Here is a 1,081,796-nt window from a genome sequence, read left to right as displayed (position 1 = left end):
GAAGAGTTCTTCCGTCGACCCAACGGTGGGGTCATTGGAAAGACAAAGTCATTGTCTCGCGCGGAGACGCATCCTTGCCCTTTCCTGCCCGTTTCTACATTCAGATTATCTAAGAGTCACTCCCTTGGTCTGAATGCTTCACTGCCTTCTTAGATCGCTACTGTGGGACTTGCTGCCCGTTAGGGTCGCGTCGCTTTTGTGCCTGACCTCCAGGCTCACACTCTGCTCTCCCCCACTTAACTCTGCATCCAAGGCCGGTTTTAAAAGTGGCGGAGTGGAAGAAAAAAAAGAGAGAGAGAGAGAGGAAAGAAAGTAGCAGTCTTAGGAAGAGGAGGAGGAAACCGATGCTAGGATACCAAATGGGAAAACACTGCTGCCAAATGTCTCATACAGTAGGCATTCAGTAAATGTTCAAGGAGGGGTAGTTTGACTCAGAACAAACAACACTAGCAGTTAGGAGTTGGCTGTACAGCTTTGCCACGTTGTCAATTCTACACGCCACTCTTTCTTCCATCTGTAAAACCAAGTTGGACTAGATGTCATTTCAGCTCTACTCTCTTTGTAGCTGGTTAGTGAGGGGAAAGGGTGAATAGCTCTCCTGCTGCCCTTCCCAATACAATGTTCTTTCTTTGCCCTTATTCTCATTTCCGACTTTGAGGTAACAAAAACCAGTTAGTAATGTAAAAATTAAGTGATTTGAAAATAAGCTATATATGAGGACTTTTATATTAATGAACAAAGAAACCAGTAATGAAAAGAATAATGTAAGTAAATGTATAGACCTGACATGAATTCAAATCTTTTCTCTCTTATAGATGTAAAGCAAGTTAATTAGCTTTTCTGAAGACTCACTTTCTTCATTTGTAAAATAGGATCAGTAATGCATTTTAGAAACAAAAATACATTCACATTTGTGGAAAATGTAGTTATATAGATATAGATAGAGTGGCTAGTACTTCATGAATAATCTTACTTTTATAAATCAGAAGGTATTTCCAGGGGCCCCTGGCTGGCTCAGCGGGGAAAGTATGTGACTTTTGATCTGTTTGTGAGTTCAAGCCCCACACTGGGTGTAGGGATTACTTACAAACAAAATCTTAAAAGAATAAAAAGTATTCCCATAGCAGCAGAGTTATTCCAAAAGTCATTCATTCATTTTAACAATTACCAAGTGCAAGCACTGGAGATCCAATAGTGAGAGAAAACACATATGGACCTGGATAATCCCAATGTAAGAATAGATTGCAACCTTTACAAGTACTACAAAGAATACTATCAATTTAATCTGACTTCTCAAAGAAGTGACACTTGAACTATGATCCCAGGAATAAGTAAGAGATAACTAGACAAAGCAGAAAAGAAGGAACATTCCAGTCCAAATGATGTAGAATTCTCACTCCCCTGGAAAATTGAATGCTTTCACAGATACTGGTTATTTGCAAGAAATATTGAAATATTGAAATAATTGCAAGAAATTGTGCAAATGAAATACAATTAAGTGAAAAATGCATTGCAGATACTGTTAGGGGAGGAAGAGATCAAAACTAGCCATTTTGTGAGGATTTTTAAACATTTTTGTTTGTGTTTACACGTAAAAGAAAGAAGAGACAGCAGTATACCAATGATTATCTCAGTGTGGTGAAATTAGGGGTGATTCTTAATTTCTGTCACTTTGAATTTTATAATTTATTTTTCCTTGCAATAATTAAATGTTGACTTAAAAAAAAAACAAATTTGCCCCAAACAATGGACTAGAATTTCTGAAGCAGACTTAAAGCAAGAAATAAATCTAGAGATGGCCTTAGAAAATTGCAGTGACGTAGACATGGAGGAGAATAGCTCAGGTATCAGGAATAGAGTTTGAGATGAGGCCAGAATAGAGCACTACAGAAATATTTTTAAACAACACAGCATTTGCAGTACTCCCTAAATGTCATTGTTCCAAAATAAATTAATAGTGCTCTCCTTCATAATCAAAATGCGTTGTGCTGTCGTTCAAGTTGTATATAGGCAATGCTGCCAGTGCTGCTCCTGCTTCAGCTGGTAACCTAAGAATGTTAGAACGTGTATAGTTCCATTGGATCAAAACCCAAACCTGATTAGGTTCTGCAAGAATGGTTATTACTGTAGGAAGGTCAACAGTGCAGCTGACCTAGAGATGACTGGAACCTTATGGTTTGGCCCTATTCTCTTCTGCTCCAGACCATTTTCCATGTGAGAATGCTTGGCCAGCCACAGCTTTCTGACACATACCTCAGCTTTTCCATTAGGGAAGACAGCACTGTGCCCTCTGCCTCAAGCACGAAAATTCCAGGGTCCCTGATGGGTTCATATTGGCTCAGTTTAGGTGAAGAGTCAAGGGTATGATGCTTGATGGCCTCTATGAGAGTCACCTTCAAAGCAGAATAATGAATAGCTCCCCCAAAGAGGGCAGGGGGCAGGGCAGACAAGATAATAGACAAGTAAGGTGTTTCTATACTATTAGATCCAGGGAATATTGCTCCGGCTACATTCTTTCTACTCAATGATTATCCTTCAAATCCTCACGTAGAGGAGGCTACCTCCTTAAAAATCTGTGAAGCCATCCCTGATGGACCTTCCTAACAGTTATCCCCTCCTCTCTACTACTTCTATAACTTATTCATGTTATTGTGTCACACTATATTATTCTTAGATTTACTATTTTACAGTGGATGCAGTAAAGGCAAGGGCTACAGAGACATACTGCCCGAATACAAAATTTGACTCCTTAGTAGTTTTGATACCTTAGGCAAGTTACATAACCCATCTAGGTCTTTGTTTCCTCATCTCTAGTTTGTTCATAAAGTTCTTATGAAGTGTAAATTACATATCTGTAAATTTCTCAGTAGAGCTCTTAGCCCTTAACGAAATTAACCTATCTCCACTCTTCTGGTTGTATTTGTGGGAGAGCATTTGATGGGTGGGGTGGGAGAAAAGGAATGACCCACAAGATGGCAGTATTTGAATAGAACTTTAGAACTGTATAGGCATGAAAGCAGAGTCCACCAATGAATCTAAAACTTTAAGGCAAATACTGGAGAAATTCAAGGCAAATTTAAAGCCTACACGAAACAAGCAAACCTGTGAGAAAGCAACCTTATAAACTTGGCAGGCTTAGCATCATTTCATAATCAAGACAATCTGAACTCCCTAAATGCTCTCTCCCCTTTACGTGACTAAGAATTTGTAGTGTTCCTTTCTTACAATTGCTTCCATTCCTTCTTTACCTAACTACTTAATCAAATCAAGCTGTTAACACCACTGCTTCCTTTTTTAAAAAAGGAGAAGAAAAGCAAGTTTGATTTAAAATGGCAGAGTGGGCACATGATACAACCTTCTCTTCATGCCATAAATCCCTAGACCTGGCAGAAAAGACATATTTTAAAAGCTTAAATTCAAAAGTGCATTAGAAAATAAGAAGTTTAGCATAGCTGTTGATGGTCCAGAACTTAGAATTTCCCAGAACTTATGAGAATGGATTGGACAGAAGAAAGGAGTAACAGCCCCAAACAAGACAGAACTGCTATAAAAGGTAATAGCACCAAAACGTGTTCCTCATCTTAAAGTACTTTTTTTAATGTTTATTTATTTTTGAGAAAGAGTGAGATACCACAAGTGGGGGAGGGGCAGGGAGAGAGGGGGACAGAGGATCCAAAGTGGGCTCCGGGCTGAAAGACAGCAGACAGCCTGATGCCAGGCTCCCGAGATCATGACCTGAGCTGAAGTCAGACACTTAACTGACTGAGCCAGCCAAGCGCCCCAAAAGTGTTCCTCATCTAGAGGTGACTATTGGGAGCAGGAAAGGGGTCCAGACTAAGCCACAAGATAAATAACTGGAGTCTCACAGCAGGAGAAAGTGAGCCAACTGAAGCTCCTCATCCCCCTATCCCATTGTGACAACAGGGTATCTGTCTCTAGATAGAATACAGGACCTTCAGTTTAATAGATTGGACAGTGTCCATGTGTCTAGTAAAACCTGGAACAATCAGGAAGCTCTTAAACACAGAACACCAGTCCCTAGCTCTTCCTGTTCACCAGCATGCCCCACCGCTTCCCCATACATCTAAAGAAAAGACAGATATACAGGCGCTGGTCACAGGTCTTATTCCTTGCCCAGAGTGTGCAACAAATTAAAAAGAAAAAAGAATCTCAAGTACACAGATGAGCACAGAAGCAAGAATTGCCAAATATTCGAGGAAAGCTAACATCCTGAGAGACAAATTTACAAATCCAAGAAGCTCAGCAAACCTCATGCAGAATAAATACGAAAATAACTATGCCTAGAAACATCATAGGCAGGGGCAGCTGGATGGCTCAGTTGGTTAAGCGTATGACTGACTCTTGATTTCAGCTTAGGCCATGATCTCACAGTGCCTGGGATCGAGCCCTGAGTGCTGAGAGCCTGCTTGGGATTCAATCTCTCCCTCCCTCTCTGTCCCTATTCTGCTCCTGCTCTCTCTCTCTTTCAAAATAAATAAATAAACATAAAAAAACCCATCATAACCAAATTGCTTAAAACCAATCATAAAGAGAAATCTCAAAGCATTCAGAGAAAAAAAATGAAATATTACATAAAGGAAGAATGATTTGAATCACCATGGATTTCATACAGTAACTGAAGCTGACAGTAAATCGATACCTTTAAAGAGCAAAAGAAAAAAGCTATCAACCCAGAAAATCTTCCACAATAATGAAAGCAAATGGAGATGTTTTCAAAGAAATAAAAATTAAGAAAAAGAGCAGCTATTGGAAGTGTCCCCACAAGAAATGTTAAAGAAAATTCTTCAGTCTGAAGGCAATGTTGCAGATGGAAACTACAAATTTCAGTAAGGAAGGAAGAATATGAGAAATGGAAAACACTCAATGAAATAAAGTCAATCCCCATGACAGGCATACCTCAGTGATAACTCAGGTTCACTTCTAAACCACTGCAATAAAGCAAATACCACAATATGACAAATACCACAAAAAGTGAGTCAAATACTTTTTTTGATTTCCAAAACATATAAAAGTTACGTTTACACTATACTGCAGTCTATTAAGTATGAAATAACATTATGTCTAAAAATTAAAAAAAATATATACATACCATAATTTATAAAATACTTTCTTGGGTTCCTGACTGGCTCAGTTGGTAAAGCATGCAACTCTTGAGCTCAAGGTCATGAATTCAAGCCCCATGTCGGGCATAGAGCTCCTTTAAAAAAAGTAATAAAATAAAAAAATACTTTATTGCTACAAAGTGCTAACCATTATCAGATCTTTCAACAAGTTGTAATCTTTTTGCTGGTGGAGGCTCTTGCCTCATTGTTGATGGCTACTGACTGATCAGGGCAGTGGCAGCTAAAAGTGAGGATGGCTATAGCAATTTCTTGAAACAATTCAACAATGAAGTTTGCCAAATCAACTGACTCTTCCTTTCATGAATGATTTTTTCGGTAGCGTGTGATGCTGTTTGATAGCATGTTACCCACAGTAGAATTTCTTCCAAAACTGAAGTCGGTCCTCTCAACCCTGCCACTGCTTTAGCCAACTAAGTTTATGTAATGTATTCTGAATCCTTTGCTGTCATTTCAACAGTCTTCAGCATCTTCACCAAGAGGAGATTCCATCTCAAGATACCACTGTCTTTGCTCATCCATGAAAAGCAACTCCTCATCCCTTTAAGACTGATCAGGAGATTGCAGCAATTTGGTCACATCTTCAGGCTCCACTTCTTGTTTTAGTTCTCTTGCTACTTCACCACATCTACACTTACTTAACTCTCTCAAACTCATCCACCAAGGCTGGAATCAATTTCTAACCTCCTGTTCATGTTACTATTTTGACCTATTTCTATCAATCATGCAGGTTCTTCACGGCATCTAGAATGGTGAATCCTTTCCAGAAGATTTTCAATTTACTTTGCCCAGATCCACCAGAGGAATCACTGTCTATGGCAACTATACTTGCATGAAGTGTATTTCTTAAATCATAAGACTTGGATGTCAAAATGATTACCTTGGTCCATGGCCTACAGAAAGGATGCTGTGTTGGCAGACATAAAAACAACATGACAACAAGAATCTCGTGGTGGCACATCTCCATCAGAGCTCTTGGGTGACCCAGTGCGTTATCAATGAGCAGTCATATTTTGAAAGAATCTTTTTTTCTGAGCACTGGTCTCCACAGGTGGGCTTGAAATGTATATTTAGTAAACTATGCAGTAAACAGATGTTCTGTCATTCAGGCTCTGTTGTTCCAGTTGTAGAGCACAGGCAGAGTAGATTTAGCATAATTCCTAGGGGTCCTAGGGTTTTAAGAATGGTAAATGAGCACTGGCTTCAGCTTAGTCATCAGCCCCTAACAAGAGAGTTGGCCAGTCCTTTGAAGCCTGGAAGGCAGGCATTGACTTCTCTCTAGCTATAAAAGTCCTAGACGGCATCTTCTTCCAAAAGAAAGCTGTTTTGTCTACGTGGAAAATCTGTTGTTTTGTGGAGCCACCTTCATTAATTCTCTTAGCTAGATCTTTGGGATAACTTGCCGCAGCTTCTACGTCAGCACTTGCTGCTTCACCTTGCACTCTGATGTTATGGGTACGGCTTCTTTCCTTAAACTTCATAAACCAAACTCTGCCAACTTCAAATGTTTCTTCTGCAACTTCCTCACCTGTCTCAGCCCTCACAGAATTGAAGAGAGTTGGGGCCTTGCTCTGGATTAGGCTTTGGCTGAAGCAAATATTATGGCCAACGTTTGATCCTCTATCCAGGTGATTAAAACTTTCTCCATTTTGGCAATAAGGCTGTTTCACTTTCTTATCATTCACGTGTTCACTGTAGTAAGCACTTTGAACTTCCTTCAAGAACATTTTCTTTGAATTCACAACCTGGTTCACTCTTTGGTTCATAAGGTCTAGCTTCCAGCCTATCTCAGCTTTTGACACACTTTCCTCACTAAGCTGAATCATTTTTAGATTTTGAATCAAAGTGAGAGATATGCAACTCTTCCTTTCACTTGAACACTCAGAGGCCATTGCAGAGTTATTAACTGGCATGATATCAATAATTTGTGTCTCAGGGAATAGGGAGGCCCTAGGAGAAGTAGAAGATTAGAGGGAATGACCAGCTGGTGGAGCAGTTATAACACTCAAGATTTATTAATTAACTTTACCACTTTATATGGGTGTGGTTCGTGGTGTCCAAAAACAACTACCAGTGTAACAGCAAAGATCACTGATTAAAGATTACCATAACAAGTACAATAATAATAAAGCTTGAAATAGTGCAAGAATTACCAAAATGTGACACTGAGGCAAAAGTGAGCAAATGCTATTGGAAAAAAGGTGCCAATAGACTTGCTTGAGGCAGGGTTTCCACAAACCTTCAATTTGTAAAAAACACAATGACTGCAAAGTGCGATAAAACAAAGCACAATAAAATGAGATATGCCTGTATTCACAGATCCCGCATTCACGAACTTGCCCACTCGCTGAAATTTATTTATAAGTCAAAATTAATACTCAAAATGCCTTCACCGTAAGTCAGGGACATATGCAGAAAAATGAAAAATTGAGCCGCCTAGTGCATGCACACTCCCAGCACGTTCCCAGCTGAGTTCAAACAAGATAAATGCTCTGCCTCTTTGTTTCAGCCATCATTTAAACAGGTGTCTTTTCCTGTCTATTTAGTACCAGATTGTTTGTATGTGTGCTTTCCTTGGTGATTTCACTGCTTGAAATGGCCCTCAAATGTAGTCTAGCGTTCCTAAGGCCAAGGCTGTAATATCCTTTTTTAAGAAAGTTTGTATGTTAGATAAACTTTGTTCAAGCATGAGTTGTGGTGCTATTGGCCCCTAGTTCAATGTGAATGAATCAACAATATATATTAAATAAGGTGTCTTCAAACAGAAACATGCATAAAACAAGGTTATGCATTTATCAGTTGACAAATAAATTGTGACCCAGGCTCCCAGGAACCTAACCTTATATTTCCCCTGGGAGAGTATCCACTAATTGGTATTTGGTATTTTTGGTGACTTTTAAAACACAACTATTTTAAATAACAAGAATCACTGTGGATAAAAGTTTATAATTTCTTATTAATGTCTTTAAATACATATGACTCAAAAGCAAAAACTATATTGCTTATGGGTTTATAATGAATGTAGGTGTAGTATAAATGCCAACTATAGCCTAAAGGACAGTATGAAGAAAATAAATGGACTATACAAAGCCAAGGTTTTTATATTTTGCATGAGTTGGTTCAATACTAACAAGTAGACTTTGGAAAGTTAATGATGCATACTGCAATCCCTAAAGCAGCTGGTAAAACAAAATAATGCGAAGAGGTATAGCTACAAAGCCATACATAAGTTAAAATGGAATCATAAAAAATGTTCAAATATCAGAAAAAGTAAAGAAACCAGAAACAGTTTAACAAAAATCAATTAAGAGAAAATAAATAATAAAATTATAGAAATAAATCCATCCCTAGCAATAATTACATCAACAATCAGGTACTAAACACTACAAATGAAGGGCAGAGGATGTCAGAATGAGTTGGAAAAAAAAAAAACAAAAACCAAGTGTATGTTGTCCAAAATAAACTCACTTTGAATATAAAGAGGCAGGGGTGCCTGGGTGGCTTAGTCGGTTAAGCATTTGAGTCTTAATTTCAGCTCAGGTCATGATCAGTTTGTGAGATTGAGCCCTGCCTTACTCTCTGAGCTGATAGTGTGGATCCTACTTGGGATTCTCTCTCTTCCTCTCTCTGTCCCTCCCTGACACTCTCTTTCTGTCTCTATCTCTTTCTCTCAAAACAAATAAATAACTTAAAAAAAAAAATCCGTGACCTAAGCTTCCACACTAAGCAGTTAGAAAAAGAGCAAAGTAAATTCAAAGTGGGCGGAAGGAAGAAAAAAATAAAGAGAAACATCAATTAAATTAAATATAGAAAAACAATAGAGAAAATCAGCAAAGCTGAAAGTCATTATTTGGAAAGATCAACAAAACTCATGAAGTCCTTGTTACAGTTAGTTATCAAGAAAAAAATAAAAATTGGAACTGTCAAGAATTTCAAGTGTTTGAGATTGTACCCTACTTGTAAAGCTAATAAGTTAGCCTGCCAGTTTCATGGATACTGGCCAAGTAACTGAGATTCCTGGGTCAAAGACAGGACTTGATTACTCATGGTGCAGCAAGCAACACGAGCTTTATGTTTGCATCACTTCCATTTGACAAGAATGACACAGAGTGGCCCAGGTAGATGTTGCAAATGTAGTGGGTTGGCAAACCAACTAAGGAACTCCAAGCTTAGGACACTTAACATTTTAAAATAAACTGCAAACAAACCTGCCTTTTTACCCTTGAAGTAGAAATTATTATACTGGACAATAATCAAACGTATCCTCTGCTCTGGAGGGAGCCACTGTCACTATTTACCAAGGCTTTTTGCTGGAACAATGTCCTTAAGAAGATAGGGACAAAGCTGTCAGTGACTCAGCTTACAAGATGTGCATAAAAGTGAAGAGACCCATGGGTAATTTTTTCTCAAAAAGAAGCTCAATTACCAGTATCAGGAACAAAAGGTAGTTATCACACTGAAAAAGAAAAGTAAAGCTGGAGGCATCACAGATCTGGACTTCAAATTATATTACGAAGTGTCAGTAATCAAAACAGTATGGTAATGGCTCAAAAACAAACACATAGATTCATAGAACAGAATAGAAACTCCAGAAATAAACCCACAATTATATGGTCAATTAATTTTCAACAAAGCAGGAAGGAATATCCAATGGGAAAAAGACAGTCTCTTCAACAAATGGTGTTGGGAAAACTGGACAGCAACATACAAAAGAATGAAACTGGACCACTTTCTCTCACCATGCACAAAAATAAACTCAAAATGGATGAAATACCTAAATGTGAAATTTGAAATCATAAAAATCTTAGAAGAGAACACAGGCAGTAACTTCTTTGACATTGGCTATAGCAACTTCTTTTAGATATGTCTTCTGAGGCAAGGGAAATAAAAGCAAAAATAAACTATTGGACTACATCAAAATCAAAAGCTTCTGTACAGTGAAGGAAACAATCAACAAAACCAAAAAGCACCCTATGGAATGGGAGAAGATATTTGCAAATGACATATCTGATATGCGAAGGAAACAACAGCGAAGGAAACAATCAGCAAAACTAAAAGGCAACTGACAGAATGGGAGAAGATAATTGCAAATGACATATCAGATAAAGGGTTAGTATCCAAAATCTATAAAGAACTTATCAAACTTAACACCTAAAAAACAAATAATCCAGTGAAGAAATGAGCAAAAGGCATGAATAGACACTTCTTCAAAGAAGACATCCAGATGGCCAACTGATACATGAAAAAATGCTTAACATCAATCATCATCAGGGAAATAAAAATCAAAACTACAATTAAGATACCACCTCACACCTGTCAGAATGGCTAACATTAACAACTCAGGCAACAACAGATGTTGGTGAGGATGCAGAGAAAGAGGATCTCTTTTGCACTACTGGTTGGAAAGCAAACTGGTTCAGCCACTCTGGAAAACAGTATGGAGGTTCTTAAAAAAAATTAAAAATAGGGGGCGCCTGGGTGGCTCAGTCGGTTGAGCGTCCGACTTCGGCTCAGGTCATGATCTCACAGTCTGTGGGTTCGAGCCCCGCGTCAGGCTCTGTGCTGACAGCTCAGAGCCTGGAGCCTGTTTCCAATCCTGTGTCTCCCTCTCTCTCTGCCCCTCCCCCAGTCTCACTTTGTCTCACTCTGTCTCTCAAAAATAAATAAATATTAAAAAAAAAAATTAAAAATAGAACTACCCTACGACCCAGCAATTGCACTACTAGGTATATATCCAAGGGATACAGGAATGCTGTTTCGAAGGGGCACATGCACCCCAATGTTTATAGCAGCACTATCAACAATAGCCAAAATATGGAAAGACCCCAAATGTCCAACAATGGATGAATGGATAAAGATGTGGTATATGTATACAATGGAGTATTACTCAGCAATCAAAAAGAATGAAATCTTGCCATTTGCAGCTATGCGGATAGAACTTGAGAGTATTATGCTAAGCAAAATTAGTCAGAGAAAGACAAATATCATATGACTTCACTCATATGAGGACTTTAAGATACAAGACAGACGAACATAAAGGAAGGGAAGTAAAAATAATATAAAAACAGGGAGGGGGACAAAAACATAAGAGACTCTTAAATATGGAGAACAAACAGAAGGTTACTAAAGGGGTTGTGGGAGGGAGGATGGGCTAATGGGTAAGGGACATTAAGGAATCTACTCCTGCAATCACTGTTGCACTCTATGCTAACTAAATTGGATGTAAAGTAAAAAAATAAATTAAATAAATAGCTCAAAAAAAAAAAGACATACAGATGGCCAACAGATACATGAAAAGATGCTCAACATCACTTATCATCAGGGAAATGCAAATCAAAAACTACAATGCATTATCACCTCACACCTGTCAGAATGGCTAAAAATCAACAACACCAGAAACAACATGCATTGGCGAGGATGTGGAGAAAGGGGAACTCTCTTCCACTGTTGGTGGAAATGCAAACTGATGCAGCCATTGTGGAAAAGAGTATGGAGGTTCCTCAAAAAGTTAAAAATAGAACTACCTTATGATCCAGCAGACTACTAGGTATTTACCCAAAGAACATAAGAACACTAATTCAAAGAGATACATATACTCCTATGTTTATTGCAGCATTATTTATGTTAGCCAAGATAAGGAAGCAGCCTGTGTCCATAGATTGATTAATGGTAAAGAAGATGTCATACACACACACACACACACACACACACAATGTAACATTATTCAGCCATAAAAAAGAATGAAATCTTGGCATTTGCAATAACATCAATGGAGCTAGAGAATATAATGCTAAGTGAAATAACTCAGAGAAATACAAATACCACATGATTTCACTCTTATGAATTTAAGAAACAAAAAAGACAAGCAAAGGAAGAGAGAGAGAGAGAGAGAAATCAAGAAAGAGACTTAACTATAGAGAACAAATTGATGGTTACCAGAGGGGAAAGAGATGTGAGGATGAGTGAAATAGGTGACGGGGATTAAGGAGCGCACATGTTGTAATGAGCACCAGGTGTTGTATAGAAGTGTTGAATCACTATATTATACTTGAAACTAACATAACATTATGCTAACTAACTGGAATTAAAATAAAAACGAAATAAAAAAATTTAGGTAGCCATCACTATAAATCCTACAGACATTAGAAGGGAAAATAAGAGAACACTATAAACAACATTAGGTTAAAAAGTCAGAGCCCTGGGTTGCCTTTGAAGAGTTGGAGATAGAAACTGGCAAAGAATATGAGGGGACTTTCTGAGGTGGTAGAAATATTCTGTACCTTGATAGGGGTGTGGTTTACACAGGTGTATGCATTATCAAAACTCAACAAATGTACATTTGTGCACTTGTAAAATGTACCTCAAGAGAAAAATAAATAGGAAACATGAACTTAAGCAATAATTTTTATGCTGGAGGGATTGTCAATTGATACCTACAATTTACTACAAAATGCATCAAGAAAAATTATTTGGAAGAAAAGGTGAATAGGTGGTATATAAGTGATAAAGGAAGTATATTAAAAATATTGGCACTATTGGGGTGCCTGGATGACTCTTGGTTTTGGCTCAGGTCATGATCTCACAGTTCGTGAGACTGAGCCCCTCCTCAGGATCTGTGCTGACAGCATGGAGACTGCCAGGGATTCTCTCTCTCTCTCTCTCTCTCTCTCTGCCCCTCCCCCCCCCACACGTGCATGCGTGCGGGTGTATGTGTCTGTGTGTGGTCTCATTCTCTCAAAATAAATAAACTAAAAAAACATGTTGATGCTGTAATCTTTTTTTTTTAATTTTTTTTAACGTTCATTCATTTTTGAGACAGAGAGAGACAGAGCATGAACAGGGGAGGGGCAGAGAGAGAGGGAGACACAGAATCTGAAATGGGCTCCAGTCTCTGAGCTGTCAGCACAGAGCCCGATGAGGGGCTCGAACTCACAGACCTTGAGATCATGACCTGAGCCGAAGATCATGACCTGAGCCGAAGTGGGACGCTCAACCGACTGAGCCACCCAGGCGCCCCTTGATGCTGTAATCTTGATGGATACATAGTCCTTCACAGCAAAATTCTTCCAAATTTGTTACATGTTTAAAAAATTCAAACTAAAACATCGGAGGAAAGAGACTTAAAGACCTGTAAATCAAGTACACTGAACTTTATTTGTATCATGATTTGGACACATAAACTGTAAAACTATTATGAAACACTAGGGGAAATGTGAACACTGACTGGTTACTTGTTCATTGTTTTTAGGCCTGTGTAGGATATGCTGTCAGTTCCTAGGTCCCACAGTCCCTTACCACTTTGGTGCATGCTACGCAGAATTAAGCGGCCAGCACCTGCATTTCTTTGCCTGAGGACCTTCCCTGCCTGCTAAAACCTCTGCCTGCTCAGTATCGGCTTTTGGAGGAACCCACAGTATGACGTTGGGATGATGGCATTTTAGTTATTTTTTTTTTTAAAAAGAGTTCTTAATTGTTGGACATATTAAAATATTCACAGATAAAATCACATTATCTGGGATTTGTTTCAAAATAATCCAATGTTGGTAGGGAGAGTAGGTGAAGGTAGGGATGAAAAAAAATGGCAGAATGCTGATAATTGGTGAAGCCCAGTGATGGACAGGAGTGTTCATTATATACTATTGTCTACTTTGTGAATGTTAGAAATTGTACTGAAAATGACGGGTAGGGGCTAATGGTGGTAAAAGATCTATTGAGAGGCTTGAGCACAAACTCTGCCTGGGTTTATCAAGCAGACTCCCCCAAGAAAGATACTGGTTTCAAAGTTGACCAGAGAATCTGCTCTAGAATATTCACAGAAACCTTATTTATAATATCCCCAAACTAGAAGCAAGCAGAATGTCTTCCAATGGGCAAACAGTTAAACAAGTTATGATTTATCTATACCTTGGAATACTATTTGACAATGAAAAGGAACTATCTATTGATAACACATAATGACCTGAATGGATCTGAAGAGCCATATGCTGGATGAAAAATGCCAATCTCAGATCATATATGATTCCATTTATATAACATTCTTGAAATGACTAAAGTATAGAGATGGAGATAAATTAATGGTTGCCAGGGATTAGGGACAGGAGGTAGTAGGTGTAACTATAAAAGGGTAGTAGAAAGGATATCTTGCGGTGATGGACCAGTTTTGTATCTGGATGGTGGTGGTGGTAAATCCATAGATTTGCATAGACCTGTACACACACACACACACACACACACGCACAAACACACACAATTAAGTTCATGTAAAACTGGTGAAATTTGGGTGAGTTCTATGGAATGTACCAACATCAATTTCCTTGTTTTGAATTTGTGCTATAGTTATGTAAAATGTAACTATTAAGGGAAATTGAATGAAGGGTACAAGGGGCCTCTCTGAACTAGTTTTGCAATTTCCTGGGAATCTCTATCACAAAATAAAAAGGCTTTCTAAAAAGTAAAGAAATGGAAATAAAGTTTTTTAACAAAGGCATTCAGATTTTTTTAAAGTAATCTCTACACCCAGTATGGAGCTGGGACTCATAACCCCAAGATTAAGAGTCATATGCTCTACCAGCTGAGCCTATCAGGTGCCCCATGTATCCAAGATTTCAAAGGTAGTTAGGACGAAGGCACTAGCAGTTGAATCCCATATCCAGTGTTAACGACGCAAAAGTCCAAGCTTCCTTCATCCAGAAGTAGGCATGGTAGAGGCTTCACTGGAAAGCCCAGTAGCCCAATTATTGCCAGGCTGTGTAGCCTATAAACCTGATTCTAAGGCCCTCTTGGAGATTGGTAAGGTGCACAATATCTTAATACATTCCTTTTCTGCTTAAACAAGACAATATGGGCTCTGTTGTTTGCAGCTTTGAACACTGGCTGATTTTTATTCTAATCACTTTAATTGCATATCTGAATTTTCTGAGGCATTTTAAGGAGGGATAAATAAAGCTAAAATGTATATACATGGAGGTCACTGAGAAATCGCTGTCAGGCTACACATTAGTAAATGGATATAGGATACTCCTCAAGAATTTCTTTGTTATAAGCCTGATTACAGCTACTTACTTCTCTAGAAGTAGAGAGAACTTGAACCTATGTCACCTTGCAACTATTAATGGCCCTGTCTTTCTGAGTTTTTTTTTTTAAATTCTGAAATCCTTACGAAACCAGAACTCTTGTGTGTACTTCTGTGTGTAGAACACGGTTTTTTCTTCTATACTTCATTGATGATATGCAGCACTGGCCCTTTAAACCTCTTGAGTGGCTCATACTGGTTTTTTTTTATATTAAATATAATTTATTGTCAGATTGGTTTCCATACAACACCCAGTGCTCATCCCAACAGGTGCCCTCCTCAATGCCCATCACCCACTTTCCCCCCTTCCCCACCCCCCATCAAAGGCACTGACCGAATGGGAAAAGATATTTGCAAATGACATATGAAAAAAGGGCTAGTATCATACTGGTTCTTAGAAGGGAGGAATTAAGCCTGGAAAACAACCATACTGCATCAAGCACACCTTAAATGAGGGCTCTGTAAGGGGAATGTTGAGGGCTTTACAATTGCCCTATACTGCAAGCAGATCGGAATGCACAAGAGGACAGGCAAAGGACCAGAGAAGAGAGCAAGAGAAAAGAATGAGAAATGTAGTTCTGAAAAAAGGAATAAGACTTACAGAAATTATCTTGGCTTAAGTAACAGGAGAAGGAGGAAGAGAGCCAGGGCAGAGTCTTTAAGGACCTCACAGTCACAATTTCCCTTTATTATTGCTTTGTATCAAATGTGTATGTGGGTTTGGATCTTTGCAGGTGTTGGGACTTTGTACCTAATTTACTTAGGTTGTAACATGTAATTTATAAAGCTTACAAGAGCAGAACCACACAAACAACTTCATTTGAATGGAATTTTTATTTGGTCCCAAACAGAAACAGTCAGTTTTATTTTATACCTGTCTCTTGATCTGAGTTTTACATTTGTGGGTAAAATGCAGCTAATTAAGCACTTCCTAAGATTTTATGTAATTGCTCAATGGATTTCCCCCAAATGGAGATGATAGGGTCATCAGAGGTATACACGCTGTGATGTGTATAACAATTTCTTCTACATAGCGTTGTCATTGTTCCTTTTATATTTTCTAAAATTCTACCATTCATTATTCAAATTTTAAACAAAACAAAACAAAACAAAACAAACAAACAAAAACAACAAAAAACAGGGAAGTTGGAGTAGCTCTGAGTCTGCCGAGGGCCACCATTAACTATTATTATTATCTACTTATCTTTGGTGCTTTCCAGTTTAGAAGGTATTTTGAGGAGCCCCTGGGTAGCATCCGACTTTGGCTCGGGTCATGATCTCACTGTTCCTGAGTTCAAGCCCCATGTCAGGCTCTGTGCTGACAGCTCAGAGCCTGGAGCCTGCTTTGGATTCTGTATCTCCCTCTCTCTGCACCTCCCCTACTCACACTCTGTCTCTCTCTCAAAAATAAATAAACATTAAAAATAGTTAAAAGAAGGTCTTTTGACATTCTTTGTTTCCCATTAAGATTTTTGCTTCTATTCAACAATCCTGAGAAAGAAGTAGGGACTTAAAGGGTTATCAATAGGTATTAAATTAAAAAGATAATGCTTAAAGGGGTTAAGTGACTTGTTCAAGGTCACAGAGCTAGTAAAAAGATCCCTCATCGTTCACCTCAGAAACAGAGTAAGCCTGCTGCCCTCTCTAATGCTAACAGATTAAATGAGAGAAAAGTGAGCCCAGGGGAATTTCCTCTAATCACCCCACATTAGCTGAAAAGCACAGATTGCCTTCTACTTCCTCTCAAATCCCATTGCACTTGCCATCTGTAAAATTCACTTGAGCTCTTCTTCATATTTTGTCTTGTCTTGCTTTTAAGAGTTTAATAAATGATGGATGAATAGTGTGTGTGTGTGTGTGTGTGTGTGTGTGTGTGTGTGTGTGTGTTTTAACTCCCTAATTATATAGTACAAGTATTAGAAACAGGAACCTAGACTTTTGTATTCTCACAAAATTTAGTGCAATGCAATACTTATAAATAACTTTTTATTTGAATTTAATTAGAATTTAATTAGACTAGATAATAGCATGGAAAATGCTTCCCTTTGCTCTAGGGAAGTAAGATTGAGAAAAGGAAAATTTTAGTGAAGGTAGACCATGTACTTTCATGGCTATTGAATCAATCACCATCAGTCAAATTCATTATTTTGCTAAGACATTTAATTCCCTTGACCTTGTTGTACATGCTCACCTCAGTCATAACCCTGGATCAACCTACAAATCTGCTTTCTTCACTGTTTACTTTGGTTAGGCTAGAGAAAAGGTTACAAGAAATAGAACATTTAACATACACTTGCTTAAATAATAAAGGGTATTTGAATGGAAAAGTCCAAGGTAAAACTGCCTTCAAATGAGGCTTGATCTTGCAGCTCAAATGATGTGAGCAATACCGATTTTTTTTTTTTTTTTTTTTTTTGGTCTTTTCACTCTGCTTTCCTCCAAGTTGGCTTTATGCTCAGACCAGGCATTGCTCCATTGCTTTCTGGTTTTCAGTAGTGCTACTGAGAATTCTGATGCCATTCTTGTTCCCAGTTCTTGGTATGTGACCTATTTTTTCCCATTGGAAGCCTTAGGGTTCTAAAATTTCAAAATAATCCTTCTTCATTCTTATCCAGCAAGGAAAAGCAAATACGTGGTTCAATGGTTCACCATTGAACCAATCATTCTAGCCAGGTAAATTGAATAGACTGAGAAGTTTAAACTCAGTTCTGTGTTCTATATTAGAGCTAGAAATTGAATCAATTTTCCTGGGATCATATGGGTTCCTAGTGGGAATTAGTAGCTACTGGAAACAGGAAAATAGATACTATAGAAATAACGGACATGTTAGGTACTTTTCTTCATCTTGGCTGATAGGTGTTAATAGAAGAAACCAAATAAACACATGGAATGCACAAATAAAAATCGTGCTCTCCAGCACCTGCGGGGTTATTACATTAATCTTCCCCTCCTTCACATTATACTATTAAGTGCTTTTCCTCAGTTTAACTTGATCAAGTATCTCTTTTCACAAAAAAAGACCAAAACTCACTCAAACCAATGAGATTTAACTACTACCTTGTTTATCTCCCCTCCCAACCCAGTATATGAAGTCTACACACAATGTAAAACAAAATAAAATGAAACAAAATCAAGGCCACCGAAACCCATGAAATATCAAACACTTCCTCTCCCAGATAATGGGAGTGACTTTTCCTTCTTTACCAATCCTCCTTCTAGCCTGCCTTCCCTTTAGATAAGATTTATTGATATACTTAATCATGGAATTTCCCTTTTTGGTAGTGAATAAATCCTCATTTTCTTATGCTCTCCCCAAAATTACCCTATTGAAGATCAAATCTGATAAATAGGATTCTAACACCCTCTTACTGAAACAGCTCTATGTTTCTCATGGTGAGTGTTCCTCCCCTTTGCAATGAGTAATGAAATCAACTTGGTCAACTAAAGGTGTATTTCTGGTGGTCTTTGGCTGGAGGGTGTTGGCAGTCCTCACTGCATCTGTTGGAGTCCATTGAAATATCCCTCATTTCTCTTCTGAATTACTTTAACATCTTCAAAATGGTTTTCCCTGTCCTCCATCTTATTTCTTCCAATCAACATTCTAGAGTCCTTTCCAGGGTGATATGAAACTCAAATATGATCATGCCACTTCCATGCCCCCGTATTCCTAAGAATAAAGTCTGAATATTTTAGCCTGGCTTGTGACACCCTCCTCACAATCTCACCTCCTGTCCAATTAGTCACCAACTCCTCAATTCCATTTCCATGTAGCGGTCCTGGTAAATTTGCTTGAAGTTCTCCTAAAGCAAGTTTCTGAATGCTGGCATGGCCTTTGGACCTAGATGCTTAGAAACCTTCTTCATCTAGTTAATTTTTACTTGTTCTAAAAACTTGGCTCATGAATTTTCTTCTCTGAGAAACCTTGAATATCCCCATGATTATTTTGTATTTATTTCTCTCATTGCATGTATCACACTGTACTGTATGTACTTACTTGTTTTCCTTACAAGGGAACCAGCTTCTTGAGGTCCACAATCTTATTGTGTTCATTCTGGTATCTTTTGGCAGTGAATCATACCCAGGGTTCTTCTCTTGTGAAGTCTGGAAATGGAAAAGGGGAGTGGGGTTAGGTTGCTCTGGATTGAGACCAGCTTTGTGGATATATTGCAATATATTTTGCAATGTATTGGACAATCCTGTACAAAGAATTAACTCCAAGAACTATTTCGCTCTGAATGTCTATATCATTTCCATTGAGAAATACCACAGATTCTCAGTAGGTGTTTGCTTATTGAAGGAATGAATAAACATGAATGTATAAGTAAAATAATATAAAAATAAAAAGATAAATTAACAAGCAAATCAAGAGGGAGAAAAGCAGCCTGAGCACTGTATTTAGAGTTGAAAGTATACCTCCCTAAGTGGAGGTGTTAACTGAGAAATTCATGCTTTGACAACTTAAAATTTTCTCCTGGTCATAATTACTATCCCTTTCCCCAGGGGTTAGGAGTACAAGGTGCAACCTGAGTTGAAAAAACTAATTTAAGTGAAAAGATTGATAGGAAGACATCTGAGGTGGGAGATAAAACCAGATTATCTAGATGAGAGAGGGGAGGCATTTCTGTAAGGCTTCTCAGATCATTTGGCCTATGACATTTACCTCACCTTTTCAAGACAAGACCTCTTAATTCTGATTTGAACTTTATATTTAACCATTTAACCCAAGGCCCATTACTTCAGTTTATTGTTGCTGCAAATTACAATCCACAGGGAGCAGACATGCACTGTGGTTTTATTTGCCAGTGTAAGTACTGTGTGACTCACATCCTCCCTTCAGGGAAATCTTAGCTAGGTAAAACTTTTCCAGGGCTCAACTTTTCCTAGAATAACTTTGTCGTTAAAGACATAGGCACTGAATCAAAAGCTAACTGAATCAAAACTGTGGATAATTTAATCTGGAATCTAGACCCACTTAGTGCATAAATAATTGGTACCAAGTGTCTTTTATGCAAGGATGCCAACTGTTTCTGGGTCCCAATGTGATCACTTCTAGTTTTGAAGGCAGTATTTTAAATTCCCTCGATCTGTTCACATACCCAATGACATAAAGATTTCATTGTAATACCAACCCATAAATAATAGCTGATGATCATGATTGAATCTGTACTTCAAAAAATAAGAGGCATCCTTAAAAACGTCTTTAAAAATTTTTATTCACTCTTTTTATGGCAATATTTTTTCTAAACTTCTAATTTCACTGAAGAAAATAACAGTAAATTCTCATAAGGATGAAGTGAAGGACTTCTGTTCATCTTCAGTCATTACAGACCCAGTGTATCTCCAATCATAGCTGTTCTATTTTTTCACTTACTGTTTAAAAGAAAAAGAGGAAAATTCTTCCTTTTTTTGCCTTCTTTTGAGGCCTATCAAATAGTCTATGTTGATCTTTGAGTGGGAGTTAATAGCTAATGTCTAGTGGGGTTTTTAGTACTGAGCCTTTTTGAAATATCTTAATTCACCAAATCCACTAGTAAATCCAATAATGGGAATGTTTTTAGGAACTCATAGTAGCTTAACAGAGAGATTTGGGAATAGACTGGATCTAAAGAAAGCATGGCCTAGAGTTATTCAGTTTATATTAGTGTTATGGAAGAGGATTCCAGATAAAGATCAGCTCCTAAGATCTGACTTTGCAGGAAGCTGCCATCTTTACCTATAAGAGAGCAAATCAGGACCAGCTGAATGGATGTAAGAATTACGTTAAATTCAATGAAACATATCTATCAAGCACATTACATATTTAGGCACTCTGATAGCTACTGCAGAGGATTTTTAAAAAGTAACTTATAATCCAATATGGGGAATTAGATAGATACATATTATCACTGGTGGTAAAATGAAATAGTACCATGAAAAAGAGACAAGGGCATTGTGAAGCTACAAAGGAGAAATCACAATCAGTTGCAGGGATCAGAAAAAAAAACTTCTAAATAGAATTATCTATGAAGAAATTTAGGGATGAAAAGGATTTTGTGGAACATCTGAAAGATTTCTTGTTTCCATGATTGCCAATGCAGCGAAAAACTATAGAAGAACTTTGTAATGGACCAAAAAGATCACTGGATGACTTCAATGGAACACTGGGTGCATTAGCTGAGTCTATAGGGTCACTGGGCCTTTCTTTGCCTTTGAGCTATTTCACCATTCTCTAATTTGCAGATAATCAAAGGCAATGCAGATAACTTCTGTTCATAGATAGGCAAATCTGTTTTCTGGCAGGTAGCCCCTTCTCATTACCTATGTTCAGCCCAGACACCTCAAGTAGAATCCTGGTGTCACAGCTCTAACACCATGGCCTCTCCCACTGAGGTCTTTCCTTACAGAGCCTAATGTTCAAGCAGGTTCTGATCTCTCTCCCAGTGGAGCCTCTCATATCTCTGCTTCCCAGCTCCTGCCCATGCACCCTCCTCTCACTTCTGTCCCTAACACCCTGTCCTTTTTTTTTTTTGAATAGACAGTTATATTGCCTCTTTAAACCATGCAACTATAGGCCACGGATTCTAGGCTGTGAAGATACAAATACCTGCTTATGTTTATCCCCATGTCCCTTTCTCTTTAGTACCTGAAGCATGAAAAACCCCTCTAAAAATAAGGAGAACTGTAATACAAGGGATCATGAGTGCCTTAGAGTTCTCTGAGGTTGTCTCATAAAGTGAAATATTCTTTTGCATCTTAATTATGTCCATAAAATCCATGAAATTTTAATAGAAGTCAATATGTTCTAGAAATATTTTTTGGGCACCACAGACATGCTTTTGCTATTTTGAAGTGGAGTAAGAGCACAAAGCCCATGGCCCAACATCTATGCCTGTCATCATTACATGCCATTAATGAAAGCGGAGCAGAGATGAGTTGACAGGTTCTGAGAGGAGGGTCCTCATGTTGTTGTTGTGGTTGTTATTCTATCTTACTATTGAGTTTCATTCTTCTACTTTTAAGGGCAACACACAATAGTGTTGTATTGGTAATTAGAAAGTCCAAGAACTCAGAGAAATCAGAATAACATGGAAGGAAGGCTTCCCTTATTATATCACCTGAAAGAGAGAGAAAGAGATGCCAACACAGATTATGCATTGCTCTAATTGAATTTCTGTATATGATTTGATTCTTTATTTTTGCCATATTTAAGCTGGTAAGATAGTACATTCATCACAACCTTGTATCATACCTTGTTCCAGTTATGTAATTATAAAATAATTAAACTGCCTTCATGAAATTATATGAAAATTAAATGATTACATTTTAAAAAGGGTTGCTAGATCCTGTTCGGTTTCTAACCTATAATAAACTTGGCACCACTGGAGAGGGTTGGAAGGGAAACATACAGTGAGCCTTGCTTGGCAATCTTCCACTAAAATTCCTGCTGTGGAAGATTGGCCCTTTCAAATGACATCAGATACTAAACCGGTATTTAATTAAAAATCTCTAAATCTACAAAGATCTCAACAACCATTTAAATCTCACGGCATGTCAATTGTAGGTACCAATTATAAAATCACCGCTAATGCCATCAATAAAACAGAAGCCTTTGAGTTGATACTTCGGGGATGCTGAAACCATAGAGGTCAAGAGGTCACTATCCTGTTTCTGAAAGGAAAATTCAAGAAGAGTTTGGCTGAAATTAAGAACAGAGGTTTGAGTCTCCTTGAATTGAAACTGCTCTTGACAGATGTGCCTCATTCAGTTGCTCTCATTCTAAATAACATGGTAAAATTTGCCGTTCTGAAAAATTATGTTCATTTTCACAGTTATGGGTATCTTAATGAAGAAAAAATTAAGGGCAAAGAAACCCTTTCATAAGTGTCAGGGAACTGAGAAAGGATGATCAGATTTATTTAAGGAGAATTTTCCAGATGATGGCTTTTATTGGGAAATTACAGGTTTAGCCCGTTGGCCCAGTAGATATAACAATATCTCAGCTAACGTCACATGATTTCTGAGCGTCATCCATTTAACTACCTCCTACTAATCAAACTTTCTGGATTTGCTCAGCATGTTTTATATTTCAATCCAAATTCACGGCTATTAGTTTATCCACATGATCAAGACAGAATGAAAGAATGCACAACAGGAAGAGGTCCTGAGAAACCCAAAGCCTCTGAGGTAAACATGCTAAGAATTCACCTCTCTTACTACTTGGAAAGCGGGTGATAATTGCCGCAGGCAGATTTGAAGAGAGACCTGCTAAGAAAGGTGGGAGGTGCTTTGGAAACAGCAGCTGATAAATGTGGGTCAGGAGACAGGCTTAGTCCTGCAAGTATCTCATGGCCAAAGGAGCTACAAGTTAAAGATCGGTCTTTGAAAGGGCAAGTTGATGCTGGGAAATACAAATAAGTTAGACAGTTTCTGATTGAGCTGTTATTTTTCTAATTTTTGTTTTCTTTCCTCATGTGTAGGGGGAGGGTTGTTTATTGATTTTGAACTTTGCTAACAGCGGGCTAACTTCTAAAACTCTGTTCTTACAGATGTCTATCTCTTTAATAAGTGTACTTGAAGAAACCTTTGCTTCTTCCTATTCATAAGATTTAAATTTTAAGAGCCATAGATTTAAATGAGAAGAGGGGAACAGTGTTCTATTTGAAGTAGCATGATCATTGCAGTTTCCTTAGATTGCTAACATTTCCTATTCTTAGCAGAATCAGTGCTTTGTTTTAGCGAGACACACAGAAGTGGACCAGCAAGGAAAAGTCTAAAGTTAAAATACTATGGCTGTAAGTGCTGTGAATTTTCGGATTTTTCATCTTTTTTTTTGCTCTCCGCAAACCAGATTAAAGCTTCAAACTCTCAATGACACCAAAAAGAGCCCCCAGGATTGCATTCTCTTCAGAGGAGGTTAAAACAAAACTAGAATTAAACCTGGACTAGACTCCAATAGTAGCAGATGTTTTCTGGGTTTCTTTCAACAATCCCTAGAGGAAAACGGAGTCCTTTTTTTTAAATGTATCTGCCACTAGATGGCACTATATAAACACCTTTATTTCCACTTTTCCCATCTTCCCAAAGTAGTCAGGAAGGAGGCAAAATATTAGGTAAGGTAATCTGTTCAGTCTTTTAAAAATTGCTACAGTTTATTAATTTAACGAAATCTTTAAATTATAGGCCTAAATACCTTATAACCTATTTGCCATACCTTAATTTCCTATCAGCAAGTACAGTTCAATTGATTAGAGATTGGCTCAAAAGCAGCTTTAGATTTGTTGTGTCTATTTCAGAGAGGAAACTGAATACTAAGAAGGCAAGAAAACTGATAATGTGTGAGAGGGCAGACAGGAAAACGAAATACATTTACAAGAAAATGTATAATCTTGAATTTTCTTTGGTTTCCATTAAAACTGCCAGTGCCTCAGAAGATTGTCAGTTTAATGTTCTATCAGTAGTACCATAATTTATTCTTTTGTTACACTATGAGGATTGGAGACCAAGAGGCCCTGGCTAGCAGGAGGCACAGGAAGAGATTATGTATGCAAATAATTTTGTAGCTCCTGTTCCAGGAGAAGGTTTGTCTTGTAATATTTCTTTTAAGTCACACAGAGAAATCTTTGGTTGGTTGCCAAAAAGCAAAACTGTGAGGTTAAAAGAAGAGAGAGAGAAAGGAAGAGAATATTTGAAAGGGGTATGCAAAGCTGTGATGAAAAGTCAGAAGATGTGTGATAACTGCTGCATCTGTGATATTTTTTTTTAAGAGCTAAGAATGGAGGGGGATAAGGGGGTGGGTAAGGAATATAAAGCAGTTTGGAGAAGGAAAGTTAAGTGTATTCAGGCTTGGGGAATTGAGGACATCTGGTCATATCCAGAAAAATGTAATCTGTGTGATTGGCAGTGGGTAGGAATAACCCAGGTCACTTGCCTTCCTAGGGCCTGTTGGCTGCTTCTTGACTCCCCTTCTCAGGAGCAGAGCCCAGGGACCAGATGCTGCTTCCTCCCTGCAAGAGACAAGCAGACACTGAGGCAGAATTTTAGACATCAAAGAGCCTGAGCAGACTACAGTGTCTGCAGCTGGCAGTTCTATTAGCCCAGTAAGGTCAGGGAGGAATGGAGACATGGAGTTGGGACACTTGGGTGTGGGTCGGAGTGGGGTGGAAGGTGGCTGCTTGGAATGAGCTTTCCTCCTCCAGCACACATCTTTCAGCAAACTTTTTTCCCTCTTCCTTTGTATTTTAGCTTACAAACATTGGCTTCTCTCTGGAAAGGTCACCCTCCTATTCAGACAGAATTTGTGACTCTCAGCAGCCGGGAGTACCTTGGAACCAAAGAGAACCTATCAGGAGAGGAAAAAAAGCCAGAGTCATTGCTAAGCCAAAAAATGGGGAAAAGATTAACCTCTGAGTTTTTTTTTTTTTTAATGACAACAAGAACACACAACATTTCTCTTTGATTCATAACCTTAATAAATTCTACTTATCGTTTGCAATAATTCTAAGGTGTTCTAAAGACAATTTGATATTAGAAAAGGATTTCATATTAGTTTGAATTACTTTAGGAAAAAATGCCTCTATTTCACTACTAAAATTATGGAAAAATCCATAGGGGAACATTTTTTACCCTCACTAATGAAGAAAGAACCTAAAAAGGGTTGCTGAATTTTAGAGATCAGGGAGCTGTGTTTACACCCACAATAAAATGTTGGGCTATTACACCCGAAAAGTCTTGGTTCATTTATTTTGACACAAGTATTTGAAATAATTTAGTTTCCTTGGTAAATGGTCTGTAGACTCTTCAAAGTGTTATTAGCTAAAATATTATTAATGTGAATTCACTCACCACATCTCCTAATTTTGCTGAGAAATGAAACATGAACACTAACTACGTTTTGTGGTAGCAAAAGTTGGAGGAAGGGAGCAGTGAGAGAGACAGCCGTGAACAGTGTGGTTGAATTTATGGATGTTCAGAGCACTAGCGACTGGGAAAAAGAAATCAGGAAACTTGAATTTTGCTACCAATTATCACTCAGTACCACCTTGAAAAATAAGCTGTGGTTTATTAAACTGTGGTTAATAAACACACTGAGGATAGTTACTAAAGCATTCAGAGCCTGTTCAACTAAACCGTTAGCACTGTGAAGAAAGCTTTCAGGCAACAAAAGCCTTGGTATATTGACTCTGATTACAAAAAAAAGTATGACCGCAGTCCAAATAACCCCAAAGTAAGCACATTTTCAGAGTTCCTGGGAAATATTTTGCAGCAGTGAGATTTTGAGGGAGAGAAAGTCAAGCCTGTGGGAGAGCGTGGACCGAGTGTCTCCGGTGAATTTTTTGCTTTGCTTCTGTAGAGGAGTTCTTGCTTCTCTCCTGAGAGCCTTGTCTCCCATTCTCTCTGCTATTCTCCTTTGTTCTCCCATACTCATTCCTGAGGAGTCACCTCGGGGGCCCTCCAAAGATACTTCTTATCTGAAATGGAGATGAGGTTTGAGGTCATCGTTCTCTACCTCACTTTATCACGATTTGTATATACAGCTTTATCCTTTACTGAACTACAAGCTGCTTGCAGGCAATAACTTTGTCAGAATTATCTTTTCAGATAACAGGTGCTTGAAAGCATTTACATCACCTAATCTCCATACAGTTCTAGGAACTGTGGGCACTGGGATTTTCCTAAGCATTCAATGTAATGTAGTTCCCATGCACTAAATTAATTCACTTAACAAACGGTTCTAATTTCCTCATCCATCTGGTATTTCATTAAACTTATGTTGGACACCAATTCTGACTGTACCCCCACACCTTAGCCAGGCTGCATGAGGGGAGCCCACTCTGGCCTGGAACCGGGAAAACCAACTATCCAGTTTGTGCAGGATGGAGGGGTTTCCTTTTATTGCTAAAACATGGACAAAGAAAGTAAACTAAAATAGTTGGTCACCCTAACACTGCTTCCCCAGTCCCCCTGAGTGTACTTCTGCTAGAGCTTTCATAAATGTACCATAATCTTTGATTTTCTTGTCTCTTTTACTAGACTGCATTTCTTGTCTCCCTGTATCCCCAGCATCTATCACAGTGTCTGGTACTTAACTGATAGTCTATGAATGTTTGGCGAGTGTATAGAAGAGTGGAGAAACATATGCATGAAGGAAGGAACAACAATGATTTTCTTTCTTTATTTCCCTAGGAGACGGAGACTCATCTTTTCTGTATTTCGGTCCTGTCGTGGAAGGTTTTCCCTCCATCTGAAGGAAGCCGGACTTCACCTGCAGCGCAGAGATGCATGGATATCTTTGGGAACCTCTTCATAAGGAAGAGGTTCAAGGAACACCATGAGCTGCCTGTGCTCTCCCCTCCTGTGCAACTCAAGTATGTTCTCTTAGAAAGTCTTCTTTGACCCCCGCCCACTCTGGGCAAGACTCAGGTGCTCCCTGTTCCAGGCTTCTGTAGCATTTGTTTACTCTGCTACTCAAAGGGCATCTTGAACATCTGTCTCTTATTCATTTTTGGATCACTAGAAGTTAGCATTAAATCTGGGCCATAGTAGGTGCTCGGAAAAGGGCTAAAAGAAAATGTTAAAAGTACAGGGGAATTTATTTACAAGTGCCTCACAATTCAAAAACGGAAATGAGAGGGGCTAAGGAAGATATACTCAAATAGCAACATAGACTGAGTAAGCACTCTGTATTCATTATTTTTTTTAATGTCTATTTACTTATTTTGAGGGAATGAGGGAGGGAGAGAGAGAGAGAGAGAGAGAGAGGGAAAGAGAGAATCCCAAGCAGGCTCCATGCTGCCAGTGCAGAGCCTGATGCAGGGCTCGAACTCAGGAACCATGAAATCATGACCTCAGCGAAATGAAGAGTCGGAAGCTTAACTGACTGAGCCACCCACACACAGGGCCAAGTATGTATAGCCCTAAATTTCACAACAGACCTCAGGAAATTTGAATTATCCTCATTTTATGAAGGAGAAAATTACAAGTCAAAGATAAGTAATTGCCCAAAGTCATATAGTTCATGAATGGTGTGGTTCCATCTGGCTTCACATTCATTTCATTTTACTTGCTTTTTATCTAAGGATAGAGGTTTTTGTCATGGGCACTAATAGTGCCACATATGAAAAAAAGCAGGAGTTTGGGAAACTGGCTGTCAGTATATATTAGGGATGGAGAAATATTGTGAAAAGTTTATATTATTATCAAAACAGTTTGTGGAACCCACCACCCGGAAAGTTCCCTTTGGAATGTGATATGTACACATGACTTCCTCAAAACTCTCATTTCCTCAGATATTCTAGATTTGGGGATTTGTAGGGAGGACAAGCTAGAGTATAAGTCTGGGCCCAGTTCTGTTTTTATATTTATTAGTGAGATGTGAGTGCATATAATTATGTGACCATGAGGAACTCAGAAGAAAAAAATCCAGTGCCAGATCACATTTCACGTGTGACCCCAACCCCGAGGAATTTCACTTTCAAGAAGAACCTTAAGAGAAAGAACAGTTTAAAAAGGGTCCTAGAAAGGAAAGCCTCAAGAATTTTAATAGAAAGTATGTGTCTAGGGGCACCTGGGTGGCTCAGTCAGTTAAGCCTCTGACTCTGACTCTTGTTTTCCGCTCAGATCATGACCTCATAGTTCATGAGTTTGACTCCTGAATTGGGCTCTGTGCAGACTCTGAGGAGCCTGCTTGGGCTTCCTTGTCTCTGGTTTCCTCTCTCTCTGCTCCTCCCCCCACTCACGCTCTCTCTTTTTCTCTCAAAAATAAAGTTAAATAAACTTAAAAAAGTATGTGTGTATGGGGTGGGGGTATTCAAGGTTAAATTACAGTTGTATTATTAGACATGCAAAGAAGTATAACTCCTTTACTTCTTATTACTGAGGTGGGAAGGTGAAAAAACAATAGATGCTTTTTACAATTTTAACTTTTAATTTTTAAAAATTGTGGTAAAAGTGGCTCCTGGGTGGCTCAGTCAGTTAAGCACCTGACTCTTGATTTCAGCTCAGGTCACCATCTCCCAGTTCATGAGTAGAGATTCTCTGTCTCCCTCTCTCTCTGCCCCTCTCCTGCTCTCTCTGTCTCAAATAAATAAACATTTTAAAAATTGTAGTAAAATACACATAACCATTTTTTAAAATGGTTTACAATTTAAAAAATTGTAGTAAATACAGATAACCATTTTAATAATATTTTTAATGTTTATTTATTTTTGAAAGAGAGAAAGAAACAGAGCATGAGTGGGGGAGGGACACAGAGAGAGGAACACAGAGTCTGAAGTAGGCTCCAGGCTCTGAGCTATCAGCATAGAGCCCAACGTGGGGCTCGAACTAACAAACTGTGAGATCATGACCTGAGCCTAAGTCAGATGCCTAACTGACTGAGTCACTCAGACGCCCCTACACATAACCATTTTTAAATGTACAGTTCAGTGGCAGAACAAGAGACATTTTAACTTGCCAATTAAAATAACTTCCAGATTTAACAGTTGTGTTCAGGTAAATATTTTGTCAGCTCTCTACTAGGGATGTTCCTTGAGTAGAAAAACTCAAGTTAAGGTCCGTAGGGGAAAGTATGCTTAGCAGTGTGGCCCCTTGGCATTTAGTAATTCTTCTCTATTGGTCTTTGCCATCTGGTAGCTATTCTGAAATCATCTCTGCCTAGCATGTAGCGAAGTGTAACTAGAACGTTCATGGGGCCACCCCAGCTGTCCCCACCTGCATCTTGCCTCAAAGCTCCACTCCCAAGAGGTGAACATCCAGCCTCTAACTGTCTTGCTCTGGAAGGGAAGAGACTTTTTTTCTTTTTCTTCCTCTTTGGAAGAGACCTCTACATCATATTCTTTTTTCCTCATAACACTGAGCCCAGTGGCACAGCCTTAACGATGGATGAGTTATCCTCTCCACACCCTGAAAGAAACACTTGATTTGAGTCTGCCAAGTAGGTATAGCCCTTAATGTAGCAGCCTCATCATCATTTGGAAACAGGAATTACCGAGGACCAAATAGCACCAAAATATTATTCTTATTAATAACATATATAAATAAAACTTTAAAATTGACACCCTTCGATCAATGATGGTATAACATCTTTCCTAGATCCCATCTAAATCCAATCTTGAAAAAAATAGTAGAAAACCATTTGTTTTCTGAAAGAAAACAATTCACTTATTTAAATATTTAATGCATCTCTTAGATGTGTCTGCCATGCATCTGGCTGGCTACATATACAAGGATTATATTTAGACAAATGGGGGCACCAAAAGTGAGTTATGATTCCATACACGCACACTCACAAGTACACAGACACACAAGATTTGATTTGAAATAACATTCAATTCTCCTACTTTTGACTTTATTTTAATCATTGAAACAATAGAAGACTATAAATGAGTCTACAGGTTTGGAATCAAACCATAGAACACATGCTCTTTATTTCTATGAGAAACTTTTGAAAGATGAAGGAAATATCTTGCTGGTCTCTTGAATAATTTTGGAAGTTTTTCTCATTTCAAAAACAATATTCAATTATATTTATAGTCTATGCTTTTAAAAATTCCCATAAAGGTTTTCCCTGACAATGAAATCATTATGTTCCAAGGTTTTAAGACTTATTAACTTTCCATGTTTGATAATTATATGCTGATAAATACTGTATTAAGTATATTAAGAATAAAAGCTTTCTTAATATTTAATATCCACTTTAAACATTTTTGTCTTTTCTGGGATAAAATAATGTGAACTAAAGATAGCTATCAATTTAATTAAAACTGTAATATGGCTGGGTTTTTTTTTATATTGAGATCAGTTGGACATTGATATCTCAGGCATAGTTAGTTAATTTGCATTAATATTTGAACAAGAAACATTTTTACAAATAACATTTATAATTCTGGTTTTCCAGATGTCTTTTAATATGGAAAGGGAAGGAGATCAAAAGGTAATGAAAAGAACATAAGGTCTAACAGAAAGAATTCATCTGAAAAGGACCAGAAGTACAGAGACATGGCGAACGCCAGCTACACCAGTCTCATTGCATGGCATCAATATTAACACTTACTTTTGCTTAGATTTATTTGATTTTTCCTTAGATTTACTATGATTTTACCTTGCTCTCACTTGTTCTGCTGCTAGTATAGTTAATATACTCATTTTTGGCATTTTTTTTAGTATAGTTGACACACAATATTACATTAGTTTTAGGTATACACCATAGTGATTGAATACACTCATTTAAAATTTTTTTTTAATGTTTATTTATTTTTGAGACAGAGAGAGACAGAGCAAGAACGGGGGAGGGTCAGAGAGAGGGAGACACAGAATCTGAAACAGGCTCCAGGCTCTGAGCTGTCAGCACAGAGCCTGACGTGGGGCTTGAACTCATGGACCGTGAGATCACGACGTAAGCCAAAGTCGGACGCTTAACTGACTGAGCCACCCAGGCGCCCCTATTTTAATTTAGTGTAGGTTGTTCTATCCTTATTCAAGCAGTAGTATCAGTCAGGTAAGGAACTAAGCAGTGCAACTTTCTAAAGCCAAGAACAGTTTTGTGGTAGCTGCCTGTCAATTTCAAATTAAGCTGTGCTAAAAAAACTTTACTTTTCCTATATCCTCACACATTCTCCATCTGACCTTAGTCACTTCACAATACACCACAGAAAAGGAGAGGGGGGAGAGTCTCTGATCCTTTTCAAACCTATTTCAGGTTCATGGATCAATATATACTGAATACCAACTTTGAGAAACTACAGAGACCTTTACCTTCTTTTATATTTTCCCAATATTGATCTTTCTTTATTTCCTATATTTAGGGAAAGTGGGGGATGGGTAGAAGGGTACAAGTGAAGTGGTTATGAAGTTAAGATAAAATAAAAAAACCCTGGTGTTGGAATACCAATGGAGAGTGCATTGTAGGCATGAATAGGGTTGGCATCTAGAATTGAGGGAATTGCTATGATCTGAAGATCATTAGGGGCCTATCATTGTATTGGACGTGCCCTAGTAAAATTATAAGAAAGGCAAATTTAGGCAATAATAACAGCTAAGATTTTTTGAGCACTTTCTATGTATCAGGACTTTTCTAACAAGTTTCATTTATTTAATCTTCACAACCCCATTCTGTGGAAGGTACTATCATTATTCCTCTTTTACAAATAAAGAAAGTGAGTCACAGAAAAGTAAATTATCTAATGTCACACAATTAATAAATGCTGGGGTACTTACACTCATTCAGACTGATACAAGAGGCTGTGCATTTGGTCTGCATATAGAGTTGTCTAATAGTGGTACATTTGAGTTCACTTAGAAATAAACTGGAGCACAGAGGTAAACCCTCCCACATATGCTCAAATGATCTTCAAAGATATCAAGAACACTCAACAGGAAATAGTCTCTTCAAAAAGTGGTGATGGGAAAACTGGATATCCATACGCAAAAGAATGAAACTGGACTTTTATCAGATACCATATACAAAAATTACGCAAAATGGATTAAAGATCTAAATGTAAGACCCAAGACCATAAAACTCTCAGAAGAAAATATAAGAGAAAAGCTTCATGACAATGAATTTGTCAATAATTTCTTGGGTATACCAAAAGCACAGGCAGCAAGAGCAAAAATAGGCAAATAAGACTTTAAATCTTCTGTGCATTAAAGGACAAAAACAGCAGAGTGAAAAGGCAAGCTACAGAAAGGGAGAAAATCTTTGCAAATCTATATCTGATAAGATGTTAGTATCTAGAATACATAGAGAATTCCTGCAACTATAAAGAATAGCAATAACAAACAACAAATAACCTCAATTTAAAAATAGGCAAAAGAGTTGAATAGACCTTTCTGCAAAGATAATATAAGAATGGCCAACAATGGGCACCTGGGTGGCTCAGTTAGTTAAGCATCTGGCTTTGGCTCAGGTTATGATCTTGTGGTTCATGGGATTGAGCCCCACATCAGACTGTGCTAACACCATGGAGCCTGCTTGGGACCCTCTCTGTCTCTCTCTTTCTCTCTCTCTCTCTGCCCCTCCTGTGCTCTCTCTCTCTCTGTCTCAAAGATAAACTTCTAAAAAATTTTTTTAAAAATGAACAAATAAATAAAAATGGCCAACAAGCATATGAAAAAATGTTCAACATCACTAATCATTAGAGAAATGTAAATCAAAACCACAATGAGGTATCACCTCAGACCTAATAAGATGTCAACTATTGAAAAAACAGAAAAGAATAAGTGTTGGTGAGGATATGGAGAGATTGGAACACTTTACTATTGGTAGTATTTTCAAATGGTGTAGCTGCTATGGTGAAACAGTGTGGTGATTTCTCAAAGCATAGAACTACCATAAGATCCAGCAATCCTACTCTGGGTACACATCCAAAAAATTCTGAAAGAATTGAAAGCAGGGTCACAAAGAGATATTTGCACACCTATGCCCATTGGAGCACTGTTCACAATAACCAAGAAGTAAAAGCAAACCAAAGGTCTATCACTGGATGAATGGATAGACAAAATGTGGTATATACATATAATGGAATATTATTTAGACTTAAAGGGGAAAGAAATCTTGTCACATGCTACAGAATGGATGAATCTTGAGGACATTGTGTTAAATGAAATAAGCCAGTCACAAAATGACACATATTGTATGATTCCTCTTATATGAAGCATCTACAGTAGTCAAATTCATAGAAACAGAAAGTAGAATGGTGGTTACTGGGGACTTGGGAAAAAATGGAAATCAGGAGTGTTATTTAATGGGTATAGAGTTTCATTTTTGCAAAATGAAAAGTTCTGGAAATCTGTTGTAGATGGTTAACACTACTGAACTGTACAGTTAGAAATGTTTAAGATGGGAAATTTTACCCTATATGTTTTTACCACAATAAAAAATGAAAAATATGAAAATAAATAACCTGGAGACACTGGCTAGCTGAAAGATGCATATGTAACACTATTCTTCTGTGATTTTTCAGGTCTATTTCTGTTCTGTTCTTTTGCAGTCTTCCACATTGGCTACAACAGTTCCTATCTCTTTGCAGAACCTTCCTCTAAAGGTACCAGTGTCTATGATCTCCAGAGCATTTTATGATCTACCAATCCTATGTGTTGTCATATTTCTCAAATTTTATGAACCTATGACCTAACAACTTTCCAAATAATAGGTGGTCTTGGTTTATCAGGTAAACCAATTCTATTAACATACTGTCTCACTGAAATAATACCCAATTCTTTAGTTCATATATATTATGAGCACACACACACACACATGCATATCTGTAAGCATATCCTCAAACAATAAAACTAAGTCTGATGAAAGAAATGTCCTACTGAAGGAAATGTTTTGTATGGGGTGGGGGGTGGACAGGAAGGAAGAGTGTTTTGTCCACCAAATCACTGAGTGCCTTCTCAGTCACAAAGGGAATATTTGGCCAATGAAGCAAAGTAGCACTGAAAAGACAAAGAAAAAGAAAAAGTACTTAGGATTCAAGGAAGACCACAAAGGCAGGAATCTTTCCAGGAGAGCTGAGAATAGAATTTGATTGTTGGTCAATTCATTTATGCTTCATTAATATTCAACATTGGCTGGATTGTATTACTTTGTTTCTTCACTGATGTCAAGTCATTATTATTAGCGCTAGTTTTTCCTCTCCCATTTGTGCATGTCCCAGTATATCTCCCAAAATAAGACTGTCATGAAGGAATGTATTGTGAAGGAGCATTAGAAGAATGAGAAAGGTAGTAAAGCCATTATAGACCCAGTGGGGAGAGAATATTACTCTGTCCAATATAAGAAAGTTATCATAGAATCAAGATGGTGATCATTAGCAAAAAGTCCAAGTTCCCTTCCCTTTAGCAATAGCAAGGAGAGTTCCCGTATCTCTCCAGGTTCGGCAACTGTTTCTCTTGTTCAGTGGCTTCCCAGAAGGTGTTGAGTGAGTAGGTAACAGCCAGAAAAATGGAGTGAGGGCTTCTGGAGAGGAGAGATGATGATTTCACATGCCAAGAGCCAAGGGGAAATTCTTGGTCATTTTCAAGATTCATTGCATGAAGAGTTCCAGAAAGTACTGAGAAGTTAAATATAAAAGTAACTGAAAACCAACATCAGCCACAGCTTCTCAGGAAGACAAACAATGCATGTGTTAGAGATTGTGACTGAGGTGAATGGTCTCTTTAGGCAGAGGTTGCTCAGGAATCCATGGGATCTCTATGGAGAATAATCTCCTTGTAGCTGATAGATATGCTATGCAGAATTTCCTGTTAATTAAATCTTTTAATATAATTCTGTGGCAAGAGTTCTTGTATTGAATTTCAAATATTTCTGGGCTTGGGGGAAGGGGAAGAACAGGGAGGGAATTACAACACTGGATAGTATTATATGAAATTAACTACCCATAGAGAATTTATAAAAGATTGATTACAAGGATGATTGTTTTCACCCATGATTTTCCTATTCTTTACTAATTGTGTTTCTAGCTATTGAATCAATGTGATAGTTCAGCAAAGGCTCTGATAGTCTTTAAAGTTCTTGCTTTTGTGTTAAATGAAGATCAACCATCTGTCTCTCTTCCGGTATTTTTTAGCATAATACAAAGACATATCAGTCAGTGACTAACAGATTTTTTTTCTGGTAAACTTCTTTTCTTTTATCTCTTTGGCAGAATAGCAAGGTTATGCACTATTAGCATAATAAATGGATATACATGCACACATATGGAAACTGTTTTGCAATTACAAACAAATGAGTTGGGTTTCAAAAGTTCATTTTGAGGTCAGCTGATCAGAACTTGGAACAATTGGATATATACAAATATTGTCAGAATTTAGTGCTTTTAAAATTATGTTCCCACTGGACACTGGTATCCCCACAAGAAGTTTTACAGAAAAATATAAGAGACTAATGGTCTTTCTCCAATTTTCAGGGCAATGCAATTATTATATAGTATTTTCCTGGTTTTAAGGCTTTTCCCCATATATTTTTTTCTCAAAATAAAAGAGCATTTGAGAGCTTACTGTGAGCTAATTGTTCTGCATACATCATTTTATTTAGTCTTCACAAGGATCCTATTTTACAGATAAAAAAACCCACAAATGACTAATTTCCCCCCAGGCTACCGAAATACTAGGTGGTAGAGCTAGTGTGGTAGATTTATTGTTTTCTGTTACTCTTTTCTTTTCGTTTCTTTTTTCTTTTCTTTTCTTTTCTTTTTTTTCTTTTCTTTTCTTTTCTTTTCTTTTCTTTTCTTTTCTCTTTCCTTTCCTTTCCTTTCCTTTCCTTTCCTTTCCTTTCCTTTCCTTTCCTTTCCTTTTCGAGGGAGAGAGAAAGAGTGAGAGGGGGAAAAGGGGCAGAGGGAGAGACAGAGAGAATCCTAAACGGGCTCCATGCTGAGCGTGGCTCAATTCCACAACCCTGGGATCATGACCTGAGCTGAAATTAAGAGTCAGACACTCAACCCACTGAGCCACCAAGGTGCCCCTAGTGTGGTAGATTTAAACATGTCCACAAATTCTTTTACATTTCTGTCGTTCAGAGTCTATGTCCCCTTCCCTTAAAAGTAGGCTGGCCTTAGTGACTTACTTATATCCAACAGACAGAATCCGGTAGAAGTGAAACTGTGTGATTTCTGAGGCTAGGTCAGAAAGGTCATGCAGGGATGCCTGGGTGGCTCAGTCAGTTAAGCATCTGACTTTGCCTCAGGTCATGATCTCTCATGGTTTGTGAGTTCGAGCCCCACTTTGGGCTCTGTGCTGACAGCTTGGAGCCTGGAGCCTGCTTTGGATTCTGTGTCTCCCTCTCTCTCTGCCCCTCCCCTGTTGTGCTTTGTCTCTCTCTTTCTCTCAAAAATAAATAAACATTAAAAAAAATAATAAAGAAATAAAAGTCATGCAGCTTGCACCTGGCTCTGTTGTGATGCTTGTTCTGGTAGAAGCCAACTGGTAGGTATGAAATCTGACCATCCTGAGACCTCCATGCTAGAGAAACCACAGATAGATGCTCTGGTAATCAGCTCAGCATCAACTGTCAACCATTAAGTAAGTCATTTAAATTTCTAGCAGAGCCTGGGATGCCTGGGAGGCTCAGCTGGTTCAGCATCTGACTCTTGATTTTGGCTCAGGGTACGATCCCACGATCATGGGATAGAGCCGTGTTGGGCCCCATCCTGAACATGGAGACTGCTTAGGATTCTCTCTCTTTCTCCCTTTACCCCTCCCTTTACCCCTCTCTCTAAAATTAAAGTAAAATAAAATTTTCTAACAGAACCAAGTTTTCAGATGCCTGCAGCCCCATATCTGATTGCAAATGCATGAGAGATTCCAAGTGAGAACTACTAGTTTGTAATGTTAGTGTTGGTGTAATTCATTATGCAGTATAATGACCAGAACAGCCAATAATAGAACCTAGGTGTTCTGGCCTCTAATGCTCATTTTACTGCTTTCCTTAAACCTTTGATATTATTGCTACTTTTCCACAATAAAATCTAGTATGAAACTCAATTTAGTATAAAATTATATACTTAGTTATTCAATTAACTTTAGAATATCCATAGTACTTAGAGTTCTGCAAAAAATTTCCCTGAATTCTATTCTGTCTCTTAACAATACAGAGAATCACTGCTTTACAAATAATGGTCAAGTTCTCATTTCCTCAACCAACATTTATTGAGTACCTACTATATGTCAGGCAGTATAAAAACTGCTCTCGATACAATAATGAATTAACATGAGCTCCGTCATCTTGTCAATGATGGGGGACTGGGAGAAAATGAGGAAGGATGCACATATAAACAAATAGGACAACAAAATAAGAGACGTTCTGTGATAGAAGAATGCATAAGAGAGATGTTGGTTAAGTCTAAAGTTAGTGCCTTAGGTGGTTGGAGGAAGAACAGGTACTAGATGGAGAAGGGAAAGGACTCCCTGGGCTGGTTCATCTGTAATACCAACCTCAAGCTCTTCCTTAGTCCAACACCCTTTGAACACTGACTACTCAGAAGGGGGAGGCTGGGGAGAAGAATTCGAAGTGTGAAAGCTAAAATGGTCTTCCAAAAAAAGCAGCTCTGGGAGGATTCTGAGCTTGAGAGAATCCAGAGCTAGGCACCCAGATGCTATTCTGTCAGGAGTGTTTCTAAATTACAGGTCGCCTGTATTCAGTCTACCAGGCATCGACTTTAGATGAAGACATTTTCTCTCCTCTTGTTTTCCATTTAAAATAATTATAATAGCTCTTACGCATAAATTGATTTTTATTTTCAGAATAATGAGATGAGTTATGTATAACTCTATGTATAAGTCTATGGAGATTCATGATTTCTTCGCTCGGAAAAAAAAAAAATGTTTCAGAGATGGAAGTTAACATTATTCCAGTAGTATAGGATTACATTTTAAGAATAAGGAAAACATCTCTTTATTTTTGTTCAAGCAGTGAACTCTGTTCAAGGGAGCTATTTTTAATACACTGTGTCTCTTGCTCAATGAGGTAGCAAACAGTGTTTTCTCATATGCTTGAGTTGCTCACATCCTTCATTTAGCCACCCACAACTAGAGACTGCCCTGTTTATTTAGTAAGTTAGTAATTTTTGTATCCATATTTATTTTCTTACCTTTCTTTGCCCAGACTCCTGTCTGGGGAACTATTTTTTTTTTTCTTTTTGGAACAGAGCTGTGGAACATTTGGCCTCACCTGTCCTAGGAGTGAACCTGTTACTCAGGCTGGCCAGCAAGAGTATTGTACTCCTTCTCAAACACAGTGATTGGTCCAAGGATGGGCAGGTGATTCAAGGGAAGCCAGAAAGTTTTCCAAGGATTGATATAGATGATCAAGGAGAGAGGATTACTTTTACTCATTTGAGGTCATGAACTTCAAGGACTGTGTAAATATGGTGCTGTCAGGATGCATCTTCATTACGTAGACACTGTCAGCCTACAGATTAAAACCAAAACGAAAAAAATAAACGAATAAACAAATAAAAAAGCAAAGTTGGTAAATTAATACAAGCAGAGAATGCTTCCTGAAAACTTCATTTTAAGTACCTGGTTCTATGCTGGGAGTTGTTACCCCTTGGACTTGTAGGTTAAATAAGCCAATATATATATTTTTCTGGCTTAAGCTGGTTTGAATTGGGTTTCTGTCACCAAGAGTACTGGCTAATTAAATTTATTCTTGTATATGGATTCTCTTTTTGGGTTCCTGGACCCAGTTGCAACATGCACGTTAGGTGGCAGAGGTGTGCTTCCTCCACAACACCAAGAAATTCTTGGACATCAGCAGAGTGCCTGAGAATTCAACTCAATTTTATGGCTATCTACCCAAAGATAGCATCGGATTCCACAGGTTAAGAATTGAGTCCTATAAGACTCTTCCCTAATCCCCCACCCACTTCTGATGCTAGTCACAAATCCAAATTGTTACCTGTAATTCTGACTGACTGGCTATATATAATCAGAGGTTCCCAAGGCTCCCTCCTCAGGTTTGACTAATTTGCTAGAGCAGTTCACAGAACTCTGAGAAATGTTTTATTTATTAAAATATCAGCTTATTATAAAAAGATATAACTCAGAAACAGACAGAAGAGATACATAAGTTGAGGTGTGGGGAAAGGGCTTGGGGCATCCATGTTCTCTCTGGGCAGCCACTCTCCCAGCATCTCCACATGTTCACCAACGTGGAAGTTCTCTGAACCCTACTTTTTGGGTTTTATGCAGGTTATACTACATAGGCATGGTTGATTATCGGGAACTGATCCAACCTCCAATCCCTCTCCTCTCCCCAGAAGTCAGGGGGTGGGACTGAGAGTTACAACCCTCTAATCACATGGTTGGCTCTCCTGGCCACCAGCCCCCATCCTTAGATGCTTTCCAAAAGTCACTTAATTAAAATAACAAAAAACATATTTACCACTTTCAATACTTAGGACATTACAAGAATTTTGGAAGCTGTGAGCCAGGAACTATAGATGAAAACTAAATATATGTGAGAAATAAATTTCAGTCATCTGAATGATCAAATCTATATTTCTTTTAAATAGCAATATTGTAGATTCATAATTCTGGAAATAGCTTTATCTGTACGATACACCATCTCACTACCCTTCTTCCAAACTTCCTGACACATTCATTCAATGCGGTGTGTTGTTAGGAGCAAAGCTTTGAACACAGACAGAGCTAGGTTTTAAGATCAGCTCTACCATGTAGAAATTATGTGTCTTTGAGCAAACCAGTGATTTCCTTAAATCTGTTTTCTCTGTAAAATAGGGATATTTTAACATGCATCTCCCAGATTTATTTTGAGTTGATTAACATGAAGCACTTAGCTCAGCACCTCTTCTACAGGCTATCCCAGGCACCAAAAATGTGACGGAGAGGCTTGGGCAACATGTATGTCCATGTAAATACCATGGGTATTTCTCTCTTTTGTTCCTCAAGTCATGTCAGAATTAACTTTATAGAAGACAGTATTTTCCTGTTAGAAATTTCATGACACTCTTTGTCACCATAGTATATGCCAGGTACATGCAGCTCAGAGCCATATCTGCTATTCTATGATTGCTCCCAGGTGTTGAGGTAGTCATCAACCCATCTAGGGAGTTAGGTTGAACCTAGTGTCTTCCAGAAATTCTTCCACCACCCTCTTGGTAATTGTAGACACAACAGATAAAGGAGGACCAGGCAGGAAAACAAGTTGGCTGGAAGCACCTAGGAGTTTATAATGCAGCATCTATTCTCTGCAAAGAAACAAAGGCATCCCTCATTTTAGTATTCAGCCCTGAGGAAAGAATCACTCCTGTAACCATTCTCCAGCTTTTGGTAATTTGTTTTTGCCTCAGTGATTTCAAAGAGTAATGTAAACTCTTCTCATGGTTGGTGGAGATCTTGAATTTAGTTGCAATAAAAAGAATTTAGAGTTCAAAAGTGTACATCCTCAATTGTGCTGGTTTCTCTAGGTGCTTAGCTTGACTTCTGGATCTGTTGTTGCAAGTTAGTTTTATGCTTCAATCATTGCTTTTCTATTTCTTATAATATAGAGTATCTCAAGCTAACCTGTGGTACAAATGTGGTAGGAATCTTGGTAATAAGACAAAGTGAATACTTCCTTTGCATCTTGCTTTGCCTGTGACTCAGAGCTTTCCCCAGAAGTAGGGAAGGTAGGGGGATGGCTAATCTGTCTCCACAACAGCCTTCCAGTGTAATAGAAGGGGAAAGCTTCTCTGTGAAACAAAGTTTGAACGCAGTTGTTTCTGCCTAAGAGTAAGACCATAAATGGTCCTTAATCTTAGTTTCTGCTTTCAAAGTTACTTCCAAATAAATACACAATCTCTTCTGGTTAGTCTTCATAACCTAACCCCATCCCATTTGTTCTGGGCCATGGGTAGGGAATCCTGCAAATGACCTCACCAGGGCTCCCCTGCCATCTGGCTTCAGTCCATGAGAAGCATCAATTGGAGTCTGGTGAACAAGAAGAATGAGACATCAGGGTATTTCCTTCTCTACTCCCTTCCTGCTTTGTTGCCTATAACCCCTATGATAACAGCTCTTACTGGCTCTTCCACAGGTCCAGCCATTAACAGGCTCAGAGACACTATTTCCTTCCCATGTTCCTTCAGGCCTAGGGGTGTAATGTCTTCCCACTGTCACTGTCCCTGGGTGCCTCAGTGTTCCTTGTTGGTTTCTCTAACCTATCCACACTTCTGGAGACACTCCCTTAAGTAAAGTCTCTTCAGTTAAATCCCTTTAAGCAGAATTTTGATTTCTGCCAGGACTTGGAATGATGCACAATTAAGTTAAAAACAGTTTGTGTGCTATGCAAGTATAATTTCAAGTTAAGGTTTCTCAATTGCCTTTCAGTTAGATTAACCCTACAAAGCTCCTTTAACATAAAAATTCTGGAACTGCCTTGAGAAATATCATAATTCAATCCTGGAGCAGATGGTTCTTTTAAGGAAAAGATCATAATGAGGGGCACCTGGGTGGCTCAGTGGTTTAAGTGTCCGACTTCAGCACAGGTCATGATCTCAGGGTTCGTGGGTTCAAGCCCAGTGTCATACTCTGTACTGACAGCTCAGAGCTTGGAGCCTGCTTTGGAATCTGTGTTTCCTTCTCTCTCTGCCCCTCCCCGCCAAAAACCAAATAAACATTAAAAAAAAGAAAGAGGGGTGCCTGGGTGACTCAGTTGGTTAAGAATCCAACTTCAGCTCAGGTAATGATCTCACAGTTCATGAGTTTGAGTCCTGCATTGAGCTCTATGCTGACAGCTTGGAGCCTGGAGCCTGCTTCAGATTCTGTGTCTCCCTCTCTCTCTGCCCCTACCCTTGCTCACGCTCTGTCCCCCGCCCCCCGCCCCAAAATAAGTAAACATAAAAAGAAAAGAAAAAAGAAAAGAAAAGATCATAATGAGATGATTATCTTGGTTAATAAAGGCCCACTTGTCATTGCTTAGGGTGAGGTAAGGAGTAGGAATATATTTATATTTCTGGGGGAAACCTTGAAGAGAGGAGTAAATGAGTAAAGGACTTGGGAAACAGGGAGAAAGGAAAGCAAAAAGGGAAATGGAAGAGAGGAAGCTCAAGATACAGCAGGAGACAGGCAGTGAGAAATTGTCAGCGGTGGGAAATGCCCCATAAATGCCAGGAATAGTGAAGTCTGAAATTGCTGAAGGTAATTTGTGTCCTGTGTTGAAATTACTGCTATCCTGTTCCTTTCACCCCATCCTCTCCCACCTTGCCATTCCTCCCTCCAAACGTCAAAAAAAGTAAGTTGGCTACAAGTAACAGCTTTGTAAATCAGTGCTCCAGGAGGCATGAAAGAAGAGAAGTGGAGGTCCTAGGTGGAGCCCTTAAGAGAGAATGGAGTTTGTTCACACTAAGAGGGATGTTAGGAGGAAGTACATGTGGGGAATTAGGCAGCTAGGAACCTTAAGAAAAATTGCGAGTCACTTAAAAATCTTCAGAGATGTTGGGTTGTGTTTGCATACTATTATTTAATTAATACGGAAGACCATGGTGATGGACCTCCACTGTAAACTCCAGAAGGCAGGAATATGGTCACTTAAAGCTTATGTGACTCAATTAGAACAAACAAGAACGATAACATTAACTATACATGAAGGTGTGTTGCTGAGTTTGGAATTTTTAGAAAGAGTTTCTAAAGTTGTAAGCAAATGCATGGACCTTTACACTGACAAATGAGAAGTTTTCTCTAAGTGCTTAGAATGGTACCTGGCACAAAGTAATTGCTATATGTGTGTTTGGTGTTTTATTGCTTCAAATGAGAAACATCCATAAATAAATAACTTAAAAAAATTTTTTTTTTGAGAGAGAGAGGTGGGTTATAGGGGCAGAGAAAGAGGGGAACAGAGGATGAAGCAGCCTCTGCAGAGACCCTAATGTGGGTCTCAAACTCATAAACCATGAGTTCAGGACCTGAGCCACAGTTGGATGCTTAACTGACTGAGCCACCCAAGCACCCTTATAAATGAGAGATAAGGCCATACAAGTACAGTAGGACAGATGGGTGGATTGATGGAGGGATAGATACACAGATGGAGAAATAGATGAATGGGTAGATAGGTAGAAAGGTGGATAGATTTAAAATATTAAACAAGTAATGCTTACCATTTCATTGTTGTTTTTATGATCTGGGCTTCATCATCCAAAGAGTGCCCCCTTTTTCCTGCACTCAAATTGTGACTTCTGATTTTCAGGAGGATCACACAGCTACATAATCCAAGAAATTCAGATTTAAGTTAAGAATACAAATGTAAGTGTGTGCTCATGGTATATAGAAAGCATCATTGATGGAAGAAATAACTCAGGATACTCATAGGAAAGCAACCACAATAAATATTATTCTTCTGTACTATGTACAAGACCCCATTTAGATACATTTGATACTCAGAGCTACCTTATTATCTCATCTCACAGAGAAGGAAATTGAGGGATAAAGAATTAACTTGCTGGAGATTTTGCAGCTAGCAAGTAGCAGGGTCAGGATTCAAACTTAAATAGTTCAGTTCTAGAGGTGCAGCTCTCAATGACTAAATTACCTAATCTTAAAGCCAGAAATAACCAGCCTGGTAAACATTCCACTTTGGTCCAACTCCCTAAATATTTTATTGACACATTTGGGGACATAATTCTAAAACTGCATAAAATATACTAATTATCATCGAATGTGGGAAGGCAATAATCTAATGGGAATGTATCCGTTTTTTCAATAAGTATTTAGTGAGCATTTACTAAGTGCCAGAAATTCTCTAGGCAATGGGCAATAGCTGTGGAAAGAAATCCATGCCTTCACAAAGCATAGATTCCAGTGAAATGGATATAGGTAATAAACAAAGTAAGCATAAATATTATGAAAAAAAAAAAAACAAAGTGAATAAGAAGGATGAAATACCATGGAAAGCCTCCACAAGAAAGTTGTTCATTTGTTTAGGAAGCCATGGAGAAGGAAAATGAAATATTGTGCTTACTTTTTTCCCCTTTACTTAGTGTTCTTCTCACTGAGATAAAGCATGACTGGGAGCTAGATGGCCACGTGAACCTGCTTACCATAATTTTAGACATTACTCTTCAACCAATGCAAAGCCAGAAGTATTGCTAGTGTGCTGTCATTACTCCTCAAAACTCTTTTAAGGCCACAGGGACTTCCTATCTCGTGCTGGGGTGCACACACATGTCTGTGGTTCTTGAAAGATCCTTCTAAGCCAGAGCAGCTCCTCCACCTGATCATCTCTCTGTTAAAGTCAAATAGAGATTTATTTGAACTTTGCCAAATGCCTTGGGTAGTTCAGTGTTCTTTCATGTAGGACATTTGACTTGTGAAGAGATGAGTTGGATTCCCTGAGGCTTGATCTCAAACTTGTCTGAAGTGAAGACCCTGGATGATGAGATTTTTCCCTTCTCTTTCTGTTTTGTATGTGTGCATGTCTGTGCTAAAAACGCAACATTGTCACAGAACCTACAGAGACAATCACTTTATCAGCATGTGTTTTTATCATGGTCGCATAAAAGATGTAGCCTAAACACTGCAGAATAACAGACTGTCCCCAAAAGAAGATAAATAAAATTTGAGCAAAATCCCCAATCATGAAAAGAATATATTTTAATTCACCAAAGGGTTTATTTCCACTTTTTAAAAAATCTCAGATATCCTAATTGGTCATCATTTACTACAGGTTTTTTCTGCTTCTTGAGGAAGGACATTTTCTCATTCAGAAGACATAACCATGACCGCCATCTCCAGTTTCAAATATGAACACAAAAGCTAGAGACTCAAGTATCAGTTGATGCTTTGGCTGTGGGGCATTTCTACACTAGTTCTCATAGTGCTTGATTTCAGTCTGTTCAGACATGAAACCATGCAACAAAGAAATGCATTCTCCAGGAGCATCCTTGCCACCTTAGATCAATTCCCCTTTCCCTCTATACCTGTTTCTTCCTCATCCAAAGCTACATTGCAATTATCACTATTCTACTGTCACTCTTCCTTCCCTTCTCCTGTTTATTCCTAGATTCTCAGTTGTTCTCAAACTTCAGAGGAAATACAGATCAGCTCAGAGCTCATTAGAAACATATAGTCTTGAATCCCTCCTCCCTTACTAAAGATTTTTTTTCAGGAACATAATTTTATTTTTAAAACATTTCTCCCAGTTTTACTGAGATATAATTGATATTTTATTTATTTATTTATTTATTTATTTATTTATTTATTTATTTATGAGAGAGAGAGAGAGAGAGAGAGAGAGAGAGAGAGAGAGAATGAGTGTGAGTGGGAGGAAGGACAGCAGGAGAGAGACAGGAAATCTGACGCAGGCCCCATGCTCAGCAAGCAGCCCAACGCAGGGCTCCAACCCATGACCCTGGGATTATGACCTGAGCTGAAATCAAGAGTCAGATGCTCAACCGAATGAGCCACCCAGGTGCCTCAATATTATTGACATATAACATTATGTAAGTTTAAATTGTACAGCATGATAATTTGCTATATGTATATATTGTAAAATGATTGCCACAATAAGTTTAGTTAACACATTTATCATCACATAGAGTTACCATTTTGTGTGTGTGCTCAGAACTTTTAAGATCTACTTTCTTAGGAAATTTCAAGTATACAATACAGTATTGTTAAGTACAGTCACCTGCTGGATGTTAGATCCATCCTAAAAATATCTATTTAATAGGCTTGGATCAGGGTACAAGAGTCTGCATTTTATTCTTTCTTTCTTTATTTATTTTTCATGATAAATGTACTCTTTAATCCCCAACACATATTTCACCCATTCCCCCACCCTCCTCTCCTGTGGTAACCACCACTTTGTTCCCTATAGTTAAGAGTCTATTTCTTGGTTTGTCCCTCTCTCTCTCTCTCTCTTTTTCCTTTGCTCGTTTGTTTTGTTTCTTAAATTCCATATATGGGTGAGATCATATGGTATTTGTCTTCCTTTGACTTGTTTCACTTATAGCATTATATGCTGTAGCTCTATACATGTTGCAAATGGCAAGATTTCATTCTTTTTATGGTTAATAATATTCATACACACGCACACACACACACACACACCACTTCTTTATTCATTTATCAATCAATGGACATTTACACTGTTCCATATCTTGGCTATTGTAAATAATGCTTGTGTAAACATAGATGTGCATATATCCCTTTGAATTAGTGATTTTGTATTTTTGGGGTAAAAACCCAGCAGTGCAGGGTTGTTCTATTTTTAGCTTTTTGAGGAAAATCAATACTGTTTCCCACAGTGGACGTACCAGTTTGCATCCCCACGAAACTAAGGTCAGGATTGAGAAAAAGATGTCCACTCTCACCAATTTTATTCAATACAGTACTGGCAATACTAGCCAGAGCAATTAGGCAAAATAAAGTAAAGCCATCCAGATGGGTAAGGAAAAAGTAAAACTCTCACTATTTTCAGATGACACAATACTATATATAGAATACCCTAAATATTGCACCCAAAACTACTAGAACTGATAGAATTCAGTAAAGTCATAAGATACAAAATCAATGCACAGACGTCTGTTGCATTCTTATCCATTTATAATGAAGAAGCAGAAAGTTAAATTACGAGAAACAATCCCATTTACAATTGCACCCAAATGAATAAAATACCTAGGAATAAACCTAACCAGGGAGTGAAAGATCTGTACTCTGAAAACTATAAAACACCAATGAAACAAATTCAGGACAATACAAAGAAATGGAAAGACATTCCATGCTCATGGGCTTGAAGAACAAATATTGTTAAAATGTTTATACTACCCAAAGCAATCTACACATTCACTGCAATCCCCATCAAAATACAAAACAGCATTTTTCACAGAAGTAGAACAAACAATCCTAAAATTTGTATGGAACCACAAAAGAGTCTGCATTTTGAATAAGCATTCCCGGTGATTATGTTATATGGAAGTTTGAGGACCATAATTTGAAAAATAGTGCTAGTGACAGTAAAATAATTTCTCAAGAGAGGATCTACTAAAATTTTAGATTTCAGATCTGTTCCATGTAGAATGAGGAGTAAACTTGAGAACTGTAAAATCGTAGCATTATGGAATATTCTGGCTGAGAAAAAGATCATTCTAGTCGAGCGCCTTCATTTCACAGATGAGGAAATACAGGTTCTGAGCAGTTAGGTGATACGCCCAAGGGTTATAATAAGTTTGTGGCAGGAACAGGGCTAGAAGTAAGGTCTCAATGTCTCATTCAGGTTTTCTTTTCCCCATTTTACATTCTAAAATGAAGTAAAATCAAGAGGATTAATTGGAAAAGTTCTCTTTGTGTTTTTAACCTTTTGTATGGCTCTAGAGTTTCTAATCGTCTCTCAAAATATAGCCCTGTTCTATTCAAACATTTGGAAGGGTAACAAAGGAGTTGATTACCACAAAAGCAGAAAAGAATGTGGAAAAATACAGCTGGTAGAGATAAGCTTTTCTATGTGAAGAGATTCTAAACCATGGTTTTATGTTTTAAATGCTTGTAATTAGACCACTCTATATAAACACTCCCGTCTCCCTTTTGCCTTTTCAACATACATTCATACTTTTTTTCCTGCACAGCAAGGTCAAACTGTGTTTCACTGATGCATGCATGATGACCAAGGTCATGTGTTGTGAAGGCTAACATGTGTGGTCATTATCACTTTCAAGAACCAAGAATTACATACCTACTACACCAACATGGAAAACCAATCCTTTGACACTTGCCTGTCAAGCTCTTCTCCATTTTTATAGGATTAAAATTGATCTCATATTGCTAGCAGTTTTTCAGGACATTTATAGCTTTTAAACATGGCCAGTGATTTCCATGTAGGAAAATGACAAACATGAGTAACATATAAAGTTACTATACAAAACTGTGCTGGCCTGATTGCTTGGAATGTCCACCACCCCAAAAAGTCTCTTCTTCAAAGGGAAATATACATCAGAAAGTAAACCGCACATTTGAAACTTGAAATCTTTCTTTAAAAAAGTTTCCACTCTCTCCACAAAAGAGATGGTGAACATACTAGAATAGAAAGAGCACTAGTGTTGGAACCAGGTGACAGAAGACCTGGCTTGACTGCTATAACAAGTTTTAACTTCAGTTTGCTCATGTGCAAAATGAGGGTATCTCAACCTATCTGACAGACTGTCATGAGGCTTCTATGAGCTTATAACTGTGAAGTGATTAAATAAATAAGATACTGTTATTTAGTAACTGATATGTTTATTTGCAGTAAAAATAATATTAAGAATATTATATCATGTGGTACAAGGAGGAAATGGTGACAATATTTATTATTAAATAATGCCTATTTCTGGTAAAAGAACAACACAGTCTTTTGCAAGCACAGCATTGCATAAAGCATTTCAGTAATGTCATTCAGTTGCCTCCCCAGGGTCTTGGAACCAGCTTGTAGGTGCTGACTTGTTCCAACCCCCAAATTCCATTCTAGGCAGGAATTAAGCCAAATAGAAGGAGACAGACATCTGCAGGGAAGGGTAACATGAATAGAGATTAATGACAGTTACACTCTCCCTGCTAGTTCATCAATTCCTTGTACACAAGTCCAAATTTAAGATTGTTTCTAAGTGGACCACCTACATACAGTGTTATTTGCCTCTGAAACTTGTGACATCTAATTCACTAAATTAGAAAAATCGATAGCAATGTCTGAGTGTCACATTGTCATAAAACAGAGCTTGGAGCTGGAAGAGAAACATTTTTAGGAAGCTTCTTAGATGATTCTGATACTTAACCATGTTTGGGAATCAAAGCTATGGATAATCTAATTTAGCAGTTTTCAATCTCTGTTAGAATCAATAGGAGAATTTTTTTTAACTATCCAGATATTTTATTGAACTGGAATCAGAATATTTCAAAAATCTTCCTGATGTTTCTTTTTTTATGGTTTTTTTTTTTTTTTTTTTTTTTGAGAGACAGCACAAGTGGGGTAGGGGCAGAGAGAGAGAGGGAGACACAGAATCTGAAGCAGGCTCCAGGCTCTGAGCTGTCAGCACAGAGCCCAATGAGGGGCTCGAATCCACAAACCGTGAGATCATGACCTAAGCTGAAGTCGGATGCTTAACCAGCTGAGCCACCCAGGTGCCCCCAAAATCCTCCTGATGTTTCTAATATGCAGTCAAGGTTAAGAACAACTGATGTAGTTTAATTCCTTACTCAATGAGGAAACTGAGCTCCACTCCTCTTGAAAAGGGAGTAAATTGTTAAATTTCTATAAGCATGCACAAATATGAATACTCAATTCAACTAAAAAAATCTTAATGATATAAATCTTGGTCCAAATGGCTTTATTGACTCATAAGAGGGTTGAAAATAATTCAAAACAATATAAGGCAAAATAAGGTAAATGCTATGAGGCAGGAAAAAACAAGGTGTTTTGATATTTCAAAGGCCTGGGAAATAACTGGAGTTCTTCATCAGGAACATGGCAGAAAATTTCTTAAAATCAGAGGTTGTTGACTTCTAAAAGCTAGTGAGTTCTGAACCTGTGTAACTGTAGATAATAATGTGATATGGATACTGTAATTTCATCTCATGCCTTGAGATGACTGTATGCTAAAGAATTGTAAAGACTTTGCTTATTGTGGACAGTAGACTATAAAAATGTCTTGAAAGGAATACTGCTATAAATCTGCTATAAATAAGGGTAACCTTTGATTTCTCTTAAGTGTTTAAGTTACAAGATTGCACTATTTCTAAAGTTCTAAAAAATTACTTGAGAATGACTACAAACGATGGCTATGGAAGACGTGGTCATTCCTGAGTATCTTTTTAAAAATGTTTAACTTCCAAAATATATTCTAATATGTCACTACTCCAATTTCAGGGATACCATCTAGTTCAGGGTCTCATTACCTATCAGCTTAATCATCTCAAACTCTCCTTTCTGGTTTTCTTTCTTCTAATCTCTTTTTTTTTCCTCCAAATTTTTATTTACATTCTAGTTAGTTACTATGCAGTGCAATATTAGTTTCAGGAATAAAATTCAGTGATTCATCAGTTAATACAACACCCACTGCCCTCCTTAATACCCAACACCCATCTAGCCCATCCCCCACCCACCTCCCTTCATCAACCCTCAGTTTGTTCTCTATCTTTAAGAGTCTCTTGTGGTTTGCTCCCCTCTCTCTCTTGCCCCCTATATGTATATCTGTTTTGTTTCTTAAATTCCACATATGAGTGAAATATGTGGTATTTGCCTTTCTCTGACTTATTTTGCTTAGCATAATACACCCTAGCTCCATGCACATCATTGCAAATGGCAAGATTTGATTTTTTTTGATGGTTAATTAATATTCCATTGTATATATATACCACATCTTCTTTATCCATTCATCAGTCGATGGACATTTGGACACTTTCCATAGTTTGGCTATTGTTGATAATGTTGCTATAAACATTGAGGTGCATATATTCCTTTGAATCTGTATATTTGTATCCTATGGGTAAATACCTAGTAGTACAATTGCTGGATGGAAGGGTAGTTCTATTTTTAATTTTTTGAGGAACCTCCACACTGTTTTCCAGAGTGGCTGCACCAGTCTGCATTCCCACAAACAGTGCAAGAGGTTCCCCTTTCTCCACACTTTCCTCTTATCTCTTACTTTATTCAATTAATTCTGCATGTTGTTGTGCAATTAGTAAATCTAAAACACTAATTGTTTTTGTTTGTTTTAGAAAGATAGAGAAAGAGATCATGCAAGCAGGGGAAAGGTGCAGAAAGAGAGAGAAAGAATCTTAAACAGGCCCCATGCTCAGCGCAGAGCCTGATGTGGGGCTCAATCCCATGACCCTGCGATCATGACCTGAGCCAAAATCAAGAGCTAGACATTCAACCCACTGAGTCACTCAGATGCCCCCAAAACACTAATTGCTTTAAATGTAAAATTCAACTTCATTTTGCTATACATAACTTTATATTATCCACTTACATGTTTTGTCCTTTAAAAGCTTAATTATTATTTGTTTATCAAAGTAATACATATAAGTAATTTAAGAATCAGAAAATACTGCAAGACTTATAATAGAACACAGCTCTCTCGTACTTTATCCCTTCACATTTCCAATTTCTGCTCCCCAAACTTTTCAGTATTGAACGTTGCCTATTGATTTTTCCACTCTAAAAAATCCAAAGGGTTTTCTACTCCAATTATACACTCCCTGCCCTCTGCCTTCCTATAAATAATAGGGGATATATTCGCAAACAAGACAAAGTCCCATATTTATGAACTTACATTCTCATGTAAAATGGTAAATAGACAAGTAGCCAAATAATCTAATAATTCCAGAAAGTGACCTATGACATGAAAAAAAATAAAGAAGGATAAGAGGAAAGGATGCCAACATAGTTATATCAACATTTTTTATATCTTCATTGGTGTAACTAGACAAATATTACCCAACACTGAGGTATAACTTGTGCTATGATTACCTTGCATTTATTGTACAACCACTTGTTTTCTCTGAGTCTGAAATTGCCTTGTTTTTGCATTTGTTTACTTTCACATTTCCTGAGAACTAATTCATTCCTAAACATGCTGCCAGAACCATATAACTTCTCTCAATATGGTCAAACACTACAGTTAATCTCCCAGGTCTTCTTCCTTCCCCTCCTCTTTTTCCTCTTTCGTCATTCCTTCCAGAGACCTCTGCCTTCTTGCTCCAGTCTTGCCTGGTGGCTTTCTGGGCCTGCAGCACAGCTGACACTCTGGGGCTTCCCTTTATCACCTTCCAGGATTTCACTCTGACTCTCTCCTTGGCAGATGTCCTTTCCTAGATACTCTATATTCCTTTCTTGATTTAGTCCTCCAGTAGCTTCTTGAGAAAGAGGCTACAGAAAGTAAATTTTTGTATGATTGAGAATGTTTTTGTTCAATTCTCACTCTTGATGGAGAACTTGAGTATAGAATTTTAGATAGAAAATTACTTTACCTCAGAAATTTGGAGGCATTTCTCCATTGCCTTCTAGTTTTCAGTAGTGCTATTGAGAATTCTGATGCCGTTCTTATTCCCAGACCTTGGTATGCGACCTATTTGTTTCCACTGGAAGCCTCAAGGTTCTAAAATTTCAATAATTTGGCTCTCACAAGGTCTGTTTTTTTTCTGGAAGGGCAGAAGGTGTGATGATTAAGAGCACAGGTTCTGGGACCAGACTGCTGGGTCTCTCACTTAACTAGCTCTATACCTTTGGGCAGTTTACTCAACTTCTTTGTGCTTCTGGTGACTGTAAAAATGAGGATAATACTACTGCCCACATCATCAGATCGTGGGGGGGATGGTAACAACACTTCAAAATGTTTAGTACAGTGCTGGATGCATAACAAGATGTATGTAAACATTGGCCATTATTATTATTATTATTATGTGTTTATTATGCTGGACATTTAGTAGACTCAATTCAGAAACTCAGATTTTCTGCACAGCTAGGATATCTGCATCTGTTATTTGGTTGATAATTTCCTCCCCTTCATTATTTCTATACTTTACTTTTGGAATCTTTGTTATTAATCCACTTCCCTCAGTGATATATTTCAATCCATCTGCTATCATATTTTAAATATCCAATAATTTTGTCTTATTTTTTAAGTGTGTATGCATGTATGTATATTGTATGTATATTTATGTATTTATGTATGTGTATATAAATATTTTTTAAAGGATGCAACATTATCTCTTTTCTGAGGATGTTTGTTTTAAGGTTTGTTTTTGTTGTTGAGGTCTTCCTCTGCTTTTTTCCATATTAAAGGCTTTGCTCTGGTGATTTGTGGCTATTTATACTTAAAAGTGAGGCTCTTAAATTTCAGGATTTGCCAACTGGTGAGTTTTGCCATAGGGACTTGGGTTGGGCTAGGGATCCCCTGAAGAGACAGATGGGCTCTGTAAATGTCAGTTTCTGTAGACTTTATTTTGAGCTGGTCAGTTTTTTCTAATCTCTTCCCTGGGAGTATAAGCTTGGCCACAAGTGCTTTGGGAGCTGAGCTGTACAAGGGGTGAAAGAGAACTGTTTTTCATGCAGATTCATACAATCCCCTTATTTTTAGTATGATGTCTCTTGGTCCAACCTTTCCACCCTAAGGTGGATCTAAGTTTGGTGGAACCTAAAGCTTATACATTTGGGGAGGCCCTCTTCCAGAAAAAAATTAAAAAAAATAAAACTATGAAGCAAAATTCAATACAGGGCTTTGGAAGGGACCTGTGCAAAAGGGCAGCCTGAGGCCTAGGCTCCATTAGCTTCATGATAAATCTGGCTCTTCAACCTGCCTGCTAACAGGAGCAGAAATGGTGTACCTGATTTATTGGCTGAAGAGAGCATCTGGGAGGTCTAACTGTTGCTTGTAGTTTTTTGGTTAATGTTAATCCTCTTCTTTTTCATCCTACTCTATACCCCAGCTCTTCAGGAATAACCAATATCTTTGAATCCTGACCCTTTATGGCATTTACAGTTCAATTGGTGCACCTCTTGCTGGGACATCTCTCATCTCAGGCACTTGGGCTTCACCTTCCTCTGCTGAGCTTTTACCACTCATTCATCTCATCTCCATTTTCTAAGATCTTGTACATATCTCTCAGCTGTTGTTATAACCCACCTTGCTCTTTTTGTTATAATAGGTTTATTCCTTTTTAAAAAATCTTTATTTTTGAGAGAGAGAGACAGCGCGCGCACACACACACACACACACACACACACACACACACACACTCACGCAAGCGGGGGAGGGGCAGAGAGAGACAGGGAGACACAGAATCTGAAGCAGGCTCCAGGCTCTGAGCTGTCAGTACAGAGCCCAACGTGGGGCTGAAACCCACGACCTGTGAGATTGTGACCTGAGCCAAAGTCGGACGCTTGACCAACTAAGTTACCACCCAGGCGTCCCATACATTTATCCCTTTTGACAATTATTTTGATGCCATTTATATGGGGCTTTAGGAGAGTATAGAAATAACCAACCAGGCTCAATTGCCATGTTTAATTGGAAGCTTCATTCCATCATTAAATATTTTTATGTCTGTCGTTAATTGTAATATTTTATTGCTGTTGAAATGACTTAATTATAAACCAAAACATTTGTTGTACTACATACTTGAAAAATAAATACTTCAATATTTTTATAATCTGGTATTTTTTGAGCCAATAAATCAACACTTTTTGACCCAAAACGTATGCTTTCATACTAATCAAGCTATGGATTTTCTGTGAAGGAGAACATGCCATACAAAGCCTACAATTTTTAAAAACACAATTACAAAATAATGCATGCTAATAAATGAATTTGTAAAAAAATCCCTTTGTTTATGTTCTTATGGAAGAAATGCTATAAAAAATGGTTTGTCTAGTTTATTCTTCTAGATGGTGTTCAATACATGTTTGTTAAATAAATAAATGCTCCTGTAAGTAGTCCTATCTTATCCACTCAGCTGAATTCATTTGTGTGAAAACATTTCCTTTCCCAAACTATTCTCCAAACTCTTGGCAGATGATGTATAAAAGTATTTACAGTAACTTTTCCCAAATTGTGTTCCTTGTAATCTCAGATTTGCAAAAACATCTTAATAGGTAAAATCTAAGAAAATGATCTGTAGTCAAGTACATTTTATGAACTCGGCGTTCAACAAAGTTAAACACAAAGTCTTTGCATCAAGGACTTCTTAAAGCCTTCCCTATGATAATATGCACTGTGAATCTTTAAGAAGGGAATAATTATTAGTATTTCTCAAATTTATTTACTACCAATCCTGTTTTAGGTAGCATACTATTTATTCCCGATAAAGCAAATTGCTTCAAAATACAGCTTGGAACATTTTTTATCAACACTAGATTTCCTGATTCTATACCTGTAAAAGATGTCATTATCATCCTTAGGAGTTTCCATTCTAGATCTTGATCCAATTCTATGCTAGATCTTGATCTCTCAGGATTGCTCTATCTTGAAACTCTCTGGAATATCAGGCTGACTGTGTTCCCACGGGGTCTAAATGATGCAGGGTGAAATAAAAAACCGTCAGAGGATTCCTTACATTCAAGTTATTGGGGAAAAGAAGAAATGAATAAAGATAACAGTGGGATGGCATAGCACAAGATAGGCCATTCAAGTAGTCCTAAAATGAGTATCTTGCTTATGCCTGAGGATCTGAGGATCTGGATTAATTTTAAGCAGAGTCAGGTAGAGAAAGTGATAACACTAATGGTAGTTATTAAGTGTTCTCTTCTCTCTGCTCTGCTCTTTAGTATTTTCCAAACTTCCTTTCTGCATGTACTAAACATGCACATTTTATAGCGAGAGCTTCAAACTGACTGAAGCAGACTCTCCAGGGGAAGGACCTCGGAATCTGTATGCAAGAAAAGATGCTTCTTAGGACTGGCGGGTTTAGGAAATACTGCACTTTGCACCACAACCATGGAGCTTGCTTGGCCGCTCCTGACTGTGACATCCACTTTATTCTCAGATTGATGACGATCCTGTTGGAGAATCTGAACTTACTTTTTGCCATATGCACCTGCTTTGCTTCAGATTCTGATTGTGTAATATCTGAGCACAGCTTCTCATTCTGGTTCTGATTTCTTTGCTTCCCTCTACTTAATATTGTGGGCAGGCATTCAATGGAGTGAATTCTCTCTAGGATTAATCTTGCCAGAGCAGCTCAGAAGATCTGCATACCTTCTCCTAATATTTGAGGAAATTAAATGTTAAATAGATTCAAGGTAACTGAAGAATAGTCATGGAAGGGGATTAAAACAATTGATTAACACAGAATTCAAAAAGTAGCAAAAAAGCAGTAACTAAAAAGTATGGTTTTTCTGTACTACTTCTACCAGCTATGTAGTTCTACCTGAAGGCCACTAGCATTTTATGAATGCTTCTAGAAATATGCTAATACATTTATAAACATTTGTGTAATATGTATGTGCATATTCTTTCTACATGGAGATATTATGCTACATGCCCTGTTTTGCTGCTTGCTTTTTTAACCTAATTTATCTTGGAGATTGTTATAGATTGAATTGTGTCACCCCCCAAAATATGTTGAAGTCCTAATCCCCAGTATCTCAAAAGGTTACATTATTTGAAAATAAGGTTATTGGGGGCGCCTGGGTGGCTCAGTTGGTTAAGCGTCTGACTTCAGCTCAGGTCACGATCTCGCGGTCTGTGAGTTCGAGCCCCGCGTCGGGCTCTGGGCTGATGGCTCAGAACCTGGAGCCTGCTTCCGATTCTGTGTCTCCCTCTCTCTCTGCCCCTCCCCCGTTCATGCTCTGTCTCTCTCTGTCTCAAAAATAAATAAACACTAAAAAAGTTTTTAGAAAAAAAAAAGAAGAAAGAAAGAAAATAAGGTCATTGTAGCGGTGCCTGGGTGGCTCAGTCGGTTAAGCATCCCACTTCGGCTCAGGTCGTGATTTCATGGTCCATGAGTTAGAGCCCCGTGTTGGCCTCTATCCTGACAGCTTGGAGCCTGGAGCCCGCTTTGGATTCTGTGTCTCCCTCTCTCTCTCTGTCCCTTCCCTGTTCTCTCTCTCTCTCTCTCTCTCTCTCTCTCAAAAATAAACATTAAAAAAAAAAAAGAGAGAGAGAAGACAAGACCATCGTAGGTGTGTCAGGATGACATCATATTGGAGTAGGGCAGTACCCTAATCCAGTATGACTGGTGTTCTTATCAGAAGACACAGGGGCAGACAGTGACAATAATGTATGGCCGCAGACAACAGAGGCAGAGATTGAGACGATGCAAGTGTAAGTCACGGAACGCTAAAGCTTGCTGGCAAATCATCAGAGGTAGGAAGAGGCAAGAAAGGGCTATCCCTTACAAGTTTCAGAGGGAGCCCGACTATGCCAACACCTTGATATTGGACTTCTAGTCTCTAGGACTATGATACAATAAATTGTTAGTTTATGTCACACAGTTTGTGACACTTTTTTTTTTTTTTTTGGCAATTCGAGGAAAACCGATACAAAGATATTTCCATATTTAGAGAGCTGCTTCATTCTACTTGATAGCTGCAGAGTATTCTCTTGTATGGCTGAAGCATAATTTATTTACTCGGTCTTCTATTGATGGACATTTAAGTTGTTTTTAAACATTTCCCACTAGAAGCAATGCAAAATGAATAGCCTCATATATGTCATTTCATATCTGTGTGAAATATCTTGGGCTAAATATACAGGAGTGGTAACCAAATTGAAATAAGATGTTTTATACATGAACAAGTGAGAAATTATTATAACTTGAGTAACCTTAAGTTTCCACAAACAGAGGATAATAATAAAATTATGCTCAAGGCAATAATGATGCTAAATGGCAGGACTTTGTCTTGGGTCCTTTTTCATCCCTCTTTCTAACTGTCCACCTGCTACATGACCTTTAAAAAAACCTCTCTTTTTTTCCTCTGGATCTCTGCTATACTTGAGTTTTTAGTGTTTTAATACTTCAGTTCTCAGGATGGTTGTAAGGATCAAATGAGAACAAATTGTGAGCGGGGTACCTGGGTGATTCAGTCAGTTAAGTATCTGACTCTGGATTTTGGCTTAGGTCATGATCTCATGGGTCCATGGGATCAAGCCCTGCATTGGGCTCTGCACTGAAAGTGTGGGGCCTGCTTGGGATTCTCTTTCTCCCTCTCTCCCTGCCTCTCCCCTTATTGCACATATGTACACTCTCTTTCTCTCTTTCTCTGTAAGTAAACATTAAAAAATTGTGAAAGGAATTGCCCCACATAAAGACAGGAAGTACTATTGTCTTTGCCTTAAAGCAATGCTTGATAACTTTATTATGCTCTTCATCCACATTCTACACACACACACACACACACACACACACACACAGTTGCTCTGGGTTATATATCTGTTTCTCATATTTGTTTTCAAATATTTAGTAGTTTGTTACTGTCTTCTTTATATTTGCCCACAATAGTTACTATACTCTCTTTTCTACAAATGTTACTTCCTGACTAATAAATACATATTCAGTGCTTATGCATGCTAAGTTTTTCATCAATGAAAATTCTCTACTTCCTGAAGGTAGCCTGAGGTTTTCTTTTTCTAGAAATACAGTTCCTATGAACTACATTCTTTCTCTCTCTTTTTTCAGATTAAAATAACTGTTGGGGATATATTTTGTAACCAATGGAGTGAAAACAATCCACACAAGATACATTTAATTGTTACAGCTAATCTATACACAAAGGAGGTAGTTTCACCTGTCTTCCTAAATCACCAAGACTTTTCTTTCCAGGCAGGGTTTAGCATTGAGACTCTAGTCACATGGTTATGATTCTTAGGATCCTCAGCCTTGTAGCCTGCCAAGAATAGTCAGAGCTGAAAGCAGGCTGTTGTTTATATGATATAATTGGTGAAGTGCTGGGAAGAGCCCTGAGCCTTCACACATCTCCCCTAGAGCATTCCAAAGTACTTAAAATTCCTACCTTCAGAGTCAATGCTTTCTTTTGCTCAAATGTAAATACCCTGAAGGGATATCATAATAACCATTATCAGTCATCAGCAACTCAGCATGAATTGGTCTATTAGATTCTTTTCCTACTAACAATAGATGGCCAAGAAGAAAGTGAGAATTTAACAGAAAAGCTTTCACCAAAGTGAGTTGGTTGCTGCTGTTGCTGCTGCTGCCTCCATGAGAGAAAAATCTGGAGAGGCACTTTTCTTCCATCACTCTTTTCACTCACCTAGAAACCAGAACTCCTTTGGAGGGAGGATTGGAGCCATCTAGAGAACTGAGCTAAAAGGATCATCTTCACTTGCCTGCAGGATCAACTGTAGGCAAAATCGTGAAGATGTCGCTGTTAAGTCTTTCTGAACTCTAAGTATGACAAGTAGAAGTATGATTCTGGAAAAGCTAAATGGTATCTGGCAATCAAAACGGTTTATCACACTTCTTTAACTCCTAACATTCAACACTCATTTTTTTGAACCAAACTACTTAACTGAGATGAAAGTATTCTGTACTCCCCTCTGTTTTCCCTTTTCCCCATTTCTCTCACTATTGTGGGGCCACTGATCTCCATCCATTTTGGAAAAGGCTATTTGACTTCTTTGCTGAATATTTATGACTAACAAAATCTAGTTAATATTCTCCATGTGTCCTACCCACTGAAGTTAATCCCTGCATCCCAAGATCTGTCTGGGGGATTGAATGCTTGGTCTGTTGAGCACTTCCTTCTCTCTCTCCTCTCTCTCCCCCCCATCATTTCCAATTCTCACATGAGTAGAAAAACAATTGGAAAGAGGTGATATCTCATCTAGATAAAGCTGTCCAGACTCTTAGCCACATCTTTCAAGAATTCACATTCATTTCAGAAGCAGAAAAGAATTGTAAATTGAAAGCGCTCCATAGAGGAAACACTTTTTTTGTTTGAGAACAGCAAACGAATTGTAGGTGGTTTCATAAATTAGATTTATCCATAGATGTTTCAACTCAAATATTGTTCTCTGTTATTGATTTATTGAACTTGTCATATTATCTCTTTATGAAATTTATCTGTTATGAGAAAATTCTCTCTAAATAAAGAGCTCCCCACTTCTTATAATAATATTTTTATTCTATTACTGGTTCTTTCTCTTCTGCCTAAAAACATGCTCAAGGCTTTCTCCATTGTAGAATTTTAAAAATCCCTTCTTGGACACAGTTTACTACTCAAGTGATTGTTTCATGTCTCTCCTCTTGTAGATTTCTTGAGAAGCCTCTGTGACCTAACCTCCCTTTTGCTCTTTAACTGATTATAATATTGTTATTATTAATAATAGCTAATTTTTATTGAGTGAATAATGAGTGCCAGGCACTGTACAGTTTACATGTATTATCTCATTTAAATCTTCCACGAATCCAATGAAGTGTAGGTATCAGCAGTAGCCTTATTTATACACATGAGAACACAGGCTTAGAGGGTGTTAGTATGTTGCTCAGTAAATCAGACAGTTGATTGGATGGCAGAATAAAACTCCAGGTTTGGCCTGTAAATGCTCTCTATACCACTGCTATTATGTACTGTCTGTACCCACTCACTGTAATCAGTTGTTGCCTAATCATCATACCCAAGGCTTTGTGTTCAGTTTCATCCTACTCAATCTTCTCAATCTTCGCATAGCAGTTGCCAAACTTGGACCTTCAGACCTTTCTCCATCCTTTGTTTCCACTATTTAACACTTTGTTAGTTCTTCTACATTCTACTTTTTGACTTTGCTGATTTATTCTTCCTCTGTTCTTTTTTACATATTGGGCTAATTTGAATTTTCTTCTTCCTTTAAATGTCTTCTCTGGGTGACTTCCATGACTATGTCCTCAACAATCATCCCAACTCAAATTCCAGTCTTCCTTTCTCCTGGACTTCAGTTTCATCTCTACTTATAGGCACCACAAACTAGAAATATCTAAATCAACCACATTATCTTTCATTCAAAGCCTTTCAGTCCCTCTGCATTACCTCACTCATTCTAAAATGTAGTTTATATAAACATACAAGCCTGAGGATGGGTAAAAATGTCTTTTTTTAAACATCTTTTTCATTTATGCCTGCATTTAATCAGTCACTCTATCCTGTGTATTCTAATTTTTAAATTTAAAACATTTTCTATTTATCTCCATGACCATTTCTGCTGCTGTCACTCAGACCTGCATCCTATCTCATTTCTTTTGAGGTTAAGTGCCATGTACTTTACTTTATTGAATTCCCTATAATACAATTCCCTAGCCCAATTTTGGGCATCAGACATTTGTTAAGTGAATAGATGAAGATCTACCTAACACTTATATTTCATGAAGATTACTATACTGTCTAATACTAATACAGCATTTGTTATTCAGCAGACATTACTCTAAGTGTGTCAGCTGTATTGCCCTATTTAATATTTACAAATTTCTTTTGAAGTAGGTACAATTATTATTCTCCTTTTATAGATGGAGAGACAGACATAGAGAAGTGAATGGACTTCAAGTTTATGCAGCTAATAAATGACAGAGCTGGATTAGACCACAATTTGGTTTTAAATCCATGCTCTCAAATCATTGTACTTCCTTACATTTCCTTTTGCTCTGCTTCTGTGTATTACACTGAGGTCCTAATTATTTTTCCATTATAGCTATGAGAATACAATAGTTACTCAATTTACAAACTTACAGATACATATCTGGAAGTAAATTAATAATCTCAGCTTCCTCCAACTCCTCAACTAATCCTAGAGCAATTGAGAATCAAATCAGTTCAGAGTTTAAAGGGAAACTTGAGATTAAAGTACTGTCCACTGGCCCAACAACAAGTAGAAATGCAAACAACTAGCATGGTTCATATAACCCAAAGCAAAATTAGACCTCAGCAGCTTTATCTGGACCTCTTGGTGAATATTAGCCCTGTCATGTTGGACAACAGGTAGCATTGGGTTGGAAAGATAAGACTATAAGGCAAGACAAAACATAGTATGGAGCTGTCATTTAGGACAAAGTGAGTAGATGCGCTAGAGAGGGCAAGTACAAGACAGGTCCACATGGAGGAATGGATTAATGTCAATAAATGTAAAGGAGTCAAAAATACAAAGACACTGAGAGCCAAGGTGGGTCAGGGGTGAAAGAGGAGCAAAGAGCAGACAGCAGGAGAGAATGTGTGCCAGAGACGAGCGGGCCTTCGAAATGAGGGTAAAGTCACTTCAGATGTCTTACACTCTGTGGTAGATTTTGAACTGAACATCAGAAGACTTGCTTATAATTTTATTCTACCATCAATCAGGGGTGACCCTATAAAAGCAATGAACTGTCTGGAACTCACTTCTCTTGTATATAAAATCAAATTTCAACAAGGTTATCTCTGATAGTTACATAGTTACAAAATCTAGTATCCTTTACACAATGGTCTTAACAATTTTTGATCATGGACTCTTATTAGCAAAGAAATCTGAGTAAGTACCCCCATTTAGGAAAGTACTAGAAGGACAAATTTGTAAATTATTTATAAATGCACTAACTTGTACAAGCACTACTTTATTAATTTACTAACATTAAGTATGTTAGGAAACACAAAAATAGAAACATAGTAAGTTTAAACAACACAGTTAAATGTCTTGTCAATTGTGACGTATCATACAATCATTAACTGGTATCTCAAGGCACAGTATACAAATAGGGTGAGGTTTACCATTATAATGGATATAAATGCCTATTTTAAATAGCCCTAGACAATTTTTATTTTTGGCCCACTTCTTGTTAGATCTGATTAGATTTTCATTATTTTATATCACAGTTTGGTTGACAACAAACTCCTTCTTGGTTTTAGAGAAGTGTCAACAATGTCAGTTTCTTGTTCACTCGCTCTTCCATATCAGTATTATCTTCATTATGAAGTTTCTTTGAAGGAATCTTTTAAAAACATGTTTCCATTATGTAAGCATTGTTCTTTTAACTAGACAACATTACACAAATCCATTTCACCTGACGTTTTGGATTGCCTCAATAGCAGCCCCTGTGTGAAGGACTAAGTGCAGGTCATTTTCTTGGGAGGTGATATTCAGAAGCATGAGGGTACAGTGATACACAGGGTGTGCTATGAAGCACATTGCTGCTGTGGGCTCAATCCCAATAGTGACCTCTCAGAAGCCATGTTGGACATACCTCAGAATCATCCTTTCCCTGGATGATAAGGGCATTTATCCGCCAACTTTCATTCCCCATTGGTTGATGGTTTTTGCCAGTGGCTTTACCTCCCCTTCGCTTCTGGGTTACGCTTGTTTTGGGCAGAGAAAACTCCAAACTCCCATGGTGCTGGAGAATCAGACAGTGAGGAGAGATGCTGGTGCTAGAGATGGAAGGTTTTCAGCGTGATGCAAACTGTTTACTGCACCTTAGGTGAATTCAGGTGGGCCCAGCAAGTATGGGGCATGGTGTCTACAGTGTCTGTCTGCTACACCTGATGATGTTGAGGATGAGGATTAAGGTTAGGATCAGTGAACCATGATAAACTGAGGCAAAGAAACGATGGGCATCTACCTCTCCCCTCTTTCCTCAGGATATATTGAGTTCCACATTTTGGCAATTTGCTTATTAAACAGTAATAAGTATATATATTTTTTTCATATTTTTAGACAAAATATGTAAGTGGGAGGGGAGGCCCTAATATTTTCTTTCCACATTTTGAAGGTCATTTTGTATATCTCTTAGGGGCCTGCCTCTGATTTACGATCAGCTTCCTAGAGTGGGTGACCCAAGTGCCAGCCAGGCTCCTTAAGCTGCTGCTGAGAGGCGCCTTCTGAGAAGGTTGCTTCAGTCCGGGAGACATGTCGGCTGTTGCAGATCCTGGCAACTTTTATGTCTCTGACGCACAATTGTGGACTTCCGCTAGCAGCGCACCAGCATACTGTCCAAGGACAAGTGCTGGAATACCCTGGAAGCCTCTGGAGGGCGCTAAAATATCAGAGTCCTCTTACAGGAAGTACTTAAGCGTGCGGCTCCCTATTCAAGAAAATGAACTAGAAGAAGGAAGAAAACGACATCTATCTGCATATAAGCTGATCTATAGAACAAGTTTAATTATCGTATCATCGATGTTTGCAATCGTGGTGGAGCCAACATTTGCTGTAAACATAGCTTTGGCACTATCACAATTCTATACATGAAGTTAAACAAATTAATTGGACAATTCGACGTCCGAATGACATTGATTCGGTAACTCTTATTTGCTAAATACCTGTAAAAAGTAGTGTGAGTTATAAAAAGATGAGTAAAAGTCAGTGTCTTACCTGCAATACAGTAGGGGAATAAGCATTGTATATAGGTAACCATAAAGCAAGGTGGAAATAGATAAACTCTGTAAGAAAAATAACAAGAGCGGCAAAAATTCTAAGATAAAAACATTATTTCTGTGCCAAGCAATTTATTATTTCTTTTGATAACAGCTAAGCTCAGTCCAAATTCCATGCCTTGGAAATTTCTTTATACATGATCCACTTGTGAGCCCACCAGCTAAAGTTTAATAATAAGCAGCCTTGGGATTAGAAAAGACAGAGAAGTCTGAGATGGGTTTTTAACTAAGTGATAACTGCCATAGGCTCTAAAATTGTCCTTAAGAGACAAAGCAGAATACTTATCTGGTTCCTAATTATATAAAAAAAATCTAATGTTTTGTGGTCTGTTTTTAAGACATAAGCTTTTAGGAATACAAAAGCAAACAATGGAAAAAATTGTGCAATATTTGTACTGACAATACATTATTGCAGTTTTCTTGAGCATGAAAATATTTTCTCAATATTTTCTCATCATAAAATGGAACCTGATACGTTAGGTGTATTTTTTTCTTAGCTAGAAATCAATTTATAATGAGATTATACACATGAAAAAATTTATAACAGATATTTTAATAGAAAATCAAGTTTAGTAAAGCTATTCAGAATTGTAATAAATAATATTTCATGCTCAAGTAACTAGGAATTCTATACTTTTCATATTAGGTACAACTTGAGATCTAATAAGTACATTTTCCCATTCTTTCCAAAGATGAAAAAAATGTTATAATGAATTGCTTACAATAAAATGTATTTGTCACATTGGCTATATGGAACATATATTTGGCAACTTCTTATTTATTTATTATTAGTATTTAAACATATTGAAATATAGTTGACAATGTTATATTAGTTTTAGGTGTACAACATAGTGATTTGACAATTCTATACATTATTCAATGCTCACTAGGATAAGTGTAGTCACCATAAAATGTTATTACAATATTACTGATTATATTCCCTAGCTGTACTTTTCATCCGTGTGATGTATTTATTTTACAACTGGAAGTTTGTACTTCTTAATCTCTTTCACCCATTTCACCCATCCCCCCAAGCCTTCTGGCAACCACCAGTTTGTTTTCTGTAATATTTATGATTCTGTCTGTTTATCTTTGTTGTAAGTGAAATCATACGGTGTTTGTCTTTCTCTGTCTGGCTTATTGCACTTCACATAGGACCCTCTAGATCCATCCATATTGTTGCAAATGTCAAGATCTCATTCTTTTTAATGACGGAGTAATATACCATTATATACATATACACACCACATCTTCTTTATCCATTCATCTATTCATGATCACTTGGGTTGCTTCCCAATTTTGGCTGTTGTAAATAAAGCTGCAATAAACATAGGGGTGCAAAACTTTTTGAATTTGTGTTTTTGTTTTCCTTGAGTAAATACCCAGTAGTGACATCACTAGATTATAGGTTATTTCTATTTTTAAATTTTGGGAACGCTCCATACTGTTTTCCACAGTGGTTACACCCATTTATATTCCCACCAACAGTGCATGAAGTTTCCCATATCCTCCACATTCTCACCGACACTTATTTCTTTCCTTTTTGATACTAGCCATTCTGACTGGTGTGAGGTGGTATCTCACTGTAGTTTTGATTTGCATTTCCCTGATGATTAGTGATGTTGAGCATCTTTTCATGTGTCTGCTGGCCATCTGTATGTATTTTTTGAAAAAAATATCTACTCAATTCCCCTGCTCATTTTAAAAAAAAATTTTTTTAACATTTTATTTATTTTTGAGACAGAGAGAGACAGAGCATGAATGGGGGAGGGGCAGAGAGAGAGGGAGACACAGAATCCGAAGCAGACTCCAGGCTCTGAGCCATCAGCCCAGAGCCCGACGCGGGGCTTGAACTCACGGACCACGAGATCATGACCTGAGCTGAAGTCGGACGCTTAACCGCTTAACCGACTGAGCCACCCAGGCGCCCCTCCCCTGCTCATTTTTAAATCAGATTGTGCATGTTGTGTGCATGTGTGTTTGTGAGTTGTTGTATCCACTCTTTATATATTTTAGGTATTAACTCTTCTTTTAATGTTTATTTATTTTTAAGAGAGAGAGAGACATACTGCCAGTTGGGGAGGGGCAGAGAGAGAGGGAGAATCCAAAGCAGACTCCAGGCTTTGAGAGCTGTCAGCATAGAACCTGCATGGGGCTCCAATTTATGGACTACGAAATCATGACCTGAGCCAAAGTCGGATGCTTAACTGACTGAGCCACCCAGGCGACCCTAGATATTAACTCTTTATCGAATATGTCATTTGCAAATATCTTCTTCATTCAGTAAGTTGCCTTTTTGTTTTGTTGATGCCTTCCTTTGCTATGCAAAATCGTTTTAGTTTGGTATAGTCCCGATAGTTTAATTTGCTTTTATTTCCTTTGCCTGAGGACACAGATCTGTACATATGTTGCTAAGGCTGATGTCCAAAAGATTACTGCCTGCTTTCTTTTAGGAGTTTTATGGTTTCAGGTCTCACACTTAGGTCCTTAATCCTTTTTGAGTTTATTTGTGTATGGTGTAAGAAAGTGGTCCAGTTTCATTCTTTTGCATGTAGCCGTCCAGTTTTTGCAACATCATTTATTGAAGAAACCATCTTTTCCCCATTGTATACTCTTGCCTCCTCTGTCATAGATTAATTGACCATATATGCATGGGTTTATTTCCATCCTGTTCATTGATTTAAGCATCTATTTTTGTGCCAGTACTATACTTTTTTGATTACTATAGCTTTGTAGTTTATCTTGAAATCTGGCATCGTGATACCTCCAGCTTTGTTCTTTCTCAAGATTGTTTTGGCTATTTAGATAACTCTTTAAAAACATTTCAGTCACTACTCCAAATTAGTATTTATGGGGTGCCTGGGTGGCTCAGTCAGTTGAGTGTCTGACTTTGGCTCAGGTCATGATCTCACAGTTCATGAGTTTGGCACCCACATGGGCTCAGTGCTGTCAAAGCAGAGCCTGCTTCAGATCCTCTGACCTCTCTCTCTGCCCCCACTGCTTGCATACTCTCTTTCAAAAATAAATACATAAAACAAAAGTAATATTATACCAAATTAATATATTTATATGTTTTTATGTGAGCTTGATAAGCTTTGTTGAAATTTCAAAACTTCTCATAACACCAAGCTGCTGAAGTACCAAGCTAAATTCTGTTGTTTGATGCAGTGAATATGAATCTATATCATGAAAAGTGTATTATTTTTTAACTTTTTTTTTTAAGACAGGGTGACTCATCTGTTTTTCTTTAAGAAGGAGAGTAAAAGAAAAGTCAGTTCCCATTAAAAGTACTAGAATATATAAGGCACTTGGGTGGCTCAGTCAGTTAAGTGTCCAACTTCAGCTCAGGTCATGATCTCACGCTCCTTGAGTTCAAACCCCGCGTTGGGCTCTGTGCTGACAGCTCAGAGCCTGAAGCCTGCTTCAAATTCTGTGTCTCCCTCTCTCTCTGCCCCTTCCCCTCTCATGCTCTGTCAATCTCTCTCTCTCTCTCTCAAAAATAAATATTAAAAAAAATGAAAAAAAAATAGTGCTATAATTTCTAAACTATTTTTCTGGAAGTTACAAATTATTCTAAAATCCTATTAGCTAAGAAGGTATCAGATTGATTATTTAAGTATTTCAAATTGCACTAGGATTAAAGTAGATGATTGAGACTCTTAGGTTGTAATCTGTCCATCCATCCACATCCATCCATCCATCCATTCATCCATATAGTCCTTCAATAGGTGCTTTCCTTGGCAGTGAGTATACAAAAAAAAAAAAAAAAAAAAAGGACTACAGTCTGACATAGAAGTTAATGATGTAAACAAATAATTATCATACATGAGGTATCATAACTTGCATGGGTAGTACGTAGATTAGAACAGTGCATGTTCTCTGAGGCCAAAACATTTCAAGAAGAAGGTGATGTTAAGATGAGTATCAGAGAATGAACATGAGTTTACAGGCAGGTGAAGAAAGTATCTGAGTGGAAAGTCCTCTGAGTAGTGTTGAATATTCAAAAGCAGAAGGAAAGAAAAAATATAGTGTGTTTAGGGAACCACAAACTTATTGGTATTTTGGGAGAATGGGCTATAAGGAATTGTTTGAGGAATGGGGTGTGAGGGGCTATGAATGTTACATTAAAGGGTCTGGACCTTATTGTGGAGGTGATGAGGTATTATTAAGGCTTTGAGCAGAGAATGAATTTCTCAGAATTTTGCCTTTAAAAAGATCTCACCAGTGACAGTATGGAAGATGAATTAGAAAAAGGAGGAACTGGAGGTACTGGGTTTTGTAAACATATTTCTGTTCTTCATATAGAATGTCTTATGTCCTTCCATATCAGCCTATATTCTTGTGAAGTTCTTTAATCTGGGAGATGTAAAGTTTAATACTTTTAAACAGCTCTCTCAGGACTTTCTTAATTATGGTCATTATTATGTTTAAAACTCATTTGTCCAGATTTTTTTAATTCAAAAATTTTGGTTATTAGTTTTAACAGTTTTATTGAGATATAATTTACATATAATTCATTCATTTAAAGTATACAAGTCAACAGTTTTTTAGTATATTCCCAGTTATGCAACCATTACCATAATCAATTTTAGAACATGTCTATCAGCCCCCAAAGAATCCATGTCCATTAGCAGATACTCCCTATTTTATCCACTACCAATTCCAGCACAGGGTAACCAGTAATTTACTTTCCGTGTCTACAAATTTGCCTATTCTTGATATTTCCTGTAAATGGAGTTATACAAAATGTGGCCTATTTTGACTAGCTTTTTTCATATACCACGTTTTCAAGATTCATTCATGTTATAGCATGTAATCGTACTTCATTCCTTTTTATTGGCAAATAACATACCATTGTATGAATGTACCATATTCGTTTATCCATCCATCAATTGATGGACCTTTGGGACAATGTCCAAAAACTGTTCAAACAATGTCCAAAGAGTGGAAACAGTTTTTGGCTGGTATGAATAATGCTATGAACATTCATTTACAAGTTTTGGTGTGGACATGTTTTCATTTCTCTTGGATATATACCTAAAGGTGTGACTGTTGAGTCATATGGTAACCTTTTATTTAACATTTTAAGGAGTTGCCAAACTATTTTCCTTTTTTTTTAATATGAAATTTATTGTCAAATTGGTTTCCATACAACACCCAGTGCTCATCCCAACAGGCTCCCTCCTCAATGCTCATCACCCACTTTCCCCTCTCTCCCACCCCCCATCAACCCTCAGTTTATTCTCAGTTTTTAAGAGTCTCTTATGGTTTGCCTCCCTCCCTAACTTTTTTTTTCCTTCCCCTCCCCCATGGGTTTCTGTTAAGTTTCTCAGAATCCACATAAGAGCGAAAACATATGGTATCTGCCTTTCTCTGTATGGCTTATTTCACTTAGCATAACACTCTCCAGTTCCATCCACATTGCTACAAAAGGCCATATTTCATTCTTTCTCATTGCCAAGTAGTATTCCATTGTGTATATAAATCACAATGTCTTTATCCATTCATCAGTTGATGGACATTTAGGCTCTTTCCATAATTTGGCTATTGTTGAAAGTGCCACTATAAACATTGGGGTACAAGTGCCCCTATGCATCAGCACTCCTGTATCCCTTGGGTAAATTCCTAGCAGTGCTATTGCTGGGTCATAGGGTAGATCTATTTTTAACTTTTTGAGGAACTTCCACACTGTTTTCCAGAGTGGCTGCACCAATTTGCATTCCCACCAACAGTGCAAGAGGGTTCCTGTTTCTCCACATCCTTACCAACATCTATAGTCTCCTGATTTGTTCATTTTGGCCACTCTGACTGGGGTGAGATGGTATCTCAGTGTGGTTTTGATCTGTATTTCCCTGATGAGGAGTGATGTTGAGCATCTTTTCATGTGCCTGTTGGCAATCTGGATGTCTTCTTTATAGAAGTGTCTATTCATGTTTTCTGCCCATTTCTTCACTGGATTATTTGTTTTTCGGGTGTGGAGTTTGGTGAGTTCTTTATAGATTTTGGATACTAGCCCTTTGTCCGGTATGTCATTTGCAAATATCTTTTCCCATTCTGTTGTTTGCCTTTTAGTTTTGCTGATTATTTCCTTTGTAGTGCAGAAGCTTTTTATCTTCATGAGGTCCCAGTAGTTCATTTTTGCTTTCAATTCCCTTGCCTTTGGGGATGTGTCAAGTAAGAAATTGCTGCGGCTGAGGTCAGAGAGGTTTTTTCCTGCTTTCTCCTCTAGGGTTTTGATGGTTTCCTGTCTCACATTCAGCTCCTTTATCCATTTTGAGTTTATTTTTGTGAATGGTGTAAGAAAGTGGTCTAGTTTCATTCTTCTGCATGTTGCTGTCCAGTTCTCCCAGCACCATTTGTTAAAGAGACTGTCTTTTTTTCCATTGGATATTCTTTCCTGTTTTTGGTCAAATATTAGTTGACCATATATTTGCGGGTCCATTTTTGGGTTTTCTATCCTGTCCATTGATCTATGTGTCTGTTTTTATGCCAATACCATACTGTCCTAATGACTATAGCTTTGTAATATAGCTTGAAATCTGGAATCGTGATGTCTCAACAAGATACTACTAGGAAATCAAACACAACAGTACATTTAAAGAATTATTCACCATAATCAAGTGGGATTCATTCCTGGGTGGCAGGGTGGTTCAATATTCACAGATCAATCAACGTGATACACCACAATAATAAAAGAGAGGATAAGAACCATATGATCCTGTCAATAGATGCAGAAAAACTATTTGACAAAATACACCATGAATTTTTGATAAAAAGCCTCAACAAAGTAAGGATAGATGGAATATACCTCAACATCATAAAAGCCATATATGAAAGACCTACAGCTAATATCATCTTCAATGGGGAAACCTGAGAGCCTTTCCCCTAACACCAAGAAAAAGACAAAGATGCCCACTTTCACCACTACTATTTAACACAGTACTGGAAATCTCAGCTTCAGCAATCAGACAACAAAAAGAAATAAAAGACATCCAAATTGGCAATGAAGAAGTCAAACTTTCACAATATACAGGCAACATAATACTCTATTTAGAAAACCTGAAAGACTCCACCAAAAAATTGCTAGAGATAATACATGAATTCAGCAAAGTTGCAGAATATAAAATCAATGTGCAGAAATCTGTTGCATTCCTATACACCAATAATGAAGCAGCAGAAAAAGAAATAAAGGAATTGATTCCATTTGCAACTGCACCAAAAACAATAAGATACTTAGGAGTAAACCTAACTAAAGAGGTAAAAGATCTGTATTCTGGGGGCGCCTGGGTGGCGCAGTCGGTTAAGCGTCCGACTTCAGCCAGGTCACGATCTCGCAGTCCGTGAGTTCGAGCCCCGCGTCAGGCTCTGGGCTGATGGCTCGGAGCCTGGAGCCTGTTTCCGATTCTGTGTCTCCCTCTCTCTCTGCCCCTCCCCCGTTCATGCTCTGTCTCTCTCTGTCCCAAAAATAAATAAAAACGTTGAAAAGAAAAAAAAATTAAAAAAAAATGATCTGTATTCTGAAAACTATAGAACACTTATTCAAGAAATCAAAGAGGACATAGGAAATGGAAAAGCATTTCATGCTCATGAATTGGAAGAACAAACATTGTTAAAATGTCCATACTACCCAAAGCAATCTACACACTTACACATTTAATGAAATTCCTATCAAAATACCACGATCATTTTTCACAGAGCTCGAATAAATAACCCTAAAATTTGTATGGAACCACAAAAGACCCCAAATGACCAAAGCAATTCTGAAACAGTAATATAGGATTGTTTAAATAAATTATGTCACATCAGTTTGTGGTAGACTGCAAAATAGCCACATTTCTTCAGATTTTCCTCTATCCAAGCCCTTTGCTCCATCATTTTGCTGTGCTCTCCCAGTGTGGGTGGGGTGTAATTCTCTACTGTTTGGCCTTACTTAGCATGCGATTTGCTTTGGTTGATAGTATGTTGACAGATGTGATACAGGCAGTATTTTTAAAGGGACTTACCTGTTTTAGGTAAGTGCTTCTATAGTTATTAAAAGAAGAACATGCCTAGGCTGTTCTGTTTATCTTAGGAGGAAGGTAGTAGCCATTTGGAGAAGAACTGTCTTCAAATAAGGTGCCCCAGTCAGGCCCAGCCTAGAATAGAGAACACCAGTCAATTTCTAGAAACACAACTAAGTCCAGATTAGCAGTGCTTGCCAACCAAGTCCAACCCAGATTATCCAATCCTGCAGATGCATACACTATACATACAAAGAATTATTGTTTCAAGCCACTGAGTTCTGAGATGGTATATTACACAGCAATAGATAGTTGATACACTATGTAATCGATACCATCTACCCAGAAAAGAGTTCATTATTATATTAATAAGCAATAGTCTCTGAAATTTATTTTACAGTTCAATTAAATGCAGAAAAATGTAAAGCATCCCATCATTTGTGAAAATAAATTTGCATACATACGCATAAGATATGACTAGAAGGATACACAAGAAGAGGTGACAAAAGTTGGTTGTCTGTGGAAAGGTTAGCTGGATAGTTGAGGGACAGGAGGAGTGGAAAGAGACTTTTCCCTTGTATACTTTTTTGTCATTTTTAAAATTTCAGCTGTTTAAATGGATTATGTACATTAAAAAATAAGTTAAATTACTTTTTAAAACTCAGGCTATTCCTGGTGCTTCAAATTCTTCTAGCAAGTAATAGAGCAGAAAAAATATCTGAAATTAGTTAGATTTTTCTTTCTTTACAAATGCCAATTTTTTTTGCTTAGGTGATTACTGGATTCTTTACTTCTCCCTTAAATCATGAGTATCAGCATCTGTCTAGGTGCACAACTCTAGTTTATTATTATTTCTTGGTAGTTGGAATATATGTGTGAAGAACTCTTAACTGAAACTCAATCACATGAAAACAAACAGCCCAATGTAGAAAATGGGAAAATGAATTGATCAGACACTTCATGAAAGAAGAAATACCAGTGGCAAATAAGAGCATTAAAAAGGTGCTCAACATCACTGACCAATTAAAAGTAAAATGAGATACTACTACACACTTTTTAGAATATCTAAAATTAAAAAGTCTAAAACCATGTTAAGTATGTGTTGGAAAGATGTGGACCAACTGGAACTCTTCTTCACTGCTGGTGGTGATGTAAACTAGTATAAACATTTTGGAAACCAGTTTGGCAATTCCTGAAAAAGTTAAAAATGCATCTACCATATGACCTAATGATTCCATCTCTTGTTATTTACGCGAGAGAAATGATAGCATATGTCCACACAAAGACTTGAACACGGTTGTTCATCAGAGCTTTATATGTGATAGCCCCCAACTGAAAACAGACTGGATATCCATCAATAGGTAAAGGGATAAACAAAATATCATATACCTGTACCATGGAATACTATTCAGTTAAAAGAAAGAGAATAAATTATTGATACTCATAACAACATTGGTGAATCTCAAATTAAGAATGCTGAGTGAAAGAAGCCAGATAAAAAAGAACACATACTATATAATTCCATTTAAATAAAATTCTAGAAAATTCAAACTCATTTATAGTGACAGAAGTGAAATCAGTGGTTGCCTGGGGATAGGTTTGTATGGAGATGACATGTAGATGGAGGGATTATTAAGGCATGAGGAAACTTTTGAGGGTGATAAATATGTTCATTTTCTTGATTGTAATAATGGTTTCAAAGGTGTATACAGAAGTCAAAACTTACTAAGTTATACACTTTAATTATATGTAAAAGAAACTTGAAAAAGAAACCAAGTGTTAGGATTTGTAAAGCTGAGCAGTAACTACACAGGTTTCCGTTACACTATGTGTTTTCTGGATTTAATAACAAAACATTTACATTCAATTAAAAAAGAAAACTAGATTTCCCACACTTCAGATAGCTTACTTAATAAACTAGTGGAAACAATAAGTTTTCATGAAAACAGGGCCCTTGTCTGTTTTATTCACCATTGTATCTCAGTTCTCAGCACAGTGCCTAGAAGCACTCATCATACACTCCAAAATCATTTATTTAATAAATTATGAATAAATTCAGCTTATTCATAACTACTGGTTATTTTCTTATTTTAAAGAAGCTTCTAGTTCCTTATGGTAAAGCTTGGAAGTTATGGGACAATTTTAGAGTGATTGCCCATACTGTGGAGAGTAGTTGATGAGATTGTCAGAAATTCTTATCTATCTATCTATCTATCTATCTATAATCTGTCTAATCACAAATCCTATATATATATGTATTCAGGCAGGTTGTACAACAAAGTCCAATTGGTTGCCTACAGGTGGCGTTCTGCTTGATTATTGAACATTTATTAGTCAGTGTCTGCAACCTACTGATTATAAACTATTTTTAATGTCATCCCTTTGCAAATGTCATCACATCAATATTCTTGGGTTCAAGCACTCCTGATGCTACACATACTTCCAACAGGTTTTTGTTCAAGTTCTGTATAGGCATCCTTTGGCATGCACTCTGCACCTAACTCCTTTACTCTACCATCACTCACATTGCTCAGGCCAAACGATTTGACACTGGTTTGATTTTGTCCCCCTAGTTAAACTCTAACTTCCATTTTTTTTCACTGCCAAGTGATGTGATAAATCCCAATTCCAAAATAGACTAATATATTTAGTCCCCTCTTCCTGAGCTTTTATATGGGATTCTAAACTAAATCTGGTACATGTTCCCTTATTGACTTCAAATATTTCAAAGAGTTTTGGCAGGCAACTTATTAACCTATGAACTTTAGCTCACTGAATAAGAGTTATAAAATACATTAGAAATACAAAATACTTGGGTCCTGTATCCAAGTTTTGGCCCAAGTCTGTGTGCTGAACTTCTGCCATGGACATGCAATAGATCACCTGTCAATGTGCCAGGGTTAGAAATTTTTTAAAGGAAAATTTCTGGCTTTGGAGGTGGCTCTGTTTGGAAGACAAAGTGAGTACCACAAAAAAAGGCACATTAATAAACATTTATTGAACTGTATTAAATTTAATTGAAATTAATTGAATTTGGATGGTGGCTACAATTGCAACTGCTCCCATTTCTTGGCTGAATTCGTTTTGGTTTAGAACTCAGTTTGAGCAAGGACTAGAGAAGTGGAAAATCTTCAATGTCACCTTCAAAGTTGAATTACTTTACATTAGAAAAAGAGTATTAGGTAATATTGCTGATTTAAATGTTTATCATAATTTCCTTTGGAAAAAAATAATTTCAACGAAATAAGTCAGATTTTTCTTCACATAAAGTTCACTATTCTAGCCTTTACGTATGTCTCAACTTCTTACAGTCAAATTTGACTCTTCAATCTAGAATTATTAGAATTTCCCCTGGACACCATTGAAAATATAAAAATTATCTATGATTTTATAAGTTTTAGAATTATAAATGTCTCACCTCCATACTGAATAAGTCACTACAGTGTATAGATTCTAGCTCTTAAATATCTGTTTTCAACCCTTTTGAAACTAGTGTTTCATTTTTAAAATGAATATTTTATAAAACCTCCTCGGTACATAAAATTAACCTTCACACATACATTTTATTATTAACTATAATATAAAGGAGTTACAAAAGAATAATTATATATTACATAACATTAATAACATATAAATATTTGGGCATAACTATATTAGAAGACACAGTGCTGTGGTAATATACTTCCACCTATTTATAAACAGGCTAGTATTTAAGAGAAAGTAGACCAATATTCAAATAAACAGTGAAAATATTTTTCCTTTACATTAGATATTTTGAATATTTTTTAAAAACCATTTATTTTTATTTATTTTGAGAGTGAAAGACAGCACTAGCAGGGAGGGGCAGAAAGAGAGAAGAGAGAATCCCAAGCAGGCTCTGGGCTGTCAGAGCAGAGCCTGATGGGGGTCTTGAACTCATGAGCAGATCATTACTTGAGCCAAAAGCAAGAGTTGAGGGGTGCCTGGGTGGCTCGGTCAGTTAAGCAGCCGACTTTGGCTCAGGTCATGATCTCCCAGTTTGTGAGTTCGAGCCCCACATCAGGCTCTGTGCTGACAGCTCAGAGCCTGGAGCCTGCTTGGGATTCTGTGTCTCCTTCTCTCTCTGCCCCTCCCCCACTTGTGCTCTGTCTCTATCAAAAATAAAATATTAAAACAAAAAATCAAGAGTCGGATGCTTAACTGACTGAGCCACCCAGGCACCCCTCTATTAGACATATTGAAGAAAGATTCACTTTGGATGCAATAACTAAAAATGCAAACTGATACAGTTGGGTTGTATTGGTGATTCAAATAGCATGAGCAGCATAGCTGTCAGAAATAAAATTTTGTAAAGTTCCAAACAAAACAATATATATTTTCCTTTCAATAAATACTGTAGCTGCATTCCTGGAAAATTCAGTGTATATTAAAACCATACTATAAGTATTTGCAGTTTAAATGTAAGATGGAGTTGCTTCTAGGATCATTATAATCTGGTTTTTCATCTGCAAGAATGTCTAGAGGGATATTTGATATACATGTGGGAAGCAGAATTATTTTTCATTGTGTATTACTGCCCTCTAATTACAGGAGTTCTAATATCCCTGGCATCTATGCGCTAAATGTCAATCACTGGGACAACCAGAAAATGACTCCACAAATATCCAAAATGCCCACCAGGGGCAGTGTCACCCTGTTGAGAACCACTGGTCTATACAATCTGCTCCTGCCTTGCCAATCTTTCACAGCTACTTTAGTTTGGTTCTGCAACAACTAAACACTTGGACCTCCTACCTTCTCTCCCTACCCTCAGTCTTCTCTGCTTGTATTTCACCCTTCTGACAGATAGCAAAAGTATATTTCTAAAATGCATGTCTGATCATGTCATTTCATAGCTGAATATGGTCAGAGGCTCCCCAGCACTATAGAATGAAGTCAAACTTTTTAGAACGGAGGGCAGCAATCTGTTCACATTATATTTCAAATTTTTACCACTCTCTTGAATGTGTGTTGTGGTCTTCCCCATGTAGTCTCTAGAACTGAACAAGTTCTCTCTTTCCACCAAGTTGGCCATCTTTGGTCTGGTGAGTTCTTCCTAATAACTCATAATGCAACTCAAGTATTGCTTCCCCAGTGAAGCCCTCTCCAGTCAGCTCCCCACTCTACCCCTGACCCAGGCGCTTATCATGTTCTACAACTATTAGTCTGTCTCTACCACTAGACTGTGAATTTAATCTGACAGCAGCAATTTTTCTGCTATCTACCTTTGTGTCCCAAGAACATCAAGAGGGTGGAGGCCATATGGTAAGGTCTTAAAAAGTTAAACACGTTTAAAATTGAATGATCTTGTAATGTTAACTATTTGGAGTTCTGCAGATTACCATGTAATCATTTTTATTTACCTTTCAATATTTTCTCACCCTTGAAGAATCACATATTGCACCCAGTTTAATCTTTCCATCTATTACAGCTTTTTATCTTGTTCATGTTCTTTCTTTAGTATTTATTTAAACTCCAATAAATTTTGAAACATCTTAGTTATATTTTCCTTTTACTAGCTCCACCCCTCCACTATACTGACTCATGAAAAAAATATGTCCTTTTTGACCCAACCCTGGTTTATATTTTATTTAATTTAAGTAAAGTTAATTAAGTTAACTTTACTTATTTAATTTACTTTACTTAATTTAATTTGTCTTTAATTTACTTCTTTATATATCTCAGACAAGAAGCCCATTTCTTTCTAAAAGAATTTGAAATCAGCTCTTGATTGCTCAAGAAACAATCAGCTCATTGTTCCTTTCATCAACAATTTTTAAAAATTGTTTTCTCCGTGAGTGGATACATATAACCTCAGGTTGATTGTTGTGGTTTTAAGTGTTGTTTCATGGTTTTATGACATAAGCGCTTGATGTTATTCACCAATACTTGATTTTGTTTTATATTTTTCAGATTTGAAAGTGTTTATCAATTTCTTTGCTAATTTAAGGCAGAGACCAAAATTTAATAGTTTTACATAATGTTGATGTTTGTCCATGTTGGACTGTTTGGCTTCCCTCTGCTGGTTTTCATGAGAGTGGCCATAATCAGTCACCCCCGCCCTTTTTTTAATATTACATTATTCTTTGCCTTCTTAGGACTTAACAGCAATATTCCAATAATTTACTAATGACTTTCCTTTGGGTCATTAGAAGAAAAATGGTTCCTGTAGAAACAATTTAAATAAATGATAGTGCAGAGACATTTTCCTGGAGGCTACAAAGTGACCTATTGAAATACACTAAATTGTTCTTCTCCATTAGGACATTCAGATCCTCCTTTTATTTCATTTTGGAATGAAAGAATAAATGGGGAACGAATATGCTCTGAGATCCTCTGTCCTGCTCTAGAGCATATAAATAGCATCTCACACAAAAAATTTCCAAGATGTCAGGAACAAGGCAAGTATGATAATTTAAGATAATTAAAATTCTTAAGATGAGCAAAATAGAATGGATTCTAGTAAGCTTTTCTCACTCAAAGGAAACTTCTTTAAAATGCAGTTACTGATCTAAATGTCTTTCAATAAGGCAATTAAAAAATGTGGTATAACAATTCAAACCATGGAATATTTTGCAGTCTTTAAAAAAGAAGAAAGCAAACCTATGTGTATGGATATAGAATGATATACATGGTTGTCCTAAATTAGAAAAATTATGAATAATGCATATACTGTGATCCCATTCATATAAAAAATAGCAGAATCACAAGTGAAATATATACAAAGGAGAGGAGATTGGAAAGATACACATACATCAAACTGCAGTCAATGTTGTGCATTGAAAGCTTTAGTTTCTATGTCTGTTTCTTCCACCAGGTTATGTGTTCCTTGGTTACCAGATCAAATAAATGGATGCCCAGTTAGATTTTTTTTAATGTTTTTTTTTTTTTATTTTTGAGAGAGAACAGTGTGAGCAGTGAAGAGACAGAGAGAAGGGGAGATACAGAATCTGAACCAGGCTCCAGGCTCTGAGCTGTCAGCACAGAGCCTGATGTGGGGCTCCAACCCACAAACCATGAGATTATGACCTGAGCCGAAAGGGGGTGCTCAACCAACTAAACCACCCAGGCGCCCCCCAGTTAACTTAGAATTTCAAGTGGAACGGATTTTTTTAAGTACATCTCAAATATTACACAGGACATACTTAATACTAAAATATTATTCATTATTTATCTGAAATTGAAATTTTTATTTTTTTATTTGTGAATTCTGGCATTTCTACTTTAAGGAGACCATAAACCATTCATCCTTGTACTCCTATCATTAGCATATTTACAGATATATAGTGGTTGCACAATAAATCATGAGAGGGAGAATAATTAAGGAGAGCACAATAATAAAGGCAATTTTGCTAAGTGTGTTACATACATTATCTCAATTCTAATGGAAATGCCTTAAAGTTTTCTTAGTGGTCATATTTTACAGATTAAGGAACAGAGGTATACAAAAGTCACACAGTAAATGGAGGAGCTAGAAATGACCCCAAGTTTCTGGGTCCTGATTCAGCAGCCATAACCAAGTGCCAGCTGCAGGGAAGAAAAGAGAGAAAAGAAGGGGAAAAAGAACCAGGGGTGAGGCTTTGATTTTGCCTAAGTGTAGCTGAGCAGGCCTACACAAAGTCTTTAACCTTGCTAGAGGTGGAATGTGGGATATGTAGGAGAGGCAGATAAATCTGGGCCTTGTCCCCATATCCACCACGCATTAGAACAAGTTACATAATTTGTTTTTGCCTCAATTTCTTGCCTGTACAACTGGAGTAAGAATACCTGAGTACTGACACGATGAATAAAGGAGATAATTTCTGTAAAGTGATCAGCACAGGGCTTGGCCAGTGAAAGAACACTAAGTCAATGCTAGTTATTCTTGGCCCAGAACCCCAGTTTTTTCATTAAAAAAAAACCCCAAAACAGAATAACAACATCAATAAAAAGACAGTGATATGAATAATATCAATATTGCCAAGTTGATTTGAGGATCAGTGAGAAATATATATTATCTCTCTAAATTCTAAAGTGCTTCTCTTTCTCCTCAACAGAGTACTTGCTCTTCAGATCAGAATCAGAATCAATGTCATGCCAGAACATTATTACAATGTTTCCCCTGAGGAATTCATTTTGTTTTAAAAATTATCATACAGTAAAATCGACTCTTTTCGGTAAAGTTTTATGAATTTTAAACCATGTACAGATTCATGTAACCGCTACCACAGTCCAGATACAGAACATGACTCTATCTTTTGAGATTCTTTTTTCAAAGCATTTCACATTCTTGTTGCAAAACAGTTTTAAAAAGAAGAAAAAAAAGAATTTAGATAACTGTGAAGATACGAATTAACAAGACTGGCTTTTTGTACAAATCACTGCAGTCTCCAACACCTCTAGGCCTTGTCTGGGCCATTTTTGCTGTTGACTCTGCAGACTGTTTCCACCAAAGTAATCAGGAATCAGGTTGAGAATCGGGGCATTTCTTCCGGCTAAAGGCACATGTCACAGGCCCAAACTTCAGCATTCCCTATTTGCTCCTTTTTATATTATCTTCCAGATCTTAATTTTCCCAACTATTTCCTCTAATTGCCATTCTCTCTCTAAAATGAAGAAGCCTGGAATACCAGCACCTTCTCATCCTTTCAGGACAATTATTGGACAGAGTTATTCAGAGAGCAACGCTGGACCCCTCAGGACCCTAAACCTCTGGGATATAACAGATTCTCCAGGTAACAATCTATCCCTTTTCCATTCTCTCCACCTCCCCAGCCTGCCAGGCACTCCCAGGGAGGACAGACATCTGGACCAAACTTCCGTCCTCCAAGGGCCGCCCACGTCCCATCCCCCATCTCGTGGGCTCTCCCATCTTAAGGGACTTGCACTGACACACCGCTGCCACATCCGCTTTCTGGGTGACTCAAGTCATTGCTATTTGCCTTTTCTTTCTAGCATGCTTTGGCTGCTGTTTTCTTCCCTCTGCTTTTAATTTGGGGAGGAGAAAAGCTAATGAACCAAGAACGAATCTCCTCTCCACGAATCCTTTCCCCCCTTAAAGTTGGCTCTCAAGTTCCGTAACTATCCTAGAAGTGCGGGGGCGGGACAGGTGGGGATGCATTAATTACACCTAAACCTTAAATTGGCATGTAACGTTATCACTCGGGTGGGAAGACTTTCTGAAGCTCCCTTGCAGCTTGCTGGGCATTTTGCTGCTGCCGCTGTACATTTTCTGCTCATTTCTTAATGCTGCTGCTTCATGTGCTTCTGTCACCCCTAAATCTAACTCTACGGCCCAAGATGCCCAAATCAGGGTGAATTCCACGAGCTTCACCAGCGGTTTTCTTCCTGTCCAAGGTAAATACATTATGCAAAATGAGGAACCACCAAAGGATGCAGGCTAAGGGGGAGAGAAAGGGATTCCCTCACCTTTCCTGGCACATCTCTCGTTAATTTCCACCGGAAGGAGGCGCGCGGCCCAGATCCCCCCAGTCTCCTTTCTTAAATCCCCCAACCGAGGGCTGCAAAGGTTGGCGGCGCGGCGGGAGAAGTCCCTCTAGCAGGCCTGGCTCTCCCCCGCCCCCAGGGTTGGTTTTTCCCAGCTGCGGAGGTTGGGCCAGGGGCAGGGGTGCGAGGAGAGTCGGCGCCCGCTGCGCGGAGCCGGGAAGTCGCCGCGACTCCGGTGGGACTCAGAGTTGTCTCCGGAGGTGACGGGCGCGGAGGTGAGCGGTGGGGAGCAAGCGGCGACGGCGAAAACGCGGAGGCTGCGCCGTGGCCCCTTACCATCTTTTGAAGGGATAGTAGCGTAGGTCCAGGGTCCCACCGCCGCTTTGTTCGCAGCCTCTCGCTAAGGTACTCTTTGGAGATGACTTGAACCCCCTCTGGGATCCGAGGGTCTGGCTGGGGCGGGGGGGTGGGGGGGGGGAGCGACAGCTGTTAGGTCCTCCATTTCCTGCTAATCCGGGAAGGTACCAAAAGAGATGAAAAGACTCCTGTAACCTGAAACTTCCCTCCGTTCCAAACCTGAACCGGGAGGTGAGGTTCGGGCGGGGGCGGAGACCCCGGAAGGCGGGTCGCCAGCCGAGGCGGTGGGGGACGGAGCTAGGAGAGAGTGAGAAGTTTGGTCAGGAAGACGCTGGGGATTAAGAAGTTAGACTCGGGGGACGAATCTGATCGGGAGAGAGGAGGGCGGGGGGCTGGAAGAGTGTATATATAGTGTGGGCCTGGGCAGAAGGAAGACTTTACGCTCGGTGTCTCGGGACGCGCGCCCCTCTCCCGGGGAAAGATGTGCGTGGGAGTGGGGGAGGCGAAGCCTGGACGGTGTTTCGGAGGGAGGTCCTGGGGACCGAGTGGGGACGACTTGGCTTGGGGAGTCCGGCTCCCGCACTCGGGGAGCTGCGGCCGCCGCCGCTCCTCACGCTTCTCTCCCGCCTGTCCCAGGTCCTGAAGCGGATCGAGCGCGAGGCGCCAACAAAAGAGGCAAGAGGGTGCCACCCGGGGGCGTCGGCAGGAAGAGGAGCGGGAGGAAGAGCGCGGAGCTGAATGTCCCGAGCCTCCGTGCGTACTTTTTAGAGGGAAGGGGCGGGGGAATCGGCCCCGGGAGGGGGACGCCGGGTGACGAGGGGTTTAGCCAAGTTCCGGCTGCGGCGTCCCTCCTCTGCTCCCACGAGAGGAAAGTTTTCTCCAGACGCTTCCGGCCGGCCGGCGCCCTCCGGACCAGCTCCCGAGCCTTCGGAGCGGGCGCCGTCCCAGCCCAGCTCCGGGGAAAGCCGCGCCGCGATGCCTGGGGGGTGCTCCCGGGGCCCCGCCGCCGGAGACGGGCGGCTGCGGCTGGCGCGGCTGGCGCTGGTCCTCCTGGGCTGGGTCTCTTCGTCCTCTCTCACTTCCTCGGCGCCCTCCACCTCCTCCACGTCGTTCCTGGCCTCCGCGGTGTCCGCCCAGCCCCCGCTGCCGGGCCAATGCCCCCAGCTTTGCGAGTGCTCCGAGGCGGCGCGCACTGTCAAGTGCGTTAACCGCAACCTGACCGAGGTGCCCGCGGACCTGCCCCCCTACGTGCGCAACCTCTTCCTCACCGGCAATCAGCTGGCCGTGCTCCCCGCCGGCGCCTTCGCCCGCCGGCCGCCGCTGGCGGAGCTGGCCGCGCTCAACCTCAGCGGCAGCCGCCTGCAGGAGGTGCGCGCCGGCGCCTTCGAGCATCTGCCCAGCCTGCGGCAGCTCGACCTCAGCCACAACCCGCTGGCCCACCTCAGCCCCTTCACCTTCTCGGGCAGCAACGCCAGCTTCTCGGCCCCCAGCCCCCTGGTGGAACTGATGCTGAACCACATCGTGCCCCCTGAGGACCACCGGCAGAACCGGAGCTTCGAGGGTATGGTGGCGGCGTCCCTACGCGCCGGCCATGCGCTTCGCGGGCTCCAGCGCCTCGAACTGGCCAGCAACCACTTCCTCTTCTTGCCTCGGGACGTACTGGCGCACCTACCCGGCCTCAGGCACCTGGACCTGCGCAACAACTCGCTGGTGAGCCTAACTTACGTGTCCTTCCGCAACCTGACACACCTACAAAGCCTCCACCTGGAGGACAACGCCCTCAAGGTCCTTCACAACGGCACCCTGGCGGAGTTGCAGAGCCTGCCCCACGTCAGGGTCTTCCTGGACAACAATCCCTGGGTCTGCGACTGTCACATGGTGGACATGGTGGCCTGGCTCAAGGAGACAGAGGTAGTGCAGGGCAAAGCCAGGCTCGCCTGTGCATTCCCGGAAAAAATGAGGAATCGGGCCCTTTTGGAACTCAACAGCTCCCACCTGGAGTGTGACCCTATCCTCCCTCCATCCCTGCAGACTTCTTATGTCTTTCTAGGTATTGTTTTAGCCCTGATAGGTGCCATTTTCTTACTGGTTTTGTACTTGAACCGCAAGGGGATAAAAAAGTGGATGCATAACATCAGAGATGCCTGCAGGGATCACATGGAAGGGTATCACTACAGATATGAAATCAACGCGGACCCCAGGTTAACAAACCTCAGTTCTAATTCGGATGTCTGAGAAACATTCGAGGACAGCTATGCATGAGATGTAGACTTAAGCTTTATTCTGTCCTAAGCTTGCTCCACTTCCACTCTCCACTATGGACACCACTGACCTTGACTGAAAGCAGTGAAGGGAATTTGCTCCCTTGTTATGTGAAGTTTCTTGGTGTGTCCTGTTAATGTAAGACGATGAAAAGCTGTGCGTAGTGTTTTATCCTCTTCCTTTTCTTGGAACTCAACTCGTGTGGATGGATTTTTCAAGTTTCAGCATGAACATGGACTCCCGGCTGTCTGTTTCTCTTAGTACAGTTCGAGGGGTAGCCAGTGTACCCATAACACGGATAGCATTCAACAAGAGCTGCCTCAACTTTTTTGAGAAAAATACTTTATTCATAAATATCAGTTTTATTCTCATGTACATAAATTGTGGAGAAAATAAATGCATTCCATAGACTGCCTGCAGATCTTAGCAAGCTCTTCAAAGTTAACTCCATAGTACACAGGAGCACCTGCATCCGAGAGCATGCTTACATTTTACTGTTCTACTTATTACAGAGAATAACTTGCAACTTCAGATAACTTCTTTGACAAAGTAAATTACTTTTTTGGTTGCAGTTTATATGAAACTGAAGTTTTTTTAATAAACTGCATTGAGATCCAACAGACTATATTGTTAAGAAAAACTTCAATAAAGATTCTTAAAAGAACTACAGTTGTGTTCAAGTTTGCTATTTGAAATAAAAAGGAGTAGGAGTAATGTCTTCTATAAATAGATTTTGGGAATAGTTTTGAGATGGTGGATCCATTCAGGATTTAAACAGAGTTGAATATTCATGTGATAGACATCTCATGGTCCCAAAGTTAATGCTATTCATGAAGCAATTTTGAAAGAGTGTTATAAAGTTGGTAAGGTAAGAGGGAAGAGTTCTGCATCTTAAACAGCTCACAGTTTGGAGCTTTTTCTAGACTACGTTGTTAGAATGGAACAAAATTATTTGCTTAATAAAACTTTATATATGAAATTGTTCTGCGGGTTTTTAGAGCAGACCAGGAAACATCTAATGCAAATAAATGTTTCCAAACGAAGTGTCTTAAAGAAACAGAATATCCTAAAATAAAAGACTTAAAAATGTAAATTAAAAAACATTTCCTAAGATCATAATGTAAATTGGAACTTAGATTTTCTTGAGAATATTTTTTCTAAAACATTTAAAATGGAATATACATGGTCAATAGTTTATCAGAGATCCTGCTTGTATGTTTAGAAAACTGTCATGATAGGCTATGAATTTGAGGCAATAACCACAGATAAATGTCTATGTCCATAAACAAGTGTCTCAACTAATCATAGGTTATGTTCAGTTCAGTATTTAAGAATTTGGGGATATTCCGATTTTGCCTAATCTCTACATACACCTTTGTGAAGAATAAATCACATTTAAGAGTAAATAAAAGCAATAGGTTAATCAATTGACACTATCAATAATAGACAAGATTTTCTTTTGCTCAGTTTGTTATGAGTCAATTAAACTTAAAAGTAAATTCCATTAATCTCCAAGCTATTATATACAGTGACTTAAATTTAGTTGTTATTACTTTACAGTGTAGGTAAACTTGTATCAGTAAGTCTCAGGGCCTTCTTTCTCTTTAAATTGATTATGTTTTACAGTGTTTTATATTTGAAATAAAATTTCCATTTCCATATTTTTATAAATGAAATTGGAATGTAGAACTTTAGGTTCTAGTGGTCTTTGCCTATTTCTTCTCTGAGTTAAACTGGGAAGTTTTCAAAATAGGGTTAAAGATGTATGAATCTGTTCCTTGTTTAGACTCTAGTTGGAATATGAAGTTTTAACTATATTAACTTTCATAAGGCTCATTTTATGAAATATTACAGTATTTATTACTTACAGGTTCTATTTCAGATCCTATAACTAATCACCCGAGAAAAGGTTAAATATACGGTACTAAATATTCCATTAAACATTTTAAGTGTTCACCAGGAATTCATAAACTGGCTGGCTGCCATTATTTCCTAGGAATGATGAAGATATTAGCCTGCCAAAAATAGTGAAAGCATCTAATAAATAAGGGCACACACACCATGTTAGAAGTAGGCTACTGATGGACTTTCACTGGGAAGTCTGCTGCTACTGTGGAAAACAAATTGTAATACTTATAGTCTATTTAGAAGAATTCTTTAGTCCTCATATAATAACCTGTTAAAAACTGAGCTGTATCTAAGATCCAGGGAAGCAGTAAATTCATTAGTTTTTCTCATCTACTCACTGAAGCAAGATCTGGAGTAAAGTGAAGCTGTTTTCACTTTAGGTGGATGGCTTTTTTGAAGTTAACGATTTCTTGCTTCTTTTTCATCCCCTTGTTTCTTCCTTTGTGTGAACTTCCCAATTTGCTACTGCTCCCTTTTCTGTCACATCACTCCTTGCTATTCTCCAATACATGGCAATAGAACATTCTTCTGACAAAAAATATTACTCTTTGGAAACAATTGCTATTGTGCAGTCATAATACTCGAAGTCTATAACTTCTAAGGTAGTCTGAGATAAATCCAATATGTATAAGTGAATAGAAAAATGAAATAAAAGTATCATCACTTTATTTAAGCGTACTTGTTTTAAAAGCTGATCTTTAGTACCATTATGCATTACTAATCCTAGAAACCTGTAAGTGATCCATTTAAAAGAAACTATTTTGGTTGGTAATATACTTTATTACTCAGCTTGAAACAAAGCTGTTTCAGCAAAACCATCCTTCATTTATCCTTTACAAGTTTCTTTTGAAGGAAGTTAGAAAATACTTAAAAATTTAAGCACTTGATAAATTCCTCAATTTAAAAAGCTATTAAAATGTCCAATACATTTCTATTTAAAATGCAAGATTTTAGGATAATACACTATTTGACCCTGAATTGCAGCTGCCTCCTTTCAATGTAATCATTCAGTTTGATACATTAATATGTGTATACATCATCAATTTTGCTGCCTGGTGTGATTCGATGGTGACCTGTAAGGCACATTTGTACCTTATGGCTGAAGGATTTTTCCCACAAAACCAGGAGAATTTGAAGCATAGTCAATAAAAATTTTTAAGGAAAAGGAGCTACATAAATTGATACTATCAATAATAGACAAGATTTTCTTTCTTTCTTTTTTTTTCCCAGAAGTGAGGAAAGGCTTGGTTGAAATAAATGAGCAAATCACTAGTGGTAAATCCTTTAAATTATCTTGATTGGCAGAAAATTTGGATTATGCTCAATATTTAATTAGAAATAACATACCTTTGTTTTCTGTCTTTTAACATAAATTAGATGTTAGAAAAAAAGAAAGAAGGAAGGAAGGTCCAAATGAACTGTGATTGTTTCCTTATGGATTCCGTTTTACTCTGTCCCTTTTGGCTAATGTTCCAATATGGGCTTACCTTCTTGAGGACATTCCAGCCTTTGCAGCTCTAGGTTGGAGTTTTTTCGTATCATTTCTGCTTTCCATTTAAGTTTTTCTCCAAAGAGTACACTAAAAGAGACAACCATGAGGATGTGCAAGGTTAAAAACAATTTGGCACGTGCTTTCTTCTTGCTCCCAAATCCATTTAGTCATCCAGCCTTCATAGAGCAGCACCATAAAGTGAAGACTGACATTTTTTAGATGAGATTCAGGTTTCACTTTTATATTTGTGTGAGTATTTTTCACAGTAAAGGAGAGGGAAGAGAGGAAATTATATTTCTAGATAATAAATGAAAAATACCTTCACAATGCCTTTTTAAAATCTTTCAGTAATATTGCAGTGCTGCATTAGAAATAATTAAGAAAACATATTCTGTATTGTCAGGTGATCCTGTCTTCTTTTAGCTGGAGAAAAACAGCTCCTCGAGGATGTTTTGTACAGTTCTTATCCTTACCCATTTTTATCCGTTCTTATCCTTACAAATGATTCAGAAACTCAAGCTGGCTTCATTTGTTTTTTATCTTAAAACATGGTCATGGTTAAAAAAAATCTAGAGTTTAAAAAATATTTAATTTGTGTTGATGCAATTTTGACAAGAGTAAGAACTCCTAGTATTTCAAAATGGGAGGAGTTTTAGATGTGTGAAGCCCAATTTCCTATTCTATAAATGAAGAAACTAATAATTGTGATATATCATTATGTTATATATTGACAACTAGGATTAGATATCAGGGTTCCTGACTCCCCTTCTAATATTCTTTTTGTTACTTGATGGCATTACTAATTACCTACCTTTAGACCTTTGGAATTCCCATGTTTAACATAAAAAGGCAATTGCTATGAATTTGTCTCATTGTTTTTGCTTTGCACTTATTAAATATGTTTTGGTTTGATCTAAATTTCACTTCCACTGTGTTAAAAATTACTATGTTTCAGGCCCCTGAATATGCCTTAAATACGTTTTGAGATAATTTTTTCACAGGAATCTTATTACTTTTAAAGCTCCTTGAGTCTATGATAGGAAATATTTTGGAAATGTAATAGTGGTGTTTCTTTTGAAAAGAAAAATAAAACTGGAAAGCTGTGCTAGCTTGTGTAATTCTATCTTAAAAAATGAGTTAGCTCAGCTGGTGAGAACACTAAACAAATGAGACCAAGTTCATGACCATGGAGACAGTCCGTTTTGCATGCTCCGGTCTGTGCCTGTTCCAGGTGCATGCTGCAACCCTTCCTTTGAGGGCCTGGACCTAAAGGCACTCTAAATCAATGCAAATTTGTGTCACCCAGGACAACCAGTGGACTGATGGGCCAAACCCTGGCAGCTGTACTGCTGCTGTGTTAGTTTACCGTCTTTACCTACGCAGGACCAAACATGACCGTCCCCATGCCCTTGCTATAGTATGTATGCCACAGATCACAAAAGGTTTCTCATTTATGTGACTTTTAAGAAAAATCTCTCATGAGTGCCTTTTACTACATCACAAGGGAAATAGGTTTGCTTTGCTATTTGAAATGAAAATGTGGTCTAAGATTCAGGATCACGATTACTATGTCACAAACTTGTATGTGGATGTTTATAAAAAACAAACGTAGTTTATGTTTAGCTGACATTTTATGATGGTAGGGTTTATTTGTGATTCACAATTTAAGGTCATTAATGTAAGGGTACAGTTGTTTTTAAGGGAGTAGAGTCTTAAAATATGACTATAATACTTTGTGTGAAAAGTAGATATTCAAAATAATATGTTTAAAAAAACCTGAGGATGTTATCAACATAGGCTTTTTAAAAAAATTGAATTTGATAGATTTCCCTACTTCTCTAGCCCTAGAATCCTATTTCTACTCCTGTATCTTCTCCCAAGGAAAACTATGATACACAACATTTCAAGGTGACTGTTTGCACGCAGGAGAATTGGACTGACTGAAACATTAGGTGGGTCAATTTACAAATATACATTTCTCTGTATGAAACAGTTTCTCCAAGTTTTATAATACAGTTAGTGAACTGTTTTCAAAGAGGACTATCTTTCACTTGGACACATTCTGCCACTATTCTTATAGACTACGGCAAACACGTAGGAATTAAACATTTAAAAATGCTTCAATATTGAGATAAACTGCCTTCTGTTTATATCACATGGTATCTTGTCTTTTCACTTACAATGTTGTGAACATTCCCTGGTATCATTGAAAACAATTTTATATCTGGTTTTAAAGTGCACAGTCAGTCACATATTTTACACATATACGATGCTTCTTGCAATTTTAAGTAATGTTCTAATGAGCATTGTTGTACCTACCTGTGTTTCTACATCTTTCATTTTTCCCTTAAAATAGATCTTTGAAGGAAAATTACTGCATCAGAAGGTATAATGTCTTTTTTCTAACTTTTAAAAATATTTTTGATGTCTACTTAAATTAGGAATATTAAACATAGACCAGCATAGTTCATTATATATTTTAAATCTCACATCAAACTTTTTACAGAATGTTGAATGGTCTGTGAATAGGATTTTGAATAGAAAGAAACCTTAAGTGGCTAGTTAACTTGTCACTGTTTTTAATCCACAAATGTCTACTTTTTGTTAAAATAACAAAATTAGGGAATAGCTAAGCAAGCCCGTTATCCAGTTAAAAGTGTGTGTGTATGAGTACGAGTGTATGTGCACTACAAGGGTGGGAGAGGCTGTGTGGGATATGGAGGAACATCTGGAAAATTAACTTAGCTAGTTACATGTTAGCAAGCAGTTTCAAGACAAACCTATATCTGCCTGAATTCTAATCTTTTTAGATAATTGGTGTGTGCGTACTTAGAATTAATTTAGATTCCATGCACGTGATTTAATTGTCCTAATCTTACTGTTAATTTGCTTTCAAATTTCAGTGAAGTCCTGTGAATCATATATTTAGTTCATTCAATAGATATTTATTAAATGTTTTCTATCTGCCAAACACTATTGATGCATTGGATTGAAAAAAATAGTTTTGGATTGATAAAATAGTTTATGATGTAAAATTGTTTCTGATCCAGAAGAGGATAAGTATGATAGCAGCTAACATTTTATTGAGTGTTGAGTATGAATCAGACAGTGGGCAAAACCTTTCACATGTAAGATTTTATTTCTTCTCATTTAGGAAGGACTTGAGGCTTAGGAGACGTGAATTACCCATGGGAACTAAGTAGCAAGAATCAGATGTGGATATTCATTCATTCATTCATTCATTCATTCATTCATTCATTCGTGTCTGTTTCCAAGGCCCATGGCCTGAACCCTTGAACTTTAGGAGCAATAAGATGTGAATAACTATATTATAGGGTAGAACACGACAAAGCACTTCCAGAGAGTCAAACGGTATGGTACAGGGTTCAAAGCAGGAAGATAGTTTGTCTGGTTGAGAGACTCAGAAAAGGGTTTATGGAAGAACTAACTTTTAAGATGGTCTTGAAGAAGGGGCAAATAGAGATGGGGGGTGGAAAAGGAAACTCAAGACAGAGGGAACAGCATAAGCAAATAGAATGGAGGCAATTAAAGACTTAGTGTGTTCTGGCAGCAATAACATTTGAAGGATTATGTTTATAACGAGTATCGTGGAGAGTGAACCTCCACAGAAGGACAAGTCTGTAGCTATGATAAATAGTTTCTATTTAGTTCAGTGGACAGTGGGAGAGCTATTGGAGGTCTATGAGCAGAAGGGTGATACCCACAACCGTGGTTTTCCTTCAGAGGGTAAGAAAGCACCTTCTCCTCAAATTAGTTTGAATATCAGGAGTGATGATAACACATGCATCAAGTGAGTATGAAAAGGTTTATAACTCCCATAATGGGATTTTCTGGGAGAATAGGGCTTGGCTTTCTTTTCACTGTGATTAGGGGGTGGGGCCAGAGTGAGGGTTCTAGGTTTTTGTGGTTTTAACTACCCACCAGATGCCAAGGATGAAACTCATAGTATTTTTATGGGCTTGCCCAGATGTGGGGCAAAAAGTGGGAAGGGAGGGTATGGGGCTTGGAAGTTGTCAGTACTCAGACATCACAAATGGAGGTGGACTCAATTATAATTCATTACTGATGTTTGATGACTGAAACATGCTATGTGTCAGTTAGTTGATTTTGAACTTATGAAGTAAGCCATTATGACTCTATGAGGCTTAGAGCATGTGGTCATTGAAGTTTCATTGAGGTTTCACTGGATATCTTGTTGAAGAGTCCATGGTGTGTATTTTGAGAAGAGAAGTACATGCTTTGGTGACCATCAGTAATGTCTAGAACTCCAAAAGGGATAAGATGAAGCCTTTTATTTTGGCTGTAGTATAGATAGACATGTATGACCTTGATTTTTATTTTGGGTATCTGAGGCAAGAAATTCCCATAGTTTTTTAACCCAAAGGAGGTAACCTTGGATAAGGGATTGTTATTGCCATTGGTCAGACTAAGTGGCCAGATAATTGGTAGTGTCCCAAGATTCTGTAAAAACAGGCACACTGGACCAGTTTTTGGTTAAGCATCTTCTATTGCTAAGATGACTGCATCACGTTTGGCCAATTCTGTGGACCCTTGAGTCTTGCCCTTAATCAAGTTTGTCCTGCCTAAAGGATGGATAACAGCAGCTTACTGGAGGGCTCCATCACATGGAGCTCACCATGGGTAAAATAAATGAAATCCCTTTTTGATTCAGTTGATCCTGAGTAATTAAACACAAACACACTTTCTCTAGGTGGCCAGTGGGTCTGGGAGAGGGGTGACTTCCTCTAAACACCATTACATCTGGCAAGGGACTAAGGACAGGGGAAATCAATTTATTCTACAGGTGGGATATTCTAGAAAGCCAAGATTTGGCTTTATCTTGTAAGTACCATTTCCATTTTAATAAGGGGGCCTCTGTGACTGTGCCCAGTCTACTGCGTGCTGCCTCAGTGATCCAAGGCATAAGGGACAGCTGGGTGTGGAGAGTCCTGAACTGAGGGCATCTATTTCCAGAAAGGCCCCATATGCACCTACCAGTTGATGTTCAAATGGTGTGTAACACGGAGTTAAGATGGGCAGCTTCTTATGTGAGAGACTCAAGGGCAACTTTTGGCTATCATAGGTGGCTCAGAGACTCTAGAAGGCATGAGAGGAGGTTGCTAAAGCCTCTAGTTAATGCTGGAGAACATTAGTGGGAGTACCTATTATAATATACTTTTGTTGGAGGGGACCCTATTCAAGGCAGGCCAATTTGCAAGTAACAGCATAAATGAACTGAAGTAAAATTTGTAAACGAGGAGCATGTTGCCTCTGGAACCCAAAAAGTTTGAAAAGGTATTGGGTCAGCGATTATTTTCTGAGTGTCAGGGATGGAGCCACCCTTGACTGACAACATAATTCCTAGGAATATAACTGAGGCACTTTTTGTAATGCAATGATCCATCCCTCTTGGTGAGCTCCTTTGTGAGTATTTGTATGTCTTGAATGAATGTGTCACATGAATCTCAGAAGAATAGGATGTCGTCAGTGTAATATCATACCTGTGTTCCTGGAGGAAGGTGGATGTGATGAAGATCTTGCTTACAGAGACCATGGGAGAGCAGGGCTCTTGAGATACCCCATGGACAGCCAGGGAAAAGTCTTATATCCCATCAAAGGTGAAGGCAAATTGTGGCTGAGAGGCTGTTGAAACAGAAACCTAATAGAAGATATTTGCCAAATGTATAATAGCAAAGTATTTTCCAGTTGTTGATTGGACAGAGTCAGAAATTTTAATAATATTGAGTACAAGGGTCTTAATTGTTGGTACGATGGCATTAAGGTTGTAATAATCCACTGTTAGTACCATTAATTTTTTATCGGGTTTGAGCATTGTCCAAATTGGACAAATAAGAGGAAGGCAGAAGGCATAATGGCTCCTTCATTTTGTAGGTCTTATTTGGTGGGTCATAATTCCTATAGGTCTTGTTTTAATCTAAACTGGGCTGTATTAACTAACTATATTAGTTGTTGGGGAAAGGTCCATGAAATCCCATTGTGTTAGACAAATTGTAAGTGCCCAAAACTCACTTTCATTTCAGCTTATTACTTGTTGGGTTAAAGCATCCATGTTCACCATGGGATATTTTAGGTCAGTGGGCCCTATGACTATGGAAAATTTAGGAAAGACAGTAGTTCTGGTGGTGAAGGTGAGGCATCCTCATTTGTTGGTAACTCCTCTAAGATCATAGGGAGTGCCTTGTTTAAATTTATTGGGATCTCCAAATATAAATGTAAGGTGGACACCAATATTGATTAAGGTCATGAAGGCCAATGGGAGCATCTTAGCTGATGTTAAAATTAATTTAGAATCTATGTTGTAGAGACACAAAAGCCAATCTGTGTACTGTTTCATAAGTTATTTTAGTATATTTTAGATTTATAATTGGGTCAAATTGACAAACAGTATTTCAGTTTCTAATTCCTCTTCCTGTATCCAAGTCAGCCCTACCTCCACTTGGTGGTTACTGGATATACTTTGGGGGGTTCTCTTTACTCTGTTCATATTTGTAAGTTTCTTCTTATAGAGAGTCCCTGCTCAGTATTGTCAGGGTTAGGAACCTCTACCATAGTGATTGTTGCTTTCTATGGTTTAGGGAGTCTGGGTTTAAGTCAGTTTTGAAATAACTCTTTGGCAGGCTGATAAATCTGTGTACTCAATAGAATCCAGATTATCTGTCCGTCCATTTTAAAGTTATCCAATAGGGTGATAGAATTCTCTGTTCCTTAAGGAGGTTGCTTTTCATAATGTTCAGTGCCTTATGGGTGTGCCATGTATATTTTTCTTAATAGCCTAATGATCAAGATCTTTTTGGTGACAAGTTTATATGAACAGGTTTATAACTTACATAGTGGGACTTCCTGGAGAGAAGAGACATCCAAGCTGGTCTAGAATGGCCTAAGCAGAGAATGTCTCCGATTTTTATTGCAATGAGGGGGTGGGGCCAAGGTATGGGTTCCCAGGGTTTCTTTGGTTTGAACTCTTTCTCCACCATACCAAGGAGAGGAGCGCTGGGGCCTTCTTATTGGTTTATCCAGATGTGGGGCAAGAAAGTAAGAGTGAGAAGTGGGGCTTGAAATTGTTAGAGGTCAAAAGTTAAAAAAAAAATGGAGTCTTTTTACTACCCTTTTGCTCCAGGAAGAATAATCTGACAGTATGAAAGGAGAGACAGGAGACAAGTGATGATTTCAGTAGTTAGGTAAAATTGCCCTTTATACTGGTTTTTCACTCAGATTTTAAAAAAGAAAATTTAAAAGTTTCCCTGGTCAAATCTAAAGATGCTGCTGCTGTTGAGCAGGTCAGTTCTTAGGGCCAGTTTTTCTGACCTCTGAAAGAATAAATGGAGAGTGACTCTATGTAACAGAGCATTCCATAATCTATCCCTTCTTTTTCTGTTCCATCTTTTTTTTTTAAGGACCCCCCCCCCAACTGTTCCGTCTTTGACAGATGTTCTAATGAGAATGAATTCACCAGAGAGATTGCTTGAACAAATCTGCAATCTTAATAATTTAATGCTGGCTAATCAAATTAAACTTTGGGTGGTATTATGTTCCCTAATGGTCCTTAGAGCAAATTGGTCACATATAGCTAGGGTAGTTTTAAATTACGTTTATACTACATACTCTAGAGACATTTTGTATTATTTAAGGAAGTGATTCTTATTTAATAAGTGACATATTTCATAATTCATTATGTAATATTAATATGCCCCAGGTACCATTCTAAGTGCTATATTAATATTAAATCATTTTGTCCTTTTAATGGGACATATGGGACAATGTGATATAGATGAGGAAAGTGAGGCATATTGGAGGTTAAACAACCTGCTTAAATTCATACAACTAGTAAGTGGGACGGCTAGGATATGAAGCCCAGGTCTTAAACTTTAAATCTGGCTCTAGAGTCCACATCTCAACCACCGTGCTATATTGTTTCTCACAGGTAGCATGCTAACCACAATGCTTTATATTCTTAGAGAAATTAAGAATTAACAGGTTTCTCTATAACAAGGATGGTATATGGGATTATGGGGTAAGTGAACCAAATGATTTAATTTCAATTTCAAAATCTTTAGTTTTTTAATTTTTTGATGTTAAACCATAAACACAAAATCACTACATTACAGTGGTATTTACTGTATGTGAAAAATGGTAATAATATAAGGTCCTGAATAAGATATTGTATATGGAAAAAAGCACCAATTAATTTCATTTGAAAAACTAAAATTTAAAAAAAATCACAGCTTATAAAAGAGTAGTGTAACTATTTTACTTTCAATATCTACATGGGTTCAAGGATTTCCTTTGTGACTTAAAAATTTTTTTTTAATGTTTATTTATTTTTGAGAGAGAGAGAGAGAGAGAGGTGGGGGACAGAGAGAGAAGGAGACACAGAATCTGAAGGAGGCTCCAGGCTCTGAGCTGTCAGCACAGAGCCTGACTCAGGGCTCGAACTCACGGACTGGACTGTGAGATCATGACCTGAGCTGGAGTCAGGTGCTCAACTGACTGAGCCACCCAGGTGCCCCTTAAAATTTTTATTTAATGTTTATTCATTTTTTTTTTTGAGAGAGAGAGAGAGAGAGAGAGAGAGAGAGAGCGTGAGCAGGGGAGGGGCAAAGAGAGAGGGAGCCACAGAATCTGAAGCAGGCTCCAGGCTCTGAGCTTCAGCACTGAGCCAGATGCAGGGTTTGAACTCATGAGCTGCGAGATCATGACCTGAGCCTAAGTTGGACTCTTAACCAACTGAACCACCCAGGGGCCCCTCCTTCGTGACTTTAAATGATCAGTTTTATGCGATCCTTTGGCTGCCATCAATTTTTGAGAAGTGCTTTCCACAAAGTGAAACTTCGTTTTGAACAATTTTGAACCAGATATATCAGACATTTCAAGCCTTTTCTTGAATGTTTTGACCTTAGTTATCTGATCTGAGTTCTGCATTTCCATTTGAATCAGATGGTTGTGAAATTCTCCCTGCTAGAGTTCAGAATAATTTCTCATGTCTTTTAACTTAATCTTGGCTGGACAATTGCCTTCTGGGGGGGAGAAGCTGAGAACAAGTGCTCCTGCCCTTCCTGTCTGCCAGGGTGGTAATCCTAGTGTCTGTAGCAAGGCGTCGATTTAGGGATTCCTCTGTTACCTATGTCAACTGCAATAAGGATATTTTTCAACAACTTGCATCTTTATTTACAAGCTAACTTATTATTTTAACTGACTTCATTGGTCATATTAGCAAAATCACTGCTCAGTCTAAAGAAACAACTGTTTCAATTATCTTGACTTTTAGGATAAAATACAAAATGCATTTTTAGATTGACTTGACTTTTCTTCCCCTCCACTTGACTGTTTTGCTTGTGCAGGTCACCATAATTTTAGTCTGAGGATCTTTGGTAAAAGATGTAGCAGTATAAATAAAAAGCAAAGAACCATTAAGTCAGATTTTTCCATGGATCTCATCTACCCCTTGGTTAGAGGTTAGTTGCTTTGGCATTGGGAAGGCCTGACTTAATTCTTTCAGTTCTGAGGTAGAAAAAAATGGCATTTTACTAAACATAATCAGCAATGTTGATGTTTAGGATATCTGACAATTTGTTAATGTCCTTTGTTTTGCTTGAGAAACTAGAGATACAGCCAGTTTCATCAACAGAAGTCAGTGCAGACAGTATATGGTACTACTTGACTAGATGGAACTAGTTTTGGCCAATCTTCAAGTTGAGTTGAGTTCCAAGCTGGATTGAGGCTGGACTCAAGAGGACCCTCCTACTGGCAATGACTCCCTAACCAGCTTCAAAGACTGACAAGTAAAATAGTCTCCAGGAGAGACCAAGTGCATTAATTTGGATTAAGTTCAGCTGTGAGTGGCAGAAAACTCAGTGGAAGCAAATTTGTTTCTCTTAAAAAATTGAAGATTTAAAGCTCAGAAGTGCTGGGGCACCTGAATGGCTCAGTTGGTTGAGTGTCTGACTTCAGCCCAGGTCATGATACCGTACTTTGTGGGTTTGGGTCCCTCATCGGGCTCTGTGCTGACAGCTCAGAGCCTGGAGCCTGCTTCAGATTCTGTGTCTCCTTCTATCTATGCCCCTCCCCCATTCTATCTCTCTATCTCCCCAAAATAAATAAACATTAAAAAAATTATTAAAGTTCAGAAGTGCTATGGCAGCCTTTCTCTATGAAGTCCTCAGCAACTCAGGATGCTTCTAGCTCATTGGTCCTCCATTTCTAGTGGGCAAACCTTTTGGTCTCAGTTGGCTTGACTCTGGGGCCCCATTAGGATGAGCCCTTGGGAGCTATATTTCATCCACCCAGTAGCAAGTGGACCGGTCTTGAGAAAATAGCACTTTTTCCAGGATTTTTTTTTTTTTTTTTGGTCAGTGGAGTAAGATCAACCCCTCTGTATTTTTGTTTCTGACTTTTCCCCATGTAGTCTGCTTACTGAAAAGCAAAGTTTATGTTAATTGCCAATATGGTGAAAGCCCTGTTTCCTTTTGGGTTCTTTTCCCCTGGAGCTAAAGTGAATCATCTGTGGTTCAAATTAGTGAGGTTTTCAGTTCAGGAAATATTTATTCAAGACCTTCTAAGGGTCAAGGACTATGCTGGAGGATATGAAGAATAAAATATGAAGAATATAGAGTCCATGTGTTCTCATAGTTGAAATTAGACAAGCACACAAATCATTATAATACAAAGTAAAATGTGAATATAAAAGATACACGGTGTTGTGTGAAACCAAAGGAGAGATTACTTTTACTGGATGACTTGGAGAAGGCTTAATGGAGTAAATGTCATTAGATCTGGGCTTTGGAGAACCGGAGGCAATTGTTAGTTGCTTACATAATACCCATCACTTCCCTTGATCCTCTGCCTGGACAGTATAGTCCACTTCCCATGTTGGAGCCTGAAAATGTACATGTTAACATTTCCACCTTCTTTGAAACTAGAGAATGACATAATTCCTTTCAATTAGCAACTTAGCAGAGGTCTGCTAAGGGCATACTGGAAAGAGTTTTCCATATGAGGCATATGAGAGGAACTCCCATCCCTATTCCTTTTTACACAGATATATGAGGATGTGACATGTGTGGAGCAGTGGCAGCTATCTTGTGACTATTTGAAAACAAACATGAAGACAATGGCCAACATGAAGACAGCGAAGTAGTTGTTGCTATGTAAGGTAATAAATGTCTGTATTATTTAAGGCACAGTTGAGTATTCTGTTACAGGAGACTATGAGCCTCCTGACTGACAGAGTAGGATTTTTCCTGGCAGTTTGGGGTGTGGTAGGGGGTTGGGGAGTGGTGAAGTGGTATTGGAGAAAGAATATGCCAATCAACAGGAACAGTGTGAAGATAAATATGAAATTTAAAAACTCAGATTATATAGGGAAATAGCAAATGGTTTGGTTTAGTTGGAGAAAAGAGAGGATGGCAAATAATGAGACGCACCTGGTTAAGATAGTTTGAAGACTTTGTAAGCTGAACTTAAGGTTTAGAATTTATTCAGTAGGAAATAGTGACAGTTGAAGGTCTGTGAGGGGAACTGTAATCAAAACTATGCTTTCTTGTTTGAAGAATCTATCTCCATATGTGTGTGTGTTCATTATATATATATATATATATATGTATATATATATATATATATATGTATATATATATATATATATATGGCTACATGTTTTATATATATGTGCATATATATATATATATATATATATATATATATATATATATATAATGTGGCTACACTTGCCTCCTTTTGAATTTTATTCATCCTATCATCAAGAATATATAATGTACAAAGTCAAAAAGAGGGGACGGACTGTTCTACATTGTATACCACTGCTGGTTAAACTTTACATAACTGCTTAACATGTTTAATTACAAGAGGCAGTTCCCTCTGATTAACTCTCATTTAAGCATCTCTAGATTTAAAATATTTGATATTATGGACAGTTGGCAGATGAGAAGAACCCTAATCAGAAATGCACATTATATTTTAATATGCAATTATCTTGTAGTTTTATCCAGAGTTGAGACACTTTTTTGTTCTTTTTAAAATAAAAGGTATTTTATTACAAAATAATACATTCTTTATTATTAAATATTCAGGAAATTCAGAAAATTGGGAATAAGAAATAAATCAATAAACCCTCAGTCCACTATTGTCCTTTAAGCTTTTTTTCCCCCCTAAAACTTTTTTTAAAGGCTTGAAGATGATGCATTATATATTTAAATTTAGGTTGAAAATATGTAACTGGCACATATAAGTGAACAAAGTAAATCTGATTTCATGATTTGACAGTAAAATGTTATGTCACAACTCTCAATTATCATTTAAATAATATGTTCTTCTGGATTCAAGCATATTATTCATCAGGAGTTTTAGTTTATTTCAGAAAGTGATGGCAGATTATGTCAGAATAAACAGCATTTGTTCTATCTCTGTAAAAATGAGCAAACCCTGAATTTTGTTTTGTGGACTTCCATAAGGACCATCACAATCCAGTAGAGGTTACTCTTGTTCTGAACAAAGCTTTTTGCAATTTTGCCGAAGGATTTACAGCATAATTCTGTTATGATGAATTCTGGAAATACTGCATACGAGGCACAAAGTGTTTGATAAATGAGGACAAAATAATAAACCTGGCCAGTGTAAAAAATATTATATCAGACAAAACTAGCTGTTGCTGTTATATTTGTCATCAAGAATTTTTCTTTTATTCTGTAACTTGTGATTTGTTTATTATAGGTTGTTTGGGACTATTAAAATCAATTTCCAACTGCATGGAGGGATTTCTAGAAAAAAAATTAGAGTCACATTAAAAGTCTGTTATACTCATTAAATTGATTAAAAATTAAAAGTTTAAAATGTAGGATTTTTAAGAACATTTTTGGTTTAGCTTTTTAAATTAGTTCTGAGAATTAAAAAAAAACATCTTTCCTTTGTAAGAAATATGCATAGCTGTATTTTAGATCAGTGCTTCCCAAAATGTAGTGTGCACATAAATCATCTAGAGTGCTTGTTAAAATGCAGTTTCTGATTCAGAAGCTCTGGGGTAGAGCCCGAGAGTCTGCATTTCTAACAGCCTCAGTGCAGATGCAACTGGTCCACTGATTACATTTTGAATAACAAGGTTTTAGAGGAACAGAAAACACTGTTTCTGCTACCAAACCAGAAAATGGATTCTGCCAACTGTTTGATAGATCAACTTAATCACATGTAAATTGGTCATGAAATGCTGTGATCAAGAAAGGCAATCATTCAATAGTGAACTCTTCACAACTACAAAAATGTAGGAGACTTTAACTCATTACATTTTCTAAAATGTTTTTCTCATGTGCACTTAATAGCTCCATAGCCGTTTCTTACATAACAAGTTTAAACCAGAGTCTAGGCTGCAGACATCAAACACCAAATACAAGTTCGTATTTTGGATTCGTGTTTGTGAGGAAACTTGGAATGAGTCTTTTCCAAGTCTTTGAACATATTGAAATTCAGTCATTTTCATTAATTATTCTTAATAAGTAATTAATGCTCTGTTCGGTGTTTCACAGGAGCTCGTGTCTTTTAAATGCTGGTTGTGTTTGATACCATTTTATAGACATTCAGGCTAGTTACTTGCCTTTCATAAACACTCCTGAAGCAGGAATGGGAGAAATTTAAGCAGAACTAATTCTGTAACTAATAACAGATGAGATGTTCATTATATACAGTTTGTGGGGTTTGTTGTCACTGTTGTTTGTTTTTAATGTTGAACTCTGCTCATTTAACAGAAAATTTCTATTTCTGCAAAGCAGACTTGTTTTCCACCGCTTGAGTAAAATCATCATATACAAGTAAAGGTTAAGGGAAGTAAATATTTATCTCCCTAGTTACAAACAGAGAGTTTTAAGTTAAGAGCAGACTCCTCTGGCCCATTGTGTTGGCTCCAAATAGATGGTTCAGGGTCCCCAGGCATGGGTGCAGGGCTTATCCTGAAGGACTCCTTCTCCTATTTGGGAACCCAGCCCTCCAGGCAGCTGCAGAGGAGGGAGAGCCAGATGCAAAATAGTTTTGTGGGTTTTTTTGGGTTTTTTTTGTTTGTTTGTTTTTTAACTGGCAATTTTCTCTGCCCTACCTGTGGATGTCAGCAAACTAGTCATTAAATGTATTTCTATCAAAGTTAATTTGTCATATTTGATGTTCCTTAAAGATCAAGTCTGAGGTCAGGGATGAGCACCACAAATCTTAACTAGAGGTGATACGTTTATTGTAAGACAAGAATGCCAGACTCTGATGTTGGTTCCTGGCCTAAAGAAATTTTCCTTTCACTTGAAATTCTCAAATTTTCACTGTTCCCTCATTAGCATGCAGATCTCAGTTTCTAGGGTAGGGCAAATTTCCTAATTATGAAATACAATGAGAAATAAACTTCCAAAAAAGAAAGAACAGAGATGCAGTTATTCCATACAACTTAGAGATCTTATGTTCTAAGAGATGTGTTATCAGATATACAAAATAGACTGCTCATTAAATAATAGCACATTTAATACATTAGTACACAGCATTTAAAAAAATTTTTTTAACATTTATTCATTTTTTGAGAGACAGAGAGAAAGAGCACAAGCAGGGAAGGAGCAGAGGGAGAGAGAGAGGGAGAGATACAGAATCTGAAGCAGGCTCCAGGCTCTGAGCTTTCAGCACAGAGCTCCATGTGGGGCTCACACTCACAAACTGCGAGATTATGACCTGAGCAGAAGTCAGATGCTTAACTGACTGAGCTACCCAGGTGCCCCAGTAGTACACAGCTTTTTTAACTCTGGCTCTCTTTTCCTTTTCTCCTCCCCTTCTCCCTATATCCAACTGATTTAACCTAATTTGAACATTTAATGAGGGTCCACTCTGTTCCATTCATATCCAAAAAACACCTCACTGAAACTTCATTCTGGCCTCTTCTCTACAATCAAGCCCTCCTCAGACCCTCCCCTTTATATTCCATAAATTCAGGCCAACCTTTTGGTGTTCAGTGCCACAGTGATATGAAAGGACAGTATCAGCCAGAGAACTTTGTCAGCTAGATCCATTAATATGTTGCCCTGGCTACACTTCCTAACACGTATTCTTGGCATGTTGGAGGGTAGAGGGAACTGCGTTCTGTTCTACCTGTGCAGCTGGCTAAGCTGAAGTATTTGGGGTAACATGTTGTATTTGCTGAAAATAGTTTCCTTTATAAAACTGCCTCCAGATAAAAATACAAAACTTAAAGCATTAATTAAAATGTGTAAAGCAGCAGTCATCATTAAGATAACCATCTTACCCCTAGATGAAGCCAGGGTAAAAGAAAAGCAATTAAGGATGTTGAAATTGTGAGCATGTTTTGTCACAAATGTTCACTTCTTTCATTAAGAAGATACGAGGTTTTTCCCTCATTTTAATTTAACATCAATTGATCTTTCAATATTTATGGTGTTGATCAATAGATCAAGATTGTATTGAGTATGATACTGACCTGTTCTCTGTCCAGAGATTTTCTGAGCTTTTAATGCCACTTAATAATAGCCCATAGTTAACTGGCTCCTGCCTGGGGGACTCTCTGAAGTATTTACAAGTGGAATCCAATAGATGCTGTGTAAAACCAAAGTGAACGCTTGGGGCTGTTATTAGCCTCATTGTGAGAAGGAGTAATGGGAAAGAGTGGCAGGAGTGGGCAAGAGAACCCTCACTGATCTGATGCTAGAACTGCAACAGGTTTCAGACACTGGACTCCTTCCAGGAGACACTGGCCTTTCTTTCTACTTCTTTTCTGAACACATTTGATTTAGCCGCTTTTTGGTGTGGCATGATATCTGTTAAGGAAATTCCAAATAACACTAGGGAAATCTGCTAGATGGTATATTCTGTGTATGTGTGTTTGTATGTGTGTGTAAGGGCACCTGTGCATACGAGCATATGTGTGAGTGTTTCCACCTCTAACCAGTGCGGACCCACCAAGCAGCACCGAGATCGTGAGATTTCCTGCCTAGCCAGTTCCCTCTTGTGCTTCCAGACTTTATCAACTCTTCTCTTTATCTTGGATAACTTTTTAGGAGTCACTTAAAAAGAACTGGAAAATTATAAGACTAATTTAACTTTAACAAATTCATTTTAAGTAGTACTTTCTCATGGAAGCAAACAGGAGCGAATCTTCTCATTTTCCTTGGCTGTCAGTTACAGGCAAATGGAGTAACACACATTAGCCTAATGGAAAAACAATCTCTGTATCTTTAAGACTAGCTTTTCAGTTAGAAGATGCCAAGTATAAATTTTATTCATTTGCCAAAAAGAAAAAATACACACACACTAAATTGGCAGCAGGAGACTTAATACATTCGTGAATTCCTCTCTACCCTTGATATATCACTGCTGTTAACTTATAATAAAAGGAGGAAAACATCTGGCAGGCTGCAAAACAGTTCTTTCTGAAGCTTAGTGTTATATAGAGTGAAACTTTATACGGTATATTTTTTCTTTTCGTTCTAATGTTTTTGCAAAATAATAAAATAAATATAAATTGAATACATCAGTTTTTTTTTTTTTTTCTAGGAAGAACAATCCTGCGTTTTTGTGTTACTACTTAGCATTGGGAAAAGTGTACCTCCTGGGGGTAAAGTGTTAATAACAATGGTAAATGTCTACTTTAGTAAAAGGAGTTCATTTACATTACACAAAACTCCTTATTTAGATGAAGCTTTTACAAAAGGTGTTTTTTTTCTGAATAATTGAGTTTTCTTCCCTGGTGTTTAAGTAGCTCTCCATTTTGTACTCTCCTAGGACTTTCAAAAGTGAGTTGAACTCACTGTGATACTTGTTTATAATATATATCATTAAGAAAAATAGACATAGTCCAGAAAAAACTGAGCTAACCTGTTCTAGTATGCTCAAACATTTAAATGTAATATATTTGGGGGAAAAATATTATTTTTTTCCCTAGCTGAAAGCCATAGCAATTTATATCATTTATAAGTTTTATTTATTCATTTAATTGTTTTAAGTGTTTATTTATTTATTTTTGAGAGAGAGAGAGAGAGAGCGCACATGAGCAGGGGAGGAGCACTCGAGCAAAGGGAGAATCCCAAGCAGAGTCTGTGCTGATAGCAGACATGGGGCTCTATCCCATGAACCTGTGAGATCATGACCTGAGCTGAAACCAAGAATTGGACACTTAAATGGCTGAGCCACCCAGGAATCCCTTATTTATAAGTTGTTAAAATTCTCTTTTCTATGTTCAATGAACATAAATATACATTCTTTAAAGAAATCAGTATTAAAAATGATCACTGTATCATTCTTCTCTATATTTATAGAATATATGTTTCCTTTTTTCTAAAAATTAATCTTACATATTTCCTTGTAAAATAACTGTTACGGAAAGTTGCCACAATTAAAATGTTTAGTCAAATAAAAAACATACTACCAATGATATCAGTGAGTGGCTTATTTATTTTATTTCTTCCACAGTGATGATTCATAGTAGTTATGCATCTAATATGTCATTTTCCTGAACCATCATCACAATACCATTTTCCACATTACCTGTGTGGAAAAGGTAAAAAAAATCTATTATAATTACAAAGGTGAAAGAAACTTTCAAATAATGCCTGGTTACACTTTGTCCTTGAGGTGGCAAATGAATATATGCCTAAATGTTCTGTATGAGATTTTCATGAATCTCATGGGAAGCATTTGATCATCTCCAAAGAAAATGAATTTTTCTTTACCAAACCCAGACAATTAACAAAGCAGGAGACATAATGTTTTCACATCTCCCATCTATCAGCTCATATTCTACTAGCTCATACAGATTCTCCTACAATAACCGATGACAAAAGGGCATGCATTTCAGTGTGAAATTTGGAATGGGATAAGATCTCAGAAATTATGTGTTGACTTCAACTACTGTAGCATTCCATTTATATTTTGAGATAAGCTGTTATGCAATACTGCAAAGTCTTAGATTGTGTGAACAGGGAATCCGAATTTGGAGAGGCAGTCACAGAGGAGTGCAATTAAGAAATTGGGCTGCAGTTGGGTGCCTGGGGGGCTCATTCCGTTAAGTGTCTGACTTCAGCTCAGGTCAGGATCTCACTGTTGGTGAGTTCAAGCCATGTGGTTCGTGGTTAATAAGTTCGAGCCCTGTGTGGGGCACTCTGCTGTCAGTGCAGAGCCCACTTTTGATCCTCTGTCTCCCTCTTTCTCTGCCCCTCCCCCACTCATGGTTTCTCTCTCTCTCTCTCTCTCTCTCTCTCAAAAATAAATAAACAGAACAAAATGGGGCTGTGGAATCAAACAGGACTAGGTTCAAATCTTGGTCTTTCTTACTATCCATTTGGATGAATTTAGGTAAGGTATGTAACTTCTGCTAGTCCCAATCTTCCCATTTCTAAATTAGATCTTACAGTAGTATTTACCTCAAAGTGTCATGACAGTCAAGTGAAATACTTCATATAAAGTGTTTGGCATATAGGAAGTGGTCAATAAATATCTGTTGTTATATGAATTTCTTCTTCTGCTGATCTGATATCCTCAGTGATGATTTAGATCATATACTAACATTCACCTATTTGGAAAATTGTGTAATTTTCCTCAGTTGTAATAATTTTTTTCCTTAGCTATAATAATTTAAAATTTTAGAAGGGTATTAATACCTTTACAAATACATTCATCATATCATATAAAAATAGTATACTAATGCTCAGTTTAACTTATTTCTATATAGTATGATAAGGAAGTAGAACTATATCATGATCCTCATTTTTTAGTTGGGATGCCAAACCAAAGAAAAATTAAGTGAATTGACCAGAGTTATAGACTCCATAGCATAATAGAAAGTAGTTCTATTAAAATTCCAAAGATTTTGGGGCACCTGGGTGGCTCAGTCGGTTGAGCGTCCGACTTCGGCTCAGGTCATGATCTCACAGTCTGTGGGTTCGCGCCCCGCGTCAGGCTCTGTGCTGACAGCTCAGAGCCTGGAGCCTGTTTCCAATCCTGTGTCTCCCTCTCTGCCCCTCCCCCAGTCTCACTTTGTCTCACTCTGTCTCTCAAAAATAAATATATAAAAAAAATTATAAAATAAAATTCCAAAGATTTAGAACTTTGATTTGAACACGAGAAAGCAAATTTATATAATGAAGAAATTGTATGTAATTGATTCTATAAAAAGAACATTTAATACATTGATCTGGAAACCATGGTTTCTTTTGTAGTTAATTTTTATGCTAATAAGAGTAGACAAATTTTTCATACCTTTAATTGCATTTGAGTTTGCTTCTAGAATACTGGCAGAGGGGAAAAAAACTTACTTTTAAGTGATGGAAAAGTTATTCAAAATATCATTGCAGAGAAAAAGATCTTTTTTCATGACAGTGCCCAAGTTAATGCTTAACTTCTGATATACATTCAGTGCTTTTTGAGGGTTTTGACACTGCTATAGTTGTCATGCATTTTCTTAGACATTACACCCTTTTCATTTCATACAAAATTATATTCCCTGACCATATATAAATTGCCATTTTGCCATTCTCAATCTTGTTATATACAATTTCTCACTTTTGATTTCACAAAGATACACATTTATTTGCCATTTCGTTGAAATATGCCCTTTATGACAAAGTATTCTTGCCATAAATAAGTCTCTGACAGATTAAAACAATCAGTATGGTGACCTAATTCCCTAGTTTCTAGGGAAACTACCTACCTGGTCAGCCATCCTACATCTGCAGAACTATGAGAAGAGTCCATTTTCATTTGTGATAGAGAGATGAATGATCTTGCCAAATCATTTTTTTAAGAGTTTAGTGATTGGCTTATAAGAGAAGCATTAATCTAGCCAACTTGATTAGTCCATTTATGCCATAGCTCTAGGGTTCCTATATTCACATATGCCATTTCAGACTCCAAGGGACAGAAGGCTCTCACAAAAGAAAAACTTTTACACTGCTTAAACGGTATAGAATCCACAAAATAAGCAATATACTGTTCTTGGTTCACCAGGCAGCTATGTTTTTTTTGCCCTCTCTGGGTCCCTAGTGAACTGCAACTCATTAAACCCAGATGCATTTGGACATCAGACCCCCTCTCTAACGAGGAAAGAGGTCACCACAAGGAGAAACGCAGAACTGCCAGTCGGATTCACCTCCCACCAGAAACCTACTTTAATGAGCATGTTCTTGCTTCTCAGGGCAATCTTCATGCTCTCACTTTGCTCTCAGCAAGAACACCTGGGATTCTTCAGCCTTGCCATGTGTGGAGAACAGCCCAAAAATAGGCCTGCTAAGACTTCCAAGATGGATTGCTAGTCTTTGTGAGTCACCTCTGAAACCTAAAACTCTGTGCTTTGTGATTTTTGTTTGCATCATTAGGATGAGGAGTTTCAGCAAAGCTAACCACAATTACTTGTAGCTAATCTTAGCAGATATAAAAGCAAGCATTTTCTCTTTCAAATCCATATACATACAAAGGGCAAATAAAACCTAGGGTTGGATAACTCTTTTACAACTACCCTCCTCAACAAAGTACTCATTAACAAAAGCTTTTCAGTAAAAATATGGTATTCCACTAAAAATGAGAAGTGTATTTTCCAACTTGATATGATTTTAAATGCTTACCTTTACATACAATACTAGTAAAGAATAATTAGACCTGGGATATTAAGCATACAGATTGCACAGTGGCTCTTCATACAAGGAGGTAGGTCAAACTCTGGAAGGACCCATAGACCAGGCTGGCATTCTCATGAGACAGAAGCATACACTGAACTAGGCTTTACAGAATACATAGAACAAGAGGTATCATGGTGAGGCCATGTTTTATCAGAGTGAACTCCAGTACCCACAACCCATGTCCTTCCTCTTGTCTTTTTAGTAAAGAGATATATCATATCATAGAAAGATATATATTAGGATGTATATTAGGATGCATTATATCATATAATGATATATATTAGGACTATCTTTTGGTATATGAACCCATAAGCAGAGTGGGAGGTAGTACCTAGAAATAACCTGGAAACAGAAAAAGGATGAGGTAATACAAGGGCCTGATATATATGGATTCAATGCTCATTAGAATCCAGGTTGCCTCCTATTTAAAGGAGAACCATACACATTGTTATGTAACTTTATGTTTCAAGCTCATTCAAAGGTCACACCAGGCTACAATGTTTGGGTATACATGTACTCGGGCAAATAGGAAAAAAGGAAGCGTGAAACAATAAAAGAGAATGGAAAGCATAGTAAGAAAGGAAGGGCACAGAAAGGAAAGAGGGAAATAGTGGTATTGGTACCATAGCTTGTCTATTCCAGACCCAAAGACAACACACAAAAAAACCCACGTCTGAATAAATTGTCATCAACTCTCAATTACTTATGGGAGAGAATGGGAGAGAATGCTAAAGAAAATGAAAATAAAAATTAAAAAGCTGATTTCCGTGGGTTGTTTCAATTTGCCCTAAGAATCTAGGCACATTTTTCAAAGCTTAAAGTGTTTATGTCAGCTTCATGGAATTACAATCCTTAATGTCTCACATTCACATCCAGAGGATAAACGATGACCTATGTTTCCAACACCTCATTAGCCAAAGTTATCAAGTCCCTTTAGCAATATTAGCCCACACAAACTTTAAGAGCACCGAGCATTACTGCTGCCGTTAATTTGTAGAAAGGAGAAGGTTGAGACTTAAATAAAGAAGAGAATTCAGCTGTCTGAGATTATACTGTGTACCCTGGAGCTGAGTTAAAATACAGACCGCTGGATTCTGCTAACATACCGTATCTTATGTCCATCTTAACTTTTACCCAAAGTTATTGGTTCCCAGACTGGGCAGTGCTGTAATTTCAGAAACTTCTAAAGAGTGCATGAGCTCTCTTAGACCAAATGTGACTCAGAATCCAAACACACGGGCGATTGTTCAGTTCTCTAAGTTCCAGTAGAGTGCAGGTTTGGCCAGAAATTTAATTACCTTGAGGACAGACTGCCTAAATACCTACTGGAAGAGGAGCTTTTTTGGTTGGCTTTGTTTTGTTTTAATAAAAATTAACTTATGGTTGAGTAGGATACATACCCAGAAATCAGGTTTCTGACATCTTCTGAAATAGACCACTTTTGTGAGGTTTGAAAGGGAACAAGGAATTGGACTCGTTCTCAGCTGTCTGAGAAGACTGGCACGAGACTGGAATTGAACCCCTGGGATGCTGGATCTGGCCTGCACTGGCTTGTGGAAACAATTGTTAAATTTGTAGGAATTTTGTGAGCCAGTTTTTAATTACAGCCGTTAATGAAATGAAATTATATAAACTTAAAAATAAAGAAATTATGTTAAAAACATAGGTGACTGTACTTAATAGTTATCAGTTCCTAATTATCTTACTACATTTTATTATTTATGTCTATTTTATGTGTTCAGTCAGAAGGCTATAAATGGCATGCTTCTATGCATCTCTTCTAACTTCACTTTCAGTAACTTCCTGTTGGTAACCTCAAGTAGACAATGGTAAGAGGATTGCCACAAAGGAAATTGGCAAGCAGCAGAGCTAATGATTTATTGTTTTGTTGATTGTCTAGACCAGGGTTCAGAAAACTAGGGCCTACCCAGTATCTGCTTTTATAAATAAAGTTTTATTGGAACATAGCCATACCCATTCACTTATGTATTATCGATGGATACTTTCACACTACAATGGCAGAGTTGAATAGTTTTGAAAGAGGTAGTATGGCTCACAAAGCCTAAAATATTGACCATCTGGCCCATTATAGAAAAAGTTGGTCCATCCCTCATCTAGAATTTAAAAAGTGATGAGGCAAATGTTAATAATGCAAACTAAACGCAAAAGCATGTTGTTGTTTGTAGCTGTTCCATTGTGAATAGCACAGAAAACTGAAGAAATATTCTTCTATATTGGAAAACTATTATCTGATTCAGCAGAGTAATCACTCATGTTGATGAGTGAGTGAAATTTCAACATAAGTATGCTGAACCTAAAAGTGATTTTAGTTTAATGAATATAATCTGTGTGGGAGTGAAAAGTAGTTTAACAGTAGATCACACATCAGCCTTACAACAATTTTATTGGGTAAGGAGTCAGTGGATCACCTTACACCAATTAGAATGGCTACTATCATAAAAACAGAAAATACATTTTGGCAAGGATGTGGAGAAAAAGGAACCCTCAGGCACTGTTGAATGCAAATTGGTGCAACCATTATGGAAAACTGTATGGAGGCTCTTCAAAAAGAATTACAAGTAGAATTATGATATGATGCATTATTCTGATACTGGGTATTTACCCAAACAAAATGAAAACACTAATTTCAAAACATATATGTGCCCCTATGTTTATTGCAGCATGGAAGGAATCCAAATGTCCACTGATAGGTGAATGGATAACGAAAGCGTGGCGTGTGTGTGTGTGTGTGTGTGTATGTGTGTGTGTAAATAATCAAATGGAATATTACACAGCCATAAAAAAGAATAAGATCTTGCCCTTTGCAACAACATGCATGGACCTAGAGAGTATAATGCTAAGTGAAATAAGTCAGAGAAAGGCAAATACTAATATGATTTTACTCATATATAGAATTTAAGAAACAAAACAAACTAAGCAAACTAAAGAGACACACACAAAAAGCAGACTCTTAACTATAGAGAACAAACTGGTGGTTACCAGAGGGGAGGTGGGTAGGGGGATGTGGGAAATAGGTGAAGGACTAACAGTACACTTATGATGAACACTGAATAATGTATGGAATTGTTGAATTATTATATTGGACACCCAAAACTAATATAACACTGTATGTTAATTACACTTCAATAAAAAATGAAAAAACTGCTCAGAGAAAAAAGAATTAAGGTGTTCCCCACAATTCTAATCATGAAGAAGCCCTCTGAAATGCTATAAAGTAAAATGACTAGCAATTCTTTACATCTATTCATTGTGACCCTAGAGGTGATATATATCATCTGTGTCTGTAACTTTAGTGATTTGGTCAGGATCATCTGTTTCTCTAAAATGCAGATTTCTGGGCTCCACTCTAGATGTATTCAGTCAGAATCTCTGGAGTGAGGTCAGGAAGCCATTTTTTTTATGTGTTTTTTTTTTTTTTAATTTATTTTTGAGAGAGAGAGAGCGACACTGTGAGCCGGGGAGGGACAGAGAGAGAGGGAGACACAGAATCTGAAGCAGCCTCCAGGCTCTGAGCTGTCCACACAGAGTCCGACGCGGGGCTGGAACCCAAGAACTGTGAGATCATGACCTGAGCCAAAGTCGGACACTTAACCAACTGAGCCACCCAGGAACCCCAGGAAGCCATGTTTTTATCTGGATCATTATGATTTGGGCATCTGTACCACATTTGGGATAGTACTGATCTAGAGCTGAGACTTTCAAACATTTTTAACCACAACTCACTTAATACATTTTATATCATGACCCAGCACTTATGTATGTGTCCAGAAAAATGTGAGAATTCTGACTCTTATTGTTTACTTTTATTTGTATTGCATGTTCAAAAGCGATTCTGTGCAAGACTATTTAGCAAAATGCCATCATGAGGTTCATAGTTGGTAATTTCATGAGGAATAACCAAAAGCTGCTGTATTTCATAAATCATGCAAGAACAGATTTTGAGTATGATTAAGAACTAGAAGTAAACCTACATTCCAAGAAGGCAAAATATTGCTTGACATTTTTTAAATGATTCCTTCCCACCCGCAGATTTATTGAGGTATAATTGACAAATAAAATTGTATGTATTTAAAATGTACATGATGATTTGACATATGTATACTTTGTGAAATAATTACCATGATCAGATTAATAAACACATCTTTCAATCACAGTTACCCTTTTTTTGTGGCAACAACACTTGAGATCTACTCTTTGCAAATTTCAAGTATACAATACAGTATTATTAATAATAGTCACCATGCTATCTATTGGAGCCCCAGAACTTATTCATCTTATAACAAAAGACTTGTACCCTGTGACCAGGATCTCCCCATTTTCCCAACCTCCATCCCCTGGCAACCACCATTCTACTGTGTTTCTATGAGTTCGCCTTTTTAAAAAAATTTCACATGTTAAGTGATATCATGCAGTATTGGTCTTTCTCTGACTTATTTCAGTTAGCATAATATAAAGTTTTTTTAGGTTCCTTTATGTTGTTGCAAATGATAGGATTTCCTTCTTTCTCATGGCTGAACAATATTAATCCAGCCATCCATCAGTGGACTTTTAGTTTTTTCCCATATCTTGGGTATTGTGTATGATGCTGCAATGAACGTGCCAGTGAAGACATCTCATTGAGATATTTATTTTGTTTGCTTTGGATATATATTTAGAAATGGCATTGCTAGATTATATGGTAGTTCTATTTTTAATTTTTGGAGGAACCTCCACATAGTTTTCCATAATGGTCGTACCAATTTACTTTCCCACCAACAGTGTACAAGTGTTCCTTTTTCTCCATGTCCTTGCCAACATTTGTTGTTTCTTGTCCTTTTGATAAAAGCCATCCTAACAGGTATGAGATGATGTTTCATTGTGCTTTTGATTTACATTTCTCTGTTGATTAGTGATGCTGAGCATCTTTTTATATGCTTATTGGACATTAATATGTCTTTTTTGCAAAAATGTGTATTCAGGTCCATAGCCCATTTTTTAATCAAACTTTTTGCTATTGAGTTGTAGGAGTTCCTTATGTGTGTGTTTGGATATTAACCCCTATCAGATATATGCTTTGCAGACTTTTTTTTTCCATTAGATAGGTTGTCTTTACATTTTTTTTTATTGTTTCCCTTGCTGTGCAGAAGCCTTTAGTTGATGTAGTCCTAGTTGTTTGTTTTTGTTTTTACTTCATGAACTTTGTTTCTTAACTGCTGTTGCTAGGACTTTCAGTAATATGTTGAATAGAAGTGGTGAGCGTGGGTGATATTATCTTGTTTTCACCATTGAGTGTGATGTTAGTTGTGAGTTTTATTAAGTTAGTTCCTTCTATGCCTAATTCATTGAGAGTTTTCATTGTAAACGTATTGTATTTTATCAAATGCTTTTTCTTCATTTATTGAGATGCTCATATGAATATTCTTCATTCTGTTAATGTGTTATATCACATGTATTCACTTGCATATGTTGAACCATCCTTGCATCCCAAGGATAAATCCACTTGATCATGGTGTATGATCCTTTTAAGGTGCTGTTAAATTCTATTGGCTAGTATTTTGTTGAAGATTCATGAGGAATATTGGCCTGTAATTTTCTTTCCTTATAGTGTCTGTGTCTGGCTTTGGTATCAAACTAACACTGGCCTTGTAAAATGAATTTAGAAATATTCTCTCCTATCCATTTTTCTTTTTTGGAAAAGTTTGAGAAGTATTGGTGTTAATTTTTGAAATGTTCGGTAGAGTTCACCAGTGAAGTCATTAAGCCCTGGGTTTTTCTTTGTTAGGAGATTCCTGATTACCAATTTAATCTCCTTACTTGTTATTGATCTGTTCAGATTTTTTGTCTTTTCATGATTTGGTCCTGGTAGGTTGTATGTTTCTAGGAATTTAACTTTTTCTTCTAGGGTATCTAATTTGTTGTTGTGTTATTATATCTTATGATCTTTTCTATTTCTGTAGTATTGATTTTAATGTCTCCTCTTTCATTTAGAATTTTATGTATTTGAGTCTTTTTTTTTTAGTCTAGCTAAAGGTCTGTCAATTTTTTAAAAATTTCTTTAATGTTTTATTTTATTTTTGAGAGAGAGACAGGAAGACATAGAACCTGAAGCAGCTTCAGGCTCTGAGCTGTCAGCACAAAGCCCAGTGCGGGACTCGAACCCATGAACGGTGAGATCATGACCTGTGCTGAAGTCTGACACTTGACCGACTGAGCCACCCAGGTGCCCCAAGGTCTGTCAATTTTGTGTTTTCAAAAACAACTCTTAGCTTCACTTACCTTTTTAATTGTTTTTCTGGTCTGTATTTCATTTATTTCTGCTTTGATCTTTGTTATTTTTTACTTTTGTTAACTTTAGGCTTAGTTTATTCTTTTTGTATTTCCTTGAAGTTTAAAGTTAGATTGTTCATTTGAGATCACATTTTTCTTATTGTTGGTATTTATCACTATCAATTACCCTCAGAACTGTTTTTACTGCATCCCATAAATTTTGGTGTGTTGTATTTCGGTTTTCATTTGTTTCAACATATATGTGCCTTCCCTTTTGATTTCTCCTTTGATCCATTGGTTGTTCAGAACTATGTTGTTCAATTCTACATGTTCATAATTTTTTTCAGGTTTTCTCCCATTACTGATATCAAATGTCCTATCATTGTTGTTTGCAGAGATACTTGATATTATTTCAAATTTCTTAAATTTGTTAAGACTTGTTTTGAGACCTAAGATATATCCTGAAGAATATTCTGTGTGTACCTGAAAAGAATGTGTATTCAGGTGCTGTTGGATGGTATGTTCTGTATATGTCTGTTAGGTCTGTGCAGTCTAAAGCATAGTACAAGTCCAATATTTCTGTATTGATTTTCTACCTGGATGGTCTATGCATTATTGAAAGTGGTGTACTAGTCTTCTACCATTATTGTATTATTATCTATTTCTCCCTTCAGGTGTGTTAGTATTTTGCTTAATATATTTATGTGTTCAGGTGTTGGGTATATATATATATATATATATATAAAATTATCATATCTTCTTGCTGAATTGACCCCTTTATTATTATATAATAACCTTCTATGTCTCTGGTTACAATTTTTACTTAAAATCTGTTTTGTCTGATATAAGTGTTGCTATTCCTGTTCTCTGTTGGATTCCATATGCATGGAATACCTTTTTCCATCCCTTCACTTTCAGCCTACCTGTGTCATTAAAGCTGAAGTCTCTTGTAGGCAGCATATAGTTGGGCCTTCTTTTTCTTTTATCCATTCATCCACTCTATGTCTTGTAATTAGAGAATTTAATCCACTTACATTTAAAGTAATCATTTATAGGTAAAGACTAATGCCATCTTATTAATTGTTTTCCAGCTGTTTTGTAGTTCTTCCTCTCTTACTGCTTTCCTTTGTGAATTAATGATTTTTCTTAGTGGTATACTTTGATTCCCTTCTCTTTATCCTTTGGGTGTCTACTAGTGATGTTCTCTTTGTGTTTACCATGAAATTTACATAAATTACCTTGTAGTTATGAGTCCCTTTTAAGGTGATAACAGTTTAACTTTTTGTACAAAAACTGTCCTGTTACTCCTTGCCCACATTTAATACTTTTGATATCATAATTTACATCTGTTTATAGAGTGAGTCCATTAAAAATGATTGAAACTCTAGTTATTTTTAATACTTTTGTTTTTTAATCTTCATATTATTTAAGTGATTCACACAACACATTACAGTATTAGAGTATTCTGAATTTGACTATATACTTACCTTTATCAGTGTGTCTTATATTTTAATATATTTTCATGTTACTATTTAGCAGTCTTTTATTTCAGCTTAAAAAACTTTTAGCATCTTGTAAGGCAGGTCTAACAGTAGTGAACTTTCTCAGCTTTTGCTTATCTGGGAAAGTCTATCTTTCCATTTATAAAGGACAGTTTTGCTGTGAGTAAAGTATTCTTAGCTGGCATTTGTTTTCTTTCAGTACTTTGAACTTATTGACCCACTCTCTGGCCTGCAGAGTTTCTGCTAATAAATCCACTCACAGCCTTATGGGGGTTCTTTTGTATGTAATATTTTTTTTTCTTGCTGCTTTAAAAATTCTCTTTAATTTTAGAGTTTTATTATAATATATCTGGGAGAAGATCTTTTTGGATTGGACCTGTTCAGAACTTAGGCTTTTCATGAACTTGGGTGTCCAAATCTCTTCCCAGATTTGGGAAGTTCTCAGCCATTACATCTTCGAATAAGGTTTTTGTCCCTTTCTGCCTTTCTTCTCCTTCTGGGACTCCTGCAATGCATAAATTGCTTTGGTTTATGTTTTGTTTTGGTTCATTTTTTAAAATGATATTCCATAATTCAGTCTATTCATTTTTTAAATTTGTTCTCCTACCAGATAACTTCAAGTGTGCTATCGTTGAGTCCATAGATATTCTTCTGTTTGATCAATTCTGCTATTAAAGCGCACCATTGCAATTTTTGTTTGTTTCATTCATTGTATTCTTCAGCTCTAGAATTTCTGCTTGGGTTCTTTTTTATGATTTCTCTCTCTCTGTTAAACCTTTCACTTTGATCATGTACTGTTTTTCTGATTCCACTGGATTGTCTTTTCGTATTTTCTTTTAGTTTGCCAAACTTCCTTAAAACAATTATTTCAAATTCTTTATTGGGTAAAATGCAGATCTTCATTTCTTTGGGTTCAGTTACTGGAAAGTTACTGTGTTCCTTTGATGGTGTCATGCTTCATTGACTTTTCATGTTCCTTGACTTCTTGAGTTGCTGCCTTCACATTTGAAGAAGGAGTCATGTCCTGCAGTGTTACTGACTGGCTTCAGAAGAGAAACACTTTCTGTCACTCTTGCTAGAGATTCTGAGATTTTCTTAGACATTTTCTATGATTATGCCTACTCCATACTTTTTTTCCTTCTTAAGTTCTTAAGATTGTATGCCTTCTCTTGGTCCTGCAAAGCTAGGTTGGTTGTTGAAAAATCTCTATCTGCTTTCCTTCGGGTGGTGCCAAATTGTCAAGTTGTACTTTCTCCCAATCCTACAGTGTCAGGCTTGTTTTCTGCATGTGCTCACCTGCAAAGCTTGCCATCTGCACATCTGCAGTGGCTTGCACTTGCCCCCTTTGAAGCATGTACAGGCAGCTGGCCATAGAGTAGGATGTATGGGGGTGAGACTTGCAGAATGTTAGGGGTAAAGTGAAGGTGTTCCTCTTACCTTCTTCAGTACATCCAAACTTGGCTATTTTTTTTTTTTTTTTTTTTTTTTTGGCTTCAACAGCGTGCTAGAACTTCTCTGCTGGATTTCTGGACCTCTGCAATGGTAATCTTATCTGTGGGTGATGGTCAAAATTAGTGTTCTTGAGAGGAAGATGGAAGAAAACTCAATTGTGTCATCCTGTTTTAACTTCCCTGATGTTTTCTACTTGAATCTATTCCATTCTATCTTTTTAAAAGATACTGAGAAAAATTTCATGTCTTATGAATTGGTCACAAACTACAGTTTATAATGTATTGATTTAGAAGGTTTACACTTACACTGCATGCCTTCTTTTTTCCTAATTTAAGAGTTTCCATGTCATATAAAAAATCAGCTGTCATACTTGCATCCCTAGTTACCTTGACTATTTCAGACAAGGCTGGATTCCCACTTTCTCTTCCTTTACCTCAAAGTAAAGGGATAAACCTTTTTGAAAGTTCCATTTAACTAGTGATTTTCATCTGTCTCACCACATCACCAGTTATTAGTCATGGCAGCTACAACTCTGCATCCCATTGGTGAAACCCTTCATCTTTAACTCTTGCTTCGGATCCCGTTTGTCTGTATATGTCCCACCTGGCACAGCACAGGGTTCATTCACTGTTGGCCTAGGATTTGATCCACAATTCCAGGGTTTGCTACCACTCCTGTTATAAATATGAATAACTTGCCAAGTGTAAGCTTGTAACTTTCTTTATTCCTGAGAATTATCTACCAAGGAGAATTACCAAATGATTTCTTTTAGGAGTTAGCTAAGAAGATAGGTCTGTTTTCCTGATATTGTTGAAAAAAATATCAGACACCTTCACTTTACCAAGTCGCTTACATTTCATTCAGGAATTAAGATATGGAAGCTTTTTATTTTTATGAAGTGAATTTGTAAACCAAAAATAGGAAATATAGTTTCGTTATTGGGAGCTGCATTTTGAAAGGATCAGGCACAAAATATTAATCTATTTTATGTTAGCAAGAGAAATCTATCTTTATTTCTTCATCTTCCTCTTTTATCTCCTTTATTCTTTTTAAAATTTATTTGTCACCCATTTAACACATATACATTGAGAGCTTAGCATGTACCAGGCAATGGGGTGCAAAGGCAATAGGAAAGTGTCCTAATTTATTCTTAGGGGGGCTGCAATCTGATGGTGGGAGAAAGTCTCCAGTTAATCAGAAGTGATAATATTATAATAAAAGAGACATCCAAAGCAGAATGGAGCAGTCAGGTAAGACTTTTCTGAGAAGGTAATATTTGAGCTAAGTCTCAAAGGGTGAATAAAAGTATCAAGAAGTGAAAGAAAGGGAAGTAGGGAATTTGTCTCAGTTTGGGTTTCACTGAAAACAGAGCCTGTGATAAGGACTCAGCTGCAGGTACTTAATTTGCAGCATGATCCGGAAGCTAGAGTGAAAGAATGTGAGGCAGAGAAAGAAGAGAAAGTCAATAAAGGTTGTTTTTGAGCTTATTACAACTGTGCACAGCTAGACTTTAGTCCACTGAGGACCTTTGGAGAAACATGTAAAATGTGCCACTACCCTGCCACACAAAGGGTAGTGTCTCCATCAACTCCTATCCTCATTGGAATATGATGCATGCACATGTGCAGTGGAAGGAGCATGTGGCATTGTCTGCCTTGTTTTCTAACGGGTGAGGACCCTCATTTTTTTGCAGCCAGTAACAAATGGGGTAGAGTTGAGGCATTCTAAATATCATGTACCATTTTCCAAATGTTCTTCATTCATGTGAGAGTTGAGATCTGCCTGAATTTTCCTTAATCTACCTACAACATGCCTTACAATTTGGGTAGATTCTTTACACAGTCTCATGTAGGTAATACAACCAATTTCAGTTTCTAGTGTTGTGGATGTTCATTTATTTTTAAGTTCTATGATTCAGTGAAAGGTTAAAATGATCTTAATGAGGACTGCTCTCTCGATGGCATTTTGAACTCTTGTGTGATATGGTATAGTAGTTTACCCTATTATATATACTTGAGTGTGAGAGGTCCTATATCATCTTCAATAGGAACATCTGTAGAAATCAGCTTTTGTTTGGTGAAAACATGTTTAGGACTTCTTCTTAGATCCTGTTATTTCTAGTTTTTATGAGTGCAAGAAAGTAATCAGAATAATTATATTAATTTATTCATGATTGGTAAGCAATAGAGACCAAACTCAGTCTCATAATTGCAATGTTAAAAAGAACACTATGTTGCTTCCATATCTTGGCTATTGTGAGTAATGCTGCAATGAATGTAGGAGTGTATGTGTCTTTTCAAATCAGTGTTTTCATTTTCTTTGCAGAAAATACCCAGAAGTGGAATTACTGGATACATGGTAGTTCCATTTTTAATTTTTGAGGAATTTCCCTCCTGTTTTCCATATTTGCTGCACCATTTTGCTTTCCCACCACCAAGTGTTCCCTTTTCTCCATATCCTCGACAACACCTGTTATTTCTTGTCTTTTTGATTATAGTCCTTCTGACAAATGTGACATGATACCTTGTGGTTTTGGTTTGCATTTCCCTGATGATTCGTGATGTTGAACATCTTTTCATATGCCTATTTGGCCACCTGTGTGTCCTCTTTGGAGGAATTTCTTTTCAGATATTCTGCTCATTTTTAAATTGGGTTGTTAGGCTTTTTAATATTGAGTTGTGTGGGTTTTTAAAAGTATATTTTGGATATTAACCCATGATCAGTTTTATCATTTGTAAAATCTCTCATTCAGTAGATTGCCTTTTCATTTTGTTAGTGGTTTCCTTCACTGCTCATAAGTTTGATATAGTTTGATATAGTCCCATTTGTTTACTTTTGCTATTGTTGTCCTTGCCTGAGGAGACCTATCCAAAACATATTGCTCAGCCTGATGTCTGCGAGCTTACCACCTATGTTTTCGACAGATGAATGGATAAAAAAGATGTGGTAAATGTATACAATGGAATATTACTCAGGTATAAAAAGAATTAAATCTTGCCATTTGTGATAACATATGCTGAGTGAAATAAGTCAGACAGAAAAAGACAAATATGGTATGACTTCACTTATATGTGGAATCTAAAACCAAAACAAAACAGAAACAGACTCATAAATACAGAGAACAATCTGGTGGTTGCCAGAGAGGATGATGGTGGGGGAGTGGGGAAAGTAGGTGAAGAGAATTAAAAGGTACAAACTTATAGTTATTAAAAAAATAAGACATGGGGATACAATGTACAGCATAGAGAAAACAGTTAGTAGTATGTAACAACTTTGTATGTGACAGATGGTAGCTAGATTTATCTAGGTGATCACTTCATAATACATATAAATGCTGAATCACTAGGTTGTATACCTGAAACTAATATAATACTGTATGTCAAGTATACTTCAATCAAAAAAAGAACACTATGCACGAATATAAGAAAAATGTGGGTAGGAAAATAATTTTATAATTCAAAAACAAAAAATAAAATTTGGAATAAAATTTACCAATAAAATATTATTTTACATAACCAGATAGAATAAAATTACAGGATCAGATTAGAATAACTTTCTTTATATAAAGTAATTGTAATAGAACCTAGTCTCTTGAATAAGTAAAATGAATTTTAGTATAAGAAAAATAAAATCATTGCTGGAATTATTATTCAAATATTAACTTGTTCTTAATTCTTTATATTTTCCAGATTTTATTTTCAAAATGGCTAAGTTATCGTATTTTCTCAAACATTACAATTTATCATTTTTTTATTTTTTCAAAGGTGGCATACTGAGATTGCTTTTTCAGCAGACTCAACTAGTTACTGAAAATGAAAAAGAGTTGAGGTGCAAATAGCTGCTTTAAAGTAGAGTTTTATAGGATTTAAGAGCTTTTTTTAAACAATACTAACAAGAAAAAATATTATTTCAAATAATAATTGAAATATATACAGAAATATCTCACCACTAGCATATATTTAAAAGTTTCTGTTTTTTCTTTTATGGGACGTTTTGAGTAAAACCTACCACCCCCCTCTTTTTGGTGGATATCATGGTCTCAAATAATTAAAATATATTTTCAGGGGCAAACACCCATGACTTCAGAAAAAGTTACTTAAAATGTTCACTGACCTTCTTATCAACAAAGCATCTTATAAATGTACATCATAACATTGTAAAAAATGGACACGCAAGTATTATGTCTATTTTAAAAGTGGAGCCACTGAATTAAAGATTATAGTTAGAATGAGAGACTAAATGATACTCAGGGATATTTGCAAGGTTTACTTCCTGAGATACGTGCCTACCAAATGATTATGATCATATGTTTAATATCTCTTTGAATCCAAGGATCCAATCATCTTTCATACCCAATCTTCAGGACTACTTCCTTCCAAGCTTTATAGTCAACCTACTGTTAACTGTTGATGTTTCTATGATCACTAACAGCATTTGTTCATCGTGTTGCACAATGTTTTCAACATGATAGGAATATTAGAACTTTAAACTTAGAAAGGACTCCTACAATTATCTACATGTATGGAATGTTTTTCCATTTCAAAACCAGTTAGGTATCTATGATGCTGATAAATGTTAGCAATCAGCTCTCTTAGGGGGAAAAAAACCCCTCAGATGTAAAGAGTTTGACAATTTCTATGGTGTAAATACTCCCACTATGGCCAATCTCAAGCTTCCAATATGATGACCTCACTGAATGTGGTGTTCTTTATATAAAATTTTCACCACGTAGATATGGTATACCTAAATAACTTCAAGAACATAGATAATAGTAAAATACTTACAAAGCGATAAGCTTTGAATATATACTGCCTTAGTATTTTAATATAATTTACTTAGTTGTATACAGAATTTTAGTTTATATAGTTGTTTATAGAATTTAATTTTTATTATTGGCTGTACTTAAAAACTGGCTTGAAAACTTCCTAAAAATTTAGCAAGCAGCTCTCATGAGCTGGTAAAGCCAGCTGGAGTACACCACTGAACTATAAAGGTGTTATGACTGCTGATTTACAGATGAGGAAACTGGGACTCAAAAGAAGGAAAGTAAATGAACATGCATTGACTACCTACTTGAGGTCATGCATGGTGTTGGTCACTTAATAAATCATAGCTCATAAACAACTCAAGGAGCCAGGATATCTTACTCCAGTTTTATGGATATAAAAACAGATTTTTCTAAATGTCGCAATGCTATTAGGTGACAAACTCAGGATTAGAGCTCAGGTTCTCTGACTCAGGAGTCTTGATTTTATTTATACCAGTATCACTTGCTGTCTAGGTTTTCACATAAACTATGGAAGAACAACACCAAAGGCAGACACTGAGATACAGCCATGAGCTGTGTGGCTTTTAAAATACTATTTTTTGGCAGTGAATATGGCTATAGATTTCAAAAATAACAATATATAAATAGTGGATAATTATGACTGCATTGATTTGATTTCAGAAATAAAGATACTTGTGGGGTGCCTGGGTGGCTCAGTGGGTTGAGTGGGCCAACTCTTGATTTCCCAAGGTTGTGGGCTCCATGGGTTGTGGGCTCCCTGTGTCAGGCTCCATGTTGAGTGTGGAGCCTGCTTAAGATTCTCTCTCTGTCTCTCTCTCTCTCATCTCTCTCTCTTTGCCCCTCTCCCCTGCATTTGCTCTGTCACTCTCTCTCTAAAATAAAAAAAATAAAATAAAATAAAGACACTGGTTTTAAATTTTAGTAACTAAAAAGCTCAGGTAAAAATAAGACTAAGGAAGGACAGAGAGAAATATATCATAGTACAGTGGTTATAATATTGAAAAGTATGATGTAATGATAAGTAAAGTGTAACATTACAGACATTATAAATAATTACTTTTTGTAAACTCAGTACTGTGAGGACTGGTGGCTCAATGTAGAAATGAGACAGAAGACACAGATGTTCAACAAAACAATGTCTAAGGTGAATCCTTTATTCAGGAAATCCATCTTACTAACTTTCTTTTACTGTATGTTGCTTTTAATCGAAGATCAACAACAAAAAGAAATCAGCATACAACAAACTAACCTCCATCACCACTGATTGTTTGCAGTCACTTTGAAGATTGATACAATGTGATATTATCATGTAATGTTACTCAAAAAGGCTTAATGCAGTTGCTGTAAGAAAATAAAAATTAAATAACAATAAAATATTCTAATTATGATCAAGGTACCTTGTAAGTGAAAATGGGTTTAGAAGTGAAAGATCCACCTTTTACGAAGTCTCACTGTAAGCACACCATGAATTCGTTAATTTTTCTTATATATATATTTTGAAGCAATATAGGGTGAGAAATTTCTGTATAAATATTACCATATTCAAAAATAAGTGTTGTTATGTTTTATTTTTAAAAAAGTATCAGGTACTGTGTATTTCACTTAGCATAAATAAAATCAAAAATCTGGAACCACTAAGCCACAAATCTCTTTGGGCAATAGGAACTATACTGCTTTCAGGAAAGAAAAGTACTTTAAATTCTGAATGTTAAAGGTCTTTTTGGTAATGTAAATTATTATATGTCTTTTGTAATTCTTGTCTTCTAAGTTACTGAACATCCATCACAATTAATTTTCTTCTTTCAAAATTATATCACCAAAAGTGACATTTGGAACCAATACTGAATTTAAACAGATTTCCTTGTTTTCTGTCTGCGTCCTTCATGGCAGCCACAGCAAGAATTGCTTTTGGGGTGATCCACAGAGCTGTTTCTAAGCGGGAAGTTCCCTGCCTTTCCCCAGGGCATCAGCAACTCTTTGGCACATTGCCACTAGCATGAACAATTTCAGAAGGGTTTTGTAAGACGGGGCCTTACCTCTCTGCCTGCTGAGTCGAGGCCTGACAAATAGTGACAGGTGAGAGTGACAAATGGCCATTACTACCATCCGAGATATCTCCCATAAGGGCAGAGCCTGAACATGGCTCTGAATATGCCTCCGTTACACTTCCAACTTGGAGAAAACAGACCCAGTAAAATTAAAATCATTAAATTAATCACATTATTTACAAGTAAATAAATGAGGAAAAAAAGGCACTCATGCCCAGAAGAATATGAAAACATGAGAACAGAGTTAGATTTTATCCTGATGTGTTTCTAGTATCTTTAGACATTGCATTTTGTTTCACTAATAATTTATGCAGTCATATCTGATATGCAAACAACTTAGATTCTTTCTCACGCAGTGCTCTGATTGTTCTATACTGTAGAATTCACTGTAAGGCAGACTCACGGTGTATCTTATCCGAAGACAGTTCTTATTGGAAGTACAAGAAAACCTAATCAAAACGCTTTAACATTTAGCCTTGTCCTCCACTGTAAATCTCTGGCAGTGCGTGGATTACATGTATATCATAGGGTTTAAACTATTGCAGGTAGTGTTACCATTACTTCTCTTTTTGGTCCAAGATTCAGAAATCTAAGCCTGGGTAGCCAAGGTCTGAGTTTTTATATGGTGATTCAGCCAAAAAACACTAAAGAAGCTTCCTCCCACAATTCCTTGCTTTACTCCATTATCTGTCCACTGCATTATTCTTCACACTATTAAAATGTAATAGAGACCATGGGGAAATTTCTCTCTCTTTTTTAAAGCATGTCTCATATATTTGTCTGAGTGCATAGGCATTATAATGATAGGTGCTTTCAAAGAACCTAGAGATAAAAAGAAGCATCTAAATCAATGTCCAGAATACCAGAACCATTATTACTTGAGATGAGACAGAGAAGCAGGTCATACTTTTGAACATTTTTCTTAGGATTAAAAAAAATGGAAGAAAACTTTTATGTTTTAGCAAGTAAAAAGAGACAGCAGCAAATTGCTTTGGGAAGGAGACTGGTATATGAGAATGTGGCATGGGGGCCAAGAACAGGTCCTTGAACCAGACTACACAGAGTCAAGCCTCCACTCCATCTCTTCTGCTGTGTCTGTGTCACTGTGGGTGAGTTTCTTAGTCTTCTGTGTCTCAATTTCCTCAACTTTACAATGGGGATAATAGTATCCGATCATTGAGACTTATTAAGATTAAATAGATTTATATAAGTACTTTGTTAAGTAAGCAATTAATATTAGCTATTATTATATTACACACCATGTTTAATACCTCATTTTTGATGATGCCTGGGTTGTGATGAGCACTGGGTGTCATATGTAAGTGATGAATCATTGAATTTTATTCCTGAAGTCAATATTATACTATATGCTAACTAAATGAAATTTAAATAAAAACTTGAAACAAAAAAAGTAATAAATGAAATAAAATACCTCCTTTTTTGCCATTGTGTAGAATAAGAGAGTACACAGCTTTTCCTACCAGACCATTATGAGGATTACACAAATAATTGTTAATTTAATGAAGTGGGTACCCACTTGGATGATTGGGACATTACATAGTTGCAATTATTAATGACATATTAATCAGGTGTCACATGTAATACTATGATAGACGTGTGGGAAGTAGGGGATTTTTATTAATTGTATTTGTAATGGGTTTCTTAGAGACGAATTTGTTAATATTTAGTTTATTCAAGCTCAGGAAAGAAACACAATTATGCATATTATGAAATATGCTTTCTTCTTGGAAAAACTCCATGTGGATATGTAGATAAGATAGATAAGTAGATATGTAGATAAGATATAGATAAGATCTATAATGATAATAGCATTCTTTCTAATTTTACATAAAAGAAAACTAAAATTTCACATTTTCTAGCACAGAGTAGGCACTTGATCAATTAAAACATATATATCAAAATATACACAAAGAGGTCTAATTTTATTCCTGACTCCAGCATTTAATATTTATGTTACTATAAGTTAGACTTTAAAATGCCAATTTTAATTTAATATACAATGTTAAAAGATGAGCATAGACAATACCGACACCTGCTAAAATAGCACTGGAGCCCTTTTTTTAAGAACCACATTCGACTTCAAGCCCCATGAAAGCAGAGACTGCTCCCAGTGCCCTGAACGGTGCCAGGCACACAATAGGTGCACAATCAGTGTATTTGTTGCCATTAAAGTTCTTGAATTAGACTAGAAGGAATAAGACCTTTGTCTTTACACCAAAAATTGAAAAAATAAAGAACACAAATAAGGAGAGACTAATGACAGTACTACATTTGAGATACGGTTTTACTCTCTTTTCTCATCCCTTTTTGTGAGAATGTGGAATTTTGGAGAGCCCTGAATGCATTTATTTAATCTAGATAGGTTTTGGATCCCTGACATTTTCATGCTTTTTGAATAATAGGGTTTTCAAACCATTTAGGCCACTCTAAGGGGTGTGTGTTAGGGGCATAACACACATAAATATATAAGGTGAATAGAAATTTGTGGTTCAGAGATATTTTTTTAAGATTTTTTAAGACCATTTTTACTTTAGGTTCAAGATGATGCATTCATTTTTTTTTGGATTATTATTAGATTTTTATTTCTTTTTGCTCCAAGAGAAGCCAGCATAATAACAAAGCTATAACAAAGACAGTATACCTGTTGTATACTGAGTGACTGCTATGGGCCAGGTGCTGTCCTGAGCACTTGACATGTCCTCACAGGGTAGCTGTGAGAGCGATCGTGCACCTGGGCACAGAGGTTCTCTGTGAAATTCAGTGACTTGTTCAAGCTCACACACAGCCAAGTTCCAATGCCACATTGTGAGCCCACTCAGTCTGTCTTCCACCCTCATTATCTGATGAAATCAAAGCCTTGAGATACTTTATAAATCATATCATAGGAATTACATACAAGTTATATATATGGTATAGGCTTCGTTTTCTAATTCAATTAAAGGCCACTTAAAAACAATTTTCCCTTGAGGAAGTAGAATCACAAATGATAAAGTTTCCAAGAATTCAGAAATTTTTCTTTACATCTTAGTACCTTATTTTCTAAAAATCTCTACTATCAATGTTTCTACATATTCACTTCTTTGAAAATAAATAGAAACGAAGTCAAAAGCTTATCTTGATACAGTTTAGAGTCAGCCAAATTCAGCTTTTAATTAAAAACAATTTTTTTAAGTAGGTTTCACACTCCGCATGGAGCTTGAACTCGCAAACCTGAGATCAAGAGTTACACACTCTATCGACTGAACGAGCCAGGAACCCCCAAATTTAGTTTTTGAAGAGTTAAAGTCAACCATAAGTGCCGCACTTGGCTGCTGGAAAGCACTGGCCATCCAGTAGCATTAGATGATCTTCCCAAGTCTTTTCCCAGAGACAGAATCAGTGAAGAGAGGCTGCTGAGAGAGATGGATGAAGATTATAGGCCATCACAGTGTACAGGTCTCCTGAGTGAGGCATCTCCTTGATGGTCACTTGCCAGAGAGTAATGGCAAAGGAACAGATGTCAGCTTTGGTCATTATGGTCTCTCAGGAGCTCTGGTGCTTGTTGGTTGTGTGTGTCATCTAGGTGGTAGGGAGGAGTCTGTGGAAGCACAGGAAGTATTCTAGCTTCTCAGAGCAACCAGTCACCAATTTTATAGGCATCTTGCTTACTGATCAAAATGTTTACCAGCTTCATGTACAAGTGCACAATGCTTTATGAGGAAAGAAAACCAGGCCATTCACACGGCTAGGGAATGCTTATTTCCTGAGATATGTGAAAGTGTACACTTTCCCAAATTTAATTGCTCTCTGGTGCGGGAGTGAGGGCCCCTTGCTCCTCCTCAGGGAAACTGATAGCACCATATATGACTTGGTGTAAACTGACGTTGCCACCAAACTTCATGATCATGGTGTGTGTAGACTGTTAAAGCCCACAGGCCTGTGCTGGCAGCCACAACCTACAAAATATTGCCACATCGGAGCCTTGATATATTGAGCTCAGGCCAGAAGTTCACTGGGATGCCAGTAATATGTTTTTAAATATTTTTTGGATATGTATAGGAAGAAGAGTCCAGGAAGCAGACTGAAAAAGACTGGTGAGGAAGGTAAAAGGAGGAACAAGGGAGAATGTTATTCTAGAGCCAGGAGAAAATACTTGAAAAGGTGGGATAGACCAGGAGCATCAAATACTGCAGGGAGGCCAAGTAAGAGAACAAAACCCGAGGCTTTAAGTTTAGAAACTTGGAAGCCATTGAAATGATCCTCACTAGAATAATCTCAAGGTGTGGTTGAAGTAGTAGCAAGCTGCCAAAGGTTGAGGGATGCTAAAAGGGATGTGGAGACAGAAAGTACAAACAACTTTTACAGGCAGAGTACTTGAGAAGGAAGGAGTAAGGATAGGTCAAAGGTAGGCTCTTCATTAAATGTGAGAAAGGTGAACATATTTATATGGTGCTGAGGGAGGGATCCAGTTGAGAGGAAGTTGGTGATGCAGGAAAGAGATGAGATCATTGGTAGTATAAAGACCTTAAGTAACAAAGAGCAAATAGGATCTAAGGAACAGAGGAACAGATGGAGGAGTGAGGCTTAGGGAGAAGTTTTCTTCCTTTAGGACATGAGAAAAAGATGGCACAATTATGGCTAAGCATATTTCTATGGAGAAAGGAGGGTGAGAAAGATCTTTCCTGATTGACACTTTTTTTTTTCTTTTCTTCCCCCTGTAAACTGTGAGGAATTACCTGCTGAAGGAGAAGAGGTTGGGGATGGGATATGCTGCCTGGAGAGAGTGATGGACATTAGGGACAGCCACTGAAGGGAATAGGAAAGAGGGCTAACCAAAGCGTGACTCAGTGGCCTGGGGAGGTCAGCTGAGGTGACAGGCAGCATGATATTCTTTGTATCCAGGAGTCTGGGCACAGGAACAGAGAGCAAGTGATAGGTCTGAGAAGGGTCTTCAGTTAGCAGAGCTGGCACAGAGGGAAGTAATTCTGATGAGAAAGTTTTTGAAACAATGTGCCATGAAGTCTTGGCTGGATCAGAAGGAATTCAGACAGGGAGGTGTCGGACTGGGGTGGGGGAGTAGATGATGGCCTGTGAGAAAGTAGAGGTGGCCAGAGCATCAGAAACTTCAGTGAGCTTAAAGATCACATGTATCAGAAGCAATGGAGTGAGATTTCTGGAATGAGGAGGGCTGTTATCAGCGGGATATTTAAGTTGTTTCAGGTGATGGTTGTTCAGGATGTGACCCTGGGAACAGGGTAACTGAAGAGGATCAAAGGTACAGGCTGCTAGAAATATGAAGCTTGGAGTTGGGCTGTAACTTAGAAACTAAAATTACATTTTAAATGAATTTTTCATTTATCCAGAACCATGAGGGTTTGTTCCCACAACTCAGCTAAAGTGATGGTGGGATTACTTTGGTGAATATCTTTCGGTAGTTAATTTTGACTTGTGAGGTGTTTTCACTCAGTGATGTTGCTATGCAAAAATGTTCACGGTTGTTCTCAGGAGGGCAGACCAACTGGTGAGATAAATAAATCTAAAAATGCCACTTAATCATGGTGTATGCTTCTTTTAATGCATTGTCGAATGTGGTTTGCTAGTATTTTGTTGAGGTTTTTTGCATCTCTGTTCATCAAGGATATTGGCCTTTCTCTACTCTCTCTTTTCTTCCCTTCTTTCTTTTCCTTCCTGCTTCCCTCTCTCCCTCTTCCTTCCTCCCTCCTTTCTTTTTTCTCTTCCCTTTGTTTTATAGATTAAAAGCTTGAAGGAACTGTAAGAGTTCTATCTCCTCAAATGTAGTTGATATACACACACAAACATGCACACTCACATACACAAACTCCTTTTGAAAATTACCATTTAAAAATGAAATCTTGCCATTTGCAACAACATGGATGGTGAACTGGAGGGTATTATGCTAAGCAAAAAAGTCTGGCAGAGAAAGACATATATGATATCACTATATGTGGAATTTAAGAAACAAAACATATGAACACGGGGAAGGGAAGGAAAAATAAGATAAAAACAGAGAGGGAGGCAAACCATAAGAGACTCAAATACAGAGAGCAAACTGAGGGTTGCTGGAGGGAAGGTGGGGGGGATGGGCTAAAGTGGTGATGGGCATTGAGAGCACCTGTTGGGATGATCACTGGGTGTTAATATGTAAGTGATGAATTATAAATTCTACTCCTGAAATCAATACTACACTGTATGTTAACGAACTTGAATTTGAATTAATATAATTTAAAAAAAGAAAAAAAATGAATGTCTTTAATTCTGCTATCTAGTCAAACCACAACACTAAAGAGGTTCTCCTTAATTAGCAATTACAAAGATGTTCATGGCTGTACTTGTTAGAGTAGGCTAACTGGTGAACCATATAAACCCCAAACTGTATAATGAGACAAGCAAGAAAGAAGTTCTTGTTCTTGTAAAGTCCTAAAGGGGTTTTCCTTGTTGGTAGCTGGCTCTCTTTCAGGTGATGATTCGGGAACCCAGGTTCTTTTTTTCTGTAGCTCTACCATGTTCAACATGTGGCTTCAAAGGTCTGCTTCAAGCCAGTGGGGGGAAAATGAGTGTGAAGAATTGAATATACATGCAAGACTTTTCCAGGCCTGGAAGTGGCACATAGGACTTTCACTCACATTCTAATGGCCAGAACTCAGTCATATGGGAAAGGGACTCTATGTTTCCAGGAACATGACATGAGGTCGACAAACAATTAGTAGTGTTTTCCACAATGGGATAGCAACTGGATCAATATGGGGAATTTACAGGAAGAACACCTGCTCTCCTGTACCAAGCGTGGTGATATAGGCACACAAGAGACTATTGGCAGAGGAATATATCAGACCTTTAAGTGAACAAGGAAGCAGTGGTTACATTTAAGGAGAAATATATCTACTACATATTCTAATAAAGTCTCCTCATTGTCTAAAATACACCAAAGGAAGTTTTCTTAAATGAACACAATTCAGTTAAACAAAGTTGGCAGATTGACAGATTGAGACGTGGGCAGTAGTGAGTTGAAGGAACTAGGCAAGAAGCCCAGACCAAAGAAGCAAAGTCCAGGCAAAATCCAAGAGTGCCAGGGCACTGCTGGCATGAGAAATCAAATAAGTGAATAGAAATCAAGAAGTCATAGAAACCTTGAACCAAAGTAAAATTGGAGTCACAAAACCTGGACGTGAACACTGGCCTTACAACTTACTAGCTGACATGGGAGAAGACACTCAATGCCTCTGAGTTTGTTTTTTCATTTGTAAACTTGGGGTAATAATATTTATTTCACAAGAGTTAACTGGAGAGTCAAATGAGATGCTGTGTGCTAAAGCTCATATGGCCTGGCAAAAGGACAAGAGAGCTGATTTTAAATCTATTTCTGTTTTTGTAAGCTTAGGGTTTTGAGATTTGGAACCTGTTGTATGCATAAGTTAAGTCTCTAGTCATGAATCAAAAGAAGGAGGTGAAGAACTACCTAGTGTAAAGGACTATCTTTTGGACTGGGGAAACTGCAGATTCAGGTTCCTTTATAAAAGTCCTTCCTTCTGGGGCTCCTTGGTGGCTCATTCAGTTGAGTGCCCATCTCTTGATTTTTGGGTCAGTTCATGATCTCATGGTTTGGTTCATGAGTTCAAGCCCTGCATTGGGCTCTGGGCTATGACTGTGCAGAGCCTGCTTGGAATTCTCCCTCTCTCCCTCCCCCCCCCCCCCCCGCTCCTACCCCCTTTGTGCTCTCTCTCAAAATAAATAAATAAACTTAAAAAATAAAGATAAGTGTTGTCTTCCTGCATGCCTTTCCCCTTCATTCACTTTCAGTCTGCTTTTCTTCCCCCTTTTCTTTTTCTTTTCTTTCCTTCCTTCTTTCTTTCCCTTTTTTCCTTTTTTTTTAAAAAGTTTTTTTAATGTTTATTCATTCTTTTTTAAATTTTTAAAAATGTTTTATTTATTTTTGAGACAGAGAGAGACAGAGCATGAGCAGGGGAGAGGCAGAGAGTGAGTGAGACACAGAATCCAAAGCAGGCTCCAGGCTCTGAGCTGTCAGCACAGAGCCTGAGGTGGGGCTCAAACCCATGGACCATGAGATCATGACCCGAGCTGAAGTCAGATGCTTAACCGACTGAGCCACCTGGGTGCCCCTCTTTTTTTTTCTTCCCCCTCCATCAGGTTGCTTTGTTAGATGAGCCTGGCCATTAAGGAGGGTATAACTAATTTATAAAGGTTCTAAACAGGAGCTTGCTAAAGGTTGGGGTTTAAGGATTGATCAATAGTAGAAACAGAAAGAATGCATCGTTGACAAATGTGTTATTTGGTGGAATTCTTTGGGGGGGAAAATGTATAGTAGGTACTCTAAAGATAATTCCCTTTGACCTGCATTAATTCTTCAGAAGATCCATCTAAAGGAAATAATAATAAATATAAGGTCTTATCAGCAAAGATGTTCATCATAGTTTTACTTTAAGTGGTTAAAAATTTGAAACAGGCTAATTGCTCGACATTAGACAAGTGATAAATAACTATATTATATTCACAAAGTAAAGCATTTAACTGTTAAAAATTGTGTTTATAAACAATTGTGTTTATAATTGTGTTATAACAATTGTGTTTATAATTGTGTTTCAGTAATGTGGAGTATCACGATAATAGCAAATGAAATAAATAGACTACTAAGTGATCACAACAGAGTCAAAATTACAGGCAGGAAAAGCTTACAAGGAAATATATCACAATGGCAATGGTTGTTGGCATGGTAAAAACAAGTACTTCCCGCCCCCCGCCCCTTCTTTCTACTTTTCTGCAGTCTATAATTTATAATACATCTGTATTATTTTTACATAAGAAAATATGTCACTTTTCCTTTTTAAAGAAGTGTTGATACTAACTTGCTTCATTTAGCCTAGTGCTACTGAACAAAAAGCTGGTGTAATTAACAGCAAAACAAGTTCACTTCATGCATCATGATGTGAATAATGCTGTTCAAAAGTAACTAGAAATACCTATATAGATATACAGGTACCCCATGTGAATATATAATATAGGTATTAACATTATTCATTTCCTCTCTTCATAAGTCATGGTTTTGCTTTACAATATTTACTTGGTAAGAACAAAATGTAAATTTTTGGTGCAAAATTTTTACTCTTTGTCATTATGACAGCACAGATTCCATGATCTGACTTATTGCATTTGCATGAATCATAAAGACTGTTGGAGTCAGTTAGAGTGAGAGTAAACTTTGATAGGATTTGGTGAATCTTCTTAAATCTAGCCACTGATATCCATGGAAGTTGTACCTCCTTTGTAGAGAATGGTAATGAGGACTACAAGCAATGAAAATATTTGGATAATCACCTGTAGACATTGACAAACATTATCAAACATCATCACACCTCAGATGTTCTGGAGAGTGGCTGGACCTATTGCAAGCCACATGAGAGATGAAAGAAATTTAATGTAGCCTTGTTCAAATGCCTATTTCCTTAGAAAATACTGATTTAAAGTGATGCTCTCCCAAGCTCTAGATTTAAATGCATTTGAGTAGTCACTGCTAGCCAAGAAGAGATGAATAGACTATCGGGCAAGCAGGCCATCAGAAGCTGGCCCAGAAAGTCAAAAGAATCATATAGTATTATAAGGTATCACTAAAGGGATAGGGAAAGATGACCAAAGAAAAGCAAAATATTATTTTCTTTTTCAACCCAAAATAAGATTTTGTAAACCATAAAGAGTGGATGTGGAGGGTTCCTATCTTAATATTTATAGCTTTATTTGGATTCACTGAAAGGTGTGCCACATCCTACAACCTGGTAAGATTGCATTCAATATTAAAATTACAGTACAGTAAACCATAAAGTTTACACATGAGACTGAAAATGACAGATTTAGAATGGGTAAGGAAAATAAACCACAGCTGACAGGGGAAAAACATGACCTGAATCTGAATTTCCTGCCTATGCAAATGAAGTGTACTCTGAGACCAGGGAGCATCATGGTCTGTTTATGATAATAGGAATTTGCAGGTGCCTGGCTTCAGGTGAACCTCTCTGATATTTGGCATCAATATTAGTACAGGCACAAAGCTGTATTTTACTTCCTTGTGGAGCTTTCATGATGAAATTGAAGATATTGATTTGTGATCACCACACTATAGATCAATCTAAACACATGGATTTTGTGCTTTGTTTTATTTAAAGGACCCGGATCAGAGATTTCTATTTCACTTTATGTTCAAAACCTCAAGTCGGTGTTTCTCAAACTCTAAGGTACATAAGAATCCCTTGGGGTTCTTATTAAAATGCAGATTCAGGAATAAGCAAAAGGAATCTTTTATGAAGGAAGTCAGAATAGTGGTAGTGGTTATCTTTGCAGAGGTAATGACTAAGAGGGGCATGAGGGAAATTTCTAGGATATTTGAAATGCAGTACATGTGTAAAGTATACTGAACACTGCGCTTAGGAATTGTATGCCTTAATAAATTTGTGTTATTCTGCAGTTATTATTTTTATAAAACAAAAATAATAAAACTTAAAAATGAAGATTCTGGGTTATGCTGCAGGAAAAAAAGTACCTTAAGGATAGACCCATTGTAATAAGGCTGGGCCCATTGTTGGTTAGAGTCAACTTGTTAACCAAACATCAGACATGAGTAACAGAAAATGCAGACACATTTTAACTGAGAGAACACCACTGGGAGCAACCCTACCTCACACCAGTTTTTTAGCAAGCAAAATTTCAGCTGCTGCTTTCTATAGTAACTCAGAAACCATCATTTCCTACAGGCATCCAAATTAGTCGAATCTTGAAGGTTTTGTCTTTGTATAGCAAGGGGAATGATAATTGAGTCATAATTCTTAGAACTGCATAATTACTGTGCTTGGGAACTGGCTTTTTATGATTACTTTTAACTCTCTTGTCCCTTACCCTTTTAAGGCCAGCAGCAAAACAGAACCAGCTTTTATTCACATGCAGACTGAAAGCATCTATCAGGTCAGACTTAATCTCAGCAAAATGGAAGTATTTTCCCACCAACTGTCACTTTCCCCCATCTTCTCGCGTGGTTTATGGGACTCTTCAGTGGGCCAGTCACTCCAGAATTCTATTCCTTGCAGACATGAGCTTATGGTCAGTCCCCAGAGGATATAGTTTGGGTAATTCTTGCTGGCAGCATTCTCTTCAAGTCTGTCACACGTCTTATTGCCCATCTGCAGAATAAACTTCTGGAGGAAACCCATGAAAATACCGCAAATGACAAATGGAACATTCTCCAAAGCTAAATGAAAAACTCGTGAATCATACTGCCATGGTGCTGAGTTATACATGGTGGAGATCATGTAATGTATCAGGTCTACCTTGATAAATTCCTCTTGTTAACTAACCATGACACCTCTAGCAATGAACAGGGAAGGTAAAGGAGAAAGAGCGACCCCAGGACTAATTCTTTCATTTCCCCCAGATATAAACTCTTTTGTCTTCAGATGTTAAACAATTGCTAATTTCTTCCAGTCTTTAACATGGTTTGGTTTCTAGTCATTAAACGAAAAGAGAAGATGCCAGTTGATATAAAAATCCCTCTGCACACAATGAGTACACACATTTCTGAGCAAACTATAACCAGACTTCAGATGCCTGAGAAATAGCATGGGCTGAATTGAGTCTCGGAGAACTAATCAGTTTTCAGTTGTCCAGCCAAGCTCATGTTTGTCTATTTGTTTGCATATTCCTTGCCCAAACAGCAACATCAAAGTAACAAGGAGATGCCAGAAACTAGCACTACTTTAAAAAAAGACACTGTCTTTAATTCGCTCATTTATTCAACAAATATTATGGGATACCTATCATTTGCCAGATATTGTTCTAGGCACTTGGGATACAACAATGAGCAAGAGACCTTTCTTCACAAAGGGAATTGTCCTCTCATATCACATGAAATGTCTTATGATTCAAAATGAGAAAATTATAGTAATGATGAAATGGGTGAAATAATACATAGTAAAATAAATATGTTTTAATGGGAGAGGGAATATGGCCAGAAAAATATTTTCCTCAAGCTCTAAAATAAATCTTTCTCCCAAACAAATAAAATTAAAGAAATCTTAGGTATGTCAACCTTTGTTTTAATTTTTATTGTGAAGATTGTACTCAGAATAAAATGGAAATGACTTCTAAACGCATGAGAATAGATAAATATGGGTGTAGATATATGGTATATAACTCCCTATAAGTTTCTCCAGTCCTTCACAAAGGATACTTGTTGAACTTTCTCAAATCCATTAGGTAAACCAACAAAAAATGAAAAACTAGAGGCTCTTTCCTTCCTGCCACCTACAAAATCAGCTCAGAGTCCCTTAGATGAGGCAGAATTCTTTTTTTTTTTTAACTTATTTTCCCATTAGTAAGTCCAAATCCCTCTCCTTTGGGACCAAATATATTTTTATAACATTTATTGTGTAAGCATGAATGTAACCAGTGACTTTTTGGGGCTTTTAAATTAATTAAACTGAAATAAATTTTAAAAATTCAATTTCTCAATTATCTATCTACATTTCAAATGCTCAATATCCACATATGGCAAGTGGCTACCATAGATATAGAACATTTCCACCATCACAGAAAGTTCTATTCTAGTGCTATTCTAGGGAGTTAGATCTCCCTCTACTTTGCCTGCTTAGAGAGAGAAATTGGAATTAGCTACTTAAATCTCATTCATTAACATCAGTTTGATGTTTAGTATCAGGACACATGTGGGGTAGTCTTTGGGGGATTTTCAGTGCTAGTGGAAGAAAGGTGTTGAGTGAATCCTAATGAGTTATTAGTTCATGATATGTTGTTACCAATGTTACCTCTCAAATGTAATACCTCAGGGGTGGGCACCATAGAAGATCATCTGACTGAGTCCACCTGGAACTATTCTCTTGTTCCTAAGTGGCTTAGACAAAGAGATATATACATAGGGCCACAGAAGTGTGGTAGCAACAAAAGTCATCACTTTCCTAAATTCAAGAAGCATGGACCATTACCCAAAACCTGAGTCACCCCATGCCACATGCATCTCAACATCTGCTGTGGGAAGATTTATAAGGAAGCTTGGCAAATCTGTTGAACACAAACACCGCTGAATCAGAGAATAAAGTCATTTGAAGCTTAATTAAGCCAAGGGAGTATTTAAATGTACTAATAAAGAAGCTAATGAAGGATGCCTTTGGATCCTAACCAAACTACAACAGAACATTCAAAACAGCACCATATTTACCTTGAAACTAAATGGTTGATATGAAATTTATTGCCAAATTGGTTTCCATACAACACCCAGTGCTCATCCCAACAGGTGCCCTCCTCAATGCCCATCACCCACTTTCCCCTCCCTTCCACCCCCCATCAACCCTCAGTTTATTCTCAGTTTTTAAGAATCTCTTATGGTTTGGCTCTCTCCCTGTCTAACTTTTTTTCCTTTCCCTCCCCATTTAAAATTAATTAATTAATTAATTAATGATTGAGCATAATCAATATTGTTAAGCTGAATTAAATTTGCAACATCTTAATCTACGATTCTAAAATACAAAGAAGGCATCTTTGTGAAATGCTTAGTTACTAAGAAGCATGCAATGCCAATAATAATGATTCAATGACTTGTTCTATCTTCTTTGCCTTAAATCCTGTATCACAATTGCTTGCTCCCCTAAGAAGAAGCAATAGTTTTGCTCTTAAAGTCATTTTCCCAGTTATACCTTTCTGGTTAATCTAGTGTTTCTTCACACATAAATATTCATGATAACTCCTTAGTAACTATTTTTTTTATTTGATATTACTAAAATACACCCAATAGTCTTGCAAGTCATGGATATTAAGGACCTAATCATACCCTATAGAATGCCACAGCTGGAAGGGACATTGGGAAAAATCTGGTATTTCTGATCACTAGTCCATTAGTTTTTCAATCATGTCATGTTACAGAAAGTTTATAACACCAATAATAACTATCATTTATTGAACGTTTACTATGTTTCATGCACTTTACCAAGGACTTTATTTGAATTACCTTTTAAATCTTTTCCACAACTCAGGGCACGTGTATGGCTCAGTCAGTTGAGCTTTTGACTTCAGCTCAGGTAAGATCTCACAGTTTATGAGTTTGAGCCCTGTGTTCATCTTGCTGCTGTCATTGCAGAGCCTGCTCTGATCCTCTGCCTCTCCCCTGCTTACACTTTCTCCCTATCTACCTCTTCCTCCCTCTCTCTCTCAAAAATGGATAAACATTAAAAAAATGAAATTATTTTGGGGAGCTTGGGTGGCTCAGTCGGTTAAACATCCGACTTCAACTCAGGTCATGATCTTGAGGTTGGTGAGTTTGAGCTCCTTGTAGGGCTCTGTGCTGACAACATGGAGCCTAGAACCTGCTTTGGATTCTGTGTCTCCCTCTCTCTGCCCCTCCCTGGCTCATTCTCTCTCTCTCTCTCTCTCTCTCAAAATAAATAAATATTAAAAAAATCTTTTCAGAGTGCATGGGTGGCTCAGTCGATTAAGAGTCCAACTTCAGCTCAGGTCATGATCTCACAGTTCATGGGTTCAAACCCTGCATTGGGCTCTGTGCTGACAGCTCAGAGCCTGGAGCCTCCTTCAGATTCTGTGTCTCCCTCTGTCTCTGCCCCTCCCCTGTTTGCAGTGTGCCTCTCTCTCTCTCTCAAAAATAAACATTAAAAAAAAAAATAAGAAGAAAAAATCTTTTCCACATCTCTTCAGTTAATGCTTTAATTAACCTCATTTTGAAGGGAGGAAACAGAAACTTAGAGGAGTAAGTAACTTGTCCGAAGCCACACACCTGGTAAGTATCTAAGCCACAATTCAAACCCAAGTTAGGTCCCAGAGCACTCAGCCACCAAACTGCATTATATCTGAGCATCCAGCTCCCAGCTCTAGCAAGATGGAGAGAAATGTACACATGTCTAGTAAGAGCAAAATACCATTTTAATCATTAATGAAAATACTCTTCAAGGAAAGAACAGAACCAACAGGCAGAGGCTGGTTGCCACAGGCATTCTTTGTATTTCAAAGGTAAGGTGAATGATGTTAGTAGAACAAATACAGACGGCAATGATAGGAATTTTAATTCATATCAAATAATGGTTGTGTACTTTATTCTATTTTCATCAAAACCAGAATGCAATGTTGACCTCAAAGGTAGGTAATAGGAATACATCTGTGACTTGTTTTCCTATCTAGGAAAAATTATTCTGTGGTTTGTTTGTTTGTATATTTATTTATTTGTTTATTTATATATTTATTTGACAAAAAGCAGTCTGAGGGGAAAATGTGACAAAAAAATGCCAACAAATCTCAGAAAATTGACACGAAGTAAATGGGGCAAAGGATTTTCCATGTTTTTGAGATTTATTCCTTAAAATATCCACTTATGTAATTTTCAGTTTGAACAAGTTCACTGAATGACCAGTCTGGTGAATAGTCCTCAACAAATTCTCATACAATTAAGTATGTTTTGTTTTTAATTATGTGCTATACATAACTATGTAACACATAATTCCTACTTATCAATATCTGAGTGAGAAAGTACACAGAAGAGATACATGAAACCGTAAGAATGGAATGGTGAGCAAGGAACTGAAATTGTTTACTGAATATGTGTACTTGTCATTGATCCTTACTCTGAGTGTTATGACCAGGGACATCTAATAAATTTAAACAGAGACCTATGCTGACTTCTTAACAGAGGATTTGACATATAATATTTTTTCTTTGATAAACTTTTCAATTTGTGTTAATAACATACACATAGCTAAAAATTCAAATAGCCTCAATATCCTTGTAATAACAAAATAATAATCTTAGGTCCCATGTCTTCCTTACTTCCCATCTCAGCTTCCCAGGGGCAACTATTGTTACTCTTTTATTAGCTTCTCCTGGTAGTTTTTCCCAAACCTCCAGTTAATATGCTCTCAGGCTGCTCCTTGATCTATCCATTCTAGACATCATGTACTAACTTCTTTATTGTGTCAGATGAGGGTATGGTTCATACACACAGATGCCTCTCTTACTACTATCCTCACAAAACAATCATATCATAGATTTTAAATTAAGTTGATAATATATACATTATTTACTGGAAGGCTAAGAAGTATACACCAATTACATTTACTTTCTTTTACAACTTTTTTTTTCCTTGGGTCTCTGTTGTTTTCCTCTCCTGCATATTTTTCCATTTTCATGTGTTCAGATTTCAAGTGAGACATTATAACAGATTGTCTTGAGTCCCTACTTTTTGTTGCCAGAGCTTCCTTTCCTCATGCTCTAAGTTGGACTGGATATACTGTTGGCCTGATACACAGTTGTGTTCTTGGGACTTCATATTTTGGATTTGCTTTTTCCTCTATTCTGGCTTTTTCTTTTTCTAAGTTTATGTCCTTGTTTAGTTGGACACATCTTCCAATAACTTCCTAAGAACGAGTACGTGGGAGGTTAAGTTTTGAGTCCTTGCATGACTGTGTTAAAAAAAAAAAGAATTCATGAGTGACTGAGTATAGAGTTTTAAGATAAAAACATTTTTTTTTTCTCAAAAGCTTGAGCTTCTAGCAATGCTAGTGAGAAGTTCACTGCTATTTGGATTTTCACTTCTTGGAAAGTGATGTGTGTTTTTCTCTCTAGAGATATTTAGATCATCTCTTCATTCTAGAATTTATGAAATTTCTAATTTCATAAATTTTGAATTTCCTAATTCCTTGGTGCGGGTGTCTGCCCATTTGAGAACTGAAAAATCAGTGGGACCTTTAAATCTGGACACTCATGTTGTCCTTGACTCTGGAAAATTTTTGTCTGTTTATTCCTTGATTATTTCTTCCTCTTTGGACCTCCTAGATTGATATTTGATCTTTTAGCATTTCTTTCTCAGTCTGTCTCTGTTTTGTTCTCATTATGGGAGATTTTCTAGACATTATCTCTCAGGCTGTCTATTGAATTTAATATTTGCCAATCTCATTTTTAATTCTCAAGAACTCTTTCTTGTTCCTGATCCTTTTTTACGTGTGCTGATTTTGTTCTATGGATTCAATATCTTCTCAAATATCTCAAAAGATGCTAATTAGAGTGTTTTCCTTTATTTTTAAACTTCTTTTATGTTCTACGAACTGGCTTTGTTTTCTCCCAGATCTTTTCATTTCTGTCTTTACCTACCTTGTTTGTTTGTTTTCCCTGCTGTTCACCTTGGGGGATTTTTCACTCCTCATATTTTTAGTTGACTCCTCATATTTAAGAATGAGTCACTAAAAACTGATTTGGCTTGTTGACAGCTAGGCATTGCTTTAGGTGAATCAGACAGAGAGCCCCCTTTCACTTGAGGATGCTATCATGTTCTGCCTCTGGAACCATTCAGCTCCTCCAAATAAAAAACATCCAGTTTTCTTCTTGGGAGCTCAATTTCTGCTTATAGATGATCTCTGTTTCAGAATGATTTGCCCAATTTTTCAAATACATACTTTTAATTGACCCTATTATTTCCAGTCCTAAGCTTCACTTACACTCTCACTTCACTCCACTCTCGAGCCTTTTCCAAGTCCTAGGAGGAAACTCTGCTCCTTCCTAGTCATTTTCTTCTAAATTCAGTAAGGTTTCAGCTTCCTCTGCCCTGTTTCATGAGCAACGATGACTCCTTCTCCTTTTGTTCTCCACAAACCCATTGACATCCCTGGTTCATGAATGATGGTGACTCTACCATTCTTTTTATCACCGTAGCTTTCTAGAGACTTTTTTCCTTTACTGACATTTTAATAAAGTTTCCGGAGAGAGAGGACACAATTGTGTGTGCTCAGCCCGCCATCTTTAATGGTCAGTCGGGGTAATGTTTTCCAGTGATAATTATTGTACTATTTTATTTTTTGTGCTATTTTAAAGAGTCAGTCTATTTCAAAATTTTTACCCCATATTTTAGCTAAAAGTTTTCTTTTATAAGGCTAGATTGGAAATATCCCAGGCCTTAAAGTCAAACAGGCCAATATTAGATTCCTGGTTTTGCTACTTATTAGTCATATAACATTGGAAAAATCATTTAATCTCTTTGAGCTTCAGCCTTATGTTAAGTATAATAGTATTTATCTTGAAGACCTCTTGTGAGAATTAAATGAAATAAGGCATATAAAAAACAAAGAACAGTGCCTGGCACATAGTAGGAACTCACTGTCTTTGCTATGTTTACAGTGAGTTGTCTGCTACTGTGAACAAATTATTTGAACTCAAATCTCAAATAATCAGACCCCTTGGATTAGATACCACCTTTTCAGGGAAACCTCCCTGATTTGAGATTGAGTTAGAGGTGACTTCTTTGTGTTCTTGCAGCGCTATGTTCATTACCTAGTATAGTACCTGCCACTCTGGAGTGGACTTGCTTGTTTAATGATCTGTCTTCTCTATAAGACTGTAAATTCCACAAGAACAGGGATGTGGTCTGGATTATTCACCTGTATTTGCAATGCCTACCACCATGCTTGTACACAGAATTGGTGCTCAATGAATACTTGTTGAATAAATGACTAATACCATCCCACTTTTAAAAAGCTAGCTATATTCAAAGATTTAAAAAAATATAAAATGTATTCTATGCTTGAATTTTCTCCTTTTTTTTAAAGTCATTGATATTTTTAAAATTTATTTACTTATTTTGAGAGAGAGAAAGAGATCACAAACAGGGGAGGGGCAGAGAAATGAGACAGAGAGAGAGAGACAGAGAGAGACAGAGAGGAATATCCCAAGCAGGTTCCGTACTGTCAGTGCAGGGCCTGATACAGAGCTCGAACTCATGAACTGTGAGATGATGACCTGAGCCGAAATCAAGAGTCGGATACTTAATTGACTGAGCCACCCAGGCACCCCTTGAATTTTTTTCTGTAAGGATACAAGATGACTTTTCTTATTATTTAGAAAGATAATGGATTAATTATCTATTGTTAAGCAAACAATATCCACAAACTTATAAATATTGTAGAACAAACCAGGACTCCCTGTGAAAACCAAATCCAATTAAAACAATCAACCCTTTGTTTCCATCCTACCCCACACTGCCCTCCCCACAATGGAGCACTGCAGCTTTGTAGTTAAAGGAAATTCAACAACTCATTTAAAAGTTGGTGTTGGTTTTGATTTTGTTACTGCTTCAAAGTCAAGCTTCTACTTAATTGCTCTGAAATCTAAATAATTCCTCAGTCAAAAAAAAAAAAAACAGAAAAAAAAAACCAGTCTCTGGATGGTTTCAATTTGGTGGCAATGCTAGAGGCTATAAATAGAATCAACAAATGTGTTTCATTTTTCCTTCTGGAATGCTTTCTTCCTTATCCCCACCATTTGGATACAGCTTCCATCACAAGGCAAAGAGATACAGCCTTAGCAAGAGTGATCTATTAGGAATGTAACCTGCCTGTTTAACTTACTTATTGGATTGTCCTGAATATTCCCTTCTGTTCCAGGAGTAATTAGGAGAAATGGTGTCCCTTTGCTGTTCCTCTCTCTGAGGAAGGATAGAAGACCCTGGGGTTCTGAGTTAAGTACCCAGAAGATGTACAGTCTCAGATGATCAATCTATCTTAGCCTATTAGTAATTGCAGACTTGCTGGGTGTGGTTATAGCAAGACTGAAGATCAGTCTTTATATGTTCTGCCACTTTATTTAGTAGAATTATTGAGATGGGGACTCTGTTATTGATGCTGTTATTATTATTTTTATTATTTTAAACTGGAAACAATCTTAGTGATTATCATTCTAAACATTTCATTTTACAGAAGAAGAAATTGAGGCCCCCAAAGTCTGAGACTTATCCAAAGTTAGTTTCAAATTTATACAATAATGAGAACCAACATAAATCTCACCAGACAGAAATACTAACTTCCTGTAAACAGATAAAACTTAACTGTATTTGGGGATATTATTTTTGAATATATGTGATTCAAGTACCCCAAACTTAATGCATTAGTTTAGACCACAGTTAAAATGTTTGTGATTAACTGCATACAGAAATTCTTGCCTAGGTTTGCAGTGTAAGATGTATTTTTCAGATAGACAATATCAAGAATAGTTATAGCCAAACAACTTTTTTCAGAGGATGTCTCTACTCTCATGTCTTTAATGCTTCAAGATACAGAGGCAGAAGTAGTACTCAGAGCAAGTCCACCTACAGACTGATAAGAGGAGACAAGGTGTGATGTTATGAATTATGTTTTGTTTTTAATTTTTTCATTTTTGTGAGAGAGAGAGAGAGAGAGACAGAGCATAAGCAGGGGAGGGGCAGAGAGAGAGGAGACACAGAATCCGAAGCAGGCTCCGGGCTCTGAGCTGTCAGCACAGAGTCGGATGCAGGGCTTGAACCCACAAACTGAGAGACTGTGACCTGAGCTGAAGTTAGACGCTTAACTGACTGAGCCACGCAGGCACCCCACAGCTTTCTTGAATTTTTAATCAAGGGTCTGTCCATTATAACAATTTTTATAAAATCATAGGTTTTAGGAAAATCATAAGTCTTATTTAACCTAATGAGTGACTCTTTTCATAAGAAAGATAAACATTGTGTGCAAGGGCATTAGTTTGTGAATAGCTATTAGAGAGTATTATCCCAAAGGTGGCAGAAAATCAATCACTTCATAAGTACACCAATTTGTACAGTGATTAGGCTATTGAGATGGACCTAAAGCATTCATTTTTCAGTGGGATTGATGTACTAATGCTAAGCAGTAAAGTCACCTACTGGGTAGAACCTTATTATCTTAGACATGATATTTTTGGTTTTTAAGGAAAACCTAGTTAGAATCCTCTTGAAATTTTCACTTTTGAATGTCCATAAATAATTTCTACATCCACATTGTCTGGGTTTTTTAAATGAATGTACAGGAATATTTAATCTGTCATTCTTCACAATTCTGTCATTCTTAATTCATAACTTGATATTCGGAATGAATTATTTCTGTGATGATACTATTAATTGTAGATAACAAAACCCAATAAAAATGGCCCCTGACTTATGATGGTTCCAGTTATGATTTTTTTTAATTTTATGATGGTGTGACAGTGATATGCACTCAGTAGAAACTGTCCTTCAGTTTTGAATTTTGATCTTTTCCTGGGACAGTGATATATGGTAGGTTCCTGTCACCATGCTGGACAGTCAGTGAGCCACAGCTCCCAGTCAGCTACATGATCAAAGGGTAAAGAAAAGACACACTTGCAATCCTTCTGTACTCATACAAACTTTGTTTTTCACTTTCAGTACAGTATTCAATAAATTAAATGAGATATTTAACACATTATACAATAGTATTTGTGTTAGATGACCATGCCCAACTATAGACTAATGTAAGTATTCTGAGCATATTTAAGGGAGGTTAATATAAGCTATGATGTTTGGCAGGATGGGTATATTAAATGCATTTTCAACTTACGATGGGTTTTTCTGGATGTAACCCCATCATAAGTCAAGGAAGATCTGTAATAGAAGCTTAAACAATTGGAGAATTTGATTGATGTAGAAACAGAAAAGTCCAGAGGTAGGGTGAGCTCCAGGCAGTCCAGCCAGGACTCTGGGCCCCTTTTATGCAGTTTGCTCAGATGTTCCCAGCTCCATGCTGATGTCATCTTTAGGCTGGCTTCCTCCATGGTTTCAATATGGTTTCTTACACCAATGTCTCTCATGCTTCCTCATTCATACCAATGGTGGCTTGCAGGGTGAGGGGCAACGAAACTGCAGAATTAAGAATATTTTCTCCACAAACTAAGAAATAAGAGTCCTGACCTTTCAGTTAATTGGGCCATCCTTTATCAATCACACTGACCAAAGGCATGCATTTTCTGATTGGATAGGTTATCAGAGTCCATCTTTGTGGGGGTGGGGAGGGGGTGAAGAGATCAATTACATTTGAACTCATCTTAGCCACAAAATGGGAAAGGTAAGAATGGATATAGTTAAGACAACCTCAATTTTCTCTACATTGAGCAAGTAGAGAATGAATTAATTGTACATAATTTTCATTCTAAAACTTGAGAATTGTAAGGATGGAATTACCATATAATCTGATGGTTCTCAACATTTATTTGGTTTTATAGTATTCTGCTGTACTACACTGAGAGAAGATAGTATCATTCATCATACTATGTGCCTAAGTAGGTTTGTTATGAAATTTTTTCTTTTTGCTCCACTCATATCTCTTTTTTCACTACAGAGAGAATGTTGAAATAATGAGAGAAAAACAGTGAGCCATCACATGTAGTTAAGAGCCTCTAGATTTTTGATAGAATAGTACCTACAGGGGTGCCTAGGTGGCTCATTCGGTTAAATGTCCAACTCTTGATTTCAGCTCAGATCGTGATCTCACAGTCTGTGATACTGCGTCCTGCATCCAGCTTTGTGCTGCCAGTGCAGAGCCTGCTTGGGATTCTCTCTCTCTCCCCCTCACTCTGCCCTTCCCCCACTTGCATGTACTCTCTCATGATCTTTCTCTTTCAAAATAAATAAATAAACTTAAAAAATAATAGCACCTACCAGCTATAGGTGATATGAATATCTGCTTTATTAGACATGGACCATACCAAAAGAGAAATACAAAGTTCTGTTAAAAAAAGAAAAAGCTTTGCTAGTGTATTAGGGTTCTCTAGAGAAATAGAACCAATAGAAAATACATATCTAGAAAGAGATTCATTGAAAATCGTTGGCTCACATAGTTATGGAAGCTGAGAAATCCTATGATCTTCCATCTGCAAGCTAGAGATCCAGGAAAGCCAATGCTGCAGATGTCAGTCTGAGTCTGAAGCCTCATATTCAGGAATGGTGACAGAAAGAGGAGATCAATGTTTCAGCCCAGTCAGGTTAGAGTTACTTTAACCATCCTCTGCCTTTTTGCTCTATTGAGGCCCTCAATGGATTGAATGATGCCCATCTATATTGGGGAGGGCCATCTGCTTTACTCAACCCACCAATTCAAATGATCATCCCTTCTAGAAACACTCTCATAGACACACTAGATATTTAACTACATATCCGGGCATCCTTTGACCCAGTCAACTTGATGCAAAATTAACCATAACAGCCATGTATAATGTAGTATAGTGAAAAGAACACAAGATTTGAGCCAGCGTGCTCTAGCAAGGACATGGGCAAGGACTGGGTGAGTCATTTCAATTCTCTGAGACTTAGACGTATAAAAATGTCTAACCTACCTACTGTGTAAGAAGTTGTTGAATGCTTAAAAGGGATAGTTTATATGAATTAAGTTTTATAGACTGTGACATGATAAAAAATTTCAGTATGAATTGAAGTTAAAAATTATTAGAGATCGCAAGTTCCTCTATAGATTGTAAGCTCCTATTTCTTGATATATTGGTTCTTGATATACATTCCTCCATTCTGCTTATCTATCATCACCTCTTTATTGAATAAAAAATGACATGAAAATAAGAACAATAGAGTTGATTATGATAATTAAAAAAATATTTGTGGTATTGGAGAAAATGAGTTAAGTTGAAGGAACCAATGATAATATTAGGTAAAAGCTAGGAAGACACAAGGAAAATGTGAATTCCTGAAATGAAGCTAACAATATACCATCAAAATATTTGGAGTACCCATAATCTACCATGCCAGTGGGATATCCACTGTTTCACTAAGAGTTGGCAGATAAGATTGTTAAAGGATGTGTTCTTATGGGAAATCATGTCTAACTTTTAAAAGACATCCAAGGGAAATGTGATAAGCCCTAAAGCTGAATTTGCTGGAAGGCATCTAGACCATTTAGCAAAAATATACCTATATTTCTATATTGTGTATGTGGCTAGGGGATCTACACAATTGATAAAGTCCTTGTAAAGCTCCAAGAAAGAAAGAAAAATCTTTGCTACTTCAAGTATGCTCTGTAGTCCTATAAAAATCAATGGTACTCTTCACAGTAAACATGGAGTTTTAGGCACATGTGTTTTCACTCTAAAACTTCTTTCTATAACCAAATGCAATTAGTTGTCACATGTCCCCAATTTATTGCCATTTACCAACACTAAAAATTTTGCTAGGATGTGTATAGAATGCACAATTAGATACAATTCCTGCTGTGTTGGGGGCAGGGTGAGTTTTCGCCATAAAATAGTCAGTGAGGCATCTTCTGCAAACTGCAATAGGCAAGCCACAGATTCCAGCTACAAATCTTGCAAACTGTACTATTGGGAAACAGCACTTTAACTGATGGTCTGGTATTTCCAAAAGATAATGTCACCATGACATTTTCAGTCTTTTAATATCCTTTTATTGAGTCCCTTTCGTATCATCCTAGAGCTGAAACCACTTGAGCTAGAAGAGATGAAATGCATTTTTGTTGTTTGCCATGCTCTGTTTTGCCTAGCTAGCTGGGCCGTCACAATATAACCTCCCAAGTTCTTAGCAGGAGGCAACTTACCTCCTACCACTAGAACAAAGATGTCACTTGTTGTGAAATAAGAAAATGTTCCTTCTGCCATGGCTCTGTTTTCAGTAAAGGAATGTCTACTATTGAAAGTCTTCCTGGGTTGATCTGCCATTCTCATTCTATGTCACCCTAGAACTAATAGAGGTCAGCAATGCTCTTTGATCTATAGACTCCGACAGATATTCTTGGCCAAGATTGTGTTTGTGTGTACGCGCATGCACACACACACATGTCTATGTGGCAAGGTTGTATATAAAACGCATATGCAATATATAAAGTCATTTAACTAGATTATCATACAGGGGACTACATTCAAAACTAAAAGTTATCTACGTTTAGGAAAGAACACCATGAAAAGACAAATATTTTAATTGGTCATTTTCTTCCACACATTAGAGCAACTATTCCCATGATTGGTAACCCATAATCTCAATGTCATCATCATCTCTTCATAGCTCTCTCAATTATTCATTTGCTCCTCTCTTAAAAGATAGATGATAGATAGATAGATGTTGCATTAGGATTTTTCAGAGAAACAGAACCAATAGGATGTGTGTGTATGTATATATTTTAGGCAGTAACTTATTTTTTCTTATTCCTTGCCAAAAAGTATTCTTCCCACTATTTAAAGTAAATCACTACCATTGTGAAAAATTTGGAAAAGACAGGAGAATATAAGGGGGAAATACCAATCACTTATAATTATGACTAATTAAAAATAACAAAAAAAACCCCACCCTTTTTATTTTGGAAAATTGCAAACACATAGAAAAGTAAAAAGGATAATATATTAATTTTTTTAATGTTTATTTTATTTTTGAGAGAGACAAAGACAGAATGCGAGTGGGTTAGGGGCAGAGAGAGAGGGAGACACAGAATCCGAAGCAGGCTCCAGGCTCTGAGCTGTCAGCACAGAGCCCGATGTGGGGCTCGAACTCACGAACTGCAAGATCATGACCTGAGCTGAAGTTGGACGCTTAACCGATTGAGCCACCCAGGCGCCCCAAAAGGATAGTATATTAAATGTCTATGTCCCATCACCCAGATTCCTGAATACCAATCCCTGGACAATCATAGGAAAGAGATTTATTTTTAAAGACTTGGCTCATGTGACTATGGAAGCAGGCAAGTCCAAGTCTGCAGTAAGGGCCAATAGGCTTGAATCCCAGGAGAGCCATGGGGTGGATGAAGTCTGAAGGCAGTCTGCCGGAGAACTCCCTTTGCTCTGGGAGGTTGATCTTTTTGCTCTGTTTAGGACTTCAACTGATTGAATGAGGCCCATCTACACTATGGAAGGGCAATCTTCTTCCTCAAAGTTCACCAGTTTGGATGTTAACCTCATCCAAAAGCACCCTCTTCAACTGACACATAAAGTGAACCATCACAGATTCATATAGGCCTATATCTATTTCTGCATCTATTTTTATCTACCTATAGATATACAGACATACCTTTTGCTTTTTCTCTCTCTTAGTTTCATCAAACAGACCTGAATCCAAACCACAGCCCCCAAATTATGTGTGACTTATGGCAGATTGTTGAACCATCATAAGGGTAAATATTCTCATTTATACAATAAAGACATCACACCTATTCCTTAGGGTCAAACAGCAAGAGTGTTCAGGATGGAAATCCAGCCCTCTGAGTTCTGAAAAATGGCATCCCTTTTATTCTGCTCAACAGTGTGAAATGCTCTTGATAAGAATTTCTGACATAATGAATGTGAACTGTGTTATCTTTCTTCCTTGACGCCTGCCTAAAATGGACCGTGTGAATTGGTCTATGAGAAAAAGCATGTCAGTTGGAAGCAGAGCACACGAGAGAGAACACTGGGATACAGGTCCTACTATCAAAATCAAATGTCGGCTACTTATTTATTATTTATTAAAAAAAATTATGTTTATTTTTGAAAGCAAGAGAGACAGAGCATGAGCGGGAGAGGGGCAGAGAGAGGGGGAGACACAGAATCCGAAGCAGCCTCCAGGCTCTTAGCTGATGCGGGTTTTCAACCCACAGATTGCAACATCATGACCTGAGTCAAAGTCGGCTGCTTAACAGACTGAGCCACCCAGGTGCCCCTCAAATGTCAACCTTTTAAATATTAAAGGTTAATTTTGCTAATGAATCAATAGTAAAGCAGGTGGGACCCCAGGATGAGGTCTCTTCCAACAAACACTAACATTTAATGTTTAATATGAAAAGTATTTGATCCTTCCTGCACCAAACTTTGGACTCGATGAATGAAACAGGTATATGAAGGCTTAGTAACTCTAAATCTGACCTTTTAACATCTTGATGTAAAAAGACAACAGGGGTGAGTCAAATAGAGACCTTTAACTCAAATTCACAGACTCAAGAAGGCCAGAACAACACCTTCCTGTGAGGTGTAAAGGGAAAATGTTGGCACGTTTTTCAGTAATGTGTCTTTTTTTTTCTTTCTTAAATAATCTGTTGATTTGGGTCTTCCATCAACTTAAACTCTGAAAAAACACAAAAATTAGATTTTTGCTACTTTGGCACGATATAAACAAGCTGTTTTAATATGGCAATCAGCAGTTTTGTTTTTCCTTTCCTTTGTTTTTTTTCCCTGCTCTTGAAGGGTTTAAAGTTTAAGTTGTCTTTGCCCTCTATGAAAAAGGGGAACTAGCTTTGATTGATTATGGCTCTGGGTTTGTTTTTCCAGAAGACTTAAAAGAAAAGGGATTTGTACCTACAGACAAAATGTTTTTTTAAAAGCAGACAGGAAATGGAAGTTTTCTTCCAGGCAAGAAAATATTTCCTCCTGCTGGGGAGGGGTGGGGGGGGGGGGAAGGAGAAGTGAAAAGCAGCAATGCCCTAAGGGAGAAACTGTGAGAAACTTCTAGGTGGATGGTCCCATGGGCCACTTTGCTGGGACTCCTGCACCCCAAGTAAGGCAAATGAAGCCAGGAAAGATACCCTGAGGGGTTAACAAATGGGGAGGGAGGGAGCCTTCATCCCTGGTACCACTTCATTCTTGCAAGCATGGCCCTGCAAGCATGGGCAATCTATGCCCAGACACATTGTTTCCTGTCCCTTTCATTGGTGTGTCATCACCTAGCACCTCTCCAGAGGCTGCGAACCAGGGCTGATGCTCGTCTGTGCCCCTACACTTGGAGACCACACTCTGATAGGGCAGCCGCCCTCTCAGCACCTCATGCTGCCCACACACATCAGCAGCAAAGTTTGATTGGAGCAACTCCAGAGGCTCTGAGTGAGGACAGAGATTAATGATGCCTCCTCTATACAGCTGATTTAGGAATTTATTTTGGTCCCTTGTAAATAAGCATATTTGTTTAATAAACCTTCTCAGGCAGCGCTTTGTAAAAGCTGGAAACTTCTTTGCTATATTTCCCTCACAGGAAACATTTGAACAATTATTCTCACTGATCCCCTAAATATAACACTGCAATATTGAATACCCTGAGTCCCAGAAAGAACGAATCACTGATTTTGCCTTTAGAAAAAAAAATTTTTTTTTAATAACAAACACAGCTTCTGCCTTCAACCTCCTAAGTTCTCTCTGCTCAATTAGCAAGAAACCCTAACTGTGGGAGGTGGATCTCCTGAACTGTTAGATTATAAATCAGTGTCACTATTTTGATGATTTCCAAGAGAGATGACTAAGGGAAACTGCATCCAGCTAAAGGAGAAGACAGAACTGACTGCCTGAGTTATTTCAGACACAACCTCTCACAGCCCTGACATAGTTTCCTCTTTGAGCAATTCCTAATGGAAAGGCAGCATTGGACCCTCCTCTTCAGGGGTTACCCAGAAACAGAGTTACACGTGTCCAACCCTCTAACTTGGGTAGAGGTATCTTTCAGATAATATCACAGACTCTGCCATGTAGTCTCATCTCCTTTAGGAATACATTTCCTGCTCCCTTGGAAATGACATATAATTAGCATCGTCACTGAACTCAAAAGAGCTGGCAAGTACTTCTACTTACCCACTCCATGTCTCCACTGTCCACCTATACCATCCACTATATACCCATACACATACATAGACACCATAATGCCTTCATAAAAACCATGACAAAAGTTAGGATTTTCTGAGTTTCTGATAAATCCAGAGTTAAAAGCTCCATAAAGGTTTCCTTGATTTGAATTATTTGAATCTTGCAAACATGTTAAAAAAATCACTGTGTATGCAAAAGGTTTGCTATGCTTTAGAGTTTGATACATATAATGCAGGTATTACAAATTTCCTTTAAATCTCAAGGTGAGCTTTTCCAAATGTCCTAAGTCTTGCCACCACAACCTTTCCATTTTCTGTAAAGAACACGATGCAGTCTTCCTGGCTCTGCCACAATGACTGGCTGACACATAAAACCGACAGATAGCTGTAGGCAATTGACTAAAGACATGTTCCTCCCCCAATTTATTGATTCCACTGCAATATAGCTGCATTTATCTTACTTTCTGGAAATTGCTTTTGCTAAGGTTACTCATGACCCAGCAGAGTTGACCCAATGAAAATATTTTGGTTCTCATTTTACTTGCTGTCTCTCTTATACTCTTTTCTTCTTCTCATTTGACATACTCTCTCCCTAACAAGATTGTGACTTCCTGATCTGATTTTCAGTTCCAATAGCTTACTAAATGTCTCTATTTGGGGGTCCCGCAGGCATCTCCAACTCAACAAGTTCTAACCATATTTGAATATTTTTGGCCTCTTTCTTTATAAAATTGCTCTTCTTGAATTCCCTATCTTCCTTGGTGATTAATACTCTCCACATGTCCCTTAGAGGGATGAGAATGGCTGCAAAAGGGGAGAAGGAGCCCCAGGCTAAACAGGAGCCTGGAAGAGAAGTTTACTGGTCCCACGGTAGACACCTAGGTTCGGGGTGTGTGCACAGCTAATAGCCAAGTTGAAGTGAGCTCTGGACCAAAGAGAGTATGATTGGAGGCCAAAACCAGAGGGACCCAAAGCCAAAAGTCCGAGTGCCACAGAGAATGAAAGCCAGACTGGAAATCTGAGGAAACTGCTTGAAAAAGGCACAGTAGACTGAGAAAGGCCATTATGTACTAGAATAGTGAGCAGGCAGGGAAAGGACAGTCAGTGGTTTACAAAATACTTTACATTTTTATTTCTTTGAAGCAACAGCTCTGTTGCTCTGTTCCATCCAAGTTTAGGAAAGTCCAAATGGAGATGGGAACAACTGCAACCCCCAAAATGACGTTGATATTTCAACCATAGTTGTACCTCCTGTCGTAGTGTTGTTATTTTCTACTCTCTCCTACTTCTGCCTGTGACCCCGAGGCCAAAACAAACGTTTGCCTTCAGTAGGCTCTTGCTACTCACCAATAATGCTTATTTGCCCAAAAAGCAACCAAAAAGGAATAGAAAGGAGAGTTGATGTACTATTACTTGGAGGGCTGAGACCAACTCATTTTGCCCTGGGATCACTACATTTATCACTCAGGTTTTTAAAAATTTTTAATTTAAAACTGCAAGTGTCCGGCACTGAAGTCAATCACCACAGAATAAGACAGAATTTTCTTTTATCTTTCTTTTATTTTTTTAAGCATTTTCTTAAAGGCATATTCTTGAGAGGGAGAGACAGAGCATGAGCTGGGGAGGAGCAGAGAAAGACAAGAGAGGGACACAGAATCTAAAGCAGGTTCCAGGCTCTGAACTGTCAGCACAGAACCTGATGCAGGGCTTGAACCCACGAACCATGAGATCATGACCTGAGCCAAAGTTGGATGCTCAACTGACTGAGCCACCCAGGCGCCCCTTCTTTTATCTTTCAATTGAATCTTTTAAAAAAATCAATCAATCAATCAAGCAAGCAATCAACTAATCTTATTTATTTTGAGAAAGGGAGAAAAAGTAGGGGAGGGGAAGGGAGAGAGGGAGGGAGGGAGAAAGAGAGAATCCTAAACAGGCTCCTTGTTGTTAACATGGAGCCCTATGTGGGGCTCAATATCACAAACTGTGAGATCATGACCTGAGCCAAAATCAAGAGTCAGACACAAAATCACTGAGCCACCCAGGTGTCCCTTTCAATTAAGTCTTAAAATTGTCACCTTTGTTCAGAGGCAAACTTCTTGGCAATTCAGTTCATTTTAGAACATGACTGGCTATGACTACAGAATAGAGTATTTGCAAAGTGGGGGTTTTAACAAACAGGGCAAAAAACAAACATCAAATGAAGCACCAGTTTCAAAGGCCAAATAAAAATTATCTAAAAAAATAATGACCAATATTTTATTTGATGGATGTTTAGGAAGGCACACCCATTCTCACAGTTCTACTCCATTTCATAAACTACAATTATTTATGGTTTATAGTGTGCTTACAAGGGCAGTGATCCTTAGAAGAATTTGCCATTATGTTGCCTAGATTATTTAAATTGCAGGTGTGTGGGACAACTCTAGGTAATGGGCAATTCTGACTGGATTTTTTTCTTGTTTTTAGAGGGAAATTGGGCTGCTAAGCAAATGTTTAATGTTCAATTATATTTCCCTCATATGCCAAATACACCTTAAAATTATTTTTGCTTTTCTTTTTTAAAAATATATATATTACAGAGCCAATGAAAAGTAAAACCAACAGCAAAATGAATCACACACAGTAACAGCACTGCCCTGATATAACAATTGTTATGTGTGTGTGCTCTCTTCCACTGTTTCTTCAAACATATATGTTTTACACAGCAATAATATACAATTCCATTGAGTAGATATATCATAGTTTATTAAGCCATTCTCTTGTTTTACATTTAGATTCTTTCTGATCTTCCATTGTAAACATTGCCTTTTTAAAATGCTTAGTGGATAGGGCTGCCTGGCTGCCTCAGTCAGGAGAGCATGCAACTCTTGATCTTGCAGTCATGAGTTCAATCAAGTCTTGCGATGGGCATAGAGATTACTTAAAAAAAAAAAAGAGCCTGTAAAAGGCTTGATGGATATAGAATACGATCACCATTATTTTTGCAAGGTGGAGAAAGGTGTCACCCTTACATATCCTAAATAAATATAAGCCCAAATTAACCTAAGAACCATTTTTGGATGCATATATTGTTCTCCTCTGGCCTCCAATGTGGTCAAATACATGTTTCCACCACTGACTGTCATTAAACCTGAAATAGCTCTGCTCCAAAAGACCTAGGGTCCTTTGTGTTAAGTGTTACACACAAAAAATGGCCAACGCCTGCAACTGTAACATAATACATCCTCATTTGTCCCTCTAATTGCTCGATAAAAGGGTAGATCATATAAACTGAATTGTTTATCTCAGTGTAGGTCTGTGGTGACAAACCTGGATTTTGAAGTCAAGCTGACCTAGGGTTTAAGCTCTAATTCTGCTCCTTAAAGCTGTGGACAGGGCAGCCACGTTGTTCAAGTCCAGAAACACAGTCACATTACAATCTATATGAATGGCACCCCCTAGAGTAGAACAGTGTAGCCACCTCCCTATACCTCAGTGGGAATGCACTCAAAGAGTTATATGAGGTAGCTGGCCAGGCTTTGGTAAATCACTTAATCTCTGAGCCTAAGCTTCTAAATTTGTAAGACTGGAGAGTGATAATGGTGTCTAATTTATCAAGCTTTGTGCAGATCACAGGGGAGAATATTGTAGGAAAGTCTTTAGCATAGTGCCTGAATGTAGTAAGATGGTAACTCAACACGGTAACTCTTATTACAATTTTCCCCACCATGTATACTTTTCAAAAAAGAACTTAGAAAAATTGAGGGTTTTTTTTTAATCCTTTCCCACTGTATGGTTAGCTTCTGCTCTTGGTTACCACATCAGTCCACTCAGAATGGAAGAATAGCATGAAAAAAGAACTGAATAGAATAACCATCTGCTTATATTCTCATTCCTGAGCCTGAAGTCTTATCCAATTTTATGTTAAACCAAAGTTTAAGAAATTATCCTGAACTAAACTGGTTGCAAACCAAAGCCTCTTGAGAAATCAGCCATAGGAATCTCTTTTTGCTTGGATGGGATTCAGTGAGGCCACACGCTACAATGGGGACTCCTTAGCTAAGTTGAGGGAACAGGAGTAGTTAAGGACTAAGGACTGGGTAGAGCTGGAAGACATGCAGGAATGGCCAAGTTCAGAATGCTGTCAGAGGATTCTTAAAGGCAGTCATATTCAGGAATAGTCAGAGCAAAAGAGTGTGAGTACCATCATACAAGTCTATATAAAAACCATTCATAAATCTAATAAACACTATTGAATGCCACTATGTACTAATTCTTGGAAATAAAGATGGAAATGGACATGAGAGATAATAACATTACTTATTCTCATTCTACTTTTGTTTGCATACTGGGAATAGGATGGGAATAGATTGAATCCAAGTAAAGAGAATAGAATAGACATGACACTGAGGTTCGAGTTCAATCTCAGTTCATACAGCCACTCAGATCGTTCCTAAGGCAGTTCTAGATCTCCAAGACTGTCTACCTTAATTCCTCTAGTGGCTTGCAAATTAGACGGAAGGAGAACCACTGAGGTCAACGGGCATGTCTTCCTGTGCTGTCTCTTACTCCAACCCTAAAGGGATTGGGAACAGACCCAACTATTTAAGGATTTGACTGAGGAACTGGGGTGATAAGGAACATGCAAAAGAGCTGTCTAATTGGATACAGCTTAACCTATGCTGGACTCCCTCAAGGAACTAGTCTATAATGAATCAGTTGGACTTTTGGACTTGCAAATCCAGAGAAGAATGTTCAAGAAGGGGAAAAAGGAATCTGGAAGTGGACAATATGCTGCAAATTAAGAAATTTTTTGGACCTGAACTATTATTCACAGGATGACAGTTTAATCACGCTGATTCCTCAGCATAAAATATAGTTTTGTCAGATAGATTTTAACCATAATTTACTTTAACCACCCTACTGCAGTTCTAAGACAGACGACAGCCAACTCTGTCAGAGAGAACTCAATTTGTCCTTTACAGTGTCACAATGTTCTTGTCTCAGGTGAGAAGTCCTGATAACTATGCACAAATTTCTTCATAAATTACTTCTCTGTTAGATGCTGTGTATTTACCACCTCATGTGTTTCCTTTTAGGTTTAAGTTTGTAAGACATGACTCATATTATATTTCTAGAATGCCAAAGCAAAGTAAATGTGCTTCAATATAGTAACATTCAAGGATGCAATTAATCTTGCAAGCTTCATTTAAATAAGGTAAAAAGTAGGACAATAATTCACTCTAAAGTCACTTGTGTAGGCCCTGGAAGTCATTTTTTTAGCTATAAAAAGGGCTGTTTTCTGGAAGAAATAAAAGTATACACATGATACCTATAATAATAATGCAGTATGTTCAATTCTCCTATGGAGACCTTTATCTATCTGTGACATTCTTGCTTCTGAGCCAGGCTGAATGTTCTCCCAAGTGAGTTAACATTTCTACACAATGGGGGAGAAGAGATGTGGTGTGAACAAGAAAGCATAATAGGCAGCTGCAGAGGAGGGTCTACATTCCATAAGAGGAGGAAGAAAACAGGGGGATGGTTGAAGATTTCAGGTTTTAGGGGCCCATTCAGAGCTAGTTCTAGATATAGGTAGTTAAGGAGGTTAAGGATTGTTTAGTTAGGGATTGTTTGGTTATAAGAGACAGAAACTCACTCTAGTGAGCTTAAGAAAAAGGTGCATGTGTGTGTGTGTGTGTGTGTGTGCGTGTGTGTGTGTTGTGTGTGTATTTATATACTTAAGAGCAAGAAGTATGGTCCGGTCTCACAAAAGAAAGAACCACCTCTGGAAAAGATCTTTGTCTCTCCAGGACCACATGGTCTCTTATCTTTGCTGTCAATGTTTCTACTTAGTTTTACTCTCTACAGACTGGCTTTCCATGTTTTGAGATCCACAGGCCAAACATGGCCACAGGCCTCAGCTTTGCATCACTGCTTGTTCTAAGGTTGTCACAGACTCACAAGAGCCCCTGAGACCCAAATCCAAATTCTTAGAAGAGAGATTCTAATTGACTCAGCTTGGTTCAGGCATCCATTGGGCTGGTTGCCCACTTAGTGAAGGTTATGGGGGTAGATTCTTTAAGGAGTATTGGGGTGGGAGAAATAATTGGCAGAGGAAATGATTTAAGAAACACAATAGCAGGGCACCTGGACGGCTCAGTCAGTTAAGTGTCTGATCCTTGATTTCGGTTCAGGTCATGTACTCATGGTTGGTGAGACTGAGCCCTACATCGAGCTCTATGCTAGAAACACAAAGCCTTCTTGGGATTCCCTCTCTCTCTTTCTCTGCCCTTGCCTCATGAGCGCTCTCTCTCTCTCAAAATAAATAAACATGTTTTTAAAAAAGAAACATAATGCCAATTCCTTAGCAAAATTTCTTTTCCCCTATTATTTAATTATAATCCCTCTTTTAGCTCCCTGAAACAGACTAGAAAGTATTATTAAAACATACATGCATCACTTCACAGGGGTAAATACATTAATCCACTAGCATCCATTTTAAGATCTTATCACAAAAGAATCAGGTTAATCAGTCAATAACCCAATCAGCCTACAAAGTCTCTAAAGGGAAAATGTTAAGGACAAATAAAATGTGATTGCAGTTAAGGAGAAAGAGAAAACGGTTAGGGTGGAGGAGTTACCTAGATAACATGTAACAGATGGAGTTTACTGGGTGCCTACAAGCCTAACCAGTTTCAACACTCTACAGAGCCAAACTCCTTCTCACCCCAGTGCCTTTGCACATGGACACATTCATCTCTTCTTTACCTTCCTAACTCCTACTCTCTCTATAGCATTGTTGGGGGTTGAATTATATCCCCCCCAACGATATGTTGAAGTCTTAACCCCAGGTGCTTGTGACGGTGTTATTTAGAAATAGGGTATTTGCAGATGTAATCAAATTAAGATGAGGTCATATGGGATTAGGGTGGGTCCTAAACCAAACAAATGGTTTCTTTACAAGGAGACAGAGATTTGGAGACACATACAGGGAAGAAAGCTGTGTGACAATAAAGGGCATGTGACAATGGAAGCAGTGATGTGGCTCTACATCCTGCTATCCACCAAGGATCGCCAGTAGTCACCACAGGTGAGATGACGCAAAGAAGGATTCCTTTCTAGAGACTTCAGTGAGAAAAGATCACTTGCCAATACCTTGATTTTGAACTTCTAACTTCCAGCAATCTAAAAAACTATATTTTTGTGATTTTAAGCCATCTAGTTTGTGGTACTTTGTTATTGCAGTCACAAAAAAAAAAAACAACAACAAAAAAACAAAAAAAAACCCAAAACAACAAATACAAATGCTATACTCAGGGATTGCCACCCCTGGTTTTGTTTCCCAGATAATATTTGTACAGTTTGAATGTCTGTGTCCCCCTACAATCCATATGTTGAAATATTGACTGCTTAGGTAATGAATGGTATTAGGAGGTGGGGACTTGGGGAGGTGATTAGATCATTCATGACAATGAGCCCTCATGGCTGGAATTGGTGCCCTTAAGAGACCCCAGAAAGATCTCTTGCCCCTTCTACCACGTGAGGACACAGAGAGAAGACTGCTGTCTAGGAACCAGGACGCTGGTTCTCTCACCAGACGCTGAATCTGCCAGCACTTTGATCTTAGACTTCTCAGCCTCCAGAACTGTGAGAAAGATTTCTGTTGTTTATAAGCCACCCAGTTTATGGTATTTTGTTATAGCTGTGCAGACTAAGGCAACATTCAAGGACTGTGCTAACGACCTTTCTCTGTACCAGCATACAGAGCTTCCCACTGTTGTATAGCCACCTCTCGCTCTCATAGTACAGGTGACACTGTTCTATAACTGTACTTGTCTGTCTCTGAATTGTAAATATTTTGAGGTACCAGAAACTGTCCGTATTTTTTATACCTCCCATGAAATAAAGACTATTACCATTTTTATTAAATCTACAATGTTCTTGTGTGAAAATATTTACATTTCAAATATTTAAGACAAGCAAGTATGGAACAAAATAAACTCACATTCTTTAGTTTTACCCCATACGTTAAAATATGCTACAGAAGGGGGTGCCTGGGTGGCTCAGCTGGTTAAGGTTCCAGCTTCGGCTCAGGTCATGCTCTCACAGTTGGTGGGCTCAAGCCTGGCATCAGGCTCTGTGCTGACAGCTCAGAGCCAGGAGCCTGCTTTGGATTCTGTGTCTCCCTCTCCCTCTCTGCCCCTCCACCACTCACGCTTTGTCTCTTTCTGTCTCTCAAAAATAAATAAATGTTAAAAAAAAATTTTTTTTTAAATATGCTACAGAAGAAATTGGGAAGCCAAATAATTAAATAACTGAATGTACCAACTTCTATTTGGTTGCCCCCCAGCTTCAGTAAAATAAGAAAAAGTTCTTTGAATTTAAAAACTACACCTTTTTGAGGAAAAAAGAGGCCTCCGGTTGGTTTTTTGAATTTAACTCTCCACAGAATCCCTTTCCATTCAAATAAAGTAATTGTAATTCATGAATTCTGAAATGTGGTACAAATGCAGATGAAGATAAATAGCACATGAGCCATTCGAGGCAGACAGATTCACGGGGGAAATTAGAAGCTGTCGTCAGGAGAGTTAATGGAAAGTCCACTAATCCTAATTTCAGACAGGATAAATGGGAGTGTGTGCTTCCCATCAAACTCACTTTCACCTTAGGTCTGCTCCTCTAGAGAGGATGGGACGGTGGTTCCATTTACCACCCCACCTCAAGTATGCATGAGCAGCCACAATGTCATTTTTGCCATGTCTGCTATAAATTTGGACCTGTTTATTGGTCCAAATTTGGACCTTCATTTATTTTTTTAAATGAAGAAATAGCTATGAGACACTCCGTATTGTGTAGGGATTTAGTTCTCTCTAGTGTGAGTAATCACTACTTAACGTTAGACTGTTCTTCAGATAAGTGGCACAAATGGTCTGCTGAGTGGCACATAGTTCAGGGGGTGCTGAGCAAACAGTTTCATCAGCACATTAAATGACATCATTACACATTCTATCATGTATGTCACTATGGTAGTTGGGTCGACAGAGTCTATTTTTATCTACTTTTTTCTTTTATTCAAAAGAGCTTTTTGAATAAAAAAGCTCTTTTTTTATTCAAAAGAGCTTCAATTTCTAGATCAAGATTCTAAGCATAGTCACTGAGAATCATTCTTCCATTATATTTGTTACACTCACTTAACCAAGCTTCTGAAACTTCTTTCTCATATCCAGTTCCTTGTGTAGTAGACATTGAGGGTCCTTTCCCAATTGCCATTCCATTTTGATGAGTATCCTAATCCAGGTTAAAGATTGGTTTAGGAATGGGTGTGTAACAAAATTCTGTCCAATGAGATGTGAGAGAAGTTTAGTGGGGGTGTGTGTACATACTCTAGGAAATATGTGCTTGCTCCTCAAAGAGAGACAGAAGACATAGTTCCTCTTTTGCATCTGGTTTGGTCTGAATGTAAAGTCTGGGATTTTTGCAGCCATCTTGCCACTTGAGGAAGAAAGCCTCACCAAGATGGCAGAGTAGAGAAATGAAGGAATTTGGGCCTTTAACGACATGTTTAAGCCAATAAGCCAAAGAACTTTGAGGTCTCCTCCACTTGGAAACTTTCCATTAATATTAAGTAACAAATCTCCTCATTATTTAAGCCAGGTTTTATGTGAATTGGATCTGAAGGCATTCAAACTTCCATACTCTGCTTAAATTCCATTGAAGAGATGACAGGCCAATGACTAAGCTGCAAATCAATAGCTGAGTCACTACCTATAGTGGGCATGTCTTTTTCTGCCTAAACCTTCTTTGATACACCTTCCTTTCCAATTCCTATTCCATGTAGCTTCAGGGGCTAATCCAAATCTCCACCTACACAGGGGTTTGTGAACCAGGATCTGGCCATTGGAGTTACCCCAGCAACCTGGCTATAGTGACAGCTTCCAGGATGCACTCATGACCAGTGAGCAGCATCACTAACAATCTGACTTCAGCTGTTGGAAAAGGGGGATCTTTTTCTGCCAGAATTGCCAATATGTGAGGTTATAATCTTAGAGCTATCAGTACCATTTTTGTCTTCTCATGGGAGGAGCATGAATGAGAATGGAGCATGGAGGGGAAAGTAACTAAGAAAGATGAAGAAAGAGAAGGAGTGCACATACCATAACGTACTTGCTTTGGTCTGGGCAGGCTGCTATCACAAATGTCGTAGATACAGTGGCTTAAGAAACCAAAATTTACTTCTCACAGTTCTGGAGGTTGGGAAGTCAAAGACCAAGACACTAGAAATTCAGCAGCTAATGAGGGTCCACTTCCTGGTGCACAGTCACTGTCTTGAATGGTAGCAGGAGCAAGAGAGCTTTCTGGGGGTACTAATCTTTTATAAAGCACTAATCCCATTTATGGGGGCCCTGTCCTCATGACCTGATTGCCCTCAAATGGCCCTACCTTATAACACCATCACACCAGTACAGGATTTCAACATATGAATTTTAGGAGACACAAACATCAAACCATAGCAACGCTGACCCAAACTGTGCCAGAAGCTCAGCTCTACACTTGGATTTTTCAGCAACGTAGACCCAAAAGGTCGCTTTGGCTTAAATCGGCTTGGGTTTGTTTCTTTACTTGTAATCAAAACTGATCCCAATGAATACAAAATTATATCATTAGCTACCATTTTCTGAACACCAATCATGTTCCAGGCATATTATATCATTTTCTCTAGGCTCACAGTGACTTTGCAATGTATTACTTTACAAATGAAACAGCTGAATCTGAGAGGGTTTGAGTGATACGCCCACTTCACACACTATTGACAAGCGGAGCAGAGAAACAGACTCCGAAAAGACAGGGTGCTTTCCCTTATATCACCTCTCCTCAGTAGCATTAGTAACATCCACACTGCATTTCAGACAGCCATACTTCTTTTTAAAATTTGTTTTTCAAATACTAATTTATCCTTTTAATATAAGACAGAAATGGATTCAAATTTCTATTACTACTTCTTCCTTCATTTCCCAGAGGGAAATTACACAGAGAAAGCTACCTGGTGGAACACTTGCAATTTCTTAGCTCCTTTGTTCTTGTTTCCTTCTCCTGGAATTTTCTGCTGTTTCTACATGATCGAATCCCTTGCATTCTTGATGATACAGCTCAAATGTTACCCCTTTCACACAGTCTTCTCCAACACCTTGAGATCTAACCCATCTCTTCTTTGAACTCTCCTTCCACTGCATTTGTACCTTTCCAAAGACAATCTCCTTTTAACTCTTAATAAAGTTATTTGGATGGGAGCCTTTTATCCCTTAATAGCATGTAAGCTCCTTAAGTAATAGGTATTTGGTCCAACTTGGCATCCTTATAATACTTAGCATGGGAGGATTCTATAAATGCTGATTGAGTCAATGGATGAATAAAAGGAATTTAAAGAGCCACCTGTGTCTAAACTGTTTTGGCAGAAAGGATGATTTGCTGTTACTTTTCTAACATTCCTCTGTAATTACACAATTCGAACTCATTATATATGTGCCCATTTTTAATGCACTCTTATAGATTAGTCCAGTCATGTATTTTCAATTCTAAGTTACCTTTAAAAATTCATGTTAAATAAATGCAGCTAGATTCTAAAGGGTGGGAGTGTGAACTTCATTTGTCCAAATATAATCCCTAGAAGACAATTTTCATATCAAATGTGTCATGTGATGAAGTAAACTTAAAATTCCATGCAATACTGTATTTAATATTTTAATATCAAAGTTACTTATGATTAGTGTGTTGAGAGATTTAAAAAAATTATTGCAAAGTCTCAAGTAAGCCATGGTGCACATTATTGCATGTATATTACAGATATATATTTTAGGGAGCCATATTTGACTTACTTTTCTTAAAACTTTTAAGGGAGAGTTACTTTGTAAAATTGTGTAAAAATAGGTAAATCCTGGTATTGGTTTCTCAGTTTAGCTCAATTTCAGATCCTTTAAGAGGAAAAAAAAATCTCTAGTTCCTGAAAAGGAGAAACAATATCCTAATTCACAACAGTCATAGGCCAGAACTCAAAGTTCTAGTTTCTCTTTCCCACACTTAACTAGCTATGCAGAAACGGTCTAGTTGTTTCAGGCCCCCAGGTCTCACATGCCCCCGAAATCCTCAACTCCATTGTCCCACAGTCTACGTCAAGCTTCCTTTAAGGGCAGCAGTGACAATAGCAGTCTTTGCTTTTGGAGCTCATTATCTCATTGGGCATTACCATTACCTAAAGAAAAGTAGTTACCACATTTTATAGTCTTATTTGATGTACAATGTTCAGCTCTCATTGCCTCTGAATACTTGAGTATCTGAACATCTCCAGAAGCAGAGTGATTTTTCATATATTTTCTTTACCAATATTATTATTGCAGAGAATTTAACATTTATAATTGGATATTTTAAAAGTCACATTTTGTACCATGATTATTCGCACACCCACAGATTGTGCAATATTACATTGTTTTATAAGTTGACTGTTATGTCATTAAATCTTATGATCTAGTAGCCTTGATGTCAATGGTTCACAACTTACTCTTTCCTTTATAGCTGTAGCTGATGGTTCTGTTGTCTATCAATTTAGCTATAGGACTAAAGTTTCTGACACAAATCCCTAGTTACCGACTGCAACCCACAGAGATACAGATAGACAGAGACACACGTCTCCACCAACACGGCCACATCTACCAAATATGTGCGAACACTGAAAATGCTTTGCATGACAGAACAGTCTCACCACCTGCAATAAATGGGAACACCATTACCCACGAAGAAAAAGGAGAAATGCACAACAATGTTCTAAAGAAGCCGCATTTTAAAAATAGTGCTTGAAATGCTTAAGGACAAAAAGTTTCTTGGCATTTGTAGAAGATATTGAAGGGTAAAGCATTATGATAAACTTGATCTTAGGTGATCTGCCCTTCAAAACTGTTCAATCCTCATACTGTCAAAGAAGCATTTTTCTCTCTGTAAGTGTCCTTTGCTATTTTATTTTGTGTATAATAATCATGAAATCATTGCATTACACTAAAATAATTTTAAATCATCATGGTCATTTATACTTTTCTACCTTATATATAAGTAATGTACTAAAGCTTATTTCATATTTATCTGTGAAGTACAGCCCCTCTCCTTTGGAAAAGATACAGATGCAATTATGATTTGATGTTAATATGTTTCAGTAGACTATGCAAATTTTACAATATAATTATCTCATTATGTTTATATATAATCAAGACAAAAAATTATACTAAGACTATTCAAAGAACTTAATTTTTATAATTAAGTGATTGCTATTATTTTTATGCTCTTATGTATTACCAAAGCACTTTTTTTTATTAAAAAAATTTTTTTTCATGTTTATTTCTGACAGAGAGGGAGGGAGAGACAGAGGACAAGCAGGGGAGGGGCAGAGAGAGAGAGGGAGGGAGACACAGAATTTGAAACAGGTTCCAGGCTCTGAGCTGTCAACACAGAGCCCAACGTGGGCTTGAACTCACAGCTATGAGGTCATGACCTGAGCTGAAGTGGGATACTCAACCAACTGAGCCACCCAGGCACCCCCCAAAGCACTTGTAATGTTTATCCTTATTATGACACTCATCAAGCAGTATTTTTTTAATGTCTCCTCACTGGACTAGAACTAGTTCCTAGGCAAGGACTTCACAGTATTTATTCATTGTAATCTCTGTGTATTATCTGACAAAGATAGATAGGGGATAGATACATACATACATACATAGATATGGATTCTGTCCTGTGGCTTTAATCCTCCAAAATCAAACAAATGATAATCAAGCTTGCTATTTTTTGATAATCACAGTTAAGTAATGTCTTAAATAGATAAAGCAAAAACCAGAAAATATTTAGGGATAAGGTTAACAAAAATTTTTAAATACTAAAATTGATTCTTCAAGGATTGATTTAAATTCACATAATGTGTTTACAGTAAGTGTTTACAGAACAGCTAAACTGAGGAGGTAAACAAGCAAAAAGGATAAAGGAGGAGAAAAGTATTCTTTCATGACTGTTGAAACTCATTATTCTAAATTGAAGACTATGGAAAGCAAATGTGAAGACACTATCACCATTCTGAGTTGGGCTCAAAATCATTGAAAGCCAGATAATGTAATTAGAAGTTACCATCAACACTATAAAATATGAAAATGTGAATGGTAAACTTGGGACACTAGAACTGAAAGACAATTTCAGAACACCTTAATAATCTGCCAGAAATATAGATATTGTCCCTTTCTGTGTCAATTGTGACAATATTGTCAATATCTTGGTAGTGAAGAGATGAAATTTTGGTATTTGAGGGCATGGAAAGAAACAGACTCCATATAAAGGGTAGAGACCATTTCTTTTTCCCTATAAATTCACTGTCCTTACAATAACTGGGTATGTCTAGCCCTCCTTTCAAGCCCTCTGCCTACATGGTACTCTTGTTAGTGTTTGGGAGTGGACCACAAAGGGATACCAACACCTTATACCCGAAGCTCTGCAGACTGGATTCTTCCTACCAGCATATTACTCTCTTTCTAGGTAGAAACTATGGGTCCAAAGTGAAATGCAACTAGTTTCTAACTACCGCTTGTCTTGAGTGTGGTTGTGTTACTCATCTGAAATATATAGTAAGATCATTTGTTTCTGTTTCTATTCTAGTTGGGGTCACTCTTGTCTATGGATTTTCTTCTTTCTTACTTTTAGTATGTGAAATATTAACATGGTTCTAAATGTTGGATTTATATAAAAAGGTCTTTTTAAAGCCTGTCCTTACCCCCATTCCCTCTACCCTATTCCCATCCCTCTATCCCCCTGTATCTTTTTTGCACAACATGTAGCATATTTTATCACACAAAAAGTAGCACATTATACTCTTTGGTACTTTGATTCTTTCATTCAACAATATGTTCTAGAAATCGCTCCATACCATTTCGTAGATATTTCCCTTTTTCTTTTTTTATATAGCTGTATAGCTACATAGTACTCAACTTTGGGGGTGCATCAAGGTTATTTAAACATTCTCCTATTCATGAACATTTTGGTTGTTTCAAATATTTTGCAATTACAATGTTGCAATGTGTTTTGTGTATTGTGGGAGGCTTATTCTAAGAGTAAAGTCCTAGAAATGGGATTGCTGGGTCAAAAGGTAAATTTATGTGTATTTCTGTTATATATTTCCACATTCTCTTCCAAAAGGATTGTATCATTTGTGTTTCTACCTGAAATATATGCACGTACCTTTTTTTTCACAATCACGCCAACCAAATGTGTTACCATACTTTTTAGTTTTCTAATAGGTCATAGATGATATCTTTGTATGATTTTTTAATTTACTTTTTTTCTAAGTATGAGTAAGACTGAATATCTTTTCCTATGTTTAAGAGCCATATATATTGCTAACTAACTATATTTTTACGCATTTTCTACCAAGTTTCAAGTGTCTCTTCAGACAAAATTCATAGAAATGAGATTTCTGACTCAAAAGATGCATGAATATGTAGTTGTGTTAGATATTGCCAACATCTCTTCTAAATGGCTATAGTAGTTTGCATTCCCATCAGCCATGGGTGAGAGCACCTGTGTTTCTATAGCCTTGCCAACAGAATGTGCTGCCATATACATTTTAGTATTTGCCAGTGCTATGGTCTGAATAATTGTGTCTCCTGGCCACCAGTAAATCCATATATCAGAATCCTAATGTCCAATGTGATGGTATTAGGAGGTGAAGCCTTTGGGTGATTAGATCACAAGGGCCAAGCTTCATGAATGGGATTAGTGCCCTTATCAAGGAGGCCTGAGAGGGGCACTTGGCTGGCTCAGGTGATAGAGACTTTTGGTTTCAAGTTCATGAGTTCAAGCCCCAAGTTGTGCATGGAGCTTACTTAAAAAACAATCTTAAGGAGGCCTAAGAAAACCCCTTTGCCCTTTCTACCATATGAGGTTACAGGAAGAAGACGGCCACCAAAAAGGAAGCTGGGTCTCACCAGACACCGAGTCTGCTGGCATCATGATCTTAGATTTCCTAGCCTCCAGGACTGTTAGAAATAAATTTCTATTGTTTATAAGCTACCCAGTCTATGGTATTTTGTAATGGAGCCCTAATGGACTAAGACAGTCAGTATGACAGGTGAGAAGGGTATTGTGCCCTCTGCAGATGGGCAAATTGATGGCCAGCTTCCACTCTAGAACATAGTGAAAGTGCATTATGCTAAACTCCCTTCACTGCCTGAAGTATCTCCCCAAGAGGCTCTTGTGTTCTCTCCTGCCAACAAACCTCAGGCAGGAATATTCCAGCCCAACAGACAGGATCTTATCATCCTGAACCTCAAAAAGTAGGTGGTCATAGTCTCCCTATTTCTCCCAAGGAGTTGCCATCTTTGCAAAATTCCTTAACCCCTACTCACCTCTAAATTCATAAATCAAGAAGTACCAAAAGGGGAAGATGTTATGAACTATGCAAGTTCCTGATATACCCTTGTGCCAGGGAAATGAGTTGTCTTTCACTGACAAAAGTCAGAGGTGCCATCTCCTGACTCTCTTGAGCAAAGATATATGTACACCAGGACAGAGAAACAGCAACCAACATTAAATTGATAGCTTCTCAAAGTTCCAATTTACTGATGATTCCACTGGCCCAAAAGGTGCCATATCTAGGAATGCTTTTCCATTATCAAGTGCCTCCTGGTTAAGTCTTACCCTCCAAGAAGCTTGATGGACAGCTCTGGGGAATAGGATGTCTAATTATGAAAACACTAGCTAATGTCATAGGAAGTGACAGAACTTCTGAGGAAGTTCTAATAGCCACTGCCAACATCCTTAACACAAGGACTCTTCTAATGTAGAAATTTGCCAATTGGCACACACACTGAACTTTCCCCCAACACCACACCAGGGTTCTCAGGCCTCAGATGTTAACTGTCTTCAATGAAGGAGCAGGGCAGTCTCTTTGTTCCCTACCAGGAGTGGCATCTGCCCTTGGTTCTCCCTTATCCTACTCAGCCAGCTCTGGATACCTGGCAGCTCTGTGGGATCTGACCTATTTTAACCCCCTATGCCCTGATGTAGCATTCACCACACTCAAAAGATGCTGAGGGATCAGAATAGTGCTAAGCTACTTCTATAAATAGACAAACCCAAAGTGGACTCCCCCCACCTAGCAAGTGAATAGCTTTCCAGGAGACTTTTTAATAGATAAAATAGTGCATGAAAGAGCCAGGAAGGATGACAAGGAGAGAAGTTTACAGAAGTGCTATGATATAACACCTTCTAAATCTATCGGTGGCCAGGCAGAGTGGCAACCTGCCTGCATATTTCAATTTTGTTCTTTTTTTTTCATTATTTTATTATTTATTTATTTTTAAATGTTTTTATTTATTTTTGAGAGAGAGAGAGAGAGACAGCAGGTAGAGGAGGGTCAGAGAGAGAGGGAGACACCAAATCTGAAGCAGGCTCCAGGTTCTGAGCTGTCAGCACAGAGCCTGATGCGGGGCTCAAACTCACAAGCTGTGAGACCATGACCTGAGCCAAAGTCGGACGCTTAACCACTGAGCCACCCAGGCACCCCTGTCTATTTCAATTTTGATCAGTTGTTTATTACTTAGCGAATATACAGTTAATAAAGAGCTATAATTTTTAAATCATCCAATATTCTTGCCACCTATTAAGTTTTTGTAGTTTGACAAAAGGCATAAAACCAAAAGCAAAACTGAGAAATTTGAATTAGATATTTTGATTATTCCCATGCCTACTCTCAAATAGTTGTGTCCCATGTATATTAAATAACTATGCAAAGGTAAAGTATAGCACTAACCAGCTACTTTTTTTGTATACAATCTGAATCCCACAGATAATAGGTCAACTTCTCAAATAATGAAAAATCAACATTCATAAGCTAAGTATCTGGCATACAGTAAATGCTCAAATGGTTTTTGAGGAAGCTAGAATTTTATTTAAAAATTAAGTATAATTTCATATATACCTTTTCTATAGAGAGAATCTATTTTCATTTTCAATGGACTTCTTTCCCCAAAAAGGTTAGCAACAACCAGAGTTGGGTATGGCATTTCTTTTAATCTGTGTTAAATATTACACACATACTAAAGCACTAGTCATTTCATTATGCAATCTTTTACTTTTCCTAAATAAGTAACATGGTCTTTGCCATAATTTTAATGACTATTTAAAGCAATAAAAATGAGATATGCAGACATTAATTTAGTACACTATATCCTTGAGCATTATTATCTATTTTGCTTGACAAAAAAATTCTCATCCATTTTTAACAATGAACAGGTTGGGTTTCCACCACCTACCCACCCACCCCCGCCCCCCTTCTTAATGGTATTTCCTTCTAAGGATATTCACTTTGGGAAAAATATAAATGCTCACAAATACAAACAAAAGAGATATTCACCTTGTTAAAAATTTCTATCAATCATTGTACTGTTTCAGGAGTACTAATCCTATTTGCCAGAAAATTCAGATCTTTTATATATCACGTCTTTATTTTAAAAAACAGGCCATTAAAGTAATGAATGAGTATGGAGATGAATTATGAGAAACTTACAGAGGTTTTTTTTTTTTTTAAGGAACTATGGTGGCTGCCAAGATAAAAAGAAGAAGCAAGATAAAAATCTAAAAGATGAGTAAATATTTGACACTTGAACAGCACAAAGTCATATAAATCACTTCCACCCAGAATTATTCATTTAAATTCTAGTCCCTCCAGCAAAAAGTCATAAAGGAAGAGAAGCCATGAAGTAGCTCTTAGAACTTAATTTCAATCAACAAAGGGACTTGGTAGCAACATTGGAATGACAGAAATAGGAAAAAAAAGACCATGTTATCTGGGAATTCACAAAAGAAAGGGAATGAAGTGCTGGACATTCTGGATATGCAGACTGACTTAAAAGCTGACTTCAAAAAGTTCCAGGAATAATTAGCATATGCCCACAGCCAGAGACACAAGGGAAAAAAATGACTCATGAAGATCACAGATCCTGAGCAACGAAATTCTGACTAAACATTCAAACAATTCAAATAAGAGCTGGAGGTGAGGAGGTGGACATCAGGACAAACTAGGATAGCTGTATAAGGAGCCCTCTGACAGCTCAGGCTTTTAAAGGACATGAGTCAAGTATGAAGGAAATCAAGAAAAACAAAGGCAAGTATAAACAACAGCATGAATGATAGGGAAGTCAAAAGAATGAAGTGAGGAGACACTTGAGGAAAAAAAGCACTGAGGAAAATGTGGTGTTGTTTAAAGCATTTGATATATGCCGAGTGGTGCAGACCATGAATTACATGTTGTTATTTCCTCCATTTTATAGAGGAGAAAACTAAGATGCAAAGAAGTAAAGTAGCTTCTGTGATATCATGTGCCTTTTAAACAGTGGAACAGAGATTTCCAACCAGGGACCAACCCTTATTCTTTACTCATGTCTGCTTCCATGTGGAGGGACACCCTTTAATCCTGGCCTTTCTCCATCTCTCTTGCCTCTCCACTGTGGATATATGATTAGTAAGCTTAGAAGGAGAAATTCTCCTTAGAAGGAGAAATCTAGTCAGCCTCTTCCCCACACTCTCTTCTTCCTCTTCTTCTTCTCTCCAGCTCTCAGGAAAGAGATGCCTCTCTGAGCAATACTCTCAGACACTCACTCTAGCCTTGATGCAACTTAGAGATGAGGGCTTGCCCCCTTGGAGAAGGTCCACAGTGGCCTAGAGCTGCCTGTGACTAACTGGGAAGGTCAGTCAAATCCTGGGGCAGTCAAACTCCAGCTCACTAGCTACCAAATATGTTTAATCCTCCCATATCAGCTCTATCAATCATATAGATGGTATTTTTATTCCCAAAGGCCTCATTTTGGGGAGGTTCTGTTTCTTCGCTTGTTCAGCATATGGACTTCTCAAAGACCTTAACAAAACCTTGCTTTGTATGATCTCAGTCCCAAGCTCCTAACCACTTAGCAATATCATTTTGCATATATTTTGTGTAAGATGGAATAAAGCTTACAGATGATGGAGAGAACTACCAGGTTATTTTGTGATACTTTTCCCAGAAAATGTAATATTTTACTAAATTAGAAATGGCAAAGTATAATTAAGAGAACATTGAAAATCAAGACAAAAAGCTGGATAGTGGGGTGCCTGGGTGGCTCAGTCAGTTGTGTTCAACTCTTGATTTTGGCTCAGGTCATGATCTCACAGTTGGTGAATTTGAATGCTGCTTTGTGCTCTATGCTGACAGTGTAGAACCTGTTTGGGTTTCTATCCCCGCCCCCCTCTCTGCCCCTTCCCCTCCCTCTCTCTCTCAAAAAAGAGGGATAGTAAAAGACCCTGCAAAACCATTGAATAAAGTCAATTCTTTAGACCCAGAAAACTGAAACTGTAGCCTAACTAAATAGCATAGGTTACACCTCAGAGCCACTTTGGCATTGCTGAGAAGTCATGGAGTATGGGGAAATGTCTCCAGAAAAACTGGAGGTGAGCAAATGTCCCTACTTTTCAAAAGGCTAAAAAATGGCAAATTCTCAGTAGGCTTGACATCAATCCCCAGGAAACTCATAGAACAAGTTTGTGAGAGAATGATATAATGAAAGACCATAGGCAAGTTGGGTCTGCTAAAAATGTAAGTTACTCCAAATTCATTCCATTAACATTTTTGATAAGTTTACTAATGTGTTTATCAAGATATGTTAAAAAAAAACCATAGTGTATCTTTATTTCAGCAAAGCACTGAACAGACTTTAATAATATACTTCATGCAATGGTAGAACAGGAAATACATGGTTACCCTGTTAAATAGCTTGGTATCTGGAAGATCAGTCATTGTGAATGTGAATGCCATTTGGGAGGTGAATGGGGTACTGGCCTCCTCATCTTGTTGTACCCTATTTATATACAATTTTTGCTTGTCAATTATGTCTCCATGATGCTGGGGAAAAAATAAAAAGCAAATACAACCTTTAAGTAGCATTAAAAGAAGAAAAAGCCCCAACTCATGGAAAGAAACACTCCCAATGCACTCTTCAATAATAAAACCAACCATATTTTGAGTTTTCTGTGAGATTCTAGGTACCATCTATTAGGAGAGATGATGACAAAGAGGAGCATGTTCAGAAAGCAGTGAAGAAAGGGGGAAGATCCTGGCAATCAGGTCCATTAGAAGAAGGCTGAGGGAGTTTGGAATTTCAGTTGGGAGACTAAAGGGCGGTGGTAAACATGGAGAGTGGCTTGGAGTCATTTAACTGTGTTGGGCCTTAGATTTTGCTTGTGTAAAATGAAAGGGCTTTATGAACCCAATCTTTTTTAAAAATTCGTTTAATGAGTTTTATTTTTGAGAGAGAGAGAGAGAGAGACAGAGATAGTACAAGTGGGGGAGGGGCGGAAAGAGAGGGAGACACAGAATCCAAAGCAGTCTCTGTCAGCACAGAAACTGACGCAGGGTTAGAACTCATGAGTCATGAGATCATGACCTGAGCTGAAGTTGCATGCTTAACCAATTGAGCCACCCAGGTGCCCCTATGATCCAAATCTCTTAAATTGCATGCTTCATCATCTACCCAAACATTTGAAAATTTATAGTAAAGGACAAAAGCATTTGATCCCTCTTACTGAAGAAGGCAGAATCAAAGCCAATGGGTAACTGCTGCAAAGAGGTAAAATTTTTAAGAAAGCATAATAGAACTTTCTAACAATGAAATATATCCTAAAGGAACGGGGTGTTGATGGCTGATACCTAGACTGATAATGGGAATATTATGCAAGCAGTGGGTGGATGATGAGAGGAGAAGATGATGTTTATTAATATTTAATTATAATTCTTGTCATTACAATATATTAAATGTCTACTATATGTCATGCTCTGATGGGGCACTTTACATATGTTATCACATGTATGGGTGAGCTTCTGTCAGAATTGCATGGTAGAGAATTCTTTAGTGGCTAGAAAGATGGTCTACATGGGTTGTTCTCAAACTCTAGTATTTTGGAATTGGTAAAACGCAGATTGCTAGGTCCTGCTGTCACAGTTTCTAATTCAGTAGGTCCAGAGAAGATCCTCAGAATTTGCATTTTTAACAAGTTCTCAGGTAATCCTGATGCTGCTTGTTCAGGAACCACAACTGGAAAATGACTGATCTTGAATATTTTCAAATTCACATCAATGCTAAAGACTCAAAGTTTTAATAACTACCTTAACTTTTCTCCATGAGAAACAGAGATCCTCATTCCCTCAGAATAAGACCTGAAAACAGCAAAATAATTTTTAAAAAATCAGATCATTTAGAAATATCGATTGATTTAACCACTTAGGCTACTATGCCCACCTTTCCCTCACTCCTTTCTTAAAATGCTATTTTCTTATTTTTTTTTTAAGTAGTTAAAACGCTATAGTTTTGAAATGGGCAGACAAAAAAGCAAATTTCCTTTTCTTTGCCTCAGTTCTTCATTATTACACAATTTCTGATACTCTCATTGTTATCTCCCAGGATCTGGGATTAATGAAATCTAATTTGAAAAAAAAAATCTAATGCTGTAAAAGAAATTATTAGCAGTATGATGTAATGAGAATATTGTTAAAGGGTTTCAAAATTCTGGAAAGATAAACTTTTTGGCTGAGAGTGAGCATGAGAGTATTTGAAAACGGTGTGTGTGTGTGTGTGTGTGTGTGTGTGTGCGCGCGCGCACGCGCGCGCACATATATTCCATAAAAAAGTAACATTTCATCCCTCATTGCTTCAGGTGACTTCTCTCTGCTATTTTTTAATGCTTTCATTATTTGCATTTGCAGCACCCCAGGGGTCTTTAGCTATTTCAAGAGGTGTCATGAAATCCTGAAAAGTTTCTCAAAATAACATTTTAAGTCACTTCAATGGAAAAAAACCCACATATTTTCTGCATAGAAATTTTCCAGAGTGGTGAAAGGGACAAAGGGGGATGTTTAGAATTGAAATAAACAAACAAAAAAGGAAATTTGCTGATATGCTATTTACTCTTCCATTCTGTGCTGGCTCCCAAATGAATTGCAAAGTTGTATTCTGTGCCCACAGAGACTGGGCATCTAAATCAAATGTAAAATGCCCCACATATTTTGAAATGAAAAAACACCTCATATTTTCAGGCAATTCTTAATTATCTCATTAACAGACTGCTTGTAATGGCTGAAAGCCCTAAATGATGGTTTCTCTTTAATCTGAGACTATTTTTATATTTAGAGGTGAAAAGCTGTTTTCCTAATGTCCTAAGAATTAATGTTAAAGGTGTCACTAAGAGGATCTGGAAGGTGGTTCACGGCCCTTTTGCAAAAGAAAGTTTTCTCAAATCATGCAAAGCCTCTTTTCTCTTAATGCCATTCCTAGAGCTGGGGAAGGGAGAAAGCCAGTATCTGGATTAGAAAGAGCTTCCAGACCTCTAAGTAAAAAGAGGGAGTTGAGATATTAACGTTCTAATCACATCAATTAGGTCTTAACACAAAATTATTTGATTTTTAAAACTAATAAGCTGCTATGTCTGTATATGATAAAGGAATGAGTGCCATGTTCTTTATTTAAACACCAAGCAGTCATTTTGTTCTTCTCTCTAAATGAGCAGCAGATGGGCCAGGGAGGATCTGGGATATCTGCAGATTGTGCTGGCTGCATATACCCATGAAACAGAGCAGTGGGAAAGGCCTGAATTCCCAGATTAACCCTGTCACTCCAGTGGTCTCTGTTCCTCAGGTGCACCTCCTGGACCTTCCACTCTCCCTGGACTCATCGCGAGTGCCCACTTCCCCCACTCCAGTTTTCAACCCTTTCAACCAATGCCAGCTTTTTATAAATATAAACATCTCATTCACGCCGCCCCCAGAAACTCAAACATGTCCCTCAGGATTAGGGGAGGGGAAATTCTAGTCTGCAATCTCTGTTATTTTCTTTGTAACCTAGCAGCAAAACGGGTGTGGTTGTGTTTTGTTTTCTGAAGCTGGCATTATAAAAATAATAGTTTCGTTATACTTTTCTAAAATAAAAACAAATGACAAGACCGCTTAGGTCTTCGAAAATTTTTCAATCGCCTCCTCCAACCCCCCTCCCTCCATCCCCCAGAGATTCTGGTATTTCTCTTAGAACCCATTCCTCCAAGTGAGAATTGTTGCTCGAATTTCTATGTCATGACCGGGACTGGCTACATAACTTGTGGGGCTCAATGCAACATGAATATACAGGTTCCCTTGTTCAAAAATTATTAGAAATTTCAAGACAGCAACAACAGCGCCTTAAACCAAAGGTAGGATCTTTCTAAGCTTGGGATCCATACGCTATGAAGCTGGTCGTGACTTCCACTTCTGCTACTCCTATGACTCTTTCTCTCTGTGTTTCCTAACTCTGATTTCCAAGAGAGATAGCATTTATTCAGGATTATTTCAATGGTTGCTGGCAAGCCTATTCACTGGAGATCCCTTGGTCAGTAAAGTAAGTTGGGACCAAGCAGCTGCTGCGTGTGACCAAGGGTGAAGGGGTTGGAAAGGGAGTAGGGAATGGATCTCCAGGCACAGGACATGATCACCAATGCAAAAGGAACAGTGGATGAGGCAGTTTTCCCTAGGAAGGGATGTAGGTAGGCCGACAATCATTGACATTGTTAGTATAAAATATAGCAACATGTATTTCCGATTTGAGCCTGGTGTCTGTGTGCGTAAAATGGAGTCATAATATTTTGGATGATAGTTTAGGGACTACAAATGAGATAGTGGCCTAAACAAGTGGGATATAAAGCCCTAAAAAGTAATTGTTATTGCTACTGCAACTAAGGGATCTCATACATAGTGAAAACCAATTTAATGTTTCAAACAACCCAATACTTTAAAAAGTACGTGTATGATACTAGGCTATTAGGACATTGCTCTTGTGGTATGTGCTCAGGATGACTATTATTGTGAACTAAACAACACAGATTCCATGTTCTGAGGACAGACACACACCAGGGATTGCATCTTTGTTCAGATGTACAGAGCAATTGATACTAGAACTGAATAAGAACCAAGAGACAATCTATTTAATAGACTGTAGCTTGTAATATTTGTAATCTGTTGATGAAATAACATGTTTCCTTAGAAAAAAAAGAATTTTCTAACATTCTCCCAAGAAAGGTTTAAGCTGCCCTTGATTCTGTCAGTAACTAGGAGTGACTGTCTCTGGGTCATTATCACTGTGATCACACCGGTTCCTCCTCTAGGTTTAAAGAACTCATTCCCATATTTTTCCCTGGTGAGGATTTTTGTCTAATCGATGATCTCCTTTCAATTTAACTACTGGATCTAGTCATGGGTTGTTAACACCAGACCCCACTTTTTACCCTTCCCTTTCCTTTGTCCTATTTAAGTCAAATTTTATAATCTGTACAAGAATTTAAGTTGGTCACATGAAGGATTTTGAAACGTTAAGGATTTCTGAATTCCAAAAATGAGATCAGTCGCTTTTAATGTTCAGGATTCCACCCCTCCCCCCCCCCCCCGCCCATATGTGAGACTGGGTGTGTGTATATTTAAAGACTATTTAGATTTACAACAGTATAAGAAAGAATTCAAATTGCAAAAGCCAGGAGTTCACCATGTAGAGATTTTGACACAGTCCTATGGGATAATTGCTACTCGCCAAATGAATTGTGACAAAGAAACTTTCACATTATTCTATTACTAACAAGAATCAGGAAAATAAAAGTCTACAAAGTTCTTTGGGGAAAAAAAAAAAGAAGAAGCAACCCACGACGGAGCATTTTGTGAGTAGATGAGGATCATTAACCAATGGTTAAGCCGGGAATGCCTGCTCTCTTTGCTCAAGCAGTCACAGGCAGAGCAGGCATTCATCTGCATAACCCTGTTACCTGCAGGGTGTTGCCTTTGCCTTCCTGGTGACTTACATTTGTTAAAACACTACACTTAGGATGCACACACCATATTAGCAGTTCCAACATGTTTCCCAAGATCAGTTTTAGCCCTGTGTGAGATTCTACTAACCACCCTACAAATACTTATTTGAAGAATATGTGTTGTATGTGCATGCAACTATGGGTTCGTGTACTTAGCCAGCATGCTGTAGAAAACTGGTTTTTTAACACTTGTGTCTAGGCAGAAGTAATTTCAAAACCCCTTAGTTTCTTTGAATATTGATTACTGCACCAATAGAAAAAAAAATCACATGCTTAGAGAAAACGGAATTATAAACAGCCTTAGGATATTACCCTTTTCCTTCCACCATTCAAAAGTCAATTAACTTTCCATTTTGGTACCACACACTAGGACAAGTAAAGAGTGCATATGAAAAGTAAGATTTCAAAAATGTGGTAAGGAGTGTATCAAAATACCTTAAATAGTTCCCCATATGGGGGCAGGAGAATTTTCAGCTAGCACTAGATATTAGATATCTAGTGCACTAGATATTCCAGTGCTCTGAGGGCCTCTTTGCAAGAACATATCATCATAGGTTTTAAAAACCATCAATCTTGGGGCACCTCAGTGGCTCAGTCAGTTAAGTGCCTGACTCTCCATTTCGGCTCAGGTCATAGCTCAGCTCTGGGCATGGTGCCTGCTTGGGATCCCTCACTCTCTGCCCCTCCTTGGCTCTCTCTCTCTCTCAAAATAAATAAATAAACATTAACAAAATCAGTCTCATGAAGAACAAAATCTAAATACTTTTACTATTAAGAAAATATCTTACTTTTCTCACCATGTAGGTGAAATCTTACAGACTAACACAAACTGTTAGTTTGTGAAGGAAGCATAAGAACATAACTTCCTGTGTGCCCAGATTGGGGCCAATAGAATTTTGAGTACTTTTAAGATCTTTCTATTTAGACTTTCCATAGAATTGATAGAACCCTGATTCTTTGACGATCAGAAATTCACTTTGGACTATGGTTAATATGACCAGATGTGCCATTTTCCCAGGGTAGCCATGGTTTGTGCCCGGTATCTTGGTATCTCATTTGCTTTAGTATTAGTTCTGAATGCATTAAAGCATTTTTCAATAATAAGTTATTAATGGTGGCATTAAAATGAGCCAGAGTGAGTTTCATAGGCCTTCATTTTATACTTTCAGTTTCTGATACAGTCTCATCTAGTAGCATTTAAAACACACATGTAGTGATCACAGTTCACACTTAACATGTAGTTAAATGTGAAGGATGACCAGTGACAGACAATTCATCTTTCCTTGGCTGACCCGTTCCAGACAGAATTTAATTAACACCTTCTGTATCAGCTATCTATTGCTACATATTAAACCACTCCAAATATAGTGGCTAAGCATAAGAATGGTTTATTATTTTTCGCCATTCGGTGGAATGACTGAGTGGCTCTTCTACTAACCTCATCGGGGTTACTTGTGTGGCTATATTTATTTAGTTGGTAACTGGGATATGTTGGAAGACCCCAAATGGCTTCACTCAGATGTCTGGGGTCTTGGTGCTGGCTATCAGCTGGCATGCTGTGATACTCTTCCATGTGGCCTCTGAGCTGGACTTCATAGCATAATGGTCTCAGGGTTCCAAGGTAGAACTTGGAAGACTTCCTATTAAGGTTTAGGCTCCAGAATTCATTCAACATTATTTCTAACATATTCTATTTGTCAAAGCAAGACATAAGGTCAACTTATATTAAGAGAATAGAAAAACATATTCCATCTCTTGATGGAAGAGTGACAACATTCCATTGCAGAAGGCCTTTACACTGAAAGGCAGGATTCATGGGAGGCCATTGTTTTACTGATCTACCACACCTTACTTTAAAGGATAACACGTACAGCTCTTTCTGTAGAATTGAAGTATGCTTAGATACAAGTAGTTGGGACACCTACCTCATTCTGTTCTCTAATAGTGGAGAGAAAAGTATTTAATAGTTAAAAAAATTTTTTTTAATGTTTATTTATCTTTGGAGGAGAGAGAGACAGAGCATGAGTGGGGGAGGGGCAGAGAGGAGACACAGAATCTGAAGCAGGCTCTAGGCTCTGAGCTATCAGCACAGAGCTCGAAGCGGGGCTCAAACTCACAAGTTGTGAGATCATGACCTGAGCTGAAGTCAGATGCTTAACCAATGGAGCCACCCAGGCATAATAAGAGAAGCATTTGATATTGTTAATTCTACTGGCCACTTGATGAACCAGCTGGTTGTACCTTGTTCTGCATTGAGGAGTCTAAGAAGCACAAAGCTCCTGGACTTCTACCCAGCAAGGCTGCTAAGAGACATGGACAAAAGTAGATTAGGCAAGTATGAAATACGTGTAGAAATTAGAAGCTAAGCAGTTCTACAAATATTGATTTAATTTTTTGCTAATACTTTTCTCTTTTGCAATAAGTCATCTAAGAAGCAGTGGACTTTTAAAATGTTTGTGACTTAGGGGGTACCTAAGGTGGCTCAGTCAGTTAAGCATCTGACTTAGTCATGATCTCATGGTTCTTGAGTTTGAGCCTTGCGTCTGGTTCTGTGCTGACAGCTCAGGGCCTGGAGCCTGCTTCAGATTCTGTGTCTTCCTCTCTCTCTCTGCCTACCCCCCACCCATACTCTGTCTCTCTTTCTCTCAAAAATAAATAAACATTAAAAACAAAAGTAAAAATTTCATGACTATGATGAATGTGGAACTTAGACAAGACACTTGCTAACATTTAACCCCACTGAAGCTACAATACCATCACTATTTCAGAACTAGAAGATACATATATGATGAAAAAGATTCAGTATCTACCTAAAAATTAGTAGGATTTTAGAAATACTGTGCCCAAAGATAATGATTTAACACACAAAGCTGCAGATGTTAAGTTTACATAAAACTTCATAAAGCATGACTTACCATTTAGATCCAATAACTGCTTCACTCATATACCCAAGTTTTTGTGCACATGTGAGAAATGAATTATTATTATTACTTTTGGTTTTTGAGAGAGAGAGAGAGAGAGAAAGAGAGAGAAAGAGTGCGTGCACAAGCAGGGGAGGGGTAGAGAGAGAGGGAGACAAGGAATCTGAAGCAGGCTCCATGCTGTCAGTGCAAAGCCAAAGTGGGGCTCAGACTCATGAACTGTGAGATCATGACCTGAGCCAAAATCAAGAGTTGGAAACTTAATCGACGGAGGCCCCCAGGCATCCTAGAAATGAATTATTACTAACATGTTGGTTCCAGTACTAGAAAAAGAAGTACAAATAGTGGAATGACATTAGTATCATCAAAGGCTTCAATAGAAAATCAATTAAATCAGTAATAATTTTGTTTTTTAATCTAATTCATGAAATTATAGTATTTTATAATTTCAATCTGTCAAAAATAATATATATCTCATTACTGTGAATGTGAAATCATTTTAAAAGTTCATCATTGAAGGAAAATTAATTGCTTTTCTGGTAAAAATACAAATTCAAACTTTGGTGAATAAGGCATCATGGAATAAACAATATTTTTACTAAATTAAGAAACCTATAGATCAGAAATATACTTGGAATTGGTGTGGGTGTGGTTCAGAGCTAATGTTGAAAAAAATTAGCAGAGTAGTATGAAATTTCTCTTTTGGTTTCCCATCAAAAATTGGAATTTTAAAATGTTTGATACTTTAAAGGACTGATTTTTAGGTAAACCTAATGTACCAACCTGATATTCTACCATGATAACAAAATCTTCTATATTAATTGGGGTTGTATTTTGTTTCAGATTAATTGGACATCTTTAGTCAAATAATCAGCAAATGGAATAAATAAAGCTTAACTTTGAAGTCTTCAGCAAATTCCAGTAAATAAACAAAATTTATAAATAACGTATCCTACAAAAGCAAAACAGAAAATAAATGAGGTAAGCCAAGAGAGTTCTCACAGTGTACAGGATATAATTTTGAAATTACATAATTGTACTTTGGAATATCTTAAAAAAGAAACTTTCGATGTAGCTTATATTTCAATCATAAATTTATATTTTGCCTTGGAATGAAGTAAAATTAATAAAGCTTAAACATATTATAGTATTTAAATTTGGCAAAACATCTACATGAATAATGAGTACAGGCAGCTTACTGGTGAGTTTTGTCTTACAAAAATATTTGCTGAAGGAAGCTAATCTAAATGGAAGCAAAAAGTTCTTGAGGAAATATTTTGACACGTAATGTAAAAATATATCATTAGCAATATCCTCCATTTGTCAGAATTTTCTCTGAATTTATCAGTTACATCAGTACCTAAAGAAAGAGTATTTTCTCTATTGAAAAGATCATGATCTATAGAAGTGAACCAAATGAAAATACAACTAACCATAATTTGAACATCTGAAGATTTCAGGCATTTTTATGAAAAAAAGAAAAGAATACTGTATTGAAAAAATGGTTTTTCAGGAAATAATATTAATGAAGTGGAGAAATTATATAAATACATTATAAGTACTATTACCTGTTTTTGTAGTTTTAATGTTGAAGTAATTGATATAAAGAAGGGTTTTGAAATCTTCATTAAATCCATATGGATGTAATATATGCTAATATTTTTATTTTATTTATAAACAGATTTTTAAATTTATAAAAATAAACCAACTTAATAATAAATATAACAGCTATTATAACAAATAAGTTGATAACGAAATACTAATTTAGTATTAATTATATTAAAATTTTATTATAAGCATAAAACATACTTCATATATGTTTATATAATGAAATAAATATACTTATTTCAAAAATGTTTCAAACATAACTATTTTTGGATCCACTATATAATCAATTTTTGTCCACTATATAAACATTATGAAAATGATATATTTTCAGTTATTTTTACTGAGCCCTTTTAATGTAATACACATTCTTGATTTAGATCATTAATCACATTATCTATGGTTCTTTCTCACCTTTGGCCCCTAGTCATCTTCAAGTTCAGCTCTTTCCCTCTAAGCCTCTAAAAATCTCCACTTCAGGAAACTACTAATAGATTGTTTCTTTTGGAACTCCGTCAGTCTTCATGTTTATAATGTGACAAATCCAAACTTCCACTGCATCAAGCATTAGTGTTAGTAGCTTCAAGTGTTAGTAAGCATGAAATTGCCTCCAAGGTCAACATAATGTGAAGTGTTAGAGTTCTGTGGTAATGCATTAACAATTATGCTTAGAAATAACAATTATGAGAACCAATAACCATTATTTGTAATTCTATTCATTGCTTTTTTAAAAAAAGCTTTCTGGGATGAAAGAAATTGTATTTTTGTAACTTAGGCATCAATGTAACACTGCTAACAATCTTGCATATTGCAAATATGGGTCATTAGTATTTACAATGTATTTGATTCATATAGAAGTTTCCAAAGAGCTCAAAGTGGTTTCACATATATTAGATTACTTATCATTTCTAGTGAAGTAGATTTTAAAGCACACTCTTTTGAGGTCAAATCTCAGGTTTCTTACACATCTCCTGGAAAATATAACTAGTTATTAAAGCACTTTTACACACTTTGATCAATTACACTGAAAAAACTTTTCTATACCAAAATTATCCAGATGGTTCAGGCTATAAAATGGTACATATACATATAACTTTCTCTCAAACATCTCTAATAGCTTACTCTCTAATATTGCCTAAATAGCACATTTATTTTTGACATCTGGGCAGTGTCCCTTCTAAGTGCCTTACTTAGAGTTGTTGAATGTATTCATTAATTACTTAAAGACCTACTTTTTCAGGACTTCCATTATATAAGCAATGGTATGTGTGCTGCAAAGATACAACATGAAGAAGGGTTTACAATCTCAAGGAAGACACAGGACATCTACTCGGATGGTTATAGTATTGGTTAGAAAGAGAAAAGAAACAAATGAGATGTATAGATGAAATTCTATGGAAGGTTAAATGATGAAGGGTTTACTTCAGCTTGAGATATTAATCCGGGGTCACGTTATGATTTCCCACCTATCTAACCTACCCCTGCACTTATCTTTGTATCACTTAAGAGAATTTTGGAAATATAACTAATAGAAGACACAATTGAAAATGTTCCAAACAGGGGATTTGTCACCTCATCTCACAAGAAGTCCTGAGGCAGAGAGACTCCAGAAGTGATTAATTCAGTGGTCAGTAGCATCACCGCCCCCCTTTATGTTACCACTCTGCCCATCTCAGCATATCACCAGACATACACTTCAGATCCCAAGATGATTACAGCAGCTTCAGCAGCTATTTTTTTTTTTTTCATACCAATGTCTGAAGGTAGCAATACAGACCCTATTTTTCCTTGGGGTTTTTTATAAGAACTAATAAATCTTTTCCAGATGTGTTACTTCCTATTAACCTCCCCTCAGCATCTCATTGGCCAGAAGTAGGTCACATGACCCTTCCTAAGCCAATCACGGCAGTGATTAGTTACAATGATTAGCTTAGACTAACCTGGATTCCTTTACCATAAGAATACGGTTATATAGCAAAAAGTGAATAGTCAAATTTGGATCTCTTCTAACAAGAAAGAAGTGGAGGTGAGGGAAAGCATGGGATAGACCACCAAAAATATCTCTTACATTACCTGTAAATCTGCTCCTACCGCTAACTATCCTATTTTACATCTTGGTACCACAAATCTCCCTCTTGCTTAATGGACTCAATATCTTAAACTGGTTCTCTTCTGTTGCCTTCATATCTCATTACCAAGCATCATAAATATTAATTCCCATGTCTTGAAAATGTTTCCCAAGTTCCAGTTCCAACTTTTATGTGCTTGGAATATTGTAAAATTCTCCTAACTGGAGGAATGTATTAATTTATCTTCCAGGCCAAAATATTTTTTGAGACTGAAATAATGTGCTATTAATGATTATATAAGGAAACCAGGTATAAACTATAATCAACCCGGTATATGCTTCTCCTCCTTAACTCATCTTTTTTAAGTCCAGTTTTCACATTCTCCAATTCGAGTTTACATTGTCACTAAATTACTCATCCTGACAGCCCGCCCTGATCATGCCATGTGCCGGTGCAAAAACTTTCAACAGTTTCACTATACATGTGGATTTAAACACAAATTGCTTACCTCAGGATTTGGGGATTTCCCATAGTCTGCCTCCAAATTAAACTTTCCTGGCTTCCCATTCAATATTTCCCAAAATATAAACAAAATCTCAGCTACATATGACCCTCCAACCAAAACAGGCAACCTGTAATTCCTTAAGTGTGCCATACTCTCCTACCTCTCTGTGTTTGCTAATGTGGTTTCTTCTCTTTGTTAATGTCTTTCTCTCAATGTTGATATCATACTCATCATTTGAGGTTATGGCAAATGTGTCTTTTAACAAGTCACATGTAATTCTGTATGCTTTTATTCATACAATTCTTATGGTTATGGTTTACATGACCATGTTTCCAGAATAAAGATCAGAACTTGTGATCTGTTGTGGACTATAACAATGGGATGAATCCCAAACTGGGGCTTTTCTTACAAATGAATTTGATGGAGCATCTGGGTGGCTCTGTCCATTAAGCATCAGACTTCGGCTCAGGTCATGATCTCACAGTGCCTAAGTTGGAGTCCCGAGTTGGGCTCCATGCTGGAGCCTGCTTAGGATTCTGTGTCTCCCTCTCTCTCTACCCCTACCCCACTCACACTCTGCCTCTATCTCTCTCAAAAATAAATAAACATTAAAAAAATAAAAAAGATTAAAAAAATGAATTTGCTAGTTTTTCTTCCTAGATGATAGGCTCTGCAGTGGGAAAAATGGGTCTTACTTATCTTGCACTGGCATATTGATTTATGCATACCAGTTCTCTATAAATATGTTTGTATAAATTTCCTAATAAACAAATCACTTGGACTACATAGCTATCACACATCTCTTCGATTGGCTTAAAAATCTTTTACAACATGAAAATAATAACAGTTTTCACCTGTTGGAGGGGTGAAACTTGAGTAGACAGAAAACGGTATGGCAAACATTTCCTATATACCCTTTTATACTTTTTTGATGTTTGAGTTATTTACATGTATTGCTTATTAAAAACTAATTTAAAAGCATAAGTTTTCATTGGAAAATATGCTTTATAATAAAGGGTTTATATTTAAGTTTTCTTTCTAAGAGTCTAAATGCCCATCAACTGATGAATGGATAAAGAAGTGGTGGTCTATATATACAATGGAATACTACTTGGCAATGAGAATGAATGAAATTTGGCCATTTGCAGCAAAGTGGATGGAACTGGAGGGTATTATGCTGAGTGAAATAAGTCAGTCAGAGAAGGACAGATATCATTTGTTTTCACTCATATGTGGATCTTGAGAAACTTAACAGAAGACCATGGGGGAGAGGAAGGGAAAAAAATAGTTTCTAACAGAGAGGGAGGGACGCAAACCACAAAGACTCTTAAATACAGAGAACAAACTGAGGGTGGATGGGGGGTGGGAGAGAGGGGGAAAATGGGTGATGGGCATTGAGGAGGGCACTTGTTGGGATGAGTGCTGGGTGTTGTATATAAGTGATGAACCACGGGAATCTACCCCCAAAAACAAGAGCATACTTCACACACTGTATGTTAGCCCATTTGACAATAAATTATATATAAAATAAAATACGTTTTCTTTCTAAACACATATAAGGTATGGGGTCCAGTACTACATCTTCATGGGAATTCTGCACATAGAATTTATCAGAACTGGAAGTATTATTAACAGACACAGTAGAAAAGAAACCAATTACTCTATAAATATAGGTTATAGATTATTTTACTATAGAAGGATATGTTAGAAAATATAAAATCAAAGACTTTGATGATGCAGATTTTCTCGGAAAATCTTTATCTTGCTTCGACTACGAATGCACAACCAAAAGGGAGTGACATAGATGGTCAAAAGGTACCAGCAACTTCCATGTCATTTTATTTCTTTCTACATTATGCTTTTAAGACTTAATAATTCTTGTAGATCTAATTCATTTACTTTAACAACCTTAAAGTTTCCCATTAATGAATAAAGTCACAATCTGTCCACAACCCTACTGGTGGACAGAAAGCTTGTTTCCTTTTCCCCTGTTACAACAATATTACATTGAATAACTTTGTATATTGTGACCTTGTGCATGTGTGAATCTACATGCCTGATCATGATCAAACGGACAGCAAGAAGTAGAGAATGTGTCAGTACCAACTATCTTCTCTTTGCAGATCCTTCAGTGACCTTCAGAAACACATATTTTCACTTACACTGGGTTGTCCTGGGAAGGCAGGGAGGCTCTTCCCCCTACTGTGCCTTGAGAGATTATAGACTTGAATATAATGTCAGATGAATGCTCCATTGCCTTCTATTGACCTTGCAAGAGTCAGGGCTGTTCACACATAGTCTGCCATCTGCCCACATCTGGCTTCACTGCCCAACCTTAACACATTGAGTGTTTTCACACCTTTTTGAAAAAGAAAAAAACTTATGTGAGCAAATCCCAGAGTTTGCTATGCTTCAGCTGGTTAAATGAAGCATAGACTAGCAAGAAGGGACAGATCAAATATATTGGAAATGTGCCACTGTCTTCCTTTGTGACTACAGGAAAGTCACTTTGCCTTGCTGTGTCTCCATTTCCTTATTCATGAAATTAAAAGACTCTTATTCACTTTATTAATTTAATTAATGAAATACCTAATAAATAAAACACCCAGGGGTGCTTGGGTGGCTCAGTCAGTTAAGCTTCCGACTTCAGCTCAGGTCATGATCTTGTGGTTCGTGGGTTCAAGCCCTGCACCAGGGTCTGTGCTAACAGCTCAGAGCCTGGAGCCTGCTTCAGATTCTGTGTCTCCCTCTCTTCTGCCCCTCTCCTGCTCATGCTGTGTGTGTGTGTGTGTGTGTGTGTGTGTGTGTAGGTCTCAAAAAAAATTTTAAAAATAAATAAAATACCTAAAAGTGTTAACTAAAATACCTTAGCCTTTTAACCTTTATTTAGAGCTGAGAAAATAGTCATGTGCATATGTATTAACTTTGACCATCAAAGGTCACTTTTGGCAACTGAAAAGTCTGGAGGCAACAGTATGATTTGGTGTGAGAGTAAATCCATTGCTATCACTAACTTGAGCACTCTTGCAAAGACTTGCTATTTTATTCACTTATGCTAAACTTCAAATCTTTCTTAGGACAATATTTTTGTCATATTTGTATATTCTTCATGTTCTTGGTAAAGATTCAAGTCATGATAATTTTACATATCAGATTAGGGATTTTATGGACTAAGATTATATAACCCCCCAAATGCTTATTTTAAATAAGAAAAGTAAATCATTACACATTTCTGGTTCATAAAACCATTGAGATGGGTTCTTTAAACTTCATTAGATTTTTTTTTTCAGTCACTCTTGATTGTGGCAAACAGAACATTTACAAGCCTCAATTCTGAAAAGATTCTGTATCCATAAAGCATCTAAAAATATGAAGTTGGGGGCGCTTGGGTGGCTCAATCGGTTAAGCGTCCGACAATTTCAACTCAGGTCAGGATCTCACGGTCCTGATATTAAGCCCATGTTGGGCTCCGCGATGACCTGAGCATGGAACCTGCTAAGATTGTCCCCTCACCCTCTGCCCCTCCCCCCACTCGTGTGTGCACTGTCTCTCTCAAAAAAAAAATAAATAAAAAGATGAAATTGGGTCATTTAACACTATATTTTTCAAGACCCAAATAAAACTTTACATATGTTCAGACCAACCTCATTTCCCTAGAAGTTGAGTAACTGCCAGCCTCAAGGAAGTAACACCTAAATCGTTTTGGTTATTAGCTTTTTAAACAAATTAGCTTATCACAACAGCTAGCTGAGATTAGGATCCTTCTAGAAATTGGACTATCAAAAGAGGTTCAGAACCCCCCAAATTATTTGAGTACAGCAGTCCAGACTAGGGTGTTGGAAAAAGAAGGTATTTAACAGGTGGAGGCAGCATCTTGGAGGCTGGGCCTCCCTGTGGAGGACAGATGGAGACTTTAAGGAAGAGAGATGGTCCTGGAGGCAAATCTTGCCTATTTTCAAATTTTACCACTTCTGAGAACAGAAGACTGGGAGCCGGAGCCCCACTGTTCCAGGACTTCTAAGGGAGTCAGAGAGCCTTTTTTGAAAAGCAGCTGATAAAATCTGGGAGAATGGCCCAGTCATACTGGCTATTCTACTTTCAAATCTTGGAAGTCCCTAGAATAAGAAGAATCTAAGTAAGGGGATAAGAGATATTAGGGACCATAGAAGTATAAATAATTACCACCTAGGCTTTATATTTTTTTTATTGTAAGTATGTCTATTTAAACCATAACCTTTTCATAAAGTTGGTAAGTAAAGTCACAATTTTATAATTGGTCTTTGTTTGAAGCGACATGAACTGTTAAGCCATAGAACTTTTTATTTTTTTCTTACCAAGCTTTTATTTGAATTCCAGTTAGTTAACATACAGTGTAATTTTAGTTTCAGGTGTAGAATTTAGAGATTCATTGCTTCCATACAATACCCAGCGCCCATCACCTATTTAATCTGTCCCCCCATCCACACCCCTCTAGTAACCCTCAGTTTATTCTCTATAGTTAGTCTGTTTCTTGGTTTTCTTCTGTCCACCACCCCCCTCCACAGTTTGTTTTGTTTCTTCAATTCCACATATGAGTGAAATCATACGGTATTTGCCTTTCTTTGACTGACTTATTTTGCTTAGCATAATACCCTCTAGCTCCATCCATGTCATTGCAAATGGCAACATTTCATTTTTTTTTTTTTGGCTGAGTAGTATTCCATTGTATATGTGTGTGTATGTGTATGTTTGTGTGAATACATTATGTACACCACATCTTCTTTATCCATTTATCAGTTGATAGACATTTAGGATGTCTAAACATTTAGCATGGAGGAACCTCCATACTGTTTTCTAGAGTGGCTGCACCAGTTTGCATTCCCACCAGCAGTGTAAGAAGATTCCCTTTTCTCCACATCTTCACCAACACTTGTTTCCTGTGTTGTTAATTTTAGCCATTCTGGCAGGTGTGAGGTGATAACTCATTGTAGTTTTGATTGGTATTTCCCTGATGATAAGTGATATTGAGCATCTTTTCATGCGTCTGTTAAGCCATAGAGCCTAAAAATGTATAGATTCTGTGCCCCATCTTGGACTCAGAAATCTGTTTTCTTCACAAGATTTACCAGAGGCTTATAATTTATATTAGCAGTTTTAAAAACCATCCTTTGGCTTTGTCTATCACATGTTTATTTCATATTTTATTTATTTATGTTTTCATATTTTTTCCTTCTTTCTACTTTCTTTGGCTTTATTTTCCTCTATTCTAACTTCTTGGGATGTATGCTTGGTTCATTAATTTTTAGTCTTTATTTTTTGGAATTATTTATATTTTAAGAATATAAATTTCCTCCAAATTTGACTTACAATATACCTGACACGTTTTAGTTGTTTACTTGTTTCATTTGAAAACAATATCATCCTGTTAAAAATATTTTCTAATGTCCATATTTTTTCTATTAATTTATAAATGTGTTTCTTAAAAATCAAATATATAGGGACATTATTGTCTTTTTAATTTTTATTTCAAATTTATAATTGTGTTGTAATTACAAATTACATTATAATGTAATTTACAATGTAATTATAAATCACAGTGCAAGAACATCACTGTGTGGATTCAGTCTTTTGAACTTTGTTGAAATTTGCTTTCTGATGTTTACGAGCCTGCCTTTTTTTGCTTAACCATGTTACACATTTTAAAAAATAAACCTTGTCTAATTCTAACATCTAATGTCTTTAGTTTTGTTTCTCTTGCTTATTATTTTCACTCATGTTACTTTGTTTCCTTCTGGGCTTTGTTATTTTTTACTGTGAGATCCACATGTTTTTACTGGAAAATCATTTGTGAAAAGTCTTTGATGCCTACAATAAAGTAATTCTTTAGTGAGGCTTTTCTTTTGCTTTTATCATACAACTTTACCAGCCCAGAACCACTTCAAACTAAATTTGGTCTCAAGGTTTTTTGGGCTGTTTAAGTGATATGATTTGGGGCTGCAAAACTGCAGGAAAGCTAGCTTGTAGTTATACATTTCCAGGGACTTCCCCCTTCCTGTTCTGCACTGTTCCTAGGGAACCTCCTTTTGCAGTCTCTTCTGGTGGTAGTGATTGTGAGATGGGGAGTCAGATTTACTTCAAGATCCTGTTACTCTAAGGTCTTTGCCCTTAGTGGCCGTAGCTTTATGAGGACCAGTCTGCTATTAAACATTCCAACTTGGATGGATTTTTAGGATTGGATTTATGTCCTCCACACAGCTGACTTAATCAAAACAGAAGTTCAGTTTTGAGATCCTCTATGGGTTTAAGCAGTTTCCCCTCATTCCCATTCTTAGGTTGTAACCTTACTATCTTTTTAGCTCCTCGATGATTTTAAGGTAACAAAATAAAAAACAGTTTACATTTTTTTTTAAGTGTAAGAATTGATCTAAATATCCTAACCAGCCATAATACTCCAAACTGGTCTTCAGCTTGATTTGTTCAAACTGGTCTTTCCACAGAGCAGGTCTGGATTAGCAGGTCTCAATCATGATAAGAGCATAAAAGGTTTATCCTCTCTTTAGGTCCAGGATTAAACATAACCCTGGGATAGACTCAGATGGACTCAGTGTTGCCGGGATATAGGGCATTGAACCAGAGACAGACTCTGTCACCAGAAGAAAAAAAAAGAAGGGGTGCTGGTGAGATCAAAGCAATTGTGTCCACTGTGCAGACACTATTTTTATTTAATTTCTCACCCCCATGAAGAGGTAGGCATTCACTTTCTTTCACCTGAAGAAAATAATGGCTAAGTGAAAAGCTAAGAAGCTTTTCTAATTTAGTATAACTAGGAAGAGCCAGAACTAATTCAAACCTGGGTCTCTTTGATTCCATGCTCCATGTTCTTAACCACTACATTCTCCTACCAGTTACTCACCCTTTAACTGGCCATTCACTTACTGTGTCTCTAATGGAGAAGGACTCAGGACATGGTACTTCTGGTGGATGGAATGGAAGATGTGAGCACATGGGCCAGTACAAGTGGGCAGCTCAAGGGTCAGGGGCACCTCCGTGGATCTGCTGATATAGAGTGAGGGGGAGGCCTTTGGACAAAACAAGCCCACTGTGCATACTTTGCATTTTAGCCAAGATGGGCCTGCTCTTCCATCGAGTCTTGGGAAGGTAAGTAAATGTGAGTCAAATAAAGCTAGGTGTTTTTACGCCGATTTGCATTCACCCTGTGGCCAATCTCAGTATCCTATCACACACACCCCTCCAAAAAGTTACAAGCTTAACTTCAAAAAGCACTGAAAAGATTACACACTTTCAGTAAAGTTTCAAGAGGCAGAGCGGCATACAGGTGAGTGTGTAGCACATACAACATAGCAGAGCATCCCCCTTCCTTTAGTGCTATCCCCCTCCCCAAAGGTCCACTTCTCATGGAAACTGCTTAAACCTTCTCTCAGGCACCAGCTGTCAAATTCCAACTCATTTCTTCTTTCTCTGTGAGCCTTCAGTTTCCTCCCCGATCTTGGATGTCCCTTTCCAGTTAGTTTAAGCCCATTCTTACATAAAACCTTATACTCCACTTGTTTTGAAACTTTTCCTTCCCACAGTACAGTATACTGATAAGTCCAATAAAGACCTAGTAAAGAGTCCAACAAAAGATGCAAGAGGTAGGAGAGAAGGGAAATTTACACATACTGTTTACTTTAAAGTTTCTTTCTTGCTTTCTCCCAAGTTTTCAGTGTACATAATTTAGGGCTTTCGGGGTGGAAATGAATCTAAAAATATTAAATGTGAGGTTAGAGTTACGCATGAACAAATCACTATGGAAAATGATCTGCCTTATGAGAAAAGATGTTCTTTTTAGTCACTGAAAGCACTTCTTATTGGGTAGGAATCCAATGTGTAGCTTAGGATGGAATTGTTCTTTGTCCTTCAATGTTGTTGTTTGTTCTCAGTGATAATGTCCCTGTAAAACACTACTGCTAATCTAATATTGCATGGTGTCTTAAGCCCTGGATCCTTTACGACCAGCTGCCATGTAAAGTGATTCAGTATCTATGTAGAAGTAATTTCAAGAGAAGCTCTACTGATGATACAATGACTTGCAGACATGCAGAGTTGAAGTCAACTGCCTCTCAGCAATTTTAAATCAAACGCTCTGATAACTGAGCTGGCAGTTTTTCACCTGGGATTTCCATTTTATTCACCAGAAACATCCTTTTGGGAAAGCTTAAATGCTTTTGAAATGAAAGCAAATGAAATTGGTACTTTTGCAAAAGATATCACCAGACTTTGTTTATTTGTTTAAAAATAAGTTTGTTGGATTAATTTGGAAATTATTTGTCTTGGTCTTTGTGTTTTGTGCTATTTTTATCACCTATGCCTATCCCTTAAAAAGTAGACGCTTCTCAATAGCCACAAAATGAGATTTAAAAAAAAAGCACAAAATAAGAAACTTGTTAAGATAAAATCAGTTTTCACTCTGTCTTCCAGTATACCAAGCACACACAACAAAATAATCTCTATGGCTACCCTCCTCCTTTCTTTAATACACTCACCATGGCCCACATTATTAGCGCGCACACACACACACACACACACACACACACACACACCTGTTTCTCCTCTTACTAGCCTCTATAACTCTTGATATACAGAGGGGTAATATCTGCCACATGATAAATGCTTAATTTCATATTTCACTAATTCTAAGAGACATTTAATTCTTAAATTTTAATAAATCATAAAGATGTTTCTTACAATAAGTTCATGTTATATAGGCAGCAGCAATTTTTTTTCTTAGTGGCATACAAAATAATCATGTATTATAATTGATAAGGTCTTATATTCAGTGAAATATGGTGCTGAAATGTACCTATTAAGAGATACACAGACTTTTGGGGAATCTATTAATGTAATTTGGTTAAAATACAAAGAGTAAGTGATCAAATAATAGAAATTCAGAACATGGGATGGGAAAGAAATTTTTCTAGAAATTAAAGAAATCAGAGTTACAATTCAAACAGTATATATTTACTGAACACTTACCATTTGCCATGCATTGTTCTTGGTGCTATGGATGAAGCAGTGAACAAAACAGCCTTGTGGAACTTACAACATAGTGGGGGGAACAGACAAAAAATGTTTAAAAAAATGTTTGATGTTGGTTGATAATAAGCACTGGGGAGAAAAAGCAAAGTGGTCAAGAATAAGATAAGGGAGGGAAGTAGAAAAATATTGCTATTTTACACAAGGTGGTCAGAGTGGTCTTCTCTGGAGGTGACACTTGCAGAAAAGGAAGCAAGGATGTAAGTTATGTGGCTCTTAGAAATACAGCATTCTGCAAAAGGAAAGAGCATGGAAGCAGAACATTCCAGAAAGAAGGACACATGCTAGGGGTGTTTGGGAACAGAAAGGAGGCTAGTACGCTGTGACCAGTGAGCATGCATGACCGTTCTAAAAGAAGAGGCCAAGGAGGTGGTAGGGCCCAGCCATGTGGGGCCTCGGAGGTCACTGTGAGGATTTGCTCTTTATCCTGAACCATGTGGGAGGCTTGCCAGGGTTTTGAACAAGGAATGATACACCTGGCTTACATGTGGAGTTGTGCGCTGCTGTGTGCAGTAGGGGTGAGAGGACTGGAGGAGAGGCACTGGCAAGAACGGGAACATAAAGAACAGCAAGCAATCTACAGATGGGAGGTGATGGTAATCAGGGATGGGGTGGTAGCAATGGAGGAGGTAGCATTCTGGATAACTTCAAAGGTAGAGCTGTCAGGATTAGCTAATAAGTTGGATATGGAGTATAGAAGAAAGAAATCAAGGATGGAGGCAAGATTTTTGACCAAGGAACTGGTAGGATGAAGTTGCCATTTACTAAGATTGGGAGGATTGTGGGAGGAATAGACTGGAGGAGAAAAATCCAAGAGTTCATTTTGTATGTATTAAACTAGGGATGATTATTAATGTCCAAGAGGACACGTTGACAAAGGAGTCTATGCTTGAGGAAAAAGACAGAAGATGGAAATATAAATGGGTAGACATTAACATATGTGTGGAATTTTAGGAGATAGGAAATCTCCTAGGCTCTAGAGGAAGAGGATAGAGAGGGCAGGGGAAGGAACCCTGGGGCAATCTGATATGAATGTTGAAGGAGATGAGGAGGAACCAGCACAGGACACAGAGGAGCATTCAGGGAGATGGGAAGGGAATCAAGAGAAAGTGGCATCCCAGATGCCAAGCAAAGGATCAAGGGAGTAACAACCTTGTTACATTCCACTGATGAGATAAGTAAGATATGGACTGAGATGTAACCGTTGTTTTTGAAAGCAAGGAAGTTATTAGTGGCCTTTCCAAAAGACACTTTAGTGGAATGTAAGAATAAAACCTGGCTCAAAAAAGTTAAAATGAGAACAGGTACAGAAAATATGAAAATGAAAAACAGCTATTATAAACTACTCTTTCTAAAGGGATACAGATACAGGATGTTACCTGGAAAGGATATAGGATTGATGAGAGGTTTTGTTTTTGTTTTTTTTAAAGATGGGAGATACAGCATGTTTGTACCCATGAAAGAAGAGTATCCAGCCTTCCTTCTGAGTCCCTTCTCTCCAGTCTCTCTAAATTAATTACTTAATACAACCGGGGAGAAGCATGTAATTGAGATCAAAATCTGACATCTTTTCTAAGTTAAACTCTGAAAGTAATATTTATTTACACTCTTATTACTGACTGTCTTACCTTTCGGAAAGGGTTCTAGAGAATCAGTTTTTAGAAATATCCTGGTCAGCTTTGTGTTTTAGTAAGATATGCTGTGGGGGATTTTCACGCAGTTTTGATTAGCAATATAAAATAAAAGGGTGCCTCATGCCTGCAAATTCATTCATTTCAATATTAAACCATATTAACAGAATAATAAGGTCTCATTCTAGAAAAGAAATAATCCCACCACTATACTCCTCTTTTTCAATATCAGAGCTGACAGATAAGCCAGTCTCATTAGAAACAGATAAGAGTCTCCTGACATCTGTTACAGTAGATGGCTGACAGTAACACTAAACACGTTGACTCAATTTATTGTAGAAGAGCTAGACGGAATAAATGAGGGTCCCAGCCCAGGGGGGCATGACCCTGGCTGCACATCTGATTTACCAGTACCCATGAGCCACCCCCAGAGACTCTGATTCATTTGGTCTAAGTTGGCACGCACACCTGGGTATGTTTTAAAACATCCCAGGTGATTTTCGTGTGCAGCGATTGTAGAGAATCACTGCCTGGCATTTAAGCTTTCCACCTCACGGTGGAAAAATATCATAGCTGACTTTAATTAAAAGGCTTGGAATTTGATCTACTCTCAAAAACAGAACCTAGGAAACAGCCCCCTCCTCGTGAAGTGACCTCCTACCCTGGATTGTCTCCACCACAGAGAGCACACTCCGGAAATTTGGCTGTGGTGGCAGCTCCATACACTGCCCAGGGAACGTGGGAGTGGAGCGACTTGGCATCTGTGGGCAGGCTTTCTCTTCTCCCCTAGTGACTGAGATGACTATTGAAGGTCTCAGAGCAGTCAGAGTCAAATTGGTTTTTCTTTGTTCTCTTTACTACATTTGACAGCAGGGTACGAGGAGAAGGGACAAAGCTTACTTTAGGTGTTTGTTGGAGAAAGAGCGGGAAAGAGGGAGATGGAACTGAGAAGAAAAAACACAAGGGGAACAGAATGAAAAAGATGAAGCAAATTCACTTTGGGTTTCAATTGTGCACATCATTTAGGTAACAGGTAAGTTTGTGCTTGAATTTTTGGAAAATTGTATCTATTTTGTTTTGTTGATGACAACAGCCAGGTTGTTCTTTTTTGTTTTGTTGTTTGTTTTGTTTTGTTTTGTTTTGTTTCTCTCCCCTCTGGAAAGAACAGAATACCACAGTGAAGATCTCGGACTAAAAAGGCAACTTTCCATTCTTTTATTTTGCCTCAGAAACTTGATTTATAGGACCAAAAAACAAAGAAAAAAATCTTCCATCAAAACAAAAATAAAGAATTAAGTTTAAAAATATACTCTCAACTTAAGGGCGCTTGGGTGGCTCATGCAGTTAAGTGTCCAACTCTTGGTTTCGTCTCAAATCATGATCTCATGGTTTTATGGGTTCTAGCCCCACATCAAGCTCTGAGCTGATGGTGGAGAGCCTGCTTGGGATTCTCTCTCTCCCTCTCTCCCTGTCCCTCCCCTGCTCATGCTGTCTCTGTGTCTCTCAAAAATAAACTTTAAAAAGTTAAAAAATATATATATACTCCCAATTTTACCACCATCAACTTACCTACTTTTCTGTTATTCAATTTCTTGTTCAGTCATATAAATTCTCTTATAGATGTTTAACTGTAGAATAGATAGATTTTCTTGTATTCTGAACTTTCATCCAGCATCTCTTTGTTTCTAGTTGCACTTCAGAGGCTCAGTTGGATTGGTGCAATCAAGCCTCCTTGGCTGCCTCTGCCTCTGGGCACATTACCTTCATCAGTTCCTCCATGCTTCTCAGGATACTTAGTGTCTTAGCCAGTTCCCTTCCTTGCAGATCCCCAGTCCCTGACTCTGCTCACAGTTACCCATGCTCATACACTTACGGTGTTTTCTCCCAATACACATCATCTAACCTTTATCTAAGTGCATACCTATTCATGAACAATGTATATTGTTCATTGTGGATGTGCTTTTACATTTGTATTAACAGTATCAAGCTATAAATCACAATGTTGTTGTTGTTTGAATCACTCAGTGTTACATTTTGGAGAATTCTGCATGTGAATGTACATAGTTTTTGTTTTATTTCTTCTGACTGCTGAATAGTGTTCTATTGTTTGCTGATAGCCTATTGTAATCTCTTTTGCAATAAAGTCATCATAATTTTCATTTTAATGACTATATTGTAGGCCAACATATTGATACATCAACTTAAACCTACTATCGGGGGCACCTGGGTGACTTGGTCAGTTGAGTTCTGACTCTTGATTTTTGGCTCAGGTCATAATCTCATGGTGGAAAGACAGAGCCCCACATCAAGCTCTGAGCTGGAAATAATCTTGCTGCTATTTAGATTTTATTTAATTTTATAATTATAATAATTGCTTATTTTATAATTATAATAGTTATAATTATTTATAATTATAATAATTGCTTATTTATTTAATTTTATAATTATGTATTATATGTTAGTATTAGTTCGCTAGCACTGCCATAACAAAGTACCACAGACCGTGTTGGCCGAGTTGATTTCTTCTTTTTTTTTTTTAATTTTTTTAATGTTTTTATTTATTTTTGAGATAGAGAGAGACAGAGCATGAGCAGGGGAGGGGCAGAGAGAGAGGGAGACACAGAATCTGAAGCAGGCTCTAGGCTCTGAGCTGTCAGCACAGAGCCTGACGCAGGGCTTGAACTCACGGATTGTGATATCATGACCTCAGCTGCAGTCGGCGCTTAATCAACTGAGCCACCCAGGCACCCCTGAGTTGATTTCTTCTAAGGCCCCTCTCCTAGACATGTAGATGGATGTCTTCTCCCTCTGTCTTCACATGGTCTTTCTTCTGTGTGTGTGCATGTTTGTGTCCAAATTTCCATTTCTTATAAGGACAAGAGTCATACTGGATTAGAGCCCAGCCTGAAGACCTCATTTTAACTTAATTACTTGTTTAAAAAATTTGTCTACAATAAGAATTTATCTAAATACAAATTTATCTGAATAAGAATTTATCTACCAACATGGTTACATTCTGAGCTATAGGGAGTTAGGACTTCAACGCATGAATTTGGCAGTGGTGGGCGGGGCGGGAGGGGGGACATGATTTAGCCCACAACTAAAAAACTATAATAGATATGACTATATAATGTAACTAATGTAACTACACCTTTTTACTAATTACAGATCTATATATAGATTTCTATATATGTACTATATATACATATATATGTACATAGTGTTTTTCTGATTCTCTAGGTAAGTTTTGAAGATGAATACCTAGAACATGGTGAGTCAAAAGATAGAAACATTTTTATAAATCTTCATGTTTATTGCTTTCCAATTATTGTACTCACGTATACTGCCAATACCTGTAGGTGTGTGCTGGTTTGACCAAGTACTGCAAGCACTGGGAGCAGAATTTAAATAAACATTTCCTTTTTCAACAAGTTTAAAATTAACACTTTTTTCTTCTGAGTTGTCGTAAGACTCTGCAGGAGTAACTTCTGATCCCTGTTAGTAAGTACCAAGTCAAGACTACCCTTTAGACACCAATGGCACAACAGTAGATAACAGTAGCAAAATGAAAGTGTGTTGTTATAGCTGTATATATATGTCATTATAAAGAATTAGATTTTAATAGATTTATAGATAATAGACTTAATAGATAATAATTATATTATTTATACACACACACACACATACATGGAGACAGGGAGAGAGATATTGATGAATTGATTGATTGATTTTAAGGAATTGGTTTATGTGATTGTAGGTATTGGCAAGTCCAGAATCTGTGGGCAAGGGCAGTAGGCTAGGGACTCAGGGAAGAATTTGATGTGGCACCTTGAGTCTAAAGGTAGTCTGCTGGCCCTCTCCCTTAGGAAACATCAGTCTTTTTTCTCTTGTTTTCTCAGTTGTTTGGGTGAGGCCTACCCACATTATGGAAGGTAATCTGATTTACTCAGAGTCTACTTATTTAAATGTCAGTATCATATAAAAATATCTTCCACAGCAACTAGTTTGCTAGTGTTTGACCAAATATCTGGGTACAATGGCCTAGGCAAGTGACATATAAAGTTAACCATCACACTGGGTTTTGGGGGATTTTATAACAGCTTTATTGAGATATAATTCAATATAATCACCATTTAAAGCACATAATTCAATGGTGTTCAGAATATTCAAAGAGTTGTGTAATCATCACCACAATGAATCTTAGAAAATTCTTATCACTTTGGAAAGAAATTCCATATCCTTTAGATATTATCCTCCAATTTCCCTAATACCCCCAGGCCTAAGCAACTACTAATATGCTGTATGTCTCTATAATTTACCTATTCTGGAAATTTCATATAAATTGCCTTTTTTGTGGTCTTTGTGACCAGCTTCTTTTACTATGTTTTCAAAGTCCATTAATGTTGTAGTATGTATTAGTACTTCATTCTATTTAAGGTCAAATAATATTTCATTGTGTAGAAATACCACATTTTGTTTATCCATTCATCAATTAATGGGACATTTGGGTTGGTGTCACCTTTTGGCTATTGCATTATGCTGCTATGCCCATTTGTGTACAAATTTTTGTGTGGACATGTGTTTTAAATTCTCTGGGTTACATACCTAGCAGAATTTCTGGGTCCTATGGTAACTTTTAGAAGATTTTCCTGTGTTTAACTTTTTGAAGAATTGTCAAACTGTTTTCCAAAATTGCCGTACCCATTTTACATTGCATGAGAGTTCCAATTTCTCTTCATTCTTGCCAACACTTATTTTCTAACTTTTAGATTATAGTCATCCTAACAGATGTGAAGTAGCATCTCATTTTGGTTTTAATTTACATTTCCATGATGACTAATGATGTTGAGCACCTTTCCCTGTGTGTATTGGCCATTTGTATATCTACAACGGTCATTTGACCATTTTTAAGCTGGTTTATTTGTCCTTTTATTGAGTTGAAAGAGTCCTTTATATATTCCAGACACACATCTTTATCAGATATATGTTTTGTAAGTATTTTCTTCCATTGTTAAGGCTGTCTTTTCAGTTTTTTGGTAGTGTCAGTTGAAGCACAAGTTTTCAATTTTGATAAAGTCCAGTTTATCTATGTTTCTCTTTTGTCATTTGCGGTTTTGGTATCATAAGTAAGATCCATGAACAAATCTAAGGTCTCAAAATTTTACCCCATATTTTTGTTTAAGAGCTTTACAGTTTCAGCTCTTACATTTAGGTCTTTGATCCATTTTGAATTAATTTCTGCATATGGTGTGATATGGGGATTCAACTCCTTTCTTTTTCATGTGGTTATCCACTTGTCCCAAGACCACTGTTCAAAAGACTATTCTTTTCCCATTTCATGTCTTTTCCCCCAAAAGACCAAAACATTTATGTTAACAAAGTACACTGAAAAGTTTACATTTATGATGCCACTGGCTGACTCACTCAGTAGAGCATGCAACTCTTGATCTCAAGGTCATGAGTTTGAGCCCTATATTGGGCATGGAGCCTACTTAATAAAATGGTTTACATTTATTTCCATATATTTTGTGAGGAAAGTCTCAACTCCTATTCATATATAGGAAATCTAAAGAAAACTTATAATTTTGTTAGGTAAAGATGTTTTTAACTCTGAGTCATATGATGGTATTAGGTATTTAGAGAAAAAATAAATATAGGTAACCTGAAAAATGACCTTGGTGAAAGTCATGGATCCATTACTTCAATTTGAAACTCTCTTCCACTGTCATTCACACACTACTTACAAAGATGAGTTAAAAATTCATAGCAACTTAATTCCTCCTTTCCACCCCGTAGTCACAACTTTAGAAATTACTGTGGAAAATTAACCTTTAAAAAAAAGTAAATAAATAAAGTAAAACAAAATAGTAAATAAACCTCAACAGCACCTCTCCTTTTCTCTTCTCTTTGAAAGTGTCAAGAAATGTCAGGCCATTATAGACCAAACTCTACTGTGGGCAGTGGAGGCCAGAGAAGTCACCAAAACAGCAATGCAGAGATTTAAGATATTCTCGGGCAAAGTGATTACTTCTTTCCTTTCAGGTCTTCTTTTATCTTCCAGAAGACCAGTTCCATGCAGGAGGTTGCATTTCAGGTTCCTAACAGAGTTAGTATTGATTCAATAGAATCTAAATTGAACAAGAGATTCTACATGGCTCTCCTTTACAAGAAAACAAAACCCCACAAATACCCAACACCCCTTCGCCCAAAATAAAATGGGAAGATTTAGCCTACCAATACTTATTATTCATCTGTATCAGTTAACACAGAAACAAATAGACCAATGAAACGATGAATAGACCAGTGAAAATAGAAAACCCAATAAGATGGATACTTGATATATGATGTGCTGGAACCAGCTTCTACTAGCTCCCAAGAGCACATTTTTAAATTACTAGAAGCTTAAAAGTGACATTCCACAGGGCCTATTACATCGATTCAATACAAAGCTAATAGCTGATTTCTTATCTGAAATCTTTATTTTTATCATTCAATAATTTTTGAGAAGGCAGAAGGCTTACTTCACATTTTCTGTATTTCATATAACACATAATTAATGGATTAAAGAATGAGTGAATATATTAACTGTCTTTACACTTATAGGCCTTAGAAATAATTTTTGCCTTTTTGAATTGTATTTTCTTGGATACGGCTCTCAAGTAGTTTCACCACATAAAGCTTTGCCTTAAAACATCAGCCTGAAGCAAATTTTTAAAAGTATCTGGGTAAAGGTGTGTGAGGTGAGACTGGATAACTATGAAATACAGTAACTTTACTTTCTGCTTACATTCTCTGCTCAATCTGTCATTGTCTATTAAGCATAATGAGTTATGGGGGCACCCTAAATGCTTCAGTCAGTGGTTGGGGGAGAGGGACGGGAGGTGTAATGGCTTACATGTTTCTACCCTATTTGGGGCAAGAGATCTGCTTGTAGCTCAAACCTCAATTACAAAGACTTTTTTTTTGTGTTTCAAAACTTCTTCCAACCCCTAAGGATAGCAAGGAGCATAGAACAAAGAGTGATGGAATATACTCAAGACAAAGATAGGTCGTAAACTGCAGCTTCCTGCAAACAGAGAGAAAAGTCCTTTGGGAACTTACTGATAGCAAGCATTTTTTAAGAGAGAAAAAGAACTCCTTAGCAATACAGTTGAGAGAGTTTGTACTTAAAAAAAGAAATTTGCACAACTGTATAAATAAAGAGTGAGTTACATCCCTAATATAAACATGTACATCCCAGTATGGCTCTAAAGAGCAGCAGGTGCTGCTATAGCTCGAGGAACCATGGAATCCAAGCTACCCCAGGGTAGAGACTATATCCCCTAGACTCCCCAGTGAGCAGGAAATGGCAAGTTTGTGACAAAACCACTGCCATTCATCTGAGCTTCACTGTTAGGTTAATAATTTAGTGAAATATACAGCTTTTTTCATAATATGAATGGGTTCAGCTATTCTCAATTAATTCTTTATAAAGTCTAGAGTAAGCAAAATCCCTTGCCATAGGTCAAGACTCTTAAATGGACTCACATGCATAAACTTGCAGGGGATCTTTGAATCAAGACTGAAGATCTATGCAAAATTGCATGTAAGTATGTGAATTTTCCTTGGTAAAGGGCCCATCATTTTCTTTAGATCCTCAAAGAGACTTGCAACCCTAAAAAGGTAAAGAACCTGTATTTTGAATAAAAATCAGAACTGGGCAGGTTATACCTCATTCATCTAATCAAGATTCTGGTGTTCAGAACAAGAAAACTGGGTAAGCAGCCCACATATAAAAATATGCATTTACAGACTATTTTCTGTCTGAGTTTCCTACATGTTATAGTATTTTCATGGAGAAGAAAATACATAACAGAGGCAGCATAAACATTTTCCTCCAAAATAGTTAGCTCAAAAAGTGTCCAACAATTTTAAATCTTTTCTTTGCAAACATTTCCATCCATTTCCTGTTCAAAAGCAAAATCACTTGGTCTGCATGTTCAGGTTCCATCTGTAAATATAGGTCTGAGAAGAAACTAGCCAGAAGAGAAGGAAGCAGGAGGGACAAGGCACATTAAGTGACTTGTGGGTCTACTGCCTTTTTCATTTAGGTTCTGGGCACCAACCCCAGTGTTCATTTTCAAAGCTACACAAGCATCATGACCACCACATGCTCAGATGTGACGCTGCAGCCTGTGAGTTTGAACAGTGCAAGAGGCAAAAGAACATCTGAGAGTCCTCACTGAAAACAAGAGAATCTCACATAAAGCTCTTCAAATCTTAGAACTAACATTTTTCCTATTCCATACTTGGGGGAAATACTAAGATCCAGAAATATTTGGCATAATCTATAAGGAAGGAGGATGTGCATGTGTGTATGCAAAGGACAGGTGACAAGGGAGGGGAGCAAGAAGGAGAAAGCTACCAAAAAGCTTCAGTGTGCTAATGGAAATAGAGTCTCTTTTACCAAGTAACAAACACAGTCCCTACCCCTGTGAGAATGTAAGGTAATATTATTTGGCCAACGTCATGAATAGAAATCTATTCATTATATATCGTTTATTTAGGATGATCCATTTCAATATATGCCCTTATGGCCTCCAAGTGAGGCATCTGATATATACTGTGCACAAAGTAAGATCCTTTAGAACAGTTATGCACAATATATGCACAATTAAATTTATACATTGGATCTCAGCAAGTGATTGATGGGAGAAAAAAAAGGTTGGACGAGGCATGTTGGGTGAAGAGACCAGGTTTCTTTAACACACAGTAGATACACATCTGGTTTGACTAGCAACTGCAGCCTATGCAACATTGGCAGTGGTGCTGCTGAGGTGATGGAGCTATTTACATTAACTACTTTAGGACTACACAAGACAGGTATCATCCAACATTAGGATACAGCTGGAGGGATGTGTGAACCATTCCTGTTTGTAACTTTAGGAAATGGATGTTGATCCTAGGCCATTTTAATATTAGTACTTGAGGAGCAGGTCAAATAATAAGGCAATAAACACAACCTCCAACTAAAATCCTGTTGCAGTCTAGACAGTGAAATGGTACAACATTAGCAAACTTTAGAACTGGGGCACCTGGGTGGTTCACTTGGTTAAGCCTCTGACTCTTGATTTCAGCTCAGGTCATGATATCATGGTTCCTGAGTTGCAGTCCCACATTGGGCTCTGTGCTGGCAGAGCCTACTTGGAATTCTCACTCTCCCTCTCTCTCTGCCCCTCCCCCACTCATTTGTTTCCTTGCTCTCTCTCTCAAAATAAATAAATAAACATTAAAAAAATAAATAAAACGTTAGAACTGCAGCTTTTGTTGGATCCCCCACAGCATATCTGCTCTCTCCTTCAAATGGACATGGAGACCCTCAATCATGGTGGAAATTGAATGCACCCGCCTAAGATGCTTCATTATATTTTCTGCCAAATCTGCCACAGTCCAGTGGCCCAGGAGGTGCAGCCTTTCAGCTTGATCACCTCATAGGCACAGTCAACCACTTGTTTGTGAACCTCTTTCTGTTGTTCCTTATCTGCATCAGTGCCTAAGTCAGGTGCAGATTCTTCAGAGACCTGCAACCTTTACTCTACTCCCTACAGGCACCCCTGAGTCTCCGTGCTCCCCTAGGGCCCACCCATGACAATTAATGGGTGAACTCCCAGCCTTTTCCCCATTAGGTAGCAGAACCAGGCTGAATCCAGATTGCAACCACTTCCTATAACGCAGTTTTAGGGGAAGCCACTTATCTTCCAAGCCACAGAGGTCAAGATATCCACTGGATTGGAAATAACAAGCAACCTGCATTTTGGACTGTATTTTATAGTATAAGGAATGATGAATTTACAGATGTTCACATTAGGATGGACCACATTAAGATGGCTTTCTCCCTCTTGCTGATGTGCCCCAGCTGTGATAATAACGAGCTTGGAGTTTTCACTCATGTTACACCCTTTGCCTGTGACAATTTTTGGTGTTCATCCATCTATGGAACTGGTATCGTGGATCCAGTGATGAATAAGATGCAGGGGGTCCCTGCCTTTGGCAGGTAAGTCACATTAAGCTTAGGGAGTGTTGGGGCACCTGAGGTCAAAAGAAAATAATAAACTAAATGTAATGGAAAATTTTATGTGTCAATGTAGCTGGGCCACAGTGCCCAGATATTTGGTCAAACATTATTCTAGATGTTTCTGAGAGTTGATTTGGATGAAATTTCCATTTAAATTGGTGGATTTTGAATAAAGTAGACTGTCCACCATAATGGGTGGGCCTCATGCACTCATTTCAAGGCCTGACCTTCAGAACAAAAGACTTACCTCCTCTAAGCAAGAGAAGAACTCTGTGGCATATGGAAATTTTGAACTGCAGCATAGGCTCTTCTCTGGGTCCCAACCTGCCAGCCCACCCTGTAGATTTTGGATTTGCCAACCTCTAATATTACATGAGCCAATTCCTTAGAAGAATCTCATATTAAATATATATATACACGGATTGTGCGCGCGCGCACACACACACACACACACACACACACACACACACCCTATTGATTCTGTTTCTCTGAAGAACCCTGACTAGTATAATAAACTAAACCAAAATAAAATAAAGCAGGTATTCAGTTGCATTTCTGATGTTATGAGGAAGACTTTACAGACTTTCAATTAAATCTTCTAGAAGGAGCCAGCTTGTTGGGGTCCAGCAGGGAGACTGCCAAAAAGCAACTTTCTGCTAAAGGTGCTGAAACAGTAACAGTAGATGATCTACCTGCCAAGGAACTGATGAGTTATTTCAGGAGGATAGGGCATTTCTTAGGGGAACTACCCCTCCAGCTCTAGCAGATAGCCTCGAAAACACGGAGTTTATCTACCATGGATTGTTTTATTATTTTTAAAAAGATTATATATTTCATTAGAGAGAGAATAACAGTCTTCCAGATTTGGAAGCCTAGAAATTGTGGAAGCCCAGAAATTCTGAGAAAGAGGGTTCCAGCTAGAAATTCAGCGAACTAGCAGGGTCCAGGTATGCTTGATTAATGAGGCCTACTCTGTGGCAGACACTGTATATGGAGCTGAGGAAGAGATATATAAAGGATACACTGTTTAGTGAGCATAAAACTTTCTTAGAGAAAAAAATGTGCAAATATCCAAATGTTCAAGAGTTTAAATATAAGACAGCAATATATGACAATATACCTACCAATATATGAATATCAGGTGAGTGATTTAGAAAAGAAGGTCAAAGAAGGTCAGGAACAGCTCTCTTGGGGCTATTGTGCTCTGGAGAAAGTGGAGCTTAGCCATAGCCTTAACCTTTAATGGAACTTGTGGTATCATGGGCTGATGTTTACATCGAGATGGACATACAGGATAGCCTTTCAACACAATATGACTTGACACGTATGTGCACATATAAAAGTATGTTGTTATATTTTAAAGTAAGTTTATATTCACACTTAATTTTATATAAATATATATGATTTCGTTATGTGGTGGTTGCCAAAATGTGGTAGAAGTAAAACAAAAAACTATGCCAGTAGCAAAAGGCTATCCTAGTTCCTGGTTGAATTAAAACCATATTGTAAATTAAAATAATATTTTGATATAGTATTTGTATTTGTTTCCTACTTCCTCCTGACATCCTTATGATTGAGGATGAATGGATGATTAGGAACATTTTATGTTTTGTAAATTGCCATGGACTATTAACTAAGTTTTGTCTGAAGACATAAATTATTACTTTACCTAGAAATATTCTTAAGTTATTATTGCAGATGGTGGGCAGCTTATAGGGAGTCTAAATATTGCAAAACAGATACCAGAGCTGCAGCTGCAAAGTCCAGACCCTATATCTTGTACTCCCGATGCCAGCTTCCCCACCCAACCACGTGCACTCCCAGTTCTTTTTGGTTCTAAGTCCAATGGGATAATTCTCAAGGATCCGTTAATTCAGAATCTTTTTTTGAGTTTTTATTTAAATTCAAGTTAATTAACATACAGTATAACATTAGTTTCAGGTGTAGAATTTAGTGAATCATCACCTAAATACAATACCAAGTGCTCTTTTTTAAAAAATTTTTTTAATGTTTATTCATTTTTGAAAGACAGAGAGAGACAGAGTACAGCAGGGGTGGGGCGGAGAGAGAGGGGGAGCACAGAATCAGAAGCAGGCTCCAGGCTCTGAGCTGTCAGCACAGAGCCCGATGCGGGGCTCGAACTCACGGACTGCGAGATCATGACCTGAGTCGAAGTCGGATGCTCAACTGACTGAGCCATCCAGGCGCCCCACCAAGTGCTCTGCACAACAAATGCCCTCCTAGTACCCATCACCCATTTAACACATCCCCCACCCACCTCCTCTCCAGCAACCCTCAGCTTGTTCTCTATAGTGAAGAGCCTGTTTTCTGGTTTGCTTCTCTTTTGTTTCCCTTGTGTTCATCTGTTTTGTTTCTTAAATTCCACATGTGAGTGAAATCATATGGTATTTATCTTTTCTGACAGGTGTATCTCACTTAGCATAATACTCTGTAGCTCCATCCACATCATTGCAAATGGCAAGATTTCGTTCCTTTTTTTGACTGTATAGTATTCCATCGTATATATACACTATGTCTTCTTCATCCATTCAACAGTTTGATGGACATTTGGTCTCTTTCCATGATTTGGCTATTGTTGAAAGCACTGCTATAAACATTGGGGTGCATGTGCCCCTATGAATCAGCACTCCTGTATCCTTTGGGTAAATTCCTAGCAGTGCTATTGCTGGGTCATAGGGTAGGTCTATTTTTAACTTTTTGAGGAACCTCCACACTGTTTTCCAGAGCATCTGCACCAGTTTGCATTCTCACCAACAGTGTAAGACGGTTCCCTTTTCTCCACTTCCTCTCCATCTGTCGTTTCCTGAGTTGTTACTTTTAGCCACTCTGGCAGGTGTAAGGTGATATCTCACTGTGGTTTTGATTTGTATTTCCCTGATGATGAGTGATGTTGAACATCTTTTCATGTGTCTGTTGGCCATCTGGTTGTCTTCTTTGGAAAAGTGTCTATTTGTGTATTCTGTCCATTTTTTCACTGGTTCTTTATAGATTTTGGGTACTAACCCTTTATCCAAGATGTCATTTGCAAATATCTTCTCCCATTCTGTCAGTTGCCTTTTAGTTTTGCTGACTATTTCCTTTGCAGTGCAGGAGCTTTTTATCTTGAGGTCCCAATAGTTCGTTTTTGCTTTTATTTCCCTTCCCTTCAGAGACATGCTGAGTAAGAAGTTGCTGTGGCTGAGGTCAAAGAGGTTGTTGCCTGTTTTCTCCTCTAGGGTTTTGATGGCTTCCTGTCTTACGTTTAGGTCTTTCATCCATTTTGAGTTTATTTCTGTGTATGGTATAAGAAAGTGGTCCAGTTTCATTCTTCTGCATGCTGCTGTCCAGTTCTCTCAGTACCATTTGCTAAAGAGATTGTCTTTTTTCCACTGGATATTCTTTCTTGCTTTGTCAAACATTAGTTGGCCATACATTTGTGGGTGCAATTCTGGGTTCTCTGTTCTATTCCATTGGTCTATGTGTCTGTTTTTGTGCCAATACCATACTGCCTTGATGATTACAGCTCTGTAATAGAAGCTAAAGTCTGGGATTTTGGTGCCTCCTGCTTCAGTTTTCTTTTTCAACCCTACTTTGGCTATTTGGGATCTTTTGTGGTTCCATACAAAATTTAGGATTGTTTTTTCTAGCTTTGAGAAGAATGTTGGTGCAATTTTGATTGGGATTGCATTGAATGTGTAGATTGCTTTGGGAAGTATTGACATTTTAATAATATTTGTTCTTCCAATCCATGAGCATGTAATGTTTTTCTATTTCTTTGTGTCTTCTTCAATTTCTTTCATAAGCTTTCTATACTTTTCAGCATACAGATCTTTAACATCTTTGGTTAGGTTTATTCCTAGGTATTTTATGGTTTTCAGTGCAATTGTAAATGGGATTGGTTTCTTGGTTTCTTTTTCGGTTGCTTCATTATTGGTGCATAGAAATGCAAAGTATTTCTGTACATTGATTTTGTATCCCACAACTTTGCTGAATTCATGTATTAGTTCTAGCAGCTTTTTGGTGGAGTCTTTTGGGTTTTCCATGTAGTCATCTGCAAAAAGTGAAAGTTTGACTTCTTCTTTGCCAATTTGGATGCCTTTTATTTCTTTGTGCTGTCTAATTGCTGAGGCTGGGGCTTCCAATACTGTGTTAAACAACAGTGGTGAGAGTTTGATGATGATATTAGCTGTGGGCTTTTCATACACGGCTTTTATGATGTTAAGGTATGTTTCTTCTATCTCAACTTTCTTCAGGGTTTTTATTAGGAAAGGATGCTGTATTTTGTCAAATGTGCATAAATGTTCTAAAGGATCTTATTTTGTGTGTTATATATGTCAGAAAGTAGTGTACATTGTCACATGATGTAAAAAGGAAGATCTACATATCAACAATGTAACCAACTATGTACATGTCATACCAACTAAAATTCCAAATAAACTTTGAATGGTGAAAAAAAATATTGTGAAACAATGACTCCTAATCTTTAATTATCTTTCTTTAAATTCTGATGGAAAACCCTTGTGTATAAATAAATCTTCAGTGGGCACCTGGGTGGCTCAGTTGGTTAAGTGTCTGACTCTTGGTTTTGGTTCAGGTTCCTCATGGTTCCTGGGATCGAGTCCTGCATTGAGCTCTAGGCTGACAAGGCTAAGCCTGCTTGGGATTGTCTCTCCCTCTTTGCCCCTCTCCTGCTTGTGTGTGTCCCCTGCCCCAAATAAATAAACATTAAGATAGATAGATAGATAGATAGATCTTCCCATTTTAAATACCACCCCCCCACACACACACAATATTGGAAATGAAGTGAGTGGATAGCAAGAACTCTTGGTTGATGTCAGCCGAGCAATCTTTCACTATGCTACTACAAATGCCATATTGCTTTTCAAAGATCCCTTATGAATTGGGATTTGAGCTGATCCTGGGCATAGTTTCTTTCAGTCATTCTTTGCCTTGTGCTCTGTTCCAGGCAGGCAGGCATAGGATGCTGACCCCTGTAGACTGCATTTCAAAGCCCTCTGTACCATCTGGTTTCTGGCTAAGTTTGATCAAGGAGGACACTGGCTGTCAGGGGTAGAAAAGTCAGGGAACTATTTCTCCTCTTCTTTGTGTGCCTCAAGTCATTGAAACACAAACCTCAGCATTATAAATCTTCCCATTTTTCACTTTTGCCTTATGGACAAATGCTCTCTGGAATACTCACTACTAGAAAGGAAGGTGAAACTTTCTTCTTAAAATTAAAATAATGATAATAAATAAACAAGGCAAAATAAAACAAATCAAATAAAAGTAATGAAAACTGAAGTCTGGGTAAGAGACCACAGTCTGCAAACAAAATGCCTAGACTTAATGCATTTTGTTAGCAAACTACAAAGAGTCCTTAAGAACCGTGGAAATGGTTGGAGGTAGCAATCAAAATTATTTTTAAGTCTTCTTACCAAATCATTTCTATTGGGAGCTACTCTAAAGCTAGCAGAGTTTAATTTCTATTTTTAAATGTTCTTACAATAATGAAACTACCTTTTCTGTGAGAAACTAAGAAAGAGTGTTCAAAGATGTTTAGTTGTTGGTAGTGCCATAAATTCCAAAGAATGCATTGGCCATGTTCAATAAACAGATTATTTTGTGAAGGAATAGCATGATTCTCCATTATCACAGTTGATGTAACTAGTCATAGACCTCTTTCTCCTATCAATCACAAACTTCACTCTTTTTCTCCCTGAAGATATGTACAGCTCCCAAGTTTTCTGTTTCTCTTATAGTTTATGTTTATTCAGCAGGGTATTTATCATTGGTACACTTTTTCTATTCTTCTTTGGCTATTTCTGGTTGAATTATTTTAGCTTTTTGGAACTATGAAATTCCTTTAGGAAATAATTATTTATCTCCTGTTAGAGCATGAAGATGACTCTCAAGCACCTTTTCCTAGAACTTTTGTGAAACACTAAAGGAAGCAAGGTTACAAACCCCAGCTGAAATCGAAAACCAAACAAATAGTTGACTATATCCTGACAGGAATCACTGGGGATATACTGCTTAGACTATGGGAAAATAGTTCAACTACTGTGAGTTCTAATTTTAATTTTTACATTCCCAAAGCACCAATTTTTAGTCACTGAGCATGTGAGTCAGCATTAAAGGGTTTGAGATCAATTCTTAATTAACATATTTTTTCTATGATATCCTACCTATCTGGAAGGATTCATATGCAATGCAAAATGCCTTTGATCCTTCAGACCTATCCTGCCTTAAATAAACTAAGTTGAGGTGTTATCTTTTGTGAAAAGATAACACCACCACCTACCACAACTTTTTTTCCTTTATGTAGAAATGGTATAATTTTCCCATGAGGTATAAGGTCTAAGTTTGATGTTTTACAAAAAAAGACTTCAAATTTAGAGTTCAGGAAAAATTACATGCTTCCTGGGATTTTTGATTATGAGGAATAACGAAGGAAGGACTGACCTTAATTATAGGTCTGAAGAAGAAATACTGTTTAGTCACAGGTTGTCCTAGGCATTGGAAAAAGCAAAACAAACATTCAGTCTATCAAGTGAACCCAAATAAGTGTTGATATGTATAAATAAGGATCTTGGACTGTAGACCACCTAAGGTTTTCTACTAGATCTAAAAAACTGTGATTGTAATAATGCTGTTTCTTTATAGTCTCTGATCTTGTGATGTGGAGCCCTTCATGAATCTATACTTATTCATCCCTTTCTTTACATTTCTGTCATTTCATTTAGAAAAGATAATTATAAATGTTATTTTCTTGAGAAATTTCATTCTCCATCTTTTTTTCTACTTTGTGATAGAAGTCATTGATGCCATAGAAATTCTCTGGGGACATTATGGATATTCCTCAATGTTCTGTGTCCCTCATCAGGGCATATAAATGTTGAATTAAAGAAATGGCTTAGACCTCTGCTTCCAGTTAGGATGTAGAAGGGTGCAAAAGACCTTTGCTTTGACAGTAATTATGAGAAAAGAACCAGACAATATAAAAGCCATACTTCTCTATGAGCCCAGTAAAGAACAGTGGCAGCAAAAAAGGCTTGATAAACTACATTCCAGAGAGAAATGAGCTCATCACAAGTGAGTAGCAGATGGCAGCGGCCTCTGTCAGAGATAGGAAGACTTTGTTGGGGTGAGGAGAAATAGCCACCCCTTGGATGACTGGGCTGGTGAGCAAAGGACAATTACATGGTCCTGGGCATTTACACAGTGATTGGACCTCAGGGTCAAAAGTGAATCCAATATACCTGAAACTGTGGTCAACCCCTCCCAGCTCAAGATCAAAAGGCTCCAGTGGTCTTTCATTCACAATGTTTGGAAATCTCTCTCTTCTCTCTCCCCCCACCCTCTCTCTGTTGCTCTCTCTCAAAAATCTGAGGAAGTAGAAAAATGTGATAAGATAAAATTTAGATGACATAGAAATAGACTCAGAGATAACCTAGTTACTGAAATTAGTAGATAGGAAGTTTAAAAAAACTATTATAAATTTGTCAAAGAATTTATAAGAAAATGCATATTGTGGGTAAAGAAATGGAATCTTCTCTCCGTTTTCTATGAAAAATGAAAACACCATAAAATAACCAAATAGAAATTCTAAAACTTAAAAATGCAATATCTGAAGTCAAAATTTATTGGATGGGCTTAACAGCAGGTTGGATATTGCAGAAAAAAGAATGAATGAATTTCAAGCAGGTCCATAAAAATTACCCAAACTGAAATAAAAATGAAAAAAAAAGGTTTTTAAATCAGAAGATCTTTAACTGTGAGATAATATCACACAAATATAATTGGAGTCCCAGTAGGAGAGAAAGTGGGTCAGGAAAAAAAAAATTTAAGTAGTTTTTGTCATAGCAACAAAGTGCTCATTTCACAGTGGTATCTCTCTCCTGCTTTCTAACTGCTCTCTCCCTTCCACTTCTCCCTGGGCTAGAACTGGTGAGGATATTTGGGCAGTGTTGTTGGTTTAAAGCATGGTAGTCCTGAATTCCAATAATTAAGTCAGAGTAAGCTCGCTCTAAGACTCAAGGTGTAGTAACTGCTGAATGCATGGAAGACAATGAGCCAGTAAGTACCAAGTAGTTATAAGTACTGTGTCATTCCATTTGTTTAGTCCGAACATGATAAAACCCAAATTCTGAATCTCAGGGGGAAGTGTAGGTTGGGGAGGAGGGCATGGAAACTATCTTAAACATTAACATCTCATTTAATCAGTTTATAAATAATCCCCCTGTTTTCTCTGAATGACATTTTTCAAAAATGTTTATTTATTTTTGAGAGACAGTGAGAGTTCAGGGAAGGTGCAGGGAGAGGGAGACAGTCCAAAGCAGACTCTGTGCTGACAGCAGAGAGCCCAATGTGGGGCTTGAACTCACAAAGTATGAGATCATGCCCTGAAGTCTGAAGTTTAACTGACTGAGCCACCCAAGCACCCCTCTGCATGGAATTTTTAAAATATAAAACTGAAACCACTGAAGGGAAAGGAGCAGTGACATAGCAAGTAAATCTGGAAATGCTCCTTTTAATAACTTATTCTGCCCAATCTTAACACGTAATGAAATGGAAATGACCAGGTGTGGAGAGGCTAAGTAGTCTAAAAAGTCAAAGTTCATCTATGAAGTGCCTTGATGGATGTGGTTGCACTGGATGAGGCTTAAACACTACCTCTAAGTCAGCCAATAGGCCCCGAAATGGTGTTGAGAAACCCCTGTTCTTACTAGAAGATTCACATAGGGTGGGGGATGTTCTGTCCACACTGGCAGGAGCAGGAGGGGCAGCAGTTACTGGGAAGCTACTGTGACATGTCTGCATCTCCTGCTGGCACCTGTCAAAACTCTGAATAAACAAGGCTACAGGAAAGGAAAAAGATCAAAGATATTTTAATCTTGTATAATTATAAGAAGACTAAATGGGAAAATGCATATTTCATTCCATATTTCACATTTCCCATCTTGTCAGCCAGTATTTAACGATCCTGTGGCACAGTAGCCTCACTTTCTTGTGTTTTTGAAATTTTCTGATTATAAATTGTATCATTATATAAGGGTTACCTGTTATTTTGGAATACTCTTACTTAATGGAAGAATGACTGGAGGGAAACTTGTGATACTAATTGATTTGACCGGTGATTTTAGGTGATCTCTGGATGTGACATGTTCTTGGGCAAATGGGGATAAGAATCAAAAAGAACAGCTGTGGAGTTTGTTGAGGATGGCGATATACCACAGAACTTAGAGACCATGTAATTCTCCTGAAGCACCACTCCAGAATGACATGAAAGACCAAAGGTGCAAGTGAGGCTGGAACAAGGGGTTGGAGACTTCTTGGTGGGGGTGGGGGTGGAGGATGGGGGAATGAATGGATTTTTTTTTTTAATGAATGAATGAATTTAACTGAATGCCTACAGAGTTGTGTGAAAAGTAGGGATAAAATTAAGAAAGAGAGAAGAAGAAAGGAAGAAAGAAAGAAAGAAAGAAGGAAAGAAAGAAAGAAAGAGAAAGAAAGAAAGAAAAAAAGAAGAAGAAGAAGAAGAAGAAGAAGGAGGAGGAGGAGGAGGAGGAGGAGGAGGAGGAAGGAAGGAAGGAAGGAAGGAAGGAAGGAAGGAAGGAAGGAAGGAAGGAAGGAAGGAAGGAAGGAAGGAAGGGGAACCCACTAGTAAAATTCTAGGAGTTACTTGAACAAATTCCATGTAAGGTTACTTTCAGCTTATGTTTGAATAATAGCTGCCTGCTTCTCCTTCTGAAAGGCTCCGAGACTACATTCTATCCCTTTCCCTTTTGGACTCTTAGATTGCCCTGAAGAAACAGTCTTTGCTTTTTCAAAAGCTATGGTGAACACGTCTCCTTTTACTTTCAAACTGAGATGAGAAAAAATTGAAAAGCTTAGGATTACTTCCCTTCCCCCACCACATCCCCTTTCCCTAGTATAAGCAATTGCCACCTCTAATTCTGCAGTTAGAAGCACACATCCACATCTTATCATGATCTTACTTTCATTGTGAAACCTCACAAGCATTGTTTCCTTACAAGAGAATGCGAGACTGAGAATTTTCTACTATATATCTGACCAAAGAACAGCTCAGAAAGTAAATTGCCTCTTTTCTAGGAACACTGACAATCCTAAAGTGTTAAATTAATTCCCAACAGGATCACACTTGACTCAAGATTCTGCTTGACTCTCCATGGGGTTAAAATAAGATTGAATTCATCTTGAAGGAGTCATAGTAAGAAAGTTTTGAAATGATTATTAACCCAGCTGAGACAGCAACTCTATTTTGTTCAAAGCATATAAACATAATACCCAGTGTTGCCATTACCCCCCAAAAGTGCTAACCCAATGTTAAATTGCAAGCGCTGGTAGAAAAATTGGGGAAGAGTAATAAAAGTCTTTAAGGATTTGCTTCCTCTTTAGGCAAATTAATAATGGCCATGGGAAAATAAAGCGATTTGAGGAGAGGAGCTGGCTGTGTACCAGCTGCTGCTGGAGTCAACTAATTTTAACATTCTACTGGATATCTCACTAGATACACATGTGTGAACAAGAAGGGCTTCAACACTTTACAATTAGACTTTTAAATTATTTTCTAAGATGCAGTTGTGGGTGCAAGTTGATGAATGCATAAAGAAGTTGAGAAACAAATTTCCAGCTAGGTTTCATACAACCAACTTCAACATCCTCTTTGATGTGTCACAGACACTGCATCCAGTGCGCCTCCTCAGTGAAAAGACTGGGCTGTCCTCAGAAAGGAAGAGTAATTGCTGCTGTCAATTGAATAACCTGTCTCTCCCACTAGACTGTGAGCACCTCCCGGGCAGGGACTGGGTGTTTTACTTTTGTATCCACAGGACTTAGCATAGAGCCTACCATCTGGTAGGTAAATGCTCAGGACATGTTAGTTGAATGGATAATAAGAAGGAGGCAATCACCATCACACCATGTTTGATGGTGGTGCCTAGTGACTCCTTGGGCCCTGAATCTTTCATTATTAATCTCTTCTTTGGATGAAAATATTAATGGCAGTCTTCTGATAGATAGGAAAGCAGAACAAATGCAGAGACCTCCCCAACTCAACATTATAGAGACGTTAGCTCTTCCCAAGTTAACTGCAAAACTTACAACAATCCCAATAAAATACCAACAAGCATTCTTATGAATTTAGAGAAGTTGATATTAAAATTCATGTGAAAAAGAAACACACAAAAGTAATCAGGAAAGTACTAAAAAAGGAAACTGTAAGGGGAACTAACTTTACCTAAAGCACACCATAAAGTTTCTATGATTTCAATATTATGGTACTAGCACATGAATAGACAATTAGACCAAAAAAAGAAAAGAAATGGATCCAAAGATATCTGAAAGTTTAGCGTATGATAAAGGTTCACCACGAATTACTGGGGCAAAGATTGACCTTTTATTTTATTATTTTATTTTTATGTCATTTTATTTTTTTAATTGACTTTTTAATAAATGGTAGCAATGTGGCAAAAGATGAAATTAGATCCATACCTCACTCTGTACATAGGAGTAAACTCCAAATAGATTAGGAATATTAATGTAGTATATGAAACCATAGAAGTATTGGGAAAAAATGAATGAATTCCTCTTTAACTTCAGTGTAGGAAAAGGCTTTCTAAATATGGTTCAAAATCCAGAAGCAATAAAAGGAACTGCTGATAAATGTGGCTATATGAAAAAAAAAATCATTGAATGGCAAACACCATAAAGTTAAAAGGCAACTAACTGGAGAAAATATTTATAATATATACCTCAAATAAAAAGTAAAATCCCCAATATACAAGAACTCTTAAAAACTGTTGGACTAAGGACCAAAACCCAAAGGAAAATGGTAAAAAGATATGAATAAACGATTCACAAAAAAAGATGTACAAATGGCCCCTAAACATATAAAGACACTTAAATTCCCTCAGAACTAAAGAAATGCAAATTCAAGCAACACTGAGTTACCATTTGCCACCTATCAGACTGGGGAAAATCTAAAAGTATTACAACACGTTCTATTGACCAGGCTGTGAGGAAAGAGTCATTCTCTCACATTACCAGGAATGCAACTGGAACAAGTCTTCTGGGTGGGGGATTTGGAATTATGTAACAAAGCTATATATGCACTTATCCAGTGGGTACAAGAGAATGTTTGAGTAAACTGTGACATATCCACACAATGAAGTACTATGCAACCATATAAAAAGGAATGTGAACAATCACTATGAACTGATATGAGGTGATTTCCAGGATATATTGCTAATTACAAGAAACAAAGTGCAAAAGGTTATCTACTGTGTGTTATCTTCATTAAGCAATAAGAGAAAATAAGAAAGATGCAAAAAGAAATATAGGAAGAACCACAAAATTTAAGGAGAATTCTCATCCACAGTGGCTAGGTGGGAATGAGGTAGAAAGATTGGGGAAAGTATAACTATTTGTGTATTTCTGAGTTTTAGAACCATGGTAATGTTTCATATAGCCAAAAACAAATAATGAATATCAACCAGGGCGATGGGGGAACCCAAATGGAACCCAAAGAGAGTTAATCTAAATGTATTAACAGTGAATAACATAACTACACTGAAGAAGTTGGTGAAGAAAAGAACTAAACTAAGTAATTTTGAAAAATAATAGTTTATTATGTAGATAAGGCTGAAGAAAAAAGACACAGATATTTGCATTCTCTTTATTAAACTTGGTTTCACAAGGTATGGGCAATTCTGAAACTGTATTTATATATTCTAGAATTAAGCAAATAATAAATATATTTGGAATAATAAAACCCAGATTTCTTACAATATTTACTAAGAGTGAAGCTAGAGCCCTATCTATATTGCTTTTAATGTAGTCCATAGTTCTGAATTGTTCATCGTTATGATTGACCTTCTAGCAAATCATTCTAAATTAGTAAAACTACATATGAATGGATGGCATCTCCCTTCTAAGGAAGTAAAACCTCACAGCTGGCATAATTATTTCCAATATAGGTTTGAAATTCAGCCATACAAGAAGGATATCTGGCATTCTCAGAGAAGTAGATTTTATGATTAAACAGTAATAACAGTTACCATTTATTAAGCATGATTGTGTGCCAGATACTCAGCCATATGCTTTTCACACAGTATTAATTTAACTGTATTTAATGGCATTGTTCTGCTGCTTACAGACCAGAACATGTTTACATATTGGAAAGTGGAGATGAAGTAAGTGCCCAATGTAACTTCAAATCTGTCTAATGTCAGAGCTCTCAAATAGAGTCCTCATGTCATATTCTCCAAGTCCACCAAGAGAATTCCCTGATTCCTGTGCTATTGCTTTATTTCCCCACACTCTGCTGTCTTATGACCAACACATAACAACAGCAACTATAGATGCTCAGCATCCATCAGGAAAAGGACGGGTCATAGTTATTCATTTTCCTTACCTCGATGGTGCCTTAGGTTACCTCTCTTTGTGATCTTATTTGGCACCTTATATTGTCTAGAACTCAATTCATTTAACGTATTCTTTAAAGGAAAAGACAGAACACAATGGGAAAAAGTATTTTAAGATTCTACCAAAAGATTTCAGAAACTGGAAAAGATTACATCTTTTAGCAGAAGGTTGATTTTTAAAGTTTACCCAGGCTCTGAACTTATAATTGCATTAACTATAATCTAAGAATCCCTTAAATGTTGGATTCTCAGAGGTGAAAGTTCTTCTATCACCCAGGGGCCAAGGATGAAGGGAATAAACTTGCTTTCTTTGCTCATTTCAACCTCTTGGGAAATTCCCTTCAACTCTTCACCCTCTCTCTCCTGTCACTTTCTGGGATACATGAGATCTGCCAAAGAAAAGTCAGGTGACTTTTCCTTGATTCACAGGTTATGAGGAGAAATTCAAAGTTGAAAATTGTTTAAGCTCAAGAAAAAAATACATAAATAAGAAGCCAAGTGTTGACAACAGAGAGAAAGTGCTCTGCTTGGAAGAACTCCTGCATACCATGTTCAGTAAAGTCCCCTCTCCTCCCACATTATTCTTTTACGACAAATAAGCACACCCATTCCTAAACTGTGGTGTGCCCTGTACCACACCCACAGCTGTGTATCCAGCCACTCTACTCAACCCCTCCATTCTGTGTTCTCCAGGGGATTATCCGGCCTTTCCACCAAAACAGCAGTGGCTCTAAAAACTGGAGAGGTTTACCAGAAATGGCAACAGGGAAATTTAAGCGCTACCAAAAAGAATTCTTCCATGACCAAGATCCATGGAAAAATATTTAAGATCCAGTAAATGGCTTCCATATTTTACAGACCATTCAGACCTAAAATTCTAAGAAAAATAAGGAAACATGGGATTTTGTTACAAATTCTGTATAACTGCTGATAGATGATGTTCTGCCAAACATACCTATTGATATGAATTAAATTTGGACTTGGGAAAATATTTTTTATTTAAGAGTCTGTCATTGCTGTGGGTTTTTTGGGAGCTATGTAGAAACTTCAGATTGGTCCAATTTACTTTGAATCAGAAACATATTCTGAAATAGGACTTGTCAACTCATTTTTCAAAGGTGTTGATTTCCTCTTTCATTTTAATTTCAAGATTATGCCATCAGAAAATTATCAGTGCTATTCATTTAATGCCCTACCTTAGTATAAAATAGATCTCAGGTAGTTTATGGACTTACATGCAGCACAATGAGATTTTTTTTCTAAAGATAGAGAAATAAGAGCAAAGTGAAAGGAAAAAAAGAAAAGCCCAGGAGAGTTAGTTCACAGAAAGGCATGCCCCAAGTTCTGCATAGGGATAAGGGAAACCACATTATAAGTTCTGGATTCCCCAGTTGCCCAACCTAGAATGGGGACATAGCTATGGAATTCACATTGCCCATAACAAGGGGTGAGGCGGAAAATACTTAACAAAGGAAACAGGTCAGGCCCTAATCAACCTGATGCTAACCTTAAAAATACAGTATAATTTTATGGTAATGAATGTTAACTAGACTTATTGTGGTAATCATTTCACAATGCATACAAATATCCAATCATTCATTACATTATATGCCTAAAACTAATATGTTATATGTCAATTATACCTCAATTAAAAAAATAAAATAATAAAAAAATGTAGCACAGCATCTCAATACATAGTATTTGGCAATAAGAAATGCCATCCCCTTGACTTTGCCATCTTTAAATTAAAATTATCTGAGTACCTGTTCAGCAAAAGATTCCTGGATAAATCAAACCTGTTGCTTAAAATAAAAATATAGTTTATTTTTTCTTTGTTTCTTATGCTTTAAAATAGAAATTGGGCAGGACTTCTGTTAAAATTTAGATTTTTGACTTCTTTTTGTTGATATTTTTAAGTTAAAAGTAGGAGAAAATTTTCCAAATATGTCTACTGGTATTATTTCCTCTTCTATATCTCACATATACTCAGACTGCCAGAGACTTTACTTTAGGGCAAGATTTTCCTCAAACTGAATCCAGTGAGGACATCTTTGGCCTACAAACACTAGAATGTTACAAACTTGGGGAAGGTGAGTTCTATGAAAAAATACTTAAGTATTAAATGAATGTGTAGTCCTTGATCTCCTGGAAAATGGCTTCAATAACAGCTCCCCAAAGAGAAACCAGCAAAGAAGAAAGGGCTGCACAGAAGTGGAAATTCTTCAGAGTAACATAAGGAGGCAGGTTTATTTCTCACATAATTTTATTCTTGGGAAAGGGCAGGAAGAAAAGCATTGGGAATAAAGTATGGGTCTTACCCTAATCTCCCCTTGACTTCTCAAGGAAATCATTTTTTAAATTTTATTGGTGGGTGGGCAGAAAAGGGGGAGTGGGAAGGGGGTTGGGGAGGGAGGGGGGGAGAGAGAGAGAGAGGGAAAGAAAGAGAGAGAGAGAGAGAGAGGAGAGAGAGAGAGAGAGAAGAGAGAGAAGAGAAGAGAAGAGAAGAGAAGAGAAGAGAAGAGAAGAGAAGAGAAGAGACTCTTAAGCAGACTCCATGCTCAGCATAGAGCTTGATGTAGGGTTTGATCTCACAACCCTGGGATTATGACTTGAGCCAAAATCAAGAGTCTGATGCTCAATCAACTGAGACACTCAGGCACCCTTATGGAAACTTTTTTTAAGGGAACTTGATTCCAATTAGGTGGAGAGGTTTGAGAAATTTGCCTTTCCTAAGTGTCTCTGCTCCCAGCCAAAAGAAGAGACTTCCCAGATTTTCTTTTTTAAGATTTTATTTTTTAATTTTTATTTATTAATTTGAGAGAGAGAGAGAAAGAAGGAGCAAGGGATGGGCAGAGAGAGAGGGGAGAGAGAATCCCAAGCAGGTTCAGCATTGTTAGCACAGAACCCAATGCAGAGCTCAAACTCAGGAACCATGAGATTATGACCTGAGCAGAAACCAAGATTGAATACGTAACTGATTGAGCCACCCAGGCAGCCTAATATTTTATTTTTAAGTAATTGCTATATCCCACATTGGGCTCAAACCCATGTCCCCAAGATTCAGTTGCATGCTCTCCCAACCCAGTCAGCCAGGTGCCTTTTCCTAGATTTTTCTAAATGAAGAATCTTAGGAGCATGACAATCATCTCTAGATTCAACAGTCTGTGCTTACAGACAGTTCTTCCCTCACTATAAAGCATGAGTGACATTAAGGACTTTGACCAACTAATGCAAGCAGACTTAAGTGATCTTTGTTTAGCATGTGATTTTAATCAGATTCTGGGCTTTAATAGGCAATCTTTTTGTTACCGTATGTCCTGGAGGCAACTAACAGACCCTGACAGAAAGGAAGGAACAAAGGAAAAGACGAGGAAGGGTGTGTGACAGTTGAAAGGAAAGAACAGGAGGGAGAACAAAAGAAGAAAAGATGAGAAAGAAAAGAGGTATGCAAATCATACATTTCCTGTGGTGTCAAGATAACTCATGATACTAAGAATATTCCAGAAGAAGGGCGCCTGGGTGGCTCAGTTGGTTGAGCATCCAACTTCAGCTCAAGTCATGATCTCACGGTCTGTGAGTTTGAGCCCCATGGCTGGCTCTGTGCTGACAGCTCAGGGCCCGGAGCCTGCTTCAGATTCTGTGTCTCCCTCTCTCTCTGCCCCTTCCCCTTTTGTGCTCTGTTTCCCTTTCTCTCAAAAATAAATAAACCCTTAAAAAAAGAATATTCCAGAACAAATTTTCCATAAAAATGGGATTGGCCATCAATTTTGGACTTCAAGCTGTACTACAAAGCTGTAATCATCAAGACGATATGGTACTGGCACAAGAACAGACACAGATCAATGGAAAAGAATAGAGAACCCAGAAATGGAGCCACAAGCATAGCCAACGAATCTTTGACAAATCAGGAAAGAATGTCCAATAGAAAAAAGACATTCTCTTCAGCAAATGGTGTGGGAAAACAGTGACATGCAGCAGAAGAATGAAACTGGACCATTTTCTTACACCATACAGAAAAATAAACTCAAATGGATCAAAGACCTAAACATAAGACAAGAAGCTATCAAAATACTGGAGAACACAGGCAACAATCTCTTTGACCTCAGGTGCAGCAACTTCTTACTCAACAAGTCTCTGAAGACAAGGGAGATAAAAGCAAAATTGAACTATTGGGACCTCATCAAGATAAAAACCTTCTGCACAGCCAAGAAAACAATCAGCAAAACTAAAAGGCAACTGAAAGAGTGGGAGAAGATATTTGCAAATGACATATCTGATCAATGGTTAGTATCCAAAATCTATAAAGAACTTATCAAACTCAACACCCCAAAATTAAATAATCTAGTGAAGAAATGGGTGAAAGATATGACAGACACTTTTCCAAAGAAGACATCCAGATGGCTAACAGTCATATGAAAAAATGCTCAAAGTCACCCATCATCATCAGGGAAATACAAATCAAAACCACAATGAGATACCACCTCACACTTGTCAGAATGGCTAAAATTAACAACTCAAGCAACAACAGATGTTGGAAAGGATGTGGAGAAAAAGGAACCTTTTTGCAATGCTGGGGGAATGCAAACTGGTGCAGCCACTCTGGAAACCAGAATGGAGGCTCCTCAAAAAACTAAAAATAAAACTACTCTATGACCCAGTAATTGCACCACCAGGTAGGTATGTATCCAAAGGATATAGGAGTGCTGATTCAAAGGGGCACATGCACTCCATGTTTATAGCAGCACTATCAACAACAGCCAAAGTATGGAAAGAGCCAAATGTCCACTGACTGATGAGTGGATAAAGAAGATGTGGTATAAGAGACTCTTAAAAACTGAGAATAAACTGAGGGTTGATGGGGGGTGGGAGGGAGGGGAGGGTGGGTGATGGGCATTGAGGAGGGCACCTGTTGTGAGGAGCACTGGGTGTTGTATGGAAACCAATTTGACAATAAATTTCATATTAAAAAAAAGATGTGGTATATATATGCAATGGAATATTAGTGATAAAAAAGAATGAAATCTTGCCATTTGTAACAATGTGAATGGAACTAGAGTGTATTATACTAAGTGAAATTAGTCAGAGAAAGACAAATATCACATGATTTCACTCATATGGGGAATTTAAGATACAAAACAGATAAACATAAGGGAAAGGAAACAAAAATAATATAAAAACAGAGAGGGAGACAAACCATAAGAAACTCTTACATACAGAGAACAAACTGAGGGTTGCTTGCGGGGGTGTTAGGTAGGAAGAAGGTCTAAAGGAGTGAAGGCCATTAAAGAGGACACTTGTTGGGATGAGCATTGGATGTTAACATATGTTAAGTGCCCATGCTTTCCGCAGCCTCCCATGCAATTGAGCTCCATGGCCTAGCGTCCTATCCCTGCCACCTGCAATCGTGTGCCAAGGCCCACTAGATCTCTCTGCTGAGGTTTCCACCAGCACACAAGTGAGAGCCTGGTAGCCTTCCCCTCCAGTGGTTTGCTTGTGGCCACCCATGATTATTACCAGCGCCACTTAAGTTCCCTTCCAGTAACAGCTCTTGCAGAAGTTCAGAGTACCCTGTGGAAGCCATCCTTCACAACCCCTGCCTCCCCAAGGCCAACCTGGCCACTGGTGGGCAAGCTTCTTTTTGGGGAAGTCCATTCTCTCATTCCTGGCTACAGTGTTGGAAACTCCAGAATGCTCAGAATTTCTCCAGGCCTCCAGTGGAATGATCACCTGTGACTTGGCTCTGAAAGCCAAAAGAAAGCAGCCTGGTGGCCAGCCTGGCAAAGCCAACACCAGGCCCCAGTCTTGAGTGGCCACCACCAGAATTCAGGAGGTGCTAGGCTCATCAGAGCACTTCCTCTACCCTCCCTGTCCAGTAGACAAGGCAGGCTGCAGCAAGCAGAAGCAGTTGTGTTCTTTTATATTAAAACAGCAAAATACCAAAAAGGAAGTTGAGAGAATCCCACTCTTTATTATCCAAGCCACATGCAAGCTTTCCTGAAACCCTATAACCATGAACCTTGCATCAAGTAGAAAATAAACCCCAAGTTAAAACAAAAAAAAAGAACATATTTCCTCTGAAAAGAGATTTATTAACTTGGGTCCTTTGACCCCTAAAGTGCTCTTTGTATAGGTTGTGGAGAGTCCATAAATACTTAGATATTGTATGCAAATTTGTTATGTGCATACATAAGTATGTGGTGGTCTATCAGTATCTCAAAGAGTTCTTTTGCTAAAAAGAAGTTAAAACCAGTGTACATAAAAAGGAATTTCTTTGAAATGTAGCTTGAATCACTACTTGAAGTTCTTAGTTCTTGGTTCACTTAACTGTGAAAGGATTCATTACCCTATTCCTGAGAAAGGTAATCCATGAATCTCAGATATGGAAAAAAATGGAAATGTTATGTGGCCCATTTCTCTGCTTTCAGAAAGGACTACAGTCTATAGTAAATGAAAAAAACCATCATTTTTCAAACTCTGCAGAGCAGATTTCAGTCCTTTTTTGGTAGCCATTCATTATTCACATTTCTTATCATGAAGTTCTTCTTTCTGTCAAGCCTAATTCCCTCATGTTGCAAAATAATTTGATCTCTAACGTTTAAAGAGCCAGTATTTTTGGATACTATTATTAAATTCACCTTCAGCTTTCTCTCCCTCAATACTTTGGATCTTTCCACATTTTCATTTTCACATTCATTAATCATCTTTATGGCTTTCCTCTGAATCCTTTCCAATTTTCCATACTTGTCTATAAATTCAGAAATGAGTACACTGAAGAGAGATTCATAAAACCTTCCATTGATTGGGAAATGGTCACTGAATTGGTATGTAATAATAAATTGCCAGAAAATAATAATTATAAGCTTGTCCTGTGTGGGTGAAATTATAAAATCAATGCAAAATGGGCCAGATAAATTTATTGGGAGTGAAAATCTGGAATCAACAGGGTGGTCATCTGACTAACGATTGCGCATCAAAGGAAAGATGGTGTCACTTAAGAGAGATTTTGGTCATCCATGAAAGCTTGACAAAGAAGAATCACAGAGTCAGGTCCTGGCAGTGACCACCCAAGGAGTATCCAGGGAGGAGGGTGTTGGATAGATTATTCTGATAACCTGGTCATACTTGCCTCTTCCTGTTAATCAGATAGCTGTAGTATGTCTGAGTCCTGCTGTCATTATAGATTTGATCGCTTACCACAGAACCCACTGATGTGACCATGTCACTCATGTACAAGAAGGAGACCAGCATGCCAGGTGACCAGAAGAACCCATTCAGCTCTCCCTATATTCCTGGAAGCCCTGATTTCTATATTAAACCTCTTTATCATACTTGCCAAATTCTAACTAAGATACTAGATAATGATGTGTCTACATTTTTCCAGTTTCTTGAAAAATTGTATGCAACAAATTCATTTTGATTAACCTTACTTTATTCTACAATAAAATATAAAAACGTTTACTTGGATGTTTAAATCCTGAAGGGAAGATAAATATGAAGCCTATTGGTTACTATGCCAATGTTTACTTGAATAAAGGAGTTTTTTTTCTTTATTGCACTTCAGCATTTTCTTCCTAGCAATGGAAAGTGTAGATAATTAACCAGTATATTATTAGTTTCTAACTGGTATCCAACTCAGAAATCTTCACTGATGGCACACCTTTGGCAAATTCTCCTTAACTCATTAGCTCTGAGAAATGAAAAGGAATATGCTGCTGTCAAACATCATCTACACCCATTTGAAAAAAGTCACTCTGAATGAAGTGCTATAAATCATATAGGAAACTTAAAAGGATTCACCAAAGTGTCTTACATGGATAAATCATTAAGAAGTTCATGAGACATGGAAGACAGTCCAAAACATAGGCCAGCAGTATTCTTATTCCCTATCATGGGAGTCCGTTAACAAGCACAGGATGGACACAATTGATAGCATTTCTCTTCCCAGGGTCTCATGGGCTTCATTTGCAAAAATAATTTGGAGAGGTTTGCTACTCATACACAATAATTCATATACTTTTAACCAGTGACATCCCTGGCATATTTGGTACACAGAGAACATTTTTCCTCTATACAACGAAATTATTTTCAGTAATAACTATGACATGAAACAAGAATAATATCAATAAAAGAAATGTAGACTGAACTTTTTTCTTTATGGACCTTAATAAACACAATCATACTATAAATCAATGAGTGAAGAATGGATGAACATTCAGGTCTAAAAAGGAAGTGAGTAATCAATTATATTCTTGTGTTCGCAATTTACTCAAGATACTTTGTGGGGAAAAAAAAAGAAATAACATATTTATTTTGGTTTTTAATGAGTGATTAACATTAAAGTTTCTATTTTTGAGCTTTAGCTTCTGCAAATTTAAAAATCTTAAACACAAATGAAAACTCTAAATGGTCACATGAAATGGCAGAATTGAAATAATTCAAGTTCTGTTTCATTATATTTATAACTATTATTTATTGGTGTGTTTTTTTAGTTTATTTATTTATTTTGAGAGAGAGAATGTGCATGTGTACACACATGTGAGTTTGGGAGGAGCAGAGAGAAGGAGAGAGAGAATCCCAAGCAGGCTCTCAGACAATGTAGAGCCTAACATGGGGCTTGAACTCACAACTGTGAGATCATGACCTGAGCTGAAATCAAGAGTCAGATGCTTAACCAACTGAGCCATCCAAGTATTTATTTTTTTTTTCAACGTTTATTTATTTTTGGGACAGAGAGAGACAGAGCATGAACGGGGGAGGGTCAGAGAGAGAGAGGGAGACACAGAATCGGAAACAGGCTCCAGGCTCTGAGCCATCAGCCCAGAGCCTGACGCGGGGCTCGAACTCACGGACCGCGAGATCGTGACCTGGCTGAAGTCGGACGCTTAACAGACTGCGCCACCCAGGCACCCCAGAGCCATCCAAGTATTTAAAACCCACAGTTTAAACACAGGAATATGTGAAGATATAAACTATGGCAAATGAGAATTCCATCGATTCTGAATCATTACAAACTTACTCTTGAGTCTCATGTGTCCGGGCATAACCTCACATCTGGCAGTTCTCTAAAGTAATTTACAAGTGGAATACAATGTTCAGTGAGAAATAAGTCTTTCAAAAGGAGGTCATTTAAAGCATATTATATATTTATATATACAAGCAATATATAATATATATAATATTGGAAAAACATAACAGTAACTGTTATACTTGTTTAGATCTTAAGCCAACAAAACTTTTTTCAGGGAGTAGTTTTCCACTGAGTGCTTAGAATTACAGGCTCATAGTGATAATAAACAGAACAATGTTTTTTGTTTTATTTTTGTTTTTACCTTCCCTACACAGTGTACTACTTTTTGTTTGTATCTGGGGTAGATTGATCCCATTGACCCAACTTTGATATGCTACTTCTTCCAGTTTAATGATGTTGGATTGTAATTTTTTTTTTTTTTAGAAAGAAAGAGTGTGTGAGTAGGGGTGGGGAGGGGGGTACAAACAGAGAGAGAGAAAGAGACTCTTAAGCAGGCTTCATGCTCAGTGCAGAGCCCTATGCGGGCTCCATCTCATAATTGTGATATCATGACCTGAGTCAAAATCAAAAGTGAGACACTTAACGGACTGACACAGCCAGGCACCCCGGGACGGTAATCTTGATCGACCCATGCTCAACAGTAACCTGAAACATTCCCTCCACTTTCAGCCATACATCAAATAATATTATCTACTTTTTTCACAGAAGCCAACTGTACAAACTTTCCTTACTCAGGACCTATACACGCCCTTTTGTTGGCAAAGTCCTCAAAATAGAGCCTGAATTCTTGACCAGCTCAAATTGGTTGGCCAGCTAAATAGGACCTCATGTTTAGAGTCATGCCTGTATCCCATTCATCTCCCTCTCAAGGTAGTGTCAGTGTGTGACTCCCCAAGGGTATCTTCTTTCTTCTTTCATGATGTTGCTGAACCTAATGTGCAAAGGCTCAAGCCTTTGTTGTATCTGTTCAGTCTCAACATTGTACACATTCCTTCCTAAGGAAATAGATGGGGGTTGAGTTTGTTCTTTATTGTCTCTTTGAGTGTAAAGACCTGCCAGATTTCTCTTATATCTTAATATTATTTCATCTCCTTAATTTGTTTATACACCTTTTATGGATTTATGAGAACTTGTTAAGCATAGTATTTAGTCATAAAATAATTTCCTACTTTTCATTCCTGATGTTCTTGGGCCATATTTTTGCTTTCATGAAAATGTACTCTCCTGAGTGTAGATTGTATTGGCTGAGAAAATGAACTCAAAACCTTTTTTGTCCGTTACCTAGATTTCTTTCCAAAAGGAAGTATCATTTAGCAATTTTAAAAAGTTGTCTGGGGATGTCTGGGTGGCTCAGTCAGTTAAGCATCCAACTTCAGCTCAGGTCATATCTCACGGTTCATATCTCATGGTTCATATCTCATGGTGCTGACAGCTCAGAGCCTGGAGCCTGATTTGGATTCTGCGTCTCCCTGTCTCTATGCCCCTCCCCTGCTTACACACACACACTCTCTCTCTGAAAAATAAATAAACATTAAAAAAATTATTTTTAAGTTGTCTGGCTGTGGAAAGTTAAACACATTCAAGGCCATGCAAGCTTCAATTCATCAATTTATATTATATGGTATATGTAATTATATGGTATATATGATTTTTTCTTTACTACATGAACATTTATTGTATAAGCACATTACATTTATTGTAATAAATATATTATTAGAGCTTCAAATGTGACAGAAACTATGCTAGGTGCTGGGGATACAGTGGATAAACACAGCAGAAAATCGATTCTGGCCTCATGGAGCTTACAATCTATGAGTGGCTAGAATTTACATTTTTTACATTACTTGTAGAATTATCCGACTCCTGAAGTGACCTCAGGTAGCACATTTGCAAAACCTTTCATAAAAGGCCTCATCATCTACAATATATAAGTACATTCAGTTAGAACACAGAGCAGCCAGAGGCAATATTCCATAATGATTAAGAATTCAGGCTACAGAGCCAGGTGGTCCAAGGTCAAATCCTGGCTCCCCGCACTGTATGGTAGTGGACACTGACATTCTACTTGACTTTCCTGAGTGTTAGTTTCTCAAGATCAAGGAGGATAAAAATAGTATGCTATGCACCTCACAGAATCACTGTGAAGATTAAGATATGAAAGGCTGAGGGGCGCCTGGATGGCTCAGTCAGTCAAGCATCCGACTTTGGCTCAGGTCATAATCTCATGGTTCGTGGGTTTGAGCCCCTCGTCATCTGCTGCACGGACAGCACAGAGCCTGCTTCAGATCCTCTGTCTCCCTCTCTCTCTGCCCCTTCCCTACTCGTGTTCTCTCTCTGTCTCCCTCTCAAAATAAATAAACATTGAAAAAATAAATAAAAATTAAAAAATAAACTAAAAAAATAAGTTATTAAAAAAGAAGTGAAAAGCTGAGAACAGCATCTAGTACATAGTAAATGATAAATAAAAGTTAGCCATCTGTATTATCAAAGTAGTAACTTTTATTTTTATTTTCTGCTGTAAATGTTTAAATAAAAGCCCCATTAGAGGACCATTAGAAATAAAATGTAAGTGTTTAAGTAATGTGTTCATAAATGTATCAGTCAGAATCTAAGAAGGAAAACAGAAACCGTACAAAGTATTTCAAATAAAGGGAACTGACCACAAAGGAGTTGGCAGAGTTAGAAGAGAGAAAAAGGAATAAGCAGGGATACCCAGGGAGCAGGAAGCTACTGCTGTGCCCTGGACTGGCACCCACCAGTTCACACTTGCTGCCTTCCTGCCAGAGATGTTGCCACCAGTGCCGATACTGCGGCTGGAACTGCCCATGAGGCATCATTGCTGCCAGAACCAGATACCTACAAAGACGTGCTGCTGGGGAGCCCACAATCATCTTTTCCTCATCCCCAGAAACCACCAGCAACTGCCAGTCCCTGACATGGAGTTGGTGCCAGAGACAGAGATCTCTCTTCCTTCAGCCTTCTGTTTTCCCACCAGAGCCTCCCACTGGCAGCACCTGACAGAAAGGGGGCCTAGGAAAGGTAGTTTGCAGACTACCATCCCCAGAAGTACAGAGCAGAACAGAGAAGGACAGGAATGGAGCTGAGAGACAACAAGTAGCACAGAAAAATAGCACATGCTTAGACATGTTATCAAATCAGGATTGAAGGGTCATCAAGATAATTTAATTCAACTAAAAATTTTTTTTTAATTTGAGAGAGAGAGAGAGAGAGAGAGAGAATGCACAAGCTGGGGAGGGGCAGAAAGAGAAGGAGGGGGAGAATTCCAAGCAGGCTCCACTGTCAGTGCAGAGCTTGACACAGGGATTAAACTCATGCCCGTGAAACCAGGAGCTGAGCTGAAATCAAGATCTGGGCACTTAACCGACTGAGCCACCCAGGCACCCCTATAGTTGGAAGGGGTGCCTTTTAGTTGGAAGATAAAACTGCAGATATTCTCTTTCCTGCCCACTTTTTGTTTTTTTCTTGATAGTTGATTTTATTCCAGCTGAGTTTCACGTTTATCCTGGCACAAACTCTACCATAGAGTCTATTAGAAGTTTCTACAGATGATTTTTTTAAAAAGGGTTTAAAAATGAGAGTACTGGGGCACCTGGGAGGCTCCTTCAGCTGAGCATCCGACTTCGGCTCAGGTCATGATCTCGTGGTTTGTGAGTTCGAGCCCTGCGTCCGGCTCTGTACTGACAGCTCAGAGCCTGGAGCCTGCTTTGGATTCTGTGTCTCCCTCTCTCTCTGCCCCTCCCCTTCTCACGCTCTGTCTCTGCCTTTCTCTCAAAAATAAATAAATGTTAAAAAAAAATTTTTTTTTAAATGAGAGTATTCTAACTTTTGGAATAGAATTTTAAAATGCCACTTTGTCCATTCTGCTAATCAATGCCACTAGTTTTCTGTCTTGGTAATGAGCACTGCAGAAGTGTCCATATTCTCCTAACTATCTGGGTCACTGAATAGGGTGTGGAAGCTTTTGAAGAGCTTCCCTGGCAAATAAAACCATGCCAAGAAAATGATAATGGGTCATGATTATTGCCCAAAGGATACAGAGAGCAGCCTTTGGAAAGCATGACCAGTGGGCAAGGCAGCATAGCCTCATTATGTAGTCAGGAGAGAAAAAAGCAAAGTCATAGACTTTTCCTACCTAGTTCTTTTGTGCTCAAAAGGTGCTGAGGACTGATGTGAGGAGAGCATTCATTCACATGTTTCACAGGTACCAGACACACCAAAAGTGTTTCCTGATATTAGGTCTGAAGTAGTTCTACTAGTCAGAACCTATGTTAATGAAAGATACAGAGTTAATCCTTAATTGGGCTGGTTACTTTCATGTGAGAAATACAGTTCCAGAATCAGGTATGGCTGGAATCAGACAAGGATGTGGGTATATGGGTTGGAAAGGATTAGCATGTAAATAGAAGTAGGTGACCACTGATGTGGTAGGGACACATAAATTTACTTAAGGGTCTTTATGGTGAGACCCTCATTAAATCTCTTCCACACTCTTGCCAAAGTCCCTCCTCAATATGACTAAGCTTTATTTCCCTAATGAAATAAAAAAAAAAAACCCTACCCTTCTCCTCAACCACTTAAAACTTTAGAGTGGGCCATATCAAATAATACATTTGTGAGGTTTACATACTGACTAGCTAAGAAACAGGTAAAAGCCATGGGGGTAGTTATGTGGGGGATGGTAGGACTGAAAAGGGGTGGAACGGAGAATGGAAAGCATTAATTGCAAAATATACCTAAAGGGAAGCTCACCAAATACATATAGTATTTTAAAGGCAACATGGTGTTCTAGAAAGAACACAGCCTGTGGCATCACTCAGATGAGGACTTAAACATGATTTTTTTTCATTTCTTGGAACCTTAGAGATAATATATGTAAAATCACCCAGCACAGAGCAGATCTTCAATAAAAGGCAGCATTGATTTATTATGTACACATAAAGTGCATTATGACATCATAGTTGACCCTGTGAATATAAAAAGTTCAAATGCATCAGTGGGGCACTAAGTTTCTCCTCCACACGGCACTGGGAACAGTATTTACGTGTATTCGTACAGCTGTCCCCTCAACCCCACCCCGCCAAGCTGCCTGTCAGTCAATGAGCAGGCCTGACCTCCAGGGCACAGTCAACAGCACACGATACAATACCAAGAAGTCACAGAAGGAAATTCTGCCCATGTGCTACTGGAATTTTATAATCCCTTATCAAAATGATAACTTGAAAGATGTGAACCAGGGTGTCTATGTTTGAAAGATGTGGACCGGGTTGTCTATGTTTCTAACAAAACAAAACAGATCTTTGGAGATAGCACCAGATAATGGGAAGAGTGTGAGGACGGGAGTAGAAAACTTTGACCTCAACTCAGCCACTAGCTCTCTGTGGCATCCTGAGGGTCTCTTTTCCCTCCTCACCACGTGAAAAGTCCCTTAAGCTGAGTATACAGGGAAGGCTACTCAAAGGAGGTGAAATCTGAAGTGAGACTTGAGTGACAAGAGGAACCCAGGTATGGAATGAGCTGGAAAAAGAGCCTGCCAGATAGAAGAAACAATTGTAAAGGCTCTGAGGCAGGAGAAAATGCAGAGTGTTCAAGGAATAAAGGGAAGGCAATGGGGATAGGGCATCATGAGCAGCTGGGAGCATGATTTGAACTAAGGTCAAAAAGCCATTAGGAGCTTGATCATGTTGGGCCTTAGGTTTTATCCAAAGATCAGTGGCAAAACCCTGGGGGGCCTGAAGGACATGGAGGACATGATGTGAATAATATTTTAAAGATTGTTCTGGTTACTGTTCAGGGAATAGTGTAGGGAACATGAGTGGAAGCAAGGAGGTTATTTAAAGCCTATTGCAGCAGTTAGGCAAAGGATGATGGTGGCTTAGTCTTGGGTGGCAGCAATGGAGAGCCAGAGAGTGGGATAAATTCTAGTTATATATTGGAATAAGATCCATATAGAAGTGGATGTATGGGATAGTGGAGAGCTGCTCAAAGATAGCCTTGGATCAGGCAGAAGGTTGTGTTTAACCAGGGTTGGAGTCTCTGCAGGTGAAGATATTAGAGGAGAGCTGGGCAAGAGTGAGGGCTTGTGTAAAACAGTGTATTTTAAAAAGTGGCCTAGAATCTTAGGAGAGAAGTGAGGATACAAGTAGGTGGGCAATGTAGAATAAAAAAGCAATGAAACCAACGGATTGAAGGTCTCTATTATTAGTCATTGACGTGAAGTTTTTAGAGTAATTACCAGCATTCTAACTTTTGGTAAATTATTCAACAATTTTTCAGAGCCTCAATTTCCTCATCTGGAAAATAGGAGTAATAATTCCTATGTTACATAGCCATGGTCGGTATTCAATTAGTTCATGTCTATAAAGCATTCTCTGTAGGGCCTGGTATGTAGTAAGCACTCAGAAAATGAAATAATTTACAATAATAAAGCCCCATCCAACTCCTTTCAATTTCTCTGGGCTCCAATTCCCTTCATTTGTATTTAGGCAACAGCCTTGGAAAACAGAATGTGATTGTCCTTTTGAGTTAATTCTCTCCCACCTAAAGATTGGGTGACAGTAAAGAATTTCAAACACATAAAAGCATCATCACATTTTAGCATTCATAATATCTTGATCCCTAATAAGTTCCATTTAGCAAAATTTCAGTAGGTTAAAAGAGAACATGAAGAACCATTTAGATATCTTTTACTTTTAAGAAATAAGGCACCCCCTATACTCCTATCCCAAAGGTGCCATTACCAGCAGAGTCCATGTATCTGTGTCCCAGACTTTATGTTGCTCTCGTGTGACTGGCTCTCCAGAGCAAGGCCCTATGTCTGACTTGGAGAACCCTGTTCTCCCAGGACAGGTCTCTGGGAGCAGGTCAGTCATTCTCAGAAGCTGCATTAACCTTTCAGGCACCATTTAGTGGATTAATGTTTTGATGTACTAAATAGTACCCTAATGGTCCATTCAGATATGACGCAGCCTTTAAAGAGAAATCGGGCTAAAAACTTTGTTGTTTCCTAGAATAAAAAGAGCCTTAATATTTGCATCTGTCTTTACAACAGTTCTCTAAGGGCCTTGTGATTCAGTAGAACGCATTATGATTCTGGTATCAAGGGACAGGAATAAAACCTGCATAATGGTATTAAGAGCAATACAAGTGATGTGATGTACCATGTGGTTTAACAAGACAATAACGATGTTTTTCTGAACTGTCAAGAATCAGCCTTATCTTACAAATATAAATGTGAAAAGATAGACATGTTCAGTGATCTAAACATGCAACTCCTCCAAGTAATCGATGACATTTTTCAATAGCCACCTCTCACTTGAGCACTGTGTGCTAGACATATTCCAAGCACTTCATATTGCTTTAATTATTTCCTCCTTACAGCAGCCTTATGATTCTACTATCATTCCTGCATTATGGATAAGCAAACAGGTGCACAGAGACATTCAACGACTTGCTCATACAGCTAGCAGGTGGCAAAATCAGGATTCAAATTCAGACAGCCTAGCTTCATAGCCTGGCCTCTTAATCATGCACTCTAATCATGTTTTTCAAGCTTTGGTCGTCATGACTCACAATAGAAAGTATTACTATACTGTAAACTCACAGAAAGATAATACTTACCCTAACAATGGGGAACACCTTTCAGTATTTTTCTTTTTATCCTTTTCCATTCTGTTTTTAATAAATGTTGATTGAGAGTCCCTGAATTTATTATCTGACTCAGTAATGGGTTGTGGTCCTTGGTTTTCCAAACACTGCACTAATTATGCTGCCTCCTAAATAAAGGAGCCTGGGATTCATAAAGAATCTGCACTGGAATTGAATGGAGGCTGAAATTGGCTTCTCTCTCATTTCTTGATCATCCTCCAACTCTCACCTGTGCCCAGTTAACCAACCAGCCAGCAGGGGAAGATCAGGGAGTAGAGGAAGGATTGGTTTGCAGAAACGTCCTAATTCCTTCTCAATTGTTTCCTTTCTTTTGTTATACCATTCAAATTATGCCTGGACCATTTTAATAGAGAATAAAAAACATCACCCAAAAATCCAATTCCCCTAAGCCCTAGAATAATGGCATTTTTTACTAATGAAACATGCAAACTACTGTCGAGTCCATTAATAGCCTCAATTTTTAATCTCTCAGATGATGGAACATTAAGGTTTCCATAGCAGCAGATTCTAGCTGTTGGGGCATCCCAGGCTTTCAGTTGTGTGACAATTAGGGTGAAGCATTGCTGAGATTTTCCAGTATTTCTGTGTCTTCATTATGCAGCACTCAGGTTTTGTTTTTTTTTTTTTTCACTGATTATCACGATGTATTAGTTTAAGGAGCTTGACATGTTGGTACCTACCCTGGGAGAAGATAGTAATTTCTTGCAGCCTATCATCAGGAGCTGCCTGACATATCTGGAGTGATGATCTGGGGATGATCATTATCTTTAGTGTTTGCCTTATAAATTAATAAAAGTCTTGGTGAATTCAATTATAGACAGTTTGTGTTCCAGGACTCTGATGATTTTTGATGAGGACAAAAAAAATCCAATGATCTAAGACAAGACCAGGAAGGCCTTCTTCATCTCTAATGTCCATATATCAGAAGCTGAAGTATGTAAAGCCCAGTTGGTTTGATAAAAGTTAACAAGTTTTTTGGATTGAGTATAGCTAAAGGAAGGGAGACATTGAGTGGCAAAAACAAATTTGAATATTGACTTATAACCAGTTACTATCTAATGCCATTGATAAGATGCATGGTATAAGATCACAAAGTTCTAACTTTACTAATTTGAAGGGCACAGCTGAAGTTACTTTTTCTAAAGAAAGGTGGGGGTGGGAAAGAAGGAAGGGAGGGAGAGAAGATGGGGTGCAAATAGGATTATCCCTATTTTTCAAATATGAGAAAATATACCAGTAACTCAAATGTTGCTTATATAAACTATAACATTTATACACAATGCCCTATGAAGTAGATTATTAATGGTTAATCAAACCTAGAAACAGAAATATCCTCTTGGACATACTTACCATAGCTAGACCACATTTCCCACCCTGCTTTGCAACTAATTAAGATCACATAATTGAGTTCTGGCCAGTGAAATACAGAAAGCAGTGGGGTCTCTCCTATCTTTTTGCTGGATGTTGATGCCCAAGATGAGCTTGTGGGCCATGTGATGAAGACAGAGATGCATCTGCCAATCTGGTTCTCTAAATGACCATGTAGAAAAGATGCCCCTGAAGACCCATACTGGAATGTGATGACAGCAATTAATACACTTTTAATGGGTTAAGTCACTGATATTTTTGGTATTCTTGTTGAGAAGCAATGGCAGTGTTAATTATCCTGCCTAATACAGAAATTAATACTTTTGTTGCAGGATGCAACACAAAATATGGGGCTTTAGCAAGGAAACTAAACATGCCAGAAGGATGGCAATCAATGTTATATTGTGGCAAGACATTTTGGAAAAGTGCAATAACATGGAAAACAGACCACGTGCCTATTGAAGTAGTCATTCTAGAGGAAATGGTTACAAAGAATGAATGGATTAGTGTGTGTTGGTGAACTTGGCTGGGTTTGGTATGAAAGTAAAAGAAAAAGATGTACATAGGAGAAAAGTTGCCAGTTTCTAGAAATTTGGCTAGGATTGGAAAAGCCAACTGCTTTTCTATCCCAGCTTAAGACTTGAGGATTTAGGATCAAAACAGCCTTTGAATCAAATAAATCTTTAAAACCCAGTCCCTCAGCAAAATCACATTAAGATTTTTTTTTAAAATCACATTAATAATGCGGTCTTCTCTCTAAAGATCAGTAGCCTGAAAATACTCACCATTTAATTGAGAGAGAAAGGATCAGGGAAGGATAGAGGGGAATCCAAAAAATAAAATAAAGAATCATATCTAGCAAAGAATCTGTTGTGAAGTTACTGGCACATGGAATGACTGGAAGAAAATAGATCAAAAGCCTACTAAGTTTTTAAGGGACTTTCATTGCCAAGGGAACTAGAAGCTTGGACTTAGAAAGTCTTTAACTCTTTATGACTTAAAATAATCCTTGAATCTTCAATCTTCCACATTCAGGGAGCTCTACAGTCTCCAACAAAGACATACAAAATGCCCTTTTCAGAAGTGACCAAGAAGAGGAATAAAAAGGAAGAATCACCTAGAGAATGGATCCAGGAGCCATGGAGTACCTACTGGAAAGCAGAACCAAGTTTAATCATGGCTAATGAGGACCTGAAAAACTTCACAATGCTAGTCCCAAGGGATTACCACATTGCTCAGCACCAGTATTCGCTGTGGCTTCCATTCTTCCCTTTTCAAAATGGGAGTGTGTACTGTGGTTATCCTCCCCCTGCTTCATCATTGCATGGTGTCTTTAGAGTTCAAAAGTCACCACATCATAAATGTCACAGCTATACACCCATGCCAGCCTAAGGTCCTAGACTTTGAGTGGATGCAGTGCTGGACAAGACTCTAGATTTTGTAGCTTCAGCTGGTGCAACTGTGTTCTATGTATAGAAGGAAATGCCAGACAGTTATTTGGTAACCAAATAGTAGTACTAAGGCAAAGCCAATGCTATGTCACACCAACCACATTTCCCTTTCTTCCTAGGCACACAGTCCAGCCTCCTTCACAGTTAATAGTTTATTCAACAATCCTGACCAAAGAAATATTTGCATAATTGATGTATACACTACATTCAGACTTTGTTCATAAAATTTATGGCTCAATCTTCTACTTTCTCATCCCTTGCCTACCTCTGCCATTTCAATGCCAACAACCAGGGAAAACTTGAGAGCTATGTACTGAAGATGACAGATCATTTATCAACCTGGGTTAAAGGGTTGTACAGAGAGGAGCTCCCACTCCTTCGCTCCAACACATACTGGACTGCACAAGAATGATTATAATCCCTGGAAACTGGAAGCAGCCAAGATGTTCTTCAATTAGTAAATGGATAAACTGGTACACCCATACGATGGAATATCATTCAGCAGTAAAAAGGAATGAGCTATCAAACCATGTAGAGATATGGTTGAAGAGTAAATATACATTGCTAAGTAAAAGAAGCCAGTCTGCAAAGGTCAATCTATATGGTTTCATTTCCATGACATTCTAGAAAAAGCAAAACTATAGAGATGATAAACAGATCACTAGTTTTCAGAGTTCAGGAAGGAGTAGGTTGGGGAAGGGCTGAATAGATGAAGCACAGCGTTATTTTTTATGGCCATGAAACTATTCTGTGTGATACCATAATGGTGGATACATGACGCAATGTATTTATGAAAACCCACAGAATTTTACAGTACAAAGAGTGAATCTTATATATGCAAATTAAAAAGAAATCATTTAAGAGGTCAGAGGATCACAGGATAAAATGCAGACTGTGACAAAAGAATCTGCCTATATTAAAAATGTATGAAACTCACTAAAGGGATTAGAGGTGCTTACTTATGTAATTTTGGAAATAAGGTAAGTCTATAAGACTACAGTCTATAATAAATTATTTATTTATTTAGTCTATAAGACTAAAGACAGAAAGAACTGCGCCCAAGCACTACTCTACAGTTGATACAGTTGTTTCCCACAGAGATATAGGTTAAAAACTTTAAAATCAGTATTTATGGAACTGAATAATTAAGTAAATGGGTAGCAGATGATGAAAGCAGGGTATCTCACTATTGTTGTGGGAGGTTACAAATAAGCAAGGAGACAAGACTAGAATGACCCATAAGGTAATGGACTATAGTGGGAGACATCAAAATTAACTTATGTTTAGCTTACATAGACATAACTGATGACATATAAAAATATTTGTAGATATGTGTATATACATGGGTTAGTATATACACTTACATTTCCTTGCTCTGCCAGCTGATAGTGCCTAGAAGCAACAATACTCCAGTAGCAACAAGCAAAACTGACACCCAGATCTTGGTTTCTAATACCAGTCTCCAATAAAAAGAACCAAGATTACTCGAAGAAATGGCTGCTTCTAGGACTGGAGCAGGAAACATGCACAATGAACTACTGCAACATCTGGTAACATGCCAGAAAGTTAAGAAATGCTTAAAAACAAAACAAAATCCACAATGGTGGAATTGCATCAAAAGAAATAGGAGTCAACTGAAAGAGCTCTCAAAGGTCAAAGCTGGAACAATTTAACTGACAAAATAAAGTATTGGATTATATCTCAAAGTATAACAAAATTTCCATAAGCCCATAATGATTTAAAGAAGTGACTGAATTAATAAACAAATGGAAGAGAAGAGACAAATCTTCCATGTAGAAAAATTTCAAATAATCTATGTAGACACTCCACTCACAAAGGATAAATGTGGCCTGCACACAGTGACTTCCTTACAAAGAGAATAGCATGAAAAAAAGGGAAATCAATAAGTACAGTGGAGAAACCTGAAAAAACTAACTGAGCCAGGTTATCAAGGTCAATATCAACAGTCATATTGACAGTACATATTCTTAATATGATGTCATAAAAATGGCAATTTACCTCTGTATCTTCCCCAAACTCATAACTTCAGCCTAATCATAAAAGAAAAAAAAAAATCAGACAAAGCCTAAGCAAGGGGCATTCTAAAGAATACCTGACCAGTTTTCCTCAAAACTATCAAGGTCATCAAAAACAAGGCAAGTCTGAGAAACTGGCACAGCCAGGAGGAGCTTAAAGAGGCTTGACAACTAAAAGTAATGTTGCATCCTGGAAGGAAATCTGGAATGGAAAAAGGACATTCATCAGATAAAAATTAAGGAAATCAGAATATTGACTTTAATAAATAAGAGCAGTATTAGTTCATTAATTGTTCCAAATGCACCATAACAATTTAAGATGATAATAATAGGAAAAGCTATGTTTGGGTATATGGAAATTCTCTGTACTATCTTTGTAACTTTCTGTAAATCAACATTCTAAAATCACAAGTTTATTTAATTTAAAAACCATTAAAGTATGGTTAAGATCACTTATTCTTTTGTTAACTCTTTTTCAAGCTAAAATTGATGTTATTGGATATGGGGTTTATAAGGTTACTTCTATTCCTAAAATTCTGTGATTTTATGACATAATCTACTAAGAAATTTATCACAAGCAAAAAATCCCAAGAATATTAGCACTAACAAAGGTCTGATTTCTTAACAAACAGCCCAGTAATTTTATTAACTTTCTTGTTCAACTTAATACCTATCTATTAACTAGAAAAAAACTAACTTAACTTACATATTTTTTCCTGACAATAATCAATATACAGTGTTTGCCAGATCTTTCCTCCAACAATCATCACAAAAGCAAAAAGTCTCTTCTAATGTAGAGTGTTTACTGAGAATGAACTAGCACAGCATGGGAAAAGAGTGGTTATTTTTAAGCAGGCCCATTATATTCCTCTCGAGAGCAATGGTGTACGTATTCAAGTAAATTCATTAGGAGACTGGGCGGATGATGAAAGAATATGACTGAAAGGTACTGCTGTGGTTTCCCATTAGTAAGCTGGATGACCAGTGGCAGACTAGCCCTGTGGGAACACCAAGTATGAGGAATAGAAGGAAAAAAGAACTTCCTATTTCTTCTCTAAAATGAAAGTTACCATTTCCTAATGCTGTACTATAAGTAATGGATGGAGGACAGGCAGTGTGTGGTAATTATTATGAAGGTTCTCAGATGGGGGCTGTGGAAGGGGATGGCTGATCTGCATTAAGACCATAAAGTGGATGAAAAACTCTTGAGTAGTTGTAGCTGACACAAAATATGTCCCATATTTAGTCAACTGAACAGCACTAGAGTTCAGTCTGTGACTAATTTACAAACAATGGTCTACTGAGTGTGGGGTAAGAAGACTCAGTGAACTACTGTTGCTAATATGTCTGCTTCAGGCAGAAAAGGGGGGATCTTTATTATTATTATTAAATTGGCAGCTTTACTACTCACATCTTTAAAAAAAAACTTTCAAGAGGAGATTTAAGAAAAGCTGAGATAAAACTGAGTTGAAATCCAAAGAATCTTGTTTGATTTATGCAATCAGTATTTTAAAATTCCAGATGAGCAATACATGTTTATTAAGCACTTGTTTGCTCCCGTGTTATATTCTGCTCTTTGGAGATTATAAGAGGAATGTAAAACAAGATCCCACTACTGTGAGGTAACTTGACCCCAATCTAACAGCAGAACCAGAGCAGGTAATCAGACATGGAAAATTAGAGAACCCAACTGTTTAGAAATATCAGGGCAATATGAGGTCAGAGATGGGCTTACTGGAACAAAGGCCTATAAAAAATAATTAAAAGTCTGATTCCTAAAATATGTTTTAAAAACACATTTATATTGTTTATGGATACTTAAAGAGGATTATGCAATAAATGATACCTAAACAAAGGTTTAGGTCCCTGTCAGGTTGTTCAGCATTGTACACAGATGGGCATCCAAAAATCTATGTTCCCTCAGTCTTCCCATAGAATCTCAGCTTCTTCCAGCTACTGTTCATTGCTATCAAAACCATGGGAAGCCATTCCTGTATCCACTTTGGGGGAGCAAGGGTGGATTCTTTACTCTTCAGAGTAGAGAATTTAAAGGAGAAAAAAGACTTTGTTCTTGCCAATACCTATCACTTCTCAAGGCAAGATCTAATGCATTGTTTTTTCTGAAAAATCACTTATAATGAGGAAGTGAAAGAATAAAAGAGGTGTAAGGGATACTATATCATACCTTGTGTACATAGGTTTGTGGTGCTAAGGTATTTGAAAACGGTGTGTTCATCAAATAGGTTTTTATGTATTATTTCTGAACTATCATATTTATGCTGTCTCTTTAATAAAGAAAAATCTTGGTTTTCTGTAGAAGTTATTTTCACTTTCAATTCTATCAGAATTATCAAAATTTGCTATTATGGGAGACATGATTAATGAGATAGTCTACTATTTAGATACTCTTTTTATAACTCTGTTCTTTTTAATCATCTGTTTTCTCTCTGTAGTATTTTTATTTCTCTAGTAAATGCTTCATATTTTAGTCTTAAACTAGAAATATTTTAACAAAAGGCATTGTTTTAAGAGGATACAAAATGGTTTTCAAAATATAACTTTTTAAAGATTCTACTTCATGCAAATAAAAAGCCCAAATATAGCTTCAGTGCTGTTATAATGAATAAAATGAGAAACTCCCACAAAGAAACAAAAAAAAATCCTACTCCCAGATGAAGACCTGCTTATTCATGGCAGCACAGTGAAAGAATGTGCTCAGCCCCGCCAAGTCTCAGTAACCAGGTTTTCTCCATAACACTTGTTCTAGATGCTTTCTTCAAAGAAAAGAGATCCTTTTCTAGAAGCAGCCCTCTATTTAGAGACAAATCAGTCTATGGTGTTTGTGTGTGGTGGCAGGGGAGGGAGAGAGGAGGTGCTCTGCACCCTCTCCCTCGAAGACTTGACTCATCCCATTCGAGGGCCATTTATTTTTGTTGAGCCCGTGGTAACAAGGTAAATGACTAAAACAGGCATATTGTGTTTTCCAGAATGCTATTATTCCTTTGATTTTATCTTATTGGTTTATTATCAAGATTTTGTATGAAGAATAAAAATAGATGTTTATTTATTTATTTTGAGAGAGAGAGCATGAACGCATGAATGGAGGAGGGGCAGAGAGAGAGAGAGTCCAGAGAAGAGCTCAACGTGGGGCTCGATCTCACAACTGTGAAATCATGACCTGAGCCAACGCCAAATAGTCAGACGCTTAACCAAGTGATCCATCCAGGCACCCCAAGAAGAAAAATAAAAAATAATACAGTATATTATATTAAATATTAGAATAAAATGTTTTCTGTTCAATACATTTCACCTCCATAGGCAGAAATGTAAAATAACAAATATGTGTAATTTAGTGAGACTGGTTAAGGGATAAGGAAGTACCTCTTTATTTTTTTTAATTTTTTTAAATTTTTTACCTTTCAAATCTTATTGACTTACTTTACTTAGAATTATACCCTTTAGGTACATCCATGTTGTTGCAAATGTCCACATCTTGTACTTTTTTTTTTTCAATATATGAAGTTTATTGTCAAATTGGTTTCCATACAACACCCAGTGCTCATCCCAAAAGGTGCCCTCCTCAATACCCATCACCCACCCTCCCCTCCCTCCCACCCCCCATCAACCCTCAGTTTGTTCTCAGTTTTTAAGAGTCTCTTATGCTTTGGCTCTCTTCCACTCTAACCTCTTTTTAGGAAGTACCTCTTTAGACAAATTCCACACATAATGATAGTTCTCAAATAAACTTTTCATTCATTTGAAAAAGATTTATGCCAGGCACTACTTTAGAGAAATAAAGCTGAATAAGGTCTAGTGTTGAACCCTGTTCTCAAGAAATTTACTAGCTGGCAAAAAAGGCAAATATGTAAATAATTAACTGTGATATAATATGATACATAGCATCAGACAGGCAGAAACAAATCACCCAGAATTGCAAAGTTTGACAGGCACATGGAGTGCGTTGTGCCATGGTTGCTGGCAAACTGGTTGCCAGGAGGTGCTGATGACAGATTATTCGAGCTCTGTGTATATGGCAGCTCAATAGACATTGGCCAATGTAATGAATGGATGGACTTTGATGTGTTCATTAGGAATTATTAATTCACAAAACAATGTCTATTGTTCTGACATTCACGGCAAAATAAGAATTATGTTTGTAAATATTCCTTAGCCTCCAAGTTACATTGTTTTAATGTTCTGAGAGTTCTTAATGAGGACAGTTAAATTTAGAAGGAAAGAGTTATCACACTGGGTTAAAAAGCACATGGCATTCCATGGCCTTGATGATTATGACACTCACAGATGTGCTTAATGAGTTTAGAGCAGCACAAGGTAGAAGGTTCCTGATCTGCCAAGAACTAGCAAAAGCAATACAATTTCCTACAAGGAAAGGGATAAAGAACAACCACTGTTTTTCAAACTTGTGCTTTCAGAACAACATCCGATGTGTTTTTTAGAAGTGCCTGAAGTGTTTTTAAGTTAATGTTTCTATTATGGACTGACTTGTGTCCCCCCCAAAATACATTCAGTGAAGCTGTGAACCCCAATGGCTCAGAATGTGACTGGTCCTTTCAAGAGGTGATTAAGTTCAACTGAGGTCCTCAGAGTGAGCCCTAATCCAACTGGATTGATGTCCTTATAAGAGATTGGGACACACAGAAGGACACCAGGGCCACATAAACATAGAGGAACCACCCTGTGAAGAGGTAGCAAGAAGGCAGCCATCTGCTAGCCAAGGAGAGACATCTCAAGAGAACCCAACCTTGCCAGTGCTTTCTTCTTGGACTTCAAGCCTCCAGTACTGTGAGAATATACATTTCTGTTGTTTAAGCCACACTGTAGCATCTTGTAGCCCAAGCAAATTAACACAACTCCCCAATTATCCCCTCTCCCCCAACCAACAGAAAATTCTGATTTAACTGAGGCTACACAGGCACAAATCTGAATGTTTTAAATGCACACAGATGAATCCCATGCCAGCACACCTACAATCTTGAAAAAGGCAGCAACCAAGGAGAACTATGTGTTTTGCCAAAGAGATCTCCTTCCTGCTGCATACCTTCACCTATCTCCTGCGTATGATCTCAACGGCCACTGTGCTGCTGCTGTTGTGGTTTGCAGAGGTTTGGGACCAAAGACGTCTGCTTGGACCTGACCCCAGTCATCACACAGATGGAGCAGAGCAAGGGAACAAGAAGCCACCTAGACCCATCTATGAGAATGGGGATCCTAAATACTTCTACACTATGACCCTGGAATTCAAATCTCATGTATGTGCTGCTGTGCCAAAATTATTTCCATTTGGCTGTGCCTCTCTCTTGGGGCTCCTTCTAGTTCTCTAACTCTAGGTTTAGTTAAGTTAATCAAGCACTCCTGGAAAAAAAAATTGCTTCCGTTATCTGGGAAGTTCCTGCAGAAACAGTTCTTTTATAGATCAGGGTCTTCAAAATCTGACACTAATGATGTAAACTTGTCCCAAGGCACCTGTGTACTTGGTAACAGAGTGAGCCCTCAAGCAAAACTGTGAGGCTAGAGAAATCTGTCTTCAACATTTTAGCCTCTTCTGTTTGCTATTATCTCAGTGAGGCCACTCACTAATCCTTGCTCCAAATGGAGGTGGCTCTTCTGCATTCTACTGACAGTTGATTTGGACAAAGTCCTCCCCAAATTCATTAATACAGTCATTCACTCAACCAATACTTACTGAGTTTCTTCTCTGTTGCAGCTAGACCCTGAACTAAGCAGTAGAGATATAATAATATTTTCTGTTCTTAAATAGATTGTAGCTCGGTGCAGGGAGACGGGATAACAGCAAATACTGTTACCAAAGAAGATATAATTACACAGAGATAAAAAGGAGCAATGGTGGAAATAAGGGCTATGAGGGTGAAACCCAGAAATGCAACTGAAGGAAATACCCCAGGGGAAGGGGAAAAAGTCCCCTTCCAAGTTCAAGCAAACAGGGATGTGGCTAGCTCAGGAAGCTTCAGCTAATGGGCTGCAGATGAGAGGGCAGCAGACAACTCTTTGGAACATGAATCCTAAGAGGTAGGAGGGAACCAGACTATGCAGGACCCTTATAATGGAGCTGGAATGGGGGGTGGCTCCCTTTTCATTAAATCATCTGGTTAATGAGAAAAAAGATCAGCACAGGTGGCTCTCTTTCATTAAATCATCTGGTTAATGAGAAAAAGATCAGCACACCGTTTGGACTCCAGTGTGATCATTAATAGCTACAGAAGATTTACTGACCAAGTAAAATTCAAATTCCTATTGTAGGTGGTGATAGAACCTGGACTCTTGACATGACTATTGTTTAGCACAAAAGCAGTATTTGAAATTAGTCCAAGCATGATAGGTTTTTTCTTAAGCAATCCACATGAGACTATTTTTTTTTTATTGCATCAGATGTCAGAGGATGATATCGTTTTATCCACTATCCAAATAGAATATTATTTTTTCAAGCAAATTTAGCAACTGGAAAATGTTTATACATTTAGGAATGTAACTTATCTGAAACAGCAATATCGAAGTGGATGTGTTCGATAGAGGGCTTTTCTGAGCTGGCCTTTTGTAGAAGACTTGTCTGTACATGCCTGGCTTATCTCCCCCTAGAAGATGAAAAGAATATCTAATCCTGGAATAGGAACTGTTTCAGGGCTGGCTACACCCGATCCCCACCTCTTTTCTCTTAGAAAGCAAAACTATACATTTCCACACCAACAACAGCCAGTTAGCAGGCACAAATGCTAAATGGGAAATTAGAGTGGGTGAGACAGACTACTAAAATTTTGACTATCCTACTAAATTTAGTCAAGGAAGATCCATCTATGCCAATTTAAAATGGTTTCCAGGAGCTGCCTGATCACACATTCCAGCAAAAGACAGAAGACCAAAATAGAGAAAGGAAATATAGTTATTCCCTAAATCTAAATGTGCTTCTAATTAAGGTGTCTGTCCACACCCTGCTCTCCAGAAGAAATAAATAGCTCTTTTCTGCTGGACAAGGATTACTATGTTTTGTGATGAATTCACTCTGGCTTGCTGACTCTTTCCTTCACTTCACCATACAGACCCAGATGAGCTGGAGCTGCAGAAGGGGAAGGAAATTCAGAACTGCCATTATGTCAGGGAGACATCCCACCAGTATTTTTTTCCCATGAATTTCAGTTCAATATTAAAATGCACCAAGTATACATTTTTTTTAAATACATTAAGTCAACTCCTTCTATAGTACTTCTCTCTCTAGCTCCAGTTCTATATTGCAAAGACTGCTTTATCAATATAATTAATAGTTTCTTTTCACAGATAGGTTTTGTTTCATGCTTCAACTTCCACCAGCATAAATGATAATGTTAGAAATAAATGATCACACAGGTGTGACTTTGATCTGCAGATTTTGAAAATGATATTTGCATTATTCTATTTTATAAACAACCACCACATAGAGTGTGTTTTCAGTTGTTTGCACATTGCCATAATTATATAACTTATGGCTTTGGAATCAGGACTCTGAAATAATGTAGTTCTACCGCTGACTTTCTACATAACCTTGACAAAGACATTTACCATGTCTTGGCTCAGTTCCTCTATCTGTAAAACAGGGATAAAAAATATTGACTTTACTAATAGGGCTATGGTTCAGATTAGTTATCCCAGCTTTGCAAAGTGCTTTCAAAAATCACCGGGCTGAAAAAATCACACTCAGGCAAAGGATGTATTTATTCTGCCCATCCTTCTAAATACCATCCTTTCCTACTAAATCATTCGCTCTCTTCTCTCACACACTAGATTCTCTCAGGTGAGAAGATAGCCTAATGGCATATGTCATCAGGCACCTCTTCTGAACTAATCTCATGAAATGTGAGGCAATACATAATCAGTAACTAAAATAAACAAAGGTAAAATTAGATTCTGACACCAATGGCCTCTTTAAGATTACACTGAGTTTTTTAGACTTCTGTTTTTTATATTATGTCAATACTGTCATTATACTCATCATCATCAATGTTTATTGAGTGTTAACCAGGTGCCAGGCACTTTGTTTAGCTTTTTAACATCGACTAACTCATTTAATCTGCAAAGCAATTCAGTGAGTGAATTGTCATTATCCTCATTTTACTGGAAAGGTTACGGGGGGCTTACAGGGATCAAAGAGCTTGAAGTCACAGGACTTGTAAGAAATAGAACTGGAGAACAAATTCAGTTCTAACTGACTCCAGAGACTCAGCTTTAAATAACTTTGCTATATTCCCATCATGCTAATCTTTGTGACTAACTTACTCAGCAATCAAAAGTAGGGTTAAAATTTAATGCAATTGTGGAAATAAAGAAGACATCAAGAAGCTGATATTACTGCAGGTGTAGAAAAATGCCCCCAAACTAAAGCAGTTTTTAAATTAAGAGAGTCAAATAAACCTATACTTAGCTGAATGGAGAAAAGTCAACCCTTGGAGAGAATATAGCTAATTCTTCCAATCATATAGTAGCACAAATAGAATATACTTTTATGTTGAATATATCCAACATATTATTTTTCATATGTCTGCTAAATTATTTAAAAATGTAGTTAATGCTTTTAAAATAAAAAATCTGTCAAGGGTGTTTAAAAAGACATTGCATTAAGTTGAGCATTAAAATAAATTAATTTTAAATTTCCTTCTATCTCAAAAGTTCAGTGATTCTCTGAATGATTGGTGAAAATATAAATGAATTGAACAGCACTGTTCCGTGCAATCTCTTGTATGAGATCATTTTCACATTTCTCGTGGAAGCTTTTTAAACTTCTCCATTCCCCATTAGTCTCCTATAATTACTCAGAATTCTTTCCTCTCCCTAGGTAACTTTCATTCATTCTTAGATGAACAGACAATTTGCCATCCACACCAGGACATTTTTGATACTGAAAGGGGACGATAAAATTTGTAATTATACATTGTTATGGGAAACATTTATTTATTAAAAATAAGTTGTTTTCTTCTAATTTCATTGGTGTATTTATAATTCAAATGATTTTTCTGTCAATCATAGTAGTTTTCATCAAGTGAGTTCTCTAACTTTATGATCCTTTTTACAGTTCCTGCTGGTTTAGATGCTGCAAAATTTAATCTTCCTCAATTTTACTCCATTCTGGCAAAGAATATAAATTCCTTGTTAAGAGACAATTCTCCATGGGTCTCCCACATTATTGACTGCCTTCAGAATGACAAGGAATTGTCTTTTGTTCTAGACTACCTTTTTAAGGATATTTATATGGAGAATAACCTTGAAAGATAAAGATAATGTCTCCCTCCAGAGAAGATGTCAATATTAGAATATAAAGCATCTCTCTCTGAAGCAAAGTTCAGGCATATTTACCCCCTCCCCCCCCCCCCGCCTCATTATAAAATATTCAGGCCCTCTAACATCAAGATTTCTCTCCTGCAACACAACTCATTGTGTGTGCAGGGGTCAATTGGGGCTCTTGCATCAGATATGGGAATTAATGCATAAATGTGAACAATCTGGCTATTACTATTGTTGTAATTACTAAACTGCCCTTCACCTCTGACCCAGAAGGCTCATGTCTTCTACCACCACCCATGAAAACTGGTAAGCCAACATATGAGCTTGAAAATAGGGTAAACTTCGGACTTTTCATAGTTCTTGCTAGCTGGTGTGATGAGAATAGCATGCTGATAGAGGTAGGAATTTGTAGAAGAAAATGAGGGAGACTATTTTGGGCCAATTAAAGGAATTTGAGGAGAGTCCATAAATTATTTGGCCAGCTGGGCAATGAATGGTCCTCCAATTCATCACCTGTTAATGAGGAAGAATTGAGGAGGTGCTTATAGACTAGGTCCTGGGATAACAGTTCAAAGATATCCACCCAGAGGTGAAGATGGCAGTAGAGTAGGAGGACCCTCGCCTCACCTTTTCCCATGAATACAAGTAGATAACTATCAAATTATCCTAAATACCCCAGATATCAACCTGGGAGAGAAAATTCCACAACTAAAGATGAAGAAGAGGCCACATTGAAGAAAACACAGTTTGAGAGAGAAACAAATGGTGGCCACTGTGGTGGGGAGGGAGCTGTGGTCATGGAGAAGGGTGAGAGACACACTAACACACAGGGGAGCACACCGGAAAATGAATCCCCATAACAATTGGCTTGGACAGTGAGAGGGGCTGAATTTCATGAGTTCTTGCAACCAGTGGGGCTAAAATCCTAGAGTTCTAAAGGTTAGTGGGCTTGGCTCAGGGAGAGCCTGGGGCACTGGGGCTGCTTGTGGAGAAAAGGCAGGGCAAACAGCCTGTGGATATACAGTAGGAAAATGGCAATCTCAAGAGCACTTAGGGCACACAGTCAAGAGGTTATTTGCTTATCTTGGAGAGTGTCCTAAAGAGGCAGAATTCACAGAGAGACCCTTCCTGGAACAAAGGAACTGGTAGGTGCCATAAGTCCCTCAGCATAAGCACAGGGCCATGTGTAGGACCCAGTGCAGCATGGACACTTGCTACTTAACTTGCCTACATCAAGCTCCACCCTCACACACCAGTGGAACCACCCTTCCCAGTCATATTTGCCTCAGTCCCAGCAGCAGTAGACCCCTTCTCCCAGAAGACAGGCACAAACTCCTGCCTGCATGGTGTCTCCAACCCAGGAGTTTTGTGGAGCCTCAGTTCTGGCAGGGGTGGTCACAAGTCTCATTTCACAAGCAGACTAAAGCATACATAGTTAAAACATGCAACATTCAGACCAGGTACCAAATACTGCCCACAAGAGGCAAAGAGAGCCTCTGCAGATGACTGGCCTGGCAGATAAAGAAGCCAGGACATAACAGCAAAGCACACACAGCACACATTGGAGACACTCTCTGAAGAGCTAGGCACTGGGGAATAGGGGATACTACATGACAGGGCACTACAGGAACTCTTCTTTATAAGGCCATTACCTTCAAGAACAGGAGACATAGGTGACTTTCCTAACACACAGAAAAAGGCACAGAAACTTAGACAAAATGAGAAGACAGAGAAATTTGTACCACTGTCTTCAAAAAGACCATAGCCAGAGATCTAAGTGAAACAGATATAAGTAACAATTCTGATGTAGTATTTAAAGTAATGATCATAAGGATACTCATTGGACTTGGAAAAAGAATAGAAGACATCAGTGAGACCCTTCACACAGAGATACAAAACTAATCAGAGATGAAGAGTGCAATAAACAAGATTAGAAACATGTTTGATGCAAGGAACAGCAGGCTGGAAGAAGCAGAGGGATGAATTAATGACCTAGAAGACAGAGTAATGGAAAGTAATCCTGCTGAAAAAAAGAGAGAAAAAAGAATCATGCAAAATGGGAATAGACTTAGGGAACTTGATGACCATCAAATGTAATAACATTTGTATTATAGGAGTCCCAGAAGAAGAAGAGAGAGAAAAGGTGGAAGAAAATTTATTTGAAGAAATAATAGCTGAAAACTTCCGTAATCTGGGGAAGGAAACAGATATCCAGATCCAGGAGGCACAGAGAACCCATGACAAAATCAATAAAAGTATATCCATACCAAGGCATGTTGTAATTAAATTGGCAAAATATAGCAATAAAGAAAAAAAATTTAAACGTAGCAAGACAAAAGAAGGCAGTAACATACAAGGGAAACCCCACAGGGCTATGAGGGGAATTTTAAGTAGAACTTTCTAAGCCAGAAGGGAGTTGAATTATATATTCAAAGTGCTAAATGGAAAAAATCTACAGATAAGGATACTCTATCCAGCAAGGCTATCATTCAGAATAGGAGAAATAGTTTCCCAGACCAAAACACACACACACACACACACACACACACACACACACACACACACACCTAAAAGAGTTCATGACCACTAAACTAGCCCTGCAATAAATATCAAAGGGGAATCTTCGAGTGGAAAGGAAAGGCTAAAAGTGACAGTATAAAAGTAGGAAACACAAAAGCAGTAAAAATGAATATTTTCATAAAATATCAGTCAAGGAACTCACAGAATATAAGGATATAAGATATGGCAACATGCACCTAAAACATGGGGAGGAGAGGAGTAAAGGATGGGCTCTAACTTAAACAGCCATCACCTTAATATAGACTGCTATATGGGGGGTACTTGGGGGGCTCAGTCGGTTGAGCGTCTGACTTCGGCTCAGGTCATGATCTCATAGCTCATGAGTTTGAGCCCCGAGTTGGGCTCTGTGCTGGTAGCTCAGAGTCTGGAGCCAGCTTCTGCTTCTGTGTCTCCCTCTCTCTCTGCCCCTAACCCACTTGCATTCTGTCTCTGTCTGTCTCAAAAATAAATAAACATTAAAAAAAATTAAATATAGACTGCTATATGAAAATGTTATATACAAACTTACTGGTAACCACAAATCAAAAAATATTAATCAATATGCAAAGAGGAAGAAATCTAAAGTTATCACTAAAGAAAAGCAGCAAACCATGAAAGAGAAAAAGGATCAGAGAAAATATTCAGGAACAACCACAAAACAGGTAATAAAATGGCAATAAATTCATATCTATCAATAATTACTTTGAATGTAAATGGACTAAACATTCCAATAAAAAGATGTAGGGTGGAAGAATGGGTATAAAAAACAAGACCCATCTATATGCTCCTCACAAGACACTCATTTTAGACCTAAAGACATCTACAGATTGAAAGTGAGAGGATAGAGAAACATTTATCACACAAATGGATGTCAAAAGAAAGCTAGAGTATCAATACTTATATCAGAGAAAATAGACTTTAAAAGAAAGACTGTAACAAGAGACAAAGAAGGACCCTACATATAACAAAAGGGACAGACCAACAAGAAGATATATCAATTGTAAATATTTATGTACCTCACATGAAAGCACCCAAATCATAAAACAGTTGATAATAAACATAAAGGAACTAATCAATAATAATACAATAATAGTAGGGGACTTTAATGCCCCACTTACATCAATAGACAGATCACCCAAACAAAAAATCAACAAGGAAACAGTGGCTTTGAATGACATACTGGTATCAGATTGATTTATCCATTTGTCCATTGAGAACATTCCATCCTAAAACAGCAGAATCCACATTCTACTCAAGTGCACATGAAATATTCTCCAGAATACATCACATATTAGGCCACAAAAACATGCCTCAATAAATTCAAAAAGATTAAAGTCATACCATGCATCTTTTCTGATTATGATGCTATGAAACTAGAAGTCAACCACAAGAAAAAAATCTGGAAAGACCACAAATATATGGAGGTTACACAACACACTACTAAACAATTAATAGGTCAACCAGGAATAAAAGAACAAATAAAAAAGTACATGGAAACAATGAAAATGAAAACATGGTTCAAAACCTCTGAAATGTAGTAAAAGCACTTCTAAGAAGGAAGTTTACAGCAATACAGGTCTACCTCAAGAACAAGAAAAATCTTAAACAAGGGCTCCTGGCTGGTTCAGTCAGTAGAGCATGCAACTCTTGATCTCAGGGTCATGAGTTCAAGCTCCATGTTGGCATGGAACCTACTTAATTTAAATATATAAAAATAAATAAAAAGAAAAGGTAAATTCCCAAATAAGCAACCAAACCTTACCTCTAAAGGAGCTAGAAGAAGAATAACAAACAAAACCCAAAACCATCAGAAGAAAGGAAATGATAAAGAAATAAGAGATAAAGATACTAAAAAAAATTAGAACAGACCAATGAAAACAGAAGCTGTTTTTTTAAATCAATAAAATTGATAAACTTCTTTATTAATAAAAAAGAAAAAGGACCTAAATGAATAAAATCACAAATGAGAAGGGTGCCTAGGTGTCTGCACTTTTAGCACAGAGCCCACTTGGGATTCTCTCTCTCCCTCTCTCTCTGGCCCTGCCGCACTCTCTCTTTCTCTCAAAATAAATAAACAAACATTTTAAAAAATCACCAATTTGAGAGGAGAAATAACAACCAACACCACCAAAATACAAACAATTATAAGAGAATATTATGAAAACCTATATGCCAACAAATTGAAAAATATAAAAGAAATGGATAAATTTCTAGAAATATAAAAACTACCAAAACAGAAACAGGAAGATATAGAATTTTGAACAGACACATTACCAGCAAAGGAATTGAATCAGTAATCAAAAATTCCCAAGAAACAAAAGGCCAGCACCACATGGCTTCATAGGAAAATTCTACCAAACATTTAAAGAAGAGTTAATACCTATTCTCAAACTATTCCAGAAAACAGAAAAGGAAGGAATACTTCCAAATTTACCCTATGATATCAAAATTACCCTGTTATCAAAACCAGATGAAGACCCCACAAAGAAAAGAGAACTATAGGCTAATATCTCTGATTAACATAGATGAAAAAAATCCTCAACAAAATGCTAGCAGACCAAATTCAACAATATATTTAAAAAAAATCATTCACCATGATCAAGTGGGATTTATCCCTGAGTTGCAAGGGTGTTCAATATTTGCAAATCAATCAACATGATACATCACATCAATAAGGAACGAATAAGAATAATATGATTTTAATAGATGCAGAAAAAGCATCTGACAAAGTACAACATCCATTCATGATAAAAACCCTCAACAAAGCAGATTCACAGGGAATATACCTCAACCTAACAAAGGCCATATATGACAATCTCCATCTAATACCCTCAATGGGAAAAAAACTGAGAGCTTTTCCCCTAACATCAGAATAATGCAAGGATGTCCACTCTCACCACTTTTATTCAACATAGTATTAGAAGTCCTTGCCACAGCAGACAACAAAAAGAAAAGGCATCGAAATCAGTAAGGAAGAAGTAAAACTTTCAATATTTGCAGATGATATTATTCTACATATAGAAAATCCAAAAGACTCCACCAAACAACTGCTAAAACTAATAAATAAATTCAGTAAAGTCTCAGGATACAAAATCAACATACAGAAATCTATTGTATTTCTATATGCCAAAGATGAAGCAGCAGAAAGAGAAATTAAGAAAACAATCCCATATATATGAGCACCCAAAACAATAAGATACCTAGGAATAAACCTAAGCAAAGAGGTGAAAGACCTGTACTCTGAAAACTATAAAACACTGATGAAAGAAATTCAAAATGATAACAAAGAAATGGAAAGACATTCCATGCTCATGGATTGGAAGAACAAATGTTGTTAAAACATCGATACTGTCCAAAGCAATCTACACATTTAACTAAAACCTTATCAAAATACCACCAGCATTTTTTCACAGCTAGAACAAACAATCCTAAAATTTATATGGGACCACAAAAGACCGCAAAAAGCAAAGCAATTTTGGAGAAAAAAAAAAAAAAAGCAAAGCTGACGGCATCACAGTTCTGGACTTAAGTTTTATTACCAAGCTGTGGTAATCAAAACAAAATAGGACTGGCACAAAAACAAATACATAGATGAATGGAACAGAATAGAAAACCCAGAGGGGCACTGGGTGGCTCATTTGGTTAAGCATCAGACTCTTGATTTCACTCAGGGCATGATCACATGATTCATGAGATCGAGACCTGTGTCAGGCCCTGTGCTGACAGCATGGAACCTACTTGGGATTCTCTCTCCCCCTCTCTTTTTGCCCCTCCTCCACTTGCTTTTCCTCTCTCTCTTTCTCTCAAAATAAATAAACTTTAAAGAAAGACTAGAAAACCCAGAAATGAACCCACAACTATATAGTTAATTAATATTCAACAAAGAAGGAAAAATTATCCAATGGGAAAAAGATTGTTTCTTCAACAAATGGTGCTGGGAAAATTCGTCAGTTACATGCAAAAGAATGAAACTGGACCACCTTCTTACACTATACACAAAAATAAATTCAAAATGGATTAAAGACACAAACATGAGACCTGAAACCTGAAATCCTCAAAGACAGCACAGGCAGTAACTTCTCTGACATCAGTTATAGCAACTTTTTTCTAGATAGGTTTCCTGAGGCAAGTAAAACAAAATCAAAAGAAACTATTGGGACTGCATCAAAATAAAAAGATTCTGCACAACAAAGGAAACAATCAACAAAACTAAAAGGCAATCTACTGAATGTGAGAAGATATTTGCAAATGATATTTCCAATAAAGGGTTGGTATCTAAAACATACAAAGAACTAATAAACTTAAGACCCCAAAAAACAATCTAATAAAAAATGGACAGAAGACATGAATAGATATTTTTCTAAAGAAGACATATAGATGACCAACAGATACAGGAAAAGATGCTCATCATCACTTCTCACCAGGAAAATGCAAATCAAAACTGCAATGAGATACCACCTCACACCTGTCAGAATGGCTAAAATCAACAACACAGGAAAAAACAGGTGTTGGAGAGGATATGGAGAAAGGGGAACCCTCTTGCACTGTTGGTGGGAATGCAAACTATGCAGCCACTCTGGAAAACGGTATGGAGTTTCCTCAAAAAGCTAAAAATAGAACTACCTTATGATCCAGCAGTTACACTAGTGGGTATTTACCCAAAGAATACAAATACACTAATTCAAAGGGATACATGCACCCTAATGTTTATAGCAGCATTATTTACAATAGGCAAGCTACAGAAGTAACTCAAGCACCTATATGTATACAAACACACAAACACACACACACACACACACACACACACACACACACACACATACACACAGTCTTTTATTTCCTTTGTTCATTTGTTTTGTTTCTTTAATTCCACATGAGTGAGATCATATAGTATTTGTCTTCTCTGACTTATTTTGCTTAGCATTATACTCTCTAGCTGTACCCACATTGTTGCAAATGGCAAGATTTCATTCCTTTTTATGGCTGAATAATATTTCATTATATTGGAATATATTCCAATGGAATAATATTCCATTATATATATATATATATCCCACATCTTCTTTATCCATTCATATAATGCTGAAATAAACAGAATGTAATAATCCCTTTGAAATAGTGTTTTTGTAGTTTGGGAGGTATATACTCAGTAGTGTGATTACTAGATTGTAAGCTCTATTGTAGTTCTATTTTTATCTTTTTGAGGAACCTCCATACTGCTTTCCAGAGTGGCTGCACTAGTTTGCATTCCCACAAAGATAGGTACCCAAAAGGTACCTAGGTTGTCGTGAACCTTCATCCAGACAGGTATGCTTTATTACCAGTTAGGCTATCAACCTTAAGGCTTCCACATTGTGACAACTAGTATTAGATTCATCCTGAAACTGCAGAAAATTCCATCCCAACAGTTACAGAGATGAACACCTATGCAGTGTGAGAGAAGGAGAATTTGCAGAAACTGTGTCAGAGACCAAACTAATTGTTAGTGTTGGTATCACATGGGAGAGACGGGTGTGGGGTACCTAAAAGACAGTTAAAAAAGAATGGCAACAGCTGAAACATCTTATTTCTCACTCCTTTCTGCAGGCTCTCAACCCAAACTTAGATCCATTCAGAGATGGTAGAGAAAGGTCTTGGGGTTTTTGCAGTGGGTCTTGGCAGGCTTTGGATGATCTTTGACCCTCATGGAACGATTTCTCAGAAAGAGACAAACTCTTAAGGGAAATGACAGCTGAGCCACTGACTGGTATTCAGTCTCTTACTGCCCAGGCTGGGTTTACAATGCTGATGAAAGTGAATCAATAGAGAATGAGAAACTAACCCAAAAGATGCTAGATATGTTTTTACTGTCAGCCCCACTGCCCTGGAAAACTCCCCTCTTAATGTTAAAATTGGGCAAAAACTTAAGAAATGATATAATAATGGGGCAGACAGTGACCCAAATTAAAGAGATTTCTTTTTTAAAACTTATTTTTGTGTGAGTCAAGCACATGTCACCAAAAGATGCAAACCCCATAGCCCTAGCCTAAAAACAGTATGCTTGTTACTGCTAAATCAAGGAGTCCTCAAGGCAGAAATAGACAATGTCACAAATAAAAACCTTGCCACTCAACATGGGGCTGTGGAGGAGAGAGTGGTACAGAGACAAAACATTGGAAATTTGCCTGGTTGAGCTGCTAGCAGTGACTACACTGCTTGAAACCAAACCTAAATATAATGCCCTGAAGTCACAGATCTCTCTTCCTAAATGCTCTCTCATCCCTTCCTCCTCACCCCGCCTCCATTGTTTTTAGAAAAATGATTAGGGGTAAGGCTGAGTTGTCCGTGTCCCCAAAGGCAAATCAAAGGCCAAGTACAACCGTGTGAATAACGTGGGGAATTTCAGGGTGGGAAGGATTAAACTTATATAGCCATCTTGACTAGAGACAACCTAGTTACTATTCTACTCAGACCTGTGGAAGGAAAACATACTTAGATTTAGCTAGTGAGATTTGAGCTGGGTTCACAGTGGGAAAGAAAAGACTTTGTGATACCTTGGGGAACTTTGGACAAAATCAATGTACTGTTGCTATTTCATCTATATCTGAATATATAGTAAGAATTGAGGTGTTCTATCACAGTTCTTCCCTATCTCACAAAGGCCGGAAGACTCCTAATTGTGAAGAGCCACATGGAGAGAAGTGATAAAGAGACCTGTATATTTCTCCTCAAATCATCTCCCTGTCCCCTCCCACATGATCCAACAGAAACAGATAGCATTCCAGGGGGGAGACAGGGAAATGACAGCCTTGAGGGCTTGACTTAGAGATAGCAGGAGTAGTAAGGGATGCAATATCTCAAAATAATAACCCTACATGGCCAGTGAAAAACGCTAATAGGAGCTTGAGACTTACTGATTTCAACTGCTGTTCCCAGTGCCCTGGCTGTACAGACATTGTGACTTTAACTGAAGCCACTGCACAAACTGATGGCACCTGGTACCACATCTTAGACATTGCCAACACCTTCTTTTCTAGATCATTGGTACATTTGGACTAAAATCAATTCACATTCACATAGCATATCCTTCAACATACATTTACAACATTCTCCTCGGGAATATCATGATTACCAAAAGTCCCTACCAATTGCCAGCAATGGATGAGTCAGGATTAGTACAAATGCCTCTACCTTTTGATATCCAAAGCTTTCACTGTGTAGATAATATCCTTTAGTTGATAAATGAGAAGGCTCAGTTTCAGCTACTCTAACTGCAATGTTATCACATATCTGCCAGCAGGGGTAGTTGATAAATACTGATGAAATTCAGGGTTCTGTTCTCTGAGTAAAGTTTCTTGGGACTATGTGGGTAGAATGACAATTTTCATTTCCTTTGGCAGTAAAGGAAAAACTGCTGTTTCTGACCTCTAACCACCAAAAAGGAGAACAACATCTTATTTGACTTTTTAGTATTAGAGACAGTATGTGCCTCACTTGGGCATTCTACCTGGGTGTTTATATCGGCTAACTCACAAATTAATATCCATGGGGTGGGGGCCCAAGTGAACAGGTTGCATTAGAACTTTTCTGGCAAGCTGTGGAGATTCTCAATCTTTGGGGCCTTGCATTCCAAATAATGCTTTTGAGATACAAGTTTCTGTAAGTGTTGATTTTTCCACTTGAGCCTCTAGTAAAGTAAGACAGCCACCACCCTAAAGTGTCTATTTTAGTTTTAAATTTGTCACCTCTCTGACATGGCTATTAGGGACACTCTAGCTTGCTACTGAGAACTTGTTGAACCTGAACACTTGACCCATGGAGGCCTTGTAACTCTCCATGACCTGCTTCTCATTCAGGGGTGAGAATGACTTAACTAACAATATAGGAAGGGCCTAACAAGCCTTGATTGTCACACATGAAAATGGTATATTCAAGAACACAGCTGGCATGGTTTGAGTAATATCTCGCCTTTATGAGAAAAAAAATGACAGCTATTTCTTTGGTGGAAACTTTATACCCTACTCTGTCACCTCAAGGAAACTGCTGGCTCATTGAGTGCTTCAGTTCACTGAGATTCATCTAAGTGCTGAGCCTAGTTGACTAATGGTTTGGCTAAGCTTAACCTAATAATGTCTGCTGGGTTGCATGGCTTTTCAACCTCAACACCAGCTATGCAAACTAAAAATGAACGTGGTTGCTCCACTCAGTAAGTAGAACTCAAAATTTTTATAGCTTGAGCCAATATCTCTTTTAATGAGCTTTGTTATATTTTATTAACTCAGGCCATTGCCAATAGGCTGGCTTTTTGGTTTGCCACTTGAAAAGCTACAGAGCAGACAACTAAAGACAACCCTATATTTTCCATTTCAGTTGAGTAGGCAATTGTGTCATTACCATTTATGAAATAATCCGCCCTTTTCCCATTAAATTGAACTCCCACTCATAAAATACAAACTTCTCATATACCATGAGATTTCAACCTGTTTGTCTCTCCCTGTGACCATACTGATTATGGCATGTAGAACACCTGGTAACGAAATTTCCCCATCACTATTCATCTATTTCCTGAGTATTTTGAGGCATTTATTTTTTGATCTGTACTTTAAAGTGATTTTATCTAATGCTCCCAAAATTTTATTCTTGGAATTTCATTTAAATTATGTATTAATTTTGGAGAATTTATATGTTAAATAAATTTATAATAATAACTTTATAATAATAATAGTCTTTCTGTTTGATATGTTTTTATATTTATCCAAATATTCTTTGTATGCCTTCTAATTAGTCTATAGTTTTCTTTGTTTAAGTCTTGTGCTTTTATCAAATTTTTGTCAATTTTTAAAATTGTTTTCTTCATTGGTATATGTGTGTTTGTTGATGTATATGACTGTTATAAGGGAAATATTTCCCCTACTTTATTTTTTAGGTCTTTATTGCAAGAGTAGAGGAAAGCAATTCGCTTATCTTTTGTCCAGTTACTTTACCAATTTTTCTTATTAATTGTTGTATTTTACTAGATGGTCATTGGTTTTCAGGGATAAATCTGAAAACTGTCTATGTCTTTTCCAACACTGTTTCTTTTATTTTCTTCTTTGATTACATTTGCAAATTATTCCAAAGAATGCTGAATAGTAATAATAATAACAGGAATCTCTGATTAGTTACAGAGACTATATAGCATAGGGCTAAGAAAATGGTTTCTTAAGCACTAATGTGTAACTTTGAATCACAAGCTTGCCACTTGCTGTTTGTGTGTTCTTAGGCAAGTTATTTAACCTTCTATGCCTTGGTTTCCCCATTTTTAACATGGGAATTAAAATAATATCTATAACATAGGACTTTTGTGAGAATTATTATACATAAAATGCCTAGGACCATCCTTGCACATATTAGGTACTATCAAAGTGTTAGCTTTTTTTTTCTTGATTTAAATGAAAGTTTTGGTGTTTCTTTGCGGTTAGAATGATATTTATTGTAGGTATGTGGTAAAGCAATGTAATCAAGTAGTTTCTTCTCCACTTTTGTGGAGTTTTTATTTGGAAAAACTGCTTTATTTTATTAAATGCCTTTTTAGCACCTCTTTACATGAGCACATGGTCTATTTACTGATGTCATAATGGATCATACTGATCTTGAATCACCTTTGGATTTGTGAGCTACCTCTTAGTAATAATGTAACATTCTTTTGATATATTCTGTTTACCAATACTTTATTTAGAATGTTAGCATATATTTATAAATGAGTTTTGTTTTGGGGTACTATATTGGTGATTGCTAAAATTTTGTTAGTGAATTTGTGAGATTTACAAAATAAATTAGGAAGATTGCTAGCTTCTTCTGTGGTTTGAAATAGTTTAAATAACCTGAACTAAACTTTATTCTTTAAAGGTTAGATAAAACTTGGCTGAGAACCTATCTGGCCTTGTAGTCTGTTTGAATGGTACATCTTTATTCACCTTTTCAATCTTGTCTTTGGTAATTGGTCTTTTCAAGGATCCTACATTTTTCTAGATCAAATTCGATATTTTGTCTTTTGCTAGGAAATCATCCATCTCCTCCAGGTCTCCAAATTCATTGTCAAAATATATATGTGGTCTTTTATAATTCTTTTTAATCTCTTCCGTATCTATACTTCTGTCTACTTTCTTATTTCTAATCTTATTTTTTCTCTCTCTGCTATAATCGGGTTTATCTGTGTTATTGGTCTTTTCTAAAAACATATTTTAGACTTATTTTTTACTCCTTTTACTATAGTTTTGTTTTTTACTTAATTAAATCCAGGTCAGCTTTTAAATTTTCTTCTATTTTCTTTTGATTTATTTTGGTATTCCTTTTCTAATTTTTTAAGATGAATTCTTAGTTCCTTTATTTTCTATTTTTCTTCAATACTGAGGGCATTTAAGACTATTTATTGGGGCACCTGGGTGGCTCAGTTGGTTAAGCATCTGACTTCGGTTCAGGTCATGATCTCACTGTTCATGAGTTCGAGCCCCGCATCAGGCTCTATGCTCACAGCTTAGAGCCTAGAGCCTGCTTTGGACTGTGTGTCTCCCTCTCTCTCTGTCCTTTCGCTGCTTATACTGTCTCTCTCTGCCTCTCAAAAAATGAATAAATGCTAAAAAAAAAAAGCCTATTTATTGATTCTTCCTGAGTGCAACTTTTGCTATGTGTTGTAGATTTGGGAATGAAGTATTCCCAATTTCTTTGCTTCCCAGATGGCATGTAGTTTTTTCTTTCACTTCCTCACTGACCCAACATAATATTTCTAGAAATATTTTTTAAGTAGTGAGACTTTCTGGTTATCTATTTACTGTTTATTTCAAATATGATAGATTTATGACCAGAGTTTGTGACCTATGAAAAGCTTAAAATGCCATAAATAAATTTAACAATTTGTGGTCATATTCATGATCAATTTTTGTGAAATTTCAAGACTGTATAGAAATTATTATCCTCTTCTTAAGAAATATAAAGGTCTATTTATACCTATAAGATTAAATGTATTAATTATATAATTCAGTTCATCTATATCTTTACTGTTTAATTTAATCTACCAGAATTGTCTACCCAAATTCTGAGAAAGGTATACTGAAGTTGCATACATTCATATGACTGCATGAGAATCACTGTCTTCAGGTACACACATGTGAATTAATAAGGACTCCTTGTAGAGTGTTGATTAGGACTACATTCAGTAGTGAGTATGGGAAAGCTCAATAAATAGTGACTAAATAGCAACAGATTTTATATAACAAAAGGTTGTAGGTAGGTAGGCAGGTAGGTCTAGGGGGTGTATAAGAACTCAAGAATGCCATTAAGAAAGCAGGACCCTTGCTTTTCTGTTCTGCCATCCTTACTAAAATCTAATACAGTTCTGGGACAACTTCTACTTTCCACACAGCAGAAAGGAGGAAACAGAAGAGGCAGCACCAAGAGACTTCAATGCTTATGTCTCATTGGCCAGAACTAAGTCACAGGGCCACCTATAGTGAAAATGGAGTCTGAAAAAAAAATGCTTTTATATTTAGCACTTCTAAAATGGAGGAAGTGAAATTTTTTTTTTAAAAATGAATGGGTGTTGTGATAGTCAACCAATAGTATCTGCCACACATAAGAACTGTTAAGAAATATATTCAGAATTCAAAGTTTTAATAGTTGCTCCTTCTTGCTTTCCTTGGTGCTGCTTCAATATCCCTTCATCTCTCTCCTTATTTTAAAAACCCTAATGTCTTTAGCGTTAAAGACATTAATACCTAACTCACGGTGTCTCTGGTAATCAGAAGAATTGGAAAGGGGAATCCTTTACTGAGTTACACAAAAAAATCCTTTTGGGATTTTGACTGGAGTTACATTAAATCTATAAATCTATGTAGGAAGAATTCAGGTGTCATGACACCTTCCCATGATGAACATGAGATACTTCTCTATGTTTAATATCCTTCAAAACCATTTCATAATTTTCTATATATAAATTTACACATTTATCACTAGACTTATTCCTAAATATTGTACTTTATGTTTTTAATTATTATTATAAATTGTGCCTTTATAGTTATTTTAACTGTTTCTTTCTGGTTTATACAAGTGCAATCAAGTATTTTTGTGTATTGATCTTATGTTCAGCTACTTGCTTAACTCCCTATTACCGTTATTATTTTATTATTACTATTAATATTATCTGGGGGATTTCAAGTAGATAATTATATCATCTGAAAATGAGTTTTTCTCTTTTCCTATCTTTATGACTTATAATTAATTCCTTTCTATGTAGAACTGGTTAGAAACTCCTATACAATGTTGAACAGAAGTAGTGATGTGTTGATGTGTTGTGGAAATAAAGTTTAAAATTTTAAGAGGAAAATATAGATGAATGTTTTTCTGACCTTGCCATAGAAAATTATTTCTTAGACTATCACAAAAATTTTAATAAGAAAGAAAAGATTAAAACTTGGTATTATTTATAAGAACTTTTATAAGTCAATAATAAAAATATAAAAAGAAAAGACTCAATAGGTATTTTACAGAAATGAAAACATATCACTAAAAAACTTATGAAGTCAGGCTCAATCTAACTCTATCTAATTCAGGGAAATATGGAAAAAAAAGAGTGTGAAGGTTATTTTACATTCATTCAATGGGCAAGAACTATTATGTCGATAATACCAAATATTGTAGAGATTGTAGATCAATGGAATCTTACATATTGATGGGATGTAATATGGAACAATCACTTACTTTGGAAAACAATTTAGCATTATTTTTTACAGTTGAATATTTACATATGCAATAAACTAGCAATTTGAACCTAGGTATTTACCCAAGGGAAGTTTAGCAAATGTATACCAGAAAACACTTAGCAGCACTATTAATAATAGCACAAATCTGGAAACAGCTCAGATGTTCAATGACAGGAGTCTGAATAAGCTACAGCATAATTAGAGAAATATTAAATATCAATGAAAACTAATGAACCAAACTACATGTAACACATGGATGAATCTTATTATGATAATGATGAGTAGAAGAAGGAAGTCCCAGAAGATATATACATTATGACACCCATTTTATAAAATTCAAAAAGAAGCAAAACTAAATAAAATATTTTTTAAATAAAATATGCATATAATATTTTTTCTTTAAGGCAGGGCAAGCATAAATAAGAAATTCAAAATAATGACTATTCTAGGGCAGACAGAAAAAGAGAATTGGAAACAGAATTGGATGTATATTATATACCAGCTCTTGAGTTGAGTAATGGACTCATATAATTTCATCATGTTGTTAAAGTTGATAAATAATTGAAATAAAAGCCATGAATAAGCAATAATGGTAGTATGTCATAAACCAAAGATAATAATTAGTTCTATGTGGTGTCTTAACATAAAAAAATCAAAATCATAATAACGAAAACAAATAAATAAATTAAATAAATTACATAAATTCCATTTACAACTTCTACCCCGCCAAACTGGTGGAAAATTTAAATTCAAGTATTTTGAGGATTTCCCTACCCATACCCCATAAAGTCCTGGGATCTTATCAGAATAAAAGCATTGGAAAGAAACCTCCAATCTCTCAGCCACTATGGTTATTACTGAGATACCCATTGTCCAAACTAGGTCCATGTTGCTCTGTTTATCATGCTTTGTAGTCTATAAGCAATTTTTCCTTCCATCTATGACACAATCCTTCCTAGAGGCAAAGGAACACAAAGTCTTTCATACCTTCTACGAACTGAGCAAGAGAAGAAAAAAAATATGGAGAAATGATAACAAATTAATAACTAAAAGAGTTATTCTACACCACTAAAAAGAAAATGTATTCTCTATTATATTTATTCACCTATGAGACATACTTTATTAAGGCTACACTTCCTTCTCCCATCAGATTTTCTTGGTTAAGTTCATTGTATTCTTCTGAATAAATTAAGAAGATTCTTACTTGTTATACCACTAAAATGTTTGCTGTGCCTTTAAACCCAACTCTTTGGTGACTGAACTTGAGGAAAAAGTTAATTACAATTTTACATGTAACCTTATTTACTTCCAGAACCAGAAACTGTTGCAATAAATGAGAAAATGAGTAAAAGCACAGAAAAAAAATTAAGAAAACTGTCATATCAAGTGGGAAATGGGCCCTTTGGCAAATTGTTTTTATTGCTTTTTCCCCTATTTATCTGAACATAGAGTTTATTAGTATTATATTGCCAAATGAAGCAGCTGAGTCTAGTTCAAGTTTATTACTAATATTGTCATTCATTAATAATAAATTTATAAGTCAAATAAGTATTTCATAATATTTGCATGATCCAAACTGTGACCTACATTACAGCTATTTAATGAAGGATGATCTTGGGTCAACTTGCTAAAAATCAACAGTGCTTGCCCTTATAACATAACTTCATCCTCTCACCCTGACATGTTTTTCTTACACCAATTAATGAGCTCTTCTATTTTTGTCTTTTCCATGTTTAACTTGCACAGAGAAAAAAACATCTAAGTTGATACATCTGAGTGTCAGGTAGAGAGGAGCTGTGGAGCAGAGAGAATTTTGAGGATTAAATTTGCAGGGCAGCTATGGAAAGATAATGGTATAACCTATAAGAATAGAAGAACTCTCCCATTAAGGGAGGGAGCAGGAGACAAGAAAATAGGGAGATAAGTGCTTTCCAGGATATGATCATACAAAAACTTACTTTCATTTACCAAGTGTGAGATATATCAAATTTCGAGCCCAGAACAGAACATTAATAATAAATACAGATTTCCTCTGTATTCAACATAGACATTTTCTCCTTTTTATTTTTGTACCTCTCAAGCTGATAAAGGAAAACTAAAGAGTAAATGTGGATCAGAAAGGTGTTTCTTGGATTAAAACTGCTCTTAAACATTTGAAGAAACAGATTCTAAAATTTTGACTAAACATAAGCACATAGAATATGTTTTTAAAAGTCTTTGTGGGCAACTAATATTTTTCATAGGTATGAAAAATTATACTGCAAACAATAGGCTTGCCGCTTGTGAAGACATAATGTAATCTAGTGATATATATGATATATTAACTATATATATGAATATGTTTACATATATAATAACATAAACACAATGCCAAGTGTCAATATTCATTTTTATAAGATTACTGCCCTGACCTTTTACGCCATTTTCAATGGTGTTTAATTACTTGGAATAATTAAAAAAAGAAGACAAACACATGCTAACGATTGACCACTAATGTGTCTCAAGTTCAAGTCCATGCATGCCCGAGCCTCTCCTTTCAGAAATAATAGATCACTTTCAAATCTATCAACACAAACTTATGCTTTTATTTCATTTTTATAACAACAAACAAGTATATGAGGTCTATAAGATTTTGTCATTTATCAAGCATTTCATAAATAAGAGCTCAAGTGTTTCCAAACTGTGCCTCTCTCAGTTTTAACACTATGTGTTCACTGGCACAAATGGCACAAAACACCAATCTGAGAAGAAAGCTTGGATCAGAACTGACCACACTCTTGCCCTTGAAAGTATTTGAAGGAAACTTATGCCTCTCAGGCACTGCCAGAAGTCCAAAACTGTCAGACTGTCCTCATAGCCCTCATCCCTTGATATAATTCTGTCTATTCCCTAATCCAAAGTCTTCTTTGACCTTCCAAACTTTTGCACTGTACTCTCTGAAACTCACTCTTCTAACTCTCCTCTAGAGCTTCTAACTTGTCTCTAAATTTTAATTCCAACTTTTCCATCTAACAAACATTCAGCTACTTCCTGAAAATGCCTCCTCCTCACAGCCCTAATGGCTGTTTTTTTTTATCTCATATCCCATGAATATGAGATATCAAATTAGTGTTCTGATCTTCTTTGCTGTTTGTGGAAAATGTTCTTTTTTTCCACCTTCCATAAAAAACCCAGATCTTTGAAGCATAGTCCATTAGACTGTACCCCAGGATACCATTCTACAGTGGTGTAGATAGTGATGCTCTAGGTGCCATCAACCTTTGGATCTTTCTCTCTCATTTGTTGTCCACTCCACCGTTACTCTCCACCATTACTTCTGTCATCATTCTTAGTGAGCTCTGTATTCATGCTGATAACCATTTAACCCACAGGCCTCTCATTCATTGACTTCCTTATTTCCAATGATTTATTTTTGTCTTTCCACTTTAATCCAATACCAAGGTTATATCTCAGAAACTTTCATTAATAATTACTCACAGCATCGCTTCCCAAATCTTTATTCAACAGCTTACTCTCTACTAATTTCTATCTTTCCAGATCATGTATAGGCATACCTTGGAGGTACTACTGGTTTGGTTCCAGACCACCACAATAAAGTGAATATCACAATAAACCAAGTCAAATAAATTTTTTGGTTTTCTAGTGCACATAAAAATAATGTTTACACTATATGTAGTCTATTAAGTGCATAATAGCATTGTCTAAAAAAACAATGTATATACCTTAATTTAAAAATACTTTATTGTTAAAAAATTTTTAACCATCATTTGAGCTTTCAGCAAGTCATAATCTTTTTGCTGGTGAAGAATCTTGCCTCAGTGATAATGGCTACTGACTGATCAGGGTGATGGTTGCTAAAGATGGGGGTAATAGGCAGTTTCTTAAAATAATCAACAATGAAGTTTGGTGCATCAGCTGACTCTTCCTTTCATGAATGATTTCTTCATAATATGTGACAATGTTTGATAGCATTTTACCTTCTGTAGAATGTCTTTCAAAATTAACGTTGATTCTCTCAAACTCTACTGCTGCTTTATCAACTAAGTTTGTGTAATATTCTAAATCCTTTGTTGTCATTTGAATAGTCTTCACAGCATACTCACTGGAAGTAGATTTCATCTCAAGAAACCACTTTCTTTGCTCATCCATGAGAAGCAACTGCTCATTCCTTCATGTTTGATCATGAGATTGCAGCAATTCAGTCACATATTCAGGTTGTGCTTTTAATTCCAATTCTCTTAGTGTTCCCACCATATCTGTAGTTACTACTTCTTTCACTGACGTCTTGTCCTCCTCAAATTCACTCATGAGGGTTGGAATAAACTTTTTCTAGACTTTTGTTAATGTTGATATTTGACTTCTTCCCATGAATCATGAACAATCTTAATTGTGTATAAAATGGTGAATCCTTTCCAGAAGGTTTTCAATTTGCTTTGCCAAGATCTATCAAAGGAAGCACTGTCTATGGTGGCTATAGCCTTACAAAGTTTATTTCTTAAATATTAAGACTTAAGTTCAACTTCAAAACTCCTTGATTCATGGGCTGCAGAATGGATGTTGTGTTAGCAGGCATGAAAACAACATTAATCTCATTGTGTATCTCCATCAGAGCTCTGGAGGTAATCAGGTGCATTTTCAAAGAGCAAAAATATTTTGAAAGGTATCCTTTTCTTCTGAGCAGTTCTCAACAGTGGGCTTAAAATATTCAGTAAACCATGTTGGAGAACAGATTGCTATTGTTCAGGCTTTGCTGTTCCAATTATAGTGCACAGGCAGAGTAGATTTAGCATCATTCATAAGCATACTAGAATTTTTGGAATAGTAAATGGGTACTGGCTTCAACTTAAAGCCACCAGTTGTATTAGCTCCCGACAAGAGAGTAAGCCTGTCCTTAGAAGCTTTCAAGCCACACATTGACTTACATTTACTTGCAACATGCATTGACTTCTCCTTCTTTGCTATGTAAGCCCTAGATGGCATTTTCTTTGAATATAAACCTATTTAATCTACATTAAAAATCTGTTGTTTACTGTAGGCACTTTCATTAAGTGTCTTAACTAGATCTTCCTGGTAATTTGCTGTAGCTTCTACATTAGCACTTGCTGCTTTACCTTGCATTTTTATGTTATGGAGATATCTTCTTTCTTTAAACTTCATGAACCAACCTCTGCTAGCTTCAAACTTTTCTTCTGAAGCTTCCTCACCTTTCAGCCTTCATAGAACTGAAGAAAGTTATGGCCTTGCTCTGGATTAGGCTTTGGCTTAAGGAAATGTTATGGCTGGTTTGATCCTCTATCCAGATGGTGAAAACTCTCTCCATATCAGCAATAAGGTTGTTTCACTTTCTCACTCTTTGTGTGTTCATTGGAGTAGTGCTTTTACTTTCCTTCAAGAACTTTTCCTTTGAATTCACAATTTGGATAACTGTTTGGCACAAGAGGTCTAGCTTTTGCCTATTTCAGCTTTTGGTTTGCCTTTCTCACTACACTTAGTCATTTCTACCTTTTGATTTAAAGTGAGAGACGTGTAACTCCTCCTTTCACTTGAACACTTAAAGGCCATTATAGGGCTATAAATTGGTCTAATTTCAATATTGTTGTGTCTAAGGGAACAGGGAAGCCCAAGGAGATAGAAAGAGGGGAGAATGCCTGGTTGGTGGAGCAGTCAGAACACATTTATCAATTAATCATGCCCTCTTACACAGGCATGGCTCATGATGCCCCAAAACAATTACAAAAGTACATCAAAGATCACTCATCACAGATCATAACAAATATAATAATAATGAAAAAGTTTGAAGTATTGTCAGAATTGCCAAAATGTGACACAGAGACACAAAGTGAGCAAAGGCTATTGGAAAAATAGCACTGATAGATCTGCTCAATTTAGGATTGCTACAAACCTTCAATTTGTTAAAAAAAAAAAAAAAGCAGTATCTATGAAGCACAACGAAGTGAACTGCTATAAATTGAGGGATGCATGTATTTTAATATCCCAACTCCAAAGATGTTTGGATCTCAAGTCCATTGGCACATTTTAAACTCTCTTATTCTGAGGGCTCAGTCGGTTAAATGGCCAACTCTTGATTTCAGCTCAAGTCATGATCTCACAGTGATTTTGAACCCCAAATAGACCTTCTAAAACAGTGCATAACACATAGATGTTCAATACCTACTTTTGAATAATTAATTAAATCACATCATTAAAAATGTAATGAAAGATTCTCAAACCTCTAGGCTGAAAACAACTTTAATGAGAGAAAATAAATATCTGAATAAATAGATATACCATGTTCATGGACTAGAAGACTATATTAAGATTTTGATCTATGGGTTTATTACAAGCCTGGTCAAAATGCATGCAAGCTTTTAATTTTACCTAGATATTGACAAACTAATTTTAAAATGTGCATGCAAATATAAAAATATATATAATGCAAAAACAACCTTGAAAGGAAGAATAAAATTGGAGGACTATTATTGATTTCAAGACTTGCTACAAACTATATTAATAAAGACACTGTGGTGTAGATATAGGGAGAGGAAATTAGATCAACAATACATATTGTGAGCCTAAAAAGAGCCAAAAACATACACAAATAATTAATCTTCCACAGAGCCATTAAAACAATCCAATGAATAAAGGAAATTCTTTTCAATTAATGGTGCTGAAGCAACTGCATATCCAGATGAAAAAAAGAAATACCACTATCACATAGTATACACAAAAATTTAGTTAGATCATAGACCTAAAATTTAACTGTGAAGTTTCTAAGAGAAATTATAGGAGAATATCTTCAGAGCCTTAAGGCAGTATTTCTCAGACAAAACACAGAAATCTCTAATCATGAAAAAATGATAAATTGGACTGCATTGAAATAACACTTTTCTGCTCAAAGACATATTAATAAAATGAATAGATAAGACACAAACCAGAGAAATATATTCACAAAACCTGTATATGAAAAACAACTGCTAACAGGATACACAAATAACTTCTAGCAATCAATAATAAAAAGACAAACAATCCAATTAAAAATAGGAAAAATATTTACACAAGTACGTCTCAAATGAAGACTATAAATGGGAATAAGCACATGGAAAAGTATTCAGCATCATTGTTCATCAAGAAAACGCAGATCAAAAGTTAAAAATAGAACTACCTTATGATCTAGAAATTGTACTAGTAGATATTTACCCAAAGAGCACAAAAACACTAATTCAAAGGGATACGTGCATCCCTATGTTTACAGCAGCATCATTTTTAATAGCCAAGATATGAAGCAGCCCAAGTGTCCATCAATTGGACACACAGCCATAAAAAAGAATAAAATATTTCCATTTGCAACAACATGAAGGGAGCTAGAGAGTATAATTCTAAGTGAAATAAGTCAGTTAGAGCAAGACAAATACCATATGATTTCACTCACGTGTGGAATTTTTTTTTAAATATAATTTATTATCAAGTTGGCTAACATACAGAGTATACAGTGTGCTCTTCGTTTTGGTGGTAGATTCCTGTGATTCATCGCTTACATATAACACCCAGTGCTCATCCCAACAAGTGCCTTCCTCAATGCCCATCACCCATTATCCCCTCTCCCCTGCACCTCATCAACCTTCCATTTGTTCTTTGTATTTAAGAATCTCTTACAGTTTGCCTCCTTCCCTGTTTGTAACTATATTTTCCTCTCCCTTCCCCCATGGTCTTCTGTTAAGTTTCTCAAGATCCACATATGAGTGAAAACATATGATATCTTTCTTTCTCTAACTGATTTATTTGACTTAGCATAATACCCTCCAGTTCCATCCATGTTGCTTCAAATGGCAGAATTTCATTCTTTCTCATTGCCAAATAATATTCCATTGTATATATAAACCACATATTCTTTATCCATTCATTAGTTGACAACATTTGGGTTCTTCCCATAATTTGGAAAAAAAGACAGTCCCTTTAGCGAATGGTGCTGGGAGAACTGGACAGCAACATGTAGAAGAATGAAACTAGACCACTTTCTTACACCATACACAAGAATAAACTCAAAATGGATGAAAGACCTAAATGTGAAACAGGAAACCATCAAAACCCTAGAGGAGAAAACAGGCAACAACCTACTTGACCTCAGCCACAGCAATTTCTTGCTTGACACGTCTCCAAAGGCAAGGGAATTAAAAGCAAAAGTGAACTATTGGGACTTCATCAAGATAAAAAGTTCTGCACTGCAAAGGAAACAATCAACAAAACTAAAAGGCAACCGATGGAATGGGAAAAGATATTTGCAAATGACCTATCAGATAAAGGGTTAGTACCCAAAATCTATAAAGAACTTACCAAACTCAACACCTGAAAAACAAATAATCCAGTGAAAAATGGGCAGAAGACATGACTAGATACTTTTACAAAGAAGACATGCAGATGGCCAACGACAAATGAAACGATGCTCAACATCACTCATCGTCAGGAAAATACAAATAAAAACCACAATGAGATACTACCTCACACTGGTCAGAGTGGCTAAAATTAACAACTCAGGAACAACAGATGCTGGCAAAGATGTGGAGAGACAGGAACCCACTTACACTGTTGGTGGGATGCAAACTGGTGTGGCCACTCTGGAAAACAGTGTGGAGGTTCCTCAAAAAAATTAAAAATACAACTACCCTATGACCCCAAATAGAACTATTAGGAATTTATCCAAAGGATATAGGAGTGCTGATTCATAGCAGCACATGCACCCCAATATTTACAGCAGCACTTTCAACAATAGTCATGTGTGGAATTTAAGAAAAAAAAGAAGAGTGAAGGGGAAAAAGAGAGAGAGAGACAAATCAAGGAAAAGACTCTTAACTCTTAATTATAGAGAACAAATTGATGGTTACCAGGGGTATGGGGATGGGCTAAATAGGTGATGAGGATTAAGGAGTGCACTTGTCATGATGAGCACCAGGTGAGGTATGGAATTGTTGAATCACTATATTGTTCACCTGAAGCTAATCTAACACTGTATGTTAACTAACTGGAATTTAAATGAAAACTTTAAAAGTCAAAAATAAAAGCAGAGAAAAAAAAGAAAATGCAGACTAAAAGAACAATAATACATAAATACATACAAATAGTTAAAATTAAAAAGACTCACAAAATTAAATGTAGCAAAGGATGTAGAGAAACAAGAATTCTCATAACTGGAGACAAACTCCAGGCAAAAACTGGCAACAACCCAAATACCCTTCAACATCAGAAAGGGTAAACAATATGTGGTATAGCCATTTTCATTTAATGGAATAGTACTCAGCAATAAAAAGGAATTAACTACTAATACATGCAAAGACCTGGATATATCTTTAAAAATTTGTTGAGTTAAAGAAATCAGATTTTAAAAATTACTTATGGTAGAATTCAATTTATACAAATTTTCTAGTTTTCTATTACATTACAGACTATTCCAAAACTTAATGGTTAAAGAAACTGAAATTAGGTATTTTGCTCTCAAATCTGCAATTTGGGCAAAGATCATTGTGAATATCCCACTTACACTCCATGCAATGTCAGGTGGGAAGCTCCACAGGGACAATCAGACACACTTCCAAGATAGCTCACTCACATGGCTGCAAATTAGTCTTGGATGTTGAAATTCAGCCAGGGCTGTTGGTTAAGGTCCTCAGTTTCTTTCCATATGGATCTTTTTATAGGCTACTTGGACTTCTCAGCTAGCCGGGTTCTCAGAGTGTCCCAAGACTGAAAAAACAGATCTTGCCCATCTCTTAAAGCACAACTTCCACCATCTCTACTAGTTACGTTTTATAGAGCGTTCCTATATTCAAAGATAGGGGACACAGATCTCATCTTTTGATGGAAAGAATGTCAAAGAATATGTGGCCATCTTAAATCTACCAGGTATGTAGTACTAGAATACAGAAAGTTAATCTATGTTGATAGGAATCAGAATAGTGTTCACCCTGGGGTAGAGAAAGTAGCCAGCATTGACGGGCAGAGCACACAAAGGAAACTTCTCAAGTGGTAAAGATGTTCCACACCTTCATTAAAGTGGTAGTTGAAGAGGTGTAAAAATATGTCAAAATTCATCAAACTGTAGCACTAAAGATACATGTATTTAACTGTAAGCAGATTCGCCTCCATTTAAAAAATAACTTCTTTATGTGGAAGCAAGTTCCTCCTAAGCAAACATTCACATTAACTGAAACTTTCAAATCAGTTTATTATATGCTCTGAGTTCTGTTGAGAAATTCTTCTTTACTGATTACTTTTAAATTACTCTTGTAGAAGAAATCAGAAAAATACTGTTTCTTAAATCATGTTCAAAGCCATTTTTAGGTCAATAAGCTCAAAACTGAAAATTCTGGGGAAAAATATTTTTATTCAGTTTATATGTTAAAGTGATATACATGTATATATAAAAACTTATATATGTATTCACCCATACATAATTTGATTTCATTATTTTTATTCAGTTTTTACATTTGAGGTTTGAGAAGATTGAGAAAAAAAAACTCCTAGCTAAAACCATTTAAAAATCAATTCAATCAATTTCTCAAGTATATTCTTATGGTAACATCAGATTAAGAACCATTTTTGACATCCTAAACTTGGTGCCCTTGGTGAGCTTTAGGAAATATGAATTCTTCAAGGGTTTCTTAAATCACAAAGGAACCACTGAACTGTTAAGTATATTTTATTATATTGCAGTTCTTAATAATTGTTCTCTACATATAGTGCTAAAGGCAATTCCTTTAAAAATTCCATTAACCAGAATATTCTATTTTTTTTTCTTTTTTAGGAATTCTGGATAAGGAAAGAAGATAGCATAATAGAACTTTAAAAGTATAAACATTATTCATGACAGTTTACTTCAGTTGCAAAATTAAAGTAGCATCTGTGCTTACTAAGGATTTTAGCTGGAGATTTTGTGCCTTGAACAGTAGTCCTAGCAGTTGCCTTTTCCTGAACAAGGTTTCTTCATGTGAGCCTGCCTTCTAAGCAGGCCATCTCAATAGTTCAGAAATTACTGTTGATGAGTTAGATATGGATCATGTTCCAAGAGATTCCTTATTGAAACTATTACCAGAACTTATGTGAACTCTGTCATCTTCCTCTCCCAGTCTCTCTTCCCTTCAAGGGATCTTCCTCCAGATACAAGTTCATGGCTATTGAATGTCATAGGTGAGTTCATGCTTGTGTTTGCAATTAGAGGAAAACAACACTTGGCTACCTTTCAACTCCATTCTTTCTTCTATGTTTGCAGACAGTGCTGCCCAGCACAAGAACTGTCATGTGCATTTGGCCAGTCTCCTCCTACTGGAGCCTGTGTTAGCATTTGATGCTGCAAATGCCCAAAGCATGGTATGTATATAAAGCGTCAGCCATCAGGGAGAATGGCTTGATGCCTCTTCTTGGGAATCCTTTTTCACACTCCTGGACAGCCAGTAACTTCAGGAGTACGTCATGAATGTTCAAACGCCCTAATGTAGTGCTCTACCATATCTACCCACTTCTAAAGTAAACCATCATCAAAATAATCTATTTCTCTCTTCACATCCTGGTTACTGTGATGGTTCCCAGGTTTTTAGCATATCAAAATAAATAAATCCTTCTAAAATAGATGATTGATAGGTTTAGACTTCACAGGACCACTTATAAAAATTGATTCCTTAATTAATGGAAGAGTATCAGAAGTGTCAAAAGAAGGGTATGTAAATCTATATTTTTTAGCACAAGCTGTGTTCCACACCTATTCTGGGATCCCATCTAAAAAGTTACCTGTTTTGCCCCATTCTGTTGGCTTGCTAGAAGAATAAGTTTCAGTGACTTGAAAGCCCATTCAGAAAATTGTCAATCAAGGGGCACCTGGGTGGCTCAGTCAGTTGAGTGTCTGACTTCGGCTCGGGTCATGATCTCATGGTTCATGGGTTTGAGCCCCACGTCGGGTTCTGTGCAGACAGCTTAGAGCCTGGAGCCTGCTTCAGATTCTGTATCTTCTTTTCTCTTCCCCTTCCCCAGCTCACACACACACACACACTCTCTCTCTCAAAAATAAATAAACATTTAAAAAAATTAAAAAAAAGAAAATTTTCAATCAATATAACAATGGGTTGAGAGTTGGTGTTTAGGGGGAATAGGGGTGGCATAAAGATATTTTTATTTGTTTGTCTACATGAGATTATTGTGGAGTTCTGGATGAGCAGGGATACTCTGTCTGAATAGGTTCAGTCCCACACTTTTTAAAATATCAAAATACTGGGGTGTCTGGGAGACTCAGTCAGTTGAGCATCCAACTTCAGCTCAGGTCATGATTTCACAGTTTGTAGGTTTGAGCCCCACATTGGCTTTGCACTGATGGCATGGAGCCTGCTTCAGATTCTGTCTCCCTCTCTCTCTGCCCCTCCCCTGCTTGTGCTCAAAAATAAACATTTCTTTTAATGTTTTATTTATTTTTGAGACAGAGAGAGACAGAGCATGATCAGGGGAGGGTCAGAGAGAGAGGGAGACACAGAATCTGAAGCAGGCTCCAGGCTCTGAGCTGTCAGCACAGAGCCCAACGCGGGGCTTGAACTCACGGACCGTGAGATCATGACCTGAACCGAAGTCGGACACTTAACCGACTGAGCCACCCAGGCGCCCCTCAAAAATAAACATTTTTAAAAAAATAAAATATCAAAATACTTTCATACCACTTAATAAAGAGTCACTGCCCCAAACCCCTTCAAGGACTTCCTGTTTTCCCCAGGGTCTGTCCCAGACCTTTCAGATTCCCTAGGACACAGCAATTCAAAGGTTAATGTCTCGCATGTCACAGGAGAGTGCCTCTGAGCCCCTGCTCCAGCACTGTGATAGGTGTCTATTCTAACTGGTCAGTGTCCACCTGACACCAGTTGAGGTTATAATGAAAGCCGATGAGATCATATAATTATATACTATTTTTCTGCTAATCATTTGCATATATAGAGTCAACTCTGAGTTAGCTATATCAATGACCAATTGATAATCTGAAACACAGCAAATCACATTAAATGCTGTTCCATTTTTCTCGGGAATGCGTTTTGTAATTTTCAGCAAATTCATTCCCTTAACTATGGTATTCATCTAGTATCAAAAGTCATTAATACAAACCAGGCTGTTAACTATCTCCCAAATATCCAAGATAACCAACACCTGAGGGAAAGTAAGGGCATGAACAAGTATTGAGCATTTTCCCATGCCAGCTTCTGTTATCTCATTAAATTCTCACACAACCCTGTAAGTATCGTTATTCCCATTTTGCAGATGGCAATTTAACGCTCAAAGTTGTATTTGATACCACACAGCTCTCTAAGCACCAGCACAAAGATGATCTATTTTATGCCTTTCTAAAAAAATGTGAGAAATACGATTGTGCCCATTTTATTTTAGGAAACCCAGACTCAGGGAGGTTAAGTAACTTTCTCAGGATGACACAGCAAAAGGGAACAGACCTTAGGTGAGAATTGAGATTTTTAGACTTCTACTCCAGACTCCCACTTCCTGGGAATATGAACTTGGCAGCATCAGGATTGCACTGTTTGAGAAATACACTGCATGCAGGCTCTGTCCCCTACTTCAAGATACCTCTTAGAAGCAGCAGAGCTCCTGTGCACCTCCTCTCACCCTCTTTGCCTTTGGCATCAGTCCTCATCAGAGTCTTATTATTGTCAGGCTCCTCTGCTGAGACTGCCCATGATAGTTCCTCAGAACTGTGGGTCCATACACACACACACACACACACACACACACACACACACACACTCCCCTCTCCTCACCTCAGCAGGATTTTGATTAGTTAGGATTTTAAAAGTTCTCAGAACCTTTCCCTTTGTTTTGAGATGAGGTGTCATTTTTTGTTGCGGACAACCTCCATCAGGCAGAAAGGAGAGTTCGATGTTTTCAGCGTGACTGTGCACTGGGAAAGGAAGCCTGTTCTTACCAGTGTGCAAACTCTCATTCTCCGCCTTGTCCGCATAAACAAATTAATCTAATCATGAAAGGATGCGTTAAAAAGAAAGGAAGGGAGAGAATGAAGGCGAAGGCAAAGAAAGACAAAATTGAGGAGGGGGAGGCAAGAATAAAGACTCCAAACAGAGATTGCCATGGAAGAAGAAAGAATGTTTCCCAGTGTAAAAGGCTCTTCTTTCAGAAAGAAAACTACTTCTGGCTGCAAAATAAGCCCCCTACTGTTAGACTATTTAACTCTGTCCAATCTCCAGGGGTTCTATCCAAATTAATTTCATTCCTTTGTCAGGATCCTCCCGTCTTTAGTTACCAGTCTCCATCTGTCCCCTTTGAAAGATTGCTGGGCACTCCAGCTTCAATATCCTTCTTCCTGGCTGCCTTGGATTTAAATACCAATCTCGCACACTGCCGCAGCTCATCCAGGGTCTTAGGGAGTGAGAACTAATTGGCAAGAGCCATCCTCCGTACTACCAAGAAAACTCCAAATAAATAGAAAATGCCAAGCTTGTTTTAAATAAAAAGCTATTCCTGTAACTGTTAATTCCACAACTACCATGTTATGCAGCTCTGGTAATCAATCTCTCCACTTAGATTTTTCTCCAGAAAATCTGCTTTTAAGGAAGTAATTACATATGTCAAAAAATTTCGTAAAAAAAAAAAATCGCATGAAATGCAAACCAGTTATTTGGCTAGTCCCCCAAACAACAGAACCATCTATATGGTATTTTTGTTCCGGAGGGCATAATTGAGATCATCTAGTCAATCTCTTCATTTTTAGGTGAGAAAACTGAGGCACAAAGGGCCTGAATATTTCCCTCCTGCACTACACAGTTCGTGGTGATGCTAAGAATAGAAACTAGATCTGAGTTCTGGTCCAATGATCTTATCTCTTTGTTGTAAAATGTGAAGATAGATAAAGCCAGAAAGGGTTTACATTTAGAACAATGTGAAGCAGTTTTATATTTATAATAATAAGCCCACAAATATAATAAGCACGTGACTGCTTTTCAAACTCCGGTTCTCTTTTCCTTTCACCACTCAGGTTTTATGTTAAGAAAGAAAAGCTATTCTTCATATAAATCTAGCAAACACTGAAAGGGAAATTTGCTGCCTCAGAAATCATATACAATGTGCTTTCGAGTCAATTCTACATGTTTGGAGTTATCCACTCCTCTGACTTATCTTAACATTTTTCTCTTCCATGACTATGAATAACTGTGTGTCGGCTAAATTAAAATAAAGAATGTAAAAAAGAAAAAAAAACAAGAACGTTCTAGGGAATTCTGGCAAGTCTTATATGTAAGTAAGTAAATAAACAAACAAAAGCCTTCAACAACTTTGTAAAATGTATATTTTTTATAGTTTCCCCCCAAATATCCACTGGTATTTAATAATGACTCTGTGCATACCCTCATTTAATTTTCCTCATCCCAGTTTTGAAAATTGGCTTGCTATAGCTCCATACTATCTTGCTTCTTCTACCCTAATTACACTTAACTCCCTTTTTCCTTTTCTGACTTTTCTTCTGCCAAATACTCCCTAAGTGTGATTCTGTCACCAAGTCTTTGCTCTTACCCCACTCTGGACGACAGCAATTTCATCTTCTTTCTTAGCTTTGCCCGTTTGAAAATAATCACCTTTTTGTACTCCTCTTCCTTAAATTCAGTACTTCATAATTTTCCATGATTACTTTTCTTTGTTGACATATACAATTAATTATACAATCTGAACATTCTACCTTACATTTAATTTCAGTTTAAGTCAATTTAACAAACATTTACTGCCCGCTTATTTTACACAAAGCAATGTGCTAGGCTCTATGTGGCATAAAAAAATGAACAAGTTATATTCCTTCATGTCAGGTAGTTACTTGTCAGCCAGGGATGTCTTCTCCAAAAGGGTAAAGCAGAGTTGATATAGTGTTTACCTGATAGAGGTATTTTGAGGAGTAAGTGAACTCCTGTATGTAGTTCTCAGCTTGTAATTAGTTCTTAGTGTGTATTACTTGATACTTTGTTAGTTGTAGTATTATTGACAAATTATTTGTTTGATCCTCTCCAGTCTTAAAATGCTATGACAAAAATATATAGACTACAAGGCTAAATGTGCTAAGAGCAATAGGAGACCTAGAAGACTGCATTTTAAATTGATTAAACATGAGACATACTAATATCATTTACCTCTTGATAATAATGCACTGAGAAGCACACATCATTAACTTAGTGATATTCTTGCTGTATATAAATATATAGCCTGAATCAAATCATGAGAAAACATCAGACAAACCTAGAAAAAGAGACTTTCTACAGTATAACCATTAAGACTCTCCCTAAGTCTCAAGGTTATGAAAAACAAAGACTGGGGAACAGTCTCTGATTGGAGAAAATTAAAGAAGCATGCCAGATAAAGGACCAAATAAAGGACATTAGTGGCATAATAGCTGGAATCTCAAAAAAGGGTGTGGATTAGTTAATGGTAGTGTAACAATCGAATTTTCTGGTTCCAATCATTATGCTATGGCTATTTAAGTTATTAAGATTTGGGGAAGGTGGGTGGATGGTGCACAGAATTCTTTGTACAGTTTTTGCAAGACTGAAATCACTTCAAAATGAAATGGTTTTGTTTAAAAAAAAATTAGAACTGTATAAAATACAAATGTAAGATAGAGGAAAGTGAGAATTCCTCTTCAATGCACAGGTGAAGGGGATGGAATGAAGTGGATCACAGAAGAATTCTGAAAGATGGAAGCATCTGAGCTGGGATTTGAGGCCACTGATATTGAGGAAAGGTATTCTAGGCAAAGAAAAGAGCAGAATTACAGGCAGCAACAAAGCAAAGAGCAAGGTATGTTTGGATAAAAGTAAACATACTCTTTTGGAATTCAGTGTCTTTGAGAGGGAAGGAGTACAAGACAGAAGCCAGACTTAAATATTTTTATGTCTTTGTAGTAGGCTGCATAATGTGCCTCCCCACAAAAATGTCCATATCCCAATCCCCAAAGCCTATGAATATGTTACATTACATGTATAAAACACTTTGCACATGTGATTAAATTAAGGATCTTGAGAAGGGGAGAGGATTCTGGATTATACAGCTGGGCCCAATAGAGTCAGAAGGGTCCTTATGAGAGGGAAGGAAGAAGATCCAGCGCTGGAGGTGATGGAACAAAGAAAGCAGAGGTTGAGTGACAGGCTTTGAAGATGAAAGAAGAGGCCATGAGCCAAGGAGTCAGATGGCCTTTTACAGCTGGAGAAGACAAAGAAATAGATTTTCCCCTGAAGCTTGCAGAAGAAATAAAGCCTTGCAATCACTTTTATTTTAGACTTCTGACCTCCAATACTGTAAGAGAATAAATTTGTGTTGGTTTAAGCCACTAAATTTGTACTAACTTGTTAATAGCAGCAATGGGAAACTAATATAATCTTACAGATATTGGCATCTTACTTTCGGACCATTTCAGCTTTAACTCCATTTGGACTATTATTGTAGTCTCCTACCCACTCTCTCTGCTTCTATTCTCCATCTCTCCCTTCTATGAAATGATGTCACATTTATTTTTTTTTCAGGCCCTGGACTGTTCATGTCATTCCTCTAAACCAAAACTCTCAAGGGTCCCTAGTACCTTTTATAAAAACATCCATACCTAATATCTAGGCATCTAAGAATCTTACCCCAACATGGATTTCCAACTTTCTGGGTTTCTCTGCAGCATTAACTTTTCACCCAGGCAAATTAATTTAGTCACAGTCTCTGGGGCTTTCGTCCTGCATTTTGGAATGTCAGTTTTAAAGGTCCAGATCGTGTTCCCACTCTTCATATCCTAGCCCATAGTGATTTTTCTCTCCACTGAACAACTACAGTCTTTACTGATTGTTCTCTGAAACTCTCATTCTATCTGTTTTTAGGGCTCAGGCCTGAAGTAAAGGGCCCCCAAAATTCACAAACAGCTTAATGTCTGAGAATTGAAACATGGACAAATCCCAGTGAATGGGATAACCACTGAAGATACGTACATTGTAAATATGTACAAATCTGGGATGCAGGTTTAGAAAACACTCAAGTCAATTAGAGTGTGTAAAATAGAATTCAGGATGACTAAAACTAATAAAGAAAAAATGTCTCAGACAACATGCTATAATGGTTAGGTGTCTCTGTCATTATGTTTTCCAGGTTCAAAACCTACATCTATCACCGGGCAGTTTTATTTCCATAACTGAGATCAATGTTGATTAAAATCACTGTTCTTGCTCATGATGTTATCATAAGCAAATCTTGTGATTATAGTATTTAGTTTCACACATAGACCTTCCCTACCAAGAGAGAATCTACCAGCATGAACTGTGGTTTCCATTGTAAATTTCTACTTTGGCATTTGGGTTCACACATCACCCTCTTGTGAATTTGGTCATTAAGTCAATTACTTAGGCTAAGTCCAAAATCACACAAATAAAATGAAGGAGCTGAAGCAATTTGCTGCATTGCTCTGGCCAATGAAAATAACTTTGCACTATTTGCATCTGAATTATTTAGATAGGTTGTCTGTAATGATCAACTCCACCAGATTATTGCTCAACTTTTCACTGTAATTTGCATAGATAGCCTCCTTGTGCACCTGGCATTGTCCCTGAAAGTGCTGGGCAGCTGCTCCATTGAAAACAATAACAGCTGTGAAGCTTAAATCATTTCATGTTATAGTAAGATGACAACAACATGATATGCAAGCAGCAGACGGGAAATTCCTTCTGGACACTGCTTGTTGAAAAGGCAGAACAGCAAAGAACATGCAACACAGTTGTGTGCTTTAACTCTGCAGATAAAAGCCAGTGACAATCTCAGAAAAACTTAGTGATTCACAGTTTCATAGAGATGCCAAGAGGATGTTATCTATCTTAGCACATACCTTAAATCTCTTAAATCTCATGCTTAAATGAAACTAGAGAGAACTAAGAAGCACTTCTTGGCCTCATTCATAACTCCCTTCTTATTATGGTACTGAGTCATATTAATTAATATGGCTATGAACACCTTTTGATGAAATCCCTCTATATTCTTTTTACTCAAATTCTCTCTTTGGTAAATGACTATAGAACTATATATTCCCAAACGCCAACACCTGTATGTAACAAAAGAAAAAAAGAAAGAAAAGAAAAAGAAATATCCCATGCTTATTTGCATAATTTCTCACTTCACTATAGTAGTATTCCACAAAGCAAATAGCACAACCCATTAAATGAACTCAAACTCATACAAACTCAGTCTTCAGAAAGGTGACTCAATTCAGAAACCTACGGTTTACCAGAAATTCAGAGGCAGTAGAGATTGCACAAATTCAACAAGCTCTCAAGCTGACCTTTAAATGATTTTGATGAAGAAAAGGGCAGCTCACTTGAGTAGGAGAAAGAAGTGCTCACCTAAGTGAGAATATCTGGCAGGCACTGAGCTGGGCCGTCTGCCCCAAATGAATCTCAAGGCACCTGTCTAAAGGCCTGTCCTTCTGCTGTTTTTGAATGTGAAAGCAAAAGACTTCTGTTAAAATCCAAATATCCCAGTGAGGGCACTACCTCCGTATATATCACCAGCATCCTTTGAAAATCCAATCTTTAATGCTCACTAATCAAGTATAAGTTATTTGCTTGCTTAAAAATCACCAATGGATTCTCACTGTCTCTAGCATGGAATCCTAACACTTCCTGACAAGGTCTTTGATACTTTGACCTTGACATACCTTTTCTTCTTTCTCATTTTGTAAGCTTTGCTTAATGAAGCCTCTCCAATTATAAAAGTAACATGTGGTTATTATAAACAAATTTAAAAATACAAAGAAATATAAATATTAAAATAAAAATTAAAACCAGAACTAGCCACTATTATTCATATTTAATTTTATTTCCTGACAATTGCTTTTTGTGAAATTACATCCTTTCTCTTTCTGCTTTTGTTCTTATTTCTATATCAGGCCTTTAAGCACTTTCATGACTATTTTTAGCCCTACTACCTAGGAATTCATTAGAAAAAGACCATAATGAAACCATTTTAGTCTAGAAGCTATTAAAGAGAGCTACAGAAAGATAATACTTTTTATGCTAGCCAACATTCCTGACTATGTTTTCTACTTTTCTTCCTTGGGATTTGGATGTTAGAGAAAAACCCAGGGAAAAAGGCAAATTATTGACTTTTGAGCTTAAAACCCCTAATCTTTGAGGACCTCAGGACATAAGCTTATACCATAAAGTGTAGATCTAGAGGTTTAGTAGGGCAACCAACTTTCTCTGGTTTGTCCAGGAATATCCTGGTTTAAAAAAAATGAGTCTAATGTCCTGAGAACATCCTCAGTTCCAGGAATATCAGAACAGCTAGTCATTGTAGCAGGAACCAGCTTTTCTTGCTGCATGTTGAGCTAAATATTCTATAGACTTGGAAAGCAAGAGTACCTGAGGCAGAGCCATGTGCCTTGCCAGCAGTCAAACCCTGGAAGGACTCATTAGGTTAGGGAATTTGAGAGGAGAAAACCTGTCTTATCTTCTTTCCTTACTAGTTTCCAGAAAGTAGCCAGTAGGTCAAGATACAGAAAGGAAAAATTCTGATTATCTGCATTTTCTCTCCTGAGAAACAGGAAATGAGAAAGTTAGGAAGTATGAGAAGAGTAGAGGAAATGATGGCTAAAGGAAATGTGAAAGGGCACTGACCAGGGACAGTAACTACAGCAATGCTGGTGGCCCTCCTGAAGGCAGAAGCCTAGGCCAGTCAACACAACAATATCACTGCCTCCAACTATATCCAACAGTCTCACTCAGGGGCTAATGAGAGGGCCCCTGAAATGATTGGCCACAGTTTCTCCAGAGAGTATTTGAAAAAACACTGATCTAGTTGAAACCCCTCATTTTATAGATGAAGAAACAGAGTCCCAGAGGAATAAAAACTTACTCAAGATCATTCACTTAGTAGTAGAGGCAGAACCAAAAACCAAGATTTTATACTGATCATGGTTATAAATTGTTTGAAATGATATAACTATTATAGGACCTATTTTATGGGTAGAAATAGAAATATCTCCAAAGTACCAAGAATAGTATCAGGTCTTAAAATTTTACCCTACTTGTGAACTAACAAATGAGCCTTGGATGCTGACAAAAGGCGTGAGACTGCTGGGTCAGAAACAAAAGACTCTATTACTCACAGCAAAAGCAGTGGTGAGCTTCATGGTTACTTGCTTCAGGTCCCCATGCTCCCAAGTTTCATGAGGGCAACACAAAGTGCTCATGATTGATGCCTACAAACAAAATGGGTTGCATTTAGAAGAAAGAAATGCTAAGCTTGGGGATTCACTACTTTTGTAGTAAGCAGAAGTAAGACAGTTTTGGGGAAGACAGTACCTCATATCTCAAGATTGCTTGCTGCAAACACAACTCTGATAAATCGTCTGTTAAAGAGTGGTGAAAGCCTTGCATTCTTGGTATGTGCAGGGAAGAATGTGCAGGGAAGCTCAGGGCCAATGGAAAATTATTTCTCCCAATAACTATCATTTAAACTAAATGGAGAAACAAACCTATGTAGTTATATGGCATAATACAGCCCATTAGTTTTCCCATTCTTCCAAAGATTGAGATTTTACTGACCACATTAAAGGAAATAAATGCTTTCCAAATATTGTGGTACTTTCTAAATACTTTATGCATTTCTATAACCAACTATTCCACATATCAGTGTTATAATATGGCTGTTTAACAAGGGTGATATTCCAAATATTTAATATGGGCACCAATTAATCAGAATAGAAACTGACTTTAGATAACAATTATACTTCATGATTGTGCTAGCTACTAAGTTCTACTAAGACTAAACTCATGTTTAACCTAGAATACAGAAAGTTGAACACCAAGAATTTATTGGAGTATATAAAAAATGTACAGCATTCGCTTAGGGAGAAGGCAGACATGTGAATGCATGTTAGTGATCACGGTCCTAGCCTGTTTGATCTAATTCAATTGCAAGTAAATCCAGAAAATAACTTTATGGCTGAGAAAAAAAAAACTTATTTTCCCGACTTTCACTTGAATATGAGGAAACCTGTTTGCATAGAAATTAGCTTGTTTGGACTGCCAGGGTAAAGTATGGCTTCAGCTAAAAGGAAATTTCTAGGGAGCAGCTGTTTGAGAAAGGTCAAAGCATTCTTTTAATTAACAAAAAGGTAGAATAATTTTGGGAGATGTTTTTATAGTCTTGAGGAAGTATTATGAGTGACTAAACCTCTGGGGATAACACAGTGGCACTTAAATGCTTCTTTTACATATTGTCAGTGGAATCTATCTGGTTAGTCTCTCCAGGAGGTAAGATATAATTGACAGTGTGAAAAATTTCCCCCCAAAATTCTGTTATTTTTGCTCTCATTTGGAAATGCAAAGGCCCACGCATGGCTCATAGCCACTCAATCAGCCACTTACAAACCCAGAAACATCTCAAGGAGAAAGTTCTTACTTACTTTCCTCTAATCTCCTCAAAGAGAATTATTTTACCATTTGTTTCTTTTTTTAAGTTTTTGTTTTAGTTCCACTTACATAAAACATACTACCATTTATTTCCTTGGAGTGACAGCAACTACATCTTGCTTCATGGCTCTAGAACATCCCAATAAGAAAGGCACAAATGACCTTGTCTGGTAAGCAGAAAAACCAATGTACCAAAATGAAGTGCTTTCAGATGCGCCGAGTACCAGTTGTATGGTAGAATGATATCTGAACAATGATCTGTAGGGATATGTTAATTCAAATTATCTGGACAATTATCTCATGTTTTTACTGCAAGGGTATGGAGCCTCTGAGTCAATAGAGAGAGCTAGGAAAAAAATCAAAGTGTGCCTCAAGTCTTCATTATACAATTGCCACCAGCCCATCTCCTATCCTAAAATACAGAGTAGCACATTTACCAAGTGATGGGCACCATGTGAAGCATCTTCATATGTTGTATCATTTTATCTCCACAATAACCCTATAGGGTGGCTTATTATTTCTGTTCTGTTGATAACAGAAACAAAATAACAAATCATACTTTATGAACTCTTCAGAATTCCATAATCATAAAGCTGAAAGGGAACTATTTTAATTTCAGTATGCATATTTGGGCTTCACTATCTAAAATTGATTTTATTTTAAACTATATATTGCAACATAGGGATGGAAGAAGGGAAGCTGTAATCTTTTTAGTATTTATAAGTTCCAAAGATTCTAACTAGCCCTGTTAAACTTCCAAGAATGCCACTATATCTGTTTCTTGTGACTTTCATAACAATTATCAAAAACGTGGGGGACTAAAACAGAAATTCATTCTGACACAGTTTAGAAGGCCAGAAATATGAAATAAGGTGTCAGCAGGACTGCACTTCTTCTAAAGGCTCTAGGAGAGAATCTTTTCTTGCCTCTTCCAGGAAGCTCTGGTGGCTCCAGGTGCTCCTTGACTCCTGGTTGCGTCACTCCCATCTCTGCTGCCATCTTCACATGGCCTCCTCCTCTGTGTCTGTGTCATTTCTTCTGTCTCTTATAAGGATTCTTTTCACTGGATTTAGGAACCATCCAGATAAACCAGGATGATCTCATCTCAAGATCCTCAACTTAATTATATCTGTAAACACTCTCTTCTCCAAATAGGGTCACATTCATAGGTCTTGGGGGTTAAGACATGGACATACATTTGGATGTTCACCATTTGCCCACTATAGGTGGGGTTAGACAAGATAATTTAAGTCTCCCTTTCTTGTATGATAGTATTTACAAATAACAAATAAAAGGCAATCTGAAAATACAAGTCATGTAAACAAAAACTCCATGAAGACAAAGGTTTAGTGGTTTTTTTTTTCTCTCTGCTGTATCCTAAGTGCCTGGTACATACTAGATGCTCAATAAATATTTGTTGAATGAAGGAGCTCATGGGTCATATATGAATGTCAGGGCCAGAGGAAAGTTTTAGAAGAAGTAGTATTTGAGTTAGCTTTCATTGATGAGTTGCCTGTTGCTTCTGACTATAGCTATGAAGCAACCTAGGAATTCAATTCTCAGCATCCAGACTGAGAAAATAACTAGGAACACCTGGTTAGGCAAGAAAAAAAAAGTTTCACTTGGCTGTAAAGTTTGTCCCTAAGAGATAAAGCCAGAAGTCAAAATTATAATGCCTAAAGAGTCATGGCAGAAATCAGAATTGTGATCCACTCCTGCAGACAGTTTCTAGTATGATTCTCTCACGTGAAGATACCTAGATAAGTTAGGTGTGATTTCATGTGTGAGTTGAGTTTTGCACATTAAGACCCCAATCAGAGATAGTGACATTCTTCTAGAGCAGGAGCTATCGAGAATTAGGAAGCATCAGGATCCTAGTCAAGAGGACTGGAGCCCAGTGCTAAGATGCATTCCTAACATGGAACAGCTACAGTGCCATAAAAACTTACACAGAATCCCAATTTTGCATACTGGAGAAATATGGTAAGAGTTGAGAGAAGGCTGTGGCTTAGTAGGCCTGCATACCTGTAAATTAAGGTATGACACATATACCACTAGGATGGGAAGTGTATCCTTTTATGGACTGCCCTGGCCAGGATCTTAGCTTAGCAAATGATGGAACTGAGCCATCAGAAAAAAATTCTCCATGTCAGCAGCTAGGCTGGACAGGGGAAAAACACCTTCAACAGATGAAAATATGGAGTGAAGTGCACTGCAACCAAAGAAAACACAGGATAGAATATATAAAACCAGGAAAAGACAAAACTTGTTTGAAAAATGATAGATGATACATGGACACTAGTTTGGGAAACAAAGCTGTAATGTTCTATAGAAGCCAGTTGTGGATAAAGAAATGAAAACTACTATAGTTTTTTAATCTCATTTAATTTTACAGAAACCTTTCAAGTTTTCCTCAAAGAATAAGAAGCTAAAGCTTATCTGGGTTAAATAACTTGCTCAGGTTTAATCACTGGAGCAGACAGGATTCTAATCCAGGATTGTCTTGACTTCAAATAATAGGCAGTTTCCATGGGATATAAGACTAGATCTGTGTTTCCCCTTCAGAATGTGAAAGAGACCCTCCAGAAATTCTTAATACAATTAACATGTATGTGTTCTGAAGAAGAGGAAAGGACACCAGAGATAGGTATATCTGTTATGAGATTATTGCAATGATCCAGGTATAAGAAGACAAGTCCTATACTAAAATGAAAACAATGAGAGTAACAAAACATGCTATGTCGGCTGAAGTCAATACTCTATCTGTCCCAGAAATCCAAGTGATATATTTAAGCCCACAGGTTTTAAATTTTTAAAAATATTTATTTAACGGTCTTAGGAGATGAGATAAAAGAAAAGAGGAGCCATTTAAAAGGACCCAAGATTTAAGCCTCATTCCTGTTTTGGAAAATCATTTTCTTTTTTCTATTAATAAACATAGGAAGATTTTTAAAATATCAGAGAATTCAACATTTAACTTCAAATTAATGAGGGTCAGTTATTAAGCAATTTTTTTGCTTCCCCAAATGGTATGATGATTTATGAATGATATAAAGACAGTAAAACTCTCAAATGAAAGGTGCTATATCAATTGAACATACTTACAGTGCCTTTTTTTTTAAATAAAGCATAGCAGTGAGGTACTTTGTAATTCATAAATGTGGATTATAATTTAGGAGTTGAAATCTGTTTTTATAACTTCATCTTTCTAATGTCAGTTGTAGAGATGGATAAAAATAGCCATTCATGAGCAATTCATCGATGATTTCACAAATTTCTTAATCATTAAAATATAAAATTATTACAAAACCAGGAATATGAATATTAACCACCATCTCCAAACTCCAAAAGGAAATCCCACTGAGTGAAGCATAACTGTGGACCTGATCCAGGAGAGCAAAGCCCAATAGGAAGGAAAAAAAATGATGGTTGGGAATGAGGGTTTTGGAGTCAGACTGCCTTCAGTTTTAATCTCAGCTCTGCTACGTTTTAGCAGTGTGTCCTCAGCTATTTCCCTGCTTTATAATCCCTCATCTGTAAATTGAAGATAGTTATTCCTATCTTAGAGGATTGCATTAAGCATTAAACGCCATAATACATTTATAGCATTCAGTTAAGTGCCATGCTCATTTTAAGAGATTAATAATGGGAGCTATTATGGTTGGTGAGATTTTTTTCCTTTTTCTTCCATTGTATCAGTGTCCTTGGAGATGCAGAATATTGGTAAAAGCTAGAAGTCACACTCTTACTGGGATACCTGTTTTTAAAGGCAATCAATGAAACATCCTTCATCCCATGCATCAGTAACTTTCTTCATCTGTTTTATAGACTACAACTCTAAGTAATTCAGTGTATCTGAGAGCAAAAATTAGATGAAGGGTGCATTGATTGCACCTAGGCTATTATGGCCATAGGAAGAAGGAGTAGAAAAGGCAGGAAGAGCTATGGGAATGATAGATTCTGGTGGCTTTTCATATATGAAGGGAACAAGGGAAAAACTACAGATGGGTTCAAATTATAAAGAGTAATTTCTCTGTACATATCACAGAATCAGGCAAAAGAAACAGAAACAAATTCTTTTCCAGCCCAGCAGATACACAGTAGGTAAATAACTAGTAGCTGTGCAAATTACAAACTTTCTAAGAGCCAAAAAGATTCCACCAAGTCCCAGGGGAATGGTGAGGGAAGCCACGGGAATCCTACCCTGGTGTTGAAATACAAATACTAGGCCAGGTTGGCATCTCCTCACTCAAAGATAAGAAACCAGAAAATAAACAAGTTGAAGCCCAAAAGACAATCTCCAAGACAAGAAAAAAAGAAATACTACCCAATTAAAAAATGAGCAAAAGATCTGAGGAGACATCTCACCAAAGAAGATATACAGATGGCAAATAAGCACATGAAAAGATGTTCAACATCATGTCATTAGGGAAATGAAAACTAAAAGAACAGTGAAGTACCACTACATAGCTCTGAGAATGGCTGAAACTAACAATACCAATTGCTGGTGAGGATTGAGCAACAGGGACACTCACTCATTGCTGGTGGCAATTCAAAATGTTACAGCAGTTTCTTACAAAGATAAACATAGTCTTATCATACAATACAGTAGTCACACTCCTAGGTGTCCTAGGTAATCACATTCCCATTTTATTTAAACACTTATGTCCACACAAAAACCTACATGTAAATGATTATAGCAGCTTTGTTCAAACTGCCAAAAACTAGATGCAACCAAGATGTCCTCCAATAGGTGAGCGGATAAACAAACTGGTATGATTATTCAGTGATAAAATATGGAATATTATTCAATGATAAAATAAATGAGACACTGAGCCATGTAAAGACACACGAGCACATTTTAAGTGCATATTGCTGGGTGGAAAACATTCTGAAAAGGCTACACACTGTATGATTCCATTATATGACATTAAACTATAAAAGCAGCAAATAAATCAGTGGTTGCTTGTTCAAATCAGTTCAGTGGCTTGACCAAGAGGGTAACAGGTAAAGCAGAGGGGATTTTTTTTAAGTGATGGTAGAACTATTCTGTATGATACTGTAATGGTGAATACATGACATCATACACTTGTCAAAACCCATAAAATTTTACAGTACAAAGAGTGAACCTTAATATATACAATTAAAAAATCATTTAGATTATTGGAGAATCCCATAATGAAATGCAGACTACAACAAAAAGATATAACCATATTACAAATATATGAAACAACCTCACTAAAGGGAATGAGGGAAAATATGCTGACCTAAGTAACTTTGAAAATGAATGGATTCTATAAGACTAAAGGCATAAGGCACTGCCCATAAGCACTATACTCTAGTTGATAAAATTGTATCACGTTAAAGTTCTGGTGAACAATTCTTGAATCACTATACATGTATACTGGAATTGAACAGTTAAGTAAACAGATTAAGTAAATTAAGTAAAAGCAGATGGTAAAAGCCAGGTACCTAACTTTTGGAGTAGGAGATTATAGACACACAAAGAGAGAAGTCTAGAATGATCCCCAATGTAATGGATTACAGTTGAAGTCATTGGTATGGATTTATGTCTAGTTTAATATATGGATATGTATAAATATATAGAGAAATATATAAATATAGATATGTTTATGGATTAGCATGCACACATGTTTCTTTGTTCCATCACCTGAGAAGGCCTAGAAGCACTGACATCTCAGTAACAATAAGCACATCTTTTCCCAGATTTTGTTTTCTATTACCATTCTCTTAAGAACTATACAGAAGAAGGGCACTTGGGTGGCTCAGTCAGTTAAGCATCCATCCAACTCTTGGTTTCAGCTCAGATTGTGATCTCATGGTTCGCATTGAGCCCCAAGTAGGGCTCTGTACTGACAGTGCAGAGCCTGTTTGGCACTTTCTCTCTCTCTCTGCCCCTCTTCTGCTCACTCTCTCTCTCAAAATAAATAAATAACCTCAAAAAAGAAAAAGAAATATACAAAATAACTTGGAGTATTCTGTGGCACTAGAAAGTAAAAAGTGCTCAAGAAAAAAACCACCCCACAATGACGAGGTATGTCAAAAAAAAAAAAACCCACGTGAGCCAAGTGAAAGAGCTCCAATGATGAAACAAATTTTACAACAAAATAAAGTATTATTAAATCATAACCTAAAGCATAAAAGAAAGTCATGAGTACACACTGATTTAAATTGATGGAATGAATGAATGAATGGAGGAGAAAAGACAAGTCTCCCATGCAGAAATATTCCAAATAATGTATGTAGATATCCTTCCCTCAAGAAGGGGCAGCATAACTTGCCACTTAAGATAGTGACTTCCTTCTGAAGAGTATGACATGGAAAGGGAAAAAAAGGGAAAGAAAAAGGGAATACAGTGGACAAATCTGACAAATATTACCTCATCCAGGTGATCAAGATTAATATCAACAGTAATAAAACATGTATATACCCTTGATACATTATGATCAGAATGGCACTTCTTCTTCAAAACCGATAACCCCAGTCTAATCATAAGAAAAACACCAGACAAATCTCAACTGAGGAAGATTTTACAAACTATCTAACCAGAAGTCTTCAAATATGTCAAGGTCGTCAAAAACAAGGAAAATCCAAGAAACTGGCACAGCCAACAGGATTCTAAGGAGACATAATGACTAAATGTAATGTGGTATCCTAGATAGGATTGTATCTTAAGTATTTAGCCCCCACACATCTCAATTTTGGGAGTTAAACAGAGTTCAGGGAATATTCCGTGGTTCACAAAACACCCAACCCTTGTACTTCAGGCTATGTAGGCTGCTAACTATAAGAATGTTGCACTCTGGACTCTTTGCCTGAGATCTGAAGAGACAAATTTCATCTCTTGGCATCCCCTTGTGCCCACCATGCGCAGTCATGTGTATACACACACACACACACACACACACACACACACACACACACACACACACACACTCTGGTCCAGTGTTTACTGCAATTATCAGTTTTGTGTTGAGTTTTCAGTGCAGAGTTTGGAGTGTTTTCTAATCTCATTAACGACAAGTTTGCTATGTCTCATCTTCCTCTTTTTTTAAGTTGGATTTTACATGGAGAAAAGGACAGGAAGATCTTTATTCCAACATCTTTAACCAGAAAGTCCAATATTACCTTACTTTCAAAGAAAAGTAAGCATTAAAAAGAAAAGTTGACTGCAACGCTCAGCACTCTTTCCCTTTTTTTTCCCAGTGCCTTGTATTAGTTTTACATTTTAAGACCAAGTAGATTGCAATGGCATTTTGTGGTTTCTTTTGAACTCTAAGACAGTCAAAACAATAATGTCCTATATAATATATAATTATATTATATATATATCCTATATAATAATATATATTAAAATGTACTATTTTAATATAACAGCAACTGCTGAAACAAAAGATAACATCATTCTCTGTTTCCTATAAAATTCTGTCAAGCTCTTGGTCAGCAGCAAGGAGTTCTAATAGATTAACATGCAATTTCTTCAAGATTCCACCTATACTTTGTGATAAAATTCCCATATTTAAGTGTTTGTGTTACCCAAAATAGTATGTTTCCATTATGTTATTTATACCTACTATGTGTGTTTTGAGGTTTTGAGCCTCAAAAACCAGTTGAATTTGACTTTTGAAATTTTGTTGAAAATAGCACTTAAGATTTGATATTGCCATCAAATTTCCACCCAAATTCTCTTTTGTTATACCATTTCTTTTCTTCCCCATGTATCCACTTTTTGCACATTAAATGAGAAGTCTCAAAAAACAATGGGCTACAAACATACTGTGAGTTAGTGATTTACATTTATAGCAGTTATCTGCTAAAGATGCTTTGGAAAATAAAAACAGTAATCAAGATCCTTTTTTAAAGACAACCATACAGGCATGAGGCTCAAATATCTCAACCCTCTGTAAGAAAGATTTCACTGAAAAGATATGAGACTTTCTTATAACGTTCCACTTATTCCCAAACCTTCTATCCCCTTAAATAAGTAAAGATAGTTCCAAGTTAGCCTTCTTCACAATGTTTGAGCAGCTAACACTGCTTGTCAGAGCAGTGTTGGATGCATGAACCTCCTGGGGCTAAGGGGAACATGTGTTCAGTATACATCATGCGAGTCTGCACACTCTCCTTGGGGAGAGTACAGAATGTTATCCAGGCCCTGCCCTCTGTCCTCTGCCCTCAGGCATCTGTGCCCGTGCCCAGGAGCTTTCAGTTCAGCACAGCAGACTTTACTAGTTCCATCATCTTGGTCTTTGTGTTCCTCCTCCTTCTTTTCTTTCATTGGAATTTCACCTATTTTAAATATTTTCAACGTTAGAGGGAATACTGTTTTAGCAGCGTTTATCTCTAAGATCACCATTGCATCTAAGTTCAATCATAGTATCTTTGGTTAAGTGGTCAAGAAGACTCCAGTATCTGGAGCCAGGTGAAGAGTTCAAGCCCCAGAGCCACCTCTTCCCAGCCAGCACCTGCAGGGGAGCCTCTCAACCTGTGTGCCTTGCTTTCCTCTTGCTTCAGGGGAGGAAGAAAATAATTGCACTGACCTCACAGAGTGAAAGGATTACATGAATTAATGTGAAGTCCCTGGTAGCTGGTAACCTTCTAAAATAAGCTGGCTATTTCAATTCTAATTATTTCACGTTTCTTCTCCACTGTCATAACTTTTAATTTTTAAGCTTCCTGATTTTACCATTTTATCTTCTGTAAGATCAAGTTTTAATTTTTCTTATTATTTTTATGACTTGGTAATCTTTCATTCAATCCTTTCAGAGTTTTAGGGTTTTTTTAAGTTCCTTTTGCTCATTTTTTAAATTGCATCATGGTAGTTAATTTTAACTTTTTTATGGCTGTATTTGTTTTATTCCTGAGCCTTTATCCATTTTTTTTCCTTTTATATTTTGTCTCTCTTTTTACTGAACCCTTTTAATTTCTAAGCTTCGAGAGTTTTTTTTCCTCACTTGTTTTTATTTTAACTGTATATTGTTTAATCATTTTTATTTCAATGCTTTAAATGTCCTTTATTTGTCCTTCTTTTATTCTTTCTCTTTTTTATACTTTAATCTCAGTTTCTAGTCTCAACATTTTGCTTCTGTTAGTTAACCTATCCCTAATGTCCTCATTATCTTGATGTTGGTTCTTTGACTCCCTTCAGTGCTCATTTCTTACAGGCCCAGGAACGTGGGAACAGAGGAATTATGAAGTAATGAGTAAATCGTTACTTATTTTCTTCCAGTCATCCCAACCGTCTCTCAGGCTCCCATTAATGGAGCCCATATTTCCTTCAATGTTGTTTAAAACACACACACTTGTGCACTCACGTGTGCGCACATGCCCGCGCGCGCACGGGCGCGCGCGCAAACAGACACACACACACACACACACACTGGGTAATTTGAGGGACTCACATGCCAAAAATCTTCCCTAGCTCCATAAAAAAAATTATTGGAGCAGTACACTTAGATTGCTAGAATAATCTGTTTCATTTTTTAATTACCTCTTACTATAAAGATAATAGATATTCAAAAGAAAATTGAAAAATTCATGAATGTATTTTAAAAAGGCCCTAAAAAAACTAAAAAATTATCTACAGTCCCAGTAGCCAGAGATTACTACCTTTATACTTCAATGCATTTCCTTCCTTTCAGACATCTTGAGGTATATATACATATATTTTTCCTATAAAATTAAAGTTATACCATATGTAGTGATATAGTCTGCATTTTCTACTTAACATATAATGTTAAAAATCTTCCAAATCTTCCAAATCTTCCAAAAATCATCTTTAATGGCTCTCTATATGCCACCAAATAGATCTACCATGTGTAAGCATGCTTAAAATTGGTATTACTTCTTTTCATGCATAATCCAGGCTTCCTGTGGGAAGTTAAGTGTTCTTAGTCCATAGTCTGTCACATGTACAATAAGAGGGGAAGTAGACTAGATGTAGTCTTTAGAGAAAGATCATAGCCTATTTCTAGTAAGTTAAAAACTAGATGATGTTGGATATCTAGAGCAGGAGTCATAAACTCAAGTGGCCATGAGGAACCAACAGGTGACATAAATATATGGCCTGGTCTGGGCCAGAATAGGGAGTAATAAAGGACTGCAGTAAATGAGAAATCACAGGCTCCTCTAAAAAGAATAGTCCTACCCAGCTCGAGACAATTGTTACTGCATCTGAAAACAGGCCCAACTCTTCATTTTTTTTCAAGAGAAGCCAGAAATCCAAATTTTTTAATGTACTGTCTAATTCTGAAGAAATGACAACTAATAGAAGGTTTTTAGAAACAGTGTTCAGGCCAACACAATGCAAACAACACCAAACTGGGAGCTAGGCTCAGCCCATGGGTCACATGTCTAGGTCTCTATACTAGGTTTATCATGGAAGGAGCCAAATTTAAAATTGGAAAACTGGATACTTTCTGAATCATAAAATTTGATGGAGGTTCACTACACCCTGATCATTTTAGTCTCATCCACCAATGTGTTTCAACTAAACATGTACAAAGGGTGGTTTCCAACCCCTGTTGAATAGACCCAGGAACACATCCATGCATAGGTATTCATGCAGGAGACCCAGAAGCACTTGTGAGTCTGTGGTCCCCTCCTGCCTTGTGAAAAAAAGTTTCTATTAAGGGTAGGGTAGGCTGAGGAAGAGTCTTCTTTCCCTTGGCTCTATTATCAGTGCAAGCTACTACTTCTGGCATAGGTGAGGAGCAAGGGACTGACAGCTTCCACAGAGGTCTGATATGACTGAACAACTCCCTAGATTGAAGGGGAAGAGTTTCAGAGGAATCACTGGATATAGCAGAAATGCTATTAACCAAGGCTGAGATTCCTACATACCTCCTCCAGCTCTGATTGGCAAGGCTTTAGAACTATGTCAAATTTCCAGTATTTCAGAAAGGTAAGAGGATGATTTGGGGCTTAGATCAGACAAGGTCCAGGTGAAGTAAAAGTAGTTTACAGAGATTTTTTTCAAGAACAGCTGGTTTTTTTTCCAAGTGCCGTTTATTCAGTTCTGGAGCATGGCAAACTCAGACTTGGTTGGAACAGCTGGTCAGCATTTATTTACTCAAGTTTCCATCAAGTCCTTAATACATCCAGACTTTTTACTAGGCATGGAAATTCAACTGTGAACATAATAGACATGATCTCTTAAAATATGGGGATTAGGTTAACAGATAAGTAAACAGGTAATTATAATGTGGAATAATGCTATAATAGGGAAAGTGCATGATGTAATTAAAATACATAGAAAAATACCCAACCCAAAATGAAATGTCTGGGAAAGATAAGATAAAAGAATTGTAGAATAATTTAGGGTTGTGTATGTTTGGAGAGTGGGAGTATGAAACTGTTCTTTACAAAGGGAAATGCACATGAAAATACAAAGACAAAAGAGAGCCTAAAGCCTTAGAAGAGTTAAAGGAAGCTTACTATGGCTGGAGTATTGAGTTCCAAGAGTCAAGCAACGAGAGATGAAATATCCAAGGAGATCTAACATAGTTGGTGCACTTAAAAGGAATCTTGGTAGTAGCTATGGATTTAAGTGATTTCTCAATCATAGGCATTCTTTGACTAGTGGATTGAGGTGTTGCAGGGAAGCAAGACTCTATTGCAGAAAAGGGAAGGGATAGAGCTTGGTAGGATATCAAGAACCTCCCAAGTGGGCTTGGGCTGGGGATGGTGAAGAATTGGGTGTTATTCAAGGATCAAGGCAAAAGTTCTGTCACACAAATCAGTCAGAACAGCTACCTAGGGTTCAGTGCAGGTACAGGCCTATAGCAACAGGACTAACTCCCAAACCCACTAGGTATGAACATGACTGCATTATTAGGATTTGGTTCATGGTTGGAGCTGTCTGGGAAAGACAGAGCTTGGGTTGAAAGATAAGAATTAGTGATTTATCCTGTAGGGAAGAGACAGGAATTAACAAGTGAGAAGTGTCCTCCTCACTGAGGCCTCAGTTGAACTTATTTTTAAAACATTTTTAATAAAAATTAAACAGTTTCAGGTTCTGGAAGGAGGTCTCCTTGAAATCAGTTATACTTTCAGAAAGTCCATATACACTATATAAATGATATTTCAGAAATTCTATTATGGAAAATATTAGTTCAGTTGAAACATTATAGTGTATAAAATCTCCATTTGGTAATAAATTTTAAATAAACAAACAAAAAGGCACACATGAAACCAAAAAATAATTTCAGGCCTCACTTCTTCATGATGAAAGAAAAGATTTTTCAATGCTTCCACTATATATTCACTAATTAGAAACATATTTATAGCTGAGAATCGAAGTGAGTTTATACTATACAGATGGTATAAGCCCAATAACATGAATTCATGCTACAAAAATAAAACTATGCCTTTGTAAACAACCATTAAGCATTAATCTCAAATTCTACAAACTAGTAATACAATATGGAACTTTTTTATGTAAACCAAGTAAAACAGTGAAATCAGGATTCACCTCTTATCTAAACAGAAATGAAAAAGTGGACTGTGTGTCTGAGACTGTTCTGTTTGGAATGCATGTGCTCATATAGTATTTTTAAACAGTTATCTGTAAGCGTATACGTGAAGTCATTGTACTTCTCACACTTAATAAAGGTTTAGTGGAAATATCTAATAGCATTTGTAAAGCATCAAGTCTCATTGCATCCTCACAATGATTCTATGAGGTATTATTCAAAGCTTAGCGGGGTGCCTGTGTGGCTCAGTTGGTTAAGCATCCGACTTCAGCTCAGGTCATGATCTCATGGTTCGTGAGCTTGAGCCCCGCATCGGGCTCTGTGCTGACAACTCAGAGCCTAGAGCCTGCTCTTAAGCTGTGTATTCCTCTCTCTTGGCCCCTTCCCCACTTGTGCTCTCTCTCTCAAAAATAAACTTTAAAAAAATCAGCAAATGAAATTCAATATATTAAATATATATATACACCATAATCAAGTGAGATTTATTCCAAGTGTGCAAGTCTCGTTCAAAATTTGAAACTAAATTAATGTAATCATCATACTAACCAGCTGAGGAAGAAAACTCACATAACTATATCAGCAAGTAGGTATAGAAAGTATTTGACAAAATATAACACCCATTCATGATAAAAGAAAAACTCTCAGCAAACTAGGATAGAAGGGAATTTTCTCAATTCGATTTTAAAGACCTACAAAAAAAAACCCTAAAAGAAACATCAGAGTTAATACTAGAATCTTTCCTGCTAATATCAGGAAAGAAGAAATGTCTCCTTCCACCTCTGCTTTTAAACATCAAACTGAAAGTCTTAGCTAATGCAATAAGACAAGAAAAGAAAACAAAAGGTATACAGATTGGGAAGGAAGAAATAAAATTGTTTTATTCATAAAGTTTGTCTATGTAGAAAATCTGAAAAGAATCAACAACAAAAATCTCCTGTAACTCATAAATGATTATAGTAAGGTTGCAAGATTAATATACAGAACTCAGTTGCTTTCCTAATACTGACAAATGAACAATTGGAATCTAAAATTAAAAACAAAATACCATTTACATTAGAACTTCAAAAAATGAAATACTTCAGTATAGATCTAACAAAATGTGTACAAGATCAATATGAGAAAAACTACAAAACTGATGAAAGGAACCAGAGAACTAAATAAATGGAGAGCTTCCCATGTTTATGGACAGGAAGATTCAATATTGTTAAGATTGTCAGTTCTTGCCAATTTTTTTTCTACATATTCAATACAACCTCAATCAAAATTTTAGCAAATTATTTTGTGGGTATCAACAACCTGATTCTCAAGTTTATACAGAGAGGAAAAAGATCCAGAATAGCCAACACAATATTGAAGAAGACAATACATAAATTGTCCAACATGATGGAGCCAGAGTCATGTCTAGATTTCATAACTCTAAATATATTATTATTGTCAGACTACACATTGTTACATTCTTTTTTCTTTAGTGAATAGGAATTTTGATTCCAGGGAACTGGTTTGTTTCCTGTTCCTCTTCTTTTAAAAGAAAAATCTTCATCCTTAGAATCTATTTTTCAAACATTACACCCAAAATCTCTTCATCAAGCTGTAACTGATGTGTTCATTCAACTTCCAAATATACAGTGTCAGCCATACTTTTGTACTGTGCAGAGACCAATAGCAGAACACCTACCCTTACATTCATTTCTTACATGTTGCAACCAATATACACTACCACCTGATATTCCTACAAAAGTTTGGCATATAGTAATAAAGAATTAATTCAAGTAGTATAGTTAGTTGTTCCTTCCCAGCAAGTAAGATCTGAGGAAAATGGATTGAGTCAGGGCATCAGGTTTGAACTTGCCTTGGCCATAGTATGTGAAAACAAGGCTAGCAGAATCTTAGGTGGAGCTGTGAAACAAAGATAAGCAGAACATTTGATTGGGTCATACTGTCAAACTAAAGGGGTGTGGAGAGGCAGACTAGACATGTTTGAGCAAAAAAAAGATGAGGAGATATGAGACAAAAACTGATAGAACTGCAAAAAAAAAAAACCCACAGATGAATCCACTATTATAGGTGGAGACTCCAAAACCCCTCTATCAGTAATGTAAAGATTTAGCAGGCAGAAAATCAGTAAAGACATAGTGGGACTCAACAGCATCATCAATCAACTAGATCTAATTGACATCTAGAGAATACATCACCTAACAACAGAATACACATTCGTTTCAAGCTCACATGGAGCACTCACCAAGATAGACAACATTCAAAGCTGTAAAATACACTTTAACAAATTTTTAAAAAGAAAAACCATATAGTGTATTTTCTCAGACCACAGTGGAATTAAACTAGAAATTGATTTTAAAAAAATAGCTAGAAAATCCCCAAATACCTGATGATTAAACAACACATTTATAAATAACACATTGGCCAAAGAAGAAATCTCAAGAGAAACTTTAAAGAATATTTTAAAGTAAATGAAAGTGAAAATGTAACTTACTGAAACTTGTGGCATACAGCGAAAGCAGACCTTAAAAGGAGATTTATAGCATTGAATGCATATTTTAAAAAAGAAAGGCGATCTAAAATCAACACTCTAAGCTGCCAACTTTGGAAACAAGTAAAAGAAGAGCATATTAAATCCAAAGTAAGAAGAAATAATAAAAACTAGAGCAGAAATCAATAAATTGAAACAGAAAATAGAGAAAATTAACAAAACCAAAGCTGGATCTTTGAAAAGATCAATAAAAGTGACAGGACTCTGGCCAGGCTAACTAAAGGGAAAAAAGAGAGAAGACACGAATTTCTAATATCAGATATAAAAGAGAGGACATCACCACAGATTCCATGAACATTAAAAGGATAATAAAGGAATATAATGAACAACACTATGCCCACAAATTTGATAACCTAGATGAACAAGCAAAATCAGAAGACTGATATTACCTAATTTCAAGACTTACCATAAAGCTACAGTAATCAAGACAATGTAGAATTGGTATGGAAAAAAAGACAAAATAAATCAGTGAAACAAAGAGCCCAGAAACAGACCCACAAAATATAGATATATGATCTTTGACAGAGGAACAAAAGTAATTCAATGGAGTAAGAACTATCTGTTCAACAAATGGTGCTGAACAACTGGACTTCCACATCCAAAACCAAAACCAAACCAAAAATTAGACACAGACCTTACACCCTTCACAAAAATTAACTCAAAGTGGATCATAGATCTAAATGTGAAATGCAAAACTATAAAACTCTTGGGTAACATAGGAGAAAAGGTTGATGATGACAATGACTTTTTAGATAAAATACCAAAGGCATGATTCATGAAACGAAGAATTAATAAGCTGGACTTCTGTAAAAGTTCTCTTGTGCAAGAGACACTGTCAAGAGAATGAAAAGATAAGCCACAAACTGGGAGAAAGTCATTGCAAAAGACATCTGACAGAAGTCTGTTATCCAAAGTATACAAAGAACTCTTAAAATTCAACAATAAGAAAATGAACAACTTGATTTTTTAAATGGGCTAAAGATATGATCAGATACCTCACCAAAGAAGATATACAGATGTCAATAAGCACATTAAAAGATGCTCATTAGGTAATTATACATCAATAGGTAATTGAAAATTAAAGCAATGGTGAGATACCACTATATACCTATAAGAATGGCTAAAGTTCAAAACACTGACAACACCAAATGTTGATGGGGATGTGGAGCAACAGGTACTCTCATGCATTGCAGGTGGGAATGCAAAATGGTAGAGCCACTTGGGAGAACAATCTGGCAGTGTCTTTTAAAACTAAACATGTTCTTACCATATGATCCAGCAATTGTGCTCCTTGGTATTTATCCCAATGAGTTGAAAACTTATGTCCACACAAAAACCTGCATATGAGTGTTTATAGCAGCTTTATTCATAATTGACAAAGCTTGGAAGCAACCAACATATCCTTTAGTAGTTGAATAGATAAACTTTGGTATATCCATATAACAAAATATAATTCAGTACTAAAAAGAAATGAGCTATTCAGCCATGACATGACATGGAGGAAACATAAATGCGTATTACTAAATGAAAGAAGACAATTGGAGAAGTCTACACATACTGTATGATTTCAACTATATGACATTCTGGAAAAAGCAAAACGATGAAGACAGTAAAAAGATCAGTTGTTTTTGCCAGGGAATAGTGCGGAGGCAAGGATAAACAGAGCACAGAGGATCTTTAAGTCAGTAAGCTATTCTGTATGATACTACAATGGTCCATACATGTCATTATACATTTGTCTAGACCCATAGAATGTACAACACCAAGAGTGAATCCTAATATAAACTATGGACTTTGATTTTATAATGTGTTGATGTTGGTTCATGGATTGTTACAAATGTACCACTCTGGTGCTGCATGCTGATGATTGGGGAGGCTGTGTACATGAGGCAGAAAGAGGTACATGGATATTCGGTATAACCTCTGCTCCATTTTGCTGTAAATCTAAAGCTGCTCTAAAAAATAGTCTATTGAAAGAGAGAGAGAGAGAGAGGAGAGAGAGAAAGAGATGGGTAAAGTGGTGGGTCCAAGAGGATCCTCTGACACTCAAGACACAGTTACAACTTTAGTGCATAGTCCCTCTGTTATTACTACTTGGAGACGAGTATGGCTAAGGAAACATTGAGGACACTGACTAGACTCCAAAATTACCTGACATGAAAAGAGTCTCCTTGGGGAGGAGCCAAGATGCCAGAACAGCATGGAAGTTTTCTTTGTGTCTTGTGTCCATGAAATACAACCAGACCAATACTAAACCATCCTGCACACCTAGAAAAATGCTCTAAGGATCAACACAAAAATCTGCACAACCTGAACCACAGAATTCAGCAGGTACACAGCACAGAGAGGTGAACTTGGGGAGAGAGCGGCCATGGAGGGCAGGGAGCCACTTTTGCATGTGGAGAGAAGACAGGGACAGGGAAGAGCAGGGGAGAATATGGGGAAAGCACCCCCACCAAAGGCAGCTGGAGAGAAAGTGGAAAATTAGAAACAGCCACAGGGACTGAACTATAAAGGGATAAAAGAGAAAGGAGAAAGGAGAGGGCTTAAATTCCATTAAAGGTATAAACAGGGGGAGTGCAGAGTCTGAAACTCCACAGCTCGATACCTGGCAGTGCTCTGGTGGGAAGGGAAAATCCCCAGGAGCAGAGTGGGGTCTGGGAGGTTCTCAGGCCACACTGGAAGAAGCGGTTCCAATGCTGGAAGGACATTTGGTAAAGGCTATGAGGCCACCTGGTCCCAGCAGACCCCAGAGAACAACCACATTTGCTGGTGCTGGAACAAGGCTGTTGATGGTGAAGCCTGGTGCCAGATGTGTGTTGTGATTTTCCATAATTCCTGAAGCGCTGCTGCTACACTATCTTGTGAACTTTTTCTAGGGTGGGCTGGCACTGGCCATAGTCTCTGGGCATCGGCAGCAGCACGGTCCTGCAAATGTTCCTGGGTGTGGCTGGAACCCAGCCATTGCTTGGTGAGACCCTCCACAGAGGTGCAGAAAGTGTCAAAACCACAGTCCCTCAGAAGTAAGGGGCCAGGAAAAACAGCCACATCTGAGACAAAACTCGGGAGGGAAGTGCTGCCTGGGGCTTGGTCATGGACTGTGTAGAAGCAGGGGTTGGATGGAAGCCAAAGACAAAGGACGGGTGTGTGATTGCTGATCGGGAAGAACAGAGGTCCAATACTAGAGACTGGGTAGCTGGGTGATGCCATTTTCACCACTCTTGCACATGAGCATATGCACCTAGGAGCGCCACAACAATCCACCCCAGTAAGTTAAGCAGCGCCATCTAGTGGAGAATGGAACCATTACACTAAGCCCTGCCCAACTAGGCCAACCTTGGTCTTCAAGAACACAAGTCTCACTGCCTGCTTAATTTATGGAATATAAAGCATTTCACAGTTTGATTTCTAGGGGAAAACAAAGAAATTTCAGTCGTATTTCAGTCTGTTAGCCAGTCCATCTATGCAATTTTCTGTCCTTTTTTGTTTTGTTTTGTTTTGTTTTGTTTTTCATTTCTTTTCTTTTACTTGAATAAAATAAAAATTCATTTTTATTTTCAATTTTTATTTAAAATATGTCTAATTTTTTTCTACTATATTTTTTACTTTTGTGTAAATTTCTTCAAATTCTATTTTACTTCCATCATTTCCTTTTAATCTACTTCAGTATATTCATTTTTTAAATTTTCAAATGATTTCTTTTTATTTTATTTTTCTTTCCCCTTTTTTCTCTAATCTATCAAGCCACTATCAACACCCAGACCAAAACACACCTCGGATCTAGCATCATTTATTCAATTTTTTTGTGTGTGTTTGTTTTTAATTTTTTAATTTTAATATTTTTTAATTTTAATTTTTTTAATTTTAATGTTTTCTACTTCATTAATTCCTTTTCTTCCTTCAAAATGATGAAATGAAGGAATTCACCACAAAAGAAAAAGCAGGAAGAAATGATAGCCAGGAACTTAACCAACACAGATACAAAAAAGATGTCTGAACCAGAATTTAGAATCACGATAATAAGAATAAAATAGATTAGAATCCCTTTCTGTGGATATAAAAGAAGTAAAGTTAGCCAGGATGAAATAAAAAACGTTATAACTGAGCTGCAATCTTGAATGCATGCTGCGGCAGCAAGGATGGATGAGGCAGAACAGAGAATTGGCGATATAGAGGACAAACTTATGGAGAATAATGAAGCAGAAAAAAAGAGGGAGATGAAGGCAAAAGAGCACGATTTAAGATTTAGAGAAATCAGTGACTCCATAAAAAGGGACAACATCAAAATCATAGGGGTACCAGAAGAAGAAGAGAGAGAAATAGGAGTAGAAGGGTTATGTGAGCAAATCATAGCAGAAAATTTTCCTAACCTGGGGAAAGATACAGACATCAAAATCCAGGAAGCACAGAGGACCCCCAGTAGATTCAACAAAAACCTACCATCAACAAGGCATATCATAATCAAATTCACAAAATACTCAGGCAAGGAGAGAATCATGAAAGTAGCAAGGGAAAACAGATCAGGTTTGCAGCAGACCTATCCACAGAAACTTGGCAGGCCAGAGAGGAGTGGCAGGATATATTCAATGTTCTGAATCAGAAAAATATGCAGCCAAGAATTCTTTACCCAGCAAGGCTGTCACTCAAACTATAAGGAGAGATAAAAAGTTTCCCAGACAAACAAAAACTAAAGGAGTTTGTGACCACTAAACGAACCCTGCAAGAAATTTTAAGGGGGACTCTCTAAGGGGAGAAAAGATGAAAAATACATATACATATAAATAAAGACCAAAAGCAACAAAGATTGCAAAAGACCGAAGAACACCACCAGAAACTCCAACTCTACAAGCAACATAATTGTTGCTACAGGTAAATTCATATCTTTCAGTACTCACTCTAAATGTCAATGGACTAAGTGCTCCATGGACTAAGTGCTCCAATCAAAAGACATAGGGCAACAGGATGGATAAGAAAACAAGACCCATCTATATGCTGTTTACAAGAGACACACTTTATACATAAAGACACCTTCAGACTGAAAGTAAGGGGATGGTGAACCATCTATCATACTAATGGTCAACAAAAGAAAGCCAGAGCAGCCATACTTATATCAGATAATCTCGACTTTAAAATAAAGACTATATCAAGTGATGGAAAAGGGCATTATATCATAATTAAGGAGTCTATCCACCAAGAAGACCTAACAATTGTAAACATTTATGTGTCAAATGTGAGAGCACCCAAATATATAAACCAATTAATCACAAACATAAAGAAACTCGTCAATAGTAATACCATAATAGTAGGAGACTTCATCACCACACTCACAGCAATGGACAGATCATCTAATCAAAAAATCAACAAGGAAACAATGGCTTTGAATGACACACTGGACCATATGGACTTAACAGATATATTCAGAACGTTTCATCCTAAAGCAGCAGAATATACATTCTTCTCCAGTCCACATGGAACGTTCTCCAGAATAGACCACATACTGGGACACAAATCAGCCCTCAGTGAGTACAAAAAGATAGAGATCATACCGTGCATATGTTCAGACCACAATGCTATAAAACTCGAAATCAACCACAAGAAAAAATTTGGAAAGGTAACATATACTTGGAGACTAAAGAACATCCTACTAAAGAATGAATGGGCCAACCAAGAAGTTAAAGAGGAAATTAAAGAGTATATGGAAGCCAATGAAAATGATAACACCACAACCCAAACCTCTGGGACACAGCAAAGGCGGTCATAAGAGGAAAGTATATAGCAATCCAGGCCTTCCTAAAGAAGGAAGAAAGATCTCAGATACCCAACCTAACCTTACACCTTAAAGATCTGGAAAACGAACAGCAAATAAAACCCCAAACCAGCAGAAGACAGGGAAAAATAAAGATTAGAGCAGAAATTATACTATTGAAACAAACAAACAAAAAAAAAAAAACAAACCAAAACAAAACAAAACACAGTAGAACAGATCAAGGAAACCAGAAGCTGGTTCTTTGAAAGAATTAACAAAATTGATAAACCACTAGCCAGTTTGATCAAAAAGAAAAAGGAAAGGACCCAAATAAATAAAATCAAGAATGAAAGAAGAGAGTTCACAACCAACACAGCAGAAATAAAAACAATAAGAGAATATTATGAGCAAGTATATGCCAATAAAATGGGCAATCTGGAAGAAATGGACAAATTCCTAGAAACATATACATACCAAAATTGAAACAGGAAGAAATAGAAAATTTGAACAGACCCATAACCAGTAAGGAAATAGAATTACTAATCAAAAATCTCCCAAAAACTGAGTCCAGGGCCAATGGCTTTCCAGGGGAATTCTATGGAACATTTAAGGAAGAGTTAACACCTATTCTTTTGAAGCTATTCCAAAAAATAGAAATGGAAGGAAAACTTCCAAACCCTTTCTATGAAACCAGCATTACCTTGATTCCAAAACCAGACAGAGACCCCACTACAAAGGAGAACCATAGACCAATTTCCCTGATGAACATGGATGCAAAAATCCTCAATAAAATATTACCCAACCGGATCCAACAATACATTAAAAAAATTATTCACCACAACCAAGGTGGATTATACCTAGGATGCAGGGCTGGTTCAATATCTGCAAAACAATTAACGTGATTCATCACACCAATAAAAGAAAGGATAAGAACCATATGATCCTCTCAATAGATGCAGAGAAAGCATTTGACAAAATATAGCATCCTTTCTTGATAGAAACCCTCAAGAAAGTAGGGATAGAAAGATCATACCTCAAGGTTATAAAAGCCATATATAAACGACCCAATGCTAATATCATCCTCCATGGGGAAAAACTGAGAGCTTTCCCCCTTAGGTCAGGAACAAGACAGGGATGTTCACTCTCACCACTGTTATTCAACATAGTACTGGAAGTCTTAGCCTCTGCAATCAGACAATGCAAAGAAATAAAAGGCATCCAAATCAGCCAGGAGGAGGTCAAACTTTCACTCTTTGCAGATGACATGATACTCTATATGTAAACCCTAAATATTCCACCAAAAAACTGCTAGAACTGATTCATGAATTCAGCAAAGTGGCAGGATATAAAACCAATGCACAGAAATCGGTTGCATTCCTATACACCAATGACGAAGCCACAGAAAGAGAAACCAAGAAATCGATCCCATTTACAATTGCACCAAAAACCATAAAATACCTAGGAATAAATCTAACCAAAGAGGTGAAAATATATACACTGAAAACTATAGAAAGCTTATGAAAGAAATCAAAGAAGACACAAAAAAAATGGGAAAAGACTCCATGCTCCTGGATACAAAGAGCAAATATTGTTAAAAGGTATACTATCCAATGCATCTACATATTTAATGCAATCCCTATCAAAATAACACCAGAACTCTTCACAGAGCTAGAACAAATAATCCTAAAATTTGTATGGAACCAGAAAAGACCCCGAATAGCCAAAGCAATCTTGAAAAAGAAAACCAAAACAGGAGGCATCACAATCCCGGACTTCAAGCTATACAACAAAGCTGTAATCATCAAGACAGTATGGTACTGGCACAAGAACAGACACTCAGATCGGTAGAACAGAATAGAGAACCCAGAAATGGACCCACAAACATATGGCCAACTAATCTTTGACAAAGCAGGAAAGAATATGCAATGGAATGAAGACAGTCTCTACAGCAAGTTGTGCTGGGAAAACTGGACAGCGACATGCAGAAGAATGAACCTGGACCACTTTCTTACACCATACACAAAAATAAATTCAAAATGGATGAAAGACCTAAGTGTAAGACAGGAAACCATCAAAATCCTCAAGGAGAAAGCAGGGAAAAACCTCTTTGATCTTGGCCGCACCATCTTCTTATGCAACACATCTCCAGAGGCAAGGGAAACAAAAGCAAAAATGAACTACTGGAACCTCATCAAAATAAAAAGCTTCTGCACAGCAAAGGAAACAATCAGCAAAACTAAAAGGCAACCGACACAATGGGAGAAGATATTTGCAAATGACATATCAGATCAAGGGTTAGTATCCAAAATCTATAAAGAACTTATCAAACTCAACACCCAAAAAACAAATAATCCAGTGCAGAATTGGGCAAAAGACATGAATAGACACTTCTCCAAAGAAGACATCCAGATGGCCAACTGACACATGAAAAAATGCTCCACATCACTCATCATCAGGGAAATACAAATCAAAACCACAATGAGATACCACCTTAAACCCGTCGGAATGGCTAACATTAACAATTCAGGCAACAACAGATGTTGGCAAGGATGTGGAGAAAGAGGATCTCTTTTGCACTGCTGGTGGGAATGCAAGCTGGTGCAGCCACTCTGGAAAACAGTATGGAGGTTCCTCAAAAAATTAAAAATAGAACTACCCCACGACCCAGCAATTGCACTACTAGGCATGTATCCATGGGATACAGGTGTGCTGTTTCAAAGGGACACACACACCCCCATGTTTATAGTAGCAGTATCCACAATAGCCAAAGTATGGCAAGAGCCCAAATGTCCATCAATGGATGAATGGATAAAGAAGATGCGGTGTGTGTGTGTACACACACACACAATGGAGTATTACTTGGCAATCAAAAAGAATGAAATCTTGCCATTTGCAACTACGTGGATGGAACTAGAGGGTATTATGCTAAGTGAAGGAGGGTATTACGTTAAGTGAAATTAGTCAGTCAGAGAAAGACAAAAATCATATGACTTCACTCATATGAGGACTTTGAGAGTCAAAACAGATGAATATAAGAGAAGGAAACAAAAATAATATAAAAACAGGGAGGGGGACAAAACAGAAGAATCTCATAAATATGGAGAACAAACTGAGGGTTACTGGAAGGGTTGTGGGAGCGGGGGATGGGCTAAATGGTTAAGGGGCACTAAGGAATCTACTCCTGAAATCATTGTTTCTATATGCGAACTAATTTGGATGTAAATTTTAAAAAATAAAAAAATAAAATTAAAAGAAAAAGAATGTTGATTTGTATTAGTGAGGATTTTCACCCCTGCCAATTTACTTGATCCCCATAATAATGGTTATGAAAACAACGAAACTGTAGGTCACATCAAAGTCACAGCTATGCAGTGGTAGACTGTCACCTGACTCCAAATCTCTAGCTCTTTTTTCTAAAAACTTTTTTTAACCTTTTTAAAGTTTATTTATTTTTGAGAAAGAGAGAAAGAGAAAGAGAGAAAGAAACAAGAGTAGGAGGAGCAGAAAGAGAGGGATAGAGACAATTCCAAGGCCTACTTCACACTGTCAGCACAGAGCCCCATGCAGGGCTCAATCTCACAAACCATGAGATTGTGACCTGAGCCGAAATCTAGACTCAGATGCTTATCAGCTGAGCCACCCGAGTGCCCCTCTTTAGCTCTTTTTGATCCAAGGAGACTCTTTTCTTTTCATTTTTTATTTACATTTTATTTTTTAAATTTACATCCAAATTAGCATATAGTGCAACGATAATTTCAGGAGTAGATTCCTTAATGCCCCTTAACCATTTAGCCCATCCTCCCTCCCACAACCGTTCCAGTAACCCTCAGTTTGTTCTCCATATTTATGAGTCTCTTCTGTTTTGTCCCCCTCCCTGTTTTTATATTATTTTTGCTTCCCTTCCCTTATGTTCATCTGTTTTGTCTCTTAAAGTCCTCATATGAGTGAAGTCATATGATTTTTGTCTTTCTCTGACTAATTTCGCTTATCATAATACCCTCTAGTTCCATCCACGTAGTTGCAAATGGCAAGATTTCATTCTTTTTGATTGCCAAGTAATACTCCATTGTGTGTGTGTGTACACACACACACCGCATCTTCTTTATCCATTCATCCATTGATGGACATTTGGGCTCTTGCCATACTTTGGCTATTGTGGATACTGCTACTATAAACATGGGGGTGTGTGTGTCCCTTTGAAACAGCACACCTGTATCCCATGGATACATGCCTAGTAGTGCAATTGCTGGGTCGTGGGGTAGTTCTATTTTTAATTTTTTGAGGAACCTCCATACTGTTTTCCAGAGTGGCTGCACCAGCTTGCATTCCCACCAGCAGTGCAAAAGAGATCCTCTTTCTCCACATCCTTGCCAACATCTGTTGTTGCCTGAATTGTTAATGTTAGCCATTCCGACGGGTTTAAGGTGGTATCTCATTGTGGTTTTGATTTGTATTTCCCTGATGATGAGTGATGTGGAGCATTTTTTCATGTGTCAGTTGGCCATCTGGATGTCTTCTTTGGAGAAGTGTCTATTCATGTCTTTTGCCCAATTCTGCACTGGATTATTTGTTTTTTGGGTGTTGAGTTTGATAAGTTCTTTATAGATTTTGGATACTAACCCTTGATCTGATATGTCATTTGCAAATACCTTCTCCCATTGTGTCGGTTGCCTTTTAGTTTTGCTGATTGTTTCCTTTGCTGTGCAGAAGCTTTTTATTTTGATGAGGTTCCAGTAGTTCATTTTTGCTTTTGTTTCCCTTGCCTCTGGAGATGTGTTGCATAAGAAGATGGTGCGGCCAAGATCAAAGAGGTTTTTCCCTGCTTTCTCCTTGAGGATTTTGATGGTTTCCTGTCTTACACTTAGGTCTTTCATCCCAAATCACCATTCTTATAGAAGATTGAAATCACAAACAGATACAGCAAAGAGAAGGGTGAGATCATCTACATCCGCCAAGAAAAGGGCCTGAAATGCCCAGGTTGTGGGAAAGGATATTGGGGGAAAGAGTTAGCTAATTTGTTTTTTGTTTTTAATTTTTTTTTACATTTTTTTATTTTTGAGAGGCAGAGAGAGACAGAGCACAAATGGGGGAGGGGCAGAGAGAGAAGGACATACAGAATCTGAAGCAGGTTCCAGGCTCTGTGCTGTCAGCACAGAACCCGACACAGGGTTTGAACTCACAAACCATGAGATCATGACCTGAGCCAAAGTCGGACGCTTACCCAACTGAGCCACCCAGGCACCCTGAGAGTTAGCTAGTTTTGATGAGTGATCACTTATGGAGAAGTTGGGGATAGGAAGAAGTCAATAGTGATCTTAGGATTTCCTTTTGTTGGTATAAGAAAAATAAAAGGGGGGAAGGTATCCTTGAGAAACAGGACAAGTTAGGAGAGGCAAGCAGTTTTTCATGAAAAGTGATGAATTAGCTTTATATGGGCCAAATTTTAGTCTCCAAGTGGAAACATCCAGTGAATAATTTAATATGTATGACAGAGACTCTGAGAGAGAATGAGGCCAGAGATAACAGAGGTGGAAGCCATCAGCTTCAGGCTGATAGGTGAAGACACAAGCACCAGTGAGATCTGGAGGCACTGGACACAGAGAGACAAGCAGAGGCTGGGAACAAACATCTCTATGGTGAACTCTGCCTAAAGTGCTCAGTCTCCTAGATGGCCGGTGGGCTGAAAAACCAAGTCACTGGACATCCATCACTCCAAGTGCTTCCCTTTAAATCTTCTTCCTCCAATTTAAACCTGAAGTAAATAATCAAATGAGACAAAACTTCCAGAGATTTGTTCTTTTCTATACTAACCATGTCTCATCTCCAGGCCCTTCTCCAAAGTCTTCATTGAATAGTTTAATAAGCCTGTTGGATTTTTTTACTAGCTGTCACCTTCAGTAAATATCTGCCAAGGAAAGTCTCCAAGTGTGTGTTATCTAACAAGCTGGACACTTAAAGCAGTTATTGAAATAGGGCCTGTGGACATGCAGCTTGTGATAACAGCTCCAGAACTATTATTGGCAAACATTTCAGGGTTTTAATTTTTTTTTTCTTTTTAATTCCTGGACCACTGACCTCATTCACTCTGAGGCTCTCACCACTATGTGAGCTCAATTCTTCACCCCAATGTCAGAGTCAACAATAGCCTGTCCTCTCCAGTCCAATGGTCTCTCGGGTCTTCTGTCATGGATACATTCACAATCCTTTACATTTCAAGGACAATGGTTGTCCAAAATTTGCCAAGACAAATCCAGAGAAGTTTGGATTTTCTTTTGTCACTGATTCTCTCCCTTATAACTTTGATAATTTGAGTCATTCTTTGAGCTAACAAAGCTTTTGGGTTTTTATTTGGTTTGGTTTGTTTGGCCCCTACACTGAGCAAATGAGCAAAGCAAGACATTTTATCCACATGTTTCATTTCCCTGTGGCTGGGCTCACATCTATTACAAATATGTCTCAATGCCAGCTACCCTGCATTTCCTGAAAGAAGACAGATGGGCATGGGATGGGGAAGCTCCGAGGGACTGGAATCAAGCACTCTTGGCACCTAACAAGGCAACCACATGGGGACCTTAGTTCTCATCCACAGAAATAAACACCATTTCCCCATGTGTCCCCAGTAACACCCCTATACTTCCTATAAACAAGAGTCCCAGAAAGAGGCTAAGGGGCATCATGTGAAATATGATCTTTATTTTAAGTGACTCAGAGCCCTTTTCCACTTTTCAAACATTGGCTCGTTATCCAAGCACATTTAATAATTTCCTGTGTGGAGAGTTGTGCTAGGCATTTTACAAAGCTAATTAAACAGACACGGTGCCTAACCTCTAGGCATTTATGATTTAAGGAAGGAGAAGCCAGTGGAAAGAGAGGAACTAATTCAGGACCTTAAGGATATTAAATGAGTACCACACAACTGTGTAGATGAACTACAAAAGTAAATGTGACATTGGTCTCTACTGGCAGCAACAGGACCATCCAGCCTGCCTGGGGATTCCAAAAGTTTCTAAAATAAGTTTATTGAAGTTCATTGCACCTGTAATTTATCTTTTCAGTCCTGTATACTCAAGAGCTAGCTATCCTAGTAAAAGTAGATAACTGACAATACATTCTTGTCCTTCCATTCTGCAGACACGGCTTCCCAGAAGTAGATAGACACCTTCTAATGCAGACCCTGCACCTTCCTTTACTCATGGAGCTTAAGTTCTATATGTTTCTGCTTATCTTTAGTCTGTTCTTATGAATCTGACTTAGGGTCCATTCTGGACTCTCTAGGCTTCCTTTCTAGAGTCATCTCCCCACCACAAAGGCCAAGTTTCTCCACTTCATTCCTAGTAACTTACCCATTTCAGGGAGGCAATAGGTGGGCACAGTAACTAAACTCAATGAAAGGCCCAGAATCACCAGGGTTACCACTTAACATCAGAGGTCCCAAGGTCCCCAGAGAACCAAAAAATTTGGACAGAGTGAGTTTGGATAGCTTTGCAAACTAGGTTAAAGGGAAAAAATGCATTAGACCCGGGGCCTGAAAAAGAGTTAAAAGCAGAGGATAAAGTGCTTGTTACTGCTTTTTAGGAAAGCAGAGTTACATTTTCTATTAAAGTGGTCAGTTCTGCTGTGAAAGTGTTGGGTTACTTTATCCTGGCAAACAGAGGGCAGTATCTGAAACTGCTGCTGGTAGTTACCCAGCAGGGCCAGCAATGACCTGGCATCTTACATGGGGCCAAAGCACCAGGAGACTCCTGCAGTCATTGTACATAGCCCACCCTGGTACTACCTTAGCATGAACACACTGTAGTCTGCACGGTCCCTTCAGATCCAGCGCTCTACTTCTATGTCTGGGTTGGAAACAGGCATCTTTGATGACGCTAGGAACCTCCTAGCAGGGCCCAGGCCCAGCCCTGCCCTCTGCCATCTTCTCAAGTGCTGCTGCAGAGCAGAATGAAAGTCCCTGCTCTTCCTGGGACCTATGCTCAGATTCCACTAACTCTCCCATCCTCTTTTCTGTAGCTTCTCAAAGGTCTGATCCTATCTATGGTGGTGACCTGCAACATAACTTACATACTTTTTCAGTGGGTTTGGGCTTTTCAAAACTCCAGAAGGTGTGTGTCTTACAGGAAACTATGGCTTTTGGCTCAGAAACATAAACCATCACTGAGATAAGAAGGCCAAAAAATTCCAACTACTTGCTTGAAATGGGGAAAGGGAAAAATGTAGAAAGAAGAATTATTCTTAAGAGGCAGACTGTGGCTGTAATGCAGACACAAAAGCCAGGGGTCTGAATCTGCCCAAGGCAAAGATGAGGCCCAGAGATGGTTTAACAGAGAAATGATTTTAAGATGAGTCTTCAAGTATATAAAACTTACGTTTAACCTTCAAGAATATACATTTTGTAAGTTGGGGAAAACCCACATAAATCTTTTTTATACATAAATTTTACACATAAATTTTTTTTCCAATTCACAAATTAAACTCCAGGTGGTCCAAGAATGTAGCAAAACTCACATTTTTTAGCATGTGGTAGATTTCCTAGTGATGACAATAACAGCAGTGACAATTATAATGAAAACACAGAATGGCATGAACTAATAAAAATTTCTTGACATCCAAGTATATGTACATTTTAGGTTTGCCTGGAGGGACTGTGGAGATCAAGTTAGTCCTTATTTTCCACTATCCTTATTCCCCATGCTTAATTGTAACATGCATAGAGACTGACATGAGTTTGAGTGATTGAGTGAAATCAGACACATTGAACTTCCCAGGTCCAGTAATTAATACCTTGTCAAATAGGAAGACAGTGGTGCACTCAAGGGGAAAAGCCCAGGAGTAATTATACAGTGGCCAGGTTAGGACTCAGTAAGTGACACTGACTTATTGGCCCTGAGCCTCTGACATTGCCTGTCGAGATCGATTTATAACAGAAATGACTCATCTACCCTTCTCATTCTAAGATCAAGTGTGTGTCCTCTGCTCAGGGGAGTCTAACTTTCTTTGGCAGACTGATGGAATCAAAGTCTAATTAACATGATGATAAATCACATGGAAGCCATTGCCTATTACCTGATTCTCAGATAACCCATTCCATGTTCTATGTTGCTGTTTGCCTAGTTTCTGTGCCTTTATGGAGGATCAATACAAGGACTACTTTGAATTAAATTAGTGTTTCTTGGGGGGAAAAAAACAGAAATAAAGACCTGTGCTTCTGTAAAACAGAAATAGGAAAGGAGAAAAGGAGAAAGGAGACATACATTGAGTGTCTTTAAGATACAGCTAGGCTCTTTCTCTTACACAGTTATGTGTGTTTCTCACAAGTCCACTGGATCGAACCAAAAAGCCAAATCACCAAGTAAAATATGCCTTGGACACAACTACTCAGGTTGGGAGTGCCTAGGGCTTGCACAAAAAGAAATTATTTCAGATGTCTGAGGAACCTGTGGAGAGCCCATGCCATTGTATATAGGAAACTGAATTCCAGTAAATGCTGCAAAATTAAAGAAAGCAGAAGTTTGTGTTGCCAATCTGTACCTCCCTGTCCTACCATGATCCAGCTAACAGACCTGAGATCAAGTTACTTGGACTCTCTAAGCCTCAGTTTCCTCATCTCTAAAATAGGAAATTAAACTACATAATATGTGTAAAGTCCTTACCACAATGCTTGGTAGATATCAGGTGCTTGGTGGTACTTTTAACAGAAATAAAAGACAGGAAGAAGAATTGGTTTGGGACAGAAGATGAGTTTGATTTTAGACTCTGTGAGCTCAAAGATTCAGCAACACTACCAAGTAGAAAGTTGGAAGTGTGTAAAACAATATTGAAATCAGGCCAATTAAGAAATCACTGGCTTCTAAGTCTTCAAATGAAAGGAAGACCCATATCTGTCATATAGGTACATCAATTCACTGACATTCATGCAAAAAAAGACACCCAATCCCAAAACAACACTAAAATTGGCTCCCAAGTTCCATTTTGGGTCTTTAATCAGCCAGTTCATCTAAAATGACCTAATTAATAGGAAAATTGGCATGGTATTATGCCCTCAACATATCTAATGTACCCTCAACATACCTAATGTAATATCGTGTGTATATTATTCCAGGTAAGCTCAGTTCAGGTACTAATCAAGAATGCAAAGATCAAGGTGGTCTGCTGGTATTCTACTAAGGAAGTCATCTGCCCAAAGCAGCTACCACAGTAATTTGAGTCATTCACATTTCAATCAACAACCAACACTGCTAATTAACTTAATGAGTATCAGTAATGGGCTTTATAAAAATATGGCCTGGTGAAGAGCATGATAAATTTAGGAAAGGGCTGTTATTGATTAAATTAAAGGTATTCTGGTATGGATTGATTTAAAACATTCTGGAAACACTCAACTCCTTTGTACAAATAGAGTACAAAATCCAGTGAAGCCACGGCATCTGGGTGGCTCAGTCAGTTAAGCGCCTGACTTCAGCTAAGGTCATGATCTCACAGTTGGTGAGTTCGAGCCTGATGTCGAGATCTGTGCTGACAGCTCACAGCCTGAAGCTTGCTTGGGATTCTGTCTCCCTCGCTCTCTGCCCTTCCCTCACTCATGATCTGTCTCTCTCCAAAATAAACATTAAAAAAAATAAAAAACACATCCAGTGAAGCCTAAGCCTTCATCTTTAAGGATGGTACCCGACTAAATAGTCCTATGTTCAGTCTAAGAAGATTTTTAATTGCCTGATACTGCCAATAAAGGGACAGGATTCTGCTGCTGGAATATGGTTGTGTTCGTCTCAAGTAAACTCTGCATGCAAGATGGTGGTCAGAATCTATTGAAGGACAGAGAGCTGGGACTTTGTTGGGTCCACATGGTTTTATGTGCTATTTCATGCTGGCTTTCTAATTAATAGTTATTTAATAAATATCTGTATGTGTGGCAGAATTTGATCTGAGACCTGCTTTCCCTGTAGGCTGTACTAAGGTTGTGGGAGATTATTTACTCTCAAAAACTTCAAGCTTCTCCACTGGCTGCCTTTACCAAAAAGAACTAAAAGTTTTTGTATGACCACGTGGCTTATCAGTTCATAGGATTGTTATATAATTGTTATAAAAGATTCCACTTTTTCAGTGAAGTCCTGAATTTGATATAATAACCCAGTGTGTAAAATTTCTTGGTATCAGAATATGAATTTAAATAAGAACTTGTCTTCATTATCATTCATAGGTATGCTACATTTGCTTCTTCTTCTCCCCCTCACCTTCTTTTTACTTTGGAAGGAAGAGACCAACAAATATGTATTAGAAATTACTAAGTACAAGGTAGTATTCTTGATATTGCCAAGAGTACAATGAGATACAACTTGAGGTTTGTGAGGTTAAAAAACTTACATGAAATGATGGGGTAAGGTGGAAATAAAACTGGATGAGGAATCAGGAGGGTCAGGCTCTAGTCCAACTAGCCCAATAGTACTTCCTTGGACAAGCCCACCTACCTTTCTAAATTCCACCTCTCTACTTGACAAAATAAAAGAGTAAGGGTTGCATGGCCCCTCCAGTTTCTTCCATTGTAACATTCTATGATTCTATTATCAAGGGCCATGAACTTATTCCTATGGTGCAACAGGTACTTTGCTAGTTCTTAGAATTATAAAGATGAGGAAGATAGGTCCCTTCCCCAAGTAGTTCATATAACAGCAGAAAAAATGAAAGGGGAATTCATCATGATAATAATATATTATGTTATCACCTCCATTTCATTGAGAAACATCCAAAGAACTGAAACCAACGCAGCTACTTTTCCATTCACAAAAGGTGGATGGCATAAATGGGAAGATCATCTAAAACTACAGGAGTGATAAAAATCATCATAGTTGGTCCAAATAATTAGGTTATAAGGCTGGACTCTGATTTCGCTCCCTTTTCATCAAGAATCATTTAAAAGATATAAAACAGTTTTCTCAAAGCATAAGCCCCTGTTATTTTTCCTGAAAATCCTATCATTAGGTTCACTGCCAGGCAACATGACCACAAAGCCTTGGCAATTTTCCATGAAATAGATAATGCATGGAGTCATTAGGAGCCTTTACTGACACCATCATAGATCACCTTATCAAATACACAAGATAGGTAAGTTTTATCAACCTAAGAAAAGAATGTATAAATTTCTTTTTAGCTCTCTTCTTTCCAACTACCTGCCTTAGGAAGTCCCACTAGAACCTTCAGGTCAACATTTTAATATCCAAGTTATCATCTCTACCAAATCCATCTTTCTACCCAAACCACCCTAAGTGAACCATCTCCACCTGCTGTCTCTGTCACTGTTGTTTCCATTTCTCTCTTAGTCACATAAACTCAAAATCTTAAAGTCAATTTTGATCCCTTCTTTCCAGTCTCACTGCTCAAACCCGATAGATGCTCACTCTGTCATGTCTCTCCCTCTCCCTCCCCCTCCCGCCTTCCTTCCCTCCCTCCTTCTCCCTCTCTCTTTTTTAAATTGGGATAAAATATACTTAAGATTTACCACCTTAACCATTTTTAATACAGTTCAGTACTGTTAAGTACATACATACTTTTTGTAACCTGTCTCCCAAACTCATTTTTATCTTGCAAAACTGAAACCTAAACCCTTCAATCAACTCTCCATTTGCTCTCCTGCTAGCCCCTGGCAATTATCATTCTACTTCCTGTTTCTATGGTTTTGATTATTCTCTAGGTATCTCTCGTAAGTTGGATCATATGATATTCATCTTTTTTGTGACTAGCTTTCTTACCATAATGTTCTCAAGATTCATCCATGTTAAAGCATGTGTCAAAATGTCTTCCTTTTTTTTAAGCTGAAAAATATTCCATTGTATGTATATATCATATTTTGTTTATCCATCAATGGATACTTGAGTTGCTTCCATGTTTGGTGTATTATGAATAATGCTGCTATGAACAGGAGTGTTAATATATCTTTTCAAGACTGTTTTCAGTCCTTTTGGGTGTATACCCAAAAGTGGTGTTGATGGATCATAGAGTAATTTTATTTTAAAATTTTAAGGAAATACCATACAGCTATCCCTAGTCTGCCATGTCTCGTCTCATGACTCTCCTTCTCAGCTCCACTATTGACATGCTAGTTCGACCTCATTGCCTCTCCCCTGCACAACTGCAAAACCCCCCAAACTCATCCTGTTCCATTTCACTAAACATACTACTGCCAGATAAATTTTCCTTTAAGTGAATTTCTGATGCCGTTTCTCTGCTAAAACAAACAGAAATAGAAAAACCTTCAGTGGCCCTATTACCTGCCAGTTGAAGCACTAACTCTTTGACCAGATTTTCAAGGGCAGTCAAAATATAACTCCAATCCATGCTCCCATCAGACCATGCCTAGTGTCCTTCCCTCTTTCCTTTGTCCATGCCATCTGCCCTCCTGTCCACATTTGCTCCAGCTGCTGAAACACCCTCACCCCATAGAAATGATTTTATTTGGCACTTGCAGTGAAGAGTCAAAATGCCCCTTCCAAATCTGAGTGTCTGTCAGCCTATGATTCATCTATGTAGCTTTCATACATCCATGTACCTGTTCAGAAACATATACCATATTCATAATTTCATATTCAATGTCTTATCCTTTACCACACTAAAAACCTTAAGGACAGGGGAGGGATCTATTTTATTTTCTGCTAAAACCCCAGTGCTTCACATTGCTAAGCATATAATAAACAGGGCAGAACTGATTGTTGTTAAATACTGAAGATTTCATATCTTCCTAAATAAGAATTCTGCTCTTTTGAAATTCCAAATGCTTAGAATTGAATCAAAATCATAAATGGGCCCTCTGGAAATGTTCTGAGGACTCTTTATTTAGTGTCTAAATTACCCAGTTTGACTGTATTGACCATACCAAAGAGATAATGACTGAATATCTGCTTCTCTTGCAGCAATGTAGTCAGACGTCATTAGATTTCATATTGGACTTTCAGCAATTAGCTCTCTTTCCCTTAATTATAATCATTGTCTTCCAAATGCTCTAAGCTAATAAATAAATTATGACTATCTAATATTATAGGGGTCTCATGGAAAGAGATTTGAGGAATATTATTCAGTAGGCAGAGTATTATTATCTCAATGAGAAGTTTAAAACTTATCTTCTTTTTGATTGGTTTTATTATTCTTTTCCTGCTCTGTTGGACAGAATACAATAAAAAGAATCAAATATACTTTCACCAGGGAGAGACAACATAAAAATAAGTTAAAGTAGGAGACAACTCTACATGCATAGTGCAATTTTAAAGTAAAATTATAATACATAATAAAACTCAAATGAGTTGCAGCTGTGGTTTGAAAATCTTAAATATATTATTAAAGAGAAAATTGACTAATAAACACTCTCCCACACACTAACCAATCCATGTATATATGCAGATAAGATTAATCCATGCTATAAATGCTAAAAAGAAATCCATAAAACATGTAGTAAGTGGCCTTTTTTTCCAGAAGAGTTGAAAGAGAGAAACAGAGGAAGTCACGTCCTATCAAGCTTGGGGAAGGAACAGGAGAGGAAGAAGAGATTAGCAAGCTAGGAAGAGGAAGCTGGAAGCAAAGCCAGGAAGTGGTGTTAAGGTGAGCAGCTAAGAGAAACCTACAGGCCTGCAAGAGACTAGATAGGAGGTGAGAACAAAGGTAGTAAAGAGAGCAGAGTGAGGAGAGAGGTTCGGGCTCCTGCACCAGAGCATTTAGCACTTTGGTCTGGGAATCCTACTCTTCTCAGACTGTGCCTTAACACATTTTCCCAGCTCAGAGAAGCATCTTAAAGGAGGTGAACCAGGCTGTACCTACCTGTCTTTTACCTCATATTTGATTGTAAGCTCCTTGAGGGCAGAATCTGTATTTACTTGTACACCCTCCAATGCCAAGAACTTGCACACCATTAAGTGCTTAGGGTTTAAAAAAATTAAGAAATGTATGAGATACTACAGTATCCTAGAGTCCACACAAGTATTAATTCAGATTATTCTGTGCTCTATAATCAAGGTCTTCATGTGTGCCAACTTTGGTGTGATAGGTAACATAGTTGCCCCTTTCGGTCTCAGAAGTGCCCGGGTTTGGAAGACAAATTTTATGGTGACTCTAGTCATAACACAGTCTGAAAGACAATTTCTAGAACTCCCTGTCAAATTGTTTACTGGCCATTGTCTCTTTCTGATCAAAACAGAAAATAGACTATGTAAATTAACATTGTAAATACTATGACTGGATTATGAGCAAATAAATTTAGTTATTATTCTGACATAAGAAATTTTTTCTAGAGAAAATATTTTCTAAACTCAGTGAATATGTATAGCTACACCATGATTTCTATAATCAATTTTTTTCCAGTATGAATGCATAGCAGAAATGTTACTAACTTCAACCTTCTGGGATATCAGTATAACAAATCATTAGATTTGGGACCGCAGCCACATTGAAAATTAGTTCTGTGTGTGTGTGTGTGTGTGTCTGTGTGTGTGTGTGTGTGTGTGTGTGTGTGTTTTCAAACACACATATTTGTGGGAATGGAAACACATTTTGGTGCTCCCAGGAATATAAAAGATTTTGCATCATGGGTGTCTTACTTGGCCATCACTCCACCGTTGGATATTTTTAATGTTTCATTTATTTTTGAGAGAGAGAGTGAGTGGAGGAGGGGCAGAGAGAGAGGGGGACAGAGGATCCAAAGCAGGCTCTGCGTTGACAGCAGCAAGCCTGATGCAGGGCTGGAACTCACCAATCACACGAGATCATGACCTGAGCCAAAGTCAGACATTCGACCAACAGAGTCACCCAGGCACCCTCCACTGCTGGATTTGTTTATAAAGATAACCGTTTGGAAAAGTGTCTATTCAAGTCTTCTGCCCATTTCTTCACTGGATTGTTTTTCAGGTGTTGAATTTGGTAAGTTCTTTACAGATTTTTGATACTAACACTTTCTCTGATATTTATCCAGATGGCTAACAGACATATGAAAAGATGCTCAACATCACTCATCATCAGGGAAATACAAATCAAAACCACTCCAAGATACCACCTCACACTGGTCAGAGTGGCTAAAGTTAGCAACTGAGGAAACAACAGATGCTGGCGAGGATGTGGAGAAAGGGGAACACTCTTGCACTGTTGTTGGGAATTCCACCTGTTGAAACCACTCTGGAAAACAGCGTGGAGGTTCCTCAAAACATTAAAAACAGAATTACCCTACAACCCAGTAATGGCATTATGAAGAATTTATCCAAAGGATACAAGAGTGCTGAGTCATAGGGGCACATGTACCCCAATGTTTATAGCAGCACTCTCAACAAAAGCCAAATTATGGAAAGAGCCCAAATGTCCATCAACTGATGAATGGATAAAGAAGATGTGGTATGTGTGCATGTGTGTGTAATGAAATATTGGCAATGAAAAAGAATGAAATCTTGCCATTTGCAACAATGTGCATTGAACTGGAGGGTATTATGCTAAGTGAAATAAGTCAGTCAGAGAAAGAAAGTCAAAGAACAAGTAAGTCAGTCACGGAAAATCATATGTTTTCACTCATATGTGGAATCTGAAAAACTTAACAGAAGACCATAGGGAAAAGGAAGGAAAAATAACTTATAAACAGGGAGGGAGGCAAACCATAAGAGACTCTTAAATGAAGAGAAAAAACTAAGGGTTGATGGGGGTGGGAGGTTGGGGGGCAGGGAAAATGGGTGATGGGCACTGAGGAGGGCACTTGTTGGGATGAGCATTGGATATTGTATGTAAGTGATGAATCACAGGAATCTACTATGTTGGCTAATGAGACAATAATTATTTTTTTTAATTAAAGAATTATACATTAAGAGTTAAATTTTACCTTTTCAAAAACTTTTAAAAATTGTTTGAAACACATCTTCTTCAGGGCTGTACTAGCCTAGTCATTTGTAGAAGTTAGAAAAAAAATCACCTCTCTGGATAGACCAAGTCGAAAAAAGGGGTTCCTTTTCCACAGCTGGATTTGGGACTGGACCACAGGCTGGATTTCACCCATTCACTCCTGTGAATGTGAATGGTGGTCCTGATATTAAAACTAATTTTTCCCACTTTACAAAATAGATACAGTCATATAAAGGTTGCCTGTGAAGTACAACACTAGATCTTCTCTACTATGTTTTTATTAAAACTTTTCAAAGGTGTCCATCTGAGAGAAAAAAGAGCAAGCTTCATAATGTGTGTGTTTGTATGGAGGTGGCAGGGAAAGTCCACTTCACGGTGCAGGGAAGCCTTAAAAATCTCAAAGTTTAAAGAAATGTAACAACCATTTGATAAGATCAGAAATCTACAGTTCAAATAAGTAAAAAAAACCCTATGAATTAAAAATAGATAGAATGCTTTTATTTTCAGGGTTTTATGCCAAAGACCAAACGATTAAGAGAACAGACCAAACTGAGCTGAAAAGTCTTTCGTTTTTAATTAAACCTCTAAAACACTGCAACATGAAAACATACCTCTATGTTCTCCTCTATGGATCTCAGACCCAGCTTCTCAGCAGCTGGTGCAGGAAGGTGGTTAAAACAATAATCGTGATGATGATAAATATTAATAACTGATTGTGGGGCTGACGTAGGCCACCACCACAAACATGTGAGAGAATGTGGCAGAAAGCGGCAGATGGAAGAGTGATAGCCCCGAATCCACACAAAAGTCACGGCTGTAATGGAGCTCAACGGTCACCAAAAATCTGTGGCCGAGAAGGTCCCAAAATCCCGAAAGCAAGCCTTGGTAAAGGATAGCCAGCACTTGCCTGATTTACGACCTGTGTAGGAGTGCATCTGTGTGCATCCCATACCTGGATGAGGAGACATACTGGAAGCTTTCCATTTTACCTCATGGCTAGAATTGCAACATAAAACAGCCAGCGCTCTTTCTCTCTCAAAATAAAGAAATAAACTTAAAAAAAATAAAAATAAAAATAAAACTGCCAGGCTGACTTTAGCATACATGTTATCAGTGCAGTGGTACTGCGTAAACAGTATTTTTATGTCTCCTGATCTGTCTGTTCCTTATTTCCACGATCATAATGGCCCCCAAATCTAAATAAAATAAATGTCTCAAATGGTACTGTTTTATCAAAAATACTTGTGGTTTCCTAGGATAAGAGAAAACCATTCCAAATCCTGATGCAACATCTTTACTGACTGGAAAACCAAATAATACCAGCTGTATTTCCCTGTGAGGAACTGAACCTCGAGAGTACAGTCCTTAAAGAAACATTAGCTGGTTGAACTGGAATGAAATCACTTGTCCTCATCATGGGATTTTCTTTTGGTACCAGACTTTTCTGTGTGCATTCAACCTGAGATTTATTTACTCAACAGTATTTTGAATGGATTTGTTTTTACAATAATAATAATAATAATAGGCATAGGACACCTGGGTAGCTCAGTCGATTCAGCTTCTGACTCTTGATTTCGGCTCAGGTCATGATCTTGTGGTTCATGAGTTCAAGTGTGAGGCCTGCTTGGGATCCTTTTCCTCTCTCTCTGTCCCTCCCTCACACACTGTCTCTCAAAAATAAATAAGATAAACATTTTAAAAATAAACAAATAGGTATATTGTTTATACTAGTAAGTCCCCATCTCCTTCCATTAAAGATTCTTTTTACAGTTTAGCATATTGTTCAGTTTTCTGTATAGATTCCATTTTCTTTGGTGTCTCTTTTCTTAATTCTAGTACCTTGAGACCATACAACATGGTTAAATGTAGCTTTTCTTCCTCAACCCCACCTCCGCCGTTATTTGGACAACCATGGTGCCAAAACCTATCGATTTACGTGTTTTTCCCAAACACATTAGTTCTGATCATAAAGCATCAACTTATAACTAAGCTCCCCCTTCAGCCCATGCAATACCTCCGCGCCCAGTCTAGGTGCTGGTTCTGTTCCTTGCAATGCATGAGACACATTCTAGGTGGCTGGGAGCCATTCCCTGTGAAACAATTTCCAAAGTCACTGAAAAGAGCATGTCCTCAGGAACACTGGTGCCAACAATTGGGGAGATCAAAAGTGACTTTTAAGAGATCAAGAAAGGGAAGTTGTAGAACAAAAATAAAATACTAAAATAAATTTTTTCTGGGGGGTGCCTGGCTGGTTCGGTTGGTAGAGCATGTGACTCTTGACGTTGGGGTCATGAGCTCTAGCGCCACACTGGGCAAAGAGATTACTTAAAATTAAAAGATCTAAAATAAAATTTCCTGGGAATCCTGTAGTCTGTATGAGGAGTCTTGGACAGAGAGGGGGGCAAACAAGTTAAAAGGAAAGGGGACAGGAGTATGTGCAAACACTGCTCTGAACCTAGAATCTGCAAATGTAACCTGCCAAAGGCACCAACACTCTGTGTCTAGAGCAGCACATAACCTTTCAGCTAGTAGACTCTCTGAAGTGAAATGCTCTTAACAAGGGAGACCGTTAACAAACACACGAAGAAATTAGCATTATTTATAAAACATAATCTTGGCTTTTATCTTTTGGCTCAGGATGCTCCTTGTATATCAATATGAGCATGCAGAACCAAAATGTCACTCACTGAGTGCAATCTTTTAAATGTAATTTTCATTGAAAATAAAGTTTTATGTATTCAGTTGGTCACTAAACCCAAAGCTCTTTAAGGAGAGTGCTACCTTGTGTGCCAGATGAATGAATGAAGGCATGAGCGACCTTTTCCGAAAAACTAGAATGATTGATATGTGATGGCTAAAAGCGAAAACGGACAATAAAATAGCACTATTCACAAAGTGCATACTCTGTAATAATGCTATACTAAAGTTCAACACTATCTTTACAATGACACTGTGAGCACCAAGATCAAGCCTGTTTTTCACATGAGATCATTAAGGCTCAAAAATGTTAGATAATCTGCCCATATCATATAGTCAGTAAAGGCAGAACCATGACTACAGCTGAGGTTTGTGTGATGTCAGATCCTGAGCCATATGCCCCACGAAAGCTTCAAAAGGTAAAAATAAACATTCTGCTTAGAGAAGTAATCATACAAAGAATGCTTAGAAACTGGATGTTTACATGTCACACCTCATCGATTAATTATTTGTTATTTATACTGAATCTACTTTCAAAAGGGATTTGAGGCAAATTCTTAGACAGGATAGATATACACAGATACATGTGGATAAATGTATAATCATATCAATTTCTACAATGAATGAGTGGGAAGCAAAGCTGATGAGAACAGAGGCTTGCTAGAGGGTAGTCATGGACAGCAAGTCATGACAAATGACATGAGCCTGCTTGCTGTTGATTTAATCTTCCTTTGCTCCACAATACAGCAAAGTGTGAAGTCATTAAAAGCTCAAGCTGGGAGCTAATCCGTTTGCATTCAAATTCTGTGCAATTTCATACCAGTTTGTTAGTTTCTCCCAGTCTCAATTTCTGCATCTTTAAAAAGCAAAAGACAATAATCATTGTATTTTCCTCAACGAGTTGTAAATGAGAGAATCCTTCAAATAAGGTTCTTTGCATAGCCCTAGCTCATAGGCACTCAAAAGGAAAAAGAGTTTTGACAGCAGGAAATTCTCTGAACAAAATCACTTAGTAATAGCAAGAAAACCTCTTTTGACCACCCCTATAATTTTTCCTTACACCCTTCCTCAAAAGCAAATGTGAAAATTACAAAAGCTCAGTCCAAGGGATGCTTCCTGATGTGAAATACTACACTGATGCTGTCCAAGCACCTATGAAAGCCACCAGAAGCAGAACAACAAGGAAATAAAGAAGGTTCTTGCAATAGTCAAGTCAGTGATGCCAATGGAGAGTTAAGGCATCTATTGCGTGTTCCTTTGGAAGATGTTAGGAAAGATTATTAAAAATAACAACAAAAGGATGACCAGATTCATTGGTTCCTGTGACTAAAAGCCCCAGGCAGTTCCTGAGCCAATTAGAAAGGCTGAAACAGCCAGGTCAACAGAGGGTCAGTTTTGTATCCAGAAGCCAATAAGTAGATAATAAGTATGTTGTTCCGGAGTTTCTTGGCGAACGTGGTTTATTATTACAAGGATGAACAATCTTTAATGAAACCAAGTTTTATTGACAAACTATGTATAACCCACAAAAGGATCCACGGGAGAAAAGGTCCATTTCCTCCCCTGAATATCTATGCATTTATGTGATGGTTTTGTTTATTTTTCCTCCTAGGAATGTTCTTCTAATGAATAATGTGGCTTTTAATATCTCTTCAAGGCATGTGTTTTACAAGTGATCTGTTATCCCTCCTTTATTAGTCTCTTAATCATATCCTCTTGCTGTGGAGACTCTGGCATTGAACTATATTGGAAACCATTAAGTTTGTCTAAACATCACAAGCACTGAGGTTAATTCCACTTCTAAAAGAATTGCTTTGGACAGCCTAAGACATGCATAGAACTAGAAGCATATTTGATGTCACTAACCTTAGAGACAGGGGCATCTAATACAATTCATTAAGTATAATTGAAATAGAAATCCTACAATAAGAACATAACAAGGAACATTGCGTAAATTGACTTTTTGAAGTATATCTTTCCCTCGGTGCACATATTCAGCTCCCATTAATTTTAATGGACATAACTTGCTCATATATCAACTAAAAGATTTCACCTGCTTCTGTGTAAAACTGGCTGCATAAAGAAAAAGGTGCTCACAAAGAAGGTGAGAACACTCGTAAAGATTGCTTGGATAATTGAGTCCAAGAGCATTACAGATCATTAAATATAAGTTATTGCATTGAACAATAGAGGAGGAATTATTATGAAATTAAGCCAGTTGTTGTTGTTTTAAAAATAAAGCCCCTAGGAAAATAATGTTGAGGTCAAGTCCTGAGTATCCTGGACTGCTTTCCCACTCAGAATCCAGTGCTCCAGTATGAACTGTGACTGAAGGTGGAGACTATGTATTATTCCCCAACTCTATAAACATAGCATGAACTTCCCACACAAAAGGCACTCTGCAAATACTTGGCAAAATGAAATGGACTTTCCATTGTTTCTTAAATTCTCGTCACACTTCCACATCTCTGGACTTCTCACATTGATCCCTCTGCCTAGAATGTCCTCACACACACTAGTCCTAATCTTCAATTGCTAAATTCCCAGCTGACTGATAAAAACCCTTTCAAACTTCAGGAAATTTTCTTGAATTTTCCCAAGTGAATGCTGACAGATCAGTGCAGTCCCAGAATCCCATTACACTCTTAAAACTTAATAAAGACCTCAAAGAGGTTTTGCTTAATTATACCTATCAAGATTTATCATATTAGAAATTAAAACTAAAAACACTTAAATATTAGTTCTTAAAACTAACAATAATAAACTCATTACATTTTGGCATAAGTAACACATGTTTGTGAAAAGTAACTATTTCCCCCCAAATCATGAATAGATTGACATTGCTTTACATTTTACAAATCTCTTTCATGTTTGTTTTAATAGAAGACAGCTGGATTTTCACATCTGCTTCTACAATTAATATATTAAAATACATTGTTTGATTGAAACATCTAAAGAAAAACTAGCTTCACATAACGTGTAGCTGGAAAAAGGAGGAGTAGTTTGGTCACCTTTTCAGATAACTGTTGATATTCTTTTCTAATATTATAACAAAACTCTACAGAGGGTAAAAGTTACTTAAATGTTAGTTTCAATGTGGAATATGAGACAATATTAATGAACTTTTCATACTTTTACATTAAATTTTGGTTCTATTTTACACTTAGAATAAATCTGTGTACCCATGCATGAATTTTTAACATTATAGATTGATCATTTGGAAAATACTGATTGAGTTATTCAGAACCTCCAAATATCATTCAACTCTACAATATTTTTAAAAATCACATTAATATTGGGGTGTCTGGGTGGCTCAGTCGGTTGGGTGTCCGACTTCAGCTCAGGTCATGATCTCACACTCCGTGAGTTCAAGCCCCACGTCGGGCTCTGTGCTGACAGCTCAGAGCCTGGAGCCTGCTTCAGATTCTGTGCCTCCCCCTCTCTCTGCCCCTCCCCTGCTCATGCTCTGTCTCTCTCTGTCACAAAAGTAAAGATAAAAACATTTAAAAAAAATTTAAAAAAATCACATTAATATCACCAACAATCTCATCATAAAAGCCTTCAACTATTGAGAAGCTGTCAAACTCATGAAAAGTTTTCCAAAATTCCAGTTTTCACTTGAAAGTTTGAGTCTTACCATTAGCAACAAGTACTGTCAAATTGTTTGCTTCAATTAAGTGATAAGCTCACTTAATTGACTTTGAGAAAATGTCTACCAAATACCCATGTCTGAATAACCAGTTTGTCTGCCAATCTTTCCTTCTGGTAAAACCATAGTGCCATGAAAAAAAAAAGCTGCTAACTTAGCTCACAACAAAAACAACTTTGCAAATGCATTTCCTAAAATGACGATTGTATTTCAATATTCCATAGAAACTCCCACTTTATCACATAGGATGTTAAAACCACAATTTTGCAAGGATCCAGATTTCATAAAGTGAATAATTTTGACTGCTTAGCCAAGGACATTTCTAGGTGAAACTAGCCTTTTATTTTATTGTGACAGTGTGAGAGTTAAAGAACACAATGGCTTCCAGCATAACTGGGAGCCACTATCGTGATTTCTGTTAAGGCACCAGTGTTTTTTATCCACCGTTGCTTTTGTTCCATCATTACAGGTAATGCAATGAAAGAAACAATACCACTTTACGATTATTTTGAAATAGTTTTAACCACACAGACCCCCTGAAAAGATCCTGGGGAAGCCCAGTGGCCTGTGGCCACATTTTGAGAACCACTGTGATAGAGTAGAACAGACTTCAATGTTGACCTTGAGCCAATTACTTAATCATATCTATAAAATAGGGACAATGAATTCTGGCTTACTGGGTTATTGTAAGAATGATATATCATAACATATGTAAAGCACCATATGTTCCCTGTCATATACTTATTTTACTTATTTTACGACTACCTTTAGATCATGGCTTATAAAAATGCTATCTTTTCTTTTATTCCCCTATTAGATAATAACTCCTTTCTTCACCCTACTCAAATTTTCTATCTTAGGTAGAGAATCATTGACCCCTTTGAGAATCTGATGTACCAGTAAGGCTTCTCACCCCAGAAAAATGTACACACACACACACACACACACACACACACACACACACACACTCACACACACACAGACACACAATTTTGCATACAGCTGCAAAACTGGAAGACCCCTTAAGGTAGATCATGATACCCCAAAGAAGAGTTTTTAAAAAGTTCATCATTGAAACATCTGCTTCAAAATCAACCTAAACATTAAAATGATTCCTGGGCCCCTCCCAGAGATACAAAATCTGGATCTCTGGTGGTCAAGCCAAGAACTTCATTTTAATAGTTCTCCAAGTGTTTCCTATACCCTTTCAAGTTGGATCTCCTGGGGAATCCATGAGCCTGGATTAAGAAACCCTGCTCCATAGAACCTACTATATGGCTGATACTCAATAAATATACATTAATCTGAGTAGGCACATACTTTGAATGAAATGGCTAGAGAATCATTGAAGTTTAGAAAAGTATACACAATCCCGGTATGTTCCAAACCCTCACTGATCAGCACAATTACTTGAGAGTTGTGTTTTGTTTTGTGTTGTTTTGTTTTGTTTTGTTTTAAAGCAAACATTTACTTAGGCTCTTCTTCTACAGGTTGTATGATTAGGAAGGCATGGAATGGGGCCTGAATACTTAAAAGGTTTTAAGTGTTTCTTCTAGTTATTATGATCATGAGGTCTTTTGAAAGAATCACTTTGTGCTCCTCTGCACAAAACTTGCTTTGTTAAAAAAGTCAAAAGATACTTACAGGTTTATTTGATCTAGGACTTAGATGTTTAATAAATCCAAATTTATTTTTGTCAAATTTTTTCCTTGTCAAATAATCTTCTCTCCATTTGTAAATCCTAAGATCACTCTTGAGTAGTGACTTTCAAATTTTACTGCACTTTGGAATAACCTGGAGAGCTTTTAAATATTTTGACAAGACCCCAATCCAATTAAATCACAATCTCTAGGGATGGACCCAGGCATCAGTATTTATTTAAATTTTTTTGAATGATTCCAACTTGCAGCTAAGTTTGAAAACTATTGCTCCAGAATTTATGGTCAGAGCTATAAGAAATTAAAATGTGTTTCTCTTACTTCCATCAACCCTGGCCATAAAAAAACAAACAAAAAAACCCACAAAAAACAACAATAACAACAACAACAACAACAACAACAACAACAACAAACCACCTCCTCCTCCTACTTTGGACATAAAACAGAAGGAGAGAAGTTGAAGACTAGGAAAGGGGAGGCAGGAGACACTAGGAAAAAGTAGATGTATCGCTGTGAATATCTACTACTTTGTTAGAGTCTAGTATGTGCTCACAATTTTTTTCTGAATGATGTAATCAGATTATATTGCAATGCTTTTCTACCTGCAAATACTTCAGTGTATGTTTCTTAAAAATAAAAGCTACAAAGCTATTAGAATGTCCAAAATCCAGAACACTGACAATACCACATGCTACCAAGGATATGGGGCAACAGAAACTTCTCTCATTGCTAGTGGGAGTGAGAAATCGTATTGTCACTTTGGAAGACAGTTTCTTGCAAAACTGAACACACTCTTACCATACAATCCAGCAACTGTGCTGCTTCATATTTATCCAATGGAGGTAAAAACTTATGTCCATTTAAACCCCTGTGCACAGATGTTTATAGCAGTTTTATTTAGAATTGTCAAATCTTGAAGCAACCAAGATGTCCTTCAGTATGTGAGTGCATAAACTGTGGAACATCCAGACAATGGAATATTATACAGCAATAAAAAGAAAACAAACTATCAAGCCATAAAAAGAGGAACACATAGGAACACAGAGGAACCTTAAGTGCAGATTAGTAAATGAAAGAAGCCAATCTGAAAAGGTTACCTAATGCACAATTCCAACTATATAACATTCTGGGAAAGCCTAAACTATGGAGCAAGTGAAAATATCAGGGGTTGCTAGGGTTAGTGGGAGGAAGGGATGAATAAGCAGAGCACAGAGAATCTCCAAAAACAGTGAAACTACTTTGTATGAGACCATAATGGTTGTGGATACACATGTCATTTTACATTTTTCCAAACCCACAGAAAGCACAACACTAACAGTGAACCCTAATGTAAACTCTGGACCTTAGATCGTTATGATGTATCAGTGTAGGTTCATCAGCTGTAACAAATGTACCACTCTAGTAGGGTATATGTTGATAATGGGGTAGGCTATGCATGGATGGGGACCCAGGGATGTGGGAAATCACTGTAACATCTGCTCAGTTTTGCTGTGAACCTAAAACTGCTCTAAAAAATAAAGTTTATTAAAAAGAAAAAAAAATTAAATAGCAAAAAAAATTTATAAGTAGGTTCCATTTTCTGCTATACCATCCAGGTATCTCCAGCATATTTTCCTAGGCTGACCTCCACCCCTCCTCAGATCAAAATGTCTGGCTTAGTTTCAAGTATTCTGTGAGCTGTTAAACACATTTACCTTGTCTTTTGTCTCTTAAACAGTGAGGGGAAAAAAAAACTTTTCAGAAGTCCTCGGTAGATTTCCCCTCATGTCTCATTGGCCAGGCTTTGTTGCATGCACACATTTAAACCCAATTACTTATGAAAGTAAATGAGACCACTAAAATTGGCTTAGATAAATTATAAATTATCTCCTTGGGTGAAGAAGAGCTCACCATCCTTGAAGGAAGTAGCCCCAGGAGGAGGGTGAGCAAAAATCAGAATTCTATTTTTGAAGGGGAATGGCTACTGATCAAATCTAAAATGCCTGGCACCTTTCAACGTTCTGCCCTTGTCGAGTCTTCCCAGAATCAGCTTCCTTTACTTGAAGAAAAGGGCACTTCAGAAACAAACTACTGTCAATAAATCAATAGATAAACATATAGAAAGATAGAGAACATGATGAGTCATTAATGGTACTGCTCACGCAAGAAACCCCTTTCTACCCCATATTTTAGAAGACTTTCTCAATTTTACTTTCAGGAGTGTCATCATAAAAACCCTAAACTATGCCAAATTAATGTTTAAAAATCGGGCCCTTTTTTAGTGGTTTGCATTTGCTTTTCTGATACAGAGAATAACACTTAAGATTTATTGAGTGACATCTGGTTAATTAAATGTCTATTTCCTCCTGCCTCTTAAAGGGATCATAACACAGAAAGACAACATTGGGAGAATAATTAAAGTGAAACCAAAGAGCAGGACTAACCTTGTAACTCACTGTAATTAAAAATAAAACAAGAGCAATATGCTAAGAAAATTGCCTGTCTTTATCAGGACACCTGTCTGTACAGTTGAAACATTATTCTGGAAGTCTCCATCTTGCTTTTCTCCATTTTTGTGTGCAAATGAAATTGTCACTTTCCACAGAATCTCCTTGGAAAATCTTTTTACATCCAGCCTTCAGGAAAACTCACCTCTTAAAGGACCAGAAAATAGCTTCTACCTACCTCTATACAGTAGCAATGATGCCAAGTGTCACCAGTAAAGGGGTGATAACAGGGGTCAGCCAAAAGAAAGCACCTTGCCTGACAGCAGGTGTTGGTGGGGAAGGGCAATGATCCCAGGCCTTGGAACCCTTCAGATGGCTGTGAGCAAGGCTGGAGGTGACAGCCTATAAATGACCTCTCCAGAATAATAAACTAATAGGAGTAGCTAACATAATACTTCCCCATACATTAATAACCACATTCTTTGTGTTTCATCTTTTTCTTTTTTTTTTTTTTTAATTTTTTTTTTCAACGTTTATTTATTTTTGGGACAGAGAGAGACAGAGCGTGAACGGGGGAGGGGCAGAGAGAGAGGGAGACACAGAATCAGAAACAGGCTCCAGGCTCTGAGCCATCAGCCCAGAGCCTGACGCGGGGCTCGAACTCACGGACCGCGAGATCATGACCTGGCTGAAGTCGGACGCTTAACCGACTGCGCCACCCAGGCGCCCCCATCTTTTTCTTTTTCTTAAGTTGTTATTTGAATTCCAGTTGGTTAACATACAGTGTAATGTTAGTTTCAGTGCTTTGTATTTTTCTAAGAGAAGAAATTACCTATCCTTATCTTTCCAAAAAGTCTGTGGACCAAATATCAGAGGAAATACACCCTAAACTCATGCCCCCAAAACTTTGTTTACCTTAGAGAAAAGAGAAAAGAGAAAAGTAGTTTTAAAGGGATTCAAATGATCCCATGCCTTTATCCCCAACCAGAGGCTGTGATACCTCTGTTCCAAAGTGGCAGGGGAGACCCACAGCTCAACATGCTGTGTTTGAGTCTTGAAGCCGCCGTTTTCTAAATATGTGGTACTAGCCACATCATTTACCCTCTCTTAGAATCCCTTTTTCTTATTATGAAAATTATAATGGTAATTGGGCCTATTTAATGTGAGGATAAAATGATATAACATGTGTTTACTGCCTGCCTCCTAGTAATGGCACCTATTATTTCCTTCCATTTAGTCAAGACTGTGACATAGTATTATGGGCTGAGCTGTGTCTCCCCAAATTCATATGTTGAATTTCCAACCCCCAATACTGCCTTAGAATGTAACTGTATCTGGAGATGGGGACTTTAGAGAATTATGGTCAAATGAGGTCATATGAGGCGATCCTAATCCAATATGTCTGGCGCTCTTATATGAAGAGAGAGAGACAGCAGGGATGCACACATACAGACACAAGGCCATGGGAAGACAGGGAGAAGGGAGCCGTCTATAAGTTAAGGGGAGAGGCCTCAGCAGAAACCAACACTGCCAACACCTTGATCTTAGACTTCCAGCCTCCAGAATTGTGAGAAAATAAATTTCTTTTGTTTCAGCCACTCAGTCTGTGGTACTTTTAAGGCAGCCCTAGCAAACCAATATACACAGTGTAAAAAAAAAAAGGCTTAGAACCCATCTCCCATTACAAAAAAAAAAAAAGTTACTTGAATTTTTTCTTTATATTAACATCCCGAGTAATGAAAAGAAACCTCCACAAGTCATTGACATTTAGGTCATTGTTTTGTGTTGTTTTGTTTTATAAGTGAACTGGGTTGAGCACTAGCCTGGAAATAAGGAGATTGGTTCTAATCTGATTCCTTTAACAAGGCTCTGAGGTTTCTGAACTGGCACTTAACTTCTCTGGACTAGAATTTTCTTTTTTTCTTTTTTTTTAAGTTTGTTTCTTTATCTTGAGAGACAGAGAGCATGTGAGCACGAGCAGGGGAGGGGCAGAGAAAGAGAGAATCCCAAGCTGGCTCTGCACTGTCAGCACAGAGCCTGATGCAGGGCTTAAACCCACAAATCCCCATGTACTGTGAGATCATAACCTGAGCTGAAATCAAGAGTTGGATGCTTAACCGACTGAACCACCCAGGTGCCCCTGAACTAGAATTGTCTGAGAAAATTTGAGATAACCCAGATCATAAGACTTTTAGTATATATGTCATTCACTGATAAAATGATTTGCAGCTAACTTTGGCAGAAAAGAAAGTTAAACTCATTGAGACACCCTGAATTCAAAAATTTTTCTTTTTGTTTCTGACCACTACTATGTTTAAACTCCTTCACTTCTTTAAATTCTATGTATTCTCCAAAGTCATGTCTCACTACATCTGGGAAACCTTCCCCAATCTTCCCAATTCATAGCTCTGTGTTCTTCCTTTGAATTCCCATGGCACATTGCTTTTATTTCTCTAGCATCATCATGTCCTGCTTAGCATCATAGTTTCTTTTGTCCTTGTCTTGACTCTCCCACACTCCCCATAGCAGACAGATAAGCTCCTCATGACCTGCTTCTACTTTACGTGTGATGATTACTTCTCGAGAGTAAGAAGTGGTTTTACTCAAGATATCCCTTACAGCCCCCAAAACAGTACCCTTCACACAGTGAAAACATGTTCAGAAATGGTTGAATCATGGGCACCTGTTGGCTCAGTTTCCATCCAACTCTTGGTTTCAGCTCAGGTCATGATCTCATGGTTTCATGAATTTGTTAGGCTCTGAGCTGGCAGCACGGAGCCTGCTTGGGATTCTCTCTTCCTTTCTCTCTTCCCCTCCCCTACTGTGCTGTCTCTCCCTCAAAATAAATAAACTTAAAAAAGAAAGAAATGCTTGAACCAAACTGGATGAAATTAAAATAAAAGAGTTTTCTTTAATAAAAATATTTCTTATGATGAGGATTCATTCTATTGTTAATAAGTTTATATGTTATTAAAACTTTCTTTTAAAGTTCAAATTATAACAGTGTAACATACATTGGGATTAGGAGATATAATATCTGAATGCATAAAACATTAATAGAACATTTAAAAGAATTGTTTTCTTTCACAATTTCCAAGAAAATATTTTTTAAATCTTACATTTGTCCTGTTTGATAACTCCAGTTGAAGTAATGTTGTGCAAATGTTTTATAAAAAGTAAATTATTACATAAACATCATATTTTGAAAGTAGTTAGTATGATATAATATAGAACATAATTTTCTTGCATTGGAACCATAAAGTAGAGAGATTTCACTACTGAGGATAAAGAGATAAAAATCTATTTTTGTTCTTACCCAATTTGACTGATTCATAGCACATCAATAAGGAATATTTTATAATCTTTTTTTTTTTTAACAAAAATGAACCATACCTTGTAAAATATTTAGTTTTTAATATCTGGAAAGGGCACATCAGTATTTTTATTTTTGCAATATTTTTGTGCTTCCCAAGGTCATGAGTGTAAGATCGGTAATAGACACAATCATTCATCGTGAGAACTGCACTAACTCCAACAGTTGCACCAGATTCATCTGGTCAATCAGTTCTTGGTTAGTCATACTAATGTGACCAGTGAAGGCTGTTTATTCCATCAAATCCTCCATATAAAGGAATGGAATAGGTTTCAATAGTGTATTGAATGTTTTAAGAATGTACCACAAACAAAACCTTTCTAAATTTCCCTACATGATCCCCTGGCTTCTCCCTTTAACCCATATCATGTACCCATATCTGATTTAATTAGTAAGCCCAGGCAGAGCTTCCCTCTCAAAGCCTCTCTGCAGTGATGTTTGGGTTTCTAAGTACCCCCTTCCACCCTAAATAATGTGAAATGACAAGAACTACACAAATGTGTCTCCAGCAGAAATTAGTGTTGTTGACCTAAGAGGGACGGGGACACAGAGAGAACTGTGCTTTACTGACTACATCTTAATTTAGGAAGACCTAAAAGTAAAAGAGTTTTCCTACCTGAGTTTGGGCCTCAAGATCTCTCCTGAACCCATGATATATAGAGACTATGGAGATAAGAAATCTTACACTGGGATTGCACAAATGAGTAAATGGATGATTGGTGGTAGGAACTAGGTTTCTCACTACTGAGACATTACAAATAAACAAGGTAGAAGCAGAATGAACCGTGTGGTGCTGAATCAGAGTCAGAAATATCAGTATGAACTTATGTTTAGCTTAAAATAGAAACAGATACAGAAATGATTTTACATATGTGTGAAAACATGGGTTAGTATACATACATATACTTCCTAGCTCTGCCAACTGAGAGGGCCTAGAAATAATGGCATCCAAGGAGCAATGAGCACATCCAATACCAAGATCTTGGTTTCTAATACCATTCTCCAATAAAAGAAACTGGGGCTCCTTGGAGAAATGGCTGATTCTAATACTTGGTCAGGAAATATAAAAGATGAATCTAGAGAATCTTGCATTGCCAGAAAGTAAGGAGTGCTCAATAAATGAAACGATGGGGACACATCAAAAGGACACATGAGCCAACCTGAAAGTGTTCTTAAAGGCTAAAGTTGAAATAACTTGAGCAATAAAAAAGATAAGGCAGTAGTGGATTATAACCCACAGTATAAAATGCATATTTGTGAGGCTATACTTACACAAATAAATTACTGAATAAATAAATGGAGATAAGTGAGAAATCTTCAATGCAGAAAAATTCCAAATAATTTAGGTAGATACTACTCCCTCAAGGAAATAAAGTTTTAACTCCTCACACCTTGAGTGCGGACTATATACTTACTGACATGCTTTCAAGTAAGGCAGCTGAGTAGGGGAAGGCAGTAAATTTACAGTAGACAAAGCTGGTAAACACTAGGTAAACCAGGGGGTCAAGATTAACATCATGATTGACAAGTATTGTTGATAACACATGCCCTTGATGTAATGTAATGAGAAGGGCACTTTACCTCTGTGGTATTATTTCTAAAATCTCATAACCGCAGGCTGATCAGGAGAAAACATCAGAAAAACTTAAATCGAATGACTTCTATAATATATCCAACCAGTACTCCTCAAAATTGTCAAAGTCACGAAAAACAAAGAAAATCTGAGAAACTGTCACAGCCAAGAAAAGCATAAAGAGACAAGATAACTAAACATAATGTGTTTTCTGGGGTAATAGGATCCTGGAACAGAAAAAAAGGACATTAAGGAAAAACTCATTAAATCCAAATAAAATGTATAGTTCAGTTCATTGTAATGCACCAGTGTTGGTTTTTAAGTTGTGACAAATGTTCCATAGTAATGTAAAATGTTAATAATAGGGGAAACTTGGGAGGAGTGCTCTCTGTATTATCTTGGCAACTTTTCTATAAACCAAAACCTATTTTTAAAAGTTTAAGGGCACCTGGGTAGCAGTCGGTTAAGCATCTGACTTCAGTTCTGGCCATGGTTCATGGATTCGAGCCCTGCCTCGGGCTCTGTGCTGACAGCTCGGATCCTGGAGCCTGCTTTGGATTCTATGTCCCCCCTCTTTCTGCCCCTCCCCCCCCTCTCTCTCTCTCAAAAATAAATAAACATTAAAAAGAAAAGTTTACTTAAATTCTTAATTTTTTTTAAATGTGAAAGCAAGTTTCAGTTGGTTTCTTAAAATAAGGAGCTTTGAATTAAAGTTCTTTTGTTCTAGAACAACCAATACAATAGACCTTCTAATTATGAAAACATAAAACAAATACACATCTTTTTTTCTTAAGAAGACCCAGCTGCCGTGAACTGACCCAAATAGCAGATATTTCAGAGGGACAAACTGAGCAGTCTGTTTGGTTAGGTAAACTGGCTGTAGACTAAGTTTGGCAGATTTATGACTATGCAGTCTTTGTTTTTCACTTTAGAAAGAACATGCCTGAGTAGTTTAAATTATTGAGTGTTCCTGAGTGGTGATGAGAAGTTGAGCTGGAAAGGACCTTGGGAAGGGCATGTAAGCAAATATTCACAGATCACCTGCCAGATATTCTGCATGATAGACTAGACTAGTGCTGGGTGTGGTCACTATTTAGGAAATCTGCACATACTTTTACAATACTTAATTTATTCCTATCTACATAATTGGGAAGAAGCACCCCTCCTGCATTGGCATTCAAATTCTTCTCCAAACCCAAGCACAATTGACCCTATCTTTATGTATGGGTGCTAAAAACCAAAAGAAAAAAAAACACCAAAAATATATGTTGATCAAAGCTAAAGTTATGAGGTGGCCTTTTGGGGAATAGACAGTCAACAGTCTGATTACTTATTCTGAAGGAAACTGTTTTGGCTAATGTGGCCCTTGGTAATAATGTAGCCTCTAAATTCTAAATCATGAGCTACAAATTCAAATGTCTACCAGGTTCTAGTAGATATCATAAAAGCAGGAATCAAGTTAAGGAAACCCTGCCTAAATGTGGTAAAGCCACTGCTTGGCACCAAAGGCCTACTGCCTTATAGAAATATAGACCCAGTGTTAATAGAAACATTTAAGACAAAGCAGAAAGCCTTATTTTTGAGTGGAGGGTCTCAACTTCTAAGTATTAGTAACCAATTAAAAGGATTAATTAGGGGGTTGCCTAGGTGGTTCAGTCAGTTGGGCATCCTGACTTCAGCTCAGGTCATGATCTCACGGTTAGTGAGTTTGAGTCCCGCATCAGGCTCACTGCTGTCAGCACAGAGCCTGCTTCAGATCCTCTGTACCCCTCTCTCTCTGCCCCTCCCCACTCACACTCTCAAAAATAAATAAAACATTTAAAAAAAAAAGATTAATTGGGCCAAATTAAATTCAGCTGAAGTATGAATTTTGCCCAAAGGCCATCAATTTGTCACTTCCAGCAACTACATTATTATAACTCCAGGTTTTGTTGTTATTGAACTTTTTCCAAGACATTCAGATATACATTAAAATAAATACACTTGTCTCCATCCTAATGAAAGAAACAAACTTATAAAAGATTATTATAGAATGATGACCTAGAAAAGAAATAGGCCTAGTCATCTCAGGAAAACAGGGGTGGGGATGAATTCCTGACTTTAAAAGTTAGTAAATTCTAAAAAAATGTTATCAATAAAGGAATTCGAGAATCTATTTCAATAGCAATTTTATTTCATATAACAACTCTAATAATAGGCTGGATTGTTTAGACCTCGAAGCCCAACTGAGGGCATGGCTAAGTCACACTGAAGGTCAGATGCAGATACAGATACCGGGAGAGCTGGAAGCTTAGTTACAAGTTGAAGGGCAATTAACAAGTTCACAGGGAAGTTCAAGGAAAGCCCAAAAGTTATCAGCAATGCTAACTATAGAGGGATCGATCTGATACAGATGAGTTGTGGCAGCAACTTTGAGAGACAGGATGATCATCTCAGAATGGAATTAAACTTGATTATCATAAAAAAAACCAACAGCCTGACAAAAGTTAATTTCCCCTGTGCCTGCTCTAGTTCGAGTCCTCTCCATCAGTTTCTCTGCAAAATGCCTTTTATCTCTCTCTGCCTTCTACTCATCCACCTTCTGCACTGCTTCTCCAATAGAGTTTCCAGTGATGAACCAATGGCAGGAATGGTCCACTTGACTGCAGGCAATAAGGTGAAGTCTGTTGAGAGTTTAAAACAATAATAAAACTGACAAAAATTTGGTTTGTTTTCAAATATGAGTCAGTGAGTCTAAACAATGTCAGTGACAAACTACTCCTCCCACCAAAATAAATAAATAAAACTTTTCATACTCTTAAGTTCCAAACAATTGCTGTGATTACTATTTTTTAATATTATGTATGTGGGCTTCAAACTAGCACATTCTTAATTTCATATCCTTAATAAACATCTTTTACATGGAAATTAATTCAGAGAACTCCCAGTTACACGGTTAGTGCCTTGTGTTTATCTAATGAGTAATTTTGTCATGATTCAATACTGTTCAGGCTCACTTCAGGAGCAGTTTGTATCTCCATCCCCTATGGTACTACACATTCTCAAATTAAATACAGGCAGTCCTTGCTTTGCAAGGCATTGTGGGACTAAAATGCATGCAGAAACCTTCATAATCACTACAAAATAATGTTCATAAATAATAAGGAAATGTATGATTCTTTTGCGATTTTTAAGCTTTTTGGTTATAACATTAAAAATATCTCTTATGAATGAATAGGGAAATGAAATAATAGTAAAGTTTATATTTATTTGGCACACATAATTTAAAACATTAGAAACATTGTGAATTAAGGGTGTGTTCTTTCTTTGTAAAAATAACTTATCAAGAGTAATTTGAATGGCATTTGCCTTCTTGTTCTAGAACCTATCAGAAGGAAGGAGCATTTGTTCTGTGCCTTGACGAATTGTCGTACTCCTAAATTTGGATAAGCTTCTAACAGTCTATCCTTTGCTTTTCCAATATCATAAAATATCTCCAAGAGTTCCTTTAATGTGAAGTTTTTGCTGGCGTCACTTTCTCAGGGGCATCTTTATATGAAGAGCCACTTGTCTCTTCACTGAGTTTCTCTGGCTGCATTATTTAGAGTCTCAAATGAGACAGTGTCAACATTCACATGGCCAGCTACTTCTTCCATAACTCTGTTCAAGCTAGATTTGAGTTTCTCTTTCAGCTTTATCACTTTTGTTTCTTTTTTGCGCTTTCACCTTAGTCAATCTCCTCTTTTGGTTGCCCATTTTTGTAAAATGTCATGTGGATTATCACTTGGCAACAAGGATGCAACACAACTATACGCTTCACTGTCTGCATGAAGTCACCAATGGACACACAGTGACAAATCACCAAAGACTTTGAAAGAAGTGTTATAATTGGTCACTGACCATAATGCACACCTGTTGCTTACATAGTTATTTACAAGCTGAAGACCTAGTGTGAGTTTGTACTTCATGCAATTATTCACAGCTAGTAACTGAAGCTAGTAACTGAAACTTAAACCTTGGTGTTGAGGGACTGGTGTTATTTAACTAAGTTGTGATAACTGAAATTTGTGTCCATCAGAACCATGCAAAGACTAGTAGAATCACAATAATAGCACAGTGGTTATAAAAAATAAAGAGAACTTGTGTGATTTCAGTTCTGTCATTCTGTGGCCAACTGATGTTTTGATTTGTGTTTAACATTTCAAACAATGAAAAGAGTGCAAAAAAAAGGTGTTGTTTAGTGCATGTAAATTTTAGCTCATACTCAAAATATTTTATTAAATTTGAATCTTTAGAATTGGAATTTATTCTTTTTAGATTCTTATTTTTTATTTTTTTTTTAAATTTTTTAACGTTTATTTATTTTTGAGACAGAGACAGAACATGAACGGGGGAGGGTCAGAGAGAGAGGGAGACACAGAATGTGAAACAGGCTCCAGGCTCTGAGCAGTCAGCACAGAGCCCGACGCGGGGCTTGAACTCACGGACCGCAAGATCATGACCTGAGCTGAAGTCGGACGCTTAACCGACTGAGCCACTCAGGCGCCCCAGATTCTTATTTTTTAAAAAACGAAGAACTAAAAATATTTATATTATTATTACCGATAATAGCTTTGTCATATAGAGGAGGGACATATTTAAAAAAAAAATGATGCACTCTGTGAGTCACATATGCCAGGTATGCCACTAGATCTTTCTAAAAGGCAGATCTGATCTTATAACTACCCTGATCAAATTTTTTCACTATCTCTTAGTCACCTACATCAGTAATTCTTAACCAGTATCATCTGTGAAAGTTTTCAAAAACACAGATTTCCAGGTTGCATACATAGATTACATTGCAGATCTAGGTTAAGGCTGGGGAAACTGTACTCTTAGAGCCCGTTGGTGATTTACCCAGGTGCTGATCCACCAACCTACAAGCTAAGTTCTAAGTTCCTTTGTGTGGAAAGTAAGGGCCCTTAAAATCTAGTGCCTACTGCTACAAACTCATCTACTGCTACATTTTCTCCCCACATTTTACAACTTATAACTGCTTATAGCTCCTGAACTAGCCGTGTATGTTTGTACATTCTTTTACAATTCCCAAGAACAGTTCTGGTCTCCCATTTCCATGCCTAGGTCCACTTGGAAAACCTCATTCCTGTTTAAGAGTTAACTCAAAGCTCAGGTATTTTAGGCACCCCTTCTGTATACTTCCACTGTAGACATTACATCACACACTGCAGTAACTTAATAGTTCTATGCCAAACTTCTGGAAATAGGGCATGACCTTTTACATCTATGTATCTCCAGCATTCAGCCCATACCCAGCTCTTTCATACCCAGCTGTATCTGTTAGGAATACTTACCACTTCAATTAACAGAAAGACAGCAGAGACTTAAAAAGAATAGAGATTTGCAATTCTTACATGATAAATCTTGACGGAAGGGACTGCTGGTGGGGGTTCATCATCTGAACAATTTCACTGTTGGCTTCTCTGTGATTCCCCAAGCCTGTCCTTCATACTTGGGGCCTCATGGTTGCAAGGTGGTGACTGCAGCTCAACACATCACAGCCACAGGAAGGAGGAGCAAGAGGACTGTGCCAGTTGTCTATGTACTCTTTAATGAGGAAGGCAAAGTTTCCAGGAGTCCCTCAGCAAACTTCTGGTGAGTCCTCATTTGCCAGAACTGGGTCACGTGACCACCGCTAGCCATAAAAGAGGCTGAGAAAGCAGATAGGATTGGTGTGGAACAGGAATAGTGTGATTAGTTCATTACTTTAGACCAATCATGACCCATGGCCTCAGTCAGTACATCATTGGTCTGAATAAAACTACAGTTCTGTTAACAAAGAAGAGAAGGGAATGGATATTGGGTATATACCATCAGTGCCTGCCACAGTTGGCATTCTGTGATTGCTACAAGTATAAATGAGTGAACACATACATGTATGAAGGAATAAATGATTAACCTTCAGGATAAAGACAGGCAGATAATTCTGATAACTGATTAGACAAGCCAAGGGTCGATATCAATGCAGAATGATACCAGTAACAGAACTTTAGGCAACGACAAAACAAAGGATTTAATTTGTGTGTCTCTATATTGCTTTCCTCATTGACAGAGCATTAGGCAGCTGCAGGCTTACAACCTCACAGCTTCAAGTTCAGGGGGAATAAAAAGCACCACAGGATCCAGAGAAGAAAGGAAGAAGTTCACAGTCAGGCTGGCATCCTTGTATGGCCACACTGGTGCCCCAGTGCTGAGCAGTCCCATCCATCACTCATGGACTGAGGAAGGGGAGAGTAGAGAAAATCAGGAGCTATTACCAGCAGAAGGAAGGACAGATGATCAGCAGGCAAAAATAATAGATGCCATCTCAAACAGAACCCAGAAATGAGGACTGGGCCTTCTCAGAAGTGCAAATAAGAGGTTAGCAAGGCAGATGTGTGGGACCAGCCAGATGTCTGAGAGCCAACACGATTTGACTGTCACCACCTTCCATGTGTTACCACTACACTTGGTAAAGGATCTTGGCAGCCCATCTCCATTTATCTTTCCTTAGGTGCTGAGATTTATAAGCTAGCAGTAAGGGGACAGGTTAAATCAATGCTTCTCAAACTTTCCCATCAAAATAGCCTCAACAGCCATGGAAAATGAACACTCTAGAATTTGGGGTGGGTGGTGGAATAGGAGGCTAGCAATATATTTTGGAGCAGTTTGCTGCATAACTAAAATGTATTTGAAGTCTCATGCTTTTTCTCTAAAATGTTTATGAACTTTGAATTTTATTCCTTAGAAAAATCCATGTAATTTTTCAAGGTTTACAATTACTAGCAACTTAAAATTTCCTCAAGTTTTTTTTTTTTTCCAAATGAAATCAGTATTTCTAAATGACACCATTTTATTCACTTTTGCACACAGCTACTTACCCCTGGACTATTTTTACTCCAGTTTAATAAGCATGGGATTAACTAAGCCCCACACATTGTTTCTAACTCTATTATTTTCAGGTACCTGTTTCTGGCAGTGACATCGTCTATTAAAACTCTCATTAGCAATAACTTTGAATGATAACTGCCATCTATTGAGTACCTACTACATTCAAAGCAGTTTTACATATTTTCTCATTTAATCCTCTTAATAATTCTGAACAACAAATATTATTATCCCCAAACACACAAGGGAAGTAAAAGTCACAGAAGGTCACTAATTCTCTCCGAAGTTACACAGCCACATACCAGGACTAAAACTCTCTAGCTCTGTAACCTTTCAACATGTGTCCCTTCCCCTGCTTTCCTATTGCTTCTTTATGCTCCAGGAATGTCAACTTCAACTATGAAACAATCCACAAATTCAAGCAGAAAACAAAATAACTAATGTCATTATTCTACAAGCTCTGAGGTCTCCAGAACTAGGACAGTAGAAGAAAGAAGAGCAAGAAGTCTGGGATCAGGAGGCTAAGTTCTTTTATCAACTCCACCGGGAACAAACTGTGGGGTTTGGAAAAGCCTCCTCACCTGTACAGACCTGAGCATCTCCACCTGTGAAATGAGAGCAGGACTCGGTCATGTTTGTGGTCCTTTCCGACTCTAGCAAGCTATCATTTTAACATTGGTTCTCCAAGGACTCAGTTGCTTAAGTGCAGACTATGTCTTGTCTGTTACTTTCAGACAAGAAAGTAACATGCCCTCTGAAAGAGACCAGAAAGATCCAATTGTAGATACACCCTCAAAAACAGTATCAGATGAATTCTAATTTCAACCTCAACTTCTGAGCAAGTAATGATGATGATAACTGCTACTCATTTATTACCAATCATATCCCAGTGACTATTCTTCTATAAGTAATAGCTCATTTAACCTCCACAGCAACCCCATAATGTAAGTCCTACACTTATTCCCATTTAATAGATGAAGAAATTAAAACACAGGAAGCTTAAGGAATTGCCCAAGATCAAATGTATAGTCTATGGCAAGCCTAAAAGCAAACCCAGCTGGTCAGACTCCAAAGTCTGACTCCAGATCATCATGACAGACTGCCTCCCTCCAGACCAGGCTGTTCTCATTGAAAAAAAAAAATGTATTTGAAAAGCTGCTTGGAGAGGAAAGTAAGATCTCATCACTAATGCTGTGCCACAGATTAAAGTGAAAATTCAGAGTGATTTACCATGCCAGCAAAGGCATACTACAATTACAACAGAGTCCGTTTTGTCCAGTTGACTTTGTTAACCTTGGAGTATGTGGAGATTTGCAATGGTCAGTGGGGAGGGAAAGACTGCCCCAGTGGGAAGGAATCTGGTTGGGGACCAGGAAGCAAATAACTTATATGGAAGGATTCACTCATTACAACCATTTAAAAGCTGATGGTAAGACAGAATTACCATTATTATTTATGAACATCAGTTAGACATGCCTAATCATTAGCTTTCAAGCTGACATAAAAAATACTACACTTACTTAACATTCTTTCTCTAGTGCTTCCCAAACTCAGTCGAACAGATGATCGCTTTTTTCATGGAGCCTCCTTTTGGACCAAAACACATTTGGAAAATTCTACTCAATGGAATATAGCAAGTTTTGGCAAGTGGACCACAAAAAAAGAACTAGTGCAACAGAGTCCTCAGCTCCTCACACTACTATTCAGCCAGAGAGCCAGCCCTGCAGCCCCAGATAGCTGGAGCACATGCCAGAAGGCAGTTCCTTACTCTACATCACTCCGACAAGGGGCAGCACAGAAATGCTTCCATCAAGATATAAAAGTAATTGCTACTTTTAATTGAGATTTATTACAGGCAAGGCACTATGAAAAGCACTTCATATACTGTAAATTTTTTTAATGTGTATTTATTTTGAGAGAGAGAGAGAGAGAGCTCACACAAGGGGGGGGGGGAGCAGAGAGAGAGAGAGGGAGGGAGAGAATCTCCATTCTGTCAGTGCAGAGCCCATCACGGGGCTTGATCTCACCAACCTCGAGATCATGACCTGAGTGGAAATCAGGAGTTGAATGTTTAACCGACTGAGCCACCCAGGTGCCCCCAAATACTTTAAATTTTTTAAAGTTTAGGCATCTGTATCACTTATAGATGTATGAAAGACAACTTTTGGAAATGGGACACTTGCTGGTAACTAATGTAGCTTCAAGACTTTTCTTCCGTAGAATTAGTTGATTAAAATTTGCAGGGAGGCCGTGAGGGATTTATATGAGGTAATGTCCTTAACATGTTCTGCTTAATAGAATTATTGCAAACATCCTGCTCAGGAAAGGAACTTCCTATCATCAATTTTTATCTTTCCTTTTTTAGTACTTTCAGGCCTCAAACATATAACCCAATTTTTACCCCTGAGTTCTCTAAGAACCTGTATCAAGAAGGAAATCTTGATTAGATAAGTGAACCTCAGATATTTATAGTCCTTGGAAGAAACAGTTTACAAAAAAAAAAAAGAAAAGAAAGAAAGAAAAAAAAAATGAAAGATGGTTCCTTTAAGAAATGAACAAAGAAGGAAGATAGGTTCCCAGCCATAAGACACAAACTGAAAGAAATAGCTGGATTCAGAATGTTAATGCCATCACCGCAAATTAGTTTTAATATAAGTAATTAATCAATTTTTGTCACTTTTTGCAATACATTGTGAACATTCTGTGTGAGGTCCGTCCTTCACTGTACTGCTTCAAGTTTAAAAGCCCGAGGCTTTTAGAACTTGCCTTATGACATTGGCAAGGCCCTTTTTATAGACTAACGTGCCAAGAATTTCAAGCCAACAAAAGATATAATGGTGCCATTTTTCAGTTTTCAAGAACTTTTCCATGACCACTTCAAGCACCTTTTACCTTTTAGCCCTCTCTGCTCAGATACCACCCAACTCACTAGAGGAACTGGCTTTAAATTTCACCTTAACTGCCATCCCTCCTGGGACCAGTGATGAGGGGAAATAATGACATCACATTATGCAAGCTGCCTTTGGTAACCTCTCCTTCTAGAGCCTTTTTGTAGAATCATTGGGAAAATAGAAATCCACACTCACCGATATTAAATTCAAGTCTCAAAACAAAAGGGCCACAGTGGATCAGGGCAAATATAACAGATCTCAGCATGGATTCGTATGGTGCTCCAGTCCCCAAGAAGAGGGCACGCTGCCAGTCACATTATGCAAGGATTTAGGGGATCGGAAACTATGGGTTCTGGCTTTAAATTATTACCCCTACTAGGGGTGCCTGGGTGGCTCAGTCGGTTGAACGTCCGACTTTGGCTCAGATCATGACCTCATGGTCCGTGGGTTTGAGCCCCACGTAGGGCTCTGTGCTGACAGCTCAGAGCCTGGAGCCTGCTTCGGATTCTGTCTCCCTCTCTCTGCCCCTCCCCCGCTCGTGCTGTGTCTCTGTCTCTCAAAAAATAAATAAATATTTATTCTCTCAATAAATGTAAAAAAAAATTAAATTATTACTGCTACTAAACTGCCTTTTCTATTACAGTTTATTTTTTTTAATGTTTATTTATTTTTGAGAAAGAATGAGTGGGAGAGGGGCAGAGAGGACACAGAGGTTCCAAAGTGGGCTCTGCGTTGAGAGCAGAGAGCCCTATGCGGGGGCTCAGAACTCACTAACCAGAGTTAATGACCTGAGCCAAGGTCAGATGCTTAAGGGACTGAGCTACTCAGATGCCCCTTCTATTACCATTTAAATTACCAATACACCAATACAAAAGAACCTGTACTTACAAGCTGTAACTTTTGTTGTAACTTCTGTTTACAAAAATAGGATTTCCTGTTTCTTGAACCTGACTTAGCTGCTAGGGCAGACTGTCACACAAGTAGGGAGATTTTAAATTCAATTTATTAGTATTTCCATTTTATGTAAATACACCCCTTATGGAATATAAAGAAAAACAGAAAGGAGTAAAAAATAGGGGTAAAATAGGAGTAAAAAATATTGTCACATGTAGTATTAACATTTTTAAGTCATTTCTTTTGATTTCTTCTCTCCTATAACTTGCATTTTATGATCATGCTCCCATGGAGAATGAGCACTGTTGAAACTGTAAGTGAATTTTGACCAAATATATTTACTAACTATGCCAGGCTGAAGATGATCTCTCAGCCATCTTCAGATGAGAGCCACCATGTCACCCACCAGTGAGGAGACAGGACTCAGGCTACACACTTTTGATTTTCCTCACAGTGAAGCAGGGTAGGCAGAAGGCATGAGGATTATCAATCAGAGAAAAGTGAAGTTAAACCACCAGCTCACTCTCTGTCCTCTGCTTCTCCAATGTTACCCACCCACCCCCCTTCTTTGTCCAGAGACAGTCTCCCTTTCCTCAGTAGAGTGGTCCCTATTTTCAGGAGAGCTCTCTTCCGCTCCCCTGAAGGGCACTCCCAGGGGCCTCACAAGGCTTCAAAGCCAGCCTCTCAATTAGCCAACCCTCTGTCCTTGTGGTTTCCCAGCTGAATCTCCCAAGGCCACTTGTGTCAGATGGGAAGCCGTGGGATGCTCTGGACAAATGAATGCTAAAATCCTTCCTTCCTTCACAGCAATCTCACAGAGATTTATCTGGTCACAAAGAGGAAAACGTAAACCTTTCTGCTGTCACAGAGGTACTCCAAGTGTGACAGCCATTACTGCACTTCTCAAAAAGTAGACTCTGCATCTAAAATTATATTTAAGTCATAATATGGGCTTTAACATGAAATGGGTGGAAATCTTTCAAAAGAGCAACTTAAAAGTGAACTGTGTGAACATGAACAAGCATTCAGCATCTGAAAGGAAAAACCTAAATGATGAATAAATAAATATGGGAGAGTAAGTTTGACCTCATTAATAATCAATGGCATGCAAAACAAAGATTAAATATTTTTGTGTACCTAACTAGAAAGGATTTGTTTTAATTGTATGTGCAATGTCAGTGTTGGCTAGAATGTGGAAATACCTGCTTGCCACACATACCCTACTGGTGGGAGGAGATTCATAAAAACAATTTCCCAAATACAATTTTGGGAATTTGTATTGAGAGAACAAACCACAAAGTCTCTGACCCACCAGTTCTACTTGGGACCCAAAGGTTGTAATTAACAGTATTCACAAAAAATTATGTTTTCACAGTTGATCATAAAAATTTGCAAAATACTCAACAATAAGGTAGTGATAACATATGGCTTAGTTACTCATCAGAATGCTTTGCAGCCGTGAATAAAATGCTGGAAGAAGAGGTTTGCAAAGGTGGAGAAAAGAGAATTATAAAATAATACACAAAACATAATATCATTGTTGTGGGAAAAATATAGTTATGGACACACAGACATCTTTTTGAAAAGGGTCTAGAGAGGAGTCAACAGTGGTTATTTTCAAAGTACGGTGGGATGGAGTCAAGACAAGCAGAGTGGCATATACTTAAGGGTAAGGGTCTGACACATACCTGGTGAAAATTTGAACTCTGCCACTGTGGGAACTTCAATGACTTGCTTTAGAGTCCTTATGTGTAAAATGGGGATAACGCTATGTCTTAGGATTTGGGACAGGAAGACATGCAATGATGCTAGTAAAGTACAGAGCACAATAGTGATACAATAAATACTGACTGATAAAATTGCAAATTTTGTAATGCAATTTCTACAATGGGCATGTATTACCTTATAATTACTTTATAATTAAAGTATTACTTTAATTATACATGTATTACTTTATAATTAAAGTCACTGCAAAGAACTATAAACACATGGGATTCCAATTAATGATATACTTGCTTACATACTTAGGAGGGCAGTATGCTGATATCCACAATTATTTTGAAATGCATCAAAAAATGAGATGGATTGATGGTAGGCATATGAGTGTTTATAGAAAATTCTTTCAGCATTGCTATATGTTTGAAAATGCTTATAATAAAATGTTGGGGAAACGGTATTTCATTTGAAATTTATAACCTTTTTTATTCATATGAGCATTATCATTTTAAGAAAGCATATAATAAAGACACATTTAAAGAAAAAATAAGTGTCCCTAACACACGTCATGAATTCTACTGTCCTCAAAAGCTATTTTTTGTATGCTTCTACATCTTTATGCTTGTAAATTTAAAGGAAGTTTTTTTCATAAGATCATGTTGTTCACAATACTTGGCAACCAGTATGTTTTACACTGAGAAAAATGACTTTTATTTTAAAAATGAGGTAAAGGGGGGGGGCCTGGGCAGCTCAGTCAGTTGAGCGTCCGACTTCGGCTCAGGTCATGATCTCACAGTTCGTGAGTTCGAGCCCCAAATTGGGCTCTGTGCTGACAGCTCAGAGCCTCTAGCCCGCCTCAGATTCTATGTCTCCCTCTCTCTGCTCCTCCCCTGCTCACATTCTGTCTCTCTCTCAAAAATAAATAAAGATTTTAAAAAAAATTTTTAATGAGGTCCACCTCTTACCAATTTTCTTTACAGATAAGATAGCAGTGAGAACGTAACATCTTCACATATTTGATTTTTTATTATTACTTAAAATTTTAGAAGCCTTCAGAGCAAGAAATAAGATACCTTGGTTGCTCAAATGAACAAACAAAAAGCAGAATCATACGTCTAAACACAGAAAACTGATGGTTCCAGAAGGCAGAGGGGTGGGGGAAAGGGCAAAACGGGTGAAGGGGAGGGAGAGACACAGGCTTCCAGTTATGGGATGAGTAAAGCACAGGAATAAAAGGCACACAGCACAGGAATAACAGGCATGACTACATAATCCATATCACATAGTCTATGATACTGTAATAGCAATGTATGGTGATAGATGGTAGCTATACTTGTGGTGAGCATAGGGCAAGGTATAGAAAAGTTGAATCACTATGTTGTGCACCTGAGACTAATGTAACATTGTGTGTCAAACATACTCAAATAAAAAACTTCCTTTAAAAGGTAATTTGGCTTTTGAAATTCGTTATTTTTATATTAAAATACAATGTAACGAGGTGTCTGTGCATCCCACTATCCAGCTAGGGCTTTATTCTCACCTCCTCCCCCTTGTCCCAGGCCTGCTCACCTAGGTCCTCGTCTGCGGGGGCAGTATTGCCACCATTACATTTGAGACCATTTTTCTGGAGCCACCACTCCAGCCCAAGGTAGACAGAAAAACTTAACCTGAGATTTACTTGCCTCTGAATATGCATCACCACAATTTTTACTCACATTTGTATAACAGAGCATGAAGAAAACAAAACAAAGTAACAGCAGCAGCAAATGCATTGGGTAATGCCTTGTTATAGGCACCCCACAGAAGCAGGACGGACCCTACCCAAAATGTTGATGAGATATGAAGATTGACGATGCCAAACACAGACCAACACGATTTCCAAGAAGCATGAAAGAGGGAATACAGCTGCCCACATTTTAAGTTGCGTTGTCCTGGGTTGGTAACTTGTGGGCAGACAAAATGGGACAGAATTAAAGGACCCTTTGTCCTTTAAGGAACATAAGGGTTCCAGGGACTTTGTTTTTTATTTAACCAGACGCTCAAATCTAGATGTGAGATGAACAGACATAAACATATACATCAGAAACATGTAAAGAGGAAAAAGCAGAGGTTAGTTTTGCTCATTAAGAATACTTCACCCAAATAACCAAAAACGCTAGTGAATTTTCCTGAAAATGTGTAAGAGAATCAGCTTACCATGATCCATGAAGCGAGCCTATTCAGATTTTGATTGGAATTGCATTGAATCTATAGGTCCACTGAAAGAGAACTGATTCCTCTATAATATTGAATCTTCTTACCCACAGTTTCTCCCTTCATTTATTCAGGTCTTCAGGTAATGACTCATTTATAGTTCTCATTACATATTAAATATGTATGTCATTTTAGAGTTTTTCCATAGATATTTTGCATGCCTTTTATGAAATTTATTCCTGAATACTTACTTGATATTTTCTGATATTTCCAAGACATTTTCTAGGTATATGTTGCTGGTGTAAAAAAATGGAGTTGACTTCTGTCTAAAAAAAAAAAATCCATCCACCTTGTTCAACTCTATTATTTCTAATAAATTACCTGTAGATTCTTTTTGATTTTCTATAAAAATTATCATATCATCTGCTAATAAAGATATTTCTATTGTTTACAAAAATATTGTAGCATAGGGGAGTTGCATAGAATATCTCTGGAAAAGTATACAAGCAACTGTTAACATTGGTTGCCAATCTAGGGCATTAAATAATCTTTTATACGTCATGTCCCTTTTGAATTTTGAGCCATTTTACATATTACCTATTGCAAATAACTAAAACAACTTTTTCAGAAACAATACAATGTTTAAGGTGGTTAAAATAACAAGGCGGACTGAACAACTAGGCAAGTCACAGGCTCCTTGAGCCTCAGTTTCCTATATGCTAAGTGCCTTTGATTAGACTGGATTCAAAGCTGTAAACCAGAGGTCCTTGAATTAAATCTAACCAACCCACAACCATGGTATGTTTGGCTGTCATAGTAGGGTTTCTCTTTTTGTTTTATCCCAGGGCCAGCATTAAGAAACAGGTTTCAGTTACAAGTTTAGGCTCCCAACTGTCTTCTAACATCTGTCAAGCCCAGAGCAAAACACTGGCCTCCTCCCCACAGGCAGGGTGTGGGCTCTCCAGTGTGCCAGAGTCCCACCCAGTGGGATTTCCTCATTTCCATTCTCACTTGTCTGGGTCCCTGTGAGCATTTAACTTTACAACTCCTTGAGAAGTGGCATATTACTATATATACTCTGAGAAAGTATACACTTAAAGTGTGTGTGAGAAAGAGAGAAAGAGCACACTTTTCAGTTGCTGGTGAGGTAGATACTGTTTATTTAAGGAAACAATAATCAACTGGTAAATGATTGTTTTTTTAAAGAGAGGAAAATTATTAATGACGGTCTTAATAAACTGTTTGGTGAGATGGAAAATTACCTTACAATTCAGATTTGTAAAAAAAAAAAATAGGCCTATTATTTTATCTATAATTGATCTGGTCTTGTTCATCAGCACCATCCACTGAGTTGCAGGCAGGGAACAAATTGTTTGGTCCCACTCATTAATCTTGATCCAACAATTTAAAATATGTCCATAAGGAACTCAGACTTGGCTTATATAAGTCAGGAAAATGAAGAACGTTTCAGAGCTCTTTCCTCCTCTGCTCCAAGATAATGTCTGGGTATGTGGGGAAAGGAGTGTGGCTCATACAACCTTGTGGCCTTAGGGAGGGAGACCTGGCCCGCTGCTTGTATACTTGACTATGAGCTGGCTAATAGAGGCTGCTAAGGTGAGTTGGCCTGGTGTGGCCTCCCTTGGCATTCTGATTTCTGTTGCTAATGTCAGGGACTGGCACACTCATGGTCTGTTCCCTCTCAGCTAAGGCAAAGCTCTATGATTTTCCCATGCTGGTCAGCCCCACCTTGGCTCTCACTAGTGTATCACCTCTAAGTCTGGCCATGATTTCCATTAATCCCCTGTCCAAGGGTATTCCACAGTCATTAATGATTCAATCCACCTTGATATGAGAGTTCCATCTGGATGACTCTTCAGCCAGACTCTCAGCCACTTTGAGATCCCATCTATACACAGGGAAACCAGAAGACTCTATAAACCTAAACACCAAGGTCTCCCTCTGCTGGGAGGGCAAAAAGTGTGCTTTGATGTGATTATTTAGTATGATACTGGGTAGGTGGTTGCTTCTAGACTTTTTCAGGAACAGAAATAGGGAAAACATAGGTTCTTTAAAAAGAATATATCCTGCTTTTATACTGGTCTCTCCAATTCAATTCTGATCTGAATCTCATTAGTCTGATACCTTTAGCTCTTTTCTCCTATTCCAAAAGTCTCATTTCTCAATAGTACCAATACATAATAAATGCCTATCAGATTCAGAATAAAAATAACAAAATTATCACCCAAATTACCAATAATATGCTTACTGAAATCAGTTTAAAATTTTTTAAGTTCTTTTGTCCTTAAGATGATACATTCTACTAGGATGCATGATCAAATTACTAAATGTTATAGTTACTCAAATTAGTTTCTATTATACCACCATTTCTATAAACAGGTTCATTTCTTTTCAATTATGAGAATGCTTTTCTACTATTTTATTTTAGAATTATGTGAAATATTTGCATGATTCCATATCCAAACCTATAAACTACAGTTTAATCAGAGAAGTCTAGACTCTCTTTTACCTCTCCTCTGTCTCTTCCCTTCTTGCCCCCTTCGTTTTTTAGCATTTTCTGTCTTCCCATATTTAATATAATATATTCACATCCCCAAAACATTCTTAAATAAAAGGGAACATACTATTTTGTACATACTTTAGATTTTAAATACATTCAGACGTAGAATTTTAGATGAGGAATCACTCAACAGATTAGTCAAACCCATAATTCTAAAAAAAGAGGAAACAGAACAGAGATTTGGAAATGTTAAGTTACGTGCCAAAGACGTATAGCTAATTGCTAGAGCTGGGACTCAAGTTCCTATCTCTTGACTCTCCATCTTGTGTTCTTTACTCATAGTGAACAGTTATAGACAATCATAGCTGTTTTGTCATAAACTGATAAATGATTTGAAGCAAAATTTAAAGAAACATGAACACCTAGAGATGACCAGATGATTCATTGTATTCCCTTGGTTTTTATTTGGCTTGACTCAAATTCTATCACTTTAATAAACATGAGAGGACAAATTCAGTCTATTTTTTCTCAGAGTTACCAACATCTTCCAAAAATATGACTACTGAATGTTTTATGTTTAGCAGCTATAACAGTAAAGCCCCTGTGCCCTTCTGCCTTTTTTGATAAATAATTGTTGACTATCATGATTTTCCCTACTTGTCCCTGGCATTCTCCTCCCAATGCCCTAGTCACTCTAAGCCTGGGGAAAGATAGGCATTTCTGTCTTGATTACTTAGTAGTTTCTGTGGAGGGGGTTGGGCAAATGTTGAAGCCTTGTGATTGGTTTTATACTGCTAGAAAATAGACTCTTGGTCTTTGCTAGTTTAGAACACAGGCTGGTAAACACTGCCACCTGTTTTTGTACTGTCTGTGAACTACGAATGATTTGTACATGTAAAAATAGAAGTATTTGTTGGAACACAGCCATGCTCATTCATTTATGTATTGTCTATGGCTCTTTTGCCCTGTAACAGCAGAATTGAGTGGTTATGACAAAGGGTCAAAGGCCACATGGCTTCAAAAGCCTAAAATATTTACAAACACTTTGCCAGCCACTTCTTTACAGGATCCTCCTTTCTGTCCTGTTACTTTGTAATTTATACACAGTCAATTCTCTTTGTCAATTCACTCTTAGGATAAATCTCTTCTAGGTATCAACTTCTTTCTAAGGAATCTGAGATTACAATTTTTGCAAAAGTCAGAATAAAATTTTCAAAAGCTTTATTCAGTTCAACTAAGTTTTATAACGGCCATTTCCATTACATCACCCATCTTCATATCAGTGTACTTTTGTTAGTTGAGCACTTAATAATACGTGCTCATTGTGTACATAGGACCCCAGGTTTCTTTATCCTGCCTATCAATTGCTCTCCTATTACGACCTGTCTGGAGAGCACAACTTCAGGACTGGCTTCTCCCTGATGCTCATCCAAATAGATAGGGCCTGAGTGAACCATCCACAGCTGAACTGACCACTGTACATGTTTATAACTTTCATGGCTGATAGCTGCAAATTCATCAATGTTTCCTGAAAATTGAAAGAAAATGCCCCTTTCAAAAAAGGCAGTCTCTTCAATATATATGTTGGGAAAACTGAACAGCTACATGCAAAAGAAATGAAACTGGACCACTTTCTTACATCATACACAAAAATTAACGGACTAAAGGCCTAAATGTGAAACCTGAAACCATAAAGATCCTAGAAGAGAGCATAGGCAGCAATTTCTTTGACATGAGCCGTGGCAACATTTTTCTACATAAGTCTCCTGAAGCAAGGGAAACAAAAGCAAACTAAAACTATTGGGGCTACACCAAAATAAAAAGCTTTTGCACTGCAAAAGAAAGTAACAAAACAAAAAGCAACCTACTGGATGCGAGAAAATATCTGCAAATGATATATCCAATAAGAGGTTAATATCCAAAATATATATAGAACTTATGCAACTCAACATCAAAAAATCCAATTAAAAATGTACAGAAGACCTGAAAAGACATTTTTCCAAAGAAGACATACAAATGGTCAACAGACACATGAAAAGATGCTCAACATCACTAATCATCAGGGAAACTCAAATCAAAACCACAATGAGGTATCACCTTATACCTGCCAGAATGGCTGGTATCAAAAAGACAAGAAATAACAAAGTTTGGTGAGGATGTGGAGAAAAAGGGACACTTGTGCACTGGTTGGTGGGAATGTAAATTGGAACAGCCACTGCATAAAACAGTATGGAGTTTCCTCCAAACACTTCTATTAAAAATAGAAATTCCATTTAATCCAATAATTCCACTACTGTATATTTACCCAAGGAAAATGAAAACCCTAGTTCAAAAAGATATATATGTACCCCTGTATTTATTGCAGCATTATTTGTAATAGCCAAGATATGGAAGCAACCTAAGTTGTCAATGGATAGATGAATGGATAAAGAAGATGTGGTATGTACACACACACACACACACACACACACACACACACACACAGAAATGTGAAATATTACACAGCCATAAAAAGGAAGATCTTACCATTTGTGACAACATGGATGGACCTAGAGGGTATTAGGCTGGGTGAAATAAGTCAGGCTGAGAAAGACAAATACCATACGAATTCATTCATATGTGGAATCTAGAAAACAAATCAAATGGACAAATAGACCTATAAATACAGAGAACTAATTGTAGCCAGAGGGAAGGGGAAGTAGGGGATGGGCAAAATGGGTGAAGGGGAGTGAGAGATACAGGCCTTCAATTATGGAATGAATAAGTCACAGAGACGAAAGGTATAGCATAGGGAATATAGTCAATGGTATTGTAATAGTATTGTAAGGTGGTAAGCATAGCATAATGTACAGAGATGTGGAATCATCTGAAACTAATGTAACATTATGGGTCAACTATACTCAAAAAAAATTTAATGCCCCTTTTCTATGTCACACCCAATCAGACTACCCAAATTAAAACTGCCTTAGGCCCTGGCATCATAGCTTTTAGTGTTAAAGCCCTTCTGTTATAATCCATTTCCTTAAAGACATGGACAAGTGATAATGATAATTGAGTCAAATGTGTTTCCAGGATTGACCAGTCCAGACTACCTTTTCTTTAATGGTAAGCTTTCTCTGTAGGGCTGTGTCATCATCCTTTCCCATAATCTTGCTTCAGTGGACTCTTCCTTCCGTCTACCTGATATGTTCTAATAACTTTAAATTTCAAAGGCAAGAGATTACATTGCTTCATCCTATGCAAATTTAGAGAGAATTTTGAGATACCCCTTAATCCCTACCCATCAATAGAATGTAAATCTTTAGGCACTTTCCAAGCCACAACACTCCTCCCCACATTCCCTAGGAATACATAAGGCTTTCTCCAACCAAAATGACTTATTCAAGGAGCAGGATAAAAGGACTACATGCCTCCAACGTTTTCTGGTAATTTTTATCCTAAAGGCAAAACTTTTTACAGTCTCTAAAAGGGCAGATTTTTATTTTTAAAAGACTTAGAGTCTATTCTCTCGTCTAGTCTCTTAACTTTATAGTTAAGTTTCCAATGATACTTAACATATAGTTAATAATTAAAACACTGTTTTAATATAGTTTTTAATAGAAAAAGCATATGACATAGAAGAAAAATCCTAAGATACATTTTACTTACATATAAATGTCTAAGTATTCACTATGAACCCAGTTTAGTTGAGTCCCACAGCAATTTTCAGTTTCTTCTCAATAAGAACATAGCACAGACCCTTACCTACATAAAGGTTCTCAAACTTCAACATATAAAGATTTGCCTGGGGAATTTGCTTAAAAATACAGATTTCTTGTCTTGACATCAGAAATTCTACTTCATTAGGTTCAGAGTGGGACCCAAAAAAATTTCTTCTAACACCTCTGGCTTCCCGTCCCCCAAAGCGCATGCACACGTGTGTGTGTGTACACACAAGCACACACAATGTACACCTACCAGCACTAACACCCACACACACTAGAAGGTTCGGACACATATGGAAGAGAACCAGTCTTTCAGAAACACTGATATAAAAGGATTGTCTCTTTAATCTCACCTCTGTCCATCTCACTCTATGCCTCCAACCTTCCCCCACAAGAGAAATGATGAGCTCATAATAAAAGCGTCTCCTTTAGATGGGACTTCGGCCTGGCTCACTGGCAGTTGTATAATTAGGAAAAGCAGTCTAGCCATTCAGGCAGAAGTGCTAGAGGATGATTATCATTCTCCCAGGTTTCCAGCATATTTGATGTGGAAACTCAGCAGACTTTTCTTGTAAATGTCAAGTAATGGCTCTGCAGCTTGCTTTCAATGTGATGGAATGTATCTATGCAAACCCCTACTCTGTTGGGTTCCCAAACAAATGGGCAAACAAGCATATAGCCAGAACTTTGTCCCTTCATTACTCAGGATCCATGGGCAAATAAAGACAGTCTAAGGCAGCACTGTCTAATGGAACGTTTTATGATGATGTTCTTTATTGCATTGTCCAATATGATAGCCACTAGCTCCATATAGCTACTGACATCTTGAAATGTGGCTCGTGTAAATGAAAACTGCATTTTCATTTTTTCTTCCAAATTTTTATTTAAATTGCAGTTAGTTACCATATAGAATGATATTGGTTTCAGGAGTAGAAGTTAGTGATTCATCACTTACACATAACACCCAGTACTCATTATAACAAGTGCCCTTCTTAGTACCCATTACCCATTTAGCCCACCCAACACCCACATCCTTCCATCAACCATCGGTTTGTTCTCTATCTTTAGAAGCCCCTTATGCTTTGTTTCCCTCTTTTTATTCCCTTTCCATATGTTTATCTGTTTTGTTTCCTAAATTTCAATGAGTGAAATCGTATGGCATTTGTCTTTCTCTGACTGACTTATTTCATTTAGCATAGTATACTCTAGCTCCATCCATGTCATTGCAAATGATAAGATTTAATTCTTTTTAATGGCTGAGTCATATTCCAGTCATATTCCAGTGTGTGTATACACATACACACACACACACACACACACACACACCACATCTTCTTTATCCATTCATCAGTCATTGGATATTTGGGCTCTTTACATGGTTTGGCTATTGCTGATAATGCTGCTACAAACATCAAGGTGCATTATACCCCTTGGAATCTGTATTTTTGTATCCTTTGGGTAAATACATAGTAGGGCAATTGCTGGGTCATGGGGTAATTCTATTTTTAACTTTTTGATGAATCTCCATACTGTTTTCCAGAGTGGCCACACTAGTTTGCATTCCCACCAACAGTGTAAGAGGGCTCTCCTTTCTCTACATCATCATCAACACCTGTTTCCTGTGTTTTTAATTTTAGCTATTATGACAGGTATGAGATGATATCTCATCATGGTTTTGATTTGGTTTCCCTGATGATGAGTGATGTTGAGCATCTTTTCATGTGTCTGTTAGCAATCTGGATGGTTTCTTTTGAAAAGTGTCTATTCATGTCTTCTGCTCATTTCTTCACCAGGTTGTTTTTTGGGTGTTGAATTTGATAAGTTCTTTATAGATTTTGGATACAAACCCTTTATACAATACATAATTTGCAAATATCTTCTCCCATTCCGTCAGTTGCCTTTTAAGTTTTGTTGATTGTTTCCTTCACTGTGCAGAAGCTTTTTATCTTGTTGAGGTACCAATAGTTCATTTTTGCTTTTGTTTCCCTTGCCTCTGGAGATGTTGTCTAGTAAGAAGTTGCTCTGGCCAAGGTTAAAGTGTTTGCTGCCTGTGTTCTCCTCTAGGGTTTTGATGATTTCCCATCTCACATTCAGGACTTTTATCCATTTTGAATTTATTTTGTGTATGGTGTAAGCAGTGGTCTAATTTCATTCTTAGGCATGTCGCCATCCAGTTTTCTCAACACCACTTGGTGAAGAGACTGTCTTTTTTCCATTGGATATTCTCTCCTGCTTTGTCAAAGAAGAATTGACCATATAGTTGTGCGTCCATTTCTGGGTTTTCTATTCTGTTCCATTGATCTATGTGTCTGTTTTTGTGCCAGTGCCATACTGTCTAGATGACAGCTTTGTGTAATACAGCTTGAAGTCCAGAATTGTGATGCCTCCTGCTTTGTTTTCCATTTTCAGGATTGCTTTGGCTATTCAGGGTTTTTTGTGGTTCCATACAAATTTTAGAATTTTTTGTTCTAGTTCTGTGGAAAATGCTGGTGGTATTTTGATAGAGCTTACATTAAATGTGTTGATTGCTTTGGATATTATAGATAGAAAACTAGATTTTTAATTTTATTTAATTCTAATCAATTTAAATTTAAATATTCGTATGTGGCTAGTGGCTACTTTATTGGACATTTCATATCTATGGTCATTTATTCATGGGCTTCATATATAAAGATTATAATATAGGTTATAATTATGGATTTATAGTTTTTAAATATGTTTATTCCCTTTTGGAAACTCCTTCAAGATCAAATATGTTTCTTTGTCATTTCTAACTTCCTCAAAGCAACCAGAGATTACAAATTGCCAGCTAGTAGTAGGTACCAGCAGGTACTCAAAAACCATCTTGTCAAATCAACCTACAATCAAGGCATGCACACAGTGTAAAAAGTCAAACATAATTGGAGGAGTTGGGGAAAAAAACAGATATGAATCTGCAAGTAAGGAGGGAAAAATTTTCTCCTAGAATTTTGAAAATTTTCTTCTAGTATGCAGTGTTGTAGAGAGAGCTCATACCACTCTAATTCATTATCCTTTGTATGTGTCTGTTTTTTCTCTCTGGAAGATTTTAGAATTATATCCCTATCCCTGTTGTTCTAAAACTTCACAATGATGTGCTCGATAGGAGTATATTTTTCATTCATTGTGCTTGGTACATGATGGACTCTTTAAATCTGGAGACCCATATCCAAGGAAATTTTCTTTTATTACTTTGAAAATGTCTTCTCCATCATTTTCTATGTTTTCTCTTTATGACACTCCTATTTGTTAGTATACTGGACCTCCTAGATTAAGCCTCAAGTCGTCTTAGCTTTTTTTCCTTACTGTTCATTTCTTTATTGTTTCTTCTTCCTGGGAGTTTCCTTGACTTTATCTTCTAAATCATGATGAGCATTTTTAATTTCAAGCATCACTTTGAATTTCCAAGTGTTCTTTGCTCTGACCATACTTGTTTTATAGCATGACATTTTTATATCATTAAAGATATTAACTTGGGGCACCTGGGTGGCGCAGTCGGTTGAGCGTCCGACTTCAGCCAGGTCACGATCTCGCGGTCCGTGAGTTCGAGCCCCACGTCAGGCTCTAGGCTGATGGCTCAGAGCCTGGAGCCTGTTTCCGATTCTGTGTCTCCCTCTCTCTCTGCCCCTCCCCCGTTCATGCTCTGTCTCTCTCTGTCCCAAAAATAAAATAAACGTTGAAAAAAAAATTTTTTTTAAAAATATTAACTAGAGTTGATTTATAGTTTTTTCTTCAGTTCCCTGTATTGCCTCTGTTACCTCTAAATTTCTTTGTAATTTTTTTTTGAGGGGAGTGGTTCATGTTGGGGGCTTTCTTTAAATGTCTGGTCATTTGTTCATTTTTTTTTTTTTAATTTGAGAGAGAGAGTGTGTACACGCAACTAAGGGAGAGGGGCAGAGAGAGAGAATATTAAGCAGACTCTACACTGAGTGCAGAGTCTGATGCAGGGCTCAATCTCATGACTCTGGGATCATGACCTGAGCCGAAATCAGGAATTAGAAATTCAACCAACTAGGCCACCCAGGCACCCCATTTGTTCATATGTTAAAACAAGGCATTAAAAGGTGGATCAGATACCTTGCTGTATGGGTAGGGCTTAGCAACTCCTGAACTTCACTGTAGGACAATCAAATGCGGATCTAGCTTTTTCATTGAGACACCACCAATATATCTTTATTTGTAGGTCTGGTCAGTTTCTGAGTTTCCTAGGGGGAGAATCTTTTAATCCCTTCTTGGGATAGGAATCTGGCTGCTGGTATTCTGAAGTGAGACAACAAAAGAACACTTTTTTTTAGGCCTCTTTGTTATAAATGCAAAGTTTCTTGTATATCCTCAGCTTTCCATCCAGAACCAAATCATTGCACTCTTCTGTGCTTGGCATCCACAACTTCAAAAACTGTTTCTGAAATTTCTCCAGGAAATGGATCTCTCAACCTTTACTGGATTACTTACAGGAAGGGCAGTTACCTAACTCCTCAGAATGAAGGTGGAAACTAGGGTCCAATTGCTCCTTAAACAAACAGACATCTTATTTTCAGCCTCCTGGTCTTCCATCCTTCCTTCCATACCAGGTGTGGTACCCGGTGTTTTCAGTTTCTAAGAATTCCTGGAATTTGGTTTCTCACTGATTACCTTCCCCAACTCCACACACACCCTTTTAGATTCAACCTACTTTTGATCCACTAAATGGTTGAAAACCCACACATCCTCTTTCCATCTTCTTATACTATAGTTTGGAATTTCAGATATTTCCTGGCTGGATCAAAGACAAAGTTGAACACCTGTAATTTTGCTGCTGTTACCATTCTTATTCTGTAGTGATTTCTGAGAGGAGAAATGGTCAGAGACACTGTTACTTTTACCTCCCATCCTACAACAGAGAGCATCAACAGTCTTCTTAGTATAGGAAAGATTCTTGTTTATTTTTTAAGTAAGGATAGAAATTTATTCTCTTCTAATTAGAGAAAACCTGTCATATTTATTATATTTCTTGTATGTATCAACATGAATTCTCACCTAAATGATTTATTTATTTCCTTTGTTAGATGCCTAAGACACAGAAAGTCAGAAAAACTATGGCAAGAAATCAAAAAGGAAACAGTTCTTTTCCTCTCTGGCAGTTCCTTCAGCAATTTGGGCTTTATATATTATCCCCATTAGATAAGAGAGAGAGAGAGAGACACTGAGATAGCATATAAAGTCAAAATGTTGAAGGAGATTATGTTAAGAGAAGCTATTATCTACATATAATACTGGAAGTTTTCAACCCAAAGATTTCTTTTTAGAACACTGAAGAAAAAAAATGAGGAAAATAATGAGGAAATAAAAATACTTAGTGTTTAGTGAGATAGATACCAAACTTTGCCAAGCAGCTTATTCCTTCACAATATTTTTGATGGAATATTGGAATATTCCATATATTGGAATATATTCTAAAAACAAAAGCATAGAGATCTTCCCCAAGGTAATCAAAAGCCTAATTGCTGCAAATGACCCTCATCCATAATCCCCCTCCCCCACTATCCTTCTAATGCAATCATGTCCACATCTCTCATTTGGCCATCATTCATCTGAACCTCCTTCCACCCATTTGTCTGAAAAAGTTCCCTCCTCCTAGTCCTGGTGGGAGGCAGAGCTCTCTCCCACTCCCCAGGCTAAGCCTGTCAGTTTCTCACTTTCCCAGGCCAACGTTACAACTAGGGTGCCAGCACCTGCCCAAATCAGATACACCTGCTCCAGCCAGCAACCTAAAGCAGCAAGGATGGTGGGAGGAAGCCTTGGTAGCTGTGGCAGCAAGAGCAGGTTCCCTGGATGCAGCAGTATCAGCAGGGCTCTCTGCCAGCAGGGTCCAGGCTGGCAACCTGAGTGTAGCACCTAATGCTGCAACAGTGGTGACAGGGGTCTCATGGACATGGAGTCTGAGCCAGGTCCTCCAGACTTCAGGTAATTCTCTCCATGACTCACCATTCTTTTAATAAATCTTCTTTCTGTTCAAGTCAGCTCTAAGACTCTTACTGATATATGCAGGTTTCATATTCTGATTATTGAAATAACTGTGAGAAGTAAAGGTGCAAATCTTGATCTATGCAATGACAACAAACACTATAGACAGGTATTATCTATACTAACACCATGGATAGGTAGATACTCCTTTTGTGCCTATAAATTTGTATTAGTTTTCATAGTATAAGCCTGTGTTTTTAGAATCCTACCTGCCCCTTCCCCTCCCCCCCAAAAAAAACCCTGCTAATATTCTTGCAGATTTCAGGGACCAAACTCAAGGTTCTTGAGGGACATATGAGCAAGCCAGCTAGCCTTCCCCATCATCGTAACTGCCTAGACCCATCTTCAGAGACACCAGTGTGCTTAAGGACTTCCTCTGGCTCTATACACCTGCCTTCAAAATGCACAGTCAGGTAAGAGAGAGAGAGAGCTGGTAGGGGAGGAAGGGTGGAAGAGGGAGGGAGGGAGAGAGAGAGAACTCACAGAGATGGTTAACAGCTATAGAAATCATATTTGAGCATTCTTTTAATTAGGCAAAGCTAATGAATGCTGGTGCCTTTTTTTAAAAAGCAGTATCCAGGTGGTGCTTTTAGTATCATCACTATAAATAAAGGCAGTATAAGCTTCAGGGAATCAGAGGTAAGCTCCTAAGGGAATTTTATTTTCTACTCATGATTTAAATAAGTAACTCAAAAAGATGACACTGACAAGGGAAACTTCTTTTCAGTAATAAACATACAGCTATTTTATAGGAGAAAATCTTAACAAAATAGTGGGAATTAATACAATGCAAGAAATACTTCTGAGGATGATACCACATTTAGGTACCGAGAGGCATCTAGAGACGAATAGGGCTCTGGTCCCACCCTTACCTCAAGCTGACAGTCTAAGAGTTAGTAAAAAAGTGGAAGAAGTATGTGAAAACAAGAAGATATGCAATGTGATAAGAGGCAGAATGTGCTAAGCCAAAGAGGTGTAGCAAAAGTCATAGTTTTCATTTGTTTTTCTAATATCTCTATTTTTAATCCCAAACATTCCACCTTAAAGTTCCCCCACATACTGAGAATGAAGCGCTCACCATTTTCAGGGGGAGGGTGGGTCTGCCTAGAATAAAGAAGTCACAGCCACACTATGATTTTCTTTTCTTCCTTTTTTTAATTTAGAGAGTTCATTATAGACACGAAAACCCCTAGCTTTCAAATATAAGAGCTAGACACATGAAAGGCAAAGCATTTTCTTAGAAATATCAAAGATGGGCTTTAAAACACCAACTTGCCAAGCATAGAAGACTGGGCTGTCGTTTGAACTGTAAACATGGAGTAGGGAAATGGTAGGGAAAGGGGCAGGGATCTGAGGAAAGCCCATCCTAAGGTTGGAGGAGAAAACTTAGGGAGGGAAGAGTCAAAGAGTTGAGATGCTTCTGTCTTGGGTACCTCTGGGGCTCAAAGCTTCGGTGGGAAGGGAGGATGCAGAAATAGGAGGATGATAATCCCAGGGTGCAGGTGGCTTGAGCATCACTCTCTGCAGGGACTCTTGGAGACCTCTTCACCCAGTGAATTGGGCCACCCTGGGCCCATAGAGTAGAATTAATAGCAAGTTGTATTTAGCCTGAGAGAGTCTGAGATAAACCTCTACCCTCTGCTCTAGCACAAAGTGAAAAACAACCCAGAAAATGGAGTCCTTTCAGAGGGGCATGGAAGGTATCTAAGAATGAAGAACCTTGGTGTGTGAAGAAAGGTCCTTGAGCCTACTTGAGAATGCTGTATCAGGGAGAGGGGGGACCCTAAGCAGAAGCTGAAAGGCCAGGAGACTATGAATACAGCCACAACATAGGAGTTGAGAGAGAAGACAGTAGGAAGAGACTGACCATACCGAGAGCACAAATGACAAGCAACACACAACCAAAGAGACATCCAGAACAGACACAGTGAGACGTCACAGAAGACCAACCAGGTACACCTGCCTCCCTCATGCTACGAGGCCCCTGAGCTTCCTTTCTGGAATCTGGAAAGGAAAAGGGAGGTACTTATAAGAAAACACCAACTTATGTAGGAAGCATGAAACTAAATTGACTGTATCTAAATCCTGATTGACTAGAGATTGAGTAAACTTGAAGTGGTAAAATCAAGTCTTCTCTACAACTGACTGGGTGGATGATAAAGTTAGATTCATTTATAAGAAACCACTTATATTTTTACATAAGACAGTGTGGACATGGGGCCCACAATACAAAGGTACACACCAAGTGCTGTGTGGAAACTGAAGGAAGGAGACATTGTATTACACTGAGGGACAGAGGAATATTGGGCCAGTATTTTTAACAGGATTTTTTTTAACTGTGCCTTACTGAATTTATGGGATTTTGAGAAGTATAAATGAGGTGGAGGCATTCCATATGGCAGAAAAGAGGTTGATCAAAGCCTAGGAAATGGGAGGAGGTGGGAAATGTTCAGGAAAAAAAATGATGGTCCAATTTGGCTGGAACCTAAGTTCCTCTTTGAAAATTCCACACATGCTCTGCCAGAGCCCTGTGCTTTGTACCTCAATGACAGGAAGAGTTTTGCAAATATCTACTGTATAAAATATACTGAGCTGAGTGATGCCTGGAAACACACCCATTCCTTAGAAGTGCTATTATCTCTGTATGCTTCCTGTCCCTTCCTGCAAATGTAGTAAACACACACCAAATGATGCCTCTAGTGTGGAATACTCCTCTCGCTCTATGTGAAGCCTTAGCCTACAGAGAAAGGATCTTCCATCAATATTTTGTCCTTTTAGCAGATGTTAGGAAAATTTTTACCATTCTGCCTGCCCCTATTCCTTGGGAGGAGGCAGGACTAATACAAGAAAGGTTTTGGTTCACTGGGTGTGAGGTAAAGTCCAGGCATTTTTATTTTGACAAGTCTCCAAAGGTGATCTAGATATGGAACCTTGGCCTCCTTTGTTCCTATCACTTTCCTTGCCTCCCATTTCTTCATAGCAATTTAGAATATGATCTGGTACATATTTGGTGGCAATAGTTATTTTGAATGAATGAGTGAATATATACGCTGATCTATTTTTCAAACTTCGGTATGCAGTGGAATCACCAGGAGGGCTTGTTAAAATACAGATTGCTGGGTTCCTGAAGAGAAACCTCAAGAGCTTCCAACTCAGCAGGTCTGGGTCAGGAGCTGAGAATTTGTATTTGTAATAATCCTTAGCCTGCAGGTGATGCCAATGCTGTTGGTAGGGGTAGAGGAGTACACTTTGACAACAAAGGGGCCAGATCAATATGGAAATCCACTGAATAATTCAACCATAACCCAGAAATGATTGGTATCTTTGAATGTTTTACCTACCATTTTCTTAAAAGCTTTTAGAAAAAGATGTTTCCCTATGTTTACTTAAGTTAGAAGAGCAACTTAATAGCATAAATTATAGATATTGAAACCTGTTTCTGGAAGCTATGGAATTTTTATGAAGAATTCCAGGAATCGGACTTCTGAATAAAATGTGAATTATCATTTTCTATTCAAGGGTTGACGTTTTAATGATGCAATAAGATTTTTTTAAGCCATAAGACTTCTACTTTACCCTAAACTGGCCTCCTTTAATATCACAACAAATCAAAAAACAGGCCACCCATTCTGGAGTGATTGAGAATTGGATAAAGAAGAATATGTTTCTGTCTCTTATCTAGACAATAATCCATTTTCGAATCTGGGACTGTCCTATTAGCTTTTCACCCCTATAGAGAAAACAAAACAAAATAACACTGTTTTCACATTATGTTCAGCTCTCACAGAAGCCAGGTCTTTGCCTTGTTTTCCAAACTCTATAAAAAGTTCAGAATTGGTTCATTAAGAAAATCTGCCAAAAATTTGAGGTTTTTATTTTTAAACACTAATGTTTAATATTCACAATGGGCCATAGCTTTCCTTGGAAAGATTATTCTTGAAATTCCCTCACCTGTATTTCCAATTCTATTAGTTATCTGTAGAGACAAAGACACTCAGATTTTGCTGGATCACTGTAAATAAAAAGGGCTTATTTTATAATGGTGCATATTCTGTTTACCATGTGGACTCTGACTACTCAAAATTTGAATTATCAAATGCCCTTATTCTGGCAAGCTCCACAAGAACCATTAATTCCAATTTTACCTAACTGAATATATATTATGGAATTCAGAAAAATAATATTTGAGTTACAAAAATATGCCTTTTTCTTTCTCAGAGCCAGAATGCACATCCAATTCCCAATAAAATGTCAGACATAGTCTGAACTACACAGATCCTCAAATTTACCAACTAGCCTGATTTGTATATGGTCCTCCAGTAGGCAGAAAATGCTCATAAGGGCAGAAAATATCATTTAGTCTGCAGAAGTGCCCATCGATCTGGCCTTTATTTATTTATTTTTCACCAACCAAAGACTGATTCTTATTAAAGTTAACCTAGCCCCTTCCAGACACAAGACTGCACCTTCAGATTTATTTTCCTTGTTCTATTTTATAAGACATGAAAAATTAAATATATCTATATGCAATTATTATTATTTGTAATTGCAGGTTGTATTTTGCATGCTAATTGCTCCATGCTGTCCTAGTGTTCTAGGAGCTAATGTAATTTTATAATATACACTAATTACACATGAGAGAGTTTTCCATTTATCTTACAAGGGGCTCTTTTACCAAAATTCAGGCAAGCACCAATATTAAAGGCCTTTCACAGCAATAGCAAAAATAGAGTTTGATTAAAATATCTTTTAGGAAAGTAAAACTAACCCTTTTTTCACATGATGTAGTGGAAATTCATGACTTGGTCTCCTGAATGAATGGAGGCTAGCAGAGGTGGGTAGAGGTCAAGAAAAGAATAGATAGAGAACTCAGACTTCAGAGTAGAGAGCACCAAAACAGATGAGTGTCAAGGCAAATAAGGAAGATGTTGGTAAACGAGCAACAGGAGCAAATGGCAGAATAGGGATGCAAGTTTGGGAAGCAAGAGTATAGGACAAGTGGGAGGACCCGGGAAGTACAGGCACCAGGTGAGCATGCCAAAAAGGCATGTCAGACTTCTGGAGGGGTGAGTTGGCGGATCTATACACAGGGCATGTAAACAAAAGTTAGAGTCGTGGCTAAGGCTGTGACTCTAAAACTAATGGAGATGCTAAGGAGTGAAGATGGAAGCAAGACAGACGATCCATTTGGACTATCCTAATGAGCCTTAATTAACAGCTTTGGCTGGAAACCTCCCATGACACAACATGGCAGTCTCCAGAGCAGCTTGAAGAAACTGCCAGGATGCAGATTAGCTGTCAACCAAATACATAGCTTGAGTTTTCTTTAGTCAGTTGTTTTCCACTGTATGGGTGAGTGGTCAAAGATGTGAATCTGAATTCCACAACAAGTGAACAGGAATGGGGGGGGGCAGAAAAAAGAACTATTAAACCTATTTCTGTTACTAGTAGCAAAGTTCCTTAGAGAGGGTTAAAATTAATATTTCAGGAGATCACACTGATAAATTTTTAGAACCACCTCAGGCATAAAATTTTAAATTCCTCAGGCAAGCAACCAGGCTAGATGTCGAAAAACCCACCAGACGGCCCTGTAAGTCACATCCACCTGCTGTCTTCAGAACTGAATGAATGTTGAATTCAACCTTCAAGTGAGAAGCCCTCACCCAAGCAGCATATTAGAATTATACAGGAAAATTCTGATTTAAATTCTGATTTGTACAGGAGCATGAGCATCAGTATTTCTTAAAAGCTCCTCATGTGACTGTAAGGGCTGAGAACCACTGCTACTCAAAAGAAAATTCAATGGAGGAAAATACAACCCTAAGTGATACAACATTAAAAAGTGTTCTAAGATGTAGCCAGGATTTCCCAGGACCTTGTGCAACTTTGCTCTTCTTCATACAATAGAAGGCATATGGTGACTTTGGCTAATATTAATAACATGGTTTACCTCCTGAGATCACTATGACTCTTTCTTTCAAGAAAAAGAAACATGAGAACTTGTTGCTTAATTATAGTTCAGGAACGTACCTGATAAGTTTAAATTGCTTTGTGGCCTACTATTGATGGATGCTGTTCCTCCTCTATTCATTATGAGTTGTATAGCCTAATTTAGCCTTTCAGTTTATGTATCCAATGCTTTGTTGTGACAAAAAGGAGAGTAATGTCTATATTTCTAAGAGGTCTACAGCAGTGAGATGTTTTAATCAAGACAATTGTTTAAAAAGCAAAGGAATGGTTTCACACCCAAGAGAAATAGAAATTATACCAAAATAATAATTTCCAAAAAGTAATACTGTGAAATGGAGATAAACACAAATTTTTACAGACTCAAGAAAGACATTTTGATAGAGCAACAGTGTCTAATAAAAATTTAGAAATCGTTAATCATAAAACAAGATTATAAATAAATGTGACTAGAAACTCAACTGACTTTGAGGTCATGTGTGTACATTGATTGATGAACATTAGACATGACCTTAAATGTATTTAATTTTTTTAAATCTTTTTCATGTTTGTTTATTTTGAGACAGAGAGGGAGAGAAAGAATCCCAAACAGGCTCCGTGCTATCAGCACAGAGCCCAATGCAGAGTTCAATCTTATGAACCACGAGATCATGACCTGAGCCAGATGCTTAACCGACTGCACCACCCAGGCACCCCAACCTATAAATTTAAATGAAAATAAGAACCCTGCCAAATGTTAGATTTAAAAAAAAATCTTAAGTCCTGGGAAATATTATGGGTATATGAGGAAATTAGTAGCATAATATTAGCATGAATATTATTCATTTTGACTTCTGAGTTAAATTTTCTCCAAGTCCCAACATCATACCACAGGAAAATAGTATACAAACTTTTCTAAGGTGTAAAACCCTCTTAATAATTAGTAATAATAATAATAATAATAATAATAATAATAATAATAAACCTTCCAAGGGAACATGATGAGTAAGAGTCTTGTCTGATTGAAATCAAGCTCTGGTCCCAGAGCTCCACATTCAGCTTGCTCCTGTCCCCTTCAAGCTGTAGCCCACCGACCTAAAACCAGACTTTTACCTCCATTTTTCCCTCTCATAGATTGAGTTATTTCCTATGAGTTTCATTGGTTTGATAAAGTAAAAATCCACCAAATCCTCCTAGAATCCTAGGGAAGAAATAATTTAATCTGGAGCCCCTGCTACCTGAGATATTAAAAGAATATATTAATTATAATTTGGCAACCAGATTGGGATACTACTTAAAAGGAAAAGTGCTGAACAGCAGGCAGCAAAAATCTAATTTCAAGTATCTCAGTAAGTAACTCTGTACTGAAATTTGAATGAACTCACTGTAAAAGGACTTCTACAGAAAATGAAAGAGGTAGTAAAAAAAAAAAAAGAAGACCTATAACTCAGTGCCAGACACACTTAATCCTCATTGCAAGAGCAGTTATTAACTCCTTAATTAGGAAGAGAAAACTGATACACAGAGAAATTAAACCACTTGTCCAAGTTCCCACAACTGGTAGGTAGCAGAGCTGGAATTTGAATAGAGGAATATCTGATGCCCAATGTCTATGCCTTTCTCCATCACCACACTGGCAGACAGGATGCCTACTAGAATCCTATCATGAAATCTGTTTTGAATTTAATAGCTTACAAAATTCAATATGGTCTATCTACAAGGAAGAAAAAATATCAAATTATTAAACAAAACTTCTCTCCAGTCATCCTGCTTCCTGGAATTCATATGTTTAAAATATTTCATTCAATATTAATGTAAATAAATGAGACAGAATATTAGAGTGGGGATCCAAATCTGCATATTTGGTGAAATTATCAAATCTCTATTATCCATCCCAATAGTAACAATAAGGGGTGCTTAGGTGGCTCAATTGTTTAAGCATCTGACTTTGGCTTAGGTCATGCTCACACGGTTCATGAATTTGAGCCCCATGTCAGGCTCTGTGCTGAGAACTCAGCTCTGATCCTGTGTCTCCCTCTCTCACTGTCACTCCCCTGCTTGTGCACACACGTTCTCTCTCAAAATACATAAATAAATAAATAAACATTTTAAAAAATTTAAATTTCACCAATAAAATGAGAATAGTGAAGGTATTATTATAGTATGTCATAAAACATTTTAGTTTTGGGACCAACATGGTGGAGAAGTAGGGGGAATCCATACTTCCCACGTCTCTCAAACAAAAAAGTGTAGAAACCAAAGGACTTTGAACACCAGAGCCTGAGAGGGAAAGAGACTGAATCTACTAGGAAGAAAATGGGAAAGCTGGAAGAAAGATAGGGCTACTCCAAGGAACAAATAAAAGCACATCTGGTGGAGAGTCCAAAATATTACTACGAGTAGGGTAATAAAATAACCAAAGTCACAACAACAGAGAGCAAGTAACAATCACTGAAAAAACACCTCCTGAAGGGCCAGGCCCTGGACAGTGTTTAACCCTCCTTTAATATAGCAGTGCTCACAGGTGAAGAGCATGCCACAAGCTTTTAAAACACATAAGGGACAGAAAACTAACCAAAATGATGGAACAGAAGAATTCTCCTCAAAAGAAATTCCAGGAAGTAGCAACAGCTAACAAATTGATCAAAACCAATTTAAGCAATATAACAGAACAAGAATTTAGAATAATAGTCATAAAATTAATCACTGGGCTTGAAAAATGCATAGAGGACAGCAGAGAATCTACTGCTACAGAGATCAAGGGACTAAAAAATAGTCATGATGAATTAAAAATGCTATAAATGAGGTGCAAAATAAAAAGGAGGTGGCTACAGCACAGATTGAAGAGGCAGGAGAGAGAAGAGGTAAATTAGAAGATAAAATTATAGAAAAAGAGGAAGCTGAGAAAAAGAGACATAAAAAAATCCAGGAGTACGAGGGGAGAATTAGAGAACTAAGTGATGCAATCAAATGGAATAATATCCGTATCATAGGAATTCCAGAAGAAGAAGGAGAGAGAGAAAGGGGATGAAGGCGTACTTGAACAAATCAGAGCTGAGAACTTCCCTGATCTGGGGAGGGAAACAGAAATTGAAATCCAAGAGGCACAGAGAACTCCAGATGTAACTTGAATCGATCTTCTGCAAGACATATCATAGTGAAACTGGAAAAATACAAGGATAAAGAGAAAATTCTGAAAGCAGCTAGGGATAAATGGGCCTTAACATACAAAGGTAGACACATGAGGGTAGTAGGAGACCTATCTATTGAAACTTGGCAGACCAGAAAGGAATGGCAGGAAATCTTCAATGTGATGAACAGAAAAATATGCAGCCAAGAATCCTCTATCCAGCAAGTCTGTCATTCAGAATAGAAGGAGAGAGAAAGGTTTTCCCAAACAAAAACTGAAGGAATTCATCACCACTAAACCAGCCCTACAAGAGATCCTAAGGGGGACTCTGTGAGTGAATATTGCAAGGACCACAAAGTACCAGAGACATCACTACAAGCATGAAACCTACAGACATAACAATGACTCTAAACCCATATCTTTCTATAATAACACTGAATGTAAATGGACTAAATGCTCCAACCAAAAGACATAGGGTATCAGAATGGATAAAAAACGAGACCCATCTATTTGCTGTCTACAAGAGACTCATTTTAGACCTGAGGACACCTGCAGATTGAAAGTGAGGGGATGGAGAACTATCTATCATGCTACTGGAAGTCAAAAGAAAGCTGGAGTAGCCATACTTATATCAGACAAACTAGACTTTAAATTCAAGACTGTAACAAGATATGAAGAAGGACATTACATAATAATTATGGGGTCTATCTATCAGGAAGATCTAACAATTATAAATATCTATGCACCAAATTCAGAAGCACCCAAATATATAAAACAATTAATCATAAACATAAGCAACCTTATTGATCAGAATCTGGTAATTGCAGGGGACTTTAATACTCCACTTACAACAAGGGAAAGAACATCTAGACAGAGAATAAATAAATAAACAAGGGCCCTGAATGATATATTGGATCAGATGAACTTGACAGATATATTTAGAACTCTGCATCCCAAAGCGACAGAATATACTTTCTTTTCGAGTGTACATGGAACATTCTCCAAGATAGATTACATACTGAGTCACAAAACAGCCCTTAATAAGTATAAAAGAATTGAGATCATACCATGCACACTTTCAGACCACAATGCTATGAAACTTGAAATCAACCACAGGAAAAAGTCTGGAAAACCTCCAAAAGCATGGAGGTCAAAGAACATCCTACTAAGGAATGAATGGCCCAACCAGGCAGTTAGAGAAGAAATTTAAAAATATATGGAGGGGCGCCTGGGTGGCTCGGTCAGTTGAGCGTCCGACTTCGGCTCAGGTCATGATCTCACGGCTCGTGAGTTCGAGACCTGCGTCGGGCTCTGTGCTGACAGCTCAGAGCCTGGAGCCTGTTTCGGATTCTGTGTCTCCCTCTCTCTCTGCCCCTCCCCTGTTCATGCTCTGTCTCTCTCTGTCTCAAAAATGAATAAATGTTAAAAAAAATTTTTTTAAATAAATAAATAAATAAAATAAAAATATATGGAAACAAATGAAAATGAAAACACAACAATCCAAACACTCTGGGATGCACTCTGGGATGCACTTCCAAAACTCAAGCAGGAAGAAATAGAAAATTTGAACAGACCCATAACTAGTGAAGAATTAAATCAGTTATCAAAAATCTCCCAACAAATAAGAGTACAGGACCAGGCTTCCCTGGGGAATTCTACCAGACATTTAAAGCAGAGATAATACCTATCCTTCTCAAGCTGTTCCAAAAAATAGAAAGGAAGGAAAACTTCCAGTATCATTCTATGAAGCCAGCATTACTTTGATTCCCAAACCAGAGACCCAGAAAAAAAAGAGAATTACAGGCCAATATCCCTGATGAATATAGATGCAAAACTTCTCAACAAGATACTCTCGAATCGAATTCAACAGCATAAAGAAAGAATTATTCACCATGATCAAGTGGGATTCATTCCTGGGCTGCAGAACTGGTTCAGTATTCACAAATCAATCAATGTGATACATCACATTAATATAAGAAAAGATAAGAACCATATGATCCTGTCAATCGATGCAGAAAAAGCATTTGACAAACTTCAGCATCCTTTCTTAATAAAAACCCTCAAGAAAGTCGGGATAGAAGGAACATACTTAAAGATCATAAAAGCTATTTATTAAAAGCCCATAGCTAACATCATCCTCAATGGGAAAACTGAGAGCTTTCCCCCTGAGATCAGGAATGTGACAGGGATGTCCACTTTCACTGCTGTTGTTTAACATAGTGTTGGAAGTTCTAGCAACAGCAATCATACAACAAAAGGAAATCAAAGGCATCCAAATTGGCAAAGATGAAGTCAAACTTTTTCTTTTTGCAGATGACATGATACTATACATAGAAAACCCGATAGACTCCACCAAAAGTCTGCTAGAACTGATACGTGAATTCAGAAAAGTCTCAGGATACAAAATTAATGTACAGAAATCGGTTGCATTCTTATACACTAATAATGAAGCAACAGAAAGACAAATAAAGAAACTGATCCCATTCACAATTGCACCAAGAATCATAAAATACCTAGGAATAAACCTAACCAAAGATGTAAAAGATCTATATGCTGAAAACTATAGAAAACTTATGAAGAAAATTGAAGAAGATACAAAGAAATGGAAAAACATTCCATGCTCATGGATTGGAAGAATAAATATTGTTAAAATGTCAATACTACCCAAAGCTATCTACACATTCAATGCAATCCCAATCAAAATTGCACCAGCATTCTTCTCAAAGCTAGAACAAGCAATCCTAAAATTCATATGGAACCACAAAAGGCCCCGAATAGCCAAAGTAATTTTGAAGAAGAAGACCAAAGCAGGAGGCATCACAATCCCAGACTTTAGCCTCTACTACAAAGCTATAACCATCAAGACAGCATGGTATTGGCACAAAAACAGACACATAGACCAATGGAATAGAATAGAGAACCCAGAATTGTACCCACAAATGTATGGCCAACTAATCTTTGACAAAGCAGGAAAGAATATCCAATGGGAAAAAGTCCCTTTAACAAATGGTGCTGGGAGAACTGGACAGCAACATCAGAAGAATGAAACTAGACTACTTTCTTACACCATTCACAAAGATAAACTCAAAATGGATGAAGGACCTGAATGTGAGACAGGAAACCATCAAAACCCTAGAGGAGAAAAGCAGGAAAAAACCTCTCTGACCTCAGCCGCAGCAATTTCTTACTTGACACATCTCCAAAGGCAAGGGAATTAAAAGCAAATATGAACTATTGGGACCTCATGAAGATAAGAAGCTTCTGCACTACAAAGGAAACCATCAACAAAACTAAAAGGCAACTGACAGAATGGGAAAATATATTTGCAAATGACATATTGGATAAAGGGCTAGTATCCAAAATCTATAAAGAACTCACCAAACTCCACACCTGAAAAACAAATAATCCAGTGAAAAAATGGGCAGAAAACATGAATAGACACTTTTCTAAAGAAGACATCCAGATGGTCAAGAGGCACATGAAAAGATGCTCAACATCGCTCCTCATCAGGGAAATACAAATCAAAACCACACTGAGATACCACCTCACACCGGTCAGAGTGGTCAAAATGAACAAATCAGGAGACTATAGATGCTGGAGAGGATATGGAGAAACGGGAACGTTCTTGCACTGTTGGTGGGAATGCAAATTGGTGCAGCCACTCTGGAAAACAGTGTGGAAGTTCCTCAAAAAGTTAAAAATAGATCTACCCTATGACCCAGCAATAGCACTGCTAGGAATTTACCCAAGGGATACAGGAGTGCTGATGCATAGGGGCACTTGTACCCCAATGTTTATAGCGGCACTTTCAACAATAGCCAAATTATGGAAAGAGCCTAAATGTCCATCAACTTACAAATGGATAAAGAAGATGTGGTTTATATATACAATGGAATACTACTTGGCAATGAGAAAGAATGAAATCTGGCCATTTGTAGCAATGTGGATGGAACTGGAGAGGGTTATGCTAAGTGAAATAAGTCAGGGAGAAAAAGATACCATATGTTTTCACTCATATGTGGATTCTGAAAAACTCAACAGAAGACTAGGGGGGAGGAAAGGGGGAAAAAAGTTACGGAGAGGGAAGGAGGCAAAGTGTAAGAGACTCTTAAATACTGAGAACAAACTGGGGGTTGATGGGGGGTGGGGGGGAGGGGAAAGTGGGTGATGGGTATTGAGGAGGGCACCTGTTGGGATGAACACTGGGTGTTGTATGGAAACCAATTTGACAACAAATTTCATAAAAATAAATAAATAAAGTCTATTTTGTCCAAAAAAAATTTAGCTCTGCATAAGCACACTTTCAGAAGACTAGTTATAGGATAGCTTTGAAGAAACCGCCAATATATCTCTCCAATCTGACATATAATGGCCAAGGAAAAGCCCTAGCCAGTGAGTTCATATCACTAAACGTCTAAGAAATTTAGAATATCTCCCAGTATAACCTAAGGACATAGTTTGAAAAAGACAAAAAGGCCCACTATAGATTATCTGAAGTTCTGAGAAATATCATCTTTGTACAAAAAGTGAAGTCAAGACTCTGAGATGCCTATTAGATACCCAAGTAGACACGCTGAGGCAGTTATTTATATGATTCTGGAGTTAGAGGGAGATGTGTGGCCTAGAGACACGAATTTACAAATCACACATAGATAGTATTTAAATCCTTGGATGAAGGATCACCTAAGCAGAAAAAAAAAAATGAGGGCTAACCTTACATTACTACAATCTTTGTGGATTGGGGATAAGAAGTGGATTTAGACAAGAAACAGAATGAGTGTGGGTATGGCAGAAAAAAAGCTAAGAGATGTTTCCCAAAGCCAAATGAAGAAAATGTTTCAGTAAAAGAGTAAACATGTATGTGAATAGCTCAACTAATATGATTCATTCCCGCTTTCCCCAAACTGGTTCCTTTGCTGAATAAATGGCATCAGCATTTACTCCAATAGATCAAAAACCACTTGAAATTACTCTTGACTTCTCTTTCTTTCATCCTCCACATCCAATCCACAGCAAGTACTATTGACTTTAACTTCACAATACATGCCAAATTTGATTGCTTTTTATAACCTTCATTTCTGCCATCCTAGTTCAAGCCACACCTGTCTCTCCCCAGGACCGCTACAATAGCATCTAAAATGGTTATGCTACTTTGTCTCCCACTCCCTTATGGCTTACATTCATCACAAAGAAGCCAGAATGATAATTTTAAGATACAAAATGGGTCACAACCTATAGACCAGATGAGCTGTTGCTAGAAGAAACAAAGGAATCAAACATCTCCTGCTCCTTACAGCTCCTGATGGTAATAAGGGCAAGAAATGAGCCTAATATGTTGGTAATAGACTCTAAGGTAAAACACTGGCCAGAATGCCTCTTAATTGTAATAACAAACTGTTAAAGAGAAAATAGGAAGTTGTATTCTAAAAAGAGTGATAAACTTAAAGCAGGAAAACAATGCAAGAAATGATCTACTGATTGAGGGGCAAGAGATTAAAATGTAGAACAGGATATGAAGAGGAGCAGTGGGAGCAGTGGGAGCAGGACATGTGAATTGGTGAATCAGATATGTCCTGATCCACAAAAACACCTCCTGTAGGAGTTATTCCCAGCCTTGGCCCCTGATAAAGGGACAGCCCTGGGTGGCCATGCTTATTCCATGTGATTTTCCCAAGCAAGATGGTTGTTCCAGGGTTCATCATGGTGGGAGTGGGTGGGAGGTACTCATATTCTTCTTACAGAAATTTGCACTGGGATGCTGAGAACCTCAAACTGTTGCAAGACAAAAAGAAAGAAAAGCTACTGAGTGATGAAGTACTAGAAAGTCCATGAACTGATTGCTGAGCTCTCCAATGCTATCCCAGTGCCTGCTCATCCTAAGAATTTTCAGCATTTCCAAGACTTTCATGAGACTTGTCTATAGCCTAATCATCACAATTTTTTAAAGTGAGTTAATTTGATGGAGTGTCTTAATCTATCAAGGATGCTATAACAAAATGACACAGGGTAGATGGTTTACAAACAACAGAAATTTACTTCTCACAGTTCTGGACCTGGAAGTCCCAGGTCAGGGTGCAGCATGATTGGGTGAGGGTCCTCTTCCCACTGTGTTTTCACTAACAGAAGAGAGAAGAGGCTACTAACCTTCATGGGGTCTCTTTCATAAGAGCACTAATCCCATTCATGAGGGCTCCACCCTCCTCACCTAATCACCCGTCAGAGGCCCCACTTCCTAAGACAATCATATTGGGCATTAAGATTTCAACATATCAATTTTGTGGGGAAACAAACATTCAGACTAAATAAAAATAGCTGTGACTGAAGTGGGCAAACTGGGTTTATTACAGAGATAGAACTGTAAGGCCTTTGGATTTTTTCCATGCTTTAAGCATTCAACTGATATGGGTTGGGATAAACATTTTCCTTTTTCCTATTTTTTATTATTTTTTAAGTTTATTTTTGAGAGAGCATGGGGAGTGATAGAGAGCGAGGAAGAGAAAGGCAGCATGTGAACAAGAGAGAGAGAGAAAATCCCAAGCAGGCTCTACACTGTCAGCGCACAGAGCCCAATGCAGAGCTCAGTCCCACGAGCCATGAGATCATGACCTGAGGCAAAACCAAGAGTCAGATGCTTAACCAACTGAGCCACCAAGGCACCCCTTTTTTTCCTCTTTTATACCGAGAGAGACAACATGGGTTTGCATGAATCCATTGCTTTGGAACTTCTTTCACCTTTGGTCAAGCAGGGCAAAGGTGAAGCCTTTGGTTGACTCTACTTTAAGCTGCTTAGGTTGGCTCTACTCCTGCTTTTGAATGAAAAAGACTAAAGGGAAAGTCTTTAGATATATGTCATCTAGTCTCCCTGAAGTGGGAGACCCAAAAGAAATCTGTAGAAAATATTTACCTGGAGGCCTTTATACCTGGGAAATCCTACAATGATAAGTTATTTGCTTATCAAATGATACAAAATGTGTTCAAATGAGAAAGGTAGATCTTATCTCAATATTCAAGGCCAAGAGTATCTGAACATTAGGAGAAAGGACAAAGACTCGGCAAACTGAGTTCATTCAAAACATATTCAAATAATAATAAGCATAAGTTATAGCAGGAATTCTCAAGGAAAGGATTAGAATATTGTACTCTTCACAAAAATCTTGAAACACTTAACAAAAATAATTCAAATGGCAAGGTACAAATTGAAAGGCTTTAAGGCAAGTTAGTGACGAAAGGCAAAGAGACACCATCCCCTGGTGTACATGAAAAAATGAGGAAGAACAATACAAGATCAACCTGCACAAGCCAAGGAAAGTCAAGGGTCAGAGAAATTAAAGAAGCACCCAATTTTTATTTTGTTCTGGTTTCAGCATTGCAAGACAAACACTTCCTTGTTGGAGCATTTTTGAGGATGAAATCTGGATGTTTTTGTAAAGTCATTTGACATCCAAATGTCAGAGTTTTTATTTACATGGATATGCATGTATTTTATTTTTCTATTGTTGCTATAACAAATGACTACAAATTTAGTTGCTTAAAGCAACATAAATTTATTATCTTTCAGTTCTATTGGCGAGAAGTCTCGTCACATCTCATCAACTGAAATCAAGGTGTCAGCAGAGCTGTATTTCTTTCTGGAGGTTCTCAGGAACAATCTGTTTTGTTGACTCGTCTACCTTCTAGAGGCTGCAAGCATTCCGTAGCTCACAGTCTGTTCCTCTATTTTCAAAGCCAGTGACACCCCATCTCTCTGATCTATTTTTACTGACCACATCTCTAGGAAAGTTTCTCTGATCTAAAGGACTAATATAATTAGACTGGGCTCATCTCCCCAACCTTAATCATAGCAGCAAAAGCCCCTTTTGCTATGTAGCGTAACATATTGACAGGTTCCAACAGTCAGGTATGGACATCTTTGGGGGGCACTATTCCACCTACCCCGATAAAGAAAACTGGATCCTCCTCAGAATAACTTAAGCTCACATTTTCAAGTCTTCCAGATATCATTAGATACTAAAGCCTTCTTCTCCCCAAATTGATGAGGCATCTCTCATTCCCTTTGTGGGTTCATAAATTCTGATGTCCTTCAACCTGTGCTCTTTAATTTACTATAGGAGATGATGTCGTCTTCTTTCCGCTGAATAAAAATTCACTCAGTTTATCACTTGAGATATTTGCTGTTCCTTGTACTCAATTAAAATATTGTAACTTCACTTGTTTTTGTATCTTTTATCTATACACACCACTAATATGTCACATGCTTTCTCAGAGCAGAGTACTGTATATTTAACTCTCTTCAGATGATTTCTATACAGCACCATGGAGACTGCGCATTTTATTGGTGCTTTTACCATTTAACAAGCATATGGCAAAACAAACTTATATTTTATAGACAGAAAACAACAGATAACTGGTTATTTTAAGTCAAGCTATCAAAACATATCAAATTAGTTGAAATTGGCGAAAAGAACTTTCCAAAGCAGGTCACTAAAAATTTCCTTCAAAAACCTTTCTTTTGGCATGTTAAAAATTCAATTTTCTACACATTTTTTTTGGAACTCTTTTGCTACAAAAAATGAAGTTCCCCACTGATTATCTACTTTAATCCTCTTCTCAGGGTAGTCAGATCCTAGACACCACAGGAGATCAGAGCTGGAAAGAAACTTTGAAATCTACATTCTCCATTTAATAGACAAGGAAACTGAGGCTCAGTAAGATAAAAAGAAAGAAAGCATGAGAATCACATTGGTTTTATGGGTGAAAATACAGGCTTGAGTTGCTATTGAACAATTATTCAGAATTAGGACTAAAAGGGAAAGATTATCACACTTTCAGGCTTCCAACTAACAACATCCTTGTTCATAGCTTAACCTTGAGAGTGGTAATGGCCACGAGCCAGTGGAGCGGAAGGCCAGAGGAGAGAAGGATGTCACTCACGCTGATGGAGTGAGTGCCCTGCCAATAATAGGAACCTGCACAAGGTCCCTTAAGTGATGATAGTTCAGCATGGTTTCCCCCAAAGAGTCTGTTTTCATTAAACATTTTTCAGACACAGCTTGCTTGACTTTTAATAAATAGGCAAGTTGATAATCTTTCTTCTGAGAATTTTATATCTGGTGCTAAAACCAATTTAAATAGGCATGCCATGTAATTTTACATTTTCACCAGAGTATAAAAACACAGTAGCAAATAGCTAACCTCCCACAGTCTTTACCCAACACTTACCTCTTCCTTGCCCCTCTTCTCACACATGTAGGACACCTGGGAAGACGGTAGGCAGTGTTTTGTCATAATTCATTTATGCCATGTACCTTCAGTCTCTGAGGGAAATTTCTGTGCTCACACATTCTCCTGCCTCAGATACCCCACAGCTGAAGACAATGGAAAAATGAGAGAAAATATGTTAGACGAACGTGATATCTCATCACATGCTGCGATGAAAATCTAATTCAGTTTTAATTCCAGGGACTTCCAAGCAAAAGTTTCACACAGAATGCACTCCCATCTTCTCTCTCTCCCACTGTCATCATCACAGGAAAGGGCTCCAGAAAATTTTTGTTTCTTTTTTTACAGCTTTATTGAGGTACAATTGAGAAATCAAATTGTGAGATATTTAAAGTATACAGTGTGATGACCTGATATACATACACATTGTGAAAAGATTCCTCTCATCCAGTTAATTAACACATCCATCACCTCATATAGTCACCCTCTTTTTTGTGAGTGAGAACACTTAAGTATTACTCTTACCAAATTTCAATTATTCAATACAGTGTTATCAATTATAGTCACCATGTTATACATTAGATCCTCAGACCTCATTCATCTTACACCTCATAGTTTGTACCCTTTAACCAACCTTTCCCTATTTCAGCCATCCCCAGCCCATGGCCACCACCTTTCAATTCTATGTTTCTATGAGTTTGACTTTTTTTTAATTTCACATATAAGTGATACCATGCAGTATTTTTCTTTCTCTGGCTTATTTCACTTAGAATAATGTGCTCCATGTGTTCACCATGTTTTTGCAAATTACAGGTTTTTCTTCATTTTAGAGGCTGAATGATATTCCTCTGTGTGTACGTGACAGAGACAGAGATCTATTCATCCACTGATGGAAAATTAGGTTGTTTCCTTCCACATCTTGGCTGTTGTGAATAATGATACAATAAAAATGGGAGTACAGATATCACTTCAAGATAACTATTTTGTTTCCTTTGGATGTATCCAGAGAAGGGATTAGTGAATCATATGGTAGATCTGTTTTTAATTTCTTAAGGAACCTCTGTACTGTTTCCCACAGTAGAAAAAAAAATTCCACCAATACTGTACAAGGGATCTCTTTCCTCTTTATCCTTGCCAGAACTATCTTTTTTTTCCTTCATCCAATATTTTTATTTTTCCTAATTTTATATATTTTATTCAAGTATAATTGTTACATAAGCTTCAGGTGTACAATATAATGATTCAAAAATTCTATACATTTCTGTGTTCATCAAGATATGTGAACTCTTAATTCCCTCTATTTCACCCAACCCTCCCACCCACCTCACCTCTAGCAACCACCGGTTTGTTCTCTGTATTTAAAAGTTTGTTTTTTGTCTCTTTTTTTTTCTTTGTTGGTTTTGTTCCTTAAATTCCATATGTGAAATAAGTCAGAGAAAGACAAATACCATATGATTTCACTCATATGAGTATTTCACTCATATGATAATAGCTATTCTAATAGGTATGAGATGATATCTCTTTGTGGGTTTAATTTGCATTTCCTTGATGATAAGTGATGAACATCTTTTCATTTACCTGTTGGTCATTTGCATGTCGTCTTTGGAAAAATGTCTTTTCAGTTCCTTTGAGCATTTATAATTAGGTTTTTGTTTTCTGTTTTTGTATTGAGTTGTACACATTCTTACATATTTTGGATATCAACACCTTATCAGATATGTGGTTTGCAAATATTTTCTCCCATTTCATGGGTTTCTCCCATTCCATTTTGTTGACAATTTGTTTCCTTTGCTGGGAAGAAGCTCTTTAGCTTGATGTAGGCTCACTTGTTTCATTTTGCTTTTGTTGCCTGTGCTTTTGATGTTAAATGAAAAAACTCCTTGCCAAAACCAGTGTTAAAGAGCTTACCCATTACGTTTTCTCCTAAGAGTTTTATGGTTTCAGATCTTACATTCAATTTTTAAATCCATTTTGGGGTGATTTTGTGTATGGAAATGTAGTATGCATTCAATAAATTCTTGATGCATGAAAAAACTAAGAAATAGCTTGTGTTCTAGGATTTTTTTTTATTTCATCTAGGAAGGTCCAGGAGCCCAACAAAGGCAAAATAAAGATGTGTCAAAGAAAAAATGCTGGGAAGGGCATCTAAAAGTTCTGATCACTAGAAACAGAACTAGAAATAGAATGGATCATGTGATAGGCCCAGGTGAGAAATAGAAGGTCTGTGGCCCATACTCTGCTGTCTGACTGCTTATTAAGGCCACTCTGTATAACTTTCTCTTTTCTAGGCCCTTGGAATTAATTTATTATTCACTGATTTCATCCAGTCCAAAATCCCTCTTTCAACTCCACCGAGTTCTTCCCTCAGGCCCGTCAAACCCCTCCATGTACCTGCCTCCACATTGAAAGTACACTGAAATCATGAAAAGCAATAGGAGAGAGAAAGGAGCCAGGGGAAAGAAAAAGACAGCAAAGGAATAGTCCTAAAGGTAAGAGAAGTGAGACAACGTACAATCATGCAAGTGATGTGTTGTAAGACGGTGAAGGTCAGACTTCTAAGAGGTGCAAGGGGTGAACAGCAAATACTTTGGAGTGCTAGATTTGAATCCAGCTCTGCTGTTTAACAACTGGTTTAACTTGGACAAATTACTTTCTCTCTCTGGGTTGTAGCTTCAGCAAATGAATAATACCACTTACCCTCATAGCAGCTTGTGGAGACTAAATACATTAATACATTTTAATATTTTACACATAGTTTGTGCTCAGCTAAAGTTAGTTAATATCATGATAATATCACTCAGGCCCTCGACCTTTTATAAGTGTCTTGAATATATGTACAAGGTCCTAATGTGTGCATCTATAAGTGCCATTATTTTCTCCAAGTAACAAAAGGAGTATTGTCTCTGGAGGAGAATATAAGAAAGGGGACTGTGTCAGCCCCTTTACTCAGAGTAATACATATTTCTCCCTGGAGGGAGTTTGACCAATTATGACATATAGTTGTTGTCAGGAGTGAAAAACAACCTTGTAGTAAATCGGTTTTTAATTTGTGTTTTTGAAAAATTGGGACTATGCTTCAAAATTCTTTGAAATTAGTCACTGATGAGAATAGGACTACAAGGACAGTGTGCATTCCCTTTCCTCAGTAGCAGCATCTCCCTGAAACAGAGCAAGCAGATCCATTCTCCATGTTGCAGATGTAGCCCCATTCTCCAATCCACAAGCTGGGAAGGCTTTCTCCCTCAGTAGAGTACCTCTTGTCACAATCAAAGAGTCATAACTGTGGCTCCTCCCAACAGCAGCCTGTGCATTTTATCCTCTACTCAGTCCATGCCCCTGGATGATGACAATGAGAATAATTTGGTTTTGACAAGAATCTGGTGTAATGGATGGAGATGAATCAAACATAGTTGGGTTTTAGATTTTCAAAGTAGATGCCAAAGTCTGTAACGAGAAAAGACCAGATGATGAGCACCTGGGAAAGGTGGTTCACAGAGCAGAGCACAGGAATCTCAAATGAGACCCGGAAGCCTCAGATGGTGAGAAGGTCAAGGAAAGGATTAATTCATGAAAGAAAATACAAAATCCTGTCAGAAAAGCCAGCCCACCAAAAGCACAAAGAAAGAATTGGTGATGGGGAACCTGGGTGGCTCAGTCAGTTAAGCACCTGACTCTTGATTTTGGTCAGGTCATGATCTCACAATTCATGAGTCCTGCATTGGGCTCTCTGCTGACAGTGCAGCATGGGCTCTGCTTGAGATTCTCTCCCCCCCACCCCTTTCCCCCCAACTCATGGAAGAAAGAAAAGAAAGAAAAGAAAGGAAGGAAGGAAGGAAGGAAGGAAGGAAGGAAGGAAGGAAGGAAGGAAGGAAGGAAGAAAAGGAAAGACAAAGACAAAGATAGAGGGCAAAGTCTCCAACACTCTAGTACAGCCTATGTGCCCAGAAAGTCTACTTCAGGGAAATGCCATTGGTAGATGAAAGAGACCTCTGGGACCAGGTGGCTCAACAGTCTTAACCTGGAACCAAATAGGGAAGGGAGATATTTTTTGTCACAAAAGCAGAAGAGCTAAGAGAACCGTGCATGAGCTCTGGATAGACTGGATTGTTCTTGTTTACCCTTTATCCATCCCCACATTCTTCCTTCCTAACAGAGTCTCAATTTCTTTCCATGGAATTTCTCTTCCTCTATACAGCCTCAGAGAAAGCTGACTTCATCCCCAGTTCTTAAGGTGCATCTTAGCTGTCTAAAAGAAATCTTGTCCTCCTTTCCAGAGGTTGGTACATTGTCATGTGACCCAATGGGAGAACTTCCTGGGGCTTCTGCAAAAGCTCATCCTCTCCTTCTGGAAGACATTCTAGACATTCCTCAAAAATTGTTCTTTGTGATGTAGGGCCCTGAACTGCTGCCAACCTGGGGACGAATTCAGTACACTAGTAAAAGAAGAGCTAAAAAATACAAATACCAAAAGTAAGGGCCATGAGATTAAGTTACTTGGGAGCTGTCCTACCTAGGACTTCCAGTTTCACAAGCCAGTAAAAATCCTTATCATGATTGAAACCAGTTTGACTCTGATACTTTTGTCATATGTAGCTATAACACCCTGTAAAAAAAAAAAAAAAAAAAAAGGAGGAGGAGGAGATGGAAAAGGTGGAAGAAGAGGAAGAGGATAACAAGGATGAGGATGAGGACAAATCAAAATCTTCAATTACATGTAAGACTCAGAAAAATTATTACAAATTGCAGTAAATCAATACTCTAACTAATGTCTAGCTGACTTTGAAAGCCTATATGTTCCCACTATCATTTCATGTTGCTTCTCTACATTAAATAGTAGAAAAGAGCTCACTCGTAATTTCCTGCCTGAGTGGGGTGTGCCCTGGATCTCCACACCAGCTGGTAAAATCGTTTTTGCTTGAGAAACAAAGATCTGTATATAAGAGGAAAGGAGAGAATATTGCTCCTGGAACCCAGACTTGAAAGGAGAAACCCAAATCCTATGGAGGTGGTAGGGGCAGAAACTGTGGGCTTTGCTTTTGTTCTGTGGCTTCCCTGGGTTATGTTTCATCACAGTGCAAATTCCAGCAGTAATGGGAAGGAAACTGCTAGTAACACCTATTCTCAAGGGCTTAGCAGAAATAGTTGATGGAGAAAATAAAATGCTAGCAGTGGAGTAAAATACATACAGAAATTTAGAACACTTTTCTAAAAAGAGCAAGGAAAGTTATACCCCTTATTTTCACTTGCTTTTATTTTCCTACCCTTTAAAGCAAGTGAAATAAGGCATGTATTTTCCCCTTTAAGTCACAGAAATTCAAAATGAGCATGACGTTTTATATACAAAGTGCTTTTTCTTGGAAAATGTTTTATTAAATGCATAGATACTTTGATTGTCAAAGAACACTTTGATAATCCAACAGAACACTCTCTTGTCAGAAATGTAGTTACCTAAGATGGAACTGGCCTAAGTATTATATTTCCCTAAGCAATAGTTAGAAAGAGGCATGAGTATCTTGAGTACTGATTCTCTCCCTGCACCATCGCAGAAACGCATCTCCTCCCCACAAGGTAAAAGCAGAGGAAGATTCTGAGCCCTCTGGCTCCTGACAGGGAAGAGAGGAGTGGGGAAGAAGAAGGAAGGGAGGATACTCCTGCCTCTGCCATGACAGATATCCTACCACTTCTCGGTAACAGAAGGTCTGCACGTCATCTCATGGCTCATGATTCTCCAAACAAAAGCTATAAGAAGGGGTAAGTGCAGTCACATGAGAAATATTATATTATCAGATACCGCAATTTCTTTGCCTCTCCTTCCTTGATACTCATCTGAAAACACCTACACCTTATTACACTCAACTATCCTTCTACTCTGCATTTGTACTTAAACAGTTGTCTGGTCTCATTTTGAATTTGTGATCACAAATCTCCAGTGGACCTCAGCACTGCCTGGCAATCCTTCTCTATTTCTCCTATGCAATTCATTTTCTAATTCTCCCAATTAGAGCACCTTAAGCACCCCCATGACTTTTCTTCCTTAAGTCTTCAACATTCCTTACCCTCCTTATTTCAACCAATGGCTTTGTTGCTTCTTATTTTAAGATATGGAAGAGAATTCCATATCTTTTCATTATCAAACTTACCAATTTTTATATACATTAGTATTCTTGTTCTTATCTAGTCAATCCCTCCCTATCTACACTGGATCTCCCCCCTCTCATCTGCTCTTAATTATGAAGGAGCCTCAAGGGGTTGGTGAGACTCTTGGAAATACATGCAAAATGTCCCGTACATAAGTATTTTTTTCTGAAGAAACATCTATAGTTGTCACAAAAATATCAGAGGGAACCAAAACATTTAGCCCCACTATTCTATGAGCTAATACTAACAGCTAACACATATTAAGTCTTTAATATATGCCTGGTACTAACATGAAAGAGCTAAATTCTCAATGCAATCTTACAATAAAAGTACTATTGAGATGCCTGTACTTCAGATGGGCAAACTGATGCCCACATGCTTAGAGAATTTAGATAACAAGCTCAAGTTTTTACAGCCAGAGTTAAAGGGCTCCAATTTGATCCCAGACAGATGCTCAAAATGATCACACTAATATTACCTCTATGTTGTCTGGGAGGACTGGCCACCAGGGGATAGAAAATTTATAATTATTTTTTCCTTTTCCTCATCTTATATCTGGAAAACTAACACAAAAAATATACAAATTCTCTAAAGGAAATGCTATTTTACAATCAAAATTATTCTAATAAACCATGAGGCACGGGAGGTAAATGCCTTTACTTTGTAAGTAATTTAAATGATATATTGCTTTCTACATTGTGCGTCATTTTTTAATAAACTATTATGAGATATTATGCAAATTTAAAGTTATCAGCCTTCTGTAAATAACAAAAATAACTTTAAATATTTAATCAGTGATTTATAACTGCTCAAGTGATCGAAGAAGGTAATTTAGCCTGTTCCTTGCACTCTATATATTTGGACACTTAAAAAATTGCTTGGCTTATGTTCCAAAATGCCAAAATATGTCACTGTGTAACAGTCTCACTTGTTATACCTTGACTGCTATGTCACCCTCACTTCTCTATGTCTGCAGATCAAGAAACAGGTGCTCAAACACTCAAATGCCCCACCTTGAACCTCAAAAGAAAACCAAACATTCTTCTGAAAATAAAACTGCCAAGATGTAGCCACCTATCCATCATTTCATACTGCCTGGTATTCATTTCTTTATTTGCAAAAATCACAAGCAACATGTCTAACTACTTGGAATAGATAGAAGCATTCACTAGAGTTTCTACAGTCTGTCAGAATACGTATACAAACTCTACAAGAATTCCCATCTTGTCGTGTAGTAAGTATGTTCCTGGCTATAAAATGATGAAAGAGGGATTTTCCCAGGAAAAGCATACAACAAAAAATGTCATCTCTCACCCTGTGCCTCTTCTGCAGACAAGTTTATATATCCAGGAAATATATGACAGGAATCCTTAGGACAGAAACTCTTCAGACTCTAGCCACCACTTACATTAATTCTTAGAAAGTGCCAAGTCTACCCCAAAATTTCTTAAACCTTCCAATAAGTTCCCTTACTCCTTGTAGTCCATGATCCAGCTATACTGAGCTTTGCCATTTGCAAAATCATTTTCTGTTGACACTAGCCTTGTTGTCTCTGACTAGAACACCCATCCCTTCTTCCCTGTCCCCTTTATTTGCCCAATTCTTCATCTTTCAAATTTCACCATGACATGCTTTCCTTGAGCACCCCCATCCCAACTCTGAAACAGGTAGCATTTGTGGCTCTGTTAGTACCCTGTTTACTCTTAGCAACAAATTCTGTTGTTATGGACTACTGTCTGTCCCCCTTGCTAGACTCTACCATTCTTGAGATTAAAAACTGTATCTGCTTTGTTAAAACTTCCATCTTTTATCATATCCCAGTACCACAATTAGAACAGATGATAACTAAAACTTATTTATCAAAGGAATAAATGACTTTCCCCATTTATCATGTCCCCTATTTAGAGCTACATGCTTGTATAGAAGTGAGTAATACAAAGACACAGAAAAAAAGAGAACAGACTTACCCTTCTCTACATGAAAAAACATACTCGTTATAATAAAAACTGCCCCCAAGGATCATCATTGTCCTCTTCATCTTTATTTCCATTCCTCCTCCTACACTACTACCTCACTGGTTTTTATGATATGCCCTCCTCTTTTCTTAGCATTTTATTTTTGCCGTAACCTCTACTGCCAACTCCTGATCATTCTCACAACTTGCCTTTTTCTCTACTGTCTTCTAATAACCACTTTCATCTGATTTGAACAGTTGTCTATTTGTATTTGGATGTCAAAACGACATGGAAATAAATGTGTAAATAAATGTGGTACACAATACACGCCATTCATTGAATTATGCCTTACAATACGTAATTGTTAACAAGGTAATGTTTTCTAGGTATGAGCAGTGTATCTCAACACACCACTACGTGTCAAAAGATCAGTGAAAGACTTCTTATGGCTAAGATGGAGGAAAGAGATTTATGATTGAACCTGAACCACAAAAAGCTACAGAAAATATATGAAATCAGTTTTCTTTTTTTTTTAATTTTTTTTAACGTTTTTATTTATTTTTGAGACAGAGACAGAGCATGAACAGGGGAGGGGCAGAGAGAGAGGGAGACACAGAATGGAAGCAGGCTCCAGGCTCTGAGCCATCAGCCCAGAGCCTGACGCGGGGCTCGAACTCACGGACCGTGAGATCGTGACCTGAGCCGAAGTCGGACGCTTAACCGACTGAGCAACCCAGGCGCCCCTGAAATCACAGTTTTCAAGACAGTGGACATAGGCAATGAAGGCCAGTAATTCCTGAAAGATAGGGAACAAATGAGGTAATCCCTGTGAATGCCCAGTTTACAGCCTTGAGAAAATTTCCAGGCTATGGCACAGGGAAAAGGAACCTGGGTGGAGACCAGTAGACTTGTTGAATTTAAGACACAGAGCTGGGAATCCAAGCAAACAAAGAAGGCTAGAGTTTGCATAATAAGAATACCAGAGAGGAGACAGCTTCACAGAGAAGTCCAAAAAATCTCAAAGCCTAAGCATGGATCAGTTCATGCACTTGTGAAAGGTATCAGGAAAAAAAAAATCACTAGAAAAACAATACGAAATAGCATCTCAGTACTTACACAGGGCCAGGAATAGTGTCTATTCCCATCAATTAAACCGGAAAACCTTGTAACTCACAAGGAATTGGTACTTAGAAGCATCTTGCCTCTGAGTACAAAATTAATAGTACTAAACTAAATACGACTCTGGCGCTGCCTAACAAGTATTAAAGGCAAGACCTGAAAGGATCACATTGTTACCAAGTAAATTAACTGCACATCCAGAACAAAGCTCAAAAATATTTATAGGCTGGGGCACCTGGGTGGTTCAGTCGGTTGAGCATCTGACTTCGGCTCAGGTCATAATCTTGCAGTACATGGGTTCGAGCCCCGTGTCAGGCTCTGTGCTGACATCTCTGAGCCTGGAGCCCATTTCAGATTCTGTGTCTCCCTCTCTCTCTGTCCCTCCCCTGCTTGTGCTCTGTTTCTCTCTCTCTCTCAAAAATAAATAAATATTTAAATATATATATTGTAAAACAAAAATATTTAGCACCTAACATAGGAAAATTCATCATGTATGGCATCAAATCAAAAATTACAAGGCATGAAAAGCAAAAGAAAAATATAATCCACAATGAGTACTGGATAAATCAAGCAAATGAAACTGACACAGAACTGACACAGATATTAGAACTAGCAGACAAGAATATTAAAACAATGCTTATAATAGCATTCCTTGTGTTTAAAGAGTTAAGTAGAGACATGGAAGATATAAAAGACCCTAATTAAACTTCTAGAGATAAAAATAACAAGACATGATGTATTGGTCTTCTGTTGCTAAGGAACAAATTATCCCAATTTTGGTAGCTTAAAAAAACTAAATACAACACCTATTTATTAGTACACAGTTCTATAAGTCAGAAGTCCAGGACAAACAGGCTAGGGTAGATGATTATGGTCTCATATAGCTGAAATTATGCTAATGGCTGGTCTGGACTCTCATCTGGAGACTCTAAGGAAGAATTCAAACCCAAGACCACTCAGGTTGTTGGAAAAATCCAGTTTCTTATGTATATAAGGCTGAGGTCCCCATTTTCTTGCTGTCAACCAGAGGTCACTGGAAGCGTGGAAGCCACTCTCGGATCTTTTTTATATGGATCCCACTATCTTCAAGCCAGCAACAATCCTTCATATCTCTCTGGCTTCTTCTGATACCACCCTGAAAACCTCACTCATTTTAAAGACTTATATAATTACATAGGCCCACCCAGATAGTCTCCCTTTTGACTAAAAGTCAACTGACTGGTAGCTTTGATGACATTTGAAAAATTCCTTTTGTTATGTGGCATTACATAATTTGGGACATGATATCTCAGAATATTCACAGTTCTGGGGATTAGACAAAAACTCTCAGGGGGCCATTTTAGAATTCTGACTATCACACATGAAAGACATGCTAGATAAAACTAAAGAAATATTAGACATTTTAGAAGAAAAGATTAGTGAACTTGAAGACATAGTAATAGAGAGCATCCAAAATGAAACAAAGAGAAAAAGATATAATAATAATAAACCAAAATGAAGCATCAGTAAGCTCTGGCAACAACTTCAAAGGAGGTGGAAAATGTTTGAAGAAGTAATGGCTCAAAATTTTCCAAAATTAATGAAAACTATAAACCTACGGTCACAAGAAGATCAATGAATCCCAAGCACAAGAAACTTGAAAAAACTGCACCAAGCACATAACAATCAAATTGCCCACAATCAGTGATAAAGACAAAATCTTAAAAGCAGGCAAAGGAAAAATATACATTATTTACAGATAAAAAAGACAACAAAATTCTCTTTGGAAACGATGCAAATGTCAAGACAGTATAGCAACATCTTTAAAACAGGGTGGAGAGTGGTATACAGTCAACCTAGAATGCTATACCCAAGAAAAATTATTATAAAAACTATGACAATGGCACCCATATGAAGTAGTGAATAAGTTTAGGGCACAGAGTATGCTAGGCACAGTGATACTGGGATTGAAAAGTGGCTGTAGGAGCTGCTGAATTCAGAGCCATGTGGTATCTACTCAGTCCACACCAGCAGCATAGATAGTCAGATACCGCTGCTTCTTTCCACACTTAAATCAATTCTGAATTATGGTCTCCTACATATGCATCTAATTGGCAGAATTTAAATTGCATCCAAAAGCTTAGCCTCAAGAGTTTAGAAAATCCTATTAGTCTTCCAGCATCTATAATCAAGAAAGGTACAAAGAAGTTGCAAAAAAGATGTTGAAAAAACCCATCTACTGTATGTTCCATATGAATAAAAGTATATATTAGGAACTTCCTGAAGATATGTCAGTGTGAATATCCCTATGTTGCCACTAGCACATTATTTATAACACATGCAGGAGACTGGATTCTATTTTCATCCATTGGCATGGGAGCCTCCCCTGCCTAGAGGGAGAACCATTTCTTGTTCTTTGCATAGCTTGAAGAACCTCCTACAATGCCTATGACATAATAGCTATAAATATATATTAATATGAATATATACATATATGTAAAAATTAAACTACATTTGTTAATTAACTCATTTATTAAATAAATATTTATTGATCTCTGGTTCAAGATAGCAACTTAAAAGGATCCTGAAATCACCTTTTCCCACAGATATCTCATCTACACAGGATAATTTCCTCTGAAAGAAACCTAAAAACTAGATGAGTGACTCTCACACATCAAGCAGATGAGAAAAAAACCCACATTGAAATGAATAGGAGAGTCTGAGACACAATTTTGCCATAAGCTCCACTGCCAGCATGGCAATCCACAATCAGGAGGAGGGCCACAACAGCAAGGTTCTCTCTGAGGAATAGAAGATTTGAACCCCACATCTGGCATCCCAATTTTAAATAGACTTTTTAAAAAATTTTTTTTAATATTTTATTTTTATTTCTGAGAGAGAGAGAGAGAGAGAGAGAGAGAGAGAGAGAGACAGAGTGCAAGTGGAGGAGGAACAGAGAGAGAAGGAGACACAGAATCCAAAGCAGGCCCCAGGCTCCAAGTTGTCACCAAGAGCCTGACACGGGGCTCGAACTCACGAACTGCAAGATCGTGACCTGAGCTGAAGTTGGACGCTTCACCAACTGAGGCACCCAGGTAGCCCTGGCATTCCAATTTTAAATGTACCTAAGAGACGAGCCCCCAAAACACCTAGTTTTGAAAGCCAATACAGCTTGTATCCTTGAGGTCCACTGAACTGAAATATAGTTCTTAAGGATTTGTGTGTACTTACAGCACCTAGCACAAAGGCAGTGGATTGAAACGCCCAGTCTTTCTGGGAAGAAGATCTATCTGCTTATCTTAAAGCATCAGCCTAAGGAGCAGGCATCTAATTTAACACACATCCAAGGGCCTAGTGAAATACTCTGCAGGGGTGTCTGAGTGGCCCAACTGGTTAAGCATTCAACTTTTGATTGCAGCTCAGGTCACAATCCCATGGTTCATGGGAACCTGCGCTGACAGTGCAGAGCTGCTTGGGATTCACTCTCTCCCTCACTCTCTGCCCCTCCCTCCCCTGTGCTCTATCAAAATAAATAAATAAACATTAAAAAAGAAAAAAAATTACTCTGCAAAGACTATAGAGGCCGGTAAACACCATCTTTGTACTCTCCTTCTGCCTCATTCCAGGTCACCAATATCTCCAGGAAAGTCACCGTGCACATGTAAAGAGCCGTTTTTGTGGCTGCTACCCAGGAGACATCACTTGATTGCCTAGCTCTGGTGGCCAATGGGGCTTACATTTGTGGGTTCCACAGGACTGTAATAAACAGAGAAAGAGCTTTTAACTAGCTATCCACCCTCCCCACCCCCACCTCCACCACAGTGCACAGCAGAGAGACAGTGGACTGAAACTCCCTGTTTTTCTGTGGAAAAGGCCCATTAGTTTACCTTCACAGCTGTAGTATGAAGGGCAGACTTCTAATTAAACACATATTTAGGGACATACTGCAATAATCTCCAGAGACCAGGGAGGCTGGCAGACACCACACTTATGCTCTACCCTGCACCAGGTCACCAGTATCTCCAAGAAAGGAACTTGTGCACATATCTGGTACCCCATCTTTTGTGGCTGCTGCCCAGAAGACAGATTCTTTGATAGCCTGGCTCTGGTGGCCAGTGGGACCTATGTTCGTGGGTTCAATGGGACAGTAGCTAACAAAGAGATGTTTCTTAATTGACTATGACTCCAGGTCTCTGCATAAAGAGAACAGGCAGAAGTGTTCACCTCCCAGTTTTCCTCTAAAAGTAAATATTTCTATACTTTAAAAGCTGCTGCCTGAGGGTTCACCTTCCAATCAGCCAGAGTCTAGGTGCTGACTGAAGACCCAAAGGTCTTCCCCTTTGGGACATGGACAGGTTTTGGCACACTCTCAATGACTGGGACCTATTAAAAATAAAATAGGCTGCTTGGACAATCACAAAGATTTGAGAGGCAACAAAGAGCTAGGACAGGGTTGAACAACAAGATTCATCTCCTATATGAGAAAAATCCTTCAAGATGAGGAGAGGTGGTTTTTTCTAATTCATGGAAACCAACATAGAGAATTAAAAAATGAAGAAACAGAGAGAGAAGGAATGTGTTACAAAAGAAAGAACAAGATAAAATCTCAGAAAAAGACTTTAAATAAAATGCAAATAAGTGATTTACCTGATAAAGAGTTTAAACTAACAGCCATAAAGATGATTACTGAAGTCAGAGAAGCAATGTATGAATAAAGTGAGAATTTCAACAAAGAGAAAATATTTAAAAAGTACCAAACAGAAACACAGAGCTGGAAATTGCAATAGCTGAACTAAAAACTTTAACAGAAGAGTTCAATAGCAGACTAGATGAAAAAGAAAGGATGATCAAACTCAAACACAGGACAGTGGAGTTTATTCAGTTAGAGGGGGGAGGAAGGGGAGGAGGAGGGAAGACAAAAGAAGAAGAAGAATGAAGATAGCTTAAGGGACTGATGAGACAACATCATGTGGACCAATATTTGCACTATAAGGATCCCAGAAGAAGAGAGAACAAAAGGGGAAGAATGACTTTTGAAATATTTTGAAAGAACGATTTTTGAAATAGCCAAAAATTTCCCTAATCTGAGGAAGAAGACAGATATCCAAATCTAGGAAGCCCATAATGTTCCAAGAAAGATAAACCTAAGGAGTCCACAGCAACACATAGTATAATTAAACTGTCAAAGTTAAAGGAAAGACTCTTAAAAGCAGCAAGAGAAAAACAACTTGTCATGTATAAGAGCATCCCACTATCAGCAGATTTTTCAGTAGAAACTGCAAGCCAGAAGAGAGTGGCACAATATACTCAAAATATAAAGGAGTGGGGGATATGCCAAACAAGAAGATTCTACCCAAGCAAAACTATCCTTCAGAATTGAAGGAGACCTAAAGAGTCTTTCAGACAAGCAAAAGCTAAAGGAGTTCATAATTACTAGACAGGCCTTACAAGAAATGTTAAAGGGTCTTCTTTAAGCAGAAACAAAAGGGTACTAATTAGTAACAGGAAAACATATGAAAGTGTAAGTGTTACTGGTAAAGGCAAATATATAGTAAGATTCAGAAAAATGTTATAAAGATGGTTGGTCAATCATTTATAAAGCTAGTATAAAGGTTAAAAGACCAAAATAATAACAATAAATATAACTTTGATAATTTGTTAATTGATAAACAAGCTAAAAAGATGAAAGTGTGACATCAAAAACATAAAACATGGTGAGAGAGTAAAAATACAGAGCTTTAGAATGTATTCAAACTTAAATTGTCATCAACTTAAAATAGACTGTTAAAAACATAAGTTTTTATATGTAAGCTTCATAGTAACCACAAAGCAACACCTACAATAGGTACACAAAAGATAAAAAGAATCTAAGCACACTACTGCATAAAATCACCAAATCACAAATAATGAGAGCCAGAGAAGAAAGTAACAGAGGGGAGCTACAAAACAACCAGAAAAGAAATAACAAAATGGCAATAAATAATACATTTCTACGATTACTTTAAATGTAAACAGGCTAAATTCTCCAATCAAAAGACAGAGTGGCTGAATGGATAAAAATACAAAACCCATCCATATGTTGCCTACAAGAGACTCACTTCAGATATAAGGACATACACAGACTGAAAGTGAAGAAATGGAAAAAGAAATTCCATGCAAATGGAAAACAAAAGAAAGCTTGGGTAGCTATGTTTATTTCAGATAAATAGATTTTAAGGCACAGACAACAATAAGAAACAAAGATGATCATTACATAATTATAAAAGTTTCAGGCTAAAGAGAAGATTTAACACTTATAAATATTTATGCACTCAACATAGAAGCAGTTAAATATATAAAACAAATATTAACAAAATTAAGAAAAAAGTAGCAGTATAATAGTAGGGGACACTAATACCCCACTTTCCTCAATGGTTAGATTACCCAGACAGAAGAACAATAAGGAAACATTGGCCTTAAACAACATTTAGAGCAAATGGACTTAACAGACATTTACTGAACATTCCATACAAAAGCAACCAAATACACATTATTCTCAAGGTCACATAGACATTCAAGGATATATCATACGTTAGGCCATAAAACAAGTCTTAATAAATTTAGAAGATTGAAATCATATCAAGCATATTTTCTGGCCACAAATATATGAAACAAAAATTAAATTACAAGAAGAAAACTGGATAATCCATAAATACGTGGACATTAAACAACATTTGACTGAACAACCATTGAGTCAAAAAAGAATTTTGGGGTGCCTGGGTGACTCGGTTAAGGGTCCAACTTCAACTCAGGTTATGATCTCACAGTTCATGGGTTCGAGCCCCGCATCAGGCTCTGTGCTGATGGTTCAGAGCCTGGAGGCTGCTTCAGATTCTGTGTCTCCATCTCTCTCTCTGCCCCTCCCCTCCTCACACTCTGTAACTCTCTCTTTCAAAAATAAATAAACATTCAAAAAATTTTTTTGAAGAAATTTAAAAATATATATATCTTGAGACAAATGAAAATGAAATGCAATATACCAAAATTTATGAGATGCATCAAAAGCAGTACTAAGAGGGAAGCTAATAGTGATGAATGCCTACATTAAGAAACAAGAAATTTCTCAAACACACTAACTTTATACTTCAAACAACTAGGAAAAAAAATCCTAAAGTTAGTAGAAGGAAGGAAATAACAAAGATGAGAGTGAAAATAAATGAAATAGAGATTTAAAAGATAATAGAAAAGGTCAATAAAACTAAAAACTGTGTCATTTTGTTTTTTGAAGTTTATTTATTCTGAGAGACAGAGAGCACATATGAGGAAGGGGCAGAGAGAGAGGGAGAGATAGATTCCCAGGCAGGCTTTGCACTGTCAGCACAGAGCTCAACATGGAGCTTGATCCCACAAATCATGAGATCATGACTTGAACCGAAAGCAAGAGTTAGACACTTAACCAACTGAGCCACCCAGGTGCCCTAAGAGTTTGGTTTTTGAAAAGATAAATAAAACAGACATAACTTTAGTTACACTCACTAAAAAAAGAGAGGACTCAAGTAACTAAAAAGAGAAATAAGAGATATTACAATTGATACCACAGAAATACAAAGAATCATATGAAACTATGTTCTGAACAATCATTGGCCCAAAAATTGGACAACTGAGAAAAATAGATAAATGCCTAGAAATATACAACCTACCAAGACTGATTCATGAAGAAACAGAAAATCTGAAACAATCATTTACTAGCAGGAAGATTGGATCAGTAATCAAAAGTCTCCCAACAAACAAAAGTCAAGGACCAGATGGCATCACTGGTGAATTCTACCAAACATTTAAACAATGAATGCCAATACTCAAAATCTTCCCAAAAATAGAAGAGAAGGGAAACTTCCAAACTCATTTTACAAAGCCAGCATACCCTGATACCAAAACAAGACAAGAACAGTTCAAAAGAAGAAAACTACAGGTCAGTGTGCCTCATAAACATGGATGCAAAAATCCTCAACAAAGCATTAGCAAACCAAATTAAAGACTACATTAAAAAAACATACAGCATGATCAAATCAGATTCATTCCAGGGATGCAAGGATGGCTCAACATCTACAAATGAATCAATGTAATACACCACATTAAAAGAGGAAGCATAAAATCATATGATCATCTCAATAGATGCAGAAAAAGCATTTGACAAAATTCAACACCCATAGGTGATAAAAACTCTCAACAAAATGGGTATAGAGGAAACATACTTCATCTTAATAAGGCCATACGTGTCGAGCCTACAGTTAACATCATATTCAGCAGTGAAGAGCTGAAAACTCTAAGATTTCCTCAAGATCAAGAACAAGACAAAAATGCTCACTCTTACCACATTCATTTAATATATTATTGGAAGTCCTAAGCAGAGCAATTAGGCATGAGAAAGAGATAAAATTCATCCAAAACAGAAAGAAAGAAGTAAAACTATCCATTTGCAGATGATATACATAAAAAATCTAAAGACTTGTATTAGTATAAACAAATTCAGCAAAGTTAAAGGATACAAAATCAACTGCATTTCTATACACTAATAAACTATCAGAAAAAAATTACTTTATATCCCATTTACAACTGCATAAAAAAAACCTAGGAATAAATTTAACCATGGAGGTGAAAGACTGCACTGAAAACCATACGACAATGATGAAAGAAATTGAAAAAGACACAGTTAAATGGAAGTATATTCCATGCTCATGGATTGGAAGAATATTGTTAAAATGCCCATACTATTGAAAACAATGTACAAGATTCAATGCAATCCCTATGAAAATACCTAAGGCATTTTTCAAAACAAAAAAAATACAACAGTTCTAAAATTCACATAAAACTACAAAAGACTCCAAATAGCTAAAGCAATCTTTAGAAAGAAGAACTAAGCTGAAGGCATCACATTTCCTGATTTAAAACTATATTAAAAAGCTGTAGTAATCAAAACAGAATGGTCTTGGCATAAAAACAGAGACATATATTAATAGAACAGAAAGCCCAGAAATAAGCCCATGCATATATGGACAATTAACTTATGACAAAGGACCCAAGAATATACAATGAGAAAAGGACCATCTCTTCAATAAAGGGTGTTGGGAAAACTGAACAGCCATAAGCAAAAGAATAAAATTGGACCACTGTCTTAAACCATACACAAAAATCAACTCTAAATGAATTAAAAACTTGAACAATACATTTGGAACCACAAAAATCCTAGAAGAAAACATAGGCATTAAGCTCCTTGACATCTGTCTTGGTGATGATTTTTTTTGGATAGGACACCAAGAGCAAAAGTAAAAGAAGCAAAATAAACAAGTGGGACTACATCAAACTAAAAAGCTTCTGCACAGAAAAGAAAATCACCAAAAAATTGAAAAGGCAATCTACCAAATGGGAGAAAATATTTCCAAATCATATATCAGATAAAAGGCTAATGTCCAAAATATATAAAGAACTCATATAACTGAATAGCAAAAACAAACAGTCTGATTAAAAAATGGGCAGTGGATCTGAATAAATATTTTTCTAAGACATACAGATAACCAACAGGTCCATGAAAAGATGCTTCACATCACTAATCATCAGGAGAATGCAAATCAAAATCATGAGATACCTTCTCACACCTGTTAGAAGGGCTATTCTCAAAAAAAAAAAAAAACAAAAAAAACAAGGAATAACAAGTTTTGGAAATGATGTGGAGAATAGGGAACACTTTGTGCATTGTTGGTGGGAATGTAAACTGGTGCTGCCACTATGGAAAACAATAAGAAAGTTTCTCAAAAAATTAAAGATAGAACTATCATATGGTCCAGCAAGTCTACTTCTGCATATTTATCCAAAGGAAACAAAAACACTGAAAAAAGATATATGCACCCCTCTATTCACTACAGCATTATTTATAACAGCCAAGACATGGAAACAAACTGTATCCATCCACATATGAATGAATAAGGAAATTATGGAAAATATATGCAATGGAATATTATTCAGCCATAAAAAGGAATAAAATCCTGCTATTTGCAATAACATAGACAGACCTTGAGGGCATCATAAGTTAGATTAGCCAGACAACACTGTATGATCTTACATGTGGAATCCAAAACCCAAGCAAAACAAAAACAGAACTCATAGATACAGAGAAGGGGGGGCAAAAAAGGGTGAAGGTGACCAACAGGTACAAGCTTGCAGTTACAAAGTCCTGGAGATGTAATGAATAGTATGGTGACCATAGTTAACAATATTACACCGTAGGGGTGGCTCAGTCGGTTAAGAATCCGACACTTGATTTTGTCTTAGGTCATGATCTCACAGTTCATGAGTTCGAGCTGTGTGGGGGGCTCTGCACTGCATCAGCACAGAGCCAGCTTAGAATTCTCTCCCCCTTTCTGCCCCTACCCCTACCCCACCCATGCTCTCGCTTTCGCTTTCTCACTCTCCCTTTCTCGCTCTCCCTCTAAGAAATAAACCAAAAAAAAAAAAAAAAACAAAAAACAAAAAAAAAAACCAATATTCTATTGTATATTTGAGAATTGCTAAGTTAAATCTTAAGTTTTCAACACAAGAAAAAAATTGTTACTATGTGGGCTGATGGATATTAACTACACTTATTAGAGTGATCTTTTGCAGTATAACATATATCAAATCATTATGTTGTAAACCGAAACGAATATAGCGTGTCAATTATATTGCTGTATAAACAAACACAACAAATTTCCATTTTACCTCCTCTGCATTTTTAACAGAGTCTTGAAATAATTGGGCAACCACTGGATTTAAAACTCCAGGTTTTTTTCTGCTGGATCCTTCCTGCAGCCTAGTTCTCGCCCATGACTCTGGCAAGGTCCGGAGACATAATGGCGGCTGCAGCCTCCCAGCCCACCCCGAGCCTGCCCAGCTGTACCTAATTCAGGCGGAGCTAGCGCTGCGCCCAGCCCAGCCCCGTAGGCCCGAGATTCAGCAAAGACCATTCATTGGCAAGCCCCAGGGTACACTGTAGTCAAGTGCCCCAGCCAGGCTTCACAGACAAGGACCATGGGGAAATTACAAAAAAAGTCAAAATGAAACAAACAAAACACCAGAAAGAGGCAAAGTTTAACTTTCAAGCCACAAATCCCAGGCAGTGGTATCCTTTCTACTACCACCCAAACTAAAAAAAAAACTTAAAAATAAATATAAAATGCTAATAAATAAATATGTATTAAGCTTCTACAATATCTATGTGCTAGGAACTGTTCTACAAGCTTGAAGTATAGCAGTGAACAAATTAGACAAATTTTCTTGGCCTCCTCAATTTTACATTCTTAGTGGTGAGAAAGAAGGGAAAAAAACCCCACAAACCAGTAGTTGTACTATAATATTAATGCTTTCTTTAAGAAAACTAAAGAGGGAAATGGGCTAGAGCAAGATGATGAGGACTGATGGCCTATTTTAGATAGGATGGCCAGAAAAAGTCTCTTAGAGGTGACATTTAAGCAAAGATCTGAATGTAGTGAGGGGATGTTATGTAGCTACTGCAATGAAGAGTAGTAAGTGCAGAAGCCTTGAGTCATGAATATCCATGACAAGCTTGAGGAGCAACAAGGAAGTCAACATGGTAAATCAGAGGGAGCAAAGGGGAGAGGGGTGGGCAATAGGTTGGAGGCGTAGCCAGAAAGGACTCTCAACCATTTCTGTGCCTTTGAAACATCTGGAGAGCGTTTAAAATTCACAAGCCCTGGGGCGCCAGGGTGGCTCAGTCGGTTGAGTGTCTGACTTTGGCTCAGGTCAAGATCTCATGGTCTGGGAGTTCCAGCCCCTCATCCGGCTCACTGCTGTCAGTGCAGAGCCCGCTTGGGATCCTCTGTCCCTCTCTCTCTGCCCCTCCCCCACTGGTGCTATCTCAAAAATAAATGAACATTTGAAAAAAATTCACAGGCCCTAACCCCAGAGAGAACTGATCTCAGTTGTTTGGAGATGATACCCAGGCAAAGGTAATTTACAAAATTCCACAGGTGATTCCAATGTGCAAACATGTTAAGAACTGATATGGGGCCTTGCACCAAATGTGATGGGAAGGTGTGGTAAATTTGAGCAGGGGAGTGAGCCGATCTGATTTACATGTTTAAAGGATCACTTTAGCTGCTAGGTGTCACAAGAAAGCCAGTAAGGGGGCAAGAGCAGAAATAGGGAATATCAATTAGGAGGCTATTGCAATAGTCTTGGTGAAAAAGAAAATGGTGACTAGGGTGAGGGAGACAGAAGTGGTGAGAAATGGCCAAATTTGTGATATATAGTGAATGCAATGCCAACAGGATTTGCTGGATGTAGGATGTGAAAGATAGAAAATTCAATAACGACTCAAAAAAGTTTTGGGCCTGAGGAACCAAATTTATGGTATGAGTAAGACAAGAGTCCTTTGGTGGGAGAATGGGAACAGAGGAATAACTTGCAGTGGAGGGGGTGAATCATGAGTTGATGTAAAAAGAGTGTTAACACTTTTCTACATATTTGCCTTCTTCCTTTTTTACTTAACTTTCATTTGGCCATAGCCTGACTCCCACCCTGTCAAAACCACAAACTGAATCTCATCTCTCTTGCAAATCCAAAGCTCAAAACATTTCCCTGCAGTGATATTATATCACTGTAAAATAATGTACCTTTACAGATATTCTAAAGACCTGAGGAAAGACGCACTTAGCTACGCCTACAATTCCTGGAAAAGACATCACAAGCATACCCACAAGGAAAGTTTTAGCTCTCATTAATGTACTCCTGCATGCAAATTGGCAGTTAAAATTTGGTTCAGCCAAATTCCTGAGAAGGAGTGGGCCCTGAAGCTTTTAAGAGTCAGACCAACTGAATTTCAAGAAGTACCCAATCTTCTCCATTAACATTCTTGCATATAAAATGATTGCATGACTTAGATTCTGCAAAAATCAGATACATTTCTTTATTTATATATTATAAGCAAGGCTCATCAAATGTTCCTTTCATTTAAAAAATTTTTTTAATATCTCCATTTTTTAAGAGAACCATTGAACTCCTGACCTCTCTTCTCAATTTAACTCAAGGTTTTATCAGATTTCTAAAAAGCAGTATTGAGTGTTTCAATTTTTCTAGTGGCTGATTTCCATCCTGGAATCAGTCTGGCCTATTTGCAAATACTCTTCTCTCTGCAAAACATGCTAGAATAGTTTTCTTTTTTTAACTCCAAGATGGCACTGGATTACAACTGCTTTAGCAATAATCATTTCTGTAAAAAAGAATTCTGTTACTTAAATGAAGATAAAATATTTATATCTTTCTCAAATTTTCTTTATCAAGACAAAACATAATTTAAAGCTGTCAAATGAAGACTTTAAAAGACATCTTTAAAATAATAAAATATAAAAACTACATGAATATTAAAATCATTTTACAGACATTTACTGGGACAGTTAGCTATAAATATGTTTTTATGTTCTAAAGATGGTACCAACCAAGCTTTCTTAAACAAAAGTTAAAGATATCACAACCAATGTATTAGACTAAATCATTTCAGAATAAAGGTAGAGACCAGCCACCTGGGTTTTTAACTTAATGGGAGAATCTGGAAGAGGAAGTAAACAAAATGTCATAACAATGCTATCAGTAAGAGTTTGTTACACGCACTAAAATGTTGATGAAATGCAGGAAGCTCTTCATGTATCCAAAAAAGATTACACGTGTGTAAAAATGAAAAAAAAAGTGTGCCTCAGAGAAAAATGATTCAGATGTGAGGAAACTGGGGCTACAAACAAAGCTTCAAGAGAAGAGAATGCCAGAGAAGAACATATAAGCTTCTCTTGAATGAGGGAAGAAAACGATCAGAAATCTATTTTTCCTTTTAGGATAGTGAGTTTCTGAACAGTGTTTTGTTTGCCAGAAAATGTAAAAGCAAAGGAAAAGGCATTGCAAAGTGACAAAACTTTTCCAGCCATGTTATAGAGCAGACTGATCCCATGGAGAACAATATATTTTTGGAGACAAGGATTCATCTCATGCTCATAAATTTACTACTTTACTTGTCTGCTAATTTCTTTTGCCTTTGGCTGTTTCAATGCTGTTGAAGCATCATTCAATTACATAAGTTCTAAAATCAATTGTTAATGTGAAAAATTAATGATGTTTCTGAAACTATGTTGATGTACACTGAGATAAGATTTGTTTTTATAAAAATGTAATCGCTTACTAAACATTTCTTATCAATACGTTTATTCCAAACATGTAAAGTTCTAATTTATCTTAATGGTATCAAGGCAACATTAACCTGATTGTGTACACAATGTTAACTTGAACAGAATTTTTTTCTATTTCAATCTTTTAATTTTTAGATTATTTTTCCAGTTTTATTGTGATATAATTGGCATATAACACTGCATTAGGTTAGGTGTATGACATAATGTTTCTATATCTGTATATATTGTGAAATGATCACAATAAGTTAACATCTATTACCTTGTAGTTACGAGATTTTTTTCTTGTGATGAGAACTTTGAATGTGTGCCCCCCCAAATTCATATGTTGAAATCATAATTCTTGATGTAATTGCATTAGGAGGTGGAGCCTTGGGGAATTGATTAGTTCACAAGTATGAATTCCTCATGAATGGGGTTAGTGGCCATAGAAAAGAGACACCAGAGGAGGTAATATATGACATGGTGAATATAGTTACCAATACTGTGTTATATATTTAAAAGTTGCTAAGATAGAAAATCTTAAAAGTTCTCAGAACTTTTAGACAGAAGTGAGAGATTTCTAGAATAGAGAAGTCCAGGGAAGAATCCAGAATGACAACCTAGTTTCTGAGAAATTGGTTCTGGACACTGAATGAGGGTAAAATAGTTTCTGGTGGGAAGCTGAAGTGTATAGTTTTGGAATTTTCTAATTTACCTATTGTACATCTGACTGGCAGCCTGAAACACGGGTCTCAAGTTTAGCAGAAAACTAAACTGGCAGAGAATTGGATACGTATCAGAGAAGTCTTCACCAAACAGTAATATTTAAAAATAGCAAGTATAGTAAAAATTACCCAGAAAAAAATATGGAGAAAAGGCTAAAGACACAGCCCTTGAAGATCACACACAGAAGGGCAATTAGACGAGGGAACTATAAAAAGGTATTGGAATCATCAAGAAGCGGGAGGCCCAAAAACAGTGATTTGAAACCCTGGAACCCAATGAAAGAACAATTTCAACCTAGAGGGGAAGAATGGTGTGACGGTTAGTTTTATGTGTCAACTTAAACAGGCTGAGGGATGCCCAGATAATTGGTAAAACATTATTGCTGGATATGTCTGTGAGGACGTTTCTGGAAGAGATTAGCATTTGAGTTAGTAGACCCAGTAAAGAAGATTGTGCTCTCCAACTTGGGTGTGCATCAGCAAACCATTGAGGCCTGAATAGAGCAAAACAGAGGAAGAAAGGGGAGTTTACTCTCTTTGCCTGAGCTGGGACATCCATCTCCTTGACCATCAGACATGGGGTGGGGGGGTGCTGGCCGAATTACACTGTGGAATTTTCTAGTCCTCCAACTTGCAGTCAGCAGATCATGAGATGCCTCCGCTTCTGTGATGCCTGAACCTCCTCCTGTAATAAATCTCCTCATATATATATATATATATATATATATATATATATATATATATATATCGCTGGTTTTGTTTCCCTGCAGAACCCTGACCAGTACAGGGGACCTTCTGAGAGGTGCAAACTGGGGGTTTGCTGGAACAGTTTGTGAATCTCTCCAGATCCTTTCATAAAACAACATAATATAACAGAAAGGGGTGGGGAGAGACAGAGAGAGAAAGAACATCTATGAAAAGGAATCCTCAAAAAATGAGTAGGGGTGAGGGGCAGGTCTCTCTCATCTCCCATGTAGCCCCTCACCCACCCAGGCCCCCCTGCAGCCTGAACCTGCAGGGTAAATAGTGTTAGGAAAGCAGCAGAGGACATCTGACTGAGCTGGGAAAGAGGAAACAGCCCACCAAGGGATCACACCCAGAGGGAGGAAATGCACTCCCTGTGGGATCCTGGGACACCACACTAGCCTGCAGGGACTGTGCACACTCTAACCAGGAGTGTGTGCAGAAAGCCTCCAGAGACCCAGAGGGGTTGTGGGAAGACAGAAGATGGGGCAGGAAAGGAGTGATCTGAGCAATCACAATCAAGGCTCTCAGAACCTTCAACAAATGAACAAAACCACACTCAGAGATAAACCGCTGAGAATACAATCCAAGAGCAGAACGGGCATCCTAGGGATGGAGACAGAGACAGACAACTATTCATGAAGGAGGGAATTGGAGGTAGCTCCAGAAGAATGCCATATTATTTAAATGTCTGGCAACATTCACAAGGCTGGGAAAGCTCTCCTGTGTCCCTCCTACAAAGAACTCCTAAACGTGCAGGAAAAGTCATCACATTGGCCATGGGTAACTGAAGAGGACTGAGATGGAGCCCCATGCAAATAAAAGGGAAATGGTCCAAGTCATGTACAAGTGACCCTTGAACAACAGAGGGGATATGGGCACCAACCCCCCCCACACACACACACACATTCGAAAATCCCCATATAACTTTTTCCACCCCCCACTCCAAATGTTAACTAATAGCTTACTGTTGACTGAAAGTCTTACCAATAACAGAAATAGTTGGTCAACACAAAGTTTGTATGTTATATATATTATATACTGTATTATTACAGTAAAGTAAGCTAGAGAAAAGAAAATTATTTTAAAAAATCATAAGGAAAATACATTTCCAGTACTGTACTGGATCGAAAAAAATCCACATACAAGTGGACCTGTGCAGTTGAAACCCATGTCGTTCAAGGGTCAACTATACTGGGACAATTACTTCATACTGGGAGAAAACAATAGATGACCACAAAGCAACGGACGACTGTACTGGAGGATTTCAAAATGAGATAAAATAAATTTTCACAATAAGAGAAGCTATGAAAGAATAGCAGAGCACTCACAAATGGTACATCTAGAACACAGGAAACCATAAAGACAGAGCTGACAGAGCACACAGGCTGCCAAGCAGAAGGAAAAGGGGCATAGAAATGGCAGATAGGGACACTGGAGACAAATGCCACAGACAGCACCATTTACAACCTGGTTCTCACGTGGAGAACAAATAAGAGCTAAGTTCTCTAGCAAATTAAGCCTCTGGAGGTCTGTCTTTGGATTTGCCCCTACTTACCTTTGTTTGTCCCCACTACAGCATTTTGTACCCTCTTCTGCATTATCCCTCAGGTTTTCCCTCTTAGTCTCATGTACTTTTCCTAACACTCTTTGGCCCATTCTCCAGGAATGTGTCTCATGTTACTTCTTGTACCTGCAGGGCCCGTGGCATTCACACTCCACAAGGAATGAAAAGTCGGAACCCTGACATCCTTGTTGTTCCCTCAAAACCCTCCCTCTCACCCCAAGCAATACAGAAGTCACACTTCGACTACAGAAGTGACACTTGGCAACTGGTGACAGTTTCTCTTGGCACACAGTCATCCGATAAAGAGTAAATGAGATCTGGATTGTGTCAGTTTCCTAGCAGATGATGTGGTTTTTCAAATGGGGATGGAAAAAACCCCTCTCGTATATGTTGAACTGATCTTAAGTAAACAATAATTAGAATAATTGAAGTCCAAATAGTGTATGTAACATATTTAGCTGTGTGTGCTGTTATGTTAATGTCACTCAGAGAGTGGTAGCATTATGAAGCTCCAAGTACACCAGTGATACCAGAAGGAAGCCCTTTTCCCTGAGATTTCTTCTTTCTGTTTTGCTGTACAGCCTCCCAACAGCCTGGCTTTCAAAAGGCAGAATACTCCATGGTCAAAACTGTAGTACTACACTAAAAGGGCCAAGAGAAGTCACTGGGGGGAAAAAACATATTTCAACAAGCAAGGAATAATGCCATTATCCTTTTAAAGTAAGAAACATCTTTGGTTTTATAAATAAGATTGTAGAAATCTTAATTCCCCTGCCCCTTTCTGCTCGATCCTTTAAAGTTTCATTCTGAATTTTTCTCCTAGTTAGGAATATTAAAACCACCTTGACACTTGGAAAGCTATAGTGATTTAGTAAGCACATAAATCTGAGCTTTATATCTAAACCAAGAGTTTCTAAAGACTTACGGATTTTATTCCAAGGATGACAGCATGTCCTCACAAAAGCCTCCCTGCCGCCATGCAGATGAGAGCCTGACCTCCGAGAATAAAAGTTGGTGATGACGAGCTTCCAACTTTGCTCATAAAAATCTAAGTAAAGTTTGGGTAATATGATCCAACACTGAGAAAATCAGATGGCATTTCTAATCACATCGCTGTAGCTGAACACGATGCTCAAGGTATTCTGTACGCAGGTTGTAATAGAACATGCTGCGGATGTAATGTAGAAGCAAGGAGAAACCTACTGATTTTAATTTAGTGGAATAAATAATTGTGAGAATGGCATCAAAATCCAAACCCAGATCATGGCTCAGTTAGTTGAGGAGGGGACCAGTGCAATCAGGATGGTTTATATAGCTCATTTTCCATATAAACAAATTTTGATGTGTGAGAATGTCAGTGCTGGCAGACTGTTTCTATAGTAATAGCCTAATAGCTTGGAGACCTCCTGGGGAAATTATTTCTCTCTGTGCTCTATCTGGTGGTATGTGAAACCAATCACACCCAAAATAAAACACTGAGAACGGCACAAAACGTAAGCATGGAGAGAAGAAATGTGTTATATGGCTACCTCCTGATCCTAAGGAAGAACTAGAAAATTGAGCCTGTTTTTTGCAGCCACTTTTGTCCACTGATTCAATCAGAAGATGGGGTAGAGATACTCCTTCCTTATTTCTATTGTTATTGAATTGGAGAAAAGGACAAACACTCCCAAGAACAGAAAACAGAGAATGGTGATAGGTGAATGATTACCAAGGCACTTCTCCTCTCTTTGCCTCCCCTTCTAGGTTAGAGACAGAGGTGTTTTTATTTGTTCAGAAGCTCTTTTTATAAAGTTCAATAATTATTTTAAGGAGAATAGCTTCTAAATCTAATATAAATTAATACAAACATTATTAATATATATAACATTCCCCATTGTCACTTAAATTAACTGAATTCTACTTTAGGTCATTCCATTTAATTAAATCAGAGCACTGCTAGCAACAAAGCTTTTCCCAAATAAGTATGGGTGAGGGCAATTACTCTGTTTACTGTAATTGTTGCAGGTGAAAAGCAAGGGGAAGGCCCCGCTACCAAAAGACTGTTTATTTTGTGTTTAAATTTAATTAAAGCCAATTTCTGTTTCTGACTGCCCTGAGATACCCAGGATTTCCAGAATAATCTTACTATTTTGTGCTAAACTCAAAAGAGAGCCTAGAGATAGTGCAGGGTTGGGGGTAGAGGCGATGCATTGTTTTCTTTTAAATAAAAATTAGGTGAGGTTTCCTGCGTTTCCAATAACCTAGTGAATGCGAAGATACCTAGTTCAGACTGTCTCATGCTAAGGTTACAGCAGGAACACTTGAGTCTTCGATATAAACGATTTAGTCAATAGTAGTTAGAATGCAAGCCCTGCATCCAATGGTATGACTGTAAGCTAAAAGCAATATAGAAAACAATGCAAAAGAAGCCATTGCAAATTACATTGAAAATGCAAACATGGTCTTTATCAAAGGCAGGAAAGACTTAGCTCTGCCTGGGAGAGACAAGAGGAAAAAGAAATGAAGGGGCCACTTCGCCACCACTGCACATTTTTTTGTCCTACACATGAACACATGAACAGCATGGGAGTAAGCTAGCAATGTCATTATCCACAGGAGTGTAGAAAGTGTGTGAAAACTATTCAAGTCACTCAGGAGATTCAGGTTAGTACAAGATTACAAACAGCTCTTCCTTCCCCCAATATGCAGAGCGTGAGCATCTTTGCACTAATTATCAAGGCATAGAAACACAATCCTGGTATCAAGTACAGCCAATAAATATGGAGTCAAAATAGGATTCAAAGGAACAAGTTTAGCCTGTCAGCATATAGAAAACCTGGCTAGTACCAACTTGCACTTAAGCTATGAAACGAGAAAATCAAACTAAATAGATTTCATAAAATCCCTAAATTAAAGCCTACATCCCTTTCTTTGGGAAAGGCAAAGAAATTGACTTTTTTTTTTAAATCCCTAACTTAACCAGCATCCAGAATGCAGTACAATGCAGGATATTTATCCTCTACCCTTTGCATAAAATCAATTAATCTCAGGGTTAGAAGGGTCCTTGGAGGTCATGAAGCCCAATCTTCTACCAAATTACTCCCACAGTCAGAAGATTAACCAGCCTGTGTTCAAAAACGTCCACTTGGGGAGCTTACCACTGTTTAAGGCAGCATCCCCTCTACTGAGGAAGAGCAGTAGTTTTTAGAATGTTCTAATATTGAGCTGAAATCTGCCTTCTGGTATTTCTACCCACTGGTCCTAGTTTTGTCCTCTGAAGCATATCAGGGTCTAACCCATCATCACCATGACAACTCTTCAAATACTTGAAGGCGATGAAAGCTTACTTCAGCCATTTTGTACTTCCCAGTTTCCACACCTCTTCATTTAGAGATAGACCCTTCATTCCCCTAAGATGCTATCCTTGAAACTATATGCTACTTGGTCAATGTCTATGTTAAAATACACTGAATAGAATCTGATACAGTAACACATTTGGGTCTGGGTACAAAGACATCTGCCCCTTTCCAGGAAAACACATTTTTCTACATAAAAATAAGTTTTCTGGGGTTCCTGGGTGGCTCAGTTGAGCATCCCACTCTTGATTTCGGCTCAGGTCATGATCTCATGATCGTGAGATCTATCCCCTACTTCAGCTCCATGCAGGGAGTGCAGCATGCTTGAGATTCTCTCTCTCCCTTTCTCTCTGTCCCTCTCCTATGCACATGCATGCATGCACTTGCTCTCCCTCTCTCTCTCAAAAAAAAAAAAAATAAAAATTTTAAAAATAGAATAAAAGTTTTGTTCAATCACCCTCCCTAGGTATGCCTGCTGCCAGAAACATAGGTGGTAGTATTCAACCTTGACATTCCCAAAATAGAAGTTTTTCATAGAAAACATTGTAAGATTCACTTCAGTTCAATAAAAGGTTTTAAGCACTATGACAAAGAAGGCTTTATGTAGGTGATACAGAAGATACAAGCTGTTTAAATCTAGTAGGAAAAATTAGACAAATACACAAATAAAGTATAAAAATATAGGAAAAGATAAATATTCTAAAGAATACACAAAAGAATATTAGATATGGAGGAAGGGGAAATCATTTCTTTGGAGAAGTCTGGGAAGGCTGCATGGAGAACATAGGAAGAGACAGGAGTTGAAGGGTCTTGAAAGATAGGTTAGATTTTTAATAAGCAGAGAAACATGTTGGGAGAGTGGTTTTCAAGATAGAATAGAAAACTGAAAAGAAAGGACTAAAGAAAAGGGTATGGGTCTACCAGGAAAATAACAGCTCAGAGAGTAGTCTGTAAGGCCAGAAAGGAAGGAATGGGATATAAAGCTTCAAACCCTATTTGAAGAAGCTGGATTTTGTTTAAATGCTTATTAATTATGCTAAATATTTAAATTTGGCAAATCACCTAGTCATGGCTGACAACTTGTTTACCCAGTATAGGAATCCCTGAGATATTCATTTCTATACTCTTACTGTATTCAAATGGAATTTGGCCACACAAAAACAAGAGATACATGCCCATTAGAATGACCACCATCAGGGGCATTGGGGTGGCTCAGTTGGTTGAGTCCAACTTCAGCTCAGGTTATGATCTCGTGGTTCACGAGTTCAATCCCCACATCAGGCTCTGTGCTGATAGCTCAGAGCTTGGAGCCTGCTTCAGATTCTGTGCCTCCCTCTCACTCTGCCCCTCCCACTCATGCTCTTGCTCTCTCTCTCTCTCTCAAAAATAAATAAACATTAAAAATTTTTTTTAAAAAAAAGAATGACCACCATCAAAAAGACGAGATAACAAATGCTGATGAGGATGCAGAAAAAAGGTAACTCTGGGGCACTGTTGATGGGAATGTTAATTAGTACAGACACTATGGAAAACAGTATGGAGTTTCCTCAAAATATTAAAAATAGAACTGCCATATGATCCAGTAATTCCATTTCTGGGAATATATCCAAAAGAAATGAATGGTTTATATCTATCTATTTATCTTCCAGTATTCTTATCCTATACTGGATACTCATTAAGGGGCTCATTTAGCCTGCTGAATCTCAGGAACTCTGAGTCTAACTCAAAAAGATATCTGCACCTCCATGTTCATAGAGCATTATTTACAACAGCCAAGACACAAGAGAAATCTAAGTGCCCATCAATGGATGAATGGATCAATGGACACACACACACACACACACACACATTGGAATACTGGTTAGGCATTAAAAAAAAAAGGAAATCCTGCCATTTGCAACAACAGGGATGGAACTTGAGGGTATTATGCGAAGTAAAATAAGTGAGAGAAAGACATTTGATTTCAAAGTATGATTTCATTTAAGTGTGGAATCTAAAAACAAAAGCAAAAAAAAATTTTAAACAATAAAACTCAGGAAAAGAGCTGAGATTTCTGGTTATGTGAGGCAGAGGGCTGAAGGGAGGGGGAATTGGAAAAAGGTAGCCAAAAGGTACAAACTTCCAGTGATAAAATAAATACGGTGACTACAGCTAACACTGCTGTAGGATACACAGGAAAGTTGTTGAGAGAGAAAATCCTGAGTTCTCATCGTAAGGAGAAATTTTTTCTTTTTTTTCTGTCTGCTTTTATTGTATCTGTATGTGAGGATAGATGCTAACTAAATTTACTGAAGTAATCATTTTACAATTTATGTAAGTCAAACTATTATGCTGTATACCTTAAACTTAAATAGTGATATATGTCAATTATATCTCAAGAAAACTGGGAAAAAACAGAACTGTATTACATGCAAATATTACACACAATAACAGCCAACATATTTATGTTGTACTATTTGCACGCCAGGCATTGTATACTAAATCCTTTACACAAATGAACTTATTGAACACTTAGAATGTCCATATGAAGTAGGAACTATTATTTCCTCCTTCTCTATAAGAAGAAATTGAGGCACAGAGAGGTTAAGAGACTAGTCCAAGATCAAACAGCTAGTGAGTGGGAGAGTTAAGATTTGAACCAAGAAAGTCTGGCTCCAGGGCCAATTTGTGACCATGGTGCCTCTCACATTAAGTATGTGGTTACTTATTCTAACGACCTGCTTGTAACCTTACTGATTCAGGCTTTTTAAAAAGCTGTTTTTAGTCCGTAGAGTGAGTTAAAGCAACTTTTTGGTTTATATCTATCTGTTCATCTTCCAGTACTCTTATCCTATTCTGGATACTGAATAAGGGGCTCATTTAGCCTGCTGAATCCCAGGAACTCTGAATCATCATAGAAAACAAGTTATTCCTGCATGGCTAACTGAAGGGAAACTTGCCTGTGGTAAAAATACATCTACAGATCATACACAGTTCCTCTTATATCTCCCGCTTTAGAGCAGATTCCATAATTAAGGGTAAGCTAATCCCTCCTGGCTGCCACTCCCTCTTCACTTCCAGGAGGGTTCACAGCTGAACAACTCTGACAGATAAAAATGTAACCTGCTGTTAAAATCCCCAGGAAAGAAAATTCCACAGCCACCCCCAAGGTAACAAATCCCCCTGCCTGACCACTTGGAGCCATGCCTATTCATCAAATGAGAAAGTTTATTTACATACTTCCAATGACACTGCTTCCTCTTGATTTCCTCGGGGGCAATCAGGTCCCTGAAAACTTGCTTTGTTCTGTGGCAGCTGGCGCTGTTTCAGATTCTAGGATCACTTAATTGGGTCATGACTTGTTTTCTAGTCCTGACTCCTCTGCCACCAAGGAAACTTGCTGAAGTTAGCAGACTGAGCAGAAGAGATGCAAGGGAAATCTTGACTAGAGGGAGGTGTTCTTCTCATTGACCAAAGAGCTGGGTAGATATGCAGATCCAACATGCACCAACCCAGGGAGGCTTGCCCTCTCTCAGTAAATCCTATCCCTCCTCTCCACATCAGCTGAGCTTTCTGTTCTGATTGAGCCCCCATCATCTGGGGGGGGGGGTCACTTACTTTTCAAATCCTCAGAAACTTTCAGAGGTAGGCCACATTGGGTAGGAGAGTTCCAGAATCTAAATTTTTAAGAAGATTTAATACTCTTGAATAACTAGGAATAAATTTAGCCAGTGAGGTGAAAGATCTATACTCCGAAAAGGTAAGACACTGATGAGAGAAAGTGATGACAATACAAATAAATGAAAAGATATTCTGTGCTCATGGATTGGAAGAACTAATATTGTTAAAATGTCCATACTACCCAAAGTGATCTATAGATTCATGCAATCTCTATTCAAATACCAGTGGCATTTTTCACAGAACTAGAACAAATATTCCCCAAATTTGTATGGAACCACAAAAGAGCCCTGAATAGCCAAAGCAATCTTGACAAACAATAACAAATCTGGAGGTATCACATTCCCTGATTTCAAACTACATTGTAAAGCTATAGTAATCAAAATAGCATGGTACTGGCACAAAAACAGACACATAGCTCAGTAGAAGAGAGAGCCCAGAAATAAACCCACACTCATATGGTCAATCAATCTATGACAAAGGAGACAAGAATCTGCAATGAGAAAGACAGTCTCTTCAACAAATGGTGCTGGGAAAACTGGACAGCTACATGTAAAAGAATGAAACGGGACCACTTTCTTACACCGTACACAAAATAAACTCAAAATAGATTAAAGACTTAAGTGTGAGACCCAAAATTTTAAAAACCCTAGAAGAAAAAATAGGCAGTAAGCTCTTTCACTATAGTCTTAAATATTATTTTGGATAGATCTCCTCAGGCAAGGGCAACAACAGCAAAAATAAACAAATGGAACTATGCCAAATTAAAAAGCTTTTGCCTAGCAAAGGAAACATTAAGAAAATGAAAAGGCAACATACTAAATGAGAGAAGATATTTGCAGATGATATATCCAATATGGGGTTGATATCCAAAATATGATAAGAACCCATACAACTCAATAACAACAACAAAAACAACCCAATTAAAAAATGAACAGAGAGGCTGAATAATTTTTTTTTTAATTTTTAAAAAGACCTACAGATGGCCAACAGGCACATAAAAAGATGGTCAATATCACTAATCAGGGAGCTGCAAATCAAAACTACATGAGAGAGAATGGGGGAAGATGGCAATGTAGGAGGATGCTGGGCTCACCACGTCCTGCTGATCACTTAGATTCCACCTACACCTGCCTAAATAACCCAGAAAACTGCCAGAGGATTAGCAGAATGGAGTCTCCGGAGCCAAGCGCAGATGAGAGGCCCACGGAAGAGGGTAGGAAGGGCAGAGAGGCGGTGCGTGATACACGGACTGGCGGGAGGGAGCCAGGGTGGAGGGGTGGCCCGCCGGCCAAGCAGAGACCCCAAGTCTGGCTTGCAAAAGCGGACAGGCCGGACGGAGTGTGTTCTGACAGCAAGCGGGACTTAACATCTGGAAGGTTATAAGCTAACAGCTCTGCTCCGAGAACGGGAGGGCTGGAGGACAACGGGAGGGAGAGTTGTTGAGCCCCGGATGACAGAGCGCAGATTGGTGGGGAACAAAGGCGCTGGACAGCGCCATCTCCCTCGCCCATCCCCCAATCAAAATTCCAAAGGGAACCAGTTCCTGCCAGGGAACTTGCTTGCACTGGGCAAACACCCAACACTGTGCTTCCGCGGATCCATCCCTCCAGCGGGTCCAACTCCCTCCTGGTGCCACAGGACCCCTCCCGAAGCGGATCTCCGAAGGAAAAGCGAGCTGAACCTGCCCCTCCCACCCCTGGGCACCTTGCCAATCCACCCCAGCTAATACGCCGGATCCCCAGCACCACAAGCCTGGCAGTGTGCAAGTAGCCCAGATGGGCCCCGCCACCCCACAGTGAATCCCGCCCCTAGGAGAGGGAAAGAGAAGGCACACACCAGTCTGACTGTGGCCCCAGCGGTAGGCTGGGGGCAGATATCAGGTCTGACTGCGGTTCCGCCCACCAACGCAAGTTATTCAAGACAACACAGGGGAAGCACCCTGCAGTTCCGCACCACTCCAGGGACTATCCAAAATGATGAAACGGAAGAATTCCCCTTAAAAAAACATCCAGGAAATAACAACAGCTAACAAACTGATCAAAAACGATTTAAACAATATAACAGAAAGTGAGTTTAGAATAATAGTCATAAAATTAATCGCTGGGCTTGAAAACAGTATAAAGGACAGCAGAGAATCTATTGCTACAGGGATCAAGGGACTAAGGAACAGCCAGGAGGAGCTAAAAAATGCTATTAATGAGCTGCAAAATAAAATGGAGACAACCATGGCTCAGATTGAAGAGGCAGAGGAGAGAATAGGTGAACTAGAAGATAAAATTATGGAAAAAGAAGAAGCTGATAAAAAGAGAAATAAAAAAAATCCAGGAGTATGAGGGGAAATTTTGAAAACTAAGATGCACTAAAGAGAAATAATCTACGCATAATTGGTATTCCAGAGGAGGAAGAGAGAGGGAAAGGTGCTGAAGGTGTACTTGAAGAAATAATAGCTGAGAACTTCCCGGATCTGGGGAAGGAAAAAGGCATTGAAATCCAAGAGGCACAGAGAACTCCCTTCAGAAGTCACATGAATCGATCTTCTGCATGACATACCATAGTGAAACTGGCAAAATACAAGGATAAAGGGAAAATTCTGAAAGCATCTAGAGATAAACATGCTCTAACATATAAAGGGAGACCTATAAGACTCGTGACCGGTCTCGCTACTGAAACTTGGAAGGCCAGAAATGAATGGCAGGAGATCTTCAATGTGATGAACAGAAAAAATATGCAGCCGAGAATCCTTTATCCAGCAAGTCTGTCATTTAGAATAGAAGGAGAGATAAAGGTCTTCCCAAACAAACAAAAACTGAAGGAATTTGTCACCACTAAACCAGCCCTACAAGAGATCCTAAGCGGGATCCTGTGAGACAAAGTACCAGAGACATTGCTACAGGCATGAAACTGAAACGCCCAGAGTCTAAGAGACCCCCAAAAACGAACCACCAGAGTCCAGAGTCAAAGCTAAGCAGCAAGGGTCATTTATTGCAGGTTCAAACCTGGACCTCTGCGCCCCCATTGCCGGTGACGCCAAGAGGCCCTGAGAGAGGTTTTTACACCCCTTTTATAGACAGGTACAAACAAGTCATGGGGAAATCAGGAATTTTCCACAGTTACAGAGCTGCGATTGTTTGGTGTTTAAAGTTGGACACTTAACAGTATTCGATTGGTTCCTGCCTTTAGGTCAGACCACAACCAGGGGTACAGGTATCACAATGATTGATCAGGAATACACGGATGTGCCAAGCAACAATGATTGATCAGGAGTACACAGATGTGCCAAGTAACAATGGTTGATCAAGAATATACGGATGTGCCAGGCAATAATGATTGATCAGGAATACATGGGCGCGCCAAGCAATTGTACAGAAGCGGAACAAGCTGGTTAAGCTTGGTTAGGTTTCAGTTTCCCATAACTTAAGCTTTTAAGTTTCAATTTTCTCAGGCCTCTCAAAACCAATGGACATCACAATGACTCTAAACCTATATCTTTCTATAATAACACTGAATGTAAATGGACTAAATGCTCCAACCAAAAGACATAGGGTATCAGAATGGATAAAAAAAACAAGACCCATCTATTTGCTGTCTACAAGAGACTCATTTTAGACCTGAGGACACCTTCAGATTGAGAGTGAGGGGATGAACTATTTATCATGCCACTGGAAGTCAAAAGAAAGCTGGAGTAGCCATACTTATATCAGACAAACTAGACTTTCAATTAAAGGCTGTAACAAGAGATGATGAAGGGCATTATATAATAATCACAGGGTCTATCCATCAGGAAGAGCTAACAATTATAAATGTCTATGCACCGAATACCGGAGCCCCCAAATATATAAAACAATTACTCACAAACATAAGCAATCTTATTGATAAGAATGTGGTAATTGCAGGGGACTTTAACACTCCATTTACAGAAATGGATAGATCATCTAGACACACGGTCAATAAAGAAACAAGGGCCCTGAATGATACATTGGATCAGATGGACTTGACAGATATATTTAGAACTCTGCATCCCAAAGCAACAGAATATACTTTCGTCTCGAGTGCACATGGAACATTCTCCAAGATAGACCACATACTGGGTCACAAAACAGCCCTTCATAAGTATACAAGAATTGAGATCACACCATGCATACTTTCAGACCACAATGCTATGAAGCTTGAAATCAACCACAGGAAAAAGTCTGGAAAACCTCCAAAAGCATGGAGGTTAAAGAACATCCTACTAAAGAATGAATGGGTCAACCAGGCAATTAAAGAAGAAATTAAAAAATATATGGAAACAAACGAAAATGAAAATACAACAATCCAAACGCTTTGGGATGCAGTGAAGGCAGTCCTGAGAGGAAAATACATTGCAATCCAGGCCTATCTCAAGAAACAAGAAAAATCCCAAATACAAAATCTAACAGCACACCTAAAGGAAATAGAAGCAGAACAGCAAAGACAGCCTAAACCCAGCAGAAGAAGAGAAATAATAAAGATCAGAGCAGAACTAAACAATATAGAATCTAAAAAAAAACTGTAGAGCAGATCAATGAAACCAAGAGTTGGTTTTTGGAAACAATAAACAAAATTGATAAACCTCTAGCCAGGCTTCTCAAAAAGAAAAGGGAGATGACCCAAATAGATAAAATCATGAATGAAAATGGAATTATTACAACCAATACTCAGAGATACAAGCAATTATCAGGGAATACTATGAAAAATTATATACCAATAAACTGGACAACCTGGAAGAAATGCACAAATTCCTAAACACCCACACGCTTCCAAAACTCAATCAGGAGGAAATAGAAAGCTTGAACAGACCCATAACCAGCGAAGAAATTGAATCAGTTATCAAAAATCTCCCAACAAATAAGAGTCCAGGACCAGATGGCTTCCCAGGGGAGTTCTACCAGACATTTAAAGCAGAGATAATACCTATCCTTCTCAAGCTATTCCAAAAAATAGAAAGGGAAGGAAAACCTCCAGACTCATTCTATGAAGCCAGCATTACTTTGATTCCTAAACCAGAGACCCAGTGAAAAAAAGAGAACTACAGGCCAATATCCATGATGAATATGGATGCAAAAATTCTCAATAAGATACTAGCAAATCGAATTCAACAGCATATAAAAAGAATTATTCACCATGATCAAGTGGGATTCATTCCTGGGATGCAGGGCTGGTTCAACATTCGCAAATCAGTCAACATGATACATCACATTAATAAAAGAAAAGAGAAGAACCATATGATCCTGTCAATCGATGCAGAAAAGGCATTTGACAAAATTCAGCAACATTTCTTAATAAAAACCCTCGAGAAAGTCGGGATAGAAGGAACATACTTAAAGATCCTAAAAGCCATTTATGAAAAGCCCACAGCTAACATCATCCTCAGTGGGGAAAAACTGAGAGCTTTTTCCCTGAGATCAGGAACACGACAGGGATGTCCACTCTCACCGCTGTTGTTTAACACAGTGTTGGAAGTTCTAGCATCAGCAATCAGACAACAAAAGGAAATGAAAGGCATCAAAATTGGCAAAGATGAAGTTAAGCTGTCACTTTTTGCAGATGACATGATATTATACATAGAAAACCCGATAGACTCCACCATAAGTCTGCTAGAACTGATACATGAATTTAGCAAAGTTGCAGGATACAAAATCAATGTACAGAAATCAGTTGCATTCTTATACACTAATAATGAAGCAACAGAAAGACAAATAAAGAAACTGATCCCATTCACAATTGCACCAAGAAGCATAAAATACCTAGGAATAAATCGAACCAAAGATGTAAAAGATCTGTATGCTGAAAACTATAGAAAGCTTATGAAGGAAATTGAAGAAGATACAAAGAAATGGAAAAACATTCCATGCTCATGGATTGGAAGAATAAATATTGTCAAGATGTCAATACTACCCAAAGCTATCTACACATTCAATGCAATCCCAATCAAAATTGCACCAGCATTCTTCTGAAAACTAGAACAAGCAATCCTAAAATTCATATGGAACCACAAAAGGCCCCGAATAGCCAAAGTAATTTTGAAGAAGAAGACCAAAGCAGGAGGCATCACAATCCCAGACTTTAGCCTCTACTACAAAGCTGTCATCATCAAGACAGCATGGTATTGGCACAAAAACAGACACATAGACCAATGGAATAGAATAGAAACCCCAGAACTAGACCCACAAACGTATGGCCAACTCATCTTTGACAAAGCAGGAAAGAACATCCAATGGAAAAAAGACAGTCTCTTTAACAAATGGTGCTGAGAGAACTGGCAGCAACATGCAGAAGATTGAAACTAGACTACTTTCTCACACCATTCACAAAAATAAACTCAAAATGGATAAAGGACGTGAATGTGAGACAGGAAACCATCAAAACCCTAGAGGAGAATCAGGAAAAGACCTCTCTGACTTCAGCCGCAGCAATTTCTTACTTTACACATCCCCAAAGGCAAGGGAATTAAAAGCAAAAATGAACTACTGGGACCTTATGAAGACAAAAAGCTTCTGCACAGCAAAGGAAACAACCAACAAAACTAAAAGGCAACCAATGGAATGGGAAAAGATATTTGCAAATGACATACCAGACAAAGGGCTAGTATCCAAAATCTATAAAGAGCTCACCAAACTTCACACCCGAAAAACAGATAATCCAGTGAAAAAATGGGCAGGAAACATGAATAGACACTTCTCTAAAGAAGACATCTGGATGGCCAACAGGCACATGAAAAGATGCTCAAGGTCGCTCCTCCTCAGGGAAATACAAATCAAAACCACACTCAGATATCACCTCACGCCAGTCAGAGTGGCCAAAATGAACAAATCAGGAGACTATAGATGCTGGAGAGGATGTGGAGAAACGGGAACCCTCTTGCACTGTTGGTGGGAATGCAAATTGGTGCAGCCACTCTGGAAAACAGTGTGGAGGTTCCTCAAAAAATTAAAAATAGACCTACCCTATGACCCAGCAGTATCACTGCTAGGAATTTACCCAAGGGATACAGGAGTACTGATGCATAGGGGCACTTGTATCTCAATGTTTATAGCAGCACTCTCAACAACAGCCAAATTATGGAAAGAGCCTAAATGTCCATCAACTGATGAATGGATAAAGAAATTTTGGTTTATATACACAATGGAGTACTATGTGGCAATGAGAAAGAATGAAATATGGCCCTTTGTAGCAACATGGATGGAACTGGAGAGTGTTATGCTAAGTGAAATAAACCATACAGAGAAAGACAGATACCATATGTTTTCACTCTTATGTGGATCCTGAGAAACTTAACAGAAACCCATGGGGGAGGGAAAGGAAAAAAAAAAGAGGTTAGAGTGGGAGAGAGCCAAAGCATACGAGACTCTTAAAAACTGAGAACAAACTGAGGGTTGATGGGGGGTGGGAGGGAGGGGAGGGTGGGTGATGGGTATTGAGGAGGTCACCTTTTGGGATGAGCACTGGGTGTTGTATGAAAACCAATTTGACAATAAATTTCATGTATTGAAAAAAACAAAACAAAACAAAATAAAAAAAACAAAACCACATGAGATTCCACCTTATACCTGAAAAATGACTATTATCAAAAATATGAGAAATAACAAATGTTAGTGAAAAAAAGGAACCTTTGTTCACTCTTTGTGGAAATGTGAAGTTGTATAGCCACTGTGGAAAGCAGTATGAAAGTTCCTCAAAAACTTAAAAGTAGAACTACCATGTGATTCAGAATGGCCACTTCTGGGTATTTATCCAAAGAAAAGGAAAACACTAATTCAGAAAGATATATTGATTGCAGACTATTTACAACAGCCAATATATGGAAGCAACCCAAGGAACCATTGATAGATGAATGGATAAAGAAGAAGTGATATACCATTATAGTGGAATGTTACTTGGCCATAAAAAAAAAGAATGAAATCTTGCCATTTGCCACCACATGGATAGACCTAGTATGCTAAGTGAAATAAGACAGAGAAAGACAAATACTGTATGATTTCCCTTATATGTGGCATCTAAAAACAAAACAAATGAACAAACAAAACAGAAATAGACTCGTAGATACAAAGAACAAATTGGTGGTTGTGAAACAGGTGAAGCAGATTAAGAGGTACAAACTTCCATGTATAAAATAAATAAGTCACAGGAATGTGATGTGTCGCGTAAGAAATATAGTTAATAGTATTGTAATAACTTTGTGTAGTGACAGATGGTAAATAGATTTATCAAGGTGATCATTTCATGATATATAAAAATATTGAATCAACATGTTATACACCTGAAACTAACAAATTATATGTCAATTATAACTCAATAATGAAATAAAAAGAAAACATCTCTGGCTATGAAGAAAATACTCTTATAATGAACACTCTTGCACAGACCCTCAGGGCAATCACTAAGCCTTCCCCCTCCACCTCCTCTGCATAAGACACAGTCACCCTCTGTTCATACCATACTTTTATACACATATCTCCTGGGATTGCTAAGTCTGGGATGCCATTATCCCAACATTAATGGGATAACTCTCACTTAGAACATGAGAGTCTCAAACCATCAGCCTCTCCTGACTCCAAGAGGCCCCTGGATGCTTGTCAATTCATGAAGTAGAAGGCTGTTTTCAGTTCCCTGCTCTTCATGTACTTATTCAACCAACATGTTTTGAACATCTTCCAAGTTGCCCCAAATACTGCACTAAGTGCTTGAGAGAACAAAGGCAAGCAAGTCACTGTCCATACCTTCCAGGTGCTTATAGTCTGGTGGTGGGATAGACTGATTATAAACCCACTTATTGAGTTAGAGGGTTTTAAGTCCTCTATGTGTGGTACTGTGTTTATATGCTGTGGTAACATACAGGAAGAAGTAATTAAGTGCATGGAGAAGTTGGAAGGTGCAAAATTTGAGCTGAACCTTAAGAATAAATATGAATATTCCTGGAAGAAAAAAGGAATAGAATGTTCTTGTCAAAGAAAGTGCCTTGAACAAGACACTAATATATAAAAAAATGTATATATCGTATTCAAAGTCAAGAAGGTGGGTCTATGGTGGTAAGTTGGCCAAGGGCAGGAGGAGAGGGCCAGCAAGAGTAACCTGAAAGATAGGTTGTCATCAAATTGTGAAAGCCTTACCAAGGAATTTGGTTTCATTCAGTGGGCCACAGGTTTCCAGAAGGGCCAGGAGTTTTCTTTTTGTTTTAGAAAACTTAGAAATGGACAAAGGTATAAAAGACACGAGTACTGGAGATAGAATAGTTAGGGGATCATCCTAACAATCCACAGGTACCACAGGGACCACAGGTAAGGTTTGGTACTGAAGACGGAAAGTGCTTACAAATGGTGCCATGGTATACAGAATGATAAGGGGTGGGTGTTCGATTTTGTGTTCTTCTTACCTCCATGTAGAACCACATATTATGATGGGGACATACAAAAAGATTCCCAAAGGACTGTCCACTATTATTCTACCGCTATGTATGAGAAATATATTTTTAATTTTTTTGCCCAAGGGATAACATGGAGATTTGTGGCTAATATAAAATATTGCTGAATGTTACTCAAGAAGGAGCCAGCAAAGCAAATATTTACTAAACCCCTTTTGTATGCTGGGACCAAAGCCACAGCTAAGATCAGCTTTTCTTTTGAAGGCTCTATTTCTAGCATGCCAGAATAGCTACCTTTTGATCACTTGCTCAGCACCAGACTTTATACTAGCTGCCTTCTTACATAATCTGAATCCACACAAACACCATATGAAGTGGATATCACGGTTCCTATTTTGCAAGTACTGAAACTGAAGCACGTCGGGGAGAAACTTACCTAAAGTAGCCATGCTGAGGGTGACAAGATGGGATTGGATCTCAAAGCCATTCATCTCCCAAATCCTACTTGTTGCCCTGAGTTGCCTTGGGGAGGGTGGGCCAGCTCTGTGAAGGCCTCTCACCTGGAACAGAGGCCGGTGATGCAGCTAGGAACGACATCAGATGTGGATCATCCCTTGGGGCGGCAGTATTTGTTTTATACAATTCTCCTACCTGAAGCCACTTTCAGCACTTTTCCAACTATTTTTTAGGATAGAAAGAAGAGTGGGTCACAGACCCTACGAGACCAAAATGACTCAGCCTCTAGCTCTTCCTCTAGAGGTCTTTCTTTGAGGAAATAACCTAGGTCAGCATCCCCCAACATGTGTTTGGATAAACTTGAGGCTCCTGAAAAGCAGTGTTTTAAAGTAACAAACCTGGTTAGTTTTGTGTAACAAAACAGTTCAAAACCGCACTTTACCACAAATCCTTTTTTTCCATACAACATCCAGCACCTTGGAGAATCAATGGTTCAGAGAACACACGGTGCCACAGGCTAAGGACTCCTCTCACCCACCCCTCATCCCCTCCCAATATTGAGGTGTGGATTAGCCTTACAGGTAATGAATCAACCAGAGCCTTCTGCAGGCAGTGTGGGTGTGAGGAAATAGGTACCAAGTACTGCTGACTGATTGGGTGAGTCATTAACTCCTTTGAGCCTCAGTTTCCTCATCTATGAAACGGAGGAAGCATAACGTTTTCTTGGGGACTGATGAAATAATGTACTGAACACATTTAATATAACTGCCTGACACATGAGACAACACAGGGAATGTTAGCTATTACTTCTTAAAATCATATTACATGCTGGAGGTGAAGTTACATAAAACTTGTGAAAATACTTTATAAATTCAATAATACTATATAAATGTCAACTCTTAGTTGTTATTACGAGACACTTCCTAGTTTCTGTAAAGTGCTGCAGTTAAGTCCTCTCTGTGCACAGAAACACTCAGTTGCTGAAGATTGATTACTCAGCTTGTTAAGGCTTCATTACTCATGTGGCCCTGACCTGCAATGGAAAAGAACAAAAATCCTTCCCCCACCCCATAAATGGAAATTGCTTTTCAAGAGGCCACTTCCTTTTGGCATAAGAAGCGAATCAGAGAAAGCACTTGGGGAAGGGGTCTTTGTAATCAATAAAGTGTAAAGAAAGCAAAGAACATTTAAGCAGATAAGTTTCAATACAGCAATCTGCAAGGATCTTTAGAGTTTTTTGTTCGAGTGGTCAATTTCTAGCCAACTGACCACACTGGAATTTCAAATAGCGTGGAGAAACTACAGGCACTGGAAAATAATCCATTGAGAGAATATTCCAAAGTGTGCCAGGCAGGGAGCTTTTAGGTGCAGCTGGTGAGCCCTTGCCTGCTTCTACATTGGCCTCTGATGAACAGGTTTCTTATGCAAGCAGCTTTGTGAATGTTTCCTTTTCCACAGGTCTTGTTTATTCATCTGGACTCTCAAAGGAAGTAGGTGACACTCTTAGCTTAAATCTGGCAGTTGGGCCCCAGCAGGATGGGATCCAGACACCTGGAGGAGGTCAGTATCCTTCCCCAAAAGGCTAATTGCCCACAAAGGTGCCTAGAATATGCTGGAAGAAATTGTCCTAACATACTGTAGATGTGTCTACACACCTGAGTGTGGGCACCTGATATGTGAGCATCACCCAGCTCACAGACACTCTATCCCCTCGTCCTCCCTCAGCTGTGTGTGGGAGTGTATGAACACAGAGACTAGAGCTCTAGTCCTGCAGCTCCTAGAGCTCTCCCTTCTCATCTGTCCTCTCTACCCCCTCCACTTTCCTCACTCTCTGCCTTTTCTCCCTTTCCCCAAAAGAAATGCCTTACCTATGACAACGGTTTCCAGTTTACAAGGTAACTTTACAATTGCCCCTGACATGTGGGCTTGAGAGTCCAGAGAAATGAGTCTGCGTTTGAATCTATCTCAGGCACTCAATGACTAAGTGGCCTTGAGCAAACCTGGCTAACTTCTTCAAGAACAGTTAGATAAGAATACCTAACCTCAAAGAATTGTTGGGAAGATAAAATGATCTAATATAGTAGAGCATTTTCCACTGCAACTAGCATGGAGAAAGTACTCGTTGAGTAGCAGCTATTTGTATTAGGTCCCTCTGAATTAGGGACTAATGGCACCACCTTACAGAAAAGGGAACTAAGGCATAGAGGGGGGATGGCATTGCCAAGGTCATCCAAGAAATAAGAAACAGAATTAGTCTTTGAATCCAGGCACTCAACTCCATGGGCAATTTTCACCAACCCAAGAAATGTATTTCTTAGTAACACACAAAATGATTCTATGAAATGTGCTCTATTTTCTGGCTCTGGTGGCCAAAAACTGATATCATAGGATTCCCACCATGCTGCAGTGGCCAGGAAGCTATGGTTTGACTTGGACAATTCATAGCTTTACACATGAATATATGTACATATGTATATATACACACGTGTATGTGTATATACATACAGTAAAATATAAATGTTCTGTCTAAAATTATTGTAGATAGGTTAGGTATGGAAAACATGCAGTGACATTCAGGGGACATTCAAGAACAAAGCAGAGGCCATTCAATGATGCGAGAGGAGAAAACACATTCAGCTTCCAACTTTGCTGCAACATTGCTGATTCAGTGTTTTCATTTCTTCAAAGAAATATTTGCAGTAGCTCTTATATTTAATAAGCTGGCTTGTGCTTAGTGTTTTATAAATACAAAAACAAGAATACAATTTTTTAAACAGAAGAACACACAATAATACTGAATAGTGCTGAGAAAGCATCATAATTTGGTACAATATATTTGATGTATATTTCCGGGTATAGTTTGGATCGCTATTATCTTAGAACTTGAGAAAATACACATTAACTACTAAGACATTATTGAATATAATCATGTTGAGAAGTTAGAAAACTTTACTAGATCATAAGTAAACACTTATAAACGAAATCTACTTTTTATTACAAATTAGATGGGCAATTTCTTTCAGGTTAAAATCAGTAGCTCTTTAAAATGCATTTTATTAGTATTGGACACATTGGAAAACCCTCAAAATGGAGAATCTTGGGTGATGGGTTGCAAGTAATTTCCTTGATCCTCTGGAATAACTCCATGAGTTCTTGAATCTGGGTGTCGTTATACTCTGACTTCCTAAAGTTGTCCTGGTCTCAGTGGCTTGTTATTGTAAGGATAGGAAAACCCAGGAAATGCAAAGGCATCTTCATGGAATCACTATAAAAATGAGTTGTTTCACCCAAAGTAGAATTTTAATGCCTATAATAAATATACTTGCAGTATTTAGTATTAAATATACTTCTCTTTAAAAAAATTAAGACTTTATTCCTTTAGAGCTGTTTTAGGTTTGCAGCAATATTAAAGGGAAGGTATAGAGATTTTCCCATATACCCACTACTCCCATGCATGCATAGCTTCCCCATTATCAACAGCCCCCAACCCAGAATGTTATATTTGTTACAATCGATGAAACTGCGCTGACACATCATAATCACCTAAAGTCCACAGCTTACATTAAAATTCACTCTGGGTTTGGACAAATGTATAATGATACATACCCACCATTAAAAGTATCATATACAGGATTTTCACTGCCCTAAAAGTCCCTTGTGCTGTACCTATTGATGCTGCCCCCACCCCCTCCCCAACCCTTAGCAACCACTGATAGTTTTATGGTCTTCATAATCTACCCTTTTCCAGAATGTCATATAGTTGGAATCATAACAGTATGTACCCTTTTCAGAATTATTTTTCACTTATTAATATGCATTTAAGATTCTTCCATATATTTTCATGAGTTGCTAGCCCATTTCTTTTTAGTGCCAAACAGTATTCCATTGTCTGGATAGACCACATTTATCCACTTAACTTACTGAATGCTAACAATATTTTAATCACAAACAGTGCAAATAATATGGAAGTAGGATATAATGTATAAACTCTCAGAGTTTTAGGGTCTAAGACCCAAATCATGTTATAGAAGAAAGCTACAAGGAGATGGGCTTAAATCTTGGCTCTACCACTTATGGAGTCATGTGCTTTTGCACAAAACATTTAACCTTCATGAACATTTGTTTCCTCAAAAATAATATAGGGATAATAACACCTCAAATGGGCTTTGGGGAATGGGCAAGATAACATGCATAAAAACTCCTAGCATGGGGCTAGACATACAAAAGGAGTTCTGCAAATGTTGGTTGGGGATGAATATGAATTGAACTTGAAGCTAGACATCCCCAGTCCTTGAAGGCACATATATGTGGCTTCCAATTCTCTTGTGGCCCCCACCCCAGCCCAAATCCCTGAAGAAGAACTCAGAGAATAGTGAGTTTTCAATCCATCTGTCTGATCTTTCCTTCAGAAAATCTCAAAATTCTTAAACATCACTTGGTCCTCAGAAAGTAAAAAACCATACATTTCTTTGAAAGTGCCAGTTTCCAAACATGAGGAGGTTTTATTTTTGTTTATTTTACTTTGTTTTAAGGAGGACAATCTTTATTAAACTGAAATGTTATGTTGAAGCACACAATCTCTATAAAATCAGTAGAATTTGTGAGTATGTGATGGTGAACCTATGTAAGTTTGGAACAGGGTAGAATCTGGCCTTTAGCCAGCTGACTTCTCTCCAACAACCAACCTCCTCCACATCCCCCCGGGACCCCCAGATAATTCCCATAAATCCCTGGGACGGTCTGAAAATTTCTGTTCCACAGAGGCAAATAAGCCTTCTCATTCTAAGGTAGGAAATCTGCCAGGAATATTCTGCCACAGCACTCATGACTGTGATCCTGTTCTTCCATCAGCCAAGTGAAAATGTATGTAATCCTGGGAAAATCACAATGTTAACTACCAATAGGGGCACCATCTATTAACAAGTCACAAGTAAACAGAGATCTACCTCCTTATTTCATTTCAAATTCTTATGATCTTTAAAACTACCTTGGGTCAGTTAATCATTAAAAGCTCAAGGTGGGATTCATTTTAACCTAACTTATTAATCCATCCTTAGTATTAGTCTGGTAATAAGTGAAATAAATGGAAGTCACACAGGGTATTTCTGATTTGGGCACAAGAGAGCAAAACTGCAAGACGCAATATTCTTCAGGTTTAATATCATCTAATGTTAGCACCAGTTGCAGACATCCTCCAAAAAAATAAAAAATAGATAAAGATAGGGAGAATCCATCTGGGTCTAAATTGAGCAAAGAAGGCATAGTGATATGAGAGTATTATAGACAAGGCCTTGCCCTGGTGTAGAGTTTACTTTCATCTCCCAAGCAGAAGGAATAAAGAAAGTACTGTGCTTTAATTTGGGGGCTATTTATACACCTTAGTAATTACAGATGTGAAAACAATGTCTTTGTAAGAAAGTTCTGGCTAAAACCATAGTTTTAAAGATCTGGATAATAGCTTTCCAGTAGCTATTTGTATTTCTCTCCAGATTGACAATCATTGATATCTTTACTTATAGAAATGTGTTCCACACAGTTAAATCTAAGATTATTATATTTCATAAAAGAGAATGACTCTCTTTATTTGGTTGGAAACGGACAGAAGTGTATCTGTATTAATTCCCTGCAACCCCAAACATTTTCCCCAGCACCACACATAACAGTTAAACCATTTTAACTATTGAATGGAAGTGACTCTATGGCATTTTGCAAGGTAAGGTCTTCTCTTAAATAATACATATTACGATTATCACTCATAAATTCGTTTCGTGCAAACCCTATTTATAAAAGGCAAGTGCTATTTCCCTACACAGAGTGGTATCCATTAATATAGCTTGCTCCAATCTCTTGGAGGAAAATGGGCCTTTTCAAACCAGTGAGTGAGTGGCTTCTGATCTAGTAAATTCAATCTGAATTTATTGCAGTCTGATCTTTTTTGGCCCTTTTCTATCTTAAAGTTTCAAAAAAAATATTTAATGTTTATTTTTGAGAGAGAGATTGAGAGCGTGAGCACAGGAGAGGCAAAAAGAGAGGGGGACACAATTCTAAGCAGGCTCCAGGCTATGAGCTATCAGCACAGAGCCCGATGTAGGGCTCAAACTCACAAACTTGAGATCATGACTTGAGCTGAAGTCAGACGCTTAACCAACAGAGCTACCCAGGTGCCCCTCTACCTTAAAAGTTTAAACTAAAGAGGTTTACTTAGTCCTAGACTTTGTGTTTGCTCTTGGAGCGATGCAAGAAAATTTTTCTGAAAGAATCATGTTTTCCTAGTTGTGAACCATAGGAAAACAGAACGTGTGGGGCTGTGACACACTGAGGAGGCTAGCTTGGAAAGAGAACCTGCTGCTCAGCCTTATGGCTGAAGATCGGTAAGTGCCAATATTCTAGTCTGAACGGTGGCTGAGTTTCATCCATGCTGCTGTGTGAGTCGCCACAGAAGGAAGAAACTGTGAGTCATTGAAACTCAAGCAAATTAAAACAAACAAACAAAAACCCAGAAAAAACAAAACTGTGATTCAGTGCAATATTTAGGGATAAAATGCTGTGTCATTGCCAATGGTCATGGATCTCACCCCAGTGCTAGCTGGGAAGTTTAGTATTTCCTAAGACAGGATGCAGTTTCAAGATGGAACACTAAGCACATGGATCATGTATCCTTCCTCCTCTTGTGTCCTATTGAAATGGTAGAAAAGTGGTCAGTTTTTTTTCAGTGAACCTATCACAAAGCTGGCAAGAAAGGAATCAAGTGGAAGAACAGAAAGTCCAAAGGAACCAGGAAGAGAGAAAGCAAATACAATCAAATGAACAAAGGAAACAGGGTGGGAAAACAGCATTTCAAAACTATAGTGTTCAATGAAACGTCAAGATGTAAGTCAACTGATACAAAAAGCAGGAATGGAAACTGGGGCACTCATTAAAGTGATTAGTAAAGAGCTAAATGCCAGTTGAGCCAAATAGCCCCTTCCAATTTCTGGGGTTATAAGGACTAACATTTGTTGAGGACTTACAAAAGCCAGGTACACAGTGAATCTTTATAACAATTCTCTGAAGTAGGTATTATTATTATCCTTATTTGTTAAATGAAGAAACTGAGGTACAGAGAAGTTAAGCATCTCATTTACAGTCACTTGGCTAGTAAGTGATAGCATCCAAACCCAGGAACAGTTTGCCTCCAGAAAAGATGTTTCTAATAGCCATCTATATTATACTGCCATAGAAGGGCAGTTAAAAACTGCTCCTTTATGAAATTGGAGACCTTCAAATTCAGGATGGCAGACTGAGCACCAGCTGTAGCCTTACCTTCCTGGACCATCCCCAGAAATAATAGCAATAAAAAAATTTTAGCATTAATTTCTACAGTGAAAAGCAAAAAATGTTTTCATAGGACCAGAAATTTTGAGGACTCATGAAAGACAGAAGTCAAAAGGGATCAAAGAAAAAAATGGCAAACCAAAACACTTACAAAAAAGGACTAATGAGAAAAGAGGATGGAGGCCTAGGGTGCTTGAAGCCCAGACTTGGCAGTTACTGGGGAGAGAAGTAGGCCTTGGGGCAGCTGAGACCAGTGCCCACCTGCCCTTGGCCTGTGCTGTTGAGTAACAGAAATGCTGGCCCCTGAGAACTATGACCTGAGGCACTTGGGTCCTGGACACGGAACAAAACCCTGGGTAAAAGGAGGAGAAAATGGTACCCACTGTCCTCTGGAGACATAAGCATGTCTGCCTCTCCTCCACTGCCCGGCCCTCTCCCAAAGACAGGTTTCACGGACAGGCTAACAGGGAAGCTCCATTCTGAAGAAGAATGCAAAACCATGAGGCACTAATATTTGATGTAGAACATCACCAAACATAACAAGTGGAAGCAATTTGCACCCTGAGGAATTAGAGCAAATAGAATAAACCTCTAGCATAGGAAAAAATAATGTCCTCAAATACATGAAAGTGAATATGACATCTATAAAGTAATTCAAGTGTAGGTCTTAAAAACTAGAAATTTGATCATTTAAATAAAAAAATAAACTCAGTACATAAGCCAAGTAGCAAAATGGACAATTAAAAGCAAATTAATGAGCTAGATGATCAGAATGAGGAATTCTTCTATGACATAACTCAAGAGATTGAATGTATAACAAAACAAGAGGCTCAAAGGTTAGACCCTTATCTACAACACTTCTCTAATGTTTCAACACTTATGTTTCAACACTTATCTAATTATCATCCCAGAAAGGATAATATATAGTATGGAAGGGAAGAAATATTCAAGAAGATACCCAGAAAGGAGAATATATAGTATGGAAGGGAAGAAATATTCAAGGCGATAATGGAAGACAATTTTCAACAAGATGGTAGGATCCACTAAGTGCCAAACAGGATGAATAAAAAAGACACATTATAGTGTATACTCAGAACTCCAAAGACAGAAGCAAAAATCTCAATTGCTTCATAGAGGGAAAATATCCTGATTCCAAATAAAGAAACAAGTATCAGACTGACATAGGCCTTCCCATCATCCATAGTACATGCAAAAATGTCTTCTTGGGGCCATTTCTTAAAATCTCATATGGAAAAATTAATCTAGAATTCTATGTCCAGCAAATTGTCATTCAAGAGTGAATCAAAATAAAGACATTTTTGAACATACAAGGAATCAGAACTTTTTTGAGCCAATAAATTCTCTCTCAATGAATGGCTCAGTTTTATTTCAGCAAAAAAAATAAAAGACAAAGAAAAGCAAACAAAAATGAGTCTAAGAGTTCGATCCAGAAAAGCAATGATAAACAAAGATAATAATATAAATAATAATAGTATATATACTATATCATATGTATCATAGCATATATAATAAATATAATTATAATATATAAATATATAATATCTATTATATAAATAGTATATAACATATAGTATACTATATAACATATTCAAACATAATGATATAAATAAAATAATATATGTCAAGTATACAAATATTTCTAATAATCAGGAACTAAAATCTCAGATAATCTCAACATGAGAAATAGCTGGGGAGTAATGAGGAGGAGATATAAACATTCTAATGTTCTTATCTTTTTTGGAGATATTATATAGATATTGACATAAATATTCATAGAAAAATGTTCAGTGCTATTCAATTTTTAAGACCAATCACCAGATTAGAAATATAACGTAAAGATTGTAAAATTCCAAACCTTAGGATGGAGGTAGAAATGGAACAGAAAAATGATCTTTTTAAGAAAGAGCAAACAGAGGGGAAAAAGTTTTTAAATGAACGGAAACTAGAAAACAAAATAAGATAGCATGTAGATTCAAGCATATCACTAATCATAATAAATACGAATGAGTTTTAAAATCTTTAAAATCAAAGACATTAATGAAGATAAAAAGAACATGCAGAAAGATTATTTCAACAAAATTTGGGGATCTGGAAACAGAAAGGTAAATGGTTACTGACTTAGGGTACCTGAACTAAACACAATCTCTTGACTGGGGGAAATGAGACACAGCAGAGGGAAGGGTTACCATATGAAAAACAGAGGAGTAAGTGAAAGTCTAGGTATATACAGAATCTTGAGACCCAGTGCCTATTCTCACCTAAATCTCAAAATGCTTTCAGTGGTGCGTTTATCCTTCAGACAGAACACCAGGAGATTCTTCTTTGAGAAATAAGAACAACCTAAAAGAACAGACCAAAGGATCAGAAATTCCCCAATTACCTGGTCAATATCCCTGCTGGGTCAATAGCCCCAGCTATGATCACAAAGTTTCCCATCAGTTTTCTAGTGTCCATTCTTAAATGAACATAGAATCAAGGACCAATATATATCTGAAGAAAGCACCATAGGAAAGATCAAAGCTATATTAGAATAAAGAAAGTGGGAGGAAATTGTTTTAAAGAAAACTTTGAAAAATACTATCTTTAATATTCTCGGAGAAATAAAAGAAAATATTATATCCATAAAATAAGATTAGAATGCTTTTAATAAGAAGCATGCAGTGCAAAAACATCTCTGAAAATTAGATATATGATGGATAAATATTAGAACACTGGGAACAAAGAGAAAATCCTAAAAACTTTCAGAGGCTAAAATTAGGTGGTGTGCACATTAAAAAAAAAAAGAATTGAAATTATATCATACTTCTTAATGTCAACACTGGAAACTTGAAGAAAATGGAACAATGCCTCCAAAAATTCTGAGGGAAATGGATTCCAACACAGAATTTATTTTAAATCCAGTTAATCATCAGTCAAATAGAAGGGTAGAATAAAGATGTTTTCAGAAATGTAAGATGTCAAAACTTACATCCCACACACTGTTTCTCAGAAAGCTGTTGGGAGAGGCATTCCTCCAAAATGAGCAAGTCAAACAAGAAATAACATGTGAGATCCTGGAGCAGGGAATTCAACCCAAATGCAATGAGGAAATTCCCCAAATAATGGTGAAAGGGGTCCCCAGATGATAGCAACCAGCTGGGGAAATAAAACAGTCCGAACTAGAGAAATTCAGACATTTCCAGAGAGAATTCTCCAAAAAGACAAAATTGATGGCATACCCCATGTGCTCAAACATATATCATAAGAATATTTAAGAATTAGCAGAAAGTTTGGGTATAAATCAATGACAAATATATTTTTTTAATGAAAATAAAAAACTGAATCATTCCAGTGAGAGCAAAAAGATGTGCAAGATGTCTTTGAATAAGTTTACATGGTCATAATCACAAAAATGTAATGTTGATTTAATCAAAATTATATATACACTCATCAGAAAGATGGGTGGAATGGAAGACTGGTTGGGGGAATTGATAAAGGAATCATAAATCTTCAATTTCCACTATTATCAATAGATAATGCCCAAACTTAAAAAAAAAAACAGAAGTAACAGAAATACGTTTTTAAATAAGCTTTTTAGAGCTATTTGACTCAACCTGAAAATAGCAACAACCTAGAGAGAATCATGAACTACTTTGCTTAAAAAAAAAAAAAAAAAAAAAAAAAAAAAAAAAAAAAAAGACTCCCTCCAGCCTACAAAGAAATGAGAACTTAAACTGGCAACAGGCTTCTTATCACCAACACTGCATACCAGATACCAGATTGCAACACCTTCAAAGGTCTGAAGAAAAATAATTTTCAAGCTGGAATTCTGATACCTATCTGAATTATCAAATATTATAAGAATAAAAGAATATAATTTCAGCCCTGCATGGATTTGAAAACTTTTCATTTATGCATCCTATATTTCTCTAGAAAAACCTTAAGTAACACAAAAAAGGAATGCAAGAAACAATGAAATGAGATACAAGGAGCCATGGCAACTGAGTATTACCTAGAAGACAAGAAAACCAAAGATGCAAATCCATGTTCCTTGGCAATTGGGATATTTTTTCCAATAGGTAGAGTTCAGAGACACAGTGTCTTAGTTCTTTATTTTTTTAGAGCAAAACCAAAACGTGACTTGGCAATGAAGAACATTTTAATACTGTGTTGTTTTTATTTGGGTTTAAATTTTTAGAAACGATCTATGGATAAATCAGGGAATGCTGATCATAGGGAATTCAAGATCATACTGTAAATGTTATAGACCCTGGCCATGAAAAATAAGAACAAAAGTTGTTTAAAAGCAGGAAATTGAAGGGACTGTGGTTAAGGAACTATATATACAAAGTTTCTCATCTTCCACAGTTAAGAATTAAAAGCTGTCATCCAAATTGTGAATTATGAATCATAAATATTTTAAATTATAAACGAAAGCCCCAAAAGAAATACAACAGAAGCAGTTAAACGTACTAGTACTCCCTTTGAGAAATGGAATTAGGGGTAGGGAGAGATGACAACCATTATTTTTCATCTTATGTATTTTTTTTTCCTTTTTGTCTGAATACTTTTACTATGCTGCTATGGTCTGAATGTTTGTGTCCCCCCAAATTTGTATGTTGAAATCCTAACCCCTAAAGGTGATGGTAATAGGTGGGACCTTTGGGAGGTGAATAGTCATCAGGGTAGAACCCTCATGGGTGGGATCAGTGCTTTTATAAAAGAGACCCCCCAGAGCTCCTGAACCCCTTCTACAATGTGAGGATGCAGTGAGAAGCCGCCAGCCTGAAGAGGGCCCTCACCTGATCATACAAGCACCCTGACCTCAGACTTCCAACCCTCAGAACTGTGACGAATAATGTCTGTTTTTGTAGGTTACCCAGTCTGTGGTATTTTGCCATCGCAGCCTGACATATGCCTAGATACAACTTTAATTTTTTAAAAAGACTAGCTTAAAATGAGAAAAATAAAATGCAGGTGTGCCTTCATCACTAGGAAATTGGTGGTACATCCTCCAATAGATGGTGAGGTATCCATGCAGGGAATCCTGGTGGATACAGAATGGAAGGATGGATGCTGGAAAGACAGAAGGGAAGCTTGAGGCCCTCACAGAAGGATGTCCACAGGTGTTAGTAAAAATGTTTTTCATTCACTTATTTGGTTAATATTAATCAAGGGACTATTATGGGCCTAGAACTGTGTTAAGCACTAGGCATACATTAGAGAACTCACAATCTGGCAGGGAAGATAAACAATAAATAAATAAACATAGAAATAAGTGTATAGCTACATTAAGACTTCCATACAGAGACCGAGTCCCAAGAAAAGGCCTTTATGTTGCAGCAAACAAATATGTAACATGGCCAGTTTTGTGTTAAAAGGGTATATAAATACAAAAGTATGCATTATGGATGTTGGTTTAAACATACATAGAAAGGGGACTGAAAAGTTGTACAACAAAAGGTCGGCCTTAGGAGAAGTAAGTGGAGGAAATGAAAGATTTCCATTTTTTACTTCCTACATTTGCTTCAGACTAGTATTTATTTTGCAATTTTATCATTTAAAAATTAAAAATAACACAAATTTATAGTAAAAGTAATGAAAACTAGTCAAGAGAGTGGACAATTGGACAATACGCTATTCATCATTTCTGGAAGAAAAAAATTAAGACATTTTCCCCATGGATAGTTGTTAACATTATATTACTAGAAAAAGGAAGAATGCTATTATTATAATTTATTAATTATATTTATTATTAACAAATGTATTAGCAAGCACTTAGCCAATGGTAATTTCTAGAGTGTTAATTTATGGTCCTTTAAAAAATATTCAATTACCCAGGCATTAATTCCTACTTCTGTATCATAGGCCTCTTATGCCTTAATTAAGATAATTTTTGTGGGGAGAGCTCAGTATTTTGCAAGTTGTTAAAATGTAATAATTCAGTTCACTTACATTCAACAAACTTTTTGACAAGAGTCTATGTGAGAGGACCTTTGCCAGGACCTGAAGGACACGAATGTGAGTAAGACAGAAAAGCAGCTCACAGGAAATTCACATGGGAGTCCCAGTGTCCATACAAGGATCTCGCCATTCGTTGAAAGCCACAGGAATCTTTCATAGCCAGCCTGTGGGGCTCATCTTCTCACTTCTGTGCCAAGTTATTAGGTTATTTTTCAAGGTAACCAGGAGTCATGTGGCTCTTTTGGTTAAAATAGGTTTGAAACGTGACCCTGAGGCATTAAACATAGGTTCGATATTTGATACTGTGCTCTTTTCTTGGAGTGTTTTCAACAACCAAAATTAGGGTTGTGCTGTGCCCAGAAGTGGAATGTAACCACATTTGTGTGCACCAATGATATAGCTTTAGTGTCACATTTCCAGCTGGGTTTGTAGATGCACCAACTCTGTGTGGGTGGAATATTGGCTCTACCTCCTCAAGGCTTCATTTGGCATTGATTTGAATTCAGCTGCAGGTCTGTATCTGGTGACTATGAGCAGGTTTAATTATTCTTTCATGATTTACTATTGCCAGAGACCAAAAATATCCAGCACCCCAGTGTTTGTACCTTTTTAATGACACTTTTTACCATTTGTTTGTTTATATGTTTACAAGTGTTATCTTCCCCCTTGAGAATGTGAGTTCTATGAGGACAAGGGAACTGTCTTATTGTTTGGTATCTCCCAGTTGGGTGCAAAATGTCTAGAAACAAAATTTTGATTAGTGTTTAGTGAATTGTTTAAAATATTACTTAGCTGGGGCACCTGGGTGGGTGGCTCAGTCGGTTGAGCGTCTGACTCTTGATTTTGGCTCATGTCATGATCTCACGATCAGGAGATTGAGCCCCACATTAGGCTCTGTTCTGGGCATGGAGCCTGCTTAAGATTCTCTCTCTGTCTCTCTCTCTCTCTCTCTTTCTCTCTCTCTCTCCCTCTCCCTCTCCCTCTCCTTCTGTCCCTCCCCAACTCGTGTGTGAACTCACGTGCTCTCTCTCTCAAATAAATAAATAAATAAACAAACATTTAAAATATTACTTACTGGACAGTCTACCCTGCAGTTATATATTTATTGCTTCCATACACATTCATCCCCGTTTCCCCAAAGATACTGAATCTTTGACTCAGTATTTGAAGAGCATTTATGAGAACTGGGCTCTAATCACAGTAACAACATGTACTGATTCTTTTTTATGTTCTGGACTATGTACTAAGCATGTGTGTGTGTATTTATTTACATGTTGTATTATTTTATCTTTACAACAATCTTTTAGTCAGGAACTATTTTATCACTACTCACACACGGAGAATCAAGGCATAGAAGTAATGTGCCCCACAAGACACAGCTAATAAAGGGTAGATACAGGATTTGAACCTACACCCTTCGGTCTTTTGAGCTTAAATAGTTAAGCACTGCATTATACTAAAGGTGACATTCCCAAGACTATGAGAGAAAATGGTAAAGACATATATTTTTTTTTATTTTTTTTCAACGTTTTTTATTTATTTTTGGGACAGAGAGAGACAGAGCATGAACGGGGGAGGGGCAGAGAGAGAGGGAGGCACAGAATCGGAAACAGGCTCCAGGCTCCGAGCCATCAGGCCAGAGCCTGACGCGGGGCTCGAACTCACTGACCATGAGATCGTGACCTGGCTGAAGTCGGACGCTTAACTGACTGCGCCACCCAGGCGCCCCGGTAAAGACATATATTAATCTCATGAGTGGTAGAGGCAGGAAGGGAAGTTTAGAAAGGCATGGCTATGACTGGAATGTTAATCTTTGGGTTAGGGAGAAGTTAATTCCAGTAACATGGAATTCCTTTGCTTTAATAAGAATAATGTACTTGACAAGTCATTTCCTTATGTTTTTCAGGAAGCATGTAGTCACTTGTCATTTATTTACAACATGAGATTAATTACAACTCATTTTGTAATTTGTACAAATATGCATAATGAACTATTTACAATATTTAGACCCATGATTAGGGCATATAATTATAGCACAATGGCTTGTGGTTTTTTTTCACAAGGGTTAATAAAATTAATCTCTTTTTTTACCAAAATTCCTTTTTAAAAATCCCAATGCTTAACTAATTATTACTATTATCCTTTCTTTCTAACCTTTTTAGTAAACCATTCTTCCCTTCGCATAGGAGCATTTCTAAAGCTTAGGAATCAGAAAGGCCTGGGTGTACATCTTGGTCTGCCACTCTCTAGTTGTGTGACATAGCACATGTCACTTCATCTCCCTAAGCTTCAGATATCCACATGTGTAGTAGGAAAATGGAATCCTAACTTGCCAAGTTCTTTGAGAAGATAGTAGATGAAGCTCATAACACAGGATTTGGACCCTAGTAACCATAATGATGATGATGATGACAATGACAACGATGACAACAGCAACCTTTACTGAGTGTCCACTATTTGCCAGGCACTTTTCTGAGTGCATTATATGGACAAACTTATTTACTCCATGAAAAGGAACAAGCAGTAGTCACTGGAATAGCAGTGCTCAGTTTGAGGACTGTATGCCCATGCCACTATTTCTCTACTGGAATCACAGTGATGGAAAGTTTTAAAACTCACTGTAGCTCCTTGGTATTTACCCAGGCGAGTTGAAAACTTAGGTTGATGCAAAAACCTGCACACGAATGTTTAAAATAGTCTTGTTCATAATTGCCAAAACTTACAAGCAACCAAGAAGTTCAATTAAGTGGTTAGATAAACAGATTGTGGTACCTCCATACAATGAGTATTTTTCATTAATAAAAAGAAATGAATGATCAAGTCACAAAAAGATTGAGGAACCTAGAAAAGCACCCTCCTAAGGTGATATGAATATGAAAAGTCATATAGTTGGAATATGACTCCAACTATAAGACATTCTGGAAAATGTAAAACTATAGAGATAGTGAAAACTTTGGAGATGAGTGGTTGCCAAAGGTTCAGGAGGGAAGGAGAGAGGAACTGTTGAAGCACAAAGGATTTTTAAATCAGTGAAACTATTCTATGTGATACTGTAATGGTAGGTACATGTCATTATATATTTATCAAAACCCATAGAATGTACAAAGAGTGAACCCTAAAGAAAACTTTTGGAGTTAATAATAAGGTACCAATATTAAGATTGAATCATCAATTGTAAAAAATGTACCACACTAATGCAAGATGTTAATAGGAGAAACTATGTGTTTGGGTGTGGAGAGAGTAGCATATGGGAACTCTGTACTTACTGCTCAATTTTTCTTTAAACCTCAAATTGCTCTAAAAAATAAAGCATGTTAATTTGTAAAAACATACCAGATTGTACACTTAAAAATAGAGAATTCTTTCAGAGAGTTAATAAAAATATTTTTCAGGGCACCTGAGTGGCTGTCGGTTAAGCATTCAACTCCTGATTTCGGCACAGGTCATGATCTCATGGTCATGAGATCAAGCCCCGCATCAGGCTCCTTGCTTGGTGTGGAGCCTACTTAAGATTCTCATTCTCCCAAATGCGGAGGGGCCAACATGGTGGAGAAGTAGCCAAAGGACTTTGAACCCCAAGAGTCTGGGAGGAAAAGAGACTGAGTCTACCAGGGAAAAGCCTGGACAACCTGCACAGGCACAGGGGGGAGGGATCCCCTTCTGTGGAGAGACAAAGGGAAGAGAAAGAGCAGATGGGGAAGCATAGGACTGTATCTGACCAAGAGAAAAAAACCTCAGACCGGGACAGAGAGGGATCCCATCTCTAACTGCAGGGCTTTCTTTGGACAGGGATTGGCTGTCCTATTCATGCACCTGGGGAGGAGGGGAGTTACCTCCGGGTTTGGTGGTAGGTCAGGGGCACAGTCTGCAGTAGGAGAAACCCATCCCCTCCCCTGAAGGGCTGAGTCACAGGACAAAATCAGCCGGGACCACATATCGGTCAGCGTCGACAGGTGCTTCCCCAGTACCAGGGCGCATGGAGTGGGAATTTAAATCCCAGCCAAGCGCCAGGGCACAGGAGTCTCGTCTGCACCTGCGGCACAGTGAGTTTGGCTCCAAAGGAGTGTTTTGGGACACTAAGTCATGGAGATGAGACTGGGGCATCTCCATCTTTCTCCCCACCACCACCAAACTGGGGCCTCAGGGATCCCACCTCTAGGCCACAGGGGAGGTGGGACCAGCCTTCACCAAACCATGCCCCTCCATGCCTGGTAATGGGTAACTGCATATCTACTGGAGTGGGAGAGAAGCTATGGAACCAGACGGACCCCTCCTCCACGCCAGAGCTACTACCCTGCCTGGATTAATTCTAGGTCAGTTCTGGACAGATATATTCTCCCTTCCATTTCTCCTTCTTATCTCTTCCCTCCACTAGGCTGGTTACTCTGGTTATTGGTTTGTTTAAACAGACATATTTAATCCATTCTCTGGATACATGTTCTACACCTCCTTCTCTTCTTTCTCTCTCTCTGGAATAATCAAGCCATATAGTTTCTCTGTTTGGGTAACTTTATCTTTGTTTCTTTTCCCCAACCTCCTTCTTTATTTTCCTTTCTCTCTCTCTGGGTTAAGCCTTTTAGTCTCTGCCTGGTCAATGTTTATTTTTTCTTTTTCCCCCACCCCCGTCATTTCTCTCTTTGTATGTGCTCTTCCATCAGCACTGCCTCCACCCTGTTCTTTACTTGTAGCTGGTGTTTCTGGTGTTTTGCTTTTATATTGTTTTCAGCTTTTGTTTTGTTTATTTGTTTGTTTTATTTGTGTGTTTGCCTGTTTTTGTTTCCTATTTGTATGTTTGTTTTCCTTTCCAGGGCTACTTTAAGGAACAAATCAAAGCACACCTGGTGGAGGGTCCAAAACATCACTACAAGTAGGGAAATAAAATAACCAAAGTCACAACAAAGAGAGCAAGTAACTGTCTCCAAAAAAACACTTCCTGAAGGGCCAGGCCCTGGACAGTGTATGACACCCCTTTAATATAGCAGTGATCGTAGGTGCAGAGCACATAACAAGCTTTTAAAACTCATAAGGGACAGAAAACTAGGCAAAATGATGAAACGGAAGAATTCTCCTCAAAAGAAATTCCAGGAAGAAGTTACAGCTAAAGAAATTGATCAAAACAGAAATAAGCAACATAACTGAACAAGAATTTAGAATAATAGTCATAAAATTAATCACTGGGCTTAAAAAAAGCATAGAACACAGCAGAGAATCTATTGCTGCAGAGATCAAGGGACTAAAAAATAGTCATGATGAATTAAAAAATGAGCTGCAAAATAAAATGGAGGCAGCCACAGTGTGGACTGAAGAGGCAGAAGAGAAAATAGATGAATTAGAAGATAAAATTATGGAAAAAGAGGAAGCTGAGAAAAAGAGAGATAAAAAAAATCCAGGATCATGAGGGGAGAATTAGAGAACTAAGTGACTCAATCAAATGGAACAATATCCATATCATAGGAATTCCAGAAGAAGAAGAAGAAGAAGAAGAAGAAGAAGAAGAAGAAGAAGAAGAAGAAGAAAGAGAGAAAAAGGCTGAAGGTGTACTTGAACAAATTATAGCTGAGAACTTCCCCAATCTGGGGAGGGAAACAGACATTGAAATCCAAGAGGCACAGAGAACTCCCTTCAGACGTAACTTGAATCGATCTTCTGCAAGACATATCATAGTGAAACTGGCAAAATACAAGGATAAAGAGAGAATTCTGAAAGCAGCTAGGGATAAATGGGCCTTAACATACAAAGGTAGACACATAAGGGTAGTAGGAGACATATCTATTGAAACTTGGCAGACCAGAAAGGAATGGCAGGAAATCTTCAATGTGATGATCAGGAAAAATATACAGCCAAGAATCCTTTATCCAGCAAGGCTTTCATTCAGAATAGGAGAAATAAAGGTTTTCCCAAACAAACAAAAACTCAAAGAATTCATTGTCATTAAACCAGCCCTACAAGAGATCCTAAGGGGGACTCTGAGTGAAATGTTGCAAGGGCCACAAAGTACCAGAGACACCACTACAAGCATAAAACCTACAGATGGCACAATGACTCTAAACCCATATCTTTCAGTAATAACACTGAATGTAAATGGACTAAATGCTCCAATCAAAAGACATAGGGTATGAGAATGGATAAAAAAAAAAAAAAGACCCATCTATTTGCTGTCTACAAGAGACTCATTTTAGACTGGGGACCACCTTCAGATTGAAAGTGAGGGGATGGAGAACTATTTAGCATGCTAGTAAGCTGGAGTTGGAGTTGGAGTAGCCATATTTATATCAGACAAACTAGACTTTAAGTTAAAGGCTGTAACAAGAGATGAAGAAGGGCATTATATAATAATTACAGGGTCTATCCATCAGGAAGAGCTAACAATTATAAATGTCTATACTCCAAATGCAGAAGAACACAAATATATAAAACAATTAATCACAAACATAAGCAATATTATTGATAAGAATGTGGTAATTTCAGGGGACTTTAATAGTTGACTTACAACAATGGACAGATCATCTAGACACAGAATGAGTAATGAAACAATGGCCCTGAATGATACATTGGACCCGATGGACTTGACAGATATATTTAGAACTCTACATCCCAAAGTAGCAGAATATACTTTCTTCTCACATGCACATGGAACATTCTCCAAGATAGATCACATACTGGGCCACAAAACAGCCTTCAATAAATATAAAGAACTGAGATCATACCATGTACTTTCATATCACGATGCTAGGAAACTTGAAATCAACCACAGGAAAAAGTCTGGAAAATGTCCAAAAGCATGGAGGTTAAAGAACATCCTACTAAAGAATGAATGGATCAACCAGGCAATTAGAGAAGAAATTTAAAAATATGTGGAAACAAGTGAAAAGGAATATACAGCAATCCAAACACTTTGGATTGCAGCGAAGGCAGTCCCGAGAGGAAAATACATTGCAATCTAGGCCTATCTCAAGAAACAAGAAAAAATCCCAAATACAAAATCTAACAGCACGCCTATAGGAACTATAAGCAGAACAGCAAAGACACCCTAAACCCAGCAGAAGATGAGAAATAATAAAGATCAGAGCAGAAATAAACTATATAGGGGTGCCTGGGTGGCTCAGTTGGTTAAGCGGCTGACTTTGGCTCAGGTCATGATCTTGCGGTCTGTGAGTTCGAGCCCCGCGTTGGGCTCTGTGCTGACAGCTCAGAGCCTGAAGCCTATTTCAGATTCTGTGTCTCCCTCTCTCTGACCCTCCCCCATTCACGCTCTGTCTCTCTCTGTCTCAAAAATAAATAAACGTTAAGAAATAAACTATATAGAATCAAAAAAAAAAGTAGAACAGATCAATAAAACCAAGAGTTGGTTTTTTGAAAAAATAAACAAAATTGATAAACCTCTAACCAGGCTTCTCTAAAAGAGAGAGGACCCAAATAAATAAAATCACGAATGAAAATGGAATTATTACAACCAATGCCTCAGAAATACAAGCAATTATTAGGGAATACTATGAAAAATTATATGCCAACAAACTGGACAACCTGGAAGAAATGGACAAATTCCTAAATACCCACACGCTTCCAAAACTCAAACGCGAAGAAAAGAAAATTTGAACAGACCCATAACCAGTGAAGAAATTGAATCAGTTATCAAAAATCTCCCAACAAATAAGAGTCTAGAACAGATGGCTTCCTTGGGGAATTCTACCAGACATTTAAAGCAGAGATAATACCTATCCTTCTCAAGCTGTTCCAAAAAATAGAAAGGAAGGAAAACTTCCAGACTCATTCTATGAAGCCAGCATTACTTTGGATCCCAAACCAGACAGACCCAGCAAAAAGAGAACTACAGCCAATATCCCTAATGAATATGGATGCAAAACTTCTCAACAAGATACTCACAAATCGAATTCAACAGCATATAAAAAGAATTATTCACCATGATCAAGTGGGATTCATTCCTGGGCTGCAGAGCTGGTTCAGTATTCACAAATCAATGTGATACATCACATTAAGAAACGAAAAGATAAGAACCGTATGATCCTGTCAATTGATGCAGAAAAAGCATTTGACAAAATGCAGCATCCTTTCTTAATAAAAACGCTCAAGAAAGTCGGGATAGAAGGAACATACTTAAACATCATAAAAGCCATTTATGAAAAACCCGCAGCTAATATCATCAATGGGGAAAAACTGAGAGCTTTCCCCCTGAGATCAGGAACACAACAGGGATGTCCACTGTCACCACTGTTGTTCAATATAGTGTTGGAAGTCCTAGCCTCAGCAATCAGACAACAAAATGAAATCAAAGGCATCCAAATTGGCAAAGAAGTCAAACTCACTTTTCACAGATGACATAATACTCTACATGGAAAACCTGACAGACTCCACCAAAAGTCTGCTAGAACTGATACATGAATTCAGCAAAGTCACAGGGTACAAAATCAATGTACAGAAATCGGTTGCATTTTTATACACCAATAATGAAGCAACAGAAAGACAAAGAAACTGATCCCATTCACAATTGCACCAAGAATACCTTGGAATACCTAGGAATAAATGTAATCAAAGAGGTAAAAAATCTGTATGCTGAAAACTATAGAAAGCTTATGAAGGAAATTGAAGAAGACACAAAGAAATGGAAAAACATTCTGTGTTCATGGATTGAAAGAATAAATGTTGTTAAAATATCAATATTACCCAAAGCAATCTACACATTCAATGCAATCCCAATCAAAATTGCACCAGCTTCTTCTCAAAGTTAGAACAAACAATCCTAAAATTGTTATGGAACCACAAAAGACCCCGAATAGCCAAAGTAATATTGAAGAAGAAAACCAAAGCAGGAGGCACCACAATTCCAGACTTTAGCCTCTACTGCAAAGCTGTAATCATCAAGACAGCATGGTATTGGCACAGAAACAGACACATAGATCAATGGAATAGAGACTCCAGAACTGGACCCAAAAATGTATGGCCAACTAATCTTTGACAAAGCAGGAAAGAATATCCAATGGGAAAAAGTCTCTTTAACAAATGGTGCTGGGAGAACTGGACAGCAACATCAGAAGAATGAAACTAGACTACTTTCTTACACCATTCACAAAGATAAACTCAAAATGGATGAAGGACCTGAATGTGAGACAGGAAACCATCAAAACCCTAGAGGAGAAAGCAGGAAAAAACCTCTCTGACCTCAGCCACAGCAATTTCTTCCTCAACACGTCGCCAAAGGCAAGGGAATTAAAAGCAAATATGAGCTGTTGGGACACCACCAAGATAAAAAGCTTCTGTACTGCAAAGGAAACAATCAACAAAACTAAAAGGCAACTGACAGAATGGGAAAAGATATTTGCAAATGACATATTGGATAAAGGGCTAGTATACAAAATCTATAAAGAACTTACCAAACTGAACACGCAAAAAACAAATAATCCAGTGAAGAAATGGGCAGAAGACATGAATAGACACTTTTCCAAAGAAGACATCCAGATGGCCAACAGACACATGAAAAGATGCTCAATGTCACTCCTCAGCAGGGAAATACAAATCAAAACCACACTGGATACAACCTCACACCGGTCAGAGTGGCTAAAATGAGCAAATCAGGAGACTATAGATGCTAGCAAGGATGTGGAGAAACGGGAACTCTCTTGCACTGTTGGTGGGAATGCAAACTGGTGCAGCTGCTCTGGAAAACAGTGTGGAGGTTCCTCAGAAAATTAAAAACAGATCTACCCTATGACCCAGCAATAGCACTGCTAGGAATTTACCCAAGGGATACAGGAGTACTGATGCATAGGGGCACATGCACCCCAATGTTTATAGCGGCACTTTCAACAATAGCCAAATTATGGAAAGAGTCTAAATGTCCATCAACTGACAAATGGGTAGAGAAGATGTGGTTTATATATACAATGGAATACTGCTTGGCAATGAGAAAGAACGAAATCTGGCCATTTGCAGCAACATTCATGGAGCTGGAGGGTATTATGTTAAGTGAAATAAGTCAGAGAAAGACAGATACCATATGTTTTCACTCTTATGTGGATCTTGAGAAACTTAACAGAAGACCATGGGGGTGAGGAAGGGGGAAAAATGTTACAGAGAGGGAAGGAGGCAAACCATAAGAGACTCTTAAATACTGAGAACAAACTGTGGATTGATGGGGGGTAGGGGAGAGGGGAAATTGGGTGATGGGCATTGAGGAGGGCACTTATTGGGATGAGCACCGGGTGTTGTATGGAAACCAATTTGACAATAAATTATATTTTAAAAAATGATTCTCTCTCTCCCTCTCCCTCTGCCCCTCCCCCATGAGTGGGCACAGGTGCATGCATGCATATGCACACGCACTCTCTCTCTCTCTTAAAAAGAAAATATCCCTGGGTGCCTGGGTGGCTCAGTCGGTTAACCGTCCAACCTCAACTCAGATCATGATCTCACGATTCCTGAGTTAGATCCCCACATTGGGTTCTATGCTGACACTCAGAGCCTGGAGCCTGCTTCAGATTCTGTGTCTCCCTCTCTTTCTTCTCCTCCACTTGCACTCTGTCTCAAAAATAAATAAACATTTAAAAAATTAAAAAAGAAAACATCCCTGCCCATAAAAATATGTTTTTTTCCCTAAAAAAGAAGTCACTATAAAAAACTAAAAGGTGAGAATGGTCTTACTTAAATAAGATTAGATGTATCTGAGTTCATTCCTATGTATTACTGCTTTTTCATACATACACAGAAAGAAAGGAAAGAAAGAGAAGTTTTCAGAGACTAAAGGGAACCCAGCTCCAGTGCCCACCTTTTCTATGCTGAACCATTTCAGACACAAAGGAATCACCAATTCAGTGATTCCTAAAGCATAGTCTGCACAGCAACATATGGTTCATATGCAACATGCTAGAAAGACAAATTTTCAGTCTGCCCAGACCTGCTGAATTAAGGAGTCATGGGGGTGGCCAGCTATCTGTGTTTTATCCACCCCTCCAGGTGAGTCAGATGTTTGTTGAAGTTTCATAGCTACTGCTCTGCTCAAAGTCAGCAGATGTCTACTTTCCATTTTATTATTTTTATTTTTATTTAAGATTTTTTTAAATTTATTTATTTTGAGAGAGAGAGAGAGAGAGAGAGGCAGAGGCAGAGAGAGAGAGAGAATCCCTAGCAGTCTCTGCACTGTCAGCACAGAGGCTGACATGGGGCTCAATCTCACAATGTGCATGACCTGAGCCAAAATCAAGAGTCAGTACGTTAACCAACTGAGCTACCCAGGCACCCCAAGATTTTATTTTTAAGTAATATCCACACCCAACACGGGAACTAGAACTCACAACCACAAGATTAAGAGTCACATACGCTACCCACTGAGACAGCCAGGCTCCCCTCCACTTTCCATTTGTTAGCAGACACATAAATTCACAAGCAATAGATTCCCATGTTTGAAGACAGAGCCCCAGCATGAGATAGGCACTAAGGCAAAGCCAGTGGGGTGCCAAAACATGCAGAAATCAAGAGAATAGTATTTCAATAAAGTGCTTTAAAAGTCAGAATTAATGCAAGAAAAATCCATGATGAAAAAAATACCATAATTTTCAACACAGGATCAGTGTGACTGATATTCCATTTTACCCCAGGCTGCAACACAGATCCACAGGGCATTGCTTCACCATGGGGTTCAGGGCGAGGGGCAAAGGGCTGAGATCACTGAGGCCAGCTTCATTCCTTTCTCCTGACTGAAGTACTCGCCCTGTGTCACACCATCCTCCTTCAATCCTGCCTCCTCACTGCCCGTTTTGGCCTCCCTTCACTACCCCCTTAAACAATGATACTAATTGAGCGGGAAATGGGAGCATTTCTAAAAGAAATAAAAGAATTATTGTTCTCAAGACTTACCCCTTTCGTGGGAAGACTGAGTTCACACACAGAAATAGATAGAGGAAAACATGGCAAATATCGCTACGTGCAAGCCATAATAGTGCTAAGTGTTTAAGTTCTGAGGAATCACCAAGTAGAAGAGAGCTGAGTGACATGAGGTTCTTTTGGTAACTTCATCCAAATGCTTTGTGGCTTGCACATCACTACAGGAATGGTAGTCATGTTAGAGGTAGCCTCCTGGGAGACAGTGGCTTAAGGCCATGTTTGGAAGGTCTGTAGAGTTGGCAGAGGGGATTACAGAAGAAGCAAAATCTGCCACAGCCAGAAGAAGAAACAAAAAAAACCCTGGGGAGTGTGGGAAATGCAACAGAGTTTTGCTTAGCTCCTATAGGAATAAGGAAAACTGAGGGAAAGAGGCACGTAGGTGTGAGAGGGAAAGGGCAACGTGGGAGAAAGAGTGTGGGGGGCCTAGCTTGTGACAGCCAGAACCTTATCTGGATTCTGGAAGCTTGAGAAACTGGAGGTCCTGAATCAAGTTAGAAGCAGCAAACAATTAAAAGGAGCAAATGACACTAAAACTGAATTAAATGGTCGTCTTTAAAATTTCAAGTGAAGGAACCTGTGACAGACTTCCCATGTTTCAAGTCTCACCCTCTGAAGTGGGGAGTGGAGGAGTTCACATCAATTACCTTTAAAAAAAAAAAAAAAGAGTGCTCAGTTTGGGAGCACTGACCAATTTCTGGACACCTGAGTCATTCTGAATGGAGACACTAAATAACACTGTGGGAATCTGCCACCCCGGTGATTTTGGCAAGGCTGGACATTGCAAACTGTTTTCTTTTGGAGAAACATATTTGTCTTTCTCGGTAATTGTTACTGAGGACCTGCAGCTGAGACCTGGCCGTGGCTGCAGGAGCCAGAGCAGGACAAGGCTCAGCAGGTTATAAAAATAAGGGCTCCAGCTGAAGCTGAGAAAGCAGATAAAGAGAAAGCTGCACTAGGTAAAGCTCATCCTTAACCTGTGGCTGAGAAGTAAATTGCCAGCAGACAGTACGGTCAAGTAAAAATGGAATGACACTGTCATTGCTTTTTGGAACAGAAGGAAAGGAGCTCCTCGGGGTTATCAGTATAACCAGTAAGAACTAGAATTATTTAAGATCTATTTCACAGGGACTGCCGTTAGGCCATCCATGGAGAGGTGGATCGCATTTGAAAAGAACCTAGAAGACTGTATTTATCAGGATCAAGGCCTATCACCTCTGTTTCACAAATTATCAAACTAGAGCCATCACTCAGACCAGAAGTAGGAAAGTATGAGGAAGCTCCTAGAAAGCACAGACTTTGTGCAACAGGCAAGTGCGATGGACTTGTTCTCACAACTGGTGCTCACTGTCCCACTCCACCTCATGCTAGTGAGATGTAGGCTGTCCTTGTCAGAATATTCTCCATACAGGAGGTCAACACAAGCCAGCTGGGTCCAGGAGAGGAGTCCACTGGCCAGAGCTAAAGTGTAGCCCGGCTCTGGATCTAAGGAGATGTTGACCCTAGGACTATGACCAGGGAGAAAAAATAAAAGCAAGTTCTGAGAGGGATAGAGAATTCTACCAGCCTAGAGTCTATGCCAATTTCAGAGCTGAAGTGAAAAAAAAAAAAAAAAAAAAGAAATTCAAGGCTCAGATCGTGCAAAGTGTATCAATAGATTACATAATGATTTTCCTAAAATTAAAAAAAATTTGTTTACATATATATTTGTTTTTTTTCTCTTTTAGAGTTGGGTACTCATCTCCTTTGAAAGTACTAACTTGTCTTCGATAAATTGGAACTAAATGATTTTTGTCATTACTTGAAAATAAAGACAAGGCCAAGAAGATCTTTGTATTATAGAGCAGAGTTTTTGAAGCTTCTTGAGTTACCTGGTGACGTGATGAAATCAGTCTTCAAGGAGAAAGATCTGAGCAACAGTGTATGGGATGAATTAGAAGAGAAGATTGAAGACAGAAAGCCTAGTATTTTATGCTGTTGAAATGATTTAAAACCTAAAATAACAATTGCTAGGACTTGAGGGTAATAGTAGAAAGGGATCAATCTAAGAAAGAATTGTTCAGAGTTGCGTGGTGGGAGAAAAATGAAGGAGATCTGGCTCCATGTCTTTTGAAGGGTGGGCACTAGAAGAATGTGGGAGCTCTTGACGGCAATGAGAAAAGTAAGCTGAGGTGACTGAGGGGGGCAGATAATCTCATGTCAATGTGAGATTTTAGGATAAGTAGAACATCCATGTTTTGTGGGCAACTAGACATATGGTAATGGAGAGAGAGTAAGAGGTCAAATAAAATTTAGGAAAGAAAACACCCAGGTTGAAACTCTGCACAATAGTAGAGAAAAGAACCAAAGTTACAATAAGAACAATAACAACAACAGTAATCACAACTGCTACTTCTTGAATGGCTACTGTGTTCTAGCCATTGGACCAGCAGCATCACCTGTCTCAGCCCTAGACACCATGAGATAGATTTGATTTTCCCCATTACAGAGAGGAAATTGATTCTTCTCAAGGTTAAGGGACTTGCCTCAGTCCAACTAGTGAAGGACCAGGACACTAGATTTCTAGTCTGTTAACTCCCAATTCAGTCTCTTTCTATAGGCAATTCCTTTCATGTATGTAACTGGCCAGTCTCCTATCACATAACACTGGAGGTGGAATTATGAAAATATGGCTATCATGGAGATGCCATTGGAGTAACTTTAAATGAAAGAGAGTAAGAGAAATCAGGGTATAAACACTGGTTGGACCCAAGAGAGGCACGAGTCTGGCATAGAAAGAAGCCAAGAAGTTTGTAATGTCCTCCTACAAATCAGTAAAGAAAGCATTTCCCCCCTTATCCTAAACCTGACACAACACAAAGATAGAACTTCAAAACTTAATTTGATTTTATAACACTTAATCACCTCCCCCCAACACGATACAGAGGGAAAGACAAGATCCAGACAACAGCTTTCAAGAGAAGCAGAAGTTTCAGTAGGGAGCTGAGCAGAGAGAACTGAGATGCTTTATAGCTTCATTAAATTCCCAGAACACTATACATATCCACATTCAGCTGTAAGTTCCCCACGTCCTTCTCTCCTCCCTCTGGCTCCCTACATTCTAAAAGTGAATGTAAACAACTTATATTCTATTTTCCTAGGATTGACTAAAATAATTATATATATGTAACTTTTGAGGTCAAATCATAAGATCCTAAAAATCAGTGCCATTTAACAAGCATTTACTAATGAGTGAAAGTGTTCTAATCTTGGTAGAAGCCAGAATATGTTAGACATTTCCTGCCTTCCAGAAACTCACCACCTTTACATAGGCAACCATAAATCATAGTATATAATGAAGTCTATAAGTATGAAATGATGATTCTGGGCATTAAAAGAAAGTGAAAATGCTGGCCTAGAATGTCCAGAGAGAATCTCATCAGGAGATAATATTTGTTCTGGGCCTTAAAAGGTGAGTAAAATTTTTCCAAGGGGCTTAAAAACAAGAAAGATAAAGTATTTTAATTGGGACAGAAATGGAGGCTGGAGTAATTGACAAGACTACGAATGGCCCCAGGGAAATAGCCCACAACCTAATGGACAATGTGTTAAGGAGCCTAAAGGATGTGTACCCTCTTCCAGTCCTGACATTGACCAAAATCCTATCAATTAGGGGATCAGCAACAGGAGCCCAGGCAGCAGGCAGTATCTGATGTCTGTGGGTCAGCAGAACCATGGTTCCAGGTCTCTCTCTCTGGCTCTGAGAACCAGAGCCTGGGAGAGACTTTGGCAAAGGATCAGCCATGGGCTCAAGACAGAGTACAATCCCTCTTAGTGTTTGAGTACTTAAAGAAATTGAGGTCCATAAAGAATGGTCCTGGCCATTCCCCTGATAAGCAGACTGTCAATGCCTAGACTTCAATCTAGAAACATCACACACCAGGTCTGGGATAATAAGATTAATCTGAGACCCCACCCAGCCAGCATGAGCTAGTTTCAAATATTTTTAATACTTCCCCAAATTACTACTACCATGATTTACAGCAGAGAAGTATCCAATATATACTTTCTGAACAACTACCTGAATATGTTTTTATGCTACATTAAACTTGTTTTGCTTCCATTTCCTGCAGGACTACAATCTACATTATCATTGTCATCAATCATCATTACAATCATCTTACTAGCTTCCAATTATGGTGGGTTTACATGTGCCAGATGCAATGCTGGGTGCTGAGGATCACTAATCCTCATGACACTTCTACAAGGCAGATACTATTAGCCACACTTTACAGATAGAGAAAATCAACTTCAGAGAAATTGCAGGTCTTGCCCAAACTCACATGTAGCTAACAAGTGGCAAAAAAGTGGGACATCCACAGCATATTCTATCCAGTATGAAAACAACTCACCTCAATTGTAAATAGACTTTTTTTTTATTTGGTCAATTAAAATGGAGCAAAAGTTACTCTGTTCAGTTGGTTTTGTGAGAATGTAACAGGTAAGTGATTTTTTCAAAGGTTTTATTAACCTTATACATACAGAAAAGTATATAATTTGATGAATTTTCACCAGCGACAAAACTGATTTTTCACATTTTGGTCAGGTCTATTAGAGTTCCATGCATATAGCACAAAAATTACATTGTCTTCATCCATTATAGCCATCTTACAAATAAGAGGGGAGATACCAATTTCCAATTTACAGACATGTACAGCTATTCTAAAATTTACAAACAGCATTCTGGCACCATATCTCAAACATCATGCCTACCAGTCTACTCTTCACCTGTTAACAATTCTAATTAGTCAATGTATGCAATCAACTCTGGCACCAAGAATTTCTAGACTGACTTGAAGATATTTTTACTGTAGTATTTTTACTGCATGTTATCCTTCCCAAAGAAATATCTCAATTCTCCCCACTATCTCCTAAAGAAACTCAACTCCTCTGAACTCAGTTCTGAGTGCTTCAGAAGTTAGAGATCTGGCAGGACCTGAGTAGCCCCATTTATGCTCATCACACAAGCCTGCAAAACATAGCAAGGAAATTACATCATACTAGCAAAGAACCTTGCAACATTCCTTTTCAAAAGTGTTCCTGTCTGTCAGGGCATATGAATTATTATGCTACACCCCCGATTGCTAAATCTGCCCCCTCTCATGGAGGTGCCAGCTGCTGCCTGTTCACCAGCAACAATTCTGTCACTTTTACTTTGCGTCCTAATTAAGAAGACACCAAGAGACACGTGGAAGTACAAGAACCAGAAGGATTGTGCTATCTGTCATACTGTCCTCCAGATGTTCTAATGATGCCTTTGAATTTGGATGGAGGAGACACACAGAAAGAACTCTGGTGCCATGAAACCTTCCCGTGACTACTTGTTGAAGAAAGACAATTAACGACCCAACAGCTGCTAATGGGAACCTTTAGCTGGAAAATTTGTTAGGAAGAGCATTTACCAGCTCTCTGAGGAATTCATACTGATAAACACCTTAGTTATGCTCATATTTTTGTTCTAAAATGCACAATTCATCCTTTCTAAATCAGTTTCCTTAAATTACTAAGAGAGCTCATTAAGATAAGAAAGATTTATCACCAGTTTAAAAAAAAAACATTTTGTGAGCTCATGAAAGCCTATAACAGGAATCATTTTCCTGAAATGTTTTTAAAATGTCCCAAGTATTTGGCTGGTAGCTTCTGGTATTGTACTACAGGGGAATGGCAAAGATACAGTTTTGAATATTGAAGCCAGATATTAGGTACTTCTCTGTTAGACATATCACTAAATTACTTTTTAAAAGTTTTTGTGCTTAGAATACTGTGACATACCTCCACACCACTATCCAGAGGCAATAAATACAAGTTCTTGCTTTGGATACATGTGACTTGTGGGGGTGGCAGGGAGGGGGGGGGGAGTGGGGGGAGACAGAGGAGGGATAGAGAGAGAAAGAGAGGAAGAGAAATTCTTAAATTATCATTTTGGCAGTGGGCCTTGACTTTGAGGTGACCAGACTTTATTATAACTATAGTGCATAATTGTTCTTGGTTGCTCCAAAGTGTGGGGTGAAATCGACAGGTAAGCTTCTCTGAAGGAAAGTGATCTTGAGCAAATTTCAGTCAGTGTTGATCTCATTCCCTGCAAGGAGAGAAAGACTAATTAATAACATGCTCTTTTAAATAGAAACTCTGACAACTGTCCAATTTCATTATTCTAACAACCTCTTTCTCCACCTCCAAAGAACAATGAACAACTCTTATTAATTTTCATAAATACTGTACTATGCAATCAGGAAATAATTAATTTGGAGCTCTTCATCAGTAATGGGGATGAAGTTCCTTAATGAACAGCCTCCCTTGAACTCAATGATGAGACCACTATTCCTGAAATATTTATTGGTATAAAACTACATCAGGGACAGAAAAAAGAAGCAATTTTTTAAAAACCAGGTCAAATCTTGAATAAGGTATGCCTGGTTGCTTGTCCTTTTTGGCACTGAAGGAATAAAATTCTAAAGAGTACTAGAACTTTAAAAAATACACCTAAATATTATTTTTGTTAAAAATCATAGTTGCATTTTTATGCATCTTCTCTGTTATAGCATATTAAATTACACAAAGTTATACACGTATAAAAAGACTTCCCTCAAGAAAATCAGCATCTAAGTCCTATTTTCTCAACAGCAGCTCTATCAACATTTTGGGCTGTATAATTTTTGTTGTGAAGGCTGTCCTATGCTTTGTGGAATGTTTAATGGCATCCCTGGCTCTCTACTCAACCTAAAAGCACCACCTCTTGCCCCAGTTATAACAGCCAAAAAAGTTTCAGACATTCAGGACGTACAGACAAATGTCTCCTGGAAATAAAATCACCTCTCGTTGAGAACTAATTGGATCTAAAACTCAAAAACCTTTAAGTACATAGTTTTCATAAGAATAATACAATGATAGATTGAATAATAGTTAAGCATCAAGAGAGGTATCTAAATAGCTAGACAACTGGATGATCTAGTGGTTATGAGTCAGTTGGTTTAGGTTTATATCCTGGCTCTACCTTTTACTAACATGGGCAAGCTACCTGTCTCTTCTAAGTCTCAGTCTCTCCTCTACAAAATAGGGATAATAATAGAATTTACACATAGGGTTGTCTTGAAGATTGGACAAAATAAAGCACAGAAAGATCTGGAATGATGTGGATCAACTACCATTACCACAGGTGGCCTTCAAACTTTTGTTGGATAGACTAGACCTATAAACATGTACCTACCATTCATATAGATAGACATTAACAAGTGCAAAATTTTTAACGCTTTATTATTGAGAGACAGAGAGAGACAGAGCATGATCATGGGAGGGGCAGAGAGAGGGGGAGACACAGAATCTGAAGCAGTCTCCAGGCCCTGAGCTGCCAGCACAGAGCCCAACGCAGGGTTTAACTCACAAACCTCGAGATCATGACCTGAGCCAAAGTCAGATGTCCAACCTACTGAGCTAGCCAGGTGCCTCAATTTGAGTATTTTAGTGCTAATGGAAATGTAGGCTTTGATTATGCATTGGTAGAATGCTGTTTACATTTTAAATAATATGTTTTATAACAAATACAACATGCTTAATCTCATGAATTTTTCCTTTAGAGGAAAAGGACATACACTGACCCAGGAACAATTCATCCAGAATGATCAAAATGGAGACATATCCTAGAAAAGTCATTGAATTTCCAAAATAAGTACAAAATTTTGGAAACAGACAGGCAAAAATATCAAGCAATAGATATGATGGGAGAAAAAAAATAAGACTGATCTAGATTTATCCATAGAGTCCAATGCCAAAACCCAGCAAATCAATACCTATAACATTACCAAGAAAGAATTGTGAGCTGTGGAATTTATATGCAATCTATCTTTCATATTCTATAAAAGCATCAGTCAAACCACTTAAAATATGTAAAAATTCTGGTAATATTGCCATGATTCTTCCTTAAGAAAACCATTAGATGACAAGTTTCATCCAACCAAAATACAGCTTGGGAAAGTAAGCAAGAGAATGATGATGAACAATTAATATATTTCATTATAAATCAAAGAAAGAATATTTTAACATGATACAACTATTTAAAATTGTGACAGGATTGTGAAAACAGACGGTAAGTTTTTTGATGGCCTCATCTTTAATACCTGGAAATCAAAGGATCTCAAACGTAACAGAGTCAAATAATACAAACTTAAACATACTTAGCTACTCAAAGGGAGACACTAAAAAAGCTAGCAGTATTGATTGAAATAAGTTAATAAAGTAAAAGAAGAGAAGGGGAAGGAAGAGGGAACACACAAATTTCAGTATTGTATATAGTAGAAAACTAATAAGTACAGTCTAAAAACATGGAGGAACTAAAGATACTATATAAAACTATAATTAAAAGGTAACTAGAACAAATATGCAAACTTCTTAATATCAAAAAAAAACTACACGAGGCAAATTGAATGAAAACAGGCTACAAAGTAAAAGTCTCTTCAAAGTAGAAAAGATAGCATGAACTAAATTGACAGAACCCAGACCAAATATACAGGTCATATCGATAAAACTAAATGGCCTGCACTAATTGATGAAAGACAAAACCTGAGTCACAAATCAAAACCCAATTCTATATAGATGAAAACTTAAAGTGATTCAGAAAGTAAAAATAAAGACATAGCATTAAAAAAACTTTTTTTCATGTTTTTATTTCATTTTTGAGAGAGAAAGAAACAGAGCAAGAGCAGGGGAGGGACAGAAAGAGAGACACAGAATCCAAAGCAGGCTCCAGGCTCTAAGCTGTCAGCACAGAGCCTGACGTGGGGCTTGAACTCACATATGGATATCATGACCTGAGCCAAAGTGGGATGCTTAACCGACTGAGCCACCCAGGCGCCCCAAGATAGACAGCATTTAACAAGCAAAAGCAAATAAAAAGAGAGCAGGGCTTAGAATTTTAACTGTCAGAATGGAATCCAGAGCAAAAAGCATTAAACAAGACAAATAAATCTACTTGTAATGACACTATGTAAAATCTACAATGGAAATACAACTGCTACAAATATTTCTGCACCAAATAACAGCAGCATCAGAAATAGAGAAGAAATTATAGGAGATTCAAAGAAAAATACCAAGAAACACATTAGTAGTGAGAGATTTGAAGTCCTCTCTTTTTGTTGACAAGTTGTGTAGAGGAAAAATAAGTAGAGTTATAGAAGAATAAAATAAAGATTAACAACAGAGATCTAACTGATAAATATAAAGTTCTGCACCCTGGAAAACTGAGACTATATCTTCATTTTACATAAACATAAACATTCACAAAAATTTAACAACATATTAGACCCCAAAGATAACATTGCAAGTTGGGAAATGTAGAAATCACAATTCCATCTAGAAATAGTAAAACTGTCCCTTAAACCATTCTTGAGTAAAATAGTAACTAAAGGGGATCCTGGGTGGCTCAGTCAGTTGATTGTCCAACTCTTGATTTTGACTCAGGTCATGATCCCAGGGCCGTGGGATCAAGCCCCACATCGGGCTCTGTGTGGAGACTGCTTAAGATTCTCTCTCTCCCCCTCTGCCTCCCTCCTGTCCATGCTCTCTCTCTCTTAAAAAAAAAAAGAAAGAAAGAAAAAGTAACTAAAAAGCACAATTACAAATTTCTGGAAAACAATGTTTTAGGATGCTGCAACGTATCAGAATGAGCGGTGCTGAGAGAAAAACTGATAGCCTTAAATGCCTATTTGAATAATAAAGAATAAAGGCAAAAGGCACAAGCGTCCAACATTAAAAGTTATATAGAGATCAGGAAAATTGACAGAAGAAAAACATATAAAAGGAATTAATGAAGACTATATAATAGTAATTAATAAGTTAGAAACATACAGTAGAACTTATAAATAGATACAAAAACTCTTTTTATGAAGGAAGAGGAAGGGTGAATAATTAAGTAACATCAAGAAAAAAAACAAAGAAGAAAAATTGTATAAACAAAAAAGATGATAAAATGGAAATGCAAACAGAAGAATTTAAAGAATCACGAGATTCATTTTCTTTTTTTTATTTTCTTTTTTTATTTGTTTGAATTTACATCCAAATTAGTTAGCATATTGTGCAATAATGATTTCAGTAGAATCCAGTGTTCATCCCCTACATATAACACCCAGGGCTCATCCCTACAAGTGTCTCCTTAATGCCCTTTGCCCATTTAATCCATTTCCCCTCCAGCAACCCTCAGTTTGTTCTCTATACTTAGGAGTCTCTTAAGGTTTGTCCCCCTCCCTCTTATTATATAATTTTTGCTTCCTTTCCTTTATGTTCATCTGTTTTGTATCTTAAATTCCACCAATGAGTGAAGTTCTATGACATTTGTCTTTCTCTGACTGACTGATTTCACTTAGCATAATATACTCTAGTTCCATCCATGTTGTTGCAAATGGCAAGATTCCATTCTTTTTGATTGCTGAGTTATACTCCATTGTGTGTTTGTGTGTGTGTGTGTGTGTGTGTGTGTGTACCACATCTTTATCCGTTCACCTGTCAATGGACATTTGGGCTCTTTCCATATTTTGGCTAACTTCGGCTATTGTCAATAGTGCTGCTATATAAACACTGGGGGCATGTGCTCCTTCAAAACAGCATAACTGCATCCTTTGGATAAATACCTAGTAGTGCAATTGCTGGGTCATAGGGTAGTTCTATTTTTAATTTTTTGAGGAACCTCCATACTGTTTTCCAGAGTGACTGCACCAGTTTGCATTCCTACCAGCAGTGCAAAGGGTTCCTCTTTCTCTGCAACCTTGCCAACATCTGTCCTTGCCTGAGTTAATTTTAGACATTCTGAATGGGGTGAGGTGGTAACAAGATTCATTTTCATAGAATGTGGTGAATTCTATGGAAATCAATTTAAAAGCCTGTATGAAATAGACAACTATCTAGAAAAGGCCGTTTACCAAAACTGACAAAGGAAATGGAAAATCTAAAGTAAACTAATTTCATTTAAAAAAGAGAGAAATTGGGGCACCTGGGTGGCTCAGTCAGTTGAGGGTCCAACTGCAGCTCAGGTCATGATTGCCTGGTTTGCAAGTTCGAGCCCCATGTGGGCTCTCTACTGACCACTCAGAGCCTGGAACCTGCTTTAGATTCTGTCTCCCTCTCTCTCTGCCCTTCCCCCTGCTCATGCTCTGTCTTGCTCGCTCTTAAAAATAACATAAAAAATAAAATAAAAATTAAGAAATAAAACAAAATATGCAAAACACAAATTTCCACATGGCAAAGGCAAAATACAAGGGGGAAAAAGGTAAAAAAGAAAAACACACAACATATTTACACACATATCCCAATCGCTAATATTGCTAAATTAAAAGGAGCCTCTACAACTTGACATGTGAAAGACCAACAACTGAAGTTTAAAAGGCTATGAACAGTTCGCAGAGGAGAGAGTCAAAATGGCTCCTGGACATATGAAGTTACTAAACCTCAATGCTAGGGCTCCTGGGTGGCTTAGTCGGTTGTGTCCAACTTCAGCTCAGGTCATGATCTCACAGTTGGTGAGTTGGAGCCACACATCGGGCTCTCAGCTTAGAGCTGAAGCCTGCTTTAGATTCTGTGTCTCCCTCCCTCTCTGCCCCTCCCCCACCCACGCTCTGTCTCTGTCTCTCTCTCTCTCTCTAAAATAAACATTAAAAAAATTCATTAAAAAATGCTAAATAAAACAACGAGATGATATTTTTCACTTGTACTGGCAAAGATCAAAAAGTGAGATAGCTCACTGGGCTGGGAAGGGGAGGGAAAAGGCACTCTCATGCATTGCTGCTGGGAAGCCACATTCATTCAACCACCATGGAGGACTATTTAACAATAGCATAATTACAACAGTCCTTATCCTCCAACTCAGCGACTTCACTTCCAGAAATATATCCTACAGATAGATATATTACTGGCATCTCTGATGTGGTACTTATACAAAGGTACTTATAGTCACACAAAACTTAGCAAACATTTGCAAACAACCAAAATGGACATTAACAGGGAAATCATTAAACAAATTTTGATAGATGCATACAATAAAATCAGAAAGAAAAATAATGTACTAAGATGGAATGAGCTCCAAGATATAATGGTAAGAAAGGAAAGGAAGGTAAGAAGGGAGGGAGGGAGGGAGGGAGGGAGGAAGGAAGAAAGAAAAAAGTGGCATAGAACAGTGGTATAAAGTCAGGGTTCAATATTTGGGAATGGACGCACATATTTGTTTATATACACAGGCACACAAACTGTCTCTGGTGGATACATAAGAAACTGATTTGTTTCTCAGCTGGGGACAATGGTGGAAAAGAGATTTGCCTTTCCCTATACAACCAAAAAATGCCTTTTCAACTTTTTATAAATCTATTTTTGAGTCTATAGGTTGGATTTGGTCTGTAGATTGCTAGTTTGAAATATCTTCATAATCGTTAAGCTGAAAGTGATCATTTTTTTGTCATAAAATTACTTTGTCTAAATTTATCTAAATGTATTATAATAGTGGGATCAAGCAATTGGACTTTAACCCAAAATGACAATTATTACAATATAAGTACCATAACTCCTATGCCCCAAATTCCAAGTTTACTATAAAAATAAAGTATTTCACTATGTCTGAGATCGGATTACTCTATTACAGACTATATCATACAGGGCTTTGCTTGACAACCTTTCTATCTCTGACATGATAACTCTATAGTAAAGGTTGATTCATTTAGACCGAAAAAAAATTAATCTGTCTTGTTAGAAATTCAAGGAAGAAAAAAAGGAAAAAGAATAGTCTGTTTTGCTCTGTTCATTTCTCAAGAGAAACATAAGCTACATTTGCTCATATTTGGGGATAAGTTTAAAAACATAAAGGCTAATAAACAGAAAGTAATCATATAAAAAGAGAAATAAACTCACCATATCTGACAGTACAATCTCAGAAGAGAATTTTTCTTTTTTTATCAGAAGGGTTAAGAAACAAAACCACCGTGAGTTAACTCCAAAGTACTCTATAGATTCAAATCTCTTTTGTCAGTCCCTGAATGGTCTGAATTTCTCAGATTTGAAGACTTTTTGAACTTTTTGTAATGTTTATATTGTCAGCCCATAATTTCTTGCACACATCTGGTTCCCAATTAAATCTATAATGGATTCTGACCAAACTGATACTTCCTATTTTGAGTAATATTTAGTGCCGGGTCTAAAGAACCTACTGCAAATGATATCTACACATTGATCGCATTCAAGTTTTTCTTCCCAAAAGACTAGTTCAGCCTCTCACCATATAAACTGAAATTACCCACAGTCTTTATTGGACTGTTTATCCATGCACTCAGGGCTATTATTTCATATAAAAGGTTTTTGGTGAAACAAGAAGCATGTTCTCTTGAACCTTGCCCTTTAATTAGTGTAAGCTCCTTGGGGACTGATGCTCTGGCTTCATAGCAGGTAATAGAATGGGTCTAGAAAACAGTGCTAAAATTAAACATTCCTTCCAAATGTTTCAGGCAATCCTAAACCGTGAAATGCCTGCCAGCCCCCTGAGAAGATCAATAGAGCAACCACTGGACATATAAAGCAGAACCACCCACTGCAAAGTCCACTTAATGAAAATCCACAATGGGTGATAGGTCTGCAATATAAGCACATTCTTACAGAATAGATTCCCTTTGTCTGTGCTTCTTCTGACTCCAGTGGATGGTCCAATGAGCAATTAGGCCTGCAAAAACTAACACCTACCAGACCCAAACTGATTAGATGGCCTCACGTAAATAAGATTAGATTATTTTTAACTACTTACCTTTAGGAATCACTAGAGTACTGATATTAAACACAAGTATTCTGGGGTCATCTTGAGCAATAAGGCTTTTTCATTAAGAAATTCAACTCCAATCAGCAAACATTTAGATTGGCTACTGTAGAAAAAGCACTTTGTCTTTTATCAACCAGCAAATCGATCCATGTCTTTTGGTTTGCTTCATTAAATTTAATGTACATGTATCGTACATTATTTTTAAGAGGGAAGACATGCTCAAGTGTCACCGGCTCTTCCTAATAAATCCATCAATACAGTGGGGTATGCTGTTTGTACTTTGCAATTCTATACTACATTAGAATCTCTCTTTCAACAGCAAGTTATTTATCTTCCTAACAATCTATCAAAATAAATATCTCCTAAGGTACAGTATTATTAAATATTTTTCACAGCTGAAATTCCCCAACCCCCTTAGGCAGAATTAATAGCTTTTGTTCATACATATATCATGATGCTTCTCACATTTTTAACGGGTGCTGTTGTTGATGGATCTTTTATTACTACCAGATTGGGACCCCCCCTGCAGGTGGACAACAGGTCTTATTCATCTCTGAATAAGTCCCAATAACTTGCACACAGCCTCCCACAGTATGATGAATAAATAATGAAATCTTAGAGCCAGAGTTTTTCAGTCCTGCTGGCTAATCCCCATAGCAATGCCGGGATGGGGGTGGCAGGGCAGAGAGGGTGCAGGGTGTTGAAGCACTCTAAGACTATTTCCCCTGAGTTCTTCTCAATTCCATAGCCCTCATTCTCCTTCTCTCTTCAATTCCGTTGCTATTATGACTACTAGATTCACAATATAAGTCTCTTCTGAATGTGTCAGTTGCTGCACAGAATGGCAATTTAGACCCATAACAGTTCAATGTAGGAACAGACAGCCTATGGCACTGAAATGACAACACAGCGCCAAAAGTCCCTGGTGGTGACACATTGTCACACTGCCCACTGCATAGCCCTCTTTCATGTCTCTCCCTCAAAGTCTCTCTCTCTCTCACTCTGTTTCTTCTCTGCTGCTCTCTTCTCTTCCCCGCTCCATTATTCCCATTTCCCTGCTTGTGCCCAGGATAGCCTATGGGCTAAAAATATCACTGGGTACAGATGGAAAATGGCCAGCAGAGTGTTACCATTCATCTTTCATGTGCCCAGGACAAAACTCATTAGTTGATTCTTAAGACTCTTCCCTGCAATCTCAAAATTCTGATACAGGGCTTGAGACAGCCATCAGCAATTAATATGAGCCTGTTAATGTCTAGGGAATTTTCACCTTTATGACAGTAGAAAGTATTAATTTATATAAACGTTAGTACTGACCTGACAAAAAAATATATATTCCTTTTCTTTAACCCCCACACCCAACCCCATATTGATTGACTGGTAGTGGTTCTTCCAGAGCACTGGGTTTAAAATGATCAAGAAGTGGGCCCAAGAAAAAAAGGTATTATAAAGCATTAGCCACATCTTGCTAAGTGATCAAGAATCAAGAGCAATGACATACATACTAGTTATTTGCCCCATTTGCCTAACTCTCTCATCTGGTAAATTACTATTCCAATATTCTTGATGTAATCACCAGGGCTTGCAAAGTTTGTTTGATTCATTCAACAATTAACTGAACTTGAGTGGGACGTAATTAGAATTGAGTATGAGCCGGCACTATGCTAGACACTGGACACATAAAGATAACTAAACACAGTCCTTAATCTCAGGCAACAGAGTCTAGCTTCTCACAATTACAATACTGGGTTTGGTTTCAGCAAAACCAGCCAGTAGACAGGGTTGTCCATGTTCTTGCAGTTTAGGAAATGGCTTGCATCAAACCAGCCTTTTAATTGAACAAAGAAATCCTAACCTTGGATTCCCAAAAACCTAAACCACCAGAGGGTAGAGAAGTTGGAAACAGGTGAAATTGGTAAAGGGGATTAAGAGGTACAAACTTCCAGTTATTGAATAAATAAATCTTGAGGATGAAAGTGCAGCTTAGGGAATATAGTCAGTAATACTTTAATAACTTTGTATGGTAGCATGGTAATTACAGTTATAGTGAGCATCTAGTAATGTGTATACTTGTCGAATCACTATCTTGTACACCCAGAACTATTATAATATTGTATGTCCACTAATCTTCAATTAAAACTAAAATAAACAAACTGTAACCGAAAGAAAAACCCCATTTACAATAAACTTCCACAATGTAAAGCAGGTGGAAAGAAGTTCAGTATATAGACCTATATAAAAAATAAAATACCAAAAAGAAGATGAAACTTTTTAAAAGCCCAAGCCAGTCAAAAGTATTCCAATGGGTCTCCCCAGATTTTCTAGTTACATTTGAAAGGGGCTGTGGGTACTTGTGTGGCTCAGTTGGTTGAGCGTCCAACTTCAGCTCGGGTCATGATCTCACAGCTTATGGGTTTGAGCCCCGCATCGGGCTCTGTGCTGACAGCACGGAGCCTGGAGACTGCTTTGGATTCTGTGTCTTCCTCTCTCTCTACCCCTCCTTCACTCATGGTCTGTCTGTCTCTCTCTCTCAAAAATAAATAAACATGAAAAAATTTTTTTAATGTTTATTTATTTTTGAGAGACAGAGACAGACCATGAGCAGGGGAGGGGCAGAAACAGAGAGGAGACACAGACCTGAAACAGGCTCCAGGCTCTGAGCTGTCAGCACAGAGCCCGACGCGGGGCTCAAAGCCACTAACTGTGAGAACACGACCCAAGCTGAAGTCAGATGCTTAACCGACTGAGCCACCCAGGTGCCCCAACATTAAAAAAATTTTTTAAAGAAAGGGGTTTAGGGTCCATGATGAACGTTCAAAAACAAAATATTGAGTGTTGCCACTCCAAAGAATTTGAGAATCTGTAGATTCTTACTTACACAGTACATGATACTGGTAACAACAGCTGAAATGAGGACAAACCTAGAGAAATAACAGACTGAAGCAATATGGTTTTGTACGGACATGAGTATAGGCCATGCAAGCAACTGACTGATTTTCCATAATAATCAGTTCAGGATGAGGTATGACAAACGTGGAAACTGTAACACTGACCCATCCATGCTGGGAGTCCCAACTAGTTGTCTGTGCTACAAAGGGCTGTTTCCTTGCAAGAGAAGGACAGGACAGCAGCAGGGCAAAGAGGACAGAACAGAATGGAATACGGACAGTCTGGGCCTTCTGAGTTGAATACATACAGACCCTGCCCTCAGGGTCTCCTCTCCTCTCTAGCAAGCCTCACGGTACCTTCGAATTCAGAATCCTTCCCGGCATTAGGATGCTGCCGTTTTCTAGATCTCAAAACCTTGTTTGTGATAAGACAGCCTTAGACATCTATTATATCAGCAGTTTGGGGGTTTTCTTTCTCTACTTGCTTGGGTTAGATTTGTACATAGGCTTAAGAAAAGTCTCCTAGCTTTTTTTTAACCGGATATATGCAATATGTGAAATACATAATTTTTACCTAGATACATTCCAACAAGAATTGGGAGATGGTGTGTTTTCCCCCACATCAGCGAAAAGACATCCAAGAATTAGTTTACTTGTAGCTGTGGGTCTGTACTCAAAGGCGAGACAGGCATCCTCCCTCCCCTTCTCCTTTGTTAAAATGAACCAGATCCACCTGACAAAGCTATTTCTCAAGGTGCAGTCCTAGACCACCCACCACAAAATCTACCTAGGAAATGCAGATTTCTGGGCTCCACATGGGAACTGTTAAGGGCGCAAAAATCTGCATTTTAACAAATTCACCAGATGATTCATAAAAGGACTGAAGTATAAGGATCCCTACGATTTTGGGGGTAACTGCTCAGAGGAAAAGGACCTTTCCCCTCTAGTCCTTCAAGGCACTTAAAATACATCAGCAAACATAGTCACATCGGTGCAGTAGCATTAGGATGATTCAAAGTTCAGATCACTGGAAAGTTCCCCAAAGTTGGCACGAGGCCACCACCTTCAGGCGGATGGGCTTAGAATTATCCTGTTCCCTCAGAGCGCAAGGCGAAGGAAGGAAGGCCGCGATGTCTGTGATGCAGAGACGCTAGGGCTATTTACAGACTTGGGGACAGATCTTCAGCCCTCAGAGGGCCCCTGGCAGCCGGATCCCCACCCTTCGTGGGATGGGCCGAAGCTGATGTGGCTCCTCGGAGGCGTCTCTGACCCCCCGCCTTGCTATTTATTGACGGATATTCCTGGCTCCGGAAGGGCAGCCCCCACAAGTGAGTCACGGAGGGATTTTTGCCTGCATCTCTGGCCGGTGCTGCTCCCAGCCGAGCACCCATAAATCTTCCTGCCCCCATTGATCAATAGCAGACACAACAAAACACAAGTTTAAAGTTCAACGTGGCCGCTGAGGGAAAGCACACTGTTCGCTGATTCCCCCGGTTCTTTTCAAGAAGGAAGAGCTGAGATAAATATCGAAAATCATTCCCCTGCTATTTTCAAATATCTAACCTTTCACTCTGTTTACCTTCAATAATTGCCTGAGTTGTGACTACTTTTAAAACCAGGTCCAAGTTAAATACTAAGTCACCTACTTGACTTTATTCAGTATAGATTTCCTTCTCCACCTCAAAAGAGCAGTATTTTGATTCAGACACACTTATGTCACATCATACGTATTGGCATGCACAGAAACCCCCCTGCTAATGCTAACCTAGAACAGAAATATTTGAACTTGTTCATTTCCAAAATATTTGTAAGCCTCTTGGTACTTGTATCACGTGTCTAGCGAATATCCTTCTACCCATCGAAATCAGTACATGATTTTGCACAGGATCACACATACATGAAAGATCTATAGCCAATGAAATCATTTAAAAGTTAGAGACAAAGTGACTAGAATTTAGTCTACCACCCTCATCTTGCAATTAAAGAAACTGGATCCTGTAGGGCAAACTCAAAATTTCCTTCCAGCACTGAAACTGTGACTTCATAATATGGCAGAGGCAGTTAGTGTCCTCCCTTACCCCTTCATCAGTCAAGGTTCCCACACCTGCCCACCGCTTCCCACAGCAAGCACCTGTGCCTCTCCACCTGCCAGAGGGAGAGCTCAGCCTATGCACCGGGTGGAGGAAGGTGCTGGGAGATAACTAACGCCTCCAGACCAGCTCTGTCAATAACACGAAGAGGTTAGATTATCAGCCAGCTTTGTGTCCCCAAGTGGGACAGCACTAAGGTGTGCAGTGCACCATATCCCAAATGTGGGAACCTGCCTGCCAACGCACCCTGTGTTGGCTTCCCTGTCCTGCTTGGCACTCCAGTCTTGTCTTAGGATGTGCTTCTGGGGCTTACACCCAAGTCCTACAACTATGGCAGTTTCGTTTTGATCGTAAAAGGGCAAATATATTGGATTATGTCATGGGAACCTAGAGGAGGAAGTAAACAGTTCTGTCTCAAACAGCGTGAGAGGTGTTCAGCGTGAGAGGGCCAAGTGTTCAGAATCTTTGTCTCAATTTACACTAGGGAGTTAATAAGAATTGAATAAGAATACATATCAATCAGGTTCAAAACTGATCTAACAAGCGATTTTGAGGTAAAACTAAAAAAAGTAACCATATTTCCTCAAAAAACTAAAACTAGCATTTGGGATATTTGATGTATGAGAGCAAAGCATAAGAATTCTATAGGTCTCTTATTCGGTCTAAATAAACCTGGTCTAAATAAGCTCTTATTCAGTCTAATAAGCTACACTGGTTCACCGCATTTCGGCCTTACTTTAACCAAGACCCTTTTACGCCTACATTTCATTAAATTTATATTGAAGTCACCCTAGAAATACTTGCTGTAAAACTTTGCTTTTTACTTTTTGTTCTTACTGAACTGCTATCTGATAACACTTTAGTTTCTATAACAATGCACGGTTTTTATTAAATGGGTTTTGTTGAGAATTTACAGCTTTTCAAAACAAAGGCTTTTCTCTCTCCCTTTGTTATATTGATGGATATGTAAAGACATGAAACGATGACTTAAAATTTGAGCCTTCACTCCACTGAGTCTGAGGTCACTAAAAAGATGAATTTAGGATGAAAAATGTGGTAATATGGTGTACTGGTACAGCTTTCTGCCAAGGAAAGATAGTACATATCTTAAAAATAGTTATTCCTGCAGCCACACTGACAGAAAAAAAAAATCACTGTTTTCCAGGACAAACCAAGACAATAAGATTGCATGTGAGCAAGTGAATCACCTGAGATCACTCAGTAAGCCAAAGATATGAGCGGGAATGGGCTGCAGGACCCTAATTCTAGATCATGCTGTCCAAATAATCTCACTGCCAGGCTGAGGTAGATTTACCCTAAATCCCATGAAGCCTTAATACATATGCATACAATATTTCCAGAGCCTTGGGTGGCCCTCTCATATGATCTCACATGGCCTTATGGTTTTGTGAAATTTGCAAAAGTGCAATTATTTTAACTGTAATTAATTAAAATCTATCCCCGAAAGAGGACCTCTCCAAATGTTATAAGCTTCAGATTCTACAAAATCTGAAGCCTTTCTTTTGCAGGGTCTGCATGAACATTCCCTGTGTTTCTCAACCAAATGCTTACCCTTACAACTCAAAAACCCACCAAGTGTTCTCTTCCCAGGGCGACTTTGTATTCAACATTAGCTCGGGCCTCACAGCACCTCTCTAAGTAACAACTTCATTAATCCATGGACTTCCAGAAAATATTTCACAAGGGCTCTGAACCTTTATGAGAAACCTAGGAAGCTTTAGTGCATCAGTGAGCAGTTAACATCTGCAGGTTCCTACTGAGATCTAAGTGACAATTAGTGGTAACAAGTATTCTTTTTTTTTTTTTTTTCTAACCAGGATCCTTTGCAGTGGGCTTTCATAGAAAACAAGCATATGCTGATGTTTTGAATTAAAAATATAGACATAAAGAATGTCCACACAGCATTCTCTTTCTTTGGTCCAAATAATTCCTACTACCTTTTGCCTCCAAAAGTGATTACGGGACTCATGGCAACCCTGAATCCCTAAAGAAAATATTTCTTTATAAGAAACCATAACTTCTTGAATGCCATTATATTCTGGACTCCTAATCATGTTACTCTTTTTATTTGGGGTTTTTGTGAGCTCCTGAAGCTCATTCTTCATTCTTTACCACCAAACCCCAGCCAAAATACTAGCTGAAAAGAGATGAACCTTAACATAATGGCAGGACACCCTAGTGTTACCATCCTTCTAGGCTGTAGAGTAGACCTAGAGAGGAGCTGGCAATTCTCCCTTCTCTCCCACTCTTATTACTGTAACTGATGTTACTAAGTGTGCCTGAACTGGTTTCATTAACAATAATAATAGGTAACATTACTGAGGTCAGACTATATGCCAGACACTCCACTGCGCACTTTACATGCATTATCTCATTTAAGCAACCCAATCACTATAAAAGGTAGATATTCTTTAATGTCCACATTTTACAGATGAGGAAACTGAAACACAGCAAGGTTAAGTAATTCTCTGCTCAGAGTTCACAAGGCTAAAATCAAGGTGTTGGCCAGGCTGAGGTCTCCTCTTGAGGGTCTGGGAAAGAAATCCACTTCTAGAATCATTCTTGTAGTTGGCAGAATTCAACTCCTTGCCACTATAGGTCCAAGTCCCTGATCCTTGCTGGCTGTTAGCTTTGGGCCTCTCTTAGATTCTAGAGGCTAAGAACATTCCTTGCCACATGGCCTTCTTCGTCTTCAAGTTGGCAATGGTGTGTTTAATACCCCTTATACTTCAGATCTCTGACATCACCATCTCTGAGCCCGAGACCCAGATTTAAAGGGTGTGTGTGAATAGATCAGGCCCACCTAGATGGTCTCCCTTATCTTAACATCAGCTGATTCGGGGACCTGAGTTATATCTGTAAAAGCAACATCTAAACAAGTGCTTTACAGAATAACTGCAAAAGGGTATTTTAAACAATAAGGGCTAGAAGTTTTCAGAACCATCTTAAAATTCTACCTACCACAGGCATACAGCTCAGGTTAGGCCAGTCAGAGTTCTCTAAACAAGGAAGCATCTCTTTTCTATGGGCTCACTAGCTGTATCTACAACATATGCCTAGAGCTACAAAATGGAGAGAATGTGCCTGCAAATGAATCCAAAGTAGAGGAAAGAAAAAGCTGAAAGGCAGAGGTCACTGATAACATTATTTGAATATCTGGAAACAGATATCTGCTAACTTGTATTACCATCTGTTACTTGCAACCAAAGACTTCTGACCAACACAACTAAGTCTTTCTTACTCCAAAGCCCAAGCTCTTAACTATGAAATTTTATATTTTTTATGTTAATAGAGGCACAATATAAAAAGATGTAAACTGTGACATCAATAACAAAGTGTGTCTCGGGGGAGAAGTAAAAGGGTAGAGTTTTTGTATGTGGTTGAGATTAGGTTTTCATTAGTTTAAAACAGACTCTTAAAACTATAAGATGTTTTATGGAAGCCTCATGGTAATCACAAAGAACATACCTATAGAAGCCACACAAAAGATAAAGGAATCAAATAACATCACTACAAAAATTAACAAAACACAAAGGAAGACAGCAAGAGAGGAAAAGAGAAACAAAAGAACTGTAAGACAGAAAGAAAGTGGCAATTTTAATTCCTTCCCTATCAATATTTACTTTAAACATAAACTGATTAAACTCCCCACGGAAAAGATATAGAATAGCTGAATGGATAAAATATAAGACCCAACTATATGCTAAATAAAAGAGTCACTTTAGGGGTACCTGGTTGGCTCAGTCCGTTAAGCTTCCTACTCTTGATTTTGGCTCAGGTCATGATCCCATGGTTTGTGAGATCAAGCCCCCCACCAGGCTCTGCACTGAGAGTGTGGTGCCTGCTTGGGATTCTCTCATACTCTCTCTCTCTGCCCACCCCCATCCCATGGAGTATGCATTCTCTCTCTCTCTCTCTCTTTTTTGAGAGAGAGAGAGAGAGAGAGAGAGAGACTCACTTTAGATTTAAAGACACATAGACTGAAGATAAAGGGATAGAAAAAGCTCTTCCATACAAATGGTAAACAAAAGAGAGCAGACATGGCTATATTTATAACAGACAAAATATACTTTAAGTCAAAAATGATCACAAGAGATAAAGAAGGACATTATATAATGACAAAAGGATCAATTTACCAGGAAGATATAATAATTACATACGTACCCAACATCAGAGCATTCAAATATATAAAGCAAACAATAATAGAACTGAAGAGAGAAACAGTGATACCGTAATAGTAGGAGACTATAATACCCCACTTTCAGCAGTGTATAAAACATTCAGAAAGAAAATCAGTAGGGAAATAGTCTTGAGCAACACTATACACCAAATAGACCTAATAGACATATACAGACTATTCTACCCAATGGCAGAAGAATACACATTTTTCTCAAGCACACACAGAACACTCTTCAGGATAGATCCCAGATTAGGCTACAGAACAAGACTAAACAAATTTAAGGTTGAAATCATACCACATATCTTTTCTGGCCATGACGGTATGAAGCTAAAGTCAGAAGGATAATTGGCAAATTCAGAAATATTGGAAATTACACATATCCTGGAAAAAGAGGGATGGATACAAGAAGAAATCAAAGGGAAAATCAGAAAGTATCTTGAGACAAATAAAAGTGAAAACCCCATACACAGAAGGTATTCCAACTTTCTACCCAGTTTCAACTAAGCCTCCTTCCCACTGCTTCATAATAACCAACAAACCTCATTCTTCTGATGCCCCCTTCCACAAGCAACCCTCAGGTCTTGTTCAAGGCCAAGTGCCATGTTTATTGTCGTATTTATGTATTTCTTACCCATTCAACATGTATAGAATTGTGCTACCATCTTTGTTGAATGTCTATCCTTTTAAAAAAATGTCACTGATGGGAGGGGAAAAAAATGAAAACCCAGCATATCAAAATTTATGGGATATAGCAAAAGCAGTACCAAAAGGAAAGTTTATAGCAATAAATGTTTATACTTAAAAAAGAAAAATTTCAAATAAACAACCTAACTTTATACCTCAAGGAGCTAGAAAAAGGAAAACAAACTAATCCCAAAGTTAGCAGGAGGAAGTAAATAATAGAGATTAGAGTAGACATTAAATAGAGACTAGAAAAATAATAGAAAAAAATCAGTAAAATTAAGAGCTGGTATCTTCAAAAGGTGAACAAGATTAACAAACCTTTAGCTAAACTAAAGAAAAAAAAAGACTCAAATAAATAAAATCAGAAACGAATAAGGAGTCATTATTACTAATGCCAGAGACATACAAAGGATCAAAAAAAACTGGTAAGAATAATTACATGCCAACAAAATGGGTAATCTAGAAGAAGGGGATAAATTTCTAGAAACATCTGACTTACCAAGACTGAATCATGAAGAAATAGAAAATCTGAACAGTCAATCACTAGTAAAGAGATGGAATCAATAATCAAATATTTCCAACAAGAAAAGCCCAAGACGACATAGCTACACAGGTAAATCTACCAAACATTTAAAGAATAATTAACACCAACCATTTTCAAACCCTTCCAAAATATTAAAGAATAAGGAATATTCTAAACTCTCTTTACAAGGCCAGCATTATCCAGATACCAAAGCCATACCAGGATGTCGCAGGCAAAGAAAATTACAGTGCAATATCCCTGATGAACATATATGCAAGAATCCCCAATAAAATGGTAGTAAAACAAATTCAACAACATATTAAATGGGCCATACACAACAATCAAGTGAGATTTATGCTTGGGGTGCAAGGATAGTTCAAATATGCAGAGAAATAAATGTGATATACCACAATAACAAAATGAAGGATAAAAAGTATATTATTATCTCAAAAGGTACAGAAAGAGCATCCAACTAAATTCAGTATCTATTCATGAGCAAAACTCAACAAATTAAGTATAGAGGGAATGTACTTCAACATAATAAAGACCATGTATGACCAAGCTCACAGCCAACATTGTACTTACCAGTAAAAATCTGAAAACTATTCATCTAAGATCAGGAACAATATAAGGATGCCCTCTCTTTCCAATTATAGTATTGGAAGTCCTAGCCAGAGAAATTATTTAAGAAAAACAGGTAAAAGTTATCCAAAATGGAAAGGAAAAAGTAAAATTATCTTTGTTTGTAGATGATATGATCTTATATGCAGAAGACCTGAAAGTTTCCAACACACACACACACAAATTCTTAGAACTAAGAGACAAATTCAGTAAAGTTGCAGGTTACAAATCAACATACAAAAATCAGTTGTGTTTCTATATACTAACAACAAACTACCTGAAAAGGAAATTGTAAAGCAATCCCATTTACAATCACATCAAAAAGACTAAAATACTTAGAAATGAACTTAACCAAGATTATGAAAGACTTGTACACTAAAACCAACAAAACACTGATGAAAGAAATTAAAGAAGACACAAATATATGAAAATATATCTGTGTTCATATAAGACTTAAAATTGTAAAATTTCCATATTACCCAAAGAAATCTACATTTTCAATGCTATCTGCATCAAAATCCCAAAGATATTTTTTAAGTTTTTATTTAAGTTCCAGTTAGTTAGCCTACAGTGTAATATTAGTTTCAGTTGTACAATATAGTGATTCAACACTTACATACAACACCTGGGCTCATCACAAGGGCACTTCTTATTCCCTACCACCTATTTAACCCATCCCCTTACCCATATCCATTCTGGTAACCATCAGTTTGTTCTCTATAGTTAAGAGTCTCTTTCTTGGTTTGCCTCTCTCTCTCTCTCTCTCTCTCTCTCTCTTTGCCTTTGCTCATTTTTTTTCTTAAATGCCACATGAGTGAAATCATATGGTCTTTGTCTTTCTCCTGCTGACCAAAGTTGCTTCTCAAGGAAAAAAAAATAGGAAATTTATTCCAAACCATAAAAGTCATATAAAATAGCCAAAGTCATCTTGAGAAAGAGAAATAAAACAAGGGCATCACACAGACATCAGATATCCTGATTTTAAAATATATTATAAACCTACAGTACTTAAAACAGTATAGTATAAAGGCAGACATATAGACCAGAGGAACAGAAAAGAAAATTCAGAAATAAACCCACGCATAAATGGTCTACTGATTTCTGATAAGACTACCAAGAATACACAATGGAGAAAGGATAGTCTCCCTTCCTTGGTGTTGAGAAAACTAGATACACACATGCAAAAGAATGAAATGAGATTCTTAACTTACACCATACATACATAAAGACCAACTCAAAAAGGATTAAAGACAAACATAACACCTGAAACCGTAAAACTTCTAGAAGAACACTCAGGAGAAAAACTTCTTGACATTGGTCTTTGCAATGACATTTTGGTTATGACACCAAATTCACAGGCAACAAAGACAAAAATAGACAAAAAATCACAGACAACAAAGACAAAAAGTGGCACTACATCAAACTGAAAATCTTCTGCACAGAAAAGGAAACAGCAGAGTGAAAAAGTCAATCCACAGAATGGGGAAAAAATTTGCAAACCATATATCTGATAAGGTGTTAATATCAAAATATATGACATATATTGAGTTATATATATATGTATATAATATACATTGAGTTGTAGGCACAACTCAATACCAAAATCACAAATAACCTGCTTTTAAAATGGGCAGTAGGTCTGAACAGACATTTCTCCAAAGAAGGCATACAAATGGCCAACAGATAAGTTAAAAGATGCCCAACATACTAATCATTAGGAAACGTAAATCAAAACCACAATGAACTATCCCTCATACCTGTTAGGGTCAAAGAGACAGGAGATAATAATTATTGGTAATGATATGGAGAAATTAGAACGCTTGTGTATTATTGGTGGGAATGTAAAATGGTGCAGCTTCTATGGAAAATAGTATGGAGGTTCCTCAAAAATTTAATAATAGAACTATTATATCATCCAGCAATACACTTTTGGGTATAACCCAATAGATTTGAAATCAGGATCTCAAAGAGATATCTGCACTCAGTGTTTATTTCAGCATTATTCACAATACCCAAGATAAGGAAACAACTCAAATATCTATTAATAGATGAGTGGATTAAGAAAAAATGTGCCTAAATACAATGAAATATTATTCAACCTTTAAGAAGAAGGAAATCCTGCCATATGCGACAACATGGCTGAAACCAGAGGACACTGTTAAAATTAAATACAAAATGGAGAGGGGACTTGAAAATTCCCTGAGCAGAAAAAACATTTAAGCTATATAAATGAAATTTAATTTAGCTTATTCTGCAAAACAAGCTGAAATTTACCATGGGTTGATTCTTACAAATGTCTCAAATAAAAGAAACAAGTCATTTTCCTAAAAATTGTGTAAGATAATCACTTGTAACCCATTCCCTGCCTTCTAGAAACCCTCAATGCAATAACAAATCATTGTAAAGGTTAAACAACTTCCTCATTTTCACTTTATAAACTGTCATGTAATGTCATGCCCCTGAGCTTCACATCAGTCTTTGAATTTAAAGGCTTCCAGTTCTTTCAAGAACTGTTCTTGTATCTACAATAAACTCTTACTAAGTACCACTTATTGATTCAGTGGTTTTAATATTGCTATTTCTGGATTGTTGACAACATTGTGCTAAATGAAATAAGCCAATCACAGAAGGACAAATACTGCATGATTCCACTTATATGAGATATCTAAAATAGCTAAAATAATGGCAGAGAATAGATTGGTTGCCAGAGGCTGGGAGCTGGGGGATATGAGGAGTGTCGTTTAATGGCATAAAGTTTCAGTTATGCAAGATCAATAAGTTCTAGAAATCTCCCGTAAAACAATGCCAATAGTTAACAATATTATACTGTATACCTAAAAAGGTGCCAAGGTCACTCCCATGTTTTTGTCACACAGACACACAGAAAAAAGTGTTCCTACCACAGAAAAAAGGGGGGACACAAGGGAATTTTTGGAGGTGATGGATATGCCTATTACCTTGACTGTGTAATGGTTTCATGGGTGTATGTAGTATGTCCAAACTCCAAATTGTAATTATTAAACATGTATGGTTTTTAAATATCAATTATACTTCAATAAAGGTGTTTTTAAAAAAAATTGCTTATGGAGTATTTTCCCCACCGACTTCCATAATAAATCCTGAGGTGCATCTATGAATATAAATGCAGTAGAAAAGGGTGACACTGACAGAGCTTAAAGAATGTTTATTCTTCTTAAGCAGTGTCCTATCTTCAGAGATTCTGATTTCATTGCTCTGCAGTGTAGTCCAAGCATCAGGATTTTTAGAAACTCCCAGGTGATTGCAAAGTGCAGCCATGGTTGAAATCATCCTATGCACAATAGTGCTTTTCGAACATAAATAAACATATACATCCCCTGGGGATCTTGTTAAAATGCAGATTCTGATTCAGGAGGTCCAAGGTGGAGCCCAGGAGTATACATTTCTAAAATGCTTCAAGGGATGATGGAGATGCTGGTCTGTGCCTCACTCTTGGACCAACAAGTCTGTCGTATGTAGCAATGTTTAAGGGTGGCATTAATTGAATCAGAAAAACAAAAAGGGCAATTTGGATACAAAAAACATGGCACCTATATGAAACATAAAGAGTGCTTCTTCAGCTTTGGCTACTGTGGGGTCACCTTGAGGGAAATCCTTGAGTGGGACTCCATATTCCTTGTTCTGTTTCCATAAACTCATCAAGTAACCAGAATATCATTGATCTATTGTAGTGATCTAAACCAATCATTGTTGAGATGGGGAGAGAACAGTTTCCCTTTATGAGTAGAGACAATGTGGAGTGGGAAGGATGAATTCATCTTCTTTCTGTATTGCCCCAGTCTGTGACAAGCTGTAAACAACAGGGGAACTCATTTGGCATATTTTCCCTGCAGCCATTTGTCAGGTGTCATAATTCTATGAAAAAAAAGCCCTTGGGAAATTATAATAAATGTATTCCTTACTATTGAATTTCTATTTATGCTGATATTTCTTAAGAGTCTCAGATTTTATCTGTATGGCAACATTATTTTAATAGTAATATCATTCAACTTTATGGAGAATTCTTCTTTGATACACAAACACAAAGTATTTTTGGTAAAATAAAACAAGTACAATATTTCAGGATTTCCATCTCCCATAAATATTTGTACCTAGAAATAACCAGAAAAGACATATTTTTCACAGTTACAACACTATTAAAATTTTTTACTTTTATTTGTTCACATCATAGAAATATGAGTGCTGGTTTTCATTTCCATATTAGTAAATAGAAGATGCATAAATGAAAGGACTTAAATGTGACTTCAGGGTTTTTTCTTTTTCTTAGACCATGGTTCCCAAACTTTTTTGTTCCAGGACTCCTTTCACCCTTAAAAATTATTGAGTACACAAATTGCTTTTGTTTGTGTCCATCCTATTGATATTTACTCATTTAGAAACTAAAACTGAGAAAATTTTTATACGTTTAACTCATTTTAAAATAATAATAATAGTATATGTATTACATTTCACTATAAATAATGTATCTTTAGGAAAAGTAAGTAAATTTTCCAAAATAAAAAATATGTAGTAAAAAAGAATATCATTTTTTTTTTACATTTTAAAAAATCTCTTTGAGTCTGTCTTCCTCGAAGATAGAGAGATTCCTATATCTGCGTCAGCATTCAATTTATTTTGATATAAAGAAAATATAGCATCTCAAGATCTATAATCTGTAAAGGAAAGGGTATTTTAATGTTCAGATAATTGTGGATATCATTCTTTGATACTACACCAACACTCAACAAGTGGTCATTTCTGAAAGGTTAATTACAATATGGAATCAGAAGCCATATTGATAAACTTTTATTCTGTGTTACATTAAAATCTGCTTGTCTAGCTTGCTCTTTCAATGGATCTTTTACTCATGCATGATCTTATGACATTTGGAGCATGTTGATTCACTACGTTATGGAGATCTTCCAAATGTTGACATATTTCATTATACCATATCAAAAAATACAACCATTAGTATCACCGCCAATTTGATCAGCAAGGTTTTCACATACTGGAAAGCAATCAAGCTCATAGTAGCTGATTCAAAATTCAATTTTCTCTTGAAAACTCAAACTTTATCATTAAAAACAAATGTTGTCAGTTGTTTTCCTTGTAGTGACAGAAATAAATCATACATTTTTAAAAAAGATGTCAGCTACTTTCTGCCCATGGATACCACCGAGTAAGCATCATGAAAGTCTCCCTCCCACCGCCGTCATGTCTAAGTCAGAGTCTCCCAAAGAGCCTGAACAGCTGCGGAAGCTTTTCATCCGAGGTTTGAGCTTTGAAACAACCAATGAGAGTCTGAGGAGCCGTTTAGAGCAATGGGGAATGCTTACAGACTGTGTGGTAATGAGAGATCCAAACACCAAGCGCTCCAGAGGCTTTGGGTTTGTCACCTATGCCACTGTGGAAGAGGTGGATGCAGCCGTGAATGCAAGGCCACACAAGGTGGATTGAAGAGTTGTAGAACCAAAGAGGGCTGTCTCAAGAGAAGATTCTCAAAGACCTGGTGCCAACTTAACTGTGAAAAAGATTTTTGTCAGTGGCATTAAAGAAGACACTGAAGAACATCATCTAAGAGATTATTTTGAACAGTATGGGAAAATTGAAGTGATTGAAACCATGACAGACCGAGGCAATTGCAAAAAGAGAGGCTTTGCCTTTGTAACATTTGATGACCATGACTCTGTAGACAAGATTGTCATTCAAAAATACCATACTGTGAATGGCCACAACTGTGAAGTAAGGGAAGCTTTATCTAAGCAAGAGATGGCTAGTGCCTCTTCCAGCCAAGAGGTCAAAGTGGTCCTTGGAACTTCGGTGATGGTCCCGGAGGTAGTTTTGGTGGGAATGACAACTTTGGCCATGAAGGAAACTTCAGTGGACGAGGTGGCCTTGGTGGCAGTCAAGGTGGTGATGGGTATGGTGGCAGTGGGGATGGTTATAAAGGATTTGGTAATGATGGAGGCAATTTTGGAGGTGGTGGAAGCTATAATGATTTTGGCAATTACAACAATCAGTCTTCAATTTTGGACCCATGGAAGGAGGAAATTTTGGAGGCAGAAGCTCTGGCCCCTATGGTGGTGGAGGTCAATATTTTGCCAAACCACGAAACCAAGGTGGCTATGGCAGTTCCAGCAGCAGCAGTAGCTTTGGCAGTGGCAGAAGATTTTTAATTACTGCCAGGAAACAAAGATTAGCAGGAAAGAAGAGCCAGAGAAGTGACAGGGAAGCTACAGGTTACAACAGATCTGTGAACTCAGCCTAGCACAGTGGTGGCAGGGCCTAGCTGCTACAAAGAAGACATGTTTTAGACAATACTCATGTGTATGGGCAAAAAACTCAAGGACTGTATTTGTGACTAATTGTATAACAGGTTATTTTAGTTTTTGTTCTGTGGAAAGTGTAAAGCACTCCAACAAAGGGTTTTAATTTAGATTTTTTTTTTTGCACCCATGCTGTTGATTGCTAAATGTAATAGTCTGATCATGACACTGAATAAATGTGTCTTTTTTTAAATGTGCTGTGTAAAGTTAGTCTCCTCTGAAGCCATCTTGGTAAACTACCCCAACAGTGTGAAGTTAGATCCTTCAGGGTGATGCCAGGTTCCATTTGAAATATATGTGCAAACTGCTTGGGCACAGAAGCCATTGTCTCCATAAACATTGGTGTGGTTGAACTGACAGTTAATGTGTTGTGACCTGGAGGTCACCATTAAAAGGGTCACCCAAGCAAAGTCCTGGAGTTTATTTGGTTATTAATATGATTGTTGGCACATCCTATGCAATATATCTAAATTGAATTATGGTATCAGATAAAATTATAGATGGGATTAAAGCTTGTGTATCATCCATTATCATGTGTAATCAATAGATGATTTAATATTCTCTTGAAAAAAAAAAGATGCCAGCTAAATATTCATGTCTCAATACAAATTGTCAGTCATTCTTTCAAGTGAAAAGGAAACCTTTCCTGGTGTTCCAAGAAAAACATGGCTTGTTTACCTACAACTCAAACAAATCTAGAAATACTTTTCCTCAAGATAACCATCCTACTTCACATGCAGTAGAAATGTTTTGTGCACAATTACCATTTATCTACCTAGATTACTAAAAATAATGTGCTCAATAGCCAAGACTCAATAACTTTAATAATTTTTACTGCTCCATTGAGGACATTACTAAGTAAAACTAGCTTTTGTTTGTCTGCTTTTAGGGGTTTGTTTGTTTAATTTTTTATCTGAGTATAGTTGACACAAAATGTTACCTTAGTTTCTGCTGTACAACTTAGTGATTTGACAAGTTTAGACATCATGGTATGTTCACCACAGTATAGATACCATGTGTCCCATTACATCACTATTACAATATCATTGACTGTATTCCCTGTATGGTGCTTTTTATTCCCATGACTTATTCATTTCATAGAAAGTCTATATCTCCATCTCCCCGTCCCCCCCATTTTGTCCAATCTCCAACTCCCTCCCCTCTGGGAACCATCAGTTTGGTCTCTGTATTTATAGGCCTAATTCTGCTTTCTGTTTATTTATTCATTTTTTTTAGATTCCACTTATGAGTAGAATCATATGGTATTTGTCGTTCTCAGTCTGACTTATTTCACTTAGCATAATACATAGTACTGAAAGTCCTAGCCACAGTAATCAGACAAGAAAAGGAAATAAGAGGCGTGCCTGGGTGGCGCAGTCAGTTAAGCGTCCGACTTCAGCCAGGTCACGATCTCGCGGTCCGGGAGTTTGAGCCCCGCATCAGGCTCTGGGCTGATGGCTCGGAGCCTGGAGCCTGTTTCCGATTCTGTGTCTCCCTCTCTCTCTGCCCCTCCCCCGTTCATGCTCTGTCTCTCTCTGTCCCAAAAATAAATAAAAAACGTTGAAAAAAAATTTAAAAAAAAAAAAGAAAAGGAAATAAGAGGCATCCATATTGGTAAAGAAGTTAAACTGTCACTATATGCAGATAATATGATACTATATACAGAAAATCCTAAAGACTCTACCAAAAACTACTAGAAGTAATGATGAATTCAGTAAAATGGCAGGATACAAATTAATACCCAGAAATCAGTAGCATTTCTATACTCTAATAATGAAGTAGCAGAAAGAGAAATTTTAAAAACCACATCATTTACAATTGTACCAAAAAGAATAAAATATCTAGGAATAAACTGAGCCAAAAAGGTGAAAGACCTGTACTACAAAAATGATAAAACACTGATGAAAGAATTTGAAGATGACAGAAACCAACTGGAAAGATATCCCATGCTCATGTATTAGAAGAGTTAATATTGTTAAAACGTCCTTATAACAATATAAGCAACAAACGTTGCTTATAAAGCAACCTACAGATTCAATGCAATCCCTATCAAAATACTAACAGTATTTTTCAGACAATTAGAAAAAATAATCCTAAAATTTGTATGGAACCACAAAAGACCCTGAATAACCAAAGCAATCCTGAAAAGAACAAAGCAGGATATATCACAATCACAGATTTCAAGATATACTACAAAGCTGTGGTAATCAAAACGGTAGGGTATTTGCACAAAAATAGACACATAGATCAATAGAATAGACTAGAGATCCCAGAAATAAACCCATGATTATATAGTCAATTCATCTATGACAAAGAAGGCAAAAATATACAATGGGGAAAAGACAGTCTTTTTAACAAATGGTTTTGGGAAAATGGGACAGCTACATGTAAAAGAGTGAAACTGGACCACTTTCTAATACCATACACAAAAACAGACTCAAAATGGATTAAGGACCTAAACATGAGACCTGAAACCATAAAAACCCTAGAAATTACAGGCAGTCATTTCCTTGACATCAGCCATAGCAACATTTTTCTAGATATGTCTCCTTTGACAAGGGAAACAAAAGCAAAAATCAACTATTGGGACTACGTCAAACTAAAAACCTTCTTTGCAACAAAACAAACCATTAATAATAATAAAAAAAGACAACCTACTGAATGTGGTAAGATATTTGCAAATGATATATCCAAAAAAGGGTTACTATCCAAAATAGATAAATAACTTCTAACTCAATACAAAACAACAACAACAACAACAACAACTCCTATTAGATAATGGGCAGAAGACCTGAACAGACATTTTTCCAAAAAAGGCATCCAGATGGCCAACAGACACATGAAAAGATGCTCAACATCATTCATCATTAGGGAAATGCAAATCAAAATTACAATGAGGTATCAGGGGTTTTTTTATTTGTTTTTACTGAAAGTGTGTGGCAGTGAAGAATACAATGATGACTAGTACACTTTGGAGCCACTCTCCTGACTTGTGCTAAGGCACCAGAAATTGTACCCACCATTGATTTTGTACTGTCATTACTTGACCACAGGAAGTATTTATTTAATTCTTGAAACTAAAACTGTCTTCTGCAATAGTGTTTTGTGGAACACATTTATAACAAGTTGTGTTAAATGCCTCTTTAGTCCTTTCCTACTTCTAGACCTATGAAAGAGTTGTATTATCCTTCAAATTGACATATATTTAGGGGGTAGAAAAATTTTACCAATTTTCATTAGGCTTCAGTGTTCTTTCCTATAATTTACTAATCAAGTTTTGACTTATATCTGTAGTACCTAACACAATTACTGAAGCAGAGTATGTGTTTTGAAAATGTATGTTTCTTTATGCTTTATTATTTTTAAAAGAGTGTTTGAGGCTTACAAAACACATACATGACAAATGTATTTTTAAAAATCTGATCAAAGAAAAAAGTGCAGCATGAACAATTATTAAAAGTGGGTTGAAAATTTGATTCAGAGTGAGATAAAATCTCACTCAGAAAAGCCACATTATGAACTTAGGTTTCATAAGAATTGGGCAGAAGAGGGGCACCTGGGTGGCTCAGTTAAGCGTCAGATTCTTAGCTTCAGCTCAGGTCATGATCTCAGTATATGAGATCAAGTCCCATGTGCTGACAGCATGGAGCCTGCTTTGGATTCTCTCTCTCCCTCTCTCTCTGCCACTCCCCGATCATGCGCATGTGCTCTCTCTCATTCTCAAAATAAATAAATAAACTTAAAAAAAAAAAGAATTGGGCAGGAGAGAATTCAGGGACATAGAAAGTGATCCCCATCCACACTGAGAGGTGGGTTGAGAGAGTTTAATAAATAACAGATGTAGATTTAATTTTTGGCTAGTAAAATATTACTTCTCTATAATTTTATTATTTCACATATAATTCTAATAAAATCCACTTTCTTAACTTTTTAATTTTTTAATTTTTATTTATTGTTGAGAGAGAGAGAGAGAAACAGAGATAGAGAGTGAGCAGAAGAAGAGCAGAGAGAGAGGGAGACACAGAATCTGAAGCAGCTTCCAAGCTCCAAGCTGTCAGCAAAGAGCTCAACGCGGGGCTTGAACTCACAAACCATGAGATCATGACTTGAGCTGAAGTCAGATGCTTAACCAACTAAGTCACCCAGGTACCCCTAAAATCTACTTTTTTTAAAAAAAATCTACTTCTGATTATAGCTGAGAGAATTCAAGTTGTTAAAGAAGTATCCAAAGAATTATCTGTCTCATTTATTGAGCAAATTAAAAATCCCCTCACCATAAAAACTCCAGAATCACAACAGCAGCACATGCCAATCACTCTGAAAGGATTAAAGCCTGTAAAGAGCCTAAATGTATTTATTAACCTATTCATTTATTCAGAAAATATGTATTCAGTATCCTGTATGTGTAAAACCACTGTGTATAAAGTATAAGCACCTAGATAAGACCTTCATATTTCCTTGGAGTCAGGTATCCAGTTGATATAACTCACACAGATAATTTTTTTCTAAGAACATAAATAATAATACTTAAGAAGTAGCTAAAGGCAGTCAACTTTGCACCATTCTGGCATCATCTTTGACCATTGTTTACAGGGCCTGGATCAGAGCTTATATTAAGTGGATGTGCCAATTTAGGTTTGTGTCTACACAGCACAAGGTGAAGTGGAGACTTAAAACATAAATGAATTTGAACTGGATTTGGGGGATAAATGAGTTATATGTGGTGGGAAAGAAGAAGAATATTATATGCTACAGCAAAAACGTTATTACTGATGTAATCTTTATTGGAACTTTCAAAACTTTTTCTCCTGATTATTTCATTACATCAAGTAATTATTCTCATGTCTTTGGAAATTCAGATTCACTCTATCTAATCACAGTGACTCAATTCAAGCTGCTCTCCACAAAATATAGATGAAAGATAGATGATAGATGATGGATCGATGGATAGATGGTACAGAGATATTTTTTCCATTCTTTTCCTTTCACTCTAAATTCTATTTGTTCTCCAAAGTACAGTTCAAATTTCATGTTATACATGAAACATTCTCCAACATCCTATATCGCCTGGCATTCTTATACCTCTCAATTCTTAAAGTACATGTAGTATGTACATGATTGATTGAAAAAAATTATTCATGAACTTTTGCTCTCAACTATTTTGTCATTCTATGATGTCAGATAAATGCACACTGATAATGTGCCTCAAAATGCTAAATTCTAGCTACTCAGTCCCTGACGTAATACTAGATACCAACGTGATAGGGGCCCAATAAATACTTGTAGAATGTAATGGAATTTCACTGATCTGTGAAAAAAAAAGGCACACCATTTAGCAATGATGAGACATTTCTGTTAATATCAAGAGTTAGCAGTCACCAAAGTGATCCTTAGAACCTCTGATCATTGAAACTCTTCTCCCAGCAGACTCTATGGGAATCCTTAAAAGGATGGCTTTCTCAAAATATTCTATGTGGACCTTCATAGTTTTTACTTTGTATTTTTATTAAGCAGACCGACTAGGCTTTCTTGTCCCATGAATGTCCTGTGTTTCATTTTGCACAGTGTGGCATAACTGGGCAGATGATTGTGAGTAAAAAATAATTTTATTTCCCATTATTTGGTTTGGGTAGCTAAGGAACTCATACAAGAACATTATTATCATCCTTACTTACAGAGCTCTTTCCAGTTTATAGTTTCAGAAGTAAATAAATAAAGATATGCCATTATTGTTATAGCATGTTTGGCAAGTTTTGTTTCCATGGATCTTAACATGATTTTGAGTTGCTTCTTTTATAACTAAAAGAATAACAATGTATATAGTGCCAGAAAACCAGTTATTTTATTAAGTCAATGAAGGAGCCAGTTCATGTCATGAAAATCAGTACAGCATCTTGCTCACACAGGCAGGTGTCCAGATGGATTTAGTTTGGCCATGGAAAATGTGTTAGGTAGGTGCATATCATCAGAGTGACCAAAATCATCATGCCTTAACTGTGCCAGCCTATTGCTTCTTTCTTTTTCCTTTTCAAATTTTTATTTAAATTCTAATCAGTGTAATATTGTAACCGTGTAATATTGTTTCGAGAGTAGAATTCAGTGATTCATCACTTACATACAATAATCACACGTGCCCTCCTTAATACACATCAACCTTCCAGACCACCCCCACCCACCTTTCTACATCAATCCTCCATTTTTTCTCTGCCTTTAAGAGTCTTCAATGGTTTGTTTCTCTCTCTCTCTCTTTTTCCCTGTCCCATATGTTCATCTGTGTTGTTTCTTAAATTCTACATATGAGTGAAATCATATGTTATTTGTCTTTCTATGACTGACTTATTTTGCTTAGTATAATATACTGTAGCTCCACCACATCATTGCAAATGCCAAGATTTCATTCTTTTTGACAGCTGAGTAATATTCCATTATATATATATTAGTTCTATTCTAATTCTTCCTTAAGTTTTTATCTTAAAGGATAAAAGGGAAGAAATTTCTTTAAAGAACAAAGGCATAGGCTTCATTTGGTATCCCATATGTCAATAGTCCCTTAGAACGATATATTTCAGCTAGCTTTTCCAAACAACCATCATTCAAAAGATTAACTTGGATTAGACATTAGATAAATAATAGACCTGAAGATCCAGGAAGTGACATTTTCTCAAGCTTGAACAATTTGAACAACAGGAATTGAATACCCCCTTTATAATAACCTTGACAGTAACTGATCTAATTAAATCCTTCATATGGGGCGCCTGAGTGGCTCAGTCAGTTAAGCACCCAACTCTTGATTTCAACTCAAGTCATGATCTCATGGTTCATAGCTTCAGGCCCTATGTAGGGCTCTGCACTGACAGCACTGGAGTCTGCTTGGGATTCTCTCTCCTTTTCTCTCTGCTACTCCCTCATTTGTGCATGTATGTGTGTGCTCTCTCTCTCTCTGAAAAATAAATAAACATTTTTTTAAATCCTTCATATTAAGCATCCATATTGCATTTTTATGGTTAACACCTAAATTGTAATGGTTTCCTCATCATCATTGACATAGGATCAAACTGAAACCTAGGAGAAGTGCTGAATTAAAAAAAAATCTCCACCTCCATCAATTAACTGAACAAGGAGGATTTACAATAAAGAACCCTTAAGAATGTTCTTGCTTGTCCTGAGTAGCATTTTGAAAACTGGAAGGAATTACATACCCCAAAAATCCACCCAGAGTACTTCAGGAATTACATTTTTTTTTTCACAAATGGGCCTCCAAAAAACACTGATGGCAGAAAACTTGTAACATGGTATTTTGTGATTTGTATTGAACAATCTATTTAAACAGAGATTTAAATTTAGATATAATTAGAATTACTGGAATTCTACAACAATTTTAGAAACGCCACTACCACTTATGATATGATGTGTTCCAGACACTGAGCATATCCCCATAACTGCAAATCAGTGAAGTTAAATAATTTGCAGCAGTCATACAGACAACAGAGCAGTAATGTGAGAGTTATCAAGTTTCCTAGCACTAAGTTCTAAGGATATGTCATTGTGTCCATGATTAGAGATGGGGCATTGAACACAATTTCTTCCATGCACAGCTTTATAAAAGACATACAAATATTCTTTGTGTGACCATTACTAAGATCAGTACTCAAAAATGTTGAGAATATAATGTTAAATTACTATCCTATGAAGGAATTTCTATGGTACATAATTTTTTAGTGATCTAGTATAATAAAAGTATAAATCTTGGAGTATATAGAAGTGTTTGCTTGAAATGTCTCTTAGATGGAACATTCACATTGACTTTAAAATATTAACTGTTATAAGAATTTCCATCCTGCCATAAGCACCTAGAAAGCCAGATAAAATATGGGAAATGACTATTTTCATCCAATGGACATCAAGCAGTGTAGAACTATGATCCAGACAAATGAAGGGGGCCCTATAATCATGCCAGCTTACTGGCTGAAGGGTATTCAGGGTGTAGTATAAAGAGAAGACCCAAAATACAGTCTACTAGTCATACTAATTGTACCAAAAGTCCTAGCCAGTGCTGCGAGTTGAAAAAATAATAATAAAAAAAGAAAAAGGCACATGTAGATTAGAAAGGAAGAAATTCAGTTGTCTTTATTGACAGATGACATGTTTATCCATGTAGAAAATCCTAAGGAATCTACCTAAAAGTTACTAAAGCTAACCAGTAAGTTCAGCAAGTTCACAGGTTACAAAGTCAATATATTTTTTAAAAAATCATATTTCTATAACTTACAATGAAAGGTTGATAGTATAATTTTAAAGACAATTAAATAGCATGAAAAATCATGAAATGCTTAGAGATAAATTTAACAGAATATGGTCAAGACCCATACACTAAAAACTACAAAACATTTCTGAGAGAAAGAGATACTGTTTTCATGGATTGAAAGACCCAATGTTAGTATCAATTTTGCCCAAACTGATCTCTAGATTCAATGCAATTCCAAAAAACAATAATGATAACACAACCAGTTTTGTTATTATAGTAGAAACTGAGGACTCAATTCTTAAATTTATATGGAAAGGCAAAGGATCTAGAACAGTTAAACAATTTTTGAAAAAGAAGAAAATGTTAGAGGACTTACAATAATGGATTCCAAGACTTACTCTAAAGCTAGTTATTAAGATAGTGTGATATTGATATAAGGAACTGATTATAGAGACCAGAAATAGACACATATGTATATTGTCAATTGATTTTTTTCTCTGTAGGTGCAAAGGTAATTCAGCAGAGAAAATATAGTCATCTCAACAAACAGTGCTGAAATAATTCCATATCAATATGGAAAAAAAAAAGAATCTCAAACTTTACTTCATGGTATGAAAGTTAAATTGAAATGGATTATAGTCCTAAATATTAAAGCTACAACTAAAAATCTTCCAAAAGAAAACATGGTAGTAAAATTTTATGATCTTTCAGTAAGTGAAGATTTCTTACATAGGACACAAAAAGCATGAACCATAAAAGAAAAACTTAATTAACTTCCTTTAGCTCTACCTTATGGAGCAAATATACTAGTAATGAAATCCTTTAGCTTATATTTATCTCAGAATATCTTAATTTTCCTTCATTGCTGAAGGATAATTTTGCCAGTATAGAATTTTTGGTTGACAATTTTTTTTCTTTTAGTACTTATATCATCCATTACCTTCAGCCCTCTATGGTTTCTTTTTTTTTTTTTAACTTTTTTAATGTTTCTTTATTTGTTTAATTTTTTTGACATTTATTTATTTTTGAGACAGAGAGAGAGCATGAACAGGGGAGGGTCAGAGAAAGAGGGAGACACAGAATCTGAAACAGGCTCCAGGCTCTGAGCTGTCAGAGCCTGACGCAGGGCTCGAACCCACGGACTGCAAGATCATGACCTGAGCCGAAGTCGGACGCTTAACTGACTGAGCCACCCAGGCGCCCCTGTTTCTTTATTTTTTGAAAGAGAGACAGAGTGTGAGCAGGGGAGGGGCAGAGAGAGAGAGGAAGACACAGAATCCAAAGCAGACTCCAGGCTCTGAGCTGTCAGCACAGAGCCCAACACAGGGCTCAAACTCAGGAACTGTGAGATCATGACCTGAGCCGAAGTCAGACACTCAACCTACTGAGCCACACAGGCACCCCTGTCCTCTATGGCTTTTGATGAGCAATGAGCTGTTAATGTTATTGTGGATCCCCCGTATGTAATGAGTCACTTCTCTCTTGCTACTTTGAAAATTCTTTCTTTGTCTTTGTTTCTTACAATTTTATTATAATATGTGGATTATCCATTGAATTCAGCAACACAGACGATATTTTTTACCTTCACAAAAAGTATTTTGGTGGACTGTTGAGGGAATGTAATCATTTTGAAAGGAGTTAAGAATGAAATAATGATTGCAGACAATTCTTCAAGAAATTGAGTTCTGAACGGGGAAAGAAGAAATGGAACAGAAACTTATGTGGATATCTGAGAATCATGAATTTATTTTACTTGGGAGAAACTTCAGCAAGTATAAATGTGCATAAAAGTGATCCATATTCTTGGTAGGGGTGAAGACTTTGATCCAGATGCCAAAATTATCAACAAATGAAAGAGGCAGAGGGACTGCCAGATGACATGAGCGAAGAGAAAGATGGAGTGATATAGCTGAATATTATGGGTTTCAAAGGAAAAGACTTTGAAAGAGAGTAAGAGAATACTAAGTTGGAAGAAGCAAAGTGAATACCAATTCCATCTCCAACCACATGGTATGGAAGGTGAGTAGTAAAAGAATATCCCCACTTTGAGTAGCTACAAGGGATGCTCTGTCCTCAAGGAAGAGCCTGATTTCAGTTAAAGCAAGAGGGTCTTGGGAAAACTGACAAGAGTGTAGGATATAAGGGCATCTGTCTGTTAGACTTAGAGATCTAGGGTCTCTAGACTATGAGAAACTTGAGATCAAGGATTATGTCTGTACTGACAAGATAGTTTAGAGTCATGCTTCTCAAACTTCAGTGTGCATCAGAATCACCTCGAAGGTTTATTAAAATAGACATCTATGTCCCATCCTCAGAGTTTCTAATTTAGAAAATATCAGGTAAGCCCAAGGATGTGCATTTCTAATAAGTTCCTAGGTCTGCTGATGTTGCCAGTCTGTATACCACGCTTAATAAACCACTGGGATAATCTATATTTTGATGAGAAACAAACCTTGAAATCCCAACAGGTTCATAAAACAAAAGTTTATTTTCATTTATTCAAAATCTAACTGGGTAGGGTCGCTCTCCAGGGCATTCTTTTCTAAGCAGAAGCCCAGGAATCCAATTTGTTTCTACCTTGCAGTGATGCCATCTGGAACCTGTGTTCTCTAAAGTCACATGGCAAGGGGAGAGAGACGTGGAGAGTCATGTGGTATGTTTTCAGGGGTCAGGTCTGGAAGTGGTTCATCTCTGCTCAGATCTCATTGGTCAGAACTTAGTCACGTTGTCTAAAAATAATAGCAAGAGGGTCTGGGAAATGTGAAGGAGAACATGGGTATTTTATGAGCATTAACAGCCTCTGTCAGAGTAAGTCTTCTGTGTCCCACCCCAGCAGAGAGAACAATGCCAGTCGAGATAAGGAGCTCAACATATGTTGGCTGATTCAATAAATTGAACAAAGTTTAATAGTTATTGACTGAAACCTGGGTTTTAGTTTTCCTTTAGACAAGCAAAGCATCCCTTACAAGTAACTGTTGTTATTCAAATATATCCTCCAACACACACACACAAATCATTGCCTTCTCTGAGTGACCTTTTCTGACCTTGCCAGGTTCGACTTTACATTGCTACCCTTGGGGTGTTCACAGATTGAAGTGATATGAACATGCTGAAATGGAAAAGAAAATTATACTGATAAAAAAATACAAGGCTGTATCACGTTGACTCCCCTTTGCCATGAATTCAGACATTTGAGGTAAAGTATTTAGTTCAACACACAGCCTCATTTTTGAGAAGGTTGCGCCCTTGGGATGTTCCACTTCCCATATTACCTTCAAGGCTTTTATTATATTTGAGGTCTGGTGATGGCTGAGTGACAGGAGAGCTGACAGTTCTATTAGCTGTAGAAGCAGGACAGGTCAATCAAGACTTCTCACATCTCTAGGTAACAAGCGGAGTTTCCGAAGCAACCCAGATTCCAGCAGGATAAACGGCAGAGCCTTGTTGTAAGATGAAACGGGCTCTTGAAGACTGCTTCTACCTCTAGGATCCTTGGTCCACTTGAAATGGAAAGCATTAGTTTTGTTCCAAACTTGCTTCCTGCCAGCCCTTGGTAGCACCTCGTGCAAGAGTGCAGAAATACCAACTGAGAGGGAGAGAGCAATTTTCTGGGCGCTGAGGTGTCAGGAGCACAAGCTTCATCCTTGACCATTTGTGGTCTTTCAGGAAGGAAAAGACCCTATGATGGGTACTGGAGTTAAGCAGACCTTTTGGTTCCAATCTATGAAGATAAAAGAGGTCTTGTTTGAATCATTTGGATCTTCTTCTTATCTCCCTTTGAAGCACAAGTCTCATGATACTGAAGAATTTAACTTCAGTTAAAGCACACGTATTCAGGGGAAAATGAGAAAGACTTGTGAAAAACATAATGAGGGAAATTCCAATAAGGAGTAAAGAATGTATTATTCAGAGTCTCAATGTGATTTGTGTAATGGGATTTTTCCAGTTAAAAAGTAGTTAGAGTAGCATTTTATTGGATTTTTTTTACAGCATTTCATAGATAGACAATATATTAGAACATGTAGTATCCAGCTGCTACTTTGAATCTTTGCACAGTACAAATTTTACTTATCTTCAGGCTCTCATGATAGTGACCAAAGGAACAGCAAATCAGTTTCTTAATTATTGACCTTGGTGAGATACCTTGGAAAATGAAGCTGAGACATTTGTAGCAACTGTCATGGAGTTCACTTTTTTAAAACACACAAAAAAAACATACACTGAGGTTTGTATAAACATGATCTACATTCAGACCCCAACACAACTCAGGAAATGATTAGCTGAATGATACCGTATTTATAAAATGCCAGGTGGCCCAAAAGCTATTCCACGGGGAGGAGTTGTTGTTTCAGGAAGGAAATCTTTTATATATATATATATATATATATATATATATATATATATATATATATATATTCTGCTGTAGAGATCTGGGAACCAGAGCTGTCCAAGTCTCTGGCAACATACAACACTCCACAGGTCAGTGTATATTAAGGTGCTATTTTCCTTTAAAAACACAAAAATGAGATTGCTCTGGAATCAGTTTTGCACTCAGTTAATACATATTTGTTAGGGCCTATTATGACCACGGAAAATAATTGTACATAATTCTACACAATTTTTGCTGAGTATATACAAAAGTGAAAGCATCAGCCTAGGAATCAGGGTTCATGTTTCAGTACGTGGACAGTGAGAACAATTCGAAGAAATAAGTATATTTAAACTGCACTGTAACTTGTTCAGGGACCATATGATATAATGAAAAGGATTTTATGAATTTTTTTCAGCAAGACTTAGGTTTTTCCATTACCCCTTATTTTCAGTCTGTGGGGACATAGGGAAGTTACTTAAGGCTCAGTGAGCTTCAGTTTCCCACCCAGAAAAGAGACATAATATTATATACCTTGTAGAATTGCCATGAGAATTAAATGAGATATATATGAAAACCGAGGAAATAGTAGATGCTCAATGAATGGTAGCCATAAGTGAATTATAATTGTTATTATTCAGCCTTCTCTGAATAGGTGACTGTACAAACTATTGTTTATCAAAAAGAATTTGATTTCTAAATAAAAAGTGCTTCAGACTGAACATTCGTATTTCCCAAAAATTCATGTTAAAACCTAATCCCCAATGAGATGGTAATTTGGAGGATGTAGATCATAGAAGGGAAGCCCTCATGAATAGGATTAGCACCCATATATATATGAAGCCCTCATATATGTAAATGAGACTCCAGAGAACTCCCTCACCCCTTCCAACATATGAAGACACAGTAAGAAGATAGCATCTATGAATGAGGAAGTGGACCCTCAACCAGATATGGACTCTGCCAATTCCTTGATCTCGGACTTGGATTAGGACACTGAGAAATAAATTTCTGTTGTTTATGAGCCAGCCTATAGGATTCTGTTATAGCAGCCTGAATGGAGAAAGACAAAAAGCTTTCTGTGTAAAAATTTTATAAAAGATCTCAATTCATGATAGTATTTTTGTATATCTACTAACATGAAATATACATGATCTTATAAATGCCTATTAACCTAATAAGCTGGTTTACATTTCAAAATAAATGAGGATGAAAAATAAGAGGAAATGAATTCTGACTTCCTATCTGGTTATGCTTTCTATTGTGTATTTGGATTTTTAAAATTTCCATTGACCTTTAAATTAAACTGTTTATGTGTCACAGAGTATATTTTGAACATTCTTTTAGACACATCCCTCAACAATTTTAAAAGAACCAGGCTAATGGTGGATATTAACTACAGCATACACATTATAGTTTATTGAACACCTTATGAGAGAAAGATGATTCCTGAGTCAGAGTCCAAAGAAGTGCAAAAGTGGAAAGTTACTTAAAAATATGCTCATTTTTAATTAGTTCCTATAATATCATTTATCATAAACTGTGAAAGACTTGTTCATAAATATTAGAATTTGAAAGTCACATTTATAGATGATATACGTGCTAGGCTTTCTCTAAATGTCCAATTGTCCAGAAGTAGGTCGATTTTCACATGGACTAGACACACATTTTTATAGTTCTCAAAAAAACTCTTTTGTCAGAGTTTGTTGTCACAGTTCCCAAAAGAAAAACTTCAAAAGATATATATTGTAAAGAAATTAATATGTCTTTTTACCAATATGAAGTTCCTGGATTTCATCTTCCACACTATTTGACAGATTTAAATGTCAGAAATCACTAACAAAGCCTAAAAGTTCCATGCCATCTCTGAAAAGAGTGTAAATTAAAAGGCTCTCAAGCTATTTAGTTTCAAAAATGAAGGTAGACTTCCTGTAGTCACATTTTTCCACCACTGATGACTCTGACCATATCCAGAGAGGATATGAACTAACAAAACCGAGACAGGCAAAGAAGGACAAAAGGAAGTGAGAAGCATAAGATAGGAAAGAAAAATAGAGAAAGACCAGCTTTTAAACCAAGAATAGAAATCATCAAGTTATTTTTCCAACTGCTTCAAATACAAAGAAAATTCAAGAAAACTGAAAATATTTTCTCAGTAAGATGTGGTAAATAAACGGAAAAAGGTACCCCTTCAGAATTAAGTGGTTTTAACTTAGATGCAATTATGGTTGTGTGGAAAGAGGCACCCTAGGCCAATGTTTTCAAATTGAATTCTACATACAGATTACATTTCATATTTCAGTTTTAGGAGTGGCTGTACAAGTCTGCCATACATTTGGCTCTCCTATCAAATCCAATCAGGTGACATCTCTGATGAATTGATTTGAGGGATGAAAGCAGGATTTGGGAAACTAATTAGATTTCTTATCTAATTTTTCCTTTTTGAAATAAATGAGATTCATTTCTTTCACAGAAATAAATTCTAGAACTAGGAGTCATATATGCTAATTTCTATACAGATATATGATTGTGTTCTTTCCTTTAATCACATTATACCTGTATAGTGTATAAAAATACTAAAAAATGAACAACTACATGAAAGCTTAGTGTTAATATGTTCAGTTCAGAAATTTTTATGGAAGGCAAAGATGAATAGATAAAGGTATTTATGGGGCGCCTGGGTGGCTCAGTCGGTTAAGCGTCCAACTTTGGCTCAGGTCACGATCTCATAGTTTGTGAGTTCGAGCCCCACATCGGGCTCTGTGCTGATAGCTCAGAGCCTGGAGCCTGCTTCACATTCTGTGTCTCCCTCTCTCTCTGTCCCTTCCCTGCTCATGCTGTGTCTCTCTCTGTCTCAGAAAATAAAATAAACATTTAAAAAAAAAGGTATTTATATTGGTTGGTACAATAGGATACCATTGAAACAGATGAATTTAGACGTACTGTTGTAAAAATATATCTAAATACCATTTCTCACTGAAAGGAACCACGGCTCCTTTGTAAAATGGTGAATTACAGGGCTGGAACAAGGAAAATATAAGATGAGCCTAGACCATCTTGTGCCAGAAAATGCTCACAGAATGAGGGAGACATTTCAAAAGAACCAAGAAATCCTCTTGAAGGTGCTCCCACAGGGCAAATTTGAGACAATTAAATCATCAAAATAAATACAACACAAATGAACAACACAAATTTGAACTGTGTGTCCACTTATGCACACATTTTTTAATAAATATAATACATTACTGTAAATGTATTTTCTCTTCCTTATGATTTCCTTTTTTTTTTAAGTATATTTATTTATTTTGAGACAGAGAGAATGCATGCAAGAGCAGGGCAGGGGCAGAGAGAGAGGAAGAAAAATCCCAAGCAGGCTCTGGGCTGTCAGTCTATCACAGGGCTCAATTTCACTAACAGTGAGTTCATGCGCTGAGCCAAAATCAAGCGTCAGAGGCAGCCATCTTCCTTATGATTTTCCTAATACCATTTTATTTTTCTCTAGCTTACTTTATTGTAAGAATACAATACATACAACATACAAAATATGTGTTAATTGACTCTGCTATTGATGAGGCTTCCAGTTAACAATAAGCTATTAGTAGCTAAGTTTGGGGGGAGTCAAAAGTTATATGTGGATTTTGACTGCATAGGCGGTCAGTGCCACTAACCTCCATGTTGGTCAAGGGTCAACTGTATATCCATAATTTTGTGGAAGAACTGTGATAGAGTGATCAGTTAAAAAGCATCCACCAGGAAGTATATTACAGTATTATGACTTTTGAAGCAAGACTGAAATGGAAATCTAGCTTCAATTGGATACTAGAATAATGTAAAATTTCTGGCTATTAACAACAATGCTAGCCTTAAATAGGTAATGCTGTAATATCTTGATTCCATACTAGAAACTAATCCATACATTTAAAATGAATTTTAAAAATTGTATTTTTAAATCAAACCAGAAGTCATGCAGTCTTTCACATAGTTATATGTTCTTTTGAAAACTTCAACTGTTTACTTCCACTATTTTAGGGGTTATCCTTGAAATTTTACATGAATACTTAGCACAGCACAGTCCATCATTAACAGCTTAATCTTCTCTCACATGATACAATTTTTTTAAACATTTATTTATTTATTTTAAGAGAGAGAGCGAGCACATGAGCAGAGGAGGGGCACAGAGAGTCAAAGAGAGAGAGAATCCCAAGCAGGCTCCACAGTGTCAGTGCAGCGCCCGACATGGGACTCACAGTGAGATCATGACCTGACCTGAAATCAAGAGCCAGTTGCTTAACTGACTGAGTCACCCAGGCGTTCCTAAAAAATTTTGAAACACTAATTTTAATCACTCCTCTAAACTTATATTAGTTGTCAAGTATGTTCATTCTGACCTTTGTTTTAACTCTCACAAATTAGATATTATTTTGTACAAATAATGTTTGTTTAGGCTTATAAACTTATCAATTTCTTTGTTCACCACTCCTTCTTGCTTCTCAGACCTTCCTCCTAGAATAACAGTTCTTCTTTCTTAAGTACTTCCTTTTGGAGTTCCTAAGTATAGATTTGTTGATAAATTCTGTTTTCAATTGTCTGAAAAAACCTTTATTTTGCACTAATTCTTAAAAGGTGGTTATTTTTTCAGCACTTAAAAGATTTTAGTCCAATGTCTTCTGCTTCTACTGTTCCTGGTGAAGTCACTATTGAAGTCAGTTTAATTGTCTTTCTTCTCTAGCTAATTCAGAATCTCTTTTGGGGTCTTTGTGTTCTACAGTTTTATTACAATTTTCCTAGGTGTAAATTTCTTTTGATTTATCCTTCTTGGTATAGATGGATTCATATCTTCCATCATTTCTGGAAAAGGTATAATCATCTCTTCAAACATTGCCTCTTCTTCATTCTCTTCATTTTCTCTCTCTCCGGGATTCTGATTATACATTTGTTCCCCTAGTGCTTCTTCAAACATTGGGTGCCATATGAATCATGTGGGGATTTATTGACCAGTGGAGATTCTGATTCAAGAGGTCAGCGGTGAGGTGGGGTCTGAATTTCTAACCATCTCTCAGGTGAGGCTTTCACTACTGTTCCATGCATCATGCTTCATGTAATATGGTAATAGATCTTCTCTTTCCACTCTCCACTGCTCTTAACATTTCTTTCTTATTTTACACCTTCTTCTTTCCTTGTGTTTCCTTGTATTCCAGTTTACATCTTCGCGCCTATCTCCCAGTTAGCTTATTTCTCTCTTCCCTTGTATTGAATCTGCTCTTTAATTTATCTGTTCATTTGTTAACAACTACATTTTTCCTTTCTAAAAATTGTGTTTTGTGCTTTTTCATGTAGGTCCAGATATTTTGTTTCTTTGTTTTTAATTTAAATATAATTCACATACAGTGCTATATTATTTTCTGGTGTACAATATAATGATTCAACAATTCTATACACTTCTCAGGGCTCACCATGATAAGTGTACTCTTAATCCTCTTCACGTTTTTCAACCATCTCCTCGCCAACCTTCCCTCTGGCAACCATCTGTTTATTCTCTATATTTAAGAGACTTTTTTTGTCTGTCTCTTTTTTTCTTTGTTCATTTGTTTTCTTTCTTATATTAACATATTACTGAAATTATATAGTATTTGTCTTTATCTGACTTATTTCACTTAGCATTATACCCTCTAGATCCATCTATGTTGTTGCAAATGGCAAGATTTCACTCTTTTTTATGGCTGAATAATATTCCACTGTATATATGTATCCCACATCTTCTTTATCCATTCACCATTGATGGACACTTGGGTTGCTTCTATATCTTGGCTACAGTAAATAATGCTGAAATAAACATTGGGGTGCATAGATGTAGCCGCACACTGAAGAAAATGTTCTCAGACACTTAGACTGAGTGCATGTGCAGGGCTGCCTCTGCCAGCAAAACAGTAGTAGCCAGGGTCTCTACATAGTCTTTATTTCATGGTCACTGGGTATAAACATCAAGGAATGTCAAAGCATGAGAGGAAAACACAAAAAGTCTCCAGACATAAACAGACACACATCTGCTGTTTACATGAAAGCATGCAGGGAAGATGTGCAATTTCAAGGTGCCAGGTGATTACAGTGGGTCTGTTCCCTAACTGGCTCCTGGGGGATCATGGGATTCTGAGTCTCATGGTGCTATTGCATTCAACAGCCTTGAGACCAGAACATTGCTGATGTTTCAGCAATTACCCCATTCACTTTCCCAGGACTTACAATACACTCTAGAAAAATAACTCCACACATGTATCATTTTGAATTACTGTTTTTGTACTCTTTGGGTAAATACCCAGTAGTGGAATTACTAGATCAAATGATAATTCTATCTTTAATTTTTTGATAAAGTTTCATACTGTTTTCCATAGTGGCTACCCCAGCTTGCATTCCTATCAATAGTGCACAAGGGTCCCTTTTTCTCCACATCCTTGCCAACACTTGTTGTTTCTTGTGTTTTTTATTTTAGTCATTCTGACAGAAATAAGGTAATATCTTATTGTGGCTTTGATTTCCTTGATGATAAGTTATGTTGAGCATCTTTTCATGTCTGATGGCCATCTATATATCTTCTTTGGAAAAATGTCTACTCATGTCCTCTGCCTATTTTTTAATTGGACTATTTAGTTTTTATCTTCATATATTTTGCATATTAACTACTTTTCAAATGCATCGATGCAATATCTTTTTCCATTCTGTAGGTTGTCTTTTTTTGTTTTGTTTTGTTGATGGTTTCCTTCAGTATGCAAAAGCTTCTCTCTTGGTATAGTTCCAATAGTTTATTTTTTGCTTTTGTTTCCCTTGCCAAAGAAGACATATCTAGAAAAATGTTTCTATGGCTGATGTCAAAGAGATTATTGCCTATGTTTCCTTCAAGCAGTTTTATGGTTCATGTCTCACATTTAGGTCACTAATCCATTTTGAGTTGAAGAGACTGTCTTTTTCCCATTGTATATTCTTGCTTCTTTTGTCATGAATTAATTGGCCATATCATCATGGGTTTCTTCCTGGGCTCTCCATTGTGTTCTATTGATCGATGTGTCTATTTTGGGGCCACTACCATACCGTTTTGATTGCTACAGCTTTATACTGTATCTTGAAATCTGGGATTGGATACCTTCAGTTTTGTTCTCCTTTTTCAAGATTGTGCTGGTTATTTAGGGTCTTTTGTGGTCTTATGCAAATTTTAGGATTATTTGTTTTAGTTATGTGAAAAATACTGATGGTATTTTTTTAAGTTTATTTATTTATTTTGAGAGTGACAGTTTGAGCAGAGGAGAGTCAGAGAAAGAGGGAGAGAGAGAGAATCCCAAGCAGGTTTTGTACGGTCAGGACTTGAACTCACAAACTGGTGAGATCATGACCTGAGCCAAAATCAAGAATTGGACACTTAACTGACTGAGCCACACAGGTTCCCCAATACGGATGGTATTTTTATAGAGATTGCATTAAATTTGTAGATTGATTTGGGTAATATTGACATTTTAACAATATTGGTTGTTTAAATCCATGAACATGGAATAGCTTTCCATTTGTGTCATCTTCAATTCTTTCATCAACAATTTTATAGTTTTCAGGTCTTTTACCTCCTTGATTAAGTTTATTCCTAGGTATTTTATTCTTTTCTGTATGATTATAAGTGGGATTGTTTTCTTAAATTCTCTTTCAGCTTCTTCATTATTAGTGTGTAAAAATACAACAGATTCCTGGGTATTAATTTTGTATCCTGTGACTTTACTGAATTTACTTACCAGTTTCTGTAGTTTTTTTGGTGGAGTCTTCAGGGTTTTTTATATAGTATCATATCTTCTGCAAATAGTAAATGTTTTACTTCCTCCTTACCAATGTGGATGCCTTTTTTTTCTTGTCTGATTGCTGTGGCTAGGACTTCCAGTGCTATATTGAATAAAAGTGGTGAAAATGAAAAAGATGAAATCTTCATCTTGTTCCTGATCTTAGAAGAAAAGTTCTCAGTGTTTTACCATTGAATATGATGTTAACTGTGGGTTTTTTATATATGGCCTTTATTAGGTTAAAGTATGTTCACTTTAAACCTACTTTGTTGGTAGTTTTTATCATGAATGGATGTTGTACTGTGTCAAATGTTTTTTCTGCATCTATTGAAATGATTATATCGTTTTTATCATTTATCTTACTGGTGTGATGTATCACATTGATTGATTTGCAATATTGAACCACCTTGTATCCCAAGAATACATCCTATATGATCACTGTGAATAATTTTTTCAATGTATTGCTGGATTTGCTTTACTAATATTTTGTTGAAGAATTTTGCATCTATGTTCATCAGAAATTGCAATCAATTTCTCTTTTTTTTGTAGTTTCCATTTCTACTTTCTATTTCTTCCATTTCTATTTTTTTGGAACAGTTTGAGAAGAATAGGTATTAACTCTTCTTTAAATGTTTAGTAGAATTCACCTGTGAAACCATCTAGTCCTGGACTTTTGTTTGTTGGAAGTTTTAGATTACTGATTCAATTTCATTGCTAGTAATTGGTCTGTTCAAGTTTTTTACGTCTTCCTGATTCAGTTTTAGGAGATTATATATTTCTAGGACTTCACCCATTTCTTCTAGGTTGTTTAATGTGTTGCCATATGATTTTTCTTTTTTTTCTTTTTTTTAATTTTTTTTATTAACGTTTATTTATTTTTGAGACAGAGAGAGACAGAGCATGAACGGGGGAGGGGCAGAGAGAGAGGGAGACACAGAATCGGAAACAGGCTCCAGGCTCTGAGCCATCAGCCCAGAGCCCGACGTGGGGCTCGAACTCATGGACCGCGAGATCCTGACCTGGCTGAAGTCGGACGCTTAACGGACTGCGCCACCCAGGCGCCCCTAATTTTTCATAATATTCTTTCATAATCCCTTGTGTTTCTGTAGTGTTGGTTATAATTTCTCTTCTATCATTTTATATTTTATTTTTTGAGTCCCTCTCTCTTTCTCTCTCCCTCTCTCTAACTTAGTCTGGCTAAAGGTTTATATTTTGTTGATCTTTTCAAAGAACCAGCTCCTGGTTTCATTGGTCTGTTCTATTGGCTTTTCGGTCTCTATTGCATTTATTTCCTTCCTTCTTCTGGCTTTGGATATACCTAGAGATTTTAAACAGTAGCTTGAATATTTTGGTCATTCCATCTTCTATTTCTTAACTGTATCTTAAAATGTCATTTTATGTTCCACATCTTATGGAACTATATTTTAGTATTATTGTGTTCAAAGACTTTTAGGGTCTAGGTCTGTTGTAGGTTACCTACTATAACTAATATAACTAATTTCATTTATTTAGTTCCTTTGTGTGTTTGGTAATCTTTGATTGTGGGCTTGTATTTTGTTGAGCTGAAGCAGTGGAAAACCTGAGAGTATAAAATGAAGATACTTTTAGCAAAGAAGATTTGGTTTCCCTCACCCATGACCCAGGATAAGCTACCAACCTATGACCACTTCAGGCACCTTCAAGTTTTCTAGGTTTAATCTGGGACACTAAGGGTTAGCAATTTCTCACTCCCACCTTGTCACCAGGCCAGGCCACAGTGAAAATTTGGTTTCTGATTTTGGATGAATCCCTCCTTTCATATGTGTTTGTTGTTTGCTGACTCTTCACAACTTTTCCTCCCCCAACCACCTGGCCTTTTTGAGAGTTTTTCTTTCTCTTTTTTTTCCTTTCTTTTTTTTGTTTTAAATTTACTGTCAAGTTAGCTAACATACAGTGTAGACTTGGCTTCAGGAGTAGATTCCCATGATTCATCACTTACATACAACACCCAGTGCTCATCACAAGTGCCCTCCTCAATACTCATCACCCATTTTCCCCATCCCTCCAACCCTCCACCCCCATCAACCCTCAGTTTGTTCTTGGTATTTAAGAATCTCTTATGGTTTGCCTCCCTCTCTGTTTGTATCTTATTTTAGCTTTCCTTCCCCTATGGTTTTCTGTTAAGTTTCTCAAATTCCACATATGAGTGAAACCATATGATATCTGTCTTTCTCTGGCTAACTGTTCCACTTACATAATACCTTCTAGTTCCATCCACAGTGTTTCAAATGGCAAGATTTCATTCTTTTTCATCGCTGGGTAGTCTTTCATTGTGTGTGTGTGTGTGTGTGTGTGTGTGTGTGTGTGTATGTGTGTGTATAGACATTTGGGCTCTTTCCATGATTTGGCTATTGTTGATAGTGCTGCCATAAACGTTGGGGTACATGTGCCCCTATGAATCAGCATTCCTATATCCTTTGAATAAATTCCTAGTATTGCAGTTGCTGGGTTTTAGGGTAGTTATGTTTTAATTTTTTGAGCAACCACCATACTGTTTTCCAGAGTGGTTGCAGCAGTTCACATCCATTGTGCAAGAGGATTACCCTTTCTCCACATCCCTGCCAACATCTGTTATTTCCTGAGTAGCTAATTTTAGCCTCTCTGACTGGTGTGAGGTGTTATCTCAATACGGTTTTGATTTGTATTTCCCTGATGATGAGAGATGTTGAGCATTTTATCATGTGTCTGTTTGCCATCTGGATGTCTTCTTTGGAAAAGTGTCTATTCATGTCTTCTTCCCATTTTTTCACTGGATTATTTGTTTTTCAGGTGTTGAGTTTGGTAAGTTCTTTATAGATTTTGGATACTAACCCTTTATCTGATATGTCATTCGCAAATGCCTTTTCCCACTCTGTTGGTTACCTTTAAGTTTTGTTGACTATTTCCCTTGCAATGCAGAAGATTTTTATCTTGATGAGGTCCCAATAGTCCATTTTTGCTTTTATTTCCCTTGCTTTTGGAGACATGTCAAGTAAGAAGTTGCTGCGGCTGAGGTCAGAGAGGTTGCTGCCTGTTTTCTCCTCTGCCACTCCCCTGCTCACACCCTCTCTCTCTCAAAAATAAACATTAAAACAATTTTTTTTTAGAGATATGGATTTAGTGTCATTGTGTTATCTGTAGGTTTCATGCTTGTGGTGATGCCTCTGGTTCTTTGTAATCTTTGCTGCTTTCCACTCACAGAGTCCCCCGTAAGGTCTCCTGCAGGGCTGGTTTAGTGTTCACGAACTCCTTTAGTTTTTGTCTGGGAAAGCCTTTATCTCTCCTTCTATTCTAAATGACAGCCTTGCTAGATAAAGGATTCTTGGCTGCATGTTTTTCCTATTCAGCACACTGAATATTTCCTGCCACTCACTTCTGGCCTGCCAAGTTTCAGTGGACAGGTCTGCTACTACCCTTACGTATCTACCTTTGTAGACTTACAAAGGCCTGTTGTTCCTAGCAACTTTAAGAGTTCTCCTTATCTTTGTATTTTTCCAGTTTCACTATGATATGTTGTGGTGTTGACCCATTTTTGTTGATTTTGAAGGGAGTTCTCTGTGCCTCTTGAAATTGGATGTCTGTTTCCTTCCCCAGATTAGGGAAGTTCTCAGCCATGATTTGTTCAAATAAACCTTCTGTCCCTTTCTCTCTCTCTTCTTTTGTAACTCCTTCTTTTGTAACTTCTTTTATAACTGTAATATGGATATTACTTTGTTTCATTAAATCACTTAGGTCTCTAATTCTCCCCTCATGGTCTAGTACTTTCCTTTACCACCTTTTTTCAGCTTCCTCATTTTCCATCATTTTATCTTCTATTTCACCTGTTGTCTCCTCTGCTTCTTCCATCCTTGCTGTCACTGAATCTAGTTTATTTTGAATCTCATTTAAAGCATTTCTTAATTCATCATGACTATTTCTTATGTCTTTGATCACTGCAGGAATAGATTCTTTCCTATCTTCTATGCTTTTTTCAAGCCCAGCTATTAGTGTTATGACTATTATCTTAAATTCTTGTTCAGATATATTGTTTACATCTGTTTTGAGCAGTTCTCTGGCTGGAATTTCTTTTGAGAAGAATTCTTCCATTTCATCATTTTGGCTAGGTTTATGTCTTTTATGTGTTTCAATAGCTTGTTATGTGTCCTGCACCTGCAAATACTACTATATTAAAAAGGGACCATACACTGTCCAGGGCCTGGCACTTCAGGAAGTGTTTTTGGAGTGTGTTGTGTGCTCTCTGTTGTTACGTCTTTGGCTGCTCTATCTGACTGCTCATAGTGGTAGGTTTTTTGGAACTTCCACCAGGTGTGCTTTGATTTGTTCACTGAAGTAACCCTGGAAAAAAGGAAAAGTGTGGGGGGGAACCTTATCCCATACAAAGAGAGAAATGAAAGGTTGGCGGGGGCGGGGGGTGGGGGGAAGACCACACAGAGACTCAAAGAAACTATAAGGCTAAATCCAGAAATAGAGAGAGGAAAATAAAGAAGGAGGAGATCACAGAAAAGGTGTAAAAAGAAGAGAGAAAAAATGCCTGATTAAACAAACAAACAACAAGAACAGAAAAAAGAAAGAAAGAAAGAGGATATATATAGATAGATAGATATGTAAAAGATAGATGTAAAAGATATATGTATATGTAAAGGATAGATATATATGTATTTGTATATCTATATGTAAAAGATAGATATATATGTATATATGTGTATATATATATATATATGTATACATATATATACACACACACACACATATATATATAAGAATTGACCATAAATCAAATCAGAAACTATGAGCCTGATTCCAAAGGGAAAAAAAGAAAAGAAAAAAGGAGAGTAGTGAGAAAAGGGAAAAAAGAAGAAAAATTAGAAATTTAAAAACACAGACTAACATACAAAACCACAGGACAGTTGTCTGTTGGTGCCTGGGACCAGTGGCTGTGGTGGTCTGGAGGAAAGGCCTTCTGGTTGGGTCAGTGTCAGTCTCATTCTGGTAGATAAGAAGTCACCAGGCATGGAGGGGTGGGATTTGGTGTAAGCAGGTTCTGCCTCAGCTGGGGGTCACTGTCCTGTTCCAGGAAGCCCCACAGTGTTGATGTTGGAGAGAAAAATGGCGACATCCCAATCTCTCCTCCCCTGACTGGGTGTCTCAAACCACGCTGTTCAGGCAGCCCTCATAGAGTAGCCCAGGCAGGTGGCCTGCCCTGCTCCACAGTCTCCCGCATTTCCTAGGCACTCAGTTGAGATTTAAAGCCCAATGTCTTAGAGGATACTGCACCTTAAGGACCTGGTTCTGGGGTAACGCCACTTTCCCCAGCTGACAAAGGGCCTCTGGCTGGTGCCTATAGGGTCTTTTGTCCTTGGCGGGGAAATAAACCCTCTTCCCACAGTACTTGAGGGAGGGGACTGCTCTTTCCCAGTGCACCCCAAGATTGCTACTCCTCCCTGGGCTGGCTCCCCTCCCCACCAGGCACGTGCACAGGCAGCAGCTCTGATCCAGAGAAAGTTGCACACTCCTGAAAACTCCAATCTTCAGCTCGTAAGGCTGTTTACAAAGCAGAAACTGGCACTCTCCTTATTTCTTGTTCTCTAGTCTGTGTTCCAGAGAGATTTTTCTCGTCCAAATACAATACCACACTTCTGCAGCCTCTCTTTCTCTTCCTTTTGTCTCTCTACAGGAGGGGTCCCCTCCCCTTCATGCCTACACTGTGCTTTATGTCCCAATTTGCAAACAAGCACCTCTGTCCCACCAATCTGTCTCTGAACACCTGTGGAGATTTTTCCATCACTCTGCAGACTTTATTCCTGGGTATTCCAAGTGTTTTGACCTCAATATAGCTGAGTTTGGGAGATGAGAGAAATCCTGGTCCCCCTACTTCTCTGCCATCTTAACTCCCTTTTTGAGATTTTTCCTTTTTTTTTCTTGTTTATTTATCTTGAGAGAGACAGAGACAGAGCAAGTGGGGGAGGGGGAAGAGAAAGGGAGAGAGAGAATCCCAAGCAGGCTCCATGCTGCGGGTGCAGAGTCTGATGTGGGGCTTGAACTCATGAAACTGCAAAATCATGACTTGAGCTGAAAACAAGAGTTGGAGGCTTAACTGACTGAGCCATCCAGGTGCCCCGATATTTTTCTTAATTCTTCTAACCAAGACACAAAAAGTTATGTTTCATGAAGTATTTGGATTTTTCCCCCAATAAGAAGACACCTCCCTCAAAAGATACATGCACATGCACACAAATTCATTATATTCCCAGAGCTATAAGCTGTGAAGAGAATTTTCACCCTCAAGTCTCCTTCACAATTATCTATGTATGACCCTCAGCCCATTACATGGTTATTTCCCTAGGTCCTGGACATAATGTTTGAATATATTTCAGTAGCTGGAAAAATACTCACATTAGATTTCCAACTCATGAAGTAAGAGCTATAGAAAAATAGGTTCATGTGGAGACTGTGTATCTCTCTTTTTGTACATATTGGTAAATCAAGAGCAATACCATGCCCCTAGGAGAAGAACAGAGATTACTGCTACCATTGAAAGCTGGAAAATGCAGGGTAGTAATTCCAATGTCCCCAGTTTAATTCTTTAGTTTAGCTAATGTAAAATATCATTGATTCTCAGAAAGTAATAATGAGTTTTCATAATTTGAGTTAGTTGATGATGCCAACAAAAGCTGCTGTACCAGATGTAATCTTTTTAATGGACTAAATTAGTATAGCCAATGGCATCTAGTAACCGGTTATTGATCCAGTGACTACTTTTTCAATCTCAACAGTTAGAAAACAACAGAAACCATTAAATCCCCTGCAAGAGAGAATAGTACATCTTTGTTATCCTGACTCAGGATATATCAACTCCCCAGTTTCATAACACAACTTAGTTCTCAGGGAACTTGACTATTTCCCAGTCAACAACATATCTCACAGGTTTACCACATTGAGGATAACAACAATATGACCTGAAGAGCAGAAAGTAGCAGGTTTCTTAGAGGCCCACATTAAATACAGATTCATCAGAAGATGGGAAGTATTCTCTCCATAGAGGGATCTGATTGCCCAGTGAAGTTTTTGGCAGACCAGTAGACTGGCACAACACAGGATATTCTCCCTCCAAATTAAAAATAAGTTGCAGTACCTTGTACCTACAATTCTTGGTAGGATCTTTGCATTTTGGAAACTATACATACTATATTTATAAGGCAATTTATTTATTTGGTGACTCTACCTGAAATTCTATCTAATTTAAACAAGGCCCATCTTGACCAAGCCACAGTGCAAACAGCTTTGCTCTTCGATCCCCATGACAGCCAATTCAATTGTATGGCAGATTAAATATCTTGGGCAGATTAAGATAAAGTATTAAGCCTGTGGAAAATCCCAGTAGAAGAATCACAGCAAAAACTCCTAAGAATATGGAAGAAAGCCACGTCCTCTTTGACGGGTAACTATTATTCTTGTGGGAAACAACAGTTTGCTTGCCACCAAGTCCTGCTAACCATGGGACATGTGATGATCAGAAACCTCAGTTGACCATCATAAACCTGGAGTTTTCAGATCTACCTAGCCATAAAACTGGCTGTAAGCAATGCATTCAACCGTCATGGAGAAGTTGGTATATTAGAGACCAACCAGCTTTAGGAAAATCCTCAAGGCAAAAATTGAAAAAGAACATTGCCCACACATAGTAGGGTTATGTCTCTCATGCTGCCATTTCTCCCTCACCTCACTTCATGTCCATGAAAAGTTCCCTATGACTGGGTGATGTGGAAGAGAAATCTGTGGCTGACAACAAACAAAGGTATATCACCATGATAGAGCCCACTTCAGGGTGTCCCTGAAGAGAAGTAAAATGGAGAGAGAAATCTTCCCAGGAGGCAGATTCAAGTACATTTTTTGGTCCATATTGTTCAAAAGAAAGTCTTGATTGGTTAGATTGAATGTGTTCTTAAGCCCTTAGAAGAAACAGAATCAGAGGATTGGCAACAAGGAGAATATCTGTGTCTCACACTGACACTAATTTTAATGGCTTCCCTACAGAGAATACAGTTACAGAGCCTGAACCCTTCAATATGGTAGAATACCTAATTGGACCAGGAAGCCATATTTTGGCAGATGAAGCTGAATCCTGGTAAATCCCCTGGAACAAACATTTATTCTAGATTTGGATATTCCTTCCATGTTGGATGGTCTTTTCAAGTAACACTAACCATAACCTTACTATATGGTTTTTTTCATCTTCATGGAATGCTACACAATATTGCTTCTGGACAAGAAAGTCCTTTCACTATAAAAATAAATAAGTCAATGAAAAAAATTCACTGGTCATATCTGTTTTCCCATTACCCACATGTAGTAGGAATTGCCTATTAAATACTCAGTTACCATGTCAAACCAGTACATAACATTTTGCAAGTGTGAAATGCTATCCTACAGGATATGATAAATGCTCTGAAGAGGATTCAATATATGACTAGAAGACATAAAGACATAAGACCAAGGAGTGAGTGGGGTTGGCACCTATTATAGTTCTACCCAATGACTCATTCACAAAATATTTTCTCCCAATCTCCATGACTTTTTACTCTGCTGACTTGGGGTTTCCAATATCCAAAGAGAAATGCTTCCGTAAAAGGATTTAATAATAATTCCACTAAATTAGAGGTGGCAACTGCCATCTGCCCATTTGGTCCTCCTGGGGACAACAAATATAAAAGCAAAAAAACAAAAAAGTAATGTTTGGTCCTGGATCCCTAGGGGAAATAGAGTGGCTGCAGCAAAATGGGAGCATAAAGGAGTCTGGCTAAAACCTAGTTCATCCCAAGATGCCTCTATTAAGTCAAGAGGTAATGGTTAATGGAAGAGTCCTGCAATCAAAAAAAAACTGGACATCAAGAGCTCAGATTCCTCAGGAATGAAGGTTTCAGTGAGAAACCCAACAACCTGAGGTATTTGCAGAAGGCCATATCAACCAGGGCTCATGCCTGTTGTATATTTTTTTCTTGATGTTTTATGTATTTATTCATATACCTACAAAATGCCCTTCTCTTTTCTTTCCTTTTCCCTCAGATAGTTAACTTTGCTGTACTAGACTTGTATTCCAGAATTTGAGATGATAATCTGATTGAAATCTTAAATAAACTTTAATTCCCCCCTTTGAGAGTTTCTGATAATCCAAAAGGTGACTGAACAACATTAAGCATTGTTTTGGAAGTTTAAGTATGGGATTAGACTTTTATTTTTGGATACATAGCATATAACACAATATATAAGATAAATTATGTACTTGAATAAATGTTTATTGAATGAATATATGGAAAGGAAGGATTAGGAAGGAATAACAAATACATAGATGGATGAATGGATGGGCGTGTGGTAATAGCAAAGAAGAAATGTATGTGATCTTTTTTTTAAGGGTAATTCTAAACTATTTCTTCCTTTTGGAACTTGTGCTAGACATATTTAGAACATTAGTCTATTGTTTATGTCTATCTCTAGCTCATATCATCTATAATTGTATCTGAGTTACATCAAAATTGTTTTTTTCACATCTATCTTCCAGTTCATTATTTCACATTCAACAGTGTCTAACATTCTATCTAATATAATCACTGAGTTTTTATTTAAATGATTAAAGTTCTAGAGATCCTATTTGTTTCTTTGATACTATCCATGTCACTTTCTTTTTTTTTTTTAATGTTTATTTTTGAGAGAGACAGACAGACAGACAGACAGAGTATGAGCAGAGAAGGGGCAGAGAGAGAGGGAGACACTCTGAAGCAGGCTCCGGGCTCTGAGCTATCAGCACAGAGCCTGACATGGGGCTCAAACCCACAAACTGTGAGACCATGACCTGAGCCAGTCAGATGCTTAACCAACTGACCCACCCAGGTGCCTCTCCATGTCATGTTTTTCTATACTCCTTTTAATCATTTTAATATACCCATTAAAAGTCTAATAGATAAATGTAACATCTGAATTTCTTCAGGTCATTAACCTGATGTTTGTTTACTGTCTTTGCTGATTCTAGTTCAGGGCAAATAATTTCCTTAAATATTTTGTAATTTTAGATTGTGAGCTCATCTTCAGCATGTCTATTGCTCTGGGAAAATTCTGTGGCCTAGGCTGGGTGTTTTACCCATGGTTTCACTGACCTATAAATAGTTTTCATGTTTATTCTCAGCTTGTGAATTCATGAATCATCAGAATAGTATATATTTGAATCACAAACCCATGAGATGAGATGCCTATGATTATGAAATTCTCTAGGGAAGATTTTGTCCCCCTGCAGCCAGGCTTAGCTTTACAGCTTCTACATGGTCTCTTTGTGTGGGTGAGCAAATTTATTTTCTAGTCACTTTTATGGAGCATCTTGCCCTTCACAAGTCCCACCTTTAGACATAGGTCTTAGTTCCAGCTCCTTCCTCTTATAGGTCCCAAGCCTTGTCATCCATCCCTCTATGGTGTTACAATCTAAATCCCTAGGTCCCTAGGTTATCATGACTACTGGCGCCCATCCTCCTACACACACACACACACACACACGCACGCACACAGAGCAATAGAAGTAGGTGCTACAGTGCCAGATATAGCTTTTCATTCACTTGCTAAAGATTATGCTTTGTGAACTCATTTATGCATTTAAAGGGGAGGTTTAAAAAAAAGTTCATTCATAATTTCCAGATGTTTTGTCATGAGACAATTTGCTTGTTATTTAATATAAAATATTGTCTGGAAAGAAAGTCTCAAGTAGTAAGAAATTGGAAAGATCTGTGAGACAATGAATCTTAGGGGAGAGTTTAATTTGCTGAGAAAGGGAAAGAGAAATATGCATGCAAGGAAGGAGGGGGACAAAAGGCACCCCAGGCCAGAGAGCAGCACTTGTGAAGAATCCACAGTAGGAAAGGTAAAGTAGTCAGTTTCCATGACTGAAGAGAAAATCACTGGCCCGGCCTGGAATGACTATTAGATAAAGGGCCACAGAAGGAATGGAATGTTCTGGATTTTATGTTTTCTGGTAGGTGACTAGAGTTTTATATCAAAGATATATGAGATCACTACAAAAAGAAGTAAAAAGTACATGTGGCTTTAAGAAGAAGCCTACCTTCCCAGTTCCCTGGGGAAAGAGACATAAGAGAAAACCCTGACCGTTTTTAAATGAAAGTTCATTTGACCAAAGGAGATATAATAGAACTAGTAAGTGATTGTTGAAGTCCAAAAGGAGACTGAACCCTCTGATACAATTTGACATTGAACAAGTTTTGACAGATTAGCATCCACAAGCATTTCTGACAAGACATAGTTCCCTTAGGCTGTGGACAAAACTGGAAGTGGGCAAGTGACAGCCTGCTATACACATACCACTTTATACCACCTTGACCGCATTTTATGATTACGAGTCAGTTTTCTCTGACGTGCCCCATTTTTCACTGCAGCGTCTTCGTCTCAGTGCCTTTATCAGTTATAACTTCATCAGAGCATCTGAGTGCACCATTTACAAAATTGCTTTCTGGCTGAAAGTGAGAGAGTACAAAGCAGTGCAATTCTGCAGAACAAAAGAAAAGAAGGAAGTACTACCTAGAGACTCTAGCACAGATGGCCTTCATTTTTCTTACAAAACACCCCTGTGAGGTGTTTTGCCAATAAATATGTTTTACAGTTAGATGAAATTACCGTTGAGTTGATAATGCATTCAGGTTTTCTCTATAGGTGGATAAGAGAATAAAGTAAAGGCCTTCAATGTAATGCATGTATGGTGAAGCATTTGAGTATGCAGATTATCCACATGCAAGCTTCTCTCTCAAGCCCTCTAGCTCATAATAACATCAGTTATTCCTGTTGCAAAGGAGAAATCAGCTCTGTTTACAGGCAGCTCTATTTTATGCCCTTCCCTGTCTGTGCTCCCAGGCTTCCCTAATAGACTGCCAGGCCTACAGTAAAGAACTGGCAAATCCTCTAATTTCTAGAAGCTGTCTGCACTGTCAGCTCAGTTTTGGCTTCCTCTTCTACTAATAAGGTTTGCTTGTATTGATTCTCTTATCCCATGCATCAGTGTAATATGAATCATCACAGCAAGATCAGCTCCAATGGCTTCATTCACAATTATGACCCACAAATAGTCTCTAACCCATGAATAAATAACCTGGTAAATAGTATTTATGAAAGCAACATCATCATACCCTTAAAGTCACAGATTTCTCCCAGTATCAATAATGGCAAACAGGGATTGGCATTTGCAACACAGCTTCTGCTATGCCTCAAAGGCCAGATCCCTGGGACCAGATCAGCTTCTCTGTGCTCTAATCCTACCCATGCCACTAAGCCACTAGTCCAGAGCAGGTAATTTACCCTGTTTCTGCCTTAGTTTTTCAGTCAGCAGAGTGAGAGCAGGCAACTATTTGCAACTGGGCTAACAGAGTTCAGTAAATGTCATTGAGCCATGGCTATAAATGTTCTTGAAATATGCCTGCAAAACTACCAGGTGTTATTGTCCTAATAGCTAATTACTTCAAATTGTAAATATTTGATTTAAAAGTTGAACCGAGGCCATTTTTATATTCAGGCCCACTTCATATAAGAAATTATCCTAGCTTAACACAAAAGAAGCACCTGTCACACTTGGGTATCTACCAAATCCTACAAACACGAGCCACATAATTTACTTAGCAAAAAAACAAGCAAAAACAAAAACCACCAAGCAAACAACAACAAAATGACCAAAAAAAACAAAAAACAAAAACAAACGTCAGCAGCCCTCATGGAAAGTTACTGTCTGGATGAGTGTTAACTCCCAAGAGTCTTAGATTAGGTGGGTGGCTAACCCTTTCCTGAATCTGTTTTGCATCCAGTCCAGTGAACAGGAAACAGCTAATGATTATCAAATTCCTACAGCCCTGCAGTGACCAGAAACAGCAAGGTGCCCATCTCTGCCTAGGGGGGAGGGGGTGGTCAACTGATTCACAAATGAGACTGCTGTAGTTCTACACTTGTGCTTTTTCTCCTTGTCTTTCCTTTTTTGGGCAGTTTCAGCAGATGGATCAGTCAAAGCCCCAGTGCTTTTGTGCCCCTGAAAGGAGAGCCCTGTCAAACCCGATGGGTGAATGAATCTTTCCTTCACCAATGCTCATTTTTCACTAGCAAACAATACTTGTTGAGCAGGATGGCTGTTAGGTCAACCCTTCTCTGGCTTTAACACATGAGAATGTCTGAATAAGCTATGACTTAATCTATCTCCAAGTTGTTTCTTCTTTTCTTCTTCATCTCTCATCACCTTCACATATGATGTTAACATTTTTACGGAAGAGTACACAGGAAATATCTCATGGCTGGCCCTGCTTAATGGTTCTCTCCCATCACTTACACTTTTTCCCCAGCAACTTTCTCATCACAGATGCAGCTTGGGGTAGGGTGGGGTTGGGGTGAGGATCTATGGCTTTCATACACCTGCATGTCTGGGTGATCTGGCAACTAAATCTTTGTCCAGTTATAAAGAGAAAAATGTGGCACCTTTTGAAGAGTCAAAACTCTCACATGTTATATATAAACTGCATGCTTTACTCTTATGATATACTCTGGAATTTCTCCTAAGGTAACTTTTTTTTTCCACTGCACCGGCTGGATCTCATGCATTACGTCCTTTGTATTTTCAGATATTTATGTTTGAAGCACAAGCTATGTAAAAAATCTAGAAAACTTCTTTTAGGTAAACGAGTACCCATCAGCTCAAAAAATATCATTATGAAGAAGTTTGCTCTATTATCGTGGGCCTTTCCATCATTCTTCTAAATGCCACTTAGAAAGCAGCCAAAGGTTTGTGTTGCTGTCCTCATAGGTTTTGTGGCAATGATGGAGTCTGGTGCATTTATGGCTGTTCCCTTTCAGCCTGGTTCACATTAACCCATACAACATCAGAGGTGCATTTACAATGTCCATCTATCCCTGGCCCAGACTGTCCCCCAAAGTTTTCAGCCACAAGGCCAGTTCCTCCCACTCCAGGGGCAGCACCATATCCCTGGTGTCCCTCCTCAGGAGCCAGCAAAAACTTCCCTGCCTCCTCCAGGTCATACAAGGTGCCAGGATTTCTCACAGGAACCCAACTCAGACCCTTCCTTCTGTCTATAGGGACTTCCATCAAATGTACCTCTGCGGTCAAGTCCACTAGGCCTTAATACATTAACAATCATTAAAAGAATCAGAAAATTCCTGTCTTAAAAAGCCTCACTTTTAAATGTGCCCTCTTGCAAAATTCTAATTCAGATTTCAGAAGCTAATTTAAAACCTTCTCGCTTTACTTTTTTGCTTTTCTTTTTATCTTGTTCTCCCTGACTCCAACCCCACCTCCAATAGCCCCATCCCCACTGAAACTCAATATATCCTACATCCCTCCTCCCCCTTCGTGTTCCTATTATAATGGTCTTCAGCCTCTCCAAGGCAAAGAATGATCTCCAGAATATTGTAGGGGAAATGCAAAGGAGAAAGCGTATATATAGCTTCAAAAATTATACCCCTCACAAGAACCCATCCTATCTGCGATTCAGTTGAGCTGACATCAACAGCTCACTGCTTTGTTTCCCTGGAGCCTTTTAATGGGTGGAGCCATATCCTCTGTGCTCCCTCCTCCTGAAACCCTTCCTGGCACCATCTTCATTTTCCTTCTTTTCTTCTTTAAATCATTCTTCTCTTTTCTCTGCCCTTCACATACTCTGGGATTGAAGTTTTCATTGTCGCCTGAACTTTTTCTTCTCCTCTTCCTGACTATACCCAAACTTTTCACTTCTCCTTTAGTTTTTGCCATTTGACTTAAATTTCATCATCTCCATCCACTCTGCCTCCCATCTCTATAAAAGCTTCTGCAGCTGAGAATATACATTTTAATTTTTAAAGTCTTCTGATTTATTTCTTCTTCCAAGTGCTTCTGGAACACAGTGGGGATATTTAATGCTGTGATTCAGACAGTCTTAGAACCTATGCAGTGGACATCCATTCTTAATCTAAGGCCAAAGGAGGAAAAGTCCCTTAGCAAGAAACCCCAGCCATCAAAATTGAGGACCCAGAACTGGAGAAAGTACCCAACTAAAGAAGAATTTGCAGGGTTAGAGAGGGAGCTACAACGGGGTCTAACAATGGCAAGAGGCAATTTTTAAGTTACAGTTTTTCAGTAAGGCAGGCAGCTGGCATTTTATAGAGCAGAGTGAAGGAAAAACTTCTATAAAGACTGCACTTAAAGTGAACAGTTATATTTGCATATTCATTGACTGGAGGCAATTTGCAACTAATAATAAGAACCCTGAAAGGAGAGAAAAAACAAACCTCATCACTAAATACTGAGTGTTTACCATGTGTTGGGCAGAATGCAAAGTATTTTATAGCATTATCTTAATTAATTTTCATGCCAACTCTGTGAAACTGAACTATTATTTAAGCAATCTCACAGAGGGGGGAAACAGGTTCAAAAAGGTTAAACAAATTGTCCCAAATCACACAGTATATGTGTGACAGAATCCAGGTGGCCTTAACAAAAAGCTTATACTCTTGGTCCAGAATCATGTGAGATAAGAAGCAGACATAGGACATAAGGAGGATTTGGACAATACAGGAGGGGAGCAATCCAAAACAGACCCCTCTCTTGAATACCCATATAAGGATGATAATCTAATATTTAATGAAAAAGAACATGATTTTTGACATCTGAACCCCACTCAGTATATATCATCAATGTATATATTTAACCTTTAAAAAATATATAATAAAATAATGGCATCCTCTTTATAGAAGGTGGACTCAGACAGTCTGAATGAATTAATCTCTGTATCTTCATGAAATTATATGTTAAAGGACTCCTCTAACTATTGTCAATAATAGGTACATAAATATTTCAGTCAATACACTGATCGAAAGAATGGAAAACCATACAAATAGTCCCCTTGTTACAGAATTATACCTTAAAGAGGGGCACTGGGTGGCTCAGTCGGTTAAGCATCTGACTTCAGCTTAGGTCACGATCTCACGGTTCATGGATTCGAGCCCCACGTGGGGCTCTGTGCTGATGGCAGTGGCACGGAGCCTGCTTGGGATTCTGTGTCTCCCTCTCTCTGTGCACCTTCCCCACTGGTGTTCAGTCTCTCTCCCTCTCAAAAATAAATAAATGTTTAAAAAATAAAAAATAAAAGAACTATACCTTAAATAGTGTTTTAACTTGGTGTGCAATTAATACTCCAGCTCACATTGTGTTATGTAACATGATTCTATATTATCTTGAAAAGAAACAAGAAGTTCTCACTTTTAATCATTTTAAATCATATATTAACATTTTCCCTTGTTTAAACAAGAGGATTTTTATCCTCTATGTATTTGCAAAGTATTCTAGTGCCTAAGAAATTATTTCAGTTTTTGCCAAAGCGTGATAAGAAAGAGCAATCGCTTTATGTTATATTTCATAACTACAGTTCTTTTTAGTTCATAATCCTATTAATTCTTTTGGTCTACTTCCTTTTTGGTAAATGTTTATGCTCCAAAGTATTAGCATACATCCTTAAATAAATACCTTTCAATTCTCCCTCTTGCAATCTGGTTAGAAAATGTGATAGCACCATTACATTGTAAACTCCTTGAGTTTACACAACTTATTAATGGTGTCAGCAGAGTGTTGGGTGTGATAAAAGGTACTCAGTATATATTTGTTTACATACTTAATACCAATAACACCAATAATAATCATAGTAGTAGTAGTAATAATTAACTTTTCCTGAGGGAAAGTAACAATTTACTATGTGTCTGATATTGTGCCAGATTTTAAATTACTTTTCTCATGTGAGCCTCGTAAGAACACATTATTTCTATTTTACAAATAAGGAAATTAAAATCTGTGGAGATGAGACCCCTTCCCAAGATCACACGTCCAATAAGTGAGAGTGCCAGATTCTGTCCCAGGTGTATCTGATTCCAAAGCCTACCACTGAAATTCTATACTATACTCTCTTCTCCCTGCCCTGTCAACTTTCTTAAAAAGCTGCTGAAGAACATTTTAACCTCACCATTTCCTTTGACATTTCCTTGCAAAAAAGATATATTTACTAATTTCATTCCCCACACCCCTCCAATTCACATCCATGCTCCTGCAAGGAAATGTCAGATTTTACCTTGTAGGCTCATTACTTACGGTTCTTCCCAGTGCTGCATGGATATACACTTAACAATCCATGCTGTGGATGGGAGTTTCAAAAAGAGCCCTGATTTGTAGCGTTTGTCTGAATTCCATGCTCTAAATTCTGCTACCGTGGATGATTTCAAGCCATCAAGATGATGTCACTGAACACAGAGTTGGAAAGAGATGTATCAAATGACTTTCTGTATCTGGTGCCAGTATAGTTCAGCATACCACCGACCTTTCCCCATACTGTAAAGCTGTACAAAAATATATATATTTTTTCAAAAAAATCCACCATTAGGATTAGCTTTGGATGAGTACCCAGTAGACACATCCGTTTTACACACTCACGTACTGTTTGATGAATTAAAGCGATTTTTTTGCTCTTCTAGACCAGGGGTTCCCAAAGTGTGGTAAGTTGCTCTCAAGTAAACCCAGGGTAAATCCAGGGGGTGATCCACCTTCTGAGGACTACTGGCCCTACCTACAGGCTCTATATTCTCTCCCACTCTGGAGAGTGCCCTTGATTTGCTAAGGAGCTATGGGATTTTAGCCAAAGGCTGGACTGACGGAGTGGTAGGTTAAGAGATGTGCACAGTAGAGCCAGCCAACAGCAAAGCTTTCATTTCGGTAAGGCCATCACTGCGAAACAGAAACACAGTTTAATCAGAGCCATAATTGGTACGCTGCATAAGCATTTTCATTTACTCTGCTGCATCTCATTTTGCTCTGAAGAGGCATTTACTGCAGACAGTTTTTAAAGGAAAATTTTTATAATTAGAGAATATAAGTGTAATCCATTTTGGCTTATGGCAAGACTTTTCTAGAAATCAAAATGCATACTGGCATCAACACACAAATACTCCAGAAACAAACATTATGCAATTTACAAGGTATTCATTAACATTCCAATATACTATTTCCAGCCTCTCATTTCAGGAACCAGCTGATACATTCTCTGTAAAGACTCAGTGTTCCTATTACTGAAATGACCCAAAGGCAGTGAAGGAGTCAGTACAGTCTGTCTTCATCATTCTGCTCCTAACCACATAAATAACCAAATAGTATTCATTAAGTCTGCAGATGGCATCAAGCTATAAGAGAAATTACCCCCAAGGGGAGAGAAAATTTTAAGTGTAGTATGACTTCGATAATTTGGAGTGAAGAAGAGAAAATATAACAAATATTATCTGAGCAAGGTACACTACTGAAGGAGAAAATCCGAACTGCAAGATAAAAGGGTCAATGTACATACAAGTTTGCCATTTATTAATTTATTTAAGCAATTAACTATTAAACATAACTATGTGCTAGGCTCTGGGGTTAGAGTAATAAGCAAAACAGACATTGTCCCTCACTCATGGAGCTCACAGACAAGAGAGAATAGAGGCCTTAAACAAGTAAATAAACAAACATGTAATTTCCAATCATGGTCAGTGCTTTGAAGGCAAAGAGCAGAGTGATATGAAAAAGAACAGCTTGGTGTGTGAGGAAGGACTATTTAGGTAGAGCGGCTGGTTAGGGAAGTTTCTCTGAGGAGGGAACATGAGCCAGAACATGAAAGATGAGATGCGGTCAGCTCTGAAAGGAAAACTGGTCCAGGCCAAGCCAATATCCTGTAGCAATTCCCTCAGCAGGAAAGGTCTTGGTGCTGACCTTTCCTAGGAACTGGAAGACCAATGTGGCTTGAGCACAGTGAACAAGAGAGAGAGGGCAGACAGACAAGAGGTGAGAGAGAAGACGTCCAGGTAAACATGATCAGCAGCATAATAACATTTTTTTACTGTTTTTTTAGGGAGAGAAAGACAGACAGACAGACAGCAAGTGGAGGAGGGCCAGAGGGAGAGAGAGAGAGAGAGAGAGAGACTCTCAAGTAGACTTCATGCTCAGCATGGAGGCGGACTCAGAGCTGGATCCCACAACTGTGAAATCATGACCTGAGCTGAAATCAAGAGCCAGATGCTTAACTGACTGAGCCACCTAGGTGCCCCTGCATAATAACATTTTAAAGCAGGGGGTTAGCAAACTTTTCCTGTAAATGGCCAGACAGTAAATCACATAGGCTTTTATGGGCCACAAGGTCTTTGTCACAAGTACACAACCGTCCGATTATACCAAGACAGCAAGCCTTCAACGAAACTTAAAATGAATACTTATTTGTGGCTAGGTTCTAATAAAACTTTATTTACAAAAACAGGCAGTAGGTGGACTTAGCCTACAGGCAAATTCTTTCTTTCAACCCCTGGAAGCATGAAGGCAGGCATGAGACTGTCCTAGAAAACATAAGTAGGAATAGGAAATTAATCTTCTAAATGAATCAGAACAGTTCATTAGTCAGGCCGTCACTCCATGAAATGTCTTCCTCAGGCTCCACACTTAAGTGAGATATAATTAACATGCATGGGTTCTAAAATAGTGATGATTATAGTTTTGGAAAACCCTGACCAAGTGCATAGTTTACACGAGTTGATTTATTCAACTTGAACAACAGAGAAAAATAATACAACAGTTTTCATGTGTCCAAAGTGCTATTTGGCTGAAGATGTATCCGACTGTTCTCAGTGTTCACTGAGTAGAAAGACACTGGAATCAGAGGAAAGGGAGAGGTGAAAGGGAGCAGGGCTGGGGCTGGCTGACTACAATGTCCCGACAAGGTAAAGACTTGTAAACAGTGGTCTCTGCTGCTCTCCTCCCTGTTCCTGTGGCAGACAAGTCTCCTCAGGAGTAGAGGAATATTTTAATCCGTGTGTCTTAGATAGACTGTTTAAAGGAACACCCTATTGTACACTCTTGTCAAGTGACTGGTTGACCCATAATTTATCCTTTTTTTAAACACTGCATTTTCTGGGGCGCCTGCGTGGCTCAGTCAATTAAGCAGTCTGTAAAACAGCCAACTCTTGCTCTCAGCTCAGGTCACGATCTCACAGTTTGTGAGTTCGAGCCCCACATCAGGCTCTGCATGGATGGCTCAGAGCCTGCTTGGGATTCTGCCTCTCCTCTCTGCCCCTCCCCTGCTTGTGCTCTCTCTCTCTCTTTCTCAAAATTAAGAAATAAACTTATAAAAACATAATAATAAATGAACATTGCATTTTCCTATTTAAAAAGAAGCCAGTCTGTACTGATCAATGACCACACGCCAGGTGTGCTAAGCGCCTTACATTCATTGTGCCTTTTGCTCCTTGGGAAGTCAATACAATTCTCACCCTCATTTTACTAACAGCTGCTATTATTATCCTCATTACCCAGGAAACTTAGACGTAAAGATATCAAATAATTTTCCCAAGGCCAAACAGCTAATAAATGGTAGACCCAATTTATTTTAAGTTTAAAATAAGGCAGATTAAAGTGAGGCACAACTGTATTTACATTTTCAAAAACTAGCACTGAGTAATATAAATCATAAAATTTCCACTTTTTTTGTTTGAATGGTCAAAGTCAGAATGTACTTTTGACTATAGCCAACTTAACTCACCATAGCTCTATAAACATTTCCAGAAGATCAATGATTTCTCTTTATTGTCTATGTGCATGTGAGTATTATGTGAAGAGGCTCAAGTCTTGGAATATTCTAAGGTGTCAATATGCTTTTCTAAGCTTTCCTAATATCCTTTGTAGTAACTGGGGTTTTAGATTTCCTTAAGCATGGGAAGCATAGTTGTTTTATCTAAAACAACTGATATTTCTAATGTCTGAAGTATTTATTTGTGGGTCTGGGTCTGGTTCCTATTCTTGTGTATCATTTCCTTATGTGATTAGACAGCTTTTACTATAAGATGCTCATTTCCTTCAGAAAACCATTTGTGAGAATTCTTTGAGGTCTACAATAAAGGTGCATTCCTCCAGAGGGGATTGGAATTTACTTCTTCCAAATGTTTGCACACACTACTGACTTAAGACTACTTTAAACAAAATTCACAGCCTGGGTTTCATTGGACTGCAAATCCGGGCATTTAGCCTGCAAATCTTGGTTGGCATTAATGTGCAGTTGCATCTCACGTTTCCCTCCTTCCATCACTGCTTGGTGCCAAGGTAAACATCTTTGCATTCTCTCAGACGAGGGTGTGAGGTGAATATTTCTGATTTACCCTTTCACTTCAAGATTCCAGGATGATGGGCAGAAGGGTCTGCTGTTTCCAATTCTCATCTTGGGCTTTGTCCGGTTCCCCACACTGTTAAGGTCAGCTTGACAAATGAACCAGACATACAATTGTCCTCAAGGCAGGCATGGCTTCAAAGATAGCTTGCCTCTCTGGGTCCAACCTTCACTTAATTTTGGCATAATAATTCTGTTGTCAGTGCTTTGATGTTATTAAAAAGAAGGCTTTTCAATATTTTGTAGCATCTTAGTTTGTTGTATAGTAAAGAATTAACCTTAGTCAAAGAAAGGTCTGGCCTTTGCTCTTGGCTCTGGGGTGGTGATCTCTAAGCCCTTGGAATGTACGGCCTGATAAGAATGTCTTGGTTTACCTAAGGGTCTTGGGTCACATCAGTAGTCTAACGATGTGATTTAGGGTGGGGGCCCTGAGTTACTCAGTGTTAGCTCTGGAGGGGTGAGCCACACAGGCTATCAACCATGTGTAAGAAACTGAGCCCCAATAAAAACTCTGCCCCACAAGGCTCAGATGAGCTTCCCTTTTTTGGCAATACTCCATGCATATTGTCACACATCATTCTGGGAGAAGTTTGCTCTATCCATGACTAAACTTGGAGAGAGTAAGGAAGCTTCATACATGAAACTTTCCTAGACTCTTCTCTTCTCTGCCCTTGGTAGATTTCAATCTGTATCTTTTTATTAATAAACTATAACCATGGATATAATGGCTTTCAGTGAATCTTGTAAGTACTTGTAACAAATTATCAAACCTATGGGTATCTTGGGGAGCCCCAAACTTGAAATTAGTATCAGAAGGATGGTCTTGGGGACTTCCCCAACTCTGCAGTTACTTTCAATGGAAAGTTGTTGCTTTCAGTGGAAAGATAGTCTTATTATCTAGCCAGCCATATGATTAGAAATGGAAGAGTCTGTAATAACCAGGAAATGTAACCCTATCCTGCCCTTAGTCCATGTTTACATACAGAACTATTTACTTTAGTTAAGCAGCATGACTGAACTAATTTTAATCAAAATATCAGAACCATCTTTTATGACGTGGGTTTAGTCAAACCTGACTGGATGGTTTTCGACAAAGCAAATGTCATCATGTGTGTGAGTATACATAAATGTAATATATATATGTATGCCTATATTTGTATAAATATACCTGAGAAATTAGCACTGGATTAGTAACTAAGAGACATGGGTTATACTTAGTCAACTTTGGTGATTCACTTATCTTCTTTGAGTCTACTCCTTCATAAACCAAGTGACCTAGTTCAGGGATTCTTACTGGGGAAATTTTGCCTACCAGGAGTCATTCTGGGAAATTGTTAGGGCTACTTTTGGTTGTCCTAACATTGGGGAGTGCAACTGGCATGTGGGGGGGAGCCAGAGATTTAAATACTCCATGACAGAACTGCCCAAAAAAGAATTGTTCTGCATCCTGCACAACTTTTGGGTGTTTGATCAGACATGTGTTTATTAACTGTCTGAGCCTAGAATCTAACTCCATTTTATACATAAAAACAATTTATGTTTTTGCATGACTTTAATATGCATGGAATTTTCCAAATTTATAACTACTAGGTAAATTAAGGGAAGATTGTACATTGTCTGGTTTGGCACTTTCTCAGCAATGCCACTTACATGTTTGAGTCACTAGGACCACCCACCTGCATGAGGCTGCATGTGCAGCTCTTATACTCAGGGCCCCCACTGTAGTTCTAAACTGAGCATTTATATATTGAAATGGGTTATAATATCACTTTCTTGCATTTCTTGTCTGCATTTCAATCAGTGGAATACACACACACACACACACACACACACACATATAGATACATATTTTACATTGTGTGTGTATGTAGGTTATAATACCTATAGATTTTATTTCTGTGTGGGGTCGTGGTCTGCCTGTCACATTTGCCCTATACCAAGTAGAGAATGATTTGGGATCTCCCTTTTTTCCGGAGAGATATTCCATATTAAGAATATACTGGGGTGCCTGGGTGGTTTAGTTGGTTAAGCATCCGACTTCAGCTCAGGTCATGATCTCGTGGTCCATGAGTTCGAGCCCCACAGCAGGTTCTGTGCTGACAGCCCAGAGCCTGGAGCCTACTTCAGATTATGTGTCTCCCCCTCTCTCTCTGTCCCTCCCCTGCTCGCACTCTGTCTCTCTCTCTCTCAAAAATAAATAAACACATTGGGGCGCCTGGGTGGCTCAGTTGGTTAGGCATCTGACTTCAGCTCAGGTCATGTTCTCATGGTCCGTGGTTTGAGCCCTGCATCGGGCTCTGTGCTGACAGCTCAGAGCCTGGACCCTGCTTTGGATTCTGTGTCTTCCTCTCTCTCGCCCCACCCCCCCCCCCCCGCCACCTTGTGTGCTCTCTCTCTCTCTCTCAAAAATAAACATTAAAAGTTTTTTACAAAATAAACATTAAAAAAATTAAAAAAAGAAGAATATACCAAGGGGCACCTGCGTGGCTCAGTTAAATGTCAGACTCTTGATATTGAGTGACTCTGCTCAGAACCACATGAGTATGTCTTCATTTCAGTGAACTTACTACTAAGGAATAAAATCACACTGACAAGTAAGACAATGCTTATCATCCCAGAGGGCTTATAATGTAACTGGGGAGAAAGTCTTAAACCCAAAAGGCTATGCCATAATTTAAGGAATGGAAGAATCTGAAGTGTGAAGTGTAAGCAAATTGCTATGGGGGAGCTTGTATGCAGAGTAACTAATTTGACTTGGGAGAATGAGGAAAGGTTTTAAGAAGTGGAATGGGGTGTTTCAGGCAAGGGGCACTCCATTAACAAGATAGAACAAGATAGTACAAGATAGAAAGTGGAAGGCAGGCCATGGGCCTGGTCAGTGATCTCAGAAAGTTAATATCAGTAAGGAGTCTTAGAGAAGGTAAGGCTGGAAAGGTATGTTGGGACCTAATCATGGAGGGCCTTGAAAGCCAGGCTGAGGAGTCTAGGACAGAATTCTGCAGGCAAAGGCACCTGGTGGCTCAGTTGGTTGAACATAACGACTCTTGATTCTGGCACAGGTCAAGATCCCAGGGTCGTGGGATTGAGCCCCACACCAGGCTCTGCACTGAGCATGGATCCTGCTTGAGATTCTCTCTCTCTCTCTCTCTCTCTCTCTCTCTCTCCCCTCAGCCCCTCTCCCCCATTTGCACTCCCTCTCTCAAAAATAATTAATTTCTTAATTAACAAAAGAATTCTGCAGGCATTTCCACAGAAAGCCATGAATTTTGAGGAGAGTGATATGATTGGAGCACCGGTTTCTGAAAATGTTCTAGTTGGTCTCTGTAAAATGGATTGGGGGCCAGGAGAAGATAGAAAAAAAGAAATTTTTGTTAGTTAGCATTTGTACTAGTTCTGGTGAGGCTAGCAAGGTGGGAAAAAGAGTAGTTGGACTGGAACTGGAGGGTGGAAGGAGAGATTCATTGGGGGGAAAGGGTACACCTTGACTGCAAAGGCTCCTGCCTGGCTGCATGAGTTCCTGATGATGATGCTGTAACCCTGATACTGCCAACCACCAGGGGAGGGTTGCCCAGGAAGATGGAGGTGAAAATGAGCTCTGTCTTTAGATGACTTGGATTTAAAGGGTGTATACTATACTCATGTGGAGATGTCCAACAAACTATCAGAAAAAGAAGGTGAGTGCTCTACAATTTCCAGATTATCTGGCACTTCTCTACTGCTTTCTCCTCTTCTGAAAAAGGCTCTCTTCTCTGTTAAAGTTGAAAGGTTAAAGATAGCACTGTTAGGAGCACAGTTAAGAGCTCATGTTCTGGACCCAACTGACTTCTTAAAGCCAAATACTAGCTTTGCCACTCTCAGGCTGTATGAGCTCAGCGGAGATCACTAAGTCCTTGGTTTCCTCACCTATAAAATGGTGATAACAAAAGTATTTTTGCATAATGTTGTTTCCACAGCTGAGTTAGTATCTGGCATATTGTAATAAGTACCTAAAAATGTTGCCTATTATTAAACCTGATGACTTACCATTCCCCAAGCATACCCTGAACTTTCCTACCTCCAGTCACTGCTGCTATTCACAGCTTAGAATGCCCTCCCACCCTGACCCCAACCCATTCACCAATGGAATTCATTCCTACATTTCACCTGCTCCCTACTCAAGATCCTGAAATCCTACTTATTCTTGACTCTTGGAGCCAGGGTTAGAATTTGGAATCATCCACATGATTGGAAGGGTTTGCACATTCACTGTTCTGATGACACAAACTCTTGGCTGGCTCAGAAGGGGAAATCCAGAATTTATTCCATTATAGAAAATACTCTGGTTCTGTGAGGTTTCCTAATATTTTTTTATAGAAGAATCATGTAGGAAATCATTTGCCAACATACAGGCTTTATCCAGTATTGAAAGCAGAAGAACAAGAACCTGGGAAGCCCAAACAAATTTGGACATGTCTCATGTTTGCTATCTTTTTTTTTTTTTTCCTTCCCATGGACAGTTGAGCACCTTCTCCTCAGTGCTTCTATTTTGATTCCTTTTTGGCAGCCTTTTCCCAGGTGAAAAGTGTTACCAGTCAGTTCTTTCCTGCTACCTTCCACCCACGCTTTGTTTTGGCAAATGTAACTTGCCTGGGAGCAGCAGAAATGCTACTTTGCACAGCCCTGATGCCAAATTGGAAGAAACATTGTTCTCTGTGAAATTAAGATAAGAGTTCAGATGGGCCAATCTGCTTCAAAATATGATTTTAACAATTTTTTTAAGTTAACTGAAACAGTAGCTCAATGTCATTCTTTGGGTTTCTACTTATTACAGTATCTTTCTTTTGTTTTAGCGCAGTTCCTATAGCAATATAATGAAAGTAACCTTTACTTTTTTTTTCAGCAGCAAAGACAGAACTATAAATTATTCCTCACCCCGGTTTGCTTTCAGCACATACAAAAGCCAGTGCTTGCTCTGCCCCAATAAATCAAAGCTTCAAAAAGGGCAAGGCAGCTAATCAGAGAATGCAGCTTTCACTAACTAGACAATGAAATCCTGTGTCTGTCATCTTTGGAATTAGTAAGAGATAAAACGGCACTTTACACAAAGTTTCCAAACCAGGTCAGGAAAGAGTCAAGACCCAGAATGGATTTGTAAATGTGGTCATTACATTCATCTAACGCCACACCATCCAATAAAGACTGAATTTTCATCAGGATTTTATAGCCATGGGTAAACGTCTTCAAGGTATTTCTAATAGGACCAAAGACTTAATCATTTTACTTTTGAAAAATATATTTTCAAAAATGAAATAAGTATTTTTGAGCTGGGACTGATAAAGAAAATGTTTCTGAGAGGAAGCAATATTGGAAAGAAACATTGCAGGATGTAAGAACTTCTAACAGTCACAAAGATGCATAAACATTTTGTAAGAATGGAATGACTCAAACCAATCCTGCCCTATAGATCCCACTTCACTAGTTTTCAAATATTAATGTCCTCAGTAATTAATGAAGCCAATATTTATTGAATACATTCTCTACCATGTAGAGATGCTTAGTATCATTGCTAAGCATGGGATTAAGAAGATGAATAAAACATTGGGCCTGCCCTCAAGGAGCTCTCACTCTTTGAAAAGTTCAACTATTGCTTCATTTTATTACATAAAACAAAACACAAGAATCATTATAAATTGATCCTGAAGTTCATTTGGAAGGTCTACATGAAAGTTTTGCTTCATAGCAATTTTCTCTGTAAAATGAAATCAAATGAGTTAAGATACAAAGAAGACAGCTTTTCTGGGGCAGAATGTAGTTGCAAAACTCAACTGAGTCCTACAAATGTTCACCATAACCATAGCCACAAACTTAGTAATTCTATAAAACTGATTGAAAACTAAAACAGAAAAAAAAATGGTTAATGCTTATGTTATGGCAATTTTTTAAGGGCAGAATAGTAAAAAAATATAAATGGATTTGGAGTCTCAGCTAGAACCCAAACAGCGCTAATATCTAGGATTTCTGGCCTGAGTCTGTTTTTATGAGGGACTAAGAGATCCATTGGGAGAAACTCATTTCAAAAAAAGAGAATTCTGCACATGGGAGTGGTTAAAAAAATGGTGTATTCATGTATATTAGTCAAAACTGGTCTTTAAGTCTGGCTGCTGGGCTGGGCTGGGTACTTCAAATTTAAAGAATTGATAAAGCAAGTTTTACTAAAAATGTTGTAACTATAGACACTGTGGTGTGGCATAATACTGCTTTAGGGTCCATGTCACAAAGCACAGCACAAAATGGAGAGAGTCTACGTTCTCCCTACCTCTGTATACTACACAGCTGAACTTTGGCTTATTGAAGTTTCCAAGACAATTGCATTATTTTCTCCATTGGCACATCCAGGAAGGGGAGGTGCCACACTTCACACAAGACAGGCCCCCTGTGGACACCTTAGCAGTGGAGATCACCAGCACCAAATGATACTGATTAAGAAGAAAAGAAGAACATGGCAGATGCCTTGAGGTAGATGATAGGTGGCAGACGATACATATGGGTACCGTAGATAGAATTTGAGCCTAGGTGCCTCAGCCGGTTAAGTGCCTGACTTCGGCTCAGGTCATGATCTCAGAGTTCATGAGTTAGAACCCTGCTGACAGCTCAGAGCCTAGAGCCTGCTTTGGATTCTGTGTTCTCCCTCTCTCTCTGCCCCAACCCCACTTGTGCTCTCTTTCTCTCTCTCTCTCTCAAAAAGGAATAAACATTAAACAAAATTAAAAATAAATAATTTGAGTATTTTGTAGTGAGTTGCAGGACTTTCAATAGTAGGTAGATATAAGAACCAGAGAAATATGGTTTATTCCTGCTCATCTGACCCCGTTTGTCTACTTCTCTGAGCTAGATTGGACTACACATACTACATAAATGTAGATTACTCAAACATTAGGTCCTAATTCATTTCAAGAACATGCTGAATGATTCTCTTAAGAAAAGTACCTATTTAGCTGAGATTTAGTAATATATTCAATAACTTCTTTCCATCTATGATATTTCTAGTCAAGCACTCAGATTTTACACTGTTGTCACCATAGCATAATTCGGAACATAAATTGGGGGAACAAACACACAAGAAATTAAAAACACAAGGGAATAGGGTTTGTACACCATGAAGACTCTGCCTTGTTCTCCTGAGAACCAGTGACACTGAGCAACAAAAAAAGGATTCCTGGTACTTTTGGAAATTACATAAAAAATAAATTGAACTTTAGTTCTGAGGGCATACCTGTAGGATGTCTGGTCAGAAAGTTCTGGGCCGGATTCCCTTCCTCATTTAAAGATTTTTGCAAAAGGTTTTCTGCTTACAAGAGAAGACTCTGACAAAGAACGCATTTTAAAAGGTTTATGTGAAAATGCTTGAAATGGGTTATCCTGCACTGTTAGACCCATGCTGACCGCAAATGGAAAAGTATGTATCCTATTGTACTTATAATGGCCTTCAAAAATAATTAAAAACAGAGTAGGAAAAAGCACTGACAAAGTTATTTGGTGAAGACTTTCTGTGATAGTTTTTTTGGAATTGGAAAGCCTCTTCTTGTTTTGCAACAATGGCTCTTCCTTTCTTCTCATCTACCTCATGCTCTGCTACCAGATTAATTTTCCGAAGGCATCGCCTTCATCATGTCATTCTCCTGCGTAAAGCCTCAAAAATAAATTTCGTAGGCAATGGGAAGGAGGAGTGGCAGAGAATAGCAAATTCACAGAGTATCAACTACAGCTAAAATGTATTGTGCCAAGCACTGTTCTAAACACTGTGCATGCAGAGACCCACGTAAAACTCAAAGACTCGTATGAAGGAGAGGCTTATTTTTTACACCAGTTTAAAGATGAGACTAAGGAACTAAGCCAAGATTATACAGACAACATTTCAACCCTGGTAGTCTGATGCTAAACCTCTCAGTCTTAACCATAGCATTTAAATCTGAGAGCTCAAGTGGCCCTCAGGGGCAGACACACACACACACACACACACACACACAGTGTTCCCTGTTCTTGTTGTGCTTGATCCCTGAGAATTTAGGAAAAGCATTCAGTGCCTTCCACAATCCAAGAACTCTTTCCTATTTTATCATTCATTGTCTCCTCTTAATTCCTTCAATCTAGCCAGATGTTCTTGCTGTTTTGAATGCTGCTCTTCCTGAAGATGTCTGTCTTCCTGTCTTTCCAAATCTTAACTGTCACTCAAATCCCACAACAAATCCTGCCTCATTTGAACAAAAACACTTTCTCTGCCACAGTAATTGAGGGGGACCTCTTTGGGACCCCACAGTCATATGGGTTCTTTTCCCATATGGTTTTTCTCACCTCCACTCTCAGCTTTAACCTCATCAAAACTGGATCCAAAGACAGTACACATTTCAGAAACACTTTATTGATTGTGTAAGAGATACAACCACCAAATGTTCCATAGACAGCAGCCTTTATTTAGAGGATATCCCTGGCTTGATAGAATAAAGCAGAGAAACAAATAAACCCAAGTTTTGAAATGAGCTCTTCTAAAATTGTCTTGAACAATTATCACAGGGTTGGACAGATATACAGGACATGTGTTTTATTGATCAAGTCCTCTTTGTTTCCTCTAGTGATTTCTAACACATATATTTCCAATTTACTGGTGGTTTCTTTAAAAAAAAGTTTTTAAAATACATGTGAACTTATTTTTCTCTTAATAGCAACACTAAAACGACTTCTTTTGTCTGCTTGATGAGAGAATATCTTGGCCGCTTTTTCCTTTTCTTCTTGACATCATTTCTCAGATTTTATTGAGTTAAAATGAGGAATTTTATTTAAAAGTTTTTGTTACCTTATGAACCTTTCAAGGATCTTTCTTAACATTTGGACTAAGCTTTATGATCACAGGGACAATTGAGAGAATTTATAGTGCCTTTTGTTGACCTTACTATGCAGGATATTTGGAAGAGAGGGAAGGGCTGTAACTATTTTTTTTTTCAGAAAGTGTAAGTGAATGTACTTTCTAAGTCCAATATGTACTATTATGGAACATAAAACTAATGATGACTATACTCAAATTTAAAAAAAGACTTCAACATGGAAAAAAACCTGATAATGACTAATTTCAATACTGTCACCATTCTATAAGGAGAAAATTTTATAGGAACCAAAGGCAGTTGGCCCCAGATACGGGCCACTCTGACATGAAGATTATTTTGAGCTGAAGACGAATGAGACCCTATGGGCTCAAGAGAAACTTTTGCCCTTCCTGTAACTACATAGAAGAACCTAAATTGGAGGGTCTTTCCCAGAATAAGGGTTATTACCAGAGATACAATTTATCTGAGTGACGCATCTGTGTGGTAGAGCAAATATCTAATTATCACACATCTGCTCTACTTATTGCCCAGTAAAGTACATTCTTCCCTCTGAAGCCCAGACTTCAGCCCTCTTCTCCTTAGTTCAGGATGACAGATGTCATTTTGCCTGTCTTTTGAATCTCCACGTCTGTGTGGATTCCTCATATGTACACCATTAAATTTGATTTTCTCCTGTTAATCTGTCTTATGTCAATTTGATTTTTAATCCAGCTAGAAGGACCTTTGAGGGGACAAGAATCCTTGTTCTCCAATAGTTTCAAATGAGGAGGCCATAAAGCTTCAGTCTTGATTCTGGAAGGGAGTATAAGAGTAATGGAGGCTGGCACTTCAGGCTCATTTTCCTAGAAATGGTATTGGTTAGGGAGGGGCAGGGAGAGTGATTGGAAATGAAGGGGTGGGACAGGTCAGAGAGCTCTGTTCCTGTTCCCAAGCACTGGTTTCTTAAGACTCAGTGAAGAAATAGCTTTCACTATTTTATAAGCACATATAAAGTGCTTTGTTTCTATAATACCTTTTCTAGCATAAGTCTACAAAAAGCCTGCCATGCTCTGCTCAGGCCTGGAAGGTTCTGGGAAAAGAAATAATGAACCCTATTTCTCTTGAGTTTAGAAAAATTCACCAGAAACTCCAAAGAGGCAACCAACTGCTGTGACTGTTTTAAATTAAGTTACCCACTTATGGTGGTGGTGGTGTTTTTTTTTAAGTTTATTCATTTATTTTGAGAGAGAGAGAGAGAGAGAGAGAGAGAGAGAGAGAGAGAGAAAGAGATAGGTAGAGAGCGAGGGAGAGAGAGAGAATCCCAAGCAGGCTCCGCACTGTCAGCACTGAGCCCAGAGCCCAACACAGGGCTCAAACTCACAAACCGTGAGATCATGACCTGAGCCAAAACCAAAAGTAGGGCACTTAACTGACTGAGCCACCCAGGCACCACCAGTGTTCTTGGTTTGGGACTTTTGGTAGATGTATTGAAATGTGTAACCAGTACACTAATAGAATGTGTATAAACAAGTTATGGCAATAAAAATCCTCTTTTTCCTTTCCAAAGCATAATAAAAGGAAAAAGTCTTTAACCCATGAAATGTCAAAAGAGATCAAATTAAAATGTTAAAAGATTTACAGAAAGAAGCCAATTAGGTGGGAAGAAAGATGAATAATGAAATGGAGTAATGTTAGTAATTCCCATTCTGACCAGAAAGGCTGTGGAAGGTCACAGGTGGGGGGTCTGGGGAAACCCTGCCCTCTTACTGTACCTGTAGCCAAAGGGCCCTAGCATAAATGTGGGGCCCTGAAAATGGGTTTCTTAATTTATCTGTAGCAGGTTTGAGGACAAACTGGTTTACTCCATTCCTGGTCAAAAATGGAACCATATTTTAAAAAGAATAGTAGTATAGTTTTGATGCTTTCTAAAATGTTCTTTTAAGCAAAACTTACTTGTTTTAAAACTAGGGAACTTACCTGTTAAAAGAACTTACTTCCGTGTAACTCCTGCCCACTTTTTCCCCCAGACTAAAGAATGATGATGAGTTCTGGTTCATTAACTAATAGCTTGAAGCATCTCAAGAGGCAAACAAAGAGAAATTGTTACATTAAGTCACACTGAATGCTCTGGAGTATTTAAGAAGATGTAGGACTCTTAGATAAGCAATTAGTGGGAACCATCCCTCTGATGTAGAAGATAAATGTTAATGCTTTTCTAACTACAGACTAAGATATACTAGTCATCCTTACATTCCTGAATTATAATGAAATGTGGGTCCTAATTAATCTTTGTTATACATTAAAAGCAAAAACAAATGTTCTAGGGACAACAACTAGGCTAGCTTTATCTATCATAGAAAACCATTTAACCTTGTCAGCATATTTTACTACAGGGGCGACTGATCAGGTTTAATTACCAAGGTGGTTAGTGCAAGGCCAATTACACTGAGTGCCTGGTTCAAGTCAAATTTTTTGTGATCAATGGAATCAAACAAGCTTTGCTAATATCGGCGTATCCTTGTTTAGTAAGCTACTTTTGGCAAAATGATGTAAGGTTGTGGTTTCTGCTCAATCTTTGGCATTTAATGATGTATCTCCATAGTCACTCTAACTGGGAGTTCAAATATCGTGACATATATGGCCCTAATGGTATACATACACCTAAAGCTCAACCAAAACTTCCGTCTGAAATAGCACCCCATCGTACGCTCTCCCTTTACCCAGCTTTCTTTTTCTTGTTGTACTTACTTTCAGAAATTAATTTACTTTATAAGAGTATTTTATAATAAAATATAGTAAAATATAGAGTTTCTTTTTTGTCTGCTCCCTCATGGGAATGTAAGCTCCATGAGGGCAGGGCCTTGGTTTGATGGATCCTATCTGCAGTCCCCGTAACTATGCGTGGCATGTAGTAGGCTTTCAATGAGCACACATTAAATGAACAGACTCAGTGACTGGTTTGCCAAAAATGGGTGGCCAACAGAAATTTTCAACAGGGTCTATCCATTGTTGTTATACAGGGTAAGAATGAGTTCTACTCATTTATAAATGAGAACCACTCATTTATCACAGTTTTTAGATATCAAAAATGGATTGGAAATTTGGTGTTTTAATACGGTTCTGGTCCTTGCCAACCTCCTCTTCCTTTTTTTTTTTTTTTTTTTTTAAGATTTTTAAAAATGTTTTATTTATTTTTTGAGAAAGAGACCACAAGCAGGGGAGAAGCAGAGAAAGAGCAGAGAAAGAGCGGGGGACAGAGGATGCAAAGCGGGCTCTGTGCTGACAGCAGAGAGCCGGTACGGGGCTCAAACTCACAAAACCATGAGATCATGGCCTGAGCCGAAGTCAGACGCTCAACTGACTGAGGCAGGCACCTTTAACAGACTATGCTAATTCTATCACTGATATCCAAGAGGTCCGATGGAACAATGCTTATATGCCTGTGCTCAAAATGTAACTCTACTGTGTGATTGAAATATTTACCTAGCCTCTGGCTCCTCAATATCCTCATATAAAAAAAGGAAAAGTAAGAATGCCCTCATAGGATTATTTTGAGGATTAAAAGAGAGATGATACATGAAAGCATACAGAGCAAGGCCTGAGATTTGGCTAACAAGAAATAGTAACTGTGTTATTATTATTTTGACTGTCATTTGGGTTTTTGCTATTTCTGGGGTTTCTAATTTGTTTTACTTTTCCTATTTCTTTTGTTAAAAATTTTTTTTTCTTAATGTTTATTTTTTAGAGAGAGAGAGAGAGAGAGAGAGAGGGAGAGAGAGAGAGTTTGAGTGGGGCAGGGGCAGAGATACAGAATCTGAAGCGGGTTCCAGGCTATGAGCTGTCAGCACAGAGCCCGACATCGGGCTGAAACTCACAAATTGTGAAGTCATGACCTGAACCAAAGTTGCATGCTTAATCCACTGGGCCACCCAGGTACCCCTACTTTTCATTAACTTCAATCATTTTCAAACACTACATGATGTTTTTCTTGCCCTGTTTCTTGTCTTATTCCCAATTATTTTAAAACCCTGCTTCATTATGTATTTATTCTGTTTGGTCTTCTTGGCACCCAGAGACTTCTTGCCTCAGAGTTCTCTGACCATCTAGGGAAATTGCACAAATGGCTCTTGTCTTGCTTTTACCCTGTTATCTGTACAATGGGAACATACTAGCACCTGTGTCACAGAGCCATGGAGAGAACTGCATGAGGTAATTTATGTTAAAGACCATCGATAGTGTCATGCATAGTTACTCAGTTGATGATAGTGAACATTTTTTTTTTTTACCCACAATGTCCCTTCCTCTCTTTTTGCTGGCTACCCCCTGGTAGATTTTTTTTTTTTTTTTGAAACTCTTAATAGTATATTTAAATTCTGTGGTTCCATTTACGACTGCTCTTGAATAGATTCTGGAATTGTACTCATATGACACATGAGGCTAGTGTGAAATGACTTCCCAGGACCAATATGGAGATTGTACAGCCTGCTTCAATTCTCTCTAGCCCTCCTTATGTGGTTTAACTAAATCTCTTCATTGCTGGATATTTCTCTTTCTCAGAGAAAGAGAAGAAATTTAAAAAAAAATTTATTTAGACAAAGACAAATGATAAGTAGAATGGCTCCCTTCCCCTCTTTTCCCCACTTCCTGTGGCCCCCAAAGAAGACTCTTATAGGTTAACACATTACCCTCAGACCTACCCAGTGCTTAGACATTAACAGCTCAGCTCAACTGTGCTGGCCCTTCCCTCCCAGCCCTAGAACCAGTGGAGACGCGTTGAGCTTGAGAACCTCACTGTGGCAAGATTTTTATTTTTTATTGAAAAAAATATATTTTTTTACATTTATTTATTTTTGAGAGACAGAGTGAGGCAGAGCACAAGTGGGGGACGGGCAGAGAGAGAAGGAGACACAGAATCTGAAGCAAGCTCCAAGCAAGCATTCAGCACACAGCCCAATGCAGGACTCAAACCCACAAACCATGAGATCACGACCTGAGCTGAAGTCAGTCACTTAACTGACTGAGCCACCCAGGCGCCCCTGTGGCAAGATCTTAAGTTGCATGACAGATGCAACTTCACACAGTAACCACAGTATAAACAGAAATCCTCTGTGTGTGTGCGTGTGTGTGTGTGTGTGCGCACATGAGAGAGAAAGAGAGAGAGAGAGGAGAGAGAGAAGACAGAGATGGACAGACAGACCTCTTACTCCTGCCCCTTCCTCAGAGCTTCTCAAAGCCACTCTACTTCCATCCTCCACTGGTGCCATTAAGAAGAAGGTGGGCTTAGCTCTCTCTGGCTTGGTTCCTCATAAGACCCAGAGAGAGGTGAAGAGGTCTAACTACGCTTGATTTTTTTTTTTTTAGTGTTTATTTATTTTTGAGAGACAGAAAGAGAGCACGAGCCGGGGAGAAGCAGAGAGAGAGGGAGACACAGAATCTGAAGCAGGCTCCAGGCTCTGAGCTGTCAGCACACAGCCCAACGCGGGGCTTAAACTCGTGAGCCATGAGATCATGACTTGAGCCGAAGTCGGACACTTAACCGACTGAGCTACCCAGGAGCCCCTAACTACACTTGACTTTAACTTGATTTTACTTACACAAGGTTAGGAAATTGGAATCCTCTTCTAGCTGGGTTTGGTTGAGTGGTAGAGTTGTCTTGAATCCTGAGTACCTTCACCATCGGAACCGTAAACACCGTAACAGCTGCTTTCTTCTCCAGGGGAAGAAAGACTACCTCAGAAGAAATTTCTATTTTATGCACCGACTGAACTCTGCTTCACTGAGTTTATTCCGGTCTCCAACAATATAAACTGAACTCTTAAGAAATAGTCACACATAAAAGCATTCATCATGAATGTATTCATTTGTGAAACCAATAGTACACTAAGGCCAGGCCCCATGCCACAAAAGACCTAGATTTTGTAATGACTGTGTCAGTGACAACACACAACTATACAAAGTCACCAGATCTTGTTTCTTAGGCTATGTCCTCTAAGGCCGTGGTTCTCAACTGGGGTCAATTTTGGACACCAGGGAAATGTATGCTGATGTTTTTAGTTGTCACAACTGGGGTTGGAGGGCTACCAGAATCTGGTGGGTGGAGGCCAGGGATGTTGCTAAACATCCTTCATTGCACAGAAGGGTACCAGAATTATGTCACCACAAAATATGCCACTTTGGCATAAGGATTATTTTGAGCTAAAGACAACTGAAAGCCAGCAGAGGCAGAAAAAGCTCTTTACCTCCGTGTAACTACCTAAAAATAAAGTATAAATTTCCTCTTTTGTAAATGAAATTTACATTTATAAGGGAAATTTCCATTTGTAAAGACGTCTCTGTACCAGGAAGAGCACTACTCCGGGAGACAACTCTTATCATCTGAGAAACTCTTATCTGCATAACAAGACAACCCTATTACCATACATTTTCTTCCCTCACCTTCCTATAATTTGCCTCCCCTGCCAAAAAGCCCAAAACCTCTTTTTTCTTTGTTTAGCCCAATATGGTGTATAAACCTCAATCATCTGACCACCTCCTTGAGTCTCCTTCCTTTGTGAAACTCTTGTGTGGATGTATGCAATTAAGTTGTTTTTCTTATTCACCTATCTTTTATCAGTTTGATTTGCAAACTGCAGCCCCTGAATTGAGAGGGAAAAAGAGTTCCTCCCCACAGCAGAGGACAATCTCTCACAACAAACTGTCATCTGGCCCCAAACCTACATGGTGCTAAGGTGGAGAAACCCTGCTCTATACTGACAGCTAGAAATCGAAAGCATGGAAAACCAGCTTGGTATTTGGGAGCTTAGTAGCTTAAGAGAAACCAAAGTAATTCTCATCTGTGGCTGTGTGTCTTAGACAGATCACTGAGATCTTTGCTGTTTCAAGCTGCGCTTAATAAAGTGACGCTGCAGGGCCAAACAGATGGGTTTTGGTCCTGTGTCAGTCTGCCCGTTACACATTAGGAGTGCTGCAGCATGGCTGTGCTGGCAGGACAAGGGTCTGGGTGAAACAGAAAGTTCGCTAAAGCACAAGGCCAAGTGACACCCACGTTTTGGGTGTTAGGAAATCCAGGGACATAAAACCCAGCGTTTTGGGGGCACAGAGGTATAAGGCAGCCTGTAGGCTAGGATGAACACCACAAGGTTGGGCGAGCAGCAGGTACGGGTGCAGATCCAGACTGTCCTCGTGACAGACAGGGGATCTGCCTGGCTCTCGGAGCAGCTCTGCCCGGAGCCAGGGGACTGTGGGAGAGGATCCAACTGTCTCTGTGAAATCAGCAGCTCGCCGTGATGCTCTGTAGCAATCTCCCTAGCTCCATCATGCTCGCTCCACGGCTTCCTCTCCACCGGCTCTGGCACACAAGGATTAAGACCAGTCTATACTGGGAAGCCAGTGAGGTGCATCTGTTGATCAGCAACAGTATTTGGTAAAGGAAATAAAGAAAAGGAACCCGTGCAGGCCTGCATAAACAGGAAAACCTTTAATGTGATAACCATTCAACAAACATTTATTCACTGAGCATCTCTTCTGAATAAGGCATACAAATTCCTATTATTTTTCTTTCTAAACATTTGTTTGAAACAAACCAAATGGGAAGCTTATGTAAGTTTATTTGCTTGGATGTACGGCAGTTAACTTTCAGATCCACCAGTGAAGCCCCTCACTGCGTTCCACAAAGGACAGATGGGACTCCACTAGCTAATCTCCTTCCAGGTGGTGCTGACGCGGCACATATTGGAATATTCCTCTCTGTGGGAAATAGAGACATAACTTCTACACTTTCCTCAACCTGCTATGACAACGTTCTTCACAGTCTTGGTTCTTCAAAGATTTGAAGTGAACTCCTCTCATGGAGAGTATATGCGAACCAGTAAACTCACAACTTCCACACGATGCTCTTATTCAGTAGCTCTGGTTCTTGTCTCTGTAATGGCTGCCTACTGTGCAGAATGCTGGCCTCTGGGGTGCTCTGTGCGGGAGAGCTGTCTTCCAGGGACAGGAATGTCTTGGCTCCAACAGTTACATCTTCAAAAAGGCCACCTGGAGAAGGAAGAAAAACCCACGATGCTTCACTTATATAACATGATGAAATGGTTCAATGTACGTCAAATCAGAATCAGGGAACTCTGGTCAATAGAGACGCATGCTGATCTACAAAAGAAAAATAACTCCTGGGTCCGGGGAGACACTGCCATTTTACAGCGGGAGCCAATTACTCCTTTTTAAATGAACCATGTAGTAATTAACATGATTCGCATGCACTTTAAAGAAAAAAATAAATAAGTTTTAATTGACACTGAAGCTGTATGGCCGTGAAGTAATCCAGTCCTCCTTCCCATTGTTTCAGACTGCCTTATTTTGGACTTTCTGTGAGCAGAAGTTTGAGTCCAGAAGATTCCTGCCAAGTCCAGCTCCTCACTGCCAGCCTCTCCCCAGGTCGTGTGAATGCTTTTAATCACATTCAGTTATATTTATTGGGCTTGTCGGTAGCAGCTGATCTTAAAACTTAGTGTTTAAAAAAATTCAGACAGGTCTACGTACAAAATCGTTTCAGATTATTTAATGAGGCCCAGATCAAATGCATCTATTTCCCCCAGGAGTTTTAAACAACAGAGAAACAAACACTAAAGTTGATCATAAAAGTTGAGTTCAGAAGTGATAAATAAATTGGGAACTGTCCCAGTATCAGGAAGAGCGCAGACTGCAGATTAGAGACAAAGATGGGGAAGTGTGGGAGGACTGGCAAAGTCATGCTTGGCCTTTTTTGGGGGAAAGAGTGAGCAACAGAACTAAAAAACATTCTACTCCCGGACAGTTGGTTCTTAAGTCACCAAATGCAGTCAAAGGAGGCATGTATTTAATGATCCCTGTTAAGGGGAAAGGAAAAAGGAAGAGTCATGCAGGGCAGAAAGCATCGGCTTTCTGTTGAGTAATTCAGAAGGCTGTTACTCTTCATACAGAGCTGGTGAGAAAGGCCCCTGCTGCGTTTCCATATCAACTTCCTGCTGAGTTTTCTATATCAAGTTTTGCAATGAGAACACCAAAGTTGAAGGAGCAGGCAAAGAAGAAAGGTTAAGATTCCTAAACAAAATGTAAACACAGACAATTGATACAAATCTCAAGGGCTTACTGTGAGGATTAGATGAGATAATGGTTATGAAAATACATGTGTTCCTCTCCCTTGCCTTTCAGCTGATAACAGATATCAGTCAGGAGCCCATGAATACACCAGAGGAGATGGGGCTGTTCAAGAGAGAACAGTGGGGCCCCTTAGGGGATGGCCATGGAATTACAGGGGAAAGGTTATCAGTCTGGCCTCTGGATCACTGTAGATAGTGTCTCTGTCAGGTGATACTCTGCTTCTGTAAGAACAGTTTATGGGGAAGACCTTCCAAAGAAGACAATGCCACTGTTAATATTGAGAAATAGGAAAACCAGTTGTCTCCTTTTTAATTCGGAAAATTGCTATGTCGTGGAGTATTCCAACCAGAAACCACTCAGAATAATACCACTGATAAACATCACCATAAAAGTGGTTAATAACTTTACCCCTGGAATCACACAGACAGACCAGCAGTTCTCAACCTGGGGTGATTTTACCCACCAGGGGACATTTGGCAGTGTCTGCAGACGTTTTGGTTATCATAAATTGGGGGACGCTATTGGCATCTAGGGAGTAGAGGCCAGGGGTATTGTTAAACGTGTTATAATGCACAGGACAGCCCTCCACAAGAAAGAATTATCAGCCCTAAAATGTCAATAGTGCTGATGCTGAAAAATACCAACATTATAGACATAAGCGCTTAAAGCTAGATCTCTATTCACCAGCTGTGTGACCTTCAACAATCTTGTTAGCAGCCTCCCTCAGCCTTTCCTCATCTGCAAAACGGGAATTATAACTGGACCTATCTGAAACTTGTACAACACTTCATAGTTTATGAAGCCTATTTGGACTGCTTTCATCCTGAGTATAACCTGTGATTTACATAAAGCAAATGAAGAAACAGAAGCTCAGAAAAATTAAGTGACTTGCTCAGGATACAAAGCTATTAAGTGGCAATAATGGGCTCAGGAAGAAATTTCGATTCCTAACCCGTGCTTTTCCCACTAGAAGTTTTCAGACGAATGAGGTAAACTGCAGAGGTTTGGGGACTTTTAATCTTCATGATTGCCTCAAATATCAAAGATTTATTTTCTTTTGCATGCCTGTGAATATGAACTCAGGATGGAACTATTACACAAGAGACTGAGCTGATTAAATAATGCAAAATGGAGCCCCCTCCCCCCGCACCAAGAAGGGAAAACTTTAGAATTTGACCCAATATGTCTTTTCAGGTCTAGTTTTCATAATTCTGCCTGCCAAGTACATAATGTATTTTGCAGTTCTTAATAACAAAAAACTGCAATCATCCTTGGGAACAGGTACTGTACAATGCATTTTAGCTTCTTTTTATTTAAAACACTGCGAGTTAATATATTTCAGCATTTCTAACACTGATTTTGTGTTCTCTAGCTTTTATCGATGACAGCAAAAACTGTTCGCCCTAACTGCCATTTATTCTGAGGATAATTTTGTTTCATTACACTAAGAAAACTCTCTGTATTTCATCTTTTTAGTTTGATTCTCAAAAGTAAAAGTTTTAAGGCTTTTCAGAGTACATGAGCACAGCCACAGCTTGAGGCTCCATTGATACATTTCTGGAACATATAGTTACAAAAGTATATATTATTATTTAAAAACAACAGAAATGGGACTCTTTCCTATTGGCTGTAAGGTTTGAGTCTCCCTATTCTGTGCACTTGAATTTGGACAGTTGGGAATAGGAAGAGGGCGAGGAGGTAAAGATGTCTAAAAATAATGTCTCTGCTTTGAGTCATCACCTAAAAACAATCTTCTTAAACCACAACAAACAGGGCTAGGCTGATGTGATAGCTGACCAAATTTCAGTTTAAAATGCTTTAATACATTTACAGAATATGTTAAACACTTTTTAATGTTCTTTTATCTTAGTTAACAAATTTATATTATTAAATTCAATTCCTCAGCATAGATTTGAAATTTCAATCAATAAAAAAATATGCTGTCAAGGCAGGCTGCACAAGATTAACATTAAAAGAAAAGGCTATCTAAGTGCTTTGGGGTTGCTAAACAAGACAGATAAAACAGTAAAATACTGGAAAATGTGAATTTCATAGCAACTGCAAGCTTTAAAAGAAACTCTTTAGAATAAGCATAGCCACACACAAATGTTCTTTAAAGAGTATTGTAGATATTAAATATATAAAACCATGCCTTAAATATGTATTTTTGTTTAGGTATGGCTCATGTTCAAAGTTATGTTCTGAAATAGAATGTTTTATGACACAGAAAAGAGTTTATACTTTATATTATAAAACAGTTTCGAAAATCAAATTTCATTTACAAAACAAAAAATATAAATGTAAATATAAAAATAATTTCAGAAAAATATCAGAAGTTTGTACTTTATACTATACAACAGTTTCAAAAGTCAAATTTCATTTACAAAACAAAAAATATAAATATAAATATAAAAATAATTTCAGAAAATGACTCAAGCATTTATCAAATACATTTAACATCTTAAATAATATTAAGTGGGGCGCCTGGGTGGCCCGGTCAGTTAAGTGGCTGACTTCAGCTCAGATCATGATCTCACAGCTTGTGGGTTCGAGTCTGCATCGGGCTTTGCGCTGACAGCTCAGAGCCTGGAGCCTGTCTTCAGATTCTGTGTCTCCCTCTCTCTCTGTCCCTTTCCTGCTTATGCTGTCTTTCTCTCTCTCAAAAATAAATAAAACATAAAAAAAAGCTTAAAGAAAAAAAAATAAACATTAAAAAATAACAGTAACTAATTTTTACTAACTCACTAATTCAGCATTGATCAGGCCCATGTTGATAATACCTGGACTCATCTTTTTGAGTTGGATAAATAGTATAAGATTTCTCTCTCTGGGGTGGCAGCCTGGCTTCATTCATTCAATTCATTTAATCATTAGGTACTGTCTACACGCCAGTGACTGGCCCAGTCAGACCACACTGAGAAGGCATTCTCCCCCGGTGCTAAGAGGCTGGTGGGGGAGACAGCCATGGAATGAGATAATTCTAATAATGTGGGATAAGTTTTGAGATGGATGCCTAACACCCGCTGGGAGAAAAATACCATTCTTGGGTTATGAAAGGAAGTAAGATTTCTGAGGCAGACCCTGAGAGAGGTCTTTATTACCCTAATTATGAATACTGTGTTGACAGGGGGAGGCAAAACCTGGCATGGCACAGAGTGGCAAACACTTCTTCCTGCTTAAGGATGGTGGCTTGCTAAATGAATGACTAGCAAACTGGAAGGATGCAACAAAAGACCAAAGAAACAATACAATAAGGAAGAAGATCCTCTCCCTCCAAGATGACAACAATTATGTGTATACTCAACTGCAGACCGAGACTCCAGACCAAGGGAACATCCATGCAGCCTTCCAACTCCTGACTTTCTGTATAAAATCCATAAGAGCTTGTAGAAAATAGGAAAGAAAGAGTAAGATGGATGTCTGTAACTTAATTTAAACCTTGGCCTTGTATTTTCTTTAAGCCATGGATGCACTATGATAATTTAAATATAAATAAAAAGCCTGCTGATTTTCATCTATGCAGGAACCAGTTAAGCTAAGATTGGCTGTTTCCCAGTGGACTTCTAGGTGGAAAGCCAGCAGTATGTCTCGTATCAGAAGAGAGAGATGTGTGGGGGAGAAACTAGGACTGATGTCCCATCATCTGTACATAGAGCCGAAAACATGGACAAATTCAACGGTTACTAGATCTTGATCCTATTCACCAAAGCAAGTAAGTTCTAGACATAAAATTCTCCTCACTTCTTTTGGAACAAGGGGATGGTGGAGAATATTGTTGGCATTGGATGGTGCTACTGTAACACTATAGTGAACTAGTGGTTCTGATGCGATCACTGAAGCTTCCAGTTATATAAAGCAAATGAATAACTGTGCTAATGACAGCAAACCCATGGGGTGAACGTTTCTATGGCAGTAGTCTTTAGATGTTACATAAAAAATACTGCCTCAAGCACAAGACACATTTGTTAAAATCAATAATTCTGGGTGGGTGTTCAAATGCACAATATAAAAAAACAGTGCTACCACAATAAATACACCATCACTCATATATCAAAAGGTCTTTTTAACTTCTCAATCCTATGGAATATCTACAGGAGATAACTTGGCAGAAGAGAACCAGCGATACAACCACAGCCGTGGATGTGGTGTTGTGACAATCCCACTGCATTGTCCTGTTGGCGACAGGCCTCTTACCAAACAAGTTTATTCAGAAACAGTTGTCAGAGCTCAGAAACAAAGGAGTATTTTTCTCCAGTATCAATGAATTCAAATATTTAGTAGCAAAACTACTTTAATAAGTAATCTTTCAAGGCAGCTATGTTCATTCTTATCTATCTCTCTTAACATTGACATGAATGAGTGTTGAAGAAGATGAAATACTTGGGATATCAGTACAATTAGAAATCCCAGGCAGGGACATGAACACACATGGGAAACAAAATACCCTTCTATAGCAGATGACTGGTTTCTGCCATCTAAACAGACTTATTTCAGCAATGTTTTTAAATTCCTATTTTACTTGTAAATATTAATTCTTCTAAGAGAGATACGACTAAGGCAGAAAGCTGCCTGATAAAACACTTTCTGACCCATTGTCAAGGATGGAGGAGAGGTTAGCTTGTGAGGTTAGCAGTGTGGATCCCACTGGCTAACAGTTGGAAAAGTGCCTACATTAAGTAGGCAGTGATGTGATGCTGTAACGAGTGGTCCTGGGGCCAGACCTATTCAGATGCAGGTGCGTGAGTGCAGAATTCTATCAAGTAGGAAGAAGGCACAAGGGTGATTTACCACACTTTTTTCAGGGAAAAGGCTAAGGAGGTTCACCGCTGCCTTTGCAAATGGTCCTAGACAATAGTATATCATACCTGAACAGCTTACTGTTGTTGGTTAGTATTCAATAAGTTCTTTACTGTAATTCTTAAAACTTAGAGCAATCGAGAGTTGTATTGCTCAATTTTTTTAATAACTGATTAATGATTATATGAATTACAGAAAAAATTAGGAAAATAAAATTTTTGTAACTCCACTATCAGCTATAACTACTAACACTTTAGATATAGCTCTCTAGACTTCTATTATCTATGTGTAACTGGACATTTTTATATATGCTGCTTTGTAATACATAGGTCCTTTTTAGCCTAATAATCTATTGTGGTGATCTTCCCATAACAATGATTATTTTTCTATGATATTTTTTTAATGGCTACATTAAATTCCACTATATATCTGTATCACTTTAAGAAAAAAAAGATAAATACAAAACATTTTACAAGAAAGCAAATTTGAGGGGTTTCTTTGGGGGTTAAGGGATGGTATTGACTATTGGGCCCAGAGGGTATTTTAGCATAATCTAGTCCAGTGATTCCTTAGGTGTTGTCTCTGGACAAGCTTGATCTGCATCACCAGGAAATTGTTAGGCTAATTCTTGTGCCCTATTCTACATCTGCTGAATCAGAAACTCTAGGGATGGAGCCCAGCAATTGGTGTCTAATAGTCCTCCAGATGACTCTACTCTATGTTAGAGTCTGAGAGCCACTGGTCTAATCCATTCATTTTACGCAGCCGAGCAAACTTAGAAAGGGACTTATTTATAGTGGCACAGCTAATAAGAAGAGGGACTCAAACACAAGTCTAAACCCTAATCCAGCATCTTCATTTACAGACCAGTGCAAAAGGAAGACACTGGTCTAGGGGGTCCAAAAATCCTTATAAAACACATTTTTTCGGGGCGCCTGGGTGGCTCAGTCGGTTACGCATCCAACTTTTTGGCTCAGGTCATGGTCTAGAGTTTGTGGGTGTGAGCTCCATGTTGGGGTCTGTGCTGACAGATCAGAGCCTGGAGCTTGCTTCAGGTTCTGTGTCTCCCTTTCTCTCTGCCCCTCCCCCGCTCATGCTCTGTCTCTCTCTCTCTCTCTCAAAAAAAAAAAGACGCTAAAGAAAAAAAATACAAATAAACATAAAAAAATAAACATTAAAAAATTTTTTTAAATATTTTTTCTTCTAGAAGACAGTAAGACTGTTAAACAAGGAAGAAAGAAACAATGTCCAGTCCTATTTCCTGATATTGATAAAGGATATTGGGCCCAACATCTACAAAAGGAGAGCTGAGTGCTTTTTGTTAATTATCTAGAGATTGAAGGGGCCAAATATCTCAAACTGATCTACTGTGTAAAATTAGGCTGTTAAGAGTTAAGTAAATGATTTTGGGGTGAGGAGGGGCTGGAAAAGATAGCTCCTGATATGCCTTAATGTGGTTTTCTTTTCTAAATCTAGTTACCCCACATGGGTCTCTACCAAAATTATTTGGTTAGTTCAGGTAAACAAAATTGTCCCAAATTTTCATTAAAAATAAAGACTATCATGACAGCACCAAAAAGCTGGCAAAGAAACAAAATCTTCCATATGCTGCTTGGGAGGTGGTGGATATAAAATGGTATGGGCATTCTAGAAAATGGTTTAGCAATTTCTTTGAAAAGCAAACATGTATTTACTATATGATCCAGCAACTGCTGTCTTAGACATTTAACCCAGAGAAATGAAAACTTTATGTTCACACAAAAAGCTGGACACAAATATTTATGGGAGCATTATTTTAATAGCCCCAAACTGGAATCAGACCAGGTGTATAGTTAAACCCACTGTGGTATACCAATATTGTAGAATACTACTCAGCAATAACAACTAGCAAATTACACATACATGCAACTTGGAAGAATCTCCAGGGAATTATGCTGAGTTAAAAAAAGCCGACCTCAAAATGTATGAGAGTGAAATCATACGGTATTTGTCTTTCTCTGACTTATTTCATGTAGCATTATACTCTCCAGTTCCATCCATGTCATTACAAATGGCAAAATTCATTCTTTTCTATGGCTGAATAATATTCCATTGTATATATACCACTTCTTCTTTATCCATTCATCAGTTGATGGACATTGGACTCTGTCCACAGTTTGGCTACTGTAAATAAGGCTGCTATAAAGACATGGGTGTATCCCTTTGAATTAGTGTTCTTGTAATCTTTGGGTAAATACCCAGTAGTGTGATTGCTGGATCATAAGACTGATTATAAAAACTTCATAACTTTTTGAGGAGTCTCTATACTGTTTTCCACAGTGGCTGCACTAGTTTGCATTACCATGAACAGTACGAGAGGGTTCCCCTTTCTCCACACCCTTGCTAACACCTGTTGTTTCTTGTGTTGTTCATTTTAGCCAATCTGACAGGTGTGAGGTGATATCTCCTTGTAGTTTTGATTTGCATTTCTCTGATGAGAAGCGAGGCTGATTGGATGAATGTCTTTTTTTAATTAAAATGTTTTAATATTTATTTAATTCTGAGAGAGAGAAAGACAGAGTGTGAGAAGGGGAGAGGCAGAGAGAGAGGAAGACACAGAATCTGAAGCAGGTTCCAGGCTCTGAGCTGTCAGCACAGAGCCCGACACACAGCTCAAACCCATGAACTGTGAGATCATGACCTGAGCTGAAGCCTGACGCTTAACCAACTGAGCCATCCAGGTGCCACTGGATGGATGTCTTCTTTGGAGAGATGTCTGTTCATGTCTCCTGCCCATTTCTTAACTGAATTATTTGTTTTGGGTGTTGAGTTTTATAAGTCCTTTATACATTTTGGAAACTAACCCTTTATCAGATATGTCATTTGTTAATATCTTGTATTCCACAGGCTGCCTTTTAGTTTTGTTGTTTGTTTCCTTCACTGTGCAGAAGCTTTTTATTTTGATGTAGTCCCAGTAGTTTATTCCTGCTTTTGTTTCCCTTGCCTCAGGAGACATATGTAGAAAGAAGTTGCTACAGCTGATGTCAAAGAAGTTATTGCCTGTGTTCTCTTCTACGATTTTTATGGCTTCAAGTCACATGTAGACCTTTAATCCATTTTGAATTTATTTTTGTGTTTGGTGTAAAAGAGTGGTCCAGTTTCATTCTTTTGCATGTTGTTGTCCAGTTTTAACAACATCATTTGTTGAAGAGACTTTTTCCCATTAGATATTCTTTCCTGCTTTGTCAAGCATTACTTGAACATATAATTGTGGGTTTATTTCTGGATTTTCTATTCTGATCCATTGTATATAATATTTAGAAATGAGAAATTTTTATAAAGAGAGGACAGAGTAGTGGTTGCCAGGGGTTAGGGGTAGTGGGAGGGGAGAGATGGTGTGATTATAACAGGGCAACAGGATGGATCCTGGTTTAACTGCCAACGCAACTGCTCAGTGTCTTGACAATGGTGTTGGAAACAAACATACAGCGATAAAATTGTGTGGTACTTCATACATGTGCACACACATACACAGAGGAATAAAATAAAACCAGGGAAATCTGAGTAAGATGGGAGGGACCATACCATGTCAATACCCTGTTTGTGACAATATACTACAGTTCTGAACAATGTTTCCTTTGGGGAACCTGGGTAAAGGACACAAGTAATCTTTTACATTATTTCTGATAACAACAAGTGAATGTACAACTATTTAAATAAAAATTTCAACAAAAAATAATGCTACAATTATTTTTCTATTTTTTAAATGTTTATTTATTTTTGAGAGAGAGAGAGAGAGAGAGAGAGAGAGAGAGAGAGAGGGAGGGAGGAAGCACGAGTCAGGGAGGGGCAGAGAGTGAGAGGGAAACACAGAATCCAAAGTAGGCTCCAGGCACCAAGCTGTCTGCACAAGCCTGATGCGGGGCTTGAACTCACAAACCTCAAGATCGTTATCTGAGCTGAAGTCAGACGCTTAACCCACTGAGCCATCCAGGTGCCCCAATAATGCTACAATTCTTGGCAAATGATCTTGTCTAGCTTACTTCAATCCAGTTACCTCTACATGTAGCTTGAGATACATTATTTAAAATCTTGCCCACATTGATGTTCTGGTCAATATATCACTGATATTTCATTTCCTCAGTGGAATGACCTGAGTAAGCTAGTAAGATAATTTTGGAATGAGTCCTGAAGCAGATGGCTACAGTGAGACAGAACACCATTACATTTAATGTGGTTGGGCTGACAGCCTGGCATTAAATGCTTAGGTTACACACAATAGCACCTTAAATCTTAGGTTGTATATGAACCACTTATTCTAAATAGTCCACTAAGCACATTCTTTTTTTGCTTTTTTATTGCCCTGGAGTAAATAATGAAGAAAGTATTCTGGCATTTTTTAAAATTCAAAATGTCATAGCAAAATTTCCAGGTACATAATAGGCACTCAATAAATATTTTTTTCACACTGAATACATTAGACTTAAATTCTAATTTTACTTTTTTAAAACAATTTTTTAATGTTTATTTACTTTTGAGAGAGGGAGAGAGAGAGAGACAGAGCATGGGTGGGGGAGGGGCAGAGAGAGAGAGAGAGACAGAATCCAAAGCAGGCTCCAGGCTCTGAGCTGTCAGCACAGAGCCCGATGTGGGGCTCGAACCCACAAATCGCGAGATCATGACCTGAGCCCAAGTCAGACACTTAAGCGACTGAGCCAGGCAGGTGCCCCTCTAATTTTACTCTTGAAAGTAATATTACCTTAGAAAACATACGGAGAAAAAGGAAAAAAAATGTACTATAAAATCTAACATAATTATCACTTGGGCCTATTTCTATATAGTTTTAAGATACATTTTTATATCGATTATCATATGTGCATAATTTTTGATATCATCAACAGTTTTATATGTTGCTCAGTAAGTCTTTACTCATATTTTAATAGCTGTAAAATAGTCCTCCTTAATTTAATCCATTACAAACTTAAGTTGTTCCCAGGTTTATTAAGATCATAAGCATCAGTCATTTTCATGTTTATAGATTTTTTCCATATTTTACAATATTCCCTTAGGGTTGAGTCTCAGGAATGGGATTACTAGATTGAAAGGTATAAATATTATTATAATTTGATGCATATTTTTTCCAGTGAGCTGTACCAACTGGCAATGCCATTAGCATTAGGTCTTTGTTTTTTAATCAGCACAAACTTAATTAAAAAAAATAACAATGCCTTTTGAATTTATTTACTTGCTATGAGTTTAAACATTCTCCCAAATGTTTGTTTAATAATTTGTTTTTCTTGTAAATTGGTTAATTGTGAAATAAAAAACGGTATAACTGAGCTGCAATCTTGAAAGGATGCTGCGGCAGCAAGGATGGATGAGACAGAACAGAGAATCAGCGATGTAGAGGACAAACTTACAGAGAATAAAAAAGCAGAAAAAAAGAGGGAGATTAAGGCAAAAGAGCACGATTTAAGAATTAGAGAAATCAGTGACTCATTAAAAATGAACAACATCAGAATAATAGGGGTCCCAGAAGAGGAAGAGAGAGAAATACAGGTAGAAGGGTTATGTGAGCAAATCATAATGGAAAACTTTCCTAACCTGGGGAAAGACAGAGACATCAAAATCCAGGAAGCACAGACGACCCCCATTAGATTCAACAAAAACCGAACATCAACAAGGTATATCACAGTCAAATTCACAAAATACTCAGGCAAGGAAAGAATCATGAAAGCAGGAAGGGAAAAAAAAGTCCCTAACCTACAAGGGAAGGCAGATCAGGTTTGCAGCAGGCCTATCCACAGAAACTTGGCAGCCAGAAGGGAGTGGCGGGATATATTCAATGTACTGAATCAGAAAAATATGCAGCCAAGAATTCTTTACCCAGCAAGGCTGTCATTCAAAATAGAAGGAGGGATAAAAAGTTTCCCAAACAAACACAAATTAAAGGAGTTTGTGACCACTAAACCAGCCCTGCAAGAAATTTTAAGGGAGACTTTTTAAGGGAGAAAAGATGAAAATATATAAATAAAAATAAATACATACCAAAAGCAACAAAAGATTAGGAAGGACCAGAAACGCCAACTCTACAAGCATCATAATGGCAATAAATGCATATCTTTCAGTACTCGCTCTAAACGTCAATGGACTCAATGTTCCAATCAAAAGACACAGGGTAACAATGGATAAGAAAACAAGATTCATTTATATGCTGTTTACAAGAGACACACTTTAGACCTAAAGACACCTACAGATTGAAAATAAGGGGATGGAGAACCGCTATCATGCTAATGTTCAACAAAAGAAAGCCGGAGTAGCCATACTTATATCAGACAATCTAGACTTTAAAATAAAGACTATATCAAGAGATGCAGAAGGGCATTATATCATAATCAAGGGGTCTATCCACCAAGAAAACCTAACAATTGTAAACATTTATGCACCGAATGTGACAGCACCCAAATATATAAATCAATTAATCACAAACAAAGAAACTCATCGATAGTAATACCATAATAGTAGGAGACTTCAACACCCCACTCACAGCAATGGACAGATCATCTAATCAAAAAATCAACAAGGAAACAATGGCTTTGAATGACATACTGGACCAGATGGACTTAACAGATATATTCAGAACATTTTACCCTAAAGCAGCAGAATATACATTCTTCTCCAGTGCACATGGAACGTTCTCCAGAATAGACCATATACTGGGACAAAATCAGCCCTAAGTAAGTACAAAAAGATCAAGATCATAACGCGCATATTTTCAGACCACAACACTATGAAACTCGAAATCAACAAGAAAAAATTTGGAAAGGTAACATATACTTGGAGACTAAAGAACATCCTACTAAAGAATGAATGGGCTAACCAAGAAGTTAAAGAGGAAATTAAAAAGTTCATGGAAGCCAATGAAATTGATAACAACACAACCCAAAACCTTTGGGATGCAGCAAAGGCAGTCATAAGAGGAAAGTATATAGCAATCCAGGCCTTCCTAAAGAAGGAAGAAATATCTCAGATACACAACCTAACCTTATGCCTTAAGGAGCTAGAAAACGAACAGCAAATAAAACCCAAAACCAGCAGAAGACAGGAAATAATAAAGATTAGAGCAGAAATTAATGCTATTGAAACCAAAAAAAACCAGTAGAACAGATCAATGAGACCAGAAGCTGGTTCTTTGAAAGAATTAACAAAATTGATAAACCACTAGCCAGTTTGATCAAGAAGAAAAAGGACTCAAATAAAATCAAGAATGAAAGAGGAGAGAGCATAACCAACACAACCGAAATAAAAATAATAAGAGAATATTATGAGCAATTATATGCCAATAAAATGGGTAATCTGGAAGAAATGGACAAATTCCTAGAAACATATATACTACCAAAATTGAAACAGTAAGAAATAGAAAATTTGAAAAGACCCATAACCAGTAAGGAAATCAAATTAGTAATCAAAAATCTCCCAAAAACCAAGAGTCCAGGGCCAGATGGCTTTCCAGGGGAATTATACCAAACATTTAAGGAAGAGTTAACACCTATTGTCTTGAAACTGTTCCAAAAAATAGAAATGGAAGGAAAACATCCAAACTTTTTCTATGAAGCCAGCATTACCTTGATTCCAAAACCAGACAAAGACTCCACTAAAAAGGAGAACTACAGACCCATTTCCCTGATGAACATGAATGCAAAAATCCTCAACAAGATATTAGCCAACCGGATCCAAAAATACATTAAAAAATTATTCACCACAACCAAGTGGGATTTATACCTGGGATGCAGGGCTGGTTCAGTATCTGCAAAACAACATGATTCATTAAATCAATAAAAGAAAGGACAAGAACCATATGATCCTCTCAATAGACGCAGAGAAAGCATTTGACAAAATACAGCATCTTTTCTTGATAAAAACCCTGAAGAATGTAGGGATAGAAGGAGCAAACTCGAGATCATAAAAGCCATACATGAACGACCCAATGCTAATATCATCCTCAATGAGGAAAAACTGAGAGCTTTCCCCCTAAGGTCAGGAACAAGACAGGGATGTCCACTCTCACCACTGTTATTCAACATAGTATTGGAAGTCTTAGCCTCTGCAATCAGACAACACAAAGAAATAAAAGGCATCCAAATTGGCCAAGAAGAGGTCAAACTTTCACTCTTTACAGATGACATGATACTCTTTATGGAAAACCCAAAAGATTCCACCAAAAAACTGCTAGAATTGATTCATGAATTCAGCAAAGTTGCAGGATATAAAATCAACGCACAGAAATTGGTTGCATTCCTATACATCAACGATGAAGCGACAGAAAATCAAGGAATCGATCCCATTTACAGTTGCACCAAAAACCATAAAATACCTAGGAATAAATCTAACCAAAGAGGTGAAAAATCTATACACTGAAAACTATAGAGAGCTGATGAAAGAAATTGAAGAAGACACCAAAAGATGGAAAAAGATTCCATGATCCTGGATAGGAAGAACAAATATTGTTAAAATGTCGATACTACCCAAAGCAATCTACATATTCAATGTAATCCCTATCAAAGTAACACCAGAATTCTTCAGAGTTAGAACAAAAAATCGTAAAATTTGTATGGAACCAAAAAAGACCCCAAATAGCCAAAGTGATCTTGAAAAAGAAAACCAAATCAGGAGGCATCACAATCCCAGACTTCAAGCTATACTACAAAGCTGTAATCATCAAGACAGTATGGTACTGGCACAAGAACAGACACTCAGATCAATGGAACAGAATAGAGAACCCAGAAATGGACTCACAAACATATGGCCAACTAATCTTTGACAAAGCAGGAAAGAATATCCAATGGAATAAGACAGTCTCCTCAGCAAGTGGTGCTGGGAAAACTGGACAGCGACATGCAGAAGAATGAACCTGGACCAGTTTCTTACACCATACACAAAAACAAACTCAAAATGAAGACCTCAATATAAGACAGGAAGCCATCAAAATCCTTGAGGAGAAAGCATGCAAAAACCTCTTTGACCTTGTCCACAGCAACTTCTTACTCAACATGTCTCCAGAGGCAAGGGAAACAAAAGCAAAAATGAATTACTGGGACCTCATCAAAATAAAAAGCTTCTGCACAGCAAAGAAACAATCAGCAAAACTAAAAGGCAACCGACAGAATGGCAGAAGATGTTTGCAAATGACATATCAGATAAAGGGTTGGTATCCAAAATCTATAAAGAACTTATCAAACTCAACGCCCAAAAAACAAACAATCCAGTGAAGCAATGGGCAAAAGACATGAACAGACTTCTCCAAGGAAGACATCCAGATGGCCAACCGACACATGAAAGAATACTCCACATCACTCATCATCAGGGAAATACAAATCAAAACCACAATGAGATACCACCTTACACCTGTCAAAATGGGTAACATTAACAACTCAGGCAACAACAGATGTTGGCGAGGATGCGGAGAAAGAGGATCTCTTTTGCATTGTTGGTGGCAATGCAAGCTGGTGTAGCCACTCTGGAAAACAGTATGGAGGTTCAAAAAACTAAAAATAGAACTACCCTATGACCCAGCAATTGCACTACTAGGCATTTATCCATGGGATACAGGTGTGCTGTTTCAAAGGGACACATGCACCCCCATGTTTATAGCAGCACTATCAACAATAGCCAAAGGATGGAAAGAGCCCAAATGTCCATCAATGGATGAATGGATAAAGATGTGGTGTGTATATATATATATATATATATATATATATATATATATATATATACACACAATGGAGTATTACTCAGCAATCAAAAAGAATGAAATCTTGCCATTTGCAACTATGTGGATGGAACTAGAGGGTATTATGCTAAATGAAATTAGTCAGTCAGAGAAAGACAAAAATCATATGACTTCACTAATATGAGGACTTTAAGAGACAAAACAGATGAACATAAGGGAAGGGAAACAAAAATAATACCAAAACAGGGAGGGGGACAAAACAGAAGACACTCATATGTGGAGAACAAACTGAGGGTTACTAGAAGGGTTGTGGGAGGGGGGATGGGCTAAATGGGTAAGGGGCATTAAGGAATCTACTCCTGAAATCATTGTTTCACTATATGCTAATTTGGATGTAAATTTAAAAAATAAAACAAATAAAATAAATAACAATGCTTTTTGAATTTATTTACTTGCTATGAGTTTAAACATTCTCCCAAATGTTTAATAATTTGTTTTTCTTGTAAATTGGTTAATTGTGAATTCACGTCCTTTTTCTTTACCTACCCATAGGGGGTTTAATTTTTTTAATATTTTATAAAAGTTCTTTAGTAAATGTTAATATGTTTTTGATGCAGTGAAGAAATTAAGTGCAAGGCACAGTCTCATCTCGCTAAATCCTTAAAAAAAAACTTGAATTAAATATCTAATTTAATTGCCCCCAACTTATAAAAGAGGAACCAAGATTCCAAGAAGGTAAGTAAATTCTGCTCACTACTATAAGCCAGGAATAACACTGGATTTGCAACCAGGTCTCTGTTTCTGAGCCTAGTATTCACTCCATCATAAAAGCTCCCTTCTACCTAATTATGGCGAGAGATAATTGCTATAGTAACTTTAGTTGAAAAAAGAATCCATAACATTCTAATTTTAAACCAGATTTAGTAGCAGTTAAAATGATGCAGGTACTCTATTTTTTGAGAAGAAAGTAGATTACTTTTTTTGGATTAGATGTAAACAAGACAAAGAAAAGCCAGGATGCACAATAAAGCCCTTCTTGTATAGAGAAAATAATTCTTTGATTAGAAGGGAACGTGTCTGGCAAATGAGGAGAGCCAACAGGATGGATGAGAAATTGGCATAAAATCTCGGAAAGGAATTTTTGTCTGTAAGTTTAAAAAGTAGGATGAATTATACTGGCATAGTTTAGGCAGTTCAGTAAAAAGGATTATAACTGGGAATAATCAAGTAACAGTTAAGGACTGGCAGGTAAGAGGATCAAATTATAACCAGATGTTTATTTTCTTTAGCCATTTACTACTTAGGCATTACTTTGAAAATATAATATTTAAAGGCACATAAATCTTTAAAAAGGAAAACATAGTAACATATCCATTTTTAAATAAACATCATTTATTTCTTAAGCCTGTTATTTGGAGTTGCTAGGAATAAACAGGGATCATAAAACTGGTAATCTATTTATTTTAAAGAACGGGTGGAGAATGGCTTATGAGGATTTTAGAATTACAAAATGAAACGAAAGTAAACTCTGGTACTGACACAGGGGAACACTGAGGAGGACAATGCTATGTGATGTTTCACCACAAGTTTCACCTTTTTTCACTTTAGGTCACATGCAAAACAAAGAGGGGCTCTTTTACATGGGACTGCTCATGGAGCTTCTCCAAGTCAACAACAGCTTAGGGTCTGGTGCTAGGAAAGGGTAGGTAGAGATCAAGGTTCAGAGTGGTAAGTTTTGTACCCATCATCTAAGCTCCAGGAGAAGCCAGAACAATCAGAGAGGTACTCGGAAGGTACAAAAGGGTGAACTCTAAGTGATATGGAAAGACTGCACAAAGCCGGAGACAGAGTATATGAAACAGAGAAATGAAAAAACAGATTAGCGTGAGAAGGCAGCACTCTGTACACAGCTAGAAGCTGTAGGAGACCAGAGATCCAGACTCTGGACTGAGGGAAAGAGGAGACTACACCTGCCCCTTCTCCCTTCCTGCCCTCTGAGCTGAATGACCACTCAGAGCCTCAGATCCCTCTGGGTCTGCCCACTGATGGCTGTAGGAATTAGTGATAAGGTAAATAGCCTGGCAGGCACTGGAACAGATGACTCCCTCAATAAATGAATACAGATAATTATCATTACTCTACCTAAATGTTTTTATGTATTTTACTATTAAAAAATGTTTATTTAGTTATTTTGAGAAAGAACGAGCAGGGAAGGGGCAGAGAGAGGAGGAGAGAAAGAATTTCCAAGCAGACTCCATACTGTCAGCAGGAAGACTGGCGTGGGGCTCGAACTCACAAACTGTGAGATCATGACTTGAGCCATAACCAACTGAGCCACCCAGGTGTCCCTTATAAGGTATTTTAAATATTGCTACAGATGCATTTTTTCTGTCTGCTATTCATGAATGAATCTATGTTTCTTTAATTATTTTGAAAGAGTACAAATGGCTGATTATATATATAAAATAACCAAGGTTTAAATGAGCTTTTTTTTTTTTTTTGGCTTATACTACCTTAAGTAACAATGACAGTTACCAGTGACCAGTGACAGTTACCAAAATTGCAGATATTAAAGAAAACACTGCCACCCTATAGTGTTTGCAAATAAAGAAGGTAGATGTAAGATGTAAAGAATGTAGCGCAAAATATCACCTGCTACTTAAAAAATAACTCCAAGCTCAGGTGCCACTGATAGTATTGTGTAGGGGTTCTCTGAAGGTGTGTAATGGGTAGCATTCCTAGGGGTTCAAACCAGCACATCCTTTGTTACTAACATAATCTACTCATTAAAAACTCAGCTCTGAATCCAGGATGACTGACTACACTGTGAGTCTTTACTACATGAAATTATTTGGCTGAATTTATAATAATCAGGCCCCTACCACATACAGTAAAACCTTGGTTTGTGAGCATAATTCATTGTGGAAATATGCTCATAATCCAAAGCACTTGTATATCAAAGTGAATTTCAAGAACCATTGTCTCAGTTGTGATCTTGTGATATTTGGTGTCATGTACTACTCGTATTACAAGGCATCACTTGTTTATCAAGTTAAAATTTATTAGAAATGTTTGGGGGCGCCTGGGTGGCTTGGCAGGTTAAGTGTCCGACTTCGGCTCAGGTCATGATCTCACAGTCCGTGAGTTCGAGCCCCGCGTCGGGCTCCGTACTGACAGCTCAGAGCCTGGAGCCTGTTTCAGATTCTGTGTCTCCCTCTCTCTCTGCCCCTCTGTCTCTCTCTGTCTCAAAAATAAATAAACATTAAAAAAAAAAATTAAAGATCTCTCACACGATCAGAAGGTTGTCCATTTCTCCTTTTTAAAAAAAAAAAAAAAGAAATGTTTGCTCGTTTTGCCCAACACTCACAGAACAAGTTACTCACAATCCAAAGTTTTACTCTATCCAAATTATATCATAACATTAACTAGAAAGAAGAGTCTGATTATTCAAGACATTCTATAAAACAGTGGGAATGAATGGGTGGCTATAAATGCGACCCCAAACCACTCAATCATTAGTGTATTACAATGTGAACTGGACTTTTCTGGCTATTGGGGCATCAAATACTCAGAAATGACCAAAGTTCAATGATATTTTGTCGGGACATACCATCATTCTTTAAAATCAGCTAACTGCCATAAAATGCTAAGATCTGGATCTTGCCATTTCTCCACAAAAATGCAGGTTCTAGGAGCTGGCATCACCGATTAACTGAGGAATTTGCATATTTCAGTGAAAGTCAGGGCTGGCACAACATGTACCTGAAAGAGGTAGCTGGGTTTAGGAGAAAGAACACATGTATTTTCCAGAGAAAACGTGGTCAGGTTGCTCGGTCTTCATGCCTTAGGTGGGGCTATGAGATGGGCTTCCCTCTTCCTCTGCTGGTCAAGGATTACACCAGACACGACAGTGTTTGTGACTGGCCCCAAACAGGCAATCTCTTCCCTATACTTGTGCCTGGAAAAGTTTTCTTCCTCTATGCCTAAAAGGGGTCTGAAATTCATGACTGGTAACCTACAAAATTAAATATCAAGTATCTAGGGGTACTCCATAGTAAAAGGAGAAAAAAAAACTTTCAGGATTAGAGAAGTTTTAAGAGGAGACACAGAAACGTTAAGTTTTGATCTGATGAGAGCAAAGACTATATTAGTTGTCCAAGTCATAAAACCATGAGAAAAAATACATTATGATTTGATGGGGAGGGAAGAAACTTTTGAAACTCACATATTGTTTTGGGTATCTTTAACACACCGCAATTGCTAACAGGCTGTGAGCATAAACAATATTCCACTGGGTGTGCTGTGCTCTCAGAACTATTCCACCTGATATAGGCTTTAAACACTTTTGACAAATGTTTTCTATTTTCCATTGATTTAGGGGTAAAGAATTTCTTTGAAAAGGAACAACGTTTCTTAAAAATTTCCCTGAAGTTTCTTTCCCTGAAAGGTCTTCATCTTTCTAAACTGGGAGAAATAAGTGGGCCCAGATGGCAGTCCCCCAGTCAGGATATTTGGGCAACCAAGACCCAGTGTGAGGTTAAGTGTGTACAGTCCCATTCCTTTTCTCCAGAACCCTAGGTTCGTAACATTAGTATGGTGCTAATAGCCTGGTTCCTTTAGGGGGATGGTATTTAGAGATCACAACTACAGATGGCACTCTGTACATGTGACCTTATGTATACACGTATACATAAGCCACTCTCCTTCTGGGATGCAGCATGTTTCCTTTTCAAAGTGCAGTCAGAAAATACCAAGCTTCAAGTGCTCTTGTTTCCTGTTCAGAAACCAAGTCCTAAACGACTCAGAGTTGAATCCTTTTGTCTGGTCAGCCAGAGGACAGGTCAAAAAAATACCACATTAGTAACAAATTATTTTGGTGGACAGAAACCCAAGACAAAGAAAGCTAATGAGTCCCTTCCTTTTTCCATTGGAATTAAAAGGAAATTGCTAAGTTCCATTATGAGAACTTAGATGGAAAAAGGAATCTTTCTGGATAGAGAATGTAATTTTTTTTTTAACTAGGTAAAGACATTCCCATATGAGTAAAAGAAAAATGCTTCCAGAAAAAGACTCACCAAGAATCTCCTTTGGACATGGAATTACAAAAGTGACTCACTGCCTTGTGTGGGGACAGGTCCCTACTGGTAATTTGTTTGTCAAAGCTGTGGAAGGATGACATAGGGCTGATCACTGTATGAGGCTGTGGGCATTCAAAGGTTATCTATCGCAAAGAAAATAAAATTAGTTTTGTGTACTTGTCTGGCTAGTTAGGAGGAGTATTTCTGACTTCACTAAAGGAAAATACTCTCTAAACCCCAAACTTCGGTTTGGAAACAGAGATGAGAACAAAAATATAGAAGGGTATGTTTCACAGTTTTATAATTTGACCAAATTTATTCACAAGGTGAAAGGGTTTTCAGTCCCTGAGGAATAGAAGCAGGTTCCTATAAGGCTACTATGTGGAGGATAAGGGGTAATGGAGACTCCCACAAATTAACCATAATGTGACTTAAAAAGGCACTTCAAAAAAGAAGATAAATGACCAAAAAGCATCTGAAAAGGTGTTCAACATCCCTGGTCATCAGAGAAATGCAAACAAAAGTCATAATGAGATATCCACCAGAAGAGCTAAAATAAAAAAGACTGACAACTCGAAATGATGTTGCTGTTGATGACAACATAGATCAGCTCTAACACTCCTAGAAAGCCGCTGGGCAAGCAAAATGGCATAACCACTTGCAGAAGTGTTTGGCAGTTTATTAAAAGTTAAATGTACACCTACCCTATAACCAAGAAATTCCACTCCTAGATATTTACTGAGAGAAATAGAAATATGTCTACAAAAAGACATCCACAGAATATTTGTATTAGCCTTATTCAAAATAACCCCAAATCAGAAACAACCCAAGTATCCATCAACAGCAGAATGTATTAACAAATTGTGGCATATTCATATAATGGGTCACTATTCTGCAGTAAGAAAGAATAAACCACTGGTAAATGCAGTAACACAGATAAATCACACACACACACACACACACACACACACACACACACACACACACGTTAAGTTTAAGACAGCAGACAAAAAAAGAGTACATGGTGTATGATTCAGTTTATACAAAGTTTAAATACAGGTAAAATGAACTTAAGATGATAAAAATTAGATGCTGTGGTTTTGGGGGGAGGGTGGATTAATCAAAGAGCCCAAAGAGAACGTTCTGGAGGAATGGATATGACTTATATCTTCTTTTCTGAATGGTAGTTACACAGCTGTATGTCAGTGGTTCTAGACCAGGGTGATTTTGCATCCTAGGGGACATTTGGCAAGGCTTGGAGACACTTTTAATTGTCATGACTAGGGGGATGCTACTGGAGTCGAGTGGCAAAAGGCCAGGGATGAACAGGACAGTTTCCTTTTAACAAAGAATTATCTAGTCGAAAACAAGGGTCCAAGAAACCTAGTGTATATACAATTGTCAAAACTCATCAAACAGAAAAGCTAAGATCTGCACATTTTATTAAATGTTAATTATTACAAAAAGAAAAAGAGAAAGAAAGAAAGAGACAGTGGGAGGGAGGGAGGGAGGGAGGGAGGGAGGGAGGGAGGGAGGAAGGAAGGAAGGAAGGAAGGAAGGAAGGGAGAAAGAACTCAACAACCCCCCTCAAAGTGTATTGGTGAAGATACACTTTTTAAATGTATTTTTTTTTTAATTTACTTCTAGGACTGAGAATTAATTATAACTCACAAATTAGATTATCAGCTGTTTATTTTTTTTTAAGGATATCCATCACACAGCTTAAGTTTATTTATTTTTGAGAGAGAGATTGAGAGAGAGCAAGCAGGAGCAGAGAGAGAGGAAGAGAGAGAATCCCAAGCAGACTCTGCACTGTCAGTGCAGAGCCTGATGCAGGGCTCAAACTCATGAACCATGAGATTATGACCTGAGCTGAAATCAAGAGTCAGATGCATAACCGACTAAGCCACCCAGGTGCCCCCAAAATCTCATATTTTAAACCTATGAGAGTTCAGCTGCTCAATAAATGCATTTCATATCCAAACTGTACTCAATTAACGTTTACTGAAACAAAAAAACATTGAAGGAACTTCCAAGTTTCTGGTTCTACATGTAAGAAGCTTAGAAATTGTCATTCCATAACAAACAAGTAAAAAGTGTGAACAGACTGAAAGGTCAAAAACTCTTCTTGGATCAGTAAGAGAGAGGAGGACACAGGGCAAACCATTGCCTCCAAGATTGGAGAGGTAAGAGAATACAGGGAGTCATGGCTTACTGGAGCAGAGATTTAAGAGCGGCGACTGCTGTGGGCACCAGTGCCAGGACAGGAAAACCTGAACCGATAATTGATGAAGTGCTGGAGACTCAGTGTGGAAAAATCTGAGAGCTAAAAACTCCAGGGAGGTCCATCATAGTGAGCTCGTGCAATTTTGTGAGATTCACCTCCTGGGGCTCTACCAAGTTCTCACAAGTAAATATCAGGGAAAAAAAATTTCCTCATGCTTCCAGCAGGGGGAGGGAAAAAAAGAGTTCTATTTTGAAATATACCAGAGCAAGCGTTCTCTTCTTAACAAGGTCTATCTTCTGGGGAAACCAGTTAACCACAGCCTAACTTGCCGGGCTATTATCAGAGCCTAATGTACCTGAGTAAAGGGAAATAGCCAACTGCAGTCAGCTCTAGCAATCCTGTACCACCTAAGGGGAGAAAAAAACCCCTGAGAAACAGTTATGTAGTTCACAGTCCAGAGGCATAGGCTCAATAAAGGACTGAGATCCAATTATAGGACTACAGAACACTTAACCCTCTTTATATACCTCACCACCATATTCTTAAAGGCTTGTTTACAGCAGTTCCTTTTACCTAGTGCATCATGTCCGGCTATCAAGAAAAAAATTACAAGGCATATGAAAAGTTAAAAACCAAATTTGAAGAGACAGAGCAAGAATCAGAACCAGACATGGCATGTTGAAATTATCATACTGAGAATTTAAAACAACTATAATTAACTTGCTAAGAACTCTAATAGGTAAAACAGAGCATGTAAGAACAGATATATAATGTAAGCACAGAGATGGGAGTCCTAAGTAAGAATCAAAAAGAAATGATGGAGATCAAAAACGCTGTAACACAAATGAAGAATGCCTTCTATGGGTTAAATAGTAGACTGGACACAGCTGAGAAAAGAACCACTGAACCTGAGGCTGTATTAACAGAATCACTGAAAACCAAAAAGCAAAGAGAAAAAAAAAACACTGAAGAAAAAAAACCCCAGAATATTCAAGGAATGTTAGAAAACTACGAAACATGCAACACATGTGTCATGAGAATACAAGAAAGGAACAGAAGAAATACCTGAAAAAAAAAAGTGACTGAGAATTTCTGCCAAATTAATGTCAGATACCAAACCACAGATCCAGAAAGCTCAAAGACCATGCAGCAGGATAAATGCCCCCCAAAAACCCCACTATACTTAGCCACATCATTTTCAAGTACAGAAAATCAAAGATAAAGAAAAGATCCTGAAAGAAGCCATAGGGGAAAAACACCTTACCAACAGAGGAACAAATATGAGAATCAGAACCAATTTCTCCTCAGAAACCATCTAAGCAAGAAAGTAATATGAAATACTTCAAGTATTAAGAGAAAAAAAAACCCACCAACCCAGATTCTGTACCCTGGAAAATCAACCTTCAAAAGTGAAAGAGAAATAGAAACTTTCTCAGAAAAACAAAAGTTGAGGGAATTTGTTGCCAGTAGACTTGCCTTGGGAGAAATGTTAAAAGAAGTTCTTTAGAAGAAACATGATGTAGGTCGGAAACTCAGAACTACATAAAGAAAGGAAGAACATGGAAGAAAGAATAAGGGAAAGTAAAATACAACCTTCTTAAAAATTGTTCTAACAGATAACAGTTCATTCAAAAAATAATAACAACAATGTATTTGATTATGTATGCTTAGATATACATATATCTTTTGTGTGTGTGTGTGTGTGTGTAGTATATATAAGTGAAATGAATGACAGCAATGATACAAGGGACAGCAGGGAGGAAATAGGATTGTTTCATTATTATAAAGTACACTATCTGTGACGTGGTATAGTTTTACGTGAAAGTGGATTTGGATTGTTGTAAGTGTATATTGCAAACTCCAGGGCAATTACTAAAAGTATAACTATGATGCAAAAAAAGGAGAGAAAATGCAATCCTATAAAATGCTCAGTTAAAACCATAAAAGACAGAAAAGGAGTGGAAGACAAAAACAGGAACAAAGAATAAGGCAACAAATAGAAAACAGCAATGAATATGGTATATATTAACCCACTTATTATGAATCATCACTTTGAACATCAATGGTCTAGATGCACCAATTAAAAGACCAAGATTGTCAGAGTGAATCAAAAATAAGACCATCCAGATGGCAAACAGACACATGAAAAGATGCTCAACATCGCTCATCATCAGGGAAATACAAATAAAAACCATAATGAGATACTACCTCACACTGGTCAGAGTGGCTAAAATTAACAACTCAGGAAACAACAGATGCTGGGAAGGATGTGGAGAAATGGGAACCCTCTTGCACTGCTGGTGGGAATGCAAACTGGTGCAGCTGCTCTGGAAAAGTGTAGAGGTTCCTCAAAAAATTAAAATAAAATTACCCTACAACCCAGCAACTGCACTACTAGGAACTTATCCAAAGGATACAAAAATGATTATTAGAAGGGGTACATGCACCCCAATGTTTATATCAGCACTATTAACGATAGCCAAATTATGGAAAGAGCCCAAATGTCCATCAACTGATGAATGAATTAAGATGTGGTACACACACACACACACACACACACACACACACTCACTCACTCACTCACTCACACTAGAATACTCCTCAGTGATGAAAAAGAATGAAATCTTGCCATCTGAAACAAATGGATGAAACTGGAGGGTATTATGCTAAATGAAATAAGTCAGTCAGAGAAAGACAGATATCATATGATTTCAATCATATGTGGAATTTGAGAAACTTAACAGATGACTATAGGGGAAGGGATGGAAAAATAAGATAAAAACAGAGGAAGGCAAACCTAAGAGACTCTTAAATACAGAGAACAAATTGAGGGTTGACAGGGGTGGGGAAAATGGGTGATGGGCTTTAAGGAGGAAATTTCTTGGGATGAGCACTGGATGTTATATGTAAGTGATGAATCACTGGATTCTACTCCTGAAGCCAAGACTACATTGTCTGTTAACCCACTTGAGAATAAAAAATAAGGCAAACCAAATGTTGTCTACAAGAAACTCACTTTAAATATAAAGAGACATACAGATTAAAAGTAAATGGGGGGGGGAGGTACCATGCTAACATTAATCACAGAAAGTAGAAGTAGCTATTATTTTCAGACAAAGCAGACCTCTAAGTTATCAGGGACAAAGATAACATCATGATAAAGGGGTCAATTCTCTAAGAAGACCTAACAATCCTTAAACTGTATGCATACAACAACAATGCATCAAGTTACATGGGGCAGAAACTAAGAGAACTGCAAGAAGAAAGAGATGAATTTACTGTCATAGTCTGGAGACTTCAACACCCTCTATCAGAAATGGACAGACCCAGCAGGCAGAAGAACAGTAAGGACAAAGTAAAATGTATAAAGAACTACAAATCATTAAGAAAAAGACAGGAAACTCCATTTAAAAAATGGACAAAAAGACTTGAGCAGACACTTCACAAAAAAGGGTATCTATGTGGCCCACAGACAGATAAGGTGCTCAACTTCATTAGTCATTAGGGCAAACAAATGAAAAGCACAATGAACTATCACCACATTTACCAGAAGGGCCAAAATGAGAAAGACAGAAAATACTCAGTGTTGTAGAGGATTTAGAGGAAACTAGAATTCATACGCTCTGGTGGGAGTTTAAATTAGTACAAATACTTTGGAAAACTGCCAAATATCTCCTAAAGCTGAACATCTATAATTCTCCTCCTAGGTAAATATCCACCAGAAAAGAACACACAAGCACCAAAGACTATATAGGGCTGTTCATAGCAGTCCAGTTTGCAATAGCTACAAACTGTAAACAACCCAAGCATCTGTCCATAGAAGGATGGATAAAGTGTGTAGTTTACGTTCATAAACTAATACTCTACAGCAGTGAGAACCACTGACCGACCGCCCCAGGCAATCATAATGTTGAAAGAAGGCAGACACAAAGGGGGAAATACTATATAATTCAGCTTACAGGCTATTTTGGAATAGGCCATAATCATCAACTATGACAGAAGTCAGGGTGGAGGTTGCCCTTTGGAGGGCAGGATTCACAATCTATTTATTATTTCTTGATCTACATGCTAAATAGGTGGACCCACTTTTTTTTAAGTTTATTTATTTATTTTGAGAGAGAGAGAGAAAGAGAGCAGGAGAGGGGCAGAGAGAGAATCCCAAGCAGGCTCCGTGCTATCAGCACAGAACCTGACACAGGGCTCGATCCCATGGACCATGTGATCATGACCTGAGCCGAAACCAAGAGTTAGATGCTCAACTGACTGAGCCACCCAGGCACCCCAAGTGGACCCACTTCTTAAAAATTCACTGATGAACATTGGTGTGCTTTCCTGCATGTTATACTTCAATAAAAACTTGACTTATAAAATATCAAAAAAGAGGGATGGGGTCTGGGGAGTCATTTTAGCACCTCTCTTTTCAAACACACTCTTCCTATTTTCCCTTCGTCCACTTGTATAACTCATACCTGGCACTCTACTTAAAAATTCCTGAAGGAATTAAATTTTGGCCTCAGGGAAATGTTTAGACAGTCCATGCACAGATAGTCCTGTGGCGAGAAAGCAGCATGGGATTGGAGTAGGGCCCAGTGCAGGCTGCAGGTGAGTCAGGCCAGATTTCCCAGTAAGCCCCACATTCCTTCACCCAACAACCCTGGAATGCCATACTCTTGCTGGGCCCATTTGCTCTGTGCTCAACTAAGGCATGGGGTCTGAGGCAGCCACAGTGAGCAGCAGGCACAGAGCAGGGTGAGGGCTTCCAAAGGGACGTCCTTTTGTCCCACAGGTCACAGTAACAAGCTGGCAACTGATTTGTGTGGTCCTATCTGAATCTCAGAGGAATTTCTAGCACAAAGTAAAAAGATGCTCTTAAGTGGAAAGAAAAATGGATCCGAAAATGTAATGCTGTGAACTAGTTTATAGTACAGGTAATATTAACTCTGATGTTTGCAGAAAACAAGTAGCTCATGACTTGGGTTACTAAAGTTGAATTTCATAAACATTTTTTTTCCTTGGGGGAATCTGAACTGTATAATATTAGCCTTCCTGCCAGTGATTTTCAGGCCTTCTCTAATGCTTACAGTGGTACTCAGAATACATTCTCTGCTAAGCCTGGAGGCAGCCCTGAGTCAGCTTTTCCCATTACCTGTATACCTAAGCCATTGAAGAGATATTATTCAGAAATGCCTCTGGAGGAGATGCTGCGGAACTCCTTCAATATTCTGGCCTTCTCCCCTGCCAAGAACTTTTTCTTTAAGTTTAAATTAACTGACTTTTAACGTAAGCATTCACATCTGCTTTCTTTCCCTTTAGGTAGGAGCTGCTGTTTCATCCTTTGGGTGGGGCAAACTAGGACTCCTAAGTTAAAAAAATTATCCACAAAAACTTCATCACTCACTCTCGGAAGCTTGATGTTCTATGCTTGTCTCTAACCTTCACGTTGATTCTCCAGGATTCGAGGTCTATGAGCAATGAAGCCCATTAGCTAAATTCTTTTGGAAACCTGACAACCTCACACTGTGCAGTTGTTCCTGTGGGCACATCTGCTGCACAGTAGGGGAATGAAATTGGATGCAATCCTTTCCCCACCTCCTAACTTTACTATTTAAAATGGCACTGAGTTTTAGAAGTGGTAGGCGGTGGACAAGAAAGGCATCCTTATACTTTGGTCACTATCCTTGACATAGTCAAATGCTCCAGCTTTATGTTCATTTCCGAATAAACACTTAAGCTTCTGAATCCAGAGAGCTACTTCTTAGAGTGGGACTCAAAAGACAAAGCACTAGTGATTTTTAACTCCCAAACCGAGCGTGTGACATAGCTCCCTGGTACGTCCAGCAGCCCTGGCTCATGCACATAAACACTGACGGGGGGGACTCCATATTTCTTCTTGCTGACACTTGGGGTTTTCGTTTTCCCAGCAAAAACCATTCTTATTCCCCTTCTGCACCCCAAATATCAAACTTGCATGTGGAATGGTGATGTGTTGTCTATATCCCTATATAACCTTCCATAGGTCTGGCACACAGGAAGCTTTCAATAAATATTTTTTGGCTGGAAGGAATAAATGATTGAATCAATGAATTATGTAACTAGAATCTAGGCTTAGTAGATTTCTATAGGGGTATCAAAGAAAATACTGTTTGACAGGGTGGAGCTAAAAAGAGATTGGGAATTTTGGTATTTCCAACCACAGTACTCCAATACTTGCATGTTACCAGGCAGTGCGCCCTGGCCAGAAAATGACTTTGTTTGGAGCTATGCCCAGCCCTGCTTCATAGGCCTCAAAGTTGGGACCAAGGGGAAGAGACCCTCACTGCTCTTCTTAGCTCCATGAAGAGGTAACTATCACAGTGGGGTCCTGAGACTCCTGAGGATTCTCTTTCTTATAAAAATTATTTATTGGGGGGGGGAGCTCTTGGGTGGCTCAATGGGTTGAGCATATGACTTCGGCTGAGGTCATGATCTCAGTTTGTGAGTTTGAACCCCACATTGGGCTGGCTGCTGTCAGCACAGAGTCTGCTTCCCATCTTCTGTCCCCACCGTCTCTGCCCCTCCCCCCCTCCCCCTCCCCTGCCTGTGTGCTCTCTCACAAAAATAAATAAACATTTTTTAAAAAGTTATTTGTTGGGATAATACTGTAAGATTCGAAGAATTAGGATCAGGGGATAACAGTCTTCATGTTGAAAACACAAACTTAAAGATGATCTCCATCATCAAGTGGCTTAAAATATAGGAATTAGGCAGGTGGTAACATGGACAATGTGAAGATTGTTCCCAGTGTTATTCTGAACACTGATGCATAGTTTGGTTCTCAACAATGACGACGGCTCACCAATTTCTCAAGTGTTTCCTTTCCATGCATATTTTGTGTCATTCTAGTCTGTTTAACTCAAAAGATTTAATCCCACAAGATCACCTATAATTAGAGAGTGATGATGCATTCTTAGAAGACAAATATAGACACCACAGAGGTGATGCATCAGCAGTCTGAAAATAATTAATGCTTATCCTCACAAGGCCACCTACACCAAGACACTTGGGAATAGTTCACTACTGCCATAATGTCATAGAAGGATGGCAAAATCATTTTTCTTATCTGCAGAAGTAGGTCACAGCAGGAACATTTGGCAAAACACACACACACACACACACACACACACACACACACACACCAAAATAGAGTGGACACGAATGGGTTTTGTGACACAATCTTTTAATTTTTCAACTCAGTGTAAGACTTGATCATTGGTTCGCTCTGTAGTCTCTAATCATCTCCCTACATGCTAACAGGACCAGAATGAGGCTTTGAAATGCAGTATTTGCAAACATAGCAAAAGGCCCCATTTACCAGAAAGCTGCTTCTACACTGACAAGAGCTCAAGGATTTGAGACAGCCACTGATTTTGTTGTTGTTTTATTTCCAGTGACATGAAAATAAAACCTATAATCATAAATTAGCACATTTATCAGGAGTCTGAGCTAGGCAATATGTAGTCATGGTGGCTAGAGGTTACAGCATTTCCAGCAACCTTTTAAACTCAGCATATGGCACATGTGGGGCAGCATTTTCTGTCGAGATGTCTATTTAAACTCAAAAGACAGACCCTGCAAAGCTGATCTGAGTTGTGTGCATTGCACCAGTGCTGTTGTTTTCTAAATAATGAATGCCTTTCCTAGTGACAATGAAGATGGCAGTAAAAAGGGGTGGACAGTAGTGGGAAGGGGGACCATGACATTCGCATGGATGATTTTATAATCTCAGGAAAGTCATCAGAGAGGCTTGAAACCCACACTGCCTCAGGCTTTGTCTTGTTATTGGTCAGAAAGACATGCAACATGATTCCTACACCGGCAGCTTTTTTTGGTCACTGCTGAGGCCCCGGACAATCAGGCACTTGGGTTCACAGACTGGCTGACACTGGACTTTCTTCTTGGGGAACAGATAAATCATCTCCAGGAAACCAGGCTCCTCTCCTAACTATGTGCTCTTATTGACCTATATTTTTAAAGAAATTTGTTCTGAAGTTGTGGTAAGGGCTAGAACCCATTCTTTGGCTCCAATTCAGAGACACTCATTTGATGCAGTACTTCCTTCCTCTCTTCCCCCCAAATGTACTAAAAAGCTCTCCTCTGTCCTCTTTTTTTTTTCTTTCCTTACTTTCTTCCTGCTCAGAGCAATCCTATTTCATTTTTCACAGAACATGATTTTCTGTGTTCACTTTATCATTTTTACTCCTTAGTGTCACTAATGACCTTCGAGCTTAGTTATTCTCTGCTTTCCCCTTCTACATTTATCCTTATTCCCCACCCCACCCCCCCAACTTTAGCACTGAAGGACAGCTGTACAATGAGTAAATTGTAAAGTTGTGTCACAGTTCCCCTAGGGACAATCTTCTTCTGTGAGCTATTAAATTAGAATATGGTTTAAAAAAAGAAAAAAAAACAATCAAGGCTTTGTACAGAGCACGTGCAATCTTTACAATGTAAAATTAGTCCTTTTCCCAACAAAAGTGATGTAATACTTTACTTGTAACTGCACAAAAGGATTTGGGAAATAAAATATACAAAAAACCTATCAAGAGCTTTAAGGAGTTAGGTGCAAAGTTATATGATATTTTGCTCTTACAAGGTAGATAATAAAGCCATGCTGGTGTGGAATGCTGTAATTTTGCTTTCTGGATTCACTATCACAAAATCAGTTCATTTAAACATTGAAAAATGACTTGGTTTTTATTCATGCACACATCCATTTACTCATCTGTTCAACATATTCATTGGGTTCTTCCAATGTGCCAGACAGAGTAATAAAATCAAATCAAAATTAAAGAAACAACAAAAAATGATCTTTTTTTGTCTGATGGTTATCTTCTATTTTGGACATACCGCTCAGTTCAAAGATTATCTCATAAATTGCATTTACCTGCAGAAAATGAGGAGGAACAGTAATAAACCTATCTGCAGGCAGATTCACTAAGGCAGATGTGGTTTCAGAACACTCTGTAAAACCCACGACTGTTTCACTAGTTATTAACTGGTAGCCCAATGGGCATGTACCACAGTGTTGGGTGGGGGGGAGGATTCTGGGCTTGGATTCTTGCTCTGTGGTTTGCTGCTTGTGTGCCTTTTCTTAGTCCCTCTGAGCCTCGGTTTCCTTCTGTGCAGAAGAGAACTAGCTGCACCAGTCCCAAAGGGTGGATATAATGATTAAATAAAATAAAATCCACAAAGCTTCTATTATTGTGCCCGTCTCAAAGTTGATGCTCAATATATTATAATTTTAGCAGTATCATTATCATGGCTGGGGTTTACAGGCTCAGAGAAATGATCGCCTCAAACCAAGGAACTCTTTTTTTCTCTCAGAAGTGGAATGATAAAGTTGATTTCAAGGAGACACAGATTGAAAATTAGTGTATCCCATGTACTAGCCCTGACCATTTTCTCTTGAGTTCTGCTAGTTCCCTCACTGAAGCACCCACTTATTATCTCCATAAATGCCCCCTCCACCAAGTACCCCATTCACTGACCTTACCTGTCACCATTATCTTTTTCTCTTTGTAGCTCAAACTTGTTTAGAGATAGCTTAACACAGGAAAGTAGTTAGTCCCTTTACATGAGTCAAAGAAAGGGAAGATAAATCAATTTTCTTTTTGCTTAGGGATAGAAATGATGAAAATGTGAAGAAGAGAATAGTAAGGACATAGGGATAATGGACCCCCCAAAAAAGAGGGACTTAATGATCCAAGCCTAACAACAGAAACTGATGCTTGGTTGTAGAGAGGACTACTGATTTCGTGTGTTCACCTCAATTTAGTTCACAGAATTATACAACACTAGAGCTGGAAGAGATGTCAAAAATAGTCAAAGCCCATCTTTTTAGAGATAGAGAAACTGAGGCCCAGAGAAGTCTCAGAATTCTTGCTGAAGGCAACCCAGCTAATTGCTGAAGAACTAGGAATAGAATCTAGCTTTTTCACATTTTCATTCCAAGAGAAATTTAAATTGACTAGGGTACAGAGTGTTTAGGTGGTTGATGTTACTTTGTCTTTGTTTGCTATTGTGTTTTTGTCTACAGTGAAAGAGATTCAGTCCGACTTTTAAAAGAGGTCTGGACCTGTGGGGATTTACATCATGTGCCTGGTGGTGGTGGTGGTGGAACCGTCCATAAATGCCCTGAAATGGCATGTAAAATTTTAAGTGGATGTCCATTTTTCTAGGAATAAAGTCCAAAGCTTTAACACAGTCTCGTAAGTATCAGTGAGCAAAACAAAGTTAATTGCAGTGGGTTGGCTTGAGACAAGAGTAATAAGACCAGTGATTTCCAAGCCACTGCAGGCTGGGATGCTTCCAATGCAGACATGGAGGATGTGGTGTAGGGTGAAGCTAGCTGGCAGAGTGGACTCTGTGGTCCTACCTTGCCTTCCAGAAGGGAGGTTCTATTTTCTACATGCTTTCCACATTAGTGTTCCACTCAGTTTGCTAAAGGGAAGACTTCTGCTGCTTGCAGTAGTGGGGGATGAAAGCCACTGTTTACCATATTCTATAAAATTTTAAGAAAGGTGTGGTCCTCTGCCCATCTAAGAAAAATAATTTTCAGTATTCTACCCAGAGCCCCTTCTCCTGACTATATCTGTTGTTCTATATTTCTGTGTTTAAAATCAAGGTATCTCTTGTCTTCCCCTCATCTTCATGAATGCCTGCTGGTGGCAAGAAAATAAGGACCAGAAATTGAAAGTGATTAGAAAAAACCTGAATCCATCCTGTCTTATTCCGTGAGGAAGTCAGAAAAGAAAAAAGAAATCACTTTTTTTCTTTCCTGGCGTCTCACAGGATGATCTTCATCCCAAAGGCCTAGGTGCTGCCATACCTTGTATTAGAAACCCCGAGTGGACTGTCCACCTTTTTCTTTTTTTATAACCTGAGAAAAATTCTCCCCTCCATTTTTCTCAGATAATAAAGAGTTGAGGGCATATATTTAGAAGCAAGTAGTTTTAAGTTTTATAGAATGTTCGATAACTTGGGATGGGGAAAAATGAGAACTAGCAAAAAGCAATAAAGCTTAGAAAGCAATATATTTGGTCATTTTCACCCCAAATTAGAACTTCATGCCCCTAAGACACAAGCCTAAATAATGTTGTTTGTGTTGCATTAACCTTAAGCTATAATATGGCAAAAGTAGATTACAGGAAATCACAAAAAAACAGTTATAACATTAGCAGAAGCTTGCAGGAGTATTTTGGCAAGCCATCACTCTTACAGATTCAGTTATAAACAACAGGATCACGGCCTGGGCCTGTGTGAGTTTAGACACAATTCTCATATAAATATATGACTTCAAAAATAAGTACCATAATGAAAAATGACTACCCCATAAGATATTTTATTTGAGGTTTGCTATTTCTCTTTTGTTTTTCACCCTTCACTTAACATATTTATGAAGGATGGGAGAGCCCTGGGGTTTGAGGGGTGGTGAGAGATCAGTTGGTTCAACTCTACCTCTCCTCTCTCCACAACTGTAACCATCTCTACTTGTCAGCATGGGCCTACTTGTCACTGAATAGCTGGGCCTATACCCAACAATTTTCTGGGTACTATAAATTATATTATTATAAAAGTATAAGATCATGTTCCTGTCTTCAAGAAATTTATCATCTCACTGGAAACCCTGGACATACATTTAAGCAGCTGTCAGTCATACTAAGTGGTGGCAGCCAGAGCAAGGAGTGATGAAAACACACATGTTAATCTTATTGCCTTCTTGTCATCCTTTACAGTTCCCAACATGAGGTGTATAACAGAGCTTGTTGAACTAGAGTAGCATAGATAATACAGTACTGGGCTGGGACATAAGGGGCCATATCTCTCATAGCAATAGAAGTAGATGTTTAAAATTAGAAATAGAAGGAATAGTCACAGGGATAAAAGTAACAACCATTTGGGGGGCCTGGTTGGCTCAATTGGTTGAGCATCCAACTGTTGGGTTTCAGCTTAGGTCATGATCTCACAGTTTGTGGGTTCGAGCCCCATGTCTGACTCTGTGCTGGTAGCTGCTTGGGATTCTCTCTCTCTCTGCCCCTCCCCTGCTTGCACTGTCTCTGTCTCTCTCAAAATAAGTAAAAAAAAAATTTCTAAAAAAAAAAAAAAAAAGGTAACAACTATTTATTTAGCATTTATTATATTCCAAGTACTCCTTAATATATCAACATCCATAAGGTAAACAATATAATTAATAAACAGATAAACAAACAGAGGCTCAGAGACATGTTTTGTCTGAGGTCCTAGAACCAGCACATGGAGCGGCTGAGCTTTCACATAGCATCTGTCTGATTTCTAAGACCATGCTGTGATCCTGATTCCTCAGTCCTTTTATTTCTTAGATTCCATAAATGTGTTAACACACCTATGATGATGCCTTCTTCAATTATGAAATATAGCAAAGCTCATAAAGTATGTAGTTATTTCTGCAGAAATTTTACTGACATCTAAGTATGTAATACTTTTCTACTTTTCATATTAATAGATCTTATAATGAGATAGAGAACCATAGCATACACCTTATTATTAGTTTCCAGAGATTCGTATCAAAGGATGGTACATTCAGAATAGATTCATAACTGGTAAATTGTTTAGCTATTTTATTTAGCTCTGATGAATGGAACATTGAGTTGAACTCAAGATATTTAAGCATTGGGATGGATGAATTCAGTGTTGGTGGGTGAAAGCAGATACAAATCCAATATATTTAATGATACCGTTATAAGAAAATGACTATAAACTAGTAACATCTATACACATTTCAAGTATAACTTTTAAATAGGAACAAATACAGTCGACTCAGCCTTCAGTCTGAGGAAAGTGCACCTATTAAGGTCCCATCTGCTGCTTGAAGAAAGTCAGCTGAAGGTGCATTCACTTCTGGATGCGGCAACAAATTAATGTAATGCCTGGGTGTGTTCAGCCAGACCCCATAATGCCAACTTTACTTACTTTTAGATTATTACATTATAGACGGAACCTTCCACTTTAGGTATCCAGCCTCTGGGACTTGCAGCATCCCAAAGGGGTCAGACACTACAGTTATTAAAAGCTGGTTTTGGGGTGCCTACATGGCTCAGTCAGTGAAGCGTCCGACGCTTTATTTCAGCTCAGGTCATGATCTTGCGGTTCGTGAAATCGAGCCCCAGGTCGGGCTCTGCACTGACAGAGTGCTCTCTTGTGCACTCTCTCTCTCAAAATAAATAAATAAACATTACTTTTTAATTTTTTTTAAAATTTTTTTTCAACGTTTATTTATTTTTGGGACAGAGAGAGACAGAGCATGAATGGGGGAGGGGCAGAGAGAGAGGGAGACACAGAATCGGAAACAGGTTCCAGGCTCTGAGCCATCAGAGCCATCAGCCCAGAGCCTGACGCGGGGCTTGAACTCACGGACCGCGAGATCGTGACCTGGCTGAAGTCGGACGCTTAACCGACTGCGCCACCCAGGCGCCCCAACATTACTTTTTTAAAAAAAATGCTGGTTTCTGGGCTGCCTGGGTAGCTCAGTCGCTTAAGCATCTCACTTCTTGCAGTCTGTGTTTGAGCCCCGTATCAGGCTCTGTGCTCATAGCTCAGAGCCTGGAGCCTGCTTCAGATTCTGTATCTCCCTTTCTCTCTGCCCCTCCCCTGCTCACGCTCTCTCTTTCTCAAAAATGAATAAACTTAAAAAAAAAAATAAAAAAGCTGGTTTCTACAGATTGAATGTGAAAATTAAGGCTGACTGTAGAGAAGGGATACATGGGGCCACTTAGAGAACAAGGGAAAGGCTAAGGTTCTGCCTCAAAAATCCTGCATTAGCTTCCTTTTCTAAAGGATATCAAAGAAAATGACATTTCAAATGGAGAACTCTTTTCCAATTCTTATAAGGAAAAGAATATCCACTTTCTCCTGTGAGATTACAGAAGCTCAACTGGGAAGAAAGGAGAAAGCAGAGGGCGATACTGGAGCAAATAGAGCAGCAGCAAAGGCAGGAGGAAAGGAAGTTAGCTTCCTTGCTTTGGCAACCGTTTTGTGTTTGTCTTTGAGACGTCCTTTAATTTCTGAAAATGCAATGCTCAGTGGCCCTTCTCCTAGGGAAGTAAAAGGAAAGAGCAAGCAAATGACCTTTATTTCCTGAGCTTACTGTCACAGGAACCCTTCACAAATCTGAGCTTTCTATGCTATATATATGCACAATTTATGGTAAAGGTACAAGGTTTCTAAAGTCATTTGACAAATGAGAAAGTGATGGTAGCAGGTACCAAGAAACATACCTGAGCTGATTCAATGAAAAAGTTGAAAAGAAGACCAAAGCATTTTCCAGAACACATTCCTAGTTTAGCTTAGATAATTACAGTCCTGTGGGAACATATGGTTTGGTGTAAACAGGATGACTTAACGAGACATAAACTAGTGTATTTTCGTTGCTGCTAAGGATTCCTTTCCAAATAGGTTACAAGAGTGTTCACTCTTGTGTAAGAAAGGCAGAAAGACTCCAGTGAGTTTGAATACTGGCCTCCCTTACCTTTCTTTGAGGCTAGAGCTTTCAGAGGCAAGGAAGGGGGCCACCCACAAGGATATAGCTGACTTCCTGAGACGCAACTCAGGGGAGGGGGTGGGCTGCTAAGTTCCAGAGTGGTGGCTCTTTTTTTTAGTGCCAGGCCTTAGAAGTAGCAGATCAGGAGGGCAGATGATTAAAAGGATGTGAGGGGAGACCCGGAGCACAGGTCTCCATTACTAGCCTGGCATAGAGGGAGTCAAAATATCAGGGAAACTGTCCACTTTTGAATTTGGCAAAGTGTTTTCCCAGATATCTTTTTCCTGATTTTCCTGGACTAATGGAGACTGGTTACTTTAGGGGAATGAAAACTTGGTTGAGAAAAACACACAGACATTGTTGTTTCAGTATTTATCCCCAAACTGGCAAACAGGAAACAGTGTCACACATGCAAAAGAAGGTTCACTGAAAACACCACTACCTGAGAAAGCAGTACCTCAAATGCCACCACATGAAATTACTATACTAAGAAAGTCACATTTTCCAAGTCTGATTCCTAATATTAATGTTCAACTGGAAAAATATATGTAAATTTCCAAGAAACACTTCCATAGAGGGAAGTATACGTTAACACTATAACTGAATATCACACAGTTGGCTGAAGTTGAGAGAGAAGCGTTTTGGGATGAATTATGGAACACAAGGTATCCATGTCTAGCAATTAATCTCTAAAGTCCTTCGCCAAAGTTTCTCTTCTCATCTAAGCTGACAAATGCGTTTTGGGATTTGATAGCCAGAAAAATCCTTGGGAGGTCTTTTAAGAGTAATTTTTCTTAGAGGAGGCAAAGTAGTAAAGAAGGCAAGGTGAATTGCCTTTAGTATATCTTTGACATGCTTATCTTTTTAATGAGGTAACACCACATTGATCTGCAACAATACAATTTAAATGGAAATTTAAGACATATTACACATTTTGCTGTCTTTCAAAATGCAATGCACCAAGCCTAAAAAGATTTCATCTAGCATAATTTAACCTTTTCTTGATGACCCAAGGTCAGTATTATAAATTACCTATTAGTTGTGTGATCTTGGGCAAATCACCTGAACTCTCTATGCTTCAGTGTCCTCATCTTTACTATGAGAATTATAGAACACATCTATCATACAGAATAGTGGTGTTGGATTAAATGAGATGATCCCTGCAAAAGCACTTAGCATAGAGCCCTTTATGCCATTAAGAGACCCAAAATGGTAGTTACTGCTTCTTTTTAATATATTTCTCTGCTCATGATTGTGACCTAGAAAACTAAGTTGACCCATGAGTTTAACTTCTGAAGTTACCACTTAAAATTTCAAACTTATATTTCTCTTTTAGAAAAAAAAAAAAGATCTAACTCCCATTTCTTTCAATATGGTAGACTTGATGTCAGCAGCAGCCCTCAGTATGAAAGACTAAAAATGCTGAATAAATATTTTAAAATCTTTAAGTACATAGTTGAATTGTCAGGAGAATAACCAAATCTTATGAGGTAGGAAAGAATTCTGAAATCCCTTGGTAAGCCAGGTCTGAAGAGAGGGTTTTCCCAGAGGATTCTGCTCATCCTTGAAGGTCTGGACTAGAGCATGAGCTTTTTAACCTGTGGAATGCTAGGGGTCTGAGGACACACCTGTGGCCCTGTAAAATAAAAGCCTGGATCAGAAGCCTTTGGGATCCCTGCCCTTCCTTCTCTGCCGTTCCCCCACAGTAAATGAATTGGAAAAACAATCTGTCTTCCAGGGGCAGGAGGGTGGGGGGAAAGACACCTCTGAGAATTCCTTGTCACAAGCCTACTCTTAGGAACGTCTGAGGATGGAATTCATACTATTTATGGGACCCCACAAACAATCCTCTCTGCAGGACTATACTTTCAACCCAGGCCTCAAAGAGCTCCCAGAGATAAATACCAAGGAGGAGCTCAAAGTGACTACCACTTACCCACTTCGTGAGCACAACTTTCAAAATATTTCTGTGGCTCAGTTTCCTCATGTAACAAATGTAAATGATAATAGTAATTATAAAAAAAAAGTTATAAAAAAACAAAACCACAAAAAAGCCAAATTTATTAATGCAATTTAAAAGATCTGAAAATTGGTCATTAGGGCTATGTCTAACTTTTTAAAGTGTGGTAATGGTATTATGGTTATTTTTATTTTTATTTTATTTTATTAAAAAAATTTTTTTTTAACATTTATTTATTTTTGAGACAGAGCATGAACAGGGAGGGTAGAGAAAGAGGGAGACACAGAATCTGAAACAGGCTCCAGGCTCTGAGCTGTCAGCACAGAGCCCGATGCGGGGCTTGAACCCACGGACCGCAAGATCGTGACCTGAGCTGAAGTTGGACGCTTAACCGACTGAGCCACCCAGGCGCCCCTATGGTTATTTTTAAACTGAGCTTTTAGATATACATATAAAATATTTATAGATGAAAAAATAGTACTTATAATGGGGACTCTTGAAAAGATTACAAGAATTACTATGTATAAAAGGGCTCAGAAGAGTGACTACCACAGAGTAAATATTCAATAAATATTAGCTATTATTAACTGATACGGGAAACAAATGAAGAGAGTAGGATTTGACTTTATAAACAACCTGATTCCGCTTTTGTAAATACAACTGCTCTCTTTCTCTCTTCAACTACCCTCCTCCCGCCCAAGTATGCCTGCAAAGAAAACACTGGAAGGAAACACACCAAAATGCTAACTCTGTAGGAGGGGAAATTTATTTTCCTTTTTAGACTTTTAAGTTTTAAAATTCCCAACCATCATTATATATTTGCTTTAAAATTAGAAAGAAATACTTTAGGAAAAAAAAAAGACTCCTGTTTCTTCTAGTTGAATCCTGGTACCCCCCAATGCTAGCGTGCTCATTTTCTTCACGGAGATCCAGTTTAGCCACATTTCCAGGTTAGTAGGTAAGATAAGAGAAAGATGTCTAAAGGAAAAAAAAATATCGGAGGGAAAATTAGCAGGTTCCCACGTCATGGAGGAGAGAAATAGTTTCAATATTTCTGTGCAGAAAAACAGACTGGCTAGGTGGCATTCACAGTAAAAGCCAACAGAGGCTTGGGGGTAAGGAAGAGGAGGTTTTTATTCCCTAAGGTTTAACTTGCTTAGCTTCTGTGGTTACGGCCCACAAAGTCAAGATGCCCTATATGTATAAAGACAAATATTTGAATGATAAGGACAAGCGACACAGTTAAGTCTGAAAACAAAATCTACTTTAAAAATAAAATATACGATTTGAAGAAGGAATAATAAGCCAAAGTCACCTTTCTTGTAATTTAGATATATTTTAGTCTTTATGAATCAATCTACTGTAACAAAACTGTCCCTGGAGTGCTGTCATATTTTCTGCTTGCCCAGCACCTTCTGAACACCCTTGAAATGTTCGAGGAATTTCTTTCTTTATTGGTCCTACTCTCCTAGGTCAGAGGCAGAAAACTGGTTTCCCCCGCCTTCCATGAAGCCAGGGCAGCATTGTGGGACCAGACTCCAAACGGATGCCTTGCTCAGCACTTAGCTTTGAAAGTAAGTAACCTGGAAGATGAAATATGGAGAATCCTGCGGTGACCATGGAGGGAAGTGTCAGACTTTCTGAGGGCAGCAGGGTAGGGTCACCTGGAAAAGTGACATAGTGACATTTTCCCCAAAACAACCTAGGTGGCACACTGTGCTCTTCCTGGCTGCACATGTAACTACCTACCAGATAAATTCTGCTTTGCTCAAACCAGCCAGGGTGGAGTCTGTTGTTTCAAAGAAACAACCAAAAATTAGGAATGGTGACAAATGCAACCTCTAAAATGTAAGGAATAATAGTAGATGCCCCACAGAATTACAAAAACATTAGATAACTAGTACTTGACTGGTAGGTCCTTTGTTCCTACTAAGTAGAGACTAAATTCCCATTACAAGTGGGGGAAATTTTCCCAGATCTCACACAACTTGTAAGTACATGGTACAACTGGTATCCAAATCTACATATTTCTGGCTCCAGAGTGTGAAATCTTAAAACTGACATGGACTTCTCCCCTGACACAACCCAACAGGGGATATAAAACAAAGATCTAATGACACTGCAAAAATACTTCCTGAAGAGGAAAATCCCAGTTGCTTTTACCCAAGCCCTTTTTCAGGATGATTTTCAGTTCACTTTACTGTGGCTTCTAAACTGAAACACAGAAATGGAATGGAATCCACGTGAAAAGTGAGTAAGGATGCAAAATTTGGTTAGATGTTAAAACAGATCCTGGGAATCACACATAGGAATGACTTTCTTTTTAAAGCCAATTCCTATCATTCACTAAAAACAAAACAAGACTACAAACCTCTCAGGGACATCTGAGAACATTATTAATGATGTTACATGTATCATAAAAAGCAGAGGAACAGGAAATAATATGAATTTTTAAAAATACAGTTCAACTATATCCTGATTTCTGTAATCAGCTCTATATTGCAAATTGCCACTTCATCATGATAAATTTGCAAATGTATTGGGAAGCTTAAAAAGATCTTTCAACACCTGTTTTAGGGAGACCAACCACCTTATATTAGCCCCTCTACACATTTAGAAAACAAGATTCATTTATCAAGTCTGCCTAAATCTTAAAACATGAATGCATTCAGTGATAATTTTATTTTGCAGAGTAGAAAAAAGCACAAGGGAGCTTCTAAATGTTGGCTCTCATTATACTTCCAATTATTTCAATTATTTCAGATTATGCATAAGGCAATTTCCCCTTTGACAAAATGCTGGATAAAGATATCCAAGGGAATCTAAATAGCAGCAGTCTTTGTACATATGGTAAATTATGTTCTTGGGGGGGAACAAAAAGCTCTAAGTTAGGTAATGTAATATGAACTTGCTTTTCTTATGGAAACACTATTGCAACAAAGCCTTGCATATTTAAACCTAGTCCAAATTTTATATATAATGACTATAAACATCTCATTTAATCAACTGTTCTGCATTATTTCAAACATAATTCCAAAAAACCAAAATGGCAACCAAAATAATAAAACTATGTCTACTATGGTTCCTGCTTGATTTTATGATAAAATCAGAGGAAAGGGGAGCCTGGGTGGCTCAGTCAGTTAAGTGTCTGACTTTGGCTCAGGTCATGATCCCACACGGTTCATGGGTTCGAGCCCGGCATCAGGCTCTGTGCTGACAGCTCAGAGCCTGGAGCCTGTTTCAGATTCTGTCTCCCTCTCTCTCTGCCCCTCCCCTGCTCATGCTCGCTCTCTCTCTCTCTCTGAAAAATAAAATAAAAACATAAAAATCAGAGTATGAAGAAATGACATAATCAGAACCATAGAAATAACAAATCTTTCTTTAGGTAAATATAAGATGTCCATTTAGCCTACAAAGGATTTCTTACTTCATAGGAATGAGTGGCTTTTCAATAGCCATGTTTGTCCTGCATGACCTTGGGCCCTAATCACATCTGATAGAGATAAACTCTCATAAAATGGAACTGTCTGTCTCATCATGGAACTAAGACTTTTGGGAAAAAAGGGTCACGTAACTGCTTTTTGAGAAAATATCATTTTTACTAAGCTCTTTTATAATTAAAGACTTAGATACGGGCTTTCTAAAACAAACAGAATATTTCCAATTTTCTTTAAATTTTTTTTTTTTAGTTCTAAATGTTTATTTATTTTGAGAGGGAGACAGAGAACATGAGCAGGGGAAGGTCAAAGACAGAGAGAGATAAAGAGAGAGAGAGAGAGAGAGAGAGAGAGACAGAGAGAGAATGAATCCCAAGAAGGCTCCATGCAGAGCTGGACATGGGGCTGGATCCCACAAACCATGAGATCATGACCTGAGTCGCAACGAAGAGTCGATGCTTAACCAACTAAGCCACTCAGGCGCCCCACCAATCTTCTTAAGATTCCAGCTCCTCAACACCACTAACTATTCTTTGAACACTGACAGTATCTCAAGTGTTTCAACACTAGAATCTTTAAAAAGATGAAGATAACAACATTTACTTCTTCAGCATTTTCCATCCATCCTTCCAACCCTCAGAATGTGAATTCACACCACCACCAAGCCTCAAGGCTTTGAAATAAATGGTAACCAAACTGAAAGACAATTAATTATGGTGTATATATGAAAAGTTTCCAACTCTATGTCAAGTCTTACATGTTATCTTACATATTATGGTAATAAAGTAAACTACACTCAGTCTGATGCCTTCTTGATTTGTATCCAGCTCCCTCCTGGCCCCAACTGTCAAATGGAGTCTGGCCATCCTCTAACACCTCTCTTCTCTAATTGGCACCCAGTATGTTCCCTTTTTTAAGGCTCTAAGGATAAGCCTTGGTCTAGTCTCCCATCTTGTGTAGAACATGTTTATTTTATTTTTTTGGTTTGCCATGTAATATTTTTAAACTATTTTATTTTGAAATAATTTTAGAGAAAAGTTGTCCCCAAAAAGTACAGAGCATACCCATGTGCACCTTAACCAGCTTCTCCTAATATTAACATCTTCTATAACCACAGAAAAATCATCAAAACCAGGAAATTAATAGTTGTGCAATATGATTAAGTAAACTACAGATCTTACTCAAATTTCACCAGTTTTCACTATCATTTTTCATTTGTTATATTTACATCCCGAATCAGTTTGGGGTTTATTGTTATGTACAGTGTGACATACGGATCTTTTTCCAAATAGCTACCTGATTGTTCACAGCAGCATTATTCAGAAAAGTAAAAAAATAGAAACAACCAAATATCCATTAACTGATAAATGGATAAATAAAATCTGATATATCCATACAATGGATTATTATCCAGCAACAAAGAAGAATGAAGCACTGATAGATGTTACAATGTGGATAAACCATGAAAACTATGCTAACTCAAGCCAGTTATAAAAGACCAGTCATCATTTTTTAAAAACTCTGTAATTTCAATTTGTATGTCCCCTTTCACCTAGGAGTTGTTTAGTAAGAGAATTTAATTAATATCTAGGTATAAAGGTGTTTCCCTTTATTGTTTTTGTTGGTAAACTCTGGCTTTTAGCATTAAGGAGTGTCCTTTGTCATGTTTAATGCTCTGTGGCTTAAATCCTATGTTGTTTGATACCAGAATCACTAACGTTCCTTTTTGTTTCCATTTATACACTACAAACTTTTGTCCATCCTTTGTTTTTAGAATATGTGAATCACTGTTTTAGCTAGGTATCTGATATAGAATATATACTTGGGTTTTACATTATAAGCCAAATTGTAAATATTTTTCTTTTAATAGGCAAATTAAACCCATTCACATTTATTGTTAGGACTGATATGTCAAGCCACACATCTAACATGGTATTTTATAACTGAGAATTTACAAAAAATAATCCTGTTTCTTCCCCTACCAGAGGCATATATTGGTTTTTAGAAGAGTTTCTTACTTTTCTTCTAGTGGCCCCTTTATGCACTTTTAAATGTCCCTTAACTATTCACCATTTGGCTTATTAGGTTTTTCTTTGGCTGATGGTATTCTTTATCACTCGCTTATTGTTTATACACTGTGATTTTTTTCCCCCAATTTTCATCTTTCTCTATCTCTTCCCCTCCCAGATTTTAGTTACATTATTTCAACTTCATCACAGTATACAATATTTGTGTATTCGTCTTATGCCATCATGCCCATCCCTGTTCTGGTCTTCCGTGAACACCTATGTACATGTAAAGGCCACAACTGATGTTAGTCCTATGCTGATGTTTTTTCAGTCATTATTTGGGAATCTTGGGGTTGGGGGTCAACACACATTTTATGTAAAAAATCAGAAAGTAAATACTTAGGTTTTGTAGGCCTTATTGCAATTACTCAACTCTGTCACAGTGTAGCAGAAAAGCAGTCACAGATGATATGTAAACAAGTAACTGTGGCTATGTTACAGTAAAACTTTACTTACAAAACAGATGGCAGGCCATGGTTTTCTGACCCCTGCTCTAGTACATTCTTTAAGAAAGACTGGTAAATGCAGGATTCCCTAAATTTTTGTATGGCCAAAACTGGTTCAGTTTTGCTTTGATATTTAAAAGACAGCTTAGCTGGCTATAAAATCCTTGATTCATACTTTCTTTCCTTGAGAGTTTTTGGGGGTTTTTTTTGAATATGTAAATCACTGTTTCAGCTAGGTATCTGATATAGAATATATACTTGGGTTTTACATTATAAGCCAAATTGCAAATATTTTTCTTTTAATAGGTAAATTAAGCCCATTCACATTTATTGTTAGCATTGATATGTTTAGTCACACACCTATCATGGTATTTTATAACCAAGAATTTACAAAACATAATCCTGTTTCTTTCCCTACAAGAGGCATATATTGATATTTACATATCAATCACTGTTGTCTTGATTTGTAGGTTTTTAAGTCTCATGCTAGTCTAATTATTTTGCCTTTCTAAATTATTTGATCTTTTGGCTTAGAGCACTTGAGTATTTTATCTTTATCTCTGAAATCTACGATTTCAGTCAGATATGTCTTAGACTTGGTCAGTCTGCATTAATTTTCCCAAGTACCCAACGAACTCCCTCAATGTGTAGATTCAGGTCTTTTTCTATTTCTTTAATTTATTTTTATTTATTTAAAAAAATTTTTTAAGATGCTTATTTATTTTTGAGAGAGAGAGAGAGAGAGAGAGAGAAAGAAAGTGAGCATGAGTGGGGGAGGGGCAGAAAGAGAGGGAGCCTGAAGCAGGCTCCAGGCTCTGAGCTATCAGCACAGAGTCCAATGCAGGGCTCAAACCCATAAACTGCGAGATCATGACCTGAGCCGAAGTCGAATGCTCAACCCACTGAGCCACCCAGGCATCCCTGTAATTTATTTTTAAAGTATAGTTTTAAATATTATCTCAGTATCATTATTTTGTTTCCCTTTTTTTCCCCTTAGGGACTCTGAAAACAAATTTTTAAGTGATCCTTTCTTTACTTATCTTTCATTCCCATTTCTCTTAGACCTGAAGGGTTGCAGAATAAGACACTCCAAAATAGGCTACTTTAACATAAAGATTATTTTGTGTTAAAGTACTTGAAAAACAGCAATAACACACACAAGAAAAACACATTGACTTCCTTCTTTTTCTTAAAAGCAGGATATGAAATTCCCACATGCAAATTGTCCTTCCTAAACCAGAAGGAAAATAGCATTCCAAGGACCATAAGTTGAGACAAAAAGTTTTTATACAAACAGACTTTGTTAAAATAATTCTTACCTTCCTTTTGCCTCCTCACATAGCTTGCCTTTCCCCAATTGCTTCTCTGTGCAACCTATTAATTATATAAAATCTTTGATTCACAGTTTCTTTCCAAGCTAATGGGTTTTGCCATTTCTTTGGTCCTTCACTCCTATGAGGGCTTCTGTGTCACGCAAAACTTACATAAATTTGTACGCCTTTCTCCTGTTAATCTGTCTTATGTCAGTTTCTCAGAGCCTGCCAAAAAAAAAACCTAAGAGGGCAGAGGTAAAAATCTGCCTCCCTTTCTTATTTCTTTCTTCCTTTATGTCATTTTCATTTTCCTGGTTATTTTCCTATCTTCAAACCCTTTATTAAATTTTCATTAGTGTCTATTTTCAATTGGGCAATTTAAAACTTATTCTTCATTCCTGAGACCATCTTCTCTTCTTTACATTTCCTGAGTTCAATCAACTCCTTTTCTATTTATCCTGGTTCTTGTCCATTTTGCATTTCTGACTCAGAGTGGTTTTTCGTATCTCAAATGCTTGATGTCCTTAATTCTGTCTAGAGTGTGAACTTAAACACTTTTCTTTTGCTTCATGGTCATTTTGCAGGGAAGGTCTTTCCTGAATTGATGGTTAAGACCATGATTTTCATGAAGATCATGAGTTTCATGATTTTTTGCAAAATTTCTCTATTTTTTTTCATTTTTATGATATTGGAGTCTTTCTTTTTTTAATCCCTATTTTTAAAAAAGTCTGGGATTTTTCCGTCAGCCTAGCAAAGCCCAGGTACTTGAGTGGGTTTTTTCTGTCAGTGTGTTTCTTTTGGTGGTGGGAAAGGACTTGTCAGACTTCTGATTATGTGATTTTCTTTGTCTTACAGAACCCTAAATCCCCCCTACCTTCAACCCGATTTTCTTCTTTTCTCCATCTAATTGCTAAAAAGCCCTTTCTTTTTCTTTGCCTTTTTTCCTCTCCTCCAGAGGAAAGACTGCCCCAGTAAGTAATGCTTACCCTTTTAAATTGTGCTTGTGCCTGGTGGGGTGCCTGGATGGCTCTGCTGCTTAGGATTCTCTCTCTCCCCCTCTCTCTGTCCCTCCCCCCCTTCCTCTTTCTCTGCTGGAGACCCCAAACGCGCTCTCTTGCTCTCTCAAAATAAATAACAGTAAAAAATAAAATAAAATAAATTATGCTTGCCCCCTATCCACTGTGTCTGTCTTTTCAAATGTTATACCTTGTCCTATATGTCACCTGGCCCTTTCAATCACATATACTTTAAAATCTCTTCCCTATAATCCAAGCTCTGATCTGCTTACACATTTTTCCAGCATTTATTTTAGGCTGGATTTAACTTTTCTAGTGGCCATTCAAAATCACCCTTAGGCACCTTTGCTAGCCTCTCTCTTCTGTCTTCTTTGCAGTTTTTCTTGTTCTGCTTTTGCTCACAAAAACCCTTATGACAGAGTGGAGGTGGGAAGAAAGTATAAGGAATTAGACTTGTTGATGTTTTTTTCTATTTACTCACAGTTAGTTTGCACTTTTGGCCTTGTCTCTCTCCAAGTATGTGTGCAGAACTTTTATAATTCGGAAATTGTTTCATATTGTTTTCAGTTTTTGAGCCTGATTATTATATAGCTACCGCCATTTTGATGCGTATGGAACGTTTTTTTGACTATCCAGAGGAAGAACAAAGAGTGAGATACAAGTTTTTCAATTTAAAAAATATCCTGTTTAAGGAGAAAAGCAGGGGTCCAGCCGACTTTTGCCAAGAATGTGGCAACAGAAGAAGAAAATGTTTAGTTCTGTGTATTCCAGAGTCAAACTCAGACTGTGATTTCTCTTACTGATTCTCAACATCGTTTTTAGAGGGTTTTTTTTTTGGGGGGGGGGCGGGGTGCACAGGACAGAGAAGGATGATACAAAGTGGTTTATAAAACTGATAAAAAGCATCATCTCCACAGTGAGACTCTCCAAGCCTTTGATGTTATGAAATGAAAGTAATAATCAACTGAAAGACATAATGTAATAAACCCTCTGTTTATATCCAGAGCAAGTTTAGTTTAAATGGATTTTTAAAAGCACCTAAACACTATACAGCAAGGTACACTCGAGACACCATTATCGGGTTGAAAAGAAACAACAGAGTCAAGAAAAACTGAAAATGCAGTGAATGGTTGAGCTAGCTCTACTGTCATTAAACACAATTTCCTTTCTATTTCACACAACTCTAAAAGTAAAAACAAAGCCACAATCCATTTGCTTCTAGAAACTACTCTGCAATTTGTGCCCTGAACTGCTGACATTTAGCAGACAACTAAAAATCTGGGGATGTATAATTCTATTATGACCTAATGTATTTCCTTTTCTCATCATGCCACCTACCCATCCTCAACAAATTTGACTTCAAAGATAGAGAGCAGTGGTAAAATGTGATACCACTTACATTAATTATAAAAATGGCCACACCTTGCCTTTATTATTTACAAAGTCCTTCCAGACAGTAAGGGTAGGTATTATTCCCCTTCTACAGGTATGAAAACTAAGGTTAAGTCCTAGAAAGCCAAAGATGACACTAAAATTCTAAAACACATGAGAAATTGAACCCTAAATCATACAGCTACAAAATTAACAACTAGAAGTAAGCAGCTGCACACAAAATTAAAAAAACAGAACAAATGAAAAAAGACTTAAAAGCATGCTGATTTCAAATTCTCATAAAGGTGTTTTTTTTTTTTTTTTTTTAATGTTTATTTTTCAGAGACAGAGCGTGAGTGAGGGAGGGGCAGAGAGAGAGGGAGGTACAGAATCCAAAGCAGGCTCCAGGCTCTGAGTTGTCAGCACAGAGCCCGACGCGGGGCTTGAACCCACAAACCATGAGCCCATGGCCCATAGGCCCATGAGCCCATGACCTGAGCTGAAGTCAGACACTGAACCAACTGAGCCACCCACGTGTCCCCCCTTTTTTTCTCAGAAAGGTTTTTGAAACTTTGTATCTCGGAAATAAAAAATATATATCCATTGAAAAAAACCTCAATAATGGGGATAAACACCAGAATGGGTTAAATGGAAAACTTAGTACTGAGGGCTTTATCTTGAATTCAGGTATATATATGAAAGAACATTTAAGGGGCAAAGGAGAAAAGCTTAAAAGATTCTAATATATGTCTCATAGGAGGTAAATAGAAGGAAATGGGAGGGGAGGGATAATGGAGATTTACTACATAATAGTTCACAACGTTCCAGAACCAATTAAAGACAGGAGTCCTCAGATAAAGTGGTCTCAGAGTATTAAGTAGAAAAAATTGTTTTAAATCCATACCTGGACATCACTATACAACTACAGTACACCAAACACAAAGATAAAATCTTACAGACCGGTAGGGAAAAAAGGATGGGTTATCTTCAGAGTAATACCAAATAATCTTACAACAGCTGTCTTATCAACAGAAATAGATGGCAGAAAGCAGTAAGTGATAGATCTTCACTGAAAAGGAGTACAGAATTCTATACCTAGCTTAGTCATCATTCAAGACTGTGAACAAAATAGAGACATTTTAGACCTAGACTAAGAGAGTGTGCTATTCATAGACTTAGTGAAAGGAATACTAAAGGATATGGGATGCAGGAGAAAAACAAAAAGCATGCCAACTGTTATGCAGGTATGTAATGAATATTAAAATATTTAAAATTAAAACACATAAAAACAGTAGAGAATAAATGGGGAAGGTGTGGGGTCAGGGGAAAATGTGCTAAATAGAGAGTTAAGGAACTTGATGAGTAGAGTAGAAGTAGAAGGATCTTGAGCTCACCTCATCCCATGGATGCACTGAGGTAAGTACATCTATTATAACTAACTTTGCAAACAAAGACTGGCAGAAAAGACTTGCCACAGCTAGTCACAGAGAGAAGGCCACAGAGAAAAGGGTATCAGGGGCAGAGACACAGTTGGGAACCAATTCCCCGGATGACTACCCAAAATCTGGAGGGATATCACAAGCATGGAGAAGTGGGGATCAGACCCCACATTGGGCACTCCTGCCCTGGGGATCTGCACCAGGAAGATAAGTCCCCATAATATCTGGCTTTGAAAACTAGTGGGACTTAACTCCAGAAGGTGGCATGAAATCCAGTCCCCACCCTTAAAAAGCCCATGCTAAATAACTCGGCCTGTGACACAGCACAGAAGCAGCAGTCTGAAAAGTACCTGGGGTATAGGTGAATGAGATTTATTGACTAATCTTACAGCTGTGCAGGAGGGGCAGGGATCTGTAGGAGATTTCTTCAGGAACAAAAGTGCTGGGAGGAGCCATTTTCTTGCACTCCCCCAGCCTACATAGCCAGATGTTTGCAGAAGCCAGTTCTAACTCTCCATCTACCATGCTAGCACCAAATGCCCCACCTGGCATTCCTCAGCAGACCCACCTCCAAAGTGACTCCTGCAGCAGGGGAGATAACCTCACACACCATCAAGCCACACTTCTCAGCAGCGCAGGGAATAAACCATGCCTAGTGTGCCCACAACAGATGTATTAGTTCATTGCAGCCGGCTGGGCTGAAGGCAACTGCAGCTATGCTACAACAGGTGGGCATACACACCCCACAAAGGGAAGCATTAGAGCATTTGGTTCTGATGACCAGCAGGGACTGTGCTACAGGACCTCCTCTACACAAGGCCGCTACTTTCAAAATCAGGAGATGTAACTTACTTACCTAGACTACAGAAACAAATGCAGAGAGTGAGACAAAATAAGGAGACAGAGGAATATATTCCAGTGAAAGAGTAAGACAAAAATCACAGAAAACGAGCTAAGTGAAATGGAGATAAACAATATGCCTGATAAAGAGTTCAAAGTAATGATCATAAAGACACCAGAATTAAGAAAAGAATGGATGAACTCAGTAAGAACAACAAAGAGATAAAAGAATATATATATGTAAAAAAGGAACAGAGCTGAAGAATACAATACCTGAAGTGGAAAATACTCTAGCACAAATCAACAGCAGATTACAGGATGAAGAAAAATGGATCAATGACCCAGAAGACAGGGTAATGGAAAGCAACCAAGCTGCACAGTAAAAAGAAAAAATAATAATAAAAATTAAGGAGAGGTTAGGGGAACTCTGTGATGTCATCAAGTATAATAAAATTCACAATATAAAGAAGAAGGAAGAAAGTAATAAAGATCAGAATGGAAATATATAAAGTAGAGATGAAAAAAAAAACAATAGAAAAGATTGATTAAACCAAAAGCTGGTTCTTTGAAAAGATAAACAAAATTGATTAACCTTTATCAGACTCATCAAGAAAAAATGAGACAAGTCAAATAAATAAAATCAGAAATCAAGGGGTAAAAATAACAATTGAAACCACAAAAATACAAAGAATTACAAGAGAATATAGTGAAAAATTATATGCCAAAAAACTGGACAACCTAGAAAATTTGTATAAACCTAGAAACATACAATCTTTCAAAACTGAATCAAGAAGAAATAGAAAATGTGGACATACTAATTACTAACAAAATTGAATTGGTAATCAAAAAACTCGCACCAAACAGAGGTCTAAGACAGATAGGTTATAGGTAAATTCTACCAAAAATCTGAATAAGAATTAATAGCTATTCTCAATTTATTCCAAAAAATACAAGAGGGAGGAAATTTTCCAAATTCATTCTACAAAGCGAGCATTACCCTGATACCAAAACCAGACAAACAAATTGCAGAAAAAGAAAACTACAGGCCAACATCCCTGATGAATATACATTCAAAAACCCTCAACAAAATATTAGCAAACCAAATTCAACATATATTAAAAGGATCATTCGCCCAACCAAGTGGGATTTATTCCAGGGATGCAAGCATTGTTCAATATTCATAAATCAATCAACATGATACATCACATTAACAAGAGAAAAAACAAAAATCTTATGATTACCTTAACAGATGCAGAAGAGCATCTGACAAAATATAATGTCCATTTGTGATAAAAACTCTCAACAAAGTAGGTTTAAAGGGAATATACTTCAACATAATAAAGGCCATATATGAAAACCCCACAGGTAACATCATACCCAATGCCTCTAAGATCAGGAAGAAGGCAAAGATATCTACTCTTACCACTTTTATTTAACATAGTACTGGAAGTCACAGTCACAGCAATCAGACCATATCGGTAAGGAAGAAGTAAAACTTTTACCATTTGTAGAAGATATGATACTATACATAGAAAACCCTAAAGACTCCCACCAAAAAACTAGTAGAACTGATAAGTGAGTTCAGTAAGGTCACAGGATACAAAATCAAAGTACAGAAATCCATTAAATTTCTATACACTAATAATGAAGCAGCAGAGGAAAAATTAAGAAAACAATAATACCATTTGCAGTTGCACCAAAGAGATTAAAATACTCAGGAATAAATTTTACAAAGAAGGTGAAAGATCCAATCTTTGAAAGCTGTAAGGCAATATGAAAAAAAAAACTGAAAATGGCACAAATGGAAAGATATTCCATGCTCATGGACTAAAAGAATTAATATTGTTAAAATGTCCACACTACAATCTAAAGCTTCAAACCAATCTAAAGATTCAATGCAACCCCTATCAAAATACCCATAGCATTTTTCACAGAACTAAAATAAATAATCCTAAAATTTGTATAGAACCACAAAAGACTGCAAATAGTCAAAGCTATCTTGAGAAAGAACAAAGCTGAAGGTGTCACAACCCCAGATTTCAAGATATGCTACAAAGCTATAGCAATCAAAACAGTATGGTACTGGCACCAAAATAAACTCATGGATCAGTGAACCGGGATAGAAAGCCCAGATATAAACCCATGTGTAAATCGTCAATTAATCTATGGCAAAGGCAAAAGCATACAATGAAGAAAAGACAGGCTTTTCAATAAATGGGGTTGGAAAAACTGGACAGCTACATGCAAAAGAATGAAACTGGCCTACTTTCGTACATTTAAAACATAAACTCAAAATTTATTAAGACCTAAATGTGGGGCGCCTGGGTGGCTCGGTCGGTTAAGCGTCCGACTTCGGCTCAGGTCATGATCTCACGGTCCCTGAGTTCGAGCCCCGCGTTGGGCTCTGTGCTGACCGCTCAGAGCCTGGAGCCTGTTTCAGATTCTGTGTCTCCCTCTCTCTCTGCCCCTCCCCTGTTCATGCTCTGTCTCTCTCTGTCTCAAAAATAAATAAACATTAAAAAAAAAAAAGACCTAAATGTGAGACCCGAAGCCATAAAACTAAAAGAACACATAGGTGGTAATCTCTTGGCAGTGGATAAGTCTCTCCAGGCAAGAGAAACAAAAGCAAAAATAAACTACTGGGACTACATCAAAATCAAAAGCTTTTGCACAGCAAACAAAACTATCAACAAAACTGAAACGCAATCTACTGAATGGGAGAAGGTATTTGCAAACATATATCCAATAAAGAGTTAATATCCATAATATATAAAGAACTTAAAGAACTCAAAAACCCAAACAATCCATTTAAAAAATGTGCAGAGGACCTGAATAGATATTTTTCTGAAGACATACAGAGTCCAATAGACACATGCTCAACATCACTAATCATCAAAAAAATGGAAATCAAAACCATAGAGAGACATTACTTCACACCAGTCAGAACAGTTAATATCAAAAAGACAAGAAATAAAAAGAATTGGCAAGGATATAGAGAAAAGGGAACCCTTGTGCACTGCTGGTGGGAATGTAAATTGGTGCAACCCCTGTGAAAAACAGTATGGAGGTTCTTCAAAAAATTAAAAATAGAAATACCATATGATCCAATAATTCCAATACTAGGTATTTACTGAAAGAATACATTTATTTGAAAAGATATATGTACCCCTATATTTTTTTTTAATTTTTTTCAGCATTTATTTTTATTTTTGGGACAGAGAGAGACAGAGCATGAACGGGGGAGGGGCAGAGAGAGAGGGAGACACAGAATCGGAAACAGGCTCCAGGCTCTGAGCCATCAGCCCAGAGCCTGACGCGGGGCTCGAACTCGCGGACCGTGAGATCGTGACCTGGCTGAAGTCGGACGCTTAACCGACTGCGCCACCCAGGTGCCCCTGTACCCCTATATTTACTGTCATATTACAATAGCCAAGTTATGAAAGCAACCCAAGTGACCAATAGATGAGTGGATAAAGGAGATGTGGTATACATGTACAATGGAATATTACTCAGCCAGAAAAAATGAGATCTATTTGCGACAACATGGATGGAATAGAGGGGACTATGTTAAGCAAAATAAGTCAGACAAAATACTGCCTGATTTCACCTATATGTGGAATCCCAAAAACAAAACAAACAAAAATGGATTCTTAAAAGTCAGAGAACAAACTCGTGGTTGCCAGAGGGCAGATGGTTGTGGGGAGGAATGAGTGAAATAGGTGAAGGTGATTAAGAGGGACAAACTTCCAGTTACAAAACCAATGTTATAGGGATAAAAAGTACAGCATAAGGAACATAGTCAATAACAGTATAACACTGTATGGTGCCTACACTTAATCATAATGAGTGCTGAGTAATGTACAGAATTGCTGAATCACTACACTGTATACCTGAAACCAATATAACATTGTATGTCACCTATACTTCAATAATAAAAACATAGATAAAATACTGATAAAGTTCTTGCCTGTTTGAAAAACGTAAAGATACTGATTGTTTTTGCTAGAAAACTTTCTACTCTATGTATTTAAAAATTTTAAGAGCACTCATTAAAAAAAAAAAAAAAACCCTTCATGCTACTGCTTCTAAGACAGCAGAGAATTTTTTTCAAAAGGATGAAAAAAATCAAGAAAGCAGAGATTAAAAAATAAGAAAAAAGGAAGAAAAGTGTAACTACCAAAAAATACACACCCCTCTCATCACACTCACCTATACAAAGATGGTATACATAATTCCAACTATATTAGAAATCACAATCATGTAAGCAGATTTAACACACCTATTTAAAATACCGAGAACCATGTCTTCTGTTTGTAATGCTCTGATTTTTGCTAAAAACATTAGTATATTAGCAAGACCTGCTGAAAAGCAGCTGACAGTCCAAATGGACAATGTCTCAAATGTTTATTGCCTTTACACATGACATCCAAACTGAAGTTAAAAGATAAGGAAATAATAATTTAAGATCAGAAGCAAGAGAGTCAAAGACATTGGAAGTATGGACAAAGGTAGTTGTTTATAAAGAACTACACATGAGGGTGCCGGGTGGCTCAGTTGGTTAAGCATCTGACTCTTGATTTCAGCTCAGGTCATGATGTCATGGCTCATGGGATTAAATCCTCATAGGATTCTTTCTACCCCTCTCTCTCCACCCCTCCACGGCTTGTGCATGTGTGCACTCTCTCTCTGTCTCAAAATAAATAAATAAACATTAAAAAAACCTACATATGTACAACTCTAAAAAGACAAGAAAAGGCACCAGTACCTAAACAATACTCAGCTAATTCTTTACTCTGGTTTAGTCTATGTTCCTTTATTATAGCTTCAGACAATGCACTAGACAGCCTTCTAACAGATTAATCCAACTGACCTCAATTGTTGAAAGCTAACAGATATTAACTGCATGAAGCCCAGGTTGAAGGTACAGACATCCCTTCCCTGCCATCCCAACATAATCATTCCTTTGCAACCATCATTCCCAACTTCTAAGCTAGTAAGAAGCAAACATGCTGATCTTTATCTTTAAGGGGAAGCCAGCCTTAAATTGGATGTCAGTCTTTCCTCTTCAGGTGAACTTAATTCAGAAGCTTTCACACTACTGTGAGTCCTTCAACTACTGAAACTTAGAATCAGTGGATTTTTGAGCTGGAAGAATGAGAAACCTGAGATCTAGGCATGTAGGTGATTCACACCCCATCACACTGGTGCAGGTAGAGCAGCTGAGCAAAATGCAAACCCATCTCTTGCCTCCATGCCAGGGCTTTTCCCTACCATGTCACTTAGCAGGTCTAGAAGAGCAAGGATGGGGGGGCACCTGGGTGGCTCAGTAGGTTAAGCGTCTGACTTTGGCTCAGGTCATGATCTCATGGTTCGTGGGTTCAAGCCCCACATTGGGCTCTGATGACAGCTCAGAGCCTGGAGCCTGCTTTGGATTCTGTGTCTCCCTCTCTCTCTGACCCTCCCCTACTCATGCTCTGTCTCTCTCTTTCAAAAATAAATAAACATTAACAAAAATTAAAAAATAGAAGAGCAAGGATGGAAAGGACAATAAAATAACTTCATTTTGTTTCTCACCATTCTTTTGGCCTAGTGCCTTAACACCTTTCCTGTTCTAAATCGTTTCACTTTGGTTAAGCTATTCGTCGTTTCTAGGAGGGCTCACGAGAGGTTCTCAATGGAGACTTAGAGCAGTTCCACCTTGCAATCCATCATTCCCTTAAAGGTTGGCATCATTCCCAGGCTGCTGTTTCCCCCTCCAGGCAGCAAAGCTCCTGTGAACAACACAGTAGCTTCCTCTATGGGATAAGCATGTTCAGTCATTTCCATCTTGATGCTACTTTATTTCTAAAAGCAGACATATATCTTTAGCCTCCTTTCCAAGGAAGGAAGACCCACCACCAGGAAGCCACTTGACTGAACACAGTCGTGCTAAATGTGTGAGAAAGAGCCAAGTCCTCTTGTTACTATAGCTCCAGGGAAGAGGAAAGGCCCACATTTTCGAAAAGTTTCTTGGAATAAGCAATCATTTATAATTTACTTATTTACAAATAAATACAAATTTACAAATAAATTACAAATAAATGCAAATGTAAAACCTAAGTCACAAATGTTTCAATGTGGACCAGGATCCAGAGTTGGAAACAAGAGGCAAACTTGAAAGTACTAGAAGCCTGAGGGAGAGTAGAGAAGGAAAAGGAAAGCAGAGAAGTCAAGCTTGGGCTGTCCAGAGAATATCCCAACTTTCTTCCTCTTCCTTTTCTCTAATGGTCCATCTGCCAGGGTCTTCTCATGATCTGGGTCTCTCAGGCTGGAAGAGCCGAGGGCCACACAGCTCTCTACTCCCATCATTCCTGACCCTTCTTTGTAGCTACTAGGAAGGTCTTGTGATATGGATTCCATTCTCTTGGAGAGAAAAAGATAAAAACACATAATGTGGCTTCATCTATACTTTTCTTCAGTTACACACTTTCAAGATGTTCAGGAGAAATAAGAACCTAGTCCCTTTAAGGAACAAAGTTATACTATTCAGCCTTGGTGGATAAATTATGAATAGCTGGGAGCAGACAAAATGATTCTGTGTGCACGTACTTTAAAGGAACTTTATAATCTAACCCAATCCCCTCAATGTACAGATAAAGAAACTGGGACCCGTATGTGTTACCTAACTAGACCAGGTTCGCAAGTCCAGTTGGTGGCAGATCTAAGACTACGCTACACCTTGAGTGTCCTACCAGACTAGATTTGCCTTGAGAAGGAGAGAGGAGTCAAGAGGTTACACATCCCCGAAGGAAGGAAGAAACTCAGAAGCTGTGAGATACTGGGATGTTAGGTGTGCATAACTGAGTGGCAGCAAGATGACTTGGAGAGGTAACTAACACCTGGATTTTACAAAGCACCTGACTGTAAAAGGGAGGGGTCATGGTAGAAGAAAACAAGTAAAAGAAAAAATATAAACACCATGACAATGCTTCAGGTTACTTCAAAAGTCAGGGATTGTGTTAAGTGCAGGTGAATAATGAAAAGTGATGAGGAAAATAATTAACCTGAGTTCATGAACCAGGTGTTCATCATAATTAAAAGGTTTTTTCCCTTTACGTTTATTGGGAGTATATTCTGTTATCATACAAGTGTTTCATACCTTGGTCCTGGAACAGCTTTATTAGAAACACTCTGGCTTTTTGTTACAATGCAGATTCTTGGGCTCTCCTCCAGAGTTACTGACCAGAGACCTGAATTTCAAACAAGCTTCCCATGGATCCTGACATGTAAGAATCAGTACAGCCATAATCCCATCATTGCAGAATTAGACCCTGTTTGTCTTCCAGTCTTCCCCACTAGGATTTCAGAGTTAGAGGTGCAGAGAGAGTGAGTGCCCTCAAATCACAAAGGTTGCTGAGAGCCTACCAGGCTGTGCCATCAGGCCTTCTCTCCCCACCACGTCTAGAAGGACAGATGGGCTGAAATGGACTAGGATGTAGTTGGTTTAATTATAAGATTCTATCTTTTTAGGCTAAAAGTGCAAATATGTATCATTTTCTAATGAAAACCACATTTTCTGCCATGAGTATGCATTTCCTTTAGAGTCGGGGCAGGGGGTGGGGAAGTTAATATATTAAAACAAGCAAACAAAACAAGAGACATAATTATTATTTTTTATTTCTTTTTAATGTTTATTTTTGAGAGAGAGAGAGAGAGAGGGAGAGAGACAGAGCATGAGTGGGGGAGGGGCAGAGAGCGAGGGAGACGAGACACAGAATCCAATGTAGGCTCATGAACTCATGAACCATGAGATCATGACCTGAGCCAAAGTCAGACGCTTAACCAACTGAGCCGCCCAGGCACCCCAAGAGACATAATTATTGACTTTGTGGGCTATACCCCATTCCTGCTTCTCTCAATAAGGACAAAGCCAGCCCAGTCAAGCTCCCCTACCAAGTAGCAGCTCCTCAGAGTACAGGCCAGTGCCATGCACAGCCTGGGAACTATCCCGCTCTGTCTACAACCCTAACTCCTAGGTAGGGATAGAAATTCCTGAGAAGAGGGATATGTGGCAGGGAACATGCGTGGGGTGAGTGGCTTCTAGCTGGCTCTCTGCCTGGCCGCATCCTCCAAGCTCTCTCTAGAGTAGGGCAGAATGACAGTCGGATGTGAAAGGAGGCAGAGGAAGGGAGAATCCACACTAGAGAACCATATTAAACTAAGGATACCTACTCATTTTCCCAAACCAAGAACACCCTGCAGGGCAAAAAGGGATGAAGAAGGCAACATCTTTTTTACACCCAAATTGCTGAAGCCAATGCTCAGAAATCTGTATAGAGGAGAGACTGAAAATGGAGCAGTCTGAAAATGGAGCATCACTACTTCTGAGACTGGATTCCCTACATATGAGTAGCACTCAACTCCTGATTATCTCTGCCCACCAAGGACAAAGGAATTAGCAGGAAAAAACAAAAGGCTGACACTTCTCAGGAGTTGAGTGTGCCAACACTACTCTCTTAATTCTCTGGAATGCACACAAGGATTACCATGAGAGCTGAGCACAAATTCTGGCAAGTGTCTGCCCATCTTGATGCAGGTCTATCTGCCTCCTGTTACATCTGCAGCAACCCTTGGACATCTGCCGTGGCTCACAGCCTCCCACCTTATCCATGCTCACCTAATAACAGGACCTTTATACAAAAGTCCCCCAAGGTCCTTTAACAGTCTCCAGGAAGACTGTCTTCATGCCAGAAGATTAAGCAAAGGAAAGAGAATACTGCCAGAATCTCATTCTCCATTCCAATGAGGCCAGTTTTATACTAAAATATATTTGTACTTGTGTATGTATGTGTGCACATGCGTTCTCAAAGCATACATAAAAAACACTAACAAGAATTACTCTACAATGCCAATATTGGTTATTCCTAGTGATTTTAATTTTCCTTATACTTTTCTGTTTTTTATCATTAAAGTGGTAATTTTTATCATGAAAGTGATGATCTTTTAATAATCATTTTGTAAAATGTTACTTTAAAAGGCAGAGATGAACATGGCATATAATAGACAGATAAGGCCACCTATGTTGTGTGCTGCCTAAAAGGAGATGAAAAAAAGAAACTTCACTTTCTCTTCTCTGTAGCCCTTTGTTGCTAATCATCTGTAAAGTTCTCAGGCCTTTGCCTAACGATTTCTTAGATCCCCTATAGATTACATACTACTGTACCATAAGCACTTTTTACCTGAGATGCCAACAAATGGCCAAATGATTAAACCAAATTTTCACATGTTATTTTCCTTTCTTCTTCTCTCATGACAGAGATATTAGCAGGTGGTGGGAAAGTGGCTGGATGGGAGAATTATTTGTAAAATTATTAATTTTTGAACAATTGAGAAGTTGAATATATGGTTTTTATATCATGGAAATGATGAAATTCAACTATCAGTGGATTTCTTAAAAATCAAGTAACATAAATGAGAATTTCCTGCTCTAAACAGTATAGAGGGCCCTTATTCAAGATGCTTCATCTAGTTTACCCTTCCCCAGTGAATACTGTATGATTTCAAATCCTTCTAGAGCTGAGAAAATATCCCTGACCAACCCTAACTATCAGATGGTAATAGATAAGGCCTATAAAGCTTTTCTGTTTCTTCCTCTCTACATATTTTCACTATGTAATTCAACCACACAACACACACATAAAACCCTAATCTGATGAGGCTCAACTTTTTTGCTAGGACCCATAATGCTTGAGAATGTTACACTGCTCCCATATTGGAAGGCTGTGGTTCTCTAAAGGATTATATTAATAATAACAATAATAATAATAATAATAATAATAATAAAAAGGATAATGTCTGTGAAAACATTTACAGTAACTGTAGAACACAGCTATCAACCTGTGGGGTAACAAAAAAGCTTTAATTTGGGTGCTCTATGCCCTTAGAAATGCCATCTGCACAGCTGGGAAGGCCTGGAGTAGCTGATGGAGCTGGAGTTAATGAGGTAAGGTATGGGAAAGAACAAAAAAGGTTTCCTCAGCTCAGGGCTCAAGGCAGTGGATCACTCCTTATCTCTCAGCTGAGTATAAGTTTCCAAGGAAGACTCATCTTGAGAATTCTCAGTGGGAGGGAGTCAAGCCAGAAGTTAAGGGAGAGAGATAGTTTAGCCAGATGGCTCAGTCTATTAATGGAGCCCTCCACCATGTTACTACTTAGTTACTCCATGTCTCTAAAGGTGGAAATGGAAGCATGTGTAAGTTGGGAAACAATGCTCAGCTGGGGGCCTTTGGGGCCTCTGGCCTGATTAAGTATACAACAAGAACACCAAAGTCAGATCTGGTTTCTGATACAATGTTTGGATTTTATTCTCATTGCAAGAGGAAGGTCACAGAAGAATTTCATTCCCAGCTTAAAATTCTTCTAAGTCCATTCTTCTTCTTGGGGCACAACAACTATCGTATGCGCTTAGCAATCCATCAGTGATTCTCAACCAAATCCTGCATTCTGTTTGCTTATAATCACACTATGGATATTAAGATATGCTGGTAACACAGAAGTTAAAATTATAACAAAACCACCAAACGATATCCCTATTGGCTACACTGTAATTTAAGAAGTTAGAATTTCATATATGTAAATAGCTCTAATTAATAAGATAAACCTTTCCTTTTGGGATTTGGCAGTGATAACAGCTCAAGCAGGAGTGCCATTTGAATCCTTGGAAAACCTAAAATAACATTTTTACAAAAAAAGTAGCAGTGCTCACAGTTAACTAACTTGGCCTAGAAGGTAAGAGAATTGGAAATGTAAAGATGGTATCTTAACAAGTGTCATTCTACTATTTTATAGCTCTTGCCAGTACAGCACTTTAAAAGATGTGTGTTACAGTGAATTTCCAACTGAAAGAGTAAATCCCAAATATGGGCAAAATTAGCAGTCCTGTTCCTTGCCATTGTAATAAATGATTAAGTAGGTGTTACAAAGATGAAAAAGCAGAGCATCTCTTTCTAATCCTGACAGACATCCTCCCCTTCTTCACTGATCCTTTATCTTGCAGTGAAGACCTGCATGAGGAAGTCGATTCCTGGTATGTTCCTGATAAGAATGCATATTTCCAGGGGTAGCAGCAGGGACTACATCGCTTTAGCAGACATTGTTCGTGAACTTGTGCCAAGTTTCTCTGAACCTTGGAAACTGGGAAAGTGTCTGTGTTCCTGATTAATAATATTCAGCAAACAGACTGAAAGCAGAGGAAGTATAATCACTAGTAGAGAGGGATATTCAGTAACAGAGCTCCTGTGGTTAAAGCTGCTATGAGGAGGCACTCACGCCATGAGAGCAAGCATGGCTTTCATGCCCATGTGTCTACCTGAGCCTGAGTTAAGATCCCTGAAGAGATTAAGACCTCCTCTGTTCTCATGGAGAATACAGATTGGGCCTCCTCTCAATTTTCCCATAGCCAGTTTAAATTATTCTTTTACCTTCAGTCTCTTTACGGCTTGAGTTAAGGCTAATTTGTAATAAAATTATCCCCAATTTCTATCACACATGGATGATTGTTCTCTCTCCCCCAAAGGCTGTAAAACCCTCAAAGTTAGAAGTCATCTCTCTTGATCCCCACTCACCCATCATATAAACATTTCAAACAGTACATGAGAAAGTGAAATAAATAGTAACTGTCTTCTAACCTCGCTTCCCAAAGATAACCACTATTCAGTTTCTTGTATCTCCCTCCATAAATGTTTGTGGGCAAACACAAACTTTTATGTTACTCAATGTTCGATCCAATGAGCAAAACTTAAAAGATGCAGGCGGAGTTACTGGGGCACAAGCCTGGTGAGTCCAGCTCTGTCCCTAACATGGTAGGATTTCCCTGGCCAACTCACTCCATCTTTCTGAATCTCAGTTCCCTCTCCTACAGAAGAAGATGTTCTCAAAGGTCAGTTCAGGGCTGAGGCTGAATCAAGTACTGATTAATAAAACAGGTACACCAAGGCCAAAATATGAATTGATATTGAAGAAAATCAAACATAACAGATTACAAGGAGAATATGGTTGTGAATTAGAATGGAGCAGTTATTTAAAAAATACTTTTAATTGAGGTTTAAGTGACATGTAACATTATATTAGTTTCAGGTGTAAAACATGATTTCGTATTTATATACATTGCAAAATGATCATCACAATAAGTCTAGTTAACATCCATCACCATCCCAGTTACAAAAAATTTTTTTTCTTGTGATGAGAACTTTTAAGATCTAATCTGTTAGCATCTTTCAAATATGCAATATAGTATTATTAACTATAGTCACTACACTGTATACTATATCCCCAGGACTTACCTATTTTATACCTGGAACTTTGTACCTTTTGATCACCTCCACCCAGTCTGCCCTCTCTGTACCCATGAGCTTGGTTATCTTTGGTTTCGGTTTTGTCTTTTAGAATCCACATATAAATGAAAACATATGGTATTTGTCTATCTCTGTCTCACTTAGCATAATCCCCTCTAGGTCCATCCGTGTTGTCACAAACAATAGACTTGTATTCTTTTTTAATGGTTGAATTGCATGTATACCCCACAACTTCTTTATCCATTCATCCACAGATGGACCCTTAGTTTGCTTCCATATCTTGGCTATTGTAAATAATGCTGCAATGAACATGGGGATGCATATATCTTTTTGAGTTAATGTTTTCATTGTCTTTGGATCAACACCCCGTAGTGGAATTGCTGGATCATATGGTAGTTCTGTTTTTAAATTTTCGGCCAACAGGTTTCCGTTTTCCACAGTGGCTACACCAATATACAATTCCACCAACAGTGCATAACGGTTCCCTTTTCTCCATCTCCTTGCCAACACTTGGTTCTTTCTTATATTTTTGATGATAGCCATCCTAACAGGTGTGAGATGATAGCTCATTGTAGTTTCAATTTGCATTTCTTTGAAGACTTTTGAAGTTACTTTTTTATTTTAATTTTAATTTATTTTTATTTTTTTAATATGAAATTTATTGAAGACTTTTGATGCTGAGCATCTTTTCATGTACCTGTTGGCCATCTGTATGACTTCTGTGGAAACATGTCTGTTCAGACTTTTTGCCCATTTCTTAATTAGAGTGGGTTTTTTTGCTACTGAGTTGTATGAATTATTTATATATTTTGGATATTAACCAGATCTATGATTTGCAAATATATATTTTGGATATTAACCAGATCTATGATTTGCAAATATATATTTTGGATATTAACCAGATCTATGATTTGCAAATATTTTCTCCCATTTAGTTAGGTTACCTTTTCATTTTGTTGATGGTTTCCTTTACAGTGCAGAAGCATTTCAGTTTAATGTAGATCCCCTTGTTTATTTTTGCTTTTGGTGTCAGATGAAAAAATCATCACTGGGGTGCCTGGGTGGCTCAGTCAGTTGGGCATCTGACTCCTGATTTCAGATCAGGTCATGATCTCATGGTTGTGAGACTGAGTCCTGTGTCCATGCTGGGTGTTGAACCTGGTTAAGATTCTCTCTATCCCTCTCCCTCTGCCCCTCCTCTGCTCACATTCACTCTCTCTCAAAAAAAAAAAAAAAAAAAAAAAAAAAAAGACAAACCATCCATCACAAAGACCAATGTCAAGGAACTTACTGCCTATGTTTTCTTCTAGGAGTTTTATGGTTTCAGGCCTTACATTCAAGTGTTTAATCCATTTTGAGTTAAGTTTTGAGATGGTCCAGTTTCATTCTTTTGCTGTGGCTGTCCAGTTCTCCCAACATTCACTCAAGAGACTGTCCCCATATTACATTTCATTCATTGAAGAGACTTTCCCATTGTATATTTTTGGCTTCTCTGTCATAAATTAATTGATCATATATACATGGGTTATTGCTGGACTCTCTCTCCTGTTCCACTGATCTATGTGTCTGTTTTGATTACTATAACTTTGTAATATAGTTTAAAATCAGAAGTATAATACTTCTAGCTTTGTTCTTATTTGTCAAGATTACTTTGGCTATTCAGGGTCTTTTGTGGTTCCACATAAATTTAAGAATTCTTTGTCTAGTTCTGTGAAAAATGTCGTTGGAATTTTGACAGGGGTTGTATTGAATGTGTAGGTTGCACTGGGTGGTATGGATATTTTAACAATATCAATTCTTCCCAATCATGAGCACAAAATATCTGCTCACTTATTTCTTTTTCAATTACTTTCATTAATGTCTTATAGCCTTCAGTGTATAGGTCCTTTACCTTGACTAAATTTATTCCTAGGTATTTTATTCTTTTTGATGCAATTGGAAATGGGATTGTTTTCTTAATTTCTCTGATAGTTTGTTATCAGTATATAGATACACAACAGATTTTTGTATAGTGATTTTGTATCCTGCAACTAATTCTTCCAGTTTTTGGTAGACTCTTTAGGATTTTCTCTATGTGATACATCTTCTGCAAATAGTTTTACTTCTTTCCCTTTCTAATTTGGATCCTTCTTATTTCTTTCTCTTGCCTAACTGCTTTGGCTAGGACTTCCAATTCTATGTTGAACATAGTGGGTGGGCGGGGAGGGGACAGTGAGCATCGCTATCTTATTTCTGATCTTATCATTGAGTATAATGTTAGCTGTGTGCTTGTCATATTATGGCCTTTATTATCTTGAGATATGTTCCCTCTATACACACTTTATTGAGAGTTTTTATCATAAATGGATGTTGAATTTTGTCAAATGCTTTTTCTAAATCTATTGAATGATCATATAATTTTTATCCTTCATTTTGTTAATGTGGTGTATTAACAGTGATTTGCAGATGCTGAACCATCCTTGCAACCCTGGAATAAATGCCATCTGGTCATGGTGTATGATCCTTTTAATGTATGTTGAATTTGGTTTGCTAATATTTTGTTGAGGACTTCTGAATCTATGTTCATCAGGATTATTGACCGATAATTTTCTTTTCTAGTGGTATTCTTGTCTGGTTTTAGTTTCAGGGGGATGCTGGCCTTGTAAAATGAGTTTGGAAGCATTCCCTTGGAGCAATTTTTACAATTTCCTGAGGTATACTTCATAGGAAAATCCACATCTTGTTTTACCACAGAGGTATATCAAGCAATATACACTGATCCTGAAGTTATCTTAGGATACAGCCACAATACTTCAGAGGTAGAGCCAACCCATGTTTACTCATTTCTCAGCAATGCATGTGGCCGTCTCACAAGCCTCAGAGAGCTTATGAGTATCTTTCCATTGTCAAGAGTCATAGATAAGTTCAATGTTACATTCAGTAGCTACGGGATCATAAACTTAAGCAAATTGTTAACATCTTAACTCTCATTTGCCACCTCATTGACAATTAGCTGCCTACTAGGAAGGAGGTCTTCCTGTTGATCAGACCACATATGCTGTTCTGTCCTGTTTGTCTTACTGTGACCATGTCCTGATAAAAATCCAGAGGAGGGTCAAAGTGATGAGGGAAGAACCTGGCAGAGAGGGAAAAGGTGCCAGAAGTGGGTAGAACACCATCAGCTTAACTTAAACATCTATTTGGCGATTTGGTTGCAAGCTAAGAGTAGCAAAGCTACTCATAATGGTTGAAAATCTTTGTTCTAGGGCAAAGCTAGGAGAAGGAAAACGCATTCACAGTGTCTTTGTCAGATGTTTGCCATTTTTCTCAGAGGCAGGGGAGGTGGAGGTTAAGAGAACAAACTGTGGGGTTAGACAGATATGGGTTCTGCCACTACTGGACAATTACCTAATCAGTTCTGAGCTTATTGTGCTTATTATTATTATCATCTGCAACTCTGGGTTCTGCGAGCTATCTCCTATGAAACACAAGATCCTCAAAAAACAATTCACAAGTGAAACTGAAAAATCATACCAGGGTAAAGGAGCTGTTCCTACCTGAAAGGAATTCATATAGCGAAGCGATGGAGGTAGCGTGGCGTTGTTCCTGGATAATATCAGCAGCAGCTCTAAGCAGGTTGCAGAGGGCAGGGTTAGAGTGTGGATGCTGATGTCACTTTCCCATGCACTGGAAAGCCTGAAACACATTGATACGTATAATTTCACAATTCCATCTGATCATAATTATTTCAAAAACCTGATGGAAAGAAGACGACTTTCAAACATGGAAGAAGATGCAATGCACAAAAAAAAACAGAAATAAAATGGCTATAGTAAATATTCACAAAGTAAATGTCCAAGACATTTTTATAGTGTTTTTGATACAAAACAGATGGCTTAGGCAATTTTTTCGAGTCAACATTTCATACTCAAAGAGTACAAATAAGATATGAAATGCAGTCTTATTTGTAAGGGACCTATTTGGGGTGGGGAATGGATAATAGCTAACATATCGAATGCTTCCTATATTCTGTGCCCTCTTCTCCATGTAACATCTTGTTCAACCCTCTGATACCTACGAAATAGAACTGTTGCTATCCTCCTTCTACAGATGTGCAAATTGTTTCTGAGCTGGATATGCCCTATGAAGTTTCTAGTTAGCTGATTTTCAAACCTTTAAAAAGTGATGTAATACTTTTATCAAAAAATCTTGTAAAAGCTCCATTTACAATATAAATAAAAGCAAAGCTGCTCTGTTGGAGGGGGTAAGGTTGGCAGGAGGCTCCCTTCATCTTCCAAAGTAGCCCATGAAACATCTCTGCTACATCCTGTTGAACCTACTAGAAAATTCTTTCATTCAAGAAATGAGGAAAGTGAAGGCTAGAAAAGTAAAGAGACTTCTCTGGGATGAGATACATGTTTAGAAGATGATATGGCTATGTCTAGAATCCTGATTTCCTGGCTTCCCATATAGTACTTAAAATGGAAAATCAGATAATCATTATGGGAAAACAATGTAATAAGAACAGGATGTGTCTTATGCTGTCAAATCTTTTATTTACTTGAGTATTTCCTGTCTGCGCCCCTATCAACATGTCTCTTAACACTGTCCTAATTTTTTAAAAAGAAATATATATGTGTGTGTGTGTATATGTATGTATGTGTATATATATACATATATATGTGTATATATATGTGTGTGTATACACACACACACACACACACACATATATATATACGTATATATATATATTCTATTTATATAAACTTCTTTCTATAAAGCTACCTTTAACCCAGTCAGGGGTGAATTCTAGAATGTCGAAGAGCCTCAGTGGTTGAGGGCATAATGGATTTTAACATTTATATGATGAGTCATAGCAGACAGTTTAGCTGTGTCATCAATCAGGTTACCTGTGCTAATTACATTTCTGATGTGGGTTGGGAAATTAACTCTCTAAAGCATTTGCCTACTAGTCAGACTGGAATAGGACACTGCCCACTTTCCCTCAAAATAGTCCCTTTTCAGCAAGGCCACATATGATTGTCTTCTCTGTGTTTTAAAAACACTTCTCCATTATTTTATATTGATTGGTTATGTTATTCTTTCTCCTTTCATTAATTATACAACATTTTCAACATTTCTCTGGCGTGGAAACAAAAATCTTGCTGTCTTTGGTAAAAGCCAAATGTAGGACCAGTGCAGTGGCTCTAAACTCATTCTCTCTACCACCTTTCTTATGCCCTCCACAAACCATTTCCGTTCTCTGAACTGCATACACTAACCACACCATGCTCATGCAGTTTTCTGGGCCTGGAAGGCTGCAGGCTACCTGGTGAACTTCTGTTCATCCTGCAAAACCCACTTAAGTATCATTTCCTTAGAGACATCCTCTTGCTTCCTCTACAAGAACTACATGCCTAATACCATTATTTGTATCCTACTACCATACCACCACCCTAACCTGTATTCTCATTTGGGCTGTGTCTGCATCTCTGATTCATTCTAGATCAGTCATAAGCAAGAATAACCTGTGGATTCCTCTAACTTTTGTTACCCAGTATGGAAGATTAGATTAGTTGTTTTTCCTCAGACACTCCCAGGTATTAACCTTTTATTGGCTGTAATAAAATACACCTCACTTACATTTGTATGTTAAATAATTTAATTTATTTTCCAAGTGTTATTCTTATAAAAGGAAACCAACTAATGTCATGATGTTGATGTGATTTCTGGTGCAGAGAAAGGAATGCTTAACTTCCGCTCAAAGGTGTCAACATGCTGCTATGTGGCCATGGTGTAGTTGATGAAAAATGGCACTCAAATAGAAATTAAAATACACTAGCACTGTCTTGTCACTGACCAGTGAGTGATCTGGGACACGTACTCCTGGACAAGTCCAGTTTCCTCATGAGATCCTGGAGTTCACACACAACCTATACTATGTATCAAACCACCAAAATTTACACAAAAGGACATTCATCACATTAATGATATCCACAGTTACACAAAAAAAGATACAGTTATAAACATTAATTATTCATGTCTCTATGTAATTACAAATATTTGCATGGCATGTGAATCCAACATTGGCATTTTTAATCTAATCCTTTAAGTATTCTGTGATTTAACAATTTTTCTCCTTATTAAAGCTCATGAAGGTACAAAGTATTATCTGGATCACATGATAAGTGATGGAAAAGATCAAGCATGATCCTCTCGAACTAAATTGCATTCTCTTTTATACCTAGAAGTACTAGGTATTTCTGAACAAATTCTATCAAAAAAACAAATTGAAAAGCCCAAGGGTAAATGATGGAGCAAATTTTAGCTTTCTTAGAATACCTCATTTCTTAATAATTAGAACCACCTTATTTTTGAAAATTAGATAACACAGCTGGACCTAGGATAGCTCAAATTCCTAAAATTTATCCTTTTGTTTATCCTAAACATTTATCCATTTATGGTTCCTTTTCCCACAGCATATATTCATTAGCCCCAGGATTCACCCTTTTATTGTTAAGATTTATAAATGTTCTCTATAATCTTAACTACATATTAATCACACAAAACAACCATATATGTGGACAAAGACAGAAAGTAATACATGAAAAAATGATTACAGTTGTTTTGGAAAGTTAGAACTATGGGTAGAACTATGGGTAACTTTCCCCCAAAACTTCAGCTAATGTTTTTATATTGTTTTTGGTTTGGTTTGTTTTTGATTTAGGAAGAAAGAAATAAAGAGAGCAGGAAGGAAAGATGGAGAAATGGTCTCGGCATACTTAAAATTCAGTTTATCTTAAAACAATCACTAAACTCGTTATGAAAATTAAAGGCACGTATTAATTAGGCCAAAAGTGATACTTGATACTATCTACCAAAGGCTCAAATATCAGTAGAAAGTTCTGTTAACGATATAAACATTTTAAGAAACACAAGATTATAATAATCCAGAATTTGGATTATTTCCTGCAAAAACACCTGGACTATTAGACCTAAATCAGTAAACTTCCACTATAAAACCAACAAAAAAGATAATTCAGAGAGAATAACAAACTTTGGTGATTTTTAAAGTGGTGACAGAGGAGAAGCTTTCCTAAGATACCAGAGCTGTCAACTAGGCGACCCGAGTCGAAGAGACCAAAATGCAGGCAGAGGACACACCATCCTTATTTCTCAATCTTTGCCTTGACAAAATTCCCTAGAGAAGCAACGATGGCCTATCTATTTTTAAAGAGGCAATGAAAAGGGGGGGAAAGTCACTCTCCATCACTTCTAACAAAAATAGTGAAATTGAGAATGAATCAAACACCAATCGATACCAAGAAAAGAACTTGGGAGAACAGAAAGGTGATACAGTTTACTAAAAATCAGAGGTTGTTTTAATGTAATACATGAAAATGACAAATAGACAGGATTAAACAACTCTACCAAAATTTAAGACATTTCAAATGAGTCCAACATACTGCATAGAGAAGAAAAAAATAAGAGCGTATAAGAGAGCTCAAGAAGAAAATATTTAACTTAAATTTCATTTTTCTCATATTTTAGTAGTTGATTTGGACTCTTCAGTCCTAGAAGGACCTATCAGGAAAGCAAAGAGCCTATTAATGATGCTAAAATATAACACTGTTTATATCTGTGTATTTTTAAAATTCAATTCCAAAGCTACAACAATGACAAGCTCATCAATTCAAACTCTCGAAATACCAAAACAAGCAAAGGACCACAACTTAGTGCTAGAATCATTATAAACATACAGCTACTTAATACATGATTTGGACAGGGAATCAAAATTTTATAAATTCTTATACTGTCAAGAACACAAAATTCAGAAACAACTAAATGTACTGTTTATATATGATAGCAAACCATATTAATTCCAGTATATTTAAATATTTTAAAAGAACTAATTCATAAAAATAGAACCTGAAAAGTTCTACTGCTTATAAATTTCAAAGTAAGGTTCAGTAAGTCATGAGCAGCACTTCTTTGAAATTACAGTATCTTCTTTGAAAACTACAGGAAAAAATCGAGTTTTTAAAGTCACAAGCATTCAAACTCTTTTTCAATTCTCTTTAAACTAAAGGGCTCCTGGAGCACCTGAGTGGCTCAGTTAAGTATCCAACTCTTGGTTTCCACTCAGGTCATGATCTCATGGTTCCTGAGATCAAGCCCTGTGCATCAGGGTCTATACGGATAGTGCCTTCTCGGTATTCTTTCTGTCCCTCTCTGTCCTTCCCCGGGGGGCGCTCGCTCTCCCTCTCTCTCTCTCAAAATAAATAAATAAAAACTTTAAAAAAATAAAATTAAAAATATTTCTCAGACCACCCAATTCCCTAAGCCCAATCATGTCCTCCTTTCATATTAATGGAATCATACATTATGTGACCTTTTTTTCTGACTTCTTTTACTTAGCATGTTTTCAAGATACATGGATCTCAGAGAAAGAACTCTTGATTTTAGATTATTTTTTTAATGTTTATTTATTTTTGAGAGAGAGAGAAAGAGCACGAGCAGGGGAGGGGTGGAGAGAGGGAGACACTGAATCTGAAGCCACCTCCAGGCTCTGAGCTGTCAGCACAGAGCCCAAAGTGGGGCTCGAACATGCATAGCGAGATCATGACCTGAGCTGAAATCGGATGCTTAACCGACTGAGCCACCCAGGTGCTCCTACACCTCTTGCTTTTAAAGTCTGATTTCTAATTTACCACTTTTTATAAAATATTAAAAGCAGTTCCATCTTAAACTATGTATCATAATATTTATGTTAGCATATTAATAAACATAACCATTTACGAAAAGTTTTCAAAGAGTTTTTGAAGAGGTCTCCTGGCTCACATTTTTACCCCATTCCATTACCAGAGAATGTCAATTGAAAGTGAGGCTGAGAAATGCACTTCCAATCCTTTAATTACTTTACTGAGTAACTGGAAGTCAACATATGAGGGTTGGGATGTAATAAATTAGGTCCACTCTAATAACATTCTCATAAGTAAACCTCACACTGGCAACCACTAGGTTCCCTGTCCCATCAGGGGGCCAACTCAACCAACACTTACATTAATCAACACTGCCCAGTCTGTCCCACAGTTTAAGTCCTTTGCCAATGTGGATGGAAAAGTGTTTGTGACGCATAAAGTACAAAGCAAAAATGTAAGACTTCTTTCATTATTTCCTAGGCCTAATAAAACATAGAGGTTTTCTTCATTTTTCAATTCAAAAGGATTGGCAGTGACTGTGTTGACATGTATGGTGAAACCATGTTTGGTCTCAACAGAAATGAGAGAGATGATCTACTGGAGCTCTATCAGCCCGTGGCTTCAGAAAGGGATGTATCCTGGTGGTCTGCACCATATCCAACCTACTCTCCCCTGCTGTTATGGACACTGTCATCTTCAGTGTCCCTGGCTTCTGTCTAAACCTCTTCCTAAGTCCACTCTCAGATGGTCTTCTCCTGGAAATCCATACACTGCACAGAAGGGCAATTGGCAATGGTGTAACAGTTCAGATGAATTAGGCCTGGCCAATCTTGGTATCTTAGCAATTACGATAAGCTAAACTGCATAACCCGAAGTCACAATTAGCTCTGTCTGATCCATTAAAAGACAAATCCCGATGACTAAAATCGTGTCCCTCCATGAGGAGAGATGAGAACTCAATGCCAAGATCACTAACCTGCTACTCATGTTCTCTATGCAAGCGTCCTAGATTTGAGAAAATGTCCTCATGTTTAAGACTTCAGACCTTTTGTGAAATCACACGTCAACATAACTCTGGTAGAGTGAGAGCATAACTGGCCACACCCATTTGAGGGAAGGTAAGAAAATCAATTTCCAAGTAATCTTGCATAGAGAAAATTCATTTCTATCAACTTAAATTCAAATTCCCTGTAACAATCTGATTCTTCCATACCTTAATAATATAAACAAAAAACTCTACCAGGTCAGGCCAGAAAGGCTCCTAAATTTAATGTCTATTATTTATCCACTAGCCCTAAAAAGATAGGATTTCAGAAACTGGTAAGTATGCTCCAAAGTTTTATTCAAAAGTTTTGTGAGTTAAGATGTATTCCCTAGAAGTGTCTTAAGTTAAAGAGGGAAATATTTGACTAATTTTTCCAAGGCAGAATCAAATATTATTAAATGGAAGCTTTTGGAACCTAAGAGGAATTTCATTGAAACCTCCAAAGGCCACGATTTTTTTTAAAGTATTAAATACATAATATTCTCTTTCCTTGCCATCACACACTTGAAATGAGCTCTCTCTGCTAGCTGGCTTCGCTATGGCTTTTCAATGTTTGAAACCAAGGTATAAAAAAACTTCACACTTCAAATGTGTCTAATCCTCCCTATACAGTGTATGTGTGTATAAATGGAGTAGGAAGGAGAAGGAGGGGGAAGTGTTAAATATGGGATACTCAAGAAATTAGTATTCTACAAAAATTTTGAAGTTGTTCTCAGAAACTGGTTAAAGGTAGTTAAGCACCCAAATTTACCAGTGCTAGAAGAGCTAGAAAAGCTAACCTGTCCCATTTTTTTCAACAGCAATACATCATAGTGTGAATATAAAAAATATTTTCATCTTCTGAACCAATTCATAATAATGAGAAATTATTTATGAATGCTAAAGTGAGGAAAGCTTACATTTTTTAGCCTAGAAAATAGGAAAAAGCAAAGCAGTGTTTCTTAACTAAAAAAAAGCTTATTTAATTTTTAATTTTATTTATTTTAAATGTTTATTTATTTATTTTGAGAGAGAGAGAACAAGCAGGGGAGGAGCAGAGACAGAGGGAGAGAGATGATGTGGAGCAGGATCTGTGCTGATAGCAGAGTCTGATGTGGGGCCGAACTCACCAATAGAGAGATCATGACCTGAGCTGAAGTCAGTCACCCAACCGACTGAGCCCCCCAGGTGCCCCAATTTTTGTTTTAAAATAACAAAATACTTGGGGCGCCTGGGGGGCTCAGTCGGTTAAGCGTCTGACTTCGGCTCAGGACATGATGTCAGCTCTGTGCTGACAGCTCAGAACCTGGAGCCTGCTTCAGATTCTGTCTCCCTCTCTCTCTGCCCCTCCCCACTCACGCTCTCTCCCTCCCTTTCTCTCAAAAATACACAAACATTAAAAAAGTAAAAAAACAAAAAACAAAATACTTCATTTATAACCAAAACATTTTTATTTAGTTGTTAATACAAACATTCAAAACATATACATTTGCTTTAGTTAGAAAAATAAACACATATATTTTTCAGTGAAAGCAGCAAAATTATACCTTCCATAGTTGAGTTCATCTCTTATAACACCTAAGAATTACCTTCAATTCTGCTTTCTGATTTACTTACAACATTGAGTTTTAGAAACTAGCAACAGTAAGTCACTGCTTCAAAGTATGACACCCCTCTCCCCAATCAAGACTTTAATTGTAGATCTATACTGACATGGAAAGATAGTCACACAATTTTGATAAGTTTTTTTTTTAATGTTTATTTATTTTTGAGAGAGAGAGAGAGAGACAGAGAGAGAGAGAGAGAGAGAGAGAGAGAAACAGTGCGAGTGGGGGAGGAGCAGAGACAGAGAGGGAAACACAGAATCGGAAGCAGGCTCCAGGCTCCGAGCTGTCAGCACAGAGCCTGATGCAGGGCTTGAACCCAGGAATCGTGAGATCATGACCTAAGCTGAAGTTGGATGCCTAACTGACTGAGCCACCCAGGTGCCCTGATAAGATTTTTTTAGAAAAATAAAATAAACCCTGATGTTTATAGCAGCATTATCAACAATAGCCAAATTATGGAAAGAGCCCAAATGTCCAGTGATTGAGGAAAGGATAAAGAAGATGTGAGATATATATACAATGGAATATTACTCAGCCATAAAAAAGAATGAATTCTTGCCATTTGCAACAATGTGGATGGAGCTAGAGACTATTATGCTAAGCAAAATAAATCCATTAGAGAAAGACAAATACCATATGATTTCACCCTATGAAGAATTTAAGAAACAAATGAACCTAAGACACAGAGGCAAACCATAAAACAGACTTGTAACTAAGAGTATACACGGAGGGTTGCTGGAGGGAAAGTGGGTGGGGGGTAGGCTAAATGGGTGATGGGGATTAAGCAGGGCACTTGCTGTGATGAGCACTGTGTACTGTATGTAAGCGACTAATCACTAAACTCTACACCTGAAACTATCATTACACTGTATGTTAACTGGAATTTAAATAAAAATTTGAAACTAAAAACAAAAAAGCAAAATAAAAACACATACAGCTAAAATTAATTTATGTAAAATTAAATTTCCTATCTGTATCTTTATGTAGATGTACATGAGATGTATGCAAGGAAGAATGCCAAAATGTTAACAGCAGTTTTCTGTGAAGACTGAGAGTATAAGGGTTCTGCTTGCTCTCTTTCACTATATATTCCTATATTGTTTTAAATGTTTACAGTGAATATGACTATATTTGTGATTATATAAAAAGCAAAGCTATTTTCATTTTGAAAATAGAGAAAATGAAATCTATTTTGGAATGTTTAAAATATTTATATCAAATAAAATTCGTCTTTCAAGCAAGAAATAATCAAATCACCTCAACAAGTATTTTAAATCTTTCATTTACCTGAAACTAACCTAATGGGGAGTCTTTTCCATGAACAAAGGTGCTTGAGACGGTACATTTGGAATTCAAGATTTTTATCGTGAGTATCACTCACAGTTCTTCCAGATATTAAAAATGCATTGCGTACAAGTTGACAAATTTGGTGGTTACTATGAACAGGATTCTTAGACCACAAAAAATAGGAAATAAACAACACAAGCGACTGACTACTTGAAGTGAGTTGAACAGGCATGTTATCTGTTATTAAGAGACTAAATAAAGAGATGTTAATAGCACTAGGGAGCTTTCTTTGTTGTTGTTGTTGTTTTGTTGTTTTTAATGCTAGGAAAAAAGTTAGCATCCAAAGACTATGAGGCATAATTATTTCAGATAATTGCCATGAACCTGAAACAAGGTAAAAGACCACATTATTTGCCTTACCACTTTGCCAAAACAAACCAGGGAATGTGACATCTTTGGAGAGTCCTGTCCAACCTAGCATTCAACCTAGCATCTATTCATATTTTTGTTATGTCCAATAAAATCATAATAATAGCCAATCTGCCTGGTGCTATGATCCCATTAGGTCTTGCAACCTCAGCAGAGCCAGCTTAAGTCTACTAATCAGACCAAACAGCTGTTTTAACAGTTGGGTTTCTCCAAAATTAAGATATTCTATTCCTGACTGTGCCTAGCAACTCAACTGTTGAAACAGCTGCTCCAGCTGAAGAGGTAAAACCAAGTGTACATACAGTCTTCTTCCATTTGCAATGGCTATGAGATTCTTTCAGAATAGAAATTCCTAAACTTAAGTTCATGTTGACATTTCCTATCTGTTTAAAGTTTTATACTTGTATTGCCTCTATCTCTGACCTTTAGCCAATATTTCTGCCATCATCATCTCTCTTGGTGTTTGCCCTTTGTCTCCTTCATACTCTAAACCATAATTACCAGCTGGTGGTTCTGTACTTCCCTCTTTAGAAATCTCATCTATGTGCTTTACACTCTTACTCTTCTCTCTATTGTCTCAGAAGAAGTATTTTTACTTCCTATGAAACAGAGATGGTAACTGAGGAGTCCCTACACTCCACTAAGTGATATATTATTTCCAATGCCTTAATTAACTATTGAAGTAAGGACCATTAAAAAAAATTTTAAGTGCTCTCTGGCTAAATTTTTGGTCAGTTTATAAATGTCTTCAAAATTCTGGACTTGTCACCACGATCTCATTCAGATATGTCTGTTCAATTGTTTAATACTCTCTAGCAGAGAAACATTTTCACCAATAATTTATATTATCAATAATGCAATAATGAGTATATACTTTGTCCATCTCTCTACTCAACCTTTCTATCCAGGCATTCATCCATTTTTCCACCACCTTCTTATCTTAAAATTTCTGCCAGCTGGCCTGGACATACCCAGACTAAATGGACTCTGATAAACAAAGTCTGCAAAAGATCTTGACCCTGATTTTGTAACATGTCCTCACTCCTTTAAATTATACTGCATTACAGATAATTTAAAATCCTGGCTCCCAGGGTCTAAGAACAGATTTACTGCAGGACCCGGACTCATCAAACCAGAACAAACCTACAAAGACGCTGAACACGTTTCAAGATTACAAATTTTTTCCTGCAGCAGCTCCAGCTCTTCCGCTAGGGTACGTACAGAGTGATTCTGGCACATTAATCTTAGAAACAACCTTTCCTCCATGCCCCACTTCTCAGCGGGGGAGGGTGGAAGTCAAAGATACACTACAGCAATTGCAGATACCGTAAATGAAAAGGTGCTCACAGACCTTGTGCCAGGCAACACTGTCCTGGGGCAACTCGACTCCAAGGGAGACACTGGAGTGCTCTGAGAAACAGGGCTTCCGGGATGGAAGTCATTTTGATATGTCATGTCAAACCCTAAATTACCAGCACAGTAAAGCTAATTTTTTTTAATTAAAGGAGACTTTGAAATACTGGCTCTGCTCTCACTATCCCATTACCATAAAGCCAATGCCACACTAGACCCAAAGTTTCCTAACTTTGTTTTTGAGTCAGTCTGCACAACAGTATCCATTCTTCCAGCTTACAGTATTGTTAAGATCAGTTTTGCTTTACAGGGCTAAACATAGAAAAGTTTTCATTTTTAATAAGAGCTTAGATAAATAACCTTAAATCCCAAAGGACCTCGTTAAAGCAGCCTCATAAAAGTTTTACACTTGCATATGAGTTTGAAAAAAGAAAATGTCTACCTAGCAGTTTGAGCTCCTGCTGACTTCTCTAGCCTTGGGGAAGTTATTGTTGAAATTCATATGTCTTGCTATTTCTGATGATTTAAAGCAGTCTATTATGATAAATCACCATGAAGTACACCAAATGAAAGACACTGTTCAAACAAAAATGTCAATTTTAAATACACAAAATACACACAATGCACTCATCCGTATGTTTAAATAGCATTAAGGTTCTTATACATTACTCATCTAACCACATATTTTATCCTCAGAGCCTAGGATGCAAAAACATATTTTGTACCAGGTGATCTATTTTCCCTTTCTTTTTTTAGGAGGTCATTTCAACACATCTTACTCTACTCTGGAGAATTAAAGTCCATGCAGGAAAGTTCCAACAAAATTGGAAACTAAATCAGTTGGAATAACAAGAACATAAGTAGTGGGCAATGTTAACATTTCATCATATTCCTCACAGGACCTGGGAAGATCAAGACGGACACAGTATATTTAAAAGGTGAGAGGATGACTGAAAACAGAACAGAATCTTAAATGTTCAAACAATAAAACACTAGAGATGGCTCTTTAAAACTGTCTCAGTACACAGCACATCATCTTGCAATATAGTAAGTGCCTAATTAATATTTGCTAAGTGAACTTAAATCAGCTTGTAGATCATTTTCTGCCATTTTATCCCATTAAAGGACAATCATCATTAGTGCTTTGCAGGCCTTGGAATCACTGACGAGGAGTCTTTACCCAACTCTGAAAATTTGGTAGATTTCCATGATAGAACTTTAGAGCAATAATGGACTTGAGAGGAATTAAGCCCCTCTGCAATATTACTAACATGTGATTATATGGTCTTTGTTGAAAAACTCGAGTAACAGGGACACTCATTGCAAAGCAGTACTTTAAATGGGAGTGAAATCTACTCTTCAGAATCTGAGCCTTTCAGAAAATATCTGACAACATCGAACACTTTCTCCTGATTTTTCTTTAAGCTAAACATTCCCCATTTCCTCTAACAGGAAATATTCCCCATTTCCTAAACATTCCATTTTATGACCATTTATTAAAAAAGCCCTACCATAATCTTCATTGGTGTATAGGATCTTATATGTTATGAACTTTTTACATGTATCAGTTCATTCAGTCTTCACAAGAACAGTGTAAAATGGGGTTTCATTAGACCCATTTTACAGAGAAGCAAACTTAAGTTCAAGAGGTTAAATAACATGCAGATGGTGTCACTAAAGAACCAAGACTCAGATCAGTACCTCTGATTCCAAGTGTTTTCCATTATACTCTTTAACCTCAGTCTTTTTAGCTGTAAAACGGGGGTAATATTTGCCCTTTGAGCCTCAAATGTTTCTTGGGAATATCAAATGAGAATATATGAACAAAACCATAAAAAGCAGGTTTTTATTGCTAATATCATTCATATGCAGATAATCTGTGTTCTTTCAAGTATTTAATTTATGAATAGGAGAAGTCCAAATCACAATAATGAGAGTGTCACTGTTCTTTGCTTCCAGAATTCAAAGCATATGGCAACTAAATGATCCAGGAGTATAACAAGACTAACCCCTAAAAAGATATGGGAAAGTCACTCATCCTTTGGAGTTCAGAATTCAATTAAGAAAGGACTTTCCTAGAAAAAATTATTTAATTTTTGCCTGTTATAAATGCTTAGTAATCTGCCAGCTTTGTAAATTATATTACACTATGTTATGGATTTTTGTGGATTAGCTTGGAAATTTATTTGACATTTGTAACACAATTCTATGAGGAACATTGTTCTAGTTCTAGGAAAGAAACTTTAGAACATACCCATTTGTAAGGCGAGAAGAGCCTTTTTTCGCTTTGTAAAGGCCTATTAATGGTTTTCCAAGGCATAACAGGATATTTTTAAATAATTATTTTAGTCTTATTTTTCAAGGGGAATAAAGTAGTAGTGTATATTCTAGATCTAGTTAATGGAGAACTGACTTTCAATTCATTTTATCAAGTATTGCTGCAAAAACACCACAATAAGATGAAGATTTCCTTCATTTAATTGTTTTATAGAAGGATGGACTGATAAGCAAAGAAGCAGAAACCTATAATAAACTACCTGTTTCTCAATGAAAATCATTTAACATAAATTTTAAAAAGTGTTTTGTCAAAAATTTGAAAGATACACAAAAGTAGAGAGAATAGCATAATAAACACCCATATCCCCATCACCCAATTTCAATAGTATCAACTCATGGCTAATCTTGTTTCAGCTGTATTCCCCACCAAGTACCCTCAACCCGTGAATTTTTAAAAAAGCAAATTCTACAAATACTATCATGTTATCTGTAAATATTTCAATTGTACTCTGAATTTTTAAAAAATATATCCACAATATAATCATACTACCAAAAAAAATTAACAGTAACTCTTCAATATCATCAAATATTCACATGTCCTCAACTATTTTAAAACTTTTTTTTTCAGTTTGTTTAAATTGAGATCCATTTAAGTTCCATAGATTCTCCTTCTGTTTGTCTTTTTCCCCCCCCCCTTTGCTAATTTTTCATTGGAAACCAGGTTGTTTGTCTTGTAGTGTTTCTCAGTCTGAATTTTGCCAATTACAAGGTGATGGCATAATTTAATATGTTCCTCTCTTCTGAATTTCCTGCAAGCTGAGAGCTGGATCTAGAGACATGATCAGATTTGATACATTGGGCAAGATTACTTCATAGATAAGGTTACATACTTCTGTCAAGAGACATATAATCAACCCCACTCTGTCTTTCTTATTGTGATGTTTCCAAGTTCTATGATTTCATGATGGGTCAGGAAATGGTGATATCCCAATTCTAGGATTTATTTTTGATTGATCAGCTGGAATGTTTCTATAAAAAGAAACTTCCCTTCATCACCATCTATTACTTTGAGGTATGGTTTAAAGAAGAAAGGGAGGATAAATGCTCGATTTTCCCCCTTTATCATCTAGTTTTCAAAATAATGAGATGGCTCACTAGCATCTTTAAATGGTAATAACAAGTGAAATTTCTCTGATTATCTTTAGTAGTTTAAGAACTTAGGGATCTAAACATATTTATTATTTTATTATTAAGTTATTTCCTTACCGATACTCAAATCAACCCATCCTTACCTAGCGGGGCGGGGGTGGGGGGGAGTATTCAAGTTGTGTCCTGAGTCTTTTTGATATGACTGATAATATTTGACAACTTATTCTTGGTTAGAACAAGATATTACAAGTTCTTCTTGTACTCTGCTTGTACAGACCTGCAATCACCCATTTCTGGATGGAATCCTTCCTGCTGTTAGTGGGAAATGGCATTTAGAAACCAAACAATTGGTTTGGGTTTGCAGACCGCTGGGTGGTCAAATGCATTGTCACTGGGTTAGTCAAATGTTTTTAGGCCTTTTTCAGTGAAGAAAGCTAAAAACTATTCTTTTTTAAGATTAAAATAAATCATGTTTTGTTTTAATATTCTATTTCAAACCCAGGACTACAGTTTTACTTAACCTCAACAATCTTGCAATCCTTTTCCCATCCTCAAACTCCTAGTTTTCATTACTTGTTTGATTCATCCTAAGATGCTCATACAATAGTCTCAGTGTATCATTACCACATTATGACCAATAGTATGATTACTGAAGAGATTTTAAGATTTTTTAAAGGTTTTTTTTGTTTTTGTTTTTGGTGTTTGTTTGTTTGTTTGTTTTGATCATTAGGATTTATCCCAAGAAAGATGTACAGCCCAATTACTATGTTTTAGTCTCCTGGAGCACTTTCTCTTTATGCATTTATACTACCAACTATATATGCACTTACATTCCTTCTTCCTTTTTAAATGTTTATTTTGAGAGAGAGAGAGAGAGAGAGAGAGAGAGAGAGAGAGGGCACAGCAGGGGAGGAGCAGAGAGAGCGAATCTCAAGCAGGCTCTGCATTGTCAGCGCAGAAGCCCAATGCGGGGCTCAAACCCACAACAAACTGTGAGATCCTGATCTAAACTGAAACCAAGAGTCGGATGCTTAACCAACTGAACCACCCAGGTGCCCCTTGCATTCTTTTTAAATTTCCTTTAGATTTTTAGGGATGGCTTTTAAAAATTGTATTCTGCCTTATAACTAAGTAAAATATATACCTGTCCCAAAGACAGATTGATGAAATCTGGTAAATTTTTAAAAGTCTAATTTCTATTTTACTTCTACTCATCTCTACTTTTCCTCTTTTTATATGCCATTTAAATTTTATGTTTTATCCTTTGGTTTTTTAAATACAAGCAAAGATATTCATATTCCAACCATTCTTGAATAAACAATTACACACTATATACATTTCTTAATTTTTTTTTTAACGTTTACTTATTTTTGACAAAGACAGAGACAGAGAGAGGGAGGGAGAGAAAGAGAGAATGAGCAGGGAAGGGGCAGAGACAGAGACACAGAATCCAAGGCACGCTCCAGGCTCTAAGCAGTCAGCACAAAGCCTGATGCGGGGCTTGAACTTACGAGCTATGAGATTATGACCTGAGCTGAAGTCAGATGCTTAACCAACTGAGCCACCCAGGCGCCCCACACTATATACATTTCTTCATCAAAAATTTTTCTCACTTTCTTGACATATTTTTCTTAACTTTGCCGCAATATTGTCATTAATTTTTTTTTAGAAAATTTTTTAAAGTTTATTTATTTTGAGAGAGAGAGTGAGCAGGGAAGGGGCAGAGAGAGAGGGAGACTCTCAATCAGGCTCCGCACTGTGAGCAGAGAGTCTGACGCAGGGCTTGATGTCACAAAACTGTTAAGATCATGACCTGAGCCGAAATCAAGAGTCAGACGCTTAACCGAGGGAGTTAGTTACCCAGGCGCCCCAGTACTTGTCATTACTTTCTACAATTGTATGATTCTTAATTGCAAGAATGCCTCAAAATTTAACTAGTCCCCACTGATGGACATTTGGGTTGTTTCTTTGTTTCATTCATTCATTCACTCATGTTACTGACAATGCAAATACCTGTACTACTAAACTGAACAGCCTTGTGTGTGTTCGTCCTTTCATTTTTGGCCAATGTGCCTTTGAAATAAATTCCAGAAGTGAGACAGCTTCATCAAAAGGTAAGTGCACTTGTAATTTTGCCACATTCCCTTCTAGAAGGATTGTATCATTTTGTGTTCCCAGTATTGTACCAGACTTCCCATTTCTGCACAGTTTCATCAGAAGAGTATGTCGTCAATCTTCTGGATTTTTGTCTATAAAATCTAATACAATGTTTTATTTTGCACTTCTTTTATTAACAGTGAGATTGTACATCTTTTCCTGCGTTTAAGAGTTCTCTCAATTTCTTTTCCTATGAAATATCTGTGCATATCTGTAGTCCATTTTTCTACAGGGTTGTTAGCTTTTTTCCTCTGTAGATTTTCATACATGAGGTTTATCAGGCTTTGTCTGTGATTGAATTTACAGAGTTTTCATAGTTACTCTTGTTTTTTTGTTGAACAAAAGTATTGTATTTTTATGTACTCAAATTCGTCACTCTCTCCTTACTGCTTTTAGATTTTGAGACATAGAAAAATTTTTCTTACTCTAAGGTGATGAAAGAATTCACCCCTATTTTCTTTTTATACTTATGTGGTTCCCTTTTTTAAAACCTCTGATCCACTTAGAATGTGTTCTAGTGTGTTATGGGAAGATTGAAATCTTAGTTTTTCCTTGTGTGTGTATCCTATTATCCCAACACTATTATAAAGTCTACATTTCCACACTAACTTGTGAGACCACCTTTATTATACATTCTATTTCTACGTGACATCAGGTCTATTTCTACTGAATTCCAATGGTCTATCTATTCATGGGTAATTACCATACTATTTTAATTCCAGTAGCTTAATAATATGCTTTAGTATCTGGTAGGGCTAGTCCCTCCCATGATTTCTTCTATATTTCAGGGTTTTCCTAACTATTACTGTTTCCAAATGAACTTTATAATCAAACTGTCTAGCGAAAAACAAAACAAAATCCGACAGTATTTTATTGAGTTTTATTTTATTGGGTTACACATTAATTTAGAAATGACTGACATTTCAATGATATTTAACCTTCTTATCAAAGAATATGGTATGTATTTCCATTTGTTTTAGATACCTTTTGAAGTCTCTTTTAAGAATGTTTTATAATTTTCTTCATACAGGTTTTGACCATTTCTTATTAAGTCAATGTATCCTTTCTTTTTCTATTGTAAATGGACTATTCCCTTCCATAGTGCATTCTAAGTGATTTTTGGTTGTATATTAAAAAAAACAATAACCTTTACATAATTTGCTAATTTCATAAGTTACCTTACTGAAATTACCTTACTGCTTATAGTAGTTTTCTTGATACTTTTGGGTTTTCCTGATATATAATCAAATCACCCTTAAATAGTTTTATTTCTTCTCTTACAATTCTTATGCCAAAATTGCTTTTTCTTGCCTAATTGCAGAAGTTACTATCTCCAACACAGTATGAAAGAGTTAACATTTTTAAGTTTAAAAATATAGCCACTGCTTAAATCAATCACACTAATAATCAGAAAAATACTATTTATAATAACAAAATATCAAATTGGCAAGTTAAAAAGTGTTGACCATGATGTGAAGCAACTGGAATGCTTCTAATGCTAGTGCAGGTATAAATCTGTCTAGCTACTTTGGATAGCTATCTGGAATTATCTAATAATATGGAAGATGGACTCTGAGACCCCATCACTGCATTTCTTACTGTAAAGAAAAGTTCACACAAACTAACAGAGAGATGAATAAGAATGCAAATTACCACATTATCTGTAATGGAAAAAATTGAAAATAACGTAAATGTCCACTGAAAGGTTAATCAATAAATAAGTTGTGGTATACTCTGATAAAGGAATATTTACAGCAATTAAAATAAATGAATGAACTACAAGTATCAACATGAAAAAAACCTTTAAAAAAACCTCAAGTGAAAAAAGCAAGTTGAGAAAGAGTAAATACAACATGATACCATCTACATGGCATTTAAAACATGTAAATTCATAGCATATAATCTTAATGTTTATATTTAGCAAAAGTATAAAAATACACATAGTAAAATATGCATGGCAATGAAAAACACCAAATTTCAAATACCACATTTCTTCTGGGGAAGGACAAAAGGGGATGGATTCAGTGGATAGAAGCTTCAACTGTTTTAATGTCTTATTTTTAAAAATTATCTACCTATCTTTGTATGTATCTATCAATCTATCACAAATATGGTAATATGGTAAGGTTTATTAAAGACAGGGAAGAAAATGGGGATTTATTATTCTCTAACTTTTCTATAAATTCAGAACAGTTCATAAAAAAAGGTGATTAGACTATATAGATTAGACTGATTAGATTATAAATTTGATCAGAACTCTTAGGAAATTAGCTAAAGTGCTCTGAGAGACTGGCCCCCTCACTGAAGTATGAGATGTGAGAAAACAAATACTTTCACTGACATAACCAGCAATACAGACAGAACTGTTCAACAATGAGCCTTGAATACAGATACATGACTAGGGCAATTGCTCTTCCCTGCTGAGGACATTAGCCAGTGTTCACAAGAGGTCTACAGGAGTATATACTGGATACAGGGCTTAAGGAGGGGCACCTGGGCAGACACAGCCAGCAGAAATAAGGCAAAATGACTGCATAAAAACCCTGAATCATCTACTATGTGTCATTTCCTTTCTTGACAGTTTCTAAACTAGATATTCATAAAGATTAAGAAATGTCTTCTATATTTAAAGATAAACACTTAGCACACTGGAACCAAAAGTATAAAGCAAAACCAGCTGTTGGCAGGAAACTAACTGCAAGAAAACAAAATGGAAGACCAGAAGTTCCAGGATTAAGACCAATACTAAGGCGAATATCACTTTTATCTGGAAGGATCAATTCATCACTCTTAGTGGCAAGAGAGTTCACAACACTACACAAAATAGAATTCAAAAGGAAACACCCAAATCTCACCCTCAAGCACCTTATTTCAAAATAATGTATGTCCCATTTATAGATCAGGTTTATGAAATCTTTGGGTAGAAAAGTAACATATCAAGTCATCTGGACAAATACAGAGGAAGAAGCAAGAGCTCCTTTAGAGTAACAAATCACACAGGCCTCTCCCACTTATGCCCTTTATGGCTAAAGAGCCTTGTTAGCAGTTCAAGGCGCTGGTGTGTTCACCTCTGATCCAGCATCATTAACCCATGCCCTCTGTTCTACAAATCTCATTTCTCCAGGAGACTGCCCAGATAGCCACTTCTTCCTCAGACCTGAACAGTAATTACTCCTATGGGGCTTGAAGAGTCAATGTTAATGTATTACTTACCTGTAAGACAGGCTGATGTAGTACATTCACTCATCAGTTAGAAACATGCATTTTAGCTACCACTTTATGGCACAAGAATACCAACCTCATTTCAGTATTGAAAAGTAAACGTCAGCAAACTTCTTCAGAAAGGGTCAGACAATAAGTATTTTAGGCTTGTCGGACATCTGTCACAACTACTCAACTCTGCTGCTGTAGGGCAAAAGCAGCCATAAACAATGTTTATACAAATGGGCTTGGCTGTTTCAATAAAGTTTTATTTACAAAAAGCAAAGGAGTTGGGTGAGGAGTGCATCTGGACTTGTCCTGTTGGCTAGGTTTGCCCACCCCTGATCTAAAGCAATCAAGCACACTTTGGAAAGAGAACTGTCTCACATGACCATGTTAGTTGTTCTCACTTTTTAAAGCTCCATTCATTCCAGTCTTCATCAGCAAATACACATCAATTACTTATATATAAGAGATGTTTCCCACAGTGAAACCTTTCTACTTCTCTGGCCCTCACTGCTCTATTTCCTCTGAATAAAAACAGATTTGTAGCCTTTCAGAGATTAAGGGCTCTGTTTAGAAGCTAATGCAAGCTTTGAATACTTGCCACAAAAATGCACATACACCACACATAATTTTTTATCCAATTTCATGGGATTCACAGACACCCTGAAATGTGCTGGAAGTGAGGGCAAACTGTCTAAGAACTCCAGGTTTCTGTCTTATCTCTTTGAGTTAGTTATCTACTGCTACTAATAACTACCCCCAAATTGGGCAGCTTAAAACAACAATCATCTGACAATTTCTGTGGGACAGGAATCTAGAAACACCTTAGCAAGGTGTCTCTGGTTCAGGCTCTCTCATGGGGCTGTAATCAAGATGTCAGCAGGGGCTGCATTCATCTGAAGGCTGGGCTGGGGCCCCAGTATCCGCATACTGACAGCTGGATCCCCTGAGAGTGAGTGAGACACACAACCAAAAGGAATCCACTGTGCCTTTTATGACCTACTCTCAGAATTTACACTTTGTCACATCCACTTTGTTCTATACATTAGAAGTGTTTCACTAGGTCCAGCCCACACCCAAAAGCCAGGGGAATTAAGCTCTACCTCTTAAAGGGAGGAAGAATTTGTGGGCATATTTTAAAACCATCACACATCTTCACGTAACCCAGTGATACCAAGAAGGTAGGATTCTATTTAATCTGCCGGTAATACCTCAGTGTTCCTAGCTTATCAAATAAATACCTGGCACTGATTCATTAATACACTGAGTTAGGCAGGGATCAGGTAGTTTTTCATAATAATCCTGTGAATTTGGTAGCATACCACTTTTAGAAGTATCTAAATAGAATCTTTATTTAGCTTTCACAAATGAATTAAACTATAAAATGAAGAATGGATGGTGATTCCTGAGCTATGCTGCCATGGCTTAAGCAAATCTTCTTCCCCCCAAAATTTTGGTTTAGGGAGATTTATATAAGAAGGTAAAAAGGACAAATTTTGTTGATAAGAAAGAGCTATCACTTTGAAAATTAAAAAAAAAAAAGAACAGCATAGCAATCCCTAGCTAATTAAGATTTACCTTCCAAACTGGCTAAACAAAAACTATCATCCCCCTGAGCACTTCCTGAATTCCCAACTTTTGGAATTTTCCCTTCAGGTTTTTCACCAAGGCTTTGATTATCTATAAACCTGCCAAGCACATAGCCCCAGGAGGTAGAGCTGCCAGGCATAATCAATATGGTCGGAGAGAGGTAGATGTACATGTCACATTAGCATTAATTAGTGTCACCTGCAAAAGTCCCAAGTGCATCAATAAAAAATTAAGATCTTCATGTAAAAAAAAAAAAAAAAGCCCTAGGTTAAAAATTTTCCATTAAATTTTCTTCACTTTCAATTGATTTCAGTGCAAATATGCACAGAGTTTATATAAATATTCCAAGATGTCAAATAAGCCCTCCAACATTTATAGGTCATGTCTCCAAGGTACAGAAATGGGATCTGTAGTTAGTCTGTGTTTGTAAAAACATCTGCATTCTTTAAGGGAAGGCAAAGTAGGAGAAACCGAATTTTCCAATGGAAATATGAAACTGGAAGCAGGAAGATAGCTTTGGGACAGTTGGTTACCTCTACACCTTTTCTCCTCCTGGCCAGACATGGGCACTATGGTGAATTAACACTCGATGATACATGTATACTTGCGTAACAGCTCCAGTAGTTGTAATTCCTCATAGGCCAGCTTACTCCTAGTTACAATCCAGGGAGCCTAGCACATGGACAGAGTCCAATATGAGTGGCTGATTTATATATTGATGTTTTGGGACATATTTTATATTATGAACCATTCTAGAGATTTGAGTCCTTTAGTAAAAACTAACTTTGCCTTTGGGGTATTTTCCGTGCAGTCACCAGAACATATAATACATATACTAGATTAATACCACATATACATTAATCCCATTCCTAGATATATGTTCTACAAAAGCAAGAGATTCATTGTTTTCATTCACTAATGTGTACCTATCACCTGACACATTAGTTGAATGCATGAACAAACACATAAATAAATATTCTACCTTACCTGTATGTACAGTAGGGCAAGGCTGTCATGAATATGTTAGCAAAATACAATTCATTCTTTGAGTGGTTTAAAACATATTAAATTTAAAATTGTAAATAAATATAAATTCTTTCACGAATTCCCTTCCCTTGGTATATAAACACTCTTGGAAATCATCAACACGTGACTCTCTTCTTTCAGTCTATTCCCCTTGTTGGATGTAACCAAGCTATACTTGACATACACTGACACCTACTGGCTGATGGAAAATGTGTTCTGTGTGCATATATACATTCTATAATCTTTCTTTCTTAAATTCTTATTTTCCAACTTCAATTCATGTAATATCAGAAAGTCTCTCTACATTCACTTTGCTCCACTGATATACAGGATTCTGTGCAATTTTTCAAAGGTATATTCTTTGGATCTGGTGTTCCCATGAAAAAGGGTTCCATGATCACCTAAGATTCCTAAGTGCTAAGTGCTATGTTTTCCTCTTAACAATTCACATTGAACTTTGGACTATTAAGATGCTGAGCAGCATAGCAGTAAAGATGCTAATATAAAATTTCACTGAGCCCACTGAGTCACAAATTTGTTTAATAACAAAAATGATAACAATAATAAGCAACCATTATTGCATAGTAAGAATCTCAGTATTATTTGACTATGGCATCCTTTTTTGCTCCCACAAAAAACCTATTAATATCTTTATTAATACATTTTGGGAAATGCATCCTGCAATTTCCTATCTTTTCTCAGGATGTCTCTTTTTCAACCTCCTGCCCCCATTATCTTTCCCTCCCTTAATTCTCAGATCAAATGCTACCTTCTCTATGAAATTTTTCTTAATTAGAATTAATGAGAAAGCCATTTGTTTATGTCTGTCATAGGACAGAGAATGCATACCTTCTAGAGCTTTTATGTAACTTGTTAGTTTCCAAGATTAAACACTGAAACTCTGGAAGGAAAAATTCTGTCTCATCTATATTTTTATCTTCTATATCTCTAAGCAGAAAGTTTTACACACAGGAAGCCTAAGTGAACGTCTGTTGAACTGAATCGGAGGCTAAGTACTGCATGCATTAAATACTTGCAGCAAGAGAAAACTAACCTTCAGTTTATAAGACAAACTAAACACAACAGAGCTTGTGATCACACTGTTTAAAATGCTTGTAAATGTTCCATACAGTTAAGTATACTTACCCCAAAAGATGAGGAAATTAAGGCCCAGATTGGAGGCTATCACTTGACCTGGCAATGTAGCTAGTCAATGGAAAATCTGGAACGAGATTCCATGTCTAACTCCAATCCCATACTCTTTCCACTTTAAAATGTCAAATGTACTCTTACAACTTCTAAGTGTCCCAAATGTTTCAGGTCATCTCAATATCAAATGCCCTAACAATCACCCCCAGTTACAAATAGGGGAATCACTTCTGTGACTGACTTACTTCAGAGTGAAGTCCCATACCAGATATGATTATTAAATTTAAGAAATACATTTCCACAACTGAATCATGAAGCCCTATGCCCAATTTCTTCAATTAGAAGATAACACAGTCACTTTAATCTTTCTAGGTTCACACTACTCTTACAGAACACATTTGCTGAATTATATGTAAAGTGTACTAATAATTTGCATGTATCTATAAGTATCTGAAGAACTGTTTGGGTAGGAATTTTGCTAAGGACAAGGTATTTCCAGATAATCTCCTACCCTAAAGTTCTGTTTTCACCGCAGTTGTTTTTTTAAACACAGACCAAGAGTTTCATCAAAGAGGTAAAAAGTGGCTGGTAAGCCAACGTGGATCTGGAGGTTTTACAATGACTAAGCCTGTAACCCTGCACTGGAAAAAGAATGGGGTGAATAGACAAGTAGCTATTGGAATTAGGTCCAAAGAAGCCCAGGGAAAGCAAATCGGGTAGGAGACCTAAATGAAAACTCAATGTGAAGAAGGCTGAAAAAACCAAGTATCTGCAAAGGAGCTGAGCATGTGAGTCAAATGTGGAAAAGAGAAGGAAGGAGGTCAGCCCAAGATGCGTTAACATGGGTAGGAGCCATTTGTGAGTGCATGGTGTAAAAATAGATTAAGATGGGCTTGGGAGCAGCCAATTAAGACTGGTGTTTGCAACTAGCAGGGAAAAAGAGAAAGACATTGAAATTAGGTTTAGAGGCAGAAGCCAAGTTTAGGCTTCATTAGGTAGGTAAAAAGAGTGGATTAGTTAATCTTACTTGGGGGCTAACAGGAAAGAGGTTTGATGGTATCAATCTGAAGAGTCCAAAAGCAGCACTTAGTAAATAAATAAATCCATTTACGTGAGTGTGTGTGTGTGTGTGGAGGGGGGTGGGGGTGGGGTGGGGTGTGTTTGGCTTTTACAGGCAGTGTTTTTTGATGGTACTGTGAGTACTGACATAAGGACATAGCCAAAGGTTTTGAAGACAGACCTGTTTTTGAATCCTAAATCTATTACATCTTAGCTGTGCCTCATTGGGCAAGTAACCTCAATTTCTAGGACTTGTTCTAACCACAGCACTTTGACACATGTTATAAGGATTCAGTGGTACAATGTATTAAAAAGCTTAGAACAAGTCTGATACGTAGTAAAGTCTTGAAAATAGTTAATATTTTGTTAGATCATTAAAACCACTATACTTATCCTTATATCTTTAAAGACATAAAGAGAAGGGGATTTATAGGAAGCTTACAAAAAAGAATAGACAGATGCGCAGAAAACAAACAAACAAACAAACAAACAAACTCCTTGGGAGTACCCAAGGAGAAGAAAAGTAGAATGACAATCTATAGTCTCTATATAAACCTTATTTGAACCCAGACACTTCTATTCAGAAAACTCAACTATGTCTGAATAACTTTTCAGAGTTAACTTGAACAACCTAGCACATAAAATGTCAGCTGTGCCTCCCAACCTCCCCCTTTTGGCCTTATCGATTTAGAAACAAACTCCGTGATAAAATTAGCAAGGTTAAGTCACTTCACCAGTAAAGATATCATTATTTTATGTTGCTAAAAGGAGAAAAATTATGGAAATAAGAGGTGCTAAGAAAATAAGAGTTAAAAAAAATCTAGAAACCCACAGGGCTTAGAATAAATTTTTATATATTTATCTTTATATAATTCCCTAGGATGTAAGGAATAGTTTATTAGCCATGCACAATAGGAGAAAAAAACTGTAGGTCTCTAATGAAGACCTTACACATGTAAGAATACTTATAAACAAAAATATCAATTTCCATATCAATCCTTCTCTTATAGAAATACCACAAAAATAATGTGGACATTGGTTGAAATAGAAAGCTTTGAGTCCTGTGGGTAATTATAAACTCTTAAACACAATGAACTATGTATGACATGCACAGATGAATGATTTGAGAAGCTGGAGAATGCCGTTCTGATTGGACATGACAGAGGATGTGGCAGGCATAGGACAAAGCAGGACTAATGAGGTTAAAACAGAGCCAGGCTGTAGAAGACCTCACATACTAATCCAAGGAGATAAAGACTTTGGATAGGCGGAAGGAAGCAGAGGAGTGATACAATTGGGGATGGCCAGGCTGGCTGCAGAAGGTAAACTGGATTAGAGAGTTCTGACAGGCTGAAGAGACACACATAACCTCCACACAAAGAATAGTAATACCTGAACTAGGTTGGTAACAATGCTGACGAGAACAAAATAATACATATGAAGAAGATTTTGAAATAACACTGGACATGACCTCCTAACTGGTTGCAAGTAGGGGAATTAGGAGACAATTAATGGCCAACTTCAGGATTTGAGCCTGGGTGACTGGGAAAATCACGATGCCACTGATAGATACAAATGGAAGGAAAACATACACTCTCCAGGAATGTTAATGAATTTCTTCTACATCACACATATTGAATATAAGAAGCCAGTGGGACATCTGGCAGAGACAACCTAGAGACAAAACAGAGATGTAAGCAAAGAACCTAAGTGAAAGGCAGGTCTGAAAATGTAGACTTGAAAGTTTTTACTCAACAGAAATTAGTTTCTACAATGAGAGCAGATGGACTTTAGCAAAAGGGAAAACGAAGTCAGGGACATGGTTTCAGGCTACAGGAAAAAGAAATGGCAAAGGAGGAAGAGAAGAGGTCAAAACAAAGGAAAGGAAAGAGACCAAAGAAGCCAGAAGAAAACCAAAAGAAGACCAAGACAAATGCCTTGAAGAATAAGTGGTGAATAAAAATGAATGCTAAGGACTGAGAAAAAGCACATGATTTCGCTTACCAGATGACCCACTTGAGATCTGTGGATCATTAGCTTCAGTAAATAATTGAAGTAAAAACATAAGTGGACATGTTAGAAAGAAGACCTCTTTAAACATGATCCAAAAGTAAAAGGCCACCAATTCCAATTTTAATTTTGATACGATTGGATTATGACAGGATCATAATAATATGAACAGGCTATTCCCAAAAGAGAAAATTCAAATGGATGGTAAACATAAATACAGATGTTCAACCAAAGTAAGGAAAACACATATTTAAAAAAGATGCAGTTGTATCAGATTGACCAAAATTAATAAACCTGATGGTATCAAACACTGGAATAGGTATGAGGAGAAGGGTAAAAGGGCTGACTAGAATAGCCCCTAGGAGAACAACAATATTAAAATTTCAAATACCAGTAGTAAGGACCACTCCCACTCTCCAATAAAAAGAATCAGAGCTCCTTGTTATGGCAGATTCTAGAGATGGAGCAGTGAAAATATGAATCTGGAGCATTTTATAGCATCAGACAGGAAAAGGGTGATCAAAACTTAAAAATATGGAGGCATGTCAAAGGGATCCAGGAGCCATCCTAAAAGAGCTCTCAATGGCCGAAACTAGAAGAATTTGAGCAAAAAAAAATTAAATCAATAAGCATGTAAATAACAAAATATATAACATAGTATTGGATTATAACCCAAGATATAAAATAAATATACATGAGTCCATCAGATAAAAATAATCGAATAAAGGGGTGCCTGGGTGGCTCAGGTGGTTGAGCGACCGACTTTGGCTCAGGTCATGATCTCACGGTTTGTGAGTTCGAGCCCCATGTCGGACTCTGTGCTGACAGCTCAGAGCCTGGAGCCTGCTTCGGATTCTGTGTCTCCCTCTCTCTCTGCCCCTCCCCTACTCATGCTCTGCCTCTCTCTGTCTCTCTCTGTCTCAGAAATAAACATTAAAAAAAATAATTGAATAAGTAAATAAAAGAAACAAATCTTCCTCATGTAAAAATTTCAAATAATATATATAGATAGCACTATAATATATATAGACAGCACTATATATAATATATATAGATAGCACCTCTTTTTCAGGAGATGAGGCTAAACTTTCTCCCTCCTCTTTGAGTGTTGGCTGGACTCAGTGACTTAATTCCAAAGAACAGAATGTGGAAAAGGAAAAACAGTCACTTCACAGTGAAAAAACTGGCCAACATCACCTAGCCAAGTGATCACGGTGAACATCACCAGTGATGGCTGTGGATACTCTGTACCTCCTGATATAACATGAGGATATTCTTTCCCAAACCCATCATCTCAGTCCAATCAAATGTATCAACTAAACCCAAAGCAAAAGACAGTTAAGAAAATATTTAACCAGTCCTTCTGAAAAATATGAAATTGTTCAAGACCAGAAGAGACAAAGGAGACACAATGAATTAATGCAATGCAGTATCACAGACTGGATCCTGGAATTAGAAAAGAACGTTACAGATTTCAAGCTGTACTACAAAGCTGTAATCATCAAGACAGTATGGTACTGGCATAAAAACAGATGCTCAGATCAATGGAACAGAATACAGAACCCAGAAATGGACCCCCAAACATATGGCCAACTAATCTTTGACAAAGCAGGAGAGAATATCCAATGGAATAAAGACAGTCTCTTCAGCAAGTGGTGCTGGGAAAACTGGACAGTGACATGCAGAAAAATGAACCTGGACCACTTTCTTGCACCATACACAAAAATAAACTCAAAATGGATGAAAGACCTCATGTAAGACAGGAAGTCATCAAAATCCTCAAGGAGAAAGCAGGCAAAAACCTCTTTGACCTTGGCCACAGCAACTTCTTACTCAACACATCTCCAGAGGCAATGGAAACAAAAGCGAAAATGAACTACTGGGACCTCATCAAAATAAAAAGCACAGCAAAGGAAACAATCAGCAAAAGTAAAAGGCAACTGATGGAATGGGAGAAGATATTTGCCAAATGACATATCAGATAAAGGGTTGGTATCCAAAATCTATAAAGAACTTATCATACTCAACACCCAAAAAACAATCCAGTGAAGAAATGGGCAAAAGACATGAATAGACACTTCTTCAGAGAGAAGTGGCCGACACATGAAAAAATGTTCAACATCACTCATCATCAGGGAAATATAAATCAAAACCTCAATGAGATACCACCTCACCCCTGTCAGAATGGCTAACATTAACAACTCAGGCAACAACAGATGTTGGCGAGGATGCGGAAAAAGAAGATCTCTTTTGCACTGCTGGTGGGAATGCAAACTGGTGCAGCCACTCTGGAAAATAGTCTGGAGGTTCCTCAAAAAATTAAAAATAGAACTACCCTATGACCCAGCAACTGCACTACCATGTATTTATCCAAGGGATACAGGTATGCTGTTTTGAAGGGACACATGCACCCCAATGTTTATAGCAGTACTATCAACAATAGCCAAAGTATGGAAAGAGCCCAAGTGTCCATCGATGGATGCATGGATAAAGAAGATGTGGTATATATATGTGTGTATGTGTATGTGTGTGTGTATATATATATATAGTGTGTATGTGTGTATATATATGTATGTGTATATATATACATATATATGTGTGTGTGTGTATATATATATATATATATATATATATATATATATATATATATATAAAAGAGTATTACTCAGCAATCAAAAAGAATGAAACCTTGCCAGTTGCAACTACATGGATGGAACTAGAGGGTATTATGCTAAGCGAAATTAGTCAGAGAAAGACAAATATCATATGACTTCCCTCATATGAGGACTTTAAGACACAGAACAGATGAACATAAGGGAAGGGAAGCAAAAATAATACAAAAACAGGGAGGGGGACAAAACATAAGAGACTCATAAATATGGAGAACAGAGGGTTACTAGAGGGGTTGTGGGAGGGGGGATGGGCTAAATGGGTATGGGGCATTAAGGAATCTACTCCTGAAATCATTGTTGCACTATATGCTAACTAACTTGCATGTAAATTAAAAAAAAAAATTAAAAAAAAAAAAAAGAACATTAGTAGAAGACTTAGTGAAATCCAAATAAATCTGGGAATTTAGTTAATATTAATGCACCAATGTTGGCTTTTCAGTTTTGAAAAAGGTGTCATGGTGATGTAAGATAACATTAGGCAAAACTGGAACTGGGTCAAGTGTATGTATACAGGAACCATCTATACTATCTTTGCAACTTTTTTATAAATCTAAAACTACTCCCAAAATAAAAAGTTTATTTAAAAAATGTAAATTAACTCTATTCCAGGAGCAGCAACTCCACTTGTTCCCATCCACTTTAAACAAGTCCTTGCAGAATTGCACAAGGAGGTGTGTACAAGGGTCTTCACTGCAGAACTGTTACTATCAAAGAAAAAAAAATTAAAATAATTGCAACAGAATGACTAAAGAAACCATGAAATATCTACATTATGGAATATTATAAAGCACTTAAAAATGAAATATATCTACATGTATTGGGAAGATATAATGCTGAGTGAAAAAATAGACTGTGGAAGGGTACTATGAGATATGGTAAGAAAAATGAAAAGATAACACACAAAACCTTTCTATATATACTCCTGGGGCATTTATAAACACGTCTATGTTGAGATAAAGAGTGTTCACAGTGGCGACTTATATAGGGGAAACTAGAATTCAAGATGGTGGCCAAGGGGATGAGTTTTATTCCAAGGTGTTGAATTTATTGTACAAGAAGAATGCCTACATTACTTACCTGGGGAATTACAAGTGATTAATTTTTTTAAGGTAGGGAGAAAATTTTCCTCTAACATTAGAGAGAAAATGGCAGGGTAAGGTTCTGGCAGTTGCTATGGTGCAATAATGCAGAGGGCAGCCCATGGAGACCAGCAGTATTACTGGAGGCCCTTGGCCGGAAGCCCAGCCTAGGTCCCTGAGACAAGCACTTACTCTCGTGGTAGATGTTACAACAGCAGCTGGCCTTAACACTGGAGAGGCCAATAATGTCATGTTCAATGTATTTTGTTTCCAATAGAGGTGCAAGCACCTCAATGCCTTGAGGGCTCGTGCAGCCACCCGGATTAAAAAAAAAAAAAAAACCCATGTTCTACTGAAAGAAACTGACTTCTTCCCTCTACTCCAGCTGACCTTAGAATCCAAGGTTTATTTTACACTCACTGTCAAGAACAAAAGCAGAGCCAATCAGGACTACTGCCATTGTTTTAGATGACAAATGTCAAACTATTCTGGCAGTTATGGAAGATCCTGCCCTTTTCTTTTATACTCATTATCCTACATTAAGCCACAATGAACTTCCTTATAAGACAGGACTACAAAAACACATGGAATAGGTTGGAGAAAATTTAACTCAGAGTATATATTTAAATAAGTGCTTAAAGCTCCATTTAAAATACTACAGTTTTCCTTAATATGTTTTAAAGAGATCATTTCCCACCAGTAATCAGATATTTTTAAAATAACATTTGAGAAGCTTTAGCTATACAATTAAAAGTAAGTTTCTCCTCTACCATAGCTAAATACATTTCAGATGATGAGAAGCCAAGGCCCCCTTCCAACTCTCAGTCTTCATTCAAACAGGTCACAGAGATTCTGTAGTTCATCATTTTAATAGCACAAAATTAACACAATACTCTTTGCACTGAGACAATAAAACTTGAACCCTGCTGAACCCAATTGCGCTTTCTCTGTGCTTACACTCAGGTAAATGATATGCTGGAAAAAGTCACACTATAAATTCACAATTGCAACCCTCAACAGGCAATGAACACCACCAACCACTCCCACACATCTCTAGTTATCTCACTCACCTCCTCTCCAAATGACCATTTTGAATCTTATCCATTCTCCTCAAACCTCCAACAGTCCACTACACCATCCCTTTCCCTCTTATGCCTCTCCCTACACCACTCCTATTTTATAGATAAAATAGATGCCATAGAGGACCAAGTCCCTTATCTTCCCAAAACCTAGTATGCAAACCTGTTCCATCCACTCCAATTTTGACCTTCCCTCCTGTAACAGAAAGGAAATTATCCCTACTCCCAAGGCTAGTTTGAGATACCAGCCCCTCCTATCCTGTCAAAATCAATCACCACTTCTTTCTCCCGTGTAATCAACCTCTTCCTCTTAACAGGATCCTTTCTATTGGCTTTTAAATCAGCTCAAGAGGATCTAACCCCACCTGCCTGGCTTCATCAGCTTCCCATCCCCTCAGATCTCTCCTTCCCTTCAAAGCCAAACTTCTCAAAACAGTTGTGCATATGTGTCTCTGTCACATCAGCTGCCACTCACTGCTCCCCCATTCCAATATAGCTCCCAGCTCTGTCACCTGACAAAACAATTCCTGCTAAGGTCATGATGACTTTTTCAATCTAAATCCAATACATGTTTTATATCCAACATCTTATCTGACCTCTCAGCAGGATCTGACCAGTTATTTCTTCTTAAAGTACTTTCTTCTTCCCTCAGCCTCTATGAAAATTTCCTCCTAGCCCTCTGGTTGCTCCTCCATCTCCTCTCCAGGCTCACCCTCCTTTATCCGGCCCATAAATGTGGTAGTTCTTCACAGCTCAGTCCTTCCACCTCTCTTCCTAAACAATCCCACCCCTGCCCTTGGCTTCAATTATGACCAATATGCAGATGACTCACAAATTTAAAAACCCAGCCCAAACCCTGCATCAGAACTCCAGGTCTGCATATTAACTTTGTTTGCTATTTCCTCTTGAATGACTCAAATGTAACTCAAACTCAATACATATAAAACTGATCCTCATGATCTTCTCCCAAACTTGATCTTCTTCCAACATTATCTATCCCAATAAATAATGGTTTGGTTCCAAATTCAATCAATCACAAACACTGCAATATTACTATCTCTCAAATCTATCTTAGCTACTGTCACCCACTATAGTCATTTCTCTTGGGCTTTTGCAACAGCCTCCTATGTGATCTACCATAACCATCTGTTCCCTGGTTGGTGGCCAGAATACACTTTTGGAAGCATAAACTCACCCTTCTCTTTAGACAAAACATTTAATAGATTCTTATTGTTCTTAGGATAAACACAAAGACAAAGCTCTTTAAAAATGCCTTTAAGATCCTGAGTTGGCCTGCCTCCTCCCTACCCTTTTCCTGTTCCTCACTCTATTCCAGAGTAGCCACCTGGGTCTTCTTCCCAGCTCTTGTCTTCACTGTGCTCCTTCTCACCACTGGCCTTTTATATAGCTTTCTCCCTTGCCCAGAGACTCTTCACACAGTCTCCTGTTTCTCATCTTTCAGACAGCAGTTAAGCATAAGTTCTTCCTGGAATCCCATCCTGACTTGGTTGGTCTCCCTATGATTTATTTGCTCTCTTAACACTATCTAGCTCTTTTTCATAGTACTGATTGTATTGCAATTTTGCATTTATTTGTCTTTCCCAGTAGACTCCACTAAGGTCTACAATGCAAGGAATCAGATCTCTTTTAGCTCAATTTTGTATTTCTAGTATCTAGCACAGTAGTATGCATTTAATAACTATCTGCTGAATCAACAAATGAATGACCATCTACAACACTTGAGGTTGAAAACTTTTCTGCTAAATGTCCAAATTCAATGGGTTCTTGAAATCAAGTCACTTTTGTTTGGGACCACTGTAAATGCCTTCTTCCCTTTATATCTAAATTACCTAAAATAGCCCTGGAAAATGAATCCCTAGCTCCAGCTTGCTTTTCTCTGATTCACCCTATGTAAAGCTGATAGGATGCTGGGGCAACATCTTCTTATGGGCAGTCAAGATGGTAATAGAAAAGGGGACCAAGTGGGGAAAAAAAGACTGCAAAAGGAAAGGGAAGCTTGAAACCATTCATTTGAGGCTGGTAAGAAAAACTCTAGGACCAAATGTTAGATTATCTTAATATGTGAAGAGATGTCATATTCAAGAATCAACAGATTAATTTTTGGTAGCTCTGGATGAAAGCTTCTGGGAGACAGAGCTCAGCTGGATAAGAGGAAGACCATTCAGTCAATTAGAACTATCTAAGTGTGGTCACTCTTTTTAAAGCATTAACTGTGTCATGACCCAGTGAATTCAAACCTTGTCTGGTGAAAGGCATAGCACAGAGAATGGTGGTTCTCAAGCATTTTTGTATCAGCTGTGGAAATCTTTCTTCAAACAAAAGTTTTGAGGAGAACCTCATATGCCAGACCAATACATGGGAGCATCTCTGTGGGCAGATGACTGCCACCTCCCCACTCCCCACCCAACCCCTCTCTGCCACTGCAACAGGAGCAGCCTACTGGCAGTTTCTACATAGAAACATGCATGCTTCCCCTGCCCAGTCCTTCTCAGCTTTTACTGAGGTGGGGGTGAAGTGGAGGACAGTACTTCTCTTTTTTCCATTTTCTTTGATCAGCTAATGAATATGATTTTTCCATGAAAATCCTTTCCTCAACATAAATGTAGATTTTGTTCTTTTCAAAAAATTTTTCTGTGTACGTTTACCATGTTGCCTTAACTTTACTGTAAATTCCTTTACGGCACTAATCTTTGGTCTCCTGCTTTGGAATCACATATAATACCAAGTATAGTAGGAGGTAATAAAAAAAGAGGAAAGAAAAACACAAACCCTTCTGATGTGAAAAGTGAAGGCAATTACTCCAGGTCTGATTCATAAAAATACCTAACACATGAATAGAAAACACAGGAAAGTGAAGAAACAATTTCATATACACATTCTCCATGTTTTAGCCAATCCCAGTCCCCTCTCCCTTTTTACCCCCACAGATCACGATTATACTTGTCTCACATTCTTTCCTCAGAAGAAGGAAAGCAGATTCTTTCCATAAAGCAGTTCCAAGAGATGGAATGCTTTTCATAGGAAAACCTGCTTTGACTGGTATCTCTAGGGAAAAAGCTCACTCTTATTATATGTCCTGGTCTTATCTCCTGTATCTTCTTTAATGATTATAATTCATGGATAAGAATTCCATATAAAAAAGTTTGAATTTAGACCACTGTACTTACACAGTCCACTCACAGGAGGGATTTTTCCAATTACAAATTAAAGAAGCTTGTGCTCCACTTGCTTCATAATGTAGAACAATTTCTAGGTGAGTAAGTCTAGGTGATAATAGCAGTGGTGACACATGTGTGAAAAGTACTTTCCAAAAAAGCATTTCTATTTTCCCAAAGGTATTTGATAACTTTTATGTATTTTTAGGTTAATTTCCTTTTAATGGATTCCTGTTCTAAGAAGCTAAGGCAATGGACTTCTGAAAAAAAATCACATTTGTATCCTTCAATTCTGATTTAGAAGATCAGATATGGACATGGTATAAATCAGAAGTTTCCACTGCTGATGTTATGTATTAAGATGCATAAATATTTACTGAATATAGTATAGTAAGCAGTATATTTTGGGGAGTAATCAAAATGCTGACACATTCTAAACTATCAAAGGAATTGTTCTTGAGGAAGAACATACATTTACAGTGACATTTTCAAATCTCCTAAAATTTTATGGTGAGGGACTCTACATGATATAATGAAAAATAACTGAATTTGGAATCAGGACAACCTGGCTCAAATTCTGGCTCTATTACCAACTAATAAAGTGACTAATTATTTCTCTCACTGCACCTCAGTTTCCTCATTTATAAAATATAAGACTTGGACATTCACATCTGAAGTTTAAGTTAATCCTACTCTACAAAAGGAATGCCCCTAATTAGAATGCACTGACAATATCACCTTGTGACTTCTATGTGGAGACATAGAAGACAGAGAAATGGTTTAATAAAGTGCTTTTTAGGAGTTGGTGACACACTTATCAATTCATTCACTTACTTGCTCATTCACTCATTTTAGCATCATATTCACAAACTATCCAAATAAATTCATGTCAAGTGTTCTAGTAGGTTATGTAATTTTTAAGTAACAGGTCTTATATATTCTGCTAGATATAAAATTAGCATAAATTAACATTTGGTTTATGTTTTCATCAATCAAAAAGGACAAAGGCCTCTAAATCTCCTAAAAATCACCTAATTTTATCTCAGGCAATGATAGTCTCTGACACATCAGGTATGAGCACCTCAATTAACCATACTTTAGCAATGATTTTATGAAAGTGACACAGAAAACACAGGGAACAAAGTAAAACTAAATGGAATTACATTACACTTAAAAACTTTTGTGCATCAAAAGACACAATCAATAGATGCAATAAAAAAAGTGACCTCGGGGCGCCTGGATGCCTTGGTCAGTTAAGCATCTGACTCTTCATATTGGCTCAGGTCATGATCTTGCAGTTGTGAGATCAAGCCCCATGTCGTGCTCTGTGCTGAGCGTGGAGCCTATTTAGGATTCTCTCTGTCCCTCTCTCTCTGCACCCGCCCCCCCAACTCTCAAAATAAATAAGTAAACTTAAAAAATGCAATGGAATGAGAAAAAATATTTGCAGGCCACATGTCAAATAAAGAGTTAATGTCAGAATATATTAACTCCAACAACTCAACAACAAAAAAATCAAGTAACCTGATTAAAAAAATGGGTAAAGAACTTGAACAGACATTTCTCCAGAGATATAAAAATGGCCAACAAGTATATGAAAAGATGCTCAATATCACTAATCATCAGAGAAATGCCAATCAAAACCACAATAAGATATCACCTCACAGCCATGTGGACGGCTACTATTAAAAAACCAGAAAACAGGGGCACCTGGCTGGCTCAGTCGGTGGAGCATGCAATTCTTGATCTCGGGGTTTTGAGTTCAAGCCCTGTGTTGTGTGTAAATATTACTTAAAAACAAAATCTTAAAAAAAAACAAAAAACCAGAAACAGAAAATAATGTGTTGGTAAGAATGTGGAGAAATTAGAACCACTGTTAGTGGGAATGTAAAATGCCGCAACTACCATGGAAAACAGTATGGAGGTTCCTCAAAAAATTAAAAACAGAACTACCATTCAATCCAGCAGTCCCATCTCTGGGTATATATCCAAAAGAATTGAAAGCAGGGTCTCCAAGAGATATTTGTACACCAAGGTCACCGCCGCACTGTTCAAAATGCACAAGAAGCAATCCAAATGTCCACTGAGCGATAAATGGATAATCAAAAAGCGTTCAATGGAATAATACTCAACTTCAAAAAGAAAGGCAATCTTGTTACATGCTACAACATAGATGAACCACCTTAACGACGTTATGGTAAGTGAAATAAACTAGTCACAAAAAGACGATACTCCATGATTCCACATATATGAAATATCTAAAGTGGTCAGTATTATGAACTGAATTGTGTTCTCCACAAATTCACATGTTGAATATGAACAGTTAGGGCTCTAACCCCCAGTGGGACTGTATTTGGAGACAGGGCCTTTCAAGGAGTACTTAAGTTGACTGAGGTCATATGAATGGGGCTCTAATCAGATAGAACTGCTGTCCTTATCAGAAGAGGAAGAGAAGCAAGAACTTCTTCCATCTCCACCCCCTCTCATCTTTCTCTTTGTTCTCACAAACGGAAGGGGTCATGCGCGGTGGACACAGTGAGAGGGAGGTTGTCTACAAGCCCGTGTGAGAAGCCTTACCAGAAACCATCCTGACGGCACCTTGATCCTGGACTTCTAGTCACCAGAGCCTTTGAGAAAATAAGTTTCTGGTTTTTAAGTCATCCAGTCTTTGGCACTTTGTTATGACAGGCGTAGCAGACTAACACACTCTATTTTATTTTTTTATTATTTTTTTAAATTTATTTTTTAAAATTATTTTTATTTATTTTATTTTATTTTATTTTATTTATTTTATTTTCTACTTTAATACATAAAATAGAATAGTGGTTACCAGGGGCTGGGGGATAGAGGGAGAAAGAATTGTCTAATGGGTATAGAGTTTTCAGCTGCAAAATAAAGAAGCTCTGGTGATCTCATTTTGGAAAATGTGGGAAAATGTGGGAAGATCCACTACCAATAATAGGACTCATGACTTAAAACAATGAAGAGAATTCAATTTAGCTTTTAAAAAAAGCCCACTTCTTTGCACTTAGTGATTACATTCCCTAAATTCTTTTCTCTTATAGACATAAGAACAAAGGACTTAAAACCTATAAAATTCTTCATCATTGTTAATTAAAAATAAATCTAGTTTTCACATTTCCCTAAAGAAAATGAGCGAAGTATAACAATAAACATTTATGTTAGGTTTGTACTTATCCTTTTTACTCTAACTAACTTAACGTGTGGGATTATAGAGGTTTGGGCTCACGCTGCAGTAAAATTTCTCTTATTTGCTGGCCTAAAAAAAATTTCCAGAAACTAGTGGGCTGTGCCACCCAGAGGGAAAAGGTAGACACAGCTGGGTTTCAGGAGATAATCCACAACAGGGTTTTTCAACGTTGGCACTACTAGCATTTGGGGCTGGATCATTCTTTGTTGTTGAGGCTCTCTGAGGCATTGTAGGATGTTTAAGAGCATCCTAGGCTTTACCTACTAGATTCTAGTAGCCCCTCAAGTTGTGACAACCAAAAATGTCCCAGACATTGCCAAATATCCCCTCAGGGGCAAAATGACTCCCATTCTAGAAAACAGGAGGCCATGGATGAATTGATGATTTAGCACAAACTGCAGAAGTAGTTAAGATAGGGTGGTCCAAAGCTAAAAAGGTAATATTTATGATCTAAATTCTGATATACAAACTAAACAATATAAGTTGTAAGATAATTGTGGGCAAGGGGTACGGGGATAAAAAACAATAGACTTCAAAATGTCAAGAGACATGTGTGTCTATTGCTAGAAAGAAAGAACATTCTAAATATGTTACTTGCCACTTTTTGTGTGTGTCCTCAAGGAACTAAAACCATAGTTACATTTGCTATTTTCCTCTTTTAGACTGCCATCTGGCAATCCACACTTCCACTAAAAAAAAAAAAAAATTGCAACCAATTGGACTAAAATAGTTAATGCACCACCCCACATGCCAAAAATATGCCAGGGAATCTACGGTTTGCTCAGTAATGCCCCCAAAGAAAGAAACTAATGTCTCTTAAAAGACAACATCCTGGAAAGACAAAAGCAAGTAACTAGCAGAATGCTTACCCAACTTGTGAAGTTCCCCTCCTACCTTTGGGGGATAAAGAATCAAACAGTAGTAGAAGAAGAAAACAAAAGCAGTTATACACAACAGGCAAACTGAAGTCATCAAACTCATTTATTATATCCCTAAGACATGACATACAAAGTTAAAAAAGGAAAAAAAAAGTCCACTAATCAAATACAGAACACAACTGACTATAGTCATTGTATTTCCAGTGTCATGGTAATTTGTTAGGAATGAGCGAAATAATGAGACAGTGCATCGAATCTCTGTCACACAACTCAAAACAGGCAGTGTAAAGATTCTTCACAATAATGAATATAAGGTTCATCACAGTAACTTAGTCTACCACCGCTTCCTTTTTCTTAGCACCCAAAAGTTGTCAAAAGACAAACTGTCACAACCAAACTGGTATATCCTTAGAGTTCTCTTTCACAAATCCATAAAGGCAGTTACCAACAGAGGAACAGCAATTATCAAATATAAAAATAAGCAGAAAATGATGTACCATTCATTTGACAAATGTTTTGTTAAATGTGACCACAAATTTTCTATACTGAGAACTTCTACAAGAACTCACCTAGATGTAGTAAGGAGCAAGACGCACAAGGTCCTGGTTCACAAGGAGTATACATCCTAGCACATGAATTCTAGTGGAATTATCAAACATTTGCGGAAAGTAACACCGTAAAGCAAAGTTAGAAACACAAGGAACGTTTTCAAAGAGAGGAGAGTTAACACCAAAAGAAAAGAGTTAACAGAGAGAACAGAAGACTTGAAGTATCATTATTGGTATCACAGATACTGAGAGAACAATTCATTTGTAAGACAGAACAGATTGTGACATAAGAGAACATTTTGAATAAACACATTTAGATACATCTGTATGAAATCTTAGAAAAACAATGATAAAGAGAAATCCTATAGGTTTTCAGAGAGATAACATATAAGAGATTTTCAGATACTCAAGGATTGACTACAGTCCAACTTTAACAGTACATAAAAGAGCAGATTTCATCAAATCAATGAAACAAAGACTAGTAAGTGAAAAACCAAACTGTAAAAAGATATATACTATACAGTACTATTTGTAAATATTTTTAAAACATCAAATATTTTTATGGAAATGGACTTATACAATAAAAATATAAAACCACTTATGGCCATGATACGTAAGAGGGAAGCAAGGGGAGCCTGGGCGGCTCAGTTGGTTAGGCACCCAACTCTTGATTTCAGCTCAGGTCATGATCTTGCAGTTTTGTGAGTTCAGGCTCTGTGTCAGGCTCTGTGCTGACAGTGAGGAGCCTGTTTGGGATTCTCTCTCTTTCTCCCTCTCTCTCTACCCCTCCCCTCTGTCTCTCTCAAAATAAATAAAGTTTAAAAATATATTAAAAAAAAAAAAAAAGAGGGAAGCAAATAGGTCAGGTCAGGGCAGTGGCTTGGTACTTCCCTAAGAAGAAACTGCCACCATAACCAGAATCATACATGATCTCAACATAGAGGACAGAGTTCAGGAGACAGGGAGAAAAGAAGAAATGCAAAACCTTATTAAGGAAAAGTCTTTTCTCTTACTGCAGGTAAGAAGGGACTACTATATAACAAATTAGCAAGTAAAAAAAAAAAGGAAAGTAAATATAACAATATTAACATCAGGCAAATTGGAATTAAGCGGAAATAGCATTACATAGAAGGGCAGCAAAAATCTCTTCTGGATAAAATATGCAATTAGTCAAGTTGTCATGGCACAAATATTTATGTACCTAATAACATAGCTTCAAGATATACAATGCAAAAACTGATATCAAAATCAGAAGAAAATAACTTATTCATAATCATAGTGTGATTTAACACATCCTTCTCAAAAGTCCACATTTCAAATAAATAAAAAACATAAAAGATTTTAACAAGCTTCACCACATAAATCCACATAAATCTATAAAGGCACACACAAACACAGAAGTAAATGTAGAATACAAGCAACAAAGAGCTTAAAAGGTAACTATGTATTAGGCCATACACGTGCACACATACATACACACACCAAAGTGCCCAAAACATCAAAGCATAAGCCAGAGTCTCTGATCATACCTCAAAACAACAAAAGGATCTATATCTGACCTGTTTCATTTAGACTGGCATCAGATGGACAAAAATCTAAATGGCAGTTTGGGTGACGTTACAGAAAAATGGGCATTTATAGAAACTTCAGGTAGGAATATAAATTTGCAATGCCTTTTTACAAAGTAACTAGTATTATCTATCAAAATTTTAAATGTTGTACCATTGCTTCAGCAATTCTACTTCTAGAAATCCCTTATAAAAAAAGTACACATAATTACAAACCAAATTTGTATAAAGACACACAATGTTACTTATAGCAGCAAAATGGTAATAACCCAAGTATCTATCAACAGAAAAACAGTTAAATTATTTATAGTACACCCATTACATAAAATGCAAAGCACTGACTTGTAAAGAATCTCCCAGGACACAGTGTTGCTTTCTTTTTAAGTGTAAAAAATACACATGTATCTTCCAAATTATGTTAAGATGAAAAATAAATAGAAAAAGGAATTGAAGAATATACAACATACTTTTTACTTCCAGAAAGGGGCATGATGGAGAACTTTCACATTTTACTTTATGTATGTCTCAACTGTTTAAATATTTTATGATTGGTACTGCTTATATAATCCAAAAAAAAAAAAAAAAGATGAGCAATTTTTCAAAATTTCGTATTTACTTCCTAGAAAACAACTGGCATCTTTCTGTTCTTAGTACAAATTTGATCAAACCCATTGGAGAGTACAAGACAAGTATAAACTTCAATCTGTTCTCTCTGCCAGGAACACTGCTCTCTCAGATAAAGCTCACTCTTTCACTTCAAGTTTTCCACTTAAATATCGTCCTAGGAAACATCCTTGACTTTTCAATATAAAATGACAACCTCCTACACCCATCCTACTCCTCCCCAACTACTTTACCTTGCTTTGTATTTCAGGAGAGTAATTTAACACCTGTGTTTTGTGATAATAGTACCTACCCCACAGGGTTGTTGTTAGGCTTAAAGGAGCTAGAAGCCCACAGATGAGTGCCTGACTCTTTAGCAGGAGCCACGAGTCACATGGCCACATTGGTCCAAGGTTTTATGCCTCTTTTGTTTATGGTCTGCCTTCCCCCCATTAGAATGACAATCCCAGGAAGAAAGGACTAGGTTTTTTTCACCATTTCATCCCCAATGCCTGGAAAGTGCTTATCAGTAAATATTCATAGCTTTTGATGCCTGATTAAGTACCACAGCCATATGCATAGACAGCTGAGATTACAAGAAAAAGACCAATTATTTTCAGTAAAAGCAAGCTTTGTACATATTAGCATGAATCATCTGTAATAATTCAATCTACTTGAAAGCATAACATTTAGCAGTACAACTCCTAGAAGCTTCAAATAGGGAAGTGGCATAGTACCATTTAATTCATTAATTTCTCAACACCAAATGGCAAAAGAAACTAAACAACGTGGAATGAGGAAACAAACACACAACTTACTTTTCATTCCTGCTTTTGACACATGGCTGGTAGAGGACCTTGACAGCATTCCAGGCAGAACTGGAATCTGCCTTTGAGATGTCTTCCAACAGAGGGAATTTTGTGATACCTCTGGAACTTCCCAAAGATTCAATCACCAAACTGTCTGAGTTTAAAAGCCATAGCTAAAGATACGGAGAGAAAAGTCCAAGTATAAGGATATCATTACCACTCATTATCATATTTCATACCATCACTAAAAAACAAAACACAAATAAAACTATAAAATACCAGAAAATAATACAGGAGAACCATGTATATAATTTTTAAGTACGGTAAGTCTTTCAAAGTATAACATCTGGTAGAGTCACTGAGATTATAAAAGTTAAAAAAAGAAAAAAGAGAGAGAGACAACCAACTAGGAGAAACTATTTAATAGTATATAACAAAGGTATTATCTATAATATATACAGCTCCCAGGAAACAATAAGGGGGCAAAAACAGCCCAACAGAAATAAAGGCAAAGAATATGTACAGAATTAACAGAAGGAATAAGTGATAAACATATAAAAATGTTAATATAACTAGCAATAAGGAAATGTGAAAATCATCTGCCACCCTTTTCCACTTATCAGATTTGCAAGTACAACAAGATGGCACCATCCAGTTCAGAAGAGGGGTCTGGACTGCTGGCAGAAGAGTGTTTTGGGATTTGGATGCTTGCTGTTCATTGAGGAGCTCAGCAGTGGTCTGGCTTCAGCCTTACCCCATGGGGAGCTCTGAAGCAAGAATCCCACCCACAAAATCTGTCCCACCTTCAGACAGGAGGCCCCTTCTTTTTGCACAACAGGGTCAAATCAATGGCAGTAGGCGGACCAGAGCAGGGGTGGGAAGAGGTAACTCTCTGAACAAGGTGACATCTGCCACATAAGGGCAAGTCTCTGGAGAAGAGGCAGCTGAGTGCCAATTAGCAGTCCACACCTCTCAGCAGCTGGGAAATGGGTGTATCAGCCTGAGTAAAGGGGATCTGGGCGGGGTACCAAGAATGCCTCACTATACGGGATAAATTAATACAGCTTCTCTGGAGGATGATAATTATCAATTTAAAATACACAAATTCTAATACCGTATTAGATTAAAAAGGTCTGTTTCTAAAGAAGTGCTAAAATACACATGCGAAGATCACTTTCATTGCTGCACTGTCTTTAACAGCCACACACTGGAATTCTAGACCTTAAAGACGCTGATCTACATTTACACTAACAAGAAACAATCCTTATGATACACTGCTGTGTGGAGTAAACATATTGAAGAAAAATGCTCATCATATGATTCTGGTATGTTTTACAAACAGAAAAGCAAAATGTGAGTGTATGAACATGTAGTCATATATGGATGGGGGGAAATGTTGGAAGTACACATACCAAATTAATAATTTTTACCTTCAAATACTATGATATAGCAAGACAGGAGAGAAGACAAGGTGGAGGAATACCACTGCCACATTCTTCACACTGTCTGTTTCAAGAATGTATTACTTTTATAACAAAGACATTTTTTGAATTTAAATATTGTATTGGTAGTAGATTTTAAAAGTTCCTATTCCTGAGTTTTAACTTGAAAACCTTACAGTAAAAGAAAATTAAAACTAATTTCAGACTATGACTATCAGGCATACTCAGTATTAACTTCAGTCAAAAAGTATTTTAGTCTTGGTAGGAATTATCTGAGTCAGAGAAGCATGGGGTCCCCATAATGGATGGCCAGCTACGAAGCCACACCTAACAACAACCTAACCCCCTGCCTCCTTCTAGCTACCATGTTTCCCTATTAGCTTGTGAGTTCCTTAATGGCATTTTTTGCTCTACCCTCAACACCTAGAACAGTGCCTTTAGAATAAGAAATGTTCAATATATGTTTACTGGTTGAATAAAATAGATATGGAGGCAGAAAAGAGACTTGGGCCTTAAGATTCTCATATAAGTGGTCCAAATTCTTTTCTGCAGACCATTATTTCTAACAGCAACAGTATAATAGTAGATGCTTGTGGTACATGGAGGAAAGGATTCTGTTAACTGCAGGGCCTCTTATCCCAAACTTGCCACTCCTTCTGAAACATCAATGTGTTAACATCAGGATCTCAAAGAGGTATCTGCACCCCTGTGTTCACTGCAGCACCATTTACAACAGCCAAGATGCAGAAACAATCTAAATGTCCATCAACAGATGAATGGGTAAAACAAATGTGCTGCATACATACAATGGGTTACTCAGCCTTAAAAAAGAAGGAAACCTTGTAATATCCAACAACACAGATGAACTTTGAGGACAGTATGCCAAGTAAAATAAGCCAGACACCGAAGGACAGTACTGCCAGATTCCACTTACATAAGGAATCTAAAACAGTCCAACAGATAGAAGCAGAGAGTAAATGATGGCTGCCAAAGGCTGGAAGGAGGGAGAAATGGAGAGTTGCTAATGAAAAGAGTATAAAGTTAAAGTTAGGCAAGACAAATAAGTACTACAGATCTGCGTATTATATTGTGCCTATAATTAACAATACTGTTAGCATGCACTTAAAAATCTATGAAGAGGGTGGATCTCACATGAAGTGTTCTTACCACATACACACATATATATAAAAACAGGAGCAACAGAATATATTTTAAACATGAGTATCAAAAAGGAAAAACGGAACAATCAATAGGGGGAAAAAAGTGACAGAGACAGAACTGTGTTATACTGACCAAGAAAAGTCATTAACAACTTAGAGTGAAAAACTTTATTTTGTGGTGTGAGCAGGTTTCAGGTTTTATTTTTCTCTATATCCCCAGTACCTAGCACATAAAGCCACTTGCTCTTTTGTCATTGAGTTTGGTTTGGGAATTCAATGGATATTACAAATTCAGTATTTGATCGTTTATTTTCTAGACCTGAGAATTAAGAAAAGAGAATGGCAAGACTAAAGAATTTCTGAGACCCTGGATTACCAGGCTACAGAAAGATGGGAGAAATAACATCTTACCAAGATGTACACTTTGCTGTCATGACCTTGAATAGTGAATCTAAAAGTGCTTCTAGCAGCGGAGAGTTCCACCAGACACTGGGCGATAACACTCTGTACAAACTGGGACCTGTTTGAACAGAAATCAATTTTCACAATGTGCCTCTCATAATAACTCTCACTGGCAAGAGGAGCCAAAAATACCCACAGGGTACCTAAAAGGCAGAGGCGTGTGCAGCCAGACTTTTCTATATGCTGCTCATTCCTTCACAGACTGTGCTAATGTGGATTTTAATATATTTTAATGTATTTGTGTTTGCTCCAGTCTTCTTATAATCTATTCTCCAATCCTTAATATATTTCCCACCCTGAACCTAACTATTCCCTGACTGAATAAAAAAAATACTGTATTAGACATGTTAATATTCCACTTGTGCTATAGCACATTAAACGGTGAGTTAAAAAAGAAGGCGAGATGTTTCCTCCCAAACATTAGACAGTTATCTACAATGATTTCCATTTGGAGCCCCTCAAAAAGTCAGAGCTGAGGTACAGAATCAAAGTATTTACAGGAGGATAAATGTTAAGGTTAAAATCAGATTGCCATAATTTTCAGATATCCATAAATGAGTTGAAAGATATGCTATAATTAACTTCTGTTTGCAAACTAAAAAGATTCCAAGAAAGAAAACACTAGTGGATTTAGTGGCTAAGTAACATTTTTAAAAAAAACACAGGAGTTGTTTGAAAACTGACCCACGTTTCACATTTTAAATAAGTCAAATTAAAACAGAAACAATTATTCAAAACCTATTAGTGATTAGGTTGTAAGAACTTGGATATCTGGCAAATAGAAAGAAGCACAAAAAGCTTTCAGAATTTGAAGATGTTAATATAAGCACATTTGTTTATGCCAATTTGTAAGCAAGCCATAAATGAATCCTCAAATCTTGTATATGTGTGGTTTGCTTCAACTGTCTAAAAGCCTTTCTCAAGGGTTTTTTTTTCCCCAATAAGGAGGTATAAATAAAAATGAATTCCCAAATAATCAATTGTACCTATCATTCTCCACATTTAAAATTACAGAATAAACTTAATTTGCTATTTATACCTTGGTATGATGGGAAAATTTCTTTCAGATGGCTGAATAATTATCTCTGTCATATAAAACTTGGTGGTTTCTAGAAACAAAAAAGAAGAAAATTAAAAATCTTCCCATTGCACTAACATTTTTATTGTGGACATGTTGGTCCCTAATTATGACATCCCAAATTGAATATTCAGTATGTATACTGATAAAATTAACATTCAGTAAAACTTTTCCCCAAATGACTTAGTAATTAAGATGAGAAAGCATTGATGACTACAAGGAGAGAGTCCTGAGACTTGAGAGGGCTCGATGTTGTTTCAGCAGGTCATGGCCCAAGTGAATCTGGTGTAAGGACACTCTGTTTACACACACAGAAGGTAGAAAACTCAGTCACATCACAGTCATAGCCCACTTATGTAGAAAGTAGTCATCTAGTTTCCTCATTTCTATGGAGTAGTCACAAATCTAGGAATCATTGAAAAAGGCTTTTTCATCATGGTGTCCCAAAGCCCATGCAAAAATGCTGTGAACCTCACATGAGTATTTCCCAGAATCTCACTGAGTCTACTAATGTATAATTTCCAACAAATCTGGTTATCTGATTAGTTTACAGAAAAATTTAAACAGTAAACTAAATATCTTACAGAAATGAATATAAACATAACCATTCTGAATTTACAAAATCCACAAAAAATGTTTATTTTTACTAATAATGAAGGAATACAAATTAAAAGGAGATATTCTTTAGCATCAAATAAATATTTTTAAATGATGAAATGCAGCAATGAGGAAAATATGGAGAAGTGGGTGCACTTATTCACATATTGCTGTCAGAATTGCAAACGATAGATTTCTGGAAAGCCACTTGACGAAGACCTTAAATATATTTTGATACCATCATTAAACATCTAAGAACTTATCTCAAAGAAATATTCACATCTATAAAAATTTATCTGTAAATAAGCTCATTAATTAAACTGAAAATAAGTTGTTTAAAAATTGAAACTGGTTGGGCTAAACAATTATACATTTAAGGAAGAGAATGCAATGCAGGCATTAAAAACGGTGTGCCAAACAATTTTTAATTGTTTTAATAAGATGGAAAAGCATTCTCAGTACATTGTCTGAAAATGTTTTCAATTTTTCAATGTAATACACAAAAAAAGGCAAGAAAATCAATAGATAGTTTAACATATTATTATATAGCTAGAGCCATCATGATGCATTTATCTATTTCTTCTTTAAGTTCAATTTTCACTTTACTATTTTGAAGTCATGTTATTAGATGCAAAAATGAACCTTTTAACATTATTAAGTGAGCCCTTTCATCCCAGCCGCTGTTAAAATACAATTCTACAATTTTAATCCTACAAGGTATTATTATTATTGCCTTATGCAGTTAGCGTCCACTTAATGTCTCCCACATATTTACCACTTTTCTTTACCAAACCTTCTTGAACTTACACCTTCTATCTGGGATCATTTTCTTTTACCTTCTACAGGTAGAATTCTATTCTTCTACAAGTAGAATTTCTTTTAATAAAAAACAAACCAGTAGAAATGAATTATTATAGTGTTTGTCAGAAAATATATTTATCTTTGTCTTGATTCTTTCCTATCAAGACATTTTCATCATGTAAAATCCTAGGTTAACAGTTTTTAACCTTTGTACATATTGACATTCATTCCATTGTCTTCCATCTTCCATTACTATTGTTCCTTTGAGAGTGATCTGTCACTTTTCTTTGTTTTTAAGATGTTCTGGGTTTTGTTTAGTTGTTTGCAGTATCACTCAGATATATGTCCAGCTATAGACTTCTTTTTATTTATCTTACTTGGGGCCCATTTAATTAGAATTCATTGGACCTCCTCAATTTGTAGACTGTTTTTCATCACTTTTGTAAAATTCTTAGCAATTATCTCTTCAAATATTGTCCATGCTCCATTCTATTTCTTTCCCTTCCAGAAGTCTGATTAAACATACGCTGTTAGAGTATGGAGATTCCTCAAAAAGTTAAAAACAGAACTACCCTATGATTCAGCAATTGGACCGCTAGGTATTTACTCAAAGAACACAAAAATACTAACTCAAAGGGGCACATGCAACCCAATGTTTATAGCAGCATTATCAACAAAAGACAAATTATGGAAAGAGCCCCCAAATCAATTGACTGGTGAATGACTACACACACACACACACACACACACACACACACACACACACACACACAATGGAATATTACTCAGCCATAAAAAAGAATGAAATCTTGTCATTTGCAATGACGTGGATGGAGCTAGAGAGTATTGTGCTAAGCAAAGTCAGTCAGTCAGAGAAAGACAAATACCATATGATTTGACTCACGTGAATTTAAGAAACAAAACAAATGATCCTAAGGGAAAAAAAGAAAGGAAAACCAAGAAACAGACTCTTAATTATAGAGAACAAACTGATGGTTACCAGAGGAGAGGGGGATGGGCTAAATGAGTGATGGGGATTAAGGAGTGTACCTGCTGTGATGAGCACCAGATATTGTATGTAAGTGCTGAATCATTTAATTGTACACCTGAAAATAGTATTACACTATATGTTAACTGGAATTTAAATAAAAAATAACCAAACAAAACATATGTTAGATCTTCTCAGTGTATGTTTTATGTCTTACTTTCTCCCATATTTTTTGCCTTGTTTCTCTGTGCGGGCTTCCAGATTTTTCTTCTCAATTGTCTATTCATTAATTCTTTCTCTAAGTTGTACCTAATCTGCCATTAAAACCTCCACCAAATTCTAAATTTCAGTTATATATTTTTTAGAAATTCCATTATAGATCTTTACCAAATATTCTTGCTGTTGTCTCCTTTTCCTTTGGATACCTTCAAACCTCTCTTATAAATATAGAAAGCATGATTGTTCCAGTTTATGTCTGCGAATTCCAGTAACAGAAGTCTGTTTCTGTTGTTCGTTATTTTTGTTAGTTCTTGTTGATGAAAGTCTAGTCTACTTGTATGTTTATTTATCTTTGGTTGTATGGTGAACACTGTACTTGACAAATTATTTGTGGTATTCTGAGTTTTACAATGAAGGTATTTTCCTCCGGACGTGATATGCATTTGATTTTTGGCAGGCACAAGGTGTTATGGCTAGCCCACAGCAGACTAACCAAGTTCAAGACTTGAAATTCCCTAAAGTGCCAAAGGACTGATAGGACCTGTCTGTAATTCCACAGGGCTGTTCCACTTCTGATTCACCTCCACAGTAAGGGTATGAGTCTTTAGGGCCTCCAATTTTTGTGCAGAGAGTACTCTACTAGGTTCCCTTTTTGTGTAGTCTTTAATTTATACCTTTACTTCTCAAAGCAATCAAAATAAAAGTTCTAATTTTAGAGAATTGGCACAATGTATTGAAAAGGTGACTTCAATTTTGTGCTAACTTTTGAGTTTACTTTTGTGGTAATTTACCCACATATTTTCTATTTATCTTGCTCTTCATTTCTTCCTGTGGATTCCAATTACCTTTGCTATCTTTTACTTCAGCTTGAAGAACTTTATCATTTTTTGTAGAAAAGGTCTGCAAGTAATGCATAACTTCCATCTATTTATATGAAAATGCCCTTATTTTGCCTTCATTTTTTGAAGGACAGTTTTGCTTGATATAGAATTGTTAGTTGACAGTTGTTTGTTTGTTTTTTTAATGTTTTTCTCCCCACCCCCAGCATTTGAATATCTCATTTTAGTGTCTCCTGGCTGTCATATTTCCGTAAAAAGTCAGCCTTAATTGTATCATGAAATCCCTGTAAGAGATGTTTTGTACTTTCAAGATTCTCTCTTCATCTTTGGCTTCTATTAGTTTGACTACAATGTGGCTGGGCCAGGTGTCCTTTGTGTTTACCCTACTTTTCATTACAATTCTTGGATCTAAAAGTTAATATTTTTCACCAAAGTTGCCAAGACTTCAGCCATTTTTTCCACAATTTTTTTTCTCCTGACTTATTCTTTTCCTTCTCACCCCGAGACTCCATTTACACATCTACCGAAGCACTTGATATTGTCCCACAAATATCTGAGGTCCTGATCATTTTGATTCAGAACTTTTTCTCTCTGTTCTTTGGATAGGTGAATTTCTATTAATATACCTTCAAGTTCAATGATTATATTTTTTCTTCTGCCATCTAAAATATGTAGTACAGCTAACCTAGTAAATTTTGTACTTACTGTACTTTTGAGCTCTGTAATTACCAATGATTTCTCTTTGAAGTTTCCAATTTGTTGAGATTTGCTATTAGTTCACTCAAGAGGTTTTTGTTTTAATTCTTTGCCATATTTATAACAGCTACTTCAACATCTTTGTCTACTAAGTCGAATATTTGTGCTTACTCATCACCTGTTTATTGAGTCCTGTTTTTTCTTTGAGTATCAATCACTCTTTTCTGCTTCTTTGCATGTCTAGTAATTTCTAAATGGAAGTAGGACATTGTATGTAATATACCGTCGCTATCCTGGATTTTGTTTTGTTCTTTCAAGGATTGTTGGCTGATAAGTATAATAGTCAATTAACTAACCTGGGCTCAAACTATGAAATATGTCTCCCCACAGTGTGTAGCCACTAATGTTTCTGCTCAGTTTTATTTTATGTAGCCTGGCTCCCTAGGAAGTATCCACTATACCTTCATAGTTCAGCTGTCAGCATATTTGGGGAGATGTTTTGCTTAAATACTTCAAGCCATTAAGGTTTTTACCTTCTGCTGCCCAATTGTGTTATCGACTGAGAAATGAAATTAAAGGCATGGGAAAATGTGCACATCTCCCCAAGCTTTCAATTCTTATTAGATGCTTTGGCATCTATTATGTGCATTTAGCAGTCAGCCAGAACTGTGTGAAAAGCTTATCATCTCAGCCTGTCTTTAGCCTTTTGCTTCCAAAATCTCCGTCTTAAATTTCTAGTTTCTCCTTTGCCTATTGAACTTCATGTTATTATGGCTATAATACCATGGAAATGTTTCCTTTCTTGTTCAACCTTCTGCTTTCCTGTAGTGCATAACTTCTTTTTCATTGGATTAGTTTTCCAAGCACCTTTAGCTAATTCTTCCCATATGATAGAATGGCTTATCTCAAGACTGTTACATGTGGTCATATACATCAAAGAATGTATCAGTTTCATTTTGTAATTGAAAACATGTTTATTGCAATCTTCTCTCCTTTTGTTTCAATCCAGGCTGTTACTCTCTAGGCCTGCTGTGTGTCCCTCACTCTGAGACTCCCTTATCTGTGTTAGATAATGTTTCCCAAAACCAATGTCTTCTCTCTCGAGGTTAAATCCTTAGTTTTGGTGAGATATATCCTATATCACATTCCTAAGGAAAATGTACATTTGAGGTCTGTCTATGTGTTATCTTCATACTTGATTGATAGTTTGTGACAGAATTATGGATTAAAAATATTTTTTCCTTCTAAATTATGAAGGCATTGCTTCATTGTCTTCTAGCTTTCAAAAATGCTGTTAAGAGTTCAATGCCATTCTTGGGGCACCTGGATGGCTCAGTCAGTTGAGTGTCCGACTCTTGATTTAGGCTCAGGTCATGATCTCATGGTTCATGGGATCAAGTCCCATGTCGGCTCTGCTGACAGCACGGAACCTGCTTGGGATCCTCTCTTTGCCTCTCTCTCTCTGCCCCTCCCCTGCGCACATGCTCTTTCTCTCTCTCAAAATAAATAAAGTAAAAAAAAGAGTTCAATGCCATTCTAATTCCTAATCCTTTGTTCACTACTTGTTTTTTTTTTCCTTTGGAAACTTCTTCCTTGGTATTCAGAAATTACTCAATGATGCAGCTTTGGGTAGCTGCCCTCCCATCCCATTCATCATACTGGACATGTAGTGGGTCCCTTCAGTTGAGAAACTGAAGCCCCAGCTCTGGAAAATAGCCTTGTAATGTGTTTTTAGTATTTCTATTCTTTGATAATTTCCTAAACTCTGTTGTCTATATTCTTTCTTTCTAGAATTTCTATTAGCTAGATGTTGAATATCCTAAAAGTCTCCATTCATTCATTCATTCATTCAATAAATATTTATTGGGTACCCACTATGTGCCAGATATTATTTTAATGTTGAGGTTATAGTGATAAATGAGATAGACAATATCTGTATCCTCAGGAAACTTACATGATGGTTTTTCCCACAATTCCTTTCCAATTTTCAATATCTGACTTTTGGTTCTGATTTAGGAGATAAGATAATTCCTTAATTTTATCTTTTAGTCCTTTCATTACTTTTTTTAAGCAGTCACATCTTTAATTCTATATTCTCTGAATTATGGAGACAATATTATTTCATTTCTCTAAGAACATTATTTTTGTTCAAGATTTTCTTCTGTTTTATACATTAATTTGTTTTTCTTGGTGCTTTATTCTGTTTACTTGATTATTTACTTCAGTCTCTTAGTTGGAGGTTTGCTCTAATATTTTTTGATTCTCAGCAATCCATTCATATTTAAGTATAACTAAAAAAAATACTGACAGGAAACTCTTACATGTAGGTACAAGGCTTGTTGACTGTAGGATGGCTAGATCTAGGCTCATTTTACTGTTGAATGACCCCTAAAAGAGTATCTGCAAATCTCTTCTCTGATTGGTATTCTTTCATTTTCCAAGAAAAGAGTCCTCTAATCTCCTACCTTGAGAGTATAAGCAAGTTGCAAATACAGGAATCTTAGGAGTTTTACAGCTCCATATAAAAATTTTGAATTAACCATCCTTCCTCCAGGCCCTTGTCTCAGACTGCTTTCCCTGCTACCTGTTGCCTCCAAATTCTGACCAGCTCTGAGGCTCTACCGCGAGTACTGGCTCACTCCTCACTCAGATGATCTGCAGACACTGAGACTGCAGCTTCCTCCACACTGCCAAGTGTGTTCCCACACCTCTCAGCTTTACAGTTTCCAAAAATGTCTGCTTATATCTCTTGTTTACATTACTGTCACTTCCTCTCAATTTCTCATGGTCTCTGTGGATATACATATTTTTTATTCCTTAACTGACATTTTAACTGGACTTCAGGGACAAGAGAAAAGAATAAAAAATTAAAAAATCGGGGCGCCTGGGTGGCTCAGTTCATTGAGGGCCAACTTCGACTCAGGTCATGATCTCACGCTCCTTGAGTTCGAGCCCCGCATCAGGATCTCTCCTGACAGCTCAGAGCCAGGAGCCTACTTCAGATTCTGTGTCTCTTTCTCTCTCTGCCCCTCCTCTGCTCATACTCTGTCTCTCTCTTCTTTCTCTAAGATAAATAAAAAAAAATAAAAATTATAAAAAAAATCAATTTGCCTAATCTGACTGGAAGCCTTAAAACTTTCTAAGTTGTTGCTTAAAGGGCTTGCTTTCATTCTCCAAAGTGACATTGGGGATGGCATCCTTTACCACTGCTCATTCTTTCTTTTCTGTTCACTCTGAGCAAGTCAACTACTTACAAGATTCTGATGATTTTAAGAAACAAACAACACTACCATCTGCCTTCTTTAGGTGCACTAGCTTTACTTACATTTCTAATTAATTGTATTAAAAACAATTATTTGTCATCCATAAAGCTAATGCAGCATGTTGTAGCTCTCCAGACATTTTCAAATCCTGGAGCCTGCTTCAGATTCTGTGTCTCCCTCTCTCTCTCTGCTCCCCCCCTGCTCACACTTTGTCTCTCTTTCAAAAATGAATAAACATTAAAAAAAAATAGTAATGCAATTTAATTATCATGATTTTATTATATTTGAAAGTGATTTAACATAGACTTTATATAAATATAATTATCGGGAAGAGAATAGGAACAGAGCACGAAACTCAGAATATGTTTTCTTCCATTTCAAAAGTTCTCTTTCAACCCCCAGCCCAAAATACAGCCCTAAGGCAGATGGCAGCCAAGAAAACTTCATCATCTCTAGCAACCAACAATTCTGACTGAGGAGTTGTACTGAGAAAAAAGCCCTGATATTCTTTAAGAAAGACCCAAGGACAAACTTTATACTGTAGCTTTATATCCACTAAGAGGATTTGAAATATTGAAAATGACCCAACCTAAGTTTACAACTCAATACTATGTACTTATAAAGGTCAAAATACACAAACTTCTTGGCATATTTGATATGTTACTTGATTTCTATTTTAAAAATCATCAATTTTACAACATGTATTAGTTATCTATCTTTCACATAGATTTCCTATAAAATTTCCTTCTACTCGTTTTTAATAAGGCGGCAATCATTTTGGTTTTATTATGAAATTCTTACCTGATGACATGGTCTCTCCCAACATTACCTTGCAACGCTTACAAATTACTTTGGTATTTGCCTTTGGTTTCTGTAGAACAGAAAAATGTCATTTAAATGTCATTCAGCTTTTCTTAAAAGGAATATATAATTTTAACATAGTCTCTAGAGTATACTTTGAACTTTACATTTTATTTTGCCCTCTACTAAATACTGAGAACACATTTAGCTTGTATGCATAATTCACATGCACAGAGATTTTTTTTTCAGATCTAAAGACAGAATAATGAACACACTGATTTTTCCAAACCTAACCACTTCTTGATAATCTATTGTAAATAATTCAAAAAAGAAGCACTTTACATTTCTAAAATGTACTTCCAAATACACATTATCATTTAGAATGAGTAGATGGCAGGCAACAAAGGCAGAGAGAGTAGGTGACTTGTTCTAATTCATGTGTCTGCAAACAGGAGAATCAAAAATTAGAGCCATTATTTTGATTTCTAGTCCAGCGTAACTTATGTAAAAGTAATCTATAATTCATAGGCCCTCACCAGAAGTCAAAAATATGTAACCAGGGTAACTGGGTGGCTCAGTCAGTTAAGCAGCTGCCTTTGGCTCAGGTCATGATCTCAAGGACAGTGAGTTTGAGACCCTCATGGGGCTCGGGACTGATACACAGAGCCTGCTTGGCATCCTCTCTCTCCTCTCTCTCTCTGCCTCTACCCTGCTTGTGCTCTCTCTCTCAAAATAAGTAAATAAACTTAAAATTAAAAAAAAATTTTTTAACACATTTGGGGTGCCTGGGTGGCTCAGTCATTCCAACTTTGGCTCAGGTCATGATCTAATGGTTCATGGGTTCAAGCCCCACGTCAGGCTCTGTGCTGACAGCTCAGAGCCTGGAGGCTGCTTCGTATTCTGTCTTCATTTCTCTCAGTTGTCTCTCTCTCTCTCTCAAAAAATAAATAAAAACATTAAAAATTTAAAAAAAAATAAATTTAACACGTTCATATAACACATTTTTCTACTTAAGATATTCATTATAATTGGAAAAACTGGATAGTGCTCTCAGAGAAATTCCTGAAGCATTCTTAAACTGTAAAACCCCAAATTCATCATTTGGGATGCAGATTAAAATTGCTAGCATCCATCTAATTCTATAATATATATATTCTATGTACAATGTACAATATGCACAATTCTACAACATATACATATATGGAATTATATACCTAAAAGTAATATAATGTTATATGTCAATTATACCTCAATTTTTTTAAAAAAACTGATTTTTAGTTTTTTATATGAGATTATGTTAGAAGCAGTAGCATGGTGGTTAAGAGCCCTGAGTCTGGGGCCAGACTTCCCAGGTTTACATCCCAGTCCTGCTATTTATTACACACATAATCTTGAGCAAGTTAATTAACCTGTTTTGGTTTCCTCACCTGTTTAAGGCAGTAAATAGTAGTGTTCTACTCATTAGTGTTGTTTATTAGTATTTAAAAGGGAGTGTTATAAAGCACTGTCCCAGGCTCATGTTGACTGCCAGGTGGATGTTACATAAACAAAACATAGTTTGGGCACATGTCATTCAAGGAACAGGCTGAAAACCCATATCCTCCCACAAAGAGACCAATTTTTTGCCTTTTACTGGACAACTGCATATTAAGAATCTACCAAAAAATATGCTTTTTTCACATCCATAGCAATACCTTTGTTAAAACCATGTAACATTCCTCTCACATAGACACACTGCAACATGGCAGATGTCACATAAAAGTGGGCAGGGAGAAGGAATTTCTGCAACTCTGGCCACCTAGGTCATCTCTCCTAGGAAAGGGCAGACTAAATTGCTGGTCTAAGAAAGGAAGAGTGTCTTCCTGATGTGGGATATATGTATTGATCTGAGGAATCTTAACTGATTAGGGTAAGTTTGAGTACAATTATATTTTCCTTAGCATAAATAAATATTTTCTGAAAAACTGTATAAGAAGCACATTTAAACTGAGTTCCATGGATGTGCTAATAACTGATAAAGCTGATATTTTAATCTAGACCCCTTAGATGCTAAAACTTATGCTTCTAAGCACTACACCAAGTGTTTTCCAAACTAATTCACAGAATCACTTCAATGGGTTATGGCCTGCATTTTTTTTTTTAAACAAAATGAAATAGGGGCACCTAACTGGCTCAGTCGGTTAAGGTCATGATCTCGCAGTCCATGAATTCAAGCCCTGCATCAGGCTCTGTGCTGACAGCCCAGAGCCTGAAGCCTGCTTTGGACTCTGTGTCTCCCTCTCTGCTCCTTTCCTGTTCATGCTGCCTCTTTCTCTCAAAAATAAAAATTAAAAAAAAAAAAAAATTCTTTTTAAAGGATACAGGAAGCTCAGAAAGCAGATAGGCTCAACTGAAACTTTGACATTTGGGCAGTTTCATGCTTTCTTACAATAAAATCTATCTGTATGGCTCCAAATTGGTCTTAAGACACTTTTTCAAAGATCCTATTTTGTACCAGTTAAATCAAACCATCCTCATTAAATCTTACCAAAAACTAAAGGCTTTACTAAAAACTAATATGGGGTATTGGAGTAGCAATGCTTGAGAAGATCTTCTATTCAAAGCAAAAAATTTTTCATCAGGTGCTCCATTATGTATTTCATTTATAATTGCTCTTACGGCACATTTTGCTTTGTCTTTCAATGAAGCGAAACAATTTTTTTTGTTGGTTTGTTCACCAAAAAAAGAAGTCTACCTTTTCAAGACGCTGGTAATTGGGATTTTAAAATGTGATCAATAAAAAGCAAATTATTTCAAACAACCAAATGTGTGTATTTTGATTCAAACAAATAGAAAATACCTTTAATATAAATGGTAAAATCCGTATGTGTATGGCCTAGGATTTTATCACCAAGTAATGATTGTTCATTTTTGTCAAATGTGAAATGACACTGTGGTTACCTAAAAAAGAAAAATCCATATGGGATAAAATGACATAATGTCTGGGATTTGCTTTAAAGCCCTCCTGTGGTGGTGGGGGCAGGGGTGGAGGTTAAAGGGCAAGATGAAGCATACTTTATGAATCAAGATGACTGGTATTCTGAAGTTCCCAATTCTATCCTTTTTACATTTGTGCATGTTTACAAAATTCAACACATTATTCTGAGAAAATAAGAAATACACCCTTATGGACTTAACAAATTACCAGATCAGTAAATTATTGCCAAGCACCCCAGGAAAGGAAAAAAGGTAAAGCTGTTAATTGTACCTGCCAGCTGTAATATAATCAAAGTTCAGCTTGTTCCTGTGTGACCACACTCTCTAAGTCTAGAACAATATTATGTATCTTACAAACGGCTGAGGTGCCACCTTTGTCATCTTTATAATCCTATTACAAGATGTGAAATTTTTATTACGTTGGTAGACACACAAAAAAAAAATAGCATGAGACAATGAGTAAATGCAAGAATAAGGAAATCTTCGGGAGGTTACCGTGTGAAAACAAAAGTTATATACTGCCACATTTTCAGGGACAAATACTGTACAGTGTTAAGGGGGGTACTGCAGGAAAGAATTAAGTGCTGGATTTTATTTTTAAATTCAGGTCTTTTTAATTAAAATATTTTAACAGTCTAAATTTCATTTAAAGAGAAGCTCCGCTTTGTAATGCATTTCTCCTGACCAACGCTTAAAGGAAATAATACAGCAAGTTGTGCGATGAAGCAGCCTAACTGTGGGAACTCTGCAGAGCAAACATCAAAGAAAGACCGTGTTGTGAACTAATTAAATCAATATATCTGAGAGACGGCACCATTGCACAGAGATGTGGATTAGCCTCCTGTCTTCGTTTTTATTTCCCTTTGTGTTGTTTCAATTTCTAAGGACCCTTGATATTGTCTCGCCAAAAAAATGTTTCCCAAGAGATACCATTAGGATGCTGTGTCACCATGTGACATTTCAAAACCCTGCTAGATGGCTAGACTTGGTGATATGAGAAATAGGTTTTCAATAGCACAGAGCAGCCTTGTTCCCACAGGAGCCTTGAGAGCACTGTTTAAGCAGTCCCTCCAAATTTATGTTACTATTTTGGTCACAGGCATACTCTTTCAACTGCTGCAATATGCAATTAAAGAGAAACTTCCACCTTGGCTAACTTAGAAACAATCTTGTCAACAGCAGCTTGTGATAGGAGTTTCCCACAGTCTCAATGATACTAAACACCATTAGGTCTGACTATGAAGGGTCTTCCTTTAACACATACAATGACTGTTCACAATGAAGAGACATTCTTGGAAATGGCATCATATAACAGATAAAGACATAAATGAGAAGAATGTATTTCCATACAGTTTATCTAAAAAGGGAAACTTGTGGTTTCTCTTTTAATTTTTCTCCTCTCCTCTTCCATTCAAGTATTTTAAAAATATTTCCTTGCAAATATTTTAAAAATTTATAGCTTATCACAAGAATTAAAATTAAAGTACATAAACAGTAAAGTATTAGTATACAAATTTAGATTAAAATACAATTTTAATATAACCATATTAAACATATAACAGATTTATATTAACTTACCATTTATCTTTGAAAACTATAAAAGGATAAAGTACTATAATTTTAAATGAACCATATTTAGGTAATTTAAATGAACCATATTTAGGTAAATGTGCTTATGGTGAGAGATAAGGCACTTAACTAATTCTAATAACTTTGATATTTGATAAACCTCCTTAATCTGTCCTTAAAACAGAAAATAGTTATGTAAGCTAACTTACAATCTAAGAGCTGCTCAACTATTGCATATTTCCTAAAGTGGTTCAGTTTTTGTTACAAAAATTAAATGAATTTTAAATGAAATTTAACGTACAATGCTTTCGTTCCTACCAATAATCAGATGTGAAAATGAAGATTCTCTGGCAATGATTTCCTTTACTTTTTAAATCACATCTGTATTGATTTGCCACCAGGGGAATGATTTCTCACAAGGGCCAAGTCAATGCCATTGATTTTCTTTTAAAGTAAGGTAAACCATTTGTTCTCTGCAGTGAGAGGAAATTGCCTTCTCCCTAAAGCAACTTCTACAGCAAGAGACACTTGACCTCACAGTGTCAACCACCAACTTGGAGCCTGCAGCACAAGCTTCCTTTCCACACTTGGACTCCTCCATTTCCTCTTTTTCCTTGATGGCATCTACTCTCATGACATCAGTGGACACAGGGAAATACCTAGGCCTAACTCTGTACTACATATCCTGGAACAAAGAACACTTTAATCTAAATCAGACTATACAGATTATGGAATATTGTCCTAAAAAGAAGAAAGTAGGGCAATTTCGTTTGTAAAATGGCAACATTCCCAATTCTATGCACGAAAAAGTCCTCTTTCCTTCTTCCTCCAGACCCTGTAAGCTGTTTTGGTCTAAAGCCATATGCTCTTCCTATATCAATAGAGCAGAGCTGGAGAATAGAGGAACTTGAAAATAATGGATTTTGGTCCTTAGAACAGTCTGTGTAGCATGCTTTAATTAAGAAAAGATTGGAGAAACCAGTTTCTAAGCCAACCTCTAAATTAGCATTTATTTTGAAAAGATATTTTACCAATTTAAAATGGTTCTCAGAAGAAAGACAGTGTGTCTCCACTGGGGCTAGTTCAGGTCTTGGCTGCCATAAATCACTTCTTAAATTCACCAAGAAGAAAGAGTCTCCAATAAAACAGTCATTCTCTTGTGGATGAAGTGGCTTATTAGCAAAGGGGTCAGGATGACAACACCATTCTCCAACTAGAGCTCCCCAGTTCTCACTCGGCAATGGGAGCACCCTGAGAAGCTTCCTAGTGGAAAGAGGAGAAACAATTTTTTACAGAACAAAATGGAAATCTAGCATTTTTAAATTAAACCAGCATGAAAGATGAAAGAAACTCATTAATCACATTGTCTGTAATGAAAAAATTTCCCCTCAATTACAAAAGTAACATATACTCACTATAGACAGTTTGAAAATGTGTAAAGGTATAAAGAAAATGAAAATCATCCTTTCCTTCCCAGCCAAAGACAAGTAACTACTTTGCAAATGACAGGGTATTTCTTTGCAATCCTCTCAAGAAACCACTGCAGTACACATGTACACAGCCCAGGATCAGAAGATATACACAAACTGTATCTTGCTTTTATTTTTACTCTCTCTCTCTTTTTTTTTTTTAGTTATATGATGACTCTTAATGCCTCCATTCTATTCTGTAAGTATGCCAAAACTTTTAGATCATTTCCCCCACTGGTATAGATATTTAGGTTTCAAGCTTTTCAGTATCACAACCTTGTGATGAACATTCTTATTAGAAAATTTGTATAATATATGATTATTTCCTCGGGAAAAAAATCTTACAAGTGTGATTACAATCACAAATTATATACATATTTTAAAACCCAATACATATCGGCAAACTGCTTTTCAGAAAGGCTGTATCAATCTATAATTCTTCTACTTACCTTCTTCAGCATTGAATACTATCACTTTTCCATGTAATGGGTGAAAATGTTCTCAATACTGTTCTCAATTAGCAACTCTTAATTGCTAGTGAGATTGAACTGGCTGTCCTATTTATTGACCAGTGTGTTTCTTCTGTGATTTGTGATCAATGGCTATTTTCCAATGAGGTATTAGTATGTTTCTACTAATTTTTAAAAGTATATTCTATCTTGGGGTGCCTGGGTAGTTCAGTCCATTAAGTGTCGGTCACTTGATTTCAGCTCGGGTCCTGATCTCAAAGTTCTTGAGTTCAAGCCTCACCTCAGACTCTGCACTGATAGTGTGAAGCCTGCTTGGGATCCTGTCTCTCCCTCTCTCCCCGGCCCTCCCCTGCTCTCTCTCAAAATAAACATTTAAAAAATTTTATAAGAAAGATAAGAGTATATTCTATTTTAAGAATATTAGCCTTTTATCTATCATCTGTGACAAATTACTTTTTCAGTGTTATTGCCTTTTTTTTAAGTTTATTTATTTTGAGAGAGCAAGCACATACACTCATACAAGTGGGAGGGGCACAGTTAAAGGGAGAGAGAGAGAGAATACCAAGCAGGTTCCAAGCTGTCAGCACAGAGCCCAACAAAGGGCTCAGTCTCATGAACCATGAGATCATGACCTGAGCTATAATCAAGAGTCAGTCGCTCAAACTGACTGAGCCACCCAGGTGTCCCAGTGTTACTGCCTTTTAATTTGGTTTAGTCGTCTTAGATTTCAAATCACCTAACCCTTTCTTTTGTGATTTCTCCCATTACTATTTTTTAATAAACTTATTTGGGAGTAAATTTAAACTTACAGAAAAGTTACAAAAACAGTACCAATAGTACTCACATACACTCCACCCAGCTTTCTCTAAGGTTAACATCTTTTATAACCATGGAAGATTTGTCAAAACTACAGACTTTATCTGGATTCCCCAAGATTTTCCACTAATATCCTTTTTCCCTTTGTTCTAGGATCCAATTGAAGATAACACACTGAACTTAATCATCATGTTTCCCCAGTCTTGTTTAGTCTGTTACATTTTCTTAGTCTTTCCTTATTTTTCAGGACCTTGACATTTTTGAAGAGCACTGGTCTGGTGTTCTACAGATTATCTCTCAATTTAAGTTTGTCTGATATTTTCTCAAAATTAGGCTGGGGTTATGGATTTGGGAAAGAATACCACAGAAGTGAAGTGCGTCTCTCAGTACATCTTACCAGAGGGTACACTCTATCAATATGACTTATCACTGGTGCTGTTCAACTTGAACACTTGGCCAGTGTGGTATCTACTAGGTTTCTCCAGTAAAAAGGCTATGTTTCTCCCTTTGCATACTCTATTCCTTGGAAGTGAGTCACTAGGTCTAGGCCACACTCAAAGGGAGAGAAATTGAGTTCCACGTCGCTACTATTTTTTATGCTTAAAACATCCTTATGCTTAATTAGGCCCTTATATTTGCTACTGCTTTTTTTCTTTTTTGATAGTTTTGTTTTTCTCCTGGACAACAATAGATACGTCAGAAGTTACCAGAAGAAAAGCCAAACATGGTGTACTTCTATTCTATTCTAAGTTAGGAAGATCAGTGGTCTAAGAGGGGAAGAAATGTGGGCGGGATGATGAAGAAACTTCCAAATAAGTAATCCTGAGAAAAACAGAACAGAAACATGCTTGTGGTCTTCTTAATGCCCACGAGCAATGCAAATGCTTAAGCAGTCTCAATACTTGCACACCTCTGCTTCTATCAGCAGAAACACATGGTCATTAAGAATCAATTGTATTTGATCACAGACCTATTTATGGTACTTATATGTTGTTTTAGTTATCTAATTTAATTAAATAGTATATAAACCAAGGAAATACGAATTGCTATTCCTGTGAAAACAAAAAATTTCAGACTAAATGAAAGCCGGTTGTAAAAAAAAAAAAAACACACACACACAAAAAACAAAACAAACAAAACCCCAATAAGTGGTGAGAAGATATAACTATAGAACATTGGAGAGAGAGAGAAAGAGTAAAATTCTAGAAAAATTCTATAATCCCAAGGTTTTAAAAGTGTCGAATGACTCATTCTACTCTAAAGAAACATAAACTGGAGGGGCGCCTGGGTGGCTCAATTGCTTAAGCGTCCAACTTTGGCTCAGGTCACTATCTCACGGCTCATGAGTTCAAGCCCCACAATGGGCTCTGTGCTGACAGCTCAAAGCCTGGAGCCTGCTTCGCATTCTGTGTCTCCCTCTCTGTCTCTGCCCCTGCCCCACTCATGCTCTCTTTCTCTCTCAAAAATAAACATTAAAAAAAGTTTTAAGAAACAAACTGAAAATTGTAGATGATGAATCTTGGATAACATGTTAACAGTGAAAAAAGCTAGACAATAGTGGAGTCATGTTTAACAAAAATATATTGGTTCCATAGTAAAATATTAGTAAATTAATGTATATTTGCATGTTTTAAGTTAAAATATTTCAGACACAAATGTATTGTTTTTTAATGATTTCCCCCGTGTAACCCTTTTTCTTTGATCTCCTCAAATGAGTCTCATAAAAAGACTTTTAACTACAGAACAAACTGATGGTTATTACCAGAGTGGGGGGAGGTTAAAGAAGTGATGGGGGTTAAGGAGTGCACTTGTCGTGATGAGCACCAGGTGTTATACGAAAGTGCTAAACCACTAAGCAGTACCCTTGCAACTAATATTACATTGTATGTTAAGACCCACCAGTAAGAAAATGATAGGTGAACACATCACTTTCTCCCACTGGAGTCTGTGGAAAGTGAATTGTGGACGCCGGCCGCTGGGCAGCAGCTCTATCACCACCTTACCCGGCTTCTCAAGTACCAGCACAAAGCTAAGATCCACAAAGGTTGACAGCTGCTCCACTGCTCCAATCCACCACGGGACTCTGCCCAGTTTTTGTGGATCCACCAGCAACAACAAACCGCAGGGAACCCTCAAACATTCAACCTGGAATACCACCAGCAAGTGGAATCATGGACTGGTCTGTTATTTGATCAGTGATGGGGGGAGGGGGGCTTGTAAGTATAAAAGTGGTTCACTCTATTACTGTTTAATAATCATTCTTCTCAATCTCTTCCTTACTGCTTTTGTATCAATATAAAATTAAAATATATTAAAATGTGTCAATCTTTTTAAAAAAAGGCAATTACAATATGGAAGAGGGTAGACATTTAATGTAGAAGTCTAGAGGACAAAGCTAGGAACAAGAAAGGTTGATTTTACTTTAACGTAAGGAAGAAATTTCCCTTTCAAATTAGGAAATGTACATTAGGAGCATCACTCAAGCTGCTAAGTCTATTAAGATTAATAAGCAATTTTTTCAACATATGTTTTTTAAAAGCCTTCTATGAAGCAAGCATTCTGTTGACACAAAATATTCATATGCACAGTTCCTTCTCTCAGGGTACTCATGGGCTAGTAGGAGATACAGACTATAAACAAATGATAATAAAGCTTTATAAAATATGATTAATGCTTATATAAAAGTAATGGTTCTAAATTCTAAATGGGGTTGGGAGAGAGGACAGTTTAGACTCCTCTGAAAATTTAACGAAAGCTTTTGTCCTTTCTTCAAACTCATATTCCCACATGCACACAAAATCTGCATATTACTTTAGGGGATTCGTGGATTCATAAAACCAACCCACAAATTCAGGACAATAAATACAAAGTCCTAGGGTAGTAAAGTGTATATGGATTTCAGAGAGGAGATGATATCTGAGCTGACCTTTGAAGGATAAGTAGTTCTTCAGACAATTAAAGGAATTAAGCGCATCGTCACAGGTGGAATTAACAATATAAAGATGAGCACCTTATCTCCTTAACTTGTCTTCCTAGTGTCTGGCACAGTGCGTGACTCATAGCATAAGTTCTTAAATACTTGTTAAAGGAATGAACAAGCATATTTTGATAACTATAACACGTGAGGCCCCTGGTTGGGTCTGTTGCATATTGGGACAAAAGGGTTAACAAACCTTTTCCCTTGCTACTTGAGAATCTAATGTTTAGTTTAACCACCTAGCTCTGCTACCCTGGAAACTAGGTAGATGGTAGGCATCAATTATATTGCTAGGCAACACTGCTTGTGGTAAAAATGACCCCTGACTGGTAAATTGCATCTGGACTGAAAGGAAGTATGAATGAGCTGTAAATGTCTGATGAGGGTGCCATGCTTTGGACTTCCCTGAATGCAGTCCTTTGCAAGAAACTCTAGAAATTATGCAAAAAGCATTACAAGATATATTGGCTGCTTAGGTCATGAGGCTTCTTCTCAGGGTAGCTCCTGCACCTGCTTGATTGTGGACCTTGAGCTTTGTACCTGGAACTGTGTCACATGGGGAGACAAGAGTCTCCAGATGGGTATGTGAGCTGTCACTCCCTGCAACTACTGTAGGACCCCTGCTGAGAGGAACTCCTCCCGAGGCTGCCTTGCTGGCAAGCTGGCAAGAAATGTGGCCTGTGGTAGTATTGTGGGTCTGTATATTTAACTGAATTTCAGAAGACCTCTGGTGGGCACTGCACACACCTTATTCTACTTAATGCTTACTACAACTTTGTGAGGTGACAATTTCCATTCCCCTGTTACAGAGGAGGAAAGATAGGCTCAGAAACATTAAATAATCTGTTTAAGTTCACAGAGCCAGAGGTGATGAATGAAGGCAGGATCTTAACTCAGGTCTTCCTGGCTCCAAAACTGAACTCTTTCCCTTGGAATATAATCCCTCCCCTGACAATGTAGAACATCAGTAAAGGAGACGGGGGAGATGGGATGGTGGCAAACTGTGCTGGGTGTTACATGCCAATCTAAGGGGTAGAGATTTGTTTCTACAGATAGGTGGGAACCATTACAGCATTTTAAGTGGAAAGGTGATAGGTCAGATTTTAATGTTTACAAAGAAGAGGCAAATAAGAGTACCTGTTTAGAGTGGGAAGCAGGCCTAAATAGTCTCCTAAATCTTCTCCATCACTAAGATTCTTTGTCTCTTGACATTTTGCATGTAGTGCCAATAAGCAGATCCTCAGTATAGTGCAAAAGACAGCAATGTAAAAATCTCACGCGTGATCACAGAAATGACATTGCACCAACATTTACAGAGAACTGGGAGACCTGATGCACATTAGCACAAAATGTGATATTTCAAACTTAACTTGACCCCATATAACAGTGAATAAGAGCTATAATATATCCCGTAACTATCTACCTAAGGCATCAGGAGCAAGAAAGTGCCTAATTCACAAGTCATTACAAAGATAAAAGTATTTTTACAACGGAAATAATTTTTTTGATGTTTTGGAAAACATAAAACCTTTAAGAACAAAACATGTAGTATAATCACAGCTCTACTGAAACCTTATCTACGGAAAACCCTGAAACTTTGATATGATCTATTTCCCAAGAGAACTTTCAAAATAAAATACCTTTTTTTTTTTCAAAACACTGTTTAGGTAAAAATGTGATGAAGCTCAGAAAAAGAGTGAAATAATTTCTTGATTTTTCTCTCAGCTTAAAATAACATGAACAGCAACACATGTTTATAATGAATTAAAATTTGCTAGTTATTTTTAATGCATCTTACCCACAAGCTTTAGGGCAAAATAAAATACACAATTTTAATCAATGCTACTGATTGATGTTTATTTTAAACTTAAACATGTAGAAAAAAAAACTTAAACACGTATACAAGAAAATGCAATACCCTTTAACATAAAAAAACTTTTTTTTAAATGTTTATTTTTAAGAGCGAGAGAATGAGCAGGGGAGGGGCAGAGAGAGGGAGACAGAGGATCGGGAGAGGACTCTGTGCTGACAGCAGAGAGCCCAATGCAGGGCTCAAACCCACAAACTGAGATCATGACCTGAGGTGAAGCAGGACACTTAACGGACTGAGCCACCCAGGTGCCCCAATACCCTTTAACTTTAAAATCAATCATTAATCAGTGATAATAACAATGGTAACAACATAGAGCTTTTACAGACTGGATTATAACCAAGTAGACATTAAGAATTTTAAGAATATCAAGTGGGGCGCCTGGGTGGCTCAGTTGGGTTAAGCGTTGAACTTCTGCTCAGGTCATGATGTCACAGTTTGTAAGTTCGAACCCCGCATCAGGCTTGGTGCTGACAGCTCGGAGCCTGGTGCCTGCTTCAGATTCTGTGTTTCCCTCTCTCTCTGCCCCTCCCCCACTTGCACTCTGTCTCTCTCTCTCTCTCAAAAATAAACATTTAAAAAAACTAAAAAATAATAATAAAGAACATCAAGTATCTAAAGCTCAAAATATGGCTGCCAGAACCTAGAAAAATTCAGCTGATATTATCCAACTGGTAGATGACAAATCCTATGAGCCAAACTTAGCATTTGATCACCATTATGGACTTGGTATAACTAGACCCATAAAAGTACAACCATTTTTTCCCATAAATGTGTATAGTGTTACCAATAATCCAATTTGTACCTGTACACTTTTTTCACCTCTTTGTTCTCTTTCATAGAAAAGTGACTGTACTCAGAGTAGTTATTTTCAGAATACAATTATAGCTGGTCTGTCAAGCGGACCTGGTTGGATATTATGACATCTCTTATGTTTCCATAAAGTCCATTCTACTTGTTTCTTCTAGTTTCCATGGCCTCCCTGGCTGCCGGCTGACATCCAGCTCTGCTGGTGCAGGTGAAATGAGGAGGGCCTGTCCAGAGACCTTAGAAGACCTCTCAAATGGACTGAAAAATGGACCTCTCAAAAGGCTTTTGTTTGAAAGTCTAACTGATTTAACTCAAGTCTGGCATGAATTTATTTCTAGGCGACACAACAAATCCCAAACACAATAACCATTTAGCTGTTTCTGACACTACTCACAAAAAAGTAAATTTTGTTATTATTGTTACTTGATATTAGGGCCTGTTGGTCTCAAGAGTGTAATCATAAACTGTATATGTTCAATTTTTCTTTTTAACTTTTTAAAATGTTTATTTATTTTTGAGAGTGAGAGAGAGAGTATGAGTGGGGGAGTGGCAGAGAGAGGGAGACACAGAATCTGAAGCAGGCTCCAGGCTCTGAGCTGTCAGCACAGAGCCCAACACGGGGCTCGAACTCACAAACTGTGAGATCATAACCTGAGCCGAAGTCGGACGTTTAACCAACTACGCCACCCATGCACCCCTGTTTAGACAATTTTATACAAAAACTCTGAACTGGTAAAAAATGTATGTTGGTGAATTTTATGGTAAAAAAATAGGCATTATTTGTTTTCAAATAACCAAAACAAATGGTTAAGATCATGTATTCCTAAACTAAGAAAAAGGACTGCTATCATTAGCAGATTTCATGCATCTCGGTGCTATTAAGTTTTAAAAGCCATTAATGAGTGTGAATAGATTAAACACTCCTTTGCATCTTATTTCTATAATTTGCTTAACAAGAACCTTTTTCATTAAAAACAAACAAGCCAAAAAAAGAAACAAACAAAAAAAAAGGAACAAGGATTAGTCTTGCATTACCCAAATAATCATCAATCACAGAACCCAAGGTATAACTTTATGAGGTTTACTAATCACAGAATTTTCTGCTGATAGGGCTCCTACAGATGTATCTAATCCAACTTCCTATTTTACAGGTGAGAAAACTGAGGCCTAGAAAACTAAAGGGTCTTATTCCCAAATAATAAGGCTAGCCAGTAAGCAGATCCTCTCATTAGAGGATTTCCCAGTACAGATAAATCAACCCATCCCAAGGTTGATTATCCTTGCCCTATCACACCTATCCAAGCCCTCCTGGAAAAGATGCTTACAATTAGTTGACTTTGATTATGGAACATACAAGCCTTTTTTGAAATACACTTCATTTTGTTTTCTATTTAACAAGCACAAAAGATATCCTTACTACCTGCATGAAACAGGAAACTGAGGGAGAAATGAAAAGACCACTGGGTTTAATGTAAAAAGTCAACATGAAATCCTTGTGCTGATACTGGATGATACTTGTTTTTCCAACAGTCATGGGGCATGCTGCCTAAGAGTGAAATGTAAGCAAAGTCTTGAATCACCTACTAATGAGTTCTCTGCATTGTTCCAGAGGCACACACATGCCAGGCGCACAGGTGAGATAGGAAAAGACTTTCAGGTAAGTCCATGTTTATCTTCTCAGAAAGAAAAAGGGAGAAAGGAGGATCATTTCCCTGGCACATCTAAAAAACACAGTCCTGAATCAAAAGGATTTGAAACACTAAACTAGATAACTTGCTAGTTTTTTAATAAGACCAATATGGAAAGGGGGTGGTGGTGGAAGGAGTCTGTAAAAACAATTAAAAAGAGCTTGTCGAGCTTTTACTATTATATATATTTCAGCCTTTAACTCTTCTGACAAGTTCAGAAAATAGGCCTTATAATGTCTACTTAAGAAGAAAAAGAAATGGGTAGGAAGCATTACAGAATTCTAAGCAGGGCAGTGACAGGTCAGATTTGAATTTTTACAAAGAGGAAGAAGGCAAATAAGAGTACCCATTTAGACTGGGAGTTAGGCCCAAACAAGCTCCTAAATCTTCTCTGTCACTAAGATTCTGTCTCTTGACATAGCTATTTAAGAAAACTCATTATGTCTACTCAAGAAGAAGGTGATGTGGACAAGGTTCCCCAGCTACTAAGTGGTGAAGCTGGAGTTCAAACCCAAGGTCCCATCTCCTACTTCTGCTTTACATCACATGGCCTTCCAGACAGTCAGCATTAGGGAGAGTGAAACTGTCCCTCTGTGTTCACCTGGAAGCCCTTCTGGTTCTCAATTCCATGATTATAAAAAGAATTGACACAAAACAGAAGATACAGCTCCTGAATAGGAAAACTTGCTGCAGGTTAACAATTTTTTATATCATCATCCTTTTCCAATGAAACACAAATATCAGCCAATAACGAATGAGCTTATCTTTTATGGTGAGCAGTACCAGGAAATAGTGTTACACTGAATTTAACCTGCTCCTCCTGTAACTTCTAGGTCACCTCAATGTTGGATAGCCAGGCCTGTTTCAGAAACTTTATGTGAGAATTAAACCAAAGCCTGAAACAGACTGAGAGAAGGAAAAGTTTCGAGGTTCAACTACAACATAAACTGGAATGCTCTGGACATGTCAGGCTACAGTGGGTCTGTCACGGAGTACACATTCGGCAGCAACTTCAGCCTGCAGGACATCTGAGCAAGGACATTCTCCTCTCTTCTGCAGATTTAGTCACTTCACTTCTTACCCAAGATAATCATTCAGAGGTGCTCCATTCACAATCCCCCCACTTGTATTAGGGTAACTTTCCATGATCTCATCTACCTGGGACACTGCCAGGAATCAGAAAGTAAGCAAGAGAGGCTGGTGGAAAGCCAAAATAAACACCCCACTGTTTATTCAATTCAACCCAGGAAGAATTTATTGAGAGTGCACTATTTTTCAGGCACTGTGGCCTGATCCTGGGCTGATGCTGATGATGCTAGGGATGATGATAAGAATAATGATTACAGCAGTAACCATCATATACTGAATGCCTACCATGTGCCAAGGCACTGCTATAAACACTTAAATTTATTTGATGCTCCCAACAACCCTATGAGGTAGCTCCTATTATCATTTATATTTTTGTAATAAGGAACTTGAGGCACGGAGTGGTTAAGTAACTTGCCCAGAGTCACAGCTAATAAATAGTGGATGCAAACCAGATAGTCTGGCTTCTGACTCTATACCACTAGACACTACCCTTAGCAGAGCACATAAACTTTAGACGAGCACATAAACCAACCCAGGGTTCAGGGAGGGCTCCCAGCAATTGAGCCCTGTCGGATGAATTTAGGTAGGCGCTAACCAGAGGGAGAGAGAGGTGTGTGGAGCATTCCAGGGGAGAGAGTAGCTCTATGCAGGTAGAGGTCTGGCATTCATTGAGGCAAGGAACACTGAAAGAGGAGCAGGTTTCAGATGCAGACAAGGAGCCATTCACATCTAAGTCTCAGGAATCTGTCTCACAGGAAACACATCTAACAAAGAAATCTAACTTCTTTCTTTAAATATTGTTAAAGATATTAACAGTTTTATCTGTCTTTCCAACCAATGAATGATTAGAAGCTGAAAATTCAGGGAAATGGTTTGTGCCAAGGTAACAAGAAGGTTGACAAAAGAACGGGAGAAGATGGGAAAAAATAAGGAAAAGAGACACCTTGGGAATAGAAAGAATATAGCAAAGAGCCCCCCCACCTCAATAGAGTAACCACAGCACACTGCAAGAAGAGGTTACAAGATTAACTTAATCATCAAGAAAAGGTTAATTTGTGCTCCATAAGCTCTGTTTTAATAAATGGGGAAATAGGACATGGAGTTTAGAAAAGCACTAATAGAAATAGCTCAAATAAAAAGCTGTGTTGCATGAGCCTCTGTGATTTAGAAAATTCATTTAATGTGGAGAAAACCTCATTCACCAACATGATGGATAAAACATGCAACAGAGTCCATGTCTCTTTTCAGAAGACACATGCTTCAGTGATCTACACAGGCTTCCACCAAGATAAGCCTTCCTCCCTCAAAGCCAGCATGCCATGTTCCCCTTTGTCCCCTTTTAGAAGACCTAACTGCTCTATGATTGCTGGAGAGCTTAATGGTTGATTTTGTTCAAAGTGACATTAAGCTGGCTCTCATTTTAAGGCCATATACTTCTCCCCTGGCAATTACTTCAAAAATTCTGATAGAAGACAAAGAAAACCATTGCCAGGCACAGAATTAATCAGTGTTAAATAAATTCCTTACCTGTCCCTTATTATGACTTCACCACAGGACTGGCAATAAAATGTACAGCATTCTCGGGCTTGTGAGCTTTGATTAAACATGGAAATCAGTTCTAAAAAAAAAAAAAAATCAATGAAATAGCAAATCTTAGAGGTTTGGAACAAATATATTAACATACTTAAAGAGTTTAACAGCCACAATAAATTATGATCAATAAACACTGTTTACGATCTACCCAGAAGTACACATTTAATTAGCATTATCTGATGACTCAACCAGAAGCAAATATTGTGAAGCGTTCTCAAAAACAAGATTTTGCTGGGGCACCTGGGGGCTCAGTCAGTTAAGCGTCCGATTCTTGATTTCGGTTCAGGTCATGATCACGGTTTGTAAGTTCAAGCCCTGCATACAGCTCTGCACTCAAAGTGTGAAGCCTGCTTAGAGTTTTCTCTTTCCCCCACTCTCTCTGCCCCTACCCCCTCATGCCCTCTCTCTCTCCTCTCTCCCTCTAAATAAATAAATAAATAAATAAATAAATAAATAAATAAATAAATAAATAAATCTTTAAAAAAAATTTTAAAAATACCACAAGATTTTGCCAAGTGTCTCAGAGCTAGGTATCTCCCTAGATGATCCATGTAACATACCATTGAGTTATCTCACTCATTCCATAAATACCGACACTAAGGATGAGAGAAAAGTAGCAATTTCTTTCACATCAAACTAACTACAAGGAGCTTCACCATCCTCAGCTTTCCTCTGCTGTTTTAGGTATAGTTTTTCATCTCCATGACTGCTGGCTCTATCTCTCAAATTTAAGTTTAATTTGATTTAAACAAGGTCTATGTCAACTCTGGCCTATTACCAATGCATACAAAAAGAATCTTGAAACTGGTCTCTATTGGACAGGTTCCTGGGAATAGAATGGCTCCTAAGAAGAACTCAATCTTTCAAGAGCAAAACTCAACTCCTGGTTAAAGCTGTGGAAAAATGTACATTTCCCACATTATGTAAAGCACAGCATTCCCTTGGCTTCCATTCTTTAACTCATGAAGAAAGGAAACTTTCATTTCCAAAAACAAAAACCAAAAACCCACACACAAAAGTACTTGTCTATAAAAAAAATTTTTTTAATGAAATGAGGTCATACACATTAAAATCAAGCAATGTAAACTTGGTTTATGTTACTTCGTAGGTATGTTAAGATTTTAAAAACTGATGCAAGAAAGTTTAAGCCTTGACAATTAAAAAGTCATCCTTTTAATTTCTAGGGGTGTCCACCAATCCCTGTAGCAGTAAAGTGAAGTAAACAGTATTCTTTAATTTTGAGCAGATAACAAGTAGACCTGGGTAAGTCATTCAAAACATTCTTTCAAAATATTCTTTTCAGAACGAATAAACAAATTTTCAGTGAAACACTCCCCCCTGCTGGTCACCCAGCAGGATCCACTGGCTCACGTTCAAGTCAGAACTTCCTGACAGAGTGGCATCCTGGGAGAGCACTGCCACCTGGGGATGAATAATGCTTGTGCTGTATCAGATTTTACTGTAGCCAGTTCCCTGTCAAAGGTCATGATCTGACTTATGTTCCAGTCAGAATACCATAATGTGTTTACTATAGTCCTTAGAAGAACGTTTATAGTTGAAAAGTCAACTTTTTAAGAACCTCAAAACACAACTAAATGCTAAAAATGTCAAAAGTCACTTCCTACACTACATTTTGACTCAAATTAACATCAGTATGTATCTATCTGATATTTATTCATCCAGCAAATATTTATTCACCACCTATTATGTGGAAAGCACCAAAGCTATTAAGTACTGAGATCTATTTTGCATACCCTTTTATACACTACTGAACAGGTCTTTGAAAGTCTTCCTTTTCAGATATTTGAGTAAAATGTTTTAAAAATGTAAAGGAACAGGAGACCAATGGAATGCAAACAATATGCAAACCAACATACAGCAATTTCTTCTGTTCTACAACTAAAATGAAACAACAATGCTTGCTGATTTAAATTTTTTCTATTAGTTCAAGTTTTGCTATTTATCAACTATTACAGAAGATGAGTAGGCAACAAACCAACCCCGTCTCCAGAAGGCCTCCCTACCTCCCCAGTGTGGGATCTAAAATCACAAATCCAGAAAACTAGCAGAAGATCGGAAAATACCCCAGTGTGGCTTTCATGCCTGCCTTTCCCCAGTTTCCATTATTAGTCTATTTCCCATCTTGGTGACCCCATTCTTCTTTCCATGGTTATTACAAGAGTCATTCTTAGCATTTGGATATGTCACTTGAGCTCCATGACATTTCATTTTCCAACCCCGTATTCCTAAAACCAACTCTGCCTAACTCAGACTAGTTATTCATTAATCCAGGACTTGAGCAAAAATGACTCTACAATGAAAGAGCAGCACAAGACTCAGGGGAATGCTCCACATCACCTACATGGCTCTTCAAAACAATCCTGCTGACCCCACCTCTAGGGTCCATGCTGCTCAAATGAAAGGCTGAGCACAGATGAGGCAGAACAAAGTCTCAGGGTGCAGTTGAAACAATTATGATCCTTCCCTGATAATCAGCATCTCATAGATCTGTTACAGCCTGTTTCCCCTTTTTACATCATTTTTTTTTAAGTTTATTTATTTTGAGAGAGAGGGAGAGCGTGTGCACACGCATGAGCGAGCAGGCAAGGAGCAGAGACAGAGGGAGAGAGAATCCCTAGCAGGTTCCACACTGTCAGCACAGAACCTGATGCCAGGCTCGAACTCACATTGAACTGTGAGATCATGATCTGAGCTGACATCAAGAGTCAGATACTTAATGGACTGAGCCACCTGGGTGCCCCTCCTTTTTTACATCATTTTTAATCCTTTAAAGCATCTTACTTCCATGGTAAGAGATTTAATGAACCAATATTTTATTCAATAAGTTACTCTGAGAAACATTTCTACCATCTGACTGAATGTGACAGTAACAAAATATCAGAAACATAACAGGCATAGCAATAACCAAAATCAAATTATACATCAAACTCAATTTCAGAATCTTTATATGTGTTGCTCTATCTGGAAATGTCTCTACGTGGATGAGACCACTTTCATCATTCCATCCCCTGGCAGAGCATCAAGTGGTCTTCCCTGGGCACCTTTCACCCTAGTCACTCCCCATCCCATTATTCTGCTCTACTTTGACCAGAGCACTTTTCTCTGTACCCAAGTAACTTATTTGTTCATTATCTGTTCCCACCCATGAGAATGTAAGCTCCCTAAGAGCAGAGACCTTCTGAGCGTGGTCACTTCTGTATATCCCAGCACCTAGATCAAAGCCTAGCACATAGCGTAAGACAATGTTTGTTGGGTGGATGAATACTAATGCTTGAAAATCAACCAGGTGTTGCACAATTGCTCTCTCATTTAATCTTCAGTGAGGTAGGTAATCAACTCGCCAAGGTAGGTAATTTTACAATTAAAGAAAGAAGGCAGGGGTTACATAGGAAATCTCTGTACCTTCTGCTAATTTTGCTGTGAAACTAAAACTACTCTAAAAAATAAAATCTGTTAAATGGAGGAGAAAAAACCCACTAACCCCCGCAACCCCCTCCCAAACAAAACTTCGGAAAGGTTGAAGGGCATGTTGAACTGCACACCTAATAACTGGCAGAGCTGACAAAGAAACCTTCTGACCATCAGCTCTTTCCATGCTGCTGCAGAACAGTCTTTTCCACCTGGGAAAAGGTCAAATTTTCAAAGGGAGAATCAGCTTTGATTTACAATGAAGAACTAAGTGCTAAAACAGAAGTGCTGGTATCACTTACTGGCATTGGATTCTGCCCACACCTGCAGCCGCAGGTGCAGCCCATCTCCAGCCACGTACTGCAGCCCTCGGCAAGAGGAAGGTACAAGCCTGACCTCTGCTGGAAGCCGGAGCTCTGTGCAGTCTGCAGGGGTCTTCACCTGGAGTGATGATGGTGTTATAGAAATATCCATGGGCGTACCTCCTTCTTTAGGCTCCCTGGTAATTAAAAATAAAACACACAAAAAATTGCTTCTCAATGATGAAAACCACATGATACACAAGACAAAAATGGCCAAGGATCTCTCTGTTCCTTTTCAATAAATGCTTTAAAGTCACTGGCCTCCCAAAATAGCAGTGAACAGATCATAAAGGAAAACATCATATACTAGATTTACACAAGATCAGACTACTTTTCACAGTCACAGTAACATGAAAGTTCTGGAACATATTTTTATTCTTGCTTTTTTTATGGTAATAATGATGCATTTTTAAATGTGCACTTTTCCCCATTGCTAATAAAGATTCTGAGCCCCAATTCTCTATTCTAATGCTTGCTGTAGCTACTCCACCTAGACCTTCGTGGGGTTGCTCCCAGGGCCATCCTGCACGCACAGTCCACCTTCCACCTCCTAGTAGCCCTTATTTCCTCCCACCAGTTTCCCCAAATGCAGGTTCTCTGAACTAGCACAATCTCATGCTGGCCTGTCCTACATTACACACTTGTTCTTCAAAGTATTTCTGGTAAGAGAACCCAAGGCAGCACATTCATCTATGGTTTATTCACCTATGCATTCCTTGGCCCTATCATGGTTTATACATTCATTTACTTTTTCACTCATTCATTCAATACACCTATTTTGAGTTCTATTATGTGCCAGGTACCAGAAATACAACAATTAACAAGATATTTTCTCTGCTCCTCACCCCCCTACTCCAAGTAGGACACAGGTAAGTGAACAGGAATGATCAAGAGAGTGTTAAAACACGTGTCGAGGCCAGGCCAGGATGATGAGTCGCACCGGGAGGGGGTTGGGGGACAGCCTGCCAACTTCGGGACATGTTCCTCATGATCTGGTGCCACAAGACAATCATCTTCACTGACGCCAAGGAGTTGAACCACGGTCAAGCTGAAGCACATCATTGAGCGAATCCTCAAGCAGCCGCCCAAGCAGCTGTACACGGTTGACCAGCTTCTGGATGATGGCAAGACATGGGGAGTGTGGCTTCACCAGTCCGGCAGCACGGCTGCAGGCCCCACCCACTGTGGGCCTGGCCTTCTGGGCAGCTCCACCCACTCCCCTGTGCACCAGATGAAGCCTTTTAAGGGCCTGTGCACCAAGCCCTTCTCCAGCCTGCCTGGGCTGCCTGCTGTGATGAAGCCGCAGGACTCAGGAAGCAGTACCAACGAACAAGTGGCCTAGTGAGTGAGAGGGCCCTGAACTCAACCCCACCTCGTGCCCCACCCCCACTCATAAAAGAGATTTGGGTGTCAAAAAAAAAAGCAACTACGTTGCATTGCACTTATTCATGGTAAATACTGAGTACTATGGAAGCAGGTGGAGGGCTGCAGTAACTGTCAGAGGTCAAGCGCTGTTATTTGAATAATGAATGGGCTAGTGAGTGAAATATTCTTCTGAGACTAGCATTACAATGATGCTGTATTTTACTTACAATAAAGTATTGTCATTTGATATACAGGATTTTGATAAGACCAGGATTACATGAAATGAAAGATACAGAAGAAAACACTTAAGAAAACAATCTAGTGATGTATGAATACCAGATATGAAAGGATTTGCTAAGCCAATTCACAAGCACAAATCACTTGGAGTAGGCAACCAAGAGTAAAGCAGAGTACATTCCCTGTCCACCAGACACCAAAAGCATGGCAGGGGATGAAGACATATTGAAATTATCCTTATATGAAGCTAAAATATGCTTAGCAGTGTTAAGAGGTGTCAAGCATTCTGACTCCCTCTTAAGTGCAGACAGCAGGGGCGGGCCATCAACTTGGTATAACCTAAGTACAAAAGGTAGGCCATCTACTTGAGTGTTATCTAAGAACAGAGATCAAACCCTATGTTGAGGTATGAATCTTGATCAGGCCTCTTTCTTAGAAAACCTTAAGATTACTTTCTGGCTAGTTTCTCTTCAAAGCATATGAATCTGCACCTAACTGGCAATACAGAATATTAAGACCCTGAATCTTTTCCAGGGAATACATTCCCAAACTCTTGAGTCAAAAGTCTAATTTTGAGAAGGCACCTGGCTGGCTCCAGGTGTCGTACCTCATTGGTTAAGTGTACGACATGGGCTCAGGTCATGATATAGCCCTGCACTGGGCTCTGTGCTGACAGCTTGGAGCCTGCTTCGGATTCTGTCTCCCTCTCTCTCTGCCTGTCCCCTGCTCACATTCTGTCTCTCTCCCTCTCAAAGATAGACAAACGTTCAAAAAAAAATTTTTTTTTAAACTCTAGTTTTAAGAACCGATGCTCAAGAAATAAACTTCAAAGGGTGCCTGGGCGGCTCAGTTGGTTAAGCATCCAACTCTTGATTTTGGCTCAGGTGTTGATCTCACGGTTCATGGAATCAAGTTCCTCATTAGCCTCAGCATGGAGCATGAAGCCTGCTTCAGATTCTCTGTCCCTCTCCCTCTGCCCCCCACTCCCGCTAGTGCTCACTCTAAATAATTAAAAGAAAATAATAATAATAATCCTCTAAAGCAGAGGTTAGAAGGGCCAGATGGTATTTCAGGTTTTGCAGGCCATATATGGCCTCTGTTGCATATTATACTTTGTATTTTTAAAAATTTTTTTAAGTGTTTATTTTTGAGAGAGACAGAGTGTGAGGGGTGGGGGGGGAGGAGGCGGGCAGAGAGAGGGAGACACAGATTCCAAAGCGGGCTCCAGGCTCTGAGCTGTCAGCACAGAGTCCGATGCAGGGTTGAAACTCACAAACCGTGAGTTCATGACCTAAGCTGAAGTCAGACACTTAACCGACTGAGCCACCCAGGCGCCCCCGTATTTTATTTTTAACAATGCTTTAAACAATATAAAATCCACTCTTAGCTCATAAGCTGTACCAAAACAGGTCATAGGTTAGATTTGACCCATGGGCCATAGTTTGTTGACCACTGCTCTAAAGATGCACAATTTGTCCATTTTGCTACTTCAGCGATTTTCAAGCTGGACTGTGCAGTTGGCACTTAGAAGTGCCTCAAGGGATATCATGGGGTTTCTAGGCCTCACCCCCATCCCATCTCTGGCTTACCACTCTTCTTCCCCTTCCTGAAAAATTCAGCCAATTACAGAGGGCTAAGTAAGGTAGGAGGCATCTATGTAAGTGTCGGAGAACCAGAGTGGCCTGGGATGGATGTGAGAAACCCAGCAGAGGAAGGAAGGAGGGCATCCACCAGGACAGCCACTACATAGGGATGTCAGATCTCAAGAGGGATGAGGGGAAGTCTAAGGATGAGGGGTGAGGGTGGCTGTTACAGGGTATAGGCTTCAGAACCTGCCTTAGACTGTTCGTGTTGCTATAATTAAATACCACAGGCTGGGTAGCTTAAACAACACACATTTCTTACAGTTCTGATGGCTAGGAAATAAAAGATCAAGGTGCCAGCAGATTTGGTTCTTGTTGCAGGCTCTCTACCTGGCTTGCAGATGGCCGCCTCCTCATTATATCCTCACATGGCACGGAGCATCTTCTGTGTGTCTTCTTATAAAGGCACTAATCCCATCATGGTGGTTCCATTCTCATGCCCTCATCTAAACCTAATTACCTCCCAAAGGTTCTATATCCTAATACCATCATACTGGGCATTAGGGTTTCAACACATGAATTTTGAGGGGACACACAAATTCATTCCATAGCAGAGCCCAAGAAGATACCAGGAAGGTGTCAACACTGAGTGGGAAGGAGTGGGGGATGGGAAGCAGCAAAGGATGTCTGCAGAAGATAAGTTACATAAAAGGGAATTAACCAAATAAATGTATGTCATGAGAATAATGGAAGCCAGTATTCTCGCTGTGGGAGAATACAGTTACAAAGAGGGAAAGGGAAAACACCAGAATGGATCCTACCACCATAGACTAGAATTAGAAATACTAGTATGGAGTCATGGTATATAATGTGGAATCAATGTATATAAGTAGATACAGTAATACAGATGTATATGTGTGTAGATGTATGTATAATATACAAACACACAAGCATACACATACAGCCATTCATACGTAAACATCAGGTATATGTCACATACACACTACTTTTGTCCACTAGGACCTGGGAAGAGTGACATGTCAATAGTAATGAGAATACTTTGTGCTCAGATTTTGGTTTCGAAAGGTCACTTCCCACTTTAAAACAAATGAACAAATGCAAAACAAAATAGCATTCCCTGAGAAAATAACTATATCCAGGGCTGGAACAGGAAAAGAATGAGATGAGCCTGGAACATGTTGTTGCGCAAAGAAAAAAGTCAAGGAATAATAGGAGCACATTAAAAAAGACAGAAATCCACTTGAAGGGACTCCCCCTGGCCACATCCGGTATAATTGGAGCAAAAAAAGTAACCCAATGAATAAGACCATAGGTCTATACTGATGTAAATGAATGAATGAATAAAATGAAAGTCTGATGAGGAACAAGAGCATTTACAGATAGTCTCAAAGGACCTCTACAAGTAATCTTTATTGATTTTATATAAAGAGACAGTCTTGCCAGACTGAATCAGCAAGAGCAGGGAGTCAGAACTGGCTACTGCACTCAGCAAATCTGAGAGAACAGAAGCATGAAGATTTCTCCTATCCTTTGTCAACCATACATTATTCTTCCTGAACACTGAAGCTCTTTCCACTACATATCAAAACTCCCCAGGAGTATGGCAATGCAAAAGATTTGAGATTCCTGTACATGTGACAAAAGGTTTTTTTTTTGTTTGTTTGTTTTTTTACTCCATTTCAGATTTGTCCTTCTTCATTCCTATAAAAGCAGTAACCCAGTCAGACAACTTCACCTAGGCCCCTGTTCTGGTGTGCATTTACTGTGAGTTTTTGTCTGCCTATGCTACTTGCACTCATAAAGCTAAAGCACTCAGCCTTCTGCCTTCTGGAAGATAAAGAAATAGTTTCATCCCTGTGATATCCTTGTTCTGTAGTTACTCTGATGATAGCCAGTGAGGTTGTTAAAGTTTGCAGTATTCTCTTCTTTGAATGGTTGAGGAAGGGGAAGGGGAAGAACATCCTCTTTCTTTTATGATAGTGCAGATATGCTAGCTTAAAGTGTATGTTTGTATTTCCTTATAATTAAAATACTGTTCAATTTGTTTCTTATAGACAGGGAAAAATATTTTACATAAATTGACTTCACGATTGAAAACCAGATGCTTTAGGCTGAACCATCATAGCTTCAGACTCAATGTTTTCCTAAATAAAAATGTTAAAGCCTCAAAAAAAAAAAAAAAGGAGTAACTTTATGGTGAACGTAGATATCATCTTATCTATATGCTCAAAGTTAGATGAACTTTAATGGAATAAGTCAAAATCATGTGCTACCTGATAGGATGCAATGAGAACACAGCATCACTTCTGTGATATTCCTGCCAAAGATGTACAACCTGACCCTAATCTTGAGGAAACACGAAATAAACCCAAATAGAAGTATATTCCACAAAACAAATAGGCTGTCATCTTTAAGTGTCAAGATTGTGAAGGTCGAGAAAAACTGTGGAAAGTTTCCAATTTTAAGAGACTAAGGAAGGGCGCCTGGGTGGCTCATTAGGTTGAGCGCCTGACTTCAGCCCAGGTCATGATCACAGGGCTCGCGGGTTTGAGCCCTGCCTTGGGCTTTGCACGGGTGGAGAGGAGCCTAATTCAAATTCTCTGCCCCCCTCCCTACCCCCTCTCTCTGCCCCTCCTACACACTCTCTCTCAAACATAAATAGACATTAAAAAAATAAAAATAAAAGACTAAGGAAACATGACAATGAAATGCAATGCATGATTCTGACCTGGGTTCTTTTTATAGATAATATGCGGACATGTGGCAAAACTTGAGCGAGGTCTGAGTGTTAAGACGGCAGTAATGTGTTTTCCAGTTTTGAAGGTTGTGCGGTGGTTATGTATGGGAATGTTCTTGCTTATAGGAAATATACAGTAATATAGTCAGGAGTGACAGTAACTTACTCTCAAGTTTGAGACTGTGCAAAAACAAACCGTTTGAGAACTGATTTTCCACAGGTTTGAGACCTGATTTTATATACTTGAGGCTTTCTTCACCGTGCACTTAGATTCTTTCAGGTGTCACACCCTGTTTGAATGTATCCAATGACTGCCATCTCATTCCGAGTACAAGCTAAAATCCTTTCAACGGCCCATTGAGACCCAGTGCTATACTAGAGAAGGTTGCTGAAATTCCAGGCATTTTGCAAACCAGCTGAAGTCACTTTGGTAGACATCATCCACAGTGAAAGTATCTACATCATAACAATCAGTAAATGCTGCAAATCAGGAAGATTTTTTTGTGTTTGATTGGTTCCCCTGGAAAGCAGGTTTTTAAACATTTACTAGCATCCCCCTATAAAACCATTTGCTACGTGCTCCAGCAGCCCGCCCACCTCTCTCTGAACTAGGCACCCCTCATATTTTCTGTTCTCTCGGAGGGAAATGGTCTTCCAGCAGGTATATAGTTCCAAACTTCGGCCCTTTCAGTTTATTACTCAAGTGCTGCTTTCTCACTTGGAATGTAATCTTTTCTCCCTAACCCTTCGTGTTTTATTTTTTTCTACATACTTATCTCCATTTAATATATGATTTGGGGGCTCCTGGGTGGCTCAGTTGGTTAAGTGTCTGACTTTGGCTCACGTCATGATCTCACAGTTCATGGGTTCGAGCCCCGCATTGGACTCTGTGCTGACAGCTCAGAGCCTGGAGCCTACTTTGGATTCTGTGTTTCCTTTTCTCTCTGCCCCTCGCCTGCTTGAGCTCTGTTTCTCTCTCTCAAAAGTAAATAAACATCTGTGTGTGTGTGTGTGTGTGTGTGTGTGTGTGTGTGTGTGTTATTTGTTTTGTGTAATTTCTGCTCACCTCTCACCCACTGCCACCATTAGACCGTAAGCTCAATGAAAGCCAAGATATTTTTGCTTTTGCTATTGTCACTGTTCACAGCTGTATACCCAGCACTTAGAACTCGAATTTTTGGCACTAGAATAGGAACTCAGTAAACATCTGTGGACTGAATAAATGAATGGCCAAGATTTATCCCAGGAATGCTAAAATAGCTTAATATAAATAGATTTTTCTTATGCAATTCACAGACGTAAAGATGAAAGGAAAACATACGACTATCACAATACATGCAAAAATCATTACAGAAAAAATAGTATCTTCATGATTAAAACCCATAGTAAACTAGGAATACAAAGGAACTATGCAATCTATCACACAGATTTGCCAAAAATTTCATCATACTTAATGATAAAATGCTAGAAACACTTATTTATTTATTATTTTTATGTAGGTTTCCCACCCAGTGTGGAGCCCAATTGGGGGCTTGAACTCACAATCCTAATATCAATACCTGAGCTGAGACTAAGAGTTGGCTGCTTAACTAACTGAGCCACCCACGTGCCTAGAAACACTTAAGATTAGGAACAAGATGGGTGCCTGGCTGGCTCAGTTGGAGGTGCATGCAACTCTTGATCTTGGGGTTGTGAGTTTGAGCCCCATTCTGGGTGCAGAGACTCTGTAAATAAATAAAACTTAAAAAAAAATCAGGGGTGCTTGGGTGGCTCAATTGGTTAAGTATCTGACTTTGGCTTAGGTCATGATCTCACAGGTCCTGAGTTCGAGTTTTGCATAGGGTAAGCTCGAGCCCCACTTCAGGTGAACTTGAGCCTTGAAGTTGGAGAGCTTCTCTCTCTGTCCCTCATGAGATTCTCTCTCTCCCCATGCCTCTTGCTCACTTGCAACTCTCTCCAAAATAAGGAAAAAAAAGATTAGGAATAAGAATAAAACTCAATCATTTACATTAACTGAAAAAGGTTAAAAATTTTCATTAAAATGCAGATTATCAGAACGTATTCAGAAAAACTCCACCCAGCATATGTTTAAAAAAATTTATATATGGGGTGCCTGGGTGGCTCAGTAGGTTGAGCATCTGACTCTTGATTTTGGCTTAGGTCATGATCTCATGGTTCATGAGATCAAGCCCCGTGTCAGGCTCTGTGCTGACAGGGCGGAGCCTGCTTGGAATTCTCTCTCTCCCTCTCTGCCCCTCCCCTGCTCTCTCTCTCTCTCAAAATAAATTAATAACCATTTAAAAAATTTAATATGTAAAGACATAGATTACTAGTGAAAGGATAGAAAGATACATGATGGCAAACAGTACAAATGTTTTCTGACAAAGACATTGAGTAATTTCACTGGGAGAAATGGCAGTCTTTTAAACTAATGATGATAGAAAAACTGGACATCATTACAGGAAAAAAAAAAAAAGGAAATTTGATTCCTATCTTACTCCAAACACACAAAAATGAATTCCACCTGTCAAACCTGAAACTACGTAACTCCTAGAAAATAAACGTAAGAGGAAAACTTTACCATCTTGAGGTAGGCAAAGATTTCTTAAGACACAAACAAAACTAATCATTAAAGAAAAAAATGCAACAAACTAAACTTCATTGTAATTAAAATTTTCTGTTCCTGAAAAGACACTATTAAGGAAATGAAAAGGTAAGTTACTGATTGGGAACACGCGTTCACATATTCACAAGGGCATAAATGAGAAAGGTCTTATTTCCAGACTATATAAAGAACTCTTTAAATTTAACAAAGAGACAAACAATCTGATTGTTTTCTAATGACAAAAAATTAGAAGACACTTTCCAAAGGAACATGTATGAATGACCAAAAGGCAAATGAAAAGGTGCTCAATACTATTAATCAGGAAAATGCAAATTAAAACGACAAAGAGATAGCATTTTGTACCATTACAGAATTAGGTCATTTCCTAAGAGAAATTAAAATGTCTACCCACTAAAAGACTTATACAACAGTGCTATAGCAACTTTATTCACAATAATCAAGTTCTAGAAAAACACAAAATATCCAGAAATAGAATGGATAAATTATATATCGATACAATAGAAAACTACTCAGTGAGAAAAAAGAATAGGCGACATGTGCAATGGCATAAATCTCAAAACCACTGTTAAAGGAAAGCCAGAAACGAAAAAAGCACATACTGTATGAATCCATTTATATCCAACCATGGCAAAACTAATCCCTGTTAAAGAAAATCAGAAGAGTGGTTGCTTTTGTTTTTACCAGGGGCAAGGTGGTGATAAAGTTCAACAGCCAAAGACTATCAGGGACAAACTAGCAAAGTCAGGTTTCTTCACTTGCTTAAACAAGAGAGAGTAGTAACCCAAGGGAACACTGAAGGGCCTCTTTGATGAGAGGAAGTAGGGAGGTTGTCTTTTGTTTTTGTTTTATGTAAGTTTGCGGCTGCTAATAACCCTACAGAGTGGACTGGAATTGGAGAGACTTGTCTGAACTTATGATTTAAGAGGTAGAGGGAGAAACAGAAGAAAAAGAGAAGGGTAATAAATATCATCCCCATTTGACAAGGGAAAAAATTCAGATTAAGCAATTCTGCCCTTGTGAAGAAGCTAGAATTTGAATTCAATTCTCATGCCAAATCCCAAACTGCCACACCTATACTTGGCAAATATAAGGAAAAGAAAGATGGGCATCAATCTACTTCAGAGTGGCTCTGTGTAGTAAAAGTTTCAGGATTTTAACATCTAATTTACTCTACTTGAAACAGCAGTCACAAGGGAACAATCGAGGGGACCACATACTACCAAACAAGCAAAAAAAAGAGGACATTTCTCCTAAAAGTTGTTTGTTGTAGTGAATAACGAAGTCAAACGTTTGCTGACTTCTCACTGGAACGCAGAATATGAACGAGCTCCAATAAGAAGCCTGCAACCTTTGTTAGTCGTTCAATGAACGTCTCAGTGTTTCTGCAGAGAACGCTGTGGACAAAAAACACAAACAAAAACAAAAACAAAAACAATCCCGAGTTTATTTACAAAATAAGAAGCTCTCACATTGGAACTTATCCTCTAGTGAGGATCCCAAAAAGAAACAGGCACGGCATTTTTTGCACTGCTTGTGGAAAGGCCGGATACTGTTGTATCAGCGATCCTCAAACTTCAGTGTGTATTCTGACTCCTGGAAAGCGTGTTAAAACACAAGTTCTCATTCAGCAGGTCTGGTGTGGGGCTGAGACTGCATTTCTGAAAAGCTCCTGGTGATACCGAGATTACCAGTGAAGGGGGGGGGTGGGGACTAAAAGCACGAGGGGTGGGAAGAGAAGCTCCACTTTGAGTGATGGGACAGGCTCTAAGCAACTGGCAAGGAACCCCAAACCCTGTGCTTTTGAGGCAGGCGGAGGCTCCCGGGCCAGTAGAAACGCAGGCTACTCACGGCACCTCGGAGCCCCACACGCCCAGCGCCGGCCTTACCCCAGGATCAGCAGCGCGCTCCGCAGCTGTGTCCGCACCTCCAGGAACACGGGCGTCCCCGCGGCAGCCGCCGCCATGGCCGGCGCCCGGCCGCAGCTTCTGGCGAAGCGGAGCCACCAGGGCCAGGAGCGGCCGCACGGGCCTCCCAGACCGGATCGCTGGGCGGACACAGCCCGCCAGCCCACAGCGCCGCCTGCCGGGCGGAGAGCGCGCTACCGCGAGGACTAGACCCGACAACGTGAGCGTTTTCAAATATGGGCCTCTGGTCTGAGTGGTCACAAAGGTGGGCAGGGAGAACCAAACGGTTCTCCCACTCTTCTCCGTGTGGGCGTGGCCAGGTGCGTTAGTCTCCCAGGACAGGACCTTAAAAATCGGAGCCGAGTACACTCCCTTGGCTAGCTTGGGTAGAAATAAGGCTGGAAGAAAGGGAGATGACCGAGGGAGGTGGTATAGAACTGGCACTGACCCCTGGAGGCCTGAGAGCAGATTTCTCCACCCCAAACATACAATCTGGTTTCGTTTTTTAATAAGGACAGTATCTTTTTTAATGAACTGTGGTCTGTCCTTTGCTAGCTCTCCTCTGTCTAAGGCAACAAACGTCCGAGATTGATTTGGCATTGCTTCTCGATTTAGACACAGTTGCTCCAAGATGCAAACAGTTGCAAAAATGTAAGAAGTTTTCTGTTACCGATGCAGAAAGGAGTGTGGTTAAATCAAGCGTCATGAATCATAGCATTAACCATTCCTATAACCTTTGAAAACAGGAAGATGAGAATGATCCGCATATACATTTCCACTCCCCATATTTTGTATAAATAAAAACTTATTCACAGAAGTCATAATCTTATTACAACTAGAAGATAATTTTGGAAAGTTTGACATAGTAAAGAAAACGATCTACTACAATGTAAATACTTAAAATGGGGAAAGATTAAAATGTAAAGCTATAGTGGTGGACTTACAATAAGAATTTTAATGTTTATTTTTGAGAGAGAGAATATGAGTGGGGAAGGGGCGGGGGGGGGGGGGGAGATACAGAATTGGAAGAAGATTCCAGACTCTGAGCTGTCAGCACAGAACCGGAAGCCGGGCTCAAACTCACAAACGGTGATATCATGACCCTGAGAACATGACCTGAGCCGAAGTCTGAAGCTCAACCTACTGAGCCACCCAGGAGCCCCAGTAAGAATTTTAAAAGCAAGAGGCTGGGGGCACCTGGCCGACTTGGTGGATGGAACATGCCACTTTTGATCTCAGGGTTGTAAATTGGAGCACCACATTGGGTGTAGAGATAACTTAAAAATAAAATCTTACAAAAAAAAAAAAAGCAGAAGCTTTTAGTTCTTAAAAACAGAAACAATGATGTATTTCCGAATATAAATTAAGAAAATCGTGCTTATTGATTGCTTCTTAATTTGAAGATTTTCCAAATAAATAATAAATCCACTTTAGAGATACTATTTTAAGACAGTTTTTCTAAAGTTAAGTATTTGCTGTTTTAAAGCTTATTGTGTTGCTTCACAAATTCCTGTTTTCATCACAATAATTCAAAAGCATGGATGGAGGTAACAATGCAGTTAAAGAATTGTATTTACTACTATTCCACTTCAAATAATGGTGACCATGGGTGATGATTTTAACTCCTAATATCTTCCACTTTTAGTTCTCAAGGCTATTGAGTCTTAAATACAGACACAGTATATTGAAATATTTAAGTCTTAGCACAGCATGTGCTTCATACTTGGCATTTGGTTCTTTTTAAAGATTGCTATATTTCATATATATTCACACATTTATGAAACATAAAATCAGTCCTTTTTTTCTGTGATCCTACGGTTTAGGCAAAACTGCAACTTCCTGGTAGTAACTACATGATTTAGAGAGACATAAACTCAAAATGGTTCCAAATCTGATAACAACTATTTATCTCCTAACTTCACCAGTCTCTAACTTCTTCTGGGCCTCAAGTTCCTCATATGAAATATTGAAGAATAGTTTAAATAGCACTTAAGTAATTGTTTAAATAATATTTAAAAGCTGTTCTCAATTCCTAGCATTCCTGCCAACTCCTCATTAAGATGCCCCTGGTGCTGGAAAGTTGAAAACACCTGCTATTCACTTTTCCAGGCCCATCCATCCCCATAGTTGGTGGCCCAACAGTCCGCTCGAGGGCGCTGTGGCGACAGCTAGAGCCGAGAGGCGAAGCACGGACCGGGGGCGGGGATCGAGGGGCCGTCGACGTCGACGCCGGCGTGGGCGCGGGCGCGGTGCACGCTGGGAGCTGTCACTAGGCCCTTCGGCTCCCGGCCTCCGCGTCGTTGCCGCGGTTGCCAGGAGAGCGGCGCCGGCGGGGAGCGGCCGAGCCCACGGCAGGTAACAGCGTCCCCGCCCCCAGCGCGGTCGCGAGGCCGGCTGCCGGCCCTGAGCGGTCTCCTCAGCCTGGCCTGTTCCGGAGCTGCGGGGACGCTCCGCCGGGCAGGCTCTGTGGCGTCGGGGGTGTTGCCGCCTCGGCCCCGCCTGGAGCTTGGAAGCCGGCCGGTCGCCCTCCGGTTTCCGGAGAGGCGCGAGCTGCGCGGGGATCGGCGGGCCGGGGTTGGGCGGAGGCTCGAGGGCGGCCCCAAGGCAGTGGGGCCTCCAGCGCGGGGACCCAGCGGCGCGCAAGGTTGGGGGGGGGAGGTCGCACCTGTGCGATAAAGGCGCACGGACTAACCTCTTTGTTGGTGGAATCCAGGCTTCGTGCCTTCTCATTCATCTGGTGGGTTCCTTTAAGATTGAGGAGACACGAATGCCAGCTATAGTTAAGGTTCCATGTGGGGGTTGGAAAAATGTGCAGAAGTTTTTTAGAGGAAGTCAGGTTAGTCATAAGGAAGTTGTTAACTATTATCACCTTTGATTCTCAAGCCTTTTAAAGTTGCAGCATAACAATAGTTACTTGTTCGGTCTCTTCCATTCTTCACTCCTACCCGGAGGGGGGAGTGGCACACAACGATACTTATTTAAAGCTGGAAGAATTGTGTTTCTGAACACTATAATGTATAGTTCTAAGGAGTTTGAGAACTATATTGTGATAATCTGATTTGGAGACTATAGTTAAAGCAATGAAAACATTTTTTTGATAATTACAAAAAAGATAGGAAACTAAGTGTTTGCCTGACATAAGCTCAGAATTGTTCAAAGACAGAAATCTCTCAATTTTGATGTTCTTGGCTCCCTTCTACACAGACAGAAGATCTAGTATGTTATCATGGGTAGCATATGTTGACATGTGCTAAGAAATTCACCATCTCATAACATAATGATTTAGTTGCGCTAAGTTATAACAAGAGTAAACTAAAACCAGTTGTAGTACAAATGCTTTATTTTAGTGATCAGTTTAAGCTGCTACTCCAAATGAAATCATTCCCCGTTAGTACCAAACAATAGTAAATTTCTAGGTGGGCCTAGTTATTAAGGAAACCAGGTCTTGAAGGAAGAATTAAAAATGCCTAAGTGAGTACACAAATCAGAAAATGTGACACCATAACCAGAATGTTCAACGTAAATTAAATGTTTGACTATATAGAGTTTAAAGAGTCTTATTTTGTAGTTAAAGTAGTGGAAAGAGCGATGGCCTAGGAATTAAAGATTTTGTTCAAATCCTTTGTTCTCCTAAAGAAATGTTATCTCTCTAATCAGTTTTGTCATCTGTAAGGTAATTTCATAAGATCAAAATTTTCCAAACTGATGTCTCCCTTTGAACACTCTTCTCAATCCATCAATAGCCTTACTGCCCCAAAACAGTGTTCCATGGCAAATGATTTAGGGGTGCATTGGTTAAATCAGTTTTAACTTCTGATTTGCTTTTAACTGCAGGATTTCTCAAAACCTTTACTACTATGCTCATATGCATATAAATCTTCGGGGGAAGGTTATCAAAGCATTTTCTAAACTTAACTGGCCAGAAAGCCTATTTTCTCTCTCTCTTTTTTTAAATTATTGTCACATTGGCTTCCGTACAACACCCAGTGCTCATCCCAACAAGTGCCCTCTTCAGTGCCCATCACCCACTTTCCTCTCTCCCCCACTCCCCCATCAACCCTCAGTTTGTTCTCTGTATTTAAGAGTCTCTTGTGGTTTGGCCAACCTGTTAACATTAGAAACATAATTACATAGAATACCAATTTGAAAATTACTGTACAGATCTTCCTCAACTTATAGGGTTGTGTCCCTGTAAACGCATCATAAATTGAAAATATAATTTGAAAATGCGTTTAATACATTTAACGTATGTTAAAAATGCTCAGTGTACAAGGGGCACCTGGGTGTCTCAGTCAGTTAGGCGTCTTTGGCTCAGGTCATGATCTCGCAGTTCGTGGGTTTGAGCCCCCATCAGGTTCTGTGCTGATAGCATGGGAGCCTAGAGCCTGCTTCAGATTGTGTCTCCCTCTCTCCCTGCCCCTCCCCAGTTGCCCTCTGTCTCTCTCTCTCTCTCTCTCTCTCTCTCTCTCTCTCTCTATCAGTATACTTACATTGACCTACAGTTGGGCAAAATTAACACAAAGCACATTTTATTATAAAAGTTTTGAATATCTCATGTAATTTATTGACTACTATGCTAAATGAAAAAGAGAATAATTGTGTGGATAAAGAATGGTTGTAAGTATATCAGTGGTTTGCCATCATGATTGTGTGACTGGGAGCTGTGACTTGCTGCCACTGTGAAAAATTATAAATCAGACTCTAATAAGATGGGACTGCCTATACCTGAGCTGCGTCTTCTTTCAACTCTAAAATTCCCTACGTTGTGCTTTTTATTTAGCTTTCAGTTTAAGCTTTCTGGGGCATGAAGATCTAGTGACAAGTCATTGGTATAACAAAAGGCTTATATTTTCCTTAATAAAATATTAAAGATGCACATAAGTTTCTATGTAATGCTTTAATTTATGGCAGAAGATTATCTTTTTCTGGTCTCTTGATGCTTTTCTTGAATCATAATTCATGTTTTGAATTTAATTTTATGGTTAAGTCATTGATTTTATTAATGGCATAAAGTTCCAACAAGACTTGTTGATAATGGCATTTTTTTTTTACTATGATTGAGTTCCCTCGCTAGTCGTGAGTTCTTAAACTATGAAATGTAATAAAAGCCATTGGAAATGCTCTTAATCATTAATAACTAATTTTAAGAGCTTAGATCGTTAGGGTTCAAGGTTAAAACATAAATTCTAAGGTAGTCTTTTCTGAGTTGCTTACAAACAGGATGTAAGTGTTGAATGCAGTCTTAAATTATTTTGCTAAATTCTGTCAGGTGTCACTAGCACACAGTGTGGCTACTTTAATCTAACTGATACTTTGTTAGGAATGATTGCTATTAATGTGCTCCTTTGTTTGAGGGGGTCAGGAAGTAAGCCTTAATTCAGGCAAGTAAATTTTCTCTATGAAATGCAACTGTCAAGAAGTAAATAGCTGCAGTTTTTGTTTAATGGCTTACCGGTTTGCTGCTGCTGTTGTTATTTTGTGGGTTTGGTTTGGTGTGTGTGGGTGTGTGTTTTGGGGTGTTTTTTTGTTTTTTTTTTACAATTTTTTTTAAGCTGTCTCCACATCAGTGTGGGGCTCGAACTCACAACCCTGAGATGAAGAGTCGCAAACTCTACGTACTGAGTCAGCCAGGTGCACCATAGTTTACAGTTTTTATTGAAAATTTATGATATGAAAAGAAGTACTTTTAATTCCCTTGTCTTTAAATGGTGATGTCCATTTTCTCTGTATTGTATTTACCTATTTACCTCTCCTTCTCCAAGCTATTCCAAGCCTAAAATATCAATGATTTTTTTTTTTTTTTATTGCACAGGTCAAAGACATTGCATCAAATTTAAGAAAAATTTTACATATAAAGTGCATTCATTTTGTGTGTACATTATATACACACCCAGGTAACCAGCACAATCAAGATTTGGAACAGGCCACCACTTAGGCCTGTATTGTTAGGTTTTTGCTTCCTCCAAACACATGCTGTCCCTGTCTTGGCATGTCTACATCATACTACCCTCGCTCCAATGCCACCTTGTCTGTGGATCTTTTTTTTTGATTACCTCATTTTGATGTAATTCTCTTCTGACTTTCCTGTTAGCATTTATCATTCTTGTCTATCCTTAATGGCGAAACCAATGGCACGTTCATAGTAGGCACTTGTATTTATTTGTTGACCAAATGGTGAGTGTAGTATTTCTCGAACTTCAGTCATTTTTCTATCTTCAGAACTTTGGCCATATCTGCATACTTCCTGTATACTTATTTTCTTTGTATGCATGTAGTTATTAACATAATTTTAAAGAAAACTTGAAATAACCACCATAAATAGAAAGTAGGGGTGTGTCTGGGTGACTCAGTTAGTTAAGCATCCGACTTCGGCTCAGGTCATGATCTCCCAGTTTGTGAGTTCAAGCCCCGCATCAGGCTCTGTGCAGAGCCTGCTTTGAGTTCGGTGTCTCCCTCTCTCTCTGCCCCTGCCTCACCCCTGCTCACCCTCTGTCTTTCTCAAAAATAAATAAACATTTAAAAATTTTTAAATAAAAAGTAGGTATCGCTTGCCATAAACAGAAGGTAGACATAAAGATGAAAATAATGGAAACAAAAGTGTTGTTAAATTCTAGAAAGTATTGGCCATTGAACACTGTTCTTTGTTTAAAGGAGAGATAAGCAAGAATTAGAGGTGTTGATAACATTCTGCCATCAATCTGAGAACTTTCTGATGCAGTCAGGAACTGCAAGAGAATGAAGAGGGAATAAATCCCTCACTGATTCAGTGTCAGCCCATTACTTGGACCCCATAAAATCATCTCACATCTGATTGGTGCCCAAAATTTGGGGAGATAATGGATTCATCAGGGCCTGAATTCTTTAGAATTTCATCTGTGGAAGAATTTGGAAATATAGCCTCAATTGCAGATTGAAAGGTGTACTAGAGTTTGAGTTAACTTCAAAAAATAATTTAAAAATTTATGATCATTACTGAATTAGGTAAGCTTCTATTTTTTTTCCAAAAAATGTCTTTAATGTTACTAATGTTACTTTTATAGATAAAACATCCACCTTTTTAAACTAGTACCTTAGCTGTAAGATAAACCTTTGAATATAAAGAAATAAATCTAAATCTAAAAGTCAGTGATAGCCTTTAAATGACAAAGTGATGAGTGTTGATTCAGGAGTGATGAAATGATACTATGTTTATCTGGCAATAGCTCCTATAAGCATGGATGAGGTAATAAACTTAATATAATACCTTCTTCACTTCTTCCTCTCTTTGCTTTTTAAGTTTGAGCTAGATTTTAGTATTTCCATCCCACAGAAGACATTTCTAGACTTTTTTTTCTTCTGAGGCAATGAAAAATTCTCCTCTCTTATGGAAAGAGTTTAATGTGAACAGACAGAAAAATAAATTCCCTACTCTTGTTCTGTAAAATACACCCTGTATTTCAACTTGCTGTGGTTATTTTTAGGCTTACATTGGTATTATGAGCTTCATGTTTAAGTTACCATTATTTTGTGTTCACAAACCAAGAGTTCGGGTAAATAGATCATTTAGTTTGGTGTTACTGGTCTCCAAAAGCCAATTTACCTAAATGGTAACACTTAGTTTATCAGTATACACAATAATTTGCTACTCAACCAGAGGTCACATTGCTGTTAATCTCAGGTTCTGGGATACAACCTCCATTTGGAAGTAAGAAAAGAGCCCTTTGGATGAATAGTCTTTATTTCATAAAAGAGATTTCACCAGAACAAGTAGTTTATTTCCTATGTCTCTGCTAGAAAATCAGTATAGAAGCAATGCAGATAAACTCTTAGCACTTGAAAGTAATACTGACTATAATCAGAAGAACTATAAAAGCACAGCAGTCCTTTAAATTATACAGGTAAATAACCTTACGTTTCCATTTGCTTTTGTTTGTGCTGTATCAGCTACTTGAAACTCTTAGGATATGTGTTATGATCAATCAAATTTTCCAAATAGCTGGAACTCTTGTTTATTATATACCACAAATGCCATCCCAGTCTGCTATGATACTTTCTGCTTGTCTTCAGCATGATGCACTTTGCCCAGTGGCTTTTCGTATACACTTAACACATGTCCTACAATATCTTGATTTTAAAATTTCCTGGACAGTTTTTCTCCTGAGGAAAAATATAGAACGTAGTACTTGCTTTAAAGTTAGTGTCTGTCATTTTGGAAGAAAAATAAATATTAAGCGACTTCTATTTTGTATACCAGCAATTCCATAAATGTTACCACCAGTTGATCAGGAGTCTACTCTTAAGCCTGAGTGAGGGGTTCTAGCAACACGATTATTTTTTTCTTTTGTTTTATTTATTTTTTGAGAGAGTGTGCACACGTGTGTAAGCTGGGAGGGGCAGAAAGCAAGGGGGACAGAGGATCAAGCAGGCTCTGCACTGACAGCAGGGAGCCCAGTGTGGGGCTCAAACTCACGAACCATGAAATCATGACCTGAGCTGAAGTCAGGCACTTAACAGACTGAGCCACCCAGGTGCCCCCAAGATGATTATTTTTATGGCACCTGTCATTTTATTAGGTGTCCCAAGCATCCCTGATGTTAGTGATTTGAGGTTGTGTGTTAGTTTTATGTGATGCAATAACTACTGTTTTTATTACGTCTTTTAAGTTATAGAGCATGGATTGTTGATGGATTCCTTCACTTTGCCAAAGGTTTTTATTTTTGATGTAGTCCCAGTATTTTCTTTCCATTGCCAGTAGAAACACATCTAGAAAAATGTTGCTGTGTCCAGTGTCAGAAATTACTACCTGTGTTCTCTTCTAGGATTTTTATGGTTTTAGGTCTTTAGTCCATTTTATTTTTGTGTATGGTATTAGAAAGTGGTCCAGTTTCATTCTCTTACATATAGTTATCACGTTTTCCCAGCACCATTTATTGAAGAAACCTTCCCTCATTGTCTATTCGTGCCTGTTTTGTTACAGATTAATTAACCATATAAACATGGGTTTAATTCTGGGCTCTCTGTTCTGTTTCATTGATCTATGTGTCTGTTTTTATGCCAGTACTGTACTGTTTTTATTACTAGAGCTTTGTAGTATATCTTGAAATTTAGAATTGTGATAACTCCAACTTTATATCAGTAAGGGGTTAATATCCAAAATATATAAAGAATTATACAACTCAACACCAAAAAAACCCCATACAATCCAATGAAAAAACGGTCAGAAGATCTGAATAGATTGTTGTTCAAAGAAGACGTACAGATGGGCAACAGACACATGAAAAGATGCTCAACATCAGTCATCAGGGAAACACAAATCAAAACCACAATGAGATATCACCTTACACCTGCCAGAATGGCTAAAATAAAAAAGACAAATAATCACTGTTGGTGAGGATGTGGAAAAAAAGGAATCCCTGTGTACTATTGGTGGGAATGCATATGGGTATAACCACTGTGGAAAACAGTGTGGAGGTCTCTCAAAAATTAAAAACACAAATACCATATGATCTAGTAATTACACTACTGTGTATTTACCAAACAAATGAAAACACTAACTTGAAAAGATAAATGCACCCTATGTTTATTGCAGCATTTTTTATAACAGTCAAGATATGGAAGCATCCTAAGTCCACTGATCATTGGATAAGGAAGATGTGGTGCATAATACACACACGATGGAAAATTATGTGGACTTTGTCTTTTTGCAACAACATGGATAGACCATTGTGCTAAGTGAAATAAGTCAGGGTGAAAAAGATAAATATCCTATGATTTCACTCATGTGGAATCAAAAGAAACAAATGAGCAAGCAAACAAAAACCAGAATCAGACCTACAGAGAACTGATGGTTGCAGGAGGGGTGGGGGTGGGAGAATGGTAAAATAGGTAAAGGGGAGTGGAGATGTAGGCTTCCAGTTGTGGAATGAACAAATCACTGGAATAAAAGGCACACCATGAGGAATATAGTCAATGATAATGTAGCAGTGTTGTGTGATGACAGGTGGTGGCTACATTTGTGGTCAGCACACCTTAATGTGTAAACTTGTCAAATACCTGAAACTAATGTAACATTGTGTGTCAGTTGTACTTAAATTGTTTTGGGGTGCCTGGGTGGCTTGGTAGGTTAGGCGACCGACTTCAGCTCAGGTCATACCTTGCAGTCTGTGGGTTCAGGCCCTGCATTGGGCTCTGTGCTGACAGTTCAGATCCTGGAAGCTGCTTCAGATTCTGTGTCTCCCTGTCTCTCTGCCCCTTCCTCGCTCGCACTCTGTCTCTCTCAAAAAGAAATAAACATTAAAAAATTTTTTTAATTGTTTGAAATAAAAGAGGAAAATATTTTGAGAATAAACTTTTTAGTCATCTATGGCAGCACAGATTATCCCAAAACATAGTGACTTAAAACAATAAAACCTCTCAGTTTCTTTCAGAAGGATTTGAGGGAGAAGTTTGGCTGTGAGGTTCTGACTTCAGTTTTGTGAGGTTGCAGTCAGATGTTGGCCTGAACTGCTGTCATCTTTAGGTTTGATTGGGGTTGGAGAAACCCTTTCCAAAGTGGGTCACTCACATACTAGCAAGTTGTTGCGGGCTGTTGAAGGGAGGCCTGAGTTTCTCTCTGGAGGGCAACTTGAAGTGTCCTTATCACATAAGGCTAGGTTGCCCCAGAGTGAGTGATCCAAGAGATATCACATAGACCAGCAGTGATTTTGTGTAAGAGGTGTGACTATATAACAGTATGAATATCAGGAGTTGAGGATCATTGGAGGTCATCCTGGAAGCTAGCTACCACACGAATGTATAAAGAATTACAGCTCAGCAACAAAAAGACAACCAATTAAACGAGGAAAGACTTAAATAGACATTTCTCCAAAGATTATATACAAATGGCCAAAGCATATGAAAAGGTTTTCAGCATCATTGATTATTAGAGAAATGCAAGTCAAAGCTGTGTTGAGATACCACCTCACACCCATTTGAATGGCTACTATCAAAAAACTGAAGCGTGTTGGCAAGGATGTGGAGAAATTAGAAGCCTTCTGCAATGTTGGTAGAAATGTAAAATGGGCAATCCCTATCAAAATAACACCAACATTCTTCACAGAGCTAGAACAAACAATCCTAACATTTGTACGGAACCAGAAAGACCCCAAATAGCTAATGCAATCCTCCAAAAGAAAACCAAAGCTGAAGGCATCCCAATTCTGGGACTTCAAGCTGTATTACAAAGCTCTAATCATCAAGACAGTATGGTACTGGCACAAAAACAGATACATAGACCAATGGACTAGAGAACCCAGAAATGGACCCACAGATGCATAGCCAACTAACTAATCTTTGACAAAGCAAGAAAGAGTATCTGATGGAAAAAAGATAGTCTCTTTAGTAAATGGTGCTGGGAGAACTGGACAGCAACGTGTGAAGAATGAACCTGGGCCATTGTCTTACACCGTACACAAAAATAAACTCAAAACAGGTGAAAGACCTAAATGTAAGATAGCCATCAAGATCCTAGAGGAGAAAGCAGGCAACAACCTCTCTGACCTTGGCTGCAGCAACTTCTTACTTGACATGTCTCTGGAGGCAAGAGAAATAAAAGCAAAAATGAACTATTGGGACCTCATCAAGATAAAAAGCTCCTGCACAGCAAAGGAAACCGTCAACAAAACTAAAAGGCAACTGACAGAAAGGGAGAAGATATTTGCAAATGACATTTCAGATAAAGGGTTAGTATCCAAAAATCTATAAAGAACTTATCAACCTCAACACCCAAAAAACAAATAATCCAGTAAAGAAATTGGCAAAAGACACTAATAGACACTTTTCTAAAGAAGATATCCAGATGGCTAAACATGGAAAAATGTTCAACATCACTCATCATCAGGGAAATACAAATCAAAACCACAATGAGATACCACCTTACACCATCAGAATGGCTAACATTAACAACTCAGGCAACAACAGATGTTGGCGAGGATGCAGAGAAAGAGGAACCCTTTTGCACTGCTGGTGGGAATACAAACTGGTGCGGCCACTCTGGAGAACAGTATGGAGGTTCCTCAAGAAATTAAAAATAGAACTACCCTTCAACCCAGCATTTGCACTACTAGACATTTTATCCAAAGGATACAGGAGTGCTCATTCGAAGGAGCACATGCACACCAGTGTTTACAGCAGCACTATCGACAATAGCCAAAGTATGGAAAGAGTCCAAGTGTCCGTCGACTGGTGAATGGATAAAGATGTGGTGTGTATGTGTGTGTGTATATATACAAATATACATAATGGGATATTACTCGGCAATCAAAAAGAATGAAGTCTTGCCATTTGCGGAACATGGATGGAACTAGAGTGTATTATGCTAAGCGAAGTAAGTCAGAGAAACAAGTATCACATGATTTCACTCGTGGAATTTAAGATACAATACAGATGAACATAAGGAAAGGGAAGCAAAAGTAATATAAAAACAGAGAGGGAGACAAACCTTAAGAGACTCAAAAACAATAAACTGAGGATTGCTAGCAGGGTGTTGGGTGGGGGCATGAGCTAAATGGGCGAGGGGCATTAAGGAGTATACTTGGGATGAGCACTGGGTGTTATATGTAAGTGATGAATCACTAAATTCTATTTGTGAAATTATTATTACACTATATGTTAACTAACTTGGATTTAAGTTTAAAAATGAGTAAAATACAATGACTTTGAAGGAAAAAAATGTAAAGTGGTACAGCTGCTATGGAAAACAGTATGGTGGTTCCTCTTAAAAACAGAACTGCCATATGGTCCAGCATTCCCACTTCTGAGTATGTATTCAAAAGAATTGAAAACAAGATCCTGAAGAGATATTTGCACACTCAAGTTCACAGCAGCACTACTCACAATAGTGTAGAGGTAGAAACAAGGTAAATGTCTCTGAACAGGTGAATAGATAAATATATATCTACATGGAATATTATTTAACAAAAAGGAAGGAAATCCTCTCACATGCTACAACATGGATGAACCTTAAGGATGTTATGTTAGGTGAAATAAACCAGTCACAAAAAAGACAAAATACTTTATGGTTCCCCTTACATGAAGAATCTGAAGTAGTCAGATTAGTTAGAAGTAGAAAGTAAAATGGTGGTTGCCAGAAGCTGGGGAAGAGGGAAAAGAAGAGTTGATTTTTAATGTGTATAAAGTTTCAGTTTTGCAAAACGAAAATATTCTGAAAGTAAATTGCACAATGTGAATACACTTAACACTATACACTTAAAAATGGTTAATTTTGTATGTTTTTACTGCAACTGAAAAAAGATAAATGACATGAAACTTTTAGCAACATGAAGCATATATGCATTTTAAAATGCTAGGGGATCCTGGGTGGTCAGTCATTTAAGTGTCCAGCTCTTGATTTTGGCTTAGGTCATGATCTCAGGGTTGTAAGATCAAGCCTTGTGCTGTTCACGCAGAGCCTGCTTGAGATTCTGTCTCTCCCTCTCTCTCTGCCCCTCCCCTGCTTGTGTGCTCTCTCTCTCTCAAGATAGATAAAATAGACATTTTTTTAAAAACGCTATTCTGTAATGAAAGCCATGTTTCTAAATATTGGAGAAGGGGCTGATTAAAGAATGAGCCTAAAGGGGTTGAATCAGAAGATGTACTTGCTCAGTTGGTAGAATATGCAACTGTTGATTTTACAGTCATGAGTTCAAGCCCCAGCTTGGGCATAAAGCTTACTTAAAAAAAAAAAAAAAGAAGAAGATATCATACAGAGTCATAGCATTTTGAATATAGTTTGATAGGAAAATTTGAAATGATGAAAGAGAGAATGGGGCATACCCAGAAAAGAAAGAGCACATACAAAGGCCCTGAGGTAGGAGGTGGCAGCAAGTTTTGTACAGTTGGCTAGTGGTAAAAAAAAAAAAAAAATATATATATATATATGTGTATATATATATATATATATATATATATATATATATGCAATGATGCTTGTTAAAGATGGTAAGGCCAACTTCATTAAGGATCATCATGATAGATATAGGGACCACTGCAATGGGGTTTGGCAGTGGAGGAGAGAAATTGGTCTCTACTCTGAATACAGCATGGGCAAGTGTTGGTTTGTAACTTCCTCAGAACCTATATCTAAAATCTGAAACCCAACCCTGTCTATAGAGGGAAGGGAGAGACAGAACAAAGAGGGCAACCATTCCAGATTTGTAAGTGGCAAGTTTAATAAGTGAGGGAATTTACATATAGGGCTTGTCTTGGGTGGCCTTAAAACAAGTAGATCTCCACACTCACTCACCTGCCAGAATCTTAAAAATTTATATAGAGACCTTAACTGGGTTTGGTCACGTACCCAGTTCAGGTAGCCCCCACACCATATTTCTGTCTCAAGGCTGTATGCTTAGATGAGCTTCTGGAAGCAGGAAAGGCAAACAGAACACACATCCTAAGGACAGGAGAGGAAGTGGGTGCTTTATAAAAAAATTTCTAATTTAGAACATGCCCCTAATCCAACATGGATCTTCACATCAGTCTTGGGCATCCTTAATTTAAGGACAACCTCACCTATAATTCTATTTGGAGATGTGCAACCCATCCTGCAATACCTTTCCAGGATTAATCCCACTTGAGACTATATTTTTACTTTTTTTGAAATTGTTTTCTCAGGGGAGTAGATTGTGTTCCTGTACATACTGAGTAGAATGCCCCTTTCACTGTGGTCATTTATTGGAATAGAATCACTGTTTTACATATAACCAGACAAAACCCTTTAATATTAGAATTTATAGTTATTTTGCCTTATACTTTAACCTACACACTTTCAGTATTGAGCAGTGATACAGGTTTGGGGTATTCAGTGTTCAGCTCTGGTCCTTGTCCTTAAGCCAACATCTAGAAGGAACGACAGAAATGTATGTACTTGCATTATTATGGTGTTTTTATATATTTTGAGAGAGGGTGCGCAAAGTGAGGGAAGAAGCAGAGAGAGAGGGAAGAGAGAATTCTGTGCCATCAGCGCAGAGCCCAATGTAGGGCTCGATCCCATGAACCATGAGATCGTGACCTGAGCTGAAATGAAGAGTTGGATGCTTAACCAGCTGAGCCACCCAGGTGCTGCTATTATGATGTAAGAAAATAAGTGGAATAGGAAAAGAACAGGGTCTAAAAACTGGATAAAGAGTCAAGAGAAGCTATATAATCTGAACAGGTTTTTGAAAAATTGGGTAAGAGAGGAGAGGTAGGATAGGTCAGGCAGAAGAATTAAGAGTTGTGGGGAAAAGTTCAAAAAGATAATGATTATGAACCAGGCCCAGTGGTCAGCCTGCCAGAGTTCTTCCCAGTTCCTCCTCTTAACTCTGTGTGAAATATCAAACACCAGAATGTTCATATGTACATGGCTGTGTGAGCAAACCTGAAGATTACATGAGATAATTTGTGTAAAAGGCTTAGCATGGTACCTACCACAGAGTGATTACTAAGTCATTGTGAGCTGCTGTCAGATCATCATCATCATCTTGAATAATGTATGGGCAGTGCTTACTTGGCTGCTATGCTTTGGGAGCAGGATGTTATCTTTAACTCAAGGGCATATGTTTAGTTTCATTATTATACCTATTAACTAATTGATCCTTAAGAAAGAATCCTAGCTACCTATTAACGGATTATTTTAGGTTGTAATACGTGCTCACACTGTTCTATTTTCTAAATTACTTTTCTTCATGATGCTTATGTGTCACACAAAATCAGCGATTAAAGCTAGAAGGAATCTTTAGTTATAATTTTTATAGAATTCAAACTGTTTCTAACAGATGGATAATTTTTTATATGTTGATTAATTTTACTCTCTTTTTTCCAAGTAAATAAAATTTGCTGTTTGTCATCTTGGCAGAATTATGAGATTTTTGATTTTTAATATCTTGGGTTTTATTTTTATGATTTTCATTGAGATTAAAAGTGAAAATATAAATATCTAACTGTCAGAATTTTCTTCAACTAGAGATTTGCATCTAATTGATTTTAAAAGATTTGACCTCTAGGAGTATCATATTTAATGGATTTCCTTTTCAGTCCTAGAAAAGGACATTCTAGAGTGACATTGTCCACATTTAAGTAGTTACACTACATAAGGATGCTAAAACTGAGCTAATATTTTAAAATGTAACTAGATAGAGCACATTTTTAATAGGTGTTTTTGTGAGAATCTTCCAATTTTTTAAAGTACTATTAAGTACTTTAATATGACCATATGAATATAATCTGTTTGAAGGGAATGAGGTCAAGTGTGACTGTAGTGTTTAAAAAATAGAACTGTAGCTTTGCTCTTTTCTCCAGATTTCTCAAGAAAGAAAAAAAGCAAATGGTTTGTGAGCAGTGTTTACATTTATAGATTCATTTATTCAAAACCTATTTGAGGGCCTACTTGTAGGGGCTGCTCATACAAGTCCAATAAGGCTTCTAACTTCATGGCATTTGCATTGCAATAAGGGAATGTAGATTTAAAAAACAAGCAAATAATAGGAAATTTCAGTCTGAAATAGTGCTAGGAAGGAAATAATATGATATTCTAGAATAGATGTTCAGATTGTGGGCTTGGCGTAGGCCACTTGAGATCGACTGTTCAAAAAAGGCTTTTCTGAGGGTTTGATATTACTTGGAGGATGGGAAGGAATTTGCCACACAGAGTTGACCTTTGAGCTTTTGGGTGCAGAGAATAGCAAATACAAAACGCCCTACAGTGCAAAAAATGTTGGTGTATTTAGTGTGGATATTCCCATAATGACTTAATAGGATTTTAAAAGATCTATAGCTTCTCTGTGGAGGATAGATGATAAGGGTTTAAGAATAGAAGCAGACCTTAACCAGGATAATAGAAAATGAAAAGTGACGTTTTGTATACGTTTAGGATATGTTTGTTAACAAATGCTGTTTGAAACTATAGGACTAGAGGAGATAACTCTAGAGAAGAGGTGAGAGTTCCTGATTGAGCCTGGAAGTAGTTCAACATTTACAAAATAATAATAAAGTGAAATTTGAATAGGGGCGCCTGGGTGGCTCAGTTGGTTAAGTGTCCAACTTTGGCTTACGTCATGATCTCAGGGTTTATGGGCTGGAGCCTGCTTCCGATTCTGTGTCCCCTGACTCTCTGCTCCTTCCCTACTCACACTCTCTCTCTTTCTCAAAAATAAACATTAAAAAAAATTTTTTTTAATACAATTTGAATAGAGAAGAGGTGCTGACACAGATTGGAGAAGATTGGTTAGAGAAGTCAGAACATCCCTTGAAAATGAAGAGTCCTGGTCGCCAAAAACTAGGTATTGAATACTCAGGAGAAATTAAGGTGAGGGGCTGGAGAAATGACCATTGACTTTGTCTAAAGCAGTTTACTGGTGACTCTTACATGGGTGGTTTCCCTGCAGATCAGTGTCATAAGACATTTTTGAGTAGGCCAAAGAGTGAAGAGATAAGGAAATGATGAGTATAGGAAAATCTTTCAGAAAGTTTTGTAATGAGGGAGGACAGAGAAATGGGTTGATAGCCAAAAAGTCTGTGAGAGTCAAGAGGAAGCTATGGCTTTTAGTTTCTCACTGTGGGAGATTCCAGGCCTTTGTCTATAGGCTGATGGAGAATGATCCTGCACAGGAAGAGAAATTGGTGCTGAAGAAGAGTAAACCAATAAGGCACTTAAGGGAAATTCTTGAGAGGTAACAGGAGATAGGATCCAGAGCAAAAGAGTGGGTCTTTGATGGAGGAGGGTCCTTTGTTCCTCAGAACAGGAGGGAAAGTAGAGAGTATGGATATAAGTGGAGATAGATTTGCAGATTTGTTGAAGGGACTATAAGCATTCTTTTTGCTTCTGTTTTCTTAGTTAAATTGGAAGTTGGGTCTTTAGCAACAATGGAGGGATGTGGTATTAGATTTTTGAAAAGAGTAGAAGGTATGAATAATTGTGTTCGGCAAGTAAATTTACTAAGGAAACAGTGGATTAGAACAGTGTTGAACTCCTGTTTGAGGTTTGTTTCTCAATTTAAAATGCAATCAGTCAGCCTATGGTTGTATGATTTTTCTTCAGCAGTGTTCAGTTGTTTGGGCTCATGCATGGAAAAAGTAGATAATAGAGTTCAACTAAGATTGGGATTTTGCCAGGTAAGTTTGAAGGGAGTATGGAAACTTTACTCCCTGGCCCTGAAGTCAGATGGATATAAAAGAGGAATGAAGAGTAGTGGTTAAGAGTTAGAACTCTAAAGCTAGACTGTTTATGTCTAAATCTCTGACTCTATCGTTTTTACTAAACATATCGTATCACATAATAGTTCTATGCCTCAGTCTCTTTATCTGTAAGTGTGGACCATAATAATGTTTACTTTGTAGGATTAAATTAACATGTGCAAAACATTTGAGTGGTGACTGGCACATAGTAAGCCACAATATAAGGTTAGCTAAGGTGTTCCTACCTCTGCTGCATCAGAGGAGGTCTTATCCTGAGAAGGTAGTTAGGACCAGAAGGCAGCCAGACATGCAGAGAAAAGCTGAAGATCTGTTGATCACATATTTGGAGTTTCTTAGAGTGTGTACCATTTGAAGGTTTGAGATTGGGTCAGATGAGGCGACATACAGATCATTAGGGTTCTTGTGGGTACTTAAACCGATTAATGAAATACCTGGTAGGTGTTTTCTTCCTCCCAGGAAGTTTCCAATTTTCTGGAATAACTAGCTTTATGAGTTGATTAAATAAACTATTCACTAAAGAGTATTAGTGTGTCAGTATTGAAACCCAGAACTTTTGACCAAAATGAGATAAATTTGTTAATAATTGTCTTATTTGTTAGATTGTAATAGTTACCGAATAATTTTTAATTTAGGCAAAACAGTTTGGAAAGAATGTCTACTATATATCTATATAGCAGTTTTTAAAGTACTTTTTCATTCATAATCAACAAGTAAAGTTTTTCCCCCTGAATTACATGGCGCTTTCAGAATGTATTCATTTACGTACCTGGAATGTGATAAAACTCTTGGACAATCCCCAGATATATCTGTAGAATTGGCTAATACTGAATAGTTCTTTGTCTCTTCAGCCCTCCCCCAAACTTTTCATGGCAAAGGAGAGGGGGAAGCCAGGAGCTCAGCTAGTAATAAGCAAATCAGCCAAAGTATCCTTGTGCGGTTATTTTGTGAAATTAGGTCTACTCATTTTTTATAACGATTTAAACAAAATTTTTTAAGATTCAGATGGTCTGTTGGAATGTTTTGTTTCTTGAATACAGCCTTATCACCCTGTAATGTGTGAAAACATAAATATATATACTTCCCTGATAATTTTCATAAGCTTTAATTTGCCTAGAGAATCTATGCCTTCTTTTTTAAACAGCTATTTTGTTTCATTTTTATATTTGAATGAGACAAAAACACTGCACTAAATCATGCTTTATGACAATTCAGGTCCAGTTTATATGAGTTGTAAGTTTGAAAGAATAGCTGAATTGTCAGGTGATACGATTACAGATTAAGGTCAAAAACCTACTTGTTAGCAGCTCCTGAAAGAAAAAAGAAATTTTATTAAGTGTAACTTTATTTTTTCAGTGTTATATTAGTTACAGGTGTACAATATAGTGATTCAGCAATTCCATATTGAAAGAAAAATTATAAATGCCATTCTGACTTTACCTGTATCACTTTAAGAACAAACCACAATTTTTATTTTTATTTAGTGATTTTTACTTTTTCAAGTTTCCTAGTTATATTAAATAGGTATTGTACTACCGGGAATAGGTTTTGGGCTTTGTTTTTTGGTTTTTGTTTTTAATTTCTAACAAACAAAAAACCACCTCATTTGATAGAGGTGGTAGAATTGGTAGGTTTCTTGTTTAGGGTGATATAAATGTTCTCTATGTTAGAGAACATTTCTCTGGTGAGAAATCTTGGTTGTGGTGATGGTTTTTTGGGTGTGTACATTAGTCAGAACTTAGAAGGTATGTTAAATATGTGCAGTTCAATAAAAATAGTAAAAAAAAAAATTCCACACATTTGGCAATGACACATTTTTTTAAAGTATTTATTTTTGAGAGAGTGTAAGCAGGGGAGATGCAGGGAGAGAGGAGGACAGAGGATCTGAAGTGGGTTCCCTGCTGATAACAGAGTTCAAACCCAATACCTTGAGATCATGACCTGAGCTGAAATCAAGAGTCTGATGCTTAACCAACTGAGCCACCCAGGCACCCTGGCAATGACACATTTTAATTTGCATTCATGAGACAACTGGATATAATTTAGTCAGAGTCTTCAGTTTTCCATTTTACTACCAATAAGTTCAGAGCCATATCTGGCTCTTAATTACAATTTACTAGTCCTTATAATTTGCATGCTTGCTTCCTAGTACTTTTTTATTTTTATTGGTGATAATGGTAGCAATAAGTTTTTAGAGCATTTTCTATGTGCCAGGCACTCTGATAAGTTTAATATGTTCTTTATCTGATCTTGGCAACCATTGAGTTGGGTATTATCATCTTGGTTTATAAATGAGGAAACTGAAGTTTGGCGTTTTGCCCAAGGTCCTACAGCTAAGTGTTAAGTAGGATTTGGATTCTCAGCTGTCTTGACTTTAATTCCTGTGCTTGGAGACTCTGCCGCCTATTGCCTATCTTTTTGTGGGCTGGCGGGTTCTACAAAACACTGTTTTGTTGTTAAATATATGCATTTCTTATGAAGTGAAACTACATTTCTGAAGAAGAGGCAGTGTATAAAGTTTCCTTGATCCAATATGAGAAAAGATGTATTCGCATTATGATCTAAGTCATTGGTGTTCAAAGTGTGATTTGTGAGCCATTCACAAATTCTTTGTTAAGAAAACTTGAAATAAGCACAGATGAAAGTAAGCATTTAGACATTTTTATAGCAATTTTATATTCCTACAACAACTATGTACATGATTTATATCAGTCACCAGTGGATTAGGGTAAAACTGGTTCTTTGAAAAGAGCTTTGGAAAGTACTGATCTAAGCCACTTTGAAATAAAATATGGAAAAAAAATACTTGAGAGCTGGAATTTGCATTTATCATATATTGGATTAAAAATTCAAAAGTGATACATCCCTAGACTTCTTCTGATATGCCATAAGTGATTTTATTTTCATTAAAAATAATTGAAGAAGCAGAACCTAATTTCTAGTCCCAGGATCTGGCAATCTTTTCACACAAAAATACCATAACTCCCTGCTGATGAAACTTCTACAAAATGTCCTGTCTCATTTCTCAGCTGTTTGTGTAAGATTTTGTTTTTCATGTTCTACCTAGTGTTATATGTATCTATACTGTATGAACTCTTTTTAGTTATATTTAAGTGTTTAGACAACTTTTAGCAAAATAAAAAAGAAAAAATCAAATTTCTTACCTGACTGAACTTTTTTTTTAGCTGCAAACACATTAAAGAGTTCTAAGCTCCACAAACTTAGCTGGTCATTACTGGTTAGTTTTTTTATACTGAATAAAAAAAAGTATATCTGCAGAATATGCCAATTGAGGTAATATTGCTTCACAATTACATCATTACTCTGATTACAGTTAATATGCTGGGAGTTCAAGGAAGAGATCTGGCAAGAGATAGAAATTTGGGAGTTGTCAGAAGATAGAAGGAGTATTAATTAGGTTCCTAGAAGGAAGCAGGATTTACTTAGATGCTTGAAATGAAGAGATTTTGATAGAGACCACTCATAAGCTTGCAGGCAGAGTTTAGGGAGAAAATGGCCTGTTGTCACACACACACACACACACACACACACACACACACACACACACAGTGGTTTTTGAGTTCTAGGAGAGAAGTTAGTTACCAGAAACAAGTGAGAAAGGTTAGTATGTGCCAGACACAGTACTAACTGATGCATATGCTCATTTGATTTTTTCTGTATGGTAATAATTATTATAGTCACATAACCTTCCCTCGTAGAACTGCTGCCTTTTGCTGCATCCCAGAGATTTTGGACTGTTGTGTTTTCATGTTAATTTGTCCCCATGTATTTTTTTATTTTCTCATAGATTTCTTAGTCGACCCAATCATTGTTTAGTATCATGTTGTTTAGCATCAATATATTCATGTGGTTTCCAGATTTTTTCTTGTAACTGACTTCTAGTTTCATACCATTGTGGTCAGAAAAGATGGTTGGTTTGATTTGAGTCTTTTAAAATTATTGAGACTTGTTGTTATTGAGACGTGGCCTAATGTGATGTATCCTGGAGAATGTTTGATGTGCACTTGAAAAGAGTTTGTATAGTGCTCTTTTTGGACAGAATGTTCTGTATACATTGGGACTATCTGGTCTAATGTGTCATTCAAAGCCACTGTTTCCTTGTTGATATTCTGTGGATGATCGTGCCATTGATATAAGTAGGGTGTTAAAGTCCGCTACTATTATCATATTACTGTCAATTTCTTCTTTTTTGTCTGCTAACATTTGCTTTATTTAAGAGAGAAGGGAGCAGAAAACCTATCAGAAGAACAAATAGCTAAAAACTTTCCTAATCTAAGGAGGGAAACAGACATGCAGATCCAGAAACGCAGAGAGCCCTTAAGATTAATCCGAGGAGGTCCCCACCAAAACACATAATTAAAATGACAAAAAGTAAAGATAAGTAGAAAATTTTTAAAGGAGCAAGAGAAAACAGTTACAAACAAGGGAAACCCCATAAGGCTATTAGCTGATTTTTTGGCAGAACCTTTGAAGGCCAGAAGGGAGTGGCATGATATGTTTAAAGTTCTGAAAGGAGAAAATGTACAACTAAGAATACTCAGTAAGGTTATCGTTTGGAATAGAAGGAAAGGTAAGGGATTTCCCAGAGAAAAGTTAAAGAAATTTATCACCACTAAGTCAGTCTTATCAGAAAATGTTAAAGGGAATCCTTTAACTCGAACGAAAAGACCATAACTATTAGAAAATTATGAGAGGAAAAAATTCACAGGTAAAAGCAAACATGTAGTAAATGTAGTAAATTAATCATTTATAAAGCCAGTATGAGGTGAAAACACCAAAGTAGAAAAATCAGCCAAGGTATACACAAAATGAAAAGATGTTAAATATGACATATACATAAATGTGGACAAAGGAGTAAAAATTTAGTGCTTTTAGAATGTGTTCAAACTTAAGCAACCATCAATTTAATAGAGACTGCTTATATATAAGATGACATATATGAATCTAATAATAACCACAAATCAAAACCTACAGTAGATACACAAAAAAGAGAAAGGAATCCCAGTATAACACTAAAGAAAGCCATCAAACAACAGGGAAGAGAGCAAGAGAAGAAAAGAACAGGGAAAAACTACAAAACAGGGAAAAACTACCACCTCAGACCTAAAGACACAGACTAAAAATGACAGATTGCAGAAAACATATACTGTGCAAGTGGAAGTGAAAAAAACCAGGGTAGCAATACTTATATCAGACAAAATAGACTTTAAATCTTTAAAAAAAAGATTGTCTTTTGTCCCTGAAGCACACATTGCTGTGTGTGTTTATGGTTAAATCTAGTTTAAAAGATTTTTATTAACCATAGATTAATGATAAAACAGCTTGCAGAATTGTTAATTCATTCCCAGTCTCAACTATTATACTTACATCACTGTGTATGAATCCAACTTGAGCTTACCTATCTGTTCCAAGTTATGTGCTGTGCCACATACAAATAAGTAGGAAATAGAGTTCCTGCTTTCAAGGACTTCTTCCCAATTAGGGGAATTGTGTATTGAATCTGTGAAACAAAATCAATGTTGAAAGGGAAGACAGTTAAGATTAGTTTTGGTTCATTTAAGTTCATTTTGGATTTCTCGCAGTACTTCAAAATACAGCTTTGTTTTGTTGCTGTTAAAGTCCAGGGTATAAAGATAAAATAACAATGTAAGTTTTTTTCCTGCATAAATTTTACATTATTTAAAATTTTTTTTTAACATTTATTTATTTTTGAGACAGAGACAGAGCGTGAACAGGGGAGGGTCAGAGAAAGAGGGAGACACCAAATCTGAAACAGGCTCCAGGCTCTGAGCTGTCAGCACAGAGCCCGACGCAGGGCTCGAACCGACAGACCACGAGATCATGACCTGAGCCGAAGTCGCACCCTAACCGACTGAGCCACCCAGGCGCCCCAGACATTATTTTAAACCACAAGGGCCTGCCCCTCCCAATTGGGAATGAAAGTATCATGCATTAGGTCAGGGTTATTCTCTTTATTCTGCACCTAGAAGTGCTTGGCACTTTGTGTACTGAAGTAAGTCAAGTGTTTAAGATAATTGTTGTCTGTAAAAATAGGATTTGAGGATTTGTCTGTTTTTATTTTTATGGATAAAAGAATTAAGGTAGAGAACTGGGTAGTTTGTATCATTCTGTCACAACCTTAACCAAAAATTTTTTTTGATTTAATAAATTCATAGATTCTTATCCTTTTTTCAGTGCCAACAGGTATTACTAATATAGGTTATATTCTCTAGAGTAGGGATTCTTAACCTTTTTGAGGATTTTGTTAAAAACCATTTTTGAGAATGTTATAAAATCAGTAGACTCTCTCCCCAATAAAATATAAGAGGTAAATTTTGCATGTAATTTGAGGTAATTCACAGGTCCCTAAGGCCCCATTATATAAAAATGTAGATGTACTGGTATGCACACATATATACATACTTACCTTCATTGAGATAAAATTCACCTACCATACAATTCACCTATTTAAAGTGTATGATTTAGCAGTTTTCAGTACAGAGTTGTATGACCATCTTTACAGTCATTTTTATTTATTGAAGTATAGTTAAGATACAGTGTTATATTAGTTTCAGGTGTACAGTAATAATTCAACAGTTCTGTACTTTACTCAGTGCTTATCAAGATAAGTGTAGTCTTAATCCCCTTTATCTATTTCATACATACTCCAGCTGACCTCCCTTATTGCAACTACCGTTTGTTCTCCGTATTTAAGAATTTGGGTTGTTTTTTTTAATCTATTTTTCTCTTTGTTCATTTGTTTCTTAAATTCCACATGAGTGAAATCATGATATTTGTCTTTCTCTGTCTGACTTTGCAAATGGCACTATCTCATTTTTTATGGTGCAGTAATATTCCATTGTGTCTACAGATACCACATCTTTTTTATCCATTCATCTATCAGTGGACACTTGGGTTGCTTCCATGTCTTGGCTATTATAAATAATACTAAATAAATAAACATAGGAGTGCATATGTCTTTTCATTTTATTTGAGTAAATTCCCACTATTGGATCATATGGTAATTCTATTTTTAATTTTTTGAGGAACCTCCATACTGTCTTCTGCAGTGGCTACATCAATTTGCATTCCCACCAGCGGTGCATTGGGGTCTCTTATTCTCCACATCCTTGCTAACAACTTGTTATTTTTTGTTTTTTTGATTCTAGCTATTCTGATACGTATAAGGTGAGATCTCATTGTGGTTTATCTTTGGATTTCCCTGAAGATTATTAGTGTTGAGCATCTTTTTCATGGGTCTCTTGGCCATTTGTAGGTCTTCTTTGGAAAACATCTCTTCAGGTCCTCTGCCCATTTTTTAATTGGATTTTTTTGGTATTCAGTTTTATAAGTTCTTTATGTATTTTGAAAATGAAACCCTTATGGCATATATCATTTACAAATATTTTCTTCTATTCAGTAGGTTACCTGTTTGTTTCATTGGTGGTTTTGTTCACTGAGCGAAAGCTTTTTGTTTTGGTATGGTCCCAATAGTTTAATTTTGGTTTTGTTTCTCTTGCCACAGGAGACATATCTAGAAAATTGTTACTATGGCTGTTGTCAAATTACTACTTTTGGTTTCTTCCAGGAGTTTATGGTTTCAGGTCTCACATTTAGATCTTTATTCCCTTTTGAATTTCTTTTTGTGTATGATGTAAGAAAGTGGTCCAGTTTGATTCTTTTGCATGTTGCTGTTTAGTTTTTCCAGCACCATTCATTGAAGACTGTCTTTTCTCTATCGTATATTATTGCCTCATTTATTATAGATTAATTGACCATATAAGCATGGGTTTATTTGAGCTCTGTATTCTGTTTTACTGATTTATATGTCTGTTTTTGTGCCAGTACCATACTGTTTTGTTTTCTACAGCTTTGTGATATATCTTGAAATCTGAGATTGTGATAACTTCCAGCTTTGTTCTTTCAGGATTGCTTTGACTATTCAGGGTCCTTTGTGGCTCTATATATAAATTTTAGGACTTTTTTATAGATCAGTGAAAAATGCTGTTGGTATTTTGATAGGGATTTGCATTAAATCTTTACATCTAGATTGCTTTGGGGAGTATGGATCTCTTAATAATATTGGATCTTCCATCCATGAGCATGGAATATCTTTCCATTTGTGTCATCTTCAATTTCTTTCGTTAGTGTTTTACAGTTTTCAGAGTACCAGTCTTTTACCTCCTTGGTTAAATTTATTCCAATATATTTTATTCTTTTTGGTGCAAATGGAAGTGAGATTGTAGCCTTAATTTCTCTTTCTGCTATCTCATTATTAATGTAGAGAAATACAACAGGTTTCTGTATGTTATGTATTCTGTGCTTTACTGATTTCATTTATCAGTTCTGATAGTTTTTTGGTGGAGTCCTTAAGGTTTTCTACATATAGTATCATGTCATCATGTAAGTAGTGAAAGTTTTACTCCTTCCTTATCAGATGCCTTTTATTTGTTGTCTGATTGCTACAGCTAGGACTTCCAGTACTGTGTTGAATAAAAGTAGTGAGAGTGGACATCCCTGTCTTGTTCTTGATCTTAGAGGAAAAGCTTTCACCTTTCCACCATTGAGTATAATATTAGCTGTGGGTTTTTCATATATGGCCTTTATTTTGTTGAGGTATGTTCTCTAAATCTACTTTCATGAGAATTCTTATCATGAATCGATGTACTTTGTCAGATGCTTTTTCTGCATCTATTTTGATGATCTATGGTGTTTTTCCTTCCTCTCGTTAATGTGATATAAACCACCCATGCAAATATTGAGCCACCCATGCATCCCTGCAATAAATTTCACTTGATCATGGTTAATAACTTTTTAAGTATATTATTGGATTCAATTTGTGAATATTTTGTTGATAATTTTTGCATCTGTGTTCATCAGAGATACTGACCTGTAATTCTCTTTTTTTGTAGTGTCTTTATCTGGTTTTGGCATCAGGATAATGCTGGCCTAATAGAATGAATTGGAAGCTTTTCTTTATTTTTTTGGAATAGTTTGAGAAGAATAGCTACTTAACTCTTTTTCCAAATGTTTGGTAGAATTCACTTGTGAAGCTCTCTGGTCCTTGACGTTTGTTTGTTAGAAGTTTTCTGATTAGTAATTCAGTTTCATTACTGGTAAAAAGTCTATTCACATTTTTCTCTTTGTTCCTGATTCAGTTTTGGGAGGTTACATGATTTTAGGTTGTCCAATTTGTTGACATGTAATTTTTTCATAATATCTCCAATAATCCCTTGTAATTCTGTAGTGTCAATTGTTACTTCTCTTCTTTCATTTCTGATTTTGTTTGAATTCTTTTTTTTTTTTTTTTTTAATGAGTCTAGCTAAAGTTTTGTTGATTTCATTGATCTTTTCAAAAACCAGCTCCTGGTTTCACTGATCTGTTCTTTTTTTTTTTTTTTTTTTAATTTTTTTCTTTTTAAATTTATTTTTGAGAGACAGAGACAGAGCACAAGTGGGGGAGGGACAGAGAGAGAATGAGACACAGAATCTGAAGCAGGCTCCAGGCTCTGAGCTGTCAGCGCAGCGCCTGACATGGGGCTCAAACTCACAAACTGTGAGGTCATGGCCTGAGTGGAAGTCGGATGCTTAATGACTGAGCCAACCAGGCGCCCCTCATTGATCTGTTCTATTGTTTGTTTGTTTGTTTTTTAGTTTTTATTTCTTTTCTGTTCTAATGTTTGTTTTCTTCTACTGGTTTTGGGTTTTGGTTTTCTTCTTTTTCTGGCTCCTTTAGGTGTAAGTTTAGGTTGTTTGAGATTTTTATTATTTCTTCAGGTAAATCTGTATTGCTATAAACTTCCTCCTAGAACTACTTTTGTTGCTTCCCAAAGATTTGGGACTGTTGTGTTTTCATTTTCATTTGTCTCCATGTATTTTGTTTATTTTTCTCTTTGATTTCTTGGTTGTTCCATTCATTTTTTTTTCCATTCATTTTTTAGTAACATGTTATTTAACCTCCATGTGTTTGTGTTCTTTCCAGATTTTTTCTTGTGAATTGATTTCTAGTTTAATAGCATTCTTCTCAGAAAGGATGCATGGTATAACATCAGTGTTTTTGAATTTATTGAGACTTGTTTTGTGCCCTAATATGTGATCTCTTTTGGAGAATGTTCCATGTATACTTGAAAAGAATGTGTATTCTGGTGTTTTAGGGTGGAATGTTCTGAATATATCCATTAGACCCATCTTCTCCAGTGTGTCCTTTGAAACCACTGTTTTCATGTTTATTTTGTTTTTGGGTGATCTATCCATTGATGTAATTGGGATGTTAAAGTTCCCTGCTTTATGTATTTGGGTGCTTTCATGTTGGGTGCATAATATTTGTAACTGTTATATTTTCTTGTTGTATTTTCCTTTTATTAATGTATATAATTAATGCTTCCTTCTCTTTGTCTCTTATTACAGTCTTTGCTTAAAGGCTGTTTTGTCCAGGGGTACATGGGTGACTGAATTGTTTAAGTATTCAACTCTTGGTTTCAGCTCAGGCCATGATCTCATGTGAGTTCGAGTCCCCACATCAGGCTCCACACTGACAGTACAGAGCCTGCTTCGGATTCTACCCTTCTCTCTGCCCTTCCCCTGCTCATACACACACTCTTTTTCAAAATAAATAAAAATAAAAACTTTAAAGGATATTTTGCTTGATGTAAGTATTTCTACTTGCTTTTTGTTTCCATTTGCATGATAAGTGCTTTTCCATTCTGTCACTTTCAATCTGCACGTGTCTTTAGGTCTGAAATGAATCTCTTGTAGCCAGTCTATAAATGGTTCTTGCTTTTTTATCCATTCTGTCACCCTTTTATTGGAGCATTTAGTCTATTTACATTCAAAGTAATTAATGATAGATATGTACTTATTGGTCTTCTGTTACTTGTTTCATACTTTTTTTTGTAGTTCTTCTCTGTTTCTTCCTATTGCTCTCTTATCTGATGGTTTGTTGGCTCACTCTGTGATATACTTGGATTCCTTTCTCTTTATTTTTTGCATATTTATTACAAATTTTTGCTTTGTGGTTACCATTAGGTTTGTATATAACATCTTATACATATAGCAGTCTATATTGATGATAGCTTAAGTTTAAACCCATTCTTTACTCCTCTCCCCCTCATATTTTAGATATATGGCATCTTACTTTATATGCTTTTATTTTGTGAATCCCTTGACTGATTTTTGTTGACATACTTATTTTTACTGCTTTTTTCTTTCCTACTTATTCCCTCTTATGGTCTTTCCTTTGCACTCAAAGTGTCCCCTGTAATATTTCTTACAGGACTGGTTTAGTGGTTATGAATTCCTTTAACTTCTGTTTGGGAAACTCTTCATCCCTCTTTCTATTCTAAATTATGGCCTTGCTAGAGTATTCCTGGCTGCAGTTTTCTTCTTTCAACACTTTGAGTATGTCATGCTCATCACCCTCTGGTCTGCAAAATTTCTGCTGAAAAATCCAGTGATAGCCTTATGGGGTTTCCCTTGTATGTAACTGTTTTCTTTTGCTGCTTTTAAAATTCCTTCTTTATCACTACTTTTTGCCATTTTAATTACTGTGTGTGTATTTAATTCTTGGTGTGGACCTCCTTGAGTTGATTTGTCAGAGGTTCTCTGTGCCTCTGGATCTCGATTTCTGTTTCCTTCCCCAGATTTGGGAAGTTTTCAGCTCTTATTTCTTCAAATATGGTTTCTGTCCCCTTTTCTGTCTCTCCTCCTTCTGGGATCCTTATAATGCAAATGTTATTACACTTCATGATATGGCTAAATTTACCTAAGCCTATTTTCATTTTTTGTTATGTCTTTTTTTCTTTCTTGCTCAACTTGAGTGCTTTCCATTACTCTGTCCTCTAGATCACTAATCCGTTCTTCTGCTTCCTCTAGTCTACTATTTATTCCACCTAGTGTATTGTTAAAAAATTTTTAGTTTACTTATTCATTTTAAGAGAGACAGAGCCAGCATGAGTGGGGGAGGGGCAGGAGAGGGAGAGAGAGAATCCCAAGCAGGCTCCATGCTATCAGTGCAGAACCTGACATGGGGCTCCATCACACGACCGTGAGATCATGACCTGAGTTGAAATCAAGAGTCAGATGCTTAACCAGCTGAGCCACCCAGGCACCCTCTATCTAGTGTATTTTTAATTTCAGTAATTCAGTTATTCATCATTAATTGGTTATGTTCTCTCTTTGTTAAGAGTCTCACTGAGGTCCTTCACTCTTTTCTTAAAAGTCCAGTGAGTATCTCTATGACCATTACTTTAAATTCTTTATCAGTTGTATTACTTATTTCTGTATTGTTTAGCTCTCACTGTTGTTTTATGTCCTGTTTCATTTGGGATATATTCTCTGTCTCTTCCATTTGTTTAACTGTGTCTGTTTCCATATGTTTGGAAAGTCAGCTACATCTCCTGCTCTGGAAAGTAGTGGCCTATTAAGAGGGCATGTAGTGACCTGTAGTGCTTTGTCCCCTGCTGACCAGTACCTAGCACTTCAGGGGTATCTCCTATGTGCATTGTCTGTGCCCTGCTGTTGTAGCTGAGCAGCTTTTGCCTTCTGTCCATTTGTCTACAATGGCTCTCTTTGCTTGTTATGGGCAGGATTTGGTCCTTGTGTTGCTAATCGGCCAGCCTGGGACCACCTTGGACTTAACTTGAACATTTGCCAGAGATGTAGTAGCACAGAGGTGTAGGAGAATGTGAGGACAGGGCATCTGGTGCCAGCAAGGTTGTCAGCCACAGGAGGGTTCCTGCAGCTGCTGGGGACTAAGGCATATGGGTTGGAAGAGGCTGATATACAGAAGTGTATGGGGGCAGGTCTGGTAGTGTTAGCAAGGTTTGTCCAGGTCTGCTATGGGTGATGATCTGGAGTAGAGTTCTGGCTGTTTGGGGCATGTTTGCAAGAGAACAAGTGGGTGGGGGCACTATGAACAAGTTAGGTAGCAAGTGTTGGTGCCCTGGCTGGTTGCTGCAGGTGTCCATGTGTTTATGCTACGGAGTGAGGGAGAGAAAGCTCATTTGTTCCTGGAGAAGTCTCCCAAAGATCCCTGCCCCTGTGGCACATGCTCTGAGATTAGTAAGCAAATCTCCCTCCTGGATACCCCAGGCTTTTGACAGATTGCTGCTGCTTTGCTGTATCTTTGGTGGAGCTATTTGTTGTGTTGTCTCTTTACGGCTGGGACTCAGTTTCCTCTCGCCCTCCTTGCTCTCTCATAAACCTCCTGATTTTTAAAGTTCCAGGTGTGTGTGTGTGTGTGTGTGTGTGTGTGTGTGTGTTTTACATTTATTTATTTTAGATAGAGCACAAGTTGGGGAGGGGCAGAGAGAGAAGGAGACACAGAATCCAAAGCAGGCTTCAGGCTCTGAGTGTCAGTACAGAGCCCAAGGTGGGGTTCAAACTCACAAATTGAGATCATGACCTGAGCCTAAGTCAGTCGCTTAACCAACTGACCCACCCAGGTGCCCCCTAAAGTTCCAGGTTTTTAAGTACTGCCTGCGATTGTAAGAACTCACAAAATTTGACCCCTCTGGTTTTGAAAGCCAAATATTTGGGGATTCATCTTCCCTGTGCAGTCTCCCTGTTGTGAAAGTTTGTTTCTCTCCTCTCTTGTGCCTGGGGTGTTCCTCCCTCCCTCCTGTGGAAAGTCCCTTGGGTCTGTTTAGCTCCTAATCTGTCACCACCCTCCTACTCTCTTTGATATGGCCTCTTCCTTACATTTAGCTGTGGAGAGTTTGTTCTTCCAGTCTCTGGGTCATTTTTTTTTAGTTACTTACACTAATGTGTTTATCATCTGGCTGTATCCATGGGACAAGGTGAGCTTAGTGTCATCCTACTCTGCTATCTTCCCTGGAAGTCCTCTTCTCTTTTCATTTTGTGACCATATCCTTTAAAGCAGAAAGGTTTTTCATTTTGATGAAGTCCAATTTATTTTGTTGTTGCTTGTGATGTTTTTATGTTATTTCTAAGAAGACTGCCTAGCCCTAGGCCACAAAAACTTACTCCTGTACTTTATTCTAAGACTTTTATAACTGTTACATTTAGAGCTGTCATCCATTTTGAGTTGATTTTTGTGTAGATATGAGGAAGGAGTCAACTTCATTATTTTACATGTGGATATCCAGTTACCCCAAAACCATTTGTTGGAAAGACTGTTTTTACCTTTCATTTAATCATGTTGAGATACTCTGAGTCCCATTCTTAGACCCTCCTCCACATCCATGAATCCAGCTCTAAAGAAAGGTACAGAGTTAGTTAAAAGTCTGACAGGATAACAAAAATAGTGGAGGAGAGACCACATTGGGCCAAATTTAGTTGAGCCTCATTTAAATCCTTACTACTACTCTATTAGTTATCTAGTGCTATATAACAAATTACCCCCAAGTCAGGGGCCTAAATCAGCAAGATTATTATAAGTCATGAATTTGAGAGACTTTGGTTATGTAGCTCTGTGTCAGGACCTCTTATGAAGTTACAGTCAGTATGTTGGTTGGTACTGCAGTCAAATGAAGGTTTGCTTGGAAATGGGAGATCTGCTTCCGAAATGACTCACTCACATGACTGTTGGTAGAAAGCTGCAGTTCTTTACCACTGGAACCTCCCCATAGGGCTCATGTAAGTGTTCTCACAAGGTGGCAACTGGCTTTCCCCAGACCTAATGATCTTAGTTTAGAGACAATAAGGGAGGAAGCTAAAGTTCTTTTATAACCTAGTTTTAGCCATGACACATTATCACTTCTGCCTTGCTATTTTTGTCAGAATTGAGTCAAAAAATCCAGCCCAAGGGGCTAGAGGATTTGGAACCACATTTTTAAAATCAGTATCAAAGAATGTATGAACATGTTTTAAATTACCATGTGTATTTGTCAGTTTTATCAAAAGTAAGGTCAAATTCCGAATAGGTGATGTTCCTTTATACTATAAATGCTCATTTATTGTCTAATAAAATGAGATGACCTCCAAATATTTTTTAAGCTTTATTTAAGACTCTCTACACCCAACGTGGGGCTCAAACTCAAAATCCCGAGATCAAGAATCACATACTCTTCAACTGTGCCAGCCAGGTGCCCCTCCAAGTCATTCTTTTTTTATTTTTTTTTTCACTGCATGTCCTTGATATATCAAATCCAAACCAATCTTAATGTATTTATGTATCAAAACAAGGCAAAAGAGTATGTCTATCACAAATATTGTATCAGAAAATAGGAGATAAATAACATGATTTCTAAGCTGAAATAAGTACCAGAATATTTCCTATTCTTTTATATCCCTTTGTTCTCACAGCCATTTTCCAATTTGTGGGAAGGAACACGTGAATTCTTCATGACTCTGTGTACTAGTTGACCAGTTTTGACCACTTCTCACTCAAGAAACATTTTTAAGTTAGCCAATAGTTTTACAGCAAGAGCATATGAACTCATTTTAATACTTTACTTTGTAACTTTGGTTCCTTCTGCAAACTTTTTTATAGGTGATGATTTTACATGACTTTGGAACTGGTCTCTAGTAGAACGCTGTGGGAGGATGAACACAGAAGAGCTGGAGTTACTGAGTGACTCCAAATACAGAAACTATGTAGCCGCAATTGACAAAGCACTAAAGAATTTTGAATATTCCAGTGAATGGGCAGATTTGATATCGGCACTTGGAAAACTTAATAAGGTATGTCCAGAAATTCAGAAATCTGAATTTCTACTTACTGGATTTCTCTAAAGCTTGAAGTAAAGAATTGTAAAAACATAACTAAAGCTTACGATTACTTTTGGTACTGCTATTTTATTTCATGAATTGCATGCCTGAACAGCCAGGCATATTTTGAGGCCAAAACAACATTACCATTAAAAACATGAGACTAGGAAGCAAACATGCTAATAACTCTGAGGGCTAACAAGTTTCTGTAATTGAGCAAAGATATGGTCCTGGAATTCCTGACAACAAAATTAGAAACTGGTGTAGAAAGTGGTAACTTGAAATGTGCTTTACAAATGTTATGTAGCAGTAAGGAAAATTTTGTATCCAGGCAATTCTTAGATATATTCAGTACTTTTTTTTACGAAAGTGATAAGTAGTCACTTAGGCCTTGGGGGTTGGCCTTGAATGTTTCCTCTTAACATGTCTGGTTTTAATCCACTATTATGATGGCATTACAGATCAATTCATAGCTTTACATTTTTACACTGTTTTTTTGTTTGTTTTCTTAGATCAAACTTTGCTCACCTCGTACTTACAGTTTTGATTTTGGGAATTTTTGGAGTTTTCGGTTTTTTTTTTTTTTTAGCAGTTGTTACTGAATTGGAATGTTTTTAAATATTAAATGCAGTAGGGAAGATGGTAAGAAATGAGAGCTCTCCCCGTAACTTTTAACATCAAATAGCTTAACATAGAATTATTAGGAAAGAAATTATCCTAAAATACATTCCAAGTACACTATTGCTTGACCTCATACATACTATAGATAATTAATGTCTTCCAGAAAAGCTTTCATTTTTAATGTGCCAAGGATTTATCTTAAAATTAGATGCACAAACTTCTGTTTGACATGTTAACTTGTAACATTTATCATTTAGGGTTTGATAAATTCTCAGATTTTTTTTTATAATATCCTCAAGAAATTGCATCCAAAATTATGAGTATGCTTAAAGGTAGTTAGGTTCTTTCTTGCTCTGAAGAGTCTCTTTCTTTCTTTTTCTTTCTTTCTTTCTTTCTTTCTTTCTTTCTTTCTTTCTTTCTTTCTCTCTCTCTCTCTCTCTCTCTCTCTCTTTCTTTCTTTGTTTATTTTTAAGAGAGAGAGAGAGAGAGAGAGAGACAGAGCGTGAGCGGGGGGGGCAGAAAAAGAGGGAGACACAGAATCCAAGGCAGGCTCTGAGCTTTTGGCGCAGAGCCCTATGCAGGGCTTGAAATCATGAAGTGTGAGATCATGACCTGAGCTGAAGTCCGACGCTTAACTGACTGAGCCACCCAGTCTCCTTCTGAAGAATCTCTTTCTGAAGACTTACTAGGAGTTATATTTAAAAACAGTTTATTTTTTTTTAATTTTTTAAAGATTTTATTATTACTTTTTAATACTTACTTTTGAGAGAGAGTAGGGGAGGGGCAGAGAGAGAGGGAGACACAGAATCTGAAGCAGGCGCCCGGCTCCAAGCTATCAGTACAGAGCCTGACGTGGGGCTTGAACTCACGAAGCACGAGATCATGACCTGAAGTCTGACCCTCAAGCAACTGAGGCACCCAGGCGCCCCTAAAGATTTTAAGTAATCTCTACACCCAACATGAGGCCCAAACTCACTCAGATCAAGAGTCACATGCTCCACTAGCTGAGCCAGCCAGGCCCTCCTAAAAGCAATTTATTAAATGTGGAAATTAATAGACCTAATTAAGTACATAAGTAGTTCTTATACTTAATATTTATGAAAACATTTTATTGTATCCAGATAACACAGAGGAGGATATGCAAGTCATTGGGAAAACTTAAGCTGTGAACAGGCAAGGATTGTATTTAGTATAAATTTGTTGAAAATAGTCTAAATACATGTTTTAATATAAAATGTTATTTATTAATATACTACATTTTCACCTCATTATACATTTTTTTCAATTCAAAATTGCTTTTAAAAAGAACGTTTTCCAATTCAGAAATCCTCTTAGATAATGGTGCTATAAAAAAATCATGCTATATTTTACTTTTCTTTTAAAATTTTATTTCGTATTAACACAGTTTTTTTATTAAAGCATTTTATGTTATAGATCGTTAAATTTCCTTCTGCAGAAGTAATTATACCTTTCCTTAAGATATATGTGAATATTGGGGTGTCTGGCTGACCCAGTTGGAAAAACATATTTCATTTCAGGGCCTTGAGTTTGAGCCCCATGTTGCATGTGAAGATAACTAAAAATAAATAAATTTAAAATATGTAAATACTGACTCTTGGTTACTGTGTTTAAAATTGAGATTAAAACTTTGGACACACGGAAGCAGCTAGTTGAAAAATGTTTTTCATAGCTGTGTTCTTGCCAGTGTTTTGCCCTTAATTTGCTTTTCATTTCTAGATTTAACTTTATTTGCCTTCATTGCATCTAGTTTAAAACTAAATTAAAAACTTGTAGTGGGAAGACTTTTGAAAATGTTTTATGTAGGGGCACAGGGGTAGCCCAGTCGGTTAAGCGTCCAACTCTTGATTTCAGCTCAGGTCGTGATCACATGGTCTCGTGAGTTTGAGCCCCACATGGGCTCCACATTGGCTGTGTGGAGCCTGCTTGAGATCCTCCCTCTTCCTGTGCTGTCTCCTGTTTGTACTCTCTCTCTCTTTCTCAAAATAAATAAACTTAAAAAAAATAAATGAAGAAAATGTTATATTTAAGTGGACCTCAGAGCCTTCACTTTTGTTAAAAACCTGGAGATCTTGTCCTGAGTTTTCTACTGTACTGCCTTTGACAGATCATTTTATGTATTTTAATTTCAGTTCTTTATTTTGTAAGATAAAGGATTTTTTTTAATATTTCTTCTAAATCAAATTCTAGCATATTATCCTGTTTTCATTGTGCATTTATTCTGTAATGTTCTATCAGCACTGTACTATAATACTTTGAAGAATTAATTTATGAGTTCTTTTTTGTTACTTAAATAACTAATCTCCTTTGGGTGGTTTATAAAACAGGATCTTCTGTAAATTCCACCCTAACCATTATCTCTAACTAAATGTTATGTTTGAATAAACACAGTTGTGATTGGTCCACTTGGGAAATTAGTAAAAACAAATGGGTAGTTATAATCTTTTGTAGATTCTTGTAAGCATTAGAACTCCTTGCTGACATACGACATCTCAAAGCAGTGGTTCTCCCTCTTTCAACGACATATTTATGTTGAGGTCCAGTTTCCTTCGTATCTTTGAAATAGTGTATCAAAAATAGATTGACATTAAAGATTTGCAAAAATCAAAATCATTGCCTCTCTTCTGAATAAATTTGTTGGCAAAATATTGTGTTTTTTTTTAATTTTCTTTTTTAATGTTTGTTTATTTTTGAGAGAGACAGAGACAGAATGCGAGTGGATTGGGGCAGAGAGGGAGGGAGACCCAGAATCCAAAGCAGGCTCCAGGCTCCGAGGTGTCAGCACAGAGCCACACGCGGGTTTCAAACTGACGAGCTGTGGGATCATGACCTGAGCCGAAGTTGGTCGCTCAACCTACTGAGCCACCCAGGCGCCCAAAATATTGTGATTTTTTTTAATAAAAATGGTATTTCTGTTAATGTGGAGTGGGTTTGGTTTTTTTTTAACAAAATAATTTTTTTGCATCCTCAGTTTTAATTTTAAATATGGTGTATATTGATAGATGTAACTAAGACAGGAGTTCTTTGACATGTTTTATAACTTTTTAGAATGTAAAGAAGTCCTGTAAGGATTTTTTGAAAATTCTGTGCTAGGAAATGGAAATAAAAGATATAAGGTTTTTGTTTTTCTCAGCAGAATTAAAATGTTTTCTTCAAGGTTTTACAAAATAATGCAAAGTACCAGGTAGTACCCAAAAAGCTGACTATAGGCAAACGCCTAGCTCAATGCCTACATCCAGCATTACCAGGTGGAGTTCATCGAAAGGCACTTGAAACATATGAAATTATCTTTAAAATCATTGGACCCAAGAGACTTGCCAAAGATCTTTTTTTATACAGGTAAGAATAATTTTTTATGTATAAATAAAATATATTTTTAACTGTGTTATGCTTTGTGCAGTAAAAGCTAAAGTACTGAAAACTCCTTAATGAAGTTTTTAGGTATCAATGTTAAATATTTTGATAGTTAGGTGCTTCAGAAAAATTCAGGATATTCCTTAATGTTAAATTTTTTTCTTTTTCTATGTCATTTATGATTTTTACTTAAAATTGTTGAGACTACAGTACTTTCTGCCTTTTTAAACTTAAGGACTACCCTGAGAAAAAAATAAGATACCTTTATCTCTCAGCAGCTTTCAATGTAGTTGACCATTCTTTACCTGGAATAGCCTTTTTCTGTTGGTTTACATTCTCCAGTTTGCTTTCTCAATCTTGATATGAACATATGGAATTTTTTTTTTTTAAGTTTTATTTACTTTGAGAGGAGAGCGAGCAGGTGGGGAGGGGTAGAGAGATAGGGAGAGAGAGAATCCCAAGCAGACTCTGTGCTGTGATAGCACAGAGCCCCATGCAAGGCTCAAATTCACAAACCATGAGATCATGACCTGAGCCAAAATCAAGGTCAGACACCTGACTGAGCCACTTAGGCATCCCTGGACGTACAAAATTTCTTAAAGTTTGCTTAGTCTTATGTTTTCACTTTATATTCTTTAGTTGGGTGGGCATATTCACACCCATGGTTTATCTTTTAAGTGCCGACTCCCAACTTGGGATCACCAGTGTTGGCTTCTGCTTTAAACTTCTGGATTACTTGCCATCTCTATGTGGTTCTTTAAAAGCAGCTGAAGCTCACCCTCTTCCAAACTAAATTCATTTTCTATAAACCCAGCCTTTTGCAGTGCACTAAAGTTCAGTAAATGGCACCATTGTCCATCCATTTACATGAGCCTGAAATCCAAGGGTTACACTTAATAACTTGTTTTCTTTGCCCATATTCTTCTTCCCATGTACATTCTCTCACTAGGAGATCTGTTTCATTGGTGAAGCACAGGAGCAGAGGAATCAAAATAGTTTGTCTTTACCACTAAGCAGCTCTGTGATCTTGGATCATTTTCTTCATCTCTCTGTGTGTATTCTCATTTGCAAAATGAGAATAAGATTACCAGTTTCACAAGATTGTTAACAGAATTAAAGATGTAAATATATATAAAATGTTTAGAACAATGTGCAGCATATAGGAAGTACTCAATAATTGTTACCTATTGTTCTGATAGATGTTCCAATACATCTACTTATTTCCACCCTCACTGGCAGCGTCTATTCTAAGTAAGCTTTATCTCTAGCTTGGTCTTTGTCACTGGCCTTCTAACATTCACATAATATCTCATTCTTACCCTTTTATACCCTTTTCTCCATACAGTACCAGAGTAAACTTTTTAATACATTAAATAGATGTCATTCCCCTGCTAAAAACCTCCATTGACTTCTTCCTGTTACTTAAAGTCAAAATCAAAGCCCTTACTATGTTTCTAAAGTTTTATATATTTTGGCCCTGCCCCTGTCAATTACCTCCAGCTCCTGCCACTTTCTACCCAATTTACTCCATTCTGTAACACAGGTCTTTTTGTTTATTGTTCCTCATTTTTTTCTTTTTCCCCTCACTCTGTAATGCTCGAATCCAAATCACTGATTAAATACCAGATCCCCAGAGAAGACTTGCCTAGTTATCCTATCTATAAGAGACTTTCTTCATCTTCATCATTAGTACTCAGTGGTTTTACTGTGATGTATTTAGAGGGAGGTATCTGTGTTTATCCCAGTTGGGATTCATTGGGATTTTTAAATCTATGAATCAGTGACTTTTATCAATTCTGAAACTCTTAAAATTGCCTTGATTCCATCTCTTCTGTCTCCCCTTTTTGGAACTATGAGTAAGCATGTGTTAGATCTTCTCACTCTGACTTTCCCATTTCTGATCCTCTCTTCCTTGTTTTTAAACATCTTGTCTGTGCTGCATTCAGGGTACTTTCCTCTTACCTAGCTTCCAGGTCACTAGTTCATTCTCTCTCTCTCTCTTTTCATATAGATGTAAAATTTTTTCTTAACCTTATTGAGATATAATTGACTACAACACTAAGTTTAAGGTATACAGCATATTATTTGATATATGTATATACTGTGAAATGATTACCATAAGTTTAGTTAACACATCCATCATAACCTCAGTTGTGATTTTTTTTCTTATGACGAGAACTTTTAAGGTCTATTCTCTTTTAGCGACTTTCAAATACAGTATTGTTAACCCTAGTCACCATCTGTACATTACATCCCTGTAACTTATTTATAACTAGAAGCTTGTACCTTTGACCACCTTCACTCATTTCTCCTCCCCCCACCTGCTAGGCAACCACCATTCTCTTCTCTGTTTTTATGAGTTTGATTTTCTTAGATTCCACATTTAAGTGAGACCATACAGCATTTGTCTTTCTCTGTGTGACTTATTTCACTTAGCATAATGCCCTAGAGATCCATCCATATTGTCACAAATGGCAGGATTTGTTTTTTTCCATGATTAATTATACTCCAGAGAGAGAGAGAGAGAGAGAATGTGCGCGTGTGTGTACATGAGCGTGTGCACGTGCATAATCATGTGTGACACTTTATCCATTCATCTGTCAGTGGACACAAGTTTCCATGTCTTGCTATTGGAAATAATGCTGCAGTGAACATGGGAATGCAGATATCTCTTCAAGATCCTGATTTCACTCCCTTCAGACATATAGCCAAAAGTGGGATTTCCAGATCATATTGTAGTTCTATTTTCAATTTTTTGAAGGACCTCCATATTATTGTCCATAATTGCTGTACCAGTTTACATTCCCTCCCACAGTGTACAGTGATTCTATTTTCTCCACTTCTTCTCCAGCATTTGTTATTTCTTGTCTTTTGATAATAGTCTAACAGTTGTAAGATGGTACCCCATTGTGGTTTTGACTTCTTTTTCCCTGATGATTAATGATTTTGAGCACATTTTCATGTGCCTATTGGCCATTCCAGTATCTTCTTTAGAAAAATGTTCGGGTCCTTTGCCCATTTTTTAATTCGATTATTGGAGGTGTTTTTGCTATCCAGTTATGTGAGTCCCTTATATTAATTTTGGATGTTAATTCTTTATTAGATATGTGGTTTACAAATATTTTCTCTCATTCGATGGATTGACTTTTTGTTTTATTGATCATCTTTTACTGTGCAGTAGCTTTTTCATTTGATGTAGTCCTGGTTGTTTATTTTTGCTTTTTTTGCTTGTGCTTTAGGTTTCATATCCAAAATATCATTTCTAAGACCAATATCAAGGAGCTTTCCCCCTATGTTTCCTTCTAAGAATTTTATAGTTTCTGGCCTTATATTTAAGTCCCTAATTCAAGTTAACTTTTGTGTGTGGCATAGGATAGGGGTCTAGTTTCATTCTTTTGCATGTATATATCTAGTTTTCCTCTTTCAGTCTTGACATTGGTAACTCAGACCTCATTTCTTTTTTTTTTTTTTTTTTACTTTGGTCAGTCTTGTCATGGGTTTATCACTTTAGTTTTTTTTTTTTTAATGCAAACTTTTAGCTTTGCTGATTTGCTTTACTGTGCATATATGTTTTATCTTTAAATTCTGCATGGATGTCTTAAAAATACCATCTAAAGTCAGTAACAGGTTTTTAATAGTAATAAATACTACATTCCAAAGAGAAAGCGCTTAAAAAGAAAAGCTGAGAATTGCTGAATCAATGTGTGTAATTCTCTATTAACTGATAGATTTTCCTTTCTTTTCTTCTTTTTTATATTTTTAAATTTTTAATTTTTTTAAATGTTTTTATTTATTTTTGAGACAGAGAGAGACAGAGCATGAGCAGGGGAGGGGCAGAGAGAGAGGGAGACACAGAATCTGAAGCAGGCTCCAGGCTCCAAGCTGTTGCACAGAGCCCGATGCAGGGCTCGAACTCACGGACTCTGAGATCATGACCTGAGCTGAAGTCGGATGCTTAACCAACTGAGCCACCCAGGCGCCCCTGGATTTTCCTTCCTTAATGCAATATTTTTCTTTTATAATTCATGCCTGCTACTTTTTCAACTTTAAAATAACACAAATTTTACCTTAAGAAACATAGCTATTTTACAAAATTGCAGTATATCTGGAGGATCTGGGTGACTCAGTCGGTTGAGTGTCTGACTTCAGCTCCGGTCATTATCTCACAGACAGTGGGTTTGAGCCCTGCGTCAGAGTCTGTGCTGACAGCTGAGAGCCTGGAGCCTGCTACAAATCTGTGTCTCCCTCTCTCTCTGCCTCTTCCCTGTTTATGCTCTGGTATCTCTCTCTCTCCCTCTCTCTCTCTCTCTCTCTCTCAAAAATAAACATTAAAAAAAATAAAAAATAAATTACAGTATATCTGATTTTGTCACTGGTATGTTACATAAAAATAGTAAATTATCTCTAGAATACCACTTCTAGAAAACCATTTCTAAATATGGCAGACATTCTCACATACACATTATGGAGTAAAATTATATTGCTATTCTATAGTTGTTAAAAGCATACCTAATTTAAAAACTAAAGTTTATATTAATGTTGGGCTTTTTATTTTTCATTAAGTAATTTCTTTAATCTCAAGGTTTATGGTTTAGCATAATTACATACAAAGACTTTGTAAACTTGTATAAACTATATTTTGATAAAAAATCATCTTGCCTCTTTGGGCTTATTTTTTTAAACATGATACTGTATATGGTCGTGTTACTAAGAAGGCTAGATGTGCAGTTTGAGTACCACAAAGTCTTAAATGTGTATGTAAAGTAAAGTATGTAAAATTTTGGTAAAACAAATTTGGACCTCAGGCTGGAGAGAGATTTTAGAGCGGTGATCATTTAGGTGGCAGTTGAAGCCATGAGAATAATTGAGATCACCCAGGTACATTGTAAATAAGAAGGAAGGAAAAGGAGGACCATTCTGTGAATATTTAGTCAGTGAAGGGGAACAAGAGTCAGAGATAGAAAATGTAGCAGGAAATAGCTAACGTGGAAGCCAAAAGGGAAGAGAGTTTCAACAGAAAGTTGTGGGTGACAGTATCAAATATTACAGGCAAAGCAAATAGTAAAAGGGCTGAAAATAGAGCATAGGATCTGGCAGTTAATAGACGTTGCTGATGATAATGAGAATAGTTTCATTAGAGGGGGTAGAAGTATCCTGATCGAAGATCAGATGACAGGTGATAAATAGGGGAAAATGCATACTTTTTTTTTTTTTTAATTGAAATGGGAAGATAGGTTCAAGCCAGAATTCAGTGAAGATAAAGGATTTGGGATTTTGTTGTTGTAATTTATTCTCTTTTTAGACTCACAGATAACCACAATTGTGTTGAAAGACAAAGATGTAAGTGGAAGAAGATAGATAGAAGTTATCAGAAAGGGGGCACCTGGTTAGCTCATAGTATGCAACTCTTGATCTCTGGGTTGTCAGTTTGAGTGCCGTGTTGGGTGTAGAGATTACTTAAAAAATAAAATATTTTAAAAAAGAGAAAGAAGTTAGAAGTGTGAAAAGGAAAATGGATGAAGCAGGATTCTGGCAAAGGCCGGCATTGGGTGCTGCAGTTTATGGAGGAAGGTAGCTTTGAGGAGGCTTCAACTATAAATTTAAATCAGACTGCCTAAAATTGGAGGCAGGAATGTGGGAAACTCAGGGAGTTCTCTCTTGATGACCTCTATTTACTGTACAAACTAGGAGCAAGAGATTCTTAATTCCTTTGTTAAGCAGTCACTAAGTGCAAGAGGACTTGGTGCTAGGGACTTAGGATACAGAAACAGAAAGATAGTCATGGTACCTTGCTTTCTGATATTTACGGAATTACTTATTAGAATTAATAAAAACAGAATTACTTACTAGAATAAATAAGTATTGGGTACTATGGGAATATAAAATAGGGAGCCTAACCTAGTCTAATTAAGAGACATTCTCCTCCAGGGAATGGCTTAGGCTAATTCCTGAAAGTCTAGGAGTCAACAAAAAGGATAGAAGTAAGGGAGCAGTAATTGAACCTGTCAGAACAGCTTGTGGAAAGGCCTGGACGCTAAAAAGAGCATGGAAGGATTTAAAACAAACCTGAAAGGATTTCTTCAGTATAGCTGGAGCAGAGGGTGCAGGAGTAAAATGGGTGAGTTTATGTGAGCTGTACAGAGATATGGAGTAGCAAAATGTTAAAACTGTGTTAAACTAGACTGTATCCTAAAGGCAACAGGAAGCCAATGAAAAGTTTTACTGAGGACAGCTGCTTCAGGGCAATACTGAAGCAGTACTTGGTAAGTCATGATGACTGAGCTGTATATAATGGTGGTGTCTTCTAAGAAAAAGTGTGGTAGAGATGGAGATAATTTACAGTATTTAAAAAATATCTAGAAGAGTGACTTGGAGAGAAAACTTGGTGATTGATTATAAGTTAGAGAAGATTTTTTTTTTTAAAGGGTAAAGGATCACTTTTAAATTTATAGCTTTTTGGTCACCCAGACAGATGGTGATGCCATATTTTAAAATTGTGACATTTGAAGACTGTGAAATAGCTAGCTAGCTAGCTAGCCACTGGCTTTTGAGTCTGAAACTTAGGTGAGAAATCTGGGTTTAATGGAAGTAGAAGTCATCAATATGCAGGATATCATTTTGAGCCAATCGGTATAACTTATTATTTCATCAAAATATAAATTAAGGTTTATATACATATGTAGGTGATGAAATTTTGGGGTGATGGTGGCGTGGTCCAGAGCCGACAGCCAAGAAAGAATTCTTAAAGACATCTTTGGTGCAAAAAGGCGATTTTATTAAAGCATGGGGACGGGACCCATGGGCAGGAAGAGCTGCACTGGGGTCATGATGGGTAACTGATTATATACCTTCAGGTTGGGAGGGGGTCAGGGATAGAGTAAGTCTCGAAGGTATTTTGGATGCAAGGTCTCCAGGACCTTGAGGGGCTAGCTTTTGCTAGGGAAATGCCATTTATTACCATTTAATAAAATGTCAGTCATGAGACCCTTCAGATGGATATCAGGAGGCCATAAGCTTGGAGTATGATTGCGAGCACATATCTTGGGGCAGTTGAGATAAAGGAAGTTTCCAAAGGAATTTTTTTTTAAATTTTTTAATGTTTATTTCTTTTTGAGAGAGAGAGAGAGAGCGACAGAGTGATCAGGGGAGGAACAGAAAGAGAGGGAGACACAGAATCCAAAGCAGGCTCCAGGCTCTGAGCTGTCAGCACAGAGCCCGACGGGGGGCCCGAACTCATGAACCATGAGATCATGACCTGAGCCAAAGTGGGACACTTAACCAACTGAGCCACCCAGGTGCTCCTGAGGGATTTTTATATGTTAAAGTAGGCTTACAGGATCCTCAAGGTTGGGTTAATGTTAAGCTAAGATTCTTTTTTGCCCCTAGCAAAGCAAAGGCAACTGAGCTCCTAGAGAGAAGTCACACTGCCTGTTTCATGGATTTGTCAATGGGCTGTAGGCAATAAGGGGATTTAATGTTTCATTAGCCTTAGTTTCCCACATCACCATGGCAAGCACCCTTTCCTTTGTTCTTGGGTAGCCAGGAGTGTTCAAGGAATATCACACATATTCTACCTGGGGGAAAGGGTCTGCCAGCCTGTATTTTGCCCTCAGCTTGCCCCACTCTCCCTCATCATATGTGCATATGAATTAATATTTTGTAGTTAATGTGCTTCTCCTTACCCCCATTTATTTCTATGTTTTTAAACAGTTCTGGATTATTTCCTCTTCTTGCAAATGCTGCCATGTCTGTGAAACCAACATTGCTAAGTTTGTATGAGATATATTACCTGCCTTTGGGTAAAACACTGAAGCCTGGTCTACAAGGATTGCTAACTGGTATTCTGCCTGGCTTAGAAGAAGGATCGGAGTACTACGAGAGGTGAAATGGTGCTACTGTTGTTGCCACTAAGTGATCAAAGGCCTGGATTTGTCACCAAGTATCCTTGGATCGATAATGTTTTAACATCACAAAAATTAATTATTCTAGACCCTTGAATATATCATGTGAAGATTTCTGTAGCAAAAAATAATTATTGTAATATATCTAGTTTGTGTATTGCACTGAAAATACAGCTAAGAGCACAGACTTGGGAGATAGATGACTGGGTCCAAATCCTAGCTAAAAAGAAAGCTTTTTTAACATGGTCTGAAGTTTTTTATGTTTCCTCATCTATAAAACACACATAACACTTATTTCATTCTGTTATTATAATAATGAAATCAATCCAGTTCCTAGCACATGTAAGTCACTCAAAAAATTGTGACCCATAATTTAAAATAATACAGTATATAAGAATTTAAATTAATAAAAGAATGGGAAATTGAACCATGTGCCAACAGTTTTTAAATTCTTAGTGATGGAAAAGAGCCTAACACCAAGTACAGTGATGTTTTACTGGCTGTTGACATGATGCTCTTGATATTTTAATTTTTCAAAGAAAATGAATTAATGCATCTTGGAGCCTATTATTTCTTAGGAAGTTTATAGTTGTAGACAGCACATGATGGTGTTAACTATCTTTAATAGCTTGTTACTGATGTTCTCACCAAAAAGGAAATTATGAGTTGAGGTAGCAAACATAAAAAAGGCCAAACTTAATTTTATGAGTACACTTAATGACTTAAATTTAATTTATTCTAGCGCACTCACCAGTTACTCTATTTTATGGTGGTTTATATGTTTCTGTAATATAGTCAGACTCTAACCCTGAAAATACTAGATTACGCTCCTGAGCTACTTTGAGAAAATATAATTTTGGTCCTCAAAATTTATCATTTTCTTTTGTTAACTTTTTTACTTACTTGCTTACAGTTTTAGAAACATATGTTTTATTTCATTTAGTGTATAAGTCCATTTTATTTTAAATTTTAAATTCTAAGGGAAGCACTTAAGTTTGCTAGTTGCAATTAAAAATATAACAGTGAATAATGATTTTTAGGACTATAGTCTGTGTTTTGTCTTGTTAATGTGTTTTAGTCAGTTTGAGCTGCTGTAACAAAATTCCACAGATTGGGTAGCTAATGAACAGCAAATTTATTTGTCTGAGTTCTAAAGACTAGAAGTCATTATCTGAGTACCGGCATGGTCATATTCTGGTGAGGGCCCTCTCCCTGGTTCGTAGCTGGTGTCCTCACATAGTGGAAGGGGCTACAGAGTTCTGTGGGATTTCTTTCATAAGAACTCATGACTTATGCATCTCCCGAAGGCTCCACTTCTCCTGATGCCATCATTTTGGGAGGATAGGGTTTTTATATGACCTTTTGAGGAGGCATTCAGACCATAGCATTATGTTTTAGTAGCTTTTCAACACAAAGTATAATAAGGGGATTGATAAATGTGTTCTTTTAATCTATAGATATATTAAGGCCAGAAGGGAGTACAGTGTTAGGTTAAGTCACAGAGCAAGTAAACAGTAGAACGCATCATCAGATTCTTTTGATTCTGACTCTACTACAGTGTAATAAGTTTTTATGTATTACATTATTCTATATTTGAAACTAATCATAAGTAATTTTTGAATGCAGTCCTTAATAAAGCAATAATATATCTTTGATTTTGTTATAGGTATAATTCATTAAAGTTTTGTAAATTATAAGATGTGAGGGCGATCTGGCTGTGATATCTGTCACCCCATTGATTTGATCGCCAGGGTTGATTTAGCTGACCTGGCTCGCTAAGCAGGTGTCTCCCTCTTCCCTCACCACTCCATGTGTGCCCCTCCCAAAGCTGTGTGCTTAGTTGAAAGGGATGACCTTCCCGGATAGAGGAGTACTGTTCTTTGGTCAAGGATATATGAGTAGCTACATTCCCCTGCTAGAATCCCCAAGACACTCTCAAAGTTATTATGAGTTGCATAATACGATTTCAAAGAAAAGGAAACATTTGGAAAGTGTCCTTTAAGAATTTCATAGAAATCCAAGAGAAAATATTTTCTGCTACAGGATTACTGTTAACTAAAATGTATATGGCGGTCTGGGATGCCTGCGTGGCTCAGTCTGAGCATCTGACTCTTGATTTCGGCTCAGGTCATGATCCCACCCAGGGTCATGGGATTGAGCACCATGTCAGGCTCTGTACTAAGCATGGAGCCTGCTTAAGATTCTCTCTTTCTCTCTCTCTCAAATAAGATAAAATGAAATAAAATTAAATTAAAAATAAATAAAAATCAAACATAAATAAAAATTAAAAATAAATATGAATGGATATGGTGTTTAACAACCCACTAATGTAGATAGGACTTGGGGTGTTCTTTTTGTTGTCATTGTCTTCATTTTACAGATCAGGAAACTGAGGAAAGATTAACTGATTTCTCCAACTTACAGCTAGTAAATGGGGGAGCCAGGACTTAAATCCAGTCCTCTAAAGTATGTGCTTCTCCCAGTCTATCACATTTGTCTCCAGGGCACAGCATGTAAACTATACTGTGAATGCTTTCATACATTCCAGAAAAGAAGAATTTATTTTTAACATTGTGAAACTAAATGCTTCTCTCTTTTTTTTAATGTTTATTTCTGGGAGAAAGGGAGAGAACACAAGTTGGGGAGGAGCAGAGAGAGAGAGAGAGAGGGAGAGAAAGAATCCCAAGCAGCTCTGCACTATCAGCGCAAAGCCCGGCATGGGACTGGATCTCACAAACCATGAGATCATGACCTGAGCCGAAGTCAAGAGTTCGATGCTTAACCAGCTGAGCCACCCAGGTGCCCCCTAAATGCTTCTCTTCTTAAGCCACTCTGTTTTGTACCTCAGAACAAACACTTTGCTGGAGAAGGTTGCTGCTGCAGTGGACCAGTCTGCGTTCTACAGTGCCCTCTGGGGGAGTCTTCTCACCAGTCCTGCTGTGCGTTTACCAGGAATCACATACGTTCTCGCCCATTTGAACAGAAAGCTTTCCATGGAAGATCAACTTTATATAATTGGCAGTGATATTGAGCTAATGGTAGGTCTATATGTGGTTGCTCATTTAACATACTTCTCAAGAGCCAGGCACACTATTACAGACAGATATTGAGAATCGTGCCACAAACAAAGTTCCTATTTTCACGGAGCTTACACTTTTCAGCAAGGAAACTTAAAGACAAAATTAGTCACTAATTATTCTTTTTAAAATCTTCAAAAATTTCTTTTCATGGAAAAAGAATTGTAGGTTATATGTTATCTCCATGCGTTATTCAAGCAAATAAATGGTCCTTATTACCATCTTGCTAACTGATCAGACCACTGTTAATATAGCCACATTAATTATACCCACGCGAACCTTCTCTTCAATCATAGCTTTCATTATGGGAAAGATGGGTTTTAGATTCTGTATGGTAATTTTGCAAGCAGATCTCTAGTACCAAAGTAGATGGTAAAAAATTGTACCAAAAAAATCACATTGATTAAACTTTTTAATTTCTAGATGAAGAACAAAAGGAAACCTTTTATCTCTGTAGTGCTATCTCTGAAAACTAGCAAGGAGTAAACAACAAACCCTCAAAGGCACTTTGAAAAGTTTTTTTAAAAATTGTGATTAACCATCCCATACTTTTCTCCCATCTGATTATGAAATGACTGAGATTTTTATGCAGATTTTGGTTACATTTATTAAACTGTAATAAACATACACTGAAAATAACATCTTGTGTGTACAGTTGTATGAATTTTGACAAATGCCTACAGTCAGGTAATCAATACACTAATCAAGATAAAGAACATTTATATCACCCCACAAAGTTCTTCTGTGCCCCTTTGTGGTTACTTCTCTTACCCTGTGTTCCCAGGCCCTTGCAAACACTGGTCTGGTTTCTGTTTCTATAGTTGTGCTTTTTCTAGAACATTACATAGATGGAATCATACAATTATCAGCCATTAAGTCTGGTTTCTTTCACTTTGTATAACATTTGAGATTCATCCATGTGTTTGTATATATCAGTAGTTAGTTCCTTTACATTGCTGTGTAGTATTGTATTGTATGAATGTCCCACATTCATTCACCAGTTAACATTTGTTTCTGGTTTGGGCAGTAATGAATAAAGCTGCTATAAACAGTTGCGTACAGTTGTTTGTGTAGAAATATGTTTTTATTTCCTGGGAAAGTATTTAGGAATAGGATTCCTAAGTGGTTCATATTGTAAAGGTATGTTAACTTTTTTAAATAACAGCTTTATTAAGATATAATTCCTAGATTCCTCATGTAGTTATTTTTTTAATAGAGTTTAGGTTGAATTCTTTTATGAATGAATTTTATAAAATGACTATACCATTTTGATGCAGATTTTTAAATGTATTGTTAACATTTCCTTTTAACGAGTTAATGGAAATTTTAAACAAGTCACTTTATTTCTTTAAAAAATAAATGTCATAACTGAAAAACTATTTGTAACATATCACAGCCAAAGGACTAACTTCATTGTTATTCAAGGAGCTACTATAAATAAATAAGCAACTGTTAACAATCAAGTGGAAAAATGGATTTGAACAGATAATTTACCTAATAGAAATACAAATAAACATATGAAAAGATGCTCTATTACTTATAATAGAAATAAAAATTTACACCAGGATACCAATTGTCATACATCAGATTGGCAAAAATTAAAAAAAAAAAAAAGGCATTAGTAAACATGAAAAAACAGAAATTGTCACACATAGCTGGTGAGAATATAAATATACATAACCTTAATGGGAAGCATTCTATTCATGTTGCAAATGCATATCCCCAAGACCCAGAGATTCTACTTTAAGGGATTTATCCTATAATGTACATCTGTATATTATATATTGCACCATTATTTATAGTAGTAAATATTTACCAACAGTACTAGTGTCTATTATTAGGAGCCTATTAAAAAATTAGGATTCATCTATGAAATAGAGTATCTCTTTGACCATGAAAAAATAATGAAGCTCTTTATGTAGTGTTAAGAAAAGATCTCCAAAATATATTGTTAAAAGAGAAAAGCAAAGTTTGGGATATATGCATGTGTGTTTTTATTTACTTACATTTCAGAAAATAGTCACCAATAATACTGGTTGCATTGTAGAAAAGAAGTCGGTTGGGAGATAGATATGGGAGAGAACTTTTTGCTGTATACTCTTTTGTGTGCCTTAATTTTTTTTTAAGCCCTCATAATATATTTACCTATTTATTCAAAATAATATAAATACATTTAATTAGTGATAAGAAACTGAGAAGCAAACTTTTAGTTATTGGAAAAAATGAACCATTCCATTTGCACAGTAAATATTTCCCAATGTAACAGACAAGAGATGTTAAAGGCTCTTTTATTTCAGGTAGAAGCAGTAAGTACTTCCGTGCAGGACTCAAGTGTACTTGTACAGAGAAGCACACTGGACCTCATACTCTTCTGTTTTCCCTTCCACATGAGTCAGGTAACAACATTAATAATGATATTAACATAAGGAATTCTTTGGAAAATCCTAGATTCCTCATGTAGTTATTTTTTTAGTAGAATTTAGGTTGAATTCTTTTATAAATTTGTAAGTATAATACATAAAAAGCAAATTCCTTTTTCAAGGAGTGGAATTTTGGGGAATTTGGGGGAAAAAAGGGTTTATTGATTTGGATAAGAACATGGAAATTGAAATTTTAAAATTTCATACCTTTTAAAAAAGTTGTAACCTATGAAAAACAAAAGATAATCATTGCTAACTCTGAGTGAGGCAGGTCTCTGAGACCTAGGTTCACCTAGCTGTTATCTCTGTCATGATGTTACCTTTTCTTGGTTTGGTGATGTATGTTAGAACATTAGCAGTGTTGGCTGTTGGAAAGCCAAATATTCAGTCACTGTGACATTCTCTAGTACTTTTATTACAAATGAGAGCAGTTAACAAATCATGAGTGAAGTGTTTCACTGGTAGAACTTAATTGAATCAATGTTCTCATTTTTAAAGAAATGGTCTAAATTCTTTGGAGCTCTAAACTTTGAAAAGTTATGAGCACCAATATGTGAACATTCAGAATGGTACAACAAAAGTAATAAGATATGAAGAATTTCTACCTTGGAAAACTTTATTTCTAAAAAGTCATTAGCAGAAAAGACTATTGTTTGGGAGTTTTGTCAGAGCTGTGGTTAGTAGATAAACTGGTGGATTTTCATTATGATTTATCATACTCAGCTTTTTCTTTATTACTTTATTCAGTTTGAAATTGAGTTGTTAATAATTGGAGAATTTTATACTTCATTGCTTATATTGCCCCTAATTGGGAGACAAACTATACTCAGTTTCAATTTTTTTAAATGTTCCGTCCTTAAACCAGAAGCCTTTATTCTGTCTCTGACTTTTCACAGAAACACCTGCTGGGACATCAGTGTAGTCTGAACTTACCAGTATAGGGGTGGGCATACAGCTCACAAGGTAATAATGAGTTTGATTTGAATATGCGAAAATAACGTATATGGCTCAAAAGCTTAAAATGTCTATTATCTGGATCTTTATTGAAAAAAAAAATGTATTGACCTTTACTCTTAAACCTTCCCCATCTTTCTTCCCTTCCAGGCATTCAACATTTTTTACTCCTTCAGTGTACGATAGGTGACTCAATAAAATGTGAGGGATTAAGTCATGGTAGACTTAAACTGGGAAGAACTTAATTTGTAATCTCATTAGACCAGTGTTTCTCAACCTTTTGTTTAGCTGAGTTTCCTTCAGTACTTTCTTACTCTACCACCTCTGTATCCCTCCTAGCCAAGAAGATTTTCTCAAGCCTTCCCTTCTATAATTTGTATTATAAAAACAATAGCTACGTTTAAAGTTTAAGTACGTACCCTACCCAGAGCCAATATTTTCCACCTATTACCATACCACGTTTTTAGATTATCTGAGAGTATGGGTGAAGTTGTCATCTTTGTTCTCCATTTTCCTCTTTCCATATCTTGCATATAATTTTAAGCAAATACTGATTGTAATTGTAACTTAACAGAGCCTTTATTACCTTGTCCCATAAGTGATTACTGTTAAGAGCTTCAGCAGTTGACAGGTTATTAGACTCTTTTTACTTATTTCATGGAAAGTTGACCCTAATCTCTAACATTTATACCTTTAAGTGAGAATTGTTTTCCATATTAGAAATATGTGGTGATGTCAACAGTAAGCAAGAAGTGACTTCCAGGGCGCTTCGGTGGCTCAGTTGGTTGAGTGTCCAACTCTTGGTTTGAGCTCCAGTCATGATCTCACAGTTCCTGAGATCGAGCCCCATATGGAGCTCTGTGCTGTCAGTGCAGAGCCCGCTTGGGATTCTGTCTCTCTCTCTCTCTCTCTCTCTCTCTCTCTCTCTCTCTCCCTCTCTCTCTCTCTCTCTCTCTCTCTCTCTCTCTCTCTGTCCTCTGTCTCCCTGCCTCCAGCCCTGCACATATGCACGCTTTCTCTCTTTCAAATAAATAAATTTAAAAAAAAAAAAAAGAAGAAAAAGTAGTTACTTCTTTCTTAAGAATAGTTTTTTTTCCTCAAAATAAGATTGGGAGACATTAGTACTTTTCAAGATTTTGTAGCAGTATCTGTAATCTTCATATCTGATGTTAGATCAGCAGTTCTCAAATGCTTTGGTTTTAGGACCCTGTTTTACTCTCTAAAAATATTGAGGATCCTAAAAAAAAAATCTTTTGTTTATGGAGGTTAGATTTATCTATATCATACTAGAAATTAAAACTGACAGATTTTTAAATATTTACTAATTTACTTAAAAGCTAACAGTAACAGAGTTATCATGTTAGTATAGATAACATTTTATGAAAGTAGCTCTTCCAACACATTGAAATAATTAGTGAATAGAGTAGAAATTTTCCACAGATTTCTTTAATGTATGCTCTAGTATGGAACAAAATGCTCATATCTGCTTTTGCATCCAATTTGTTGTGATTTTTTTCTTTCATTTGAAGTATATGAAAAATATCTGATCTCACACTGATACGTAATTGGAATAGAGAGGAGTGTTTCAGCAGTCTTTTTGTTGTTGTTGTTGTTAAAACAACATATTCTTCTTTGATACTACACCATAACTCAATAAGTAGTGGTTTTTTAAAATGTTTATATATTTTGAGAGAGAGAGCGCGTACACGAGTGGGAGAGGTAGAGAAAATCCCAAGGAGGCTCTGTGCTGTCAGTGTGGGGCCCAACATGGGACTTGAACCCATGAAACCATGAGAGATCATGACCTGAGCTGAAATCAAGTTTCAGATGCTTAGTCAACAGAGCCACCCAAGCACCTTTCAATAAGCTGCAGTTTTTACAAAATTAGTTGCGGTATGGAATCTGAAACCATATCAATAAACTTTTCATGTTCTGTTTCATGAAAACCTGCTGGTCTTTCTTACCCTTGAATGGATGTTTTACCCAAATATGCTTTTGTAACATCATGGTTGGTTATTTGGAAAATGTTAGTTGCCGAATTATGCAGATCTTTCGAAGGTTAACACAGTAACAACTATCACATTTCTTACTGTCCCCACTGATCTCATCAGTAAATTTTTTTAGGTATTGGGAAGCTTTCAAGCCAATTTAATTTAATGCAGTACATACAGTTTCAAGCCAAATAACAGATTTAATCGGGGTGCCTGGTGGGATCAGTCAGTCGAGCATGTGAGTCTTGACCTCAGTGGCGGGGCAGGGTGGGGTGGGGGAGGCAGGAATGAAGTTTGGGCACCAAGTTGGGTGTAGAGACTACTAATAAATAAAATCTTTAGGGTGCCTAGGTGGCTGAGTCAGTTAAGCATCCACCTCTTGATTTCAGCTCAGGTCATGATTTCATGGTCGTGAAATCAAGCCCTATTTTGGGTTCTGTGCTGGGAGTGGAGCCTACTTAAGATTCTCTCTCTCTCCTGCTACTCCCCTGCTCCTGTCCTCTCTCTCTAAGAAAATAAAACAAAAAATCTTAAAAATTCAGATTTTCTCTTAGAAGCTCTAAATTTATTATTTGTAATGATGAATATGAATTGTTTTGTTGCAGTGACACTTTATTTTTGAGAAAATATGTGCCACGTGTTCAAGCCTGGTAATCATAGTTTGTATCAATCACTCTTTCAGGCAAAAGTGGTATTTGATGAAAAAAAAAGCCGATAGTACAGCTCACAATGCAAACAGTCACACAAGTGTTTTTCCTTAAGACATCCATCATATTTTTTTTTTTTTTTTTTTTTGAGAGAGACAGAGTGTGAGTGGGGGAGGGACAGAGAGGGAGACACAAAATCTGAAGCAGGCTCCAGGCACCGAGCTGTCAGCACAGAGCCTGACAAGGGGCTCAAACTCAGGGACCACGAGATCATGACCTGAACCAAAGTCAGACACTCAACCAACTGAGCCACCCATGTGCCCCTAGACATCCATCATATATACTTCAGTATATGTCAGAAGTGTTTTGTGTATACTCCCCATTTCATTACACAGGACGTGTGTTAAAAGACGTGTGTTCAGGGACTAATATTTAATAAAACAAACTTCTGCTTCATCAACAACGTTCTTGAGTGAAACTGGCTTTTTTTTTCTTTGTTTTTAATTTTACTAGAAGTATATGGCAGTAAAGAATACCATGACCACAAGTATGGTAGATGCCACTGCTGTACTGCTTCTTTTCATGCTAAGATGCTGGCAGTTTTACTCAGTATTACATAATCAGAGCAAATGCCCACACATCAAAAAAGGCAGATAACATTTTGGAATTGTCATGAATATAGTTTTTACCTCGTGGACCCCCTGAAAGAGTCTTAGAGATCCTCAGGAGTTCAGGGACCACATTTGCGAATTGCTTAGATTAATAAAGACCTCTGTGTTCAGATGAGTGACCATAATTTTTTGGCTATTGATGATCTGTGTTCTGTAACATCTCAGTTATTTCTCGAAGATTCCTTTAAAACATGTAAGCTGCTTAATACTGTCAAGAAGCATGGTGTAGTAAAAAGTTGACAAGTCTATGATAAAGAAGTCAGTTCTCAAAAATAAAGTTAATTTTTTTGTAAAGTCCATTCTCTATCTAGGTGAGGCAATAACCAGACATTTGAATTTGGCTAAGTACTTAGGCCCTTTTTATTCTAGAGTGATTGTTAGACTAATTGATTTCCACGTTACCTTCTAATGCTCAGGGTCCAAGATTCTCTTTTAAAGTGATTATCTAGAAATAGTCTTAAAATTAATAGCAATTTAACTAGCTGCCTTCCTGTTATCTTTTAACTTCACCTCTTTTAGTGAAAACCAGATCTTCTTTAGTTTTTTTTTTTAAATATCTAATTAAGACTATTAGGAAGGATGCAAAGAAAAATTATTTTCTCTTTAGAAGATCTTGAGTAACATGAAAAAAAAGATTTGTTAAAGCTGGATATGGGCACAAAAAGCATTCATTATATTGTTTTTTATATTTTTCTGTATGTTTGAAACACTACAAGATAAAAATTTTTAAGAGATCAGGAAATGAAAGGCTTGAAATTGATGAAGATCATGAACATCTAAAGTAATTACCACCAGTTGACACAGCTGTGAATGTAAAAGACTAAAGACATGATTTTCTTGAGTCGGTTCCATCTTACTCCATTTTTTGTTTTGTGTCAGAGCTTGCTAATTCTGGATAGGATAACGAATTTTAAAATGGAGATTAAAATAATTGAGGTATAGTTTCACATATGCAACTAAACAGCTGCGTTACCTTTTCTTATTGTTTCCTAATCTGTAAAATGGCAATAATCATTCCTGTGTTTGAAGAGTCAGATGAGTCTTCTATGAAACTACCTCATAAGCCCTAAAGTTCTGAGCGTATTGCAAGGTGGTATGTTTTTTAAAGAGGAAAAAAAGAATGTGTTTTTGTATGTGATGAAATACAACTACATCTTTAACTTTTTCAGGCTACTCGACCAGATATGATCAGGATCTTGTCAGCAGCTCTTCATGTAGTACTGAGGAGGGATATGTCCCTGAACCGAAGACTTTATGCATGGCTTCTTGGTAGGTGTTTGATGTGTATGGTCTTAGCTTGGGAAAGATACGGGGAAATTTGCCGTACATAAGTATTATCAAGTTTCATGTGTGTCATAAATGAAGAAATTAATAGTTTGCTTAAATAGACAATAAAAATGTAAGTAGGATTAATTGTGTATTATATGAAGAAATTTCAAAATCTTCTTAACATTAGAGGCTATTTTAACCCATTCCTGTTTCCTTTGACAAGATTTTTTTCCTCCTATAAATTAAGGCTGTTATACTGTGAGTATGTAGACAAAGAAGGATAAATAAATAATCAAAATAATAACATAATTTCCAAAACTTTGAAGTCATCAAAGGAATCAGAACTATTACTGCTGACCCACACATGGTACCTTACCAGTCTCACACTCAAGCAGTAAGTTCTTTGTTTTTCCATACTTTGAGTGTTTGGCCCATCCACAACTCCTTACTGCTTAGAGTGAAAAGATAAAATATAACTTATCTTGGATTTTCTGAATCTTCAGTTATTTCACTATTTGTTAGATTGAAAAGGAAAATATTGGATAATGCTGGAAGAATACTATGATACTCGCTTATGTATTGAATTGGTTTCCCTTTATTAAACTATCTAAAATGATCTCTCTTGCTGACATTGATTGGGCTACTAATTGGTAAGTGTTTGGTGTTGTTTTTGAGATATTTGGTGTTTTGGTATTTAATGAACAACAGTTTTGAGAATTCCAGTATAATTTATTTTGCCATTTGTTTCCATGGAGGTTTTGATAACAACGGTGCTATCATAGGACCCAGAAGCACAAGACACAGTAATCCTGAAGAACATGCTACTTACTATTTCACTACCTTTTCAAAAGAATTGTTGGTCCAGGTAATGAATGCTTTCATTTTATTTTTTGGTTACTCCCTGATCACTAGAGTTAACAAGTGTAAGACAAGGTCCTGCCTTAATTGAATTAATTCATCACTGAAGGGTGGAGACAAGACTCACAAACTTCCTAAGAATGATTATAACAAGCAAATGATTACAATACAATGAGTAAGTAATCTTAAGATAGACTCATTTCTGTGTCAGTCCAGAGATTGCTTAATTTGTTCTCATAACTTTATTAATACATAGTTACAGCTTCTTACCTGTCTGCCCTGTGAATTGGAGCTCTTCCAAAAATGGGCTAGGACCTCTGTTGTATCCTCTGAAGCCTTGGGAAAATTTGGGTTGCATGAGGAATCTAAATGTGGTAAAACTGCTATTGTAATGGAAAAATTAAAATGAGCCATACTTTTATATTATTTTTACTTTATATTCAAGATAACTCAAAGAGATTTGTTGGTATCTGAAGCATTTTTAAATGAGTGAAGTTATCAGAATATAGTTTTGAACTACCAACGGGAAGACAATTGTATAATAGCAGATGCTGTCATGATACTGTGCCATAGTTTGAAGCATTGATGATGATGTTAAATAGAAATACTTTTTTCTTTTAGGCAAAAATTCAAATAACCATGAATTTATTTTTCTAGATTTTCTTTAACTTTTCCACTTTTTTTCTAGAGCAAATGTAAGCACTCTTTTTTTCTCTCAAGATGGATGAATAAAACCTTTTTTTCCCCCCTTAGCAGAGGAAAAAAGCTAACTTCAGTGAAAGAGTTTCAGAAAAGCAATAGATGTAAATCTCCATTACATATGGTCGTATTTAAATTTTTTTCTAAAGAAAAAAGTCTTTGAATCTGTTTATTTTAATTAAATGAGTAATGTACTTTTTCTTTTTTAAAGGCAATGGTGGGCATCTTACAAGTGAATGGATTTGGAGAAGAGAGCACTTTAATGCAGGATCTAAAACCTTTTCGTATTTTAATCAGTTTACTTGACAAACCTGAGCTAGGTAATGTATACTGTCGTAGGACATAAGATCACATGTGGTTGTTTTGTACTGTCTCATAATAAAAATAAGATAAAAGTCATTATGTAGAAAAATTGCTATATTTTGAGGTGGACTTCAAATACAGGTTCTCAACAATTTCTTACCTAAAATTTACTCCAGAACATTAAGAAGATACGTATGTATACATCCAACACATATGTTCTCATATTTTACCCTATACTATATATGTAGTAGATAAGTCATTTTAAAGATAATGTCTGAGCTCTTCCTAATCCTGATTAAGTTACTGAAACATTTGTGATCTCTCATGACTGTCCTAGTTCACAAAACTCAAGGACTTGAGCAAAAATATTTGGGTTCTATCCCTCAGCTTGATTCCCTGCATCCCCTTTGTTTTGTGTGTTTTCCCTTTCTTCATTGTGTATTTCTTTTATAGTAGATTTATTGGGAAGTTAGTTATGACACCTGAGACAGAAATTAAGAAAAACCAAAAGTAAGGGTGCCTGGGTTGCTCAGTTGGTTAAGTGTCCAACTTCAGCTCAGGTCATGATCTCACAGCTTGTGAATTAGAGCCCTATGTCAGGCTTTGTGCTGACAGCTCAGAGCCTGGAGCCTGCTTCAGATTCTGTCTTCATCTTTCTGCCCCTCCTCTGCTCACTCTCTGTCTCTGACTCCATCTCTCCTTCTCAGATATAAAAAATAAAACAAAACAAAAAGAAACCCAAAAGTAGCAAATATATATGTCTTCTCACCAACTCTTAAAATAAAAATGAAAAATTTTAAATATAAAAATAACTTGAGTTGTATTAATGGCTTTGAGAATGTGTTTTAGCTATTGTATAATAATAAATAAAGCTCTTCAAAATGTTTTTAAAGAGATGAGTATCTATTGTAGCAAAGTTTGGCTTTGTGGGTTTTTGTATCATTTAAAAAAACAATAGTAGTAATATAGATAGTATTTCTTGAATCCTCATTATATTCTGGGAACTACGCTACCCACCTTGTAAATATTTTTTCCTAACCCCTGTAACAGCCCTGTAACTCTGGTATTATTATCCTCATTCTAGATGAGGACATTAAAACTCAAAGACATTAAATAACTTCCCAAGGTTATTGCTGTTAACGGTCAAACACACTTCCTTTGTTCTGTAATTTTTATTATGTCAACCTATAGTTAAATAACCATTTATTCGGATCAAAATGTGAAGCTCAGTTTAGCATTCAGAAAAATATTTTTCAAATACTTGTTTGAAAGTATCATTTGATCAGGCTAATTTGTAAATAATCATGATTTGTCAGTGCTCATTAATTATTGTCTTTAATATGTATATTAATTTTAGGACCTGTAATTCTGGAAGATGTCCTAATTGAAGTATTTAGAACATTATATTCCCAATGCAAAGCAGAATTGGATCTTCAAATGGAACCACCCTTCAGCAAGGATCATGCTCAGTTAAGCAGGTGGATTACCAAAAAATTAAGCATGATATGAAGATGTCCTCATTCATCATATGAAATTTGTGTTCTGAATGATAAATTTGATTTAAAATATTACCATATTTAGGTAATATGAACTCTCATTACTAACTGCACTGATTTTTTAGGCATTTACAGCCTGACTATATAGTGTAACCAGCACCAGGGTTGGTTCTAACCAGTTAATGTGAAGATACAGATTTCAGGGAATTTATTCACACTGTTCAAACTCAGGAGAGATTAATTGCCACATGTCAGTTAATAATGGAAGTTGTACCTTCTTGCGAACTAGGCCTGGTGGTTTGCATGGGGTTGTGCCTCTTGGTTACTCGACACTCTCAGGAGACCAAATCATAATTCAGAAAAAGACTTAAATGTAGAGTTAAACGAATCAAAGGGCACCAAGTGCTCCTTAAACAATTTCTTTTCAAGTTATCATTATTTCTTCTTTCAGTTTTATATATATCTTTTTTTTTTTTTTTAATGCCTGGGACAAGTCCTGTAATATTAGTATATCCTCTTCTCTAAGTCAGTGGTAGATTCATTCATGTCAACAAGGTCTTACTTTTTCATTTCTTGTCTACTTTTAGCAGCTTACGTGTTTTCCAGTCTCATCTAACATGACAAAGTCACAAGACTACAGTTTCTTTTACGTAATCTGCGTTCCATTTGTCTCTCCTTGGTGAAGCTTTGGATATAACGTGGGCTTTCCTAAAACACAGAACATAGTTTTGTATATTTTAATGCAGTTAAAATTTTAACATTTTAACACAGTTTTTGATTTCTATTAAGTATCCGTGGAATCTTTATTTGAGAAGTTAATATTGACTATCCTGATACTCGATTTCATTCTGTACTCTGCCTGATAATTTATATTGCCCCATCGAATATTCAGTTAGTCATTTGTGCTATGACATGCTAGCTGTATTGATAGTACCACAATATATATAAAAACAACTGTTTTCATTATTAGGAGGGGTGGCAGGAGATAGTAGGTAGGTGGGTTGTTAATAGGCCAGAGGGCTCCCACTAGAAATAAGGTATTATTCCTGATGGAGTTTCAGTAATAATGGCAATTTACAGTATTATTTTGTTGTTTTTCAGCTAAGAACAATAATTTGATTGAAACTCACCAAAATAAACTTAACCTTTCTTAAGCAAATTCTGAATAGCACAGGAAAGCAGACAAAATTCTTTCAAAATCAAGGCTGTCAAAATAAATCACTACTTGGCTTACATGTGCCGGGGAAACAAAAGAATGTAATGCCAGGTTAACAGGCATTCAAAATTCAAAAATAACTTGGTGTTCTTTTGCTGAAGCAGAGCTATTTTTTTCTCATGGAAGGCTGATTTCTGATCATGATCATACATTTGAGTTATGATAACCTGAATTTGGAAAATACACATAAAGTCATAGAGTGGCAGTAGATAAAAATGATTTGTTGCAGTTTTCTGGCTAGCAAGTATTCTAGCAACTACCTGGGAATATGTAAGTAACATTTGCACTCAAATATAATTTTGAAAAAATAAATGTTAACAATTCTTAGTTTTGGTTTGTTTCTTTTTCCTTTTTAGTAAATTAAGGGAAAATAAGAAAACAGCAGAGCTGATTAAAACTGCCAACCTTCTCTTTAATTCCTTTGAGCCTTATTATATGTGGGATTACGTTGCACGTTGGTTTGAAGAATGTTGTAGGTATGTAAAACTGTTTCATTCATTTTATTTTAATAGCATCCAAAGCCAAACTTTTTTTTTAACTTCCTGAGTCTAATGAAAAGAATATTCTTTTATATATTTTACTACTTCTGACAACTATTAATTATTTAGTAGCCTTAATCTGACTATGTCATGTCACTCTAGAATATAGAATCCCTGATCATATAAGCTTAGAATTGAAAAGGAGTTCAGAAAACGAGTTATTTAGTCACCAGCATAGATGAAAGATTTTCCCTCTTCAATCTATAGTAATCCAATTTTTCTTTGTTGTAGAGAAAATACCAAATTTGTGGCTTCTGATTCAGCACACTTCACCAAAATGGTTCCCATTTTTAATAACAAAAACTTCCTTGGTCATTCTTGTGTTTTTTTAAAATCATAGAACCAGCCCATATTGTCACTGGTGAGTGATAAAAACCCTCTACCTCTTACGACATAAAGATTGAAAACCTTAAAATACTGGTGAACCTGAGTAGAATCTCTGTATTCTACACCAGATCCTCTCAGAACCGGATAAACCCCTCAAGCCTTGGGAGCATATAGTCAGAAAGTAAGCAGGGCGCCTGGGTGGCTCAGTTGGTTGAGCGTCTAACTTCAGCTCAGGTCATGATCTCGCAGTTCATGAGTTTGAACCCTGCATCGGCTTCTGTGCTGACAGCTGAGAGCCTGGAGCCTGCTTTGGATTCTGTGTCTTCCTCTTTCTCTGCCCCTCCCTGGCTCACGCTTTGTTTTTTCTCTGTCTCTCAAAAATAAATAAATGTTTAAAAACAATTTAACAGAATGGGAGAAGATATTTGCAAATGACGTATCAGATAAAGGATTAGTATCCAAAACCTATAAAGAACTTACCAGACTCAACACCCAAAAAACAAATAATCCACTGAAGAAATAGGCAAAAGACATGAATAGACACTTCTCCAAGGACACGTGAAAAATGAAAAAATTCTCAACATCACTCATCATTCAGGGAAATACAAATCAAAACCACCATGAGATACCACCTTACACCTGTCAGAATGGCTAATATTGGGGCGCCTGGGTGGCTCGGTCGGTTGAGCGTCCGACTTCGGCTCAGGTCATGATCCTGCAGTCCGTGAGTTCGAGCCCCGCGTCGGGCTCTGTGCTGACCGCTCGGAGCCTGGAGCCTGTTTCAGATTCTGTGTCTCCCTCTCTCTGACCCTCCTCTGTTCATGCTCTGTCTCTCTCTGTCTCAAAAATAAATAAACGTAAAAAAAAAATTTAAAAAAAAGAATGGCTAATATTAACAGCTCAGGCAACAGATGTTGGTGAGGATGCAGTGAAAGAGGATCTCTTTTGCACTGTTGGTGGCAATGCAAGCTGGTGCAGCCACTCTGGAAAACAGTATGGAGGTTCCTCAAAAAACTAAAAACAGAACTACCCTACAACCTGGCAATTGCACTACTAGGCATTTATCCACAGGTACAGGTGTGCTGTTTCAAAGGGACACATGCACCCCTATGTTTACAGCAGCACTATCAACAATAGCCAAAGTATGGAAAGAGCCCAAATGTCCATCGATGGATGAATGGATAAAGAAGATGTGGTATATATATACAATGGAGTATTCCTCAGCAATCAAAAAGAATGAAATCTTGTCATTTGCAATGACGTGGATGGAACTGGAGGGTATTATGCTAAGTGAAATTAGTCAGTCAGAGAAAAACAAAAATCCTATGACTTCACTCATATGAGGACTTTAAGAGACAAAACAGATGAAAATAAGGGAAGGGAAACAAAAATAATACAAAAACAGAAGGGGACAAAACAGAAAAGACTCATAAATATGGAGAACAAACTGAGGGTTACTAGAGGGGTTGTGGGAGGGGGGATGGGCCTAATGGGTAAGGGGCATTAAGGAATCTACTCCTGAAATCATTGTTTCACTATATGCTAACTAATTTGGATGTAAATTTTAAAAAATATAAAAAGAAAAAATTTTTTTAAAAAGTAAGGGTATATGATCTCAGATTTAGAAGTCTTAAAAATATAAAACATTAATCCCTTTAATGATTTAGAAAATTGTTTGCTTACTTATTCAATAGATAATGAGCACCTAGGTATATAGACAGTCCCTGTCTTCAAAGACCTTCTAGCGGGAACAAGTAAAACACGGACATATTATTTCTAGTATTAAAGTTACAGATACCTTCATAGATTACAATGTGGTAGGGTGTTGAGGAATTACGAATGTGTTTTTGCTACATAGCCATGACCTGAGTTTCCACCTTCATTCACACTCATCCACCCTTCTTTACCCATCTGTACTATTCCCTGAACACATATTGACTGAGCCTTTAGTCATGCTGCTGAGCCTTCACTTGTGCTATTTCTTTGAAAATATTCTTCCCCCTAGCCCATCTGGGAGGTCCTATAGAGAGGTGACCCCACCTTTCTGAAGCCTTCCATGACACCTTCAAATCTCCCATCAGAATCAGTTCATCCTACACTGTTACACTTATTTGTCTGTATGCTTATATTTCTTGCTGGTTAGGGACTCTGTCATATTCTTTGTCTTTAGAGTGTAGGGCAACATATGATCGTATAGAACTAATATTTAAAGTGAATGTTGGAGGAATGATCTTTACAACTTAGATCAGAAGAGGCTTCCTAGAGGAGGTAACATTTGATCTCAAACCTTGAAGGATAGATGCATTCTGGATTTGGGAGACTGGGGTTGAGGGAGGACGGCACATCAGGAGTAAAAGTTGGTATAAAGAGACCCTGAGGTTATAAATCGAATCACAAATAATCCACTTTAACTAGGAGATATTATGTGTAGAGGGAGCAGTGGGAAGTCCAAAAAAGATCCACCCAGAACACTTGGAAGTGCAGGATGGGAGTTCCAGGGAGAGTGTAAACCGAGGAATCTTGCTTTGGAAAATTTTCGCTTAGAGGTACAGTAGTGTCCTGTGGGAAAGGAATGTTCACAGGAACATCACTGTGTGTATGCCCCAGTGTTGACTCTCATTAAAAAAGAAAGTGAGGTATGTATGATATGAATATTCATATCACCTAATAGTATACTTGATAAAGTGAATTTTGTCCTTTTAGGAGGACACTGCATGCCAGACTTCAGATTGGGCCTGGAGATAGTAGTGAGTCATCTGAGTTACAGCTGACCAATTTCTGCTTACTGGTGGATTTTTTGTTGGATATAGTTTCTTTGGTAAGACGACCTTGGTAAAAAAAAGTATTGAGGAATGTAATAACATAGTTCAGATATTTTCATGTTGGAGACCTCATCCTTAAATAAATTTCATCTTTAAAGTTAAATTGATTACTTTTCCTTTTGGCATAGCTTTTTTTTTCTTAAACTTTTCCAAATGTTTTTCCTCAGACATATATAATACATATATAAGTTTTATGTGATATGTGGAATATACGTCATAATTGCTTGTTATTGTAGTCTTAAATGTTTAGTGTATAGTGGTCTAATACTGCATTTGTGCTCACTGAAGACTGTTGGAAACCTTTTCTCCTTTTCTCTCCTCAAATCTTTGCTTTCTCATTTTGAAGCCTACTAGAAGTATGAGGGTGTTGTGTCAGGTATGACATTCAGCCTATTTTGTCTTTAACTGGTTGCATTCACATTTTTTGTGTTATTATTTTGGTAAATTAGATAAAACTGGGATTTTATAATATATACCTTGAGGTACATAAATTGAGAATTTGGGAATAGAAATTTTGTAAATCAGTAATAAAATGACCATACCATATTAATTAAGTGCATGATACCTATATAATATTACAGATGAGTAAAATTATTTGTGTTGTATAGATTAAAAATAAATAGGGTTATACATTATATAAATTTTTGTCATTTTGCTTTCATCTTCAGGAGACTTATATTGAAATCCAGACTGAACACTTGCCCCAGTTGCTCCTCAGGATGATTTCTGCCCTGACAAGCCATCTCCAGACATTACACTTGTCTGAACTCACAGATTCACTCAGGCTCTGCTCAAAGATCCTTAGCAAGGTGCAACCTCCACTCTTGTCTGCCAGCACTGGAGGTGTGTTGCAGTTTTCAAGTGGGCAGAACAACTCAGTCAAAGAATGGGAAGACAAAAAGGTAGTGTTTGCTCTTATTTTTGTTACTAGACCAATTACGTTTCTTCAGAGCAGAATAGTTTATACATACTCATTGAAATATTAGCGAATGATGGGGCACCAGGGTGGCTCAGTCTGTTAAGCGGCCAATGCTTGGTTTCGGCTCAGATCATGATCACATCATTCGTGACTTTGAGTCCAACAACACGGAGCCTGCCTGGTATTCTCTCTCTTCCCCTCTCTCTGCCCCTCCTCTGTACCCTCTGTCTCTCAAAATAAATAAAATTTAAAAAAAATTTTTTTTTAAATATTAGTGAATATTTTCTAGACCTAAATGTTGTGGCAGTAGACAGTCTTGTAGGCTTTTGGCAATTTTAACGGTCTTTATCAGCTCTCCACTGGAAGTATAATGCAAGTAGCATATGTAATTTTTAATTTTCCAGTAGCCACATTAAAAAATAGAAACAGGTGAAAATATTTTAATTATATTTTATTTAGCCCAATATAGCTAATAATCATTTTAACCCTATAACCAACACAAAATTGATGTAATATTTAAAGGGTGAGATATTTTACATTCTTTTTTGTACTAAGCCTTCAAAATTCCAGTGTGTATTTTATACTTAACAGCATTGAAAATTAAAATTTTTATCAGAAATACTTGATGTATATTTTTTATAAAGTTTATATTTGAAAAATTAGATTTACGTATCCAAATTGTCCTAAACATATTTAAAAGTTTTATCATAACTAAATTAGGTATTAACTTTCTGAATTTCAATTTAAATTAATTGAAAAAATTTAGTTCATCTGTTCAGATAAGCCATAATACAAGAGCTCAGTAGCCACATGTGACTAGTAGCTATAGCTACCATACTGGACACCAGGTTTATAATCTAAACTTTAGTGGTCCTTTTCATATATACACTAATTTGATGTGCTCTTCTTGAAATCCAGAATCTTTTTTACTCTCCTCAGTCTTCCAGATTTTTAATGCTTTATGATGTTGAATAAAATTACAGTAATTTTAATGTCTGGCCAAGTAGCATACTTAAAATACCTGGGATACACTTATGGAAAAAAGCACCTATATAATCCCATTGAATTTAGCCATTGTGGTACTATGTTAAAACAAGGATTTAAAATTTTCTAGTATTTTGAGTTCATTACCTAAATCCTTGGTTTGTATTGTTGCCCTTACTTTTTTTTTCTAGTTGCTTTTTTTCCCCCCCAGCCAGGCAAAATGTTTTATCATTAGGATAGTCTAATATAACCTTTCCCATCAAGTATTAACCCTAAAACGTTTTTGTTGGACTTTTTAAATATTTTGCTCTTCATGTATGAAATGAATGTGACTGGCCCGTGATCAATTTAAATATATCCCAGGATTATCAGGCATAAACTAAAACCAATCTCTTAACTTTCCTTCCTATCTGCTTGTGTTATTTATATGTGATATATATGATTCTGTTGTAGGAAAATTCATTTTGTTCTGCTAGTTTTCTTTAATATATACTTCTAGGATCTTCGAAATTAAACTAAAATAGTTACTAATTACTTTTTTGTTGTTGTTGAGTGAAATTCATTCAAGTAAAGAAGGACCTTAGCATTCTCTTGATAGCATATTCAAATATGTGAATATTAACTATGTCGAAAACAAGTGGAGGCACTTATTGATGGTTACAGGTTAAGGTAAATAGGAATATCCATTCATATTAAATAAAGGACAAATAATATACTTTTGTTTTTGTTTTTGTTTTGTTTTGAGAGAGAGAGAGAGAGAGAGAGAGAGAGAGCGGGCACAAGTGAGCAAGGGGCACAGAGGGGGAAAGAGAAGCAGAGCTCACCCAGGGCTCGTACTTTTTTTTTTTTTTTTAACGTAATGGTATGTTAACCTGGGAGTATGCTTTTCCCTCTCTCTTTGGTTGTCTTCTATATTCTTGGGCCATATATGTTCTTTCCTATTTTTTACGGAAGCACAATGGTTATTATCTTCACTGAAGTGTCTAAAATTTATCATATTTGAAAGCTGAGGGTATTTTCTTTATTTCTTTTTATTTAAAGTGTAAGTGAAACAATAATTCATTAAAAATGAATCTATTTTTGTCTCCGTGCACTTAGTACACTTTTGTAAGATCAGTGTATTGGATCTCTATACCCCTATGTCCAAAATATGTCATGTCTTTCTCTCTTCAGAAAGACATTTTACTATAAAATAATCTGAAACATAGTTATATGATATAGACCATGCAACTAAATATTATAAATGTATATAAGTTTAACTGAATTTGTAGCTTAAATTCTATTAATAAATGTCCGTTGTTTTACGATCCTTATGTGAAAAAGATCAATACAGAAATAACAATAAGCTAATGACAATTTTATCATTTAAATAGGACTTCTTTTTAAAAATGTATTAGTACAAGGTTTTAGATGGTTGTTAAAGGTTGACAATTCAGTTCAGATACCTGCCTGTAAACTTTGTCATTATAATATGAAAAGTTCTCATAATAGTGATAGGCTATGAAAAAAATATCATGAAGTTTAGAATCACCTAAGCTAAGCTTTCCTAATAACTTTTAACCTTATTTGCTGTATAACCTTAGGCAAATTTTGTTTTTAACTTCCCTGAGCCCTCAGTGTTCTTAGCTTTGAAATAGAGAAAACAGCCTCTCTTTATCCAGCATGCACTCTGCATAGCCAGTGATCCAGTGGTGAAGTTGGCACAGTCCCTGCCTTCCTGACCCGTTTTTGCTAGTTGGGAGATACATATTAAACAAATAATTGCACACTTAATTACAGTCATGATAAATAAATGAAGGAGAATATAGAGTGGTAGGAATGTGGAAAATGCAGTGATGTGACCTAGACTGTGGGCCTAAAAGGCTTTCTTGAGGAAGGGTTGTTTGAGTAAAGCCCTAGAGAAACTGGGGTGGAATGAGGTAGAAAGGAGAGAGCGCTTGGGAGAGGAAGAAACATTCCCCAAGGCTCTTGGGCAGAAAGGAACACTGTGCACACAGTGAGAGAGAGATAAGTCTTCAGGTAGGCAGGGACCAGGTAATGCAGAGCCTTTTCACTCTAGCGGGGCTTTTATTCTTTATCTTAGGAGCAGTGGGAAGACACTGAAGGGTAGAAGCAAGCAACATAATAAGACTTCTATAAGAGATAAATTACTTTGCAGTATGGAGCATGGATCTCAGAAACAAAGTGGATGTGGGGAGACCTGCAGTAGTGCAGGTGAGAGGTGGTGGTAATGTGCTGACAAGATGCGGGAGTGAACACACAGGAATGGATGGATTAGCCAGACATTTAAGAGAAAAATTCAGGGTGCCTGGGTGGCTCAGTTGGTTAAGCAGTTAAGCATCCTACTCTTGATTTCAGCTCAGGTCATGGTCTCACAGTTCGTGAGATCAAGCCCCACATCAGGCTCCTCACTAGGCTTGGAGACTGCTTAAGATTCTTTCTCTGCCCCTCCCTGCTCACTTGTGTGCATGTGCGCTCTCTTTCTCTCTCTCTCAAAATAAATTAAAAAAAAAAATCAGACCTAGTAATAGTTTGATAAGGGTAATAAGTGATCACAAACATTTTTTGAATGTTTATTTACAAACTGGCAGGTACTAGGGACGCCTGGGTGGCTCAGTCGGTTGAGCGGCCGACTTCGGCTCAGGTCATGATCTCACGGTCCGTGAGTTCGAGCCCCGCGTTGGGCTCTGTGCTGACAGCTCAGAGCCTGGAGCCTGTTTCAGATTCTGTGTCTCCCTCTCTCTGACCCTCCCCCATTCATGCTCTGTCTCTCTCTGTCTCAAAAATAAATAAACGTTAAAAAAAAGTCAAACTGGCAGGTACTAAACCACGTGCTTTAGATATACTGTTTTACTTAATTCTCATAGCAACTGTAAAATGTAGGAACTATTGTTATCTCCATTATACTTATCAGGAAACTGAGGTTTTAGAGAGGTTAAATAACTTGCCAAGCTAGTAAGTGGCTGAACCTTAGTTGACTCATGGCCAGTACTCTTAACCACTATTCTGAAGTGGATGTAGGGGAAGTGCCAAGGAAAGATGGAGAAGATCCCAGGGATCACCCCTAGATTTCCGTCTTCTGATTTGATGAATGGTGATGTCATTTACTGAAGCAAGGAACAGTGGGTGAGGCCCAGCTTTGTAGCAGCAGAACAATTAGTTTGTATCTTCTGTAATCTTCAATAATATCCCTTTTTAGTCACTAAAAAGTAATCTCATTCAAGTTCACATTATGCTCTGGCAAAGTCCCCAAGCAATTCATGATATGTACAACTTTTGTTTCCTTAAACTAAACCCAAAAATATGTTTGATGATTGTACTTATCCAGTCTTTGTAGGAAGGGGACGATTAATTCATTCCAGCTCTATTCCAGTACCTGGTCCATTTTTGTTTATATTATAACTTATTGTCTTCTCCCTTAGATTACAAACTATCTTTTTGTTCCTGGTATACAATACAGTGTCTGCTATGTAACATAGGTTCAGTAACTGTTAAAAGAATGTAAGATTAATGGTAACCATTTAAATAGCATTTTACACATTTCACATAGAAATTTCACATTCATGATTATTGAACAGATGACCTATTCGAATTTATTTCTAGTTTTTAAAATGTCTCATTCCTTGCCTCATTTAGACATTAGGAAAGTGATTTCGTGAAGCAGATTGAATAAATTGTCAGTTGTTTGAAAATAGGGATATAGATGTTAGAGATTTGTGCTATATGCATATTTTGCCTTCAAAAACCAAATCTTTGCATACCGCAAATAATTCTTAATGAATGAGTTTATTTTTAATGTTTTAATTTTATTTTTGAGAGAGAGAGCACAAGCTGGGGAGGGTCAGAGAGAGAGGGAGACAGAGGATCTGAAGCAGGCTCTGCACTGTCAGCGCAGATGAGGGGCCCAAACTCATGAACCATGAGATAGTGACCTCAGCTGAAGGCAGATGCTTAACTGACTGAGCCACACTGGTGCCCCGAGTTTATTTTAATATATTCATTAGAACTGTACCAGTATTCCCTATTGATTATCATAGAAATATGAATCAGTTGTAGAAACTGCTCTAAGATTCAGCTGAACGTGTAGATTAAGTTTTGAATCATGTAATCTAAACTGACTTCTCTCAATGTGGCCATTTCTAATTTTTGATTTCTAATATATGCATTTAATCACTTAGCCTTTGCTGTTTTTAATCACTACCAGGTATCATCAGTGTCTCTTGAAAATCCTACTGAAGTATTTGAAGATGGAGAAAACCCACCAAGCAGTCGATCATCAGAGAGTGGATTTACTGAGTTTATACAGTATCAAGCAGACCGAAGTGATGATATCGACAGAGACCTGAGTGAGGGGCAGGGGACAGCTGCCATTCCCATTGGTAGCACATCCTCTGAGACCGAAACGGCCTCCACCGTAGGATCTGAAGAAACTATCATCCAGGCCCCTTCCATAGTCACCCAGGGGACAGCACCCCGAAGTGGGAAGACAGCCCAAAAAACTGCAATGCAATGTTGCTTGGAGTATGTCCAGCAGTTTCTCACTAGGCTTATCAACCTCTACGTCATTCAGGGCAACTCTTTTTCTCAGGCTTTGGCTACAGAGCATTCAGGGGATCTCAGTAGAGAGCAAGAAGAGACTTCAAAATGGGATAGGGATTCCCATGGAGATGTAAAGGAGAGAAACATAAGTAAACAGAAAACTTCAAAAGAATACCTTTCCGCCTTCCTTTCTGCCTGCCAGCTCTTCCTGGAGTGCTCCAGTTTCCCAGTTTACATTGCTGAGGGGAACCATACTTCAGACCTACATTCTGAGAAGTCTGAGACTGGTAAGGTCATCTTGGTTTTATTTATATTTGAATCTTTTTTATAGCATGCTTTTTATTTACTTTTCTTTTTTAAAGCACTCAGAATTAAAACTAAGATTTTTTTTAGCCAGTTAATTTTTTAAAGTGTTACTTTAATTTGTAGATTTTTAAAAATTATTTATTATTTTGAGAGAGCGCAAAAGTAGGGGAGGGACAGAGAGAGAGAGAGAATCCCAGGCAGGCTCTGCATGATAGGTGCAGTGCCCAATGCAGGGCTTGAACTCACGAACTCTGAGATCATGACCTAAGCTGAATTCAGATGCTTGACTTGACTGTACCACCCCTAATTTTTTTAGGCACCCCTAGTATTTTTAATGAAATATTGTCTTTATGGGGAGATAATACATGTTGGCATATTGGAAAATTTTGTGATTTTGATGTCTTTCACAGTGTACTTACAAGTGAGTTGAAGGTAAGAAGGAAATTAACTTCTTTCTCTGGAGAAAAGTAAAATATCATTTAGATCCATTGGTTTCCTTTATTAAGACTAATATCATAAGTGTTTACCATTATTTAAATTTTTATATATGCACACAGAGTGCAGTGAGTGAGTACTACATAATATCTGTTGATTAATATACTGTTTTTTAGGACAGGGGAATACATTGTATTATGTGGCATAAGAAAATTACATACTAAAAAAGTTTATGGGATTCTTGTTGCTGCTTTATTTTCTTAAAGCTCCAGTCTAGGTGAGAAACCTTGGTTTTACTAACAGATCAAGGCCTAAAGGTGTTGAGAAGAGGTGCTTTGTTTTGGAGTGTACCTGGACGTTGGTGTATGTGTGAAAGGTTTAGTGTGATGAACTCCATCTTCCATCTTTTGTTTCAGACTGGGAGCACGTGCAGCCTCCGCTGTGGCTCCAGACCCTGATGAACGCTTGCAGCCAAGCAAGCGATTTCAGTGTGCAGAGTGTTGCTATTTCATTAGTCATGGACCTGGTGGGACTGACTCAGTCTGTGGCCATGGTCACTGGGGAGAACATCAACAGTGTGGAGCCTGCACAGCCCTTAAGTCCAAACCAGGGAAGAGTGGCGGTAGTTATTAGACCTCCCCTCACTCCAGGCAATCTGAGATACATTGCTGAGAAGACTGAATTTTTCAAGGTAAATTCTGAGGAATACATGCATGATTAAGGTGGTACTTGACTTAGATTGCTTAGCAGAGATCTGAAAGATGATAATCAGGCTTCGTTGAATACCTGTTAATATTATAATGTCTAGAAAAAGGTACCACACTTCATCTGTGCTGCTTTGCCAGTCTTGTCCCCAGTTTTGCTAGAGGGAAAAAGGATGAGAGGAGATGAGGATGAGGTTAGGGAAGGCAAGTATTAAGGCTCCAAAGCCACAGAAGGAGTAATTTCAGCTAAAAAAGAGGTTAAGTCCATTTATACAATAAAACTTATTTCAACATGACGTGCTTATGACACTTTTGCTTTTCGTAGAGCATAATCTCAGCTCTCCAAAACTCCCAGGAAAAATTTTTCTGACTCTGTATTGTTTGATTATCATCTGTGGTATATGATGCCATTCAGAGAAAAAAAAATGTACAGTTTTTTATTTTTATCACAGCAGTATAGATGATACCCTCTACATAGAAAGAACATTAAGTATATTGGATTGTATTACGTCTTAGGCAGGTAGATGCTTTATATATAAAAAAAAATTTGCTTTAATTTTATCTCAATTCAAGTCATTGTGCCCCACCAGATAGTTCTTTCTGCTAAAGTTGGTTTCTGTAAGAATGGTATGACAATAAACCCTGAAAATGGTTACGTTTTTATTAATGCTGTCATAGATCATCAAGTGCTTTGTTAACACGTGTAGCTCTAAAATACATACAACCTATTTTATATAAGCTTAAGTAATTTGGATATTTGAACTGTAAAGTATATTTTACTTTGTAACATATAACCATAAATATTGTATTCAATGTGAGATTTGTATCCTCTTAAGGATAATGTATTCTAGCAGCACTTTACTAAGTGTCACTAAAATAGTGAAGTGGGGTCTTCTCTGGACCCTGCAGAAAATTCTTCCATGTTTGATGTTTAAAATAAGTATCATTAGGGAGGGATCTTAAAAGAATAAAAATAATCATGAAAGGTCTATCATAAGAGGTTCTAACGACCTCGATGCCCAAAAAGTGAGCACATGGAAAGCTATACTTTTAAGTCTTATCCTTGTAGCATAAGGAACATTGAAGACCTTCAATGGCATTCAGAGGCTTGTTTGTACCTAACAGGAAATGCTTATTAAATAAGTTTTAATGTGTGGTTTGGTAACACTGTCACTTTGACAATCTTTTTCTGTAGCATGTAGCTTTAACACTGTGGGATCAGCTGGGAGATAGGACACCTCAGCACCATCAGAAAAGTGTGGAACTGTTTTATCAACTACATAACTTGGTTCCTTCTTCTAGCATCTGTGAGGATGTTATAAGTCAGCAGTTAACCCATAAAGATAAGGTAAATTCTTTTTTCATCTTGACCCACCCCCACCTACCCAACTCCCATTATACCAAAAGGTAAATTAAAGAAACTGTAGGAAAATTATTGTAGCTAGTATCTGATTAGAGATTGTGTAAATTCATTCGTAGAGTATATGGTCTTCATATATTTAAAACAAATTTTTCTGTCCTTTTTAATTTAATTTAATTTTATTTTATCTTATCTTATTTCTTTTTATTTTATTTTTTTGAGAGAGAGTGCGCACACCCAAGTGGGGTGGGACAGAGGGAGAGAGAGAATCTTAAGCAGGCTCCATGCCCAGTATAGAGCCCAATGTGGGGCTCGGTCCCACAACCCTGAGTCATTACCTGAGCAGAAATCACTAGTTACATGCTCATCCTACTGAGCCACATAGGCACCCCATTCTGTCCTTTAGAAGAAAGTTCTTTGCAAAAGCATCAGTAATATGAAAAATCTAGTAACCCAAAATCAAATACTAGGTTTATTTCTTGGTTCAGGACACCATCTGTAGGCAGTGATGATTAAAGTTGTTGCTGGTCCAAGTTCTTAGACCATTTAAAGAGGAAGCAGTAGCCTTGGTTATGGAACTATGCATACATTAACTGATGTATGTGAAATGATGTATATGTGAAGTTACATTTATAAGCCATAGAATGCTAATATATGAGATTATATTATTTGTATTATAGTATCCAAAATAAGGATTTTGTATCCCAATGTACATGAAATGGTCGATAAGTCAGTGAGAGTAAAGGTGATAGAGTCATTGGTATGCCTGAGAAGCTGGAACTTTCAATCTGGTTGATCTCTTTGGGAAAGTTTAATGAAGTGTGTGATCTTCCCATGCCTTCTCTGTAACACAAATCAAAGATTTTATTGAACAGCTTTTAGAGGTGTATCACCCTAATTTTTAAGAACTCTAAATGCAAGTGAGTTTGAGTCATTCAGAAAGGCATAGCGTTAAGTAAATGAAGCTTTTGTCCAGGAAGGAAGTGGCAAATGAAGGAGAAAACGAGAGGCATGAAAGTTTATTGCAAGAAAAATGTTAAAATTCTGTTTCTGCTTCAACACATTTTCTCAAAAATTTTTAGGAATGAAATGTTTAATAAAGACTTGCATTTAATTTGTTTACATTAAGTGTAAATCTAGGACAAATTATATACCTATTGTGTAACATTTCTAAAGGAATACTAACTTCTGAATAAAGGTATTATACATCCATGAAAAAAAATTAAGATACTATTACTTTTTAATATGTTGATGTATAAACATGGGCTTCATAGGAAAAGCATGTATTACACCCGTAGAAAAAAAGGAAGCTCCCCTCAAAGTGATCACAAACAATTGAGACCGTTAGTTACAGTCCCTGATTTTGGAGGGCTTTTACTTGACGAATTCTACAGATGCTACAGGAACACTATGAAAAGCTTGATAACTTCACAGTTTCTACCTGATTTATATTCATTTATGTTCATTATCTAACACCAAGTGCTGGTCTTTCTAAATCATTTATTTTTCCATTATTCTGTCCATTGTTACCATAACACTTAACATTTTCCAAATAATCTCAAAATGATGTTTTTCTTATAGAAGTAATTTTTTAGGTGTCTAAATTTTTGAATCTAATAAGCCAGCTTTATAAGTAGTGATCAATTCATTTGAAATAATATATAATTTCTGGGAACAAAAGTAAATTGTAGGGTATAATAAGATAAATTTTGACTACTAAGTATTTTTATTAAAATAAGGGAAAAATGCTTCCGACACTGAAGATATTATAATATGCACATTATTAGCTCTTTCCATCCCCGTTACATAATAATCTAGAAAACTGGTTACCTAGTCTAAACTAAATAATAACGATTTCTGAGGTAGTGTGAGATGACTTTTTAGGTTTAATCTTTCTAAGTTTTTTTTTTTTTACATTTCTACTTTCATAAAAATAGTTTTATTGTGTGGTGTATTGAGTACTGTGAACATCGAACCTATACTGTCTCTTAAATTGCTATTTTGATTTTTATAAAATCGCTTAATATCTTCAAGGGAGAAAAAAATAATTTCATCTCCCATATTCCTCCTCAGAAAATAAGGATGGAAGCACATGCAAAGTTTGCAGTTCTTTGGCATCTGACAAGGGATCTCCATATAAATAAGTCGTCATCTTTTGCACGTTCTTTTGACAGGTTGGTTACATTTGATACTCGGATTTTACAGCCAGGTATTTCAGTGTCTCTTTTCTTGAATCCTCTGCCTAATTTGGCAGGGGTGCAAGATAGTAATTTACAGATATTATGAAGAGAGCTTATAAATTATTTTTTAAAAAATCTAAGCTATATTAAAATGCATGGCTTTGAAGCACCCAGATCCCCTTTCTTTTACTGGATGACTATTCAACAAGACCCCTGCTATGTGCCAGGCAGCATTCTAGGTGTCAGGGATACAGCAATGGGTCTGTATTCACAGAGAAATTTCAACATAAACAGTAGATGATGTAACTGTTTCTCTAACAGTTATTTTCAGTCTTCTGCCTGAACTGGACATCATAAGTCTAAAGCTAAAATATACACCCCTTCCATGGATTCAGAGAACCTGCAGCTGCCTGAGGGTAGTTTTGCTACTTGTCTACACCACTCGAGATGACTCATCCCCCAAATATGAGGTTTGCCTTAACTTCCAAGGAGATACTATGTATAGGTAGACTGAGATACTGGCCCAGGATAGCAGTCTCACCACCATAGAGGAGGCCACAGATCTGACTCTGCTTAAAGCCCAGCCCAGGATCAGATATGTGCTTTACTGGACATTATTCAGACATTACTTTTTCAACATCACCATTTTTAAATGATTTGGTATTGAACTAGCACAATGAACTATGCCCTTGGCCTAGGTACTTTACAAATACCATCTCTCATTTGGTGACTGCCTTTTCTCATCATCCAAGTGAGGCACTGAAGGACCAGAGAAATAAGTGGCTTGCCCAAGACCACACATGATGTAGAGCTGATAGCCCAGATTTGAATCTCAGGTTTTCAGATTCCAAGCCACACCTCCATAACTTTCACAGAAGTTCTTTCTTTGAGTTAAGCACACAGGTTTGCCTCATAAAGAGATTGGGCACAGAAGAGCATGGAAGTAGTGTTAACTTGCACAGAGTTCAGTATTTGGTGATATGAGCAGGAGTACATTGGTGAAACAAAACTAAGTTTTTTTTCTCCCTTGTTCATTAGTACTTATCTTATAAAAGTAATGTATGCTTGGGAAATTAAAACAAGTGTATAAGAAAAGGGAAAAGACGATTTTCTCCTTTTTCATATCTACTGAGACTGTAGGGATTAAGATTATTAAAATGATGTGGTCAAAAGTTTTTCTGAAGTATGATTACTTTTAAAAAGTTAATTAAAAATAAAACTTACAGTAATGTTGGTTTAAGGAAAACTAGAGTGTGACAATTAAAGTAGATGTTTTGTTCTTTGTTTTAATTATTGGTGTTTATTGTAGGTCACTGTTCATCATGTTAGATAGCCTTAACAGTCTCGATGGTTCTACCAGCTCTGTGGGACAAGCCTGGCTGAACCAAGTGCTACAAAGACATGATATTGCAAGAGTTTTGGAACCATTGCTATTGCTCCTTCTTCATCCCAAAACTCAGAGGGTTTCAGTGCAGCGTGTACAAGCAGAACGCTATTGGAATAAGGCTCCCTATTATCCCGGAGAAGAGAGTGACAAGCATTTCATGCAAAATTTTGCCTGCAGCAATGGTGAATATCACATGGAAGTAGAACAGCTTTATTTAGAATTAAGTTATTAAAATGAAATGAGAAGTGAACACAATAGTGATTGGCAACAGTGAGGTTTTCTCCATGGACTTATTTTCTCCCGTCCATGTGTACTGGCAGTGCTCACGTGGGCCCATGCCAGAATGTACTTCATCAATGGTCATCTTAGAGGACTTGGATTTCTCTTATCAGTTGACTCTTTGAAGGAAGGAGTCAGCACAACTTTCAGAGACAGTCTTCAGTTTTGATGGAAATACCTTTAGAGTTTAATGAGCAATTTTGGTTTTGTGAGGTTCTAGAGATACTTCACTGAGAATATATAAAAAGCTTGTAATGCCCATTTGTATTTCATGAGTCATTTTCCTCATCTGTAAAATGGGAATAGTAGTACCCACCTTTCCAGGCTTCATTGTGAACATAACACGTAGTCCTGTTTGTGACTGCAAACAAATGCCTACAAATGTTTAGGGCAGACTGGCCTATCATAAGTGTTAGTTAGATGTTCACTATTATTACTTGGAAGTCCACATTTTACAAATTGTCGAGTGAGGACATCTATAATACGGTGATAATGGGTCCTTAGATTAACTTATTATACTTTAGGGACAAAAGATTCTCACAAAACTCATTCATATCTTGACAAATAATCCTGTGAGGTCAGTAATAAAAAGGTCATTTTACTGAGCACGTAGAGATGCTTAGCTGGCCAGGGCTTTCTCAAAGTCCCATGGCTGCTGTGTGATGAAGCTGCAGCTACACTGTCATGCCCCCATTTCATCTTTAATGTGTTTCTACAGAGTATGGACAGAGCCCTCTATAGAGCCTGACTTTCCACTGCTTCCCCTGAGTCTTCTCAGAGCATGTTCTACCCTGCCTATTGCCTGAACTTCTTTCTGCTAGCCCTTTACCCGCTGCCATTCTTGCCTGTCTGCTGAATTCTCACCTTTCCTCCGAGATTGATCTCCTTACCTGTAGGGTCATGATGCTTTCCCTGAATTCTATAACATTTGCTTTGTAATACTCATATGGAACTAAGCCTTTTGCTCTTTCTTGAAAGAATGCCATCAGCACTGTATGCTCTCCAAAAAGTACAGAAATGGATGAATATATTTGTGATCCCCTACCAAGTTCAAACTCTAGAGAGAACAATGATGTCTTTTCCTTCTCTCACCCTCATTGTCTCTTGATTTAGGGCCTTACTTATAATTCATAAATGTTGAATATTGATAATGTTGATAATTTGTAAATATTGAATTTTATTGAAATCAAGCTTATATATGTCTGTGTATATATAGACATATATGTATGTGTGTATATATATACATATCAACTACTGAAGTATTTGAATTCTTAGAAATAAAATAATTAAGGGAAATATTACACAGGGAGGAAAAAATAAGATTTTGAACTGCAGTAAAAAAAAAAAAGATACCTTATTTGGGAATAAGGGCAAATTTTGATATTGTAGCTGTTTTTAATGTGTTGTTTTATTTAATTCAATTAAATAATACTCCTTCTATTGTTGAGTTGTCTTTACTAAATTCTAGTTAATAGTCATCTACATAATTTTCTAGCTTAAAGGGTCTAAAATAGTAACAAAATGTAATTTTCGTAGGAAGGTATAAGGTGATGAAGCTAATGATTAAGAATCTTGAGTTCAGTCTACATTTCAATCATTTTAATGTATTTTATCTTTTTCCTTCTTTACTATTTTTCTCATATGCCAGTAAGCCAAGTACAACTCATTGCATCTAAAGGAAGTGGTGAAAAGCCACTCACTATGGACGAAATAGAGAACTTTAGTCTCACTGTTAATCCATTGAGTGACAGACTTTCCCTTCTAAGTACCAGCAGTGAGACAATTCCAATGGTTGTATCTGATTTTGATCTTCCAGACCAACAGATAGAAGTACTTCAGAGTTCCGACTCTGGATGCTCACAGTCCTCTGCTGGGGACAACTTGAGTTACGAAGTAGATCCTGAAAATGTGAACGCCCAAGAAGATTCTCAAGTGCCAGGTGCAAGCTCCCCAGATGATGATGTTCAGCAGGTAGTGTTTGACCTGATATGTAAAGTCGTAAGTGGCCTCGAAACAGAATCTGCATCATTGACATCTCAGTTAGAAATGGAAGCTGTGCCCCCAGAGCACAGTGATGTAGGTCCAGGAGAGGAGGCCCTTAAAACTGACGAGCAGTCTGCTCCGCAGGGTCAGAGTGCTTTGCTGAGTAACGACAGTTCTCAGTTGCTGGCTGTGTCTGCAGAGGGAGGCCGTGAGTGTGTGGCAAATGGAATCTCCAGAAATAGTTCCTCACCTTGTATTTCAGGAACCACACAGATTCTCCAGGACTCTAATGTTGCTTCCATAGAAACTAAATCCAGGCAGAGGAGTCACAGCAGTATTCAGTTCAGCTTCAAAGAAAAATTATCAGAAAAAGTCTCCGAGAAAGAGACCATTGTTAAGGAGTCAGGTAAACAACCGGGAGCAAAACCTAAAGTAAAACTTGCCAGAAAAAAGGATGACGACAAGAAAAAAGCTTCAAATGAAAAACTCAAACAAACCAGTGTATTCTTCAGCGATGGTCTGGATTTAGAGAACTGGTACAGCTGTGGAGAAGGAGAGATTTCTGAAATTGAGAGTGATATGGGTTCTCCAGGATCACGGAAATCTCCCCATTTCAACATCCACCCACTCTATCAGCATGTGCTTCTGTATCTCCAGTTGTATGATTCATCAAGGACTCTGTATGCTTTTTCTGCCATCAAAGCCATCTTGAAAACTAACCCTATTACTTTTGTAAATGCCATTTCAACCACTAGTGTAAATAATGCGTATACCCCTCAGTTGTCTCTGCTTCAGAATCTCTTGGCCAGACACCGGATTTCTGTTATGGGCAAAGACTTTTATAGTCACATTCCAGTAGACTCTAATCATAACTTCCGGAGTTCTATGTATATAGAAATTCTTATTTCCCTCTGCTTATATTACATGAGAAGCCATTACCCAACTCACGTCAAGGTCACTGCACAAGATTTAATAGGCAATCGAAACATGCAGATGATGAGCATAGAAATTTTGACACTTCTCTTTACTGAGCTGGCAAAAGTAATAGAAAGCTCAGCAAAGGGTTTCCCTAGTTTTATCTCTGACATGTTATCTAAGTGCAAAGTTCAGAAAGTGATTCTTCACTGTTTGCTGTCATCTATCTTTAGTGCACAGAAATGGCATAGTGAGAAAATGGCAGGTAAAAACATGGTTGCTGTGGAAGAAGGTTTCTCAGAAGACAGCCTTATCAATTTCTCAGAGGATGAATTTGACAATGGCAGCACACTCCAGTCACAGCTTCTTAAAGTGCTTCAGAGGCTCATTGTTCTAGAACACCGGGTAATGACTATCCCCGAAGAGAATGAAACGGGTTTCGATTTCGTCGTATCTGACCTGGAACACATCAATCCCCATCAGCCCATGACTTCTCTTCAGTATTTGCATGCTCAGCCAATTACATGTCAAGGCATGTTCCTCTGTGCAGTAATACGAGCTTTGCATCAACACTGTGCTTGTAAGATGCACCCACAGTGGATTGGTTTGATCACATCTACTCTGCCTTACATGGGAAAAGTTCTACAGAGAGTGGTTGTTTCTGTGACATTACAGCTTTGCAGAAATTTAGATAATCTAATTCAGCAGTACAAATACGAAACAGGATTATCTGATAGTAGGTAAGCATTGATTTTTAACTTTATATGGACATTTTTCACATTAGGACTACTTAATCATCCAGAAAGTCCGTTATAATTTGAGGACCTAAATTAATGGTATCAATAGGTTACAAATAGTATATTATTTTCACGAAGAAGGAAACTCACCCTGAGGAAGAGTGTCAGTAAAAGAATTAAGTATGGAAAGAAGGAGGAAGATTTAAAGAGGCCTTTTTTCTCCTAAGGGAAGAAACATTAATTTAGATGTTCTTGAATGAGCTGGCGAAAATAATACAAAGCCCAGCAAAGGGTTTCCCTAGTTTTATATGATAAATTATCTAAGTAGAAATTAATTGCACACTAAAATTAATTTTAAATTAAAAGTAATTGCTTTCCTGTCTGATTTTATTTCTTGTTTCTGATCTTCATGGTTTAGTGGTGAATTCCACCTGTATCCCCGTGTTCAATTAGTCTGTCAGAAATTAGTCAAATGTTTCATTGACTAGTATTTATTTAATCTCCTATATAACCTTAGCTATTACATGTAAAATATAAGAAAAGTGCCTTTATCAGTTGGTATTGATATGCCTGCTGTTACACAGTTGCTAGAGATTTACTAGCTACATTTATTTGCTTCATATTGAATTTGTTTAGCCAAAGAACTCTAGTACAACTCACTCACTTCATAGATTGGGATGTAAAAGCTTCTAATTTATGCTCTTAGTCATTTATTTATGTAATCTTTATTGAGCACCTACTCTGTGCCTAGCACATCCTGGACATTTACCATTGATTAAAACATGAATTTGTCTTTCACAGAACTTGTGTTCAACTGAGTACATTTTATTTCAGGCCTCTGTGGATGGCATCAATCATTCCACCAGATATGATTCTTACTCTTTTAGAAGGGATCACAGCCATTATTCATTACTGTTTGTTGGATCCTACTACTCAGTATCACCAAGTAAGACTGCACAAGTATTTGATTCCTTTTTCAAGACTGAGGTCTAGTAAGTAGCCACTTATAAACTTCAGTAAGTGATATGTATTTTTCCCCTGACTTTAATAGCTTTTGGTCAACGTAGACCAAAAACACTTGTTTGAAGCCCGCAGTGGAATCCTCTCCATCCTTCACATGATCATGTCCTCTGTGACTTTGCTCTGGAGCATCCTGCATCAGGCTGATTCCTCAGAAAAGATGGCTGTTGCTGCCTCTGCATCTGTCACCACTATTAATCTTGGAGCCACAAAGGTTAGACAATTCACACTTCATCTGTGGAGCTCAAGAGAACATTCAAGGACTTTCCTAAAGATTGTATTCAGCATCTCGTGAAAAGATTGTATGCAGCATGCTGCATAAATTAATTAATTCTCAAATAATTTTAACTATTTCATTGAGAAATATATCACAAATTTCACCCATTTTAAGTGTATACAGTACAATGATTTTTTTTCTTAGTACATGGACAGTTTTCTAGTACATTGTCACCACAATTTTTGAACATGTTCATCACCACAAAAAGATTCCAGGGCCCATTTGCAGTCACTCCCTATTTTCATCACCAACTCCAACCAACCATTAACCTGTTTTCTCTACATATAGGTTTGGTTTTTTTGGACATTTTTATAAATGAAATCACATGTTATTTAGTCTTTTGTATCTGGCTTCTTTTATGTGACATAATGTTTTTGAGGTTCGTTCATACATATTATAATTTTGTTCCCTTTCTTGAGGATTTTTAAAGTTGACATTTTAATATGCAAAGTCCTCCTGGAAAACAGTTTACCAATATGTACAGAGAACTTTAAAAATTTGGTAGTCTGACCTAGTAAGCTGCTTTAGTAATCAGTTCTAAGGCAATCAAAATTAGGCAAAGATAGATATATTATAGATAGATGGATAGATAGATATCTTTATATATCTTTATAGCCTTATTTAGTGGCACAAAGATCCTAAACAGTAAATAAGGAAAAGGTTACATTAACTCTTTTAGTGTTACATTATGTAGCTACTAATAATTGCACTTTTTTTAAGTTTTTTTTTTATGTATTTACTTATTTTTTGAGAGAGAGCATAAGTCAGGGAGGGGCAGAGAGAGGAAACACAGAATCTGAAGCAGGCTCCAGGCCCTGAGCTTTCAGCACAGAGCCCGATGCGGGGCTCGAACTCAAGAGCTGTGAGATCATGACCTGAGCTGAAGTCGGACACTCAACTGATTGAGCCACCCAGGGGCCCCTAATAATTGCAGTTTTGAAAAAATCTTAGTGGATGGAAAATGTATAAAACTACTGAAACTAGCATGTCACATAATTGAACAAATCTTATATTTATAATTACATGAAAAATTATATGCAGAAAAAGAAATTAATGTAGTAATAGTGATTATCTCAGGATGATGTGATTAATGGTTGAGTTTAAAATTTTTTTTCTCATACTCAGGCCTTTTCCAAATTTTCTACTTTATATTTAGAGGAAAATTATATTTCAAGGCATATTATTCAGTTATTCAATTGAATAATATAATATGTCGAATTTGACAACTTTTGTCAAGTTACCTGTTCTTACTCCTTGACCTGACTCCCTAGATCTGGGAATAATGGGAACACAACTGAAATTGAGGGAAGGAGAAGAGTGGAAACTTTTCCACCATTAGAAAGTTTTATCTAAGTACTTAGGTTTAGATTAAACTTTGTTTTTCTTTTGTATAACTTTACTTTAAAAAAAAACCCTTTTCTTTTTTAAAGGAATCGACATCAAATGTAATTGAACTTCATATATAGTGTTTTCCTATTATTTCTAGAGACTGTTGCATTTGGCTGATTAGCAGTTGTCATTATATAGTGTCATTATATAGTGTCAAATATAGAAATTTTCTTTTCCAATTAAAATGACCATGATTGCATCTCTTAACACTATTAAAATTTCCTCTACTGTTATTTAGGTAGCAAAACATGAAAGTATTATATATTATTTAAAAAAAAAACAACTAAAATCCACTGGTCATTTGTTTAAATTGTTTTAGAACTTGAGACAACAGATCCTTGAATTATTGGGCCCCATTTCAATGAATCATGGTGTTCATTTTATGGCTGCTATTGCATTTGTGTGGAATGAAAGAAGACAAAACAAAACAACCACCAGGACCAAGGTATGTGTTCAGCCATTTGATATTTTTATTTTCGTTTGATAAGCATTTGGTGAGTACATGCCAATTTTCAAGTCTCCATTAATGGCAGTGGGGCTTGGGTGGGATGAGGAGTGGAAACAATAGTTTTTCTATAGGTTTAGATAATGATGTATTGCCTAAATGCCTTGAGTATAAAAATAATCATTTTGTGTAAAAAAAGAAATTAGTATGATACTAACTATATTTTAGAGGGAAAAGTTAACATAGTACAGTGTATTTTTTAAATGTTTATCATTTAGGAATGATATGGAGAGTTTTCATCTTGACTAGTTTTTCATTAAGACATGATAGCTTAAGTAGTTTGTTTCTAAATGTAGTTAGTATATTGGTTTAACTGGATTGTATATGTGAAATTGTTGCTTTGTGAGTTTGAAAGCTCAGAAGTGTTCTTTGTTGGAAATACATAGTGGCTCATTAGAATATTAGGCTATTAAATAATTAACATTCACATAAGATATATGATTTGTCTAGTTTAAGGTTTCTGATCTGTTATTTTTGTGCTGATTTCACATTACATATATGTTGAAGTTTCAAAAGGAATAAAAGTAAGAGAACATTGCTACTTAGGACACTTTTTTGCATGTGAGGATCCAGTAGCAGATACTACATTAGACAGAACAGAAATCCTGAACTATTTACAATCAGCCAAGGACCTGTGGTTTAACAAGGCATATCAAACACATGCATTTTTCTCTGCTCTTCTTTCAAAAATGAGAGTAAAAGAATTTAAAAAGACATAAACCCACAATGACAGAACTTGAGGGAGTTGACCACAGGAAAAATAAGAAGTATCAACAAAATTTTCCAAGATGAAAAACAACAGATCTGTGTGGTAACAGATTTAGTAGAGAAAATTGATAGTCTACATTGCTGTAAAAAAGGAACCACTTGCCCCTGTAAAACTACAGATGGTCTCTGGAAGTAGAAATCTTAGGTACTTTTTTTTTTTTTAAATGTTTTTATTTATTTTTGGGAGACAGATCATGAGCAGAGTAGGGGCAGAGAGAGAGCGGGACACACAGAATCAGGAGCATGCTCTGACAGCACAGAGCCTGACACGGGGCTCGAACTCTTGAAACTGTGAGATCATGACCTGAGCTGAAGTCAGATACTTAACTGACTGAGCTACCCAGGTGCCTCAGAAATGTCACATACTTCTGAAGACAAAGTGTTGGGATGGGGTGAAATCCGGAGGATTAATGAAAATTTATATAAGGAACAACTAGACCACTTCTAGATCCCTTTTCCCCAACCCAAGCCACCACCCACTCTCTTACCACACCCAAGCAAGAAACTGGAGCCAAGTTTGCTCTGTGAAGACTTTGGTCAAGAAAGGCTCTGAACCTGAGAGCACAAGATTCACATGGATAGACATTAGACTTTATGATGAAAACAGGGGCATTTGCAACAAGTTTACATACTGAAAAATGGGCATCAGCCTCACCCCAGTGAGGTGGCAGGAAGCAGTGCTGCCCTTAGGTAGGAATTTTGAGGATTCACCTCTAGGAAAATGACCTGACCAAGAAAAAAGACCTATAGTTGCTGAAGTTTTTGAGTCTACTAACAAAACACTAGGCTGCACATTAATTTTGTATCCTGCGACTTTGCTGAATTCATGTATCAGTTCTAGCAGACTTTTGGTGGAGTCTGTCGGGTTTTCTATGTATAATATCATGTCATCTGCAAAAAGTGAAAGCTTGACTTCGTCTTTGCCAATTTTGATGCCTTTGATTTCCTTTTGTTGTCTGATCGAAATCAGTTGCATTCTTATACACTAATAGTGAAGCAAAAGAAAGACAAAGAAACTGATCCCATTCACAATTGCACCAAGAATCATAAAATACCTAGGAATAAACCTAACCAAAGATGTAAAAGATCTGTATGCTGAAAGCTATAGAAAGCTTATGAAGGAAATTGAAGAAGATAATAAGGAATGGAAAAACATTCCATGCTTATGGATTGGAAGAATAAATATTGTTAAAATGTCAATACTACCCAAAGCAATGTACACATTCAATGCAGTCCCAATCAAAATTGCACCAGCATTCTTCTCAAAGCTAGAACAAACAATCCTAAAATTTGTACGGAACCACAAAAGACCCCAAATAGCCAAAGTAATTTTGAAGAAGACCAAAGCAGGAGGCATCACAATCCCAGACTTTAGCCTCTACTACAAAGCTGTAATCATGAAGACAGCGTGGTAGTGGCACAAAAACAGACACATAGACCAATGGAATAGAATAGACACTCCAGAATTGGACCCACAAAAGTATGGCAAACTAATCTTTGACAAAGTGGGAAAGAATATCCAATGGAAAAAAGTCTCTTTAACAAATGGTTCTGGGAGAACTGGACAGCAACATGCAGAAGAATGAAACTAGACCACTTTCTTACACCACTCACAAAAATAAACTCAAAATGTATGAAGGACCCAAATGTGAGACAGGAAACCATCAAAACCCTAGAGGAGAAAGCAGGAAAAAAACCTCTGTGACCTCAGCCTTATGTGACCAAATGTGACCTTATTTGACACATCCCCAAAGGCAAGGGAATTAAAAGCAAAAATGAACTATTGGGACCTCATGAAGATAAAAAGCTTCTGCACTGCAAAGGAAACCATCAACAAAACTAAAAGGCAACCAACGGAATGGGAAAAGATATTTGCAATTGACATATCAGACAAAGGGCTAATATTCAAAATCTATAAAGAACTCACCAAACTCCACACCCAAAAAGCAAATAATCCAGTGAAGAAATGAATAGACACTTCTGTAAAGAAGACATCCAGATGGCCAACAGACACATGAAAAGATGCTCAATGTCACTCCTCATCAGGGAAATATAAATCAAAACCACACTGAGATATCACCTCATGCCAGTCAGAGTGGTTAAAATGAACAAATCAGGAGACTATAGATGCTGGAGAGGATGTGGAAAAACGGGAACCCTCTTGCACTGTTGGTGGGAATGCAAACTGGTGCAGCCACTCTGGAAACTGTGGAGGTTCCTCCAAAAATTAAAAATAGATCTACCCTATGACCCAGCAATAGCACTGCTAAGAATTTACCCAAGGGATACAGGAGTGCTGATGCATAGAGGCACTTTACCCCAATGTTTATAGCAGCACTTTCAATACTAGCCAAATTATGGGAAGAGCCCAAATGTCCATCAACTGATCAATGGATAAAGAAGTTGTGGTTTATATATACAATGGGATACTACTTGGCAGTGAGAAAAAATGAATTCTGGCCATGTGTAGCAATGTGGATGAAACTGGAGAATGTTATGCTAAGTGAGATAAGTCATACAGAGAAAGACAGATACCATATGTTTTCACTCTTATGTGGATCCTGAGAAACTTAACAGAAGACTATGGGGAAAGGGGAGGGCAAAAAAAAGAGAGGAAGGGAGCCAAACCATAAGAGACTCTTAAAAACTGAGAATAAACTGAGGGTTGATGGCAGGGGGGGGGGGTGGGTGATGGGTATTGAGGAGGGCACATTTTGGGATGACCACTGGGTGTTGTATGGAAACCAATTTGACAATAAATTTTATATTAAAAAATAAAAATGAATAACAAAGCAAAAAACAAAAACACTAGGCTGTAGTCACCACACAGGGAAGCCTCCCTACCCATCAGTCTTGCACATAAATGCTTGAGTTCCCATCACTTTTTAATTCCTTTTTCAAAGGCAATAATAGTGTAGTTGTTAACAGCACAGACTTTGAAACCAGATCCGTGCGGTTCAAATCCTTACTTTAATCCCTAACTATATGACCCTGGAGAAGAAGTATACTACTTCATGAGGTTGTGAGAATTGGAAGAATATATTTATGTGGCACTTAGAGCAATGCCTGGCACTTAATAAGCACTCTGTAAATATTAGCTTTATTACTATTGCTCACATTTAAATATGAATAAAGAGCCAAGGATTACTGGTCACATGAAGAAAGTCTCTAATATGATAGACAATGAGAAAAACAACTAGATAAAGTCAAAAGAAACAATGCAAGTTACAGAATAACATTCAAGTGATAACAAAAATGCCTTTCTAAGAGGGGAAGCTATGTGACATCCATGAAATAAGATTATCAGAAAGAGATTTGCAAAAATTAAAATTGTTCATGAATATAAAACTTTTTTTTTAATTTTTTTAATGTTGGGGCGCCTGGGTGGCTCAGTTGGTTGAGCGTCCGACTTCGACTCAGGTCAAGATCTCATAGCTCGTGAGTTTGAGCCCCGCGTCGGGCTCTTGTGCTGACAGCTCGGAGCCTGGAGCCTGCTTCGGATTCTGTCTCCCTCTCTCTCCACCCCTAACCTACTCGCATTCTGTCTCTGTCTCTCTCTTTTGAGAAAGAGACAGAGTGTGAGCTCTGTCAGCACAGAGCCCGATGTGAGGCTCAAAACCCACGAGCTGTGAGATCATGACCTGAGCCAAAGTCAGACGCTTAACTGACTGAGCCACCCAGGTGCCCCATCATGAATATAAAACAAAGCAGATAAATACTAGAAATAAAATATAAATTTAGAGATAGGGAAGTAGGGTAGAGGAGATCAGAAAATTAGGAGAACAATACTGGAGGCTCAATATCTTTTTGCAGAAACAAAGAACAAAAAAATGACGGGGAAAAATTTAACGAAATAGTACAAGAAAATTTTCCAGAAATGAAGGAAATGAGTTTGCACAGACATTGTGAAAAAGATTTACTCAAAGATCAGCATGTAATGTCAGAACATTGGAGATAAAAGATCTGAAAATCTTCTTCGGAGAAAATACTGTTCCTATTCAGTGGAAAAATGATAAAACTTGTTAAGAGCAGCATTGGAAATTATGGGAAAATCAGTTTCAACTTATAACGCTAAACCCAAACTGTCATTCAAAGCGTTTTGAACCATGCAAAATCTTTTTTTTTTTAAAAAGTCATTACCATCAGTTCCCCCTCTCTCAGCACCTGGAAGATCCTCTCCATTAGAGGAGGAATAAACCAAGAAATAGGGGGATCCAAGCAATAGGGGTTCTGACACAGAAGGCTGACGGTCACAGAAAAGTTATCAAGATGTTACTATGCAAACCTACAGAGTACCAACCCAGAAAGAGAGCAGAAAGACCTCAAATAGATGTCTCAAGGAAAAAAAAAAAAAAAAAGGCTACCTGGGTGGCTTGGTCAGTTAAGTGTCCGACTCTTGATTTCAGCTTAGCTCGTGATCTCACAGTTACTGAGGTCAAGCCCTACATGAGGGTCTGTGCTGACAGCATGGACCTTGCTTGGGATTCTTTCTCTCCCTTTCTCTCTGCCTCTCCCTGGTTTGTGCGGATGCATGCTTTCTATCTCTCCCTCTTGAAATAAACTTTAAAAAAAAAAAAAAGGAAAAGGAAGAGGTAGAAGATTAATAATTATCTAATGTATTTTAATATGTAATGAGAGATTTACAGTTGTTAGAGCATTTGAGGATGAATTTGTGATCAAGATGGAGAAAACCAAACAAAAATAGAGCAGTTTATTAGCTCTAGGAAAAGCAAAAAGTGAAAGAAATGTAAGGGCAGTATAATACATAGTACAACCATAAATAGTCATATGAATATTGGATATTTATTTAAATAAAATTACAACATAACTATGTTGGGAGGATAGGGAGAAAAATGTAAGGGAGCTAAGTTTTTGTCTTCTGAGGTAGGAAGTCAGTAGGAAATCGGGAAAAAAAAAAAGACACAAAATAGTTAAAAATAGCCATGTGTATTACTCAAAAAGAAAAGAGCTAAGAGTTGAGCATGGTTGATCTAGGGTGTGAGATATGGGATAGGACATAGCTTACTGTCCTGTTTGATTTTTTGAAATGATGTATACATTGTATTGATAAAAAGTACATATATTTTACCTAATCAAGAGACCTGTAAAGTCCTTTATATTAAAAAGAGGCCATGAAATATTCTCTTAATTCTGTGATTTCTCTTAAAAGGCCTGTGTGCCCACGTACGTGCATAACCGCAGTGATCTGTTTATCCAGGTCATCCCTGCAGCCAGTGAAGAGCAGCTTTTACTAGTAGAACTGGTTCGCTCCATCAGTGTCATGAGAGCGGAAACCGTTATGCAGACCGTGAAAGAAGTTTTAAAGCAGCCCCCAGCCATAGCCAAGGACAAGGTAAGAAGAGCTTTTCTGAGCTGTTTAAAATTCTATTTCAGAAATGCTGGAGATAAGATATTTTTTGTTCAGTGACATCCTTTTAATGCTTACAGATTGCACAGAGGAATGCATGTTGCCCTCACACTCCTGTAATAAAAACATGTATCGACTTCTGCAGTGACTGCTATTGTGATCATTCCTGTAGCCCGTGAAGAGCCTTTAATGGCTTAGATCTCTTATATGAACCATCTAAGGCAGTTACAGAGTTTATGACCAAAATCTTAGGGGGGAGGGGGGGAGGTTCTGGTCATTTAAAGGGAGAACATATAAACCAGTGCTCAAGGTCTGCTTACCTCAACTGTTGCTTTTTTTTTTTTTTTTTTAGCTTCTTTATTCCTTTCTCTTTGGACAAATGTCTAGCATTTTGCTGTAACGTTAGCTCTACTCCATGTCATTTATTGACCGCGTACAAAACTGTGCTTTGCAGGGGCTACAGAAAATGAGTAACATAGTCTGTGCTCACAGTTTATGGTCTCTAATTAGGCAGATACAAAGTCTGCAAATTAGTAAAATTATGGACTTCTCTACTTCTGCTCTTTGTTCTAGCAATATTGAGAGGTCATATTTGCTGAGAAAATATTTACCACCTGCAAATGTTGGACTTTAAGCCAAGCCAAATAAACCTAATCATATCCTTCACAGAATTATCACACATATCTGCTTTATTAAACATAAATGTTAATTTTTTTTTGTTTTATCTTTTTTGTTGAATTGCCCATGGGAAGAGGATACTTCTGTGTGTAGAATAGCCGGTATCCATATTAACTTTTAATAATTTGCTTACTGTTGTAACATCACCTCTGGAGCATTCGCCATAGGATTTTAAATTTGCACGTCCAAGCTCAGGTCAGCATCGTATTTTGAGCATCTGCTTGTGTCAGACATTGGACTAAGCATGAAGGACCCTGGAAGCAAATAATAGCAGCTTCCACCACCCTCCAGCGGCTGCCTCTTGCTCTCGATCTGGGTTCTGAATCCGTTAGGCACTTGATTTTTGTGTGATAAAGGGGAAACTTCAAGGGGATAGTTGGTACTACAAAGGAACAAACTGATAAATGTCCGTGGACATCAGTATCATTTTCTTGCCTATTACTAATTTCTGTTACTCTAGGCACTGTCCTTTAACTTCATGTTAGGCGTTAGTCTCAGATTTGAACTAACTACACTAATTTAACAGAAACTTGTAGTAAAATAGATTTAAATTCAAATTTCATGAAAATCTTCAACCTAATTCTGATAGCACCAACCAAGTATAAGGTGATTAAAATAAAACATATTGATGTTGTCGAGTAAGTGGATCATTTGAAAGTAATGGCTGGAGTATCAACTTTTGATGTGTACAGGGGGTGGCGATTGAGACTCTTTATTTCTTCTGTGCATTTTCAACTTTTTAAATAGCTCTTAGGTTAAGTTTGTTTCTACTAAATGAAAGACTTGAGTGGCATTTTTAATGGCAAACTAGTGTTTTTGTTTTCTTTCAATGTTTTGACAGTAAAGTACAGAGTAGCTGCAATAATGAAAAAGCAAAGGCAGCATTTTTCTTCACTGTAAAATTGATTTCTTTTGTTTATAGAAACACCTTTCTTTGGAAGTCTGCATGCTTCAGTTTTTCTATGCTTATATTCAAAGGTAAGATAACTGATGTAGATCTCTCCTTACTACGTTAACAATGTATAAAAGTTTGGAATATAGGAGAAAGGCAGCTGAGTTCATTTAAGAAATTGCTAATTTTTCCTTTTGTGGATATATTTATATAAGTCAGTGGGTATGTTAATGACCCACAGCCATGTAGGTCCTGCAAACCTAAAGACCTGAGTGTATTGAAGACATAGTATTGAAACAATGAATTGTAAGAAAATCATTTAAATATAAAGGAGAAATTACAACTCTTGAAGCCATGCTTGTCGCCACTGAATCCATTATTATTTTGATATAGGTGAATATGTGGTAATCTAATCTGATTCTTTTTTTTTTTTTTAATATTAGGAATGATGAAAAGAAAATATATTCCCGTTCTAGTATTCCAGTTTTGTGTTTAGCTGACCCCTAAACAGAAGTCAGTTGATTTCAATTTTGATAAACTTATGGGACAACCTGAATCTTAATGTCCTCCTGTAGAGGGCAAATGCATTTTAATTACCAAACTGGCATCAGTTTATGATCTATGACTAACATTTATAAAGTCAGGTTATCTAGTATATTTAAATTGATTGTGATTTAGAGCAAAGAGTACCTATAGTTTGAACATATAGGTGTTAGGGTTAAGGTCAGACTGAAACAAAGATAATCTGAATATCTTTAGAGGTGAGAGACTGATGTTCAGGATAGATTGGTAACTCTCCCTTAGATGAACTAAAGACTCCTAGGTGAAGGAAAAAGAACTAAAATAAGAGATAAGTGGAGAGAATAGGACCAAGAGCAGGTGACTATGATGTCAGTAATCCAACTGAGACTTAATCCAGTTGTATTTTACTTTTGAGAGTCCGTGTGATTAAAAACTGGGATTTCTACAGCACAATTAAAATTTCTATACTAATTAAGTTACACCGGATATTTTAAATATGTTGGTTTTCTTTTTATATAACAATAGTAGAAAATAAAGAGCTTTTAAGAATTTTGTCCTATCATAGTCTATAAAAATTTAGCGAATGTTTCAGAGAAACTAGTAGGAAAATGTGGTAAAGGTTGTGGGAAAATATAAAGAAAATAAAAGTTAACTGTGGCTCTCTCTATATATACAAAACTATATTTATCTTGCAGAATTCCAGTGCCCAATTTAGTGGATAGCTGGGCATCATTGTTGATACTTCTGAAAGACTCCATACAACTGAGTCTTCCAGCCCCAGGGCAGTTTCTTATACTTGGGTAAGCAATTTCAGTTAAAAATATTATTTTGAAAAAAATAATGTTCATTGTCCTAATTGCTGAATAGCAGATGTTTTGAGTGAGCACATGTTCTCTCTGTCTTCTCGGAATTTTCAAGATATAGAACTAGATGTGTGATTTGAGGCCTGTAAAAAAAGGGTGTAGGGAGAAAACTGTGTGTTTAAGTGTATACAAAATGTAAATGCACTAACAAACCTTACTATAGTAGTTTCTTCAAGGATGAGTAGGATGCCTGATGGGGAATTTCATACAGGAGTCATTTGCCTTCAGGACCCTGAACATGAACAGTCTTGGAAAGTCATTTTCTCTGTTTTGGAGTTTCCTTATCTGTGTTGCTAATTTGTAGGATTATTTGATAAATTCCAGTCACCCTTACTTAACTGCAAGCACCATGATGTCATGGACAGTGTCGGTTTTTTCGCTTACCATTGTTCATAATATGTCTCCAGTAAATACTGGTCAGTGAATGGAGTTGGCAGGAGCAGCAAGCCTTTGTGGAGACAGGAATGGGAGGGGCATGTTGGGGCATGGTGCATTGTCTGGTTTGGTTCTTAGAGTAGAGCACTGGCAACAGAATGGTGGGGAGACGGAAAAGGAGATGGGAGCTGGATAGGGAAGGATTCACATTTTAGCTTAAGAAATTTGGTCTTGGAGGGGGCCACCTGGGTGGCTCAAGTTGGTCAACCATCTGACTTCAGATCAGGTCATGATCTCATGGTTCGTGGGTCAAGCTCTGTGTTGGGCTCTGTGTTGACACAGCCCAGAGCCTGGAGTCTGCTTTGGATTCTGTGTCTCCTCCTCTCTCTGCCCCTCCCTTGCTCGCACTCTCTCTGTCTCTCTCAAATAAACATTAAAAAAAAAGAGAAATTTGGTCTTGGGCAGGGGTGAGAGTGATGGCAGGTCTTGAGGGACGTGAGTGGCAGGTTAGTAGTGGAATGGATTAGAGGGTAAGGAGGCTAGGCCAGGAATGCTGTTTCAAGTAGGAGGTAGGGACTACGAACTACTAAGGATGGAATTGCAGGACCAAGACAAAGAATAAAGGAAAAGGGACTAGCAAAGGAGATAGAAAGGGAAATAGAAGAAAATTAGAAGAAAACCAGCTATATTCCGTGTTCTAGAAGCAAACGTAAGTTAAGAGGGCACAAGGAACTCTTCCAAAGAGATGAAGGATGATGGGGGAATAAGAGCCTGTATTGATGATTTGGAGAGGACTGGTGATTTAAGAGAGAGGAGTTTGGTGAGGTAGTGAGCACAGATGTTAACAGCCAAGGGTTAGAGTGAGAAAGTATGAAGTATTCTTTGAAGATGTTTGATCATGAAAAGAAAATGATAGTATAAAATAGCAGGAGGAAATGTGATTTGGAAGTCATCATTAGTAGTAAAGATCTGGGGCGCCTGTCTGGCTCAGTCGGTGGAGTGTGCGACTCTTGATCTTGGGGTTGTGAGTTGGAGCCCCACATTGGGTGTAGAGATTACTTAAAAAATAAAATCTTTTTAAAAAAAGATAGTAAAGAAGATCTGAGGATGTTGAATAGCTAAAAGCAAAGACTTTGTAGTCTGCCAGCGTTCAGATCCAGCTTCTTTACTTCTTAAGCCGCGTGGCCTTGGGCAGGTTATTTAACCTCTCCATCTGTGAGATGATATTATCATCCCCATCAGGGATGATAATAATGCCAACTCACAAAGTTGTTATGATAATTAAATTAGTTAATATTGTTACATTCTTAGAACAGTGCCTGGCCAATCATAGGTGTTATGTAAGTGGAGAGTGATAGAAAATTCTAGAGAGAAGAGGGCTCACTGATAGCATCACATTACAGAGACAGCTGGGAAGAGGTGGAGAAAAGGAAATGAACAGGTATTAGAGTGAGAAAGAAGGATACATTTTCCTCTAAGATGTTGCTACTCAAAGGTTGATCTTCAACCAGCAGCATTGGAATCACCAGGGAGCTTATTAAAAATGTAGAATCTAAGGTTCCACCCAGAACACCCCAATTAGAATCTGCTTTTTTAGCAAGATTCCCAAGTGATTTGAGTGAGTACACACTGAAGTTTGAAAAGGACTGCTTAAGATATAAGGAGAAGAAGGAAAAAACAGAGTAAGCTTTTCCCCAGTTTTTTTACATTGCATCAGGCAGTCCAATGATATCATTAATAGCCAGCGACAGTCAACATGTTCTCGTACTGAATGGACATAAATTCAACCAAGTGCAAAGAATTTTGAGCTTTTAGCCATCTTCTGTAGTTCTGAAGGGGATTTTATATGTGTAAATGTGTGAATCTGTATACACAGACTTCGCTTTTGCCCTCCGTGTCCTTATGGAAACTAGCAATTCTGTTTTGGCATCTAGTGGTATAGAAGAGTTTCAAGTGAAGAAGAGAGAAAGTGAGAATTCTTCAGTGAGATGGCCTCAAGTTTTCTGGTAAATGTGGGAATGTAGTCTTCTGCCAGGAGGTGGAGGAACCGTGGTGGAGAGCCGGTCAGCCTATGGTAGTTGAGTAACATGGAGGGCCCAGCCCAGCCAAAGTGAGTCACAGACCCTGCTCAAGAATTTCAGGGATTATGATGATCCCCAGACCCTCATACTATCTATTTTGAAAGTTATCTAAAAAAGCCGAAGGAGTTTTAGACAATGGAGATGTAATGAAAAGAGCAGTGGGCTCAATGTTTGCCCTTCCTGGATCAAAGGTTAATATAACTAGTGTGTATGAGTTTTAGTGATGAGAGAGAAATGTAAATACTAGAAATCAAACTACATACTCATGAAGATTTCTGATTCTTCTTATTTCTAGTTCCAGCCCTCATCTCTGTGATCTTGGGTACCTCAGTAAACCTCTCCAAGGCTGTTTTCCCATCTGTCAAGCAAAGATAGTGGTGCCTGGCCTACCTACCTGAGTTGTCTTAAGGCTCAAAGAGGAAATATATGTATAGTTCTTTGAGTTATCCGCAAATAACCCTGCTGCCTAATTTCATCAAAAATTAAAGCTATTTATTGTGACTTGTAGCTTCCCTACAGGATTTTACTCTTTCTTCACCTGCCTTTTGTTCCTTTCTCATTTCTCAGAAAATAAAGATCCTACCTCCTTCTCCAGGGTGTATACTCTGATTATTTAAGCAAAAAGTTGGACACTGTCAGTTAGACTAGACACTTAATTCCCTTTTTAAATTTGATTGTGTGTTTGTTTGTTTAATACCAACCATTCCACTGATCCTCTAAAAATTCCTAATTACAAAATAGAAATTGATATGAAGATTGCTTTTTAGTATCATTTCACATTTAGTTTGGAAATGATCATGCATATAATTTATCTTAATCAAGTCAGAGTAAATATTGAGTGGAAGTTTAGCAAATAAAAAAGTTGATTTTTTTTTCATTTATAAAGTATTTTTAATCTATTATATATAGACACACAGGATAAGAAACCATTTCTGTATTACAATTTAAGATTGGTGGGGTTTGAGTTTTGGGGTTTTTTTTTGTTTAATATATAAAATGTAAACAGGAAAATATGCAAATAATTAGTATACAACTCCACAAGTTATTACAGAGTGAACATATCAATTATATAATCACAAGACTAAATTAAGAAATAAAACGCCATATGTCTCTTCAGGTCCCCTCCCAATTACTGTCCTTTCCCTCTCCCCAAAGATAACCATTATTTGGACTTCTAATACCACAGATAAATTTTGCCCTTTTTTAAAAACTGTATGTAAATATTTTATTCTGTGTCTGCTTCTTTCACACAACATATGTGTATAAGATTCCTCCATGTAATTTCATGTAGCTGTAATTTATTGAGTTCCATTGCTGTTCCGTATTTCATTGTAAGAATATGCTACGATTTCTTCTCTTGGACTTTTGGGTTCTTTCCACTTCGGTGCTTTTACAAATAATGTTGTTATGAACATCTTTGTACATGTGTTTTCCTGCATATGTTTATTCCTTTTAAAGTCATAGGATATTCATATATACATTCATTAAACACATAAAATAGAAGTTGAGGCTACAGAGCCACTAGGTCACTGTGAGAAATCAGATTGCATCATTTCCTTTACACTGATGTTTCCTGTTCGTTTTTCTCTTCTGCCCTTTTAGGGTTCTGAATGAGTTCATTATGAAAAACCCTACTTTGGAAAATAAGAAAGACCAAAGAGACCTTCAGGTAAGGCATTCTGAATTGAGAGCTGTTGCCAAAACTCTGTATCTCTCACTGCCTTTAACTCTAAAAGGATAAGGTCAGGTAAGATCCATCAACGAAGTTGCACGAGCACACGTATTTGGGTATGTGTATACGCACGTATACGTAGAGTGGTTTTCCCTTGTTTCTTTAGGATGTGACTCATAAAATAGTGGATGCAATTGGTGCCATTGCTGGTTCCTCTTTAGAACAGACAACATGGCTGCGACGAAATCTTGAAGTTAAGCCTTCTCCCAAAATAATGGTGGATGGGACCAATTTGGAATCTGATGTTGAAGGTATTGATCTCAAAGATTGAGGTTTATGTTTATAGGCACCTGTTTACTAAGAAATCATTGCAACTAGCACTGTAAGCACTAGAAAATCATCCTTTTCCTCATGTTAGCAGGTAGCTTTCTTCAGTGGGAAAAGACCTAACTGTATCTTTACTTTACCTGTCTTTTCTCTTATTTAGATATGTTATCACCTGCAATGGAAACCTCAAACATAACTCCTTCTGTATATAGTGTCCATGCACTGACATTACTTTCTGAGGTAAATATCAAGTTTTTTCACATGACCTTTCAAGTAAACAATGTCAAAGTTCAAGATTAGCAAGTAATCCTTACAGAGGAGTTTTTAATTTGAAAAACCATTTTGCACTTCTGGAGATCACTATAATAAATAAAGTTGTGACTTTGTATTTGGACCAGTTTGTTAAATATCAGTGATAACTTTAGATATTGTTTCCTTCCCCAGGCACTATTTTTTTAAGCATGATTTTTAAAAAGAAAAGTGCTTTTGTAGGACAGTATAATCAGAAGGTGGTATAATGATGCTTGCCATGATGAAATATTTTACCAAAGATTTTTAGATTCATCCTCTGACATGCTCTTTTTTTATACCCTGCTATATAGCCTTGTAGGTCATTTTTATTTCTCTTTTCAGATGTGGATACCATGCCTCCCAAAGATTAGAACAATATGACTAAGGCTAAATAGCTGTTAATTGATAGAGCTGGGACTTAAACAGTTCAGTTTATTTCTAAGCTCTCTTTTAACTGAATCAGAGAAAGAGAATAGAGTGTCTAGTCTTTGATTCACTCTTTAGTCACTGTCACATTAGAAGGTTCTTGATCTCTCTTAGAACCTTCTATTAGAAGGTTCTGTACTTCCCTCTCACAGTTGAAAATAGCAAAATTTGCTCGTACTTATATCCTATATTTGTAATGGACAGAAAAATTTTTAAAAGTTGCAGAAGCCATTCATTTAAAATGGATTAGTGAGGGGCGCCTGGGTGGCGCAGTCGGTTAAGCGTCCGACTTCAGCCAGGTCACGATCTCACGGTCCGTGAGTTCGAGCCCCGCATCAGGCTCTGGGCTGATGGCTCAGAGCCTGGAGCCTGTTTCCGATTCTGTGTCTCCCTCTCTCTCTGCCCCTCCCCCGTTCATGCTCTGTCTCTCTCTGTCCCAAAAATAAATAAACGTTGAAAAAAAAATTTAAAAAAAAAAATAAATAAAATAAAATGGATTAGTGAGGGGGTGCCTGGGTGGCTCAGTTGGTTAAGAAGGTCTGACTTTCGCCTTAGGTCATGATTTCACGATGAGTGATTTTGAGCCCTGCATCAGGCTCTCTGCTGTCGAGGCTGCTTCATATGCTCTGTCACCTCTCTCTCTCTGCACATCCACCACTCATGCTTTCTCTCTCTCTCTCAAAACTAAATAAACATTAAAGTTTTTTAAATGACTTAGATCTGATTTCAGATTTTTCAAATTTTAAGGTATTCTAGGTATTCTTACAGACTGAAACCCATGTCTGAATGCTGTCACTTTCAGCTGTTAGATTATACTCCATTTCACTTCTTATGTTTTTTAGGTTTTGGCTCATCTTTTGGATATGGTTTTCTATAGTGATGAGAAGGAACGGGTTATTCCTTTACTTGTAAATATTATGCATTATGTTGTACCCTACCTCCGAAATCACAGGTACTGTTACTAAAGTAGCTTTTGTAATTCAAAGCCTGTTAGAAACAAATTGCGTTCCTTTAATGCCATTTTTGGAATTACCACAAAATGGCATTATTTTTGCCTTGAATTGTAATGATTAAAAAAAACACATTATTTCTGTTATGGTGCCTTCTGTTTCATATTGTTTTAGGGGAATGTGAGTACTTATGAATAACATGGTGGTTCAAGTTCTAACACATAGGTTAAAGTGGTTCTGGTCCTCCTTCCTCCTAGTGCACATAATGCTCCTAGTTATCGAGCCTGCGTCCAGCTGCTTAGTAGTCTTAGTGGGTATCAGTACACACGGAGAGCTTGGAAAAAAGAAGCCTTTGACCTCTTTATGGATCCCAGTTTCTTTCAGATGGACGCCTCTTGTGTTAATCAGTAAGTCGTCTTGCTTTTATTTAGTGTGATGATGCATCTTGCTGAAATCAACCACTGTCCTGCAAAGCAGAACACTGTTTTTTTTCCCCGGTAACAACAGGAAAATCCTAATTACATATCATAATCCTTGTTTCTTTCAGTTGGAGAGCAATAATGGACAATCTGATGACACATGATAAAACAACATTTAGAGACTTGATGAGTGAGTATTATGGGATGAAACCTAAGTAATGTATGTCTTTATCAGGACCCATTCTTACTGTTTGCCTTGTCCTTCTCTAGAAACTTCAGAATTAGCTCTTTGTCAAGTTGTATGTATATCTTATAGGGATGGAATGTTAAAGTTTAAAGAGGACAGCATGGTGATAAATAATAAGTAGAGCTATTTGGCCATGTCTAATTTGTCTCTAAATTTTTTGCACAGCACACAGCATGGAACCTGGCACATAGTAAGCACTCAATAAGTAATTATTAAATGAATGAAAGGCTGGCAATTGGATTCAACCTATCAGACATGTCACTCTAAATCCGGGGGCTCTGTTTATCTCTTCTGAAGGAAGAAAGGGAAGGACCAAGAAGATTAGAATCACTCTCCACTCTGTTTCTACTGTCTTGATTGATTTTATATATTAGGATTCCTGTAGTATTTCATCTGAAAAAAGTGTTTTCTTGTTTTTTTTTTAAATTATATTTTAATCTCTACACCCAACGTGGAGCTTGCACTCACAACCCTGAGATCAAGAGTCGTATGTTCTTCCAACTGAGCCAGCCAGATGCCCCAGTTTTGTTTTGTTTTTTAAGTTTAAAGTTCCTAAACTAATGACCTTAAATAGCAGTAAAGCTGGATGAGTCTGTATGATTTTGTGTAAGCACAAGCTGTTGTTTCCCTGTCTGTAAAAGGGGCAGCATATTGTCTCTCCTCTGATCATCACAGGGTTGTTTTAAGGTAATGAATTTTAACAAATTCATCTGTTCAACAAATATTTATTAAAAGACAAACATGGGGCAGGCCATTATGCTAACCTTAACCAAATAAATAAGATTATTTCAGGGACTAGGAGTGCCTGGGTGGCTCAGTCGGTTAAGCATCCAACTCTTGATTTTGGCTCTGGTCATGATCTCACAGTTCATGAATTTGAGCCCCACCTTGGAGTGTGCTTGAGATTCTCTGTCTCCTCCTTTCTCTCTCAAAATAAATAAATGAACTTAAAAAAAAAAGATTACTTCAGGGAATAAGAAGTTGTGAAGAAGGTAGGGTGATGATAGATTTTAAGTAACACCTGAAGAGCTCACAGTTGAAACTAAAGAAGCCAACCTTGGGAAGGTCTAGGGACAAAGTGTTCCACGCATAGGGAACAAAAATTACAAAGATCTTCTGTGGGGAACAGCAAGAACACAGTGTGGCTACAGAAGAGTGAGCTCGAAGTGAGTGACAAGACTTAAGAATGGAGAGCTAGGTGGGCCAGGCCAGAAATTATTTTTAAAGCAATGAGGAATTAGGCAGATGGCATGGAATATTAAGGGTGTTATAAAATGGCATTGCTGGTGTTCTGGATTTTCTAAATCTTCCTCTCTTTCCACATTCACAATTCCTATCCTTTGGTCTTCTGGCTTGTACATGCTGGGTCTGTTTGCCAGCCCTTCTACCCCAGAGAATCCTCTACCATGAATCCTCTACCCTAAGCTCCTCCCACTCTTGGAAGCCATAAGGTGTCTAGCCATTTTTACAAACAAATAATAGAATAATCTTTTTTCAAATGACCGCACGTACATTCTTTTTTTCCAGCTCGTGTAGCTGTGGCTCAGAGCAGTTCACTTAATCTCTTTGCAAACCGTGATGTGGAGCTAGAGCAAAGAGCCATGCTTCTCAAAAGATTAGCATTCGCTATTTTTAGCAGTGAAGTTGACCAGTACCAGAAATATCTTCCAGATATACAAGGTAAATCATGTAAAAGTTTTCTCTGTCCTCCAAACTGTGTTCTTTATTGTTGTTGTTCTTTAGTAAATCCTTTTCCTTAAACTGTTAAGTTAGGGTAAAATATACCAAGTGTAAGTAGATGGAGAACACTGTAGAATTAGAAGTTTGTTCTGACACAAAAATTACCATCATCAGCATGTAAAAAGAAATCAAACAGTGAGTTGTAGGACTTACCTAAATATGGTCTCTATTTTATTGTTTGGTTCTAGTTTCCTAAGAATTCGTGTTTAAGGTTGAGGCATATGACTATTTTGCTGCAGGCAGGTTAGTGGTTTTTTGTTTTGTTTTTTTTTTTACTGTGGATAAGGGGTTCTATAGTTTCAAGGAGGACTAAAATATAGGCAGAGCCAGGAATTGGGGGCTAGAAGTAACATTTGGAGATCTGTAGTTTGGGCGGGGGGGGGGGGGGGGGGAGTTGTATAAGGTTTTTGATAACCTTTACCAAATGGGTTTAGTGGCCCTGTGTGTCCTGAAGGGTACCAGTGCACTCATCATCGCTCCGCCACCAGATAGCTTCCCGGTCCTGGGGCAGAATTGTTCATACTGAGTCATTGTGCTGATGCAGCCACCAGCTTCAACTGCCTGGGGACTGGGCTGGGAATGACAGTTGTCATCTCTTTAGTGAGATCATTTCTCTAGGAAGAGAAGTGACTCCTTTCCTTAGCCTTTATACCTAATGTCAGATATACAACATACACACTATTTGTCTTGTGATTTTTTTTTTTTTTTAAGTTGACCAGATCACTGCTACTCAAAGTGTGGTCCATGGACTAGTACCAGTCTGTTATCCCATCCGTGATAAGTACAGAAATTTAGAGTAAGCATTTTAAACTTTTATAGCAATTTGACAGAACCTGTCACATCTAACAATAAGAAAATGGCATTTGTATTTTATATCTTCTTTAGATTTTTTTCTAGCAATTCATTTTTATTATATTTTATGGGGAATTTTTTTTTCATTAGTCCACCAGAAAGTTTGAGAAGTAGTAGGCTAGCTTATGGAAAAGTTCACATGAAGATGATTTTAATTATTAACCTACTGAAAATACACTGCATTTCTTTCAGAGAGATTGGTTGAGAGTCTCCGTTTGCCCCAGGTGCCAACTCTTCACTCTCAAGTGTTCCTGTTTTTCAGAGTATTACTTTTAAGAATGTCTCCACAACATCTTACCTCACTCTGGCCTACCATGATTACAGAACTTGTGAGTTAATTCTAATCATCAGGTCATAAATCCAAACTGTAAAACAATGGGATTAGCATCAGCATGCTTACTGGATATAAACTAATCTTGGAAGAGAACTGAACTCTAGTTAAGCTTTTTACTGATCGTTTTTACAGTTGAAAAGGGTAAAACAAGTCAGAGTCCATCTCCATACAGCTTAAGCTTCCAAATATGTTAACATTCCCAATATTAGCTCCTTGTGAATCATTACTTAATCTGATCTGGTTTCATTTATTCTCTTGTACACCAAACGGGTAACTCTATCATGGCTTCCAGGCCTGGTTCCAGCCTATAGCAGAACCTCTGGGGTGCTGAGAGCTGGTTTAGTTGGATTCCAGTGGACTGACATAAGGCATGTCCTCACTCTTGAAGTGTAGCACTTACCCTAGTTAAGCTTCTTTGAGAGAGACTTTCACAAAGATTTTGTTATCTCCCAAAGAGTAAAACCTTCCTCAATCCCACTATACCAATCCGTTCTCTCCAGGTCTTACCATCTTCCTCATCTAAATCATTTGGGGACCTGGGGATAAAGGAACATGAGTAAAGGAAGAGAAGTGAATCTGTAACTCTGAAAACCCAAGCATTTATAATCTCACAAAGAAATTGGCTTTAATATATTTTTTTTAATAACTGTAACTCTGTTCCATCCTTGACAAACAAAAAAAGGCATGGCTTCATCCCAGCTCTGTCAAGTTATTAGGAAGGCTGTGTGCTTGATTTGCAGTTTAACTTCCACAAACTCAGTATAATTTAATTTGATTGTATCCTAAAATTTATTTTTGGATTAATGAAAACAGAGTCTAAAGATAGATTGAAAGAAAAATTAAATATTAAGTTTAAACATTTAACATGAATTTCACGGTCTTCAGGTACAGGTATTTTTACTGATGGAGCAGGAACTCACTGCTGATGAAGATATTTCACGGTAATATGTAATATATTTCCATATTTTCTTGTCAGTGTCCATTATCCTAAAATCATCCAGAATGTTACTTTACAACTAGGAGAGTATATAGTTTTATATGAATACTTTATATATTAGTCTGTTACTACATAATCAATTATATTTGGAAATAATATAGCTTCATTTATTCCTTAATCATAGTAGACTAAACTGTCAACACCCAGGGCCTTTGTCCTCTAGACAAATTAGTTTGAAGCAATATGTCTTAGTTACATGAGCCATGTTGGTTTTGGTAGGTCAGATCTTATCCATGAAACATGCAGCAAAACCTTTCATGGCAGGTAAGCTGTAACTAAGGTATCCATGTGTCCCAATCTTCCAGAATGATCTCAATGTACTGTAAGTGTATTCTTTTTAGTAAAGGCAGTTTATTAATATGACTATAATTTTTTATGTAGGAATTTTTGTACCATTTTGTGTAAATTGAAAAGTTTCCTGTAACACCATGTGTCTTGGATATATATTATTCTTCAATGCCAGGTTTATTTAAAAGGTTCCCCTGTCCCAATAACTTTATTTTTATAGAAAGACACCCCCCCCCCCGCAATTTTCACAGACTATCAAGTAGTAGGGAGGTCTCTGGGTTTCACAGCTAGTATTTTTACATTTCTTGAGTGTAACACAAGTTTCTGTGCTATTTTTACATTCTCAAAATTTAAAGAGTAAAAGTGAACTTTTTATTTGAAGACAGCGAAATTAATTTAGTTGTGACCTTGCTCAGCAGTTACTGGTAAACTTAGCAGAAGGAAAATACTAGCTGGCACCTTGGGAATTATTAGGAAATGGGTTCAGCTGCTGACACACTGCCTCCTGCTTACAGGACTTCAGGCCCCTCTGTGGCTGGTCTGGAGACAACCTACACAGGAGGTAATGGCTTTTCTACTTCATATAACAGCCAGCGATGGTTAAACCTCTATCTATCTGCTTGCAAATTTTTGGATTTGGCTCTGGCGTTGCCCTCCGAAAATCTTCCTCAGTTTCAGATGTAAGTATAAAAGCAAGGATATTAAATGGATATTTTTGAAAGTATGTTTGCTTTGGTCACTGACATCTAAGACTAACTTAAATGTTTTTTTTTGTATAAGTGAAATGTTCTTAATTTTTACTAACGTGGTGGGGGGGCTCAACACAGTTATTGGAAGTAAATGGTTGCTGTGAATAAATTAGAGCATTTAGTTTAATAAGTTGAATACCTACCATATGTGAGACAGTGGGATACACGGCTCACTAGCTTCCAGTTCATTGTACAGTTGAACACATGATGGGTGTTCTGTTAGCTGACACGCAGAACTGTTGAGGTCACAGAGCAAAGACCCCCACCTAGCTTTAAGCCGTGAGGACAGATTTATATTGAGGTGGTGAGTGGGGAGGCACATGTGGAGTCTGGGAGGTTAGAATGGACCTGGCTTGTCTGAAATGCTGAGATTGATATTGCCGGAGCAGAATATTATGAGAAGAGGCTGGAAAGGGGCTGAATTATGTAAGGCCTTGTAAACTGTATTAGATAATTTGGACTTTCACCTAGGGACACTGAATCATACTAAGGAATGCAGTGATGTTATCAGGCTTGCATTTTAGAAACTACCTTGGCTGCAGTTTGGACAGAAGACTAGAGATGGGCAAGACTGGAATCAAGGTTTTTATTTCAGATGATAGGGAACTGAGAACAGAGGGGAATAGGGAGAAACTGAATAGAAATAAATTCTCATAAGTGCCTTTGTTCAAAAATGCTGATTTATGGTTTTTCATATTTAAATTTTTAAATAGGCAAACTATGTAAGATTAATCAAACATAGCTAACTTAAGAATTTATCCATATGATCAAATATGTATTTATATATAACGTATTATATTATTCTTCTGGAATGGAGTATTAATAGGATAAAGAGTAAGACATCAGAATCTGTTTTCTATATTGGACATGCTTAAATCCCCCAAAATTGCTGTTTCACAAGTTTACTTTTCATTATATTTAACGGTAAGAACTAGAAATTCTTTTTAGATTAAGTCCAGTTCCTTTTTTCTCTCCATTTGGAAACCATATACACCTACTTCTTGATAAAGAAGAAATTCAGGAAGGAATCCCATGCAGAACTGTAGCAAAGTGGCCAGAATTAATCGGGATGCTTATCATCAAAAAAGTGATAGAAGCTAGTCTCCAGTGCTCTAGGAAGAACCATTAAGTAGTATGTTCATCGTATTGACTTGTTAGCCTCCATGATCAGAACCAAAATTAGTTCATCCTGTTAGGACAGAGTTACTAAAAAAAAGGATGGAAAAGGCTGTAGAACTATAATTTTTAAAAAACTATTTTTAAAAAAATCTATAAAGTAGTAGATGATGACCTGGAGAATTTAATTTTGAAAGATTAGTATCTTTCTAAACATGATATATATTTCAGAAGTTAAAGGTCTTTGATAATTTAACCGCAAAAAAATGTTAAGTCTCTGTGTGACAAAAAAAATACCATGAAGTGGAAAAAGTAGAAAGTTGGGGAAAGATATTTACGGTGTTTATGACAAAAGTCTAACTTGCTTAATATGTACAAATCAGTAACCCAGTGGGAAAATGGGTCAGTGAGAGAATAAAGAGTTCACAGAAAAGGGCCTATAAATTGTGGAAAAGCCATTACTCCTAAGAGAACTTCCAATTATAAATAGTGATCATAATGGTAACGATCTAAAAGTGTATTTCTTTTTAACCTTAACAGAAGCATTCTTACTCCAGTTGGAGGTGTACATTGATATCGTCCAGTTCTCCAGAGTTGTGGTTACCAAAATTCAAAATACCATTCTCTTTAAGCTAATAATCCTGCTATTACAAGTTTTTATCCTACCACTGTACAGTCAGATACACAAAAAGTCAGTATTGTAAGTGTATCCATCGAGGTGCTACTTGTAATAACGAGACGATCTAGGAGGCTGGTTAAGTCAGTACATTCCAACACTGGAGTACTGTGTAGTTATTAAAGAGAGTGGGGTTTTACATGTTATCTAAATCAGCACAATTAAATCTAATTAAATCATCACAAGCAGCAGTTGTGGTTTTTTAAGTTTACTGAAGAGGAGGTTGGCTCTGTGCATGTGTGCTCTATTCGTGAATTCTGGATGCCAACACAAGAAACTGGCTATGTTGATGGACCCTGTGGTGGGAGGGAGACACTACCGTTCTTTGGTATGTCCTTTTATACTGTTCGAAATTTTCCCATAGTCAGATACTAATTTTATTAAAGACAAAAATACAAGGGTCATGAGAAAGAAGTCCTACTTAATGTTTTTTTTTCATTTCTTTGCCCCCTTACTGTGTGGAGGGCATCTGGCCAAGTATACGGTGGGGATTTTGCCAATTAACAAATGAGGACGGAATCATTTAAGTTACTGGCTTTGTGCTCATGAAGAACAATGATGAGACTTTGCATATGCATTTATTCTTTACAACTCTAGGAGATGGTTAATAGTATCTTTATTTGCTGGTGAAGAAAAGGGTCAGGTTGAAAGTCCTGTCCTAGGTGACGGGGCTGCACCTGGCACAGCTGGCACTGGAATCTGTTGAGGCAGTGGGTCACGTTCTTGCCACTACACTTCACGTGGCCTTGTCTCAAATGGCACATCTTGTTTACCAGTGTCGATACCATTCTTCTGTACATAGGTACCGATGGGCCTTTATCCCAGAAGCCTCTGATGATTCGGGTTTGGAAGTCCGAAGGCAGGGCATACATCAACGAGAATTTAAACCTTATGTAGTTCGACTAGCAAAACTTCTTCGGAAAAGGGCAAAGGTACCGCATTCTTCTTTTTAAGTGTAAGAAGACAGAATTGGTAAAATGTATTTATATCATGTATTATGTATTTTGTATCTTTCGGTATGCCTCAGGCTAATTAGAGATCTTCACCCAAGAAAATAATAATGAGTTTGGCATGCTCACCAGTGAGCCTTTATTTCAAATCTTTTGTCTTTTTTGCATTAAAGTTTTTTCAGGGGCAACTGGCTGGTTCAGCCAGTGGAGCATCCGACTCTTGATCTCAGGGTTGTTGAGTTCAAGCCCCATGTTGAATGTAGAGATTACTTACAAAAAAATAAAGCATCACAAAATTAAAAAAAACAGTTTTTGTTACAAAATGTACAGTGTGGGGATGACCCAGGTGTATTGGAGTCTTAATTTGCGGTATGTGCTTTGAGTGCTCAGAAATTTTCCAGTCTTCTGGGGTCCCCTAATCAGGCAGCAGCCCCTAAACTAAACCACACTGCACAGACTATAGAAATGGAATAGAGAAGGAGTTTAGCTTCGAGGTTAATTACTTTTTTTTCTGGCCATAGAGAACTGGAGGATTAAAGAGGAGGTTGCGCTTGAAGGATCTGAGGAACTTGATTTAAAATCAAATCTTTAAGGAAGTAAAAGGGCAGACATGGAAGTTGGGTCCAGAGTTTGGGTACTTTTCCCTTTAATATCATAGGGGTTTGAAAAACTAATCATGACGACAAACCCAGAAGCTGTGTGATGATTATGACCCCAGGCACATGCACTGTCATCCCTGCATCTCATTAGTAATGACAATTTTTGTAAGACTCCTCTCTGTTTCTATGGGATAAACAAGACAGCCTTTTGCCTAAAATGTGTCCCACAGAATAAGATAAGAATTTTGATTAGAAAGCATTTTCCACACTTTAAACAAGGTCTTCATGGCCAAACATACTTTTCATTGGAACAAAGGCTATGAGTTCTCCTCTTTCCTTCCACAGGACAAGGAGGAGGACTTTAAGACAGTGATTTTGGAGGGATTGGAGATGGCCAAGCATCAGGTGAGGGTGGCTTTTTGATGCTTGTGATGTGGCAGCAAAAGTTGCCACATCTGGACCAAATATTGAGACACAAACTCGGGTGTGGATTTCAACAAGTACAAGAGAGGTAAACAGGAAGGAAGTCTGTCTTCAAGTGTAGACTGGTGAAGTTAAAGGAGAAATCGTTTTTATGAGAACATGTCTGGCTTTTATTTTTGAGGAGGTGGTATAGTTGTGATGAAGAGGAGCAGAACACCAAAACAGGTGCGCTCTTTATTGGTCACAAGCTTAGTAAAAGCCCCTCTCTTAAAGGTACCTCTTGGGGCACCTGGGAGGCTCAGGTGGTTAGGCGTCTGACTTCAGCTCATGTCATGACCTCACGGTTCATGGGTTCGAGCCCTGCATCGGGCTCTGTGCAGACACACTCAATGTCTGGAGCCTGCTTCTGATTCTGTGTCATCTTCTCTCTCTGCCCTCCCCTGCTCATGCTCTCTCTCGAAAATAAAACATTTTAAAAATTAAAAAAATGTACATCTTGGCAGGAATATAAACAAAAGGTTACCTTAGTTCTCTCTCAAGGATATTATGCATTTTCCTTCAGGGTAAATTCATCTGTGCTTATCCTTTAATCACTATTGAATTGCAGCTTGATTCAGGGGACTAATAGGTGATGTGGTCAGCCACTTAACAGCAGCCAGTGATGTGAAAGTCAGTCTCCCAGGATGGTCATTAAAACCAGCATTCGAGTTAAATGGAAGGAAGAGGTTTTCTATATCCTATAGTTTAGCTTTGAGGTTAATTACTTTTTTCTTTTTTTCTGGCCATAGAAAACTGGAGGATTTGTTTGCTCCTTTTTAATTTAAATCTATTTTCCATTCTCGGGATTTCATTTTTAAATAAGCAGACAAACCTTGTAATCGCATACGAGAAAATAAGCTGTATTTTGCATCTACTATCTCCTTTAGGAAACTAGTGATATTAAATACTAGGTAAACAATGCAAGTTTCTCAGCAACAGGCAAATTCCTCAGTATGGCAGTTCTGCTTTCTAAGTCCCACCTGCTGATTTTTCCCCCATTTTCTATCCAATTCACGTCTGTTTTCATTCTAAGTGTGTTTTTATAAAATCTGTGATTCCCCCCAAACTCAAAACATCTCCAGTTCTCTCCTAACTTTTCCTAGATAGACTGACATCGACAACTTCATATAATCCAGCTGGCTTCCTAAACTAATCTCTTGGTTAGTTTTAATGAATGATTTTAACTGCATTTATATTTAGTTGACAGTTTTCACCTGCACTCTCATTTGACTTCTTTGCCAGAAGACAGATTATATTTCCCCATCTTTTTAAATGAGGAATTTTCTGTATCCTGCCCAAGGATGTCCCACACTAAATTGCAAAGCCCAGACACTAACCCAGTTATTTTGACTCTAGGTGCAGCTCTCCTCCCCATGTTGTTTACACAACACAAAAACAGATGGCAGTGTCTCTCCTGAGTGCTCTTTTCCTTTCTCTCATACAGAAAATAATTACTCCCTCCAAACCATGCTACCATCTTGTGGTAATAAGTTTAAGCCATTTGGCTGAAAAGGAATTAACTGATTACTAATGGTGAAACATAGAAGACTTTTTTGTCTCTTCCTAACCCTCTTCTGCAGTCACTTTATGATTTAGTCCTTGGTTACTACATTAGTGGGAATCCAGAAATCTGGGAGCTTTTTGAGTATATGCAAAGCACAACATAAATTTTTAGTATTTGACTCAATCTAAAACTGACTCTGCTAAGCTTACCTGTGCAGTCCAGTTGGAAAATATTACTACAGTGTTGGACACCTCTATCTGTACCTAATAATTGGCACTAAAATGCTTCAGTCAGAAGCACGATTTTAATCAAGTCTGGAATGGAGCCTTGATGTCATTATTTGTATTTAACTGTTGCTGATGTTTATACCCTTTTAAATGTTCTCATGTACTGTATCTCTATAATAACAATTCCCTTTGTGTTTCTACAGAAAAATCCAGAGGAAGACAACTCAGGGAGAACGTTGGGTTGGGAGCCGGGGCACTTGCTGCTTACCATCTGCACCGTGCGCAGTATTGAGCAGCTGCTGCCATTCTTCAATGTACTCAGCCAAGTCTTCAACAGCAAAGTCACCAGCCGATGTGTAGGACACTCAGGGAGCCCCATCCTCTACTCAAACACCTTCCCGAATAAGGACATGAAACTGGAAAACCACAAACCCTTTTCCAGCAAAGCCAGGCAAAAAATAGAAGAGATGGTAGAAAAAGATTTTCTGGAAGGGGTCATAAAAACTTGAAGCACCACAAGTGGTTCCATTTAGTTAAATGTAATTATTTAAAACAAACATTGCTCTGAGTTGTATAGGTTTTTTTTCTTTTTTGTATGTAACAAAACACATTTCAGGTTGTATTTAATTTAAATATTTGTAAATAAGAGCAAATGTCTGAATGTGGTCTGAATCAAGTTTAAATATTGTTGGCTCATATTGATTATGGTGCCTAAGAGAGATCTATATATACATATATAGTCCATTGTTTTGTCCTGAGTTGTCTTAAACCTGCAAAATACACACTGCACATTTTTTGCTGTTGGTTTCAGGCTTTGTTTAATTTAGACTCGTTGGGATCTTCTTTCCATTATTAACCACATTTCAGTATCAGAATGGTGGCGCTTCTCTGGCAGAGGCTTGGTGTAAAGTATGACAGTTAGTGTTCTCCCACATACCTGCACTAAGAGGAATAAAGAGTAACTGAAGCCTGGGCTATGCATCCTCATAAACATAGCACGAGCATCTCAACCTGAGTACAGAGTAGAGATGCACAACCTCCATGTCACACTCTGAACTCCTGGTGATGTTACATGACGAGGTAAGTCACTGAAGAATCATTCTAAATTTTGCTGTGGAAAAATTGGTTGTGTAAAGTCTTCTCCACCCTCCCCCTCTGTATCAACAATGGTGAATCCTGCAACATAACGATCACGGTTAGGTAACGGCAATGGAAAAGACATTCCAAGGAGTTGGTAGTAAGGTTTAATTTTCCAGCAGCCCTCATGAATTTGTCCCTGAATGTACTATAAAGGTAATGATTAAGCCCCGAGCACTTTACATTAGTGAGACTGAAATTCGGTTCAAGTTTCACTTTAACAGGTAAAAGGTTTCCCTATTTCTAAATAATAGTTGTGGTAGTGTTTAAGAAAAACAATCAGATCTAGAAACAATCTAGTAAGGTGCATCGTAAACATGATTACAAATGTGTCTGAACCTGTCACATTAGTGGCAGTACTATTATTTTGTAAAAAGTTCTTAAAAATCCAGTTTGTCATGAATGAAACCTGGTTAGGGTGTTTCTCCAACTCCTCCAGCCAGCTGAAATACTGCCAAGCTGACTGCACGTGCAAGGCTATCCGCATTTTCCTGAAAATGACACAAAAGGAGATTAGAGGAGAAAGACAGCATCTATCAGGTAACTTACAACTCTGAGGGAAGGGAAGAGAACTTTTTGTCTCACTAGCATACTCAAATGAAAATTTTTTTTTTCACCTTTCAGTAACAAATTCCAAGATTCTTAAATAAATGGAAAACTCAAATTCTTCCAAGTCCGGTGAGTTCTTGGTTAATCAAATCAAATTGTAAAATTAGTTATTCCAAAATTCTGAATAAATTCAATAAAACCTAGTCCTTAAAAGTACGGCCACAATTGGCCTAAGTGTAAGTAACCATTAAAGTCCCAGATGGCCTCTCCCCATCCACCAGCAATTTCTATTCACTATATTCTAGGATGGCCTAAGCTTCTGCCAAAAAGCTGCCAGCTCCCTTATAAGGGCCTCCTTCTGAGTGCCTATTCAACCCACTCTAGACTGCCTTAGCTGTGCAAACACTGATCAAGGGTTTAAGAGTAAAAGAGTGTGTGAAGAGGGCAAAGTTTAAAAAATCGAGACCGTGAAGTCTTGACCCTGTTAGGAAAAGAGCAGAGGCACAGAGCAAGGCTGTTTAAAGGAAATTATTTTGAAAAACAAATCAAAAGTCCAGAGACAAAGATGAATTTCCATCAACCTGGATGATGGTACCAGTTAACTTAGACATGTACCTCAAAGCCTGTTGTTTTCATAAAGCAACAGGATTATGTTTTTAAAGGAGTTTTTAAAAAAAGGATCATCCACTTCAGGCCACAGAAGACTAATGCGTGGCAAAGTATCTACTGATTATTCATGCCATGGTTAGAAATAGGAAGTCTGGAATAAAAAGAAAAATATTTGGGGAAATAAACTAAGTTGGTCTAATTTTGTTCAACGACTGATGAAAGTACTCTTACAGTCTTAATATGAACCTAAAAATCTCCATAAACAATTATCACAGTGAGACTGCAACACTATTGAAATAGTTTTCTTTTCTCTCCTACTACGACCCCCACTACCCATGGTATCAGACTCTCACCGCATATTCTTTCAATAGAACCATCCCAGCTTACCTGCGAGTCTGCTTCTGCATATACTCGGACTACATCTTCCGTACCAGAAGGCCGGACAAAAGCTCGGGAAAGCTTGTATTTCTTCACCAGGTCATTGATTGCCTCCTGTAGTCCTGGAGGTGTAACTACTTGTCTTTCAGCATCAGTGGTGCTAATAACTTGCCTGTCTGCAACCTATGCACAAGCATTTCATATCTGTTACTATATAAGCCTAACCTGTTCAACAGAATTCCCACCAAAAGACTGTGGCCATTTCAACAGTAACAGACCTACATTTCAGCTTATTGTACCACAGAGTGCAACTACATTAAAATTTTATAATTTTTATTTCTGCCAAAATCAGGATTATTAATTTCAGCTGTAGCTTTAAAGGTTGCCTTTAACAAAAACAGGCAACATTTCCACAGTCTTACAGTTACCACTACAATAGTGGCCAGGAAGGACTGTATTTTTAAGTCCCTGGTCAAATAACTATTTCTATAAACTGTTGACAAAGCAGCAACCTATTATGTAAGAGGGTCATGATAAAAATCTCCTAAATATGCCAATCAGTAGCCACTTCTGTGACCTCGGGCTTTACTACCTCTAATTGTCTTTCACAAATCCTGTTGGTGAGTATGTACACTGGCATAAAGCTGTACAGAAATCAATGAGCATTTATATGAACTGCCTTTAAAAAATTGATCTCCATTTAAGCCCAAAGATCTTACTTCTCAGCATCTAGCTAGCCCCAGGAAGTTCTGCGTGACCCAAGAATAATTCAAAGGAAATATTTTCACTTGCAATAATAGGCTAGCAGGATTGCTTCAAAATAACATGGGGGCTATGGAGAATGGGGAAGGACAATAGCTGAAATCTGTAGAACACAGCGGTTTCATTTTTTTGTTCTCTCCACATTTATATTTGTTTTAAATTTTCCACAATAAAATCTTTATTATAAAGAACATGTATCACTTTTTTCTTTTCAAGTCGGTAAACTAAATACTTCTCAAACAACTGGTTAAGATTAAGATGTGGGAAAACAGGATATAAGGCATTTTCTATAATATCTACATGTACACGATGAAACATGACACACAGAATATTTTTTATATAGAGATTGGAGATAATACATTTTAGTTAATTTTCAGAAAAGAAGTAATTTTAAAATATTGCTCAGACCTTAACTTTGAGCTGTCTGTTTGGAAGATCCATATAAAGAGCATCCCACTGTTGTATAGTCAAGTCCTTCAGCGTCAAGATCGCCTCAATCACCAGCATATCAGAAATAGCATCACCAGCTGCCTACAAGACACAATGAAAGAAAGTGTACCCTTGGATATGAATGCTCTTAGAAAACAAATCACAGTATCCTGTGCTTCCTCCCCACCCTCACACAGATTATTAAACTAGAGTGTGTGGAGAAATGAAAGACCACAAAGAGTTATACAAAGAATACTGAAACTAGCTCTTGAGAAACTTGCCTTTACTCTTCCTCCTTATCTATAAAATTAAGACTGGATAACTAGCTCCAAGCCCTTTGTTTCTTCATTTACAAAATGGGAATTATAACAACCCCTCTCCCTGGGTTACTGCAAGGATTACACTGAGGTATGTTAAGTGCCTTACTACGTGCAAGATATTCAAATACTAGTTCTGTCACTTTTTCCGGTCCTACTCTTTGCTTCCTCTGCCATACTGTATAGACTCCAATCTCACTGATTTGACACATATACATAGACTCAGTAGCAGAGTTTTGAATCTAGATGCAAGCTACTCATTATACTTACAAGTTTTCATCATAAAATACAGGGGTAAGGAAGCACATCAGTGTTCTGTCATTGCATTTCAGTGTCCATCTCAACTGTATATACCACTGTGGCAAGGAAGCTGCCAGGACTTTTCTACTTTTTTATGCAACACACTATTCTGTCTACCTTATGAACAATGGTAAAGTAACCAAGAGCCCGCCACCCTCCAGCTCTGACCTGGTTGAACAAGTCAATAACGTTTTCGAGCATCTTAGCAGCAGCTTTCCTTTTCTCATCTTCCAGTTCTTTTGTGAGTTGTCTTATCTTTGTTTCGGCAGCTTTACTAAACAGTACCTGCAAGGAAAGCATAAACACGCAATCGTAAAACATTCTCTTCGTGCCCAGTCATCCAAGTTAAACCACTTTTGAAACTCTGAATGAATCTGGAAAAACTGAAGGGAAAAATAATGATAGCCTTAGAATGTATGAAATTGACAAGATCACATCAGAACCCAAAAGATAATAGTTGGGGGGAATAAATCCTTCATGGATTAAAGAACTGGTTATCAAAATACAAAGAGCTGATTACAAAGAAAATACCACTCTGACAGAGGCAAATGTACATGATGAGTATATTATGTTTGCCTCTCTGTCAGTTGAATTAGTTCTGTGCAACCAGTTCTTTAAGCCTATCTGCATCCATTTTACTTGAAAGAATACAGAATTAAGCACAACTAGTAGAGTTTTCTTGTAAAAACTTAAAGGATATAAGCTAGATAAAAGAAGAGTTCATTGTACTTATCTTATTATGGCAAATAGTACCATGTATATGATATACATCATGTTCCTCAAGATTCCTGTCATTTTAAAATGTTTTGCCCATGAGTTTAGTTACTTCAGAGTGGCTCAATACTATAGTCAGCACTTGATGAAATGACATGTTTGCTGGTAAACTAGACTACACTCTGGTCACTATTTCTGCTGGAACGCAGCCATACACACTCCCTTATCTTACACCAGCAGAGCTGACAGGTGCAACAGAGTCCTTACAAGCCAAAAGTCTAAAATACTATCTGCCCTTTAAAATTATTTATCAACCTCTGCCTTAATTAGATCACTGAAGTTATATTTTAACTGCATTTCCTGAGAAATTATTGTTTTTCTTATGATCAAGGCCTCTAGAAGCCAGTTCAGAATTAATGAAAATAATCTGACCTAGGTAACATCTTTTCTGTTGGCTACCTCCAATCTATTTATGAAATGAGGTGTGGCATAAAAACGTTTAAACAAAAGTCTGAATCTTATGAATATACTAAAAACCACTTAGTACACTTCAAAATGGTGAATTTTAAGGTATGTGAACTATATCTCAAAAAATTCTTTAAATGTTCTGCCTACAAAAAGCACCATAAAAATTTTACATGCTTATTGCTACTTACACTCATTTCTAGTCGCTCATAACTTAATTCTCAAGCATTCCAAAACTTTTCAATTTACCACAGCTACTGAACTTTCCTTTCACTACCTATGGCCAGTACAAAGAAAAGATTTTAAATGATAAACAATCTGTAAGAAAATTAAGAACTGTTTTTTTTTTTTTTTTTTTTTTTAAAGAAACTAAAAATGGGTGCCTGGGTGGCTCAGTTAAGCATACAACTCCTGATTTTGGCTCAGATCATGATCTCACAGTGCCCCACTTTGTACTTCATGCTGAGCGTGGAGCCTGCTTGGGACTCTCTCTCTCCCTCTACCCCTCCCCTGCTCGTGCTCTCAAAAAAAAAAAACAAAAACAAAAACAAAAAACCTGTAGGAACAAACTGTATTATCTGTTCACACTCAAAGATCATAAACAACCTAAAAGAAAACCAGTTTCAACACACATAAGAATATATTAAGTAAACCCAATCTTACTCTACTATCATACTGATCATTTCAACAAAGTGGGAATCGATTATAAGGTATTACTACTCAGAAAATTCCCATCATTAAAAAAAAAGTCCAGCTAAAGCTGGTTGTAACTAAGGAAAACTTACTGTGCCATGCCCATTTGCTTCAAAATAAACTCCAATGTCAAACTCTTGAGCCTTGTGATGTAAATGTTTTACACCAGTTTTAGTACAATAGACAGGTACCTATGACACATATTTAAAGAAACACAATAGCAGTTATTCAATGGGCAAATACATATTATATACCTACTCTCCTAAGGATACAACAGGGAACATACCGGGAGCCATCTAGTGAGGAAGACACGCAATTAAAATACCAAGTGGTAAGTGTTAGTATGAGAGAGAGAAGGCAACTATAGAAATACACAACCAAGGGAAAAAGCAAGGCGAGAAAGAGGAGCATCCCTGGATAAAATATTGAAAGATTGTAAGTGGAGGAGTGACATGATCCAATTGTGTAGAAAGCTCCATTAGCTACAATGTGGAGAATGGTTTACAGAGGTCTGCAAGCTTTACTATAAAAGGACATATAATAAATATTTCAAAGTTTACAGCCGTATTTCTTTCACAACTGCTCACTTCTGCCACTAGTGTGAAAGCAATCACAGAAAATACAGAAACAAATAAGCATGGTTGTGTTCCAATAAAACTATTCATAAACATGTGGCAGGCTGGATCTGGTCCACAGGCCAGTTTTTTAACCCGTGGCTTAGAAGGTTAAAAGACATTGGTTAGGAGGTTTCTAGGACTAATCCCATTAAGAAATTACGATGGTTGAACTAGCAACACTGGGCAGCCTAAGCCTTGGATGGATCTGAGAGAGAAGAGTGGTTAATAAGTCTGATAGTGGCAAATCGCAAAAGAGATCAAGATCAAATAAGATTGGCCATTGATTGGATTTAGAAGACCTCGGGAAAGGTTAGAGCTAAAAATATTTAACTCATCCATAGGAGAATGGGTTGATGAGTAACAGTTTCTGATGTATTTGTTTCTTAAACAGGGTATATATTACCTATAAAAATGTTAACACAGAAAAGAAATACTAAAACGATAACCCAAATACTGAGAATCCCTGATAAATGGTGGGCAACTGGGCACCAATGGAGTTCCTTGAGTGTGTTTACTGCAACTTTATATTTAAATCATGTCGCAAACTAGCAGCTTCCAGATGTGTTTTATTTTGCCTATTTCTTTTAAATTTTTAATCAGCTGTCAAGACTTAAAAAGTAGTAGGAAGGAGAGTCACATAAAAACTTAGATTTTCAGCTTTTCTTGAAGAATCTGACTAAATGTGACAGCAGCTGGCCTGTCTGGGCACACTCTTCCTAGTCCTTATGCACCTGCTGTACTTTTTCTCTTCACTTATCCAGATTCTACAAGAATTGGACTTTGCCACCCCTGCTTTAAAAAGAGTGCAAAAGCAACAAAAACTAGTAAAATGCAGGAATTTGAAAAGGAATGCACAAAAGTTGGAAAATACACTAGCTAGTGAGAAAGAGTAAAGGCAAACAGACATAATTTTGGCCATGGACCCTCCAACTCTTAGAGCAGGTGATGGGGTACAGAGGATGGTCAATCATCTGGGGGATGCTGGGGGAAAAAAATCAGATACAAAACCTCCTCTAACAATCCAGAAAACTTGCCTATAGAAGAGTAAGAAAACAGTTTTGATTACTGAACACACTTCAAGCTAGACTGTGATGCACACCACAGGAAATCTGTTAAGAACTACAGACAGAAATCTCACCCTTTTATAATATAGCTGAAGGTAACTAGTAACAGATTCTATCCCTGAACAAACTTTTCCTGTGATCCCAAAGAGGTCCTATCCTTGGGCATGTCTGGAAGAGTCCAGTCTCAGCAAGAATCTCCTACCCTCCATAACTGATCGAAGTCCTCACCCCATACCATACCCCAGGTAGTATCTAACCACCCCGGCCTATCTTCAACAGGAGTCCTGTAAGGTATGTTCAGTCGGAATCCTGACTCCTGAAGATTCCTTAGTAATGTTCCATCCACCAACCCCCTCTCCCACTTTTCCTTGTTGTATTAAGAGTAGCCGAGTCTCTCTCCCCGCCTGTGAAATCCCAAAGCAATAGTCCCTATGTCTACCGAATAGGCCTGCTTCTCAAGAAGACTTTACAGGACCACTTATTTTAAATTTACCTGATAATTGTGATGGCAATCGGTGTTTAGTCCTTACCAAAAGAATAATAAATCTTCTCATATCTCGGTAACAAGTAAATATATGTGGCTGATTCCAAGCTGTAACTAACTTAAACTCTCAGGAGCCTGGGAGACAGGATGCTATTTTCCGGAAGTTTACATTTCAGTGAGGGGATTCTAGACCCTTAGGGAAAACACTCCTTAACTATAAAATTTGCTTAGCCTTTTAAAACATTTACATTCATAAGAAAAGGGGTGGGGGGCGAGTCTCTTTCCCTTTTTGCACCAGGGACAATTTTTTCCCATATCTTAATATCTTACCCTTAAATGGACAACAGCTCAGCTTCATGTACTGTGACCTGTTCACTTGTATGACCGCATTGTTTTCCTCACAGAAATATCTTAAGATAGAATTATTAAGAAGCTACCAGAAAATGGAAACGGTTCAGTACCTTCATAACTTCTTCAAGATACCGTGTTGAACTTCCATTTGCATACGCAGTTTGTACAACACCAATATTCAAACTTTCTCCAATCTAGATAAAAACAATGATAATTGCCTTGCCATCAAAAGTAAAAACACTAACTACAAAAGCAAACATATAATGAGAGTTCTAAAGGATGCCAAAATTACCAGTTTATGCAATAAATGCCTAAAATGAAAATTTACATGTATGCCAGAAAAAAAAGCTAAAATACTTTTGAGCGTTATTTAAATTCTACAAGGATCCTTCCAAAAGAAGCTTGTGATTTCCTGACCTCTCTAGTATTTTAAATAAAAGTAGTTATTGAACTCTTTTAAAGTATAACTTTTTCCACATTATAATAACTACTTCCCATTACATGCTACACTAAAAGCTGGTCTAAGATTTCCAAAAGAGCAAAGGAGAATAAACCTCTCTCGCATTACTAACCACATTATAACATAGTAAATACATCTCTCAGAGGATGCAATCTTTTGTTTAAAGCTTTGGGAGTGATGATGGAACGCTCACTAAAGCGTCAGTTGTGAAGACACCAAAATCTTCATAAAGCTTCGAATCATAAAACTCTGCCAGTATAAGGAAGAAAAGAGCGCTACTTACAGGTTCGAAAACCCGTGCCCCACGGTGAAATGACTAAAATTACCATGTGTCGTCTTGTATTTTCTGGCCACAGATGTAAGGAACTTTGTATAAATTGTGCCTTTGAGACATGTTAGTCACCAGTGAGTCTTGTTTTAAAGAGCAGTCAGTCAATCATCCCACCATACCTCCAACAAGAGCTCTTTAAGGAAACTGCTAATCAGTGTTGCTATCTTGTCTCCATCTATGAGATGAAAGTGACCATCTACATCGAGGTAGTGATAAACGATTCTGTCTGCATCTCCATCAAAGGAACAGCATTTTTCATTAGACTTCATTTCCATTCCTAGCACACAGAATTTTAAAATGCATTTCAGTCACAGAAATAGAGATAAAACTCAATATAAAAAGTTTTTTCTCGGGGCGCCTGGGTGGCTCAGTCGGTTAAGTGGCCGACTTCAGCTCAGGTCACGATCTCGCGGTCTGTGAGTTCGAGCCCCGCGTCGGGCTCTGGGCTGATGGCTCAGAGCCTGGAGCCTGCTTCCGATTCTGTGTCTCCCTCTCTCTCTCTCTGCCCCTCCCCCGTTCATGCTCTGTCTCTCTCTGTCTCAAAAAATAAATAAAACGTTAAAAAAAAAAAAAAGGTTTTTCTCTTACATTAATTACAAGGGAAAAATATTTCACTAACGTATGATCACAACTGGCCTTACGTGTTCCACATATCACTTTTCAAGAGGTACTTAAAATTATCCTTCCAAATAAAAACCAATGTCTTAATTTTTAAATAGTATACAGGTTTACTGGCAGTTTTTACAGGGTAAATTCTTTCATAGCTAACTGGAAAAGGAGAATTCTATGCTGAAACTTGATATAATATTAAAATAAAACTCCAGAGGCACCTGGGTGGCTCAGTCAGTTAAGCGTCTGACTTCAGCTCAGGCCAAGATCTCACAGTCTGAGTTCGAGCCCCGCCTCAGGCACTGTGCTGACAGCTCAGAGCCTGGATTCTGCTTTGAATTCTGTTATCTCCCTCTCTCTACCCCTCCCCTGCTTGCACTCTCGCTCTCAAAAATAAAGATTTAAAAAATATAAAATAAAGTAAAATTCCGTTTTATAAACCAGTTGGTTTGGTAAGACAAGTTCCCATAGTTTGGTGAAAGCTACAGACTATTTGTGAATGCAATTTACCTAGTACTGTGATGCCCTTTAGATATAAAAAATAATCAACGGATGAGTTATGTGCTTCAACTCTGGTAGAAGTGATTTTTATTTGTTCACACCATCAGTAACAAGAAACACTGGTAAGTTAGAGGGAAGAATTGTAACCTGTGAGAGATACATGGCCAGTGTAATTTGCATAGGGCTATTAAAACCTCAGCAACCGTCACATCAAACTTAGAAGATTTTGCTGCTCCTTAGCCATGAGAGCAGCAGGTGGACAAATCCAACATGAGGCTTTCATGAGGAATATGAATATAAGGTTGACTACAAGGCATAACACACGCTTCAGGAAAAGTGAGGGCCTATGGTTTTGTTCTTTCTGTAGCCCCGTGATGCGGGGCCGCCAAGCACAACGGTCAAGAAAGAATTCTTAAGGCATTTTACGGTGCGAAAAGGTGATTTTCTTATAGCAGGGGACAGGACCCACAGGCAGAAAGAGCTGCGCTCGGACTGTGAGAAGTGACTGATTATATACTTTTAAGGTTGGCGGGGGATAGAGATAACATAAGTTTCTAAGGCATTTCTATATGCTAAAAGCGAGGTTGACAGAGATCTGGCTATTGTCAAGATAAGGTTGCTTTTAGTCTCTAATAAAACATCAACATTAAGGCAGCCATAAGTCCCTTGAGGTATGTCACACTCTGCACGTCTCAGGTTTTTATCAGTGCGCTGCAAGCTGTAAGATTTACTTTCAGCTACATTTCTCTTGCCTTTGTTCTCACCACCCGTGCTTAGAGCAAGGGAGAGAAGAGCTCAGTATTTAGATGGATGGATAGATGCAGGACCTAGAACCAAACTGTCAATTCAACAAAAACAAGCAATTCAACAAAAAGGAGTTCAAACTAGCTGACGAACTAAATATGTAAATGTGTACTACAGTGAGGCAGAATAACGTAAAGGAGAGAGGCAACTGGATGAGGTCTGTGGAGTTCTGAAGAATGCATGTCCTGTCTGAAGTTGGCAGGAGCCGCTCTATTGCAGCCAATTATTGCCACATGAGAACGGACATTTTCTGACATCGGTAAAGAGAAGCCAGCGTTTCTAATATTTAAGTAAAATCATGAAATGTTTAAATGGCGACAAGTAATGCAATACACACACACACAGCAGGCCAAACAAAACACATCCGTAAGCCAAGTTTGGCCTACCCGCTAACAATTCAGGATTTACAACGCAGCTAAACATAGACCACCTCTTAGTACAACTACAGTCTTCCTCCTAATATACCAACTGGAGAAAACAGATTTTGCAGACAGTTATAATTAAGCCAAGTTGCATTCCCTTTCCATAGTGTGTCTAACTCAGGTAAGGTGAAAAATGCTACTCACTATTGCTATCCTTTAGATCAAGGATTCTCAAAGTGTGGTCCCCAGACCAGCAACATTAACAAAGGCTGGGTGCTTGACAGAAAGACAAATTTTTTTCCTACCCAAATTCTACCCAGACCTACAGAATCAGAAACTCTAGAGTAGAGCCCAGGAATCTGTGTGCTAACAAGCCCTCCAGATGATTCTCACGCATACTGAAGTTTGAGAACTACTGCTTTTAAACACCAATTCCTGATTTTGCTTCCCCCCCCACCCCTCCCCCAGACATTGCCTACACACTGTAGGAGTCGTGTAACTCATAGGCAAAGGGCATAGACCATGTTTCGAATGGCACAGACAGTAAGAAAAGTGTCCAGATGTCTAAAGTGGTGTGCCAGGACGAGCAGCATGACTCAACTCACTTGGCCACCTCTGTCTCTTAAGACTGGTTTCAAAGAACTCTAAAAACACATTTTCTACATACCCTGTGGAGGTTTCTGATGACTTTTCACAAAGTCAGCCCCACATAAATGGTTGAGTTTCCCTTTGGTGCCGTCATTGAAGAGCTGAACTGACAGTCCCTGGGAAACGTAGTGTTCCATTTCTTTCAGCTTGAGGGCCCCTATGCCATTTGCACAGTCAACCTTAAGTGATCTATATTCATCTTCGCTGCACAAAGTCTTAAAAGGAAAAGACATAAGGAAGAAAAATTTCAAGTTACAAAAAAGCGAAACATATAGCACATATAGGTATATGTAAACATCTTCTATTATTTCAGTTCACTCATCTATTTTACCCTGGGAAACAAAAGGGTATACATATTCAGATGAAAATTGCAGAAAACCAAAGTGAAATTTAAAGGCCTTTAAAACTTTTTGGAAACTGACACTAGAACAGTTTCCCTGACTGAATACCTTATGGAAATGGAGCTTTACTAGAATTTAGCCTCAATTAAGCAGGGACCCTTCAAAATAATACTACAGCCTATATTACATGACAGGCATTCAAATGTGGGAATGAGTATACAGATGGATGAGCAGAATGATGCCTGCCATTCCCTTCACAGCACATAACACCACTGGGCACGTATGGGTTTTTGTGTCAGTCTCCTCTCTGGCCCACCCTCACTTCAGAATAAAAATTCTTTAAGAACAAGGGCTCTGTTTTGGTTAACAACATATATTCAATATTTGTTGATTAAATTACACCCCGCAAACCCCATCGAGGTTTAAGCAGCTAATCTACACAGGAGAAAAATCTTTCTCAACGGCAGACACCTCAAGTATGATGCCAATAGCATCTAACATTAACCTTAAGAGCAAATTCATCTGAATAAATATTTCTGTAACCTTAAGAACCCCACCAGGTTTTCCCCCACCATGATCTCAGAATGTACTACGTGTACTACGTGCCTCACCAAGTAAATACCAATAGACAGCAGGACACAAGGGCCAAGCCTTGTGGAGTCCTAGAAAAGAAAAGGAAATACACTGCATTTTTGGAAAAAGGAGGAATGATGAGCTATCTACTTAAGATAAATTGTTGAATTGATCTTATTTTATTCATTTACTTAAACTCTAACCATGTTCACGAGATTTTTACCTGTTTGGTAAGTTCCATAAAGGCCTTAGAGAGTTTCTGGTAGTAACCTTCTAGGGTTGCCTCTCCATATTGGCCACTGGTATTTCGACAGTATACCATGTAGTGCAGCTGGGGCGTTGTTACCAAGCCGTAATCTGTCATAGAAATACAAAAAGCAATTCACCACATTTCTTAATATAGAAAAAAATGTTTAAATGGATTCATACCATATGAATTTGAGAGCACAAATCTTCAAAATAAAAACATCTCAGAGGACACAAAAACACTTCCAAACTATCCAGAAATATGCATAAATATATCCACTGAAGTTATTACAACTGCCTGTCACATTATGATACTGTGATTTATAAGAAACAGGGGTGCCTGGGTGGTTCAGATCCTTGAGCACCTGACTCTTGATTTCAGCTCAGGTCATGATCTCATGGTTTCTGGGATCGAGTGGGGCTCCACACTGACAGCCAGAGCCTGGTTGGGAAGCTGTCTCTCCCTCTTTCTCTCTGGCCCTCCCCACACACCTCCCTCCCTCTAAACACACACACACACACACACACACACGCACACGCACACATGTGTGTGCGTGTGCGTGTGCGTGTGTGTGCGTGGATGTGGGCTCTGTCTCAAAAATAAATAAACTTAAAAAAAAATTGGAGATTTGGTCTTTGTCTCCATTCTAAGCAGGGCTTCTAAACCCATGGACTTCCTAAGTGAAGAGAGTAGAAATTGTCTTTTGTTATGCTAATGAGACAAGGAAGGCTCCAAGGGAACCCAAAGATGGGGCTGGCTGCCAGGGGAACCAACCATGTGATTAGAGAGCTGGAACTTTCAGACCTCTCCCATATTCCTGGTCCCCCTTGCCAATCCAGGCAGAGCAGAAAAGAGGGGCTAGATTGCATTCAAATATCAACAGTCAATCCCTTAACAGATTGTGCCCATGTAATGAAGCCTCCATTAAAAACCCAAAAGGACAAGCTTTTGGGTTGGTGAAACATGTGGAGACTGGGGAGAGTGGTTGGCCAGAGCATGGAAGTTCCATGCCCCTTCCCACATACCTTGCCATATCTCATCCATCTGGCTGTTCCTGAGTTATATCCTTTATAAGAAACCAGTAATCTATCTGGTAAGTAAAATTTTTCTCTTGAGTTCTGTGAGCACTCTAGCAAATTAATAAAACAAAGGAGGGGGTTGTCAGAAGCCTACATGACTGGCATCTAAAGAGTGGGCATGGGGAGTCATGTGGCACTGTATCCTTAACCTGTGGGATCTGACCCTACTTCTAAGTAGATAATGTCAGAGAATTAAATTGGTTGTTTGGTAATGTTGGGGGGTGGGGGGGAACCCCACACATTGGGCACATACTGAATTCTAAAAGAAATATGAATGACTACTATTAAAAAAAAAATCATTTAATATGGACAGGTAACAAAAACAGAATATAGAAAAATAATAATTGAGTTCTAGTTCGAATAATACTGCAAACTATGTAATTCAGATGAACCCTCCCCAAAACCACCAAAAATGCCAGATAAAAGAAAAATCTTTTAAAAAGCATTGCTGTGCCAATGAGTTAAAGCGGAAATTAGGCCAAAATCTCTATGAAGGGAAGAACTCCAAGATTTGAACTATGGGAAGTCAGTTTTGCTTCTAAGGTCATTCCTCTAAACCAGAAATTAACTTACTGCTTCCACTACAAACAAGTCCATGTTGACCTAAGATAAGAAGGACACCGGGTGCCTGGGTGGCTCAGTTGACTGAATGTCAGACTTCAGCTCAGGTCATGATCTCATGGTTTGAGAGTTCGAGCCCCACATCGGGCTCTGTGCTGACAGCTCAGAGCCTGGAGCCTGCTTTGGATTCTGTGTCTCCTCCTCTCTCTGCCCCTCCCCTGCTCATGCTCTGTCTCTGTCTCTCAATAATAATTAAAGGTTTAAAAAAAAAAAAGAAAAAAAAAAAAAAAGGAAGGACACCCAGTAGAAGGCCAGGCCCTCATGAAGTTGAAGCCTCAAAGGACTACTCTTCAGAACAAGGGTAGGTCGAAAGTGAATCAGCCCCAAGTACCCACTCCCAGAAGAGTGGTCTTGACACCAAGCAGAGCAGGAAATAACCCATCCCTGAAGAGCTGTCACCAGAAGCACAGGCCTCCCACAGGTTTCCAGCCCCAATTCACGTAACCACAGAGGTCCAGAAGAACTCTGTCATCAAAGAATCTTGTCATCCACCAGCCAAGTCGCACCCCCAGGCACCCAGCAAAGGCAATAACTAAACTCTGTCAGAGAAATATGCCTTTACCATACACCTCAAAAATGTCCCACAGATAATTTTCCAAGAAAAACAAACAGCTTATAGTCAAAAATAGCTAAACACACAAGAAAAGTACCAAGAACAAGAAACAGAAAAAATAACAGAGATGAACCAGTATCCAGTGAATATTCTGTAACTAAATCCAACACAGATCTTCAAAGTCAAGCACAAAGTTTAGACTAGAGGCAAAAGATCATTTAAAAGTTACTGAACCCTGCAGTTCTACAATGGAAATGGTATTTCATGAAGGCACCCATGGCTCTAACGTAAGGATCAGGTGGAAAGAGGTGGAGGAGCTAAAAAAAGTGGATCAGCGCTTAACCTAGCTTAACAGAGGGGTATAAGGAGAGGAAAACAATTATTTCAAAAGACTTAACCAAAAGATGGAACAAAAGGATTTCGTGACCAATATCAAAACGACCAAATAAACATTTAACAAATGACTATTATATACAGTTAATCAAGAAACAATGACTCTTATGTAGTTACTCTTCTAGTCTACTGATCAACCCAGAAACCTACAAGCCATTCTTCACAGCTCTAGCTCATTATGTATCATAAAATCCTTTGAAGTCAATACTAACTTCAAATTTCTCCACTTCTCTCGCAATCATCCCTCTTACATGAACTACAGTAGTCTCTTTTTCTTTCTTACAACCTTCCTGTCTCTCTGTACATAAAAGCCAGAGTGACTGACTTAAAATGGAAACGTGATCATATTCCTACGCACAAAATCCTTCAATGGAGTTCCAGTGCATTTGGAATAAAACCCAAATCTTTACCGCAACCTACATGGCTTGAAAGCATAGGGCCCCTGCTTCCCTCCTCAACCTTATCTTCTACCAGCTTCCCCCGTTCTCTCTAAGCAGCAGCTACATTAACCTTTCACTAAGCTGAAGACAGAAGTGAGGGAAAGGTAAAAAAAAAAAATTTTTTTTAATTACTCTCAAATGTTTCTAGACTAAAACATTAGAAAAGTGTTATACAGCTAGAATGACAGTGCTGAAAAAGTGAACCATTCTGAGAATGGTACACACAATAGTTTCAGGCAGGATGAATCTGGGGTAAGGGCAGACCACTGCAGACCTGAGACTGTCAGGGCTCATGGAACCCACTTAGTGAGATACAACCAACATTTTTGTGTTTTTTTAAAATAAAACAGATGAATGCATGTCATGCAGTATAGGTATTATTTATTGATGCTTTTGTGTCACTTATACACACAAGTACGTATGCACACATCGTGATGCAAAATGGGGTTCTGACGATAAGCTGTGATTGGCATGAAACAGACTACTGGAGAATTGTACATAGCACACAATCAAAAATGTTTGAACTAACAAGTGAAGAATTAAGCTTCACACAGCTGGAGCTATGGCAGTAAAGATGATCATTCAGCAAGCAGAACGAAAGAAATATGCAATGCCCAAATTGAGAGAAAGGGCCCAAATGGAAGACCAATAAGGGACAGTGGCCAAGGAAGTAGAATCTTAAAGAAAGAAAGGAGGAGGTCACAGTGTGGAGAGCTATCAAGACAGCAACTAAAATAAAAACTTCAAAATATAAATTCTGGAAATAATTTTTAGGTCACAGATCCCTTTGAGCATCTATCTGACAAAAGCAAAGAATCCTCTACCTAAAAAAGTGCACGTACAGGTAACACTCTGCACACTGTAGCAAGAACACTCTGTCACCATAGCCCTGCAGCTTAACCAAACACTTCCCAGGAAACCCTGGGCCCCAGGCTAAGAATCCCCACTTTATAATTTTTTTTTAATATTTATTTTTGAGAGAGAGAGAAAGAGAGAGCGAGCAAGTGGGGGAGGGGCAGAGGGACAGGGAGACACAGAATCCAAAGCAGGCTCCAGGCTCTGAGCTGCCAGCACAGAGGCCGACGAGGGGCTCAAACCCACGAACCGCAAGATCATCGAACCAAAGTCAGATGCCCAACCGACTGAGCCACCCAGGCATCCCAAAAATTCCCACTTTTTAACAGCCACTGAATCTGGCAATTAGAATTGAGATGAGTGTTGAGAGAGACATTTCACTGAAGGGGCCAGGATGGAGACTTTGCCTGCGGTGGGATAAGTAATGACTAGAAAAGCAGAGAAGTAAGCCAAGGCAAGCTCTTGGAATTACTCTGAAGAAACGAGCACACCGGGGCTGGAAAGGAGGTTGAAAAGGTCAAGAGAAGATATTTTTAAATAAGAAAGTAGGGAGACACTAGGGAAATTCACCTCCAAGCACAATGGAGTCACTGCATTCACAAGGGGCATGCATGGTAGATGATGTGAGAAGAGGATTCAAGCCTCCATTGTACTGCATGTAATTCTATAGGAAAAACTACCTGTCAAAACTTAAATCATGATAAGTAGGCCAAAGCGACTTTGCATCATGATTTGATATGTAACAGCTGATTCCACATGTGATCAGCTATTAGGGAATACTGACAGAAGCTCCCCAGAATGAACATCTTTAAGTAACTTCAAAGGTTTTCATACCAGAAAATTTACTAAAGTAAAAGAAGTTAAGATCATTATTTCTTACATATAATCTCCTATAGGTAAACCAAAATATGCACACCAAGAAAAAAAATTATTGAATTTTCTAAATTTAAAAAACTAGTATTTAATACCTAGGAGTTCATTTTTCAAAACCTTTTTTATCCATGTTTTCAAACTTTTCTAAAATGTTACTACTTTTACAACTTTTTAAAACCTTTTTTTTTTTTAAGATTAACTTAATTCACAGCTCAAGATAGCTACATACCATGAAATTGACCTTCTAAAACAGTTACACCATCTATTACAGACTGTGAGAGTTTCTCACTGGTGGGCCTAGAAAAGAAAAGGAAGAAAATAACACATCCCATCCTGAAACCAAGAGTTGCTAAATTCTGAAAGCAAATACAGAAATTATGTGCTACATATTTCAGAATAAGAAACCTGTCAAGTCTGAAAACACTGGAAAGAGGATATAGGCAAAGTATAAGCATTTTCCAGCAGTCTTTCACAATACATTTCTCAGAAAGAGTTTGGTTTTTAAACAAATTTAGAAAACAGATATAAAAATACACTGATTACACCATCCCCAAATATGTGGTCAAGTTTGACTGTAACAACATGTACGTTACCTAGGAACAGTAGCAATAAATACTGAATGCAAACAGTGTGCATTATGCAGTACAGGGGAGTAAACCACCAAGGATATGCAACCTGTTTTTCATTTGGAAAAGTCGGAACAAATTATCAATCTGAAAATAATTATATAACTGCCTTGTAGAAAATAATGTTATACATCATGTAAACTAGTTAATTGGTAAGAGGCAATTACATGGGGGAAGGCTTTCCTGGGGGATAATTATTTGTTTCAGAACATAAATCAGTAGGCTATTTCTGATACCTATAAATCCACAATCAATGGTATTTGGAAGTCTCGCTGGTAACACATTAAGGATAAAACACCAGTCTAAGCCATGAGGACACTGACTGGAAATTTCCTTTAGAAAGAATCTCTGGCAAAACAAGATCTTATATAAAAGAGAATGCTTCTGTTTCAAAGTACACTTTTAATCTAACATTTTATAAAAATATGTTTTTGTAAAGGACAGCAAAAGCTGCCAAATATGACAAATAGTCCCCTCTTGTCCATGGTTTCGCTTGCCATGGTTTCAGTTATCTGGGGTCAACTGCAGTCCAGAAGCAGAGGACCCTCCTTCTAACATATCATCAGGTCAACAGTAGCCTAACACTATGTCACAGGGCCTACATGATTCACCTCACATCCTCTCTCACATGGGCATTTTATCATCACATAGCATCACAAGAAAGAAAAGAGTACAGTACACTAACATATTTTGAGAGTGAGAGAGACTACATCCACATAACTTTTATTACAGTATGTTGCTGTAACTGTTCTACTTTATTATTCATTTTGATCTCCTACTGCGTTTAACTTATAAATTCATCTTTATCATAATTATGGATGTACAGGGAAAAACATGGTATATATAGAATTTGGTACTATCCATGGTTTCAGGCATCCACTGGAGGTCCTGGAATGTATCCCTTGCAGATGGGGGATTGGGGGATACGGTATGTAGAAATAAATTGTTAATGTTTCCAGTGAACTCCAGCATGCAAAAATGATATAAATATATGAACCAACAATTATGTAGATTATAAGGTAAATCTCTAAAAATATTATTATAATGTGTTCTTACTCTACAGGAGAAAATAAACCTATAGAAATAAAGGGGCGGGAGGCATTTGTTAAGTACTTCTCTCGTGTCAGGAAATAGGTATTTTGTATACATTATGCCATGTAATTCTCACAAAAATCCTGTGTTAGGCTTTATCATCAACATTTTATAGACGGGCACATGGAAGCTCCACAAGGTTAAATAACCTATTCAATTATATAGTGTCAGAGTTGGGGTTCAGACTCCAAAACCCAAGATGCACAGAGAGACTTAGCTCCTACATCCTACTAAAAAAAGGCCAGGTGGGTGGAGGAGCCTCTTAGGGCAGTTCCACTTTACTTCCTTCTTTCAGTTTATCATGGGCACTAACATTAATGTAATCACTTATGTGGAGTCCCCAAAGCTGCTTTCACCATTAACTCTGATGGTCACCTGGTATCTCTACCAATCACTATGAAGGCATCTTGTTGCAGATTCACAGCTGCTTTCACACTGATGTCCATCAACACTCTCGGCATATCTTGTTCCTCAGCATTTGCCAAACAGGTAGCATGTTCCTCCCAGGATGGTGCCAACATTTCACCCAAAGGATCAACCAATTTTACCCCATTGTCTTCCTTAAAAGAAAAACAAACAATAAGCCATCTGCGAGCATTCACAAGGGTGAGTTGAGGAAGTAAACTCAAGCTGTTTTCCCCTAAAAAAGACACTGATGGCTGAGCGACTTCACCAGTGACCAGTACAGAATACCAGGCACTGGACTAAGTATTTTATAATACTTATAATAATAATAATCCTATTATTATTCCAGTCTTACTTTGAGAAAATGGATTCAAATCAAGAAATCTGCTTATGTTCATATAGCTAATAAGTGTCAGTGCTGCTATTAAAATACCAAGTCCGTATTAGTTTTAAGCCCACAGCCACTATGCTACACTAGCTTTTTTAAAAGGCTGTCATCTGTGCATTCACCATCAATTACATGACCATGGTGCAAATGGAGCAGAATGAAGGCAGTGAGAGCTCCTCCCCACTATGACTCTGTACTCTAAGAACACACTGGCCAATATGTCAACCGGTGGGTAACAGAAGCTGAAAACAGACTCCCCATTCCGTTCTGCTCAAATTTCTGGGAAGAAATAAACTGTAGTTCAGAATGATTGTCAACTGAAGGAGACAACTCAGTATTAAGAAGTACTTCTGGAAGTAGCAATAAATACAGGCTTCAGCCCGTAAGTCAATCAATTATGGTGATTTAGACATTCAGACATGCATTTCTAGTGATCCACGTTTACAAGTTGGACAAGCAGTGTCCTCCTGTGTGGAGGGAAGAGGAGGTTATAATCCTTCACAGACCTACTTAAACTTGGTGCAAATTTATCTACAAAGGCAAAAATCTCAGGCCCTTGCCACCAAACAGAAGCATATTATTCAAACCATGTATTAGTGGGCTATGGGCAATACAGAAGAGTTAGACCATGTCAAAAGGAATACTTTGAGAAAAAATTTAATTGTCGTAACCCTACAATCATTAGACCTCATCAATAACCTGCCCAAAGCTCACTTTTGTATCTGGAGCCACCCGTTTGGGTCTTCATTCAGAACAGGAAGCTATTCCCTAACTACAGAAAACCAGTCTTAAATATGTTCAAGACATTCTGAATGAATCTTTTCAAATGTCTGCCCTTCCCCGTCTTGCCTCCAATCTCTCTACTCTCTACTACATTAACAGAAGTAACACTTTTTGTTACTGATACTGTCTCAATACAACTAACTTGGAAGAACATTCTGTTATTTCTCTGATATGAACACAGTCCAAGAAATGAGTCTCATTTAATTCTCTCTACACCCTCTATGGAGTCATGAGCTAAATGACCACTCATTAAGAAAAAGCCATTTCAAACCCAAAGGCACATAAGGAGCACAAACATTCCTAGAATTAATTTGTACTTTTGGTCAAACTGCTCAGACACTAAGATGTGTACTTGTAAATAAAGATTTGCTTTATCGGAGCACGAAAAGCATTACCTCAGGATTATGTGATGCTGTTACCATGACTCCTATTGTAGATTTTGTCTGTTTTGACCTCAGGACAGCTAATAATCCCATGCGAAACATGACATGATCGAGATGTTCTGCTTTCGTTCGAAAGCCAGCAGTCCCATATTGAAGAATGAGTCCACTGGGCTTGGGATGTAATGCGGAGTATTCTGTAATAGCATCTAAATCCATGTCTACAAAATTAAGGAATATTTTTCAGGCATGAGAAATGTTACAAGGACCATTTGCTTTAAAAGCTGCCACCATAAACTAAGAGGTCTGCCTCATTCTGAATGCCCACAAAGAAGGTTTGAGAAAGAATGGCAGAGTAAGTCCTGGTGATAGGCATTACCTAGAAGATCCTCCCCAAACTGTATTGTCCACTCGAGGGCAGATAGCACCAGACTATCCCTCCAACTTCTCTCTCGTTTTGTCGCCAGGACTATTCCTGGACCTAGGGAAAATTTTAAATGGTCCACTCTCAACTAAAATGAAGATTCCACACATAGATTCGTAGACTTCTACAAGTTCAAAGATTATCTCATTTCATAAACGGAGAAACTTAAGTCTGGACCTCAGTTAAATAACATAAATCCACAAGGGTAGCTGGTGACAGACTGAGGCCTAAGGTCACAATGTCAAATGGACTGGGACTACGTATCCAAAATATCTGGAAAATCTGTGTGGTTCTTTTGTTATTCCTCCCACACCAGAGACATACTCCCAAAGGAAAAGCAAAGGGCAACAGCTTCCTCTCCAAAACTGCCCAGACCTCCTAATAAACCTTGCAGTGGATTTTTCTAGGACACCCTTCTAAATTAAGCTCTGACAGTAGCAACATCTTCTTTCTCCCTTTAATTTTAAACAGTGGCCCTGAGCCCACTAGCACTTCCTTCTCTGGGATACTACAGTTTGAAGTGAAACTTGGGGTTTCCAACCTCAGCTGTATATACTATTCACTTCCCCAGTCAGTCCCATTTCCAATTAGCCCAGAGATGAACAGCAGTCCTGTCTCATTTGCTTTACCGTCCTTCGATGCTTCAATGAACAAAAGTTAAAGAAAATGGTAGAAAATTTTTGCTTTTGTCCAACTGGAACAAGCTGGTATTCAGCAAGCTAATTTAGTTTGGTCCAAAGTGATCAAATCTCTTGTACAAGCAAGAATATATTTTGTTAAAAACTGACCATTCGGTAGTATATCATGATTATTCATAAGGGCGTAAACCAGTCCTGTTAAATCCAGAAAGTCTTTTAAAAAGAAAAAAGATCAAATGCTTCCACCCTTCAATGCGTTTTCGGTCCTAAAACGACGTTCAACGAGGGTGCGAACGCTTTTTTTTTTTTTCAGTATATGAAGTTTATTGTCAAATTGGTTTCCATACAACACCCAGTGCTCATCCCAAAAGGTGCCCTCCTCAATACCCACCACCCACCCTCACCTCCCTCCCACCCGCCATCAACCCTCAGTTTGTTCTCAGCTTTTAAGAGTCTCTTATGCTTTGGCTCTCTTCCACTCTAACCTCTTTTTTTTTGAAAGTACTTACAGGTCCAAACGGCGACCACTCTAAAAAAGTTGCGCGCATCCCCCTTCCCTTCATTCAATTATCAACCCCTGGTTTGTTCCGCTTTCCTCCCAGCCCCCAAGTCGCCGCACTTTTTCCGGCTCTCAACCCCTAGTTTCACCCTCCCCCCCCCCCCCCCCGCAACGCCGCACCGCCCCCCAGGCCTCTGGACCAGAATGCCCAGGGGCACGAGACCCTCCGGGCGCTCTGGAGGCGCCTGGGCGGGTGTGTCCGGCGCACGGTCCGTGGGTCAACCCGCTAGCTGGCCCACTAGACCGTCGGCAGGCCGAGCCCCTACGGACTGGGAAGTCCCCTTCTCGCCGCCAAGCCTAAGGGCCCTCGCTCACCTCTGGCTGGAGACTCCCCCTCACCTCCACCTAACCGAGCCGCTCCCCCGCCGTGGCGCCTCCAACCTAACTGAAGCTATCGGAACCCGCAGACGTGGCCCTGCGTGACTTCCGTCCCACCGCCACGCCCCCCAGCCAATCACGGCGGGGGAGGGGCCGCTGGACCCGCCTCTCCTCCTCGCTGGTAGTGCGCAGCTCGCGCCTGCGGAACTGCGGATTCCGGTTCTGAGAGGGCTTGGGTCTGTTTCCATTGAATGACCGGGAAGGGTGAGGCCCCCGTGGTGGCCCGAGGGTTGGGGCCGAGGGTCGTAGGCCACCAGAGTACTGCGACAGTCCCCGCCTCCAAATTTGGGTTTCGGGGTGGCATTCCTGCGTTCCTGGGAAGCCAGGGTCCCTCGTGGTCCCAGATGGGGGTACCAACCCCGATTGGGGGCCTCTGACAAGGTGGCCTCGGCCATAAGCCCTTTTCCCGCATCCCCTCCTCTATTCTCGGGGTTCATCTCCCCAGCCTTTGACTCTGGGAGCCCCCTCGAGTCGCTCCCCCCACCACCCCCGCCACCATCTACCCGCACCAGCTCGCACTAAACACCATCTTATGTATGTACCTGTAAGACTCCCCCTAAGCCTAGACCCCTCGGGGCAGAGGCCAGGTGGGTCCAAATCGTCCGGAGCGATCTGGGCCGCCCGGGGCTGGTGTGGCTCCCCGAAGAGCCGTAAAGGCCCGCTAGGGAGGGGTTCTTGGCGCTGGGGCCGAGGGGCGGCACCTAGCGTTTGGGGGCCGCGGGGTCCCCAAGACCTCGGAGCCAAGGGAGTTGACCACAGCCCCGCCAGCACTGCGGGCCTCCCTGGCCACAGCGCCCAGCTCCGCCTGAGCCTGGGACCTGGGTGGGATTCGGAAACTGGGCTCCTTGCCTTAACCAGAATTCAGGCTTGCAGAGCATCTGCAGGTGTTGTTTGCCAACCACCTGCAACGGGATAATTTGGAACACTTGTTGAAAGTCCAAATTCCCGGATCTGGATCGGAAGCGGGGGTGGGGGTGGGTGGGTAACGGACTGGGAATCTGAATTTTAACGAAGTCTCTGGAGGGATGTCATGCATACTAGATTTGGGGGTCGGGAGATAAAGCGAAGAAGGAGTGTAAGTGTCCCGGTTTGTGCCCCTAGCTGTCGGTGCACAAGGTTCCTGCAAAACCGCTTCCAGAGAAAGGGACCTTCCGGAAATTTCTTTGGACGCCGCTGAAATTAAGAAACCTAGTGCCCCTGGGCTTTTCCGGTTTTCCTGGCAGGTGGATTTGGAGGCAACATGTCCGCTTCAATGAAAGAATGCCTGCAGCTTCAGCTGCTAGAGATGGAAATGCTGTTCTCTATGTTTCCTAACCAAGGAGAAGTAAAACTCGAAGATGTAAATGTCCTGACGAATATAAAGAGATATTTGGAAGGAAAAAGGGAGGCGCTGCCACCCAAAATCGAATTTGTGATTACACTCCAGATTGAGGAGCCCAAGGTAGGTACCCTGAGTTGCTTTTATTGTTGCTGGGTGCCCAGCTTTTATTGCAAACACTTGGAAGGAGAGCTTTCTGTCCAGGAAACAAATAAAGAATATTCCAGATTCTTATTTCCTTTACTTGTTTGAAAGTGAAATATGTAAAATATGGAATGCACTGTAAATTGTCTTCAATAAATATCTTGGATTTTACATAAATGCGCACACTTTTTAACAAATATATCTAGTGTTTTTATTAAAAACATCTGCAGTCTCATACTGCATTATTTTGTTCACTCGACCAGTTTTTTACCAACCCAACTATTGTAGTATGTACTGTCTTGTAGACATATCATGATTTTGATAAATCTAAATCTTACCTTTAGCAAATCTGGCTTGTAAGGAGTGGATGAATGTTTATTTGGTGACACCATAGCACAGAAAGCAAATACCAGATAGGAAATCTAAATACTAAAAATGAGTTTACCTTCATCTTCTGATCCATTGTCTCCAGTAACATTAGCATAGCGTAGATAACAAGTGGAATAGGCTTTTAAGAACCCCTCTTCTAGCGATTTTCTGTACATCCTTCAGCTCTCATTTCCTCAGACAAGATCTCCTGGTTCCTCAGACTGAATTCTGTCTCCCTGGTTACACATTTCAGCAGATCCTGCACTTTTCCATGCTTCACATTACCATTGGAATTAAATACTTGTTCTGTGTACTTACTAGTTTAATGTCTGTCTCTTTCACTAGGCTCTACTTTTCACAAAGAGCAGAAGTTGTGTCTAGCTCCCTGACACATGGCGAGTGTTCAGTAAATACTAGGATGAATGGATGCTTACATGGAAGGAATAGTGTATATAAAGTACTCGGTAGAGTCTCTGGCACATAGCTGACATTTAACAGTAGCAATAACTATTACATTTATCAAAATCATGCAGTTGCCACTGATAAACCAGCTTAGGTGATTTTACGGTACTTAAATCTATTTGATTTTCATTTTAAGGTGAAAATTGATTTGCAAGTAACCATGCCTCACAGCTACCCCTATGTAGCATTGCAGCTGTTTGGACGGTCTCCTGAGCTTGACAGACAACAGCAACTACTTCTCAACAAAGGTCTCACTTCTTACATAGGGACTTTTGATCCAGGCGAGCTCTGTGTATGTGCAGCAATCCAGTGGTTACAGGACAACAGTGCCTCCTATTTTCTGAACAGAAAGCTCGTTTATGAACCGTCTGCACAAGCAAAGCCAGTCAAGAACACATTCCTCCGGATGTGGATCTACAGCCACCACATATATCAGCAGGACCTAAGAAAAAAGATTTTGGATGTTGGGAAAAGGTTAGATGTGACTGGGTTTTGCATGACAGGAAAGCCGGGTATAATCTGTGTGGAGGGCTTCAAGGAGCACTGTGAGGAATTCTGGCACACAATTAGGTATCCCAACTGGAAACACATTTCTTGTAAGCATGCTGAAAGTGTGGAAACGGAAGGAAATGGAGAGGATCTGCGCCTTTTCCATTCTTTTGAAGAATTACTCCTGGAGGCCCATGGTGACTATGGATTAAGGAATGACTATCACATGAATCTGGGCCAATTCTTAGAATTTCTGAAAAAACACAAAAGTGAGCATGTTTTCCAGATATTATTTGGTATTGAAAGCAAAAGTTCAGACTCCTAGGAAGCCATCAAGTGGCCTATGTGTGTAATTTCATCACTTAAGTCGGTATTTTCTGTTAATAAGACCAAAATAAAAGGGCCAGTGGCTGTTTAGTATCATCTGTGAGACACCTAGCTCCAGACTTTTTACCTGGTAATGAGACACAAAGGCCTTTTACCTTTTCACAGTGCAATTGTGATGTTATCTCTATGTTCTTATGTTAACTGAAAACTATTTAACTGCAAGTTAATAAAAACACTTTAACCAATGAAGCTGATGATTAAAGAGGAGTCCAAAGCCCATAATTAGTATCAGTAGTCATGTTACAGCTCTGAACCCATAAATAACATTTTTGTCTTTCATGATACCAGCACACGATGACATACCACATTTTCTTTTGTTATTGGAAGAGTGAATTCTAAGGTTCAAAGCGAGAACAAAGGGCACATGTTTACTACATTTCTTACTTTAAGTTAAACCGCCTATTTGTAGTTTTTTCTTTTAGCAGAACTAGGTCCTAAATGTAATGGCAGAGGAATCAGAGAAATGAAGTCTCAAGGGAAATGAAGATGACACATGATGCTATGTATTCTTTGGCTGTTTTCACCAGCTGATTTATGATACTAAGGAAAGGATACCAACATTCTTAGTTCTTCCCGACAAAAAAAGATACGGTTTCTTGGCCAGAAAAATGTTCCACAACCAATGGGTACTGGCACCCTTTGCCTGTGTGCCAGTATATACTGCTTTGTAGGGCAGGAGTGTTGGGGAGGAGTCGTACAGATGGCTCTGTACTGTCACCTTGGGGGAAAGATCCAAGCTCTGCATTTTGGTGAGAAGTCACTGCCATCTCATCTGAAAATTCCCAGCTTCACCAGCCTTTGTCAAAATGTGACTTTTTAAATGACAGTAACCCCTATTTATGCAGCACTTGCCATGCCGTTTCACTGCAAAGGATTTACCCTCCCCAAGAATTTCTGGGAGTCTCACCTGTGTCAAGAGATGTCCTGAGCTGAGACTCGCAAATTTCTTTGGCTTCCATGGTCTCTCTTTAACTACTACTGCCCTTTCTCAGGGACCATTTCATTCTCCTGCTGGTCTCAGGCACCCCACTGATGTCCTGGCCCCTCAGGATGCTAAAGGTGGCGTGCCGAAATTTAGTAACATGGAGGGGAATGAATGCCTCACTCCCCGTTTTGTGATACGTTCTTTTAGATGCCAAACATACCTGCATGTGCCAGGGAGCTTACAGAATTTTTGATGGAATAGTACATTCTGGTTTTACTTTCTGTGTCTAGCATGCAGACACATGTCCTTGAACTGGGGCAAGGATATAATGGAACAGCAGACCCTGCACTAAGCTGACTCCCTTGACCTTGAGGCCTTGAAACTGGGCCCACTCTGCCCTGCCTACACTCTTAGCTCAGAATGAGTTTCTTTTCAGGGCACAACTCAGACCTTCAAACCAAGGCTCTCGTCTGTCTTTGCCAGATGATCCAGCTTGCCCATTCATGTTTTAAACCTAGCCTTGGATGTGGGTGGGACCCAAGCAAGAGCCTCACACTTTACCTATATACAAAGGGAAAAAATAGGACTTACGTTCCCAAAGGCTCATTTCTCAATCTTTATCAGGACTGAAAACAACATGTATCCCATGTAATCTCCCCAAGACCGTCAATAAAGTATAATTAGTATTTAGAAGTTCTTAGGCCCTAAGCAGATGTGACTCTATTAACTTTTTTTCTCACATTAGGTGCCTTCCACCTAATCTATGACTAAACCTCTCATCAATGGTTTTTGTCTATGATTACATTAGAAATAGTGATAGAAAGATAAAGAAGCTTAAAGAACTACAATATGGAACAAAAAATAGATTATTCATATAATTCAATAAACAAAAGGAGTAACTTACGAACTCTTTACTGCTTCTGGAGCTATTTCTGGTGATAATTTTTTCAGAACCTATTTTTACATGCTCAGTATTAGCATGTAGCAATACTTTTTCCTATCAGAAACACTAACAAAAGACATTAATTACAGGAAAAGTGTGAGTTTTATGAAAATATATGTGTATATATATATAAGATAATTCAAAGCTCAGTTTTGTATGTATAATAGACTGCTAGTTTTCTTTGCTCAACGTGATAGAAACGCAGACCACCCTCCTCCCCTAGCACCTCTCCCACATACAGCCCCCACTCCCCAGCACACATACAACACTTACTCCGAGGAACTGCCCTTTCTCTGTATGTTTTGGGAGAAGTGACCGGACTCAAGTCACCCTCTGGCAGCCTTCCAGAGAGATGGTTTTGAGCTCTTGCTGCTTAAATCCATAGTGCCACCTTCATTTCTGGCCTACCGAATGCTCAGTTGTTCAACATCTGCCTTTTTTTTTCTTGAAAGTCACAGAATCAGTCTCTATTGCTTGGAATTTAAGAATCCTGATACTATATACATTATATTTTTTTAACGGTTGTCTGAAAAGAATGGTCTTTCTAAATATTGCAGGGTCTTTTTAAAACTCACTGGATTAAATCAGCCTTTCTTCAAGTATGTTCTCTGCTTCTCATTCCTTATTGGTCTATTATGTGTTGGGCTAAGGGCTGAGGATACTTGCATAGTGGATTGAGGAGTGGGCCAGATGAGTTGATGGGCATAATACAGTATCTCTAAACCATCCCTATATTAAATCAGATGTATGTTGCCTGTGAATTTGAGTTTCCATATATGACTGTTAAATGCCAACCATCTATTCAGAGAACTTGTGAAGGCCTGAGGGAGTCTATCTGAGGTCTTCACAGAATCCTTGTTCAGGATAATTTTCCTTCATTTGCTTTTATCTCATGTAGCCCAGTAGTAAGTTGAAAGAATAGGTATTTTCAGAAGATGGCATGGTTTACTAAAAAATCCTTATTTTATACAGAATCCTGACTTGCCTCAAAACTCTGAGCCCATTGCGTCTCCCTCATAAGGTCTACATGGTAAAACTACTTTCACTGCAGCCTGGATCAGCTAAAGCAGCCTTTTTCTGAGCCCAGTTAAAGCCAGAAGCATTTGGATCAACTCATACGTGGGTTTGAGCAGTGGACAGAAAATTCAAAGAAGCCCCGCAAACACAGAGGGACCTCTTAGTCACAGGTGGAGCAAGGCACACAATTAGTTAATCATTATGGAAGTAACATCCTAACGTGCATCAGACATTGGACCTCCACAAACTTGGCTAAGGCGGCAGGCTCTTGTGCTTTCATGAGGTCTTAGCCACTATTCAGGAAATCCAATGATGCCCATGCTCCAGGTCCTATGAACATATCATCATCAAGGTGTTAGACCAATGTGATGCCCTGTATAATGGTGAGATGATCAAGGTCAAGAGTTATATTCTGGCACAGAGTCAGAGAGTAATGTTGTTTATTGGTAGCACAAACTGCTTCAAGGGCCCTCTACTTACTAGAATATAGGAAAAACAAAAAAGCATTGGCCTGATCAGTAGCTACTCACTGATCTGCTCCAAGAAAGAGAACTTGTCTGCCAGCTGCAGTTGGAATCACCATCTGATTAAGTTAGGGTGATCCAAAGATCATAGTCAAGATGTGATAAGAATCACATCTTTTAAAGCTTTTAAAGCTTCCTTTAAACATTTTGATGGTGGGACTTACCTCTGCAAATCAATGGGTACTTCCAGCCAGAATAACCCTTTTTTTGTGTGTTATCAGGGATCCAATGTGGTGATAGATGATGAAGAAATCAATTCTAACTCTTCATTAAGAAAATGACTAGAGGGTGGATTTGTTCCTACATACACTTAGTCCTAAGGGTACACTTAGTCTTATAGACCGCAATAATTTCTGAGACCCTAGAAATTTGTATTCGTTCAGAGTTCTGTTGCCAGGTGATTTCCAGAAGGCCTAGTAGTCTCCTTTCTGCAATGAATTGTTATTCTAGTAAATGGAAACTCAAAGAAAGATTCTGGATATTACAGAGTTCAACACCTTAGGGCCTTTCATCCATAACTATGCATGACAATTTCATGAATGCCTTGACACTCTATATTGGTGGCTCTAGTCAAGTTTTTCATACTGTTGCTGTTACACATATCAAGTAGGGCCTACATTGAGTTGCCCATATATTTGGTCCTAAGTCCAGCTAATATTTAGCTGCTATACACTGGTGTGGTTATATCAGTTGTATTATACACTGGCACTCATTTTTCTTGGTCAGTATCTGTGCTGTCCTAATTAGATTTTTCAACATCATTTCAGGCTATGAGGCTCAATGATTTACCAGCCACCACCAAAGATTTTGGTAGGCCAAACTACGATGATTACAGTGAACCAGCTTCCTATTATGATACTGTTTCTGTTGTGTCTCTAGTTGTTAATTGCTGCAAAGTGCTGCTATCCAGCCTCTATCAACCCCAAGATTCTGATGTCTCCATTAAAATAGGGAGCCCATTTTTAACCACAGAATTTCCCACAAGTCTTCCCAGTTTACAGAGAATAGTCATTAAAATTCCCCAGGAAAATGTTGAATCCAATAATACATTAAAAGGATCATACACCACAAACAAGTGGGATTTATTCAAGGGATGCAAGGATGGTTCAAAATCAGCAAATCAGTCAATGTGACATACCACATTAACAAAATGAAGGACAAAAATCATATGATCATCTCAGCAGATGCAGCACTTGACAAAATTCAACATCCATTTATAATAAAAACTCTCAACAAAGTGTGTATAGAGGTAATGTACCACACAACATAAAAGCCACATATGACAAGCCCACAGCTAATATTATACTCAATGGCGAAAAGCCGAAAACTCTTCCTCTAAATGAGGAACAAGGCAAAAATGCCCATTCTCCCCACTTTTAATCAACATAGAATTGGAAGTCCTAGCCAGAGCAATTAGGCAATCAATCAATCAATCAATCAATAATAAAAGGCTTCCATGTTGGAAAGAAAGAAGTAAAACTGTCTCTATTTTAGATGACATGTTACTATATAGAGAGAACCCTAACTACCAATATTGTTAGAACTAATAAATGAATTCAGTAAAGCCGTAGGATACAAAATCAACATACAAAAATCTGTTGCATTTTTATACACTAATAACAAACCATCAGAAAGAAAAATTAATTCCATTTACACCAAATAAACAACCTAGAAATAAATTTAACCAAGAAAGTAAAAGAACTTTACACTGAAAGCTATAAGATGCTAATGAAAGAAACTGAAGACAACAAAAATAAGTGGAAAGATATCCCATGCTCATGCACTGGAAAAATTAATATTGTTAAAATGTCCATACCACCCAAAGCAACCTACAGACTCAATTCAATCCTTATAAAAAATTCCAATGGCATTTTTCACAGAAATGGAGCAAACAATCCTAAAATTTGCATAGAACCACAAAAGAATCTAAATAGTCAAAGCAGTCTTGAGAAAGAAGAACAAAGCTGGAAGAATCCCACTCCCTGATTTCAAACTACATCACAAAGCCATAATGATCAAAATAGCATGGCACTGACATAAAAAGACACATAGATCAATAGAACACAATAGCCCAGAAGTAAACCCATGCATATATAGTCAATTAATTTACAACAAAGTACCAAGAATATACAATAGGGAAAGAACAGTCTTTCAATATCAATGTTGGAAAAACTGGAAAGCCACATGCAAAAGAATGAAACTCAGTGCCTATCTTATACCATTCACAAAAACCAACTCAAAATGGATTAAAGATGTGAATGAAAAACCTTAAACCATAAAATTTGTAAGAGAAAGTATAGGCGGTAAGCATCTTGATGTCTGTTTCAGTGATGAAATTTTGTATATGACACCAGAAGCAAAGGCAAAAAAAGTAAAAATAAGCAACTGAGACTACATCAAAACTGAAAAGCTTCTACACAAAGAAACCAACAAAATGAAAAGCAACTTGGGGTGCCTGGGTGTCTCAGTTGGTTAAGCATCAGACTTCGGCTCAGGTCATGATCTCACAGTTCATGGGTTTGAGCCCCAACTCGGGCTGTGTGCTGACAGCCCAGAGCCTGCAGCCTGCTTCAAATTCTGTCTCCCTCTCTATGCCCCTTCCCCACTCTCTGTCTTTCAAAAATAAGTAAACATTAAAAAAATTTTTTTAAAGAAAAAGCAACCTACTGAATGGGAGGAAATATTTGTAAATCATATATTTGATAAGAGGTTAATGTCCAAAATATATAAAGAACTCATAAAACTCAATAGAAAAAAATCCAACTAAAACATAGGCAGAGGATTTGAATAGGCATTTTTACAAAGACATACAGATGGCAAACAGACACATGAAAAGATGTTCATCATTAATCATCAAAGAAACGCAAATGAAAACCACTGTGAGATATTACATCACGCCTGGTAGAATGGCTGTTATCAAAAAGAAATGTATTGATGAGAATGTGGAGAAAAGGGAACACTTCGGGACTCTTGGTAGGAAGGTAAATTGGTAAAACTACTATGGAAAACTGTATGGAGATTGCTCAAAAAATTAAAAATATAAATATCATATGATCCAGTAATTTCAGTTTTGGGTATTTACCCAAAAAAATGAAAATGCTGATTTGAAAACATATCTGCACATCCATGTTTGTTGCAACATTATTTTCAATAGCCAAGACATGGAAATAAGCTAAGTGTGCAATAGCAGGTGAATGGATAAAAAAGAAAATGTAATAGGTGTGTGTATACATAGTCCAGTCATAAAAAAAATAAAAGCTTGCCATTTGTGACAACATGGATGGACCTTGTGGGCATTACGCTAAGTGAAATAAGTCAGAGAAAAACAAATACTGTGTGATCTCTCTTATATGCGGAGTCTACATAAAAGGGGATGTTATGTACAGCATGGTGACTATACTTAATAATACTCTATTGCATACTTGGAAGTTGCTGAGAGTAAATTTTAAAAGTTCTCATCACAAGAACAAAATTTGGTGATGGATGTTAGACTTATTGTGATTATTTCCAAATGTATGTAAATATCTAATCATGCTGTATATGTGAAGCTAATATAATGTTAATTACACCCCAACTTAAAAAAATGCTTTTCATGGATGCTGCTATTCCCATTACCAATGTATTTCTCAAGGTTTTAGTGAAAGGGGGGTCAGTAACAAGGTCTTCTTGGGAGACTTAGGAGATCACTAGGATAAAGATGGGCTGGTTGCACATGACAAATCCACTCCAACATTCCTATCATTGAAATCTTTGAATTCCTTTATATTATTTCAGGAAATATTTGCATTCTCAGTTTCATTTAATTTCATCATTAAGTCCGTATTTCAGTCAACTAACCGAACCAAGTAGAATGACTTTCAGCTGCTCAAGGCAGCACACCAAATCCAAAATCTGTGGCAGGTACATCCCTATCAGTCAATTCTATCCAATCCAAAAGCGCACTTCTCCTTTCTCAGTACATTTTCAGAATCCCATATTTTCTCTTGGGGTTTTGCCAATATAAATAAGCAAAGTCAAGAATTCTTTTGGTGGGAGTCTTCTTCTCCTGGGTTTCCCTTTCTACTGTATCCAACACAGCTCCTCTCTGGAATCTGATATTAAGAATGTGCAGGTCATGAGAAGTAATGTGGGAAGAGCAGAAGGTAAACTGAGGCGATCACAAAATCTTCAAGCAAGGCAGTAATAACCTTGTTAGGCAGGAAGAGCTCCCACGTTGATTAGCAAGGGAGGACAAGTCAATTCTTACAGTTTGCCTAGGGGTTGAGGGGTTTCCTGGGACACAGAACTTACAGTATTCAAACCTGGGTTATTGTTCACAGTAGCTTAGGGTATCATATGTCTTCCAAATCCCCCTACCCATAGATCCCCATTCCAAATCAAGGTCCTACTGTTTCTGATCAATACTCTTAAGTACAAGGTCTGGTGAAGCTGTGAGTGCAACTCCTCGTATAAGTTGGCAACGAGTAGGATTAAGTATGACCTTGTTTTCAGTTATTTCAGCCTTAAAGCTAGTAAGACGGAAAAGATTCTTTTGGCAACAACCTAAGCATTGCCTTGAGCTGAGAATTTAATCCTTTGAGCCTCAATGATCTCTTTCTTTATGAACCCATCTCTGTAGAAGCAACCATCCTATCCCACGGTTCCTGGATTTCTTTGCCCTTTACAGTGTTTTATGGCAGGAGCCATTTGTCAGCCCAAACCTCCCCATCCTTAGATAATGCGTTCCATCCATTTTTTACCTCCTGTTTGGGTTCTTGAGGTCCCAAAGATACTTTGCTATATTAATTTTTATTGACATTATATTTTTACAATTTATATTTAGGTCTTTAAGCCATCTAAGCTCCCCTTTTTTAAATGATGTAAGGTAGGATTCTAGTTTTCATTTTCTCCACATAGTAGGTCAGCTTTCCCAATCCTCTTACTAAACACCTTATTCTTTTTATCTGTTGATTTTTGTGCTATCTTTGTAATTCATATATTCAGGGGGTCTGTGAGTTTCCATGACTTGGATACATATGAAAATATCTAGATTTTGGAGGTTAGTATAAGATAAAGCGTTTCATTAATATTTTTATATGGATTACATATTGAAACGATAATCTGGAGATGTCAGTTTAAATAAAATTAACATGGATTCCACCTATATTTTCTTTATATGAGGCCACTAGAAATTACATAGGTGGCTCACTTCTTTGTCTATTGTACAGTGGTATTCTAGACTGCACTCTAGCAAAAAGAGAGCAGACTATGAAGCAAGATAAACACGGATTTAGAGCCCACCTCCTTGACTTATTAGCTCCGTGGACTTGGTAAGCCACTTAAAATACCTTGTGAGGACTACATTAATTAATCTATACAGAATACTTGAAACCTAGTAAGTAATCATCCAATGCTTGTTTTATTATCTTTCTCCGAGGATAAGGAAGTCGCTCATTTATTATAGTATAGAGCAAATATGACTACACATGTATTAAATGAAGTTCATATTGAAATTAGCTATGAGAATATTTTTAAAATTCATATACTGTCACATGACTGCCAAGGCCCAGCATTATCATTTTAAAATGTGACAATATTTTAAGAGAAAAAGACAATCATAATTTTATTCATTCACTTTTTCTACACTTTAATAAATCTTTTGCATAGGTAAATACATTTAGTTAGAGTTGCAAGACAACATGGAAACAGACAAGAAATAAGCATTCTGGATCTTTTCAAAGTGACTATATTGAGGAAACTCTTGACTAAATGTTACTTTCAGAAATAACCGCACCCTGTCTATTCACACCTGAAACTATCTGTATAATCTTCAACCTTCAATAAAGTCATTGTACAGTATAGTTTATCTTGAACATCTTCTTATACTTTTTAAAAGCATTATTTCAAGAACAGAAATTCTCCAAATAATTCTACAAATAAATAGCAAATGTTATTGCACCTGAGCTTAAGAATTTAAAATGGTTTCCATTGGTTCAGTTATTAATTTCTAAAGTAAAACTTGAAGTTAACAATTTCTGGGCTATAAGTACTGACGGTAATTAGAATATCTTAATACCTGATGTAAAGATAGTTTCTGATACTGGGGAATTGGGTTACAAAATTTCCTCCATACTCAGAGTAAAGTGAGTTTACTGTAACACAGCGAGCTCTAATTACCTGAGCTAATCAAGGAAACAAGAGGGCAGGTCACTTAAGTGAGAACCCAGCTTGTCTGGGAACCACACTCTTGCCCCTGACTCCAGAGATCTTTGTCCTAAGAGGTCAGCTCCACAGGCAGCCCTTTCTCAAGGATATTACCTATTCTCTTTCAGCTCTTTCTGTGGCTCAGGCTATGCTGAACTGAAGGTACCAACTTCTGGACAGGCACCACAGTCTGCAAATGTTCAGCAGCAATAGTGTGAAGGACAGGGCATTCAGTCAGGGGAGGAAGAAAAGTGCTTCTAGAAGAGATATCTGACTGAGAATCAAAATGATAAGAAGATGTAACAATGGGGAAAGAATATTAAAATCTAAGGCTGCACAAGGCATTGTAAACAGCAATGATCTTTCTTAGAAATGTTAGCGTTCAGTTGCACTAGAAGAACTAATATAATGTAGGACTGGAATAAAAATACCTGAGAAGTTATTTTTCTCTAGGCAATGAAGTGTTGTTTCTGCTTTTAGCAAAAATTCATCTATGCCTAAATTCATTTCTATCTTTATTAAAAAGAAAAAAGAGTAGATTTTTAACAAAATGGTCAACAAAATAATTACGGATTTTAATGTTGAGCATATCAATTTGTTACTAATTTTGGTCTTTCCATTAGTTCCCTATATAAAAATGGTGTGTTTCTCAGTAGTAGGTACAATAGCTTTTTAAGAGAACTTGGGCAAAATAATTAAGAGAGAAACCATAAATAATGAGAAAGTAAATGAAGCAAAATCGTCTAGTGTGATGTTTACCCCAAAGTATATTAATATTCTTCCATGAATTTTTATAGTTAAATTATCCTAGTCTAGAATATTACGAGTAATTAGAAAAGATTCCAATCTTTAAAAATTATGAGAGACTTTAAGATCTCATTAATGGAATTAGAAATGTCAGTAATTATGCTACTGGTCAAGTTTGGTCTGTATTTTCTGGGCCTCTTCAGGCCAAGAATAACAATCAGGTAGAATCTGGTCATAATCAGTGCTATACATCTGAGAGCGGACAAATGCTTCCTTGTTTTGGGGTTCAGGATAAACTGTGGCTGTCTTTTCTTGGTAAGCATCTTTCACAATCTAGGAATAAAAAAAGAATATTAATTATTTTAATGAATAGAGTTGATGGTGAGCACATGTCAGTTTTCATCTGTTTCAAAAAATTAATTTATGTCTTGGTTGTTTACAAAAAATTAAGTTACATTATAATAAAAGCACACATACACAAAGAAGATAGAAAAGGAAAATGCAATTATAAATCACATAGCAGGAGGAGAACAGGACATCGCCAACAACGGAAAGTGTGAAGAATAGAGATTTATCAAAAGTGTGATCATAACAGGATTTCACAGATAATCAATCCAGTGGTGAAAGTTTTGACATGACCTGAACGGTAACTAACTTGAACTAAATACCTTAGTATTCCTGCTACGTTTGAACTCAGATAGCATGCGGTATCCACAATTCCTGTCCTGACCACAGCCTCCTACAAAATTTCCTTATTTATCCCTGTTCACCTAATCCGCTGGACTCCACAGACAGTTATAATACCCCTCCCCAGTATCACAGAATCTCCTGTCTCCCTGTCTTGCTGTCACACTCCCCATTCTAGTTCCTGGTCTGGGCAACCCTCAGTGCTGGCTTTCCCCTTTCATGGCTGCCTCCAGCGATGTCATACTTTTCCTAACCTTACTTGGGTTGATGTGGTTGCATATTATGTTTTTATCCTTTTCTTTAACAAACAAACACCCTTTGTCTCCCAGTTCCCACAAGGCAATTTCAAACCTTCCTCTGTCGTAACTGCATTTGACTCATCACTGTACTGAGAACATTCCAGCTACTCAGCGAAAACAGTCTCAATTTCCCCTTCCATCAACTCAAGTGAACTCCTCTACATCTTCAAACATTCGCTCTCCCCTTACTTGAGAAGAATGGATTCTCCCACTTGTCAAAATTAATCACTCTATACATACTCTTTAATTCACTCCAGTTGTAAAAAAAAGCAATCGTTAGGAGCTATCTGTATAATAGAGTTATTTGGATAAGTCTGATTTTGAAGAAGATTGGAATGATTAAGTATTTCTTCTCAATGAAAAATTACGCATTGTGAAAAATTATGGTTATAAAGACTGTGCCATATTATGGAGAAATATTCATGAAAAACACACAGAACAAATGTATATACCATGATTATGACAATATTAGCAAAGACAGCAAGCAAATGAAAAAAAGACTGGAGGCAAACACACCAAAATAATAAAACTGCTTATGTTAGAAAAATAGAGTATTGGATAGTTTCTTCTGTATTTCCCAAAGTGCCTATAATGTATTATTACTAGTTAACAGCTTTTTTGAGGTATAATTGACTGATTGCAAAATCCCAACATTTTAAGTGCACAATGAAATTATTTTTGTCAATTCGCAGAGTTGTGCAACTGTTACCGAATCCACTTTTAGAACATTTCCATCACCCCAGAGACCCCTTGTGCCTGTTTGCAATAGTTGTACTACTTTTATAACAAAACACATTATTTCATTCCTGACACAGACTGTGTGAAAGTTCACTCCTCTTTCTGGTCCCAGGACACACTCGCTGTATCAGTGACCACCCCCCCCCCCAAATGAAGCCTCCACCCTCAGTGCTAGAGTCTGCAAGAGCAGTTTGTTCTCTGTTGCTTTCCTAATTCTCCCCAGTAACTTCTGTGCTACTGAAATTGCTTTTGTAAAAGGTCCTGCTAACTCTGTACATACTAAAAGTTCACCTGCTTTTCTCACCAGGATATCGCTCTTCCACCCCCATCCTGACACTGTGTCTTGTCTAATTTCTGACATGTTGCTCAGTTCTGAGTCTCATCTTAAAGTCCTAACTTCCTTTCATTGGCTTCTTACCTCTGTGTTCTGGACAGAGTAACAAACCATGTTCCATCCTTAGTTCTCACCTGCTATACTTGCTGTCCTGGTAGCTCCAAAAACTCCTGGCATTTCCCCCATTACCACATGGAAAATAGTTCCCACATCTTTATATTTAGTGTCTCTTTAAGTTTCAACCATTTCTATCAACTTGCTGGAGTTGTATGAATTCTATGTGAATGTGCCCTGAAACTTCAAACTATCTTCCTCCCTCAACTTGATTCTTTGTTCTGATTTCCCAGTTTCTGTCTCAGCGCTTGATTTTCCCATGATTCTAGATAGAATATCTGAGTCTTTATGAACTTCCCTGAGGTCCTCTGCTTTTGTACTTTCTCCTCTAATCATAAGCTAACACCTTTTCACTTATGTTTATTTTTGAGAGAGAGAAAGACAGAGTGAGAGCAGGGGAGGGGCGGAGAGACAGCGAGATGCAGAATCCAAAGCAGGCTCCAGGCTCTGAGCTGTCAGCACAAAGCCCAATGTGGGACTTGAACTCACGAACCTTGAGATCATGACCTGAGCTGAAGTCGGATGCTTAACCGACACCAGGCGCCCAGGCACCCCAACACCTTTTCGTTTAAATCTTCACAATGAATTTAACATAATAATGTGCTGTTCGGTGTATTAACAATTCAAATTAGTTAAAAACTAGGAGATATAAAATAGTAGAAGATAAAAAGATACTCTTTCATGAATAGGTAATCAAGCAGATTATCTAAAGTTTTTTTGAAGGATTACTTGGGTTTTGAAGCATATGCCCTCAATCAATAAGGCATATAATGATACATGAATCCTAAATATGGTACTGTTTTGATAAATTTGCTAATAGTCTTTATTTTCAACCAAAAAACAATATTTCCCCTGAGGGGATACTTCGCAATGTCTGGAGACATTTTCGGTTGTCATAATGCCAAGATAACCCCCACAACCAAGAGTTATCCAGCCAATATGTGCACAGTGCTGCGGCTGAGAAACCCTAGTTTACACCTGTAACATATAAACATAACCATTATGGGCTGACCTATGTCACTCAAAATTCATATGCACTAACTAACCCCCAGTACCTCAGAGTGTGATAATGTTTGGAGACAGGGACTTTAAAGAAGTAATTAAGTTAAAAATGAGGCTGTTTGGGTGGGCCCTAATCCAAACTGACTAGTGTTCTTATGAGAAGGGCAAATTTGGACACCCCAGGAAAGCCAAGGATGTTTGTGCACAAAGAAAAGACCATGTGAGGACACAGTGAGAAAGCAGTCATCTACAAGCTAAGGAGGGAGCCCTCCAAGGAAATCAGGCCTTCTACCCCTTAATCTTAGATTTGCAGCCCCCAGAACTGTGAGAAATAGATTTCTGTTGTTTGAGCCACCCAGTCTGTGGTATTTTGTTACAGCAGCCCTAAGAGGCTAATATAATTGTATTGTAAAAAAAAGTCAATTTCTCTCTCATCTTAATTACAGAAAAATTCTGTCTTTAGGTTCTTCTTGGCTAATTGTTTCATTAGCTCATCTGCCACCCCAACAGCTTTGAGTTCCTTGCCCTCATTGTTTAGCCCTCTGCCCAATATTATCAATTGTGATCTTTAAGATGCTATACATCATAGAAACATAGATAAGACAAGTGATTCAAATGATTCTAAATGTTACTATACCGTATCTGCAATATTTTGGTGACAACACAAGTGAAATATGGAAAACAATAAGTTAAAAAGGTGAAATAGGAGAAACCTAACTGAAAGGGAATCCTACTAACTTATTTAGATTATGGGACAGATAAAGAATGATAGGGAAATCAATGATTCACCCCAATTCTTCCATTCCTAGGGATGAAGTGTAGTTCCTAAGCTCTGCTAAAGCACTGTGTCTCATTTCTCTGACTTCTAACAAAATAAGATGATACAGATATACATTTCAAGGAAGTGAAGTGATTTTTAGTGGCTAAAAATGCATATTTAGCAACAGAAGGAATTAAAAATAATAAGACTTGAAAAAGAGTGGTTTTACCTTTGCTGCAATTTTCAGAGAAACATCTCTAATGGTGTCCAAAGGAGGATAAAGCCGGCCCTCTTCCAAGTGTTTATCTGATACTTGCTGGGCTATAACCTTTCAAAATAAGAAAGACAAATATGTTTTTACTTCACACCATACAATGTGATGGTTATGAGGATACCTAGGTGAATGATCACATATGGTCATATATGGAAGCAGGGCACATTAATGTGATCACCTAATTTTGTCTTTCCCTTTGTTGATGGGAAAACTGAGTCCAGAAGACTTGGTGACTGGTGGGATCCCACCATCAGTAAAGATGGGAACAGAATCTGCACTGCCTCTTACTCCAGTTCCTTTTCTACTGTGCCATGAAATGCTGGAAGCTTTTCCATCCGATGTGCCTGAGGAACAGGGGAGAGAGGGGCGAGGAAGGCAGAGGAGGATGACAGAAGTGATGGACAAGGACCCTGACAGTACAGGAGGGAAGGGATCCAAGGCTGATCACACTGCTTCTCCTAGCTCACATATTCTGGCACAAGAGGTACAGCACGGGACTGAGAGAGCCACTTTGGAGTCACATTGCAAGTAGGGTTTCAATTTATCCAGATTCTGGATTCTCTGAATCACCTAACTGGTCTCAGCATTTGCTGTTCCCAGACCATTTCCATTTCTAAATTAAATGACATATACTTAAGAATTTGCCAAGAGGGTAGATCTTATGGTAAGTGTTCTTATCTCCCTCCCTCTCCCTCTCCTCTCTCTCTCTCTCTCTCTCTCTCTCTCTCTCTCACACACACACACACACACACACACACACAAAGAGAGTAGGAAAGAGCATTGGCAATGATAGACATATTTATGGCATGTATTTTGGTGATCAAGTTGTGTGATTAAATATGTACAGCTTTTTGTATGTCAATCATACCTCAGTAAAGTATTTTTTTTAATGAGACAGATTGACACTACATGCCTCCTGATGTGATGCACTGAGAAGGATGCAATCATTAGGCATTTAGTACTCCTAACAAAACCGCATAACTTGAATTCAATCATGAGGAAACAATCAGATAAACCCAAAGTGGGGAACATTGTAAAAACCAACTGGCCTGTATGCTCCAAAATGTCAGTGCCATAAAGGAAAGACTGAAATATTCTTGCAGATTAAAGGATTAGTCTAGAGGCTATAAAGGCCTTTTCTAATGGATAATTGGTGAAATTTGAATCCGGACTGTGCATTAGATAATAATATTCTATCAGTGTTAAAGTTCCTGAATTGAAAATGGTACAGAGATCACATAAAAAAATGTCCTGAAATATCTAGGGGTAAAGGGACATGATACTGTAAGTTGCTCTCAAGCGGTTCAACAATAAAGTTCTATATGCTAAGTTATTTGCTGAACCTTCTGGGGCACAGAGGTAGACTCAGCAATTGTGAAGTTCCCTCCAGCTCTCAGACTTTGATTAGGCATTTCAGTGTGGCAAGTCTAAAGCAGTATGTGGCTGGCTCTATTATTTAACAGACCTGAGGGTGCAGACAGGAAGTAGAAAATCTTCCTCATTTGAAACATTTTGCATAAGCAAACACGTATTTTTCACTATCTCTTAATATGTTAGATTTTTAAATCATGAAATTATTTCTGCAATTGTTTTATTGCCATCAGCAAATATGAAAGACACTGAGCAAGTATAACACCAAGAGAGGATAAAAAAGCAGTTCCTGCCCTTGAGAAAGTTAGAAGTTAGTGAGGAAGAAAAAGGGAATACTGAAAGAGAGGACAGCCTAGGTCAAAGGTGAAATGTGAGTGTTAAGAAATCCAGAAGTACAGTGGAGACAGCTTAGTATGGGACTGAAGGAGAGCTAGGTGTCAGACAAAAGGGAAGGGCTGGGCACTCCAGAAAGAAGACAGATTCAGACCAAAGGCAGAGATGTATGAGCTGGACTCAGTGATCCCCAGTGTCCTGATGTGGGGGAGCAGAGGGGAATCTAAATAGAGAATAAGGATTGGAGCACTGTCAATGCCAAATTAAGGAATTTTGGTTAAATTCTATGGGTGACTGAGGATATTCTGAACAAGGATATTTAGGCAGGAGTGTGGGGTGGGGGGAGAGCAGGATGAAGTTACTAGTACAACTGCTATTTGATTAATATTACATTACATATTATGCAAAATATATAATTATAGTTACAGAAAGCTGATCACAAAGAATTTTATAATAAAGACATTGTTCAGCCCTTTATTTCTTGCCTTTATAACAGGATGTTGAGCAAAACTTTTCCTTGGCCCCAGAATTGGTGATCAGGGCCCCCAACACTAGAAGAAATAGAATTAAGTGTTCCACATTATTATGAAGCCACCAAATAGTGTGAGGACTGCCACGTCCCTCAGAACCTAAGAGGGGGCGGAATCAGCCCTGCCAGCCCCACAAACACAGCCACCCCTTTTCAGAAGGCTGAAATGGGGAGAATCAGGGAGAGTCACTAGAACCATAGTCTGGCCTAGTGGGTAATGCAGTGGCTTCTCTCCCCTCTTCTTCTTGCACACTGCCCTCTCTTGAAAGCATGAGGTGCCCTCAAGAAGGAGAGTTTGGCATTCTATTCCTCACTTAGCCTGAGCAGGTACAGACATGTTTATGTAAGCAGAGGTGAAGAGGATGGGAAAGGAGAATCAGATAGAAAGGGGGGTGGGGGGGTTGCTTGGGGAGGAGCCTGTATCCCCAGAAGGCATCAGCTTCCAAGCCAAGTTACCACTGCAGAGGAGGATCTCACAAGCTGAGCAAGGGAAAAAGGCTGAACTGGAGCCAGATCTCTCATGTCATGCCACAGAGGGCCCCAAAGAGTCCTCTAAACTCTTGTACACATACCCCATGAGAAAGCCAGATATGGGCTCCTGCCTCAGATGGTTCAATGGCCTAAAAAAGTGGAGAGTTAATAAAAGACATGTTTGGGGTGCCTGGATGGATGGCTGAGTGGGTCGAATGTCTGATTCTTAACTTTGACTGAGGTCATAATCCCAGGATCGTGGGATAGAGCCCTGTGTTGGGCTCTGCACTAGGCATGGAACCTGCGTAGGATTCTCTCTCCCTCTCCCTCTACCCCTGTCCCCTGTTCATATGCTCTCTAAAAAAAGGAAAGGAAAGGAAAGGAAAGGAAAGGAAAGGAAAGGAAAGGAAAGGAAAGGAAAGGAAAGGAAAAGGGAAAGGAAAGGAAAGGAAAGGACAGGGCATGTTTGTCCTTTTCCATACCCTTCCTTTCTGTTTCCAACACATTTGAAGAAATAGGCCTTGATAAGAAGGGGGAGGAGGTGTTCAGGGCCCAGACATGCTCTTTTCCCTGAGCCCCTCAAGATGCTGGGATGGGAGAATAATAAAAGAGAAGGGGCTCTCAGCCAGCTGCTGCAGCAGGCCTCTTGTACTGAAGGAACAAGAGATGATATCTGAATTGGATACTGATTCTGAACGGAACAGATGTTTAATTATTGTTCACTGATATATTCCCCAGCACCCAGAATAATGAGTAGCACATAGCAGGTATTAATCAATACTTGTTAAAAGAATGGGTGAATTGAAATGGAATTAAAAGTTACTGAGATGCCATTAAGAGAAAGAAAAGAAAGACTTGATGGAGAATTATTCAAAACAGTGATTGTCAGGAAAAATAAAACCATTTTATGTTGATGCCCCATTGAATTTAGGCTGCTTACAAAATCCTGTTACTTCTTGTTGTTCTGCAAAGGATCTGTAGCAGATTCAAATCATTGGCATTTCTTAGATGTTAAAGCAAAAACCTGTATAGGTATCTAGTACTGTTATATAACTGGATAGAGGAAAAATGAGTAGCACAATGTTGAACGGATATAACAGCATGGTGGTTGAAAGCTCAGGCTGTGATGTGATGTATGTCTACATTCAAATTCTAACTGCAATAATTACTGTTTGTTTGAATTGGGCAAATTAATTAACCTTCCTAAGCCTAGTTTTCCCTTTGGCGATAGAAGACTACTAACAATTCCTAATTCATGAGATTAAACAAAATAAATGCCAGTAAGGAATTTACCACATTGTCTGAGAAAGTAAATGTTCGGTATGTTTTAGCTATTTCACTTTTTGCTTAATGTTTATTTATTTATTTCGAGAGAGCATGCATGCTTGCACACGCATACTCGTGCACACACACAAGCGGATGGGGGAGGGGCACAGGGAGAGAGAAAGAGAGAATCCCAAGCAGGCTCCACACTCAGCACAGAGCCTGACATAGGGCTCGGTCTCACCACCATGAGATCATGACCTGAGAGGATATCAAGAGTAAGATGCTCAACCGACTGAGCCCAGGTTGAGCCCTCTTAGCTATTTCACTTTTAAACGAACAGAGGGGCAGTCACCATGGCAGAATGGAAGTAAAATAGCTTTGGGGGCCAGATCTAGCTCTACAATATGAAAGCTAGTAAGCTTTTTGAGGTGGAGGCAAGTTCTATAACCAATCAACTGCAAATGATTTCTATGAGATAAGAGGTATACTGTTCCTCTCACCATTGGGGTCCAGCATCATTGCTTCTTGTCTAGAATGTTGCACAATATCATTTTAAAGAGACCGGGGACAGTAAGAAGATGGCTGAGTAAATTAGAATCAGTCTGAATCTTTGCTCTCCACGTATGCCTGTCACACAGAGAGAGAACCGAGACACCATAGAACAGAGCCAAGTAGCAAACACGTGACCAGGGGAGCCTCATGTTAGGAATGAAATCACTAACATAGAAGGGATTGACTTGGGGGAAAAGGGGAGAGTATACAAGAGTCTTAACGTTGCTCTCACCTATTACCTCATTCACTCAAAAACTATTTGCTGCTTTTGATATGTCACTGGTGTCTCTCTACACTGTGTCCACTTTCAAATGATCTGTCTTTGTTTCATTTTGGCCATGTTACAGCAGCTGGATTTTCAGTTATCCAGTGACTTCAGTGAATCAAAGTTTCCTCCAGATGCTGTTGTCTGTGGTGACCATCTCTAGTGTCCTCCACACAGACCTCAGAAAGGGGTGGGGTGAGGCAGATGAGAGAATACAGAGCAGGTGGTTCAGGAGGAATGGGGTAAGGACAGGCAGCCAGACACGCCTCTCAGATGTGGACAGGAGGCGAGGAGTATGTTCCCAGGAGGGCTGACCCAAGGGAGCACTAAGTGCTCTTAGCAGAGGTTCAGAAGGTTGTGAGGGTACCAGGAAAGCCAGAATCCTCTTTGTTGTAACAGCATGGTGGTTGAAAGCTCAGGCTGTGATGTGAGGTAGGTCTATATTCAAATTCTAACTGCAATAATTACTATTTGGTTGAATTTAGGCAAATTAATTAACCTTCCTAAGCCTAATTTTCTCAAGATGAGCCATGGTAGTCACCAAAGGATTCAAGCATGAGGTGGGGAGTGAAGTTAACAGGAGAGGCTTAGATAGGTGAATAGTTCTCAGAGTTTTCCAGGCAGGATAATAGAGCAGTTATACAGGTGTGTGCCTGCATGTTGTGTTTGAAGCTTTGGGATGAGGGAGAATGAAAGAATGACAGGCTTCTAAGCTTTGGTGTCTACTTAGAAAGGAGTTATCACTAAATGCAGTGCAAATACTGAGGGTGAAGGAAGGTGAAAAGTGTGGTTTTATGCATTTTGTGTTTAAGAAAAAGCAACTGGAGACACGTTACAAGATGAGACTAGAGACACAGATTTGGCCACTTTTAGACTTAAGATAATGGAACCCAGAGAATGGATGAAATCTCTGAAAGCATAAGAAAAAAGGGGAAAAAGTTACAACAACAACAAAATCAATGCTAGAAAAAAGCTCTTAGTTAAAAGGGACATGGAAAGAAGACAAAGTAAACAATGAGGTGGTGTGAAAAACAAGACTGTTGTGTTGAAGCCTAAGAGAAAACCAGTGGAAAGGTCAGAAGAGGTAGCCAGAGAGATCACTAGCTACAAGAAGGGCACTGCTGACATTACATTTTCTTTTTTCTTCAAAGTTTTTTGATAGTATTTATTACTTTGCCTGGATGGTAAATGGAAGGATTTTTTTTTTCATAGAGTTTGTCACTAGATGGTGCTGGAGTTATTTAGGAAAGCAAACATGGGCTACATTGAGTAGAAGATCTCCCCCCCCCCTTTGATGTGTCTGTTATGTAGAACAATAATTATATTTTTCTTAATGTGTGAACAGCTTTGATAAGCTCTCTTAGTGAGCAGATATCTACTTATGTATAACAAGATTTTAGGAGATAAAGAAACTCTGGGACACCAGCTGCGATGCTTCTACTGCAGGGAAGACAAAGAAAAGAGCAGGACATTACAGCTTCGCTATCCGTTCTCACAGAATGATGCCAGGCGCTAAACACTGGGATTATACACCTTAGACCACAACAATAACAGAAGACTCCATCTATATTCTCCAAGTTCCTCTTCAAAACAGAAAGCACAGTATGTTCGCACGCTGAAAATATCTGAATTTTAATCAACTTTTATTTGGTTCAGTTCAGTTACCACGTTGTACAGTGGTCTCATTTTAGAAGAAATTCACTCAAATCTCTCATCCGTGAACTGCATCCTGCTCAAACAAGGTATCAACCAGATGAACATTCTGATTATCAAAAGCTCATGATTTTACAAATATGTGCCAAATCACTGTATCATCCCCCTGAAGTGTGGGAAGGAAAGGGAACTGATGGGAACATGAAGTTTATGGTACGTCTTGTGCCATAAGTAATAAAGTCTTTGTCTCTGACCTAAGGGTTTTGGGTCTTTTGCCAGCATCCATGAAACTGTGGCAGGCTAACTCATTAGCCTGCAACTAAGGTAAGGTTTCAGATCCTTCACTTCTTAAGAACAGCTCACCAGTCCCTACTGGGTCTGTTACGTGATGTTCGGAGAATCTTTCCTGAAGGCCCACACTCAAACCCACATGTGTCCTTTTAATGAGTTCAAAAACACTAATTCCCTGTTATAATTTTCTTTCTGCTTAAAATATTAGAGTAGTTTCTGTTTTCTGCCCTGTACCCTCAATGAATACACACTTCTTCACTATACCAAATCAGACTTTCATTTTAGACCTTCAAAATGCTGTTATTTAGGAAAGTTTGGAGAAACATTGGTCACTGCATTATGATTTGGAAACAGTATTTTCAATTGTGTCACTACTGTCACAGAATTTGATTGGAAGTATGAAGACGAAAATGAGTTCCTTGTAAGAGATCACAACGGTTTTTTTACTGGCTACTGAAAAATAGTCTTTTACTCGTGACTCCAATGTGAACCTGCTACCGACCCCTTATTCTCCACTAGGAGAGATTTTTTTCTTCTTCGGACTTTGTACCTTATAGGGAGTGAGCTGAGATGCTATATAAATAAATAAATCATTAACCCACATGGAGCTCATCTGGTGTTTTACAGCCTTGGTGAACACAGAGTTTACAATACCTCAGCAGTTGTGAGAAAAATCTCATCTGTGATATGTCTCAGTCCACAAGCCACAACACCAAGAGCGATTCCAGGAAACACATAGGAATTGTTTCCTTGGCCAGGATATAGGGTCCGTCCATCTGGAAGAGTAACTGGATCAAAAGGACTGCCACTGGCAAAAATTGCACGCCCCTACAACACAGACACACAACTAACTTTAAAAAGAAGCACGGTATTTTAAAAGAAATGTATCATAACAGAACTACCCCACAGTTAGAGTACTGAGCATTTAGAAAGAAGACTAATTTTCATTAACCCTCTAATAAGTCTGGGCAAGCTTTTATGATGTTGGCAGTAAGTTCTGGAGTGGGTGATTACTACTACTCTCTGCCTCCCTCTCTACTCCTCAGAGAAGTGTGTAAAGCACAGGAAACCCAAGACCACCACTCTATTCGCTGCAGTGGTCCAACCCAGAAGCCTATCAACCATTTCTATGTGGGGTTCAGATTACAGACTTCTGAAGCTGAAAAAAATGATAGGTTAACATTAGAGTATTGGAAAGTATGACATTTTAGGTTAGAGTTTAGGGATCTACACAGTTTTCTTTAATTTTTTAAAAACGTTTATTTTTGAGAGAGAGAGAGAAAGAGAGAGCACAAGCCAGGGAGGAACAGAGAGAGACACAGAATCTGAAGCAGGCTCCAGTATCTGAACTGTCAGCACAGAGCCTAACTTGGGGTTCAAACTCACAAACCTCGATATCATGACCTGAACCAAAGTCAGAGGCTTAACCAACTGAGCCACCCAGGCATCCCTACAAGCAACTTTCTAACGTAACTTAATTATTTTATAGATATACATATATGTATACACACATATATTTAAGAAAAAGACCTGCAACATGATATATAAGCTCATTTATCTCCCTCCCTGCTTTCACTTCCTACCTACTATTTTATAATCATCATATTTTAAGGAGAACAGCATTCAATAAATGACAGCTAAATATTTTCGTGTACACGGAGTGTTAATATGGAGAAGAAAATCTCTTCATACTATTTCTGGATTATAGTTTTTCATGCTTCAATAATCTTCCTGTATTTCTATTTTTAACCTTTCCTGACAACCTTTCCCTTGTGCCTAAAGCAGCAGAGACTCATCCAGCACAGACAGACCTTTGCCTGTTCTGTATCCTTTAGCTAAACCAGTGTTTAAGTTTTCAGTCTCAAAATGACTTTCAATTCTATACCCTTTTTTTTTTTTTAAAACAACATAGAACATCATGCAAGATGATTAAGAAAGAGTTTAGGTCATTTATATCAGACACATTCAAATTTAAAAACACAATTACGGGGCACCTGGGTGGCTCAGTTAGTTAAGTGTCCAACTTCAGCTCAGGTCATGATCTCATGGTTTGTGGGTTCGAGCCCCACATTGGGCTCTGTGCTAACAGCTCAGAGCCTGGAGCCTGCTTAGGATTCTGTGTCTCCCTCTCTCTATGCCCCTTCCCCACTCATGCTGTGTCTCTCTCAAAAATAAATAAACATTAAAAAAATTTTTTTTAATTTAATAACACAATTATACAAATTTGGCTAATTGTGTTTATTTCTATTACTGGTGAGTCTATAAACTCTTGACACCTGTTGAGATATATGACAAAATAACTACAAAACCACTTATTTGTTATTTGTCTACTGTGCTAAAATTTTATTATTTGTGCACCATGCTACAGTTTTATTGCTCAAAGGGTTTTTTTTTCTTCCCCTTTTAAAAATTTAAGGACTACTGAGGGATGTCCGGCAAATTTCCCAATCTGCAGATGGGCTGAAAATTAAAATTATTGAGGAGATTGATGCCATCCCAAATTAAGAGAGATAGACAATGGAGTGGCTCCTTGCCAACATTTCATTAATTCTAGTAATGAGCATTTAAGGTTATAATATTAAGGAAGTAGAGCCATCAATTTCTGATTTGTGCAGAGTGACCTAACTTTGTGTCATGTTTGCCTTTTCTAGTGCATTTTGGATTTCTTTCCAAAATAAAAGTGTTAGATATATATGATTCAACCTCTGTTTCGTTATAATGACATTTTCAAGTCTTTGAAGGAAAAAAAGGCTATTGTCAACCTATCAGTCAAATATATGTTAATACAAACACAGTATAAAATAAGCCACTTTTTTGGAAACAGTAAAGTGTTGAAGCTTCAAGGACTTCTATCCCAAACTGGCTAGATGTCAAAATAGCTGCCCAAATGTACCACCCATGGCATCAAAATCCAAACCCAGGATTTAGCAAAACAAAAATAAGACTGAGGTTTTATACGGTATGCTTCAACGTTCAGAAATAGCTAGTTAAAAGTTATTTTAATAAGCATCTAGCATCAAAATTTTTCCTTTTTAGCTTTTATATTTAAGTGTTAAATGCTTCCAAATCACTTGAAAAAATTATCAATAAACTTTACAAAGTTTGTTTTACTGAAGAGGAGGATTTACACAACAACATTCTAGAAGAGGAAACAGTTCTAAACCCCTCTGACCTATTCACTTTTCTTTCTTTTTTATTTTTTTATTTTTTTTTAACGTTTATTCATTTTTGAGACAGAGACAGAGCATGAATGGGGGAAGGTCAGAGAGAGAGGGAGACACAGAATCTGAAACAGGCTCCAGGCTCTGAGCTGTCAGCACAGAGCCCGATGCGGGGCTCGAACTCACGGACCGCGAGATCATGATCTGAGCCGAAGTCGGACGCCCAACCGACTGAGCCACCCAGGCACCCCTATTCACTTTTTTTTCAATCTTGGTTTAACTTTTAAATTAAGTAGTAAGAATCTTACATATCCTTGGTTCCTCCATAATGATTAAGAATTAGAGTATTAAAATATCAGACCCTGTGTCAGCACTGGCAGAGCTGGGGACTGGAGGTGGGGGGAGAGAAGTTACACTTTTGCTTTACCTTGGTTAGTTTATAGCACTGCTCTGCAGTACATTCTGCTTTGCTAGTTGGATTACTCAATGCAAAAATAATAGGTCGGTCATTGAAGGCAGCCATGTCCTTGAGAATTTGTTCTGAGAATGCACCACCAATCGCAGCAACTCCTGATGTAGAAATGAGAAACCAGTGAATAGACTATCAGTGGTTAGTGAAGTAAGACGTCCATGCCCTCAAGACAATGAGACAGGTCAGGTCACTTTCTGATAGACCCTAAACAAAATATAGAAGATCTGCATTAACAGTGACAGAAAGAGATACGTTTGTTAATGCCAACAACCTTTAGGGTTACAAATCTCCAAGTATCTATACAAAACAACACAGATCTAACATTTGGCTCATAATACACCAAGTCAGTGATCAAATCACTAGGTATTTTGATGACAGACACTGATATCAGGAAATTAAAATGTACCTAATATATATTATCTCTCTATAAATAATTCTAGGAGTATATTCTAGTCTCTCAGGTTATAAAGTAATTATTTTTTATAAACCAGTGCTAACACTTAAGACAACCATCCAATTCAATTGTAAAACAGTATCACTCACTGAAAGACTCCTGACAAAGGATAAAGCAATTAGCATGATGGAAATGGAGAAAAATCCTGATACAATGTATTTTGTCAAAAACAAGACTTATTACAGTTTCTGCGATGGAGTATTTGTTTTTGTTACAATTATCATCATTGTTCTCAATACTGTCATGTTTACAAGAACTTCCAGGAGTGGATTATGATACAAAGTAAGAACTGACATTCTATACACACAAAATAAGGTACGAAGTTTCATACCCTCCTCTGAGTTTTTTTTAACCACATTAAATTTGGCTATATTAAACATCATATGTGCACACGCACTGTGTAAGCACTGTGTTAAGTGCTATGAGGAATATAGATGTGGTCTCCCTGTCTTCAGGGACGGTCTAGTAGTTAGTGCAGTATTTCTCAACCTCTGGGATATTAACATTGTGGGTTGGATAATTCTTTGTGTGGGGGGGATGGGGTGCTTTCCTGTGCACTGTAGGGTGTTGAATACCATCTCCAGTCTCTACCCACTAGATGTCAGTGGCCCTGACCACCCCTCCCCCAACCCTTTCCAAAGTTGTAATAACCAAAAACATCTCCAGACATTGCCAAATGTTTCTTTGGGGGCAAAGTCACTCCCATTTGAGAACCAGTGTGTATCTGGAGCAATCAAGCCTGGGAAAGTGCTGAATCTGCCAAGGATGGACAGGTTGACAGAGTTAGCACAGGGGGCTACACACTTCAGCTGACAGGACTGAGAACACAGTACGAAATTTACAAATCTAAGTGTCCGTGGGTACTGTTGATTCAGTGAATGTGTAATTTTGTTTGTGAATTCCAAAGGTCAAAATTTCAAAAAGCTAAATTATGCCTCAAAAATCAATTAAGAAAATGAATCAGGCCAAAATGGGGTTGGGTTGGGTTTATGGGAAAGAGGGAGAAGTTTACCTATGAGGGCAGTTGGTTTTATTTCTTTAACAATGGCCTCTAGGTTCTTCATTTCTTCATGTTCATGGGCAAATTCCTTCTTCTCTTGTGTTAAGGCAGCACGTCCCTAAGTAAGGCAAATAAAAAGAAATGTTAAATCTGCCAAACATTTGTGAGCCAATGAAATTTCAGAATATTACACATATTACAAGTATTTGTGCTTAACATTTTTGTGTATCCTGTATTATACTTGTTCTTAAATTCTCTTCTCTAATTATTGGAGTATTCTTTCATTCAATCTTTCAACAAATACTTATTTCTCAATATTCTAGGCAATGGGGATGAGCAGTGAACAAACAAGTCTTTCCCTTTCTTAAATATTATTTAATATTAAAATCCTAACTCTACAGACATTTATGAGATTACTAATAAATGACAGTGCAAAGTGTCATTTAAATAAAGATATCATTTACTAAACATTATTTGTATTAAATGTGTCTTAGAATGCAGAGTTGGCTTTAGTCACAACACTCCCAATTCATGTACCACTGAGTAAAAATTGAACTCAAGGCCATATTTATACCATAGCTTGATTTTCTAAATAAGTACTAGCTTTCAATATTTTTATGTTAATGTTTTGACTATGAATGTGTCATGTGTTATCTAGGAAACATCTAATTATAATTCTCTAGCTGCAAATTTTTTTATGTTTATGTATTTTTTGAGAGAGAGGAAAGGAGCACGCATGCGCGAGCAAGGGAAGGGCAGAGAGAGAGGGAAACAGAGGATCCCAAGTGGGCTCGGCACTGACAGTAGACAGCCTGATGTGGGGCTCAAACTCACGAACCACGAGATCATGACCTGAGCAGAGATCGACGCTCAACTGACCGAGCCACCCAGGTGCCCCTCTAGTTGCAAATTTTTTATCTTGACTTAAAGTAATAAATCACTGCCTAATATTATATGGTACTTTGACTTACAAGTTGTTTTCACATATTTCATATGATCCCCTCAACAATTTTAAGAAGTAAGGCAAGTAATTAGAGTTATTTCACATGAGAAAACAGAGGCTCAGAGATATTAAAGGACTTGCCCAAGGAAGGCCCTGGAACTCAGTCTTTCCAATAATACAGCACAGTACAGTCCTGGAGAAAAAGCTTTACAAATGGTATAGGTCAGGCTGTTTACAAATTGTTGCTCTAAAGATGGTACAATTTTCTTGCTTTAAAAGGTTATTACCATTTTATTTCCATTTTAAAAATACTGTACATGTGAATTACAGATCACTTGCAGCATATGAACCTATTTGCTGCACTCGCTTCCTCATCTGTAAAATAAAGATGGCAAGTTCTACCTTAAAGATGATGTGGTAATAAATATACAAAGGAGTAATACTCAGCCATAAAAAAAATGAGGTTTTTCCCTTTATGACCTGGATGGACTTAGAGGGTATTATGCTGAGTGAAGTAAGTCAGACACAGAAAGACAAATACCATACGATTTCATTTATATGTGGAATTGAAAAAACAAAACAAATGAACAAACAAAAAAGCAGGAAGAGACCCACAAATACAGAGAACAAAGTAATGGTTGCCAGAGGGGAGGAGGGAGGGACAAAATGGGTGAAGGGGACCGGGGGTAGAGGATCGCAGCTATGAAATGAATAAATCAAGGATGAAACGTACCACATAGGAATTATAGTCAATGGTATCGTAATAGTGTTGTATGGTGACAGATGTTAGCTACACCTGTGGTGAGCACACAGCACAGTCTAACAGTCTAGTTGATGAATCACTATGTTGTACACCTAAAACTAATGTAACACTGTGTGCCAACTATACCTCAACAGAAAGAAAAAAATCAGGGAGGGAGGGAAAAAAGAAAAAGGAAGAAAGAAAGAATTTCTACCTCATCAGGTTGTTTACAAATTAAATCAAACAATACATCTAAAGTACTTAGGATTGTGCAAATTTTCTTAATGTTTATTTATTTGCTTTTGAGAGAGAGAGAGAGAGCGCGCGAGCAGGGGGGAGAGAGAATCCCAAGCAAGCTCCACACTGTCAGTGCAGAGCCCGATGCAGGGCTCAAACTGTGATCATGACCTGAGCTGAAATCAAGAGTTGGAGACTCAACCAACCTAGCCACTCAGGCGCCCCAGGATTGTGCCAGTTTTTAACAATAGCTTAACATTAGCTGTTGTAATTAAAATTATTGTGAGGAAGAAAAAAGTCATAATACCAACAGCTATAATTTTGGTATATTTTCTTACAGTCTTCTGTAAAGTGCTGTTTCTATATTATTGTTTTCTATTATGAGCAGGATATTAGAGTGAATAGCTTCCTAAGAATAGAATTTACTGTTAGTCACTTCTGCATTCTAAAAAGTTATTTATCCTACCTTTTCTTCTGAGACACTGTGAAAAATAATCTTAACACTAAATAGAAAAGATACCTGTATGCCATCCATGTTCACTGTAGTGTTATTTACAAGAGCCAAGACATGGAAGCAACCTAAGTGTCCATGAATAGATGGATGAATGGATTAAAAACAAGACACACACACACACACACACACACACACACACACACACACACACACAGAATATTATTCAGCCACAAAAAAATGACGAAATATCGCCATTTGCAACAACGTGGATGGACCTTGAGGGCACTATGCCAAGTGAGATAAGTCAGACAAAGAAAGATAAATACCATATGATTTCATTTATATGTAGAAACTAAAAAAGGAACAAAAATAAAAAAAAAAAAGCCTGAACTTACAGATTCAGAGAAAAGACTGGTGGTTGCCAGAGGTGAGGAGTTGGGGGACAGAGGGCAAAATGGGTGAAGGTGGTCAAAAGGTACAAACTTCCAGTTACAAAATAAGTAAGTCCTGGGGATAATGTACGGCTTGGCAACTATAGTTAATACTGTATTGTATACTTGAAAGTTTTTAAGAGAATAGATCTTAAAAGTTCTTATCACAAGAAAAAAAAACATTTGTAACTATGTGTGATGATAAGTGTTAACTAGAGTTACTGCGGTGATCATTTTGCAATATACACAAGTTTTGCATCATTATGCTGTATACCTAAAACTGACACAAACTTATACATCAATTATATATCGATAAAAAATCTTATTTCATTCAAAATCAAATTTGAAGATTACTATTTCATATTCCTTACTAGTCTCCAGTAATATTAATTGAGTATATTAGACCATATTCTTATTCATCTTCTTTATGAAGAAAAAGTCAAAAATCATATAAATTCAGTTGCCACTTTTATCAATAAAACCTATCTATTATCATGGGTTTTTTAAAATTAGTCATGGGTCTAACAAGTAGTTTATGCAAACCTAGACTGATTCCATGAGTAAACACTGTATTTATGAGACAAGATTTTTTTAAATTGCTTTTTAATAATATAAAGAAATCTATGACAACACTGAAATGTTTACAACTCTCACCAAATTGGGGGGAGGAGCTACCTGGTAGCATCCTCCTCCCCTCTCTTATCTTCTCAGCCAGGAAGTCTATTTCATTTACATATCTCAATTATGGAGATTAATTAAACCTTATCCTAGTATATAAACAAAGGCTAGGCTTAATGATAATTTATTAGTCACAAATGAAAGAAACAGAAGCCTTGGAGTACCACAGAATTTCCTCTAAATATTTTGATAATTAAGACTTCAATTTAGGCCCCAATTCTTCAGCACCCATTTCCTGTGTCAATGTTCTTTGCAATGTAACTTGACAGTTCCTTCCACAAAAAGAAGTTATACTTTCCCACCCCTTCTCTTTGGACTTGAACATGTGATTCTCTTTGGTCAATAAAATGTACGCTGAAATGAAAGTGTGCCAACCTTAGGCCTTAAGAGTAACTGCTGTTTCTGCTCATTCTCTTGTGCCTTTGCCATTTGTGCTTTAACGTGCATAACCTGGGTAGCCTGATGGTCCACTGAAGATGAGAACCTTGTGGAAAAGACCTGGACCCAAACTACAGCTTAAAGCCACCCCGCCAACATCATCAGAGCTGCTCCACCTGACCCTCAGGTGTGTGAGAAATAAATCATTATTGCTGTATGTCACTGAGATATTGTAGCTTTTGATAACTCAGCAATAGCTGAGTAATACAGAGGATAATTTAAATTTTGATTATATATTCCATCATTTCTTTTTACTCATTATCACTATTTGCTGCTTTGGGAATAAGAGGTTCCTTTGCCTCAAATGATTTAATGAAAAGAATGCTTTTGCAATCCTCAATGCTCTTATTACTGCTTAGTTATTTGGCAAAAAAAAAAAATTCTTGCATTATTGGAAAGGAATGAAAAATTCTGGTTGTGGGTAGGAATAAGAACTTGGAACCATTTGATGGTTACAGTATTTAACTATCTAAATTATTTCTAAACTATTTCTGGAAGTAATATAAGCTAAAATTCACGACTATTTTTGTTCTCACTACAGTGAAATTTCTAGAACAGGTATTCAATAAAGTTGCAGCTCGGTGAGACATATTTCCTGGGAATAATAACTTTTAGCTTCCAACATAAACACAACAGAGTTTTGGCTTGTTGCTCTTTCCCAGAAATGCATATACTCAATATCAAGTACAAAGGCAAGATGTTAGACTAACATCTACCTGAGGCTCTATATGGCAAATACCATAGAATTCTAAATTGCTTCTAGCGTGGCTTCCTGTACACTTGAGGTTAAAGGGCTAAACTATATCTTGAAGCTTGAGTTTCTACTTCTGACACAGCAGTCACCACGCTGATGTACCTTTGTAGGACCTTGAAGGAGAAAACGCACATCCTGAAGTAGAAGCCATGTGGCTCTTCTGGAAGCGTGTGGTAGTGCTTGTTTGTTTTTAGGCAAAAGCAGTGGTCTCTAGTATCTAGCCTACCACCCACAGGTGTGCTGAGTAATGGTGGTGGTGACAGCCACCATATTTGGCAGCTTCCTGTCTGTGGCTAAGACACTGATTCTTGAGTCCACAGCCTCAGCAGTTCCTTGCTAATGCAGATGTGTATTACAACTACTCCTGAACATTTGGCCCTGTGTCTCTGTGTCTACTTCTTCTAAGGTTTGGAGATTTGCATTTCAGAATGTTTTTATGGACAAGAGAACTTGTTTAACGTGTGCTAGGTTCCCTAACAGAGAAAGAGATCTCAGGATAATTATTCACCTGTTCCAAAACAGCTAGAGTCACCTCAATGCAATGCTATGTAATCTTGAGGGCTACTGAGAAGATGCGTAACTCTTAAACAACATGTCACAGGGTTTGCTTTCTGGTCTTTTCGATTTTCCACCAGACAAAGTATAAGTATTATGCGAATACAATTCAATAAATTTACTATAGTGTCTGAAAATGCCATATTACTTTTATATCCAAATTCTGAAACTCTTTTCATGCCATGGTAGAGAATTCTAATTGTCCATCAATATTCATGCTCTCCTTTTTAAATTTTAATTTATTTTTTTTTTAAGTTTATTTATTTTTGTAATCTCTACACCTAGTGTGGGGCTCGAACTCATGATCTGGAGATCAAGAGTCACATGCTCTTCTGACTGAGCCAGCCAGGCACTTCATGCTATCCTTTAAAAATAATTACATTACTGTGAAAACACAGTATGAAATTTAAAATTTTTACGTGTACAATCTCTTTTTTGAAACTTTTTTCATTCGTTCCTTTTTAATGATAAGATTTTCCAGTTTTAGCCAACCACATTGTTCCCCAGGCGGAGACTGTATTTCTTAGCCTCCTTGCAATGTAGAGTGGCATGAGACTATCTCTGTTGGAAAGGGTGGAGTGGAAGTGAGGTGTGCACCTTCTGATGCAGCACACACACACCCCCTCCACCCCAGTCCATTCCCCACCCTCTCTCCCCAGGTGGCTGTGATGGTGACACCTGGAAAGCTTCTCTGCTTTTCCAGAGATAGATGATGGACACGGAGATGACTCTGCTCTGCCCACCTCTATACTATCAGATGACAAATACATTTTAACTTGTTTGGGTTAACATATTTTGGGGTCTCTTTGGAGAGCAATTTAACCTAAAATCTAACTAATACATATCTTTAGGCTAGTAGTCTCTTCATTTTGTATCTGAAAATAGTACACACACCATCAGGAGGCAACTTTGCCTTGAGAAGCCCTTATCTTCTGGGAAGGCCAATGACCAAACATTAAAACCAAGAAAGTGTCTATATGGTTTGTAAAAAGTTTTACTTATTTTTGAGAGAGAGAGAGAGAGAGAAAACCCAAGTGGGGGAGGGGCAGTGAGAGAAAGGGAGATACAGAATCCGAAGCAGGCTCCAGACTCCGAGCTGTCAGCACAGAGTCCCATGCAGGGCTCAAACTCCCAAGCCACGAGATCTGAGCTGAAGTCGGATGTTTAACTGACTGAGCTATATGGGCGCCCCTGTACATTTTTAAGATTCATAGTAATGTAAATTTTACCACTGTTCTATCCTTAAACAATGGTGTTTTTTTAATTCCTGAATTCCTGCTTATTATATAATTTCCTTTTGTTCAATTCTGTGTCATTGCCCTTAAATGATCTTTTGTGTATTTGAAAAGAGATACTGAATCACAGTCTTCCTTTCCCAGGTGAGGAACCCAGATATTTTGAATCTGTTCTAATTGAACCCATCTCTCTTCCCTATCAGTGAGGTGGCTCAAGTGAACTCGCAGACACTCTTGCTTCCCCTTTATATACCACAGGACTGAGGGGCGCCTGGGTGGCTCAGACGGTTGAGCATCCAACTTCGGCTCAGGTCATGATCTCACAGTTCGTGGGTTCTAGCCTCACATCAGGCTCTGTGCTGACAGCTTGCTTAGAGCCTGGAGCCTGCTTCAGATTCTGTGTCTCCTTCTCTTTCTGCCCCTTCTCAGGTCACGCTTTGTCTCACTCTGTTTCTCAAAAATAAATAAATGTAAAAAGAAAAACAAATTTACATACCACAGGACTGAAAACTGTACTCCATCAAAGGAATAACCAATGATGAATATGGCCAAGAAAGACCATACTTCCTGGATCTGGCTTTTAAATGTTATATTACTGCATTCTAGTATCATGTTTTCTTCTTTAATAACAGTTAAATATAATCAGTCTTAACCTGTGGATTACTTTAAGCAGAAAGGAGAAACCTCGCAGAAAGGATTGTGAGAGAAAAGAACATTTGTAACATTTTCAGAATTATCAAAAGAATAGGAAATAAGAAATACTATGAAAGAGGAAAAGACACCACTGATCTGTTTATTTTAAAAACTGCCTGGGGGAGCCTTGGTGGTTCAGTCGGTTGAGCATTGGACTCTTGGTTTCAGCTCAGGTCATGATCTCACAGTGGTGGGATCGAGCCCTGCACTGGGCTCCAGGCTCAACCTGGAGATTCTCCTTTAGATTCTTCTCTTCCCCTGCCCCTCTCCCCTGCTTGTGCGCTTGGCACTTTCTCTCTCTCTCTCAAAAAAAACCAAACCAAACCAAACAAAACAAAACAAAAGAGAGAGACGAGAAAAGAAAAAAAAGTAATGATTTCTTAGCAGCTGAAATAACTGAATTCAACCCGGTACATTTTGAATTGTGCTGGGACTGCAAAATGCAAACAAAAGGGGATCTAGTCTGTTTATATTGAATGTGGACCTGCAAATCCAAGTTGTAAAATGAATTTAGAAGACGCTGAATAAACTGAAAGTGACAGAGACGTGATACCCATTTTTTTAACTGAATGATTCAAAATATTTTCCTGAGTGCAGTGTCTCAGACTATCCAAAACAGTAAATTCAAAAAAAATTTAAATGTATTTTATAATATTGTCTACAAAACTGTAATTACTGTCAATATGCCATTAATTTCTGATTAATTTTGTTGGCTAGGGACATGAATAAATAACTAGTAGAAGAATGCATTCTAAGAGCCAACAGCAAATAAATACATGTTACTTCTGAAAACTTGTATTGGTATTCAGAAGGGTAAAAAAAGAGCTCCCGGGTGAGACACAGAAAACGCCATCTACAAATGCTGGACACAGAACATGGGACTAAGATTCAGGACAACAGTCCTCAGCCTCTTCCCTCACCTCACGACCTAGGGCACACCCTATGATACTTCCATGGACGTTGATTTCTCCATCTATAAAAGCAGTCTGGGTTAGTGATGATGACAATGTGATGAAAGTGAACGAGATCCAAAGCAAATGAGCACCAGACTCACTTCAGGAAAGCCAGATTCTTGAACCTTGCTTTCAGATATTCTAAGTCAAGTCCAGGATGAAGCCCTGGAATCTGTACATATATGTTTTTTTAATTTCCCATGTAATTAGGATGATCAGCCAATATTTAGAATCACTGCACCAAATGATTTGTCACATTTCTACCAGATGCATTTTAAAAAGATATGTGATACGTTTTTAAAAAATGTATAAATTGATTTTTCTGTTAAGAAGAAAAGCTACAGAATAACATAAATTAGCAATCACAGATTTCTATTACTGCTTTTCTGACTGACAACTTCAGATATAATGAAAAATATTTAATGTGCTTTAAAGCCCCTAAATTTCCTGGAATGAGAAGCAAATCACAAAGAAGATGGATAAACATTGTATGAAAGGCAAAGATGCATACTTTTAGCATGAACACTTTACTTTCTTTTCTTATTTATTTATTTTTTTCATTTGAGAGAGGGAGACAGAAGAGCAGGGACAGGGGCAGAGGGAAAGAGGAGAGAGAATCTTAAAAAGGCTCCACACTGAGCTCAGTGTGGACCCTGACACGGAGCTCGATCCGACGACCCTGGGATCATGACCTGAGCTGAAATCAAGAGTCGGACACTCAACCGACTGAGCCACCCAGGCACCCATCGTGAACACTTCATTTTCTTAGGCGTAGCAACAGCACTGGCAGCTCCTAGCCACTGAAGCCAGATCTTGACCAGAAGACATCCACCCAGTAAGAAACACAGATTACCCACAGTCTCTCCCCCAAAGGCTCGATTCTTGGCACTGACTTAGCAAGGCCAGGAATCATGAAACGATAATACTAGCACTGCTGAAGGACTCTACTTGCCAAAAACAGAAGAATCAAAAGACAAAAATAAAGGTCCCTCAAGTATTTTCTTTGTTTTTAATGTTCACTTATTTATTTGGGGGGAGAGTGGGAGAGAGAAAGGGGGAAGGGCAGAGAGAGGGGGAGAGAATCCCAATCACAGAGCCTGACACAGGCTTGATCCCACGAACCATGTGATCATGACCTGAGCCAAAATCAAGTGTCGGACACTAACTGCCTGAGCCACCCAGGCGCCCTTCAAGTATTTTCTCACTGTTTTCAAAGTTGATGTGACAATCTGGTTTAGATGAAAAGAACTATTGAAATGTGACCTCTAGATCTGGCAATATTAAAGCAACTGCCTATACCTTTGGACTTCTATTTTCTGCACCAATGGCTCATTTTCCTCCTTCTTTCAAAATCTAATTTGGAATCCAGATTCTTTACGCCACTCACATCAGTTGGATATGGACACAGAAGACTTCTTTTCTGTTCATTCCCCTCTCCAAGATCCCTTGCTGAAATGCTTTTTTGCCTTCTTTTGGCAAAGTGCACGTGGACACTTCTTAGAAATCTCAAACCCTATGGTGTTTTTCTTTTTTTCAAGAGTCTCTAATTACACTAAATGTATTATGGATAGCTGAGAATTTCTTTTGAATGTTACTATTTCTTCAATCTCCCCTCTCCCTTATTTTGTGCTGATTCTTAGGACAGGATAGAAGCTATGATTAACCATACTGAATTACTACCTTTTTCAAAGTCTCAGATGTTCTGGTGTGGCTGGAGAGGATAGGCGGCAAAGACCTCAAGATTTTGGCTTAGCATTTCATGAGCTAGGACAGGTCTAGAAAACTAACTATGGATTGTTACTGATAAGTATTTATTCCTTCCTACACACAGGCACTAGAAGAACTCTTCCACAAGTGCTTTGTTTTGTAATCCATGCCCGCCTGGACAGTTTGCCCACTGCACTGGCCTGGTTCTGTGTCAGGTCATTAGTTTACCAGAGTTGAACTGGGCCCCTCTCTGCATCTGTAGACAGGGCCTTCCTAGCAGGCTGTGGTAGCATTTCACTGTCAGAGTAATTATCATCTGGTCTGATGATGACAGAACTCCATAAATGAGGCAACCTCACAGTTTCCTTTTTAGGTTTTGGTTTTATGTGTTTAAAGCATGAATTTGGTATTTTTTTTGTGTATTATAAACAATTACATTACCAGTTAGTACAATTAATAAAATTATTATTATTGGTTCTCAGGAGAGGCTGTAAAAGTACTAAAGATAAAGGACAACAAACAAAAAAATCACGTAAACTTGAAAGCAAGATACATTAATTTACTAGTTATCCTAAGATTTATTAGTTCTGCAACAAAAATCAACATAATAATTTTGACTTTTTAAAAGCTTGGAAGAAAAAGTGGTTAATTGAAGCCTCATGTTTCTTTTATATTAAATAGTGCACAAGGTGTTAAATATATAACAACCTTTTAAAATGTAACTTTATCTTGGCAAGCAGAATATATGCAGTTCTTTATTTTGGCAAGTAAAAGACATGAGGTAAGAGTGACTGATTAGGCCTAGGCAACAAATTCACAGTTATTCCAAGTATTATAATCCATGGAATTTGCAGTCTCAGTTTAGTAAGTCTACATTAAAATTATTTGAGATGCTAAAATCAGTACATTTCTATAAAGATTTCACATAAAAATGTCATTAGAAATCACAAAAGAAAACCACAGTCAAAGACTCACTTTTTTAGATCCTTAAATCTATTACATCCCTAACTACAACACAATGTGTATGGCTTTTTCCATGGCTCCAACTTTTTACATGCGGAAATCTGTCTCCAGGAGCCCAGATCCTTATCCTGAGCATCATTCTTGTAACCTCTGATTGCCAAGGGGGTAGCACCATGAGATCTGCGCAGGTACCTTAAACTTGCTCTGTCCAAAATGGATTGCATTACCTTTCTCTTGGTCTGTTCTCCATTCCTTTGCTATCACAACGGCCACATCACTTATCTAGACACCCAAGGAGTCCTGCTAGATTCCCGTCTGTATTCTACCCTTCTCCTCCTCCCATATTTAGTGGGCTATTAAGTATGACAATCCTATTTCCTAAAAGTCTGCCAAATCAAATGTCTTTTACTCACCCTCATGATCATTGCTTTGTTTCAGGCACCAATTAATTTTTATCTGTATTATTACAACAGCTTTGTAACTAGTTTCCTTTTTTCAGTTTCACCTCATTTCAGTCCATCTTTAACAATGCTGAGAAGTGACAAGACACAAGACTCCTCTCCATTAAGTTTCTTCAATTGCTTGAAGCAGTAAGTTGCTTCAAGAGCCTTCCTTACTGTTCATCTGTTTCCTTTGAAACCTAGTCTCTAAATGCCTCTCCCAGTGAAATATCTTTTTTTGCAAACGTTGGTCTTCTGCCTGGAAGGCCATTCATTAATCAGTTCACTTTTTCACAAAACATTTATTGTCAATTATGCGCTAGACACTATGTAGGACTTTGAAGATACAGAGAGATGAAAGACATGATCCTCAAGTTCAGCCAAGATCTCCTAGTGAACTTTCCATTCTGCTTCCCTTGCCTCAGTTTCAGATAGAAGACGTTTAAGATGTCCATGGAGACTCAAGATAAACTCCCAACTCTCCCTTTCAAAATGAGCTGAAGAAACACCTTTTCTAAGAGCCCTTCGTGACATTCCCACTATTCTCTCTAGTGCAGGTGGAAGCATCATTTCCTCGACACCCCTAGCACCAAGAACATATTTCTATAACATTTTCATATACAGTTATAATGACTTGTTTGAGTTTTTCCCACTAGGCTTGTTTGAGTTTTTCCCACTAGGCTTGTAGAGTCATAGTGGCTTGTTTGACTTTTTCCCACCAGGCTGTAAGCCTTCTAAGATCAAGGGCCTTACTGAGTCCCAGAGTCTAGTACAATACCTGACCCAGAGGCAATTTCATTCAGTAAATCTCATTTCCTGACCACAATATATGTTGTGTGGCCAGAATGCAAAACTTTTTCTATTTATGCTGATTCTTCAAAGCAAAAGCAGTTTCTAAGACAAGAAATTTTAAACTTCATGTTTTTCTTATATATGATAAAAAAATCACATTGCAAGTTAATAAAATGATTATTATTCAATTTTCAAATGTTATAAAGTATGTCCTGTCTTGTTTTACTTCTTTTTCATTTGTCACAAAGAGTTATTCATACACTCTTTCAGGAAAATATTATCTATATTAATTAAAATTTTTTTTCTGGCTTTAACATAATTGCTATGGAGAATTTGTAATATACAGAAAGGCATTAAAAATAATAAGATTTAAACTAGTATGTATTTGATACATTTACTTCTATAGTTCTATATGCAACTCAGTTTTTTAAACAAAATAGTGACATATAACATGGTGTTTTCCTTTTTTCATCTAACATTACATTACTAATCCTTTAATGTTACTTACAGTTCTTTCAAAAAAACTCTAAGCCTGTATATTCTATTCATGTGGCTATTCCATAATTATTTCACAGTTATCCTCTATTTAGGTTACAGCATATTACCATTATAATGAGATAAAACGTATCATTATTGCAATTAATGCTGTGATAACATTCTTAAACATAAAACATGTGTCTGGCACAAAAATGGACACATAGATCAATGGAACAGAACAGAAAACCCAGAAATGAACCCACAACTATAAAGTCAATAAATCTTTGACAAAGCAGGAAAGAATATCCAATGAAAAAAAACACAGCCTCTTCAATAAATGGTGTTGGGAAAACTGGACAGCAACATGCACAAGAATGACCCTGGACCAGTTCATTACATCACACCCAAAAATAAATTCAAAAAGGATGAAAGACCTAAATGTGAGACAGGAAACCATCAAAATCCTAGAGAAGAACATAGGTAGTAACCTCTTTGACATTGGCCCTAGCAACCTCTTACTAGATATGTCCCTAAGGCAAGGGAAACCAAAGCAAAAATAAACTCCTGGGACTTCATCAAAATAAACAAGCTTCTGAACAGCAAAGGAAACAATCAACAAAACTACAAGGCAATCTACAAAATGGGAGAAGATATTTACAAATACATATCTGATTAAGCGTTATTATCCAAAATATACCAAGAACTTATAAAACTCAACACCCAAAAAACAATACTGTAATTAAAAAAATGGGCACAAGACATGACTAGACATTTTTTCAAAGAAGACATACAGATGGGCCAACAGACACGTGAAAAGATGTTCAATATCACACATCACCAAGGAAATACAAGTCAAAACTACTATGAGATATGTCACTCGTGTGGAATTAAGAAACAAAACAGATGGCCATCTGGGTGGCTCAGTGGGTTGGTAATCCAACTTCGGCTCAGGTCATGATCTTGCCATTCTTGGGTTCGAGCCCTGTGTCTGGCTTTGCACTGACAGGTCAGAGCCTGGAGCCTGCTTCAGATTCTGTGTCTACCTCTCCCTCTCTGCCCCTCCCCTGCTTGTGTGCTCTATCTCAAAAATAAATGGATAAACATTTGAAAAAAAAAAGTTCTAAAAGAAACTAAACAGATGAACATAGGGGAAGGTAAGCAAAAAATAAGATATAAACAGAAAGGGAGACAAATCATAAGAGACTCTTAAATACAGAGAACCCACTGAGGGTTGCTGGAGGGGTGATGGGTGTGGGGATGAGCTAAATGGGTGATGAGCATTAAGGAGGACACTTGTTGAGATGAGCACTGGGTGTTCTATATAAGTGATGAATCACTAAATTCTATTCCTGAAATCCTTACTACACTATATGTAACTAACTTGGATTTAAATTAAAAAAAAAAAACTACCATTAGATATCATCTCACACCTGCTAGAATGGCTAAAATCAACACCACAAGAAACAACAGGTGTTGGCAAGGATGTGGCTAAAAAGGAACCCTCTTGCACTGTTGGTGGGAATGCAAACTCGTGTAGCCACTGTGGAAAACAATATGGAGGTTCCTCAAAAAGTCAAAAATAGAACTACCCTATAATCCAGCAATTGCACTACTAGGTATTTACCCAAAGAATACAAAAATACTAATTTGAAGAGATACATGCATCCCAGTTTTTATGGCAGCATATCTACAATAGCCAAATTATGGAAACAGCCCAAGTGTCCACTGACTGATGAATGGATAAAGAAGATGTGTGGTTTTGAATTTTTAAAAAATTTAAGGAAAACAAAAAGATGTGGTGTGTACGTATATGTATGTAGAGATAGATAGATAGATAGATAGATAGATGTACATGTACACACAATGGAATATTACTCAGCCATAGAAAATAAAGAAATCTTGCCATTTGCAATGATGTGGCTGGAGCCAGAGACTATTATACTAAGTGATATAAGTCAGTCAGAGAAAGACAAATACCATGATTTCACTCATATCTGGAATTTAAGAAACAAAACAAAAATCATAGGGAGAAAAAGAGAGAGAGAGAGAGAGAGAGAGGCAAACCAAGAAACTGCCTTCACTAGAGAGATCAAACAGAGGGGAGATGGCTGGAGGAATGGGTTAAATAGATGATGGGGGTTAAGGAGGGCACTTGTGATGAACATCAGGTGTTGTATGAAAGTGCTGAATCACTAAGGTGTACACTTGAAACTAAAAATATACTGTATGTTAGTTAAATGATTTTCAATAAAAATTTAAAAAGAAAAAAACCAAAAAACATTGTGTACATCTCTATTTCTATAGGACGTATTCTTACAATTCTATTGGATCAGAAGCATAAACTTGTAAAGGCTTTGGATACACATAAGATAGTTTTCCAGAAAGTTTGTTCACATTCACATTTGTTTCTATATTAAATTCCTGAAGCCTATGCTTATCACTGGTTATTTTAAAAATTCATTTCCATGTAGAAAGGGGATTTACAAGTATTTTTTCTGGCAGTTTAAGGAAGAGTGATTAATGTGCACAGAAGGTAGAAGTAATATTAATGCCTTATAACTATGTAGCAACATGGTCACATTCTTAGTCTTATTTGGTTCTCACAATAACCTATGAAGTAGGTCCTGTTATCTCTATTACAGCTGGGGAAATGACTTTGTCAGTTAACACTGTAACAGCCCATTTATTAAAGCCCCTTGAGGAATTCTCATTGAAGCCCTCAAGACTTTGGTTGAGAGAAAGCGGCAAAAGAGGGGCTATTTCATTGTTTGTTCTTTTTTTTTTCCAGCTAGTGTGCATTTTGACATATAGCCCTTAGTAAAAGGACCTATAGCTAGGTGTTTCAGTTGTGTCACTATCAAACTGCCTCATGTGCAAACTAATTCGAGTGGCCTGACAATCCACAGAGTTGTAAAGGGCCTACGTACACCACAGGCAGATTCTACAGCTGAGCCACAAGCTTCTTTTTCAGAAGAGTAATCAGTATTATTGTACGACACGGTCATTCATGTGTAATGGCTACTCTTTTCACATGGTGTTGGGCTAGGGTGGGTAGAAGCACTTGTAGTCTTTGAGATGGGCAGCCAGAACGGCACATTAATTTTTATTCTAGTTAAAACTGACAGATTCTTACCTTAACTATTAATCCTTTTGAGTCAACCAACCAGATCTTTTTCATGGCTTTCTCTTTTGGTAAACCTTCTTTTTCCATGGCCATAACAATCAGGTGTGCAATCCCTAAGGCAGCCTAAGAAGGAGGTAATGAACACAAACTTTAAAAAGTTGTTCCACGTAATGTTTCACTCCATTATATCTTTATTAACAAGAAAGAACAAAACGGTTCCATTGACCTAAAGAGTTATATTCATTCATTTGTACTGGGAGCAAAGTATTTTTGTCACATTTGGGTTAAGCTAAAGGACAACTGTTTACTCTTCTTATCACAACAGAACCACTATTATGTGGCTTGCTTTTTAGCCACAGATAAACCAGTGATATCCTTGTCATCATCTTTAATCCTGTTAATGCAATTAAGATTTGCTTCAACAAGCAAATATTGACCCTAAAATAATGAACTGGTCAGCCTTGCTCATTGGACTGTATTGTTTATTGTTGGGCTCCAGATCCTCTAATTGAATGTGAAGAATGAAGCCTGGTCATTTGGATGGGAACTTGACCAATTAGGCAATAGAATAAAACATATAAAATCTCTGTCCCCAAGCATTTATTTACTCCATTAATTTGGACAAAGAAAGTACTGTGAAATCTCTTGCAAGATTAAAGGAATCTACTTCTTTGGTATTTGATGAATTTTGTGATAATCGGTGAATGTCCGAAACCTTTTCAGGGACAAACAAGTGGCAGTTTTGAGTCATCCAACCATGAATACCTCTGCCCTGCTGAGTATCAAGAACTGGCCTGTGCCATTCATCAAAACGCTTGGGAAATTTAAACAATTTGAATTCAAAGAAGAAATTTACTAAAATTAAATACAGCATGTAACATCGACACAAATAAAAACTCAAATTTTAATAAGCTATAATTTAGCCTTGATTTTATTTTGATGTGAAAATGAATTTGTGATTTACATCAGAATACTTTGAAAGGTTTACATCTTGGCATTTAAGTTCTGGCTTTGCATATTTTAAGAACAAGTAAAATCAAAACAAACACAATATATACAATTTCGACCAGTGTATTACACTTATTCATAATCCTATTCAATTTGAAATTGTAAAGCTTCTTAAGATATATACAGCCACAAAGTATTTCTCCATTCATTACATTCTATAATTCCAAATAATTTGGGCAGTTTTCTCACAAGAAGTTCAAACTCAATTGACATTTTAATTCCTATTGTTGGGGGTGAATTATTATCACTGGAGTCTAGTTTTCTTTCTTCAAATGATTAACTCATAGCAAAGGAGGACAGAAAACAGTCCACTTTTGTCTTGCTGCCATCTCCTTCCAGCAATTGTAAATGTTTTGGTGCTTTTGCACGTAACAGTTATAATGCATGACGAATCTCCAATTCAATTTTTTTTCTTAAAAACTTGTATATAGTGATCTATGTGTGCATTGACTTGTGAGTCAAGGCAACTCTCATATGTGAAACTGGAGGATACTAAATTCATCAGATACAATAGCTTAAATCCTTAAAGGCTTTTATACATAATCACACATTGGAAACTTCTCTGTTCCCACATGGCACCTTAAATATGTAAAACAGAAACCCATGGCACCATTTGATTATCTTACAAATTTAAGACTGAAAACTATCGCTATGCCTCCTTATGAAAAATTAAAATGCCTCAATACTTACTTACTTTTGGAAATCTTTCAATAAAACCTACAGATGCAATCTACTAAAAACTTAAAAGAATACCCTGAACTTCAAATTAATGAATAATTAAGATAAATTCCACTCATTAGTTTCAGAGAACATAAGACTGTATAAGGCAGGTACCTCTCCAGCTCCTTGGAAGAGTATTGTTTGATCAGACAGTTTGTTCTTGGTTATTCGAAGAGCCGCAAGGATCCCTGCCACTGCAACAGATGCTGTTCCTGAAACAAGTAATAAGTACCCTTGAGTGATCCTCAAACAGACCCTGCCAAATTCTAAGCCTCAAATCTTTATTCACATCTTGAAATCATCATACAACGTGGTAACTGGTACAGAAAGGGAACGTGCAGTTGTCTGACCCCACGCTTATATATGAGGCAAAATTCTCAGGCTATTGTCATCAATATTTTAAGACAGCAACTCACTACTATTCTTGAAAATATTGTGACTTAATGCAGTGATGTAATGACTAAGAGCATGGCATTTGGATTCTTATGTGGATTCCAGCTCAACCTGTTTACTAGCTGGATGAATTTAAAGGTTTATTTATTTTTGAGAGAGCATGCCAAGATGGGGAGGGGCAGAGAGAGAGGGGACAGAGGATCCAAAGCAGGCTCTGCACTGACAGCAGAGATCCCAATGCAGCTCAGACTCATGAACCATGTGATCATGACGTGAGCTGAAGTCAGACACTTAACCAACTGAACCACCCAGGCTGAATGAATTTAGAGAAATTATATCAGTTTCCTCATCTGTAAAATAGTTGTACTGTGTGAGATAAAAGAGTACTAAGTGCTATTCGATTCTTCCCCCTAATTACTCTAAGGGCTCTGAAACCTATTACTAATCCCCTCTACACAAAGTGGGTGCACAGTAAATGCTTCCTGATTATGGTACTGATGGTAATGATTGTTCTACATACATTTGGAATTTAATCTTTTAATCTTCAGTTTGAAAAACTGATAGTTAATAGCAATGAAAATCTGATGTTATTGCATCCTTTAATTGGCTTCCTACCTATAATAATCCCAAAGGTGCTGAACAATATTAATGTAAAACTTATTTAGAATGAAGACTGAGTTTTCCTCATCATGCTTCATGGTCATAGAAACTTCACAGTTTTAATTTTACTACTTTGACATACAGGCTTTCACAGATCACAGAGCAGTTTTTGTGCTTTTAAACATAATTACATAGCTCAACTTCTTTATTGGCTCATGTCTAAAATAAAACTTTGTACCCTCATGCAGTACTTTCCAGCTGTATATACATACTCCTCTAAATAACACTATAATGGTTCCTAGATCACTCAGCTGGGTAGTAAAGCTTAGTTAATTTTTAAACACCCATATTTAGTTGAAAAAAATTGATTGTAATAGGTTTGACGCATGACACAATGATGAAGTGCTATATATGCCATGTGCCAAAAATGGATTAAGTTTTTACCTTTAGTATGTTTGTTATTTTCAATCTTTTGGTTGGTTGTTTCTTTCTTACAGAATTTGGTAGTCATAAATAAGACCACAATAATTATTGAAGACCTGTGTGTCTCCTGCATGTTATTTATTTAGAAACACAATGTGAATCATGAAAATAAAATGCTAGCCACTTTGAGCCACCATTATAATAAATTATGAACTGTGGTAAGTCATACATTATGCAAAGGCTACCCTTCTATACATTATCTAAAATGAAAGTCTGTATTTTCTTTGGGGAAATACTGAGAAGTGGAATTAGTGGATTATATAGTATTTATATTTTTAGTTTGGGCGACCCTCCATACTGTTTTCCACAATGGGTTACACCAATTTGCATTTCCACCAACAGTGCACAAGGGTTCCTTTTTCTTCACATACTTGCCAACACCTGATATTTGTGTTTTTGATTTTAGCCATTCTGATAGGTATAAAGTGATACCTCGTTGTGGTTTTGATTTGCATTTCCCTGATGATGAGTGATGCTGAACAACTTTACATGTGTCTGTTGGCCAATTTAATCTCCTCTTTGGAAAAAAAATGTCTGTTAAGGACCTCTGCCCACTTTTTAATCAGATTATTTGTTTTTTGGTGTTGAGTTTATAAGTTCTTTACATACTTTGGATATTAACTCTGTATCAGATATATCATTTGCAAATAAATGAAAATACTAATTCAAAAAGATATATGCACCCCTATATTTACTGCAGCATTACTGACAATAACCAAGATATGGAATCAACCCAAATGTCCACTGATAGATGAATGGGTAAAGAAGATGTGGTACATACAGGTACATACATACACAAACACACACAATGGAATATTACACAGTCAAATGAGATCTTGTCATTTGCGACAACATGGATAAACCTAGAGGATATAATGCTAAGAAAGTCATATAGAGAAAGACAAATACATGTGGAATCTAAAAAACAAATAAACAAACAAAAATCAGGATCATATCTATAAATACAGAGAATGAACAAACTAATGGATACCAGAAAAGGAGGATGAGCAAAATGGGTGAAGGGGAGTGGGAGATACAGGCTTCCAGTTATGGAATGAATCAGTCACAGGAATAAAAGGCACAGCATAGGAATATAATCAGTGGTATTAGTGTAATAGTGTTATATGGTGACAGATGGTAGCTACACTTGTGGTGAGCACAGCATAACATATAGTTATTGAAACACTATGTTATGTACCTGAAACTCACATAACATTGTGTGTCAACTATAATCAAATAAAAAATAATAGTAATAAATGAAAGCCTGTGTAAAACAATGGCTTATCTATGCAGAAAAGACACCATAACAATTATGTGTTTGTCTCTTTGTCTCTTACATCAAGACAGACTCACAAGAGCTGTTAAATAGATGAAAAAAGAATTTGAGAGAGATACTGGTATCCAGAAGATATGAAGTTATTCACAAATAGTAGTTCAAACTATCTCTATCTCAGGCTTTTTGAAGCTAGCCAGAAGTTTGGATTTCAGGGATTCTAAGCTCCCTTCCAACTCTGAGATTCTGCAATGTTAAGGGTCTCTATACATTCCACGAGAACCAACAAGATTTAACCAGTTGATGAACCAAAGTTGAAGTATCATCAGCAATCACTGTATCTGTATTATTTTTTATTTTTTTTAAGTTTATTTGTTTATTCTGAGAGAGAGAGAGAGAGAGAGAGAGAGAGAGAGAGAGAGAGAGAGGGACAGCATGTGCGGGGTAGGGGCAGAGAGAGAGAGGGAGAGAGAGAATCCCAAGCAGGCTCTACACTATCAGTGCAGAGCTCAAACTCATGAACCATGAGATCATGACTGGAGCTGAAACCAAGAGCCAGATGCTTAACTGACTGAGGCACCCAGGCACCCCAGTTTTGATTTGATTTGATTTTTTAAAATTTTTTCCCCTGTTTTGATTTTAAACAGAACTGGGCATTTAAGAACAGAGAGAATAAAATATCTCAAAAGATCTAAACTATAATATGATGACATTTTTATATGGTTGTGCTGGATCATCCTGTATTAAAAGTCAAGACATTAGGAATGCGGGGAAGGGAGAAAAAAAAAGTCAAGACATTTTAAATTCGTATTAACTCAAATAAGATAAACTAAATCTCTGTCTACAGTGGATGTCAGAGGCTTCTATTTAAATGTGTATTCTATAACATTTCATGAGGACATAATAAAACATCCAAACTTCTCTTCATGGAATTAATAAGAATCAAAAAGATATTTTTACTATCAAAAATTAATTTGATCATTATTCTTGCACATTTCCTGGTCCTACTTCCTGGTACTACTTTGATTTAAATTTCACTACAGTCAAGGGAATTAGTGTGGCAAGCTGATACTTCACAAAAATGTAGGTTTTCAAAATAAATTATTCCAAAATAACTTTTGTTTTGAGACTCAAAACTGAATTTTTAGTAAAGCACACAAAGACAGGCTGAAGTTTATGACTTTTAAAGACCAGTTAATATTTAACAATGACCACAGAATGACCTCTACTAATGCAGTAATTCGTTAAATCTGATTAGGATTACTATATATAACCAGCAAAGGTGAATAATACGTAATCAAATAATTATAATCCTCACGTGCTACTAAATAAACAGATCAGACAGAACTAGAAGCAAGCAGGGTGGGAGTGAATGTGTTGAAGCAGGGGCCACAGTATTTAGAGGACATGCTACCTGAGCACAGTATCAAAAGATTAAGATGAGAGCTCTAGGACCTCCCATAGGACAAGCATGTGCAAAGACATGGAGGCAGAGAAGACTGGTCAAATCGAGGGACTGAACACATAATTTAGTTTTCCGTCTCCCCCAATGAACTCTACTAAAACAACAGAGAGAAGATTTAAAAAAAAAAAAAAAAGGTCAAGGAACCAGAAAAGGATAGCATCAAAATCTTAGCAGCTAGAAGGCAGATGGGCAAATGGCGACAGACTTAGTAGATGTGGGAAAGCTGAACTGCTGACCAGCCATGGGGAATGCTAACAAGTGATTAGACTGATAAAACAGAACTCTTGAAAGGCCTGGTTATAAGAGGGACCAAGAACCTCTGAAAGTAGGGATGAAGAAGAGGCTGAAAACAGGAGGTTGTTCAAAAATCTGTTAAGAAGTAGTTATAATCTAGATCCATTTTCCTCACCTTTTATTAGATGGCTGACCCTCCACACTCTGGAGGTTTAGGTTATAGAAAGGGTATCTAGATTATTAAGACACCAGGCATAACTGTAAAACATCAGGGGAAATTGGTGGCAAGGGATGCCATATTTGAAAACAAGAAGATTAAATGCAAATTTACATACTCAATATGCAGACCCTTCCCCCCCCCCCCCCCCACCTACTCCTACTTGGCTCAAAGAATACTGGCAGAAAGCTCATCCTAGCAGAAAGCTAATGTCAGGAGAGAGACTGAAAAACCTTTTCTGTAGAATCTGAGCAATGTAAGAGAAAAAGGCCAGAAACTGACAAGGGAGATTTCCTTAAGGAAATGGCTCAACCAAATACCTTATAGTAAAAACCCTGAATACAAGCTCCATTTGTATACCAAGCCTCCTAAAATATAAAAGGGAAGAGAACACATGTGAAACTGTAGGTTTTATAGTGTTGCTGAAGCAAACACAACTTATTAGAATGCAAAGTGATGTGAGGCTAGAGAAGTGTTTAGATCATGCAGGGCCTTCTATTACACACTAAAAGTAACTATATAAAGGAAGTATATAAAGCAAGGCAATTATAATTTATTATAGGTAACAGAAGGCTGCTAAAAGATTCTAAATTCAGAGAGTGGAGGGGGGAATACATTTGCGAGTTGGAGGCTGGTGGGATGTAGACGAGTTAAAAGGTCACTACAATTATTGAGGAGAGAGGATATTGCAACAATCCAAGAGAGAAGCAAGTTGAGAGGGAGGAAATGTTTAAGACAGAAAAATCAACAGGACTTAATGATTAAATACATAGGATGGGTGAGGAAAAAGTCAGGAATAATCATACATTTTCTTATTTGGAGGACCAGGGGAAAATGTGCAAGGTAAACAGGAGTTCAGTTTTGAGCTTATGAGGTTGTCCTCTCTGTGTGCTGCTCAGGGAACAATGTCAAGAAGGTAGTTAGATATACAGGTCTGGAACTCAGTCTAGAAATCTAGGTCGGAGATAAAAGATCTGGAATTCGAAAATGTGTGGTTGTATTTAGGTCATGTGGATTCATAACACTATTCAGTGAGTAAGTTCTCTTCAAAAGGAGAGAACCCGAATGAATATAAACATTTAAGGAGTAAGGGCAGGAGAATGTGATATAGGGAAGATGACTAAGTAAAAAGTGGTCAAAGAGGTAGGAGAAGCAAGAAAGTAGATGGCTGTCATGGAAACAAAGGGAGGAAGTAGTGACAAACATAAGAAAGGTCAATCAAGAAGGGAAATGACAAATAACCACACTAGATCTGGTAATTACATCATGGTGACCTTTCAGAGAGCTACTTTATTTACACGGGCTAGAGCCAAAGTTGGAGGGCAGTGTGCGGAGGAATAAATAAAAGAAAAAGAACAGAGACAGCAGGTGTTGAGCAGTCCTTGGAAAAGCTTAGATAAGAAAGAGTGAGATGAAGATGGGGGTGGGGGTGGGAGGGAAACAGAGCCAAGAAAAATCGTTTATTTTTATATTTTTAAGGAAAGAATGACAAGGGCTGTTGCTGGGGAAAATGAGGATGAAAGCAATTATTTTAAAAATTAAAGCAGGGGCGTCTGGGTGGCTTAGTCGGTTAGGCGTCCAACTCTTGATTTTGGCTCAGGTCATGATCTCGTGGTTGGTGGGATTGAGCCCCATGCTGACAGTGTGCAGCCTGCTTGGGATCCTGTCTCTCCCTCTCTCTAGGCCCCTTCCCCACTCATTCTCACTCTCACTCTCTCTCAAAATAAATAAACTTAAAAAAAAAAAGAATTAAAGCAATTTAAACATGGGAAGGCTAATGGGAAGGCAGCAGAGAGAGAGTAGCTGAAGACACAGGAAAAGAAGCTAACCACTAATTATAATGAGTTTTTCCAAACTGGAATGGTTTCACTGTTACTAAAGCAGAGTAATGTTTGAAAAAATCTGCTGGATTAAATTCTTTTGCAGTAAGAATATTTGACAAAAGAATCGTGCATTCTAATTCATGTGCTGCTTTTTCTGTTAAATGTTTGATAAAACAAATTCTAATATAACAAAATAATCTAAGTAGTTTTTTTGTCTTCTAGTATAAAGACATCTTAGCAGAAACATAGGGGAATGCAACTGTGGTGTCTCCATATAAAATAAAGTGCTCTGGAATATGAATGTTAAGTCAACTGAGTATTAAAATCTACAAATAAGAGGAAGGAATAAGTGTAGTCAGAATACTGTTTTCTTTTTTTCTCTGTATAACTTCTTATCCTTCACATAACTGATATCAATTAAGTGGTGACGTGAAGAATGCCTCTTATAAGGAAATGAGAGCACATACCAAATTACTACATAAACTAATAACAATATGACTTTGAAAAGAACACTAACAGACACAATAGGTTTTTGGTATTAAGTAATCTTGCTAATGAAAGATTATATGTTAGGTATTCTTGTGTTACGGCTCAACAGTTTAGCGTGGTATCTTTTGACACTTGAAAAATGTATTCATAAAAAGATGCCCATTGTAGCAAATCCATTAAACAGTTAAAATCCAGATATACAAAGACTAAAGAAATCACCTATAATCCTACTGCCTAGGTAGAATCCTTTTCAACATTCTGATGAATATTCTTACAGCTGTTTTCTATATCTGATATGTGCAAAGTAAAGAAAATTTTAATTTGTAAAAAATACCTCATGCCATGCATACGATTTTAGCATACTTTCTGCCACTTAACAATATCCTGTGGCTACCTTATGATGTCAATAACATATTTTAAAATATTCTGTATACTTATAATATTCCATAATATGGATATGTCAAATTTATTTAACCAAACCTCTACTTTTAGATATTTAGAGGACTTCTGATTTTTTGCGTTTAAAAATAACATTACAATAGAGACTGCATTCCAGAGAGGGCAATGGGTGGCTAGGGCCCTCCTCAAGCCCAACCCTGCCCCCGTCCCCCACCCTGGGGGGCAGCCCCACCACATGCCACCTGAAAGGGGAAACAGGAAGGCTTCTCCCTGTCTGGCTCTCAGTGCCAACGAGTCAGACCTAGGATGCACTGCAGCTGGGCCAGGTTCCAAAGTAGCTAGATAACTGATGCTGGATTCGTCAGGCCTGTTCCTGCCACACTCACACTGCTTGCTCCAGGACCACCTGCATGCAGCACCAGGTGCTGCATTTGGTATCAGCTGAAAATGTGTATCTAAATATGAGCTCAGCTCAACAGAAAGCTTTGGACAGCCTTGCCTTGTCCTGTAAAGTTGGATCGTGAAGGTATTAGAGCAAATTACTTCTGGATGTTGCTTCTAATAATACTTCCTCTGATAATGGATGCTGTGGAACGTGGAGAGGTGTCGAACATGCCATCAAGTTACAGCTTGAGGCGGACGGGTGGCTATAACTCAGAGGAAGCGGTGGGTCCTCCATAGTTGCGGAAAGCTCTCTGGGTTTCTTCACTAAAAGACTGGGGTTCTTTACTGACTGAAAAGGACAATCAGAGAAGTGGGAAAAGATGCCAGTCTGTGGGATGAAGAGAAAATGTTTCAGGTGCATACATTTGAAATGTTCCAAAAAGAGGTGAATGAAGTGAAAATGCAGTCTTCCAGGCTGTCCATGGACCTGAGAGAGCCCTGCAGGGAAATTACAAAGATGTTGTGACCATGAAGGAGAGCAGCGGGCAGCACCTAGAGCCCTTGGGAGAGGCTGCAGTAAAGGAAGAGATGGAACCTGTGGAACTTCTAGCAGCAGAAAAACATCAAGTTGAAGCCCTCAAAAATACACATCATCAAAACAAAAGTTTATCCATGCTTGATGACATTCTTGAAGATGTGAGAAAGAGAAAGGAAGAACGCACTTTTGATGACAACGCATCAGTCAAAGGGGTCAATTTTGAGGCAGTTCTGAGGGTGGGAGAAGAGGCAACTCTAAGCAACACCTCACAAAAAATGAGAAGTGGAGCCTGATCTTGGTCTTAGCATGCTGACTGACTCCCAAAATGACCAGTATATTTTGACCAAGCCCAGAGACGAACAATCCCGGGTGCAGATCACCACCTGACGAAGAACGCTGTTAGCACAGGAGCGTTGTCTTTCCTTGGAGCCGGCTGTGCGTAGCAACGGGACTGCCGACATACAATATTTCCTTTCACGACTGCTGGGATATTTTTGGGACCTCCAGGACGAAAGGGGATTAAGTTTATTGTACAAGTGGAGACATGAGAATTTGGGGTTCTTTACTCTTTTTCTTATTGGCTTAGAATTTTCCCCAGTGAAGCTGAGAAAGGTAGGAAAGATTGCCCTACAAGGACCACGTCATATGGCACTAGCAGTGACTGCATTCGGCTTACTATGGGGACATCTTTTACAGATCAGACGCACCCAGAGCATCTTTATTTCTACTTGCTTGTCCTTATCAAGCACACACGTAGTGTCCAGGCTCCTCATGGGTAGTACCTGTGGTGAAAAAGAAGCAGGTGATGTTGACTATACACGGTGCTGCTCAAGATGCTCATAGTGCAGGACACGCAGCCAGGCTTTAGTCATGGCCCGCAGGACGGCCCTTATCCAATTCACTACTGTGAATACTGGCTTGTTGGTCAGATTCTTTTCTCTGTGGCTGCTGCTTTTCTTCTATGCCTTATCATAAAGACTTATCTCATAGGCCTATCTTATCTAAAGCTTCACATTGAAAGCAAAGGGAATAAAAAATATCTTATAAGAATCTGTGCTTTCACCTCTTTTTCAAAAATGTTTTATATATTTTTGAGAGAGAGAGAATGAGAGCAGGGGAGAGGCAGATAGGCAAGGGGACAGAGGATCAGAAGCAGGCTCCCTGGCTCTGCACTGACAGCAGAGAGCCCGATGCAGGGCTCAAATCAAACCCATGAACTGTGAGATCATGACCTGAGCCAAAGTTGGAAGCCTAACCGACCGAGCCACCGGGGTGCCCCACTGCTTTCATTTTTTTTTTTTTTACATTTATTTATTTATTTTTGAGAGACCAAGAGAGACAGAACACAAGTGGGGGAGGGGCAGAGAGAGAGAGAGAGAGAGAGAGAGAGAGAGAGAGAGAGACAGAATCAGAAGCACACTCCAGGTTCTGAGCTGTCAGCACAGAGCCCAACACGGGACTCAAACTCATAAACCATGAGACCATGACCTGAGCCAAAGTCGGATGCTTAACCAACGGAGCCACCCAGGCGCCCCTGCCTTCATCTTTTTAATGCTGTCACGGAGCTGTTGGATGTCTCCATGGAGCTGGGCTGCTTCCTGGCCAGACTGCTCATCTCTTCCCAAGGCTACAAGGTCACTGAGGAGATTGTGTCTTAAATTAAGCCTAATTGTGACTTCCTGGTTACCATTTTCTTTGCATCAGTTAGCAGGTCTTCACCTGTTTCCCACTTTTGTGGTGTAGGAGCTCACCGTCCTGATGGTCCCTACTTTGTTGGTGGTGATCATGAACTTTGCTCTAGTATCTCTGGTTCTTGTCTCTTCCTGCCGAAGACCAACGAGTACATCAAGTGGCTCACGGCCACAGGGCCCAAGTGAGCAGCTTCTCTTCCATCCTGGGAGCAGAGTGCGCAGAGAGGGCATCACCTCTCAGAGGCGTACCTCCGAGTCCTGAGAGTGACTATGCACAGCCTTTTAGTGGCCCCAGTGCTATGAAGAGCTGCAATTATCAAGTGTGTGCCACCTCAGGAGGGTTGGTCAAGTCCCTAAGGGCACCGAGATGACACATGACTTCACAAAGTGAAACCTGGGTATGGGAATCCAGAAGCTTGGGACACTTCAGTGAGGGCACATTTAGGGCACATTTCTGTGAGCCAGCTACATCAGGAACAAAACACTCCATTAAAGGTGGGGGGTGGGGTCTTCCTACTGGCCTGGCTTTATAACTTACTGCCATAGTTTAGGATTTACCAAAATAATTTACCACATTCAGTTGATTAAGAACAGTACAAATATAATGCTGCGTTTTACAAATCACCTTGACTATTTTGTCTGGATGTGCCTTTTCTTCTGAAATTAATGTTAACTTTCTATTGTTACTTCATCAATACATGATTTTTTCGGAAAAAATAATAATTAGAAAGGTTTTTATTTATTGTTCAACTTTACCGTCTTAATCTGTTGGTCAATGTTTGTTAACAATCCCGTGATGTGAAATTTTAATTCTGGCAATGAGTTTGAAAAGTTACTTTTAATACTTAAGGCCTACATTTTCTAATATGAGACAAGTATATTCTAAATGTCTTTGTTCTTTATTATAATAATCTATAAAGCTCAATTCAATTTTTATTACATATATCATTCTTTTAAAATATTTGCTTTGATTCACAAGAATATACATGCTTTTAAAAAAGATCATTTATGATCAGAGAATAATTGAAAAAATAACATTGCAACAATGTTAATAATATATAACTAATGTTAACAATACTATTAATAACAATAAGTATCCTTATCTAAACAGACATTCTACCAAAGAAGATACACAAATGGCCAATAGGTACAGGAAAACGTGCTCAACATCACTAATCATCACAGAAATGCAAATCAAAACCATACGAGGTATCACTTTGCACCTGTTAGAAGGGTTATTACCAGACACAAGAAGTAACAAGTGTTGACAAGGATATGGAGAAAAGCGAACTCTGGTGCACCACTGGTGGAAAGTAAACTGGTGCAGCCACTATGAAAAAAAGTATAGAGATTCTTCAAAAAATTAAAGATAAAACTACCATATGATCAGCAATTTCTCTTCTGGGTATTTATCTAAAAGGAATGAAATCACTATCTTGAAAAGATTATCTGCAACCCCATGTTCATTGCAATATTATTTACAATTGCCAAGACATGGAAAAAAATCTAAAATGTCCATCGATGAATGAATTAAAAAAATGTGATACACACACACACACACACACAATGGAATATTATTCAGCCATAAGAAAAGAAGGAAATCCTAATATCTGCGACAACAGAAATGGATATTGAGGGTATGAGGCTAGATGAAATAAGTCAGATGGAGAAAGACAAATACTCACTTATATATGGAATCTAAAACAAAACCAAAACCAAAAAGCCAAATTCATAGAGAACAGATTGGTGGCTCCCAGAGGCTGGGGTTGGGAAGTGGGCAAAAGGCATGAAGGTTTTCAAAAGGTACAAATTTACAGTTTAAAATAACTAAGTCCTGGGGCATGTGGGTGTTTCAGTTGGTTAAGCATCCAACTTTGCCTCATGTCATGATCTCAAGGTTAGTGAATTCGAGCCCCGCTTCTGGCTCTCTGCTGTCAGCATGGAGCCTGCTTCAGATATTCTGTTCCCCTCTCTCTCTGCCCCTCCCCTACTTGTGTTCTTTCTCTCTCTCTCCTTCTCAAAATGAATAAACATTTAAAAGTAAATAAACAAACAAATAAATAAGTCCTGCAGATGTCATGTACAGCCTGGTGACATACTGTATTCTGTATCTGGAAGTTGCTAAGAGTAAATTTTAAAAGTTCTTGTCACAAGAAACTGTAACCATACATGGTGATAGATGTTAACTTACTGTGGCAGTCATTTTGCAATATATACATATACCAAATCGTTATATTGCACTTAAAACTAATAGTGTTACATGTCAATTATATCTCCATTAAAATAATAAACACATATTTAAAATAAATAAATATCCTTGTACATTTGCTTTACATACTTTTACTTGCTCAGGATAAATTTCTACAAATGGAATTGTTGGCTCAAAGAGCTGTAGACTTTTAAGGTTTTTGACACATACTGCCTTCCCAAGAGTTGCACCAGTTTATATTTCCACCATCGATATATGAGTGCTCATCTTCTTACAGCATCGTTAACAGTTGGGATTACTATAGAAAATCTTTGCCAGCTTGATACAGAAAATCAGTTTTTCATTTGCTTTTTAATATGCTTTTTAAAACTCAGTGGTGTTAAACTTTGAAGCATGTTTTCTGGCCAACAGTCTTCCTTCTTTTGTGAAAAGTCCGTTCTATCATGTCTGATTTTTGATCTTTTCAATTATCAAAGCATTTAGTATAAGATTAGGCTATATCTACCTTATTTTTTTTAAAAATCCTAACAAACTTGTTTATTATGGCTGAATATTCTATGTAAAATATTTACAATGTTATGTTAGAGAACAGCCATTCCAGAGAGGGTATTATGAGAAGAAAAACCTCTTTTTTGTCATTGATTTTAAATGACCAGAGGATGAGACCTTATTGTTTTGATCTGAATTTGCTGAATTCAGATTATAGAATTAAATGTCCAATTTCTTAACATATTTAACTGGCACATTTTTTCCAGTTAAAAATAATTATAATTAGAATGCATTAAGGTCCAAATCTCTATCTAAAACCAAAATCTCTATCATTTAAAATTATTTTAGATCATTTAGATAAATTATAAGATTTTTAAAATCAAATACTTTTCATAAAATATCTTTAAATAACACATCTGTTAAAAAAAAGAAAAGAAAAGAAAAAAGTTCTCCCGAGGGTCCAGTGTGAAACATTTATTTACATGGTAAGGCTATAATAGCTACATAATTATTTTCCTTGACACTGGAATGCAATTTCTATGCCCACAGTGGGGAAAGTATTACATTGTGGGCAAAATGGTAATAACATAAGGTTAAAAAGGTAAAATAGAAACATATGGGGATAATGTGTCACTAAGGACACTATTTTGGTATGGAGAAATGCACAAAATGATTTCATTGTTTCTAATCAGAACCCCAATAACTTGCCAAAAGTTTTCTCTAGTCAGAGATTGGGCCCATTTTTCTCAAATCTGTCTTTTTGTTGGCTAAGGCAGTCATACTCTAAAATTCCTATGTGTAAAGAGGTAAACATGCAGATTTTATTTTAGGACAGATTTGCTGGGGTGAAAAATTAGTTATTTAATGCCTCCACTGTGGTGACCTGCTGGGTGGAGTGGGGAATATTCTGTTGTGGACACTCCAGAGCAATTCCACATGCAATACTCTTGGCCTTGACTTAAGTAAGCATCTGCCTCAGATTTCTTGTGCTCCTGACTTTAATTCTGATGCAGCCTAGGCCTTGACCTCTAAATTCTGACTAAGTCGATAGGTGCTCTGACCCTAATTCCAAACTGCTCATTTTGTTTGATAATTTGGATTTAGCACTGTTTGTCTTAAACTGAACTCTGATGCCTATTAATTCTGTGTATTGATTCAAGAGTATGTAATATCAGTCTGTAAAGATGGATATTTCTGTGGGACCCACAAAATCAAAAGATAAGAATATTAAAGAAAGGATAGTTTTTTCAGCAGTGAATGTGGCTATTTTTTTTTTAAGATTTTAAGTAATCTTTACGCCCAATGTGGGGCTTGAACTCAACCTTAAGATCAAGAGTCAATGCTCTACCAAATGAGCCAGCCAGATGCCCCTAATGCGACTATTTTAGAGACCACTACAAAATTAACTGGTAAGTGACCCAGTCACTGGTCTACAAAATCTGTCTGCAGCACCAAAAGCACGCTATCACTATATATGTATCTTCAAGTTATAGCTATAATAGAACTATAGTGCTGTAAAATTAGATTCTTTACTTCCCTTTTGAATTTCTCCAAATATTCACTTCTCATGAATAAATATTCAAAAAGAAATTTAAATTAAAAAGAAAGAAAATAAAGTTGAAGTAACGTATAGCAGCATCTTTATCATGAAAATGATACTATAGTAACCATGTGATTAACATCACAAAGGATTTGGGGGAAAGAAAGACTCAACCAATTGCTTTAGTGTGCCTCAAAAGGTACAGAGGCTTATTATTTTTAAACACATTATATTCATATAGTTATGTCACAATACAGAATTTAAGCATAGTGAAATCTTTATCATGAAAATGATACTACAGTAACCATGTGATTAATATCACAAAGGATTTGGGGGAAAGAAAGACTCAACCAATTGCTTTAGTGTGCCTCAAAAGGTACAGAGGCTTATTATTTTTAAACACATTATATTCATATAGTTATGTCACAATACAGAATTTAAGCATAGTGAAATCTTTATCATGAAAATGATACTACAGTAACCATGTGATTAATATCACAAAGGATTTGGGGGAAAGAAAGACTCAACCAATTGCTTTAGTGTGCCTCAAAAGGTACAGAGGCTTATTATTTTTAAACACATTATATTCATATAGTTATGTCACAATACAGAATTTAAGCATAGTGAATTTTAAAAGTTATATTTGTAAAGTACAACTCAGTTCAGAGGGTATTTTCACACATAATTACTTGTCCTCAATAAAAACTCTATGAATAGACAAACATTATTAGCATCCTCGTCTCACATTTAAACTCTTCTTAGACCACCTCATTTCCAATAGCATTCAACATCTTACTTCACATTGGCTGTCTTCCTGCTAAGTTCCCCGTTGGCACTTATCACCACTCAGATCTAATGCTTCTTTCAAATACTACATTAGAATACCTCACTCATGGTCTACAACCTCCTACCTTTCCAGGTTATTCAATTTTCCCCATTATGCCGATTCTTTCATTTTAAACATCCAATTTATTTTTTTTTTTAAGTTTACTTATGTTTTAAAGAGAGGGAGACTGAGAATCCCAAGCAGGCTCTGCTGTCAGTGCAGAGCCCAACAAGGGGCTCAATGTGGAGCTGGAACTCATGAACCCTAAGATCATGACTTAAGTCAAAACCCAGACTCGGAGGCTTAACAGACTGAGGTGCCACCCAGGTGCCCCCTATTACACACATTCTTTAACCTCATGGGAATATCTGGGCCCTTTTGCCCTATGCATTCTGTATCTTCACTTCCTTCCCTATCCAGCTTACCTTGAATATCATCATTGAATGTGCAATACTGGTTTTGATATTTCTTCAGGAGACGAAATGCATTTATATTGGCAAAATCTTCAAATTGAATAAGGCAATTCATCCCATACCTATGGGACAAAACATTCATTTTAGAAGAGGTTCATGAAATAACATACAAATAAACCTTTGAAATCAGTCTACAGAAAAGATAAAACCTTTTCTTTTAAAGGTTCTATTTTGCTACTTAGTATAAGTATGTAATACAATGTCTGTTCAGCAAATATTCACTGCATACTTAGTACAGAAAAAGCATTGTGTTGGCACTGTGAAATAATACAAAAATGAGAAAAATAAGGTCCCTATCATCAAAGAATTTAAAATTTAGTAATTTTTAGAAAGTTTTTGAAAAAAATAGAAAGTAACATAAAAGCGATATAAACAAGCAATTATAGATGTTGAGAGGACAGATATTACTTCGGGCTGGAATCACAGACCTGGTAATAAATGAACTGAGTTGTTGTTTTTTTTTTTTTAATGTTTATTTATTTTTGAGAGAGAGAGAGAGACAGAGATAGAGTGTGAGCAGGGGAGGGGCAGAGAGAGAGGGAGACACAGAATCTGAAGCAGTCTCCATGCTCTGAGCTGTCAGCACAGAGCCCAACCCGGGGCTTGAACCCACAAACTATGAGTTCATGACCCGAGCCGAAGTCAGATACTTAACCAACTGAGCCACCTAGGTGCCCACAAATGAACTGAGTTTTAAGGAACAGAGATGTAGGTTTTTATAAGCCAGGTAAATACCAGAAGGAACATGAGATGCAAATTGAGAAAGAAAAAAATTTTCAAAAAATAGCAAGAAACCCTATTTGGCTATAATGTGGTGATACATGTAAGGGTGTACTAAAAATAAGGTCAGAATTTTATATTGGAAACCTTAAAATTCTAGCCTAGGATTCTGGTTTTTATTCTATATTAATGGCCAAACACTGAAAGGCTTTGAGCTTTGAAGTATATTGGACAGATTTTTACTTCTGATATTAATAGCTTACTTGTCTGACCCCTTATATGATCATCCACCTGGGTAACCTATCCAAAGCAAGAGGAATTAACATTATTGATAACCCAGGATTCTAAGAGTTGCCAGAGAAAGCCATATAGCCATGCCTTGCCACTACAGTTATATGGTCTCCAACCTTGGCTAGACTCCCACTGCCACCCTACATGTGATTCCTCTTATTTGTTCTTGGTCAGCTTCCACTTCCATTATACCCGGTGGCTATTCCCAAGCTTTCCCAATCCTTTAAAATCTTGACCTCTTCACATGTCTCCCACATCTGGCATAGTGAGGGCATAATACATGATCTCCCTCAACTGTGCCCCCGCCCCCGACCTCTATCTTTAGCTGTATTCTTCAGGCATCAGTGGACAAGGTATTCCTCCTCCTCTTCAAGGTACCTCACCACAGGTGCCACATTCTCACTCCCTTCTTCTCAGTTAGCTCCCTCCCTTGTACTTATAACTTCTAGAGAAGTTATAAGAATATAGAATCCTCTCACCTGATTGAGTTTGAATCTCTCATTAAAGGGAAAAAGTTCTCTCTTGACCCCATGTTTTTCCTATTTAATGTGCTTGAAATAGTAGTTTACAGTTCATCTCTTATTTATTTCTCAATCCCCTGGAGTTTCCTATCTACCCTCATTATTCTAGTAAAATTGTTGTTCTCAAGTTAAAATATTTCCTGACTAAATCTAATGAACACTATTATCAATCTTTAATTTACCAGACCTCTTTGCTGCATTGCCACTAATCTGTTTGTCCTTTTTCTTGAAATTCTATTCCCCAGCCTTCTGAAATGTCATACTTTTCTGTGCCTTCTCCTAAATTTGTGATTATTTCTTCTTTCTACTTTGTGGCATCCTTAGCACCTAAACATTGGTGTTTTCTACTACTCTGTCATTGGCTACTGTGTATGAGCATGTGTATATCCTATAAAATCTCAATCCTGCTTATGGTTTTCATTATCAACCATATATACTGACTCCCAAATGTGCATCCCTAGTCTATTCCTATCAACTTCAGATATGCATATCCCACAACCAGCTGGATAATTTTACTTGAATTTACCTCAAACTAGAAAATCCACAATTAAATTCATTATTTTCCCACAGTACCTACAAGTGCACAACACGTTTTTGTTGGAAGAAGGTAACTTATCGATATCTTCTAATTCCTGATTTTAATACCACATCCCTTGGTCACGACAAAATCAAAGCTATGGTTCCTTATCTTTCTTCCCCCATGATACCAATTTTTTCAGAAGAGAGGGTGATAAACTTCCCCTCATTTCTCACTTCTTGTCAATATTTTGCCAATAATTCAAAGGCCATCTCAAACTTTGCAGAAGAGGTCTTTCCTTATCCAACCAAATACTTTGTGAATCAGTTATTTTTCTTCCATTGTGGTAATTTATATATTATTATATTTGCCCTTGGTGGAGAATCTTTTTCAATCACCATTAAATTTATAGGGGAAACTGGTTTCCGAATTTTTATTGATTGATTGATTGACTGATTCCTAGTGAAGTCCAACATCTTTTTTTATGTCATTTGGTCATCTGTAATCCTTTCTGTCAGATTATGTTTTTTGGCTCTATTCTTACGTTCCTTTATTATTTCATAAGAACTCTTTACATAATGTTAAGAATATTAACTTGTTATATATGTTGCATATGGTTTCCCTACTCTAGTATATTGTGCCATTAATCATTTACAATGTTCCTGTTTGTTTTCACAAAAGAAATTTAAAATTTTTATGTTGTCAGATCTCTCTTTTTCTTTACAGTTTCTGCCCTTGACAGTCTTCTTACTACAGTCTTCTCTACATTTAAATATTAATCAAAAATTTCTTCTGGTGATATCATAGATCTAGGAAATAATCTCTATATCTGGTATTATTTTTTTACTGTTTGGATGTAGTTTAAAAAAATTTTTTTAATGTTTATTTATTTTTGACAGAGACAGAGCATGAGCGGGGGAGGGGCAGAGAGAGAGGGAGACACAGAATCAGAAGCAGGCTCCAGGCTCTGAGGTGTCAGTACAGAGCCCGACGCAGGGCTCAAACTCACAGACCGCAAGATCATGACCTGAGCCGAAGTGGGACACTCAATCGACTGAGCCACCCAGGCACCCCTGAATGTATTTTTTTTAAAAAAGATATTCAAAATTTCTATTTTCTATATAATTCATCCAACTATGCCAGCACTATTTATTTAATAGCCATCATTTCCTCTCAACATCTGTAATCAAATACTATATTCTGATATATAGCAGGGTTGGTTTCTGTGCTTTTCCTTTTATTTATTTTTTATATATAATTTATTGTCAAAGTGGTTTCCATACAACACCCAGTGAGTGCTCATCCCAACAGGTGCCCTCCTCAATGCCCATCACCCACTTTCCCCTTTCCCCCACCCCCCATCAACCCTCAGTTTGTTCTCTGTATTTAAGAGTCTCTTATGACTTGCCTCCTTCCCTGTCTGTAACTTTTTTTTCTCCCTTCCCCTCCCCCCTGGTCTTCTGTTAAGTTTCTCAGGATCCACGTAAGAGTGAAAACATACGGTATCTGTCTTTCTCTGTATGACTTATTTCACTTAGCATAATACTATCCAGTTCCATCCACGTTGCTACAAAAGGCCATATTTCATTCTCATTGCCACGTAGTATTCCATTGTGTATATAAACCACATCTTCTTTAGCCATTCGTCAGTTGATGCACATTTAGGCTCTTTCCATAATTTGGCTATTGTTGGAAGTGCCCTATGCATCAGCACTCCTGTATCCCTTGGGTAAATTCCTAGCAGTGCTATTGCTGGGCCATAGGGTAGATCTATTTTTAGCTTTTTGAGGAACCTCCACACTGTTTTCCAGAGCAGCTGCATCAGTTTGCATTCCCACCAACAGTGCAAGAGGGTTCCCGTTTCTCCACATCCTCGCCAGCATGTATAGTTTCCTGACTTGTTCATTTTAGCCACTCTGACCAGCGAGAGGTGGTATCTCCGTGTGGTTTTGATTTGTATTTCCCTGATGAGGAGTGACATTGATGTGCTTTTCCTTTTATTCTACTGATGCTAATGACAACAAATATTTTTTCACTTTAAAGTAATATGCATATGTCTGTACATACTTGCTTATTCTTTACAACCATTCTATGAGGCAAGTAGTATTATTATTATCTTACACATGAGAAAAACAGGCACAGCTTGTTGATACTTCCTGGTAATAACAGTCCAATAGCAATGATTAGGGTACTAATCTCTTTATCCAGAAAAAAATGACTCTGTTTTAATTACTACAGTTTTTAAGTGTCTTTATTTTTTTTATTTTTAATGTTTATTTTTGAGAGAGAGAGAGAAAGAGCACAAGCAGGGGAGGGGCAGAGGGAAAGAAGCAGACACAGAATCTGAAGCAAGCTCCAGGCTCTGAGCTGTCAGCACAGAGCCCAACGCGGGGCTCGAACTCACAAACTGCAAGATCATGACCTGAGCCAAAGTCGGCGCTTAACAGACTGAGGCACCCAGGCACACCTAAATATCTTTAATATTTAATAATATTATTTATCTCTCATCTTTCTCTTTATGTATCCACTTGGCTGTGGCAATGGTTTAAAAACACAGGCTTTAGAGTCAGTGCTCCTGGGCTGTAATCTTGTTCTCCACACTCATTCTGTATTCTTAACTGTGCTGTGCCTCTGTAGCTCTACTAGAATAAATGAGAATAATGAGAATAAAATATTATCATAAGGTTGTTATCAGGATTAAGTGGTAAATGTATGATGTGTGATGTGTGAAGACAGGTACATGAGTGCCCTATAATCTGAAATAATTTTCACTTAACAGGGACAATAGAAGCCACAGAGAGTGGGTATCTTCAAGTGCCTAAGAGAAAATAACTGTCATCCTAGAACAGAATATCTATCAAAGCCATTCTTCAAAAGGTTGAATTATGCATCAACTATACTTCAATAAAAAAAGAAATTTAAGTAAGAAAAATTCTTTTTAAGTAAGGTTGAAACAAAGACATCTTTAGATAAATAAAAACCAAAAGACTTCAACTAAAGGAACTTTTCATGGGTAGAAAGAAAATAATCCCACAAAAAAGTTTATGATATAATAAAACAGTAAAATATAATAACAATAAACTTTTATCCATATAAAATAGTAAAGAGGAATAAAGCATGACACATTGAGGAGGCTGGGAAAATTTTTCCTCAAACGGCAACAATAAAGCAGAACAAATCCTTCAAAATCATCATTTCAGTGCTCTGGAAATCAACTAAAGGCAAAAGGAGCAAAAATTTAAAAGTAACGTGGGAGTGGGGTCAAATCTTGAAAGGAACATACAATTTTTAGGCTCCTTATATATATGATGCCATTCTAGGAAACTCTTTAGCTAGCTTTCTTAAAAATTACTAAGATGTTTTTAAGAACGGACAAAAGCATTTCTAGGGTTATAAACTACTGCTTTTCTTTTACAACCTTAGCAAAGAAGCAAACTTTGTGGTAGCAACGGATTATCCCAAACACAAATATCAGTTGATAATCATCTGGTGTTTATAAAGGCTCCTTCCCCACTTCTCTGGTTTCTACACAGGCCTTTAGAAAGTAAAGGCTGCATGCTTTTAGACAGTGCCCTCCCTCATACAGTCTGCCCCTGATGTGTCATGTACAGATGGCTAGCAGCATTAGATGATCTGTCATTATGTTCAGAAGCAGCAGAACCTTGTGGTCTCCATATGTGAGGAGGAATCAGAGCCTTCTCGGTTCTATTCCTGGATCTACTACTTACTTGGGTTCTGCGGTTTTGGACTTGTTACAATTTCTCTGTGGTTAAAATGAAATCCCCACAATATGGTTTGCCTTCAGTGTTTAGGACACAATGTGGTCAGGCTTTATGTTTATAATATTTTCTAACTATAATCTACCAGTTATAGGTAGTAAAATCCTACACAAGATACTTTATCATTTACAAAAGTTTATTTTAGAATTATCCCCTGGAGAATACTGTATATCTGTTTTATTTTCATGATTCTTCTGTACCTGGTAGTTGACTTTGATTTGACTCTTAAAGATTTAGAGAGAGAGAGATCCTGGACTCATCTTGTGATACAGCATCCTGCATCATATAATGAAAGAAAACCATGTAAGAGATATTTTGTTCCACACTGACCAACCTTGTCACTACGAAATTGTAAGTAGTGGAACACAAGGAAGCTAGCCAACTCGATTCTACATAACTATGAAAAGAACCTACTATTTTATGATCAAAGTATCACATAAAATAGTGGGTGTAAATGGTTTCAAAAGTTGACAGAAACACCACCCATAAAATTAACCTGTAAAAACTGGTGGCACTGTTTTCTCTGGTAGCACCGTTAAATCACAGAAAATTTCATTACAGTGACTAATCATTACATCTAACAATGAGTGGCAGGCACTGTACTCCACTCTTTATGTGGATTATGTCATTCAATTCTCTCAGCAATGAGGAAGGTAGATGTGACCCATTTTACAGATGAAGAAACTAAAGCTCAGAGAGATTAAGGGCCATAGCAGAGTGCATACTGCTAATAAGTGGTAGGGTCTGGGCTGAACTGCAGGGCCCATAGTTTTAACTACTATATGTACCGGCTCTCATAGAGCACCAATGTCATGATCGACTCAATGAAGTGAACATTGTATTTATTAGTAAAAAGACTGCGCTGATACAATAAAGGAGTTATAATTTTATAAAACTAGCAATGATGTATAAAAACATCATTTGTACATATTCAATATACTAGGTATTTTTATTATAGAAAGTATATAAACAGATATTGGTGAAAACAATTAGATTTTCTTTGATGATAAACTATTAAGAATTCACTGTAATCATGTCAACCAAGCACATTTTGATTTTCCCTGAGAGTTATAGTAACATGTGGTTCTTTTAGGACTTACTACATACATGGCACTATGCAGTATTTAAGATCTAAAACACTTTAGTTCTGATTGGCACCTTAGATCTAATTTTTTACAAATCATTCACTTTTACTAGTGTCACTGAGGTCTGACAGTACTCAAAGAATTAAACAGCAAATAGGACTCATGGATCTTGTGCTTAACATGCTCACAGTCATGGGGCGCCTGGGTGGCACTCGGTTAATCATCCGACATCAGCTCAGGTCATGATCTCACAGTTTGTGACTCCCAGCCTCATGTCAGGCTCTGTGCAGGCAGCTTGGAGCCTGGAGCCTGTTTCAGATTCTGTGTTTCCCTCTCTCTCTGCCCCTCCCCCACTCTCTCTCTCTCTCTCTCTCTCTCAAACATAAATAAACATTAAAAAAATAAATAAAACAAATAAAAAATAAAAAAAAAATAAAATGCTCACAGTCTCATTGGGAAGACAAAGGAAAAAAGCAAAAATTTCAAGGTTCAGGTTAAAGGGAAAATCAGGGGCACACAAAGAGATCACTATAGGATTTAGGGAAGACAATATGAATTAGAGGAAGCTTAGGTTGGGCCCTTGGCTAAGATTTAAATGAGGTAAAGAGCTGGGTGGGGAATAAAATCATAGAGACCTCAAAGTTTGTGCTAGAGGACACTGAGCACACGGGTTTGAGGAACCTCAGAAGATCAGGACTGGTCACTGAGTTTCAGATTATGAATACTCTAGAATTCTAGGATAAGTAATTTTAAATTCATGAGGCTCTCCCTGGACATTTAATGCTTCCTTGTAGGAACTGAGAACAGAAAATTGTTCACTCCCTTGTTTGTTCATTTTGTTTAATGTTTATTTGTTTATTTTGCACACGCAAGAGAGAACTAGGGGAGAGCAGGGGAGGGACAGAGAAAGTCAGGGATACTGAACCACACAGGCGCTCCTCCCTTGTTAGTTCATTGTGATATGGCTCCATTTCCTACTACTTTACTCTTCATCATTGTGTAACACTTAGATATTCCTCTCATTTCTTTAATCACCCCTTCTATTATATATTGCTGACACTTCTTAATTATCCTCTGTGAGAGTGGAGGTTATAAAGATTCAGCAATAATCATCCATTCTTTCTTTTGCCTCTATAATCTTCCCCTTATCAAGTTTACCTATTCTTAGGGACTCATTAATCAACTTTAGACAAATGACTTCTAAATCTCATCTCTGTTGCTGATCTTTCAAAGAAGTTCCAACTCTCTGTTGCCAAAATGATAGTAAGAAAGACTTGGAGAAATGCCATATTATGGATCTTTTTTTTTTCTTGAAATGAGAAATAACTGTTCAAGATGTTTTTATATATTGTCATTCTTGCTCTGTAATGGATTTCTGTAAAAATGTCTATAGTATCCAAAAAACCCACAACTCTTTTATATCTAGGACAACCAAAAGTCACACGCAAAATTGAGTCATTTTGTTTAGATGTTGACTGCTTCTCAGGAAAATAGCAGCTTGTGAGATTGTGAGTTCCTGAAAATTCAACAAATTCAAAAGTTTTGCCTTCCGTTTTGCCTTCCACCTTCCATCCCAGTGGTCAAGTTCTGTTAAGCCTTCTTCTTTTATAAAATTGTTATGCTTCTATTGTAAGTGCCTCAACTCAGGTTTGGGCTCTTTGGATCACATCAATGCAACAGTATCACAATCTCCTGATTAATCTCCTTGCTTTTGTTTCCTTTCCCACTGAAGTAATTTACATGCTAAAAAATTTTTTGTCATGGTATTTTAAATAGGTACTGTGTGATGGGATCTCATCTAACCTAATCTCTGCTATTCTCAAAAAGAAATCTTATCCTTCCTTTCTTCCCTTATTTATTAATTTATCAAATAACATACCGAGTGCCTACGAGGGGCTGAAATTATTCTAAGTGCTGTTGACACATCCCTGTCGTCACAAAATTTATAATCTTGTGGAGGATACAGTAAATAGGAGATTACAACGCAGTGTGGTAAGCTCTATAATGGAGGAAATTTAGGGTGCCAAAATGCAGAGCAGGGGCACCTATCTAGTATTAAGGGGATTAGGAGAGGCTTTATCGAGGAAGCTAAAGCCTGGAGGATGAGTAGGAATTTACCAAGTTAACAAAAAGGGGAAGAATTTGTGAGGCAGAAAGAACATACTCTAAGGCCCAGGGCTAAAATAAGTCAATGTCATGTTCCAGGAACTGAAATAAATTAAATATGACTGAATCATAGTGTTTACAGGGAAAGAGACAAGAATTAAGGCTAGAGAGGTAAGCAGGGTCAGATTAAACAGGGCCTCTAACTGGTATATTTGACGTAAGATTGGGACGTTAAACAGGAGCGTGACGTGATAATTTCCACTTTAGACCCACTTTGGTGGTCAGGTTGAAAAACGGTTATCAGAGGGGCAGGACTAGAGCAGGAGGCTTACTTAAGAGGCTGCTGCAAAACCCCAGCCTTGCACCCAGAAACGAGAATGGGGACAGGGACAAGTAGATGGATCTGAGAAATATTTATGATAGAATTAACAGTATCAGGTGAAGAGAAGCAGCTAATGAAAAAGAAAAAAATCAAGAATGAATTCCAAATTTATAGCTTGGACAACTTGGTAAAGGATGGATTATATTAAAAAATAGGAAACCTCAGGAGAAGCAGCAGGTTCAATAAGGAAGATTCTGAGTTCAGCTTTGGATAACTGCTTTTGCGCAACCACAGAGATATGCAAGCAAAGGAAGTTGTCATAAAAAATTAAGATGTAGGACTTCAGTATTTTAGAGTTTGAACAGCTGCGGGGGAAGATAAGGCCCATGATACCACCATGAATCTCAAGTGATGTGGTACTAAAGGCTATTAGAAATGAAGATCTTAAGAACAAGAAAGTCCAACGTACAAGAAAAATCATCAACATGAAAGTTAAAGGAGGCTGAGAACAAGACTTTAAAAACAGGCAATAATTTGGGGACAGTGGTTAAGAAACTGGGAGAAGATATGGGGCGCCTGGGTGGCTCAGTCAGTTAAGTGTCCGACTTCGGCTCAGGTCATGATCTCGCGGTTCCTGAGTTCAAGCCCTGCGTCAGGCTCTGTGCTGACAGCTCGGAGCCTGGAGCCTGCTTCTGATTCTGTGTCTCCCTCTCTCTCTCTGCCCCTCCCCAGCTTGCTCTCTCTCTTTCTCTCTCTCAAAAATGAATATTAAAAATTTTTTAAAAAGAAAAAAAACTGGGAGAAGATAGAGATATGATAAACCTGATTGACATAAACATCAAAGAAGCTTGTTGGGGGCAGGAAGCTTACATAAGGATGGAAGACTGGTAGTGTGAAGAAAGGGACAGAGGAGAGAAGACACTGATTTCATCTCCCAACCCTGAAACATTGTGTGAACCAGTGACCATTACTGTTTGAAAGCACTACATGAAAAGTGGATGTCTGTTTTTTTTTTTTTTAAGGTTTTAGTTTTAGCCAATCTCTATACCCAATGTAGGGCTCAAACTCACAAACCCAAGATTAACAGTCACCTGCTCCACCAACTGAGCCAGCCAGGTGGCTGTCTTAATGAGTCTTAAATGGAAAATGGAAGTTAAATGAACTTAAAGTGGAACTTAAAAAGTGGAAGTCTTATGACAGACATGTTGACATAAAGCAAGAAGGTCAAGGGAACATTCAGGGAGAAAGTGAGGACATCAGAGAGCCTTTTATTAAGGAATAGATTTCCACAGACAGTGGAAAGGTTTGAGAGGGAGGGGAGTATTGGAAGTTTGGTTTAGTGGGGCTGAAACACAAAGCATGAAGTATGAAAAGGCACATACGTTGTGAAAAAATATATAGAAATGAACAAATGACATGTTATTTTTACATTTTAACAATTTACATTTTAATAGGAGACCAATTATAGCAATAATGCGAAGGAAGATTTTCTAAGAATTATGTCCAGAGGCCACGGATGGACTGCAAAGGTGGAGTGTGGACAGATGGGTATATGGGAGGAGTTATAAGGTTGGTCCTCAATTGTCTCTCCAATTTGAGGGCAGCAGGGATACAGGCTGAAATGCTCAGGACAGTTTGGGCTCTAACGGACCAACCTGTGCTTCTACAGACCACTGTACTGTGATCTTCCACTTCTAGTCTGCATCATTTCTTTGGGTCAGAATGCCTTCATATAAAGGATGCAGAAACTTAGAAAATGTTTTTATAAACTCCATCCGCAAATTTACCACAGACAATTAAAGGTCTCCTCAAATGCAGGTTCCAGTAAATACCTTATCCCCAGCCTCAATCATGTCATTTATTTCTGCAGTTTGAATCACTAAATCGGTCTATGTCTCCTTCTCAATTTAGTCTGAATCAAACTGTTTATTTCTAACTTGTACAAAACACTAGGGATCAAGTTCTGAGCAAGAGAATTGTAGGTTACTTTGCTTAGAGTCCTAAGATTTTCAAACTAGAAAGATCCTTAGACACAATTTAGCAACAGATAATGCCCAGGAATGCTGAATGATACCCAAGATCACAGGAACAGACACATCAGTGCATACTGCCACCTAAGAGAAAAGACAGAAAAGCCAAGTACATGGTATTTACGATGCTAATAGACAGTAAAATCCACTAGAAATCTAGTAAATCTACTAAAATCAGTTCCATTGTTTTAAAGTTCTATCTTGTACTTATCTTCTTCCCTCTTTCTTAACCAGCAATAATAGATTTAAACAAATATTTTGTGAATAAGAGCTAGATCCAAATACTGACTTGGATTGATATTCTCATTCTTACTATTCTCAAGAATGAGTATCAGCCTCAAAGGGTTTTTCTTAAAATGTCATCATTGTGATATATAAAAAGCATTACTGTAGGTTTTAAACATAATCTTCAAAGTGGCATTCCAAAAGTACTGTGAACATTAATGGCAATTACTGTTCAGAGTTCCAGGGTATTACTTGGAAAGAGATAATACTCAGATCTAGCTTCATTTAAAAAAAATCAATCACATTATTCTATAATGAAACCTCAAAATCAAAGTAAAAACAAAAAAAAAAGACTTTGCATATGTAAGTACTTAAAATAAAAACACTGAAAAATGGTACACATCCTTGTGCCACTGAATAACAAAAATCCATGCATATTATTCAAGAAAAATCTGAGAACTGTACACTTATAAATAGAGGAAGGCACAAATTCAAAAGAAATTACAAATCTGGAGTCTCTGGCACAATCATCTGAATGAATGTCGAAGTTTGAATACTCACCATCTTCCATAACTAGAGTCCACCTACCAGTAATGTGTCCTAAAGTTAAGTCTTTATAATTCCATATTAGTGGTATTTCCTATGGGAGTATTATTGCCTAACAACAATAAAAATACCAAACTATCGTGTTCCCTGCTATATTAATAGGCTCTTTTCTTCCCTGGGGGCCTCAAGAACTAAGCCATCATATGTTCCAGTGGTACTGGAGGTCTTTTAAACACAAACTGGTTTAAAACTATTTCTACTGACATCTGTATGGGTACATTTGCCTGCATGTCAAAGCCTTTTTTCCTTTAAAGCACCTCAATAATTGGTTGAATTGGTTTAACACAACATACTAAATTTAGAATCCCCACTTAATTATGAACAATTCTTAGTAACAAAATATGATGTACTCCTAGAATTGTTTTTACTTCCTTTTGCAATAAACCATTTTTAAATGATACCTTTTTTAGTTAACAAGTACATTGAGATTTCAGTCTCAATTTTCAACAGTGCAACTCTGTCTCTGACCAACTGACTGACATATTTCCAAAATCTGATTAACAAAGCTATCTTTGTGTTACAAGGGTAATTTTAGGTAGTTTGCTGAATGTACTACTATAGGGGTATGTGGAAATATAATTTAAGATCTGTAAACAAATCATTTTATTCTGGTATCACTGAGAAAGAAAAGCCAAGACAATTTCTGTGCCTAAAATAATACTTACTGAAAAGAACACTTAAAATGAAGTTAATAATCCAATGGGCTTAGACTCTAACTACCTGGATTTAAGTTCTGCCTTTTCACTTATAAACTGAATCTTTTAAGTCAAATTCTCAGTCTTTCCACTACCCTTCTGAGAACTTCTTTGGCAATTCTAAATCTATAAAAAGAATTGGAAAAATATACCCAACAGAGGTCAAATTAACAACTCAGGCCACCCACTAGTACGTAAAATACTCAGATTTTGAAAAAATCCGACTCTGTTACCAATATGATTCGTGAAAGTGAGAAGATAAAACTCTGACAATTTTACTCTCACTTCTTATATCTTGACTTTTTGATATTAGCCATCCTGTCAGGTGCGAGGTGATTATTTCATTGTGGTTTGGTGTGCATTTCCCCGATGATGAGTGATACTGACCACCTTTTTCATGTGTCTGTTGGCCATCTGGATATCTTCTTTGGAAAAATGCTTGTTCAGGTCTCTGCCCATTTTTTAATAGAATTGTTTGTTTTGGTGTTGAGTTGTGTAAGTTCTTTATATATTTTGGATATTAGCCTCTTCTCAAATATATCATTTGCAAATATCTTCTCCCATTCATGTGAATAACTTTTAGATATGCACCTATTGTTTCACTACTAAATACCTACATTTATATTTTGATAAAATATTTTAATCATAGAGAAGAGCATTAGAGAATAATATTAGCTAACATGTTAAGTGCTCCCTACACAATTTTGTGAAATGTTAACATTTATTTCAGACCAAAAAAGGGCCACATATCACTGAAACCTGTTCTGCCCCTACTTGATCCCACCTCTTTCAGGTGACCACTCTCTCAAATTCGGTGCTTATTTCCATGCATAGTATACATTTTACTACAAATGTATGACATGAAAAGCAAACCTGGTATTGTTTTTGAGCTTTATATACATGAATAGCTGTATATGAATCTGATGGTGTTGAATGGTATCTGATTCTTAGGAAATGCCACCTTAGTACCATTATTAACAGCTCAGGGTGAGCAGACTGAACTGTCTCCTTTTGCAATTTTTTCCTCAGTTCTGTAATTCTTAGATATATTAATGTGGACATGTGAAGAAGTAGTTCATTCCATTTTTATGTACTGTATAATGCTATATGCTATATATATGGCACAATTTATCAATTCTCCTGTTGATGAACATTTAAATTGCTTTCAGTTTTTCACTACTGCAAACAACACTGCTCTGAAAATTTCTGGGCATGTCTCCTTATGAATGAATTTCTCTGGGATGCAAATGCCATACAGTAGGCTATGGCAATCCTAATTACACACCAAAGTGTTTTATGAATTTACACTCTTGAAAGCAATGTACATATTCATCCACAGCCTCACAAACATTTAGCATTGTCATATTTAAACATTTTTGCCAATCTGATGGATGTGACATGATACTTGACGTCTATGAAATGGCAATAAGGTGCTGAGCAGCCATGGAAACATGCTGCTTGGACTGACCTTCAAGAAAGAACTTGCCTAAGGATGCAGTTGGACAGCTGCCTCCAGCCACAATAGTTTAAGATCAGATGCAGCATTCCATCCACAGCCATGCTCTTCCCAGGGAGTCCCCAGTCAATTATTGAGCACAGCAGTAATACTAAGGCCAGGTCATTTATACTCAAGGTGAACTCATGTAACAAGCAATCTTGGCTCTGGAGTTCCCCATTACGTTGGCTGAGACTTTGTCAGATACATATTACAGTCAGAGGTTCCCTCTGCCCGATTTGCTTCCCAGATATGCATTATGGTATGAAAGCTTTTCCTGTCCAATCCTCCCTCCTTGTTAATGCTTCACAAGCATTACCCCTAATATAGTTCTCACACTTCAATGCCAAGTCAGGAACTACTTCATAGAAACTGATATGGTGTATAGATTAGAGCTCAAACCTGTACAGAATCAAACTGTTTCCAAGTTGGGCAGGTTATTTAATTACCCTATACCTCAGTTTCCTCATCTCTGAAGTGGGAATAATAATACTATCTGCCTTAAAGGTTTGAGGGAATTAAATTAACATAAGCCCTTGGAACAACCTCTGGCACATAATAAGCACTCAATAAATATCAGTTTGGGTGTATCTGGGTGGCTCGCTCAGTTAAGTGTCCGACTTCGGCTCAGGTCATGATCTCACGGTTCCTGAGTCTGAGCCTGACATTGAGCTCTGTGCTGACAGCTCAGAGCCTGGAGCCTGCTTAAGATTCTGCCTCCCTCTCTCTCTCTGTCCCTCCCCTGCTCATGCTCGGTCTCTCCTCTCTCTCAAAAGTAATTAAACATTGGGGCGCCTGGGTGGCTCATTCGGTTGAGCGTCCGACTTCAGCCCAGGTCATGATCTCGCGGTTCGTGGGTTCGAGCCCCGCATCGGGCTCTGTGCTGACAGTTGGGAGCCCGGAGCCTGTTTCAGATTCTGTGTCTCCCTCTCTCTCTGACCCTCCCCTGTTCATGCTCTGTCTCTCTCTGTCTCAAAAATAAATAAACATTAAAAAAATTTTTTAAGTAAATAAACATTAAAAAAAATAATAAATAAATATCAGTTTTTATTTGTCCGGTGTGATTTCCTTATTTATCACCAGAGTTGTGATTAAGCTGGAGGATATTTGAAACCATAACTGAGTACACAATGACCTGGGAATATTTATTGGTCCCTTCCTTAGATATGTGTGTGTGTGTTTAGGTAAGTGTTATTATAGCATGTGGGTAAAGGTAGGGTGATCTCAAAATACTCAGTGATAACAAATAGTTCTAGTCTTATTGTCTTTATCAATGATAAATCTGTATTCTAGAACTTGTTCCTCTAGCATTTGGGTTTTGATTTTTTTTTTCCTCATAATAAATTACATATACAGGTAATGCTAAGGAATGCTAACTCTTATGAGGCTTTGATTAAATGCCTTTTCTATCATAAAGTGCAGTATACATTTGGATTTTATAGTCTACAAATCTTGGGACTGTTTGATTAGTTTCCTTTAAGGGTGATATTAAGAATCGATCAAATGATACATTAAAATTTCATGAGATAATGCAGAAGTCAGAGCTAGTATTCTTTTTTAAATTGATTTTTTTCCCTGAAATTATTTTCCCAGAAATGTCCACCAGTTTCTCCTTAATAATTTTTCTAAAATCTAGAGTAATTATACCCCAAATTAATCTATCTGTGAAGAAAGATCAAGAAAGAAGCTCAGTAACTAATGCATCTTTCCTATACCCTTCCCCCCCCAAAGACCAGGTTAATGAGAATTTGGAAGAGCATTAGGTCTTTAAGAATGACCCAAACATTTATTGTAATTAGATTCTGTTCCCTATCTTCTGTTTTAAAACTAGGAATTTGGCCAAATATAAACTTCTAGAATAAGTAGATGCTTATAAAAATAAAAGTCTTAACTTTGTGAAATATATTTTCTATCTCATTCCAAACTTCTATATTCCTTCAGAGCAAGAAAAATAACCTCTATATTATTCCAAAACCCCATGTGAAATGTATACCCAGAGGTCTGGGCCTACAGATCTCTGTAATGAATTTGTGAAAATAGATCATATATCCCATTCTTTAATCCACCCAATGGAAAAAACACCAGGATTGTATATTAGAAAATAGTGCAGGAGCAAGTGATGGGAAGAGAAAAAAAATTTGTAAAATCTTGTTAGTAAAATAAGTGATATTATCATCCTTCAGTTGACTTGTATGATAAATTCCTACTGGGTTTTCTACGACATATATACTATTAAAATATATTTCTTATCAGACTGTATCTGCTTTTACATATTATAGTATAACTTATCTTCTAAATCACCACTCTTCATTTCTCTTTTAATTGTTAGCTGATCTCCAGAACAGATCAGGTTCCAGGTTTCTGGGTAAATGAGCAATGATCAAAACCCCTCTTCTCTCTAAAATTCCTTCAAAATTAAAAAAAAAATAGCTTGATCTTTATGCAGGACAAATCTTATTAATCATTAAACTTTCTTCTGAGTAAAGCAATCACCACTCTGGTTAGTGACTAGAAACATCTAAGAAACTGGGTTTCTCAGAACCATGTGCTACAGCAAGATAACTGGGATTTTCCAAACATAGCAGTCCTTGACCAAGTGATTTTGAGAAACACTAGACAAAACAAGACAGGTCTTCAATCAGCATTTGAGAACTCAGAACTCTAACATACTATTGTGAACTGATAATCTCTAAGAGGCTGCATAATATGTGAACTTATCATTCTTATTTAACTAGAAAATACCAGTTCATAGCCCAAAAAGTGCTGAAAAGAATACTGAAAGACCAAGCATGAGCAACTCTTAAGATACGGTTAGGAAAATCCCCGAGCTGTTTAACAGTTTATGATAAAGATCAAAATCTGTAAGAGGTAATTATTATTCTATACTGGTAAATAGAAGAAGGATGTCATTTTTTGGAGGGGGAAATTATTTTTATTTATTTATTTACTTACTTACTTATTTATTTACTAAATGTTTATTTATTTATTTTGAGGGGGGCTGCAGAGAAACAGGGAGAGAGAAAATCCCAAGCAGGCTTCACGTTCAGCTCACAACTGCAAGATCATGACCTGAGTCAGTATCAAGAGTTCAATGCTTAGAACACCGGGGGATGGCTCAGTTGTTAAACGATCACTTCAGCTCAGGTCATGATTTCATGGCTTGTGGGTTCAAGCCCCACTTCAGGCTCTGTGCTGACAGCTCAGGGCCTGGAACCTGCTTCAGATTCTGTGTCTCTGCTCTCTCTGCCCCACTCTCACTAATGCTCTGGCTCTCTCTCAAAAATGAATAAACATTAAAAAAAATTTTTAAGTAAGTCAAATATAGTTTATAGACACGGTGTCATGAATTCACCCCCTCTTCTGTTCTGAGGGCTGGTCCTATCAGTTCACAAGAGAAGAGGTGCACAGCAGCTGAGCAGGAAGAAGGGGAATGTGGCCACAACGGAGTCACATGGAGGCTGCCAAGGGGGTTCGTGAAAGCTGGCAAAGCTTAAATCATAAGCATATGTGGAGTAAAGAAGTCCCTGCTCCTCCTTCTCATATGCACTGTATTAGTCACTTTGTTTTCCCATAAGTTGATAACAGTAACATTTTGTGGATTCTGTGGTATCTGGGAAAAAGGAGAAAGGTTTATATTTTCAAATCCCCAGTTAAGAAGGAATTTTTTTTTAAATTTTTTTTTCAACGTTTATTTATTTTTGGGACAGAGAGAGACAGAGCATGAACAGGGGAGGGGCAGAGAGAGGGAGACATAGAATCGGAAACAGGCTCCAGGCTCTGAGCCATCAGCCCAGAGTCTGACGCGGGGCTCGAACACACGGACCGCGAGATCGTGACCTGGCTGAAGCCGGACGCTTAACCGACTGCGCCACCCAGGCGCCCCAAGAAGGAATTTTTCAATAGAGGAGATTACAGATTTGGAGTGATGCTCCTTATAAACAAAACATCAACCAAGGGACATTCCAAATTCTCTACATACCAAGCAATGTAAAGACAATATGGAGTGTATAGGAGGTTATGACTTCAAGGAAAAGGTTTCAATTTCATAATCAGAATGTAAGACAGTAGGGACAACATTTAAAAATGTAGCCATCATTAAACCAACTCATCGAGACAGACTAAAGGACCTTAAAGATATGAATATGAAGGTATCCTTGATACTCTACCACCAAATAAATAAACAAATCCACAAAAATCTCCTTTGAAACCATGGCATAGAAAAGTCTTAACACTGTCATGAAATCCTAACAAAGAGAAGGGTTTTTTTTCCTGAAACATATGCTACCTTACATGTCACATTACTGTATGTTAAATTTTAAAAGGTACCAATTTCAAATGTTATAGAAGATAATTTGTATCCAAGCACAATATTCTAGGCCTTAACACAGAAGTATGTGACAGATTTTTAAAAGCCATCTGAAATAGGAGAAAGTGAAACAAAGGATATCAGCATCAAAGTTGGAAAGACTTCCATATTATGCTTTCAAATAATCCTATGGTTCTATATACCAGGGAAGCTGGGCTTGCTGTGGTTAGGGATAATTGGAAATGCAATCAGCTACTGGCTCTGACTGGCTCCCTAAATGTGAGGATTAGATTCACACAACTAAAGCCAAGATGAAGTTTTCCTTTAATACTGAGGCCATGCATATCATGTATTTATAAATCTCTATTGTTTTAGCATGCATATACTTAGCATATCTATTGTTATATGCAAACAATATTGATTTAGTATGCATGTACTTAGCATATCTTTAGCCATATGCAAATGTTTTATATATCTATATATGTTTTATATGCCTATAATTCTATACATCTAGAATTTACATTCACATTCATATATCCGTTTATAGAATTCAACTATTAGCTCCATGGAATCAAGGCAAACACTGCAATATTAGTTTCTAAAATGAGAGTTTCAAATGATCTCTTTTAAGAAAATACATAAAATAAGGTTTTGATATTCCTATGAGCAAATCTTTTGCAAAAATACAGTTAAATATATTGACTAGATATATTATAGAGAAATGCTATTTTTTCTAGCTCAGATTCACAAGAGCCTTGGTTTAAAGACTGCTTTCCAAGTTTTCCACTGTTATCAATTTTTAACAAAATATTTAAAAAGTTACAAAACAATCAAACATCTCAATGCAAAACATATTTTCAACAAAAGACCCTAAAAAGTCCAGTCTTATTCTGTGACCAGAAACAACATTCCATGACTGGAAAGAAGTTTTTCTTCTATGGTGAAGTATTTTTTATCTAAAAAAAGATAGAGGTTGGTTTTCCCTTAAACTCTTTAAATAAAATTATATTAATAGATGCAGATGATTGATTTTATGGTGCCAAATCAGGTAAAAGGACTACCAGTTTTGAAAGAAGATTCTGTCTGCCAACAACAAGAATGTGTTTCATGTTACGTGTTAAGAAATGGAAGTTACATGACACCATCTCTGCGGCTTCAGTTAAGCCTTATTCCACGGAGGCTATTTTCCCCCTTTTTTAAAAAAAGCTTTTATTTAAATTCCAGCTAGTTAGCATCCAGTGTAATATTACTTTCAGGTGTACAGGACAGTGATTCTGCCAGTGCTTAGAAACTGTGCCCACAAGTGTGCCTTACCGACCATACTTGGTTAAGCATCTGCTAACCTTTTATGTCAAGAACCGTATTTTGATAATGAAAAAAGGTAAGCTTTCAACTGCAATTTTTTAATCCTTGCCTTGCCTGATTCACTGCTGTGTTGGACACTGTTAATCCCTATTTCCTGAAACTCTTATCATTTAGCCTGCTAACCCTCCATCATCTGGCTCTTTCCCTCTGCTGGGCTGATATCCAATAATCTGCTAACACTGAAATATGGGAAAGGAGTATAGAAAATTATTACGCTTACTACCTGACTTTTACATTTCAAATTTTCCTATAGTATTGATAAGTGTATGTGTCCATGGTTATGTTAAAAAGGAGAATAGATGGAAAGTGTATTTTTATTAATTTCTTGATTATAGAAGTTCTATCACTAATAACAAACTGCAACAGGGAAAGAGACTAATAACATATGCTATATTTCTCTAGTTCTATGATAAACTGTTAAAGATTTTTAGACTAAATGCCAGCACATTAAGTCTTAACACAGCCATCTGTTTTGAAATAAACTTAATCCCACCTCAAACAAATAATTAAGAGATAAATGATAGCATTCCTTTATAAGAAAATATAGCAATAAACATTCTCTCAAGGGTAGCTTTTAATATATTTTGGGAACTACATAATTAAAATAAGCAAGCCACTTAGATATCCATTAAATTGTCATTTATAAACAGAATATTTATATTCTCATATTTACTCACTGTAAAAGATGTGTAATGCTAACCACTTCACTATCATAACTGTTTTCTTTAATTTTTTGTTTAACTTACATTACAGTTGGTTAGTATATAGTGCAACAATGCTTTCGGGAGTAGATTCCTTAATGCCCCTTACCCATTTAGCCCAGCCCCCCTCTCACAACCCCTCCATAACTTTTTTACAGCCTGTGAAATTCAATGGCTTTGAATCTGAGCTCTCAGCTCTCACTTTACTCAGAATCAGCCAATAATCCTACATTTGTAGGAAATACACCTGAAAAGCAATGTTCACATGCCCACCACAAATATGCGGACTCTGCATCATAGATAATCACAGGTCGAGGAAGAACAGAGGTTCAGTTAGGCTTCTGGCAGAACAGTGCAAACACTATGGAGTATAAGGTAACACAACATGGGGACAACATCATATAGGATGTGCTAAGGCAAGATCATAGCTTGCACTCTCAAACTAAAACTGAGAACAGAAATAAAATTTGTGGGGTGCATAATCGCTTGGCTCAATCGGTTGAGCATCCAACTTCGGCTCAGGTCATGATCTCACGGTTTGTGAGTTCGAGCCCCACATTGGGTGCTGCACCGAAGCACAGAGCCACTTTGGGTCCTCTGTCCCCCGCCCCCCTTCCCCATCCCACTAACTGTCTCTCCCTCTCAAAAATAAACAAACATTTAAAAAAATCAAATTTGTAATGTGACTCTGTGTAGCAAATCTCATCTTCTTGGATCTCCTGCCATCGGCATCCCAGACTTCAAAATCTAGGGTTAAGGTTTCGGTCTGACAAGCAAATAGCTTGGAAGCTGACACTCCAGTCATCACAGCAAGAAAAACACTGAACCAACTCAAAATTAACAATTCATGGACCAATCACACTGCCCACGGAACTGAAGGGACAAATTGGCAAATACAGGTAATCACGGGAGCACACGACCAGGAAGCAGCCCTGCCACTGGAGCCAACATCTGTGCCAATGTGTCAACTGTAATTGATGAATGGCTGGGGGCCCAGTGAAGGCTAACTTGAGAGTTAAAAGCTCCTAGGGGGCCCACTCTTAGAGGAGGACCCCTCACAGTTTTACCCTTCAGAAACCTCACCAGGTTCTCACGATGAAGATCAGAGAAAAATTCCCTTATGCTTACAGCAGAAGGAAGAGAAAAGTAACCATTTTGAAATACTCCCAGTTTCCAGTCTTCTTAAAAAGGCCCCACTAGCCTTCCAAATGGGGAAAGAAAAATACCCATCTTAGGTTCACTAAAGACTGAGACCTAAACATAGGACTGCAGCAGGCCTCCTCTTCCCCCCACAGTTTATTAACACACCAATGGGGCCTAGTATGATAGGAGATTACAGATTAAAAAAAAAAAAAAAAAAAAAAACAACAAAAAAACCCACAAGCCTCAGACTCTAAGAAGTATGTAGGAAAATCCAAAGATAACAAGGGAGACAAAAACAAGGACACTCAGAAAATTTTGCCTCTAACACCACAGCTATAGCAAACAGTATACCCAACCTAAGTCCTAGCCACAGAACAAAAACCCTCACACTAAATACCTGTTTTCTCTATTTAGTTCCTTTTACAGCATACATCATATCCAGCTTTCAACAAAAAAATGCTAAGCATGCTAAACGGCAAAAAATACAGTCTGAAAAGACAAAACAAGCATCAGATCTAGATTCAGATAAGATAAGATTTTGGAATAATCAAACCAGGAATTTAAAATGACTATGGTTAATATGCTAAAAGACCCAACAGAAAAAGTGGACAACGTACAAGAACATATGGGTAATGTAGCAAAGAAATGGAAACTCTAAGAGAATCAGAGATGTTAAAAATCAAAATCATAGTCACAAATTAATATTGCATTTGATAGGCTCATTAGTAAACTAGATATAAGAGGAAAAGATTAGTAATCTCAAAGATATGTCAATAGAAACTTTTTTTTAATTTTTTTAATCTTCATTTATTTTTGAGAGAGAGAGACAGAGTGTTAAATGGGGGGGGGGGGGGCGGGGAAGAGAGGAAAACACATTTCTGAAGCAGGCCCCAGGCTGTGAACTGTCAGCACAGAGCCCAATGCGGGGCTCTAACTCACAAACCGTAAGATCATGACCTGAGCCGAAGTCAGAGGCCCAATTGACTGAGCGATCCAGGCACCCCTAGAAACTTCTAAAACTCAAATGCTAACAGAAAAAAGAATAGAATGGTCGGTCAAGAACTGTGGGACAAAAGGTATAATATATGCATAATGGGTATACCAAGAGAAGAAAGAAAGGAACAGAAGAAAATTTGAAGTAATAATGCTAAGAATTTTGCAAAATTAATGACACATGCCAAACCACAGATCCAGGAAACTCAGAGAATATCAAGCAGGATAAATACCCTACCACCCCCCAGCCCCACCCCAAAATCTATAATTAGATATAACATACTCAAACTGCAGGAAATCAAAGATAAACAGAAACTTTGAAATAAACCTGAAGGGGAAAAAAAAACACCTTACCTACAGAAGAAGAAAGTTAAAGATACATCAGACTTCACTTCAGAAGCCATGTAAACAAGAAGAAAGTAGAGTGAAATATTTCAAATGTTGAAAGAAAAAAAACCACCATCTAGAATTCTGTATCCAGCAAAATTATCCTTCAAAAAGCAAAGGAAAAATAAAGACTCTCTCAGACAAATTAAAATTGAAGAATTTTGGGCCAGCAGACCTGCCTTGCGAGCAATATTAAAAGAAGTTCCTTGGAGAGAAGGAAAATGATGTAGGTCAGAAACTCAGGGCTACACAAAGAAAGGAAGAATATTACCTTTTTTTATCTTAACTGATCTAACAGATAACAGTTTGTTCAAAATAATTATGGTAATAATGTATTTGGTGATTACGGTTTATACGGACAAGTGAGATGAATAACAGCAATGTCATAAGAGACGGCAGGAAGGAATTTGGAATATTCTATTATGACATACTATTATGTATGTCTATTATGACTGTTGTGCGGCGATCTAGTGTTATTTGAAAGTGGACTTGTATTAGTTGTAAATGTGTATTACAAACTCTGAGGCAACCACTAACATTTTTTTTTAAAGTATAAGTGATACACTAATGCAGAAGAAAAATGAATCCAGGGTCAGAACTTGCTTCTTCTTATACTAATTAACTCCTTGGCCTTCCTTTCCTTAAGGATTCTGTTACATATGTCTTTGGGGCTCTGTGTATTTCAAGTTTTGATTCCTCCAACTGCTCTATCTTTTTGCTGTTAGGTTAAGAAAACAAACAAACAAAAAAGCTGTTCACAATAATAAAGAACTGATCCAACAACCACACTGAATAAAACATATGGAAGTATGACAGAATTCTATAAACCTTGCCTCACCATGAACATATAATTGGGTATTTGTTGATTATAACAGAACCCTGTACAGATGAGTCTCAAATAATGCTAGTAGTAAAAATAGATCTATAGTTCCAATGCCTAGAACACCACCTGGCATATAGCAAAAATACCCAATATTTATTGAATGAGGAAATGAAGAAGATTTGATACCTGCTGAGGGGCAACAAAAAAAAATTTTTTAATGTTATTTGTCAACTTGCTTTAACATCCATCTTACAAATAAAATGAAGTCTCCTATATTGGTTTTTTATTTCTTAAGTCTACTTACTCTTAAAAACACAAGTATTTCAGATCTGGGAAAGATCTTACATCTGGCACATTAAAAGGTGGTGAGACCAGGTGTCTAAGTGTTTAAACATAAAACACTCACTTGTGAAAAAATATTTTGAAAGCATTCCAGATATGTTTGCACATTTCAGCAGTCTTACCCATGATTAAAGCCAATTTCTTGGAAATTTAATATAACTTTTCAAAATATCTAGGGATGATGGTGAATCAAAATGTACAAAGTAAGCAAAATCTGCCCTAATTTTAATTTCATATGGTTTGGCACTTAGGAAAAAGAACAGTTAATACTAAATTATTCTTTCTATAAAAGCCAGAAGAGACAAGTGAAATAGGTCCTCTCTGACAACTCATCTCCCCCACATTATTTATTAGGTACATTATTTTCCATATTCTCTTATAGTACCCTAAACTCATTTCCACTAGAAGCTTATTAAAAATGTCTATTTATTTATATCTCTCCCCAATTACACTGAGTTCCTTAAGAGCATTTCGCAAAATGAATGCTTGGCACATAAAGATGCCCAATGTGTTTGTTCAATGAATATATAATTCAAGGTACCCTGAAAACTTTCTTCAACTAAGTTTATAGAAATTATTGGCATGATTGGGGAAGAACTCTAGAAGACTAGGCTAATTCCCCTGTTTACTGGTCAATAATGTTTTTGGTTTTGTTTTTACCTTTACTCTATTTGTTTTCCACTAAAATGGAAATTTTGTTTTCCACTAAATCAATATAGCATACCCATAGGAAAAGTATAACTTAGACAGCTATAAAAATCAGTGGTATGACTGTGAACCCATGCTGAAATAAACATTCATATTAAGTCCTGTTTGGCTATAGCATGTACTTTTCCTACACACAGCACTGTATTGCTAAAATCACCCAAACTAGCAAATTAAAATGGCTATCTTTCTATTCAAAAAGATGTCTGGGGAATTTTTTTTTTGTAATCTCTGTAGGCCAGCATTTAAATTTTCACGCAATGATTCTTCCTTATTGAAAAATAATACAGAGCTGTAAATCGACATTTAATGACAACTAATGCATATTAGAGGTATAAGGTGATTCTAAGAAAAAACACAACTTCCATTCTTTTTCAGTTTTTGCAAAAATAACATATGAGTTCTTATCAAAGTGACCTATAAACATCAACCTAAATTAAATTTAGGAACAAAGGCAAAAAAAAAAAAAATGTGATGACTTCCAGTGCTTTAGCTGAATGAAGTCTGCTTGTAAAGCAGAATACAATTTCAGAAGAAATCTATTCTGTGTTTATAATTTAATATGCATAATTATGGGATATATATTTTATCTTTTCTTGACATCAGAATGAAAACAGGGGAAAACTAACACAACTTTAACCATGATAGCATAATAGATATTTTATATTTAATTTTTTAAAATGTTTATTTATTTTTGAAGGAGAGAGAGACAGAGTGTGAGCAGCGGAGGGGCAGAGAGAGGGAGACACAGAATCCGAAACAGGCTCCAGGCTCCAAACTAACAGCACAGAGCCCAACACGGGGCTCGAACTCTCGAACCGTGAGATCATGACCTGAGCCGAAGTCAGACACTTAAAGTGAGCCAACCAGGTGCCCCACATAATAGATATTTTAACAGTTACTGAAAACTTACCATGTGATAGGGACTATTCAACACCAAGTGGGACTGGTTTTCTCACTTTTGTTCTTTTACTTACAACAAAAAGCATGAATGTTTTAATTCTAGTTAACTACCAGAAAAATCTTAAGGTGAAATATTTTGAAACCAGAGATAAAATTAATATATTCAACAAATATTTCCTAAGTGCTTCCTAGGAGTCAGGCTCTGGGGAAAGAGCACTGAACAAAATAGATGGAAATCCTTGCCCTCATAGAATTTATATTGCATTTGTAGGAGACAGACAATAAATAATAAGTAAATTATACAACATGCTCTGAGGTAATAATTAGGACAGAGAAAAATAAAACAGAGAAGGGAGACAAAGAAAGCCAGCCAGCATGAGAAGTGCAATTTAAGACAGACTGGTACAGGGAAGTCTTCACTGAAGTGACAAATGAGGAAAGCCCTGAAGGAGGGAAGGGAAAGAGACAAAGGCTTACAGGTTCAAGAGAACAGCAAGGTCAAAGACCCTGAGGTGGGAGTACACGTGAAGTGCACCAGAAACAGCAAGATTTGGAATGGCCATTGAATGCAGCTTCTGTTGAATGCACATATATTTCCTATTTGTTTCTAACTCAAATAACACAAAATATCATCACACTGTTTTGTTTAGGGAATTATAACATTGAGGGAAAAAAAAACTCATAGTTGAACCAAATTACCTAGTTTTCCATAACTGTTTTACCACAGTCGTTAGGGTACTGCTTATCTTCACAGCTACGTATTCAAAATTCAGCCCCAAGCTTACAGTTATTGTCATTTCTATTTTCTCCATTATACCAAAAGCTGAATTTATAAGGTTTCTGAACTCAAAATCAAGGTCTAGGGAAGTTGGGTATGGCCATGGAAATGGAATCAAGGCATGGATCAAGGACATAATAGAGAAACGGTCTGGATGGCTTTAGTAATGAATCTGTTCTTGAGACAAATGCACAGGAAAACATTGGGAGGGTCATAGAAGATACTCAAGAGGAAGCAATTATTTCAATTTGCTTTGGGATACAATCAGAAGATACAGACATAGATATATATGAAAAAGACTGATAGAGAGAGAGAAAGGACTGGTCTAGTTGATTGGCATGAATGGCTTATCTATGCGTAAGTCTCATTTTAACCTTTGCAAAGTTAATTCAGTATTTTTAGTATCTTTGTATCACTTTTATTGTATTTACTTTTATTTTTTATTATGAACTTATTTTGCAGCTGACTATACAATTAATATGTAGCACAGGGAATATAAAGCAAGGCAAACAAAAACTTTTTGTGAAATATTTTCTAATGAATTAATCACCTTGCCATCTGTCTCTTGAGCTACTAATGAAATAAACTTTGGATAGCAAGGGAAAGCTAACGTTTATGTAAGACAAAATAGTTTAAAATGCTGAATGAGAAGCTTATTCCTCGGGGTCAAGTATAATTATATAATGAGATGATCAAACGTTTTCACCTGACTCATAATGGTAACAATTATCAGTGAACTGCTGAATTTTATGATATAGATCAACCCTGAATGATGAAACAAAACACAGCTTCTTTAATACTTTACAGCATCTTAAAGTTTGAATATTTCCGAAAATACTTAATTGGGTTTTTTGGGTTTTTTTTTTTTTTTTTTGGTTTTGGTTTTGGTTTGTTTTTAGAAAAAAGAGTACACACAGGCAAGCGGGGGAGGGGCAGAGGGAGAGGAAGAGAGAGAATCCCAAGCAGGCTCCACACCCAGCATGGGGCCTGACACAGGGCTGGATCTCATGACAGTGAGATTCACGACCTGAGCCAAAATCAAGAGTCAGACACTTAACTGACTGAGCCACCCAAGCACCCTAGAAAATATTTAGTTCTAATCCATCCTCCTCTACTTAAGGCAGAAATCTTTATATACTAGGTGTATCTCCCCACATAGAGTGACAGACACATCACAAAGAATACTAACAATAAAAATAACCAAGAAAAACAATTAGTGAGTGATTTTTATGTGCAAGCATTATAGTAAGTACTTTTACATACATTATTTTGGGATAATTCTAACTATTATATATTCCATCTACTACTAAACCAAATTTGCCAGCTTATAACTTTTAAATTATTGGCCCTAATCATGCTTCCTACAGAAAAAATTAGAATTACTATTTATGGCAGTTAAAAAAGTAATTTTCTTTTTTAAAATTTTATCTCAGTCATCACAACAATCCTGTAAAGTAGGTACTGTTATGATTTTTCACATTTTTCAAGAGAAAGAACTAAGCCTTAGCGAAGGCAAATACCTTTCCCTTTGATGGAGATGAGGATTAATTTGAAAGCCCAGGTTTTACTTCCCACTTGCCCCTGAGACATGGCCTTTGTAGGCTGGCAAAACCAGCTGTCTACACTTCCTGAGCTGAGTCAGATCTCAAACCACTGAAGCAAAAAAGTCATTCTCTGAGGCTAAAGAAATGGACTGTGAACCTATCTCAGGCAACACCACTCCAACATGTGCTCAGTATGACTCAACCTTTTTTCCATTCAAATTTCTACATATCCCAACCTAACCATATTGGTTAACAATAAATTTAACAGTTGCTTGTTTTGTTTTCTGTTTACCAATATGGTGATCTTTACCATGAATACTACAGGTTATGGTATTATTTTGGCTGAAGATGTGAAAAAAAAAAAATGAGTCACCATCTGGGGATGCCAAAAAGAAAAACAGTCTTATGAATTAAGCACTACATCATGGTTAAATCAAAATCATGGCATGCTGTGTTAATTCTGGCTTGTTTTACAGTTAGTGAAATAAAAACAACCGTCAATGATGGAAAACTGAGTTAGCCAAAATGTGATCATCTTGGCAATATGAATGATTATTTTGTTTAAACTCTTGATTATAGCAAATTTTATACAAATTTCATTACAGCTTTCAATGTTAGAACTTTGAAATATATCAGCTCAAAAAATATTCACCACCAACTTACATTAAAAGTATTTAACTTTATGTAACATACCAATCACAGTACTTATCTCCACCCATCAAGGGATAGATAACCCTTGATGTTTGTGAGGCCTGAGAAAATGAAGTATTCATCCCTCACCATGTCCTATGGTTCTCCTTTCCACATAAAAATGATGCTGGTAACTCATCAAAAGTAAAGCATGTTTAAAATGTAATTTTCTAGTAATGGTGAAAGATTTGTGCCAATCCACTCACATTCTCCTGTGTGGCCTCTCTTTGAGGGGTTCAATTCAATCAACAAATATTTATTACATACCTATTCTGTGCCAGGCATTGATGTAAGAACTTGTTCCTAAAAAGAAGAACTAGATCCCTGTACTTAGGGTACATACATTCTAGCAGGTGAGACACACAATAAGCAGTAAATGTAATAAGTGGATAAATTATATAAAATTATACAAGAAAAAGTAGAGCAAAGCAAGAGTATCAGGAGGGCCAGGGATGGGCGGAAGGTGGGGCAGAGTTCAGTCCCATTGGGGTAATCAGGATAAGTCTAGAAGAGGGTAAGATTTCCACAAATACTGAAAAAGATGAGGTTGTTAAGTTGATTTCTGGGGGAAGAATATTTCAGTCAGAGGGCAGAGCAAGAATAAATATTCTGAGTGGGGAACATGACTTGAGAGTTCAATGACTCCAAAGGCAGTGCAGACAGTGTGGCTGCAGCACAGTGCGTCAGAGATGTCAGGAGGGGCCGCGAGAAGGACCAGCTTTTACTAACTGAAATGCACTGGTCATCAATAATAAGGTTAGGTCAAGATAGAATATTAACTGTAAGTTATTTTCACATTTCCTACTGAACAAAAAGTCCCCTTAACTTCCTACTTTACCCCAAACCAACTTTTTAACTTTGCTTCCATAATGATTCTTTTCCTTTCAGCATCTTTAATCCCCATTAATGAAACTACATCTTGTTCAAATATTGTTGTACTATTTCCCCAAACTGACCACATACATAGTCTTAAAAATAAAAACTAAACTGCTTTCATAAGTGCATACCTGTTTTGTTTTTGGTTATAAATACATTTAAATTAAGGAGAGCAAGAAAAGAAGATTACAACAAAGAATCTTGTTTCGACACATAAGGGATTGCCACTGATGGGGTTTTTTGCTTTTGTTTCTATGAGCACAATTAAGGAAATCTATATTGAGTCTCCTTTTTAAATGTTACCAATGAGTAGATATATTCATTCTTATTTTCCAATTTATTACACATGGTAATACAGATGGAAACCTAAGAAAAACAAGCTTTTAAGAAACCAGGCTGCTTTACCTTGCTAAATAAGCTAAGAGAATAAGTAAAGAAGAGAGATAGCAGAAGCATGATATAGATTTTTGTCAAACCTTAGTATCTTTAATAGATATAATAATTTACTTTTAATAAGCTCAGATAAAATATTTAGGGATTCCTCTATATAGACCTTGGTATCAATTCAAAGAGAACAAGTAAGGTGTCTGTTGGCCATCTGTATGTCTTCTTTGGAAAAATGTCTAGTCATGTTTTCTGCCCATATTTTAACTGGATTATTTGTTTTTTCAGTGTTCAGTTTTATACGTTCTTTACATATTTTGGATACTAACCCTTTATCAGATATGTTATTTGCAAATGTCATCTCCCATTCTGTAGGCTGCCTTTTAGTTTTGTTGATTGTTTCTTTCAATGAGCAGAAGCTGGAGGTTCCTCAGAAGTTCAAAACAAAATTACCCTATGATCCAGGAATTGCACTATTAGGTATTTACTCAAAGAATACAAAAGTACTGATTTAAAGGGACACATGCACCCAAAGTTTATAGCAGCACTATCAGCAATAGCCAAATTATGGGAAAAGCCCAAATGTCCACTGAATGATCAATGGATAAAGAAGATGTGGTGTGTGTGTATATATGCGTGTGTGTGTACATACGTATATATACATACATGAATGTATATATACATATATATGTATATACACACCATAGAATATTACTCAGCCATCAAAAAGGATGAAATCTTGCCATCTGCAACAATGTGGATGGAGCTACAGAATGTAATGTTAAGCAAAATAAGTCAATCAGAGAAAGACAAATACCCTATGATTTCACTTATATGTGGAATAGACACTTAACTATATAGACACTTATAGACACTATATAGACACTATTACATACACTTAACTATAGAAAACAAACTGAGGGTTACTGGAGAGGAGGTGGGCAGGAGGGGGTATGTGGATTAAATACGTGATGGGAATTAAGGAGTGAACCTGTCGTAATGAGCACTGGGTGTTGCAATGTAAGTGACGAATTACTAAATTCTACACCTGAAACTAATATTACACTGTATGTTACACTGTAATTTAAGTAAAACTTAGAGAAAAAGTAATGATGGATACAACAGTAATTTATTAAAATATTTCTTTAGAGAAACTGCAAAATCTAAAACATAAATGTACCTATGTAATGAAAACTCAAATCTTTAGTTTACACAGGCAGAACCACTTTATTTGGAAAACTGTGTGTTTCTCTAGTTTATGTTAGTGGACCACCTTTCCTTTACATATATGTCACCATAGTTTTGTGAAGGTTGGATTTAATGTTTAAGTAATATGTTTTCAAAAGAAGTTATTTTATACCCACTATGTGGTAGGGTATATTGTGGGGTAGTGAGAATAGTCACCCCTTGATAATAAAGTTCTTTTTTGTGTGTTTATTTATTTATTTGGAGAGAGCAAGAAAGCACGAGGTGGGGGAGGGGCAAAGAGAGGGAGAGATAAAATCCTAAGCAGACTCCATGCTCAGTGCAGAGCCTGACACAGGGCTTGATCTCAGAACTGTGAGATCATGACCTGAGCCAAAATCAAGAGTCAGACATTCAACCGATCAAGCCACCCAAACATCCCTAAAGTTCATTTTCTGGCACGATTCATATTCTAGTAAGGAAAATAGGGCATAATAGGGAATATTAAATTCACAAGACTCAAACAAATAGAATAAAACCAATGGAAAACATTTACACCCCTATTAAAGGAATGCTGGAATTAATGCAATTAGAATCAATGACTTGAATAAAATAGTATTAGGCAAGGAAAGCATCTGAAAGGAAAAAGTTGTAAACCATGTTCAGCAAGAGATGAAGGCTGGGTCAGGATATAGGCAAAGATGTAAAACTAACAAAATATTTGAGAATTCACCTTTAATCTTTGAAGAAATATATATATGTATTCTTAAATACATATACCTAAGGCATGCCTACAGATTTCTAATTGTTCTATGACCTCCCTTTTTCATTCACTTGAAAAAAAAGTAGAGAGAAAGATAGAATTTTTAAGAAAAACATGGCTATAGTTAAATTGTCAATCTGATCTTTCTTTGTATGGGCAAGTGGAAAAAAATTCTGAGTCATAAATTTGATTTGAGTCATGTTCCTTGGTAAGTGACATCGTTGCTGACTTTTCTCATATTGACAGACATTCTTTCCATCTGACTTTTTTTTCAAATAGTTTACATCACCTTTGGACCACAGAGAAGAATAGCAGATGGTGTCCCACAGAGTCATATGTTTTCATTAAATTTCTTATGAAAACCAAAGTAAATTATGCTGATTATAATGATGGGTGGAGTCCAAAAGGTCTCACAGATTTATAGATAAAATCATCAAAGTTATAAATATATCCATTCAACTAAAGGAAAAAAAAAGGATGAGGTAGAAAAGGCAATGATTGGAACAGGTGGAATAAGGCAGCAGAGAAAGTCAGCCATGCAATTAACTGCAGCAGAAATGGTAGAAAGACAAACAACAGGAAAGTATGTTAAGGCCAAATATTTGGTAGAATGGTGAAGAAACCATTAAATTGCAACCTTGAGTAAGGGTGAAGACCACATAAACTTACATTTTTGGTGACTTCTTTAAAAAGAGAGACCATTATAAATAATAATAAAAATAAATTTAGTAAATCTGGCCGTGATAATCAGGGGCTATATATCTTATTCCTTTGAAATCTGATATATGACCTTCAAGAACTTTGACCAAATTAATAGCTTCTCTGAAAAGTCTGGTCTGAGACACACATTCAATACTGAATGGGTGAAAAAAAAAAGCATCACTTTATGAAAACACCATCATCACACCTTGCAGCATATGGCAGGCGGTATGGCTTCAGAATAAGATTATTTTTCTTAAATACTATGTGAGAGATCATAATAAAATTTGTGATGGCAGCCAAGGTTGGAGAAAGTCTCTAAATATTATAATAATCATCTTTGTGGTCATTCCTGGTGATTCCAATTGACTTTTAATTTTAATCATTTAAAGGAAAAAAGGAAAAAAAATTAAAAATACAGTCCTTGCTGGAGTTTTTATTTCTTTCACTAAAAAATGTAATACTAGCTTTTAAAAACTCACTTAAGGTATAGCTTGTTTTTCCATTTAGTTAATAATCATCAATGGAGTTCTGATATAGAGAATTTTTGGTAGCAAAACTGAAGCAGTCATTCCATTTCAGGGGCAACTGATTCAGGAAAAAGAATCAGTTGGGGATGTAAAATGGGGAGGTGTAAAAATGTAGTTTTGGTATGTGTTCAAATTTAATTTTTTTATCAACTTAAAACCAACCATTATACACATAGGATGTTGTATGCAAACCTCACAGTAATCACAAAGCAAAAACTTATTAAAAATACACAAGAGATAATGACAAAGAAATCTGAACATAAAAGAAAGTGATCAAAGAAGGAAAGAGAAAGAGAATTCATAGAGAGAACAACAAAAACATGCAGAAAACAATAAATTGGAAATAAGTAAATACCTATCAATAATTACTTTAAATGTATATGAACTAAATTATCCAATCAAAAGACAGAGTGCTCCAATGGAAGATAAAACAAGATGTATCTATATGCTGACTATAAGGGACTAACTTCAGAAGTAAGGACACACAGAGACTAAAAGGGAAAGGACAGAGAAAGATATTCCATGCAAATGGAAATGAAAATAAAGCTCGTGTAGCTGTATTCACATCATACAGAATAGACTTAACAATGTAATAAAAGACAAAGAAGAACATTACATAATGATAAAGGGGTCAATCCAGCAAGAAGATATAACATTTATAAATACATATGCATCTAACATATGAGCACCAAAATATATGCAGCAAATACTAACAGACCTAAAGGAAGAAATTGACAGCAATATAATAGTAGTAGAGCACTTTAACATCACACTTACATCACTAGAGAGATCATCCAGACAGAAAGTCAATAAGGAAACACTGACCTTAAATGACATGCTAGACCAAATGAATTTCATAGATACACCCATTTAAAAAAGCAGAATACATATTCTTCTCAAGTGCTCATAGAACATTCTCCAGTGCTAATCGTATGTAAGATCACAAAACAAATCTCAATAAATTCAAGAAGACATATCAAGCAGCTTTTCTGACCACAATTGTATGAAACTAGAAATCATTACAAAGAGAAAACTGTTAAAACTACAAATACACAAAGATTAAACAACATGCTGCTGAAAAAACAATGGGCCGTCAATAATCAAAGGAGAAATCAGAAAATAGCTAGAGACAAAAACAGAAACACAACATTCAAATCTATGGGATGCAGCAAAAGCGATTATAAGAGGGAAGTTCATAGTAATAGAGGTCTACCTCAAGAAACAAGAAAACTCTCAAATAAATAATTAACTTCACATCTAAAGGAACTAGGAAAAGAACAAATGAAGCCTAAATAAAGTTAGGAGAGGGAGGAAAATAATCAATGTCAGAACAGGAGTAAATGAAATAGAGATGAAAAAGACAATAAAAAAGATCAATGAAACTAAGGGCTGATTCTCTGAAAAGATAAGTCATAGTTACAAAGCGAGGCAAACCAAGAAAAAAAAGGGGGGCTCAAAGATATAAAGCCAGAAATGAAAAAGCAATTACAACTGTAACCACAAAAATACAAAGGATTATAACAATATTACAAAGAATTATACAACAAATTGGACAACCTAGAAGAAATGGTTAAATTTCTAGAAATACATAATTTTCCATGACTGAATCATGAAAAATATAAAATCTGAATAGATTAATTTCTTGTAAGAAGATTGAATCAGTAATCAGAAACCTCCCAACAAACAAAAGCCCAGGATCAGCCAATTTCACAGGCTAATTCTTCCCAATATTCAAAAAAGATTAACACCTATCCTTCTCAAACTGTTCCAAAAAAACTGAAGAAAAGTAAATACTTCAAAACTCATTTTACAAGGCCAGCATTACCTTGAAACCAAACTCAGGTAAGGACACCACAAAAAAAAAAGGGGGGGGGGAAATTATAGGCCAAGATCCTTGATGAACATAGAGACAGAAATTGTCAACAAATATCATCAAACGAAGTTCAACAATACATTAAAAGGATCATATACCATGATCAAGTGGGATTTATTCCAGGGAGGCACAAATGGTACAACATCTACAAATCAATCAATGTGACATACCACACTAACAAAATGAAGAATAAAAATCATATGATCATCTCAACAGATGCAGAAAAATATTTGGCAAAATTCAGTATCATTTATGATAAAAACTCTCAACAAAATAGGTACTGAGAGAACTTATCTCAACATAACAAAAGCTATACATGACAAACCTACCATCAATATCATATTCAATAGTGAAAAACTGAAAGCTTTTCCTTTAAGTTCAGAAACAAGATGAGGATGCCTACCCTCGCCACTTACCTTCAGCACAGTATTAGAAGGTTTTAGCTACAGCAATCAGACAAGAAAAAAATAAAAGTCATCCAAACTGGAAAAGAAGAAGTAAAACCATTTCTATTTGTAGATGACATGATACCATATACAGAAAACCGTAAAGTCTCCACAAAAAAACAAAAAACAAAAAAAAACCTGTCAGAACTAATAAACAAATTCAGTAAAGTTACAGGATACAAAACTGATATACATAAATCTATTGTATACAATAATAACAAAACACCAGAAGGACAAATTAAGAAAAAAATCTCATTTAACAATGCATCCAAGGGGTGCCTGGGTGGCTCAGTCGGTTAAGCATCAACTTTGGCTCAGGTCAAGATCTCACGGTTCGTGGGTTCAAGCCCCGCATCGGGCTCTGTGCTGACAGCTCAGAGCCTGAAGCCTGCTTCGAATTCTGTGTCTCCCTCTCTGCCCCTCTCCCACTCATATTCTGTCTCTCTCTCTCTTAAAAATAAACATTAAAAAAATGCATCCAAAAATATCTAGTAATAAATTTAACCACAGAAATGAAAGACCTGTACATTGGAGGCTGTAAGACATTGATGAAAGAAACTAAAAAAGATAGAAATAAATGGAAAGATACTCCATGCTCATGAATGGGAATAAATAATATTGTTAAAATGTCTGTAATACCCAAAGCAATTTACAGATTCAGTGCAATCCCTATGAACATTCCAATGGCATCTGTCATAGAACTAAAACAAATAATTCTAAAATTTGTAGAGAACCAAAAGAAATCGCAAATAGCCAATCTTGAGAAATAATAACAATGCTGGAGGTATCACACTCCCTGAATTCAAACTATACTACAATGTAGTATTTGCATAAAAACTGACATACAGATCAACAGAACCGAATTGAGAGCCAAGAAATAAATGCACACATATACAGACAATTAATTTATGGCAAAGGAACCAAGAGCATAAAATAAAGGATAGTCTCTTCAATAAGTGGTGCTGGGAAGACTGGACAGTCACATGGAAAAAAAAAAAAAAAGGAAAAAAACAAAGAATGAAACCAGAACATTATATTACACTGTACATAAAAATTTAAATGGAATAGACTTGACTGTAAGACCTGAAATCATAAAATTCCTAGAAGAAAACATAGGTGGTAAACTCCTTGACAATGGTCTTAGCAATCTATTTCTGGATCTGACTCCAAAGGCAAGGGAAACAAAAGCCAAAATAAACAATTAGGACTATATCAAACTAAAACGCTTCTGTACAGTGAAAAGAGCCATCATAAAAACAAAAAGTGAACCTATTGAATGAGAGAAGATATCTGCAAATCATAAATCTCATAAGAGATTAGTATCCAAAATATACAAAGAATTCAGTCAACAATAAAAAAAAAATCAAACAACCTAATTAAAAAATGGGCAGTAGATCTGAACATTTTTCCAAAGAAGACATAAAGATGGCAAAAAGACACATGAAAACATGTTCAAAAGCCACTACTCATTTGGGAAATGCAAATCAAAACCTCAATGAGATATCACTCATACCCGTTAGAATGACTATCATCAAAAAGAGAAGAAATGACAAGTCTTGGAGAGGATGTGGAAAAAAGGGAATTTAAACTGCTGCAGAACTATGCAAAAGAGTATAGATTTCCCAAAAATTTAAGAATACATTCAGCATATGATCCAGCTATTCCACTTTTGCATATTGATCTAAAGAATATGAAAACACTTATATGAAAAGGTATATTCATCCCTATGTTCACTGAGGCATTATTTACAGTAGCTAATGTATGGAATTGGCCTGAAGTGTCCATTGATAGATGAATAGATAGAGGATAAGATACACACACACACACACACACACACACACACACACACACACACAATGGAATACTACTTAGTCATAAAAAATTAAAATCTTGCCATTTGTGACAAAATGGATGGACCTTGTGGGAATTTGCAAAGTAAAGTAAGTCAAAGTTAGAAAGACAAACACTGATTTCACTGATGTGTGGAATCTAAAAAAGAGAAACAGACAAAAAATACAAAAAAATAAAAACCCTCATAGAGCACAGATTGATGGTTAGCAAGAAGAAAGGGAGTTGGAGTGGGCAAAATGGTTTTAAAGAGGGTTATCTGTTGGTGACAGACGGTAACCAGACTTTTAGTTGTGATCACTTTGTAGTGTATACAAATGTCATATTAATGCTGTATACCTGAAACTTACATGTTATATACCAATTATACCATAATTTAAAAAAATACTACTATGAAAAGTATAAACAGAAAAACAAATATAAATATGTAAGGAATGCATACACTTGGTGATTTTAATATATACTTGACAATATGCAAGGATTATAAGAACCTTAATACAGTATTTCCTAAAATTAAATTACATGAGAAGAAGGAATTCTTTGAAATACGAGACTTCTTCCTGGTATACTTGTACACAAGAAGTGACAAGCCTTGGCAAGGATGTAGAGAAAAGGGAAGCCTTGTGCATTGCTGGTGGGAATGTAAATGGGTGTAATCACTGTGAGAAAGACTATGGAGGTTCCTCAAAAACTTAAAAACAAAAATGTCATATGATCCAGTAGTTCCACTATTGGCTATTTATCCAAGGAAAACAAAAAACACTAATTCTAAAAGATATATGCATCCTTATTTACAATAAATATGCAATTATTTATATATTTACATATTTGTACACAATATGTAAATATGAAGCGTTATACATATAATACTCAAGATATGGAAGCAACCCATGTGTCCATCAATAGATGAATGGATAAAGAATATGTGGTGTATGTACACAATGAAATATTACTCAACCATAAAAAAAAATGATATCTTGCCATTTGTGAGAACATGGATGGACCTAAAGAGTATTAGGCTAAGTGAAATAAGTCAGAGAAAGACAAATACCATTTGATTTCACTTACATGTGAAACCTAAAAAACAAAACACACAAAAAAAAGACAGAAAGAAACCCATACATACAGCGAACAAATTGGTGGCTGCCAGAGGGAAGAGGCAAGACAGATGGGTAAAATGAGGCAAGGAGAATGAGAGGTACAGGCTTCCAGTTATGGAATGAATAAGTCACAGAGATAAAAGATAAAAGCAATACAGTTGATGGTATTTTAATAGTGTATGGTGACAGATGGTAACTACACTGGCAGTAAGTGTAGCATAATTTATAGAGTTGTTGAATCACTATGTTGTACACTTGAAACTAATGTAACTTTGTGTGTCAACTATACTTCAATTTTTAAAAATTGAACAAACAACCAAAATAACAAAACAACAACAACAAAAAGAGCTCACAAATATAGAGAACAAACTGGTGGTTGCCCAACGAGAGAGGAGTAGGGGATAGGTGAAATAGGTAAAGGAGATTAAGAGTTACAAACTTCCGGTTGTACAATAAATAAATCACAGGGATGAAAAGTACAGCATTTGGGAATATAGTCAATATTATGATAACATATGGTGACAGATGGTAACTATCCTTACCGTGGTAAGAACTGTGTGATGTATAGAATTGTTGCATCACTCTATAGTACACCTGAAAGTGAAATAAGTTAAAAATAGAACTACCTTATAATCCAGTAATCATACTACTGCCTATTTACCCCCAAAATACAAAAACACTAGTTTGAAAGTACATATGCACCCCTATATGTATTGCAGCATTATTTGCAACAGACAAACTATGGAAGCAGCTCAAGTGTTCACCAAGTGACAAATGGATAAAGAAGATGTGGCATATGTATACAAAACAGAATGTTATTCAGTCATAAAAAAGAATTAATTCTTGCCATTTGCAACCATATGGATGGAGCTAGAGATTATTATGCTCAGTAAAATAAATCAGAGAAAGACAAATACCATACAATTTCATTCATGTGGAACTTAAGAAACAAAACAAATGAGCACAGGGAATAAAAAGAGAGAGAGAGAGAGAGAAACCAAGAAACAGACTCTCAACTATGGAGAACAAACAGGTGGTTACCAGATGGGGAGGTAGGGGGATGGGCGAAATAGGTGATGGGGATGCAGGGCACACTTATCACATGAGTACTGAGTAATGTATAGAATTGTTGAATCACGATATTGTGCCCCTGAAACTAATAGAACACTGTATGTTAACAATACTGGAATTAAAATTAAAAATTACTTTAAAAAATGAAGCCAATATAACATTGTATGTCACTATATTTCAATAACAATTTTTAATAAACATGAAAAAAACTCCCTCTTGCCAAAAAGATGAATGACTAGATGAGGTCACCAAGGAAGTGAGGATAATAGTAAAGAGAAGAGTTTTAAGCTCCAACCCTGAAGCACACTAAAGTATAGAGGTTAGGGGGATGAGAATAAACAAGACAAGCAAAGTGTGTAGGGGCCATCACTGAGGTAGAAGGAAGCCAAAGAGAGTGTGCTGGAAACAAAGGGAAGAAAATCATATAATGAAAATGCTCAGTGAATATATTTGGGCATCAAATTCATTCTTTATTTGGTATTATTTTCTTAACTATACTCTCAGATGTAGAATTACTAGGCCCAATTGATGAAACTGTTGAAAAGGCAAGTACCAGGAAAACAGACCTGGAGATGCTGATTAACATCCAGGCTAATTAATCCAGACTAATTTATCAGTACTTCTGAATTCAGTTTTTCTGTTGTTTATTAATTTACCTAACTGTAATCAAAGAGCTCACCTAATTTTCAACAAAAGTATAACTGAAAGAGTATCACGACTTTAGCAATAGACTTCGTAACAGAAATTACCTGTATCTATTAATAAAGTAAACATAAAAAAAGTAAAATCTATGCTCAAAAAGAGATAACTGCATCTATAACATTCATCTGATTTACATAAATTAAGTCACCTATTATTCTTAGACAGCAATTTGTTTCCTTTGTTACATTTATTACGGTTTCATTGTTTCATCTGATTATTTGCTGGTTTACTTGTTTATTATCTGTATCCTCTAGTAAACAATAAGCTATATGAAAGACAGGGATTATTTTTGTTTTATTCATCCCTGTATCCCCAGCACCAAACACAGTGCCTGACTCTCAACAAATGAAAAATGAATCAAAACAATAAGGAAGAAAAACTAGGTAGTTTGACAAGACACTTTTACCACAGAGATCTAGCTCCTGTTAGGGCACAGGTAGTTGGGGGAATTCAATGGCCTGCTCCAAAAGCCAATTTTTCTTTTCTTTTCTACTTATTACAAAAAAATTTAATATCTATTTATTTTTGAGAGAGACAGAGACAGAATGCAAGTGGGTTAGAAGCAGAGAGATGGGGAGACACAGAATCCGAAGCAGGATCCAGGCTCCAAGCTGTCAGCACAGAGTCTGATGTGAGGCGCGAACTCACAAACTGTGAGATCACGACCTGAGCCGAAGTCGTATGCTCAACTGACTGAACCATCCAGGCGCCCCTCTTTCTTTTTCTAATTTTTTTATGTTTATTTATTTTTGAGAGAGAAAGAGACAGGGGAGGGGTCGAGAAAGAAGGAGACACAGAATCTGAAGCAGGCTCCAGGCTCCAAGCTGCCAGAACAGAGCTTGATGTGGGGGCTCAAACTCACAAAAAGTGAGATCATGACCTGAGCCAAAATCAGACATTTAATCGACTGAGCCACCCAGGTGCCCCCGGTAGCCAATTTTTCTAAACCAAAAATATTTTGCAGGAGCCAGCATATGTCTGTCATATGACTTGATAACAGAATATCAGAAATAGTCTATTGAACAGATTCTAAGATATGCCTTAATTACAGCTACCTTGAAACTTTTTTTCTGCTTAATTTTTATCTTTATCTAAATGTCATTATACTGAATGCTGTGACATGGTACTGAGTAATGTAACGTAAAAGCCAGAGGACCTCTCTAATAGATACAAAAATGCTCTCAGATCCTACAGCTCCTGAGCAGAGAAAGTTAATCACCAGGAATAAGGCATTAATCATCAGAGGGGTCAAACACTCCAAAACTTTAACAAGGTAGATCTGCTAAGTCAGGTTCCTGATTGGATCCTGACACATGAGATGAGATGTCTGGTTTGATGCCTCCCAAAATCTTGAATTTCCAGATTCCCTTAAAACATTCTGAAGCCACAAAAATGGTCTGCCCTTTACTTCTTGGGAATCACGTACACAGAAGCTTCCCCCTCCTAAGACAACATGTGCCTTCCTAACCTCCATCCACCTTCACCTCCTCTCCAGACCCTTGGGCCTATAGCCAGGGTTATGTCACAATATAACCCACCTAAGACATACTAGGCCTAACAAAGGAAGAAAGGGAATATTCCACAAAGAAACTGCAAGATCTAGCTACTTTATATTAGTCAGAAGAGTACATATGAGATTAAATTCTGCTCAAAGGGGCTGGAATTTAAGTATTAGATAAGAGTTTATCGATTAGAAGGCACTATCCTGAGATGCAGGATTTACCACCAGTAAGAATCTCAGGAGATGGTATAAATTCACTACTAGGATGGTTCCTGGAAAGAGAGAAGGTAAAGGCTCATATGAATATTGCTGAAATGCCAGGAATGCTGTGGCAGATGGCAGAAGGGGGATCATGAGTGTCTGAGAGTAATTCTAGAATGCACGTGCTAAGTAAGACCAGAAAACCCATCAAATTACTATGTTCCACTTGAAGGTCCAGAAAACACACCATATACAAAGCAATAAGGAATATGCCAATGAGAAGATATCCACATTAGTAAGTTTTGTGGTGGTTCTTTTCTAAAGGCCAGAACTGACAGAAGGAAAGGCTGTTAAAAGAATTAGGGTCAATGATAGCAATGGGGATGATAGGACCAGCTAAGGGTCAGAAGCCATGAGAAGCTAGGTGGACATAATTATCATTAGAGTGGCAAGGCTGGGGTTAGTGAGGGGCTGACCCACAGAGAGATAGTTTAAAAATACAGCATCTCTAGAGGCAAAACAGCTGACAAGGCTACTACTCAATATGTACAATCAAAATAAATCATAGATGAATGAACAAATCTGAGGGAAACTGCCCCAGTGAAGTCACAATCTCTCACTCAGTTTCCAAACCTGACCTAATTTTTTAACTCAGAACCATCTAGAAGCCTGGTGGGTGGGGGGTGGATGGTGCCTGGGTGGCTCAGTCGGTTAAGCATCTGACTCGTGATTTGGGATCAGGTCATGTTCTCGTGTCTCGTGAGATGGAGGCCCATGGTGGGCTCCATGCTCACAGTGTGGAGCCTGCTTGGGATTCTCTCTCTCTCTCTCTCTCTCTCTCTCTCAAAATAAATAAACAAACTTAAAAAAAATCCAGAGGGAAAGGTCTTCCAACACCATGGCAAGAATACAGGGTAATAATTCCCTTAATCCTTCTCCAATGGAACCTATAGCCCTTTATTCAGTAACTGTGCTCTGGGGACAGGGGATACCCAAACATGTCAAGGGCACAGAGTTGACAGTGATATCAGAAGACCTAAAGCATCTATATAATGTCAACCTCCTCATTAGAGTAGAGGCGTTTGGAAGCCAGTAATAAATGAAGCCCTGACCAAAGTCTAGTTCATAATGGGTCCATCCATTAGGACTACAGACTGATTTCCTCAGTCCCCAAATGCATAATCAGAACAGACTTAGTAAGTGCCATACACCCATATAAAGTCCTTGGCCTAGGAGGTAAAGAGCTATAGTTGTGAAGAAAGTCAAGAGGAAGAATTTGAAATTGACCCACCCAACCCTGAGAATGTAATAAGTAAAAAATACAACATAGTATTGGGTGAGGTGGGGGGGGATTGGCAGAAATCAGTGTTCCCTTAAGTATCTAACTGGAATGCAAGGATGATTCCAATGAAGTTATCCAAAGCTGTTGGTGGTTCCACATTGCAGCTCAACTTCTCTTATCCACTCCTATTTCTGTCCCCTCCCTTGCAAAGGGGTTCATTCCAAAGGTACTCCTTAATGAACTCCATCTCGGAACCTGGTTCCTGAGTAAGTCAATTTGCAACAGTCATCTTCCACCTTGAATTTAAGTTACATGTTCTTTTTAAATAATCTTGGGCTTATCTTCAGAACCATTTCCCAATTTAATTGGTGTCTCTTCTAGAAAACTTTTACCAAAGCAGCAACATGCTAGAAATATTTTTGAAAAATCTTTGGGATTCTTCTCTGGGAAGAGCCCATATAGAATTCCTGATATTCCTGCAGGTGCTCTCTGCATTTAAAAGTATTGACTTTTCATCAATCTCTATATCCTTATCAAAGATCTCAGGTAATCCTTCAATTCACTGTTTTTTAAAAAAAGCTTTTCTGACTCTATATTGACACAGAGCATTCAAAATTAGCTCATATCTCATTTTCTCCAGAAAGCTTCTCACTGATTCTAATAGAATTATTTCTATTTTATTTCATCAGCATTTAAGTATGTATATTAAGTATATAAGACATACAAACTATGTTCATAAACTTGTGTAACAGTTTCTTTGTAAGTATACTGAAGTCGTGTATATAAAGATAGAATCTACTTACTCAAATAGACAATAAAAACAATTATGCTAAGAACAGCATTTTCCTCTTCTTTTATAGTGGCACAATGTTCCCTACATACTCTCTGTTTTGGGTTTTTTTTTTTAATGTTAGTGCATTTTTTGAGAGAGAGATGGAGACAGCATGAGTGTGGGAGGGGCAGAGAGACAGAGGGAGACACAGAATCCAAAGCAGGCTCCAGGCTCTGAGCTGTTAGGACAGAGCCGAACGCAAGGCTCAAACCCACAAACTGTAAGATCATGACCTGAGCCGAAGTCAGACACTTAACCAACTGAGTCACCCAGGTGCTCCTCTGGGGTTTTTTAAAAAGAATTTTATTTTTACGTAATCTCTACACCCAACGTGGGGCTCAAACTCACAATCCCTGAGATCAAGAGTTGCATGCTTCACCAACTGAGCTAGCTGGGCACCCCTAACATAATCTCCTGATTAGTGTTGCTACCTAAAAAGTTACAGGTAATTTCAAAACATTACATTATATATGAGAAACTACTAGAAATTAAACTACTAGAAAAAAATACAACATAGTATTGGGTGAGGTGGGGGGGGATTGGCAGAAATCAGTGTTCCCTTAAGTATCTAACTGGAATTAACTGTACCATGCAATCTTGAGCTTAAACTGTACAGTTTTCCAACTATTTCTATGAATAAGTACAGCTTAACCAAGTAAGTTAATAACAACAATAAATAAATCAGGCATGTGTGTTTAAAAAGTAGCCCATGCTAACTGGCAAATATACTCTTCCTTGAAACCTTGGGCAATAGGAGACTCAATATATTCTAAATATTGTGCAAGCTGATGAAAGCACTTTCTGCTGTTGCATACAACTTCTTAAAATTAAACCTTACACTAAAAAAAACCCATAAGTATGTCTCTAGTTACAGCTCATTCTAATGATGAGTTTATTTCTATGAAAAACCAAGGCAACATATTTTTTTTAAAATAGTACTTGGTTTTTGTGGTAGTAGCAAATGGGATGACTGTCCATTAGTGTGACAAAATTATCGCAGAATACATTACTAAATTATGGTGGAAATTTCTCTGTTGAAAGAAAAAAAAATGGAAAACTTTATAGTAGTACTTGGCCCACAATCAAGTGCTATTGAAACTAGGTGAAATACAGTAGTGCACTTTAATCATATACTGTAGATTTAATCAGAGACTCATGAACTGTGATTGGATGTCCTGTTTCTTAAACACCATTCTGGACTTGTGGCTTATACTAACTCACACTTGCTCCCCACTTCCTCTGCTTCTCCTACCACAAAAGGGTCAGATACACCCACAAAGATGACTAAAGATCACATTTTATCAGCAGCCAGAAATGAAGTACAGACTGCCAATAATCACAGAAAGTCTTGCTCAGGTAATTTGGTCACTGACTACTGCCTCCTTCACCATAATCATGTATTTCAATAACCACAAGATCTAAAGATTTTTGTAAAAGTATCTTCAGGAATAGCAACAGAGACAACAGTTTTTTTATTTTTTTTTTAATGTTTGTTTATTTTTGAGAGAGAAAGACAGAGTGTAAGCGGGGGATGGGCAGAGAGAAATGGAGGCACAGAATCCAAAGCAGGCTCCAGGCTCTGAGCTGTCAGCACGAAGCCCAATGCAGGGTTCAAACTCGCCAACCTCGAGATCATGACCTAAGTTGAAGTGGGACACTTAACCCACTGAGCCACTCAGGCTCCCCCAGAGACAATCTTTTTTGAGACAGATACATGACTTTATCATTTAGTCACTAATAACCATGACAGTGTATGTGTGTGTGTGCATGCGCCCGCATTTCAAACAAATCCCTTCCAATTACTAAACACACTACACCAAACTTGGATACTTGTGTAGTTTATTATGTTAGGTTATCTTTAAATTTTTGAAATTCAATTCAAATAAAGATAAATAAAGATTATACGTACTTGGAAGAAACTGCCTCCATGAATTCATCCAAAAAGTCATCATATTCAGGACCTCTCACTCTTCTCTGCCGTAGCCCAATGTACAACGGATCTTTAAGTAAATCCTATTAAAAAAAAAAGTTACCATAGATATAGAAATAATTATAGGTATATCATTCATACTTTCTGAGCTTAGAAATGGAAATAAAATCTTTCCATACTGAGGCAGAATTCACCTACAGAGTATTATATTTTATTAGTATTACATATCTACAGTATTCATATGTCAAATAAGAAAAGTAATTACTAGACATTAAAACATTCTGCCTTATTTTGGGGATAATAAAAGGAATTAAAATCTCTCAGTAGTGCTAATTAGAAGACTTCAATTCAGACTTTACAGGCAAAGTTTATCATATAGAAAAATAATACTGAATTTTGAAGTATTACATTAGTTTAGGAAATGGAAAGATACCAATTCTTTTCTTAGATTTATTTTGTTTTTGAAAGTAAAATCTTCAACAAGCATTTTAATTACAGTTTTAATATATTAACTGGCTGATATTAAAAATAAATTTTTAGCCTTAACTAAAGTTTTCTTAAACTTTTTAAATTTTACAAAGCTCAAGTTTACTCTGTTCAAGTTTTGGTATAAGTAATAGTGTTTTTTATGAGATCAATTTTTTCAATGTATAAAATGCATACATAACAAAAGCTCTCAGTAAAGTAGGAACAGTAAGGTAGGAACTTCCTCAACCTTCCTCTATTAGGATGCTTCCTAATAGAGGGCATCTGTGGGAAAACCACAGCTAATAATATATTTAACAGTGAAAGATTGGATGCTATTCCCCTAAGACTGGAAATAAGCAAAGATATCTACTATCACTATTCAACACTATACTGGAGACCCAAGCCGTTACAATAAGACAAGAAAAAGAAAACATAAGAATATAGGCTGGAAAGAAAAAAGTAAACTGTTTTTATTTGTACATACATGATCACGTACATGGAAAATACTTAGAAATCTATACACACAAAATAACCCACTAGAAAAAAAATATGTGAATTTAACACAGTAGATCTAAGATCAACATACACAAATCAACTATATCTCTATATACTAGCAATGACCAGTTGAAAATGAAATAAAATATATAACCTCATTTACAATAGCATTCCAAAACATAAAATTCACAGGGATATATTTCAGAGAATGTGTGTAAGCCCTATACACTAGAAACTACAAAATATTGCTGAAACAAATTTAAAAAGACAAACTGCTTCTGTGGACTAGAAAGAAAATTGCATTCTATGTCATGTTATAGTGAAACAATGGAAAAACTGTCATCTTCTGTAACCTGAAACACAGACGATGTACCTAAAGAACTTGTGAATCTGGCTAAGGAGATACCCGGGCAGAATGCTGAATGTGTAAATTGGCTTCTCTTAGCTGTATGATAAAGTCAAAACAGAGATGAGGTAAATAAGGAAATGTTTAGCTTGTGAGCAAAATTTAAAGAGAATACAGAGGACACAAGACTTGCTTGTGAAAGATTTCCAAAGTAAAATAAGGCCTGCAGTCAAAGATTCAACTGTGTAGTTAGCACACCTTTTGTGGAAAACTCTGATTTAAATTGGAGCCTAACAGACCATCTTGACTAGATAAAAAGAACTGGTTCTGCAGAATTCTGATATGGCAGCCAATGTCAGGAGAAGGTCTGTTTTGAAAAGAATTATGAGTAAGTCCTTTCCTTAATGAAGTAGACAGTCTCATATAAAAAGTCTTCAAAAAATTTTTTAGGGTACTGTACTATTTGGACGATTTGGAACAGGGACACTCCAAAATGAAAATACTTCTCTGGGCCCCCAACTTTCCACAGGCAGAGAGCAGACAGAGAAAGCTATTCAGCTGCAACATGGCCATTTCTTATGGAAAAGGAGGGATAGCTCAAAGGACAACGCCAAGAGCTCAGACTCAGATCCAAAAGCCTAAAAGAACAATGAACTACAGAACCACTCTTAGGAAACACAACTAGGCCCCCTTCAAAAAATATGCCCTCCCCCTAGGTAGGCAGCCTGGCAACATGTGTCCAGTGGCAATTCAAAATTGCCATGAGCCACTGAGAGTAATATGATTCTTATTCCTCCCATTTTGAATCAAAGTGTTGATTATGGTTATTCTGTTCCTGCCTCACCACTGAATAGCTAAGAGCAGCCACACCAAGGAATAAAACACAAGAAGCTTCATTTGCATCTAGACCTGATTTAGATGACAGGATCCTGAACTTTGGGCCTGCTGTTGTTGTGGGATGAAACTTCTGGGAACCTAGGATGGAGATGTGCATATTTTACATGTAGAATGTAAACAATTTGTGAAGGATGAGAATCTAGATGGAAAAAGGCTGTGATAAGCATCCTGGCCTTCCTACCAATCCCAGTGAATCAATAACATTAATAAAATAGTAATTGTTAGAAGTCACTAAATTTGGATGTGGTTTATTATGGATAAATGATATGTTTTTGCAGGTGTTGTGATGTTAAAAGGTTAACCATCTGAATCATCTGAGCTGGGATTTGCTAAAAGTCAACAGAAATTACAGCCCAGTTCATACCTATTATCCTAGTATAGTTATTAACAGCATCCTCTTTCAGTGGGTTTGGCCAATAGATTATGTGGTCATCCTACTTATAATGTACTACACAACCATGACTTAAGGCTTTCCAACTAGCTGGAAGTTAACATATTTAATCATATAAATGTATTTCAGATGAAATGTAAAATCTAAAACAGTGCTGTTGTAAAGCCCAGCTGTTTTGTGAGGCCTGAAAACTTTAAACAATCTACTGGCAGGCTTCTTAAAAGCTGAGGTTGAAGTGCCAATGAGCTACTAATGGCTGCCAGAATTAAAATACCTTCTCCATGTGTGGAATATATTTGGACTTCGAAAATGTGAATTAGAAAAAGAACACAATTGAGAAAAGATGTTACACGTCCCCTCTTCTCTTTTCTCTCATTCTTTCCCATGCTAATAATTAAAGTATATATCATAAAGAAGTCTGACTACAATGAAGGGTCAATTATGAAGATTTATAAACAAGATAAAGCTTTTGAATTAAACCAGGAAGTTATAAAATTCTTCCAGTCATAATGTCCTTGTCAAAAGTTACTATTTTTAAAAAATGTCATGACAATTAAGGCTTGAGTGCATTCATGGAGAGCTTTCTGACCAAAAAAATTAGTATCTACACAAAACAATTTAACAAGATTACCCAATTTTGATAATGGCTCCATAGACCAACTAGCTTGGCATACAAGTGATATTAATTCATTGTATTAAAAACTTCTTATGGCCATAAGTAAACATTTAATACATCTTTGATGGAGAATAAATGAAAGACTTGATATTAAGCAAACACTTAAAAAAGGTTAGACTTTCTTTAGCAAGAGATGTCACATACAATACATGTGGTGTCACTAACGACTTATAAGCATGAAAGAAGGAGAAAGAGTAGGGGAAAAACAGTAAAAGACAAAACATATGGAAATATAAGAGAGTTCCAAAAAGGAGAGAAGGAGGGAATACACTGGTGAAGCTAATTACTCATTAACAATATCCCATTTCTGGAAACTTGGAAATTTTTATTCAAAGTATTCATTTATTTAATGCTAACAGAAATCATTATCAACTTTCACCTTGTTCTGATCTCTCACATTCCTGCCTTTCCAATATGGAGATGGAGAATTAAAAATATTTTCTTAAGAATCAAAAAAATAATTTATTTTTCATTCCTAAATAGACGTTAGTGTGTGTTTAGGGTTGCCAGGCATCCTGTATCTGTGGACATATCCTAAATTTAATGATTTTTATCCTGTGAACACCCTAAATATTCTGTATTCAGATTTTTTCCAACAAGTTACAAAAATCTGGTAGTCAGAAAAAAAGTTTCTTAATATTTTAAGGATTCTTTTTTCATTACAAAGGCAATGTTTGCCTATCAGAAAATTTGAGAACACTGAAAAGTAAAATTAGAAACAAAGAATACCAATAATCTCTACTGACTACTAGTATCTTGATGCATATTCTTCTAGGTCCTTTTCTTTATGTCTATGCATGTAGAATATTATCTCTCCAAATGTATGACAATATCATAGACTGTTTTATAACCCCTTTTCACATAGAATATATCATGAGGAGTTTTCAGGTCATTAGATGAACACTTTAAAAACTTGTGATCTGTATTCAAATTCTGGCCTCCTAGAAAGGATGAACAAATTAACATCTCCACCCAATGACACATAAGTACAGATCTTTCTTATGATAGACTTACATCCCAATAAACCCATCATAAATTGAAAATATCTTGAAAATGCATTTAATACACCTAACCTATGAAAAGCATAGCTTAGTCTGGCCTCCCTTAAATGTGTTCAGAACACTTATATTAGTCTACACTTGGGCACAATCATCTACAAAAAGCCTATTTTATAACAATGTGCTGGATATCTCATTTAATTTCTTGAATACTCCACTGAAGAATAGAATGGCTGTCTGGGTACAGAATGTAAGCGTATTGGCTGTTTAACTTCGTGACCGTGTGGCTCACTGGGAGCTGCAGATGGCTGCCTCTGCCCAGCATCACAAGAGAGACAGAAGATCATACCACATACCACTGGCCTGGGAAAAGATCAAAATTCACAATGTGAAGTATGGTTTGTACTGCATGCATATAGCTTTGGCACCAATGTGAAATCCAAAAATCCTAAGCCAAACCATCATAAGTCAGGAACTATCTGTATATCTATTTTGTTGCAGCTTCAAGTAAAAGTATTATCTTTCCATAAATATGTGTGTGTGTGTGTGTATATATATATATATAATATACATATAAATATATATTAAATACACAAATATTAAATATATAAAAATACATATATTTGTATATATAAAATGTTGTCAAGTAGCATTCATTTGTATTTTTCTTCTAATACTGTTAAATGTTTTTTTATAAGTTTATTGATCATTTTTATTTCTTCATTTGTAAATTATCTATGCCCATATGTCCCTAGGCAATTTTTACATTTCACATTTGACATTTTCTTATTGACTTCAAAGTGTTCTCTAAATATTCAGAATATTATCAATATTTATCTGTAATGGTATGAACACTCCCCACTTTAGCATTTGTTTTTAAGTTTTATTTATAATATACAGATAAGCATTTTCTTTGTTGTTATTTACTCATTTTCAAATGAAAAAATCAGGTTCTGTAAATAGTATATAATTTTAGCTATTTTGCTGGCTCATATCATCAGTACAATTAAGCAAACCAACTGCCAACATTCAGTCAAGAGTCTGAGACATAAAATTTTAAATATTGCATAAAAGCAATACTTTAAATGTCAGCATGCATATGAGCTGGCACAAATTTTAAAACGTGGTAGAAGTAAAAGTGATTAAAATCTGACTGTGATTCAGTAAATCTGAAGCAGGGCCCAGGATTCTGCATTCTTTTTTTTTTTTTAATGTTTTATTTATTTTTGAGAGAGAGAGACAGAGAGTGAACAGGGGAGGGCAGTGAGAGAGAGGGAAACACAGAATCTGAAGCAGGCTCCAGGCTCCGAGCTGTCAGCACAGAGCCCAACACAGGGCTCAAACCCATGGACCATGAGACCATGACCTGAGCAGAAGTCAGATGCTCAACCAACTGAGCCACCCAGGCACCCCAGGATTTTGCATTCTTAACATGCACCCCTGGTAATTCTGAAGTAGTTGCTTCATGGAACATATATTGAGAACCACCAATTTCAAATTTATATTATTAAGTTAAAATAAAAGTATTCTACTTCCCCAAAGGTTTCTGTCTCAGGTAAATATTTTGTCCTATTTTAGTTTATATAATGGGTATTCCTAAATAGATCACAAACTTCAAGAACTTCCTGATAGTTTTAGTGCGTATAAACCAAACTGAAGACACCTCATTTCATTTCCAAGGCATTGGTTTAGTATCTCAAAAAATAAAGAAATTCTTGATACCATCCATTATCATCTAATTTAGAGAGGATGAGATAAAAAGAGACCACAAAAAGTAAGCATGTGACACTACAAACCGAAAGCCTGGAAACTGAGCGATCTTCTTTCCTCTGGCTTTACTGTAATGATTAGTCTTCATTCCAGTGCAGGATCACTTGTCTGAAGTGACAAGCAATCCCATAATATGAAAGGAAGAAGACAGAAATGAAGGAGGGTGGAGGGACAAATGACATTCTATCTGGGACCCAATGGTAGGCAGAATAATGAGTTCCCCTATTCTTAGAACAGTAAACATGTTACCTTATGTAGCAAAAAGGACTGGAGATGTGATTAAGGGTGAGTCTTGAAAATTGAAAAATCTTTCCTGGCTGTAGTCAGAGAAAGAGATGTGACAATGGAAGTAAAGCCAGAAAGACACTACATTGCTAGCTTGAAAATGGAAAAAGAGTACCATGAACCAAGGAATGGAGGCAGTCTTTAGAAGCTGGAAAAGACAGGATATGAAACACAGTCCTGTAGACACCTTTAATGATTTTTGAGATTTTGAGATTTGTGTCAGACTTTTGACCTATAGAACTATAATGTAATATATTTGTATTGTTTAAGGCATTAAGTTTGTAATAACTTTTTACGGTAGCAATAGAAAACTAACACATTAAAACCACATTTTAGCACCAACACTAGTTTCTGTGCAAGGGCTAAAAGATACATGGCAGCTATATATGACATAAGGTCTGTAAGGTTTTTCTTCAGTTTCTCTCCATCATAGCTGATTCATGCCAAATATGAAGAGCAGTTTCTGGAAGACAAGGGGGAATTTTCTGAATGCAAGAAGGCTTCGACTTTGTGAGTTCAAGTTCCAGTAAGGATTCTAGATCTAGATACACTGTAAACATGAACCGAAGGGCAAACGAAACATAAAACCTGAATCAGAAATCTGAGACCTAGAGCAATGATTTCATAAATAAAGAATAACTATGCAAAAAACAAGTGCCCATGCCCTCTTTAAGAGTGACCAAATGTTATGGGCCAAATTGTGTCCTCACCAAAACCGTATGTTGAAGTCCTAACTCCCAACACCTCAGAATATATTTGGAAATGGAGTCTTTTAAAGAGGTAATTAAGTTAAATGAGGTCATTAGGGTGGGTCATAATCCAATATAACTAGTGTTCTTATAAGAAAATATTAGACCACAGATGCACACAGAGGAAAGACCACGTGAAGACACTGGAGAAAAACCAGAGGAAGAAAAGCCAAGAAGAGAGACCTTAGAAGAAATTAACCCTGTCAACACCTTGATCTTGGATTTCTAGCCTTCAGTACCCTGAGAAAATAGATTTCTACTGGTTAACCACCCAGTTTGTAGTACTGTTTTGGCAGCCCTAGAAAATACACCACGTAATACATGAAGCAGTCTTCACGACCTAATAAAACCTAGATCAGCATGTAGGGGACACAAGGAACATCTACTCACATCTTTAGTCAAACAGCAAACTTTGATATTGGTCACTTATATAAGAAAAATAGACAAATAATAAACATGATTACTACAAAAAGATTTTGCAATAATGATTTAAAAAGAAACTGAATATGGGATGCTGTTAAAAGACAACTGAAGAAAATTTACTTGAAGTAAATTGTACACAGCAACTGTTTCACAAGGAACATAAAGAAAATGTGACCTATAAAGTAACGGATGAAAAATAAGACAGATATACATATATCTTGACTAAATGAATGCTTTGCTTTATTAACCTAAAGAAAAAGAGTATTTTTTAGCCAAGCACTTTTATGGCTCAGTTTCAGTGTCTTTGTTCTTTTTTTTTTTTTAAGATTCTATTTTTAAGTAATACTCTACATCCAACATGGGGCTTGAACTTATAACTTCGAGATCAAGAGTCACATGCTCTCCCAACTGAACCAGCCAGGCACTCCATTACTGTCTTTGATCTTTAAACCTTCTTTAGGTGAAAGCTGCAGAGATTTAAGAAGTCAGGTGAGTATGATTTATACCAAGTGAAGAATGTCTTATCAATGGACTCCTAATTTCTTTCCTGTTTTCATTACTACTCAATATAGGCATTTGTAATAAAAGACGAAACATTTATAATTTATAAAAACGGATCTAGTTCTCAAACTTTCCTACATTATTCTGGATAAGGAAGTAAGTTATTTTATCAATTGTTTGTATATTTTTATCATGAGGTGCCAAACTGGACAGAGATTCACAAAAGACAGAAGATTAAAAGCTTTTACCACAGGGAAAAACAAAAAGTCTTTATCACAGGAATATTTTCACAGCAAACAATTTTCCACATGTGAAAGTGGAACATAAAGCAGCAACATAAAAACTCCATTATATTTTACACTGTCATATCATAGTGAATTGTGTCTTCTCAGTAAAGCAGCAGTAAAAATAAAAGGAAAAAAGGGTCAGAATGAATTAAATAAGAACATTAAGAGTTAGCAACTCATCTCAATCTAAATATTTCACTATTCTCCAATATATATTAATTAAGAGCTATAAACATAAAAATTCAGGTTATATTGCTCATAAGTTAGAGTGTTACTAACAGATTTTGAACTCCAATAGCTAACAGAAAAATAAAATCATGTGTTGGAGCATTTCTATCTATTTTAAGCAACAGAAAAGTTAATCTAGAATCTAAATGGCTTCTATTGTTCCTGATATGTAAGTACTTTATTGTTAACAAAATACAGTTGATACGTGTCCCAAAAGTGAATAAAATTATGAAAAAGTTAACTAAAAAACAAAATATATTCTGCTTAATAAATAAAACATACCTCTATTAGTTTTTGGAAAAAAAGAAGACAGATGTATACTTAAAAAAAAATCATTCTTCTGATGAACCAAATCAAATATCACTATTTCTTTGCTTAAAATTTTGAATACCATAAAACATTAGCAGAATAAACATTGTTGCTATTGCAAATGGAACAATTTTTGTTGATTAGTTATTACAAATACTTAGAAAAGCTGTTGAGTTTTAACATTTATTTTATAAGCATGGGGCGCCTGGGTGGCTCAGTCAGTCAAGCGTCTGACTTTGGCTCAGGTCATGATCTCATGGTCCATGAGTTCAAGCCTCGCATTGGACTCTGTGCTGCCAGCTTGGAGCCTGTAGCCTGCCTTGGATTCTGTGTCTCCCTCTCCCTCTGCCCCTCCCACACTCATACTCTGTCTCTCTCTGTCTCAAAAATAAACAAACATTAAAAGAAAATATTTATTTTACAAGCAATCACTTTACTGAGGGCTCTAATTTGGTCATGATAATTTTTACTTCATTTTCTTGGTTTTCATCAATAAACATATTACCTATAAATAATGAAAACTGTGTCTTTTCCAGGAAACTATCACCTTTGTTTTTCTTGTCTTATTGCAAAGGCTAGTACTTTCTGAATAATCAAAGAGAACAGTGATAACAAGTGTCTTGATAACTTTAAAGGAATTCCTCTAATATAGCACCATGGATTATGATGTTGCTAATAGTTTGAATAATTTTTGACATTAAAAGTATTCTGCAGGATTCAGTTTGCCAGTATTTTATGAAAGATTTTTGTTCCTGCATCTATATTCATAAAACTAACATTTAATAAGTACTTACAAAATGTTAATCACAATCTTGGGGCGCCTGGGTGGCGCAGTCGGTTAAGCGTCCGACTTCAGCCAGGTCACGATCTCGCGGTCCGTGAGTTCGAGCCCCGCGTCAGGCTCTGGGCTGATGGCTCAGAGCCTGGAGCCTGTTTCCGATTCTGTGTCTCCCTCTCTCTCTCTGCCCCTCCCCCGTTCATGCTCTGTCTCTCTCCGTCCCAAAAATAAATAAACGTTGAATCACAATCATAAACACTCTAAGAGTATTAAATTGTGGTAACTCTATAAGCAGGTACTCATTTTACAAAGGAAACTGAAGCACTGAAGAGTTCAGTAACTTTTTCAAGAGTACACACCTAGAAAGTGGTAAAGGTAGGAAGATGGGTAAACATGAGCCAAATTATCAGTTTCTTGTTATGTGCTATTTTTCTTTTTTACCAGGTTTGGATATCAAGGTTATGTTCCTTTCAAAATGAAATGTGAAGCTATGAATTTTAATATACTCTGGAACATTTTATAGAGTACAGGAGCTACATTTCCTTAAAAGTTTGAATGATCAAATCCATAATCTTATATGAGTTTAAAACTGAATTCTACTTAATTTAACATTTTTATTTTTTACTTAATTTTTAACATTTTTAACATTTTATTTTCTACTTAATTTAACATTTTTATTTTTCCTTTTGTGTGTTTGTCTCTTATATATTTTTGCCTATTGTTTACATAAATCTGTGACATGATTCACAAGCATTCAACCATTTTGGATACAGCCTGACCATTTTACTTAACAGCCTAGGAGCCCCAACTAACTGTCACAAGGTGGAGACTGACCACACCAGAAAAAATTACCATGTGACTTGGGGTGGGCGACTTTGGTCCAAATGTAATCGATCAAACAGGTGCCCGAGTTCACAGGGGCAATCAATCAATCAATCATGTCTAGGTAATAGAGCCCAAATAAAAACTCTGAACAGTGGGGGTTACGTATCAATCTCACACATTAATACCACAGGGTAATTTGTCCTGACTCCACAGAAAGGAAAATAGAATCTTCACATTTGGAACCCTGAGACTCTGTCTTATGCATCTCTTCCTTTCACTGATTTTAATCTATATCCTGTCTCTATAATACATTATATTGTGACTATAATAGCTTTCAGTGAGATCTGAGTCCTTTTAGTGAACTATCAAGCCTGAAAGTCAGCTTTGGGCAATCTCCCACACTGACAGCACAGAGCCTGCTTGGGATTCTCTCTCTCCCTCTCTCTTTCTGCCCTTCTCCTGCTTGTGCTCTCTCTCTTTCTCTCTCTCTCAAAATAAATAAATAAAACTTAAAACAAAAATATTTCCTTTATAAAAGGTTAAATGAACATTCACATATGTAGGAAGTTAAAAATTATAACTTTCTCTATTAATGAATATAAAAACTGTTCAAGCTAATATATTACTAACGGGTTAATTGCTTTAGAAGGGAAGAAAACAACTATAAAAACTGTACATATTCTACCTTTAATTTCTAGTATGTATCACTACAAATGAATCTAACTATTAGCAACAAAGGATGAACAAAAATGTGTACTGATATACACTTTAAGATTCTAAAATACTGATCCAGGAATGAGAAACACTAAATTCCAAATCATCTACTACAGGTTTAAACAGACTTTTAAAACTACATTTCACACTGATTAAACTTAGTAAATCCTTTGGGATTAGTTCCTGCATAGTATGGAATCAATAATTTTAAAAAGTAACTATGATCTCCTAAAGTAAAACATATACTCTGTAGAATAGTGGTGTGAATGTTCATCAAAGGATACTAAACACTAAAGAGCTAGTGAAGGATTAATCTTGTTATAGAGAAGGGGAAGAAAAAGGGAAAAGAGAAAGAATAATTTTCTTATAAGACTTAGGGGAAGAGTTTGAGGAGGGAGGGAGAACTAGACCGAAAAGAATGAATTTCATGAACTTCTTGAAAAAAGCTCAAAACGCAAGAATTGGTGCTATATTTTAAGGTATTCACCTGTCTTATAGACTTAAATTGTTTACCTCATTTTCTGTTCCCACATCCAGAATAACAGGCAGACATTCTTGAGGATTCATCCCTCCACAGGCTGTATACAGTGCCAGCTTGCCCACAGGGATGCCCATTCCATTACAGCCAAGGTCTCCCAAGCCAAGAATACGCTCTCCATCAGTCACCACAATAGCCTAGAAAAGAAAAAAAAAAGTATCTATTAATAGATGTTTGAAAATCCAGGGGCACAGTTCCTGGTCGCTACTTCTGAAGTAGAAGTCTCTACTTATGTAATGAAATATTAAGCTATCAAAAACCATAAATTGAATATACATGTAAGAGATTTCATATGATCTTAAGTGTGGAAGAGTGGAGGGAAGAAATAAAGTTGATATGTGTTTTTAAACTATTTTTTAAAAAATACATATATACGATTAATTGGTTAGTGAAGAGAGAAGAGACGATATGCACATAAAGAGTCAAATAACTTTTGTGGTGAGTGGGAAGACACAGGGAATTAGGAGCTCAAAGTGAAACTGAGAGAAGCTTTGAAACCAGTACCATCCACTTTGAGCATGATTTTGGGAGTGCCCTAGTTAAATAATGCATGACTGCTAAGTATCCTCCAAATGCTGTGATGTTTACTTTATGCATCTTGGCACCATTTTCACAGCAATTTTCACACATCCTACTTTCAGAGCAATGTTGAACTATCCTCTTTAGCAACCTAACCACTGGATATTGTTCTACCATTTTTGAAATATGCCAAGTCCAGTCTGCTACTTCTTTTACCTGGTAATCTTCCACTAGACTCAATGAATTTTGTGTATTTCTTTCCAATCACCTTGAATATCTAGGAGTCATACATTTTAATCATGAGGAGATTTTATTTCTAATTTATTTGAGATCTGTGTGAAATTAACACATCTAACATCCTTGTTCTGTGACTCATGGCCATTGTATGAATTTAAGCAAAACCAATCTCATGAGACAAAATTTATTAGATTTTCTATAAACTGCTATACTCATTATTTCCATGGAGCCTTGGGAAAATGTCAGTCATTTGACCTTAAATAAATGGACAAATTAAATTTTCTGTTTCTTATTTGTAAAATGGGAAGAATAAAGATACTTTACAGAAGAGGTGCATAAAAATAGGATCCTACTGTTTTGTTCACTACTGTGCACCAGCACCAAGCACAGCATTTGGCACATAATATACAATGAATAAACATTAGTTAATTGAATAAATCCATGATTCAATAAAATGATATGCAAAGTACTTAACCATAGTTCCTAGTATATTACAAATCCTCAACAAATTGTAGCTATCAATACTATTATCATCAAGAGTTTTACAGAGTCATAGTATTTTTGAAGGGGAATTTAGAATATATTTAGTCCATCCCTCTTATAGTATAGATTAGGAAATTAAGATCAGAGAATTGAAATCATCTGCCTGAGGTATTTACCTGGTTAATACCAAAGAGCCAGAAACCAAGTATGTTAACCTCTAGTACAATGTTTTTCCACTATGCTATAGTGCAGAACATATTTTAAAATATACTTTTGAGGGGCACCTGGGTGGCTCAATCAGTTGAACATCTGACTGATTTCTCTGCTCAGATCATGATCCCAGTTTTGCGAGTTTGAGCCCCGCACCGGACTCTATGCTGACAGCACAGTGTCTGCTTGAGACTCTCCCCCTTTCTCTGCCCTTCCCCTACTTGTGCTCTCAAAATAAATAAATAAACTGAAAAAAAATTTTAAATATACTTTTGAGATCTTTTTACATTTCTGTTCACCTATATTATGCAGCTCTTAAAGAACTGCCCTAAAAATAAATACATTTGAGAAGTGGGTGAAAATTATTTTTGCATATCCCATAAAGACATGATCTTTGTCAAATTTTCCATGTCTAATCGCAAAGGGTCAATAGGTTATGCTGTTTTGAAGAAGGCAACTTGATATCACTGGGTTAGCTGGCTCTGATTTAAGATAAGAAAGATAAACAAATACTGCAGAAAATGGTAACTTTGCTTTTTAAATTAAAACCAAATTTCCAAAGTCCAAATACTTCAAACACACATTTGAGATTGTTCTATTTATCATACTATCATAAACAGAGGTACTTTTATCTATCGCTGATAATGTATATTTTTATAAATGTGTCCTTTAAACAGGTAAAGCCAGTTGGCCTGCATATATTTTAAAAATATTTTCAGAATATGGGGCGCCTGGATGGCTCAGTTCTTTAAGCATCCGACTTCGGCTCAGGTTATGATCTCACAGTTCATGAGTTCGAGCCCCACATCCGGCTCTGTGCTGACAGCTCAGAGCCTGGAGCCTGCTTCTGATTCTTGTCTCCCTCTCTCTCTGCTCCTCCCCTGCTCACACGCTCTCTCCCAAAATAAAGATTAAAAAAATTTTTTTAATTATATATTTTCAGAAGATATTTTAGGACAGCAACATAGTCATATAACTTAGATATGATCTGAATAATAATGTATATAATGCTTTCCAGGTTTCATTAAAGATATTTAGACCCAGGGAGTTGCTACTTGTGATTTTCATCCAGAGATGCGTGGGTGGCTCAGTCAGTTAAGCATCTGACTTTGCCTTAGGTCATGAAATCACGGTTTGTGAGTTTGAGCCCTGCATTGGATGAGCTGAGTTCCGCTTCCGGTGAGCTGGAGGCCTGTTGTGGGTGAGCTCGAGCCTCACTTTGGGTGAGCATGAGTCCCACTTCTCTCCCTCTCTCTCTACCCCTTGCTCACTTGCACTCTCTCTCTCGAAAGAAAAGAAGAGGTTGAAAATAACATAGTATTTCCATTTATTTTTTGTAGCACATCTAAATTAAACTAAATCTATGTCTTATATATAAAGTCAAAGAAAAATGTTCTTTTTCTTCATAAATTTTATTCCCTAAGCTCTTCTCTCATCCTGAGCTATTAATTTTATTATATAAATATGCCATGGACATTTATAAAGGTGATAGCTATTTGAGTAATTTTTAAAATGTTTTGAGGCATTTGCTATTTTAGCTGCTTATGTGCCTTGTTACAAATGTACATTTGGAGCATTAATTCACAAACATTTCAACATTGAAGGGTAGATCTTAATAGTGAAGGAACCCTCTGAAATACAAAAAAGTGCCATCTACACAGCTTATCATTATATTGACCTTCCCTTGGCTTTTGTTTTTACCTACTCTATCTCCCATGTAAGGAAAATCAAGCAGCTGGATGTCTTCTATACAACAGTGAAGTCACAATAGCAGGATTATCTCAGTAAGACAACTGCAATTCTCTCAGTGATGTCTGCATTTCACAAATTCAACCTTCATCCCGCTCTGTCAATTTTTATCTGGGCATTACCTGACTAGTAACTCTGTATGAAACATGCAGGGGGTTCTCCGGCACACACACAGACACCCTCACCATATGTCTTGTCTTCATTCCTTCTTTTCCTTCCCCAGGGCCTTTCTACTATGGTCACCCTGGGTGCAACACTCTTGCCTCTTCTTCCTTCTCTGATGTACCTTCCTCAAGCACTACTTACATAAAGCCAGTCCCCTTCTTTAAATATGACATTCTATTATTTCAAGTCTAAACACCTCTTTCTGAATTTCAAGAACTTTCATAATAATTTGAAATCTGAATTCCACTACATTTCAACATTAACACTTAGCTTTGTTCAGGGCATCCAATTCACTTACTGCACAAAAATACACCATTCTCTTCCTGAACCAGATACTTACATGCATCTCTTCCCTTCCTAAGATAGGATCTTCTTCCCTTTGTAATTATCCAAAGCTAAATCTAAGTTCCAATTTTGCTAAAACAATTTAACTGTTTCAGCCTTCTCTGAATGATATTATCCTCTGAATGAATATGGAATTTACAATTTATACCAGTTTACATACATATTGTCTAATAATTGATTGCCTTTGTTTTATGTGTGCCTTCAACTATACAGTAGAGACGACATCTTATTCTTCAATATTCTATTACATATAAACAGCTGCCATTTAAGTGCCTATTCTGTGTCAGATACTATGCTAGACTTTTAAAATAATAGTAGGTGTAGTTAAGATCAAGAATGTCAGTGAGGGCCTAATATTAAGAGTTGAAAGACTAAAGGTAGGCTACTAATGAAGATAAATATTCAGAGATGAGCTAGGAAAAACATAAAGGTGACTGTATTGCCTAGCTGTTATGATTATATGGATATTAATTATTAATATTAATAGCCATATTAATTAGCCCTCTCTACCCTAGAACTATTTTCTATATTGACTCATTCTTAAAATTCTCTCTAGATTCCAGTTAAATTGTAAGTGTCCTTCTTAGACATTTTATACTTCACAGAATTAACACATTTTGGGGGTAGTTCCTAAGGACAGGATCTGTGGACAGTGCAGTTTACCTTGTGGGAGAAAAGCTAAGGAAGCAACTTAGGTTAAAAAAAAAAAGTGAAAAAATTGGGAAGACTGGAAATCATGAAAAACATTCTGCTTAACAAGTTTGGCTGGTATAAGCCTCAAAGAGCAAAGTGAATCAATTTTAGCCATGACTGCTCAAAAGAAAGATCAGTAAGGGGGTGATGCTTCAGAAGTCATAGCTGCATTATCGACAATAGCCAAAGTATGGAAAGAACCCAAATGTCCAACGATGGATGAATGGATAAAGAAGAAGATGTGGTATATATATATACAACAGAGTATTACTTGGCAATCAAAAAGAATGAACTCTTGCCATTTGCAACTACGTGGATGGAACTGGAAGGTATTATGCTAAGTGAAATTAGTCAGAGAAAGACAAAAATCATATGACTTCACTCACATGAGGACTTTAAGACACAGAACAGATGAACACAAGTGAAGGGAAGCAAAAATAATATAAAAACAGGGAGGTGGACAAAACATAAGAGACTCTTAAATATGGAGAACAAACAGAGGATTACTGGAGGGGTTGTGGGAGGGGGGATGGGCTAAATGGGTAAGAGGCATCAAGGAATCTACCCCTGAAATTATTGTTGCACTATATGCTAACTAACTTGGATGTAAATTTTTTAAAAATAATAATAATAATAATTAATTAATTAATTTTAAAAAAAGAAGTCACAGCTGAAGTGCCTCTGGCACCCCTAAAAAGTATCAGTTTGTTCATTCTTACTCCAAAAACATACCACAAAGTGCTTGGCACGTGGAAGGAAGGAAGGAAGGAAGGAAGGAAGGAAGGAAGGAAGGACGGATAGACGAACAAGAGCCAAGGCAGGGACAAGTACTTCTCACATTCCTGAGACAAGGAAGGTGACAGGGTCCATGTCCAAGAGCAAGGGCTCTGAGGCCTGCATGCACCTTCCAACTGCCACCCTGCACTACTGTGGAGCACACTCCCCTTTCCTTTCCTCACTGAATTATTGTGATAATTGTAAGAGTTAAACCAGGTAGTGTCTCGCACTGAAAGCTACTAAATGCTGGATACTATTCTTATTTTATTTTCATTAGCTCACTCACAGAGGAAAGTCAGATGAGCTACTTAAGGTCACAATGGTAAAGGAAATGGTAAAGGAAATGGATTTTTTGTCTACCTGTGTTCCTCTTAGTGGATGATTAAACCCAACAAATGTGAAAAAGGATTTTGCTTAAAGAAATTCAGAGGCAACTTCAACATTTATTCAACACTTATCATTTATAATAAACAAAGAAATACTAAGAACTTAGATAAAAATAATGGGGAAACTTAGTCTCTAAATGATATCAGAATAAAATTAATCCAGTATGCAAAAATTAAAGGAATATAAATTAGGTGACATTCACTAGAAAAGCTAGTGAATGCTATCTGATATCATGAAAATTGTCAGCATGTTACAGGATAGAAAAAAGAACAAATTTGCCATAGTAGAAAAATCAGATAACTTACCTTGATGACATCTTCTGGCCACGCATTAAGAACTGAAGCAATATGCCCTTGGTCATGGATACTAATAAAGAGACCCCTGACAGGAAAAAAAAAAAGGTAGTTTTAATTTACTTCAGACTTGTGAAACTACCATGAATATTTAAATTTTTTTTCAAATTTGTTTGATACACCTCCATTTTTATCAAACTAGTGAAAATTATTTCCTTACACATTTAAAAGCTAGGAATCTTATAAATTACGGAGAAATTACCTTAAATAATGTATTGACATTAAAGGTAGATTATAATAATAAAGGTTCATTCTTATTACATATTCTTTAAGATTTTGTAATTAAAGAAGCATTCACTCTTTTATATACAGAGAATAGCATTATCGATTCCACTCATAGATTTATTTAGGTTTTCATTAAATAATATACGTAAAAGCACTTAGAAAAAGATGAAGTATATGTAAACAGGCATTTTCAGTATACACTCCACTTGATTACATAGTCACAGTGTGAAGATGAAAGCCTGTATTGGAGTGACTGGAGTCACTGACTGGCTGGAGTGACTGACGAATGCTGGGCACTCCTTTTGTGTGAAACTTACTTTTTTTTTTTTTAAGTTCAAATACCCAAGTTACAATTCTTTGATTTGCAGTCTTAGTTGCTGTTTTCAACTCTTTAAGACTCAATTGAAGTCTTTAACACTGCCTCTCCTGCCACCCATTTCCTATGAAAACCTAACAACCAACTGAAAATTAAAGTTAAAAATGAACTTCAGTATCTTAATCTCATTTAAAAGCTTTACTTTAGTATTGTTAAATGTAACTCAAATACAGAGAGCCAGATACAACCAATGTACAGCTTAGTGAATTTTTATAAGGCAACCACCCTTGTACATAATAGCATTTAAGCAGAGAGAGCCTTGCAGGCATCCCAGAAACCCTCCACATGTTTCTCCCTATCAAACCCCCCCTCCCCTCCTAAGAGTACCAACTGTCCCAATTTTTATGGTCTCTTTTCTTTAACTTATAGTTCTATCATCCAAATGAAAAGCCATCTCTAGACACAATTTGTCTTCTAAAGTTTCCCATAATCTGAATTTTGCTGATTAAATTCCTATGGTAAAGATTAACAAATTACTCTTTCTTCTGTATTTCTTGAGAAATTGGTAATTGAATTTAAAGGCTTAATGAGATTCATGTCCATTTTTTATAAGACACTTCATAGTTGGGTGTTATCAGAAGATGCATAGTATTATCACCAGCTAGACCTCAAGACTTGATCCTTCCTGTCCACCTGCTTGTACTTACTGATATTTGTCCTCTATTTTTCCTTACCTCTTCTTTCCAGCTTATCTCTTAACTGAGGCAAATGGAAAGTAAAACTTTCTCTTGAGCAACAGAGCCTATCCTGACCAGCCGGCCCAGACTACCCAGACTAGTGTGGATTTAACCCGACTCACACCTAAGCGGATGGATCCTGGAATGATCTCCAGAGTGACCAACAACTACCTTTATCTTGTTCTAATACTAGAATCTCTGCCCAGGGAGGAGGCACAAGCTCCATTTACATAACACACAATGTATGTATAGACATGTTTCCTTAAGGCACATGCATGACCTTATGCTTGCCTCTACATACAATGATGACAAGGCAGCCCTGTCTAAATACTCATCGTAACTCTAAACAAAAGAAACCCAACCACCCTTGCTCAGGAGTCATGGCTTTGGAAGCCATTCCCCATGATCTCCTTATTTGCTGCAAATACAGTACTTTGTGAGATAACCTAACCCAGTGCAGTTTCTGATGCACAAACAAGCAAACTCACATTGGTTCAGTTACAGTATCTTGCAGTGTTTTGTGTGATTGCCACAGCTGCTAATGCTTAATATCTAAATTCATTAATTCATTAGGGATTACAATGGAATATTCCAATTCTGTCAATCATTACTCATTTGCTGAAACTCTTCTTTAAAGAGAAATTTCACCACACCTATTGTTTGGTTACCCAATGGTAAAGCTGATAAAAAAGCTGGATTCTTCCTCTTTACTTACCAGTTTTATTTTAATGTTTATTTATTTATTTTGAGAGAGAGAGAGTGTGTGTGTGTGTGCGTGCGCACGCGCACGTGCGTGCGTGCACTAGTGGACAAGGGGCAGAGGGTGAGGGAAAGAGAATCCCAAGTAGACTCTGCACTGTCAGTGCCAAGCCCAATGCGGGGCTCAATCTCACAAACCATCAGATCATGACCTGAGCAAGATCAAGATCAAGAGTCTGATGCTTAGGGGCGCCTGAGTGACTCAGTTGGTCAAGCATCCACCTTTGGCTCAGGTCACAAGCTCTCTTTTGGAAGTTCAAGCCCCACACCGGGCTCTGTGCTGATAGCCTGGAGCCTAGAACCTGCTTCAGATTCTGTGTTTCTCTCTCCCTCTCTGCCCCTCCCCTGCTCGCGCTCGGTCTCTCTCAAAAATAAATAAACATTAAAAAAAATAATAAAAAAATAAATGAGTTGGATGCTTAACTGACTGAGCCACCCACGCACCCCTTTATTTACCAGTTTTTGAAATAAAGAGGCCAGTTGCTAGAATCCTTCAAGAATTTCCACTAAAGTGTGTGTGTGTGTGTGTGTGTGTGACCAAAATAAACTCATGGATTTAAACATATTTGATGTGTTTTAATCCATCACAGTTACTTTCTTTATTGGTACTAAAATTGTCCCATACTTAGTCAATGGAAGACTCTTCATGTTGGCCTGAGTCCTTTTGACATGACTATAGTTTTGGACAGCTTCCTTGATCTTGGTTATGACAAAATGTTCCTTTTTGTCTCTAAAAGGTCTGCCCAAGGCCCATGAGCCATTTCTTTAGGAATCCCTGTTTTCTTCTAGTAGAAAATGATATTTCAAGACCACAATCCAGGTAATAGACATCCCTCCTGCTATTGGTTGGTTAAACTACTGTTATAGAAAATTAAAAACATTGTTAAGATTCACTTCCTACTTATGGCCAGAAATCTCAATTTGGCACTTTTTTTAAGTTTATTTGAGTAATATCTACACGCAATACAGGGCTTGAACTCACAACCACATGATCAAGAGCCGTACATTCATCCATCTAAATCAGCCAGGTGCCCCAAATTGGCACTCTTCTTCTGTAAAATTTACCACTATGATTTCCTAGCAAATTCAACTTAGCAGTCTCTGAGAGGGCCATTTCACACTTTCTCTTTTCCCCTCACCTGCTACACCCACCTCCCTCTCTCAGCTGATGAGCAAATCTTCTTAGATCCAACAAGGTGAAAACTACCTCATCTCTCTAATATAAACTCCATTAACCCATCTGCATCTTTTAAAATAGATTTTTTTTTTTAGCAGTTTTAGGTTCACAGCAAAATTAGGCAGAAGTTACAGAGATTTCTCATAAACTTCCTGCCTCCCCTCCACATGACTACCGGCCTCCTCACCCCCCCCACCCCCACCCCCCACCCCCGACAACATCCTTCACACCACAGTGGACACTAACACATCATTACCACCCAGAGTACATAGTTTCCATTAGGGTTCACTCTTAGTGTTGTACATTCTGTGGGTTTGGACATATTTATAGTGATATGTAGTCACAATCGTAGTATCACACAGAGTAGATTCACGGCTCTGAATGTCCTCTCTGTTCTACCTATTTATCCTTCCCTCTCAAGCCCCCAGCCACCACTGATCTTTTCACTGTTTCCAAAGTTTTCCCTTGTCTAAAATGTCATATAGCTGAAATCATACAGTTTATAATCTTTTCAGACTGGCTTCTTTCACTTAGTAAAAAGTTCCTCAATGTCTTTTCATGGCTTCATAGCTCATTTCTTTTTAACACTGAGTAATATTCCATTGTCTGAATATACCACAGTTTGTTTACCCTTCCACCTACTGAAGGACATATTGGTTGCTCCCAAGTTCTGGCAATTATGATAAAGCTATTAAAAACTTTTGTGCGCAGGTTTTTGTGCAGACAGAAGTTTTTAATTCCTTTGGGTAAATATCAGGAATGCAATTACTGGATTGTATGATAAGAGGAGGTTTTAAGAACTCACAAACTGTCTTCCAAAGTAGCTGTACTGTTTTGCCTTCCCACCGGAAATGAACGAGAGTTCCTATTGCTCTATATCCTGACCAGTACTTGGGTGTTGTCAGTGTTCCAGATTTTGTCATTCTAATAAACGTGTAGTGGTAGCTCACTATTGTTTTAGTTTGTATTTCCCTGATGACGTGAAATGTGGAGTATCTCTTAACATGCTTATTTGCCATTAATATATCTTCTTTGGTGAGGTGACTGTCAAGGTCTTTGGCCCATTTTTAAATTGGGTTGTTTCCTTATGGTTGATTTTTTAAGAGTTATTTGTACATTTGGGATAATGTCCTTTGTCAGATATATCTCTTGCAAATATTTTTTCCAAATATGTGGCTTGTCTTTTCATTCTCATCACAGTGTCTTTTTTTAAGTAAACTCACTGCCAATGTGGGGCTCAAAATCACACCCAAAGATCAAGAGTTGCATAGTCTACCAACTGAGCCAGTCAGTCACCCCGACAGTATCTTTCAGCAAGCAGAAATTTTATGGGGCGCTTGGATGGCTCAGTCAGTTGAGCGTCCAACTTCAGCTCAGGTCATGATCTCGCAGTCCATGAGCTCAAGCCCCATGTCAAGCTCTGTGCTGACAGCTCAGAGCCTGGAGCCTGCTTCAGATTCTGTGTCTCCCTCTCTCTCTCTGCCCCTCCCCTGCTCGCACTCTGTCTCTCAAAATTGAATAAACATTTTTAAAAATTTTTTAAGCAAAAGAAAGCAGAAATTTTAAATTTTAATGAAGTACAGCTCATCCATTATTTCTTTCAGTGGATTGTGCCTGTGGTGTTGTATCTAAAAAGTCATTGCCATAACTGAGGTCATCTAGATTTTCTCCTATGTTATCTTCGAGGAGTTTTATAGTTTTATGTTTTACATTTGGGTTTGTGATCCATTTTAATTTTTGTGAGAGATATAAAGTCTGCCTAGATTCATCTTTTTGCACGTGGATGTCCTGTTGTTCCAGCACCATTTATTGAAAAGACTACATTTTATCCATTGTGTTGCTCTGAATTTCTGCCTTCCCTCCTGTTACAGTGGAAGAAACTTCCTATTGCCAAGGCCAACCTCTCACATGCACTCTAGATTCTATTCCATCACAGCTTTTCAAGGGCTTCATTCCTACAATTATCCCATCTCTATGCTATACCATCACTTTCTCTACTGGATCATTCTTACTGGCATAACAACCTGCCTTAATATTATCTATCTTCTGAAAAGACTGGGCTTTGTCCTCTACTCTCCTCTCTTCAGAGCAAAACCCTTCAAAGACTGATATATTCTTTTTTATTTTTTTTAGAGCTAATTGTCTTTATTTTTTATTTTTTATTTTTTTTAATTTTTTTTAAATATATGAAGTTTATTGTTAAATTGATTTCCATACAACACCCAGTGCTCATCCCAAAAGGTGCCCTCCTCAATACCCATCACCCACCCCCCACTCCCTCCCATACCCATCGACCCTCAGTTTGTTCTCAGTTTTTAAGAGTCTCTTATGCTTTGGAGCTCTCCCCCTCTAACCTCCTTTTTATTTCCCTTCCCCTCCCCCATGGGTTTCTGTGAAGTTTCTGCAGATCCACATAAGAATGAAAACATATGGTATCTGTCTTTCTCTGTATGGCTTATTTCACTTAGCATAACACTCTCCAGTTCCATCCACGTTGCTACAAATTCTTTCTCATTGCCACGTAGTACTCCATTGTGTATATAAACCACAATTTCTTTATCCATTCATCAGTTGATGAACATTTAGGCTCTTTCCATAATTTGGCTATTGTTGAGAGTGCTGCTATAAACATTGGGGTACAAGTGCCCCTATGCATCAGTACTCCTGTATCCCTTGGATAAATTCTTAGCAATGCTACTGCTGGGTCATAGGATAGGTCTATTTTCAATTTTTTGAGGAAGCTCCACACTGTTTGCCAGAGCGGCTGCACCAATTTGCATTCCCACCAACAGTGCAAGAGGGTTCCCGTTTCTCCACATCCTCTCCAGCATCAATAGTCTCCTGATTTGTTCATTTTGGCCACTCTGACTGGCGTGAGGTGATATCTGAGTTTGGTTTTGATTTGTATATCCCTGATGAGGAGCGACGTTGAGCATCTTTTCATGTGCCTGTTGGCCATCTGGATGTCTTCTTTAGAGAAGTGTCTATTCATGTTTTCTGCCCATTTCTTCACTGGGTTATTTGTTTTTCAGGTGTGGAGTTTGGTGACCTCTTTGTAGATTTTGGATATTAGCCCTTTGTCCGATATGTCATTTGCAAATATATTTTCCCATTCCGTTGGTTGCCTTTTAGTTTTGTTGATTGTTTCCTTTGCTGTGCAGAAGCTGTTTATCTTCATAAGGTCCCAGTAGTTCATTTTTGCTTTTAATTCCCTTGCCTTTGGGGATGTGTCAAGTAAGAAATTGCTACAGCTGAGGTCAAAGAGGTCTTTTCCTGCTTTCTCCTCTAGGGTTTTGATGGTTTCCTGTCTCACATTCACGTCCTTTATCCATTTTGAGTTTACTTTTGTGAATGGTGTCAGAAAGTGGTCTAATTTCAATCTTCTGCATGTTGCTGCCAGTTCTCCCAGCACCATTAGTTACAGAGACTGTCTTTTTTCCATTGGATGTTCTTTCCTGCTTTGTCAAAGATTAGTTGGCCATACATTTGTGCGTCTAGTTCTGGGGTTTCTATTCTATTCCATTGGTCTATGTGTCTGTTTTTGTACCAATACCACACTGTCTTGATGATTACAGCTTTGTAGTAGAGGCTAAAGTCTGGGATTGTGATGCCTCCTGCTTTGGTCTTCTTCTTCAAAATTACTTTGGCCATTTGGGGCCTTTTGTGGTCCCATATGAATTTTAGGATTGCTTGTTCTAGTTTCGAGAAGAATGCTGCTGCAATTTTGATTGGGATTGCATTGAATGTGTAGATAGCTTTGGGTAGTATTGACATTTTGACAATATTTATGTTTCCAATCCATGAGCATGGAATGTTTTTCCATTTCTTTGTATCATCTTCACTTTCCTTCATAAGCTTTCTATAGTTTTCAGCATACAGATCTTTTACATTTTTGGTTAGATTTATTCCTAGGTATTTTATGCTTCTTGGTGCAATTGTGAATGGGATCGGTTTCTTTATTTGTCTTTCTGTTGCTTCATTGTTAGTGTATAAGAATGCAACTGATTTCTGTACATTGACTTTGTATCCTGCAACTTTGCTAAATTCATGTATCAGTTCTAGCAGACTTTTGGTGGAATCTATCAGATTTTCCATGTATAATATCATGTCATCTACAAAAAGTGAAAGCTTAACTTCATCTTTGCCAATTTTGATGCCTTTGATTTCTTTTTGTTGTCTGATTGCTGATGCTACAACTTCCAACACTATGTTAAACAACAGCGGTGAGTGGACATCCCGGTCGTGCTCCTGATCTCAGGGAGAAAGCTCTCAGTTTTTCCCCACTGAGGATGTTGTTAGCTGTGGGCTTTTCATAAGTGGCTTTAATGATCTTTAAGTATGTTCCTTCTATCCTGACTTTCTCGAGGGTTTTTATTAAGAAAGGGTGCTGAATTTTGTCAAATGCCTTTTCGGCATCGATTGACAGGATCATATGGTTCTTATCTTTTCTTTTATTAATGTGATGTATCACGTTGATTGATTTGCGAATGTTGAACCAGCCCTGCATCCCAGGAATGAATCCCACTTGATCATGGTGAATAATTCTTTTTATATGCTGTTGAATTCGATTTGCTAGTATCTTATTGAGAATTTTTGCATCCATATTCATCAGGGATATTGGCCTGGAGTTCTCTTTTTTTACTGGGTCTCTGTCTGGTTTAGGAATCAAAGTAATACTGGCTTCACAGAATGAGTCTGGAAGTTTTCCTTCCCTTTCTATTTTTTGGAATAGCCTGAGAAGGATAGGTATTATCTCTGCTTTAAACGTCTGGTAGAACTCCCCTGGGAAGTCATCTGGTCCTGGACTCTTATTTGTTGGGAGATTTTTGATAACTGATTCAATTTCTTCGCTGGTTATGGGTCTGTTCAAGCTTTCTATTTCCTCCTGATTGAGTTTTGGAAGAGTGTGGGTGTTTAGGAATTTGTCCATTTCTTCCAGGTTGTCCAGTTTGTTGGCATATAATTTTTCATAGTATTCCCTGATAATTGCTTGTATCTCTGAGGGATTGGTTGTAATAATTCCATTTTCATTCATGATTTTATCTATTTGGGTCATCTCCCTTTTCTTTTCGAGAAGCCTGGTTAGAGGTTTATCAATTTTGTTTATTTTTTCAAAAAACCAACTCTTGCTTTCGTTGATCTGCTCTACAGTTTTTTTAGATTCTATATTGTTTATTTCTGCTCTGATCTTTATTATTTCTCTTCTTCTGCTGGGTTTAGGCTATCTTTGCTGTTCTGCTTCTATTTCCTTTAGGTGTGCTGTTAGATTTTGTATTTGGGATTTTTCTTGTTTCTTGAGATAGGCCTGGATTGCAATGAATTTTCCTCTCAGGACTGCCTTCACTGCATCCCAAAGTGTATGGATTGTTGTATTTTCATTTTCATTTGTTTCCATATATTTTTTAATTTCTTCTCTAATTGCCTGGGTGACCCACTCATTCTTTAGTAGGGTGTTCTTTAACCTCCATCCTTTGGCGGTTTTCCAGACTTTTTCTTGTGGTTGATTTCAAGCTTCATAGCATTGTGGTCTGAAAGTATGCATGGTATGATTTCAATTCTTGTATACTTATGAAGGGCTGTTTTTTGTGACCCAGTATGTGATCTATCTTGGAGAATGTTCCATGTGCACTCGAGAAGAAAGTATATTCTGTTGCTTTGGGATGCAGAGTTCTAAATATATCTGTCAAGTCCATCTGATCCAATGTCTCATTCAGGGCCCTTGTTTCTTTATTGACCGTGTGTCTAGATGATCTATCCATTTCAGTAAGGGGAGTGTTAAAGTCCCCTGCAATTACCACATTCTTATCAATAAGGTTGCTTATGTTTGTGAGTAATTGTTTTATATATCTGGGGGCTCCTGTATTCGGCGCATAGACATTTATAATTGTTAGCTCTTCCTGATGGATAGACCCTGTGATTATTATACAATGCCCCTCTTCATCTCTTGTTACAGCCTTTAATTTAAAGTCTAGTTTGTCTGATGTAAGTATGGCTACTCCAGCTTTCTTTTGACTTCCAGTGGCATGATAAATAGTTCTCCATCCCCTCACTCTCAATCTGAAGGTGTCCTTAGGTCTAAAATGAGTCTCTTGTAGACAGCAAATACATGAGTCTTGTTTTTTTATCCATTCTAATACCCTATGTCTTTTGGTTGGCACATTTAGTCCATTTACATTCAGTGTTTTTATAGAAAGATATGGGTTTAGAGTCATTTTTATGCCCGTAGGTTTCATGCTTGTAGCGATGTCTCTGGTATTTTGTCTCACAGGATCCCCCTTAGGATCTCTTGTAGGGCTGGTTTAGTGGTCACGAATTCCTTCAGTTTTTGTTTGTTTGGGAAGACCTTTATCTCTCCTTCTATTCTAAATGACAGACTTGCTGGATAAAGGATTCTCGGCTGCATATTCTTTCTGTTCATCACATGGAAGATCTCCTGCCATGCCTTTCTGGCCTGCCAAGTTTCAGTAGAGAGATCGGTCACGAGTCTTATAGGTCTCCCTTTATATGTTAGAGCACGTTTATCTCTATCTACTTTCAGAAGTTTCTCTTTATCCTTGTATTTTGCCAGTTTCACTATGATATGTTGTGCAGAAGATCGATTCAAGTGACGTCTGAAGGGAGTTCTCTGTGCCTCTTGGATTTCAATGCTTTTTTCCTTCCCCAGATCCGGGAAGTTCTCAGCTATTATTTCTTCAAGTACACCTTCAGCACCTTTCCCTCTCTCTTCCTCCTCTGGAATACCAATTATATGTATATTATTTCTCTTTAGTGCATCACTTAGTTCTCTAATTTTCCCCTCATACTCCTGGATTTTTTTCTCTCTCTTTTTCTCAGCTTCTTCTTTTTCCATAATTTCATCTTCTAGTTCACCTATTCTCTCCTCTGCCTCTTCACTCCGAGCCGTGGTTGTCTCCATTTTATTTTGCAGCTCATTGATAGGATTTTTTAGCTCCTCCTGGCTGTTCCTTAGTCCCTTGATCTCTGTAGCAATAGATTCTCTGCTGTCCTTTATACTGTTTTCAAGCCCAGTGATTAATTTTATGACTATTATTCTAAATTCACTTTCTGTTATATTGTTTAAATCGTTTTTGACCAGTTCGTTAGCTGTTGTTATTTCCTGGACGGTTTTTTGAGGGGGATTCTTCCGTTTCATCATTTTGGATAGTCCCTGGAGTGGTGCGGAACTGCAGGGCACTTTCCCTGTGCTGTCTTGAATAACTTGCGTTCGTGGGCGGGGCCACAGTCAGACCTGATGTCTGCCCCCAGCCCACCGCTGGGGCCACAGTCACACTGGTGTGTGCCTTCTCTTCCCCTCTCCTAGGGGCAGGATTCACTGTGGGGTGGCATGGCTCATCTGGGCTACTTGCACACTGCCAGGCTTGTGGTGCTGGGGATCTGACGTATTAGCTGGGGTGGATGGGCAAGGTGCACAGGGGCGGGAGGGGCAGGCTAAGCTGGCTTTTCCTTTGGAGATCGGCTTTGGGAGGGGCCCTGCAGCACCGGGAGGGAGTCAGACCCGCCTGAGGGATGGATCCGAAGAAGCACAGCGTTGGGTGTTTGCGTGGTGCAAGCAAGTTCCCTGGCAGGAACTGGTTCCCTTTGGGATTTTGGCTGGGGGATGGACGAGGGAGATGGTGCTGTCGAGCACCTTTATTCCCCACCAATCTGCGCTCTGTCGTCCGGGGCTCAACAACTCTCCCTCCTGTTGTCCTCCAGCCCTCCCGTTCTCCGAGCAGAGCTGTTAGCTTATAACCTTCCAGATATTAAGTCCCGCTTGCTGTCAGAACACACTCCGTCCGGCCCCTCTGCTTTTGCCAGCCAGACTTGGGGGTCTGCTTGGCCGGCGGGCCACCCCTCCGCCCCGGCTCCCTCCCGCCAGTCTGTGTACCGCGCTGCCTCGCCGCCCTTCCTACCCCTCTTCCGTGGGCCTCTCCTCTGTGCTTGGCTCCAGAGACTCCGTTCTGCTAGTCTTCTGGTGGTTTTCTGGGTTATTTAGGCAGGAGTAGGTGGAATCTAAGTGATCAGCAGGATGAGCGGTGAGCCCAGAGTCCTCCTACGCTGCCATCTTCCAAGACTGATGTATTCTTACTGTCTCTATTTTCTTACCTCCCATTCTGTCTTCAATCTACTAATAAGCCTTTTTTTCCCTCACTTCTCCACCAAAACAACTCTTACCAAAGTCACTAACAACTCACATCTGACTGCAGGCAAAAGTCAATGCTCAATTCTCATCTTACTTGACTTCTCAACTGTGTTTGACGTGACATTAAATAGTATGTTCATAATGATGACTCTCAGACTTCTGTCTTCAACCTAGACCACTTCCTTGAGCTCCAAACTATGTATTTAGCCAACTACTTAACTCCTCTAATCATTCAGGCCTCAACTCTCAGCTGAGTTCCTCAATCAGTCTTTTCTGATAACAGCAATTAAAGTACCTCCATGCTAACATTTTGATCATCTTCACCATACTTCCAAGTATCTGAAACGATCTTATTTTTTCACATTTACTATCTGTCTCCTTGCCACCACCACCCCCAGTATACATATACACACAATGCAATGAGTTCCTTAAGTACAAACTCTATTTTTCTCACATTAGTAACTCCAATGTCTTTAACTACGCTGGCACATAGTATGTGTCCAACAATACGTGCTGATGATAGTACTGAAAAAATAAGTCTTCTATAACCAAAATTCTTAAAGTACAGAAAACATGAAATAAGCCCAGATTTACACTGACTTATTAAATAACCAAAAGTTATAGTATGGTAGTAAGTGCTAAAGGCAGATTACTGATGATTGTCTGACTCAACAAAAACATTAATTTGCCAAGTTGGCACTAAATTATATCCGTTCCTGGGTTTTCTTTTTTTTTTTCTTTTCTTTTTTTTGCTATTTCACATGAATTTATTTTGTTTCTCCAAAATAAGAATAAGCTCTGTATTAGTTACATATTTTTTTTGGATCCCTGTCATATCCAACTATGCAATCAACAAGATCTCAATGAATTATTCTAAAATTAAAATGAGATATTTTTGGACTTTTTAAAGAAGTCCAAATTGTTGAATTATCTAAAATGTTCTTGGCAATATATCATTAAGTAATATTTCTTGGGAACTTGTTAGTTATCCAAGGTTTTCCAAGCACCACTAGTCTCAGAAAATAGTATCTTAAAAGAAAAACAAAAACAAAAACAAAAAACAAGAGGGACAACGAATGATATTAAAATTTACATAATTTAAATGCCAAGGTTTATTATACAAAGATATGAGCACGATTTCACTGGGAGATTCATTTAACCACCTGTAATCTCTTGTACTGAGCAGAGATTCATTAGTGGCTAAAGTGCTTACTCTTACAGAGAGCTCAATAAATGAAGCATCTGTAATGTCCCACCAAATCAAGCATTTTGGGAGAATAATTTGCAAAACTTCATGTAATATCTCCTTGATCAGAAAACTAATGAGATACCCAAAAATCAGCAAGACATGACTCATACTTGCTGGTATAGAGTTGAATATAAAACATTAATCCTCAACATATACATATAGTTACATATATACAAATGAAAACTTTAGACCAGAAGGTTATCAATGATATTTTTAAATAAATGGAATTTCAATAAACACTTCTCCACCCATGTTTTTGTTGATCAGTTTATTTAGAATATTTCATTTTTATCCAAAGTATATTAAATATGGTAACTAAAAATACTCATGCTTTTGTGTCTAGTTCATGAAAGAACTAAGATAATTTCAAAATGTGGGTCATTTTCTCATGTACATACTTCAAACTTTTCTCATAACCTCTAACATTGTATATACTGCACTCTCAAAAGAGATTTATGAGATAATATTCTTCATTCTTCATGTTGCCTCAGATAAATCCCTAATGAAGTTTATTTCATATCAAAATAGAATTCATATTCTAACATGCAACCCTCTATTTTAACTAGGCTTCAATTTTCCTTTGGAAATTAGTTCATGACCCGGCTCCTGACCCAGTGGAGGAGGCAAACACTCTACTATTTTCTATAGGAATCCTCTCTTCCATTACAGAAGCTCATTTTAATATATTTTGAAGTAAGAAAATTTGACCCCATATGTTTCACAAATTGTGAGTATGCACTAGTGAGTCCTGGAAGTCAGCCCAAAGTGGAGTCATATCAGCAGATCTGAGCTAATGGGAAAACAAAGTGCTTAAGAAACCTAAGTTCAGGTAAAATGTAGGTCTAATCAAGAAATACCTAGGATAAAGGTACAGAGTTAGGAGTCATGCCTACAGTTGAAAAGAGTAGAATATGGGATGAGCACTGGATGTTATATGTAGGGGATGAATCACTGGAATCTACTCCTGAAATCATTATTGCACTATATGCTGACTAATTTGGATGTAAATTAAAAAATAAATAAATAAAATTATAATTAAAAAAAAGAAAATAAACTAGATCAATTTGAAAAAGAAAAGAAAAGAAAAAGAGAATAGCTTGCTAAAGAAGAAAGAAGTGAAGGCCAAGGGGAAAGCATTCCAAGTTAGTATCCACAATGAAAGAATAGGATGACTAAGAGTCCTGGAAGGAAGGAGGGAAGGAAGGGAAGAGGAAAGGGAAGGGAGAGAGGAAGGAAGGGAGGGAGAGACGGAAGAAAAGAAAAAAGGAAAGGAAAGGAAGAAAAGGAAATGAAAGAAAAGGAAGAAAAGGAAATGAAAGAAAATAAAGAGAGAAAGAGAAAGAAAGAAAGAAAGAAAGAAAGAAAGAAAGAAAGAAAGAAAGAAAGAGTAAAGAAAAGAAAAGAAAACAATTTAAAAGACCACCAGTGTTTCTAAAGCCAAAGGAATTCAAGGGAGGGCAGTGTTAAGAAGGCATGGATTAATATTAATTTCCTGCAGTAAATGCTTAGAGGAATTCCAAGTATATTAAGAATTTAACTATTTGAGAGTCAAGTAGCCAACATGATGTCTCATCACTATCAATAATTTAGTGCATTTCCTACAAACAAAATATTCTCCTACATAAGTATAATAAAAAAACTAATACTAACACATTACTACCATCTGATTCTCAGACACCCTTCATATTATACCATTTGTCCCAATGATGTCCTGCATAACAAAAGTCCAGTTCAAAGTCCTATGTTGTACTTAGTTGTCATGATTCTTTGGTCCTCCTCGATGTGGAACATTTCCTCAGTCTTTCCATGACTGTCATGACCTTAATACTTTCAAAGTTACAAGTCAGTATTTTTGTGGAATGTCCCTCAATTTGGGTTTGTGTGGCATTTCCTCATGACTAGATTCAGATTATACATATACTGCAAGAATATCACAGAAGTGACATTGGCTTCTTCTCACTGCATCCTATCAGGTGGCACTGTTCCTGGTCTGTCCCATTATCAGTGATGTTCACTCTGATCACTTGATTAAGGTGATATCTTCCAGGCTTCTTCACTGCAAAGTTACTCTTTCTTCCCTTTGTAATTAACAAGCATTTTATGGGATGATTCTTCAAAACTCCCCATTTCTCTGTCCAATTTTCAATTTATTCATTTATTTATTGATATCAATGTGGGCTCCTGTTCATTACTTTACTCAATAGGTTTTAATCGGTAGCAAATATTTATTTGATGCTCAAAATGTCCCAGATTCAGCCAGAGGGAACCCCTTCAAGCTAGCTGCTTTGTCTTTTTGCCACAAGGACATTCTTTGAGCACTTCCTTACTTTCTGGTACAGATGTCCTCAGCTCATCTTTTAATTATACTGGCACAGCCCTGGAATCAGTAATTTCTCTAAGGAACTCTGGTTCCTTTTGATGGAAACAGTACTCAGATCTGAGTGCTAGATGTGCTCATTGTTACTGGGGTATTGCTGCTCCTTGGACAACTCAATGGACAGAAAAAGAATATATGTATGTACATATATACTTCATACATGTATGTGTATACACATGTGTATGAGTATTATACACATACATATTTCTATACCTATGTGTATATATAATACATACATAATATATACATTTCTATACCTATCCATCTCATCTATCTATACACTGAAAACCATATGGTCACACTAATACCCTCAATTCCAATTCAACACCTAAGGGCTCATTCTAGTGTTCTCCCTTCAGTTTTCACACTTATAACAACTTTCTCCTATAGTGAAAAACCTAGCTCCCATTATGCTTAATATATTTACTTATTTGACCAGTCCTCTTGTATGAAACCAATCCTGTCTCCCTTCCCATGCAGACACCCTGCTCACTTCACTAAAGCTCCAATATCTCAAGTAGGCAGCCCTCCTACACAGGTGCCCTCTCCATCCACTGGGGCTCTGACACCCAGCACTGGACCACCCTCCTACAAGGACTCTCCCTTCACCTTGCTTGGCTCTCACACCCTGACTCAGGCTGCCCTTCTATGTGGGTGTTCTTAACCCTGCCCAGGCTCCAACACTCCATGCTGGGTCCCCACCCTTTTATTTATTTTTTTAATGTTTATTTTTGAGAGAGAGAGAGAGAGAGAGAGAGAGAGAGCAGGGGAGGGGCAGAGACAGAGAGGGAGGCATAGAATCTGAAGCAGGCTCCAGGCTCTGAGCTGTCAGCACACAGCCTGACATGGGGCTCGAACTCACAGACCATGAGATCATGACCTGAGCTGAAGTTGGATGCTTAACCTACTGAGCCACCAGGTGCCTCCCCTTTTTTTAAATGTAGTCCCCACCCTTTTAATTGGAGACTGAAGCACCATGAAGTAGAGACAGGACGCAGCCAGACTGCTGCTGTCACCTCTGAGGAACATGACAAAACTGACACTGGATATGTAGAAAGAAGCTATAATTATTCTCGGCTGCTGGAGGAATACCAACCTCGAGTACATCTTTAAGGAATTTTACCTTGGAAGTATTTTCATTTTCATGTCCTCTGTTCATAGTACTTGTGGAAATTATTTTCCTAATTGTTTATTTTAGACTTTTGTTTGTTGTAGTTTCCCATTTGTATGTGGTGAAACAAGTGGATTTTTCTCCTTTCAGATTTCTTAACATTTGCTTTAAGCATACAAAATCCTGTCTTATCAATTACTTTTCTCTGTTACCCTTTTTTCTAAAAAAAATCTATCTAAAATTTCAGTATACTCTGTGATATGAGGATTTAATATCTCACTTCATACTTTTCCAAATATCACACTTTTGCTATTACTACACTTTGATCTTGTTAAGGTCTCCTGTCTTTTGACACCTGCTTTTTTTTTCCCTTCAAATTATCAGTCGATCCTGACTGAATTTCCTTCTTTTTTTTTTTAATGTTTGTTTATTTTTGAGGGGGGGGGGTGCAGAGAGAGAGGGAGACACAGAATCCAAAGCAGGTTCCAGGCTCCAAGCTGTCAGCACAAAGCCAGATGCAGATCTCAAACTCACGAACTACAAGATCATTACCTGAACCCAAGCCAGACGCTTAACCGCTTAACCGGCTGAGCCACCCAGGTGCTCCGTGACTGAATTTCCTTCTTAATGCAGCTAGGTTTTATCCATTCCACCAACTAGTCTTAACTCTCATGCTTTCTTCTCTTTCCATCACACCATTTCTGAAAACCTTCAAATCTAAATCAATCCATTTGCCTTTCTTTTCCTCAGGCCCTACTGCCTGTCAATAGGCATGTTTGAATAATGTTTGAAAAGGGCATTCAATCAGGTGTGTTAGATCCATTAAAACCTCAGGTTTCCCATCAATCGATAAATTGATAAAAAAGATGTGGCACATATACATGATGAAATATTATTCAGACATAAAAAAGAATGAAATCTTGTCATTTGCAATGAGATGGATGGAGCTAGAGAGTATAATGCTAAGTGAAGTTAGTCAGAGAAAGACAAATACCATATGACTTTACTCACATGTGGAATTTAAGAAACAAACTAAAAAAAAATGAGCAAAGGGAAAAAACAAGAGAGACAAACCAAGAAACACACTTGACTATAGAGAACAAACTGATAGTTACCAGAGGGAAGGGGGGCGGGTGTGAAATAGTTGACAGGGATTAAGAGTATACATCACAATAAGCACAATAAGAGTAATACACAGAATTGTTAAATCACTATATTGTACACCTGATACTAATACAACACTCTATGTCAACTATTGTGGAATTTTAAGATAAAACGAATAATAAAAAAAGAACTCACAGTCTCTCCAGTGTCAGCTAGGTCCTCACAACTCAACATGGCTTCCTTAAGTGTCTTCTATTGGCTATTCTTAGATTACTCATTAAAGCTACTTCATATTTCTCCTGTCTCCCATTCCCACCCCTCTACACTATTATCAGATGAGCACACTTTTTTTCTTCACTCTGAAGAAACTTTCAGCTCCTAGTTATCCACCTATAAACTGCCTTCCGTTATTCATTAGTGAGTAAAGTGTCAGTATCACTGCCCTGTGGTCTAGTTTACCCCCATGCTGTCACCTTCTGGCCATTCAGTCCTCTTCATTAAATGCTGGCATTCTCCAGGGTTCAAAAAAAAAGTTTTTTTCACTCTAAGACACAGTGAAGGCTGAGGGATTCTGCTTTGTTCCCCACCTTGGAGTAATTGTTGAGGTTCCCTTTGCCTTAGCTTCAGCTGAATGTCTGATCTATCTCCCTTTTTAGTCCCATCTTTGCTTCTGGCATTTGATCAACTAATTCAGCCTGAGAACTATCCAGTTTTCAACTCTGGATGGTCTTTTAGGGATTCATTTAGGCATCCCTCCAATCCCTCCAGCTCCTCTTCATGGCCAGGCTAGCTTCTAATTGCTTATCAGAGGCAGTTCAAGTGTTACCTTCTCTTGAAACTATTTCCTGACCCACATTCAAGCTGAGTTGGAACCTCTCTGCAATCCCATACAACCTGGCTGTTTTTCTCTATCGTAACACTTATCATATTTGTCATATAGTTTTTCACTTTCTTATGTCTGTCCTACCAGATTATGAATTCTTAAAATCAGGAATCCTGCTTTTCTTACAGAAAGAAAAGAAGGAAATAGGGAGTTTTTAGAGAGAATGTAGATAAGGAGAAAATAAGGTAGTTCGGATAGGACTATGGCACCAGCTGACCCAACGGTGGCTAACACGCTAGTGCCAAAAACTGGACTGGAGAACACTCAGGAGCTATGTGGCCCATGTACACACTTTGGTGGGGGGGGTGGGGGGTTCTTCTGAAAATGACAAGACCAAGGAACAAATAGAAGAAATCAAAATTTAGGGGAAAAGTCCCTGGGAAAGTACTGCAAGAATCAGAGCCAATGCCCCGTTCAAGGACGTGGAATACTGGGGGCCCAAGACATGAGCAGTGTGAGATCTCAGTGTTAATATGGGAGCCACAGATCTTAATGACAGCAAAGGATTTGAGAAATAAAGGGGGAACCAGAGCCACTAGGTCTGAGGAAGAACCATGACTGTTAAGAATACACTAGCTTTGGGGCACCTAGGTGGCTCAGTTGGTTGAGTGTCCAACTTCAGCTCAGGTCTGATCTCACCGTTGGGGAGTTCAAGCCCCACATAGGGCTCTGTGCTGATAGTTTAGAGCCTGGAGCCTGCTTCAGATTCTGTGTCTCCCTTTCTCTCTGACCTTCTCCTGCTCACACTCTGTGTCTCTCTCTCTTTCAAAAATAAATAAACATTAAAAATTAAAAAAAAAAAAAAAGAATACACTAGCTTTAAGAGAAAAGAAAATAAAGTGGTTTAAGGGTTTCAGTCTGTGTTACTCAGAAATAAAACTACAATGAGACAGAGCCTGTAGATGAGAAGGACTCGGTGGAAGGTGCAAGGGCCAAAGGAAAAGTGACATCCTTGTGACTTATTACCAATTCTAATATAAAAGTAAAAAAACTTTTTAATTGAGGCCAGAAGAACAAGGTAGACTTCCTAATTTCCTCTAGTCAGCTACTTCCAAAAGTAAGGTTTTTCTTTTTTATTATCACATAATATCCTAATATTACTAACATGAGTAATATTTTTCTTGGTGTAACTAGTTGATTTTGTTCTGCGATGATACTCTTGTGAATTTGCTTTGTTTATTGTAGATAATACTTAAAGTTCTATTTCTAGTCAATTCTCCTGAGGAGGGAAAATGTGTGGTGGGCAGATTTCTAAGATGGTCCCCAAGATCTCCCAGCTGCTGGTGTTCACATTCCCACTACCATGCACATGATGGATTTTTCTCTAATTAGGTTATGTCAGAGGACGGAATATGCTTTTGCTCAGGTCAAAATCTGGCAGTTATTATAGTAAAGTCCCATATATTTTCAATCAAATTAACTTTGGTATAATAACATTTAAACTGATTATACAGAGGTTTTTAAAGGGTCATAAAAGAAAGGGGCACCTCAGTAGCTCAGCCAGTTAGGCATCTGACTCTTAATTTCAGCTCAGGTCATGACCTCACAGGTTCATGGGATTGATGAACCTTCAGGCACTCTCTCTCCCTCCCTCTCTCTGTGGCCCTCCCCGGCTTGCCCACAGGCTCTCTCTCAAAATAAATAAACATAAAAAAAAAAGAGTCTTAAAAGAACATCAAAGAGGATTTAATGTTTTAAAGGGAAACCATTAAAGGATAAGTTTTAAAAGAATGCAGTAGAGGAAGCACAAAGAGAAAAATATAACCATTTTTAAATATTTATAGGATTATTACAAAAAGTATAAAAATCATTATTTGTAAAACTTCTATCAAGAATAAAATTTTAGATAGGGGCGCCTACGTGGCTCAGTCAGTTGAGTGTCTGACTCTTGATTTTGTCTCAGGTCATGATCTCACAGTTCATGGGTTCAGGCTCCACATTAGTCTCCGTGCTAACAGTGTGGAGCCTGCTTGGGATTCTCTCCCTCTCTCTCTGCTCCTCCCCTTCTTGTGCTTGCTCTAAATGCATACATACATACATACATACATACATACATAGTTTTGTTTTTTTTTCAACGTTTATTTATTTTTGGGACAGAGAGAGACAGAGCATGAACGGGGGAGGGGCAGAGAGAGAGGGAGACACAGAATCGTTAACAGGCTCCAGGCTCTGAGCCATCAGCCCAGAGCCCGACGCGGGGCTCGAACTCACGAACCGCGAGATTGTGACCTAGCTGAAGTCGGACGCTTAACCGACTGCGCCACCCAGGCGCCCCCATACATACATAGTTTAAAAAAAGAATCAAGTCTTAGATAAAACACAAGTGACCCATGCTTGCATTTGTAAAGCTCTTCAATATTCAAGTGAATAATTTTAGGAAGACTGTAGAAGATATGAAAGGTTTTCTCTGATAATGGAAGTTAAGGAAATAAAGTAGTTAGTATAGCCAGGTCTTTTCTTAGTCTGTACTACTATTATTCCAATATACTATATGGTGAACAGAAAAGACACAACAAATTTTACAATTTAACTCTGCAAGGGAAAAAACCAGTCACCCTTATCTACCTTGGGTTCAGTCCCTTAGAAAATATTTGCTTCCTCTAAACTCCCTTGCAGTAAAGACAGCAGTACCAAAGACACCAGAAATATCTACTGGATGCACTAAAATTCTTTGAATAGGATATTATCGGGAGGAAAATTAAAAATTCCCAGAGCTAAGAAGCAGAAGTTAAAATGAGGAGAAATGGAGAAACGGCCATAGAAGAGTAAACTGCTATTCATAAAAACAAACTAGCACCAATTACTTGCCAAGCATCCATCTTATTTACCCTGTTTGAATTAGCAAAGTCTATCAGAATAGAATAACTACCTAGTCTCACATTGAGGCTGGTATCTCAAGTTTCCTTCCAAAATTATAAATAGCAAAACAGTAAAGGGGAAAAAGCACTTTTCTTCTCACTTTTTAAGGGAAAATACATATTATCCTATCAGACATTTATTGGCAAGGCAAGGGAAAAAAATCCTTCAGTTACTTGATGTCTATGGAATGAGAGGCCTATCCAGAGCCAGTATAAACTGACAATTGCAGTAGGATCCAAGAACGGAAATAATAGAGACACTCAGTGATGGAAGTGCACTTAGATTCATGCCACTGCTTTTGATGCAAGAAGTCAAAGCACTAAGAACAAGCAGCAGCAATGAAAAACCGATACAGAAGAATTCAACTGCTTCTACACATGTAACACTTTGTTCAGGCCTTTAAGATTTGCTCCAATGTTACATGTTACGCTTGAGCTCACCATCCCATATCCAAAGTCTTTGGGGAATCTCTGCATTAATGTAACAACCTCTATTAATCCATTGTTGTTGCTATAAATGGACTAACATATAATTCCTCATTCTTGTTTCTCTGATAAACAGCATTCTTGGATAGCAAGCAGTTCTTAGTTGAAGCTTTGTTTTCGGGTTCCTTTCAAATCGCTAATAAAGTAAATCCCACAGTCTTAACTCTGGGCCTTTATCCAGAAGTCTTTCCTTTTGCTAATCTTTACTTTCTTTGGAAGTATTCTTGCAGACTATTTTATCTAAGCCCAAAATTAGTGATCAAAGCATTTAACCAATTAATCCCATTTCCTTTTCTAATATTAAAGAAAACTGAGAGACCCCATATGCATATGCTAAGAATTACAGGAATAGTTTTTATTAACCTAAAAGAAAAATACTGCTGTGTACAGACAGGCATTGTCCCTAGGTAGTCTTTTTTTTTTTTCCCCTTCCTTTTCAGAGAAAGAAAATTCATCAACAGAAAAATATAAGCCACATGGGCAGACTTGGGATACTGCCAAATACAGTTCAAGCAAATTCCTTTAATATGAGGCCACTTTTCCAAAGGGTTTTCCAGGGGAGGTTGCCACTGCTGGGTCCTAGAAACTGGTTCTCCTCAGTCTTATTCCAAGAACCAAATAATGTCCATTTTCCCTCAGATTTAGACCATCCTCCCACAAATTCAAATTTACAATCACTGGAAATCTTCCGCTGGTTTGCTTTAAGTCAAGCATAAGTGAGAAATATGCTTTCAAAAATCAAAGCTGTATTATCACCATGTAAGAAGACTTCTAGAAAATTAAAGGACAAAGTTAAACAGCATTAAGTCAACATAATAGAGTTCTCAGGCTACTTTCTTTGGGAGTTGTGCTTTACTCCAGTTCTGTCTAGGTTAGGGACCCCTCCTATCATTCCCTTGTACTCTATCACAGTGCTTATCACACAGTGTTATTACTTGTTTAAGGTTTACCTCCTCCATTAGACCATATGCTTCATTAGGCAAACTGTTATGTCTGTTTTGTGCATGATTTTACTACAACGACCTAACAGAATGTTTGGCACATAGCAGGCGGGTCGGATTAAAGTTAGCCACAGATTCTTTGATACTTCTCCCATAGAAATGTGGGGTCTATGTCCCCTCCTTGATTCTGCTCTTCATTCAACACAGTATGGCAGTTAACACTAACTACTAATTAGTAACTGCTAATTTCTAACTAATTCTCGAGAGACTAGCAACTCCATTTCCGGTCTCTTAGAACACTTGCTCTTAGAGCCCTATGACTGACAGATACAGTTGAGACATATTTGTACAAGGAATACAAATGCATTTATAATTTTAAGGGAATCAATTTCCCTATATTTACCTTCCATTTCTCTGTTTCCTAAAATTGATCTACTATGACCTGGTGTGGTTCTCCAAAGACTAATCCACTCATGCAGATTGATTCTCTATCTCCTTTTTCACAAGACCTATTTTATAAAAGCAAGACATCATATCACCTATCCTGAATTTTACTATAATGCATTGTCCCAAAGTACAAAACCTTTGGGATTTTATTGGATTTGGTAAGGCTTACCTTGCCCTATCTTTCACATAATCTTCTTACAAGTAAAGTGTACAGGCACCAGAAGGAGGGTATTTGGGCTCTGAATTCAGACACAGGAGAGAGTGAATCAGTGGGAGCTGGCCTGTCTTGAGGGAGACACCACAAAAAGGCAAAAGAACCACGCACTGAAAATGGATTTTATCCCTCACATATTTAATGAGAAATCTATCTTTTCAGTTACTCTCAATAGTCAGAATGTCTACTAGAAAGAAAGCAATCTTCAAACAGCTAGAAGCAGAAAACAGTTAATGATACTGATTGTTTTAAATATAACTGAGTACTTCCCCAAATGACTAAATATTTCTGGATATACTGGATAAAGCACACATGTAAAAATTTAATATGATTTTCAATCAAATAAAAGGTCTATCTTTTAATTTTTTTTTAATGTTCATTTATTTTTGAGAGAAAGAACTCAAGCAGAGGAGGGGCAGAGAGAGAGGGAGACACAGAATTTAAAGCAGGCTCCAGGCTCTGACCTGTCAGCACAGAGCCCAACGTAGGGCTTGAACCCACGAATTGTGAGATCATAACCCAAGCCAAAGTGGGACGCTTAACCAACTGAACCACCCAGGCGCCCCTAAAAGATCTATCTTTTAATAAGTTATTATATAATTTTATAAAATTTATAATACATTTATTCCTATTATAGTTAATCCTACAATTATATTTTATAAAATGGATATTTTCTATATCTTAGTCTCAAGGGGTTTAATTTTTTTTTAATGTTCATTTATTTTTGAGGGAGAGAGAGACAGAGCATGAGCAGGGGAGGGGCAGACAGTGAGGGAGACACAGAATCTAAAGCAGGCTCCAGGCTCTGACCTATCAGCACAGAGCCCAACGCAGGGCTCAAACCCATAAACTGAGACATCATAATCTGAGCCAAAGTTGGACGCTTAACCGACTGACCCACCTAGGCGCCCCTAAAAGGTCTATCTTTTAATAAGGTAATATATAATTTTATCAAATTTATAATACATTTATTCCTTTTATACTTAATCCTATTATTATATTTTATAAAATGGATATTTTCTATATCTTAGTATCAAGGGAAAAATTATTAGCCACCAAACCAATTTATTTTTAGCAATATGTATTTTTATCTTTTACTATGTCGAGTTTGATCATCATGTCTGACAAAACTAATGTATTTATTATTTACATATATTTAATTATTTCTAAAAGCCCAACATCAGAACTTAATGCATGCATACATACATTCTTACCAAAGTAATATGCCTTCTTTCATACTCCTTACTTCATAAAAACTGATAATCTCAGCTATATATTACACTGCTATATAATAAATGAATGAAATACACTTGTTTTATAGTTATTTTGTACTATACCATCTTAATCTTGATGTAATGACTTTCAATAATCAACCATACAAGATGTGTGCTATAAATTATTTCTCATTGGTGTTCATAATATTCAAAAAAGAAATATTAATGCATTTAAACTGGCAGAAAGTCTTTTGGCTGAAAGACTTGATAAAAAGGACTATTAGGCCAATAAAGGTATATGGCAAGTACTTTAAGTGAATTAGCTAAATCTACAACTTCTAAGTTTTGACAAAAGCTTAAGATAAACATATTTGATATTTTAAAAGTCTACTGTAAGAGATGTACTGAAATTAATATTTCAATTTTCCCAATCCTTTCTGAGTATATCAGGTTAAACAAAATTGCTAACAAGTGAAGAATAACAGACATTAGCAGCTATTTGCAAAGTCTTGGTAAAGATTCTGGGATACCTCTCAGAAATTAAAAAAGTTCTGACTCTGGGGCACCAGGGTGGCTCAGTCGGTTGAGCATCTGACTTTGGCTCAGGTCATGATCTCACAGTTTGTGAGTTCAAGCCCTGTGTCGGGCTCTGTGCTGACAGCTCAGGGCCTGGAGCCTGCTTTGGATTCCGTGTGTCCTTCTCTCTCTGCTCCTTCCCTGTTCACACTCTGTCTCTCTCTCAAAAATAAATAAAGATTTTTTTTAAATTAAAAATAAATAAATAAATAAGTTCTGACTCTTAACAACTGGGTAACAAAACATTTTGCAATTCAGATGGTTTCCAATTCTTTCAACATTTTTGAAGGAAGATATAATTGATAGTCATTTGGCAAGTCATTAAAAATAAATGTTTATGATATATCTCTATATAACTTTGGGGACATAACTTGGAAAGAGTTCAAAGAATTAACTGATATTGCTATAACAAAATTCTCTCCAGTCCTATCTATGTATTTGCATGAATAGATTTTGTAGCACGTAAAGGTGCAACAGGAATAAGTAACAGGAATAAAACTAATCCTAATAATTATTGTCTACCCACAACTACCATACATCTAGATACACATGAATCAGGAGGGGGGAAAAATAATTCCCATTCCACTAAATGATTTATTTCCAATAAAATTGTTTTTATTTTAATAATCAAAATTTAACACACATATCTGTTGTTAGATCAATTATATGCTAGTAATAATCCTAATAAATTTTTAACATTTGGAACCTTAATGTCACTTCATACATAGTTTCATTGCACAGAAGTATAATGCTTGATCAATAAAAGACTTTCAAGCATTAAAATGTATTAATTTAGGATAAAATCATGAATAGGAGTGGAATGAAAATATAAATCCCAAGATATTTATAATATTTCTGTTAAAAAACATTTGTTTTTATATATTTTAAATACACAATGACTATATAAAACTGTATCCCATTGGATACATCTAAATGAAATATAATAGTTTTATTTTGATATGTCAATAATTAAATATATTGGAAACTGCATTCCTTGCAATTACTCACAGTTATGATACAAGTTTTTTTAATGTTTATTTATTTATTTTGAAAGAAAGAGAGAGAGAGAAAGCACATGCATGCACATGCGGGAGTCAGGAAGGGTGGGGAGGGAGAGAGAGAATCCCAAGCAGACTCTGTGCTGTCAGCCCAGAGCCCAACTTGGCTCCATCTCACAAACCATGAGATCCTGACCTGAGCTAAAATCAAGAGTTGCACGCTTAACCTACTGAGCCACCCAGATGCCCCTTAGATGTCAAGAAGGACAGTTTTTCAAAATTCTCTTAAGGGGTGTGCAAGCAAAATAGTATGATGATCACTGATACACAGTAATTCAATGATGTTGAATTTTCACTGATGTTGACAGATATTAGTTCCCTATATGATGCACAAGTTCAGTGTTAAATAAAATTTATTTGTAAATGTGACTGGTCAAAGAACTGAGCAAAATTCTTTCTCTTTAAGTTTATTTATTTTGAGGCAGGGTAGGGGCAGAGAGAAAGGGAGATAGAGAATCCTAAGTAGGCTCCACGCTGTCAGCACAGAGCCCGATGTAGGGCTCTATCTCACCAACCATGATGAGATCGTGACCTGAGCCGAAATCAAGAGTGCAATGCTTAAACAAATGAGCCACCCAGGTGCCCCTGAGCAAAATTCTTAAATCAGTTGAGAGGCATACCAAGAGAACATGCACTTCGACAGGGATTAGCAATTATTTAGAATCCAAAAAATAGTTTTCACTGTATTTAAGATGAAACATATGAATTTTGAAAGTTATTTTTTACTATTTGTAGACTCTTCTTTCTAAGGGTTTGTGTTTCCCATACATTGTGAATAGCTGCAGAATCTTCCCAATGGTGTAGTTATACTCTAGCCCATTTATATGACCAGAATTATTAGGGGAAACAATTAAGTTTCTATCAAGCATGCCTCTTCAGAAAGGGAAAGAAAATCATTTGGCATTGGTGAAATTACCACAGTTACTCTCAAGTATGCTTGAGAGTATCATTATTGGAAATTTTAAATTTATACCAATTTGGCAGTATACTGGTAATCAAAAGAATTTAATCTTTCAAGCTCCCAAATATATAACAAATTAGTTTAAAAGAGAGAAGAAATAAGTTGATGAAGAATTATTTGAAAGAAAAATGTATGAAACATTTGGGATCTCAGCCATCAAGCTCAAGACCTTGCTAATTAACTATGTCACATATTCATACCTGGGAAAACAAAGAGACTGCTGCTTAGAAGGCATTAAAACAAAGACTAAAATGATGGTTTTAGTTTCTGGTCTTTTGTTTTCCTTTTAAACTAAAAGAAAACGGAATCAACAAATAGATAAATGCTTTCACTTATAAAGATTTGAGGCAGTAACCAATATGAGTTACAGATTCGGGGAAATCATGAAATCATTCAAATCATAGAAACGTGACAGAAATCCAGAAGACTGGCAAGCTTTAGTCTGTCTTCTCTGAGCTGCAGGAAGCCACCCAACCCTGGAGAAGAAAGCAGATATGAAATCCTAGTAAGATGCCTTTTTAAGGAGGACATGCACTTTTCACTTAGCTTGGGAGAAAATTTTAGGGGCTTATGACTGCCAAAAACCTGGGTTTGCAAGACATACTCATTAAAGAGAATGTAATGGGGGTTGGGGAGAGACAGGAAAAAGAAAATGGTTTTTAAAAAAACTACTGTGATTGAGTACAAAATACAGCCAAAGTCCAAGGGTGAAAGGAAGTTAGTTCTCAAGTCTAATTAAAGGAAGTAATACCATGGCATCTGGGAAGAGGGAAAAAAAAGCTTTTCTTCAATTTTGAGAGGAATTTATCAAATATTCTTTATATAAAGGACATTGAACAATATATTAGATATTGTTTCCATTAGAAGTTTTAATAAAAGATATAGAAGAATCTATTCTATTTGGCATTTCTTTCTCATATGGACCCTAATCAAAACAGAATATAATGTTAAGTTATGAATGCCTGCATATCCGGTTGAATAAACCAAAAATACACTTCACTGAGAATAGTTTGTTGTACAGCTAAAATGTCAAACCAGGAGAGGGGCACTTGGGTGGCTCAGTAGGTTGAGTGTCCGACTCCAGCTAAGATCATGATCTCACAGTTTGTGAGTTTGAGCTCTGCAAAGGGCTCTCTGCTGTTGGTGCAGAGCCCCTTCAAATCCTCTGTCCCCTTTTTCTCTGCCCCTTCCTTGCTCTCGCACTCTCTCTCAAAAAAGTAAACAAACATTAAAAAAAAAATCAAACCAGGAGGTATATTCTCTGCTCAATACTTACCTACTGATTGGGATGACTAGAGGGTAGTTTTTATACAAATTCAAGGTCACAGTTAGCAGATACTTTGGACAATAGAAATCCTTCATATAAAAAGTTTCTTGTAAGTAGCTTAATACATAAATGTGACTTCCAGCAACTTATTCATCTGTTTTCCAACCACAAGGAATTCTTCCCACCCTAGTCATTGGTGGTTTTCTTTGGGTAAAGAGTGAAGAATATCATCCCTTGAGATTGTTTTGTATTTTTTATTTTTAGAGGAATGTATCTCATTCCAAATAAGAGAAGAAAGCTGTCGTGTGTGTGTGTGTGTGTGTGTGTGTGTGTGTGTGTGTGTGTGTGTATACATATATATATCTGGCATTCCTCATGTTAGTGAGTTACATACTTTAGTATACACACAGAGTTCAAATTACTTCCTTATTTATGTTACTAATAAAATGAATTTTATTAGTACAACATTCCACATTATTTAGTGAACTTTGTGCTCTATTTGTTACATGAGAAATAATGGAGAGTAATAAAGGAAAAAGAAACCACATTGCCACGTCCAAGACTTTAACAGTCACATGTTGGGAATGTCTTATAACTGCAAAATAATAAATTAGAAGCTAAATTTGGTGTAGAAATCTTTGCAAAAAAACGTATGTGACATCAGGATCTCATGTATATTACTGGAAAAATTAGTGAGTTCACCTTATGTTTAAAAAAAAGAGAATTTCCTAATATTAAATAGATTTTTTCTGGATGAGGGTTTCCTTGAGAAGCTTTATATAGTTTCAATTATTGCTTAGACTTAACACTTCCCATCTGTTTTCAGAAATATTTGTACTTCCTTGGAACTATCTAATATAATAAACTGGTCATGAGGCTAAATAACATACAAACTTCCTTTGTGCTCTATGAATACTTAAAAAAAAACATGCTCCTGGTAATTTTTTATATAAGTCTTTACTGGCTAGTGTCTTAGAAATATTTCCATTAATCATATTTATAATATATAACTTATATTTGAATATCATTTTTTTGAAATCTTCTAATCCTAAAAATAATTTGGGTTGATGATTCACATGATACCCAGACTTTTCTTACATTTTTCTAAATACATTTTATAACATAACAAGTTATGTTCCAATTATAACTATGTAGTCAGTGTTAAATCTAAGTTTCAATACTTACAAAAAGAAATTTTGCTTCCTAAGATTTTGATACTTGAGAACTATAGAATTTCTGCCATGTACGTCCTGTCAACAGTTTTAAAAAAGATCATCTTATTTAAATATAATCACAATAGTAATTTTACAGATGAGGAAACTACAGATCAGGGAATTTACATTATAGACCAAAGATCACACTGTTAATAAGAAGCAATAAAGAGATTTACACCAAGCCTCTTCAGGTCCAAAGCACACTCTGGGCTGGGAATGTTTATTCACTCTCTCACCCATTTATACACTCAACAAAAACTGTGCAAAGTTCTGCCTGGTTCTAGGGTAGAGGTGAAGTGTACAGAATTGCTACCTTCAAGAAAAAAATGGTCAAGAGACAGTCAGATAGACAGAAAAGAGTCAGTTGCTCTATGTTAGTGTGAAAGCAACCACCCAGGGGTATGGGTGCTACTTGACTTGGGGTGGGGAGCTGGGTATGAAGAGCAGAAAAAGGTTAACAATGAAGACGGAAAAGTAAGCAAAGGAGCCAGATTACAAAAATCCTTGAAAGCCATGCTAAGGAGCTTGGACTTTCAATGGTGGAAATAGAGAGTCAGTCAAAGGTTTTGGTCAAGAAAGTGATATAATTAGGCATCCCGTTTTGAAACTCCCTCTCTTTTGAAATGAGAAGGGTCTAATCTAAAAGACTGGCAACAGGATTGAATGGATGAGAGATTCAATGGATAATTAAGAGGTAAAATTGGCAAGGCTCAAAAGGAAAAGGAAGGGGGAAAACCCTGACTATGTCTGAGGTATCTGGTTTAGGTGACTGAGTGGGTCGTGTTGCAACTTACAGTGTTAAGAAACCTGGGGACTGGGATGTTAAGCTGAGGAGTAACAGAACCAAGAAGAAAACGTTAGAGAGCACTGACATTTTAGTGGGTGGAATGGATCACTGCACTTAGTTGTACAGATTAAGAAGGAAATATATCGAAGAGGGGAAACGTATTAGGTTTAGTTCATGGAAATAAAATGTGAAGCCAATGAATTCATAGGGGACGTGGGAAAGAATATATGTGATAAGGAGGATAAAGCTGCAGAGTGTTTACATTCTTACAACCACAAGAGTGAGAGGAGCCAAGAACACAGCTGGAGTTAAACTCTGTGCAATAGAAGGTCCAGCTGAGACTGAACTATGCAGAGTGATAGAAATCCACCCCCACATTAATAATATTTTAATTTAAAAAATAGGTGCATAGAAATGAATAGTATTTTATGGCAGTATAAACATTGTCTAATTAGCTCTTCCTTGAAGGAAAAGAAAGAGTTGGTTCAGGATGGATTTGTGCAGTGGACAAAGGACAAGATCATAAGAGTACTGACTTGGGTTGTAAATAAAATGGACTGCCATAAGCCTGCATGCTTGAGAAATTCTTATGGACAGCAGATCTTCTTATCTCCTGCTAATGTTTTCAGGGTCAGTTAAATACACCATGTGTTGTATATCCACCAAGTTACAGCCATCACTGCAGGATTAAGGGACTTGCCTGACCTCCTTGCTCCACATCCTAAGAGGATCAAGTCTGCTCAGTGATTCGGATTGATGGAAGGAGGGCCAATATCACAACAGTCTTCTTATTGGTCTTCCTATTTCCATTCTAGCCTCTCGTTTCCAATCTTTTATCCACATAGCGGCTAGGATAATCTTTCAAAACTTTTAAGACAATGCAATCATTCCTCTGCTTCAAATACTTCAATGGCTTCCCAAATGGATTAAGAATAACAATGAAACTCTACCAGGATCCACAAGGCCCTGCATGTGACTCCTGTCTTATTCAAACCTCATCTCAAACCACCTTCTCCACTATTAGACCTTTTGAACATGCTACTTCCTCGGCCTCAAATGCTTTTTTCCCCTGGCTTTTACAAGCCAACTCCTCATCCTTCAGGTGTCAGTTTAAATACTGTCTCCTCAGAGGTACATCTCTGACTACACTCTGAAAGGAAATTCCCTTGTTATTCTTTATCACTGCCTTATGTTCATACCCTTCATAACACAAGCTGTGCTCATGTATTTCTTTGTTCACTTGAATATTACCTGTAAGTTCCACAAAGACAGGAAATATGTGTTTCATTTACTTGCACTCAGATTAGTAAAGTGCCTGGCATGCACTTTACTACATTTCCGTTAAAGAAAAGAAGGAGAGAAAAACCATGAGCATAGAGAATCAGCAAAAAGATTCTGATGAAGTGGCAAAGTTGAAGAAGAAAACAAAGCAAAAACCTTTGGGAAGAACTGACTGATCAACCATATTATTTGATAATTTCTAAAACCAGGTTTAAACAGTTGAATTAATGTCATTAATTCAATTTGTGGTAGAAACTTTTTAAAGAAAAACTGTATTTCAGCAATATTCCTATGAAATATCTATTAGATATATCTAGAAAACAAGATATGAAATTCTTTGCATATACTGTAGTATTTGGGAAAATAATCTTAATTAACAAACCTTAATAATCTTAATAGTTTAGAGGAAAGGTTCAAGAAACTACGTAAGAGTGGAGCTTCTCTGACCACCTCAGTAGAAAACATAATCAATCTAAGATAAAAAAGACTCAACACTGGTATGCAAAGATGTGATGGTTAATTTTCTGTCTCCATTTGGGTAGGTATGGTATCTAGACATTTGGTCATACACTAGATGTTTCTGTAAAGGTAATTTTGTGTGTGTGTGCGTGTGTGAAGGTAATTTTTAAGTGAGATTAACATTTAAGTCTATAGACTTTGAGTAAAGCAAATTACCCTCCATAATGTAGACAGGCCTCATCTAATCAGTTGAAGGCCTTTCTAGAAAAGAATGATCCCTCCCAAGGATGAAGGAATTCTTCTAGCAGACTACATTTGGGTTTGACTACATCAACTCTTCCCTGGGTCTCCAGGCTGTCAGCCTACCTTGCAGATTTTGGACTTGCCGGTGCCTAAAACTGTGTAAGCCAATTCCTTAAAATAAACCTCTACACACACACACACAACTGATTTAGTTTCTCTGGAGAGCTCTAACACAGAGGTCTAAAGGGTAGAAAACACAAATTCAAGTCCTAGCTCTGGTACTTACAACCTGGTGACCACTGTGTTTCCTTGGAATGATTATTTTCAATTATAAAATGAGTGGACTGAAAAAATCAACAACTACCAAACGTTAATGATTCTGTCTCCAATATACCACAACTCAACTGTTTCCAAATAAATGTGAAATGAAAATGTACATAAAAATAATTTTAGGGAAGCTCTTATTCATCTACTCATTTTAAAATTAGTATGAGCAGGGGCGCGCCTGGGTGGCTCAGTCGGTTAAGCATCTGGCTTTGGCTCAGGTCATGATCTGTGGTTCCTGGGTTCGAGCCCCATGTTGGGCTCTGTGCTGATAGCTCAGAGCCTGAAGCCTGCCTTAGATTCTGTCTCCCTCTCTCTCTGCCCCTCCCTCTCTCGTGCTCTCTCTCTCTCTCTCTCTCAAAAATAAACATTAAAAAAATTTAATTAGTATGAGCATACCAATTAACTACAAAGTAACCGATGTTCTTATAGTTAAAATCCAAAGGACCTTCCATAGTAGAAAATACTGGAAAGAATCCTAATGTAACACTGAATTCAACAGACAGATGGCATTTATTTGGCATACTGTCAATAAAAATTAACTTCTTCCATTAGGGAAATAATATTCTTACAACATTTTCAGCTTTTAAAATAAATTACCTCATTTCATAGTGAAAATGTTTTATTTCACAAGGCAACACGATTTTTGTAAAATAGGTAAAATATGATAGCCTCCAAATTATCATGAATGCCATTCATTCAGCCACTAGACAATCATATTAAGACTAGGATGTATATTGCTAAATGAGAAATTTATTTGCTTAGAAAAAAGTGAAATTCAGTAACTTTCATAGATAATTATATAATTTGGAATGCTATCAAATATTTTATAAATTTTACTACTGTGAACATATCACATATATGAAGCTAAAATTGACCATTTCGATTTTGCCTTTAAAATAGTTAAACTTTATACTATAAAATTACTTATGTATAAAATAACCAACATTTTTAAAGGTATATAAAAGCATTCTTAGATGATAATTATAGATTATTTTGTCAAGAAAACTGATGAAGACAGGGGCCCCAGGGTGGCTCAGCCATCTGCCTTTGGCTCAGGTCATGATCTCATGGTTCATGAGTTCCATCCCAGTATTGGGCTCTCTGCTGGCCACACAGAGCCTACTTTGGATCCCCTGTCCCCCTCTCCCTTTGCCACTCCTCCAGTTGTGTTCTCTCTCTCAAAAATAAAAATAAATAAAAACTTAAAACAACAACAAAAAAGAAAACTGATAGAAACAAATCTCCAAATTTCAGAAGCATACCTGAGAGGCATGTAGGAAATTTTGGAAAGGGCAAACTCTAACCTGGCGATTCTCCTCAATTACTGATTTGGGCAGAGGGGGCCAGTAGGGGAGGTAGAAACATCGCCTTAAAGAAAATTCTTCCTAATAATGCCTCTACTAGCTAAACTATAACTAAGTTTAAATATATATATCCAAGACTTTGAAAGCATATACAGAAAAACAAATAGTCTGAAAAAAAAAAAACCACAGAAAAGATTAGATCAGAAAATGTAATTACTTCAAGTAAGAAAATGTCAACATTAAACTTTTTATCCATTAAAACTGGAGAAATTTTGAAATCAAAACATTGTAGCCAGGATACAGCTGTGTAAACTGACATGTGTTTGTGTGTTTGGGTGAAGGAGTAGGAATTTTGATGAGATGTGTCATCAAATCACTGTAATCTGTTTAAAATCCTTGCTTCAAAACATACTATTTTAAATAATTCCTAAAATTATGATTAAAGTGGTCACTAAAAAACTTTCTGAATTAGAAAGGGTTTTTTGAAATGAGGTGTGAGTTAGTTGTGAGATGTTCCAAGCACCTAGGAATTATTCATTTGTAGGCTGCTCTTTTAAAAGTTCATTGAATTTTCTAGTTAAAAGTGACCTTAGAATTCAACTACTTTATAATCACACTCAATGCAAAAATCTGATTTATAATATATCACCAACAGATTATCCAAACCATGTAAGTATTTCCAATGATGGAGAGTAAGGAAGTTTATTCTAATGACAGATAGTTCAATTATCAGAAAAATCTTTCTTTACATTGAAATTAAATCTATATCCCTGTAATATAATGTCCATCCTCTGATTTTAGCTCTACACTTGGGGGCTAGACCATGCAAGTTTATACTTCTTTTCCACATGAAAATCTTTCAAATAATTGAAGAGTTAGCTATATCCCTTTCACGTTTCCTCTTTTAGGTTAAATATTTCTATTTTCACCAACCCTTTCTAATATGACAAGTTATAACTCTTATTGCTTTGGTCATTCGTGTCTGTTTGCCAACGACCCTGAAAAGAATGGCATCCAAACTAAATGCAATATTCTTGACATGATGTTATATAAAGAACTATTGCCTCCATTTGAAAAAAAAACTTTATTCTTAGTAATAACAACACTGATTTATAACCCTTCTTAAAAATACATAATGATGCCCTAATTAATGTATTTTCACAAATACTGCTGGAGATAAAACTTGGCAATTTTCTTAATTCTCTGTATGCTGTGTATAAATTTAAATCAAAACACCTGGATGTACCACACGGATTGTAGCAGAGTTATTTTTGGATCCTAAACTTACATTTCCATTCAAGTTTTCCACATTTAAAATCTCTACATGAATATGGAGACTTGATGAACTGTTACTTTACACTTTTTAAGGGTCTTTTACAGTAAAAGATAAGTTTCACTGCCTTGCTGAAGAGATTTATATGTCTTTGCATACACTTAGACAATCCTTAGATCTTGATAGGAAGAATTAATGTTGAATCATGCCTACATTTTTTCCATTCTCTAAATTTTTCCTAATTATGGCAATACTTAGGAAAAAAGAAAGTCTGGAATCTTAAACCACCTCTGGGCACACACTGAATTTCCAGCACTTAAGATATAGGATTCTCTACCTCAACTCCTGTTTAGCACAAGTCACATACACATTTTCTTAAATATCGCATTTAATCTGCTCAGAAACAAAAGTTAATTTGAATTACTAGTTCAAGAAATCATTACCTACATCTCCATAATAAATGAAAATCAATTTTGCAAATAATTATCTCTAAAAAATCAGCTGAATTAACAGGTAAGAGATTTGAACTAGTCCAGACATTCCATCTAACTTGTTTCAAATCTTTGAAAAAAAAATTCTAATATACAGTGCTTTTTCTCATACTTTAAAGTGGAATAGATGCAAATATTAGGCCTATTTCAAGGGAAAGGAGATCAATTAACAAAAGAATATTCTGAAATAAGTATAAATCAAAATCGAAGGTTTATTATTGTAGGTAAATGGTGGAAAAGTTTATTAACATCAAACATTAAAATGATTTGTAGAAACATTAAAAAATGAGTTACTCTCTTAAACATCAACTATTTGAGTCTCTAGAGATACAGAAAATCCTAATACAGTAAAAGATAAAAATTACAAACTAAACCAGAGTTTAAAGGCAAAAATATTCCCTGATTGTCAAAAGTTGCCTACATTTTTCTAAAGATTCTGAAGTCGCTTAACTGAAGAAAGCCAAATCCAATCAAGAATAGCCCTGGTCTTCCTGGGCGCCTCTTGTATCCAGGACCTCTTATAGGGGTATAACCTGCTTTCACCCCTTCCCAGACACCCTACAGTGCTGACACTGAGGGGATCTGGGACAGCAAGAGATATCTATTAACCTCTGGGCCCTAGATCACTTGGCTGTTTACATCACAATGGTTCAGTAACAACCAGATAGCATTAAATTATTGAAAAGTGCCACAGCCTCACTTCAAGGGTTGAACATTTCACCAATAGTTATTAAAACTGTCTGTGAAACCATATTTCTTTCCCATAAGCAAATTAAACGCTTGATTTATAAATTACTGAGGTACTTAAGTATTTATAGCTTAATAAAGTGAAATTCCCATCATACAGCTATATAGGACATCACAAAAATAGATTACATTTAAGAAAACCAGGTAGGGGTGCCTGGGTGGCTCACTTGGCTAAGCGCCTGCCTTCATTCGGCTCAGGTCATGATCTCACGTTTTATGAATTCAAGCCCCGTGTCAGGCTCTATGCTGACAGCGCGGAGCCTAGAGCCTGCCTCAGATTCTCGGTCTCCCTCTCTCTCTGCCTCTCCCCGGCTCACACTCTGTCTCGCACTCTCTCTCTCTCTCTCAAAAATAAACAAGAATTTAAAAAAAATTTTTTAAAAGCAGGTAGATCTAACATGAGAAAATTTAAAAAGAATATGAAAGTGTCCATTCTAAATTGTTCAATGATAGTTATTATAGTTATAATCTGCACTACAGAATAAGAACATTATTGGGTTAAAGCAGTATTAGCTCTGGGAAGGTTTGTTTTTACATTGATTCCCATCAAAACCAAGACTCTCACCCTATAAGACTACAACACTTGCTGAACTTCCGGCACATCTGCAAAAACTATGTTTCCATATGAGTAAACAATCTCCATTTCTAATCACGGTCTAATTATGGTCATGGTTTTAACTGTTTCTATATTACTAGGTATTTGTCTTCATATAAAATTGCACTTGGGGTAATAAAAGCTTAGTCCTCGTAATTTAAATAACAAACACTCCAAGTCCTTTTTGGAATTGTGAAGGAAATATATATACAAACAAACTATAAGTGTTGAAAAACTATTTTAGTATTTTGTTTTGGTTCATCTTAATATTTCCTTTCGTGCATTTCTCTAAGAATATTCTGGGGAAAAAAATAAAGTAAAAAAAATAGAACATCTTATTGACTGACTCTCTGACAATTAGTCTTGTTGATAACCTTTGCCATTGTCAAAATCAAAACAGGTACCATCTATGTAGCATACATAATGTGGGAGTTAAAATACAAGGAGCTTTAACTATATTATCTACTAAGTTCCAGGTCCATACATTTAATTGCCAACTAGACTTCCCTACTTGGAAGTCCCACAGACATTTAAATTCACCATGTCCTGAAAAGAACTATCTCCCTTACAAACATATTCCATTACTCTGAAACTTGGTGAATGATACCACCATCCACTGAGTTATCAAGACACCTGGGAGTTACGGGGCACCTGAGTGGCTCAGTTGATTAAGTATCCAACTTTGACTCAGGTCATGATCTCACAGTTCGTGAGTTTGAGCCTTGCATCGGGCTCTGTGCTGACAGCTCGGAGCCTGGAGCCTGCTTCAGATTCTGTGTCTCCTTCCTCTCTGCCCCTTCCCTGCTCATACTCTTTGTTTCTCAAAAATAAATAAACGTTAAAAAAAAATCATCATCATCAAAATCATCATCATCATCATCATCATCATCCTGGGAGTTATAATAATATCAGTTGTAACAACCACTACCTGGGGACACTACTTTGTGCCAAGAATTATGCAAGGTATATTAACTATGTTAAATCTAACACCACCCTCCAAAACTTGCAAAATAGGTATCACTCCAAAAAATCTTACAGTAAAGAATCCTGTTTAATTTCAGCCAATTCAGGTTTTCTTCAATTAATTTGAGCACTGAATGCTTTTTTCACCATAATTTCTGGCAAACCAAGCAACGGTACTAGTCAGATCAAACTTTGGAAATGCCTTTTTAAAAAACAAAACAAAACAAAAAACCATCATCAAACCTTTTTGTTAGCTCATCCTTTTTACCAAAATCGTATCAGTGATCTACTAGATAAAAATGAGTAGCTGAAAGGAAGATTATAGAAGTTTACAGTTGTATTGTCTGTATGTAAACAAAATTTTACTTCCTCATAGCCTGATTGCTCAGAGTAAGTCCAATTTCGTTCAAATCAATTCTTTATGAAAATTTACCTGTTAGAATAATATGTTTAAAGAGTAGGAGAAATAAAGAACATACCAGTATTCTATGCTTTGTTATGAGAATGAATGAATCGAGTAATATTAAGTTGCTATTTCTAGGAGGTACCAAATAACATATTCAGCACTACCCAGGCACTAAGCTTAAAAGCGTGGGAAATAGAGGAATAATTTATACAATATGATCCCTTCTCTCTAGATGCTTACAATCTAGTTGGGAATAAATAAATAGTAAAAAACCAACAAGAAAGACCAAGAAGAGAAAAAAAAACTGAGCTCACAGATCGAGCAGATTGTGATTGCCAAACATGGGGGACAGGAAGTAGGTGAAGTGGGTAAAAAGGTTGAAAAGGTACAAATTTCTAGTTATAAAATAAATAAGTCACGGGATGTAATGTACAGCATGGTGACTACAGTTAATAATACTGCATATAATAAAAATGCACATTTGAAAGCTACTAAGAGAATAGATCTTAAAAGTTCTCATCAGGGGCGCCTGGGTGGCTCAGTCGGTTAAGCGGCCGACTTCGGCTCAGGTCATGATCTCATGGTCCGTGAGTTCGAGCCCCGCGTCGGGCTCTGTGCTGACAGCTCAGAGCCTGGAGCCTGTTTCAGATTCTGTGTCTCCCTCTCTCTGACCCTCCCCCATTCATGCTCTGCCTCTCTCTCTCTCAAAAATGAATAAATGTTAAAAAAAAAAAAGTTCTCATCACAAGAAAAAAATTTTTTTATAACCATGTATGGTGATGAATTTTACCTAAAACTATTGTGGTAATCATTTCACAATACACAAATATCAAATCATTATGTTGTGCACCTGAAATTAATATAATGTTATGGCAATTATATGTCAATAAAAAATAAATTAAAAAGTAAAATAAAAACAGACCAAGAGTACTTTGATAGAACATTAGAAATATCAAAAGAAGACACATGATTAATTGCCAAAGGCATGGTAAAATGATATGTAGCTAATAAGAGCTCAGAAGAGAAAGAGAGGATTCTTGGAAAATGCAGTGTAAAATAAAACAGGTAAAAATATTTATTTCCAAAGAAATTACATAAATCTGCTTTAGTGATTCTTTATGTATACCTGCATTATCAATTTGCATTAAATTTTTCTTTTAAAAAAAAGTTTTACAGAATACAAGTAATTCAAGTAACACAGTAGGCTCAGCATTCTCCAAAAATACAAAAAGAATGTCTAGCTCCAAAAATCACCTCTATCTACAAATTAGCCACAATTGTATATGCTGACATAAGCATATTGCAATACCAAATACTGAAAATTCTGCAAGAATTAAAATGTTATGGGTACATGGGAACAAGATAATCCAAACAAACTCGACATTTTTAAAAATCATTATCCACAACATTTTGAAAAACCCAAAGTATCTATGCCAAAGAAAAAAGAAATTCCACAGAAGACCAATAAATGGATAATCCAGCATCATACCTTAGGAAAAAATATGTTGGCAGAATTATTCATATAAGAACTTATTTTTGGATACCTAGCCAGATTTTAATGCCATATTTAAAATGAAAAATATCTAGTCATAGAAAAGTATCATATTGAGACAGGGAAACTCAAAGGGCCCATGAAAAACTGCTTTACTCACTCTTTACTTTTTTCTCTTTTTTTCTGCTTCTACTCTTGCTAGGACCTATGCCCCACCCCCCTACACACACCTCATAGAACACATAATGTATGTCTTCCTTGCAAAGGTCAAGGATTTAATGATTTCTTTGGAGACTTTGAGCACAATAGATAACACTGAAGGAGTGACCGGGCAGGGTCATCACGAATGTTTTCCATGACCACTGACTCAAGACCCCTGGCTGCAGGGCACAAGTGACTTATGGAGAATACCTAAATACTCTTCATTCTTGGATTACTGACAAGATCTGGGCACCAGACCACCATCCTCAATAAAAACTCCAGGCCCCAAGCAAAGACGAGGTTCACTCTTCCTTCCTTTCTCAGTCCCCCAGACACTCTGTCCATTATCTACACACTCTCCATACCTTAAAAAACTCTGCTTTTACTTCCTCTTGGAAAGTTTGATTTTTATCCGGCAGGAAGCCAAGAACCCTCCTGGCTGGTCCTACGGGACCTCCCTCTGGGTCCTTGGACCCAGCCAGCCTGCATCAATATCGTTAAGATATATTAGAAAGTATGAGATCAAAGATATACCTGTTTGCAATTGTATTAAGCTCAGTACTTATACTATTATCTCTTAACGTTCACTTATTATGTTCCTAATTGCTACCCCCAATTATACAAAGTAAATATAACAAGAGGAATCCTCCTGTTCATTTTCTGAATGTCTTACAATACTTGCTGTTGCAGTAAGAAAGATTAAATAGACATTTGTCAATTTTGGCTTTAAAAAATAATCTATATGCTAAATGAGGCCTTAAAGATCCATTATTATTCAAACACAATAACAGTTTCCTGTCCAATTAAATACAATGTCTAAATATATCCCACATAACACATTTTCAAACAGGTTCCTTTCTTTACAGTCCTAAGAGAAGCCAGGAGAATGATTCCATTAAAGAACTTCAAAATCATCAAAAGTTTAGCAAGATCTACACATTAAAATTAACATGAAAGGAAACTGCCATAAAGCAACCATATATAAATATGATTATATATATATATTTATTTATATAAACATATAGATCATATATAAATATCATATATAAATAGTTTTAGGAACTTTACTTTCTCTGTTAGTAAAGCATTCCTTTACCTAAATTTCAAATACTGTACGTAAGTTGGAAGAATAATAAGATGAATATCTCCACCAAGATTCAACATTTGTGAGCATTTTGTTACAAATGCTCTGCTACCTCCTGCCCCATCTCTTCCTCTTCCCCTTCCTTCAATCTATCAATTTATTTATTTCTGGCAAGCACCCTATAATCAATATATTAATACTTCTAAAGAAAAACAGATAACACTAAGTCAGATAAATACTATAAATACCCTTATATAAATTCAGTTCCACTTCCCACCAAATGGGTTCAGACACATCAGGTTTTATCCCAAATTTAAATTTTTTAAATGTAGATAAAGGATGGTGGGCTGCAGCTTAATCCCCATGTCACAGAGGCGGAAACTAAGACACACAAAGGATAAATAATGTATTCAAGACTAAAACAAGTAGCAAAACCAAGTACGAAAATATAGGCAATCTACTCCAGAGCCCACTTCTAACCACTGCTCTAGGAAGTCTCCAATCCAACAGGAAACCCTCATGACTTTCTTGATCTATGCAGAATAATTCCATCACCCCTAACTGTAATGCTGGCCTAATCTGGACACCATCCTCTCTCACTGGGTTGACAACAGCCTGCTACCCAGGCCATCTGGTTCTTCTATCCATTCGACTACTAGTAAAAGCTAATGTTCTTTAGCCTCCAAGAAACTACAGGTTCTGTGCTCTCTCATTTATGTTATACCAGTGACTTCACCTACCAGACTCCTCTCTCTCACATCACCAGCGCACTGGCCTCTATGCTACTCCTTGTCCCCAGGCATGTTCCCACTTAGGGCCTGGCACACGTTTCCTTTTATATGTACATGACTGCCCCCCTCACTACTATGGTATCATTTTCCAATGAGGCCCTACACTGTCCACTTTATTTAAAGGTGCAACTACCCCCCCACTGAGCAATGGACGCTCCAAATGCCCTTTTCCTGCCCTAGTTTGTCTAATATTTATTACCTTCCAACATCCTAGACAGTTCACTTATTTTTTATCTCCCTATCTTTTCTGCTCTTAGATTTATAGGTGTACCAATGTATGCCCCGCCCTTAGAAAATCATCTAATGTATACTAAATGCACAAAAAGTAATTGTTGCTATTGGGACTTCTATGTCAACTTCAACCCAAATCCTTTGAGTTATGCTCCTCTACATCTCTTATAGTTAGCATTTCTCAGTATATCCCAAACAGTTACAATTTCAAAAAATATGCTTAAATTACATTTTAAAACAGCCGAGTGTTACACACGTATGCTTTTATGAAGACTATTTTTAGAAACACACTTTATAGACATGGAGAGATGTTCATGTCATTGAGAGAAGACAGATAAGGAAGAGCTTATATAGTATGATCTTTATGTAAGGAAAACAGTATATATTTGTGTGAATTTAAAGGTTTTCTGGTATAATGACATTAGGTATTTCCAAAGCATTTCTCCCTTCTGCATATTTGTATTTTCTCATTTTTTCAATAATGAAGATATATTGTTTGTATGATTAAAAAATAAATACACTTCTATACCCCCCAAAATTATTCTTCACAATACAATTACCAGCTAAATTCTAACTCTTGCTCTATTAATAAAATATGTATCCACTGTTAATACAGCTGTTTTATAAATGCAATATAGATATATGCTATTAATGTAACTTAAGAGACCATCTACAGATATTTATCTAATTATTTTCTTTATACAAGGGATGATGGGGTCAATTCTTTTCTTTATACAAAGAATAACATGACACAAGTGTGTTAAATATTACCAATATTATCTATGGGAAATCCACATATTCAATCTAAGTTTCAGATATTACCTTTGGAACACTCCTTTCAATGGCAGTTCTTTTTTTTTTTTAATTTTTTTTTTAACGTTTTTTATTTATTTTTGAGACAGAGAGAGACAGAGCATGAACGGGGGAGGGGCAGAGAGAGAGGGAGACATAGAATCGGAAGCAGGCTCCAGGCTCTGAGCCATCAGCCCAGAGCCCGACGCAGGGCTCGAACTCACAGACCGCGAGATCGTGACCTGAGCTGAAGTCGGACCCTTAACCGACTGAGCCACCCAGGCGCCCCATTGGCAGTTCTTTTAATAAGCTTTTTTACTTGTGGTATAAACTTACAAACATTTTTTATCTTTAAATTCAGAACTATAAGTTCTGAAGCATAAATATATTCAACTTGAGCTTTTGATTTTGCTGCTGTTAAAAGTATTATTTATTATTTATTTCAAATGCGTCCTGCTTCAAAGTATTTAAAGTAATATAATTAATAAAATAAAGCTCTGGATTTAGAAAAATTATATTCTATATTTTACACAACTTTAAAGGTGACTAATATTTCACTTAAGGAAAATCAACAAAAGAGCTAATTTATTTTTTTTAAAGAGCTACTTTAATGCCAACTCTTAATTTAGAAAATATATTCATTTTCAGAAAAATTTGGAATCCTTGTTTTAACTTCTAATATGTATAGAAAATAGTGTTAATTAACATTTCAAAGTCAAGCTTAATTATGGTCAATTACTTTCTTCCCAAATAAAAAACAAGTTCATTTATTGTCTATAAAAGGAAACCTAAATTGGCTTATAATGCTTTCCCATGATCTTAAATCTAGAAAAATAATACTATATTTTTTAATGTTTACACATATTTATATCTGAAGTTCTTTTAAATGAAATTTGATTTCAATTTTTCCAAAATTAACTTCCATTCAATAATTTCTTAATTATTATAAAAACTTTACAAAAAAATAAAGACTCAAGTGTTTTTAAAATGAAAGTTTACATACCTTGGCTTCCGAAATGCTAAACTATATTGCTGGCAAGCCAGACCCACAGTGGGGGTATAGACAATAGGCATGAATTTCTCAATGTCAGACATTAGCACTCTGTAAAAGAGTTTTTCATTTCTATCTTGAAGATCCATTAAGAGAAGATACCTGTGGAAATTGGACATAATGAGATCTATATTCCAACAAAGCATGAAATAGCTGCTTAGATTTTTAACCATTTTTCAACAAAGTATTAAGTACTTTTTAGGTCATAAAGAAAACATCTGATCAAAAAGGACTTTAGAAGTATTCTTAAACACCTCAAAGAATGAAGAACTATGAACCTGAGTGAGGTTTATTCAAACATTAAAATCATTGCTGAAACAGCAGGTTTATTTAATACCTGGAAAGATTTTATCCCTATTTTAAAATGAAAATGCCACTATAGGTAGAATTTAAATATTAAGTAAATAGACTTCATCTTTTAACTTGTAGTACTGAATAACCAAGGGAAATGAAAAGTAGACAATAAGGAATAAGCAGTGACTCTAAAAATTACTAAGGTAGGCAGGTTCAAGAGACTTTTCTTATCATTTTATCAAATGTCCTTTTTCTTTCTAGAGGCATTTCTAACCCAGAGTTACCTTTCTAAACACCAACCTTATTATGTTACCTGTAACCTTCGAGAATTCATAGAATAACACCAAACCATTGAGTACAACTTAAAATAGTCTTGCAAAATTGCACTTAACAGTCTTACCATACTTTTTAGGTTCATTTTCATTCACCAGAAGACTTGAAAATGCACAAAATTTGGAGCCAGAGATACAAGGATTCTAATGTTTGGCAAACAGATGGGTTACACCAACCCCTGTAACATTTGCAGATGATGACTTTTGGCCAAGCTAAAACTGATTTAGTTATGTGGAAATCATCACTGCTGAATCAGTGATCAATTCTCAGACCTCATTTTATTTTACCCATCAAAATATTTGACACAGGTGTCTTTCCTTAGAGCTCAATATACTCTTTTTACTTGACTTCTGGGCCATCATACTGTTCTTGGTTTTCTTCCTGTCTTACTGGTTATTCCTTTCCTGTTTCGTTGCTGCTTCCTCCTCTTCTCTGAAAGCTAACACTCATCTCTGATATATTAGGAAATTAAGTTGGCTTTACCCTTAATATATTCCTAAAATCTACACACCTTCATTGCTACCATCCTGGGTCTAATCTCTTGTATTAATAATTATTATTATTGTAATAGTCTCCTAAATATTCTTCCAGTCTACATTCTATTCACAACGTTGCAGACAATCTTCTTGAAAAATAGATCAGGTCTTGTTGATCTACTTAAAACCTTGAATGGCTCCCCATTTCACTCAGAATAACACCAAAGTCCTATAGTGGCCTTCAAAGCCATTCGGAAACTGTCCTCCATTACCTTGCTAACTTCCCCTCCCAATCTACCATATTCCCCACTCATTCTGATCCAGACATAAGTCTCCCTGCTGATCCTGGAACATACCAGGTGAAGAACACTGTTTCCCAGATTTCCTCATGGCTAATCACCTCACTGCCTTTGATTATTCACTCATAAGTCATCTTCTCAATGAAGTCTATCCTGATCAATATGACAATATAATAATGCAAACTAACCATACCATCCCTCAATATTCTCAGCCCCTCTTATCCTATTTTTTTCCATTAGCACCTGTCAATTTCTAGCATACTAATTTATTATTTTACTATTTAGTATTTAATAATTTTTAAAAATAATTTACCTAAGTTCCATGAGGGCAGAGATCATTGTCTATAATCCTAATGTCTGAAAGAGCACCTGACACTGAGCCGATGTTCAATAAATACTTGAGGAACAGTCTATGGTAAAAACATGAATGTGACTAGCTCTTACACGGTAGAGGTAAATGGCCCAGGAAAAGAATGTAAAGTAAGAACATTTGAGTCTGAAGGAAAGACTAACAGAACAAATGAAAGAGATTGTAAAGGAGTTCAAGAAACAGCAAACATACACATTAGGCAAATGGATCAGCTTCCTTCCTCAGCTGCCCCTGGGAAGCTCATGGGCTCATGAAAAGTAGCCATGGCAGTGATAGAGGTTATCCATGGGCTCAGCAACATGAACTTCCACTTACCAGACCAATCTAACTACAGACACTGCTGAGTACCCCATGCGCCAGCAGAAGAGACCAATGCTGGGCACCTGATATGGCACCGTTCCAAGGGATGACCAACAAGCTACATGGCAGCAAGCTGATTACACTGGACTGCTTCCATCATGGAGGGGTGGTGCTTTTTTTTTTTTAACTGGAATAGGCACTTACTATGGATACAAATTTGCCTTCTCTGCACAGAATACCTCTGGCTAAACTACAATCCACAGATTTATAGAATGCTTTAAACACCACTATGGTATTCCACACAATATTTCTTTTAATCAAGGAACTTACTTCAAATGAGAGCAAATGAAATGTGGCAATGGGCCCATGTTCTTGGAATTCACTAGTCTTACCATGTTTCCCACCATCCTGAAGCAGCTGGCTTGACAGAATGGTAGAATGGCCTTCTGGTGACTCAGTTACAGTACGAGGTAGGTGGCAACACCTTGCAAAGCTGGGGCAAGGTTCTGCAGAATGCTAGCTATACTCTGAATCAGTGTCCAATATATGGTGCTATTTCTCCTATAGCCAGGATTCACAGGTCAACGAACCAAAGGATGGAAATAAAAGTGGCACCACTATGACCCCCCCCCCCATTCCGGTGACTAACAAAATTTCTGCTTCCTGTCCCTGTGAACTTACGCTCTGCCGGCCTAGAAGTCTTAGTTCCAAAGGGAGGAATGTTTCTACCAGGAGACAATGATTTCACTGAACTGGAAGTTAAAACCACTGCTAGCCACTCTGGGCACCATATGCCTCTGAATCAACAAGCAAAGGAAAGAATTACTTTTCTTTTGGGGTGGGTTGGGATGGGGTGATTGATCCTGACTACCAAAGGGAAATTGGACTGCTACTTCATTATTATTATTATTAATCTCTTCAACTCCACGGCAGAAAGGAATCCTGCCAAAGACTGCCTTTGGATTCGAACTGCAACTCTCCCCTTGGTTTCCAGCCTGCCAGTCAGCCTACGGATTTAGGACTTACCTCGGCTCCATAATCATGTGAGCCAATTCCTTAAAATCAATCAATCAATCAATCAATCAATCTATATAGAACCAGCAGGTTATGTATGTTGTATATATGTTAGTACTTTTTCTCTGGAGAACCCTAATACGAATACTTACTAGGTACTGGTCTGCTACCTCTTCTAACCTTTGCAGCAATATTTTCAAAGAACTGTCACTTCTTTTAATCCACAAATTAAAAACCTGAGGTTTGGAGGGTTTCAGCACCTTATTAAGAAAGGGCCAGGTCAAAACCACAGGGCCAGGCATGTACAGTGGTCATGGCAGTGGCTGCAGCAATTTGCTCAAGGCCCCACTGCTCATGAAATACAGCCAGAATTCCAACCAAGGGCTCTCTAATTCCAAAGGTAGGGAAAACATTACTTTTACCTTTGTGCAGACACAGAAACTGAATTCTAAAAGTAAGTGACCCAAATCTGCAGTAGTGTTAGAACCAAGCTTGAAGTTGAAAAAGTATGCTTTTATCTACAATGAACTTAAAGTCTGACTAAAAGCCACTATGACCTGTTTTGCTCTGTCCAGAATGGCATTTCCTGGGGTGCCTGGGTGGCTCAGTCAATGAAACATCCGATTCAGCTCAGGTCATGATCTCACGGTTCATGAGTTTGAGCCCCCTGTCGGGCTCTGTGCTGACAGCTCACAGCCTGCTTCAGATATTCTGTCCCCTCTCTCTCTGCCCCTCCCCTGCTCACACTCTATCTCAAAATAAAAAATACATATATTTTAGAATAGCATTTCCTGATAATTCACCTTTATAGCAACCATTTGATCACAAGAGAAAAGTGGTCTCTCTGAGGATATAGTTTAGAAAAGAAAAATTTATATTATTCAAATGCTGCTACTGAAGGTAATTTTTTTTAAAAACATCATTGTATTTCTAGGCAAATTCTTCTCAAACTTGACTACTCTGTCCAAATCACTAAATATTTTAACTTCCTCATCCAATAAAAAAATAGACAACTGCCTAAGAGAAACATAAAAATCATCTTCAGGAATATGTTACCTGTCAAAGTCAGAGGTCAGACGCTCAAAATTTTTAATTACTCTAAGAACCTGGATATCCTGACTGATGAAGCAAGGTGGCAACAATCCATGAATATTCAATTGTTGTCTCTCTTCCAGGGTAAAAGCCAAGTCCTATGGAGGAAAAAAAACAAACAAACAGTAATTTAAAGGGAATAATAACCAAAAACTATAGATGTACACACACTTAAAATCCAACAAATATATGGAATTAAAAATCAGAACATCTGGTATTGCCTAAACAAGTCCATCCAACTGTGTAATCTCTCAATACCTCAGTTTCCTCATCTTTATATATTAGAGTACTATAATATTTTCAGGTCTGTGTCATTCATATTTGAGGTTTGAAATTAGGTAATGGAGAAAATGATGTGAAGATATGCAAATGAAAGACATAAATATTATTACTGTCATTAAATATATAAATGAATAGGCGTTACAAGAGATTTTTAAATTATGAACATTTTAAAATTATGAACCACCTATGACCTGCTGTTCCTCAACCTATAAAATAGATCAGGAAATGCCTTATATATAATTGACACACCCAACACTGCTCCCCCAAACTATCTCTTACTGTTCTTATTACATTTCTAGCTACACAAACTTTCTCACCATTGCCTAAACATACCACACCCTTTTATTCTTTCATGACACCACGGACAAAAATTTTTCTCTGCTTCTCTGTCCTTCAAGCCTGACCTTAAATGCTCCCTCCTCTCTAATGCCTCTCTAAAGCCTCTCCAGACTCAGCCAGTATGTCCATTAGAACCCTATTATTTTATACTATGTTATCTATCTGTTTACATGAACACTGACTGTAAAAAACATGAAGCTCAAAAGTAAGTAACAAAATATAACTGATGGGCTGATACAAAAACCCAGAATGGACTGAAGAGATTTGCTGGAATATAATAAGAGGGGAAGTAGTAGCAGAGAAACCCCAGTAGTCATTAATCTGGAAGAATGGGATGAGCCATTCCCCTGGAGATGACTCCTCCTGGGGCTACCGAAGCCCAAAACACTTCTTTGACTAGACTGACAACTGTTTCTCTGGGTCTGGCAAAAGTGCACCAAAATGATGATGGTTGGGTTCACTCATTATGACCATTACTGACGCTTCTTAAGATAGCTTGGATGGGTAGACATGTGTCCACTGACTTTGTAATGGGTGATTCTACAGCCATCCTCCTCTGCCCCTGAAAGTTTCTTGCAATGGTAGAACAGTGATTCCTAAGTCTTTAGAAGGTTTATTACTCAGGGGAAAAGACAATTTGGTTCATCCCAGAGGTAGATGACAGACCCTGACTGTTGAGAAATGAACACATTGAACCTCAGAAAGTAGGTGAAGGAGGTCAACAGATGAGCAACTCTTTCTTTCTTATTTTTTATATTAATAGGCCCATTTATTCATGTCACTGATGAAAAAGCCTTATGTTTAATTAAACTTCTGGGTCAGGGAACAGACTGAAGAAAGTCAAATAGATTAGTCCACTGAATGACACATAGTGGAGCACTCTAAGTTGCCTACAAGGGCTAGCTGGGAGTGATGGCTCCAGAACCTCCAGAATGAGAAGCTGTATACAATCTTGACTTCTCAGCAGAAGGTCTCCCAAGTGCTATCAGCACAGGTGGTGTCCAGTTTCCAGATATTTTTCTCCACTAGCAGCCACTCTTATGACTGCAAATGCCCCATTGTTACAAGTTCAGTTGGGGGTCCTCTGGAGCTGTTCTGTTCCCCAGGAGCTCGATGGGCCCTTTCCTAATGATAATCCATAGTGTTCAGCTGTGGCTGGCCCAACCACTCTCTCCTGGATGCCTAGAGAACAGCAGAGAGTGCAGCCTGTCAGTCCTTTGCCTAGGAGTTCCAGTAGGCACCAGGAGACACTCGTGGTATTGCTAGAACCTTCTGCATGCCATTTGCTTTTTTATCAGTGGTTTGTGTCTCCAACCACAATGCAAAACCATGAGGTCAGGATTTTGTCTGGGTTTTTTTTTCTTTTCCACTGCTCCATTTTTAGTGCTTAGAAAAGTACCTAGAACTAACACATGAATTAGCAAGGTCCGAGGATATAAAATCAATGAGCAGAAATCTGTTGCACTTCTATATACCAATAACAAAGCAACAGAGAAAGAAATCAAAGAATTGATCCCATTTCCAACTGCACCAAAAACAGTAAGATATCTAGGAATAAACCTAACCAAAGAGTAAAAGATCTGTACTCTGAAAACCATACAAGACTTATGAAAAAACTGAAGAAGACGCAAAGAAATGGAAAAGCATTCCATGCTCATGGATTGGCAGAACAAATATTGTTAAAATGTCCATACTACCAAAGGAATCTACACATTTAATGCAATCCCTATCAAAATACTACCAGCAGGGTGCCTCAGTGACTCAGTTGGTTGAGCGTCTGACTTCGGCTCAGGTCACGATCTCATGGTTCGTGGGTTTGAGCCCCACATAGGGCTCTGTGCTGACAGCTCATAGCCTGGAGCCTGCTTCAGATTCTGTGTCTCCCTCTGTCTCTGCCCCTTTCCTGCTTGTGCTCTGTTTCTCTCTCTCAAAATTAAACAAAAAAATAAAAATAAAAATAAATACCACTAGCATTTTTCACAGAGCTAGAACATGCAAGCCTAAAATTTGTATAGAACCACAAAAGACCCCAAATAGCCAAAGCAATCCTGAAAAAGGAAAGTGAAACTGGAGGCATCACAATTCCGGATTTCAAGATATATTACAAAGTTGTAGTCATCAAAACAGTATGGAACTGACACAAAAACAGACACATACATCAATGAAATGAAACAGAAAACTCAGAAATGGACCCACAAATATATGGTCAACTAATCTTTGACAAAGCAGGAAAGAATATCCAATGGAAAAAAGTCTCTTCAACAAATGATGTTGAGAAAACTGGACGGTGACATGCCAAAGAATGAAACTAGACCACTGCTTACACCATACACAAAAATACACTCAAAATGGACGAAAGACTTAATTGTGAAATAGAAAACCATCAAAATCCTAGAGGAGAACACAGGTAGCAAACTCTTTGACCTCAACCAGAGAAAATCTTACTAGACAAGGGAAGAGAAACAAAAGCAAACATGAACTCAATTTGGACTTCATCAAGATAAAAAGCTTCTGCACAGCAAAGGAAACGACAAAACTAAAAGGCAGCCTACAGAATGGGAGAAGATATTTGCAAATGATATATCTGATAAAGGGTTAGTGTAAAGAACATATCAAACTCAACACCCCAAAATCAAACAGCCCTGTTAAGAAATGGGCATAAAACATGGATACATTTCCAAATAAGACATCCAGATGGCTAAAAGACACATGAAAAGATGCTCAACATCACTCATTATCAGGGAAATACAAATCAAAACCACAACGGGATAACCACCTCACATCTGTCCAAATGGCTAAAATTAACAACACAAGAAACAAGAGGTGTTGGCGAGGATGTGGAGAAAGGGGAACCCTCTTACACTGTTGGTGGGAATGCAAATTGGTGCCGCCACTCAGTATGGAGGTTCCTCAAGAAATTAAAAATAGAAAAAAATACAGATACAAAGAGTTACATGCACCCCAATGTTTACAGCAGTATTATCAACAATAGTTGAACTATGGCAAATCCAACTGTCCACCCACTGATGAATGGATAAAGAAGATGTGGTATGTATATATGTACACACACACACACACACACACACACAGACAATGGAATATTACTCAGCCACCAAAAAGAATGAAATCTTGCCGTTTGCAACAACACGGATGGAGACAGAATGTATGCTAAGCGAAATAAATCAATTAGAGAAAGACAAATGTCATGATTTCACTCACATGTGGAATTTAAGAAACAAAACAGATGAACACATGGAAAGGCAGGGTGGGAGGCAGGGAGAGAAAAGAGGGAAAGAAACCAAAAGAGACTCTTAACGATAGGGAACAAAGTGAGGGCTGCTGGAGGGGAGTTGGGTGGGAGATGGGTTAGATGGGTGATAGGTATTAAGGGAGGGCACTTGTGGTGATGAGCACTGGGTATTGTATATGAGTGAGAAATCAATGAATTCTACTCCTGAAACCAATATTGCACTGTATATGAACTAAAGTTAATTGAATTTAATTAAAATAAATTAAATTAATTAAAATTTAAACAAAATAAATAAATGTTAAAAGTACCTGACATAACTGGGATTCAGTAACTTGCTACATAAGCAAAATGGAAAGCTTTAAATATTTAACTTCTGAGAAATATTAAAATTTTAAAAAATAGTACAACTGCTGCTGAGGAAACTGATTAGCATATTAATTCTGGTAAAATTAAGTTTAAAATTAAAAGCAATCAGTAAGGGATATTGTTTTAAAAAAAAGTAATTGTAAAATGGAAAGCATACTTCACCTGTTAAAGCAATATCTGGGAAGACTGATCCTTTAAAACATAATGTCATGAGGGGTGCCTGGGTGGCTCAGTCGGTTAAGCATCCGACTTCGGCTCAGGTCATGATCTTACGGTCCGTGAGTTCGAGCCCCGCGTCGGGCTCTGTGCTGACAGCTCAGAGCCTGGAGCCTGTTTCAGATTCTGTGTCTCCCTCTCTCTCTGACCCTCCCCCGTTCATGCTCTGTCTCTCCCTGTCTCAAAAATAAATAAACGTTAAAAAAAATTTAATAAAAAAAAACATAATGTCATGAATAACTCTTCAGAATAAAACAGAATTATGTAGGGGCGCCTCGGTGGCTCAGTCTGTTAAGTGTCAGACTTTGGCTCAGGTCATGATCTCACGGTTCGTGAGTTTGAGCCCCACATCAGGCTCTGTGCTGACAGCTCAGAGCCTGGAGCCTGCTTTGGATTCTGTGTCTCCCTCTCTCTCAGCCCCTTCCCTGCTCATACTTTCTCTCTCTCTCTTTCTCTCTCTCTCTCTCAAAAATGAATAAACATTAAAAAAAATTTTTCTAAACAGAATTATGTACAGTAATGTAATTGAAAAAGAAAGAAAAATTCAATAAATTTTTCTCTTGCTCAAAATGAAAAATTTGTAAGTTAAAAATGGGAAAAAAGCTAGAGTAAAACTGAGCCTCAAAAATACATGAACATATGTAAAGAATCAGTAAATTTCTGAATATTACACCTTGAAAATATGCCTCCAAACCAAGAATAAAAATTATCAATATTATGAGAATAAGACTTATTATCAGAAGCACTAACATATTCTCCTGTGTTCACTTAATAATGGCACTTAGTCATTTAGTGGTATATTAGCCAGTCTTTTTACATAAATTTTCCAATGTCGGTCTGACCTAACAGGTCTCCCATATTGCATGCCATGTGAATGGCAATGCCATCTGGCTATCTTCTGATATTCTTTCATGTTTAGTAACTACAACCCCCCATATGCTGTTAACCAAATATTCTATGGCATAATAGTGTCAATTTGACTCTGAAAAAACAACAACCAAAAACAAAACAAAGCAAAAAAACTACGGCTTAAAAATTTGGGAACTGGTCCAGGTTAAAGTCCTATGATTAGGTTCATATTCTATTACTGATCTTTATGAATTAAAAAAAAAAGTTAACACATAAGCAAACTTAAATCTTAAAATCGCTGAAAATTCAAAAATATATATGGCATGATTTTGTTTAAACCACAGTTTTTAAGAATGACACATCAAGGTGATTCCTACCAACCTGCGGCTTTCCAGAAAGTATGCAGCAAATGGTAAGTGGAATTCTGAACCATTTAATAATCCTGGCTCTAAGTTTCATTTTTTCGTACTAACAGAGACATATTCATATATATTTTGTAGAACTTACAAACAGTAGCTTAACACATTCTCCTTATTAAACGCTAGCTTAATACAGTGAAACACTATCTTAATGCACTCTCCTTATTAAAAGCTGATGTAACAAGTATCTGTTTCAAAGAATTTTTACCTTAGGGTTATGCTGTGGGGCCTATCCAACAAAGGACAGTGTATCCCAAGTATACATGCAGCTTCTAACTTCCATTTGCTTTCTACTGAGTCTTTCATGTAGTTAAAAAGTTTAGATGTCTATACATATATTAGGTTTCCAGACCACCTATAATTCTAATTCCCTAATAGCGTTCTCATACACCCAAGGTTCAACCCTGGTTTTCTCATTTTCTGTCCTTCTTTTACTTTCACCACTCCTTAAAAAACCTTTGGACTAGATCCCTAGACAGCAGAATGGTATGCTGTTTCACTGCTGAGGACAGCACACAGGACAACTATTCTTCTGGACTCTACTAATTGATCTATGTATATCTTCTTGAGAAAACTGAGACCATCAAGCAGAAATGAAAACAAAATTCCTGGCATAACAAGACTTCTATTAAAAACTGTGCTTGCATGGTAACTGAGAAAGAAACTTTTTCCTAAGTAATTTATCAGAAACAATTACCATAAGAACAGAAAAGATACATTCTGAATTCTGCACTAACCATCTTTAATGTTTGAGCTTCAGTAATTTGCCTTGTTTTTTTCCCTGAATAAGGACTCAAAGTAATCAAGCAAAATGGCAAAAAGGAAAACACTGTCTAAATCACAAATATCTTTAAGTAATCTATTTATGTATAATTCATTATAAAATGTATTCATTGTAAGGTTTGTTTTTATTATTTATTATTCTGAAATAAAGAGATCAAAGTGAGCTGTACCTTTATATGTCAATATTTTCAACGATGTATTAACATAGTTTATATGCATATTTTATAACTACAGAAAGAGAAGTGATACTAATTTGTCCTGGACACATTCTACTGAATGGTTTCTTCCCCCAGATCTTCCATAGTGCCAAATACTGCTCTTTGATATTGATCTATTTAATTCTAATTGAAAACATAGATAATGACTTCTAGAATTTTTTTGGTGGTACACAACCTTATTTCTTCAAAACCCACCAGCCAGATAGAATACACATTTCCAAGGCACGTTTTTAAATGATTATTTTGAATCTGTGCAACTAAATTCTCTCATGATCATCTGCTTTAAGAGGCATAAAATCAATTAGCTACAACCAATAATATATTAACAACAGCTTCTTTAAAAAAAAACATTTGGTTTCATTACCCTAAAATTTACAGCAAAATACCATAACCATAACACCTAAAATTCATTTCATCTACGTATTTTAGGATATAAGCAAGTATAACTATTTTGTAGTTTAAGTGACACATTTGCTTAATTAATAAAAAGAAAGAACACCTCTACCTAAGAGAGCCAGTGGATTTTCATTTACTTTTTTATGAATATAATTTATTGTCAAATTGGCTAACATACAGTGTGTGAAGTGTGCTCTTGTTTTTTGGGGTAGATTCCCGTGGTTCACTGCTTACATAACAACACCCAGCGCTCATCCCAACAATTGCCCTTTTCAATGCCCATCACCCATTTTTCCCCTCTCCCCCACCCCCCAATCCACCATCAGTTTGTTCTCTGTATTTAAGAGTCTTTTGTGGTTTGCCTCCCTCCCTCTCTGTTAGAAACTATTTTTTTCCCCTTTCCTTTCCCCATGGTCTTCTGTTAAATTTCTCAAGTTCCACACATGAGTGAAAACATTTGAGATCTGTCCTTCTCTGATGGACTTATTTCACTCAGCATAATACCTTCTAGTTCCATCCACATTGCTGCAAATGGCAAGATTTCATTCTTTCTCATTGCCAAGTAGTATTCCATTTAATATATAAACCACATCTTCTTTATCCATTCCTCTTTCCATAAATTGGCTATTATTGGAAGTGCTGCTATAAACATTGGGGTACAAGTGCCCCTATGCATCAGCACTCCTGTATCCCTTGGGTAAATTTCTAGTAGTGCTATTACTGGGTCATAGGGAAGTTCTGTTTTTAACTTTTTGAGGAACCTCCACACTGTTTTCCAGAGCGGCCACACCAGTTTGCATTCCCACCAACAGTGTAAGAGGGTTCCCATTTCTCCACATCTTCGCCAGCATCTGTACTTTCCTGATTTGTTCCTTTTAGCCACTCTGACTGGTGTGAGGTAGTATCAGTGTGGCTTTGATTTGTGCCAATGGATTTTTAAAATATTGGATGAGAGGTTTAACTAAATAGTTTAAGTATTTCTCACTTAAAACCCAGTTCCTACAGATTCCTTGTAAGGCCGAGAAATTAGTAACCATCAGTAGCAATACTATATTTTCCAAACATAGCTCTTACAATCATTAGTAAGATTTAAAAACTTGGGGCACCTGGGTGGCTCAGTCTGTTAAGTGTCAGACTCTTGATTTCGGCACAGGTCATGATCTCACAGTTGATGTCATCAAGCCCCACACAGGGCTCTGCACTGACAGCACACAGCCTGCTTGGGATTCTTTCTCTCTCCCTCTCTCTGCCCCTTCCCCACACATGCACACACACACACACACACACATTCGCATTCTCTCTCTCTCTCTCTCTCTCAAAATAAATAAGTAAACATTAAAAAAAAAAAAAAAAGATTTTAAAATTCTTTCAGCAAGATGGAGTGCTGTTGTCCCCAAGGAAGGTTTAAGGTAAATTTCACAAAGTCACCAAACCAGTAAAAGTACCTGGTAAGTAACCAGACTGGTAATTCTTAGTAAATTACTGAAACTACAAATGAACACAAATGATTTCAGAAAAAAAAAGAAAAAAAAGCCAGATCTCAGATCTTTGATTGAACTGTGTATGAATAATCCAAACCAAATGGGTAATACCTATTGCCAGTAGAGTCCCTAGTAATCACATGCACATTTACACTATTCTAAAAAGTGTAATATATGTGACCTAGACAAAATCCTCCAGGTATGCCTATGATAGTATGTGTAGTGATTATTCATATAGTGAACCGGAACATCAGGATTGCAAGGTAATCATCTATTGTGCCTTTGTTTGGTTTATCTTTTTTTAAATGTTTATTAATTTATTTTGAAAGAGAGTGTATGTGTAAGGGAGGGGCGGGGAGAGAGAGAGAGAGAGAGAGAGAGAAAATCCCAAGCAGACTCCATACTGTCAGCATAGAACTCGATATGGGGCTCAATCTCATGAACCATGAGATCATGACCTGAGCCACCCAGGCACCCCTTTGTTTGATTTCTTTTTTTTTTTAATTTTTTTTTAACGTTTTTATTTATTTTTGAGACAGAGAGAGACAGAGCATGAACGGGGGAGGGGCAGAGAGAGAGGGAGACACAGAATCAGAAGCAGGCTCCAGGCTCTGAGCCATCAGCCCAGAGCCCGACGCAAGGCTCGAACTCACGGACTGTGAGATCATGACCTGAGCCGAAGTCGGACGCTTAACCGACTGAGCCACCCAGGCGCCCCATGATTTCTTAATTCCTTGAGCTAATCAAAGGTTCTACAGAGTATAAAAATTAGATGGCAATTCAACACATTACCAATTAAATTACACATGAATTTGTAAATGTCCCTTGCCTATCCTGAATGATGACGATCTTCAAAAAGGCTTTTCCTCCTCCTCTCTGGATTATGAGATGTCCTCCAATGTACTCCCATAACATCATGTACTTCTATCATGGAACTTTGCACTCCATTATTTCTGCTGAAGCACTGTTTTACCCTGCCCAAGGTCTAGGTGCTTCTGGTGAACAGGAACTGTGATATTCATATTTGAATAGTACCTAGTAAAATGTCAAGATGGATCAGGGTCTTAATAAGCTTTACAACAGGGTTGTACCCTGACAAACCCATGATAAATTGAAAATACCATTAAGTCAAAAATGCGTTTAATACATCTAACCTACCAAACATTATAACTTAGCTTAACCTACCTTAAATGTGCTTAGAACACTTACATTGGCCTACAGTTGAGCAACATTACCTAACACAAAGCCTATTATATATATAAATTTCCAAAGGGGACTTTGGTACAAAATATTTTAAGAACTATTGCAGACAGCAAAGGAAACAAAAAAACAAAAGGCAACCTATGGAATGGGAGAAGATATTTCCAAATAACATATCTGATAAAGGGTTAGTATCCAAAATATATACAGGAGTTATAAAACTCAAACTCAACATTCAACTTATAAAACTCAATCCAATTAAAAAATGGGCAGAAGATATGAATAGACATTTTTCCAAAGACATACAGATGGCCAATAGACACATGAAAAGATGCTCACCATCACTTATGATCAGGGAAATGCAAATCAAAACTACAACGAGATCTCACCTGACACCTGTCAGAATGGCTTAAATCGACACAAGAAATAACAGGTGTTGTGAAAATGCGGAGAAAAAGGGACCCTCGTGCACTATTGCTGGGAATGTAAACTGGTACAGACACTGGTACTGTGAAAAACAGGTAAGAAGCTTCTTCACAAAGTTAAAAATAGAACTACCCAACAATCCAGCAATTGCACTTCTAGATATTTACCCAAAGAATTCAAAAATATTAATTCAAAGGGATATATGTACCCCAATGTTTATAGCAGCATTATCTACAATAGCCAAATTATGGAAACAGCCCAAGTGTTCATCGACTGATAAATGGATAAAGAAGATGTGGGGTGTGTGTGTGTGTGTGTGTGTGTGTGTGTGTGTCTAAAATGGAATATTACTCAGCCATATAAAAGAATGAAATCTTTCCATTTGCAACAACATGGATAGAGCTAGAGAGTAAAATGCTAAGCCAAATATGTCAGCCAGAGAAAGAAAAATACTGTATGATTTCATTCATGTGTGTAATTTAAGGAACAAAACAAAAAAGCAAAGAGAGAGAGAGAGAGAGAAAGAGGCAAACCAAAAAACAGACTCTTAACTATAGAGAACAAACACATGGTTACCAGAGAGGAGGTAGGTGGGGGATGCGTGAAGTAGGTGATGGGGATCAAGGAGGGCACTTGCTGTGATGAACACTGTTATATAAAAGTCTTGAATCACTATACTGTACACCTGAAAGTAATATTACACTGTATGTCTGCTAACTGGAATTTTTAAAAAGCCTAAAAAAAAAAGATAGGAACTGTTGCAGAAAACTATGCTTCAGTGTCTAAGCGATGTATCTCACATATCAACATGATATTCCCAGAAACACCACAAGATGGCTTTCTTACTTCAGATCCACAGTTGAGATTTTCAAAAATGTTTGGTCTCCTCTTAGTTACTTTATGGGAGCTTGTGAAGTTCACGGAATTGCTCAAGGGTCTCCAGAGAAACAGAATGAAAGGGTGTGTGTATAAACATCACATATATGAAGAAATTTATTATAAAGAATTGGTTCATGCAATTATGAAGGCTGACAAGTCCCCAGATCTGAAGTTGGCAAGTTGGAGACCCAGGAGAGCCAATGGTGTAGTTCTAGACCAAGCCCAAAGGACTGAGAAATCAGGAGAGCTGACAGTATAGTTACAGTCCAAAGGCCAGCAGGCTTAAGATCCAGGAAGAGCCAGTGTTTTAGTTCAAATCCAAAGGTAGGGGAAAAAATCAATGTCCTAGCTTGAAGGTATTCAAGCAAGAGGGGTTCCCTCTTTGTCACAAGAGGGTCAGCCTTTTTGTACTATTCAGACTCGCAGCTGACTGGATGAGGCCCAACCACATTAGGTAGGGAAGTCTGCTTTACTCAGTCTACCAATTCAAGTGTTAATCTCATCCAGAAACACCCTTACACACACACCCAGAATAATATTTGACCAAATGTCGGGACATCCAGGGGCCTAGCTAAAATGACACATAAAAGTAATCATCACACTCACCAAAGATTTTTCACCAAATATTTGTTGAGTGAATGCTTATAATGCTTGCAGGCACAGAGCCAATGAAACAGTGTTATGTCAAATATGGTCCAGAGTCTCATGAAGCTAACAATCTAGAGAGCTTAACAGGATATTACATGAAGAGCTACACAAATAATTATAAAATAACACTGTGGTAAGTACAGGGAAAGAAAAGGGAAAATTTACTATCTAACTTAACTTAGGGGCTTGAAAGGGAAGAGCTCACTAAGCAGTGATACTAAAATGAGAACTGGAAGTACCTGGGTGGCTCAGTAGGTTAAGCATCTGACTCTTGGTTTCAGCTCAGGTCATGATCTCATAGTTCGTGAGATCTGACAGTGCAGATCCTGCTTGGGATTCTTCCTCTCTCTCTGCCTCTCCCCCATCTGTACTTTGTCTCTCAAAATAAATAAAAACATTAAAAATAAAATAAAATAAAGTAAAATAAAATGAGATCTGAAGGAGAAACGGAAGAGTAGAAGCTGACCAGGTGAAAGACTCAGGGTGACTGTGCAGGAAACGGCAGGGGCACAAACCCCAGCGTAGAACAGCTTGGCTTCTCGGAGAAAGTAGAAGGAAGGAAACGTCAACTAAGGGAAGAACGATGCAAGGTGACCCTGGGGAAGACAGGCAGGAACCAGAGCAGGCAAATCCCTGATAGGCAGGTAAAGTAATGGGAAAACCTGGTTCTTTGCCTGACTAGTGATGCCATTTCATGAAAACACTGCAAGTGTGTCAGCAGCGCTCACCCATGATGTTTGTTATTCACTACATTGAGGAATCTCCATCCCGAGGCTAGCTCACTAAAGAAAGAGAAAACAGAGCTTCAGAAGCAGTTGCTGAGCACCAGGCAAATGACAGAAGGTTCAACCTGGGCTCAAGATTCTCAATCTGTCTTCCTCGTCCCTGCATGATTCACAAAGATACTCTCAACTGCAACACTTGTCTTTGTAACACCACCTCCTAGCTGCCACACCAAGGGCAGATCTGAGCCATGCCCTACAGCAGTAACATTTAACAAGAAAATTAACCTTAAAAATATATAAACCAAGGGTTACTGGGTGACTCAGTCAGTTAAGCATCGGACTTCAGCTCAGGTCATGATCTCACAGGGTTGGTGAGTTTAAGCCCCGCATTTGGCTCTGTGCTGTCAGTACAGCACCTTAGATACTCTGTCCACCGCTCCCCCCCACCCCCGCCCCTCCCTTGCTCACTGTCAAATAAGTAAATAAATAAATAGAAGTCATACAATATTTCCAGTGTATAATGGAAACATATTGAGTGCTAGAAACCACAGTTACTGTTTAGAAAGGGGAACAAGCTAGCTGGGGCACAAAAGTGAAAGGGAGACCAACTTTTCACTTCTTCATATTTTTGCTGTTACACAGTGAATCTGTAAGGCTATTAAAAATACTAAGAACTATTAAGAACCGTTTATCTCAATCTCAAGAATATATACCTATATAACCATACTTCTTATTTACATTTCTTAAATCTCTATCCTTATGTTTCTGGCAGCTCTGGGTACAGGCAGACACTGCTGTTTCCCGTAACATCTATTCTCCCCTTCTTCCTCAGTAAGAGGTCCCTGTATTGTTTGGGTGGTAATGTATCAGATAAATGACTAAAATTCCAGACTCCCCTATAAAAGAGGCCCTGTGAATGAGTTCTGAACAATGAATGTGAGTGGAAGGGATGTGTAGGATGTAGGGAAGGCTCCTTAAAGGGAGCTAGCGGACTCCACTGGAAGGTGGCCCTTCTTGTGTTTCTCCCATTTCTTCCAGCAACCAGCTTGGAATGTGCAAATGCTATCTAAGACCCATAGTCAGTCAGGACCATGAAGTGTTCTGGAAGATGGAAGTGCAGCAATGTTCCTGATGACTCTGTGACCCACCAAACAGGCCCAGACGGTCTACCTCTGATTTCCTTCATGTGTGAAAGAAAAATAAGCTACATCCTAACCAAATCACTGTTACTTGTTTTTACTGTTGTTGTTCTTGCTGTTATATGTACCAAAACCAAGTCGTAAATGATATAGTGGTCATTCCTGTACCCACTAAAGGAAAGGGATTCTCCAACATATACCCAACAGCATATTTAACCCACAATGTAGAATGTAACTTGTGGAGAAGTTATAAGCATATTTGAAAGGCAAAACAGAACTATACATTAGGTCAACAATTAACCATCATTTACCCATTTGACAAATTTTTACAGAATACTAACTATATTCCAGGTCCTAGGAGCAAGTATGTGAAAAGATAAAGCTATGATATAAACCAGCATAACAACCCTACCCACCTCCTCAGAGGAATTGTGAACCTTGTAATTTCTGTAGTATTTTCTCCATCACAGCATGAAGAGAAACAGACGGATACAAATACCAACAAGGCCAAGAATTTTTAAAATCCCTAGACTGTAGAAATTTTACAAATTATGTCATGTTCTTATTTTTACATAAATCATTTTCAACAGAATGACCTTTATTACCAAAATTACTGTAGCAAATATGTACCCAGTGAAATGAGGAAGATATGTGAATATATATTGGAAAACATATTCTCTGATGTTTCCCCCTGAAACTTAAGACCAAGTTAGACTGAGTTTCACACATTCACCTCCTAAAAATAACAATCTGAGGGTTCTGGTTCTGTGCAAGATGGTGTAAGCATACTTTACCTTGTCTCTCCCAATGAATCTAACTATAAACCTTGTGCAGAATGCATCAGGAAGCTATATGAAGAGTCTGAAAAGTAAATGGCAGCAGAGGAGCAGGGGAAGAAGACCTGAATCCCAGGTACCACCAAACCAACAGTGAGCTTCCTGGAGTTTTGCCCTTCAGTACAGCCTGGCTTTTTTTTCCCCTCTGTGATCAACTGGCCTTGACTAAAAAGTAACAGATATGCTAGAAGTGCAACTGAGTGCAGACAAAAAGAATGCCAAGAAAAGCTTTCTTTTTCTGGTCCAAGAATCAGGAAAGGGGGCTGGCTCTTAAAGGTTACAGAAGAGGGAAATCCATTCTTATTTTCCATTCTCTCCAGCCCCAGCCCCCTGTGAATCCCACAGTGGGGGGCAGGAGCATGACCACTGCAGATGTCTAAAATTGTAAGATAGGAAAATCATTCTTTTTAGCCAGAGAAGCAATGGTCCCAAGATCATGGATTAAATGTCTGTTGCATTTTTCTTTGTCTTCCAGTCACTTGGCCCTAAATGCAAATGCAGGTAGAAGAAGTATACTACAGAGCAAGGAAACTACAGGTCCAGTTTTCCGGCTAGTGGGCTGGAAAGGGGGCCTCAAGGAGACAAAAAGTATCAGTGAGATCATAGAAAGAAGGGAACTCAAGAGAACAATCCCATAAAGTTGTATATGAACTCCTGGGCTCACCTCTGAGCTATGCATGTAGAGACCTGATCTTAAACAGTCTCACAAAAGATATGAGAACTAAACTATGGTATAAACCGCTGTATGGATCCTACACTGACCTTTGGGCAGTACACACGATGAACAGAACCAAATAGCACTACAAAGTGGCTATGAAAATGGAACATTGGAACCACGATCCATAAAACAAGGGTCCAACTTATGAACTCACCTAACCAGTTTGACTGACTGCAAAAACTAAAAAGAACTGTATTCCCTTTGGGATTTAACCAAAACCTACAATGCAAATGTCCAGGATACATGCAACACTCTGCATATGAAGAAACAGGCAAATGTTAACTTTCAAAGGAAAAAGAAAAATCAATGACAACACAGAGAATGGAGTTATCAAAGATTTAAAAACAGTTATTGTAACCAAACCCCAAAGCATAAGGGCAAAATCTTTTGAAATGAATGGAAAAAAACAGTCTTGGTGAACAAATTAAAGCTATAAAGAACCAAGTGGAAATTTTAGAACTGAAAAATATAATAACTAAAAATATTCATAGGATGGGCTCAAGAACAGAATGGAGATACAAGAGAAAAGGGTCAGTAAACTTGAAGATGGATCAACCAATCTGAAAAACAAAGAAAAAAAACTGGAAAAGAAAAAGTCAGAGCCTCAGGGACCTGTGGGACAATATCAAAAAACCTAACATTTTTATCAACAGAATGCCAAAAGGAGAGGAGAAAGAAAAAATATTTGTAGAAATAACGGCTAAACATTTATCAATTTTGGCACCAGATATAAAATTACAAATTCAAGAAGCTCAACAAACCCCAAGAAGATAATCGAAAAAAATCTAAATCCAGAAAAATTATTTCAAAATGCTGAAAACTAGAAAAAAGAAAACATCTTTAAAGATGCCAGAGAAAAACCAACCTACTCATTGCATACATATGTAACAATTCGGATGACTACAAGTTTCTCATCAGAAACAAGGGAGGCCAGAGGGAAGAGGAATGGCATTTTTAACATGCTGAAGGTAAAGAAGTGTCAACCCAAAATTCTATAACTGGTGAAAATACCCCTCAGGAAAGAAAGTGAAATAAAGACATTCTCAGATGAAGGAAAATGAAGACAAGCAGTCTCCAGCAAACCTGCTCTAAAAGAAATGCTAAAGGACATTTTTTACATAGAAAGGAAATGATACCTGAAGATAACCTAAATGACAACCATCTGGGTAACTGTAACAGATTATCCTTTCCCTCTTAAATTCTTTGAAATATGTATGACAGTTAAAATCAAAATAATAAACATTACATTATTACATCAAAAATATTTTTCATAAGAATTCAGTAGCAAAACAAACAATCCAACTAAAATGGGCAAAGGATCTGAATAGACATTTTTCCAAAGAAGATACACAGATGGCCAACAGACACATGAAAGGAAACTCAGTATCCGCAATCATCAGGAAAATGCAAATCAAAACCACAAGATATCACTTCACACCTGTTAGAATGGCTATTCTCAAAAAAACAAGAAATACAAGTATTGGTGAGGATATGGGAAAAAAGTTTCCCTGTTTTGTTTTGTTTTCTTTTTAATTTTTTTTTTCAACGTTTATTTATTTTTGGGACAGAGAGAGACAGAGCATGAACGGGGGAGGGGCAGAGAGAGAGGGAGACACAAAATCGGAAACAGGCTCCAGGCTCTGAGCCATCAGCCCAGAACCCGACGCGGGGCTCGAACTCCTGGCCCGCGAGATCGTGACCTGGCTGAAGTCGGACGCTTAACCGACTGTGCCACCCAGGCGCCCCAAGTTTCCCTTTTTTGGAGGTTTTTGATGAACTTTTTCTCCCACACTCTTGGTGGGAATGTAAATAGGTATATCCACTGTGGAAAACAATATGGAGTTTCCTCAAACAATTAAAAATAGAACTACCATATGATCTAGCAATTCTACCTCTGGGTTTTTATCTGAGGAAAAGAAAAAAACAACATGGAAAGGATATATGTACCCCCATGTTCACTACAGCATTATTTGCAATTGCCAAGATATGGAAACAACCTAAAAGTCCATCAACGGATGAATGAATAAAGAAAACGTGGTGTGTGTGTGTGTGTGTGTGTGTGTGTGTGTGTGTGAGTGTGTACATATATATGTATATATATATATATATAAAATATAATTTGGCCATACTAAAAAAAAGAGGGAAATCTCACTATTTGCAACAACATGGATGGATCTTGACAGCATTGTGCTAAGTGAAATAAAGTCAGAGAAAAACAAACACTGTATATGATCTTACTTATATGTGGAATCTAAAAAGAAAACAAAAACAAAAACAAAAAATAAGCTCATAGATACAGAAAAGGATTGGTGGTTGCCAGAGGTGGGAAGTAGATGGGTGGAGGAAATGGACGAAGGTATTAAAAAAGTACAAACATACAGTCATAAAATAAGTAAGTCATAGGGATGAATGTACATATAGCATGGTGAGTATAGTTAATAATACTGCATTGCATATTTACAAAGTTGCTAAGAGAATAAATCTTTAAAATTCTCATCACAAGAAGAAATTTTTTTATAACTGTATGGTGGCAGATGTTAGCTAGACTTATTATGGTGATCATTTCACAATATACACAAATATCAACTCATTATATTGTATACCTGAAGCTAATTTAATGTTATGTGTCAATTATATCTCAATTTAAAAATTTTTATGTAATGTATGTATGGAGATGTAAGTGGATATAACAACTATAACATAATCAAAGGAAAGTAATTAGACAAATGATGATAAGGTATGAACATTCCAACTGAACTGATAAAATGGTCATTTCAAGTAGACTGAAAAATTATATATAGTATAATTCTTTTTTTTTAATTTTTTTTAATGTTTATTTATTCTTGAGAGAGAGAGAGAGATAGAATGTGAGTGGGGGAGGGTCAGAGAGAGAGAGACACACAGAATCTGAAGCAGGCTCCAGGCTCCGAGCTGTCAGCACAGAGCCTGAAGTGGGGTTCAAACTCACAAACTGTGAGATCATGACCTGAGCTGAAGTTGGACGCTTAACTGACTGAGCCACACAGATGCTCCTATATAGTATAATTCTTACAGAAAGTACCAAAACCAGCCTATAAAAAGATATTGTCAAAAAGTCAAAGATAAAATGGAATAAAATATTCAAACAGGAAAGGGAGAAATAAAGAGATGAAAAACAGAGGGAATAAACACCTAATAATAAAATAGTAGACAGAAATCCAAACACATAATTCCATTAAATGTAAATGGTCTAAACACAGAAATTAAGAGATCTATTACCAGAAAATGGCAAGAGCTACAAGCAAAATTAATTAGATCATTACAATCTCTCACCTACATGTTCCTATGAAGATAGGGAAATGTCAGTTTTAACCTCTTTGTATGTCACCATTTCCAGCTCTTCTTTTTGACTTCTATCATTGGATCTTTCAAACCAGTAATGTCTCTGTGTTATTTATTAAGCTTTAATTCTCAAAGGGAAGTTATAATAATACTCTTTTCCATTTTCCCAATTTCTCAAGTGAATTTTCTCATTATCTGGCAAAACAAATTTCTTTAGAAATTTGAGGAATTCATATATGGAAACAGTTTTTTACCTTTGGTGTGACCTGCACTGAGAGAAATATGTTAAAGTCTGCTAGTATTAGTGTTTATTCCTCTCTGCGTGTTCTGTAGGGTCTTTTTTATGAGGGTGACTGCTGTGTTATTTGATGCATAGATATTCCTTACTTTTTTAACTTTATTCAAAATTGTACTTTTCAGAATTATAAAGAGTCTTTTGTCTCACTTAATGCTTTTTGATATAGACTCTACACTGTCTGATGTCAGGTATAACCCTGATTTCCTGCTGGTTGCATTTTCCAACGTCTTTATTTTTAGTCTTTCCATAGCATTTTGTTTTCAATGTATCTCTTATCTATAGCATAGTTTGCTTCTGCTTTGTGGAACAATCCGAAAACAATTCTATTAATAGAGGAGTTATTCTCATTTATATTTACTGACACTGATGAGGGATAGAAGCAGAAAATTTTCACCTTTAGCCCAGAAGGCTGATCTATGGCATCCATAATTCTGATAAGGATTAAATACATGCTGGTTACTACATTCTTAAAAGGTCTCATGACTGCCTGGCTATCTCACCAATAGTTAATATTGAACTGAATGATAGGCACCAGATAAATCTTGTGAAACTAGTTTTACATGCAGAAATTCGAAGAAGACCTTTATGATCTAGTACTTCCTGCACATCCCCTATCCCTTGAGTACTAAGCATATAACCACCAGCTTCATACAGCAATAGCGCAGCTCTTTCTGTCCATGGGTCCTGTCCCCATGCTACTCAAATAAACTTACTAAGCTGCACCATAAAACATCTCAAGAATTATTTCTTGACCATTGCATTCAACAGCCCTGCAATATAACCAATATATTTCCTTTCAATTCTGTCTTTATTATATTATAATCTCTACATGTAAAAATTAACTATAATTTTGAATAAGTAAAAATTTTAAAGGCTTACAAAAATACTCATTAACCAAGTCACAGTTTCTTCCTGGCTCTGAGCACTCGAGTAAGGACTTATATTTTGGCCAACTAACCAAGACTTGCCACTATTAGTAACCAAAACATTCTCATCATTTCAAGATTATTGTTTCAAAAGATACCTCAATTTGGACATGTAGACAGAAAAACAAAAGGGGGCTTGACCAGTACTGCCAAGGCAAACTAGAGACCCATATGTGCAACACTAACACACAGAAAAGAAAGTTACTTTCTAGTAACTTCCCAGGTATGTGAATGCACTACTTAAAGAAGTCATAAAGCAAAATTTTTTTAAACTATGGGTTGTGACTCACATTTCTTAAAAACTGAAATATGATAAGTACTACTAGTGTGCACTAAACACAGCAAAATATTGTATTATGACATTTTGTTTCCATTACAATATGTATTAGTTTGCTAAGGCTGCCATAACAAAGTACCAGACTAAGTAACTAAAACAACAGAAATTTATTTTCTCACAGTTCTGAAGGCTGTTAAGTCCAAGATCAAGATGCTGGTAGGGTTGCTTACATTCTGAGACTTTTCTTATTGACTTCTCTCTTTGTATTCACATGGTCTTTCCTTTTCTTATAAGGCTATCAGCCATATTGAATTAAGGTCCACCCTAAAGACCTGATTTTAACTTAATTACCTCTTTAAAGGTATTAATTCCAAATGCAATTGCATTCTGAGACAGTGGATAAATCAATACATGACTCTTGGTAGGGCACAATTCAGCCCACAACATTATGCTTATACATGTATTATATATGTGTACTGTGTCACAATCAAAAAAGTTTTAAAATATCTTAGAAGACTCTGAATAGATAATTCGAATGTATTAAATATATTCTAAGCTTAAGGGGCCTAGCCCTAATACTGTCATGGAGTCAGGACTCCTTCAGTCTCCAGATTTCCAGGTCTTCATGAAGCAGTTTAGAATTTAACTGCTCCAGGGATCCTGATAATGCAATTATGAACATTCAGATGAACATGTAAATACTTTTGCTGATATTATTACTCAACATTACCTGATAAGAAAAATAAACTTAGTGCTTTAGATCTAGGGTTTATTAGTATAAAGCTCTAACAGTTATATTTCCATGTGTTTGAGACTATTACTCATTTTTTCTAATGTTTATTTATTTTTGAGAGAGACACAGACAGAATGTGAGTGGGTTAGGGGCAGAGAGAGAGGGAGACACAGAATCCAAAGCAGGCTTCAGGCTCTGAGCTGTGAACACAGAGCCTGACGCGGGGCTTCAAACTCACAAGCTATGACATCATGACCTGAGCCAAAATAGGAGGCTTAACCTACTGAGCCACCCAGGTGCCCCAAGACTATTATTCACCATTATATTGACTTCCCAAGCTACCCAGATCAAACTGTAGAAACTTAAAGCCATAATGTCTCTCCCCTCTGTTTAAACTCAAAGGCCTCAAGTATCTAACAATTTAGTTGATGGCTAACTTAGATATATTTTTAAGGCCTGAGGGAAAATGCTGAGGCTTTAAATTCTCTAAATTCACTTAAGACAACAATAATCCTTTGTTTTAAAATGTACTACTTTATATACATAAAGCTAAAAACACGTAAAAATTAACATATAAGCCATAAGATATTTTAAATATCATTTTAAGAATAGAAACATCCACATTTTACATTTAGGTCCCATGTCTAAGAAAATTTCCTAAACATTTAGGTTGGAAACATTTCCAAATTTGTTCTAACTGTAATGTATTTCATGATTTATTCCGGATCTATATACTGTCCAAGTTGGTTGAGTTGGTTCAATAACATAATGAAGTAACAAATCAATCAGTCTTAAGTCTATCACAGTATTTGGTCACGTCAGTTTTGAAAACCATTGGAAATAGTCAAATATTTGTTTTGTCAGAGTAACAGACTATTTCCAAAGCCAGACTCAAGTAAAGGCTGGTTTCACACCACTGGAACTTGTAAATTTCCTGTCTCTGCAATTCACTCCCTCTTCTCCCAATAACTTTAATGACCAAAGCATACCTCTACCTTTCTCTAACAAGCCATGTTCTTTCATACTTCCAAGCCTTCACATGCTTCTAACAGAGTCCTGAGAAGCAAAGAGCTTTCCTTTTTCTTTGTCTTCACAAATATATATTTTAACCTATACCTGGCATTCTGTGAAACTGTATGAAAGACTGCAAAGGTCATGTGATGTCAGTCAAGCTCAATTATATGAATTTGAGGGTAAAACATAAATGTCTCTCCCATAAAGAGAAGATAGGTTTTTGTTTTTACTATAAAATAAAGAAGGAACATAATCTTGTCATAGAAAATTCAAGGGAAGAGGATTAGTACACTAAAAGGAGAATTCTTTATAATTGCTCCAGCTATGAGCTCAGACTTTCTATTCAAAAGTACTATATTAATATTAGGATGTACTAAAAAAACCTACTGTTTTTGAATGTATAATTTAGAAAAAATTAATATTCACTATCTCAAATCTTTTCAGTATGTGATTGAACAGGCAAGACAGAAATCACATTACAACAGAAATCTAAGTGCACTCACAAGAATCTTATTCATTGCAATATTCTCTCAACCACAACATTACCTAGTATATACTGGGTTCTGAACAAATATTTTCTACATAAAAAAATAATAAATGAATGAAATTATCACTTTATTTTATAAGGATAGTAACTGAAATTAGTTAAGAAAAGCTCACTTAAAATCTCACAGCTGCTAAATGGAAGAATTGGGGCTTTCGCTTTCTAAATACAATGCCTTAGAACGTTCATTCCATTCCATTACATTTCTCATACTTGCCCAAAAGCTAGAAGGAAATTATAACACAAAAACAAAACTTCTTAGACTTTCTTCAGTATTTTCTTATACTCCATATCACCAGTCTCAAAAGTCCTCAGGTCAAACTCCTCTTTCTCCTCTTTCTACTCATTTGAGTGTATTTGTTTTTGCGCTCCCCTACACTACCACCGTTGTTTCAAGTGCAGCAAGGTATCAGCTGTAGAGGCATATGGTTATCCACCCACAATACAATGGCATTTGTATCAGTGGGATTCCACATTAAATAATACATCAGTTTCCCATACTGTTGAGGCAACTTCAGAGAACTGTTATAGATAAAAATTTCTGAATGATTTGTCGTGGTATAATTTACATTGAAGAAAAAGAGGAGGTTCAATGTATCTTTCCTTCATAACCATGAGACTTACTTGTCTCTTTTCTCTACAACACATCCAACTAGGTCTTGACATGCCAGGACACAAACATCTACAAATGCACTTGCCCAGAAGCTCACTTTTTAGATAGAAAAGTTAATGATGCTGACCGAAACTGACTTTGATACATCACTATCTTAAACTGGATTAAAATGCCTAAAATATTAAAAAGTGGTATCTTTTGGAGATTTACAGGTCATGTACATTATTTAATCTTAAAGACATAGAAACCATGTAAGCACAATTATGGCAGAACTAGCAATTAGTGTTTTCTACCATTGCTAGAGGAATGGTATAAAGTGAACTAATAAATTTAGAAATGAAAAATAAGTGATTTTGTGTGTAGAATTTTACTTTTGAAGAGTTATTTATGAAACACTAGTCTCATGAAAATTCCTGAGAAAAAATTTGAAATACAACTCATCAAAACCAGAAGGCATCCTTGAAAATCATAAACATTAAACATTAAATTAGAAAAGTGCACATAACACAAAGACAAGCACCTCAAAAATAGTTTGGGCTGTGCAGAGAAACATACTGAACCTCAGAAGCATGAGGCAGAAGTACTTTCCCAAATACTATGATGAAATACTACCTGGAGTGATGTAATTTGAGTAAAAGCAAATAGTGAGAATCATACATTATTACCAATGAAGAAAGATCTTAATTTCTCTTAAGTTTTCACAAGGTTTTATTTTTTTAACTTGGATCATATCTACTGTTAACCTTGAGTTTACCAAGACTAATCACCCCTTTAAGGTTATCTAGCAAGCAATTAAAACTTCAGGGATGGTCAGGCTTAAACCAAATTCCAACTATTCTCCTATATTCCATTATACTTTGTATAATGTATAGGCAACTGAGCTTTAGACTTAAATGCAAATTTACTTTCAAAAAACTATAATAAAAAGGACATAAATGTCAAAATAATGTTCAAACGACCACTCTAAAAGCTTCTTGCTTTATAGGAAAGAATATCCAATGGAATAACGACAGTGTCTTCAGCAAATGGTGCTGGGAAAACTGGAGAGCAACATGCAGAAAAATTAACCTGGACCACTTTCTTATACCATACACAAAAATAAACTCAAAATGGATGAAAGACCTGAACGCAAGACAGGGAGCCATCAAAAGCCTAGAGGAAAAGCAGGCAAAAGCCTCTTTGACCTCGGCCGCAGCAACTTCTTACTGAACACATCTCTGCAGGCAAGGGAAACAAAAGCAAAAATGAACTATTGGGACCTCATCAAAATAAAAAGCTTCTGCACAGCGAAGGAAACTAAAAGGTAACCGAAAGAATGGGAGAAGATATTTGCAAAGGACCTATCAGATAAAGGGTTAGTATCTAAAATCTATAAAGAACTTATCAAATTCAACACCCAAAACACAAATAACCCAGTGAAGAAATGGGCAAAAGACATGAATAGACACTTCTCCAAAGAAGACATCCAGATGGCCAACCGACACATGAAAAAATGCTCAACATCACTCATCATTGGGGAAATACAAATCAAAAACACAATGAGATACCCTTACACCTGTCAGAATGGCTAACATTAACAACTCAGGCAACAACAGATGTTGGTGAGGATGCGGAGAAAGAGGATCTCTTTTGCACTGCTGGTGGGAATGCAAACTGGTGCAGCCACTCTGGAAAACAGTATGAAGTTCCACAAAAAATAAAAAATATAACTACGCTACGACCCAGCAACTGCACTGCTAGGTATTTATCTAAGGAATACAGGTATGTTGTTTCAAAGGGGCACATGCACCCCAATGTTTATAGCAGCAGTATCAACAATAGCCAAAGTATGGAAAGAGCCCAAACGTCCATTGATGGATGAATGGATAAAGAAGGTGTGGTATATATATACAATGAGGTATTATTTGGCAATCAAAAAGAATGAAATCTTGCCATTTGCAACTACGTGAATGGAACTAGAGGTATTATGCTAAGCGAATTTGGTCAGAGAAAGACAAAAATCATGACTTCACTCCTGTGAGGACTTTAAGACACAGAACAGATGAACATAAGGGAAGGGAAGCAAAAATAATATAAAAACAGGGAGGAGGACAAAACGTAAGAGACTCTTAAATATAGAGAACAAACAGAAGGTTGCTGGAGAGGTTGTGGGAGAGGGGGATGAGCTAAATGGGTAAGGGGCATTAAGGAATCTATTCTTGAAATCATTGTTGCATTATATGCTAACTAACTTGGATGTAAATAAATAAATAAATTATAAAAAAATAAAAATAAAAGCTTCTTGATTTAAAAGCTGAGTACTGTTTAAAAGACAAAAGAAATAAAAACATGGTTCATTCATTCATGAAATAGACATTTATTTAAAGCCCACTGGGCAAAATTCTGTACTAAGTATGAATCCTGCCCTATGACAATCAAAATAAAAAAAAAAATACAATGCAGTGAATACAACATGACATGGTACATTTGAATACACAAATGTTAATGATAACAGGACTAAGAGAATTAGGAACATCTTCCCTAGAGAGATTATTAAATCAATTAATGCCATTTTAATTGTAGGAAATTACACAGACAAAAAGGAGAGTATTAAGAGATACAGCAAACAAATTTCAAGTGGAAGACTAAATTGGGGGACTAATGAGATCAATTTGAAGAAGACGGTAAACCTGACAAGACTGATTTTATATTTAACATTATAGGAACTATTACAAATACCTGGATGACAGAAGAAGAACATGAAGAAAACACTAACTGATGTACGTATTGCTCTCATATCTACATGTAGGACAGACTATGATCTGAAAATAAAACCGGTAAAAATCGTTGCAGTTACCCAAAAGCTGCGGTGATAAAGGTCTGTGTGAATGTGGCTGAAGAAGTCTTCACGCAGCCAGATGACAGGCTGGAGTGTTAAAGGGCAAGATCTACTAGCCTAGGTTATCACAAAAATCAATAAGAATTCCCAGGCTACCAGAAAACTTTAAAGCCCAGAGGTCTTCAGTGCAGGGCAGATCAGAACATCCCACAGCCATGGTTTCAATGGTAAGGATACTCTGCTACTTCCATTAGGCAACACACAACTGTCTTAGAACTGAGTAAGAAAAAGTAAAGCTTATTCCATTAATCACCCCAGAGTTGGTGAACTAGATTTTTTTTTAATGTTTATTTATTTTTGAAATAGAGTCAGAGCATGAGCCAGGGGAGTGGCAGAGAGAGAGAGGGAGACACAGAATCTGAAGCAGGCTCCAGCTGGGAGCTGTCAGCACAGAGCCTGATGTGGGGCTCAAACTCATGAACTTGTGAGATCCTGACCTGAGCCAAAGTCAGACTCAACCAAGTGAGCCACCTAGGCGCCCCGGTGAACTAGATTTTATATCCAATTTGATACTATGCAGACAATAAAGTTCAATTACAAATCCAAAAATGTGTTCTTAACACATTATGCTGTACCTTTCAACCTGGTGGAAGATCTTTGTGATATTATTGTTAAGTAAGAGTTAATCTTTATTGGTAAATAGAAGCCAAAAAGATTTTAAGTAAAGGCATAATAATTACTCTTGCTCAGTGATTGCCTATGCCATCTACCCACTCCAAACACTCATTCCTGCCCATGACTTCAGGGAAATTCAAACAGGTTATACCACTTATGTGGTCCTTCTTAAGTAACAACACATTATTTGGTCATAAATTACAGCAAGCAGATACACATGAAAGTAACAAATTATTTTATAACATCAAATTTTACCTTTGTTCTACTGAAAATAGGCCCCAACATGCAGACTAATAAAAAGAAAAATCTAGCAAATAAATTCATTTTGAAGAAAAAAATAAGTAGGAACTATTTAAAATTTCATGATGCTTTATGACCCCAAATACTAAACAACCACGTATTTTTTAAAAGTTATCTGTCACCACAAAAATCAAAAAGAACTCACACTAGCTATAGTTTATTAAATAGAAGAAATCGCAAATCTTCAAGCCATTAATAACGATCAACAAATCACCAGCAACATGACCAGAAGGTAAGAGTGGGGTCCAGTTCCTAATGAAAAAGAGTATCTACTAAAGAGACAACCAAAATGACTAAACAGATCTCTGTTGACTGATGGCATTTCCCATATCCTAAATAAGGAAATGTCAAAATCACAGCTACACACACACACACACACACACACACACACACACACACACTCACACAAAACAATCTAGAGAGAAAATTTAGCTATAAAGTGTGACTGCTTAGTATCTAGATAAGCAAAATTATAAATCAGGTATTTTTCATTTGAGAGAAATATTAGGTGTTCACTCGACATTACCAGTGAAGAAAAATGAAATGTTAGCGAGATCTGGAAAAGGGTCTGTAATTTACAGTGGATTCTTGTTTTCATAAGACGTCTTTAAAAAAATGTTTCTAATTTCCATAGGGCCAGATTCAAAAAAATAGGAATGGCTTTACCCACAGCCCCATGTCTAGGACAGGGATTTTGTACCAGGCCATGCAAAGTGTCCAAGGCAGAAGCCACCCACCACGCATTCCCAGCCTCCTAATCGTGTCGCTCCAGAAACCAAGAGGCCTTGACTTCTAGCTTGTTAATGTGATCTGAGGCTCTGGGAACTCATTTCTGTCCAGGATGGACCAGTAGGGCCACTTCTCTCCGAGCAGCGTCCAAGAATTGCCACACTGAGTGAAACCAGTAAGTAGGTGGCACATACAGGCTGAGCTGGCAGCCAACCTATCTTCACAGAAACAGTTCAAGCACTTACGTGATACTACTTTCTTCGCCTTGGCTCCTGGAGACGAGAAGCCGAAAAGTAAACAAGTTACATCTCCTCCGGTCCCAAAAAGGGATGCCGAGGTGCACCAGCACCGCGCGCCCATCACACTGCTGGGCACACAGCCTACTGGGTGCCCCCCCCCCCCATTCCGCCCGCAACAAGAGCCGCGTCCGGTGAGAGCGGACAGAGGGGTGAGGCCGCGTTGGGGGAAACCCCCGGAGGGCCGGTCCCAGACCGAAGGCGACCACTGGGCCGCCAGGTGGGCCGGAGGACTCACCTTGTTGAGGTGGGGGTCCCGCGTCAAGGCGTAGCCGCGCTGGTGGGTGTGGCGGCGGCGGGGGGCTGCGGGCTCCATGGCTGGCGTGCGGGTGGGCGGCGGGGTCGGGCGGCGGCGCGCAGCGCGCGGCGCAGGCGGCGATGCTGCTGAGACGCCGGCGCTGAGTGCGGCGGCGGCGGCGGCCCCGCTGGGAAAGAGCCGGCAGCCGGGGGCGGGCGTGGGTGGCGAGAGGGGGTGGACGCGGCGGGAGGAGCCCGCGAGAAGCCGGTGTCCCCAGCCGGGCAGCCTGCGAGAATCGCTGAGTCATGGCAGGAGATCAGCCGAGCCGGCGAGTGAGGAGGAGGAGGAAGAGCGAGGCTCTCGCGGCTCCCAAGGGGCGGCGGCCGCAGGAGTCGCTCCCTTCCATGCACTGGGCCCCACTCACCACTGGGTTGATGATCACAAGTGTCCTAGCCCGTCTCTGCGTGGGGCGTGCCTCCGTTGTGCACGGAACGCTTTTACCCCCGAGACCCATGTTAGTAGCAAGGTCACGTTCCCCCCGCCCGCCCCGGGGGCTTTGCGGGTACCGTAGCCCCTGGGCCCTCAGCGGGAGCCGCAAGGATACCCGGGAGGTGAGAAACGGGGAGGTTCAGGCGGAAAACAGCGGCTGTAGGACCGAGGGATGGGAGCACTCAGGAAATGAACCAAGGGGTTTGCAGAAGACCTCGACTGAGACTCTCTCTCTCTTCCCATTAGGCGCTTCGAAGCTCTCTATCCAGGGTCCCGATGCCGGCCACGCCCAGGAGCCAGACAGAACTAACCTTGACCCAGAAAGCAGAGGCCTGAGTAGAACTGGGAGGAAGTGTGGGCCTGTGGAGCTCTAGATTATACATGGGAATTTTACCTTAATATAATTGCAAGCCAACGTGTGTTACACTGCAGATAGTTATGGCCCACTGAACAGTCACATTTATCTTGTATATAATTTTGTGAGAGTTCTAGAAGCCAGGATGTTTATGAACCTCTGAATTCATATTCAAAGATTGGGTAACTTAATCTTCAAGGGCTTCAGTTTCTACTTTGGTGAAAGGAGAGGGTCAGAATAAATGATCTTCCAGCACTGGAATTCTGTTGTTATTGTTATTTCTACTTGAAGTTTCCAGGAATGGAGGAGCAGTCAGATCAAAGCCAAAAGGGGTGTGTGATACACAAAAACCACGAAAGATGCCCCAGTTTCTTTTCCAGGTAAGCAGGATCAATAGTTTCTACCTATAATATAGAATGAATTAGTTAGATTCATTCTAACTAATGGTAGTACAAAAGACAGTATTAAGGATTGATTATGGGTTGATTTTGTATATCCATAAACTAGACACACATCCAATAATTTCTTACGTTACCTTATCATAAAGATTGTTATAGTAATTGTTTTTTTAGCTATGCTTATATCCAGAAGCTTCTTGGGCCTATTCTTTGAATTACCTAGAATCAGTTGTTTTAAGGGAGAACATTTTATTAATGGGGAACATTTTACTGGCATCATAGAGTTCTTAAAAAAAAAAATTCCTTGCATTTAAATAACAGTTCTCTCTGTGAATGCTACAATCCATAAATAATTAACCCTAACTACAATACCTGAGAAGAAGGTATACTTTACAAAACTCACTCCCAGGGAGTTAACTGAGACATGTCACAATTAGAGTACTTTATCAGAAACAGAAACAGTTTAATAACAGGCCTCGGAAGCAAACTTAGATGCTAAAGAAACAAAAATGTCAGTACAACTGAACCTTGTTATTATGCCCCTCTTATAGAAGTTTAGCCTGTCTATTCCTGTTTCTGTGATGTATTACGTACTGATAGGAAAGCTGACATAAATATAGGGAGGAGCCCAAAGTATATGAGCTCTACCCCCAAGCCCTCATTAAAGGGAGTACAAGATCCTAGCAGTGCAGGTAAAGAGAAGTAAACATATGGGAGATGTGAATTTAAGAGAAATAGTTCAGTCATCTTGAATGGTAACAGTAGGAGGCCTAAGTGGGTTTTAATATAAAAACAAAATCTCAGGAAAAAGAAAAAAAAACTCATTTTAATTTTCCTTGTAAGAAACTATAGTTGTGCAATCTGCACATAATTGGTAATGTTAAAAATGGTTATGATTCACAAACTAAGGGATTAGAACCTGTAAATTTCTGTTGCACAGGTGAGTATACTATCAAATAAAAATCAAATTTTTCTTGCCAAATTTAATGCACAATGAACTCTAGTCATTAAAATCATTAAAATATGATTATAGTATTCTGATTTAATGTCATTGAGACGAAGTACAGAAAATTTAGGAAATATCTAATGGTACATAGAGCATTTCAAGTGTTTTACTTTCATAGTAAACTTAAAAGTACATAAATTTCCCAGAAGGAGGGATTAGTCTATATCATCAGTGTATATTTGCAAAATAGTACATTTCAACAGTACATTTCAACAGTACAACACTAGAACTTTCAAAATGGGACATTGGAAATGTTTTACTTTCATGAGAAAAAAATATCATCTAATTTTTTTTAATGTTTATTTATTTTTGAGAGACAGAGCATGAGCAGGAGAAGGGCAGAGAGAGGGAGACAGAATCCAAAGCAGGCTCCAGGCTCTGAGCTGTCAGCACAGAGCCTGGCATAGGGCTCAAACTCAGATCATGACCTGAGCTGAAGTCAGATGCTTAACTGACTGAGCCACCCAGGCGCCCTGAGAAAAAATACCATCTAAAACAAAGATGTAGCTATATGATATGAGTAAGTAATCCTTATTTCTTTATACAAAAAGCATGTTACTACTATGTAAAATAAGTTCTGATTTTTTTGTTGAAAATCTCAACATGCCTGATTCTTGGTGTGTTTCTACATGAAGGAAAGACCTTTGATCTTTTGGGGTTTTTAGAATTCAGTGTTCAGTGTATTAGGGAGGAGAAAGTCCACCAGAGTAAGTGACCCTAAAAATTCAGAATTTAATGTAGGCAGCTGCATCCTTGGGATAGCCAGCCATAGGACTGTGAAGCATACAACTGGAATGAGTGTTAGTGTGGAGGAGGCTAAGCTCTCCTACCTTAGGTTTTCAGCTGGGACTCTTTAACAAGAGGACATTAAGAAAAGAAAAACTTTATTAATCCTTGCAGTGCACATCACATGGAAGAAACTTGAAACAAAGAGTAACTCAAAACAGCTTCTTAAAACCACTGTCTATATAGTATCTTCAACAAAGACCAATACATTTGTAGAGAAATGATAGCACAAAGGAAAACAGTTTTAGGCTTCCAAGGGTGGCAAACTGGAAGGGTAAATATATGGGAAGAAACTTAACAGTAAGGTTTGTTGCCAATTCCTCTTCTCAAAGATTCAGATTTTGGGGTGACATATCCTGGTTTCCTTCATTAGGTTTTATACCTGGCTCTAAGGAATCCCTGATGAACAAAAAACTCAAAGTTATTGGTATTTAAGTATCCTGGTTATAGGTGAAATGAGTGCATGAGCCATTTCTTTAGAATGTTTTAGGGACGCCTGGGTGGCTCAGTCAGTTAAGCATCAGACTATGGCTCAGGTCAGGATCTCACAATTCATGCATAGGGCTCTGTGCTGATAGCCTGGAGCCTGGATCCTGCTTCGGATTCTGTCTCCCTCGCTCTCTGCCCCTCCCCCACTTGCATGCAAGTGTTCTCTCTCTCTCTCAAAAATAAACAAACATTAAGGAAAAAAAAAGAACTGGGGCACCTGGGTGGCTCAGTCAGTTAAGCATCTTACTGAGGCTCAGGTCATGATCTCGTTTGAGCCCTACATCAGGCTCTGTGCTGACAGCTCAAGAACCTGGAGGCTGCTTCAGATTCTGTGTCTCCCTCTCTTTTTTAAAAAGAAAGAAAGAAAAATAATGTTTTAAAGAGATGTACCCTTATTCTATTCTTTAAGCAAAAGTTTGTGCAAAAGCCCCATTCTCTAAAGGATTCTACAGAATGCCTGGAGCTAGAGTTGTGTTGTTGTTGTTTTTCCCCCTGAAGAAAGCAATGTTACTCTTTAACAGTCAAAAGCATTATTCCTATTAGGGATAATGTAATACCACCTCATTCTTACTATGTATTACAATCATTTATATGGATATAAATATAAAAATACAGGCACTGCATGGTGACTAATTTTGGAATAAATCCATAGACTAAGTCACAGCATGTATAAATCATTTATATCTTAACTGCTTACTTATACCTGAACAAATTTTCATTAAGCACGTTATTAATTTTCTAATTATATAATCTGGTTGCAGTATTTTATTTTGCTGAAGCACATTTGAAAAAGAAGTCAGCTCTGTCACCTATTTTAATACTAGTATATTCTGGATCTTGTTATGCAGTGCATGTATAGAAACTTAAAAGAGCATATATTTCCCACAAGGAGACATTTAGTCTCTATCATTGGTGTGTATTTACCAAACATTTTAACGCTACAAACATTAGCAGTTTCAAGATGGGGCGCCTGAAAAGGTTTCTACTCTGCTACAATGATACAGGTGTAACTTTACACGAGACATCTTAGTAATGTTAAATCAACTGCAGGTAAGAGTTGTGAAAACCAATGAAGAAGCTAAGTTAAAATGGAGTCTGGAGGCAATGAAGGGGGAGTTCTCAGGATCACTCCTGGCAACTTACTTAGCATACCTCAGGGAGAAGAAGGATGACTCTCCTTGCCCAGCAACAACCTAGCCAATGAGAAGCCCTCACTCTCCCTCAAATTCTCCCTCTCCTCCAATGAACTCTTGTTCAAAGCAGCCCCTCCCCACTCCATTCTTTCCTCTATACAAGGAAACTCTTTTTTCTTCCTTGGGACTTGCCTATGGTTTGCCATGATTGCAGTCCTAAATTGCAATTCCTCTGCTATTCCTAAATAAATTCATTTTTGCTGGATAAATAACTGGCTGGTTTTTTTCTTTAATTTTTTTAATGGATGTTTTGTTTTTAAGGTTGACAGGGTTTTTATCAATGAATTGCTTCATATCCATCATTTCCTGGTGACATGAACTGTGCATCATGCCTTCCTAGGTTTTTAAAGTTACATTGGTTGGATTTACCGATGTTTTTAGCTTTTGACAATAAGAGAACGAACCATTATTAGAAACCAAAGGGTGGTAATCTCCATGGCACTAAGAATAGAAATATCTGTTAGCCTCTGCTAGGACTCCGTGGAATGGAAGCACACAGGGGAAGTGAGTACAGTGATGCCTGCCAGCTTCTGCTGTGTGGTAGAGCAGTATATAAAAGACAAAGCTCTGTCCTGAGAAAATCCTCCCCAAATAACAACATTAAAAGGAATACCTTTCTTCACCTCTGCTCTATCAAGGGCTTTACATTTATGCTATCCAATTCCAGGTTCATCCTGTAAATCTGGTAAGAGCCCAGTAACATTAAACAAGGCATAGCCATATTCACAGTTAATGTGACAGGCATAACTGGCACACGTGGGTAAATATATTTGATTCGTGAACTTCTGATACCTGCAAAGTCGTCTGCCCACCCATGCTCAGTATCTCCATGGTGAGAAGGGGTGCAGACATCGACGGTACTGCCATGTGAGAAGCAGGAACGAAAGTGGCACCTGTGAGCTGCATCCCCCTCTAGAAGGCACGAGTATCATGGGTCTAGGCCAGTAGTTTTCAATCTTTATCCCATATTAGAATCATCTGGAGAGCTTTAAAAAACACTCTTGCCTAGGCCAAGAGTTCTTGATTTAATTGGTCTCAATTGTAACTTCAGCACCAGGACTTTTTGCCCCAAGCTCCCAGATGATTCTAATTCGCAAAGTTGAGAACCACTGGTCTAAAATAATGGTTCTCAAATTTTTGCATGCATCACAGTCAGTTGGAGGGGTTGTTAAAATAAAGAACCTTTTGATTCAATAAATCTGAGATGAGGTTTATAATGTGTTTTTCTAACAAGTCCTAGGTGATGCTGATGCTGATGGTCAAGAGAACACATTTGAGAACCACTAGTCTAGAGCAATGCTATCTAACAGAAATATAATGTGAGCCACATACATAATTTAAAATTTTACAGGGAGCCACATTTTTTTAAACTAAAAAGAAACAGGTAAAATATATTTTAAAAATATATTTTATTTTACCTATTATATCCAAAATATTATGTCAATATGTTATCAAAATAAAAATTATTAATGAGATGTTTTACTTTCTTTTTTCTTTGTACTAAGTTTTTGAAATCTAGTGTATTTTACACTAATAGCACATCTCAATTTGGACACCAAATTTTTATCAGAAATGCTTGTTCTGTACTTAGATTTTATAAAATTTACAATTGACATAATAGATACATATACCCAAGTTGTTGCAAACATACTTAGAAGATTCCAATAACTAAATTCAGTATATATATTTTACATTTAAATTAACATAAAATAAAATTTATTTTTCCCTATTTGAAAAATGCATTTATTTTTCCCTATTTGAAAAATGCTATTATTTACTGAAGGTCAATCATTATCTACCTGTTTCTACCTGTTTGTACAGTTTCCATATTATTAATAGATTGTGCTTCCTAAAGCTCATATGCAAGTCAATGATTTAGAAATCAGATTGCATTTCTTCATAGAAATAATACAACAAATGCTTCCAGGGTATCGGATTAAAGCCCACTTAACGCATAATGGCTGAAATATACAAAGAATCAAAGAGTACTTCTCTGCAGTTTTTAAAAATAAAATGTTTCTGAATAAAATATCAAATTCCAATTCAGTATTCCATGAGTATATTTCTCTTTCAACAAGTGCCTTTGAAAATGGATGAACAATATAAAGATTTAGTTCCCAACAGATGTGAAGTATGTCACCTGCTTTAGAAGGCAGAATCAATTACAGTCACATTTGGTTTTAAAACAACAACTGTTTGCATTTCACTACATAAAGGACATTCATACAACCTATGTATAAAAAAGAAACCACAGGAATATTTCCAAATGTAAAATATAGTTCTAAACTCAAGTCCTCTGCTCTGAATTCTCCAATTGTATCCCACTCACTCATAGAAACAAGGTTATTAATTAAACCTATAAGACCTACATGATCTCCTCCAGTTTTATCTCTGTGGCTTTGTTACCTTTATCTTTCCCTTCGTCTCTCACTCCATTCCAAAGGACCCTGATCTCCCAAACAGGACAAACACATTCCTGCCTTAGGGCCTTTGCTCTTGCTGTGCCCTCTAACTGAAACACTCTTCACCCAGATCACACAGGGCTTCCTTATTCCCTTCAGGCCTTTTCCTAAATGTTTGGGTCTTCACCAATCATTCCACATAGCAATTACTAACCCTCCCCCCACCTTCCTTCCTCTATATCATTCTTCCTTAACTTTTCTCCATACAACTTTTCACATTTAAATATAATATGCAATTCACTTATTTGTCATCTCACTGCTACCACCACTAACATGTCAACAACATGACAGTGGTGATTTAATATTTTTTGGTCCTTTCTGTGGAACCTAACACTTTTATGTTCCTGAACTCTACATAAACAACTTTCTAAGTTATTTTATGATCTATTTATTTATACACACATGTCTTTCATATGTACAATTTTTACTTGACTATCTTCCTTTAAGTCTTCTGCATGAAGGGAATAGAGCATCTTCCCTTTGGCAAAAGATTTAATTGGAGGTAGAAAATTCATTGTTGTAGTAACTGGTGAAACAGCCTTTCAAATAATTCTTGGTCTTCAAACATTTTGAAAAATTCATGTTTTCAGGGCTAGCTCAGTCAGCGGAGTGTGTGACTCTTGATCTTCAGATTGTGAGTTCAAGCCCCTTGTGGGGTGTAGAGATTCCTTAAATCAATAAAACTTTTTTAAAAATTCATGTTTTCTGGGGTGCCTGGGTGGTTCAGTTGGTTAAGCATTGGCTCAGGTCATGATCTCATAGTTCATGAATTTGAGCCCCACGTTGGGTTCTATGCTCTCAGCATGGAGCCAGCTTCAGATCCTCTGTTCCCCCCTCTCACTGCCCCTCCCCTGCTCTCTTTCTCTTTCTCAAAAATAAATAACATTAAAAAAAATGCATGTTTTCTATATCCCTATAGAATGACAAATTTCATTGAGGCTGTTCTGTAATCAATATTCATTTGGATTGTATAATTGTGTAATGTTCAAGTACCCTGTAGAATTATATCAGCTGTCTAAATAAAGTACCCATTTGTGAATAGCGTGTACTATATTTAAAACCTAGAAGTACAACTTCTATGAAAAAGATCCAGTTCAATGATTTTTGTCATTTGATTTCACTGAATTAAAATTGTACTACTTTCTTAAATCTGTTTTTTAATCATTTAATCTAGATAAAAACCAAACTCCCATCATTGTAATGAATAAATCTATATCATTGCTTCCAATTACTCTTTAGCCTACCAACTCTGCCATTTGTTGGTGTGATTTCTTTTTTTTTTAATTCAATTTATTTAAACTAAAAAAAGGAAAAACCATTCACCCATTTCTCCTACATACACAGCCCTAACCCCATCTCTGGCAACCACCAATCTATAAGCTTGATGTTTATTTATTTATTTATTTATTTATTTATTTATTTATAGATTCTAGATATAAGAGAGCTCATGCAGTATTTGTCTTTGTCTGACTTATTTCACTTCTCATAATGTCCTCAAGGACCATCCATGTTGTCACAAATGGCAAGATTTCATTCTTTTTTTATGGCAGAATAATATTTGTGTGTATATGCATACATACATACACACACACATACCACATTCGCTTTTTCCATTCATCCATCCATGGACCCAAGTTGTTTGCATATCTTGAGTATTGTAAATAATGCTGAAAGTAAAATACAGGTGCACGTATCTTTTTGAGTGTTTCATTTTCTTTACATAAATTCCCAGAAGTGGAATTGCTGGGTCATGGTAGTTCTATTTTTAATTTTTTGAGGAACCTCCATACTGTTTTGCACAGGGGCTGCACAGTCTGCATTCCCACCAATAGTTCCCTTTTCTTCACATGACTTGTTATTTCTAGTCTTTTTGATAATAGCTATTTTAACTGGTATAAGGTGATCTCTCATCATGGTTTTTTTTTAATGCTTATTTATTTATTTTGAGAGAGAGAGAGTGCATCTACAGGGGAGGGGCAGAGAGAGGGAGACAGAGAATTCCAAGCAGGCTCCACACAGCGTGGAGCCCAGTGTGGGGTTTAATCCCGCAATCGCGAGATCTCATCCTGAGCCAATATCAAAAGTCAGTCAGTCAACCAACTGAGCCACCCAGGCACCCCTCTCATTATGGTTTTGATTTGCATTTTCCTAATGATTAATGATATAATGCATCTTTTCACGTACCTGTTGGACATTGGTATTCATGTACCTTTAAACATTGAATTGAGGGTCTCACTTGTGCTGGCCATATTTCAAGTACTTAATAGCTATTTGTGGCAAGTGGCTATCAAGTTAGAGAGTACAAATCTAATCCAATATATTTGGGTTCTTAAATAAATGCTTTAAGTGATTGAAGAAGGTCAAATATACATATCCCTATTTTTGTGATATTCACATAGGAATTGCTACTTTACTTTCAGAATAACTAGAGTTATACTGCCTTATTAGTCTTCCACTTATATATTTATAAGTGCTGTGCAGAATATTGATTTCCTTTATAATGCACTGATTCTTTTCCTTCTTCTCAATCAACCTAGTTGGCTCATTCCTCAAACTGTTTTATTAAATGTTCACAAAGTGCCATGGGGCGCCTGGGTGGCTCAGTCGGTTAAGCATCCCACTTCGGCTCAGGTCATGATCTCACGGTTCATGGGTTCAAATCCTGCATCGGGCTCTGTGCTGACAGCTCAGAGCCTGGAGCCTGCTTTGGATTCTGTGTGTGTGTGTCTCTCTCTCTCTGCCCCCCCCCCCCCACTCTGTCTGTCTCTCTCTCAAAAACAAATAAAAACAGGGGTGCCTGGGTGGATCAGTCGGTTAAGCATCCAACTTCAGCTCAGGTCATGATCTCACAGTTCGTGAGTTCAAGCCCCACGTCGGACTCTGTGCTTGACAGTTCAGAGCCTGGAGCCTGCTTCCAATTCTGTCTCCCTCTCTCTCTGCCTCTTCCCTGCTAACGCTCTCTCTCTCAAAAATGAATAAACATTAAAACATTTTTTAATGAATAAAAACATTAAAAAATTTTTAAAACTAAGTTCACAAAGTCCCAATTGGTACCATGATATATAGAATAAAAGTACAAAATACAAAAGATTACAGTTAAAACAAATTTCTGAAATTCAGGTGTTCAAGTAGGTGTTGCTCTTCAAAATAGTCATACTGCTTGGGAAGTTTTGTGCATACTCCTAACATTGCTGCCATCAACTGAAATGTTTTATTGCAGTTTCTCTTATGGAATTCTTTCTCATTCATTCTGGGTAAGCAGTACAGCACAGTCTTCTGAGAGTATTAGATTAGTTTGATATCCACAGGTGCCAGGGTTAGGACTTCAACATATCTTTGGGGAGTCACAATTCATAACAAGCATGCATTCTGAAATCAGACTGGGTTTGAGTCTTGTGCTACCACTAATATCATATTATACAGTACATGTATAGTGCTTAGAAATATGCTTGTCACATAGTTAGTACTCAACAAATCTTATCCTTTTTCTTCAAGATCCAATTGAAACATCATCTTATGAAGCCATCCCCCACTATCCCCTAATTTATTCAAAATGTTTATTGAACATTTACTCAGGCTATGCACTAATGTTCAGAAATAGGCTTATGAGGAGAAACAGCTAATACACAAGTAAACAAGTTGATAATTATATGAAGTGTGAAAGAAATGAGTGTGCACTTCAGCAATCAGTAACATGAAGACTAGTTTTAATTTTTATGATTTTTGCTTCAAGTTTTAAGTTGTAAAGTTTAAATTCTAGTTTGTTAACATACAGTATAGTACTGGTTTCAGGAGTAGATCCCAGTGATTCAACTCTCACATATAACAGCCAGTACTCATCCCAACAAGTACCCTCCTTAATGCCCATCAGCATTTACCCATCCACCACCCACCTCCCTCCAACAACCCTCAGTTTATTCTCTGCAGTTAAGAGTCTCTCTCTTATGGTTTGCCTCCCTCTTTTCGTTTTCTTTCCCCATGTTCATCTGTTTTGTTTCTTAAATTCCACATACGAGTGAAGTCTAGTTTTAATTTTTTTTTAATGTTTATTTATTTTTGAGAGAGACACAGAGACAGAGACAGAGCACAAGCAGGGGATGAGCAGAGAGAGAGGGAGACACAGAATCCAAAGCAGGCTTCAGGCTAGGAGCTGTCAGCACAGAGCCCAATGCGGGGCTGGAACTCACAAACCATGAGATCATGACATGAGCTGAAGTCGGACACTTAACTGACTGAGCCACCCAGGTGCCCCAAGTGATGTCTAGTTTTAAATACTTACAATGTTTTTTAACTGTATTTTTTCACAGTTCTTGGGATGCTTTATATATTAAGTACTTGGAAATATTTCTGAAGTATTTCTTCAGGTGTAACCACAGATAACCTCAATAAGGCTTCAGTTACATGTATATAGCAGATTTGTCCCCAGTGGAGATATTTACAGAAATATTCCATCAAGTATGAAAGGGAAAACACTCAATTATACAAGTAATAGCTAATATACTTGTCAAAGAGGTATTAAAAGTAGTAGTTTGGAATATAGACTCTGGAACAAGACTTCCTTGGCTCCTGTAGCAGCTTTGCCACTTTCTAGCTTGGGTACCCTTGTTGTTTTAATTTTTTTTTAATGTTTTGTTTTATGTTTGAGAGAGAGAAAGAGCAGGCAAGTGAGTGAGCAGGGGAGGGGCAGAGAGAGAGGGAGACAGAGAATCTGAAGCAGGCTCCAGCTCTGAGCTGTCAGCACAGAGCCCGATGCGGGGCTCAAACCCACAAACCTATGAGCTGTGAGATCATGACCTGAGCTAAGGTTGGATGCTTAACCGACTGCGTCACCCAGGTGCCCCAGCTTATGTACTCTTGTTAAGTAACTTACCTCCCTTTGTCTCCTCAGATGATTTATCCTCACTAGTAGTAATGCCATATAAATATGTGTCAAATGAAAACGAGATAAATAAATCAGGCACACTATATACTTAGCTTGAACTTTTAAAAAGAAAACACTATCCATCACCATCATTAGAAGAAATTAAGTGTCCTAAGAATATCATTTTTACTTAGAATTTCAGCAAACAGATGTTTTGGCAGAATTGAGTGAGACTTGACAGGTGTTAATATGAATCCTGGAGGACTGTGTATTTTTTATTCTCATGACAAAATAAGTATTATTTGGAATTGCTTGTTTTGTTTAAATTTCATGTTTTGTTTTGTTTTTTTTTTAATTTGGAGCTAAAGGTTCCTGAAAATGCAGTTGAGTCCATGGAAGTTTTTTAAATTTGTTTTGCTTTTCCCAGATATCATCACAGTATAGCCACCATAATACATCATCTACATTAACTACCTATGGTATTGCATCTAAAACCCACCACTCTAATTGTCCCTGGTACCCCTACCTGTCCAAACCTCTCCCTTAGACTGAGGAGTGTCAGAGGTATTCAGGTTCTATAAGAAGCAAAGAAATTATGTTACTAAAAAATTGGAAAAGCTTGTAGGGTATTCCAGTAAGGTGTTGGTATGTAACATATTACTCAAAAATTTAATGGCGTAAAATGATAATAACCATTTTGTTATCTCTCATGGGTTCTGTGTGTTCAGAATGTGAGAAAGGCTTAGCTGGTCAGTGCTGGCTCAAGATCTCTCCTGTGGTTGCAGTTCAACACTAGCTGGGACTGGGAAGAGGTTAGCTGGAGCAGCTGGGGGCTGGGCAGAAACTCTCTCTCTTTCCCTCCCTCCCTTTCCAGGTCATCTCAGGCTCTCCATGTGAGGTCTCTCACTCTGGGCTAGCTTGAGTTCCTCACACACAGCAAGGCCACCTCAGGACAGTCAGGCTGCTTACATGGAGCCTGAGGTATTCCAGAACAAGTATTTCAGGGAACAGGGTAGAAAGTGCTTTTTCTTTTGATTACTTAGCCTTGGAAGTCACATACTGTCACTTCTCCCATACTGTCTTGATCCAGTCGGGAAAGCCTGTCTCAATGAGAGGAGGGCCAAAGTCACATGTAAGAAGAGCTTTTGTGATAGGAGACGTGTGATAGGCATTTTGTGATGATAGGCATTTGGAAAATACCATCTGCCACATAGGAGTGAATAGATCCACTTACATTTGTGTATATCTGTATATATATCAGTAGTTCATCTGGAATATGCAGTGGGTGGTGCACTGGACATAGACAAGTTATCGGCACCAATATAACATGTACATAAGTAAACAAGTTGAAAAAACCTATTCCAGAAAAGCAGTTTTTAGAGAGTGTTTTATAATTGAGTTTAGATTCAGGCCCTATCCTTTACCGTATCTTGGGTGTATCAGATTTCGGAGTCACTGGTGACTCTGAATACAAAGAGATATCCAAGTGCTCTTTCAATGGCTTTCAATGTGTTTTATGTGGTATGTTTTCTTCTAATACTTTGAAAAATGGCAATTCCTAGGAAAATATATGTTAGTGCACAGCCAAAATGTTAAATTAGCCATAATACACCATTATACAATATCTTAACTATCTTAAATAGTTAGGAGATTATTAAATTGGGCTCGTTTCATAGACTGTTAACAAGGAGCAGTAAAAGAATTGCATATTAGAAACCAAAGGCATTTGGGTTTATTAGAACCATGTACTGATTCAGCCGTAGTAGGAATACCATATTAAAACTGATCATGGACACAAAATATCGACTGGATAGAGAATTCTTTTTTATTTTGAAAAAATATGCTCCAAAATTATTGATGGTTTGTTTCATTTTATAGTTTTGTAATGTTTGGAGTTTAAAGAACTGTGTGCCTGGGTGGCTCAGTCAATTAAGCGTCCAACCATGATCTTTCAGTTCGTGCGTTCAAGCCCTGTGTTGGGCTCTGTGCTAACAGCTCAGGGTCTGGAGCCTGCTTCAGATTCTGTCTCCTTCTCTCTCTGTGCCTCCCTCTCTTGCACTCTGTCTCTGACTCTCGAAAATAAATAAACGCGTTAAAAAAAATTGTTTTAAAGGAATATATATTACTTTCATATTCAGAAAAAAAAACCACAAAAACTTAGGATATGTCCAGGGGAGTGTATATACTGTATATTTATACTGGGAGCAATATACTGTAAAATTTTAGGAACCTCAATTTTTTTTTCTTTTGTTCCAAAGGTAATTGGAGATGATGATTTTCTCTAATTACTCTTTCTGCAGTATGGATGCATTTAAATCTCTGCTTACCAGAGGCACTGAGGCCAACCATATAATGCAACACTGAGACAGGAAGGTATTCATAATACCTTACTCTGCCAAACACCTGTTCAGATCCACCCCACTTTTCTTAGTTTGAAAAAGCTGGACTAAAAACAACACCCCCCCAAAAAAAATCTAACCATAAAAAATTAAAGTTAAAACATTTTGTAGAAATGTAACCCTTTTTCATAACAATATGTATTAAAATTTACCACTTAACCCTGACTCACTTACAGAACAGATTTGCATGTAATTTAGTTAATAAATCATTGATTTTCAAATATAACAGGATATTATTAGTAATTCTCTCTAAGTGGTGATATTATAAGGCTTTCTACTTCTCAGTATCTGCTACATGTTTTGAAATGTTTGATGTTATAATTAGAGAAAATAAATGTTAAAAAAAAACTTTATTACTTATTTTTGAGAGACAGAGACAGAATGTGAGCAGGGGAGGGACAAAGAGAGAGAGAGGGAGACACAGAATCCAAAGCAGGTTCCAGACTCTGAGCTGTCAGCACAGAGCCCAACATGGGGCTCGAACCCATGAGCTGTAAGATCATGACCTGAGCCGAAGTGGCATGTTTAACCAACTGAGCCACCCAGGCGCCCTGAGATAATAAACATTAAATATGATTTATTTTCAGGAAAAGTTTTCAATCACAAAAATATCATGTTTCAAAAACTACTTAAATTTCTCCTTGGAAGGAATACCTAGTAGTGCTTTAAGATTGCCATTAGTTTCTGACACTATATCAAATTGTCTTCATACCTCAAACAAATATAAAAAATAATGAACCAAAAATCACACACATGAAGCGTTAACCTTATTAAGTTGCTTTACTTAAGTGGAATTTTAGGAGACAGAATATTCTTTGTTTTGGAGATCAACTCAAACTACATCGACCTTGTTAACCTGGCATCCGTGGGCTGTATCTAGTGGTTAGCATCCAGTGACCTGCCAGAAATAGGCACCAACTATCAATCTGTAATGTCACCAGAAACTTGGTATTTCAAATCTAGGTCTAAGCTGAAGCTCCAAATGCAGTGGCAGAGCTCCAGACACTCTGGTTTATGGGAGAGTGAGAATATGTGTCTGAAAGGATGTACTCAGGAGAGTTATACAAGAGATTCATTCACGATAGATGAAGAGACCCGATAGAAAGCACGTAGGCCAGAGGGGAAATTTGAGGACTAAAATAAATTTTGCCATAGTGGAAAGAGCAGGACCAAACCATTTTTTCTGAACATATGGCACAATTTCTAAGGGAAATTGGGAATCTTTGGGCAGAAGAAAAACATTGTATGGATTTGGTAGGAAAGTTATTAAGTCACTCTGGAGTTTTGAAAAGAACCATTCTTTAACTACTTGTTCTCCACACAAATCCATTTAGTCATTCGAGATTTCCCAATTAGAGTAGAATATATATTGACATAGGAATTTACACGTAATAGTTTTCAGACTGGTCACATTCAGATTTGGAGATACATATTCTTTGCTAGAACCACATGCAAAAAAAGTTGGAAGAAGTAGCCAGTCACTTGTCCTGCACCTCCCCTACCCTCATCTCGGCTCCCTGAGCGTGTGTATCTTCTATGGGCAGTGGAGCTTCAAAGGTGGATTATCAGAGCACTTTCCTCACCTTACACGGTGGAGGCTGTTCGGTTCAGCAGTTAAAATGGGCTTTGGAGAGACCTGAGACCTTTATACATGCCCCGCCCCCCTCGCCCTCCCTAACTGTGCTGGCTAAGAAAGATAAGGCAGGAATTAAGTTTTATCAGGTAAACCAGAATCACACAGAGACAGGAATAATCCCCCACACTCTTCAGCTCTTTCCTTTTCTTTCTTCATGCTTTACTAAACCACTCTAGAGGCAACGAAAAAAAAAAAAACAAGGAGCAAGAAATGAAAGGACCATGCTGAGCAAAGAGGGAGGAAACATTCAAAAACACAGGCAAAGTTAGAGGAAAACTATAAAAATTCCTCTGTTGAAAGGAGTATATCAAAATGCCGTCAAGGTCTTGGAATGAATTTCAGACAGTGTAAGTCCATCAGAGAATAAACGTTTGAATGCTTTACAGGTCAAGTCCCAGAAACTCATACTTTGATTCATACTTTGACTTGTTTGCCCTGTCTACACAGAAACCAGCATATAATTGTAGAAAAGATATTACTTAATACAAATATTAAATCACCTGCACTTTGTTTTCTAACATTTTTCTCACAATTCTTCTGATGGCATCTGTTGGAAAGACACTAAGTCTATCTCATGAGGCTAAAACAGTTTTTAACTCATAATATCTTTCTCCAATCTGTACATTTTTGTAAGTAGATCTGCACATAGAAAAAGTAAAAGGACATAAGAACAAAGCCCTTTACAGTTGAAGCCTTATGGTAGTTTCTGAATGATTAAAAAGCAGCAGAGAGAGAACCACAGTATATTAATTATTAATTCTCTGGTATCTAAAGATCCCACTTTTTCATATGCCCCTCATACCTTCCAGTCCCCACACCTCCAAGGAGATAATGTATTACAAATTTTCTAGAATTAGCCGCTTTAAAATCTATGTCAAAACACAGAGGACAGAGTTGTATTTTCCTTCAGTGATAGAATTAACTTGCATATAGGTTCTTCTTGATTCCTAGTTCTACCTATGACATCTTTGTAATTTATCATATTCTTACAGGAGGAAGAGCACTTAATAAACCCAGCCTAAAATAGGAGTCTCCCTAGATAGATTCCTTTTAGAAATGTATAAATAAAAATTCTACCACACGCCAACTTTTCAAAACTCTCAATAATTGTAATGAATATAAATATAAATTTATTTTATAAACATAATAGGTTTTTCTTTTTATTTATTTTTTTAATGTTTATTTATTTTGAGAGAGAGAGAGAAAGTGAGAGCACATGCGTGCGAGTTGGGGAGGGGCAGAAAGAGATAGAGAGAGGGAGAGAGAGAATTCCAAGCAGGTTCTGGCTGTCAGCATAGAGTGCTGTGTGGGGCTTGATCTCACATGACCGTGAGATCATGACCTTAGTCAAAATCAAGAGTTGGACGCTCAACCAACTGAGTCACCCAGGAGCCCCAATTTTTCTTTTTGAATATCTCCTTATTTCTACATAGTCATTTAATGAAACTATCAACTCTTTTATTTTTTTTCAAATCTATTAATTTTAATAAGACATTGCTAATATTTCTTCCCATTCAATGTACTAAATGATACAGAAGAAGAATACCAGAAATAAAAAGTTAGGGGGGGAAAATTGTTGGAGAACCATGAAATTAGATAATTTTTTTAAAAAGTGGGTCAACTGAGGGGTGTCTGGGTGGCTCAGTCATCTAAGCATCCAACTTCAGCTCAAGTCATGATCTCATAGTTTGTGAGTTTGAGCCCTGAATCAGGCGCTGTGCTGACAGCTCAGAGTCTGGAGCCTGCTTCAGATTCCGTGTCTCTCTCTTTCTCTGCCCTTCCCCCACTCATGTTCTGTCTCTCTCAAAAATAAATAAACATTAAAAAAATTTTTTTAATTAAAAAATGGGTTAACTGAAATCTTAGTAAGTACGGTTTTGCTGGAAATATGTTACTCTTATTATGAAATACTACTGATTTACTGACATCTACCCTACAGGCCATTTTAGTAACATTGAAATTATGACATCAGGGTGTTGCCGGCAGTAGATATGGTAGTCCTTGATGTACTTGTTATCTACTAATATGTAAGAAGTTACCACAAAACAGTGGCTAAAATAACAAATGACAAATAACAGGCATTTTTATCTCACAGTTTCTGTGGATCAAGAATCCAAAAGTGGTTTTGCTGGGTGCCTTGGCTCAAGGCCTTTCACAAGGATGCAGTCAAGGTGATGGCCAGGGCTGCTTTCATCTCGAGGCTCGACCAGGAGAGCATCAGATTCTAAGCCCACTGATGTTGGCAGGGTTCAGTTCCTGGTTGGCCCTGCTTGCTCTGGGAGGCCTTCCATAGGGCAGAGCAACCACAGCAACTTGCTTCATCAGAACGAGCAAGCAGAAAATCCAGAAAGAGAGAATATTAGCAAAATGGAAGTCAGAAGTGACATCACATCACTACTGACATATTCTATTCTTTAGGAGCAGGTCACTAGGTTTAGTCCATGCTCCAATAGAGGAGATGGCACCAAATGTGTGAATACCAGGAGGCACAGATCTTTGGAAGACATTTGAGAGACTGCCTTCCACCCCTGCCATAGGAAATTCTTTATAACACCAGAGCTTTTTCACGCTGCAGTATTTTTGGATAACCATTTCCAAAGGTTTTATTTGAATAAATTGTCTATTTTGTATTCTGAAATGTTAAAGAAAAAAAAAGGTATTTTGAAATAATTTTTTATATACATTTTAAACCAGTTGCATAGTTTTCACATATTAGTGATATATCTGAACACTTGATATATTAAAACACTTTCTTGGCTAATCAAAATTAAAGGGAGTCAGAAAGAGGAAAAATTAGATAAATAAATAAATAAATATTAAATAAGTATATATATGTGTATGTGTGTTTGTATATATATATATATATATATATATATATATATATTTTAAATATGCTTCAGTCTTGACCTAGATAGTATCATAGAATGTAGCTTCTTTGACACATCTATCATTCAATCTCTCCCATTTTACAAATAAATTAAGGTAAAGAACAGTTATAGTTGGACAATAAAATTGTTTCCAAAAAAATAAGTAAATCCACAAAAAAGTCCAGTCAATTCTTTAAAATTTTTCTCTTCTCTACTGGGTCAAGCATTCTCAACCAGATATTTTTCTGTACTTATTGATGTCAAAACTTGCACCTATGTGCATTTTTCTATAGACAGAACTAATAGCATTCATGAGATTTTTATTTTTAATGTTTATTTATTTTTGAGAGAGACAGGAGTGAGTAGGGGAGGGGCAGAAGAGAAAGGGTCCAAAGCAGGCTCCACACTGACTGCAGAGAGCCCAATGCAGGACTTGAACTCAGGAAACATGCCATCATGACCTGAACTGAAGTCAGATGCTCAGCTAACTAAACTACCCAGCTATCACAAAAACATTCATGAGATTCTCAACAAAGAACCATTGCCCTAGGCAACAAAAATTTACGCACTAAATTCTCATATAGAGCCTCATGAATTTATTGGATTTATTGGATTTTTTTTAACTGTTTCATCAATGTAACTAGTGCTGGTCTCCACATTCATTCAACAAATATTTGTTGAATATCTACTAGATTTGAGCCACAATTCTAGGTAAAGGAAATATAAGTCCCATTGTTAAGGAGCTCACACTTCTGGGGCAGACAATAAACACACTAATATAGACAATATTGGATGTGATAGCTTTGTGGAAAAAATAAGCAGGATATACCTGAATCATGTGAAGCATTAATAGATATATGCAGTTCATCTTAAATCAATCTCTGATTTAAAACCTTTTACACAATAAAGTACACTCAATTCAGTACAGCAGTTATTTATTACACACTTACTAGGGGCTAGGCACTATGCTAGATGCTAGGGAGGCAGAGATGATTATTTCCTCTAGGAATCTCTCTGGGTTGGATTAGGGTTTCCCCCTTTGTGAGCATAAACTAATGTGAGCATACCTTTATTGGGTTCACCTCCAAGTCCCCATCTGTTTTAGTGTGTCTCTTTCCTTCTTGGCTTGTGAACTGTTTGAGAGCAAGACCAACCTTTCATTATTTTCTGAATCCCAAATGCTTGGGGCTTAGCAGGAGTTCAATAAATGCTTATTGACCCACACTTGAGGAGACAGGTTAACAGTGGAGGGATAGCACATACCCCAAAACTTTCTATAAATTCTGCCTTAAGCAGTAAAATATAGAGTGGCATTTTTCTTTTAGGTTCCAGGCAAAATCAGTGAGTGTCATTGATATGAGATCTGATACTGATGTGGTTTGAAGTGTTGGGTTCAGACTCTGTGTCTCCATCTATCTCTGCCTCTTCCCTCTCCCTCTCAAAATAAACATTAAAAAATTAAAAAAAAACATTAAGACAATTGGGTGTTCTCAGAGGACTGTCACTCTGCTGTCTCAAGAACTTGTCAATGGGTTTTAAGTTGCAAGGAAACTTAATTTTCCATTTGCTTCTTTCCCACATCATTGCCCCTTGAAGAATTTTGACCCTTAAATCTTTAAGGTTGTTAAGGTTGGAAGGTCACATCTTCTGTAACTTCTTGCTGAATAGGAGCAAAGAAATGTCCCTACCTTTGGGTCAACATTGGTCAGTTGGGAGTTTATATATGTAGGAGTTACAAAAGGCAGAAGCAGCTGAATCCAAGGAAGACACATGTATGGGGCTTCCTAAGTGGAAAGGATCATCTGTCAACTTGAAATTATGGCAGTGAAGGAGTCTCGGCACCAAGTGGAGAGAGCTGGGAGGAAACAACAAAGTATGATTAGAATAGCAAAAAGACAAAGAAGCCCAAATAAAAGTCTTTTGGTAGTTGACAAAAATCTTCCTCCAGTCCAGGAGTTTAACCAATCATTAGACAAAAGAGAGGAATAATTTAAAGTACTAATTTGAGTACTCGTGTCAGTTAGAAATCCAGAAATATTTTTGTGGTTACCTGAAATGTATGCAGAGCATACATTGATAGCACAAGTTCCACCTTGTGCAGCAGTTAAAACATCTAATGCCATTGTATTTTGTAAAACTGCTTTACGCATTTGTGTTACTTCAGTATTTAATAGGAAGTGCTATGTTGAATGTCACTGAGGGCTTTGACTGGGTCTTATTAAGAGCTTCCATGTGCCAAACAACATCCTCCACTCTCAAAGAGGGAACAAAGATGAATGCTAGGTGGTCATACCGATAAAACACAGAATGTATCCACCGTTGTTTTAAATTTCGGAGGTTGCTGGGTTGGTAATGGCTTTAATAATGCATCCATGAATCCAGACAAAACCCAGAGTGTAGCAGCCTACCCAGCCTGGGGAAAGCTATGGCCACAAATTAGAGCCACATAGTCTTTGGGGCCCATTAGGAGGCAGCCATCTAATTTTGGGTCTCCTTGAACTGCAGTTAGGATATCAAAGTCCATTTGGTTTTAGAGAGCCATCTTTTGAATTTTTGGGTAACTGCATGTCAGCCTTAGTTAAAGGTAGTCACTGTATGATTGGTTAAAGCCTCTATTTGCAATTTTCTATCAATAGAGGTAGTGCCTGGGACAAATATGGCTTAGGGATAAAACCATCAAGAAGCCCTCTTCATCAGACGTCTAGCCTTAACAATATCTTTATTATGAGGAATCACTGGCAAATGAGAGAAGACTTATTTCAGGGAATAAGGGCATCCACAAGTGTATCCCCAAGTGCATAAGGAAAGTGGGATTGTCTCCATTATCCATTATCTTCACAACTCCGTGGAGTCGTGTATGCTCTGGCTTTTAAGGAAAAATTTTTTCATTCCAGCCACACAGAATTGGCCAAGGTGCTAGTTGAGTTACACAATTGTTGGGGAATCCATCCCATTTTCCAGCTGTTCAACTAATCATCTGCTCATGGAGTCCTGTTATTATTACCACAGACTAACAAGCACAAAGGCTGTCTATACATTAGCTATTGTGGCAGTTTCTCTGAAGTTTACCACAAGTTGTCTAGCTTAGGCAAACAATAAACATTCAAAGACAATTAGAACTAGAATTTAACAACTGCAAAGATGTGTTATCGAAATTTTTTGTTCTTTCTAAAATCACCCTTATTTCCAAAAGTAGCCAAATTAGGACTAATTTGTTTGAAAATCAGGTCCAATTTTTAACAAGCTTAGCCTAATTACTTACATAAGTTCAGGAAGAGTAGCGATTGGCCATATGGATCTTTTAAAATCTGCTTTGCTGGAACCTTTTATAAGGAATCCAGATTGAACTGTTACTAGCCTCTCTAGGCCAGAAGCTAAGCTAGGTACTTGCCATCAGACATGTCTGCAATACCTGTAGATTTGGGCGAATTCCTCTTCAGGAGTTCCCCAGTATATCCTGAGGTTCCTGTACCTGCCAGGAAGTCACCTTCTTTACTCACTTGGTAAGGCTGCTGGGAACTCTCTAAGCAGGGTATCATTAGACCAACATTTCCAAGGGGCTTTATGGCTCCATGTTTCATAAAGTCAACCTTAGTTCTTTAAAGTTGTTTGGTCATATCTGAGTCTATGCATGTCTTTCTCAAATATGACGTTTCAGTCAAAGTCTTGGCAAAATAAACAATGTTTCCAATGATGTCCTAAGAGAGCAGATTCTTTTTGGACTTATGCAAATGACTATGATTGCCATGGAAGAAAGAATACTCACTGAGACTTTTTTAATTTCAGAGGGTTCAGGTAGAGAGAAAAGTTAAATGCTTTAGTTGGTTCACAAATGAATAATCTATCACATTTCTGTAAGTCATAGACATCTTAAAGTTTCCTCAATACAGAAGAACATTAGAGAACCAGCAATGTCTCAAATAAGAGTTACAAAAACTATAATCATTTTTTTTTTCAGTTCATTTAGTCCTATGTTACTAATTTTTGTTTAGTTTGAATGTGGCTTTTTAGTTCTGGAAATTCTGACCCATTCCAGTTTAGATCTTAAAGATATCGAATACCTGTATTTGTCTTAAAAGTCCTTTTGATAAATCTCCTTGAATATAAAACACATTTTGTAAGAGAATAAGAACAATTATAAATGACAAAAACTCAGAAATGGACATTGTTAAAGATCTAATATGAGAGTTCATTATGATATAATTGACAAGGAAATTCAGTTATTTGTATGACACATAACACTTCAATAATCAGAATATCAAGTGATGACCTTATACCAGAACATATTAAAACTTATGAATTTTGTATATATATAAAAGTTTTAATATATATATGTATGTACGTATGTATGTCTAATTGAACGGTTATAGCATTTACCCAATATAACCTAAGACTTATTATTTGACAGTGCTTTTCAAGTAACTTAACATACCAAATAAAAAGACTTAATTAGTCAAAAAAAACCAAAAAACAAAAAACAACTTCATCTACAAATTCATATCTTGCGGACGCTTGTTAAAAAACCTCAGAAAGTTATAAAGCAGATGCCTAAATAGGATTACAGATCATTATAAAACTTAACTATTTATTTAACCAATGTGGCAATAAGAGATCCAAAAGGCAAATATGTAGGTTATGTAGTTGTTAGCAAAACTTAGCTCCTTTAATATTGAGAAGTTTCAACTAAGTAATCAAAGGCCTGATAAAGATAAAACACAGAAACTGGTTTTACAGGAAGACACAAAAGAAAAAAACTTTGTTTACATTTTCTTATCCAGAGCAGACCAACAAGCCAAGAAAACTTCTTTTTTTTTTTTTTAAATAAAGAAAAGGAGAATTTCAATCTTATACCAGTGTACCTTTAAAATCCATTCATTTCAACCTTAGCCCAACCTGGCCATGCATAAAATTCCTTTCCAAAGATGTCCCTTCAAAGCCTTCTACAACTTTACTTTGCACTCAGATTTTGTCCGAAGCCATTTCCCTCCAAACAGCCAGACTCATATAGAACAAAATTACTTTCTTTTACCTTCAGCAAAAATGTATTTTCATTCCTTATATCTTCCTTACACATCTCCTACTATCTACATACAGAGTTGCTTCCCTTATTTCTGTCAGTCTTAACTCTTAGAAACCTTAGTCTGCAGTGAAAACTAAGTAGTAACCAATCGTGAACTGTCACACTAGAATACTTTAGATGGCAAATTTATGGATATGTATAAGTACAAAGCCTGTTTTTCAACAGACTCAAGTATCCTTAGTTTCTCTGCAATGAGAAGTCAAAAGCAGGTAAACCTTTGCTTAGTAATCCATGCTTTAGCACTTTATTTGGAAATAAGCCTAAATGGGAAAGACTTAGATGTCCAATGAATTCAATCTAATTTATCATCCAAGTAAAACTTTAAACTTTCAGGTTACCAAAGACTTTGAAAGCTATCTTAACAATTACCCATGAAAACCTTGAGACAGAATTAACCATCATTTTAAGTCATCTTTTGGTGTCAAATTGCAACAGAGATAACACAAGCTTAATTGACATTTAGTAAACTTAGGTAGAATGAAAATTTCATACTTAATGTCAATAACTCTTAAGACATGTGTATCTTAATTAAACCAACAGAATTAAATTAGCTTAAACACTGAATGCGTTCCACCTGTGTCCACTTAAAACTCAATTACTTTGTTCCCCCTTGTCAGTTTTTACCTGGGACACTGGTGAGGAAATCTGAAGTGGGTGGTGTTAAGTCCAGGGGATGCCCTTGGTTCCATGAAAGCAAGGGTAGGAGAAGGAGTCAATGGCACTGGAGGCACCAAGGATGGTACAAGAGCCAGTTATGCAGACCACACTTAATGTGATGCATAAACAAGGTGGGCAGAAGAGGTGAGGCACTGCCAAAAGACAGAGAAAGATAGTTCCTGGTTCTAAACCTTATCAGCTTAGACAGATGAGCAGACGCCATGTTTTTTTTCCACCAAAGTGGAAATATGCAGTCCATGTTGAGCCTGAGAAAACAAGGAATTTCCCAGAAACAAAGAGAGTTTTGGCAGCTGCTTAGGAATATTCCTTAAAGACCATGCTCTGAGGTAGACTAACCACAGTTGGCTCCAACCAAAGCCATTAGCCTGGGAAATGAATGAGGGAGAAGCCCCCATATCAATGAGGAGGAGGAACAGTGAGAGAATCAGTGTCTCCTTTATTAAAGATGGCCTGTTTTTCCTCCAGGAACCTGGATTCTATTAGGAGGCCTATTTAGATAATTATAATCCAATATATTAGGAGGGAATTTACTGGCCTGATTACTGACCAAACATGTTCTGCAAAAGGCACTTAGGTCTGGGTCCTGATTTAGAGCCCTCAAGGCCTGGATCTAGGGTACCTCCATCCATTTGCCCTGTTTCTTACAGAAGAGATCTAACTGATAGATCCTACTGAGGCCATGCAGTGTTACAGGAGATTACTCTTTTTTTAAATTTTGCAATCTGAATTATTTTCGGTGGGTTAAAAGGCATTCCAAGGGAGAGTCCTTGGAAATCGAAGAAGAGAGAAAGTCCATTACCAAACCCCCCTCCCCCCGCCCTTGACTCTCAAGTGGTGTCCCATACAGGATATGTCAGAGGTTCCATGGGTCAAACGTCACTGGAGATGTCCCTGAAATGAAAATCGCCATTGGTCACCATCCTGCAGTAAAGGCTCTGAATGTAGGAAGGATGCTAGTGTCCCTCCCCTTCCCCACTGCATCTGAGGCTACAGATGTGTATCTGGTGAATGGATTGAAATACCATGCCATACCGTGTCCAAGCATTCCCATGAATGCCATGCTGTGAAGGCCATGTTTTGCCTTGCTTTGCCTTGCTGTGAAGGCCAGGCCATGAAGACCATGAAGAACCTACTGATTTTAACCCAAGGAAAACACAGGAAAAGTTTTACAAGGGGAAATTACCCAATTTTGTAGTTTAAGTAGTTAGTAGGGGAGACTGATGGAAAACAGTAAAGACAGAAATCCATCACGGTCTAAGTGACATTCTAAATAAAATATGTAGTCTTTGGGGTGCCTGGGTGGCTCAGTCGGTTGAGTGTCCGACTTCGGCTCAGGTCATGATCTCACAGTTTGTGGGTTCGAGCCCCGCATCAGGCTCTGTGCTGACCGCTTGCTCAGAGCCTGGAGCCTGCTTCAGATTCTGTGTCTCCCTCTCTCTCTGCCCCTCCCCCGTTCACGCTTTGTCTCACTCTGTTTCTCAAAAATAAATAAATGTAAAAAAAAAATTTCAAAAACTTTTTTTTTAAATATGTAGTCTTCACAGCCAACTTCTCGAGGAAACAGTCCGTGGTGGGAATTTAATTCAATCGGGACCAGGGACCAGTGTCTCGGGATGTGGAGGGGATCACATTAGACCAATAGGAGGAAGCCTCACATGAGAGTCTGACGATTGGCAGACATGCTAGTCGCTTAGGTGGCTGTGGTGTGCCCAAGACAGACGACTTTGTATAAGGACAGAAATGAAGAAAGAGCATCGAGTTTCTGGGTCTTTCTACCATTCCGACCAGGATACTAACCTCCAGCCTCCCCATAGAGTAGCCATGGGCTAGAGGATTGCAGCCTGGGCAATCAACCTGACAGCGTTCCAATAAAGACCATACTCCTTGAAGTGAAAGTAAAGGAAGAGGAAAGAAGAGAAAGTACTCACCAAGTTTGCACCGAGGCCCAGAGTCCAGATGAGAAGACTGAGTCCCTTTGTAGTTGCCAAATAATGTGGTTTGAAGTGTTGGGGTCCAGAGTTGACAGCCAAGAAAGACTTCTTGAGATGTCTTTGGTGCGAAAGGTGGCTTTATTAAAGCACGGGGACGGGACCTGTGGGCAAAAAGAGCTGCACTTGGGTTGTGAAGAGTGATGTCAGCGTCCCAGGAAATTGAGTCTATAGGTTTCTGGAAGTTTGGCTATTGACAAAGTTGCTGTTTTCCTTGTAAATCATTAAGACAGTTGTAAACTGATAGAGACTATGGCCTGCATGACTGTGATCTCTATCAGTTAACCACTTGTTTTTCCTCTAGCAAAGCATGGACATTAAGACAATTGGGTGTTCCTGGAGCAATGTCAGTTTCCTGTCTCAAGGACTTGTCAATGGGCTGTAAGTTGTAAGGAAACTTAATTTTCCATTTGCCTTTGTGTCCTACATCGATATGATGTAAGAAATGTATTTATCATGACCATATGCATTCTTTCCAAGAATAACTGGTTAGAAACACATTGCTATGTTTTATTAACCCAAAATCCTTCTTTATCTTGGGCCTCTCCCTGTTTCCTGACCAGAGTCTGTGCAACAGTTCCACCTATCATGGTACACCTCAGCTCTTGTACTGAGATGACCAAGCCATCTGGATGTTGGAGAAAAGAGGACCATGTTATTAAAGGGATGATCGTTGCTTCTGCCTGTTTTGGTGGCAAGTGTTACAAAAAACAAACAAACAACAACAAGAACAAAAAAACACGGGTTAAGTTTTAAGATAATTTTACCAAAAAAAAGAATCAGATTCAAATGTCAAGTATTCAGGGAAATAGAGAGATAAAAGTTCAAATAGAACTGAATTTCTCAAGGTCAATGTTATCTATGCCTATATTGTATCAAAACAATTACATCATGTAGCCATTTTTCTCTGAATAAGGCCTAATATCTGCCCATGCCTAGCAAAGTGGTTCTTTTTTTTTTTAATTCTAAATTTTTCTCAAAGGCAAATGCTTTCCCACACTCAGAAATGTGTTCTTGGTCCTCTGAGTATTTGTTTTATGCCAAGTTTCAAAGTTTTAATTCTAAATTCTTTTGTTTAGTTTTTAAAGCACATAGTATAGCAAAAGGGAACATTATTTTCTTTGTGCTTGAGTGACTCACAGAGTTAATAAATATTTCCATGAATTCTTGACAAAAGTACTTTTAAACCAGGAAATAGAAGGAGAAATTCCACCAGACAATCTCATATTTTGAAAATATAACAAATATGAGGACATAGAATCAAAAGTCTGCTTCTTCTGGATCATTATGTTGGTACCATACCATATTAATAAGCTATTAATATGTTACTATTACCCAGGAGCAGTTGGATTAAGTTAATAATAAATTAACAGCCCTGTATCAGCCTGGTGGGAAATCTCTAATTGAATGGCACAGGGCTCTATCACTGTCTATATTCTTTAACACTCATCAACTTTTTTTTTTTTAATGTTTATTTATTTTTGAGACAGAGAGAGACAGAGCATGAACGGGGGAGAAGCAGAGAAAGAGAGGGAGACACAGAATCCGAAGCCAGCTCCAGGCTCTGAGTTGTCAGCATACAGCCCGATGGAGAGGCTCAAACCCATGAACCGCAGGATCATGACCTGAGCTGAAGTCACACACTTAACGGACTGAGCCACCCAGGCACCCCTCAACTTTTTTTTTTTTTAACTATCATGTATTTATTTATTTTTAAGTAGGCTTCACGCCCAGCAGGAGGCTTGATCTCATGACCTTGAGATCAAGACCTGAGCTGAGATCAAGAGTCAGACGAGGGGTGCCTGGGTGCCTCAGTCGCTTCAGCATCTGCCTCTTGGTTTGGGCTCAGGCCATGATCTCATGATTTGTGAATTCAAGCTCTGCACCAGGCTCTGCACTGATGGAGCTGCTTGGGATTCTCTCTCTCTCCCTCTCTCTCTGCCCCTCCCCTGCTTGCACTCCTCTCTCTCTCTCAAAATAAATAAATGAACTTGAAAAAAAATAAAAACTTCTAAAAAAGAGTCAGATGATTAACCAACTGAGCCACCCAGGCATCCCAAGACCGAGAAACTTTTTAGATGGAAATTGTCATACCTTTTAAGAAAGTAATGTGATACGTGTTTTTTATAACTTTTCATTCTAATTGTAAAAATAGCTCATGATTAATACAGGTAATTTAGAAAACACAGAAGGAAATTATCCATAATGATGTGACTTTTCTTTCTCATGGGAAAATTATATTTCTTGAATAATGTAGCATGGGTCTGAAATAGTTTTATATCTGCTAGACATCTAATTGATAGGCCTAGCAACATATTAACTATATTTATGAGTGACATGGAAATTAAAAGAATAGTTAATATAGTAGAGGAGAGAACTAAGATTCAGAATCTCACCACAGGCTGGAAGAATTGGGTTGAAATGAACAAGATAAACTGTACCAAAAGGAAGGATAAAGCTTTGGTACAGAAACAAGTGTGCAGACATAGGAAAGAGGCAATGCATCCAAATAAGAGTTCCTATGGAAAGGACCAGGCACTTGTAGTTGATGACAATTTAGTCAGTATTTTGCTATAGTCACTACAAAAAATGTGACTGCAAAAAAGTGAATGCAAGCTTATATACCACAGAATTCAGATGAAGGCAAGAGATACCTTCTATTTCACATGGTTTGGGCTACATCTGGAGAATTGTTTTCATTCTAAGTGCACGTTTAAAGACAGTGTTGGTAAACCTGGAGGGAGTCTTCCCAGTTGAAATTTTTTGTTGAAATCATGTTACATAAGAAATAGTCAGAGGGACTACTAATGTTTAGATTTAAAAAGAAAGAATCTTGGGGCACCTGGGTGGCTTAATTGGTTAAGCGGCCGACTTCGGCTCAGGTCATGATCTCGCAGTCCGTGAGTTCGAGCCCCACGTCGGGCTCTGTGCTGACAGCTCAGAGCCTGGAGCCTGTTTCAGATTCTGTGTCTCCCTCTCTCTGACCCTCCCCCATTCATGCTCTGTCTCTCTCTCTGTCTCAAAAATAAATAAACGTTAAAAAAAAATAAAAAATAAATAAATAAAAAAGAATCTAAAGGTAGATATACTAGCTGCCTTCAACAATTTGAAAGTTTTTTCCCCCTTAGGCAGCTCCAGAGAGCGTAATGAGGATACGATCGGGGGTAGAATTGTCATTCAGGTTTCAACACAACTGATATTTCCTCATCAATGTCTTGCCTGAAGTAGCCACTCAGTAATGAGTACATAACCCTATTTTAATTTTCTGTGTAATTGGTTATCACTATCTACTCACTTGATTTTTTTTCCCATAAACTTAATTCATTTACTCATTGTTGGTCCGTTTTTTTTCTCAGTAGAATATAATATCCTTGAGAATGAGGTCCCTTCTACCTTGTTCATAGTTACATACAGTCCCTTGAACAGTGTTCCTATAACTGTTTATTGAATGAATTAACTTATAGAGGCAGATTTCATCTTTCTGTGAGGACAGAAAAGTATGGGGCAGGGGCCATCAATCACTGACCATATTTTACATTAACTAGTTTTATCATTATAGTTTATCATTAGCTATCTTTTGAGTATTTATATGCCAGAAATAGGCAAGGGCGTTAAGGTTCAGAGAAGGTAAACAACTTTACCCTACCTCATGCAGCTAGAACTGGGATTATAATCCAGTCTGTTTCCCAAACCAGTGGGCTTTGTACCATACCATAAACAGAGCAAGATTTTTATGGAGATGAATTTCCTATCACTTAAGCCAAGGCTAGATGGTCATCTATCAAGGGTGTTAAATTATGTTAGACAATGGATTCTTGAACCAAGAGAGATGTTGAACTAGGTCCAACTTGTAAGACTGTGATTCTGTGACAGAATCAGCCCATTCATGATAGGAACTGATTCTACAACAGGATTTCTTTATTTTGCAAATAACAAAGAAGAAAAGAAAACTTTTCTGAAAGTGTTGCTTGGAACCCAAGAATGTGAATTTACACAATGGCTGTGACATTATCCCTTAATCCTAGTTGGATGGTGTGGCAAGTGAATACACAAATATACTTGTGTTTCAAATGCACTAGCTCCTATAATCTACATGGAAAAATAAAAACTAAAACTTTGAAACTATGAAATGGAAAATTTTCAATAAAGAAAGCAAATTGTACAGTGATTGGGATAATAGTTGTTTCAGGTGAATGTCTAAGTAAAGTTCCCATCATGAACTGTGAAAAAGAGTTAACAATGAGAAAAGAATGTTGGTAATGTGCCAGGAATCATTCTTGGAAAGAATTAGTCTACCTATTACAGTATTGCCCATTATAGGATTAGCTGCTACAACTCACTTTGAAATGAAAATATGTTATATAGAAGCTACCTATTACCTTACACCTTGAATATACTCAGAATCTTTTTTTTTAATCAAATACTGAAGTTTTTTAAAGAGGTAAATGTAAACCAGATACTGATGAACAATTCATTTATCAGAAATCTTTACCTCAGGTGTTTGAAAGGAGTTACATTTAGATCTGTGGACAAAAGATATTCTGCAAAGAGATTATCTATGATATAGAGGTAAAACAATAAACCAAGTCTTCTAAATGATCCTTAGGGATTAACTTTGTGAGAGAATTTTTTTTCTGAAATTTTAAGTACTTCCCACCTTCCCAATTTTTGCTAATCTTTTTGGGTTAGCTCTTTAATGCTTATAAATAAGGATATTCTTATATAATTTAGTTAAAACTCAATCTATGCTGAGTTCAGTAGCTATCCATGAAAAATTAGTATGCTTTTTAATTGATATGAAAATTAAAAGTGAAAGCAAGTTATATACTTGTAGAATATAAAGTATTAGCATGTTTAATCAGTCAGCACAACATAAAGGTGACTTGTGGTATCCAAATGATGAGGGAGAAAAAGGCAAGCTGAGAGCAAAGTGCAAGCTAGCAACCTCCCACAGCCACTCCCCCTCCTCTGCCCATGGGGGCCCCCACAGCCACCACCCCCCTCCCCCAGGTGGAATATGTGTAACATTCCTCGGGCACTCCTGGCTGACCAAGACAAAGGAGAGGGGGAAAACAAATGGTTAACTGATAGAGATCACAGTCCTGTAGGACATGAGTCTCCATCAGTTTGCAACTGTCTTAATGATTTACAAGAAGCAAAGCAATCTCTAGAAACCTATAGACTCAATTTCCCGGAGCCCTAATATCACACTCCCCTCCATAGGATAGAAAAACTTACATAATCAGTCACTCTTCACAATTCCAGTGCAGCTCTTTCTGCCCATGGGTCCTGTCCCCAGCTATAATAAAAACACCTTTTTGCACCAAAGATGTCTCAAGAATTCTTTCTTGGCCATAGGCTCTGAACCCCAACACTTCGAAACACATCATTTTAGCACCCGACATGGGGCTTCAAGTCTTTTCATCTGGACTCTAAGCCTCGGTGCAAACTTGGCAATTCCTCTCCCTTCCCTTTACTTTTTTATTTCAGGAGCTTTTCAGGGAGTATGGCCATATTGGAACACTTTCATGTCGATTGCTCAGGCTGCAATCCTCCAGCCCATGACTACTCTATGGGGAGGCTGAAAGTTAGCATCCTGGCTGGAATGGTATTAATACCCAGAAACTCGATGCTCTCTCTTCGTTTCTGTCCTTATACAAAGTTGTCTGTTTTAGGTACAGGACAGCCACCTAAGTCACCAGGATGGCTGCCAATCTTCAGACTCCCATGTGAGGCTTCCTCCTATTGGTCTAATGTGATCCCCTTCAAATTTCTGGTCTAGCTGCTTCTGGCTGTGAGACCTCCACTCAGAGCTGGCTGAAACGAGTACCTGATTGAATTGAAGTCCAACCAGGACCAATGTTAGAATGTTGCTTACACCATGATAGATTTTTATCTTTACTGTTTTCTGTTAGTGTCCTCTACTAACTACTTAAGTTAAAAAATTGGGTAATTCCGCTTGTAAAACTTTTCAAGTGTTTTCCATGGGTTAAAAATGGCAGGTTCTTCATGGCATGTCACAGCCTTCACAGCAAGGCAAGGAAAGTAAGGCCCGCCTTCATGGCATGGCCTTCAAGGCAAGGCAGACAAGGCTTGGTATCTTGGTCCATATGCTAACACCCATTTTGCAGTCTAGGATTTGATGGGGAAGCAGAGGGACACTAACATACCTCCTTCAGGGCCTTTAACGGCAGTGAGGTAATCATAACGATTTCGTTCCAGGGACATCTCAGGTTGCTTTGACACTAAGAACCTCTGACATATCCTGCATGGGATGCCACCTGGGAGTTGGTGGGGGGATGGGGAGGGGGTTCTTTGTAACAGACCTTCTCTCTTCTTCAGTTCCCAGGGACTTTCTCTTGGAATGTCTTATAACCCATGGAAAACAATTCGGATTGCAAAACTTAAGAAAGGAGTGATCTCCTGTAACACTGCATGGCTTCAATAGGATCTATCAGTTAGATCCCTTCTGCAGGAAACAGGGAAAATGGTTGGAGGTACTCTAGGTCCAGGCCTTGAGGACTCTAAATCAGGACCTGGACCTAAGGGCCTCTTGCAGAACTAGGTAGAGAAACTCCCTCTTGATATATTGGATGATAATGATCTAAAAAGGCCTCCTCCTGAAAAGACCCAGGTTGCTGGAGGAAATGCAGGCCATCCCTAAGGAAGGGGACACTATCTCTTTCACTGTTCTCTCTAATAGACTGAGGTTACTCTTCCTGTGTGTGGAAGGGCTTCTCCCTCATTATTTCCCAGGTTAATGGCTATGATAATTGGAAACAACTGTCTCTGGTTAGTCTAACTCAGGACAGAGACTTTAAGGAGTATTCCCAAGCAGCTGCCGAAACTCTCTTTGTTTCTGGGAAGTTCCCTGTTTTCTCTGGCCTGACATGAACCGCCCAATTCCACTTGGTGGAAAGAAAACCTGCTTTTTCATTGGTCCAAGATGACGAACTTTAGGACCGGGAGACCTTCTCTGGCCTCCAGGCTTTTACCCACCTCCGACTTTGCTAGTGACACCTCACCGCTTCTGCCTTCCCCTCCTGCTCCTCCTGTTTCTGCACCATCTTGTGTGTGGCCTGTATAACTGGCTCCTATACCATCCGGGTGCCTTGGGCATCACTGGCTCCTCCTCCCACCCTAACTATCAAAGAGCAAAAAGCACCCCCTTGGACTTAACATCACCTGCTTCAGATTTCCCTACCAGTGTGCCAGGTAAAAATTAATAATGAGGAATAAATTGATTCACTTTTAAGTGGACCCAGGTGGAATATAATTCAGTATTTAAACTGTTAATTTGTTGGCTTAATTAAAATAGACATGTCTTTAGAGTTATCAGCTTTAAATAGGAAACCTTTCATTCTACTTAAATTCACTGAAGGTCAAATAATCTCGTGTTATCCCTGCTGTAGTTTGTTAGGAAAAGGGTGATTTACAATGATGGTAAATTTTGTCTGTCTCAAAGTTTTCAAGGGTAATTGTTAAGATAGCTTTCAAAATCTTTGGTAACCTGAAACTTTAAAGTTTTGCTTAGATGATAAAATTGATTGAATTCACTGGACATCTAAGTCTTCTCCAAATGAGATAAAATACTGCAGCTTTGGTTACTAAATATGAGATTTATCTACTTTTGACTTCTTATTGCAGACTAAGGATATGTGAGTCTGTTGGTACACATGCTTTCTGCTTCTTTGATTCATAAATTTGCCATCTAAAGAATTCTGCTGTAACAGTTCACAACTGGCTACTAGTTAATATTCACTGGAGACTAAGGTTCCTAAGAGTTCAAAATTCTGCTAAATGTAATTAAGACTGATGAAAATAAGGGAAGCATGTTTGTATGTGTCAGAAAGATATCAGGAATGAGAATACATTTTTGTTGAAGGTCAAAGAAAATAATTTAGTCCTAAAATGAGGCTAGTTGTTTGGAGAAAAATGGCTTGGGCAAAATCTGAACACAGAAGAAAGTTGTAGTTTTGTGAAGGGAAATCTTTGTAAAGGAATTTTATGTGTGGTCAGGACAGACTAAGGTATTTGAAATGAGTGGATTTTAAAAGTATACTGGTATAATATCAAAGTTCTGCTTTTCCGTCTGTTCAGAAGACAAGGTTTTCTTGGATTGTTGGTCTGCTCTTGATAAGAAAATGTAAACAAAGTTGTTTTCTCTTGTCTTTATCTGCCCAGAAAAGCCAGTTTCTAAGTTCTGTCTTTGTCAGGTCTTTGATTAGGTAAAGTTAAAACTTCTCAATGTTAAAGGAGTTAAGTTCTGCTAACAACTACATAACCCTATGTATTTGCCTTTGGAATTTCTTTTTTTTTTTTTTTTTAACATTTATTTATTTTTGAGACAGAGAGAGACAGAGCATGAACAGGGGAGGGTCAGAGAGAGAGAGAGAGGGAGACACAGAATCTGAAACAGGCTCCAGGCTGTCAGCACAGAGCCCGACGCGGGGCTCGAACTCACGGACCGCGAGATCATGACCTGAGCTGAAGTCGGCCCCTTAACCGACTGAGCCACCCAGGCGCCCCATCTTTGGAATTTCTTATTGTCACATTGGTTAAAGAAATAATTAAGTTTTAAGTTGTATAATGACCAATAATCCTATTTAGTCATGTGCTTTATAACTTTCTGAGGTTTTTAACAAACCTTCCCAAGATTTAAAATTTTAAAGTTAATTTATTTATTTTAAGAAAGGGGGGTAAGGGCAGAGAGGGAAAGAGAGAATCTCAAGTAGGCCCAAAGCAGGGCTTAGTCTTACCAATTCACCAATCCTGAGATCATGACCTGAGCAGAAATCAAGAGTCAGATGCTTTATCTACTGAGCCACCCAAGGGCGCCTCCCATGATTTAAATTTTAAATGAAGTCTTTTTGACCAACTAGACTTGTTTATTTGGTATGTTAAGTTACTTGGAAAGAACTGTCAAGCAAATAATGATAAGTCTTAGGTTATGCTTGGGTAAATGCTATAATTGTTCAAATATATATATATAAAATTCCTGTAGTTTTAATATGTTTTGCTATAAGGTCATCACTTAACATTCTGATTATTGAAGTATTGTATGTCACAAAGTCACTGGATTTCCTCGTCAGCCACATTATAATGAACTCTCATCAGGTCTTTAAACATGTCCATTTTTGATTCTTTTGTCATTTACAGTTATTGTTTTATTGTCTTGTAAAACATGTTTCATCTTCAAGAAGATTCATATAAAGGGCTTTTGACAAATGCAAGTATTTGATATGTTTGAGATCATAAAACTGAAATGGGTAAGAATTTCCAGAACTAACTAAAATCTATATTCAAACTGAACAAGAATTAGTAACATGGGATTAAATGAATGGAAGAAGAGGATTATAATTTTTGTGACTCTTGTTTGAAACATTGCTGGTTCTCTAATGTTTGTTCTTCCAGATTAAGGAAATTTCCTTTTAAGAAATCTATGACCTATAGAAATGTAATAAAATATTCATTTATAAACAAGTTGAAGCATTGAACTTTTCCCTCTACCTAAACCCTCTGAAATTCAAAAAGTCTTAGTAAGTATACTTTCTTTCAGGGCAATTACAATTATTCAATAAGAATCTGTTCTTCACATAACAGAACACCATCGGAAACATTTTACCAAGACTTTGACTAGAATGTCATATTTGAGAGAGACATACATAGACTCAAATATGACCATATAGCTTTAAGGAACTAAGATTGACGTTATGAAGCATGAAGCTTTGAAATGTTGGCCTGATACCTTGCTTACAGAGTTCCCAGCAGCCTTACCAGGTGAGTAAATAATGTCACTTCCTGGAGTGACTGGGTGGCTCATTTGGTTGAGTGTCGAACTCTTGATTTTAGCTCTGGTCATGATCCCAGGGTTGTGGAATCGAGCCCTGCACTGAGCATGGAGTCTGCTTGAGATTCTCTCTCTCCCTCTGCCCTTCTCCTCCACTCATGCTTGCTCGTACTCTCTTTCTCTCTCAAAAAAATTAAAAAAAAAAAGAATGCCACTTCCTTAGGGTGCCTGCATGGCTCAGTTGGTTAAGTGTCTGACTTAGGCTCAGGTCATGATCACGAAGTTTGTAGGTTCAAGCCCCACGTTGGGCTCTGTGCTGACAACTCAGAGCCTGGAGCCTGCTTCAGATTCTGTGTGTCCCTCTCTCTCTGCCCCTCCCCCACTCATGCTCGCTCTCTCTCTCTCTCTCTCTCTCTCTCCCTCACTCTCTCTTAAAACTAAATAAACACTTAAAAATTTTTTTTAAAAAAGAAAAAAAGAAAGAAAGGAGCTCACCCAAATCTACAGGTATTGTAGACATTTCTGATGGCAAGCATTTGGTTTGGTTTCCAGCCTAGAGAGCTTATGAAAAATTCCCGCAAAGCAAGTTTTAAAAGATCTATATAATCAATCACTATTCTTGCTGAGCTTATGTAAATAATTAGGCCAACTTTGATAAAATTGGACTTGTTTTACAAACAAGTTAGTCTCAATTTGGCTATCTTTGATAAAAATGAGGGTGATCATAGAGAGAAAAATGTGTTTTAATAGCACATCTTTGTAGATATTAAATTTTAATACTATTAATTATAAACTAGAGTAGATCCTGAATTCTTCTGGTTCTCTCAAATATTTGGATATGGCTCTTCACCTAAGGTTTCCAATCTTCTTCCATTCACTTGACTTAAAGTCATTAAAAACTAAAACTGCCTTTTCCTAGAAGCTCTAAAAACTGATGCTGGACAACTTGAGGTAAAGTTCAGAGAAATTGCCACAATAGCTCATGTATAGACAGACTTCTTGCTTGTCATTCTGTGAGGTTAATAACAAGACCCCATGGGCATATAATTATTTGAACAGCTGGAAAATGGGATGGATTCCCCAACAATTGTGTAACTCAGCTAGCACCTTGGCCAATTCTGTGTGGCTGGAATGACAAAATTGTTCCTTAAAAGCCACTTTACACCATGGGGTTAACTATGGACTTGTGGAGATAGTGGATGGCACCACTTTCCTTATGATCGCATTGGATGATGCACTTTGGGATGTCCATAATCCCAGGCAAATCTTCTCCTACTTGCCAGTAATTCCTCATAATTAGACATCACACAAAGAGGGCTTCTTGCCAGTTTTATCCCTTAGCCATATTTGCGTCAGAAGCCACCTCTATTGATAAAAAATTGCAAATAGAGGTTTCAGCCAAGCACACAGCAGCTACCTTTAACCAGACCCAACTTGTAGTTGTCCATAAATTCAAAAGATGGCTCTCCAAAATCTGATAGCTCCTGATATTCTGACTGCAGTTCAAGGAGGCCCAGAATTAGATGGCTGGCTCCTAAAGGGACCCAATGGCTGTGTGGCTCTAACTTGTGGCCATAACTCCCCCAGGCTGGGTAGGCTGCTGTACTCTGGGTTTTTCCTGGATGCACGGATGCATTATTAAAGCCATTACCAACCCAGCCAACCTTCCAAATTAAAACAACAGTGGACATATTATCCATTTCATCGGTATGACCGTCTAGCATCCATCTTTGTTCCCTCTTTGGGACTGGAGGATGTTGTTTGGCACATGGAAGCTCTTCATAAGTACACAAAGCCCTAAATGACACCCAACATAGCACTTCCTATTAAATACTGAAGTAACACAAATGTGTAAAGCAGTTTTACAAAACATATGGCATTAGATGTTTTAACTGCTGCGCAAAGTGGAACTTGTGCTATCATAGAAACGGAATGCTGTGCATACATCCCAGATTACCACAAAAATATTTCTGGGTTTCTGACATGAATAGTCCAACTGGTGCTTTAAATGATCCCTCTCTTTTCTTTAATGCTTGGTTAAACTCCTGGACTGGAGGAGGATTTTTGTCAGCTACCAAAGGACTTTTATTTCGACTCCTCTCTCCTGTTATTCTAATTATATTTCTCCCAGATCTCTCCACCTGGTGCCAAGACTCCATCACTGCAATAACTTCAAGCCAATAGATGATCCTTTTTACTCAAGGATGTTCATGTATGTTGTCCACATTGGATTCCGTTGCCTCTGCTTTACGTAACTCCCCTATATGTTCCCCAATGGACCAATATTGACCCATAGGTAGGGACATCTCCATGCCCCTACTCAGCAGGAAGAAACTACAGAAGATGAGACTTTCCACCTTCAACAACCTTAAAGATTTAAGGGTCAAAATTGTTCAGGAGGGAAATGAGGGAGAAAAAGGCAAGCAAAAGGACAAAAGGACAAGCTAGCAACCCTTCCCACCCCCCCACCCCCAGGTGAGGTGGGATATGTGTGACATTCCTCAGGCACTTCTGGCTGCCCAAGACAAAGGAAAGGGGGAAAACAAATGGTTAACTGATAGAGATCACAGTTCTGTAGGACAGGAGTCTCCATCAGTTTGCAACTGTCTTAATGATTTACAAGAAGAAAAGCAATCTCCAGAAACCTATAGACTCAATTTCCTGGAGCCCTAACATGACCCTCCCTTTATAGGATAGAAAATCTTATATAATCAGTCACTCCTCACAACCCCAGTGCAGCTCTTTCTGCCCATAGATCCTGTCCCCGTGCTGTAATAAAAACATCTTTTTATACCAAAGATGTCTCAAAAATTCTTTCTTGACCATCAGTTCTGAACCCCAACACTTCAAACCACATCACAAAGGAATCATAAAATTGTTGTAAGTAAAAAAGACAAGTTAATTCAGGGCAAGGTGGATGGAAATTAAGAAGGTCTTTACAAAACAGGATTATCAGAGTCTTTTTCAGGGGCACCTGGGTGACTCAATTGGTCAAGCATCTGACTCTTGATTTCAGCTCAGGTCATGATCCAGGTTTGTGGGATCGAGCCCTGTGTCTGGCTCCATACAGAGCATGGAGCCTGCTTAAGATTTTCTCTTTCTCTCTCCCTCTGCCCTTCTCCCCCGCTTATGCTCTCTCTTTCTCTCTCAAATAAAAATAAACATATATTAAAAAAAAAAAACCTTTTTCATATGTGCATCTGGCACATAAAGCTACCAGGCAAATGTTAATTTCCTTCCTTCCTGTTTATTGTATGTCCAACTCTGGCAAAGGAAACATCATTATGTACACACCGTTCCCAATATATAATGGTTTGATTTTCAATCTTTTTTTTTTAAATTTTTTTTTTTAACATTTATTTATTTTTGAGACCGAGAGAGACAGAGCATCAGCAGAGGAGGGTCAGAGAGAGAGGGGGACACAGAATCTGAAACAGGCTCCAGGCTCTGAGCTGTCAGCCCAGAGCCCTATGCGGGGGCTCGAACTCACGGACCGCGAGGTCATGACCTGAGCCGAAGTCAGACGCCCAACCGACTGAGCCACCCAGGCGCCCCTGATTTCCAATCTTTCAACTTTACCATATGCAAAGGCAATACACATTCAATAGAAACTACTTTGAATTTTGAAATTTGATCTTTCCTACATTAGCGATTGCGGTACATCCTCTGTCATGATGCTGCCCAGGGGCAGCGGCAGCGGCAGCTCCCATCAGCCCTGCGATCATAAGGGTAAATAACCTATATACTTACAACCACTTTGTACCCCCACAATCATTCTGTTTTCACCTTTAGTACAGTATTCAATAAATTACACGAGATATTCAACACTTTATTATAAAATAGGATTTACATGAGATGATTTTGCCCAACTGTAGGCTAATGTTGGTGTTTTGAGCACCTTTAAGAGAAGATAGGCTAAGTGATGAGGTTTGGTAGGTTAGGTGTATTAAATGCATTATCAAATTACAACCTTTTCAACTGCTGATGGGGTATATTAGCATTTGCTTTAGTGGAATGTAGCAAATGATAACATTATGTTTCTACATTGTGTAAAATTTATTGTTTTCAGTAAATTTTGCCTAAAGAAAATAAACTTGTTAAGCTATTGAGTAATGGGTCATAACTGCTTGGCATAAAATTCAGAATAAAAAGATAGTATATGACATCTCCATATTTAGACCAATGAAATAAACTGCTGAAATTCACTTATTCTTAAGTGTCAGTGTGGTAGGAGATTTTGGTTGCATACAACATTCCAAACTCTTGAATCAGAAAGGGTAAATGTAGTTCGTTCAAAAGAATTATTCTTTCATATAAAACATGCTGATCAAGTTATAAAAATTTTACCATCTCTTGGGCCGACTTATCACTGTACAATTCCCAAGAGAAAATTGGGATGGCACTATTGAACACAAGTGGAAATGATGTGGAGAAGAAAGGCAAAAGGAAATGTAGATAAAATTAAATTTCCTCATAACCTGCAGCCCATTGACAGATACTTGAAGCAGGCAGAGTATGACATTCCTCCAGGAACTCCCAACTGTCTAACTGTTAATGCCTTGCTAGAGGCAAAAACAATCTTACCTTGACAATAGTCATGCCAGGATACTGTAAATCTTCTTTAACATATGAAAATCCTCTTGGTGGGGCATCTGGATGGCTCTGTGGTTAAGTGTCCGCCTCTTGATTTCAGCTCAGGTCAGGATTTCTTGGTTGTGACAGGAACCCACCTGGAGCTCCACGCTGAGCTTGGAGCTTGTTTAAGATTTAAGATGAAGACTCTTAACTATAGAGAACAAACTGAGGGTTCCTGGAGGGGAGGTGGGTATGAATGGATGGGCTAAATGGGTGATGGGCATTAAAGAGGGCCCTTGTTGGGATGAGCCCTGGGTGTTATATGTAAGAATCAGTAAATTCTACTCCTGTAACCAATACTACACTATATGTTAATTAACATTAATTTAAATAAGAAAGAGAAAGGTTCTCCTCCCCCTCTCTCCCCTCCCTCTCCTTCTGCCCCTCCCTTGCTTATGCACACACATCAATGCAAGTGCTCTTGCTTGGGCTGTCTCTCTCTCAAAATAAATAAGTAAATAAATAAATTTTAGAAAACAGATCAGAAGTTTTAGGGTCAGTCCAAACTAGGTTTGGAGAAAGAAAGAAAGAATGAAAGAAAGAAAGAAAGAAAGAAAGAAAGAAAGAAAGAAAGAAAGAAAGAAAGAGGAAGAAAGAAAGAAAGAAAGAAAGAGAAAGAGAGAAAGAAAGAAAGAGGAAGAAAGAAAGAAAGAAAGAAAGAAAGAAAGAAAGAAAGGGAGAGAAAGGAAGAGGAAGAAAGAAAGAAAAGAAAAGAAAAGAAAGAAAGAAAGAAAGAAAGAAAGAAAGAAAGAAAGAAAGAAAGAAAGAAAGAAGGAAGAAAGAAAGAAAGAAAAAGAAAGTTGTTTTCGAAACTTCCCCTTGTCTTTACCTCCCCCAACTCCTAAGTATCTTACACGTATAATGCAGCTCTTTCTGCCCACAGGTCCTGTCCCTGTGCTTTCATAAAATCACCTTTTTGCACCAAAGACATCTCAATTCTTTCCTGGCCATCAGCTCCAAACCCCATTTATACATCAGAAATACATGACAGTAATCAACAGAGGAGAAAAAGCCAGACAGAGGGGAGAACCCAGTATCTGGAAGAAAGAGCTGTGTATCTATAGTTTAATATTGTGGAATTCCTGATGGTTTAGGCTGTAGCAGCTTCACTTCAGATTAAGGCTAATTATAGTATGCCAAGATCCTCATATTCTGCTGAAACACATTTGCCAAAATTATTTCCTCCATTACATATGCTATTTTTCCTTTCCTCCTCTGTGTATCCCACATTTCTAAATATATAATTCACTGTCAGTAGGAAAGATAAGGTCTTTTAAAAACACACTTATATAATTTATATAATACATAAAATCAGAGACACCTTCAGAGGTTGCACATTCCGATTTGATTTAGTCTTTATGTAGCTTCTGTTTATTTTAACTCTTCCACGGGAAAGAGTGCATCAATATCATGCAATAGATTATTATTAATATTAACTCAATATTGAGAGGAACCCAAATGCGTGCAATTTCTGATTTTAAAATTTGGCGTTTTTATTTGAGTCAATACAAAGACGGTGATTGTGTCCAAGATTAACTAACTTCCGGTACATCATAAAAAAGCAAGAGCATCCGTGTCTTGTAACAAGGAAGAACATTAATGTATCTGTTCCTAAAGGTTCATATAACCTAGGTCCTATTGTTTGTTATGTTCTGGATTGTAAAGACCCTGTCACATTGTGTATGTGCCCTTGAAGGAGACTGAAAAGGAAACTATCATTGTTGGCTGTATATTTTGTAGGAGGCATTTTGCTAGGTACTTTACATACAATATTTCAATTCTCACCACCATCCTGCAAAGTGAATTTAAGTATTCCTATGCCCTGCTGATAGCCCCTCCTTGAAGAATGACCGAGATTATGGATACTATATTTGGTAGTAGTAATTTTTCTGCAGATAAAATGATAATGAAATCGATTTGGAGGTTGCATTGTCCAATATGGCAGCCACTAGCCACATGTGATTATTTAAATTTAATCTATCAAAATTAAAAATTCAGTTCACAGTCACACTAGCTATATTCCAAGTGCTCAATAGGCACATGTGATTAGTGGCTACTGGATTGGATAGTGCAGATTATAGAACATTCCCTCATTGAAGAATCTTCTATTGGGCGGTGCTAATTGGAGGTTTACAATAATTAAAACAGATGGGATTTCCATTGCAGAAAAAAATGGACTTTGATGTACAACTGAGTAATTAGACTGAGCAAAAATTATTTCAATTTTATTTTTTTAAGTTTATTTTTACTTAGTTTGAGAGAGAGAGAGAGAGAGAGCGAGTGTGGGAGGGGCAGAGAGAAAGAGAATCCCAAGCAGGCTCTATGTCGTCAGCACAGAGCCATTTGTGGGGCTCAATCTCATGAACCATGAGATCATGACCTGAGCCAAAATCAAAAGTCTGACACATAACCGACTAAGCCACCCAGGTGCCCCAAAACATTATTTCAATTTTAAATGATAATTTATTCTGTGACCAATGACAAAGATGCCCTTAATATTTCCCCTCAGCCTGACTAATCTTTAGACAGACTTAGACTTCTTCCTCACCCTGGAGCCCCTGACCTCCTTTTCCTCAGGTCATTTTCTTTAGAAAATTTTTAATTGGAAATGATTTTTTTGAACTTTGCATTGTATGCGAGTCTTTTATGAGACTGATGCTGGAAGGTATGCAAGTCTTGCTGGTTTTACATCTCAGGATGTAGCATCTTGCTGGTTTTACAACTCAGGAATATCTTTCTCAATGACTTGGGAGCCATCTTTGAAATAATCATCAAAGGAGATAGCACCCCCATCTCCCAGTTCCTGTGGGTGGACCTCAGCCTAACTTCAATGGGCACCTTGCTCCAGGTTAGAAAACTATCTCCTGTCATAAAGATATGAGATTATTTCTTCAGATAAAACCAATGAACAAACACTGATGGCCTATGACTTCCCCCTAACATTTTCTAGGGCTTGTCCACTACCTCACCCCAGCCCTTCAAATGCCCTACCCTTTTTTTGTCTCAGTGCAGTTAAGTTCAGAATTAGTTCTGACATCTCTCCCCTAATGCAATAGCCTTAATAAGGTCTTTCTTGCTACTTAACTTTGGTCAATTTTTGCTTTGACATCAGTTTTCAGAAAATGGAAATAGTCATTCAAAATAGTTGTCTCAGTATGCTGAAAATAGTTTTGATATTTTCTTAATATAAACCACCTATTAAATGGTATACATAGTTGTAATCTTATAGTTGTGCGGGCGAGGTGAAATGGTTTGACTGCAAAGGTAGATCCAGTTCCAGGATTTAAGGATATAGAATTGCAACTATATGTAGCTATGCCTGACACCACTTCAACTCTACATATACCGATTACCCAGTTTAACTGTTCTCCCATGAAAGTATAATGGGAAAGGAAACCAAGTTTTTTGATCTAGGAACACTTTCTTCTAGAACATGCTCCTCCTCTGGCTGACCACCAAAGTATACCCCATCAAGGCTTAAAATGGTAGAGCTGGGTTCACTGGGGGAACCTTCCAGCAATCTACAGTAATGCCCCCATTACCCATGGGGGTTACATTCCAAGGCCCCCAGTGGATGCCTGAAATTGTGGATAGTACCAAGCCCCATATACACAATTTTTTTTTCTATATGATAAAGTTTAATTCATAAATTAGGCACAGTAAGAGATTAACAATGATGACTAATAAAAATTATAACAATAAACTGTAATAAAAGTTATATGAATATGGTATGTTTCTGCCTTTTAAAATATCTCATTGCAGGGGTGCCTGGGTGGCTCAGTTGGTTAAGTGTCTGACTTTAGCTCTGGTCATGATCTCACTGTTTGTGAGTTCGAGCCCAGCTTCAAGCTTAATGCTGACAGTTTGAAGCCTGGAGCCTGCTTCGGATTCTGTGTCTCCCTCTCTCTCTGCCCCTCCCCCCGGCATTCTGTCTCTCTCAAAAATAAATAAACATTAAAACAACGTTTTTTTTAAAATATCTGATTGTATTGTACTTACCTTTCTCATGATAATGTGAGATTATAAAATGCCTATGTGTGGTGATGAAGTGAGGTGAATGAGGTAGGCTGTATAATAAAGTGTGAGGCTACTACTGACCTTCTGATGATTCACTAAAAGGAGGATCACGTGCTTCTAGAGAATGGTGGACTGCCAGTAATTGAAACAGTGAAAAGCAAGACCACAGCTGGTCAGGAAGGAGAGGGAGGGGAGATACTACTGTATTTCCATTAGGATTTTCAAGCCCAGCCATGGCCATGCTTAGCCTAAATCTACCTTTTCAGGTCTTCCTAGAATTTATATTTTCTGAAAATTTCAGAAAATTAATTATTATGTCTTTTGGCTGCTTTTCAGCATTTTGCCAAAGTTGAATCACTATTAATGAAAAATACTTTCT

General features: G+C 37.5%; 6 protein-coding genes, 2 long non-coding RNA genes and 5 pseudogenes across 32 annotated transcripts; 5 read left to right on the top strand and 8 right to left on the bottom strand.

The window, feature by feature from the left end:
• Positions 1-83,116: 83,116 nt before the first annotated feature.
• On the top strand, positions 83,117-85,208 carry TPBG (trophoblast glycoprotein). The gene has a single exon (XM_015066188.3). It carries the CDS (start codon positions 83,257-83,259, stop codon positions 84,514-84,516), a length of 1,260 nt encoding a protein of 419 aa, XP_014921674.2. The 5' UTR covers positions 83,117-83,256; the 3' UTR covers positions 84,517-85,208.
• Positions 85,209-117,333: 32,125 nt separating this feature from the next.
• On the bottom strand, positions 117,334-146,330 carry LOC113598547 (proto-oncogene serine/threonine-protein kinase mos-like; annotated as a pseudogene).
• A 59,775-nt stretch (positions 146,331-206,105) lies between these two features.
• Positions 206,106-206,746, bottom strand: LOC106969677 (L-lactate dehydrogenase A chain-like; annotated as a pseudogene).
• A 254,707-nt stretch (positions 206,747-461,453) lies between these two features.
• On the bottom strand, positions 461,454-474,181 carry LOC128315588 (uncharacterized). The gene is made up of 2 exons (XR_008298495.1): positions 473,347-474,181; positions 461,454-461,592 (listed from the first exon to the last, which is right to left on the bottom strand). It is a non-coding gene; the product is annotated as an uncharacterized LOC128315588 (long non-coding RNA).
• Positions 474,182-485,510: 11,329 nt separating this feature from the next.
• On the top strand, positions 485,511-487,166 carry LOC106970138 (heterogeneous nuclear ribonucleoprotein A1-like; annotated as a pseudogene).
• Positions 487,167-544,616: 57,450 nt separating this feature from the next.
• On the bottom strand, positions 544,617-701,288 carry UBE3D (ubiquitin protein ligase E3D). Of its 6 annotated transcripts, XR_008298493.1 has the most exons (11): positions 698,428-698,587; positions 687,913-688,109; positions 684,116-684,206; positions 672,431-672,662; positions 666,855-666,924; positions 658,612-658,681; positions 657,522-657,630; positions 654,518-654,681; positions 612,417-612,555; positions 596,822-596,920; positions 544,617-545,191 (listed from the first exon to the last, which is right to left on the bottom strand). XR_008298493.1 is itself a non-coding variant. In XM_027057346.2 (10 exons), the coding sequence occupies exons 1-10, from the start codon at positions 698,502-698,504 to the stop codon at positions 545,171-545,173; spliced, it is 1,170 nt and encodes a 389-aa protein (XP_026913147.1). In that variant the 5' UTR covers positions 698,505-698,587; the 3' UTR covers positions 544,617-545,170. The 6 variants fall into 6 exon arrangements, 5 of the variants coding, with proteins under 5 accessions (XP_026913147.1, XP_053078504.1, XP_026913146.1 ...); XM_027057346.2 differs by lacking the exon at positions 596,822-596,920; XM_027057345.2 differs by lacking the exons at positions 544,617-545,191; positions 596,822-596,920 and adding an exon at positions 585,362-585,595.
• On the top strand, positions 700,668-810,595 carry DOP1A (DOP1 leucine zipper like protein A). Of its 13 annotated transcripts, none has more exons than XM_053222514.1 (39): positions 700,668-700,800; positions 732,104-732,294; positions 736,118-736,299; positions 744,025-744,195; positions 747,064-747,257; positions 749,594-749,688; positions 755,145-755,244; positions 756,027-756,109; positions 757,013-757,121; positions 758,462-758,582; positions 760,173-760,292; positions 763,386-763,500; positions 763,851-763,880; positions 764,173-764,406; positions 769,612-770,233; positions 771,104-771,378; positions 772,587-772,739; positions 774,825-774,925; positions 776,241-776,500; positions 778,246-780,235; positions 781,067-781,178; positions 781,284-781,466; positions 783,238-783,363; positions 789,410-789,544; positions 791,160-791,215; positions 792,347-792,451; positions 796,573-796,639; positions 796,809-796,953; positions 797,130-797,209; positions 798,529-798,638; positions 798,894-799,043; positions 799,184-799,245; positions 800,830-800,982; positions 802,087-802,223; positions 803,114-803,169; positions 804,029-804,193; positions 806,857-806,986; positions 807,949-808,008; positions 810,000-810,595. In XM_053222514.1, exons 2-39 carry the CDS (start codon positions 732,157-732,159, stop codon positions 810,303-810,305), a joined length of 7,431 nt encoding a protein of 2,476 aa, XP_053078489.1. In that variant the 5' UTR covers positions 700,668-700,800; positions 732,104-732,156; the 3' UTR covers positions 810,306-810,595. The 13 variants fall into 13 exon arrangements, 12 of the variants coding, with proteins under 12 accessions (XP_053078489.1, XP_053078495.1, XP_053078487.1 ...); XM_053222520.1 differs by having other exon boundaries at positions 756,000-756,109; positions 778,414-780,235; XM_053222512.1 differs by having other exon boundaries at positions 756,000-756,109.
• A 432-nt stretch (positions 810,596-811,027) lies between these two features.
• On the bottom strand, positions 811,028-834,085 carry PGM3 (phosphoglucomutase 3). 3 transcript variants are annotated; one of them, XM_027057342.2, is made up of 13 exons: positions 833,966-834,083; positions 832,045-832,250; positions 830,449-830,633; positions 828,585-828,652; positions 823,518-823,651; positions 822,400-822,595; positions 819,576-819,733; positions 818,776-818,859; positions 816,242-816,340; positions 814,446-814,562; positions 813,640-813,762; positions 812,479-812,652; positions 811,028-811,424 (listed from the first exon to the last, which is right to left on the bottom strand). In XM_027057342.2, exons 2-13 carry the CDS (start codon positions 832,246-832,248, stop codon positions 811,347-811,349), a joined length of 1,620 nt encoding a protein of 539 aa, XP_026913143.1. In that variant the 5' UTR covers positions 832,249-832,250; positions 833,966-834,083; the 3' UTR covers positions 811,028-811,346. The 3 variants fall into 3 exon arrangements, with proteins under 3 accessions (XP_026913143.1, XP_053078499.1, XP_053078500.1); XM_053222524.1 differs by lacking the exon at positions 811,028-811,424 and having other exon boundaries at positions 811,442-812,652; positions 833,966-834,085; XM_053222525.1 differs by lacking the exons at positions 811,028-811,424; positions 833,966-834,083 and adding an exon at positions 833,601-833,713 and having other exon boundaries at positions 811,442-812,652.
• On the top strand, positions 834,069-837,399 carry RWDD2A (RWD domain containing 2A). 6 transcript variants are annotated; one of them, XM_027057347.2, is made up of 3 exons: positions 834,069-834,232; positions 835,252-835,469; positions 836,458-837,399. In XM_027057347.2, the coding sequence occupies exons 1-3, from the start codon at positions 834,220-834,222 to the stop codon at positions 837,133-837,135; spliced, it is 909 nt and encodes a 302-aa protein (XP_026913148.1). In that variant the 5' UTR covers positions 834,069-834,219; the 3' UTR covers positions 837,136-837,399. The 6 variants fall into 6 exon arrangements, with proteins under 6 accessions (XP_026913148.1, XP_026913152.1, XP_026913151.1 ...); XM_027057351.2 differs by having other exon boundaries at positions 834,083-834,204; XM_027057350.2 differs by having other exon boundaries at positions 834,084-834,204; positions 835,130-835,469.
• An 8,807-nt stretch (positions 837,400-846,206) lies between these two features.
• Positions 846,207-1,036,528, bottom strand: ME1 (malic enzyme 1). The gene is made up of 14 exons (XM_027057335.2): positions 1,036,289-1,036,528; positions 1,008,301-1,008,434; positions 1,004,111-1,004,260; positions 960,276-960,351; positions 954,381-954,542; positions 942,707-942,810; positions 896,385-896,494; positions 881,021-881,118; positions 879,188-879,301; positions 863,575-863,680; positions 862,064-862,206; positions 859,130-859,303; positions 851,700-851,798; positions 846,207-847,869 (listed from the first exon to the last, which is right to left on the bottom strand). The coding sequence occupies exons 1-14, from the start codon at positions 1,036,364-1,036,366 to the stop codon at positions 847,699-847,701; spliced, it is 1,719 nt and encodes a 572-aa protein (XP_026913136.1). The 5' UTR covers positions 1,036,367-1,036,528; the 3' UTR covers positions 846,207-847,698.
• Positions 888,862-891,266, top strand: LOC106970129 (transmembrane and coiled-coil domain-containing protein 3-like; annotated as a pseudogene).
• LOC128315587 (uncharacterized) lies at positions 1,023,074-1,036,282 on the bottom strand. Its single transcript, XR_008298494.1, has 2 exons — positions 1,028,021-1,036,282; positions 1,023,074-1,027,715 (listed from the first exon to the last, which is right to left on the bottom strand). It is a non-coding gene; the product is annotated as an uncharacterized LOC128315587 (long non-coding RNA).
• Positions 1,036,529-1,041,158: 4,630 nt separating the features above from the next.
• Positions 1,041,159-1,069,203, bottom strand: LOC113598546 (uncharacterized; annotated as a pseudogene).
• Between the last annotated feature and the right edge of the window lie 12,593 nt (positions 1,069,204-1,081,796).

This window comes from Acinonyx jubatus, chromosome B2 (assembly GCF_027475565.1).
Source record: "Acinonyx jubatus isolate Ajub_Pintada_27869175 chromosome B2, VMU_Ajub_asm_v1.0, whole genome shotgun sequence".
Taxonomy (NCBI): domain Eukaryota; kingdom Metazoa; phylum Chordata; class Mammalia; order Carnivora; family Felidae; genus Acinonyx; species Acinonyx jubatus.
The sequence above is the reverse complement of the archived record's forward strand: the minus strand, read 5'-3'. Positions and strand labels throughout refer to the sequence as shown.

Excerpts from the sequence above, each read along its gene's own strand:
- DOP1A (XM_053222512.1), top strand. The coding sequence starts at position 732,157 with ATGAACACAGAAGAGCTGGAGTTACTGAGTGACTCCAAATACAGAAAC. Across the intron at positions 749,689-755,144 it reads TTCCCTTCCACATGAGTCAG|GCTACTCGACCAGATATGAT; the intron begins GTAACAACATTA and ends TAACTTTTTCAG. Across the intron at positions 760,293-763,385 it reads TGGTTTGAAGAATGTTGTAG|GAGGACACTGCATGCCAGAC; the intron begins GTATGTAAAACT and ends TTGTCCTTTTAG.
- TPBG (XM_015066188.3), top strand. The coding sequence starts at position 83,257 with ATGCCTGGGGGGTGCTCCCGGGGCCCCGCCGCCGGAGACGGGCGGCTG.
- ME1 (XM_027057335.2), bottom strand. The coding sequence starts at position 1,036,366 with ATGGAGCCCGCAGCCCCCCGCCGCCGCCACACCCACCAGCGCGGCTAC. Across the intron at positions 1,004,261-1,008,300 it reads CTGACCTCTGACTTTGACAG|GTATCTTCTCTTAATGGATC; the intron begins GTAACATATTCC and ends CAATTTCCACAG. Across the intron at positions 863,681-879,187 it reads CAAAAGGATTAATAGTTAAG|GGACGTGCTGCCTTAACACA; the intron begins GTAAGAATCTGT and ends TGCCTTACTTAG.
- UBE3D (XM_053222526.1), bottom strand. The coding sequence starts at position 698,504 with ATGGCGGCGGCTGCCGCGGGGACGCCCGTGTTCCTGGAGGTGCGGACA. Across the intron at positions 672,663-684,115 it reads GAAGTCATAATAAGGGACAG|GAAGCTTCTCAGGGTGCTCC; the intron begins GTAAGGAATTTA and ends TCTTTCCACTAG. Across the intron at positions 602,951-612,416 it reads GCTATATGAATTCCTTTCAG|AGAATGGAATCCATATCACA; the intron begins GTAGGAACAGCT and ends TTTCTCTCCAAG.
- PGM3 (XM_053222524.1), bottom strand. The coding sequence starts at position 832,248 with ATGGATTTAGATGCTATTACAGAATACTCCGCATTACATCCCAAGCCC. Across the intron at positions 819,734-822,399 it reads TCATCAGAAACCTCCACAGG|GAATGGAAATGAAGTCTAAT; the intron begins GTATGTAGAAAA and ends TCTGTGTGCTAG. Across the intron at positions 813,763-814,445 it reads TTATTGACTTGTTCAACCAG|GCAGCTGGTGATGCTATTTC; the intron begins GTCAGAGCTGGA and ends TGTGTCTTGTAG.
- RWDD2A (XM_053222530.1), top strand. The coding sequence starts at position 834,561 with ATGTATGTACCTGTAAGACTCCCCCTAAGCCTAGACCCCTCGGGGCAG. Across the intron at positions 834,616-835,251 it reads CCCCTCGGGGCAGAGGCCAG|GTGGATTTGGAGGCAACATG; the intron begins GTGGGTCCAAAT and ends TTTTCCTGGCAG. Across the intron at positions 835,470-836,457 it reads TCCAGATTGAGGAGCCCAAG|GTGAAAATTGATTTGCAAGT; the intron begins GTAGGTACCCTG and ends TTTCATTTTAAG.